Raw genomic sequence first — 1,153,433 nt, 5'->3', positions numbered from 1 at the left:
TAGCACACATCCTAGCCAATGCTTGGCATTCATACTCTTTTTAATTTTAGACAGTATAATTGACTTGCAATTGTATCTCATGGTTGAAGTTTATATTTCTCTAATGATTACTGATGCCGAATATCTTTTCATGTGCTAATTTGGCACCCATATATCTTATTTGGTGAAGTAGCTATTCATATCATTTGCACATATTTTCATTGGTCGTCGTCTTATTGTCCAGTCTAAGATTTCTTTGTATATACTAGAAATAACTCCTTAGTCAGATATATGGTTTACAATTTTTTCTTGCTTTTTCAATTCTTTAACAGTATTTTTATTATTATATTTGTGAAGAAAACCATGTAAAGTATGGTTAGGAACAGTGAAATATGATGTTTAAAGCAGGATAATATTAACTCTAAGTAGACTTTAATAAGTTAAAGTTGCATATTGCTAGCCCTGGGGCAATCACAAAAAAATAAGAAAGAAAGGAGTTATAGCTAAAAATCCAATAAAGAAAATAAAATGAAACATTCTAAAATTTTTTATTATCACCCTCAAAATCAGAAAATGAGAAACAGAGAAAAAATAAGAGATGGCACAGAAGAAAAAGAAAATAATAAAATATATATGTAAACCCAACCATGTCAGAAATTATATTAAATGTTAATGGAAGAAAAATTATAATCTCAAGGTGAAGATTATTGAACTGGGTAGAAGTAAAAAAGCAAGACAAAAAACAGATGTGTCTATAAGGGACACACTTTAGATAGAAAGATACAGACAGGTTGTAAAAATGAAATATATGTACCTGCTATCAGTAGGTACACAGATTTGGCATGAGCTTATCAATATCAGACAAGTAGACTTCAGGACAAAAATATTACTAATCATAAGAAGTATTATTTCATAATGACAAAGAGTGAGAAATCTGACTGATATAAGATCTTAATCGTGTTTACATCTAATAACAGATCCTCAAAGTAGTTAAGAGAAAACTGACAGAAACTAAATGGAGAAAAAAAATAAAAATCACAGTGAGAGATTTTAACCCTTCTCCCTCAGTAATTAATAGAATAACTTGAAAAATATCAGTTGTAAATAGAGGAGGTCTGAACAATATTATCAACCAATTTGACCCAATTATTGACACTTACAGAATAATATACCCAACAAATGTAGAATACATAGCTTATTTAAGTGTACCTGGAACATTCACCAAGATAGTCTGTATAATGAATCATAAAACAAACCTCAAAAGTTGAAATAGTACAAGGTATGTTCTCCAACTAATATTATTTTAAGTGCTATGAGTATTGTGTGCCAATCATAAGTCCTATTTCATCCTCAGTCCTCTTTGCTAGGAGTCTGTGAGGATGCAATTTTGACCATCATACCATCCTCTATAAATGTAGTCAAATCAAATGCATTAGGATTCATGTTAGTTTGGGCAAGAAAGACCAGAAAGCTGGATCAAGCTAGGTTTAATAAGAGATCCAAAAGAAATGAGGCTCACTGGTAAACTTTTGTACCACAGCATTGCACACCAGCTTATACACACACAATTCCAATGGGCTCCTTTTTCATCTGTGGAGAAGCTGTTGTCTTATAAACTGCTAGGTTTCAACAGTTGCCTTTTCCTCTACATTTGAGTCAATTTTCATAATGCTTTTGAGTCTATATAGGAAAATCTGATCAAGCACTTAGATTTCTGTGCTGGTCCGTGTTCATAGGTACATTGAAGCTTCCATGAATACTCAATTTATTCCTGACAGATTTATTCAGTGTCATCAACTAAAATCGAACATATCTTGCCAGGCTTACCCAATTACATCAGTAATACTCCACTCCATGCACTGAACAAATCTATTTTCTGATTTTGCAGAAAGGCGTATGTCACTTAGAGACAAAAATTCATAAAACACTCAACTTTCTGAATCCAATTCAGTGTCTCTCTAAATTGCATTTGGGCAGTCTCATGGGAAATGCATTAGTGTAAAAACAGACTGGAAATAGGCAGGGATTTTTATGAGGTCTTTCTATCATATGTTCTGCCTGTAATTATTTTCTTAGATTATTTTTCCGTTTCTATTCACCACATAAAGTCCCCCAATTTGGAATTCCATGTGAATATGTGTATATAGTTGGTGACTCTCAGAAGTGCAGTCTGTAAAAGTAGACCAAGTCATAGATTGTTAACGTTAGATGAGTCCCTGGAGACTAGTTGACCAATCTTTGCCATTTCTGAGTTGAGAAATGAAGGTCTGGAGAATTATGGAGACTCATCTAACCAGTACTGCAAAGATAAAAGCAGAGCTGATATAAAAATCAGAGTAGAACCCTAATAAAAGTAATGATGTTGAAGATCATAATATTTCCCAGGGACTATGTAACCATATTAAGTGTATAATTATGAAGTACTGTAATGTAGTTTTATTATTACTACTGTTATTTTAAATTTCACAATAGGGCCTCCCTGGTGGCGCAGTGGTTGAGAGTCCGCCTGCCGATGCAGGGGACACGGGTTCGTGCCCCGATCCCGGAGGATCCCACATGCCGCGGAGCGGCTGGGCCCGCGAGCCATGGCCGTGGAGCCTGTGTGTCCGGAGCCTGTGCTCCACAACGGGAGAGGCCACAGCAGTGAGAGGCCCGCGTACAGCAAAAAAAAAAAAAAAAAAAAAAAAAAAAAAAAAAAATTTCACAATAATGTTATGAAAAAGATACTGTAAATGTGTGAAGCGTATAGATGGAAAATAAAATTCTGGAACTTAAAAGCATTATGGGATGTGCCCAAACCAATTCAATAGAGTGGTGAAGCGAGCAATGAAGCTGAGGCTGCATTCTTCCAAAGTCTAAGCTCTTAATCACTCTACCTGTTTCCTCCTTCTCTGCTCTAATTTTTCTTCCTTGTGTTTCCCCACCTAAGCCCTCTAAAAATCATTCCTGAGTAGTACCAAGCCAAGACTCATTGCCCTCCCTACTTTGATTCCTTCTCCCACTTTGCTCTCTGCTTGGGTTAAGTGAAGCTTCAAAGTGCAGTACATTTTCTGAATGAACAGCACAGTTAGCCAACAGTATACTGTGGGGGTGAGGAATGTCCTGCCTTTCTCTAGCGGCTCACAGTGTGCCTTATTTCCTTATGAGCTAATACAGGCTTGGTTCAAGGACCCCCAGAAATCCCTTATAGCTCAGATCATAAAGTCACAAAAAACATTTTGGGATGAACCAAGACAAGGAGTTGGTGGTATCATGGCAAACTTTCCCTCATGCCTGGAAAATAACCAATACTGTGGAAGGAGTTACTATAAGAATAAATTTTCTTGACTGGAATTGAGCTGAACTTTTTATTTCGTATGTTGTTCACATCCCCATTTTGGATTCATAGTCCCTGTGGACATATGGGGCACCAAGATGCTGAGATGAATGTAACCTGGTTCTGTTGTTCTAAAAATATGTCAGAGTGAGACTTCATCTGATTTACATTTTGAGGTAGTTGGCAGTGTGGAAGATAGTTAAAGAGAAGCTAGTAGTCATTGAATTTACATGTTTTATGAATAAGACCTGAATTGGTTAAATTTCTCATATATTAATTTAAAGAACACATGTGGAAATAAAAAGGCATATCTATATCTATTTTTCCAAAAGATAAATATCTTTAAAAAATTATGTATAAAATGGGATGATAACTTTATTTTTCAAGATTTTTCTCCTGACTATATGTAAGAAATATCCTTTTGTTCCCCCTTTCAAATTACAGGGGATATTTTCTCTGTCAGTGTGAATCATGCAAAAGCTCTGTGCTGTTCTCATAGAAATAATTAATCTTTGACATTCTCTTTTCAAAAGGAACAATATTTCAGATTTATGGTTCCTCATGGGTCCCTACAGTAGGTTACAGGGGAAAAAATATCCTATTTTTATGTTTGACACAAAAATTCATCTGCCTAACAAATGTTAACTTCTATATTACTGCGATGTTGCTGACTGTGCTAATTCCTGTTCCTGTGAGACTTTCAACCCCATAATGCTGAATCAAATAGTTCACATGAGCCTCAGATAAAATATTCAAACGTGTGCTAACCTCCCCAAATTCCCAAGTTCTGCCCATCACTAGTTGTAAAGCACCCTTCACTTCTGATGAGTTCATTTAAAGGCTAAATGCATTTGTTATCTTGCATACTTTACCCAGTGAAGTCAGAGGGGAGTTTTACTTCAAATATGCATGAAGGCACTATGTTTTTAATGAACGTTATATGAACTATGAAGGAAATAAAATATGTAGGACCCACAGACAGACTCTATTAATATTCCTTGTTTTTTTATTCATGTTAAGTGTTTCCTTGAGGGATTTTAGTTTTCTCTGCCTAATGTAGGAGATCCATCAGCTTCATCATAAGTCATTTAAAACTACTGTGAAAGACTTTATTTTTATGTCTCTTTAAGTGAGACTTGATCCAAATGTTAATACTAGAGTCATTTTAATACTTACAAATCTCTTATCGGCTAAAAGGCACTGATTTTTCTCAACTTTCATGTGGTTGATCTAGATTGTAAGAGAAATGTGATTCTGTCACTATTGTCCTAATCATGACTGAATCAACCCTTAGGTGTCTATACGGGTTCTTTTAGCACTTTTAAAAGCAAACAAAATAGCTCTGAAATATAAATTATGATTACTATAAAATTATTACTTGATATGAAACAGCTCTCCTTTGTCTCTACCTACTAAAAGAGAACATAAAATGAAAAATCATAATTTAAATATGAATCTATAGGGGAGAAAATAGAGATAAACTACCTGAATATGTTGTTTATATCTTTTCTTATAATTTATTTATTTATTTTTGCTGTGTTGGGTCTTCCTTTCTGTGCGAGGGCTTTCTCTAGTTGTGGCAAGCGGGGGCCACTCTTCATCACGGTGCGTGGGCCTCTCACTATCGCGGACTCTCTTGTTGCGGAGCACAGGCTCTAGACGCGCAGGCTCAGTTGTTGTGGCTCACAGGCCTAGTTGCTCCGCGGCATGTGGGATCCTCCCAGACCAGGGCTCAAACCCATGTCCCCTGCATTAGCAGGCAGCTTCTCAACCACTGCACCACCAGGGAAGCCCTATATCTTTTCTTATAAAAGCCATTCAGAAGCAGCGAGTCTTTGCTCTCCTGATTTTCTAGAGATGCACAGCCCCTTGTGCATACCCTTTTCAGCCATTATGATACCACATTGTAATAGTTCATGCACTTGTCTGTCATCCCAAATAGTCCTCTTGAGAAACCAGAGTTTATTCAACTCTGGATCTCCAGAGCCCAGTGTAATATTTGGCAGAGTATAGAATTGGTAAATATTAGAAGGAAGAATTGGGGGAGGGGGGAGGAAGAAACAAGGGGAGAAAAAGGAGGAAGAGAGGGAAAAAAGGGAAGGGGTTAAAGGAAGAGAGAATATCAGTTGGCAATTTATGTAGAAAATGGGAATTCCAGTTTTTAAGAAAATAAAAAATACTAAAGCACACCACTGTAGTAAACTGATTTGCAAAGGATTATTTAATATATAAGTACATAGTGTCGTGATTACAAAATAAAACATTCAGGCTGATTCTAACATTTGCTAGTTCCTAGTGAATACTGCCAGATTTGCTGACTTTAGATCCAAGTATTAACTTTTAATAGTGAATGAGGTCACTGGGTGCACATAAATTAGCAATAAAAACAAATTTCTTGATTTTGGTTAGTCTCAAATCAAGACAAAAATATTACAAAAGTGAACTGACATCAGCATAATATTTTTGCTTAACTTGCTTTTCTTTATTTCACCTTATTCTATATTTAGTTTTAAAATTATACAATATTACATGATCAGTGTAAGAAAACATAGAAAATGTGATGAGAAAATAGAAAAAAAAAAAACACCCCACAAGCTCACCACTGTAACACAACTACTCAATATTTTGCTGAAAGTCCCTCCAGATCTTTGTTTCTATACATATATAAATGTTTATTTAGAAATTTTAAAAGGCATTATATATGGAACACACTTCTGAAACATGATTTATTTTGTTAATAATATATTGCCATCAAGAAATAGGTCTGATTTCTGGTAATAGTGGAATAGCTTAATCAGACTAGTCCTCCCACAGAGAATAATTATATATTCTAGCAAAAAAATGCACAGCACACTATTTGAAGGCTGAAACTGTAGTGGAGATGACATGTCTTAGTCTGCTCAGGCTGCCATTGCAAAATACCATAGACCAGGTGGTTTAAACAGTAGAAATTTAAGGTGGGACGTGCATAGGATGGACATCCCCATTCCAAAAAAGAGAAATGAGAAAGAAGAGTGACAGATATCAATAAGTCCAAACATGGCAAGACAAATTCCATTAGATCTTAAGGCTCAAGAATCATCCTCTTTGGTTTATTGCTCCACCCTGCAGGCCTGCTGGGGTGTCAATGTCACCCCTGTGGCTTGACATGGCAGACCTACCCCTTTGGCTCCATGGGGCACCACCTTATGGCTCTCTGCTAGAACTCTACCTAGGCTATACCTACAGTTCTACTTACCCATGTGACTCTGTCTCCTTTAGCACAACCTGGAAGTGTTTCTGCTGATATAATCCCTTCTCTATTCCTTGCTTCTGTTGTGATGGCTGTTTAAGTTCATGAATTATACCTACAATCTCTTTATCGAGTGATATTCCAGCCACACCTTTGATGTTCTTTTCCAAACATGCTTTCTCACTTTTTTACAATATGGACAGGTTGAGAATTTTCTGAATCTTTAAGTTATGGTTCCTTTTTGCTTAACAATTTTTTCTATTCATTTCTCTCTTCTCGTGTTTTACCATAAGCAGTCAGGTGGAACCAAGCTTCTCCAACTACTTTGCTCAAAATTCTCCTCAGCTAAATGGCCATTTTCATCACTCATAAGTTCTACTTTACATAACACACTAGGACATGGGTTAGCCAAGTTCTTTGCCACTTTATAATAAGGGTTGTATTTTCTCCTGTTTCCAATAACATGTTCCTCATTTCCGAGATCTCACCAGAATTGCCTTAAATGTCCATATTTCTAGCATTCACCTCAAGACTCCTCTAGACTCTACCCATTACTGGGTTCCAAAGTTGCTTCCACATTTTTAGGTATTTGTTACAAAACATAGCACATCTTGGTACCAACATCTGTCTTAGTCTGCTTGGGGCTCCATAACAAAATACCATTGACAGAGTGGCTAAAACAATAAAAATTTCTCACACTTCTGGAGGCTGGGAAGTCTAAGATCAAGGTGCCAACAAAGTAGGTTTCATTCCAAGTCCTCTTTTCTTGGCTTCTAAGTGGCTTCTATCTTGCTGTGTGCTCACATGACCTCTTTTTTGTGTGTGCTCAGAAAGTTCAAGCTCTGGTCTCTCTCATCCTCTTCTTATAGGGGCACTAATCTCATCATGAGATTCCTACCCTCATGATACCATCTAAACCTCATTAACTCCCAAGGACCCCACCTCTAACTACCATCACATTGAGGGGTTAAGTCTTCAACATATGAATTTGGGCGAACATAAATGTTCAGTCCATAATGCTACCCCTGGAAGAAAGGAATTATACACAATGAATAGCCCGTTGGTGCTTTTTGGTTTTTTTTCTTTGAGGAAATTCTCAAATTGTATATGGCTTGGGGCAGCAGAAAACTACACCTTATTTATTGGCCTGAGATGTCAGAGGAGAGAGTTTGGTGCTGGTATGGCAAACTAAGATTTAGGTGGGGAAATCCCAGAAAGAAGGGAGACACAGAAGGAATACATATAAAATCTTCCTAAATCTTACTGCTGAACAACACAGGCATCAGCATGACCCCAGGAAGCTGAAGAAAATGAATGAAGATTTCCACTGCAGCCCAAGCCCAGGAGACAGAGTATGCAGTTTAAGTCTAGTCATATTAATTACCTACTCGAACAAATATCACTCTTCAGGGGAATATAACATTATCTAGAATCTCTACAACTGTGGTGACTTTGAGCATGTCAATTCAGCTAAACCAGCATTACTTTGCCAGAATTCCCTTCTCTATCTGGTTCTGAGTAAGTGTTGGCCACAAGAGAAATTTGCATGAGATTTACAAGGCATAGGTGAAGGCACGAGTGCTGTTGCAACTCATACTTGTCACTGATCTGCTGGCTGTCCTGTAGAGTGAGGGCTCACAGTTCCTCCAGCTTCTACCAGACTTCTTCCTTACCTCTTCTGAATCCTGGGACAGCTGTATGCGCAAGTTTGTGGGAAAGGTGCAAGTTTATCCTAGAGCTCATCACCATCAGTGAGATTGGGAGAGGTGAGAAACCAGACACAGTCCTCCTAGATCCAGATTTGTCCCCTGGCCTTTCCCACTCCATGTTCATCTCCCCTTCTTGACTGCTAGCCTTGCTGACTTCAGCCCCAGAGAAGACAGAATTATGTAGACTATTCAGTCAACTCTCACAATAGAGTTAGGTCTAAACTTTTATATTCCTTTTCCTCATTGAAAAAATAGGGATAATGATGTCTGTGCTGATTCATAAGGTGGTTTTAGAAATTAAATACATCTTTAATCACCCAGACTCCGTTTTCAAGTACATTTCAAATTACACTTCGCTACACACCTTCCAGTTGCAGCAGACTACTCATCCCCATTCCCTACATATAGATTGGACTCTGCTTCTTCTATGCCTTTGACATGCCAAGATATGAGATATGGCATTCTGTTGAGGTTGTGAGATATAAGCAGTGATCTATACATTGTTTAAGGTCAAGCACAAATACCAAAACTTTCAGAGACATTTCCTTAAATGCTTCTTGGCCATATTCAATCTTTCTTTTCCTATAACTGCCTCACACTTTTGCAGAAATTAATGATTTCATATAATACGAATCACCATAAGGAGTCTGAATTGTACCTAATTTTGCTGTTGGACTGTGTGCTTAATGAAGACAAGAACTTGCTTTAATGCCCACTATTCAGTACACGGCCTAGACTGTATCTTTACAATCACTGGCATTCCAGAAGCATTTCTCGATTTGAACTGGGTGTAATAGACCCACATAATTATTTTGAATACATGAAACAAACCCCTAAGAGCAAGGATTCTATTTTGATTTCTTTCACCTTATTTTTAGTTTGTCAATTATGCAGGAGTTATTAATGTAGTGATTTTTAAAAAGATTCTCCATGTAACTACTAGTTTAAACAGAATTGGGAGCACCCAAATACCAATTTTTTCACCTCAAGATTGAAAAACATAGATATTTATATTAGAATGCAAATTAGAATGGAAATGTTTAGGCAAAGCACCACCTTTTGAGTTACTTTAATTCTGTTGGACAGCTTTCATTTTGGGAACATAAACTATTAAAACTGAATTCTTGACAACCTGATACAGTTTTGTTTATTAAGAAATGAACAGGTAGTCTCACCTTATCAGGTTTTATTATCACTGCCATCTGTGCGAACCCCAGAAACAATCATTCTATATTCCATCTCGTTCATCTCAGCAGAGTCAGGACTTAAGATGTACGTGTGTGTGTATGTATGTGTGTTTGTGTGTGTATAATAGTAAGCACATACTACATCAGTCAATTTCTCTCTTAGGATTGTGATGTTGACGGGACTGTTCTATATTCCTTGGGTATAAAAATAGTACAGCAAAACTCCTATTATTGTCTCCTTCTTGTAAGGAGGTATGTTTCATACTGTAATTTAGAAAACAATGATAGTGGTAAAACTTGAAGTAAAGACCTGGCTCCTCTCACTGTGTTTTGCTCAAGCTAGGGTTGCCCTTAATGCACTCAACAAAAATTTGAGGATACGTAAACTTGGGATCACAGCCTCTCCTGAAAGCCTGAACAAGCGCCCCCCACCCTCTCTCTCTCTCCCCCTCTCCTTAATATGCCATCCCAGTACTGAAATAATTCATTTATTATACTTTTTAATGCACAGTGCACCAACATGAATTTCAAGAAAGACAATTTATCTTCCTGAAAATCTAGAAGCCAATCCTCTTCCATGCCCTTATGCTTTGGAGGAGTATAACTAACTGCAAGTTTAAAATAAGATTTAGCCTTTTTTTCCCCATTACTTGCCTAGGCTGAGTTCACTCCACCAGTGAGTTTAAATATTTTCAGTTTCTACTTAGAGTAATTTCACCATGATACCACTGTAACTGGAAATAATTACTATGATTTCAGCAAATCTTACAAAAGACTAGTTAATCCTAGCATGCAAGCACGCTTTTGACACAACCTTAACCGTACCATTAAGAGAGGCATGATAATAACCCTCCCAAGAGAGGATTCTTTTAGTGAGAATGTGCATAATGGGTAGAGAAATGAGAGACCTGAAAGGAAAAACAAAGTTTTGATTCAAATAGAACTGAGTAAACAATCTGGGGCCATGTATACTAAAAGCAATTTAAAACAAGAGCTTTAACTGATTTTACAAAAGCAAATTGAATAAAGTAGTTAGAAAAATGGATATAGTGTTCAGGAAAAAAACATGTACATTGGCACACATAAATCAGGCTTCTCACATGTGGTTTCAATTTTTGATCTCTTGCCTAAATAGTGGAACCATGGCTTTTTCTTTTATCGCCTAGCTCTGCAGGGGAAGCAGGCCCATGCCTTGATTTTATTTGTCTAAATAGTGTGGTCATTAAAGAAAATGGGTATCTTTTAAATCCATGTGTATTGTAATATTAGAAGGGGTATAAAATGTTGGAGAAGGATCCTCAGCATATTATATGACCTCAAAACTTTAGTCCAAGTAGAGACTCTAGCCCTCAGTTCCAGCCCAGTCATCAACTCAGTATTCTTCCCAATCAGTAGTACCAGAGCTGTCACTGCTTGAACTTTAATGATGAGTCAAACCAACAAGAGACTAACTTTGACTAGACAGTTTATCTTTGACTCAGATTGGAATGTGGAATTGGTAGGTTTCCTCACAAGTGTCAAGAAACTTCATCCATAAAGGATGTGTTCATTTTATGTATGTTTTATTCCTTTTCATTTTCTTCTTCTAGTTTTAGAAATTTACTTGCTTAGGAGTTAGGTATATAATCAGGTCTTATAAAGCCAGCTACCTCACATGTGTGATTTCGTTTATGAGAGGGAGGGAGGAAGAGAGACTTTTTGAATAAGTTTAGAGATACTTTCTCCTGTTTCACCCAGTAAGTGTATGAGTTGGAGTAGTGGTTTTTTAAGTGCTAATGATGCACTTAGTATCCACCTTCGCCTAGGATGTGTTAGAAATCCAATTCTCAAAACCCACCCTACACCCACGGAATCAGACACGCTAGGGGTGGGGTCCAGAAATCTGGCTTAAGAGCCACTGACTTGGAGTAAGCAGGTGATTGAAGATGTTGGTCTACTGTTGCCTCAGTCTTGGTTGCCTTGTTCTCTCACTGTGTGAGCTGAATGTGATTTTTCATTTGAAAATCAAGTTTATATTTTCCAGGCAACATGGTTGTTACACATAAGCCAAACTGTTTTGAGTACTATTTAAACAACATAACAACAATGTGTTAAAATCTGGGTAAAAAATAACTGTATATTTCCTGAGAAAAGGTATTGCAAAATTAAAATGTTATCCAAGGGAACTTCTGACTATATGCAATTTTTACGTTAGAAACTGACTTTAACACTTAGTACCATCATGCACAAAAATGGTAATTTCATGTAACTCCCTATGTGTTCCTGGATAAAATTCATGACAAGTTAGAAAGAGGGAAAAAATGGAGATCAGTGAAAATATTTTTGACATTTTCCTTCATGTGATGAGTTGACTTCATTTTTAAAGTTTTTTCTGAGAATCTATTTTTTATTAATTTTTATTGGAGTACAGTTTCATTACAATGTTCTGTTTCTGTTGTATGGCAAAGTGAATCAGTTATACATATACATGTATCCACTCTTTTTTAGATTCTTTTTCCAATTAGGTCACCACAGAGCATTGAGTAGAGTTCCCTGTGCTATACAGTAGGTTCTCATTTCATTTAGTAGAACTCAGTTAAGACTCCCAACAAGCATGCAAAGTTGTTACAGAAGAGAAAGCTGAGTTTTCAGAGAGCTTAAATACAGGTTTTAGAGATTTTTGTTTGGTATTCTTTCATTATTGCTAAAAATCACATAAAATTTACCATCTTAACCATTTTAAATGTACAGTTCAATAGTGTTATGTATATTCACATTGTTGTGAAACAGAACTTTTTCATCTTACAAACCTGAAGCTCTATACTCATTAAACAACAGCTCCCCTCAGCCCCTGGTAACAATTAGGTTTCTGAGAATTTGACTATTTTAGAGATGAAGATTTTTAAATTAGCATATGAATCTAAATCTTTCTGGTCCCAAAGTCTGTATTCTTTTTCCTTTATAACATATTACTTGTTAAACCAAGTTAAAACAATATTCTTGATATTTAAATCTTATTAACAATCTGAATATGTACTATATTCAATTCTATCAAGGCTGAGATCTTTTGACAGTTTCTCATAAGCACAGGCTACTTTTTTTTCCCATTTATCTCTTGCTGATCTTCAAAATGGACTCAATGTTCCTTTCTATCTATGGAAACTCTAACTTCCATTTAAGTTCCAGTCCTTGCAGTCTCTCCACAGTGGTTTCTCTATTTCTTTGTCCTGAATTCCCTATAGAAATTACTGCTTCACTACACATCTTGTCAATAAGAATAATGGACTCTCTGTGCTTGTAAGAACCTTAAATTCCAATGAAATCAACAATTCACCCAGTGCTTGAGTCCCCTCAGTGTTAATGCATAGGCTTGTTCACTCCCAGAAATGTCTGGAGTCCATTCTATTTTTGCACGTCTCTGTTAGAAATCTCATCTTCATTTGGAGTTAAACTTTGTGCCATTATAGCTTCCACCCATTCTTTTCTTGATTCTCTTCATTAGTGCCGTGTGGGATAAGCCTAATGCCCTTTCCAAACAGTATCTCATAAAATATTAATATTATCATGAATCTTTTCTTCTCCAATTTAAATATTTTCCACCTTTAATCAATAATTTTCAAAGGTCTTCTTTGCTCTGGCTACAAGCTTAAAAATATGACCAGTTGCTTTTCTCTAACTAAACCAGTTCTGTGTGTTCTACCCAGTAGAGTTGGAAAAAAACAAAAACATTTCCTCATACTTGCATTTTAATAAAAGCTAGGTGGTATTATTATCATTATCATTATCATTATTATTATTATTATTGGCAGCCACTCTTCTCTGATGCTTATAAGCTCACTCTTTCTATAAACTCATCAATGATAGAAACTCTTAACTCTGTGTCAAATATGCCACTAAGACAGATGAGGACAATCCTGATTCTATTCCCTTTTGTACCAGTTTTTCTCCATTTTAAATGTGTATGTCTTTCATATGTGTGTTCCCAATGAAATCAGTGTGGTCTTGCCTGATATAGAAGTTATAAACACAACTGTTGTAACTCACACAGGACAACAAGCTTGAGCATATTTAGTAAGCACATGTGGAGGAAAATATACACAAATTTCATTATTCTATTCTTTTTAAGTTGCCTTAAGTACATCACAAAGTTCCCAAGTCTCACAAAATTGACACAAAGCTCCAAAACATTTCATCCAAACATACTTAACTTTGGAAATTTCCGTCTCTGGAACCAGGTGGGTTTTAAAGACTACCCTAATTAACAGTTCCAGGAACCACATCATTAAATGTATTTATAAGCAGAAAGCTCTTTCTCATGATGTGAACCAGGATGAGAAGAGATGAAGCCTTGGTGTCTATTTCTGGCTCTGTCACTGACTCACCCTTCATTTCAGTGAAAAGCTGATTAACCTCCTCCAGTTTCCCCATTCATGAATTAAATAAATAAATAAACAACAACAACAAAAACTTTAGGTTGAGAAAATGGAGGTTGTGGAAGCTTTCAATATGTGTAAAGTACTGTATAAATGAAATATATATTTTTTTAAATGATGGAAGTAGACTCAATTTGAGCAGGAATTATTGATAACCATCTAAGGCACTTTTTAGCAGGCAGCACTTAATACTTGTTTGTACTTCTATTGAACATTTATACTGAAAGTCCAAACTTTTTGTATTTACATACTATCATGCTTCTTAACTCTCTTAAGAAATGATGAAATAGGCAAAGTTTGTTATTTAGCATGCCCAGTAGATGCTTTAACAGCATAATGCTTGAAACCTGGTGAAATTCATTTTGAGGAATGGCAAGTAAAGTATTCCAATCTCCTAAATCCAGAATCTTGGGAGTTCTGACAATGAAATGGCAATTCAAATCTAGCAGTCTAAGTGAGGAGAATATTATGACCAAAATGTCATTAGAAGGCATGGATAGAGCTGTTTGTATAGCAGAACTTGGAAAATTTTCAGTCTTTTATTTTGTTCTTACTAAAGAGTCACATTTTCAAGTTGTCTGAACAACCTTGGGCCAACCCATGTAGGTTCTTTGATACCACTCCATTTCATTATTTTAGTTATTATCATGATCTGTAAGATTTAATAACTAGATTTAACAATATGGAATAACTACTGATCATGGGTCCTCATCAAAATAATTTCACTTCTGAATGTGTGTCTTCATCCTTTCAAAAATAAGCCAAACAAACTCTTTTATTACTGTATCCTAGGTTAAAATGATTTTTCATATGAATACATCTCTTTAAAATACAACTTTAATATACCAAACAGGTAAAATGTTCATTTACCTCTAAGTTGAAAACTTTATGAAATTAATTTCTATGAATAGATAAAATGAAGAATGATAAAACTAGAAGATTCATCCAAGACCATTAAGATGGTATTTTTTAAAAAACTTGATTCAGTTCTAGGGTATTTGTATGATATCACATACGTTCGAATAAATTGACTGTTATAATTAGCCAATGTCTAAAGGGGAACTACTGGAAAATTATGAGAGCTCCCTCTCTTATTGAAAACAAATTTCTAAAAAAAATCCAAACAAACAGATGAAACCAACAGCATATGATTAAATAAATTTATCTTGGGTCAGGACCTCTCCCTCTCCCTCTCCTTCCCCTTCTCTCTCTCTCCCCCTCTCCCCCCCACCTCTCTCTCTCCCTCTCTCTCTCTCTCTCTCTCTCTCTCACACACACACACACACACACACACACGCACACACACACACATGGCTCTAAGTGGAAAAGTCTGACAACCTCTGTATGTAAGATCACAGCACACATTAAATCCAAGGCAATAGCTAATTAGAAATACAAACTATTTAATCCTTTGTCCTCAGTAAACTGAATTAAGAATAGTTCAGGTGTATAGATCCAAATGGTCTAGAAAAGTTTCCAATTCAGGAAACCCTACTTCAGCCTCATCTCTCTGAATGTTTACATGAAAACATACCAATTCCTGAAAATTTTTCTTGATGTGAACATCAAGTAGTTATGGTTTCTGAACACTTACACAAATTTATTTATATATCTTTCAGGAAGAGTATAGAATGTTGCCTTATTTATTATAGAAACTTTATACATGTTTCTTATCATACTGATTTAAACTTCATTTTTAACTTTTGTGGGAGTCATTGGAATCCTACTCTCATCCTAATTAAGCTAAGCTATGCATAGGTGACTACAGTTAAGTCAGATGTATGAGTATCTTTTGGGGGACTTTGGGGTAAACAGGAGTGAAAGAAAGATAAGGTGAAAAGGGAGTTGAAAGTAAAAGAACAGTTGGAGTCATCATTAGTCAGGGTCTATTTTGAGTATAGAATTAATTAAAGGTAGGATTGAGATATTGGAATGAAATATTGAGAAAATGGAAGGTTAAGAGAAGAATGGTCTAAATTAAGGGGAAAAGGGGAGGGATAAGGTTTTGAAGGCTGGGAGAGAGTTAAAGATCCTAATTTTTGTCTGAGCCTAGCATAAACTCAGAACACTTCTCCAAAGTGTACTCCAGGCAGCCACTGCTGATTGATACAAGTGTGCATTTGAAATGAAAAACTATTTGGTTTCTGTTTTTGGATTTAGATACTTGGGTGGCTAAGTCTTCTGCTTTTGATGGCAATATCTTGAATGAATCATTTCTCAGCAGCGATGTCAAGTAATGGCATTTAAGAACTTGAGTGATTATATCTGCATCAAGTGCCTCATATAAGAGAAAAGAATACCACTGTGAGATCAGTGAAATCAAGACTGTGGCATTTAGGGAGCAGCAGGAACATACTACTTTGTGATGACATTTCACTTCACTGAAAAGAACATGCTGAATTTTATGTCTTAGGCACTGATACACCATCCTCTCTAGCTTCTTGAAGAAAAAATTCCTTTGGGATGATGATTGAAGGTGACATCTACATTATAGGATCCCACCTCTGTTGTGTCAGCTAATGAGACATGATTTGCTAGAACACAGCGTGGGTCACCATCAACCCCACCAACTACAAAGAATATGCCAACGTTAATTAGAAACAGGTGCTCCTGTCAGAGTAGGCAGAACCTCTTATTTGCATGGACTGGCAAGCATACTCATTTGGGGCCAACCCTCATAGTGCACCTCCAAAATTATAGTCTTTAGAGTGATAGGATAGCCCACATGCTCTGGAGCCCACGTGCTGCAACTAAGACCCGATACAGCCATAAATAAATAAATAAATAAATAAATAAATAGAGTGATAGGATAGGTACTGGGGCAATATTTAGATGTATTCCTTCAACAAATATTTCTTATTTACCAAGTGAAAAGCAGAGTTGATAGGTATAGGAGACAAAAATACAAAGCATATAAAGTCCTTGCCTGATAAATTCAAAGTTTATCAAGGAAAATACTTGTATTCATTAATTCTTCTTATCTTAACACAAATGCCATATCTTTGAGATCAGTTTTTTTTCATGTTATCAATATTTTTGTAAATTTTATTTATTTTTTTACATCTCTGTTGGTGTATAATTGCTTTACAATGTTGTGTAAGTTTCTGCTGTATAACAAAGTGAATCAGCTATATCTATGCATATATCCCCATATCCCCTCCCTCCTGAGCGTCCCTCCCACACTCCCTATCCCACCCCTCTATGTGGTCACAAAGCACCAAGCTGATCTCCCTGTGCTACGCAGCTGCTTCCCATTAGCTATCTATTTTACATTTGGTAGTGTATATGTATATATGTCAATACTACTCTCTCACTTCATCCCAGCTTCCTCTTCTCCCCCCACCCCGTGTCATCAAGTCCATTCTCTGTGTCCATATCTTTATTCCTGTCCAGCCCCTAGGTTCATCAGAACAATCTTTTTTTGTTTTTTTAGATTCCATATATACATGTTAGCATACGGTATTTGTTTTTCTCTTTCTGACTTCACTCTGTATGACAGACTCTAGGTCCAGCCAGAATGGCCATCATCAAAAAAATCTACAAACAATAAATTCTGGAGAGGGTCTGGAGAAAATGGAACCCTCTGGAGAAAATGGAACCCACTGTTGGTGGGAATGTAAATTGATACAGCCACTATGGAAAACAATATGGAGGTTCCTTAAAAAACTAAAAATAGAACTACCATATGACCCAGCAATCCCACTACTGGGCATATACCCTGAGAAAACTGTAATTCAAAAAGAGACATGGGGCTTCCCTGGTGGTGCAGTGGTTGAGAGTCCGCCTGCCGATGCAGGAGACACGGGTTCGTGCACCGGTCCGGGAAGATCCCATATGCCGCGGAGCGGCTGGGCCCGTGAGCCATGGCCACTGAGCCTGTGTGTCCAGAGCCTGTGCTCTGCAACGGGAGAGGCCACAACAGTGAGAGGCCTGCGTACCACCAAAAAAAAAAAAAAAAAAAAAAGGAGACATGTAGGGCTTCCCTAGTGGCGCAGTGGTTGAGAGTCTGCCTGCCAATGCAGGGGACGTGGGTTCGTGCCCTGGTCCGGGAGGATCCCACATGCCACGGAGCAGCTGGGCCCGTGAGCCATGGCTGCTGAGCCTGCACATCCGGAACCTGTGCTCTGCAACAGGAGAGGCCACAACAGTGAGAGGCCCACATACTGCAAAAGAAAAGAAAAAAGAAAAAAGAAAAAGAGACGTGTACAATAGTGTTCATTGCAGCACTATCTACAATAGCCAGGACATGGAGGCACCCTAAATGTCCATCGAAGATGAATGGATAAAGAAGATGTGGCACATATATACAATGGAATATTACTCAGCCATAAAAAGAAACAAAATTGAGATCAGTTTTTTCATTAGTTCTTATGCACTTATTTTTCACAGGACTCTTGACAATTGTAATGTCTTTCTCCCATTGGCTTATGAACTTTAAGTGGCCACACTCTGAGTCAGTTTTGCCACTTGGGAATCTAGTATTGCCTGACACAGAAGGCGCTCAATTAATAATGTTTCAGTAAACAGATAAAATCAATATTGAAAGGATAAGCAATAATACATGTTATGTTGGCACAAATGCAATGTATTATTGAATTTTGGGGGAGAAAGGAGTTGCCTCTGACTAGATAGATCAGGAAAATGTTCATGAAGCATTTCATTCATTTATTTGTTTATTTTAAATGTTTATGTTATGTTGTGTATAGTTGATTTACAAAGTTGTTTTAGTTTCAGGTGTACAGCAAAATGATTTAGTTATACATATACATATATTTATTCTTTTTCAGATCCTTTTCCCATATAGGTTATTACAGAGTATGAGTAGAATTCCCTGCGCTATACAGTAGGTTCTGTTTGAATATCTATTCTATATATAGTAGAGTGTATATGTTAATCCCAACCTCCTAATTTATCCTTCCCACCACCATCTTTAAGCTTTGGTAACCATAAGTTTGTTTTCTAAGTCTGTGAGTCTGTTTCTGTTTTGTAAATAACTTCATTTGTATTTTTTTAGATTGCACATATAAGTGATATCATAAGATATTTGTCTTTCTCTGTCTGACTTCACGTAGTATGATAATCTCAGGTGCCATTCATGTTGCTGCAAATGCCATTATTTCATTCATTTTTATGGCTGAATAATATTCCACTGTATAATGTGCCATATCTTCTTTATCCATTCCTCTTTCAATGGACTTTTAGATTTATTCCATGTCTTGGCAATTGTAAATAGTGCTGCAATGAACATTGGGGTTCATGTATCTCTTCAAATTATGGCTTTCTCAAGATATATGTCTGGAAGTGGGATGGCTGGGTCATATGGTAGTTCTATTTTTAGTTTTTTAATGAAAATCTATACTGTTTTCCATGGTGGTTGTAACAACTTACATTCCCACCGACAATGTAGGAGGCTTCCATTTTCTCCACAACCTCTCCAGCATTTATTGTTTGTAGACTTTATGATGGCCATTATGACTGGTGTGAGGTGATAGCTCATTGTAGTTTTGATTTACATTTCTCTAATAATTAGCAATGTTGAGCACCTTTTCATGTGCCTGTTGGACATTTGTACGTCTTCTTTGGAGAAATGTCTATTTAGATCTTCTGCCTATTTTTTTGTTGCATTGTTTTTTTTTTTTTTTTTTGACATAGAGAAGCATGAGCTGTTGGTATATATTGGAGATTAATCCCTTGTAGGTCACATCATTTGCAAATATTTTCTCCCATTCTGTGGGTTGTCTTTTCATTTTGTTTATGGTTTCCTTTTCCGTGAAAAAGCTTTTAAGTTTAGTTCAATACCATTTGTTTATTTTTGTTTTTATTTTCATTACTCTAGGAGGTGGATACAAAAAGATATGTCAGAGAGTTCTGGCTATGTATTCCTGTAAGAGTGTTATAGTATCCTCTTTTACATTTAAGTCTTTTTTCTATTTTGAGTTTATTTTTGTGTACAGTGTTAGAGAATATTCTAGTTTCATTTTTACATGTAGCTGACCAGTTTTCCCAACACCACTTATTGAAGAGACTGTCTTTTCTCCATTGTATATTCTTGCCTCCCATAGGTGCATGGGTTTATTTCTGGGCTGTCTATCCTGTTCCACTGATCTGTAAGTCTATCTTTGTGTCAGTACCATACTGTTTAGATTATTGTAACTTCATAGTATAGTCTGAAGTCTTGAAGACTGATTCCTTTAGCTCTGTTTTTTTTTCTCAAGATTGCTTTGACTATTTGGGGTCTTTTGTGTTTTCATACAAAATTAAGATTTTTTTGTTCTAGATCTGCAAAAAATGTCACAGGTAATTTGAGAGGGATTGCACTGAATCTGTAGATTACCTTGGGTAACACAGTCATTTTGACAATATTGATTCTTCCAATCCAAGAACAGTATATCTTTCCATCTGTTTGTGTCATCTTTGATTTCTTTCATCAATGTCTTATAGTTTTCAGAGTGCAGGTATTTTGCCTTCTTAGGTAGGTTAATTCCTGGGCATTTTATTCTTTTTGATGTGATGGTAAATGGGATTGTTTCCTTAATTTCTCTTTCTGATCATTCATTGTTAGAGTATAGAAATGCAAAATGATTTCTGGGTATTAATTTTGTATCCTGCAAGTTTACTGAATTCATTGATGAGCTCTAGTAGTTTTCTGATAGCATCTTTAGGATTTTCTATGTATATAGTATCATGTCATCTGCAAACAGTGACAGCTTTACTTCTTCTTTTCCAATTTGGGTTCGTTTTATTTCTTTTTCTTCTCTTATTGCCATGGCTAGGACTTCCAAAACTATGTTGAATAACAGTGGTGGGAGTGGACATCCTTGTCTTGTTCCTGATCTTAGAGGAAATGCTTTCAGCTTTTCACCATTGAATATGATATTAGCTGTGGGTTTGCTATATATGGCCTTTATTATGTTGAGGTATGTTCCCTCTATGTCCACTTTAAGAGAGTTTTTATCATCAATGGGTGTTGAATTTTGGCAAAACATTTTCTACATCTATTGAGATGATCACATGGTTTTTATTCTTTAATTGGTTAATGTGGTATATCACACTGATTGATTTGTAGATGTTGAAAATTCCTTGCATCTTTGGGATAAATCCCACTTGCTCATGGTGTATGATCCTTTTAATGTACTGTTGGAGTTGGTTTGCTAGTATTTTGTTGAGGATTTTTGAGTCTATGTTCATTAGTGATATTGGCCTGTAATTTTTTTGTGTGTGATCTTTGCCTGGTTTTGGTATCAGGGTGATGGTGGCCTCATAGAATGAGTTTGGAAGTGTTCCTTCTTCTGCAATTTTTTGAAATAGTTTCAGAAGGGAAGGTGTTAACTCTTCTCTAAATGTTTGATAGAATTTGCCTGTGAAGCCATCTGGTCCTTGACTTTTTTTTGTTGGGAGTTTTAAATCACAGTTTCAATTTCAGTGCTTGTGATTGGTCTCTTCATATTTTCTATTTCTTTCTGGATCAGTTTTGGGAGATTGTCCCTTTTGAAGAATTTGTCCATTTCTTCTAGGTTGTCCATTTTATTGGCATGTAGTTGATTATAATAGTCTCTTATGATTCTTTGTATTTCTCTGGTATCAGTTTAACTTCTCCTTTTTCATTTCTAATTTAATTGATTTGAGCCTTCTCCCTTTTTTTCCTTGATGAGTCTGGTTAAAAGTTTTTCAGTTTTGTTTATCTTTTCAAAGAGCCAGCTTTTAGTTTTATTGATCTTTCTATTGTTTTCTTCATCTCTATTTCATTTATTTCTGTTCTGATCATAATGATTTGTTTCATTCTGCTAACTTTGGATTTTCGTTTTTTTCTTTCTCTAGTTGTTTTAGGTGTAAGTTTAGGTTGCTTTTTTGAGATTTTTCTTGTTTCTTGAGGTAAGATTCTATTGCTATAAACTTCCCTCTTAGAACTGTTTTTGCTGTGTCCCATAGGTTTTGGATTGTCATGTTTTTGTTGTCATTTGTCTCTAGGTATTTTTTGATCTCCTCTTTGATTTCTTCAGTGATCCATTGTTTAATAGCATACTGTTTAGGCTCCACATGTTTGTGTCTCTTACAGTTTTTTTCTTGTAGTCGATTTCTAATCACATAGTGTGTGGTCGTAAAAGATGCATGATATGATTTCAATGTTCTTAAATTTACCAAGGCTTGCTTTATGGCCCAGCATGTGAACTATCCTGGAGAATGTTCCATGTGCACTTGAAAAGAATGTGTATTCTGCTGCTTTCAGATGGAATGTTCTATAAATATCAGTTAAGTCCACCTGATCTAATGTGTCATTTAAGGCCTGTGCTTACTTACTGATTTTCTGTCTAGATGATTTGTCGATTGATGTAAGTGGGGTGTTAAAGTCCCCCACTATTGTGTTACTGTCAATTTCTCCTTTGCCTTATATATTGAGGTCCTCCCATGTTGAGGACATATATATATATATATATATATATATATATATATATATATATATACACACAACTGTTATAACTTCTTCTTGGATTGATCCCTGTTATAACTTCTTCTTGGATTGATCCCTTGATCATTATGCCATGTCCTTCCTTGTCCCTTTTAACAGTCTTTATTTTAAAGTCTATTTTGTCTGATATGAGTATTGCTACTCCAGCTTTCTTTTGATTTCCATTTGCACAGAATATGTTTTTCCATTTCCTCACTTTCAGTCTGTATGTGTCCCTAAGTCTGAAGTGTGTCTCTCATACACAGCATATATATAGGTCTTGTTTTTGTATTCATTCAGCCAGTCTATGTCTTTTGGTTTGAGCTTTTAATCCATTTACATTTATATGTGTGTTTTTATTGCCATTTTGTTAATTCTTCTGGATTCGTTTTTTTAGGTCTTTATTCTTCCCTTCCTCTTTTCTTCTCTGTGATTTGATGACTGTCTTTAGTGTTGTGTTTGGATTCCTTTTGTTTTTGTGTGTATATCTACTGTAGATTTTTGGTCTTTGCTTACCATAAGGTGTTTTTTTGTTTTGTTTTGTTTTATTAGAGAATGTATTTCTTTATCTACATTATCCCAAATAGAAGGTACAAAGTTAGATCTACCTGGATATAATGATGATGACAGTGATAGTAATAAAAACCTAATAATAAATACTGGTTTTAATTTTTGTTTACATACACATTTTTTGGGGTACCTGCTTTGTGTTGGGTCAGAAACTAACACAACATTGTAAAACAATTATAATCCCATAAAATGTTTTTTAAAAAATGTGAGCAAAGCATCCAGTTCAAATGCAATAAGACAATAGCATCACATTCCTTGAGCCGGCTACTCTTCCCCTGGCTTGGATTAAAGAGAAAATAGGAAAGGAGAGACCCATCTTCCTTGTTATCTGGACCTTGGATATTCAGCAGGTCCTTTGGGAAAAAACAAGATAACTAGATTAGACAATTTATTTTTTTAAACCCACTAGAGAGAGACTCACTGCAAAGACTGAGCTTCTTAAGGGTTCAAGGTGTGTTTCTTACTCATGTTTGCATCCTCAGCACCTAGGATAGTACCATGAGGTTTTGATGTAGCAGTCTACATGTAAAGAAGACTGTTTTAAATTGCTGGTCTCTTAATTTCAAATGCATTTCCAATATCCTGCATTTGTACTCTCCTCATGATTGCTGGTTTTGATATCATATTTGTGTATTGAATGATTTCCTACATTTACTGTATGTTTGCCTTTATCAGTAAGCTTTCCCATTCATGATTTCCTTGTTTCTAGTTGTGGCCTATTCTTTTTCACCTAGAGAAGTTTCTTTAGCATTTGTTGTAAAGCTGGTTTGGTGGTGCTGAATTCCCTTAGCTTTTGCCTGTCTATAAAGCTTTTGATTTCTTCATCAAATCTGAATGAGAACTTTGCTGGGTAGAGTACTCTTGGTTGTAGGTTTTTCCCTTTTATCACTTCAAATATATTGTGCCACTCCCTCTGACCTGCAGAGTTTCTGCTGAAAAATTGGCTGATAACTTCATAGGAATTCCCTTGTATGTTATCTGTTGCTTTTCTCTTGCTGCTTTTAATATTTTCTCTTTATCTTTAATTTTTGTCATTTTGATTAATATAAGTCTCAGCGTGTTCCTCCTTGGGTTTATCCTGTAATGGACTCTCTGCACTTCCTTGAGTTGGGTAATTGTTTCCTTTCCCATGTCAGGGAAGTTTTCAGCTATTATCTCTTCAAATATTTTCTCAGGTCCTTTCTCTCTTTCTTTTCCATCTGGGACCCTGATCATGTGAATGTTTTGTGTTTAATGTTGCCCAGAGGTCTCTTAAACGGTCCTCATTTCTTTTCACTCTTTTTCTTTTTTCTGTTCCACAGCAGTGATTTCCACTCTTCTCTCTTCCAGCTCACTTATTTGTTCTTCTGCCTCCTTTATTCTGCTATTGATTCCTTCTAGTGTATTTTTCATTTCAGTTATTGTATTGTTCAACTCTGTTTGTTCTTTATATCTTCTAGCTCTTTGTTGAACAATTTTTGTATCATCTCCTTTTTTGCCTTTATTCTTTTTCCAAGATCTTGCATCAACTTTACTATCATTACTATGGATTCTTTTTCAGATAGATTGTCTATCTCCACTTCAATTAGTTGTTCTTCTGGGGTTTTATCTTGTCCCTTTATCTCTAACATATTCCTCTGCCATCTCATTTTGTCTAACTTTCTGTGTTTGCAGTCCAAAGGCTGCAGGATTGTAGTTCCTCTTACTTCTGGTCTCTGCCCCCTGATGGATGACGCTGGTCTAAGAGCCTTGTAAAGCAGTACGTTTAGAGGAGGCTATGGACTCAGGACACATTAAGCAGCCTGTCTGCTGATGGGTGGGGCTATGTTCCTTCCCTGTTGGTTGTTTGGTCTGAGGCAACCCAGCAGTGGAACTTATGGGCTGTTGGGTAGGGCCAGGTCTTGGTGTCAAAATGGCAGCCTCCAGGGAATCTCATGCCAATGAATACTACCCAGTACCTTTGCCAGGATTGTCCTTGTCCCCACAGTGAATCACAGCCTCCCCTTGCCTCCCCAGGAGACCCTCCAAGACCAGGAGGTAGGTCTGGCTCATGTTTCTGTGAAGTCACTGTTTCTCCTCCTGGGTCCCAGTGCACATGAGACCTTGTGTGCACCCTTCAAGAGTGCAGTTTCTGTTTCCCCCAGTCCTTTGGAGTTCCCGAGATAAGACCCTGCCAGCTTTCAAAGCCAAATGCTCTGGGGACTCTTTCTCCCAATGCCAGATCCCAAGACTGAGGGCGTGGGGGGCAGCTGACATGGGGCTCAGAACCATCACTGCTGTGGGAGAACTTCTGAGATATATTTTCCAGTTTGGTCACCCACCTGGCAAGTATGGGATTTTATTGTATCATGAATGTACCCCTCTTACTCACTCATTGTGGCTTCTTCTTTGTCTTTGGAAGTACAATATCTTTTCTGGTAGATTCCAGTCTTTTTTTTTTTTTTTCATCGTTGTTTAGCAGTTAGTTATGATTTTTGTGTTTTCGTGAGAGGAGGTGAGCTCAGGTCCTCCTACTCCACCATCTTGTCAGAAGTCCTCATGAAACATTTTAACTGAGATTTGAAAAGTAGAATTCACTTAGATTTATAGTTAAGATGTGATAACAGAAAATGATGAAAATTGAGTACAAAATCAAAAGGAAGACAAAAGGAATAGTTTTATCTATTTATCATCTATTCATTCAAATATATGTTGAATAAGGCTAATGGAAGTAGAAACATGGAAATGAGTATTACTTTCAGGACATAGAAAAATGGTGATCAAAGAAAAATTTGAGCCTCTTGAAAGACATGACCAGTGTTATGCTTCAGTTTTATTAATTCATCAGTGACATATAAAAGGCAAACAGACTGAAGACCATGAAATCAGGTAGAAGGCTATCTCAATATAGACAATGAGAATCTAACAATGGATATAGGGAGAAAGATAGCCCCAGTTGAAAAGATGATGTGAAGGTACTTTGAAGCACTTGAAAATTGAATGTGGAAATGGGAATGCAAGGAACAGAAAGGAGTCTAAAAATGTACTGGTTTATTCCTTTTATTAAATGATCATTTATATGGGCCAGACAGTAGAGATTTTAAGTGGGAGGGATAATGAATATGGTAGGGCACTTATTTTTTTTATTTTTTCTAGTTTTATTGAGATATAATTGACATGTAGTATTATATAAGTTTATCTTATTAAGTGCTGTATAAGTTTAAGTTGTACAGTATAATGAATTCACTTACATATATTATAAAATGGTTACCACAATTAATGTAGTTCACATCCATCATCTCATACAGACACACACAAAAAAAGAAAAAAATATTACTTTGTGGTGAGGATTCTTAGGATATACTCTCTTAACTTTCATACATACCACCTAGCAGTGTTAACTATAGCAATCATGTTGTACATTACATCCCTAGTAATTTTTTAATCCTATAACTGGGAGTTTGTACATTTTCACCACCTTTCCCCTCTCCCCATGCCCCACCAATGGTTACCACAAATTGAATCTCTTTTTTCTGAGTTTTTTTTAAAAAAATCTCCATATAATTAAAATCATATAGTATTTGTCTTTATCTGTCAGACTTATTTTGCTTAACATAATGCCATCAAGGTTCACCCATGTTTTCACAAATGGTAGGATTTCCTCCATTTTATGGCTGAATAATATTCACCTGTGTATATATACACAGGTGAATATTACATATACATATCTATCTGTATATATATATATATATATATATATATATATATATATATATATATATATATGCCACATCTTCTTTATCCATTCATCAATCACTGTACACTTAGGTTGTTTCTATGTCTTGGTTATTGTAAATAATGCTGCTATGAACATGAGGGTGCAGGTATCTCCTCAACATAGTGTTTTCATTTCCTTTGGATATATTTTCAGAAGTGGATTATATGGTTGTTCTAGTTTTAATTTTTTGAGGAACCTCCATACTGCTTTCCTTAGTGGATGTGCCAGTCTACAGTCACATTAACAGTACACAAGGGGTTTTCTCCACAGCCTTGCCAGCATTTATTTTCTCTTGTCATTTGATGCAAGCTGTTCTAACAAGTGTGTGGTGATCTCTTATTGTGGTTTGATTTGCATTTCCCTAATGATAGTGATGTTGAGCATCTTTTCATGGACCTTTTGGCCATTTGTATATCCTTTTTTGGGGGTGGTCTCTGTTCAAGTTTGTTGCCAACTTTTTCATTGGATTATTTTATTCTTATAATGAGTTGTAAGAGTTATTTATATATTTTGGATATTAACCTGTTAGCTATATGATTTGCAAATATTTTTTCTCATTTCATAGTTTTTCATTTTGTTCAACATTTCTTTTGCTATGCAAAAGCTTTTTAGTTTTGATGTATTCCCACTTGTTTACATTTTATTTTGTTGCTTGAACTTTAGGTGCCATATCCAAAAATGTCCTTGCCAAGACCCATGTCAATGAGACTTTTCCTATGTTTTCACCTAGGAGTTAATGGCTTTCAGACTTACATTTAAGTCTTTAATCCATTTCAAGTTAACTTTTCTAAATAGTGTAAGATAGTCTTCTACATGTGAAAAAATGTCCCCATTTTCCCACACCATTTATTGAGGAGACTGTCATTTCTCCATTGAGTATTCTTGGTTCTCTTGTCAAATATTAGTTGACCTTATATTCTTGGATTTATTTCTGGGTTCTTGATTGTGTTCCATTGGTCTATTTGTCTGTTCTTATGCCAGAATCATACTGTTTGATTAGTATAGCTTTATAATAAAGCTTGAAATCGGGAAACATGATAACTCTCACTTGGTTGTTCTTTCTCAAATTTCTTTAGCTGTTCAGGGTCTTTTGTGGTTCCATATAAACTTTAGGATTGTTTTTTCTATTTCTATAAACATGCCATTGAAATCTTGATAGGGATTGCATTGAATCCATATATGGCTTTTGGTAGAATAGACATTTTCACAATCTTGATTCTTCCAATCCAAGAACACAGAACACCTTCAATTTCTTTTGTCAGTGTCTTGTATTTTTCACTGTAGAGATCTTTCACCTTAGCTAAATTTATTCCAAATTTATTCCAAAATTTATTCCATAAATTTATTTTATTGTTTTAGATGTTATACTAAATGGGATCATTGTCTTTATTTTCTCAGGTAATTTATTGTTAGTATATAGGAACACTACAAATTTTTGCATATTGACTTGTATCCTGCAACTTTACTGAACTCATTGATTAGATACAACAGGTTTTTTTTGGTGGGAGACTGTGATTTTTTATATATAAAAATCATGTAATCTACAAATAGAGACATTTTCTTTTTCAATTTTGATGCATTTTCTTTTTTTTCTTGCTTAATTGCTCTAAGATTTCAAGTACTGTGTTGAATAGGCATGATGAGAGTGGGCACTTTTGTCTTGGCCCTGATCTTAGAGGAAAAGCATTATACCTTGGCACTAATGAGTATGATGTTAGCTGTGGGCTTGTCATATATAGCCTTTATACTGTTGAGGTATGTTCCCTCTATACCTAATTTGTTAAGCATTTTATTATGAATGGATGTTAAATTTTCTCAAATGATGTTTCTGCATGTATTAAGATAATCGTATTTTTTTCTTTTATGCTATTAATATGATTTATCAATTGATTGATTTGCATATGTTGAACCACCCTCAATTCCCAGGGGTTAATCTTACTTGGTCATGGTGAATAATACTTTTTATGTGATGCTGAATTCAGTTCACTAGTATTTTATTGAGAATTTTTGCATCTATATTCATCAGGGATATTGGCCTGTAGTCTGGGGGTGAGGGGTTGTTTGTTTTTTTCTGGTAGTGTCCTTTGTTAGCTGTGGTATCAGGGTAATACTGATCTTGTAAAATGAGTTTGGAATTGTTCCCTCCTCTTCAAGTTCTTTAAAAGAGTTTGAGAAGATTAGCATTATTTCTTTAAATATTTGGCATAATTCACCCGTGAAGCCACCTGGTCATGGGCTTTTCTTTGTTGGCAACTTTTTGATAGTTGGTCTGTTCAGATTTTTTATTTCTTCCTGATTCAGTCTTCTTACATTGTTTGTTTCCAATAACTTTTCCATTTCTTCTGGGTTGTCCAGTTTGTTGCAATATAGTTATTCATAGTAGCCTCTTAAGTTGCTTTGTATTTCTGTGGTATCAGATGTAATGTCTCCTTTTCATTTATAGTTTTGTTAATTTGGGTCCTCTCTCTTTTTTCTTTGATTTGTCTAGGTAAAAATCTCTGAATTTTGTTTATCTTTTCAAAGAACCAACTCTTAGTTTTGTTAATCTTTTTAAAATTGTATTCCTATTCTCTATTTCTGCTCTGTTATTTATTATTCCTTTTATTTTGCTAATTTTGCACTAGTTTGTTCTTTCTCTACTTCTTTAAGGCATAGAGTTAGGTTTTCTGACATCTTTCTTGGTAATGTAAGCATTTATTTCTATGAACATTCCTCTTAAAAATGCTTTTGCTGGGGCTTCCCTGGTGGTGCAGTGGTTGAGAGTCCGCCTGCCGATGCAGGGGATGCGGGTTCGTGCCCCGGTCCAGGAAGATCCCACATGCCACAGAGTGGCTGGGCCCATGAGCCATGGCCACTGAGACTGCATGTCCGGGAGCCTGTGTTCTGCAATGGGAGAGGCCACAGCAGTGAAGAGGCCTGCGTACTGCAAAGGAAAAAAAAATGCTTTTGCTGCATCCCATAAGTTTTGATATGTTGTGTTTCTATTTTCATTTGTCTCAAGATACAATTTTATTTCACCATTAATTTCTCTGATTAGTTGGTCATTGAGGAAAGTATTGTTACATTTCCATGTATTCATAAATTTTTCTAATTTTCCTTCCATTGTTGATTTCTACTTTCATACCATTGTGGTCAGAGAAGATACTAGGTAAGATTTCAGTCTTCTTGAATTTGCTAAGACTTGTTTTGTGGCTTAACATGTGGTGTATCCTAAAAAATGTTCCATATGCACTAGAGAAGAATGTGTATTCTGCTGTCTTTGAATGGAATATTCTGTATATGTGTCTTAGATTCATTTTGTCCATAGTGCTTTTCAAATATGCTCTTTTCTTATTGATTTCTGTCTCTGTGATCTACCCATTACTGGGAGTGGGGTATTAAAATCTCCAGCTATTATTATATTTTTGTGTATTTATCCTTTTGCCTCTGTTTTTACTTTGTATATATTGGAGTGTTCTGATATTGGATGCATAAATATTTACAAATGTTTTATATTCTTGAAGGATCGACATCTTTTCTCAATATATAATAAGCTTATTTTTCTCTTTTTACTATTTTTAGCTGAAAGTCTAATTTGTATGCTCTAAATACAGCTATCCCTGCTTTTTTGGATACCATTTGATTTAAATACCTTTTTCCCATTTGTTCACTCTATGTGTATGTTTAAAGTTAAAGTGAATCTTTGAGGGTCACATATTTTTGGATCTTGTTTGTTTGTTTGTTTTAATATATTCAGAGAGTCTATAGCTTTTGATTGGATATTTTAATTACATTAATTATTGACAGCTATGAACTTACTATTTCCATTTTGTTTAGTTTCTGGATGTTTTTTAGATCCATTGTTTACTGTTTCATATACTACTAACTTTTTTGTGTGTTTTGATGCCTTTTGGTACTGAAATGCTTTGACTTTATTATGTTCTTTTGTATAGTTACTACAGGTTTTCCCCTTATGGTTACCATGAGGATTACATAAAATATCTTGAAATTATAACACCCCATTTTAAACTGATAATGTCTTCAACAACATTCCTAAACTTTACAATTTTACTTCTCCTTGCTCTCACATTTCAGGTTATTGATGTTTACATATCATTTATATTATGTTACTGAGAACAAATTATTGTTATGGTAAATTTTACATTTGTTTCTTTAATTTGTAAACTAGGGTTGTAAATGAATTACATACAACCATTACCATATAATAGAATCAAAATTTGACTATATATCGATATTTACTTAACAGTGAGCTTTACATTACCTTTCTGTGTTTTTATCATGTTAATTAACATCTTTTTATTTCCAAACAGAGAAGTCCCTTCACTTCTTGTAAGGCTGTTGTAGTGGTGTCATCAACTCCCTCAGCTTTTGTTTGTTTGGGACAGTATTCATCTCTTCTTCATTTCTGTAGAACAGTTTAGCTGGGTATGGAATTCTTGGTTGACAATTTTATCTTTCAGTGTTTTAAATATATCATACCATTCTTTCCAGCATGAAATGTTTCTGTTGAGAAATCTATTGATAGTCTCATGGCAGCTCCCTTCTATGCAATTGCTCTCTTTTCTCTGGCTGCTTTCAAAATTCCTTCTTTGTCTTGTACTTTTGACTATTTAATTATAAGCTCTTTCAGTAGAGCCCTATTTAGGTTCAAACTCTTGGGGTTCCTTTGGGCCTTGTGGATTTGGATGTGCATTTTTTCTCCCATATTTAGGAAGTTTTCAGCCACTATTACTTAAATATACATTTTTCCTTTTTCTTTGTCTTTTCCTGGAATTCCTATCATGTACATATCTTTTCTTTGATTGTGTCCCATATATCCCATAGGTTTTTTTCACTCTGTTATTTTTGCTTCTTTGACTGGATACTTTCAAATGTCCTCCCTTCTGGTTCACTGATTCTTTCTTCTACATGGTTGATTCTGCTTTTGACGGTCTCTATTGAATTCTCAAGTTGAGTGATCATATTTTTCAGCTCTAGGATTTCTATGAGGTTTTGCTGTTGTTTGATTTTTTTCTTTGTTGACCTTCTTGTTTTGTCCATGCATTGTTTTCATAATTTCATTTAGGTATCTGTGTGTTCCAGTAGTTCACTAAGCTGCTTTAAGAAGATAATTATTCTGAATTCTTTGTCTGACAGTTCACTGATCTCCACTTTTTAAAGTTGGTTATTGAAGTTTTTTCTTCCCTCTTGGTTTCCTGGTGTGCGAGGAGAGGGGATTGAGAGCACTGCTTGGGGGGGCTCCACAGATGGGCATGAGTTGCGGCTGAAAGCGCGGAGCCCAGGGACGGGCGTGGGGCGCTGGGGGTGCTACTGCCACCGCCAAGGGGCCTGTGTGCGAGAGCAGGTCACTGTCCGCACTGCCCTTCCGGGAGCCTATGCAGCCCGCCACTGCCGGGGTCCCGGGATCCAGGGGCGGCTTCCCTGGGAGGGCGCGCGGTGCGCCTCGGGCTGGTGCGGCATCACGCCGAACTCTGCTCCTGCGGGCTCGCCCTGCACTCCGTGCCCCTCCCTCCCGCCTGGCCTGAGTGGGCCAGAGTCCCCGAAGAGGCTGCTCCTTTAACCCTGTCATGTCTGAGTGAAGAGCAGATGCCCTCCGGCGACCTACATGCAGAGGCGGGGCCAAATCCAAAGCTGAGACCCAGGAGCTGTGAGAACAAAGAAGAGAGAGGGAATCCTCTCCCAGCAACCTCAGAAGTGGCGGATTAAAGCTCCACAATCAACTTGATGTACCCTGCATCTGTGGAATACATGAATAGACAACAAATCATCCCAAATTGAGGAGCCAGGAGTCAGTGCTGTGTCTCTGAGGTGGGAGAGCCAACTTCAGGACACTGGTCCACAAGAGACCTCCCAGCTCCACACAATATCAAACTCAACAGCAGCACCCAGCTTCACTCAACGACCAGCAAGCTATAGTGCTGGACACCCTATGCCAAACAACTAGCAAGACAGGAACACAACGCCACCCATTAGCAGAGAGGCTGCCTCAAATCATAAAAAGTCCACAGACACCACAAAACACACCACCAGACGTGGACCTGCCCACCAGAAAGACAAGATCCAGCCTCATCCACCAGAACACAGGCAGTAGTCCCCTCCACCAAGAAGCCTACACAACCCACTAAACCAACCTTAGCCACTGGGGACAGACACCAAAAACAACGGGAACTACGAACCTGCAGCCTGCAAAAAGGAGACCCCAAACACAGTAACATAAGCAAAATGAGAAGACAGAAAAACACACAGCAGGAGAAGGAGCAAGATAAAAACCCACCAGACCTAACAAATGAAGAGGTAATAGGCAGTCTACCTGAAAAAGAATTCAGAATAATGATGGTAAAGATGATCCAAAACCTTGGAAATAGAATAGACAAAATGCAAGAAACAGTTAATAAGGACCTAGAAAAACTAAAGATGAATCAAGCATCGATTAAAAACACAATAAATGAAATAAAAAATACTCTAGATGGGATCAATAGCAGAATAACTGAGGCAGAAGAACGGATAAGTGAGGTGGAAGATAAAATAGTGGAAATAACTGCTGCACAGCAAAATACAGAAAAAAGAATGAAAAGAACAGAGGACAGTCTCAGAGACCTCTGGGACAACATTAAACGCACCAACATTCGAATTATAGGGGTTCCAGAAGAAGAAGAGAAAAAGAAAGGGACTGAGAAAATATTTGAAGAGATTATAGTTGAAAACTTCCCTAATATGGGAAAGGAATTAGTCAAGTCCAGGAGGCACAGAGTCCCATACAGAATAAATCCAAGGAGAAATACGCCAAGACACATATTAATCAAACTGTCAAAAAATAAACACAAATCATATTAAAAGCAGCAAGGCAAAAACAACAAATAACACACAAGGGAATCCCCATCAGGATAACAGCTGATCTCTCAGCAGACTACAAGCCAGAAGGGAGTGGCAGGACATACTTAAAGTGATGAAGGAGAAAAACCTGCAACCAAGATTACTCTACCCAGCAAGGATCTCATTCAGATTTGATGGAGAAATTAAAACCTTTACAGACAAGCAAAAGCTGAGAGAGTTCAGCACCACCAAACCAGCTTTACAACAAATGCTAAAGGAACTTCGTATGCAAGAAACACAACAGAAGGAAAAGACCTACAATAACAAACACAAAACAATAAAGAAAATGGGAATAGGAACATACAAATCGATAATTACCTTAAATGTAAATGGACTAAATGCTCCCACCAAAAGACACAGAGTGGCTGAATGGATACAAAAACAAGACCCATATATATGCTGTCTACAAGAGACCCACTTCAGACCTAAAGACACATACAGATTGAAAGTAAGGGGATGGAAAAAGATATTCCATGCAAATGGAAATCAAAAGAAAGCTGGAGTAGCAATTCTTATATCAGAAAAAATAGACTTTAAAATAAAGACTATTAGAAGAGACAAAGAAGGACACTACATAATGATCAAGGGATCGATCCAAGAAGAAGATATAACAATTGTAAATATTTATGCACCCAACATAGGAGCACCTCAATACATAAGGCAAATACTAACAGCCATAAAAGGGGAAATCGACAGTAACACACTCATAGTAGGGGACTTTAACACCCCACTTTCACCAATGGACAGATCATCCAAAATGAAAATAAATAAGGAAACACAAGCTTTAAATGATAAATTAAACAAGATGGACTTAATTGATATTTATAGGACATTCCATCCAAAAACAACAGAATACACATTTTTCTCAAGTGCTCATGGAACATTCTCCAGGATAGATCATATCTTGGGTCACAAATCAAGCCTTGGTAAATTTAAGAAAATTGAAATTGTATCAAGTATCTTTTCCGACCACAATGCTATGAGACTAGATATCAATTACAGGAAAAGAGCTGTAAAAAATACAAACACATTGGGCCTCCCTGGTGGCGCAGTGGTTGAGAGTCCGCCTGCCGATGCAGGGGATACGGGTTCGTGCCCCGGTCTGGGAGGATCCCATATGCCGCGGAGCGGCTGGGCCCGTGAGCCATGGCCGCTGGGCCTGTGCGTCCGGAGCCTGTGCTCCGCAACGGGGGAGGCCACAACAGTGAGAGGCCCACATACCTCAAAAAGAAAAAAAAAAAAAATACAAACACATGGAGGCTAAACAATACACTACTTAATAATGAAGTGATCACTGAAGAAATCAAAGAGGAAATTAAAAAATACCTAGAAACAAATGACAATGGAGACACGATGACCCAAAACCTATGGGATGCAGCAAAAGCAGGTCTAAGAGGGAAGTTTATGGCAATACAATCCCACCTTAAGAAACAGGAAACATCTTGAATAAACAACCTAACCTTGCACCTAAAGCAATTAGAGAAAGAAGAACAAAAACATCCCAAAGTTAGCAGAAGGAAAGAAATCATAAAACTCAGATCAGAAAAAAATGAAAAAGAAATGAAGGAAACGATAGCAAAGATCAATAAAACTAAAAGCTGGTTCTTTGAGAAGATAAATAAAATTGATAAACCATTAGCCAGACTCATCAAGAAAAAAAGGGAGAAGACTCAAATCAATAGAATTAGAAATGAAAAAGGAGAAGTAACAACTGACACTGCAGAAATACAAAAGATCATGAGAGATTACTACAAGCAACTCTATGACAAAAAAATGTACAACCTGGAAGAAATGGACAAATTCTTAGAAATGCACAACCTGCCAAGACTGAATCAGGAAGAAATAGAAAATATGAACAGACCAATCACAAGCACTGAAATTGAAACTGTGATAAAAAATCTTCCAACAAACAAAAGCCCAGGACCAGATGGCTTCACAGGCAAATTCTATCATGCAGTTAGAGAAGGGCTAACACCTATCCTTCTCAAACTCTTCCAAAATATAGCAGAGGGAGGAACACTCCCAAACTCATTCTACGAGGCCACCATCACCTAGATACCAATACCAGACAAGGATGTCACCAAGAAAGAAAACTACAGGCCAATATCACTGATGAACATAGATGCAAAAATCCTCAACAAAATACCAGCAAACAGAATCCAACAGCACATTAAAAGGATCATACACCATGATCAAGTGGGGTTTATTCCAGGAATGCAAGGATTCTTCAATATATGCAAATCAATCAACGTGATACACCATATTAACAAATTGAAGGAGAAAAACCATATGATCATCTCAATAGATGCAGAGAAAGCTTTCGACAAAATTCAACACCCATTTATGATAAAAACCCTGCAGAAAGTAGGCATAGAGGGAACTTTCCTCAACATAATAAAGGCCATATATGACAAACCCACAGCCAGCATCGTCCTCAATGGTGAAAAACTGAAACCATTTCCACTAAGATCAGGAACAAGACAAGGTTGCCCACTCTCACCACTCTTATTCAACATAGTTTTGGAAGTTTTAGCCACAGCAATCAGAGAAGAAAAGGAAATAAAAGGAATCCAAATCGGAAAAGAAGAAGTAAAGCTGTCACTGTTTGCAGATGACATGATATTATACATAGAGAATCCTAAAAATGCTACCAGAAAACTACTAGAGCTAATCAATGAGTTGGTAAAGTTGCAGGATACAAAATTAATGCACAGAAATCTCTGGCATTCCTATATACTAATGATGAAAAATCTGAAAGTGAAATCAAGGAAACACTCCCATTTACCATTGCAACAAAAGGAGTAAAATATCTAGGAATAAACCTACCTAAGGAGACAAAAGACCTGTATGAAGAAAATTATAAGACACTGATGAAAGAAATTAAAGATGATACAAATAGATGGAGAGATGCACCATGTTCTTGGATTGGAAGAATCAACATTGTGAAAATGACTCTACTACCCAAAGCAATCTACAGATTCAATGCAATCCCTATCAAACTACCACTGGCATTTTTCACAGAAGTAGAGCAAAGAATTTCACAATTTGTATGGAAACACAAAAGACCCCGAATAGCCAAAGCAATGTTGAGCATGAAAAATGGAGCTGGAGGAATCAGGCTCCCTGACTTCAGACTATACTACAAAGCTACAGTAATCAAGACAGTATGGTACTGGCACAAAAACAGAAAGATAGATCAATGGAACAGGATAGAAAGCCCAGAGATAAACCCACGGACATATGGTCACCTTATCTTTGATAAAGGAGGCAGGAATGTACAGTGGAGAAAGGACAGTCTCTTCAATAATTGGTGCTGGGAAAACTGGACAGGGACATGTAAAAGTATGAGATTAGATCACTCCCTAACACCATACACAAAAATAAGCTCAAAATGGATTAAAGACCTAAATGTAAGGCCAGACACTATCAAACTCTTAGAGGAAAACATAGGCAGAACACTCTATGACATAAATCACAGCAAGATCCTTTTTGACCCACCTCCTACAGAAATGGAAATAAAGACAAAAATAAACACATGGGACCTAATGAAACTTAAAAGCTTTTGCACAGCAAAGGAAACCATAAACAAGACCAAAAGACAACCCTCAGAATGGGAGAATATATTTGCAAATGAAGCAACTGACAAAGGATTAATCTCCAAAATTTATAAGCACCTCATGCAGCTCAATAACAAAAAAACAACCCAACCCAAAAATGGGCAGAAGAGCTAAATAGACATTTCTCCACAGAAGAGATACAGACTGCCAACAAACACATGAAAGGATGTTCAACATCTTTACTCATTAGAGAAATGCAAATCAAAACTACAATGAGATATCATCTCACACCAGTCAGAATGGCCATCATCAAAAAATCTAGAAACAATAAATGCTGGAGAGGGTGTGGAAAAAAGGGAACCCTCTTGCACTGCTGGTGGGAATGTGAATTGGTACAGCCACTATGGAAAACGTTATGGAGGTTCCTTAAAAAACTACAAATAGAACTACCATATGACCCAGCAATCCCACTACTGGGCATATACCCTGAGAAAACCATAATTCAAAAAGAGACATGTACCAAAATGTTCATAGCAGCCCTATTTACAATAGCCCGGAGATGGAAGCAACCTAAGTGTCCAGCATCGGATGAATGGGTAAAGAAGATGTGGCACATATATACAATGGAATATTACTCAGCCATAAAAAGAAATGAAATTGAGCTATTTGTAATGAGGTGGATGGACCTAGAGTCTGTCATACAGAGTGAAGTAAGTCAGAAAGAGAAAGACAAATACTGTATGCTGACACATATATATGGAATTTAAGGGAAAAAATGTCATGAAGAACATAGGGGTAAGACAGGAATAAAGACACAGACCTACTAGAGAATGGACTTGAGGATATGGGGAGGGGGAAGGGTAAGCTGTGACAAAGTGAAAGAGCGGCATGGACATATATACACTACCAAACGTAAGGTAGATAGCTAGTGGGAAGCAGCCGCATAGCACAGGGAGATCAGCTCGGTGCTTTGTGACCGCCTGGAGGGGCGGGATAGGGAGGGTGCGAGGGAGACGCAAAAGGGAAGGGATATGGGAACATATGTATATGTATAACTGATTAAATTTGTTATAAAGCAAAAAAAATAAAATAAAAAAATAAAGTTGGTTATTGAAGCTTTATTAAGTTTTTTGTTTGTTTGTTTTGGTGATGTCATGTTTACCAGATTTTTTTGAGACCCTTAATTCCTTATGTTTGTATCTGCACATTTAAGTAAGTGGTTTCCTCTTCCAGACTTATAGATTTGCTTCAGCAGAGGCAGTTCTTCACCAGTCAGCTCAGTTTGGTTTTCTAGACATGTCTGCTGGTAATGCCTTGGGCAGTTAGAGATTGCTATCAGGGTCTATTTTGGGGTGAAGCCACTACCCAAGCTCAGGAGTTGGAGGAGGCCTTTGGTTGAAAACCGTTGAACAAGACTGCTGGGTTGGTTTCCTGCTCTAGTGAGGGTTCCACAATCATGTGGATTGGATTGTTTAGTCAGGCTTATTAGACAGTCAGATCTCTGTACTAAACTCAGCAGTAGGTGGGGTTACGAATTAGTTTTTCTGCCCTGGCAGGGTAGCAGGAAGTACCCTGGGGTCTGCACAGCTTGTTTTGAGGAACCCTGACTCCTTGGCCAGATAGAGCCAATGATTTTGCTTTGCAGACAGGGAGAGTCATGGGCTATTCTCTCTGTTCATGTGCCATTGTAAGCAGGGCTGTTGGATGGGCTATGTAGCTTCCTATGTGCTCTGGTTAGGTTCCCTGGTTGGGCAGGCTAAAAGATGTATTCAGCAATGGGCAGGTTTACAAATTAGTTTCCCTGTCCAGAGCCAGTAGGAAAACTTGCTCCAAGGCCAGTAAGGTTCTTCATTTGTGGTCTAAAGCTAACCCATGCCCTAAGTTCCTTGGTTAAACAGAGCCACTGGCTTTGCTCCAAGGACTATCATCACTGCTGCCGGACTCTCTGTTCAAGTGTTTTGGGCCTACCCAGTTTTACATGTATTTTGTCCAGGTTTTTTTTTTTGCCCAGCAGGGCTGGTAGCTTCACTCAGCAAAGGCTGGGTTTATAACTCAGCTTACCTGCCTGGGTGGGGGCAGACCGGGCTCCAGGACCAGCACATCTCTTTGTTTGAGGACCCCAAGTAGGGAGACTTGTACCCTGTTGAGTCCCCTAGTCTGACTATGCAACCGACCTTGTTCTGCAGATGAGCAAAGCTGTTGGCCAGGATTTATACTTGCTCATTGCAGGTAGGAACTGTCTGCTGAGATTTGAGTGCTGGTTGTTGTAGGTTCCTCTCCCTTTCTCAGTCATAATGAGGTTCCTAGTAGTAAAGCCTCAGAGATTTCCCTGCAATTGCTGTGGGGTGAGACCAGAGTGGGGGCTCCCAAGAAGTGATACACAATATTGGCAGAGGTGCTCTATGTCCACCCTGGGTTCTCCTTCCCACTGGAGGAATCATAAGTTCAGGGGAGATCTATCAGCATGGTGTTGTGCCAGCCTTGGGGAGGAACAATGTGGTCAGCATGTAGCAGCTCCTCCTCTTACCCTTCTGATGGAGTCTGTCCTGGTCTCTGTGTTGCAGGGGGGTTCTTTAGCCTCGCCTCCATATTCGAGGATTCTCTCAGTGGTGACTTGTTCATGAATAGTTGTTAGCTGTTTCTTAGTTATTTATTTTTAAATGGAAGTATAGTTGATTTACAATGTTGTGTTAATTTCTGCTCTACAGCAAAGTGATTCATATATATATATATATATATATATATATATGAATCACAGGATGTTAAATATAGTTCCCTGTGCTATACAGTAGGACCTTTCTATTTATCCATTCTATATATAATATTTTGCATCCGCTAACCCCAAACTCCCAAACCATCACTCCCCCTCCCCCTCAGAAACCACAAATCTGTTCTCTATGTCTGTGAGTTTATTTCTGTTTCATAGATAGCTTCATTTGTGTCATATTCTAGATTGCACATATAAGTAATAATATATGGTATTTGCCTTTCTCTGTCTGACTTACTTCACTTAATATGATAATCTCTAGGTCCATCCATGTTGCTGAAAATGGCATTATTTCATTTTTTATGGCTGAGTAATATTCCATTATATATGTGTACCACATCTTCTTTATCCATTCATCTGTCGATGGACATTTAGGTTGTTTCCATGTCTTGGCTATTGTGAATAGTGCTGCTATGAACATAGGAGTACATTTATCTTTTTGAATTATATTTTTTTCTGAATACATGCCCAGGAGTGGGATTGCTGGATCATATGGCAACACTATTTTCAGTTTTCCGAGGAATCTCCATACTGTTTTCCATAGTGGCTGCTCCAAGTTACATTCCCACCAACAGTGCAGGAGGGTTCCCTCTTCTCCACACCCTTTCCAGTATTTGTTATTTGTAGACCTTTTAATGATGGTCATTCTGACTGGCCTGTGGTGGTACCTCATTGTGGTTTTGATTTGCATTTCTCTAATAATTAGTGATGTTGAGCATCTTTTCATGTGCCTGTTGGCCATCTGTATGTCTTCTTTGGAGAAATGTCTATTAAGGTCTTCTGCCCATATGTTGATTGGGTTGTTTTTGTTATTGAATTGTATGAGCTATTTGTATACTTTGGAAATTAAGCTCTTGTCGATTGCATCATTTACAAATATTTTCTCCCAGTCCATAGGTTGTCTTTTTGTTTTGTTTATGGTTTCCTTTGCTATACAAAAGCTTGTAAGTTTGATTAGGTTCCATTTGTTTATTTTTGCTTTTATTTCTATTGCCTTGGGAGAGTGATCTAAGAAAATATTGATATGATTTATATCAGAATGTTTTATCTATGTTCTCTTCTAGGAGTTTTATGGTGTCGTGTCTTATGTTTAAGACTTTAAGGCATTTTGAGTTTTTGTTATGGTGTGAGGGAGTGTTCTAACTTCATTGATTTACATGTGGCTGTCCAACTTTCCCAACACCACTTGCTGAAGAGACTGCCTTTTCTCCATTCTATATTCTTCCCTCCTTTGTCAAAGATTAATTGATCGTAGGTGTGTGGGTTTATTTCTGGGCTCTCTATTCTGTTCCATTGTTCTGTATGTCTGTTTTTGTCCCAATACCATGCTGTTCTGGGAGGGTTATGCCTCCTACTTTGTTCTTTTTCCTCAGGATTTCTTTGGCAATTCTGGGTATTTTATGTTTCCATATAAATTTTAGTATTATTTGCTTAGCTCTGTGAAAAATGTCATGGGTAATTTGATAGGGATTGCATTAAATCTGTAGATTGCTTCAGGTAGTAACAATATTCATTCTTCCAAGCTAAGAGCATGGAATATCTTTCCATATCTTTGAATCAAGTTCAGTTTCATTAATTAATATTTTATTGTTCTCAGCATATAAGTCTTTCATGTCCTTGGCCAGGTTTATTCCTAAGTATTTTAGTTTTTGGATGTGAGTTTAAAAGGGTTGGTTTGTTAGTTGTTATTCTTGTTAAGTAGAGCAAAGTTAGGAATAACTTATGCCATCATCTTGGTGATATCACTCCTAGCTCATGGAGGATGTATAGAAATGCAGTAGGAATAGGAGTGAGCTTTGTAACAGAGATATATTTATGTCTATATATAAAGTTTGAGAAGTTCAGGGAGAATTCAAATATAGATATTTCCTGAAAAGTTGGAACAAGAAGGAAGGAGAAATCAGGACTAGTAATATTGCAGATATGGGCAGAGATTAGATCATAAGATGGCAAAAAAGCAAAGTATGAGTAGTATTCAAAGATGAACCCAAAGAGGATTTGGATGGAAAAAATATGAGATTTGTAAGAAATATGTTGATTTTCAGGTTCAAAAAAACTATCAGAATGGAGGTACTGGAGGACTGATTTGGAGATTGGAGCTCAAGAGAAAGGTAAGAACCGATGATATCAATGCATTGTTATAGAGACTTTATTATAGAGTTATGCATAGAATCATCCAGAAGAAGAGAAGAAAGGGAGGGATAGACTGCAGGAGAGCACTGACATTTGAGAATACAACAAAGAGGAATGTAGAGAGTAGGAATACTTTCTGTATTCCAGAAAGTAAGATGATAGAGAAAATATTCATTTTCAAGTGAAAAAACAATTTCAAGAAAAAAATTATCATCAACAGTGTCAAACATCATTAGTTTGGGTAAGTAAGGATTCTCGATTTTTCATTGAATTGGGCAGCTCACAGGTCTTAGGTATTTGGTATTCTTAGAAGGCCATTCTTAATAGATTGATGAAGTAGGCCCATGCTCTGAGGTTTAAGAGGAAAAAACTATTTAAAAATTTAAAATTTTAGTGCTTCTTTATTGAATGTAGTCATGAACAAAAAATTGGTGGCCAGAATGGAAAAAAGAAAAGGTTGTGTTCTTTTAACATTATAGTGATTTTGATATGTTACATTTATTTAGGGAAAATAGAGTAAGTGTTCACATTTTAATGCAGAGGTAAACTAGTCACAACAGAGGGTGAAGTGAAGGTATATGGGAGGATGGGGAGGGAAAGAAAAAGATCTCCAGGAAGTCTCAAGAGTAGCGGTGATACAATTATTTGGCAAGGCTTTTATTTACATCTGTACTCATCTTTGTTTCCTTCTTCTTCCCTAACTCTGGGAAGAAGGAAAAAAACCACAGATCCCAGAGTTTTTCATCCAAGCTCTCAGTTTTCTTTGTTAGGAGGGGACGATGTCAGCTGCTGGGGCAAAAAAAGGCTTGGGGGAAAAAAAAAAGGTTTAGATTAACTTTATCATCTAAAATGTATTATAGTGCAATGGTTCTGAGCCTGAGCATCTCAATAAGTGAAGATAAAGAGACTCTCTAAACCCTGACACTGCTTATTTGTTGGGTAATACTGAGCAGTCTCTTCAGCAAAACAGGGATAATAATGCTGTTATATGATGGATGTGAGAATTTAATAATTGCTAACATTAATTGAATTTTTAATGTCTCACATTGTGTGTCAACATGTTAAAATATAGAAAAATAAATGGAAGTACATTTTAACTTCCTAATTTGGTTTTAAGCACTCACAAAGGTAGGCATTGTAACTTATGTTTCTTTGTAGGTTTTACTGTGCTTAGCATGGGGAATTGTGCAGAATGAGAGATTTAAATATATTCGATTCACAAAAATTTTGAAAAAGTATCTTTCAGTCAGTCTGATCTCTTTACCACTATGTTTTTGGGGAGAACAGTAACACCAAGGAATTTTTGTTAGAAGAGGCCAGTGACTAACAGCATATACTATGAAATAATGTAATTTTAGAGTATGTCAAAAACACCTTGTCTGTTATATGTCCAAACAAACAGTTCATAAGCTTAAGACACACCTATACTCTTTTCAAAGCTTAAAGGAATTTATTTCTTCTTAATTTTCTACCCATTTGCATAAAGTAGATTGTTCTTTATTTGTTCTTTATTTGCCCCAAACTTAAGTTCCTCCATTTCTATCCTTCGTGTTCTATTAGTTTTTTCCCTAATTTTACAGATTCTAATCCTATCCATTCTTTCATATATAGATAGATAGATAGATCTATCAAGTAAGTATATCTATCAGGTATACCTGTAAAGTATATAAATATATATTTATCCCAAGTATATCTAGCTCAAGTAGGTATGTACATATATGTGCATCTATACTTGATATATATATATATATATGTATCAGCTGTAGATAGATATCACATGTGTGTAGATGTGTGTGTGTGTATATATATATATACACATCTCAAGTGTGTAGATATCTACCTACTTTCCTCTAGATATAGAAATTAATTTATATTTTAATCACAATTATAAGAGTTTGAATTATTTTTCCTCAGAATCTACTCACACATATAAATTTCTAAAAAAAAAAAGTGGAAACTCATATCCAAATGATGCATGATACAGTTGTATTGTCTCCTGGGATCATTAGAATAGGGTAAGGCTTTACACTTGATGAAAGATACTTTAGTCTCTTCTAATTTATAAAAAATAAGATTATTAGTCTATTAAACATAACATAGATGGAAAAGGTCTACGAGAGCAGTTTTCCCAGTGGTTTTAAAAATATTTTTAATAGGATACTTTATCAAATGAAACATTCATGGAATCTCAACAAATCAAAGAAATTTGACTTTCCTCTGTTATAAATTGGGGAACCTAGCCCTTCTTTTTCTCCCTTTCTCATATTTCCATGGGAAACTCCAGATCAGAATAACATACATATCTTCCTTGAGTAACGTCCTGATACACCACTGTAAGTTGAAAATTTTGTAAGCCAAAAGCACATTTGAAAAACCTAACCTACTGAACATGAGAGCTTAGCCTAGCCTACCTTAAACATGCTCAGAACATTTACATGAGCCTACAGTTGGGCAAAATCATTTAACACGGAGACTATTTAAAGTGTTAAATATCTCATGTAACTTATTGAATGCTAAAAGTGAAAAACAGAATGGTTGTATGGGTACAGTAACAACTGTAAATGTATCAGTTGTTTTCCTTTACAATCACCTGGCTGACTGGGAGCTGCAGCTTGCTGCCAAAGCCCAGCATCACAAGAGAGTATCATACCACATATCACTAGCTTGGGAAAATATATAAATTCACATTTTGAAGTATGGTTTCTACTGAATGTGAAGTGCTTTTACACCATCATAAGGTTGGGGACCATCTGTACTCTGAAATCCAATAATCTTTTCTAACCTTCTAAATTTTATAGATGGCTTAATAGGCATAATGAGGACTGATTTTAATATGCTACTTATTGAACTAGTTGGGACCGAAATCTAGGTATCTTGATATCTACACCAGTGTTTATTCTATCACATCACACTGATTCCTTACCTGAATCATCCTCAGTCACTCCTTTTTGCTTAAGAACTGTTCTTATGAATCAATTCAAGATTGTTAGGAAGGAAGAAGTGAGAGACATGGATGGCTATTGGGTAGACACTGAAGAGTGTCTGTAATGAAAAACCCAGAATCTAAAGATAAGTCAGTCTTGTCTTAACCTAGCATACTAAGCTTTTATAGTTTTCCCAGTATTTTCTGACTCTCTTCATTTAACACATGCTCACAAGACCCAATTGTCCAGTTATAGTCGATGTTACCTAAGCAAAAATTTGATGCATAAATTTCTGGGAAAATTTTTTTTCCTCCTGATTTAAGGGCATAGATGCATTTGGCACTGCTCTTTTCTCCCATCCTCGTACCTTAAACATATGTATGATAGCTAGCACTAGCGTAGCTCTCTTATGGCCATGAGGCAAAATAGCATCTCTTCAAGCATAGCAGAGTGGAATAAGAGAAGATGTCTTGGGCTTTGACATTAATGACTGACAGACATAGGTAAGTAAATAATTCTATTTTAACTGTGACAATCCAAATTTTTATTGTTGTTGCTCTTGTTGTTTGGAGCCTAATATATTTCTGACAGTAACATAAATTCTACCAAGTTTTAATTTTTCCAAAGGGAAACTATACCTTGAGAGCATGTTCTTGAGTTATCAATGCCTCCAATACTAGCAAGTTCTGTGTAAGAAAAAGTCATGTGTGATATATATGCCTCTCTTTGTTTCAAACTGAAACTTGATATATATATAATATTCATAAACTCATTCAACTTTAACAAATGTTTATATTCAAAGCACTTATATATTCATTATAATATTTTAAAATACTTCCTATGATCCAGAGTTCATCCTATATGCTGCGGATTTATTATTGCAGTCAAGGGGATGCAGTGTAGTGGGTAAAAGTGAGGTATACAATGATATTAATAATAAAATATGTTTGCATATTAACTACAATATTTGGGGAAAAAACTTTACCAATAATTTTTCAAAAAATAAACTTTATAAATGCCATATATATGCATGTGTGTGTATATATGTGTGTGTGTATATATATATATATATATATATATATATATATATATATATATATATATAATAGTTATTACATCAGTGGTTTAGTTGGTGAATTAGTATCACCAAGTCTTCACTGTCTTTGCCCATACATGGGTATTCCTAATTATATCTGCATGGAATATATATTTAAACTTCATACACTCTGTAATATATTTTACTGCTCAGACTTTTTAAAAAAATCTATTACAGATATCTACAGTGGGAGTCAGGAAAATTTTGTGCGTAACTTCTCTTGGCTAAGTCTTCAATATTATAAACCCTTAAAATTTTAACATTTAGGCATATCATTCTTTCATTGCTTTTAGGAAATCTGTCATTAATATACCTTCTCTTAAAAAACATTTCTCACTTAAAAAGCATTCCTCAAGCACATTTTGATTAAGAAAACCTCCAGAACTTACTAAACCAACTCTATTTCCACCCATATTAATCCATTATTAATATATAACAAGTAAACCATTTTATTTGTTCAAGCACTAATTTTGATGTGGATGGCTCCCCACAATCTATGCACCTTTGCTAGGAAAGAGAGACTCCAAACAAAAATAATTTAGCAATAATGAAGATTAACCATAACTAATTGTCCTGAAACTGACTGAAGAAGAAAAATGATTCATTTTTAACTTATTTATCTCATACTGACTTCCTGTTCTAAATAATCATGCACAGGCATATTGTTATGAATATTCAAAAGGTTTTTTAATGGCTTAATAATTTTTCTTCCTTTGTTTCTAGGAACAGAAATAATAACACACACTGAAATAGAAGATCACACTTGTCAGAAGCAGATAAAGTAGAGAGATCATCAAATGATACATTATCTTCCATAGTCCCAACAAAGGCCGACCAGCCATCAGAGAAAAACACCACTCCTGTCTGGATTTTAATGCAGAAATAACATAGAGCTGGCTTAGCCTGGACTCTTTTGATTAAAGTTAAAATATCCAAAGTAAAAGTCTAACTTACTAAGAGTCATCACAGTATGTCACAGAACTATTTGGAAATAGATAATATGTTAGCTCCAGATTTCCCTAGCATGATGTTTCTGCTCACTTCTTTCCCTTCAGTACATAGAAATTGGGAGTTGGCAAAGTCACCTGGAGGAAAGAGGAAGAATTTTTTTTTTATTTTACTTTGCTTCACATCTAACAAGGTAATCCTTTTGTCATTTACACTCCCTTTTCCTCTCAGACTCACCCTCTGCCCTTCTTTGCCTGGCTTGTGCTCTGGGATACTGACCTCTATGGACTGTGTCACTTGGGCTTCTTTTCTCTCTTTTGGTTGAGTTTGCCAGTAAGAGGAACTGTCTGGAATTGGAAGACAGAAGATTGAGATTGGGATGTTTATTTCCTCTACTCCTTTACTGATTGGTAGATGCACTCAGTAATTACATATCCTATGGGATGAGCTCTCTTTCATGGCTCAACACATTCTAAAGGTTCCAGTTGTATAGCTCCTTCCTTTCCCTCCATCATGACTAAGGGCGGTAATGGCTTGCCTTTGTTGCTGGTCCCTGGGTGCATCACCATTTTTTGTTGTTGTTGTTTAATTAACTTGACCCTAAAATCTGTAAAAGTTACCTTAACTTTAGAAGCCTTTAGAACAAGTATATCAGTAAGTATCCCAGAGGAAACAAATAGGAAGTTCAAAGGGTTTACCCAAACAGCCCCAAGAAAATAGTAAAGCCTCCTGCTGCTTGTTTATGTTTAAGGTACTGTGTACAGTTTCTCAAGAAAGGAAGAACACAGAGATTTTGTCACTAAACTACTACTCTTCCCTCTGCCTTCTCAGGAGGCAAAAATACAATTTACAGGCAAGCGGATCACAACTTTTTTTCATTTTATGACACACACCACATAATATTCACATGTTCGATTCAGAATTATGCACAAGGTAAGGCTAATATTTGTATGAGGTAAGAATCTATCCTTTCCTATCCTGCTTAAGAAAGCATATCATAAAGCTTGCATGTGAGAATAAGGTTGTTATAAGTAAACCTTGAAGCTGTGCAATTTTTTAAAGAAAATTATTTTCAAGCTTTATTAGTAGTAACCTACTAATAATAACTTGCAGCATACCAGATTCTCTTGTGGGTCATCTATGCAGCAGCCAAGAACAGCTTTTAGGGAGACCCAGATGGAAATATACTTTTCTTTCAGAATCTTCTATCAGGAGGTAAGTGACAAATTGTCCTATTTGTTCCATTGACTAGAGTAGTCCAGCTATTTATAAGTCAAAGTAATATGAATTGAGTAACACTGACACAAAACCAAATGTGATAATGTTTTAAAACACTTTGAACTATGTTGAGATGATTTAGTTAAACTTCAGAAACTATGCATGTTATTAGATATTTAAGATTTTAACAAGTGAGAAAAGATCTATCTTTCTGAGTAGTCACCCCTAAATTCCTGTCTTTAGACATCGATAGCTCTTATAATATTTTTTAACTGCATAATTTTCCTTGAGCGTCACCAAAGCCTACTTCAGTGTGATGAGCAACAAGAACTAATACCCACACAGAAAGAGACTGACAGCAAGTAATCCAAAGAGTAGTCTCAAATCTTTAAATATGGTTTCTGGTTCTCAGTTGAGAAAGAATCAAAATCTATTAGCATTATCTTTGTTAGTGAATCAACTCATAAATATTTTGTAAGTTTCATATTTCAACCCTATATTTCTTGCATTTCTTGAAATCACAACACCCTGACATAGTCACAAATAGAATGGTGCTTACATATTTATATCCTTAAAAGGTTCAGATGTAGCTCCAGGTACCTATACAGATTTACACACATTGTTCCCCTACAAATTTAAATTTCACCATCTGTTAACCATATTGTGACTAATTAGGAAGTCATTGCATACTACATCTTCAACAACAGGAGACTCTATAGAGCTATTTTATAGGACTGGCTGTTTAAGTTATTCTTTATTGTAAATGGGAGTACCTTTATTAATTAACAGCTTTGCAAAGTACTCAGAGAAAAACCAAAACCAAAGATTTTAAGGAAAAATAACTTAGGGGAAAATAAATATTCAATCTATGTTTTCCTCACTAGAGCACATACAAGGTCTCAAGAAAGTCCCAACATTAGTAATGCCATGAAACAAAAGTGAAAGGTACTCTTACTAACCCCATTTTTCAGATGAGTGGCTGAGATTTGGAAACTCTTGGTGTCTGGCTTGTACACTTACTGAGCTGATAAATGATAGAGTCAGGACTTGCAAGACGAGGTTCAATTCCCAACTTACTTCTAATGTACCAGAATTATCCTGGTCAACATTATACAAGCAAAGGAATGGCAGAACTGGGAGCACTGGAGGATCCTAAAATGACTTAATAGTTAGCATCATCTTCTGTTCAGAATAAAAGGAGCTAAAGTGTGAATTTTCATTTGTTCCAGATAACTGCTTTGCCAATGTCAATCAGTAAAATAATTATAATAGAAGAATGCAGGTTAAAATGCAAACTCCTTCATCCTACACCCTCCCTGAGATTCTGGTTCAGTGGGTCTAGGATACAGTCCAGAAATCTGGGTTTTTGGCAGTCACTCTAGATGATATGATGCAGGGTTCAAGGGCAATACTTTGAGAAACATTGTCATAGAGTAAAAAAGTATAATTTCAGATTGCCTATTGGTCATCTTAAAAAAATAAGATGGGTTCAAGTGCTTGGCACTGATACTTATTAAATCTGATTCTAAAATTATTCAATTAAAAAGTCATTATATTTAGGAGAGATTGGGCATTACTAAGAGATTTAAGGATTTAATAATCTGGTTCTTGCAAATAAATATCATCGGATAGCAACAGCTCTAATATTATTACCGGTGAATATAGTCAATGTGATAAGGTAACACCAAGGTCTGGCAGAGTACTCCAGAATCAGTGAAAGAAAATTTTGTATCCAACAGATTACACATATATTCAAATTAATCTCTCATTTGAGGAAAAGTAGATAAAGGAACCCCAAAGAAGTTGAAAAATGTCCTTTGGGGTCTCTTTTATCCTTTATGCTACAGTTAAAATTTTCAATCAGTACTGTTCCTAACCTTAGTGGCATCTCCAAAGAGAGAACTGCAATGACATTTCAAATATCCTCCACTCTACCCCCCAACACACACACACACACACCTTGGAGCCATTCCTATGTTACCTTCTTAAGGGCAAAGTTCCTCTAGGCAGTCACTAATTGGCATTGGCTATTAGCATAACTGGGAGAAGCTAATTTCATATATGTCATCTTTCACCTAGTAGTCTCTTGCAAGTGTTAAACAGATCACTAACACACAATAATTTCAGGTAGTTTGTTCTCTTGGTTTTAAGTACAGGTTATCATAGGAGGTAGAGGATAAAGAATGGAACTAAATGATTTATAAAAAGAAAAGCTCATAATAGAGATATATAGTCTGTGTATATATATGTATGTATCATGTTTGTGAGAGCAGCTGGTGCATACAAATAAAACCCAAGTCATTGGAAAGTCATCAATGAGTAGGTTTGGCCTGAACAATATTTATGAGCTTTGTGGGGCATGAAAGCGAGATCAATAAAGCAAAACCACAGGTTCCAGAAATGGTAGCAGAATGAAGCTTTAAAATCTGTACAGTTACTCAGAGACCTTTGTGTCTGGATTCAAATTGAATTGAACACTCATTCAGATGTTACTGGAAGAGGATATTTACAATTGCATTTTCTCTTCTACTTAAAAGTTTCCAGGATTTATTATAATGATCAGATCATCTAGAAACTTTTAATGTATGCAGTTTGATACCTTGTTTGTTTTTTTGCATAAGGATTCTTTTTAATAAAAGCAAAAACAATGAGAAAGGAACTAATGTATTTCAAGGGGACCTTGAGATGTTAGTACTTTCTATTCACTCTAAGCAAAGACTGAGCATCCCCCTATTGTGTGATTGTTTCATCAAAACCACAGTAATAAAATTTAAGGCTGTTCTTCTTCAAAAGGGGATCAAGCATAGGCTGTTCATTTCCCCTCAATAAAGAAATTAAAATATAGATAGGGATTTCACCTAAATTTGGCCTGAGGAATTGAAAGCCCCTCATTTCATCAGCTCCTTCTTTCTGGCAATGTTATTTAGACTCAGGTGTTAAAATAAAAGCTTTACCTTAGTGATCAGCCCTTTCATGATGCACATTTGTCTATAGTTAATACTTTAACTTACTGCTTAAAAATAAAACCTCACATGGAGGGCTGGACCCAAAGGTAAGGTGAAGATGCTAATCCTTATTTTGCAGTTATGTGAAGAAAGTGAAATGGCTTTACCTCTACCCTGTCAAAGTACCATAAAATCCTGGTTTCTTAAACTTGAGACATTTTCTCCAGTTACAGGACACAAATGCAGACATAAAAAATAACTTATGGGCTTCCTTGGTGGCACAGTGGTTGAGAGTCCACCTGCCAATGCAGGGGACACGGGTTCGTGCCCCAGTCTGGGAAGATCCCACATGCCGCAGAGCCGCTGGGCCCGTGAGCCATGGCTGCTGAGCCTGAGTGTCCAGAGCCTGTGCTCTGCAACGGGAGAGGCCACAACAGTGAGAGGTCCGCGTACTGCAAAAATAAAAATAAAAAATAACTTATGCCAGGAGCACCCAAAAATCCCTCTTGTGAGTAATCTCAATTAGACTGGGATCCAGCAAAGGTAAATTCTGATCGACAGAATATCAGGAGGAAGATTAATGGAAACACTAATGGTCAGAGGAGGGCAGGCGTGAATGGTACCCCAGAGCAATATTCTTTGTTGCAGGAGAAACAATACAAGACACTGATGATGAGACCAGTGTTGTGTGGAGAAAGGCTCCAAAAAAAGAGAGATGGAATCAACATTGACTATAAGTATAATGAAGATTTTTTTTTTAAATTTATTTTTGGCTGCATTGGGTCTTCATTGCTGAGCACGGGCTTTCTCTAGTTGCTGTGAGCAGGGGTTGCTCTTTGTTGTGGAGCATGGGCTTAGTTGCTCCATGGCATTTGGGATATTCCAAGACCAGGGCTCGAATCCATGTTCCCTGCATTGGTAGGCATATTCTTAACCACTGTGCCACCAGGGAAGCCCTGAAGAATTTTATAGGCAGCAAAATTATATCTAATAATGTAGGCTTGTAATAAAGTGCAAAAAGCTGATACAAGTGAAAATACACAATCTGATCTCATATTTGTACAAAAGAATTGTGAAGGAAACTATCAGGAGACCTTTGACCAATTAGAATAATAAAAATTTAATTAGATAAATATATTCCTTTCTCTATTGCATGTGAGCTAGAAACTTAAGTATTCAGTTTTTCTGAATATCTTTTTGGTTTTGATTCCACTATTTAGAAATTTACAACAATGGAAAGTCCTACTTGTAGAGATTTATTGACACTGAAGCATTTTCTGTATTACTGTATGGCCAGATCATCTGTGATCAGGGTTCTTAACTTTACATAACCCTTAAATTCCTCTTCACCTCTCCTCCCAATTTTTAATATTTCCTGAGTGAATCTCTCTATTCCATTATTCCATATGTCACAAATTTTACATAGCTGTTGAGTCACTTACTATCTCTCTAGAGATAGATATAGATGATGCAGATAGACATACATATGATGTAGACATCTATCTATCTATCTATATGATAGATGGAGAGACATATAAGATATAATACCAAGTGTTGATAAGGATATGATGCAGTGAGAACTAGTATAAGGAGAAATGCAAATTGCTACGAAGACTTTGGAAAGTAATTTGGCATTATTTTGTAAGGTTGAAAATGCACATATCTTACCAATTATTTCCACTTTCAGGCATTTACCCTTTGGAGAAACTCTAGAATCAATGTACCAAAAGACACGATAAACAAATGTTTGTAACAGCATTGCTTATAACAGCAAAATTTGGAAACAAACCAAAAGTTCAATGAAAGGGGAATGTATAATAAATTGGGATGTAGTCGGATTCAGTTTTGGGAATGAATGAACTATTGCTACCCTGCATCAATGAGAATAAATTGTATCAAAAATGTTGCCTGATAAAATGAAGTCACAATAGAATACACAGAGTCAAACAGCATTTATGTTAAGTTTAAAAACAATAAAAACTAAAGATTCTTTTATATGGGGATACTGTCTCATTTTATAACTATGTCTTTAAGGAAGAGAATGATAAATACACGCTTAAAGTAACGGTTATCCCTGTGGGGAAGGGAGGAAGGATGTGATCGGGAAGGGACACAGCGCTTCAACAGTGTTCTGTTTTTTTAATCTGTACGATGAGTACACATGTGGCTATTTGATTATCTTTTATACTTTTTATAAATATGTTTCTATATATTTTAAACAGTTCAAAATAAACAGGTTTAGGATATTATAGTCAAAAAATTTTTAAGTTGTATCAGAAATATCTCTGTGTCTTAAACTGAAAAAAAACAACCCTACATAACGTGAATAATAATGCACATGATATTTGGCTAGGAGAAGAATGGTATTAACAGAGATAATACTGAATATTGCTTATATCCTCTGAGATTAAAGTTATCATTATAATTTTGGCATGTGGTATAAACACTTAATATATATTAACTAGTAGCTCTTTCTTTCCATCATCACAAAATAAGCATTTGGCTTTTTAGTAATAATCATGGGGGCACTAGAGCATAGTGATTAAGAGTCTGAGTATACGTGTTACTTAGAGAGTCTGGGTTTGAATCTCAGCTCTGGCTCACTAGCTATGTGACTTGTCAACTTTCTACTCCATGCCTCAGTTCTTTATTTTTAAAATTGAGATAATGATACTGACTAGTGTTATTGTGAGGAATAAATGAGATAAAATCAGGACAATATCTAATTTCCATGCATCAGGTACAGTGCTGAGTCCTTTGTGTAAATTAATACAAATAACAAAATTGCAGCAGTATTTTCTGGATGATTCTACTCATACTTCAATCTATCTATTATTAATTAACTTAAGAGCTAACTATAGGAAAGGTCGAAGTTGGTAATATCTATAATCATCTGGTTTGAATGTCTGTTTTCTCATTTATAGCCTAGAATTGCTTTCTTTTTATTGAGGTAAAAAATTGAATCACTGTTCTAGTGGTTAAAAAAGAGAAAAAAAGCAAAGAAGATCTTGAAGAAAGAACAGTCATAAAGATCATATGCATATTCCTGAAATTACACAATCTGATTAAATGCCAGGCCAAATTTGACGTGCAATATTTTAGCACAAGGAAGAGTGTTGTGAGACTAGCTTAAGGTCTAAATATTCACTGCATCAGAAAATAGGTATGTTCATTTCAGACAGGATTCATATATGTTTCTTTATAACACAGAGCATAGCAAACAGACCTAATGTCAAGTTCAAAACAGGATTAGACATACATAAAAATCCCCACTCAGTGTGATTTGTTTCCTCAAATGAGTACACTACCAAGTCCCTTCTTTACTTAAATGGACCTTGAAAAACATTTCAACATGACTTTCTGGATGCTTCAAATTAAGTAAACTATACTGGAATTGTAATTTCATTACAAGTAAAGTTTTCTAAAGTTCTCAGTTCAAATACAGTACATCTTGCTACATATTAAAAACAAAGAATAAAGGGAAAAGAACAAAGTTGGAGGGCTGACTCTAACTGACTTCTACAGTAATCAGCACAGTATGGTATTGGTGAAAGAACAGAAAAATAGATCAGTGGAGCAGAATATAGAGTCCAGAAATATACCCTTATAAATATAATTAACTGACCTTTGATGAAGAAGCAAAAGTATTAAGATAGAGCAAATAGTCTCTTAAATGATGCTGAAACAACATGGATATCCACATGCAAAAAAAAAAAAAATTTAGACACAGACCTTACATCCATCACAAAAGTTAACTCAAAATGAATCATAGGGACTTCCCTGGTGGTGTACGGGTCACAGGTTTGATCCCTGGTCCAGGAAGTTCCCACATGCTGCAGAGCCACTAAGCCCATGTGCCGCAACTACTGAGCCTGCTCTAGGGCCCACATGCCACAATTACTGAAAGCTCATGTGCCTAGAGCCCATACTCTGCAATAAGAGAAGCCACTGTAATGATAAGCCCACACACAGCAATGAAGAGTAGGCCCCATTTGCTGTAGCTAGAGAAAGCCTGCATGCAGCAATGAAGGCCCAAACACAGCCAATAAATAAAGAGTAGTAATTTTTTTAAATGAATCATAGACGTAAATGTAAATTGAAAAACTATAAAATTCCTAGAAGATAACATAGGAGAAAACCTAGATGCCTTGGAAATGGTGATGCTTTTTAAATACAACAAAGACACAATCCATGAAAGAAATAATTGGTAAGCCGACTTCATTAAAATTTTCTCCTCTGTAAAAGACTCAAGAGGATTAGAAGACAAGCCATCAAGTGGATTAGAAGACAAGCCATCAAATAAGCATATAAAAAGATATTCCATACCGTATGTCATCAGAAAAATACAAATTAAACATAAATGAGATACCACTACACGTCTATTAGAATGGCCAAAATCTGAAACACTGACAACACCAAAAACTGGCAGGAATGCAAAACAATAGGAACACTCATACATTGGTGGTGGAAATGCAAAATGATAGTCACCTTGAAAGACAGTTTGGCAGTTTTTAAAAAACAAAATGCACTCTTACCATATGATCCAGCAATTGTTCTTTGGTATTTACTTAAAGGAGTTGAAAACCAGCAAGCTGACCAATATTCACATTGCAGAGAGTCACAGAAGGAGAAGAGAGAAAGGGGCAGATAGCTTATCCAAAGAAATAATGGCTGATAAATTCCCTAAAGTGGAGAAAGAAACAGACATCCAGATGCGGGAATCCTAAAAGGCACCAAATAAGGTAAAATCAAAGAGACCCACACTGAGACATTACAATAAAATTGTCAAGTTAAAGACAAGGATATCTTGTCAAAAAGAGAAGAGAGAACAAGGGAGGATATAGAGAAAAGTGAAATCCTGTTTACTGTTGTTGAGAATGTAAACTGGTACAACTACTATGGAAAAATAGTATGGAAGTTCCTAAAGAAATTAAAATACAACTACCATAAATCGAGCAATGCTACTTCTGCATATATATCCCAAGGAAACAAAATTATTATTTCAAAGAGATATCTCTACACTGATGTTTATTGCAGTATTCACAATAGCCGAGGTTTGAAGACAACCTAAGCATCCACTGATGAATGAAAGGATGAAGAAAATATGGTACATATACACAATAAAGTATTATTAAGCTTTAAGAAATAAGGAAAGCTTGTCATTTGCAACATCATGGGTGAACCTCATGGGCATCACGCTAAGTAAAATAAATCAGATGGAGGAAGATGGTACTGCATAGTTTCATTTATATATGGAATATAAAAAACAAAAAGTCAAGAGGGAGGTCAAGATGGCAGAGTAGGAAGATGCTGAGCTCACCTCCCCCCACCCCACCATGAACACATCAAAAATACATCTACATGTGGGGCAACACTCACTGAAAACAATATGAAGACTGGCAGAAAGGCTCTTCTACAACCAAAGCTATATAGAAAGACCCACCAAAAAATGGGTAGGAAGAATAAAAAGCAATTGGGTCATGACCTGTAGCCCTAGCAGGGGACACAGAAGAGGAGGAGAATATTATGGGCTCCTGGATCCTCCTTGGGTAGTGAGGGGTTAAAGCCATAGGTTATGTGCCCCAGACCTGGGGTCTCACAGCAGAAAGATGAGTTTCCTTAGCTGGTTGTGAAAAACAGTGGGACTCACTGGAGGGCTGTATGAAACCGGGACTCCACTCATGAAGAGCACGCACACATGCTTGCTCACTCCTGGGAACAGCATGGAGGGAGCAGATCGAAAACTGCCTGGGATTCTGGCTGGTTTCTCACAACTGCATACCCCAGTGCCTACCCCAGCTCACACCAAGCAACTTTGCTAGCACCTCTTGCTCTGGCACTGCTCTCCAGTATGGCAGAGGTGACATTGCTAAGGAGAGTGCACACACTTAAAGGGAATGAAGCCAACCTGGACCCAATCCTGCCTCTGATAGGGCTGTGATAGCCAATGAGCATGGAAGAAACTTGAGCTCACACCTAGCTCTGGCCCTACCTCCCCTCCATCTTCAGCCTTACCTCCCACTAACAGGCTGGCTGCCAGCACACTCAGAGAAAAGATATGACTCGTGCTTAGGTTAGATTCAGCTCCCCTGCCAAAGCCATTGGGCAGACACAGACTGCATAAGGATCCTCCCACACAAGGACACACCTTCAAGAACAGGATAGGTAACTGGTTCACCTAGTTTCAGAGAGATAAAGTTAAACAGAATGAGAAGACAGAGGCATATGTTTAAAAAAAAAAAAGAATAAGAAAAAAAATTGAAAAACCCTAACTAAACAAATAATTTACCAGATAAAGAGTACAAGGCAATAGTACTAAGAAGGCTAACTGAACTAGGGAAAAGAGATGAATACAGTGAGACTTTTAACAATAAACTAGAAAATATAAGAAAAAAACAGAGCTGAAGAATACAAAAACTGAAATGAAAAGTATATTAGAAGGAATACATAGTAGACTCAGTGATATAGAAGAACACATAGCATTCTGGAAGATAGAATAATATAAATCACCCAATCAGAATAGATAAAAGGAAAACAAAATTTTTTTTTAAATGAGGATTGTCTAAAGAATCTTTGAGACAACAGCAAGCATACTAACACTAGCAATATAGGGGTCCAGGAAGGAGAAGTGTGAGAGAAAATGGTAGATATTGTATTTGGTGAAACTGTGGCTGAAAACCACCTGAAGGTGAAGAAGGAAACAGATATCCTGATACAGGAAGTACAGAGAGTTCCAAACAAGATGAGCTTAAAAAGACCCACACACCAAAACATTTCATAATTAAAATGGCAAAATTAAAGGTAAAAACAGAATTTTAAAGGCACCATGAAAAAACAAAGAGTAACATATAAGGGAATGCCTGTAAAGCAATCAGCTGATTTTTATGCAAAAAGTTTGCAGGACAGAAGGGAGAGGCATGATATATTTAAAGTGATTAAAGGAAAAAGCCCTACAACCTAGGCTACTCTACACAGCAAGGTTATCATTCAGAACTGAAGGAGAGAGAAAACTTCTTAGACACGCAAAATGTAAAAGAGTTCATCAGTACTAAACTGACCTTATGGAAAGTGTTAAGAGGTCTTCTTTAAGTGAAGAAAAAAAAAGGCTACAACAATAAAAAATTTTATAGGATAGAAAAACTCTCACTAGGGAAGGCAAAAATAGTAAAGGCTATGAATCAAACACTTAAGCTAGTACAAAGATTAAAAGAGAAAAATTGTAAGATTTAACAACTACAAACAGTAAAGAGATAGAAATGAAGATGTAAAAGAGATCATCAAAAACACAAAGTGTGTGAGAAGGGAGTAAAAAATACAGATATTTTAGAATGTTTGCACTTAAATGAATACCAGTTTAAAACCAGTATGTACAGTTATAGGTTCAACATATATGAACCAGATGGTAACCACAAATCAAATCTATAACAGATACACAAAAAATAGAGAGAAAGGAACACAAGAATACCACCAAAGAAAATCATCAAATCACAAGGGAAGAGACTAAAGAAGAAAAAAATAAGAGAGAAGTACAAAAACAAGAAGTACAGAAAGCAAGTAACAAAATAGCAATAAGTATCCACCTATCAATAATCACTTTAAATGTCAATGGACTAAATGCTCCAATCAAAAGACATAGGGTAGCCAATTTGATAAAAAAAATAAGACTCATCTGTGTGCTGCCTATGAGAGATTCACTTGAGAGGCAAAGAGACACACACACTGAAAGTGTGGGAATGGAAAAATATATACCATGCAAATGGAAATAAAAAGAAAACAGAGGTAGCAATACTCACATCAGACAAAGTAGATTTTAAAACAAAGTATGTAACAAAACACAAAAGAGGGCATTATGTAATGATAAAGGGATCAATTTCAAAAAGAGGATATTGTCCTTGTTAACATATATGCATCTAATATAGGAGAACCTAAATTTATAAAGTAAATATTAATGGATTTAATGGGAGAAATTGACAATAATACAATAATAGTAGAGGACTGTAACATCCCACTTACATCGTTGGACAAATCATCCAGAGAGAAAAAAAGCAATAAGGAAACAGTGGTCTTAAATGACACATTAGATCCACTGGATTTAGTCTACAGTACATGCCATTCAAAAACAGAAGAATACACATTATTTTCAAGTGCAAATAGAACAGTCTCCAGAATAGATCACATGCTAGGCCACAAAACAAGTCTCAAGAAATTTAATAGGATAAAAATTATATCAAGCATTTTTCTGACCACAACAGTATGAACCTAGAAATCAACTACAGAAAGAAAAGTGGAAAAAACACAAAGAAGTGGAGACTAAACAACATGCTACTAAAAAAAAAAGGGTCAATGAAGAAATCAAAGAGGAAATCAGACAATACCTTGAGGCAAATGAAAAGAAAAACACAGCTTTCCAAAATCTATTGACATAGCAAAAGCAGTTTTAGAGGGAAGTTTATAGTTACCTCAAGAAACAAGAACAATCTCAAATAAACAACCTAAACTCCCACCTATAGGAATAAGGAAAAGAAAAACAAAAATCCAAAGTCAGCATAGGGATGTAAATAATAAAGATCAGAGAGGAAATAAAGTAGGATCAAAAAAATAGAAAAAATCAATAAAGCCAAGAGCTGTTTTCTGGAAAAGATAAACAGAATTGAGAAACTTTTAGCCAGGCTCATTTAAAAAAAAAGAGAGGAAGCACATAAACAAAATATGAAATGAAAGAGGCAAAATTACAACTAACATCACAAAGATACAAAAAAATCCTGAGAATACTATGAATAGTTATATGCCAACAAAATGGACAACCTAGAAGAAATAGATAAATTCCTAGAAACATACAATCTTCCAAAACTGAATCAGGAAGGAATAGATAATCTGAACAGACTGATCCTTAGTAGTGAAATTGAATCAGTAATCAAAAAACTCCCAGCAAAAAAAAGTCCAGGACAGATGGCTTCACATGGGATTTCTATGAAACATATAAAGAAGAACTAATAACTATTCTTCTCAAACTGTTACAAAAAATTGAAGAGAGGAGGGAACACTCCAAAATTTATTCTATGAGGCTGCAATTACCCTGATACCAAAATGAGACAAAGACACTACCTAGAAAAGAAAATTACAGGCCACTATCTCTGATGAATACAGATGCAAAAATCCTCAACAAAATATTAGCAAAACAAATACAACAATATATTAAAAAGATTATACACCATGATGATGTGGGATTTATTCCAGGGGTACAAGGATGGTTCAATATCCACAAATCAATCAGTGTGATACACCACATTAACAAAGTGACAAATAAAATGCACATTATAATCTCAATAGAATGAGAAAAGTTATTTGACAAAATTTGAAAACGATTCATGATAAAAATTCTCATCAAAGTTGATATAGAGGGACTATATCTCAACATAATAAAGACCATTTTTTACAAAACCACAGCTAATATTGTATTCAATGATGAAAAGCTGAAAGCTTTTTCTCTAAAATAAGGAAGGCAAGGATGCCTACTCTCGCCACTTGTATTTAACATAAAATTGGAAGTCCTAGACCCAGCAATCAGACAAGAAAAAGAAATAAAAGGTATCGATTTGAAGGGAAGAAGTAAATCAGTCACTATTTGTGGTAGACATGATACTTTATATACAAAATCCTAAAGTCTCCACAAAAAAAAACTGTTAGAACTAATAAATGAATTAAGTTGCAGGATACAAATTCATATACAGAAATCTGTTGCTTTTCTATACACAAATAATGAATTATCAGAAAAAGAAATCAAGAAAATAATTCCATTTACAATCACATCAAAAAGAATAAAATACCTAGGAATAAACTTGTGGTGAAAGTCCTATATGCTGAAAACTATAAAATGCTGATGAAGGATGTTGAAAATGATACAAAGAAATGGAAAGATATCCCATGTTCATGGATTGGAAAATTAATATTTTGTTTTACATATACATGTATCTATTCTTTTTCAAATTCTTTTCCCATTTAGGTTATTACAAAATGTTGAGCAGAGTTCCTTGTGATATACAGTAGGACCTTGTTGGTAATCTGTTTTAAATATATGAGTAGTAGTCTTAGCAATATTTTTTAAATCTGTCTCCTAAAGCAAAAGAAACAAAAGCAGAAATAAATTGTACCTACTTAAATGTAACAGCTTTTGTACAGCAAAGGAAACCATTGATAAAGTGAAAAAACCTGATGGAAGAAAGTATTTGAAGTGATTTGTCTCATAAGGCATTTGTATCCAACATATATAAACAGCTCATACAAAACAATATCAAAGAAAAAAACCCCAAAATTTAAAAATGGGCAGAAAACCTGAATAGTTTTCCAAAGAAGACACAGAGATGGCCAACAGGCATATGAGAAAATGCTGAACATTGCAAATCATTAGGCAGATGCAAATCAAAACACAATGAAATTTGACCTCTCACCTAACAAAATGGCTGTTGTCAAAACAACCACAAGTAACCAAATGTTGGCAAGGATATGGATAAAACAGAGTCCTAGTACACTGGTGGTGGGGATGTAAATTTGTGCAGCCACTGTGGAAAACAGTATAGGGATTCCTTGTAAAACTAAAGATAGAACTACCATATGATCCAGGAATTTTGTTCCTGGATAAATATCCAAAGAAAACAAAAACACTAATTTGAAAAGATATATGCACACCAATATTCATAGTAGCATTATTTATAATAACCAAGATATGAAAGCAACCTGTGTCCATCAATATATGTATGCATAAAGAGAGTATATATATACACTCACACACACACACACACAATAATGGGTAATGGAATATTAGTCATCCATAAAAAGGAATAAAATTTTGCCTTTTGCCAAAACATGGATGGGCCTGTAGGGTATTGTGCTTAATGAAATAAGTCAGAGAAAGACAAATACTGTATTTTATCACTTATATGTAGAATCTAAAAAAGAAAAAGAATGAATATAACCAAGCAGAAACATAACAAACTAGTGGTTACCAGTAGGGGGATGGGGGAGGGATGAAGGGAGGGGCAATATAGAGGTAGCAGATTAAAAGGTACAAAAATGTCTATGTATAAAATAAACAAGCTACAGGATATACTGTACAGTACAGGCAATATAGTTAATATTTTAAAATCTATATAAACATTGAATTACTATGTTGTACATCTGAAACTAACAATGTACATCAACTACAATTTAATGAAAATAAATAAAATACAATAACTAATAAATATATAAATAAATCGAACTCATAAAATCACAGAAGAGTAGTTGTTTAGGGATAGGAGAAACAGGGAGAGGTTGGTAAAAGGATATACACTTTCAGGTATAAGATAAATAAGTCTGAGGATCTAATGTATAACATGGTGAGTACAGTTCATAACACTGTACTGTATAATATAAATTTGCTAATAGAGTGGAACTTAAATATTCTCACTAAACAAACAAACAATATTGTAGGTAAGTATGTGAGGTGTTTAACTTGATGGGGTAATTCTTTCACTGTGTGTGTGTGTGTGTGTGTGTATTCTCATGTTGTACACTTTAAATCTTATCATTTTAATTGTCAATTATGCCTGAATGATATCAAGAGTCTGGTATAATTAAAAATAGAAATATCAGTGATTGGGGGTCAGGGAGTGAGAAAGCTAAATTGTCAGAGTGCGCAGGATTTTTAGAGGGATGATAATACTTTGTGTGGTATTATAATGATAGATATATGTCACAACACATTTGTCCAAACCCATAGAATATAACACACCAAGAGTGAACCCTAAGATAAACTATGAACTTTGGGAGATTGACTTCTCAATGTAGGTTCACTCTTGTAAAAAATTATACCAGGGCTTCCCTGGTGGCGCAGTGGTTGAGAGTCTGCCTGCCGATGCAGGGGACGCGGGTTCGTGCCCCGGTCCGGGAAGATCCCGCATGACGCGGAGCGGCTGGGCCTGTGGGCCATGGCCACTGGGCCTGCGTGTCCGGAGGCTGTGCTCCGCAATGGGAGAGGCCACAACAGTGAGAGGCCCGTGTACCGCAAAAAAAAAAAAATTATACCCTTTTGGTGAGTTATTTTGATAATAAGGGAGTATATTCATGTGTGGGGTCAGGGGGTATGTGGGAAATCACTGTACCTTTCTCTCAATTTTGTTGTAAACTGAAAACTGCTCTAAAAAGTCTTTGAAAAACAAGGGGGGGACAATAAAAACCCTACTAATCATCAACTTGAAAATGCTTCTACTCTTCAGTAAGTTATATCTTATGACTGTGACCTTGACTAGGACATGGCCTGAATAAGAAGATAGAGTGTATTTCTTTAAAGAAAGTGTATATCTTTAAAAAGAACTTTTCACAAAAGTTTTGTTTGAATAAAGCATAGCTTGAGTGACCAGGGATGTCTCAAATAGTCTTGATATAGATCCACTTATAAAGGGTGTCATTTTAGATATTTCCTTGTGTGAGTAGCCATAAAGACCCAGAAAAAAACTCAATACATAGTAATAAAACACCACCAATCTTACTGTTTTAACTCTTTTGCACGTGCTCCTTGAAAGAAGAATGTAACTGATATCTGATTGTGAATTAAATATAACTCATGGTCTGTAAATGACATATATGCATTGTGTGTACTGACTGTATCAATGCAACAGACCTCAGTAGAAGCATTCTATTTGCATCTATCTCTATGTTTAACTGGTATGACTTGCCTCCTAGACCCTACCTGGACATTAAGAAGCCCCAGTCACCACTGTCACATTACCTAACACTTCCAGATGGTTTGGACCCTTGAATTTGAGAGTCCACTCTGGCATGGTTTTCATCATGTGCATTGTGGTATAAGCCAAAGCACCTTTAGTAATGAAGCTTGAATGAACAATACTCACAGAGGCTACAGCTCTGCCCAATTCTAGATTCAGAAAAACACGATGCCATTAAATGAGATCTAGTTTACACAACACATACCCAGAGAGGCCTGATGACACACCTGGAAAGGCAAGAAATTAAAGCCCTGTGGTGACTGTAATTAACAATACTGTATTGTATACAGTTGACCCTTAGACATGGGTTTGAACCTATGTGAGTCCACTTTTACATGGGTTTTCTTTTCAACAAATAAGTACTACACTCCTACATGATCTGCAGTTGGTTGAATCTGTGGATGCAAATCTCTGAGTAAGGATGGCCAATTGTTAGATTATACACAGATTTTTCAACTGCATGGGAGATCTACCCTCCTAACACCTGAGTTACTCAAGGTTCAACTCTACTTTAAAGTTGCTGAATCAGCCATAAATGTTCTCATCAGAAAACAAACAAAAAAAAGGGTAATTATGTGAGGTTATGAATGTGCTAACTAACCATATTGTGGTAATCATGTCACAATATACACTTGTATTGAATTATCATGTTGTACATCTTAAACTTACACAATGTTATATGTCAATTATATCTCAATTTCAATAAAGCTTGAAAAATAGTCTTTAAAGTAGTCAGACAAATACAACACATCACATACATGATAACAGTAAAAACTGACTGACTTTTCATTAGAAACTCTGAAGACTTCAGGAAAATGAAATAAGATGTTTAAAGCATAGAAAGAAAATTTTCAATCAGTAACATAGAATTCTGTATCTTTCAAAAATAAGAATGAACTCAAAAAATTTGAAAGCAGAGATTCAGATACTTGTATGCCAGTGTTAACTGGAGCATATTCACAATATCCAAAGGTGGAAATAACACAAGTGTCCATCAATGAATGAATGAACATGGATAAACAAATGTAGTATATCTATACAATATAATATCATTCAGCCTTAAAAAGGAATGGAATACTGATAACCTGCTACAACACAGAGGAACTTTGAAAACATATGCTAGGTCAAATAAAGCAGACACAAAAGAACAGATATTGTATGATTCCACTTATGTGAGGTATCTAGAATAGGCAAATTCATAGAGACAGAAAGTAGATTAGAGGGGCTAGAAGGAGGGAGGAAGAGGGATAAATGAGGGAGTTATTGCTTAATGGTTATAAAGTTTCTGTTCAAGGTTATGAAAAGTTTTAGAAATAGTAGAAATTTTCACACAATACTGTGAATGTAGTTAGTGCCACTAAATTGTACAGTCAAAATGATTAAAATAAAATTATGTTATAAATATTTTACCACAATTAAAAATCAATAAGGTAACATAGCAAAAATTAATTGAATTGTACACTTTAAATGGGTGAATTGTATGGTATGTGAATTACATCTAAATAAAACTGTTAAAAAATGAAAAAAAAATTTTTTTAAAAGATAAGCTCTGTGGGCAAATGGCAAATGTTGATGAGAGAAGAGGTAGGAGAGAACCAGAAGAAAATCCTTCTACCTCTCCTCAGCAGATTCCTCAACAAGTGCATGCTAGTTTTATACAGTTTGCTCCAAGTTATCCCATGTGACTTAGAAGTCACTGTGCTTAGTAAAACTGAGGTCATGTTCAGTTCTTTATTCCTAGGTACTAGGATTATATGACCCTACCCATCCCCTCCCTCCTCCTACCATACTGTTAATATGTAAATTTTATTTCCAGCTATATTTTCAAGAGGACCATGGTTAAGACAGACTCTGAATCCTGTACATAGCATATTAGTTTGTTTTCTGTACATTTTTGGTTTCAGCCCCAACTGTAATAGAGTTTCACACAGATTGAAAGACTCCCATTTATCTCTCTTTTTCAATATCAGGGCACTTCCTAAAAGGGAGGTGTTGGCTTCGTTCACACATTTTTGCAAAGCTCTAAAGTGCATTAGTGTTAATACCCCCCAAAAGCAACTCTCAACTCATGGAAGGTGCCATGCTTGTTGGACATTTAACACAGGGAAGCATTCTGTTCTCACAAGGACCCTGTTGCCCTCAGCAACAACTTAAATCTCACCCTTATTTTAAATTTTTCTTCTTTATTTTCTCTTACCTATTCTATCACTCTTATTTCGTGGAATAACCTTTCAAGTAAACTGCCTTCACAAATTCCCTTCTATTAAGCTCTATAATTGGGAAGGCCTAAACAGTTTTTTTTTTCCAGAAATGGTCCTAGAAAATATATTTTTAGGATAGGATTCTGGCACTGGATCTCTCACTGCTCAGATATCAGTTATTGCTGACAGTAAACAGGGTGATGATAACTTCTGATATATGATGCAATATCACAGTCACCAATAATATCACCTGTGATGTTTTGAAATAAGATACAATTAGGAGGGGGAGCATTAACTTATGCAATAGTTCTGGCACTTGAATGGTATGGGGCAATGCTAATTATAAAGACCGGGAGGTGATTGTCTCTTGTTACATTTCTGAAAAGATTTGAGGAAAGAGATGACAGGCTCAGGTCTGCCAACTAGCAGAGCATGGCATAAAAACTTGAAGATCTTCCTGACATAATTTTTAAAAATCCCTTCAATGAAGCCAGTGCCGTGCTAAAAATTAGGCTGAGTTTGTTAGCAGAGTAGCGAAGAATAGCATGAACAACCTTGACAGATAGCCCAGGGTAAAGTCAGGGACTTTATATGAGACCCTAATATTTGTGATTAGAGTGGAAATGCCTGAGTAGATTTCTGGGAACCCTCCAAATTGGCTGAAGCACACCTCAACCCCACCCCTGGTTCAGTGGTGACTATCCTCTGTAGACCAAGATTGGCATTAGGAGATGCTACTATGGAACTGAGCTCCCTAGTGTCAATGGACATAGAAGAGGCCAGGTGGTGAAACTTAACCATCTGATGCAAGATGGACTTTTCTTTTTTAATATAAAATAAAGACAGAGCAGCAACCAGGCTGCCTTTTTGTCTAGTGATCTGTGGCAAAAATTTTTTCTTGATAAGATAGTAAGGCAACTGATAAGAGTACTGCTTGACTTGTATAAACAGAAAAGTGAAAGATCTTGTAAGAAGGATGGTGTAAGAAATCTTAAAAGTATTTTCCTCCCTAGTTTTCAGACATGGTTCCCAAGAATTGAATGGGAGGCTACTTTCTATGTGGATTGGAACCCTGAAATGTCACTGAAAGTTAATACAATAAACATCCTGTCAATACTTACCCAAAGAGACCTTGAGCCAATTATCATATGACTATATACTGGAAAGAACTTATAAGGTGTACTTACTACAGAGTCTAAGCATTTTGACCTCTGATTATATTGGAGGCTCATGGAGGACAGGTTACAAGTAATCTTGTTGCCAGTCTTGCCAACTTCCATCTCACAGTGGAAGAAATGAGTGCTCAGATAGATACACCCTATGGTCATTTCTCCCATACTTGACTTCAAAATTAGATTTGAATGCAACATCATTTTATGATAAAAACTCTCAAAAAAGTGGGTATAGAGGGAATGTATTTCAACATAATAAAGACCATATTTTATAGCCCACAGCTAATATAATATGGTGAAAAGCTGAAATCTTTTCCTCTAAGATCAGGAACAAGACAAGGATACCCATTCCCCCACTTTTATTCGACATAATGTTAGAAGTCCTTTCCACAGCTATTAAGCAACTAAAATAAAAATAATGCATCCAAATTGGGGAGAAAGAAGTAAAGCTGTCACTATTTACAGATGACATGGTATTATATACAGAAAACCCTAAAGACTCCATCAAAAAAATAAAAAAAACACAACTCTGTAGGACTAGTAAATACAGTAAAGCTGCAGAATACAAGCTCAATATGCAAAAACCAATTATGTTTCTATACTCTAATGATAAACTATCAGAAAGAAAAATTAAGAAAACCTTCCCATGTACAATTACATCAAGAACAATTAAATACCTAGGATTAAATTTAAACAAGGACGCAAAAGACCTGTACACTGAAAATTGTAAGACATTGATGAAGGAAATTGAAGAAGACAAGAAAAAAAAAAAAAAGGAAAGATATATTCCATGCTCATGGATAGGCAGAATTAATATTGTTAAAATGTCCATCCTACTCAAAACAATCAATTGATTCAAAACAATAGATTTAATATCATCTTGATCAAAATTCCAATAGCATTTTTCACAGAAATAGAACAATTTTAAGATTTACATGGAACCACGAAAGGTTCCAAACAACCAAAGCAATGGTTAGAAAGAGGGATAAAGCTGAAACCATCATGTTCCCTGATTTCAAATTATATTGCAAAGCTATAGTAATCAAAATGGTATGGTATTGCCATAAAAACAGATACACAGATCAATGGAACAGAAATACAAAGCCCTGAAATAAACCCACACATAAATGGTCAATGAATTTACAACAAAAAAGCCAAAATTATACAATGGGGAAAGGATAGTCTTCAATGATATTGTGAAAACTGGACAGCCACATGCAAAAGAATTAAAGTGTACCTCTATTTTGTGTCATATACAAATAACTCAATATGGATTAAAGATTTGCATGTAAGACCTGAAACCATAAAACTTCTAGAAGAAAACATAAGCAGTAAGCTCTTTGACATTGGTCTTATCAGTGACTTTTTGAATTTGACACCAAAAGCAAAGTCAACAAAAGCAAAAATAAAAGTGGGACTACATCAAACTAAAAAGCTTCTGCACAGCAAAAAAAAAAAAAACCATTAACAAAATGAAAAGGAAATCTTCTGAATGGGAGAACATATTTGCACATCAGATATCCGGTAAGGGGTCAGTATCCAAAATGTATGAAAAATTTATATGACTCAATAGCAAAAAAACAAAAATGGCAGAATATCTGAATAGACATTTTTCCAAAGAAGACATACAGATTGCCAACAGGTACACAAAAAGGTCTTCAGCATCACTAATTATCAGGAAAATGCAAATCAAACTACAATGAGATATCACCTCACACCTGTTAGAATGGCTATTACCCAAAAGGCAAATAACAATTGTTGGTGACAATGAGGAAGAAGGAACCCTAGTGCACTACTGTTGGGAATGTAAACTGGGACAGCCATTATGGAAAGCAGTATGGAGTTTCCTCAAGAAATTAAAAATAGAAGTACCATATAATCTATCAATCCCTCTTCTGCATATATATCCAAAGTAAACTAAATCATTATTTCAAAGAGATATCTGTACTCCATGTTTACTGCAGCATTATTTACAATAGTCAAGATACAGAAACAACCTAAGTATCCATCAATGAATGAATGGATGGATAAGGGGAAAAATGTGGTATATACACACAATGGAATATTATTTAGCCATAAAAAGGAAAATCTTGTCATTTACAACAACTTGGATGGACCTTGAGGGTATTATGCTAAGTAAAATAAGTCAGAGAAAGACAAATACTGTATGATCTCACTTATTTGTGGAATCTAAAAACAACAACAAAAAGACAACAAGCTCATAGATACAGAGAACAGACTGGTGGTTACCAGAGGCAGAGGATAAAGGGTAGGGGGTGGACAAAATGGGTGAAGGGGATAAAAAGGTAAAAACTTTCAGTTATACAATAAATAAATCATGGGGATATACTGTACTGCATGGCGACTATAGTTAATAATAGCATTTAAAAGTTGCTAAGAGAGTAGATCTTAAAAGTTCTTATCACAAGAAAAAAATCTATAACTTTGTATGGCGACTGATGTAAACTAGACTTATTTTGGTGATCATTTCACAATATATACAAGTATTGATCATTATGTTGCATGCTTGAAACTAATACTACATGTCAATTATATAAAATAACCACAACAAACCATGCTCAGATCTGGCACAGACATTTGAATTAGCAAACAAAAACATGAAAATGGTTATTATAACTGCAATATATGTTCAAAAAAATAACAATAGACATGGAAGATACAAAAAAGAACCAAATCTAACTTCCAGCAGTGTCAACTACAATTACTGAGAAAAACACCTGGATAAGACTAACACAGATTATACATTACAGAGGAAAAGATTGGTGAACCTGATGACACAACAATAAGAACTATCCAAAATGAATTAGAAACAAGATTACAAAAATTATCAGAGTGCCTATGAAAATGTGAGATGACTTTAACTGGCTTAATGTAGATGTAATTGGAGAAATAATATCCAAAAAATTGCCAAATTTGATGAAAAGTATAAATCCACAGATCCTGGAAGACTGATGACCCCCAAACATAAGAAACATGAAGAAAACTCACCAAGACATATCATAATCAAATTTCTTAAAACCAGTGATAAAGAGAAATCTTAAAAATGGCCAGAGAAAAAGATATACTACATATAAAGAACAAAGATAAGGATGACAGCATGTCTCATCATAAACAATGCAGGCCAAAGATAGTGGAGCAACATCTTTTCAACTGGGATGAGCAAAGGGAGGGATTATAAAAGAGCATGAGGAAAGTTCTGAAAGTGATGAATATGTTCATTATCTTGATCATGGCAGTGGTTGCACTGGCACATACAGATGTCCAAACTTATCAAATTTTGTAAGTTAAATATATATAGTTTATTCTAGGTCAGTTATAAGTCAATACAGTTATTAAAGAATAAATGTATGAAAATGAGTTCACCTTGAAGTCAGAGAAAGACAAATATCATATGATATCACTTATAAGTGCAATCTAAAATATGATACAAATAGACTTATTTACACTTATGGTTACTAAAGGGGAAAGGGTGATTGGAGAAGTAAATTAGGAGTTTGGGGTTAGCAGATACAAACTACTATATATAAAAGATAAACAATGAGTTCCTTACTGTATATAGCACAGGGAACTATATTCAATATGTGTAATAATCTATAATGAAAAAGAATATGAAAAAATAATATATTTTTTTCAGTTATATTTTATATATATATAAAATACACATATATATATATATAACTGAATCACTTTTCTGTACACAAGAAACTAACACAAGTTCACTTTCACCAATAATCAAATAAATATTAGTCAAAAATAACAATGAGGTTCTTTCCTGTTTCATGTGTATGAATATATAATTTTGGACTTAATGGTTAATGATGCTGATAGTCTAGTAAAAAAAAAAAAAAGGCACTCAAATATCCCAATGGCTTATGTTGGAAACAACCCTTTGGAATGTCTTAGAACTATGAACCATTCATTCCACTTCTTATCATCTACCTCAAGAAAATAATCCCACACATAGAAAATATTTAAAACACAATATGTGCAATGTGGTATTGTATTTAATAGTCCAAAGAAATGGACCCAAGCCAAATACCCCATACATCAGTCCAGATAAGTAACTCTAGGTTAAACTGTGAAAGTAAATAGCACATTGGCTTTTGCACACAGAAGTTTACCTCTCCCCACATAAAGATGCAGGTCAAGGGGTCCTACTTCATCCAATGATCAGAAATCCAGACTCACTTCATCTTGTGATTCTGCCATCTCAAATGTAGCATGGTGGCAGGCAAAGATCAGATGACAAACGTATACCTTAGTTGTTTCTGACCAGAAGTGAACCACATGATTTTACTCACAGGCTGAATTATTCACATGTCTCTTGAGCTGAATAAAAGGAGGGTGGTACATGTGGAATAGCACTACAAACTGCCTGTTGGAGGAAGTCACTGAGAGGACAATATCATCAGGTGACCCAGGAGCTGGTATTGGCAATCAGAGGCTCCCCCAACCCTATCCCATCCTTGGAATGCACATCCTTCCCACTATCCCCATACTAACAGCTGCTTCAAGGATGTAGCCTCGAGAAAGTAAGGTGTCAAGGAGACCACCTAGATGGTACACCTGACTGAACCCAGTTAAGGCCTCTACATAAACTTTAAGATTACGGTGGACAAGTAGAGAGATCCACTCATCTTGTGGCCACCCAGCACAAGCCTCCTAAGTTCCCTTGCTTTCTAAGTCTGCAAGCAATCCGGAGTGGCCTCTTTCTTCAGTCTCTCCTTGCCTTCCATGTATGGGGGCCATTTTGTGAAACAACATACTATAACCCACAGAGAGGAATTACTTTTTAAAATATTGGTTGTTTTATACCTTTATTGGAGTATAATAGCTTTACAATATTGTGTTAGTTTCTGCTGTACAACAAAGTGAACTAGCCATATGTATACATATATCCCCTCCCTCTTGGACCTCCCACCCACACCCCCATCCCACCCATCTAGGTCATCACAGAGCACCAAGCTAAGTTCCCTGTGCTAGACAGCAGGTTCTCACTATCTATTTTACACATGGTAGCATATATATGTCAAACCTTATCTCCCAATTCATCCCACCCTCCCCTTCCTCCCCTGTGTCCACACATCCATTCTCTATGTCTATGTCACTATTCCTGCCCTGGAACTAGGTTCATCTGTACCATTTTTCTAGATTCCACATACATGCGTTAATATACAATATTTGTTTTTCTCTTTCTGGCTTACTTCACTCTGTATGACAGACTCTAGGTCCATCCACATCTCTACAAATGAACCAGTTTTGTTCCTTTTTATGACTGAGTAATATTCCATTGTATATATGTACCACATCATCTTTATCCATTCATCTGCCAATAGACACTTAGGCTGTATCTGGCATAGCTTGTACCTTGTATATTAAAAAAATATTATGTAGAAATTAAAAATTATGTTTAAAAAGAACAGATAATAGAATGAAAAAGTGCTTTTGCTATGATGTTTGAAAAAGTCATAAACTTGCATATGCCATTTATTAGTTTTGTAGCCTTGAGTAAATCACTTAGTTTCTGTAAACCTTATATATTTTATTCATATGTAAAATAAAGATAGAGATAGCTCCTTCATCAGATTGCTGTGAGAAAAAGACAGCTATGCATGTTGAACCCTTAGCTCAATGCCCAAATCTATGAGATGGTCAATAAATAGTAGGAATTTTAAAAACTTATTTCTCTGTATCACTCATCATCTGCATGTTATATATTCATATTTTAAGATTATTCTCTCTCTCTTCTCAGTGGGGCTGGGATTCAGCTTGCTCAACAATGTACTCCTAATGCTCAGAAAAATAATTATAATTAAATAAGTATCTTATTAGTTTAGTGCACCTTGGTATTTTTTTTTAGTGGATATTCGAGTCACGCATACTTGTCTTATTACTGTCTAACTTAAGTTAGTATATTCACATCTAGAATAATACAAGAAACTTTAAAAAGTTTAACCCTATGTAATCTCTCCTGTGTTTCTGCCTCACAAAGTTCCCTTCTACATGTTATATAAAATAGTGGTTGTTTTACACAGCTAGCATTCTTTCATATTTACCCCCTTATTTATCCTTTTATAATCCTTTATTCTTTCATGTCGTTCAAAGCTTCCACCTGAAATTACTTTTCTTCAGCCTAAAAAATGTCCTTTAGGATTCATGCAGTATGACTCTTCTGGTAATAAATTCTCTCAGCTTTTGTTTCTCTGGAAAAGTCTTCATTTTGCATTCATTGTTGATGAACGTTTTCATTAGGTATAGAGTTCAAGACTGAAATTCTTTTTTTTTCTTTCAGTGCTTTAAAAAACTGCCATTTTATTGTCTTCTGGATTCATAGTTTCTGTTGTAACATCAGACATCAGTTTTACTGTTGCTTCTTTGAAGATAATGCACCTATTTTCTCTGGCTCCTTTAGATAGTTTTCTTTAACTTTGATTTCAGCAATTTGACTATAAGGTGTCTATGTGTGATTTCCTTTGTATTTCTCCTGTTTAGGTTTCACTGATCTTCCAAAATATGTGGGTTGAGATCTTTTATCAGTCTGGGGGAATTCTCAATCATTATCTTTTCAAAGGTTGCTTCTTCCTCATTCCCTCTCTCCTCTTTTTTTGTGACTCCAATTACACACACCTTAGAAGATTTGACTATGTCTCACATGTCTTTTATACACTGTTCTCTTCTTTCCATTTTCTTCCTCTCTGTGCTTCTGTTTAAATTCTATTGACCTGTCATTCAATTCATTAATCCTGGCTTCTGAGCCCAGATTCTTTTCATATTCATTCATTGTATTTTTAATTTTGTATATTGCATTTTAAATTATAAAATAAAAAATAGCTCTTTTGTAAGTACTAATTCTGTATTGGAATACCACATTTCCTTCCATTTTGACCACCTTTTCCTCTATTTTAGCACTTTAATGGTTATTTTAAAATCCTGTCTCTCACAGACATAGAGTACAGACTTGTGGTTGCCAAGGGGGAGGAGACTGGGGGAGGGAGGTATTGGGAGTTTGGTATTGGCAGAAGCAAACTGTTATGTATGGGATAGATAAACAACAAGGTCCTACTGTATAGCACAGGGAACTATATTCAATTTCCTGTGATAAACTGTAATGGAAAAAATATGAAAAAGAATATATATATGTATAACTGAGTCACTTTGCTGTATAGCAGAAATTAACACAACATTGTAAATCAACTATAATTCAATAAAATTAAAAAAAATTAAAATCCCATCTCGGGCTTCCCTGGTGGCGCAGTGGTTGAGAGTCCGCCTGACGATGCAGGGGACACGGGTTCATGCCCGGTCCGGGAAGATCCCACACACCGCAGAGCAGCTAGGCCCGTGAGCCATGGCTGATGGGCCTGCACGTCCGGGGCCTGTGCTCTGCAATGGAAGAGGCCACAACAGTGAGAGGCCCGCATACCGCAAAAAAAAAAAAAAAAAAGAAAAGAAAACATCTCAATTCTAATATCTGAACAACTTGTGTAAGTTACTTTTATCTGTTGTTTTTCTTAGCTCATTATAAACTCATCATTTTAAAAAAATAGTCATGCTTCAGAAGTTTTGATTGGATGTGAGTCAGGTAAGTTTGTAGAGTCCTTGAAGGATGATTTTTTTTTTCTTTTTTTGCAAATAGAGTATCAACAGATCAACTTAATATTAGAGACAGTGGGTTTTTTGGTTTTTTTTTTTTTCTTTGTAAGACCTGATTGATTTTAGTTTTGCCCTTACTCCTAAGGTGTATCCTTTGGGGAGTCTTAACAAAAAACCTAAATTGTTTACAAGCCCCTCTAACTTGGCAGGACTTGAATTAAACTTTGTTTCCTTAGCTCCAAGACATCTAATTAAATCTCTACTCAGTTTCATACTCTATCAATTGCTGCTTACACTGGGTTTCTTGAAGCCTTGACTTACACATGTGCAATTTAGTAGTCAGCTGACAATTTAAGAGGAAATTTCATGCATATTTTGATTCCCCTTCCTTATTGATTTCCTCTTCTTTAGGATTCCCCCCACTCCCAGTTTCCAGCTCCATCTCCCTGTCCACTACGACTGTTACTTTTTTGTTGGGACTTTATTCTCCATGCTGGTGAACTAAGGAGGGCCCTCAGAGGGAAGGTCAAGTAAATGGAATTTACCTACTACACTTCTCTTTTTGCAAGAATCACATTCTTCAGATTTATTCCTGCTTTGATTAATCTCCAGTGCCTTCAAACAATTTTTAAATATGTTGTCCAACATTGGTGGGACTATAATTAGAATTAGTTTCCTTAGCAGCTGGTAGGCTCCTCATTATTGATTCCATGATCCATATTTTAATAACCACTATGGTAGGTAGGGTCAAGTGTAAGCCCCTAAAACTATCCCCATCCTGACAAAAAGAGAAACCTGAAGCACTATATCACCCCATAAGCCATTATAGAGATTAATGCCACCATCAAAAATTTAAAGAATGTTTGACTCCTGCAAAAATCAGAGTACATTTGACCCTTGAACTACGTGGAGGTTAGGGAAGCTGACTCCCCTTACAGTTGAAAATCTGCATATAGTTTTACAGTTGACCCTACTTATCCTTGGTACTGCATCCATGGATTCAAGCAACTGCAGATCGTGTAGTACCATAGCATGTATTTATTGAAAAAAAATTCCTCACATAAGTGGACCCAGGCAGTTCAAACCCATGTTGTTCAAGGGTCAACTGTATTGTTTTGGGTGACTAATGATTACTATCAACCTAACTGATATCCACAATCATAACTGTTCTGATAGATAATGACTGTCTCCTAGAAGAGGTCAACACAGCCTCTCAAACTTGGTATGCAGCTATTTATAAGACAAATGTGTTCTTTTCAAACCCCATCAATAATAAGGATACAATTCAGTTTGCTTTTATATGTGAAATATGGCAATACACATTCATTGTCTCAGCCCAGGGCTCAGTTGACTCTCCTGATTTCTGTCATAATATAGCCACAGGAATGTTAAATCTTTATATTCAGCAGAACACCATGCTTGAACTCTTTATTGATGACATCATGCTGGTCAGTAGCCATCTATGATATTATGGAAATGATACATTCAGAATCATGCCCTAACAGGTCCAGAGAGTACAACTCAGTTTCATGAACACCTGGACCAGATACCCATGCTCCTTACCTATGTTGCACCAATGGTCATGACTGTGGCCCTGTGTGGTATTCCTTAAAACCATATGAATGAAAAGAAAAAAACTCAGGCCTCTGTGCACATGCCTTGTCCAGCTACGTCAGTGCAAGATGAAAATGTTATTCTGCCACTCTACAGCTTGTCTCAGGAGCAGCCTTAAAAGACAGTGGTGAGGGGAACTTCTAGAAATACACTCGTTTGTCTACTTTTTCAGAGAGATAAATGGTCTGAAGTAAGGGTCTATGTGGGCTCATGAAAAATTGCAAATATCTCGACTGGCTGGTCAGGGGACTAGAAAAAATTGGAAAAGCAAATCTAATAAGCTTTAGGGTAGATGCACATGCATGAACCTATGTTGGTGGGTACTACCTATGTGGATATTTGTGTATCATATTGTTGAACATCAGAGAGGACCCACAGCAAAGGAGGCTTTCAATAACATGTGAACACAATGACTTATGTAATATTCTATATTCTGTCACTCCTCTACTTGTACAATAGGCTTACAAATGGTATATCCATTTTGGATGGAGTCTATGCATGGTTCCAACAGCAACCCCTTTTGAATAAAGCTGATATAGAAACTGCCCAACACCAGGCATATCATCAACACAATTCAACTCTGTGACATCAAAATGGTAATTAGCTTGCACCTTCTGTCGAGTTGAAGACATTGGGTCCCTTCCACCCTGTAGGGGGCAGCTATGGATCCTTATTAGATTTGAAACCTACTCTAGATATAAGTTTCCCTTCTCAAAGTGCCTATTATAGAAACATTAGAGTACTTATGGAATGTCTGATATACTAGGATAGACTATGGTATACATCACCTCAGACCAACTGGCCAAATTTGCAGTAACAATTGTTACATGACCACATAACTCATTCTTATTTTACTATTTGATACATCACATGGAATTAGTCTACTAGAATGTTAGAGTGGCCCATTAAGCACTGCACTAAGGTTCAAGAATAACATTCTGCAGGTTTTAGTTTCTGTCTTCCAGAATGCACTATATGCAAGAAACCAATAACCAATATATGATACTGAGTTTCAAATAGCCAGAATGCACTGGTCTGGAAGCCAAATTGTGAGAGAAGGATTAATGTCTCACTATCACTCCTAATGAGCCACTTGCAAAATCTGTGTTACTCATACGCTTTTAGATTAGAGACCTTGGCTCCCCATTGTGGGGAGGAGTACTTCCACTAGGGGACGTAGTAAAATTTCCCCTAAACCTAAAATTACAACTGCACCTGGATCACTTTGGACTATTCATGCTGCTGTTGTAGTATGTTAATTATCATAAGAGCTAAGGTTACTGCTACCCTAAAGGGAGTGGTAGAGACTATCTCTAGAAATCAAGGGATTCATTGGGGACTTTTGCTGGTATTCTGTGTGGACAACTACAGCCTAATAAGGGCAAGAGAACCCAGTGCTCAGATCCCTCAGGAAAGAGGGCTGAGTAAGCTTAGAAGACAAGAAATAGAGAATAGCTGAAGGTCTAGCAAAAGGTACAGGAATATAGAATCAGTGGTGGAAGATGAAAATGGCGACTTTACATGGTTTCAGCACTACTACATGGTTGCAGCTGTAGGACTGGTAGTACATTCTATTAACTCTTCTTTATTTAAGCTTTTGATAGAGATTTTACCTGGCCCCTATCTTCAGGAATCAGTGAGAGATGGACATAAGATTGGGCAAAATTGGAACTGAATCATACAAGGGAGGGACTATACCAGATGCTTTTCCTATCCTTTATCCTTCTTGCTTGGACCAACTCTGATTTCTGATTCAGCAGTGGTAGATATTCCCATGCTGACAGCGCCCCAACTGAAACACATGCTGTGTGTCTTTGTCTGCTTTTCTGCTTCCAGGTGTTCCCCCACACCATGGGATCCCAGTCAGCCCAAGTAAAAATGTAATGCAGACACATGAGAGAGTTAATGTTCTCAGAAGCCCCCTCAACCAGTGGGGAATAGGAGCCAGGACACAATTCTGGGAGGCTTTGCCATGCTGCTCAGAGATCCTAGAAGCTCCGAATCTTTACTGTCGAGAGCAGCAACCACAATAACACACTTTTATATTGTTTTCTTCCTCCTTCTCTGTCTTAATTTCCTTTCTCCTTCACTCTGGCTTTCTGGGATAACATCTCAAACTGCCTTGAAACGTGTCTTGTTTCAGACTTCTCCTTTCATGGGAAGCCAGTCTAACAAAAATGCATCATTTGAGAACTGAGCCCACTAAATTCAAAGTCAGCTGTCCAAAATCTCAGGTATGTAGTAACCATTTTATTGGGCTCTACAGAAACAAAATTATTTCAGTCTCAAGCCTCCATCTACTAGGATTAAAGAGGGAAATTTCCCCATTTCAGGAAAATTGAACCATAGTATCTCAGAATTTTTTTTCGAGTTACATCAAGCTACTGGGAAGGCTACAGTGCTAAGGCATTGGCAAATGGGAAATGTATATTTCTAGTCATTGCTCAGCACAGATCGATAGTATCTTCATTGGCAATTCTTGTCTTCATGGCACCTTAAGGTCTACCAGCTCTGATATTTCCCTACCAATGTTGGATTAATGGGGTTATCTCTATTGCTATTGTGTCAGCAGGGACCCAGGACTCTCTGGAAGGCTTTCTGTGGTCCTGCCTACTTTATATCACTGGAAAAATTTTTCAGGGACTTTGTGTGAGAAGAGGAAAGGTCTCATTTTTCTTCAGTACATCAGTATATTTCCTTTTCTTACTTCCCTCTATCTACTTAATAGGCTAAGGGAACCTATTTCCTGGCCAAGATGGCAGGATCTTTTTAGTCTATGTTTCTCCCCATCATCTTACTGAGGTTCTAAAGGCTCTGTGTTCCTGCAAGTCTTTGGTTTATATAATAAACTGAAGCCAGAAGAACTTATACATTTTCTACCTCCCGTGCCTCCTCTGAGGCAATAAATATAGAACAGTAGGAAGAGGGACGGGGAGCAAGAAGGAAAATTCTATTTTCATCTTCTATATAGCACTTATTTTCTTCCCTGCCAAAGTTTCTTTATACCTGACAAATCACTTTTCATCACAGGATGAATCCAGGAAGATGTCTGGGAAAATAAATCCCACCTCATGTGCAGAATTACAGGATACACTATAGTTCTTTTTGCAGAACTGTAAAATTACCCTCAATGATTTCCTCCCTTTTTGCATCCATCTCTATGTCTTTTAGGTGGCTGAACTCACCATTTATTCAGCTGACTTGGGCCACTGCAGCAATATCTATATGTGACATTTTCAATATGCTTTGATGGAAAAATAAACAATGTAAATCTTAAAACTTGTCTGGAGGAAAAAAAATCCCCATTTTTTTCCCACTGTGCTATACTCCTGTACTTCTTTACTGAAGGCCCAAGTGTAAGTGCAGAAAAGATAAAAAGCAACAATACCCAATAAATGTTAACACACATATTTCATTACATAGAGGATCTTAATAGCCAGAATTGCAAAATGATTATGAGAAAAGTCCAAGTAATTATGATTAAATGCAAAACGTTTTAAAATGTAAACTGCACCCTGAGAAACACTGACAAAAGTATATGAAAAACAATAGTGGTATGATAAAACAACACCTATTTCAACCTTACACTGTATGGTAGGTATTCACAGCGTGAGCGTTTTTTTTCCTCCCTTTTTTTTCCTTTTTTTTTTTTTAATGGAAGAAGAGTTTGCTACAAAGAAGAGAAAATGGCAGTATTTGAATTGCAAATTTCTGCTGCAACCATTTGTTTCCCCTTAATATTTTCTAGGGTGACTTGAAATTTGGACTATTTAAGCATCTCCAGTTGAAATACACTGCCCTTAGTCATAAGCACCTTGAAACACAGTCAACAAGATATTTATAGTCCCTGCCTTATAGTTGTAGTAACCATATGTGAAGAAAGCATTAGAAAACTATGGCTAGATTTCATTACGGAATGCTCTTTTGTCACTATCTACCAGTTATCTCCTTAACATCTGTTTATTTAAGTACAGAACAAATCTGACATTTTGCCATTATAATTTTACCACTGAAGTTGGAATCTCTGAAGTGGAATAGAATCCAATGTAAACTACAAGCCTGGCATTTTCAGGACAAGTTTTCCAAAAGGCACTGTATTCTTTCTACTAAATCAGAAACATGGAGGGAGTGGGTGTTACATCAATTTTATCAAAGTGATAAGCTATTTACTATGTTATCCAATTCTAAGTGTTTGGCCACCAGAAAGAGCAAAGTATTTTTTCATTTGAAATAGTGAAACAAATAAAATGGGAATTCACTGACACTCCATGGATGATTAATGAAAGCACTGTGCACCTATTTACTTTGAGGTTATCAGTCAGTGTTCTGGACTGCTCTATAAAATATCAGGATTCCTTTAACTATTGTAGGAAACTTCCATATTCTCTGAGAAAAGTGGTAGCTTGAGTAAAGAACAAACTGCCTTTTAATTACATAGTAATTTAATAGAGCTCCCAGGTAGACACTTGGTAAACACATTGTAATTATATATTCCTGCAGACAGAAATTGCCTGCTCTCTAATTTCATTCCATCTGTATGTTGGCTGGACAGCATGGAGCGTATTGAATGACCTGTCAAAGTAAATGTTCATTTATATGCAGCCAGTGGAGAAACCTATTGATGTCTGTAGTAATATAATATCCAAAGCACAGATGCTTAAGGAGTTTTCCCTACACCCACTTTGGTGGTTCAAAGGAGAGTTTTATATTTTCTTGTGGGTGGTGGGAGGGTAAGGGCACGGCTATGTTTTGGAAAATGATCTGGATTCTAGAATTGCCTCCCCAGTATCTTTTATATTTCCATTTATAATAACAAGGATGGCTTTCACTTATAGATTTCTTTTTACCTGGAGGTCTCAAAACACTTCACAGATATTGTCTCATTTTTGCAGCTTTACCATCAGGTACAAGGAACCAGGCAGAGTGCCATCTGTGTTTGTCTTTATAAGAGAAGTCACCTGGGGTACGACACAATAGTTCAGATCCTGACAGGGATAGTACCTTTTCACCACTATTAAATCAACTAGGTGACACCGAATTTTTTTAATGCTTATTTTAGGATCAGCATTTCAGTAATTCAATTCAAGTCACAGAAAACAGAATAATATAGCATCCATTCAAATTGACGTGGAATTTTTTTTGCCGTACGTGGGCCTCTTACTGTTGTGGCCTCTCCCTTTGCAGAGAACAGGCTCTGGATGCGCAGGCTCAGCGGACAGGGCTCACAGGCCTAGCTGCTCTGCGGCATGTGGGATCTTCCTGGACTGGGGCACGAACCCGTGTCCCCTGCATTGTCAGGCAGACTCTCAACCACTGTGCCACCAGGGAAGCCCCTGACATGAAATTTTATTTGTATTGTTCTCTGGTATAACCAGAGAACACTCACAACCCTTGAGAAGCATTTAAATATTTTTGGAAAAGCACTTATCAATGATTTTGAAAATGAAATATTAATAAAAGATGAATGTCACCCCACTGTGACAAAGAAAAGTGATCTCTATGAGGGTCTCTAAGTAGCTTTGAACAAAAAAGTGAAACTGAAAGGAGTCAAAAGAAAACAAATATTTTAGTGAGAGAGAATGAGATCTTTTTAGTGTAGTGGTAATGTGTTTTAAATAATTTGGTATACTTTTCAACCTGAACTATATAATTAGATAAAGCCAAGAATATCCCACTCCTATTAGATGTAATAAACATATTTGGCATTTGGAAGTAAAAGATACTAAAATATTATTATATCTATTCTAAAGAAATTAGAGTCTCCAATTTGATCCTAGGACCTTATGCAAAAGGAGCCACAGCAAAGAATAGGAATTGCTTCCCATCCTGCTTTGCTGTAAGGATTGCCTCCTCTGCCTGCCAATTAAGCAATGCAGATTAATGCTCATTATGAAAACTGTGTGAAATATGAGCAAGTGCTTGCATGTAAAGAGCCATGAAAGTTACAAACAAAGACACTAGGGTCATTTAAAGGGCATGCAATTCTTTCATTAATTAATTTTAAAACGTAGTTTCCCCTATCATGGTTCATTGATCATTGGCTCCATTAAACTGTATCAAGTAAAGTACTGGTTTGCTTTTCTATTTTACACCTTATTACTGATAGACTTTCTACTGTTTCCACTAAAATACACAATTTGTAGGCACCAAGTTGATCAATGAGATAGTATGGCAAACTTATTAAGAGTCTGCCCGTTGGTGGACCTAATTTTCCAGCCTTATCTACTTATTTGTTCCATTATATCTTCACTTCTAATTATCTAATTTCTAACTCAAACTTTCTTCTCACAGATTAACACTTTTATTTATCTATGCAGGTCAGCCCTAGACAATTTTTCTAAGCTTCTTAATCCTTTAGTGTTTAAAATACGTACACCAGGGCTTCCCTGGTGGTGCAGTGGTTGAGAGTTCGCCTGCCGATGCAGGGGACACGGGTTAGTGCCCCGGTCTGGGAAGATCCCACGTGCTGCGGAGCGGCTGGGCCTGTGAGCCATGGCCGCTGAGCCTGCGCGTCCGGAGCCTGTGCTCCACGGCGGGAGAGGCCACAACAGTGAGAGGCCCGCGTACCGCAAAAAGTAAATAAATAAAAATACGTACACCATTATGGAAAATGGAAAAATGCAGAATCTTTTAACATGCGCAAACAGAAAGATTGTTAGGTCTTAGAGACCTTCGCTCTGCACACATCTAAATGGAATAATTGGAATTTCCATTTACATGAATATTTGAGTCATTTTAAACTTTGAGTAAAGGTATTTGGATGAAGTTTGAAATAATATTCACCAGGCTTCCAATATTACAAATTGGGTAAGTGAGTTACATGTGCCCATCTCACTGGCATTTTTTTTTAATTTTTTTTATTAGTTTCTGCTTTATAACAAAGTGAATCAGTCATACATATACATCTGTTCCCACATCCCTTCCCTCATGCATCTCCCTCCCTCCCACCCTCCCCATCCCACTCCTCCAGGCGGTCACAAAGCACCGAGCTGATCTCCCTGTGCTCTGCGGCTGCTTCCCACTATCTATCTACCTTACGTTTGGTAGTGTATATATGTCCATGCCTCTCTTTCGCTTTGTTACAGCTTACCCTTCCCCCTCCCCATATCCTCAAGTCCATTCTCAAGTAGGTCTGTGTCTTTATTCCCGTTTTACCCCTAGGTTCTTCATGACATTTTTTTTAAATTCCATATATATGTGTTAGCATACAGTATTTGTCTTTCTCTTTCTGACTTACTTCACTCTGTATGACAGGCTCTAGGTCTATCCACCTCATTACAAATAGCTCAGTTTCGTTTCTTTTTATGGCTGAGTAATATTCCATTGTATATATGTGCCACATCTTCTTTATCCATTCATCCGATGATGGACACTTAGGTTGTTTCCATCTCCGGGCTATTGTGAATAGAGCTGCAATGAACATTTTGGTACATGTCTCTTTTTGAATCTCACTGGCATTTTTATTCATCGTCTTTGGACACTAATGCATTAATTTGGATAAATTCTGTCTAAAGATCAAAGAGATGACAATGCACACAGACATTCTGATAATTTTCCAAGAACTCAGAATCTCCTGGGGCTTTGAATGAGCTCCAAGTATCAGTGGATAGTCCACTTCTCATGCCCCACCTTGTTTCCTAGGCTATGACAACTGTCAATGAAGAGGTCAGTTACAGTAAATGCCAATGGCCATTATAATTGCTGATTTCAGAAACACTGTATATATATAATGGTGAGATACCAACACTGGGTCTATCTGTCCAAAGACAAAAATATGAAAATCTATATATGAGAAGAGCCATATGGTAGCATTAAACAAAAAATCCAAATACTTAAGGAGTCTGAGACATGTGGTGTAGTGGAAAATGATGTGAAGTGTCTAAGAGATCAAATATAGTACTCATTCATGTCTCAGAACAATGTGACAGTGAAAGGGTACATAGTCATTATTTTATGATTCATATAAAAGGTAAAATTAGTGTTTTCTAAAGTAAAATATGGGTGGTGAGTGAAAGAGATATTTGGAAAACCAGCCTGGGCTGCAATATAAAGGAGCTGCTTTTACATCACCAATTAAAGTTGACCTCAAATTCCCCTCTGCCAATTTTTACTTCCTTTGTATCCCGGGTTCATTCTCCCACTTATAATCCCACATTTCAGAGAGTTTACTAATTAGCTCTGCTCAGCCTGGACTCACCGAGATTGGGATACATCACCAGAGAACACTATAACTACCACTAGAAGTCTGTGTGAGGTTCAAGTCAAGAATGGCACTAGGTCTTACCCAGGAATCTACACAAGCAAGAGATTCTTGGCCATTAGGGCTGTTGCTACTACTGTGGTTTCCACTGCTGATGTGTTTGCAGGCTCATCCAAAGTTCAGACAGAGCTGGGGCTCCCAACCTGAGATGCAAAGACTTGTGCATTGACCCTCACTCTCAATAAGTGATAGCAACTTTCTTTCTGGACTTCTTGATTGCTAGCTGTGAAAACAAGGTCCACAGCATGATGAAACACAATGCCATCTCGCCTTCCAAAGAGGCAGCACCATTATTGACAGCATTTTGTCACTGCTGGTCAAGTCCCAAAGGAGAGTAGTGTCTGGTCTGTCCAGTGTAGCTCTTGGGTTGTGAGGAAGTCAATTGTGTGATATTTGGGGAAAAGAAGTACTTATGCCACCCTTAAGCCATGTCAGAACATTGACATTCCTTTAAAGTTTTAGAATTTGTAAAGGAATTCCAAGTGTGTTCTTTACACTCACACAATCTCTAAGAGTTAGACTAGGTACCATTGTTGTACTTCAAAATTAAAGTTTTTGTAATTACAACAAACTATGTATAAACTTATCTGATCCTGCAAAGTAGATGCTCTCACTCTCCAGCTAGACTGTAAGCATCATGAAAATAGTAGTTAACATTTTCTTTTCAATTTTACCTCTATATCATTGCATCAAACAGATGTCTAAATGTGATGGATTTCATCTTCCATAAACTTTGTTTCTGCCAGTTTTATCCTTTTGAATATTCTGTATGCTTGTTTTTCAAATCAAGTCATTATTTTACATAGAAAGGTTTCTCATACCAAGCTAAGTCTTACATTTTCTTTCAAGCAAGCTCATATTCCACCTTATCCCAGATGTCTTTCCATCAGCTCCACTCTGACTTAATCTCCCACCTCCTACTCTCATAATACATTGATTGGAAATCAGATCACTCACCCCTCTCTGCCATCTAGAAGTGTTGTTTGTGTAGCTTTCTCTGTCCTCCTTCAGTAAATCATGAGCATCTATAGTCCAGGTCATTAATTTTTGAGTTCTGGAGTCCAACCAATAGCTAACACGTAGTAGATACTAAGTAAATGTTGGATTATAAATTTATATCTTTTTGTCATTTTAGGAAATAGTATTATATAACAAAGAAAGAAGTATGTACTATGACCCTTGGAGTCAAGGACCATTTTAATGATTTTAACAAGAGAATAGCATAGTGCTTTGCTTATTGGTAGGTCTCAGTAAATGTATTAATTGTATAACTATAAATGCTGTTAATGCATGTTGCTTAAATTACTGTATGACTAGGTGGGCATATGTGTTCACATTTTTAGTGATATTGACATTATGTTCTAAAGAAAAATGGAAGGGTTGAGGAGTCCTCACCAGAGAAGAACTGTTGCAGGGGAGAAATATGCCAGCATTATTTAAAATGTCCTTTCTCACTGTCTGCCTGGCAATGCACAGAAAGAGCATCACACATTAAAAAAAAAAAAAAAAACTACCTTTATGGTTTTCCGTTAATAAAAAATCACACTAGGGTTTCTCTGGTGGCGCAGTGGTTGAGAGTCCGCCTGCCAATGCAGGGGACGCGGATTCGTGCCCCGGTACGGGAGGATCCGGCTGGGCCCGTGAGCCATGGCCGCTGAGCCTGAGCGTCCGGAGCCTGTGCTCCACAACGGGAGAGGCCACAGCAGTGAGAGGCCCGCGTACCGCAAAAAAAAAAAACCCACACAACTCGCTGTATCTGCTGTTAGTCAATACTGCATACTCCCCTCCTCATTGGGGAACTTGTAATTATTTGAATAGTAGCCAGTTGAGGTCATACCGGGGAGCCACAAATAGTAATTAGAGGTTTCTGTAAAAGCTTTTAAATTTGTTATTCCACAGCTCGTTTACATTGTATGCTATGTGTCACTGAAAATGCACCTTCTGCAATGCAGGGACTCGAGAGAAAACATTCTGCACATCATGGTATATAGAAAGATATTTTTTTATCCTAAGGTTGCTGTGGAAGCAGGAAGCAAAGGACTTTAAAGCCACAATGCATAATTCAGAACTATGCACAGCTGCTCCAGGACTGTGTGGGTTGCATATGTGTGTTTTAGACAGTTGGCAAGAGGATTGGTGCTAGGCTTTGGTGACAAATTGAAGCAATTCTATAGGCTCCAGGTGAACATGAAAAGCTGCCCTACATTAACTGAAAAAAATTTTTTTACTGCTTTCCCTTTCTTTCTCTAAACCCTAATGAGATTATAATTAGTTTTTATATTCTTAAGATCATGTTTTCCTTAGGGGACTACCCATGTTCATGTTTGCACAGTGGGAAAATAGAACTTTCAAATAAAACAAAACAAAACAATCTCTTTAAGGTATCTTTGTAAATCATTGGGATGTTTTCTTAATAGTGAATCTATAGCTTTATGGATGTTTTATTTTTTAAACCCACAGAGGTAAAAAAAATGGCTTTGAATTCTAAAGCCAAAGATCTTTTCTTTGTCTATCTGTAAGGAAGATAGTTTTCAAATCCTCCAATTTTCAGATTCTAAAAAATTCCAAACTGTTTACATAAATCCTTCATCCAACATACAACAGTCTTACAATGGTTTGACTCTCTTGCTTAAAATCTAGCTCCATACTCTGTTTGCTAATAATGCCAGTACTTCCTTGATTACATCCATTACCTCATGAATCTTTTTTTTAAATTAAAGTCTAAGCAGCTTCTGAAGATGGGACTCAGTTCCATGGCATGTATTAAATTCTTATCTCAATTCCTCTGAAACAGAGCCTTGGCTACATTGCTCTAAAACTGCATGCTTGTTACTATATGTTTAACACTTGCATCAGAATTTTGCAGATGTCTTAACATTGCTAGTAAGAGACTGATTTACTAATCTTTCCCTTTCCAATCTACAATAGCCACAAAGCTGATTCTTTGGTGAAAGATATTTTAGGATACGGTGACAATAATATGCAAGGAGATGATTACAAGAATACTAACTAAACTAGTAAAGGTTGCAATTTTACCCCATTCTTCAGCTACCTTAGACTTTAAATATATTTACCTTAGTCTTTTAAGATTTCATACATGACCCAAGAATTCTCAGCAAGTTTAGGAACAAGCTTTACTGTTTTAACAGAAGATTGACTGGAAAAATGCCAGATTTATGGCTCAGTTTGTACCAAGAAGATCATAGCAAACAACCATGTAAGTACTCTTTTTATTTCCTTTTGGTGTAGCTCTAAAAATTGGGGTCCAGATCTTGGAAGTCTATTCACTATTCCCCAATTTATGTAAATAACACGTTATTTTGTTTTAATAAAAATTCTTATATTTTAATTTAAAACTGAAAACTAAAAGAATATTAGAAATGTTTGTTTGTTTCTGTTTTTTTTTTAATATGAACCAAACACCTTGAGTGAGGCTCCTGAAACTATGGGTCTTGTAAACTTTGTGCTAAATATTTGTCCACTTTTCTAGTAAAGATACCCTTACATTAGTCAATTGTTGAAGGCAGTGATCAGCAATAAAAGGCTTGCAGGCCAAATCTGACCCTCCACCTGTTTCTGTAATAAAGTTTTATTGGAATATGGCCATGCCCATTTGTTTACATTTAGTCTATGAATGCTTTCACCCTATGATGGCAGAGTTGCATAGTTGTAACAGAAACCATATGGCACATACAACCTAAAATATTTACTATCTGGCCCTTTCCAGAATTAAGCTGTCAAATCCTAGTTTAAGTAACTTCATTCAATGTAAGTGCATCTGCCTCCAAGATGCCATTTTCCTTTGAATATTAAAATGCATCAAAAGTCTTTTGATGACATCCTGAAGAATGGAGTACTTTCTCCTCTTTTTATCACCTTCTCGTACTTCTAAGTACAGAGGAAAAGGGAAGAGGGTGGGATCTCTGATGGAGTTGGAGGAGGAGAAAGAAGAAGAGAGGAAGAAACATCTTTTCATGGCTGCCTTATAACCAGACATTTCACTTACTACAGACAATAGCTTTCCTGAACAAATATTTTGGTGAACTTTTATAGTTAACTATTTGTTTTATACTGGCACTTATAACTGACCCCTGTCCTTAAAGTTACAACAGGGTCTCTTCCAGAATCATGAGAAGTTTGTCAAGAACACTTCCTTCGCTTTACCCACTGGCCTTGGTAACCTCTAAAAAGGCAGGCATTGTCTTGGCCAGAATTCATTCTTGACTTAGAGGTATGAGATTCTAGATAGTCAAAAGGTTTTCTTCTCAAGCATTCAATTATACAAAACTTCTGCTTTTCAAACCTTTCTATTTCTTTTTTTTAAGTTCAAAATTGTGTGTAGAGTGAAAATTTTGACTTAGATACCAGCTCACTCACTTTCACCCAGGAATTTTGTTGACTCAAAATATCTTACTTCGTTTATAAAGATATCTGGCATTCTATGCACCATTATTTTATTTCCTTATGTAAGAGTGAATAAATTTCTAAAATTGAAAAAAAAAGGAAAGTGTTGTGATAAGATGTATTCCCCTGATTCCACGTGTAGACTGAATCAATCATATTACCTATACTACCTTTGACCTCACCCTCCTAGGATGGTTGTCAGTGGGCCTGATGCTATGGAGTCAGTTGTCAGCTGTTTGTAAATAAAAATTACAGCCATTTCTGTAGTGGTTTTAAAACAAAAAGAGTTCATAGAAGAGGGATGTTGTAAGTCTGGAATTTGCTTTATTTCATTCAACAATTATATTTTAGACACATTTTTTGAGTATCCTTATCTGCTATGCATGGTCCCTACATTAAACATGCAATATAAAAATGTAATAAAAATTAAGAATCCAGAAGCCTCCTTGGTAGGACAATAAATAAAATGAGACCAAAGCTAAGGGAATAAAAGAGATTGAAGCATATAGAAGAACATAACATTCAGTCTCCCACTAATATTTTCCTACAGAAACAGGGTCAAAATTAACCCTCCATGCTCTACAATATAGAAAGGAATTAAGAATAACTATAATTTGAAGTGAAAAATGGAGCAGAATGTGGACTCATTCACTGAGATGGGGAAAGGTAGAAAACACATTTCTATGGAAAATCAGGGGACATAAATTTGAGATGTTTAAGTGTATTCTCACGTTAGTCTCCATTTTAATCTCTAGATCCAGAGCCCAAGGGAAAGTGCATGACTCTTGCTTCAAATCTGAGAGTCATCAGAATACAGAGAGTATTTCCAGTTTTGAAACTAAATGAGACACTTAGAAATGTAAACACTGTATCAAAATAAGAAGACCCAACTTTCCAGTATTAAAAAGGCAGGTAGAGAAGGAGTAGCTGTGAAAGGACACTGAGAAGAAATCTGTGAGAACTAATTAAGCATGATCCCACAAACCCTGAGAGGTTTGCAATGATGGAGCAAGACAGAGGACATGGCGAATGCCACAGAGAACTATGTTAAGTGCTGCTGCTGCTGAGAGATAAAGCAAGATAAAGAGAAATGGCCACTGGATTTGACCATAAAAAGAGCAGTTTAGTGGAGGGTGGGAATAAAATAGAGCAAACTAAAGAGTGGTAGGAAATAAAGAAGATGGAACAGAAAGAGTAGAGACTTGTTAGATGATATCTATTCTTCTCAGACCATTTTCACTGTATCAAGAAACTTAATTCAGATCCCCCTCTTCCCATTGAGAAAAAAAAAAAGCAAGCAAAGAAAAATGCAAGCCATATATGTTGTAGCTGACTGTCTAAATGCATGGCCTTAAGATATCTGGAGCCACCAAAACCCTCTTGGCTGGTGACTAAAGGGACAACAGTATGTTAGAGTAGGATGTGGTGTGATAATATATGAACTTTTCCTTCTTGGAAGGATGAGACATCTCGTTGATAACTTGTGGAAGCAAGACAGTTTACCTTTATAGAGCAAAATTCCTTTCCCTGGTACATAATAATACACTTAGACCAGAGCCACAGACCTGTGAGTGTGAGGGTCAAAAGATGACAATTCAAGAAGGGGCTATAAATTGAAGGGTTTAGGTATTACAGTACTGAAGGATAAAGGAAATTATAGGCAGAGACTGTAATGTGCAATAATATATGTTACTCTACTGGATTCTACCAAGGGAAATTCACGTGTAAAATCAGCAAATGACCTGCTGAACACAGCAATTTAGGTCAAACGTTTAAGCAGATTACCACTAATTCTGAATTTTGAGAGAAGAGTCAGTCCATTTATTTTAAAAAGTACCTGGATTGCAAAAAAACTATGTGATAAATGAAGAGAAATTATGAACTTGTTTAGGCCATTTTTCATACAGTAGGTACAATGAATGAATTTTAAAATCCAGGAATATTCATTAGGAATTTATTGTTCCCCAGGTCTCTTATGAGGGTAAATCTGCTTTGTGTCTGTTAACGAATTATAAGTCAATGCATACATTCTCTTCTCACAAATCAGTCTGTCCTTTCCATAAGTAAAATTCTTGATTTGGTGTTATGGATTGTGAAGCTGGAGGAAACTGGAGGAAAAATCTAGCAGGAAGCCTATCTCTGTGGTCAATAGAGAGGGCAAGGATGCTATTTCTTTGCTGATGAGAGCACACATTTAAAAACACTATTTTATGCCTTTATTGATCATGAATATGATAGTTGGTGATGATGAAGTTTATGGTGATGGTATTGAACTACTACCCCTTTGAAAAAGGAACGATTAATTCAAGAGTGATTTAAAATAATGTGTTCTTGCAGGATATCTTGTCTGTGACTTGAAAAACACCAAACTTTTACAGTATTGCTATATCTTTTTCCAGCTTAGCCTTTGACATAACTTTCCATAGGGAAACTAACCAATTTATTTGGAGAAACTTTCCCAACATAGGATAACAGTGATAGGTGTCAGAATAACAGGTAACATTTACTGATTGTTTACTTGATTCTACCATGCACATGCATAAACTTCTTTAATCTTTACAAATATCCTATGAGATGTGTATCTTTCTTGATTTACAGATGAGGACACTGAGGTTTAAATCAATTGAACAATTTACTCAAGGTCATACAACTAATATAGAGTAGAGCCTAGAATTTGGGGTACCTTTTACTACAGAGCCTATGCTTTTAAATTCACTTGTACGCTGTACAGCCACAATTAAACATTCACGATCTGAACAAAGACTATGTGGGTGTGAATCTTAGGTTGGCCCCTTACTATCTTTGTGTCCTTGGACAAAGTAACTTATTTTCTTGTCACTTCAGTCTTCTGATTGGTAGAAGATAATAAAGAGTATAACATTCCTATTAATTTCATAGAAGTGTAGTCATGACTGAGTAAAACGATATATGTAAAATATTTAGAATTATACCTGGTACTTAGTAAATGCTTAGTGCACAATAGGTTTTAACCACAACAATAATACTGCTGCATAATTTAAAAACTTACCTCAGTCACTGAAAAAATGTATGCCATTGGCAGAGAGAATCACAAAAAGACATTTTAAAATTTGGGAATTAGTCAATAATATGGATTATGAAGCTCAAATTAGAGCTTTTTTTTTAACTGCCCACTATCCTGTTAAATTAATAATTTTAAAAGGACAAATGAGTTTCCCAAATTCAATGTTATCACCATGGGCTTTCCTATTTCATAAGTAATTTCAGCTAAAATTTTTCTAAAAGGATTACACTTGTCAAAAGTAAAACACATGGAATGACAATGGTTCATTCTCTGAATACATTTTGAAGTTAACAGAACATTAGAATTCTATGAGAGCAGACTTAAGCCCACATTCAGAACTCAGACTTAATCCAAATTAGTCAATTTGTTTGATCATAAAACCAAATGAAATTCCAACCCCTTCCTTCTACAAAAACCACCATCTTTGACTGTAATCTTTAAAAATTTCTTTGTCAACAAAAACTGAAAGGGTGGAGAAGAGTTCAGGTCACCTTCTTTCCTCTCATTCCCATCAAAAGTTTAAAGGCAATGTCTACCTGTCAAATTGAATTTGCCTCATATGTACAGAACAAGTTCACACAGTGAGCTATTCAGGAATAACAGAAGATGACAAATTCTTCACAAATGCTCTATCAACTCACTGCTCACTTTGGAGACTAGAAGAGGATTGGGATGGGGGTCAATTTAACAGGCTGGATTTCATTTTCAAGAGGTTAAACAAAGATTATTATCCTTGGGAGACCTCAAGGAAGATGGCAGAAGAGTAAGACGCGGAGATCACCTTCCTCCCCACAGATACATCAGAAATTCAACTACACGTGGAACAACTCCTACAGAACACCTACTGAACGCTGACAGAAGACCTCAGACCCCCCAAAAGGCAAGAAACTCCCCACATACCTGGGTAGGGCAAAAGAAAAAAAGAATAAACAGAGACAATAGGATAGGGACGGGACCTGCACCAGTGGGAGGGAGCCGTGAAGGAGGAAAGGTTTCCACACACTACAAGCCCCTTCGTGGGCAGAGACTGCAGGTGGCGGAGGGGGAAAGCTTCGGAGTAGCGGAGGAGAGCACAGCAACACGGGTGCGGAGGGCAAAGCGGAGAGATTCCGGCACAGAAGATCGGTGCCCTCAGGCACACACCAGCCCGAGAGGCTTATCTGCTTGGCCGCCGGGGCGGGAGGGGCTGGGAGCTGAGGGTATCGGCTTTCAGTCGGAGCGCAGGGAGAGGACTGGGGCTGGCGGCAGGAAGAGAGCCTGAAGGGGTTAGTGCACCACGGCTAGCCCGGAGGGAGTCCGGGGAAAGGGTCTGGAGCTGCTGAAGAGGCAAGAGACTTTTTTCCCTTTTGTTTCCTGGTGGGCGAGGAGAGGGCATTAAGAGGGCTGCTTGGGGGAAGCGCTGGAGACAGGCACGAGCCACGGCTAAAGGCACGGACCTGAGACGGGCGTGGGACGCTGGGGCCGCTGCTGCTGCCGCCGCCGCCGACGCCACGGGGCCTGTGTGCGAGCGCGGGTCACTGTCCGCCCCGCCTTCCGGGGGGCCTGTGCACCCCGCCACTGCCGGGGTCCCGGGACCCGGGGACGGCTTTCCCGGGAAAGCGCACGGAGCGCCACGGGCTGCTGCAACGTCACGCTGGCCTCTGCCGCCGCAGGCCCGCCCCACACTGCGCGCCCCTCCCTCCCCTCTGCCTGAGTGAGCCAGAGCCCCCGAATCAGCGGCTCCTTTAAACCCGTCCTGTCTGAGCGAAGAACGGACGCCCTCCGGCGACCTACGCGCAGAGGCGGGGCCAGGTCCAAGGCTGAGACCAGGGAGCTGTGAGACCAGAGACAGGGAAATCTCTCTGTGCAGCCTCGGAGGCAGCGGATTAAAGCTCCACGGTCCATTTGATGTGCCCTGCATCTGTGGAGTGCATGAATGGACAGCGAATCATCCCAAATTGAGGAAGTGGACTTTGAGGACAAGATTTAAGACTTTCCCCCATTTTCCTCTTTTTACAAGGAATTATCCCAAATTAAGGAGGTGGACTTAGAGAGCAAGATTTCAGACTTCTCGCCCTTTTCCTCTTTTTACAACGAATTATCCCAAATTGAGGAGGTGGACTTGGAGAGCAAGATTTTTGATTTTTCCCCCTGCTCTCTTTTTGTGAATGTGTATGTGTAATCTTCTGTGTAAGATTCTCTTTGTATAGCTTTGCTTCCACCATATGTCCCAGGGTTCTATCTGTCCATTTTTTTCAATAATTAATTTTTAATTTTAATAATGCTACTATATTTCATAATTTATTCTATTTTACTTTACCTGCTCTTTCTTTTTTTCCTACCTTCCCTTCCTCCCTCCCTCTCTCTGCTCCTCCTTTCCTTCTTTCTTTTTCTTTCCTCCCTCCCTCCCTCCCACCCTACTTCTTCTCACTTTCTTTTTCTTTCCTTCCTCCCTCCCTCCCTCCTTTCTTTCTTTCATTCCTTCCTCCCCCCCTCCCTTCTTCCATTCACTCTTCCTTTTGCTTTCATTCCTCCCTCCCTCCCTCCTTTCTTTCTTAATTTCTTTCCATCCTTCCTCCCTCCCTCCCTCCTTTCTTTCTTTCTTCCTTCCTTCCTTTCTTCCCTTCTTCCTTTCTTTCCCTCTCTCTTTCTTTCTTCTACTAATTCTTACTTTCTACTTTTTCTCCCTGTTATTCTGAGCCGGGTAGATGAAAGGCTCTTGGTGCTGCAGCCAGGAGTCAGTGCTGTGCCTCTGAAGTGGGAGAGCCAACTTCAGGACACGGGTCCACAAGAGACCTCCCAGCTCCACATAATATCAAGCAGCGAAAATCTCCCAGAGATCTCCATCTCAACACCAGCATCCAGCTTCAGTCAACGACCAGCAAGCTACAGTGCTGGTCACCCTATGCCAAGCAACTAGCAAGGCAGGAACACAACCCCACCCATTAGCAGAGAGGCTACCTAAAAACATAATAAGTCCACAGGCACCCCCAAAACACACCACCAGACGTGGACCTGTCCACCAGAAAGACAAGATTGAGCCTCAACCACCAGAACACAGGCATTAGTCCCCCCCACCAGGAAGCCTACACAACCTACTGAAACAACCTTAGCCACTGGGGACAGACACCAAAAACAACGGGAACTACGAATCTGCAGCCTGCAAAAAGGAGACCCCAAACACAGTAACATAAGCAAAATGAGAAGACAGAAAAACACACAGCAGGTGAAGGAGCAAGATAAAAACCTACCAGACCTAACAAATGAAGAGGTAATAGGCAGTCTACCTGAAAAAGAATTCAGAATAATGATAGTAAAGCTGATCCAAGATTCTATTTCCAAGATCCAAAATCTTGGAAATAGAATAGGCAAAATGCAAGAAACAGTTAACAAGGACCTAGAAGAACTAAAGATGAATCAAGCATCGATTAAAAACACAATAAATGAAATAAAAAATACTCTAGATGGGATCAATAGCAGAATAACTGAGGCAGAAGAACGGATAAGTGAGGTGGAAGATAAAATAGTGGAAATAACTGATGCAGAGCAAAATAAAGAAAAAAGAATGAAAAGAACAGAGGACAGTCTCAGAGACCTCTGGGACAACATTAAACACACCAACCTTCGAATTATAGGGGTTCCAGAAGAAGAAGAGAAAAAGAAAGGGACTGAGAAAATATTTGAAGAGATTATAGTTGAAAACTTCCCTAATATGGGAAAGGAAATAGTTAACCAAGTCCAGGAGGCACAGAGAGTCCCATACAGAATAAATCCAAGGAGAAATACACCAAGACACATATTAAACAAACTGTCAAAAATTAAACACAAAGAAATCATATTAAAAGCAGCAAGGCAAAAACAACAAATAACACACAAGGGAATCCCCATCAAGTTAACAGCTGATCTCTCAGCAGAAACTCTACAAGCCAGAAGGGAGTGGCAGGACATAATTAAAGTGATGAAGGAGAGAAACCTGCAACCAAGATTACTCTACCCAGCAAGGATCTCATTCAGATTTGATGCAGAAATTAAAACCTTTACAGACAAGCAAAAGCTGAGAGAGTTCAGCACCACAAAACCAGCTTTACAACAAATGCTAAAGGAACTTCTCTAGGCAAGAAACACAACAGAAGGACTATACCTACAATAACGAACCCAAAGCAATTAAGGAAATGGGAATAGGAACATACATATCGATAATTACCTTAAATGTAAATGGACTAAATGCTCCCACCAAAAGACACAGAGTGGCTGAATGGATACAAAAACAAGACCCATATATATGCTGTCTACAAGAGACCCACTTCAGACCTAGAGACACATACAGATTGAAAGTAAGGGGATGGAAAAAGATATTCCATGCAAATGGAAATCAAAAGAAAGCTGGAGTAGCAATTCGTATATCATAAAAAAATAGACTTTAAAATAAAGACTATTAGAAGAGACAAAGAAGGACACTACATAACGATAAAGGGATCGATCCAAGAAAAAGATATAACAATTGTAAATATTTATGCACCCAACATAGGAGCACCTCAATACATAAGGCAAATACTAACAGCCATAAAAGGGGAAATCGACAGTAACACAATCATAGTAGGGGACTTTAACACCCCACTTTCACCAATGGACAGGTCATCCAAAATGAAAATAAATAAGGAAACACAAGCTTTAAATGATACATTAAACAAGATGGACTTAATTGATTTTTATAGGACATTCCATCCAAAAACAACAGAATACATATTTTTCTCAAGTGCTCATGGAACATTCTCCAGGATAGATCATATCTTGGGTCACAAATCAAGCCTTGGTAAATTTAAGAAAATTGAAATTGTATCAAGTATTTTTTCCGACCACAATGCTATGAGACTAGATATCAATTACAGGAAAAGAGCTGTAAAAAATACAAACACATGGAGGCTAAACAATACACTACTCAATAACGAAGTGATCACTGAAGAAATCAAAGAGGGAATTAAAAAATACCTAGAAACAAATGACAATGGAGACACGACAAACCAAAACCTATGGGACGCACAAAAAGCAGTTCTAAGGGGGAAGTTTATAGCAATACAATCCCACATTAAGAAACAGGAAACATCTCGAGTAAACAACCTGACCCTGCACCTAAAGCAATTAGAGAAAGAAGAACAAAAAACCCCCAAAGTTAGCAGAAGGAAAGAAATCATAAAGATCAGATCAGAAATAAATGAAAAAGAAATGAAGGAAACAATAGCAAAGATCAACCAAACTAAAAGCTGGTTCTTTGAGAAGATAAACAAAATTGACAAACCATTAGCCAGACTCATCAAGAAAAGAAGGGAGAAGACTCAAATCAATAGAATTAGAAATGGAAAAGGAGAAGTAACAACTGACACTGCAGAAATACAAAAGATCATGAGAGAGTACTACAAGCAACTCTATGCCAAAAAAATGGACAACCTGGAAGAAATGGACAAATTCTTAGAAATGCACAACCTGCCAAGACTGAATCAGGAAGAAATAGAAAATATGAATAGACCAATCACAAGCACTGAAATTGAAACTGTGATTAAAAATCTTCCAACAAACTAAAGCCCAGGACCAGATGGCTTCACAGGCGAATTCTATCAAACATTTAGAGAAGAGCTAACACCCATTCTTCTCAAACTCTTCCAAACAATATCAGAGGAAGGAACACTCCCAAACTCATTCTACGAGGCCACCATCACCTTGATACCAAAACCAGGCAAGGATGTCACAAAGAAAGAAAACTACAGGCCAATATCACTGATGAACATAGATGCAAAAATCCTCAACAAAATACTAGCAAACAGAATCCAACAGCACATTAAAAGGATCATACACCATGATCAAGTGGGGTTTATTCCAGGAATGCAAGGATTCTTCAATATACGCAAATCAATCAATGTGATACACCATATTAACAAGTTGAAGGAGAAAAACCATATGATCATCTCAATAGATGCAGAGAAAGCTTTCAACAAAATTCAACACCCATTTATGATAAAAAACCCTTCAGAAAGTAGGCATAGAGGGAACTTTCCTCAACATAATAAAGGCCATATATGACAAACCCACAGCCAGCATCGTCCTCAATGGTGAATAACTGAAACCATTTCCACTGAGATCAGGAACAAGACAAGGCTGCCCACTCTCACCACTCTTATTCAACCTAGTTTTGGAAGTTTTAGCCACAGCAATCAGAGAAGAAAAGGAAATAAAAGGAATCCAAAGCAGAAAAGAAGAAGTAAAGCTGTCACTGTTTGCAGATGACATGATACTATACATAGAGAATCCTAAAGATGCTACCAGAACACGACTAGAGCTAATCAATGAATTTGGTAAAGTAGCAGGATACAAAATTAATGCACAGAAATCTCTGGCATTCCTGTACACTAATGATGAAAAATCTGAAAATGAAATCAAGAAAACACTCCCATTTACCATTGCAACAAAAAGAATAAAATATCTAGGAATAAACCTACCTAAGGAGACAAAAGACCTGTATGCAGAAAATTATAAGACACTGATGGAAGAAATTAAGGATGATACAAATAGATGGAGAGATATACCATGCTCCTGGATTGGAGGAATCAATATTGTGAAAATGACTCTACTACCCAAAGCAATCTACAGATTCAATGCTATCCCTATCAAACTACCACTGGCATTTTTCACAGAAGTAGAACAAAATATTTCAAAATTTGTTTGGAAAAACAAAAGACCCCGAATAGCCAAAGCAATCTTGAGAACGAAAAATGGAGCTGGAGGAATCAGGCTCTCTGACTTCAGATGATACTAAAAAGCTACAGTAATCAAGACAGTGTGGTACTGGCATAAAAACAGAAAGAAAGATCAATGGAACAGGATAGAAAGCCCAGAGATAAACCAACGCACATATGGTCAGCTTACCTTTGATAAAGGAGGCAGGAATGTAGAGTGGAGAAAGGACAGCCTCTTCAATAAGTGGTGCTGGGAAAACTGGACAGGGACATGTAAAAGTATGAGATTAGATCATTCCCTAACACCATACACAAAAATAAGCTCAAAATGTATTAAAGACCAAATGTAAGGCCAGAAGCTATCAAACTCTTAGAGGAAAACATAGGCAGAACACTCTATGACATAAATCACAGCAAGATCCTTTTTGACCCACCTCCTAGAGAAATGGAAATAAAAACAAAGATAAAGAAATGGGACCTAATGAAACTTCAAAGGTTTTGCACAGCAAAGGAAACCATAAACAAGACCAAAAGACAACCCTCAGAATGGGAGAAAATATTTGCAAATGAAGCAACTGACAAAGGATTAATCTCCAAAATTTATAAACATCTCATGCAGCTCAATAGCAAAAAAACAAACAACCCAATCCAAAAATGGGCAGAAGAATTAAATAGGCATTTCTCCAAAGAAGATATACAGACTGCCAACAAACACATGAAAGAATGCTCAACATCATTAATCATTAGAGAAATGCAAATCAAAATTACAATGAGATATCATCTCACACCAGTCAGAATGGCCATCATCAAGAAATCTAGAAACAATAAATGCTGGAGAGGGTGTGGAGAAAAGGGAACCCTCTTGCACTGCTGGTGGGAATGTGAATTGGTACAGCCACTATGGAGAACAGTATGGACGTTCCTTAAAGAACTAAAAATAGAACTACCATATGACCCAGCAAACCCACTACTAGGCATATACCCTGAGAAAACCATAATTCAAAAAGAGACATGTACCAAAATGTTCATTGCAGCTCTATTCACAATAGCCCGGAGATGGAAACAACCTAAGTGTCCATCATCGGATGAATGGATAAAGAAGATGTGGCACATATATACAATGGAATATTACTCAGCCATAAAAAGAAACGAAACTGAGCTATTTGTAATGAGGTAGATAGACCTAGAGTCTGTCATACAGAGTGAAGTAAGTCAGAAAGAGAAAGACAAATACTGTATGCTAACACATATATATGGAATTAAAAAAAATGTCATGAAGAACCTAGGGGTAAAACGGGAATAAAGACACAGACCTACTTGAGAATGGACTTGAGGATATGGGGAGGGGGAAGGGTAAGCTGTAACAAAGCGAAAGAGAGGCATGGACATATATACACTACCAAACGTAAGGTAGATAGATAGTGGGAAGCAGCCGCAGAGCACAGGGAGATCAGCTCGGTGCTTTGTGACCGCCTGGAGGGGTGGGATGGGGAGGGTGGGAGGGAGGGAGATGCATGAGGGAAGGGATGTGGGAACAGATGTATATGTATGACTGATTCACTTTGTTATAAAGCAGAAACTAATAAAAAAATAAAAAAGAAGTAGTACCTGTATACAGAGACTCGATAAATATCTGTAAATAAGCTGACCCCTGGAAACCCAACACAAAGCTCCCCTGCAAAAGAAATCCAAAAACTGTTATACGGTATTGTATATTAACCCTTTCTCCTTCTGTAGAAACTTTATTTGATATAAACATATGTGTTCAAAAAATGGTTAATAAAATGGAAAGACGAGACGACCCATTTGAACTGGTCATTCTGACCTGTGATATTCATAGGGTCTTTGGTCTTCTGGCCAATTTGTCAGCAGCTGCTGCAAAATAAGGAGGTACATTCATTGGTGAATCAGGATGATGTTTTCTTGACAGTATTTATCACCTATAGGATGGCCATTTATCAGTTCAAAATGATTTAACTCCTGGATGTAAGGCCAACTGGCCCGAGGCAGGGGAAAGCAATCAGATTCACAGGTTGCATCAGACCGAAACTCTCCAGACCACCCAGTTCCAGAAACTGACCTGGAGACTTTCCGGACCACCCAGTTCCAGGAACTGACCTGGGGACCTTTCTCCCGGCCCAGACTTCCCGCCTTTTGAGGGGCGGGACTAGCGGTCCCAAGACTGATGCAACCGGCACTAGATATTGCCATGATACCCGAAGAGACCACCAAATAAGGAATACCCTGCACCCTCCCAGATTCACCACACCCCTTTCCCTTCTTCCCCTATAAAATCTTGCCCAATCCTCGCCCGGGTGCGACTTCTCTGCCCCTTTCTCTCGGACCAGTGAACCTCGCATGGGAGCGCCCCCTAATAAAGCTCAGTTGAAGCTTTCCTCTGTTTCGCGATGCCGTTTGTTAAGATCTGACCTTACACTGGTAATAAAATAAAATTGTACACTTGACATTAAAAAAAAAAAGATTATTATCCTTAAAGGGCCACAATAGACAAAGTACTAAAGTTCTGAACTCTCTATATAAGTTTCTAATAGAGATTGTTTATGCATTCATCTAATGATCATATATATATATATATATATATATATATATATATATATATATATATAAAATATGTGAATCAATTGTGGTGAGGGTATTTTGAGGGTAAAAGGAGATTATTCCTTGAACAAAGTATGAAATATAAAAAGATATAATAGCCCACATTGTCAAACACTCAAAGAAATGATCAGAGGGAAACCATTAAAATTTTAAAAAGATCTATGAGCAAACAAGTTAAATCTGCATATTATAAATCCCTCTTGAAGATTCATGATGCACATTAGCAAATAAAATGCTCAGAAGGAGGAAATCCCAGTTGTGTTTTTTCTCCATCCCCCCACTGTCCAGAAAGCTGGAGCTTTTCTTATTCTATTCTCCCATGCCCCTGATATTACACAGTCATGGGAAGAGCATGGCAGACAGAATGGCTAATGCTCCACCTTTCAGGCCAGAAGAGAGAAAAGGGGAATACAAGGGAACTGGAAAGTACTAGGGAAATTTTGGAGAGGAAGGAGCAAAGGAATGCAAGCCCATATAGTTGTTTTTGGACTAACTGGCTCTAAATGATCTTAATACACTAACAGAAAGAGAGATTGCCAAATTGGGTTGAAAAAACTGACTCAACTCCATGCTATCTACAAGAAACTCATGTCAGCTTAAAAGTAAATGGATGGAAACATTTACTATACTAGGCCCAAGATGGCAGAAGATTTGACTTCCAGTAGACCTTGAGCCTCATTATATGCTCACTGTAACACATTAGCATGCTAAATGACACACACCCACAGGTGACATGACTGTTCCAAGGCTAACCATAAAAGGCCAAAAAGTGAGAGGTGGCCCAATTCCTGGAAATCTCTGCCCCTTACCCAAAATAGTTGGAATAATCCTCTCCCTCATTAGCCTATGAAATTACCCAACCCATAAAAACAAACCAGCTCTACACCTTGGCACTGCTCTCAACTTCTGAGATGGCCAACACTCTGTCTGTCGAGTGTGTATCTCTTTAAATAAACCTGCTTTCACATTACTATGACTCACTCTTGAATTCTTCCCTGTGTGAGGCCAAGGATCCTCACTTGGCAGCCTATCCCAGGGACTCACCCAAGACCTGGAACATGACCATCTTCTCGTCCCTCATTCTTCCTACAACAGGGTGAATACATTAATATTGAAATAGACTTCAGAGCAAAGAAAATTACCAGAAGTTAAACATTACAAAATGACAAAAGGTTAAATCTATCAAGAAGTCATAACAGCCCTAAATGTATATGGACATAAGAAGAGAACTTCAGAACAGGAAGTAAAAACTAAAAGAACTGAATGAAGAAGTAACAATATCATCAACCAGTGGGCTCTAACTGATATTTACAGAGTACTTCACCCCCAAATAGCAAAATACACATTATTTTTAAGTATGCATGCAACATCAACCAAGGCCACCCTCTCCTGGTTCATAAAACAAACCTTAACAATTTAAAGGAATTGAAATCATACAAAGCATGTTCACTGACCATAATGGAATTAAAATATAAATCAATAACCTAAAGATTACATGTAAATCTCCAAAGAATTGGATATTAAACAAGACACTTCAAAATAATCCATGGGAAAAAGAGAAAATCTCAAGGGAAATTAGGAAATATTTTCAACTGAATGAAAATAAAAATACAACCCACCAAAATTTGGGATGCTGCTAAAGCAGTGCTTAGTAGGAAATGGATAGAATTAAATTCTTATTTCAGATAAGAAAAAAAGTTCTCTAATAAAAATGGTACAGCCATTTTGGTAGAGTTTGTCAGTGTCCTATGAAGTTAAATAAGCACCATACTGCCTAGCAATTCCACTCCTAGATATTTAGCTAAGAGAAATGACACATTTCCATGCAAAGACTACTTGAAAATGTGTATAGCAGCTATATTTATAATAGTAAAAAACTGGAAACAATCCATATGTCCATCAACTTGTGAATATATAATCTAATTATGCCATATCCATACAATGAACTAACATTCACCAATAAAAGAATTATTGACACATAGAACAATGTGCATGAATCTCAAAAGCATTCTGCCAAATGAAAGAAGTCAGTCAAGAAAGGAGATATCCTTGTCTTTTCTCCAAATTCAGGGGGCAATGTTTAATATTTATTTAACTATGAAGAATCATGTTATCTGATGCCTTTGTGTTGAAACTCAGTCATATTAAGAAAGTTTCCAGCCATGTTGAAAACATTTATCATGTGTGCTTCTTTCTATTAAATGCTTTCTTCTTTATCTATTGAGAAAAATTTGTTTTTTTCTTAATAACAAATTTTTGAATATTAAACCAAATTCCCTTAACTGGGATAAACTCCACTTGATGACAAGATTCAATTTGCTAACATTTTGTTTAATATTTTTGAGTTCATGCTCATGAGAGATAATTTTCTTTTCTTACTATATGTTATTTAGGTGGTGTTATGATGAATTATGACAGCCTACAAAATGAGAAAAATGTACTTTTTCTCTTTTATCTGAAAGCACTTTTTCCTCTCCTAAATGTTTTGTTCAGCATAAAGATACTAGGGCTTGAAATTTTTTCTGTGAGGTGTTTTTAAATTACTAATTTATTATTGTTTAACAAATATAGGGCATTTCTTTTTTTTAAATTTCTTCTTCTGTAGCTTTCATTAAGTTTCATTTTGAAAGACAAGATATCAAATTCATCAAAGCTATTAAAGGGACTTCCCTGGTGATCCAGTGGTTAAGACTCCACACTTCCATTGCAGGGGGAACAGGTTCAATCCCTGGTAGGGGAACTAAGATGCCACATGCCACATGCCACATGGTGTGGCCCAAAAATAAAATAAAGGTGTATTTTTTTTAAAAAAAGCTATTAAATTTATGGGCATGAATTTATTCATAATAACTTTATAGTTCATTTAATGACTGTAGGATCGGGAGTGATGTCGCTAGTTTCCTACACTGTCCAACATTCAGCATAAGTCTCTTAGAAAGAATAAAATCAACAGGCAGGAAAACTAGCCCTGTATTTAGTTTAACAGGTTCAATTCTGCAGGACAACTCATACACAGTCAAAAAATCTGCTCATTTTTCTATGCCTCAGCAGAATACTTTGCCCATCTATGCCAAGAATAGAAAACTGCCTGCAGTACAAAGTGGTATACTTCTCCTACATAGAAAGATTTAGCACCCCTTTTGATTTGGTCCTTTTAGATTTCTTTACATCCCTTCCTCTCTAATGGACTAAAAGCAAACAAAAGCACACTAGCATCCAGACCTTGGTTTCAAATACCATGCTCTAATAAAAGGAAAAAGGGCTTCTTGGAGAAATGGCTGATTCTTGTGCTGGAGCAAGAAATATTCAAGATGAGCTGGAGCACCTTATAGTAACAGAAAGTAAGGAAGTGTTAAAACAAATTCCACTTTGATGGGGGCATATCAATGGGACACAGGAGCCAACAGGAAGAGTTCCCAATGGATAAAACTAGAGTACTTTGAAAAACAAAATCAGTAATGTAGTATTGAATTACTACCTGAAGAGAAAATAAATATCCTTGAGTCCATAGTAATATATATAAATGACTTAATAAATAAATGGAGGAGAAGAGACAAATCTCCCATGAAGAATAATTGCAAATAATTTATGTAGATACTCTACCCTAAAGGAGAGGGAGGTAATTCTCCACTCTTTAAGCATGGACTGTGCATACTGACTCTCTTCCAAACACTTCAGTATAGAAAAAATGTAAAGAGAAACTTTACAGTGGAGAAATCTGAAAAATACTACCTTATCCAGGTGATCAAGATCAACATCAAAAGTGATGTTGATGGTACATAACTTGGATATAATGTTATGAAATGGCACATACCTCTGTGGTTTTCCTCCAAAAAGTACCTATAACCACAGTCTAATTATGAAGGAAAACATCAAATTCCAGCAGAGGATCATCCTACAAAATACCTGGCCAGTACTCCTCAAAACTGTCAAAGTCATCAAAAACAAGAAAAATCTGAGTAGCTGTCTCAGCCAAGAGGAGGCTAAGGAGACATGACAACTATCCTGGAACAGAAAAGGGTCAGTGGATAAAAACTAAGGAAATATAAATAATCTATAAATGTTAAATACTAATAATGTATAATATTGGCCCGTTAGTTATTATCAAATATAGCATAGTAATGTCAGTCATTAACAATAGGGAAAACTGGGTGCAGGAGTACATGGGAACTCTGTTATTAACTTCTCAAATTTTCTATCATCTAAAACTGTTCAAAAGACAGACCTTCAAGATGGCAGAGGAGTAAAATATGGAGATCACCTTCCTCCCCACAAATACAACAGAAATACATCTACATATGGAACAACTCCTACAGCACACCTACTGAACACTGGCAGAAGACCTCAGACTTCCCAAAAGGCAAGAAACTCCCCACGTACCTGGGTAGGGCAAAAGAAAACAGAAAAAAACAGAGACAAAAGAATAGGGATGGGACCTGAACCTCTGGGAGGGAGCTGTGAAGGAGGAAAAGTTTCCACACACTAGAAGCCCCTTCACTGGTGGAGACTGGGGGTGGCGGAAGGGAAGCTTCGGATCTGTGGAGGAGAGCGCAGCAACAGGGGTTCGGAGGGCAAAGTGGAGAGACTCCCACACAGAGGATCGGTGCTGACCAGCACTCACCAGCCTGAGAGGGTGGTTGGGGGCTGGGAGCTGAGGCTCAGGCTTCATAGGTCAGATCCCAGGGAGAGGACTGAGGCTGGCTGTGTAAACACAGCCTGAAGGGGGCTAGTGCACCACAGCTAGCAGGTAGGGAGTCCGGGAAAATGTTTGGACCTGCATAAGAGGCAAGAGACCATTGTTTCAGGGTGCAAGAGGAGAGGGGATTCAGAGCACTGCCTAAACGAGCTTCAGAGACAGACACAAGCCGTGGCTATCAGCGTGGATGCCAGAAACGGGCGTGAAACACTAAGGCTGCTTCTGCAGCCACCAAGAAGCCTGTGTGCAAGTACAGCTCACTATACACACCTCCCCTCCCAAGAGACTTTGCAGCCCTCCACTGCCAGGGTCCCGTCATCCAGGGACAACTTCCCCGGGTGAACACATGGCACACCTCTGGCTGTTGCAACGTCATGTTGGCCTCTGCCGCTTCAGCCTCTCCCCACATTCCGTACCCCTCCCTCCCCCTGGCCTGAGCGAGCCAGAGCCCCCTAATCAGCTGCTTCTTTAACCCCGTCCTGTCTGGACGGGGAACAGATGCCCTCAGGTGACCTGCACTCAGGGGTGGGGACATATCCAAAGCTAAACCCCAGGAGCTGTGCAAACAAAGAATGGAAAGGGAAATGTCTCCCAGCAGCCTCAGGAGCAGTGGATTAAATCTCCAAAATCAACTTGATGTACCCTGCATCTCTGGAATACATGAATAGACAATGAATCATCCCAAATTGAGGCAGTGGACTTTGGGAGCAACTGTAGACTTGGGGGTTTGCTTTCTGCAAATAATTTGTTTCTGGATTTATGTTTATCTTAGTTTAGTATTTAGAGTTTATTATCATTGGTAGATTTGTTTACTGATTTTGTTGCTCCCTTCCTTTTTAAAAAATATATAGATGTATATATATATTTTTCCTTTATCTCTTTCTGTGAGTGTGTATGTGTATGCTTCCTTCTGTGAGTTTGTGTTTATAGTTTTGCTTTTACCATTTGTCCTAGAGTTCTGTCTGTCAGTTATTGTTTGTTTGTTTGTTTGTTTACTATAGTTTTCAGTGCTTGTTATCATTGGTGGATTTGCTTTTTGGTTTGGTTGCTCTCTTCTTTCTTTTTTTTTTACCTTTTACTTTTATTTTTAATAATTTTTAAATGTTTATTTCAATAACTTTTAAATTTTATTTTATTTTATTGTTTTCTCTATTTCTTTTTTTCTCCCTTTTCTTCTGAGCTGTGTGACTGACAGGGTCTTGGTGCTCTGACCGGGTGTAAGGCCTGTGCCTCTGAGGTGGGAGAGCTGAGTTCAGGACATTGGTCCAACAGAGACCTCCTGGCTCCATGTGATATCAAATGGTGAAAGCTCTCCCAGAGATCTCCATCTCAATGCTAAGACCCACCTCCACTCAAGTACCAGCAAGCTACAGTGCTAGACACCCTATGCCAAAAAACGAGCAAGACAGGAACACAACACAACCCATTAGCAGAGGGGTTGCCTAAAATCATCATAAGGTCACAGACACCCCAAAACATACCACCAGATGTGGTCCTGCCCACCAGAAAGACAAGATCCAGCCTCATCCACCAGAACACAGGCACTAGTCCCATCCAACAGGATGTCTACACAACCCACTGAACCAACCACTGGGAGCAGACACCAAAATAATGGGAACTACAAACCTGCAGCCTCTGAAATGGAGACCCCAAATACAGTAAGTTAAGAAAAATGAGAAGACAGAGAAACACACAGCAGATGAAGGAACAAGGTAAAAACCCACCAAACAATGAAGAGGAAATAGGCAGTCAACCTGAAAAATAACTCAGAGTAATGATAGCCAAGATGATCCAAAATCTTAGAAATAGAATGAGAAAATACAAGAAACGTTTAACAAGGACCTAGAAGAACTAAAGAGCAAAGAAAAAATGATGAGCAACACAATAAATGAAATTAAAACTTCTCTAGAAGGAATCAATAACAGAATAAATGACACAGAAGAACGGATAAGTGACCTGGAAGATAGAAGAGTGGAAATAACTACCACAGAGCAGAATAAAGAAAAAAGAATGAAAAGAATTGAGGACAGTCTCATAGACCTTTGACACAACATTAAAAGCACCAACATTCGAATTATGAAGAAGAAGAGGAAAAGAAAGAAACTGAGAAAATATTTGAAGAGATTATAGTTGAAAACTTCCCTAATATGGGAAAGGAAATTGTCAATCAAATTCAGGAAGTTCAGAGAGTCCCACACAGGATAAATCCAAGGATAAACACGCTAAGACACATATTAATCAAACTATCAAAAATTAAATACAAAGAAAATATATTAAAAGCAGCAAGGGTAAAACAACAAATAACATGCAAGGGAATCCCCATAAGGTTAACAGCTGATTTTTCAGCAGAAACTCTGCAAGCCAGAAGGGAGTGGCAGGACATAAAGTGATGAAAGGGAAAAACCTACAACCAAAATTACTTTACCCAGCAAAGAGCTCATTCAGTTTCAACAGAGAAATTAAAATCTTTACAGACAAGCAAAAGGTAAGAGAATTCAGCACCATCAAACAAGCTTTACAGAACTTCTCTAGGGAGGAAACACAATATAAGGAAAAGACCTACAATAACAAACCCAAAGCAATTAAGAAAATGGTAATAGGAACATACATATTGATAAGTACCTTAAATGTATCAAATGTTTCAACCAAAAGACATAGACTGGCTGAATGGATACAAAACAAGACCCTTATATATGCTGTCTACAAGAGACCCACAACAGACCTAGGGACACATACAGACTGAAACTGAGGGGATGGAAAAAGATATTCCATGCAAATGGAAATAAAAAGAAATCTGGAGTAACATTTCTCAAATCAGACAACATAGAGTTAAAAATAAAGACTGTTACAAGAGACAAAGAAGGACTTGGATTGATCAAGGGATCAATCCAAGAAGAAGATATAACAATTGTAAATATTTATGCACCCAACATAGGAGAACAGCAATACATAAGGCAAATGCTAACAGCCATAAAAGGGGAAATCAACAGTAACACAATCATAGTATGGGACTTTAACACCCCACTTTCAACAATGGACAGATCATCCAAAATGAAAATAAATAAGGAAACACAAGCTTTAAATGACACATTAAACAAGATGGACTTAATTGATATTTACAGGACATTCCATCTAAAACAACAGAATACACTTTCTTCTCAAGTACTCATGGAACATTCTCCAGAATAGATCATATCTTGGGTCAAAAATCAACCCTTGGTAAATTTAAGAAAATTGAAATCATATCAAGTATCCTTTCTGACCACAACACAATGAGACTAGATATCAATTACAGGAAAAAAATCTGTAAAAAATACAAACACATGTAGGCTAAACAATACACTACTAAATAACCAAGAGATCACTGAAGAAATCAAAGAGGAAATCAAAAAATACGTAGAAACAAATGACAATGACAACATAATGACCCAAAACCTATGGGATGCAGCAAAAGCAATTCTAAGAGGGAAGCTTACAGCATTACAATCTTACCTCAAGAAACAAGAAACATCTCAAGTAAACAACCTAACCCTATACCTAAAGCAATTAGAGAAAGAAGAACAAAAAACACCCCAAAGCTAGGAGAAGGAAAGAAATCATAAAGATCAGATCAGAAATAAATGAAAAAGAAATGAAGGAAATGATAGCAAAGATCAATAAAACTAAAAGCTGGTTCTCTGAGAAAATAAACAAAATTGATAAACCATTAGCCAGACTCATCAAGAAAAAAAGGGAGGACTCAAATCAATAGAGTTAGAAATGAAAAAGAAGTAACAAGTGACACTCCAGAAATACAAAGGATCATGAGAGATTACTACAAGCAACTATATGCCAATAAAATGGACAACCTGAAAGAAATGGTCAAATTCTTAGAAAAGCACAACCTTCTGAGACTGAACCAGGAAAAAATAGAAAATATAAACAGACCAATCACAGGCATGGAAATTGAGACTGTGATTTAAAATCTTCCAACAAATAAAAGCCCAGGACCAGATGGCTTCACAGGCAAATTCTATCAAACATTTAGAGGAGAGGTGACATCAATCCTTCTCAAATTCTTCCAAAATATAGCAGAGGAACACTCCCAAACTCATTCTACGATGCCACCATCACCCTGAAACCAAAACCAGACAAAGATGTCACAAAGAAAGAAAACTACAGGCCAATTTAATTGATGAACATAGATGCAAAAATCCTCAACAAAATACAAGCAAACAGAATCCAACAGCACATTAAAAGGATCACACACCATGATCAAGTGTGGTTTATCCCAGGTATTCAAGGATTCTTCAATATACGTAAATCAATCCATTTGATACACCATATTAACTAATTGAAGGATAAAAACCATATGATCATCTCAATAGATGCAGAAAAAGCTTTTGACAAAATTCAACACCCATTTATGATAAAAACTCTCCAGAAAGTAGGCATAGAGGGGACTTACCTCAACATAATAAAGGCTATATATGACAAACTCACAGCCAACATCATTCTCGATGGTGAGAAAATGAGAGCATTTCCTCTAAGATCAGGAACAAGACAGGGTTGCCCACTTTCACCACTATTATTCAACATAGTTTTGGAAATTTTAGCCACAGCCATCAGAGAAGAAAGAGAAATAAAAGGAATCTAAATTGGAAAAGAAGAAATAAAACTGTCACTGTTTGTAGATGACATGATACTATACATAGAGAATCCTAAAGATGCTACCAGAAAACTACTGGAGCTAGTGAATGAATTTGGTAAAGTAGCAGGATACAAAATTAATGCACAGAAATCTCTTGCATTCCTATACATTAATGATGAAAATTCTGAAAGAGAAATTAAGGAAACACTCCCATGTACCACTGCAACAAAAAGAATAAAATACCTAGGAATAAACCTACCTAAGGAGACAAAAGACTGGTATGCAGAAAACTATAAGAAACTGTTGAAAGAAATTAAAGATGCTACAAACAGATGGAGAGATATACCATGTTCTTGGATTGGAAGAAGCAACATTGTGAAAATGACTACACTACCCGAAGCAGTCTACAGATTCAATGCTATCCCTATCAAACTACCAATGGCATTTTTCACACAACTAGAAACAAATTTTCACAGCTTGTATGGAAATACAAACGACCCTGAATAGCCAAAGAAATATTTAGAAAGGAAAGTGGAGCTGGAGCAATCAGTCTCCCTGGCTTCAGACTATACTACAAAGCTACAGTAATCAAGACAGTACGGTACTGGAACAAAAACAGAAATATAGATCAAGGGAACAGGACAGAAAGCCCAGCGTGGTGACCCACACACATATGGTCACCTTATTTTTTTTTTTTTTTTTTTTTTTTTTTTTTTTTTTTTTTTGCGGTATGCGGGCCTCTCACTGTTGTGGCCTCTCCCGTTGCGGAGCACAGGCTCCGAATGCGCAGGCCCAGCGGCCATGGCTCACGGGCCCAGCCGCTCCGCGGCATATGGGATCCTCCCAGACCGGGGCACGAACCCGTATCCCCTGCATCGGCAGGCGGACTCTCAACCACTGCGCCACCAGGGAGGCCCCTGGTCACCTTATTTTTGATAAAGGAGGCAAGAATATACAATGGAGAAAAGACAGCCTCCTCAATAAGTGGTGCTGGGAAAACTGGACAGCTGCATGTAAACGAATGAAATTAGAACACTCCCTGATACCATACACAAAAATAAACTCAAAATGGATTAAAGACCTAAATGTAAGGCCAGACACTATCAAACTCTTAGAGGAAAACCTAGCCAGAACACTCTATGGCATAAATCACAGCAAGATCCATTTTGACCCACCTCCTAGAGAAATGGAAATATAAACAAAAATAAACAATGGGACCTAATGAAACTTAAAAGCTTTTGCACCGCAAAGGAAACCATAAACAAGATGAAAAGACGACCCTCAGAATGGGAGAATATATTTGCCAACAAGCAACTGACAAAGGATTAATCTCCAAAATCTACAAATAGCACATGCAGCTCAACATCAAAAAAACAAACATCCCAATCCAAAAATGGGCAGAAGACCTAAATAGACATTTTTCCAAAGAAGATACACAGATTGCCAACAAACACATGAAAGAATGCTCAACATCATTTTATCATTAGAGAAATGCAAATCAAAACTACAATGAGATATCATCTCACAGTGGTCAGAATGGCCATCATCAAAAAGTCTACAAACAAGAAATGCTGGACAGGGTGTGGAGAAAAGGGAACACTCTTGCCCTGTTGGTGGAAATTTAAATTGATACAGCCATTATGGAGAACAATATGGAGGTTCCTTAAAAAATTAAAAATAGAACTACCATACAACCCCACAATCCCACTACTGGGCATATACCCTGAGAAAGCCATAATTCAAAAGAGTCATGTACCACAATGTTCATTGCAGCTCTATTTACAATAGCCAGGACATGGAAACAACCTGTGTCCATTGACAGATGAATGGATAAAGTAGATGTTGCACATATATACAATGAAATATTACTCAGCCATAAAAAGAAATTAAACTGAGTTATTTGTAGTGAGGTGGATGGACCTAGAGTCTGTCATACAGACTGAAGTAAGTCTGAAAGAGAAAAACAAATGCCATATGCTAACACATATATATGGAATCTCAAAAAAAAAAAAGTTCTGAAGAACCCTGGGGCAGGACAGGAACAAAGACACGAAGACGTGGAGAATGGACTTGAGGACATTACCCTTCTCCTCAAGGGGGAAGGGTAAGCTGGGACGAAGTGAGAGAGTGGCATGGACATATACACACTACCAAATGTAAAAGCGATAGCCTGTGGGAAGTAGCCACATAGCACAGGGCGATCATCTTGGTGCTTTGTGACCACCCAGAGGGAAGGGATAGGGAACGTGGGAGGAAGACACAAGAGGGAGGAGATATGGGGATATATGTATATGTATGGCTGATTCACTTTGTTATAAAGCAGAAACTAACACACCACTGAAAAGCAATTATACTCCAATAAAAATGTTAAAAAAATAAAATAAAACTGTTCATAAAGTCTATGTTAAAAATTAAAAATAAAATGATGTTGCAGTTCATCCTTTTCCCCCTCTTTTTTAAGGGTGATGTTAAGGAATCTGTGTCTAAATCATTTTGGAGTGTGTTGCTGTCCATTTGTTGCATTGGTTTGCTGTTTTTTAATATTTAGCCAGCTTTTTTCACATTATTCATAAGTAATCCATACTCTACTTTCATGATCTTTGTTTTTTTTAATCAGAAATTAAATTCTTACACAGTTAAATCAATTTAACAGGACTCATCGTGATCCTTAAGCAACCTCTCTATCCAGTACTCTGGGACATATGTTAATCCTTTAACTTTTCACTTCAAGTTATCCTGTAACAAAATTATCTCTGCTCCCCACCTATACATCTCTCAACCCAAAGAGATCCATAACTCTAATTCCACTGTCACCAAGTCCAAATCCCTTTAATATTCCTTACTACAGAAATGCAGTGTTTCCAAAATTCATTGGCTCACACCACATTTCATTTTTATTTTAAGCCATGTTTTATGCTTGGTGTTTCACAGAAGAACTATTTATAATTCACTGTCAAAAACTGAGTTAATTAAAACTCAAAGCATATATGTGTCTCCTACACTCAGCTAATAATCATAAATTCTTTTCACCTTAACCCATGTATTTACCAATGACTCCTAAAAGTTTGAAAAGAAAAATATAACAAAAATTGCAGTCAATAGTACACCTAAAATGTTCTCTTTAAACCTTGACTTCAAAGAACAGGCTACAGATTCAAGTGAGAACAACCTGTACATAAATCTCAAGGTATTGTCTGCCACATATTGATACAATGGCTGTAGAAAATGTCTCACTCTTTGGATGATAGACTCACTGAGAAGCTCTTGCAACTGTATATTGATTCCTTAAAGCTTTCAAGTCCTTTAAATGTACTCAGTTGTCTTGATCTGGCTCCTTACAATAAAAATTTTAAGTTTTCATTGGTTCACCACTTTATGACCTTTTAAAAATTTTAAGAATCTCCAATTACCATTTGAGATTAAATAAAGCAACCATTGACCTTGAGAGGTAGGTAGAAGGATAGAGCAGGTGTATTAGTTTAAAAAAACAATCTTTTTACTTTGGGATTTTTGTTTTTGTTGTTCTGTAGTCCTAAATTTGTTTTCCCAGGAATGCTAAGTAACACTGATCTATGAAGATACTTGCCTTATATGTAAGGAGAATATTTTGCATTATATTATGAGACTACAGAATATCTTTCCCAACCCTCAAACCAAAGTATTCCTTTTCAAACCCTGTGTACTAGTATCAACAGATTTCATTCTTTCTATCTCTAATTTTAGCTGTATATCAGACCATGTAGAATGAAGGCAGTAAGTTATGCTTTTTCTCTCTGTTAGGCTGGTGATAAACATGAGAATGAGGTATAGACTTAGGGGTTATAGGACTAAAGAATAGGAGAAGAGTCTTTGTAACTCCACATCCTCAACAAAATTAATTTACCCACACTAGCTAGCTATCCACATTCTGCTACTTTTCTGCTAAGGTAGGAAGCCATGCTTGATGAATGAGGTACATGTAGGATATCATTGAACCATAATACTTGAACATGACCATGTTTGCATTTTCTGCATCTTCCATCAGGCCACAGGGGAAGATTGAACTTTTTTGGTACTCAAGGTTGTAAATCAGGATGGAATTCTGAACTCTGATGTTATGAAGATGTTATTAGCATCCCTTCACACAAAGTTCCCAAGAAATATGTGTGTAAGATAATTTTTGTCATGTTTCTGCATTTCACACAAATCCAGAATTTTCCAGAGTGCCTTCAATTTAGATTAGCATATTTTTATATTCTCCCAGTTGTCACCATCTATTCAAATGACTCAAGAATATGAAGTAGACTCTAATTGGACTTGGAGTAAAATTCTAATGGTTCCCTATTGATCCTATTTTCCAGAGAACTGAAGAAAACCCTGCCCTGAGACATAAATACAAGAAACTTTACTTTGCTGTTACTATAGCTATAATGATTTGGTTCCTATTTCTGCAGGAGTGCTCTTTGCTCAAAATGACCCTTCTGATTTTGGTTACTGTATTATATATCATCACTTAAAACTCAGCAGATAGGAGAAAGCAATTAAGATGACACATTGTTTCACTCAGGTCAATATTAGTTAGCATTCTGTTTTCCTGTGCTTTGGCCCTCTGTTGTAGGTATGGGGATTTGGAGCTGTGTCTGGCATATCCCTGAGCTCTAGAAACAGAAGCATAGTTGATTTGTAGAAATATCATCTAGATAACAAAGGATTAGCTTTATTAGGATTTATTTATTAGGGTTAGCGTTTTGCAGTATTTTCTCAAGACTAAACCCAGGAACTTGGTTTCCTATTAAAAATTATATTCACAAATGGATGCCATGTTTGTTTCCATCCACAATTTCAATGACTTCTATAACAAATGTAATGATAATAACATGGGAGTGGAATGTTTGTGCCTTCTTATCAAAATCTTTACAGATTTTGATGAGTCCATCTACAAAAATTTTACAAGATCCTGAAGAAAACTCAAGGTCAGTGAAACAGCCTCTCTCTATAAAATGACAGCAGTGGGATTGGTGCCAAGGCTCAGATCAAGGGTGAGAAATCAATTTACCTTAAATTTTCTAATTATGTCATTGACATGACTCTGCCCTTACTGTTGGCTGATCAGTGGTCGTATGTTCCTGGACTGACTAAGTCCTTAAGGCCATAATATATCTTTAGGTAAAACTGCCAACATTTACAATAAAATATCCAGTACTAGGATCCAAGGAAAAATGCAGGTCACTGAAGAAGTTCACAGCATTTAACAAAGTACAATTACATATTTGTTTGATGATGGAAAGTTAGCCTCAAGATGAAAGACAAACTGCCAACAATTACTAGACAGGTAAAACAGAAATGGATTCAATCAGGTCTTTAACTTAGAATAGAAAACATATTATGATAGAGCTGAAATTCCAGACTAAACAGAGAAACAATCTGCCCTCAGGGCCTTCTGTGACTGGTATATTGTCAACACTGGGACTGGGGATCTGCCAATCACTGGAATCTCTGCCCACACCCCCTTAACTTCCTGCCTCCCATAAAGCCATGTAGCTTAAGGAACGTGTTCTACTTGTAATTGTGAACCATAGTCCTCTGAGAGAAAAAATGTCCTGAACTCCCTGAAGAATGGAGTCGATGGCCATGGGCCAACCCAAGATTCTAACAGCAACCAAAGAGAACATGAGATGGTTGAGAGGGACATTAAAAGAACTAACAGCTGAATTGGGAAAGGAAAACTTTGCATGGCATGTTCAGAAGTTGTATGTTACCCTCAGATTATGCAAATAAGCAATGATGAGTGTATGTGAATATTAGATTGCTACAAACACACAATGCTGCAGAGGAATTTACCTCCATAATCAACACAGCTCCAGGCTCATAATCTCAGAGACAAAACTCTCAATTTACAAGGAAATTCTTAAGGTTTTACTCTATAAATGAAAACATTGTATCCTTTTCATAAATTTTAGATACTTCACTTCTGTGAACCAAATTCTTTTTACTTAAAACATGTTTTGGACAAATGTCATAACCCCTTAAGACATGCTATCAATACTATTTTCCAAATGGCTAATTCTTGCAATAAAGCCCAATTTCCCCTCCATTGATGAGTGCCATGTCTTCTCACACACAGAGGAGTCAAGAGCCTCCTTTGTCCTGCAGATTTTAAGGCAATTTTCAGAGGAGGCATTATTTCATACTCCACACACTTGCTTCCTCTGATGTAATTTTTATCATTGGCAAAGTAGGGTTTTTGAATTTGGAATCCATAACCTTAGTTACACAACAAAATTCACCTGACTCCATATAAACATTGAGATTTATGTAATAGAATGTGTTTATTTAATCTAAGAACCTGTATGAGTAGCACAGGGAACAAGGTTCCTTACTTGGATGCCTGAGTTTTTGATACTAGGATTGATGAAGTTGGCTCTGAGGGTTAAGAATTTTCAAAACATTTTACAGGGGTACAGCAAGAGTCTTGGTGATTGAGTTGATAAATTTTAGAAGATGCTTGCAGTGACTTCTGCATTGAGACAGGAGCCAGCCAAAGAGCTGTAGGTGCTCGCCTTTATTGGTTTCAAATTTGGACAATGTTCAATCAGGACTCTAGTGAATATAATCAATTGAAATTCTGAAATCAGGAGAAAAGGTCATGCCTTAGGACATTAGGCAATCCAAAAGCACACAAGTCATTTGCACACAGCACTGATCAAATATGGCATAGAGAGTTTGGTCACCAAATATTTATAAAACATTATTGTACGGAGTTTTGTAGTCACTAACTTTCATTTAGAGTAGTTCTTTGCTAAGAAACAGAGACTAGATCTATTATTACCGAGACATTCTGTAATCATCATCCTTTGTAAACATTAGTAGCACCATATATATGTGGGTAAATATATATATATATGGCCAAGGCATTCTTCATTGCTTCACCCATGTTGATGTAACTTTGATCCTTATAATACATAAAAATGCCTCTTCTTAAATAAGTAGTATCATTGGTTAAAGAAAGTAAATAACTGAGTATATAAATGAATGCATGGGTGAGAAAGAAAGAAAAAAGAACAGAACTAATAAGAACTTGCTGTACAAAAAAATAAATAAAATTCAAAAATTCAAAAAAAAAGGAAAAGAAGAGAAAAGAAAGAAAGGGAAGGAAGAGAAGAAAAAAAAGCAAGGGAAAGAAAAAGAGAAGAAAGGGCATAGGTAGAGCTGATCATTTTTTGATACAGAGGTCAGGGAAAGTGTCTTTGAAAAAGTAGCATGAGTAAAATAAGATCTGGCCAAAGGAGCTGAGAAGGTGAGCCACCTAGACTCCTTGAAGAAGAATGGTTCGGTCAGAGGAAAGAAAAAAAAAATCCACAAAGATCTAGATGTGCAGCAACACACTTGATGTGACTGAAGAACAAAGAGAACAATGTGGCTGGAGTAGAATGAATGAAGAGGAGAGAAGTCGAACATGGGTCCTACCTCCAGAGGAGCCTGATTGCATGGACCCCTATAGGCCAGTGGCATTTAGACTCAATAAATACATATTTTTACTTTAAAAAAATCCAGATGAAACTGAAGTTCATCCTTTCTTTGGCACTCACTCTAGTTAATTTGTTAGGTGTTATTTTTCCAGTAGTGGGTGAGTGTTAAATCATCCACTATTTCTCATATTAGGCTCTTTACTGCCTATACTCTTACTTGTGAAGATTAAAGACATGTAACTATGAAATAAATGAAAATTGACTGTAATTCTCACTGATTTGGTACTAAATAATAATAATTTACATTAATTCATCCTTTAGATGAATATCCCTAAGCAATTTCTATGTGCTCAATTCTGTCCTAGGAACTAAACTATAAACTCTGGGTGGATTGGAACATGATTGTTTAATACTGATCATTTTCAGGATTAGCACAGCTTCTGATATAAGCTGCTACCCAGAAATATATGCTGAATAAATGAATCATTAATATGTGGATACAGCGTAAAGAGTATGTATTTGGTGGCTAATTGTGTGGAACTTACAGTCAAATGGAAGAGAGATTCTTAAACATATGATTATATTATTTAGTCATAAGTGTGATGAACGATTGTTTTACGGTGATAATGATTCATCACTGTAGAAATTTATAACATGATGACTATTATACAACAAAATAACAATAACAGAAGTCATTGAGATACTGATCAATGTTTCTAGAGAAAACTGAAAAGGACTAAGAGTACAATTTTTAGATATTTATTACTTCTTTAGAACATGATTAGACTAAGTGCTGAAATGCACTTTAAATGTTAAGTCAACTTTATAAATGGTGCCAGTTTATTGGATTTGTTTGGAAATTTCTCAAAAATAATCTCAGACCTTGCCAATTTACTATTATACAAAGCTAATTCTATGACTATATTCATGAAAAACCCCAAATCTATCATCTCAGCATCTTCACTAAGAATAAGAGTAGGCACAAAAACTCAAGAGTAATTTGAAAGCAGATGCTGATTTGTCCTATATTCTTCTCATAGATAATTCATTAAAGGCTTGCAAGTGTCAATTCACAAATCAAAGACACATTTGTTATCTTCAGGTTCTTACATTTAAAAGGAGAAATGCATCCATGTTTATGTAAGATATGTCATTTCAACTAATAATTACATGTCAGCTTTCAGGAAAAATGAATATTCAAGGACATAGGAAGAATCATCCATGCAACAAAAAACAAAACAGCACTGATTGTTCTGGAAGGCATTGAATAAGTAGTCTATTTACAAACCTTAGTATGAATCTAAAATTACCTAATGCTTTTCTTCTAGATCATAAAGAAAGAAATAAAATCTGACTAGCAGAATCTTGATTATAAGAAGTAATGTTTACAGTTTCTAGAGCAGTTTGGCAAACTTTTTTGCTAAAGGTTCTAACTAAGTATTTCAAACTGTGCAGGCCAACCATTCTCTGTCTGAGCTACTCACCTCTATTCTAGTAGTATGAAGCAGGCTGTGCAAAGAGAGTCTGGTTAATAAAACTCTATTTTAAAAAGTAAGCAAACAATCAGACTTGACTCAAGGTCCTGTTCAGAGGATACTCAGATTAAAAGAGCTCAGGGGGTGCTTAATCATTGTATAATCACAACCAGGTACACTGCAAATTCTTGAATGGTATAATACCTCAGGTAATGCCCAGTCCAGTAATTAAGTCCTATCTATGTGAATCAGTTAAAAACCAAATGAAAACTTCACCTGAATTTGCCTACTGCTGATATATTTGGGGAGACACAGGAGGGGATTTTTTTAATGACAGAAATTAGCCCATTAAAAATAGGTTTAAGTAAGAGGGATGATGTATCGAGTGCTTTAAATCTTTTCCAGGAGAATACCCTGAAACTCATGAAGGAAGAAAATAGATTAAACTAGGAGTCAAGATGTTTGGATTCTATAACTGGCTTTACTATTAAGAGCTCATATTACCTCTACACTTTAATTTCTCTAACTCTGAAAAATGAGGGGAAAAATACATAAACTCAATGACTTTGAAATTATTCCAAACTAGAAAAGTTGTTGGTACTATGAATGAAAAAGACTCTGAGATGATATCACCAATAGTAGAAAATCAGTGTAGGAAGAGCCAATGGCAACTAAGAGGATAGGTGCTCCGTCAGGCAGATCTGCTGTCAGCATTAAGAGTTGAGTTGCCAGGCACATTTTAATGACAATTACAGTAAGATGATGGAATGCCTCATACATATGTGCATACATTACAGACAGAATCTGTTCAGCACCCAAATAACCAAGTAGACAAATGTGCTACCAATAAGCTAAAATATGTAATTGCTTGCAAAGCAGCAGCAAATGTGGTTCATCTCAGAGCATATGGAGCATAGCCTCCTACATTGATGCATTAGTATCCTTACTAACGTGAGAATAACACATTCAGCAGATGGATGGCAGTTGTATACACCAGATAGGAGCCTATCCTGTTGACTCAGGTTGCCCTGGAGGGATGACCACAGGGCTCTCACTTTTTTACTTTAAATGTCTTTTTAAAGACCTAAATGTCTTTTTTAAATGTCAATTTGTACTTTATCATATTTGATTACTAAAGAGTGAGATGCTGCATTTAACTGTGAATCTAGAATAGTCTCAGTACAAGTAGTTTTCAAGAAATGTCATCTCAAACTCCCAGAAGGTCAGCTGTTAAACTCAACAGAGATAAAGTATTGATTGAGGACTGCCTGAAGGATATACTGCCTGTTGATTAGATAGGATTCTTTTCTTAATCTTTTTGAAGTATAGTTGATTTATATTATATTAGTTTCAGGTATACAATAGAGTGATTCAATATTTTTATAAAATATACTCCATTGAAAGTCATTACAAAATAATGGATATATTTCCCCATGCTATAAAATCTATCTTTGTTGCTTATTTATTTTATACATAAGAGTTTGTACTTCTTAATCCCCTACCCCTATATTGCTCCTCCTTGCTTCCCTGTCCCCACTGGTAACAACTAGTTTGTTCTCTATATTCAGACAGGATTCTTTAAAAATCTACCTTTCTAATTTATGGGACACCAAGATGATCAAGTGGAGAAAACCACATTTGTTTTGGAGGACCCAGTCTCCAAAATATTATTGTCTAAATCCCCTCATTTTTTTCCTTAGTTTATATTTATTATATCTTCCAGATTGCATTTTTATATTGTTTTAAATCTTGTTGGAACAAGGCAAATTAGAAGTAAATGAATAGAAAAGTACAAATGAAATAGTGACATGGCACTTTATTTCCCAAGCTTCCTCAAGTCATACTGAGACTTTCCAAAACAGGATGGTGCTAGTTCATTTAATGATCATTAAGTACTAGAATTATGACTGCATTAAGGAAGATAACACTATATCACCCTCTCAAAATTGCATATAACTATATTCTTTGCCTTTCCTCTTTGAATAGTTATATACAAAAACCCCTCTCTGTTGTCCATTTTTATGAACAGAGCATACATTGTCTCAAAGGACCAGTCTAAGGAAATGTGAGGCAATGGAAGATTTTTCTCCTACCCACTAATTTATTTAAAAATCTTGTGGCCTCTTTTGCACCCTACATGAATTATAATACTCAAGAGAGATGTAACCCAAACATAACTTCTTAGAGAACCATGGCTAAAATGGAAAATGGGATGGGAGTGTTCTGCAATAAATTATATTCCTGCAAAAGATAAACTGAAGCCCTAACCTCCAGTTCTTGTAAATGTGACCATACTTGGGGAATAGAGTCTTTGCAGTTATGATAAGTTAAGATGAAGTTGTACTGGGTTACAGTAAACCTTAAGTCCAATGCCTGGTATCCTTGTGAGAAGGCCATGTAAAGACATACAGACACAGAAGGAGGAAGGCCATGTGACAACAGAAGCACAGATTGGATTGATGCAGATGCAAGCCAAATGTGCACATATCGTTATACCTGGCCACTGCCCTGTTAAGTGTGTCCCCAGACCCCTCAGCTATAAAAGCCTTTCTTTTACAGCCCATTCCACTTCTACTTCATAGCTGCTGAAATCGTACTCCTGGTTGGTTTGAACATAAATCCTAAACAGAGAACTGGTGACTACCTCATCAACATAATGGCTCTCGTTAAATGAACATATTCTATATGTCAGGCACAAGGCTGAGTGTTTACCTATATGATCACATTAACCCAACCTGCCTGTCCCATAAAAAACATTCAATAAAGTTGAATAAAATGAATGAATGACTAAACAAATGAATATCAATGTGCCATCAAATTAAATTTAATAAAGGTATCAAATTATAGAGAAAATATTTGAAAATCCCTATAACAACAAAGGAAAGGAGACATTTCATGCATCATAGTGACCACGGAGAAACTGATGTTCTAAAATTAGGCTTCTGCAGAATTCTCTTTTACTTCATTATATTAATATATATTTTAACCAGAATACTGGGAATTATATTCTTATTGTTTGTGCTGTTTTGTTGTTTTTTTAATTTCTCTGACCTTTATTTCAGAGTGGGTCCTGCACTCTTACACCCAGGGCTCTCCTCAGGTGAAGGTACTGCCCCAAGAACTAGGGAGATAAAATAAATGTTCTTCTTTGGAACAGGTCTTGCTGTTCACTTTGAGTCTGTAGGAAATTGTCAGATTCTTTCCTCTCACTAAATTTTGTTTGTTTTTAACTAGCAGAAGCAAGACACACTTTCCCTATATGTCAATTATTATGAACTTAGCCCTTGAGGTCAGACTACCTAGGCTTACCATTCACATCACTTAAAATCTGTGTGAACTTGGCAAGTTATTTCACTTCCCTGAGCCTCAATTTCTCCACCTGTATGAGGGACCTAAAATATTTAGTACCTAATCCGAAGTTTTACTCTAATGGTTAAATTTGGAATTGGAAGCTCATAGCACAGTAACTGGTACATTGTAAGGATTTAAGAACTGCTAGATTAAAGAATGGTGATAATCAAACTGTATCTTACCTTTCCTTTTCTCCTTCCCTACCATATAACACTCCCCGACCCTCTTTCCACCATCACGTTAACACAAATAAGCTCTGAAAATATGCTGGTATTTGAGAATCTTGCATTCTCATGCAAGGTGTGGCCATGGAAGATCCCTATGGTACCAGAGCCTGTGTGTGCAGATGCAGTAGCCGACATCTGTGTGTGATTATGCTTCTGTATCTTAGGCCCAGTGGATTCCTTGCAGTTAGAGGATTCCTCTGTGTTTGTTGGCAGTGATGATGCAAGAGCAGGGAGAATCGTGGGTAGAGAGAGACTCAAGATACAAGGAGCAGACAGAATGTTAAAAATGGAAGAGGTATTCTAGATCAAGACACTTATTTAATAGAAGAAGTCAATAAAGCCAGAAAAGCGACATGCCTGACTCAAGTCTGTGTTCACTAAAATCGGTGGGTTCTGCTTGTCTTTGTGCTCCCTATTTCTGCCCCATTCCCCACCCCCAAACCCCTAGAAACTTTGAGTCATGCCAACCAGAAAGTAGCAGGGAAGAGTCACACACTGTGCGATCCACTCAGAAAGAGGATGATTCTGCATCATGGATGAAATGTCAGTGTAGCATTTCCCTTTCTGTCTCACCCCTTGGAGGAGAATTTGAGGAAGAAAGAAAACTAGTAAATTGAGTATTAAGCATTTCAATCGTCTATCTTTAACAGGTCATTTTAGTGTTTTTAAGTAAGAAAAAAAGAATATGAGTGCTTTAAAATGAGGACCTAGTTTCCCTTTATTGCTTTAATTTTAACTTTGATTAGCTATACTGTACCATTATTCTGGGTATATTGATTTGAATCCATCCAGCTCACGAAGAGTAACATTTCAAGAGCTTTCCATAGTATGGGGAAGGGATGATCTCATGAGGAAAGGGTTTTCTCATGTCTCCAGATCTTCAGAGGTATTTGCTGATAATCATCAAGTGAGGGGAGTGTAGAGTTTCATGTATCATTTAACAAATGAAAAAGTATCATTTTAAAAATGTGTATTGAGTAGGTACTGTGTCAGGTATCATATAGGCTGCCAGGGATATGAAAATAAGACTTGGATCTCATTCTCAAGAAACATAGTCTAGCAGGAAACCCTAATATGTTAATTATCAAAATAACTGACAGTAAATGTTACAGATACACCCTATGTACTAGTCTCAGAAGTGGTCCCTAAATCACACTGGAGCTAAAGAAACAGACATCCCTGAGGAGTGGACCCTTGATGGATAAATTGATTGGGAAGGAGAAACTCTTTGAATTAAACAAGAACGGGGTTTTTTAAAGTTAGCAGATTTCAAGTTAGCAGATTACTGGCAAAATCTGACCCATCCTCACCTCATGTTCCATTTTATAACTTATTAAAACTGACTGGGGAAAAACTCATTAAAAACTTTTAAGATTCTATGGGGACTTTTCATTAATCAAAGCCCAGATGCAACTTTATGGCCAAATATGTCGAGAACAATGGAGGAAGGCTGATTTTTCCTGACGTCAATTGCTTGCCCCTATCCCAGTAACAAGATTTCTATTTATAAGAGAAAGACAGGAACTCTGAATATGTTTGTGGCCCTTAGTGGATCTTTCTACTGGTGCTGGCTCTCCTCTGATCTTCTGCCCAGGTCATGATCTCAGTAATTAGCAAATTAACCAAACTCTGTATGGGAGCTCATCTTTCCATTTTACGGGTTTGTAAAAATAATAATCTAAGTACTTGACACTTAACAGAATATTTATTATTTTTAATGTAAAGGGCACTTGTTTCATTAGAGAGATCATAAACCTTAGCAAAGATAGAGTCTGAGCTGTACTGGTTTCACAAATAGTCATTTACTCACACAGCCCCTTACTTTTGTCATTGCCTAACATTCACAGAAGATTTCAGCTTAATCTCCAGGCTTCAGTTAGGAAAGGGAACTCAGGGGCTAGGGCTCTGATTGGGAATCAATATTTGGAATTTTAGCCTTTGATTGCAGAGACCACAACAAATTCTTTGGTTTAGGTCAGTTTCACAGTTTCATGCAGTCATTCAACAATTATTTACTGAACATTCACTCCATGCCAGGCACTATTCTATGTGCTGGAATATACCAGTAAATAAGACAGCTAGGATTGCCTGAACACTGTGACTGCTTCTGCAGAACTGGAAAACTATTCATCAAAATGGGACTGGAGCACTTACTTGTCAGTCCAATTGCTGTCAGTTCTATTGATCCTCCAAAGTAACAGTGATTCAACTCCCATTTGGCTTTCAGGAAATAGGAAAAGTTTGAATTTGGCCATTTCCATTGCAGCAATGACTGGTGTAACAAATGGACATGGATGAGAGAGGAAGGAAGTTACGATAATCAGAAAATGTAGTGTGTAAATACAGCACACTTGTGTTTGTAAACATTCATTGTGCCACCTGTTTAAAACCTCATTCAGGGCCTCCCTGGTGGCGCAGTGGTTGAGAGTCCGCCTGCCGATGCAGGGGATACGGGTTCGTGCCCCGGTCTGGGAGGATCCCGTGTGCCGCGGAGCAGCTGGGCCCGTGAGCCATGGCCGCTGGGCCTGCGCGTCCGGAGCCTGTGCTCTGCAGCGGGAGAGGCCACAACAGTGAGAGGCCCACATAACGCAAAAAGGAAAAAAAAAAAAAAAAAAAAACCTCATTCAAAAATATAAAATACATACAATATGTGCACAGATCATAAGTGTACACCCCTAGATGATTAACACCTTATTTTATTTTTTCTTATTTTCTGATTATAAATTAATATAAACTTGCAAAAGTTGTGAGACTCAGTTGATGTGTAACCCCAAACTTCATACACAAAAATTGTTTAATATAAATTTAATGATAGTCAATTTCATATTTGAAATATAAAAGGTGAATAGTAGGAAAATCTTAGGACCAGAGAGACAAAGGGCAGTCTCTGAGAATGAGCAATACTCATTTTTCCTTTTCATTAGTAGACTTTATTTTTTGGAACAGTTTTAGGTTTATAAAAAATTGAGCAGAGAACTGAGAGTTCCTGTATAGCCCTCAACACACATTTCCTCTATATTGTTTTTACACTGAAGAATAGTTGATTTACAATATTATATTTGTTTCAGGTGTACAACATATTAATTCAATGTTTTTCTTCATTATATTCCATTTCAACATATCATAAAATAGTATCCAGAATCGCCCTCTGCGCAGGTGTAACCAGGCTACAGGCCTCCGCACATTCTAAGCATCACGTTTTTGGCCCTCTGATGTCAAAAGAGACCTCCCAGTTCCACGTAATATCAAACGGCAAAAGCTCTCCCAGAGATCTCCATCTCAACGTAATGACCCAGCTCCACTCAATGATCAGCAAGCTACAGTGCTGGACACCCTATGCCAAAAAACAAGCAAGACAGGAAAACAACCCAACCCATTAGCAAAGAGGCTGCCTAAAATGATAATAAGGTCACAGACACCCCAAAACACACCACCAGACGTGGACTTGCCCACCAGAAAGACAAGATCCAGCCTCGTCCACCAGAACACAGGCACTAGTCCCCTCCACCAGGAAGCCTACACAACCCACTGAACCAACCTTAGCCACTGGGGGCAGACACCAAAAACAACGGGAACTACGAACATGCACCCTGTGAAAAAGAGACATCAAACACAGTAAGTTAAGCAAAATGTGAAGACAGAGAAACACTCAGCAGATGAACGAGCAAGGTGAAAACCCATCAGACCAAATAAATGAAGAGGAAATAGGCAGTCTACCTGAAAAAGACTTCAAAGTAATGATACTAAAGATGATCCAAAGTCTCGGAAATAGAGTGGAGAAAATATAAGAAACATTTAACAAGGACCTAGATGAACTAAAGAGCAAACAAACAATGATGAACAACACAAGAAATGAAATATAAACTTCTCTAGAAGGAATCAATAGTAGAATAAGTGAGGCAGAAGAATAGATAAGTGACCTGGAAGATAGAATAGTGGAAATAACTACTGCAGAGCAGAATAACGAAAACAGAATAAAAAGAATTTAGGACAGTCTCAGAGACCTCTGGGACAACATTACCCAGCAACATTCAAATTATAGGGGTCCCATAAGAAGAAGAGAAAAAGAAAGGGACTGAGAAAATATTTGAAGAGATTATAGTAGAAAACTTCCCTAATATGGGAAAGGAAATAGTTAATCAAGTCCAGGAAGCTCAGAGAGTGCCATACAGGATAAATCCAAGGAGAAACATGTCAAGACACATATTAATCAAACTATCAAAAATTAAATGCAAGGAAAAAGTATTAAAAGCAGCAAGGGAAAAATAACAAATAACACACAAGGGAATCCCCATAAGGTTAGCAGCTGCACTTTCAGCAGAAACTCTTCAAGCCAGAAGGGAGTGGCAGGACATATTTAAAGTGATGAAAGGGAAAAACCTACAACCAAGATTATTCTACCCAGCAAGGATCTCATTCAGATACAAAACAGAAATTAAAACCATATCAGACAAGCAAAGCTAAGAGAATTCAGCACCACAAAACCAGCTTTACAGCAAATGCCAAAGGAACGTCTCTAGGAAGCAAACACAAGACAAGGAAAATACCTACATTAACAAACCCAAAACAATTAAGAAAATGGTAATAGGAACATACATATTGATAAGTACCTTAAATGTAAATGGATTAAATGCTCCAAACAAAAGAACTAGACTGGCTGAATGGATACAAAAACAAGACCCATATATATTCTGTCTACAAGAGACCCACTCAGACCTAGGGACACATACAGACTGAAACTGAGGGGATGGAAAAAGATATTCCATGCAAATGGAAATCAAAAGAAAGCTGGAGTAGCAATTTTCATATCAGACAAAACTGACTTTAAAATAAAGACTATTACAAGAGGCAAAGAAGGACACTACATAATGATCAAAAGATCAATCCAAGAAGAATATATAACAATTGTAAATATTTATGCACCCAACATAGGAGCACCTCAATACATAAGGCAAATGCTAACAGCCATAAAAGGGGAAATCAACAGTAACACAATCATAGTATGGGACTTTAACACCCCATTTTCACCAATGGACAGATCATCCAACATGAAAATAAATAAGGAAACACAAGCTTTAAATGATACATTAAACAAGATGGACTTAATTGATATTATAGGACATTCCATCCAAAAACAAGAGAATACAGTATCTTCTCAAGTGCTCATGGAACATTCTCCAGAACAGATCATATCTTCTTGGGTCACAAATCAAGCCTTGGTAAAACTAAGAAAACTGAAGTCATATCAAGAATCTTTTCTGACCACAGTGCTTTGAGACTAGATATCAATTAGTGGAAAAATCTGTAAAAAATACAAACACATGGAGGCTAAACAGTACACTACTTTATAAGCAAGAGATCACTGAAGAAACCAAAGAGGAAATAAAAAATACCTAGAAACAAATGACAATGAAAACATGACAACCCAAAACCTATGGAATGCAGCAAAAGCAGTTCTAAGAGGAAAGTTTATAGCAATAAAATCCTACCTCAAGAAATAAGAAAGATCTCAAATAAACAACCTAACCCTACAGCTAATGTAATTAGAGGAAGAAGAACAAAAATCACCCAAAGTTAACAGAAGGAAAGAAATCATAAATATCAGATCAGAAATAAATGAAAAAGAAATGAAAGAAACAATAGCAAAGATCAATAAAACTAAAAGCTGGTTCTTTGAGAAGATAAACAAAACAGATAAAACATTAGCCAGACTCATCAAGAAAAAAAGGGAGAAGACTCAAATCAATAGAATTAGAAATGAAAAAGGAGAAGTAACAACTGACACTGCAGAAATACAAAGGATCATGAGAGATTATTGCAAGCAACTATATGCCAATAAAATGGAAAACCTGGAAGAAATGGACAAATTCTTAGAAATGCACAACCTGCAGAAACTGAACCAGGAAGAAATAGAAAATATAAACAGACAAATCACAAGCACTGAAATTGAGACTGTGATTAAAAACCTTCCAACAAACAAAAGTCCAGGACCAGAAGGCTTCACAGGTGAATTCTATCAAACATTTAGAGAGGAGCTAACACCTATCCTTCTCAAACTCTTACAAAATATAGCAGAGGGAGGAACATTCCCAAACTCATTCTACAAGGCCACCATCACCCTGAAACCAAAATCAGACAAAGATGTCACAAAGAACAAACTACAGGACAATATCATTGATGAACACAGATGTAAAAATCCTCAACAAAATACTAGCAAACAGAACCCAACAGCACATTAAAAGGATCATACACCATGATCAAGTGGGGTTTATCCCAGGAATGCAAGGATTCTTCATTATATGCAAATCAATCAATGTGATACACCATACTAACAAATTAAAGGAGAAAAATGATATGATCATCTCAATATATGCAGAAAAAGCTTTCAACAAAATTCAACACTGATTTATGATAAAAAATCCCCCAGGCATAGAGGAAACTTACTCAACATAATAAAGGCCAAACATGACAAACCCACAGACAACATCGTTCTCAATGGTGAAAAACTGAAGCCATTTCCACCAAGATCAGGAAAAATACAAGATTGCCCGTTACTCAACATACTTTTGGAAGTTTTAGCCACAGCAATCAGAGATGAAAAAGAAATAAAAGGAATCCAAATCAGAAAAGACATAAAACTGTCACTGTTTGCAGATGACATTATACTATACATAGAGAATCCTAAAGATGCTACCAGAAAACTGCTAGAGCTAATTATTGAATTTGGGAAAGTAGCAGGATAGTAAATAAATGCACAGAAATCTCTTGCATTCTTGTACACTAATGATGAAAAATCTGAAAGAGAAATTAAGGAAAAACTCCCATTTACCACTGCAACAAAAAGAATAAAATACCTAGGAATAAACCTACCTAAGGAGAAAGAAGACCTGCATGCAGAAAACTATAAGACACTGTTGAAAGATATTAAAGATGCTACAAACAGATGGAGAGATATACCATGATCTTGGATTAGAAGAATCAAAATTGTGAAAATGACTATATTACCCAAAGCAATCTACAGATTCAATGCAATCCCTATCAAATTACCAATGGCATTTTTCACAAAAATAGAACAGAAAAATTCAAAATATGTATGGAAACACAAAATACTCCAAATAGCCAAAACCATCTTGAGGAAGAAAAATGGAGCTGGAGCAATCAGGCTCCCTGACTTCAGACTATACTACAAAGCTACAGTAATCAAGACAGTTTGGTACTGGCACAAAAACAGAAACATAGATCAAAGGAATAGAATAGAAAGCCCAGAGATAAACCCATGCACATATGGTCACCTTATCTTTGATAAAGGAGGCAAGAATATACAATGGAGAAAAGACATGCTCTTCCATAAGTGGTGCTTGGAAAACTAGACAGCTACATGTAAAAGAATGAAATTAGAACACTTCTAGCACCATACACAAAAAGAAACTCAAAATAGACTAAAGACCTAAATATAAGGCCAGATTCTATAAAACTCTATAAAATTCTATAAAACTATAAAAAAGAGGCAAACACAGGCAGAACACTCTATGACATAAATCATAGCAAGATCCTTTTTGACTCACCTCCTAGAGAAATGGAAGTAAAAACAAAAATACACAAATGGGAACTAATGAAACTAAAAACTTTTGCACAGCAAAGGAAACCATAAACAAGACGAAAAGACAACCCTCAGAACGGGAGAAAATATTTGCAAATGAAGCAACTGACAAAGGATTAATCTCCAAAATATACAAGCAGCTCATACATCTCCATATCAAAAACAACCCAAATAACCACATCCAAAAAAGGGCAGAAGACCTAAATAGACATTTCTCCAAAGAAGGTATACAGATTGCCAACAAAAACATGAAAGGATGCTCAACAGCACTAATCATTAGAGAAATGCAAATCAAAACTACAATGAGGGGGCTTCCCTGGTAGTGCAGTGGCTGAGAGTCTGCCTGCCGATGCAGGGGACATGGGTTTGTGCCCCAGTGCAGGAGGATGCCATGTGCCGTGGAGCGGCTGGGCCCATGAGCCATGGCCGCTGAGCCTGCGTGTCCGGAGCCTGTGCCCCGCAATGGGAGGGGCCACAACAGTGAGAGGCCTGTGTACCGCAAGAAAAACAAACAAACAAACAAACAAACAAAAAAACTACAATGAGTTATCACCTCACACCAGTCAGGAGGGCCATCATCAAAATGTCTACAAACAATAAATTCTGCAGAGGGTGTGGAGAAAAGGGAACCCTCTCGCACTGTTGGTGGGAATGTAAATTGATACAGTCACTATGGGGAACAGTATGGAGGTTCCTTAAAAAACTAAAAATAGAACTACTATATGCTCCAGCAATCCCACTACTGGACATATACCCTGAGAAAACCATAATTCAAAAAGAGTCATGTACCACAATGTACATTGCAGCACTATTTACAATAGCAAGGACATGGAAGCAACCTAAGTGTCCATCGACAGATGAATGGATAAAGATGTTGTGGCACATATATACAATGGAATATTACTCAGCCATAAAAAGAAACAAAATTGAGTTATTTGTAGTGAGGTGGATGGACCTAGAGTCTGTCATACAGAGTGAAGTAAGTCAGAAAGAGAAAAACAAATACTGTATGCTAACACATACATATGGAATCTAAAAAAAAAACACCAAAAAAACAAAAACCTGGTCCTGAAGGACCTGGGGGTAGGACAGGAATAAAGACCCAGAGTTAGAAAATGGACTTGAGGATATGGGGAGGGGGAAGGGTACGCTGGGACCAAGTGAGAGAGTGGCATATACATATATATACTATCAAATGTAAAATAGATAGCTAGTGGGAAGCAGCCGCATAGCACAGGGAGATCAGCTCTCTGCTTTGTGACCACCTAGAGGGGTGGGTTAGAGAGGGTTGGAGGGAGACGCAAGACAGAGGGGATATGGGGATATATTTATACATATAGCTGATTCACTTTGTGATACAGCAGAAACTAACACAACATTTTAAAGCAGTTATACTCCAATAAAGATGTTAAAAAAAAAGGATGGATAAAAATAAAATAAACCACAATTACAAAATAAGAGTTTGTGAATAATCATCTGAGAGTTAAACAAAGAGTCCATAAATAAAGATGAATCTTTGAGATTTCAAATATAGAGGATGAGTTAAATAGCAAATTGATACTGCTGAAGAGAGCTTTGTAAACTGAAATATAAATTTGAGGAAATCATCTGAAATTCAGCAAAGAGATATGAAAGAATGGCAAATCTCAAAGTGTAATCTCTGGATCAGAAATATCAGCACCACCTGAAAACTTGTTAGATATTGAGCCCCACCCTACATTTATGGAATGTGAGATTCTGGGGGTATGGACCAAGCATCTGTCTTTTAATAAATTCTGCAGATGATTCTAATATGTGCTAAATTTGAGACTATCTGAACTAGAAATATGAAAAGGATAAAAGAGCTATGGAGACATAGAAGTTTTTCAATATACTTCATATCCATCGTAGAAAGGAATAGGATATTTTTTAAAATGCAATACTGTAAACCATAGTGGCTATGAATATCACTAAACTGAAAAAATAAGAAAGAACTTTCAAATTGGAGTAAGAAAATGATCCATTGATATTATAAATGTAAGCAAATCCAATTTATAAATCATGGTGAAACTGCTGAATATCAAAGACAATATATTATCTTAAAGGTAACCAGTGAGATTGACTTTAAAAATGGCAGTGTGAGGAGCACAGTGGAGTCTTTTTCCAGTCAAGCAAACAAAAACATTTAACTGATATATTTTTTAAATTAACAATTTAAAGTCTACAGAAATTCTCCAAAGGGTGTACAGCAAATGGCCAAACATCTATTCAAAACAAATGACTAAATATAGGTAAGAACACCAAAAATATGTGACATTTAAGGTATGATTCACCATCATTTCCTATCTTTCTCCTTCTCACCTCCAGCTCAGTGTGATGAAAGTGCTACTTCAGGCATTTGAAACCAAGAAGATGGGTCTTCCTTTCCATCAGCTCTCAATCTAGGGACACAATTTGATCCAGGATGGCACCCACATTCCACCCCAGCTCTGAATTGCAGAAGCTCTAGAAGCCAAGAAGACTGGTCTCTTCCTTCACCCAGCCTCCACTCAAATGGCAGAAGCTCTACTCCAAGCACAACAGGGCAAGAAAACTGGAACCCAGACACTCCTTCCTAGCTTGCTTGTAGTGTAGAGGTTCCATGCCAAAAAGGAGAAGTCCAGAGGCTAATTCCCTGTTCACAGTCCCATTTGTTGAGCAGGGGTGTCACTCTAAGAGAGGTGGTCAATTTTCTTCACCCTCAGCCCAGATGCAGTGGCACAGAGTTTCAATAAGAGAGGCAGATGTTAAAAACAAGGCGTTCACAGCATTGCCTAACTAAGATTCACTTACTTAGGGAGAAAGTGTGGGAAAGTTCATGTCTAAGGGCATTGTTGAACACAACGATGATCATAAAATCAGCAGTTAAGAAGAGATCGGTAGCTCTCTGACACTAATAACAGAAAGCAAAACTGTAAGCAAAAAAGAAGTTTAACAGAGAGAACCAGGAAAGAGACAATTAAGGAGAGACTTCATGGGGTCAGATCAGCTTCAAAGACTGTCAAGCTTCTGCTCCTGTAAAGGGGCCTTACTTTAATTGGATCAGACTGTGGAACAGTTCATTCAAACAATACAGCAATCAGCTAACAGTGGAGGCTAACAACTGGGTGTGATATTAATAGAGGTAGACCATCCCAGGTGTTCAGAGAGACTGTGCACACCCAAGGATGCATACTCCAAGAAGAAACATCAAAGACTTCACATGGTTGGAAAAGTCAAATTCACTAAACTAGCCCAGTCATTAAAGAAATAAATATGCAAACAACAACAGGATATTCCAAAAGGTATAAGGAATATGGATCCAGAGTTGTTAAAATATATTACCTAAAATTTCTAGTTTTCAATGAAAAGTCATGATTCATGTGAAGAAACAGTAAAGTGTGACCCATAAACAGGAAGAATAGCAGGGTTCAAAAGGATACATGCACCCCAATGTTCACTGCAGTGCTGTTTACAATAGCCAAGACATGGAAGCAACCTAAATGTCCATCAACAGATGAATGGATAAAGAAGATGTGGTACATATTTACAATGCAATATTATTCAGCCATTAAAAAGAATGAAATAATGCCATTTGCAGCAACGTGGATGGTCCTGGAGATTTTCATGCTAAGTGAAGTAAGTCAGACAAAGACAAATATCATATGATATTGCTTATGTGGAACTGAAAAAAAAATGATGCAAATGAACTTATTTACAAAACAGTAACAGACTCACAAACTTAGAAAACAAACTTATGGTTACCACAAGGGAAAGGTGAGGGGGTGAGGGATAAATTGGGAGTTTGGGATTGACATATACACACTACTGTATTTAAAATAGATAACCAACATGACCTACCGTATAGCACAGGAAACTCTGCTCAATATTCTGTAATAAGCTAAATGGGAAAATAATTTGAAAAAGAGTAGATAGAAGTATATGTATAACTGAATCATTTTGCTGTACACCTGAAACTAACACAACATTGTAAGTCAACTATAGTCCAATATAAGATAAAAATTTTTAAAAAGCAGGCAACAAAATCTGCCTGTGAGAGGGCTCAAATGGCAAATATAACAGAGAAAAGTTCAACACATCAATGATAAATATATTCAAAAATATAAAGAGAACCATGCTTAAATAAAAGGAAGCTATGATGGTAATGTTTCTTCAAATAGATATGGTAATATGGAAATAGAAATTATATTTTAAATAATCAAATGGAAATTCTGAAAAGTTAAGTCACCAAAATGTAAAATTCACTAGAGGGCTTCAACAGTATATTTGAACCGATAGAAGATAGAATCAGCAAACTTGAAAATAAATTGATAGAGACTATTCAATTCAAAGAGCAGAAAGCAAATGTACAGAGCATCAGAGCAATGTGGAATACCATTAAGCACATCAACATATGTATAACAGAAGTACAGAAGAAGAGAAGAAAAAGAAAAGAGCAGAAAAAATATATTTGAAGAAATAGTGACTCAAGAGTTTTAAAAATTGATGAAAGATTAATCTGAACATCCATGAAGCACAATAAATTCCAAGTAGGATGATTTCAAAGAAATTCCAGACACACTAGAATAAGAAGGATGAAAGCTAAAGACACAGTGAAAATAGTGAAAGCAGCAAGACACAAATGACTTGTCATGTACAAAGGAACTCCCAAAAGATTTTTAAAAATGACTTCTCATCAGAAACAGTGGAGGCCAGGAGACAGTGGGTGACATATTCAAAGTAGTGAAAGGAAAAAAACATCCAGTCAACTAAGAATTGTATACCCAGCAATATTATCTTTCAAAAATGAAAGTGAAATAATTGTATTTTCAAATAACATAAAGAGAGAATTAATTGCTAGCATACTCATTTTAAAATAAAAATACGAAGGGAATTTGTTTTGGCTGAATGCAAATGACCAGAGACAGTAATTCAAATCCACATGAAAAAATAATAAGCACTAGTAAAGGTAATTATGCAATTTTTAAAGACAGCATAAGTGTATAATTCTCCTTACTTCTCTTAACTAATTGAAAAAGTAATTGTATAATACAATATGCATAATTGTACTGGTTATGTTAAGCACATGGCATACAGAAATCTAATATATTTGAGAAGAATAGCACAAAAGAGGCAGGTGAGGGCAAGGCTGTACTAAACTATGGAAATGCTACTTATTGTAATTTGAGTTCACAGAGACAAGAGGAGAGAACCAGAAATAGTAAATGAGAAGGATAATATAACAAACTCTGTAAGCTTATACTTCTCTTTTTTGTTTTTTTTTAAATAAACATAAAACTATGTGAAATATTTAAAATAATGTATTATTGTGTTTATAACGTATCTAGATGAAATATTTATAATAATCACAGCACAAAGAAGGAGACAGGGAGTTAAGTTATACAGGAGTAATTTTTCTATATGTTATTGTAATTAAGTTAGTATAAATTGAAGTAAATTCTAATAACCTGTTTATGGTAAGCTCCAGACCAGTGAATAAGAAAATAAAAGTTTTTAAAAAAGCAATAAAGATGTTACACTAGAAAACTGTAATGCAAAGGAAAACAGAAAAAGAATACTAGGGAAGAAAAAATGATATGGGACATATAGAGCACAAAAAGAAAAATGTCAGACATAAGCCCAAATATATCAATAAAAACATTAAATGTCAGTAGATTAAGTAGTCCAATCAAAAGGCCAATCAAATAGTCCAATAAAAAGAGATTGTTAGACTTAATAATATTAAAAAAAAATAAGAATGGAAAATATACTGTTCTCCATATTTTAGAGTCAATATTAGATTCAAAGATACAAATAGTCTGAGCATAAGAGAATGGAGAAAAATATGCCAGGACAAAGAGCAACCATAAAGAGCTGAGGGACTATAGTAACACTGGGCAAAATAGACTTTAAAACAAAAGTGTCACTGGAGAGATATTATATAATGGTAAAAGCACCAATTAAACCCAAAGACATAACAACTACAAATGCAGTGCTCTAAAATTCATAAAGCAAAATATGACAGAATTAAAGAGAGATATAGGCAATTCAATAATACAGTTAGATACTTTAATACCTCAGTTTCAATAATGGATAGAACGAGACAGAAGAATAACAAATATATAGAGGACTTGAACAACAGTAAACTGACTAGACCTAACAAATATCCATACAACACTCCACACAACAGAATACAAATTCTTCTATAGTGCATATGTAACATTTTCCAAGATAGACCTTCTGCTCGAGCACAAAACAGTCTTCAATAAATTTAAACACATTAAAATCATATAAAATAAATTCTCTAGCCACAATGATACTAAATTAGAAGTCAACAGAGAAAAATTGTGAAATTGACAAACATGTGGAAATTAAATGACACATCCCTAAATAACCAAAGAGTAAAAAATAGAAATCACAAGAGGGTTTAGAAAACTCTTTGAGATAAATGTAAATAATAAACACAACATACTCAAACTTATGAGATGCAACTAAAATAGTGCTGACAGAGAAATTATGGCTGAAAACATCTATATTTTAAAAAAGAAAGATATCAAATTGAAAACCTACTACCTTAAGAAGTTGAAGAAAAGAAAAATAAACCCAAAATAAGCATGAGAAAGAAAATAATTTAAATGTGTGGAAATAAATGAAATAAATAATCAAGAGAAACAATTAAAAAAATGGCTTTTGAAAATATCACCTAATTGACCAAATTTTAACTAGACTTTTCAAAAATAGAAGTAAAAGAAAATATTTAAATGCCTAAATCAGGAATGAATGAGGGAACCTCAGTACCAACCAGAAATAAAAAGGATTATAAGAATATAACAGCTGTATAACAATAAATTAAATAACTTGGATAAAATAGGCACATTCCTAGAAAGACACAGATTCCTATAACTGACTCAAGAAGAATTAGAAAATATGAATAGATCTATAACATATAAAGATATTAAATTAAAAATTAAAACTTTTCAAAGATAAACCTGACAGGACTCATTTTTCATTTTCACCAAACATTTAAAGTGCAGTTAATATCAATATTATAAAAATTCTTTAAAAAAAAAACAAAAAGAGGAGAGAAAAATCACCACCTCCTTCTATAAGGCCAGTATTACCTTGATACAAAAACCAAACAATGATATCACAGGGAAAAAATGTAAATACATTAAAAACCACAGGCCAATACCACTTATGAATATAAACATGAAAATCCTCAACAAAATACAAGCAAACCAAATCCAGCAACACATAAGGATTTACACTATGATCAAGTGGGAATTATCCCAGGATTATAAGGTTGGTTTAATATCCAAAAATTCAATTAATATATGATACTATATTAATAGAATAAAGGACAAAAATATATCATCTCAATAGATGCACAAAAGGTATTTGTATAAAAATCCAATATCACTTCATGATTAAAAAGCATTCAGCAAGACAGGATTAAAAGAGAGTTTCCTCAACCTCATAATGGCATTTATGAAAACCCATATACTTAATTATACTTAATGGTGAAAGACTGGATGCTTTCCCTAAAAAACAGAAGACAGACAAATAAATCAACTGAAATAATAACAAATGGAAACAAGGACATAGGCACTACTTCAAAACAATACGATTGACTTTAGAAATGCAGGAAAATTAACTTTAAAATTCATGACTATTAAGAGATCATAAAGAGTAAGGATATAAAGGCTACTATTAGCTTTATGAATTTCTCACAGTCTTAATGTTTCTTAATGCTTCACAGTCTTAATTAAGACTGCTTCACAGTCTTAATGCTTCTCACATGTTTAGAACCTAAGTCAATAAACTATTCAACTTCACTAGTACACATTAAACAAGCTCATTAAATGGAGAAAAATACCATTCATCTCACAGGGAAAATATGTATTTCTAATATTGTGATAATTCCCCAATGTGTACATTTAACAAAAATTAATTAAAACCTTAATGACATTTTAAAAAACATTACCTTAGAGTTCACTTTAAAAAGAAAAACTGAACTTCTGGAGAGTTTTGAGCATTTTTATCTTACCAGATATTAACAATAATGTAAAGACTTCCTGCTAGAAAGGTGTGCCACTAGAGTTTAAATTGATTCATTTTCTTTTTAGTGAGCAGAGCCAACCTCTTCACAGTACAGGCTGAAGTTAAAAACATCAACTTGAATTCACAGTCATCTTCCTTGATTTTTGCTAGCCCTGACTGTCTAGAAAGAAGTGTGTAAGAAAATACACACTTGGGGGATTAAGGAGTTCAGGTAGGGAAAGGAGTGGTTCTTGGATACAAGCCTTTGGGCTCAACTATTCTAGGGGCGATATTCCTCTACACCTTATGCTTGAGAAATTCTTTTCTGTCAGGGAGTCTGAAATATAATACATTTCTGAATAGTCTCATGCCCAGTGGGCTAGACCTTGATGTGCAACAGAATCAGAGCACCATGACCAGATCTCTACCATTTTACTCCCATGAGGTAATAGAGGCTGTGACATTTTGTCTGGAAAACTGTTTCACCAAGGGTCTATAAACTCACTGAACTTTCATTTAAAGAAAGCTGGCCTTTAAAGCTAGGAACCTTAGCTACTGTAGGGGATGACACCATACCAGTATCTGTGGTAAGGATATGGCCAGTACTTGGTTCATCTTCTGTACTTTGGACAGAACATCCCAAGGCTGTTTTCAACTCAGCCACAATTCACTTACTAAGCTAAGGTAGAGCCAACCTGGGCATTCCCACTGTAGGTACTCATAGGCACTGTGGGACCCCTGAACAAATAGCAGGAGGAGATTGTAATCTTCGGATGGATGGGCTTCTGTATCCCAGGTTATTACTATCATGTTAGAAGAGTTAAGAATTTGTACTCTCCTATCACTTATGAGAATGTCTGATTTTTCCATGAAGAGATGGGAAGCAGGGTTTATATGCCATACCTCTACATGTACATTATCATTTAATCTCACAACATTTCTATAATGCCAAATAAGTTTTGTTAACTTTCTCTTCCAAACAAAATAGTCCCTCAATTTTACTCCTGGCTCAGTTTTACTCCTAATGCACACACACAAACACACATACACTTCTCATTTAAGAGAAAAACCTATCTTCAAACCAAACAAAGCCAATAAATACATCTTGCAATTCAGAAATTCTGAGAACCTCAGTGAAATTTATCTTGCTTTCAGTTCTCCCATATCAAATATGTTTCTCAAATGCTCCAGAAAACTCCTCTTCATTTTCAAAATACTACAAAAATAAAAAAAGAAAATATTCACAATAGCTGGGGGATAAGAATTATTTCCCCCTAGAGCCTTTGACTCTTTATCTAGTTGCTTAGTTCAACTGTGAACTTGATCCTCAATGATATCTTGGGGGGCGGAGGTCTATTGACCACATTCATTGATAAGGATCTGATTAGACCTTACACACTTGGACTGTTCTCACTGGTAAGAAGGTTTTTTGTTTTTGTTTTTTGTACTGTGCTGAAATCAATGGCCTAATCACTTCCCTATCTGGTTCTTAATGTGCCCTCTGGAGCAATGCAGGATAAAAAGATAGAACCTTTGTCTCCTAGGTTCTGTAGCACATATCCTTCATTCAGTCTTGCACATGGTGTGTCTCTTATGTTGTGGGACTTTGAACCTCTCCCTGAAATGTTTCTCCCATACTATTGACCCAGATGTGGTCACGCTGCTATGTCCTATCTGTGGCATCAGGTGACAGGGTGCAACTTGTGAAAAAAAAAAGTGGAGCTTTGAGGATTTTAGTATATATACCTCCAAGTAATAAACATAACAAATATCCAATTCAAGTTATTTCCCACTTCTTCAATTTTCCTGCCTTGTGTATTTTATCGACTACCATAGCCTGAAATATTTCATGACTTATTACTCACGGAGCCATCACATGTGATTTTCTGCAAATCAGGAAAGGATCACAGAAGCATGGTGCCAAAAGTTTGCAGAGTAAAGACTATTTTCTCAACCATTTCACAACACCCTGAATTGTTACTGTGCTTTACTAACCTTCACTCTGTTCATCTCAGTGTTTCAGTATGAGTTACTGTAAGCCTGGGTTTCTGCAAGGTAGCGATATGTTCTCAATTGCTAGTTATTTTCCAGGAATGTCATTTCTTGTCTTGTATTCAATTAGTCATTTTTTAAAAAACACATTTTTTGCTATAAAGCAAGGCTAGGATTAATGTTGACCTATTTCTTTCTCCTGGATTAGTGCATTTTTCCTTCTATTTGTACCTCAGTACATGAACCCTATGTTCTTTTATTAAGGAAAAAAGAAAAAAATTATATTGGCCAACTTCACTATATTTTGTTCAATGCCATTTATTTCAAAGGTGCTATCTGTGCTCTGACAAACACTGTTTATATCTGAAGTGGTCATCATATTATTTAGTAAGACATTTCCTACTCCCTTTGGAATCTCCTTGGTCTAAACACTATCACACATCTTAAAACTTGTTTCATTTATTAATTTATTTCATGCTGAAACCAGATTTAGAAATGGTATTCTCAAACAAATCATAGTTGATGGTCAAAAATTCAAAGTTACTTCCCAAAATGTTTAAGAGCTTTAAGATGCTGAGAACAGGATGCCTGTTGTGTTTAGGTAGACTATAATGTTTTCTGTGGAATCAATTTGTTTATTTTCTCTTGCAAGGAATAAAATTGATCATTCTCATAGGTGGCATAATAGTCCAGTGTGGTATGATTCCGTTGCTAAAATAAACCTACTCGAGCCTATACTAACAATATCCTACTCTCTTTAACCTATGTGCAGCAGCTGAGAGATAACAGCTGTCTCAATGAACATAAAATCTTGCCCAGAGAACGCATGCATTGCTCTTCCTATATATATATGTGTATATATATATATATATATATATATATATATATATATATATATATATATATGTGTATATATATATAAATTTCTCTTGGCTCCCCTACTCATGCACATCTTCTAGAGTGTCATGGTTAACAAAAATGACAACAGCTCGGGCTTCCCTGGTGGCGCAGTGGTTGAGAGTCTGCCTGCCGATGCAGGGGACACGGGTTCGTGCCCCGGCCCGGGAAGATCCCACATGCCGCAGAGCAACTGGGCCCGTGAGCCATGGCCGCTGAGCCTGCGCGTCTGGAGCCTGTGCTCCACAACAGGAGAGGCCACAGCAGTGAGAGGCCCACGTACCACAAAAAAAAAAAAAAAAAAAAAAAAAAAAAAAAAGACAACAGCTCTTACTGAACGCCAAGGAAAAGCAGAAGTGGCCTTGGGACATTTTTGCATATAGAACCCTTGCTCTGGGCTGAGGACAAAGGGATAGAACTTTACAAGATGCTCTTACCAAAGAAAAGCAGATGCTAATAACAACCACTAACATTTCTATAGCACCTTATAGCTATATAGAGGATATTCACAGATGCCATCTTATTTCAGTTTCACCACTGGTTGAGGTAAAACAGTAGACATTTTTTGTTACCACCTTAACATCCACCTAGCTGTTTACCCTTCTCCCAGCTCCAATTTCTATGGGGAAAATTATGTGGGTCCCAAGAATCTGCTTCCTTTATCTGCTCTAGGGAGAAACCCATGAATCAATCTAAGCCCTCAGCATATGTCATTTCCCTGGTCACAGTGATTGGTAGCAGCATGGACGTGAAACCTAAGCTGAAAGTTTCTAAGCATTGTGGGACGAAGGTATGCCTCTTTCATATCAAATGGCAAAATATCTACTCTGCAGGCCACTGAAACCCATCTTGACACCACGAAGGAGATCAACCACAGGTAGAAGCTGATACACTGGAAGTCCAGGTAGAATGATGGAGAGAAGGAAGATCTTTGGAATATGGTAAAAGTGCAGGAATCAAGATTCACAAGAAACTAATCCTTCCTCTGAAAGTTTTACTTATATAAATCAATAAAACCCTTTTATTGTTTCCATCAGTTTTAATTTGGTGTTTGGTTACTTATAACTGAAAGCAACTTAATAAAGAGGGCTGTCTTTGATGATCTCCCCTAAAAACACAGCCTGAGACAAGGACGTGGGTATAGGTAGTCTATTTATGATAAAATTCTAAGATGATGAGAGAGACAATGTAGAGAGAAAGTCAGGGAAGGATAAAAGACAATAAAGGGAATGTTATAAAGTTGGTTACTGATATAGGAAATGGGTTAAAATCCTGGGGACTCTGAGGGACCATGTAGAATGTGCCTCAGACTTGTCCCTCTGAAGGACAGGAGGTTGCACACTTATCCAACAACTCCCAAACCCCACTGATTGAGAGTAAGTGTTGATACCCCTACACTTCCAGACTGCACCTGAGGTCAGGTTGAATGACTTCCAGTTGCAGGAAAGCCTCGGGGCAGAAAAGTGAAGAAACTTTGCAGGGTCACTCAGGTAATGTATCACTGAGTGCACTGCCCTGTCCACAGCGGCAGTGCTGACATCAGAAGTTGGTTGAAGGGATGGATGTAAGGCAAAAAAAAAAAAAAAGGAGAGGGAAGGAAAGGAAGAAAGAAAGAGCACATGCTGCCTACTGTAGTAGGCAGATCAAAAATTATTACCATGGGACTTCCCTGGTGGTGCAGTGGTTGAGAGTCTGCCTGCCGATGCAGGGGACGCAGGTTCATGCCCCGGTCCGGGAGGATCCCACATGCCGTGGAGCGGCTGGGCCCGTGAGCCATGGCCGCTGAGCCTGTGCATCCAGAGCCTGTGCTCCGCAACAGGAGAGGCCACAACAGTGAGAGGTCCGTGTACCACAAAAAAAATTATTACCATTTTTGGATCAACCTGTTTTAGAGAAGCTAAAATATATCTTCAAAATGAAAAAAACTAATTAATAGTGGTTGTGACACAACAATACTGAAAACTGATATTTATTGAAATTTTCCTACAAACAGGACTCTGTGCTAAGTTCTTTTCATGTATTATCTCATTTAATCTTTAAAATAGTCTCGAGATAGTCATTATAATACCCCATTTGTAGAAAAAGAAACCTAGGTAGAGAAAACTGTCTAATATACTCCCAACCCACATGTTAGACATGCCGGAGTGGATACCAGACTGAGGTCTGACTCCACAACACTAAGCATCATCGCCCCATACCCAGCCACAGCAGGTAAGCAAGGAAGGGAAGAGACAGATACCAACAGAAAGGTACTCTTTCATTACTAAAATAAATGTTTATGTGAATGCTCTGAATTTCTTTGTCAAATTTAAAATTTTAAAATAAAGATGTCCTAATTGATTGAAGGTTCTATTTTATTCATTGATAACATTAAAGAGTTGGATTATATCTAAGGACCCTAAAGAACTCTTGGATTATATAATTGTCTAACACAAACATTAAAAAATTAATATGTGTGCTTTAAAATATTGTCCATTTATAAGTACATCAGAGAACACATTTTTTTTTTAAATAAAGTTTCAATGTGTATTTGGGTTTTCTGGGACCTGAGGGAAAATGAGTATTATTTATGGAACCATAAATACAAATACAGACTTATAGCATTCAGTATTTTTTTTTTTTTTTTTTTGTAGTACGTGGGCCTCTCACTGTTGTGGCCTCTCCCGTTGCGGAGCACAGGCTCCGGATGTGCAGGCTCAGAGGCCATGGCTCACGGGCCTAACCGCTCCATGGCGTGTGGGAACTTCCCGGACTGGGACACGGACCCGTGTCCCCTGCATCAGCAGGCGGACTCTCAACCACTGCGCCACCAGGGAAGTCCAGCGTTCAGTCTTTCAAGGATGTTTGAGTATCCACTCTGGGTCAGATACTATGTAGTCATTAAAATATCAGTCATCATAAACAAATGGGGATAAAAAGATGCCCCCCCCAAAAGTCGATGGCAATAAATTGTATGTTTCCAAACAAAGTTTTGGGGTTTTCTTCTGCAATAGGATAAAGCTAATATATGTTGAGATCAGGAAAGAAAAATGAATAATCCAATTCCAATTTGCATCTCAGTTTTTCCCAAATCTTGAAGCTGGTTAGAGACTTGTCTAAGAGATAAAAAATTTTACATAAACTTGTACATACATACGTGCCTGAACACATGCACACATCTATAATGTGACAATTTCCTAATATGGTACTCTCTAAGGAGGCAGCATAACCTAGTGGAAAGAGCAGTGACTTGAGAATGAGGTGGAGTGGCAGTAAACCTCATCTGAGCCATTTTCTAGCTGAATAACAAGCCACTACCTCTCTGAGCTTGAGTGATTTGTTGCAATTGGAAATTTGTCAGCTGGTGTTGATATATATATAGTGCCTGATCTAGGTACTCAAATAGAGGAATAATAATAATAACTACTATTAATTAATTAGGTACTTTGGAAATCATTTAAAATGAGTTTTGAAAAACTGTTTCCTTGAGAAATATAGTTTCTTCAGCCCAAATCACAAAGTGAATTATAGTTTTTAAACATTTTAAATTCACAAATGATTGTATGTAATTAATAACCACCAACAAGATTTTTAAAAAATTCTAATGAGTGTTTCTCCCTGGGATCCAAAAGTTAATTTAAAAAATACTGTACTCAAACTAAACTCATTTAAGTGTAGGAACTGTTTTTCTATTTTAGCAGCCTTCACCTTTGTTTTAATCAAATCAATGTTTAAAAGTAAAGGACTTAGAAAGCTTACTCTTATGAGCTAAAAAAATATAGCTGTTATACATTTTTAATCCCTGAGATCAAAGACTAAAGCTTAAATTTTGGAAAATCATAGATATTGAAACAAAGTCACCTATATGTCTATCATTTTACCTTAGACTGTTAATTCTTATCAGAAATTAAATAGTTGTACAGGATAAAAATTTGTCCAAGAAATGGATTTAAATGATCTAATTTTTTCCCTTAATGTTGGTGATACAGTCATATGATATGTGTCTCTGCAGTTCTTCATGTATTGTGCTGTGACATTTTTGTTGCATTATCTTTTCTTGTTAACGTTTGTGTTAAAATCTAGCTTTATGTGCTGACATCTTTTCTCCCCAAAAAGATTACATGATTCTTGGTAACAAGTGCCGTGCCTTACACTGTTCCTGTTGTAGCCCCTGAGGTCACCTAGCACATACTCTTTATGCACAGCAGGGGCAGAGTGTATAATTTATTTAGTGTTCCGCTGATTATTTCACTCGTCTCCACACTCATCTCTGTCTCTTCATGCTGATTTGCTTCTGCTCTGTAACCCCTGTTCTCCAATTTGACCTCTCCATCATAGTCTCTGTTTTATCAAATTCCCTCCTCATTTTAAATCAAAGCAAGTCCTTCTGTTTACTTTCCACTTAACACTACTCACTACAAATGTCTATCAGGTGTACTTATACCTAGATTATTTATGCTGGTCCTGTAACGCATTTCACATTACCATATGCATCAAAGATGCTTCCCAGAGCAAAACTCTTTTCCATTTTATTACATCTACTCAATTTTGCAAGCCCCAAACTCCTCCCAGTTGTCATTTCCACAATAGTGCCAGGGAGGACACTGATTGTATGAAAATTTTACAGGATGCCTCTCTGTCTAGTCCATTTTTTTAGTTAATCAGTTTATTTTTTCTCCTAGTCCCTTTTAATCATCACCCACTCCACATTCTTCTGTATTTGAGAATTTCTACAGTCTCCTCCTCCTTTAATTTAAATTCAGTTCCTTTCAGTCATGAGTTTCTCTCTATGGACATTTTAATAAGCTGCTCCATGTGCCAAGAAAATGTTTTGAAACATAAGCAGGCAGCATCACCCACATTATTAGAATTTAGGAATCGTTGCTGATTTATCTGCACCTAAGTAATGGGCAAAGATTACAAAGGTAGATTGTAGCTAACCTGTTACAATTACTTTACCTGTTAGATTACACTAATCTGTCTTAGTAACAACCAGTAACAATGTAACTTTCAGCAAATCCCTGGTCCTCACTAGACCTCAGTTTCCCTGTATATATGTAAGGGAATGGGGGAGGGGCTAGAGGACTTGTTATCCTTATTTGTAGCTACTACCTAAACAGTGTCAGTTGCATTATGTAAAACATACATAATTTTTTTCCTACTGACAATCTGTTTATTACATAATTATTCAATGGTGAGAGAAGAGATTTTATAAAATTCTGACTGGAAGAATCAGAACATAGAGCAATGGGATGGTTTTTGGTGGGTGTTCTAATTTTTGAGTTTGATTTCAAAGGAAGTACCTCAAGGGTTAGGACATATCTCCTTCCTGAGATAGCTATAAGAGAGGCAGTGAAAGCTGATAAGGAGGACTTGCTCCTAAGATTCAGCCACCAAGTCTTTGTACCATACTCTGGCTCATGAATAGGACATCTCCCAGGCCAAATACTTAAGAAGGGACTGAGCACCTCTTTTCATGCTATTGAGAGATGCCATGCATACTTGATTGAAAAGTAAATCAAGATTGTCTTTAAAATAAACTATTTTCAAATCTAAAAATTTGCAACTTGAAATACATAAATATGAATATACATAGGGGTAATTAAAATGGGCTATTTAAAATTATTTTTGTCCAGAAAAATTTGGGATATATGGTCACTGCATGAGTCCCATCTCTTTCCATAAATTCCACCCACTGGAATGTGTCTGTAGACATCCTAAGAAGCAACCCCGAATAGAGGGACCTTAAGACTAATTAGACTTGGTAGGGACAATCTGCTTTCCTGTTCATACCTGGAGAGAGAAAAAAAAAATTAGACCTAAACGGACTGATGCAGAATTAAATACTTTACACATTTACAATATAACCAATGACACCTTGTTAGTGATCTATGTGACATATTTAACCATGCTATTTTTCTAAAAGTGTATTAGTGAATTCACCTGGCTTTTGGGGAATGCTGTTAACCATAGAGGCTGGTTGGAGAGGATTTCTATTTTGATGCATCTTTATTAAAAAGGCTTGAATTTAGATGTATCTAGAGAGTGCCACCTTGTGGACAAAAGGCAGTAGAGGTAGGGGAGAAAAGCTTATACATAGGACATATAAATCCATACTATTTGCATGTGATTGCTGTCATTACATTAACCTTGACAATCCAAATATTTCTTCAGTCATACCCAGAGATCAAAATCTAAGAGAAAGTGGTGCAGACTGACCTAAAGATGAAAGAGAAACCATTGTTTTCCCTGTTTCAATATCATTATGTAAGGAAAATATAGTGCATTACGTAAAACAGGAAACACATATGTCTACATTTATATAAAATGTCACTTTGGTAGCATTCATAAAATACAAAGAGACAAAAAAGTCAGCAAATCTTATTTAAGGTAGAAATACAAGATTCACCTTCTACCTTGACACTTTGGTTAGTCAGCCCACTAGCCCTCCCTCTGTCCCACATAATTATTAATTCTCATGTACATGGATTCTAAAACTCAGCAGACACACTGAATTCTTTTTATTGAGGAAAAACGTAGTTACAGAAAAAGAATACAGTACTGCTGCCGGTTTCCACTGGCGGCACCCTCTCCTTCGAACATCTTGTTAACATTATGCAGTTTTAAAAGCTAAGAAGGAGCATAGCTCAATTCTGGGGAATACCTGGTTTGATCCAGATTTTTATAATATGTAAACACTGTAGTGGTTTTCATTCTAGAATGATAAGCTGGAAAGAAATCAAATAAAACCAAACCCTTCCAAATAAATATTAATATCATTGTTGCTATCTATAGCTGTTTATATTTGTCTCATTTGTATATCTTAAATTCAAGAGGATTTGGATACAAGGATGTTTTAATAATTATTATAAAGAAATCAATTTTTCCTGGTTTACCAACTCTTTTATGAACTGTGATTAAAAGGATCATGAATAAGTCATGATCGGAACTCTATTCCAACCACAGATAAAAATATCTGGAGATGTATTTGGCTAATTTGTCTCATAAAAAGCTGTCTTAGTTCTTTGTCTTTGAATGTCCACACTTGTGTCCTTTCCTGCCAGATACCCTTAACACCAAACCACAGGACATCCATGTCTCTCCTTGTCCTGGCCAAGTCCCAGAGGAACATGTCACAAAGGAAAGAGCCAGAGAAGGTAGTTTTGTTAGAAAACACTTTCCAGTGCCCTTGCTAGCTCCCCTTTGTTTCTTCCCATCTCTTCCATAAAGTTACCCCTGACTTCTTCAGCCCTCATCCACCTCCCTCCCCTTAAATTTCTATAAATCTTCACCACACAATTAAACCCTTAATTATATAAGGTTATGTTTCATCCTCTAATTGTTTTACAAGTGTTAATCTTGATTCCTCACTATGCGGTGAGAAACTTGTGAAGAGGGAAGATATATTTTATTTTTTCTAGGTCCTGCACAGCATCCATCACAGGACTGAACACAGATGGTGCTCCACAAATATTTTTAAATAGAATCAATTTGGAGTGTGGTAGGGTGTTGGCCTTGTCTTGTTTAATATTTGGGAAAATAATGTAGAAGACCTGAAAAAATGCCTTTGAAGTTTGCAGGTATCTCTCAGGAATAAGAGCTCATAGTCTACTTGGGGAGACAGATATGCATTCAACTAAATTACCATGCATAGTCAAATATTAGAGAGATGAAAAAATACTTGGGAGGAAACTTAGGATGGAAGAACTGCCTGCCTGGGATGAGTCAGTAAATACTTAAGAGAGGACATTTGAGCTTGGAGAAAAGGGCATTCTGAACATAGGTGGCACATGCAAAGCAACAGAATAGAGAATGATCCAGAATTATTTGAAGAATAGTACACTCAGATGGCAGAAATGTAGGTAGGTAGGTGGGCTTTGAAATATGCTACTGCAGGTGAGGTAAATTAAATACAGATTGTAAAGTACCTTATTTACCTTGCAAGATGGCTAGAATTCAACCCATGGATTCTTTCAATCTCAGTATTTTTCTCCTTTCTATTTCCTATGCCACACTCTAAAATTCCTTTTTCTGTCTTGAATGAAATATTGAAATGACCACTTAATTGGTCTCCCCATCCCCCGATTTTTTTCTATATAAGTCATACCTCCACTCAGTTGAATAATATCAAGCCACTTGTGGTTTTCTAGTTCCTACCAAATTGAGAATAACCTCTCTGGCCATAAGTGCTCTCTGCAATAGGACGATGACCTAAATATCCTGCATCATCTACACTACTATGAGACAGTCAAATCCAAGTTCCCCTGACTCCCAGAGATATTTCCATTTTTGGAAATTATCCATGCTTTCCAACTACTCAAGCTTTTCATCTTGCTTCCAGTGTCTTACTATCTGCTTACCAAATTCTACCTCTTTCAAGTCCCACCTTGAGTGATAAATCCTACGTAAATTATCCTCAGAAACCCACTAAACCCCGATTTCTACCTCCTTTGAATCTCACAAGCCTTCATTTCTAAGTACGACAACTTGACATACATCTTCTCCCCTATATTGTTTGTGTTCTTGTCTTCACATGATCACCTTATCAATCTCACCTCATTCTCTCCTTGAAAGAAAAGATGTTGATTATAGTCATCTTTGCATATCCTAAAGCAGTTGTCTTAGTACCTTGATGATACCAGTTTTTAGCACTGTACAATTTTTGTTTGCTTGTTTTTGCTCTTGGTCATGGTATGATGTGCACTGTGCTGACACTGAGGATATATTGCAGGATCTAACACCATATCCTCCACAGAGCCCACAATCTAGCGAGAGCTTGTCATGTATTGTGTCATGTATACACACAATAAAATAAGGTGAAAAATGAACTGGTGGGGCTGATGGAATTGCTAAGCATGAGTTCATTATGGAATTAGCAAGATTCTACCATCCAAATTGAAATACTGTGGTCTGGTATAGACTTTGAGACTTATTTCACAGTCCAGTCAGTGGATTAAAATGATTTCTTAGGAAATCACATGTGAAGGTGTATATTTGATGGAAGGGGTTGAGGACCATCCTAGAGGTCCAGGGGTGGCTAGGTCCAGTGAAAATCCTTTCCAGTGTCTATAGGGTGAAAAAAGGGTCAATGGAGCCCTCTTAAAGAAGGGAGCAGTAACTGATTTTCTTTATGGTTATAAAGAAGCACATATTTCTTGTAGAAAATTTGGAAAATAGAGAAATATATCAATACAGAATTTTTAAAATCATTGTGATTATATTATTTGAGATTATACCACATGGTACTGTTTGAATCCTGTCTTTTCAGCTAACAATATGTTGGAATGATTTCTCCATGTCATTAAACAGTCTTTAAAAATAATAACTGCATAGTAGTATACTTTATGTACCATAACTTACTTAACAAACTGAGTGGGACCACTTTTAAATACTTCTGGGTGTGCAAAAAGGGGTAGACAATCAGTTGTATTTTCTAAATTGTATTAAATGGAAAGCAGTTGTTAGGGGGAAACTACCATGACTATGGCTACTTAGTCCCATCCCTAATTTACCTCAAGATGATTTAGTATTAATGGAGAATATTGTACAAAAGTTTTTTATTATATATTTTGGAAATATCACCGAAGGAAGCATATAATGGGATGGGTTGATGGTGTGTGTAGTAAAATAACTTCGTTAGTTCTATTCTTCTTCTGTAGTGAAATAACTTTTACCTTCAATGGCAAATAGCTCAGAGCAGAGACTTCCCTGAGAAGAGAGAGCCCATCTATTTCTGTATTAATCACCAGCTGTTTTACCAAGATGGGCCACAAATAGGAATGTGAAGGAGCATTTGCCAAGGAAGTGACTGGAAAAGTGGAAATTTATCTTAATGACATAAACCACCCTCCTCCAAGCTCTTCTTTTCCAGAAAAAAACAAAACAAAACAATAAAACCACCCACACTAGAGGTGTGAGGTAGGCTTTAAACCACCCATCCCTGGGGTCAGTTTCACAAGCAGTTTCTTTTATCACCATGAAGATCTTACTTACAAAGTGCATCTGTTAATATCCACTTTGAATAATCAGTGTGGAGCTTGTAGGCTAATAATAATAACAACAACAACATGACCCTTAAAATCGATGAGGGAAACAGTAATTAATATACTTCTCCAGAGACTGCCAGGAGAAGATTTTTTTTGTGTGGAATGAAACGTCAGTTCTACTTGCATGTGGATACTAAGGAAGCATATTTTTAGGTGGAAGAGGTCAAGAAAAATCTAAAGATAGACACAACCTCAAATTTATCCTAATAATGGATTTTATGATTCCTTTAAAGTCCTAAGATGTAATCCTATATGTCAGATAAAGGTGTGTGTGTGTATACATATATGTAGATGTATAGACATGGCCATATGCACAAACATAAAATTGAGTACCTAGCCACAAGCCAAAAAAACTGTATTAAGTGCTTAATGTACATTGTGTCATTTAATTTAGCAACCCAAGGGAACTACTATATCCCTCATTCTCTGATGAAAAAAAAATGAATCGCACATTTGCTACTGACTTACACCTAGCCTAGCTAAAGCTAAAGACCATGTCATCCTCATAGTAATAGCGCTATTGCTGCTATTGCTACTGGTAACAGTATTGATGCTATATTTACCCTATTTGTGGTATCACAATTTATTTCATACTTAGCATCTATTTGTTGAATGTTTGCATTATGCCTTAAGCTAAGCTATTGACATATGCTTTCTTTTTAAAATTCTGTTGTGCCCCTAAGTCTCAAGTGAAGTGCATATTTCTTGTTTGGTTGTTGTTTGTTTGATTGTTTTTCTTTTCTGGGGGAAAACTTTCCCTTCCCTATCCCATGATGTTCTTGTGGGGATGCCAATCAAAGGGAGTTGCTCCCCTTGATACAAGGACAGGCACGAGACCCAAACTAGTACAGTGAGATTCTCTCTCTCAGAAATTTGAACAAAGTATATAGAGAGATGGCATAGAGTTGGAGCCAAGTCATCTGTTCAGAAATACCCAGCTCTACTGTGGTTCTTGTTTTTCCCAACAGTGTTCAGTTGCTTAGTTCTTCCTTTGACTCCATGAGCTACAGTAAATGTATCTTTTATTGCATCCTTTCAATAAAATTCTTTTTCAAACGTTAGTCACTTGGAATTGGGAGACTGGGATTGACATATATACACTACAATGTATAAAATAGATAACCAATAAAGAAAGAAAGAAAGCGAGAAAGAAAAGCCTCTGGGGGGAGAAAAAAAAACGTAAGTTAGTCACTTGGATTCTGCTTCTTACATTCAAACTACTACCCTCCAATTCACTGATGAGGCCACTGAGGTTCAGAGATAAAACCATGATAGAGAACAACCACAGAAGCTCACCTAACTAGTAATTAGGATCTCAACACACCTAGAGAGCATCCCTTGAGATTTCTGCCTCTTGGGCCGAACTTGCAGTGAGGAACAGTCTGTGAAGGATGTGCAGAAGCTCAAGCTATCCCTCTCAGAGGCAAATTTTCCCTCCAAGCCTTTGTCTTGGAAAGAAACAGTGCTTTGCTTCCTGTTTGAAACTCTATTTCTATAGGAATACACATACCCTTTTGTGCTACACTGATCCCTAGTGAAATAGACCATGTCTCCATGTGTTTGCCTTTTATGTGTGTATATTTCAAATACAGTGTCTGTCTAATGTCCACATAGAGGGCTTGGCACAGGCTGAAGCTCCCCAGGCCTCATTAGGAGACGTGTTCACAATACACAGCTCCTGCTTAAACAGAGAAGGCAGGCTCATGCCTTCTCTTCTCTTCGCTCATTTCTCTCCTGGAAGTAGCAAATAGCTTTTTCCTCCACAGGGCTCTACATGAGTTCCCACTCTTCTATGTGATTTTCCTCCATAGAGGGGTTAACTGGAGTCAGAAACGAAAGCAGATGAGTTGGACCTGTCATACAATGAATTGTGCTCTCAGAAAAGCTCATTATTTTAATTACCTAAAAAATATAAATAGTTTGTCCAGGTAGGAATTTCATTCCTCAGCCTACATGACAGTAGTGGCTTGGAAAGATGGTTCCAACTTCTCCTGCTGATAGATTTGCCCAAAAGTTTTTGTTTGTTTGTTTTTTGGCTTTTTGTTTGTTTTGTTTTGTTTCTGCAAGTAGTGCCATTGACCTTTATGTGTACAGACAATATGTCCTTGAAAGTGGCTGAGGGGCTGGTTTTGGGCACCCACAGGATTAGGATAGGAAATGGGATTGAATATTCATTACAAGCCCACTACGTGCCATTCTTCCATTCAATGAATGGTTATTATGTAGCTACTTTGTGCCAGGCACCGTTCTAGGCACCAGAAATACAACAGTGGAAAGACATTCAAAGCCTTTGCTCTCATGACACTTATGTTCTAGTTAGGGTTGGAGGAACAGGAGAATATAATAATTAAATACACAGACACATTTTATCTAGACGTTTAGGGAGAGAGAAATGTGAAGATTTAGGGAAAGACCATTCCAGGGAGATAAAAGAGGTTGTAAAAATGGACCCAAGGGCTTCCCTGGTGGCACAGTGGTTGAGAGTCTGCCTGCCGATGCAGGGGATACGGGTACGTGTCCCAGTCTGGGAAGATCCCACATGCCGCGGAGTGGCTGGGCCCGTGAGCCATGGCCGCTGAGCCTGCGCATCCGGAGCCTGTGCTCCGCAACGGGAGAGGCCACAACAGTGAGAGGTCCGCGTATCGCAAAAAAAAAAAAAAAAAAATGGCCCCAAATTGGGAGCCAGCTTGTCATGTTCAAGGCTGGAAAGTAAGGTGGGCTGAGCAGGTAAACAAGCATCATATTCGACAGCTTAGTTCTGCCACTTACTAGCTGTGTGAACTTACAAAAACCACTTCACACCTCTTACCTTCTGTTTCTACATCATTATCTGTGGTTATTAATGCTCTCCATACAAGGTTTGTAAAGTTAAATTGCAGGATATATATCGACAACTTAATGCTTAATATAAAGATCTTAATGCTTAATATAAAGATTAAAATAAATGATATTAGCTGTCTCTGACTTTGGTGTTATTAATTTGTAATATCTTCCCTTGTCTTCCATAATATCCTATACTCCAAAGTAAATCATTAGTCTCTAAATATACTATTTCTTTTCCTGAGATACCATCCCTCAACCTGAGTGCCATACAATAACACTCCTACCACCTACCATCACCCTGCCATCTTCTCCGTCAGCCTGCTCTAGAGCGTCATCATTCATGATATCTCTTAAATGACACTTATCTGACCATGCCAGTTAATGGTGTATGTGTGTGTGTGTGTGTGTGTGTGTGTATATATATATATATATATATGTATAATAAATCTCAACTTAAATTTACATTGTCTTCACCAGCATTCAGCTACATCAGGGTATATCTCAAGGTTTTGTAGGTTTGGTGCTCCCAAGGATTTTTTGGCATGGGACTATGTCAGGAAAGTAACACCCACTTCATGTAAATAGCAGGATTTTAATATAGAAAACTAGTTGCAAAGATATGGGAAAAGCTAAAATACCAAACAGTAGGCAACTCAGAAATCAGTAAATTCAACAGCACCATCACCCTTAGGCTGTGGGGATAAAGGGAGGAAACATTGCTAGAGCCCAAGGACTGGCTATGTTATCTTGAGGGAGCAGAAATGATGGAAGTTGGGCCAAAGAGAGAAAAGAAGTCCAGCAATGGTGGGGTGCTGCCCTGCCAGGAACAGTGCCAATAAACACACAGAGAGTGAAAAATAATGCCGGTTCTTTTCTCCTCCCTGTAAGATCTTGTGTTTACCATTGGCTAAACCTAGCTGGAGGCCAGAAGGAAAGGGAGTCTGGAAAATACAGTTTGCAGAGGTCAGTCGTTTATAATATGCAATGGAGCAGGGGGTGGGCAGGAAATGTTATCTGAGCATAAACAAGCCGAATGAACACCATGGGAACAGACGCCAGGGCTGCCACACCTACACTGTACATCACAACATGATTACTCAGCTACGGCATTTATGCAGCTCACATAGGCACCTTGGGAGGTGAATAGATACCTAGGAAACAATTCGCCCTCAGACCAGAGTCATTCCTGCCTGAGGGGAGGGATAATTCATGAGCAGTGCACGTTGCTAGACACTCAGCTTCTCCTTCCAGCCTGAGCTTGGCACCAGGATATAAGTTTGAGCCTTAGGAAGGGCAGTCTGCTAAGCAAACCTAAAACAGTTGATTAATTAAAATCTGTAACATAGAAGGAGTCCCAAGCAGCACTGCTCTATGTTATAATTCCACAGTATGACACAAAGGTACATTCAAGACATCATTTGCATGTTAGCATAAAAAAGTGATTTGGGGCATAATAAGTACTAACCACTCTTGTAGTAATAGAAATGGCTGCTTTCTATAGATACCTTAATGCTCTAGACCTTGACTGCTAGACACCCCAGTGCAGGTGTCAGCAGCAGCCCAAGCAGTTTTATTAGGTTCAAGCTGCAATGCCCACATCATTACATGAACCAGAACCTGAATGTCACACTGCCACACTGAACTGGATTAAGAAAGAAAAAAAGGGCTTCCCTGGTGGCGCAATGGTTGAGAGTCCGCCTGCCGATGCAGGGGACGTGGGTTTGTGCCCCGGTCCGGGAGGATGCCACATGCCACGGAGCGGCTGGGCCCGTGAGCCATGGCCGCTGAGCCTGTGCGTCCGGAACCTGTGCTCCGCAACGGGAGAGGCCACAACAGTGAGAGGCCCACGTACCACAAAAAAAAAAAAAAAAAAAGAAAAAAAAGGGTAGAAATATTAAGGTAGCTGATAGAACTACTCATGAGCCCATGATAATACATATTATTATAAATATATTAGTATGTATATATGCATGATATACAAATATGAATTTTATATAGTTAGCTTTATTGTATTTAAGATATTATGGCTTCAAATTCACATCCCAATTTCAGAGATGCTAAAATAGGGAAAGAATGTATCTCAGAGCTGTTGAACCATAGTCCACATCATTATGCATATAATTATTATTATTTTTTTTTTTTTTTTCTTTTTGCGGTATGCGGGCCTCTCACTGTTGTGGCCTCTCCCGTTGCGGAGCACAGGCTCCGGATGCACAGGCCCAGCGGCCATGGCTCACGGGCCCAGCCGCTCCGCGGCATATGGGATCCTCCCAGACCGGGGCACGAACCTGTATCCCCTGCATCGGCAGGCGGACTCTCAACCACTGAGCCACCAGGGAGGCCCATGCATATAATTATAATAAATGACTATTGAGGAGTTATTTTATATCAGACACTATTCTAGGTGTTTTTACATTAATTGATCTTTATAACAAATCTGGAGAGAGAGGGTATGTAATTTGTTAATTTTCGTTGTGCAGATGATGAAACTGAGGTTAAGGAACTTGTCCAAGGTTACAAAACTATTAAGTTGGGTAGACAGGACTCAAACTCCAAACTCATGTTCGTATCCATGTGTTTACAGTGCTTCCATGTGAGATACTTCTTGAGAACTTCCAAAAACTGTTGGTCTGGGAAAGACTTTAAAGAGAGGATAATATTATCCTCTGAAAATAGTAGGTAGGAGACAGAACTACTTAGGCTTTTTGTTTTGTTGTTGTGAATCAACACATACATCTATCATTCATGAACACACACACACACACCACATATACACACAATGATGTGCATAAGGAAAGCTGGACAACATGTAGGCGTTTCAACATAATGACATCTGTGTGTTGCTGGTAGGCTTCAACTACGTATGTCTCATCACTATATACCCCAAAACACTTAACAGTGACCTGCATGTGAGTATCCAATAAGTGTTTTCTCAGAGAGTAAATAAATTTAAAAAATTAAGCTGTTATGTGGGTGGGGGGAATGTTATGGTTGCAATGATGCTGGGCACAGAGGCTCTCAGAGACTGTTCCGAGCTGGATCCGAATTTAGCTAATCAATATAATACAGGTAAAGCAGAATGAGATGACAATTGGAGGGTTAGATCTTTTTGTTTTTGTTTTTGTTTCCGCGGTACGCGGGCCTCTCACTGTTGTGGCCTCTCCCGCTGTGGAGCACAGGCTCCAGACGCACAGGCTCAGTGGCCATGGCTCATGGGCCCAGCTGATCTGTGGCATGTGGGATATTCCCAGACTGGGGCGTGAACCCGTGTCCCCTGCATTGGCAGGCAGACTCTCAACCACTGCACCACCAGGGAAGCCCTAGATCGTTTTTTAATTATACTGGGGGGCTTACAGAAAGGGGGTTGTGTCATACCTTTTTCAGTAGCTAAAGTGATAAAATATTGATTCAGAATTCACAATTAATCCTTATAAGCAGACTAGGTTTTTAATAATTCTGTCACATCTCTCAGTGGTCTTGTTTGATCCCTCCCCATGGCTGAGCAGAAAATGCTTGCTGAAAAGATGGGGACCATTTCTACCTTAGCATCAGTTCAAATTTCTGTAATTACACATCATGGTAAATGTTAACTCTAAGTACTTAGCTTCATTCCCAAAATACTTTCTAAAGGAGAAGTACAGTCCATTCTTTTCCTTCCAAGCCCACCTGAAACCTGTTTTCTTTTGTATGTTCATTGAATGCATTCTTGTTTTGACTTCTAATTAGCTCTGAAGCTCTTTGACTTACAAAATATACTATAGCTCTGAAGATGGAGATAAAAAATGACAGGTGGATAGTCTCTTAAAGGGTCACAAATCAGGTGAATGGAAACTTGAAGCCCTGTCTGTCATCAATCTGCTTTGAGAACATAATGGCTCCCTAGTTGACCTCAGTTACCTTATTTGGAAAATGTAGGACCCCTCAAGGCCTATTTTGACTTAAATAAATAACTCACTTGAACTTAAGTCCCATTATCCTTTTGAGTTCAGGCACTGTGGTTCAAATACATTCTGTAGAGTGCACAAAGTAATAGAGACAGCATCTTAATCAATAAAAAGTATCTCTTATTTCCATAGAAGAGATGCCAGATGTGAGGTCCCTCAATTCCTAAAGATTTAACGGTTTCTGTGATCTGGTGTTTGGTCTGCCTCAAAAATAAATAAATTCTCATTTAAGCTATGTGCTCAGTATATTCTGATGATATAATCCAGTCATTTCAAACACATGCATGTTAAATTTTTATTTTGTTTTTATATTCTACATGTCTTAGTTGGCAGTCATCTTGGATTCACAGAATAAGAACACAGATCATCATATAATCTCTGATGTTTACAACCCCATCCAGGAGTGTCAATTATTGATATATAGATGTAATCTTGAAGGTAAGGAGAAGTATAAATTTCAAATGAGGTTTTAAAATACAGGAGTTTAAAAAATATTTTAGATCAAGCAAATAGGATCATCTGGCTCTGTCCCCTAAACTTCTCTAAACTTACACGATTTCTTCTCTTCCTTCCTGTAATAATATTATTTGTTATCACTCTTTGAGAACAAATAAATTCTCATAAGTTGAGGTTTACCTTTAATAATGTCGCACTCTTACAGGATGACAATCTACATTCTTACTTTCTCCCTTCCGCATATCCACTAAATTCACCAATAGGTCTAACTTTTTTGGTCTTCTTTTCTTATATATATGCAAATATGTATCTATCTTGCTATAAGTCTCCTCAAATGCTTTGTAGGGGAAAAAAGTTTCCTATGTGCTCTGAGCCATTTCCTTAGGTAAACGATAGCTGAAAGGGATGTACTTACAGAAAAGCCAACTGGAAAAAGTTTCAGAGATAGTAATTATGCTTATCAACTTCTTTGATAAATAACAATGCTTTTAAATAATCATCTTGCGTACATCACATTTAAAATACGAGGGAACTTTTCATCAACTTGTGACATGAGAAAGCATTATTTTTATCCTATTACTCATGCAAAAAGAACGATATCAACTTTCCCAATTGTGGTGGGAGGCTGGAGCTACTTAGTCATCCAAGCAGATCTGGAGACTAGGATTTTAACTCTTGGTCTTGTATTTGTTCCCTAGTTCAGCTCTTCCCAACCTGTGTTTCACAGGAGATAATATTCTGTAATATCGTGACAATGTTTCAAATATCTCCCTCTTGGAGAATTACTGCAAGACATAAACTTGCTTCAAACCATCTAACCCAGATTTCTCATGAATCCTATCCCACTCCTACCCACCCAGAATTACCCCTCAACTCCAGAACACCTAGTAACATCTTGCAGAAATATTAGTGTGTTGGGAATACAATCGGAGGAAGTCACACTAGACCATTACCAGAGCACTACAGGATGTTAATTGTAGTCCTGACAGTTTTCCAGGTACCAACCTGCCTCACTGTCCTGGATTCAAAAGTCTTACTTCTGCTATATACAAGCTTGGTCAACTCATTCTGGTATATTACTTAAATTCTCAAAACCTGCTTCTTCATTAGTAAAAAGAGGATAATAAAAATCTTTTGTGCTGGTTTTGAAAATTAAATGAAAGAATATGTATATGATGCCTGAGTAATAACTCAATTAGCAATTATCTTTGCTGTTGCTACTACTATCATTATCATTTTCATCTGCTGCTGGCCTCTGACATAAGGACATACTCATGTAGGAATTTCTACCCTCTACTGGAATTATTAGAGCCTTTTTTACCTCCTATGACAAATGAAGGTCATTGATCTTTTCACAAAACCTCTCAAATTCTTGTTAGCCTTTACCCAGTACTGGCCCTCTCAGAAGGTGATACACTGACCTTGCAAATGGTAAAAGATGGATAATTAGCCATTCTCTTAAGTCATCCAGACCATCATACTAGTCACTTTAATGTCGGGTGATAAAATTTGTAATTCTTATGAGGCTTACCCTGCAGATCCTAATGATAAAATATGCCATAGAAAGGCAGTGGATAACTGGAAGAAGTGCTACTTGAGTTTTAAAATATGACCCTAACAGACCCAGCTCAATCCCACAAGCCATGCTTCATGTGTCAGAATCAAAGAGAATGGGACAACAACAAAAACATCCATAGAAAAGTGTCCCCTTTTCCCTCCCACTCTCCTCTCCCTTATTTATGGGATGAGACTCTCTTAAAGTAGACTCACACATATTTGGTCAAAGTATATCACTTCATATTGGGCAAAACAGAGTGTATATCTAAGGACTTAATTATGAAAGTTGTTTTTCTCCTATTAATGGACAGACTCTATCACCAGGTCAAATCAGGTTTTATGACTATGGGATAAAGTAAAGGCTTAAGACCACTTATTTGAATTTTCCTGGTATTTTCACTTTTGACATCACAGACCTTTTTTTTTCCCCCAAAGTGTGTGTGTGTGTGTGTGTGTGTATAAAACTTCTCTGCTCACAATTTGTCAACAATCACCACATTACTTTGTCCTGTTTCCTTTCTCCATATCACCTGGGGATTTAAACTTGTCTTACTGATTCTCTTATCATGCAGTTCAGAAGCAAAACATATTAGCAAAGTTAAAGTAAATACTGCAGATGAATTAGAAAAATGAAGTGACTAACGTGCTAATCCAAATTCTTTTCTGTTGGTGGAAAAAAATTGTTTTCCTTACCTTTTCTTCTCATAACAGCTGCTAGGCATCTGTGATTCTAACAGAGGATTAAAATGCTGGTGACTTCCTTTTAAAACACATCATAACTTGGAGCCTGGTAATAGAAGATTTTCATGATTTCAGATTTTTTTGAATTGACAAAAACAAATGTCTCTGTTTGAGTTTATTTTTCAACTATTAAGAGTCTCTGAAACTGAGTTCTCCTTTGTGTGGGCTAACACAAAGGAGCTCAAGACAGTTCCTAAAAACAAGATGCCCCGGGCTTCCCTGGTGGCGCAGTGGTTGAGAGTCCATCTGCCGATACAGGGGACACGGGTTTGTGCCCCTGTCCGGGAGGATCCCACATGCCGGGTTCTTGCCCCAGTCCGGGAGGATCCCACATGCCACGGGGCGGCTGGGCCTGTGAGCCATGGCTGCTGAGCCTGTGCTCCGCAACAGGAGAGGCCGCAGCAGTGAGAGGCCCGCGTACTGCAAAAAGAAAAAGAAAAAAAAAATACAACAACAAGATGCCCCAAAACCTAACTCAACCAACCCACCTGCTAGCAAAGAGATTGTCTTTCTAGAAGAAACTCACTCCTCCTCTTGCTCTTGGGCTGGCTTTTAACTCCTGGGTCCTGATTGCTTAAGGCAATGATTCACAATTAAGTCTCCACATTAGGAACACCTGGCTTCTCCCCAGATTAATTCAATCAGATCTAGTCTAGATCATTGTTCAGAGTGAGGTCCATGAACCAGGAGCATGAGCATCACCTAAGAATTTATCAGAAATGCAAAATCTCAAGCCCAATCTCAGACTTACCAAATCAGAATCTGCATTTTAACAAGACTCCCAGTGATTTGTACACTTATTTATTTGTTTGTTGATTTATTTAGGGCCGTGCCGTGCAGCAGGTGAGAACTTAGCTCCCCGACCAGGGATCGAACCTGTGATCCCTGCAGTAGAAGCACAGAGTCTTAACCACTAGGCAGCCAGGGAAGTCCCTGTACACATATTTAAAACAATACTGATTCTTGGGTTCCATCATCGGAGATTCTTATTTAATTGCTTTGAGATGGGGCTTGGGTAGTAGTACTCAAAGTGTGGTCCCTGGACTAGCATTATAATCATCACCTGGGGGAGTCTTAAAAATACAAATCACTGGGCCCCAGGCCTACTGAATCAGAGAGAATGGGAGTGGGGTCCACCAATCTGTGTTTTAACAGGTATTACAGATGACTCTAATGCATGCTAAAGATCAAAAATGCTTGTTCAGGAGGATATAACAAATTTATCAGTATACTCATAGTTTATTTCCCACATATTACGGGTCAGGGATGGGCTTATAACCCAGACTTACACAATCAGAACATTATGCATGTTATGTTAATCTCATGCATGAGATTTCACATGGTATAATTAATTGAAGCCAAGCGTTCTCTTGCTTAATATGAACTAAGATGAATGTAACTCAAAATCCATGCCAACTTAGAGCCAACATGAGTGAAGCCAGATTGGAAAATGAAACTGTATCCCTGGTGACAGGGGTATGTGAACTTCTGGGTCTTAACCATTCCTGAAGCATGCCCTATCTCATGATTTCCGTTTATATAAGCTAATGACTTCCCTTAAAGGTAAACTGGTTTTAGTTGGATTACATCCTGTTTGAAGCATAGAAAATCCTAATGTTAAGGCATTTTCCACATCTGGTTTTAGTTGGATTACATCCTGTTTGAAGCATAGAAAATCCTAATGTTAAGGCATTTTCCACATCAAATGGAAAAATTAAAGAGGGCAATACCTCTGAAGAGAGGTTGTGCAACCTTTATTTTGAAACCTCTAGTGAGCATAAATTCACCTACTTCAATGACAATCCACTCCAACTTGTGATTATTAGAAATGCCCTTTCTATTGAACTGAACTCTGAAAAAGTTTCATTTTATGACTCAAAACACTTGATTTCCTCTACCATGTATGTAACAACCTTTTAAACATTTGAAGGTATGTCTGATGCTCCCCACAAATCTTCCCTTCTTTTTTTTTTTTTTTTTTTTTTTTTTTAACACGGGCCTCTCACTGTTGTGGGTTGTGGCCTCTCCCATTGCGGAGCACAGGCTCCGGACGCGCAGGCTCAGCGGCCATGGTTCACGGGCCCAGCCGCTCCGCGCCATGTGGGATCTTCCCGGACCGGGGCACGAACCCGTGTTCCCTGCGTCGGCAGGCGGACTCTCAACCACCGCGCCACCAGGGAAGCCCCCTCCCTTCTTTAAATAAACATTCAGATTTCTTTTCCATCTTAATATGATTTTGAGTGTCCTATCCAACCTAGATACTTGGAGCTTTATCAACTTCTCTTATTAACTAGTACCTTACAAATAGATGCTGTATTACAAGTATGATCTGACCCATGCAGAGAACACAGTAAATATTCTTTTCTCTGGAATACTAAATTGAACTATGCATAAAAGTCTACTCTGCAAGTTGCTGCCAAACAATATTTGTGAGGCAGTGATTCTCAACTGAGTAGGAGAGAGGTTACCAAAATCTTCTGGGGAAACTCTTTTTTTTTTTTTCCCCCAAATGTTATATAACTCCCTCACCCCTCACAATTACTGTTCTTTGACTAAAAACTAAAGAAGTTTCAATCTGTTTTATAGCCTAGATCTGACACAATCACTCTTCTGATCTAATTGTTTCATTAATTCATTCACTCTGTATTTGCACCTTCTTAGCATGTTAGTTCAAACTTCCCTTCTCTACGTATTCTTATTCTACTTTACTAAAGTTTAGTTTCTGCATTTATAATAGGTGAATAGGAGTACCCTTATCTAAGGATGGTGCAAAGATTAAATGAGATATATTATACATAATATACACAGATAAAGTTTGGCGTCTGGAATATATTCAGTGCTCAATAAATCTAAGCTTAAAAATAACAGCATACAGGGCTTTCGTGAGCTTGTTTATATGTACCTTCCCAACCTCATGTGCTTTCAGCTCTTGTATCCTAAATTCCAACCATTCTCAATGACGTATAATTTCTGTAACATGCAGATTTACTCTAAAATATCATAGTTTCCAGCTAAATACATGTAAAGAAGAAAGTCTTCTTTACATGTATTTCTATTCTACAACACAACCTTGCTACGCACTTTTGCTATAGTTTCTGTGGACCAAAAGATAGTACGTTTCCAATGATCAAAATTCAATTTTACCTCATCAGCTAAGGTGCATGATTTCAACATTTATTTTTTATTATTCTTTTTAATTTTTCCCAACTCCGTCATGTCGTATATTAATTATATATTTTCTACCATCATTCTTTCAGCCCTAAGTGGGCAAAACACTGATGGAATAAAGTTTCTGATATTAAGAAGCTTACACTCTAACTACAAAAAACGATCCAACACAAGTACAGTGGTAAAATAACACATTAACAAGTTAGAAAATATAATGATAGAATAAACATATGACAATGATTAGATATGTACTAAATGGGAATCTGAATAAATGAAGTTCAGAGTAGGAAAATCTTGAAAGATAACGTGGAGGAAACTATTTTGGGGATGGAATTTAAAGTAACCACTAAGTAAGGACCAATGAACAAGAGAGAAGAAGAGGGAATTATTTATTGTGAGGAGGTGTGTGAATATGATCAGAGACAGGGATGAACAAGCCCTATATTATGGAATGAAAGTAGATATAAATCTTCCAACCTTCATTTTCCTAAAGCAAGTAAACACTTCCATTTGGATTCTTTACCTGTGCTTACCTAAAATTATCAGGGGTTCTGAATACATACCACAGATTCATAGGTGAACCTTTAGTATATGCTAACCATTTTAGAGACCTCTGGCCTAGAAGGTTATGTGATTGGTCCAAACTAGGAGCTTAAATTCCAAAGAAAACTACTGCCAATGTGGGAAAATATTTTATCCTTATCTTTGGAGGTGGAGAAATGAGAGAATGAAATTATGATTTAAAAAAGACATTTATATGTTTTGCTCTTTTGACTAATCTTCTCTCTACTGTATGAATACCACAATATGCAATGTACCATCTGGAAAAATAAACACAAGAAAGCTGCAGGGCTAAGATTTTATAAATCTATTGATTCCAACATTCTCTGGTCTCCAAAGTGATATAAAATAGATATAGAACTAGTGGACTCTTCTCTTTTCCAACTTTCTGACTCATAGTAACTAGTTTCTGTTATAAAACGTGGACTATTCCTGCAATTCCCCAAAACATCTAGATTAGAATATTTTAAGCAATTGTTTAAATATGGTATAAAAATTACAGCAAATATTTTCATGTTCAACATTTTTCTTATTAAAAATTATATGGTAACTAATTTGTGCAGAGCTCTACTAATTGCCACTGGAAGTTTATAATGCATTAAGGATACTAAAATATGTACAGCAGTATTAAAAATACATGACAATGTTGGATAAGAGATAAAAGATTCAATTTCCAATCACTGTCGTTAAGGAAATCATTGGGAAAAAGGTGAAATTTGTACTAGGACTGGGTAAAAAAATAGCATGATTGAAGTTGGGAAGAACTTGCCAGGCACTGAAAATGGCAGGAGTAAGGTGAAAACTTAACCGTGAAAAACTTTCATGGGTTCCTCACAAAATAAATTCAGATAAGCTAGGTAGGCTCTCAAATATCTGCCAGTCAAAACTGCTAATAGACCAGCTATCTTTTGGTTTTGCATTTAGAGGGTAAATTTTGTTTGGCAGGGACGTTTGTTTTGAATGGCATTTATCCTAAAATAGCAGGAATTTGTGAGGTTTTTCATCTTGCCCCCATAAACTACACTAATTATGCTATAAAGTTATATATACATAGCTGAGAAAAATAAATTTAAAATATATTATTACTTACAATAAATTTATGAAATCTTCACTTAAGAATAGGAAAAAAACAAGGAGAGGAATTATTAACATTTCTGCTAACTTGTGATAAAGATTTCACTCAGCTTCTTCTGTTGCTACATAACCATTTTAGATTAAGATATATAAAACTGAGTATAGCTATATACTCCTAATTTAGAAAGCAATTCCTTGAGATAGAACCCAGGGAAAGCCCAATTCCCATTACAGATTTTTTTTTTTCTGAATTAAACTTGGACAGAACTACTGCCAAAACTGTCAATTAAGCTGTTAAAATAATTATACCAGTTAATGAATGCTTAAGTATACATTGATCAGAAGGCTCTAAATTGGTAACTGACCTTAATGCAGAATAGAAGGTGTGATAATAGGACAGTCTTTTAGGAACCTGGTTCTGTATGAGTGAGAACCCTCTCTTTTTGCAAGTTTCAGGTATTTAGATTGTACCTAGCATCTGCTTCTGGGATGGTACCAAAGAGCAGTTTTATAAATTATGCTTTGTGCAGTTTTCTTTTTTTGTTCTTTATTCTTATTTCAAAGTATTTGTTTTTATAATGAATCAACTGTCATATCTTTAATCTGTATAACTGTAACATCACCTCTCTTCCCTTTTCATTCCCAAAATATTGATGTAATTATTATTGTTTAGTGTCCATCCTTCCACAATGGCTTTTTGTGTACATATAAATGCATATGTGTGCTTTTCTCTTTTTATCCCTCTGTTTTTTGATAAAATAGGATTATAAACATATGTTATACTGTACATTTTTCCTTGTTAACAATAATATGGCCCTCTTACCAGGTCAATACATGTAGACACAACCTGTTTTTATTAGCTTCATTCTGTTTCAAAAAATGAATGCCCATAATTTCTTCCAGTATTTCCCGTGTGAATGACTCCCCCTCCAATGCTGTCACAGTACAGTAATAAACATCCTCGTGTATACATCCTTAGATATTAATAACTTTATTTCATTTTGATAGGTGACTAATTATGGGATTGCAGAGGCAAAGCAAAGGCATATTTTGATTTTATGATTATAGGTAAAGTCATTTTACTATCAAAGAAGGTGGCTGTGGAAATTTACACTCACACCAATGATCTATGAAGGTGTTTCTCTCCCTGAACTGTTTTCATAACTGAGTAAAAGCAATCTTCCATTTTGTCAATGAAAAATAAAATGACATTATTGTTTTAATTTGTGATTGCCCAGCTACTAATGAACTTGAACAACTTTTCATATATTTATTTGACATTTGCATTTAATTTCCTGTTTAAACTTGTTGTCCATTTTTCTGATTGATTTCTTATAATAAATCTGTAGAATTTTGTGAATTGACATTAATATTTTGTCTATTTTATATGATGTCAATATTTTTCTCTATTTTTTAAATCTTCCATTTTTGACAATTTAGCTATATAAACCTCCTAATTATAATGTCATTTAGTTTCTCAGGGTTTTTTGTTTACCTGTTTTGATTTTTACTTTATGGCTTCTCAATTTTGTGCTTCTTCCCACAAAATTATGCAAAAATTTCTTTAAAATTTTATACCTTATATTTAAAGCTATAACACATCTGGTTGTGTTTGTGCATGTGCATTGCCTGTGATGTGTGATGTGGTATACTTTTACACTCTTTGAATTGAATAACTTTATCAATTAGGATTCTGGCATGAAAAAGATGACACAAACAGGGTAAATTAAAAGGTTTAGTAAAGGGACTATTTTAAAGATGAGGCAAAGTTGAGGGAAGACAACAAATAGTGAAAGACCTTTTTTACTCCTTCTACTTAGAGGGATAGGAAGGGTGAGGAAGGCAAGAGAAGAGAATGGTTACCAGAACACTGTAGCAGAGGGGCACCTAAAAGAAAGTATGTCCTTCAGGAGAGGGATGAAACCAACTCACAGACCAGCAGGGAGATATATGGAAGAATAAATACACCAACTTCACTGTCCTTTTACTCTAAGTCCCTCTTATTTATGCCTCTCTTTGGCTAAACTCTACAAGAAATCATAGAACAAAGGGGCCTGATCAATACAGTTTACAGCACTGATTTCACCAAAGGGTGAATGGTGGAAAGAGGATCCAATATGGCAGCCACTAGTTACATGCTGCTGCTGAAGTCTGAGTTGAAATGTACTTTCTATGTAAAACAGATACGAATGTCAAAGAATTAGTAGGAAAAACAAAAAGAATAAGAAATACCTAGTAATTGTTTTTATATTCATTGCATATTGAAATGGTAATATATTGGGTTAAATAAAATATATCTAAATTAATTTAACCTGTCTTTTCACTTTTTTGTCTTTCTGAGTCTTTTTCTCTTTTTTTTTTTTTTCTTTTTCTTTTTTTGCAGTACCTGGGCCTCTCACTGTTGTGACCTCTCCTGTTGTGGAGCACAGGCTCCGGATGCACAGGTTCAGCAGCCATGGCCCACGGGCCCAGCTGCTCTGCGGCATGTGGGATCTTCCCGGACCGGGGCACGAACCTGAGTCCCCTGCATCGGCAGGCGGACTCTCAACCACTGTGCCACTAGGGAAGTCCTGAGTTTTTTTTTTTTTACTTTTTAAATGTTGCTACTAGTTTGAAATTACATATGTGACAGAAAGTCAAACAAAATGAGGAGACAGTGGAGTATGTTCCAAGGTAAGAACAAGATAAACCCCAGTTAAAAACCCTAATGAAAAGGAGATAAGTAATTTACCTGATGAAGAGGTCAAAGTAATGGTCATAAAACTGCTAACTGAACTCAGGAGAAGAATGGAGGAACAGAGTGAGAACTTCAAAAAAGATTTAGAACATATAAGAAAGAACCAATCAGATGTGAAGAATATAATAACTGAAAAAAAAAGATACAGTAGAAGGAATCAAGAACAGATTAGGTGATGCAGAAGAACAGATCTGTAATCTAGAAGTCAGAATATTGGAAATCACCCAATCAGAACAATGCAAAGATAAAAAAAAAAGATTAAAAAAAATGAGAATAGTTTAAGAGGCTTCTGCAAACATCAAGAGTATAACATTCACATTACAGGAGTTCCAGAAAGAGAAGAGAGAGAAAGACTAGAAAAATCATCTGAGGAAATAATGGATGAAAACTTCCCTAGCCTGGGGAAGGAAATAGATGCCCGGGTCCAGGAAGCAGAGAGAGTCACAAACAAGATGATCCCTAAGAGATCCACACCAAGACATATCATAATTAAAATGACAAAAGTTAAAGATAATGAGAGAATTTTAAAGGCAGTAAGAGAAAAAAAAAGAGCCACATACAAGGAAATCTCCATAAGATTATTAGCTGATTTTTTGGTAGAAACTTTGCCGGATACATTTAAAGTTTTGAAAGGGAAAACCTCCACCCCAAAATATTCTACTCAGCAAGAATGAAACTAGAACATTTTCTTACACCATATACAAAACCCCCAAATGGATTAAAGACCTAAATGTAAGACCTGAAACCATAAAAAGTTCTAGAAGAAAACATAGACAGTAAGCTCCTTGACATCAGTCTTAGCAATATTTTTTTGAATCTGTCTCCTCAGGCAAGGGAAACAAAACCAAAAATAAACAAATGGGACTATATCAAACTAAAATGCTTTTGCACATTGAAGGAAACCATCAACAAAGCAAAAAGGCAACTACTCAACTGGAGAAGGCATTTGCAAATAATATGTCTGATATTTTGGTTAATACCAAAATATATAGGCAGCTCACACAACTCATGAGCAAAAAAAAAAAAAAAAAAAAAAACCTACAACAATCCAATTAACAAATGGGCAGAGGACCCAAATGAACATTTTTCCAAAGAAGACATACAGATGACCAACAGACACATGAAAAGATGCTCAAAATCACTAATCATCTGGGAAATGCAAATCCAAAGTTCAGTGAGATATCATCTCCCATCTGTCAAAGTGGCTGTCAGCAAAATGACAAGAAATAATGTGTTGGTGAGAATGTGGAGAAAAGGGAACCCTCATGTTCTGTTGATGGGATTGAGAATTGGTGCACCCACTACGGAAAACAGCATGGAGTTTCCTCAAAAATTAAATAGAACTGCCATACAAATCAGCAATTTCACTCCTGGGTATTAATCCAAAAAACCCCCAAAAACACTGATTTGAAAAGATATATGCACCCCTATCTTCATTGTAGCATTATTTACAATTGCCAAAATATGGCAGCAATCTAAGTGTCCATCAATAGATGAATGGATCAAGAAGATGTATGTATATATACATACAATGGAATACTACTTAGCCATAAAAAGAATGAAATCTTGCCATTTGCAACATGAATGGACCTAGAGGATACTATGCTAAGGAATATAAGCCAGACAGAGAAAGACAAATACCACATGATTTCACTTGCATGTGAAATCTAAAAGACAAAACAAACAAACATAACAAAACAGAAACAGACTCTTAAATACTGAGAAAAACTGGAGGTTGCCAGAGAGAAGGGAAGTGGGGCGATGCGCCAAATAAGTGAATGGGATTAAGAGGTAACAAACTTCCAGTTATAAAATAAGTCACAGGGACGTAATATACAGCATAGGGAACATAACAATATTGCAATAACTTTGGTGACAGATAGTAACTAAACTTATTGTGATCATTTCATAATGTATCAACATACTGAATCACCAAGTTGTACACCTGAAACTAATACAATATTGTAAATCAATTATACTTCAAGAAAAAAAGGTAAAGTATGTATGTATGTTTGGAAGAAGATGTCATTTTTATATTACTAATTCATGCCACCTGGTGAAATGATCTGTTACTCCATTTATCAAGATCTTGTTTAATGCTCTTCTATATTTTATAGATTTCTTCAGGTTAGGTGTTATATATTTCTTATTAAATTCGCTTCTAGGTATTTTATACTTTTTGGTCGTTATTATAATTTTTTTCATTTCTATTATTGACATAATATTATTGTTTGAATACAGAAAACTATTTGGGTTTATAGATTTATTGTGTAACATCATGTAAACATCAAATATTTATTAATTTTTACATCATAGGTTTGCTTGGGTATTTTCAAAACACAGGCATGTTATCTGCATTCTAAGTTAATTTTCTTTTATTCATGTTATGACCTATTTTAAATTATGTTATATTAGATAAAACTTCTAATGTTTAAAAGTATTGGACACCTGAAACTAATATTGTAAGTCAATTATACTTACAATATTGATTAGTTATGCTGATTAGTAGTGATGATAGCAGTCATCCTTATTCTGATCCAAATTTTAATGAGAATGGCTTTATTATTTCACTCAAGATGATAATATGTTATTATTTGGGGGTAAATATTGATAAATAGGATCAGGTGTAGGTAGTTTCCTGCTATTTCCATTTTAGTCACAATATTTTTCACAATGAACTTTTGTTCTCCTTTAACTTATTGATATATTCTTTAGTTAATAAGATGTAGATGTTATTTTTACTTCAAATATATTGTTCATATTTTGGAGAATTAAAAACTATTTCATGGAAACTGTCCACTGCTAGGAGCTTTAGGCAATTTATTATGGTTACAGCTCTGAGGCAGTAAATCATACTAGAGCCACACAGCCATATAATATTGAGAAAGGAATTGGGCCTCCTACCATGAATCAGAGGCAGGAGAATCGACCACACAGCTGCAACCAATGCATGGACTCCTGCTCCTAGTTATGCCAGGGGAGGAGCCAGTGCTCTACCAACCCTGAACACTGAGGTGCAAGAACAGGGCTTAGAGGCCATTGATCTACCACGTTATAACAAGTCAACCTCATCCTTATCATACAGTTGAAAAACTCCGTAACCTGGAACCATGGTTCCTCTCTGTATCTGACATCTGATCCTACCTAGACTCCTATGTGCTGCCCAGAACACAATGGGCAGTAGGTGATCACCATCTCTGTCTGCCTCTGAATGTGTTTCCCAACAAACACTATTCAAAACCCAGAGGGTCAGGTCATATTCAAACCTGTCATGTCATTTACCCTCTTTTTGTTCTTTACTACTTACTGCTTATCAGTAAATTATGTATTGAAATAATATCAATTTTGAGAACCCAAATAAAAAAATTAGACATGAAAAAGGAGAAATCTCAACTGATACCACAGAAATCCAAAGAACCTAAGTGAATACTATGAACAATTATATGCCAACAAATTTCACAACCTAGAATAAACAGACAACTTTCTAGAAACATACAGCCCACCAAAATTGAATCAAGCAGGAACAGATAATTTGAACAGACCAATTACTAGAAGTGAAATAGAAACTGTAAAAAAAAAAAAAAAAAAAAAAAAAAACTCTCTACAAACAAAAGTCCAGGTCAGATGGCTTCACAGGAGAATTCTACCAAACATACAAAGAAGAACTTATACCAATTTTTCTCAAACTCTTCCAAAAGACTGAAGAGGAGGAACATTCCCAAAGACATTCTATGAAGCCACCATCACCCTTATACCAAAACCAGACAAAGATGTCACCAAAAAAGAAAATTACAGGCCAATATCTTTTTTTTTTTTTTTTTTTCTTTTTGTGGTATGTGGGCCTCTCACTGCTGTGGCCTCTCCCGTTGCAGAGCACAGGCTCTGGACGCGCAGGTCCAGCGGCCATGGCCCACGGGCCCAGCCGCTCCGCGGCATATGGGATCCTCCCAGACCGGGGCACGAACCCGTATCCCCTGCATCGGCAGGCGGACTCTCAACCACTGCGCCACCAGGGAGGCCCAGGCCAATATCTTTGATGAATATAGATGCAAAAATTCTCAACAAAATATTAGCAAACTGAATCCAACAACACATAAAAAAGATGATACACCATGACCAACTCACAAGGACGTTTCAACATACACAAATCAATGTAGTACACCATATTAACAAAAGAAAAGTCAAAAACCACAAGATCATCTCAATAGATGCAGAAAACGCATGTGAAAAAATTCAACATCCATTCATGATAAAAATAATCTTACCAAAGTGGGTATAAAGGTACCATATCTCAACATAATAAAAGATATTTATGACAAAACCACAGCCAGTATAATACTCAACAGTAAAAAGCTGAAAGCCTTCCTGCTAAAATCTGGAACAAGACAAGGATGCCCACTCTCACCACTTTTCTTCCAAATAATATTAGAATTCCTAGCCACAGCAATCAGACAAGAAATAGAAATAAAATGTATCTGATTTGGAAGGGAAGAGGCAAAAGTGTCACTCTATGCAAATGACATGATACTATATATAGAAAACCCTAAGGACTCCACACAAAAACTACTAGATCTAATAAATGAATTCAACAAAGTAGCAGGATACAAGATTAACATTCAGAAATCAGTTGCATTTCTTTATACTAACAATGAAATATCAGAAAGGGAATGTAAAAAAATAATACCTTTTAAAATTGCACCAAAAAATAAATAAAATACCCAGGAATAAACCTGGCCAAGGAGGTGAATGAATCATATGCTGAGAACTATAAAACATTAATAAAGGAAATTAAAGAGGATTCAAAGAAATGGAAAAATATCCCATGCTCTTGGAATGGAAGAATTAATATTGTTAAAATGGCAATACTAACCAAAGCAATCTACAGATTAATGTGATCCCTATCAAATTACCCATGACATTTTTCACAGAACTAGAACAAATTTATATAGAACCATAAAAGACCCAGAACTGCAAAAGCAAACCTGAGCAACAAAGACAAAGCAGGAGGCATAACCCTCCCAGACTTCAGACAATATTACAAAGCTAGAGTAATCAAAACAGTGTGGTATTGGTACAAATACAGACATATGAATCAATGGAACAGAATAGAGAGCCCAAAAATAAATCCTCACACCTACAGTGAATTCATCTTGAACAAAGGAGGCAAGAATATAAAATGGGTAAAAGTCTCTTCAGCAAGTGGTACTGGAAAAGTTGGACAGCTGAATGTAAATCAGTGAAGTTAGAACACACCCTCACACTATGTACAAAAATAAGCTCAAAATGGTTTAAAGACTTAAACATAAGACATAACACCATAAAGCTCCTAGAAGAGATCATAGGCAAAACATCCTCTGACATAAATTGTACCAATGTTTTCTTAGGTCAGACTCCCACGGCAATAGAAATAAAAACAAAAGTAAACAAATGGGTCCTAATTAAACTTACAAGCTTTTGCACAGCAAAGGAAACCTAAAAAAATGAAAAGACAACATATGGAAGGGGAGAAAATATTTTTAAACCATGCGAATGACAAGGGCTTGATGTCCAAAATATACAAACAGCTCATACAACTCAACAACAAAAAAACAAACAACCCAATTGAAAAATGGGCAGAAGACTTTAATAGACATTTTTCCAAAGAAGGCATACAGATGGCCAGTAGGCGTATGAAAAGATGCTCAACATCACTAATTATTAGAGAAATGCAAATCGAAACTACAATGAGGTACCACCTCACGCCAGTCAGAATGGATATCATTTAAAAAGTCTACAAATAACAAATACTGGAGAGGGTGTGGAGAAAAGGGAACCCTCCTACACTGTTGGTGGGAATGTAAATTGATACAGCCACTATGGAGAACAGTACAGAAGTTCCTCAGGAAACTAAGAATAGAATTACCATATGATCCAGCAATCCCACTCCTGGGCATATACCCAGACAAAACTATAATTCAAAAAGATACATGCACACTAGCGTTCATAGCATCACTATTCACAATAGCCAAATCATGGAAACAACCTAAATGTCCATCAACAGATGAATGGATAAAGAAGATGTGGTACATATATACAATGGAATACTATTCAGCCATAAAAAAGCAAAATAATGTCATTTGCAGCAACATGGATGCAACTAGAGATTATCATACTAAGTGAAGTAAGTCAGAAAGAGAAAGACAAATGCCATATGATATCACTTATATGTGGAATCTAAAATATGGCACAAATGAACCTATCTACAAAACAGAAACAGACTCACAGACATAGAAATCAGACTTGTGGTGGCCAAGGGGGAGGGGTGAAGAGAGAGGGATGGACTGGGAGTTTGGGGTTGGTAGGTGCAAACTATTACATTTAGAATGGATAAAAAACAAGGTCCTACTGTATAGCACAGGTAAGTATATCCAATCTCCTGGGATAAACCATAATAGAAAAGACTATTTTAAAAAGAATATACTTCCCATTTATTTGCTACTATAATCTTTCAATGATATAAGCAGTTATATGCATGGGATAAGATAGTGTTGGGCCATTGTAAATTGAGGTGAAGTAACCATATCATCTCTTCTCCATGGTCTAGACATTGTTTCCATGTCTAAATGTCCTATGTAAGTAGGCTTTAATCAAGGTACTTAGAGTGAATTTCTACATGGACTTATTAAAGCATCGATTTAAGAATTTCACTGTTTTTTAAATAACACTAAGTCTCATAACTCTGCATCAATCATCTTATGTATGTATATATGTGTAAAACTGAGTCACTTTGCTGTACAGCAGAGATTTGCACACCATTGTAAATCAACTATACTTCAATAAAGAAAAATAAATAAGTGTAACTTATTAGCAAAAATAATATAGTAATATCTGGAAAATTAGAAGTAAGTAGATTGGTTCAACTTTTTCCTGTAGTCAGTTTCACTGGGAAATTTTTTAAAATTATGTTTTTGTTTGCTGAATAAAGGCTTATAAAACAACAACAAAAACCACAATTTTATATGGTTGTTTGGATATTAAACCAGACAATGTAGTTGGAGAGTTTAGCATCCTATAATTGACCTTGTCTTTATTTAATATTTTGATACTTTTTCCAAATGGGATTTTTCTATTAATTTTGATTTTTAAAATACTGCTTTAAAATATCTATCTTGGTGGCTGAGTTTTTTTGTATCTTCTTCAATTTCACTTCTGAAGTGAGTTACACACTTGCCTCACCCTAGTCTCAGTCCTGCCTTACCTGACATATTTAGGACACTAAATAAATATTATGCATTATATTTTTTTTGGCTGTGGTTACATTATATTACTAAGTTCTCTCTCTCTCTTTCTCTATGTTTTGATCCATCTCTCTCTGTTTCCCTTTCCCCTCCTTCATATACACACATGCATACACATACACCCAAAAAGCTACTACTACAGTTGCACAGTTGTTTCTTGATATAGAGCTTAGTTTCTGGGGGGAAAAAAAAAATTCATCATACATAGCCTTTCCATTTTTAATTACTCCCTATCACAACACACAGCACATGTTGGCTTATAAAGGATCCAATGCTGGAATTGCTGTGTAACGAGGCTTTACCTGTCACTAACATGTGCTGTTGCTATAAGCAACTTTTCCATCTAATCTGGTCAGCTATTTCAACAATACTAGGATCGGGCCTCAGGAAACAGGGGCAGATTTAGAGCTCTGCATTATCTCCTATAGTGCCCAGCATGAGAAAGTAGCCAAGGAAAGCTTTCTCTGTCTCTGTTGGCACTCTTGAAGGTCACTGACAAGATTACGGGGGATATGCTTTAGGAAAGGAGCTATAAACAACATCCCTCTGCATCGAACAAATGTACTGACAGTTAAGCAAATGTCTGTCTACATATTATCATGGATTTGTACTAATTTTTCTTACATGTTTTAAAAAATCTTAATAATTAATAGCAATACATTATTTCAGCGGCTATGAGGTTTAACCTTCATTCTCCATTACAATTGCATGCTAATGTTTTTGACATGTGCCATACCTAACTCTTGCTAAGTATAGTCATTACAAAGAAGACAGAGAGGTTGGGAAATGGGAGGAGAAAGCACGAGGAGAGGGACGGGGAGGAAAAAGAGAGGCATGTGGAGGCAGAGGTAGGTGCTTATAAATAACAGAGCACATGAAAATCAATTTTGATCTTACAGAGAACAAATCTAAAATAAATCTGGAAGTATTATAGTCAAGATTGTAACAAAAATTAGATGTGAAAGCCACACTTCAATTCCAGTGATCATTTGTGAATTTTTCATACTTCCAGCCAACAAAAGGTTGTTCACTGATTAATCACAGAATCTGAATCCTGCTTGAGATCTGATATTAAAAAAAAATAAGTCTGGGAAGATTTAGGATTAAGGCAAACAAAAGACATGTGGAATCATTTTCAGTAAACGACCTTCTGTAGAGCAAGAATCAGGAACTGTGTATATGCTGGCAAAACACCCTAATCATCTTAAACTAGGCGCTGTCTTGAGAGTGGAAGGAATTTATGAAGTCCCTCACTGGATGCTGTAAAGACATCTCTATTATCAGGTTCTATAGAATTGGAGAGTACCAGTGGGAAGAGGGGGGGAGTCTTTCATGAACAATTAAACAGTCAAAGGAAATAAAATGAAGATGAGCTGCCAGAAAACCCAGGACAGTCATATTATGGGAACAATAAAATCAACTTGATATAAAATCCTTAGAACTAGTTGCCAGATAAGCAGGGGGAAGAATTAATGCAATTGTTTTAGTTACTGACTTTCTCTAGACTTTGCATATGGGCAGTCTCCCTTAGGACCATTCTCTCTTCTTGTTATGTAGTCTATTCAGAATGGAACTCTCTTGTTCAGGGTACTCTGATTCTCTCTAAAATGAATGAGATTTCAGATTTCACTGGTGAAGTGAATATTTCCAGTTTCATCCTAAACACTAGGTTGATTTTAAGTTACAGGAGGCGGGCCAAAGGGAAATTTGTTGTGGCTAGAAAGCTATGTTTTCATTTTATATTTGCCATCCATAATTTGTATTTATCTTCCCTGACCCCAAAGTGACATACTGTGCTCTATTTACAAGCTAATAACAAAACCATTACAGGCATCCTGTGTTCTAGCAGACTGTTAGTATAAAATAATTGTCTATAGATAGAATAAAATCTTAGATACACATTTTAACAGAAAATTCATTCTAACAATTTGAGTTTTGGAGAGTCTTAACATACACAGCATTTTTAGATTGAATGTTCTAATCAAAGAAACAACTGGCCAAAGTTACGATAGGTTAATTTTTTTTAATATTGGGAGGTATTACATTTTACAGTAAATTAAGCATTTTATATAGTCTACATTCTTGGGATACTTTGTTACTAATGCTTATGAAATTTAGAACCTCTCCAAACTTACCAGTAAATAATCTTGAAGGAAATATCCAAGCATACCCCACCTCTTGGTTATTGGTTAGCATTTAATAGAAAGAGAACCATTAATGGCTCATTTTTAGGCTTCCAATAAAATGTATCTAATTAGATAGTTACTGAATCTAGTGCCCAGCTATCAGTAAGACAATTAGGAGCCATCTCTGCATTTGTCATTTGAGAAAGAATGAACATTACTTTGTACGTTCATTTTTTTTTGTTTGGTTTTGAGTGAACTCAGAGTCCTATTTAGAAATTTAGGGGAAGACCTAAGTTCATTCTTTTTAATATTTACAAAAAAAAAGCAGTCAGTGCAGCGACAATACAAGCTTCAGGATTAGACACAAAATACTGTGGGTCTGATATCAGGAAGTAATTCCCCAGCCATCTGGAGAGTGAATAATTCTGAGACCTGTTGTAAACTATACTCCACTGCTTGCAGAGACAGACGCTGACTGTACAACAGTTTTTCTTGATCTGGGTTCACAAACATGTTCTTGGGGATCAAAGGCATCGTTTCCCTTTTAAAAGGTATTCAGGGTCCACTGGCATTTGGATAGCACTGTGATGGAATAATTCCAGAAAGACACAAAACTTAAGACCTGTTATTATTTGTTTTCCTGTAGTCTCTGAGATCTTCCAGTGAAAGTGAAAATGGATAGTTAAAACAATATCCCCATATTCATTCTTGGAACCATTTGCTCAGATCCCAGAGGATTTTTTTTTATATCAAAAGAGAGAGCCTGTGTATTGCTGGAATGGGCTTGAGGGTAGGGAGGAAGGCAACATGCAAGGGGTTTAGAGTATTTTCTTACATCTATCTAAGAGGCTGTGTCTGAGCTGCTCTGCTCCACAGACCCACGCTTACCAAGGTTATACACAGAGAGCAATGCAGTAACACAGGAAGCAATGTTTATCAGAGCTTACTTACATGTGGAGCTGTGTGTCATGGCTTAACTAAAAGGAACAAAGTAGCCTGAAACTCTGTAGGACATATTGGAACACTGGGTCTAACATATCTTAGAAGATGGGGGCTGGGGAGAGAACAAAAAATGAACCAACAGGATTAGCCAACAAAGGCCAACCTAGAAAATGAGCCAGGAACCATTTAAAATTTTCTTCCCCCAAATTTCAGGGTCCTTGGTGCTGTCAACCAAGAACTTCAGTCAGACCCTCAGAATGGGAGAAAATATTTGCAAACGCAGCAACTGACAATGGATTAATCTCCAAAATATACAAGCAGCTCATGCAGTTCAATATCAAAACAACAAACAACCCAATCCAAAAATGGGCAAAAGACCTAAAGAGATATTTCTCCAAAGAAGATATACAAATTGCCAATGAACACATGAAAGGATGCTCAACATCACTAATCATTAGAGAAATGCAAATCAAAACTACAATGAGGGGGCTTCCCTGGTGGCGCAGTGGTTGAGAGTCCGCCTGCCGATGCAGGGGACACAGGTTCGTGCCCCGGTCTGGGAGGATCCCACATGCCGCAGAGCGGCTGGGCCCGTGAGCCATGGCCTCTGGGCCTGCGCGTCTGGAGCCTGTGCTCCGCAATGGGAGAGGCCACAACAGTGAGAGACCCGCGTATCACAAAAAACAAACAAACAAACAAACAAACAAACAAAAACTACAATGAGGTATCACCTCACACCAGTCAGAATGGCCATCATCAAAAAATCTACAAACAATAAATTCTGGAGAGGGTGTGGAGAAAAAGGAACCCTCTTGCCCTGTTAGTGGGAATGTAAATTGATACAGCCACTATGAAGAACAGTACGGAGGTTCCTTAAAAAACTAAAAATAGAACTACCATACGACACAGCAATCCCACTACTGGGCATATACCCTGAGAAAACCATAATTCAAAAAGAGTCATGTACCACAATGTTCATTGCAGCACTATTTACAATAGCCAGGACATGGAAGCAACCTAAGTGTCCATCGACAGATGAATGGATAAAGAAGATGTGGCACATATATACAGTGGATTATTACTCAGCCATAAAAATAAATGAAATTGAGTTATTTGTAGTGAGGTGGATGGACCTCGGGTCTGTCATATAGGGTGAAGTAAGTGAGAAAGAGAAAAACAAATACCATATGCTAACACATATATATGGAATCTAAAAAAAAAAAAAAGTTCTGAAGAACCAAGGGGCAGGATAGGAATAAAGACACAGATGTAGAGAATGGACATGGGGACATGGGGACATGGGGAGGGGGAAGGGTAAGCTGGGACGAAGTGAGAGAGTGACATGGACATATATACACTACCAAATGTAAAATAGATAGCTAGTGGGAAGCAGCCACATAGCACAGGGAGATCAGCTCAGTGCTTTGTGACCACCTAGAGGGGTGGGATAGGGAGGGTGGGAGGGAGGGGATATGGGGATATATGTATACGCATAGCTGATTCACTTTGTTATACAGCAGCAACTAACACAACGTTGTAAAGGAATTATACTCCAATAAAGTTGTAAAATTTTTTTAATTAAAAAAAAATAACTTCAGGCAATTTGAAAATGATGGGAAATTAATCTCTCCAAAACACAGTTCAGAGTACATCACTGCTTTGCTCAGAAATCTTTAATGCTGTACCCTCTGTCATTTGGCTATTATTCTAAAATATTTACTTGGCCTGGTATTCAAAGCCTTGAACAAACTGTTCCAAACTACATTTTCACTCTTATTTTTCTTCTCTTTACCTACACTATAAGTTTCAGTCTTACTATTCTTTTTGCAGTCTTCAGTTTTTCACTGTTTCTTTATCTATATTGCATTTTTTGCTTATAATATCCAATTCTGCTCTTCCTTGTCATATGTCCTAACCAGACCCAGCCTAAATGCCACCTCTTCCACCACGTAACTCCACAAAAATTCCCCCCAGCAGGAAGCGCTTTCTCTTCCTTTGCTGCTTCTCTTTTCTTTATACATTCAAGGAGAGTCCACATGATGAGAAAGACACACATAGGCATTAAAGTGAACTGGGGTGGAGCAGACTGAACGGGGTACTAAGTGTGTAATCTTTGACATTTTCATCTTGCTTCACTTCCATTTCCTCATCTCTACAATGGGAACAAGGGGAAATTCCAAACTTACAAAGTTATTGTGAGGACTGAGGGCAGTAACATGGTAGCGTGACAGCCTAGTGCTTTCCCTGCATTCATCCCCTTTTCCCTTCCCATGTAAACCCTCCTTCTGGAAGAGAGCCGATAAAGCTTTTCCCATGTGGATTCAGCTCCTCTCCGTGTTAAATCTCTGTCCCCATCCCTTGTTCCAAGCCAGGATTCTCCAAAGCCTGGTCCTAAATCAGATCCATGACCCCTCCATTGCCTTCCTCCAAATCTATGTATCATCCTGCATGCCCTGTTTCCCAGGGTTGTGACAAAAATAGAATCACAGATTATTAGTCAACTGACAGATAAGGAAATTGAGGCCCAGAGAGGAAAAGTAACCTGTTGAAGAACATACAGTGAGTACAATCGTAAACCACTGAATATTCACTCCTTGAAATCAAAGACCTTGTATTTTCTTATTGAGGACTACATCTTTCAGAGCTGGCACACTGCTTAGTGCATTTCAGATACTAAATAAATGTTGCTAAATAAATGAGTGTGGGAAGGAAGGAGTTCAGATGCCTTGGCTTATAATTTGGTATAGTTAATATTGCATTATGACATTAGACTTCTCAATAGTTTTTCCTGATTGTATTATTTTCTCTGGGCTTCTCTGGAGAGATGAGGGCAGGGCTTGGCACCATTCTTAAGAAAGCCTTTCAGTCATGAAGTCTGCTCTCTTGGAGGGCCTCCTCACAATACCAACGTTCTGACATGCTTACATTTCTATTGGTCATACATCAGTGGGTTTAATTAACTTTTCAAAATGGCATTAAATTTTGCTTCCCCAGGACAGAGTGTAGACGCTGGCGGTCCACCGCAAAATCAATGTCTGTGTCTGGATATTTTACAAAATATATAGCCCTTAACTTTGTCTTTCAGTGAGTGATGCAAATGACTTCCTTTAGGTCTTTAATCATCTCAGGCTGATAGCACCTCTAAATCTAGCCATTTCTGAAGCTCTCCTAACTAAAGAAACTGATTAAGCAAAGAATGTTGCCCCATGGTGAAGAGGCAAAATCTTTACATTAAAAAGACAAAATATAATAGCTGTATATGGATGGCATACCAATTATTTAGTGGAAATTACATACCAAATGTTTTGTTATCAATGTTTCAAATTTGTAATGCAAACATTTATTATCTTGATAGCACCTTTTCTCCCAAGCAAGGTGGGAAACCTCCCCAAAGGATTTCCTAGCCATATGTGGGGATCCAGAAGAGGATGCTTTCAATGTGCCTATAAATCTTTCCATCATCTCCAGTCACCAGGAGGAATCTGCCCTTCTGTTCTTCCTCCCATCTTCAAAATTCGAATTGCTTATGTGGCTGCGTGGAGAGGCCTCACAGCTGCTTCTACTAATCATGAGAAAACCAATGTCTGGGCCAAGAGTGGTATATTTTTATATCCCCAGAGTTTTCAGTCCCAGTGTCACCAGGTCAATACTAGGTCCCATGCAGACAATGCAAAAGTTGCCCCATCATGCATGAACATGATCAACCTAATACTCAGGAAAGCCCTGTCTAATAGCTCTTGTGTTAACTCCACTCTACAGATGACTGAACCGGAGCCCATGGAGGTAAAGAAACTTTCCAAAGTCACAAAGTGAATAAAGTGTTAGAACCTAGATACTACCCCGAAGTGATTGGTATATTGCACATGGTATGTTGTAAATAGTATTACTGGGTTAAAATCATCTTCAAACTTAAGTCACATTCCTGATGAAACATCACATGTGCAGGTATACTCACATTTATACATCTAATATATATATTTTTTTCACTGCAAGTATAAACAACAAATTTGAACTTTAATTAATTGGATTCTGGGTTAATGAAGTAGGAGAGAAAGAAAAAGAGAAGGGAGGAGAGAGACTGACTCACATAGAGAGAGAGAAGAGTAATTAGCAGTAATTTTAACTAAGTTGATAGAATGTCTTCTTGAATCTTTTGGAATCAGAGTCATACAACAGAAAGAGCCCTGAACATGTGGCCAAAAGACCAGAGTAGTAACCCCAGCTCTAGGTCACTGTTGTTTAAACCTGGACAAGCCAAAACTTCTTTGGACTTCAGCTTTTTCATCTGTAATTGAAAGCGGGGGGGGGGGGGGGTCATAGCCTTTCTCAGATTCTTTATTTCTCTGGTATTGTGTGATCCTACAGGTAATAGAATCAGTAAAATACATAGATATTTATAATATACACATGCATACACATATATATCTTATTTTTTTAATTGACATTTCAAACTGCTTCCTGGTGGGGGAATATGGGTAGTTTCTTGCAAAACTCCTCCTACCCATTTGAAAGACAGAATTTGGTGCTTAAAAACAGTTGTAAGGGGCAGAGTAGCACACGTCAGGGAGGTACCTCTGGCTTGTTAAGTTTAAGAATATTCTGATGTAGTTAGAACCCTGAGTTTAGCAAGTTGCTGCTTCTGCTGAGTCTTAAAGGCCTCTCACCATCACAATTCTGAAAACTGAAAATGCAACACTAGTGCAAGGTGGCCAGCTACTGCCAACAAGTCCAGTGGCTCCTACAGCAGGATGAGGACTTCTGTCTGAACTACTCACACCTGGATTCCAGATTTGCACATGTTCTTCTAACTGCAGCACGTGATTCATATTCACACCTACTTGTGAGGGAATCTGGGAAATGTGGTTTCATATTTTCCAGCCTCTTCAAAGACAAAATAGATAGAAAGGAGGCTGAAAGACCCAATACAAACTCCCCACCGCTCATGGCAACTAAGTTCAACAATCGCGGCATAATATGAACATCGCTGTAAACCAGAAACTAACACAACACTGTAAATCAACTCTACTTCAATCAATCAGTCAATCAAGAACTTCAGGAAGCTTGCATATGGCTTGGAGGAAAAGCATGTGTGTATATATGTATACATACACACACACACACACACTCAAGCTAGAAAGAGCTAGGTAAAAGAGACATTAGCATTTAGGGCATTCACAGAATCTGCAGGAGGCACTTTTTGACTGGGAGAAGTTAGCGTCTAAGATAAATGAATGTGATGATATATGGAAGCAAGTACATATTTTATAAGGCTTTTCATCCTCTGGAGTCACATAATCGGATTTCGGTGACTGTAGGAAAATAGGGCTGACCTTCCCCTTGCGAGTCAGTTGTTATATGTTTTCCTGGTATTCATTTGACCACACCTTTGGTCAACTGTAATTTGCCTAGTTGCAGCAAGATAAATGTTAAGATCTCAGTTTGGTTTTATTTAGAGTCTACTCCCCTTCCTCCTGTCTTCTGCCTCTCCTCCAGGCTATACAGATCCTAGTGTTTCCTTGTTTCTGGAATTTTACCAGTGTAAAGCAAAAGCTTCATCATGAAGTGCTTCTTTCCATTTTTTAGTAAAAGTTTACACTCAGGGAAGAGAGCATTCCTGGTGGAGTGGAGAGGAAGGCTGAGAGTCTTTGTGCTTGCAGGTTATACGTGGGAAAAACAGAGATGTTTTCCCCAGACCAAGTAGGAGGTAAAGGTCTCTGGGTTTCACAGGCAACAGGAACAACATGGTCTCCATTTCTGGACATCACTCCAGCGTAATGGTGAAACATCTAGAGGGTGGAGTTTGGCAAATTTAGGGAGACTGTTCCCTGTCTCTTGGCTCTTGCCAACATAAGAAAGAATCACATGCCAGCATGTGGCATGGAATCCAAGAGGCAGCATTCTTCCAGAAAGCATGTGGCCTCGAACAACATGGTCTGCAGCAACAACCATGCCAGACCGGAGGGTAGACTTGCTGGATTTTCCTAGAGGCACGTGAACCTTCCACGAACGACTGGGAGAGAATTCCCTACCCATGTTCTCTTGCATGCTTGAGTTTGGGAACTAAGTCACATCTACCACATACGTTTCTCCAATAAAAGTAAATATTGATTTGCAGCTCTGTAAAGGAGAAAAACATATCTGCGAAGGGAATTGATTGGACTTAGAAACAAGGAAAATAGAATCATGCTGACAGATTTATCTCCAGCTGTTGCCCAGCAGTGTACCCTGAAACTGGCCACTTCAGGAAGCATCTCATTTTACCTCTGACCAGTTGTCAGACATCATTTCGTTTCCACAAAAAACAGTAAACTTTTATCTGCTACTGTAGAGTTTCCCTGAAGCCATTCTGCTTTAATCAGAACCATAGAATAGGGAGAGATGTCAGAGGATGATTTGAATCTATGTAGTTCAGCCTGCCCAATGCACAGAGGCATGATTTGAAGTAACAATCCCGTTTCAGAAGTGTATAAACAGTTCTGAATCACTGACATGAAAAGTTTTTTAAAAATTCTGTTGGATTTTTGACATTTTCCTCTGAACGTAAAATACTCCAGAAACATACTATGTGCCGTTTACTCCCCAGTTTAAAAAAAAAAAGTCACCTTATGAATTTCACACTATGAGGTGGTATCTGAATTCATTTTCTACATCAAAGGACTGTCTGGGGAATGCATATTAGATTGAAGAGACCTCAAACAGTATTAGCTTTGATAACTATAAGTTCCTGTGACTTTTGAAAGGAAAAGAATTTTGAAAGGAAACAAATACATTTAAGATAAATTACTAATAATTATTTCCAATTGTAAATGTTGAATATTTTAATAAGGTTTAATAAACCTGCTGAAGGCTACTTTTAAAACAACATAGTAACTAGCTCCACCAATCAGCCAAACTTTTCAATTTAATTTTAGACATATTTAAAAAAAAATATTGTCCTAACTTCTCATGATTTAGTACCATGTCTCAGACTAAAAATTTTAGGGGCAGTCTCAATGATAGATTCAAAAGTAACTTAGAGAAAGAAAAATATTTACAGAAAAAATAATTTATCTCAAATATTTTAGAGAAAAATAACAGTGGTATATTCCAGGTAAACATGTTAGAAGACCCAAAAAGTAACTTCAATAGTAATGAAAACAGACATGGCAAAGACGACTTAAAGAATTCAAATAATGCTGTTTTATGGCATGTGTGAAAAGGCTAATTATGTTATTTTAAACATGCATTGGTAACTGAATTAATTAATTAATTAATAGACATCTCTTTTATGTACAACTAGAAGACTTTAAATATTAGAGCTTGCAAACAAAATAAAGACTTTTTAAAGAATATGCTCCGTTGTGGAAAACCTTTCATGTGATATTATTTTACATGTACAGTTGTTGAATTTCTGATTCAAGGCAGTTTTCATATCCTCGAATGCTTGTTTGAGCGTATTTAATTCTGTTTGGACTTTTATTGATATTTGCAGTTTCCTTCTGCTTCCTGTTTTTTCTGGAGAATTATCTGCAGTTGATGTGTTTGGAATTTGGTTTTCTGAATTTTCAATAGATCTGTATGGATTTGTTAATGTTGTGAATTTTTGTGGTGTTGTATTTTCTAAGATTCTTAAAGATACTTTATTCCATCTGTGTAGACACTGGAATAGACTTTCCTGTTGTTCTGGTGGTGGGGGTGGAGTTAAGTCCTTACATTTCTGTGGCTTGCAGACCCGCAATTTTATTTTGAAACCCTATATTTTGCCCTTTTGCTTGTCTTCCCCTAGTTGTCAAAAGGTGTTAGAAGCTATGCCTATCAAACTGCCCTTTAAATCATGCATATTTCTAGGTCTTTTCGTGTAGTCCATGCTCTGATCTACCAAGAAACGCTTTTAGGATTTTTATACTAGTGTTATACTAGTTATACTAGTTATACTAGTGTTTTCATAGTAAGCTTAAGCTTTCTCTTCTCCACTATTATTCTCCATACATCTTTGCTTGTCACAAAGCTTTAAGCGGGGGGGGGGGGGAGTAGAGTGGGAGGATGAGCAATTACAGCTGGAATCTGGCTATTTCTTCTTCTTACTTATTGTGAAAATTGGACATTCTTGACTTTAAATTATGAAGAGGGCATGATGTATATACCATGATATATATAAATGATATATCATGAGATATGTGTACAGATATATATCTACATCTGTATCTGTTCTCAATGGTCTGTATTGTTTGATAGGAAATACTGAGAGACAGAAGGGCAGGTAGGTAACTGCCTTTGTCTTCAGCTGTCTAGACAGTTGTTTTTTTTTTAAGTATTCATTATCTTTCTTTTCCTTTACCTTCTTTCTAATCTTTGTCTCTTTCTCCTTCCTAACTTCCTCCTTCACTCTATATTATGAAATTAAAATATAAGCCCTCATGTTTATGACAGAACTCTTTATCCTTGGATTCTTCTTTTCAAAACAGCTGAACAAAGCAATTGTGCCATGAAAAACAACAGTAGTGTTTCATAACCATGTGGCCTTCATTTTCTACCCTCAAGAGAGAAGAGAATAGAAATCAGCCTGATGTATGATTTAACTTTTTTTTTAATGAAGAAGGAACATCATGGCACCAACTCTTATTTAACTTCTTTAAATTCAGAAGTATGTGTTTAATTGTGTACTTTGAATCAAAGAACACAAGGTAACCAGATATGTTGTATTTTACATATTTTTTCACTTGTTTAGATTATTTGCATTATACAGCCAAAACATCAAGCCATTTAATGGAATTATTTTTCTCACTTCAATATGTGGTTCATTTCTTTTAGAGTATTTATAGTTCCTATAAGTTTTTCAAAAATCTCTAGTCAGAAATAAAAGAAAATATTTAGACATTTTACAAATTATAAACTTCACTTTTTCAGTCTATGTTTATTGTATAGTATGATCCTTGCAAATGGTGTCTGTTTTGTGGTTCATTGTCTTTTGACTTTTCCATGTTTATCTGACACATAATAAATCCAATTGTCATATCAGGGTATGATTGGGGACAATTCCTAAGCCACTGTAATCATCAGGGTGACACTGGTATTGAAGGACCCATGCACAAAAATTGTAAAGAGCGGCCTCAGCAAAGAACTGTTCAGAGTTCCCAAGTGATAAGGCTAGAATTTAGGCAAACACAGCTAAGGAAGGATAGAGAGCAAGTCAGGAGATGGGGATGGACAGACGGGAGAGGTGCTTGGAGGCAAGAATGATCAAGATTCCTCAAGGAGATCATAAATTCACATGGCCACCAGTCTAGCCCAAAGATTCTTTTGTTTCTAATAGAACCCTATTTTTAGACAAAGTTGGCAAATATGTTTCAACTTTCATGCTAACTCTAATCAATGGAACTTTTATGAGTGGAGAGACAATACATCCCATTTTGCCTAGGATGTTCTCATTTCATCCTTTTACTCAAGCATTTATTAATAGCTCTCACTGTGACTCTCAGAAGAGCCCTAGCTTCAACAAGCAATTATGCTGTCACCTCACCTGTGAGAAAGATCCTAAGTTCTCCTAAAGCTCTGTAAGAATGTTTTTGATTGATTTGTGATGTCTCCCCAGGGCTAAGAGTAGTTTAAAAAGCTGGGAGGTTTGGCAGCATAGCATATGTACCTCGTGTTGGCCATGTCTAAGTTAATCAATGAGCCCGACCCAAATACTTTGTTTAATCAAAAGAATAAGAAGAATAAAGGAAGTCAGCAAATGGGAGTGTACAACTTGACAACATATTCTATATTGGCACATGTAAAAAATATAAAAGGTGGGCTTCCCTGGTGGCGCAGTGGTTGAGAGTCCACCTGCCGATGCAGGGGACACAGGTTCGTGCCCAGGTCCGGGAAGATCCCACATGCCACGGAGCAGCTGGGCCCGTGAGCCATGGCCACTGAGCCTGCGCGTCCGGAGCCTGTGCTCCGCAAAGGGAGAAACCACAACAATGAGAGGCCCGCGTACAGCAATGAATGAATGAATGAATAAATAAATAAATAAATAAAAGGGAATGGTGATGTTAGTAAGAATAAGTGCTTATTAAAATTTTAATATCATTTTCTGATTTCATCAGTTGGTAGATGAACATTGTTCACATTGTATCATAGTTGAAATCAAGAACCATCTTACAATTGAAGAACTATTGTCATTTAATTACCAGCACATTTTTTCTTAGTGTTACATAAAATAGTCACACATTGTACCTTCCCTGATTTACTTGCTCTTTCAAAGGCCACCACCCTCTTCTTAAGAGCTGTGCCCTCCAGTTGCAAGTACCTAGAAATTTACTTCTCCCTGGAGTGACCCATATGGAATAATTCTTAAGTGAATCTACACTCTTGAGTTTTTCTGCAGGACTTTTTCTGAGATCACACCCTTACTAGGTTTTCTCCCTGTAGTGGGCAGAATAATAACCCCTCAAAATGTTCATATCCTAATACCCAGAATAAACTGTGAATAAGTTATGTCACATGAAAAAGGGAAATTAAGGTTGTAGATGGGAATAAGGTTGTTACATTGTTAATGAAATGATCTTAAATAGGGAGATTATAGTAGATGACCAGACTAGGCCTATTATAATCACAAGCATTATAATCACAGCTTATAATCACAAGCTGGAAAGTGAAGAAAATGCATTCTTTTCTACAGCCTCCAGACGGGAACACAGTCCTACCAACACTGATTTCAGGTTAGTGAGACCTGCGTTGTGATTCTGAAAAAGAAAACTGGAAGACTAAAAAAAATTGTGTTGTTTTAAACCACTAAATTGGCAGTAATTTATTACAACAGCAATAGAAAATGAACACACTCTTCCTTCCTGTACTGCTTAAAACTTTTCAGTGGTTTATTGCACTTAGGCAAAATCTAACATGCTCAATTTGGCTTAGAAGGTTATGCACGATCTACCCTGTGCCCACATCTGTCAGCTTCCCCTTTCCTGCCTTTGCTCTGGCCTTCCTCAGATGCTCAGGAAAATCAATCTTTCTATTCACAGCTTTTGCATCTGCATTATCCTCTCCCTGGGACACTTTCCTCCTTCTTTTCTCTCGGCCACCTTCTACTCATCATTCAAGTCCTAGTTTAATATTCTTTTTTCCTTAGGGAAGACTATCATGTTTTCCAGACTTATAAGCATTTCACTAAACTTGGTAAAAATTTAAGTAAATAATCATTCTATGTGATTTATTCTTTCAAGTCTCTCTCCCCCTGCTAAATGGTAAATTCCGTGAGAGCACAAACATGTTCCTTGTTTGTTCCCAGGCCTATACAAAAACTGGCACAAAAATATTTCCTGATTGAATGATAACCTCTGTGAGGCAGACACAGATGAGACAAACTTGAGGATCAAAGAAGATAATAACTTGCCCCAAAATCACACAGCTGGTAAGGGGCAGATCTAGGATTCAAAGTAAGGGTTTTTTGTTGTTGTTGTTATTGTTGTCAAAGTATGAATGTTTACCAGAAAACACTCTATTATATTGCCTCTCATAGACTTAAAAAAAAACCAACTTCTGAGTATAATAAATATATGCTCAGAAGTATATAAAATATCCTGTAGGGCCAGGTATCTAGAAGACATTTAATATTCAAGCAGTGAATGCACAAAAAGGTAGTTGGAAAGCACAAATGCCTTTTAATCAAGTAGAAGCAACTGCTAATTCAACTTCTGATGGTTTCTCTGATTTGAAGATATTTTCTCAATATAAATAGTCACATCAACCATAGGTTGACCTGATTTTGCAGGCCCCATGCCCTACTGTGGTTTTATTAAGTGCTACTGAAAAAGTTAATTTCCCTCAATAAGTCAAGTTCAACTCCAGTCCCTGAAAACAAAGTTATCCTTCCTAACCATTAATAAATTGGCTGAATGTTAAATCACACCTTGATTTTGTCTCATTAATGTTCATTAAACAACCAAAAAAGGAAAGAAGTTGATTATGTCAGGCTCACAATTTTAAATTAAAATGGAAAGAAGCAGGAGTTTCTAATTTGCAAACACAGAGCTTCAGACAACAAACAGGTAAAGTTGACTGTGCATGCTGTGGGAAGAAAAAACTTAGTGGTTAATTAAAACTTTAGTCATTTAAAATGTCTCTACTGCAAACACAAATTGCTACTTTGCATCTTCCCATAAATCTCCAAACTCTATGAAATGTTTCATATGAAGAATCTTAAATATTGATGATGCATTTTGTTATTGTGCTTTGAATCATGGGCACTTGAACACTTTATAGAGGAAGGACAATAGTGGAAGAAGTACTGGCTGGGAATCAAAAAATATGGTTCTACTTCTGGCTTGTCTTTTTCCTCATTCATGGTGTGATTGGGAATACTATGTCACTAAATCTTCCTGTGCCTCAGTTTCTAGTAAAATGAAATAATACTTGATCTTGAAAAAGCTGTTGTGTGTTTTTTATTATTTGATTTACCTTTATTTTCTTATTTATACATATTGGCAATAGGGGTTTGGGCCTGTGTTAGAACAGGGTCCTCATTCAAGCCAATTCAACATCAAGAAAGAATATTCATAGACTAATTCACTTTGTCAACCTGACCCTTAAAAATTTGATTCTGATTCAAGGTGGCAGCCGGTCAACCGAATGGCTATCTAAAAACCACAGACGTTCTTTCATCCTTACTATCTGAACAGACAAAGGAAATATGCAAACTTTTCAATCCTTCAGCCAAGGAAAGATGGAAAAGTTATGATTCCCTGAAAAGTAACCACTTTTCTGAGCAAGACAAGTGAAAACACTTTTTTCCATGTGTTCATGGAAAAAAAAATGGTATAAAATTTGAATCCTATTTTAAATGCATTTGGAGAACTTGCTATTTAAGAAAGCCTTGCGGGCTTCCCTGGTGGCGCAGTAGTTGAGAGTCCGCCTGCCGATGCAGGGGACACGGGTTTGTGCCCCGGTCCGGGAAGATCCTACATGCCGCGGAGCGGCTAGGCCCGTGAGCCATGGCTGCTGAGCCTGCGCGTCCGGAGCCTGTGCTCCGCGGCGGGAGAAGCCACAACAGTGACAGGCCCGTGTACCGCCAAAAAAAAAAAAAAGAAAGCCTTGAAAAGAATACATAAAAATACAAAAATTTTGTACATATATCACATAACTGAGTTTACTTTTATCTGCACCTTATTTATGCCCTATTTCATTGTATTATTTTCCCTTCATTTCTTGTCACTACTACTGTTGCCCTCCTTCTAAAAAGGTATTCACACTAGTGTTTTTAATCTATGTCTCTCCAGTTTCCCTTCTCTGTACCTATTTAGACATGTGTATCCTTGAAAAATATATGGTATTAACATGTGTTTTTAATTTGCATAAATGGTGCTATAAATCTTACTCTTTTTTTTTTTTTTTTTTTTCTTTTTGCGGTATGCGGGCCTCTCACTGTTGTGGCCTCTCCCGTTGCGGAGCACAGGCTCCGGACGCGCAGGCCCAGCGGCCATGGCTCACGGGCCCAGCCGCTCCGCGGCATATGGGATCCTCCCAGACCGGGGCACGAACCCGTATCCCCTGCATCGGCAGGCGGACTCCCAACCACTGCGCCACCAGGGAGGCCCTATAAATCTTACTCTTGCTCCCTTTTCTTATTAACATGTTTCCAAGATGTAGCCTAATTGCAATAAATCTAGCTCTTTGTTTCTGACCCTGCATCATATTTTATTTTGTGCATATACCATATTTTATTTAATCATTTCCCTGGGAATGGACATGTAGGTTGCTTCTTACTAGTGACAGCCACCAGCAAAAAATAAAGGTTGTTATGAAAAATTTGTGCATGCCCTTTTACAAATTTATGCAGGCTTTTTTTTGGATATAAATCTTGGAATAAAATTCCTTGGTCTTCATGACATAAAAATATATCCTATATCCTAGGCATTGACACTCTCTTCTTCACAATGAACAGTTTAATCACCCACCAGCAGTGGACAAGGCTTTATAATAGTCTCAGCAGTACATTAATATATGCCAACTTTGTAATTTTGTGATTTTTTAATTAAGTTAAGAAAGTTATCTTTTGTTCAAAGTTGACTATTTTTACTATAAAGTCATATAGAACACTCATATTTCTGCACGTTTTGAGCTATTTATGTGCATCTCCTCCTTATATTCCATTATTAACTACAATTATATTTTTCTAGTGTTAAAACATGATTACATTTCTGGAATAGACTCATTGGTTCATGATGTATTTTTAAACATACTATTTGCTTCTGTTAGATTCATTTAATTCAGATTTTTTACATCTATATTTAATACTGAAATTGACCTATGATTTCTCTTCTTGTACTACCTTCAACTTGTTTGGGTATCAATAATAATTAATTTTATTAAAGTGACTGAATAACTTCCTTCATTATTCCATTTTGTTTTTTACTTTTTATAACCTCTTATATAAGATTTGGATTATCTGTTCTTGAAAAATTAGCAGAACTCGCTTTTAAACCAGACCTGAGCTTTTTGATGGAAATGGAGTTAGAATTTTCATTACTAATTTAAGTTTTTGTAGCTGGTAGTGTGTTATTCTTTTTTGTTTCATTTTTAGCCAATTTTGGCATTTATGTTTCTCAAAATGTATCAATTTTATCTAGATTTTCATGTTTGATATGTGAATTGCTAAAAGTATTCTTTTATTTTAAAAATCTATAAGGCATATAATTATTTAAGAACAGAAGAAATATGCAAATAAATAGAAAAGAAGAAAATAACGAGTAAATGTATATTCCATCTTTGTTGATTATAAAGTTATAGCTAGTACACGATATTCAAATTTCCTATATATTTGCTTATTTGTGTTTTCTTGAGTTCTTAATTTCAATAATGGATATTTTTAATTATTGAATATAATTATTCATTTATTTTTTCTGTTAACTTTTAATTATGGATTTTAAAATGATATTATTAAACGCATATTCATTAATCATCATTTTTGTCCTTCTGATGCAATTTCCCTTTCGTCTACTCATATTAATTTTGGTTTGACATTAAAAGTCCTAACCTGGATTTCTTTTGGCTTATACATTATTTTCAAACAAATCAAAAGTGATTGTTTTAAATAAAAATGTGTATAACAATACTAATGTATCTTGATTTTTATTCACTCTGACAGGCTATCATTTGGTCAGTGAATTGAACCTATTTATATATATTGTAATTACTGATGTATTTAGATTTATTTCTGAATCTTATTTTGTGTTTTCTACTTGCTGTATTTTTTTTTATATCTTTCTACTTTGCCCCTTTTCTGCCTTTTCAAATAGATGTGGGTTTCCTTCTGCCAATGTAAAAGTTACTCTTTAATTTTTATTCTTTGGGTGGGTCCCTTTTTACATACAGGTCCTAGTAAAAATGTTCCCTATTAACCTCCTAAGCTCCAGAATATTTCTGCCTCCAAATTGTAATCAGACATGAACCTAACATACTCTTTTCTCTGATTTCTTCATCCCTAATATCCTCTCCCCACAACATCATGTAGGGAACTTTAGAGAAATATGTCTGTTATAGGTTGAATTGTGTCCCTTCAATTAGGCATGGCTCTACCAATTATTAGGCATGTGAATTTGGACAAGAAAATAAAATGCTCCAAGCTAAATAACCTCATTTGTAAAGAGTAACGTTTTACTGACACACATACCTCACACGACTTTTTGGTGAATCATACAATGCCAAGGAAGGGTAGGGGATTCATGCTCAGTGATACACCATGTGCATGGAATGCTTGATGTCCAGGGTCATATATTAGGCCATAATGTGATTTGAGTGACTGGATTGTAAAAGAAGAGAGCAGGCACTCAACCACACAAAGCAAAGATAGGTTTGATCATCGTGCTTGTTGTTTTAACCCTAGGGCACTGCCTAAGAAAGGAAGGGTTGGAGTGTCCTGTCATGGTTGTGGAAAGCAATGTGGCACTCTGCATTTGGGCAGCACTAAAAAACTCTACCTAGTTCATGTATTTCCATAATTAGCATACAGTTTCTCATTACACTTAAACACATCATTAAAACAAAATCATGATAACTGAGAAACTCTGAGCCGTTGTAGACTTACAATACTTTATGATATCAGGCAATTCCAGACTACTCCTGATATTATTTGGGGGGTGGGGCAGGGCTTAGGAACAAGAGTATATATAAATGGCTCTCATGCTCCTCTCCTCACTACCAGAACTGACTGGTATGTATATGGACACCTATCTTCAAGGCCAGGCTCCATCCCCACCCACTCTAGGACCTTCAGTTATGCTCACTAAAGGAGTATTCTGCCCACAACAGAATGGACTTGGAAAGAGGTCCTCACAAGCCCTGAAACAGACTAGAGGAGGTTGAGCAGAGATATTTCTGGATCCCAGGTACCTGAAACATGGTCTAGAAGGGAACATACATGCATTTACCCTTGGCAGACATAGCCTATTAGCTCCATGGACTCCTCATCCCAGAGAAAGTGATGGGGTACAGCTGCAGATGGGCAAGAGGAGACCCTGGATGGTATGGTGTCCAAGGCAGTGGTCCCAGGACCTCAGATATAAGGGTATTATTCATCCCAGGTTTCTTTGCTATCAGATTAGTGAGTAACTCTAAGAGGCATTTTCTCCAAAACCATTAAGCTTTTATTTTATTGCTGTGAGGTAGTTTAGTGAAGTAGCTTCTATGAGTAATGCAACAGAATAATGTAAGGTATTTTGTTTATTTGTTTGTTCTTATTTATAGACATCATCTGGAAATTTTGATTCATTGGTTCCAAAGTAGAGTTGGGAATATATATACATATATACATATGTTTTTAAAATCTCATAGGTCTTTCTATGTCTCTCTGTTTTTGAAAACACTTTATTGAGGTATGATTGACACACAAAAAGCTGTACATATTTAATGTATACAACTTGTTGAGTTTAGAAGTATACACCCATGAAACCATCACCACAAACTATGCCATAAATATGACCATTACCCTTAAAAATGTCCTTTTGCCCTCTTTATTTATTTTTAGTGATAAGAACACTTAACATATGATCTGCCCTCCTAGCAATTTTTAAGTATATAGGACTGTATTGTTAACTATAGGCTCTATCCTTTCCAGTAGATCTTTCTAAATTAGATGCTAGTTGGACACATAAAAACTCATTAAGAGGGTAGATCTCATGGTAAGTATTCTTTTCACACACACAGGAACAAACAAAGGGACACAAGCAATCTTTTGGAGGTGATAAATATGTTTATTACTTCAATTGTGGTGATGGTATCACAGGTATCAAAGACATCAAAATGTATTCATTATTATATATGTGCAAAGTTTGTACTCTAAGTATACCTCAGTAAAGCTGATAAAAAAGAAAATTATAAAATGAACATATGACTGCCTTTAAAGGCTAGTTTAGACATCAACAATTTTAAAAATGATTACAAGTGACCAGAAATGTAGTACACTCTATTTTCAGTTTTTAAAGAACCTCCATCCAAATGAAAAATAGAATTACTATATGATCCTGCAATCCCACTCCTGGCATATATCCAGAGAAAACTCTAATTCGAAAAGACACATGCACCCCAATGTTCACAGCAGCACTATTTACAACAGCCAAGACATGGAAGCAACCTAAATGTCCATCAACAGATGAATAAAGAAGATGTGGTATATATATACACAATGGTATATTACTCAGCCATTTAAAAAAAATGAAATAATGTCATTTGCAGCAACATGAATGAACCTAGAGATTATCATATTAAGTGAACTAACTCAGATAAAGACAAATATCATATGATATCCCTTATATGTAAAATCTAAAAAAAATGATACAAATGAACTTATTTACAAAACAGAAATAGACTCACAGACTTAGAAAACAAATTTATGGTTACCAAAAGGGATAATGGGGAGGGGGGAAAATAAATTAGGAGTTTGGGATTAATTTATACACACTACTATATATAAAATAGGTAAGCAACAGAAACCTACAAGAAACTATACTCAATAACTTGTGATAATGAGTAATGGAAAAGAATCTGAAAAAGAATATATATATATATATATATATATATATGTATAACTGAATCACTTTGCTGTACACTTGAAACTAACACAACATTGTAAATTAACTATACTTAAATGAAAAAAGAGTAGTGTAACATAAAAAAGAAATGTAGTACACTTCATGGAACTTAGCAGTTCATCAGAATATTAAAAGTTATAAATTATAAGGAGCTTTATAATGATATACAGGTTTAAAAAAAGCCTTTGGGTTAAGCTGTTAGTGAGATACACTAAAAAGACAAAAGAATATTGAACCAAAGTTTAGAAGAATCAAACTATCGAGATTCTAGTAAAAAAAAAAAAACAACCACTAACTATTGGCTTTTCTGGGTAGCTCAACTGACTTTCTGGACCAAGTTCCCTCTGTGAAATGAGGGGTTTTAATTAGATAATAATTAAGTTTTCCTTTTATTCCTAAAATTTATAAAATGAATGAACAAAAGTCTGCAATTCCATATTAAATAAAGTCAAGTGCCCTTTCTTAAGCCATTCTGCCTATTACCAGGATCCCAGTGTAGGTTTTGGCAAAAAATAAAATGGCCTTCACCTTAAAATAGTCCACTTGATGGGACTGAATAGGAGGATTATTGTCTGGTGGCTCTCAACAAATGAATCTCAGAGGTGGGAAAAAGTCTAACCATATTTCATGTGCTCTGTCAACCAACTCAATTATATGTTTAAAGTCAATAGAAACAGAGAATCACAGATGTAAGAATTTATCATGTTCTCTCACTCCAGAGCCCTCTATTTAGAATTCCATTCGAATTTTCAATTGAACTTTTGGTTTTACAAGGGAAGATGGCATGGTGAAAGGTACACCTGTGAATCAGGAGGCTTCACATCCACCCTGTTTCTTGATGCTTGGTGTTCAAAAGAAGTTACCTCTCTGTCTAGACTTCTGCATCCTCATATGTTAAAGACAATAAAAGCCATCATATTAGAAAGAAAAGAGGTTCTCAGGCAAGACAGAATGAGAAATAAATATGAAAGAGTTTTAAATTATTTTTTAAAGCTGTAGACATTTATGCACTAATGATGTTATTTTGAAACCTGGAGAGAGTGGCACTTTAACCCATCCAGTGCTCTCTGGGCTAGGTCAGGCTGGCACATGTGTCTGTAGAGAAAGAGAATTGGAAAAAGAAGACAGGGAAGCAATACAAGAGTGCTCATTATAGTCACCAGGCTGACAGTAGAAAGAAGGAGTCACTGTGATAAAAGAATAGAGGCATGAGATCATGAATTGGCTGATTTTAAACTTTTCTAAGACACTGATTTCTTTTTACCTTTCAATCATTAAACTTGATGTTTGCTGTCTTATTATTTCTATAAAGTTATACTCTAATAGAGTGCTAATGCATATGTAAAGCAAAAGGATTCATGTTGTTATGCATTTCCAAACAACATTAACCAGTCATATATATGACTGATATATTTATATTTATTTACATTTCTATGCCATAACACATAGCACATGAAAGCAGTTGAATATGAAAGTGAGATTCTGACAACCAAGAAGAAAATTAGAGGTGTAGAATAGGCATGTGTTTCAAATACAAATGTGATGTGAGGATAGAGGGAAAAAAAAAAAGAAACATTTATTGCTATTGGGTAATCATTAAATCACTATGCCTGGCATATTTGATACATTATCTCATTTTATTCTCCCAACAAATATGTATTTATAGATGATGATTCCGAGACATGCCTAAGGTCACAGAACTATTCTAGTAAATGATACTAGAACTAAGATTTGAACCTAGGTTGATCCTGCTAAGCTGCATTCCAAAAGGTACATCAGTTATCTTCAGTTGTTTATGTCTGTGTGGCTTCCCTTTGTCTTTTTCCCAACCATCTCTAAGAAGGAAAGAGTAATGAGGATGGGTTCCATCTATTCAAGTTAATTCCTTTTACACACATTTTGATCTTTATCCTTTAATTCACCATGATGCTTATCATCACAGACAACATTTCTGCTTCTTGTCATCCTAAGTAGAAAATTTTTGTGAAAACTAGGGCACATAATCTTTGAACTCCCATTTCCTATGAATCATACATTAATTAGTGCCAGACTGGATACTGATGGTCGTCATACCCAGATGAATTGCACAGATACTAAGGCTAATCAACACCTTATTTTGCTTTCAATCTGTTGAACAATGAGGTAGCCATGTTCCATCAAAACTTATTAGACTGAAAAATGTACCAATCTAATGTAGCTATTGAACCTGTCATCATGTGCTCTAAAGAAAGGCATACGTACTTGCTCATGATTTCCAAAACAACATTTATGCCTCAATCAAACTAGCGATAAGGGCATCCCCTCTTTCCCTTAAATATCAGACATAATTCATGAAGTTATCTTTCACTGCTCTGGATATGTTTTTGAAGGACTCCCTGTTCTGATGATTATGAGTATATAGACCAAGGGCTCTAGTTTTATTATATATCAGGGCCATTAGGTAATGAAGTATTTCTGGAATTATGAAAACAGTGAAAAAATATACTTCACCAACAGTTATAAAACAATCTTTTTTAACAAAAGTAGAAAATAGTATAAACATGATATTCTTTATCTTGTTCTCAATAAACTACTGAACTCAAATAATTGATTTGTCATTTAAGTTATATACATTTTACCCCATATATCAAATTATTCTAGAGAAATAGATATGCAGCAAACAATCATAAAAAATTATGAGATTCCCTCAAAATTAAGACTCTAAATTGTGGACACATATTAGATATGTATTACAGGGATTTTACTTGGAAGCAATGGGATGGGATTGACTTAGATTAGAAAGAATATCTTATAATGCAGATTTAGAGAAAAACGTTCCACTACTTCGCCTGCCAAAACAGAATGGCAATCTGGGATAGCCATTTCACACATTTTCACATTTGGGGTGACAGCTGATTTTATGTACAGATGGTAACACTTTCTTCATATACACAGTCATCAGCCACTCCAGCTAGAAAGCAGGCACCTGCCATCTTTTCCACTAGCATCTAACTTCTCCACATGCTGCAGAAAATAATTCAGACTTTCTTCATGTGACCCAATGGCTCTCGTGCCAGATGAAGAGAGGGAAGTTAAGCCACTGAAGTTGTCCCCACAGAAAGGTGATAACATTATGAGAAGTACCGGTAGTGAGGAGCAGGGGAGCCAATGGAATCGTTGCCAGCATTAAGTGACAAGAGTTATCTTTTTTATCCTACGCACACATTCCCTACATTAACATTTATCAAAATGTGCTTTATAAATTACAGTTCCAGAAGATACTCAATTCGAGAAGGGTCTAATTAATATGCAGGTTTGGGAAACACTCAGATGTATAGCTCTCTTATACATTCATGTGGCCCTCTAGACTATTAATGGTATGAAGAATTCCAGTTTTGAAAAATCTAATGTTTGCCAGCATTTATTAAATGCATTTGAACAAAGAACTTTAAAAAAAATTCTATAAAATTCTTTTCCTTCAAAGATATTTTAAGAAATATTGCCTTATACAATCCAAGAATTATGAATTTTTCCTACATACAAACCTCAGGTTATTCATGCAAAAGGATTTGATCCCTCTTTCCCTTTAATTAAATAAAGAAACATTGTCTCAGATAAGCTCCGTAAGAACTGGGATTTTTGTTAGTGTTTTCCCCTCACTGTTCACTGTATCTCCAATGCCTAACAGAGTTGTCAGCACATAGAAGGAACATCACAAATATGTACTGAATGAATTATAAGGTCTTCTACTGTCATTGGTTCCTTGTCTCTTCTCATCTCTTATCTTCCTCTCCAACATCTATAGCTCTCTTGGTCCATGTCAATTAGCCTGACTGTTAGCTCTCTCACTTTGCCCGAGTCTGATTTTTGGATCTTCTAACTGCATCCTGACCTATTGTTTCTCATGACTCTATTCTGAGTCTGCCTTACCTGACTCATGCTCTACTCCGACCTCTGAAACCTGGGTGATTTCTCTGAATTCTGCTTCTTATTTTCCAATTGTGACTTCTCTCCTGATACCCACAATCAGTTGTGAATACACAAAACAATGTAAGAATCAGTACAGGAATAAAGCCCATCCAAAGAAGACAGGCCAGTTGGACTTGGAGAAACATCGAGAATTGCTGTGAATCAGAAGTTTTCTGAACAGTCTGAAGTCTGGAAGTACCAATAAGGGCATATGAAGCAGTGGGTCAAGCACCAGAAGTTAACTAGTGCCAGTGTGCAAGTTAAGGAAGGGACATAGGATAAAATTAAAATACGAAATCAGTATATCTGAGGAAAGGACTTGATTTCAACTCAAACAAAAACTAGCTTTTATCTGTCATGTGCAAAAGTGTCAGAAGGGCCTATGTGAGTAACAAAGGAGCACTGATATAAATTATGACTTAAGGTTGAAAGTGTCTTGAATGCTTGCTCCCCTCTAGAATAGAACAATCTGTTATCATACAGCAATTTGTTGGCCTTGATGTACAGTTACAGTACCTTAATTATATCAATTAGAGAAACCTGACAGTTATGCATTTTTGTCCTTTTAATTTCCTGATTTTCTTTCAGAATAAGAAAATCCATGTACCAGAAATCCAGAGTGGCAACAGTCCACTCTCATCACACCCACAGAGGCTCCCAGTGTGAGCCATTGCCAATGAGACTGCAGACAATAGTCAGCGTACAAGAGAACGCTGGACACTGCTATGGGAAGGACATGCAGTCAGGGTGGGTCAGAGCACTGAAAGGTTTTCTGCCCTTCTCTAATTCTGGCAAGCTAGATGGTGAAACGTAATTAAGGCTCAGCCTCATTTCTGGTCCCTCACAGAACCAAGAGATAATGAGAGACAAAGAAGCAAGAATAGAAGGGATGACTGGTACCCTGAGGTGGCAAGAATATAATGAATTAATTTCCCCACAGCATTCTTATGACTAAACGTGCTGTGCTGAATGTGGTGAGTCTGAGAACAAATGCCAGTTGTTCCATGGCTGTCCCAGCTCTTTCATTATGTTTAAAATAGAGTAACTCCCATGTGCACAAAGACACATGTGAAGGATGTTAATTGCTTCATTGGTTTAAGGAGCAAAGGATCACAGACAACCTAAATTGCATGTCCTTAGTATATGGGATAAATAAACAATGCTACATAAATGGAATACTCTGCAGTATTAAAAATCATTGAGTATATCTGTGATATACAGTTAGTGGGAGAAAAAAAGGCATAGAAAATTCTGCAAAATATTTTAGTGCAAATATTTTAGTATATGTGTATGTGTACAGTATGTGTGTATATTATATATTACATGTATGAAACACATGTTTATGTATGCATAGTATATCTCCTGGCCAGTACAAAAGAACCCGACAATAGTTGTAACCTCTGAGAGAGAGAACACTTTCACTGTATAACCTTTTGTACCATTAGTAGTTTTTACCACATGCATGTATTAAGAAAAATAAATCCTATTTAGACACCAACACCTATATTCTCTCTCAAAGAGAAAGAGGAGATAGAGGCCATACGTCACACTTCCACTTCAGAATGTCTAATATATGCTATCATTATAATTAATCCATTTTATAATCGACCAAGTAGGAGTTCTCAGCCTGGAGTTCAGGCCCTGAAGGGATACATGAAAACTGAACAAAAAATTTTTAGTCTATCTGCTCATATCCATTATTTTGCAGGAGAAAATTCATAGCTTTCACCACATTCTCAAAAGAATCTAAGAAATAAAAAGTGTTTAGAAATACTGTTCAGCTTAGGCAGATTTTATAAAAGGCTTCTGTCAGACTTTGTCAGTTCTTTAGATTACATATGATATTATTTGATAGAATAGTCATGTGACATGTTTTCTTGGCAGGGTGATAAACATTCATCTTTTTTAGTGAATACTATGGTTTGTAATCTGATCCCAAAGTTCTGTTCTATAAGTTTATACCAATGATATATCACCCTGTGCTTTTTAAATGAGAAAACACAGACCCCCATGGTACTTGCCAGATGCCTAGAAATTCCCTGAACCACAGAACAAACAGAACATACCTTTGGCAGCATCCATTCTACCCAGGAATTGCAAAATTTCGTTTTATAGTAGAAAAAAGTTAGACTGATTATGCATTACTTAAACTTATTTTTGAGCTAACAATTGAGATTAAAAACATTCTGTGCTCCAGGAAAGGATACAATTCTTGGCTATAGCCTCAACACTCCCAGAATTTCTATTCCTCTCTGCAATCGTTTGATGGAAGTATTTTAAAATGTCTGTCTTATATTTATTAATGCTTTACCATTTACAATGCATTTATATTCCTTTGTTCTTTCATTTCTTTCATTATTCAATGCTTGAGTAGATGCTAGGCACAAACATACAAAGTTCTTGCCCTCTTAGAGCTAATATTCTAATCCAGACACATCATTTACTTAGAACAACCATACGAGGTATATTAAAGTAAATCTTTAGTTAAATCACTTACCTCACCTGAACAGTAGTTGAAGATAATCAAAAGACAAAACCTGAGCAATTTTTACTGCTGTGCAGCCAAATATGGCCTGAGACCTGCTATTCCTCACGCTCACTGGAATCTATCATTTCTTAATTTGTGTTCTTTTGGTTGTCCATTCCTCTGCCCTCATAGAGTAAGTTATATGTGATACTCCAGTCCAGCCTGTAAGAGCTTGGAAGTTACCACTCCATCCTCCTAACAAGTAAATAAGTGAATAAACATAAGAATCAACAACTCTTCTTAGATCCACTAGAGAAGTGAGGTCACAGGGTGTACTACTGCCCCCCAAATTGGGGAGACAGATAGGTGGACACAGAACACTATAACTTAATCATGACAGAAATCCACATGTAGGAATCTTTGTGGGAATCAGTGCTGACATAGGCAAATTTGAATTGTAATTGGCAAATTAGAGACTCAGCATGGAAAGCTCTGAGGGTTAAAAACTCCATGTGAACCCAGTCATAGGGGGACCCCAACACTTTTGTCAGGTTTACTTTCAGAAGCTCTCCCAGGTCCTCACAGTGAATGTCAGACAAAAATGTCCTTATGCTTCTGACAAGGAGAGGGGAAGAGGAACCATTTTGTAACATGCCAAGAGCACTGTGTTCATCTAACTAGGCTTGTCCTCAGGAAAAACTATTTCACCAGGTCTTAACCAGGGGAGGAGAATGGTCAGGAATATCCAACTCCCGCTCCCTCTAGGCTTCTACACTAGAGAAGGAAATATACAACTCCAGCCCCTCTGACAATCCTGTCCCATCTAAGGGGAGAAAAATCCTGAAAAACAATGGTGCAACTTACAGTCCAGGGGTGCAGGTGCATCAAAAGACCAAGACCTAATCATAGGACTATAAAAAATTTCCCCTCCATCCATATCTCACCACCACTAAAGGCCTATTTACCTCAGTTCCTTTTCCCAGTACATTGTGTTCACTTTTCAACAAAAATTGCAAGGCATATTAAAAGGCAAAAGTCTCTTATATAAATGTATAATTGATATGCTAAGAAAGGAGAGAAAATGGAATCACAAAAAATACTCAATTCACACTACAAAATCCAAAAAAATGTATAGGAGACAAGGGCCTCCCTGGTGGCGCAAGTGGTTGAGAGTCCGCCTGCCGATGCAGGGGATACGGGTTCGTGCCCCGGTCTGGGAGGATCCCATGTGCCGCGGAGCGGCGGGGCCCGTGAGCCGTGGCCGCTGGGCCTGCGCGTCCGGAGCCTGTGCTCCGCAGCGGGGGAGGCCACGGCAGTGAGAGGCCCGCATACCGCAAAAAAAAAAAAAAAAAAAAGTATAGGAGACAAAAATATGAAGAAGAAGCAAGGGCAACAAAGAGAAGACAGCAACAATGACCAATATTAATCTTTCAATGGTAAGCTTAAACATCAATGAACTAAATATACAATTCAAAGATCATCACAGTGAATCAAAAAATGAGGTACAACTATATTTTGTCTACAAGAAACTCACTTTAAATATATAAAAATATATAGTTTAAAAATAAAAAGATGGAGGATCCGGAGGAAGATGGCGGAAGAGTAAGACGCGGAGATCACCTTCCTCCCCACAGATACATCAGAAATTCATCTACACGTGGAACAACTCCTACAGAACACCTACTGAACGCTGACAGAAGACCTCAGACCCCCCAAAAGGCAAGAAACTCCCCACATACCTGGGTAGGGCAAAAGAAAAAAAGAATAAACAGAGACAATAGGATAGGGACGGGACCTGCACCAGTGGGAGGGAGCCGTGAAGGAGGGAAGGTTTCTACACACTACAAGCCCCTTCGCGGGCGGAGACTGCAGGTGGCGGAGGGGGAAAGCTTCGGAGTAGCAGAGGAGAGCACAGCAACAGGGGTGCGGAGGGCAAAGCGGAGAGATTCCGGCACAGAGGATCGGTGCCCTCAGGCACACACCAGCCCGAGAGGCTTATCTGCTTGGCCTCCGGGGCGGGAGGGGCTGGGAACTGAGGCTCGGGTATCGGTTTTCAGTCGGAGCGCAGGGAGAGGACTGGGGCTGGCGGCAGGAAGAGAGCCTGAAGGGGTTAGTGCACCACGGCTAGCCCGGAGGGAGTCCGGGGAAAGGGTCTGGAGGTGCTGAAGAGGCAAGAGACTTTTTTCCCTTTTGTTTCCTGGTGCGCGAGGAGAGGGCATTAAGAGGGCTGCTTGGGGAAGCGCTGGAGACAGGCGCAAGCTGCGGGTAAGGCGCGGACCTCGGAGACGGGCGTGGGACGCTGGGGCCGCCGCCGCCGCCGCGCCTGTGTGCGAGCGCGGGTCACTGTCCGCCCCGCCTTCCGGGGGGCCTGTGCACCCCGCCACTGCCAGGGTCCCGGGACCCGGGGACGGCTTTCCCGGGAAAGCGCACGGAGCGCCACGGGCTGCTGCAACGTCACGCCGGCCTCTGCCGCCGCAGGCCCGCCCCACACTGCGCGCCCCTCCCTCCCCTCTGCCTGAGTGAGCCAGAGCCCCCGAATCAGCGGCTCCTTTAAACCCGTCCTGTCTGAGCAAAGAACGGATGCCCTCCGGCGACCTACGCGCAGAGGCAGGGCCAGGTCCAAGGCTGAGACCAGGGAGCTGTGAGAGCAGAGACAGGGAAATCTCTCTGTGCAGCCTCGGAGGCAGCGGATTAAAGCTCCACGGTCCATTTGATGTGCCCTGCGTCTGTGGAGTGCATGAATGGACAGCGAATCATCCCAAATTGAGGAAGTGGGCTTTGAGGACAAGATTTAAGACTTCCCCCCTTTTCCTCTTTTTACAACGAATTATCCCAAATTGAGGAGGTGGACTTGGAGAGCAAGATTTTTGATTTTCCCCCTGCTCTCTTTTTGTGAATGTGTATGTGTAATCTTCTGTGTAAGATTCTCTCTGTATAGCTTTGCTTCCACCATATGTCCCAGGGTTCTATCGGTCCGTTTTTTTTTTTTCAATAATTACTTTTTAATTTTAATAACGTTACTATATTTCATACTTTATTCTATTTTACTTTACCTGCTCTTTCTTTTTTCATACCTTCCCTTCCTCCCTCCCTCCCTCCGCTCCTCCTTTCCTTCTTTCTTTTTCTTTCCTCCCTCCCTCCCTCCCACCCTTCTTCTTTCGACTTTCTTTTTCTTTCCTTCCTCCCTCCCTCCCTCCCTTCTTCCATTCACTCTTCCTTTTGCTTTCATTCCTCCCTCCCTCCCTCCTTTCTTTCCTTCTTTCTTTCCATCCTTCCTCCCTCCCTCCTTCCTTCCTTTCTTCCCTTCTTCCTTTCTTTCCCTCTCTCTTTCTTTCTTCTACTAATTCTTTCTTTCTACTTTTTCTCCCTGTTATTCTGAGCCGGGTAGATGAAAGGCTCTTGGTGCTGCAGCCAGGACTCAGTGCTGTGCCTCTGAAGTGGGAGAGCCAACTTCAGGACACGGGTCCACAAGAGACCTCCCAGCTCCACATAATATCAAGCAGCAAAAATCTCCCAGAGATCTCCATCTCAACACCAGCACCCAGCTTCACTCAACGACCAGCAAGCTACAGTGCTGGTCACCCTATGCCAAGCAACAAGCAAGGCAGGAACACAACCCCACCCATTAGCAGAGAGGCTACCTAAAAACATAATAAGGCCATAGGCACCCCAAAACACACCACCAGACGTGGACCTGTCCACCAGAAAGAGAAGATCGAGCCTCAACCACCAGAACACAGGCATTAGTCCCCCCCACCAGGAAGCCTACACAACCTACTGAAACAACATTAGCCACTTGGGACAGACACCAAAAACAACGGGAACTACGAATCTGCAGCCTGCAAAAAGGAGACCCCAAACACAGTAACATAAGCAAAATGAGAAGACAGAAAAACACACAGCAGGAGAAGGAGCAAGATAAAAACCTAACAGACCTAACAAATGAAGAGGTAATAGGCAGTCTACCTGAAAAAGAATTCAGAATAATGATAGTAAAGCTGATCCAAGATTCTATTTCCAAGATCCATAATCTTGGAAATAGAATAGGCAAAATGCAAGAAACAGTTAACAAGGACCTAGAAGAACTAAAGATGAATCAAGCATCAATTAAAAACACAATAAATGAAATGAAAAATACTCTAGATGGGATCAATAGCAGAATAACTGAGGCAGAAGAACGGATAAGTGAGGTGGAAGATAAAATAGTGGAAATAACTGATGCAGAGCAAAATAAAGAAAAAAGAATGAAAAGAAGAGAGGACAGTCTCAGAGACCTCTGGGACAACATTAAACGCACCAACATTCGAATTATAGGGGTTCCAGAAGAAGAAGAGAAAAAGAAAGGGACTGAGAAAATATTTGAAGAGATTATAGTTGAAAACTTCCCTAATATGGGAAAGGAAATAGTTAATCAAGTCCAGGAGGCACAGAGAGTCCCATACAGAATAAATCCAAGGAGAAATACACCAAGACACATATTAATAAAACTGCCAAAAATTAAACACAAAGAAATCATATTAAAAGCAGCAAGGCAAAAACAACAAATAACACACAAGGGAATTCCCATCAGGTTAACAGCTGATCTCTCAGCAGAAACTCTACAAGCCAGAAGGGAGTGGCAGGACATAATTAAAGTGATGAAGGAGAAAAACCTGCAACCAAGATTACTCTACCCAGCAAGGATCTCATTCAGATTTGATGGAGAAATTAAAACGTTTACAGACAAGCAAAAGCTGAGAGACTTCAGCACCACCAAACCAGCTTTACAACAAATGCTAAAGGAACTTCTCTAGGCAAGAAACACAACAGAAGGAATATACCTACAATAATGAACCCACAGCAATTAAGGAAATGGGAATAGGAACATACATATCAATAATTACCTTAAATGTAAATGGACTAAATGCTCCCACCAAAAGACACAGAGTGGCTGAATGGATACAAAAACAAGACCCATATATATGCTGTCTACAAGAGACCCACTTCAGACCTAGAGACACATACAGATTGAAAGTAAGGGGATGGAAAAAGATATTCCATGCAAATGGAAATCAAAAGAAAGCTGGAGTAGCAATTCTTATATCAGAAAAAATAGACTTTAAAATAAAGACTATTAGAAGAGACAAAGAAGGACACTACATAACGATAAAGGGATCGATCCAAGAAGAAGATATAACAATTGTAAATTTTTATTCACCCAACATAGGAGCACCTCAATACATAAGGCAAATACTAACAGCCATAAAAGGGGAAATTGACAGGAACACAATCATAGTAGGGGACTTTAACACCCCACTTTCACCAATGGACAGATCATCCAAAATGAAAATAAATAAGGAAACACAAGCTTTAAATGATACATTAAACAAGATGGACGTAGTTGATATTTATAGGACATTCCATCCAAAAACAACAGAATACACATTTTTCTCAAGTGCTCATGGAACATTCTCCAGGATAGATCATATCTTGGGTCACAAATCAAGCCTTGGTAAATTTAAGAAAATTGAAATTGTATCAAGTATCTTTTCCGACCACAATGCTATGAGACTAGACATCAATTACAGGAAAAGATCTGTAAAAAATACAAACACATTGGAGGCTAAACAATACACTACTCAATAACGAAGTGATTACTGAAGAAATCAAAGAGGAAATTAAAAAATACCTAGAAACAAATGACAATGGAGACACGACGACCCAAAACCTATGGGACGCAACAAAAGCAGTTCTAAGGGGGAAGTTTATAGCAATACAATCCCACCTTAAGAAACAGGAAACATTTCGAGTAAACAACCTGACCCTGCACCTAAAGCAATTAGAGAAAGAAGAACAAAAAACCCCCAAAGTTAGCAGAAGGAAAGAAATCATAAAGATCAGATCAGAAATAAATGAAAAAGAAATGAAGGAAACGATAGCAAAGATCAACCAAACTAAAAGCTGGTTCTTTGAGAAGATAAACAAAATTGACATACCATTAGCCAGACTCATCAAGAAAAGAAGGGAGAAGACTCAAATCAATAGAATCAGAAATCAAAAAGGAGAAGTAACAACTGACACTGCAGAAATACAAAAGATCATGAGAGATTACTACAAGCAACTCTATGCCAAAAAAATGGACAACCTGGAAGAAATGGACAAATTCTTAGAAATGCACAACCTGCCAAGACTGAATCAGGAAGAAATAGAAAATATGAATAGACCAATCACAAGCACTGAAATTGAAACTGTGATTAAAAATCTTCCATCAAACAAAAGCCCAGGACCAGATGGCTTCACAGGCGAATTCTATCAAACATTTAGAGAAGACCTAACACCCATTCTTCTCAAACTCTTCCAAATAATTTCAGAGGAAGGAACACTCCCAAACTCATTCTACGAGGCCACCATCACCTTGATACCAAAACCAGGCAAGGATGTCACAAAGAAAGAAAACAACAGGCCAATATCACTGATGAACATAGATGCAAAAATCCTCAACAAAATACTAGCAAACAGAATCCAACAGCACATTAAAAGGATCATACACCATGATCAAGTGGGGTTTATTCCAGGAATGCAAGGATTCTTCAATATATGCAAATCAATCAATGTGATACACCATATTAACAAGTTGAAGGAGAAAAACCATATGATCATCTCAATAGATGCAGAGAAAGCTTCTGACAAAATTCAACACCCATTTATGATAAAAACCCTGCAGATAGTAGGCATAGAGGAAACTTTCCTCAACATAATAAAGGCCATATATGACAAACCCACAGCCAACATTGTCCTCAATGGTGAAAAACTGAAACTATTTCCACTAAGATCAGGAACAACACAAGGCTGCCCACTCTCACCACTCTTATTCAACATAGTTTTGGAAGATTTAGCCACAGCAGTCAGAGAAGAAAAGGAAATAAAAGGAATCTAAATTGGAAAAGAAGAAGTAAAGCTATCACTGTTTGCAGATGACATGATACTATACATAGAGAATGCTAAAGATGCTACCGAAAAACTACTAGAGCTAATCAATGAATTTGGTAAAGTAGCAGGATACAAAATTAATGTACAGAAATCTCTGGCATTCCTGTACACTAATGATGAAAAATCTGAAAATGAAATCAAGAAAACACTCCCATTTACCATTGCAGCAAAAAGAATAAAATATCTAGGAATAAACCTACCTAAGGAGACAAAAGACCTGTATGCAGAAAATTATAAGACACTGATGAAAGAAATTAAAGATGATACAAATAGATGGAGAGATATACCATGCTCCTGGATTGGAAGAATCAATATTGTGAAAATGACTCTACTACCCAAAGCAATCTACAGATTCAATGCTATCCCTATCAAACTACCACTGGCATTTTTCACAGAACTAGAACAAAAAATTTCAAAATTTGTTTGGAAAAACAAAAGACCCCGAATAGCCAAAGCAATCTTGAGAACGAAAAACGGAGCTGGAGGAATCAGGCTCCCTGACTTCAGACTATACTACAAAGCTACAGTAATTAAGACAGTGTGGTACTGGCATAAAAACAGAAAGATAGATCAGTGGATCAGGATAGAAAGCCCAGAGATAAACCCACGCAGATATGGCCAACTTATCTTTGATAAAGGAGGCAGGAATGTACAGTGGAGAAAGGACAGCCTCTTCAATAAGTGGTGCTGGGAAAACTGGACAGGGACATGTAAAAGTTTGAGATTAGATCATTCCCTAACACCATACACAAAAATAAGCTCAAAATGGATTAAAGACCTAAATGTAAGGCCAGAAACTATCAAACTCTTAGAGGAAAACATAGGTAGAACACTCTATGACATAAATCACAGCAAGATCCTTTTGGACCCACCTCCTAGAGAAATGGAAATAAAAACAAAGATAAACAAATGGGACCTAATGAAACTTCAAAGCTTTTACACAGCAAAGGAAACCATAAACAAGACGAAAAGACAACCCTCAGAATGGGAGAAAATATTTGCAAATGAAGCAACTGACAAAGGATTAATCTCCAAAATTTATAAACAGCTCATGCAGCTCAATAGCAAAAAAACAAACAACCCAATCCAGAAATGGGCAGAAGACTTAAATAGGCATTTCTCCAAAGAAGATATACAGACTGCCAACAAACACATGAAAGAATGCTCAACATCATTAATCATTAGAGAAATGCAAATCAAAACTACAATGAGATATCATCTCACACCAGTCAGAATGGCCATCATCAAGAAATCTAGAAACAATAAATGCTGGAGAGGGTGTGGAGAAAAAGGGAATACTCCTGCACTGCTGGTGGGAATGTGAATTGGTACAGCCACTATGGAGAACAGTATGGAGGGTCCTTAAAAAACTAAAAATAGAACTACCATATGACCTAGCAATCCCACTACTAGGCATATACCCTGAGAAAACCATAATTCAAAAAGAGACATGTACCAAAATGTTCATTGCAGCTCTATTCACAATAGCCCGGAGATGGAAACAACCTAAGTGTCCATCATCGGATGAATGGATAAAGAAGATGTGGCACATATATACAATGGAATATTACTCAGCCATAAAAAGAAACGAAACTGAGCTATTTGTAATGTCGTGGATAGACCTAGAGTCTGTCATACAGAGTGAAGTAAGTCAGAAAGAGAAAGACAAATACCGTATGCTAACACATATATATGGAATTAAAAAAAAATGTCATGAAGAACCTAGGGGTAAAACGGGAATAAAGACACAGACCTACTTGAGAATGGACTTGAGGATATGGGGAGGGGGAAGGGTAAGCTGTGACAAAGCGAAAGAGAGGCATGGACATATATACACTACCAAACGTAAGGTAGATAGATAGTGCGAAGCAGCCACAGAGCACAGGGAGATCAGCTCGGTGCTTTGTGACTACCTGGAGGGGTGGCATGGGGAGGGTGGCAGGGAGGGAGATGCATGAGGGAAGGGATGTGGGAACAGATGTATATGTATGACTGATTTACTTTGTTATAAAGCAGAAACTAATTTTAAAAAATAAATAAATAAATAATAAAATAAAAAGATGGAGAAAGACATACTATTCTAACACTAATCAAAAGAAAGCCAGAGTAGCTATAATGATTTCAGATAGAAGAGTTCAGAACAAGGAAAGTTATCAGGGATAAAAAGGAGCATTACATAATGAGAAAGTGGTCAATATTCCAAGGTACGCTATAACAAACCTTAATATGTATGCACCTAACAAAAGAGTGTCAAAACATATGAGGCAAAACCAGAACTGCAAGGAGAAATAGATGAATTCACTATTATAGTTGGAGACTAACATTCCTCTATCAATAATAGACAGATCTGGCATGCAGAAAATTATAAGGTGATAATTGAACTCAGAAGCACCATCTATCAACTAGGTATTATATATATACATATACACATGGTCTATCCTATCTGACAATAGTAGATCACATATTCTTCTCAATGCCACAAGGAACATTCACCAACACAGGCCAAATTCTACATGATAAAACACATCTTAACAAATTTAAAAGAATAGAAACCATACAATATCTCCTCTCAGAGCACAGTGGTATTAAACTAGAACCCAGTAACAAAAAGATAACTGGAGAATTACAAAATACTTGGAGGTTAAACAGCACACTTCTAAATAATACATGAGTCAAAGAAGAAATCTCAGGAAAAAAACTTTTAAAAACATTTGAACTAAATTAAAAAGAACATATAACATCAAAATTTGTGAAGTACAGTGAAAGCAGTGTTTAAAGGAAAACTTATAGCATTGAATGCCTATATTGGGGAAAATGATCTAAAATCTACCATTTAAGTGTTCATCTTAGGAAACTAAAAAAACAAGAACAAATAAAGCACAAAGCAAAAGAAAAGAAATAATAAGAATTGGAAGAGAAATCAGAGATTGAAAACAGGAAATCAATAGAGAAAAAAAAGGAAGCTAAAATCTGGTTCTTTAAAAAGATCACTAAAATTGATAAGCTCCTAGCAAGCCTAACTAAGAAAAAAGAGAGAGGATAAAAATTACTAATATCAGAAATTAAAGAGAGGTACTGCAGATTCCACGGACACTAAAAGGATAATAAATGAATATAATGAACAACTCTATGCCCACAAATTTGATAATGTAGATGAAGTGGACCAATTCCTTGAAAGATACAATCTGTCAACATTCACTCAAGAAGAATAGGCTCATATCCACTAAAGAAATTGAATCAATAATTAATAACCTTCAAAAAAGTAACCACCAAGTCTAAATGAGTTCACTGGTGAATTCTACTTAATTTTTTCTTTAGAAGAAATTACTTCTTCTTTAGAAGAAATTACAGGAACTCTCTACAATCTCTTCCAGGAGATAGAAACAGAGCGAATACATAATAACTATTTCTATGGGGCCAATGTGACCCTAATATCAAATCTAGATAAATACATTAAAACAAAGTTACAGACAAATATCTCCCATAAACCTAGATGCAATACTCCTCAAAAAAGTATTAGTAAATTGAATCCAACACAGTATAAAAATGATTACATGTGACAAACTAATGGGATTAATCCTAGGTATGCAAAACAGGTTCAACATACAAAAATTGATTAATCGATCATATCACATTAACAGGCTAAAGAAGAAAAATCACATGATTAAATACACAGATGCTAAAAAAAATTTGACAAAATCTAACACTCATCTTTGATAGAAAAAATAAATAAACTCTCTGTAAACTGAGAAAGAACTCCTCAACTTGATAAAGAACATCTACAAAAAACTTACAGCTAACATCATACTTAATGATAAGAAACACAAAGCTCTCCCACTAAGATCAGGAACAGGGCAAGGATGCCCCTCTCACCACTGCTTTTCAACATTGTACTGGAGGTTCTAGCTAATGCAATAAAGCAAGAAAAGAAAAGAAAAGGTATACAGATTGGAAAGGGAAAAACAGCTGTTTTTGTTCACAGATGACATGATTGTATATGTATAGAAAATCTGAAGGAATCAACAAAAATTTCCTGGAACTAATGAATAATTATACCTGGGATACAGAATATGAGGTTAGTATACAAAAATCAAACACTTTCCTATATACCAGCAATGAACAAGTGGAATTTGAAATAAAAAACCCATTATCATTTACATTAGCAGCCAAAAAATGAAATACTTAGACATAAATCTAATACTTATATGAAGGAAACAAAATCTATGTGAAGGAAACTACAAAACTCTGGTGAATGAAATCAAAGAAGAACTAAATGAATGGAGATGTACTTCATGTTCATGATTAGGAAGACTCAATATTGTCAAGATGTCAGCCCTTCCCAGCTTGATCTATAGATTCAATGCAACCCTAATCAAAATTTCAGCAAGTGATTTTGCACAAATCAACAAACGGAGATCAAAGTTCACATGGAGAAGCAAAAGATCTAGAATAGCTAACTCGATATTAAAGAAGGACAAAGTCCAGGGACTGACACTACTCAACTTCAAGACTTATTATAAAGCTATTATAATCAAGATAGTATAGTGTTAATGAAAGAATAGACAAATAGATCAATGGAACAGAATAGAGACCCCAGAGCCCCGCAGAAATAGAGTCCACTGATCTTTGACAGAGGAGCAAAGGTAACACAACAGGAACAACCGAACATATGTATGCAAGAAAAGTGAACTTTCACTCACATCTTATGCCCTTAACTAAAAATGGATCAAAGACCTAAATATAAAACAGAAAACTATACAACTCCTAGAAGATAACATAGGAGTAAACCTAGATGACCTTGTGTATGACAATGACTTTTTACATATACAAGCAAAGGCATGATTCATAAAAGAAAATTTGATAAGCTGCACTTCATGAAAATTAAAAACTTCTGTTCTGTGAAAGACAATGTTAAGAGAATAAGACAAACCACAACTAGGTGAAAATATTTGCAAAGATATATCTGATTAGGGACCATTACCCCAAATTTACAAAGAATTCTTATAAATCAAAAATAAGAAAACAAACTACCCAATTTATAAAATGAACAATATACCTGAACAGATACCTCATCAAAGAAGATACATAGATAGCAAATAAGTATGTAGAAGGATGTTCAACATCATGTGTCATTAGGGAATTGCAAATTAAAATAACAAGATACCACTACATACCTGTTTAGAATGGCCAAAATCCAAAACACTAACAACCTCAAATACTGGCAAGGATGTGGAGCAATGGAAACTCTCATTCATTGCTGGTGGAAATACAAAATGGTACAGCCCTTTGAAAAACAGTTTGGCTCTTTCTTACAAAATTAAACATACTCAAAATATGATCCAGCAATTTATAGCAGTTCTATTCATAGTTGTTCAAATTTGGAAGCAACCAAACTTTCCTTCACTAGGTAAACTAAATGAGGGTACATCCAGGCAATGGAATATTATTCAGTGCAAAAAGCCTTGAAAATAACGAAGAAAACTTAAATGCATATTACTAAGTGGAAGAAGTCAATCTGAAAATATTATATACTGTAAGATTCCAATTATGTGACATATTGGAAAAGATAAAACTGTGGATACAGTAAAAAGATTGCCTGGAGTTAGGGGAGAGGGAGGGATGAATAAGCAGAGGAAAGAATATTTTAAGGCAGTGCAGCTTTTCTGTATGATACTACCATGGTGGATATGTCATTATATATGTGTCCAAACCCACAGGATGTACACCATTAAGAGTGAACTCTAATTTAAACTATTTAGGGTAATAATAAACCATCAATTTAGGTTCATCAATTATAACAAGTGTATAACAAAACTTTGATGGGGGATGTTGATAGCAAGGGAAATTGTGTTTGTGTGGGAAAAGGAGGTAATGGCAATTTTACATTTTTTTGGTCAATTTTGCTGTGAACCTAAAACTACTTTTTTAAAAGTTTCTTCATTTGAAAAGGAGAAATATGAAATTTGCTCTCAAGAAAGACTCCAGTTTTTATATGGTTATGTCTGATTTTAATTCATAGAAAAAATGAGCCCTTTTTCTCATTCAGAGAGTTCTCATGGAACAAACGCATTTGCTTAACCATACAGAACTTGGTGAGAAGAACATCTACTGGTACAAAGTTTTTTACTGCTTGCTATAAACAAAAAGAATCTAGTTAATTATATGCAAATAAGCCTCACTAACACCTAAATAACTCAGCCTTGTCTTCATTAAGGTAGAAGATATAGTACATTTCTCAGGGAATTAGACAAGGAATATTAATCAAAGATTCTTGTAAGTCCTAATGAATTTATTGATTGTAGACCTTGATGCTACCACCAGCGGCAGAAACCCAGATGACAAGAGTTGAGTAAGCAAATGCTGATTTTCAAAATTTAGAATAAAATTGCTTGTTCATTTTTTAAAGATATCCTGCCCAAACCATTTTTTTCTCTGTATTTAATGTTGTCCCTATTGTCTGCTGTGCACCAAGATTCATGAGCAATTTCTATTTTGTAGCAATCTGGAGATTTGTAGCTGGGAGAGCTGGAAGTTACTCTGTGAGCTAAGGGCACAGAGAAAGGGCAGGCAGCAAATAAAAGGCAAAGGATTGAGAAACAAAACTGAATTTCCTCATACTAACAGTTGACCTGGAAGCTGATTTTTCCTCTTACTCTCGTATTCTCGGATTTCAATAACTTCTTTTCACTTCCCCTTGGCTAAAGTGGCTGGAGAGCACAACCCATCACCAACTGGGCTGAACGTCAGCTAAGTGCTTTCAAGACCATCAGCAACTCATGAAACATGGCTACCTTTCTGTACAGCAGTTGCTTGGTTACTTTTCTGTAATAAAACACTCTGCTCTCTAAGGGATGATGACTTGATCGAAAGTTTTAAAGCGTAATTTGGCCCTTGTTACTTTCCATTTTAAACCTCTCCAATTGGGCCTTTATCCCACTCCTTTACACCACTGATTTATTTCAATTAAGATTCTCTGTGTTCAAGGACCACAATTAGCCACTGTCACTATGGATTCCCATCTACTCCCACTATTGATTCCCATCCCCCTGGGATTTGTACATGGTTTCAAAGTTGACCACTGACAGTAAAGCACTAGTCCATTAGAGCTGAAGGAAAAGTGAAGGCAGCAAGAATCTTCTAGCAAAGAACTTCCTTACAATATTGATAATAACAGCAACTATGGATAAAGTGCTTATTATGCAGAAGACATTCTATAAACTATATATAAATATAAGTACAGTTTTAATTCTCACAACATGCCAATAAGATGGTACTCTTATTGTCCTCATTTTCCTGGTGAGAAAACTGTGAAGCAAAGAGGTTAACTGCCCAATTCACAGACATAGTAAGTGATGGATCCAGAATGCAAACCAAAGTAATCTGGCTTCAGAATCTTCTTCCTTCATCAGCACAAGTGACATTCCTCTGTAGCTGATTCTGAATGAGTGAAAATACTGCTATTAATAATGGCTGCCTGATCTGATAAAATAAGTTTCCTTCATCAGTACCATATCTCTTATCTCTACCATTCTATGGTTCTCTGTTCCAAGCTTTGAAATTGAACTGACTATATCTAGCTAATGGGAGAATCAGAACCAGAACTCAGGTTCTCTGTGTGCTTTACTCAATGTTCTTTCCTCTATATCATTCTTACTGGGCATGTGGAGGAGAAATCTTTGTGATATTTGACCATTTTTATCTCCACAAGAGTACATTTCTTATGGTTCAATCTCATGCATGGGAATGACAGTAGCTCTTTTCTACCCAGAAAGAGATAGTATTCTCTGTTAATAAAATAAAGATAACTAATTTGGGATAAATGTTCCTTTGTTTGAATAGTTAACATTTTTGGCAAAGCAAATCTCCTCACTGCCAAACTTCTTACAAATCATATTGCCTACAGTGTGTGAATGCCAGGACCTTTGTATCTGAATCTGCTCATGCAGTTCAAACCTGGAGCACACCTGTCCAAAGGCAAAGGTAGGTTACTGAAGGCTTATCTTTTTGAATTCTTGATTTTTTAAATAATATCCTCTCTTGGGGACTAATTGATCGCCAGGTAGTTGCATGGATTTCATTCTGATAGTTACCAACACATATAAAGAAGCTATGTAATGTGTATGTAGGCCACAGCTCAACCAATTCTTAAACATGGATATAAGATACAGCTTAATGTAGGCAACTCTCATCTTCTCAACTAGTGACAGTTGTTCCTCTGATTTTTCTTAGTATCATCTTTTACCACGACCTCCCACCATGTAATGCTTTCCAAATGTTTTATTCTACCTACACAGTTTTGCTACCCTCCTTTTCCTGTGTGCTTAGAGCAGCCTTCTAACTGTCCTCTGCGCTCCTCCCTCTTGAATTCATCCATCATGTTGCCTGACACATGCTCGGTTTGTATTATTTTTATATTCAAAAAACAATCAGTGATTCTCCATTGATTACCAATGAAAATGGTCTGCCCGACCTTCAAGGTTGTCTATTCTCCAGTCATGACATACTTTGCACTTCTGTTTCTCCTACTCTCCTATATAGGCCATATTTCTCTCCGTAACTGAGTTATGCCTATGCTTTCCCACCTCTATGCTTTTGCTTAAGTTCTTGCCACCCAAGAGCTATCAACATTATACTTATTTTTGTATTAATATTGTACTTACTTTTGGCAGCCTCAATCAAGCGCCATTTGCTAAAGCAAAAAGGAAGCTATTCCCTTGACCTCTTACTTGGGAATAATGACCCCCTCCTCTGAGATCCATGTGCTCTATCCCTTTCTTAAGGCACTTCCCACTTGTTTACATCCTCAACACATCTGCAAGTTTCTTAAAAAGAGCAGCTCTGCCATTACTCTTTAAGTCCCCAACATGTAGCTTACACACAGTTAGCAACAATACATAATACAAGAGTGAGTGAGTGAAAATATATCACCTCAATACATGTTCAAGTTCCTTTATGAACACCTATGCTATGGTCCTTTCTTTCTGAATTTCCCAAAGTTCTCATATTAGATACTATAACAAGTGGGGTTCAGCTGTGTTCACGATATTACAAAGAGAAACCCATGGTAATGGAATGTTCACATTAGAGACTGGGCCCCTAAACAAAATAACTGTTTTTAGTTTATACTATAATACCTTTGGCTTTCATTTATTTTACATAATACCTACTTGCATTCTCTGAAAAGTCTGACAACATCTGTCTTTTTTGTCTGATCATTATCCCTGCTTCCCAGAATGTCTTTTCTCAACCTGACCCACTGAGCGAATTTCAAAACACAGCTGAAACATTTTTTTTTTTTTTTTTTTTTTTTTTGCGGTACGTGGGCCTCTGACTGTTGTGGCCTCTCCCGTTGCGGAGCACAGGCTCCAGACGCGCAGGCTCAGCGGCCATGGCTCACGGGCGCAGCCGCTCCGCGGCATGTGGGATCTTCCCAGACCGGGGCAGGAACCCGTGTCGCCTGCATCGGCAGGCGGACTCTCAACCACTGCCCCATCAGGGAAGCCCTGTAACTTCTTTACTATGGTCTCTTCCCTGAAATCCACTCTGGGGCAAACTGACTTCTATGTTCCTTATTGTTTTCCCTTTATTTGTCCCTTCATTGTGACTTATATTACATGGCATTACAGTAGAATTGTTTTAATGTCTTTCTTTCCCATCAGACTATGATTGTTTTGAGAGTAAAGGACAGATTCATTTCTCTGTCTCTAGTACCAACCCTGAAAAAGTTTTCCATAAATACACACACTGCTGAATCTTTTAGTACCAAAGTGAAATTGAAGGTGGAGGATGAGGAGGACACTGACCAGTCTTGTCCTCAGAGCAAGTTCCTGAGCCATGTGAAAAAGGAATGGGGGGTGGGAGGAGGGTGATGTGGAAATTTTTTTTTTACCTGTATTAAATGAAACTGGGATTTGTCATAACAAAACATAACAGGAAACCCATGGTATCTGTGCAAAATATTGAAAGGAAGATTCAATAGAACATAGCTAAGCAAAATGCTGGGAATACTGTTGCTTCAAATTTGCACTTAAGTTCAGATTTTTTTTCATGTATTGACTATACTAAGATCCTGTGATCAAACATGGCCAAACAGTTATAATCTCTGAGAAATATTAACACAATTAGTTTATTAATTAACAAAATATAAGCCTATATCCTAACACACTTAAGAACAACTGTGAGCATCTTTCTCACAGCACAAACACAAGATATTTTTGTGTTTTTCCCAATTCATACTTTAAGTTGTGAATGAGGGCTGAAAGCATAACTGCTCCTTCAAAGTCTATGCAATGAATAATAATTTACAGAATCACTTGGCAGCAGTGTTACTAGGTAGGTTTTTATAAAACCCTATTTTTAAACCCATACTCTTTTTGTGTGTGTGCTTTTCGTCTCTGATAAGATGTTTGCAATAACTACCTTAAGTCTTCTGTTTGCAATGTAAGTGCTTGCTATTAAGAAGGTAAAAAAATATAGTGGCATTTAAAACTGTTTTGTACAAAAACCTCCTTTTAGAGGTTTGGGCATGTTTTGTGTTTATTCTTTTGTTACTTTGTGCTCCTTCATCATGTCCAATAAAAATAAAAAGCTCTTTTAAATATAGGTCAAAGCCTATTGGTAAGTACAGACCTGAGAGAGAGCAGAGTCACCTATATGCTGGTTCTTCAAAAGAATGAATAACAAACTGCTATAATATTCCCTTTACCAGGTCATCATCCATCAAACATGATACAGAGAGGTAAGGAATTGTAGGGGTAAATTTGCCAGTTATCATCTCTTAATCAGAAATCTCAAGCTATATTTATTATTCTTTAAACGTTTAGAAGTTCAAAAAGAAGCTGAGAATTTTTACTACTTTGAACTTGGCTATAATTTTTCTGATTTTCATAAATTATACATAGGATAGATTCAAGAGTCATAAACCGTGAGAACAAAAATCAGGACTATGTCTCCTGTTTGGGGGAATAGAATACAGTGTAGTGGTTAGAAGGACAGGCCCCAGGGTCAGATTAAACCTATGTTCAAGTGTTACTCATCAGTTTTAATTAGTTGAGAGACTTTGAGCAGATCACCTAAATCTCCGAAGCCTCCATAAAACGACGATAATAACACTATCTACCTCAAGGTGGCCATAAGCTAGTACAGAATGGCGCAGCCCACCTCAGTCATAGGATTGCAGATCCCCTTCTAACTCCATCCAGTAAGAAGGCTGGAATGCTAACGTCAAAATATCCCTGATTCCCACAGAGTATACCACTCCAGAAACAAACAAAAAATTAAATCTAATGCTCGTTCAACTCAGAGACATGCTATGTGACATTTGGCCTTTTGAAATCTAAAACTGAACTAAACTAACATCTAATTATGATAGGATTTCACCATAAGATGCATTTTATTTCTACCTTATCCAATGTGAAGTTAAATAACCATAGCCAAACTTGGATGTTCTCCATGTGATCATGGTAGGGAAGTCAGTTGAAATTCTAAGCAAACTTGCCTTTTGAAGTCTACCTAAACTTTCCAAAGATGGCCATGTCAGAGGCAGCTGGCTATCTACAGAAGAGGGAGCAAAAGAAGCCATCTCTGGGAGCTGCAATACCAAAACCCTCCAACCCTTCTACAGCCAACAATGCTTGTTAGTGAGAAGGAGTGAGCTGGTGGTCATATGTCCACTCAGTGTTTGCCGTGTCCTTGTGAAGAGTTTTGAAAAATAAAGGCTTAAATCATTTTACATGAAACAATGTGGGGTTTTTTTGTGTGTGTGGCTACTTGTCCATTTTGGGTAACTCAAGAAATTGAGTCTGGCAAATGGTTGAACAAATGGTCACTGTTAGGAAAAGGCAGCTATTTTATGAAGACATCCTACTGTTAGGTATGCTGCTATGTTGATGATTGAGGGGAAGTATACGGAAAACTGAAGAGGGAATGTCTGTACCAACGTTGAAATACAGTGCATTCTCAGGTAGCAAATTAGAAGACTGGTTGTCAGGCCACCTGTAACCTGGGGTGATGCACGCAGGAGTCCTGGGGCACATAGGCAAGGGAATGTCTTACAAGCAGAGACTACTGGTACTCCCCATGCTGGGCGTGCAGGGAGTTCTCACACATGGCTCCAGTGGTAAAATGGTGAGGGTTTCCTACTGCTATGACTGTGACTGGCCTCTTTGCAGATGGGGAGGAGCAGGGGTGTATAAAGTGTGTCTTATCTTCAGAGAGAGATCACTGCTGTGTATACTCAGCCTGAAAGACAGAGCCTAAGGGGCCTGGTGGCTTTGAACCTGGTCTCCTTTCTGCTTGGGAACATTGACTGAGTCCTGATGGGGGGAAACTCCTCCATTGTGGCATGAAACAAGATGCTGAGTCCCCTCATGGAGATATTTGACAACCTAAGAGAGAGAGAGTCCAGAATGATGAGAGGCTTTGCATCAGCCGTTAGGTAGCAAACATAGTATGGCAGGAGGCAAGGAGAATTGTCCTGAGCCTAGTTGTCACAAAAGTCCTCCTCAGATGTAGACTTTTGGTCTTAGATAAGAGGTTATATATAAAGCCATTAAAAATTTATAGAGGGCTTCCCTGGTGGCGCAGTGGTTGAGAGTCCGCCTCCCGATGCAGGGGACACGGGTTTGTGCCCCGGTCCGGGAGGATCCCACATGCCGCGGAGCGGCTGGGCCCGTGAACCATGGCCGCTGAGCCTGCGCGTCCGGAGCCTGTGCTCCGCAACGGGAGAGGCCACAACAGTGAGAGGCCCGCGTATCGCAAAAAAAAAAAGAAAAGAAAGAAAAATTATAGAAAGTATCAATTTGTTAAATGGAAATTTTAAAGTGTCACTATATTAAACGGAAAACTTTTAAATATCCTAATTTGCATAAATTTTTCTCATTTGATAATATAACTGGAGACTCAGAAATGGAATGGAAGTCTGCACCTTAGTTTCTCTTGATCCTGAGAGATGCAGATTGTGAGATGAGTAGAATATCTTTTAGAAATTTGTTTCAGTTCTGTTTGTATGTTCTATCAAAACTTGTCTCCATTGTTAATTATCTTTTTTTTTTTTTTTTTAATGTCAAGGCCTCAGTCTCTTTTCCAAAGAGAACTGGCTAAAGATTCCCATGCAGACTTAGACTAGGGAGGCGGGCCTGGTGCTGGTGAGAGGCAGAACTGAAGACAACAAGGACAGGCAGAAGTGAGGCTATGTGGCAGCTGATGCGATCAAGCGTGGGGACACTTCTAACAGCACTTCTGCTCACTCAGATTTAGGTTACATTGCATGTCAGTTTTCATGAGGAAGGCTGCTACTGTCTAGCACACTTCATCCTCCGAGGGCCGTGCTTGGATGAGATTAAATCCAGCTGTTCCACTTGACAGAGCTATGACTGTATCTAAGGCCTCTCTGCCTCTGAGTGACCACAGGGAGCTTAAACCAGGGTTACACCCTGCTCTGTGCTTCTCTGGCTGCCTTGCAATTAGCTAACATAAGAATCTCATCAGTCAACTCACAGGCAAGCAGGAGAAATAGTTAATTTTCTCTTTTCCTTCTTCTAGCCTGTCACAGAAACATGACACGAGAAAAGACCAAATCTGCATAATATTACACACATAATTTGGTACTTTCAGAGAAAGTTTGGAGCTAGCAATGGATTCCATTGCTAGCTCTGTTGCAAAAGCATTTCTTTTAGAGAACCACTAAAAGGTACATGCTAATTGAAATCTTGAGGATGGGGGCTGGGCATCGGTAAAGAGATGCAGTCTGCCTTTGGGGAGGCATTTGTCACAGACAAGACCACTGGAAACAAAGCTTAGGCACTGATCCTGAAACAAGCTGAGCATGGAGAAGCTCCCCATCTTCCCATGTACACCACAGAATAGCTTTCAGCCCGAAAGCACTGGGGCTCTGCTGCCGCAGGATAAAGCAGATCCGATGCTAATGCTGCTTGTCTGTGTACAATGTCTCAGAACACGTCCTCATAGAAGGGAGGCAGCTTTCAGCTCAGAGAAATCTGGCTTTATCTGCTGGGCTAGAGTGTCATTTAATGAGTGCCTTTGTTGAGGGTACAAAGGAGGGAGGGTGAGGAGAGGGTGCAGAAGGAGATGCAAACTGATGGATAAAAACTGAGCTTTGAGACTCTACACAGCACCTGCCTGTGGTCAGATGAGGTGTTTTCGTTTTTTTTGTTTTTGTTTTTTTGCATGCGGGCCCCTCACTGTTGTGGCCTCTCCCACTGCGGAGCACAGGCTCTGGACGCGCAGGTTCAGCGGCCATGGCCCACGGTACCAGCCGCTCCGCAGAATGTGGGATCTTCCCGGACTGGGGCACGAACCTGTGTCCTCTGCATCGGCAGGCGGACTCTCAACCACTGCGCCACCAGGGAAGCCCCAGATGAGGTTTTAAAAGTAGGTAAGATAAGCAGCTGCCCACTGGGATGAGTCCCTTAGCAGGGAAGACATAAAGTACCTTATTCACCTCTTCACCCGCAAGCCATCAGTGACAGTTAAAAGGCCCTGCAACATACATTTGAAAGGATCTGAACTAAACTCTTTTGGGTTTGCGGAGGGACTGCAGGGATTCCTCAATTCAGTTGCCTTTAAAATCATATGCATATATTGGGGGCTGCCCTGGTGGCGCAGTGGTTGAGAGTCTGCCTGCCGATGCAGGGGACACGGGTTCGTGCCCCAGTCTGGGAAGATCCCACATGCCGCGGAGCGGCTGGGCCCGTGAGCCATGGCCGTTGGGCCTGCGCGTCCGGAGCCTGTGCTCCGCAATGGGAGAGGCCACAACAGTGAGAGGCCCGTGTACTGCAAAAGAAAAAAAAAATGCATATATTGGAAATGCATGTCCCTAAAGGAACATCTCCACCAGTATCACCTGGACCCCGATTCAGCTATAATAGATCAGTATCTCTGGGGTGAAGTCCTTAAGTAACCCCCCACACACACTCAAACCTCCAGGCCCAGGTGAATATTATACATGTTAAGGTTTGAGCCATTGCCTGCAAACTTCCGGGGCAGGGGGTGTGATTCTTTTCTTTGGGAAACAATCTGTACTACCCCTCAACTGAATTTTCCCATTCATTCTCTGCAGATTTTTTTCCCCAGTTCTTTATCATCTGGTAGTGTTTTCATGATTCCTATATCTTGAAATTGCTTGTTTATATATGGGTGTGTTCTATTCCTCCTGACATGTTTTTCACCCTGTGATTCTGATTGTGTCTCTAACTATAGGATTAGCCCATGAGTTTCAGGTATATCCTCCCACTGCCCAGTCTACACTCCATAGGAGCTCCTAACAGGGGCATCTTCACAGCATGCCTCAACTTTGCACTACTATTTCTTTAAGCCTTAGAAGAGGTTTCAGTGTTAAAGTGTACCTCCACCTCCGTTAGAAACACATTCTTATTAATGATAAGCAATTGAACAAAGTTTATTAAATAAGATTTTTAACTCTATTTATCCAGTAAATAATCAGTGATATACACTAAGATAGATAGACAGATAGATAGATAGATGAAAGATAAATAGGTATTCACTATGGCATTCAATCTATATTGGTAAAATTTGGAAGCAACTTAACTGTCAGTTAAATAAATGTTATACTTCAAATGAAGGAATGTTATTAAGGTTAGACTGTCTTTTCTGTGTAATATGAAAGACAATTTTTTGAACAGTGTTAAATCTGGTCATTCAATTTGGGTTCTACAGCTTTTATCACCAAAGCTACCTGTGCCATTAAAAACACAGGTTAGAAAAACCGAAAAAGGAAAAGGAAAAGGCAAAGAAATGAAAGAAGGAAGAGAGAAAAAGAAGGAAGGGAGGAAAAGAAAGGAGAATTTTAGAATGTGCTAGATGAGGGAGAAAAGAGAGCAAGAGGATAAATAAAAATAAATAAAATTATTAAAAGATAAAATGGGTAGGATATGATTCCAAAAGGTTCATTATGTGGGTTAGAACCCAGCCTCAGCCACCTGGCCCCATGACGTTCTCACCTAGGTGTAACTCATTAGGGACTCAGTGAAATCACTGGCTTAGCTGCTGAAAATGACAAGAGCTCTAAAACTGTGAGTATTACCAAAGACAGTGAAATTTTGGAAAAGGAACCCCTCCAGATAAGGAAAAAGGTAAATGCAATGTGTTGGTTCTTGCCACGTAAAAGCAGCCTTTCCCCTGGCCCAACACTCTAGTGCGATCATCACTGTAGGGGACAAAGTAGATAAATAACAGAGAAAATTCAAACTAGCAGAATGAATCTTAGACCACAAATTAAGAACTGCAAGAAACAGAACATTCTTTAATTTTCTGTATTGCAACTAAATTTCTGTTTAAAGCCCCTTTTCTGCCAAGCTATAGGAATACTCAGTCTATTTCATTTTATCTGCCCTTCACAGCTTTTCTCTCTACATTGACTCTGAATACCAAGTCATGAGGTCTCATCAAGCTGTTAGTTTACCTTGTCATTGTTAAGCCATCCTTTGAGCCCATCCACAAAGCCCCTTTATATTAACCAACTCTTTCTATTAACTCTGTGCCATTTATGGGTACAAAGGGATCTCCTGATACTTCTGTGTCTTGCTGTGGCCCTGGAAACATCTGCAAAGCTGCCTCAGGCCCCATTTGTCTAGGCATATTACATGGTCATTTCCCTCTTATGAGGTCTTACCACCTTTCCACAAATTCTTCCCTTTTCTGTATCCATCAATTTGCAGTGTGTCTTTGCCTTTCAATCCCTTGACTCTGGACTTGTAAATTGTTTTAACCAACATGCATGTAGCAAATGTGGTACAAGCAGAGAATCTAGAAGTGCTTGTGCCTTGGGCCTGTGTCCATGACAGTACTATTCTTACCAATATGCCAGCAATATTTTATTTAAAAATTTAAAAACTTACATTATATATGAAAATCCAAAGGACCTAGATAGCTAGGATTTACACTGCCTGATTTCACAACTCATTATTTCAGAGGACATCAGCACAATGACAGAATAGGAGGTTTCAGCTCTCCTATCCCTGAAATAAACACTGATTTTAACAACCACCATGGGCAGGAATAACTTTATGGGAGCCCAGACTACATCTGAGAGATCCCAGCACCTCAGTGGTGCAAAAAGTCTGAGAATAGATGCATTGAAGAAGATGATAAGAAGAACAATTTCACTTTATCCCCATCACCCCTCTCCTAAGGTGGCACAGTTCAGGGCCAGCCGAGAACCACTTGGCCCACAATTTCTCTAAAGGCAATGTGCTTGTCTGGCTTCCCCAGACTTGTGGGACATTACCCAAGAGGCACCCTTCTGATTTGCCCCACCCAGAACACTGAGGGAATTGGCACAGCTGAATAGTCTGGGAACAGCTAGGAACAGAGAAAAGAGACGGGGACCCACTGCTAACAGCACATGAATCTCAACAGTCAGCCTCAGATCCTACTCAGTGGTCCACAGTCTCCACTGAGAGCCCTGCCCACAAACCCCAGAGGACTCTACCTACCAGGCACCCCCAGCTATCCTACCTGTGCTCCCAGTATTCCACACACCAGCCATGGTGGTGACCTATCATCCCCCACAGACTGTGTGAAAGTGCATCTCTGCAGATGGTGTGTGCCAGGCCTCACAGATGGCATACATGAGCTCCTGCAGATAATATCCAAATAAATATCAACAGACATCTCAGTTCTGCCAAATTGAGAAAAGGTGCACAACCTTAAGTATTTCAGGGCACGACCTTAGGAAAAACAAACAGGAAGTTCTATGCACCAGCCAGTTCAGGCTGGCTTTTCAGGATCAAGGGAAGGCACACAATCCTAAAACTTCACCCTCAAGAGAGCATAAGAGGAGTGGAGCAGGTGCACCCATAGAAAAGGTCTGAGAGACCAATATCTCTAGATGAGCTAGCTAGTGAAGGTCTGTCTTTCCCAAAGCCAGTCAGTAAGGACTAGAGTGAAATATGAACACAACAAATCAAGGCTTCTAAGAAGGCAAGAATGAAGGAATAAAACAATGCTCCAGTGTCTGACACCAAAGGGAAAAAATATCTATGTTTACCAAACAAAGAATCCAAAGTAAGTATCTCAAAGAAGTTTAGTGAGCTATAAGAGAATACTAATAGACAACTAAACAAAACCAGGAACACAATACATGGGCAAAATGAGAATTTTAACAAAAAGAGAATGACCATAAAAAAAGAACCACAGGTAGTCTGCAGCTGTAGAATACAATGACTGAACTAACAAATTAAAAAGAGAGATTCAACAGCAAACTTGATCAAGCAGAAGAAAGAATCAGCAAACTCAAAGATTATTTGAAATTGAAATTGCATTTAATTCTTTGTCATGGCAGCCTAAGGTATTGTTTTTTCATTGTTTTTGAATGTGGCTATGCAATTGTTCTACCATCTTTTATTGAAAAGGCCATTCATTGAATTCCCTTAACACTCTTTGTCAAGTATCAGTTCACTATAAAAGTCACAGTTTACTTCCGGGTATGTTCTATTCTGTTCCATTGATTTATTTGTCTGCACTCATACACAAAACCACATTGTCTTGATATAAGTTTTTCATTTTTTAAACCACTTTATATATAAAAGTATAATTGGCATGTAAAAAGCTGTATACATTTAATGTATTCAATTTGATGAGTTTGAGGATAAGTATACCCCTGTGAAACCATGACCACCATCAAAACCATAACCATATCCATCACCTCCCATAGTTTCCTTCCACATCCATCAACATCATCATCATCATCATTTATGGTAAGAACATTTAACATAAGATCTATCCACTCAGCTAATTTTAAGTATACAATGCAGTATTGTTAACTACAGGCACTATGCTGTGTAGTGGATCACCAAATGTTTTTTATCTTGGATAACTGAAACTTTGTACTGTTTGACAATCAATTCCCCATTGACTTCTCTTCCCAGCCTTTGGCTACTACCATTCTACTTTCTGTTTCTATGAGTATGACTATCTTAGATTCCATGCAGTATTTGTCTTTCTGTATGTAGCTTATTTCACTTAACATAATGTTCTACAGATCCATCAAAGTTAATGCAAATGGAAGAACTTCCTTCATTTTAAGGCTGAATAATATACCATTACATGTACAAACCATATTTTCCTTATTTATTTATAGGTTGGTGGACATTTAGGTCATTCATATATCTTGGATATTGTGAATAATGCTGCAATGCCCATGGGAGTGCAGTTCTTTTTTTGAGATTCTGATTTTAATTTCTTTGGATAAATACCCAGAAGTGAAGTTTCTGGACCATACAGTAGTTCTATTTTTAATTTTTTGTAGAAACTCCAGACGCTTTTCCATAATGGCTGTACCTATTTACATTCTCACCAACAGTATACTGGGGTTTCCTTTTCTTCACATCCTTGCTAATACTTTTCATTCCTTGTCTTTTTGATAGTAGCCACCCTAATAGGTGTGAGGTGATATTGCGTGGTTTTATTTGCATTTCTCTGGTGATTGGTAATGCTGAGCATGTTTTCATATACCTGTTGACAATTTGTATACCTTTGCAGAAGTGTCTATTCAAGTCCCTTTCCTATTTTCTAGTTGGTTTATTTGTTGTTGTTTTCTATTGAGTTGCATGTATTTCTTATATATTTAAAATATTAATCCCTCATCAGATATTTGGTTTGCAAATATTTTCTCCCATTCGTAGGTTGTCTTTTCATTTTGTTGATTGTTTCCTTACTGTGCAGAAGCTTTTCAGGTTGATGTAATCACTCTTATTATTTCATTTTGTTGCCTGTGCTTTTGGTGTTATATGCAAAAAAAAAAAAAAAACCAACTATGCCAAAAGTATGTCATGGAGTTTTCTCTAGGTTTTCTTCTAGTAGTTTTACAAGTTTCAGGCCTTTTATTTAAGTCTTTCATCATTTTGAGTTGGTTTCAGTGTATGGTATATTTCTGGGCTCTTTGTTTTTTTCCATTGGTCTACATGTCTGTTTTTATGTTAGTACTATACTGTTTAGATTACTATCGCTTGTAATATAACTTGAACTCAGGAAGTGTGATGTCTTCAGCTTTGTTCTTCTGGCTCAAGATTGCTTTGGCTATTCAGAGTCTTTGGGGGCTCTATATAAATTTCAGAATTTTTTTTCTATTTCTTTAAAAGAACCATTGAAATTTTGATAGGGATTGCATTGAATCTGTAGATCACTTTGGGTAGCATGGATATTTTTACAATATTAGTTCTTCCAATCTGTGAACATGATGTATCTTTCTCTTTGTGTCCTCTTCAATTTTTGTCAACATTTCAACAGTATGTTTGCAATGTACAGATCTTTTTTTTTTTTTTTTTTTTTTTTTGCTGTAAGTGGGCCTCTCACTGTTGTGGCCTCTCCTGTTGCAGAGCACAGGCTCCAGATGCACAGGCTCAGCGGCCATGGCTCACGGGCCCAGCTGCTCCGTGGCATGTGGGATCCTCCCAGACCGGGGCACGAACCCGCGTCCCCTGCATTGGCAGGCGGACTCTCAACCACTGTGCCACCAGGGAAGCCCTGTACAGATCTTTTATCTCCTTATTTAAAATTATGCCTAAGCATCTTTTATTTGATGCTATTAGAAACAGCAATGTTTTCTTAATTTATTTTGCATATAATCTATTGTTAGAGGATAGAAATGTAATTGATTTTTGTACATTGATTTTATAACCTGCAACTTTATTATATTTTTTTATGAGTTCTATGAGTTTTGGGTGTAGTCTTTAGGGTTTTTTATACATAAAATTATGTCATCTGCAAATGGAGTTAATTTTACCTCTTCCTTTCTGATCTGGATGCTTTAATTTATTTTTCTCACCTAACTGCTCTGGCTAGGAATTCTACTACTCTGTTGAGTAGAAGTTGCAAGAGTGGGCATATTTATCTTGCTCCTGATCATAGAAAACAAGCTTCCAGCTTTTCACCATTTAGTACGATGTTAGTTGTGGGCTTGTCATTTATGAACTACATTATGTTGAAGTACATTTCTTGTATACCTAATTCTCTGAGAGTTTTTTTTTATCATAAACAGATCTTGATTTTTAATCAAATATTTTTCTGTATCTATTCATCATATGATTTTTATACTTCATTATGTTAATGTGGTGAACTGCATTGATCAATTTGCATATGTTGAAACATCTTTGTATTCCAAGGATAAATCCCATTAGATCATGGTGCATGATCCCTTTAATGTTTTGTTAAATTCAGTTTGCTAAAATTTGGTTGAGGATTTTTCTTCCATGTTCATTAGGGATACTGACCTATAATTTTCTTTACTTGTACTATACTGTCTTTTGCAGGCAGCAAACAGTTGAATCCTGTTTTGTTTTTTTTTTCCATTCAGCCCTTCTATGTCTTTTGATTGGATACTTTAATCCAAAACATAATAGTTATACAAGAAAACAGAGAACACATTTTCATGACCTTGGGTTTAGAAGTAAGTTTTTATATACAACACCAAAAGCATGGCCCATAAAAGAAAAAAGAGGAAAAGGTAAACTGGAGTTAATTAAAAATTTTAAAATATGCTCTTTAAAAACTATTTAAAATGAGAAGATAAGCAATAGACTAGGAGAACAGTTTTGCAGATCATATATTGATTATTAGCCTCATATCTAGATTATATCAAAAACACATACCTCTATGATAAAACTAAAACCCAGTTTAAAAAATATTTACATAAGATTTAATTTCACCACAGAAGACATTTCACCAAAGATGAAATACAAATGGCTAATAAGCACATGAAGAGAAGCTCAACATCAACAGTCATTAGGAAAATACAAATTAAAATGATAATGAGATACTACTAGCCCAGTGGCTGTGTAATGGTAGCTCATTGTGGTTTTAATTTGCATTTCAAAGGGACTGACAGTACTGTCAGTATGTTAAAGCAAAACTCTTACATTGCTAGTGGAAATGTACAGCTATTTTGGAAAAACACTTTGGCAGTTCTTGAAAACAAATTAACATGGACCTCCAATACCATATGACCCAGCAATCCCACTCCTATGTCTCTTTCCAAAGAAATAAAGACATATGTCTACACAAATATTCATGGCAGCATTATTCACAATATCCAAAAACCTTAAAAAATGGAAATGGTTGTCAATTAATGGATAAATAACTAAAATTTAGTGTGGCAATTCAATGGAAATACTTAACAATGAAGAAGAACTATTTTTACAAGAAACAAGAATGTATCTTCAAAAATGGTATGTTGGGCTTCCCTGGTGGCACAGTGGTTGAGAGTCCGCCTGCTGATGCAGGGGACACAGGTTCATGCCCCAGTCCGGGAAGATCCCACATGCCGTGGGGCGGCTGGGCCCATGAGCCATGGCCGCCGAGCCTGCACATCCGGAGCTTGTGCTCCACAACGGGAGAGGCCACAACAGCAAGAGGCCCATGTACCAAAAAAAAAAAAAAAAATTGTATGTTACATGAAAGAAGCCAGACACAATAGACTACCAGGTGCATGATTCTATTTATATGAAATTTCTTTTTTTAATAAAGCAAAATTATAGAAGCATAAAGTACATTAGTTGTTTTTTAGGGCTAAGAGTGGGTGAGGAACTGACCTGTAATATACCAAAGGGAGCTCTTGTATGATAAAAATGTTCAAAAACTAGATTGAAATGATGGTTGTACAATGTTATAAATTCACTAAAAATAAACTCTCTATAAATAAACATACAAATTATAAACATACAAATAATCTACATGAAATGGACACATACTTAGAAAGATCCAAACTACTAAAATGAGTGGCACTGAAGGAAATAGAAAATCTGAACAGACTTTTAACAAATTAAGTGCCTGAGTTAGTAAACAAAACCTTCCTACAGAGAAAAACCCAGACAGTGTCACTGGCAAATCCTACCAAATGTTTATAAAAGAATTAATGCCAATAATTCACAAACTCTTCCATAAAGCATAATATGAATCCTTCCTAACTCATTCTCTCAGGCCAAGTATTACTCTGATATAAAATCCAGGCAAAGATATCACAAGAAAATAAAGCAAACCAATATCCCTGTAATGATTAATCTCATGTGTCAACTTGGCCAAGCTATGTTACCTAGATATTTGGTCAAATATTATTCTTGGTGTTTTTGTGAAAGTATTTAGATAAGATTGACATTTAAATCAGCAGACTTTGGGCCTCCCTGGTGGCACAGTGGTTGAGAGTCCGCCTGCCGATGCAGGGGACACAGGTTCGTGCCCCAGTCCGGGAAGATCCCACATGCCGCGGAGCAGCTGGGCCCGTGAGCCATGGCCGCTGAGCCTGTGCGTCCGGAGCCTGTGCTCCACAACAGCAGAGGCCACAACAGTGAGAGGCCCGTGTACCGCAAATAAATAAATAAATAAATAAATAAATAAATAAATCAGCAGACTTTGAATAAAGCAAATTGCCCTCCATAATGTGTATGGGTCTATTTAATCAGTTTAAGTTGTACTCTGAAGAAGAATAAATTCTGCCAGCTGACTACCTTCCGACTTAAACTGAAATATCAACCCTTCCCTGTGTCTCCAACCTTCTGGCCTACCCTGCAGAGTTTGGACTTGCCAACCTCCACAGTCATGTGAGCCAAATCCTTAAGTCAATCTCTTTTTCTCTCTCTCATACATACATTATCACAATAGGATATATATTTTATATATATATATACACACACACACACACAATAGGATATATATATAAAGATATAGAATAGGAGATATATATATACGTATATACACACACTATGTGTGTGTGTGTGTGTGTGTGTGTGTATATAAAACAGGGTAGATACATATATGTGTACTGTGTGTATTTATCCTATTGTGTCTCTTTTTCTGGAGAACTTTAATACAATCCCTTATGCATATGGATGCAAAAATCCGTAGGTACTAGTGAAATAGATACAGCTGTACATAACATGATTATATAGCATGACCAAGTAGGATTTATCTTAGGAATGTAAGGGTGGTTCAATATATGGAAATAAATCAATGTAATATACCATGTTAATATAATAAAGAAGAAAAACTGACAGTCCTCTCAATAATGTAGAAAAAATCATTTCACAAAAATCAACAGTCTTTCATTATAACTATACTCAATAAATTAGGAATAGGAGAGAACTTCCTCAGCATGATAAAGAACAGCTATGAAAAAATCCATAGCTAACATCATATTTAGTGGTAAAGGACAAAGCTCTTTCTCTAAGATTGGGGACAAGACAAGAATGTCAGCCCTCACCATTTATATTCAACATTGTAGTGGAATGCTAGTGGCATCCAGATAGAAAAGATAGAACTAAAACTATCTATTCATAGAGGACATAACATTTCATATAAAAAATTCTCAAGAATCCACACACAAAAGAAGCTATTACAGTTAATTAGATTAGCTAAGTTATAGGATACAAGATAGATATAAAAATAAAATCAATACACTAGCAATTAAAAATCTGAACATAAAACTAAGAAATTTCATAATACCTTATTCTATTTACAATACAGGCATACCTCATTTTATTCTGCTTTGCTTTATTGCAACTCACAAATACTGTGGGTTTATTTTTAAATATTGAAGGTTTGTGGCAACCCTGCATCAAGCAAGTCTATTGGCATGTTTCTGACAGCATTTGCTCACCTTGTGTACCTTTATCACATTTTGCTAATTCTCACATTTCAAACTTTTCTATTATTATATTTGTTATGATGATCTGTGATCAGTGATCTTCGATGTTACTATTGCAACTGTTTTAAGGCACCATAAAATGTGTCCATATAAGATGGTGAACTTAATCAATTAATGATGTATATGTTCTAACTATTCCACTGACTGGCAGTTCCCTCATCTTTCTCCCTTTCCTTGGGACTCCTTATTGTCTGAAACACAAATATTGAAATTAGGCCAACTAATAACCCAACAAGGGCCTCAAAGTGTTCAAGTGAAAGGAAGAGTCACAAGTCTCTCACCGAAAATGATATGGTAGAAATAATTAAGCCTAGTGAGGAAGGCATGTTGAAAGCAGAGATAGGCTGAAATCTAGGCCTCTTGTGCCACTTAGCCAAGTTATAAATGCAAGAAAAATTCTCGAAGGAAATTAAAAAGTGCTACTCCAGTGAACACACAAATAAGAAAGTGAAACAGCCTTATTGCTAATATGAAGAAAGATTTAGTGGTCTGAATAGATGATCAAACCAACCACAACATCCCCTTATGCCAAAGCTTAATCCAGAGCAAGGCCTTAACTCTCTTCAATTCAGTGAAGGCTAAGAGAGATGAGGAAGCACAGAAAAACAGTTTGAAGCTAGCAGAGGTTGGCTCGTGAAGTGTTTTTGTTTGTTTGTTTGTTTGTTCTTTGGCCACACCACCCATGGGATCCTAGTTCCCCAGCCAGGGATCAAACCTGTGCCCTCCGAAGTGGAAGCACAGAGTCCCAACCACCGGACTGCCAGGGATATCCAGTTCATGAGGTTTAAGAAAAGAAGTCATCTCCATAACATAAAAGTACAAGGTGAAGCAGCAGGTGCTGATGTAGAAGTTGCAGCAAGCTACCTGGAAGATCTAGCTAAGAGAATTAATGAAAGTGGCTACATTAAACAACAGATTTTTAATGTAGATGAAACAGGCTTCTGTTGGAAGAAGATGCCATGTAGGACTTTCATAGCTAGAGAGAAGTCAATGTCTGCCTTCAGAGCTTCAAAGAACAGGCTGGCTCTAGAGAGATAGGGACTAATATATTTGGTGACTTTCAATTGAAGCCAATGCTCATTTACCATTCTGAAAATCCTAGGGCCCTTAAGAATTATGCTAAATTGACTTGTCCTGTTCTCTATAAATTGAATAACAAAGCCTGGATGACAGCATATCTGTTTACAACATGGTTTATTGAGTATTTTAAACCCATTGTTGAGAAGTACTACTCAGAAAAAAAATATTTCTTTCAAAATAGTACTGCTCATTAACAATGCACCTGGTCACCTAACAGCTAGGATGGAACTGTACAACAAGATTAGTGTTGTTTTACATGTCTGCTAACACAACATCCATTCTGAAGCCCATGAACCAAGGAGCAATTTCAGTTTTCAAGTCTCATTCTTTAAGAAATATTTTGTAAGGCTATAGCCACCATAGACAGTGATTCCTCAGATGAATTTGGGAAAAGTCAGTTGAAAACTATTAGGAAACGATTCACCACTCTACATGCCAGTAGGGACATTTGTGATTCATGGGAAGAGGTCAAAATATCAACATTAACAGAAGTTTGGAAGAAGTTGATTCCAACCCTCATGGATGACTTGGAGGGGTTCAAAAACTTCAGTGGAGGAAGTAACTACACATATGATGGAAATAGCAAGAGAGCTAGAATTAGAATTGGAGACTGAATATGGGACCGATTTGCTGCAATCTTATGATAAAACTTTAAAGAATGAGGAGCTGCTGCTTATGGATGAGCAAAAAAGAATAGTTTCTTGAAATGGAAACTACTCCTAGTGAAGGTGCTATGAAATTGTTGAAATGACCACGAGAAATTTAGAATAGTACATAAACTTAGTTGATAAAGCAGCATCAGGGTTTGAGAGGACTGACTCCAACTTAGAAGTTGTACTCTGGGTAAAATGCTACAGAATAGCACTGCATGCTACAGAGAAATTGTTCACGAAAGGAAGAGTCAATTGATGCAGCCAGTGATGTTGTTGTCTTATTTTAGGAAATTGCCACAGCCATCCCAGCCTTCAGTAGTCACCATCCTAGTCAGTAGCCATCAACATCGAGGCAAGACTCTCCAATAGCAAAAATATATGACTTGCTAAAGACTCAGATGATGGTCAGCAATTTTTAGCATTAATATATTTTTAATTGCACACTTAATAGACTACAGTATAGTGTAAGCATAATTTCATATGCCCTGAGAAATTTTTTTTAATTGTGTGACTCAGTTTTTTGTGATATCTACTTTATTGCAGTTGTCTGGACTTGGACCTGCATTATCTCTGTGATATGCCTGTAGCACTAAAAAGTAAAATACTTAGGAATAAATTCAATAGAATAAGTGTAAGACTTGTACACTGATAGCTACAAAATACTGTCAGAGGAAATTTAAAAGACCTAAATAAATTGAAGTATCTCATGTTTATAGACTGGAAGACAGTATTGCTAAGGTGTAGTACTCCCCAAATTGATCTACAACTGAAGGCAATCTCTATCAAAATCTCAATTACCGTTTTTTTTGTTGAAATGGACAAGATGATCCTGAAATTCACATAGAGATGCAGGAGACCCAAAATAGCAAAAATAATTCTGTAAAAGAACAAAGTTGGTGGACTCACACTTCCCAACTGCAGCTTATTACAAAGCTACAGTAAACAAGAGAGCATGCTCCTGGCATAAGGACAGACACTCCAATCAATGACATGGAAATTAGAGTCTACAACTTAACCCACATGTTGATGATCAACTGATTTTTTAACAAGAGTACCAAGACCATTTAATACGGAAAGAAGAATCCTTTCAACAAATGGTCCTGGAGTAAGTGGATATCCATTTGCAAAGGAATAAACTTGGACACCTACTTCATACCAAATTAAAAAATTAATTCTAAGTGGATCAAAGACCTAAACTCATGAGCTAAAAATTACACAACTGTTAGAAGAAAATTTTTATGATCTTACATTAGGTAATAGTTTCCTAGATATGACATATAAAGCACAAACAACAAAAGGGAAAACAAATAAATTAGATGTCACTAAAAGGGAAAAAAAATGTGTGTTTTCTAAGAACACTATCAAGAAAATGAAAAGATAATCTATAGAATGGGAGAAAGTTTTTTTCAAATAATACACCTGAAAAATATCAGTATCAGAATATATAATGTTACAATGCAACAATAAAAAATAAAGGTAGGGCCTCCCTGGTGGCGCAGTGGTTGAGAGTCCGCCTGCCGATGCAGGGGATACGGGTTCGTGCCCCGGTCTGGGAGGATCCCATATGCCGCGGAGCGGCTGGGCCCGTGAGCCATGGCCGCTGGGCCTGCGCATCCGGAGCCTGTGCTCCGCAACGGGAGAGGCCACGACAGTGAGAGGCCCGCATACCGCAAAAAAATAAAAAAATAAATAAATAAAAATAAAGGTAACAATTCAATTTTTAAAAATCCCAATATTTTTTTTTTTTTTTTTTTTTTTGTTGTTGTATGCGGGCCTCTCACTGTTGTGGCCTCCCCCGTTGCGGAGCGCAGGCTCCGGACGCGCAGGCTCCGGACGCGCAGGCTCAGCGGCCATGGCTCACGGGCCCAGCCGCTCCGCGGCATATGGGATCCTCCCAGACCGGGGCACGAACCCGTATCCCCTGCATCGGCAGGCGGACTCTCAACCACTTGCGCCACCAGGGAGGCCCCCAATATTTTTAAACTATCCCAATTAAAAAATGGTCAAAGCATTTGAGTAGACCTTCTCCAAAGAAGATAAACAAATGATCAATAAGCACATGAAAAAATGCTTAACATAATTAATCATTAGTGGAATGCAAATCAGAACCACAATAAGATGCCACTAAGATAGCTATAAACAATAAGAAAAAAAATCTCTCAAAATAGAAAATGTTGGCAAAGATATATTTTTAAAAAGATACATTTTAAAATCCATCTAGGTGTGGAAACAGAGCATTTTAAACCTCTAATCATGACTGAAGCAAACAAGGATATGAAAAATACTTCTTTCCAAATAATTTAGCAAAGAAAGATGGATATGTTCTAATGATACCCTCTTCCTGAGACTGGTTGAAATAACAAATCACAGTGCCTATGACATTGTATGGATGAGTGATTTACCAAGAAGTAGAAGAGCTATGGAAACACCTTGCTTCTTACTACATGATATATTATAGCCAAAGGAACATATAGAGTTCTAAAGATTATGTTTAAATTCAGAACCTATTGATTTTTAATAAAGCACACTATACTGGGCCTTAAGAAATGCTTCTGGGGCCATCATAGTTACAAAACTGCCTTGGATTTTGTAGGAGAGTCTGAGTATTGATGATCCTGATCAGCAGTTCCTTCATTGGAAAAGACTGAGCTTTACTTCACCATTTTTTTTGAAGAGTCTATGCCCTTGCATTTGGGTAACGCAAAAGGAACAAACTGGGCATGAGCAGGGCTTTGGAGCAAAATATCTCTGAAGTGCTTAGTGCAGTCTATGAAATTTAACAGGACCTAGGTAATTGGGCTGTGAAGTCCTAACATCTCCCGACCTCTTCTACCTAACACATACATTTTCAAATGTCAGTGTTAATACTTTTCCAGCTGAACTTGCTAAAATGGTGCAGAAGGATTATAGCCTTATTCATAAAGTCAGAAAGAAAACAATGCACAGCAACATTTAATTTTCAAATCCCATGAATTTCTATTGATTTGGGAGTACATAGCCAGGAATAGTGAGAAAGTAATTTGCAATTTGTATCAAGGATGCCTATTTCAAATGCTTTTGTGTTCCAAAGTGGTTACATTGCAAAAAAATAAGTAACCCTGCTGATGGGAAAACTCATGAGAATCTTCCTAGATATTATCAGTTTTAATGTGAGAATCAGTTTTAAATGTGAGAATAAGAGGTAGTGATACCCTAGTAAAGCTGTGAATGTATATACTTTAAAAAAATGTTTAAGTGAATTTGTGAAAAGGGAAAAAAGATCATATTCCAAAAGATCTTACAAGAAAATTTACATAAGGGAGGAAGGTTTTCTTGTAATTTTACTTTAGAATTTACCCTTTGGGCTTAACAATGTCCAATTATTAGAATCATAAGGACAAGAGAAAACATAAACTATTGAAAAAAGAATGTTGCCTATGGACATGGCACTGAATATTTCCATGTGTGTCTGATTTTTCAACTTGAACTAGAATAACAGTAGATGAGTATACTTAGAGAATCAAGCAAGTAATGATTATACAGGTAGTTGCTTCAAACATGGTGTTTGCTTAGTTCCCTCTGCAATATCTGATTTGGGCTCTTTTACTTCCAGATCAAGGGTAAAGTGGAATGAAGAGCAGAAGCAAGTGAATAGTGATGCTTTCTTACTCAACAGATTCACACAAGTATAAGAATACACAGGCAGCCAAAACATGGTCTCTTCCAGCAGAAAACTTACCCTGTACTTGCAGAGAAAAAAATATATATATAATGGTACATACAGAAATCTATAAGTTGATCATGAGAGTACTTGTAGATCAACACTGCCCAGGGAACATTGGAGGAGGCTACAGTGCAGAAGGGAGGTTGCCTTAAATGAGTGAAACACATGATCTAAAGAGGTAAGTTTTGAGGGTAAGAATTTGGACAAATCAGAACCAGACAATGAAAACCTCAAGTACACAGGAAATATCACTGTTTTTGCTTAAATACCAGGTGTGTCTCAAGTTACACATTGGTATGCCTGGATTTGACAAAATGGAAACATTTTCTCATTGATTTAGTAAGTCATTTTGAAAATGCATTTTTTTTTGCATTTCAGTTGCCAGATCATACTAAGAAAACTGAAATTTCTCTGTAGTCTTTCCTTTTTAAAAAAGTAATAATACCTATGGATTGTTTGTTGTTAAAGTCATTTTGCTTTTAGAGTTCTTTGACCTCTAAAATGCAAAAACACACATCCAAAATTAATTTTGCACACAATTCCAGGTAGTTATGGACTTCCTGACTCACTCTTGGACCTATATACCGGGTTAAAAGTTCCTATATTGCTGCTCTGTAGTGCATGTTTTTCATAAAAATAAAAAAACAGATATGCACAATGAAATGCACAAAATTACCTCTCTGGGAATTAACACATTAGGTTTTATGGAGGAAGATCCACAGTAATTATTATCTTTTTCCAGTATTTTTTGAATTTTTTTAATGAAGAATGTGAAACAGATAAATAAATAGATAGAATAGTATCTATGAACTCTCATATACCGATCAGTCAGCTTCAACAATTATGAACTCATGGTGAATCATGTTGAATCTATGCCCCATCTACTATCTCTTCCTTATTTTGGAGCAAATCTCGTCTACCATATAATTTCATTCATAAGTATTTCAGTACACATCTCTAAAAGATAAGGACCTTTAGATATAAGGAAAAGACCATTGTCACACCAAAAATAGTCTAACAATTATTTCTTAGTATAAACAAGTTTACAACTAGTGTTCAAATTTCCAGTTGTCTTACAGAAGTCTTGCTTATATTTACCATTTATTGGAATCAGGATTCAAATAATGCCCATACACTGGGATTGGTTGGTATGTGTCTTAAGTCTCCTTTACTCCATATGTTCTTTCTTTCCCTCTTTCCTCTAGCTCTCTCCTAAATTTTATTATTCAAATAAATTGGGTCGTTTTTCTTGTGGAGTATTAGAAAATTAAGATTTTGTTGACTGAACTCCCATGAAATAGTTTAACATCCTCCTCTGTCCTCTGTATTTCCTGTAAATTGGAAATTGGTTCTAGAAGCTTGATCAGAGTCAGATCATATTTTAGCTCTTTTTAAAGACTATTTCATAAGTGATGTGTTTTTCCATCAGGTGGTAGAAAATATCCAGCTGTTTCTGGGTTTTTTTGATGTAGGCAGTCTTTGATGTTAAATGCCTAGACTTGTTTCTTGATTAGAGATTGAAAATGGTGGTATTTTAACATTAACATTTCTTTTTATTCATTACTTCTCCTCATCTATTTGGTTACTTAATGATATAATTGGTATATATAAAGCAGGATAAATACTAGCTCCTCTTTATTTAGCAGTTTCCAAATAATGAACTGGTTGCTACTATTCTTTTAATAATAATTTTTTCTTATTAAAGTCTCAGATGTAACCATATTTGATGTGCTATAACTGATTCCTGTTATTGTATTTATAGATGATTAAATGTGCACATCATTGGACAGTGGGAGCCTCTTTAAGGTGACACTTGGTGGATTGTGACTTGACTCTTGCTATTTAGTCTGAGAACTAAGTAGCAAGTATTTTTCACATAGTAGAAACCTAATGAATAAACAAATAAAGGAAAACTAGTCATCAATCAATAGTCACTAACTGAGCACCTACTACTTGTAAGCTTGAATTTAAGGACATTATAGGAGAATACAAAGACATATTCCTTGACACTCTGAGTGGAAAATAATTGTGGAAACAAGACATGCATACATGGATTATATAAAAGATGATGTCTTATTGAACTGAAAGATCAGTATCCAATGAGAGGCACAGATAATAGGTACCATGAATTCAGATGAAGAGAAGGTTTCCAAAACACTAGAGTGATAAGTTGCTGCTGTTTTCTTTCAAATTACATCCCCAAAAGTCAAGGAGCTCCACTGACAGTGTAGTAAATCTGAGGTTCAGCTTTTGCTCAGAACTTCTGCTCTACCTGGTCAAACTCCAACTCACCCTGAGCACAATTCCTGTGATCAAAATATGTAAAACATTCAACAGTTCCTTCCCATTTTGTCTCATTTGCTACAAGGTCTTGTTTACCTGTATATGTTCCTTGAATCTATATCTTTATATGATACCTAGTAAATAACAATGGTTCAATCTCTCCTCCAATAATAGATTCCACTTCTGATTAGGCACTGCTCATTCCAGAAAGACTTTTTAGTCATTATTTAATGTTGTAAACTCACACAAGAGCAGAAATATGGCAGTACAGGGGAGAGAATTACTGATTTTATATTATTAAATAATGTACTTTTTAATGCAGCAGAAATTTAAAATAAGACTTTGTCTCATCTTTGGCTGATTCCCCAAAGGCCAAGACTAATGCAATAAATGTTAATCACCCTCATGTCAAGAAATAAGGTGCCAGACCTGCTAGTCAGGACTTGCAAAGAGATTGTAAAACTGTCCAGACTGCCTTAACCTAACATCCACCTCAGGAGCATAAAAGACTTCAGGTGAGAAGGCTAGAAGGAAGAGGATAGTTTTGAAGAAAACTGTTAATTTGCTGTGTGTTCTTTCTTTCTATAGAGGAAAGGATTGGTGGGCTTTTCAATCAGCCCATGTTGGACAAGACAGGCTTCAAAGGTACTCTTCAGAGAATAAGCTACATTTCCTCTGGATTTTGAGGAAAAGTGGCTTGGTTTCTGATGCACTCCTGAGAAATTTGAAAAGAAAAGCCTGGCCAAGACTGACAGAACAAAGAGACAGAGGATTTATTTGGAGAGAGCAGTCCCTGTGTTATTTATATTCCCAATCATGGGGAAAGGTAGAGGTAGGCTTCCTCCTCAATTCAAATCAAGGGAGAAGAATTTCAGGGGACCATTCAGTGAGCCTGAAATGTATCCTCTGGAATAGAAGGGCCATAGTGACTAGTGTTTAACTCAAACTTGAGTATCCAAGGTGAGAATCTATGGCTGCAGTTGCCCCTTTCTGAACCTTGGAGTATGGAGGGCTATGTGGAGAGTAAAGTTGCATTTTCCTTCACCTTTTACAGGAAAAAAAAATTTTTGCATTATTTTCTGGAAATTTGACATGGATCCTCAGAAAATGAAATGGACTGAGGTCTTATTTCAAAGTCCTGTGGAAGAAGACCACAGAGAGGGATGAAGTGGCTCCAATATAAAAAGTGGAAAGTGAATCGCAATTGGACAGCAAAGGAGAGGCTTTACCCAGGACAAGAGAACTGAAGCCTAGAAGATATTTGAAGGAACTGCAAAATGTCCCTGAAGAAGAGTCATCTTTGGTCAAGTGATGCCTAGAGGGCACTGATGCCAGTGCATCTGTATTAGCCATGTGAAGCTTTGCCCTTTTCCTCCTAAACTCTTCTCCCCAGGGTCCAACCCTGGAAGGGTAAGAATAAGCAGCTAGCTAATGGAAGAGGTGGTGCATAAAAAGAGGAAAGAAGCCAGCCAAGACCCCTTTTTCTACTGCAGTCTCCCAACCTTGAAGCACACTGGATCATAGGAAGGGAAAAAATGTTAACTTTGAAAGATTTTAGAGTTGTTACATCACATAATGAATGCTTGAACAAGAACAAAGTTCCTCTTTACTGCCTAAAAATGACTGAGAAAGCCAAGGGGTCTGACTGAGATTAATCCAGGTACTACAGAAAAGGGGATCCATAGGCAAGATTAGTGGGAAAAGGTGAGAAAAAACATTGCTTTCATAACTGCACTCTACTAAGCTCTGCTCTTTTCAAAACCTGGATATATTCAATTATTGGATCCAAAAGGTATGGAATAAAGGAAGAGCCCTGAGAAAGCATAGTGCCTAGTTGATGGCACTAACTATTCCCAGGGTATTTGGCAGAAATTCCTAATTTAGGCCACTCATGGCAATAATGCTATAGTTTATTTTATTAGACTTATAATCATTCAAACTTGAATCACCTAGTATATACCAGGCACTGTTTTGAGTTCTGGGGGTATGACAATAAAGAAGACACAAAGATGTCTATTTTAATAAATCTCTCTGAGGTGGTGATATATGAGCTGAAATTTGAATAATAAGAAGGCCATACATTAAAAATCTGGAGGATGGGTACTCTAGGTAGAAAGAAGGTCAGATATAAAAGGCCCTGAGTCATAGAAAAGGCAGGTATGTTCAAGGAGTTGAAAAGAAACCAATATGGCAGAGGAAGTCGGAGAGACAGTGAAATAAAATTGGGAGAGGCAAAAATACATAAGGTCTAGGAGACCACAATAACGCTGTGCTAAGTATTTTTGGCTTGTCAGAGTTAAGGGGTCATTGTGCAGACCAGTTATGAAGATTAACAGACATGACTATTTAAGTTCACCAGATGGTACCATACATGTGGCAGCCTTTTAATTTAGAATAAAGCATGAAACATGCCCTTGTAAATTTGTGAATAAGTAAAATAACTGCTTGCGGCACTAGGCACCATGTGACCCTTGAAATGTTCCCAGTTTTATGCAATAATTACCAATGAACACAACTCAAAGCATATCAGCATGCATCTACATGTCATGGGCCTGTTGAGGCATGAACTCCAACTAGAAAGAACCATCTATCTCAGATGTACTTTCCCTTTATATCGTACAAGTTATTTCTTGACCTTAGTGGTAAGGAGATGAGTTCCCAAAGTAGCTCAGACTACTGGATATAGCTGTTGGGACAATGATGGCTGATGAACTCCTGAAGCATTCAAAATAGCCTCTTCATTTAAACATGATAGCTGATTTATTTAAAAGCATTTCCTCCCTAGCAGAGCTCTTTGCTGGGGCTTTGTTGTTTTAGAACTACCATTCATGGCAGGATACAATGTTAGTATATTTTCCATAACCCCAGATTCTATGCATCGTAGTTAGAAAGTAAATAATTAAAAAGAAAAAAATCAAAACTTTCTGTAACATTCTATATCTGTCTCTCATATAAATATATACAAAAGAATAAATATATCATTTTTATGTACATTCTTTTATAAATTTTCTTTCTTACATTCTTTTAGACATTTTGATATAAATATACAAAATATGTTTACATATTTCTATTCCTTTTTTGCCCTTGCACAATTACAAAATTCTCTTACAAGCTCATTATGGGAGAGAATAAATATCCACCTTGCTATGTCTTGTCTTAGGCAGACATATATGATTTTCTCTATTCCCCAAATTCCTATGAAAGGATGAAATGCAAAAACGCCACATGGGATTAGCTGTGATTGGCAATGCACCTTTTAAGAAAGAAAGATTAACACTTAAACTAACATCAGGAAGAATGCAAGATTCTCCTAAAGCCCAGACTGGTGTCTCACAGGGTTAGTGTTTAGAAAAGCCTCTGGACTTATTCTATTGTTATATTTCACATGGAATTAGCCTGCAGAGATCTAGAAATCTCTATTGTAACTTCTGAGGCTCCTTGAAAAAGTTTTAACTTAATCCCCCCTTCCTCACCAAAGTCCCAGTAAATCTCCCAGGGCTGTCAGCCAGAAAAAAAATCTCCTAGAGTGTATACTTCTTTAATACCAGAGCCCCTCTCCCCAGAATTCTCAAATTCTACTTGTTGGTACATAATAACCCCAAGAATGTACAGAACCTAATGCCATGAATTCCTCTATGGGTGAAAGGTGACTGATCATTGCAAGTTTACTGTGTTTGAAGTCTGTGTGTGAATTTGTCAGGGTTTTTTGTTTTTAACATCTTGATTCTTTGATTTCTTTCTGGCATTCACTAAAATCCCATCAGTGCTAGAGACTGTGGGGATATTTGCATAGCCAGGTGGTAGTCAGTGGATGCTTTACAGTAGCCAGTGAAGCTGTTCCTACTATTGTTTTCCAAGCAAGTTAACTGAACCCAGTGTCCTCTAAGACCAGGGTCATGCCTGAGTGCATTCAGAATCATGTTGGTTCTGTCACTGATATTTTCTGTGACCTTATCCTTGGTTTTCTTCTGTGTGAAATAAGGAGTGCATAGAGTAGATGCTCAATAAAAGTTAGTCTCCACCCCCTTTCCTAATTGAGATCTTTCTACTTTTGGGAGTCTCCAACTAGAATGCTGAGAAGTACACTAGTGAACCAATATTGATGGCTACATTTACAACCAGAGCACAAAGAGTCACTTTGTACAGTCTCTGCTACATGGTACTTACTCAATCATTACCCATTAAGGAATTAAGGAATGAACTTTTGCTCCAGTGGCACTGTTTGCTTACTGCTCTATATTCCCATGTTTTGCACTTATTGCTTTTCTTGTCTTCCTCCCTCACTAAACTCTGTGGTCACTAAAGACAGAGCTGTATTTCACTTTACTTCTAACCCCTAACATTGCACCAGCCAACGAGAGGCTCCCAATTAATTTCTTGATTGAATTTGACAACAAAATGAATTGGAATTCAATTCTAATAATTAGAAGGGTTGATATTGGATTACACCAGACTGAAAGATAATTTTTCATGTTAGTATATTTTCATTCTTGCTTTTGGCTACAACATTCATTCAATAAATGACCTTAGCTTCTCTGAGACCTTAGTTTCCAGTCTGTAAAATGGTAATAGGTATTACTGAATTTCCATATAACACAGAAATCAGATGAGACAACAAATGAAAGAATATATATATGAGGGTTAATTAGATTTTCCATCCACTATGTTTCTAGAACTTTGTTTCCTTGTTTTATTCTCATTAGAGATTTTCATAAATGTAGTAATGACTTACAAATATTAAAATCAGAATCAAAAAACAACTTAATCAAAAAATGGGCAGAAAACCTGAATAGACATTTTCCCAAAGAAGACAGATGGCCAACAGGCACATTAAATGATGCTCAACATTATTAGTTATTAAAGAAGTGTGAATCAAAACGACAATGAGATATTACCTCACACCTGTCAGAATAGCTATCATCAAAAACTCTACCAATAACATACGTTGGAGAGGATATGATAAAAAGGGAACTCTTGTACACTGACTGTTGGTGGGAATGTAAATTAGTGCAGCCACTATGGAGAACAGTATGGAGGGTCATCAGAAAACTAAAAAATAGAACTACCATAGGATCCAGCAATTCCACTCCTGGGTATATATCCAGAAGCAACCAAAACACTAACTCAAAAAGATACATGCACCCCAATATTCACAACAGCACTATTTATAATAGCTAAGATATGGAAGCAATCTAAGTGAAATAATTCAGACAGAGAAGGATAAATACTGTATGATACCACTTACACATGGAATCTAAAAAATAATGCAAATGAATATATATGCAAAAGAGAAACAAACTCACAGACATAGAAAACAAACTAGTAGTAACCAAAGGGGAGAGGGAAGTGGGGAGAGGAAAATTAGTGGTATGGGATTAAGAGATACAAACTACTATGTATAAAATAGATAAGCAACAAGGATATATTGTACAGAACAGGGAATTAAAGCCCTTATTTTGTAATAATTTTTAATGGAGCATAATCTGTAAAAAATACTGAATCACTATGCTGTACATCAGAAACCAATATAATATTGTAAATCGACTGTACTTCAATTTAAAAATTTCATTTTAAAAAAAATCAGAAAAGCCTGGAGAAAATTATTTTTTCCTTAATTTTGTCTTTCAGCCCCCTACCAATTATGTACTTTGCTAACATGCTCAGAATACCTTTGATTTTCTTACAACTTCAGAAAATATTAATGCTAAAAACTCCAGCAGCTGAGCTTTCCTTCCATCAACATCTGTTCAACCAAAACTACAAACTACTAATCATTACTGCTTTGTCTCACCAGAATTTTGCAAAGGGTTTTTCTTCACAAATAAAGTATTTGGTTTGCAAGGAAGACTAAACATGCTAATCCCTGCTGCACTGTCAGACTTTAAGAAACAAGGGTCCCTTATCAAGGCAACTAGCTATTTTAGCTTTTGGAGAAAAATATTTTGTTCTTGTTTGTTTGGGGCTATAATGAAATCCATAAAACCCTGATGCAGCTTGAATTCGACGGGCTTGATGAAAGTAGTTTTAATGTTAAAGCTATTCCAAACAGGACAGAAAAAAAAAGAAGAAAAAAGAAGGTATATTCATGTGAAGAATAACATCAATACAGAAATTAGAGTTACCCTTTAAAATAACTTCATTTGATTTTTTAGCATGACCTAAGATGATTTTAGCTAATAGTTTTTCCTATTATATTTGACAACCTTCAGTTATAGATCCTTTGCTTATCCTTGGTGATTAAATTACTTAGATGACCAGTCATGAAATCACATTCTATGAGTCAACTAATGATGACACAGAAACCATAGAATAAAACAAGAAAATATGCCTTCTATGGTATTAGTTTATTTTGGTTATTTCAAAAATAACTTTTCCTGTTTGCTTAGATTTTAACCACTCTTCACATTTAGGAACTAAGCACCTTTTTATCTTGTTTACCCAGCTGAAAATTATGCCTCAACAATCTTCTACCCCTATGTTTTTCCTCTTTCAAATGATCACTCTGCTGTGGTGATGGTAATTATCAAATGCTCTCTGGAATCAGGGAAAAATTGGTCAAGTACACATAGTAGAGCAAAATTATTATTTACCAGGAAAGAGGCCAGGTTGGAGATCCTGTATAGCCTTAAAAAAGGATGACAAAGTTGTCCTGGGTGTATTGACAATTAGGTAAATAGCTCTGAAGATGTAAAGGCTGCTGTTCCACAGAACCTTTACTTACTAAAGACAAAAGGTTCTAGCTCAGACAAAGAATCTTTATAAACTTCAATGACAACATCAACCTTTGCTTGGTTGGATTTGCAGCACTGGAGGTGAGGGTTAGGCTCACAAACTCAGAGAACCAAAATGTGTAAAACTCCAAAATCCTTTCTGACATTTCACAGCAGAGATGGAGAGATGAAAACAAAGAGACAGGAACAATTTCAAAGGCATCCATTCAAAAGCAGATTTAATCTCCACCACTCAGATATTTTATGCCAACCACTGTAATTTCTTTGATATTATCTTATGAACAGGGGTAGGGGTGGGTGGTAGATACTCTGGACTTCAGGAACTGAGGCTCTTCCTCACTGAAGAGCAATGTCTGAGCACTTACACTGAACAAAGACTTGCACAATCAGGGCAGAATCATCTGAAATGAAAGACTCAGTCCCTAGCCTCATAAAGCATATAAACATTTGAAGAATGCATGTATACACATTTCAGACATTCTTAAACCTCTACTATGCTAAAGGCAAAAACTGACAGACAAGCTGCTTTACACAGTCATCCCTCCAGTAACAGCAAGGGATTTGGTTCCAGGACCCCCAGAAGATACCAAAACTCACAGATGCTCAAGTTCCTCATACAAAATGGCATGGTCATTGGCCTTCCACATCCATGGATTCAACATCCTTGGATTCAACCAACTGTGGATCGAATTCAATCCTGATGCAGAACGCGCAGAAAAATAAGACTTACTGTATTTAAATTATGTTTATTACATTGTGGTGAAGGCGGGGGAAACCTCTACTTTTTCAGCCAACTGAGTCACCAACTATAATAGGTGCTAATGCCAAATTTGGGTTGCAAACTGGCTTTGAGATATATTGACAAGATTGAGGTCCCTAGGATCTTGATTCTAGTCTTGGCTCCCTTTTAAAACAGTTTTGTAACCTTGAGCCAAGGCATTTCTCCTTCCATGGACTAAGACTGTCACCTAGGGGGACATAGATTTCATTTTTACATTCTTTGAATTCTGAAAGTCTGTGATTCATGGTGCCAGACTACAATGAGTATTAGTCAATATGCAGACTACCACATTCCATTAAGGTCTTTTCATGTCATTGATGTGCTACAAACCCAAATTAGGACTGCTCGTGGGAAGTGGACTATTTCTTCACAATTTAGATGCAGTTTAGGAACCCCTGTTTTCCATAATATTCCCAGGTGATTAAATTTTAATTTAAGCTAATAGATAAAATTCCAGATCTCAGAGTAATTGGACAAATATATCTGAACTTAGTCCTCATTAATTCTTCAGGGGAAGCATAGATAAGGAGTCCCAAAGAGAGAGTTGAACTTCATCTCTGCAGATACAACATTTCAATATTTTGAATAGCCTTAAAATGCAAGCAGGAAGAGTGTTTTTATCTTCCATTACTATGTGTGAAACCAGACACCTCTTTAAATAGAAAAACTGCTTTGGAATTCTGTTTGGGGTTGTGGTTGCTGATTAGCTCTCTGTGGGAGAATTTCTGTTTCAAGTATAATGTAAGGAAAACAAAATGCTTATAGCTACTAATGAGAACTCCTATATGGGAATGATAAAGATTCCTGTTATATTCAGTCCACAAGCTACCCAGAGCTTGGGCTGTGTCCTCTGAAGTCTGAGTTTGAGATTGCAGGCTGAAGCCTGTGATAATTTAGACAAAGTGTTGGAAATGATCTCAGCCATGCTAAGACAAATCAGTTTAATTGAAACATTTGGTTATAGGGCAAGAGCAAATCAAATATTGTGAGATGTTTCAATTATAGCAATTGGTTCTCTTGAAAGAAAGGTTTCACATGCAATAATTTCATCCAGTGTTTCATTTGCTTCTCTGAGCTCTTAGGAAAGCCAATTCAATGTCAGATTTCCTTGCTATCATGAAAGGTAATTAAATCTTCCTATGGTAGAGATGACATGCACCATTTTACTGAAGCAAATGATTACCTGAGTTATGCGTGGGGAAAATGACTCCAATTTTCTCTCTCTAGCAGTCTTCAACCTGGGTTGCACAAGATAATTCACTGGGATAAAGAAAGAAAATATTAGGATTAATTTATTTGTATTTATTTTTATCAAAAAATAAAAAAGTAAGATTTACTAATCTTTACATTGCTTTTGTGGTTGCTGCTTTGGATATTGTTGTTGTGGATACTCAACATATGCAATGAGAGATGTCCTGATAGAAGAGGTGACTTTAAAAGTCATTGGGTTTAATAAAGGCAACCTAAAATTTTTATTTTCGGTATTTTGCAACTTAATGAATCTGTTTGTCCAGTTAAGAAAATAGAAAATTTAGCTAATTTTACTAACCCTCAGAAAATGTCTGTGGCTTAAAATATTTGTAGAAAGACATCATAGATTCAAAAATATTCATAATATAAACACAAGCAGACAACAAGAAAATGGCAAATATCATATTTAGTGTGAGTCCCCCCTTTTTATCCTTGGATCTAAAGTCTGAAAAAATTCACCTTATTCTCTACTATTCCAAATAGAAATTTTCTCTGATGCCCACTTCAAGTGCCATGTGGTCCATGATGACTGAACTTCGATTACAGACTTCCATGGATTGACATCACCTTAGCTAAAATCATCATTCTCATTCCTATGGCAATTAAATATTCATGACCTTATGAAAGCTCTTCTACTATCATTTAACCTTAAGTATTGATGCCTTCTTCCTCCAACTATACTATGGAGGATATGAGTTTTAAGTTCTTCAATAGAGAACTTTCTGTCCAATAGAACTTTCTGCAGTGAGGAAATGTTTTAACTCTACACTTTCCTACATGGTGACCACTGGCTGCAGGTGGCTTATTGAGCACTTGAAAAATCACTAGTGCAATTAAGCTTTTATTATATTTATTATTAAATAATTTAAATGTAAATAGGTTCATGTGCCTAGTAGCTATCATATTAGACAGCCCAGCTCTAAAATATTTGACATAGTCTCCTAAATATAGTAAATTTTCATTTTTCCTCTTTTGCCCCAAAGACAAAATAGATTCTTCCAGTTACCCCCCATGCCTCAATAGCCCCTGATTGAAACTCTGCTATCACTTATCAGTGAATTCATTTCCTTCCTTGAAAGATGCTTTGTGACCAAATCACTGAGCAATTTAGGAATAAGGAGTCTTACTTTGTCATAAATATTCTACCACATTCAGCTCTAAATTTTTCACTTTATGGATGATCTAGGGAGAGATGTTTAATTCTAAGCTCTTTTCACTCTTAATCCTAACCTCCCTTTTTTATACATTGAACTTGCAAAAACATTTTAATATCTACTTCATTAGAAATGCTTAATTGGAAATAAAAATGGAGCAGCTACACACACACACATTTACATGCAGAATATATATTTTTATGAAGGCATGACAGTTCAGAATATCTGTGCCTTTTTCAGGACAAGAAAAATTGGTTCATTAGTATTCCCACACCAGTTGACTATTAACAAAGCAAGTTCAGGTACCAGTGAAATTAGAAGAGAGAAAAGGCCCTAAGCAAGGGAGGTTAAAAAAAAATTTAATATATTATCATTTTAATTTTTCAAAAGTAAAAACACAGATGCATATAATGGCATGGGAAAAATGTAGATGTATATAAATGAAAATGTTAACAGTAGTTTTATCTAAAGGGTAACATTTCTAGTGTTTTTTAAAAAATATGTTCATGTATTTTAAGTGTACTCATTTATAAAAATTTAATATATTTTGCATATGTAATAAAACATAAAATAATGCATATATATTTTACAATTTGATATTTTGATTACACACCAAATACTAGGAATTCAGATCATCTGATACTGTACATTTCACTTAAGATCTGATTTCAAAGATAATAAACTTAGTGCTCAGTAAAGCTAAGTGAAGCTCACATACATGGCCTTTGATTTGAGTATACTGCTGAAGTACAAACGTCTATCATTGGTTTTGCTGTATCACAGTTTCACCATTTTTTGAACTCTTCACCCAAGTTTCAAGTCTAGCAAGTCTCTGAATTTCAAGTAGTTTCATTTGTCTTGAGCAGTTTTCCTACAGTTGTGCCTCACAGTCAGTCATTCCTCCCCAAAGTGTAAACTGTTTGACTTTCTATTGTCCTTCATCTTACTCTCATGACCATTTCCTTAATTTGCAAGGAGGATTGAAAGAGGATCACAACCCAAGTGAAATTTTGTTGACAGTGAGCTGAAACAGGGAAAATTAGAAGGAATTAGAGAGTCTGAGTGCTGGTACCAGCTATGCCATTAACAAATTCATTCATCAGTTTATTCACTAGGTGAACATTTACAAAGCACATATTATGTACCAGGCATATGCTAGGTACCTGTCTGATGGTGGTAAGAGGGAAAGACAGTCTCTGCCCTGTTGTTTGACACTGGATAAGCCATTTCATTTCTCTCAACTTTAACACTCTCTTCTGTTATCTAAAGGGGGTGGGAGGTTCTCAAATATCCTCTTTAGCATCCTGTGGATTCACAGCTTCTTTTCTCTCCATTAACTCAGAAACAGAAGACTATGCCTGTGCACCCCCACCCCAAAATAAATAACATTTTGAAGAAAAGAGGAGAAGAGGAATGTGAATAACTGAGAAGTTTTCAGCACTGCTGTGTGCCCTGCAAGAGTCCTCTCCCATCTCTAGGAATAAATGCAGCAATGGTAGTCACATTTCTCTTAATAACCTCAAAAATGCTTTTACAGGGCCTCCCTGGTGGCGCAGTGGTTGGGAGTCCGCCTGCCGATGCAGGGGACGCGGGTTCGTGCCCCGATCCCGGAGGATCCCGCGTGCCGCGGAGCGGCTGGGCCCGCGAGCCATGGCCGCGGGGCCTGTGTGTCCGGAGCCTGTGCTCCGCAACGGGAGAGGCCACAGCAGTGAGAGGCCCGCGTACAGCAAAAAAAAAAAAAAAAAAAAAAAAAAAATGCTTTTACAACCTTTTCTTGAAATCCTAGACATTGGGTCAAGTTAAAAAAGCAGAAAGAGAGGAAGAGGAGGAAAATAAGATGAAGATGACGGGAAAGTACCATATGCTATTTGGTGCCTGGCTAGGAAAATGGCCAGTGCTATTTGGGTATGGGACCACTTACCATAGCATTACTTTTGTTTAACCTTCCTGTGTACAATGGCTTCAAGTCCACACAGAAATAACTAAAACTATGCATCTTTTTACCACACACACAGATACAAACTTCAATTTGTATTGCTCAGAATATAGATGTGATTGAAAGTATAGGCTCCACACAGGTCATTAAATGAATTTCTTCTTTGCTGAGGACATAACTAACAGACAGAGATTGCCTGTGTTGCAGTGTTAAGGTTCATGGCCATAGACACATATCTCAATGGATCAAGTTAATGGTCTGAGATGTCAGGACATTGAGCAAAGTGGAGATTTAGGGGATAGAATCCCCCCCAAATAAGGGAAATATTGTGTGGTCATGTAATCTGCTTCCATTAAAAAGAAACTATAATAAGTACACAATCATGAAATTTAAAAAGAAATGCAATGACAAAGATCTTCCCATGCCTCATTCATAGTTAATGGTGCTATTTTCGTGCAATGTTGAAAGTATTAAGGACCTGCCATCTCTAAAGAGTATGATAAAGTGGAGCCTTATATGAGATTAGGGACTTTAGTTAGAAGAGCTGTGCCTTACAAGGCAGCTGTTTCATGATGGACATAACTTTGGGGAGGTTACTGAGTAGAAAGGATTTTCAGGACAGTTTGCTGTGTGCTATGTTTTTTCCCTTTGAAGTCCCCTTAAGAAAAACTTCAGTAAAGATGTATGTGATTTTTGCAAAACTTTTGGAATTATTATGTGGCCATTTGTTTGTATCGCTGTGCTGGAGACCAGGCCATTTCTACGGTGAGAGCAAAATGAGCCAGTTTTACTTAGATTACCCATTAACATTGGTGAGGTGGAACAATGAAGTAGAAATTGCAGTACTGACTTTTAAGTCTAATACACAAAACTTACAAAATATCTTTCCTATTGCCCTCAGAACAGTAATGATTTCTAATCTGAAATTATATGCAACCAGTTTGGAAGACTGATTTTATTATTACCATCTGTTCCTGGGGTGTACTGGAGATTGCTTCTGTGTCCCAAATCCAGTAATTTCAAATCATTCCTGCCCAACTTACGTCCTTCTCTTTACTTCAGTCTGTGGAGGGTTTTGGAGTGTTTATTATTTGGATACATGGAGTATTTCCTTCTTCTTCTTCTTGTTAGTATTACTATTATTATTAATTTTAATAGCATGAAATTAAATAATATGAAAGAATACAAAGTAAGAACATTTAATTTCAAGGGAAAGCAAATCCAACTACATTTCAATTTTGGCAAAATAGCTTAAGCATCTGATGTTATTCAACCTGTTCAGAGGATCCCAAAGATACTCCACCACTTTGCCATTTTGGACTTTCCTTCTCTGTTAAGGACACCATTATTTTTGGCAGTGATTTAGCTGGTTCACTAAAAATGGATTTTTGATTATTTTTGGAAGTGACTGGCTATATTGTCCTTTTCATCAAATGTCTTAAAACGGTCTGGAAAATTCTGACAGACTTTCCATCAAAACTTTTGTATTAGGAAGACATGATACAGTGGAGTGGAAAGTGGCTTTTGGAACTTTGTAGACTTGAGTTCAAGTTTTGAGTTTAATTTTAAAATATCAGTCTAACTATCGTTTTAACTATGAGAATCAAGGTATGTTGCTTAATTTCTCTGAGTCCTACTTTCCTTATCTAAAAACAATTTTTAGGAGTATTTAGTAGATATACATGTCAATAGAGATATATCTCAAGAATACATACATATATATAGTGTTTTTGCTTCTAAGATCAAATTTTTAAAATTCCAAGTACTTCTTTCTGTTTACAGAAAATAAAACGTTGTTTTGGTCTTTATCTGATTTTTTGACAGTATGACTATAATGAAATCATCTCCTTTAGAATTTGGATAACATTTTTCTCTCAGTTGAGACTTTGGGAGGATTATTTTCCCTTTTGCTTAAAAAAAAATCATTCTTCTCCCAAAAAGAAGATCACACAGATGTTTGATAATCCTGTACTTTATGTTGGCCAAAATCCTCTATTCTGAATTACTGGCTGAGCTACATTTTATTTTTACTTAGCTAGAGTTGAAGTTCCCTACAGTTTTGTGGGGCCACTTTCCATAGCAAAATAAAAATATGTATTCACTAACTATATGCACTTGAGGCTCTGAGCATATGCTCAGTCTTCCCATGGGACATTTTATAATTGTGTTGCCTAACTGATTCACGGCCTACGTGTACCAGGGTCAGTAAATGAGATGAGGATACAAATGTCTGTTTCCCCTTTTCATACAATGTAGGGGTTTCTAGTCTGTACTAATCTGGGTCCGAGTAACCAATCACCCAAGTTCGAATAGGGTAGGAGGAGCAAGCCAAGAGTTCAGCCATGAGGGTAAGAAAATGAAGGTAACTGATGATATGTTAGAAGGTAACTAACAGTGAAAAGCAAGGGCTGGAAGAAATGGAGAATTGAATAAACTCCCTGAAGCAAACGGTCGCATATTTACAATGTCTTTTATTTCATAGATGTCTATAATTTTGGAGTGAATGTTGTGGGAAAATTTAAAGAACCTTCACTGTTCATACATATATTGAAACTGTGTAGGACCCTGTGGGACTTCTGGGCACAAAAGTATTTCTGTGTCCTCTGTTTCCTTGTTAGCTGGAAATAGGCTTCATTCAGCTTCCATGACCTTCCCTGAATTCCAACAGGCAGGTTCAAACAGTTGCTAATTAGGGAAGGGCAGAGAACAGTCAAGAAACAATAGTGCAGCCTTGGGGCAGGGTCCTGGTTCCCCCTCAAGGGATATATGTAACAATATCTTTGAGCTATTTTACAGATACGGAAATCCCCGCCAGGTGGGAGAAGTTAATGGTATGCCACCCACAAGCACGTAGACCCCAGACCTGTTGGAACCAGAAGGTTGATGATGCTAACTCCCAATTACCTCACCACCGACCAATCAGAAGAATGTCCACAAGTTAATCACACCCTCTTTAACCATTACTATAAAACTCCTCATTACCCTCTTCAGGTCAGGACACACAGTTGTTGTTGTTGTTGTTTGTTTGTTTGTTTGTTTTTGGCGGTACTTGGGCCTCTCACTGCTGTTGCCTCTCCCGTTGTGGAGCACAGGCTCCAGACACGCAGGCTCAGCGGCCATGGCTCACAGGCCCAGCCGCTCCGCAGCATGTGGGATCTTCCCGGACCGGGGCACGAACCCCTGTCCCCTGCATCAGCAGGTGGACTCTCAACCACTGTGCCACCAGGGAAGCCCCAGGACACACAGTTTTGAGGGCATCAGCCTGCTGTGGCCCCCTTTTCCTGGCAAAGCAATAAAGCTATTCTTTTCTTCTTCACCCAAAACTTTGTCTCTGAGATTTAATTTGATTTTAGGGTACAGAAGCTGGGTTAGCTTCAATATTATGGAAAGTCTGCCAAAGGGCCCCTCCCAACTCTTCATGATATTCACCCAAGTAAGCATTATTTCAGGGTCTACTCAATGCACATAGCTACAGATCGCTGCTCTTAGCAAAGCCACTTTTACAACCATCTTATCAATGTTTGAGGGGAAACCATTAACTGTTTTGAAGAAGCCATACCACAGTTCTACTGAGATTATAATAAAACCATCTCTCTTCAAAACATAGGGTGCAAAAATGTAGTTCAGCTACTGAATCTTCTTTCATATGACTCAGTTAAAATAGGTTTCCTACATCTTTTGGGTAAAGATGACAGACGATGTAGCTCAGTTGTAGGACATGTAATAGGGATGCCTCAGATCATTCCAGGGCATAATCTTAAAGTCAGCAAAAGATATGTCAATCAGATCTTCAATCCTGGTTTACCCAGAAACAACCTTATGAGTACCTTCTTGAAAAGTCTCAAACTGCTTCCTCTACTATCTTTTCATCATAATCTCTGCAATAAAAAAGTCTTGTGTATTTTCTAAAACACTTTGTGTCTACATAGACTCAATTGTAACAATTATTCCTCTTGCTTCTGGAGGGCTTAAGGGAGAGAGTTTTAGAAAGCAAATCATCAAACATAAAAGTATAGTTTTATGTCTGCAACAAGACAGTGGTGCTCATTTTACAAATTACAGAAAGTAAAACTTAACAAAATTTGTGTAGCTAGAGGGAGAGGCAGAGTTTTTGTTTTTCCCAAGTAGATGGTAGATGATCATATCATAATCTGGAGGAAAGGAGAGTTCTTCCTATGGTTGAGATGAACTGGATTAATCAAAGAATCCTGTTAGAAGGTAAAGAGCAAGAGAAGAAGGTTTGCTTGCAGTTTAGTAATGCTGTGATAAACCTGCAAGCCTCAAAAAAGCACAAATATTTGTCTTGTGAAGATATAGTCTCTGGGCCCTACCACTGCATTAAAACCATACTCAGGGCATCACCTGTACCACTATTCTTGTGATGCTTTACATAATTGGTTGACAGCTCTTTGCCCCATAAACAAATCACCCCTATTAAGAAAAGAGCCAGAAGTAAGTTTTTAGATGGCCAAAAAGTAATTTTTAGTCACCACAGATATTTAGCTTTAGCATTTAAAACATCCTTAAATTCACTGCACTGATATACTTGGGCTTCTTAGGATCAATGATCTTGATGGACCATGCATGCTCTTTGGAGTCTCTTACACCTGGCTTTAAATTATACCTCTCCACTATTCCAATGATTACCAGATAACTAAAGACTTCAACCTGGAAACTGCACTCAGACTTCTATTACCTTATCATTTTCCTATGAAACGAAGATAACACCTTCCTCAGAAAAATATAATCACACACATGATAACAACTGTAACGTCATCCATCCAGAAAATCACCTGACACATTCTAGCAACTCAGTGATGTGCTCCCTAGTATTGCATTTTAGACAGCTCTTGTAACCTAAAAATATTTTAATTGGTTTTAAGAATGCCTATATAGACTAGAGACACTAACAATTGAAGATATAGGAAAACTCTTTACCTGGGAAAACCAATGATTGCGGTTTTTTATTATTTTCTGTTGACTTTTTTAAGCTCCCAGGAAAAAGAACAAAATAAAAACTTTCTTGCATTTTTATAACAATGACTATAAACTTGGAAAAGATTCTATTTGTGATAAGTTTTGGAGAAAGAGAATTCATTTGGGGAATGGCCAGGGGAGCTGCAATAGAAATTAGAAGAAAGAAGAATCAGAAAAATAGAAACTGAACAATTTCATTTTTAAAAAGGGGTAGAGGGAGAAGAACAACAGAATAACAATATTTGGCATAGCTAAAAAATCATTTTTATCAAATGTTAAAAGATTACCTATGAGTTGAAACAATAACAAATATTCATCTAAATTTCTGGGAGTCTTTTCAAGCTACTCTAAAATTCAGCATTTGTGGAATTATGCTCATTACAGTGTTTTAATAAGTCATTAGTAATAAAAATAATATATTATTATTTTTAAATCTCAAAATGAATCATTTAGAATTAGTTCTCCAAAAATAGGTTCAACTGCCTCACATTAAACAAACTGACAGTTATTATTTTGAAAAGCTACATATGCCCTTGTACTGACTATTCTGTTATAGAAAAAAGTATTTAAAATTATGGTATAAAATTTATTTGGGGCTTTTTTTTTGGAACTAGGTGCTTCAAGTATAAAAAGAAAACCAGTGTCTAATGCTGCCTTGAGAATTACAGAAGAGAAACATAGGATGTTAGTTTAAAAGGAATCCTGGTCACCTATGTTTCACAGATGAGGTCACAGAGGCCCAAAGAGAGAAACTGTCTTCCAGTATGGGTGCTCAGGAAAAAAGAGAGTAGCAAAATAATCATTAATCAGGTTCAAGAAAACAAATTTGAATCAAAGACAAAGCTAAGAATAGAAGGAAACTTTGTCAGAATTATTAACACAAACAGCCTTTAGAAGAGAGAACCATATCTATGCAAATATGTGTCTAAGTAGGGGTGGTGGGCATTATAGATTGAGTGGAAACATTAGCTTCTCTGCATGGCTCTGAGCAGAAATAAAAGGCAGATTTTTCTCCATAAATGTAGAAAATGTTTGAATAATCTGTGCTATTTTGCCCCCATGGTCTTGCCTATTATTAGGCTTCCTAGCAAATCAGATTCTTTCATTTGCAGTGGCTATAATCATATGAATTATAGGTTTCATTTAGACTCATCTCACCTCACCCAGTGGGAAGCATTCTGTCATTTTCACTAGAGAAAAATAACACTTGCCAATATGAATGAGGAATCAAAGATGCTCAATTACATAGCTGATCTCTGTCATCCATGGATATCTGAGAATCCTATCTGCCTTGTCCAAAACTTTGTCCTGATTTGGAAAAAATGCATTGTGAATGTTTAATTTCCATAATGTCCTTTTGGGTGATCTGCACACTAATAGTTATCAAGACCTGTGATAACCTGCATTCTGTCTGTTATCAGAAGCTATATCTTACCTTCACCTCTCCAGGCTATTAATCTTCATGAGACCTCAGAAATTCTGAACAGTATTCAGACTTGAAAACAAACTATTAGTTTTATAAGACATTTCATTTCTAGTTTATTTTGACATGTCCATTTCAATCCTGTATTCTAAATGTCTAAACAGGAAGCTTAAGGAAAGCACTTTTAGCATCTAGCCAGAACAGTTGGACAGACATGTACAGATATGGGCCATATATATAAAATTGATGTGAGAGGGCTTCCCTGGTGGCACAGTGGTTGAGAATGTGCCTGCTAATGCAAGGCACACGGGTTCGAGCCCTGGTCTGGGAGGATCCCACATGTCGCGGAGCTACTAGGCCCGTGAGCCACAACTACTGAGCCTGCGCGTCTGGAGCCTGTGCTCTGCAACAAGAGAGGCCACAATAGTGAGAGGCCCGTGCTCCGCAATGAAGAGTGGCCCCCACTTGTCACAACTAGAGAAAGCCCTCACACAGAAACGAAGACCCAACACAGCAAAAATAAATAAATTAATTAATAAACTCCTACCCCCAACATCTCCTTAAAAAAAAAAAATTGCTGTGAGGATGAAGAGGAGGGAAGGAAATGAGCACTGCTCTGTACAGTATATGTCCAGGTGGGACTCATTAACTCCATTTCAACAGACGAAGGCTTGTTCAGTCATTTAAGTGACTTGTTTGCAGCCTTGTAAATTAAGACCTGGACTAGACATCACCTCCTCCGAAAAGCTTTCCCAAATACTTTATACCCACAGGCTTCAAACTAGGTTAGGTGCTTCTATTGTCACCTGCTTTTTTCTAACAACAACAATAGTAATAAAATTATTATAATGGAAAAGAAAAGAATTAATCTTTCAGGACTTACTCTATGATGAGATGTATAATGAGCACATTTCATCCAGCATTTTATTTATTCCTCAGAGAACACTATAAAAGTTGTGTTTTTTAATCAATTTACAGATGAGGAAGCTGAGGTGCTGAGAAGTTAAATAATATACCTGAGATTACAAAACTAGTAACCGTCTGAATTTGGAATTCATACTCCAACAATTTTAGTCCAGAGCACATATCTTATTTTGTCCTCTCTGACCACTGCATTACATGTTCTTTAAAAGCAGAGCCTCCTGCCATTTATTCTGTATTATTCAGAGCCTGCAAAATGACTGGGCCATATCATATGCTTAATAAATGTTTGTGTTCCATATCACACACCTCCTAAAACACAGGTTTTAAAGTATACTTTCAAAAGGTCAAAGTTCTATTTAAGTATACGAAATTAGTTGAAGCTAGAACACATGCGTAAAGTGATGCTTCTGAGTCTGGCTATATCTGAATCTTTCCCTTTCTGGTTCACATTAGAGAGTACTTTAAGAGATTGAATTTAAATAATAATTAAAAGGACAGAAATCCAAGAATGGCTGCTCCATATGCAGGAGTTTAGACAGAAAGAAAGATTTAGTGGAGGATTGTGATGGAAGGGAAAATATCATGGAAAATAAATGATACCTTAGAAAATATGAAGAAGGAGGCTGCTTTTCCTACTGCTTGCTATATTAAATGTGTGTTCTACAATATGAAGTAGCTCACAAAAGGTTTTAAGTAGCCCAAGGATTTAAACATTTAATGATAGAGAATTGTTAACTTAAGCAATAATCTAAAACTAAAGAGAATGTTTCCTTTCACTTCTAAGGATTTGGAATCAATGAGAGCTGAACCCTACAAGGAAGTAATGAAGTTCACCTTTTGTGCCTGTATTTTTACAGATATCCTTAAGGTATAAGAATTTATCCTTTCACCAGAGACTATAATTAATATTTTACAGTAGAATTAAATGTTTTCACCAAAGATGGAACAGAAGACCCCAAGGAAAACATTGTTAAGAGAAGGGTATATAAAAGACAAGATACTGCCTAAAAATGTACCTTAAAAGAAGTGTGGAAAGCTTCAACTAGGAAAAAAAAATGCTACCAACTTTTTTCCTAAGAAAGTGTAATAGAGATTCCTGTCTAGGTCCTTCTGCCTGAAATGAATATTTAAAATCTAGATAGAGTATATCCCTTTTGGAGATAGACTATCAAGTCACTTGGGAGTCTTTGAATATAAAACACAGAAACAAACAAACCCAAAGAATAATTTAAAAGGCAGTCTTCCCCTGCAGCCCAAGTCAGTCTTCCCAGATCTCCAACTCAACCTAATCCCCAGTCCACCAAAAACAAATCAGAAATCTAAATACCGATTCATAAGGAGAAAATCAATCCTCCTCCCCAACTCCACCCTGTAGACATTTGGTTCCTGAATGGTGTTCTAATATTTAAGAACCATTTCAGAAATAGCTTCAGATAGAGAAAGATCCAGTTAGAACCACAGTATCTAAGGATAACTCCCTCATTTAAAATTGATTGTACTGAAACTAACATAACTGGTATTTAGGATCTTTTCATTGGCATCAGTGTGTTTAAGCTATCTGAGCTAGTGTTACATTTGTAAATGACCTGGGCAAACTATGACCCCATGGGTCATATCTGACATGAGGACTACTTTTGCATGACCCATGAACTAAGAATGATTTTTATGCATTTTTATATAGTTGAAAAACATTCAAAAGAAGAATAATATTTCACAACATGTAAACATGATAGGAAATTCAAATGTCACTGTACCTAAATAAAGTATGTTGGAACACAGCCATGCTTATTCATTTACATATCATTCATGAGTGCTCTCACCCTGTGACAGCCAAGCTGAGCAGTTATAACAAAGAATGTAAGGCCCAAGAAACCTGGAATATTTACTAGCTGACCCTTACAGAAAAAGTTTGCAGCCCCTTGATAACAACTGATTTTCTGGGACAGAGTTCATTTTAAATATTATTTTCTATTGTGAATATGCATCCTAATTGCTTGGCAAAACATGTGTTAACTATAAATCTCCATCTGAATAGTATACAATGACTTGCCTCTCAAAATAATCAAGTTCTTGGCATTCAGTGGGCCCTTGGAATAGGAATTTATTATTCACTGAGTCCTGATTTCTCACTCACAACCTAGTGAAGAATCCAGTTTTGACCCACACTTACTTAACAGTGAATAACCAGAAGATCATTTAGAGCAAAACACCCTTAAGGATGACATGTGAGTCAATTTATTTAATAATTTTTTACCTGGTATGAGCCAGCAGCTATACTTGGGAAGTTACACAGGTTCTTCAAGTGCAGGGCTTTGGTAATCCAAAAAAGAATGAGAGGGCCTCCCTGGTGGCGCAGTGGTTGAGAGTCCGCCTGCCGATGCAGGGGACACGGGTTCGTGCCCCGATCCCGGAGGATCCCACATGCCGCGGAGCGGCTGGGCCCGCGAGCCATGGCTGCGGGGCCTGTGTGTCCGGAGCCTGTGCTCCGCAACGGGAGAGGCCACAGCAGTGAGAGGCCCGCGTACAGCAAAAAAAAAAAAAAAAAAAAAAAAGAATGAGATACAGTCTCTACCCTCAAAACACTTTCAACATATAGAAGAACACCAGCTAAGGTGGGAAATCACAGTATGTGTTTGGGGAATAAATTTGCTCTATGGTTTCTATACCAGTATGGGAACTCTTTAGAGGTTGTTGGTAAAATGAGGGAAATAAGCACATAATTGTTAGTGTTTTATAAAGACAAACTGGTTTAGTTTAAAATCAATTATTTATTCCAAATTTGTCATCTTTATTTTTTTTTAGTTAAAAGTCTTTATAAAAAATGATGACAATTATAGTAGATGGCATTCTTAACTATTGTTACTTTTCATATTAATCTTATCTGTTAAATCTTATATGTTAAGGATATTTCCACTGTCCCAAATCAAAAAAATAATAATATAAAAATCCATGAAGTCCCAAAGTCTGGAAACTACTGGTCTGGTTGACAAAACATAGAGTCCATGTGAGGTTGGTGTGTTCAAATTATTCAGAATCATGATGGCCAAGTGGAAAACTTCAAATTTAATTTATGAGTCAAAGGGGAGCCACCAAAAGTTTCTGAGCTAGAGAATGACATATTTAGAGCTGTGCTTCAGGAAGATTAATTTGGCAGCAGGAAGGATTGGCTGAGGAAGAGACTAGAAGCAGGGAGACTGTTCAGGACAAGACTGCTATTGTCCAAATGAGATGTCACAAAGTCCTGGAACTGATAGTGATCATGGGAATAGAAAGGAAAGAACAGATGGGGGACACATGTGGAGTCAGACTTGACAGGACCTTGTGACTAACTGGATATAAGGGATGAAAGAACAGAGTCAAAGATGATACCATGGCTTAGTGCTAGGCAACTGGATAGACTTGGGTGCCATCATCAGGAACAGCAAATGTTAAAGGAGAAACAGATTTGGGATGATTGCAAATGCAATATTAACTTTACAGTGAAGAGCAACAGCTAATCTAGATTTAAGGAGATGGCCACTGAAAATATGGATTTGACTAAACAAATGTAATACTGGCATGACCTCTTCATTTTTTTTTTTTTTTTGCCGTACACTGGCCTCTCACTGCTGTGGCTTCTCCCATTGCGGAGCACAGGCTCCGGACGTGCAGGCTCAGTGGCCATGGCTCCCAGGCCCAGCCACTCTGTGGCATGTGGGATCCTCCAGGACCGGGGCACGAACCCATGTCCCCTGCATCGGCAGGCGGACTCTCAACCACTGCGCCACCAGGGAAGCCCTACCTCTTCATTTTACTGCTTAGAGATATGCCTGCCGAGGACCTGTTGGAACAAAAGTCTACAGTACTATATTTTCAGGGCATGTTTCAATTTTAAGTGAACCAATAAAATGAGGGCTATCCTTCCTTAAGTGAAAAAGCACCTCAGGGGAATCGTAGATCATAAATATCTAACATTTTTACAGACTCCTTAGATTACAGACAGGAAAATAGCTCCTCAAACTCCAAGAAATCTGCCTTTTCTATGTATTTGCTGGCTGGATCCATCAGCCACCAATTTGGCTCAGGGAAACAGCCAGTGCACTGTGATGTAAAATTATCACTCCAACTGCCTGAGTTCCCAGTACATAGGACCATAGATCATAAATAATTCCAACAATTCTAAACTTCAAGAATGTAATGAATTATGAGCTTTTCATCAGAAGACATGAGGATCAATAGAAGCAGAGGGTTTCTAGATAAGCACATCCCATAATTACTGCTTAGGACTGAATAAATCAATTTAATACCACACTTCAGAAAAGTTTTCAAAATGTATTTTCCCCCAGATTTATTAGAGTAATGGTGTCTTGCTTCATGGTTCCATCCCATCTCCTTCTTAATATAACCTTTTAAGGAAATTTAATTTCTACTTCAAAAGGAGTTACATAAAACATCAATTCTCTATAACTGGACTTGACACATTTATGTTTTTTTTTTTTTTTTTTTTGCCCTGGAGATGAATCAATCATTCAGTTACTTCTCAATTTATCTTTTTTCAGTGTGCAAGTAATTTAAATTTATCAGAATTCTTCAGCAATTAGATAATAAATAGGTATTTAAATATTCTGTGTTTGCAATCTAATAGTCCAGGTAATGAGGCTGAAATAGACTGCATGATGCATGCCAAGCTGGTCACTTCTTTCAAATTTAATCAACCTTTTGCAGAATAATTAAAAAATGAACACTTGCTGATCACCTTAACTGTCTACAAAACTGTAAATAATTGAATACTTTAATGCTCAGTGACATTCACTGTAAAAAGAAATTCATTTGGGTTATTATTTCTGTTGTAAGAAGTACAGTAAAGGTTAACTTGAGCCATAATACAAATGTCTATATTTGTTTTGTGGCATGTGTGTCTGTATTGCAATATAGATATATAATTAAAAACCCACTGGTCTTCTAAAGAGAACTGTTTGCAGTATATAAAAGAGGATTGTTTTATAGCTCAACACTGCAAATACTGCAAAGATGAAATAACTGATGATTTTTATAAAGCAAAAAAAGAATCTTGATAAAAACTAATGTCATCTAAATCTCCAAGGCTTTCTTACTGTTCTTGTCAATTGAGTATTGCATTAATGAGTTTTAAGTATGTATGAGTTCCGTTAAATATTCCATAAGAAAATAAAATGAGAGATCCCTGAGTATACAAAGGGGAAAAAATCAAGGTAAACATCAGGAAGCTCTTGCAGAAGAAGGAATACTAGATGTTAAAAAAAAAAAAGTACCAACAATGCCCACAGAAATTCTTTTGCTACTGAATTAGGAATTTGCAATCTATAAGCTTAAGAAGGCCAATAACTGAGTGAAAGGGAAAATAATAGACATTGGTGGTCATGAAAACTCCTTCTCACACAAGGACTTGAAAAGGAAGGAGAGGCAAGGTAAGGAAACCTTTGCCTTTGCCTTCCTTTCTCAATTGAAAGGGCCCCAGAGTGGCACAACCTTCCTGACCTAGGATCCTGAGGCCACATCGTTATAACTCAAACCCAGGAGAAATCAGGATATTTGAAAATGAATGGTAGATTTTTTTGGCGTGGAGGAAATCAATAATAGTTATAGAAACATCACTTTTAGAATTCATTTTCAATCAGGCAAGGATATTTTTTAAATGAGATGTTCAAAGGAATGTTTGTAGAGATTGCTATAGCCCTTTTTATCATGTATTTTTTTGTCCCTGGCATTGTGTAAATCAGTTTCCCAGTCTTCAATTTCTTTAAAATTCTGACAAGCAATTTTTTGAAGACAATGATTTTATTCTTTAATTACTGGGGCTTTAAAAAATCTTTTCTTTTTAATCATATACTTATAGTAGGACCCTGAAAATGGAATAGTGATTCTTCATCCTTCATGAAATATTTCTAATAAATAGAGAACTTGATATCAAGAACAGGTCCTTGAGCAAACAAAGTTACAGAATGCAAACGTGGTGTAACCTTGGGAGTATTAGCCAACACTGTAAATTCTTGCTTGATTTAAAAAGACAGGCTGGTCTCCCAGAGCACTGTAATTTGACTTTAGAAATTAAGAACTTACATTAAATTATTAGTAAGTGACAGACATTCTAACCACAAAGTAGCATATACATACATTCCAGTATTCATTCTCTCTAATATTGAACACTGGATGTGATGATTGTGTTAATTCCTGATAATGGCACTTAGCAAAGCAACCGAAGCCAACCAAATAGAGAAAGATGGCTCTGAGTTATCAATGTCCCAGTGATTAAGGTTGTAACTGGAGTTAACAACCAGTTCCTACCTTGAAACACTTACTAAAATTATTTGCTTGCCTTGAAAATGCCTCTAAGCATGAATTAAAACTGGAGGTATCCTTTTCAGGTACTTGGTTGAAATACTGAATTTCCCATCCTTTGTCTGAGCCCTTCTACCCAACAGTATAGTTATTTCAGAGTTACTTTTCTGCCAATGTTACAAGTGTAACTAATCCTACCAAAGGGAAGATCTGTGTTAAACCTTTACATTAAATCAAGTTTTTCTGCCTAGAACATCCTTCTCAGCTACAGTAAACAATAATCCCAGGGAGAGGGAGGGCAGAGATAGATAGAGAGAGGAAGATCTTAGTGGATGGTTCCTGCACTCCTGACACCCTGATCCCTTCTTCCATGGCTGATTTGGCTGTGCGCTTTAAGCCCTCTGGAGGAGCCATGATGCAAGCGTCTAGCTCAGTACACAGCCAATCCAGCTCAGTAAATTAAAAGCTTTGTAAATAGTAAACATGAAAAGCTTTATAATTAGCAAGCATAGAAGGAGACAAGCAGCAAGATGATAAATTCTGAACTTCAAACACCATGACGAATTTGCCTGTAGTAGATTAAGTGTAGAATCATGCCCCTTTAGGGAACAGGGTTTATAACAAGAATAACCATCGTTTGGTTGGTACATGTCCAGCAGCCCTAGTCATGAAGGATGGATGGATGGATGGAATGAAGGAAAGAAGAAAGGAAGGAAAGGAGGGAGGAAGGAAGGGAAAGAGGGAGGGGATTCTAAAGCAGGTACACTGGTAAAAATAATTGCAAATGATTAACACACAGAATATCTTTCTTTTTTTTTTCCCAGTGGGCTTTAAGACACTCTCAATGGGAAAGTCCAATCTGACCATTATAACTCCCAAATATGTTTTATCTGGTGCTCAACATGTAATTGAAACTCAGGTTCTGCAAAGAAACAAAAGTTAAAATGAGTCCAAATTGTTCTAAGTATTTTATAGAAAAAAGTATTATTTCTATGATATTTTGTGTCATCTATAAGGTCAAATATATAGTAATATCCTTTCTGTTCCTTTTCTACATAGTCTTACCACTATTTTAATAAGGAAGGAAACTGCAGTAATTAGAAGTATTGGCTTGAAAGTCAGAAGAGCATCAGTTAGATGCCCAAATTACCTATTTCTATCTGTGTGATCTTAGGGAGGCAATCTGGCTTTTTTATGTCTTAGTCTTCTCATCTGTAAAATGATAATATTTATCTAAAAAAGAGTTGTGAGTATTTAGTGAGATAATGTAGGTAGTTCCTGAAATGGATGTGTCCAATATTACTCATAATTCTTATTATTATAGTGTTGATAGTAGGATCTTTATCACTGTTGTTGAAAATTGTTTGCATTACCCACAAGAAGCTGATTCTGCTCCCTTGGGTAAGAAGATGGGACTATTTAAAGAAAATAGAGGGACTTCCCTGGTGGTGCAGTAGTTAAGAATCCGCCTGCCAATGCAGGGGACACGGGTTTGAGCGCTGGTCTGGGAAGATCCGATATGCCGCGGAGCAACTAAGCCCGTGTGCCACAACTACTGAGCCTGCGCTCTAGAGCCCATGAGCCACAACTACTGAGCCCACGTGCCACAACTACTGAAGCCTGCATGCCTAGAGCCCGTGCTCCGCAACAAGAGAAGCCACTGCAATGAGAAGCCCGCGCACTGCAACGAAGAGTAGCCCCTGCTCGCTGCAACTAGAGAAAGCCCGTGTGCAGCAGCGGAGACCAAACACAGCCAAAAATAAAAATAAATAAATATATTTAAAAATAAATAAATAGATCTTAAAAAAAAGAAAGAAAGAAAATAGAGACATTCTTAGCTTCAGGCTTACATGCTACAACTACCTTAATATGTTTCCCTTCCATCTTAGTGAGAAAAGAGAACATTCATATTGGGGGAGAGAATTTCTGTACTATGACTGCCTTTCCTTATCTGCATCAGAGCACTTTTAATTATCTCTTGCAGTGAAGTGGAAGAATAAAATGAGCAATATACAAATCAAATTCATCAGAGACAGGATTAGTGAAAAACAGTCAGACCAAATGATATAGACTACAAACATGGGGGTGGCAACTTGACCTTCCTGAGATGAGGAACATTGAGAAAAAAGAACAAAAGGTTCTTTAAAAAAAAAAATAGTGCTGTGAGGTCTTGTTAAGTAGTTTCTTTAGAAACGTGGTGCATTATTGCTAGTACTCCAAAGAATATTTTATTTGTAATGCAAAAATACCACAAAAATAAAAAGTCCTCAAGCTTGAGGTTTTTTGTACAACCTTGAAAGGACGTTCAGAATCAATCAATGCCTCTTGTTGCAATTTTATTTAAATTGCAAATTCAAGTCTCTCTTCACTATTGTGTTTTTCTTCTATTTGTTAATGTTATACTTGCTCTAGAAGGAGAATTCATGAATCAAAACGCCCCACCTGCCAGGAAGACAGACCTCCCCAGAGGTTACTTGCAACACAGTACAGAATAAATCTGGAAACAATCCGTTCATGGAAAAGATTTGGAGAAACATCTAAAGATTTAGTGTTTGCATGTTCAAATTCAGACCACTTCCATTTCACAGCTTGCACCTGATGGACATTGTGGCCACATCTAAACATTTTCATTTCAGGAAAGGATAAGTCACCATAAGGAATCCACCAAAACAGCAGTTACTATTAATGCCACAGAACTGGAGACCTGCATGAGGTTCAAGCAGTAAATCCTGAGTGTTGTGGAAGAGACCCCTATATTACCACTCTTTAGTTCAGCCAGTCAAGTCCACACTGAGAGGCAAAAGAATCTATAGCCCATCACAGACCCTGAGAGCTTTTTCTCACCAACTTCATTTAATAGATTAGGTAACAGCAGAGGGAAATTAACCACAAAGGACTTCTTAATAATATACAGCAAGAGTAATTGAAATACAGTCATTCAGTCATTCCTCCAAACCATCTGATGTTTATTGAAGATACGACATGTATGGCACCCATAGAGTTTATAATCTACTAAAGGACAGACTTGTATACATCTAATCGTAATATAATAAACACTTTTAAAGTGTGGTGATTGATTGTTGCCTAAGGCTATACTTACAGCTTTTAATAAGAAAAAAATCACATTCAAATTAAAACCAAAAACAGCAAAAAATAAGGTACCTAGAAATAAATCTAACAAGAAATGCATAAGCCTTTATAGAGAAAATAGCAAAATATTAAAGTTACCAATGATTTCCTAATTGAATTATTGAATTAAATCAATGTGAATTATATTAAAATCCAAATAGGGCATCTTGTGGAATTTATCTATTTTGCTATCTATTTATCTATCTGGCTAGCTATCTAGTACCATAAGACCAAGAATAATAAGACAATTTTGAAGAATAAAATTGGAGGGAGAAAACTTACCCTATTATATATCAAAATTTACAACATAATTGTAATTAAAATTGTTAGCATAGAGATAGACAAATTGACCAGTAACCAGACTAGCAATCACAGAAAAAAAGACTCACAAATATATTAAAACTTGATATTATTTAATAAATAATATTACATTATTTATTATTTAGAGGTGGCATTATTTAATAAATAATATTGAAATAATTACTCATATGGATCCGTACTTTAAATGGTTCACAAAAATAATTTCCAGACTTTTTTTTTTTTTTTTTTTTTTTTTGCGGTACGCGGGCCTCTCACTGCTGTGGCCTCTCCCGTTGCGGAGCACAGGCTCCGGACGCTCAGGCTCAGCAGCGATGGCTCACAGGCCCAGCCGCTCCGCGGCATGTGGGATCTTCCCAGACCGGGGCACGAACCCGTGTCCCCTGCATCGGCAGACGGATTCTCAACCACTGCGCCACCAGGGAAGCCCCCAGACTATTTCCAGATATTAAACATCTAAATGTAAAAAGCAAACTTTAAAAAAAAATTCAAAAGAAAATAAGAACATATTTAATAACCAGAATATTGAGAATGTATTAGAAAGATAGACAAAGTATGAACTGTAGGAGCAGAGTGATGCATTAAAGATGATTACATAAAGCTGAAACTTTTATATAATAAACAAAAGACCTCAAACCATGTTAAAAGAGATGATATTAACAATGCACTAAAATGACAATGTTTGGTGTTCAGAATATACAAATCTCTCTCTCCCTCATATCCCATGAATCAATAATAAATAAATACAATGAATAGACAAAGATCTGAATAGACAATCCACAGAAGAAAAAAGACAAATAGCCAATGAAAAATTAACATGGGCTCCATTTCACTAGAAGTCTGAGAAATAAAAATATAAACAGTAATATATAATACATCATGACCATAAGTCTTTTTTTTAAGTTTAAATATGCCAAGAGTTGAGAGAAATGCAGAGGAACTAGAATTCTCATACCCTATGGAGGGGAGTGTAATTTGGTCTATTATTAAAAGTATTATGGCAATATTATGTACAGTAGAAGATGTATAACTTCCATTTATCAAGTAAGTCCTCTCTTAAGTACATACTCCTGAAAAACTTTAAGGAATATTCAGGGAGATATAGCAAAGAATATTTTTTATATCATTGTATGCTATAGTGAAAAATTAGAGACAGCCCAAATATCCATCACAGAAGAATGAAAAAATACATTGTGGTAAAGCCATATAATGGATTACCATAAGCATCAATGCCAATAACCTAGAGCTACATCTATATCTACACCTGTATCATTACCTATTGGCCTAGATAAATCTCAAAAAATTATGTTAAATAAAGTTTCAGATTGAAAATATATTGTGATACTATTCATATGAAATGTAACAACATAGAGAACATATTACTCTACTATATATTTTGTACAATGCACATGTAAAATGAATACATATAGTTTGTAGTTGCATATATATTATTGATAAGTGATAAAAAATATTATGAGGATGGTAAACAAATCTAAAATAGTGATTACCTTTAAAGTAAAAAGGAAAATGATACTGGAAGAACATACAAAGGCAGAACCAACTGTAGCTGTGAACGGAGAGCAAGAATAAGAACAAAAGTGCAATTTAAACTTAAAATGGCAAAATAAAAGATTTGTTATAATTAGGTGGTAGACATTGGTGTCCATAATTTTCTTCATACTTTTCCTTGTATTTTTGAAATAATTCACTGAAATTATTTAATTTGATGACTCAAATTATTAAGAATGTCTAAGGTAACTTGTTGGAGCTTAAACAACTTAATGGGAAGTCCTTGAAGGGTTTTAAATCATAGACAAATAAAGACCTCACTTTCCTCAGGTTAGCAGAAAAAAAAGGCTTCATTTGTTGTAAATAAGTATGATCAGCGCCAACCTATTTTTCAAACTCACATATATGGCTGTCTTTACATCTCCACTTAAATGTTTTATTCTAAATGTACCAAATAGGATTCCTGAACTTCCGTCTAAAGTGTGCTGCTCCTGCTGTCTTTGCATTCTCAGATAATGGCAACTCCATCCTCCGAGTTGCTTTAGAAACTTTGGAATCATGCATGACAATTTTGTTCATTTGCCCTGTCTTCAAATCCTGCTGTCTCTAAATCAAAATGCATCCAGGTTCTTAATATTTCTTATCACTTCTATTACTAGTATATCATCCAATCCATCATCTCTCTTGCCTTGATTATTGAAATAACCTCTGAAGGGGTCCCTCTATTTCTATTCTTGATACTGACCTAGAATGATGCTTATGAGACAAGTAAGATAATTTCAACACTTTGCTTGAAAATTCCCAATACCTCACTGAAGTGAATGTTATGGCGTGTCATTCAGAAGATCTATCTTCAGGAAAAGGACTCTTATTTCCCCAGCTGCTGGGAGTATGGGCTGCTAATAATGTATAGGTGAGTCTCTTTGCAGCAATTATCCTTGGCCAAAAGAAGTAGGCTCATCCAAAGTTGGACTCCCTTCCCAAAGACAGCTCTCATCCAACGACTGGCTAATGCAGAAGTGCAAGGGTCCGGGCTCCTTGCCTCAGTTGGAACAACTCTAAAGGATCAACTTAGCTCTCAGATGATTTTCTGAATTTCTGTTGCAATTCCATCTTGGTTCAACTTTTGCCTTTGCTAAATTCCATTTCCTTCACTTCCTTACAAGTTTTGTTACTGAGATCCTTCCCAGATCAACCTCCTCCAAATCTCTGCCTATAATTCCCTACACAATTTGCTTTCCTTCTACCCAATTATACTTTTTACTCTGCCCTCACTCCCTCTGTTCCACATCACTGGGCTTCTGTCTGTTTATGGGAGAGACCAGGCACACTCCCACCTCAGAGCATTTACTCCTACCCTGACCAGGAATATTTCAGAGATAGACTACTCCTTCCTCACATTTCTCAGCTCTCCAAATTCAAAGCCTACCCTTTTCTAAATACCTAATTTAAAATAGTGACCCTCATTCCACTGCCCCATTCCCATATTCTGTGCCCTCAAGTTTGCTTGATTTTTTTCCCCATATTGTATCATCACCATCTTATACCAATATATCTTATTTTATTTAATGACTATATTCTCCAACTAGAACATGAACTTCAAGAGCACATGGGCCTTTTTTTTTAACATCTTTATTGGAGTATAATTGCTTTACAATGCTGTGTTAGTTTCTGCTGTAGAACAAAGTGAATCAGCTATACATATACATATATCCCCATATCTCCTCCCTCTTGCATCTCCCTCCCACCCTCCCTATCCCACCCCTCTAGGTGGTCACAAAGCACCATGCTGATCTCCCTGTACAATGCAGCTGCTTCCCACTAGCTATCTATTTTACATTTGGTAGTATATACATGTCAATGTTACTCTTTCACTTCGTCCCAGCTTCCCCTTCCCCTTCCCCGTGTCCTCAAGTCCATGCTGTGCTCCCTAGGGCCTAGAACATGACCTGAGACAATGAAAGTGCATTCAAGACAGAATTAGAGAGGACAATTTGCATTCAAAGAAACTTCCACGGGATTCTATTTCCTACTCCCAAATGTTTCCTTCTGTCCTCAAATAAGTGGCTCTCTGCAGTAATATCCTTACCCCAAGTTGAACCACTAATACTACTGAGATGGTAAGAATTAGCACCCACCTGGGCAAATGGAAGTAAATTTTCAGTAATCATAGATCCCTAAATGGCATTTTCCACTTAGTTAAGCTGAATTTTTATAATAAATAAGAATACTACACTTACTTCCCCAGATTGGGGGTGGGGTGGGGTGGTAGGGGGAGGGTTGATTTTTTTTTTTTTTTCCTTTTTGCGTTATGCGGGCCTCTCACTGTTGTGGCCTCTCCCGTTGCGGAGCACAGGCTCCGGACGCGCAGGCCCAGCGGCCATGGCTCACGGGCCCAGCCGCTCCGCGGCATATGGGATCCTCCCAGACCGGGGCACGAACCCGTATCCCCTGCATCGGCAGGCGGACTCTCAACCACTGCGCCACCAGGGAGGCCCGGGAGGGTTGATTTTGAAAGAAGTTCCAGATTACAGCCTTGGAAACAGAAGTTTCAAGGTTATAAAAGTGTAAATAAAGCAAAGATCCAACCTTTGAACAGAATCTCCTTACTAATGTATTGCTTATGGATCACAAGGTCATCCAAACTCATATTGCTGGCTCAGCACTGATTTATATATTTCTTACAAGAAAAGTAAGAAATACAAAAAAGTACCACCCAGAGTTTCTTTGATGATATATTAATATTCTGCATTTTGAATACATTTAATGCATATCTAAACTGATTTCATAGCCATTATCTCATGTGATAATGAGATACACAAAGCCACCAGTGAAATCAATACGACCAGCCTTACTCCCATATGGCATGAAAGGACAAACACAAAAGCTTTGTTAAATGCCTGCAATCACACTAAATTCATCAAGGACTTTGAATCTTTCTAATAAACATACCTCTCTTTACTGTTTCCTGTAAGAAACTGCTGTGCTGTGAAAAGGGGACTAAGAAAATTATGTTGATAATTATGAATCTGAGATCAAATGGTGTTTTCAAGTTGGTGTCAGAAAAGATCTGTTAAGAAAATTCAAACTGTAAAAACATTAAAGTACCACCTAGGATAAAACATGAGCTCCTGATAGGAAGAAAAAAAAAAAAGCCTTTCTTGAAAGGAGATAATTTAGTATAAGTATAATCGTAGTTCATAGTACGTTGAAAAATCATTTTCCCTTTGTTTCCCTTCTAAGATACAAGTAACACCAATCACTCAGGAGAAAAGAAGCAGGACAGAATATTTTAAATACTGTAAATTTAATAAAATCCTTAACTGGTATAATTCAGAGTACCGTCTCCTTAGATTTCTTAAAATCTTGTTTTACAATAATTGAAATTTAAACAATATGCAGCTCTGGTTGCTTATCTCCATGAACAAGTTATTAAGAAGGTGCATACAGGATGCCATAACTTCCAGTTGATTAAGTAAAGGGGGGAAAAAAAGGCAAACTCAGAGTTAGTGCTCTAGAGAAGAAGTAACAGTAGATTGACTAAATTTCATTTTTAATGATTGTGTAGGTAGTGTTTAAGTCATTTCTCAATTACATTCACTCATCTGCTTAAGAAAGGGAAAGCTACAATTTCTTTGCCACAAAGGCACTTCACCAGGTGAGTTTAAGTTTGCAAAATACAATACTCTACAGCATGAGCCAGGTTGAAAGTAAAAGATACCAAGTATTACCTCACCAAATAATCTGTGATTATTATGGTTATCATTAGGATTGTAGGCATGTACAGCAAAGGCTTCTTAAGTTTTTGAATAAGTGAATTAATTGATTTAAAAAATTAAGGAACACTGCTTACAGTCTACCCTGGGTATACAGAGACATTCTGTATAAAGATAGAACAAACACTGTAAAGAGAGAAGAGAAACTTATGTTGAACAAGGAAAGGCAAGATTTTAGCTGTGTTACTGTGGTTTTTAAACACAGACCACCACATTCTTGGCCAATTAGAAAATTAGTATGCCAACAGGTCCCTAATTTCTATCTCACGTCTAGACCAGCATTCCTCAAACCACTTATAGTAAAGTAAAATTGTCTTTGTTTTCCCTTTCAAATCCACTACAGATAGTTATTTTTATAAAATACAGCAAGGATGGATTTCCAAAAAATGAAATTAAAAAAAATGAAAAGCATATAAAAAAGCCCCTTTTATTATCACATTCAATTGGCATAAAATTACACTAGCAAATTGCTATAAAATTACTTAAATGCTTTTTCTCAATTTCGGTACTTATTTCATCATGGGCTAGTAATAGTTTGCAGACTGACAACCATCGGAGGAACACCTACCAAGCCCCGCTAATATTATAATGCTCACAGGTCATGAGGAGGATGTTAATAACAATGGTTAAGGGTTATGGAATGCTCACTATATATGAGGTACTGTGCTAAATTATTTCTGTGTGTTATCTTGTTTAATCCCCACAACATTCCTCTGAAGTCTTTATAAATTTTAGCCCCATTGAACAGATGAAGAAACTAAGACCTAGTCTTTTTTGAATTTTATTTTATATTTTTTTGTATAGCAGGTTCTTATTAGTTATCCATTTTATACATATTAGTGCATATATGTCAATCCCTATCTCCCAGTTCAGAGTCTTAACAAGAATCCTGCTAAGTCACTTTAGTGAGAATCCCCCTACCTTTGATATCTGATACCCTTAGTATATGATCAAGTTCTTCATCCTCAACATTTGATGTTAAGCCCTTGGCCTGCCTGTAGCAAAATCCTATTGCATTGGTTTAGCAAGAATCCCCCTGCCTTTGATGCCTCTTCTCAGTAATTTTCCATCCACTGATCTCTCACCCTGCTCCATGGCTATCAATCACTACCTGTCTTTGCTACAGTCAAAGTTGAGGCTGGCTTCTCTTCCATATTGCAATACCACTATTTCAGTAGTCTTGAAGATGTCCCTACCATTTTGACAAGTGTTCAGTTATAGTGCTGTGATTCAGACAGGATCAGGCTCATCAGTGGACCCCCGGACCTCCCACCCAAAACTCCAAGTGTGCATCTTTAAAGCCTGTGTCTTTGTTCTTGACTGATTAATAAGGGATCCACTGGTAAGTCCAACTCCTAGCCAGTGCTCTGGATGACAGCCTGTTGAAGCACAGTAAAGTCAAATTTTGATTCTTAAGATTCTGAGCATACTGTGGAGGCTGGGTTAGAGTGGGTCCCAGACTTCCTTATTCGCAAGGTACAGTTAGTTAAGAACATGGGAGCTTCTCGGTAGACTGAAACGACCCACCTCACAAACTTCTGAGAACTCTATGCTCTGCCACTAAGGCACTAACTCTGTCCACTTCCTTTCTTGTTGGTACGATTTTTTTTTTTTTTTTGCAGTACGCAGGCCTCTCACTGTTGTGGCCTCTCTCGTTGCGGAGCACAGGCTCCGGACGTGCAGGCTCAGCGGCCATGGCTCACGGGCCCAGCCGCTCCACGGCATGTGGGATCTTCCCGGACCGAGGCACAAACCCACGTCCCCTGCATCGGCAGGCGGACTCTCAACCACTGCGCCACCAGGCAAGCCCTGTTGGTATGATTTTACTAAGGATAATTTGAAACTTGAATGTGTTCCCCAAACTGGCTTCTCTAAGACTCTTCTTGTTCATTGCTTCGGCTCCTCCCTCCTCCTTTTATTACCTTTGACCATCCCTTCAGCTGCCATGAACACTTTGGTATGTCCCGCTTCAAACTTCTACCTCCTACATGCTTCTGTCCACCCTGCAAGGACTTTCCCTTCCCACTCTGGCCCTCAACTCCCTACCGTCACTTGAATTTTAGGTGCCTGTCCCTACCAGGAGCTCTCAGGGGACTCAGGGGTACCTAAAGTGACTACTTATCAGAGAAAAAAAATATGAACTCCCCTCCACAAATATTGGTAAAAACCTTTAGTTCTAACATTGAGCAAGCAACCTTAACTTTTTCCACCGCTCAGAAACACAATTTTGATGAAAACAGGACTTGGGGCAAAGATGAGAGCCAACTGTTGTTTTTACTTTATTTATATTTTATTATTTTACCAGTGAGTTTTATAGTATTGTGTTTACCTGGCTCATGGCTAAAATTTTACAATAAAAGCTATTAGATTTCTATTTGTATCTGTATGTATGTTTGTGTATGTATGTTTATATGTTGTGTATATGTGACATTTGTCTACCTTTGGATGGTAATACTACATTAATTTATAAAATCCTGTAAAGGAGTTCTATTCTAATTGGCTTGGAGATAAATATGCACTTACAAAAATTATATATTCTTAAGACCCCAAGAAATATAGAAACTAACCCAAATGCTTTTCAAGTTTATGTAATTTGAATAAATCTTTGGCAAATAAGACTAGCTTAATATTGTTGGTTTAATAAAACTATGACAGGTTCTCAGGGTACAAGCTTCTGATGGAATTACTTACTAACTTTGAGACCATATCATTGATTAAGAATTTTCAAAACTCTAGTAGGGAAGCTGATGGGTTCATGAAACTGCTAAACCAATATCAACCAGAAAAAAATTAATTATATGAGACTTAATAAACTGATAAAAATGGTTATGATTTCTTTATGGCTCTTGGTTGGAACATTACTGGTTCTTTATTGTTCTATTTTCTCTATATAAGTAATCCCTTTCTCATTTCTCTTAACTACCTATAGTTCACAAAAATAAGTAGATTATATTTTTTGTAGAAAGAAATTAAACTTTTTCCCCCTGCTTGATCCCTCAGAATCCAGAAATTCTTATTGAGTGTTCTCATTTTCATGGCAATATAATGATTTGCATAAGTTCAATAAGAGTATGTTCTCCTTGTAACAGAACATAATTGGAAAGATTGGTTATATAACCAAGGCTTTGACTGGAATGTCATATTTGAGAATGATGATTCACTGAATCAAATATGACCAGCCACGTTTAAGGAATTAAGGCTGATTTTGTGGAGTCAGTGCTTACAAACCCTCTTAGCAAAACTGGTTAGAATCTGACTTATAGGGTTCCCAGGTTTACAAGTGAGCAAAGAAAATCACTTTCTGATTAGACCCAGGAAACTTAGGATATTTTAGGGACCTCTAGAAGAGAGAAACTCACCAAAATCCATAGCTACTGCAGGTGAAATCTGCCTTTTTCTTCCTCGACTCCAGAGGCTTTTAAGTTTAATCTGAGATTCTTTATGAAAAGTTCCAACAAAGCAAACTTAGTCTATGTGGTCAAGGTCAATTATCATTCTTTACTGCACTTATGTATCAATCCACATCTAACGAGGTCTGTATGATCAGACCACATCAAGTGAGACCAGACTTATCTTATAAATAAAAATCACCTTTGTTTGATTACCTTTGGTCAAAAAGGGGGTGTCTGTAGAGATATATTTCATGTTTCAATAGAAAACTACAGCACATTTTTGCAGGTTATTAGTTTTTACTCCTCATAATTGTCTTTGAGCTATTTTCACCTCTTTATAAACTACATTTTCCTTTTTATTGGTTACCTACCTGTAAATTGGGCTGGTCCTAGCGTCTTGCATACTTTGTCAGTCATTAATAAATTCTCAATTCTTCTAGTTTCCTTTAATATTTGGTTACAACTCTTCAAATTAACATTTTCAATTTTTCTCCCACTTTCCTGCCTTGGCGTCAGTGAGAACTAAAACCTAACTTCCCATATCCTTACTGGGACTCTCACTTGTAGCTGATATTCCTCCCAAGATCTAAATAAGCCCTGCAAGCTAAAGCTGGACAACTAGATGGAAACTTCAAAGAACTCATTACCACAACGATCAAGTATGGGCAAACTTCCTGCTTGCTGCTGTACTGTATGGATCACTAAAGAAATCCACTGGAACACCTGCATCTTCCACGCTGTGCTCCAGGGAAGAAAACATGATTGTGACAATGATGTCTATGCCATCACCAAAGACATTCAAACTGCAAACCAGGAAATCAATCTTATTGATGCTTTTGTCCTCATTCCACCATCTAAAAACACTTCCAACCCAACATCTAGAAAATCTTCTCAACTGGCTGCCCTACAGACTCAGAAACTGGGTTTACAGTCTTTTCCAGTCATTAATCTTTGTTTTTATTTTGTTTTCATAGAAATCCTAATTAAATGCCTAATGGGTCACACCATCCAGCAAATATCCTCCAGCACCAAGTCTCAACAGATGTTTCAGCTGATCTGTAGTAAACAAAAGATGACTCAACAAGATATGGACATTTGTTCAGAGGAAAGAAAAATATCTCTTCTTTTAGTAAACAAAAGGAGGGACTCACAAAGACTCTCTCTTTGACCAAAACTTTCCTTGGGCTCCTCTGAGCACTCTTCTCCACTCAGCCTTATCCTTGGTCTGCTTAGCTCAGTCATAGCAAGAATCCTACTAAGTCAGTTTAACAAGATCCCACTCCATCCTTAATATCAGATCAAGCTCCTCATTCCTTACCTTTGATGTCTAAGTTCTTGGCTTACTTTTAGTAAGAACCCTGTTAGTTTGGTTTAGCAAAAACCCCTTAACCTTGTCTCCTCTTAGTAGTTTTCCATCCACGGACTCTCTCACACTGCTCCTCAGCTATAAATCCCCAGCTGTCTTTGCTGTGTTTGGAGTGAGTATGATCTCTTTACCCTACTGCAATAATTTTGAAGAAAGCCTTCTTGTTTGAACAATTATCAGCATAATTTTTTCTTTCATAAAGGCAAGCCCTCCTTAACCACAAAACTCACAAACAGCCTTGCTAGAAAGAATAAGAAAGGTAGAATGTGTATTTTAGGTAAACCACAGAAGAGACCATTTAAATAGCCTACATAATTGTTTCTCACATAATTGTTTAAATAGCCTACATAATAGTTCCCATAATTGCAATCAGGGACTATTTTCCTAATTTTGTTATAAGTAATATATGATAGTGGTTTATGAGCATAGCAGTGGAGACAAACCATTTGAATCCTGGCCACTTACTAGCTCTAGGACTCTGAGCAATTATACAGCACCACTATTCTTCATTCATCCATAAAATGGGAGTGTAATACTCACCTCAGCAGATTGTTAAATGTATTAGACGTTAACATGTGTAAAGAATGTACAAAATTGCCTGTCACAGAGTAAATGTTTAAGTGTTAGTTATTTTTATTCTTGTCTTACTTCTATTACACTAAGGGTTTTAAATATTGGATAAGAAATGTTATACTATTGAAAAGTATTTTTATTGCTGTGTAAAATCTTGCTTAATCCCACATGGATTAGGTTAACAATTGGGTTGGTTAACCCAATTGGATTGGGATAAGATAGGGTATGTTTTTTGGGACAGGTATCCAGCACCCTATGCTTGGTATAGTGCAAGAAAGGAGCTTTTTAGAGTCTCATGATAACATGAAGTCCTCCAAGGCAGCTCAAAATATCTTCTATTTCTCATCATTCATGAACATTACTGATGAGTTCTCAGGTGCTCTGATGATCGTCAATGATGTTTTATCCTTCTGCTGGATCATTTTTTAGGGCTTGGCTAAGGAAAGTATTTTTAAACAATTCTTGATGTTTATTTGGTATAGCACAGACATTTTCCCATTTTCAGTGAATACTCCCATAAAGAAAACCAAGTTTCAGAAAAGAAAGCTTGGCTTGAATCATTTCATTAAGATGATGGTCCTTTAAACAGTTCATAGTACATTTTAGCTTTTGGTAACATTGCTTCATTTTCTAACTAGAGGTGCGATATGCAAACTTCAACATCCCTGTCAATTATGGGTGAGAGGAAAATATGTCCACATAATTACCACTGACCATGAAATAACTTAATTCACACAAATAGGTATCTTTTATGTATTTTTCTTGTCATTACAGAGCTACATGAATAATAAAGTTGTAAAGGTCAAGAAAAAAATTGTCTTTACCCACAAACTTCCCAGATATTATCTGAGATTCTACCTACCCTGTTAAGGGAAAAAGAGGAAGTCAGGAAGTTTGTCAAGCTTCTGTGCTGCTTAACCAAATGAATGCATGACACGTTCTATTATTTTGGTGGCCAGAGACATCTCATGATGTCCTATGTAATGAGAAGTATTTCAAGTACACTTGGCGCCTTTTGTGAGAAGGAAATGAAGCCCTATTTTCCATGAAAACTGTTCCTACTTTTCTTAAGATATTTTTGACAAAAGGAAGAAATTGGCTTTACATTTTAAAATTCTTTGTGAACTAGTACCACAAGTTCATATAGGTAGCCTTATGCTTTCTGACTCATATTCCAATATATAGATGAATTTTTCTACCTCTAGTAAAGAACTGATCAGGGGAGACCTTATTTCAGAATTAGTTGTGTCTTTTCTGTTTTCCAACCTGATACTAATCTCCTGGGTGGCAGAAACCACCTTACCTTTATCTTTGTATCACCCACATTATCAAAGCCTTTTGCTTTGTGCCCAGAGGCATTCAATATTTGTTTTTAATTTAGTTGATTATTGTTTATCACTAAGACCAGAAATAGTGTGTTTATTTAGGGGAAATGGGACTTTAATGACTTAAAATCTTTAGATAAAATGTAACTTATTTTGCCATTCTAATCATCATGGATCTGAGACTAGAGATACACAGAGATGACTTTAACATAATTAAATACAAGAAATAATGTTTCCTCAACCCCAAATGCCAACATTTTGCAAATTGTGTCCCAAAACTCACCATAGAAACATGTTTTCTTTTTCCTAAGGCCAATTTAAAGGAGGAAGAATACTGTTCAGCTTCAATAATGAAAATGGGTAGAATTTGTCCTAAAAAGTCAAGCTGAAATTGTTTTTAAGTTTTGTATGACTGTAATTATCCTGTGGCTGAATGTTTTCAATGTAGTCTATAAAACATAAAAGGGGGCTTCCCTGGTGTTGCAGTGGTTGGGAGTCCGCCTGCCTATGCAGGGGACGCGGGTTCATGCCCCGGTCTGGGAGGATCCCACATGCCGCGGAGCGGCTGGGCCCGTGAGCCATGGCCACTGGGCCTGCGCGTCCGGAGCCTGTGCTCCACGACGGGAGAGGCCACAACAGTGAGAGGCCCGCGTATCGCAAAAAAAATAAAAAAATAAATAAAAATAATATAACACCCCCCTTAAATGATTGTGCCTTCTGACTATGAGGGGGAGGCATTATTTTTACAAATCATTTCCTCTTTAGATTACTAAACAGAACAGCTCATTGGAAGGACTTCTCCTAAAAAGAAATATGGCAATCTTCTGATAGCTTCCTAATTAAGTTAAAAAATTGAAAATAAATAGTTCAGTGGATTTTTTTAATCCACTGAAGGAGAAGGAGAATTGAAATATCTAGTTTCTAATGTGTTCTCTGTGATATTTAAGATTAACCCACATCAAAATGACTTCCTTTGGTTAAGGCTTTATGCAGGTATATATGTACCATAAACCGTCAACAATCAAGCTTGTCTTTGTGCTACAGACTATATGATAGAAACCACAGATTTTTCTGAGTTAGCCAAATAGCCTACCAATTCCTAATCTCTGCCTTAAGAGACCATTTTCATGAGTCTGAGTAACCCTGGCACACTCAAAATTGGGCTGGTTTCTGTTTATACTTTCTGGTTACACTACTGTAACACATAAGTAGGCTATACCACAGATACTTATGGAAATAAAGAGGCCTTTGTCTCCCTTCAATACAGAAATAAGAAACCAGAGTCTATAATACCAGCAGTGGATTAGTATATAGTAGACCCACTTCACCCAAAGATCTTGGAAATAGCAGCACATGTTGGTAAGAGGGCAGAATTATTGGCACAGTAAGATAAAGGAAATGGAATTTTTTGTTTTTGTTATATTATATCTACCTATGTATGCAGCTAATAAGGTAATATTTTCCTTTACTACAAAATCTTGATTTCCTTGGCAATGAACTTGCCCCTTGAGCTGATCTTCATCAAGTCAGTAGTATACAAGGTATTAAAAATGTCATGCGAGTAGTAAAGGTTCTAAAATCTACTGCCCAAGGCCACTGAGTCAAAATTTGTAGCCCTTCTACCCATACATCCCTGTAGAATAATGTATGAAAGTTCTCTCTACTATATTCAATCCTCATTTTACAAATATTTATTGAGCACCTACTCTATAGCAGACACTATGCGAAACACAGAATGAAATGCTCTTTACTTTTTAGTTGCTCAGAATCTCCTGGTAACACACCTAAGAAAAATTAATAATTGTGGTAATAGAAAACTGTCATAATAGAAGCACATATTAGGGAGTAGTCAATTCTTGGCTGGAAATCCATGGAAGACTTCAACAGCAGGAAGCTTCTCTGGGACTACAAACAGGAAAACAAAATGTAAGTATTTACAAGTTGAAGAAGAGATGAGAGGAGGGTCCAAGAAGCTGAATAATTTAACTCTGCAGCTTATAGCCATCCATGGCTCCCTATTGGTATAAGATAAACTTTAAATTCTTTATTAATAAGGTCTTCACGGTGTGTATTATTTGACCTCAAATGAACTATCCAGCATCATCACTGAATTTTATCCACTAGATTTTTAGAATATGCACTTAATAAGTATTTATTATGCTTCCACCATGAACCAAGCATTGTGTTAGGCCCTAGGAGCACAACTATGAATCAAAGAGCCATACTTACTACCATCATGGCATTTAAAGTCTAGTGGGGGAGAAAGATAATAAGTGAACTAATAACCAAATAAAATTATGGCATTTAGTAGGCATTATGAAATAAAGAAAGAAGGTGTGGTAACAGAATAATGAAGCAGGTGTTAGTATAGGGATGAAGATATAGCACACTGAGGAATCAATATTTAAGCAAATATCTGAAGTTTACGAAGGCACTTGCCTCCCTAAGATGCGAAAAAAGTCTTTCCAGGCTTAGGGAACTTTTGATGCAAAGGTTACAGATGGAAATTTATTGTATCCAGAAAAATAATAAGATCAGGAGGGAGGGAGGGGCTCAATGAGACAGAGCTTTGTAGGAGAGCACGGATTTTATTCAATGCACAAATAATATACACCGTACTCTCTTTCTCACAGAAAGCTTTTGCACATGTGGTCCTCTCTGCCTGACCTATCCATCTGCCTTCTTCTGGATAAGCGTTAGTTCATCATTGATATCAGAGACCGGGTCTGAATTCACTTTTGCATCCTCAGGGATGGCTTTTGAGGATTGAAAAAAAAATAGAAATATAGAGAACATCCTTTTGCTTAATAAGACTTTTGATACATTGTGGAATCATTTCTTCTAATTTCAATGAGAACATAGCAAATTATAATAGGATCTGATGCAATCGGAGAGAATGAACTCAAGTTTGAGGAAGGAACCTACCTGCCTCCTTTAGAATTACCAAAGTCTAATTCATTACTTTTTGCACTCAGTATTTTTAAATCAATTCTATTTTTGTCTTGCTCTACCCCATCCCTTGGCAAAATATCTTTTTTAGTTTCATAGTATGAAAAAAATGACCAATTTTGCATTAAGATATTGAAGGACACTACTGATGAAGATAAATTATAGTGAACACTTAGACCCTCTCTCCTTTGTGAAGATGACTGTTTTTTAATTATTAATGGGGTCATTGATATATAGAGTGTAACATACAGGATGCATGTTACCATCTAATGGTATACGTCTAAGTCATGGCACTTGTTAACAATGGGAAAGCGGCTATTGCTGCTGGCATTGTCAAGGATATGCTTAACACACTCCACAAGGAATTTCTCAGCTACAAAAGGACTTGTCATAGAGCCAGTTTCCAGTAATAATTGGTGAGCAGAAGCATCATCCTCTCTCAATACAGATAACTCCAGTTGTTCAAAGGAAAAATGAGCCAGTTACCATGAGTAATGAATAATTAGGAAAATTTTGACAAGGGTATAATTTCAATTGGAGATTCTTCAGCACTGAGATAATTTCATGCTTTGTGAAAATCATTTGGTGAAGAGTTAATTCAAATCTAAACTTTATTTTTGTAGGAAACAAGTAAAATTGATTTGACATTGGCTATTGGTTTTATAAGAAGCAATCAAGATGAGAGGCCTTTCAGGCAAATTTTTAAAATCCCTCTTTTTTTGCTAAGTGATATCTAGGTAGCATCAGAAACACTTTAGCAGCTATAGATATATATTAAAAATATATAACTAATCTCTGATATGTGGTAGGTGTGTGAAAAGAAACCTGCACATTTATTTAACCATATACACTGTTTCATAAGTAAAACACCTGTAAACTTATGTATGTAACATGTATTTTAACATTTCAATTTGCCACATTTAAGACAGTTTTTGAAATTCTTAAATGTGAGATAGATGGACCTTGACAAAATTTCACATCCAAAGTAACATCAAATTTTATACAAATTCACCACTTCTTGAGACCCTTAAATGGAATAGTATTTTTTAAAATTGATCTGGAGAATGTAATTCTTCTCTCTTTTGTAGTAACTATTTCTCAGTAGTAAACACATCTTTTTAAATCCTTTAATGCAATAAGAATTTTGATGTATACTAAAAAAAAAATTCACAATTCTACAATGTGATTCATTTCCTATGTTGTAAAATATCCAGTAAGGAGTAATCAACTAAGCAAACAAAGGTTATAAGATCAGTTCATGTACTGATGGAGCATGAGTCAGCAAACATTTTCTGTAAAGGGTTAGATCGTAAATACGTTTGTCTCTGTGGGCCATACGGTCTCCATCATAACTATTCAACACTGCTGTTACAGTTCAAAAGCAGCTATAGATAGTATGTAAAGTAAAGGGGTGTGTCTGTGTTCCAGTAAAAATTTATCTACAAAAACATGACATGAGATGACTTTGGCCCATGGGCTATATTTTGCTTACTTCTGCTATACAGGAATAAGAAGAAGTTCATATTAAATATGTTTTAAATACAATTTTTATCATCATATTGAAACCATCAGCTTTTATTCAAGCTTTAGAAAGCCAGATATTAAATGATATTCCATAGCAAGATTTCATATAGTATATATGTGTATATATATATATATATATATACACACATATATATATATATATATATATACACATATATATATATATATACACATATATATATATATACACACACACATACATGAAAGTAGGTGTCAAGGGAATTAGTAACATAGTATAGCCATTTATAGTAACCCTCAGCAAAAGTATTGCTTTCAAAGTATTCCAGATTTGAGAAATTTAATAATTTAGATTGTTTCTTATGCACTACAACACAAATGGACATCCAAGTCCCATACATTCTACTTCCTCAGTCTTTCTGTTCATTCCTCTCTATCCCCACACCTGGTCATGCTGCCAGCATCATCTCCTTTCTTGACCAGAGCAATAGCTTCCTCACTTGTATCTCTAAGTCAATCCTCCACCTCATCCCACAAGCCCCATTCCAAATCTCCATTAGGTTGCCAGAATCATCTATGATAAATGAGCATCTAATCATATTTTCTTTTCTCTCCTGTTTAAAGCTTCCAAAGCTTCCAGTTATGCTTAGGGCAAAATCTAAAGTTAAGGCCACCTGCAAAGTCTTAGCTTGATTTTTCCTGTCCACTTTGGTACCACTACTCTCCTCTCTTTCAAGTCATCATGTTCCTTTCGCTTAAGGACATTTGCACATACGGTTTACTTTGCTTGGAATTCTGTGCTTAATAATTGTCTCCCCATCAGGTTCAATGAAGGGAGGAGGAAAAGTGTATTTCAGCACTTAACCCAAAGTTGACATACAGTAGATGATTGATATAATAAGTGATCAATAAGTATACATGAGGCATGAAAGATTTAATTAATTAATGAGCTCTTACAAGGTATATTTACACATGTGATCCAGTGATGGAAACGGGGCAAAACCATTCATATTGCTTTATCAAGAGTTAACTGTATGTATATTACTGTTTCTTAGTCTATAACTTTTTCTATAAAACCTCTAAGAGCCCTTTTCCCTCCTCCTGTCCATGTAGTATTTCAATCAACTCTCACTGAATCCAATTGATTAGGTAACATTTTTTTCAGATTACTAATACTAACTACCAATTAGGACTTTTATTAGCCTTAAACACTCTTAATCTAGACCCTAGCAGGGATTTCAGAATAACGGAGAGCTGAAAACATTTCCAGGTTTTAGATTCAACCTGCTGACAGTTCATGGTTATAAACTATTCAGAGCAGCAAAGCTGTTAGATCAATTTGTCTTATAGAAGCTCTAAGACAGTGTCTTGCACACACTTTCTTTCTGGTATGTTCAGCAGTCTACAGATCTTTTGCTGAGCTGATGAAAGACATGAATTCCCAGATGTTAAAACAGCTGTCATGTTTACCTCTAAGGGATTACAGCAATTGCTAAAGTTTTCATTTGTTTCCTTCTGGATGAAATTTGCAAAACGTTTGAAAACTTTGCCCTGTGAGAGCTGATCTTCAGCATTCAGTGTTGCTACAAAACCTCCTATATGTTTGTAAGTTGTGTAAGTACAGGGAAACTGGAGAACAAGGGAGAAGTGGAGAAAAGTCATAAATGAATTCAGGATAGGATTTCTAGGGGAGAATGTTATTTCTTCTTTTTTTCCTTCTAACGTATTTGTATCTTTAAAGTGTGTTTCTTTTTTATGTATAATTTTAAAAGGTTATACTCCATTTACAGTTATTACAAAATACTGGCTATATTCCCTGTGTTATACAATACATCCTTATAGCCAATTTACACCCAGTAGTATTTACACCCAAAGGAATAGAAGCTTTCAAGAATTTTTTTTAAAAAAGACAGATAATTCTACATATTTAAAGAACAACCACATATTTTTTCAGAAGGTAAGATTTTTGTGCTAAACCAGAGTAAGCAAATTCAAAAATAAAAGCCCTGGGACTATTTGCTAAGTAATAATTTACTTAAAGTGCAGTTTTAGCCATCCCTGCCTTCTGGTCTCCTGAAATTAAGACAGGTGTTTAGAGTAAACCATCAAGGTAGTTCTGAAAGCCCATATCTCTTTGTTTACATATATAAAGCAAGGAAAAACCACCCCCTTGGACTGTGAACAAAGAACATTATTTTCTTCTAAAGGCATACAGTGACATAAATGTAATTCAGCAAGTTTCATCTACATAAAGGAAAAAGTCTTTAACATAAGTGGAGGTGATTGATATAATCCCTGCTGTTAGCAACTGTGGTAATAATAACATTAGTACTATTGGCAATAGTAGCTTCAATTTTTCCATTTTGCCCTAAATAGAAAGAAGCTTCACTATACCTACTTGTTATATGGCTCCTGCACAATGAAGCAACTAAAGAGGTTCCTTGACTTAAAGGATGAAACGGTTTATACTTTTCCCACAATTATACAGTTACCTACTGATTCAAATCCTGAGCCAAAAGAAGTCATCTATAGATAAGACATTAACTTATGAGATTTCCTGGGATAAGAACTCAGCCCACAAGGCATTCAACATCACATACTGAACATTTAACTCAACCTCATCAGATGTTCTGTTTTAGGGTATATGACAGCAAGATTGCATATTGCACACAACATGCATCACATAGTACCTGGTACAAAGTGAGTACTAGTAAATAAAACTAGTATTAGGCGTTGCTGTAGAAGCAGTCTATGTGCACAGAGATAAAGACAAGCTGAGTCATGATAATGACATGTCGTTAGAATGGCTTTCAAGTTACAGGGGTATTCTGGGTAAATGTTGTTTCTCAATAAGAAATCACTAGTGAGTTATTGAGGTAGCTTCCAAGCATCCTGACTTCCTTTTGTTTCCTCAAAATTAACCCTATCCCCTAAGTCAGTCTCTGTCCTCACCACCTGAAAGAGCCTAACTCTATAGAACTGGCTACAAATTAGGCACCTTGAATATCTTATCATATGTAATAAAAGACATTTAATATTCTTGGCAGAGGGAATAGTCTTACACTATTACACTTTCTGTCCCTTAACCTGTTGTGAACATGTTATTCACTTTGATAGAATAGAAACAAATAGATTTCTCTTCATAAATCTATAATACACAGCCTACCTTATTTAAGGAGACTAAATAACCTCATGCACCTGAGACTCTTCTCATATGTCTGAATCACCAAGGAATATTTTGAGAGAAAACTAAAAACTTAAGAAAGACTTAGAGGGCCTCCCTGGTGGCGCAAGTGGTTGAGAGTCCGCCTGCCGATGCAGGGGATACGGGTTCGTGCCCCGGTCTGGGAGGATCCCATATGCCGCGGAGCGGCTGGGCCCGTGAGCCATGGCCGCTGAGCCTGCGCGTCCGGAGCCTGCGCGTCCGGAGCCTGTGCTCCGCAACGGGGGAGGCCACAACAGTGAGAGGCCCGCATACCGCAAAAAAAAAAAAAAAAAAAAAAAAAAAAAAAAAAAAAAAAAAAAAAAAAGAAAGACTTAGAAAAACTCAAAACTCAAGAATTGACAGGTCTTTTAAGGATGTAGTTGGTAATGACTGCTGCTTTGTTCCTCTTTCACTATTTGTGGACGAAGCTGAAAGCAATTATTAGTTATATCAATACATCAACTATGCTGATAGTTTCTGTAGTTGAGAAAAGCTGTGGACAATGCCATTTGAAGGCAGTACTGTATTGTAAAATGTATCCTAACTGCAGAATGTCATAAAAGCATCAGATAAGAGCACCACATTATTATTCTTGCCTCTGATAACAGTGATGATGACAGTAGCATATATGGTTTGTTTTTACCTTGAAAAAGTGAGAGTTGAACTAGAAAAGATCCAGGAAAGTAAAGCAATCCATAAATTTAGATCAGCACTTAAAATGAAGAGGTTTCCAATAGAAATTCTAAGGAGAGAGACGAGCTAGTACAGACTTAATTAAGGGATTTAACCTTGTGAAGGGCATATACCAAAATGATCTCTGTGTATGCTTCCTCTCCCTCCCTATGATTCTACAAAAACATGAACTAAAAATTACTTCCTCAAATTAAAGGCCTAACACTCTGGGAAGTTGAAATGAAGAGTTTCTGTAAGCAGTATGTATTTTAGAGTTGATTTTGGTAGGTGACCTTGGGGATATGATAGATATTCACTATTTCCTGATTTGTAATGCTTAATTTCAGAACCTGAAGCGGCTTCAGATAATTATCATTTATTGAGCACATAGGATGAGCCAGAGATTTTATTTAGATTATCATTTTATCTTCACATCAACCCCGAAGTAATGACTATTATTATCTCTACTTTAAGGACAAGATAAATGAGCCTTAGCGAGGTCACATGACTTACTCACGGGAAGACCTATCTAACTGGTGGAGTTTAACTCCAGCTTTAGGCTGGAAAGCCTGCATTTTAGCCTTTGCCTTTAGGTATCACTTATTCTAACCCCCATTCTTTCCACAAGGGGAAAAAAAAAGGAAAAGTTACCCGCCCCCAAATACTAAGGGTTTGAAAGATTAAGTAACTTGACTAAGGTCATATGACACGTTCATGAAAGTTGAACCTGCAAATTAGTCTCGGTGCTATTAGTTCAGAGCAGTGTCCTTCCTGCCAATCTATATCATGGTTTATTTTTAGTTTAAAGGATACTGGCCTGAAACTCATGTGGCATAAGTCTACTGCCTGGCAGGTCGTAAGTCATTGCATCTTTCTGTGTTCCATTTATTTCATGTTTAATATGAGGATGTTACACTCTGAACCAAGACTTTTTCCATTTCTAAAATGTGACACTTCTATATTCTTGTGGCCTGTGATGCTGCTGTCAATCTATTTAGAAAACACCTAAGTTACAATCCTACCTTTTGATCAAGAGGGTCAATATAGTCTCATTTCCAGGACTGTCATCATGGTCTAAAGAGTTAGAAAACCTAGGTTCAAAACCCAGCATCATTTCCTAGTTATAAGAACTCGGGGAATGTACTTCATAGGTCTGAATCTCAGATGTCTCATTTGTAAAATGTAATTTAAAAGTGTCCCTACCCTAAGTGGTAAAGATTAAATGAGATGCCTCACATAAATTCTGAAGACTTAGCAGGGTGAAGCACTCAACAAGTGGCATACAATGTCGATCATGATAGTGATCACAATATTGGGATACGTCCTATGATTACAAGGCTTATAAGTCTGTTTCTGAGCTGTTAAGTGCAACATAAATGTATTCCCATTGTGGATATAATCTTTGATAATGATGTTTCACAAAGATTTAAATAGGAAAAACATATATATACAGAGATAGATGAAGATGAATGACTGAAGTTATAATTAGGGCTGATAAAGCCAGAAGTCATATGATTAATATGACTAGCCTTGCTCTCTCGCTTTCCCCTACTCTCATATTTTCTCCTATATCCTTTCCACCCTTTACTTTTCCCTCCATGTCCCTTCTCTTTTCTACATCCTTCCCTTCTTTATTGACTTAATAAATCTGATTTAAATGAATGATTTCTCTGACAAGACAATAATAATGGATTTATTAAGATATAAAATTCTGCATCAGGTATGATGTCAAATTGTTAGAAAATATATAATATATATAAATTATATGCTTATACCTATATAGATGAATATATAAATCTATACAAATGAATATATATGTATGTGTTTGTATGAAAATCTCCCCAAATGTTAACATATCTGGACTGTGGAATTATTGGTGATTTTAACTTTTCTCTTCATAAATTTCTGCCTTTTAGAAATAAATGTGCATTATTTCTAGTTTAAGAGGGAGATTCTTAAGCCAATAAAAGTCATAGCAAAAAGATTGTAAGGAATCATAGTCCTTCAGAAACTTAACAATGGTTATTTCTAGGTGATGGGATTAAAGGTGGTGTTCATTTTACTCCTTATCAGCTAGTGTTCTCCAAAGTTTCTAGTTGAGCATGCATTGTTTTAAAATTATTTTTAAAGTGTTTGAAACCACATATAAATACTCTTAGAAGAATATGGTAGAGAGCTTTCCACCCACTATTCAACCATTTGATTTATGGACTTAAACAGCTCCCCCTGAGAGACGGATACATCCTCACACTTCAGAAGGTCTCAAATTTCTTGACATTAAGCAAGTTACTTAACTTATACCTCACTTTCCCTTTCTAGGTAATGTAATATAAATATTTCTCTTGTAGGGTTATCACGAGGATTAAGTAGGAAAAGGTACATGGCGCTTAACCCAAATCACCATCCCTCCCCCAAATCCAACATTCTCTCTTCTCCCTGCTAATGTCTGCAGAACCATGAAGGTGGCTTCCTGGGAAACAAATTCCTGCAGAACTCAACCTTCCCTCAAGTCTCCAGCACATATCTGCATCCCCATCCCACTATAATCTGTTAAGAGTTCTGCAACATATCATAACCATTGGGATGACACCACATAAGGAAAGAATTACTGCCTTATTTAACAAAGCTGGAGTGATTGTCTTCCAAAGGAATAAACAGTGAGTTGAATTATGATCCTGAAGCAAAGAATTGTTTACCAGAGTGCTTGTTTTCAGGTTTAAGTGCAGGACAATTTGGCTACACAGAGTGGTCTCAAGGCACAGTTGATCTCATCAAGACTGGCACTCTTCTCCAATGATGCGGCTGTGAATGGAATTGCTTTGGATAAAAAATGTCACTTCTATTCACTGTGCATTTGAATCTCATGCTGTTCAAAGTCTCTGCCACACAAATGGTACAACTCCTTGTTTACTGACAAATCAAAAGAGTGGGATAAAACTTGGAGGAAATGCTTGGACCTAACTCCTCAATGAAGAAATCCTGAGATTTAGTGATTGTTTACCATCTCATCATGTATGCAAATGTATGTCTGTCTGATCTAAGAAGATGCAAGTTGGATCACAAACTGTCTGCTAGATAGTGTTATTCAATCAGGAACTGTAGTAATTATTTTGCTTGGACAAAGGCAAAGCAGGCATTCTTTTCCCCAAGGCTGGCTATTATGGGCTACATCAGAGGTTCTGACACATAGTAGACATTTAATAAATGTTAATTTGAATAAATGTTAAATAAACATATAATTAATATTAACTTGTCCTTTGTATTCTAGTTTCTTAAATAGTGTTCCTAAGTATTACCAGCAGTCTGCTTTATTGAATGTCCAAGCTTGCTATTTTTAAACACATCGGGTTTTTTAGTTTTTGTTTCTTAAGATGAAAGAGATAAACTTTTTTTTTTGAACTGATAGTTTCTATTTGGGTAGCAGTGAGGCTAGGTGTGTGTGTGCTACAGAGAAGGGGTAAAAGGTTCTGTTTCATTGTAACAGAACCCAGTCACAATGAAAAAAAGCAGAATTAAAGAAATATTTTCAGGAATTATAGCATTAACAGCTACAAGTTATTGCTTATTACAGATTAGGCATTCTGGTATTTTATATATTCTTATTTCATTTAGTCCTTCCAACACAGCTGGATCACATTTAGTATGATGATTTCCATACTGCAGATGATGTTCCAGTTTTGTTATTGTTGTTGCTAAACATACTACCCCCAAATTTAGTGACTTAAACCTGTAACCACTTTATGATTCATTTTATATTTTGTTATTTATGGGGACGGCTTTTCTTGGTTCCACCATGTCTGGGATCTCTTCTGGGAAGGTCTGAAGGCTGGGATGACTCGAGGATTGGAGGATGGAAGGACCTGGGATCTTCTTCCTTCACTTGTCAGGCCCCCAGATGACTTGAAAACCAAAAGTGTCAAGTGATGTGGCTTCCTCACAGTATGTTGACCTCGGAGTTGGCAGACTTCTTACCTGGTGGCTCAGGGCTCAAGTGCAAGTGTTGCAGACCCCAGGTCAGAAGCTGCATCGTCTTTTACGAAGGAGCTTCATGAGTTACACAGACCATCTCTTTGAGTTGAGGAGTCACAAGCCACCCAGAGTCAAAGGGAAGGCACACAGTCCCCACTATTTGATGGGAGGAGGGTCAAAGAACTGGGAGGCTATGAGACTTCAAGAGATCAAGAACTTGACAAAGTTTCAGACCTGGAATTGGAACCTGGCTCTTTTGAATCCAAACCACCAGTCATTCTGTCTCTAATTCAAATGGCAAACTAAGGCTTTTAGAGAGGAGATTCTTTGGGATCTGTTTCAACAATGAACAGAAAAAGTGGGTGTGGGGGGGGAACATGGTGATCAACTGCTTAATTTGTAATTCAAGAGGGTACAGTTTGTAAGGCAAAATATTTCCCTATAACTTTTCTTTCATTATGTACATCATCAACAAAGCCTTAAAGGAAGAAAAAAGGCAATAATGGTATATTGCAGCCCAGTCTGCCTGAATTATAACAAATAAACTTAATGAAGTCTGAACTAATCAAGTCAATAATTGTGCAGTCCCAGGGAGAGAAAGAACAAGGGTTATTTAGACTGTGTTTTGCTTTGGAAGAAGAGACTATGGCTTTCAAGTTATTTGCTAAGTGACTGTGCACGGGCAAACCTCTCAATCCAGTGTTTTTTGTCAGGAATACAAATGTGTCATATTTTGCAAGACTTTCACTGATGAATTGCATGGTAGACAACAGCTCTAATTAATATGAGAATATACTCTTAGACTTCTGGATTGTTTTAACTCACTTGAGAAATCCAGTCCAGAGTAGGTACATTTTTTCTCTAAGGGATGGATAGTAAATATTTTCAATCTCTATTGCTACTACATTACTCTACTGTGGTAACACAAAAGCAGCTATAGACATACTGAAACAAATAGGCACGACTGTATGTAGTAACACTTTATCTACAAACACTTTCAACAAGCTAGATTCATTCCCTGGACTATAGTTTTCTGACACCCTGTCCAAACCTTTCATTTTACAAGTGAGAAAACTGAGACCCAGAAAATAGTACAGTATACTTTTCCTTGAGAACACCAAAACAATGGATGAAACTGTCTAGATTTTTTTTTTTTAATTAGGGTATAGTTTTTTACAATGTTGTGTTAGTTTCCACTGTACAACGAAGTGGAGCTCCCTGTGCTATACATCTGGTTCTTATTAGTTATCTATTTTATACATATTAGTGTATATATGTCAATCCCTATCTCCCAATTCATCCCACCCCCTACCCCCGCTTTCCCACCTTGGTGTCCATACATTTGTTCTCTACATCTGCGTCTATATTTCTGCCTTGCAAACCAGTTCATCTGTACCATTTTTCTAGATTCCACATATATGTGTTAATATATTTGTTTTTCTCTTTCTGACTTACTTCACTCTGTATGACAGTCTCTAGGTCCATCCACATCTCTACAAATGACCCAGTTTCATTCCTTTTTATGACTAATATTCCACTATATATATGTACCGCATTGTCTTTATCCATTCGTTTGTTGATGGGCATTTAGGTTGCTTCCATGACCTAGCTATTGTAAATAGTACTTCAATGAACATTGGGGTGCATGTGTCTTTTTTTTTTTTTTTTTTTTTTTTTTTTTTGCTGTACGTGGACCTCTCACTGTTGTGGCCTCTCCCATTGCGGAGCACAGGCTCCGGACGCGCAGGCTCAATGGCCATGGCTCACGGGCCCAGCCGCTCTGCGGCATGTGGGATCTTCCCGGACCGGGCCACGAACCCGTGTCCCCTGCATCGGCAGGCGGACTCTCAACCACTGCGCCACCAGCGAAGCCCGCATGTGTCTTTTTTTTTTTTTTTTTGCTGTACGCGGGCCTCTCACTGCTGTGGCCTCTCCCGTTGCGAAGCACAGGCTCCGGACACACAGGCTCCGCGGCCATGGCTCGCGGGCCCAGCCGCTCCGCGGCATGTGGGATCTTCCGGGATCGGGGCACGAACCCGTGTCCCCTGCATCGGCAGGCGGACTCTCAACCACTGCGCCACCAGGGAAGCCCGCATGTGTCTTTTTAAATTATGTTTTTCTCTGGGTATATGCCCAGTAGTGGGATTACTGGGTCATATGGTTATTCTATTTTTAATTTTTTAAGGAACCTCCATACTGTTCTCCATAGTGGCTGTATCAATTTATATTCCCACCAACAGTGCAAGAGGGTTCCCTTTTCTCCACACCCTCTCCAGAATTTACTGTTTGTAGATTTTCTGATGATGCCCATTCTAACCGGTGTGAAGCGATACCTCATTGTAGTTTTGATTTGCATTTCCCTAATAATTAGTGATGTTGAGCAGCTTTTCATGTGCCTCTTGGCCATCTGTATGTCTTCTTTGGACAAATGTCTACTTAGATCTTCTGCCCATTTTTGGATTGGGTTGTTTGCTTTTTTAATATTGAGCTGCGTTAGCTGTTTATATATTTTGGAGATTAATCCTTTGTCTGTTAATTCATTTGCAAATATTTTGTCCCATTCTGAGGGTTGTCTTTTCATCCTGTTTGTAGTTTCCTTTGCTTTGCAAAAGCTTTTAAGTTGCATTAGGTCCCATTAGTTTATTTTTATTTTCATTTCCATTACTCTAGGAGGTGGGTCAAAAAAGACCTTGCTATGATTTATGTCAAAGAGTGTTCTTCCTATGTTTTCCTCTAAGAGTTTTACAGTGTCTGGTCTTACATTTAGATCTTTAATGCATTTTGATTTTACTTTTGTGTATGGTGTTAGGGAGTGTTCTAACTTCATTTTTTAACATGTAGCTATCCAGTTTTCCCAGCACCACTTATTTAAGAGACTGTCTTTTCTCCATTGTATAGCCTTGCCTCCTTTGTCATAGATTAGCTGACCAAAGGTGCATGGGTTTATCTCTGGGCTTTCTATCCTGTTCCATTGATCTTATTTCTGTTGTTGTGATAGTACCATACTGCCCTGATTACTGTAGCTTAGTAGTATAGTCTGAAGTCAGGGAGTCTGATTCCTCCAACTCCATTTTTTTTTTTTCTGTCAAGACTGCTTTGGCTCTTTGGGGTCTTTTGTGTCTTCATAAAAATTTTAAGATTTTTGGGCTTCCCTGGTGGCACAGTGGTTAAGAATCTGCCTGCCAATGCAGGGGACATGGGTTCAAGCCCTGGCCCAAAAGATCCCACATGCCACGGAGCAAGTAAGCCCATGTGCCACAACTACTGAGCCTGCGCTCTAGAGCCTGTGAGCCACAACTACTGAGCCCATGTGCCACAACTACTGAAGCCTGCATGCCTAGAGCCCACGCTCTGCAACAAGAGAAGCCACAACAATGAGAAGTCTGCACACTGCAATGAAGAGTAGCTCCCATTCACCGCAACTAGAGAAAGCCTGCACACAGCAAAGAAGACCCAACACAGCTAAAAATAAAAATTAATTATTTTTTTTAAAAAATTTAAAGATTTTTTATTCTAGTTCTGTAAAAAATGTCATTGGTAATTTGATAAGGATTTGCACTGAATCTGTAGATTGCATTGGGTAGTCATTTTCACAATATTGATTCTTCCAATCCAAGAACATGGTATATCTCTCCATCTGTTTGTGTTATCTTTGATTTCTTTCAACAGTGTCTTACAGTTTTCTGAGTACAGGTCTTTGACCTCCTTAGGTAGGTTTATTCCTAGGTATTTTATTATTTTTGTTGCAGTGGTGAATGGGATTGTTTCCTTAATTTCTCTTTCTCATTTTTAGTTGTTTGTGTATAGGAATGCAAGAAATTTCTATGCATTACTTTTATATCTTGCAACTCTACCAAATTTATTGATTAGCTCTAGTTTTCTGGTGGCATCTTTAGGATTTTCTATGTATAGTATCATGTCATCTGCAAATAACGACAGTTTTACTTCTTCCTTTCCAATTTTTTTTTTTTTCTTCTCTGATTGTCATGGCTAGGACTTCCAAAACAATGTTGAATAACAGTGGCAAGAGTGGACATCCTTGTCTTGTTCTTGATCTTAGAGGAACTGCTTTCAGTTTTTCACCATTGAGAATAATGTTTCTTGTGGTTTTGTTATATATGGCCTTTATTATGTTGAGGTAGGTTCCCTCAGTGCCCACTTTCTGCAGAGCTTTTATCATAAATTGGTGTTGAATTCTGTCAAAAGCCTTTTCTGCATCTACTGAGATGATCATATGGTTTTTATTCTTCAATTTGTAAATATGGTGTATCATATTGATTTACTTGTGTATATTGAAGAATCCTTGCATCACTGGGATAAATCCTGCTTAATCATGGTGTATGATCCTTTTAGTGTGTTGTTGGATTCTGTTCACTAGCATTTTGTTGAGGATTTTTGTACCTATATTCATCAGTGATATGGGTCTGTAAATTTTTTTTGTAGTATCTTTGTCTGGTTTTGGTATTAGGGTGATGGTGGCCTCATAGAATGACTTTGGGAGTGTTCCCTCTTCTGCAAATTTTTGGAAGAGTTTGCAAAAAAATGGGTGTTAGCTCTAATCTAAATGTTTGATAGAATTCGCCTGTGAAGCCATCTGGTCCTGGACTTTTGTTTGTTGGAAGGTTTTTAAACACAGTTTCAATTTCAGTGCCTATGGCTGGTCTGTTCATATTTTCTATTTCTTCCCGGTTCAGTCTTAGAAGATTAAAACTTTCTAAGAATTTGTCCATTTCTTCCAGGTTGTCCAATTTATTGGCATAGAATTGCTTGTACTAGTCTCTTATGATGCTTTGCATTTCTGTGGTGTCAGCTGTGATTTCTCCTTTTTCATTTCTAGTTTTGTTGATTTGAGTCCTTTCCCTCTTTTTCTTGATGAGTCTGGCTAAAGGTTTATCAATTTTCTTTATCTTCTCAAAGAACCAGCTTTTAGTTTTATTGATCCTTGCTATTGTTTTCTTTGTTTCTATTGCATTTATTTCTGCTCAGATCTTTATGATTTCTTTCCTTATACTAACTTTGGGTTTTGTTCTTTCTCTAGTTCCTTTAGGTGTAAAGTTAGATTGTTTATTTGAGATTTTTCTTGTTTCTTGAGGTAGGAGTGTATTGCTATAAACTTCCCTCTTAAAACTGCTTTGCGATATAGGAGCTGGGGAAGATGGCGGAAGAGTAAGACGCGGAGATCACCTTCCTCCCCACAGATACATCAGAAATTCATCTACACGTGGAACAACTCCTACAGAACACCTACTGAATGCTGACAGAAGACCTCAGACCCCCCAAAAGGCAAGAAACTCCACACATACCTGGGTAGGGCAAAAGAAAAAAAGAATAAACAGAGACAATAGGATAGGGACGGGACCTGCACCAGTGGGAGGGAGCCGTGAAGGAGGGAAGGTTTCTACACACTACAAGCCCCTTCGTGGGCGGAGACTGCAGGTGGCGGAGGGGGAAAGCTTCGGAGTAGCAGAGGAGAGCACAGCAACAGGGGTGCGGAGGGCAAAGCGGAGAGATTCCTGCACAGAGGATCGGTGCCCTCAGGCACACACCAGCCCGAGAGGCTTATCTGCTTGGCCTCCGGGGCGGGAGGGGCTGGGAGCTGAGGCTCAGGTATCGGCTTTCAGTCAGAGCGCAGGGAGAGGACTGGGGCTGGCGGCAGGAAGAGAGCCTGAAGGGGTTAGTGCACCACGGCTAGCCCGGAGGGAGTCCGGGGAAAGGGTCTGGAGCTGCTGAAGAGGCAAGAGACTTTTTTCCCTTTTGTTTCCTGGTGCGCGAGGAGAGGGCATTAAGAGGGCTGCTTGGGGAAGCGCCGGAGACAGGCTCGAACCCCGGGTAAGGCGCGGACCTCGGAGACGGGCGTGGGACGCTGGGGCTGCTGCTGCTGCTGCCGCCGCCGCCGCCGCCGGGCCTGTGTGCGAGCGCGGGTCACTGTCCGCCCCGCCTTCCGGGGGGCCTGTGCACCCCGACACTGCCGGGGTCCCGGGACCCGGGGACGGCTTTCCCGCGAAAGCGCATGGAGCGCCACGGGCTGCTGCAACGTCACGCCGGCCTCTGCCGCTGCAGGCCCGCCCCACACTGCGCGCCCCTCCCTCCCCTCTGCCTGAGTGAGCCAGAGCCCCCGAATCAGCGGCTCCTTTAAACCCGTCCTGTCTGAGCGAAGAACGGACGCCCTCCGGCGACCTACGCACAGAGGCGGGGCCAGGTCCAAGGCTGAGACCCGGGAGCTGTGAGAGCAGAGACAGGGAAATCCCTCTGTGCAGCCTCGGAGGCAGCGGATTAAAGCTCCACGGTCCATTTGATGTGCCCTGCGTCTGTGGAGTGCATGAATGGACAGCGAATCATCCCAAATTGAGGAAGTGGACTTTGAGGACAAGATTTAAGACTTTCCCCCCTTTTCTTCTTTTTACAACGAATTATCCCAAATTAAGGAGGTGAACTTAGAGAGCAAGATTTCAGACTTCTCGCCCTTTTCCTCTTTTTACAACGAATTATCCCAAATTGAGGAGGTGGACTTGGAGAGCAAGATTTTTGATTTTTCCCCCTGCTCTCTTTTTGTGAATGTGTATGTGTAATCTTCTGTGTAAGATTCTCTCTGTACAGCTTTGCTTCCACCATATGTCCCAGGGTTCTATCGGTCCGTTTTTTTTCAATAATTACTTTTTAATTTTAATAACGCTACTATATTTCATACTTTATTCTATTTTACTTTACCTGCTCTTTCTTTTTTTCCTACCTTCCCTTCCTCCCTCCCTCCCTCCCACCCTTCTTCTTTCCACTTTCTTTTTCTTTCCTTCCTCCCTCCCTCCCTGTCTTTCTTTCTTTCTTTCCTCCCTCCCTCCCTCCCTCCCTTCTTCCAATCACTCTACCTTTTGCTTTCATTCCTCCCTCCCTCCCTCCTTTCTTTCCTTCTTTCTTTCCATCCTTCCTCCCTCCTTCCCTCCTTTCTTTCTTTCTTCCATCCTTCCTTCCTTTCTTCCCTTCCTCCTTTCTTTCCCTCTCTCTTTCTTTCTTCTACTAATTCTTCCTTTCTACTTTTTCTCCCTGTTATTCTGAGCCGGGTGGATGAAAGGCTCTTGGTGCTGCAGCCAGGAGTCAGTGCTGTGCCTCTGAAGTGGGAGAGCCAACTTCAGGAAACGGGTCCACAAGAGACCTCCCAGCTCCACATAATATCAAGCAGCGAAAATCTCCCAGAGATCTCCAACTCAACACGAGCACGCAGCTTCATTCAACGACCAGCAAGCTACAGTGCTGGTCACCCTATGCCAAGCAACTAGCAAGGCAGGAACACAACCCCACCCATTAGCAGAGAGGCTACCTAAAAACATAATAAGGCCATAGGCACCCCAAAACACACCACCAGACGTGGACCTGTCCACCAGAAAGACAAGATCGAGCCTCAACCACCAGAACACAGGCATTAGTCCCCCCCACCAGGAAGCCTACACAACCTACTGAAACAACCTTAGCCACTGGGGACAGACACCAAAAACAACGGGAACTACGAATCTGCAGCCTGCAAAAAGGAGACCCCAAACACAGTAACATAAGCAAAATGAGAAGACAGAAAAACACACAGCAGGTGAAGGAGCAAGATAAAAACCCACCAGACCTAACAAATGAAGAGGTAATAGGCAGTCTACCTGAAAAAGAATTCAGAATAATGATAGTAAAGCTGATCCAAGATTCTATTTCCAAGATCCATAATCTTGGAAATAGAATAGACAAAATGCAAGAAACAGTTAACAAGGACCTAGAAGAACTAAAGATGAATCAAGCATCGATTAAAAACACAATACATGAAATGAAAAATACTCTAGATGGGATCAATAGTAGAATAACTGAGGCAGAAGAACGGATAAGTGAGGTGGAAGATAAAATAGTGGAAATAACTGATGCAGAGCAAAATAAAGAAAAAAGAATGAAAAGAACAGAGGACAGTCTCAGAGACCTCTGGGACAACATTAAACGCACCAACATTCGAATTATAGGGGTTCCAGAAGAAGAAGAGAAAAAGAAAGGGACTGAGAAAATATTTGAAGAGATTATAGTTGAAAACTTCCCTAATATGGGAAAGGAAATAGTTAATCAAGTCCAGGAGGCACAGAGAGTCCCATACAGAATAAATCCAAGGAGAAATACACCAAGACACATATTAATCAAAGTGTCAAAAATTAAACACAAAGAAATCATATTAAAAGCAGCAAGGCAAAAACAACAAATAACACACAAGGGAATCCCCATCAGGTTAACAGCTGATCTCTCAGCAGAAACTCTACAAGCCAGAAGGGAGTGGCAGGACATAATTAAAGTGATGAAGGAGAGAAACCTGCAACCAAGATTACTCTACCCAGCAAGGATCTCATTCAGATTTGATGGAGAAATTAAAACGTTTACAGACAAGCAAAAGCTGAGAGAGTTCAGCACCACCAAACCAGCTTTACAACAAATGCTAAAGTAACTTCTCTAGGCAAGAAACACAACAGAAGGACTATACCTACAATAATGAACCCAAAGCAATTAAGGAAATGGGAATAGGAACATACATATCAATAATTACCTTAAATGTAAATGGACTAAATGCTCCCACCAAAAGACACAGACTGGCTGAATGGATACAAAAACAAGACCCATATATATGCTGTCTACAAGAGACCCACTTCAGACCTAGAGACACATACAGATTGAAAGTAAGGGGATGGAAAAAGATATTCCATGCAAATGGAAACCAAAAGAAAGCTGGAGTAGCAATTCTCATAGCAGACAAAATAGACTTTAAAATAAAGACTATTAGAAGAGACAAAGAAGGACACTACATAATGATCAAGGGATCGATCCAAGATATAACAATTGTAAATATTTATGCACCCAACATAGGAGCACCTCAATACATAAGGCAAATACTAACAGCCATAAAAGGGGAAATCGACAGGAACACAAACATACTAGGGGACTTTAACACCCCACTTTCACCAATGGACAGATCATCCAAAATGAAAATAAATAAGGAAACACAAGCTTTAAATGATACATTAAACAAGATGGACGTAGTTGATATTTATAGGACATTCCATCCAAAAACAACAGAATACACATTTTTCTCAAGTGCTCATGGAACATTCTCCAGGATAGATCATATCTTGGGTCACAAATCAAGCCTTGGTAAATTTAAGAAAATTGAAATTGTATCAAGTATCTTTTCCGACCACAATGCTATGAGCCTAGACATCAATTACAGGAAAAGATCTGTAAAAAATACAAACACATGGAGGCTAAACAATACACTACTCAATAACGAAGTGATCACTGAAGAAATCAAAGAGGAAATTAAAAAATACCTAGAAACAAATGACAATGGAGACACGACGACCCAAAACCTATGGGACGCAGCAAAAGCAGTTCTACGGGGGAAGTTTATAGCAATACAATCCCACCTTAAGAAACAGGAAACATCTCGAGTAAACAACCTGACCCTGCACCTAAAGCAATTAGAGAAAGAAGAACAAAAAACCCCCAAAGTTAGCAGAAGGAAAGAAATCATAAAGATCAGATCAGAAATAAATGAAAAAGAAATGAAGGAAACAATAGCAAAGATCAACCAAACTAAAAGCTGGTTCTTTGAGAAGATAAACAAAATTGACAAACCATTAGCCAGACTCATCAAGAAAAGAAGGGAGAAGACTCAAATCAATAGAATTAGAAATGAAAAAGGAGAAGTAACAAGTGACACTGCAGAAATACAAAAGGTCATGAGAGGTTACTATAAGCAACTCTATGCCAATAAAATGGACAACCTGGAAGAAATGGACAAATTCTTAGAAATGCACAACCTGCCAAGACTGAATCAGGAAGAAATAGAAAATATGAATAGACGAATCACAAGCACTGAAATTTAAACTGTGATTAAAAATCTTCCAACAAACAAAAGCCCAGGACCAGATGGCTTCACAGGCAAATTATATCAAATATTTAGAGAAGAGCTAACACCCATCCTTCTCAAACTCTTCCAAACAATATCAGAGGAAGGAACACTCCCAAACTCATTCTACGAGACCACCATCATCTTGATACCAAAACCAGGCAAGGATGTCACAAAGAAAGAAAACTACAGGCCAATATCACTGATGAACATAGATGCAAAAATCCTCAACAAAATACTAGCAAACAGAATCCAACAGCACATTAAAAGGATCATACACCATGATCAAGTGGGGTTTATTCCAAGAATGCAAGGATTCTTCAATATATGCAAATCAATCAATGTGATACACCATATTAACAAGTTGAAGGAGAAAAACCATATGATCATCTCAATAGATGCAGAGAAAGCTTTCGACAAAATTCAACACCCATTTATGATAAAAACCCTGCAGAAAGTAGGCATAGAGGGAACTTTCCTCAACATAATAAAGGCCATATATGACAAACCCACAGCCAACATTGTCCTCAATGGTGAAAAACTGAAACCATTTCCACTAAGATCAGGAACAAGACAAGGTTGCCCACTCTCACCACTCTTATTCAACATAGTTTTGGAAGATTTAGCCACAGCAGTCAGAGAAGAAAAGGAAATAAAAGGAATCCAAATTGGAAAAGAAGAAGTAAAGCTGTCACTGTTTGCAGATGACATGATACTATACATAGAGAATCCGAAAGATGCTACCGAAAAACTTCTAGAGCTAAACAATGAATTTGGTAAAGTATCAGGATACAAAATTAATGTACAGAAATCTCTGGCATTCCTGTACACTAATGATTAAAAATCTGAAAATGAAATCAAGAAAACACTCCCATTTACCATTGCAACAAAAAGAATAAAATATCTAGGAATAAACCTACCTAAGGAGACAAAAGACCTGTATGCAGAAAATTATAAGACACTGCTGAAAGAAATTAAAGATGATACAAATAGATGGAGAGATATGCCATGCTCCTGGATTGGAAGAATCAATATTGTGAAAATGACTCTACTACCCAAAGCAATCTACAGATTCAATGCAATCCCTATCAAACTACCACTGGCATTTTTCACAGAACTAGAACAAAAAATTTCAAAATTTGTTTGGAAAAACAAAAGACCCCGAATAGCCAAAGCAATCTTGAGAACGAAAAACGGAGCTGGAGGAATCAGGCTCCCTGACTTCAGACTATACTACAAAGCTATAGTAATTAAGACAGTGTGGTACTGGCATAAAAACAGAAAGATAGATCAGTGGATCAGGATAGAAAGCCCAGAGATAAACCCACGCACATATGGTCAACTTATCTTTGATAAAGGAGACAGGAATGTACAGTGGAGAAAGGACAGCCCCTTCAATAAGTGGTGCTGGGAAAACTGGACAGGGACATGTAAAAGTTTGAGATTAGATCATTCCCTAACACCATACACAAAAGTAAGCTCAAAATGGATTAAAGACTTAAATGTAAGGCCAGAAACTATCAAACTCTTAGAGGAAAACATAGGTAGAAGACTCTATGACATAAATCACAGCAAGATCCTTTTGGACCCACCTCCTAGAGAAATAGAAATAAAAACAAAGATAAACAAATGGGACCTAATGAAACTTCAAAGCTTTTGCATAGCAAAGGAAACCATAAACAAGACCAAAAGACAACCCTCAGAATGGGAGAAAATATTTGCAAATGAAGCAACTGACAAAGGATTAATCTCCAAAATTTATAAACAGCTCATGCAGCTCAATAGCAAAAAAACAACCCAATCCAAAAATGGGCAGAAGACTTAAATAGGCATTTCTCCAAAGAAGATATACAGACTGCCAACAAACACATGAAAGAATGCTCAACATAATTAATCATTAGAGAAATGCAAATCAAAACTACAATGAGATATCATCTCACACCAGTCAGAATGGCCATCATCAAGAATTCTAGAAACGGGCCTCCCTGGTGGCGCAGTGGTTGAGAGTCCGCCTGCCGATGCAGGGGATACGGGTTCGTGCCCCGGTCTGGGAGGATCCCATATGCCGCGGAGCGGCTGGGCCCGTGAGCCATGGCCGCTGGGCCTGCGCATCCGGAGCCTGTGCTCCGCAACGGGAGAGGCCACAACAGTGAGAGGCCCGCATACCGCAAAAAAAAAAAAAAAAAAAAAAAAAGAATTCTAGAAACAATAAATGCTGGAGAGGGTGTGGAGAAAAGGGAACACTCTTGCACTGCTGGTGGGAATGTGAATTGGTACAGCCACTATGGAGAAAAGTATGGAGGTTCCTTAAAAAACTAAAAATAGAACTACCATATGACCCAGCAATCCCACTACTAGGCATATACCCTGAGAAAACCATAATTCAAAAAGAGACATGTACCAAAATGTTCATTGCAGCTCTATTCACAATAGCCCGGAGCTGGAAACAACCTAAGTGTCCCTCATCGGATGAATGGATAAAGAAGATGTGGCACATATATACAATGGAATATTACTCAGCCATAAAAAGAAACGAAACTGAGCTATTTGTAATGAGGTGGATAGTCCTAGAGTCTGTCATACAGAGTGAAGTAAGTCAGAAAGAGAAAGACAAATACCGTATGCTAACACATATATATGGAATTTAAAAAAAAAATGTCATGAAGAACATAGGGGTAAAACGGGAATAAAGACACAGACCTACTTGAGAATGGACTTGAGGATATGGGGAGGGGGAAGGGTAAGCTGTGACAAAGCGAAAGAGAGGCATGGACATATATACACTACGAAACGTAAGGTAGATAGATAGTGGGAAGCAGCCGCAGAGCACAGGGAGATCAGCTCGGTGCTTTGTGACTGCCTGGAGGGGTGGGATGGGGAGGGTGGGAGGGAGGGAGATGCATGAGGGAAGGGATGTGGGAACAGATGTATATGTATGACTGATTCACTTTGTTATAAAGCAGAAACTAATAAAAAAAACTGCTTTGCTTCATCCCATGGTTTTGAGTCATAATGTTTTCATTGTCATTTGTCTCTAGGTATTTTTTGATTTCCTCTTTGATTTCTTCAGTGATCTCGGTTATTTCCTAGTGCATTGTTTGGCCTCCATGTGTTTGTGTTTTTTACGTTTTTTTTTTTTTTCCTGTAATTTATTTCTAATCTCATGTTGTGGTCAGAAAAGATGCTTGATATGATTTCAATTTTCTTAATTTTCCAAGGCTTGATTTCTGACCCAAGATAGGATCTATCCTGGAGAATGTTCCATGAGCACTTGAGAAGAATGTGTATCTGTTGTTTTTGGATGGAATGTCCTATAAATATCAATTAAGTCCATATTGTTTAATGTATCATTTAAAGCTTGTCTTTCCTTATTTATTTTCATTTTGGATGATCTGTCCATTGGTGAAAGTGGGGTGTTAAAGTCCCCTACTATGATTGTGTTACTGTCGTTTTCCCCTTTTATGGCTGTTACCATTTGCCTTATGTATTGAGGTGTTCCTATGTTGGGTGTATAGATATTTACAATTGTTATATCTTCTTTTTGGATTGATCCCTTGATCATTATGTAGTGCCCTTCTTTGTCTCTTGTAATAGTCTTTATCTTAAAGTCAGTTTTTTCTGATATGAGAATTGCTATTCCAGCTTTCTTTTGATTTCCATTTACATGGAATACCTTTTCCCATCCCCTCACTTTCAGTCTGTATGTGTCCCTAGGTCTGAAGTGTGTCTCTTATAGACAGCATATATATGGGTATTGTTTTTGTATCCATTCAGCCAGTCTGTGTCTCTTGGTTGGAGCATTTAATCCATTCACATTTACGGTAATTATTGGTATGTATGCTCCTATTACCATTTTCTTAATTGTTTTGGGTTTGCTTTTGTAGGTCCTTTTCTTCTCTTGTGTTTCCTGCTTAGAGAAGTTCCTTTAGCATTTGTCGTAGAGCTGGTTTGGTGGTGCTCAATTCTCTTAGCTTTTGTTTGTCTGTAAAGCTTTTGATTTCTCTGTCAAAAATCTGAATGAGACCTTTCCTGGGAAAGGTATTCTTGGTTGTAGCTTCTTCTCTTTCTTCACTTTAAATATATCATTCCTCTCCCTTCTGGCTTGCAGTTTCTGCTGAGAAATAAGCTGTTAACCTTATGGTAATTCCCTTGTATGTTATTTGTCGTTTTTCTCTTGTTGCTTTCAATAATTTTTCTTTGTCTTTAAGTTTTGTCAGTTTGATTAGTATGTATCTCAGCATGTTTCTCCTTGGGTTTATCCTGCCTGGGACTCTCTGCATTTCCTGGATTTGGGTGGCTATTTCCTTTTCCATGTTAGGGAATTTTCGACTATAATCTTGTACTGTTTTGTCTTTTTTCTTGCCAAAGCTATTCAAATCCTCTAGCTTTGTCAGCTTTCAGTACCCAAGTTTGAAAGTGCTTAGTTTGCTTTTATTGAATTTTCTAAATACTCTCTGTGCCTCTTCCTCTATACTTCTTTATTAGGAGACCCAGACAACTAATGACTGTAGCCTATTAATGATGGTGTATCTCCTAGTTAATGGCACTCAAGATTTTTCTACTCTTATCAAGCATCAAAAATCTCTGTCTGAGCATCTTTCAGGTAGAGATGTAGGCACTGCCTGTAGAACAACCATCTTTTTCTCTGACCTACATCTGTTCTCCTGAGAATCAAGATCTGGAAACACAACAACTTCCAGCTTCACTGAGATGCTCCTCTCAGATAAACCAGATAGTATTGGGGATGAAGTGTGGGTTTGCTCTTTAGTGATTCATTGTATCAAATAATAAGGAAATATTTATATTGCAGCTAATTTGTGAAGAATAATAGACATAAAATAATGTGGAACTTAGAATAGCCCATCTTTTCCATTATTAGGGTATATTCACTCTGTCAAAGGTAGTTTGGGATGCACAGAGGAAATTTTGTTTGTCTTTAAGTGAGATGTAATTGAATAAGTAGCTGAAATATATTATGCAGCCTCAGGAGCCAAAGAGAGCTTACATGTCAGCAGATTAATTGCTGTTACTTCTTATAACCTATTTATGCCCCATCTGTTGAAGAGAGGAAAGGACCAAAACTCTTTAGCATGTCACTGAAGGTACCAAACATGCTTACCTCAGTCTTTTTTGGCCTTATTGTCCAGAATTTTCCTTTATCAAATCTACATTCATCATAAACTTTCCCCAAACAGTTTCTTATGACTCACCCTTCAATGCCTCATTTTTCTTGCCTTTCGTTCTCTTCCTTCTTACCCAACACCCATAAACTTCTACCCCTTCCTTGAGGATCATCCAAATACCTGTTTTATCATGAAGACTCTGTTGATTCATCCAGCTAATTTGATGCATCCATCTAATTTCTCCCAATTATGTTAGTGACCTTTGGTATGACATTTAATATATACTATTTTGTATTATAATTGTTTATACATGACTTTCCTTTTTCTGTTTGTTTTACTCACTTGTACATCTTAATCAAACACAAATGTCCATTGTGGACATTTGCTAATTTTTTTAAGGATGAGAGGATAGTTGGGTGAATACATTATAAATTTTGTTGCAGTGATTCAAATTTTGCATCAGTAAACTTTGTAATGACATTGAGAACATTTTCATAGAGCCTATATAGTATACTACATGTTGGTATACTACCTGTTGGAAAGAGATGTGAAATTTAATTAAGATATAGTTTTTTAAATGCCTGAACTGTGTCATTTGAGAACAAAATGAGACCACCTCTCTCAGAGAATGAGTTATGTCCTGAAGCACCTGCATAATGAAAGAATTTATACATATTCCAAAACCTTCTAACTTAATCTAAGGTATAATTTCTAGTCTGTAAAAACATGCTCAGTCATACCTAATGAGTAAATATTCATAGAAATTAAATTTTGATGAATTTTATCTCTCTTCTTTCATCCAACATACCATCTCATTTATCCCCTTTTCTTTTATACACTGTCCTCAAGAAATTGGCTAATTTTTAATAATAAGTCATACTGTTTCTCTCGCTATTTAGGAACAACATTCTAAAGAGAAAATACTTCAAACTTTGACCTAATAGATCAAATAATGGACCTTTATTAAACCCAACCAAATATTGTCCACACTGGCTAGGTTCAGATTTCAATGGCTACATCACCACATAATATTTCCTCCTTGCCCTGACTGAGGTTAAGCCCTTGTCCTTATCACCTTGGGATATTCTCAAATGTCAGAAGGAAATTTAATTGTGATACCCACAACTTTTAAGTTATTCTGACTCCATTGACTTCCATGGAGGAAGTTCAGAATAAGAGTCTGTTGTTGTTTGTTCATGTATTATTATTCAAGAGAGAGTTAAGTAAGAATGTCAGAGAATAAAAATAATAGTTCTATTAGGTTGAGGACAACTGGAAAAGTTCAAAAGCAAGAGGAGAAGCCAAATGCAACGAACCTTGGATTCAGAATTCTTGCTAAAGAATATTCCATCCCGGCTATGTTTTATCTGGATGATACACAGGATATTAGCTGTCTATTGACTACTAAGTGGAGAACACCCTTTCTTTGTACTAGATAACTGATGGTAAATAGACCAATTCTCAGATTACCTGCCAGAGCCACAGCCCCCTTCTGTGTAAACTGTCTTACCCATAGCCCGTCTGTTTTTCATAGAACTCTGTGAAGACTCTGTGACCCTGTCTTACCCCCAGATGGAATTCTAGGACAATGATACCCCAAATGGTACACTTTCAGGTGTGTCAGCCATAGGTGAGATATTAAAGCCTAAACGTGGTGAGTTGGGTCAAATACAGTCCCAGGAATTCAATCCAAACACACACACACACACTCACCCCAAACCAAATTAGGTCACTGGCAGGAGGATGGTCAAAGGATGCCTTGAAACAGAATTTGATCCATGACAAGTCCTGAATGTCAAAGCTATGAGTAAACTAAAATTATGAGAAAGAAGAAGCATAAAGTAAAAGATGAATAGTATAGAAAGGGAAACATATCAAAAAAAGAGAAAACTAAAACATTTCAGAGGCAGTGGCATTACTAGTTTTCCTTCCCTTCTGTTGATCTGGCTTGCCACTTACATCACATATTTACTCAGAATTTAGATTCTACAGTGAATTTAGATTCAGAGAATCTAATTTAAATTCAAGGAATTTAGATTCCTCAGACATAAGACAAAAATTCAAGATAGTTATAATTTCCTTGAAAATCCTTTGAGAGAGTGCCACTATAGAGACTGAAATATTTTTTTTTCTTCTAGCTTTGGAGCAAATCATGGTTTCTTTCATTGAGTACCAGATGAAGCAGATGTCTTGCTTTTGGAAGAAATTTTGTATGAAAAATATGCTTCTTTAAACACTGGTATTACCCAAGGTTTCATGTGATGTTCTCACCATAAAAGAAAATGACCAAAGAAACAGAAAATGTCCATCTTCCAGTTTACGCTGACTCCTGGGTACATGTTTATTAAATGTAATTGTTACAGGAATGTTCCATTCCTCTCCTCTCTCAGAAAAGCCAGTAAAATGGAATTTGCATGAATTAACTTTGCCTATCTCAACATGTGCCCTGGATTATTGTACATGTGTATTCTCCTAAATAATCACTGATGCTTTATATAAAGTAAGAAAGCCTCAGTCCCTTGCAACCAGAAGAACCTAACAGAATGAGGAAATCACGTGTTTTATCACTTTATCTTCATACAGAGAAATAGACAATCAAAAATTTAAAATTAGCCCAGTTCAAAAATTATCAAGAAGAGGGACTTCCCTGGTGTTGCAGTCGTTAAGAATCCTCCTGCCAATGCAGGGGACATGGGTTTGAGCCCTGGTCTGAGAAGATCCCACATGCCACAAAGCAACTAAGCCCGTGCACCACAACTACTGAGCCTGTGCTTTAGAGCTCACGAGCCACAACTACTGAGTCCATGTGCCACAACCACTGAAGCCCACGCACCTAGACCCCATGCTCTGCAACAAGAGAAGCCACCACAATGAGAAGCCCACGCACCACAATGAAGAGTAACCCCCACTCGCCGCAACAAGAGAAAGCCTGCGTGCAGCAATGAGACCCAAGGCAGCCAAAAAATTAATTAATTAATTTAAAAAAATTATCAAGAAGAATTGTAGTGCATGTAGCCTACAAAAATTTTCTACTCCTGAGTTGAAAAATCAATAAGCTACTTCATGATATTATTGAAAATAACCCCTTCTTTCCAAGAAGGATTTGCCCATCATTGGATAATTATCTCTCTTCTGTTTCAGTTAGCATTCTCTACTGAACACAGCCCAATCACCATCCTTTTGGCCCACCTTGTATTCCAACCATTGCTGCAGCAACCAGCTTCGCACAGGTGTAACTGCAAAGCATCTCACCCAAGGGGCACCACTGCTCTGGCTTTCTGCCCTTTCACCTCTGGCTTTCAAGTGGTGGTATTATGAGAGCTTCTGGAAACCAGCACTCACAGACTTGCAAACCAGAAGTGAGAAAGAGTTAACATGCCAGTTGGATGAGGTGGAGGAAAGTGCCCATAGATAAATTCTCCTCACTTCTTTTCCTCTTGTGAGTAATCCTGAGGCGCATTCAATATGCTCCTCAGACAACTTTTACAGCTGGTCACCGTAAAAGCAGACCCTAGAGCACAGCCTTACATAAGTTTTCCCTCTTCAGGCCCCCTACTCCTGTTACCTGAGATCAATTCCCAAAATAAACTACCTGTATGCGAGCTTTTGGATGAAGTGCTGTTATCCAAGAACATGCAAATTAAGACAAACCCCAGAGTACAGGAAAGGATTATGAAGGCACCTAATATTTATCGAATATATACTACATACCTGGTGTTTAGTGTGTGTTACCTCATTTAATCTTTCTCTCAGTCTTATTGATTGGCTATTAAGACATCCCTGTTCTACATGAGATAGCTGAGATTCTTAAAGGTAATGAAATTTACAAAGGTCATATAGTTAATAAGAGATAAAATAAGGGCTTCAAATCCCGATCTCTCTGATTCCAAACTCACCTTTTTTCACCATACAACAAAGTCTTCCTGTTATATAAATGAGCAAGGTCAGCCCCCATATATTCGCTCCTGAGTTGTTTGTTTCTTCACTGCAAGCTGAGACTCAATAGTTCAAAAGCCAGCTGGCACCAAACTCAAATTTAAGCACATCCAGTTGTTTTAAACAAACATAACCCAAATAAGCAGATTTTTTTAGTCATTTAGAGCCTGCCTGCTTTGCATACCCCATGAAAAGTTGCCCTACATATTCTAGCCATAGATAAGATATGCCCTGGGGCCATGCACATCCCAAGTCTCTGCTGTCCTTCGGAGCTCTCTGACCCAGACTTCCCACCATGCTGCTGAGCGACATCACCTAGACGTTAATCCTCCTCTCTGCTCCATCTTCCCCTGGGAGTTCTTTGCCCTCCTTCCCTTCTGGATGGTACCCCAGTTCCTGTAACCTCTAGTCTCCTGTTGTGAGGCATTCAGAGGGTCTCCCAAATAAAACTTCTGTGTACTACTGCCACCTAGTGGGCATTTCCTTTCCCTTGATGGGTCTCCAAATCCCTCCAGCCCTCTCCACTCCTGCTCTAACCTTACTACTCTTCTAGTTTGTTTGTCTGGTTAGTATGACAAAAATTTCCCTTAAAAGTTAAGAGTAAAATTGTGGACTAATGACAGCAAGACTTGTCTGAGAGAACAAGGAATAAATCTACACAGGCATACCTCATTTTATTGGGCTTCACTTTATGGAGCTGTGCAGATTGCGGGGGGGGTTTTTTTGTTTGTTTTTGTTTTTACAAATTGAAGGTTTATGACAACTCCATGACAAGTAAGTCTATTGGTGCCATTTTTTCAAAAGCATTTGCACACTTTATGTCTCTGTGTCACATTTTGGTAATTCTCGCAATTTTTAGAAACTTTTTTATGATTATTATATTTGTTATGGTGATCTGTAATCAGTAATCTTTGATGTTACTATTGTAATTGCGTTGGGGTGCCACAAGCTGTGCCCATATCAGACGGTGACCTTAACCAATAAATATTGTGTATGTTCTGACTACTCTACATACCAGCCATCTCCCCCCACCTCTCTCCCTCTTCTTGGACATCCCTCTTCCCCGAGACACAACAATATTGAAATTAGGCCAATAAATAACCCTAAGTGTTCAAGTGAAAGGAAGAGTTGCACATCCCTCACTTTAAATTAAAAGCTAGAAATGATGAAGCTTAGTGAGGAAGGCATGTCAAAAGCCAAGATGGGCCAAAAACTAGGCTTCTTGTGCCAGTTAGCCAAGTTGTGAATGCAAAGGAAAAGTCTTTGAAGGATATCGAAAGAGCTACTCCAGTGAATACACAAAGGATGAGAAAGTGAAACAGCCTTACTGCTGATATGGAAAATGTTTAGTGATCCGGATATAAGATCAAACCAGCCACAACATTCCCTTAAGCCGAAGCCTATTCCAGAGCAAGGCCCTAACTCTCTTCAATTCTTTGAAGGCTGAAAGAGGTGAGGAAGCTGCAGAAGAGAAGTCTGAAGCTAGAATGAGGCTTAAGGAAAGAAACTGTCTCTATAACAAACGTTCAAGGTGAAGCAGCAAGTGCTGATGTAGAAATCGCAGCAAGTTATCCAGAAGATCCAGCTATGATAATTAGTGAAGGTGGCTACACTAAACAACAGATTCTTAATGTAGAGGAAACAACTTTATATTGGAAGAAGTTGCCATCTAGGACTTTCATAGCTAGAGAGAAGACAATGCCTGGCTTCAAAGCTTCAAAAGATAGGTTGACTCTCTTATTAGGGCCTAATGCAGCTGGTGACTTTCAGTTGAAGCCAATGTTCATTTACCATTCTGAAAACCCTAAGTCCCTTAAGAATTATACCGAATTTACTCAGCCTCTGCTCTATAGATGGAACAACAAAGCCTGGACAGCACATCTGTTTACAACATGGTTTACTGAATATTTTATGCCCTCTCGAGAACTACAGTTCAGAGAAGAAGATTCCTTTCAAAACATGACTGCTCGGGCTTCCCTGGTGGCACAATGGTTGAGAGTCCGCCTGCCGACGCAGGGGACAGGGGTTCGTGCCCCGGTCCGGGAGGATCCCACATGCCGCGGATGGGCTGGGCCCGTGAGCCATGGCCGCTGAGCCTGTGCGTCTGGAGCCTGTGCTCCGCAATGGGAGAGGCCGCAACAGAGAGAGTCCCGCGTACCGCAAAAAAACAAAAAAAACCCAAAAAAAAACAAAACATGACTGCTCATTGACAATGCATCTGGTCACCCAAGCACCCTGATGGAGATGTACAATGAGATTAACATTGTTTGCCTGCCTGCCAACACAACATCCATTCTGCAGCCCATGGATCAATGAATAATTTCAACTTTCAAGTCTTATTATTTAAGAAATACACTTTATAAAGCTATAGCTGCCATAGATAGTGATTCCTCTGATGGATCTGAGCAAAGTCAATTGAATATCTTCTGTAGAGGATTCACCATTCTAGATGCCATTGAGAACATTTTTGATTCATGGGAAGAGGTCAAAGCGTCTACATTAACAGGAGTTTGGAAGAAGTTGATTCCAACCCTCATGGATGACTTGGAGGGTGTTCAAGACTTCAGTGTAGGAAGTAATTGAAAATGTAGCAGAAATAGCAAGAGAACTAGAATTAGGGGAATGGAGCCTGAATTGCTGAATTGAATCATTGCAAACTTAGGATAAAACTTTTAATGAATAATGAGTTGTTTCTTATTGCTGAGCAAAGTAAGTGGTTTATTAAATTGGAATTTACTCCTGGTGAAAGTACTGTGATGGTTATTGAAATGACAACACAGAATTTAGAATATTATATAAACTTAGGTGATAAGCAGTGGCAGGGTTTGAGAGGGTTGACTCCAATTTTGAAAGAAGTTCTACTGTGGGTGTAACACTATCAAACACCATTGCATGGTACAGAGAAATCATTTGTGAAAGAAGAGTCAATCCATGCAGCAAAATTCATTACTGTCTTATCTTAAAAATGGCCACGGCCACCCCAGCCTTCAGCAACCATCACTCTAATCAGGCAGCAGCCATCAACATCCAGGCAAGACCCTCCACCAGCAAAAAGATTATGACTCACTAAAGGCTCAGATGATGATTAGCATTTTTTAGCAATAAAGTATTTTTAATTAAGGTATATACATTGGTTTTTAGACATAGGTGATTGCATTATTAATAGACTATAGTATAGTTATGTAAACATAACTTTTATATGTACTGTTAAAAAAATGTGTGTGACTCACTTTATTGTGATATTCGCTTTGTGTGGTGGTCTGGAACTGAACCTGCAATATTTCTGAGGTACTCCTGGATATCTCTGAGGTATGTATTACCACAAGAGGTGACCCAGGTTGAACATACCAATTCATGCCAGAAAATTCAGATAAATTCAAGGATGACAAGGCCGCACTGGCTTATCAGGACTATGATTGTCATATGCCCTTAATCTGTGAGATGAGGGTAAAGGAAGTTAAGAAGTTGAAAGGAGGGGCTGTTGTGTGTGTGTATGTGTGTGTGTGTGTGTGTGTGTGTGTGCTTCCAGTTGTATAGGTATCCTCCATATCTACCTCACACAATTCTTAGTACAAGAGAAATACCTAATGGATGCTCATTAAAATGAAAGCAATGATTTTTCATAGTTTGTCTCTCAGTATTATACCAGAGAAAGATTTTGAGCCTGTTAGGTACACAAGGCGGAACCAGGGTGGGGGTGATTTTAAGATTGGGGGGAGCAGTTTCGGCCTAAATCTGAAGTATTTGACTCTATTCTATATAATGTGTTTTTTTTTTTATTAATTTATTTTATTTTGTTTTTGGCTGTGTTGGGTCTTCATTGGTGTGCACGGGCTTTCACTAGTTGAGGCGAACGGGGGCTACTCTTTGTTGTGGTGCACGGGCTTCTCATTGCTGTGGCTTCTCTTGCTGCGGAGCACGGGCTCTAAGCATGTGGGCTTCAGTAGTTGTGGCACGTGGGCTCAGCAGTTGTGGCTCACGGGCTCTAGAGCACAGGCTCAGTAGTTGTGGCACACGGGCTTAGTTGCTCTGCAGCATGTGGGATCTTCCCAGACCAGGGCTTTAACCCGTGTCCCCTGCACTGGCAGATGGATTCTTAACCATTGCACCACCGGGGAAGACCTATAATGTATTTTAATTTTTACAAAGCTCATGTGCTATCCAAGATAAGATCCATTTGATTCAAGGCCATGAGTTTGGAAATTTAAGCTCTGTATTTTATTGATCTTCAACATTTCTATTACCATTAATTAAAATTTCCAAAATATTCTGAAATATTCTAAAATTTTGCAGCTTGACTTGAGTCACAATAATCCTCAAATTACAAAATTACAAGTTAGAACAACTAATGTATGGATTTAGAATAAAGAGGTATTAGGGAAATTTGGAAATTAAGAAAATGTCTTATTGTCTTGGGTTATCACAATGAATGGGAGTTAGGACTGGGATCTAGAAATAGGGTGCCAGAGATGGTAAATTGCAATGCACGACAGTTTCATCCAATAAATAACTTTTCCACATCCTATATGACTTTTGGATACATCTTGTTTGCAAAGATTATACTTCCTCATTTCTCCACCTCTAGATTTTACAATTTATCCTAGCATGTTTTCCCTATTTCACATAAGCATTACCTTTCTTCTTGTACTATATTCAAATCAATCTAGCTGGCTAATACTTAATTTGTGACTTTTTTATTGTGGCATCTACTCATCTAAAATATCTTTTAATTTCCTGAGTTCCGGGTATGGATATGTTTCTGATCTTTTACATCTAAATTTATTAATTATAAGTGGGTGCTACCATCAATATTTAGTATTATAATGTAATATAGTCCTGTATAAGTATTTACATATAAACACATGATATTTTATTGTTTTACTGCTATTCCTCTTTCCTTTTAGTTTTCCTTTATACTACAGAGTTTTATATTGTTTTATGATGTTTTTAAGTAGGTCATATTATTTATAATTATCATTTTGCGATAGTAAATGAGATATAAAAATACTTATAACAGGAAAAGGGAGGTCATAGGTCTGATAGGTCTGAAAACACTTTTTAGACTCCGTTAGAAAAGACCATCTTACCTCTTACTGGCTGTGTTGCTTCTGAATATTATGTTTGATCTCTTACCCTTAGATCTTCCCTGTGTAAAAACAGAAGCATAATACCTGCCTCTTAGGAACAGATTTAGGCTGAAATTAAATAATTCATGTCAGAATGCCTGGCCCATATAGATCATCCATCCTACAACATAATTTGAAATTATACATTCGAAACAGATGTTTACTCCAAAATAACACAAACAACCCAATTTCTTAAATGAGCAAGAGATCAGGACATGCACCTTCCCACAGAAGATACACAAATAGGAAATATGTGTATGAGAAGATGCTCAACATCACTTGTCATTAGGGAAATAAAAATTAAAAGAATGAGACATCACTATACACCTATTAGAATGGCTCAAATCCAAAAAACTGACACCACCAACTGCTAATGAGGATGCAGAGTAACATGATCCCTCATTAACTGTTGAGAATGCAAAATGGCACATCAACTTTGGAGGACAGCTTGCCAGTTTCTTACAAAGCTAAACACAGTCTTACCATATCATCCAGAAATTGTACTTCTAGTTATTTACATAGTTAATCTGAAAACTTGTGTCTACACAAAAGCCTGAACATGAATATACACAGCAGCTTTATTTAAAATCACCCAAAACAGGAAGCAAACAATGTGTCAACAGGTGAACGGATAAACAAATGATGGTACAATCCATCCAACAGAATATTATTCAGTGATAAAAAGGATTAAGCTCTCAAGCCACCAAACACATGGATGAATTCCAAATGCATATTGCTAAGTAGAAGCAGCTGGCTTCAAAGGACTACATACTGTTTGATTCCATTTAGATGGCATTTTGGAAAAGGTAAAACTATAGAGATGATAAACAGATAAGTGGTGGACAGAAGTTAGAGAAAAGTTTGAAAAGGTGAGGCACAGTATCTGACTACAGAATGCAGAATACGAAAAAATAATATTACTCTATTAAAAATGTATAAAACCGGGGCCTCCCTGGTGGCGCAAGTGGTTGAGAGTCCGCCTGCCGATGCAGGGGATACGGGTTCGTGCCCCGGTCTGGGAGGATCCCATATGCCGCGGAGCGGCTGGGCCCGTGAGCCATGGCCGCTGAGCCTGCGCGTCCGGAGCCTGCGCGTCCGGAGCCTGTGCTCCGCGACGGGGGAGGCCACAGCAGTGAGAGGCCCGCATACCGCAAAAAAAAAAAAAATGTATAAAACCAAGACAGAAGCAGATTCATAGATACAGAGAACAAGCTGGTGGTTGCCAGAGAGGAGGCAGGTTGGAGGGGTGGGAGAAATAGGTGAAAGGGATCAAGTGGCACAAACTTGCAGTTTGATTTGAGTTACACTGCCACAGACTACTGAATACCTGAGGTTATTAAAAGCTGGAAGGGCAAGGAAGAATGTTGCCCTAGAGACTTTGGAGAGAGCATGGTCTTATCAACACATGGATGTCAGACTTATAGCAACAACCACAACAAAAATATAGTAGTATTGGATATAACCCAAAGTGTAAAATAAATATCCATAAGTAATACTGATATAAATAAGTAAATGGTGAAACAAAGGGGAGAAGACAGACAAATCTCCCATGCAGGAGAATTCCAAAAACGTATCTAGATAATAATTATTCAAATATGGAGAAATAATGTATCCAAGAAATGTATCAGTCCTTAGGAGGTGGGGCATAACTCCCCACTCCGTAAGTGTGGGCTGTCATAGAAATATTAAAGAAAGCCTTAGGAAATCTGAAAAGAAGTACTGAGTAAACCAGTACTGAAACATTATTATTAATAGTGACAAATGCAACACACCAATGTAAGCTGTTAAAAATAGGGAAATCTGGGCATGGGGGAATATGGAAATCTATTATATATTATTATAAAATAAAAGGTATACTGAAAAAAATAAACCAAATGTTTAAGCCTGTCTGCGTTTGAACCTTGTGCCATTCCTTCTTTATATGTGATTGGCAAGAGTTCAGTTTCTTAACTTTAAAGTGGGGATGATCCTTTGTCCAGAAGAACCACTGTGAGGATTAAATAAAATGACATATAAAGGATCTACATGCTAGATTCTAACATAATGCCCTGGAGACTCTGGAACTTACTAAATGTTGGTTTTCTTCTGTCCTTGTGAATACATTTTCAGATCTATAGAAGCCAATTAATTAATAGGATAAGAGGATAATATAAAAAACATGAGCAATGATTTGAATGCCGGGCATCTCAAACTGTATTTCAGTTTGATGTGGATGTAACCAAATATAAATTTCTTATTGGTGAAAGTGAGAGACTGGTTGGAAGTTGAATTTTTCTTGGATAAAGCACAAAATCAAGCTGCTTCATACACTTTGGCTACTGACTACCCCTTCTCAAGATTTGTGGATTAATGTGATGATATCGTGAGGCCTACAGATGAAATGAAAATGCCTGCTCATGAGATGTTCATTCAAATTAGTTACGAGTAAAGATGGAATTGTACCTCATTTCAAAACTTACTGAAGTGCTGTTACCGAGTAAAATGGTATTAGTAATCAATATTTCTTACACAGAACCTCTTACAAATCCTTCATAAATAACATCAATGCAATAGAGTAGGCTTTATTGGTTAAACCAGCCAGCCCATTTTGATATTTGAGCAGGCAAGTTTCAGTTAATCTGTGAGAAACTTTGTCATTTACCTTCACCCTGCCTACCCACACAGGTAATCAGAATAGCATTAGTTCAATTTGAAAGACTTGTATAATATGAAAAAAAGCCAAAAAGCCATTTTAAGTCTGTGTACTTCTGTTGCTAATGCCAGCTGGCCAAGCTCTAACATTTTAAAACTTGGGAGTCTCCAAAACATACATGATCATCAATGCCTTCAAACATGTAATGATGATGTTGTTACCAAACAAAACTAGTAACGTGTGAGTGCCACAAGCTATCTCTCTCCCTTTGCCCAGGAAGAAGAACTTGGACTTGGCTCTCTCAATATCCTTCTCCCTCACCCAGTCTCTTACATTTCAAGGACTGGGGTAAAAAGGAAGACAAGAGACTCCCAGGAGGGGCTTTAGGAAATTATTGTTGCAACATACACATTCTCCCTTGCGGTATTCCAAAATCCAAGGAAAGAATGTGAGTCAGGTTCATGTTATCCTTGGTTTCTAAAATGTTTGATTTTCAAAATGCATTGCCTCACTGAGAAGGGGTGAAGTAGACCTTTAGTGGTTGGCAGAATCAATAATTTTCACTTCTCACTACATTAAAGATTCATGGTTAGCTCAGCTTGCAGTGTACCTGCCTATGTTTGATTCCCGGCTCCTTCATTACCTAGATTTAATCCCAATTCTCTGACCCTTGGTTAAATTGCTTAATCTCTCATTACCTCACATTTCTCATCTGTAAAATCGAGATAATACTGGTATATGCCTGATAGGGTTAGTTGCAAGGAATAAACTCTATAACCTGTGTAGAAACAACAGAATAGAGACTTGCGCATAGTAAGTACACAATAAATGTTAGCCAAGGTTACATTTTCCTTTCTCCGTATCTGAATCTTGTTTTGTAAAAGCTTTCTACCATTAGGGAATAAGAAATTTACATTGAATAGAGATGTATTTCTTTTGTGATTAATTCCCATTTATTGGGGCAGCTAAGTCTTGAAAATATAGTTAAGATGTTTAACCCAGTAATTGTGGGATAATGTTCTCTTCTGCTCCTGACTGGCTATACAAGTGATGCACTTTGCATTCAGTAAATGTGAAATCTAAAATAACCAATTTTCTAAGTACCATAATTTTAAGGGATACTTCTTAATTTAAATAAAGTGCTTTCCAATTCTCTTTGCTTTCATGAAAGTTGAACTTTTGTTTATAATGCTAAGTCCTTCCCCATGTGGGTTGGTCACTGACACAAAGAGAAAATCCACGAAAATGGCGATATCACAGATGGCTCACCCAGACAGCAAGGATACTTTATGAGCTGAAAAATCAGCCAGTAGGGAAAACACACAACAACAATAAAAAGGTCTCTCATAATTCACATTTTCTTTTTCAAACAGGAGCAGCTTAACCACATTTTGTACCCAGTTGCTGACAGTTTTTTCCCTAACCATATTGAGAATATTTTCTCTCCATGATCTGCTTTTGCATCTTAATGCTTTTGGGAACTAGTGGACTAAAAACAATATTATTTATGTTAATTGTGCTCTGAACTGCATTAATAAAGAGTTTAAAAAACATTTGTGATATTATGCATTTAAATTCTGTCTATATCTTCACCCTTCGGTGACAGCAGCATTTGCACAAATAGTAAAGAATTGAAAATAAATTCATTTCTTGTGACAAGCTTGCAAATGTGAACCTGAATATTAATGGCAAGACGTGAACAAATGGAACATACTTAATTTTCACAAAAGAAAATTTCCGCTGGTACTGCCCCCAAGAACAGACTTTAAGAGTAAGCAGCTAAAATGAAGGGCCACAAATGTGAGTGTTACTAAAGACATTAATAATCAGTCTCTTCTTAAAGAGAGAAAATCAAGAACTGTAACTGAAGAATCTGTCCAAGTTGGATATATAATTAATGGTAGGTCACAGAGAATAGAGGAGAACTCATTAACACTATATTAATACTTACACTTAAATAGCTAACATTTTACAGTTGTCATTGCTTTCATGTACTATATGTGAAAGTATTATACAACAACAAACCTAATAATTATTTAATTTAAATGATCTCAGTATAATCTTATAATAATCCCTCACGTAAGTAGGACACATATTCTCTTTCTAGAGATGAGAAAACTAAACCAGGGAAATTGTGATTTGCCCAAGTTAACAGGCAGCTAGTCTTTTGCATTCATACACTTTTTTTATATATATATAAATTTATTTATTTATTTTTGGCTGTGTTGGGTCTTCGTTTCTGTGCAAGGGCTTTCTTCAGTTGCCGCGAGCGGGGGCCACTCTTCATCGCGGTGCATGGGCCTCTCACTGTCACGGCCTCTCCTGTTGCGGAGCACAGGCTCCAGATGCGCAGGCTCAGTAGTTGTGGCGCACGGGCTTAGTTGCTCTGTGGCATGTGGGATCTTCCCAGACCAGGGCTCGAACCCGTGTCCTCTGCATTGGCAGGCAGATTCTTAACCACTGCGCCACCAGGGAAGCCCCCAACTGATTTTTTTTTTTAGAACAAACTCTTTCAGAGAAATGCATAGATATTCCTAAATCAAGTTTCTCAGGTTGAATTCAGTCTTCCATGCATCTACTGGCCAGTAACATTTTATCTGCTGAATGACCATCCTTTCTGCCATATACAGTATGGTTTTGTCCTCATCATCATATTAGTTATCCACTGCTGCATAACAATATTACCACAAACTTAGCAGCTTAAAACAACGCACATTCTCACAGTGTCTGTAGGTCAAGAATATAAACATGGCTAAACTGAATCTTCTCCTTAGGGCTTTGCAAAGGTGTGATAAAGGCTAATTGAAATGAGGTTGCAGTCTTATCTGAGGCTCGACTGAGGAAGTTTTTGCTTTCCAAGCTCACTCATGCTGTTGGCAGAATTGAGTCTCTTGCAGTTGCAGAACTGAGGGCTTCTGTTTTGTGCTGACTATTGAGTGGAGGCCAGTGTCAGCTCCTAGAGGTTACCCACAGTTCCTTGCAATGTAGGATTCTCCAACATGGCCACTTGCTTCCTCAAAGTGAGCAAGGGAGGGAGACACTCTAGCAAGAGGAGCACTACAATCTCATGTAACTGAATCATATAATCACACATAATCATGCCCATCCTATCATTTTTGCCAAACTTTTTTGTTAGAAGAAAATCAGAGGTGTTATCCACACTCTGGCATTCGGGATCACATAATAGCATGAATACCAGGAAACAGGGATTTTTAGGGCTACCTTATGAGTCTATTTGCCACAATCACTATCAATGTATGCAATGATATGAATAATTCACTGTACTTTGTCCTTCCTATGAAAAGGTCAAAAAATAAAATGAATGTGTTGATGTTACTGATAATAACTTTAGGTTTATCAATTCAATACAAAGCTAGACATTGTTACATGAATAGTCTCTTTCAAATGCTATTAGAATTAAAATTGAAATGAAGAAAAAAGGAAATTAAATAACAGGTACAAAATTACAAACATATTGGCATAGACAGTATCGAAAATAAAATTGGGAAATTTATAATTTATTCTATTTCAGAACTCTTCTTATAACCTGTAAGGGCACAGTTCAGTTTTTGCACAAATTTCACACAATAACACATACATTCACTGGGTATGGGAGTAAGACTTGTCTATAGTTAATAAGTGGCCAAGAACTCAAAAGTAGATTCTGTAATACTTAGAGTTTTTATCTCAAAGTTTAATGAGCAAAGCTTAAAGCTTAGATCTAATTATGGTAACGTTTGCTTAAAATTGTCCAAAGGCTTTCCAATGCACATAAAGTCAAAATCCTTAACATGGCCTGCAAAGCAATGTAATCTGATTTCTGCTCATCCTTCTCATCAGTCTCCCCACACTCTTATCTCAGCCACTGTTAACATTGCCTGAATGACCCCAATTATTGTCTCAATTCTTCCTTTTACCTTGGGGACAGTCTGCCAACATTTAGGGCCTCAACCAAGAATGACAAGAACCCACAGAAGGCTCCACGTGGCTCTTGCTAGCCCAGCAGAGAACTGGAGCAGAAATACGAGCTACTCCTTAGACTCCCAGTTGATTTCAGGCTTTATCTGTCCTTCTAAAAATATCTGTAGATATTTTTCATATCAGATCATTTCAGATCAAATCATATCATTCATTTCAACTGCCATCTAAGGCTGCTATTTTTAATTGCACCCAAATTTGCAAGTAAATGAGGATTTACTGAATCAAAGTTCCCAAGTCTATCCATAAGGTGTTGTCAGTTTCAGGATGGTAAAATATCACCAAAGCCTTAACTTGACATGCATCATCTGATAGGTTTTGCTAGATTCCAAAAAAAAAGTGAGTTAGCTTCCTGAGGAATATTGGGCTGAAAACTACACAGTTCAACAACATCACTTTCATGTATACATTCAAGTAGCTAAGGAGAGCCTACTGTATACAAGACAGAGCAAGGCACTGTTGGGTTTAAGGACAGGCTATAGAGACAAAAATAATTTTATTTTTGTCCTTGCCTCTCCCTCCACCCTCGGAAAATACAATTTAATTAGGAAAGGAAGGGCTCATATACAATTGCTAAGTAAAGGATTATGTAAAAAGAAATCTTAAAAGGAGGTCAAAGAGAGTGCTTTATATTTCAAAGGAAGAGGAGAAACTATTTCTGCCAGTGTCATGGGGAAAAGTAAGAAATCAGGAAGATATTGGGGAAAGAGCATGCACTTGAAGAACAAATTAGAAAGGAAAGGAAATGGGACAAATCATGAGCAAGGTCTTCAAAAATTTTGCAGTGCCTCTGAACATGATGATCTTTGTTCAGTTAAAGTAAACCAAATAAGTAACTTAAAAAAAAAAAAGATTTTCTCAAGCAAAACAGGGCATTTGGCATTCCTAAAGGATGCTATCCAATGTCAACAAAACAAGGGTCTATGCACAAGAAGAGAGTGATTAACAGACCATAAAAGATGGAGGTACACTAAGTACAAGAAAGACAAGAAAAAACAAATGCCCAAACTCCCAAGAACTGGAGTACTAGTTTCCATATGCTGTATAAGAAGTTGTTACAAATCTAGTAGTTTCAACCACACAATTATTTTCTCAATGTCAGGATTCTGGGTTCAGTGTAAATGGGATCTCTACTCAGGGTCTTACAAGGCTGCAGTCAAGGTGTCAGATAATCTGTGATCTTTTTTGGAGCTGGAGGTCATCTTCCAAGCTTATGTAGTTAATGGCAAAATTTAGTTCCTTGCAGTTGTAAGAATGAGACCCTCACAAGGGCTTACCCAGTTCCTTGCCGTGTGGCCCTCTCTTTAGGCAATTCACAGCACAGTAGCTTGCTTCCTCAAGATTGGCAGAAGAGTCTCTCTCTTCAGCCTCCCAAGACTGTCTTATGTAAGCATTCCATTCATCTTAGCCATATAACAGAACCAGTGACATACAATCACCTTTGAAATATTCTATTGATGAGAAGTAAATTATGGATCTCATCCATATTCGAGGAGAGGGAATTATACAGAAGTGTGGTCATTCGGGTCACCTTAGGGCATCCCTCCCACAAATGGAAACAATTAAATAGAGTGACGGGACTGGTGTGATATTGATCAACAAGTACAAATTGGGCACTTGTCTTTGTCCAAGTATGAATTATCATAATTCTTTCCCCTTTTCTTATGTTTACAAAGGATTAACATTTACATACAGTACAACCTTAGACTTAGGCAACTGAGTCACTATCCTGGGCCTTATGCTGTAGAGGTTCCTACCATGGCACTCTTCTAGCTGTGTCCCTCCCTACAGGAAGAGGGGTCTGTGAGGCCAAAGGAATAAGCCCAACTGGAGCCCACGTACCTCCTTTTTCATGCTGTACTCTGGATACTTAAGTCTTCAGAACTACCTGCCCAAATAGTCCCAAGCCTGTTTCCTTCCTTTCCTTCAGTCTGTCCTCCTAAAGGCAAACCATGCTACTCATGTACAGAACTTTAAGTCCTATGAGTTATTCAAGGGGTTGTTCTTTTCAAGAAGCCATTGTCTGGCAGAACTGGGACTTATGATCTGAGACGTCCACAAACATTTTCTTGGTTCTCCACAGCACAGATTGGACCCAGGGAAGGGAATTGAAGAGGCGGACATTAGATGGTATATTCCCCATTTGTCCTTTTTCCCCAGGCCTTACAAATGATAGAGATAGGTCTGTTTACATATAGAAAATAGAAATCCCAATCTGAGCAGATAATTTCATTCATGCCCATGGGGTTAAGTGACAACCCACTCAAATATTTTTTTCTCTTTGCTGAGTGAAGAACATTCTCTAAGGAAATTGGAATAGAAAATGCTACCTCATCAAAAAAAGCAAGCAAATAAAAACATCTTACAACCATTCAGGGGAAATAAAATGGTTCTCTGTAGGGTAATTGTAACCTAAGCTACCTGAGACACTTAAATGTTTCAAACTATACATTTTTAAAGGGAATCAAAGGATTGTGGTATTCAATTTGGACACTCATTTAAGGTACGAGAGATACAATAAAATGTTGAATGTAAAACTCAAAAAAGACACTGGGGAGAAAGAAAAGGAAAAAAATTCTCACAAAAGCATATTAATTGGAAATATTGTTCAGAGATTTTTAAAAATGACATCTTTGTCTTGAGGTTTTAGTGCTGAGCACAAGCACTTTTGTGCATTCTCCATTACTAACTAATCATAAGGGAATCAGGTATTCATTTTACCCACTGGAGGCTGTCCTGCCTGTTTACAATATGGTATTAGCAAGGGTTTAGAACTCAACAGCTTTCTTCCAAGTTTTCATTTTCCAACTCCATGGCCATTCCAGATAAACATCTGTGCTTCATATTGTGTGTTGGGCACATTGCTACTGATCTGACATCAAATGTCTTTTCCTCCATCTGTTGCTGATTCATTTTTTTAAAAAGCATTTCAGTCAGGGAAGGGCGGTTCAAGACGTTAGTGTAGGAAGATTCTGAAAGCTCACATCATCCCATGAGCACAATAAATCTACAGCTTCATATGGAACAACTCACTCTGAAAAAGACCTAAAAACCAGCTGAACAGCTACTCTAGAGCAAAGGATAAAAGTACCACATGGAGTCAGGTAGCAGAGGCTGAGACAAGGTCTCACCAAATATCCCAAACTTGGCAGGGTGATCCACAATTGGGTGGAATCAAATACAAACATGGAGCTTATCCCTGAGGAGCAAGAGATTTGTGCCACACATCAGGCACCCCAACCCTTGGAACCAGCACCAGAGAGACAAGCTCCCAAAATATCTGGCTTTGAAAACCAATGGGGTTTATGCCTAGGCAAACAATAGGCCTACAGGTAACAGAGATTCCACCCTTAAAGAGCTCACATGGAGACTCACTCATCCCAGGACCCAGCACAAAAGCAGCAGGTTGAAAAGAGCTTAGATTATATGTAAAGAAGATACATTGGCTAATCTTAAAGCATCTGCAGTTGGGGCAGGAGTCTGCTGGGACTCTCTCTGGAAACGGAGGCTCTGGCAGGCACCATTGTTGCATTCTTACTCAACCTTGCTAGCACCAGCACTGGTGGGCATCATCTTTGCACTCTCCCTCTAACCTGCTAACACCAATGAGCACACAATGCCACCCTGTCTCTCCTGTGGCTTGGGGCACACACAGGCGATGCCCCTTAAGCGCCTGGCTCTGGTGGATGGCAGGCTTGCATTTCTGAGGCGTATGGATCTGAAACATTCAGAACATAATTGCAGTCCCACAGGATTATATATATTTGCATATCTTAAAAGCTGCTGCCTGAGGTTCTAGCTTCCAATCAGCCTGAAACTAGGTGTTGACTGAGATCCCTTCCTCTGGAACACTCACAGATCTTGGCCTACCCTCAACAGGTAGGACCTATCAAAAAACAAAAAAAATCAGATTGCTTAAACAACCACAAAAGCTTGAGAGACAACCAAGAGCTAGGGAAAGATTAAATAATAAGTTTTATCTCCTATACAAAGCCATTCCTCCAAGATTAGGAAAGATAGCCATTTCACCTCATACATAGAACAAACACAGAGTCAAGCAAAATTAGGAAACAGAGGAAGATGTTCCAAATAAAAAAACAAAATAAAGTCTCAAGGGTGAAAAATTAATAAAACAGATACATAATCTATCTGAGTTTCTTTAAAATAACTATGATGAGTTCAAATTAATGGTCATAAAGATGCTCACCAAAATCAAGAGAAAAATGGATGAATCCAGTGAGGACTTCATTAAACAGATAGAAATTATAAAAAAGTACCAAAGAGAAGTCACAAAGCTGAAGAATAATTGATCTGAAAAATACACTAGAGGGGTTCAACAACAGTGTAGATAAATTAAAATAAATGATCAGTGATCTGGAAGGCAGGGAAGTAGAACTCACACAGAGCAGCAAAAAGAAAAAAGAATTCTATAAAGTGAAGATAACTTAAGGGACCAATGGAACAACAACAAAATAGTAACATTTGCATTATAGGGATCCCAGAAGGATATGAGAGAGAGAAAGGGGTAGAAAACTTAGTTGAAGAAATAATGGCTGAAAAGTTTCCTAGCCTAGAGAAGGAAACAGGCATCCTGATCTAGGAAGCACAGAGAATTTATAAAAAGATAAACCCAAAGAGTCTCACATCAAGACACAATGCACCTAAAACATCAAAAGTTAAAGAGACAATCTTAAGAGCAGCAAGAGAAAAGTAACTTATGTTTAAGAAAACCCCAATAAAACTCTCAGCATATTTCTAAGAAGAAACATTGCAAGCTGTCAGAGAGTGGCATGATAAATACAAATTCTGAAAAGAATAAAAACTTCCAACCAAGAATACTCTACCTAGCAAGGTTATCATTCATAGTCAAAAGAGAAATAGTTTTCCAGACAAGCAAAACTAAAGGAGTTCAAAACCACTAAACTGGCCTTATAAGAAATATTAAAGGGACTTTGTTAAGCTGAAAAGAAAGAGCACTAATTAGTGACAAGAAAACATGTAAAATCTCTCTGGTAAAGGTAAATATACAGTGAAATTAGTGGATCAATCACTTTAAAGCAGATATAAAGGTTAATAGACAAAAGTAGTAAAATTAACTATAGCTAAAACAATTAGTTAAGGAATACACAAAATAAAAGATCTGAAATGTGACATCAAAAACATAAAACCTAGAGGGGAGAGAAAAAAATGGAGAGTTTTAGAATACATTCAAGCTTAACTTGCTATCAGTGTGTGTGTGTGTGTGTGTGTGTGTGTATCATATATACTGTATATGATATATAATACAAATCATGATATATACATATTATGATATATACATACTATGTATTATATATCATATATAGTATATATGATCCTCATGGTAAACACAAAACAAAAACCTATAGTAGATACACGCAAGATAATACAAAAGAAATTTATGCATAACAATGTAGAAAGTCATTAAACCACAATCAAGAAAGCAAAAAAAAGAAAGGAACAAAGAACTACAAAAACCACCAAAAACAATTAACAAAATGGCAATAAATACATACCTATTTATAATTACTTTAAATGTAAATGGACTAAATTTTCCAATCAAAGACTTGGAGTGGCTGAATAGATTAAAAAAAGAAAGAAAAAGACCCATCTATGTGCTGCCTACAAGAGACTCACTTCAGATGTAAGTATGCAGCCATACTGAAAATGAAGGAATAGAAAAATTTGTTTCATGCAAATACAAGCCAAAAGAAAGCTAGGGTAGCTATACTTATACTAGATAAAATACTTTTTTAAAAAAGACTAATAAAATACAACTACAGGCATATATAATGATAAACAGGTCAATCCAGCAAGAAGATGTCATGTTTGTAAATATTTATGCACCCAAAATAGGAGCACCTAAATACATAAAGCAAATACTAAAAGACCTAAATGGAGAAACTGACTGTAATACAACAATAGTAGGGGACATTTATAGTTCACTTATATCAATGGATAGATCATCCAGACAGAATGTTGTTAAGAAAATCTTAGCTTTAAAGGACATGTTAGATCAGATGAAGTTAACAGGTATATATAGAACACTGTATCCAAAAGCAGCTGAGTATACATTCTTCTAAGGGGAAATGAAACATTCTCCAGGATATATCATGCATTAGGCTACAAAACAAATCTCAATAAATTTAAGAAGATTGATCATATCAAGAAATTTTTTCACCAAAATGGTATGAAACTAGAACTCTATTACAGGAAGAAAACTGGAAAAAAATCACAAATAAGTAGAGAATAAACAACTTGCTACTGAACAACCAATGGGTCAACAAAGAAATCAAAGGAGAAATCAAGAAATACCTTGAAACAAATGAAAATAAAAACATACCACAGGGTTCCCCTGGTGGCAGAGTGGTTAAGAATCCGCCTGCCAATTCAGGGGACATGGGGTCAAGCCCTGGTCTGGGAAGACCCCACATGCCGCAGAGCAACTAAGCCCATGCACCACAACTACTGAGCCTGTGTTCTAGAGCTCACAAGCCACTGCTACTGAGCCCGTGTGCCACAACTACTGAAGCTCGCGTGCCTAGAGCCCATGCTCTGAAACAAGAGAAGCCACCACAATGAGAAGCCCACGTGCCACAACAAAGAGTAGTCCCCACTCACCACAACTAGAGAAAGCCGACATGCAGCAATGAAGACCCAATGCAGCCAAAAATAAAATAAATAAATAAATTTATTTTTTAAAAATACCATAATCTATGAGATGCAGCAAAAGCAGTTCTAAGTGGGAAGTTTATAGTGATACAGGCCTACCTCACAAATAATAAAAATCTCAAATAAACAATTTAAATTTACTCCTAAAGAAACTAAAAAAGAAAAACAAATGAAGTGCAAAGTTAGTAGAAGGAGGAAATAATAAAGTTTAGAGCAGAAATAAATGAAACAGAGACTAAAAAAACAAAAGATCAATTAAACTAAGAGTTGGTTCTTTGAAAATATAAACAAAATTGACAAACTTTAGCTAGACTCACTAATAAAAAAAGAGAGGGCTCAAATAATAAAATCAGAAACGAAAGAGGAGAAATTATAACCAATACCAAAGAAATACAAAGGCTTCTAAAAAATTACTATGAAAAATTATACCTGAACAAATTGGGCAACCTAGAGAAAAATGAATAAATTGTTACATTCAATCTTCTGAGAGTGAATCGTGAGGACACAGAAAATCTGCATAGACTGATTATTAGAAAGAAGATTGAATAATCAAAAACAAAAATCTAGAACCAGATGGCTTCCCTGGTCAATTCTACCAAATGTTCAAAGATTTAATACCTATCCTTCTCAAACTCTTCTTCAAAAATTTGAAAACAATGGAGTGCTTCCAAACTGATTTTTCAAGGCCAGGGTAACCCTGATAACCAAACCAGACAAGGACATCACTAAAAATGGGAAATTACAAGCCAATATCCATGATGAATATAGACGAAAGAAATTCAACAAAATATTAGCAAACCAAGTTTAACAATACATTAAAAGATTCATACATAATGATGAAGTAGAATTTATTCTTGGGATTCAAGGATGGTTTGACATAGGCAAATCAATCAACATGGTACATCACATTAATAAAATGAAGGATAAAAATCATACAATTATCTCAATAAATGCAGAAAAAGCATTTGACAAAACTCAACACCATTAAAATCTCCCAACCAAGTAGGCAAAAAAAGAATGCACTTCACCATAATAAGAGCCATAAATGACAAGCCCATAGATAACATTATATCTAACAGTGAAAAGTTGAAAGCTTTTCTTTCAAGATCAGGAACAAGACAAGGATGCCCACTTTCACCACTTTTATTTAACACAGTATTGGAAGTCCAGAGTAATTAGGTAGGAAAAATAAATAAAAGCATCCAAACTGAAAAAGAATATGTGAAACTGTCACTATTTGTGGATATGATTTTATATGTAGAAAACCCTACAGACTCCATCAAAAATATATGTAATCTTAAATTATACACAAAAATTAATTCAAAATGGATTAAAGACTTGAATGTAATACATTAAACCATAAAAATCCTAGAAGAAAACATAGGTGATAAACTTCTCAACATTAGTCTTAAAGATGATTTTTTTGGATCTGAATCCAAAGGCAAGTCAACAAAAGCATAAACAAATAAGGCTACATTAAACTAAAAAGCTTCTGTACATTGAAGTAAATTATTAACACAATGATAAGATAACCTACTGAATGAGAGAAGATATTTGCAAACTATATCTCTGATAAGAGGTTAATATCCAAAACATATCCAAAGAACTCATACAACTCAATAACAAAAATGTTTTAAATGGCCAGAGGATCAGAATAAACATTTTTCCAAAGATGACAGACACATGGCCAAGAGGCACATGAAAAGATGCTTAATATCACTAATAATCAGGGAGATGCATATCAAAACCACAATGAGATATCACCTCACACCTGTCAGAGTTGCTGTTCTCAAAAAGGCAACAAATAAGGAGTGTTGGCAAGGATGTGGAGAAGCAGAATCCTCATGTACTTTTGATGGTATGTAAATTAGAGCAGTTTGGAGGTTCCTCAAAAAATCAAAAATAGAACTGCCATATGATCCAGCAATTCCACTTTCAGCTATTTATTTAACTGAAGAAAATGAAAACATTAATTTGAGAGATATATGCACCCTTATGTTTATTGTAGTATTATTTACAATAGGCCAGAAACAGAAACAACCTAAATGTCTATCAATGGACGAATTGATAGAAGACATGGTATATATACACCTTGAAATACTCTTCAGCCATAGAAAAAAAACAATGAAACCTTGCCATTTATGACAACATGGATGGACCTAGAGGATATTATGCTAAATGATACAAATCAGAGAAAGACAAATACCACGTGATTTCATTTATATGTGAAATTTTAAAAAGAAAAGAAAACTTATAGATACAGAGAACAGACTGATGGAGGGATGGACAAAATGGGTGAAGGGAACCCATCAGGAGCTACAAACTTTCAATTATAAAATAAATAAGTTATGGGGATATAATTTATAGCATGCTGACTATAGTCTATAATATTGCATTACATATTTGAATGTTGCTAATAGAATAAATATTAAAAGCTCTTATCACAAGAAAAAAATTTTGTAACTTTGTACAGTGACAGATAGCAACTAGATTTATTGTGGTGATCCAATTGCAATGTATACAACTATCAAATTATTATGTTGTACACTTGAAACTAATATATGTCGACTACACTCCAATAGAAATTTTTTTAAAAGCTGTTAACTCAACTTCCACCTCATTTGAACCCTAACAGGAAAAAAAATCTGGGAAAGAACTCATTTAACATTAATAGCCTCAAAGTTCATAGCAGCAGTATTTACAATAGCCAAGACATGGAAGCAACCTAAATGTCCATGGACAGAGGCATGGATAAAGAAGATGGAATATTACTCAACCATAAAAAAGAATGAAATAATGCCATTTGTAGCAACATTGATGTACCTAGAAATTACCCTATTAAGTGAAGTAATTAAGACAGAGAAAGATAAATATCATATGATAGCACTTAAACGTGTAATCTTTAAAAATGATAAAAGTGAACCTTTTTACAAAACAGAAATAAACTCATGGACATAGAAATCAAACTTATGTTTACCAAAGGGGATAGCGAGGGTGGGAGAGAGAAATAAATTAGGAGTTTGTGATTAATACATACATACTACAATATATAAATCAGATGAAAAACAAGGATAGGGAACTATATTCAGTATTTTATAATAACCTATAATGGAAAGGAATCTGAAAAAGGATAGAAATATGTAAATGCATAACTGAATCACTTTGCTGTACACTTGAAATATTCTTCCTGATTGAGTTATTCTTCAAATATTAGAAGTACATAATTGATCAAAACCACATGAATATTGTAACAAATTTGGATAAACAAGAAACACATTAAAAAGTGAAATTTTATTGAAAAAAACCTTCTAAAAGGGATGAAAAAAACAAATAGCAAAATGCATTTGTAAAGGTTAGACTTTTTGTAAGTTATAATTTAAGTATCTTGGGAGGTATATGTGTCATAACTGGCCCTGGGTTTTGCTTAGTATATGCATCATCATGCCTGAAACCTTAGATGCACAAAGTATATTTGATATCAGGCCATGGTAGCATGGATGTGTGTGGAGGGTGTTACAGTTATTCACTCTCCTTGGCCTCGACCCTTTATTTTTTTCCAGGAGCATCCTATAACATGCCTGGGTCACACCTTAAGTACAACAATGGTCAAGAAGATAGAGTCAGATGAGGCTGAACTTTCCACTTTAGTCCTGTCAACACTGACGTAACTGCCAATTCAGTTTGCTGAACAGTTTTTTTTTTTTAAATAATAGGATAAAAATTGACAGTAATTTCCCTCATGAACCTCATGTCTTGAAAGATATGTCAATCAACTAAATTGCATCTACTAATTCTTAACATGACTATTGTTTATTATAAAGACATATGTAATTGCCAATCAACATGATTCATTTGTATGAAATCATCACTGGTTACTGGTGTAAGTTAATCTATGTGAAGGCAGAGCAAAAGCAAAATAATTGCTTTTTCAGTTATCTGCATCTCAGGATTTGAAATATGTAAGAGTCTGTCAACCCTTGTCAATCTTGGGCCAAATATTAGGAAGAGCTTACTCCTGTAAGAGTTGAAGTTAGTAACAGATCACTGTGAAATAAGGAAAATTAAACAATGCACCGTTTTTCATTGTATCAAGAATGTTCATTTTAATGTGTTTTTTATTGTGAGATATGTTCTTTCCACCTTTGTTAACACCATTTTCCCCTTCTGAAATAATGTTGATAGCAAGTCTTTCTTCTTTCATCTTCTCCATCTTTTTTCTTCCTCCTTTTTTTCCCCCCTTTCCCACTTCCCCTCCTCCTCCTACTCCACTACTGCCTGACTCTAGTTTTTATTCTCAGGTCAAATTCTTAACAGGTAAATTAATTAACTGACCTATGAATGGATGCCAACCCCAAGTCAGCTGTCCACCCACATTCCAGTCAACAGTGACCACTGAGAATAGGATCACATGTTGCAAACATGTCTCCAGAATGCGATTACATTTTTTAAAGCAAGTGACAAAAACAATACATGTTTAGAATGCAAATCAGTATGAATATAATGATCACTGCTTTGTAAATAAATAAAACTGTAGAAATCATTAGGACAGAAAGAAGCCTCACCCCCCACCACTCCCACAAAAGAGGTAGCTTCATATCTCTTTAAGCCTGGTTCCAGAGGTTTTATGCAGTTAGTAAAGAAAAAGTGATTAACATTTAAAAATCTCATTACATTTGCAGACACTGCTTTTGCCATGTGGTATGATGTAGTCACAGTCCTTCAGTATTCTGACACTACACATTTCTCATGGTTCCAAGCTCTGCAGAAGTGTGTGTGGTGAATGAATTAGCAGGGAAAATCAAGCATGAGAAGAGCCAAAAGGACAATATTTGTTGTCTAGGCATTGGAAGGCCAAATTTATATGCTGATTTGTATAAAAAGAAAGAGTTTTATGTTAATCCATCAACAGAGAAATGACCAGTCATACATTCAAAAATAATCAGTTAAACACAAGATATTTTAAGTATAAATATGAAATATGTAATAAATTAGCTGGCACAAAAAATACACCATGTTTTCAATGTGGGCAACATTGTGATCAAGAGGGTAAAAATTGGCTCTTGAGGGGTAAAGCAAATGTAGAACTTACAATGGATTGTGGCCCTGCAAAATGTCAGAATACATTATCAGATGTACAGTATATCTGTGGTATTAAAATTTCATGGTGGGATGCCAATTAGAAAAATACACCTAAAAATTTTTCTTAGAAGGGAACAATAGTGGAAAAAAAGGTTGAGAAACACTGGATTATCTCCAACATAGAGCAATTGTGGTGGTGGTCGTTGTGATGGTGATGATGGCTATAAGAATAGGTAAAGCAATCATTGGACAGCTAGATGAAGAGAAAGAGCACATCAAACATTCTCCAAGTAAATGGAATACGCTAAATGCTAGTGAGCTTGTGGATGTATTAAGACAAAGTGTTGAAGATACAACATGTTTGGTTATTTAATATAGGAAAAAAGTAAAAGGAATAGAGAAGATTTCCTCCAAGAAAGTAAAGATTAGATGCATAGGCCTTTAGCAGGCTTCTACATGACCATTCCCTGTGTAATCAACTTAGAAGAAATTGGAGAATTTCTTCAAATAGTGTTGGAACAAGATCAAAAGGAGATATCAAGAGTGCATTCACATGTAGTCTTTCTGGAAAGAAATCCAAAGTTGGTAAAATATATGGAAAAGGATCAGACAGAACCCACAAACACACTCTAATTTAGAAGGAAGAGGCAAAAGTGGAGGGTAGCCATGGCTGAGACAGGAGACACACATGTAGTCTGTCTTAGTGTGACTGCTTACTAAACATCCCTTAAAAGAATCTTGTGGAAGTATGGAGGGCTACCAAGGTTGCATAAAATAAAAAGCCAGCAGGGGTCTAGATGTATCCTGATCAAGCAGGAATCTAGTCTAGAATATATGGTAAAAGAGATGAGACAGAGTCACATAATATGCAAAGAATGGGCCTCAGATATATTGAGTTCACTAACCCAGGGTTTAGTGTGGTCTCTTGATATAAGGGGCCATAACTGCAGCTTGCTCCTCCTAACCACCTGCACCTCTAAATGACTGAGTAAATAGGAAAACATCAGTTCTCCATTTACCCCACGAGCACAAATTTGGAAAATAAGCTAAATCAATGAAAATATAAAAAGCTTGACTTTGGGCAAATTAAAAGACCTCATAAACCTCTACTCAAACTGATGAATCATCAGCAGGAAATATGTGATACCAGTGTATGGAGCATTCTGCAACATAAAAACAAAAACGAGGCACTTAGAATCCAAAGGAAGAGGTACTTTGAAATAAAGATGAATCACAAGAATCAAAAAACAATTAAGAAAAAAAGTTATATTAGAGTCAATGAGAATGCTTTAAGGTGATTTTATATGATAATTATATGGTAATAGTTTTCATATCTGATTTCAGTAATTTGTTTAAAATGTATATACACACACACAGGAAAAAATGTCATTTATCAATACTAAATCACCTATATAAAATAACTGGGAACAAATTTTAAAAATAAATGTACAGGGCCTTTGAAATAGTATATTTATCAAAATCCATATGGAAAACTAAGTATTTAGGCTAAAGAAGGCTGTTTTGAAATAGAAAAGTTGTGAAAAGTTTATTATGCTTTCTAATATTAAAAAAAAGGATAGTGTTAAACAGATCAGTGAAAGATAATTGAAATTTCTCAGAGAGGAATAAAGCATATTTAAAAAATGGTATTTTTAAATGTATGGAAAGGAAGGTTGTTTGCATTAAGTTTTCCTGGGACAGTTTGTTAATTTGAGAAAAATAAAATCAATTTCTCTACTTCACACCATACAGAAACAAAGATCAATTAAAAGTAGTAAATGGAATCAATAAAACTAAAATGATTGGAGAACACATAGAACACATAGATGTACATTCATCTATCTCATTTTCCAATGGATACAGGTGCTGTAAAGGCAAAACTGAAAAAGACAAAAATCAGTGTAGCATATTTTTCTACTTAACAGCAAAAAAAAAAAGTAAAATCAAAAGACTAATTACTAGCTGGAGAATGTATTTGCAACAGAAGAAGCTAAAGGACGTTATCGTTTTGTGAAGAACACTTACATGCGGTAACAGAGAAGGGCAAACAGCTTTCCAATGTTTTTTCTCTTTTTTGGTTACACAGGTAAACTATGTTTTCCAGAACGTTAGCATCTAGTTGAGGTACACTACTAGTTCTCATTAATGTCATCAAGGAGATTCTTCACTTCCACTCCTTTAGCTACTCAGTAAGGATAGATTTTCTGGTAACAAATTTTCTTAGCTGTCCTTTGTGTTAGAATACCTTTATTTCTTTTTATTCCTGGTAGTTTCAATGGATATGGAATGCATGATTGATAATTCTTTCTTTTTATACTACCTTATTGAAGTATGACAGGCAGAAAGCTATACGTATTTAATGTATGCAACTCAATGAGTTTAGGGTAAATATATAACTGAAACCATCACCATCATCAAGGCCATAGACATATCCATCACTTCCCAAATTTTCTTCCCACCACTTTATTATTATTACTGTTAAGTGTGTGTGTGAGAGAGAGAGAGAGAGAGAGAAGGAGGCAGGGAGAGAACACTTAGAAGATCTACCATCTTAAATTTTGAGTGTACAATATTGTTAGCCAGGCTCATTTTGCACTAGTGATATTCAGGTGTCTAATATGTTTTTATAAAATTCCAGAATGATCTGTAAAGCAATGTCATTGAGGTCAACAGATTGCATGCTATATATGATAGAAACAATCATTCTTTGCTCCTAGGGGAAGACTGTTGTTAATAGCGTCCATCCATTTCTTCAGGAAGGACTAACCAGGCATTGCTGGCACCCAGACTACCGCCAGTGTGTGAGGCAACACTCATGTTGTTGGCAGAATTTAGTGCTTTGCAGCTTTAGAAAGAGGGCTTCAGGTTCTTGCTGGCTGTTCAGCAAGAACAGACAGCTCTCAGTTCTAAGGACTGCTCACTGGTCCTTGCCACGTAAGGTTTCCCAAAAATGGCCACTTGCTTTCTCACAGTCAGGGTAAGAGAAATCCCAGCAAGATGGACACTAGTATTTTATGAGACATAATCACATACACAATCACCTGCATCCCATCACCTTTGCAATATTCTATAGTTAGAAGCAAGTTACAGTGTAAGCAGCCTCCTGGCCTTAGAATCTATTACACTTTAAACTCTAATCTCTACATTAGCTAAATTCCAGGACCCTCAGTCTTCTGCATAGTTTCCAAAGCCTTTGTTCTTGTTCTTCTTGTTTAACATGTTGATTCTTTTCTTAGATTGAAGGAAGGGAAAATCGTGAACAGGTGATTAAAAGGATAACCAGACTTCCGGGTAAGATGGCGGAAGAGTAAGACGTGGAGATCACCTTCCTCCCCACGGATACACCAGAAATACAGCTACACGTGGAACAACTCCTACAGAACACCTACTGAACGCTGGCAGAAGACCCCAGACCTCCCAAAAGGCAAGAAACTCCCCACATACCTGGGTAGGGCAAAGCGGAGAGATCCCCACACAGAGGATCGGTGCCGAGCGGCACTCACCAGCCCGAGAGGCTTATCTGCTCGCACGCCAGGGCGCGCAGCGCTGGAAGCTGAGGCTCGGGCTTTGGTCGGAGTGCAGGGAGAGGACTGGAGCTGGCGGCGAGAGCTCAGCCTGGAGGGGGCTGGTGTGCCACAGCTAGCCAGGAGGGAGTCAGGGAAAACTATGGAGCTGCCGAGGAGGCAAGAGACTTTTTATTCCCTCTTGGTTTCCTGGTGTGCGAGGAGAGGGGATTAAGAGCGCTGCTTGGAGGGGCTCCACAGACGGGCGCGAGTCACGACTGAAGGCGCGGAGCCCAGTGGCGGGCGTGGGACGCTGGGGCTGCTGCTGCCGCCGCCGGGAGGCCTGTGTGCGAGCGCGGGTCACTGCCCGCACCGCCCTTCCGGGAGCCTGTGCAGCCCGCCACTGCCGGGGTCCCGGGATCCAGGGGCGGCTTCCCTGGGAGAACGCACGGTGCGCCTCGGGCTGGAGCAACGTCACGCCGACCTCTGCCGCTGCAGGCTCGCCCCGCACTCCGTGCCCCTCCCTCCCGCCCGGCCTGAGTGAGCCAGAGTCCCCGAAGAGGCTGCTCCTTTAACCCTGTCCTGTCTGAGCGAAGAACAGACGCCCTCCGGCGACCTACATGCAGAGGCGGGGCCAAATCCAAAGCTGAGACCCAGGAGCTGTGAGAACAAAGAAGAGAAAGGGAAACCTCTCCCAGCAGCCTCAGAAGCAGCGGATTAAAGCTCCACAATCAACTTGATGTACCCTGCATCTGTGGAATACATGAATAGACAACACATCATCCCAAATTGAGGAGCCCGGAGTCAGTGCTGTGCCTCTGAGGTGGGAGAGCCAACTTCAGGACACTGGTCCACAAGAGACCTCCCAGCTCCACATAATATCAAACGGCAAAAATCTTCCAGAGATCTCCATCTCAACACCAGCACCCAGCTTCACTCAACGACCAGCAAGCTACAGTGCTGGACACCCTATGCCAAACAACTAGCAAGACAGGAACACAACGCCACCCATTAGCAGAGAGGTGGCCTCAAATCATAAAAAGTCCGCAGACACCCCAAAACACACCACCAGACGTGGACCTGCCCACCAGAAAGACAAGATCAAGCCTCATCCACCAGAACACAGGCACTAGTACCCTCCACCAGGAAGCCTACACAACCCACTAAACCAACCTTAGCCACTGGGGACAGACACCAAAAACAACGGGAACTACGAACCTGCAGCCTGCAAAAAGGAGACCCCAAACACAGTAACATAAGCAAAATGAGAAGACAGAAAAACACACAGCAGGAGAAGGAGCAAGATAAAAACCCACCAGATCTAACAAATGAAGAGGTAATAGGCAGTCTACCTGAAAAAGAATTCAGAATAATGATGGTAAAGATGATCCAAAATCTTGGAAATAGAATAGACAAAATGCAAGAAACAGTTAACAAGGACCTAGAAGAACTAAAGATGAATCAAGCATCAATTAAAAACACAATACATGAAATAAAAAATACTCTAGATGGGATCAATAGCAGAATAACTGAGGCAGAAGAACGGATAAGTGAGGTGGAAGATAAAATAGTGGAAATAACTGATGCAGAGCAAAATAAAGAAAAAAGAATGAAAAGAAGAGAGGACAGTCTCAGAGACCTCTGGGACAACATTAAACGCACCAACATTCGAATTATAGGGGTTCCAGAAGAAGAAGAGAAAAAGAAAGGGACTGAGAAAATATTTGAAGAGATTATAGTTGAAAACTTCCCTAATATGGGAAAGGAAATAGTTAATCAAGTCCAGGAGGCACAGAGAGTCCCATACAGAATAAATCCAAGGAGAAATACACCAAGACACATATTAATCAAACGGTCAAAAATTAAACACAAAGAAATCATAATAAAAGCAGCAAGGCAAAAACAACAAATAACACACAAGGGAATCCCCATCAGGATAACAGCTGATCTCTCAGCAGGAACCAGAAGGGAGTGGCAGGACATAATTAAAGTGATGAAGGAGAAAAACCTGCAACCAAGATTACTCTACCCAGCAAGGATCTCATTCAGATTTAATGGAAAAATTAAAACCTTTACAGACAAGCAAAAGCTGAGAGACTTCAGCACCACCAAACGAGCTTTACAACAAATGCTAAAGGAACTTCTCTAGGCAAGAAACACAACAGAAGGAAAAGACCTACAATAACGAACCCAAAACAATTAAGAAAATGGGAATAGGAACATACATATCGATAATTACCTTAAATGTAAATGGACTAAATGCTCCCACCAAAAGATACAGATTGGCTGAATGGATACAAAAACAAGACCCATATATATGCTGTCTACAAGAGACCCACTTCAGACCTAGAGACACATACAGACTGAAAGTAAGGGGATGGAAAAAGGTATTCCATGCAAATGGAAACCAAAAGAAAGCTGGAGTAGCAATTCTCATAGCAGACAAAATAGACTTTAAAATAAAGACTACTAGAAGAGACAAAGAAGGACACTACATAATGATCAAGGGATCGATCCAAGAAGAAGATATAACAATTGTAAATATTTATGCACCCAACACAGGATCACCTCAATACATAAGGCAAATACTAACAGCCATAAAAGGAGAAATCGACAATAACACACTCATAGTAGGGGACTTTAACATCCCACTTTCACCAATGGACAGATCATCCAAAATGAAAATAAATAAGGAAACACAAGCTTTAAATGATACATTAAACAAGATGGACTTAATATTTATAGGACATTCCATCCAAAAACAACAGAATACACATTTTTCTCAAGTGCTCATGGAACATTCTCCAGGATAGATCATATCTTGGGTCACAAATCAAGGCTTGGTAAATTTAATTGAAACTGTATCAAGTATCTTTTCCGACCACAATGCTATGAGACTAGATATCAATTACAGGAAAAGAGCTGTAAAAAATACGAACACATGGAGGCTAAACAATACACTACTTGATAACGAAGTGATCACTGAAGAAATCAAAGAGGAAATTAAAAAATACCTAGAAACAAATGACAATGGAGACACGACGACCCAAAACCTATGGGATGCAGCAAAAGCAGTTCTAAGAGGGAAGTTTATAGCAATACAATCCCACCTTAAGAAACAGGAAACATCTCGAATAAACAACCTAACCTTGCACCTAAAGCAATTAGAGAAAGAAGAACAAAAACATCCCAAAGTTAGCAGAAGGAAAGAAATCATAAAAATCAGATCAGAAATAAATGAAAAAGAAATGAAGGAAACGATAGCAAAGATCAATAAAAATAAAAGCTGAGAAGATAAACAAAATTGATAAACCATTAGCCAGACTCATCAAGAAAAAAAGGGAGAAGACTCAAATCAATAGAATTAGAAATGAAAAAGGAGAAGTAACAACTGACACTGCAGAAATACAAAAGATCATGAGAGATTACTATAAGCAACTCTATGCCAATAAAATGGACAACCTGGAAGAAATGGACAAATTCTTAGAAATGCACAACCTGCCAAGACTGAATCAGGAAGAAATAGAAAATATGAACAGACCAATCACAAGCACTGAAATTGAAACTGTGATAAAAAATCTTCCAACAAACAAAAGCCCAGGACCAGAGGGCTTCACAGGCGAATTCTATCAAGCATTTAGAGAAGAGCTAACACCTAACCTTCTCCAACTCTTCCAAAATATAGCAGAGGGAGGAACACTCCCAAATTCATTCTACGAGGCCACCATCACCTTGATACCAAAACCAGACAAGGATGTCACAAAGAAAGAAAACTACAGGCCAATATCACTGATGAACATAGATGCAAAAATCCTCAACAAAATACTAGCAAACAGAATCCAACAGCACATTAAAAGGATCATACACCATGATCAAGTGTGATTTATTCCAGGAATGCAAGGATTCTTCAATATACACAAATCAATCAACGTGATACACCATATTAACAAGTTGAAGGAGAAAAACCATATGATCATCTCAATAGATGCAGAGAAAGCTTTCGACAAAATTCAACACCCATTTATGATAAAAACCCTGCAGAAAGGAGGCATAGAGGGAACTTTCCTCAACATAATAAAGGCCATATATGACAAACCCACAGCCAGCATCGTCCTCAATGGTGAAAAACTGAAACCATTTCCACTAAGATCAGGAACAAGACAAGGTTGCCCACTCTCACCACTCTTATTCAACCTAGTTTTGGAAGTTTTAGCCACAGCAATCAGAGAAGAAAAGGAAATAAAAGGAATCCAAATTGGAAAAGAAGAAGTAAAGCTGTCACTGTTTGCAGATGACATGATACTATACATAGAGAATCCTAAAGATGCTACCAGAAAACTACTAGAGTTAATCAATGAATTTGGTAAAGTTGCAGGATACAAAATTAATGCACAGAAATCTCTGGCATTCCTATATACTAATGATGAAAAATCTGAAAGTGAAATCACGGAAACACTCCCATTTACCATTGCAACAAAAAGAATAAAATATCTAGGAATAAACCTACCTAAGGAGACAAAAGATCTGTATGCAGAAAATTATAAGACACTGATGAAAGAAATTAAAGATGATACAAATAGATGGAGAGTTGTACTGTGTTCTTGGATTGGAAGAATCAACATTGTGAAAATGACTCTACTACCCAAAGCAATCTACAGATTCAATGCAATCCCTATCAAACTACCACTGGCATTTTTCACAGAACTAGAGCAAAAAATTTCACAATTTGTATGGAAACACAAAAGACCCCGAATAGCCAAAGCAATCTTGAGAACGAAAAATGGAGCTGGAGGAATCAGGCTCCCTGACTTCAGACTATACTACAAAGCTACAGTAATCAAGACAGTATGGTACTGGCACAAAAACAGAAAGATAGATCAATGGACCAGGATAGAAGGCCCAGAGTTAAACCCACGGACATATGGTCACCTTATCTTTGATAAAGGAGGCAGGAATGTACAGTGGAGAAAGGACAGTCTCTTCAGTAAGTGGTGCTGGGAAAACTGGATAGGGACATGTAAAAGTATGAGATTAGATCACTCCCTAACACCATACACAAAAATAAGCTCAAAATGGATTAAAGACCTAAATGTAAGGCCAGACACTATCAAACTCTTAGAGGAAAACATAGGCAGAACACTCTATGACATAAATCACAGCAAGATCCTTTTTGACCCACTTCCTAGAGAAATGGAAATAAAGACAAAAATAAACACATGGGACCTAATGAAACTTCAAAGCTTTTGCACAGCAAAGGAAACCATAAACAAGACCAAAAGACAACCCTCAGAATGGGAGAAAATATTTGCAAATGAAGCAACTGACAAAGGATTAATCTCCAAAATTTATAAGCACCTCATGCAGCTCAATAACAAAAAAACAAACAACCCAATCCAAAAATTGGCAGAAGACCTAAATGGACATTTCTCCACAGAAGATATACAGACTGCCAACAAACACATGAAAGGATGCTCAACATCTTTACTCATTAGAGAAATGCAAATCAAAACTACAATGAAATATCATCTCACAACAGTCAGAATGGCCATCATCAAAAAATCTAGAAACAATAAATGCTGGAGAGGGTGTGGAAAAAAGGGAACACTCTTGCACTGCTGGTGGGAATGTGAATTGGTACAGCCAGTATGGAGAACGGTATGGAGGTTCCTTAGAAAACTACAAATAGAACTACCATATGACCCAGCAATCCCACTACTGGGCATATACCCTGAGAAAACCATAATTCAAAAAGAGACATGTACCAAAATGTTCATAGCCGCCCTATTTACAGTAGCCCGGAGATGGAAACAACCTAAGTGTCCATCATCGGATGAATGGATAAAGAAGATGTGGCACATATATACAATGGAATATTACTCAGCCATAAAAAGAAATGAAATTGAGCTATTTGTAATGAGGTGGATAGACCTAGAGTCTGTCATACAGAGTGAAGTAAGTCAGAAAGAGAAAGACAAATACTGTATGCTAACACATATATATGGAATTTAAGAAAAAAAATGTCATGAAGAACATAGGGGTAAGACAGGAATAAAGACACAGACCTACTAGAGAATGGACTTGAGGATATGGGGAGGGGGAAGTGTAAGCTGTGACAAAGTGAAAGAGCGGCATGGACATATATACACTACCAAACGTAAGGTAGATAGCTAGTGGGAAGCAGCCGCATAGCACAGGGAGATCAGCTCGGTGCTTTGTGACCGCCTGGAGGGGTGGGATAGGGAGGGTGGGAGGGAGACGCAAAAGGGAGGGGATATGGAAACATATGTATATGTATAACTGATTAAATTTGTTATAAAGCTAAATAAATAAATAAATAAATAAATAAATAAATGAATGAATGAATGAATAAATGAATGAATGAATAAATAAATAAGTAAGTAAGAAGTAAGTAAGTAAGTAAGTAACTAAGTAAGTAAGTAAGGATAACCAGACCTTTCCACAGCATTTTGTTAATTAGGTTCTGTGAGCAAGATAGCATCAGAAGAGGAGAACAATGGAGCTGGCCAGTATGCACACAGTGGAAAATGATGGAGATTCTAACCCCCTTCTCAAATGATTAACTGCGATTAGCAACCCCTTCCTCCCTTTAAAAACTTTCATGGTCGGGCAGAATCTTTGGAATTGCTTCTTGGACATGAGTCCACTTTCTTCCCAGGTTGTCAGCCTCCTGAATAAAGCAATCTTTCCTTTTCTAGCTACACATGTCTCTTTAGTATTGGCTTTTGAGCAGTGAGCAGCCGAATTTGAGTTCAGTAACAACAGGTTCTGCCCACATTCAAGCCAAAGGGATCATATAATATCATGAACACCAGCCAGTGAAGATCACAGGGGCCATGTTAATATCTGTCTGCCACACAGGGGCAGAGTATATATTTGTAGAATAAGGAGCGTCAGTGGTTCCCTAAAGAACTCTGCCATTACCAAGTAGTCCTCAAATGCAAAACAACATGGGGTAAGAAGTATTCTAGCCATTACAAGCAAAGTTAGTGGAGGGGCAGAAGATAGAGGGATTAAGAAACATGTAATGAGACTTAGGTTTGATAGATTTTTCTAAAATTATATTTCCTCATGGATTTATCTGCATTCGTTATATTGTCTAATTCAAAGTGGGAAAAAGAGGAAAATGGAAAGCTGAATAACTGAGGTAGTTTTTAGGGATTCCTGAAGATCTGCTTCAGTTTCCATTATCTCTGAGCACATCTATCAAAGTTCGTGATTCCTTTCAGATGAGGTAGAAAGACCTCTGACATTTCAAATGCATCACCCTAATCAACTCCCCTTTCTCCAGGGTGATTTCAGAGAATTCATTAAAGGCCTAAGGAAAGTCTTGAATGCCTAATATTCTAAGCACAATAGACCCACTTGCAAAAATAGGTAAGGAGGAAACCAGAAGGTCAAGAGTTTTAGATCAGGTAGCTTTACACATTCCTCATGATGAAGGCAGGAAATTGTCATATGCTATGGAACAAATGTAAGCACATATCTAGCTAGGCATATAATATCAACTCTTCAAGTGACAAGTTTTAGTTATTGCTATTTGTAATGCCAAGCCCAAAATTATCTGGGGCAAAGGAGACCTTTTGTGCATGAAATTTTCATTGTCCAGAAATTATGTGCCAAGGATCCTCCTAGACTCCAAACTGTCATACCCCAGTGATTAGACTGCAGATATTTAGGCTGAGGACTTCTAGGCCATTAAATGAGACTTTGGGGGAAATGTCTTAACTCTTTTACACCCCAGTTTCACTCAGTGAAATGAGGGTACATGTCTGTCATTTCCACAGTCAGCCCACTGATCTGGGTCAGGCTCTTTAAAGACATTGTTTAGGGATCTTTTTTGAAAATACAGATTTCCTGATTGTTCTCCTTGGAGATTCTGATATAGAGGTTGCACTGGTCTGAGAACTCTTATTTAATTTTTTCCCTAGGGGATTACAATGTAGGTTTGAAAACTGCTGATCGTTAAGTATACTTTGTATCCAATGCTCTATGATTCTCCTATCAGCAGAGTGCCAGGTTTTAGAGGGAAATGCTAGTCATGAGATCTTGAGCCTTAGATTAACTTGATTTAGAAAAGTAAATCATTGGCTCTTCTGCAAGAGACAGAATATGAGAGGATTTCTGGCTGAGGCAAATATTGCCTCAATTTTAAACTCTTGTTAATTACTATATGTTGGGATTGTTCTACTTTCTGTACCCATGCTACAGACTGAATGCATTTCCCAAAACTCATATGTTGAAACCTAATCCCCAATGTAATGTTATTTGGAGGTGTGGTCTTTGGGAAGTGCTTAGGTCAGAAGGGTAGAACCCTTATGAATGGATTAGATTAGTACATCTATAAAAGAGAGCCCAGAGAGCTCCCTCACTGCTTCCTCCATGTGAGGACACAGCATAAAAGATGGCTGTCTATGAACTAGGAAGTGGGTACTCACCAGACACCAATCTGCTGGCGCCATGATCTTGGACATCCCAGCCTTCAGAACTATGAGAAATTTCTGTTGTTTAATAAGTCACCAGTCTATGGTTTTCTATTTTAGCAGCCTTAAAGGATAAAGACAAACCACTTCACTGCCTTAACCTCTGGTCAGTCATCATCATTTTTATGGTGGAATGTTTCATCTGATCTTCTTGCTTTATTCCATGGCTACACATTCCTTGTGACTTAAAGCTAACAGTTTTGTATCAGGCCTGCTTTATTTGCCTTCCACCTTGATTCACAGCACATAAATAAAGAGGATGCCAAAACTCCCATTACATAATTTGGCACTTGGATCCTAGTTGCATTGGAACTAGCAGCCTAGGTGCTGAAAGGTAGCCTTAGGTACTGAAGGATCAAGTAGATGACACAGAAATATTAGAACAAATGGAGAAATAGAAATAAACTTGAAGTCTACTAAACTGATGAAAACATACCTTCTTGTGTGTGATGAGGATCTGAGTTTCTTTATGAAACTTGATCCACTTCAATGGCCCCTCCTTCTCTACAGACTTAAGGCAATCCCTTTGAGCAATCATTTAAGGCTCTCTGCATTTAGCCAGTTTATCTGTGGTAGGTAGAATAATACCCCTCCTACAAAGATGCTCTCATCATAATTCTAGAACCTGTACATACATTACTTAATATGGCAAAAAGGACTTTGTAGATGTGACTAGGTTAAGGACCTTGGGATAGAAAGATTGTCCTCAGTTATTTGAGTATGCCCAATATAATCATATGGGTCCTTAAAAATGAAGTATTTTTGCTGGGAACACAGAACCAGAGAGATGGCATGATAAAAAGGACGTCACCTATTGTTGTTGGCTTTGAAAATGAAGCAAGGGGTTATAAGTCAAGGGATGCAGCTGGCCGCTAGAAGCTGGAAAAGGCAATGAAACAGATCCTCCCCTAGAGCTGCAAGGAAGAACTCAGACCTACCAAAGGCTTGATTTTAACCCAATGAGAACTTCTAACCTACAGAATTGTTAAAAACATAAATTTGTATCATTTTAAGCCTCTAAGTTTGTGGTAATTTATTATAGCTGCTAAAGAAAACGAAAACACCACCTAATAAAATGTTTATTATTTCCCTTGAAAATTTTTCTCCAGCTGCTGGTAAACAGACTATGCACACCTCCAACCAAATATTTTTCTTTCTGGAGTTTTGTGCTTTTTCTCATGGTTTTAGCATTTGTGACTTTCCTGCTCTCTCTGCCTTTCCATTTGATCCTACATTTACTTTAAGGTCCAAAGTCCTACCTTCTTTATTAACTTTGTTCATATCACACAAAGAATATATGTGTGTTATCAGACCTTCATAACACTATATTTACTATTCATTTCACCTTTATTTATAAACCTATATCATTGGTATTGTTTTTCAGTATATAACGCTTCAAAAAAACACATTTTTAAAAGGCAAATACCATCTTATAACACTTTAAAATTCTAATTATGCCCTGAAGGGAGATAGTGGCTGTGCATTTAAATAATATGTACATTTATTATAAAGCCTATTCACCTGAGGGCAGAAGTCTAATTTAAAAAGAGATATTTAAAGATAAAAAATGATAGGAAAATAACATTTTATGACAGTTATTTGTCCAGAAGGGGGAAACGATGATGAATTTCCACTGTACCTCATGCTCTAATCAGAGATGAGAAGAATAGTGGTTAGAAGATTTGCTTGAGAAATGACAGAGGAAATACAAGATCTTGACTGGATATTTCATCTCCTAGACAGCAAAGGAATCTAGTAGGGGAGTGGTTCTCAATCAGGGTAACTTAACTACTAACAAGACAGTTCACAATATCTGGAGACATTATCATAATTGGGGAAGTTGCTACTAGCTTATAGTAGATAGAAACCAAGGATGCTGATCACCATCCTACAATGCACAGGACAGCACCCCACAACAAAGAATTATCCTGCCCAAAATTTGATAATGTTGAAGTTGAGGAACTTTAATGTATGAAAACTGTGACTTCAGCCTAAGATAGATAGATAGATAGATAGATAGGGATGGATGAAATAAAAGTGACAGAATTTTTAATGGACTTTGAAATGACAGTTAATTGTGAATAAAATTAACAATTTTACTTATGATGCTCTAGTACATAAGGATGTAAAGACTGTTATCAAATGACCAGCATGAATTTTTAAGTGGGCAATTTTAAAAATATTTAGGTCATAGGAATGATTCCATGGCATTTCACTCTGGAAGCAAGATGGCTTGAGAAGATAGTAGGGCTCTCAGAAATATTATTCTGAGCATGCCATTGTAAGGTACCTCAGTGAGGTAGAAAAGAGAAACCAGGGTGGTTGCATAACATGATCTTTGATAAGCTCAAATGAATGATATAAAGAAGGAAATCGTGATAAACCATAATGATCATTGTTAGCAAAACTAAAGCTAATTGTTAACAGTACTGAGAAAATGAGAGCTTCAGAAAAAAATCAATTGTTTTAATGCTGGTTGTTGACAAGGTAAACTTGAATTATACAACTCTTACATTTTCTGTCTTCTCTGATGAAGAAAACTATATGCAAGTAATTATGGTAAATGGTTACAGAAGTCTAATATAGGTGAAGAAATTGAAAGAGATTGTAACAAGTCCAGGCTCAGCTTTAGAAGAACTGCATCCTGGGGTGCTGAGGGAAATATGTGTTACCTGAGCTACATCCAGATTCTTGGAAGAAACAGATAGAATGGGAATGATGCAAAGAAACTGGAAATGTGCAATATCTTTTTTAAGACTTAAAATGAACAGGGCAGATTTTACAACCTTCCAACTGCCAAGCCCTATGTAATTTCCAAGAAGATTTCTAGAGTGATATTATAATAGAGTAGTTTTTGGCTATTAAGAAGCAGAAATGACTGAGTTTGTTAAAGGCATGACTAATTGAAAGTGAGCGATATCAAACCAATCACATTCCACTTTTTATAGAGTTAAAAGATGGTTAAGTCAGACATCAATGTATACATGGTATAGCTGGATTGCAGTAAAGCATTTGAAAGTCTTCTCTTTCTATCTGTATGTAAAGTATAAAAATGTTTGAAATTGGTAAAACTTAGTAGATTCACAATTGATTGAAGTAGCATACCCAAAGAGTAGCAACTAACGAATCAATTCCCTACAGGGCTTGGTTTCCAGCCTAACCCCAAAAATATTTTTATCAATGACTTTGCTAAGGTGTTAGAGGCCATATTTATCAAATTTGCATTGACATCAACCTGAGAGTGTTGTGAATACAATACATAAAAGAATCAAGATCTGGGAATTCACTGGCAGTCCAGTGGTTAAGATTCGGTGCTTTCACTGCAGTGGTCAGGGTTCAATCCCTGGTTGGCGAACTAAGATCCCACAAGCTGTGCAGTGCAGCAGAAAAAAAAAAAAGAAAAGAAAAACAAATCAAGGTCTTAAATTAACTAGTTAGGATTACAGAGAAAAACATAACAAATATTCATAGATCTATAATGTATCAAAGTTGGAGAAAATTTTAGTCGAAATCTCCATTTCATAGGCAAGGAAACTAGGGCACAGAAAGGTAACTTTATGTTTCAATAGTTCATATATGGATTTACAAGAAGATGGCAAACCTATGGGTTTGTAGGAAGATAAATATGAAGGATTGATTCATCAAAAATAAAAGAAGGGAAAGAAACAGAGTTGATTGTCTCAAGCAGCTATTTAAACTTCAATAAGTTATAGCACTAGTAAATATAGCAGAAATAAATAAAAATGATTATCAAATATCAAAAAAACATCCTGCCATTCCATTCTGCATGAATAAAGCTGCAGTTAGTGATGAGAAAAAATTAACCAGTTCCAGATTTCTTTGCCTTACTTGCAGTACATTTTAAAGGTATAATACAGCTCTTTATAGACACTAAAAAGAGAAATCAGTTTCTCTGTATGCTGAGGTTTTTGTCTCTGAAAAATTATCCATATGGGACTGACTCAAGATATAAAGAATGCCTTTACAAGGTAAACAGATGTGCTAGGTTAAAAAAAAAAGAAAGAAAAAAAGAAACTTTACTGTTAGCAATGTTTATTATAAAAATGAAAACACACTGTGAAATTCTAGGTTCCTGGGTAATGTCAATCAACCTATGCAGTGACATAAGAACTTGCTGTTAGCACCAAATGAAGCCAGATCAGATGAGGGTGTGAATTTATTTAAGTCAATGAGTGTCAGTCTGCTCTTATATGAAAAAAAAAGGCATATATTGTCATCACAAGAACAAGAGAAAGTATTGGTGATAGCCTGACTCAAAGGAAATGACTGACACTTTTATGGCTATTTCAGAGAATCTCAAACTAAAGGAAACTCAATCTGTGAACCCACAAGAATGGAAAAAGAAAGCTCCTATCACCAGCTCACAGGACTAGGGCTGGAAGGAACTGAACATTAAGGACAACAGTGGTTATATCTGCTGAAATAATTAAATATTTATTTCAATTTCACAGTTATAAGTCTTGATGAATTTAAATAACTCATTTAGATGTTTCCATCCTCATTCAACACATTTCAGTGCATGCTTACCACATGAGAGGCACAGTGATATGTGCTAGAGATACAAAGATAAATGAAGTTCAGCTCTCACACCCAAGGATTTACTGTCTTTTAGGAGACCTATAAATCTCCAAAAATATTTTGCAATGAAGTATAATATATCCTTATCAGAATCGAATCTACAAGATAAATGGTGATCTAATGGAGGGAGATTATAAACAGATTAATGGAGTAAGGAAAGGGTTTCCTAAGGGAGAGCCAGAACAAAACCAGCCATTAATCATCTCAGAAACCTGTTCTGGAGTTTTATAGAAATGTTTGCTTAGAACAAAAGAGCTAAGTTGACATTTGTCATGATACTGGTGTATTACTTGTTAATCTTACCTGAGTTTTATTAGGTAGAACCATAACCATAAAATCTAGAAATACCCAAGTCCTGTCCCAACATGCATCTCCACTCAGCTTTCTAAAGACAGCTATATACAAGAAGAAACAGCGGTATCTTGTATGTATATCTATATACAAGAAACAGGAAACAGTGGTATCACAAAGTAGAATAGCAATGTATTATAATAACCAAATTCCAAGTCTATCTCCAACCCTGTATAAGAAGCCCCCTTCCCCCATTGAGCTGAAACATGCATCTCAGGTATTGCTATACTCCAGCCAAACACTTAGAGTGAGACAATGGAATGATGGTCAGATCCTCACCTGGGCTGGATCCTCTCAGCACTCAGGAATACAGAGCCTGAGAGAGCTAGCTACATCTACACACAACAATCACAGCCATGCGAACATCAGACCAATTCATAGCAAGCTCTCCTTGTATAGCCTATGTGAGGATGAGGACAAGCGTGAACCTATCCAAGGTATTTTTGGAATCCCTTCCCTCAAGGAAAACGTTGACCAGCAGAAGGAAGGCACTCTACCTAAGTTGTCAATTGACAATGCAACTTGGAAGCACATTCCCTAAACCCTTTCTCCTACAATGTATTGATACTTGCACGTTTTAGTCTAGAGTGGAAATATAAAGAATTCCCCATTCATTTTTATATTTCTGATAATCTAGGACAGCATCCTGTAAAACAGCAGTTTTTGGTCTTTTGCCATTTATAGAACACACTTTTTAAAAAATTTGAATGGTGCCCAAATGAAGTCATCTGCTTTTAAATAGTTTTCAGCTAGGGGCATTAATAAATAAATAAACAAACAGCAACAACATCCCCCACCAAGTACCAACATGATATACCACAAAAATAATAATTTTAAAACCAAAAAAGTAGGAAAGGGAAATCTTAGATTAAAGAACAATGTTTCAAATGAATGAGAATAGCATTAAGAAGGATTGACAACATCCTCATTTTGTTTACAGACCAGTGAAAACAGCACCATAGACTTATGGCCCGAGAATGTGCATCTGGGGAAAACTGCTCTATAAGCTTCATATCTTCCTACTCTTAAACATACTGTCTCGAACAAGCATCTTAAGAATTTTGGAAGTTGTCATATCCTAATGCTTAAACACAGGAAACTATAGCACCCCATTTTTACTTTGACAGAGGGAACTGTTCATTAAAACTCACTACTGTCACTCAAATCGTGTATATTGGAAACAATTCTTGAATCGATAGATTTACATCCCCTCATACAAATCTTCCAAATCTCTTCAAACCTTACCTTCTCAGGCCTCAACTTGGGTGACGTGGTTGGCAGGCAAAGACAATGACTTAGCATCTGAGGAGACTTGTAAGAGTGTGCCTGCCTTCAAAACCCCTTAGAACCATTTCAACCATTAGAGATTATTTTGCTTTTGTCAACGTCAAAATATTTTCCATGGTAAGAGAATGGTGACTGCCACATTAGCTACAAAATTAGGGGGCTTGACCAGAATAATAAACCTTGAAACTGTTTTAAAGTCAGAAGAAGGAAGTTTTATGTTTTAAGTATATGGCAAAGAGCTGTTTTAAGAATAATTCCTGAAAAAACAAAGTTGTTTTAAGAAAGATTTATAGCAAATTTCATCATTCAAAACAAGGCTCTCAAGATCCACTGTTCCCAATGAAAGTATTAGCTTTTAGTGTTCTAGTTAGAGCAACAGTGGGGAATTCACTTCATCAGGATGACTTTATGTGTCATTAAAGTCACATAATGAGCAACCACTTAAAGAAAGGGACTGACAATGCTTTGCTACATTAAGGGCGTCTACCGGGAAGGAACTGCCTATGTTCATTAGATCTTGAAGCCATTGCAAGGCTGGTATTCAGGCAGAATTCTGCAGACAGAGAAGATTTCCTAAATATTCCTTTCTTAAAAAATAGATGGGCTTCCCTGGTGGTGCAGTGGTTAAGAATCCACCTGCCAATGCAGGGTACACAGGTTCGATCCCTGGTCTGGGAAGATCTCACATTCCACGGAGCAACTAAGCCCACCGCCACAACTACCGAGCCTGCACGCCACAGCTACTGAGCCCATGCACCACAACTACTGATGCCCGCATGCCCTAGAGCCTGTGCTCTGCAACAAGAGAAGCCACTACAATGAGAGGACCGTGCACGGCGACGAGGAGTAGCCCCTGCTCCCGCAACTAGAGAAAGCCCGCGCGCAGCAAGAAAGACCCAACACAGCCAAAATAATTAATTAATTAATTTTAAAAAAATAGAGGAGTCTCCCTGGAGAAGTTCTTGTCATACATCATTCTCTTCAAGCTAAGTTCTAAATATATTTGCTATCTGCAAAAAGGGACTAATAGGATTTTAGCCACTGAGCTGGACATTATGGCCCTAGTTACACAACACCAACTTGGTAAAAAAAAAAAAAGTCAACTAAGACTTAGCTTATTTGGATTTAAAACTTGAAATTACTGTCCATCACTTGAAATTCAATAAGGCTTGATTGAATTATACATTATTGTCCCATTCTTTATGCTTAGTATGTGTCTATTAATAAGCCATCTTTCTTTATAATATAACTTCTGTATCATTTGCCACGTTTTTAATATACAGATGGATTCTACAATCTGTTAAGGTCTAAATAGCTACCTTGCATGACTATAAATTGTTATCCCAATTCTGCATGTAATTTATGTGGCACCTTTTATTTCCCTCAAAACTCTCATTATTACTTCATTTCCATCTGCTAGAGTCATTAACTAGTCATCATTAAACCCACATCTTGTACGCAAATCAATTAAAAACTTGTCCTCACCATAAAACAGAAAATTCCTTTGAACCTCTGACCCTGAAGTGAAGAGTCCATACTTCTCTTCTGAAAGTAAGGTCTTTTCAAGCATATATAATGTCTCTATAATCAGTATTGCTCCTTTCACATGAGTCCTATATAGTCTGATAGAATGAGCTGTTTTTCATGCATCATTCCAATCCATCCTATTTTAGAGACATCAGCATAGACTTCTTTGAATCCCTGATGCAGGCTATACCATACTGGGCTTGAAGGAGTAAAGAACAATAACAATTCTGCCAACGTATATCTATTTAATGATGTTACACAAGTAACAGCTAACAGCTAACTGCTGGAAAATTGCAAAATGGGAACTCTGTTTTAGTCAAAATCCCAAACATGAACTGACTCTTCCCTTGAAAGAGTCCAGAAGAAAATTCTCCCATTGGTAAATACTGGCATCATTGGTAGGCCACATGGCAGCAGTGCTCCAAGTTCAGTTCTATCAGAACAGGGATAGACACCTAGATGTAATAAATTCTACTTGCATGAAAGAAGAGTGACACAAAAGAACAGAAAGTATATGATTACATGGACATAAAGTTAAAAAACAAGTAAATTGATTTGTGGTACCAGAAATCAAGATGGTGGTTGCCTTTGGGGGGAAGCTAGAAAATTATGGTTGACAGGACCCTAGAATGCCAATAACATTCTGTCCCTTGATCTGCATGGTGGTTACAGGGGTGGGTCCATTTTATGATAATTCATTGAGATTATAATTTGTGGATTTATTTTTGTGCAGGTTAGGTTTCATGTAAAAGCTTTAGAAAATATACACAAGTGCCTAAACCCACTTCTAACTAATTAATTCACAATCTGTAGAGCTGTAGCCCAACCATTGGTATTTTTTTCCAAAGATCAGAGTGTTGACTATGCATCTTTTGCTTCCCCACCCCCTGTCATTCTCTGATTTATACTCTGGGAGGCTGACAACTAAAAATTACATCCCCCCAGCTCCCTGACCCTGTGCCCTCCCACTGGATTGAGCCAGTGGGGGTGGGGGAATTAGCAGAAGAAGGGAAAGGATACTGGAGGGTTTGCTCCTCCCACCATGCTCTCTCCCTGAACAACTATGGTTCTAAGTATGGCAGTGTTTCCCACGGTGGCCATGGCAATGACTTTCACTGACCTCAAACTGCACCATTCTCCTTTTTGCCTCTTTTTCTCTGGAGTACTAATGGTGTCTGAAGAGTCTGGGTCCTGGTTAAAAATCTATGTGTGATATTTCAGGCCTGACCATAGACAATTACAGAGGCTTTACCTGACAGGCCTCGCAGGGGGAAGCAACCCTCCATGCACTAGACTTAGTGCACACACAGTGCATTGCAATCTCTGAAGGGAGTTGCAATCAAGGACTCAGGTCCCTCTGGCCAGTCTTACTCTTGTACATTTGCATTCCTAGCCCTGGCACCTTTATTCCTAGGTCTCTTTTTATCCAAGGCCTTGGGCAGTTGTCTTCTTCAGTTGTATCTGTGAAGACCTCTTTATAGAGGAAGGACAGGAAAACCTTGAAGACACTTTCTCTGCTCTACCTCAATACCCAACACTTTTTCACTGCTAGCCCTTCCCCCTCACCATCCTTTCCCCCTAACACCCCAACCTAGATCCATTAAACTGTCAGAGCCTTTGGTTTGGGACTCTCTCAGCAGTGAGACACCCTCCCCCCAACCTGTGCTGCTCCACTGACCCTTGACCAGCTCCCATACCATGGGGACAAACAGAACAGCAGGAGTCTGCACTTTCTCCAGGTTTACACTCTCTTACTTTCACCTTGCAGTAAGTGATTGAAGTCTTGACTCTCATTTTTGGCCTGTTGCTTTAGTTAGCTACTCCAACACCTGGCAGCTCAGCACTCCCTCTCCCAGATCCTGACAGTGTCCTGCTGCAGGTAGAGCTGATGCTTCACCACCCCTTGGTGGTTTCCTTCACCTTGCCTGTGCCTCTCTAAATAGTAACTTTATCAAATTCTCTTTAGTTATTTTCAGTGAGTATGCCATGTGTCCTAAGAAGTTGGATGAATGGTTAGAACCTGAATGGTTCTAACATGCAGGCAGGGTTGAACAATCTGATATAAACATTGTGTGGTATTAGACGGAATAAGCCCTTGATCTTCGTATTAGTTTCCCAAGTCTGACATAACAAAGTGCCAAAAACTGGGTGGCTTCAGCAACATACATTTACTGTGTCACATTTCTGAAAGCTAGAAGTCCAAAATCAAGATGCTGGCAGAGTCATACTCCCTCTGATGGCACTAGAGAAGGATCTAACGCAGGCCTCTCTCCTACCTTCTGATAACTCCTTGCCTGGTGGCAGTATAACTCCAATTTTCACATCATGTCTCACTGGGCCTGTGTCTGTGTTCAAACTTTCCATTTTATAAGGATACCAGTTATATGGGATGAGAGGCTCGTCCTACTCCCAATATGGCTTCAACTAAACTAATCATATCTGCAATGACACTGTTTCCAGGTAAGGTCACGTTCTGAGTTATGTGGGACAGCAGTGGGGAGTGGAGGGTGAGGACTTCAACAAATGAATTTGGGGGGAGGCGACAATTCAACACACAACCTTGTAGAGAAATGATTTCATAATAAACTTTTGTTCCTCTTTTTTGTTGTTATTTTACATTTCTTCCTTTGGGAAAATGAACTTAGCAGATGTGGTTCACATGGTACTGTTGTCCCTCACGGGCTCCAGGTAGAAACTATAGCCCAAATCTGGTTAATCAGAATACTCCTGAGAGAGCAGAAGCAAGAAGAACTACAATCCTGCAGCCTGTGGAACAAAAACCACATTCACAGAAAGATACACAAGATGAAAAGGCAGAGGGCTATGTACCAGATGAAGGAACAAGATAAAACTCCAGAAAAAAACAACTAAATGAAGTGGAGATGGGTAACCTTCCAGGAAAAGAATTCAGAATAATGATAGTGATGATGACCCAGGACTTCGGAATAAGAATGGAGGCAAAGATGGAGAAGATGCAAGAAATGTTTAACAAACACCTAGAAGAATTAAAGAACAAACAAACAGATGAACAATATAATAACTGAAATGAAAACTACACTAGAAGGAATCAAGAGCAGAATAAATGAGGCAGAAGAACGGATAAGAGATATGGAAGACAGAATGGTGGAATTCACTGCTGCGGAACAGAATAAAGAATGAAAAGAAATGAAGGCAGCCTAAGAGACCTCTGGGACAACATTAAATGCAACAGCATTCACATTATAGGGGTCCCGGAAGGAGAAGAAAGAGAGAAAGGACCAAAGAAAATACTTGAAGAGATTATAGTCGAACACTTCCCTAACATGGGAAAGATAAGGGCCACCCAGGTCCAGGAAGCACAGTGAGTCCCATACGGAATAAAGCAAGGAGAAACATGCTGAGACACACAGTAATCAAACTGGCAAAAATTAAAGACAAAGAAAAATTATTGAAAGCAACAAGGGAAAAATGACAAATAACATATAAGGGAACTCCCATAAGGTTAACAGCAGATTTCTGAGCATAAACTCTACAAGTCAGAAGGGCGTGATATACCGGTTCTTCCCTTTCATCACTTTAAGTATATCATGTCAGTATGATATACTTAAAGTGATGAAAGGGAAGAACCTACAACCAAGATTACTCTGCCTGGCAAGGATCTCACTGAGATTCAATGGAGAAATCAAAAGCTTTACAGACAAGCAAAAGTTAAGAGAATTCAGCACCACCAAAGCAGTTCTACAACAAATGCTAAACGAACTGCTTTAAGTAGGAAACACAAGAGAAGAAAAGGACCTACAAAAACAACCCCAAAACAATTAAGAAAATGTTCATAGGAACATATATATCAATAATTACCTTAAACGTGAAAGGATTAAATGCTACAACCAAAAGACACAGGTCTGCTGAATGGATACAAATCAAGACCCATCTATATGCTGTCTACAAGAGACCTACTTCAGACCTAGGGACACATACAGACTGAAAGTAAGGGGATGGAGAAAGATATTCCATGCAAATGGAAATCAAAAGAAAGCTGGAGTAGCAATACTCATATCAGATAAAATAGACTTTAAAACAAAGAATGTTACAAGAGACAAGAAAGGACACTACATAATGATTAAGGGATCAATCCCAGAAGAAGATATAACTATTATAAATATATATGCACCCGACATAGGAGCACATCAATACATAAGGCAACTGCCAACAACTGTAAAAGAGGAAATCGACAGTACCACAATAATACTGGGGGAGTTTAACACCTCACTTACACCAATGGACAGATCACCCAAAATGAAAATAAATAAGGAAAAAGAAGCTTTAAATGACACAATAGACCAGATACATTTAATTGATATTTATAGGACATTCCATCCAGAAACAGCATATTACACTTTCTTCTCAAGTGCATATGGAACATTCTACGGGATAGATCACATCTTGGGTCACAAATCAAGCCACAGTAAAGTTAAGAAAATTGAAATCATTTCAAGCATCTTTTCTGACCACAACACTATGAAATTAGAAATGAATTACGGGGAAAAAATGTAAAAAACACAAACACATGGAGGCTAAACAATATGATACTAAATAACCAAGAGATCACTGAAGAAATCAAAGTGGAAATCAAAAATACCTAGAGACAAATGACAATGAAAACACGATGATCCAAAACCTATGGGATGCAGCAAAAGCAGTTCTAAGAGGGAGGTTTATAGCTATACAAGCCTACCTCAAGAAACAAGAAAAATATCAAATAAACAATCTAACTTTACACCTAAAGGAACTAGAGAAAGAAGAACAAACAAAAGCCAAAGTTAGCAGAAAAAAAGAAATCATAAAGATCAGAGCAGAAATAAATGAAATAGAAAAAATAAAACAATAGCAAGGATCAATACAACTAAAAGCTGGTTCTTTGAGAAGATAAACAAAATTGATAAACCATTAGCAAGACTCATCAAGAAAAAGAGGGAGAGGATTCAAATCAATAAAATTAGAAATGAAAAAGAAGATGTTATACCAGACACTGCAGAAATAGAAAGAATCCTAAGAGACTACTACAAGCAACTCTAGGCCAATAAAATGGACAACCTGGAAGAAATGGACAGATTCTTAGAAAGGTATAACCTTCCAAGACTGAACCAGGAAAAAATAGAAAATATGAACAGACCAATCACAAGTAATGATATTGAAACTGTGATTAAAAATCTTCCAACAAACAAAAGTCCAGGACCAGATGGCTTCACAGGTGAATTCTATCAAACATTTTGAGAAGAGCTAACACCCATCCTTCTCAAACTCTTCCAAAAAATTGTGGAGGAAGGAACACTCCCAAATTCATTCTATGAAGCCACCATCACCCTGATACCAAAACCAGACAAAGATACCATAAAAAAAGAAAATTACAGACCAATATCACTGATGAATATAGATGCAAAAATCCTCAACAAAATACTAGCAAACAGAATCCAACAACACATTAAAAGGATCATACACCATGATCAAGTGGGATTTATCCCAGGGATGCAAGGATTCTTCAATATACATAAATCAATCAATGTGATAAACCATATTAACAAATTGAAGAATAAAAACCATATGATCAGGCTTCCCTGGTGGCGCAGTGGTTGAGAGTCCGCCTGCTGATGTAGGGGACGCAGGTTTGTGCCCCAGTCTGGGAAGATCCCACATGCAGTGGAGTGGCTGAGCCTGTGAGCCATGGCCGCTGAACCTGCGCATCCGGAGCCTGTGCTCTGCAACGGGAGAGGCCACAACAGTGAGAGGCCCGCATGCCGCAAAAACAAAACAAAACGAAACAAACATATGATCATCTCAATAGATGCAGAAACAACTTTTGACAAAATTCAACAACTATTTATGATAAAAATTCTCCAGAAATTGGGCATAGAGGGAACCTACCTCAACATAATAAAGGCCATATACGACAAACCCACAGCAAACACCATTCTCAATGGTGAAAAACTGAAAGCATTTCCTCTAAGATCAGGAACAAGACAAGGATGTCCACTCTCACCACTATTATTCAACATAGTTCTGGAAGTCCTAGCCATGGTAATCAGAGAAGAAAAAGAAATTTAAAAAAATATGAATTGGAAAAGAAGACGTAAAACTGTCACTGTTTGCAGATGACATGATACTATACATAGAGAACCCTAAAGATGCCACCAGAAAACTACTAGAGCTAATCAAAGAATTTGATAAAGTTGCAGGATACAATATCATTGCACAGAAGTCTCTTGCATTTCTATACACTATTGATGAAAAATCTGAAAGAGAAATTAAGGAAACACTCTCATTTACCATTGCAACAAAAAGAATAAAATAATTAGGAATAAACCTACCTAGGGAGACAAAAAACCTGTATGCAGAAAACTGTAAGACACAGCTGAAGGAAATTAAAAATGATACCAACAGATGGAGAGATATACCATGTTCTTGGATTGGAAGAATCAATATTGTGAAAATGACTATACTACCCAATCTACAGATTCAATGCAATCCCTATCAAATTACAAATGGCATATTTTTCAGAACTAGAACAAAAAGTCTTAAAACTTGTTTGGAGACACAAAAGACCCCATATAGCCAAAGCAGTCTTGAGGGAAAAAAATGGAGCTGGAGGAATCAGACTCCCTGACTTCAGACTATACTACAAAGATACAGTAATCAAGACAATATGGTACTGGCACGAAAACAGAAACATAGATAAATGGAACAAGATAGAAAGCCCAAAGATAAACCCATGCACCTATGGTCAACTAATCTATGACAAAGGAGGCATGGATATGCAATGGAGAACAGACAGTCTCTTCGATAAGTGGTGCTGGGAAAAGTGGACACCTACATGTAAAGGAATGAAATTAGAACACTGCATAACACTATACACAAAAATAAACTCAAAATGGATTAGAGACCTAAATGTAAGACCAGATGCTATAAAACTCTTAGAGGAAAACATAGGAAGAACACTCTTTGACATAAATCACAGCAAGATCCTTTTTGATCCACCTCCTAGAGTAATGGAAATAAAAACAAAAATAAACAAATGGGACTTAATGAAAGTTGAAAGCTTTTGCACAGCAAAGGAAACCATAAACAAGATGAAAAGAAAACCCTCAGAATGGGAGAAAATATTTGCAAACGAATCAACAAAGGGTTCATCTCCAAAATATATAAACAGCTCATGCAGCTCAATATTAAAGAAACAAACAACCCAATCCAAAAATGGGCAGAAGACCTAAATAGACATTTCTCCAAAGAAGACATACAGATGGCCAAGAAGCACATTAAAACCTGCTCAACATCACTAATTATTAGAGAAATGCAAATTAAAACTACAAAGAGGTATCACCTCACACCAGTTAGAATGGGCATCATCAGAAAATGTACAAACAACAAATGCTGGAGAGGGTGTGGAGAAAAGGGAACCCTCTTGCACTGTTGGTGGGAATGTAAATTGATACAACCACTATGGAGAACAGTATGGAGGTTCCCTCAAAAATTAAAAATTGAATTAGCATATGATCCAGCAATCCCACTACTGGGCACATACCCAGAGAAAACTGTAATTCAAAAAGACACATGCACCCCAGTGTTCACTGCACTGCTATTTACAATAGCCAGTTCATGGAAGCCATCTAAATGCCCATCTACAGATAAATGGATAAAGAAGATGTGGTACATATATACAATGGAATATTACTCAGACATTAAAAAGGAATGAGATTGGTTCATTTGTAGAGACGTGGATGGATCTAGAGACTTTCATGCAGAGTGAAGTAAGTCAGAAAAAGAAAAACAAATACCATATGTTAGCGCATATATGTGGAACCTATAAAAATGGTACAGATGAACCGGTTTGCAGGGCAGAGATTGAGACACAGATGTAGAGAAGAAACGTATGGACACCAAGGGGGGAAAGCTGTGGGGGGTGGGGGTGTGATGAATTGGGAGATGGGGATTGACAGGTATACACTGATGTGTATAAAACTGATGATTAATAAGGACCTGCTGTATAAAAAAATTTCAAAAAAATTTTCCTTCCACAAAATAAAAAAAAAGAATACTCCACCTAACAGGCCACAGTGATCATTAGTTCAGGGATGGACAAGTGGCCCAGGAGAGGCTAATGACTGTAATCCCCATGTACTTTAACTGAAGCTATCAGAAATAAGGTCCATGAGAATTATGTAAGCCTAGAGTTGTCAGTGCCCCTCTTTACATGTAAAGAAAGGAAACAACATGCCTATAAAGGAAACAACCTTGAGGAGAACCCAAAATCTGGAAACTACACTGTGATGATAACATTTGAATTCTAGTGTAGTGAGCTGTACCTTTTGACTTTACAGGCATGGGAGCCAATACAAATCCTCTTGGTTTAAACTTGAGTTCCTGACACATGCAAACAACATAGTCCTGATACATACACCCAGTAAACACAAATAAGTCTAGATTTAGAGCACTGGTTTTCAAACCTTAGTTGCATCAGAATCACCTGTAAGCCTTGATAAAACACAAAGTCCTGGTCACCAGAATTTCTAATTCAATAGATTTAGGGTAAATCTTGAGAATTTCATTTCTTTCAAGTTCACAGGTGACATGAAAGCATTCGATGCTGATGCTCTAGGAACTACACTTTGAGAAGTACTGTTTTAGAGAGATTATTTAGGTGGCAGCTTGGTGGATGGAATAATACAGCAGAACTGAGAAGTAAAATACTTTCACTGTTCTTATCAGTTTTAAAATTACAATTGATTCAATGAAAATGTTATTTGACATCTGGCATCTTATAAGCACTTCTCTTTTTAGATGACGTCCAAAACAAAACCAAGTCCCAAGCTCTAGGGCTTCATCTAATTTCCATGCAAATGACTAGATCTGTGGGTTGTTTTCTCAATATCAGAAATCATTTGCACACCTCTTTTAGAGTAGCACTTCATTACTACTAGACTGATGAAATTTTCCATGGCATAATTCAAGCCACAACAAATCCCTTGAGGCTAAAGGGATTTATTATTACCTAACATCAACAAGGACCAAAAAAAATGTAATCACATGCTGCCTGTTCATGTATGATGGATTAGTTTTGACACCAGGCACTCACCTATGACCTCCCTAATGTGAAATAATTCCTACAGGGGTATTCATTTAGATGGCAACCTCCCTTGAACCTGAATAAGGTCCAAGTGTTTGGTCAATAACTGAATGCATTTCCAAATTCAAAGTGTTCAGGCTGTCAGGGAAGACAGGACAGAATGTAAATGGCAGAGACTCCAAATTCAAATAGCCCTAATACTCAGTGGCAAGACCTCAAGAGACTAAGGTCTAGGGGCATAATACTGGCCTAGGAATCTAGAGACCTGGGTTTCAGTAATGGTTTTGGCAACACTGGGATGATTACCTTGGAAAGTTATTTAGCTAATCTGAAAAGATAATAAATTTAACTACTTGAATTCTACATTTGATTTTATCTTTTTGTCTTTGGCTCATGTATAGTTTTTTAAATTAAAAAAATTTTTTATTGAAGTATAGTTGATTTACAGCATTGTGTTAGTTTTAGGTGTACAACATAGTGATTCATTTTGTTTTTAATGCAGATTATATTCCATTATAGGTTATTACAAGATTTTGGATATAATTCCTTGTGAAATAAAAATAGACTCACAGACATAGGAAACAAATGTATGGTTACCAAAAGGGAGACAAAGCGGGGGAAAGACAAATTAGGTATATGGGATTAACAGATATAAACTACTATACATAAAATAGATATGCTCATGTATTCCAACTGGGGAGGTGACATTCCAACTGGGGAGGTGACATTCTGACTTGGAATTCCATTACATAAAAGGCAAGCAGGGTAAGAGCTCAGGAAAAAACCCAAATCAACTTTGGATTCAGACACAATTGGCTAAGAATCCTGGCTCTGCCACAAAGTAACTGTATAACCCCAGACAGCTTTACTAAATGACTCTGAGTTGTAAATTCCTCATCAGTAAAAATGAAGTAAAAATCCTTACCTTGAGAGTTCTTATGAGATTAGAGATGATATATGCAAAGCACCATGCATCAGTTCTCAACCAAGGGTGGTAGAAATCACTTGCTATCTTAAAGACTTTCTGGAAGTAGAAGCTTTTGAATGTGGAACAGATGAAAATAGCAAGTGAAAATATAATCCCGCAGCATCAGGGCCTGGCCCAGCAGAATTCTGTCTCAGGGCTGTTTCTTTGCTCCTGATAAAATATCTGATGTATGCTGGGTTTTGAACCACAATTGCTTTCTAGCTTTGCCCTGAATCACTTTTATTCTTCAGCTCTGGTTTGACCTTGGCTTTATTCCTGCTTGCCTGAAATGCTATCACCTGGCTCTACTCTACTCTTTCCAGATTTGGACTCCTTCAAATGAGTATTTTGATGTCAGCTTCTGGCGTATGACATGGTCACTATATTGCCGAATTCTGCTCCTGCTTTAATTCGAGTAAGTTTATCCTGATAAGGGTTTATGTAATCAATATTCCTAATAAAAATGAACTAAAATGAAACATTGTGTTTGCAGCTTACTGATTCCTTGGTACCACTATGAATGTAAAAGAGCAAAAGCGCTGTTACAACAGCAGCAATAGATAATGGAAATAATCAGAACAATCAAAGCAAGGCTGAAAGGGAGTTTTAAAGGCAAAGTTACTGGTACCATAATCGGACAGCAATGTGGGCAATTCTCCATTTCTAAATTTAATGGTGGGAGACAGAGACATATATCTCAGGGGAAAAAATTAACTCCTACAATAAATAACAAGAGACTGGCATTCCCACACCCTGGTAACCAAGACAAGGACAGATTCTGCAAAATAATGCTAAAGCTGGTAGGACATTGAATGTAGCAGTCACCCTGGAATCACCAAAACTAATGTTGCATTTCTGATAGCTATAAACAAATTAAATTTATTCAGCAGGGCAGTCCGAATGTCTGGGCCACTCCTAAATTGGCCTAGAGGCAGGAGGATGATCTTAATGAGGTATGACAAGACTTGCATTACAAAATGATTTCAATTACTGGACACATTAAAAAGCCACTTTGCAGCTGTTAGAAAAATTTACAAATAGACTTTAAATACATCTAATGAAAAACAGCCTTTAATCTTCCTGTTTCAATTCTAACTTTAACCTGTGGAAACAAACTAGGGAACAGATCCAGGGATGCTCTGGGGTAAACTGGGATGAAATAAAGCAAGGAAAGCCTTCTTCCAACTAGAAGATACTTCCTTATCGGAGTGGCATCATGGACCAAAATGAAGATGCCTTATTACTTATGTTATTTCAAATTGCACTAAAATCCGTATTCAACTTTAAAACCTCACTATATGAGCAACTAGAACATTCCTTAAAGACCCAAGATCCAACCAGAGAATTCTCACCAGGCTCCTCAGACTGGTATTGGAGACTCTCTTTGAACTGGCTCCACTCTGCCTGTGCAACCTTCAAAAGTACATGCTCTGCAGTAAGACATGTCATTTATTACTCTGCCACCTATAAGTTGGGCAAGTTACACAGCTAAACAAATCATTAATTTTCTGGACCATAAACTGGAAATAAGGCCTTCTAATGTAGGTTGGTTTTGATATTTGACAAAACTACATTCTTCAAATGACTAACTTGGCACTTTCTGATAAGAATAGCTCATATTATTAAGGGGCACCTTCTGCTCCAATCACATTGGCTTCATTTTTCTCCAAAGGCACCAAGGTTTTGCTGTTTGCCTCTCACAAAAAAGTCTCTTGAACCTTCTCCAGACATACCTAGCCTACCTAACCTTTAAGATCTTTCAAGTCTCCAATCCTCCACAAATTCTTCTCTGTACACCCCAAACCATATTCATCTATCTCTTTTCTGAACCATCAAATTCAGTGGTACCTCTCATTTTGACAACTAAACAAAGCTGTTACCCCCATTCAACTGCTTCCCATAAGCAATCCTATCTTCCCAACCAGAAATGAAAGTCTAGGATGACAAGCCCTGGTTTTTAAACTTCTTTGTTATGGTCTTCAAGATCTAATGTCATGATATCCACAAAGTAGTATAAAAAGATAATTCACAATAATGTATCCATACTCAGTAAGTATTTTCTCTCTACTCAGTACTCTCAAAAATATAGTGTGACACAGCCACATTACCATAAATACAACTACAAATACAATTGGAAATCAATACAAGTTCATATATATTGTGACATCAAAATGAGCAGGACATTAAATGTTTTCCTCGAGTCCAATGTACAAGGGAAGGCAGAGACGATGACAACAAAAATATCAGGAAACAGGAAAATGAACCCTAAGTTGAATATTTCAAGAGACGCACTTTCAATACCAGATAACAGAAAACCTGAATCAAAATGGAAACTTACTAGTCCCCGTAATGAACAGGGCCAGGAATGGGGCCAGCTGGATATCACGACATGATCTCTCTATCCACTGGGACTGTTCAACTGCACACTCACTCTTTGGGGTGGCAGATCCAGCCCCCATTCTGTCATGACAAAGATGAGAAAAACAGGAAGAGTGCTTCTCTCTCAGCAATCCCAATAAAAGTCCCATTTCAATTTGACTCTGATTATCTGTATAGCATCGAACCTACTACTATAGTCATGAGTGTGTGATATTCTGATTGGCCACAAAAAGAAACCTACCAACTCTCTAGCTGGCAACTTAGCTGACTCCACAGAACACCTGTAACCTGAAAGTGGGATAACAGGGTGGTTTCCCAGGAGAGAGCTGAAATATTATCAGAAGAAAAGTGAATAATGTCTGGGCAACATAAACATGTCTCTTCTACAGCTGGAAAATAACTAGTTGGTTGATATTTAAATCTATAGATATGGAAATAATCTAATTCTCCCACATTATACACATATTTTTAATTCCTGAAAGAAGCAGCCATGAGCACATTGTGTAAAAGAACGAACAGTTCTTTGGAGGACCATAGTTCACGGTCTGAGTTTCCCATGTGGCCTGTTGACTTCCCTAGATCATTTGGTGTTATGACTGGAACTCCCAAAGTCCACCTGTCTGGGCTACTATTAGGGTCAGACATGAGACAAAAGCACAAAATACCAGTCTGGTTTCAATCTTCCCACAAAGAACATAGCACAGAGCTTTGGAAGTTGGTGGAGTGTAAAACAATAATCTTCCAGTATAAAAAAATGTTATTTTCAATAAGATGTAAAAACAGGACCCTGAGAACTACAATCATTATGGATTCTCATCCCTACCCCATTTTCTCAAAAACAGATTTATTCCACTTTGGTTAAGTACATGCTGTCTCTGAAAATATTCAGTTTAGCATTGTCTTCTGTTTGCTTTATTTTCAGTTGTACTTCTCTATCATGTCTTAATTACTATAATTCAAATCAAACTGGATGTTGCTCTTTATTTCTTTAAAAAACAAACTAAACAAATCCATGGCCTACAAAAAGTCAATAGCGTTATGCAAAAATAGCAACAACAAATATTTATTGAGCATATACCATAAAACAGATGCTGTTTCAGTCTCAAAAGATAAGTGATGTGCAGGCGATGAAAATAGAGCAACATGTTAGAAAGGGATTGGATGGTCAAAGGAGGCTTTTTTCAGAAGGCAATAGTAATGTAGAAATCTAAATGACAAGAAAGGTAGCTAAGCATGAATAAAGGGGAAGAGCATTCCAGAACACCTAGTGCAAAGACCCTGCTATGGCCTGAATGTTTGTGTCCTCCCAAAATTCACATGTTGAAGCCCTAGTCCCTAAAGTGATGGTATTTAGAGGTGAGACCTTTGGAAGGTAATTAGGTCATGATGGTGGGCTCTCATGAATGAGATGAGTGCTCTTGTAAGAAGAGGCCAAAGAGCTAGCTAGCTCTCTTTCCACCATGTGAGGATGCAATAAGAAGTCAGCTATGCTCAAGCCAGGAAGTGGGCTCTCACCAGACACCATGCCTACTGTCACCTTGATGCTGGACTTTCCTGCCTCCAGAATTGTAAGAAATCATTATTGTTTAAGCTACTCAGTCTGTATTTTTTTTTTTTTATAGAAGCTGGAACTGACTAAGACCAGAAATGTGAGTATGGTTGGTGTATTGAAAACAGAAAGAAAACATTGTGTGTGTGTGTGTGTGTGTGTGTGTGTGTGTGCGTGTTTTGTTTTTCTTGACTGAACAATAAACTTGGGGAAGACTGGTAGGAAATAATTTCAGAGATTTAATCAGAGGCTTAGTCATGCAGAACTTTGTAAATCAGAATAATGGGTTAGATTAAACTTCAAATTTCCACTGGAGGGTTTTATTTTCAGCAGAGGGAGTCAAGTTATGTGTAAGTTTTTTAAAAAGACAACATGGAAAGTACATACACAAAAGATTTGTACTGAAAAAGAAAATTGAAAGACAAGTACTTATTAAAGAAGTCCAGGCAAGATAGGATGGTGACGTGGATGAGAACTATAGCAACAGACAGGGAAGTGGGTGCATACTTGATTAACTGTTTCAAAAGTATAGTCAAAACAATTGTGGAGTGGCTATGGTAAGAAGAGTGAAATACAAGGTTAAACATTGCTCTTAGATTATTGGCATAAGCAACCAAGTGGGTGTTTTTAATATTTATTTGTGTGGGCTAGACTACAGGATGAGTAGAGGGAAGATGGTCAATAATCAAGAATTCTAGTTCCTATCTCTTCTGTTTGAGATGTCTTTTAGAAATCTCAGTAGTATAGTAAGTAAGTAGTTACATACACTGGTGTAGGGTAGTGGGAAGAGCTCACTCTGTAAGTAATGAATTTGAAGGTGAAGGGCATATAAATGGTTCATAGGCAAAAAGTTCACCCAGAAAGAATGAGTAGTTAGGGAAGAGAATGGGGTCCAGGACTGAGCCAGGGATCAATGCAACACTGAAAAGTTGAGCAGAGGAGGATCAGTTAGCTAAGTAGGGCAGGAACAAGGAACCATCAAAGTAAGAGAAAAGACAGGAGAGTTTTCTGTCACAGAAGCCAAAATAAGAATATTCAAATAACCATGGAATAATCAGCCATATTTAGTGCTTCCGAGAGCTTAAGAACAGAGAAATAATCATTCAATTAGCAATGTGGACGTCATTGATAACTTTGACAAAATGGTCTCGGTGGAGTGGGAGGGACAGAAACACAATTGTGGGTTGACAAAAAAAAATGCAAGGTAGTAAGTGGGAACAGCAACTATACACCACACTTTTAAGAATCTCATAACAAAGGAAAATAGAAAAATATGTTATTGGCAAGAGGAAGTTCGGCAGAGTCCACAGAAAGCATTTTAAGATAGGAAAAATTTGCTACTCGATGCTCTGTGGTGACCTAAATGGGAAGGAAATCCAAAAAAGAGGGATATATGTATAGCTGATTCACTTTGCTATACAGTAGAAACTAGACAACATTGTAAGGCAACTATACTCCAATAAAAATTAATTAAAAAAACAAAAAATAAACAAACAGAAAAAGATAGGAAAAATTTGGACAGACTTTTACTGTGATAGGGGAATTATCCAACAGAGAGGGAGAAACTGATGATGCTGGAGAGAGTGTGTATAAAGTAGGAGAGAAGCTTTTGAGCAGAAGAGGAGAGATTCAGGAGTCCAAATGGAAGTGCCAAACTTATCCAAGATCAATACCACATCCAGCCATTTTAAGATATGGCCATTCAGAATGAGTAGAAATGTGGATGGTTGGTAACTATGATGTTGGAAAGATGAGGAAGTACCTACTGATTATTTCTATTAGCTCAATAACTTATGAGGTGAGTTATCAGCTGAAGGTAAGGGGCTGCTGGAATGGAGAAGGCTTGAGGAGAGTCAACTAGGCTGTATATAGTCTTTAGAGAATGGGAAAATATACATAATTAACATGTGTAGTAGGATTGCTGGAGAGAGCTATATCTCCTTTTGAGACAGGAAATAAACATAGTAAACAACCTCACTGTGTTTCTTTATTCTCCATCAATCCTTGGCATTTGCCTGTAAGCAGGGGGGAAAAATATTCATGTGAAGTAGGTCCATTATTTGTGTAACAGAGAGATACTGGCCATGAACAACCAAAGAACGTTTGTTCAACAAAAAACACAAGCGATGTAAATATTGACCATGCAGAACCCGAAGATACAGATAAGGGAACACTGAACATTCAGAGCAGAGAGAAAGGTAGGAAGCTGGATTGTACACATAGAACAAAGCCTTTCCGCATAAGTACATAGCGACATGCAGGATTAAATATTTGCAGGATATTACAGCAAAGCCTCCTTGCAAATCTACTGATACGTTTACCAGCAGGGGCACTTTCTGCAGTGTCTGCCTGGCCTCCAAATTCCCTCCTGTGAACCTTTCCTCTGCTCAGCCTAAGCAATGGGCTATAGACCGTTTGCTCTATGGTCTTCTCCCCATGGTCGTTGCTGATTCATGCAGAGATGGCTATCTCATCCAAGTGGTTTGATCCACTTCGTCTTGTTTATTTAAATCGGATCAATTGCTGCCAATTTGTCTCTGCTGGTCATTTGAGCTAAATCAGTAAAATCAGGAGTTGAAGAATGAAGGAGAAATGTTGAAAAAAAGCTGTGATATAATTGTTTGTCTAGAAAGACAGACCTTTCTTTTTTTTTTTTTTTTTTTTTTTTTGGCAGTACGCGGGCCTCTCACTGGTGTGGCCTCTTCCGTTGTGGAGCACAGGCTCTGGATGCGCAGGCCTGGCAGCCATGGCTCCCGGGCCCAGCCGCTCCGCGACATGTGGGATCCTCCCGGACCGGGGCACGAATCCGTGTCCCCTGCATCGGCAGGCGGACTCCCAACCACTGCGCCACCAGGGAAGCCCCCAGACCTTTCTTTAAATCTGCTTTGATTCTTGAGAGCTTTACAGCCTCAGATATTAGATCTCCCCGAGACTTGATTCTACTCCCTAAACAGGGTTCTGGAAGAAAGTCCTATATCCTTATAGCAAAGTCTGTTCTCTGGCCTAAGTATTTTGAGTGGATTTCTGTAGTTTGTAAATAAAGACATTCCCAAGGCTAACAGTGAACTTAAGTATATGATTAAGCAACGGCAAATCATAAGACAACATGAGGAAGTAAATGTTCAGTGTGGGCTGCCATGTGCTTAGTCATAGGCCATGAGGAAGAAATGAAGCAGAAATTCAGGTTCTATCAAAACAGGGACTCTTTCCTCAGCTATCCCCAGCTAAGAAATTTCATCAGCTACTGAATTTGGGAGAATAAAAATGTAGTATCCCTCTGTAAAACATGCAGAGTTGCCATATTTAATCACGCTAATGTAAATTATGTAGTACAGTGTATTTATTCAACAGTGTGGATTCATTCAATCTCAATCTTTCTGTTATTTTCATGAAGTTCTAAACCTCAGATCCCTTCCAGATAGGGTTAAAGATAAATAACTCAATGACACTGGTACACCCTACCTGGCTATTTTTAGACATAGTTCTTGTGGTCAGAGTGGGTAAAACAAGGTAAGCAATATGTGTGTGTGTGTGTGTGTGTGTGTGTGTGTGTATCTGATATATATATATATCAGAAAAAAATGTTGCTTTAACAACACCAATGTAGTAGGTGCATTACAATTACATTATAATTAAATATCATGATGAACCCTGGCACCTTGGAAGAGACATGGGGAAAAAAGGACTCAAGTAGTATTGCTGCCAAGATCTACTGTTAATTGAAACTTGCCCTGTGATGTCAGGGTGGATGCCTTGAGGAATGCATAAGGATACACAGTATCCTCATTACGAGGTTCCCCTCCCCCGCAGCATGCTGCCTTTCCAGGAACAAGAGACAAGACAGACTCATGGAAAAACTTCAAAACATGTATGAATGAAACATAATTTTTTATTTCAACATTGGCAACACTTCATTCTTTGGCCTTAGTCCACTAAGAGTCTGTAAGGACTTTGGGAATTCTGTTAGCTTTTCTTAGCTGCAGTTTATCTCTAATTGGATTTAGCTAATCTCTAGTATTCACTGCTTTTACAGTTTATGATATTAAAGTCAATGTAGATTTTCAATTTCCTTAACTCAAAATTGGCAATAAAAATAGTTCCTTGGTACTGACCTCAAAGGGTTGCTACTTATGTAAGCTACCAAGGTGACTCTTCCCAGCAAGGATTCACATTAAACCAAAAGCTGTATTTCTTTTTTAAAACTATTTTAACTCTTTGTATGTACCTGAAAAGATGGATTATTTAATCTTTAGGTCAGTTTAAAAATCAGTACAAGCAAATGAGTAATAAATGTGAATGGCTCTATATTGATTCAATGCAATTTGACAAACATTTATTGAAGAATTATTATATGCTGATCCCTTCAATAGGTACAGATTGGGACATGGTCCCAGATCTTGAAGTGTTTACAATCTTGAAGGGAGAGTTTTCATAAGAAAAACATACACAGAAAATATACTGAGTAATTCAAAATAATAAATTAGTATCTGAATATGTGTGTGTTTACATGGGTATATGGTATATGCATGTAAAGTTTCAGGTGAAGATAAAGAATGGTAACAAGAAGATGGGTAACGAGCAGAGGAGGTGGCTATTCTGCCTATGTTAGTCAGATAAGGATTCTCTGAGGAGCTAACATTTTTAAAAGTTGTAGATGAAGGGAGGGGGTGAGCCACATGAAGATGGAGTGGAATATTATTCAAGGCAAGAAAATAGCTCAGGTGAAGAAAAGGTTGGCTTGCTTAGGAAACCATGAGATGGCCAGTGTGTCTGAAGCAACATGAATGGGGGAGAGGAAGGGAGATGTGGTCAAGGAGGGAATCCATGACCGCTATGAGTCTTGTCCAGTCATGGAAAGAATTATATTCTGAATGTGATGGAAACCATTAAACAGTTTTGAGCAGGTAAGTGACATGATCTATTTTTTAAATGTTATCCTGATGGCTACATGGAGAACTGACATGTGGAAGGCCAGGGAAGAAACAGAGACCAGCTTAGAGACCAACATGGCCATCCAGGTCAGGGAGAATGTCAGCTTGGATTAGGCTGGTTAACAGTAGAACTGTGCAGTCTGGGGATATGTTTTAAAAATAAAGCTTGTAGAACTTGATGATTGGAAATGTGAAGAATCAAGGACATACTGATTTTTTGTTTGAATGAATCATTGAAAAGTGGTGCTTGAAATTTTACAGAAAGAGGAAGTTTGTAAAAAAAAATGGTGAGATATGTTTGTCAGGATTGTATCAGTTCTGTTTGAGACATGTTACTGTCATGATGGATATTAAACACTGAATACAAGATGTCAAGTATACAACGGGATTTTCACATGTGGAGTTCAAGGGAGGTCAGAGCTAGAAATTCAGTTGGGAACTCATCAGCACATAGATGGTACTTAAAGTCATGAGACTGAATGAATCACCTTGGGAATGAGTGTAGACTGAAAATTAAAAATAATGAGTAATGAGGATTAAATTACATATGTATAAAGCAGAGCTAGCAAAAGCTCAAAGATTACTTTAGGAATGTTGGCATAGACAAAGTTATGACCTACAAGTTTTAATAATATTATAAATGATGGAAGATACACACACACACATACAGATATACACACCAAAAATTCCCTGTAACCTCACCAGTACAAAATAGTTAATATTAACTATTTTTATATTGTCTTTTGTTCTTTGTACATTTGTATTTTTTGCAGAATTATAATGATACTTTATATGACCTTATATTACTCAAGTATATATCATAAGCACATTATAGACAACTGTAAATGTGACCCATATTGAATGAAGGACACAAGAAGGGGATCACTCAAGACTAAAATTTCCATGTGATGAAAAGGACTACAGAGAGGAGCTCACTAAGTATTTGCTGAAATAGTGAATGAATAGATAGCTTCCATGCCCAGTCTCCGAGTCAGAAATTACTAAATTTATGGATCACTAAGGCAAAAGAGGTCAGAATTGCCCCTACACTTATTCAAGCCCCTTAGGAGTATTATTGGGATGGTATTTCCTCTTTTTTGGAGAGAATGTGCCACAGAGTCATACAAGGGCAGGAAGGCTGTGCATTTTCCTACTAGGTTCCCATGACCCATTTCATTTCAATAATAGCATAGCATTGTAATGGAACTTCACCAATATTTTAAGGCTTTACACTTAATACTCAAAAATTAGTTCCAGTGTCAACTAGCCATAAATGATGAGAATGGGTTTTGTTTCAGTGTTATTTTCAAAAGCATCTTTCTATTAAAAAATAATAAACTGGAGGGATTGAAGGGGAAAAGATGGGGCTTACTCATTCATGTTAATGGTAGTTTACCCACCAGCTAATTCCATTTTTCTTATCTCTGTGGAAAAATAGAGCTACACTTCACACTAGGGTTTTTCTTACTATAACTGGACAACCCAACAGAGACTCCCTTCAATACTAATAATATAATGGTAGATGCCATTTAACAAAGATCTACATGCTAGGTTTATAGCAGGCTTAATATAATATCCCATGTAATCCTCATGGCAATTCTATAATATAGGTTTATATGTAATATATAATATATGTATGCATGTAGGCATATGCATGCTTATATACACACACCCAAAGTCATAAAAGTTATAGGTGACAGAGCTGGTACTTGAACTACAATCTGTCTGATGCCAAAGTTGCAATCTTAAGCACTATGCTACACAAAAGTTCCCAGAGGTTTCCCACAGTGGCCCCTGGGAGACACAGTGATATAGTGTAAGATGCATGAATTGCAGAATTAAATGGTCCGTAATTGAAATACCAGATATTAAACCTCTCTCAGCCTCTCATTGCTCATGTGTAAAAACTGAGATAATAATTTGTTTTTTTCAAGACTATTATGAGGATTAAGTGAGAAAATTTATGCTAAGTCACATAGTATTATGTTTGGTATTACTGGACTCCAATTCCCTTGAAAATCTGTCTTTATTTTTATTCCAAGCTTCTAGCCCAGTATCTGTGGAAAAAACTAAATGCACAAATGTTGAATGAATTGCACATAGTAGGCAACCTACAAAATATCTAGCTGCTTCATTTGCCTCGGGCATCCTCAGAACAGTCCATGGATTGTCTCTTTACTTTGGATAAAAGAGGGAATTAAGAAAGGTAAGAGTTTACTACTTAAACTCTGAAAGAACAGCCTCCTATTTCAGATATTTTTCTTTGAACCTATATCACTGGGTGCCGCCTATGGAGATCACAAGTGTCCCAGAGTAGTGGAGATCAGCCCATTTTAGGCTGAAACATTTTCCAGGTAATAGATGAACATACTCAGCACACAGCCTCACTGACATTGCTTCTGGTAAGTTGCTTTTACTAGAGGAAATTAAATAGGGCTCTCCTGGGGGCACTATTTTAGACAAGGACGTCCCCTGAGCCATGAGGACGCAGAGAAATCCATGGTGCTGACTGATGTCATTCCATTTTGATAACAGATCATTTTCTCAGGCAACCCAGAGTAGAAAGGCTGTGTGTGTGTGTGTGTGTGTGTATGTGTGTAAAACAGCTGACACAAACCAAAAGAATGAGAATCAAACACAGCAATAACAAGAGCCAACTACCTTCCCAGTTTGGTGGAACCTCAGGTCTGACAGCAAAATAAGGGAGTCCTAGGGATACCCAGTGAGCATAGCTAAATGCACAATGAATCAGGACAACAGGGAACATAATGAAAGAGACATGCCAAACATAACATATAGTGGAAGAGGTGTTATACACAGAGGAGAGGACACAAAAAGTCCCCAAAGAGCAACAGGGTAGAGGCCAAATTTTCAGCAGAGACTTAGTAGTTTATATCAGGGGCATCAGACAGACTTGGGTGTGAGCCCAGCTCTGTCATGTACTAGCTGAGTGACCTTGGGCAAGCAATTTCTGTTCTAAGCTTCCATTTGCTCATCTAGAAAGGGGAACAGTAACAGTACCTAGTTTATGGGGCTGTTACAGAAGGTTTATAGTGAGAATGTAGCACAATTGCTGACATTTATTAAAAACCCAATAAATGTTGATGGAAGTGGTGGTAGCATTCAGTGCTCAATAAATGTTCCTTGTTACTACAGTCTAGGAACTGGGCTAACTGCACTTAATCCTCCTAATAACCCAATGAAGTGAGTGCAATTATTTTCCTCCTGTAACAAATGAAAAGACTGAGGCATAGAAGACTAAAGAACTTGACTACGCCATACAGCTGATTCGTGAGATAACTAAAACTGAAACCAAGGCAGGATGGCTCTCAAGTTGGGGCTCATAACAGGGCAGTAGGGATGGTGGTGGTAGCAGCAAAATTGTAGAAATGCAGTAGTTTATTAAAAGGCACTAATGTCATCCATCTTTAAAAAGGCACTGAATAATTCATTTATTTATTCATAAAAAAAGAAATGAGTATTTGCTTCCTGTCAGATGTTCTGTGAGATTTAGAAAACAGTGACTAGCTTCATGGGAACCTGAAGAAATGCATGTAACACACACACTCTGGGATTTAAATTCAAGCCCTGTTGGTGCTGGGTGACGTGGGGACTGCTACTTAACTCGCCCAGCTTCAATTTCCTCTTTGGTGAAATTTCACGTGATTGCTATGAAGATGAAATTAAAGAGAATCATCATATAATGCACCTAGCATATCATAGAGCACTTGATAAATGTTAACTAAACCTGTCGTCTCTCTTTGCTTTAAACTACTTGGGTAGATTTTCATTTACATATGAAAAGTTAAACCCAAAAATGAAAGTTCAGTGACACCTAACACAATGTGTGCAATATCAAATTCCTTTCTTCCTTCTGTCTTTCCCTCTGTGCATCTTCCTTCCTTTCTACTTTCCTTCCTTCCATCATGCACCAGGTACTGTATGTCTACTGCATGCCAGGCCATATGCATAGCACTAGGGATACAACAAAAGCAGACAGTAAATATAGGATCAAGTGCCTTCCTTAGTGTTCCAGAGAGAGAGATCACTCTGTAATGAAGTGACCAGAGACAGTCTTGCACATAAGAGAAAACTGAAGTTAGCCCTTAAGGGCAGAGAACCTGGACAGGGAGCAATCATCTAAGAGCAGGGAAAGGATAGAAGCAAAATGTAAGAAGTCCTAATGTGTGAGATCTTTGCTCATCAGTAATGGGTATCATTTGGCTAAATAAACTAATCATAGACAACAGCCATTATAATTAATTTCCCCAACTCCCCTTTGGAAAGTTTTCCTTAATAATAACCTTGCAATGAAACCCAATGTATAAACCAGAGAACACTGAAGTATTCTGACTGAAGCTGGGGAAAGAAGTCTAGAGACCTTTCCAGGAATATGCCTTTTGCTCCAGGGCATCTACGGAGATCCCACAGAACTTCTGGAATGAAACGTAAAGCAGAAAAACCCCTCAAAAGCTCTCTTAAGAGAGTAGTGAAAGTTTAAACATTCATCTGGGAACAGCCTAAGGAGAATGCTGAGTACAAGTCTGAGTTAGCCTATACCTAAAGAAACTGAATGAAGAATTTGAACAGGAAAATAATATAAGGAAAGTATGCTGAGGAAAAATCATCTTAGATAAATAGTCTGATTTGGAGGACTAAAATAATACCTGCAAATTGATTAAATGGGTATTACTACAGTTTAATTTTAATGCACTCCAAAGATTCTTGTAGAGAAATCAATATGGCCTGAATTGTAATAAGGATCTAACCACACATTTACATATAGCTCTGAGTACCTTCTTTAAAAAAGAAGGAAGCGGGACCCCACTATTTTTAGAAGTGTAAACACTTTTGTGTATGAAATAAAATGCATAAATATTCTTCTGACCTTCAGAACTGTAAGGTAATACATTTGTGTTGTTTTAAGTCACCAAGAGTGTGGTAGTTTGTTACAGCAGCAACAGGAAACTAATACAAAACAGTCTCAATAACTTGAAAGATAGAGAACTATACAGAACATTTTGAAGGTCAAAGAGATTCATTGATCCATTCCTAGAGTTAATTCTTAGAACATCTCTTTTCTGGCCACTTTGCTTTTCCTTAAAATTTCCTAGCGATTATCTAGGCCCTCAAGTTTTCAAATCATCTTGAAAACAATACAAGATGATTGTATCATTTCCACAGTGATTTCCTCCATGTAGATCCATTACAATGTGAACCTGCATCAGTAGCTTACATTTTTATCTATAATCCAGAATCCCAAACAAGGGCACAATTGTGCTCAGTAAATTAGCATTTGATCTTACTCAAAACACACCTCATTGAACAAATTTAACATTATGTTACTTTGGATTAAAGGTGCTCGTTGACTTACTTCTTGAGAGATGTCAAACAAAGCATCTAAGATGTTTCCCTAACCTCTTTCTATTCTTTATATGGACCATGTAGTAGGTAGAACAATGATCCTCCCCAAAGATACCCATGTTTTAATCCCTGGAACCTGTGAATATGTGAATTTACAGAGCAAAAGGGATTGTTTAACTGTTGTTTAGCCAAAAATCTTGAGGTGGGAGATTATTCTGGATTATCTGAGTGGGCCCAGTGCAATTAGAAGAGTCCTTCTAAGTTAAAGAGGGAAGAAGAGTCAGAGAAAGAGATGTTATGAAGGAAGCTAGAGTCAGAGTGATGCTACGTTGAGATCAACTGGCTATTGTTGTTTTTGAAGACGGAAAGGAGGTCAAGAGCCAAAGAATGTGGGTGACCTCTAGAAGCTGGAAAAGACAAGGCAACAGATTCTCTTCTAGAGTCTCCAGAAGGAACACAGCCCTGTCAACACTTAAATTTTAGGCTAGTGAAACCCATTTTGTTCTTCTGACCTTCAGAACTATAAGGTAATACATTTGTGTTGTTTTAAGTCACCAAGAGTATGAGTTTGTTATAGCAGCAACAGGAAACTAATACAAAACAGTCTCAATAACTTGAAAGATAGAGAACTATACAGAGTATTCTGAAGGTCAAAGAGATTCACTGACCCATTCTTAGAGTTCATTCTTAGAACATCTCTTTTCTGGCCACTTGGATTTTCCTTAAAATTTACTAGTGATTATCTAGGCCCTCAAGGTTTCAAATCATCTTGAAAACAATACTCTAAGTCACTAATCAGTTGTGTATTCATGGAATGTTAATAATCCTCTTTATGTCTCAGTTTCAATCTATTTAAAACAAGATCAATAAAAGCACCTAATCATAAATTTGGGGGGAGGGAAGGGGGACTGAAAATTAAACAAGAATTGTATAGCTTAGTATGTTCACTCATTTAAGAAAATCTGTTTGCAGGAAGCGTAACTACTCTGTACTAGGCATTTTATTAAACTCTACAAACATAGCTTCTACCTTCAAGGACCTTACAGTCTTATATACAGCAGGCACTCTATAAGTATTGACTCTACCCTGTTGGCATATATAGTAAGTGCTCATAATGATGACATTTAGTTGTTATGATGTTGGCATACAGTAAATGTCAGTTTGTCAATATGTTTTTCTATAAAGACATAGTGGGCCATTCAATACTTCTAAACAGTGCTACATATCTCATACACATGCAAGGATGATATGTAAATACACAAAAAATTTTCCATAACTATACACAATTCATCCAACTTATTATTGGAAATTTGCTACAAGATGGCCTGTGTCATGCGTTAGTTGATAGTAAACCCTACCATGATAGTTATTCGATGCTTAAACCCCTGTGGAAGAACTCCTTTGTAGTGGTATACTATGAATTGTCTTTTCTGGTCCATGATGTTATGGAGAGGTATGAATGTATAATCAATGCACTAATGTTCTATCTAATGAGCTGTGACAGCATGTCTTATATGTCAAACTGACCCAGGACATTTAGCAAATGCAAGGAAGTTTCCAAGAAAGACTCACTTCTGAATTTTTCCAATGTCCCCATCTCCCACAACAGCAACATGCATTCCTTTCGAGCTGCCAAATGAAAACAGGAATACAGATAGAGTGGTACACTGTCACTTAAGTAAATCACACCAGCCTTGAAGCCTGGGGAAGGTGGCAGGCCAACTTGGACTTTCTTGAAGACAAGATTAAAGTGCAGCTCAGGCAAAAGTCACTGAAATAAATACTTCATATTCGAAGGCAACATATATTTACAGAAAATGAAATCTTGGTTAAAACGTTTTTGAATCATGTGTAAGTGTTCACTATAAACTAGAAAGATTTTGCTGATTTACTTTGTTCAATTTCTAGGCTTTTTCCCTTTCTGTGCTAATGGCAAGGTATCAATCATCAAAACTGTAATCAGATTTTGCAGAAGGTCACTGGCATCATTTTCAATCATTTAAACTTTGCCAGCCTGCCTCCCTTCTTTATGAATCAAAGAGAGTAATGTGAAAGGAATTTTTTAATGCATTTTAGAAAAATTAGAAAATTATGATTGTTCTTTAATTCCTAGCTGACCATTTCACCAGGCATTATGCATAGTGGCTCCTAACAGCTTTATTGCTCAGAGGAAGACAAATGGTGAAGGCATCCTGTACTTAACACTGGAGTGGTTCTTTGGACAGACAATGCATACATTCAAAGTAGAAAGCTTTAGACAGAAGTGCTTTCATAGTTATATCTTTTATCCCCTAAGTTATTTTCCTGAATAAATATCTCCTAAAGTAGGCTATGGTCAAACAGCAATAAAAAAAATTACATAAATTTTGTTTTCAAGCTGCTCAACTTTTGAAATTCTTCATAGTTCCTTCAGGTGCAAGATTTTTGCTTCAATTTAGACATTTTTAGATTTTCAACCACGAAATTCTTTTGAAAACTTTTTCCAATCCATTGAAATCAGATTTATTATGCTTCCTGTATATATAAACCCCGCATGCTCATTTTTAAATGACACATGAAAGAATAAAGTATAGCAGATAAAGTAAAAATGACCTAAAATCCCATCAGCCTGAGGTAGCAACCATTCATTTTAAGACAATTCTTACATACATGTAGATTTAACACCTTCATTCTTCTTTCTCACCCTTCTCTTTCTCTCATTCTTTCTTTTGCTTATATCTTCTCCCTTTTTGCCTCACACTACAATACCCTTAGTCTCTCTGTAATTCCTCCTCAAAAGCGCAGCCCTAAATGTAAAATGCAAAACTATAAAACTTACAGGAGATAACATCAGAGAAAACCTACATGACCTTGGGTATGGCAATGATTTTTTAAATACAACACCAAAGGTACAATCCATGAAAGAAATAATTGAATAATTGGATTTCATTCAAATGAAAAAATTCTCTCTGTGAAAGACAATGTCAAAAGAACAACACAACCACTGAATGGGAGAAAATATTTGCAAGAGACACATCTGAGAAAGGACTGTTATCTAAAATAGACATGAACCCTTAAAATTCAATAGTAAGGAAGCAAACAGCCAGAGTAAAAAATGGGCCAAAGATATTAACTGACTCCTTACCAAAGATATACAGATGACAAGTATATGTAAAGATGTTCCAAATCCTATGTCATCAGGGAAATGCAAATTCAAATAACAATGAGATACCACTACACACCTATTAGACTGGCCAAAATCTGCAACACTGACAACACCAAAAGCTGGTGAGGATTTGGAGCAACAGGAATTCTCACTCATCATTGGTGGGAATATAAAAATGGTACAGACACTTTGGAAGACAGTTTGGCAGTTTCCTACAGAACTAAATATACTCTTACTATATGAATCAGCAATCATGCTCCTTGGTGTTTACCCAAAGGAGTTGATAACTTATGGCCCCACAAAAACCTGCACACTGAAGTTTATAGCAGCTTTATCTATAGTTGTCAAAACTTGGAAGCAACCAAGATGTCCTTCCGTAGGTAAATAGATAAATAAATTGTGATACATCCAGACAATGGAATATTATTCAGTACTAAAAACAAATGAACCATCAAACCATTAAAAGACTTAAATGCATTTTACTAAGTGGAAGAAGGCAATCTGAAAAGGCTACATACTGTCTGATTCAACTATATGACATTTTGGATCACTTAAAATTACAGAGAGTTGCACAGAGGGAGAAAATGTGAAGCCACATAAAGAAAAAAAAAAAAGAGCCAGTGGATTAGAGGCTCTTATCAGTGCAAACGCCTTGTCAAATTGGTAGTGACATTGGTACTCTTATCTGCTCTCTCCTCTTTCCCAAGCAAAAACTTCTCTGATGTTTTTCTAGCAAAAGTCTCTCTGGAGCTCTTTACATGTTTTAATTGGCATTGGTTTTAGGTTAATTTTCTTTCATTTTTATGTACTGATTGATTTGCACAGGAAAGAAAGAAAAACAAAACAACATAATAGCTAACTTGGTGAAACCTTGCCAGCTGGCTTTCAGTGTGAAACAGACTTTAAAGTTTTATCCATCTGTTGTTACTTAATCTAGTTCACCATTCCTCACCATCAAGGATCAGATCAGGTTTCTTTTCCTCCAATCCCACTTTTAGAGTGTGTGTGTGTGTGTGTGTGTGTGTGTGTGTGTGTAGAATTCATTTATTTAGTCAAAAACAGTGTCTGTCATCTGCTTAGTAATGATGGTGGGTAAGAAGTAGCAAGCAGTGTCACTTTTTTTTTTTGAAGGTTCTTCATCTCAGAAATACAGAGAGGGCTTTATCTCCTAAAATGATAGCAAAAACATTTGCCCAGCTAAGTCCCATGGATTGTTTTAACTCTTATTCCTGTATCGATGCTACAACCCCCCTCTGCTCCTTCTCTAGATGTATCTTGTCCTTCCAAGTCCAGTTCATACCCCATCTACCTCAAGAAACTTTTCTTGTTTTACATTTTCTCCCCTATGATCACCTTATCAGCACCATACATTCATTCAAACACCCTGTTTCCTATCACTTATTTTGCTTTGTCTTCCAATCATTTTTCCTGTTCCCTGAGGCTGGGAATAACGCAGCATGGTACTCACAGGAAAACCATGATGCTGAGCACATAGCAAGAGACTAAAGGATACTAACTGGATTTTTATTCATTCGGAAAATAATCACTGAGCATCTATTATATCATAGATGTACCACGTGTACAGCTGTCAACAAGACTCATAATATGGTAGAAAAAGAAAACATTAAATTAAAAATTATTTGCAAAATTGTATTTACAATTACCATGTGTGTTAGGAAGAAGAAATGAGACTGTATGAATTAGCTATACCTGGAGAAGCCATTCTAGTCCTCCCGGGTTAATACTTAAGCTTCCTAAGGGCAGGGATATTGGAGTGTAGTCTATGAACCAAGTTAGGAGACTAGGAGGTAAAGAATAGTCTGCTATTAGGGAATCTGGCAAGTGGGACTATTCTAACTGGATGTGGGACGAGATTGTCCCAGAGAATGGCAACTATCCAAGGACCACAGTTCGTTGAAGACCACAAACTAAACAGGGTTGGTACCTACCATGGATTCATACCCTAGCAGTTCCCTGGTATAAGTAGCCTATTGCAGGCATTCTGAAAAAGTCCTTTCAGCATTCTTAATTGAATCTCAAGTTTAGGTAGTTATCTCCTTTTGAGTGTTTATAACAAATCTTCATTTTTCACCTCTTGTGCAGTGTTATGGGCTCAAATGTGCCACTTACCCAAAATTAATCTGTTGAGGCCCTAACCCCCAGTACCTCAGAATGTGACTGTATTTAGAAGTAGGGTCTTTAAAGACCTGATTAAGTTAAATTAAAATGAGGCCATTATGCTGGGGCCTGATCCAATATGAATGTTCTCATAAGAAGAGGTAGAGACACCAGGGAGGCACCTGATAGAGGAAAGGTCATGTGAAGACACAGCAAGAAGGTGGCCATCTGCAAGCCAAGGATAGAGACCTCAGAAGAAACCAACCTGCCAACACCTTGATCTCAGATTTGTGATCTCCAGAACTGTAAGAAAATAAATGTCTCTTGTTTAAATCACCAAGTCAGTGGTATTCCCTATGGGGCATTCTGGAGACAGACCCCTCCCCATATCCTCTGCTTTAGCTAGTCTCTGAAAAACCTAGGTAACAGGATCAGCACATTTCCTGAGCTGTTTTACAGATGCTAAAACTCCCACCAAATGGAAGGCTGTGGTTAACTACTTGATGACCTTGAGCACATAGGCCTACTACCGCCTGAGGATTGACAATGTTAACCCCTGTGACACTGCACTGTTACCTCACCATCAACCAATCAGAACTGTGCACAACCTGATCACAGACCATGCACTTCCCCTCCCTCACCTTGCCTTTAAAAATGCCTTCCTGAGACACAGCACTCCCACTACTGGGCATATACCCTGAGAAAACCATAATTCAAAAAAAGTCATGTACCAAAATGTTCATTGCAGCTCTATTTACAATAGCCAGGACATGAAAGCAACCTAAGTGTCCATCAACAGATGAATGGATAAAGAAGATGTGGCACATATATACAATGCAATATTACTCAGCCATAAAAAGGAACAAAACTGAGTTATTTGTAGTGAGGTGGATGGACCTAGAGTCTGTCATACAGAATGAAGTAAGTCAGAAAGAGAAAAACAAATACCATATGCTGACACATAGATATGGAATCTAAAAAAAAAGAAAGAAAAAGAAAATGGTGAGAAGAACCTAGAGGCAAGACAGGAATAAAGATGCAGACTTACTAAAGAATGGACTTGAGGATATGGGGAGGGGGAAGGCTAAGCTGGGACAAAGTGAGAGAGTGGCATGGACATATATACACTACCAAAATAGAGAGCTAGTGGGAAGCAGCCACAAAGCACAGGGAGATCAACTCGGTGCTTTGTGACCACCTAGAGGGGTGGGATAGGGAGGGTGGGAGGGAGGGAGATGCAAGAGGGAAGAGATATGGGAACATATGTATATGTATAACTGATTCACTTCGATATAAAGCAGAAACTGACACACCACTGTAAGGCAATTATACTCTAATAAAGATGTTAAAACAAAACAAACAAAAAATAAATAAAAATAAAAATGCCTTCCTGAGACCCGTGATAGTTCGGGCTTTTTGAGCACTAGCTATCCCTAATTCCTTATCTGGCACCTTATAATAAACCCTGCACTTTCTTTCATCACATCCTGGTGTCAGTATATTGGCTTTACTGTGCACTGGCAAGTGGACCCACGTTTGGTTCAGTAAAAATGGCAGCCCCAGCAAACTAATACATAAAGTCACTTGGCCTTTCTGTTTCTGTAAGTTCCCATCCTAACTAATCAAAGTTTCTGCCTCTGATGAGTAGAGTCCTTACCTCTTCCTCACAACCCACTAAAACATAATTCTCTTTTTTCCTTAACATTAAGATGGTATGTTATTCTGTCTGGCACCTGCCACAGAAGAACTTCAAGTCTAACTAAGTGCTCTTCACATTGAACCTGATGAGTCCAGGTGTGGATGGTACTGCAGACACAGAAAATTCATTTGTTACTACCAATGCCCTGCTCTCTCTCTTAATTTATTCTGCCATCCCTAAGTTGCCAGGATACAGAACTCCTTTCCTCAGTCAATACGTCCTCAAAACATATTTTTATATAAAGAGGAAACTGCATAACCCTCACTCATATTTTAGCCAGCTAGATCCTAGTCTGTACCTGACTTTCTTGACTTATATCCTCCCTATATTTACAGAGCTCTCCTTTGAAATACTATTTCTTGAGTATCATGACTTGAGTTGGCAAAGTTTCTGCAGAGCAGCTAGATAAACTTTATATACTTGAGGGTCTTTGATTTATTATTTTTCTAGTTTCAAGGGGCTTCTCACAGGCCATTTTAAATTGGGTATTAGAATTAAGGGTGCCTTTGGAAAAGTCACTTTTATACACAGGTATATTTTCTGTCCTTGTTCTGAAGCAATATTGTATAAGCATAAAATAATCCTCATCGAATTCTCTTAGCCCATATAACACTCTAGAAAACTGCAAAGACTCTTTCCTGGAATTAGATATGGAACACTGCAGAACATTCCTGGCTCTCTTATGTGCTAGGGCCAACACTTTCAACACTCAGGAAGGTCATGATCTGAATCATCTGGAGTTAGTTGTTTAAACATTTCAGAGGAGAAATAAATTGAGGGCAAAATGTGGTACAGAAGTGAGTATGCAGGGGCTTATCTAAGACATTGATAGTCTCCAATGCTCATTGGTTTTAAAGATACATCTAATATGTTACAAATTGAAATCCAGTGCTTTTAACAGAGTAGATGCTGACAATCTAATAACTAAGTGGAACAAACCACCTTCAATAAATTCATCAGTCAATGGTCATTCTTTCCTTTTATCATCATATTCCAAGAAATATAGTTGAATTTAATTCAGGGAACTTCAGGAATCTGTTGTGAACAGAACAAGAGCAGCAAGAACCTGATTTTGCAAGGTACATTATTCACTGTTAAAAAATCCTGAATTATTCAATACTCAAACACTGAATTTCACCTCAAAACTAGGCACTTGATGAAACTATAAAGAAAAAAATTATATCTTTCTCTTTGTTCATATATTTACTTTTTTAATAAGAAAAAGAAAATATTGGCAATAATTTAAAAATGCTCTTTTGGGTGGATTTTTAGTTGGAGAGTTTATTTTGTAGACTAGAATCTAGTTGGATTCATGCACAATTTTTACTTTCTCCTTAATCTGGAGAAGTCATCCAGAAAGGAGAGGATTTTAGGGGGACATTAGAGGTCATATGTGGTAGAACCAAGGAGTTTTCTACCACGTCCACTTTGACAAATTGCCACCTTCTCTACTATTACTAACGATAAGCTAGTAACCCCCAATAGGTGGAGTTCCTTCCCTCAATACTTCCTCCTCAAATGAAAGTTAATCCAAACAGCTCAATTCTTTTGAAATGTGAGTTAATCAGAGGGTCATCTCTTTCATAATTTAATCAGGCTTGTGATGAGCTAGCATCCCAAATGGGTCCTCAATATCATTTATCCAACCCCACTGTTTTGCTCATAAAAAACTTGAAGCCCACGGGTATTTGAAAAGTCACACAGTTTGTGATCTAACTGCAATGGAACACTTGGTTCCCCTCTTGGACCAAGACTCTCTCCAACTCAGCACACATCTTTCCAGCTTGAGCTAGACCAGATAAAAAATCCCATGCTAAGCCTTCTTTTACACATTGCCCATCCTCAAATTTGATCTGGTTTTGAGAAACTATGCTGTTTAGAGAGATATTCATGGGCAAAAAAGATAGAAACAGATTAACTAGCTCTGCTTTACTGTCATACATGGCATTTCTCCTAAAGATTGTTCTCTATATCACCATCAGATTCAAATACAGTTCAGAAATAATTTTCAGAAATTACTTGTTTGCAGATCCTCTGAGTCCAGTCAATGAACTGGGATTCTGAAGACTCAGGAGGAATAATTCATTTCAGCCTCATCCCTCAGAGCATCATACTTTGGGAAAAAAAAAGGATAATTATGAATTTTCCAATATACTGAAGAATAGCTACTGACTCTGTGTTACCTGTCAACATATCTTGGGGGGTACTGAGATGGAATCAAATACGTCATACCGTGATATTTAAATGTTCACAAACCTAAGTGATATTCTTGGAAAAAATGTACTTTACCATTCCTATTCATTTTCATGCAATGTTTAATTATACCAGAGAAAGAAGAAAGTATAATGTGAGAGGAAGGAATCATCCATGCAGTACTCTTGAGAGAATGAAACTTACGGAAGATTTTTATTATTATAACAATGAGATGGCATGAACATTCCTGCTCTGTAAAAGCAACAAAGTTGTTTTTGACCTCTCTGAGACTAAAGTAGAATGTATAATTTCTTCTTCCCTTTGTCATTAACACAAGACTATTGTCTAAATATTGAGTCCAAGGCCACAATTTGGAAATATGTAGATGTGGCTCTCACTTTAAGTTAACAGGAAGAAATTTAATTCAAAAACAGAGGTATCCCAAACGGCCGCACTTTATTCTTCAATATTAAAGAATGGACATATCCTCACCACTCTACTACAGATCTGTTGGCTGTGGCTGATTAATTCATTAAAGTCAACAAATATGTATTGAGTCTCCACCATGCCCCAGGCATTGTTCTTCCCATATTCTAGTGGGAAAAGACAAAAAAATATGGAACAAATACATCATGTCAGATCATGGTACATGGGAAGCAAAATGAAGGAGGGAAATGGACATGGAGAGTAAGGCAACACATGGTTGTTATTTTATATAAAGTCATGGAGAGATAAGTCTCTAATAAGGTGATATTTGGGTTGAGACTGGAAGGAAATGAAGCATGAGTCATGGGTATGCCTGGAAGAAGAGCATTCTAGGAAAGGGAAAGGCAAGTGCAAAGGCCCTGAGGTGGGAGTGTACTTAGCATGCTAGAGAAAAACAAAGGAGGCCAGAGGAGGAGAAGAGGAATGATTGAGAGGGCAAGCTATAGCGGATGAGGTAGGAAAGGTGGTGGGGGTTAGGTCATATTGGACTTTGGCTTTTACTCTTTGTGAGATAGAAAAATATCTCACTGGTTTTGGAAGGTTTTGAGCACATAGTTAATAAACATTGCCTGATATATGGAGAACAGACAATAAGGGGATAAAAGTGGAAACAGGGAAAACCAGTTAGGAGTCTACTGTAATGATCCATATGAGAAACATGACAGCTCACACCATGTAATAGCTGATGAACATGTGGTTTCTTCTTTCTCAGTTCCTGGGCATATCTAATGGGCCTTCCCTAACCTAGTAGACCCTACCCACTCAGAAACCTTCCCTCTGCTGAATCTACCATCAAGAATGTCTGGAGCCTGCCATATTCTCTTACTACCCTCTAGCCTAGGCTGTCACCACTACTGTGATGAGTGTGATGAGCATCAAAGCAGATCTACTGGCTCTCAAATCTGTATTCAAATATATGGAGGCCTAGGGAGGCTCATGAGTGCCAAATATTAAATCCAGTCTTCTCACTATGCAATACCCCTCCCCACCTTAGCTCTGCTTGGGTCTCACGTTAGGTGGAGAAGCTATGCAGAATGGTTTCTCCCTGAGTGTGGAAGAAAGCACCTGTGTTTCCCTCCACTCATACCTAAAGAGGCAGACAGGATTCATGTGGGAGCATCTCTCTTCCTATTGCTTTCTTCTCCCCTCCTTCATTTTAATCCCTTCTGGGATAAAAAGGATTAACTTTTCTTTAATGCCCTTGTGGCAATATTATCTAGTATTTAGCAAGAAGATTTTGCCTAGCTATCCTAGGTAAAGGGATAAGTCTTTTCTAAGATAAGAGAAATGTGAAAACTGAGTCTGGGCTTTGTTCTTTACTGACAAAAGTAATTTGGAAATATCTGTCTGGTTGTCTTACTAAGGACACTGATTGTTTTGCTAAAGAAGGCAAATACCTACTTTCTCCTTATTTGGGGTAAAAGACCTGATAGTTAGGCCTCTAAGATGGAAAGCTACAAGAGATCATGATTTATGATTAAAATATACTAGTTTGTCACTTGCTAAATATTACCCTTGGAAGAGTCATGATAAATGCCAAATATCAAATCAGTAAGTAAAATGATGAATTATTCAATAAATAGTGTATATTAGTTTCCTACTGCTTTTTAGACAAATAACCATAAATTTCATGGTTTAAAAGAACACAGATTTATTTTCTTACAGTTCTGGAGGTTAGAAGTCCACAATCAGTCTCAGTAGGCTAAAATCAAGGTGTCTGCAGGGCAATGTGCCTTCTGAAGGCTCCAGGAATCCATTTATTATCCTTTACCAGTTTCTAGATTGTTCCTGCATTACTTAGCTCATGGCCTGTACTTCCATCTTTTAAGTGTATTTCTCCAACTTGTGTTTCTGTCATCGTATTACCATCTCCGACTTTGACCCTTTTGCCTCCCTTTTGTCTGGTCTTTTGTGATTATCTTGGACCCATCTTTATAATCCCCATTTCAAGATCCTTAACAACATCATATGTGAAACATTCTTTTTGCCATGTAAGATACCATATTCACTAGTTCAGGAGATTAGTATATGAACATCATTGGGTGGCATTTATTCTGTTTACTAGATAAATTGCCTAACCATTTAAAAATATAAAATTATACCTAAGCCTAACGTTATCCACCTTAGTAAATTACACACAGATTAAAAATATAAATGTTAATCATGAGAGCAGTACTTAAAAAATCTTTGTTCAGGGCTTCCCTGGTGGCACAGTGGTTGGGAGTCTGCCTGCTAATGCAGGGATACGGGTTTGAGCCCTGTTCTGGGAGGATCCCACATGCTGTGGAGCAACTAGGCCCATGAGCCACAACTGCTGAGCCTGCGCATCTGGAACCTGTGCTCTGTAACAAGAGAGGCCACGATAGTGAGAGGCCCGCACACCACAATGAAGAAGTGGCCCCCGCTTGCCACAACTAGAGAAAGCCCTCTCACAGAAATGAAGACCCAACATGGCAAAAGTAAATAAATAAATTAATAAACTCCTACCCCCAACATCTTCTGTAAAATAAAAAAATCTTTGTTCAAAGAAGGGATCTTACTATGCATGACAGAAAAGTCAGGAACAATACAGACATCAATGAAAGCTAATTTTACTTGTCAACTTGCTTGGGCCATAGTGTCCAGATGAGTGCTCAGACACTCTGGATGTTTCTGGGAGGGTGTTTTTTGGATGAGATTACCATTTAAATCAGTGGACTTTGAGTAAAGCAGATTGCCCTTCATAATGTGGGTGAGTCTCATCCCAATAGTTGAAAGTTTGAACAGAACAAAAGACTGACACCCCTTGAGATACAGGGAATTCTGCCAGCAGATGGCCTTCAGACTTGAACTTCAACATCAGATATTCCTGGGTGTCCAGCTTGCCAGCCCACCCTGCAGATTTTCCATAGTCACATGAGCCTCCATAGTCACATGAGCCAATTCCTTAAAATAACTATCTTACTATATATCTACACATATTCTGTTGTTTCTATTTCTCTGGAGAACCCCAAACTAATACACCATTTTAATAGCCAAACAAACTACAACATATAATCAAAAAGGTTAAATATCCTAAACATATAAAAAGTTCTTGCAAATCAATAGAAAAAAAACACCCACTAACATAAACACAAAAATAATGGGGAGAAATAAACATTAAAAAAAAATAAAAACAAGTTCATGTGCTCTAGTTTTTAAAGAGAAGTTCTTTAAATGAGAATAAAAAGACTGGCAAAGATCAAAGGTAATGTTAAGACGCAGTAACCTACTGCTTGGAATGCAAATTGCTAAGTTATATCCTAGAAATTTAGTTATATGTATCAAAAGTCTAATAAAAGGCACTTGGATCCATTAATTCCAGCTCTGTGAATCTGTCACTAAAAATAAATGATCAAATAAGAAAATATATATTTAGCTCATTTATTGTCATGATGTTAATGGTAGGGTTTAATTTAAGCAGCCTAATATCAAATAGCTTGGATAAATCCAAATATTTATTCTTTAAATTATAGTTGGCAGTCTAAATGAGTAAAAGATAACCATTAAAAATGGAAACATATGTCCCATATGGAATATACTTTAAATTTTAAGCAGTAATAATGAGGTACAGTATAATGTATTTTGACAAATATTTCTTTATACATATTAATATATTTAACATATCTGCATGTGTATTTACATGAGGAAATCTGGAAATATATAACAAAGTTTTAGAAGTGATTATTTCTTCATGGTAAAATCTAAGTTGGTTTAATTTTTTCCCTTTATATATCTGTTTTTTTTCTTTCTATCTATCCATTTATTATTTATGTCTTGTATATTTTAAATTTCCAAAAATAGGTTAACCTGCAACAACAACTTTTTTAAAAATGTCTTTTGCATAAGAAAGGTAATGTTGTGTGGATTGTTAGCTAGGTTAAGTAAATTGTTAATAAATAAACAATGGAGCGGGATTATGGGAGTGAAGTGGAAGTTACCTGCTTCAGGAGTAGAGGCAGAAAAGAACACTAATGATGCTCTCTGAGATAAGATGCCATTTGTAGCTAGCACTTTATCTTCCTCAGTGTGTAGATAAAAGGAGAGCAATTGAAGTTCCATTTTCAGTTCAGACCTCTTAGCTAGGTTGGTTTCTCTCTTTCTGAGATCATTTAAGCAAATACTGAGATACAGACAGCCTAAGAGATGGTGTGACATTGTCACAAACTAAAAATAAGGAGTTCACAAATGTCATTCAAGAATTTACAGGAAGGTAATATACCCACACAAACTTCTCGCACTCTCTATCTCAAAATGATCATCTCTAGGCTAAACTACCATTATTTAATACAGTTTGTGGAAAAATCATAAACAGCTTGTGAAATCTTAAATGAAAAGCTCCATTTAATGGTGCAAATGTCAGCAAAACTGGTAGAGTAAGGACCAAATACAAACCAAATTATCTCCTCCATAAAAGCAAAAAGAACGTTGGCAAAAATAGTCAGAATCAAAACTCTTTTAGGACTGGGGAAATTAACCAAAGGTTTGCAGCAATCTGAGGAATGTTTATTCAGGAAAAATAGCTGATTATCAGTAAGGACTCCAAGATTTGTGACAATTTAACTTGCACTAGTCCCAGGTTCCCCCTCCTTGGATTTGCAGTATCCTTGAAAACTAATAGTCTACAGTCAGTTAAAACAAAAAACAAAAAACAAAAAAACACCTGGAGGGCGTCCCTGGTGGAGCAGTGGTTGAGAGTCCCCCTGCCGATGCAGGGGACACGGGTTCGTGCCCCGGTCCGGGAGGATCCCACATGCCGTGGAGCGGCTGGGCCCGTGAGCCATGGCCGCTGAGCCTGCGCATCTGGAGCCTGTGCTCTGCAACGGGAGAGGCCACAACAGTAAGAGGCCTGTGTACCGCAAAAAACAAAGCAAAACAAACAAAAAAAAACACCTGGAAGAGGCAGAACTGGGTTAGAGCTCCCTCAAAGCCCAACCTCCAGGGAATGCTCACTATTTGACCTCTTAGCTTCCTAAAAGTCCACATTAACAAGGCTGATGTGATTTGACTTGACTCAGCACACACAGTACAAAAAGTCTCTTCCCCAAGGCATTTATTGAAAACCAGAGATGACTGCCAAACACTGCAGCTGCCTGAAGTGTTGTATAACAGGTCAAATAATAAGCTAACCAAAAAGCTTAATAAGAAAACTGGGGAATGAGATATTCATAAGTGGATCTGAAAAGTTCAAAATATTTCTGGGAAACTAGAAGTCCATGCATAGGGCAGTGCTTATGCTCAGGAAAGACCTTCAAAGGCCCTAACCTCTTAACTTCTGGCTAACCTTGAGTCTCTGTACAAGCAGAAACTGAAGGCTAACATGGATTTGTAGACTGCCTGGCTGAGTGGTGAAAATACCAAACACCCGCATGAAGCCTTCAACAAAGACTGGGAGACTTACAGGTTCCAGGGATCAAAAGAAATATCTGTCCAATTCTTAATTGACTGCTAAGCTAACTGAGCATAGAATTAGTGGCCAAATGGGAAAAAGTCCAGAATTTACATAATTAATTCAGAAAACTCACTAAACAAACAATAACAACAAACAACAATACTGGAAAATGGGAAGAATCTTATTTCTACAGTTGTCACATTATTTAAAATGTCCATTTTTCAGGCTTCCCTGGTGGCGCAGTGGTTGAGAGTTTGCCTGCCAATGCAGGCGACATGGGTTCGTGCCCCAGTCCGGGAAGATCCCACATGCCACGGAGCGGCTGGGCCCATGAGCCATGGCCGCTGAGCCTGCGCGTCTGGAGCCTGTGTTCCACAATGGAAGAGGCCACAACACTGAGAGGCCCGTGTATGGCAAAAAAAAAAAAAGTTCATTTTTCAAAAACTATACATCATGTACAGAAATAAGAATGTACAATCCACAGAGAAAAAAATAAAGCAATCAATAGAAGCTGAACTTGCAGAAGCCCAGACACTGGATTCACTAAACAAAAACTTTAAATCAGGTATATCAAATATGTTGAAAGCCCTAAATGAAACTATGTCTAAAGAACTAAAGGGAAATATGAAAATAACATCTAACCAAATAGAGAATGTGAAAATAGTCAGAAATTATTTTTAAAAGAACCAAATGTAAATTATGGAGTTAAAATATCAGATGAATAACATTAATCTACAAGCCAAAAAGTTCAACAAATTCCAAGTAGGGTAATTCAAAGATATCAACACCTAGACACATCATAATCAAACTGTCAAAGAGAAAGAAATAATCTTGAAGGCAGCAAAAGACAGGCATCTTCTCATTTATAAGGGCTTGTCAGTAAGACTAACAACTGATTTAGTATTGGAAGTCATGGAGCTCAGTGAGGTGACATAGTCAAACTGCTAAAAAATAAAAATTGAAAGGAAGATTGTTAACCAAGAATTCTGTATCAAGCATAACTATCCTTTAAATATGAAAGTCAAATTAAGATAGTCTCAAGTAAACAAACCTAAGAAGACTTGCCCATAGTAGATCTGCCACAACAAAATGTCTAAGGGACCTCTTAAGGCTGAAATGAAATACCAGACATTAAAATAAGCTCACATAAAGAATTAAAGAGTACCATTAAAAGTAATTATATGGGTAAATATAAAAGACCAATAATAAATATATTTTTGATTGTAACAATTTCTTCTCCTATTTTATTAAAGACAGCTGCATAAAGTACTAATTATGAATCTGGACTGAGGCACATGCAATGTATAAATATGCAATTTGTAAGGCAATAACAGCAGAAAGGAGAGAAGAGGGAATGAGGCTATAAAGGAATAAAGTTTTGACATATTATTGTAATTATGTTGGTATTAATCCAAAGAAGATTGTTAAAATTATGATGTTGATTATAAATCCTAGAACAACCACTAAAAATTAATTTTTAAAATATAGCAAAAGAAATGAAAAAGGAATTAAAATGATACACTAGAACATATTTCTTTAATACAAAATAAGGCATTAATGGAGAAAAAGGCTAATAAAATATTTATGACAAGTAGAAAACAACCAATGGCACATGTAACTATTACCTTATAGGTATTTATATTACACTTAAATGAATTAAATATCATAATTAAAATTAAAAGATAAATTTAAAAAATTTAATTATTTAACTATATACTGATTCAAAGACACAAATAGGTTGAAAGTTAGAGCATGAAAACTATATATACCATGAAACAGTAACAAAAGAAAACCCAGGGTGGGCATTCTAATATTAGACAAATAGAGTTTAAGAAAAAATTGTTTACCAGAGACAAAGAACAGCATTTTGTAATGATAAATCTAGCAACCTGTTAAGAAGATATAACAAATATAAACATATAAGCCTCTAGCAATAGAGTCCCAAAATACACGAAGCAAAAACAGGTAGAAATGCAGAACTGAAGGGAGAACTGAGTGATTCAATAACAATAGTTGAAGACTTGAGTACTACAATTCAATAATATATTGAACAGTAACACAGAAGATTGGCAAGGAAAGAGAGGACTTTAAGAATAATATAAACCAACTAGACCTAATGGATATCTATAGAATAGGCCACTCAAAAGCAGAATACAAATTGTTCCCAAGTGTATATATAGCATTTTACAGGATAGAGTAGATATTTGTCCATAAAGCAAGTCTCAATATATTTAAAAGATCTGAAATTATACAAAGTATGTTCTCTGACAATGGAATGAAATAAAATGAATAACAAAAAGAAATGTGGGATAGTTGCAAAAATATGGAAATTAAACAATATATTCATAACTAATGGCTAAAAAAGAAATCACCATGAAATCAGAAAATACTTTGAGATGAATGAAAACAAAAACACAAAATACTCAAACTTATTAGATGCAACAAAAGCAGTCTTCAAGGAAAAATTATAAATACCACATCAGAAAAAAAGAAAGATCTTAAATCATACCTAGTTCTCCACCTAAGGGAACTAGCAAAAGAGCAGACTAATGCCAAATCAAGCAGAGGTAGGAATTGATATTACAGAGGAAATAAATTCTAGAGAAAAATCAACAAATCAAAGACTTTTTAAAACAAATATTAACAAAATTGGAAAACTTTTGGCTATATTATCCAGGCAAAGAGAAAAATGTAACTTACTAAAATCAAGCATAAAAAGGAGATAGTAAGACTGATCTTACAGAAATAGAAAAGGATTTCATGTAATTACTATGAACAATTACATATCAATAAATAACTTAGATAAAACAAAATTTCTAGAAATACACAAAACTATTACAACTGATTTTTAAAAATCAAACTTCTAGTGAGACATATAATAAGATATTTAGTTTATAATTTAAAATATATATATATGTGTATAATATACATTTATTTATTCTCACAGGAAAAGTCTAGTACCAGGTAGCCAAACTGGTGAATTCTATCATGCGTTTAAAAATGAATTAACACCAATCCCTCGCAAACACTGCCAAAAATTAGACAAGGAGAAAATACTTCCCAGCTTATGCTATGATGCCAGTATTACCCTGATAACAACACTAGGCAAAACATTAAAAGGAAAACAAAACTGTAAAACTAAAGACCAATATTCCTCATGAATACTTCCACAAAATCCTCAACAAAATAAGATGCTAAATCCAGAAACTTATGAAAAATATCATACACCGTGTCCATGTGGAATTTACTTTAGGAATCCCAGGTTAATTCAACATATGAATATCAGTATAATACACTAAATTAATAGGATAGGAAAAACTACACATTTAATAGAATAAAGAACAAAATCTAATCTCAGTAGATACAAATATAAACATATAAGCCTCTAACAATAGAGTCCCAAAACACATGAAGCAAAAACAGGTAGAAATGCAGAACTGAAGGGAGAACTGAGTGATTCAATAACAATAGTTGAAGACTATTGAAAAATCACTTTACAAAGTCCAACATACTTTCATCAGAAGATCACTCAACAAGCTAGGAATAGAACAGAACTTCCTCAAAATGATAAAGTTATCTATGAAAACGCACAGGAACTTCATACTAAAGAATGACAGACTGAAATCTTTCCCACTAAGATCAATAACAAGCCATGGACATCCATATTCATAACTTGTGCTCAGCACTGTACTGCAGGCCAGGAAATTAGGCAAGAAAAAAAAAAAGAAACGTATCCATCTTAAAAGTAAAATGGAAAATTATCTCTATTTGCAAATGATGTGAACTGAAAATCCTAAGATATCCATTAAAAAAAACGTATTAAATGAGTTTAGCAAGTTGAAAGATAAAAGATGCATACACAAAATTCAGTTGCATTTCTAAGCACCAGTGAACAATCTGATAATAAAATTAAGAAAACAACCTCAACTGAAATAGTATCAGCAATAATAAAATACTTAGGAATAAATTCTTGCAAGAGAAGTGTAAGACTTGCACACTGAAAACTACACAACATTGTTGAAAGAAAATAATGAAGGCCTTGATAAACAGAGATATCCTGTCTACATGAATCACAAGACAATGTTACAGCTTAGATAGCCTCATCCACCAAAGGGCAGACAGCAGAAGCAAGAACTATAATCCTGCAGCCTGTGGAACAAAAACCACATTCACAGAAAGACAGACAAGATGAAAAGGCAGAGGGCTATATACCAGTTGAAGGAACAAGATAAAACCCCAGAAAAACAACTAAATGAAGTGGAGATAGGCAAAATCCAGAAAAAGAATTCAGAATAATGATAGTGAAGATGATTCAGGACCTGGGAACAAGAATGGAGGCAAAGATGGAGAAGATGCAAGAAATGTTTTTAAAAGGCCTAGAAGAATTAAAGAACAAAGAAACAGAGATGAACAATGCAATAACTGAAATGAACACTACACTAGAAGGAATCAATAGCAGAATAACTGAGGCAGAAGAATGGATAAGTGACCTGGAAGACAGGATGGTGGAATTCACTGCTGTGGAACAGAATAAAGAAAAAAGAATGAAAAGAAATGAAGACAGCCTAAGATACCTCTGGGACAACATTAAACTCAACAACATTCACATTATAGGGGGTCCCAGAAGGAGAAGAGAGAGAGAAAGGACCAAAGAAAATACTTGAAGAGATTAGAGTCAAAAACTTCCCTAACATGGGAAAGGAAATAGCCAACCAAGTCCAGGAAGAGCAGCGAGTCCCATACAGGATAAGCCCAAGGAGAAACACACTGAGACACATAGTAACCAATTTGCAAAAATTAAAGACAAAGAAAAATTATTGAAAGCACCAAGGGAATAATGACAAATAACATACAAGGGAACTTCCATAAGGTTAACAGCTGATTTCTCAGCAGAAACTCTACAAGCCAAAAGGGAGTGGCATGATATACTTAAAGTGATGAAAGGGAAGAACCTAAAACCAAGATTACTCTACCCGGCAAGGATCTCATTCAGATTCGAAGGAGAAATCAAAAGCTTTACAGACAAGCAAAAGCTAAGAGAATTCGTACCACCAAACCAGCTCTACCACAAATGCTAAAAGAACTGCTCTAAGTGGGCAACACAAGAGAAGTAAAGGACCTACAAAAACAAACCCAAAACAATTAAGAAAATGGTCAGAGGAACACATATCTATAATTACCTTACATGTGAATGGACTAAATGCCCCAACCAAAAGACACAGGCTTGCTGAATGGATACAAACACAAGACCCATATATATACTTTCTACAAGAGATGCACTTCAGACTTAGGGACACATACAGACTGAAAGTGAGGGGATGGAAAAAGATATTCCATGCCAATGGAAATCAAAAGAAAGCTGGAGTAGCTATACTCATATCAGATAAAATAGACTTTAAAAATAGAATATTACAAGAGACAAGGAAGAAAACTACATAATGATCAAGGGATCAATCCAAGAAGAAGCTATAACAATTATATATGCACACAACATAGGAACACCTCAGTACATAAGGTAACTTCTAACAACTATAAAAGAAGATATCAACAGTAACACAATAATAGTGGGGGACTTTAACACCTCACTTACACCAATAGACAGATCATCCAAAATGAAAATAAATAAGGATACAGAAGCTTTAAATAACACAATAGACCAGATAGATTTAATTGATATTTATAGGACATTCCATCCAGAAATAGCAGATTACACTTCCTTCTCAAGTGCACACAGAACATTCTCCAGGATAGATCACATCTTGGGTCACAAATCAAGCCACAGTAAATTTAAGAAAACTGAAATTATTTCAAGCACCTTTTTTGACCACAACACTATGAGATTAGAAATGCATTATAGGGAAAAAAATGTAAAAAACACAAACACATGGAGGCTAAACAATATGTTACTAAATAACCAAGAGATCACTAAGAAATCAAAGTGGAAATCAAAAATACCTAGAGACAAATGACAATGAAAACACGATGATCCAAAACCTATGGGATGCAGCAAAAGCAGTTCTAAGAGGGATGTTTATAGCTATACAAGCCTACCTCAAGAAACAAGAAAAATCTCAAGTAAACAATCTAACTTTACACCTAAAGGAACTAGAAAAAGAAAAACAAACAAAATCCAAAGTTAGCAAAAAGGAAAGAAATCATAAAGATCAGAGGAGAAATAAATGAAATAGAAACAAAGAAAACAATAGCAAAGATCAATAAAACTAAAAGCTGGTTCTTTGAGAAGATAAACAAAATTGATAAACCATTAGCCAGACCCATCAAGAATAAAAGGGAGAAGACTCAAATCAATAGAATTAGAAATGAAAAAGGAGAAGTTACACCAGAAAATGCAGAAATACAAAGCCTCCTAAGAGACTACTGCAAGCAACTCTATGCCAATAAAATGGACAACCTGGAAGAAATGGACAAATTCTTAGAAAGGTATAACCCTCCAAGACTGAACCAAGAAGAAACAGAAAATATGAACAGACCAATCACAAGTAATGAAATTGAAACTGTGATTTAAAATCTTCCAACAAACAAAAGTCCAGGACCAGATGGCTTCACAGGTGAATTCTATCAAACATTTAGAGAAGAGCTAACACCCATTATTCTCAAACTCTTCCAAAAAATTGCAGAGGATGGAACACTCCCAAGCTCATACTATGAGGCCACCATCACCCTGATACCAAAACCAGACAAAGATACTACAAAAAAAGAAAATTACAGACCAATATTACTGATGAATATAGATGCAAAAATCCTCAACAAATTACTAGCAAACAGGATCCAACAACCCATTAAAAGGATCATACACCACAATCAAGTGGGATTTATCCCAGGATGCAAGGATTCTTCAATATACACTAATCAATGTGATAAACCATATTAAAAAATTGAAGAATAAAAACCATATGATAATCTCAATAGATGCAGAAAAAGCTTTTAACAAAAGTCAACACCCATTTATGATAAAAACTCTCCAGAAAGTGGGCATAGAGGGAACCTACCTCAACATAATAAAGGCCATATATGACAAACCCACAGCAAACATCATTCTCAATGGTGAAAAACTGAAAGCATTTCCTCTGAGATCAGGATCGAGACAAGGATATCCACTCTCACCACTATTATTCAACATAATTTTGCAAGTCCTAGCCATGGCAATCATAGAAGAAAAAGAAAAGGAATAAAAATTGGAAAAGAATAAGTAAATCTGTCACTGTTTGCAGATGACATGATACTATACATAGAGAATCCTAAAGATGCCACCAGAAAACTACTAGAGCTAATCAATGAATTTGGTAATGTTGCAGGATACAAAATTAATGCACAGAAATCTCTTGCATTCCTATACACTAATGATAAAAATCTGAAAGAGTAATTATGGAAACACTCCCATTTACCACTGCAACAAAAAAAATAAAATACCTAGGAATAAACCTACCTAGGGAGACAAAAGACCTGTATGCAGAAAAGTATAAGACACTGATAAAAGAAATTAAAGATGATACCAACAGATGGAGAGATATACCATGTTCTATGGATTGGAAGAATCAATATCGTGAAAATGACTATACTACCCAAAGCAATCTACAGATTCAATGCAACCCATATCAAATTACCAATAGCATTTTTTACGGAACTAGAACAAATCATCTTAAAATTTGTATGGAGACACAAGACCCCAAATAGCCAAAGCAGTCTTGAGGGAAAAAAATGGAGCTGGAGGAATCAGACTCCCTGACTTCAGACTATACTACAAAGCTACAGTAATCAAGACAATATGTTACTGGCACAAATACAGAAACATAGATAAATGGAACAAGATAGAAAGCCCAGAGGTAAACCCACACATGTATGGTCAACTAATCTATGACAAAGGAGGCAGAGATATACAATGGAGAAAAGACAGTCTCTTCAATAAGCCGTGCTGGGAAAACTGGATAGCTACATGTAAAAGAATGAAATTAGAACACTCCCTAACACCATACACAAAAATAAACTCAAAATGGATTAGAGACCTAAATATAAGACCAGATACTATAAAACTCTGAGAGAAAAACATAGGAAGAACACTCTTTGACATAAATCACAGCAAGATCTTTTTTGACCCACTTCCTAGAGTAATGGAAATAAATACAAAAATAAACAAATGGGACCTAATGAAACTTCAAAGCTTTTGCATGGCAAAGGAAACCATAAACAAGGTGAAAAGACAATCCTAAGAATGGGAGAAAATATTTGCAAATGAATCAATGGACAAAGGATTAATCTCCAAAATATATAAACAGCTTATGCAGCTCAATATTAAAGAAACAAACAACCCAATCCAAAAATGGCCAGAAGACCTTAATAGACATTTCTCCAAAGAAGACATACAGATGGCCAAGAAGCACATGAAAAACTGCTCAACATCACTAATTATCAGAGAAATGCAAATCAAAACTACAATGAGGTATCACCTCACACCAGTTAGAATGGGCATCATCAGAAAATCTACAAACAACAAGTGCTGGAGGGGGTGTGGAGAACAGGGAACCCTCTTGCACTGTTGGTGGGAATGTAAATTGATACAGCCACTATGGAGAACAGTATGGAGGTTCCTTAAAAAACCAAACATAGAATTACCATATGACCCAGCAATCCCACTACTGGGCATATACCTAGAGAAAACCATAATTCAAAAAGACACATGTGGGCTTCCCTGGTGGTGCAGTGGTTCAGAGTCCACCTGCCGATGCAGGGGACATGGGTTCCTGCTGCAGTCCGGGAAGATCCCACATGCCGCGGACTGGCTGGGCCTGTGAGCCGTGGCCACTGAGCCTCCACATCTGGAGCTTGTGCTCCACAACGGGAGAGGCCACAACAGTGAGAGGCCTGCATACCTCAAAAAAAAAAAAAAAAAAAGACACATGCACCCCAATGTTCATTGCAGCACTATTTACAATAGCCAGGTCATGGAAGCAACCTAAATGCCCATCGACAGATGAATGGATAAAGAAGATGTGGTACATATATACAATGGAATATTACTCAGCCATAAAAAGGAACGAAATTGAGTCATTTGTTGAGATGTGGATGGATCTAGAGACTGTCATACAGCGTGAAGTCAGGAAGAGAAAAACAAATATCGTATATTAACGCATGTATGTGGAACCTAGAAAAATGGTACAGATGAACCAGTTTGCAGGGCAGAAGTTGAGACACAGAAGTAGAGAACAAACATATGGACACCAAGCAGGAAAAACCACGGTGGGGTGGGGATGGTGGTGTGCTGAATTGGGAGATTGGGATTGACATGTATACACTGATGTGTATAAAATTGATGACTGATAAGTACCTGCAGTACAAAAAAAAAAACCAACAAAAAATACAGCTAATACTAAACTTTCTTTGGGTTATTTGTATGGAAATATGTTAATATAACTGTTTTAGACATTACATGGAATTTCTAAAAATCTTATATGTTCTGGTATAATGTTATAAGTCATAATTCTAGTTATTACTTTAAAATGTATATCTCAGAAATAAAAAAAAGAAGACAATGTTACAAAAAGGGCAGTACTCCCTAAATTGATTATTAAAATTCCAACTGCCTTTTTTGCAGAAACTGACTAGCTGGTTCTAAAATTCATTTGGAAGTACAAAGGAATAGCCAGAACTTTATAGAGAACAAAGCTAGAGGAATCTCTTCCCAATTTCAAAAGTTACTACTGATACAAAACTATAGTAATTTATAAAGCAGTAGTACCAGCATAAGGAGAGATGTATAGATCAATAGAATAAAACTGAGTTTAGATAGATTAGATGCATACATACACAAACAGTTAGATACATAGTTTGATAGATATACACAGATCCATTATCTCTTACATATATGTATGTATCTGTATCTATATATGCTAGTAATATGTAGCATGGTCAGTTTTTTTTTTTTACTATATTATTACTTCTGAAGACAGATTTAGGCTATGACTGAAGAACAATGGTCACCTGATGGAAGAATAGTTAAATTTCAATATTAGTTATTTTATATAAAAGGGAAGCAGCCCTACAAAAGGATATAAGTGCTTCTATGCACTTGGTAAAAAGCAACCTAGATGTTGGTCCAACTAGAATTGTTTGTGAAACTACATTTTTTTCTTAGTATAGTCTGACAGTTTTAAATGTTTTATTAACTTTTCGCAATTATATCCCAGATGATTATAAAAAATAAAATTAGTACTATCCTAGTAAATATATAGAGAAAAAGTAAATTACATTCTTAAGAATGGCAAAAATAACAGAAAAATGATTGGGCAGAGAAAGTAATGATGTAATGTCTTTCTAACAACCGGGCAATTTACTTCTAAATGCAATAATGCAGACCTTCTTCTTTACCAACTAACGTGCCTAACTGAATTATACATTATGTGGGCTGCAACCTTCCCTCTAGCCACTGATTGTAAATGTATTATATCATTGTCCTCTTTTAAAGATCAAGTCACCTGCCTTGAACTAGTATAACAATTGAACAGTGATTAAAAAGGCAAATTATCAAGCCCCAGAAGCCCAGCTACTTAAAAAAAAAAATGTCCTTTGTTACTTTTCAAAAATGCCCCTTGGGAAATGCCAAATGGGAAACAATACTTTCATTGGTGAGAAATAAAGATTATTCTCTGTTCCCTATGATTAAAATTTATGAGAATAGCAAAAAGGAATCACATAATACCAATGTGTTACAGTGAGAACAGGTAAGAACATAACAGAAAAACTGTGTTTTTACTGAAAGCTTGGTGTCTGATAGAAATGAGTGAAAGTTCTCCACTTTAATAATGGTCACTGTCAATTCAGAAGATAATGATGTGGATTAAAAATGTCATTTCTTCATTACATGGTTCAGGTAAGTAAATGCCAGATAGGATATTTTATTAGCTTAAAAGCTTCCAGGGTTCACTTTGTATATTACTCTTCAATTGCTGCCTAATAAATTACTACAATTTTAGTAATTTATTACTACACATTTATTCTTTTTCACCATTTCTATAGGTCAGAAGTCTGGACGTGGCTTAGCTCAGGCCTCTGCTTTGGGTCTCACAAGGCTATAATCAACAGGTCAGATGGGCTGCATTCTCATCTGAAGGCTTGACTGGGGAAGAATCAACTTCAAACTCATTTAGGCCATTGGAAAATTCATTTCATTATGGTTGTATGTCTGATGGGTCTAAGCTTTTTGATGATTGTCAGCTGGAAGCCACCCTCAAGTTCTGGAGGCCACTCACAGTTTCTAAAGGCCCCCTGAATTTCCTTGCCACCTGGGCTTTTCCAACATGGCCACTTACTTCATGAAACCTAGAGCTCAGGGCCTCCCTGGTGGCGCAGTGGTTGAGAGTCCGCCTGCCGATGCAGGGGATACGGGTTCGTGCCCCGGTCTGGGAGGATCCCATATGCCGTGGAGTGGCTGGGCCCGTGAGCCATGGCCGTTGGGCCTGCGCATCCGGAGCCTGTGCTCCGCAACGGGAGAGGCCACAACAGTGAGAGGCCCGCATACCGCAAAAAAAAAAAAAAAAAAAAAAAAACCTAGAGATCAATATGCTGAAATGAAGTCTCACATAACAACGTAAAATGTGAATCACATCCCATCATTTTTGCCATAGTCTATTGGTTAGAAGAAAGCCAGAGTTCCTGCCTACACTCAGGGGGAGATGATCACACAAGGGCATGTACACCAGAAGGCGGGGATGGTTGGGTGTGACCCTAGGGTCTGTCCACCACACCACTCTTTAGCTATTTACAAATTCAAAAATTCATTCTAAATGTCTGAAAGTTTAAAAACCTATATAAAAAAGGAGATATCAAAATAAGCCTCAAAATAAAGGAGACATTTTCTGGGACACATTTTGTGCTGCAATAACTAATATGTGTTGCTCCTTCAGGAATATCACTGCAATAACGACCAGTTAATTGGTGCCAACATGCTGAAACTAATTTCCTTACCAGCATCCCACTGGTCATATCCATGACCTTTGCACCAAAAGCCCCTGCAACAGGAATACAAATGTGACCCACAATTTGATAGAGCAACCACAAGCTGCATTGTAATCTCACATGGATGGATGTTGTATGCATCCTTATGCTTTTGTATTCTGGGCATAACTTTTTACTGCTTCTAAAACTAGTAGGCTAAGCCCTTGGAGCCTTGAGGACCCAATTAATTGAAGGCCAAAATAGAACATTCTGTCTCCCTTTCTTTTTTTCAACTGCAGTTATCTGAGGCTGAAAACACATGTACCCACGCTATACTGGGGATGAGTGGCATCATACCTGTCAACCGTACATATCTGTAAGGAGGCAAAGGTCCAGAAATCCCCCTAGGTACCTGGCTCACTTAAAAAATAATAGATATACTAGTATACTTTATTCTCTTTCATCTTAAAGGGTTAAATTATGCATAACACTTATGTTTCAAATTGATGGCAAAATGATTCAAAAGCAAATAGTTGTTGCTGCTTTTGACCTAGCATTGAAACATTTCCAAAGCCAAATCTCAATTCTGGCAAAAGTGATAAATTCTTAGGAAAGAAAGCATGAAGATCTCAGGTGGAAAAAAGGCATTTGTATAAATAGACTGAGGGGGCAAGACACCTTGGGTTGCCAATAAACAGGCAACATGACCCAAAAGTATTTGTTTCCTGTTTTGATTCTTAAAACTACTTTCTACGCTGACCTACTTGAGACATGAACAAAGAAATAGTTCTTACTACTATTTAAGCACAGGCAGTTAGTTATCTTGGTAATAAAAATCTTTTTAAAATGCTTTTCATTAAGCACCTTTGCTCATTATGAAGATAGAGAAGGTGCTGTAAAAACCTCACAATCCACTTCCCTCCCACCCCCCCACCGCAGGCAGCCTTCAGAGGTAACTCATTCTACTAGGCATTTTCATCAAATGCAAATTCTTAAAAACTAACTGGGGGAAAAAATAACTCCAGCTAAGAAGAATCTGATGGTTGGGTGGGAGATGGAGTGGGATAAGAGAAAGGAAAGAAAACGCATGGGAGATGAAATTAGAGGGCAGAGTGGTACATTTCAAGTGGTTTTGAGGAATGGAATTTAAAAAGGATGTCTGTTCAGTGGTTTCCAATCCTGGCTACACATTAGATCTACCCAGGGAGCTTCTGAAAATGCTAATACCAGGGCCTAATCCAATTACACCCACATCTCTAGAGGTGACGCCCCAGCATGGGCTTAATTTGAAAACATCCCAGGTGATTGCAATGTGCAGCTATGGTAGAAAACCTCTGCCTAAAGCCAGAAAATATCAATTTTATATGAACACAAATGCCTTCCTCAGTTCTAACCCTCTTGGGCTATACTTGTGAATTCTGGGACACAACCATAAATCAGAATCAAACCCTCTGGGGTGGTGCTCTGAATATTTTAAACTCTCAAAATGATTATGATGTAACCCTCTCGGCTGATCCATGATTCATTGGCTTTTAGAAACAACTGCTCTAGGCTGATGATTTTGCTTCTTTTTTTCTTGTTAGCTAACAAACCAGTTGGGGTTTAAGATGCAACATTGTGTCTTGGGGGAAAAAAATGTCTATTGTTTACTAGACTCACAAACATTTATATCAGATCTACTTTGGGCTTCTGTATACAAAGATACATTATACTTGGTTCTTGTCCACATATTGCCAGCAGTCTGAAAAGCCTCATATTTATTGGTATGAGATACATGAGGGATTCAGAAAGAAGTAGTCATCATGGGAAGTTTGTGAAGGCAGAAAAATCTTCCCTAAGGTGTACCCACATAAGGAGTAGCTCTAAGGGGTACCCCAAAGGGGTAGCTAGGATCAGAACTACTAATGAAAGAAGGGAGTATAGAGGGAGGTATTTATAGAACTGACAAACAGAGGAATAGAAGGTTAAGACATATTTGAAAAATACTAAACAAACTTTATGCTGAGGAATAGTATTAACTGATACTGAAAATGGAGGCCGAGAGAATTAAATGCCAGCATTTAGTGTTTCATTCTAGAGACAACAGATCGTAGTGTTAGATAACAAATTTATGAAGATATTTTCATGTTTATTAAGGTAGACAACAGCAACAACTCTCAACACAAATAGGTGTATTTTATGACCAATTGCTGATGGGGATATTAGCCAAAGGTGAAATCATATCTATAGATTCAGTGTGAGTAAACTTGACATTTATCCAGTGTCCAGGTTTTGTCTATTTGTTAGCATTTCCCGTCTTCCTCTACTGTCATATTTTTGCAAAGCAAATACATACACACATAAATGTGAACACACATATACAGGAACACACATGCTCATTGTGAAGTGAAAAAAAAAAGTCTTTCTATATGTTGCTTGTTCTCTACAGAGGATCATGCTAAGAGGGTACAACAAAGATATTCAAAGCTCAATAGAGACATTGAGATTTAGGGGACAGATGACCGGGATTTTAGTTTCTTTTTGCTACTAATTAGCAATGGCACCTTGGTAAAATTGCTTCCAACCCAAGGAGTAAATTTCTACAGAGATAGAGATAGAGGTGATAAAGATAGAGGTGATAGAGATATTATATACATACATACATACAGAGAGAATTAGGTCCTTAATATTTGCAGAATTACATAGCACAAGTCATGTTTTTATACATTAGATGTAGTTGGACATTTTTCAAAGAATAAACCTTACCTTCTGCCAACAGTTAGTAAAATATTTATTTTCAAGTGAGTTATTAGAATATATTTGGCATCAATTGGCTGACATCAATGACAACTTGCAGTTTGCCAAAAATTCAGCCTTTCCTCTCACCATGGTCATATCCTCCCTAACACTCTGCAAAGCATCTCAGTTTCAAAAAAAAGAGAGACAGAAAGAAAAAAATACCAAATAGTCATAATTTATCATAGCACATTCCCTACGGCAGTCACACCCTATTTCCAAATCAAGACAAAGCTACTGTCATAACATTAAAGGCTTCTATATATAAATATATCTTTTCTATAGATTTACCTTGGGTTTAAGCAGCTGTCACTACTCTCTTTAAAAAATTGCATAAAGCAATTTTTTAAAAATTTTCTACCACAGAGGAAATTCTCAGAGAGAAGGGCTTTATTCCATATACAGACATATATATACACAAATATAGTTAAACACAGATGAATAAGAAAGAGAGAAAGTTAAAAGATCCACCCTACCCCAACCAAATTGATGTCTGATTTTCAAAACATAACTTAAGGCTCATAAAACAAAAGCTTTTATTACATCCATTTTCATGAACTTTTTCAATGGATTATGAGTCAGTTGGTAGACCAGTGCTATGGATGTTTGAGACAAAAATGCTTCTGATGAAATGGTTCAAAACTAATCAAATCAAACATTTACCAGAGACTAACCTTCCCTTAGCCCTCAGAAATCATGTGAGCAGTGTATTTCTTTCTACACATCTAAAACCATTTAGGACATAAACTTCCACAACATTAGAGTTAAGAATGAAGCTCAGAGTATATCTGCACGACACTCCCTGAAGTCCATGGCAGTGACTTTTCAAGTTCCCCTAATTCTTCTTCTATTTTCTTTCATATATATGTCTCTTAAACTTTAAAAAAAACATTTTTTCTTCTAAAATGTGTAACATATATACAGAATTAGGATAGTGTAATAAACTCCCCAAATCCATCACCTACTTCTACAATTATTAACACATGGTCGGTCCTGTTTTATGTAAACTTCCTATCACCCCCTTCCTCCCTCCAAACTGGGTTATCATATCATTTCCTCTGTGACCACTTCTGCATAAAGTTCTTAAAAGTGGAATTTGATTTTTACTAATAAAATTCAAAATAACTCTGCAATATCAAATATCCAGTCACTATTTAAATTTCCCCTTTTTATTTTTATTTTTTTCATATAGTTGGTTTATTTACATCACAGTCCAGAGAGGTACCACATATTTAGTATAAATATCTTTGACTGCCTTTTAAAATATTTTAGGAAACTTTATTTTTGAACAGTTTTAGATGCATAGAAAATTTGAGGCAATAGTACAAATGTTCCCATGTATGTCACACCCAGTTTCCACTATCATTAACATTCTGCATTACTATGGTACATTTGTTATAATTAATAAACCAATATTGACATATTATTATTAGCTAGAGTGCATACTTTACTTAGATTTTGTTTGTTTGTTCTTAATGTCTCTTTCTCTCCCAGGATCCCATGTGAAATACCACATTACATTTAGTCATCAGGTCTCCTTTGACTCTTCTTGGCTATGACAGTTCTTCACTTTCCTTGTTATTGATGACCTTGACAGTTTTGAGGAGTACTAGTCAGGCATTTTGTAGAATGTCCCTCTCCTGGGACTTGTCTGATAGTTTCTCATGATTAAATGTGGTTATGAGTTTGGGGGAGAAGATCACAGAGATAAGGTGCTATTTTCATCCCATCATACCAAAGGTCTATACTATCTCCATGGCTTATCACTGTTAATGTTGACTTTGATCACCTTGCTGAGGTAGTGTTTGTCAGGTTTCTCCACTATGAAGTTACTCTCCCCTTGCCCCCAGCTTTTTCCATACTGCACTCTTTGGAAGGGAAGCACTTATGTGCAGCCCACACTTAAGGACTGGGCAATTATTCTCCATCTTCTTCAGGGCAGAATATCCATGTAACTATTTGGAATTCTTTTGCATGGCACAGTTTTCATTTCTCCTCCATTTATGTATGCATTCAATTGTTTATTTATACAAGTATGAACTCATGAATGTTTTGTTGTGTGTTTATAATTCAATACAACTTCATTTTGTTGCTCAAAGTTTTCTAGGTATAGCCTTTGGAGTAGCTCTTTCAACAGCCTTCTGTGTTCCTGTGACATGCCCTCATTAGTGTAATTTATTTATAAGATTTTTAAGTACTTACTTTCAGGCAATGTAAGATCTCTAGCCTTATCATGTATATTTCTTACTGCAGTCCTAGAATCAGCAATTCTCTAAGGATCTTGGTTCCTTTTATTGGAGAATGGTATTAGAAACCAAAATCTGGGTACTAGGTGTGCTCACTGTAACTGGGATATCATTTTTAAAGCCTGCTCAGCTGACAGAGCAAACAAAACATACTTGTGTATACTACTCATGTACATTCACATATCTATTTATCTATATTTTCTATGTAAACATTTGTATCTATATTAAGCTAAATATAAGTTCATATTGATGTCTCCAACTCTAATTCATTACCACATGAATCATTCTAGCCATCTCCCTTTACTTATCTGTAAACTCACTCCAGCAGCGAGAAACCTGGCTCACTTTATCTGCCAGCTATTTATTTAATTATTCATTTCCAGTGTACATGTATTGTAGTATAAGATTTGTTAACCTGTATCCCTATGGGAAACAACTTTATCAACTGGCATATAGTTCTACAGTATGGGCTTTCTTGCTTTGTTTTTACAAACTCCATTAATTTCAAAAGTTACTTATGTTAGCATCTTTTTTTCCCTACCCTCTTCAGTGAGTTGTTCATATATTTGTAATAAAGTTAGATTGGTCTGTCACATCTTGCATTTCATCATGGAATTCTCCCACTTCTTAAATGATTTGCTTAATTTGTGTACATTAAAATTTATTCTTTGTGACACAAAGTTCAATGAGATTTGACAAATGCATACTGTCATAGGCCTGTATATGGTACCATACAGAACATTTTAACCAACCTAAAATGTCCTCAGCATTTCACCTATTGTCTTCCTTCCTCCTCCCAAATTCCTGACAACCACTGATTGTTTTTAAACTGTATACACAGTTTTGTCTTTTCCAAGATGTCAGATGATTATAATCATATGGTATGTAATTTTACACTGTCTTCTTTCATTTAGAAATATGCATCTATGTTCATCCATGTCACTACAAAAAATAAATGAGCTATTAAGTTATATCACTGAAAACTTCATTGTATGGATGTACCAAAGTTTGTTTATGCATTCAACTACTGAAAGGCATCTTAATTAACTTCAGTTTTTGGCAATCACAACTAAAGCTGTTATTAACATTGTATGCAGTTTTATGTGTGCAGATATTTTCAAATCAGTTGGGTAAATGCCTGTTAGCACAATTACTGCATCATATAGTAAGACTTTATTTAGGTTTGTAAGAAAATGACAAGCTGTCTTCCAAAATGGACATAACATTTTGAATGCCACCAGCAATTAATGAAGAGTTCCTGTTGCTTCACATTCTAAACAGCAATTAGCATTTTCCTTCTAACTTGTCTTTTAATCAATATGTCTCTCTTCCTGCTTTTTATTTCCTTGCAATTGATATATTAAAGAAGCTGGATTTTTGTTCTCTGTTATTTTGTGGATTTTTCTTATTTGCATCTCCATGTTCCTTTGTTTCCTATATTTCTTGGAACTGAATGTTAAATCTAGAAGCATGATCAGATTCAAGTTTGATTTTTTTGGCAAGAACACTTCATAGTTGGTTAAGTATGTTTACCTATTACATTTCAACCAGTGACACATAATTTCTGATTGACTCTTTTTTGTGACCTTAAGCCTGATAAATAGCCCTAGGTATAATCAGTCTGAGGCATCATTTATAATGGTCCCTTATCAGGTTATCTTCTAATGAATTTAGCATCCATTGCTTTGATCCATTATTAAGAACAATCTCCCATTTTTAACTCATGCCCCAATGAAAATTACTCTGATTTCTGTATTTTCACACCTGTTCTTAGGATTTCTCCAGCTTCTCTTGCTATTACAAAATGAAAGCTTTGCTGACAAGTATTAATTTTAAAATACCAAATATTTGGTATTTTTGGCCCTCATTAGAATCAGATACGAGTCCACAGTGGAATATATTTTATGCTTCACTATCCTGTTATAATTCAGTACCTTCCACCAATTTTACCTGCTCTATACACTTTAAATAATTGTGTCATTTTCTGTCCTTACTTTATCTCTTTTTGACCACATTTATGGCTGACAGAACTCTCTATAAACTCTGTCTCACATCATAAATCAGTATCTGAAGCTCGTTAATCATTCTCCTCTTTTCTAAACTGTCTTTGATTTATTCATTTGGCGTCTTTCAATCAATGTGTTATCCAAGACCCAAAGCCATATTGCAAAGGGACAATTAGAACTGACAACTATCTCAAAAGATTGTTTTAAAGATTAAAGGAAATAATGTACATAAAGCTCCTATCACATACTACTTAAAAATTGCATGCTCTTAACTCCCCTAGTTTTATGTCCTATTCCAAGGAAACTTTATTGGTACACATAAAATTATGTTTTTTCAGAAGGTTGATTAATGCCATATTGCGTTTTTATTGTGGAAAATTTGAAAAAGTCAACACACACAAAAAATAGAGATCATTAATAGTCCTAACACACAGTAATGATTATAATTTTAAGGTACTTCCTGAACATTTTTCTGCATACTGTTTACATAGCTAAGTACATGCTATATACAAAACTTTCATTTCCATTTTTATTAATTTATCTTATAATTTTATAATGTCTTTTAAAATACATGGTAAATATTATTCTTAATGCTATACTATCTTTTATGCAATACTTTTGACACAATTCTTTCTCAATTCTAATTCTTCAGGTCTTTGATCCTATTTCATTTTTCTTCTATCCAAATCCTTAATTTGCAACAGTATATTTCATATCCTCTCAAACTTAAAAACCTCTTTCCTCTCTGTTGGAGAAAATAGTCCCAAGGGAACCACTCTTAAGAATCAAACACCCTAAAATAAGGAAATATCTTTTAAAAATATCTCTTTTTTAAAGAGATATGGGGCGGGGGAAGGGTAAGCTGTGACAAAGCGAGAGAGAGGCATGGACATATATACACTACCAAACGTAAGGTAGATAGTTAGTGGGAAGCAGCCGCATAACACAGGGAGATCAGCTCAGTGCTTTGTGACCGCCTGGAGCAGTGGAATAGGGAGGGTGGGAGGGAGACGCAAGAGGGAGGGGATATGGAAACATATGTATATGTATAACTGATTCATTATGTTATAAAGCAGAAACAAACACACCATTGTTAAGCAATTATACTCCAATAAAGATGTAAAAAAAAAAATAAGAATGCCATGGATGGCCAGTCCTGGTTTCTGAGTGATTCCCTGGGCCCAGCTCAGGGACCAACTTTCCAGAGCCCTGAAGACAAGGGGTAACACCTCAAAATATGGACTCATTTTCCACTCTACCTTCATTGGCCGAGCAGCTGCCAAGAACAAAGGCCGCATCTCCCGATACCTGGCAAACAAATGCAGTATCGCCTCACGAATTGATTGCTTCTCTGAGGTACCTACCAGTGTATTTGGGGAGAAGCTTCGAGAACAAGTTGAGGAGCGGCTGTCCTTCTATGAGACTGGAGAGATTCCATGAAGGAATGTGGATGTCATGAAGGAGGCAATGGTTCAGGCGGAGGAAGCGGCTGCTGAGATTACTAGGAAGCTGGAGAAACAGGAGAAGAAACGCTTGAAGAAGGAAAAGAAAAGGCTGGCTGCGATTGCCCCGGCATCTTCAGAAAACAGCAGTAGTACCCCGGAGGAATGTGAGGAGACAAGTGAAAGACCCAAAAAGAAGAAAAAGCAAAAGCCCCAGGAGGCTCCTCAGGAGAATGGAATGGAAGACCCATCTGTCTCCTCCAAACCCCCCAAAAAAAGAAATCTTTTTCCAAGGAGGAGCTGGTTAGTAGTGATCTCGAAGAGACAGCTGGCAGTGGAAGTCTTACCAAGAGGAAGAAATCTTTCCCCAAAGAGGAGCCAGATAGTGACCCTGAAGTCAGGAAACAAGAGGGTCCCCAAGAAAAAGAGGAAATTCTCTTCCAAGGAGGAGCCTCTCAGCAGTGGACCTGAAGAGGCTGCTGCCAGTGAGAGCAGCCGCTCCAAGAAAAAGAAAAAGCTCCAAAAGCTAGCCCAGGAAAATTAGAATGGACATTTCCCTAGTAGGGCATAACTTACAGAGATATTTCCTAACCCATCCCCTATAGCCCAATAAAAATAAAAACAAATTCACGAGTCAAAAAAAAAAAAAAAAAAAAGAATGCCATGGAAAGAGGCTTCTTTAAGAAATCAAACTGAGAAAACTGGAGATGGGAAGGATTGAGTGACAGAGAGCAGAGATACCTTTCTGTGACATTAGACCTGAAGTATTTGTCCAGGTAAACAAGAAATTAGCTCAAGATTTCTGAAGTGGAGAATCTAGCAAATGCTTCTGTACTGAAGTATTTGCCCAGGTAAACAAGAAACTAGCTCAAGATTTCTGAAGTGGAGAATCTAGCAAATGCTTCTGTATTGAGTTTCTAGTGACTTGGAGATAGGAGGTGAGATCTGTAGTAAAGAAATACATGGGAAAATTCCAGTAGGTTCATTGAATCTGGTTGATTTAATGGTCGAGGGATAGATTCACCTTGAACTTTTGTATTCCCACACTTATCTTGGTGCATGGCATTCAATATACACTTAATATATTTTTTTATAAATGAAATTTTAAAAAATAAATAAATTTATTTTTTTTTAAAGGGAAGGAAAACAAACATTAGAGAGCCTCTTAGACTGAATACAGTATTCAGAGCTGAATTGAAGCCCAAGTTCAAATCATGTGTCTTATTACCTTTAGATACTAGATCACTTTACTTTCAAATTCTATCACCTTCCTACTTTTCTTTAAATTAAAAAAAATAATAAAAGGAAAAATGGCCATTGTTTGCTGGTCTCATTGGTATACATAAACGTGTTACATTTTTCATTCTTCTAAACTGATAAAAGTTTCTACCAACAAAATTGTCTCTTGGAGATCTCAAATGAGTTATTAAAATTCAGCTTCACTTTAAACCCAAAAGGATCAGAATATCCTACTCATTCCCAAACTAGATACTTTGTTATTGATTTTTTACTGTTTGAGACCTTAAGTAGTTTTCAACCCACAAGGCACTACTCATTTTCCAGAAGATATGAATTGATGTAAATTTCACTAGAGACTATCACATATAATAAAATAAAAACATTACCAGCACTTCCTTTCCATAGTCTATTAATTTGGTAATCCTATCAAAAAGCTGTTAAATCCCATCTGTCACAATTTTTTTCCTTGTAAACCAATTCTATTTATTGTTCATGATTGTTACCTTTGAGAGGTTTTTTACAGGTTCTTCTTTTTAATAGTTGACCCATTATTGAAGGATTTAAGTTACATTCACTGAACCATAATTACCATGATAGCGATTCTTTCTGTCCTGGAAAATTGATGCAATATTGGCATTCAATTCTGTCATTTCCCAGTTCTCAGTAAATTTTCATAAATAACCATCAGCAGTGGTTCAGTAAGTTTTTCAACAAAATCCATTAACACCTTAGACAGTAGATCATTCAGACTTTGCACACTTATTTTACCCAAGTGTACCCTTACCTGTTTTTAATCAACAGCTATTTTTGAAAGTATTATGTTACATTGAAATCCTAGAGTGAAAATAATGATTTTGTGTAAAGTAATTTTTTTGCATGAAATATAATTCCCATATTCTCTCTATACCATAAGAGTGGCAATATTCTGAGGAAATACACATAGGGGCTGATAACACACAGTGTGAGGTCTGTGTTTAGAGAGCATATCTTCCCTACTGTGAATGCTCCATCTTGTACCTTTCCCCCTTGGTTGTATGGAAGACATCCTGTTCTCATTCCAGGACTTCTCCTTTAGCTTCTTAATGTGAAAATGAATCACCTAAATATTAATAACCTAGATGTAAATAACCAAATGTATGATGCACATTGAATGAGTTGAACAGTGATCCCCCTGAAAGTTATGCCCACATCCTAACCTCCAAAACCTACAAATGCAATTTTGTTTGGAAAAAGTATCTTTGCAGATGTTATTATGTTAAGGATCTTGGGGTGAGATCATCCTCATTTAGGTGTCTTTATAAAAGAGAGGCAGGGCTTCCCTGGTGGCACAGTGGTTAAGAATCGCCTGCCAATGCAGGGGACATGGGTTCGATCCCTTGTCCAGGAAGATCCCACATGCCGCGGAGCAATCAAACCCATGTGCCACAACTACTGAGCCTGTGCTCTAGAGCCCGTGAGCCACAACTACTGAGGCCACATGCCACAACTACTGAAGCCCGCATGCCACAACTACTGAAGCCTGCGCGCCTAGAGCCTGTGCTCTGCAACAAGAGAAGCGACTGCAATGAGAAGCACATGCACCGCAACAAAGAGTAACCCCCCGCCGCAACTAGAGAAAGCCCACGAGCAGCAACAAAGACCCAATGCAGCCAAAAATAATTTTTTTTAAAGTAAAAAAATTTTTAAAAAGAAAGGCAGAGGGCAACTTGAGACAGGGATATACCAAGGGCAAGGTCATGTGAAGATAGAGGCAGAAGTTATGCTGCTACAACACAAGGAATACCAAGGATTGCAGGCCACCATCATAGGATACAGGCATGGAACAGACAGTCCTTCAGAGACTCCAGAAAGAACCAATCCTTCTGATACATTGATCCTGGACTTCTGGCCTCAAAAACTTTGAGATAATAAATTTCTGTTGTTTTTAAGCTCTCCAGTTTGTGGTAAATTCTTTCAGCAGCCATAGGAAACAAATACAGACACTTTGAGGAGAAATGGTAAAACTGTGGTCAATAATATTTAAATACACTAATTCACTATTTTTTATCCATTTGTATTCAAGTAAAATAAAAGTGTGAGATTATTGTTTAACTAGGATCTTTACAAAGCTGGTATTTTGTGTGATGATAGGTTTTAATTTCTAATTTCTTTCTTTCACAGTCTTATATTTACAATCCAACAGATTCATCTAGAGGGTGAGTTGGAAAGGTGGATCTTTCCCTGAAATAGGCTAACCTTACTGGTGTTCAGAGTCAATTATGTTAACCATTGGAAAGTTTCTGGGATTTATGAGTTTAGCTATTTGTTCCCCTTGCTAAATATTTGTACAATTCTGATCCCTAGCCCATAGACTTTAATAGGGTTTGAGTACAAATGAAAAAAATACTTGTAAAACTTAAAAAGTGAGTTGATGGGGAAAAAAATAAAGGCCTCAGTTGAATGTAATTGCCCTATGAAGAAACTAAAATATCCATAGGTCACAAGTTGCACATGTTTTACTGCAAAGTAATAAAGTAACTCATGCAAAACTATTCTTCTAGGACTTCACAACAAGATGGATACAATCCCTTCTAAGCTGTGTCCTTGATTTATCACAGTTCATTTGTAGTGCTGTGACAGGGAAAGTCATCTAACTGGCTTCAAAGTCAAGGCACTTCCTCTGAGCAAACTCGTCCTCTTCTCACTTATGAGTGAGGAATCTGGGAAACCATGTTAAACTTGTATAGACTATCAAATAAGCCAAAATTATAGTAGTCTATGACAAAGGCAAAGGCCCAAGTAGAGAATGGAGGAGATGAAAAGGGAGCTGCCAAAGCTAAATGAGAGAACAAGGAATATATTTTAAATGATTTGTGATGAAGAGCTAATTGTTATGGATGATAAGACATAATACCACCATTCATAAATAAGTGAAGGAAACAGAGGGAAGCAGTAACAGATACCTATAAAAATTGCAGACAAATTCATGAAGTTAATGGTAGTGATGCCTATCACCACATATCAAATATAATAAAATTAAGACATAGAAAAACAAATTAGTATAAGGATGTAATGGGAATTAGGTCAGGTAGATAACAAAAAACCTAAAACCATCGTACTTTAAGTAAAATAACAGTGTATTACGTTAAAAACTTATAGTTTGTCAATCCAAGCCTGGTATGTGATTTTGTTTCACAAAGTTTTCAGGGACCCACATTTCCTCTGGTTTTCTACTCCACTATCATAAAAGACTGACTTTAATTCTCACAATCCAAGATGGGATTCCAGCAATCATATGTATATTCCAAGCTGTAAAATGGAAAAACTGAGGAAAACAGATCAGCAATGACTGACACCTCTCTCTCTGAAGAAAGTTCCTAGAAGATGATAGATGACCTGCTTACATCCTATTGGCCAGAACTTCATCATATAGCTGCATGGAGGCTAAACACATTTTCCTTTCTCTAAGAAGCCCTGGGCCTGTCAAAAAGTTCTATTATAAAAAAAGGGGAAAATGGGGGGCTTCCATGGTGGTGCAGTGGTTGAGAGTCTGCCTGCCGATGCAGGGGACACGGGTTCGTGCCCCAGTCTGGGAAGATCCCACATGTTGTGGAGCGGCTGGGCCTGTGAGCCATGGCCACTGAGCCTGCACGTCCGGAGCCTGTGCTCCTCAACGGGAGAGGCCACAACAGTGAGAGGCCCACATACCGCAAAAAAAAGGGGGGGAAATGGACAAATAGTAGCTTCTGCTAAATATATAAATACTGATAAGAGAATATTGTTTCAAATATCTGTGAAACATGTACTAAAATTAACCACACATTTTTCAAAAAATAAAACATTAACAGATTTTCCAAAATAGAAATAGAAATGGCATTCTCAAAATAATATTCAATATAATTAAAACTGAATATTGAATGATAGAAAAACAAAATTTCTAATTTTAATAAATAAAAACTAATTGCAATAATAAAAACACAATGTCTCCGAACAGTTAAAGCAGAAATCAATGAAAGAAACATAGCCTCAAATATTTACATTATAAATAGTAAATGAGAAAAATAAATGGTAAAATGTAAAGGAGACAGCTAGAGTAGCTATAATGATATCAGACAAGGTAGGTTTTAGAACAAAGGAAATTAAATGAGATAAAGAGAAACACTGCATAATAATAAAAATGTTGGTTCTCCAAAAAGACAACAATGTCACCTAATAAGAGTTTCAAAAATTGAAAGAACTGAAGGGAAAAATAGACAAATCTATAATTATAGTTGGGAGACTTCAACACTTGTCTCCCAATAATCAATAGAACTAATAGATAGAAAGTCAGCACACATATGGGACTTCCCTGGTGGTGCAGTGGTTAAGAATCTGCCACCAGTGCAGGGGACGCAGGTTCGATCCCTGGCCCAGAAAGATCCCACGTGCCATGGAGCAACTAAGCTCACGAGCCACAACTACTGAGCCTGCATGCCACAACTACTGAAGCCCATGCACCTAGAGTCCACAACCAAAAGAGGAGCCACCGCAATTAGAAACCTCCACTCGCAGCAACTAGAGAAAGCCTGTGTGCAGCAACAAAGACCTAATGCAGCCAAAAATTAAAAAAAAAAAAAGTCAGCAAACATAGAATTAAGCAACATCAAACAACTGGATCGAATTGGTATTTATGGAACACTCCAACCAATGATGGTAGAATATACATTGTTTCCAAGTGTACATGAAACATTCACCAAAATAGACTATATTCTGGTCCATAAAATAAAACTTAACAAGTGTAAAAAACTTGAAATTATATAATACGTTTTCTGACTATAACAGAATTCATCTAGTCATCAAAAAATAAAAGGAAAATCTGAAAACACTTAGAAATTAAGCAACATACATCTCAAAAACCCATAGGTCAATGAGAAAATCAAGGAATATTAGAAAATAGTTTTAACTGAAAAAATAGGAAAGCACAACACAAAATTTTGTGGGATGCTGCTAAAGCAGTGCACTGGAGAAATTTATAGCAATAAAGTTTATATTTAAATAGAGGTGAGGGAAATGGGGAGGTGTAGGCCAAATGGTACACAGTTTCGGTTACACAAGATGAAGGAGTTCTAGGGTACTAATGTGTAGCATGGTGACTATAGTTAATAATGTATTGTATAACTGAAATTTGACAAGAGTGTAAATCTTAAGTGTTCTCAACACACAAAAAAGGCAACTATTTGAGGTGATGGATATGTTAACTAGTTTAATTATGGTGATCATTTCACAATGTATACATATATCAAAACATCAGGTTGTGCAACTTGAATACATACAATTTCTATTTGTTAATTATACCCCAGTAAAGCTAAAACTGTTTTGTTTTTTTGTTTTGTTTTTTTTTTTTTTTTGCGGTACGTGGGTCTCTCACTGTTGTGGCCTCTCCCGTTGCAGAGCACAGGCTCTGGACGTGCAGGCCCAGTGGCCATGGCTCACAGGCCTAGCCACTCCGCGGCATGTGGGATCTTCCTGGACTGGGGCACGAATCTGTGTCCCCTGCATCGGCAGGCAGACTCTCAACCACTGCGCCACCAGGGAAGCCCCAAAAAACTGTTTTGAAAGAAAAGCCTTGGATTCCACTTTAACAAATAAGATAAACAAAAGAGCAAAATAAACCCAAAACAAGCAGAAGAAAATAAATGATAAAGAGTAGAAGCTAATGAAATTGAAAATTGAAAAATAGACTTCCGGGTAAGATGGCGGAAGAGTAAGACACGGAGATCACCTTCCTCCCCACAGATACACCAGAAATACAGCTACACGTGGAACAACTCCTACAGAACACCTACTGAACGCTGGCAGAAGACCCCAGACTTCCCAAAAGGCAAGAAACTCCCCACATACCTGGGTAGGGCAAAGCGGAGAGATTCCCACACAGAGGAGCGGTGCCGAGCGTCACTCACCAGCCCGAGAGGCTTGTCTGCTCCCCCGCCAGGGCGGGCGGCGCTGGAGCTGAGGCTCGGGCTTCGGTCAGAGCGCAGCGAGAGGACTGGGGCTGGCGGCGAGAACTCAGCCTGAAGGGGGCTAATGTGCCACAGCTAGCCGGGAGGGAGTCCGGGAAAACTCTGGAGCTGCCGAAGAGGCAGGAGACTTTTTCTTCCCTCTTGGTTTCCTGGTGCGCGAGGAGAGGGGATTAAGAGCGCCGCGTAAAGGAGCTCCAGAGACGGGCGCGAGTCGCGGCTGAAAGCGCGGAGCCCAGAGACGGGCGTGGGACGCTGGGGCTGCTGCTGCCGCCGCCAAGAAGCCTGTGTGCGAGCGCAGGTCACTGTCCACACTGCCCTTCCGGGAGCCTGTGCAGCCTGCCACTGCCGGGGTCCCGGGATCCAGGGGCGGCTTCCCTGAGAGAACGCACGGCGCGCCTCGGGCTGGTGCAACGTCACACCGACCTCTGCCGCTGCAAACTCGCCCCGCACTCCGTGCCCCTCCCTCCCGCCGGGCCTTAGTGAGCCAGAGCCCCCGGAGAGGCTGCTCCTTTAACCCTGTCCTGTCTGAGCGAAGAACAGACGCCCTCCGGCGACCTACACGCAGAGGCGGGGCCAAATCCAAAGCTGAGAACCAGGAGCTGTGAGAACAAAGAAGAGAAAGGGAAACCTCTCCCAGCAGCCTCAGAAGCAGTGGATTAAAGCTCCACAATCAACTTGATGTACCCTACATCTATGGAATACATGAATAGACAACACATCATCCCAAATTGAGGAGCCAGGAGTCAGTGCTGTGCCTCTGAGGTGGGAGAGCCAACTTCAGGACACTGGTCCACAAGAGACCTCCCAGCTCCACATAATATCAAACGGCGAAAATCTTCCAGAGATCTCCATCTCAACACCAGCACCCAGCTTCACTCAACGACCAGCAAGCTACAGTGCTGGACACCCTATGCCAAACAACTAGCAAGACAGGAACACAACACCACGCATTAGCAGAGAGGTGGCCTAAAATCATAAAAAGTCCGCAGACACCCCAAAACACACCACCAGACGTGGACCTGCCCACCAGAAAGACAAGATCCAGCCTCATCCACCAGAACACAGGCAGTAGTCCCCTCCACCAAGAAACCTACACAACCCACTAAACCAACCTTAGCCACTGGGGACAGACACCAAAAACAACGGGAACTGCGAACCTGCAGCCTGCAAAAAGGAGACCCCAAACACAGTAACATAAGCAAAATGAGAAGACAGAAAAACACACAGCAGGAGAAGGAGCAAGATAAAAACCCACCAGACCTAACAAATGAAGAGGTAATAGGCAGTCTACCTGAAAAAGAATTCAGAATAATGATGGTAAAGATGATCCAAAATCTTGGAAATAGAATAGACAAAATGCAAGAAACAGTTAACAAGGACCTAGAAGAACTAAAGATGAATCAAGCATCGATTAAAAACACAATAAATGAAATAAAAAATACTCTAGATGGGATCAATAGCAGAATAACTGAGGCAGAAGAACGGATAAGTGAGGTGGAAGATAAAATAATGGAAATAACTGCTGCAGAGCAAAATAAAGAAAAAAGAATGAAAAGAACAGAGGACAGTCTCAGAGACCTCTGGGACAACATTAAACGCACCAACATTCGAATTATAGGGGTTCCAGAAGAAGAAGAGAAAAAGAAAGGGACTGAGAAAATATTTGAAGAGATTATAGTTGAAAACTTCCCTAATATGGGAAAGGAAATAGTTAATCAAGTCCAGGAGGCACAGAGAGTCCCATACAGAATAAATCCAAGGAGAAATACGCCAAGACACATATTAATCAAACTGTCAAAAATTAAACACAAAGAAATCATATTAAAAGCAGCAAGGCAAAAACAACAAATAACACACAAGGGAATCCCCATCAGGATAACAGCTGATCTCTCAGCAGAAACTCTACAAGCCAGAAGGGAGTGGCAGGACATAATTAAAGTGATGAAGGAGAAAAACCTGCAACCAAGATTACTCTACCCAGCAAGGATCTCATTCAGATTTGATGGAGAAATTAAAACCTTTACAGACAAGCAAAAGCTGAGAGAGTTCAGCACCACCAAACCAGCTTTACAACAAATGCTAAAGGAACTTCTCTAGGCAAGAAACACAACAGAAGGAAAAGAACTACAATAACGAACCCAAAACAATTAAGAAAATGGGAATAGGAACATACATATCGATAATTACCTTAAATGTAAATGGACTAAATGCTCCCACCAAAAGACACAGACTGGCTGAATGGATACAAAAACAAGACCCATATATATGCTGTCTACAAGAGACCCACTTCAGACCTAGAGACACATACAGACTGAAAGTAAGGGGATGGAAAAAGATATTCCATGCAAATGGAAACCAAAAGAAAGCTGGAGTAGCAATTCTCATATCAGACAAAATAGACTTTAAAATAAAGACTACTAGAAGAGACAAAGAAGGACACTACATAATGATCAAGGGATCGATCCAAGAAGAAGATATGACAATTCTAAATATTTATGCACCAAACATAGGAGCACCCCAATACATAAGGGAAATATTAACAGCCATAAAAGGAGAAATCGACAGTAACACAATCATAGTAGGGGACTTCAACACCCCACTTTCACCAATGGACAGGTCATCCAAAATGAAAATAAATAAGGAAACACAAGCTTTAAATGATACATTAAACAAGATGGACTTAATTGATATTTATAGGACATTCCATCCAAAAACAACAGAATACACATTTTTCTCAAGTGCTCATGGAACATTCTCCAGGATAGATCATATCTTGGGTCACAAATCAAGCCTTGGTAAATTTAAGAAAATTGAAATTGTATCAAGTATCTTTTCCGACCACAATGCTATGAGACTAGATATCAATTACAGGAAAAGAGCTGTAAAACATACAAACACATGGACGCTAAACAATACACTACTTAATAACGAAGTGATCACTGAAGAAATCAAAGAGGAAATTAAAAAATACCTAGAAACAAATGACAATGGAGACACGACGACCCAAAACCTATGGGATGCAGCAAAAGCAGTTCTAAGAGGGAAGTTTATGGCAATACAATCCCACCTTAAGAAACAGGAAACATCTCGAATAAACAACCTAACCTTGCACCTAAAGCAATTAGAGAAAGAAGAACAAAAACATCCCAAAGTTAGCAGAAGGAAAGAAATCATAAAAATCAGATCAGAAATAAATGAAAAAGAAATGAAGGAAACGATAGCAAAGATCAATAAAACTAAAAGCTGGTTCTTTGAGAAGATAAGCAAAATTGATAAACCATTAGCCAGACTCATCAAGAAAAAAAGGGAGAAGACTCAAATCAATAGAATTAGAAATGAAAAAGGAGAAGTAACAACTGACACGGCAGAAATACAAAAGATCATGAGAGATTACTATAAGCAACTCTATGCCAATAAAATGGACAACCTGGAAGAAATGGACAAATTCTTAGAAATGCACAACCTGCCAAGACTGAATCAGGAAGAAATAGAAAATATGAACAGACCAATCACAAGCACTGAAATTGAAACTGTGATAAAAAATCTTCCAACAAACAAAAGCCCAGGACCAGATGGCTTCACAGGGGAATTCTATCAAGCATTTAGAGAAGAGCTAACACCTATCCTTCTGAAACTCTTCCAAAATATAGCAGAGGGAGGAACACTCCCAAACTCATTCTATGAGGCCACCATCACCTTGATACCAAAACCAGACAAGGATGTCACAAAGAAAGAAAACTAGAGGCCAATATCACTGATGAACATAGATGCAAAAATCCTCAACAAAATACTAGCAAACAGAATCCAACAGCACATTAAAAGGATCATACACCATGATCAAGTGGGGTTTATTCCAGGAATGCAAGGATTCTTCAATATACGCAAATCAATCAATGTGATACACCATATTAACAAACTGAAGGAGAAAAACCATATGATCATCTCAATAGATGCAGAGAAAGCTTTTGACAAAATTCAACACCCATTTATGATAAAAACCCTGCAGAAAGTAGGCATAGAGGGAACTTTCCTCAACATAATAAAGGCCATATATGACAAACCCACAGCCAGCATCGTCCTCAATGGTGAAAAACTGAAACCATTTCCACTAAAATCAGGAACAAGACAAGGTTGCCCACTCTCACCACTCTTATTCAACATAGTTTTGGAAGTTTTAGCCACAGCAATCAGAGAAGAAAAGGAAATAAAAGGAATCCAAATGGGAAAAGAAGAAGTAAAGCTGTCACTGTTTGCAGATGACATGATACTATACATAGAGAATCCTAAAGATGCTACCAGAAAACTACTAGAGCTAATCAATGAATTTGGTAAAGTTGCAGGATACAAAATTAATGCACAGAAATCTCTGGCATTCCTATATACTAATGATGAAAAATCTGAAAGTGAAATCAAGGAAACACTCCCATTTACCATTGCAACAAAAAGAATAAAATATCTAGGAATAAACCTACCTAAGGAGACAAAAGACCTCTATGCAGTAAATTATAAGACACTGATGAAAGAAATTAAAGATGATACAAATAGATGGAGAGATGTACCATGTTCTTGGATTGGAAGAATCAACATTGTGAAAATGACTCTACTACCCAAAGCAATCTACAGATTCAATGCAATCCCTATCAAACTACCACTGGCATTTTTCACAGAACTAGAACAAAAAATTTCACAATTTGTATGGAAACACAAAAGACCCCGAATAGCCAAAGCAATCTTGAGAACGAAAAATGGAGCTGGAGGAATCAGGCTCCCTGACTTCAGACTATACTACAAAGCTACAGTAATCAAGACAGTATGGTACTGGCACAAAAACAGAAAGGTAGATCAATGGAACAGGATAGAAAGCCCAGAGATAAACCCACGGACATATGGTCACCTTATCTTTGACAAAGGAGGCAGGAATGTACAGTGGAGAAAGGACAGTCTCTTCAATAAGTGGTGCTGGGAAAACTGGACAGGGACATGTAAAAGTATGAGATTAGATCACTCCCTAACACCATACACAAAAATAAGCTCAAAATGGATTAAAGACCTAAATGTAAGGCCAGGCACTATCAAACTCCTAGAGGAAAACATAGGCAGAACACTCTATGACATAAATCACAGCAAGATCTTTTTTGACCCACCTCCTAGAGAAATGGAAATAAAGACAAAAATAAACACATGGGACCTAATGAAACTTCAAAGCTTTTGCACAGCAAAGGAAACCATAAACAAGACCAAAAGACAACCCTCAGAATGGGAGAAAATATTTGCAAATGAAGCAACTGACAAAGGATTAATCTCCAAAATTTATAAGCAGCTCATGCAGCTCAATAGCAAAAAAACAAACAACCCAATCCAAAAATGGGCAGAAGACCTAAATAGACATTTCTCCACAGAAGATATACAGACTGCCAACAAACACATGAAAGGATGCTCAACATCTTTACTCATTAGAGAAATGCAAATCAAAACTACAATGAGATATCATCTCACACCAGTCAGAATGGCCATCATCAAAAAATCTAGAAACAATAAATGCTGGAGAGGGTGTGGAAAAAAGGGAACACTCTTGCACTGCTGGTGGGAATGTGAATTGGTACAGCCACTATGGAGAACGGTATGGAGGTTCCTTAAAAAACTACAAATAGAACTACCATATGACCCAGCAATCCCACTACTGGGCATATACCCTGAGAAAACCATAATTCAAAAAGAGACATGTACCAAAATGTTCATAGCAGCCCTATTTACAATAGCCCGGAGATGGAAACAACCTAAGTGTCCATCATCGGATGAATGGATAAAGAAGATGTGGCACATATATACAATGGAATATTACTCAGCCATAAAAAGAAATGAAATTGAGCTATTTGTAATGAGGTGGATGGACCTAGAGTCTGTCATACCGAGTGAAGTAAGTCAGAAAGAGAAAGACAAATACTGTATGCTGACACATATATATGGAATTTAAGGGAAAAAATGTCATGAAGAACCTAGGGGTAAGACAGGAATAAAGACACAGACCTACTAGAGCATGGACTTGAGGATATGGGGAGGGAGAAGGGTAAGCTGTGACAAAGTGAAAGAGCGGCATGGACATATATACACTACCAAACGTAAGGTAGATAGCTAGTGGGAAGCAGCCGCATAGCACAGGGAGATCAGCTCGGTTCTTTGTGACCGCCTGGAGGGGTGGGATAGGGAGGGTGGGAGGGAGACGCAAAAGGGAGGGGATATGGGAACATATGTATATGTATAACTGATTAAATTTGTAAAATAAAAAAAAAATAAAAAAAATAAAAAAGAAAATTGAAAAATAATAGAGATTCTTGAAAAAGCCAATAAAATTGGTAAACCTCAAGCAAGACTGACCAAGCGAAAAAAATATACAAAAATTACTCTGGATTGAAAGAGTGACTATTACTACAGACCCTGTAAGTATTAAAACCATATAGTTGACAATTTAGATCCAATGCCTTGAAAATCACAAATTGCCCTCAAACACAATAAAATAACCTGAATAGTCCTTTAATTATTAAATATACTGAATTCACAGTTAAAATCCTTCTGAAATAGAAATCTTCAGGCCCAGATTGTTTAACTGGTGAATTCTACCAATCACTAAATAAGAAATTACATCTATTCTACATAAACTCTTCCAGAAAATCTAAAAGGAACAATTCCCTACTCATATAATGAAGCCATAATTAATGATACTAAAACCAGACAAAACAGGACAAGAAAATAAAAATACAGGAAAATGTATTTAATGAAAATAGATGCCAAAGTCCTCAATCAAACATAAGTGAATCAAATTTAGCAATGATAAAAATAATAATACATGACAACCAAGGAGGTTTTATCCAAAAATGCAAGACTTATTCAACATTTGAAAAATCAATGTAATCCATCATATTAATGATCTAAAGGAGAAAAACCACATGACCATGTCAACTGATTCATTAAAAGCATTCAACAAAATTCAATATCTGTGATAAAAATTTTCAGCAAACTATAAATCAAATTCCTAAAAAAATGAAAAAGGGCATCTGTGCAAAAATGAAAATTATAGCTAACATCATACTTGATTCTTAATGCTTTTCTTTAGTATCAATATCAAGGCAAGAATGTCTCCTCTCACTATTCCTAATCAACTTCATATTAGAAATTCTAGCTTAACAATAAGTCAAGAAAAATAAATAAAACTATATACAATATAGTATTGTTTAATGTAAATTAACAAAAAAAATACAAATTGGAAAGGAAGAAATGTGTCCCTATTCACAGATGACATTATTCCCCACCTAGAAAATCCCAATAAATCTACCAAAAAGAAATTCCTCGAACTAATAAGTAAGATTAGCAAGGTGAGAAGTTGCAACGTCAACATACAAAATCAATCACATCTCTACATACTATCAATGCATGATTATATACTTATATTTAATAAATGATATCAGTTAAAATAGCTTTAAAATATTTTGTTATATATCTAAGAAAACATACACAGAACTAGCATGCTGAAAACTACAAAATTCTGATAAAATAAATCAAAGATGATCAAAATAAAAGCATATACTGTGTTCATGGATTTGAAGATTCAACATCATACAAAATCTTGCCAAAATCTTTAAATAATAGTCCTGTAAACAGTATCAGATGTATGATACTGTTTCTCATACTCTTTCTGCCTTTAGTCCAAACTCAAGTCCTGGTCATCCAAAGAAGGCAAGAGAAAACAGAGTCAGCTGGAGTGAAATGTTCTAAACTGCATGTGATCACTGACAAATGTGAAATGGTTGGCCTTAGTTGAAGAAGGTCAAGTTAAGAGCTTTGGAAGCAATTGTGAAACAAGAAAATCGATAGTTTTGTGTATTTAATGGCTCCTCTGCAAGCAAAGTCACAGAAGAAAAACAATGCCACTTTGTGTGTAGTGTTCTACAGGAGATAAATCCTTTCAAATGATCTGAGTTGGAGGTATATATTATCTGAAAATTGGCAATTTAGCGCAAGCTGATAAATCATTTCACTTGACCTAAAAACATGTAGAGAAGATGTGATAAAATGGCATCCAATGCACACTTTCTTGACATGCATATTTTACATAGATGACTGATGGCTTTTTTCATTCCTTCTCTGTAACATAAATTTAATGTACTGTTTCAGATATGGCAAGCAGATTTTTTTTTCTTATTCACAATTCAACCACATTGAAAATCTTAAATGTCAACAAGTTTTGTTGTTGTTTTAGTTTGTTAACAGTAATGCATTTCCAGTGTGGTAGTTCCACACCCAAGTAAAATGTCCATGCACATCTATGCACATTCACTCCAAGACTTAATTTAACATGCAAGTAGAGATCTAAATTATTTATGTAAATAGATACAATTTACAAATCTTATTTAGTCTCCCTTCCCAATATAACTCACATTTACATTCCAACCCTCACTATCTTAACTTAGGTCCTTCATGCTCCTTTCTTATCCTAATACTAGCCCCTTAAGGGGTATTCCTAGTCTATTTTTCCCAACTCCAGGACAATTTATATACAAATACCAGATTCTTCTTTTTTTAGTTTTTTTTTTCCTCTTAAAACCCTGTTCTATTAACAGTCTTCCTTCTTCACAATCAATTAATGATTCTCTATTATTTTTTTTAATCCATCATGAACACCAACACCAGCATTTAAATCCTTCTGTAATCTGGCCCATGCCTATCCTATACATATGTATACTCTAAATCCAGCCACAGTATCACTTCCTGAACATACAGAGCACATTTTCATAAATTTCTACTTATCTAAAAAATTCTTTCCCTTCGGGGCTTCCCTGGTGGCGCAGTGGTTGAGAGTCCGCCTGCCGATGCAGGGGACATGGGTTTGTACCCCGGTCCGGGAAGATCCCACATGCTGCGGAGTGGCTGAGCCCGTGAGCCATGGCCGCTGAGCCTGCGCGTCTGGAGCCTGTGCTCCACAACGGGAGAGGCCACAACAGTGAGAGGCCCGTGTACCGCAAAAAAAACAAACAAACAAAAAAAGAAAATAAAAAAAATATTTCCCTTCTACTTTAACCCCTTTCTACTTAGATCCTTCCATTCATTAAGCAAATTCCAAACGCAGCCTTTGCCTTGAAGCCTTTTCCCATCATTTTTGCAGCTAAAGGGGATCTTCTAAGTCTTAGTACTTCCATAATTCTCACCATTTAAGTTTTGTGATAACCACTGGCCAAATACCAAACAGAATCTGAGTCTTGCTGATTTTCTCTATCCCTTAGTAATTACAAAGGGCACAGTGTTCTTTCTAGAATTATAGAGTGCTTAGTCCATACCTGGTACACAGAAAGTATTTAATAAAAACATGCTGAATGATGGAATAAAAGATCAGCCATGGTCTAACCCAGATTAACAGCACATATGATTTCTTTCCTATAACATCTAAAATACTTACATTTAATAATTATATCTTTGTTTTAACAAATTTTCTCACAGAAAACCCATTTCAAAGTACAGATATCTCTGAGAGAAAGAATTAAGTTTCTGCTATTTTATACTTATAAGACTCCTCTCTTTTTGATAAAAATTGAGAGCTGGAGAGCTCTATAGGTGTGTGATCAGAATTGACACAAAGTGAAGGGTAGTCCCTGAATGTCTCCTGACTTCGACACTAATGAGAGGTGTGGTGAACAATAACATTCCATCCCTCCCGTGTTGTCCCCACTCAATTTACATAATGTCTGTTGATTAATCTATGAAGGTAGGCGGAAGTAAGCCTTAAATTCTAAGGATGGTCCATAAAGGGAGCATCATGTTAAAAATACCATCGAGCCCTTGAAACAAATCATCTTCCCCAGTGATAGTAGGAAATGGAAATTTAAAGAGAGCTAATGTTTACCAAGTTTCACCATGAGTTATGCACTTACATTCAGTATTTTATTTGAGCCCCATGGAAGATAGATATCACCACCCTCCTTGGATAGAGACAAGCAGTGAAGTTTATGTACTTCTGAAGACACATGTAGTTATAAAGGATGTAACAAGGATTTGAAGCCAGATCTGTTTGATATTATGCTTGTGCTCATTTTATTACATCATATTGTTCCAGCAGAGGTTATTTTCCCACAGTAGCTTACTTTAGTCATGACCAAATTTTCACACATTACATAGTTACCCCCTCCTAATCCTAGAGTAGTTGATCATAGTACTCTTTGAGTCCAGATTCTGCATCAGCATCCTTCTCAACACAGTGATCTGAGAGGCCATTAGAAATCAGATTTTCTTCATATAAGTTAAACTTTTTAGACCTTACTAATACTGGCAACTTTTCTAGCAGTAATGAAGTGAGCAGTATGACCTCTGAGACTGTTTCTGGCTTAGAGATTCTGTCAACAGTAACAACAACGAGCTAACCAAACAAAAATTCAAACTCTTTACTTCCTAAATGTCAATTTTTAATAGAGACATTTAGAGAAATATAGTATTGGAAGCAAAGGTTTTTTTCCTTACATACATACTTCAAAACTATCAAAAATTCAGCACACTCTAAGTACTGAGCCCTGTCCAGAATTTTAAAACATATTGTCCCTAACAAAATTGAAAAAGTCTGATTACAATGTTTGCCACTCCCTAATTTCCAGATCACCGAAGTTCCTTTGACAGATCATTCTGACCTCAAAAGCATTTACCTTCTCTCCAGTTTGTCTCTGTTTTCTTCCAAATCTGTACAATTGGTTGAAGAAGAGGACCTTCCCCAAAGGAGAATAGTTCTTTGGTCAAAGCTGCATGCTGTCCACTGGAAATTCCCATATAGGTTCTTTAAGTCCATTTGTAAGAACTCAAACTAGCAGCCCACAGCAACCTGTACAGGTCCTGGAAGCAACTATGACCCCATCCCAGAATAGTTGTTTGGCAACTACAGAATATACGGCAACAAAAAATTGAGCCCATTAGTTGTCTAATCAGTCTCTCCTTGATCTTTCTTTTCTTTGGCGTGTAAATCAGACTAATCAATTCACATTGCTTAAAATCTTTGAATGGATTCCTAGTTCTCTTAGAATATCTAAAATACAGAATGCTTTCCTGGTCTAGCCTCAGCCAACTTCTTCCATCTTATCTGCACCACTTTCCCTATTGCTCACACCATCCTCATTTTATTATTAAATCTCTGCTGCCATCCCATTCACTATGTGTCTTCACTTATTCTCTCTGCCTAGAACACTGTTTCATCAGTGCTTCTCATTGCTGTCTTATTCTTCCCTTTTAGGTCTCAGATCAAACGACAGCAGCCCTGCCTGTCAATTACTTCCATCACCCAGCTTAGCACCTTCAGAGACTGTATCATAACATACCTTTTGTGGGTTTTTTTAAACTAGCTTATTGTATTTCTCACACTACCAACATATTGTGTTTCTCTCACAATAGAATTATCTTTCTTCCTTTCATTATGTCATTAAATATTTATTGAGCACCTATTATGTGTCAGGCACTGTTCTAAGCACTGGCTATACAATAGTGAACATTAAGTTCTTGTTCTCATAAGTTTATGTTTTATTGGAGAAATTAAAAAATAGAAAAACAAAATTCAATCAATTGTCATTATTCACAGTAGTTATGTTTTATAAAGTCACTACTTTATAAACACTGAATTAGTGAATACAGAACCACTAATCCTAAAGGAAATAGAGGTTAGGTACCTGCAAGCCTCTGGTCACAACATTTTCATCAAACAAGTAATACGCAGCATTGCTTTATGTGTGTTTCTATTTAAAGGTACCTTATTTAACATATATTGCTGATTCATTAACATTGAACTCAGGGCCAACACTTTAACTTACACCTGAACAAAGTTTACCTAATACAGGTATTTCCTCTGTAAAGCATATCACAGCCTTCTCGCACTTAGGAACACTAAGACCCACCTAAACTGGTTTACACAGTAAAATCAATAACAAAAAGAAAATGAGAAAATACGTGGCCCTAACAGACTGCAAAAAGGACACGTGTACATCACATGAGAGCTGAAGGAAGAGGGCAGAGCATCACCTTGTTCGACCTCAGGGAGGAATGTCAGCATCGGGCTTTTTCACCACTTTGCACAAGTCTGTGAATGGCCATGAAAGTGCTCCAAGTACTGATTCTGGGGTCACAAATACATTTTAGCAAGTAGGAGAATCTACAAATACTGAATGCTGGAATAATGGAGGATCAACCGTAATTACAGATGATTAGAAGCATGAGAAATGTTAAAAAAAAATTTTTTTTAAAGATTTAAAAGCAGAGTACGGAGGGGGAATGTGTTGTTCTTGAGAGCTGGGTCAGGGAAGGCCACTCTGACAAAGTGAAATTTAAAGAGTTAAATAAAATGAAAGAAGAGTTATGCAAGTGTCTGTGGGGGAAGAACACACCAATCAAATGAAGACCAAATGCAAAATCTGGGGGAGAAAAGAATGAAAGGATGTGGACAGCAAACAAAATGTTATGATAGAGTTGGGGGGTGGGGATATGGGCAGGCCATGTAGGTCATTATTAGGGCTTTGATTTTTAACCTAGAATGAGACAGATAATCACTAAAGGGTTTTGAGCAGGACAGTATCAAGATCTAACATTTTTTAAATGTCCCATCTGGCTGCTCTATAGAAAATATAAGATCAACAATGTGACCACCTAGAAGAGTGGGATAGGGAGGGTGGGAGGGAGAGAGATGCAAGAGGGAAGAGATATGGGAACATATGTATATGTATAACTGATTCACTTTGTTATAAAACATATGTATATGTATAACTGATTCACTTTGTGATAATATATTCACTCTACCATTGTAAAGCAATTATACTCCAATAAAGATGTAAAAAAAAAAAAGATCAACATTGGAAGCTGAGACCGATTGGTAGTGATTACAATATTCTGGAAAAGGAAACTTGCTTAGTATAACATAATAGTAGAGATGATATTTAGAAGCCATGGAACCAGGAATATATTTCAGGGTTATCATTATAGAATACGTTGTAGAGTGGGTATAAGTAAATTCGAGAGAGAGAAAGAGAGAGAATATAAATAAATTGTTACATATGACTACAAGCTTTTTAGCAAGATCAAGCAGAAGAATGAAGTTAGCATTTTGTGGCTGAAGAAAAGAGGAAGAATAGATTGACAGAGACATTGGTGGTAAGAGAAGAACAAAAGTTCCATTTTAGAGAGTTTGAGGTACCAAATTATCATTCCAGTAAAGCTGTCCATCAGGGAGTTAGATACATGAATCTGAAGTCCAAGGGACAGGTCCAGACTAAAGACATTTTGGGAGTCAATACTTTATACTTGATATTAAAGCCTTGAGACTGATGAGATTGACTAGGGAGTAACTAGAGGAGGAGATGTGAAGAGATTTGATGTTAATGGATGTAAGTTTCAAGGGTGCAGGGATCATATCTCTCTTGTTGACCCTTATTAACCTATTAACATTTTCAGTGTCTACTCCAAAATATCCTCAGTAAATAACGAATTATTTTTGAGAATATAATATTTTTATACTGATGAAAAGATGTACAAATTATTTTTATTTTGCTCTTTCAATTTTTAATATGTTTTTAGTATGTGTCTATGGAGCCAGAAATAATTTTGCAGTAGCTAAATACTCTGAATTAGTTTTGCTTTTTTATTTTAACAGCGTTCATATTTTTTGGACCTCGCTTATGATTTCAGAGATATTTTTGTGTAAATCTAGGCTTATAAGGGTAATAAAGAATTACCTCCAAAATGTCAATCAAAAAGAGGAAGTTCATTCTCCTGTTTGACTTTCCACACCCACACAGAGCCTAACAGCTTTCTGAAATGCATGATAATTACTGTTTTTGTTACCAATATTGTGAGCTGGTACAGAGGCAATACTTAAATGTTGATTCCTGTGTTGGCTCATCAGCATTTCATATTTCTTTTTCAAAGGTTATCATATCCTCCTAACTGAGCAGCCTTCTCAGGAGAATGAGCCCATCTGATTCATCTTTACAATACAGTCTCAGAGACAACAAAAGGAAAAATAAAAGAGACAAGGTGGCTCATGGCTGTTTTCCCTACTGCATTGTCCATATCAGAGATCTAAATTTTCAAACATGAAAGTGTGTGTTGTCTTGAAGATTTTGAACCAAACTGAAATTATAAATTTTCCTGCCCTGGTTTCTGCCTTGCTTGGGCAGCTGGGGACTTTTCACCACAATGCAGACTTTCAACTAATAACTGCATTTTCCATTCAGATCTGACATCACTGAATTACTTCTCCAGACCCACTCGCTTTGAAGAAAGGTCCTCACTCAGTGCCTGAGACTTAATCGAAAGGTCTACTCGTTTACATATGGCAGTAGCAATGCAGCTCTTTTTTTTTCAGTCGTGTGTAGTTATTGCTGTATTATGTGAAGGTTCACTTATAAGCTCTAACTGAACACTTCTACCTCTAAATCTTACATCACAACCCTCCTAAAATATTTGTGGAATGGATGTATTCTCAAACTGCCCATGTCATTGTATCACTTTGACACTTCTGATTTCTCAAAGAGAGGGAGTAGCCTGGTTACCACGCCAATACATTCTATTTAATCAATCGTCTCTGAAGAGATCACAAGAAGCTAACAACTTGAGATAACTTATTTCAATGAGTACATGAAATAGCACCTTGACAAAGTCACTTTTCCTGATGGCAGATGGAAGATCTGGGTTAAGAGATCACATTGGTCTTGCTAGATATCAGATGTCAGCGTCCCGAGACACGAGTGCCTCTGAATCACTCACAATGACTGTATTTCTTCATTGATTCTTCAACAAAATCAATTATGCAGCATGTTCATGCTTGGGATGGTATCTGTGCAAGGGCTTTGTCATAGGCATTATTATTTCACACTGAGGGTCTCTCTAACCTGTGGCACTATGATTAGAAAGCATGCAACAGAGGCCCCTCACTGTGTACAGGGGATAGTGTCAGCGGATCTGAGTTATTAATACATCTTTTATACTCAGCTAAGAAGGAGGGCATCCCTTTGACTACGAAACTGAAATGGAGCTGAAGGACTCTAAGTGTGCAATAAAGTTGAAAGTAAATAAATGTTTATGCTCAGATGAGTTAGAGATAAAATGAACAACTGACAGACTTTTAGGTGCAGGAAATAAGCTGTGAGCTGTCTCCCAGGGAAAGTTACTTGGAGGGAAAGAATTCCAAGAATGACCTGGTAAAACTGTTCTAAGTCTGAAACCTAGATTGTATGTACTTATGGTAGCAGCAGGCTCTTTTGCTGCGTAAGCTTAACTAATTGTAGGAGTCTTTTTTTTTTATGCCTTTTCTGTTGTTGCTTGGTATTTAAAAGAATTCTTTTTGAAAATGCCAGCCTCTTGTGGGTGTGCTAGTAGAAGGATAGCAAAGGGTATAGTGATGGGGAATAAAAATTCAGGGGAGGATAACCCTGTACCTGCCTGGGTGCTTGTTACAAATTCGTATTCCTGGACCTCCCTCCAGACCTACTAAATCAGAATTCATGGAGGAGAGAACCCAGAAATCATTATTTTTAAAGTGTCCCAAGTGATTCTTCAGGTCAACAAAGCTTAATCCTTATGCCCAAGGGGAAGTTAAAACTCAAGAGTGTGGGCTTCCCTGGTGGCGCAGTGGTTGAGAATCTGCCTGCTAATGCAGGGGACACGGGTTCGAGCCCTGGTCTGGGAAGATCCCACGTGCCACAGAGCAACTAGGCCCGTGAGCCACAACTACTGAGCCCGCGCGTCTGGAGCCTGTGCTCCGCAACAAGAGAGGCCGCGATAGTGAAAGGCCCGTGCACCGCGATGAAGAGTGGCCCCCGCTTGCCACAACTAGAGAAAGCCCTCGCACAGAAATGAAGACCCAACACAGGGAAAAATAAATAAATAAATAAATATTTAAAGAACAAGAGTCTTTGGGGGAACTTGCATTCTTTCTCTGTGCCTTTAAAAAAAAAAAAAAAAAAAAAAACTCAAGAGTGGTTTTCCCTAGTGGCGCAAGGGGCTTCCCTGGTGGCGCAGTGGTTGAGAGTCCACCTGCCGAGGCCGGGGACACGGGTTCGTGCCCCGGTCCAGGAGGATCTCACATGCCGTGGAGCAGCTAGGCCCGTGAGCCATGGCTGCTGAGCCTGCACGTCCGGACCCTGTGCTCTTCAACGGGAGAGGCCACAGCAGTGAGAGGCCCGCGTACTGCAAAAAAAAAAAAAAAAAAAAGTTGGTTGAAAACATTCATGCATGAATAAATGCATGAAAATATGATTCGGAGAGGTGCATTGAGCTAAGCAAGCCTGAAGCTGCAAGTTTAGGAACTAGTTTCACTTTCTAGTTGACACTTAAAGACATGGACTCATCTGGTAAACAGTTCAGGTTATCTGAGTTGTACAGCCTTGAGAAAATAAAAAATCTAATAGTTATCTTGCCACAGCATCTATTTCCCAAAGCAACTAAAGGGAGAAATCAAACCCATTATTCTTTGCTCTGGTTCGAAGGTAACTAATGCCCTGAATGTTTCACCAACAACAACTGATAGATGATTTTACACTAAATCAGGTTTCCCATTTGCTATGCAATGTGCATGTTGGAAAATACAATTAACCAACTAAAAACTAGAGCACAATAAAAGAAGAACCCAAGGCACCAGGGAAAGAGACCTAGAATTATTATTCTTCCACAGGATTCCTGTGCTCTTAGAGTATGGTGTCTTGCCAAGATAGAGAGATTTTTCCCAACAAAGTGAAGCAGATGTCATAGCCACAGCCATATCTACTGCAGCAGCACATTTAACTCTACACAGCATAGACATTTAAGAAAAACAAAGTATTTTCCCCAGTGTTAAGGGGTTTTGTTTGTTTTTACAGGTCATGGTGTTAGATGGTACTAGGAGAGCAAGTTTTCTATGGAGGGCAACTTTCTCAACTCATTTCCAATGGATGGCCTCAGAGTCACCAGCTCAACCACTAATGAGCTCTATCTAGTTGCTTTCCCACAAATCACCAATTAAGGGTAGCCTTGTGTTGGTCTAGGTACAGCAGAAGCAAACAAAACAGGTTTCCTAGCACCAGGCTACTGAAACTAAGTGGGATATAGATTGACTCACAGTCGCTCCTTGAATAAATCCATATAGAAAGGGTGTCTGTGAAGGATCAAGATGAGAACGGCCTAAGGTAGCCACCTGGCAAAGGATTGGCCTTTTCAGACTCATTTTTCTGCTCTAATTTGACACTAGAAAAAAAAAATAGAACTTTATCCAGTGCTTAAATTAAACACTTTCAAACTATCCATAATGATTCTGGTTTTGCTAGACGGTTGCTTAATGGCAACAAACCAAGTCTTTAGAGAATATGCCTTCTTTTAACATTCTAGTTTAGAGGACAAAAAAAAATCACTTGTAAACTTGTAGCTCCAAAGCATGCATTCCTCTTCTGGGATTCCCCCCTTAAATTGAAAACTTTTACCCAAACATGGACTGGGATCACAGCTCCACATAGGAGACTTCTGTAAACCATGGAGACAGGAGACCTCTTGTTAGTGGAGAATCTCAGGAGCACCTAGAGACCCAATTCTCTAATATCTTTCTAACCTGATAGCATGAAAATGGGTGCTCTTGCAGAACTGGATTCAACCCACCGTGGATCAAAAATATTTTTTTTTAATTTTCCAGAAAATTCCCCAAAACTATTTACATAGCATTTACATTGTATTAGGTATTCTAAGTGATCTAGACAGTATTAAAGTATGTGCAAAGATGTGCAGAGGTTATATGCCAATACTATGCCATTTTATATGTGGGACTTGAGCATTCCTGGATTTTGGCATCCACAGGGGGTCCTGAGACCAATCCTCTGTGAATATTGAAGGGCAACTGTGATAATAATCATGATGTTCTGGAGGGCCAGGTGCAACATTAACATATGCATATGTGTATATCTCATTTATTATTCTCTACCTACAGGACAGGAGCTATTCACACTCATTTTTTTCTTTTAATTTTGTTTTTAATTTTAAAATATATGCAAATGATAAAATTTCAAGTGAAATAAAGAGGACTATGGTAAAATGTGACCCTTCCGGTTTATGGTATCTCAGATGACTTCCATAGAGGAAACATTATAACAAATTTCTTCATCATTCTTGCAGAAATAATCTACATAGATAAAAATATTCAACAAAATACATTATTTTTCATGCAAAGGAACAGATACTGTGAACTATTTTCTACAGTTTTTTATACTTAACTGTTGATATTGGACCTCCTGCTTTATCGGCACATGAAGCTCTACTAGATTCTTTTTAACATCATAGATTAGATGTACCACAATTTATTTAATCGTCTCATCTTGATGGATGACCAGCACAGTAATAATACAGTAATAAAAACAATGGAAGTGTTTTGCATATTAGCTAACTTAACCTTCATAAGAACTCAAGGAGATAGGTACTATTATTAATTTCATTGTGTAGATGAGGAAGCAGAGTCTTAAGAGAGGTTAATAATTTGTCCAAAGTCATAGAGCTAGTGTATAGAAACTGGGTCCTGAATCCCAATGCCTGTCTAGTCTTTCATTTTTCTATTTATTTTCTCTGTCTGTCCCCTTCTTACTTGCTCTTTTCATCACTTCTCCCCACTCCCCCCTCTAACACACATATCCTACTTATTTTCTCTTCCTTCTCCCCTTTCGATTGGTCAGGTGCATGGACAGAGCCCTGTTAAGTCCAGAGTGAGTGGGCTCACAAACCTCAAAGCAAGAGCCCCTCCTTGAGAAGAAACTGCACTGATAAAGGTTTCATCACACCTTTCTGAGAAATTCTGCTCAAATGCCTTATTCACAGTAGAAGAAAGTCTCCATTTATACAGGGCTGGTCTCCGAACTCACTCCTCTTTCTCTTTCTCCTCCTCTTCTCCCCCTTTTCCTATTCTCGTTCTTTTACTTCTTGTTGTAACTCTCTTTAGTTATGGTCACTCCTATATAATTAGTAGATACTTTTAATTCAGGGAGAAATAAAAATATGCACCCACCATGTAAGTAGACCTTTTTCTTATCGTTATATGCTCAATTTCCCCATCCTCCATAATCAAATCATTAAGTTGTTTTGGTTTTTGTATTTGAGTTTTACTTTTGATTAGTTTGCATTCTCTGAAGATGCCATGCCTAGTGTGTTCATCTCTGAAGCCCTTGCTCTTCTCTGCTGGCCTGCCATGTCACCATTCCAACCCTACATTGGACTGGTCAATAACAGTTCCATTCTTACAGAATGCTCTGCCTATACTTTTAGTTATGAGGTATCTGCCATCACATATTGCATAGTACTTCTGGTTTTCCAGCCCTTGACTCATAGAACAAGGCCCACTCAAATAAACAATGTTGGACAGGGCAGAATCTGAGTTGAAAGCCAGGACTGTGACAAAACAGTGTTAACAACAATAAGAAAACCTAGTAATTGTACAGAATTTACTATGTACCAGGAAGTTTATGTGTATGTAACAGTTTGCTAGGGTTGTTGTAACAAAATGCCACAGACTAGATGGCTAAACAATATAAACGTACTATCTCACAGTTCTGGAGAGTAAGATCAGGTCTAAGATCAAGGTGTCAGCAAGGTTGGTTCCCTCTGAGGGCTGTGAGGGAGAAACTGTTTCTTTCCTCTCCCTTAGCTTCTATTGGTTTGAGAGCAACTTTCAGTGTTCCTTGGCTTGAAGATACTTCACCCCAATCTCTGCCTACATTCATAGGTTGTTCTCCCTTGTGTGTCTGTCTCTGTGTCCAAATCTCCCCCTTTCTATAGGACACTAGTCATAGTAGATTAAGGTCCACCCTAATGAACTCATTTGGACTTGATTACCTCTGTAAAAACTCTATTTCCAAATAAGGTCATATTCTAAAGTGATACATTCTGAGAAGGCTAAGGCTTCAATATATCTTTTGCGGGGAGGGTGGGTGGCACAATTCAACTCATTATAGCATATTATGTTATTTAATTCTCAGTACTACTGAGCAGAAGCTGTATTATCATCCACACTTTTAAAACAAATCAAGGCTTAGAGACATCAAGTCATTTACCAAAGGTCACACAGACAGAACATGGCAGGGCTCAGATTTAACCTTGGGCATCTGACTCCATATTCTAAAGTCCCTAACCATCATGCTCTACTGTCTTTATATAGAACAGGTTCCTTTAACCTATAGACTGGGCTGTGCTGGTAGACATCATTAGTGCATACTATGATGTCTCTACACCAATTGCATGAATCTTCAGCTAAGGTAAATACCACCCATTAATGTTACCCTTTTGTTTCCGAGATGAGATTGTGAGTGATTACTGCAAAAAGCGGGTTAGCTCTTATCTACCACAACAGGAGGAAAAATTACGTCTTGTCCCCTAAACAGCAAACTGAATTGAAGGGCAAAATGCTCAACCACTTGATACCATTGCATGGCAATTATGTGCCATCTCTGACATGAGTGTGTCTAACAAAAAGCCTCTTGTCAACCTTCTAAAGGCCAAGGTCCTAAACATAACACCCAAAGTTTTGCTTCTTTCTCTAGACTGATCTCCAGCATCACTTAATATTTATTATCTCCAAAAATATCACTTTGTCAGAAATGACTTTCCCCTATACTGTTTTCCCCCTGTTCTAAAGGCTGCTCATCATTTCAGTATCACCTGTAATGTTATCTCCTTTATTTTTTTGTAATTGTAGTTGATTCACAGAATTGTATTAGTTTTAGGTGTACAGCATAGTGATTCAGTATTTTTGCAGATAGTCCTCCATGATTTTTTTGTAATTGTAGTTGATTTACAGAATTGTGTTAGTTTTAGGTGTACAGCATATTGATTCAGTATTTTTGCAGATTATCCTCCATTATAGGTTATTACAAGATAATGGGTATAATTCCCTGTGCAATGTATCCTTGTCGCATTATAGAGTAGCTTGTATCTGTTAATCTTCATACCCCTAATTTGCCCCTCCCCTCAGTCCCTCTCCCCTTTGGTAACCACAAGTTTGTTTTCTCTGTGAGTCTGTTTCTGTTCTGCATATACATTCATTTGTTTTTTTTTTTAGATTCCACATAAGTTGTATCATACAGTATTTGTCTTTCTCTGTCTGACTTATCTCACTAAGCATAGTATTCTCTAGGCCCATCCATGTTGCTGCAAGTAGCAGTGTTTCAGTTTTATGGATGAGTAATATTCCACAGTATATACATACCACATCTTCTTAATCCAACCATATGTTGATAGGCACTTGGACTGCTTCCTTTTCTTGGCTATTATAAATCGTGCTTCCAAAAAATACATGCACCCCAATGTTATCTCCTTTAGAATGTAATTCCTGACCCTCCCCACATCCTTAAAGTTAGGTACATGTTCTTCCTCAAGGCCTCCTATAAGCACTTCTCACAGTTTACTGATCAGTCTCAGGTATCTGTTGCATATCTGTATCTTTTACTTGACCGAGAGCATACTGAGGGCAGCTTTCATGTCCTGGACCTTGGGACCAGACATTCTATAGCTGGCAGAAGGTCACTACTAAATAAATATTATGACTAGACTGGCCTTAAGTTCCTCTTGACCTCAGCAGCTCTAAATATTTAAGAATTTATTTTCAAAAGGGTAAATAATATTGCAAGTAGTGAAAGATCTGTATGTAGAAAACTGTAAGACATTGATTAAAGAAATTGAAGAATACAAAATAAATGGAAAGATAACACCTGTGCATGGACTGGAAAAAATAATGTTGTTAAAATGTCCATACTACCTAATGCAATCTACAGATTCAATGCACTCCCTATTGAAATTCCAATGATATTTTTCACAGAAATAGAAAAGACAATCCTAAAACTTGTGTGGAACAACAAAAGATGCCTGGTAGCCAAAGCACTCTTGAGGCAGAAGAACAAAACTGGAGGCATCACATCTCTTAATTTCAAACTGTGCAAGAAAGTAACAGTAATCAAAACAGTATGGTATTCGAATAAAAACAGACACACAGACCAATGGAACAGATAGAGGGCACAGAAATAGATCCACATGTACACAGTCAACTAATCTTTGACAAAGGTGCCAGAAATATACAATTAGGAAAGGAGAGTCTCTTCAATAAATGGTGCTGGGAAAACTGGAAATGCATATGCAAAAAAATAAAAATGGACCCCTACCTTATACCACTTACAAAAATTAATTTGAAATAGATTAAATACTTAAATATAAGTCTTGAAACTAAAACTTTAAAAAAAAACATAGGGAAAAACTCATTAGCATTGATCTTAGAGATGATTTTTTTGGATATGATACCACAAGAGAAAAAATCAAAATAAATAAGTGGGACTATATCAAACTGAAAAGCTTCTTTACAGCAAAGGAAACAATTAACAAAATGAAAGGCAACCTATGGAAAAGGAGAAAGTATTTGCAAACAAAATATTTGATAAATATCCAAAATATATTTAAAAACTCATACAACTCAAACAAAAACAAAACCACAAATAGTACAATTTTTAAAATGGACCAAGGACTTGAATTAAAATTTTTCCAAAGATGACATACAAATGATCAAGAGGTACATTAAAAGGTGTTCAATATGACTAACCATTAGGGAAATGCAAAACTATAGCAAGATATCACCTCAAACTTTTTAAGATGGCAGTTATTAAAAAAAAAAAAGACAACTGGTAAAAAGTGTTGAAGAGGATGTGGAGAAAAGGGAATGCTTGTGCACTGTTTGATGGGAATGTAAATTGGTACAGCCATTAGGGAAAACAGTATGGAGATTCCTCAAAGAAATTAAAAATAAAACTAATATGTGATCCAGTCATTTCACTTCTGGGTATATATCCAAGGAATTTATTAAAATAAATTTCAAAATGTATTTGAAAACATATAACCAATGAGATCAATAGCTCCCACAACCCTGGTAATTAAAAATCAAGGGGGAGCGCTGGATACATGGAAGGAAGGGGGAACCCCCCCCCTTCCGCCTCTCCCAGGGCCACCCAGTATATGGCACAGGTTTAGGAAGAGGTTGGGGTGGGCAGAGACCACAGGCAGAGAATGTGGACAGGCCTGGAGGAAATCTAGCCATGGGAAAAAGGGAACAAGAAGGGGGAGGGAGGGGAAACTTGAAGAGATACCTGTACTCTCATGTCCACTGCAACATTATTTACAACAGCCAAGATGTGGAAACAATCTACATGTCCAATAGATGAATGCATAAAGAAGATGTGGTATACATTTCATAATGGAATATTTTTCAGTCAGTAGAAAGAAAGAAATCCTGCCCTTTGAAACATGGATGAACCTGTAAGACACTGTACTAAGTGAAATAAGCCAGATAGAGAATAATACTGTATGATCTCACTTATACATGGAATCTAAAAAAGGGGGAAAAGAGTCCAACTTGTAGAAACAGAATAGAATAGTGGTTACCAGGAACTGAGGAGTGGAAGAAATGGAGAGATGCTGGTCAAAGGGTACAAGCCTTCAGTTTTAACATGAAGAATTTCTGGGGCACAAATGTACAATATGGTGACTGTAGTTAATGCCGTACTGAATACTTTAAATTTTCTAAAACAGTAGAACTTAAGCATTCTCACCACACACACACATGCATGCACGCACACACACAACACTATGTGAGGTGATGAATGATTTAATTAACCTGATTGTAGTAATCATTTCACAATGTATATGTATATTAAGTCATTCCTCACTTTGTACACCTTAAATATATACAATTTTATTCGTCAATTTTATCTCAATAAAGTTTGAGGGATAAAAAAGACAGAAATGGGAGGTGACTTGGCTCCAGTTAGAGGTTTTGTAAAGGCAAACTCAGTAACAAGAAAAAAATGGGAGATATGCCGGGGGGGATATTTTATGCCAGCTTATCTCAAACTTCATTGTGCATAAAATTCAGATTCCTCATTTAGTAGCTCTTACATGGAACAAAGAAACTTGCCATTTCAATCAGCATCAGGAGTGATTCTTATGAACACCAAAATCTGAGAATTTCTCTAGGTCTTACAATAGAATCAGTAACATTTTTCAGAAAAAACCTATACAACTACAAGCCATTTTTTTTACCCCTTTTCAAAGCATAATGTTATAATTTAAAACAAGAGTAAATTCCTTAGTCATTCTATCTGCATGATTTCCTCCTTGTTACACATCTTCACTTTTCTTTGTGCAAAGTTTGGTTAAGTCATTTCTCCTACTTCTAATTCAATACAAAACCTTTCCTAAAAATCTAAGTTTCATTACTTAATTACATGTCATGAGGGCTCTGATTGAGAAATTCAAAGACATTTTATTAAGTCTTCTTGAGATAAGAGCTGCAGCTGAAGACATGAAGTTTGTGAAAAATCAGGTAATTGATGTCAGCTGATACCTCCCATTTCTAAATAGCTGTATAAAAAGTAGCTTTCTTGATGATGACTATAGTCAGAATTGTTTTTATGTAAATTTTCTTGGCCTCAATAGAAAAGAACTGGAAGCAAAAATATAAGAGCATTTTTTCAAATAGTACCACCTCAAAAAAAGAAATCTGACCTTCTGTTGGCCAAACTATCCAAGTTTTCATACCTCAAATACCCTACAGATTCTCTATCTTTAAAATGTACTAAAATAATCAAATCTATTCCCTGGATGAAAGATACTGCCATAAAAAGAAAGTGCTGTGAAAACTCACAGGCCCCAAAGGGCTATCCCATCTCCCTCCCATGGTTTACTAGTTTTATCATGTTAACAAATCACTTAGTACTTATTCCAGATCAGTGATATTATCTGGAAGGAATTTCACATCCAGAGAATTGAAGAGAATTAGGAGCTATAGCAACCTCTCTAGCTAGATGTCCAAAGTAAAATGAGTAATCTTTCAGGAACGGAAAATGTCTTTAGGAATAAATATAACCCTGATGAAAGATTGAAGTCTATCCAAGAACATGTTGTCTCCACACCCAAAGACTTCACAACTACTTCAAGAACTTTTGCCAACTCTACTGCAGCAAGCTGGCTCTTCTCACTCTCAAAGAGGTATATTTATCTCTTGGTATAGAATGCTGGAGAACCCTGCAGAGTGGATTAGTGGACTCCTACCCACTTAAGACTGAAATGTCATCAAGATTGCTAAAACTTATGTCTTGATGATTTAAGTAGTTCTAAAGTGAATGTTACCTATACAAAGAAATCAAAGAGAATATGAGTTAGCTGAATATAGCAAGCAAAGGGACTTCTTAGTAATAAACTAAATTAAAAGAGCTGTTTAATGATACTGAGTATTTATTATGTTCCAGGGACTATTCTTTGTATGTATTAACGCTTAGCCCTCATAACTACTCTAGGAAGTGGTATTATCAGCAGTCTCCTTTTGCTCCAAGATGGAGAGGGGTTCATACTACCAGTAACAGCACTACTGGAATTCAACCCTGGGTAGCCTGGCTTTAAAGTCCAAATACCGAACTTCTGTGTATACTGCCTCTACCTACCTCTGATGGGTGCCCCCTCTCTCCATCTCCTTCACAGTAAATAATAATAATGAAAAAGTAGGCTTATAATAAGAGTTTTGATAGAAGTTGCAGACTCTAAATTTAAAGGACCCTGAATGAATTGAGTTAGGAATAAAAAAAAATCACACACACACACACCCTCCTGTGCCAAAGTCAATGCAAGCTATTTTGAGCTTTAAAATCATTTTCATTCTTGAAGTTTTCCCTCGCCTCCTATCTTCAGAGCAGTATTTGTAGTTCTGAGTTTTGACAGAAACCCAATGAGCCAAAATCCTGTTGGAGCAGCTGGTCTCGAGGCATTTCTAGATTGACTCAATCCATGAGACACTGAACACACCCTATTCATAAGTGGTGAAAATGGAGGCTGTTGGTTGTTTAAAATCAGTGACAGTTTGTCAAAATATATCAGCGGGATACATGTGGATGACATTTTTCTAGGCTTTTAAATTTGTTTCCCTGAATTAAAATTCACCCAGAGGCCATCCCAAATACAAATAGTAGCTAGTGAATTTTTTAATACAATAAATACAACACAAAAAAATAGTGAATATCTGTCATAATCATCCTGTGAGCCATAAGAGTGCTCACACTCTATTTTTCAGATCTTTACCAATGGCTGCATTTATAAAACTGTAACTGCCTCCTTTGAAAATCTAGTATGGGCACTTTAACTATAGAGTTGAAAGGTTTTTCTGGCCATTCTGATAGTGGGTAAATGAAATCCCAAGCTTACTGATACTGCAACAGTTTTTCAAATTATCATCTTAAGATATCTTAAATTCATGTGACTATTTTATAATTATTTGAATGAACTTAACTTTTTTCCATTGTAATCCTTTTGTGAATTCCTTGCTCACTAACATTAAAGTGCTATTAAATTCATGTTTAGCCTACTATTTGTAGCAAACATTTCTTCCTACATACCAGAATTTCTCAGAATTAAAAACTTCAGCATTGCATCTTGGTTTAGGTGTTCTGAGGGAGATTCCAGATTTAAAGGCATATGAACCTTTCCCTACAATATATTTGGGTAGAGCAAATCAGAATTTTAAAGCTTAAAGAAATAGGAAAACATTCGGTTCAGAGGTTTTCAAACCTATATCAGTGGGATTCTGGTTTTTGTGGAGTGGCCTCAAGTACAAAGCCAACTTCCCAAGGAATGCAGAATAAAATTATGGGAAGAACCTGAATCTTTAATGATGTCTTGGAACCTGCCCTAGGACCATCCTATCTCTGCATTTCTTGTCTATTTTGAATCGTGTCTTCTGTGATCCCATCAAAAGCATCTTAATTAATATTCTCTCTAAACCTACATTGTCCATTATGGTAGCCACAACACCTAGATGTGAATAAAATGTATTGGCCAAAGCTGAAGACCTACTTTACCCTAAACCAAGAGCTTCACTTTTCCCTGACGTGCAGCAGCACAACCAAACACATGCATGTGTAGGTGTGTCTACATACATACACACACACACACACACACACACACATCACAAATTCGACCCCCTTACTCCTTGCCTTCAACAAAAAATTAGGTAAACTTCTAAAGGGAAAGAGACTATCATCTGAGTTCTAAACCACAATATAAGGACTGCCAAAGTTAAAAAGAATAAATAAGTTGAAGAAATGTAAATATTTCCCCAAACATGTGTTAGGCTGATAAAAGGATCTGTTATTAGTTCTCTTAACTTACACCTTGAGATCAATGCTATACTGTAATTTGGTTGTCTTTTCTTTTCCCTTGATCTGTAATACGTGGTTTCTTTTTGTGGTGTTTCAACATAAATCTGGTGGAAGCAAGTGCTTTACATATGCATTCTCTACTGACTTTATGTCCAAGAACACATAATCTCCTGACTCCTCAGTGATGCCTTAGAAGTTTCAGGAGTATAGTTGCTTTGGAATTGTATTTTAACCAGTATTTATATCAAATCATCTGGTTCAGCTTGCATCAATAAATGGCACATCTTTTTATGACAATTTCTAATTTACACTATTCGTTCAGGTGAAAGCTATCTTCAGAAAGATTAATTAGTTCTCTAAGTGTGTGCTAAACAACATTTTACTCCAATTAAGCATGTGAGAAGCTCATGCTAAGATCTCGTTTCTGGTCAAAGTACAATTCAATGAATTGGTTGAAACTGCACAAATCTAAAAGTTTTATTATTCACTGTTTTGATTTTTGCATACTCATTCTACTCTGGCCCCTTTGCTGACAACTCCATACCCAGAACCTTTCTCTTTGAAACAATGACAGTGATCAAGATCCTGCTTGATTCAATCCCTGACATGTGATTTGAATAATACCAATTATGGTCCTACTGTGCTTTAGTTATCAGAGAGTTTTTCTCTATACTTCCTCATTTTCAAATTGGACCTGAGAAGTATGTCATTAAGAAGTGACAGGAATTTTTTCCTCTGCTTTTAGTTCTCTACAAATGCAGAATGTTATTCTCTAGACCTGTGCTGAAATGGTCCCATGGCCTAGGCTTTCAGATTTTCTGCCTCTTCCATCCTACTGACTCCTTAAGCACATTCTATGGTCTTCTTGGAGAGACTGGGAAGGCAGATGATCAGTTAATACATTTTTGATAAGACAAAATCCAACTCAGAATGTCCTTAACAATTAAGGAAAAGAAGTCCTAAGAAATTCCAAGTTAGAGCAACTCCAAAATGGTTCATTCATCAGCTCAAGAACATCAAGGACACATGTACCATTCCTCTTTCCCCTTAGCCATTTTCCGCTTGCTGGTTTTGCCCTGAGGGTCACCAAATGGCTTCCACAATTCTAAAGCTAATTTTCAGATATAAAAATTTCCAACAGAAGAAGAGAGATAATTTCTTCCTTTTGTCTCTTATTACAAGTAGTGCAAGCTTTCCCAGAAATGTCTTTGGCCAGAATTGTATCACACACCTACTCCCAAACCACTCACAGGGAGAGAAGAATGAGATTCCTGGGACTGGCTTACTGAGACATATGGCCATGCTTTAGAGAGTGGATAACACAAACAAAAGCATGGTTTTGTTAGAATCTACTAGATAGGCAACTGGCCATGTCTGTCTGCTGCAGTCTGGGGAAATAAAGTTGGGTACTGTGCTTTCACTAAATAGCACAGAATTCATGTTTGATTGAAAACCCCAGTGAAAAACAAAAATAACACCAGATATTCATATAAACAATTCTATGATAAAAATATATGTTCACATTAGGCACAAATAAGAATCTGGATATTTATCCCAATTATATTCAGTACCAAAGCTCTTCAGTTTTTACTTTTGTTCAGAAGCATTTTGTTCAGGAACATGTTTGAGGGTAGGTAGGTGGTACTTCAGAGATTTGTACAATTGGGAAGGGGACTTGAGTGCTTTCTCATTGGCCAGTAGTAATCAATTAAGAATCACTTTGTTTTTTTCTTCTCTTTACATCAGAAATATTTGACAAACATTAACCTGTGACATGTCAAAAACATGCCACTCCATTTTGAAAATGTTCTCTTCTGGGAAGGATTACTAGTTCTCTCAGACAGCTAAGACAATGCTTTTTAGGAAAACCTCTGTCCCCTAAAAATCCAAGGAAAAGCAATCTTTAATTTCTGTTTCCTCACCGTTGCCTGAATTACCTAGGTATTTTTGAAACCAAGAGACATTTCCTTATCAGCAACTCTTAGATGGAAGCATTTAGTAGTTTTCTGTAAATGAAGGGCACAATTAAAAACACATCTACAGGGGGCTTCCCTGGTGGCGCAGTGGTTGAGAGTCCACCTGCCGATGCAGGAGACACAGGTTTGTGCCCGGGTCCCGGAGGATCCCACATGCCACGGAGCAGCTGGGCCCATGAGCCATGGGCGCTGAGCCTACGCATCCGGAGCCTGTGCTCTGCAACAGGAGAGGCCACAACAGTGAGAGGCCCACGTATCACAAAAACAAAAACAGAAAAAGCACAGCTACGTATGTTTTTCAGAATCTTGAGATCATAATGCAGATGAGATTTTCCTCCATCTGTTAGAAGAAACTGGTTTCTGGTAAACTCCTAATGTTTGCCAGAGATATGAATTAACTAATCTTTCTTCAGCTTACATCATTGTCCATCACTTCCTTCCTGAAATTCTCTCACATTCACATTTGGTGGCAGCAGAATTTCCTTACATCTCCTCTATGATTGGGACCACTGACCCTCCAACTGTGAATGAGAGTGTCAAGCCGGTGACCTTTTGACATCCCAGGGCCAAAAACTCCACCCTCAGAACATGCTAACTCCGTCATTTTTTGAACATGCAACCCTTGAAGAAGCATGTAGCTTAGTTGCACCTGAGCAGAATACCAATTATCTCAATTTTCGTAACTCCAATGACTTTTCCCCATGCCCCAGACCACCCTGCCTCTTCATCCCAATAATATCCCTAATCCTTGTCTTTGTGGAGGCAGATTTGAGATTTGTTCTCCCATCCCCTCGCTGGCTGCTTTGTGAATAAACTTTTTCTCCGCTGCCAGCCTCTGAGTTTCAGCACACACTTGCCTAGACTTCAACTGAGCCTTCAGTTCATTTACACAAAGGAACCTGGTTCACTAACAGCAACAGAAATTAAAGACACCACCCCATTTACACACCGCCTTCTTTTCCCAGCATTTTCCACTTTCTAAACTGGGATACTGTTTTGTTCCCAGTCTTAGTCTTTCCATAGTGATGCCACTGGCTAGCGATGCCTGGGGCCACTCACCTGGGCCCAAGGCAAGTGAGCCCCCGCAAACATTTCCCTTTTTAGAGCTGATGTCCTAGCTTGACCAGCCCTTGTGGTTCTTATTATAATGTCAAGACATACCTCAGCCACAAAACCATCAGGAAACTTCGGGAAAAAAACAAAATCAAAAAATGTATTACTCACAAGCCCTGGAGGGTACACGGCATGCCTGGGACCACACGGCAGGGTCCGGGGAGAGAAAGTGCACAGGCCTGGGGTTCTACCTTTATCGGGGTCCAGGGTAGGGTGTCTAGGATTTCATAGGGTCATTCTTTCTTCGGAATTCAAAACTTAAGAGCGAGAAGGGAAAAACTAGCAAACAAACAGTCAGCTACTAAGTCAACCAGAGAGCTCTCTAAAAAAAAAAAAAGGAACTTCCGGGGTGAGGCGGCTTGGCTCCTTATATAGCCCTGTGTCTGGCAATGTGTTGATTTGAAATAGCTGTCTTTGAAGAGGATGCCGCAGCAATCAAAAAGCTTAATGTCAGGCATTTGCATTACAATGAAAAACAACTATAGGTGCTGAAACTACAGATCTTTCTCGATCCTTCCCTTGCCTCTCCATGATCTGCTCAAAGCCTACCTTTCCTTTAAGGATATTGCTGTCACTTTCAGAAAGTCTTTGTAAACCTGAGGCCTCTCACCTCCTCTGTGACCCCTGTCCCCCAGAATACTTTATACTTCTTTCAAGACACTTATTCTAGTTACTGAAGAGTATACTTAAACACAAACTGTAATTTCCCCTCTTGGTTAAAATTTATATGAGGGCAGCCTTAATTTCTTTATCAGTCCGCATTTGCTGTGTGGCAAAAGACTCCAATATCTTAGTGGCTTATAACAAGAAGCACTTATTCTCCTGCTCTTATCTGCAGGTTAAAAACAAATTAGCGCATCTAATCAGAGCTCTGCTAGGGAGTTGTGCTTCAGGATAGTGGGATTCAGCTGTACTCAGAGGCACTCTAGTGTTGGGCTTGGATCTGGCTCCGTGCATGTTCCTTCTCTGGCCTGGGGAGAAGGGGAAATACTTAAGCGACCTGCTTTACATAGCAGATCAAAAGACACAGGAGAACTCCAGAGATCACATGTCAAGCTTCTGCTCCCACTGCATCTATTAACAACTCATTTGCCAAGTCACATGGTCAAGACCAAAGTGAAGGGAAGGTACATCCACCCACCCATACCATTATACCAATATAGATGTATAAGTCTATTATAGGAGAGTGAAAAATTGGAAGCTTTCATTCAACTGACCTAGGTATTCTCCTGATGATATCCTTATCCTTCCCCCATCCAGTATAAGCAAAATGGTTAGCACATAGCCTTCTGTGTATTAGGTGGTCAGGAGAGAATTGACTTAATCTCTCTTCTTCACCATGCTTCCTTCACCTGGGATAGTTGTCCACTTCCTGATTATTCAAAACATGTGTTCCCTTTATCATCCACATACACACACTTACCTATGCTTCAATTTAGCTTTCAGTTCATTTGTGATTTTTAAAAGTTATCTCCAGCATATACATTTTACTTCCCCCAGAGAAGTCATGAATTCCTAAAAGATAACTCTGCTTCATTTACTTGTTCCAAGACTCCCACGTAGTGTCTAGCTGAGGGCTGAATAAAGTGGATACCCAATAAGTACCCAATGACTGCTATTTCCCATTAAAAAGCATGGCTCTTTTTCTCTGGGAATTTTCTGAATGTTTCCTGTCTGACTATACAGAAAACATCAGTAGTGCTCATCTCATTACAAGCCTGAGTGTCAGCTTTAGCTGTATTTTATTTAAAGGTGAATAGTGATAAATAAAACCTTCCATAGTGCCTTGAGAAGCTCATGGGTGACATTTCCTGTCAATCTGAGCTTGTTCTGTCAGAGTAACTGACACTGTTCTTGAAATTCCTGCTGATAGAAAGTATACCTGTGCTGTTCGGGAACTAAAGGAATCCTTCCTTTCTTGTAACAAGCCATTGGTGATAATCTAATGCTACTATTTTTTTTTGGATGTTGGACACTGGTATTGAGTTGTTGAGTAGATGCAAGGCAGCAAGGAAGCTTGGGGGTGGGAAGTGTGCTACCACTGCACTTGGTTACATTCTATAGGGTGAAATTGAGAGCAGAAAAAGCTCTCCAACACACTCTTTCAGCTGCAAGGTAATATCATCTCCTTGACTTCATTATTACTCATAGATATGCCTCTGACAGGTTAATAAACATTGCAAACAGCTTTGGCATTGTAGTTCATGCTATTAAGAAGAACCATGACACTAGAAATTAATCTGAACAAGTTTCTTAAAGGTTTCCTGCTGGTTTCATCCCATAGCAGGTGACTGAGTCACGCTCTGGCTTCATCATCAGATCAGGTAACCCAAACGTATTGCCAAAATCATCACTTTGGCATGTATATGAAAATAAGTGGCACACCATAAGTCAGAGGAAAAGAATCAGATGGGTGCAATGTTCTCAGCAATAAATCAAGGTCTCCTGCCCAAAATGACTTAAGTAGACTATAATACAATAATGTTATATAATCCTATGACTACCATGGAATCAGAGAGAGAGAGAGATTTAATAAATGAGTTTCTGCTCACTAACTTCAAAGCTTCAACAGGACAAACTCTATAAGCATCTTTATGTTTAGGGGGATTCTAGAAATCATGGTAGAAACTATACAGGACTTTGTGCCACAAACATTGTGTTTAAGTCATGGTGATACTGGGGCAAGACAGTTAATCTCTCTGGGCCTCTATTATTTCATCCATAAAATTGAAAATAATCTCACCTGCTTCCTCCTAGTGTTGTTGTAAGGGTTACATGATGTCATATTTTGAAGTGATCCTGCAAACTAGAAATAATCACATAGAGACCAATGGTTAAAATGCTACATTTTATAGGAGAGGCAACTCAGGTTCAGAGAAACTGATTTTCCCAAAGCAAACAATTATTGTTATCTGTAGGTCCTTATGGAATAACAGTAATAAAAATATCTAGTACTTAGTTGAAATTTACTGTGACACATATTCTTTTTTTTTTTTTTTTTTTTTTTTTTTTTGTGGTACGCAGGCTTCTCACTGCTGTGGCCTCTCCCATTATGGAGCACAGGCTCTGGACGTGCAGGCTCAGCGGTCATGGCTCACGGGCCCAGCCACTCTGCGGCATGTGAGATCCTCCTGGACTGGGGCACGAACCCGTGTCCCCTGCATCGGCAGGCGGACTCTCAACCACTGAGCCACCAGGGAAGCCCGGCACATATTCTTAAGCGTTCTACAACATATTAATATATTTAATTTCCTCAGAAACAATGAGGTAGCTACTGCGGTCCCCATTTTCCAGGTATAATAAATCTCAGAGAATTTCAGTAATTTGAGGTAATACAATTAGCAAATGGTAGAGTCAGTACTTAAACCAAGAAGTCTAGTTTCAAAGTAATATTGTTTTTGCAGATATGCCATATCTGCTTTAATCAATTTGCAAGAGTTTACTGAGTCTCTGTTATGAATGTTAGATTAGTCCTTTCCACTTTCTAGAAGCCCTAATTGTTCTTTCTCATTTAGATCTTCCCACAGAGATTTGGTGGAGGTAATAGTTTGTTTTGCTGTTTTGTTTTCCTCACAACTCTATCAGTTTGATGAGTATTATATCTGAACAATGAATCCAGCTGATTCATGACCAGCGGCCTTCTATCAGCTTAATCTCAGCTGATTCATATGGTCTGTGAATCAGTCAAACTGAACCCTGACTTCTCCTGCCATAAGGCATCTTAGAAATGAAGGACACTTACCTTGCCACTTTCATCTGAGTCCTGACATGAAATTAACTAGCAGGTTCAGCTCAGTAACAGCTCTAGCAACTGCCCTAAATTACAGATATGTATGTAATTTCTAAGGAAGTCTTAGTGACAATGTGCTCCTGGTAAAAAATCATCATTAGTCTTTTTAAAATGAAAAACTTTCTCGTGTGTGCTCTTTCTCACTACCTCTCCCTAACTCTCATACATACAGAGGAAGTTTCTTGAAGTGTCTTGCTTTTTGGCTAAAAGAACTAGGCTTCATCCTACAGACCAACTCTAGCTTCGTTTGAAATATATTTGCAATATAACCTGCCTTTTGGTGGGGGAAAGGCTCTCATCATTTAGCCCATGCTTGTACATTGCTAAAATAAATGAATGAAAATATAAGGCCAGAGAGAAATAGTTCTGCGCTTTTGCTTATAAAGCTGAAGATTGTCGGTAAATCTTTCAGGACATTGTATCTCTATCTCTTTTATGCAGACACATGGATTACACATTGGTTACAAAAAGTCAACTGCATAGTTATAACTTCCCCTGCTACTACTGCAGCATAGGCTAGGCTTCTGAGAGATAAGCATACAGAGAACATTATATAATTGTTATAATTTTATTTTCTTGACAAAGAATGGAAATGTAGATATCAAAGTGGCACCAAGTGGCTACTTTTCAGATTAGCCATGACATTTTGGCATAGAGTCACACGTATATGGATACCCAAAGCTGTTAATTCCTTCATACACCGTATTTGTGTTTTTGTCGAAAATCTAAATGTGCCAAGCTTCCCAGGTAAGGCTCATACCTGTAGTGAATTTCTGTTGTCTTTACCTAGCCAAAGTTTTCATCCTTTTTTGGAACAAGATCACAGCTTTTATATGAGGAATCACCTTTTCCTCCACTGTATATGGTATTGGTGGGACTTTCAATCAGAGAGCCCTGTGTGCCCTTTGGGGACCCAAGTCAGGCAAGACTAACTCCCTGTCCCTGGAATTTGTCTCTTGAGAGGAATACAAGGTCAAGAAATGTACAGAGGTGGTCACTCCCAACTATGGATATCTAAACCAACTCTCCTCCAAGATTTATTATCTCTACTGAGACTTTGTCCATTCTAAGATCCATTTATTCAGTTAACTACTTTATGTCCTTGAACTGCTTTGAGTCTTCTTTTGACTTTATCTACATTGTTTTTGCCAAGTTTAAAAAAATATCCAGACTTACTAAGGAGGGGCTTTATTCAAAACGATTATTGCAAGGGATAGATAGGTACTGTTACAACAAGGAGAGTGCTCAGGCCTTAAGATATGCAAGTGTTCTCAAAGGTTGGATAGAGTTCTTTTGTAGGGAGAGGAGTAAACAAGTTTAGAAAAAAAACTATTGTAGAAAAGTGGGGTGAAAGTATGGTTTGATGGATTGTAGATCAGAGAATGTTTTACTCTGAGACCAGCCTGTTCCCTGAGAGCTGTTAAGGAGAAGTTGTTTGTAGGCTCTGGCTGAGGATGAGTCAAAGTTCAGGGGCCTGGGGGAAGGAAAGAAATTTAACCAAATTTGATTAAAGAACATGTTGTTCCAATTGATCACTGGGGACAAGCATTTGAGTGACTCATTTAGGAGGCAAAAAGAATGGGAATTTGGAGGGTCTGTATCTGGTCTTGTCATAAGTAAACTAGAAGGGCATCCATGAGTCTATTTAAGTCATATGGGGAAGGATAGTTCTTTGTAGTAAGCTGTTTCCCAGGACATAAAAGAGTTAGAGGGTTTCTTAAATTTCAGCCTTTTCCAGAATCCCAGGGCTCCAGTAAAGTTGAACATTGTTAGTTTCTATTGTCTGCAACAAAAGAATTCAAAATCATGTACTACTTCAATTCCCAGACTATTTGATCTAGTCTTATGTCATCTGATGCCTGATGCAGGCAGGAAGGAAGCAAGAAAAGAAAGAAGGAATAAAAGAGAAAAGGAGAGAGGAAGGAAGGACAATGGAAGGCAGAAAAGAAGGGAGGGAGGGAGGAAGACAAGAATGTTTACCCTAACCATGTGATGAAAGCTGGAGAGAACGATGATTCCACCCTGGGCTCATATGAGAAAAGGGTGTACTACTCACAATCTATAAATATGTAAACATGTAAAGGCAAACAGAGACTCCTGTTACTACTCTACATGTTTTATCTAGCCTGTGAAATCTCTGGGGACATTCTGACCATCTCTTCAGTGCATCTCAGAGAGAGCTGCCAGAAGTCTGCCTTGCACATTCATTCTGGTGCAAGAACTGCATACGCAGCATATAATGAATGTTCCCAAATGCCTCGTCCTCCAAAATAAGAAAAGAAAGTACATGAAGTGTGAGCTACATTGATCATAAAAAGAGCTTCTCTCTTGACTTCATTTCCTAGTTTCTGCTGCTAAGCCTTGCACAGAGGCTATTGGAAACTTTTAGGTATCATTCCAAATATGATTGTGTGCTAAGATAACCCCTAAGAAAACCTGATGGACCCACTGCAAAAAGATCCATGATCACTCTAGGAACAAAATTAAGACCATTGAACACATTTCCTTCCTTGAAATAAAGTATAACACAGTTCAATACCTTCATTGAAAAAGACAAGAATATAAAAATCTCATCCCCTTCACCTTGACCATCACTTTGGATATCTTTATTATGGAAATTAATCAGCAAAGAAAATTTGGAAAGAATATTCAAAGAACCACATAAAGTCAATATGTTTTTAAAGGAAAGGAAAATAATCACACTTGGCTTGAAATACCTATGAATTCCTCATTAAGATCTTGAAAGTACATTATAAATTCCCATTTTTCCCCTAGGACACGACTCGGTTGTTACTGGCTTATAATTGTTCATCACATCTTTATGCCTATTTTAACCCCTTTATGTCTGTTTTAGGGAGTCCCATCATGAACAACAATCTGCTTCTCTTAATAGTACCTTCTTTACAGAGCACATCATTTCCACTTACCTGCTCTTGGACCATGTGTTAAATCTAACTAAATCAATTTTAACAAGACCCATCTTCAATTGTGAAGAAGCAATTAGCACTCAGTGATGTCACCCAAATTCCAGTAATTGTGAAGCAAATGTCTTCCATCTTTCCTCACAGGTTTTAAAATTTTGACAACTTGGCATTGTTACTGATCCATTTGCAAATGGAATTTAATTTGTCTTTTTAAAAAGTCACATTTTTCCTAAGTTGTTTGAGTTATATAAGAAAAAAAAATATCCTGACACTCAGAAAAATCTATGAAGTATCTTGGCTCTTATGAAACTCCTGACAGAAGCATTCGGTAATAAGGATTGGGGCCAATTCTAAGAGAATGTGATGTCTCATTGACAGGAATTCTCTCTTTTCTTTCACATTCTACCCTGATCTGTCTTGCCTAGGTAAAGGATCTTTTCACTACTCTCTTTTCAGTTTCCTGTTTCCTTAATTCTGGTCTCATTACATTATGCTAATCCTCATCTTGCTGAATTTGTTGCCTATTGGACCACATGCTGAAATAATCAAAACCCTTCCATGTTTCAGTGTCAGAGTCTTTTTATCTTCTTCTTTACTGAATCCCTCCAATGTCACTTCAGGACACAGATCTTTCCTATGACTGGAAGTCTCCCCTCTCATCCCAGCATCTCCGATATAAAATGTCATCAGAATGACAGTGAGCTCTGAAAATTTGATGTCTTTCATTATTTAAGAGACCTGTTCATAAAGTTCCTATTATTATGAAGAGGAGATAAATTTGGTTTCAATTTGGGGATGGATTTCAAGTTGTCTCAACTCCACATCTAGGGAAAATGGCCCAGGTTATAAAAGTAGATCCCTATGTTTGTATATAGTTTCATTGGAGGATTCCATGTTGTATCATGGATAAATGCAACCATGACTTTCTATTTTTAGGAGGAGGAAAAGAAAAGCCGTGCTTTCTTTTCTTTGAAAGACAGTAGAAAAAACATTTTTTAATGTGTTGACCCTTAGAAGGGAAGTAGGGAGAATGCATTACACATTTGAAGATTATTGGGTGTTGAATACTTATTGTCAGGGAGAGACTAGAAAATGGAGGGAAGGGTAAAGAAACACAAAGGTGACTTAAAAGGCTCAATTCAATGGCAGTAACATTCCAGTAGGAGAAAATATAAAAAATTTTAGAAATAAAATAGAGGTTCTCTTGAAAATTCTTAAAAATTTTAGAGATTCTTTGGGTGAAGTAAAGAAAGACAAGGACAAGGTCTCCTGAGAAATGTTTGTCTGTATATTTTCTAGGTCTCCAAGTCTTAAAGTATCTTCCCCTCCTCACTTATCCTGAAACCATTTGAAATTCCATTAATTAAATATACTTTGGATTAGTTTTTGAAAAACAGAAGTGCCTTTGTAGCAGCACTATTTACAATAGCCACGGCATGGAAACAACCTAAATGTCCATCAACAGATGAATGTATAATGAAGATGTGGCATACATATATACAATGGAATACTACTCAGCCATTAAAAAGAATGAAATAATGCCATTTGCAGCAACATGGATAGACCTAGAGATTATCATACTAAGTGAAGTTAGAAAGAGAAAGACAAATACCATATATCACTTATATGTGGAATCTAAATTATGTCACAGATGAACTTATCTACAAAACAGAAACAGGCTCAGAAATATAGAGATCAGACTTGTGGTTGCCAAGGGGGAGGGAGGGATTGGGGAGGGAAGAACTGGAAATTTGGGATTAGCAGATGCAAACTATCATATAGAGGGTGGAAAAACAACAAGGTCCTACTGTATAGCACAGGGAAATATAGTCAATATTCTGTGATAAACCACAATGGAAAAGAATATATATATATATATATATATATATATATATATATATGTATAACTGAGTCACTTTGCTGTACAGCAGAAATTAAACACAGCCTTGTAAATTAAGTATACTTCAATAAGTTTTTTTAAAAACCAGAAATACCCTGGAAGAGTTCTCATTTTATCAATAGTTCTGAATTTAGCATCAGTTTATTTTTCTTTAATAAATAGGTTAGACCAGAAGTACCAAGGAGATAGAATGTGGGAGGGGTATAAATTCCTGGAGCAGAAAGTATGTTAGGATCAAAGGGAGGCAAGGGTGGGAGTCACAGTGGAAGGTTTAGGGACATATCAAGCCTGGGGAGAACAGTAGAAGGTGAGAGACCTATAGAGACACCGGATGCTTCCGGGACAACTCTTCTTGTTCAGTTTGCCTGGAGTCGGTTATCTGCTCTGGAAGTGGGAAGAAACTGTACTCTCTGCCTTTAGGTGCTTTCTCTTTATTTGCTTTGTATCTTCCTTCTCCTTCACTTTCACCTTGACCTCTCCTCTTACTCTTTCTCTTCTTTTCACTGCCTTGATTCCTTGATTCAAAGACTCAACCACCAAACCAGTATTATATCAACTCAGTTGCATTGTAAGTTTAATCAGTTCTGGGTCCTGGCCTGAGGAAGGAACTATCATTCTGAAGAAAATGTATTAATAATTAGCAATAACCAAGTTACAACCACATTTTGGAACAAAAACAGCATGTCACTTGGGTCCTGAATCCTTCTGCACTCGAAGGCACCAGTTATGCATCTTCCGGCTATACTGATCCTGACAGAATGATTTTTCCCAAACATAGCTGACTCTGGATGGTGCGGGTCTCCTGGTGCCTCAGCTCCAGGACAAATATGATGCAAAATGATTGACACGTAAAAGAGAAAATACACTTTGTTCCTTTCCCTAATTACCACAGCTTTGACTGTATTTCTGTTGATTATACCTATTCAGAGGTAATCATGTTAGCATCACTGTATCACAAATACTTCCCTGTTTTCATTTTACTGAATCTGCTTGGACTTCATCCAAAATACTTTCTATTCTTGATCACTTCATTAAAACCACAAAAGAGCATGTTCAGGGCTTAAATCCTCTGCCCTTAAAGTTTGTGCATGAATATGATGGCCCCATAGACAGGCCAGAGCCCTTACCCTTACCCTTACAGAGAAGCAAATCAGTGGAATAGAGTTTTTCCTTTCTAAACATGGTTTTTCCTTTTCCACATGGCGTTCATTACTCTGTGGGTGTGTGGGTGTTCTTGAGTTTACCATGTGATGGTGGTTAAATAATAACTGATGACTTATCAAGGTTCAAATACCTATCATTTAAATCACACTATAGATACAAAGATATAAAATGCCCCAAACTCCAGAACTACAGTTATGTTCTACACACAAATGCTTTTGTAGGTGGTTATGGATGTGGATCCCTCCCACAGAGCTACCATCTCCACTACAGATGCACCCATGAGGCCAAATCCTGACATTAGTAGCTTCTTTCTTCTCATCCTCATTCAGTCTTTTCTACTTCATTGCATTTTCATCCACAGTCACAGAGAAAGCACATATAAAATTCATTTGGGTTATTTTATAACTGACTTCTGATTCCCATTAGAAACTGGCATGAAATGAAACAGTAGACAAAAGAAAATGGTATTACTTAGGAAGTGATATTAGAGCACAAGAGAATAATAAAACAATGACTGTTGTACTCAATAGGGTACATTTTCATCATGAATTGACATAAGAATCAAAATAAATGCACCACCATTAAAAAAATAAGTCAGCCCCCAAAAGAGCTAGATGACCAAGCTTGGATTTAGAGGTCTTAGCATCATCTTCTTGCTTCTATTATGACCTCCTTGATGCCCTCTAACCTGCTTATTGAGGTATGCAAGATGCATCTCACCCAGAAGATGTTTTGGGAAGCACTGCTTTAGGGAGCAGCATAAATTTAGACAAGCCACTGGGCCAGCAGAATATAGAATATTCCTCTAACCTAGAGGTCTATTTGCCTCTAATCTCTGGCTGGCTGATGACTAGACTTACCTACAGACTAACCCCGTAAAGCTGAACCAAAGTTCTATTCACTCCTCACATGCCAAAAAACCCTCCTCCTTTAGGGTTCCACCTCTGGAATGTTCTTACTTCACTCCTACTCATGCAGGTCAGTTTAAATGTCCCTTCCCAGACTAACTCAGATCTTCTCTCTGATGAACTCTCAAAGCATCCTCTATGTTTCCCTCGTACCCATACACATTATAATCAATTCAGTTCATATTGCACTATGATGGGTTCTGAGATAGATGCTGTTAGGCTGGCTTCTGGAATTAGACAACTGCCTTCAGAGGTCCTCTGAGTCCTATAGGTGTGGCAGCCTGCCAACTTGTTCTGTCTTTGAACATTCTGTGACAGAGATTCCCAGCTATCGCCTTTGACTGGCGTGTGTCAATGGAGACCCTTGGGAAAGAATTTCATCTGAAACTGGAGTTAAGTTCTAGGCTGGCCAGGATACAGTAAAGGAATTCAGCTTGAAAGAGAGAAACAAAAGAAATCCCCAGGTGCATAATCACTGTTGCAGAACTGAACAGACTGAATAAGAAGACAAGAAGGAGATAGTGATTCCAAACAGTGTGGGAGACTATTCCTCACCACCTCCTGACCCAGGCTCTATGTCAATCATTTGAGGCCCACTGGCTGTACATTTCTTGGTGATGTGACTCATACCTTCCCAGGACTATCTTTCAGTCACAACACATACCATCTTGGGAGAAGGCAGTAAATGTATTATCAGATCTGTGACCAAGGGTTAACATTTTTGCTCTTTGTCACATCTAGTATTGTCTCTTAAGGATCTATTCAATTAATTATCTGCTTTTGTTCCCATTAAAAAAAATTTACTTGGCACTAGATAATCATGCCAACCAGCCTGTTCTTGACTTGAGGCTTACAGAAATATTTACACCAAGAGGGAACAGTTCTGAATTTTTCTGGTTGTAGTTTTGATTTTGTCCTTTGTCACAGTTTTCTCTTGACGGTTAAAGACTCATTTCTAGTCCTGATCCTCTTGTTTCTTCTCAGTTACTTTTCCAAGGACTTAAATCCTCAGTCAAGGTTCCTAACCCCACATTTCTTTATGGATTAATTTTATGGTATCATCACACAATATTTTTAAGAAGATTTTCTCCCAAATAATAACATTTACTGAACTTTTACTATGGAAACAGATATCATTTTAAGCACTTTATATGTATTCACTCATTTGATCTTTATAGGAACTCTATGGTGAAAGGAATCTGTGTATTTTATATAATAAATGAGGACAATGAGGCACACATGCAGCCAGTAAATGGTAGAATGGGATTCAAACCCAATCAGTCTAGTTTCAGAGCCAAATTCTTGGCTACATCATTTTAATAAAATGCAGCTGTTATTGATGGGCTTTGATATATCCCACTTCTATTTCAAGATACTTATAGCAGAATAGCACTTCAAATAAAACTAAGATTCAAATATAAAATTTGTATTGAAATCACTTAATTAGCAATTTAAACTTCTGAGACATAAATTGGATGATACTAGATCTCAATGGGAGGTTTTGGTTTTATGCGTCAGGGACAATAATTATAGTTACCATTGGAATGGCACCTACGAGAGAAAAAGCAGAGGCACATATCTCTAGTGGTGACTGAGGTGGAATTTACATCTGTATTTTGTATCAGGGATCTGGATTTAATTTTAGCTCCAACACTTACTACTTATATGATCTTTAAAAGTCTACTTTTCTAAAACTCCATTTCCTCCTTTTGCCGAATGTCTACTACCTGTCAGGCTCTCTGCTGGTACTATATGTATGTGCATGTAATTGTCAGGTCTGTTGGGTGTTTAATGTTATCTGCATTATATAGGTTGGGAATCTGAAGGTCAACGACACTAAATAACTTGCCCAGAAATAGTAGTGAATCATTAGCATAGCTAGAAATTGAATCTAGTTATGATTGACTTCAAAATATCTCTGATCTCAGCTGTACCACAATGGCTTGTAGAGATGATAACACATGAGGTTGCCTCATAGAATACTGAGTTTTGAATACAGACATGTATAGGAAAAGTAGCTAATATTATAACCGATACCTGTAAAGCATTCAATGTGAGCTCCATAGGGATGTCAACTTGACTTCACACAGGTCTCCAAATTTTGCATATTGGTTTTTTGAACAGAGAGTTGGTACTATAATCAAGTTAAATGTATCTATGAGTCACATAAACAGATAGCTTTCTAGGGATCTCAGTATCAGAACTATTGAGATCCTGTTTTCCTTGAGGGGTTCAAGTTCCACTATACAGTTTACTCTTACAAAGCCTTCATGTCTAGCTGTAGAGCGGACACTGTTGGGCCCCACACATATCACTTTACCATTTTCTATTCCAGAGCACATGAGCTAGAATTTCAACTGCCAGCACATGAATCTGTTTGCCATGTATCTCTCTCTGTGGCTCCAGAGCCTCTTTGCCTACATGCACTGAAGGCCTGAAGTGTCAGGGAATTAATGCCCAACCACAACAGCTCCCATTTAGGTTGCGATAAACATTGGGGTGCATGTATAAATGTCATCGACAGGGAATTATACTCAATATTTTGTAATAAGCTATATAGGAAAAGAATCTGAAAAAGAATATATATATTTGCTGTACACCTGAAACTAACACAATGTTGTAAATCAACTATATTTCAATTAAAAAGAAAAGAACAGTTCTCAAATAATGACTGGTGGAAGTTGGTGTATAAATAGTCCAATTTCCTGACCTCTAGGTTGGGAGAACTCTGAGGCCATGGTCTTCACTGTTTCCAGAGTTCCCCAGAAGGAGAAAACTCAATCTTGGAAACAGTTAATTATATGTCCTTTATTTACTTCCTTCCCTTTTCCTTCTCACTTCCCTCATTTACCTGCTAAACTAATTGCTCACTAATCCTTGTTTCAGGCTCTGCCTCTGTGAGACTACAGAATAAGATAGATCCTTTTAACCAGCTCCATTGGTGGAGTTTAAGGATACCAAATAAAATCTCCTCCATTTCTGCTTCTCCTCTCAATGGGTTTCTTATTTCTATGTGGAATTTCATATCTTGCAGTGTCCTGTAAATAAAGATTAAATCCCACCCTTTAAAAAAAAAAAAAAAAAGGACTTTCCTCGTGGTGCAGGGGTTAAGAATCTGCCTGCCAATGCAGGGGACATGGGTTTGAGCCCTGGTCTGAGAAGATTCCACATGTGGCAGAGCAACTAAGCCCGTGCGCCACAACTACTGAGCCTGTGCTCTAGAGCCTGCGAACCACAACTACTGGGCCCACATGTCACAACCACTGAAGCCCGTGTGCCTAGAGCCCGTGCTCCGCAACGAGAGAGGCTACTGCAGTGAGAAGCCTGCGCACCACAATAAAGCGTAGCTCCCACTTGCTACAACAATAGAAAGCCCGTGCGCAGCAACGAAGACCCAACGCTGCCAAAAATAAATAAATAAATAATTTTATTTTTTAAAAAAATAAAGTTCTGAAAGCAATTGTTGTTATAAGAGAAACAATCATATAGAGGCCATAAATATTTTTATTGCTCATAAATCTGATCACCATCTGTGGGCAAGTGCCCCCTCTGGAATTTTTTAAAACCTGCTTTTTTCCTATTCACATAAAGAAAACATATCTGTGCTAGAAAAATAGGAAATGAAGAAACCTCACCTATATTCACCTTCAGACAGATTTGACTATTGGTATTTTAGCTTATATCACTACATATCTATTTAGTTGAGGTCTTTTCAGCCATCTCAAACTTCACAATATATTTTTCCCTTTGATTTCTTGTGTTTCACACTTTTCAATGTGCCATATATTAACCAACTATTCATATAATGGCTCTGAAGAGTACAGAAGAATATTAGGTAAGATATGGCATTTCAATACAGTCAACTAGCCATGATATAGAAACTCATAAAATGACATTAAAATGACATAAAGGATGTTATTAATTAACACATTTAAGAGACAGGCATATATAAAGACCAGGGTGCTTAAGAAAGACTTCATGGAGGAGATGAAATTGTTTCCCTTATTGACTGAATTAATAAAATTTTAGAAAATATCTTTAGAAAATAAAGAGTAAAATTAAAAACCACTGGAACAGTCTTCTCAGAGAAAGAAAACTTGGACTTGCTGAAAAATAAGAAAGGGCAATGATCTGAATACATAAGAACCAACTATGAAAGCACTTGTGAATGTTTATTGAGCCTCTACTGTGGAGGCACTGGTGAAGTTTATATAAGGTGGCTAAAAGCTACTTTTTCTCTGCCTTCAAAAATCTTACATTTCTATGGGAGAGAAAGATGCCTAAGGAAATAGTAATGCCAGTGATAATTATGTGACAATGGGGCTTCCTTGGTGGTGCAGTGGTTAAGAATCCGCCTGTCAACGCAGGGGACATGGGTTCGAGCCCCGGTCCGTGAAGATCCCACATGTCGCGGAGCAACTAAGCCCTTGCACCACAACTACTGAGCCTGCGCTCTAGAGCCCGCGAGCCACAACTACCGAGCCTGCCTGCCACAACTACTGAAGCTCGCACACCCTAGAACATGTGCTCTGCAACAAGAGAAGCCACCGCAGTGAGAAGCCCGTGCACAGCAACGAAGAGTAGCCCCCGCTTGCCGCAACTAGAGAAAGCCCACATGCAGCAATGAAGACCCAACGCAGCCAAAAATAAAATAAATAAATTTATATAAAAAAATTCTGTGACAGTGTAAGAAAGGCTATGGTCAAAACACCTTTGAGTGCTATGAAAATGCCAGGAGGTGAGGGACTTGCTCTGCCCAAGGAATGAAAGGGGCTTTCTTCACAAAGGAAGTCAAGGAAAGCCACTAGTTAAAACATTTCAAAAGCTGGTAGATTTTTGATATTACTTGTTTGTGTGGGTTTGGCATCCATTCATCCACAGACCAGTAACTGCACCCTGATTTTCTAATAGAAAACCATCCTTCTTGTACTTTCATCCCAAGTTTTGACAATGACCTGTGCCTGGTTAATTAGACCCATTCCATGTCATTCAGTTGGAGTAACTGATTCAGTTATGGGCCTGACATCTGTCAATGAAATGCAGGTGTGGGAATTACTGGCAGTGCTCAGCTGATAAGATAAAATCCTGGAGCTGGCTGCATGTACCATGGCAGAGTGGGAGCCTGCCCAAGAAAACAGGATAAGAGGGGGACAGAACTGATACATGGAGAGAAATAGACTAACCTCAATGATTCCTTGAGGTCTTGAATGTAGCTGTGAATAAAGAAAACCCCAATACTGGGCTTTTCAGTGACATGATTTTGAGAAGGGAAGGTGTGCAAGAAATTCCCTTTTGTTTAAGCCCCTTTGAGTTGGGTTGCATTCAATTAAGAGTAGGAAATGCTTTGTTATAAGGAATTGATGTTTGTGTTATTCTCGATGAGATAACATTAGCCCCAAGTGAACAAAGAAAGACATTTTCTAAGAGAGAACCTATATTTTTAACAGACTGTCATCAGCAACACCTGGCATGTGGCAGTATATTCTGCTTTTATAGCACACCTACAAAGAACAAGACCCTTTTTATTTCTAATTCTGAGTCATCATCGCTAAGCTGATATTGTTTATGCTGATAAAAACACTCTTAGGGACCCTGTATGCTTCATTTGTTTTCTTTCAGGCACAGGATTTTTTTTGCGCCTGTAATGTCCCTTATTTTCATTGACACGCCAGCGGTGTTAGAGATGGATTGGTGTGATACCATTTATTGATACCTTCTGAAATGAAAGCTGCCACATAATAATTACTGGTGAGAAGGTGCCTGGTTGTGGAATTGCTAGTTGCAACAAAATAGAGATGGGTTTTACTCAATCTCCCTCTTCAGGAGGCTATTAGTTTCATCATAGAAGGTGGAAGCTACTTTTTTTTTTAAGGGGACAGGATAAATATATAACTAAGAAAGGATCTACATGTTTTAAGTGATAGTAGAACTGAAAATTGTTACTGAACCAGAAACCTACCAAGTACTAATAATACTGGTTAAAAAAAAATGAGTGAAGATAATAGAAAGTATTTGTTACTATCAAATAGAAAGTTATTTTGTTTTTGTTTTTTTTTCTGCGGTACGCGGGCTTCTCACTGTTGTGGCCTCTCCCAGTCGCGGAGCACAGGCTCCAGACGCGCAGGCTCAGTGGCCATGGCTCACGGGCCCAGCCCCTCCGCGGCACGTGGGATCGTCCTGGACCGAGGCACGAACTCGTGTCCCCTGCATCGGCAGGCGGACTCCCAACCACTGCGCCACCAGGGAAGCCCTAGAAAGGTTTTTTAACCTGATAATAAATCCTGCTTGGGAAGCATAAAAGTGCCTTAAGCTACCAACACCATTTGGTTAGTTCAATTAAACAATTGGTTATTTTAAGAGTAACTAGATCAACAGCTGCTATTAAAGGCACACTGGTATAAACTGGTTGTAGTAGGTTGTGGGGACAAAGATTCTGACATTATTCACTTGAAGGATGATTTTTCAAGAGGGCTAGAGAATGAAGCCCAATTGTATATAACTGTATAAAGAGATGATTATACCAGCACCAGCTTCATTATCATAATTCAGGAATGTGCTCACTGTACACAGGGCTACAAAATAAATTAGAGGTCAAAAATGCTAAGTAACAATACCAATTGGATTTATTCCAACTGATTACTAACTAGTTGTGTAAAACTGGTTGCACTGGAATTCATGAGTTCAACTGCTTTTTCTGTGTGTGTTTGCTTTGTTTGGGCATAGGTCTCTTTTTTGGAAGGGAAGCACTGTGGCATTGCAGCCACAGACAATGGAGAATTTAGTCACACCAAAATAAAGGTCATGATAAGGAGCACCATTTTACAATTAATATAACCATAATCTACTGTCAATAACCATTACAATTGCTAGGCTACTTGTGGCTGTACGACAAAGCTTAACAACAAAAAATGCAGCTTTCCAAACAACAACAAAAACACATTTTTCAATGAAACAGGAAAGGAAAATGCAGAGGGTTGACCCTTAAAGATATTTTGAGAAGGGAGCAAAGCCTGTGCTTTGCTGGAATGAATTAGGCCTCATGCACAATCAAATGTATCCTTTATCATCTGCCTTTTCCTGACCAAATCTTGAGCCAATAGTAAAGGAAGAGGTAGTAGGCATTCTCTGCTCATCATTGCCAGAGTTGTCCTATTTATGGAATTACAGAGTTCCTATTTGGTTTTGATTAATTCCCACATTTCCAACTTCCTGCAAGACAGCTCTGCTCTGAATACCTCCAACAGAGCATGGTCAGATTGAATCCACCACAAATCAAGCACAACTTCACCACAAATCATCTCCTCCCTGAGACCTCCCTAGTGCTCTTCATGACCCCCCTATTTAGAAAACATTCATCTAGACTTCTTCTTTATTCCTTTCCATTCAATCAACCTCTGCTTCTGAATAGTGAAGTAGCTCACCAAAACTGCTGAATCTGTATTCTCCTTTACACTTCTGCTCCCACCACGATAATTAAGACTCTCAGAATTTCATAGCTAGAAAGCTTAAGTGAGCTCTGATTTCCTCTTTTTCCAATCCAATGAACTTTCCACTGCTGCACTTCTGGGCCCATGTGGACTGCCCTTGCTCAAAGCCTCCTGTGGCTCCATTTGCAAAGATTTTAGGTCTAAAATAAATAATCTGGGGAAAGGCTGGTTAGTGCACCAGTACGACATTGACAGGCTTCTCACCACCTTCTTTGCCTTCTGTTCAAGTTTGGACATCGTTTTCTTAAAATCAGTAAGGAATGTTTAAGATGCATGTACATTTATAATTCCCTTCTAGAGCTATGTTAAACTAGACACATTGAAAATAAACAAACAAATGAATAAATAAATAAGAAAAAGGCTGGATAATCGTTCCATATTATTTATGGGACCATAATAATTCCTACCAATTACAGTACTTACTCTTTGCCAGATAACTGCTCCAAGAGCTTTACTTATATTAACTCATTTAATCATTATAGCTCTATGTAATGAGTGTAATAAAGGGACAATAACAGAGTCCCCTCCCTCCATTGTGAGATTACTCTCTCTAAATCAAAGCCCAAAGTATAGCTCTCACCTCTGAAAACCTTAAATATCTCTCTATTGATTTATATGAAGTTCCACTACCTAACCTGGAAATGATAGGCCTGAATGTTCTGAATCTAATCTAACGTTCCTACCTTAGAACCTTCTACTCCATTAGGACAATTCCAGCCATAGGCCTCCATCCCTAAACACATCCCATGTTTTCCCACTTCCACACCTTTTTTTTTTTTTGCCCACACTCTTCCTTCTGCTCTCCCAGATCTGCAAAATGAAATTACACCCAGCCTTCAGCTACCAGGATTTGTTACCAGTTGTTTTTCTCAAGAGTTTAATTAACCCAGCTATATGTGATCTCTCCATCCTCCATACCTAACATATTGCTGCAAATCTTTTAACATGTACTACTTCACAACATTCCCTCTTGAAATGTAGCAACTTATGAATATATATTTTTTCTCCATTGTGGTGAAAATTCACTGAAGACACGTCTGTGCCATTTTCATCTTTCTTTTTCAGAGGGGAATAAGTTGATGAATATAAAATGATTAGAACAGGGCCTGCTATATGGTAAATACTCAATAAATATGAGGTATTATTAGCTAGGAAAATGATTGAATTTTCATGAGAAATCCAGCAGTGCCATAGCACCTTGAGTTAAGTATTGTTAGTCTTATTTTCTAAGTGAAGAAGCTGCAGCTCAAAAGGCTAAATGACATTCCCATATTTTTATATAGCAAGTAGTGGCGGTGCAAGCAAGGTTGGGAACCCAGATTTTTTTACTCTAAAGCTAATGCTCACTTTATTTCACTGTCAGTTAACACACAGTTGTGGGTGCTCATTTATTAAATTAATTACTGGATTCTGAGGCTAAAATCAGGATTAATAGGTGTCTAATCCAAATCTTTAAGGTCAGGCCACTTTTGGCTTGCTGTTTTCGGTTACTGTAAGGGTTATGGGACCCAATTACAATGTGCATGTATGTTGAGGGGAGGTACCTGATCCAAGCCATTTTCAGCAACACCCACTGGGGGTCCTACAACTTAATTCTGACACTATCTACCTGGAGGTAGCATCAGATTCTACAGGTTAAGGGCTCAGTCCCAGAAGACTGTCCCCCCCTCCACAGGACAGAAGTCAAAATCCCAGGTTGTTACCTGTGCTTCTAACCAACTGGCTACAGGTTGGAGGTTCCAAGGATATCCTCCCTGGATTCGATTATTTTGCTACAGCAGTTTACAGAACTCAGAGAAACATTTTATTTACTAGATTACCAGTTTATTATGAAAGGATATGACTCAGGAACAGCCAGATTGAAAGAGGTGCATAGGGTGAGGTGTGGGAAAAGGGGACAGAACTCCCACACACTCTCTAAGTGTGGCCCTTTCCCCAAATCTCCGTTTTCACCAACCCAGAAACTCTCCCAGGCCCGTCCTTGTGGTTTTTATGGAGGGTTCATTACTTAGGCATGATTGATTAAATCATCGGCCATTGGAGACTGATTCAACCTCCAGCCCTTCTCCCCTCCCCGGAAATCAGGGGGGTGGGACTGAAAGTTCCTACCCTCTAATCCCTTGGTTGGTTCTACTGGAAACCAGCCTGATCCTCGGATGTGATCCAACTTCATTAACATAACAAAAGACACCTTTGCACTCTCCACACTTAGGCGATTCCAAGGGTTTTAGGAGCTGTCAGAAACAAAACCAAGACTAAAGATATATTTCTTATTATAAATCACAAAGTCATAGTTATAAATAGAATTTTACTGGGCTAGAGCACTACCTATTTGTTTACATATTGTCTATGGCTGCTTTCATAGCAGAGTTGCATACTTCTAACAGAGTCCAGCAGTTGTGACACAGCCTATGACATTTCCCACCTGGCCCTCTACAGAAAAATATTGCTGACCTTTGGTCTCTGTCAGTGATTCCCAACTCTGGTGCGTGTTAGAACCACCCACCATGGGGTCCTTCATCTAGAGATTCTTATCCTGTTGTTCTGGAATAGAAACTTGGGCATTTGTGGGTTTTAAAAGCCTCTCAGGTGATTCTAATATGCAGTCAGGCTTAAGAATCACTGGCTAGGAAATGCTTTTACAAACTGATTGTGATGACCATCAAAACCACTGGATACAAAATTAGAAAATATGACCAAGTCACAATTCAGAATTTTATAATATGCCTGGTTGGTAAAGATATTGGCATGATTTACTCAGTGATTGCATGAAGCTCACAGTGTATAAGCACTAATTTTCTGGCTCTGATGACAAAGCCATTGGAAAGAGGAGACAGAAGCCTCATGGTAAAGGCTAGGATGATTCTAACACTTACTTGATTTCCCTAAGCAAAACTACATTTTATTCCAGAGGATCAGACAAAGATGGTTTATTAGAAGATCATTTGTGCCTTGATTAGAAGCCTCACTTTGTGAGAAATACAGAATGCCACTTCCACTAAACACAATTGAAGCAAATGGAACACAACTTTAGTGCACTTGTGTTGTCAATTATCTACCTAATTGGCTTATACTTGTAGCTGATGTTGTCACATGTATCTCATAGTAAAGAATGATTCTTGAATAGCCCCCTTCCACGCATACACAACCTCTAGTCCACAGTTACGGAGAAAGGTGTATAAATCGTGCACTCACAATCATTTGGCTGTGTGTGTGTGTATAAAAAAGAGAGAGAGAGAGACTACCTAAACACTATTAAGATAAAATTCTGTAGCTTGTATTCTTCTAATTGTGTAGCAATGTGGTGGTATATGTGAATTCTGAAAAGAGATCCAAAGAGAGATTGATCTGTGAAGAGGACTCCTCTAGAGTTTTCATATTCACCCAGCTCATCAAACTTACTTTCACCCAGTCCTTCCTACAGGGTTTGGGGAGTCCCTAAGGAGACAGAGTACTAGAAGGAATGTCCAGAGTATGGAACAACCGGGGTCTAGCGTTTATTGTCCAGTATCATTAGAATGGGTTATGGTAGCCAGAGAGAAAACATGCTAAAAGCTAACAGAGAGTTGAATCCTGTGTCATTGAAAAGAGAGGGAGACCACAAAGACAATGGAGAAAGTCATGTTAAAGAAATCATGTCCTTCCCCCAATTCCTGCCAACCTGTATAGAGGAAATTTTGTTGCTCAGAGGCAACGGGGAGAAAGAATCTACCACTTCTTTCTTCTCTTAGTTGCTGCTCCCCACGGGGGGGGGGGGGGATAATTTATTTAATTGGCCAAACCACTCAAGTTCTACAGCCATTGGTCCTTATTTCTCTTGTAGGCAAAACTGATATGTTAAAGGCTGAATGTACCACTTGAATCTTGGAATGTAGGCCTTGCACGTGTTAGGCAACCTAGTCTAAGTTACATGCCTGCTATGTTCTTTAATCAAAACAGGCAGAAGTGAAGCTGGCTCCATTGATTTGGAATTTGGAGGGGAAATGAATGGGATTAACTAGAAGCTTCAAGCCCCCAACAATACGGTTTTTGTCTTAATTACTATTCTTTATATGATTCTCAGCATGGGCCCTTCATAATAACCCTGTGAAGTCACTGAAATAAGTATTTATTTCAAACCTCTTTTGAAAGTTTCTGGCTATGCCTTCCTATTGTGCTCATATGTCTGTTAAAGAATCTACTGCAATTTATTTCTTCTGCTGTCCATCCTCCCACCATACCTCCACCAAATGTGTCTCTTTGACAATGCACAGAACTACCCCAAACTTTGGTGTTCTGTCTCCAACAAGCTCCACCAAGCAGTATGGTTATCACTCCTAAGAAGTTTCCAGTCCCTTAACTAAGCATGAGGGGGCACACACTGGTCGTATGAGCACACCTAGATGTAGAGAGGGGAAGAGGTGGGACTGCCAGTCTCATTCCAACATAAATGCATTTTGTTGTACATCCTACCATGTGCTAGGCACTAGAGATACAAAAGCAAAACATCAATGGTCTCTGCTTGCAGAGACATCACAGTCTAATGGCTAAAGTTCAGTGGTACATTAGTTTGACCAACCACTGGATCCTGTGCAAGCCCCATTTGTGTGCTTTTTTTCCTCAATATCTGGTGCTGCCCCAGAATGGCACATGGGGTACCATGGGAAGAAGGACATGTTCATAACAGTACAGCTACAGAAAAGAAATGCAAGAGCAAAAGCCATGTGGGCAACGATCATCAGAGGATCTATTTCTCATTCCTATGCTTCTTGGCCTTATTTTAAACAAGAAGATGAAGAGGATTTTGTTAAATATGATCCTCTTCTTTCCCAAACCACAGAACAGAAAACTACTCATCCTATAGAACAAAGTAGCTCATTTGTCTTCATGGCAACTAATGATAAAAACAGAAAAATATATAACTTCAAGTAGGAATAGAGTAGTAGAAATAAACTTTTAAAAGCAAAAATTATGTCTGCATTTAACTATCTTATGGAAAAATTACAAAAAATAAAGAATAAAGGATATGACAAGAATGGATGCAGTAAATAGCCAGAATTGGTTCAAAATACTATTGAATATTCTTTTTTACAGATGGGCCTGAAGCATCAAAGTCTCTTTAAAATGCAGCAATCATATAAACACACTTTGCACAACATTCTGCATTATTATTATTTCAGTAATGAGAAGCACTCTTCAGAGATTGGTTCTATATTAACATACTGGAAGGCAGATGGTCATCATAATTTTAAGAACATCACGAGTTAATCTTGGCCTTGGCATTCTTCAGAAGTTACAAATCACACAACTTTAAAACCTGTCAGTTTAGGCTTCCCTGGTGGCGCAGTGGTTGAGAATCTGCCTGCCAATTCAGGGAACACGGGTTCGAGACCTTGTCCGGGAAGATCCCACATGCCGCAGAGGAACTAAGCCCGTGCGCCACTAAGTCTGCGCTCTAAAGCCCATGTGAACCACAGTTACTGAAGCCCACGTGCCTAGAGCCCATGCTCCGCAACAGGAGAAGCCACTGCAGTGAGAGGCCTGCACACTGCAGCTAGGAGTAGCCACCGCTCGCCGCAACCAGAGAAAGCCTGCGCGCAGCAACAGAGACCCAACGCAGCCAAAAATAAATAAATTAAATAAGTTAATTAAAAAGAAAAAAACCTGCCAGTTTGAGTGCAAATTGTATACTTTTGTGCTTTCAATAAAAAAAAAAGCCCCCCAATTTTCTTCTTAAAAGGATTCATCAATCTCTTATGGTTTGGAGAGATAGCAGGGAATCCAGAAGTCTGCTCAGTTTGTATTTTAGATAATTGCAATGAATATTGAAATCTTTACTAACTTAGTCATAAGCACTGATCTGATTTTTGAAATGAACTGGAAGACAACCATCCTGCTATATAGGTTTACATTATGTTGGCATTTTAACAATATGTTGCTACAACTTTTATATACTGTGTGTTTTATTCCTGTCTATAACTTTTATTATGATACTCTTCCTATAGTTATTTTTTTTAACATTTTTATTGGAGTATAATTGTTTTACAATGTTGTGTTAGTTTCTGCTGTACAACAAAGTGAATCAGCTATATGTATACTTATATCCCCATATACCCTCCCTCTTATGTTTCCCTTCCACCCTCCCTATTCCACCCCTCTAGGTGGTCACAAAGCACCAAGCTGATCTCCCTGTGCTGTGCAGCTGCTTCCCACTAGCTATTTTACATTTGGTAGTGTATACATGTCAGTGCTACTCTCTCACTTCATCCCATTTACCCTTCCCCCTTCCCGTGTCTTCAAGTCCATTCTCTACATCTATGTCTTTATTCGTGTCCTGACCTGCCCCTAGGTTCATCAGAACCTTTTTTTTTTTTAAGGTTCCATATATATGTGTTATCATACGGTATTTGTTTTTCTCTTTCTAACTTACTTCACTCTTTATGACAGACTCTAGGTCCATCCACCTCACTACAAATAACTCAATTTCATTTCTTTTTATGGCTGAGTAATATTCCATTGTATACATGTGCCGCATCTTCTTTATCCATTCATCTGTCGATGGACACTTAGGTTGCTTCCATGTCCTGGCTATTGTAAATAGTGCTGCAATGAACATTGTGGTACATGATTCTTTTTGAATTATGGTTTTCTCAGGATATATGCCCAGTAGTGGGATTGCTGGGTCATATGGTAGTTCTAGTTTTAGTTTTTCAAGTAACCTCCATACTGTTCTCCATAGTTGCTGTAACAATTTACGTTCCCACCAACAGGGCAAGAGGTTTCCCTTTTCTCCACACCCTCTCCAGCATTTACTGTTTGTAGATTTTTTGATGCTGGCCATTCTGACCGGTGTGAGGTGATACCTCATTGTAGTTTTGAGTTGCACTTCTCTAATGATTAGTGATGTTGAGCATCCTTTCATATGTTTGTTGGCAATCTTTATATCTTCTTTGGAGAAATGTCTATTTAGGTCTTCTTCCCATTTTTGGATTGGGTTGTTTGTTTTTTTGATATTGAGCTGTGTGAGCTGCTTGTATATTTTGGAGATTAATCCTTTGTCAGTTGCTTTGTTTGCAAATATTTTCTCCCATTCTGAGGGTTGTCTTTTCATCTTGCTTATGGTTTCTTTGCTGTGCAGAAGCTTTAAGTTTCATTAGGTTCCATTTGTTTATTTTTGTTTTTATTTCCATTTCTCTAGGAGGTGGGTCAAAAAGGATCTTGCTGTGATTTATGTCAAAGAGTTTCATATAGTTTTTAAAAATCAAGGTCTGAAATCACTGATGCTCCTTCTCTAAGAGCAGGTAAAAAGGAAAGAGAATCCAGTTGAAATCCTAACCTTGCTATTTCTCAGTTGAATGTCACTGGAAAAGTTACTTAACATCTCGGAAGATTTCTCATCTATAAAATACAAAAGATACTACTTACCTTAAAGGTTAACAGAAAGGAATAAATTAATTTTACAATATTTGTTTTCATCTCTGCAAGCAACCCACATCAACAAAATCCTAGCAATGATTCACATATTCATCATTTTCCCAATTGCTCTTCTCTGGTATGTGTATTAGTCCTTATGTTTAAAAAAAAATAACTTTGCTGAAAGGTATTTGGACCCCGAGAAAAATGCTAGAAGCAAAATTTGTCATGGCTCTCCCACTGAGTTCAGGTTTTAGACTTGAGTTATGAGTTTTGGCACTGGTGCGGGAATAGTTAATAGCTGTCAAGAAACGCTGCTGGCCTCTAAATATACTATCATTTGCCTGTGTGAATTATCTCCTCATGTTTGTTGACAGAACAGTGCTTACCTGAAATGCTGAAGTATCTTAAAATCATTCTTCAATAACAAATTCTGGGTGAAGGGAGGATATATCAGTCAGACAAGATTCTCAGGCCACGAGGTTTAAGTAATCAAGTTAAGTAATCAATGGGTTTTATATAGCTCATAACGGATGAATTCATCTTTCACTTAAATAACCTGAGTAGCTAAAAGCTTCTGGTAATTTTCTCATTATAAAATTCAGTTGTTTAAAGACAAACTGTTTTCTACCATCGGCCAAGCATATTCTGTAAATCACAGTTCTGGCACCTTGTTCTTACAACCCCACATGAATACCTCCCTTTTTGAAGTAGATTTTGGATTCATAGAATATTCATTTATGTGCCTGGACACTCCATCAAACAAAAAGAAAAATCTTGCATGATTAAACAGAATATATTATTCCGGCTCTGTATTTGCATAATAAATCAGGCCTATGCTGAGGGTCATTGAGTGCTAGCTACAGCATCTAACAAGTTGTGCCTTTAACCTCACTCTCAATTTTCAAATTAAAATAATTTTAAAGGGATACAAAATTTCACAATTTTGAAGTTGCAAATATTCAAGAATATGTGGACTATTTTAATATGAACATTGCAGCTATGTGATACCAAAGCAAATAATTCTATCAATTAGAGAGTTTGGGGTTTGACCTACTATGGAATGGCTGATACACCTATTTTGAGATTCAACACTATATTAGGATATTAGAGATACAAACTTCTCTCACAGTCCAGACTCAAGTCTTTCAGCAATGAAAGGTCTCTGGTTATATCACTCTGTATTCTCTCTATTCCCTGTTTAGCTAATAAGATATTGACTCTAGTTTCCTCAATGGAGGTATATACCAAGATAACTAGACTCAAGTCATAAAAACACTCATCATTAAATATTTAAATTATTAAAATAGAAAATAACACTGATCCAAATTTAATCTTCATTCTGTTTCAAATTACTCATTAAATGCATAATATATAAAAAATATTGGGCTTCCCTGGTGGCGCAGTGCTTGAGAATCTGCCTGCCAATGCAGGGGACATGGGTTCAAGCCCTGGTCTGGGAAGATCCCACATGGCACAGAGCAACTGGGCCCGTGAGCCACAACTACTGAGCCTGCGCGTCTGGAGCCTGTGCTCCACAACAGGAGAGGCCGCGACAGTGAGAGGCCTGCGCACCGCGATGAAGAGTGGCCCCCGCTTGCCACAACTAGAGAAAGCCCTCGCACAGAAACGAAGACCCAACACAGCCAAAAATAAATAAATAAATTTATTTTTAAAAAATATATTATTCAGGGCCTCTGTGACAATATTACAATTGAAATTTATTCTATATGCGGATACTTGTACACAGTGAAAAAATATTTTGAATGTAAAATACATGAACTAATAATAGTGCACCTCTAACGGCGGGTGCTTCCAAGTTGGAAGCTAAATTACATTTTTTCAAGGTTTCAGACTTATCTGATCATGTCTGAAGACAGGTGAGGCAGGTCCTCCAGAAGCCTTTTGAGAAATGCTTATCTCAAGAGAAAAGAGAGTTGAGGAGAACTAGGTTCGTCCAAGAAAAATAGAATAATACTAAAGAGGAAGAGAGACCTTGAGTAGAGAAAAATATTGATCACTTACAGTTTATAGTCCAGTCTTCATGAATTTATATCTAACAGCTGAGTAGATTGGTTAGAATTCTTAAAATCAGTAAAAAATAAAAGAACTGTGTTACTGAACTTTGTGAAAGCATTGAGGAAATGAGGTAGTTCTACTTTGTAACCTGGGTAACAGAATAAACCACAAGTAGTGAGGTAAAATATCATCTCTCTTGGTCTTATGTATTGGAGAATGTGGACTATGGAAATTAGTGTGAGCAAAAACATGGACCAAAAAAAGGAGAGGACAGAGCATATCAACAGGTGTTTGGTGGCCTCAGCTGAAACAGAGTAGAAACAAAAACAGAACAAACAAAAACATATGCATGAATTCAGGAGCATGTAGGATGCCCCCTGAGACTTTGACAACTATTTAAATTGAATGACATTTTTATAATATTTTTCCTGATTTTATAAGTAATATATAAACTGTATAGGAAAAAAATAGAAAAGGCACAAATTAAGGCACATATAATTTACTTGTGACCTCATCAAAATCAGGAAGAGTTAGCGGAAAGTGGAGTTGTTGTAGGTGAATGCAACAAACAACAATAACCACTGCAAAATTCTATCACAGTTATTGTCATCCGTTGTTTACTCCTAACTGGGATAGTCTTGTTAATTTTATATGTCCACATCAGCATGCTATAGATACCCTACATCTTATGATTTATTCCTTAGTCAGCTTTTCCTGTTACGTTTACATTTGCAAACCTAGGCAACAGCATCCCTAGAAGCACGGAGTCAAAAGGCCAACAAAATACCTCAGATGTATTTGTTCTTCTCTTGCTTGTGTGCTCATGACTCTAGGCTTACTTTCTTTTTCCTTGAATTTCTTTAATGTATACTATAGCAGTCTGCCTCCTCCGAAAGAAATCAACCGAGTGATTAATACTGACCTTTGGGATATAATTTCATGTCATTAGCCAAGTGAAACCAACAGCAGTAGCAAAATGATGCATATTTTAAGCTTCTCTGCTCAGCCCTATTTCTGCAGTTTTTAATATGAAATTACAACAGAAGTTTTGTCATTTTTCTCAGAAAATTGAATGTCTAGGATGATACTGGCTCCATTTTTTATGGCTTTAGTAAACATTCATGTCTACAATGCCATCAGACAGAACCCCCAAAATTGTGCCATGACAGTATAACACAACTGAGTTTGGTGCCATGGTTAAAAGGCATAATCAATTATAAGACATTGTAAAAGGAAGTGTCCTTTGTTCAAATGTTTCATAGATAAAATTAATTAGAGACTTGAGTTGAACCTTTTGAGGCAGAGTGCTTTGGCTCCATATCCCTAGTCAGTTTCTGAACTTTTGAATCCCCACAAATTTCATATCCTCTGACACGTGACAGAGGTTCAAGAAATGTGAAATTTCAATTTCTTGAATAAATTTATTCAATTTCATAAATTTCACATTTATTCAAGAAATTGAATAAATGAATGAATGGATCCTCCAATTTTGAGAAACAATAGAGTTGCAAATATCTACTTTCATCACACTCACTAGTCTTTGTAGGATGGACCATGGATACTGGAATCAGATAACTGGAAGTTACTGTGTCACTGCTCTGTTGCTGACACCAGTCTCATGGGATCTGTCCAGTCGGTTTTCCTGTTCATTCTGTGACTCTCTGTCCAACTCTCATGATTGGTCGTTGTTTCCACCATCTCTCTCCGCTGCCCAAAGCTCTTCATTCCCTACTGCAATACCTGTGAATTTCAACTTCTTATCCTGACTTTCAAGGATTCCCATGATCTGTGGCCTATGAGCCTCATTGCCCATCGTTCTCTTTCCCATGACTTTATCCTTTCCTTGCTTTGGTGCTCATGCCTTACTGATCCATAACCATTCAACAATCATTCCTATCTCTGTGATTTATGTTATCCAGTTCTCCATGCTACAGATACCCTTTGCTCCCTTCTGTCTTTCCAAATACCATTCAGCCTTCAATACTTAGACTCAGGTCCTCTGTGAAGTCTTTTCAAACTATTGATCTCTCATTGATTTCTCATTCATTCACTGATAACTTACTCTGGGCTGAGATACAAAGTTACCAGCTGCCAGGGATGCAAATATTAGTAAAATGAAGGTCCAACTTCTAAAATTATTATATTCTAATGGAAAGGTCAACAAGTAAACAAATAATTAACAATGCAGAGAACCCAAGTCTTTTGACTCAATGCTTAGGGCTTTTTTAGTACTGAGCAGACAGTAAGTTCCCTGCTGTTTTGTTTTGCAATATAGCCACATACCTCTAACACAGAGTCATAGAATAAATGTGTGTGGAAGAAATGGGTGAATGAATAGAATAAACTAAATAGAAACACTATAATGTTTCTCCAGAATGTTAAGCATCACGTTTGTTTGTTTAAATACATTCTAATTTTTCAACTTAAAATGTGTCCAAAGAACTGAACACAGTGCTGAATTTCAGTTGATTGTAAAACAATGGGTTAAATCTTATGAATTCAATGGCCTCTCAGCTTTATGTGTCCCCTAACTGCACATGTATTCTCACTTTACCCAGTAAATGAATTCATGTTCCTAATCCGTAGACCTCCAAGGACCTTAATATTTAGGAAAAATGCATCATTTTACTATAAGTATAAAAAGTCATTAAAAACTTGTTTTTCAAAGAGATATAGCATTATAGGAGCTTGAACCCTAGAACCAGCTCATAGATTGATATCAGGAGATAATACACATTTCTTCTATCAAATCTCATTCCATACTGATTTCCCCTTGGCTTTTGGTTTGACTTTCTCTGTGTGTAGAAGATGATCTAGAACTGTGGATAGACCTGGGGCTTCATTTGGTTCCAGCCTTACCTCTACCATAAACTTTGCAAGTGGACTTAACAAGCCATGTGATCATTCACAATCTCTATTTCTTCCCTTTAGAAAGAGACTTATTATATCTATCTTGTTGAATTTGGTGAAAATCATATGTGATTTTTCTATGTGGTAATAAATGCACATTGTGTGGCACATAGTAATCACTTAGTAAGCAAAAACTATTGTTTTTAATACTACATTGTACTTTTTACATCTGTAATTTTTTTTTTATTCTCTAGTAACTTAGTTTTTCTTGCTAATCATGTCTTCCTGAATCATCTCTAAGAGACTGGAGATAAAGAAAAAATTATTTCTTTATTATTTTTGCTCTGCAGATTTCTGAATGTACATGAATTAATACTAAATATATGTTAATGACTATATATATACTATACATGCATACTTTTGTATGTATATATGTGTGTGTGTATACATATATATATATATATATATATATATATATATATACACATATATACACAGAGAGTTTGCTGTGAACTCTGCATAAAGAAATGATAAATAGGTAACACCGAACCTCAAAAATCATGAGTTGGTGGCCCTAAAACAATAGATTTTGACTTACTATTACTATGACAACTTGTATAGAAAGCCCTAAGAAAATAATTCTTTTTTTTCCATTAAAGCTAATACAGGAATAAATAAGCCAAACAATATGAAGGATTTGCTCAACCTGCAAAGACTAAGGACTTCTTGAGGTGAGAGCCAAGGAGGTTAGTCAGTATAACCCCTCATGAAATAATGGATAGAAAACTACCAGATTTAGCCAAAGTATTTGAAATTAAGTCTGGTGTGGAAATAAAGTAATCTAGATAAGTCTTCTCTCAGTTTATGCTAGAAGAATAAAAAGTATTTTTATCAAAAGTATCCTTTGAGGTTGATGTCAGTTCAATTGTTCTCCCAAAGCAGAAGTTCAGTGCAGAGCCCAGAAGTTTTTATTTCCCATTCAATTATCTCCAAGGAATATATATGAAGTATATATTTGCATTAGTCTGAAGCACCAGCCTAAGGGAAAGAAACTGAAGCCTATCTGCTTGTGAGCAATGGGTTTCATTTCATGCTTTGTTCTAGGGGGCAATAGATTCTATTCAATCATTGAAGAACAGTAGCTAATTCTCCATTCTAGTCCCCAGGGAACAATTGGTATTAAATGAAAACAGTAAACTGGTATTTCGAAAGCTTTCAATAAATGGGGGATAACGTTTTTCTAACCTTTGGATCAGTACTATTGAAGTAGACTTTATTATTCTCATTTTGCAGATAATGAAATGGAGTATCAGATACATTATATAAATTTGGCGTCCAACAAATCTGGATCTGAATCATGGCTTTGCCACTTCCTAACCCTGTACCCTTGGGCAAACTGTGTCCTCTTTCCACTACACCCTAATATATCCATTTTCCTCTCCAAGAGGCAGTCAGCTGCAATGGAACTCATATTTTGTGGACCTTCCACATCTATCACCTGATCTTTACTTTGAACTGTACAGCATGGACACAGATCAGCATTGAGCTCTCTGCAGATTTACTGCTGTCACATCAGGATGCATATTGTTGGTCTTACATGGTTAGTGCCAAGGGAATTTAGAGCTTATTCTGCTTATGCAAAGCTTAAACTCATGAGCTAGGGAAGTGTTCCAACTTTTCAAAAAGACTTGTCTTTTTGATAAAATTTCATCTGATAGTTCATAAAAAATGAGGGAAAGCTATCACTCCAGGGCACCCTGGGTAGATCAGAGCCCAATATCACAGAAACTTTCCCCAGTCTTTTCAGATCATCAAGCTAAATATTGAATCTGAAGTTTCCTGATATCTTTCCCATCATGAAGTTTAAATTAGATGTGGTCTCCCCTGGGTGCCATTCAAAAGAGTCTAATGACAGCGTAAAAATATTGAAAGGAGGTAAACGAGATTCTTTTATTTAAATATTCATAACTATATATGTACTAACTTCACTTCATTGAAATGAAAAGGAAAGAGCTAACTTCAATGTTAATATCATTCTCTCATTGCTTGACTTTATATATAAATGCCAATAATTCTGAGGTTTTACAAGATGGATATTTATAATTACTGCAGATTCCATTAGTTAAAAAGCCAGCATTAGAAGGTTAAAATTAGATATTAATGAATAATTCTTTGGAAGGATGTCATGAATTGGTATCTGGAGGAATAATCATGACTTAAAAATCAAGCGGATTAAATGAGTCCAGGACAGGATTAGATAGAATAAGGATTAAAATAACTTTAAAGACAGGTCCCTCTTGAACCACTTTTCCCACCCCCCAGGGAAAATAACAAAGTAAAAACAGAAATAAGAAAGAATAAGAAATGTGTGTTTTAAAAATGTAATTTGTGTTGTAATGCTTTATATTTGACAGGGAAAATTTGGGTTGACAATTTTTACAGTTGTGATTTAACACAGCAAATTAAAGGCTTTGGCAGCAAATCAATAGATTCACAGTGATTGGTGCTGAAATTCAATGGCCTTCCACAGGGTATTGTCTAAATGCTTCCTTGTCAGACTTCATGAATCCAGAACCATCTTGGGAGAGGTTAATGACCAAGATAAATTTAGAGTATGGGCTTTCCAATGCAGCCTGGAAGGAGGTCTGCTGCTTGCTGATAGAAATAATAACAAGTAACATTCTTATCATAGCCAAATGCACAGAGCCATTTTCTCTGCCATGCACTGTGCTGAATACTCTGTACACATAAAACATGCTTAACTTTAAGAGATGAGTTAGCAAGGAGATTTAAGAGCCAAAACGAAAGAGAACCTTGCCTCAAAGTCTTGGTTTAGTTCTGTTAAGTATTGTTTATTGGGTCCTAATAGCTTCACATCAGACTTGAAATTGCCTTTATATTTTAAAAATAATAATTTTTTTAAACATAAGAAAAAGGAAGAGAACTACCTCTATCTACTTAGTGGTAATCATTAGGCATGAACACTTTATTTGAGAAGTTAACACTTACTGATAAGAAGTTCTGAAGTTACTATGGCCACCTAACAGCAGTGCTGTGCTTGCAGTAGATTGCACTGAGCTTGTCTCACTTTTGTAGTGGTGTGAGAATTATAATTCAGTCTCAGTAGTGGTCCAGGAATTCTCAGCTCACACTCATACCATTTATAATCTCCTTCCCTTTTGCTAAAATATATCTCTTCTTCAATTGTCTCATTCTAAAATAGTTCCATCTCCTATGACTTATATTTATAAGTGAAGCAAGAAAAGGAGATTTTTTTATGGCTCTTGTCTTTGATGTCTTTGTCATAATTCTGCTATGAGGCATTAGTGGTGAATCATTTTAAAAAGTGACCCTGCTGAATTATTTGAGATACTTTGGCCCTTCTGGAAACTTCATGTTAGTTTCTTGTTTTTATCGCTTTGTTTTGTTTTGTGTGTGTGTGTGTGTTGTGTGTGTGTGTGTGTGTGTGATTAGGGCATGAATTCATAGTTACAACAGGGAGAAAACAACACATCAGCAGGTACATCTTAGCCCTCAGGTATCTTTACACCTTTACCTTCCTTTATTCCTCTACAAATCCTATTTACAGACCAATCGGGTTATTCCTTATATTTGCGAAAATGTAATCTCGGCTGCCACAAAAACTTTGCTTACACTGATCCCTAGTATTTTCAGATCTGTCCATTGACATATATTTCAGGATGTAGGTAAAAAGTCACCATGTCTCTCAAGCCATTCATTAACTGCTAATCGAATCCCCTCTCTAATACCAAAATCCTTTAGAAACATCCCCTGGAGCCCCTCTATATATTATGATACTTGGCTAGTCACACATTTCCTCTCATACTAACTATAAAAGTACCTTGAAGACAATGTCCACGATTTATATATCTTTACCACAGCTCCTTATTCAGGGCTCTGCATTTTGAAAATATTCAATAAATGTTACTGAATGATGTATGCCTAAAATGAAATTTAAGTAGAATACTATAGAACTTTATCCTTTAAGACCTCATTAAAAATCGTTCCTATAAATAAGACAAATTTCTTACTTTACAAATTTCTGTAAACACCAGGGTCAAATGCAAAGAACTTTGCAGTCAGATAATGTTGCTTCAGACCTGAATTCTGTTGTAAATAACTGAGAGGTCTTGGACAAGTTCCTCAACTTCTCCTTTTCTTGGTTTCCTCATGTGTAGAGTGGACCTGATACAAATAAAACTGATCATGAACACCTATTTTACAGCACCATTGGAAGGTTTAAATATGCTGATAGACGTAAAGTACTTGAAAGTGTGTCCACTGAGGATATGGTACATGTTCTATAAATATTAACTGTATTACTGTCTCTTACCTAGATGAGAGATTTCAAAGAGTATCCACAGGTTAATCTGTCCTGCAGTCATGCTGTGTTCAGCCTGACATGTTGTTATACACAACACTTTTCAGTTTGTTACCAACATTAAAAGGAAGATATTTTGTATTATCCAGATTTCTGGATTTTCTTTGAAACAAATGGAAAGTTTGGTTAACACTGAAAGCTTTGTTTGCTACAGGGGAAACATCCATTGGAAGCAAGAACTGCCTGGCCCATCTAGACAGAGCATGTCTTCTCCGGTGTTCCAGGGGCCACAGCAGCTTGCTGCCTCCCTGACCACATGCCATCCCTCACATCACACCTCATCTGAGACACTCATCCAAGCTATCTAGCTGGCACAGGTAGGCACTGGTTTTAAAAGACTCTGACATTTTAAAAATAATAATAATTTGTGAATACACAGCTGATGATCACCTATAGCAAAATCACACAGCCTGATGTGAATGCTACTATTGCAACAACTATGACCTTGACTGTCTCTACTACCACTGGCTGATGTTTATTGACTACACATTATCTACCATGCACTGGCATAGACACTTGATATAAATGATCTCTACTACTTATGAGAAGCTTGCAAGGTAGGTAATATTAATTGACTTATTTTGCAAGTGAGGGAATGGAAGCTCAGTGAAATACAGCCACTTGCCCAAGGTCAGTCATGGTGTCAGCAAGAAAACACAGGAAGGTCTGGCCCCAAACCCAGTGCTTTTCCACACCAGTGATCTACCTTCCCCTTGTCAACCTTTCTGGCTTCTCTCACGCATATTTATCCACATACCAAGGGAGACTGAAAGAGGATGATTTTAGCTTTATTGTGCATTTGAGGAATTAAAGCATGGGCAGACCCCAAAGGAAGAAAGTGACATAGATGTGTAAGCATAGTCCTGGGACAAATGCAGACATTGTTTCTCTATTAGAAATGCTATGAAAATTAACTCAGAAAAAGAAATGCTAGAACCTTTTCCAACTGAATCCTCTGAAGTGAGATAAAAGACTTTCAAGATATAATTTTCCAATTGCTGATGCTCAGTCCTATTTTAGAATATAAAAAAAATTTCTGTTTTGAAAGCATTAACAACCTCTTTCTAATGAGGTAGAGAAACAATGCATTTCCACTAACATTACAAACTGGGAAGGGTATTTCAAGCAAGGGAAAACCTGTATATATATATATATGAGAGAGAATTAAGTATTCATTATTCATTTTCATTAGGACACACGAACATTTTCATAATTTTACTATGAATAATTTGCAGTTGCTTGTTACATTTTGTTTATAGTTTCATTGATCTGCTTGGAGCTCACACAACTACTGTTTTGCTGGATCATTTGTAATAGTACTAGGAATCACACTTTCTGATCTGTTGGAGTTAGAGGATCCATTTTTGCAAATCTTTTCTGATTCTCCAAAAAGCAAAGTACTCAATTCAATGCTTTAGTTTTGGAATAAATTACTTAAAATGCTTTGAAAGTCTGTCTTCTCTCTTCTCTCTCTGGAAAAAATAGGAAAGCGAGGTATAAACTGCTACAGTCTGGGAGCTTTTGAACATCCAGTGCTTGAATATCAAATTATATTTATGCTGGACTAAAATACAATACCAGATGTAGATGAGCTAGATAATGCTTAGGAGAAAAGAAACAAACAAACAAAAGACCAATGAAAAAATGCAGAGAAATCACTTATGGACCAATTCCTCCAAGCTGCAAAATAATTAAATCCAGAGAGTTCATGAGCTCTTGAATGTTGATAGCATTCCACCATGGCAGTCACTAAATCAATTCATCAAAGCTATTTATAAACAAATGAGCTGTTGCTTCAGTAAAGGGGTCAACTATATCCCCAAATTCTTTGTATTTGTTCTAATTTCCATGCTTATTATGCTCCAAGCAGGTGTATATGGGCGGTAAATCCTATCAAGCAACATAGTGGAAGAATTCCTGATCTCCATTTAAATTACAGTGAGAATTGATAACCATAAGCGAAACAAACAAATGACCAAACTCTCGTTCTGTTGGAGTTCACCTTAATCTTACTCAGATTTTACCAACTCATTCTATAGTAACTGGAAATGTCACAAATATAATGCTTTCCTTACTACAGTGGGGATTAAGCAGTTACTGTAAACAAGGAATAAATAAGTTAAACTATTTCAACAGTAAACTGTCATTATGCTTTTTTTAATCTATATGTGCAAAATAATTTATCATGTATACAGCACCTACTCCCTTAAATATGTCAACACATCCATCTGGCTTTCTGTCTTGGGCAAGTTCTCAATCAACCTTACATGAGCAAACAGTCACATTCTAAGAGAAACAAATATCCAAATATATTCATGCTACTATTGTTCCTTGGAAAAGATCTAGAGCCTAAATGAGGAAATGCATAAAGTATTTTAATATCCTAATTATTTTGATTTAACTTCCTCTAATAGCTTAAATTGATACTGAATTTATTTAGAACCCATTAGAGTTTTCTTTCAACAGATCATAAACACAGACTGAACTTAATCCCAAGACAAAATTAATTATTCATGCTTCAAATTGCAGATACATTTTTCCAAAAACCTGCCACCCTCTTCTACACTCAGGCTTTTTAGGAAAGTAATTACTAGCAATGTATATGTCATTCTGAAGGGCAGTGAGGCCTTCTCACTGATCTGAACACAAAACAGACACTCAGAGCTACAAAGAGAAAAGTTGGTAGGTGTCATCATTTCAGTGTCACCATCTTGACCTCCCATCCCCTTGAAGCTGAGGTATTGGGGGAAAAGGGTACAAAGTTACAAGAATCATCTCTCCTTCATTAATAACGGGAGAATCAATCATTAAATGACTCACACACACTACAGAAAACTCAAGGTTGTGTATTTAATGAACACAGTGCATTTCTGTATAAGTTAACACTCACCTTTTAGCTATTTTGCTGAATTCAACTGGCTGTTTTCAAGGGAAGTAGGCTTTTGACTCAATGGAAAGATTAAATATTCAAACTTGTTAGTAACCAACTAAGGCAATACAAGACTTTTTGACTCTTATTTTCTTAAACATGAGAAGGATTAGATAATAATATCAATTAATTAAAAACCTACTGATGCCACAAATGGTGCTAAGTATTTCACATGCATTAATCCATTTCAATTCTCAGAGAATCTTGTGAGATTAAATTCTTTCAGTACCTCCATTTTACAATTTTTTTTTAAATTCTAAAAATTAGAAAAGTGAAGCAGTTTGCCCTAAATTCTATAAATGGTAAATAACAGAGTTAGGTCTGTGTACCTTTCAACCCTAAATATGATTGACTATATCCTGCTACCTGTCTGCTTCAGTGGCACACATAACATCTAGTTATTCATTCAACTCCTAAAGCAGGACACATCCTTGCATAGGACCCTGGTGTGTGTTGGAGGCTGTGAAAAATATTAAGATGGTTAAGACATGGTCCCAATGCTCAAGAAACTCCTAATGTAAGAAGACAGAAATACTTAACAAATATACATTTTGATTGTAAAGAAGGGAAGTGGTAATTTTGAAGAAAACCTCTTTTTCTTTAAGATAAGAGGCACCCAATAATGTAAAGGGAAGAAAATTAATAGCAAGAGCACACACCGTCTAGTTTGATCAGGCAGAATCCAGAAAACCCCTAGTCCAGCTTATTTTTGACACTAACATCCTCATTACCTTGGCAAAATCTTTGACTCTCTTGACCCAGATTCCTCATCTTTGTAGAGGGGGCTAGATTACTAGATCAAATTTTAAAATAAAATCTCTCCACCACCACTTAGAAAAAGAAGAGAGCACTATTCACTTGTAAGATGATATTTTCTCTACTTTCAGCTATGTACCTCACTTCATCTCTGTCTTCCACTGTACAGCACAAGAATTACTCTTAAAAAACTGCAACACTGATTTGCTTTGTGTTGCTTTTTGATGAAGAGTATCTTTCTGGAGGAAAGATCTAATTTTTTTCCTGTTTTTCTTTTTTTCTTTTCACACTGATTTTCCTTAGGTGGAGAGGGTCTGATCAGTGATATTACCCAGAACCCAGGGCAGAAGAATAAAAAACAAATAACATAACAATTCAACAGGCTTGTCTCTCTTTTGTTCTAGTTGAAATAGCAATAGACAGTAACTCTGTAAGTCATCTGTCTTGATGTGGGACACAATCTATTTCCGTGCATCCAGTCCAGTTCATACTATTCCAAACAACCACCCTGTTGGGCCCTGCTGCAGTATACGATCAGCCTGCCAATTATATGATCCCAATAGATGTGATCTGGGCATAAATCCCAAGCTTCCTAAACCATGGAGTTTTCTGCCCCTTCTTACTCCCTTCAGTGATTTGCCCTTCTCTCTCATCCTCATCGACTCAAATCTCAAACAGTCTTTGTTTCACTGTTATGCCTTCCATGCAGCCTTCCTTTATCAGAGTTTGGCTGTTAATTAAAATCCCTGGAGTTGACTCCTGGCTCCAATAATTCACAGCTGTGTGAGTTTGGGCTCGTTAGTAAAAACTTACCAAGGCTTAGTACCCTCATCCTTAAAAGGGGCAATATAGAGTCCACTGTAAGGATTTAAATAAGCATATACACGTGCTTGACACACAATAATGTGAACGAGCAATGTCAATTAGTGTTGCAACTTGTCATAACCAAAGTCCTAATAAACTCTTTCACTATGTGGAAATTATACAACATTTTTTACCTGGGCCTCTCATTTGGTTCTTAGCATTAACTTTTTCTATTTGTGACAGCTCCTCTTCTGGAATTTTTTAGGTGAGGCTTTCTAATTCAATTTATAGGATAAGAATATATGGGCTACTTATTTTTACATTCTCCATAGCATCTAGTAGAGTGCATTCATAAAAAGGTGGTCAATAATATGTGTTGTATAAATAAATGAATAAATAGGTGACTTACTTGGCTCCTGGGGTGTGGCCTCTGGCTAAGCTTCCTCTGAATATTTCACTTGTTAGAACTTCTGCCCCCACGAGAGTTTGATATTTGCACTATCTCCCAGCCTGTGGAAAGCTCCTTCCCTTTTTATATTCTTCTGCATGCACTAGGCAGCCAGGATTCAGCTCTCACTCCACTGTGGCCCATTAAGACAGGTCAATCTCACACTGGCAGTGCTGAAGGCAGTTAGGCTCAGGGCACAGAAGCAGAACAGGAGTCTGGAAATTTGGTTGATTGACAAGAAAACGCATTAAAATTTCAAGAGTAGCTTTGAAGCTAAGTGCACTCACCAAACACTCAAGAAATTCTTCCTAGAGGGAACAAACCAGAGTCTTCTCTGGGATGCAGACCCCACCCCTGCTATAGGAGACAGAGGAGTTTCGTGGAAAATATCCCAGCCTGAGAGTGAAAGCAGGAAGAACCAGATTTCCTAATAGTCACTGTCTCTGTGAACTTGGGGAAGCGACTTCTCTGTGAACCTCAGACAAAAGGGGGGAGACCAATGCCCACTCAGATTCTTTCAAAATGTACACTTACGTGAATAGAAAATGAACAATACATACAATAATGCATAGCAAAATAAACCAGTTCTGCATGAAGAAAGGGATGGTTAAAAATAGAAGTATTTTGACACCCACTGTAGAAAAATAAAAGCCTCATTTTGATGGATCAAGTTTATACAGTTCAGTCCAGATTTGACATTATCAAACAAACATTTGATTTGGAGTCAGAATGTGGGGGATAGAGGAAAAGAAATGACACAAATCAGCCGATTTCAGAATAGTGCTCAACATAAACGAAAAGCAAAAGTTAACTTATTTCTTGACTTTTTTTTTTAAGTTTAAAGAGTTAAAAAAAAATTTAACTGAGAGAAACACTGTGCCATGTTGTTCTTACATGTTCTTGGATAGAGGAGGTTATGAAGACAGGCTGATTTTTTAAAAATTGTTTCTGTCCCAAGGAATGTGAATTCAAATATAGGGATCTGAGTTTAAGCAGTTCCTATTGTTTAAAATCTGGGACCCAAAAATCCTTCATATGACATGCAAATTACAAACAATCGAACAATTTCCTACAGTCACCCCAGGCCCTTTTGGTATCTATCATCATCCCCACCCCCTCCAACCCACACACAGATCAGAACCCATACCTCCCAGAGGAGATGGTAGAGGGGAGGGGGGAGGAGAGGAGGAGAGGGTGGTGGAGGAAGCTGTTTGCCATTTGGAGCTATTTCCCAACAACCTGCAAATGGTCTAAGTTCCTGGGCAGTGTGCTACGCATCAAACTAAATCTGAAATGCTAATTTAGTACAATTTTTTATTAAGAGCATCAATGCTCAACATTAATTTTGACATGTTCTTTTTCTGTTAAGATTTCCAACTGGAACTGAAACATTACTTGGCGAGAGTAGTACTTGGTGCGAAATAAGATGAAGCCCCCCTCTTCTGGCAATAGGTGAGCTGCGATCCCGTCCCTCCTAGGTAGGTGAGAGCTATTTCCTTATTAGGCCTTGGAGCCTGCTCTTCCTCCAGCTCTGCCGTTGACTCCAAAGAGCTGCTAAATGGCACTTATTTCCTACTCATGACCTAGTTTGTAAGCTCATAAATCACCCCAAACACCCTGAAACCCATTTCCTGGGGCCTCCTCTTGATATCCCGCAGAGTTTGGTACCTGGAAGAGGTCAGGGGATCAGCTGCGAGATCTGGGCTCCAGGAGTGGAGCCCATTAGGTTCAGGTGTAAGTCGTTTCAGTCATTAAAACACTGGCTAGCTGGAGGATCTACCACTAGAAATGTATGTGTGTGCATGTCTGTGGTCGTAGCCAATGCGCTGGGGGTTGTTTGTGTTTGTAAGGGGGAGAGGTGGATGGAGGTACAGAGGATGGCTAAGTAATATAATACTAAAAATCAGAGTGCTTAAGTCAGGGTAATAAATCATCCCAGTGTGTGTCTGAAAGTAGTTTCTCCCACCCACAAAATCCAAGCATTTCCATATCACCTTGATGACTTTTGCTATATCTGTATTCCCCATATATTAATTAAAAATTTTACTTACACCACTATTTTCAACCCGGTGTCCATCTCAAGCCTTGTCTTTACAAATACCACCTGTGAAAATATAGGATTTATGTTCTGCTTATATATATTATAATGTCTACTAAAATAAATACAGAACTATGAAGATTTTAAAAAGTGATCTATGTAACATCTGATACTGTGCATTTATCATTGGTAAATACATTGTGTACCACATCTTGGAAAATTGCTCTAAAATATTCACCATCAGTGATATTAAAGGTCGGAGAACTAGTATGAAAAAGCTAAGTTCTTGATGAGAAAGTTTTTGCCTATTATGCTTCTAAGACCGAACTGAGCTCTGCTGGGGGATATGTTGCAGAATTCAGACTTGCAAGGGGCCTCCGGGAACTTAAAATCCAGCTGGGAAATACATTAATACATGAGACAACTGTAACCGAGCAGGACCCTTCCCAGAATAGGCTCCCACCCATGTCTTCCACCTGCCTTTTGTGTGTAGAAAAACTTTAGTCACAGAATAAATTTAATCAGAGAAGTGAGAAAATGCAGAAAGAAAGGAAAAGAGTCGAGCAAGATGAAATAATAATAATTTAGCCATTAAACAAAGTCAAGGACCTTTAATTCTTCCTCAAGGACTATAGATAATATTCTGAGCCATGTCCTTTGAGCTGTTTTGCAGATAGTGAAATCCCCACCAGGTGGAAGAAGGTAGCTGTATGCTGCTCACCAGCACGTAGACCCCAGACTGGTTGGAACCAGAAGGTTGATGATGCTGACGCCTGATTAACTCACCACCAACCAATAAGAAGAATGTCCATGACCACACCCTGCTCCTTGAACACTATAAGACTCCTCACTACCCCCTCCAGGGCCGTACACACAGTCTTGAGGGCATTAGCCTGCTGTGGACCTGTTTGCCTGGCAAAGCAATAAAGCTATTTCTTTCTACTTCACCCCAAACTCTATCTCCCAGATTTAATCCGGCGCTGATGTACCGAGGCCAGATTTCGGCAACATAACTAGTGTACATTAGTTAATTGTTAAGAAAATGTTTTACAATCAGAAAGGCAATATACCAACACAGAGCAATGTTATCAATGAATGGTTTTAGAATATTAAGAGAATTTAGCTCAGTGGAAGTCCTTTTCCCTTTGGGAGAGAGGGACTTAAAGTTATCAACAGTGTTGCAAACAAGTCTTGGACCAAAATTGGGCTGTGATGGACTTTCTAAACCACACTATATTGACTTCATTTCATTAACTGCATAACTTTCACTTCGATTTTTCACGGTGGAAAAGGCTTGGCTTACTGGTACAGATCTTGTTCAGAGTTAAAGCTTCAGTGGAAAGGATCAAGGCCTGACCTTATACTTGGGTGTCATGCTTTGGGTACTCTGACTCTCTAGGTCCCTAGGAGCTCCTGAACTCTAGCCATTTACCCTGCTAATTGTACTGACCTTGGAGGGAGACCAAAGTCCTGGACAGGCAGGTGAGTAGCTTGATCAGGCTCCATCAGCCGATGTCATAACTAGCCCTATGTAAATGGCAACTCTATGCCACAAGCAGAGCAGAGGGGCTGGTTCAGTTCAATTTAGCCTTAATCCTGGGAAAAGTCAGTACTCTTTCTCTAGGATCAGAGAGGAAACAGAAAAATCTTATTCTTTAAAGTACTAGAGACCACAAAGCCATATGACCCAAATTTTACTTCAAAGACTTGGATGAGCTTTGGCTGCATGGAAGCAGAATATCTTTGAATGTAACTTTTTTTTTAATCTGGATTTTGTTTTGTTTAGATTTTTAAAAATCAACTTTACTATGTAAAATTTAATGAAATATATCATATATATTATAATGTAATATACATAATGTAACATAAATTACATGCAATGAAATGCACCCATTTTGTACTTGCACCCATTTATACTTTCACAAGGTATATACTGTGAAACTAACATCACAATCAGGATCAAAAATGTATCAATCACACCAGGTTCCTCTCCCTATGAAAACTTATCTGTGTATTTCTATTTTAAATGGTTTTGTTGTAGACAATATACAGTCGGTATTGCCTTTCTTCCAGTCTGGAAAAATCTCTGACTTTTAACTGGGGTATCTACATCATTTAAATTCATGATCTTCAAATATGAATAGGTTTAAAGCTACAGTTTTGTTTTTTCCTATTTACCATATCTGTGTTTGCTTTTTTCCCCCTTTTAACTTGAATTTTATTGGATTAATTTATTCTATTTGATCTCATCTATGGGTTTAGTGGTTGCTTAGCATTTGCAATATGCCTCCTCAATGTAAAAATGTATAAGCCTGACAACAGTGTTCTTTCATTTTCCTCCTTTCATTTGTCCTTCATGCTATTTTTGTTGTATATTATTCTCTATGTATTAATAAACCCCATAATAAATTGATATTGTTTTAAACAGTTAAGTTTCTTTTAAAGACACTTAAAATGTGGGAAAATTTATCATTTGTGATGATCTTCATTTATGTATGTAAATCTAGGTGTCCCTCTGTGTTAACTTGAAGAACTTTTTAAACATTCCCCATAGTATTAATCTGCTGGCATAAAATTCTTTCAGCATTTGTTGTCTGAAAATTTTTCATCTCACCTTAATTTTTGAAGAATTTTTTTGATGGATATAGAATTCTAGGTTATCAGATTTTCCTCACAACTACTTTACAATTATGCTCCATTATCTTCTGACTTGCATAATTTATGATAAGACATCTTCAATAATTCTTATTCTTGTTTTGCATTTGATGTGTCCTTTTTCTCTGTGGTAATTCTAACCTTTGTTCCTCAGTATTTCATATCTTTTAATCTCCTAGTCCTTTTACATTATTTTTCCTTTGTCACTGTTTTTTTTAATCCATTTAATTATGATGTCCCTTGGTGTGGTTTTCTATAATCCGTGGATTTATACTTTTCATCACATTTGGAAAAATTTGGCCATTATTTCTGCAAATAGTTTTCTGTCCCTTGCCTTTTTTTCTATGACACAAACTATATGTATCTTGTACATTGGTATTATTCCATAGGTCACTGAGGCAATGTTCTTTTTAGCTCTCTATTCTGTTCCATTGACCTATTTGCCAATTCTTTTACCAATATCACACTGTCTTGATTATTATAGCTTTACAGTAAGTCTTGAAGTCAGGTAGTGTCAGTGCTCCAACTTTTTCCTTCTCCTTCAATATTATGTTGGCTAATTTGGGTCTTTTGCCTCTACATACAAACTTTAGAATAATTTTGTCAGTATCCACTAAATAACTTGATGAGATTTTTATTGGGATTGCTTTGAATCTATAGATCAAGTTGAGAAGAACTGACATCATGATAATATTGAGTCTTCTTATCCATGAACATGGAATATCTCTCCATTTATTTAGTTCTTTGTTGATGGATCTGTTTTTAGTGACTGATCTTTCTCCTAGTTATGGAATACATTTATCTGTCTTTGGCATGTCTAGTTATAATTTGATTTTGTGAATGTTACATTGAAGAGTGTCTAGATTGGGTTGTCTTCCATTAAAGAGCTTTGTTCTGTCAGGCAGTTAGATTATTTGTGGATTCATATGACCCCTTCATGGTGTGATTTAAACATTTTTTAGGTGAGTACAGAGCTAGAATAGCCTTCTTTCTAGGATTGTTCAGCCTTACTTCTACAGTATGAAATCTGGGAGAATTCACTCATTACTCTGGGGCATCACAATGAACTATCCATTCTGGCTGGTTGAAGCTTGAACATCTCTTTATCCACTGTGAGATTTGAGTCTAGTTCACCTTATTACTCTGTGATTCTTATTTGTTCATCCTTGTAGTTTCACCCTATATAAGGGTTGCTTATTACTCAGCAATAACTCCAGAGGATACTTATGCAGATTTCTAGATTTTTATTTCTCTACATTGCTCTCTTTTCCAGAGTTCTACATGCACTTCCAGATGCCTCTGTCTCCTTGAGTTTTGGTCTCTATCTCCTCCATTCAGCAAGATCACTAGGCCCTGTTTATTTGCCCTTCCCTGCACCCATGCTTCAAAAACTGTCCCTATGCATTTAGCCAAGGAAATTGTAGCACTTATTTCATTTATTTCCCTTCTCTCATGTATCACATTCCAGGATTTCCTAGTGTTCAATGTATGAATACAGTCTGTTAATATTTTTGCCTAGTTGTATAGTTGTTTATGGTGGTTATTTATATTGTGTTATGGCCAGGAATGGAATAAAGCCCCTTAGCTCCCCCCACCCTTTTTTTCTGGCCATGCCACGCAGCTTTGCAGGATCTTAGTTTCCTGACCAGGGGTTGAACCTGGGCCCTGGCATGAAAGCGCTGAGTTCTAACCACAAGACTGCCAGAGAATTCCCTGTATTTTAAATTTTCGTAAAGTATACTATGGTTGAATATGTTCACGAGACAGTTTGAATTTTCAACTTTCTAGATCTCATATAAAACACTGAATTTTGCATTTATGTCATGTCAGATAGCTAATAACCTATAGTCTTTATCTTTCCCAAAGCCACACAGAAATTTCATCCTTAGAAGAGAATAAAGGGGACATTTAAGTTAATCCTTGTATGGTGCCTGATGACATTTTATGAAATTCTTTTGTTTTATTAACAGCTTATATTTGAACGTCTGTAGCAGTGTGGAACTCTGTCCTCCCAAAGAAATCTTATCCCATGATAAGACAGTTCTATTACAAAAAACCTTCTTAAGTTGGCCTAAATTTTTTCTTCTTGTACTGTCCAATATCTGATTTGTATGCCAGCCACTGGAATAATCCAGAATTTATTTATTTTTTAAAATCATTTATATCCCACCTGCTTCCAAATCAGACTTGAGGCAGTCTATTCAGAAGACATGCATGGCAAATGTTTGATGCATAAGAACGTCTCTCAAGTCCCCTAGGCATACTCTATTCTAAATTAAGCATTCCTGGTCCCTCAATTATTTCTCATATAATTAGGGATTAGTTCCCTTATAAGAAAAGACACAAGAAAGTAGAATGGTGGTTTCCAGAGCCTGGGGGAAGGGGGAAAAGGGGAGTTGTTGTTCAATGTTTATAGAGTTTCAGTTTTGCAAGATGAAAAAGTTTTTGAGAAGTTATACTGCTATACTGTACACTTAAAAATAGTTAAGATGTAAACATTATATGTTTTTCACAAAAATTTTTTAAAATGACAATAGATGCATGTAATAAAGGCAGTTGAAATAGTAAGCAAAAATGGAGGTCTCTTCCTGATCTTATAACAATGTTTTCATTCTTTTGGCTTTGTTGCTAGATCTTCTCATCAATGAATACATCAAATCCAACCTTGTTTCAGAGCTCTGTTGAGTGGGATACTGGGGGGAAGAAAGGAATCTGGACTATAGTAGGGGCTCCATAAATGAGGCTATAGTTTAGCCATCAGTCTGAGAGAACTAGGTCTGCAGAACCAAAAATGCAAACTCTACTGTTGCTACTACAGTGGCCAGGGATTTAGAGGTTTTTACATTGGATTAAAAACACCTTGACTTGAACTTGGAAGTGTAAAATCTGAAGTGTGGGCCAGCTGGCTGGAGATCTAAGGAGAGCTGATGGTTCAGTTCCAGTCTGAACAAAGGCAGCTTGGAGACCCAGGAAAGCTGGTGATGCAATTTCTCTCCAAAGGCAGTCTGCTGGAGAAGTCTCTCTTGCTTAATCGTATTTTTGCCTTTGTGTGTGTGTGTGTGTGTGTGTGTGTGTGTGTGTGTGTGTGTTTATACAATTATTAAAGGTTGCTTTACATTTATAGTTATTACAAAATATTGGCTAAATTCCCTGTGTTGTATAATACATCCTTGAGACTATCTTATACCCAATAGTTTGTACCTCCCATTCCCCCCACCCCCCCATATTGTCCCCCACCCCAAACCGGTAACTACTAGTCTGTTCTCTATATCTGTGAGTCTGCTTCTTTTTTGTTTTACTCACTAGTTTGTTGTGTTTTTTATATTCCACATATAAGTGATATCATATGGTATTTTTCTTTCTCTGACTTTTTTCACTTGGCATAGTGCCCTCCAAGTCCATCCATGTTGTGGCAAATGGCAAAATTTTATTCTTTTTTATGGATGAGTAGTTTTCCATTATATATACATATATATATACCACTCTTTATCCATTCATCTGTTGATGGACATTTAGGTGATTTCCACGTTTGGCAATTGTAAATAATGCTGCTATGAACATTGGAGTATGTGTATCTTTTTGAATTAGTGTTTTTGTTTTTTTTTTTCAGATATTTACCCAGGAGTGGACTTAGTGGGTTATACGGTAGTTCTACTTTTAGTTTTCTGAGAAATCTCCATATTGTTTTCCACAGTGGCAGCATCAATTTACATTCCCACCAACAGTGTAGGAGGGTTCCCTTTTCTCCACATCCTCACCAACATTTGCTACTTGTGTTCTTTTTGATTATAGCCATTCTGACAGGTGGGAGGTGAAATCTCATTGTGGTTTTGATTTGCATTTCCCTGATGATTAGCGATGTTGAGCATCTTTTCATGTGCTTATTGGCTATCTGCATGCACTCTTTGGAAAAATATCTATTCAGTTCTTCTGCCATTTTTTAATTGTGTTCTGTGTTTATTGATGTTGAGTTGCATGAGCTCTTTATATATGTTGGATATTAATCCCTTATTGGTCATATCATTTGCAAATATTTTCTCCCATTCAGTAGGTTGTCTTTTCGTCAATCTTTTTATTCTACTCAGGCCTTCAGCTTATTGGAAGAGGTCCACCCATATTATGGAGGGTAATCTATTTATTCAGAATTCAGCAATTTCAATGTTAATCTCCTCCCCAAACAGCCTCCAAATTAACACATAAAATTAATCATCACAGATGTTTACCAGAGACACAGCAAGGGCTAGCAGTAGTGAAGTGTCAAAACTTCAAAAGACTCCACTGAGATTTAAGTGAAAGGACAAGTCCTGTAGAAAACTAGGGGAAGGACGTTCCAAGAAGAGAAACCGGTGAATACAGAGGGCTACGGTTAGGAGAGTATTTCTCTAAGGAACAGGGGAGACCAGTGTGGCTGGGGCAGCAAGGGCAGAGGAGAGAGGAGCAGGAGCTGAGGCCAGAGCAGCAACGCGAAGTCAAATGCAGATCATTGAAAGCACATGGGGTTTTTGTTTGTTTGTTCGTTTGTTTTTGCGGCATGCGGGCCTCTCACCTTTGTGGCCTCTCCCGCTGCGGAGCACAGGCTCCAGACACACAGGCTCACGGGCCCAGCCGCTCCGCAGCATGTGGGATCCTCCTGGACTGGGGCACGAACCCGTGTCCCCTGCATCGGCAGGCAGACTCTCAACCACTGAGCCACCAGGGAAGCCCAACACGTGGGGTGTTAAGCTGGATGACACAGTAGCCATTCCATGGTACGAGCAGAGGAATAACATGAGCTAATTTTATAATATGCTTTTCTTGATACTATTTCGATTAAATAGGCCTAAATGGTAGAAAGGCAGGCGCTATTTCAGACATGTCTCAGATGTCATTTGAACTGGAGTTCAAAGCATTTAAGTGAATGATTGAAAGTCACAAAGCTGGCAAGTGACAGAGCCAGATCTGATTCTCTTTTCCCTCATGTGATATGCTGACCTCCAGGTCACTCTGCCCTTCCTATGGCCTACAGGGTCTCCAGGTCACTATTTGGTGATTTAGAGTCATGATTATTGAAGCCACAATTTAGCATTCTCAGAAAGAAGAGTCACATTAATGCAAAGATGAAAAGATCCAATTCCTCTTGTCTTTCCTGTGAGCTCAGGACTAGGATTTGTCCTGTAGTGACAGAAGCCATTCCCACCTTCTACTAATGCTTTTGCTTCAGAATGTCAGCTTATTCATTCTCCCAGATTTCAATCTACTCAGTGATATAAGGAAACATATTTTTCCCCTTTCCTCCAGTCAGGAGGCTAAGAGATATTTCCCTGGATGATGCTTTTATAATATTCAACAGCAGCTCCCTGGAGAGAAAGGATAATTCAAAATCTTAAACAAGATATTCAATTTGAGATTAGTTAAGTGGTTATTTGGCTGAGAGGGATTTGACAAACAAGAAGTACTTCTGTATCTTCAGGTGAAGGAAATATTCATTTGGATTTAATTAGCAGTGGAATTTTTCTGGCACCTCTCCATTATGAACCTTCAAGCATTGAAAGGGTAATTAAAATCTCTGCAGGTTAATTATCACAATGAAGTTTCATTTAAAAATGAGAATTCTAAGCTCAAATGCAAAACACTGGTATAGGATTTCCAAGAGTATTTCCTCCAAGATCATAGTTAATATACAGACTGTAGTCATGCATTTTATTAACATTTGTGGTCTTGATCAATTAGCTTTAAAATCACACAGCTTTCAAATCTGGTAACTTTAGGCTTGGAAGAACATACATTGTGCATAAATGTTGGCACTGAGTTTCTTCAAAACTCTCCAGTAAGCACATTATCCTCTGGCACAGAAGAAATGCTTACAGATGAGAAGAGAGACTTTGTATTGTCTCTGTTGGTTTTTTTTGCTGGAGGGGTGGCAGCTCAGGATCAAGGGCACTGCTGACCAAAATCACAATGATAGTGAGAAATACAAGGGTTCTGGAAGAGGGAAGTAGTGGTTAGCTAGTATTTTACTCTGAAGTCTCATTTTACATATTCTAAGTGTGGGAGGACCTGATTCTCCTCCTTCCTTTGTCCCTTTATTCCTCACTGGGCTTATCCCTGGCATGGAAGATGGCTTTAAGCACGACATACCAAAATTCTACTACAAGAGGTGACAGATGTTAGAAAATAAGAAGTTTGCTTATATTTTTAGGTACTTCATCCATGAAGAATGTGAGTGTTAAAGGCAAAAGATTTGTAATGGAAAAATGTAGCTGCTTTGAGGTCCTAGAGGATGAGGAAGGAGGGAGAAGACTAAGGGAAAGTGAAATCCAGGTGGCCCTGTGCACTCCAGGTGCCCATGGAACACTCATAGAATGTGGCACAAAAGGTGAAGCCAAAGAAGATTTCCTCTGGCCTCTGGATACTGTGAGGATTTCTGAAAGCTTTCTGAGAGGACGTCTTCCCTTCCCACGTTTGTAGGGCATAAGTGTAAGTTACCATGCCTGTTTCCAAAAATGTTCAAAAAATGCCTTATACACCTATTCATCTTTCAGTCTTTCCAGGGATGTCCTGAAACCAGCACATACAGACTCATGAGAACCAATTGTTAATTTTTTAGGAATGTTGGGGGCAACTGTTAAATCACTGATAGTTTGTAAATGGCTATGATGAAAATATCTACACCATGAAATCCAGCAATGCTACAAATCAGGTTCCACCCCAGACAGCCAGGTTTTAAACCTTTTTCAGCACACCACTGAAGTTTTCTACTCACTACTCAACACCATACCATGTGGTTTTTGCTTCACTTTCCACCCCACTTATTACCTCTAGAGGTCACAGGTGGCATCCTTTCCAAATCCAGTTATCCCCACAATCCACACTCTTCCTGATCTCTCAGCATTTGACAGTGTCAGTGGAGTCCACCTTCCCTTTCCTCCCACAATACTGCTATCTCATGGTCCCAGGAGAGTTCAAACTCTCTTCTAGGTCAGTTTCAACAGTTCTGTTTCTTCCCTCCTTCCCTCAATGTCACTATTTCTCCTTAGTTGGTACTGAGCCTTCTTCACTCTTTCTCCCTCAGCCAACCCATTCACTGTCTGGTTTATCTTACTGTGCAGTGCAGATGAGGGCCATGCCAACCCCTACTTCCCAGACTCATGGTTCAGTTCCAGGCTAGTATTTTATCAGCCTGCTAGTGTTAGCACATGGTAGGCCCCATAGTATCATAAACTCAACCTTTCCAAGAGCAAACTCATTATCTCTCCATCTTTCCTCAGTTCTTGCTCTGACTTCCTTATGTTTGCCAATGACATCATTAGAACAGCTCTCTCTACCCTGTCTGATCACAGGGAATTTATAAATAAGAAATTTTAAAAGAATCTTTGTTTTTCCTTCCTTATTGTTTATTTCTAATTTACAGCACATCTTCATAAAATATTTCTTCCTAATGTATCTCACATATGTTGCCCCTGATAGTCCTCTTTTCATCACACTGCTTTAGCTAAAATCTGCTTGTTTTATCCTCTTCACCATTGCACTAGACTTCTAATTTGTTGTCCTGAATACCTATTGATGTGGGAGGTACCAGGTGAAAGGTAGAAAATCCCAACCACGTTCAGATGCTAATCTAGGTTAAATTCTTTGCCAACTCTCCCTTCAGGAAGTGGAGACTAATTACCCTCCCCTTGAGTGTAGGCTAGACTTAGCTGACCCAATTCTAATAAATAGAATAGAGCAGAAGTGACAGTGTGAGACTTCAGAAGCTAAGTCATTAAAAGCACCAGGCTTCCTCCTCTCTCCCTTGCCTTTGGATCATTCACTCCAGGGGAAGCCAGCCGCGATGCCATGAGGATGTCAGGCAGCCCTGTAGAGAGGAATATGTGCTGAGAATCTAAAGATTTCTGTGAGTGCCATGAGACTGACCTATCTTTGTGGGTCCTCCAGCCCACTCCTGTGATGACAGTTCTGGTCAACAGCTTGACCGCCACCCGCTACGGAACCCTGAGTCAGAATCATCTCGCTAACTTACTCCTGGATACTTGTCCCTTGGAAACTGTGAGATAAAAAAATGTTCATTGTTTTAAACTGTTAAGTTTTGGGGTCATGTCTTAGGCAGCAACAGATAACTAATATACCATCTTTCACCTTGCTCCAAGGTCAGCTTTAAAGGGAGAGTTCTGATGATGCCATGTCAGTGCTAAAAATTTCCAGAGGCTTTGGAAATAAACTCTCCACTAGATAAAGTCCTGTCTTTTTAGTCTGGTATTCAAGGCACTCTACAATATATCACCAGGCATCTCTTCAGCTTTATATCCCAGAACACTATCTATTACAGTTTATGTTGAGCCAGTTGAGAATGTTATCCATTCTCTGCATAATATGCTGTGCTTTCTATCCCATTCCTATTCTTAGAAAGGAATGTTGTGGATTTGTTATGGTGATCACAGAGACTTATAGCTTTAACATCTTTTCAAACCCTCTTCCTTAAAGAAATCCAGACATTAATGCTTCTCTTAAGTATAGCAGAAGGAAGATGAGGATTAGAACATACTTCAGGTCATCTGGTTTTTCTGCAGTTAAAGACAGTTTTGTTTGGTCAGGGGTGTGACGCTGCCCTCTTTTCTCTGCTCTTAGCCTCTATTGCCTTTGGCTTGGGCCCAGTCCCTGCAGGATTGCTGCTTTCTGGAGCTTGCTGTCTGAATTTTTACCCCTCTGCCTCCTGCTAGCTCATGACACTTATTCCAATCTCCTTAATATTAGAGAATTGCTCTATTCCCAGTTTGATCATAGATATGAGTCTCTATTGTCTTCAGTTAGCCATTTTCTAATTCTATGGTTCCTCGACTTAGCCTTATAATTAAATTCATTTCAGCATCTTGGTTTCTTAGAAAGCAAAATACCAAACACACACCCCCCTCCTTCTCAGAGGGTCTCCCAGCCATCTCCACCCTGTCTGGAGGTCCATGAAGCAGTAGTGGGTGGCCCCTCCCGCTGTCTGAATGTTTCTTACCATATGTGGAGCCATACCTTTGTGGAGTTGATGACAGGATGGTTTCATGCATCACGTGCCCAGAAAAATTTCTCTCTACTCCTTTTCTTTCTCTTTTCTTCTCTTTTTCCTTGTTCTTGCTTTCAAATTTTTCCATCTTTATTCTCTGTCTTTTCTTTTTCTCTACACTTAAGCACTATTCTTCATGCTTTCACCCTGTGGATAATGTGCTTGTGTAAAAACAGTCAATATTTTAAATTTTAGTGAAAAAAAACAAACAAACTCTAGTTCGGTCCTTAGGTACCAGCAGCTGCTGTAGGAAAGGCAGACTTTTGATTTCTCCTGCCTGATGCCTCTGAGTTCACAATGGGGACGTCTCAAGTCCTGATGCACACTGTCCATTTCAATTATCTTACTTTATTTATATGAATGAAATAAAGCCTATTTTTTGCTCAACTGTCCCATGAGAACAGAGTTGTCAGGCATGAGTCAGCCATCTGATATGCCCTTAAAGTGGGTAGTGACTTGTAAATACTTCTAACCTCCTTAGGTGCCAAATTGCACTAGTTTTATATCTGGAAGAACCAAAAAAAAAAAAAAAGGTCACATTTGCTTATTCAAGACTGTCATATATTTGTCCTATATTTCTTAGACAGACAGTGACCATCTACCAACATTCCTACATGGAGACATCCCACTGGCCATCTAGAAAGGGATATGAGAAATTGGAAGGACAATATCTTCTACAGGATAAATCTGAGTCTCAAAGAAATAAATGACTTGACCAGGACACTAAGAGAGAAAGAAGAATCAAAGGGACAGGTCAGTAACCTAACTGCCAGACTACCGCATATTTTGGGGTGTTACACTGATGCCAAGTGGTAATTAATGACTGTCCATTTGGCTATAGTGCCCAGTTGTTTGGCGAAACACAGTCTCAAAGTCTCTGTGAAAATATTTTTTAGATGTGATGAATATTTAAATCGGTAGACTGTGAGTACAGCAGATTATAATGCCATAATGTGGGTGCTCCTCATCTGATGAATTGAAAGCATTTAGCAAAGCGATTGAGCTTCCCAGTGGAGGAAGGAATTGTGCCTCCAGATTGCCTTATGCATCAAGATTGTAACATCTACTCATGAGAATTTCCAGCCTGCTGGTCTGTTCTGCGGATTTCAGACTTGCTAGCTGCCATTACCACGAGTCATTTAAAATAAATCTATGAATCTATCCTATTTGTTTGGTTTCTCTGGAACCTTAACTAATATGTGATGATACTGCAATTAAGCTATGCTTATCAGCTGATACCTTAAATAACCAGATACAGGAACATTTGTACCATTGTACTGTACTAGTATTCCTAACTGCTGCTAGAATTCCTGGCTAGCATTTACTGAGTTCTTAGTACACATCAGACTCTGCACTAAGTATTTTCCATAGATCATGGTTTTAAGCTATACATTAACCATGTGATATTGTTGTATATTTTATTTTATGCAGCTGGATTTAAGGAGAAAAAGGGTAAAGAAAATAGAGGAGTGGGAAAGCAAGGAAAGAAAGGTTAACACTTGCCCATGCCCACATAATCAGTAAGAGGAAAATCCAGGACATTGACCCAGATCTAAGTCCAAAAGTCACATTCATACCAGTACACTGATCTTAAGTACAGGAAAATCCACTAGTAACTTGTGAATTGAGGCTCTGGTATTTGGGGCTCCAAGTTCACCAACAGAAATACAGTTTGGTAATCCTATTCACCAGCATTACTAGGGCAGTTTCTAAATAGCTGACCCTGCTGAGAAATGGGTTAAACCTGAACTTAAAAACTAAGGATGATCAGTCATTATCAAAAGACAATCTATAAATAAACCTCCAGATTTGCTGGTTACTTTAGAATAATTGAAATATAGAAGGTTTACACTCCAGTTAGTTTATTTACATGGCATCATTGGGCACTAGGAATACCCATAAGTGAGGTTTTCTTATTTTCATTTTAAAGTAAGAGAACCATACCTCTTTAAATGCCAATTTCTTTTAAAATAATTATCAATGAATTTTTCTAAAATATACTACATTTTCCACCCCCTTCCCTCAAAAAAGAGACTGAACATAACTCAAATGCATCTTCTGACATAAGATGACCATTACTACCATACCTTTTTGTTCATAGAAACACCTTCCAGACCTAGTGATGGATGAAGCATTTTTTTTTTCCTGCACTAAAGAGAACTGGATGTCTGGGATTTTATATTCTTGTCTACTTCTTATAATGTTTCAATTTCCTTATACCATCTGCTGGTACCCCTCACCACTGCCTTCAGTGGGTCTTTATTGCCTCTTGTATGCAAGGTATCTAAATCTGAAATCATTATCTTTGCCAAGACCCTCTTTTTCAAAGAGCATTCAGGCCCTAAATTTCATATTAATGTTTAACTTCTCTTTATCTCTTGTTTCTCATGTTTAACTTATTGCAGAACTAGATTGAATCTACTTCCTCCTATGAATTGTTAGGTGACTTACTAATACACATAATTCTCAGACAAGATTTATTCAAGTGTAAGTGTTCTCCTCCCTTTCTCGAAACTGTCTTTTAAACGAGATATTGTGGAATGCAGAATCAAGTGAAGGGATGGAGATGTGGTCAGAGATTGGATTTAAGCTTCAATCTAAGTTGATTTTCATAACAAAGACCCCTGGGTGTTGGGTACCTGCAGGAATGGAGAATAAAGAAAAAGTAAACAGTTGCTAGTGGCTGTAAGAAAAATTGGGACATGTAAAAAGGGTTGCTAGGGTTACGATTCACATGCCCAATAATATTCTTTGAAAAATGAAAATAAAGGCTAGAATTTCTTTTTTTTTTAAATTACTAGTTGATGACTAGACTGCTTCTTCAAAGTTACCCACCTCAGAGACTGTCCTGTGACTTAGTAGCTATTCAGATTGTGTTTGTTGAATAAATGACTGAGTAAATGAATAAACACAGGCTTTTTCATGGATTGAGGGCCATTCTACACCCTCAAATCCTGGGTTTGTGGCAGTCATTTTTCTCACTTCTCCTACATCCTTTTTTATTCATTTCAAGGGTCTTGTCTGTGTTCTTCAAGGGTGGGGATGAGGGAAGTTATCACAGATAAAAGAACAGAGGCTAAAAATGTGGCACAGAAAAGAGGATTTAATGTGGATGCAGAAGTCTTTACTCTGCTCTAACTTGCTAGGTGTCCTTAAGAAAATACCTCAGTCAAAGGAGGTGATTGGCTAAGTCAACACTCTAGCATGAGGCCCAGTACCTAATCAGCGCTTAAGTAATACTCAGAATGATTTCTTATTCCCACCGCCCACCCGCCAGCTCTAAAATTCTGAGTCTATAATTCTAGGAAAGCAGTTTTGGCAGATTTGATTCTTAATGAGACATCCCTTGAGCACAGAAAATTTGGACTCAGGCTGAGATACTTTCTGCCTCTGCTTCCCTCGAGAGGATGGATGGTAGTCCCATTTGTATTGCCTATAAAATCATGCAGAGTGGACCACTGTAATATACCTAATAAACCATCTGGCATTGCTTTTGTTTTTCCCAGAAACTGCCTACCACACATTATACCAAAAAGAGTGCGTCTGCATATATACAGAGCACACAAACCTGCTTGTTCACTGAAAAGTTTTCCCTGCAAAAGAGGTCAAGGTGAGTTGGTTACATGTACACTGGCTTTATTTGTTGTCTCCTAAAACTATACAGAGCTGGGACCTATATCAGTGCTGATGCCAAAGGAAAAGAAATAGTGTGGAGAAAGTGGGGTGAAAGAACGTGCAGACAAAATCTATTTGAGTCTGATAACTAATGGGCAGTTACTCTCATGTGGCTCTTTCTTCCTGTCACTTTCTAAGAGACTGTCCAAGAAGCTCTGAGATGATCAGATAATCCATTCCCAGAGAAATGGGAAGTGCAACCCACATTGTCCTACAACCAGTGCTACCAGGATTGAAGACTATATTAGGAGTCACCAGCTCACTTCCTCAGTCTGGGAGAAGTTGGGATGCTTTTAATTGTGGGTCCAAAGTGCTTGGGACTATTGTACTGAGTCCCATTTATTCTCTTCTCTCCATCATATGGCTCAAACCTAGGTGTTTGGCTTTTTCTTCAGTTTTTTGCATGGACTCCAGACCCCTACTCTGTCCTGCTAACAATCCACCTAAATTGAAGCCAGATGCCCTGATTTATTTCTGCCATCCCCTGTACTGCAGGGTCAGCCCTTGCTGACCTCCCAACCCCAGGAGCCTCAGGAGAGTCTTATTCATAAGAGACTGATACTGATGATTGAGGACATCCAGGGGATGCATGGATTATGGACACAAGACTGACTTCTGGGGGAGTTGAGGAAGATGGCGGAAGACTAAGACGCGGACATCACCTTCCTCCCACAGATACATCAGAAATACATCTACACGTGGAACTGCTCCTACAGAACACCCACTGAAAGCTGGCGGAAGACCTCAGACCTCCCAAAAGGCAAGAAACTCCCCACGTATCCGGGTAGGGCAAAAGAAAAAACAGAGACAAAAGAATAGGGACGGTACCTGAACTAGCGGGAGGGAGCTGTGAAGGAGGAAAGGTTTCCACACACTAGGAAGCCCCTTCGCGGACGGAGACTGCGGGTGGCGGAGGGGGGAAGCTTCAGAGCCACGGAGGAGAGCACAGCAACAGGGTGCGGAGGGCAAAGCGGAGAGATTCCCGCACAGAGGATCAGTGCCGACCGGCACTCACCAGCTCGAGACGCTTGTCTGCTCACCCACTGGGGCAGGCGGGGTTGGGAGCTGAGGCTCAGGGTTTGGAGGTCGGAGCACAGGGAGAGGACTGGGGCTGGCGGCGTGAACACAGCCTGAAGGGGTTAGTGCGCCACAGCTAGCCGGGAGGGAGTCCGGGAGAAAGTCTGGACCTGCCGAAGAGGCAAGAGACTTCTTCTTGACTCTTTGTTTCCTGGTGCATGAGGAGAGGGGATTAAGAGCGCCGCCTAAAGGAGCTCCAGAGACGGGCGCGAGCCGCGGGTGAAAGCGTGGACCCCAGAGACGGGTGCGAGCCGCGGCTGAAAGCGTGGAACCCAGAGACGGGCATGAGCCGCGGCTATCAGCGCGGACCCCAGAGACCGGCATGAGACACTAAGGCTGCTGCTGCCGCCACCAAGAAGCCTGTGTGCGACCACAGGTCACTGTCCACATATCCCCTCCCAGAAGCCTGTGGAGCCCGCCACTGGCCTCAGGCTGCTGCAACGTCACGCCGGCCTCTGCCTCCGCAGGCTCGCCCGGCATCCGTACCGCTCCCTCCCGCCCAACCCCCACCCCCACCCCCCGGCCTGAGTGAGCCAGAGCTGCCCAATCAGCTGCTACTTTAACCCTGACCTCTCTGAGCAAAGAACAGATGCCATCAGGCGACCTACACACAGGGGTGGGACCAAATCCAAAGCTGAGCCGGGGGAGCTGTTCGAACACAGAAGAGAAAGGGAAATCTCTCCCAGCAGCCTCAGGAGCAGCGAATTAAAGCTCCACAGTCAACTTGATGTACCCTGCATCTGTGGAATACCTGAATAGACAACGAATCATCCCAAATTGAGGAGGTGGATTTTGAGAGCAAGATATATTATTTTTCCCCTTTTCCTCTTTTTGTGAGTGTGTATATGTATGCTTCTGTGTGTGGTTTTGTCTGTATAGCTTTGCTTTGACCATTTGTCCTAGGGTTCTATCCGTCCGTTTTTGTTTTTTGTTTTTTTTCTTTAAAAATTTTTTTTCTTAAAAATTATTTTTTATTTTAATAACTTTATTTTATTTTATCTTACTTTATTTTATTGTATCCCCTTTCTTTCTTTCTTTCTTTCTTTCTTTCTTTCTTTCTTTCTTTCTTTCTTTCTTTCCTTTTCTCCCTTTTATTCTGAGCCGTGTGGATGAAAGGCTCTTGGTGCTGCAGCCAGGAGTCAGTCCTGTGCCTCTGAGGTGGGAGAGCCAACTTCAGGACACTGGTCCACAAGAGACCTCCCAGCTCCACGTAATATCAAATGGCGAAAATCTCCCAGAGATCTCCATCTCAACACCAGCACCCAGCTTCACTCAATGACCAGCAAGCTACAGTGCTGGACACCCTATGCCAAACAACTAGCAAGACAGGAACACAACCTCACCCATTAGCGGAGAGGTTGCCTAAAATCATAATAAGTCCACAGACACCCCAAAACACACCACCAGATGTGGACCTGCCCACCAGAAAGACAAGATCCAGCCTCATACACCAGAACACAGGCACTAGTCCCCTTCACCAGGAAACCTACACAACCCACTGAACCAACTTTAGCCACTGGGGACAGACTCCAAAAACAACGGGAACTATGAACCTGCAGCCTACAAAAAGGAGACCTCAAACACAGTAAGATAAGCAAAATGAGAAGACAGAAAAACAGACAGCAGATGAAGGAACAAAGTAAAAACCCACCAGACCTAACAAATGAAGAGGAAAGAGGCAGTCTACCTGAAAAATAATTCAGAATAATGATAGTAAAGATGATCCAAAATCTTGGAAATAGAATAGAGAAAATACAAGAAACATTTAACAAGGACCTAGAAGAACTAAAGAGGAAACAAGCAACGATGAACAACACAATAAATGAAATTAAAAATACTCTACAAGGGATCAATAGCAAAATAACTGAGGCAGAAGAAAGGATAAGTGACCTGGAAGATAAAATAGTGGAAATAACTACTGTAGAGCAGAATAAAGAGAAAAGAATGAAAAGAACTGAGGACAGTCTCAGAGACTTCTAGGAGAACATTAAACACACCAACATTTGAATTATAGGGGTCCCAGAAGAAGAAGAGAAAAAGAAAGAGACTGAGAAAATATTTGAAAAGATTATAGTTGAAAACTTCCCTAATATGGGAAAGGAAATAGATAATCAAGTCCAGGAAGCACAGAGAGTCCCATACAGGGTAAATCCAAGGAGAAACACACTAAGACGCATATTAAACTATCAAAAATTAAATACAAAGAAAACATATTAAAAGCAGCAAGGGAAAAACAACAAATAACACACAAGAGAATCCCCATAAGGTTAACAGCTGATCTTTCAGCAGAAACTCTTAAAGCCAGAAGGGAGTGGCAGGACATATTTAAAGTGATGGAGGAGAAAAACCTACAACCAACAGTACTCTACCCAGCAAGGATCTCATTCAGATTTGATGGAGAAATTAAAACCTTTACAGACAAGCAAAAGCTGAGAGAGTTCAGCACCACCAAACCAGCTTTACAACAAATGCTAAAGGAACTTCTCTAGGCAAGAAACACAACAGAAGGAAAAGACCTACAATAACAAACCCAAAACAATTAAGAAAATGGGAATAGGAACATACATATCTATAATTACCTTAAATGTAAATGGATTAACTGCTCCCACCAAAAGACACAGACTGGCTGAATGGATATAAAAACAAGAGCCATTTATATGCTGTCCACAAGAGACCCACTTCAGACCTAGGGACACATACAGACTGAAAATGAGGGGATGGAAAAAGATATTCCATGCAAATGGAAATCAAAAGAAAGCTGGAGTAGCAATTCTCATATCAGACAAAATAGACTTTAAAATAAAGACTATTACAAGAGACACAGAAGGACACTACATAATGATTAAGGGTTCGATCCAAGAAGAAGATATAACAATTGTAAATGTTTAGGTACCCAACATAGGAGCACCTCAATACATAAGGCAAATACTAACAGCCATAAAAGGGGAAATCAACAGTAACACAATCATAGTAGGGGACTTTAATACCCCACTTTCAACAAAGGACAGATCATCCAAAATGAAAATAAATAAGGAAACACAAGCTTTAAATGATACATTAAACAAGATGCACTTAATTGATATTTCTAGGACATTCCATCCACAAAAAAAAGAATACACATTTTTCTCAAGTGTTCATGGAACATTCTCTAGGATAGATCATATCTTGGGTCACAAATCAGGCCTTGATAAATTTAAGAAAATTGAAATCGTATCTTTTCCGACCACAATGCTATGAGACTAGATATCAATTACAGGAAAAGATCTGTAAAAAATACAAACACATGGGGCTTCCCTGGTGGCATAGTGGTTGGGAGTCTGCCTGCCGATGCAGGGGACATGGGTTCATGCCCCCGTCCGGGAAGATCCCACATGCCACAGAGTGGCTAGGCCTGTGAGCCATGGCCGCTGAGCCTGCACGTCCGGAGCCTGTGCTCTGCAACGGGAGAGGCCACAACAGGGAGAGGCCCGCATACCACAAAAAAGCAAACAAACAAAAAACAAAAACAAACAAAAATACAAACACATGGAGGCTAAACAATACACTACTTAAAAACCAAGTGATCACTGAAGAAAGCAAAGAGGAAATCAAAGAATACCAAGGAACGAATGACAATGGGGACCTGATGACCCAAAACCTATGGGATGCAGCAAAAGCAGTTCTAAGAGGGAAGCTTATAGCAATACAATCCTACCTTAAGAAACAGGAAATATGTCAAATAAACAACGTAACCTTGTACCTAAAGCAATTAGAGAAAGAAGAACAAAAAACCCCCAAAGTTAGCAGAAGGAAAGAAATCATAAAGATCATATCAGAAATAAATGAAAAAGAATGAATGAAATGATAGCAAAGATCAATTAAACTAAAACCTGGTTCTTTGAGAAGATAAACAAAATTGATAAACCATTAGCCAGACTCATGAAGAAAAAAAGGGAGAAGACTCAAATCAATAGAATTAGAAATGAAAAAGGAGAAGTAACAACTGACACTGCAGAAATACAAAGGATTGTGAGAGATTACTACAAGCAACTATATGCCAATAAAATGGACAACCTGGAAGAAATGGACAAATTCTTAGAAATGCACAACCTGCCAAGACTGAGCCAGGAAGAAATAGAAAATATGAACAGACCAATCACAAGCACTGAAATTGAAACTGTGATATAAAATCTTCCAAAAAACAAAAGCCAAGGACCAGATGGCTTCACATGCGAATTCTATCAAACATTTAGAGAAGAGCTAACACCTATCCTTCTCAAACTCCTCCAAAATACAGCAGAGGGAGGAACACTCCCAAACTCATTCTATGAGGCCACCATCACCCTGATACCAAAACCAGACAAGGATGTCATAAAGAAAGAAAACTACAGGCCAATATCACTGATGAACATAGATGCAAAAATCCTCAACAAAACACTAGCAAACAGAACCCAACAGCACATTAAAAGGATCATACACCATGATCAAGTGGGGTTTATTCCAGGAATGCAAGGATTCTTCAATTTACACAAATCAATCAACGTGATACACCATATTAACAAATTGAAGGAGAAAAACCATATGATCATCTCAATAGATGCCGAGAAAACTTTTGACAAAATTCAACACACATTTATGATAAAAACCCTGCAGAACATAGGCATAGAGGGAACTTTCCTCAACATAATAAAGGTCATATATGACAAACCCACAGCCAACATCATCCTTAATGGTGAAAAACTGAAACCATTTCCACTAAGATCAGGAACAAGACAAGGTTGCCCACTCTCACCACTCTTATTCAACATAGTTTTGGAAGTTTTAGCCACAGCAATCAGAGAAGAAAAAGAAATAAAAGGAATCCAGATCGGAAAAGAAGTAAAGCTATCACTGTTTGCAGATGACATGATACTCTACATAGAGAATCCTGAATATGCTACCAGAAAACTACTAGAGCTAATCAATGAATTTGGTAAAGTAACAGGATACAAAATTAATGCACAGACATCTCTGGCATTCCTATACACTAATGATGAAAAATCTGAAAGTGAAATAAAGAAAACATTCTCATTTACCATTACAACAAAAATAATAAAATATCTAGGAATAAACCTACCTAAGGAGACAAAAGACCTGTATGCAGAAAATTATAAGACACTGATGAAAGAAATTAAAGATGATACAAATAGATGAACAGATATACCATGTTCTTGGATTGGAAGAATCAACATTGTGAAAATGACTCTACTACCCAAAGCAATCTACAGATTCAATACAATCGCTATCAAACTACCACTAGCAGATTTTACAGAACTAGAACAAAAAATTTCACAATTTGTATGGAAACACAAAAGACCCCGAATAGCCAAAGCAATCTTGAGAAAGAAAAATGGAGCTGGAGGAATCAGGCTCCCTGACTTCAGACTATACTACAAAGCTACAGTAATCAAGACAATATGGTACTGGCACAAAAACAGAAATATAGATCAATGGAACAGGATAGAAAGCCCGGAGATAAACCCACGCACCTATGGTCACCTTATCTTTGATAAAGGAGGCAAGAATATACAGTGGAGAAAAGACAGCCTCTTCAATCAGTGGTGCTGGGAAAACTGGAAAGGTACATGTAAAAGTATGAAATTAGAACACTCCCTACACAAAAATAAACTCAAAATGGATTAAAGACCTAAATGTAAGGCCAGAAACTATCAAACTCTTAGAGGAAAACATAGGCAGAACAATCTATGATATAAATCACAGCAAGATCCTTTTTGACCCATCTCCTAGAGAAATGGAAATAAAAACAAAAATAAACAAATGGGACCTAATGAAACTTAAAAGCTTTTGCACAGCAAAGGAAACCATAAACAAGACCAAAAGACAACCCTCAGAATGGGAGAAAATATTTGAAAATGAAGCAACTGATAAAGGATTTATCTCCAAGATTTACAAGCAGCTCATGCGGCCAATTACAAAAAAACAAACAACCTAATCCAAAAATGGGCAGAAGACCTAAATAGACATTTCTCCAAAGAATATATACAGGTTGCCAACAAACACATGAAAGAATGCTCAACATCATTAATCATTAGAGAAATGCAAATCAAAACTACAATGAGATATCATCTCACACCAGTCAGAATGGCCATCATCAAAAAATCTACAAACAGTAAATGCTGGAGAGGGTGTGGAGAAAAGAGAACCCTCTTGCACTGTTGGTGGGAATGTAAATTGATACAGCCACTATGGAGAACAGTATGGAGGTTCCTTAAAAAACTACAAATAGAACTACCATACGACCCAGCAATCCCACTACTGGGCATATACCCTGAGAAAACCATAATTCAAAAAGAGTCATGTACCAAAATGTTCATTGCAGCTCTATTTACAATAGCCAGAACATGGAAGGAACCTAAGTGTCTATCATTGGATGAATGGATAAAGAAGATGTGACACATATATACAATGGAATATTACTCAGCCATAAAAAGAAACAAAATTGAGATATTTGTAGTGAGGTGGATGGACCTAGAGTCTGTCATACAGAGTGAAGTAAGTCAGAAAGAGAAAAACAAATACCGTATGCTAACACATATATATGGAATCTAAGAAACAAACAAAAAAAAAGGTCATGAAGAACCTAGGGTTAAGACGGGAATAAAGACACAGACCTACTAGAGCATGGACTTGAAGATATGGGGAGGGGGAAGGGTAAGCTGTGACAAAGTGAGAGAGTGCCATGGACATATATACACTACCAAATGTAAAACCGATAGCTAGTTGGAAGCAGCCGCATATCAGAGGGAGATCAGCTCGGTGGTTTGTGACCACCTAGAAGGGTGGGATAGGGAGGGTGAGAGGGAGGGAGACGCAAGAGGGAAGAGATATGGGAACATATGTATATGTATAACTGATTCAGTTTATTATAAAGCAGAGACTAATAAACCATTGTAAAGCAATTATACTTCAATAAAGATGTTAAAACAAACCAAAAAAAAAAAAAAAAACACTAGGATACTATTACCGGGTTGGGCGGGCCAGGTGGGGGAGAGGTTTGTGGGTGAGCCCTGGGTCCCTCGCCCGCTGAGGAGATGGATGAGGATGGGCTTCCTCTCACGGGGTCAGGCATAGACCTGACTAAGGTGCCAGCTATTCAACAGAAAAGAACGGTGGCATTTCTAAACCAATTTGTGGTGCAGACTGTACAGTTCCTCAACCCCTTTTCTACAGTTTGTGAGGAGAAACTGGCAGACCTTTCTCTTCATCTCTAGCAAATTGAAACAACTCTCAATATTTTAGATGCAAAGTTGTCATCTATCCCAGAGCTAGATGATGTCATATTTGAAGTATCTCCTACAAGTGTCACTAGGATCACAAATGAAACACATTCTGAAACCACTTCAGAGCAACCACATAACCATTTACAAGACTCTGGACCACGGGAAAGTGAAGTAACACCAGAAAATATCTTAACTGTAGCCAAGGACATAAGATATGCCAGATATCTCAAAATGGTTCAAGTGGGTGTTCCAGTGATGGGAATCAGAAACAAAATGATATCGGAAGGACTAGACCCAGATCTTCCTGAGAGGCCAGATGCCCCAGTGCCTGATGTAGAAGGTGAAAAAAATACAGAAGAAAGTTCAGACAGCGAATCTTCTTTTAGTGACTAAGCTTAATTTTGATAACAATTACATATACATGTGTTGGTGCACATTTACATTCTGTAAGAAATAGAGCCTGAACTTTAACTCTTCGTCATAAAAGCATCCAATGGCTACATATCCACCACCAAGCTTCCTCTGTGAAAAAATAAATAAAGCATTTATAAAAAAAAAAAAAAAAAAAGACTGACTTCTGATATAATCATTGATTGGAATCTTTAGGTTACATGTTTCACCTATGGGATTGGGCCAAACACAATCTAGATTTTTTATGCCTCTTTAGATACTACATTAAATTCAAGAAGCAGCCACTCACCTGGGTCAGTCCTGCCTCACCAGTCCTTTCCAGGCTTGCTTTCTTCTTCCTTCCCACTTAAGTCTCATGATGCACCGTGACTGAGCAGGACATCCCAAACCAACCAGTTTTTTCCTATTTGCAATAATACCGTGGACTCTCATCAGTTAAAAACAAAAACAAAAACACGCTTGGTCAAGTGTGCTTGTATATAACAGGACCACAAGGCTTCATTCTGTGTTATTACTTTTCACACCATGGGCCAAAGTGAGGATGGAAGGTCTTGCCCTGCAATGAGGTAGAAACTTCATTCAGAGGCATGAGAATCAGTAAGGAAGCTAATCTCCAATGGACTGAGCCATGTCTGTATCTACAGTTTACATGCAGCCCTCTGGGTGCTGTACGAGCTGCTGGGTTTCAGATTACTCCCTGCTGGTATTTGGAAAACACTTCCTCTATATCCACTTGTTTAACAAAGTTAGTAGCAAATATCAGTTCTTTCCTCTGGGAGGGCTTAGGTGGCCTAACTTCCCCAGGTACCACGTCAAGTAGGGTGAAAATAGTAGGTTACACTATTTGTGTAACTCAGTAGTAAGGGCTGAGGCAGGACTTGTGTGCTTTCAAAAGAATGATAACTCTTTTCCTTGTGTAAGCTCTTTCCCACAACTATATTTGGAGTAGGGAACTGCAGGAACGTGCAATTTTTCTGTTTTAAACCATCTCCTATTTGTGGCTTACCTGGAGGAGGGCCGGAGGGGAGGGTGGTAGAGTGGAAAGAGGAGTGGGCATATCCATTAGGAGTCCTGGGTTGAAATTCTGACTTTACTACCCTACTGGCTATGTGACCTCGGACATGGGACTTAACCTTCCCAGACCAAGGTTTCTGCATGATTCAAATGAACATACTACCTTGAAGTATTTACATCTTTTAAATCATTTATTCCTTATAACACAGCAAATGTACCATCCATCACCATCTGTGTCTCCTCTCCTTTTGTAGCTCATTGTCCCCTACTTGTATCAAACGCTTCCCATCCTCTTGTCCCACAGCCCGAACTCCCTTGTAACATGTTGCATACAATTTTAAGAGTCTAAAAAGAAGAAACAATACTTACAACACATTTGAAAATACATCTAGCAGTTGGGAATGCTATAGTAGGTAGACCAAATAACGTTCTGATTGTTTCTCTGCCATATTAAAAAAAAAAAATTTCAATAGTTACCTTCCTTTCTAGATCTCCTGAGAGTATTTTCAGATTATTCCCATGGAAAAAATCTCATCCTTATTTATTTCCCTTGTTAATTATTTCTATTTGCATGTGCACACATCTGAATAATGTACATATTTATATATTTATACTGTAAAATTTTATTAATCATGTTCATGTGTGTGTGTATATACTTGTACAATACATATAAACACAGTTAGCAAAGTTATACAGTTAAAAAATTTTAAACATTTGAAATTTCGTGAATTAAATTGCAGGTACCATAATAGAAAAATGTTTTCATCTCAATATAAATATAAATTGATAAAAATGAGATGAAAATTGTCTTGCTCTAGAGAAGCTATCTTTAATTTACTAAAGATATTTAAGTATATACCATCAACAAGTTTGAACTTTTCTATGAACTTTACATATTATGTTAAACATAGAACTATTCATGATAATTAAATAATTAGCATAATAAACAAATATATTTTAGATTTACTCCATATTTCTTGTAAGTTTTATATAAAATAGCATTTTTTTCTGACCATATATGTTCATTTTAGAAAAAATACAGAAAATATCCAAAGATATGAGAATTTTTTAAAACCTGGCATTTTACAAGCTAGAAATAACCAGTGTTACTATATTTTAATCTCTCAGTCCCTCCCTATTTATTTTCTGTATGATTTTCATACTATGTGAAGTCTTAAATTCTGTTTTCTCTTGGCATCACATGAGACTTTTCTCAGGCCATTAAATATTCCTTAGAAAAATAGTTTTACTGGAAGCATTCTACTTTATCATATATATATATATATATTATGATTAACTAATTAATTTATAAATACTGTTTACTGAATTCTTTTCAATGTTTACATTGGCTAGAAGCTTTTATCAAGATATCTATACATGCATCTATTGAAATATCTTAGTATTGTTCATAGAGTGGCTTCATTATCTAGACAACTTAAGCTTATTTTAAATATTTTAAAGCTTTCTTTACTGGTTCACTTTTCATGGAATATCTTATAAATACCTTTCATACCCTTTCATAATGTCATCTGCCTTAACAAAGAGTTTTGGCCACAGTTGAACATTCTTTGGGCCAAAGTCGTATTTCTAAATGTCATTTGTTGTGGTTGGTGGAAATTGAATGATGCTCTAAGGTTTGTAGAGTGAGGTGGCTGCCAGTCTCCACTACAGAAGTCCTCAGGCTAATGAGGATGGTGAGGAAGTGGAGGATTGGTACTATTTTCTTATCTTTTATCTCTGCCATCAAGTGAGACTTCTTTCTTCTACCAGTACCTCCAAACCACTTTTAAACTAACATTTGAATTACTCTCGGTTCTGCTATAAAACTTTTTTTGAAGATGTAAATATTTTTTCTAATGTGATTGATATATTAGAAAAAGATTTCAGGATCATGCAAATTTTGTGTTTGCTTATGTGTGATTTTGCCAATGAGAAACATTAGGTGAACACAGAAAACTATACCCAAATGAATTCAGCTGTGTAAAAATACACAGAACACGCACACACATGCTCACGCGCATGCACACACACACACCGCATACATCCACCAGTGATCTCCATTTGCCTCTGTGTTCATAGCCACACCATCCATTCAGTAGCACAACCTTCTGCCAGATTTCAGATCACTCCTTCTACCCCTTTAAAATAACCACAAGCTGTAAGTAGTCAGGGCTCACTTTCACAAGCAAATGTCAGGTCCTCTTCAAGATAAGTATTTTATTTGTGTATTTCTTAACCACTGAACAGTGTATATGTCTCTGAATGGCTGGTTCCTTTTCAGCTTTTGCAACCCAGCAGGACCCTATGGGGCCTTCCCAGAATAGACCCCCTCCTCCCATGTCTTCTACTTGCCTTTTGTGTGTAGAAAAACTTTAGTCAAAGAATAAGTTTAACCAGAGACGTGAGAAAATGCAGAAAAACAGGGAAACTGTGAAGCAAGACAAAATAGTAACAGTTTAGCCATTAAACGAAGTCAAGGACTTTTAGTGACTTCTCAAGGGCTATAGATATTCTGAGCCACATCCTTTGAGCTGTTTTGCAGATACTGAAACCTCCACCAGGTGGAAGAATTTAACTGTATGCTGCCCACAAGCACATAGACCCCAGATCCATCAACCAGAAAGTTGATGATGTTGACTCCCGATTACCTCACCACCAACCAATCAGAAGAATGTCCACGAGCTGATCACATACGCCACAACCGCCCTCCCTCACCTTGTTTTTAAAAACATTTCCCTGAAAGCCCTCAGGGAGTTCAGGCCTTTTAGGCACTAGCTGCCTGGACTCCTTGCTTAGAGCCCTGCAATAAACACTGCACTTTCCTTCACAAGCTGGTGTCAGTAGATTAGCTTTACTGAACACGGGCAAGTGGACCCAAGTTTGGTTCGGTAACATTTTCAGATCTCAGAGAAGCCAGGGACCAACTCTCCCCTCTCCCATCCCCAGTTACTCTGCTCCCTGTTATGTCTTATTTTTTTTTAACCTATAAATATCCTAAAATTATCTTATAAGTAGGATACCATTGTATATGTTACCTTAAATTTTATTATGTCCCTATTAGAATATATGCTCATGAAGGCAGATATCAGCCTTGTTCACAGTTGTATTATCATCACCTAAAATGTTTGTACCACATATGGATTAATAATTATTTGTATTTTATAAACCAAAGATTCCTCCTCATGTATTTAACATGGAAACCATAACAGTTATTTCTTTATATATGTCCATCTGGAATTAATTTGGGATTCCCCCATTATCAAAGCATGAGCCTAACATGCATTTTCAAAATACTCTTAACCCCTAAGAAATAGGAAAACAAATTACATCATGATTCAGAAACCAAACTTAGGCCTTTTTCATGCTACTTGCTAGCCAGTTTTTTTTTTTTTTTTTCTAAACTGCAATTATTTCACTTAAATTCATATCTAATAGCTCCCTGAATACAGCAGCTTGAGTGGCAACAGAGAGGAAGGGCAAAGACATGCTGATTCTTGACAAACGACCAACTGAACATGTAATTAGAGGTGCTAGCTAGGTAAGGGGAGTCAGACCAAGAGGACACCTCAGAGGTCTTTGCTAAATGAAGTGGACTTGCTCACCACACTAAACTGAAAAGGGCTGAGTTTCAGCAAACATTTATCTAGTGCCTCCTAATGGTGATGTCCAGTGCTGTCAGCTGGAGGCTGAAGGAGTGACATGAAAAATAGAAGAGCACAGAATTTGGTGAGAAAGGTGTAAAAGGACATACATAAACATAATGCCACATTTTATTTATTTTTTAACATCTTTATTGGAGTATAATTGGTTTACAATGGTGTGTTTGTTTGTGCTTTATAACAAAGTGAATCAGTTATACATATACATACATCCCCATATCCCCTCCCTCTTGCATCTCCCTCCCACCCTCCCTATCCCACCCCTCTAGGTGGACACAAAGCACCGAGCTGATCTCCCTGTGCTATGCAGCTGCTTCCCACTAGCTATCTATTTTACATTTAATGCCACGTTTTAAATATGCGTTGTTTAAAGGGGGATACATGAAAGAATGGCACCAAGAAAGGAGCACCAACTAGTTAATAAGTGACTTTGGGTTGAAGGAGGTTTGTTGGACTTGACGTGGGCAGAACTTGAGAGAGGTGCTGTGCCAGTCACCCATCTGTGTTCTCAAGTCCACTTCCCACTCCTCCTTGTTCTACTTAGTAATTCAGAAAACTACATTTCCCAGGCTCCACTGCTCACTGGCTTGGGCTGGGAAACAGTGGCTGGAGATGGGAGGCCTTGAGCAAGCTCCCCTTCCCCCTCTTCTCTGCTTGGGCAGCACTGCTGGCAATGGCCATGTCTCCTCTGTGGCTCCAACTTCTGCCAGACACATCCTCCCTGACTTCAGCTTCCATCTGGTGGTCCTGGGTCCTGCGCTCTAGGGATCCCTTTGTCTTTCCAGCCCAGGGAAGATAGAGCCTTCCTCTTGATGCTTATCTTGGAGTCACTTCACCTTCCCCTATTTGGCATCTTGGCTCTTCAGTTACTCAAGCAACAAATTGCCTGAATTAAATCCCCTCTGTCTGCAATCCCTAGGAATGACTTTTGTTTGACTGCCTGTACCGTCAGTGACACAGGAGATAAGCTGCTCTTGATGGAGAAAAGCAGTATAGGCTCTGGCCTGGAAAATAATGATGGATTGGAAGGAAGACTTAGTCTGTGGGAAAGGAAAGGTGAAAGGCCACCTAAAAAACAATAGAAATTCCAATTGCGTGCTGAGACCGTCCTAATGAGGCAATGCCATTCCAAGCCTGGCAGGTCTTTGAAAAGGCTAAGGAGGGTTTTGTGCCTTCATGAATGTTTCAACCAAATACAAGGACAAAATGTTGACCAAGAAAAGACACCACAAGGCCAAAAGGATTTGGATCCAGTCCACCTCTTTATTTCCCACCAAGTTTAAATCAGCTATTTGGGACTCTTGGGAATGACTCACCCACTCAGAATACCAGAGCTGGAAGGTGTCCTTTTCCTTCAAATTATATGCATGAGGACACTAAAGCTTTGCTCAAGGTCACACAGCTGGTAGAGCTGGAAGGCGAACTCCACTGTCCTGATTCCAGTATCAAAGCCATTATTACTCTAGCATTTGAGCTCTTTCCACTCCCCAAGTTTCAGTTCATTACATGCAGGTTTGGTCCTTCAGTAACTACAAGCTTCTGAACAAATTTGAATGGGTTTGTTCCACATCAATAATTTCTCATTTTGAATGAACAATAGTGAGAATGTTACTCATTCCAATGTAACCAGCTTGGAATGATTTTTTAAAATATTATAGAATAAAGTAACAGTAAAGTGACAGATAGTATACAGTCACCTGAAATGCAGGTTAGAATTCAGGTAGTAGAATATATATCCTATGTTGATAACAAAAAACCCAAAACCCCCCAAAAACCAAACCCCTCAAACCTGTAGTTTTTACTAAAGTCTCATGCAATTAGTCTTCATGAAACTCTATAGATGCATCGCTTCTATATCTGGACTGAACACCGACGTTTGGAATAAAATAAACACCTTGAGGCATAGACTTCAGAGACATTATCTGTTTAATAAATATGACTGTAAAAGCAATAAACAAGAGCAATTATACATTACACTACATAGTATTTAACAAAAAATACATCAAAAAAGTCATTTTAAAATTAGAAGTAGTTCAATACTATAAGAAAACTTTCTTTTTTTTTTTTTTTTTAAATTGGCTTCCTATAAAAATAAGTTGGCAAATGAGGGAATTTCAATGCTCAGTTGGAATCCTGGAAAACACAGAACAGCTGCCAAGCACCCCATTCCTCTCAAAGTTGCTGTTTGGAACTTCTGAAAAAAAGCAAAGCAAACCTCTGCATTTTGGACAGTGAATCCAATTAAAAATAAGGCAAAGGAGAAAATGTTGGTTGGGTAGTTCAGGGTAGAGCATGCAGTTTGCCTTCCGGGATTTTGGAAAACATTGTAATATCAGATTTGTAGTTTGCCCTGAATCTTACCTTCCCCATCCATCCCTCCCCACCCATTCCTCTGGCCTCAAGCCTACCAAACTCCTCATTGTGTCTGCACCTGCTGTTGTTGAGTAGGTAGGCACTTGGGTCCCTCCCATTGGCAGCTTCTCATTACTACCTTCTCTTCGGGATTGAGCTGGCATGGCCTAGTACAGTGGTTCTCAAACTTTAGTGTATTTCACAATCACCCGAAGAGCTTGTAAAAACAGATTGCTGGGCCCCAACCCTGGAGTTTCTAATTCAGTAGGTCTGGGGTCAGTGGGACCCAAAATCTGTGTTTCTAACAAGTCCGAGGTGATGCTGATATTGTTGGTCTGGGTACCACGCTTTGAGAAACATGGAGCTAGATCATAAGAACAATAAGGTCCCCTCTGAGCAGTACTTTGCCTCACTCGTCTCCTACAGGTGGGAGGGAGCTCTGAGGAGAGGCACATGAGGACCCTGGAGATGCTGAATCTAGAACCAGCCATCTCTGACCACTTTCCAAAACGCCAGGCATCTCACGTCCACCTCTATTTTAGGTTAGGACTTACAAGCCCTTCTTCTCTGTGTCTTCTCATGTATTCATTCATTTATTCTTTCAACAAATAACTTTCTTAATACCTACTCTAGGCAAGGCACTGTGCTAGATTGAGTGTTATTCCCTTTTTCATAGTTTAGCAATGAAAATGATTGAACTGCAACTCTGAGGACTCCCTGTACTGTTGTGAATGAGCCTCTTTTGGTTTCCAAACACTCTGTTTTCCAGATTAAATTTGGGAGGCTCCAACTGAAGAGATTCAATGAGGATGTTTCCTATGGGATAGGAAGCCTGGCAGGTTGGGGATCATTTGAGTTCTACAAATAGACGGCTGCCTTAGGCATCATACGTTTCCCAGATTCATACCGAGCATCTTCAACCATAAAATCTTCTGCTTGATTAACTTCTGACTGAAGTGTTGCTACACTTCCCCTACTTGAGCTACACAAGGGCAGTGGTTGTCAGGATCTTTAGGGCACCCCCATTGTCCCCAGGGCCCTGTTATACCCTGATGCTGGCCTAGGGACATGGCCAAGTAGGAGGCTACACTCTGAGTGGTCTTTTGAAACCACTTTCTCCTACATTTCAGAGTGGGCTTTATCCAATCCACAATACTCCAAGGGCTCCTGCTGCACATACTTTTATTTCCCTTTTTCTCTGGACCTTCTTTCATGATGGCCCTGAGAGAACTGGGATTTCTTCATGCTTTGAGCCAATCTGCTTGAGTCTGATAACTCTTCCCCTTTATGCTTATTAAATTTTCCTTTGCTGATAATATGCTCAGAGATCAGAGAGCACACATGTAAGAAGTCTAGGGTCATCTTACATAATCACAATCCCATCCTAATATAAGACAAGACCTCCATATATTCTCAAGACTTTTTGACACTCAAACATCAAATCCATTAACTTGCTTCTTCTTCGGCTTAACATCGGTTTCATTTTACAAATATTTTCACTCTACTGTGAGAGGGGAAATACTGGGTAATAGCGACCATCACAGGAGGAAATTGCCCTGCCACATAGTAACACATTCAAAACATTTCTCACAGGAATCTTCTGGAATCTGACTGCAGGAGATTTTTGTTAAGGTGTGACAAAACCACTATTCATCTGTATGCTTTCTTTTCTAAGGTACATGGGCCAGGTTTGAATTGCTTTGCATATCTCAACTCTTTCACACACATTATATGTTTCCAGGGGGGAAAGGCAAGGATATTTGGAAGAGGCAGGTCTACAGGAGGATACAAAAAAAAAAAAAAAAAAAATACATGAAACTAAACCCTGCAGGGCAGGATGCTGCTTGGTCAGTGTGTATGGAGGCTGCATGCATGGGCGTGTGCAAAGTTGACAGAGAGATCATTAGCTTTGGGTGGTGGAGGCAGGGTTGCCAGAGGCGAGGCCAGTATTTAAAGAACATCAGGATGAATGCCCAGAATCTAGCAACATGTTTGGGAAGAAAAGGCAGGAGCAGTTGAAGGATAACTTGGGGACTGGAAGGAAGAGACACAAAGACATTGACAGATCATGACCACACGTGGAGAGCAAACAAATGGGAAGGTAAGAATGCGGGTAACGGATTCTGTTTTCTACACAGAGCAGGAGTAGGGAAAGCTACAAGGGGAAGCTGTCGTGATGGGAAGGGGGAGACAGGAAACACAGGTCCACTTTTGACACTCCTGCCCGACTGCCTTCCTTCTTTCCCTATCCTGCCTGCATCTATGGAACTTGAACTTGCTTCTTGGTCCCTGTGGCCGTACAGATTGGAGAAGGCAACCTGTGGCCCCTGCCGGCCAACAGAGCTCCTGAAGATAACTTAGAAGGGAAAAATGGCAACAAGTAAAGTGGAACAGAGAAACAGCCCAGGGTTTCAAACTCCTGTGCATGTCTTTGTGTCTTGTGAAAAGGGCTGGGGTAGCTAATCCACCCATCAGCCTGTAGTGCTAAAATAGCTGTTAAGTCTAGAGCCAAGAATATTTCCAAAAGTACATGCAGATTTCCTTGGCCTATATATGTTAGGAATTTTCTACAAACACAACCAATCAGAAAAAAGAGAGAGGAGAAGAAAGGGGGAGGGGAGTGCTTTTTCCATTAAAATAGAGCACCTGTACACTGCCCCTCCAAGCATGTTCTCAAGGTACTGTCCACATGCACAGGCTTAAAGCTAAAAACCCTTGTTGTCTGTGTCTGAAGAATTAAAAAGTCCCGATGCAGTGAGTGTTTGTTTGTTTGTTTGTTTGTTTACATTTTGATTGTTTTTATTTTATTTGTTTTTGTTTTTACTGGCGTCCTCCAGTCAAACATTTACATAGGTAGGGATTTCTTTTGTGCTTTGATTCTCAGCAATTATGGAAATACTTCCTGGCAAAATAGGAAACAGAACAACAAAGAAAAAAAACACAAAGTTAGTGGTCATGGAGAAGGCTGCACTTGACAAGAGCGAAATTCCTTCCCGATCAGCAGGTCGCCTGTAGCCTTTGGGGGTTTTCCTTAAATGGCAAATTGAGCCCCGGCAGGTCCCCGCTTTGGCGTTGAAGGTGGAGTGGCGTGTCTTGCTCTTTGCAATCGGAGAGATGAGTCACCAGGTTGAGTAGAAGGGGAGGAAGGGGAGGGTAAAGCTACTCTCCTAAGAGAAAACGTGTAACACTTACTCATTTAATGACACTGGCAACGCAAAGGTGTCAGAGACGGTGTAACGTGCTGGGAGCTGTTCCTGGCGAAGGAGGGATTGCTACTTTAATAAAGCAAACAGCGGCTGTGCTTCATACCCCATGGAAATGGGATTGAAAACCAAGTGACCCACAAAAATGCACTTAGAAGCTTTAGAAGTAAATAGGGTGAACGCTTCTCTGGACTTGAAGACAGAAAAGCCTTTTTCTTTTTAACCCAAAGCAATTACGCATTTCTCACCGTCTCCCCAAATAAAAGGAAGCACACTGTGAAAACTGGACACCAGATGCGGGGCCACTGTTATTTTTACCTCTGATACGAGCCAGGCAGCACATTTAAATTTCCCTTTAATATAGCCAACAGAACGTTCCCATGTTCATTTAAAGAGAGGGCTCTGTTTCCCTTTAAGTACTCATTTTTTTCCCCAGGTACCAGATTAACAGTCATAGGACATTCTAGGTGATTTGGCATTATCACATCAGAGTGAAGCATGAACGCTTATATAATAATTTATCCATCAGAGTCAGCAATGCAGGGTCTAGATGGGAACATTTACAGCTTCAAGTCCTAGGGCCATCAGACAGGAGGAAACAAGGAGAGAAATGGATCACAATGGTGGCCCCATGGGTTTGTCTAATTTCCTGGGAAATTCCCTCCACAATAAATAGTAGAACTTAGCAATGACCCTGAGATTCTCTATACCTCGCTGTTGGCTTCCCATGCTTCCTCCCCAGACAGAGAGTGAGCCCTACTGAATTATGCTGAAATCCATTTTTAAGACTCCTGGTAGGGCCCAGGTGAAAAGGAGGAAGAAATCTGCCAATCTGCTCTGTCACAGTCTAACCCTCCAGCACTCTCTCTCAGGAAACCCCACTCCTGAGATAAGTTCTGCCAACTTCATGGCTCTTGAATTCTCAGGTTCCATGTTTCCTGGGGGGCAGTTTCTGATTACTGCTAGATTTTAAAAAATCCCAGGGTGATCAGTCTGTCTTTCTTCTATGCATGTTCTGGAGCAGTGTGCCCTCCTTAGAGCTGTCTCCAGGTGATGCCGCCACAGCTTGCTCTGATCATTAGACACCCTCAAACCCTGCCCAGCCCTCCAGACCAGCAGATCCAGCCTCTGAGGCCTGCCCTTCTTGTATATTGTTGGAACAAACACTTTGCTCCTTGACCATGAACACTTGAAGCCCAATGTTTCAACAAGGGTTTTTGAAAAAAAGAGGAATAAACTCATAAGAGAAAAAAAAAAAACAATAGGAGCAAGAAAGTTTTTTTTTTTTTTTTCTCTCTAATGGAAAGAAGCAGGGAAAGAGGCATCTTAGCTGTTTCTCTCAGGGATGTTAGAGCAGAAAAAGTGGTTACGTCAAGCCAGGAAAGGGTTAGAGAGAGAGCCAGCCATAGACTACTCAGGCTGAACAGCTGAGGGCTACCAGGAATCATTTACCTATGAGCTGGGACTCCACCTTCTCATCTATCAGCTGGCCAGGCCGCCTGAGTTCAGTCTGAGGGATATGGGGCCTGCTTTCAGGGTGACTGACTTGACTGACCATCTCTCGTTCTTTCTCATTCTGCATCTGGGCATAAACATTAATCCCCGGGATCTTCCTAAAACATTAACAGAAACCATCACTGCTGTGCACGGGCCACGTACATCGCTGCGACAAATGCTTCTGAACCTGTCAGGGAGAAGGGGGAGGGGGGGAGACATGGACGGAGGGACACGCACCTTTTGAACTTGTAGATGACGAACACTGCCAGCCCCACAAACACCACAGACAGCAGCATCAGCATGGCGGAGCCACTATGGGTTGGAGTGAGGTCCACCAGCGGGGCTAGGGGAGAAAGCAAGGCATGGTCATGGTCACGAGCAGGCAGATAGGCGGGCGTGACTCTGCGGCAGGCTTGCACTGTTCACACAGAGGCACAGTGAGTCCCGGAAAACCACGTGGGACGTACACACAAGATGCATGTCACACGGCTTGACATGCAGATGCATCTGAGCCTGTCCCAGCCCCCAGAATGCTCCAGCAGGCCCGTTCAAGAAGCGCAGTGGAAAATTTAAAGCACAGACTCTGGAGCCAGACTGCTTGGATTCAAGGCCTGCTCTATCATGTGCTGGCTGTGAGCTCCTGGGCAAATTACTCCACCTTCATGTGGCTGATAGGGTGACACGAGAATAAAAGTGCATATCTCATTAGGTGCTTGTGAGGATCAAATGAATTGATGTATGTAAAGCACTGGTAACAGTGCTAGGCACGTAGTAAGACCTTTATATAAATCTTAATAAATCTTTTATTGCTACTGCTATTATTACTTTGAATCAATATTTATAATAATATAAGTATTACATTTTCCTATACTCTAAATGAAAGCTTTTCCCACTAAGCAATGCAGAAAACCAGAAAAAACATCAACAGGAATATTTTTATGAATTATCCAACCCCTCTAACTCCTATCCCAGCAATTGCCATATGAGAGAAAGGACTGGTTGCTTACATTTTTTGCACTTGGAAACTCATGGCTAAGTGAATATTTTACAAGGGCAGCTGCTCTAATGCTGGAGGAGAAATGTGCAGTCCAGGGTCGCCTCCATAACTTGCCCAAGTCCTGACAGCTCGTGCCAGGATGTGCCAGCCTCTCAGAGGCAGTGAGTTCTCCACTTGGGCCAAACAGATGCCTTGGCATCCATAAAAGATTCTCCTTCCTTAACTTTGCTTGTAGCGGCGTGCAGCTCTGGGGAACATCTCTCTCTGCCTCCACACCCTCCTCCTCTATCTCAGGGTCAAGGCTGCTCTACTTTAATGACTTTGTTTGCAATAAATTTTTACCCTCTAGAAAGTGATATTTTGCAAACATAGCATAGCTCCAGCATAAAAGGCAAGCCACACGTACCCCTGAGAAGCCTGGATGCTGACCTTTACCTTCCATCAATCTAAGCAAAGCCTGATACCCAGAAATTCAGGTGACCTTTAAGCACCATTTTCTGTGGCTTTTCTCTGTTGAAAGCCAAGAGCACAACATTCTGGTCACCCAGGTAAAAAATTCAAGAATAGGTGACTGCAATGTTGATGATTTCAGACAAGACCCGAGACTGCTTCTGCTCTGTCTGGTTATTGAAGAATTACATCCCAGCCACGCAGTAACCACTACTGGAAAGCCTATCCCATGTACCAGTTTGGGTGAAAAACACAAGTCAAGCCCTTTTTCTCAGAAAACAGGCTTAGTTATTTTAGTAGAATCAGCTTTTAGGAAGCACTAAAATGAAGCAACCTCTGTGATTCTCTCTCCTCTGTGAGTCAAGCAGAGCTTAAGCTGTGAAGTATGAGTGTGTGACGAGACAGGAGTGGTTCACTGAATGGAACACCCAAGGCAAATGTGCTTCCAGCTTGAAATCGAAAAATTAAGGTCTCTTTCATTTACTTAGGCAAACACAGTGCAAAGGAGTCCAGAAATACTTCAGAACTCATACCATTATTGGTAGGAAGTCAGGAGGGAAAGAACACCTTCCATTTATCATAGACATTATTGCAACTGATTTTCAGCAATGGAAGGTGGGGTGGTGATCGTCACTGAGCAGACACGAACAGTGAGGGCCTCACTGGTTAGTGTCATTCCAAAGGACTCAGAAATAGTAAATGGAAGAACTAGGACTTAAACCAAGTCTCTCTTTCTCTCTCTCTCTCTCACACACATACACACACATACACATACACACATACACACAATTTTCTATATACTTCAACCCTGGGCTAATTTCAGCAGGAGATATCTGAAATTTAAAAAGATATTTCTGAGAATGGGAATGAAGGGTAAAAGTAGATCACAAGAAGCAACTTAACAAGTGACAAAGTCAAGATATTATTAAGTTTTCAAAGGACCAATTAGAATCCTAGGTCATTCACTTTTAAACATTGATGACATGTATATGCACATATATATGCATATGTGTGTATTTATGGGTGGTAGTTGTGCATAGAGAAATGGAGCCTCATGCACCCACCACCCCTCAACAACCATCAACCTGCAGATAATGTTATTTCTACCCCCGTCCAGTGCCCACAAACCCCAACACTGGATTATGTTGAAGTAAATCTCAGCGATCATACAATTTCACCTGTAACTCTAAAAGATAAGGTCTTGGGCTTCCCTGGTGGCGCAGTGGTTGAGAGTTCGCCTGCCGATGCAGGGGACACGGGTTCGTGCCCCGGTCCGGGAAGATCCCACATGCCGCGGAGCGGCTGGGCCCATGAGCCATGGCCGCTGAGCCTGCGCATCTGGAGCCTGTGCTCCGCAACAGGAGAGGCCACAACGGTGAGAGGCCCGCGTACCGCAAAAACAACAACAACAACAACAACAAAAAACCATAAGGTCTCTCTCACTCTCTTTCTCTGGACATTATCACAATACCGTCATCACACTTATGGAAATAATACTGGAAAGCTATTTTAAAAGTAATCTTCTAATGCAAACCCCTAATGTGACAGGGAACAAAGGAAGGCTCAGGGAGGAACTCCAGATCGTAAGGATGGTTAGAGGCAGGTTAGCTTGATTAGCTGAGCTTCTGATCCCCAGCCAAACGCTCTTGCAGGAGACGCAGAAGAATATCAGTGTTATGGAGCAACCAGGAAGAATACCGAGGCTGCTTGAAAGCGCTGGCATTTGAAATGAACAGAAAACTAAAGAGAGGAAATTGCTCTAGCCAGGCTCTCACTGACACAGAAGGCAAACACGCAAATGGACACTATTTCCCTTCTCTCCCCTTCCCCCTCCTGTCTCTACCCATCACAAGCTGAGGTCTTTCAATTCTAAACCACTCCCACTCAAAATCATCATTCATAAACAGGTGGCGTTAACAGTGTTAAATAATTAGCATATTACTTTGGGAAAATGAGCTTCTGTATCCTGAGTTCTAACATGTGTGCTCTCCGCTCCCAGCCCCATCCCTATCTTTGCATCACTTCGTCACTGCTTAGTGGCAAGAAGCAGGCAAGCAGGCAGCAGCGGTGAGACGTTGAGTACCACTGCCCTCTGGGTTCCGTGGGTGGCTTCTGCTGGCTGATCTGTGCCGGAGTATAAACCGGACTGCCATTGCTCCACACAGCCTCAGATGCATGGCTTAGTTTGCCCAGCACTAGTAGGTGGGTTTGTGTGTGTTTTGCTGGGGAATGAAAACTTGTGATAAATGAGTTTTAGCTTGCTGTGTGCAATAAGCATAAATTAATCCCTCTCCAACTGCAGCCTAAACAAGGTAGAAGGGGCAAGTGCTGAGTGGTTTATTTGCCACTGTTCACAAACACAGTAAGCATGGTCGTGGGGTACAGCATGTGACTTGACGATTCTAAGTCTGGGGCTGGCATACATTGTTTCTACAATCCTGCAGAAATGCACTGAGTTATTATATTCTATTCAAGAGGATCCAGATTGATTATAATAATAGTGCTGCTTACAGGAATAATAAGTCTTCTTGTAAAAAGTGATCGATACACAGTGAGTGCTAAATACAAGGTCACAGCTAAAGTGTATGAGAGAAGAGTGAACTTAAAACACCGTGTTTGAGGTGAGGTAACTGATATGGTCCCTTTTTGAAATCAGATACTTACCTGGACGCTTGCTGACAAGCTAAATGACTTAAACTGAACCTCAGTTTTCTCGTCTGCAGAATGGAGATAAAACTAGTACCCGTTTTAGCAAGTTGTGAGAATAAAATAAGATGAAATTTATAAAGCACTGACATGGTGTCTGGCACATGGCACATGCCCAATAGTTTTAAAACTATCAAATCATTGCTTTCATATTTCTGAAAGTATATTCTATAGAGAACAAGCCCTGAAAAATGACTAGAGTCCATGGTCAGATAATTTTGGGAAATGGTATATATGGCATTCCCCATCTTGAAGATTCAGTATATGAAAGTTGATAGCAGTCCTTCAGGAAAGAAACTCATAAGACTCCACCATAGAGCTTCACAAAGTCATTAGAGCACAGACCCTTTACAGACTTAGGTCCCACACAACACACTTTAGGAAATGCCTCACCTGGAGCATCACTAACCCCTTTTGCTGCAGCCTTGCCCCTTTGGGTTATTTCTAAGTTTTAAAGTCAACAATATGGCAGCATCACCTGGTGAAGCCCCACAAATACCCTTATTGCTGGCTGTATTGACTCTCATTCTATCAAAGGGACTTTCTTGGAGGACTTCTACCTGCTCTAAGACCTTGGAACTTTGAACTCGTATGCATTTCTAATCCAGAAGTTAGTGCCATCAAGAAGTTACAAAAGCAAGTTCAACTTTGTCATAACTTGCTTTTATTTTTCCTCTCCTGTCTCCAAAGCACACCCAAGCCAACCTTTACTTACACGCCTTGAATAGCATAAAATCCATGTGGCTGAAATCTCTTTTTCAGAAATTAAATGGGAATGGCACGGAGAACGTTTATCTAGATCGTAGAAAGGGTTGACAGGCCTTTACGACAGAGCACCCTCACTTGTCTAATAGCTCTTCCTTCAGTTCAAGTCTAAACCCAATCATAAGTCTTAAGGATTGCTATAGCCTCTTGATCATAAAGCCATGATCTTGCAGGCCAGATTGGATGGGAATTCCCAGGGAAGGCTCTAATGACTAGTGAAGCATGGCTACTAGTTTTATTTATTTATTTTGTGGTATGCGGGCCTCTCACCATTGCAGCCTCTCCCACAGCGGAGCACAGGCTCCGGACGTGCAGGCCCAGCGGCCATGGCCCACGGGCCCAGCTGCTCCGTGGCACGCGGGATCCTCCCGGACCGGGGCACAAACCCGTGTCCCCTGCATCGGCAGGCGGACTCTCAACCACTGTGCCACCAGGGAAGCCCATGGCTACTAGTTTTAAACTGAAGATGAGTCTTCAGGAACACCTAGTCACCTCAGGTTGAGGTCACTTGGCCAAATAATGACAACCGTGGACACCTCAAAGACCAAACTTATCACTGTAATTGACAGACAGGAAGAGAAGGATGTCTTTTGGTTTTCTAGGGTGGCAAGTCAATGAGGTATCCTGTTTACCATGTAAAGCGTTTCTCAAAGTATAATTTCCTGACCACATGAATCAAAATCACCTGGAGAACTTGTGAAAATGCAGTTTCCTAGGCTTCACTTGAGAAAAAATATATCAGTCTCTGAGAGCGAGTCCCAGAAATCTACGTGTGGAACAAGCTACACAGGTCATTATTATGCAGATCATTATTATGCATACCAGCTCTAGAGTACTGTGTGGTAAGCCCCGCCTACTGTCACTCATAAAACATCCAGTTCTTATCTTTAGAGTGTGCCTGACCTTTATACACTCTGGGTCACTAAAACAAAACAAAACAAAACAAAAACACATCCCTTGATTGCTAATAGTACTTCAATCCCATTATGACTTCAGGAGAATTTTCTAAACTACCTAAAAGGCATCTCAAATCTCCCCTAAGAGAGTGCTCAGCCCTGTCTAGATTAATTGCGTGACTGGATCAATTCTCTACTTCTTTCTGTGCCCATGCCTCGAGCACCTTGAATTTGAAGCTTCTCCTACCAAGAGGTGAAATCTGTTTCCTCACTCCCTTGAATCTGGGCTAGCACTGGAACTTGATTTGAATGGCACGCAACACAAGTGATGGTGCTCCAGATGTGAGCTTCAAGACCTTGTACACCTTTGCTCTCTCTCTTGGAATCCTATCATGGCCACGTGTGAGCAAGCCCAGGGAAGCCCACTGAAGGAGATGAGAGACCATGTGGAGGAGAGCTTAAGTATCCCAACTGAGGCTGTTCTAGAGCCAGCCTACAGCCAGCTGACCCACAACACGGGGGCAGCCCAGTCGAGATCAGCAGAGCTCCCTACCCAAGAATCCATAGCTGACTGCAGACACACAATGAGCACAGATAAATCCAGAAGAACCACTGAGCTGATCCATAGATTCATACATAATAATAAATGCTTATTGTTAAGTCACTGAATTTCGGGGTGGTTTGTTACATAGCAATAGCTTATTAACATCTCCTCTCTTCAAAACTCTTCTCTTCCAACTGATTAAACATCCAATTAGTAATTCTTACTATTGGGCTCTATAGTATCAAATTCTTGGTATGGACTTCTGTCCCCACTGGCAGGGTGCCAGGGTATAAGTAACATGACCATAAATGTTCTTTTCCAAACCAGGACACTTTAAGAATGAAAGGGAATGCTATGAAAACTTATGTAGACACAACAGATATGGCCTGACAGTCTTGGTCACTGTAGGTGTAAGAAACTTGGTGTCTAAAAGGTAGCTTGTCCTAGATTCTGGTATCTTCTTTGTATTATGTATGTGTTTTATGTATGTGTTCTCCTGCCTTCATTTTTATGTATGTGTTCTCCTGCCTTCATTTTCTCCTGCCAATTTCTCTGGACTATCTGTCTTGCCTTTCCCATGGGGAACTGTACCTCCTGCATCCTAACTACTGCTTCTTTCCAATTTGATGCACGCTTGTACCCTGTTTCTGAACTGTTCATCTGATCACTCTTTCCTGACCATTCTCTGCCCGAGAGATTCTAGGTGCATCCTCAGGCCAATTACCCTATAGTCATTTCATGCCTTTTTATGGGCCCAGGAAATCTTAGAAAAAAATGGTGAAGAAAGAATCTTTAGAATCTAAAGAGCAACTTCATTGCTGGTATATTTATGAAAGTATCACATTTGTTTAGTCACATTGGATGTTATGTTTAACATCTCAGCACCTGTTATTAGTTATAATACCATAAAAGCTTAATAACTGTTAAAAACCACTGGGTACACGTGTCTGTGAAACAGCTTAATTATTTGTAGAGGAAAAAAATGATTAGGGGGGAAAAACAGAAGGAAGGAAAAATATTACTAGCATGACTTTACTCGCAAAAGAGTTGTAAATGGTAACTGTGTAGGTATTAAGGCAACCAGAGACTAAAGAGACAGAAAAATGTATTTGTCTGTGGAAGAATTCCACTAGCACTAATTTCATCCCTAAATGGAAAATGTTATTGCAACAATTTATTTTACTTTACAGTTCTGAGCTCCACAACTCTACGATTTGGCATCTGCATCTATAATGATGTGGCTTAGATTATAGTGAATTTTCTAAAGCTTCTGCACTCATGCTAATTCTGCCTTCAAGTGGAAGGGGTTTCTCAATGTAAACTGTCGGGCAGAATTCATGATGTATCTTGACCTAGACTGAAATTCTGAGTACCTTGTCCCCTCTCACGTTGACTTATAACATATCCAGAGGTAGCAACTGAAGCTGGGAAATATTAATTCTCTAATATCTCTGTGATAATATCTTTTTATTACACCTGAAAAAGAAATTGAACCAGCCAGCAGCAACCATGGAGGCCAAGATAATACAAGATAACAGTTTTATTAAAAACCCACACATACCCTTGACAAAGGACAGTTTTCCTAAACATAATAGCTTAAACAAGGCAACTGCTAGACAGACACGAGGGGTTGAGAGCAGTTACTGGGTGTTAAAATTTTTTTTAATTCAACCTGAGATTTGAGGCTCTTCCTTTGAGAAGTATTAACCTTTCACATTTTTATCATCAGTATCCAAAACTCCAGAAGAGCAGTGACCCTACTGGAAAGCTAAGAGTAGAAGAACACCCCGATTCTCTAATATGTGCAGAAATAACAGTGAGATGCGGATGTATCATTTTCTGCTCACACTAGCACATTAATAACATCGAGATAATATCATTTGTTTAACTTTCATAGAACTCATGGCTATTCAATTACCTGCCACTAACATTCTGGTTCACACTTTAATCATTTTTCAACTGCTTCACGGCCACAGCTCTTGGCTGGCCTTTGCCATTCATCTAGATTATGGATAGAGTATATTCCACACTCAGAGACAGGCTTCATTTTTTCCCTACTCCCACTGTCATCCACCCATTCTGCCAATTAAGTAAGCTCCAAATATGGGAGGAATTAGATTTTAATGTTTATTACTAATTTCCTCCTACACTAAATATCAAGGATTCTTCCCTTTTAATGCATGTCTCTGTTTTAGTGGATGCCCTGAGTTGTAAATCAGATTTATTGCTGGAGATAGCTCAGCACCTTTCCTTGTTATGCAGATGGCTTTCTGTCTGTGGAATGCTTTGTAAGAGCAGTGGTTGAGACTGGTGAAAGGCCTGGCTGCATAAGCATCACTTGGGGAACTTGTTACAAATGCAGATTCCTGGATATCTCTCCCTGGGATTCTGATTCCGGGGATGTGCAGTGAGGCCTGAAGAATCTCTACTTTTATGAAGTTTCCTCGGTGATTTGACGTACAGTCAAATTTAAGAACAACTGCTTTATAGCAGGGATTGCTTACCCTGGGTTATAAAGAGGTTTTCCAACCACAGAACAGGCTGACATTTATCCCAAATATTTTGAGGGAACCAGTCAGCACCAGCTCTTCCAGTCTCTGTGTAGAAGTCTCAGCAGCCAAGTTTTGGTTGATTTACCCAATAAATAACCCCTGAGAAATGCAAAAAATCTCTAAGTGCTGTTGTTTGCCATTTGGTATGAATCCATCTAGTTAGGGTCTGTGTCCTCAAATAAGATGTAGTGTTGTCCCTTGCTTGCTCAGTCTTTAATTTCTATTCTTATTGCCCTCATCTATTCTACCAAAGAAGAATCAACACTTTTTTTTTTTTTTTTTTTTTTTTCGGTACGCATGCCTCTCACTGTTGTGGCCTCTCCCGTTGCGGAGCACAGGCTCCAGACGCGCAGGCTCAGCGGCCATGGCTCACGGGCCCAGCCGCTCCGTGGCATGTGGGATCTTCCCGGACCGGGGCACGAACCCGCGTCCCCTGCATCGGCAGGCGGACTCTCAACCACTGCGCCACCAGGGAAGCCCGAATCAACACACTTTTTAAGCTGCTCCCTCCCCAGCCCCCTTCCCCCTGTCCCCACACCCCCACTCCAAAGTATAATCACTGAATTTACTCCTAATCATGCACACTCATAGGAACAAAGATATAGAGTTTGATGTAGCTTAAAAGATCTGTATCAGCAATTAGGTCTTTAATTTATTACCTGTCAGCAGATTCCCTTCACCTGGCAATCTAGTAAAAGATGATAAAATAAAGCTCACAGATTAAAGCAGTCTGGGGTCCTGGTCTCCTCACCTGAGTGTCAATCCCCTATTCCCAGCTTCCTCTTAAGGTTTTTCACTTGTATGTTTTACGGCACCCAACCCGACATGGCCATGAAACTTAGCTTCTTTGGCAACTAAAAAAGAGGCTCCGGGCTTCCCTGGTGGCGCAGTGGTTGGGGGTCCGCCTGCCGATGCGGGGGACACGGGTTCGTGCCCCGGTCCGGGAGGATCCCACATGCCGCAGAGCGGCTGGGCCCATGAGCCATGGCCGCTGAGCCTGCGCGTCTGGAGCCTGTGCTCTGCGGCGGGAGAGGCCACAGCAGTGAGAGGCCCGCATACCGCAAAAAAAAAAAAAAAAAAGAGGCTCCTCCTCCTGGGATTCCAGCTCTATCAAATAAATTACCATCTCTTGTTACCTGGGTTGAAAAATTCTTATAAAATGAGTAAATACTTTGTGAAAAGAGAAAGGATTACTGACTGGTGTCCAAACCTATTGTCTTTGAAAATCCTTTCATCTGCCGCTTCTTTCCTTTTCCATGTGTATCCTACTTTGCAATATTAAACATGCATTAATGAGAGTTCTCTCACATCATGCATGGATGAGGAACAAAGTGCATGATATTAATGACATATCAAGTAACAGCATATTTGATTTCCCTGAATTTTATCCTTCTCTCTTTCCTCTGCTCATAATTTTACTTTCAGTTAATATACCAATTAGGAATATTTGAGGGTAGGTGTCTAGATGCCCAAACCAAGTATAAACCATACGATGTCACTTTGCTGTGCTTCTGCTCAGCACCGCCCCTCAACCTGGCAGGCTTATTTCCTCTCATTTGGGTGAATTCCTATTCAATATGAATAGTTCATTTATTGAACTTTCTGCATGGCATGTTTTTCATCCTCTTCATTTAGAATTAGGGCCACTAGTATTTGGGCCTCAGGTCTAGCCAGTGTGCACTGAATGAGGGTCCTAGTTCTTTTCATATCCCTGGACAAACCACAACTTTAAAGGAATCACTGCAAAATGAGGCACAGAGTCATGTGAGAAGTAAGATGATAAATCTGAAATGGACTGTGCCCTTGAGTAAATTCCAAGTTACCAGGGGCAATGAGAAAACTAGTGGCATTTTAGGGATATTTTCTTAAGGGCTCAGGTTTGTTCTTCTGTAAGTACCTACAGAGATCAAATGCTCTACAACAGATTCTGAACCTTCCTGTGAGCCTTGCAGGAAAAATTCTCCCTAAGTCATCCCTATATCACAGCTCTTAAAATACAGGAGAAACCAAACAAATAAATAAATAAATAAAGGCAGGCCAGGGGAAAAGCATGCATAAGACAGAACTCAAGGGAGACGTTACAAAAGACGTGAAGAAGGTCTGGTTTGTTTGATCAGGTAAGCATAGTGTAATCTAAGGAATGAGACCCTGAGCTCTGTCATGAAGTGAGGCTGCTCTGGAAACGATATCAGAGATCAGAGAAGTAAAATAAGGGTTAATAAGTTAAACTTGCTTCTCTCTTTCAGGAACATTCCTCTTGTCAGTCCCTCTCCCATTGTCTTTAGGACCTCTCGTTCTGGGACACAGAGTTCTAACTTTCCTTCCACCCACCCATTTCCCACAATGTGTATATCAACAACTATCTTACATCTTAAGAGGATACCTGACATAAAGAAAGCAGAGAGATGGGTTTTCCTTGGATGCTTACTGGATAAATGAGTGCAAGGCTCCACTCACTCATGGTAAGAAGTAACATGACATGGAGACAGGTTCACGGTTGAACACACTGACTCCAAAGGTTAACCGGGGAGATGGAATTTTTAACGCATCTCTACAGGTTATAAATTAATTATATATCTAATTATTTATGAAAGCAATATTTATTGAGCACATGCTATGGGCAGGTTCTCTTCTAGGTACAATGATGGAGACACTATAAAGATATGGCGAACTGTATCCTCAGGAAATTAAATAGGAGAGGTGATGATGATGATCAGACAGATACAGCTTAAAAAAATCCACGTGAGTTCTACAAGGGATAGATGGTATCCAGGTAAAGATCTCTGGAAAGATGCCATGCAAATGTTGGCACTGAGCTGAGCCTTAAAATACAGAGACATAAGAGATGGAGAAAAGTAGAGAAGGGGGAGATATATTCCAATTGGGAATATCACAAGCAAAGGTACACTTCAGTCAAAACACCAGCATGTCCAGTCCAGCCCCCAGCTTGATTGAGCACTACTCCCTTTGTCTGCTAAACATGGCGCCAGCTGCCACAAGGTCCTAAAAGCCAAAGAGAGCCACTCAGGGTATGGCCCTCCCTCAAACTTCTTGATAACAGCTCTTCATCCTCTCCTTATTCTCATACAGTCTGAAATCTTTCCTTTCTACAAGAGAGATTTAGAAATCTAGCTGTCAGGAGTGATTAGGCCCTCAAGAGGAATTGCACAGAAACCGAGAAGCAAAGGAATAGCTAAAAACAAAACAAGGACTGCGTTCAATGTTTAGCTCCACTTAGGTACCAAGTTAATGAATTCCCTAATAGAACATGTGGGGGAAACAAATGAAATCCAGTCTCTAATGACATCCAGATATCTGGAAATGCTTACCTTGTGTTCCCATAAAAGCAAACAGGGAACTGAGTTTGAAAAACAAAAGAAGGCTAGTAAATTCCTGAAAGGAGACAGTTCTTTTTCCTTGGAGATGAACCAAATTATGCATTGCCTCTCCCACCAGCAACATACTCTGTTTCAAATATTTTTAAAAGAAGGCTGCTGAACATCTGCTAAGCAATTAATGGAATGCAGCAGTGTGCTGGAATGGTCCCTGGAAAGGCATTAGCAATCCTGCTTATGAGACATGAAATGTTGCAAGCAGTGGTCCTTTTACCTTTTTTAAATTGTAGTTTATTTTTATTTTCTGCAGGGAGGATGAGAGGAAGGGAAAGGAACTTGAGGTGGAAGTTCTGCATCAAATTCTCTTCCTCGGGCCTCCCTGGTGGCGCAAGTGGTTGAGAGTCCGCCTGCCGATGCAGGGGATACGGGTTCGTGCCCCGGTCTGGGAGGATCCCATATGCCGCGGAGCGGCTGGGCCCGTGAGCCATGGCCGCTGAGCCTGCGCGTCCGGAGCCTGTGCTCCGCAACGGGGGAGGCCACAGCAGTGAGAGGCCCGCATACCGCAAAAAAAAAAAAAAAAAAATTCTCTTCCTCACTGTGTGTTCTTTCCCCCAGGTATCTTTCTCCTTCTCTTCTAGCCATCCCAATATGAATGTGCTGATTTCAACTTAATAAAAGAAATTGCAGCAATTGTCTCAATCCAACTGATCCCCTACCAAACGTGCCAAGTTTTCTATGAGTGAAAGGAGAATTCCCTCATAGTCTACCACCCTGTCCTAGTAGTTAAAAAAAAAAATTGGGCAGTTAGAGCTAACTTAGGATCAATCACCAATGGGAAACTTATACCTCCTATATTTTACTTCCTCATCACAGTCATTGAAGAGTGACAGCCTTAACACAAGCCTTGCCTTTTGCATATGAAAGTCTGGCTGAGAGTGACTTTGTACCCTTAGATTCTGCCAGTCCTAACACTATTATGACAAATATGGCTAAAATCAATACAGAGAAAATTTCCAAGACTCAGTTATCGTGTCAGCCCTTGGCATTCTCTTCCTTTACTCTTCAAACTAGAGTTGATTATCCACATATAAGTCTACATTTACTCCAGTCACCTAGCCAGTCATCCTAGGAAGCTCAATAATGCCACGTGATCAGGTTTCGAATTACACTGCCAAAAGATGTAGGATAGATACTATCAGATCTAACGGGGAAGAATCAGGGACAGCCCTAATGGTTGGAAGCCAAAGAATTTTCTCACTCTCTCCAAATTGGCCCAGTCTAAGTCTGGGCTTTTGCCTCAAACTGCAGTTTTATTTTGTTCCCTTGGTAACTCTGCATAGTACATATCTATGCTGCAGAGGTCTCTCGTTCAAATCTCAGTGTGCTCCCAGTAACACACTCCCTTTTGCCAGCCCTTCCTCCCAGGGATCTGCGTACTGCTCCCCAAATTCCCAGCTGTGAAATGAAGTATGAACATTAATTGGATACATTTTCCAGATCTTCCCAACTTTGCATTTGTCCTTGCCATCTGGAACTTACACTGATGGGTTTCATTTTTTGTGGTTATCAGGAATGGCCTTTCTTTCCCACATGGAACTATGGATTCATGGACGCCTTTGCTATATCAGTTTCCCTGGCCAAGCCCACTGGCCAAATCAGTTTCAGCTAATTAGCCACTTTTTTTTTAATCCCTATTTTTCAGCTGGATCCCAGCTCTAAACCAGATGTCATCACAGGAAGGCATCCTTAAGTACCACTTAAAATAAGATTCAAATTCAGGAAGCTAATCTGAACCACTTTTGGCGTGTGATATGACAATCAGTTAAATAAAAACCAGGTATATAGGGCCTCCCTGGTGGCGCAAGTGGTTGAGAGTCCGCCTGCCGATGCAGGGGATACGGGTTCGTGCCCCGGTCTGGGAGGATCCCATATGCCGCGGAGCGGCTGGGCCCGTGAGCCATGGCCGCTGAGCCTGCGCGTCCGGAGCCTGCGCGTCCGGAGCCTGTGCTCCGCAACGGGGGAGGCCACAACAGTGAGAGGCCCGCATACCGCAAAAAAAAAAAAAACAAAAAAACAGGCATATTAATTAACTGTTGGAAGAGAGAGAGGTATGGGGAAAAAAAGGTATGAAATGCAAGTTGCCTCCAGAATTTGAGAGTGGGGTTAGTTCTCTGGCTATCTTGATCTATGATGCTCCCCTTTCTAACAAAGTCCCTGAGGAGTGTTTTCTAATAAATCAGGCTACACTACAGCAAAATATGCTGCCTGAAGATAGCATTCCTTTAGAAGCAGAGTATGCTGTAAAGGGATGAACTAGTTGGCCACATCCCTTCAAACCCAGAGTTCAGTATGGAGTATCAGGCATAGTTGTTTTTAACCTCTAAACTCAAAGGGAACAAGTCACTTTAGCTGTTGTAGGAGAAGATGGTGAAGTTCAGGATGCCATCTCACAGGCTGGACTGTGTAGTTAGATGAAATAATCAGTAAACTTATTTCAACCAATTTCAAGCAGTTACTTTCTGCTCATTTGACAACATCCGTCAGTGGCTTGGCCATCAGGATGACTACAAGGGATGTTTCTGGATTTTGTTTTCCAGTTCAGCGAGCTATGTGTAACTGCCACGTGTCACCACCATTCACCGAAGACCAAAGGCCAACCTTCTTGGTAAGAAATAGCCAGTCTCGGCTTCCCTGGTGGCGCAGTGGTTGAGAACCTGCCTGCTAATGCAGGGGACACGGGTTCGAGCCCTGGTCTGGGAGGATCCCACATGCCGCGGAGCAACTAGGCCCGTGAGCCACAATGACTGAGCCTGCGTGTCTGGAGCCTGTGCTCCGCAATAGGAGAGGCCGCGATAGTGAGAGGCCCGTGCACCACGATGAGGAGTGGCCCCCGCTTGCCACAACTGGGGAAAGCCCTCACACAGAAACGAAGACCCAACACAGCAAAAAAAAAAAAAAGAAAAGAAAAGAAAAAAAAAAGAAATAGCCAGTCCTGATCATCAAGTGCTCTGAGATAAGTTGGCAGCCTTTGTTCAGGTCTCAGGCTTAAGGGCTGCCCTCATAGGTGCTTCACAGTTTGCTTTTCTCTTACACTTTCTTATTTTCTTCAGGACCTTTTCATCATTCAGAAAGTGGCATTTGTTAATGTGCTTCCTGCCTGGCTTTCCCCAGTGATGGAAGCTTCATGAAGGCAGAGACTTTATCCCATGCTGAGAACACTTCTTGTGAGTAGCTCAGAGTAGCCAGGAACTCAGTAAATGTCTGTTCGACAGATGAATTAGGAGGACAAGCTGCAGAAAAGCAAATGGGCCCTACTCAATCCTTTCTCGTAAAAGTCACCTTTCTCAAGTAACACTGAATCCATCCCACCTCTGGTCCTAGGTCTCCACGGCTTCCCCGAGCCCACCAAAGGAAGTACAAACGGCTCAGCCTGGCATATTTCCACCCTCCACCTCCATATCCTATGCTCAGGACACTGACTTTCAAATATCTGGGTTTTTTTTAAAGCAGTGCCTTTTTTTTTTTTTTTAAGAAAAAACATTTTATGAAACCCTAATAAAGAAAAAAGATGGAATCCAAGCAGAAAAGAGGCCGGTGGCCAACCTGTTTGGCCATCCTCTAGACCTAGGCACACCTCCAGGAAACCAGAGAATGGACTTGGAAACACCTGATCTTTGTTCCCACTTATTCAGCATCCCAAAGCCCTCAAGGCTTTCGTGTTCCTTCCTTGGTGCTTCAGTACTTGGAATAATCTCTTGAGTTCAGTCCTTTCCATCTTTCAAGGTCCTTCCCAAAGACTACCTCCTCCATGAAGCTTCCCTGGGTCATTTTGACTGGGTACAATTTATCCCTGCTTTAAATTTCTTATAAAACTCTGATTGTTAAGAATAAAAAGAATAACAAGAAAAATAATACCTTACTATGCACCAGGCACTTCTCTAGGTGCATTACCTCAATTGACTTAATCCTCACGCAATCCCGTTGTCATAGATGCGACAGAGAATTTAGTTAAGTCTCCTCTCAAAGTCCATATAGTAAGCAAGTGATGGAGCAAGATTGAAACCAATAGTCTGGCTGCACAATTGCAAAGTCCAAGCGCTTAGAAACGTTCTATTGTCTCTCTATAAAGGTATTTATGCATTTTACTTGTTCAGAGATCCCAGCATTGCCCACTTCCCCCACCCCACAGTACTGCCACCACTGCTACCACCAAACTTTGAAACACCACAACCAGATTATATGTTTTTTGAGGGCAAAGACCATCTCCTACTGGCCTTTATGCAGCGTCAATACAGTACTCTGCAAAAATAAGTACTCAATAAATAGTGTTAATTTATTATTAATATAAAACAATAACATCTATTTCTATATACTTGGGATAACTTGAATTATTATTGAGACTTCTACATAGCCTTAGGAAGAAGGTTTTCCCCATCATCTTTTACAGGTGAAGAGACAGCAGTTCAATGATATTAATTAATTTGTAAGATCCTGACCAACGTGGGGTTCAGCTTCTGGCTATGACCCTGGACAGCTCCTAAGTCCCAGCTATTTCTATTGTACGATTTTATCCCAAGACTGAAAGCAAGAAAATTCTTTGTAACATGAATGATTTAAAAATAAAGTTTTGCAGAAAGACCAGAAAAAAGTTATTTGTAAGGTTAACTTTATTTTCAAGATTTCTGTAAGATGAAGTATGCTATCATTTGAGGGGTCTTTTAGTGATTCACTGATGGTGTTTGCCAGGGACTAAGTGGGAAAATCACCTTATTCTGTTGCCTTATGGGTCCCCATTAAGGCAAAAAGGCCCGGCAAGGGAACCTCCAAAGACTGATGCCCTATTTCTGATTAGCAGTGGCACCATTTAGTCTTGTTTTGCTGAAATAACAAATTGGGATCCCCCTCTGCTAGAGCCACTAGCCAGAACCCAGGGATAGGAACACTGACCTGCTGTTAAGTGAGCCACGTGGACAAGCACTTGGACTCCAGGCTTCAGCTCAAAGTGCACAGAGTTCAGGTTGAGCTTGTGAATCAGTAGTTCTGATACCTGAAAGAAGAAGTGTCAGAGTGAGTGCCACCAGAACTGTGCCACCAACTATATACAAATATGCTGAGCAATATTCACTGCACTGACCAAGGCATCCCAATATTATATCTGTGAATGATATGAATGAGTTTTATATGATTTTGAGTTTTTAGTCCACAATATGCTGATAGGATTATTTTCTAAGCATGACTGGACTTTACATCTGAATTGTTACAAAATAGGACAAACTATTAGTAAATCAGATCATATCTACTCTTATAAAATTATCCTGTTACCAGCTTGGAGAAATCACCCCTGGTTTTCTGAGAGGGTATTTGTTATACACAATGATTTAAAAGAAGTAAATATATACAATTTACAAATTCTGGTGAGATTCATATCCATTTATTTTACTCCTTGATAGTGGACTCTACCTTATTCCTTTCTTTGCTTCCCTTCTCTTCTCCAAAACATACCCTGTGGCTTTCCCAAAATGGATATTTCATGGATATTTATTGATGGTAAATATTGTTCTGCTAAAATAGTAAATTATACATTTGCAACAAAGTGTAAATCACAACTTAATGCATTGGCTGACTCTTGTTTCGTGCTTATGAACCTAAAACCACTCCTTAGGCTGACACATGTGTACTGGGTAGACGGATGGAATTCTGGGCCATGAAATAACCCCAACAAGGGACAAAGGACCTTGTTTTGGGTAGTAACAGCATAAGGTAAGGTTTTCTAGACAAGGTAAAATGCTGTTCATGTGTTTAAAGTAGAAAACCAGCTCAATTTGCTCTGTTTCATTCACCCTTTCGAGTAATTTGTGGAGAGCTATCAGACAAAACCACACTCCTATTATCTGGTCTCCTTGCCTCATTTTTAACATTCTAATCACAGTGTAATATTTTATTCATATGCAATTTAGGTCTAGTTAGATGCTTTCTGAACATCGTTCTGCTAATTAAATTCTTAAATTATCTTTCCTTTTATATTTATAAAGTTTCACTTAGTCTACTGAGTTGTCAAAATGACAGCTTTGGTCCTTTAATCAATTAAGCAGGGCCTGATGGCTTTGTTTTCAAGCACAGAGTCTCCTGCAGAGGTCCCTGTCCAGTAATGGAACTGAACTGCCCTGCAGATGAACTTCTTTGCTTAACAGGAACTTGGGATGACTGTCAGTGACCTGTGGTTGAGCACCTGGGATCCAGTTCAAGCTCAGCCTCTCAAATGTTTCCACTTGGCAAACCACACAGAAGAACAAGGTTGTGATAAAATTATGTTGAAAACAACTTTATTCTCTCTATATAAGCTACTCTTTCTCCTGGGTACTGAGAAGCTTCCAGAATGTTCCACGTTTACAGAAAGAGTGGATTTCTAACACAGACTGTGTAGAATGGTTTTCCTTTGTGTCCTGTAAAGTGTTACAATGTATAAGTTCCTATTCTATCTTCTTCTTATCATTCAATTGTCAAGGCCTTTCTAAGAATCTGACAGTGGATTTTTTTTTTTTTTTTTTTTTTTTTTTTTTTTGCGGTACGCGGGCCTCTCACTGTTGTGGCCTCTCTCGTTGTAGAGCACAGGCTCCGGACACGCAGGCCCAGTGGCCATGGCTCACTGGCCCAGCCGCTCCGCAGCATGTGGGATCTTCCCAGACCGGGGCACGAACCCACGTCCCCTGCATCGGCAGGCAGACTCTCAACCACTGCGCCACCAGGGAAGCCCAACAGTGGATTCTTTAGTAGAGATTAATCAGAAAGGTTTTGGCTATGAAATAAACATATACACACAGAAATGTGTGTATATATGTGTGAAATATATATAATTAAGTATGCATGAAATTCATATGTTTATATACATACGCATACATGTGTGCACATACATACATACTTATATTTGGAGAAAAAAATATTTTAACTCAAATAGGAAAAACTTATCAGAAGGAATTAAGGAACTATCCTGTTTTGCAGAGTCCATCACAGACAAAAGGGGACTATGTATTTGCATGAGAAAGGCTTCTTTCTTTCAACCAGCTGAAGTGATATTTCTTTCTTCTCCCTGAGAATGTTTCTTCAATACTTTGTGGGAAAGAACTTATGCACAGAAACAAAACTAAATAAAAGTTACACTGCTTACAAGAATAATCTCAATTAGAACCATATATTTCTCTACTCAAATGAGTATGAAACTGTTGACAGATTTTGACATTACTTTAAATGTTTTCCACCCCATCTGCAGAAATGTTTATTCTGTATTGTTTTCATCAGTTCATGAATTGTTATATACGTTTGTACATTATATTATCTATGCACTGAACACTTTGTATGGGCAAAGTTGCATATTTCTTACTATTTTTTTTCTAACACAGCGTATCTCAGGTGTTAGTGTTGGTATCTCCATTGAAAGGACATGGAGCTTAAAGGACATTGCTAAGTTTACCCAGTTAATATTTGAAGAATTGAGATGAGAATTCAGTTTTGTTTGACTCCTAATCTTAGGACATTTCCATGAAAAACATTTTCCTTGAGCCAGCTGACAAAGACACAAAAAAAAATATTTGGAAGGAGGTCCAGCTGAGCAGATTTAGGAGATAAAAAATTGCAGCATTTCATTAATTATGCTTCTATCTCTCATCCAACTGTGAAGCACACAACTTAAAACACCAGTCCCATGTCAGCTGACCAACATGAGCTACAGGCAATTCCTAACCTTAGCCTCAGGATTGCCACACTCTGTTCACCAGTTAATATAATTTATAATGTTTAGGACGGTCTTTGGCTATGAAAGGAGTAGAATAAACTGCAACTATAGAACAGTGTGGTGACAGTCTAAATGGAAAGAATGCAAGTTTGCATGATAAAGACTCAAGTGAAATAATGTGTAATTTCTGGGAGATCCGTCCTCCTAAAGCAAGTTGAATCTATTCATTTTTCTTTTTCTGTCCACAATGTGTTGTCTTAGCAAATTTCATTTATCCTTTATACTAGCATCCCTCTTCTGCTGCTCTCCATTTTCTGTTCTCCTTCAGCTAAATAATCATGACCAGGGCTTCCCTGGTGGCGCAGTGGTTGAGAGTCCGCCTGCCAATGCAGGGGACACGGGTTCATGCCCCGGTCCGGGAAGATCCCACATGCCGCAGAGTGGCTGGGCCCGTGAGCCATGGCCACTGAGCCTGCGTGTCCGGAGCCTGTGCTCCGCAATGGGAGAGGCCACAGCAGTGAGAGGCCCGCGTATCTCAAAAATAATTATAATAATAATCATCATCATCATCATCATCATCATGACCAAAGAAACAATATATTATTCTTAGTATCTGCCTATTTGGTGGAATATGCCTATGATTCAAATGCAACCCACTCTTCGTTTAAACTACCACTTAAACAGACAGTGGGAACTCAATAAAAATACTTGGAAAGACACCATCAAAAGGGTGTAGTGGAAGGGAGCTGGTAGAGGGAAAATAGCAATTCTCCTCCTCATCTTCTTCACAAAGTATGATGTTTAAGTGTGATAATCAGAATAGGTTAGGTCAGGCTGAGGTAATGATGTTAAAATTTTGGGGACTTGAAACAAAGGAAGTATATTTCTTGCTTACACTCCATATCCACTGCAGGTAGGCAATGATGCTGGGCTCATTATAGTCACACAGGGACAAGGGCTGGTAGATCAGCCCCCTCAAATGTACACAACACCATAGGAGGGAAAAAGCATTCTTAAGGTTCTGTAACTGGCATTTGAACATTTCAGCTTGGAAGTGACGCTTATCACTTCTGCTCCCACCTCACTGGCCAGAATTAGTCACATGGCTCTGTCTACAGAAGAGACTCATGGGTACGACCCTACTGGTACCCAGAAGTGGTGAGCTAGAGATGTTTAGTCAACAGAAGGGACGGTTACCATGCGAAGAACACATTCAACATCTAAACAATGTTTAATGAGACCAGTAGAGGAAAACAGACTCTCAGATCATTAGAATGGAGTGTCAAACATTGAAACATGAAGAAAGAGAAGTTTAAGGACAACACAGCAGTTGGTAATTTATGAAACATGAAACCCAAAGAAGTGGTACAAAGTGAAACTACAGATTCAAAATGGGCTTAGGCAGATTTATCCATGCCAAAGCTACATTGGGCCAAACAACTAATGCTTATATCTGAAGTTGGGAGGAGGGATGCAAACCCTACTGAACATAAATAGCATTCTGGTGCCATGTTTAGAGGGAGACTTGCTTGGGATGACCTTGCAACTGACCCAGTCAGTCAATCCTGATCCTGTTAAGTTATGAAGGCCCCCTCAAAGAGTAGTTGAATGATATTACTTTTGGAATCAACAGAGAAAGATCTTTCTCAATTCATATAGCATGATTTCTGGAATAAAACTTGGAGTAAGCAATGGAGCAAACATGAATTCTATTTAACAATTCTCTGTTTTGTTAGCACGACAGAATCAGCTTGATTAAAGTGCCTAAGAAGTTTTTCCTGGATGACATAATGAAGAAATAATTTGTCCATATTCACTCCTTTCCCTTGGATTCTCCAACACCACCTCTAAGCTTCTCTTTTTCTGCTTTTGCCATATTCCTTTGGCACAACTCTTACCTATTCTTTCAATTACAGTTTCCTGTTTTAGTGACCTTCCTTGTGAACTCCAAAATATTTCTTCAATTCCTCGCTTTAAAAAATCTGAACAAGGCAGACTGAGTATACAGAAAATAGTCTGAGATGATTTATTACATTTCATAATGAATCTTTAATTTCTAAAAATGTTGCCAATAGACTGCTCCATTTCCAAAGGCACCTTTCCTTTCCCTGGATTTTGGATTCTGCATCTGTCAAATGTATATGGTAACACAAACAACCGAAGAGGAAATTCCTTTTTGGTGGTTGACATTTTGTCCTTAATCTTTTTGTTCCTTTTAAATGCACTCATACCCTTTAAGGATTCAGCAAGACAACACCACGTAGGCTCCCTATCTCCCCAGCACAGCATCACACCCAGAGCATGATGGTCCTTCCTCCTTCCAGGAGAGGCAGATACAGATCTGAGGACTCAGAGAGATGCCTGGGAGTACAGTGGTGGAGGGGGTATGGTTTGCTCCACACCTGAGCAGCTGGCTTCAGGGTAGCCCTATCCCTGATGAGGCCAGCTAAGGGCAAGTGAGACTTTTCTCACTCTCTGGAGATGTGAAGTAAAGAGTGGTGGAAGCCTCCGAGACAGAGGTCACTTGATTAACCCAGCCCAGTGTTATCCGGATAACAAGGTCAAGTACTTCTCACTGTGAGGAATTTTCAATTTATTTCACAGACAAGATAGCTCCAACTAAGCCAGCATCTCTCCTCCCCTGGGAACATTATTAGAGGAAGCTGAGGAAGGAGAGCCCAGAGCCCTTTGCTGGGGCCCTGCCCTCACAGTCTTCAGGGTCCATCTGGCCAGGGTCCCACTCATTGCCCTGCTGGGAGTTCTGTGCAGTATCTTTACAAGAAAGGGGCCAGAGTATTAAGAGGGGGGATAAAGACAGCTCTTCCCAAGTTCCATCTGGGATTCAGAGTGCAGCCTTTAAAGGAGTGGGGTCCTTTCTGTTGTTTGGTTTTATTTTGTATTCAGTCAAAATTTCTATGTAATTTATGACAGAGGAAGTCAGTTGCTTTTGCCTGCCTCCCGTTCCTTCTCTTCCCCCACATTTTTCTTTAAGGAACCATATCCTTATTTATTCTTTGCCCATTTGGTTTAGGAAGGGATCCCTAAACTCCTGATCCAGGGAGGGTATAAAACATTGAGTTGTTACTAATGGACCTCTAGTCTTCTGATTACCAGGCTAGTTAAGACATGCCCACTTCAGCCAAATTGAGTCAGTGAGAATTATCACCCTGGGCTCTTGGGGTGCACTCAGGGGAGAGGCAATGTCTTTTGAATGGGGCTGATAAGATGACTAAATATAAGACTGGGGCTTCCTGTGGCCATTCTTGTCATCCTGTGTGTTGGCTTCATTCTCAGGCAGACTTCCCATGTGGTAGCAACGAAAAGAGATGGAGAAAGAGGGAGAGAGGAAGACAGGGGAGTAATCTGGTGATGCTTCCTCTCGGAGTTCATCCACGCCTGAACTGTATCCTTGGACTTCCCAACTAAAGAAGCTCATGACTTCACCTTTTCCCCTTAAATTTGTTTGAATAGAATATATGTTCACTGCCTCAGGAAAAAAACCCTGCAAAAACCCAAAGCAAAACATATCTTGTTCATTTCCTGGTACAACAGCCTTGGTATCTTGGGGGGCCCACAGAATTCAAGTGGTACCCAAAGACACATCTGCAGCATGGCGGAGCAAGGGGACTGCTAGGCTTGAGAGTTAGTTGCAGAAACAGAACTTCATTTTCCTTGAAGAGTTGTGTCTCCTCAGGCAATTCACAGCTCCCTGTTGGGGCCTGAAGTTCTTCATTTTAGAGAGACTGAGTCAGAGAGAAAGATTAAAGGACCCCTCTTAGGACAAAACCTATAGGATTCCTGTGGGCAGCCCCTATTTTGCTGGTTCTTGACACAAGGCTTAATTTGTATGTTGATTTCATAACTGCACTTATTAATCAGGGTAATGATACTCTCCATAAGACACTGATTTCTTATGTGCTTGGTTTGGCATTTGTTTGGTCACTGTATTTAGTTTGAGTCCTGGATAAGGCTGCTACACTGGCAATTCCCTTAACCAGAGTTACGATCTCTCACTTGGTACTCTGTTTTCCCTTAATGCCATCCATCCATGATAACTTAGATGAGTCATCCTCCCTCCAGTTTACTCATTCATGCATGTTCTTTCTGTTTCCTGTTGTCCTTGTTCTCTTGTGCAATTTCATTCATTAATCTTTTTCTCCTTATTGTCACCATCCTCTTTCTTCCAATACATGCCCTGGACGATACTAGTCTTTAATACTCTTACTTTTCTTTCTTTTTTTTTTTTTTTTTTTGCATTTCTCATATACTCTCCTCCTATCACAAAATGTCCATAAATGTAACCACCATCTATTTACCACTTACTGAGTATCTACTATAGGTCAAGGGCTTTGCTGTGTCATTTCTTTAATGACCTCTCAAACACCCTCTGAGATAGGTATTATAGATTATGTGATTTGGGCTGAATTACTTAACTTTTCTGAATATTTGTCCTCTATAGGATATACACAATGAATATAAGAGCTGAAGCTAGAAACCTGGTTTATGTTTCTCCAAACCTGTGGTCTTTCTAATAAAATGTCTGGACTCCCTACATGTGTACCAAATGTTAAGTCCCACAGCTTTCACACAAGCCAAGCCAGCTGCCTTTAGATCTCTAATTAAATGGCTCATCAATACCTATACCAGGCTGCCTCAGGGATGATTACTCAGGTCTCTGAGAGTGTCCCTGGAGAAGCCACTCAGACAAGACCGAATAAAGAGAAAGAAGAACTCTAGGGAAAATAGACAGTCAAAGCAAGATACACAAGTAAACCAAGTTTAAGAGAACACACCCCTCTTCTTCCCACATTTCCTCTCAAGGAAACATCTAGAAAATATATTTTAGAGAAAAAATGAAAAGTATGAGAAATAGGGATGCACAGATGACGTGGTACCTGGGAAATTAGCTGGCTTTAAATCTGGACTCTTCCATACCGAGAAGACTATATTCTGGATTTCATGGACAATATAAGATTTCCAGAGGAGGAACAATTATAAGCGTCCCTACCTACATGCCTTGGATAGCGATCTACCTCCCCTCTAGGTCTCATGAGCAGTGTGGTGATAAGAAATAATCCATTCTTTCTCCTACTGAATTGCAGGTGCAGAGAATAATTTGTCAAATACAGTGGGAAGTCTAGAGCTAGGGCTGAGCAAAGTCAGATGTAGGTCTGATGGGTTCCCTGCTGCCCGACCTCTACCTACAGTTCACTAGGAGATGGGGTTCAGTGGGGCTTTCCTTGACAGCCCAGTTATTCAATTACTTGCACATGAAAAACAATAGAGAGGTGAGTCTTTTGCCAAGTGAAAAAGTGGCAGTTAAAAGGCGGGTGTGCTCGCAGATAGGCCAGCCTATAATTTGGGGTTGTTAATAAGGCTATTATAGGAGGTTCTCAAACCATCTTGGAGACTAGAGATCATGGGACTAGATTATAGATTTATTCTAAGTAAACTGAAAAGCTCCAAGTACTGGAAGGGAAAAAGCCAATATTTACTTAGTGTCTGAGAGGGATCCTATTTTTAATCTATCTGCCAGAAAGAATTGAGAAACCAAAATCATGTAGTTTTTAACAGGGGAACCAGACCAAGACTGATCTTTTTTTTTTTCTTTTTTGCGGTATGTGGGCCTCTCACTGTTGTGGCCTCTCCCGTGTGGAGCACAGGCTCTGGACGTGCAGGCTCAGCGGCCATGGCTCACGGGCCCAGCCGCTCCGCGGCATGTGGGATCTTCCCGGACCGGGGCACGAATCCATGTCCCCTGCATTGGCAGGCGGACTCTCAACCGCTGCGCCACCAGGGAGGCCCAAGACTGATCATTTTAACTGAATGGGTGAAGAATAAGAACAACGATAACATCATCATAGTAATAATCTTCACTATAGAGATTGGATAATCTTTTGAAGTTAAAAGGAAGGAAGGGAGGAAAAAAGACCTAAGGGAGCAGAAGAGAGAGAAACAGACACAGACACAGACACAGACACAGACACAGACACAGACACAGACACACACACACACACACACACACACCCTATTACTTCAGAGGTGGTGGAGACGAGGAGAGAGTAGACCCCACGTAGCCAGGAGAGGTGCTTGGAGCCAATATCACTCATTTATTATAAGCTCAAATCAGGTCATCTTAGTATGGTGCTGATTCATGATTTGTATGAAAGTTGTACCTTTTTAAAAAGATACATCATTTGATTCTCATGGTACTCCTATGATGTAAGTGTGTGAGGTAAGATATAAATGGATTTGACTTCTATATCTTGTGTAGCCTCTTGCTTTTTTCCCCCACCTAATATCTTGGACAGTTTGTCACATCAGTACACAAAGATTTATCTCATTCATCATAAACACTGTAGAGTATCCCACAGCATGGGATATAATCTGAGTGATTTAGCCACTGCTGACAATACACACTCTTGCACATATTTTTTGGTGAAGCTGTAGTTAAATCACCAGATTATGTTTCTCAACAGAGGACAGGAAAGTGGAAGACTCCACAAACAGCTGGCACCCTTGCTCCCAAGTGGAGATCCCCCAGAGCTGCTGTCGTGGTCAGACACTAGCAGGGTTGTGGCTCAGACTGCTGGGAGAAGCTGAAATGTCACCTGAGGACTCACCTGCTCCAGGTCCTCGGCTGACCTTTTGTTTTCTCCTGTGGGATCCTGATAGGGCAAGACAAAGAGCTCGGCAGCGGTGGGTAAGCCAGGGAGAACCGCCACCAAGATGTGCTGGCCCAGAACCCCGGTGGCCTGAGGGAGAGACACAGAGGCGCATGTGAGTCCTGCAGGAAAGCTGATGAGAAGGGACCATGTGTTCAGAAGAGAGCTGGGTGGGGGGCGGTGAAGAAGACACAAAGGTGTGGAGGTGGGGTGGGAAAGTAGGGTCCTGGGTGCACCAGTTGGGGAGGGATGTGAGAGACATTACTGGGTACAAGTCAGACTCTGAGGTCTGATCCCAGCTCCATCCCCATGAGACCTGAAACACTTTGCATCTCCTCAAATTAAAAAGTGGGAATAATAGCAGTACCTGCCTTGTATAAGTGAGTGGACCTTGCCAGTGAGAAGGCCGTCACTTACTGAGCTTTATCTTCTACCCCTCATGCCTTAACACTTTCTAACCTAGCTTCCTTCTTCCTTGAAGCATTAGAGTTATTCTCCAGACTGACCAGGCATACCTCCATCACCTAACCTAACCCCAGACCACAGCCCCCAGGCGTCTTCTGAATTCTCCACAGCGTCATACCCTGATGACCAGCCGGTTCCAGGAAGCCCTCTCAGCCCTTCACTCTGCTGCATGGAATCTTCTATTAAAATCATAGATATCACTCACTCAAGAACTTCCTCTTTCCTGAGCCCACTCTCTAGATGGTTCTAGAATCCACGGCTACAATCCTGGCTTCTCTCTCCAGCGGCCAAGTCAGAACGTCATTTGGTTGTTTTATGAGAACTTCTCATATTCACCCCAGAAATCTTCATTCTGCACATGGATGACTGGAGCCACTCCTTTCCCAGATACCCTAGCTGGGAGCCTTATCTCATCTCCAGCACCACACTCTCCTTTCCATGTCCTATCTAATCAGTCTATGAGATCTTGACAAGTCACCCTCCACGTGAATGATCCTATTGGTTCCTTCCTGTTTAAATGCCCCCCCCCCCCGTTAATATCTCAATTCAGCCTTTACACTTTCTCCCTTCAAGTTTTACAACAGCCTTCCCATCTCCAGGAGACAGGCTACTACTTCCAGATTTATCTTCCTACAGTCCAACGCAGATTGTGTTTCCATGTCCAAATTCATGCACAAATTCCCACTGCCAACTGGGTTAAAGATATATTCAAAGCCTTCTGCAATATGGTCCCACCTTTCTTTCCTAAACTAATTACCCACAACTCATAATGTCATCTTACGCTTAGCCAAATAGACTCATGTACAATTTCTCAGTATTCCAGCCTTTTCCTGCAAATGTTTTTGTGCATGCCATCTCCCCCAAAATGTCTTTTCTATACATTTGCTGCTAGAACATTACTCATCCTTCATAGGCCCTCGTAAAGTTCACTTATTTCAGAGTATTTTTCATGATTTCCCAATTAGATGATTGTTGGTTTCTGAAATCTACATTTATACTTTTTTCGAAGTAGCAGGAAATTCCATTTATTGGGTCCTTACTATGTGTCTGGCATTGTGCTAAGCAACTTCTTAATCCAATGTAATGTGACACCCCCTAGTGACTCTTTGGAGCAAGTGTTATTACGCCTCTTTGTACAAGTGAAGACACGTCACGGGCTGGGAGTGTTCAGGAAGCTGGCTCTGAGTTTAGAGCGTAGGGTGTTTATTAGGGCACATTCTTGGAATCAACGTCTATAGAAGCGAAGGCCAGGAAGCAGGAATGGGCAGAGGAGAAGCTGAGCTGTGATAAAGGCCAACAACAGCCTCAGAAGATCCTGGAAGGAGTGAGAATGGCCCTTCAGATTTGTCTGAGGTTGAGCTGAGTGGCCAGGCCTTTATACAACCGCGTCATTGGACATGAGCCACTCCGAAAGGGACATGACATGGGGAAGGCTGCTGAAGCCTCTGCCCACAGCACTCCCAGCAGCTAAGGTAACAGTCATTCCCTGAATGGGGATCTGGGAGGGGCATCCCTATTTCTGCTACAGGACAGACAGTAGATGGAGGAAAGTTCAACATTGGCTCAGGGTCATGTAGGTAGTGAGTGGTGACACTTAGTTTGGAAGCTTGGTCGGACCATAATGCCTCTGTCCTGAACCAGTGCTCTCCTGCCTTCCTTCTCCTGACACTTATCACAAAGCAGCTCCTATCCCAGCTGATATCATACTGTTTTACAGCCATCCTACATTTTTTTTTTTTTTTTTTTTTTTGCGGTACGCGGGCCTCTCACTGTTGTGGCCTCTCCGTTGCGGAGCACAAGCTCCGGACGCGCAGGCTCAGCGGCCATGGCTCACGGGCCCAGCCGCTCCATGGCATGTGGGATCTTCCCGGACTGGGGCATGAACCCATGTCCCCTGCATCGGCAGGCGGACTCTCAACCACTGTGCCACCAGGGAAGCCCCGTCCTAGATTTTAAACTCAAAGCTTATGTCTAAACCATCCTCGTCATCAACAAAACTGTTTACTGAATGACATTGAATTAAAGATTCCATCGCAAAATGTCAATAGAAAAATCCCAATTGATGAGGAAAAGGCAGCTGATTTTATATCAAATTCTGTTACAGAATGAATAGGAAGAAAACTATAAATAAGTTGACTGCCGGCTGTACCTCTTATAGAGCTTATTAGGGGACACTTGGCAACAGGGTACTTCAGAACTTAAAGAAGTGGCCAAGTGTAACTACTGATCTCAAAGACAGGGTGGGGCACTAGGAACCAGGGCTGGCTCAGCTGCCTCTTAGGATTGGGTAACTAAGGAGTCTTTAAAGCTCCCTCCACCCCATCACCCCCTATCCTGAGGGATGTTGAGCCAACCTGTTTGTTCTCCATTTAGCTGATTATGCTATGCAGTGGCCTAGAAATATTAATGAGCAGTCATTTCTAGCCTACTGGACAGCTGGTGGAAAGGTGGAGGCTCAGGGCATCTGATCCCTAGACAATTAATGGGAAGAGAAATCAGCCTGGAAAACATCACTGCTGAGCTAATGCCTGGTTGGTAAATCACCTGGGGGTGTTGGATAGCTGCCTCGGAGATCTAAAGGGACATGGATCTCTAGAACGCCGTAGACTGAAGGAGGTGAGCTGTGGGTTCATTGAAGAGTGTAAGTTATCTCTCTTGGACAGCAGAGGAGAGAAACCAGTTGTTACACCAGGGACAAACAGCTCCAAAGGCAAAAGGGCCTGTTCCAGTTGGGCCTGTGGTTTGGTAGCTGCACCTCCTGGTGGCCATAATGTTTAGCCACCGATAACCTCATGGATGCTGAGTCATTAAGAAAGATGAAGGTGAGATGGCATTTACCCAGAGGCACAGAAGATAACTCTTCTCCACCCCACTATTCCATTTATTCCTGTCTCTCTATGTAACAAGACAAAGGATAGCAGCAGAGTGGAGTGGTAATCAAGATTCAAACCTTGATGGTCTGACTCCAGAGCCTGATTTTAAACTGTACAGCATTCGGCAAGTTATCTGCCTCTAAATTCAGTTTTCTCACTTGTAAAGTGGGAATAATTATTCTATCTATATCATAAGCTAGGGGTTTTGTGATTAAATGTGTTTAAAAATGCAAAACACTGAGAAGAGTTTCTGAAATATTGTAAGTGCTAAATAAATATCAACAAAGATAATGGTATGAATACCGGGAAGGCCAGCTCTTTGCCAAAAGGCTGGATGCGAGATCTGTTTTCTGAGCAGGGGTTACCTGAATGCCTTTGGCTCTCCTTATCCCTTTGGGTCATGAGACACCATGTGTTGGGTGCAGGAAAGAATGTATAACTAATCCTAAAGTGACTTTTCTTTCGTGCTAAGAATAGACTTTAGGGAGGGCCTCCCTGGTGGCGCAAGTGGTTGAGAGTCCGCCTGCCGATGCAGGGGATACGGGTTCGTGCCCCGGTCTGGGAGGATCCCATATGCCGCGGAGCGGCTGGGCCCGTGGGCCATGGCCGCTGAGCCTGCGCGTCCGGAGCCTGCGCGTCCGGAGCCTGTGCTCCGCAACGGGGGAGGCCACAGCAGTGAGAGGCCCGCATACCGCAAAAAAAAAAAAAAAAAAAAAAAAAAAAAAAAAAGAATAGACTTTAGGGAAAAGTCATCTCTGATTTTCTGGGTTTGTGCAATAAATCCAAGCAGCTCCATGAGCAGATATCCCATTCCTCTGACTGTTCATGGAAGTGGAGTATGCAGGGGGGAATGTGCCTAGAAGAGGGTGTCTTGTCAAACTGTAGGTGACCTTTGCTCAGAGAGGGATGAACCACACCACCTCGTTACTCTCCCAGGAACTGGATGGGGCTGTGCTTCACATGTGAAAACCCAGACATGGGATTCAGATCCTTCACTTCAGTTTTGTAGCTCTGTCACTTATTAGCTGTGAGGCTTTAGACAGTTATTTAACTTCTCTGGACCTCAACTGCCTAATCTGCAAATGAAGACAATAATACTTTCTCTTCTTTTAAGCATCTTTTAGGTCCCCCCCACCTTTTTTTTTTTTTTTGGCCATGCTGCATGGCTTGCAGGATCTCAGTTCCCCGACCAGGGAATGAACCTGGGCCATGTAAGTGAAAGCACTGAATCCTAACCATTAGACCACCAGGGAACTCCCAATAATACTTTCCTCTTGGGGCTGTCGTGGGAGAGAAATGCCATTAAAATAATTGGGACATAGTAAGATGACTACCCTCCTGTGCTGAGTGCTCACTGTGCTGTTGTGCTGGCCATTCAGCTGGAACCCAGGCTGCTCTTACCAACTGTATTTATTGTATTTATGCTGTGCCAGTATGATGCACAGGAGCTGATTTTTACATGTACCAGTGGCTAATCATGAACTCTGCCATGTGACTGTCACATATTTCCAGGGTCGTCTTCTCTAAGCAGAACAAGCGTTTCACGAGGGGTAAGGACCCCCTGATTACTCAATTTCATTTCCCGCCATAGCACCTGCGATGTGTCTGCACATAGGGGGCTCAGCTTTGCAGGTATCAGACAGATGATACCCACTTCCCCTGGCCTCCGGCTCTTTCCTGCCATTTCTTTGAGCAAGGGTCCCCTTCTCCATGAAGCTCAGTAAAGACAGAGAGGAAAAGGATCTGAGCCAGAGGAGCTGTTTGCACTCACCTCCACCAGGGACTTTTTGATGACTCGGCTGATGTCTCTCCTCCACTCAGGGATGTCCGGGTTGTAGTCGTCCAGGTTTGGGGAAAAGGACAGGCGAAGAGATCGGAATTCCTCTGGAAATACAATAGTAGGGGGATTACTATAAGTCAGATAGGTCTCTCAAGAAGTCTGCTGTACTTTATATTTTATGCAGAGCCCTAATGGAGGGTCCTTTTCCTTCATACTCACCAGAGAGACCTTACTACAACGCAAGTTCAATATCCCATCCCTCTTACCTCTCAGCTCCTTTTCCAGACCAAAGCCCTGGTCTGTGGTCCATGCTTAGCTCCACAGCCTTGTGCATCATGCCCAGTTCTAGCCCCTGCACTCCTGGACACTACTTGTGCACACCTGAAGTGCCCAGACAGCATCGTAGGTTTATGTCCCCAGGCCTTTTTGCACACACTGCCCCTTGTCTAGAATGCCCCATCCTCTCACCTTCTATGAACACAACATTCAAGCTCTCGTTCAAGCATTTACTGACTGAATAATCTCCCCCACCATGTTTTGATTTTCTTTCTTATGGTACAACTGTGTTGGGCACATACCTTCATTATCATTACATCATAACAATTATTATATGATTATATAATTATAGTCATCATTGTAGTCATTCTACTGCTAAATTCTGTTTGCATGGGAGTTTCATTTAAAGGCATTTTCAGGTCTTCAAGGGTTTTGTTAGTTGGCACAGTAGCCCCTGAGTTCATCTTGGGCCTCCAGGAAGTAGATGGAATTATAAAAGCAAGGATTTTGTGCAGAAATAAAAGAAGTCTCTTGTCTGTAAGGGAATATGGGGAGGAAGTCAGAGGAGCCTGAAGCACCGCCAGACCGTGATGCATATATGACACTTAGTGCAAAAGAGGGAGGAAAGTTCAGCGAGATTGATGGGAAGTCCATGAGCCAAAGTCAGCCAGAGGAGCCCCACGTCCCAGGAATGGGTTCACCCCAGTATTCCTACCACACTCAGTCACTGGCTGGCTGGCTGGCGTGGCCTTGGCCCTAGCACGATGATGAGTTTCAGAGCACAGCCCTGGGGGGTCTTAGCACATGGTATACTCAGATCACATTGCTCCCCTGAAATCTGCTGGAGGCTCCACATTGCATTTTGAATAAGATTCAGATTCATATCATGGCCTTCATAGTCTCACACAATCCAGTGCTGACTTTCCCTCCTGTCTTATGTCCTTCAGGCTGCCTTGCACTCCACGACCCCATCCTTCCCTGTGTTTCTCCATATGCCGTGTTCCTTCCCATGTCAGCACACCTCCAAGTCCCAGACGACAGCCTTCTCGGCTCCTTTTCAGCCTTCAGTCTCTCCTGGGAGAAACCCCTCCCACCAGCAACCTCAGGTAGCCTCCCTTTCACCAACTCTAACACCTTTCACCATATGACCCTATTTGTCTTCCTTATTCTTCTTGCTTTTTAAATTATTTTGTTTTGGGGGTAAGCGGGGGAGGGACAAATTGGGAGATTGGGATTGACCTACACAAACTACTATATATAAAATAGATAACTAATAAGGACCTACTGTATGGCACAGGGAACTTTACTCAATATTCTGTAATGACCTATATGGGAAAAGAATCTAAAAAAGAGTGGATATATATATATATATATATATATATATATATATATATATGTATGTATATATATATATATATATATGTATGTATATATATATATATATATGATTCACTTTGCTGTATACCTGAAACTAACACAACACTGTAAATGAACTATACTCCAATAAAAATATAAATAAACAAATAATTTGTTTTTTTTTACTGTCTGTCTCCCACAGAAGTATATTAGTTCAATGCGGACGGGGGCACTGTGTTCCTGGCCCTTTGGGACAGTGCCCAGTTCATGTTAGATCTTCAATGACTAGGAGTCATTTAATTAATACATTTGTTGAATAAATAAATGCATAAATATCAGTGGAGGCTCTCTGTAATTTATGCATTTTATTATTCAACAAACATTTCTTTCTTGTTTTAGGCATGTTCTGGTGTTTCAGGAGGGGTTTAGCAACATCAGCAATGCCGCTGACACGTTCAGGAAACAGAAAAACCCACTCGTGCGTTTCCTAACACTGCTGAAGATTTATTAGGCGCAGGCACTGAAGACTTACATGATCAGGCCTGTACTTAGGGCAGTCAGCTTACTCCAAACATGTATTTTTCAAAGTTTGACTATTTTATGAGTCACTGGCCCCCTAGGTGAATATCCCCATTTCAGTTCTGATGGAGAAGAATGAAATGCATACTAATTAGTAGTACGGTAAACGGCAGCACCAAGGAATCACCCACTGAGTCCTAACTTTTCCCTTTGAAGATGTATGTGTATGTCATTTTCACTTTCCCCAAACCTCTTAACCAAACTGTGGAGACTTCATCTCAAAAGAAGATATTTATCTTAATAAAAAGATACAAATGAGAAAAATGGTGCAGCTCCCTTCGTAATTAATTAGCATGCTAAACAGCAGTGCAGAGAAATGTTATGCCTAAGTTTATTCAACCAATAGGGGATGCATGTGGGAGGACTGAAAAGGGTAAACACCAGTAATATATGTATTTTTTGCAGCTGCTGAGAGATGAATTCTATACATTTACGTTTTATTTTTTCTATTTAAAGGCAAAGCTGAGCCCTGAAGCAAATTAAGGAAAACCATGCACTAAATTTTCTTGCCTCCAGTCTCCTGTGTGGCTTTGGGCAGACAATCTTTCCTCTGCCAACTTCCCAAATATGATACCTCCTTCCGTCTGACCATAATGGTCTTAACTTTCCCCTCAGTTTAATTAAACTTTAGACAGGTTTCTTCAGGACTTCAGGCTCTGACCTCCCTTTTCTTAGAGCATCTACTTTAGAAACTTGCGATTGTAAATTCCTTCTCTGCACCTTTGAGATGTAAATCTTCTGCAATCCAGGAATGCCTTTCTCAAGGACCTGGGAGCCATCTCTGAAATGGGCATACAGGTTGCCAACAAACACATGAAAAGATGCTCAACATCACTAATTATCATAGAAATGTAAATCAAAACCACAATGAGGTATCACCTTACACTGGTCAGAATGACCATCATCAAAAAATCTACAAACAATAAATGCTGCAGAGGTTATGGAGAAAAGGGAACCCTCCTGCACTGTTGGTGGAAATGTAAATTAATTCAGCCACTATGGAGAACAGTATGGAGGCTCCTTAAAAAACTAAAAATAGAATTACCATATGACCCAGCAATCCCACTACTGGGCATATACCCTGAGAAAACTATAATTCAAAAAGATAGGGGCTTCCCTGGTGGCACAGTGGTTGAGAGTCCGCCTGCCGATGCAGGGGACATGGGTTCGTGCCCCAGTCCGGGAAGATCCCACATGCCGCGGAGCGGCTGGGACTGTGAGCCATGGCTGCTGAGCCTGCACGTCCGGAGCCTGTGCTCCGCAATGGGAGAGGCCACAACAGTGAGACGCCCACGTACTGCAAAAACAAAAAAACAAAAAACCAAAAAAACATGTACCACAATGTTCATTGCAGCACTATTTACAATTGCCAGGACGTGGAAGCAACCTAAATGTCCATCGACAGATGAACCGACAAAGAAGATGTGGAACATATATACAATGGAATATTACTCAGCCATAAAAAGGAACGAAACTCAGTTATTTGTAATGAGGTGGATGGACCTAGAGTCTGTCATACCGAGTGAAGAGTCAGAAAGAGAAAAACAAATACTGGATGCTAACGCACATATATGGAATCTAAAAATATGGTACTAATGAATCTTTATTCCTGCAGGGCAGGAATAAAGATGCAGATGTAGAGAATGGACTTGAGGACACAGGGTGGGAAGAGGAAGCTGGGATGAAGTGAGAGAGTAGCATTGACATCTATATACACTACCAAATATAAAATGGATGGCCAGTGGGAAGCTGCTGCATAGCACAGGGAGATTAGCTTGATGCTTTGTGACGACCTAGAGGGGTGGGATAGGGAGGGTGGGAGGGAGACGCAAGAGGGAGGGGATATGGGGATCTATGTATACGTATAGCTGATTCACTTTGTTGTACTACAGAAACTAACACAACATTGTAAAGCAATTATACTCCAATAAAGATATATATATATATATTAAAAAACAGGAAAGATAGCACCCCTGCCTCTGGGAGGGTAGGAGCCTAAGTTCCCTAACCACCAATTAGCAAACACCTGTGGCTTAACCACACTGATAATCCTCTGCCCCCAGAGTCCTCTGGTACTTTCCATTAGCTCATCCCAGAGTTCAAAACTATTCCTGCCATTTGTTTCTGTTGAATTCAATCTTGCCTGTTTAATACTCTGTGATGCAATTTTCCTTTAACAAGTCATGTCTGTCCTTAGAATTTTCTAGTTATATATATGAAACTCTGGACAACCCATCTGACTGAAGATGAATTAAGGATGTTGGATGGCTCAGGAATTTTGTTAGAGGAGGGAGAGACCACTCTCCCTGCTCAAACTTTTAGTTAAGAGATGCTTTTTTCTTTAAAAATTTATTTATTTTTCCTGTGTTGGGTCTTCGTTTCTGTGCGAGGGCTTTCTCTAGTTGTGGCAAGCGGGGGCCACTCTTCATCGCGGTGCGCGGGCCTCACACTATCGCGGCCTCTCTTGTTGTGGAGCACAGGCTCCAGACGTGCAGGCTCTGTAGTTGTGGCTCATGGGCCTAGTTGCTCCGCAGCATGTGGGATCCTCCCAGACCAGGGCTCAAACCCGTGTCCCCTGCATTAGCAGGCAGACTCTCAACCACTGCGCCACCAGGGAAGCCCAAGAGATGCTTTTTAATGAAGAGAACCCATATGATGGAGAATGACCCACTCTCGATGATGCCTTTAGAAGGATTTTAGGAAGAGGAAGAACTAAGCATAGCAAGGGATAGAAGGTTTCCATGAAACTAGATTCAGAATAATACTTATCAGATTATTCAGATTATACTTACCTCCATATTTTCTCACTTGTATAACAGGGATAATCATAGCATATTTCTCATAAGTCTGTTCAGAGGATTCAATAAAACAGATCATATATATCAAATGCTTAGAACAGATGCTGATAAAGGATCCATCAACATTAGTTTCTACCACTACCATCATCATCTTTATTATTATCATTAGATCTGTTACTGAATAGCAGAATGACTTTAAGCCGGTAGTTTCCCATTTTGGGGCCACAATTTCCTAACTGTGAAATAACGGATTGGACTAGGTAAGTCCAAAGACCTTCTAGATTTAAAGTTCTGTCTGTGGTTCTAATGAGGAGATAGCTGTTGGACTAATGGGTCAGTGCCCATTAGTGCCACTGGTGAAATCCAGGAGGGAGAGGAAAGAGAGCATCAGATGGAAAACACATGAGAGCCAATCAGGTAGGGTAATTTCAGAGCATGGGCCCTGGGTCTAGAAGGGGTGGGCGGGAAGCTCAGCTCCACCACTTACTAGCTGGGGCAGGTTATTTACCTTTCTGAAAAAAATGAGAGTAATAATATTGGCTACCCTGCACTACAATTGTTATGAGAATTAAATGCATTTCCAGAGCATAGAAAGGAGATGGAGAGGAAAGAGAAACAAAAGCTCTCCTCCATTAGGGCCACCTGGCTAAGAGGTCGCTTCACTGATGGGACCTTGTAGGAAAACCACAGCCCTGGTTTACTTTCACTTACTGTTGGGGCTTATCAAGTCTCTTCAGGAAGGGGAGAGGGAGGAAACATTATGTAATCTAACAGGAAGCCATGCAAGAGGAAGAGTATCCTCAGACATATTCAAAGTTGCTTACAAATTAATTTCTGAATTTGAAGGCCAAGTTAGCAAGATGAGAAATGAAAAACAGAACCTGCATCAGAATCAATTAATTCTGGAACTGGAGCAATTGATATTGTTTGGACCACGAGCTAGTGTGTCTCTGTGCCTGTCTCTCCATCCCTCTCAACCTCTGTCTCACCTTCCCTCCCTCCCTCCCTTGAGCCTCTCTCTTGCCCTCTCTCTGCACAGCATTTATTTCCCTATCTATCTCCTTTTAAATTCTTGCTTTTTAAAATTTTAATTTTCCGGGATGCATCAGTACTGCTTTCATATTAACAATAAAAGTTCATATTTTTACCATCTACTAAAGCACTTAGTGCAGATCCATCTGACTATCTTTCTATGCAGAAAAAAAATTACCAAAATGAGATCAATTTGTATAAACTGCTTTCCACCAAGGTTTCCACCTTTCCATTTCAGTAAATTTTCATTCCATGTAACACCCTGACCACATTCAATTTCCCCAATTGATTACCACATTGTTCTGTACAGCTGTTTGTTCAAACTAATATCTAGTCTACAATGATGCACATGTGCTTGTTATGACCCTTTCTTCACTTTTAGACTAGCAGAGTGTTTTATAAATGATACATATTTGCAGAAGAGCTTTTCAGAGCATTTAGACATTGGCAGATTCTTCTTAATGATCAAGACTCTTGAAGTTGAACTTTAAAAAAGAAAGCCTCAGTATTAACCACTTTCTTTTATAATAGGTTTTAGCTCTTTGAATACCACCAAAATACCAAATGGAATGAATCAGCCTTACACATAATGAAACTCACTCTTCTCTACCTAAGGTAGGTGGGCGTACAGTCGTTCTATGGGCACCAAAGCCAGTTTGAAAAAAGAAAAGCAATAAACCCTCTTGCGGTTTTGTGACCACTATGTTGCTGGTGAACCATATCTTCCCCAGAGGAGGAGATGAGACTTGACTCAGCTCTTTCTCAACCACTACCCTCTGTTCCCTGGGAAGATTCATAAGCCAGGATGGCTTCCGGCACCAAGGTAGCAAACCACCTCATCAGAGGGATGGATGAGGGCAGTGATGGATCAGCAGATGGACCACTCACCATATACTGCGATGGTCTTCGTGTCCTGCAGGATGGCATTCCCAGCTGAGACTTGCACTGTGATGGTGTTCATCCCTTCGGAAGTAAACTTGAATGATATGCTTCCCTCCAAGGTGATCAGGGGCTAAAACAAATGAGGCCACAGAGTGAAGGGAAAGCTGTTCAATTACAGATGAGATAGGCACCAGCTCTGAGCCACGGACAAGCTCTTTAAATCAGTGGAAGCTCTTTCTGAGGCATCCCCGTGTGACTGACTCCACCTATGCCTCCCCATCACCTCAAGTTCAGGCCAGAAAGGGACTATTAGAGACATGATCCCAAGAAACTCTACTCATTCTTTGTGAATTTGACACCTCCTTTCTGCTATCATCCTGATTCAGGGCTGGGGAGATCCATAGGTCTTGCTTGCTGGTGGGATGTACCTCTCTTTGTTGATAACCTACTTGTATCAAGCAAATCCCTTAATCTGAGGCAATATTAAAGAGGGGTTTCCATACTAATCCAGATTTAAGCAGTAGTCACGGAAAGTCTATAAGGTGCCAGTGCTCCTCTCCAGGGTGTACTATTTACATAGAATTACAGTGGAACACAGCAACAATGGACACCAAACTACACTAGTTAGACAGGTGTGGCCTTGTGTGGCTCAGCTTCCTCTGAGAAGCCCTATCAGCAGTTTCCTGGAAGAAGCTGCTATGGAAACATGTACTAATTGGACAGTGGTTTGAGGACTCAAAAAAGAAAAAGGAAGACTTGGAGCAGTGCCTGTAATGCAATTGGATACCGGGGTCCTAGAGGAAAAAGATTATTAGCCTACTGACCTCCCTCGACTAACTCCCCACAAACATTTCATTCCTGTCTTTCCTTAATTAATTTACAAATCAAAATTCATTTAACTCCCTGTGTAGCAGACAGTAGACTAAAGCCCAGCATAAAAATTCTACATGAGACTGGGCTCCATGTCCAATGCAACCCAACTCCAGCCAGTTTCAGAACCCAAGTAAGGGGGAAAAAACATGCTCAAAGTCTGAAAGTTCTTAACATGCAAGCTATGGATGGAGGATTGGAGTGGTGGTGAAAAAGCAGTGACTCAAGGGGCCATGTATATGGTTGAAAGAAGTTGGAAACTTCCGTCTGAGGAAAGGAAAACCCTTAGAAATCTGAGCCGTGTGGCTGACAGGGTGTTGGTGCTCTGGCCGGGTGTCAGGCCTGAGCCTCTAAGGTGGGAGAGCCGAGTTCAGGACACTGGACCACCAGAGACCTCCTGGCTCCATGTAACATCAATTGGCGAGAGATCTCCAAGAGATCTCTGTCTCACTGCTAAGACCTACCTCCACTCAATGACCAGCAAGCTCCAGTGCTGGATACTCCATGCTAAACAACTAGCAAGACAGGAACACAACCCCATGCATTAGCAGAGAGGCTGTCTAAAATCATACTAAGTTCACAGACACCCCAAAACACACCACCAGATGTGATCCTGCCCACCAGAAAGACAAGATCCAGCCTCATGCACCACAACACAAGCACCAGTCCCTTCCACCAGGAAGCCTACACAACCCACTGAACCAACCTTAGCCACTGAGGGCAGACACCAAAAACAATGGGAAATATGAACCTGCAGCCTGAGAAAAGGAGACCCCAAACACAGTAAGTTAAGCAAAATGAATAAACAGAAAAACGCAGCAGATAAAGGAGCAAGGTAAAAAACCACTAGAACAAACTAATGAAGAAGAAATAGGCAGTGTACCTGAAAAAGAAGTCAGAGTAATGATAGTAAACATGATCCAAAATCTTGGAAAAGAATGGAGAAAATAAAAGAAATGTTTAACAAGGACCAAGAAGAACTAAAGAGCAAACAAACAATGATGAACAACACAATAAATGAAATTAAAAATTGTCTAGAAGGAATCAATAGCAGAATAACGGAGGCAGAAGAACGGATAAGTGACCTGGAGGACAAAATCATGGAAATAACTACTGCAGAGCAGAATAAAGAAAAAATAATGGGGGCTTCCCTGGTGGCTCAGTGGTTGAGAGTCCACCTGCCGATGCAGGGGACATGGGTTTGTGTCCCAGTCCAGGAGGATCCCACATGCTGCGGAGCGGCTGGGCCTGTGAGCCATGGCTACTGAGCCTGCATGTCCGGGAGAGGCCACAACAGTGAGAGGCCCGTGTACCGCAAAAAAAAAAAAAAAAAAAAAAAAGCCCAATCCAAAAATGGGCAGAAGACCTAAATAGACATTTCTCCAAAGATATACAGACTGCCAACAAACACATGAAAGGATGCTCAACATCACTAATCATTAGAGAAATGCAAATCAAAGCTACAATGCGGTATCACCTCACACCAGTTAGAATGCCCATCATCAAAAAATCTACAAACAATAAATGCTGAAGGGGGTGTGGAGAAAAGAGAACCCCCTTGCACTGTTGGTGGGAATGTAAATTGATACAGCCACTATGGACAACAGTATGGAGGTTCCTTAAAAAACTAAAAATACAACTACCATATGACCCAGCAATCCCACTATTGGGCATATACCCTGAGAAAACCATAATTCAAAAAGAGTCATGTACCACAGTGTTCACTGCAGCACTATTTACAATAGCCAGGACATGGAAGCAACCTAAGTGTCCATCAACAGATGAATGGATAAAGAAGTGGCACATATATACAATGGAATATTACTCAGCCATAAAAAGAAACGAAATTGAGTTATTTGTAATGAGGTGGATGGACCTAGAGACTGTCATACAGTGTGAAGTAAGTCAGAAAGAGAAAAACAAATACCGTATGATAACACATATACATGGAATCTAAAAAAACCCAGAAAACCAAAGTCGTTCTGAAGAACCTAGAGGCAGGACAGGAATAAAGACACAGATGTAGAGAATGGATTTGAGGACACAGGGAGGGGGAAGGGTAAGCTGAGACGAAGTGAGAGAGTGACACTGACATATATACACTACCAAATGTGAAATAGATAGCTAGTGGGAAGCAGCTGCATAGCACAGGGAGATCAGCTCAGTGCTTTGTGACCACCTAGAGGGGTGGGATAGGGAGGATGGGAGGGAGACGCGAGAGGGAGGGGATATGGGGATATATGTATATGTATAGTTGATTCACTTTGTTAATACAGCAGCAACTATCACAACAATGCAAAGCAATTATACTCCAATAAAGATGTTTTTAAAAATTGAAAAAAAGGCCTACTGAACATAATCTGTTGAGAATTTGGTTTTCTTCTAAAAGCTTAAGAAAAAACAAACAAAAAAAGAAGTTGTTTAGTACTGTCAACTTCTAGTACTAGCTTTCAGGCAAATAAATAGATTTCTCTTCTTCTACTATAGGTAGTGGGCCCACTCTGGGCCCAATTTACATGCATGGTTTCATAAGAAATAAAAAAGGGTTTCTTTTCAGTTGATTTATGTCAGCAGTAGAGGTAAGAGATTCCTTTGACTGTCAGGCATGCAGCAGGTCGGGTGTCAGGAGAGGTTTCCTCCCTAGGTTTGTGCAAAATTATGGCTCCAGTTAAAGCCAACACTCAGCTCTGAAGTAGATTTGTATTCACAAATACAATGCATCTGTACTCACAGATGCATTGCATTTGAAGAGCAAAGTCACAAGTGAAAGCAACTCTGCTGGAAGGAGATGACGCTTTCCAATCCAGAGCAGTTGGTCCCAGGGCCCTCTGGGAAGGGAGGCTTCGGGGCCTGAGTTCTACTGCCTTAACTAACATTTGCAAGCAAATTTTAATTTCTGAGAATGGAGTGAATTCCAAACTGAAGCAGAGCATGAAGCCTGGTGTGAGGGGAAGAAAAACCCAGGCAGGCCTGAGAAGGTCTTGGACCTGCGTGAAGCAGCTGAATGAGATTGGAAGAAGCCACTTCACCTGTCCTCACTTTCTCATCTGTAAAATGAAGGACAGAGTAAATGAGGCCTAAGGTTTCTACTGGTGTTGAAACTGCTGCCCACTTTGGATCACAGGGAATATTTGGGGGAAACATAAAACAGAAAGCTGAGCTAAAGAAGGGCTGCGTCTGATCCAGGGTGAGGGGGTCATGGCGGGGAGCTGGGTTGCACAGACATCTGTGGCTCTTGCCTGTCTGGTGTCCACTGGCCTCTTTTCCTTTTGAGGGCCATTCCCTCCCTTCTCTTGGTCTAGATGGATCTAGGGAGGCTGACTTCAGCAGCTCTGTTTCTGTCCCCAGCACCGTGGTCAAGGCCTGGCCGACATTACTCCGTTCTGGGACTTCTGTTAGAACTCTGGGGAAAGACGGCTTGTTTTCTCTGCTGAGCTGTGCAAGCATAAAGCTCAGGCTCCTGCTAAGGGTCACTGCAGAGCAAAGCCCAACTGGAGGAGAAGGCTAACTCAGAGGAAGGCAGAGGTAACGCAGGCACAGTACTATATATAAAATAGATAACTAGGAAGGACCTACTGTATAGCACAGGGAATTCTGCTTGATACTCTGTAATGGCCTATATGGGAAAAGAATCTAAAAAAGAGTGGATATATGTATAATTGATTCACTTTGCTGTACGCATGAAACTAACACAACATTGTAAATCCACTATACTGCGATAGAAATTAAAAAAATAAAGGGGCGCAGTGGTGAGAGAGACAGAGACCGACGAGATGACTGGGGCACTCGGAGCCCAGTGCCCCCGGAGCTGCGACAACCTCTAGTCTCTTGAGTCACGTAAGCCATGAGTTTCTTTCCCTTCTGCGCTTTGGCCAGTTTGCGTGGAGCCGCACAAAGCCCGCGCGGAAGGCCGACCCACCTCGGTGTTATTTCCGTACCACCACACGTAAGTGAGCGTGCCCACGTGGCTGGGCCACAGCACAGCAGTCGCGTTGACCTCTTTGTTCTTCGTGGTGACGAAGGGAAGAGACAGGTGTACATGCTCCAGGGGACCTGAGGCACAAGAGCAGAGAGGAGGCTTGGAGAGAGAAGAGCTCTCTCTGCTTCACCTGCCTTCCCTGATATGGAAAGAATACGCATTCCTTCTGGAAGCCTCCCAACCATCAGTCGGGCTCCCTGAAGGAAGTGCTCGGGTGCTGTCCCTACTCTGGGGAAAAGGATATATCATGAACAGTTGTGTCTCAATTTCGTCCATTTACCAATCTTTCTTCCAGGCCTAAACCTTGAGTTATTTATGCGTAAGAGTTTAAAAACTTACAAGTAATTGAAGAAGTCCTTAAAGGAACAAGCATAATATGAGATTTCACAGGGAGATGCAAAGCGTTTCCAAGAAGTTATATTCTTGGTGGTGAACCAGGATTGTGAAAACCTCCGAGAATCCATGTGGGATGGGGGTTAGGGGTTGGTGGTGGTTCTTACACAAATCCCCAAACCATTCTACATGTAATTATTCTTTATTCTTTACTGGATTTTAAATGTGTGTGTGAGTGTATGTAAATGTGCATGTTTCTATGTCACTGTGTGTGTTTGTGTGAGTGTATGTAAAGCCACCCAGTTAGGTAAGTGTGGTGTTGAGTTGAGCTTGTCCAGGACAAAGGCAGGCATGAGGGGGCAGAGAGAGCTCTGTGGTCCTCAGGTTCTCAGGAGGCGCTCAGCTGAAAAAGAGGATGATTCTATCTATGGAGGCCCATTAGACCAGAAACCTTCATTGGATGTACAAACCCACAAAGATATAAATATCCCCTCCCTAGAGACCTATCCTATGACCCCTGACCTTCTCTTTGAGTTACTTTTACCAGACAAAATGCATTTTCTTTTGAGGTGAACATGACAAAAATCCATCATGCGCATCTTTATCCCATGAGGTGGAGAAGGATGTGGTACCTCAGGCCTTTGCACCTGGTTTAATTACTTCCTCCTCTTGTGCTTGACCATTTAATGTGGCTCCTACGGTATTGTCTTTGGCCTTTCTCTCCCTCCATCTACTCTCTTCTGCTAAGTAATACCATCCACACCCTGACCTTAAACTGTGAACTATATGCTTAGGGCTCCAAAACCAGCTTCTTGACTCCAGACTCAATTAGCAGCCAAAGGTTCCCTAGAAATCCACTGTTTTCCCCCAATCTGTATTCTCCAATCTTGATGAATGACCAATGTTTATCCAGGGGAACAACCCAGAAGCAGACAGTCAATCCCAATTCCTTATTTCTTTGCCATCCATATCCATTGAGGAAACCATTTATTTGGTTTCATAAATTCTTTCTAAGGTAGAGCTCTTCTCACCCTGCCCTGGTTCATACACTAAACACCTGTCTCACACGGACTGGTACAAACTCCTACAGGTTTTCCAGCCTCTAACCTTTCCCCACTCTAATCCATCCTCCTGCTCTATGCGTTAACGCCTGCCTCCCTCCATAATACATAAGTTGGACCAAGTGCCAGGTGGCCCCAACACTTAGAATAAAATATATGCTCCAGGGAGAGGGCGGAGCAAGTACAAAGACCTTGAGGAGGAGGTGGCTCTCCATGTTTAAAGAATAGCAAGAAATAGAGAAATAAATGGAGACAAAGAGTAGAAGCAGATGCGATCTCAGGGGAATTCAGGACATAGAGCATGTTGGCCTTGTTGGCCCTGAAATATGTATACGTGTGTTTGCATAAGTTCATTCTGTATAATGTGTATATATATATATATATTATATATACATTCATACAATGTATAGCAATGACTATGTACCTTCTCACCCTTCAAATTGTTGTGAGAGTGATTTTTCTAGAAAGCCATGCTACTCACTTGATCAAGATGAACATTCCCATTACCTAATTATAATAATAATGAGAGCTAATATGTACACATCTAAAATTTGTGATACAGAGAACACAGGCTGCAACATTTGGAGGGCGAGAGTCCTTCATATTTATCTTTATGTGTAAGGATGTGCACAGTTCTTGAGACATAGCAGGTACTGGAACATTGGCTGTGTAAGTGAACAGAAACGTATACTTCCCTATTTCTGCTTTTGTCCATGTTTTTCTTTCTTTATAGATTAGAGGCTTGGTGACCAGCAAACAGAGTAGAATTGATTTTCTGGTTTATAAGCCATATGATAAGAAGTAGTTGATCATAAGTCAGAATGGTTCAATGAGATAATAAAAGGGCATCATTTACAGACCAATGACCGTGTGCCGCATATTCTGTGAATGACTTCTTATTCTCATTTAATCTTCACAACAACCTTATGAAGTAGGCACTACTGTTAGCTCCATGCAGAGATGAACAGAGGAAGGTGACCTTCCTCAATTCCAGCGTGTGAACCAAAGCAGTTCAAGTTCAGAGCCTGGGCCAGCTGACAAATGCTCGAGAAGACCCATGTTAACAAAATAGCTATTAAGAGTCACCACTTCCTGATGACTTAGAAATGTTGCAGGCATTGGGCAATGCTCGTTACACAGGCCCTTGTTTACTACGTGGCTCTTGCTGTCCCCCGCATCACATGATATGCTCCAGCAGGTGCCCTGTCCCACCCGAGGACTTTGCTTACACACCTTTCTTATGGCACCTGTCATCTCCAAATCTCAGTTCCAGGGCCCCCTCTTCTGTGACACTCCTCCTGACTCCCCAGTTAGAGTTACATGGACCAGCTAGGATGCAAGAACTAGATAAGCTCTGGGAGACATGCTAGTTCCATCCTAAAAGGGTTCATCTTGGTCTCTCACATATGAGCACCCAACAATTTTTCTTTTAAAGTCCAAAGGTCAAAGGATGATGCCTGTGTGTCCTGTTAATGACAAAAGTTGAGTCTTGTTCCTGAAGTATGGCCACTCCGTCACTCAGTAGTTTTTGAGTGCTATTGCGTGTTGGGCATGATTCTCGGTGCTGGGACACCTGGCCCTTGGTGGAGCTTATGTATCATTAAGAGAGGCAGTGCCTGCAAGGAGAGGGGGTGGGTGAGAGCCTGCTATTTTTGATAGGGTGGTCAAGCAAAGTCTCTTGGAAGCAAGAACATTTGAGCAGCGACCTGAATAACGTGCAGAAGTGCACCGTGTATCTACTGGGGAAGCTCCAGGGTGAGTGTGGGGCAAAGACCTTGAGGAGGAGGTGCCTTGTCAGGTGCCAGGATGGCAGGGAATAGCAGCAGTAAAGAGATGGAGGGAAGGAGCCGAAGCCAATGAGATCTAACAGGTATTCAGGACACTCAGCAGATCACTTTAGGCCCTGAAGAATGTCCGTGTGTGTTTATATAAGTTCCTTCTTGCGTGCATATACATCATCCATTCATACAAATGTGTGGAATTTCGCTTTCAGATTGCCAAGTCCTCTTGGGCTCATTTACTTTTTATGTGTTCAATATACCTGGTTCCTGTTGCCCCAAAGCCTATCTTTCAAGCCTTGCTTTTCTGCACAGAGGGTGTGATCTGCCCTAATAGAGCCTTCGAAGTGAAACTCCAGCCCCTGGAGGCCCCTAGCTGGCTGGCCGCACTCCGCTGAGAGTGGAACAAGCTGGCAGGTACTGCTTCTTCGGACAGGTGCCTTTAATGAGCAAAACGGACAGCAGGTGGCGCTGCATTACTCTTTGTGAATCGTCACAAGGCGGCTGAGAGAAAGGGAGAAATTACTTGTGTGAATTGTTTCCCTTCTCTTGCTTGGTCTTCCTGTGCTGCAGGGAACAAGTGCTGTTTGTGTGACTGAACACTGTGTGTGTGTGTCTGTGTGTCTGTGTGTCTGTGTGTCTGTGTGTGTCTCTGTGCGTGCTGATCAGTGACCTGCCTCTGGCATTTGTTCTGAAGACCTCCTCTGACCATCTAATTAACTATGGTGCATGTATCATATTGCTGTTTGTCTGAGAGGTTAAAAAAAATCTACCAGAAGAAATAAAAGAAATTCAAAGTGTGAAGATGAGATCCTACAACAGAGTCCCTCAAACGTCAGTGGGCATGAGAATCACACTCATCTGTTCAAGGCAGATTATGATGTCACACTGCCAGAAATTCTAATTCAATAGGTCTGGAAAGGGGCCCAGGACACTATATTTTTACCATGTAATTCTGGAGCAGGTGGCTCATTAACTACATTTTACAAAACCCAGGTCTGACATTCACTGGCCAATATAATCATCGTGTGAATAGTTACAAAGCTACACAGGTTTTCAAGACACTGATCACTTTACCCTAAGATGGGGACAGAAAGACATCTGCAAAGGGCTCCTATGTAACGGGGTAGTTGAGAAGAGAGGTTCAGGAAGTATCGGAAAATCCACCTCATCTTTTTTATCACCTCCTATTCTGCAAGTTTGCACAATCTTCAGTGATTTTTTTTTTCTTTTTCCTGCAAGACTGGCTGAGATAAGGGCAGATTTCTGAGCAGAAATCTGCATGTCCTTTCAATTCTCTGCTCCATCCAGTTGAAGGCAACCCTGGCTGCACCCCGTGTCTAATTAGTTTGCAAACTAGCAGAGCACAGTGAATATTCCTCAAGGAATTCTCAACTGTCAGGCTGCAACAGATTACTCAGCTGCCCCGAGAGAGCCTCCCCATCCTGGAAACATTACAGCAGGAACATCATCTCCATTTGCTTCTGATGACCTTTGCAAACCAGTATTTAAGAACTTCTGATTTAGAATCAAAGCACCTTTTTGAACTGGAAGGTGGAGGAAGTATGTGTTCAAGACAGGCCGTGGGGTTTTCTGGAAGAGCCCTGGGTAGGGGGAGGGGGGTTGGATGAGAGGAGCAGAGGGCAGGCTTTGGTAAGCTGAGCTGAGTGGCTGCTCAGAACCCACTAAATACAAATGCACAGGCTGCATCGTGATGATGGAAAATCAAGCTTGGCCCATTGACAGGGCACAGCATGAGTTGCTTGATAGAACCTCTGAGGAACAAGACATGCATTCCTCACATGATGGAGGAGAAAAACTAGTTTCAGAAAAATGCAGTAACTCAGCTAAGAGTTCAGGCCATCATCTGGACCTAACAACTCCCAACTCAGTCCAGTGCTCGTTTTTGTTTTTCCTACAAAGCCATATATCCCTTCACTATCCTGCCACCATGGCACTAAAAATTGCCATGTTACTCTCCGTATTTGAGAGCAGGGGGAATGTAAGTCAATTATGATTTTACTGTGACTTCCTCTTGGTGTAAAATAGTGTCAAGTCATAGTACTTCTCTAATCCTTGCTTTCCCCATATGAAAGGAAGGCCAAATGTTGCCCATCATGGTAGAGGTGTGAGAATAAGCAAAGAAGTTCATATGCACAGTAACGCACGACGGGCCCTTCAGGAGAGAAGCCCTAGCAAACATGTCAGGACCTGCTGGCACTGCTCATGCCAAGGCCTTTATATGTATGTGAATGAATGAACACTTTAAAAATAATCCTGCTTTCATATAGTTAGTATAAAAAGCTAATTCTTGTCCCCAAGACCAGGCTTAGAAAGGGGTCCCATGATAGGAGCCCTGCTCATCCAACCGCTTAACCCAAGATGAGTCTGACAAAATTAAAATCAGAACACAAAACTTTCCATTACAAATCACCTGCTACTGAGGTTGAGGTCAAATCACTTAAGCCATTCAATCAGGCTAATGAGATGAAAAAAATTGCAAGTGTACAAAGCAGCTCATTTCTTTCAGAAGTCATGGCTTCGGTAACCCTTCATCTGAAGCAGAGGCAAACTCTGTGTTCTTTTCCTTCCCAGGATTCAGTAAGCCCACGAGAGAACCAGGATAGGCAAGTTTCCCTCATGGGATATAATTATATGTAAGGTGAAGAAGAGTCCACAGGGCAACCAGGATGGGGAGCTATGGATGACTCTATGGGAAACCCTGAGAAATTGAGACAAAAAGCTGCTGCTGAATTTTAAATCAGTATTGACACATGCTTAGAGTCCAGGGATGTTTAATACATATATGGGATATAGAATATAATAACTGTAATTCTTCAGGAGAGTAGATCTTTAACAAAAATCCGCCTTATAGAATAAGCTGTGCAGAAGGATAAGCTGCCAGGTAGGCAGCCATTCTCAGCAAATGTACTGGCATTTATGTTGTCATTTATTTTTGTTACTAATAACCAAGGTTTGTGATGTAGTTTTTAAATATTTTAGGATTAGTCTTAGGATATTATCACTTTTGTCCTTATAGATGCTGATATATAGGGAGGGATTATCTTTTAGTCAGAGGCCACTCCGGGAAGTCTATCTAGGACAGCTGAAAAGCGGCAGTCAGCCGGAAGAGAGCCTGGGAAATGCGTCTGGAACCTATGTAGTTGTACAGCCAGTACACTGCCTCTAACCTAAATGTTCACATTCCTTTGGGATGATGTGCAAAGATGTGGAGGCGAATAAGGGCTGATGGAGACTTGGATCCTCTAACCCCAAGCCAGCACAGGCACTGATAATAACCTAGTGGCCAAGCGCTGGGATTCTGGAGGCAGGGGGACCTGAGTCTGAAGTCTGGCTCTGAAGTCTGCAACTTCAAATGAGTGATTTAAGCTTTCTGAACCTCACTGTTCTTTGTAAGGTAGTGTTTCTAACAGTGCCTACTTCACAGGGTTGTTTTGAAAAGGAAGATCATATACATAAAGGACATGTTTAGCACAAAGCCTGGCACACAGTAGGAGCTTAACAAACGTTAGCTGAAAAGGGGGATGTGGAGTTGGCATAGTGGGAATCTTGCAGAACTCTGTTTAAACTCAAAGAAGGATGGGCGTGTTTCTTTGAAGCACTTGGGTCCTGAGTGTACAGGAGATAAGGATCAAGAATGAGTGACAGGGCAGGAAACCTCAGTAAGGAACAATCTCTTGGGAACCCCTAAATAGTGTTATCCACCCACTGGATCATAGCAGCTTAACAAAAGAGATTCTACTTGGTACTTTCTGTGCTCAGTTTGGTTCAGTGAACAAAAGTCAGGTGAGAGTCATGGAATACTGCCTAGCCTTAATACTCCTGGCCTAGAACTTGGAATCTGAATGTGACCATTCATATAAAGGGGCTAACTTTCATTTAAAAGTAAGCCATTTATCCAGCAATCTAAACAAGTCCTATGCCTGTCTGGGGACACCCATACACCAAGCATAAGAGGCATTCATGGCAAACATTTTTACCAAACACAGCTTAGGAGATATCATTGTCTCATTAGGACACCTTTGAACTCCTCAATGGGGGAAAAGCTTTAATACTTTTTGAAACTATTTCTAAATGTTGTTTCCTTAACATTATTTACCCTCTTTCCCTCTATGCCACCTTCTAGGACCAAATCATCACAGATCAAAGTCCAGGAAACATACTCCTTTTTAAAAAAAGGAACAAAAGTCTAAAAGAATTATTAATAATGAGATATAACATGGGAAGAGAAAAAAAATCAGATGGGGAGAAATTCCATTACTTGTGCTAATGGGGATTGTTCTCCAACATTTCTGACCAAAAAAAAAAAAAAAAAGAAAAAAACCCCAAACCCCACCCCCCCAACAAATTCATATTCAAGCAACCAGCCCAGCAAGCTGCTCAGGCCCAGCACAGACACAGGTATCGTCTCTCAGAAGCATCTGGAAGAGGCAGAGTCAGTGCAAGAGAACAATCTGAAGCAAACCAGAGTCCAGATCACTCAAAACTAAACCCTGGCTTCTTCTTGCTTTCTCCCCACTTGGTTCTCTCACTCTCCTTTCCTCTCCTGCTAAAAGGTAACTAGTGAGCTTCTTCTAGATAAGGGATTTTGGATTATATCTTTAAAAGGACACAATATCTAAACTATGTCATAAACCAACAACAGTAATAACATACAAGTTACATGTAAGTACAGGACGGCGCTGTCAGACCCCAGACTGTTGTCCACCTGCACGGTCACTCGGAAAATGCCCACATTGTGATAGACGTGTTTGATCCCATCTTCCATGGAGCTGAGGTTGACATAAGACACTGCGATGCCATCCCCGAAGTCCACTTGGATGAATGTCCTCTGGACGTCACCCTGAAAGACAACATCAGAGGAAGGGGAGTCGGAGGTGCTTGTCTGCAGCTCCTCCAGGGGTTGGGGCTTGTCTGAGCCCCGGGCTCAAAAGGCAGCCCGGTTCCCTCCGATAGATGGGAGCATCTGTCTGTGTGACAGGATCCCTGTGACATTCCTTGGCAGACAGGAGTTTACTAAGATGGATGCTCTCCAAATCTGAAGGGCACCAACTCCCCAAAGTTTCAAGATTTGGAAAATTAAGTGTTTGATTATCAGCTCCAATTTGATATTCAGTTTCTCTGAAGGCTTTGTTTACAGTCTGATCATCCACATGAATAAATGACTTACATACACAGTTTAAAAAATTCAGCCTCCCTGATATAATCAAGGACCACTTTCCATGTGTTCTGGACCCCCAAATCCCCTTCTTTATATCTGGTTCCCTAACTGTGTTGGAGGAAAGACAGGAGACACCTTGCCTTACACATGATATGACATTGGACTCAGCCCTATTATTGTTTAAGATGATGGTTATTTTGTTTACATTTCAGCATTTTGTACTATCAAAATGATCTCATTTTATTCTTCACAGAATCTCAGTCTAGAGAAAAGTGGGCAATGTTTGTTCATTTTACAGATGAGGAAGCTGAAGTGAAGAAAGTTTTAACCATTTGCTCAGGGTTACCACAGCTAGTTCGCAGCAGTCTTGGGATTTGAACCCATCGCTCTGGACTTGGGTTTCATCATTATAGGTGGGAAAAGCATTGACAGCTCCTCCCACCTCTAATCCTGTTGTCCCATTAACCGGCTGGATGACTTCATGCAAGTCATTTGGTCTCCTTTGGTCTCAGTTACCTAATCTGTGAAATGGGCATATGAATATCTTACCATCTTAACTCAAAGGTTGTTATAGAAGACATGTGAGTAATCAGTAATCTATAAAATTTGATACCAAAATGAATGACTGTAAAAACAATGCAGCTGTAAAAGACTTGCTATATCCCTTTTAAAGCTTGACTGGAATCATATGATTCTAAATTTCCCACTAGTGGGCTTCCCTGGTGGCACAGTGGTTGGGAGTCCGCCTGCCGATGCAGGGGACACGGGTTCGTGCCCTGGTCCGGGAAGATCCCACATGCCACGGAGCGGCTGGGCCCATGAGCCATGGCCGCAGAGCCTGTGCGTCTGGAGCCTGTGCTCCGCCACGGGAGAGGCCACAACAGTGAGAGGCCCGCGTATCGCAAAATAAATAAATAAATAAATTTCCCACTAGTAAGCAGGAGAAGATAAAGTCTGCTTTATAAAATCCCAAACCTGTAAAAAAAGATATATATATAGCCTGTGGAATTAGTTGAGATTCTTAAGGAATAAAGTTTCTTAGAAAAACTGACAAAACCCATCATCCCTCACAGACAGCCCATCCTTTAACAAGTTTTTTTGCTTGTTTTGTTAGCTTTTCCCATTTTGGGGGTGGGAAAGAAAACAAAAAACCTTTGAAATAGAAATGTATTTTCAATTAAGTAAGGTTCATATGGTACCATATTTTTTGAAAAGGGCAAGTTTAAAATGCTGACATTTAAAAGATTAATTCATAGGGACAGGAAAAGCAATTCAAATCTTATGAATCTATGTGACCTACTCTTCTGATCTGTGTCCAGCCAAGCATTGTGTGAAGGGGTACACAGCAGCTAACCTTCAGTAAGGACTTGGGCAAAAATTCTCCCCTAGGGTGGGCAAAAGAAACTCCATTCAAAATTATGAAACAAATATCCACAAGCCCAGACATTGCACAATTACTTGAATTCCCTTTACTAATAAATATAAATGTCAGCCATTCTTGCTGACTTGTCCTTCATTTGGACAACCAAATTGGACTGATCAATTTCTCATTCTGTTTTTGGTCAGTTTCCTCCCACGTTTTCTGTATTTTCAACAGAGTTGCTGCCAGCGAATCCTGGGTTTGGGCATGGAGGAAGAACCCACCTTAAAATCTACTCACGTTATTTGGGACAAGTGTCTCAGGGAAATACCAGGAGTAGCTAGGCTTACCCAGGTTATCTATGGAATGAAACAAGCAACACAGTTTCTGAGAAAGACGTTGAGAGACAGACAGAGAGGGAAAGAGAGGTATAGGGTTCTTTGTGGAGACAGAGTGGACATCAGGTAGGGTCACCATTTGCAAGAAGAAAGAAGGGAGATTAGCCTCTCAGCTGATTCTACTTCGGCCTCCACAGAGAGAGAGCAGCTACCCTTGTGACTGGGGAAAGTACAGCTTTGGCTGCCACTGCTTGAGTCTACCTTGCCTTGCTCTTCCTGTCTGGTATTCACCACTCTCCTTGTGTGGCCCTGGGCTTAGACCTCTTGTCAGTTCCTTGAAACTCCTCCCAAGTTCTGTCTGGATGTCCACTGTCTGTTGGCCTGACAGCATTCTTAATTCTCCACCATGGACAATGTTCTCTGTGTACATCGCAGGTGAAAGGAGGGAGCCTCATGGCATTTGGACTAGTGCATCGGCAGGGCTGCCAATACAGTGGAGGAGCCAGGCTTTTAGAATATTAGGTCAGGTACAGGGATGGAGATATAGATATACAGATATATGTATATTAGGTTTACCACACATCTGAGAGCCCCAGTGGGTAAAGACATGGAATCCCCCAATCAGATGTGAGATCCCCAAGGTCTCCTGATGTGGGTGCAGGCCTCTGGGCTTGGTGCTCTTCACAGGAGAAGAAGGCATCCAGGGGCCAAGTCTGACCGCTGAAGGCGGCAGATTCACCCCTGCTTGTTGCAGCTTTGCCCACTCAAGTGGAACACACTGCATCTCGTGCCTTTGCCGTCAGGGGCTCTCAGGTGCTTGAAAAACCTAACACAGTTGTAGCTGCATCACTTTGGGGCTCACCTATCATCAACCTCTGACTTCCTTGGGCTGCAATTACCATCTCAGGCAGGGATACCAACTGTTTTACAGAATAAGAAACAGGAGAAAGGGAAGAATTCCTAAGTCCTAGGTCACCGTTTGATTAGGTATGCCTGCCCCGCTTTAATGGGGTCATTCTTTCTTTCTTCTGGTCATTCATTAATTCGACCAATGACAGATATTTATGAGGTGTCTATCTTATGTCAGGTACTAAATGGAGAAAATGCTGTTAAGTAAATTATAACCAACCAAACAAAACAGATGTGGTCTGGGCTTTCTTGAGCGAAAAAACTACTGGTGAGACAGATGGACTTTAATAATCACAAAAATAAATAAAAAGCTATTCTAGGGGATGATGTCAGAGGTCCATGGCATTGCAAGCTTGTACAGCAGGGAGAAGTAGAGAGCTGAAAATCTAACCCAATTGAGAACTTCAAGAAAGTCTTCAAGGGGCTTCCCTGGTGGCGCAGTGGTTAAGAATCCACCTGCCAATGCAGGGGACACGGACGGGTTCAAGCCCTAGTCCGGGAAGACCCCACATGCGATGGAGTAACTAAGCCCGTGCACCACAACTGCTGTGGCCGTGAGCCACAAGTACTGAGCCAATGCACCTAGAGACCATGCTCTGCAACAAGAGAAGCCACCACAGTGAGAAGCCCATGCACTGCAATGAAGAGTAGCTCGCCACAACTAGAGAAAGCCTGCACGCAGCAATGAAGACCCAACACAGCCAAAAATAAATAAATAAAATAAATAAATAAATAGAAAGAAAGAAAGTCTTCAGGAAGAAGTGATATCTGAGCTGAGAAGGGCTGAAGGAAAGAAATTAACCAAATAAAGGACATGAGCGAGAGAGATGGAGGTGAGGAGTTCAGGCAATGGGGACAACAGGAACCAGGTGTGCAAGGGCCCTGTGGCAGAAGGGGGTGATACTGTTAAAGGAAGCTAACGATACAGGCACAGTAGGAACATGTGAAATTAGACTGGAGGGGAGACGATGACATTTTAGGATTTGGCGGCCAAGTTTCTGACTTTGATCTTTCTCCTAAGAGTGATGGGAAGACATCAGTGTTTGAAGCAGGGTGTGGGGGAAGATGGCATGATAATATTTTTAATTCAAAAAGATCATTCTGGCTACAATATGGAGGATGCACTGGAAGGAGGCCCAAGTATTCTGGGAAGCCAATTAGGCGATAGTTCAGGGTAGATGATAGGTAGATTGATATATGAGTTGCAACAGGAAATTACATTCACCTTCTTGCTAAATTAATTCCCATAGTTTATTGGTTTTGAAATCAATGAATATCAGCCTTTGATATCAAAATCTCTTATAGAAATTAAAAGAAAAAAAAAGCTGATGTCCAGTTATCATCCAAGACCCACCTCCTGGTTCGGGACCTCTGGGGAGGATGCTTCGTCCTGCTGTGGCCTGAAAAAGGTCCACAGCTGATGCTGGGCTGCACCAAAGGTTGAGGCCCACTGGTTCAGACTGTTGAACATTAGGTTTTCTTGTGACTGAACTCATCTAAAGATGAATACAGTACAACACAAGCTGATGCCATTCTTATTCCACCTTGGCACAATGGTGAAAGTTTTCCCAGGTTGTTTTAGGATTCTAAGGGCTAAGGATGTATTAATAGAGCCAGGAATGGAAGAACTAAACTCACTGTTAGCAGCTGGTGCACAATCACAAAAGTTCCACGACACACTCGGTCAAGGTCAGTTATCTAGAAAAATGAGTTGCTGGATGATATGAAGGTAGTCTGTATACAGGGCTGAGATGTACCCTTAAGGCCTGCATCTTCAGTACCTAACAGAGTGCTTGCAGATGATTCTTTTCTGTTCAATACACTTTGAGATTTTAAAAAAGAAAAAATAAATTTTGAATACTGTACATGTCTACCATGCTTGTTCATTAAAGTGCTTTCTTATATATGATCTCATTTGGCTGTTAGGACCTTTGGGAGACACCAAGGGAAGATGTTATTTCTATTTGCTATACCAGGAGAACTGGAGCACAAACAGGTTAAACAAGATGCCAAAAGTCCCATAGCTGGTGAGAGGCTTAAAAACAGGTCTAAGATGATTTGTGGTTTAGCTTTATCCTTGCAGCTCAGTCCTTGTTGAGTTCCTTTCATTGGAATTTACTTGCAATGCCTTTTAGAGTGAGAGAAAGGTGATAACAAAGGCAAGACTCACTTTCTTTTCTTGTTTAGACTCTATTCCTGGCTTTGACCGTTTCCCCCTCTGACAACATTTTTGCTTATAAGTGGAAAGATGGGTTGTTGTGAACTCCATACACTACCCTAATGTCTTCCCCCTGGTGAAGCAGTTTCATGTTCAAGCCATAAATAAGTTAGAGAATATGGGGAATGATAGGCATTCATAATCAGTAATCAGTAAAATCTTGTGTATCAAGAGGTACTTCAATCTAATAACAAGTCATTCCCGAAATACATCCTACGCTGGGAAATATCTAGACTGTCACATAAAATTATTTAGACCTAATGCCATTTAGCCGCATGCCCTAATATAGACACAGAACTGAGAGTACTAGCTCAAAAGAAGTGCCCAAGAAAGGCACAAAAGCCACGTGAAATCTACACAGGGATTCTCCAAGGGCAGCACTGGCTTCTGTAATAGAAAAACAAATATATCAAATGGCCACAATGAAGCCAAGATTAACCTGAGAAATGAAAGGTGTGTGAACCTATCAGGTCCTGTAACAGGGCTTCAGAGAAAAATGGGAAAACAAATGCTACAGTAACTCAACACTGACAGCCTCAGTCCAGAAATGAGACTCCAAGACCCACCTGAAGGCATTAGGGACCCACTGCAGATAGAAACTGGACTCGTTTGTCAGAGGCTGGTCCTTGCAAAGCTCGAGGGTGGGCCTGGCTCAGGTTTTACTGAAATTCAGTCCTGGAAGGTGCCTTACAGTTTATGCAGCAAAAACTACATTGAAGTGAAACACCTATAGTATAACCTAGTTTTAAATGAATAAAATAACACAAGTACTGTGAGTCTGTATGTGTTTGCATGAGCATAAGTGTGCTGGTTAAAACAACCCAGCCTGTTAACACTGATTACCCCAGGGGTGAAGTGAAGTGAGGGCACAGGGAGATCAGCAGGGTTACAAGAGAAGAGTAAAGGAGGAGCAATAAAGATTTCACCAAATTTAAAAGAATCGGTGGAGTAAGGGATAACATAAGAAACATCACAAAACACAATACCTTATCCCTACTGTTACTATAAACATTTAAATATTAAGTATATAGGAAATAACCAGGAGGTAACACAGACATTGGTTAGATTGATCATGAGATACAGCCAACTTTGGTCTTGGATTTCTATTGTTATTTTAATGTTTTTTGACCACAGTATTTGAACAAAGATATCACTAGGGGCATTAAATGACAGAAACAAAAATCAGACATTTCAGTCTTTCTTCTTATGGCTAAAGGTACTTGGGCAGGATGGGGAGTGTGAAATAAAAATAATCCACATTTTGGGAAGGTAAATTGGTGCAGCCACTATGGAAAACAGTATAGAGGTTCCTCAACAAACTAAAAATAGAGCTGCCATATGATCCAGCAATCCTACTCCTAGGCATATATCTGGACAAAGCTATAATTCAAAAAGATACATGCACCCCTATGTTCAGAGCAGCACTATTCATAATAGCCAAGACATGGAAACAACTTAAATGTCATCGACAGAGGAATGGATAAAGAAGATGTGGTACATATATACAATGGAATACTACTCAGCCATAAAAAAGAATGAAATAATACCATTTGCAGCCACATGGATGGACATAGAGATTATCATACTAAGTGAAGTAAGTCAGAAAGAGAAAGACAAATACCATATATCAGTTATATGTAGAATCTAAAATATGACACAGATGAACTTATCTATGAAACAGAAACAGACTCACAGACATAGAGAACAGACTTGTGGTTGCCAAGGGGGTGGGGGCTGGGGGAGTTTGGGAATAGCAGATGCAAGCTATTATATTGAATGGATAAACAATAAGGTCCTACTGTATAGTACAGGGAACTATATTTAACATCCTGTGATAAACCATAATAGAAAAGAATATGAAAAAGAATGTATATACATGTATAACTGAATCATTTTGCTGTACATCAGAAATTAACATAACAGTGTAAATCAACTATACTTCAATAAAATAAATTAGAAAAACAAAAAATAATCCAACTTTGCCTTGCATATCCTATTCCAGGGTATGCGACTCAGGTTAGCAGACTTAGACTGGCAAGGCTTTTTATAGCTGAGTCTCAAGAAGAAACAGAAAAGGAGATAACTATGGTATAATGTTGCTCTGGCCTCCAAAGAAGAGATTTTGTCAGCAGGTGGAAAGGAGTTCATGGAAAGAAGCGCTATCCCCCTTGTGCTTATTCAATAAGAGCGACCTCTGGCATGTGGCTTATCACATGAATTGTGCTAAGATTGTTCTAGAACATCCCCTGATGGTCACTAAGGGAAAAGAGAGAGAACATTTCTCAAAAGTTTTCTGTCCCAGAAATAATAACAGCATTTCTCTCTATAGTTTCTCATTGAATCTTTTTTTTTTAATTTTTTAAATATTTTTGTTATATATAGCATTTTATTTTTATATATTTTTAACATCTTTATTGGAGTATAATTGCTTTACAATGGTGTGTTAGTTTCTGCTTTATAACAAAGTGAATCAGCTATACATATACATATATCCCCATATATCCTCCCTCTTGCGTCTCCCTCCCACCCTCCCTATCCCACCCCTCTAGGTGGTCACAAAGTACCAATCTGATCTCCCTGTGTTATGTGACTGCTTCGGACTAGATATTTTACATTTGGTAGTGTATATATGTCCATGCCACTCTCTCACTTCGTCCCAGCTTACCCTTCCCCCTCCCGTGTCCTCAAGTCCATTCTCTACATCTGTGTCTTTATTCCTGTCATGCCCCTAGGTTCTTTTTTTTTTTTTTTTTTTTTAGAATCCATATATATGTGTTAGCATACGGTATTTGTTTTCCTCTTTCTGACTTACTTCACTCTGTATGACAATCTCTAAGTCCATCCACCTCACTACAAATAATACAATTTTGTTTCTTCTTATGGCTGAGTAATATTTTATTGTATATATGTGCCACATCTTCTTTATCCATTCATCTGTAGATGGACACTTAGGTTGCTTCCATGTCCTGGCTATTGTAAATAGAGCTGCAGTGAACACTGTGGTACATGTCTCTTTTTGAATTATGGTTTTCTCAGGGTATATGCCCAGCAGTGGGATTGCTGGGTCATATGGTAGTTCTATTTTTAGTTTTATAAGGAATCTCCATACTGTTCTCCCTAGTGGCTGTATCAATTTACATTCCCACCAACAGTGCAAGAGGGTTCCCTTTTCTCCACACCCTCTCCAGCATTTATTGTTTCTAGATTTTTTGATGATGGCCATTCTGACTAGTGTGAGGTGATACCTCATTGTAGTTTTTCATTTCTCTAATGATTAGTGATGTTGAGCATCCTTTCATGTGTTTGTTGGGAATCTGTGTATCTTCTTTGGAGAAATGACTACTTAGGTCTTCTGCCCATTTTTGGATTGGGTTGTTTGTTTTTTTGATATTGAGCTGCATGAGTTGCTTACATATTTTGGAGATTAATCCTTTGTCAGTTGCTTCATTTGCAAATATTTTCTCCCATTGTGAGGGCTGTCTTTTCTTCTTGTTTATGGTTTCCTTTGCTGTGCAAAAGCTTTTAAGTTACATTAGGTCCCATTTTTTTTTTTTAATTTCCATTTCTCAAGAGGTGGGTCAAAAAGGATCTTGCTGTGATTTATGTCACAGACTGTCCTGCCTATGTTTTCCTCTAAGAGTTTTACAGTGCCTGGCCTTACATTTAGGTCTTTAATCCATTTTGAGTTTATTTTTGTGTATGGTGTTAGGGAGTGCTCTAATTTCATAGTTTTACATGTAGCTGTCTAGTTTTCCCAGCACCACTTATTGAAGAGGCTGCCTTTTCTCCATTGTATATTCTTGCCTCATTTATCAAAGATAAGGTGACCATATGTGTGTGGGTTTATCTCTGAGCTTTCTATCCTGTTCCACTGATCTATATTTCTATTTTTGTGCCAGTACCATACTGTCTTGATTACTGTAGCTTTGTAGTATAGTCTGAAGTCAGGGAACCTGATTCCTCCAGCTCTGTTTTTCTTTCTCAAGATTGCTTTGGCTATTTGGGGTCTTTTGTCTTTCCATACAAATTGTAAAATCTTTTGTTCTAGTTCTGTGAAAAATGCCATTGGTAGTTTGATAGGGATTGCATTGAATCTGTAGATTGCTTTGGGTAGTAGAGTCATTTTCACAATGTTGATTCTTCGAATCCAAGAACATGGTATCTCTCTCTATCTGTTTGTATCATCTTTAATTTCTTTCATCAGTGTCATAGTTTTCTGCATACAGGTCTTTTGTCTCCTTAGGTAGGCTTATTCCTAGGTATTTTATTCTTTTTGTTGCAATGGTAAATGGGGGTGTTTCCTTAATTTCTCTTTCAGATTTTTCATCATTAATGCATAGGGATGCAAGAGATTTCTGTGCATTCATTTTGTATCCTGCTATTTTACCAAATTCATTGATTAGCTCTAGTAGTTTTCTGGTAACATCTTTAGGATTCTGTATGTATGGTATCATGTCACCTTCTGCAAACAGTGACAGCTTTACTTCTTCTTTTCTGATTTGGATTCCTTTTATTTCTTTTTCTTCTCTGACTGCTGTGGCTAAAACTTCCAAAACTTCCAATAATAGTGGTGACTGTGGAAAACCTTGTCTTGTTTCTGATCTTAGAGGAAATGGTTTCAGTTTTTCATGATTGAGAATGATGTTGGCTGTGGGTTTGTCATATATGGCCTTTATTATGTTGAGGTAAGTTCCCTGTATGCCTACTTTCTAGAGGGTTTTTATCATAAATGGGTGTTGAATTTTGTCAAAAGCTTTTTCTGCATCTATTGAGATGATCATATGTTTTTTCTCCTTCAGTTTGTTGATATGGTGTATCACATTGATTGATTTGCGTATACTGAAGAATCCTTGCACTCCTGGGATAAATCCCACTTGATCATGGTGTATGATCCTTTTAATGCACTGTTGGGTTCTGTTTGCTAGTGTTCTGTTGAGGATTTTTGCATCTATGTTCATCACTGATATTGGTCTGTAGTTTTCTTTCTTTGTGAAATCTTTGTCTGGTTTTGGTATCAGGGTGATGGTGGCCTCATAGAATGAGTTTGGGAGTGTTCCTCCCTCTGCTATATTTTGGAAGAGTTTGAGAAGGACAGGTGTTAGCTCTTCTCTAAAAGTTGGATAGAATTCACCTGTGAAGCCATCTGGTTCTGGGCTTTTGTTTGTTGGAAGATTTTTAATCACAGTTTCAATTTCAGTGCTTGTGATTGGTCTGTTTATATTTGCTATTTCTTCCTGGTTCAGTCTCAGAAGGTTGTGCTTTACCTAGAATTCATCCATTTCTTCCAGGTTGTCCATTTTATTGGCATAGAGTTGCTTGTAGTAATCTCTCATGATCCTTTGAATTTCTGCAGTGTCAGTTGTTACTTCCCCTTTTTCACTTCTAATTCTATTGCCTTGAGTCTTCTCCCTTTTTTTCTTGATGAGTCTGGCTAATGGTTTATCTATCTTGTTTATCTTCTCAAAGAACCCGCTTTTAGTTTTACTGATCTTTGCTAATGTTTCTTTCATTTCTTTTTCATTTATTTCTGATCTGATCTTTATGATTTCTTTCCTTCTGCTAACTTTGGGTTTTTTTTTTGTTCTTCTTTCTCTAATTGCTTTAGGTGTAAGGTTAGGTTGTTTATTAGAGATGTTTCTTGTTTCTTGAGGTAGGATTGTACTGCTACAAACTTCCCTCTTAGAACTGCTTTTGCTGCATCCCATAGGTTTTGGGTCATTGTGTTTTCATTGTCATTTGTTTCTAGGTATTTTTGATTTTCTCTTTGATTTCTTCAGTGATCTCTTGGTCATTTAGTAGTGTATTGTTTAGCCTCCATGCGTTTGTATTTTTTTATAGATTTTTTCCTCTAACTGATATCTAGTCTCATAGCACTGTGGTCGGAAAAGATACTTGATGCAATTTCAATTTTCTTAAATTTACCAAGGCTTGAGTTGTGACCCGAGATATGATCTATCCTGGAGAATGTTCCATGAGCACTTGAGATGAAAGTGTATTCTATTGTTTTTGGATGGAATGTCCTATAAATATCAATTAAGTCCATCTTGTTTAATGTATCATTTAAAGCTTGTGTTTCCTTATTTATTTTCATTTTGGATGATCTGTCCATTGGTGAAAGTGGGGTGTTAAAGTCTCCTACTATGATTGTTTCACTGTCAATTTCCCCTTTTATGGTTTCTAGCAGTTGCCTTATGTATTGAGGTACTCCTATGTTGGATGCATAAATATTTACAATTGTTAAATCTTCCTCTTGGATTGTTCCCTTGATCATTCTCTAGTGTCCTTCTTTGTCTCTCGTAATAGTGTTTATTTTAAAGTCTATTTTGTCTCACATGAGAATTGCTACTGCAGCTTTTTTTGATTTCCATTTCCATAGAGTATCTTTTCCATCCCCTCACTTTCAGTCTGTATGTGTCCCTAGGCCTGAAATGGGTCTGCTGTAAACAGCATACATACAGGTTTTGTTTTTGTACACATTCAGCCAGTCTATGCCTTTTGGTTGCAGCATTTAATCCATTTACATTTAAGGTAGTTATTGATATGTATGTTCCTATTACCATTTTCTTAATTGTTTTGGGTTTCTTATTGTAGGTCTTCTCCTTCTCTTGTGTTTCCTTCCTAGGAAATTCCTTCAGCATATTTTGTAAAGTTGGTTTGTTGGTGCTGAATTCTCTTAGCTTTTCCTTGTCTGTAAAGGTTTTAGTTACTCCATTGAATCTGAGAGATCCTTGCTGGGTAGAGTAATCTTGTTTGTAGGTTTTTCCCTTTCATCACTTTCAATATATCCTGCCACTCCGTTCTGGCTTGCAGAGTGTCTGCTGAATGATCAGCTGTTAACTTTATGGGGATTCCCTTGTGTGTTATTTGTTGTTTTTCCCTTGCTGTTTTTAATATTTTTTCTTTGTATTTAATTTTTTCTAGTTTGATCAATATGTGTCTTGGTGTTTCTCCTTGGATTTATTCTGTATGGGACTCTCTGTGCTTCCTGGACTTGATTGACTATTTCCTGTCCCATACTAGGGAAGTTTGCAACTGTAATGCCTTCAACTATTTTCTCATTCCCTTTCTTTTTCTCTTCTTCTTCCGGGACCCCTATAATTCGAATGTTGGTGCATTTAATGTTGTCCCAGAGGTCTCTGAGACTGTTCTCTGTTCTTTTCATTCTTTTCCCTTTATTCTGCTCTGTGGTAGTTATTTGCACAATTTTATCTTCCAGGTCACTTATCCATTCTTCTGCTTCAGTTATTCTGCTATTGATTCCTTCTAGACAATTTTTAATTTCATTTATTGTGTTGTTCATCACTGTTTGTTTGCTCTTTATTTCTTCTAGGTCTTTTTTAAACGTTTCTTGTATTTTCTCCATTCCATTTCCAAGCCTTTGGATCATCTTTACTATCATTACTCTGAATTCGTTTTCAGGTAGGCTGCCTATTTCCTCTTCATTTGTTTGGTCTGGTGGGTTTTTACCTTGCTCCTTCATCTGCTGTGTGTTTCTCTGTCTTCTCATTTTGCTTAACTTACTGTGTTTGGGGTCTCCTTTTCTCAGGCTGCAGGTTTGTAGTTCCTGTTGTTTTTGGTGTCTGTCCCCAGTGGCTAAGGTTGGTTCAGTGGGTTGTGTAGGCTTCCTGGTGGAGGGGACTAGTGCCTGTGTTCTGGTGGATGAGGTTGGATCTTGTCTTTCTGGTGGGCAGTACCGCATCTGCTGGTGTGTTTTGGGTTGTCTGTGAACTTAGTATGATTTTAGACAGCCTCTCTGCTAATGGATGGGGTTGTGTTCCTGTCTTGCTAGTTGTTTGGCATAGGGTGTCCAGCACTGTGTCTTGCTGGTCATTAAGTGGACCTGGGTCTTAGTGTTGAGATATAGATCTCTGGGAGAGCTTTCACTGTTTGATATTATGTGGAGCCAGGAGGTCTCTGGTGGACTAATGTCCTGACCTTGGCTCTCCCACCTCAGAGGCACAGACCTGACACCTGGTGTCAGCACCAAGACCCTGTCAGTCACACGGCCAGGTATATGGGGAGTTTCTTGCCTTTTGGGAAGTCTGAGGTCTTCTGCCAGCTTTCAGTATGTGTTCTGTAGGAGTTGTTCCACATGTAGATGTATTTCTGATGTATTTGTGGGGAGGAAGGTGATCTCCATGTCTTATTCCTCCACCATCTTAAAGGTCTCTCCCTCATTGAATCTTCATCCCTAAAAGACTCAGACCTAAAAGACTGTTAAAATTTGCCTAGAGTCACAAGATTAGTTTGAACCAAGCTCTTCTTAACTCCACGTTCCACTACTACTTCTTGTTCAGAAGACACTCAAAGTATTCCATGTGCTCATTCCCAGATGGATGCTGAAGAATGGATTGACTGATATGTAAAACCAGAGAGCGTTTGGTAAGCCTCAGTAACTAAACCCATTAAAGGAACTCCAGCACAGATCAAATTCTTCATTAAATAGTGATGTGAGAGGAGCCCGGTGTAATACTCCACACTCTAGAAAACACCATGGAAACTACAAAGCGCGTTTGTGAAGACCTCTGATGATGTTAGTGTTTGACAAAGAGTGAGATGGCTGTAAACAGGAATCCACTGCTGACACTGTTGGAACTGCCATTTTATAGTGGTCAACCGAGTCCTTGTAGCACAGGACAACACCAGTCTATGATAAAAGGCAGTTGCACATGCCCCATGTTCTGCTCCTAGCTCTTGATCCTCTCTGGCATCCCTTCCGAGAGGTACTATTATTGCTGAATGCTGAGGCTGCCACACCAGATCAGCTGGGAGAGAGTGTTTCATGGCTGTCTGGTTTGAAGCATTCCCTATGTGCTTCTATTCAGTTTCAAAACTGAGCTCTGGACATAATCCCAAGATATCTAGATATCAGCACAATTGCAAAATATAGACTCAACCTCCTCCCCTTGCCTATTCGGAGATGCTTTTCAATAGCACATGCATCTCTCCAGATATGCAGACCTCGGGCTTCTCTGGGAGCAAAGGCAACAGTAAACTTGGATGCTTTGACCTGAAGGGAGAACATTCACCACAGTAAGGAGGGTAGTCCATGGGGTTTTATGATTTCACCAGAAAACTCAGGTCTGACAAGGCCAGTGATGCCAGGGAGACCAGGCTATGGACCTACCAAATAATTTTATTGGATGCGTATTTTGCCTTCACTCTGATGAAACACAGATGGCTTGACCCCTCTTTGAGGACTATGATCCTTGGAACTTGCCTAACTAAATATCCAAATACTTCTGGATCTAATGCTCAGACCAAGAATTTCCTATTAGAACAACACAAAATGGTTTAATCCTTCACTTACAAATAAGCTGTAGCACCATGTGTTGAAATGAACAGCAAATTTCCAAATTTCATTTTTATGTCTTCTGTACTTGTCTGGCTTAGAATGGAACAGAACACCATAAGTCAGGAGGAACACTTGGCTTGTGTAAGTAGACAAATGACCATAAGCAAAGGCCTCCTTACTCCATCTAGACATTGTGGTACAGAGAGGTCAGAACCTTGATCCACTGTGCTTTCAAAACCCTTTTTAGGTGGTAAAAGGCATTGCTATACTGTTACCGCTTCATGGTGGCTTCAGGAATCACCCCAGCAGCCTTTGGCAGGAAAACTATGGGGCTGCCCAATGACGTAAATTGTATAAATGTTTTTGAATGACTTAAAAAAAATCACTCTAAAAGTAAACATTCAGGTATGTCATAAGAACAAGTTACATTTTGAAAGAAAGAGTAGTAGGAAGATTCCTTTAGGAATAAACCTACAATGAGTTTCTCCTACTAGTAAAATATGTAATAGAAATATGTTGACCTTATTAGAAGAAAGAAGAACAAAGAAAGAAAAGCCATGATGAATTCTTCGAGAAAACTGTAGAACATGCATAAAATTTGGAAGAAGAAAATTCAAATTGCTCATAATCGTACCACCCAGAGATCACATTGCTACACTGGTGAATACCATATTAACCAATGATAATGTGCATGCACGTGCACACGTGTGCACACACATACACACACAATAACAATGGCAATACTGAAATTATTACACTGTTTTATGCTCTGCTGTCAACATTTTAAATAGCTTTCAGAATTTTTATACCTAGCATCACTTGGTGGACTTAATTAAGTCATGAGATCCTGTCTATGAAATGGACATTTGATTTCTTGCCCTGGATGTCACTTCATCACTTTTCCAAGTTATTAAGTTGTTATGAGATGTAAGTGACTTTACAGAGATCTATAGAAATCCATATCTCTATATGTGGAAGAGGTGCCCTAAAGAAGGCAGGTGGTGACCTGAGAGTTAGAAGACCTGGTTGAATGTCCCTTGAAATGCATTTTACAATTGGACCTCAATTTCTTTAGCTATAAAGATGGGCAGATGGTGATGATCCTAGTTGTCATTTCTAGGCCAGGTAAGCTGTCGTTCTCATAATTCTATTATTCTTGTAATTGGCATTATTGGACATCCACACATATTCCAACATTCCTCCAGGCTGCTGAAATAATCTCCACTCTTTGGCAAAGATGCCGAACTTATCCAAGTGCTGTTGTCACGTGATGGAGACTTCCCATTGCACGTGAAGGGTGGGTTACACAGTGGAATGAGCTGGTAAGACAGAGAGCCATGGAATAATGAATGGCAAAGTGCAAAGCCAGAAGCCTGAGGAAATTACACACTTGGGCAAGAACTGTGTGGTTTGGTGAAGCCCTGATTCAAGGGGTGGTGGACACCAGTGTTGGAGGGCCTGAAGCAGACAGGGTGAAAGATTGAAAATCCAAACTGAAGACTATTTCATGACTCCTGCCCTTGGGATATTCACTGTACTGGATCTCTCAGTAATGAGCCAAGTATTTCTCTTTGCTTGTCAAGGCAGACTGGAGTTCTTTGCAAACATCTATTCTCTGAAACCCTAAAGAATAGAAATACACCAACACATGTGGACCAGTATTGAGGAGAGAGAAAAGTGGAGCCTTAGAGAGAGCTGCTAACCTGAATACAACCTGAACTTCAGGCATCAGCCCTCTTAAAGACAACCTATACTGCCTGCCTCATTTCCTTCTTTCCTTTTTAATCCGGAGCAACAAGGGGGAAGAAATGAAGGGCTCAATTACCTTGCTAGATTCAAAGAGAATAAAGCCGAACAGAGTAAGTAATTATATATGCATGAGAAAGGCTCTTAAATCTCCATGGCTCACTGAAATCAGCTCCCATTCCTTTGTGTGGAAGAAGAAAACAGCTGAACCTTCTGAGTTGGATCTGGGCTGGAAAGTGACACCTGTCTGGACTTAACACTTCCTGCTAACTCTTTATCCCAACTGTTTCTGCAGATGAAAAAGTAGATCAGATTCCTTTATCAATTCAACAGATAAATGTCTCGCAGACACAAAAAAATTATCAAAAGTCAACTTCTCTATCATCTGATGGCTGGCAGCATCCTGCAGTATTTATGAAGTGCTATTACACTGTGGTTACTTTTATGTGGCCATAAGTCTTTCAATGTATGTGAAATTACAGCTCATTGAAATCCATTTAATGAGGGCACAGCCTTCACGTTTCAGAGTTAAATCTCACAGAAGAAGTTATAATCATGAATTTTCCTTATTAAGTTCCAGTCTTTGTATGTAAATGGAAGTATTAAAACAATGACATACAGATCAAAGTTTTTAATTTTAGTCCCTTGCCTCAGATTTAATTTAAAAGTCTTAAATTATGCAGCAAATTGCATCTCTTTATTCTTACAGCTATTTAAAACAGATTTAATTATTTCCCATAACATGCAGACACTACTTCTGCGTAGCAGTCCTCTCAAATGAATGCCTTCTAAATCAGTTTTGTTGAGTTCTTAAGACTGATTAGGCCCTTTGCCATCCATCCTGTGCCTTCAGGTTCTCGCATTGGATTTCTCTAGAAAGCCGAGTTATCACATTGAAAGTCTACAGCCTCACTAGGTGCTCATTAGTGGCCCAGAGGACATCCATCTTAAGCAAGTCTTCAGACAGAGATGCTACCTCTCATTGCTGGGGTCTCACTGCAAAACACCATCGATTGGCTTCCTAAAATTCAGGTGTCGTAAAATGTAAAATGTTCGGCTTCTTAAACACAACTTCATGGATTCCTCCTCTCCCTTCTTGGTTGGTTCCTGGATCAATGTTCTTTGTCCTTAAGAAAACAGTGATGCATAAATTCATAGTGTGAGTGTAAGTGTGTGTGTGCATGTGTGTGTGTTCTTGGATCTTCCATAATGAGTGAGTCTGGGTTGGAAGCAAGACTGGCTCCTTTGCCTTGTTGCTTCTAATGAAGATTCTTTTATTATTGTAAATTTGGAGAGAATCCTCAAAGCAGCAGGGATGGGGTCCCTGACACGGGAGCTTTTCATCAACTTCAACAGAATTATGCGTTTCTCTGAATAACCAAGCTGTAGGATTTTTTTTTTTTTTTTTTTTTTTTTTTTTTTTTTGCGGTATGCGGGCCTCTCACTGTTGTGGCCTCCCCTGTTGCGGAGCACAGGCTCCGGACGCACAGGCTCCGGACGCGCAGGCTCAGCGGCCATGGCTCACGGGCCCAGCCGCTCCGCGGCATATGGGATCCTCCCAGACCGGGGCACGAACCCGTATCCCCTGCATCGGCAGGCGGACTCTCAACCACTTGCGCCACCAGGGAGGCCCAAGCTGTAGGATTTTGAAGGACTTGTGTTATGATGTCATTGTGTCACATAGATGTGGGGGTGGGCTCACATGCTATTTACAAAAAGGGATTCCATTTCCTGCATTTGTCAAATCTGCAAAATTTTGGCTCACGCACATCCTATCGTACATGGAGTTACAAGTTGGCATCAGTGTACTTAGCCTTTGATTATCTTCAGTCAATAAGAAGTTCTCTTCTTTGCTCTGGTTTTAGCAAGGTTTTCATTGATATTCTTATGTTAGAATTAGGACATGCACTAGAACAGAATAAAGGAAGTGACTTGGATTTCAGATGAAGACTTTAACATGTTTGGGATGTTATTCAAATTTTAAGAGCCTTTTTCCTCTTAAGTTTAGACTTTATCTCTACACTCCTTGGGGAAGCCTATCCAAATCCACACACATTTATTGAGTTCCTATCAATATTGTAGGCATGGTAAGCAGAGATGCTAGAGCTGCAACCAGGCAGGATATGATTCCTATCTTAATAATATTGATCATTTATTGGGAGATGCCAAAAAGAGATGACTGTTATTATAGATTAGTAATATAGATATAGATATCTATAATATTCTAACATAGATCATTATTATAATTTAATTAAGTAAATTAATTTTCTTTTTGTTTTGAATGAATACAAAATATTTAGTATTTTCCATTTTGTGTGTTTAGATTTTTACTTGAAACTTGATACAGCAGAGGTCCTAGTTAACCCAAAACATGCAGTTCACAAGCTGAAATATGTCTACTCATAAATGAAAAGTACATGACATAAAATTGGAACTCAGTAAAATATTTGTTGCAGAACATATAAACACATATCTAACTAGTTGGTGGAACGGTTCAGTCCTCAGGTCTCTAATGCTTTAGTTGATATGCATAGGAGATGGAGCCTACACGGAAGGGTTTGTATGTAAGTAACTGGGGACAAAGAAAGGTGGGGGGGTTGCATCAGTCCCCAGCCCAACCTAGCCTTGCAGACAGAAGACAAGTCTAGAGGAGAAACTTGAACGAGGAATAAACCATGAGACACAGGAGCATGATCTTTGGTGCCCAAATGATAAAATATTACACTGGCTTGGAGAGTCTTCTGCCCACATCTCATTAATCACACTACGGTGTCATATCAAAATGTAGCAGGGACCTCTTGGTTCCTTTGGTACCTGGAGGACTTGCTGCTTTAGGGGCATCAGAAGCATGGCATTAATATCCCTATTGTTATAAAGAATTGGCACTAGGTATGGGGGTAAATCAGATACTCTATTCATAAAGTAAATTTAGGAGCAACAAATTCAAATGAGAAGTGAACTCAGAAATTTTGAGGAGGACGTAGAGAAACCACGTATTACCAGTGGCACATGTCAGGAGTTTTTGTTTGTGTGGGGTTTAAATTTAATTTAGTAATATTATAACCTAATTCATACCTAAGACTCAGGAGAAGTTTGGTATACATGGATGTTAAAGTCCTTGAGTACTGCATTCATATCCTACGTTTTCCAACATTCTTTAGAGTGGATCAAACAGCACTAGATACATTGTAGCCATTCAATAAATTGCAAAGAGGAGGATTTGGCCGCTCTCTTTGCTGAAACGGTTTTCAACAAGCTGATCTCAAACCAAGAATATTCTCAGAAAATCCAGGAGGAAACTCTTGATTTACATGTTGACGAGTGTCTAAGAATACAGCAGCAGCCACAGCGCCGACTGGCTTGGGCGTAGGTAATTTTGCCTGTTCTTTCTACCCCTTGATCTTTGTTACTCCTGCCAAGCGTCTCTAGAGAGCCTTAGGAAATACATGAAGTTCTTTGCCAGAAAATGGTTGTTTCCGCCACAGAGAAGCAGTAGAAAGGCAGGAGAACACAGATCCTGGATTTGACTCCTGGCTCCATTACTTAGTAGCTGTGTGATCTTAGGTGAGTTACTCTGCCTTTCTGTGCTTCGGCTGTGCCATCTATAAAGTGATAATGATAATATCAGTACTTACTCGCATAGGGCTGCGGTGGGATCTAAATGAGACAATGCATGAAACACTCACAAACTGGACCTTAGTTAGTGCTCAATCAGTGTAGGACACCTGAATCATTATCGTGTCAAGTTTCAGTGCTCCTCAGCTTCTCTGAGACACTCTGTTGTCCTGTATTCTGCATTGTTTATCACACACCTCAGCCATGCCTACGTATATAATCCAGAGATTAATAGAGAAACTGAGGTGGTTTCTGTAAGGTGAGCTTGTGACTCATTAGCACAGGATCTCACAATCAAATGTGAGGTCTCCAGGGCCTCTTGACATGGGGACAGTCCTTAGGGCTTGGGCTTTGTACTAGGAGGCAAGAGCATCAAGGGACCAATTCTGACATGTGCAGGCAGCAGACTCATCCCTGCTGCTGTAGTTTTGCCCATTCAAGTGAAATGAGCTCACTCATTATTTTTTCCCCCTTTTTGTGCCCAGAAGGCATGAATTTACACATCTTAGAACCAGATTCCCCAATCTGTTCCCACATCACCCAGCCAAGTTTGAGATGCCTGATAATCTTGGTTACATGGAAAGCAACACTGAACAGATGAGAGCCTGGCCTCTGTCCCTGGAGGGTGTACAGAGGTTGGAGCTGACCAGGCCTGATTTCTTGTTTCAGATCTTGCTCTACTGTATCCTTCAAAATGAAATAAAAATCTATATTCTGAATCCTGCTCCAGCATTGACATCTGCTGCTTCAAAAGATGATGTCCTGAGTATCATAATGAGGTTCCTTATGTCTCTGGGAAAGGGACCTTCACCTTCATCATAGGATATAGGATTGGCCTGGAAAATGAATCCCTCCCTAACAGTTTTCTTTTTCCTTATTGTTTAGTGACCTAAATACTAAGTGTTTTATTTGAATTTCTAAAGTGATTTTTAAGTAAGCTTTTTGTTGAATATAGTACATATAAAAATATTCCATTTTATATGTGTACTGGCATTTATTTCTTCATGCTGATGTTGATCAATATCAGTAATTATATCTTTATTTTCTATAACTTCCATTTGCTTACTGCCTCCTATTGATGACTGCTGTGGGGTTAAATTTTATATCTTATCCCATATTCATAAACATATTAATCATATCTCAGGCAACTGTTCTTTCCTCTGTTGCTTCTTTCCTGTTCTTGGTCCTGTTTCTTGATATATCTGTAATTATTTAAACACCCCAAATTTTACACGCAAAAAACAAGGAAGGCCTCTGATGTATGTTATTTTCCTAAAGAGGATTTGTTATAGCTTCTGACAGACATTTAAAATGGGGGGAAAATCACTCTAACCCTTCAAAGACTGAAATAATGTCAGTTGTGATTTCAGGGTGTAGAGGGTCTGGTCTAATTCTGTTTCATCCTTACTCCTAGCATAGAGCTTTCCAGGAGTCTCCAGAACCTAGTCTTCTATCGTTCACCAGGGCTTTCCTCTTGATAGTCCCTAACCTCAAATTTTTTATCTCCCCCAAATGTAATACTTCTAAAACCTATGTTTGACTTCACATCCTCTTAACTGACTAGTTTCTATTTTGTCTGTATCCCTCAGATATTGTCAAATAACTCAAGGGAACAAAAGACACAGAATATTATATGACTTCTCTATGCTTCCCTTCTCTCTGTGTTTTGACATCATCAGTCCCAGCTGACTTGGTAACGCTGAAGTCCAACCTCTATCTTCCCAGGCTTGTAAGTCCACCAACAGATGTTTAGTCAACACTTTCCATCTCACCTTCTACTGGGGATCTGAAAATCTGACCTCTTATACAGTATGATGTATGAATTGGCAAGGTTCTTGAGGGGAAATACAGCATAAAATGTTAGACTCATCACAGTGAATTTCCCATCTCTCAAGAAAAGAACTGTAGCTTCTCAAATCCTTTCTCCTTCTGTGTGTTATGTCTGCCTCTCTCTTTCCCACTCTCTCTCTTACTCTTGCTCTAAATAATACATATATATCTGGTTTGCAGCAAGCTAGTCTGTCACAGCCTCAGGCAGAAGTCCCTATAGATTTATTTCTGTGAAATGCAAGAACTCCAATTGGTCTAAATTGGCCCATTTCTTTCTAGTTCCAACTGAAGAACTTTGGGGAACATTAGTATTTAGAAAACTGAGTATGGTTAATAGTCACTTATTAGGAGATAGTAGAAAAGAGTATTAGATTAGAGTAGTGGTTTTCTAAGTGGTCCTTGAACTAAAAGCAACAGCATCATCAGAGCCAGGATTGCAAACTCATTTAGTTCACAGTTTTTTCTACAGGAATTAAAATACTAAGTATTTTGAGTAAACCTGACAATGTAATCCTAACTGCTTCATCTTTTCCCCTTCAAGTCACACTCTAGGACCTCTCAGACTGGTCTATCCCTCTTGATGTTGCCCTTGTTTCCTTCTTCTTTTTTTTTTTTTTTCTTGAAGCATGATGCATAACCTACCACCTTGTTAGAAATGCATACTCCTGGGTCCTACCTCAACCTACTGCATCAGAATCTTTGGCGATGGAGTCCAGGAAATTGTTTTAACATGCCCACCAGGTGATTCCTATGCATATTAAAGCAGAGAGCCACTGGGCTATCAGAAGAGGATGGGGTAAGTCAATATTGTATATCTTCATCCTGGTGTCATTATGAACTTTTAAAATCTCATTGTACTCACAAGGCCTAGTAAAGTGTTGGCCATATTTTAGGTACTTAGAAAACACGGTTGAAGGTAGCATACCTGAGTTAATAATTGAGATAATTTTATGAAAGTGTTTATCCTTTAGAGATCATCTTCCTCATTTAAAAGATGACAAACAGGGCCTCCCTGGTGGCGCAAGTGGTTGAGAGTCCGCCTGCCGATGCAGGGGATACGGGTTCGTGCCCCGGTCTGGGAGGATCCCATATGCCGCGGAGCGGCTGGGCCCGTGAGCCATGGCCGCTGAGCCTGCGCGTCCGGAGCCTGCGCGTCCGGAGCCTGTGCTCCGCGACGGGGGAGGCCACAACAGTGAGAGGCCCGCATACCGCAAAAAAAATAAAAATAAAAAAATAAAAAAAAATAAAAATAAAAGATGACAAACACACCCGTGTACATTCTAAAATACATAAATGTCATCTTATCCTACCATCTAAATACTCATAAATTTCAGACAATCATAATTTGGCAAATAATAATTGATGCTTATAATAATATCCCTGAGGTGCTATTAAAAAATAAACCTATTAATTGTCAAAGAAATTATACTCAATTATGTTTAGATTGGCCTTGATGCTATATTTATGACCAGCATGTTGCCTTTAGAAAGAAAAGCCAAGACTTCAGGTTAAGAGAAGAAGACAGCATTAGCAGCTTTTCGGTTAGTTCAGTATGTATGTGTGTTAAGTCATTCTAGGAATACCATTGATGTATTCTGAGAAAACATTTTGCTAAAAGTGCCAACAAGGCAAGGTTAAATCCAAAGAAAATCTCTAGCAAGTGAGAGATTCAGTAAGAGAGAAGAACAACTTACAATGAAATAAAAAATAATTGAAAAAATGTGTCAGAGAAAGTGAAATGATAACAAAAACATAAACCAAGGAACTAAAAGTAGAATAAAAATTTTAAACAAAATTAAAAAAAAATATATATATATATATACATATATATGTAAACCAAGACAAAAAGACATGTAAAGGGAGCCATGACTCCTTAGGAAAAATCACTGGCTCTAGAAGGTAGAGGAGAGATGGGCCTCGGTCCTACCTCTTCCAGCTGCACCACGAGAGTAACATTGTGCCCTTGTTCCGCTGTCAGCTTTCCATCAGCGGTGACGATCCGGAGCCCCCGCGGGGCCTTCCCTGGGCACTTCTGTGGTTTGGCCGTGTACTGTTCTCTCACCCCATCAGTGCAGTTATTGGAAACCACCTTTCTATACCTAAATGGAAAAAAAGAAGGTCAAATTGTAATCCAGCTCATGATAATTTGGATCACTCCCAACATTTTTTATAAATTTTTATTTATTTATTTATTTATTTTTGGCTGTGTTGGGTCTTTGTTTCTGTGCAAGGGCTTTCTCTAGTTGCGGCAAGCAGGGGCCACTCTTCATTGCGGTGCACGGGCCTCTCACTGTCGTGGCCTCTCTTGTTGTGGAGCACAGGTTCCAGACGCGCAGGCTCAGCACTTGTGGCTCATGGACCCAGGTGCTCCACGGCATGTGGGATCTTCCCAGACCAGGGCTTGAACCCGTGTCCTCTGCATTGGCAGGCAGATTCTCAACCATTGCACCATCAGGGAAGCCCCACTCCCAACTTTTGAAGCTGAACCTTCTGCTTAGCCTTGAGGGCTATCAGTAACTACCTTTCCGGTTGCTCTGAAGATTACAGTTTATTCATAGAAAGTACCCAAGAGAGAGCCAAATCATCATACGAACACACTAGACCTATTATTAACATTTTAATTTACTGCTTTTATTTATTTAGTTAATTGATGAATCAAATCAATTCACTTTGGAGCTGTGGGAAATGCATAGCAGCAGTAGAAGACAAGGTCCTTCCTTGCCCTCAATAAATTTATAATCTAGCTGAAAAGATACACATGGATAATCTAGGAGATACTTCAAAGGCTATATAATTAAGGGTTAGAATGAGTAATAGATATTGCAAAGGAATGTGTAGTTCGGAGAAAGAATAGATTCTTATGCATTATATGCCTCAACATTAGATACCATACAAGATGCTGTACTAATGGTACAGTGCAGAAAGTTGGCTGAATTTGATGGTTTTTAGTCAATATTTCATGAGGAGTTATACTGCCTAAACAGTTGAAACCTCACATTAAGGAGACTTCAGTCTACAGATAAGTAAATCCTTCCAACTGTTTTGTTTTTTTCTTCTTGTTTTAGCTTTAATAGGAAAAAAAAGAAAAAGAATTATCCTACAAATTTATCCTATACAATTGATCAGATTCATAGTAAATTAGAATCTGTGGTTTTTAAATAACTAACCTTTAAGACTTCTGAGGTTCAGTGTTATCTATTCATCATCTTTTTTGTGTGGAGTCCACAGCAACAGCTTTATGTATTCATATATTTGATTTCTCAAGTCTACCTGCTTGAAGTTATTGGTAGAGCTCAAAATGGAAGCAATCACAGTCCAAGGTCTTTCCATTCTTCTAGACCAGGAGTTGACAAAACTTTTTACATAAAGTGCCAGGAAGTACATGTTTTAGCTTTGTAGGTTTTATAGTTTTTATCACAAGTACTTAGCTCTTTGGTTGTAACACAAAAGTGGACATGGACAATGCACGAAAGAATGATTGCATCTGGATTCTAATAAAACTTTATTAACAAAATCTGGTAGTGTGCAGGCCTGCAGACTATTATTTTCCAACTCCTTCAAATCTAGCCAAAGTCCTTTCTCTGTCCCTAAATCTCAAGAATGACTACCTAAAAGCAAGGTTGAGAAAATAAAATTAAATACTGTCTGGGAAAGTGCTTTGAACACTATGGATCACTGCAAGGCCACTTATTAATTTAAGCTCACCTCACAGGGTAGTTGTAAGGATGAAATGGATTAATGTACACAGAACACTTAAAACGCCCCTGACAATTAGCAAGTGCTTATGAAATGGTGTCAATTATTTTTATTTAACATTATTATTTATCCTACCTGTTCACAACCTTCATGGGTTCCACTTTCTTTAGGACATGTCACAAATCCTCTGATCTTGCGAAAGAAGCCTGTTTTACTTTTCTGGACTCTTTCTTCCCAACTAGCTCATTCTGCCAAACTTCTCTTTTCCATCCTCTTGAAAGTACTTCCTTTCTTTTGTTCTTTCTGCTTCCATGTCCTCCTGTATGCTTTATCAGCTGCCTAAAACTTACCCACACTTTATTTTATTTTTTGAATTTTTGAATTTTATTTTATTTTTTTTTATACAGCAGGTTCTTATTAGTTATCCATTTTACATACATTAGTGTATATATGTCAATCCCAATCTCCCAATTCATCACACCACTACTCACCCCCCCTGTTGCTTTCCCCCTTAGTGTCCATACGTTTCCTCTCTACGACTGTGTCTCAATTTCTGCCCTGAAAACCGGTTCATCTGTACCATTTTTCTAGGTTCCATATATATGCATTAATGTACGATATTTGTTTTTCTCTTTCTGACTTACTTCATTCTGTATGACAGTCTCTAGATTCATCCACGTCTCTACAAATGACCCAATTTAGTTCCTTTTTATGGCTGAGTAATATTCCACTGTATATATGTACCACATCTTCTTTATCCATTTGTCTTTCGATGGGCATTTAGGTTGCTTCCATGACCTGGCTATTGTAAATAGTGCTGCAATGAATATTGGGGTGCATGTCTCTCTTTGAATTATGGTTTTCTCTGGGTATATGCCCAGTAGTGGGATTGCTGGGTCATATGGTAATTCTATTTTTAGTTCTTTAAGGAACCTCCATACTGTTCTTCATAGTGGCTGTATCAATTTACATTCCCACCAACAGTGCAAGAGGTTTCCCTTTTCTCCACACCCTCTCCAGAATTTGTTGTTTGTACATTTTCTGATGATGCCCATTCTAACTGGTGTGAGGTGATACCTCATTGTAGTTTTGATTTGCATTTCTCTAATGATTAGTGATGTTGAGCAGCTATTCATGTTCTTCCTGGCCATCTGTATGTCTTCTTTGGAGAAATGTCTATTTAGGTCTTCTGCTCATTTTTGGATTGGGTTGTTTGTTTTTTTTTAATATTGAGCTGCATGAGCTGTTTATATATTTGGGAGATTAATCCATTGTCTGTTGATTCATTTGCAAATATTTTCTCCCATTCTGAGGGTTGTCTTTTCATCTTGTTTGCAGTTTCCTTTGCTTTGCAAAAGCTTTTAAGTTTCATTAGATCCCATTTGTTTATTTTTGTTTTTACTTCCATTACTCTAGGAGGTGGACCAAAAAAGATCTTGCTGTGATTTATGTCAAAGAGTGTTTTTCCTAAGTTTTCCTCTAAGAGTTTTATAGTGCCCGGTCTTACATTTAGGTTTCTAATCCATTTTGAGTATATTTTTGTGTATGGTGTTAGGGAGTGTTTAATTTCATTCTTTTACATGTAGCTATCCAGTTTTCCCAGCACCACTTATTGAAGAGACTCTCTTTTCTCCAATGCATGCCCTTGCCTCCTTTGTCATACATAGATTAGTTGACCATAGGTGCGTGAGTTTACCTCTGGGCTTTCTATCATGTTCCATTGAGCTATATTTATGTTTTTTTTTGCCAGTACCATACTGTCTGATTACTGTAGCTTTGTAGTATAGTCTGAAGTCAAGGAGTCTGATTCTTCCAGCTCTATTTTTTTCCCTCAAGACTGCTTTGGCTATTCGGGGTCTTCTGTGTCTCCATACAAATTTTAAGATTTTTTGTTCTAATTCTGTAAAAAATGCCATTGGTAATTTGATAGGGATTGCAATGAATCTGTAGATTGCTTTGGGTAGTATAGTCATTTTCACAATATTGATTCTTCCAATCCGAGAACATGGTATATCTCTCCATCTGTTGGTATCATCTTTAATTTCTTTCATCAGTGTCTTATAGTTTTCTGCATACAGGTCTTTAGTCTCCCTAGGTAGGTTTATTCTTAGGTATTTTATTCTTTTGGGTGCAATGGTAAATGGGAGTGTTTCCTTAATTTCTCTTGCAGGTTTTTCATCATTAGTGTATAGAAATGCAAGAGACTTCTGTGCAATAATTTTGTATCCTGCAACATTATCAATTTCTTTGATTATTTCTAGTAGTTTTCTGGTGGCATCTTTAGGGTTCTCTATGTATAGTATCATGTCATCTGCAAACAGTGACAGTTTTACTTCTTCTTTTCCAATTCATATTTTTTAATTTCTTTTTCTTCTCTGATTACCATGGCTAGGACTTCCAGAACTATGTTGAATAATAGTGGTGAGAGTGGACATCCTTGTCTTGTTCCTGATCTTAAAGGAAATGCTTTCAGTTTTTCACCACTGAGAATGATGTTTGCTGTGGGTTTGTCATATATGGCCTTTATTATGTTGAGGTAGGTTCCCTCTATGCCCATTTTCTGGAGAGTTTGTATCATAAATGGGTGTTGAATTTTGTCAAAAGCTTTTTCTGCATCTATTGAGATGATCATATGGTTTTTATTCTTCAGTTTGTTAATATGGTGTATCACATTGATTGATTTGCGTATACTGAAGAATCCTTGCATCCCTGGAATAAATCTCACTTGATCATTCTCTATGATCCTTTTAATGTGTTGTTGGATTCTGTTTGCTAGCATTTTGTTGAGGATTTTTGCAACTATGTTCACCAGTGATATTGGTCTGTAGTTTTCTTTCTTTGTGACATCTTTGTCTGGCTTTGGTATCAGGGTGATGGTGGCCTCGTAAAATGAGTTTGGGAGTGTTCCTCCCTCTGCTATACTTTGGAAGATTTTGAGAAGGATAGGTGTTAACTCTTCTCTAAATGTTTGAGAGAATTCGCCTGTGAAGCCATGTGGTCCTGGGCATTTTTTTGTTGGAAGATTTTTAATCGTAGTCTCAATTTCAGTGCTTGCGATTGGTCTGTTTATATTTTCTATTTCATCCTGGTTCAGTCTCAGAAGGTTGCACTTTTCTAAGAATTTGTCCATTTCTTCCAGGGTGTCCATTTTATTGGCATATAGTTGCTTGTAGTAATCTCTCATGATCCTTTATATTTCTGCAGTGTCAGTTGTTACTTCTCCTTTTTCATTTCTAATTCTATTGATTTGAGTCTTCTCCCTTTTTTTCTTGATGAGTCTGGCTAATGGTTTATCTATTTTGTTTATCTTCTCAAAGAACTAGCTTTTAGTTTTATTGATCTTTGCTATTGTTTTCTTTGTTCCTAGTTCATTTACTTCTGCTCTGATCTTTATGATTTCTTTCCTTCTGCTAACTTTGGGTTTTGTTTTTTCTTCTTTCTCTAGTTCTTTTAGGTGTAAGGTTAGATTGTTTATTTGAGATTTTCCTTGTTTCTTGGGGTAGGCTTGTATTGCTATAAACTTCCCTCTTAGAACTCCTTTTGATGCATCCCATAGGTTTTGCATTGTGGTGTTTTCATTGTCATTTGTCTCTATGGATTCTTTGATTTCCTCTCTGATTTCTTCAGTGATCTCTTGGTCATTTAGTAGTGTATTGTTTAGCCTCCATGTGTCTGTGTTTTTTATGTTTTTTTCCCTGTAATTCATTTCTAATCTCATAGTGTTGTAGTCAGAAGAGATGCCTGCTATGATTTCAATTTTCTTAAATTTACTTAGGCTTGATTTGTGACCCAAGATGTGGTCTATCCTGGAGAATGTTCCATGTGCACTTGTGAAGAAAGTGTAAGCTGCTGTTTTTTGGATGGAATGTCCTATAAATATCAATTAAATCTATCTGGTCTATTGTGTCATTTAAAGCTTGTGTTTCCTTATTAATTTTCTGTTTAGATGATCTGTCCATTGGTGTAAGTGAGGTGTTAAAGTTCCCCACTATTATTGTGTTACTGTCAATTTACTCTTTTATAGCTGTTAGCAGTTGCCTTATGTATTGAGGTGCTCCTATGTTGGGTGCACATATATTTAGAATTTTTATATCATCTTCTTGGACTGACCCCTTGATCATTATGTAGTGTCCTTCCTTGTTTCTTGCAACATCCTTTATTTTAAAGTCTATTTTATCTGATATGAGTATAGCTCCTCCAGCTTTCTTTTGATTTCCATTTGCATGGAATATCTTTTTCCATCCCCTCACTTTCAGTCTGTATGTGTCCATAGGTCTGAAGTGGGTCTGTTGTAGACAGCATATATATGGGTTTTGTTTTTGTATCCATTCAGTGAGCCTGTGTCTTTTGGTTGGAGAATTTTATCCATTCATGTTTAAGATAATTATTGATATGTATGTCTCTATTATCATTTTCTTAATTGTTTTGGATTTGTTTTTGTAGGTCCTTTTCTTCTCTTGTGTTTCCTACTTAGAGAAGTTCCTTTAGCATTTGTTGTAGAGCTGGTTTGGTGTTGCTGAATTCTCTTAGCTTTTGCTTGTCTGTAATGCTTTTCCCTATTGAATCTGAATGAGATCCTTGCTGGGTAGAGTAATCTTTGCTGTAGGTTCTTCCCTTTCATTACTTTAAGTAAGTCATGCCACTCCCTTCTGGCTTGTAGAGTTTCTGCTGAGAAATCAGCTGTTAGCCTTATGGGAGTTCCCTTGTATGTTATTTGTCATTTTTCCCTTGCTGCTTTCAATAATTTTTCTTTGTCTTTAATTTTTTCCAGTTTGATTACTATGTGTCTTGGCATGTTTCTCCTTGGGTTTATCCTGTATGGGACTCTGTGCATTTCCTGGATTGGGGTGGCTATTTCCTTTCCCATGTTAGGGAAGTTTTCGACTATAATCTCTTCAAATATTTTCTCAGGTCCTTTCTCTCTCTCCTCCTTCTGGGACCCCTATAATGTGAATGCTGTTGCCTTTAATGTTGTCCCAGTGGTCTCCTAGGCTGTCTTCATTTCTTTTCATTCTTTTTTCTTTATTCTGTTCCACAGCAGTGAATTCCACCATTCTGTCTTCCAGGTCACTTATCCATTCTTCTGCCTCTGTTATTCTGCTATTGATTCCTTCTAGTGTATTGTTCATTTCAGTTATTGTATTGTTCATCTCTGTTTGTTTGTTCTTTAATTCTTCTAGGTGTTTGTTAAACATTTCTTGCATCTTCTCTGTCTTTGCCTCCATTATTTTTCTGAGGTCCTGGATCATCGTCACTATCATTATTCTGAATTCTTTTCCTGGAAGTTCGCCTATCTCCACTTCTTTTAGTTGTTCTTCTGGGGCTTTATCTTGTTCCTTCATCTGGTACATAGCCCTCTGCCTTTTCATCTTGTCTATCTCTCTGTGAACAGGGTTTTTGTTCCACAGGCTGCAGGATTGTAGATTTTTTGCTTCTGCTGTCTGTCCTCTGGTGGATGAGGCTATCTAAGAGGCTTGAGGAAGTTTCCTGATGGGAGGGACTGGTGTTGGGTAGAGCTGGCTGTTGCTCTGGTGGGCAGAGTTCAGTAAAACTTTAATCCCCTTGTCTGCTGATGGCTGGGGCTGGGTTCCCTCCCTGTTGGTTTTTTGGCTTGAGGCCACCCAACACTGGAGCCTACCTGGGCTCTTTGGTGGGGCGAATGGCGGACTCTGGGAGGGCTCAAGCCAAGGAGTACTTCCCAGAACTTCTTCTGTCATCATGGTGAGACACAGCCACCCCCCGCCTCTGCAGGAGACCCTCCAACACTAGCAGGTAGGTCTAGTTCAGTCTCCTATGGGGTCACTGCTCCTTCCCCTGGGTCCCGATGCACACACTACTTTGTGTGTGCCCTCCAAGAGTGGAGTCTTTGTTTCCCCCAATCCTGTCGAAGTCCTGCAGTCAAATCCCGCTAGCCTTCAAAGTCTGATTCTCTAGGAGTTCCTTCTCCCATTGCCAGACCCGCAGGTTGGGAAGCCTGAGGTGGGGCTCAGAATCTTCACTCCAGTGGGTGGACTTCTGTGGTATAAGTGTTCTCCAGTTTGTGAGTCACCCACCCAGCAGTTATGGGATTTGATTTTATTGTGATTGTGCCCCTCATACCATCTCATTGTGGCTTCTCCTTTGTCTTTTGTTGTGGGGTATCTTTTTTGGTGAGTTCCAGTCTCTTCTTGTCAATGATTGGTCAGCAGTCAGTTGTGATTCTGGTGCTCTCGCAAGAGGGAGTGAGAGTATATCCTTCTACTCTGTCATCTTGAACCAATCTCCCTTATCCACACTTTAAGTGGCAGCTTACCTCCTGTTTTTCCCTGACTATGATAGTAAAATCATAAGAAGTTCATATTTAGTCATTTAGACATGACTAGTCATGTTCTAGTCATTGTACTAAGTTTTTAACATGATTTGCCTTCAGAATATCCCTAATAAGGAAGGTATTATTATTCCCAATATACAGATGAAATTAAGATTCATAGAACTTAACTAGTTTTCTCAAGATCATACAGCTAGGACCCTAGATAATTTGTCTCTAGAATACACGTACTCTTTACCACTGCACTGTACTGCCTCTTTAACTGGAGTGAGATATCTGTCCTCTAATCTCTTACAGGAATCCTTATGATTTACTTGATAGGAGTCATTTATGCCTTTTATGATTTTCTTCCTGTGTGACTGTGAACTTTAAGCTCCTTGAGAGCATCCTTGTGCCTTAGACGTGCAAGGCTGATAATCAGGAGGTTCACACTGGGATGACTGTATGAGGTTAAATGTGGAAATATCTGCCTAACAGTTGGGTCTTACCACTGCCCAAAACCCTTCAAGCATCTCACCCACCAACCCAGCTATGCTGACCCCTATCCTTGGAGTCCCTGCTTCTCCTGGCAATCCAGAAGTGAATGGGTTAATACCTAGAACACCAGGAAATCTCCCAAACCCTGCTCCTAAACTAAGATCCCTATTCATACTGACTGGTCATTGCCATGTCTGAGCATCTTGAACATCACCCCATCTGATATTTTGAAAAGTCCATTGTAGATGCTTATGACTGTACACTGATGTGAAAGAAAATAAGGACAGATGGGAAAGAAGAAAAATACCATGCAGACACTGGAGAATGGTGACATTCTGTTACCAGCAATGGTAGCAGAAAATGACCAGCATTGTCACACGGTAATTATGGCATCCCAGTGAGTTAAACTCACTGCATGTATCAGAAATGTGCATCAGAAACTCCCTGCATGTTTCAGAGGCAAGGCACTATGCAAATTAAAGGCAGGTTATAATTTTTAATCACTTAGCATCCAAGCACACCTGTGACTCTATCTTGGTGAGCAGTTATGGAGGCATGGGCCCACCATCACCAGTGGAATCATCAGCTAGAGAACATTCCTTTTGTTTGTCGCTGTTCTGACCAATCATCGCCACAGGCTTTCCTGAATCCTGCAGCAGCAGGAGTCGTCTTTAAACCCAAAGCACGAATCCATCCCTCTGGGATTCTGCCACAGAGAAGACTTGGTAATTTTTTTAAAATGCTCATTAAAAACCATTCTGAAACCATTTTGTTTCCTGGATGAAAATGGCATCACATTAGCCCTACCAGACCAGTCCCCGAAATTTAGAAGAAAATTGTGCAGAAATACAGAGTTCATTTACTCAAGTAAGCACACACCTGCATTACAGAATGGTTCAATTTTCATCCCAGCAGCAATCCCTAGGTCTGAGTTACATAAATGAATAATACATTTAGTATGTTATTAAATGGGGCTGCTTACCTCTGTAATAACAAGGCAACTTATGATTATGTTGGACTTAAGCTCTGAATATTACTGGGATGCATTTAGTTGGTAAAACATTCTTCAATCTGCCAAGAATAAAAATGCTTTATAATGGCAATGGAGTCTTTGTACAATTACTGAAAGGAAACATTCTGCAAATATACCTTTGATATTACCGACCGTTCATCTGTAGATAGTGTCTTGTTATTTCAACAACCCCAGTTTCAGCTACTCTCTTCCTTCCTTTCTTGATACTCCTCTGTCAACTTTTCCCTTTTACCCCTACCCTCTTTGATTTTCCTTCTGGCTGCCTGCCAGTCTTAAAAAAAAGAGGAAGGCCATAGTTTTCCTTTGTGAGAGTAAAACTGGAAAAAACATTGGAAGTCTTCATATCCTGTGATTTTGCTATTCAGCAGTTTTTTTTAATTTATGATTTTGTACAGATGTTTATGGTACAGATGTTTGATACAGATGTTTATGACTATTCAGTGTATGCTAAGTTGACAATATAGTCTAGTTTAGTCAATCACAACCCTGTATGTGATGTCAAGACCCTGCCCCCAGAAATTATGGTTTACTTGAGAATTCTGGGCATCAGTGTGTTTTTGTTTTTAAGTTCCCCTGGTGATTCTAGTGTGCAGCCAGGATTAAAGATCACTGCCCTGGTCACTGTCCTAGTGTTGTGGAACCAAATAGCCTGAGTTTAAATGCAGGCTCTTACTCATTAGATAAACTTGGGCAATTTACCCAGACTCTAATGTTTGGGTTCTCTGCCTGTAAAATAGGAATAATTACGGAATCTTTCCCTAAAGTTCTTGGGAGGATTAAATGAGATAATGTATTCAAAAGGACTTAGCATAGAATCTGGCACATTGCAAGACCTTAATAAATATTAAAATATCAAAAGGTAGTAAAAAGTTAGTATTTAATGTTTTAAATATTAGCTTGCTCTTATACAGCAAGTTCCCTGAAAATAGAAGCCATGGTCTTACTGCCAAGATTACCTTAAGATCAAATCAGACCACATCAATTTCTTCCTTAAAATCATTCAGAACTGCTTATGGCTTATCCATAAAGGGTAAAGTTCAGGTTTAAAGGAGAGCTCCATGATCTGTCCTCAATGCATTTTTTTTCAGCTTTAGCTCTTTCCACTGCCTGACATGCTTCCTGAGCTCAGGCCAGGTTGAAGTCTACATGTCTTCTTCTGCCTCTGTTGTTCATTCTGCCTGGGATGGTCTTTACTCTGTCAAGCTTCTATTCATTCATTAAAAATCAGTGTAGAGGGCTTCCCTGGTGGCACAGTGGTTGAGAGTCCGCCTGCCAATGCAGGGGACACAGGTTCGTGCCCCGGTCCGGGAAGATCCCACATGCCACAGAGCAGCTGGGCCCGTGAGCCATGGCCACTGAGCCTGCGTATACAGAGCCTGTGCTCCGCAATGGGAGAGGCCACAACAGTGAGAGGCCTGCATACCGCAAAAACAAAAAACAAAAAACAAAAAAACAAAAAACAAAAACCCCAAAAAACAAAACAAAACAAAATCAGTGTAGAAATTATGTTTTCCTATGATGTCTCCTCTTTTTTCACAGTAGTTGTTACATGTAATGACCAAGAAAGGGCTAGAACTCTAGGTTTTCTTATAGCCAAGGTAGGTCTTGTTGTCACTGAACTCTGTTGACCTTCATTTGTGCACACGAGAAAAATTTAAATAGTTTAATTTCTTGGTTTGTACTATGTGTCTTTGTTTTCAAGGGAAAACCGCCTTGTTACAATGACACTTAACTTGAAACGAGAAATGGGGCAAGCCCTGGGGACAGAGAAGGGAGCTGGTTCTGGGGACAGTGTATGGCTAACACTTAAAATCTTTCTAGATCCAATGTGCTCACATTTCAACAATAATCCTATGTAGCAGCCATAACCCCAACATTCAGAAAGAATAGGGTTCCATGGCTGACTAAGCAGGTTCTCCAAGTTTCTCTCCTCAAGGCAATAGCTCTCAGGACTTTCCCCTTAAACTGAGTAAGCAGGCCTTGGGATTAGGGGATTCTCATCAGACAGAACACTAGATCGAGGGGAGAAAACTTCTCTTTCATTAAGTAGGATGGAAGCACAAGTCATTTAATTTGAACAGTAAATAGAATGTGGCTTCATTCTGAATGCCAACTTGATGAAGTGAGACATATGGCCAAGTTAAACTAAATGACAGCATCAAAAATCACGAGAATGGCTCATGGAATCCACTGCTAGAGTCAACTAGTTGTACAACAAATTTATAGAAGGAAAATTTCCCTACTTTTAAGTATCGGCAGTCTGAGGAATCCTAATACTGAATCATTTCAAATTGGTCATGAACATGTCAGAACCTGAAGGGATCTCAAAGATCATCCAACACAATCCCTCTCTTTGCACATAAGAAAAAAAAGAGATGCAGTTTAGAGGGCTTGCCAAGCTCACACAGGGGCAAGTAGTAGTTATGGGCCTTGGGACTGAGTTTGGAAGTCTCCTGCCATGATGCCATACCACGCGGATGAGGATCGTTATTGCCAATACCACTGATGTGGGCAAGGACGGCGATGCGAGGAACCAGATCTCCACATACACCTTCTTCATTACAACCCTAATGCCATCCCATACAAATATGGGAAAATGCATCTAAGAAAGATATTCTGAAAAATCAACTTTGTAGCAACAGACAGCTATAGAGTGTTTGCTGTGAGACTGCATGGGTGAGTTCCAAGAAAACAGTTACTTGGGCCCTTGCAGTGCTGGGGTCTATAAACAATGCAAGTGATTTCCTTTCTGTGGACTTGAAACACATGCACCACTTTTAGGACCAGTTATTCTCTGTGATGCACATTGACAAATCTTGCTGAGTAAATCAGACTGAACATCAAGATCCCCAGCAAGATGAGAAATGGGATCACTTGGGAAATGACCACAGCCCTCAGAGACCCTAGAAATAGCAACCCCAGACAGCAGTGGCAGGATAACCAAGGTCTAAATGTTTTCATAGCTGATGTAGAAAGGAGTATGTTTCTAGAAAGCATCTTTATTTGTTTTTTTAACATCTTTATTAGAGTATAATTGCTTTACAATGGTGTGTTAGTTTCTGCTTTATATAGAAAGCATTTTTAAAACAATCTAAATGTATGTTGACAGTATGCAGATTGCTATTTTGATATACTTTATGTGTATATAAGTGGGTCCTGGACCCACTAAGTATTTTTATATAGATACTGAATTAATGTTATTTTAAAATCTTTTTTTTAACTTCCTGAGTAAATATTCCCATTGAATATTGAGAAACTAACCCTGAGGATCAATAACAACTGTCACTGTACATTTACATTCTTTCGGGAGGGATTAATGGCTCCTTGAAAGAAACTCCACAGACAAAAATTTCTATATCCACTTTTTTATAAACAAATCTAGAAATATCTCTGGCTTAATAGCAAAAAGAAATCTGTCCCTTGAGAAGACTATCTTGGCTTCTTAGAATAAACCAGCCCAATGTCTACTTTATTTTATATTTACAGAATCTTTTACGGTTGGCATGAAACAAGCAACATCCTAGTTAATTTGGCAACTTAAATTTGTATCATGTTCCCTGGATCCAAAACAGTATAAACAAGATTTAACCATATATAAGTACAACTAAATAAGCTTGGGCTTCTGTATGTGCAAACTGAGATATTTATAGTCATCGATGGAGAAACAGAGGAATGAATTTGAGGTTATTTTAGCACTAAATGCCAGATGATGTACAAAGGAATACTGATTTCATTTTATTTGAAGAAAAGGGACTCGTTTACTAATCAGGTAAATGTGTTATCTGCCTTGAGTGGCACTGGGGACAGACATGTGTTTTGTTTTTTTTGTTTTGTTTTGTTTTGTTTGCGGTATGCGGGCCTCTCACTGTTGTGGCCTCTCCTGTTGCGGAGCACAGGCTCCGGACGTGCAGGCTCAGCGGCCATGGCTCACGGGCCCAGCCGCTCCGCGGCATGTGGGATCTTCCCGGACCGGGGCACGAACCCGTGTCCCCTGCATCGGCAGGTGGACTCTCAACCACTGTGCCACCAGGGAAGCCCAAGACATGTGTTTTGATGTACAGTGGTTACTAATTATGTGACTTTATGAGCCTACACAAGCTATTATTTCAGTTTTACCGATGACCAAACAAGGGCTTAGGTTAAATGTGTCCTAGATCTCAGTACCATCATGACTATTAACTATGAAATAAATGTCTGGACTATAGATACACAATAAAAGGAAGTTTTCCCCCTCTCTTTACCTTCACTCCAGAGGAGTCCTTCACTCCAAAAGTCCAGATGCTGGTGATGGCATCTGCATTTTGTAAAGTGACTACTATCTGCTAGGCACTGTGCTGCATGCTTCATATACAGTATCATATTTAATCAACCTCCAAAAGCAAATAGCAAAATTTTATAGGTTACGAAACTAAATCTCAAAGAAAGGAAGTCACTTGCTAAAGATAAAGGTAAATGGCAGAGACTGGATTAAGACTCTTAATCTGTTTCATTCTAAAATAACTCTATTTTTCACCAAACAACACATCCCCCCTTTGAGTTCACTCTGTACCCATAACAGGCTGAGGCCCCATTACCAGCCTCCTTGTTTTCCATGGAATGGCTTGTGGAAGGCATGAAGGAAACAGTCAGGGAGAACGTGGTAGAAGCTTGCTCACACGCTGTCCTGTGGTGTGGACATTGGACACTTGAGACCACTGCACCAAGCCCTAAGGACTGGTGGCTACAGCCACCTAGAGGGACATTCTGTACCTATTTCAATTCTTATTCCAACTCTCTAAGACCTTGCTAAGAACTGAAACAAAAACTGCACACCTGTTCACTTCTATACAGTGAAGCTGGTAACAATTTTGGCATCTCTTTGAAATAGCATTTCTATTGGGAATAATAATAACCAATGCTAGAATGTTTCCATCACAGTGAAGTGAGTGAACCTGAGAACACTGTTTATATAGCCAGGGTAATAAACTAACTGTGAGTGCAACCATAACCATTTACAAAGTGAGGCCTTAAAAAAAAAAAAGGAAGGTTTACCTGCATGCTTTCAAGTAAAGTCGCAGAAAGGTGCTACTGGCAGATTTGCTTGTTAAGCTTTTATTTTTTTTTTTTTTAATTTTTTTTTATTTTACAAATTTAATCAGTTATACATATACATATGTTCCCATATCCCCTCCCTTTTGCGTCTCCCTCCCACCCTCCCTATCCCACCCCTCCAGGCGGTCACAAAGAACCGAGCTGATCTCCCTGTGCTATGCGGCTGCTTCCCACTGGCTATCTACCTTACGTTTGGTAGTGTATATATGTCCATGCCGCTCTTTCACTTTGTCACAGCTTACCCTTCCCCCTCCCCATATCCTCAAGTCCATGCTCTAGTAGGTCTGTGTCTTTATTCCTGTCTTACCCCTATGTTCTTGATGACATTTTTTTCTTAAATTCCATATATATGTGTCAGCATACAGTATTTGTCTTCTCTTTCTGACTTACTTCACTCTGTATGACAGACTCTAGGTCCATCCACCTCATTACAAATAGCTCAATTTCATTTCTTTTTATGGCTGAGTAATATTCCATTGTATATATGTGCCACATCTTCTTTATCCATTCATCCGATGATGGACACTTAGGTTGTTTCCATCTCCGGGCTATTGTAAATAGGGCTGCTATGAACATTTTGGTACATGTCTCTTTTTGAATTATGGTTTTCTCAGGGTATATGCCCAGTAGTGGGATTGCTGGGTCATATGGTAGTTCTATTTGTAGTTTTTTAAGGAACCTCCATACCGTTCTCCATAGTGGCTGTACCAATTCACATTCCCACCAGCAGTGCAAGAGTGTTCCCTTTTTTCCACACCCTCTCCAGCATTTATTGTTTCTAGATTTTTTGATGATGGCCATTCTGACTGGTGTGAGATGATATCTCATTGTAGTTTTGATTTGCATTTCTCTAATGAGTAAAGATGTTGAGCATCCTTTCATGTGTTTGTTGGCTGTCTGTATATCTTCTGTGGAGAAATGTCTATTTAGGTCTTCTGCCCATTTTTGGATTGGGTTGTTTGTTTTTTTGCTATTGAGCTGCATGAGCTGCTTATAAATTTTGGAGATTAATCCTTTGTCAGTTGCTTCATTTGCAAGTATTTTCTCCCATTCTGAGGGTTGTCTTTTTGTCTTGTTTATGGTTTCCTTTGCTGTGCAAAAGCTTTGAAGTTTCATTAGGTCCCATGTGTTTATTTTTGTCTTTATTTCCATTTCTCTAGGAGGTGGGTCAAAAAGGATCTTGCTGTGATTTATGTCATAGAGTGTTCCGCCTATGTTTTCCTCTAGGAGTTTGATAGTGTCTGGCCTTACATTTAGGTCTTTAATCCATTTTGAGCTTATTTTTGTGTATGGTGTTAGGGAGTGATCTAATCTCATACTTTTACATGTCCCTGTCCAGTTTTCCCAGCACCACTTATTGAAGAGACTGTCCTTTCTCCACTGTACATTCCTGCCTCCTTTATCAAAGATAAGGTGACCATATGTCCGTGGGTTTATCTCTGGGCTTTCTATCCTGTTCCATTGATCTATCTTTCTGTTTTTGTGCCAGTACCATACTGTCTTGATTACTGTAGCTTTGTAGTATAGTCTGAAGTCAGGGAGCCTGATTCCTCCAGCTCCGTTTTTTGTTCTCAAGATTGCTTTGGCTATTCGGGGTCTTTTGTGTTTCCATATAAATTGTGAAATTTTTTGTTCTAGTTCTGTGAAAAATGCCATTGGTAGTTTGATAGGTATTGCATTGAATCTGTAGATTGCTTTGGGTAGTAGAGTCATTTTCACAATGTTGATTCTTCCAATCCAAGAACATGGTACATCTCTCCATCTATTTGTATCATCTTTAATTTCTTTCATCAGTGTCTTATAATTTTCTGCATACAGGTCTTTTGTCTCCTTAGGTAGGTTTATTCCTAGATATTTTATTCTTTTTGTTGCAATGGTAAATGGGAGTGTTTCCTTGATTTCACTTTCAGATTTTTCATCATTAGTATATAGGAATGCCAGAGATTTCTGTGCATTAATTTTGTATCCTACAACTTTACCAAATTCATTGATTAGCTCTAGTAGTTTTCTGGTAGCATCTTTAGGATTCTCTATGTATAGTATCATGTCATCTGCAAACAGTGACAGCTTTACTTCTTCTTTTCCCATTTGGATTCCTTTTATTTCCTTTTCTTCTCTGATAGCTGTGGCTAAAACTTCCAAAACTATGTTGAATAAGAGTGGTGAGAGTGGGCAACCTTGTCTTGTTCCTGATCTTAGTGGAAATGGTTTCAGTTTTTCACCATTGAGGACGATGCTGGCTGTGGGTTTGTCATATATGGCCTTTATTATGTTGAGGAAAGTTCCCTCTATGCCTACTTTCTGCAGGGTTTTTATCATAAATGGGTGTTGAATTTTGTCAAAAGCTTTCTCTGCATCTATTGAGATGATCATATGGTTTTTCTCCTTCAGTTTGTTAATATGGTGTATCACGTTGATTGATTTGCGTATATTGAAGAATCCTTGCATTCCTGGAATAAACCCCACTTGATCATGGTGTATGATCCTTTTAATGTGCTGTTGGATGCTGTCTGCTAGTATTTTGTTGAGGATTTTTGCATCTATGTTCATCAGTGATATTGGCCTGTAGTTTTCTTTCTTTGTGACATCCTTGTCTGGTTTTGGTATCAAGGTGATGGTGGCCTCGTAGAATGAATTTGGGAGTGTTCCTCCCTCTGCTATATTTTGGAAGAGTTGGAGAAGGATAGGTGTTAGCTCTTCTCTAAATGCTTGATAGAATTCGCCTGTGAAGCCCTCTGGTCCTGGGCTTTTGTTTGTTGGAAGATTTTTTTATCACAGTTTCAATTTCAGTGCTTGTGATTGGTCTGTTCATATTTTCTATTTCTTCCTGATTCAGTCTTGGCAGGTTGTGCATTTCTAAGAATTTGTCCATTTCTTCCAGGTTGTCCATTTTATTGGCATAGAGTTGCTTATAGTAATCTCTCATGATCTTTTGTATTTCTGCAGTGTCAGTTGTCACTTCTCCTTTTTCATTTCTAATTCTATTGATTTGAGTCTTCTCCCTTTTTTTCTTGATGAGTCTGGCTAATGGTTTATCAATTTTGTTTATCTTCTCAAAGAACCAGCTTTTAGTTTTATTGATCTTTGCTATCGTTTCCTTCATTTCTTTTTCATTTATTTCTGATCTGATTTTTATGATTTCTTTCCTTCTGCTAACTTTGGGATGTTTTTGTTCTTCTTTCTCTAATTGCTTTAGGTGCAAGGTTAGGTTGTTTATTCGAGATATTTCCTGTTTCTTAAGGTGGGATTGTATTGCCATAAACTTCCCTCTTAGAACTGCTTTTGCTGCATCCCATAGGTTTTGGGTCGACGTGTCTCCATTGTCATTTGTTTCTAGGTATTTTTTAATTTCCTCTTTGATTTCTTCAGTGATCACTTCGTTATTAAGTAGTGTATTGTTTAGCCTCCATGTGTTTGTATGTTTTACAGCTCTTTTTCTGTAATTGATATCTAGTCTCATAGCATTGTGGTCGGAAAAGATACTTGATACAATTTCAATTTTCTTAAATTTACCAAGGCTTGATTTGTGACCCAAGATATGATCTATCCTGGAGAATGTTCCATGAGCACTTGAGAAAAATGTGTATTCTGTTGTTTTTGGATGGAATGTCCTATAAATATCAATTAAGTCCTTCTTGTTTAATGTATCATTTAAAGCTTGTGTTTCCTTATTTATTTTCATTTTGGATGACCTGTCCATTGGTGAAAGTGGGGTGTTAAAGTCCCCTAGTATGAGTGTGTTACTGTCGATTTCTCCTTTTATGGCTGTTAATATTTCCCTTATGTATTGAGGTGCTCCTATGTTTGGTGCATAAATATTTACAATTGTTATATCTTCTTCTTGGATTGATCCCTTGATCATTATGTAGTGTCCTTCTTTGTCTCTTCTAGTAGTCTTTATTTTAAAGTCTATTTTGTCTGATATGAGAATTGCTACTCCAGCTTTCTTTTGGTTTCCATTTGCATGGAATATCCTTTTCCATCCCCTTACTTTCAGTCTGTATGTGTCTCTAGGTCTGAAGTGGGTCTCTTGTAGACAGCATATATATGGGTCTTGTTTTTGTATCCATTCAGCCAGTCTGTGTCTTTTGTTGGGAGCATTTAGTCCATTTACATTTAAGGTAATTATTGATATGTATGTTCCTATTCCCATTTTCTTAATTGTTTTGGGTTCGTTATTGTAGTTCTTTTCCTTCTGTTGTGTTTCTTGCCTAGAGAAGTTCCTTTAGCATTTGTTGTAAAGCTGGTTTGGTGGTGCTGAACTCTCTCAGCTTTTGCTTGTCTGTAAAGGTTTTAATTTCTCCATCAAATCTGAATGAGATCCTTGCTGGGTAGAGTAATCTTGGTTGCAGGTTTTTCTCCTTCATCACTTTAAGTATATCCTGCCACTCCCTTCTGGCTTGTAGAGTTTCTGCTGAGAGATCAGCTGTTATCCTGATGGGGATTCCCTTGTGTGTTATTTGTTGTTTTTCCCTTGCTGCTTTTAATATGATTTCTTTGTGTTTAATTTTTGACAGTTTGATTAATATGTGTCTTGGTGTATTTCTCCTTGGATTTATTCTGTATGGGACTCTCTGTGCCTCCTGGACTTGATTAACTATTTCCTTTCCCATATTAGGGAAGTTTTCAACTATAATCTCTTCAAATATTTTCTCAGTCCCTTTCTTTTTCTCTTCTTCTTCTGGAACCCCTATAATTCGAATGTTGGTGCGTTTAATGTTGTCCCAGAGGTCTCTGAGACTGTCCTCTGTTCTTTTCATTCTTTTTTCTTTATTTTGCTCTGCAGCAGTTATTTCCATTATTTTATCTTCCACCTCACTTATCCGTTCTTCTGCCTCAGTTATTCTGCTATTGATCCCATCTAGAGTATTTTTTATTTCATTTATTGTGTTTTTAATCGATGCTTGATTCATCTTTAGTTCTTCTAGGTCCTTGTTAACTGTTTCTTGCATTTTGTCTATTCTATTTCCAAGATTTTGGATCATCTTTACCATCATTATTCTGAATTCTTTTTCAGGTAGACTGCCTATTACCTCTTCATTTGTTAGGTCTGGTGGGTTTTTATCTTGCTCCTTCTCCTGCTGTGTGTTTTTCTGTCTTCTCATTTTGCTTATGTTACTGTGTTTGGGGTCTCCTTTTTGCAGGCTGCAGGTTCGCAGTTCCCGTTGTTTTTGGTGTCTGTCCCCAGTGGCTAAGGTTGGTTTAGTGGGTTGTGTAGGTTTCTTGGTGGAGGGGACTACTGCCTGTGTTCTGGTGGATGAGGCTGGATCTTGTCTTTCTGGTGGGCAGGTCCACGTCTGGTGGTGTGTTTTGGGGTGTCTGCGGACTTTTTATGATTTTAGGCCACCTCTCTGCTAATGCGTGGTGTTGTGTTCCTGTCTTGCTAGTTGTTTGGCATAGGGTGTCCAGCACTGTAGCTTGCTGGTCGTTGAGTGAAGCTGGGTGCTGGTGTTGAGATGGAGATCTCTGGAAGATTTTCGCCGTTTGATATTATGTGGAGCTGGGAGGTCTCTTGTGGACCAGTGTCCTGAAGTTCGCTCTCCCACCTCAGAGGCACAGCACTGACTCCTGGCTCCTCAATTTGGGATGATTTGTTGTCTATTCATGTATTCCACAGATGCAGGGTACATGAAGTTGATTGTGGAGCTTTAATCCGCTGCTTCTGAGGCTGCTGGGAGAGGTTTCCCTTTCTCTTCTTTGTTCTCACAGCTCCTGGGTCTCAGCTTTGGATTTGGCCCCGCCTCTGCGTGTAGGTCGCCGGAGGGCGTCTGTTCTTCGCTCAGACAGGACAGGGTTAAAGGAGCAGCCTCTTCGGGGACTCTGCCTCACTCAGGCCGGGCGGGAGGGAGGGGCACGGAGTGCGGGGCGAGCCTGCAGCGGCAGAGGTCGGCGTGACGTTGCACCAGCCCGAGGCGCGCCGTGCGTTCTCCCAGGGAAGCCGCCTCTGGATCCCGGGACCCCGGCAGTGGCAGGCTGCACAGGCTCCCGGAAGGGCGGTGTGGACAGTGACCTGCGCTCGCACACAGGCTTCTTGGCGGCGGCAGCAGCAGCCCCAGCGTCCCACGCCCGTCTCTGGGCTCCGCGCTTTCAGCCGCGACTCGCGCCCGTCTCTGGTGCTCCTTTACGCGGCGCTCTTAATCCCCTCTCCTCGCGCACCAGGAAACCAAGAGGGAAGAAAAAGTCTCCTGCCTCTTCGGCAGCTCCAGAGTTTTCCCGGACTCCCTCCCGGCTAGCTGTGGCACATTAGCCCCCTTCAGGCTGAGTTCTCGTCGCCAGCTCCAGTCCTCTCCCTGCGCTCTGACCGAAGCCCGAGCCTCAGCTCCAGCGCCGCCCGCCCCGGCGGGGGAGCAGACAAGCCTCTCGGGCTGGTGAGTGCCGCTCGGCACCGCTCCTCTGTGCGGGAATCTCTCTGCTTTGCCCTACCCAGGTATGTGGGGAGTTTCTTGCCTTTTGGGAGGTCTGGGGTCTTCTGCCAGCGTTCAGTAGGTGTTCTGTAGGAGTTGTTCCACGTGTAGCTGTATTTCTGGTGTATCTGTGGGGAGGAAGGTGATCTCCGCGTCTTACTCTTCCACCATCTTACCCGGAAGTCCCTGCTTGTTAAGCTTGATCGACAAGGGACGATTGTTTAGTAGACCTGTTCAACTCAAGTTCTGATTGCATGGCTGCAGTCTGTGCCCTGTTGTAAGGGACTGGGTGAGGCAAGGGAGGTGCCTGGTGAGTGAAATCTACGGAGGCAAGAACTCTCAAACCAACCCTGCCCTTGTGATTTCTCTGCACTTCATCCCAGCCTGAAGCTAATACAGATTCTGTGCTGACAACCCGAGATGCTTGTGGATGGCTTAAAACAGGCATTGGAGGGACTCAGCGGGGCCCAATGGCTCCTTAATTCTAGAGACTTCCAGGCACAAACGTCAGGGCTTGTCTTTGAGAAAACTACCAGCATGGCCTTTTCACCTGGATCATTTCTTGTTCCTTTGCCTACAGTAACCTGCTTCACACCTTCTTAATTTGGGAAATCCTGCTTGCCCTTCCTCTCAGTGTTCCCTTACAGAATCCATTGGTGTCCGTGTTTTAAAGGAGGATGGCAGTTAATATAACTGAATCTCTCATGTGTGAGACTCACAGGCAGTGCGTGGGCAGGAAGCTGGTGTTTCAACCCTTAATGGGGGAGATATCTGGCAATGCCTGGATACTCAGCTCTAAGAAGCAATCAGCTGGCTGGGAGGAGTTTGCTTTAGGTGCTCTCAGAAAGACCTTCAATTGCCAAAGAGACTCTAATTATTGTTGTAGGGTTTTTTGTTTTTTTCTGGGTTTATTTTATTTTATTTTTTTGGCGGTACGCGGGCCTCTCACTGTTGTGGCCTCTCCCATTGCGGAGCACAGGCTCTGGACACGCAGCCTCCATGGCATGTGGGATCTTCCCGGACTGGGGCATGAACCTGTGTCCCCTGCATCGGCAGGCAGACTCTCAACCACTGCGCCACCAGGGAAGCCCTGTTGTAGGGTTTTAATAACAATTATTATGTTATGAGAATGCTAACTGCAGCATTGTTTATAGCAGCACAAAACAGGAAACGACCAAAATGTCCATGAAAGGGATGACTACATAATACCAGGTGCTTGAATCCTAGGGAGTTAAAAGAAATTAGATGGAGAGTAGCCTTATACACTCTGACTTGGAAAGATGTTTAAGTTATGTTTTTGAATGAAAAAGGGAACTAGAAGAACAACACATCTAGTAGGAAACTGCATATAAAAATAACCAAATTAATTTTGTATATTTTTTTCTTGGCATCATTATTCACTGACAAATGCAAAGGAAAGTGTTTAGAAACATGCATATCAAACAGATCACACTTGTGTGGGAAAGGGGGCCAGGATTAGGGGGATCATCTAAATTGGCCTTTTAAACAGAGAAAACATGTATTTTTTTTTTGTAATTAAACATCTGTAAGTGAAAAGCTAAATATTTAATGGCAGCATTGTAGCAGCTACAACAGATTACTGAATCTGTGCTTATGAAATGCCACTGAATCAACATAGAGCCAAGTGACATCTGGGGTCAGGACTGGAGTGGTATTCAGAAGGGCAGAAAGTTCTTTTTCAATTTCATCTACACTTTATCTCTTGCCTGCTCTTGCGTTGGCTACAGACACTGCAAATGGGAACTTGATGATATTGGGGCCTTCTTTGAGGGTGATTTCAGGCCCCTGTCCCAGCTAATGGTCTTTCTATTCCTGATGCAAATGTGTAGTTTAGACAGTATGTTGATCTGTGGGGTTATGATTGATACCCGCTTCCCCGACCTTAGCCCATAGGGCGCTATGCAGGTGGTCACTCTTCCACCTGTGAGCCCTTTACTTTTGAGAGCAGGGCATTCATCCTTTCTGCTGATAACTGGTATTAATCATATGTTCCTTTTACACAAACTTGCTCACTGTTGCTGATGCTTTTCTGAAGAAAGTTTAAATGGAATGGATGAAACTAGCAGATGTGATAACTCAAGAAAAATCCCTTAGGGTCAGATGCTCTCAGGTAATGCCCATGGATAGGAGCAACCTTCTGAGAGTGGAGGTGGAGCCCTAGGAAGTAATATTTGTGAGTGTGTGATTAAAAACATAACTGCATTGACAAACATTTATATACCTGGACAAATACTGCTGAACCAATTTTCTAATTGAAATTTTAGTTTTATAGGGCATAGATGAAAAACCCCATTGAATAGAATATTATAAATTATTCATCTCTGATGTTTTATTTTATATGGGTTAGGATTTATTTGGGTTTCACATACTGAGTTCACCAAAGGAATGGTGAAACCTATTTAGGGGTAGCTGAAAAATGTGTGTGTGTGTGCGTGTGTGTATAAATATATGTATATAATTATAAAATTAAAATACATATATATTCTCAATAAACTGAAAAGTGAGGGGTCATCAGCCTTTATTCTGCCTTATTACAGTGATTTGAGTAGCCTCTGGAACAATTAGACCCCTCTGTACTTCAGCCTCCTCTCATTAATACCAAAGAGAGAATAGTATAACTCCCCTGACTGACAGTGAAAAAAAATCAATTCTGAAATTAGCTTCAGGGACTCCTAATGCCCTTTACAATGTCTAAACATGCTGGTACATGCAAGTGATAAAACTACTGTCTTTGGCATTTCTTCACCATTAAGTTTAGTTATTTCACCAGCCCTTTTCAATTTCTCCCACGATGCTAGATGCTGAAGACCTCACTGACCTATTGCTGTAAAAATGTTATTTGTATTTTTCTCAGATTTTTTGTTTCTCTTCAAATAAATCACAGCTTATTTCTTTATTCAATCAGAGATAAGAATATTTGATGTATGTGTCTATGTTTTTTCCCTCCTTCTGCAAAAAGTTTAAATGGAATGGATGAAACCAGCAGATGTGATAACTCAACAAAAGTCCCTTAGGGTGAGATGCTCTGAGAGTAGTATATATTATTTTGGTAATCTTTTAAAATTTCAAATACAGGGGCTTCCCTGGTGGCGCAGTGGTTTAGAGTCCGCCTGCTGATGCAGGGGACACGGGTTCGTGCCCCGGTCCAAGAGGATCCCACATGCCGTGGAGCGGCTGGGCCCATGAGCCATGGCCGCTGAGCCTGTGCATCCGGAGCCTGTGCTCTGCAACGGGAGAGGCCACAACAGTGAGAGGCCTGCGTACCGCAAAAAAAAAAAAAAAAAAAAAAAATTCAAATACGAAAGTACATAAATGGAAACATGAACATCCTCTCCTCTGTATTGCAGCTCGCATGAGAAATGAGAAGGGCAATTGTCAAGTAATGCTGGCCTATCGGTGAGGTACCTACTCTCTCCCTCCCTCCCTCTTTCCCTCCTTCCACCCCTTCTACCCTCCCCCTCCCTCCCTCCCTCCCTCCTTCCCTTCCTTTCCTCTCTTTTTAACTTTTCAATATCAGAATTCTCAAATATGCACAAATGAGAGAAAATAGTATCATAAATACCCATGCCCTCATTAAGTTATCTTCAAAATTTACTAAACCTATCCCTTTTTCTAATATTTTAAAACAAATGCCATACACCATGTATCTTTAAAAGATAAGGTTTTTTTAGCCTAACCAAAATATCATTATGACACCTAAATATATAATATATTTAGTTAATATAATAGAAGTATTTAGATTTAGATATAACCTGATATCACCTGTGATGGTCAATTTTATGTGTCAACTTGCATGGACCTCAGGATGGCTAGATATTGGTCAAACATTATTCAGGGTGTTTCTCTGAGGGTGCTTTTGGATGAGATTAACATTTAAATCAGTAGACTGAGTAAAACAGATTGCCCTCCCTAATGTGGGTGGGCCTCTTCCAATCAGTTGAAGGCCTAAATAAAACAAAAATGCTAACCCTCTTCTGAATAAGAGAAAATTTGTCCTGCCTGACTGCCTTTAAACTGGACAGTGGCTTTCTTCCTGCCTTCATACTCAGATGGAAACATCAGCTCTTCCTGGGATTTGACCCTGCTGGCCTTCAGACAAGAACCTCACCATCAGCTTTCCTGGCTCAGCATCAGCATTCAGACTGGGACTGGAAACAAACCATCTGTTCTCCTGGGTCTCCAGCTTGCCAACTCCCACCTTGTGGATGTCAGGATTTGGACTTGCCCACCTCCATAGTTGGGTGCTCCCATTCCTTATAACAAATCTCTTTATATACATATGTATATATATATATGTATATATATATATATATATATATATATATATGTATATATATATATGTGTGTATATATATATATATATATATATATATATATATATATATATATATATATATATATAAACTCCAATTGGAGATAGAAAAACATATCTCAGGAAAACCCTGATACATACATCACTAATCACCAGACCACAGTCCATTTCCCCATATGGCTCAAAAACGTCTTTTAATAGTTTTTTTGAATTAGAATCCAAATAAGTTCCACACACTATTTTCTAAGTCCATAAATATCAGTTACAATTGTGGGAAAGTCACGGAATGGTTTCCCTTTTATGGTATTTCTTAAATAATATTGGATAAACCCCACAACACAGATCATTAAACACAAAATTTAGACTCTGATTCCAGATTTATAAAGATCAGAATGCATGCCTTCAATGTGTCAAGACTGGACAGAAAGAAAATGAAACACATTCCTACTAACACTAGTATACTCTTGAAAAGTCAATGAGCTTCTTTTCTGCCTCAAGTTTCCACATCTATAAAACAGGAAATGCATATGGGAAATATTTGTTTGGCCTTCCACACAGGGATGTCGTGAAGGTAAAAGGTAGCCTCATGTGATTAACTAGTTCTGAAATAAAGTATCAAAAAATGAAGATATGTATATATTATCATCATCGCCACCTTCATCCAAGGAACCTGTTTCGTTTCTTTGTTTGCAACTGGGGTCTTATTCTCAGATGAAATTTGCACTATTAATGCAAATTTGTGCTGTATTATTAAAATGAACAAAAGCAAGTAAATCAGTGCTGTAATGAAATAGGCCTGGCCTTTGATCAGACATAATTCGGTAAGTTTAACACAGGCTGAAAAGCAGCAGAAGTTGACCTCCTAAGGCCACTGCTTCAGACACTCACCCGGTACTATTGAGGTAACTCTGTCCCAAGCTGCAGTCCTTCGACAGAGAAGATGGATTGAACCAAAAGGCTGGCAGGCACTGACCATTGCTGTGTCGCTCATAACCATAGTCACTGTTGGGGAAAGAGCCAAGAGAAACCTTTCAGTAGATGGCAACATTACTGACAACAATTGCACGTCAGTCCACAGCCAACTTCTACCCCAGTCAATTAGTCAAAAAACGGGAATTCACTGAATCAATGCCTTTCCAAACATGGAATCTTTTTTTTTTCCATGGAATATCTATCAATTACCCATGAAAACATTCTACAGAAGCCATTTTGAGAAATGCTAGCTTGGAGGCCACAGGGGTGCCTGTGTAGAGAGGAAAGCTCAATGCCCAATAATTCTCATTAAACACCTTTAAGCTGGGAGAGTAGATGTTGTTCTCATTAGGGGGAGACACAGTACTGATTGTGGTTGGGCCCAGAGAAAGCTATAAAGGTGGAAGTCGTCCTCAGTGTCAAGTTTCACTGAAGAGTTTAAGGCATCCACATGTGGCATAATCCTCATTACTAGTGATGTCTTTGGGGTGCTCTTCCAAGACATCTGGATCTACCAAGGAGAGCTGAGCCAGGTCTCTCTGTGCACAAGCCATATTCTTCAAAGTCATAGCAGGAAAGGAAATGTCCTTCAGGACTGCTGCAAGCATTCCCCCAAGGAAAAGCTCCGTCCTATGCCATTAATGCTGCAGTTGCTTTAAATCTGCTCTCTAGTTTGAAAATAGTCAAAGACTTTTCTCAGCCTCCTCGCATTCTTATCTCCAGGAGCCTCTGAGTGGCCTGATATTCTTGGCTTCTGAAAGATGAACCCGGGCGCAGAGTATGGCAACAAATTGCACCTCCACACGCACAGGTAAATCGCAGGTGGCAATCAGTGAGCATTAGTATGAATTGGCCCATCTGTGTATTGGAAGTGAGATACTGGCATACAAGGGTTGCGGAAGGAGAATTAGGCTTGCTCAGGGGCCTGTCACCAGGCAGCTGGCACCTAGAATTCTGCCCATACCAGCTGGATTTGGTGCTGATGCAACACAGCACGGGTAGGAAGACTTCAGGAACGCTGCCTACAGGACACCCAGTGTTCATTTAAGGAAATTATTTTACAAACGCTGAAGAATAACAAGCAAGGTCCTCTGGTAGAGGGCTGTCCAGGGGAGAGCCAAGCCAAGAGAGAACATTCAGTGACAACCACCTTTCATTATGCTATAGTCAAGAAGAATCAGTGAAGCTCTAGGTACTAGTAGAAACCAATAAGATCATGGCAATCCTTCCAAAATATTTTCAGAAATCATGCAGTTACAAAAATCCCATTTGACCAGGCAACCTTACGATGGGCTCGTTCATGATGCATTTCCCACTTCTCCAATTACATTTTAGTTAGTGGGATGAGCAGCAGATTCCAATCACAAATGAATGCAGGAATTGGGCCAAGACTAAGGGGAGTGAGAGATGGGGGAAGGGGGAAACAATTGATTTCCTTACCCTGTGTTCTTTTCACCCTAGTCAAGCTTAAAATTGAGAAGAAAACAACACACGACGATGCCAACAGCAAAAGACTAGCCTATGTTGGAACCTTGTAGAAAAGATTCCCAAAGGAACAAAGGTTTCCAAAAGAAACCAGGGAATTAAGACTTACTTTTTCTCTTTGGTTTTCTATGTGAAAATAAATTTGCTCTCTGCCAAAGAATGACTGTTCGGTAAGGCCGAAGTCAAACCACTAAGATAAAAAGTTATCTCCCCATATGGATCCTCCTTGAATAGAGTGAGTGAAGGAGAAGCAATCAGGCTTCAGAAAGAGGGATGTGATGAATGACACACTCGCCATGGAACTTTTCCCTGTGAATGTATTTCAGGATGTCAATCCTGAAAGGTAGGACAGAGATAAAATACTTTTGTCACTGTAACAATGTTACACTGACTGAAACAGAAGTCAGGGCTGGGGAGGCCCCCCCAGAATTCCTTGTGAGCCCCCATGTAACTGAAGCTCTGCCTTCCCTCTGGCTGAGCCTGGAAAGATAAAGAACTGACTCTTGGCTTGCCTTCTTTACCAACAAGAGAGGAACAGCGTTGGGTTATCGGTCTGAGTTCTGGCAGCCAGTTTGCCAGGCCTACCAGTACTATTTATTTAGAGAATGCTCCTGTCATGGTAGCATGACAGATGACTTCCTTTTTCTAAGATATGTGATGTGTATGTACACAGTATTTCAGCCCAACCACTGATAGTTTGATGATCGTTACGCAGCTAATATTGTAAAATGAATGCCTTTGGTTCTTATGCTGGCCAACTTTCAATTATTTAGCACTGATATACACATTTAGCAAATGCTTTCTCTAAACCAAAAGCATATAAATAAATTTTATAAAGAAGAAGGAAAAAAAGGAACCGAAAGTGAGACAGACATGATCAAGGGAGTTACCACCTATTCATCCTCAGTCATATTTCAACCTTATCGGAATGTCAAAACCAGAACAAAGCAAGGGCATCACTGGACCCACAAGCTAGCTTTCTGCTTAACTAATGCTCCAGAAAGAACATTGTGGCACTCTGAGTATATTAACTTCTCAATGTCTCAGTACTTTTCCAGTTTAAACTCGCTTAATCCAGGTAAAGGAAGAAGTCTCTCTTACCGCTAGGTTCACAAAGCCACAGACGGCAATACTAGTGGTTCCATTCTTGCACTGAATTCAGAAAAGTCTTCCATGGCTGTCACAAGCAATAGTCAGCTAATCACTGATTGAAAACATCCAGGTATAGACAATTTACTGTCCTACATGATCATTGTTCCACTACCAGGAACCCTAGATTCTAGAAAGACTTTTATCTTGAGCACAAATATGTTTGCTCTCTGAAACGTCCACTTATTGTTTTCAGTGTTGCTGTATGAAGAAACTCAGGGTCTATCTAGTCTCTCTTTTTGTCCTGAGATCTGTCAAATATATGAAGATAATGACCAGCCATCTTCTGAGTCCTCCTTAAGTCTAAAGAAACCCCTGGTTTTTCCATATACACACACACATAGCTAGCAAGCCATGATGTCCCCAAGTGGTAATTTCACATGAATGTAGGCTTGTCACTTGGATTTATGCATGTTACTATTATTTGATATCTAAGCTTTCATTAAGGCCCACGTGGGTTTGAAATACTAGACGACTCTATGGGATAATAGTACAAGCTCACCAGTCAAAATCAGCCTCTGTGCAGACACAGGGTTCAGACTCCATAGCTCCTGCATATTTCCCTTGCATACATTTCCGCTCTGATTTTCTCTTCTTATATATCCTTTTTGCTCCCATGATGCATGCTTCCCCCTGTAAGGAGACAAGAATCTCATGCAGTTGGGCATACACCTTGGACCTTCCCTACTCTGCATCAGGACAGTTCTGGGAGATGGTCTCAAACCTTAGTGTAATGTGGACATACGCAGTCTGCTTTGTGCTAACAGCATTTCCTTTTTGATTCTAGAGCCCTATCATAGAACATGATGATAAAGGCAATCCTAAAAAGCACTGAGGGTGTGTCCGAAAGTCCGGAACTCTATGTATTCAGCAAACCTTTACTTGGCAAGGTATTAAGTAGAGTGCTATGAGGGGCACACAGATAAGTAAGACAACCTGCAACAGTGTATGGCCAAAAGAATCTGTAGTAATTAAGTTCAATTCTTCTGTAATAAAAAATGTATACATTTGGTCATTTATGAGCATATGAAAGAAGAATATTGCTAAGAAACATAAAGGTCCATTTTGCCTTGATTTATTATGCCTCTGCCCACACAACTTTATAGCACTGATTTTATATCCATCTACCAGATAAGCAAGAGCACTAAATTCAGCGTTTCTCCACAAGATAAATAAAAGCTTTGAATATCCCAATGCGTGTGCGTTCCAAAGGGGGAAATATCAGTCACGTAAATGAGCGATCCTTTGATTGGTGAGCCTCTGAGGAAAGTGGGTGACTCTAGCTGATGTAGCTCCCACTGTCAAACCCAGCTCTGTGTGTGTCTGAAGGACCAGACGGAATTTTGTCTAAGCCAGTCTACACTGTCTTTCTTGAGCAAGCTCACTTTAACCAGCTGCATTACACATCTACATGTAATTATATGATTTAGTCTAGGTTTGGGGTATATGATGTGTCACGCTCTGAACATGGTGATGGCTTTGCAAGCAAGGGCCTCTGCCATGTCCTTTGAGAGGCCGGCAGAACGAGTTCTGCCTTGAGAAGTCGAAGGAGAGATGCTTTCAGCCAAGCATTCTGACATGAGCAGGGTAGCAGAGGGGCCAGGATGAAGGAAATTTTCCTATTAATAATTCTGCATCCTTATATCACAAGTACCTTGGAAGGAGGCAAGAAGCGTTACCTAATCCCAGTGAAGCATAGCAGTGGGGAGGAAGAATTTTACTGGCACCACTCACGCAGCATAACTTTGTTATTTCATGTTTCTGTTTGCATTGCTAGATAAAACTGAACAGCCTTTCCTCACCCTTGCCCCCATACCCTGCAGCCAGATGACACGCTCAGATAAATTATGTTTGGATCTCCGGGCTGAGTTGGTATTTCATTTTGAGTTGTAAGTCTTAGCCAAGCACATTTGAATTTTATCTCATTATATCCTAGTACAATAAAAACAGAAGTCACTTCACAACAAGCTATAAATGAGTTTGTTCACTGCTGTGGCACACAAAACACATAAGAAAGCACCAGATGGACAATTTTTGCCCAGAGAACCCCAATTCCTACACTTTAATGACTTGCTTCCTCCCAGTACTCTCCACGCCTCCCACCCAGGACTCAACCTCAGCTCCCTCCCTCCTACCTGGCTGTGCAGCTGCCAGGGTCTGTAGTCCTCCTCAGCACAGCGTCTATCGAAAATGGACTTGTAGTCCACTTTGACCAGCTGCCATTCAGAGCGGTGGCTGAAGTGTCCAAACACTCTGCAGAGTTCATGACGATAAAAATAATCACAATAACAGCAATGCTGACAGTTATACATCATTTACTGAATGTTTGCTATGAGGTTAGCACAACGTTAAGCATATTACTTTTTTTTTTTTTTTTTTTTTTTGCGGTACGCGGGCCTCTCACTGTTGTGGCCTCTCCCGTTGCAGAGCACAGGCTCCGGACGCGCAGGCTCAGCAGCCATGGCTCACGGGCCCAGCTGCTCTGTGGCACGTGGGATCTTCCCGGACCGGGGCACGAACCCGTGTCCCCTGCATCGGCAGTGGGACTCTCAACCACTGCGCCACCAGGGAAGCCCCAGCATATTACATTTGATATCACATATCACTTGATCCCCACACACATTTCTGAGGAGGGTTGCTATTATTGGTTCCACTTCACTTGTCGGTAACCTGAGGCTCGACAAATTTTGCTAACATGCAAAAACCAGTCAAATCACTAAGAACTGGTAGAGTCAGAACCCAGGGTGTTCGACTTAAAAGCCCACTTTTATATATTGTACAACAAGAATGGTTGACCAAAAAAAAAAAAAAAAAAAAACCAAAAAAAATTGAGAAAAGCATAGACACTGACTTCTTTGCAGTCCAAGGTTATACCTCTAGGTTCTCTTGCTAAAGTCCATCATTTCCACGGTTTCCATGCTATTTTACCTTCCCACCAGTCCCAAGGGAAAGTGGGTAGCAAGGCTGAGGAGTTATAACTACTTCCTACTCTGTGCATTCTATTCTCCTTACTCAGAGAGACTCAGCTATTTAATGAAGTGTTTAAATCACCTATTGTCGATATAAATAAAAGCCACAAAGTAGCGTTTTCAATCAACTTTTTTAATCTGTGTTTTGTAAACATAAAAGTTGAATGAAGACAAATGATGGAATAAATTGCTAATCCAGCTATGTTTACCATGGGCAAAATGTAGCTATTAGGCATATTAAATTTTTGTTGCTCTTTTCTCTTGTTAAAAAAAAGGAGTAGGGAGAAAAAATTAGAAAATGTACCAGCTATTCACTTTGATTTAAACATTTCCACTGCTGACAGGATCAACTGCTTTAAAATCTTCCCTCTCTGTTTTTCATGTCCAATTTTCCAGGAGAAGGAAAAATCACAGTTTCATATTTCAAATTCAAAGCTCATGTTTTGAAACCCAGAGGCAGGCAAGCCATTAATCAAGTCTTTCACAAATTAATGATCATCACTTTCCAGACAAGAATGAGTATAAATGCAATCTCCCCAAGAACAGACTGTTCTCCTGGTTTCCCTAATATGGCTCACAATTGGGTTAGGTAAAGAGCCAGGGAAAAATAACATCCTTTGTGGGGTTTTCACCAAGCTCTGCGTTCTGCCTTAAAGTGAAAATCATTCTTACATGCCTGTCATTTTCTGTATATCAAGCATGTTTATTATTAAAGTTTTTAATTGATAGCTTTATTTTCTCTTGAAATAATCCCTTCTAATTTCCCAAAGCCCGTTCAGTATAGGAAGAAAGAGGCTGTACCATTTTGCTGCCAGCCCTCAGTGTGGGTCTCCTAATTGCTAGTAAAGAGCCAGGAGAATGGAGGCCCACATTTATTCTTTCCTCTTTGCTGTGGAATCATGAAGTCAGATGTACTGCCCTTGCTAGCAGTTTCAAACCTGACAGTAGCAACGTGAACAGGCCTATCTAAAAACAACATGTTTCTGGATCTATACTTAGACTAGAAGACATCATAATTTCCACTTACGTCATGATTAGAGTCTCTTCCCCAGGCTCACCCAGAACTCCATCCACAAAAAGTGGAATAGAGGTGAAACTGTATTTGCTCCAAGATCTCCCTTCATCAAAACTTAACCTAATGACAGAAAAAATAAGTCATCGGATCTCAAAAGAAAAATCCTTTCCAAGAAAGGATACTAGCAACCAGCAGAGAATACATTTTAGAAGTACCTGGGGCATTGTCAAAGTGAGCCTTCTATATGAATAAGTGTTCTTAATTACATCAGAAGGTAGATATACAGTTAGCCAAGTGATTTGGGACCCAGATGTATTATAACATCAATAAGGGGAGAGCTGCATGAAACGGGAATGATAATAAGTCTTTGATAGAATTTGTTTTTATTTGGATATTTTATTAGGCCTTAGACGTCAATGTGACCCTCTCCAAAGCCCCATTGCAATTTAGCAGCAAGTCTTACAGGTGATTCTGAGAACAATGGCCGTATGAGACCCACTGAGACGGACTTGAACCAGCCACCTCTATGTGATCAAACCCTTAGTGGTATCCTTCTTACATTGTTACATATCCTGGTTGACTCATTGAGTAAATTGGTGCAGAAGGACAGACTCTTGAAAGTAAGAGAGAACTCTGCAACTCAGATGGTCACACAGGATGTTTCCTTTGCTCTGCCTTTCTCTAGGATGTCTTCCCCCAAGCTAAGCCTCTGTTTCTCTTATTTCTGCAACTTTCCCTTTCTTCAGCAAAGTAACCCAACAGTGGAGGGAAAATCAAGCCTTTGACTTTGAACAAGCCCACCTGTGGAGAGAGCCATTTTCAAAAACACAGATGAAAGAGTTTATTGGAAACCTCTCTGGAAGTTAGGCTTTGAATGTCCATCTGTGGAAGACCTACAGGGAGAGTTGCAGAATATCACTGCCCCCAAAAGGAAGCTAAGAAAGTAGGATCAGGAGAAATGAGATCAGAGCAGAAGTGTCATGAACGGCTGATCTCTGTGCAGAATGCACATAGTGAATGCAAATATTAAACTCCAGGAGACGTTATTTGGGAAAGCTGGTTGCAAGAAATTAAGCTATTCAGAGATTATCCTTGCTAACCATTCTACCCATGACTGTACTGAAAGAATAAGGTACTGGAGGTACTGGCGGGGGGCAGGGGGCTGTCACATTTGAAAACCATAATACGGTTCCTCTCTAGCAGGCAGAATCAAGCTCCCTTTCTCTGCCCCTCTCCCTCTCTCTCTCTTTTCCTCTTCCTTCTTATTGCGGTAAAGCAAAGGAATAAGTTACATTCTAGCAGACCTTGACAATTTACTACAAGCAAGGTCACAGTCTGACAGCCTTAGACTGGTCTTAGCTGTGCGTAACCATCAAGGTGCATGACTCATTACCAGAGATGTCGAATCGGGAGAGATGTGTGCTTCATAGCAACCAGGACTCCACCTTGATCCAGATACAAAACACTGTGCTCTTCTTCAAAGATCTGGAAGAGGAAAACCACACAAACAGGGACACACACCCACAGCCACACACACCCAGGGTTCAGAGAATTAGTCTTCATTTGAGGAAAAATATTCTCTCCATGACAGAACTGGGTTCCCCCAAAGCTGTGGGAAGATGCAAGTTATGAACAATGTTTCCCAAGGTGGGCTCCATGTACCACTGGTGTTACATAAAATGATTTTTTGTGCTCCACAAGAGAAACTTAAATAACTAAGAGTTATGCATTCATATTTATAATCCCATCTTTTTGTGGTAAGTTCTCTTGAGTCCCATTTATGATGATGTTGAAATATTGGGTAATTGTCATATTGGATAACATCTTTAGATGGAGAAAACATAAGAGATACTTTATTCCAACATTATCATTTTTACAGACGAGAAAAGTAAAGTTTAGAGAGAAGTGGTGACTTGCCTAAGACCATGTAGATGGTAATTGATGGCGCTGGGACTTGCAGCATAACAGTGCCCTTTCCAGGTGTAATTATTTCCAAGTTTCCAGGTATTACAGGGGGCAGATGTTCTTGTTCAACTCAACAGTAGTCATAAAGTAGTTGTAGTCATAAAGTCTGATCAAAATGAAATCTATCTTTGGGTACGTGTGTCATTGGGTCTCTCCCCATATGTGGAGAGATGAATCTGAGCTCAAATGGAGACTGGCTGAAAACAATTTCTAAGTCCTCTCCATACAAGATGCGTACTGTTTTCTCACAGTCACACTGTTAGTATAGCCTTGTCTTTGGTTACACCATAGACATCATTGTTTCCCCTTTGTTTACTTCTTATACCCAAGATGTTTCCCAGGACTATAGGAGACTCTTCTTTGTTTTGTTTGGGATGTTAGAAGGAAAAAAAAAAAAAGACACCCTGGCTCTCTAACTATTGTCCATAGGAAGCTTAATAGTCCACTATATAGCTCCTATATATCTCCAAGATCCAAAGCCCCGGAGTTTCTTAAGCAAGTTTCTCTCCTGCCCCACTCTTCTCAAAGCATGTGAATTGCAGTGCAGATCTATGAAGCTAGGAAATGGTAACTAGACCATAACATGGATATCTCTGGCTAAAATTTAAAGCAGAGTGTTCTTGTTGCTGTGTGATTACCTGTGCATTAGATTTCAATTTAAGGTGCTAGTTACTGTATGATAATTAAATGTCAGTAGCTTATTAACACATATTTATTGAAGTGTAACAACCATGCATTAGGCACATATCTTTTTATGACTCCTAAACCTCATTAAGTGCCTGTTTTATAACCTAGGAGTATCTAATTTTCATGCAGAAGAAAGAGGAAGCATTTAAGCTAAACACATTGGTTGAAAGTGATTCCATTTCTGCTTTCCCTAACATATGCACCCTGATGGTTATTATTCTGTCTTTTGCCCATGAGCTTTAAACAACTCAGAACACCACCTGGGTAATGGTTATTTCTATATCACTGCATTCCCCTCTATTCTGACTTCAAGGCAAGGGGAATTTATGGAGGCAACCCGGTGTTAGGTATATAATCTCTCTTCCAGGCTTCACGTTCCCTACATAATAGATTCCCCAGAATTTTAGTTGTCATTTCATGGGAAAAAGTCAGTCATATCTAATTTGGTTTCATTGTCACTTATCAACTTTCTCACATATATGCTGGGATAAAGGGTCATTTTTATCAAACAAAGAAATCAAATTTCATAAATGTTTGCTAAGCTCAAAACATTCTGAAAGACCTTCATAAAACAAAAAGGAAAAGAAACACATTGATAAGCTTTAGGATTTATGTGCAGCTGAATAAGTTCCCAGAATTGAACCAAGGTGGAGAATTTTTATAACATTTAAACTTCAGTAACCAGACCCAGGATACTTTCTTACCTGCCTCCAAGTGTTCCCTGCATCTGAAGAGACAAACATGCTGATGTCGCTGTCTGACAGCTCAGCACCTATGTTACCTGGAGAAAGCACATCACCATCAGTGAAGGGAACTTTTTGCAAAAGCTCCCAATGGGCTATGCTGGCAGTGTGCATTGCCCGAGATGGATTTAGACTGCAAACATGACATCTGAGCAGGGTTTTCCCCATACTTGCCTCAGCGTCAATGGCTTAGGTGCCTTTCAAAAATATTTTTCGCTTGCTCATTAAGTTCCAAGCTCAGATATCTAACTTGTTCAAATAAATACCATTTACAGCAGTGAGCAAACCAGGCAAGCTTCTTACCTGAAGCCACTATGATGCTGGGAGCTGTGTCTCGGCTGGCAATGATCCCTGATGTGTAGGGATTCTCAGAGACCTTAAGGTGAAGGTGTAGTGAGCAATAGGGCTGAGAAGAGGAGAAATGAGGGTCATAAAAGCACATCATTTAAATGTTCGTTTAAAGCTCAGATTCAGAGCACCCGCCATTCATCCAACCATACCATCTATCCAACTGTCCACGAACCCATCCATTCACCCATCTTTCATTCCACAGATATCTGGTGCCACTAAGTATAAGACAGCTGCCAAGTTGGTGAAGGAGAGAGCACCTTCATTTTAAGTCTCATCTACTGAAATAATTGCCATTTGGCCATTCAACAAACATTTTAGCACTTTGCCTGTAAAACACGTGGTGTAGCTCATGAAAGAGTTACATTGACTAAAGTTTGGTCTCTGCCACCTAAGGAGTATATAATTTAAGATCCTTCTGTTGATTATCAAAAGAGAATATTTTAATAGCCATGAGATCAGTACAGACAAAATATGAAATTCTAGAGGATGACGAGCCTATGTCCAACTTTGGATGAAGGGAAGTTTCCAGGAGAAAATGGTGCCTGAGGCAAAGGTGGGTAGGAGATGAACTGCACATGAGATGTTCAGGATAAAGGACATTTCAGGCCTAAGTAAGATCAATAACAAGGAAAAGAAACAGAAGAATTGAGCTGTAATACAACAGATAGTCAGGTAAGACCAATGAGGAGAAATGCTATATGACACTGGAAAGAAAGTTTGGCCAGGCTGGGAGGGGCTTTGAAGAAGTCACTTGGCATCTCTTAGACATTTGAAACCTTGGTCTCAGTTCTACAGAAGAAGCCCTATGACATGTGAAACTGTCCTGACATCCACCAGACAACTGACATAGCGTCTGTGTCAGGGTATTAACCGACCCAGTGCTATTCGATATAAATGTCATTCCTATAGACAAAATGCACTAGTAATAACAACTTAAATGCAAATTTAAGGGACTTGTTTGTGTGTAAAAATCTCGATCAACTTCTCAGATTAAGACATCAACAGCTTTTAAAAACAGGATAATAAATCTTATACAAATTTCATTTCAAATAGTTCTTGTACTGAGTTGTCAAAAACTACAAGTTTGTGTCTGAACCCACATCTCGTTTCAACTCTCAGGAAGATTATTTTCTAATCTTACTGACTTGAGTTTTTGGAATCACCAACGTATCTCTGTTATTACTTTCATTCGGCTCTGTAAGTCTCAGCCAGCAGGTATTCAGAGTGCTACAGAGATACAATGATTACCCGTATATGGGACACAGTAAATGACAAACTAAAAATGAAACTCAGGAATAAAAGCAGCCAGAACACCAGTGAAATAAAACAGTGGCTCATAATAGGGTTTTTTCCTCACTGCCAACACAGAGAGTAAACTCTCAAGGAATGATGATCGGGGCTTCCCTGGTGGCGCAGTGGTTGAGAGTCCGCCTGCCGATGCAGGGGACACGGGTTCGTGCCCCGGTCCGGGAAGACCCCACATGCCGCAGAGCGGCTGGGCCCGTGAGCCATGGCTGCTGAGCCTGCACATCCGGAGCCTGTGCTCCGCAACAGGAGAGGCCGCGTAACGCCAAAAAAAAAAAAAAAAAAAAAAAAAAAGAAAAAAAAAAAAAAAAAAAGGAATGATGATCGTAATAAATTATTGGTTTTGCATGAAAATTTCATGTAAAGCTTTCAAAAAAGGAATTTTTACTCTACAATGTTCCATAAGAGCAAGAAGACCACCCCTATAAGAAGAAACAATCAGACCCAAAAACTTGGCTTCCTTTTGTCCAAGAGGAAGACTAGAGCGGGTACTGCATGTTGCAGAGGCCCCAGGGCAGTGCTGACCAACACTCAGGCAGATGCTGAGAAAGGATAAAGCAGAGGTGTCAAAATATTGTTCCATGAAAATTTTCCTGACAACTGCGCCCTGTCAGGATCTCCTTCTCGGATGTACCACAGTTGATTTTACCATACAATCCTGGATCATCTATTTGAGGTATGCACAGTTTTATCCCCCTAAGAGATACACTCTACAAATAAGAGGAAACATCAAGTACTACTTTTCATCTTCTGTAAAACCTCACATAGAAGCTAAAAAAGACAGTCAATAAACGCTTGAAATATCAAGCAACACTTTCAAGATAGAACATGAAAGACCTTACTTTACTGTTTTACTCAGAACAATGCCAGAAGTACACAGGCTCACGTATAAACCACATCATCAGAATAATGTGAGGATATCCATGGCATTGAAAGCAGTGATCACTACTTGGGGATTATACCTAGACATAGGGGCTTAGTGGAGGGCCTTTTGTACCCCACCCCGCAGAGCAGGACATCCTTGGCTCAGGGAGCACCCGGGCTGCAGTCTTGAGCCAGCCACTGGCCACGTACTTCATCACCCTGCAGTCTGGAAGATTGTGAACCTAAGTTGCCACCTGACCCAAGGATTATTTGATAGAGGCCACTTGCCATTACAAGAGAAAGGGGGTATTTTCAATTGGCCATTTCAACACTGCTCTATTGCTCTGGCTTTCAGAGGCCTGAGATAAATTAATTTGGGAAGAAAAGACACCAGTTCATGCAGTAGCAGCAACATCAGAAATGATCTTTTTCATGGACTTTTTTTCTCCGCTCTCACATTTGTAGTACTGGATTGCCCCCAACTGGTACAAGTAAAATATTCTGTGACTTTTTTTCTCCTTTCTTCCATTTTTTTCAAGGAAATTATACAGTCCACATCAGTGTTTACAGAAAAACAATGTTAAGTGATTCACATTCACTTTTTTTAACTTAAACTTTTATACTTGAACAGTTTGGGACATTTATCAAAATTAAGTCACCAAAGATTAATACAGGGGTTGTTATAATGGCTATCAGGCCATAGCAAACTCCTGGAAAACACAAGACAAGGCTCTCCAATTCTTAGGCACATTTTTCCCAGGCAGGAGGCACTTTGTCCACCCCTGCCTTCCTGCCTTCTTCTCTCCCATTAGCGAACATATACTGAATATCCGAACATCTTCCCAGAGTTATCTCCAATTCAGTATGAGTTAAATAAAACACAGCTTATCCCAAAGACCTTTCTCTATTTCCCTTGACTTTTCATATTAAAAAAATACAGAACTGTACACTGAAACCACCACGACCTAATAGCTGACCTACCAAGAATGGAGGGACCAGCATACATGTTTGGAAGCTGCCTGTTGTCCTGACTCACGCATAGTCAAGGGGCATGGAATACCATCAGTTGGTCAATACTAGGAGCAACTAGATCCTTAGTCTTTAATCTTTTCGGGGTCAAGTACAGAGTTTGAGAATCTGATGCAAATTGAGAACTCTTTCCCAAGAAAAAGCACACAAAGGAAACACACACAGAGTTTTGCATTCAAATTCAGGGAGTTCACAAACTCTCAAAGCCCATCGTGGAACTCCAGGCTCCAATTACCTTTCTTTTGCCTTATTCTTTTATTTCTTATTTTAACCAACAAAATCTTCTGGCCATTTCAAGTGTTCAGTAAATGCCTGTTGAATTCAATGGATCCATGAACGAGCTGAGCTGCTGTCTTCCTAGCACTGTGAGTGGCCAGTGGAGAAGTAGTAAATGATCCAAGACATTCCCCCGCCATGAAATAAATCAACCTAAAACACTGTTCCGTATCTGAGAGTCAACCAGCTTCTCATTTCACTTCCTCTTTACCCCTAATCTCTGAATTAATAGCCTTTACATCTCAGCTTCATGGTACCTTTAACCCGAGGGCTCCTAATCTGAATACTGTACTGAAAAGCCAGCTTAGAGCTTACATAAATAAGGCAGCAGGTAGGCTCCCAAAAAGTATTCCCCAAATCCACATCCTACACACACATTTGTGCAGTTTCTGATCCTGAGTTGGAGCATGTAATCCATTTGATATTTAGTAAGGAGTCAATGGCAAAGTAGAGGGAGGTTCCTGGGCCAGTTGGCTGGGTATGGGGCACTCAGCACTGCTCCAATTCAGCAGAACATGGAGAGTCACAGCCAGTACAAAGGCGGGGGAAGCAGAGTCAAGAGTCTCCCGGGGTAGCTGGCTGCTTAGCTCCAGTAGGAAACTACTAACTGAATCCATGAAGAAGTCACGGCCTCTCTCCATGAAACACTATGCTTCCCCTCAGGGCCTGAGAATTTGTCACAGGTTCAGCTCACATCTTGCCTCTTGGGAGCCCAAGCCTGAGGTTCTGGAGTCAGGTGGACCATGACCTGTAACACCCCATCTAATTGTACAATGCAGTCTTCAGAGGAAAGAAATCCCAGCTGAACCCCCCAGGCAATCACTCTAAAAGTCCTAAAAATACAGCCTCAAATTACCCTGGATGTCTTATTTCTATAGAATACATTTTACCAGGAACATTCCATTTGGGGCTGCAATTCTAAACTTGTTCCACATTTGTAATAGCCCTGATGGAAAAAAAATCTCTTTTCTAATCACTAGGCTGGGCTTTTGGTGACACTGTCACTTTCCAAGTATTCACAATCCAAAAATCACTTTTTGTCTCCTCTCTGCTACCAGCTCCCAAACCTGAGGAAGGTTTTAACAGTCTGGGTCCCCTGGAGCTCAAAGATTTTCTTTCCTATTGTGTGCCTCGGCAGAGTTTTATAAAATTATTGTGGTTTCCCCTTCCTTTTTTCATTTTCCTCTCCTCACCCTACTGCTGTTTTCTAAAGCTCAGATTAAAACTTCATTCAACAATAGGGTTAATGGGGGAGGAAGGTCAAGAGACTCTTGGGTACCATACATCCATGTCTCATTAATTCATCTTTCCTCAATCTTAACGAGCCTACTGATTTGGTTAACTTTGGGGTCAACTGATGCCCATGAGCTTCAGAAGGTGGATATTATGACAAATCTTTCAGTGTGACTATTAATGGCAAGGAAAGGCTCCCACTAAAGTCCAAATATGAAACCCAAATGTCTATTATCCCCGGCGTGCCTGCTTCAAAGACAACACCGTCAACAATAGATGTGTTGAGCACCTACCATGTGTCAAGTATGATTCTTGAGCTAGTTCTTTGGAATGACAAAAAAGACAGCCACAGTCCCTATGCTCATGGAGCTCACAGTGTGTGGGGGAAGGCGGACAAGCAAGTCACCAAATGCATGTGCTGATTTAAGAGAGTGAGGAAGGTCACGAATAAAAAAGACTGGACCAAGTGCAACTTCAGAGAATGCTCGAGGAAGCTCTCCGAGATGAAGGTAATCAAACAAGGGTCTGAATGCCAAGAAAAAAACACACTAGGAGAGGGGTATTTTAAGAGATATAACGGCAAATGCAGAGCCTGGGACATAAACGAGGGCGGTGACCTAATGGTATGGAAAGGTGTGCCCTTCTCCCCCACCGTGGCCTGTGTGGAAGGAAGGAAGGAAAGTCTGGAGATCAGGCAGGAGAAACAGACAGTGGCCAGACTGTGTGGAATCTTGCAGGTCATGTTAAGTATCTGAATTTCATTCCACCTGAATTAGGAAGTCATTAGAAGGTTAAGTGTAGGAAGGACATGCTCTGATTTTTAAAGCTCAGGTTGATACCATTTACATAAAATTTTAGAAAAGAGCAATCTAATCTCTCATGAAAGAAAGCAGATCAGAGGTTGTCTAGGGCCAAGGGTGTGGACAGTGCCTGTGAAGAGGCACAAAGCAATGTTTTAGGGTGATGAAAAAGTTCTGTCTTGACTGTGGTAGTGGTTTCACAGGTCTATACATTTGTCAAGATTTATCACTGTACTCTTTTTTTTTGGGGGGGCGGTACGCGGGCCTCTCACTGTTGTGGCCTCTCCCGTTGCGGAGCACAGGCTCCGGACGCGCAGGCTCAGCGGCCATGGCTCACGGGCCCAGCCGCTCTGTGGCATGTGGGATCTTCCCGGACCGGGGCACGAACCCGTGTCCCCTGCGTCGGCAGGCGGACTCTCAACCACTGCACCACCAGGGAAGCCCTATCACTGTACTCTTAAAATTGGTACTTTTTATGTACACATGTTTCAACTCAGTAAATTTGGATTAAAAAAAAGGTTGCATTGGCTGCTATGGAGAGACGAGGTTGCCAGGTAGAGACAGAAGGAACAGCCTGTCACTGTAGAGGAAGGGAAGAATGATGGTGGTTTATATTAGGATAGTCCCAGCCGAGATGGGGATGTGAGCTGATACTGCATTTATAATTCAGAGGCACAGCAGCAAGACTTCCTGACACTGGGCTGGGGGTGGAGCCATGAACACAACCCAAAGTGCTCTGTGTAAGAGGCATTTCTAATGGTCCATTTATGATGCCAGAGCACCCAGGAAAGCCTCTTTAGGTGATACGGTTAATGCTCTCTCATGGACGTTCAATCACCAAAGCACATGATGGGATGGAGGACCACGTGAAGGCGCTGGTGCATCTCATGCATCTTTGGCTAAATATCACATTGCTCCAGTGTGGAACTGCTGAAGGGGGAAGGCGGGCATGTCTTTAAAAGGCTACTGAAGCATGTCTTGCATAGAGTAGGCATTCAGTAAGTGACTGTTACACTTACTTACTCTGCAACTGGATTTGTGTACTTACTCTAATAAATGGCTTTCCCCCACACTCCACCCCCGTAAGTTGCCAGTAATAAGGATAGAAGCTGAGTGGGAGGCTCAATTTCAAACTGCTTCCCCTGATGCGTGGTGACAACTGTGATATCGTCTGCAACTAATAAGGTCAAGCTATGGCTGCTGGCATCTTCTCCACTGGGAGGGTGACCCGCCTACAGCTGTAGGAGATGAACCTGCAAAGTGACTGCTCAGACTTCATGAGATAGGAAGAAGCACGCTGAGTGTGCAAAACATTAAAGCTGGGATTGTATGACAGGTGGGAATGTTGATATAAATCAAGCCCCTCTTACTAAAACTAAGAGGTGTCTCCTCTAGCTTTACAGACTGGCCTCTCCTTTTCAGGCATTTAAATACAACTTTGGAATTGTTTTCTAGAAATTAGCATTTAATGATTCTTTGTTTTACAAGTAATCTCTTCTTCCCCTCCTTCTTCATTCACTCATAACTATTCACGTGTCAAGTACAGGGCAGGCCCCAGAGCTACTAAGAGGAGTGAGATGTGACCTTATAACCTTTCACTCATTAATCTATTCCCCCTCAGGTAGACAGCAAACTCCTTGAAGGCAAGACCCATTTTTGATCCCTCTCTTGGAAACCATCATATAATCAAATACATAAATACATTGATCTGATCTACTTATTGCCCAAATGTTAGACAAGTTTTAAAAAGCCATACTTCAAAGCAGGGGTCAACAAACTTTTGTTTTTAAGGGCCATATAATAAATATCTTATTGGTGGACTGTACAGTTTCTGTCATGATTACTCAAGTCTGCCACTGTAGAGCAAAAGCAGCCATAGACAAAATATAAATGAATAAGCATGACTACATTCCAATAAAACTTTATTTAAAGAAACAAGCAGTGGGCCAGATTTGCCCCCCAGGCCATGGTTTACCAACACCAACTTTATACAATGACATAAATGAATGGAACATATTATAAAGAGTACTGATTAAGGATTTAAATCAGTGGTTCTTACCTTGGTTTGAGGCATAAATTCCTCTGACAATATGAATAAACATCTCCACTGGAAAATACACCTACACAATTCTGCATTCAGTTCATCAATTCTACAGCTGAATTTATGTATCATTAGATCCAAAACAGGTTATTCCCAGGAAAGTAAGGGTACATTTCCCCACCATAGATGGAAACTATCATACTCTCCCTTAAACTACAATATGAGGTCCTCATCAGAAACTGGGCATCAACTGAACATCCTTAAAATGAGCAAGAAACTTACTCATGTTCTCTTATCACTTTGGTCCAATCACAAGACGCACAGCTAGGATTCTTTTCCACACACTGCCTTCACACCCTTCCCTGTCCCCTTCTGTTCATCAGCTGAGCAAGAAGCCCTGGAAACATGTTCCTCTGCTCGTTGAACCTCCATCTCCAGCCCTCACCGTGTGGGACATTTTGCCCCAATACGAAGACTCACCAGCAAGCAGTGCACAGGGTCTCCCCTTAGGTCCGTGTCCGGGGCCTGCAGCAAATGCCAGTCTCTGCCTTTGTTGTATGTGATGAAAGTCTTCACTTGGTTGTCAATCTTCTTGTTAGCCAAGAACATTCCCTTTATCCCTGCTACCTGGGAAAAATCGACATGGCTGAAAAATACATCAATTTGAGAAGAAATCTATTTGTTTTACTTAAAAAAAAAAAAAGACTGTCAAATTCAGCCATGAGCACTTGTCTTGGAGGAAAGAGGGTGAGGGTCATGCTTGTGTATAATGACCCCCTGGGACAAAAGACAACAGACCCGTGCCCCTTGTGGTATGAGGGTCTTAATGCAAATTTGATAGAGGCTTCTTATATCCCCTAAGGTAGGTTGATAGTAGCTTACTGTTGCCTACAGATAAACTCTGATGCTGTTGGTTCTGTGCTTGACAAATGATAAATAAATACGGGTTACTTTTATTTTAGGCATAGCACCCATAGTCTTAAATACTTTATCTCACTTAATTCTTATAATGGTCCTTTTGGATAAGTCTCACTTACTCTGTTTCACAAATGAGGAAACTAAGGCTCACTCATGTAAAGTGACTTGCCCAAGGTCACAATGTCTAATGTTATACAGATAGTAAGTGGTGCATCAGAGATTTTAACCCAGAGCTCTGTGGCTTCACAGCCCCTGCCCTTAATGACTAAATCACTCCACTATCTACAGCCTTGGGCAACTAAAAGAGGTCAGTTAAAACTCAGGATCCAATTACTGTTACTTTTCTTTTTCTGTAAAAGATCTCTCTATTAAGCTACCAAAATATATTGAGCAAAAGAGAACAGCTTTTAAGCTTAAAGAAGCAGTGGTTTCCCTAAATTGTCAAATAATCCCTCCTCCACTTCTATAACACTATTGTTCCTATTATAAACAGTCCTTATTAATTATTTGGCTCTGAAAATATGATTGCCTTCTCTCTTTTATACCTTAGGAAAGAGGTAACAATTGAGAAGTGGCCAAACTGTGCAGTAGCAAATGATTAACTGTGTGCCATGTTTTTCATGCGTTTTAGAACTTAAGAAACATATATATATATATATATTTGACTCTGCTTGAAATTATGACAACCCAGGAAAACTTGAGGGCAGTGAAAAAAGGGTCTGAAATGTGTTGACAAATGCATTCCAGCACTATGCAAAGGGTATCCTATTTAATGCTCACAAAAGCCAGGAGATATAGTTACCATCAGCCTCATTTGAGGATGAGGGAATGGCAACTTAGATTAAGTGTCTTTCTGCAGCACAGACGGAATAAGTGAATAAGCTAGCAAGCATATTTGAACAAATTTAACTTAACTCAGCCCCTTTATATTATAATATGAAAATTTTTAAGCAGAAGGATGAAACCATAGTATCAGTCCTTGTCACATATGAACCACTATACCTAGTACTTTTTGTGTAAAACCTCCAATATTCACTATAAACCTGCATAACAGCTATTATCCCGATTCTATAGATGAGGAAACCAAGGCATAAGGAAAATTTAATTGCTTAAGATAACAGAGAGTTGGGGTTCACACCCAGATCTGTTGGACTTCCAACATTCTTTCAACAAATACAGCTTTGACTGTCAATTCAAAGAGGCTGGGCTTCGATCAATAGAACACGCACGTTTTGCCTTTGCTTTTGGCACAGTCAAACCTCATTAGTTTGTACCTGCTGTTTTGGCATCTGGGATCATTTAGAGTTGAGCCAACTTTGTACTCCTTTGGAACAACAAATCTGTTAAGCAAATAAATGGTATAAACGAGTTTCTGGGCGGAATACTGTGAACTACTTAGGAAAACAAGCCTCATTTGGGGCCAGTAACAGTAGCCAGAACACTTTCTTATGCATTGTGGATCCCCCATGAATGTGGAAGATGTAAACTTCCAGAAGTACTCTACCTCCTAATAATGATATGTTAATTACAAATAATATTTACTGATAGTTATTCACTATTTTGGCTCCATAAGGACTACCCACCAGGGAAGCTCACGTTGGTTTCACATATGTTCGAGAGGCTGTTACATATTTAAATGACTAAACTGCCAATTCTTTAAAGATTCAATTTCATAAATCAGAATTTTCCTGCAGTCATACCTGTCTTCCCTTCACAGCAGTCCCAAACAAGAGAAATGACACTGTCATAACCATGCAACACTCTAGAAGTTTACAAGAAGTAGAGAATGGATACAAATATTACCCATCCCAGTAGTTCCCTTCCCCATTTCCCTCCCTGCCCTGTCTCTCTTTTGGCCCGGGTGTCAGAGCAGGGCTGTGCGTGTTTAGGAGCTGGTGCATTTGGGACTTCCCTGGTGGCACAGTGGTTAAGAATCTGCCTGCCAATGCAGGGAACATGGGTTCAATCCCTGGTCCGGGAAGTTCCCACAAGCTGAGAAGCAACTAAGCCCATGTGCCACAACTATTGAGCCTGCACTCTAGAACCCACGAGCCACAACTTCTGAGCCCGCATGCCACAACTAGTGAAGCCCTCATGCTGCAACTACTGAAGCTTGCGTGCCTACAGCCTGTGCTCCACAACAGGAGAAACCACCGCAGTGAGAAAACTGTGCACTGCAACGAAGAGTAGCCCCCGCTCGCCACAACTAGAGAAAGCCCACATGCAGCAATGAAGACCCAACGCAACCAAAAATAAATAAATAAATATATAAATTTATTTTTTTAAAAAAAGGAAGCTGATGCATTTGATCTGCAGAAGCGGTGAATTTATTGGCCCCCGACTGCATGGCATTATCAAATGCCACTTAAGCAGACAGCCTTTGCTTTGTAATTCATCTCTGGCAGCCTGGGCTTCAGGTTTATCTTGAGGAATAGAAACTTGGCAAAGCTGAGGAAATGTGTCACAATAAGGTACAGAGCTAGAGAGCGTCTTCTTATTTTCCTCTTGTTGCCAAGGCACTTAGCCTGTGAAAATCCCATTTGAGGTGTCTATCTATCTATCTATTTATCTATCTATCTATTTCTTATTTGTTTTGGCTTCTTTGGCCTGGTCTGCAAAGATGGTCACCCCTGCCTGCTCTTAGGGTTTTGTGCCATTCAAGGTTCCTTTCCCCTGAGCCTGAGAAGTCTATCTGTCTATGTGTCTCGGTGCTTGCCTATTGTGAGGTCTCATCACATGTCTCTAGAACCTCTACCCTCTTACTGTAGAACTTTGGATACCAAGGGAGGAGTATTAGTGCCCAAAATGTGGAATGTGTGTGTGTGTGTGTACTTGTGTGTACCTGTATGCATATGTGTATTAATGTGTGTGTGTGTGTAAGGTCTGGGCTTCTGCTGAGGATGAGGGACATGTTTCTGTTGCCCGACAACCTCCCTCTGCATCCACAGCATGCAGACTGGGGTGGGACCGTGGTGGGATGGGGCGGGGGGTGGGAGGAAAACTACTATTCCTACTGGAAGACATGCCTTCACATAGACACAGAGTTCCAAGGAACATATTCCTATGAGGATGATACATCTCACTGTTGGGAATTTGTCTGCCTTCAGGGAAAGAGCTGTTATTAGCTTTTCTACCTTTCTGAATTCTGCACAAAGATGCTGAGTGTGTTGAGAAGCCACTTTTCTTTCTTTGCCTCTCATACGGGGGAATTTGATACCAGAATTTTCAAAGGTATTAGTAATTATTTCTTATTCTCTAATATCATATAAGCCAAAATAACATTTTGATTAGATTTTTAAATATGAAGTGTTACAGCTCAAACCTCAAGCCAACACAAAGTACAACAGTACACTGACCATTCCCCAAGGTGACAGCCTCAAAATGCTACCTTCCCTTCTCTCCTTACTTTCTTTGATCATGTTTCCCACTCTCGTAGACAGCATCCGAACAAGCCTCTCCCTACCTATCCTTCAAGGCCCAGCTCAGTAAGCCTTTCTCCAGAAACCAGGACCTCTTTTTTTGTTGTTGTTGTTGTTGTTGTACGCGGGCCTCTCACTGTTGTGGCCTCTCCTGTTGCGGAGCATAGGCTCCGGATGTGTAGGCTCAGCGGCCATGGCTCATGGGCCCAGCTGCTCCGCGGCATGTGGGGTCTTCACGGACCGGGGCATGAACCCGTGTCCCCTGCATCGGCAGGCAGACTCCCAACCATTGCGCCACCAGGGAAGCCCCAGGACCTCTTTTTCAGCCTGACTATCCCCAGCTCTTCTTCTCTGTCCTCCAATTTGTATAGACGGTACCTACATCTTTGCTCTCAACAACCAGGTAAGCTTCTCAAGGGCATCAGTCTTCCTGGAAACGTCTCTTGTACTCCTAACACTCCTTACCACATGTTAATTCTTCATAGATTCTCTCATCATCTCTCACATCACTGTCTCCCACTTGAGTATAACTTTTGTTTTATCATTCAATCCACCATATTCCCTCATTAAAATTAATAACTGAAAAGTCACTTTGTACAAGAAGTCCTTTTTTTCGTTTTTAATGAAATAGGTAGAATTCTGCATTAGAAGACCGAACAACATTAACAGTGCCCCAAACGTACTGAGTATTTAAGAAATGTCAGACACTACATGAAAGGCTTTGCAAGCCTAAGCACATGAATCTAAGTGGTAGACTCAATACATCCTCATTTCACACATGCAAGAACCAAAGTCTGGATGGCGTCAGTCACTTGCCTAAGGTCACTCCCTGGAGAACCTTAGCAATGGACTCCACACCCGTCTGTCTATCTCAGAGCCCAGGCACTTAACCCTTTGGCAGTACTACTTCTTCAAACTTCTTTCTCACCCTAGAGCTTCCTGAGAGAAATATCATATATGGACATTATAGGAAGTTGCCTTTCACTCATTCTTTAGTACATGTACTCAATAGTTGTTCAATTAACATTTTTTGAATATCTATCACTTATCATGCATTCTAAGCACTGGAAATATAGCACCTAGAATGTCTAAGTAACTTTACAGTCATGCAGCAGGGTTGTCTTTTTTAAGAGTTAGAATGTGCTAGGTGCTGAGACTTGGATTTCTTTGGTGATTTAAAGAATGAACCCCAGATATCTTCTTTGTTTTTTAATATTCACCTCTAGAGGGTACTCTCCAGTCCTGATCTTTCATATGTTCTGCACAGAGGCTAAGTTGGGAAGATCTTACACAGGAGTTTTTGCTTATTTCTGCCTCCGATGCTGATTGGGAGTGATTCCTCCCACCCTCTCTGTCTCAGATTACATATCTGAAGTGTCAAAATTTGAAGAGAGTAAAAATATGAATCAACAACAATGGCAAGAAAGAGAACATATTCATCACCATGATTTCTTTGGGCTTTGGAGATAGGATATTTTTCTGTTCTAAAGAGAGGATCCCAGCCAGGAGAGATGCATACTCATCAGGGGTCCGGGGTGCCTCTGAGATCAGGGAACCCATTGCCAAAAATGTCTAAGTGTTCTTTCCTTCCCTGGGGCCTTGGTCAGGCAGCATCACCTACCCACGGAAAGAGTAGCCTTAAATAATTAGATGGTATATTCTATGTCCTGTAATAACTATGTCCTGGATGGGAGACCATTTTTCCTCCCTATCTCTTATGCTGGATTGTAAGAGGTAGTCTTTTCCCAAGAATCAAGGTGTAAGCTACATCATCAGAACTATGGAGCTTTCTCTTTTAAAGAGAAGGTATTCATAACGTACAGAAGATGCTATGTGTGTAACAGAACATGCATCAGTCATGGTTGCGTCTTTCATGCAGCTCCCTGTGCCTCACTCCTACATTCTGTGCATTCTGAATTTGTCAGCCAGGTGACTTCATTCCCAACACAACCCTTTCGCTTGGTTGGGGTGAACTGTCGTTGTCCATTAAGCCAAAGGGCTCTTCATCATCATTAATTGATACCTCTTCCCCAGAGGAGGGAGGATATTGTCCAAAGCTGTCAGACCCACTCTCATCACCCACACCACAGGAATACACTAAGAATCACACATCTCAGACACTCTCATCACACCTCTTTTGCTCTGGCCACCATCAGGCATGCTGTCTTCTGTGACCCATCCCACATGGTGCCACTGGAGAATTTATGCTATTCAGGAATGACAGAATTTTAGGACAATTATTTCTAGGATTCTCTTGCACAAATATATCCACCAGACAAAATTGGGAGCCACAGGATAACACAGCCTGAATTCACCTATAACTGCCGGCTCAGGACTTGGTTCAGAAGATGGCAAAGAGGTCCACAGCAATCATCTGCTGATTCTGTTTATGCTGGCTTTTCCTCAGACCATTTTCTTCTTCCTCTCTGGTTTCCTCTATAGCTAGGTCAAGTCTAATACTATATATCCTGCTCTTTAGTGTGCTTCTATCTTAGGGTTATTACTCGGCCAAAATCAAATACAAGCAAAAATACTGATCTTTCTGGACACACATAATAGTTTCTAACTAAGAGTTTGCATATTAGGGTTCAGATCCGAATTCTGCCACTTATTAGCTTTGTAATCTTATAAAAATGATTGCATTCTCTCTGACTCCATTTTCCTATAAATGGGCGTGATGATTATAGTCCCTGTGTCATAAAGTGAACATATAGACTGAATGAGATAATTATGAAAGGTTCTTTATAAAGTGCCTGGCACATAATGGTACCCCAGATATCATCTACTTAGTATGATCTTGCATCAACAAAAATCACTCTCTAGCATTTTTTTCTCTGTAGCCTACTTTCCTGGCTCACATGTCTCGACTCTTTTGAATGGGGTCCATGGCCAATGGTCAACTCACACTGAGGGGAAATTCTGGTATTTCAATAACTAAATCATGTAAGATGGGCCCCCAACACTTTGTCGCCAACATTTCCCTACCTCATCACATAGACACATATAGTTCTAACGTAGAGAGAACCACATCTGTTGTAAGGTTGCAAGGAGTGAGTGAATAAAATGATTGATTTGAATGAGAACTGTGTCTCCCCCTGCATTTCCCACAAAGACTCACCAACAATACACATGCTCGATACACAGACTCATACAGTCATACATTACACAGCTCGCCTCTGTTAACATAGTATAAAGAGCACATAAGAAGAGCAGGCAATTGGCACGTACAAGCAAAGGATGCATGCCATCCTCCCCAGTCACCCCCATATGTGAGCAGATGTGTACTCTATGTATACTCTGTCACCCTCACCTTGCATATTGCTCATCTCTCCTCCTTATTAATTCATCTATGGATTTTCTTACTTTTCATTTATCTCTAACCACTCAGCACTCATTGCAATTCTACTGGGAAATTCAGGCTGGATGGCTTTCAGCTTCCTGCTAATCAGAACAATCAGATTTAAGGAACATTTGTGCCAGGTTCTGTGTCAGCCAATATTCTCTCTACCTAGGTAATCAGCAGATATGGCACTGCCGTTCTGATCACATCCATTTCAATTCAAGTTGCTGTGAACTGCCAGGCTAATAAAACAAAGACTCTTCTTCCCCGGCCCCAGGATGCAGGACACCTTTATATAATGTAGTTACACCACTGTTCAAAGTGATGATAATAAGAGCCAGCAGTTTCCCAACAGATAGTCAACCGCAAGAGACACACAAAGGGAAAGCATAAAGATTACCAAAAAATGGTTTGTCGTGTCCAGAGGTCATTCTATTTCCTCTTCTCACTCCCTACCTGTTAGTTATTTTTGATTTCAGAAAACCATTCACGAAAACAGTTGCAAATAACAGGAAATGACAAAGTCATTCTTGTTCAAATTTGTCATCTTTTCCATAATCAAGGGACTAATTAAAATGGTCTCTATTTTGGCAGAAAAAAAAATTATCCAGAGAAATTATTCCACATTGACTTGAAAAGAGGGGAAAAGATAATCAGGAAGGAAAAATGCAACCAGAAAATCAAATGTTTTCAGGAGAGCAAGGACAGAGCCGAGACCAGGGAAGCAAACTGGGTGATTAATGTGGGACAGCTGATTAGACTTCACACTCTCAGAGCAAGATATTTCCACTGTAAATGCTGGATCAAGGCAAGAAATCATATGGCTTACCCTTCCCCCTCCCCATATCCTCAAGTCCATTCTCAAGTAGGTCTGTGACGAAGCAAGAGAGAGGCATGGACATATATACACTACCAAACGTAAGGTAGATAGCTAGTGGGAAGCAGCCGCACAGCACAGGGAGATCAGCTCGGTGCTTTGTGACTGCCTGGAGGCGTGGGATAGGGAGGGTGGGAGGGAGGGAGACGCAAGAGGGAAGGGATATGGGAACAGATGTATATGTATAACTGATTCACTTTGTTATAAAGCAGAAACTAATAAAAAAAAACATATGGTATTTCAAAAAAACACGCTTAAAGTTTAAATGTTTATAACACATTTACAAAAGAGGAAAGAAATGTTGCAATTTACATTTGTTTATAAGAAGACAGCTTTGGTGATAAAGGATGTCATACGGCCCTGCTAATTACAATATGGAAAGAAGCAGAGATCCAAAATGGTGGAAATACTTTGGACATTTAAACAATGTGGGTAGATTTTAAGACCAGAACACTGTTCTGGGGCTTAAACTCATTGGAACATAATATCAATTATACTATCTATAACTTGTTGAGTATTGTATTTCAGGCACTGTTCATGGTACTTTAAGAAGATTAGCTTATTTCATCTTCAGAGAAGTCCTATCAAGGAGGTACCATGTTTATCCCCTTATTTTAAGCAAGAAAACTGAGGCTCAGAAGTTGTTGGATTTATCTCAAGAATATATATATGTGGTGTGGCCAGGATTTAAACCCAGACAGCCTGACTCTAAAATTTACACCCTAAATCAGAATTTTACCCTTACATGAATTTGAAGGTAAATCACCAGAATATGTAAATGTTTTCCAGAATACATGTTCAGTTTGAGGCTGAGATATATGATACTATATTTATCTGGAACATGGGCAGGAAATGAAGTGGAAGAAACTCGTGAATGTATAAAAAATTTGCAGCGTATTTTTCTAAATATATACACAAAAACTACATCCTATGCTAGTCTACCATAATTTCCATCACAAATACTTGAGTTCCGAAATGGGCATACAGTTTGTTAACATGCCTTTATACACACAGAGAAGTTTAGATACTAGAAGAAAATTCCCAAGAACTCCTAAAGATGAAGGTATATAGATAGCATTAAAAGGAATTCTAATAATAGGTTTAAATTTCTTAAGTGAAATTGGTTTTTTTTCTTTGACATACTGGATATGATTCCTTTACTTCTCATTACACAAACAACCTCTACTCTCTGAACTTATCCTTCACCAAATGATGACATCATTATGACGGAACATATTTGAATAAGTTTTATAATTCTTTTTCAGATAGAATATAAGTGTATGATTGCACTTCCCAAATTCTGAATATGTTTCATAATGGATCATTATATCCCATTATAAATCCTTCATAGCAAAAGACTGACAAATGGCTAAAATCCATCCCCAAATAGCAGCTTTCTTTTCACCTGACTGTGCTTTAAATGGCCATTAAAGTGTTGGTGTTTGTCATAAAAGCTAACTGATCCAACATATGATTTTATTTTGAAGCTGGTCATTCTGAGAAACAAAGGGTCAGAGTTCCCTTAGGGAAATCTGGTAAACTCTGCTTTTTGTTTCTCCTCCTCACCCCTCTTTAGGAAAAGAAAGACGTATTGATCTTATCTCATGCATTGGCCCTCTGAGAGGATGGCAATTAGCTAATAGAGGTTTTGCAGTCAGAAAGGTCGTCAAGTACAAGGGAGTGTCTTTTGTTTTTTTTAATATTTAGCTATAATCATTTTTTTTTTAATTTGATTTTAAATAGATCTTTTTTTTTTTTTTTTGCGGTATGCGGGCCTCTCACTGTTGTGGCCTCTCCCATTGCGGAGCACAGGCTCTGGACGCGCAGGCTCAGCGGCCATGGCTCACGAGCCCAGCCGCTCCGCGGCACGTGGGATCTTCCCGGACCGGGGCACGAACCCTGCATCGGCAGGCGGACTCTCAACCACTGCGCCACCAGGGAAGCCCCAAAATTTGATTTTATATTGGAGGATAGTTGATTAACAATGTTATGTTAATTTCAGGTGTACAGCAAAGTGATTCAGTTATACACATAAGAGGGATAGATTGGGAGTTTGGGACTGACATATGCAAACTGCTATCTTTAAAATGGATAACCAATGGATAACCAAGGATCTACTGTATAGCACAGGGAACTCTCTCAGCATTCTGTAATGACCTAAATGGGAAAAGAATTTGACAAGGGAGTGCCTTCTGATGCAATGCAAAGACATCCTCTTAGTTCTTTCTTCAGAGAGATGTAAGGGAGCACTGCCATCGCCTCTTTGCTCCACCCCTGACACCCTATTAGCCCCTCAAGACTATTTTCAAATTTCACACTCGGCTCACTCTTATTCAAACCCTTTAATTGTGTGACTGCTTCCCTAGACACTTTCCAAGCTCTCTGGGGCTTCATGGCCTGTGGACTTGGTCAACAAAGAATCCCTCCCATTCTCTAGTAGGTCTGTGTCTTTATTCCCGTCTTACCCCTAGGTTCAGGACCTTTTTTTTTTTTTTTTTCTTAGATTCCATATATATGTGTTAGCATATGGTATTTGTTTTATGGGGAGGGGGAAAGGTAAGCTGGGACAAAGTGAGAGAGTGGCATGGACATATATACACTACCAAATGTAAAACCAATAGCTAGTGGGAAGCAGCCACATAGAACAGGGAGATCAGCTCGGTGTTTTGTGACCACCTAGAGGGGTGGGATATGGAGGGTGGGAGGGAGGGAGATGCAAGAGGGAAGAGATATGGGGATATATGTATATGTATAACTGATTCACTTTGTTATAAAGCAGAAACTAACACACCATTGTAAAGCAATTATACTCCAATAAAGATGTTAAGAAAATAAAAAATTTAAAAAAATAAAATAAAATAAATAAAATAAAATAAAGAATCCCTCCCAGAGCTGTTTTGTGGATTGCAAATTAACCAATAAAAATGTTCTGCAACCCCGCCTCCCTCTCCCAAATGGAATGAGGCCACATAAGGAGCTAGTTATTAAAATGATCGAGGGAACGGCCAACTTGGGGACTTCAACTGCCAGTCCCAGCACTGCAGTGGCTCAAGACCACACGTGCCTTGTGACATACCTCATAGAGATCGATCATGACGTTGCCCTCAGGGCCTGTGCTGCTCTGGACATTCTCCAAGGCCAGAGTGAAGTAGACACCACGGGTGTCTGAGATGTAGAGGTTGTATGTGTCGTTTTGGTTCCATTCTTGGACTGCTGCGAACACTTGGTTCTCATCAGTGCTGATGACATGCATGTCCTGAGGAAAGACGCAGGGAAGGAAACAGGAAGAAGAGTTTTATAAGTGCACCTGGCACGCGTCCACAGAGTGGAATGCGATGAAGGATACCAGAATAGGCTCATAGGTACTGTGAGGCAGGACAGAGATTTTCCTACAGCATATTTGTGACATAATAGTTAAGTGTTGGTCACGTATTTCCTTTGTCATTTATGAGGTTAGGCAGTAAGGTCATCAGAAAATAGGACAGGGAGATGCTTGGTAGCTCAGTTACAATTTAACTACCTCATTAGATAATTTGAAGGATAATTTCTCAAATATGTATGAGTTTGGAGAATCAGGCATCCTGATAACTTTGCCAAGCACAAACATAGTACATGTTCAAAAGGCATATATGGGGCAAATATGAGGGGCAGCGAGAAAACAGACAAGCTTTGCATCTCTCACTGTGGTCCAGGGACCAGCAGCATGGGCATCACCTGTACGTTTGTTAGAACCTCAGGCCTCACCTATCAAATAGAAATCTGTATTTTAATAAGGTCCATGGATGATTAATATGCACATTAATGTTTAAGAAGCACTTCCCTAAGGCTCAGCAAGCCCTAGAGGTTCCAGAGGAAAAATGTTCACCTGAGACCCCCAGAGCACTAATCTTCAGGTTAATGAGTGTTTAAGGGTTTAGCTTATCAAAACCTGTACCCTGAGAAGTTCCCCAGGAAACCTTAAATAAAACAGGGAAAAAAAGTCTGCATAAATGATGATGTTTTCAGACTCTGTGGTTGTCCTGGAAGATAGAAACAAGGCAGACGTAATGTGGAGGCAGTGAGCAGATGTCCCTGGGCTGGGGATTCCAAATCCTTTCTCTCCCCATTCAGAACTCCAGAGGAGTGGGCGTTCAGGGAGAGGCTGACATAGACCAAGGCTTGATGTCTCAGACCAAGGCCTGTTGTCTCCTTCAGGAGATCCTGCTCATTGCTCTCGGCCGCCTTCCCCCCTTCGCCCAATGTGGTGCACATTGGTATCGTGTTCAAAAACCAAAGAGCAAAACAAAAACAGAATTATGTATGAGGCTAAAGGTAAAAGAACAGCCTGGAAAGATTCTTGAGGCTTTGTGTAGCTCAGTGCTCAGATCCTCCCAGAGGGATCATCCACTCTCCTTGAAAAGATTCAGGAGGTCTGTCGATCTTCCTTGGCAACAACTCCAGGGCTGGAAAATTCTACCTAACTTCAAAATTTCCCATTGTAATATATGCCCACGTTCTCTCAATCAATCAATCAATCAATCAATCAGCAATTCAGCTTCAACTGTGCTTTAGACTTAGAGGAACGAGTCTGTCATTCCTCTTGAAAATTGACCATAGTGAACTCATATGATTCCAGAAGAAAGAAGTCCTTATCCAAAGGCTCTTGTATGTCTGACACCTTCTCAGGCCTTACTGCCATACACTATAGAGTTTGATAACGTTTTCATAGAATAAGTGGGGAGGCCAAAAAATGAATCCTGCCCATGAATTCAATTTGGTTGATAATGCAAACTAAGGTTTGGTATAAAAGTTGGCCATATCTTATATCTGCCCAACGCCTATGTACATTTCTTCTGGCAACTGTAGCTTGATGTTCTTTGAAAAAACATCTTCATCCTTCTCAGACAAATTTCCTCCCTATGCTCAGTCTTTGCTACTTTCTCCCACCCTCAGCACCAGAAGTGAACTTGTAGGCCTAGCATTCAGAAAATTCCATTTTCCTGATGACCGTGATTGGATCAGTGATGGCAAAATCAGTAAGACATGATGCTAGAATGACTGTGGAATCATTAGAGAGAGAGAAAAAAGTTATTTTTTTTACTGTTAGTTTGTAAGCAGTTGGAATAAAAATAAAGTCTAGATCTGATGGAGACATATCCTGGAGACAGAGGATAAGCCAATCTTGGAAAAACAGGCTCAAAAGGTGGAGAGAGATGGCCCAAATTCTATGATACTCTTTGAGCCTCTGAATGTGGATATCTAAGGAGCCTGCCCACCCACAAACTTGTTTAGTTAGAGAGGACAGTAGAGCAAAATGATTAAAAGAATGGTCTTTGAAATAAAACTACTTGAGTTCAAATCCCGGCTCTGTCATTCAGCTGTGCAAACGGAACTTTGTGCCTCAGGATTTCCACCTGCAAACTAGAGATAATAGTATGCCCTTCATGGAGTTGTGAGGATTAAATTAGTTAGTAAGTGTTAAGCATTTAACCACAGTGCCTGGTGTTAGCATCTGCTCCATACATGCTAGCTATTTTCTGTTAAGCAAACCCTAAATCCCCTTTGTTGATTAAGCAAGGTTGATTTGGCCTTTCTGTTCATTGCAAATATTAGGGTGCTAATACACTTAACAAAAAGTGGTTCATCCAAATGTTTTGTTTCTTTCTAATCGAGGGAATTAACTGTGGAAACTAGTCCAAAGGCCATTCATCCACTGAGGGCCAAACCTTCTATGGCTCCCCATTTCCTATAGGACAAAGATCAAAGTCCTTACCCTACCACTTAGAACCCTTAAACAACTACTCCCAATTCATGTTTCCTTCCTTGTTAGCAGGATGTAGCTTCATCCCTGAATTCAAGTTAAAATATTTCAGCAGTAACCTGGTCCCTGCATAACTGCGCCTTTGGACCCATTAAATAATCCTAGGGGCCAGAGTAAATCATCCATACTACCGCAGCCCACTCAAACTTTTCCTTGGTCGGTGTAAAATGCAAAACACAGATGCATCAAGTACTTAAGTCACTTAGAGAACTAGTAACAGAGCAAAAACAGATTCAATGGCCATCGCTAGATAAGGGCCAAGGGCAGATCTCTCTCTATATATAATCTAATTACCTTGAAGAGACTGTTTAAAAACTATGTTGGTCTTAAATATTTTAACTGAAACGTCTGACATATTTAACTGCCATCTTTCCTTTCTCTTCTTGCCTACACGCGCCTATATCAGGAAAATATGTTATTTCACCCAAAATGGCACTTTATGTTGAAAGCTTATACTGAGATACAAAATTTTAGACCAAGAAGTGAACCCTGAGATGTTCTAGAGCACTTCCCAACATCTGTTCCATAGGACACCAGTATTGTTCGATATTAATAGATTTTTTTTGAATGGATCCTTTTGTAAAACGTTTTGATTAATGCTAACTATACAGCTTTCTTGCTCACAGGACATCCTAGAGCCTTTAACATATCAGCGAGCTTCTGTTAGTGTCTAGGCAAGGAGCATGGAATGGAGTTTATTTCTTTTTTTAAACTCACGATCACAGAACCAAATTGTCATGAAGCATCTCTATGGGCATTTTATTGAGTAATGAGTTTCAGAAAATATTATTGTGAACCTAAGCTCCGTATTTTAAAAATGTAAAAAAAAAAAAAAGAAAGAAAGAGAAATTGACAAACCAGTCCAAGGTTCAAAGCAGGGGAATGACAGATGTAGGTCTGGAATTAGGGTCTCTTGCTGTGAATCAAGCAGCCTTTTCATCACCCACACCCTAGTTCACATTGATCTTCTCCAACACAGACAACTAATTCTAATATTACCTTACTTTTATAGAGTATCTGTCCTCCAAAATGCTCAAAGCACTTTCATATGTGTGGCCTCATTTATCTCACTTGAGTAGCTCAGAATGAGCTCCAAGTATGGTAAGGGAGGAAAACTGTCACTAGGTCTCCCTGTCTGGAGGGCCTCATGCTCTTAATGGTAACAGCAATATTAAAATCTCCCCACCTCCCTCTCTGGTCATCTTTACCATTGTATTAATTTTTTTTTTTTAATACAGCTCAGGGTAACCTCAGTCTTTCAAGAGTTGATACAATGGCAGGGGATAATTAAAGAAAATTTGAGCATGTAAGTGCAGGTTTGTCTCAGTTCCTTTGGTGGGCATGAAGCTTTGTTCTTTTCCAGCTGCAGCAGCCCTGCTTTGATAGAGGGTCCTGAAATAATGCATCTTTGCCATGGATCCCTCCACCCAAGCTGGGGCTTCTCTTTGAAGGTGTAATGGGATTGTAATGAGGCATCTCATTTCCTTAAATAATAAACACCCACTTGGACCAAATAGTACATTCATTTGCTGTAGTGGTTCCGATTTTTCTGGGGACAAGCTAAATTAATCACCCCATTCTACCCTCGGACCTCACATGAGGCTGACTAATGGAATATGCTCATCTGGGACAGTGTGGGAGGGGCCAGACAGCCAATTCAGGCTCAGACTAAAACTCTTCCTTCCAGATTGGCAAGATGCCACTGGGGGCAGCTGTCAACAGTGATTGGTATGATGGCTATGAACAGGCAATGCCCAGTATGTGTTTCCCAACCCTCCAGCCAAGGGGCCAAGTGGTTTCTTTGTTTTAAAATACCATTCTGAGGCTGCAGAGATCAATGGGACTTTTTCTCTGGATGCTTCTCAGTATCTAAAAATTTGGGGGGGGGGCGGGTGCTGCTCCCTTTTAGTAATAGAATCTATTAATTTATTTAGAGAGTAGAAAAGTGTAATACAAGGAATGCCAGTTTGGGAGTCACGAGATTCAAGTTCTAGCCTCAAATCTGCAGCAAGAAGCATTTGGTTTGGCTGAAACTTATTCCACTCAAAAAGTATATTCCCAAGAGTAAGTAAGCACGAGATGAGTGGCTTGAAACTGCTGTTTCCTGATGTGGTCCCAATTCCCACAGGCCTCTTGAACAGGAGCATCTCACTGCATTGAGTATGTTCTTGTTTTTAAAGGTGAAAATCTTACAAGCCAACTACTTCATTTATTGGTCAAAGATGGCAATTTATTTCATTGCTCAAGTGAAAAAAACCAAAACAACAAAAACAAAACAAAACAAAACAACCACCAGCTCTGCTGGACTTACCAAGGTAACATGATCACCTCCCTCATGGACCTCCCTAAAAGATTATCAAGGGTAATTTTAACAACACTCAGTTTTTCTTTTACATACTGACTTTACCCAATTCTCATCTAAAGCACAACTCCAATCTTGTGTTTTTCTTTTTGGAAAATGTTTTAAGCCAAATCAAGAGCAAGGAGCATTTAAACATACACAGGCATAGGCATATAGTTCTGGGCAATTACAACTGTCATTAATCTCTTAGCAGCTGAAAAAATAACTACTAATATGGAAATAGTTCTTTGCAGTTAATCGTGTAATTTAAGGTGTGTTATTATCTCTAATGGGCTGAGGTTTACAGCCCACTTTTCACTATGCTAAGGTTAGGGGCAGAGTGCTGGCCAAGGACGAGAATTCTGCCTGGAGAAGCCACTGGCTCTCCTGGGAGAGGCGACCTGCAGCGCCCTTGTGCTATATCTATCACTGATTCCCTGGGCAGGTAGCTGATGTTGGTCCAAGATAGCAAACTACAAAGTCATGGATAAAAATACAAGACAAAGAGTCATGAAAACACAATTGAAAAAGAAGTTATTTATGTTCTTTGTTCAACCAAAGGTTTCAAAGCTGAGCTATATTTAAACCTACACAGTCCCCTTCTTACAGCCACACACATCTCCCTTGCTCTATTGATCAAGGCACACCTGTCAGAATGGCCATCATCAAAAAGTCTACAAATAACAAATGTTCGGGAGGATATAGAGAAAAGAGAACCCTCCTACACTGTTGGTGAGAATGTAAACTGGTGCAGTCACTGTTGAAAACAGTATGGCATTTCCTCAAAAAACTAAAAATAGAACTACCATATGATCCAGCAATTCCATTGCTAGGTATATAGCCAAAGAAAACAAAAACACTAATTCAAAAAGATAAATGCACCTGAATGTTCATAGCATTATTATTTATGATTGCTAAGATATGGAGGCAACCAAAGTGCCCAATAGCAGATGAATGGATAAAGAAGATGTGTGTGTGTGCATGTGTGTGTGTGTGTGTGTGATGGAATATTAGCCATAAAAAAGAATGAAATCTTGCCTTTTGTGACAACATGGATGGACCTAGGGAGTATTATGCTTAATGAAATAAGTCAGAAAGAGAAAAACAAATCCTCTATGTTATAGCTTATATGTGGAATCTAAAAAGTAAAACAAATGAATGTATATTAAAACAACAAACAGACTCACAGATATAGAGAACAAACTAGTGGTTACCTGTGGGCAAAGGGAAGGGTGGAGCACCTAGATAGAGGTATGGGATTAAGAGATATAAACTACTATGTATAAAATAAATAAGCAACAAGGATATATTGCACAGCACAGGAAAATATAACCACTATTTTGTAATCTATAAAAATATTGACTCACTATGTTGTATACCTGAAGCTAATATAATACTGTAAATCAACTATACTTCAATAAAAAAATTAAAAATAAAAACACTCACATGTCAGTGGTTGTTGCTAGAAAAAAAAAGAAGGCACAATACATTAACAATTTCTGGCTACTTAAAATACATCACGGGGCAGCAAGACCTCAAATCCACAGCTTTGAGCTCCCAAGTCAGTTTCACTTCCACTAGGTGGCGCTCCATATTAACGCAGTTCTTCAGTGTTTGTGGAGAGAGAGCCTGGGGATGTTAGCGGTTGGGAGTCTTTTTAACTTTTGTCTGCCACTCTTTTTAAAGGAGTATGTCTTTGGGAAAGTCTAAAAAATTAGCTATGTCTCCGAACCCTAAAGACAACCAGTCTCGTAAGTTCCACTGGGAAAGAAATTGATGAATAACAACAAAATGGTATATATGTATTTATCATACCTGTTGCACTGACATACTGTGCATCCAAAGCATAGTTTCTGTCCTGCTAGAAAACCAATACATCCCACTTGAAAAGCAAAAGCACATCAGTCATCAATTTACTCAGATGCTCCTACAGCAAGAATTCCAAAGAATTAGAGAGAGAAAAAGAGAGAACGAGAGAGGTGGGGGAGGGAGGGATGGACCACTGAGAGAGAAAGGAGGATAAGGAGGTTGGCAAAAAGGAAAGTAAAGAAGTGAACCTGAGAAACAGAGATGGGGGATGAAAAGAAATAAATAACTACGAGAGACTGAAAGGGTCCTTGGGAAAAAGAGTAGATACTGAAATAGAGAAATTGATTCAGGCCATACCTTGGGCAAAGCATATTTGGGCAGCTTCATTTGGGCAAACGCATTCTTTCGGTAGGAAACGTAGTAGTGTGGCCGTCCTCCTGATGTCAGCTGGAGCATAAACATAAAGGGTGTAAGAAGAGCTACTACGACAGTTACAGGTCACAGAAGGACAGCCCCTGAACGGAAGGGGGTAGCTGCCAACACAACAGCGTTAAGTGAGTATTGTGGGCCAGTGTAAAGAATTGGCATTCAGTTCAAAAACAACTTAGACAGTGTATGTGAATTCAGAGGCCCAAAGTGAACCCACTGCACAAAAATACAATTCTTCAATTTGCCCTGCGGTACAGAAGTCAGGAAACATTTTTAGCAAAAATTTTTTTTTAATAATACAAGCCTTAGGGTATATTGGATCTGTGTCCCTCAGCAGCCCAGCCATCTAGCCCCAAGACTCTGACCACACAAACAGGTCCCTGTGCCAGATCAGAAGGAAATGGTCCAGGTCACAAGGTGGCAGAATGGGAGCCCCCATCTTGGCACTGAATTCCAGTTTTGTGCAGTCACACTGCTGGCTGTGAGCATGTCCCACACACAGCAGTGCTGCTGATGTGTTAGACGAAAATCCAAGCCAGCATCGTGGTTCAAAATCATTCTAGACCTCAACCTCCCAGAAGAGGACAAATAGTGAGCTACCTCCCCCAGGTCTGCCCAGAATGTACAGCCCAAAGAACCCTGTGAGTCTGAGGGAGGGCGAGAAGCGCTGTGGTCTCCAACTCAGCTGAGCAGCATGAGGTGCAGGCTGTCAGCGGTGCACTGCCACTCTCTTTCTCCTTTGGAGCCACTCTTTTTTTTCCAGCTTTATTGAGATATGAGCCGCATAGCACAGGGAGATCAGCTCGGTGCTTTGTGACCACCTAGAGGGTTGGGATAGGGAGGGTGGGAGGGAGATGCAAGAGGGAGGGGATATGGGGCTATATGTATATGTATAGCTGATTCACTTTGTTATAAAGCAGAAACTAACACACCATTGTAAAGCAATTATACTCCAATAAAGATGTTAAAATAATAATAATGCCTTTTTTTTCTTTCTTTATTGCTTTTCAGGGAGTGTAAGCAGGCAAAGGGGCTGCATTAGGGACAGAAGCAGAGAAGGGAAATGTCTTTGACACAATCAATGGAAGTGGATCTTTCATACCTGAACAAACACATAATCATCCTGGACAATCAAAGAGTCTGGGTCAATGTAGCCTGGGAAAGGTCTGTTTCTGCTGGCCTCTGTGCAGTTCTGCATTCGGCAGGTTAGGTATTGTGAATCTGAAATACACGAGGGTGGGGTGATATACACACAGCATGTTAGAGTCAGAGTGGACATCTTCTACTTCTCTTGCTGTCTGCAAGCCTTTCAACAAACCTCACATTCTCTATTAACTACATTACTGTTATTCTCGTTAAAAGTATTATCAGTATTATCTTACTCACTTGCTGTCAACACCACCATCACTATTTCCCAGTGCCTCCACCAACTCTTGTCATCCTAGAATATTAAATTCCTGTTAATTAAATTTCTTCCTTCCAAACCCAAATGAAAATATTTTCAAGAGCTGGCAATAATACTTGTGCCTTCTTAGTTATTTTTTCTCATTTATAGGCTTCCCCTCCACACTTCGACCTTCGATAAACTGGGAAACACACACATATGTGCCATCATCAATCACCTCACGCTAGAAGTGCTGTTGTTATAAACAATAAGGTGCTATGTGAAGATAAAGGTTTTTCTTCTATTACTAATTGGAAATAAAACAGAATTGAAAGGAGATTCCCAACTCAAAAACTTTGCCCTCATTTTATAGGTGAGTAAACTAAGACCCTGCATCTCACCTGAGACTATAGCAGGTGATAAACATATCAGTAACTCAATAGATTTGATCCCTGTTGCTGGGAGTATACTGTATGAGGGAGGCTGTCACTGTTTTTCAACCGCAACTATTCTGCCCTCTCTACGAATCAGATGTCACTTAAAAGTCCCTTTGCCTCCTCGCACTTAGAATAAATGCAAACCCTCTACCACCACTGCTTCAACTGCCCCTCATGCTAGTCTCTTCTCTCCCTGTGACTCCTCATCTAAACTGCAATATGTTCAGGAATTTGGCCAAACTTTCTACCACTTAAGAGGCTTTACATTTGGGCTTCCCTGGTGGCGCAGTGGTTGAGAGTCCGCCTGCCGATGCCGGGGACTCGGGTTCATGCCCCGGTCCGGGAAGATCCCACACGCCGCGGAGCGGCCGGGCCCGTGAGCCATGGCCGCTGAGCCTGAGTGTCCGGAGCCTGTGCTCCGCAACGGGAGAGCCCACAGCAACGAGAGGTCCACGTACCGCAAAAAAAAAAAAAAAAAAAAAAAAAAAAAGGCTTTACATTTGTATTCCCTCTACCTAAACTGCTTCTCCCCAGGTTGTTCCCCAAAGAAGGTCTAGATTTCAGCTTACTGTTACTTCTGAGGATCTTCCATGATTACTTTCGATAACACTCCATCCTGTTAATTCCCTTCATGGAATTAATCACAATCTAAAGTTACCTTGCTCATGATTTATTTCTGCCCCTCTCCCTGTTAAGAATATAAGCTCCATGAAGACAGAGACCTCTTTTGTCTTTGTTGTTCCCTCCTAGACCTCCAGATTCTACTACTGTTCCAGGCACATAGTATGTAATAAATAAATATTCCTTGGAACATACCACTTTACTGGAATATATCTTTTTGAATGAAAAAGGAAGTTATTTTACCTTTTTTTTGTGCTTAATGAGTGGGTAAGTTTAATTTTAGGACATCAAAGATGTATGAAGAAATCCACTCTTCCAAATGAAGAAATCAGGACACGATTATTTACATGAAATGGGGGGTAGGCAATCGTATGTTGAGTTGGATATAAGGATTCACTAATTGACTTCCCTGAAGGAAATTTCTAGCACTACTTTTACGGAAGAACTTGGGTAAACCTGTATTCTACAAGGAGTGCCACTAGGGGGCGGCATGCATATTTGCTCCAGCTGACCAATGGCTGACGTAGCTGCTGATAAGCTCTAAGGAGAGGGAAGGAGAGCTTTATCTACCATCTTCCTTTATCCACAATCTTCCTTTATCCCACTGCCATGTGTGGTGATGGGGATAGCTCTCAAGTATTTTAACCCATCTAGTCCTCCAAAGAGAAACTAAAGAAAAGCCTTTGATGCTCCCTTCCCTATCTCCTTTCTTAGACATCCTTATAGTTTCATTTCAGGGCATAACTCAGGATCTTTCTTCCTGAAGAGAATTTCTGGGACTCATCCCTTCCCAGAACAGTTTTCCCCATGGCACACAAAATCTGTACCTCACAATTTCACACTCCATCAGACCGTTTTACAGCTTTAGTTGACTTCTGTTTTTCAGAAGGCAACTCAGGGTCATAGAAATGGAGATTGGCATCTGTGAGACCTGGGCTTGAGTTCTGGTGTGGTCATAGATGCATAATTCAAAGGAAATTATCTTCCTGAGTCTTGCTACCTTCATCTATTAAATGAGGATGCCAATGTCAACTGTCTTGTAGTTTGGCTCTAAGAATTTACTGAAATAATATATATGCTAAATGCTTTGAAACTCAAAGTTGTACAAATGTCAGTTGTTACTATCAACTAGAGTGTTCCTGTTTTCTCTTTTGCTTCTTTTCACAATGATTAGATCAGTTTGGGGCACACAGTTTGTCCTTAAGAAAACTGAATTTGAGTATTACAGTTATATTTCACTATCAGGTACTATCGGTGACCTATCCAATGTTCATTCCTCCCTGCCTCTTTGCCAGAAAAGCCAGCACTGGACCTGGTGGCTCATCTTTCTTCCACATGAATCAGAAGCTCTGATGTGCAGGGAATAATCCTCTTGAGTTTATGCCCACTCTACTTGCCATCATTTGCTTTAGGAAAAGCCATTTAAACCAATTCTAGTAAATAAGAAGTGAAAGAGATCTTTTAAGGGGCTACAGGGAGGCACAGCACTAGACCTTCTTCTGCTACCAACACTGAGTCCACATGATGTGTGGGACTGCTCTAGCCTTCTTGTGCATGGAGGAGTCTTACAGTTAAGCTTACACAATGAGTATGATGAAGAGGTGGAAGGGACCTGTTCCCTGATGACATCATTGAGGTACTGATTATACTGAACCCAGGGATGCCCTGTCTCTGTGCTTCTTGTTATGTGAGATAATGAATGAAAACAATCTGAATCAAAGGTTCAGAATTTGGAAGTCTCAGGCTTCAAATTACAAATACAACTTCCAATTACAATTTCTCAGACTGCCACCTCATGAGGACTTCTTGATGAATACACAGTGCTTGTTTTATCTATAATGGTGTCTAATAGTTTCTTTCTTAAGACCTCAACTTCCTCTTCAAAGGTCCCTGAGCAAGAATAAGATGGAAAATATAAAAATAAACTTTTCAAAAAAAATAAAAATTAAAAAATTAAAAAATAAACTTTTCACATTAATAACTATACAAAAATTATGAATCTGAGGGATCTGGGGAGAAATGAAAAGAACAGGGAAACTAATATTTGTTGAACATCTACATGCCGAGTACTCTAAAGCATGTTCACACTTATTTGGTACATTTAATCTTCACAATACTATAGAGTATAATTTATCAACTGACTTTGCAGATGAAGAGAATGAAGCTCCAAGAGGTTATAGAAATGGCAGTATGCGGTTTCAAACGGGATTGGTTGGCCTCCAAGTCTGGTTTATTTCCACTATGTTGCATAGTGGAAATAATGCAACCAATTGGTTAGGGCCAATTTTTGTTAAGCATGTTTTTTGGCTTCCAAGTATAAATGGATATATCTAGATTTAAAAAAAAGGCTGTACATTTGTATTTTTGTGTAGGGTCATTTGGCAATATGGATCAACATCTTTTTGGGTTCATTTCTGAGAATTCGACTTGAAGAAATAATTAATGATCTATGCCAAGATTTATCTACTTTGATATTCATCATAGTGTTGCTTATAATTTAAAAAAATAAGAGAAAACAAAATGGCCAACAATTGAGGAACAACTAAATAGACTGTGGCACATGCATAGTTTGCTATTAAAATCCTGCCTCTAGACTATATATGAGGAATTACAGAAATGTTTACTTCATTTTATATCATAAAACTAGCTTACCAATTAATAATGTTGTATCAATGTTAATTTCTTAGCTTTGAGAAAGAGAACATAGTTGTATAAGATGTTAACATTAGGAGAAGCCGGGTAAAGCTGCACTATCTTGGTAACTTCTCTGTTTATCTAAAATTATTCCAAAATAAAAGTTTTTAAAAAGTAGGTTACCAAAATATGTGCATATGGACACGATTTTGTGCAAGTGGTATATATAGATGTCTACATATGTATGTTTACATAGGGAAAATGAATCAAAGTTATATATGTGATGTCAACACTTCCGTAGAGGCAGTGATGTGAGAGAGGCAGACAACCAGTGTCAAATTTTTGGTCAGCACCTCTCAGCCGGGGAAAGGGGCCAGGGGTCATGGTGGGCTTGTGGGATCCTGCTTGCAATAATTAGAGAACTGTCTCTAATTCCTTTGCTTGTTCTATCTCTCTCCACTCCCCTTGCCACAGAGCTGTGCAATGAGCTGTTCTTGAGCTGAGAATTACAAAATGTACCACCGAGGGACCCAAGAAAAGCCCCAGGAAGAGGTCTTGAAACCATGTCTCTCTTGGAGAGGTTCAAAGTGAAATTTGCAAGCTGAAGGGGAACTGATCAATTCCCAGTAGGCTGCCTGTGGTAAACTGCTCCTGGTTTGTTCTCCTTCCCCTCCTAATGGCAACAGAAAGAAACTGGCTGCACTTCATATTGAGGAACCAATCATTCTTATTCCCTTGGGGCTTTGCTGTAACAACATTAAGCATGATGAACTCTTTCCATATTCAATTCTGGTGAGTTTATGATGCAATTTCATAGGAAGTATCTTGTAATCTGGCATTAATTAACATCAATTAATGTAGGCAACTGCTAGACTTTAGAATTAATTTCATTACTTTTCCCACACAGATGTTTTCCTTGCCACAGGTAATTAGGACACTGTGCTACTCTTTTTAAGCATCTCGCTCTCTGCAACAGCTGCTGCTTGGAATAATGCAAATCCCATGACCCCTGCGCTGCTCTAAGGAAGGGAAGCTACTTTCTAAAGGCCAGGCTTGGAGCAGGGAAACAAGGGTTTAAATGCAGGCTTAGCTTGGTAAACCTAAGCAAATCACTTTACTTCTCAAATCTGTAAAATGGGAATAAACAGGAGCCATCCTGTTCAGCGGTTATGAGGACTTAAAACCTCGGTCGGGAAATGTGTTCCGTCCTGTGTCTGGCTGGACTGTGCTCACGTAGTGGGAGCTGTGGCTGTGATCGAAGCACGCCCTCTTTCATCTGCTCACTGTGTCTCAAGGGAACCAACTTGGAAGCACTACAGACATTTCTACCTGAGACAATAAGCTTCCTTTATATTCATGCTTTGGTTTGGCTTAATTTTTTAAAGTAATTTTTTAAAACACCATGAAAAGTATTCTCCTGGTGGAATTAATAGATAATAAATATTCTATGCAGGCAGTGTGAGGTAGTGGTTGGGGCAGAACTGGAAACTAACTAGGGCTGTGAGATGACACAGAAGTCACCTTGGTGCCCAGCACACAGGGCAGCCCGCCTGCAGCCAGAGTGCTGTGCAGGGTCTCCCTCCCTTTGGAGTGAGGGGCTAGGTTGAGCTCTTTCTCTCTTGTGTTATGTGACTCTGAGAAGGTCCTTTACCAAACTAGGCTTCAGACCTTTTCTCTATGAAATGCGGGTTATCAGAATTTTAGGATCAAAGGAGGCTGTTAAAATCAGACGACTGACTCTAAGATCCGAAGGTCTTTACCATCCTTTACCCACTGAGACCTCTTCCCTTCTCACTCTCGCCCAAGTGAACAAAGCTCTGTGATGTTGCCGGGAAGTCTGTGTCTCTGGGGCTTCCGCTCTTTTTAAACAGCACGTGCATTCCTGGCTGACACCCTGTGTTCATTCAGAGAGCTCCCCTGGTTTGAACTGCCTTTTCCTTTCCTGTGATCCTATCCAAATACTTCCTGGGCCCCTCTGTGGAGTTTTTCCTGAGGCTTGGGCAGACCTCTCCCTTCCCACAATGGCTGCATTGATAGCGACAGCAGCATTAACCTCCAAAACAACCAGAGCAACTTCTCCTCTGAGTCAGGAACTGTGCCGCATGGATCACAGGCTTTTTCTCTTTTAAACTTTGGAGAAAATCCAGAATAAGGTACTTTTTACGGGTAAAGAACTCCAGACTTAGGGATGATACTTTAACACTGTAAAAGTTTAATTTTAAATAAAACCATAAACTAGGCTGGCAAGCCTGAACACTTTAAAGCTCTCTCCCGTCCCCCATTAATTTTCAACTTTGAAGCAGAACAGTTTCTAAAGCCCATAATCTGTATATAAATTTTTATCGTGTTCTTTCTACTGTCCTATTATTTGGTTTGGAACATTCCTATTACATATTTGCACCCAACACACACTCACACACACACAAACACACACGTGTGTGTGTACACATGTATCAACAAGCTTGTGCTCATAGAAACTTCATTCCCATCAGGGGTCTAGTGCACTCTGTGGCATGTACACAGTTAGAAACTGAGATCTTCAAAAGTGAGACTCTAGCCTTGACCCCTGAAAGACTATACTGAGGACAAGAAGTTTCTGTGAAAATTATAAACTTAGATCAAAGGTCCTCCTTTGGCATGATAAGCTTGTGGCATTGCTTTCTTCTAGGCAATCTCTTGGTTTTGGCCCAGTATAACTTTCTAAGTGTGGTCTTGTATGGTTAGCCTTTGGACATTCAGGAGGCCATGATTACTACAGGGAAAGTTCTGGAATTACACATTTTTTGCCAAGCATGGGGCTAGGAATTGGGGACATGAGAGAGAACAGGAGGGCAAAATAATTTAGTAGAAATACAGAAAGTCCTTCACCAAGGATGATGCAGTGGGGTGAGTGTATCCTAGGAGGGGTGCAGGTGCAGGTTCTGTGGGTCCCCAGGTGAGGGGCATCTGACCTTCAAACCTCTCCACAGATGGTTTACTCTGTGTCAGGACTTCTCCTGTGACTCTGCATTTATTTCACTTTGCATCACACAGAGTTGTAGACCTGTTGTGCCCTCATGGCCTATAGAACACCTGAATATAGAGACTATTTTACTGTTGACTCGAACTCACAGAGGGACAGTTACCTGTGCAGGGCTGAGGGTGGGGACACCCAGGGAAGGCTGCGTGGAAGAGCTGAGAAAAGCCTGGAAAGCTGCTTGGAGCAGTGACAAGGGGGAGACATCATTCCAGAAAGCAGGAGCACTGGGCCAGAGCACAGGGGCATGAGAGAGAATGGGAGACAGGCTTGGGGAATGTCAGCCACCTCTTCTGTGAGAAAGTCACACTAGAACTCCAGTTTATGCCAAGAAAAGACACGAAGTTATCTGCCAGGTCACACCCAGCCATGAAAAACCTAGAAGCATGTTTGTTCCAGTAACTTTCCAAACTGAGTTTACAAAGAAAGGAGTGGGAGATGGAGAGACAGAGACAGGGAAAAGGACAAAGAGTAGGAAAGAAAGAAAACAGGAATCAAAGTGGAAAGGAGGGAGGGAGGGAAGGAAGGGAGGAAGAAATGAAAGCAGTTTTGTGCGTGGGGGAGAAAATACACAGCATGTATTCTCCAGGGCTTTTCGTGGGAGAGGGATGTACGCTATTTACTTAAATGTGTTCGTGTGTTATATGACAAATGCCAGGACAGAGGGTCAGTTCAAGGGACAGCCTCTGAGACACGTGGGTATATCCAAACCACTATTTCTTCACTTACTAACTTTCTATTTTCATCACACTCAATACTGAATATCATACTTGGAACATGATAAGTATTCAATAAAGATCAATAAGACACGATCCTTGCCTTCCATAGTGAAATAAACAGAAGGAGATGACACGTTTGTCTGTCTTCTCTATATTCCAGCTACACCTCAGCCACGCCAAACATGCCCATACTCCGTATCCTTCACAAGTGATGTTCCATCTGTCTGCAATGCTCTTCCACCCAGCAGACCCAGCTCTCTCCCTTACTTCCATAAGGACTTGGCTGAAAAACCAAATGCCACCTTATCAGAGATTCTTTGACAGCGGGGGGCCCCTGCCCCGCCCCGTCACTTTTTATCTAGACTCTGCTTTGTTTTGCTTCCTAGAACATACCACCCCCTGGCACTATGCGTCTGTTTATAACCTGTCTCCCCTAATCAGAAGGTTAAGCTCTATGAGAGCAGGGCCTTTGCAACATCCCTTACGATCCTTCGTCATGCCTAGAAGGGCAGCTGGCCTAGCACCGATGTCCAACAATGCTTTTCAAATGAATGGATAATAAATAGGTCTGCAATGAACCAGACCTGGCTTCAAATTTTAGCCTGTGGCAATGGCAAAAATATTTAGCCACTGTAAGCCTCATTTTCCTCATAATTAAAGTGAGGAAAATAATCATAGGTCTTACCTCCAAGAGTTGTAAGTAGTGCAGCAGCACCAGCCAAATAATAGGAATACAAGGCACGATCCTAGCATCCGTGTTGCTTGAGAACACATGGAGCAAAGGAGGGGGGGGGTATGAGTAAGTGGCAAGACCTTTACGACGCTACCTTTTGTTCTTGTTTTAAAGCAGGAGTCAGAAACATGAGGAATTTTCCTTAGAAATTGCCACATATGCATGTTATATGGACTGTTGCTGCTGAGTCCTGGGGGAGCCTGAAGACCCAGGAGAAAGCCAGTCCTTTGTCCTAGAGTTAAGATCTGGACATCTAACAAGGTCATGGGGAAGGTGAAAAGAGATGAGACATGTCAAGAAAGGACTTTAGCAACCTAAGTGCCCATTCACTAGCACAGGAATGAATAACACAGGCAGAATCGTCACACAGTGTAAAACGATACAGCAGCGAAAAAGACTGCACTGGAGCTCCGCTCAGCACCACGGACAGAGTGCCAGGCAAAGTACTGGGCAACAAGGCAGAAGGGTACCCAAGGTATGATACCATTTCTATGAAGTTCAAAATATGCAAATCAACATTATACACTGTTTAGGGATACAGACACAAACAATAGAAGGTAATGGTGTGAATAGGAATGATTGACACCCATTTCAGAAGAATGGTTAGTGGGGGTAATTGGAAGATGCAGTTTGGGAAGAGGTACTGTGGGCTTCAACTGTGTTTGCAACAGTGTAATTCAGAGGTTGACACAAACTCTGGTCCATCCAAACCCAGCCTGTCATCTGTTTTTGTGTGACCCATCAACTATGAATGGCTTTCACATTTTTAAATGGTTGAAAAAAATCCTAAGAAGGGTAACATTTCAAAACCTCTGAAAATTATGTGAAATTCAAACTTCAGGGTCCATTAATAAAGTTTTCTCAGAACACACACGCATACACACACACGGAAGATCTGGAGATGACAAATTTCTCTCGTGCACCTCTGTGTTCTCCCCCTCAGGATGGGAGGTAAGGACACAGACCTTCTCACAGATGGGTGAGCACACAGGAGGCAGGGGAAGTAGTAGCACATAATGGATACAAAGGACTTAATTTGAAAGCTTCCCAGCTGAGCCTGTTACTGCACTGTCACTGTCAGGTTTTTCATTGCTGTGTGGGGAGGCTCATGTTATCTTATTTTATGCTTTTTTGGTTGGTTTTCAGGGTCGTCTTTAGGCTGCTAAATCAGAGAGGCCAAATTGAAATCAATAGTCTTTGAAATTAAGAGACTTTTGCAATATGAAAAATGGGGTTAGAAGGACACTGCTAGAAAGACAAAGTGATAGTGGTGCCAAAGCCTGGGAGCTCAAGGTAAAGTAGAGGTCGCGCCCAAACTGCTGGCTGGAGACTCCTGACTTTCACTCTCTCTCCCACGCTTCTGTGCTTTTCTTTCCCACCTTACTTGCAAAGCAAGGCTTCTTTTTACCTGATACTTTAACACCCTCTACGGGAAGGACTAAGTGTACCCTCTCTGATGCCCAGCCCACTGTTGTCAGTGTCAAGTAAAATCCTCAGGTCCTGACCCCCGTGGCATTTTCCATTGTGGCCAACTCCAATTCCTCCAGGAGTTCCTCCTTCACTCTGGGCCTTGGCAGCCCAAGGACTACTTATTGGGCTGGCCACTTCCAAGCAGCCAGCATCCCAGGCTTTATCTGTCGCCTATAAAGCTCAAGGAAAAACCTGGCAACCGTTCTACACTGGTCTGAATGTCCTCTCCAGGTATGAAAGGAGGACACTGTGCGCATGTTACCAAGAACAACTGGAGACGTCTGGTTAGAAATTGGTGGGGAAGTAGAGGACGCTCAAAACCCCGTCAAGCGATAAGGTCGAAGGGAATTCAGGGGATGCTCTGAAGTCCTTTCAGGTGCCTCCTAAATGTATCTAGGACGTTGGATTACATTTCTAGGATCACTCTCTATTCACAGTTGCAGGTTACTCAACATGGGAGGATCCCTTTCTAAGCCAGAAGACACACCTCTGGAGTATATCCTTAAGAACTGGACACTTAAATTTTACTGTAAGAGTGCCTGGCCTTTATATAAATTGGGGGATGGAAAATGGCCTGAAAATGGTATCTTGCACTTGGATCTTTATTGCCACAGGATGGAAAAATGGACTAAGGTTTCCTATGTTCAAGTTTTCATGGCCTTTTATGATAATCCTGCTCTATGTGGCTCCATAATCAAGAGCCTGAGGAAACAGAAAATCTCTCCTAACATTCTAAATGATCCCCTTCTAACTTCTCCCAACTCTCAGGGGGGAACCGAGCTTCCCCTACTCTTGCAAGTTCCCTCACTCCTCCAGAGATTCTTCTGATCAAACTAAGACCCCACCTCCCCAGAGAAACAATCCCTGCTTGGACAACATTTTGTCAGCCAGTCTGCTCCTGTTATTAGGGCCAGTTTTAGCACTATTTGGTCATATGCCTACAGAAAGGAAAGATGATTTATTTTTTGAAAATATGGCCACAATATTCTTTAGACTCTGGAGAAAACTGGTTAAAATAAAGCTTTTTTTGAAATTGTAAAACCAGTTCTTTTTGCATGTGCAATTAGAGAAATCTAGCTTGTTATAATACTTTTTGGTTTATTGTCAAAATTCTGACCCTGAGAGAATAAAAATATGCCTAGGAGAAAGCTTGAGGTTAACTCTTATCATGTCCTTGGGAAACAAACACAGCCCACTTTGCCTGAGACTTCAGCTTTGGCTTGCTTAGTGAAACTTCAAGTCAAAAAAAAAAAAAGAGGCAAAGAGACAATTTAAGCCTCAAGCTGGAAACTATGAGATCTCTGTCTGGATATATGTATGTCTCAGTATGTGTCTTTGTCTTTGCATAATATTGCTGAGGTTAATTTGTAAATGAGCTCTATTTAACTGGCTTAAAAAAGAAAAATAAGGGCTTCCCTGGTGGTGCAGTGGTTGAGAGTCTGCCTGACAATGCAGGGGACACGGGTTCGAGCCCTGGTCCGGGAAGATCCCACATGCCGCGAAGCGGCTGGGCCCGTGAGCCATGGCCACTGAGCCTGCGCTCCGCAATGGGAGAGGCCACAACAGTGAGAGGCCTGAGTACCACAAAAAAAAAAAAGAAAAGAAAAGTAAGCGCTCACAAATCAAACAATTCTAAATACAAGACAGAAACTAAAGATGTTTCGGTTTATTTGACACACGCCTTGTACCACATTGAAAAAAAATGTGCTTTGGAAAAATACATGTTTTTAGAGGTTATGGAATGTGATCTTGAGTTTGCTAATCAGAAAACGCCAGTATGACAAACAGTTACACCTGGTTTCTTCTTGGTTTTCACTAGAGGTTAAGGTTTTTTAAGGGTTAAAAATTATAATATGTAATCAAAGCTACCGAAGTGACAAGAGAAGCATTTCAGTGTGTAAAGCAAGTAGGATATATGTTGTTGGCCAGAGAAGATATAAAGACTGGAGATATTTTTGTTGGGGAAAGTGATGATAATAAATTTGTCCTACAGTTAGTTGTTTATAGGTGAAAAAAATGGGCAAGTTATTGATAATATGGATCCAGGAAGTGATAAAAGTTTTGTGGGAAAGGAACTATGAAAAAAATTTGGTACGTTGTTAAGACTGATTAAGACTAAATTGAAATTGATTAGGTAAATAAATTTTGTTATTAACAGTAAGCTGGTACCAGACTGAAATTTGGTTCTCTCTCTATATTGAGAGATGCTGCTTTTGATAACAGACTGTGTGAAATTCTTTGCCTTTATATATATATATATATTCGCTTTTTTTTTTTTTTTTTTTACAAATTTAATCAGTTATACATATACATATGTTCCCATATCCCCTCCCTTTTGCGTCTCCCTCCCACCCTCCCTATCCCACCCCTCCAGGCGGTCACAAAGAACCGAGCTGATCTCCCTGTGCTATGCGGCTGCTTCCCACTAGCTATCTACCTTACATTTGGTAGTGTATATATGTCCATGCCGCTCTTTCACTTTGTCACAGCTTACCCTTCCCCCTCCCCATATCCTCAAGTCCATGCTCTAGTAGGTCTGTGTCTTTATTCCTGTCTTACCCCTATGTTCTTGATGACATTTTTTTCTTAAATTCCATATATATGTGTCAGCATACAGTATTTGTCTTTCTCTTTCTGACTTACTTCACTCTGTATGACAGACTCTAGGTCCATCCACCTCATTACAAATAGCTCAATTTCATTTCTTTTTATGGCTGAGTAATATTCGCTTTTGAAATCTTTTGTTACTTTGGTTAAGTAAATAAGTATTATTTCACAGTGATCTATGAAGATTATGGCACATGTAGATAAAGTTCATTCTGCTTCTTCGAGATTAACCCCCCATTGTCAGACTTTTGCCACGCTGATGCCCTTGTAGCATGGCAATGGTCTACTCCTAAATCAGTGAATTTAAAATGGGTCAACAATAGCTGTAGATTAAACAGTCAGCACTATGGGAAGACATATGTGCTCTTCCAGACCAGGGCTCAAACCCATGTCCCCTGCATTGGCAGGCAGATTCTTAACCACTGTGCCACCAGGGAAGCCCTTGGCTGTGTTTAATAAAAATGGGGGTAATTAAAAAAAATATGTTTCACTAAATATTATCATAGTTTCATTAGTTAAGTTCTGTGTTTACTAAGACTCACTTCCCAGATAGTTCCTTGCTGTTATGTTATACCGTTACAAGTTTTAATTGAGTTATTAAAGGGACACTCTAAGTTTGTTTCTGAAGCCTAACTTTGTAATCAATCTTTGGATAAAGATCAGATGCTCCATGATCTACAACCAGGAGATTAACACCAGGCTATAGTCATTCAAGTTTAAAGAAACAATTACACTACGCTAAGGATAAGGAGCCTGGTAACACAAGGAAATTGGGCTAAATGCCTTATGGCCAATGCCAATGTATACAATTTCCCTTACAGATAAGGACTGGTGAAAAATAGACTAAGCCAGACAAGCTGGAGATGTACTAGGCTGTGCCTAATGAAAATTTCTTAACTTAAATTCTTACTTATGACCTTACTAATACTGCTAGCTCTATTATTTCTATTTTTGCCTGTTTTACAAATTGTTGTTTCTTACATTACCAAATGTGTGACTGAGCCTCTGATGAAATGATGGTATATAGTCCCATATGAGATCAATGACTGTAAGAGTGAAACTGTAGATACAAGAAGAAGCAACAAGAGGGAATATTTTCCTAGACCGTAAGAGACTAGTAAAGCAGGAGGTCCAAAGACTTTTGGCTACTCACAAGGCCTAGTCCAGTAATGGCACACTGAGCATTCCTAGCACTGTGGGACAAAGTAGTCATAAAATGCCCCCCAACCATGGTCAAATTTATGACCATGAAGGGGCCCTGCCGACAGGAAACTGGCACTTGCTGCCTGCCTCTACAAAGATTAAATCTGGAGCTGCTGCAACTGCTGACCTTCAATACCTCCTGAAAGGAGCTCAAGGTGGAGATCAGGAATGAGGCATTGTGTGCTCTGGGAAAAAACTGACAAAACAGGCCTGCAGATGGTTAGATATTTTCAGGTAAGGATTTTTATGAGCCCAAATTCTCACCTTTCTCATACCTAGAAAAACACTAAAATCATTAACAATGACAACTGCTTTGGTTTATGTGTTAATACCACATCAAAGGTTAAAACCTACTTGGATAAAACTAGACAACTGGCTACCTGACTACAGGTCTCCTCAAAGTGCCAGGTCTAGACTGGGATTCAGGCTTATCTTCCTGAAAAAAAAAAAAAAAGATCTATTTTGTTTATTAATGTTCAGGTTGTCACTCCTCCAACTACTTCTGAATCTGTTATACCTACATCAGTAACACTAGGCTAATAAAAAAAGACATCAAAAAATATATATGACCACACCAAATGGCTCCATTCCTTTGAACAGGGTAACCCAAGTGCTGACTCTATCTGGACCAGGATCAAAAATTGTTACCAAATATAACTTGGTTCTAACTCCTGCTTTGGCCACTGGTTACAATAATTCTTTTACTGATATTTACAATATTTGCATACTTGTTAAGTTTGTCTCTTTCAGATTGCAACAGTTTCACATCAGGATAATGGTGATGCAGAGATTTCATCTGTTCTCCTCAGAACAGATCCTGCCAGAATTAACAGCGTAAGTCACCCTGGGGGCCCTTAATGAAACAGGGCGAGAGCTCCATGACCCCAACTAGATACTGTCTATGAGTCCCTTGCCAGCCTGAAGAAGCGACAGAGGACAGACCATCATCCCTCATGCTCCCAGTAAAGATTTCTTGAGGCTCATGTCTCTCAGGGGGAAGTTGAGGTAGGAGATAGATGGGCCCCTGTGCTGGACAGCTGGTGTTTGTCAAGTGGAGTAAAACTGAAGCTTTGTTCTCACCCAGACACTCCAAGGACAAAGCTAGTGGCAGAAGCTGAGCTCTGCTGAAGTAAAGAGATAAGATGACCACTCCTGAGGTCAAGGAAAACTTCCCTATCTGCACATGTGCAGGAAGGCTCCTTGGGGGTCAAAAAGGGAGGGGGCATCACCCCATAATATGTGTGGACGTGCACCCACGGGCCTCTGTGGTGGGATCCATCTTAGCAAATAGTTGTGCACGCATGTTGGGGAGCGTCCTAGGACCAGGCAGGAGTGAAAAAAAGAAACAAGATAATTGGCCAAAGGTAAACAAAGACCCAGAAGGACTGTCCTAATAAGTGATTTAAATCACCTCTTTAGGGCTTCCCTGGTGGCACAGTGGTTGAGAGTCTGCCTGCCGATGCAGGGGACACGGGTTCGTGCCCCAGTCCAGGAGGATCCCATGTGCTACGAAGCGGCTGGGCCCGTGAGCCATGGCCGCTGAGCCTACACGTCCGGAGCCTGTGCTCCGCAATGGGAGAGGCCACAGCAGTGAGAGGCCCGCGTACTGCAAAAAAAAAAAAAAAAAATCACCTCTTCACTGCGCTCCTCATTCAGGATGCCCACACTCTTCTCTGGGTGTGTAGCTCTGCCTAGTTTCTGACTAACTGCACTCCTCCTCATTAAGGGAGGACGCCCAAACCCCTTCTCTCCAGGTGCATCTCTGCCTTGCTTCTATCTTAACTAAACAAACTGTTTCTCTGTGCGCTCTCCCACTTGCTGTGCTATGTCTCTAATAATAAACTTTGTACATCTTTTTACAGTTTTTGCCTCTGTGAGAAATGCATTTTTCACTGGGGGCAAGAGCCAGGGGGTGTGGTGGTTAGGATTCCTGGTTTTCATCCAAGCTACCCAGGTTCAATTCCTGGGCAGGGAATTAAGATCTTGCTTCACACCACCACTCACTGCTGCCTCTCCAATATCAGTAGGTGCCACTGGACTCTCTAAGTCTGGAAGCATGATTTAGGGATAGGGGAGGAGAAGTGAGAAGGCATTTGGTAAACGTGTTGGGAAGTGATGAAACCAAGCAGGACCCTGTGGGGCTCATGGACACAAAAGCCTTTCTGTGGCCCCATTTCTTTTTTTTTTTTTTTTTTTTTTTTGCGGTACGCGGGCCTCTCACTGTTGTGGCCTCTCCCATTGTGGAGCACAGGCTCCGGACGTGCAGGCTCAGCGGCCATGGCTCACGGGCCTAGCTGCTCCGTGGCATGTGGGATCTTCCCGGACCAGGGCACGAACCCGTGTCCCCTGCGTCGGCAGGTGGACTCTCAACCACTGTGCCACCAGGGAAGCCCTCCATTTCTTGATTACAGGAAATAGGCTTCATTCAGCCTCCAAGACCTTCCCTGAGTTCCAACAGGCAGGTTCAAACGGTTGCTAATTAGGGAAGGGAGGGGATGCAGAGACAAGGGAGGACCAGTCAAGAAACAATAGTGCAGCCTTGGGGCAGGGCCCTGGTTCCCCCCTCAAGGGACATACATAACAGTATCTTTGAGCTGTTTTGCAGATACTGAAATCCCCACCAGGTGGGAGAAGTTAATGGTATGCTGCCCACAAGCACTTAGACCCCAAACCTGCTGCAACCAGAAGGTTGATGATGCTTCTTCCCGCTTACCTCACCACTGACCAATCAGAAGAATGTCCATGAGCTGATCACACCCTCCTCTTTGAACCATTGCTATAAAACTCCTCACTACCCCCTCCAGGTCGGGACACACAGTTCTGAGGGCATTAGCCTGCTGTGGCCCCTTTTGCCTGGCAAAGCAATAAAACTATTCTTTTCTACTTCACCCAAAACTCTGTCTCCAAGATTTAATTCCGTGTTGGGGTACAGAGGCCAGATTTGGCTTCAGTGGTGGGGAACTATCATAATCTGAAACTGACCAGAAGTGGAAACTTCTAACCTCTTCCCAGGCCCCACCCTAGAAGTGATTAATATATTAACTGATTGAAAAAGAAGGTAAAAGAAGGCTATGAAACATGGGGTCTAATAAGGCCAATTGGTGTACAAGAGCTGGAGTGGCAGGTTTGATATGTTTTACATTTGCATAAAAATGCAAAGAATGCATAACATTCTTCTCTAGAACACTAAAGAGATTTGATAGCTTTTGAAGGGTCATTGAAGAGGAACTACAAATAACCAAGAAAAATAAATACAAATTCTTAACCTCACTCCTAAGTAAATAAATACAAATTAAAACAATAAGCATACGTCGCATTTTTGCTCATCAGACAGGCTATGTTTAAAAAAATTTTCATAACAACCTGGACTATTGAGGGTACATAAACATAGGCATTCTCATATTTAGAGAGTATGCAGTGATGCATCTATTTCAGAGGGAAATGTGACAATGCCTGTAAAAATTGAAAATGTACACATTCTTGGATTTCCCAGGGAAATCCCAGGGATTTCCCATCAGTAATTTTTCTTTGAGCAGTGCTTGCTCCCTAAACACGTTTGAATGCTTATTCACCAAATAAGTAATACATGCGTACATGTATGTATCAACATTCTTTGAAATAGCCAAACATCTATATATCTATTAATGAGATGGTGATTAACAAAATTATAGTTGGCTGTATAATGGGGTTCCTATGTAGTGATTAGCCATGAAGTGGCTAAATTTATATATACTGATATAGAAAGATTTTTAACTTGCTATTGCATTCACCCACACTGAATCTGGCATAACGGTTTTACAATATGAACATTTGTGAGTGTGTATATATGTGTACACACATACATATTTATCTGTATAAGCCTAAACAATTTCTGGAATAATATAGAAGACATATTTTTAAAAAAATACCAACTTTGGGGACTTCCCTGGTGGTCCAGGGGGTAAGACTCCGTGCTCCCAATGCAGTTCCCCTGGTTGGGGAACTAGATCCTGCATGCATGCCACAACTAAGAGTCTGCATGCTGCAAGTAAAGATCCCGCATGCCGCAACTAAGACCCAGCACAGCCTAAATAAATAAATATTTTTTAACGAATAAATAAAATTACTAACTTTGGGGAATGAGAATGAAGGTCAGGAAGTGGATCTACTTTTCCCTTGATACACTGGAATACTACTTATCTTTTTATTGTCATCATTGCTACTTCTGTTGGTATAAAAGTAATTAATGCTTATGGTGTAAACTCAAACCATTTCATTGCTAATATACTGGGCCTGATGAGAACTGAGGTCTCTATCACCTTCCCACAGTATCTCAGCAGTGCTCGCCTTATACAGATATTGATATGCATGCCGTTCAATATGGAAATTCGATTGGAGGGGTGGAAAGTGAAAAGCAGAAATGAGATGTCCAGTTCTTACCCACGACAAGAATTAGTGAGATGGTGGCTATACAAAGTTGTGATTTTCCTTTGATTTTTATCTCAGCTTATAAAATGCTGGTTTGAGTTTCATTTCAGAAAGAGTTTGGAGGCAGTCTTTTTCATAGCTGGTTAAAGGGCCAAGGTTGTTTTTTGCCAATGAAAGAGATTAGTCCTATGGTAAGTTGTTACAAGGTTAGTTACTCAAGTAAATAGACATGGAGACCAGTAATTGTCCCCTGTCCCTGCTGGCACGGATCACTACAAGTACAGAAAAAATTCAGGTCACTGGCCAGGTCTTTCATTTCAGAAGTAAAAGGGAGAAGCAATAAAGCTCAAACTTGGTACTGCAGGTTCTCTTACAAGGTGATGTATATAGATGAGCATAAATATAAAACTATAGACCCATGTGTATTACCATGCAAAGAATTCTGATAAAAGTTATATTCTTTTCCTCCAAATCACATATACATACTGGCATACAATTTCAGGGAGTCATGAGTTTCTCATGCTCATCCATTAGGCCTAAGGGACTCTACACACCCTATGGTTAAAGGCCCTTCTGTAAGAAGACGTGCCCAATAGTGACACACACAGATATTTATTAAGTCAACACACATGAATGTGCCAGGCTCTGAGCTATGTTTTGTACATAGAACCAAGATTAAATAAGATACAGCTTTTCACAAAGATTTCAATCCAAGAGTTGGGTCAACATTTTCTAACTACATAGATTACATACACACACACACACACACACACACACACACCTGTACCTATATTAGGTAAATCAATAGAATGTAGGTTTCCTTTTTACTATTATAATGTACTGGGTAGCACTTTTAAGGTATTAAGTGCATACAATGCATGTGCACATTCACACATACACACACACAAGGTATTTAAACAGCAAAATCTTTGTGTCCTGGATGAGGACCTGTCAATTTGCCCTCGGTTGAACACAGGGGCCGATAACAAATGCCATATCCAATAAACACATTAAAAATATTCCAATAATACTTCCTGTGACTGATTGTACTTGAGTTTGCTCTCTTCAGCTTGCTTCCCAAGGCAGAGAGGTAGTACAAGAAAGAATAACATCCTTGTCATGGTTGTTAACTACAAAACATCCAGATTTCAGAGCACAGTTGGCAAGAAATGTTTACATAGGTCATAGACCTTCGTAGAGCAAAAGCTTTCCAGAGCTCACCTCCCCTCAAATATGGAGACTTCAATTGAAACAGAAATTAATTATAAAATATAATCTAGGAAGATTTGAAATGACACTAAAACTAAACTTTGAATAACAAGCCCACATAAGCATTTGCCATCCACCACGTGGTGATAAGTAAAATAAGCAAGGAGAGATTATTTCTGTCACGTGCCTCAGTGCCTTGTCTACAAAATTCCTAAACCCATTTAAATCAGGAAAAAATTACTTGTTACAAAGTAAAAAAAAAAAATCATATTATTTTGGCATACACCCTACCAGATGTATGACCTAGAATATAAACAGTGAGTTTCATATACTAAACAGTAATGAAAGGATGGAGAAAAAAGAGGGATCCCAATTCCAGAATGGGGAGAGAGATAACATAGAGATATTGGATTTCTTGGAGCAAATGACCAGCATGGAGTCTGATTTTGATAAATACACTCTCAGTTATATTTGCTAATAGCTTGCTACTCTGACCTCTCCATGTTCTTCCTTTCCTTCCTCCTCCTCTGTTTCTTTGACGAAGCCACGTTTACTGACTCTCTTGGAGAGAGACAGACAGACAGACAGACACACAGAGGGAATATGATACTGAGAAAACCTCATTGTTTTTTATATTTAGTCAGGTCAGGAGTTATGCTTAGATCCTTTATTTCAATTGGTAGGGTTTTTTTTTAATGTTTTGTTTTGACAGGGATAACTTTTCAAACTAAATCCCTTTATTGAATTTTCACTCTTGGATAGTTTCTGAAGATGCTGTCTTTGCAGAAAAGTAAAATAAAATAAATAAAATTATAACTGATATATTGCATGCCTTGTGAAAGCTGAGCCTGAGATGACAGTTTGGCATTACCAACCTCCGTGCCTGCAGGGAGCACAGGAATAATGTTGGGTGAGAGAAAACGTGCCGATCAGGGAAAGTGACAGCCTTGTTGTTTTCAGAATATGGGGTAATGTGCATTAAATGCCACAAGCCAGAAAGCAGCATTATCCCCCAAAGCTTGAAAATAAAAGCAACCTGGGATGCTACCAATTCCATCCAGAGCTTTCTAAACAAGGGGTGTAGTCATGGGAAACAGACCCTAAAGCTCTTTCATTAGTCTTTCGTTGTGGGACTTTGTTACTGTGTGTTCCACAGACCAGAGGCACTGGCTTCACCTGAAGACTCTTGGGCCCTTACTGAATCAGAATCCACATTTTAACAAGATCCCTGGATGGGTCGTATGCATGTTCAAGTCTGAGATGCAATGCTCTAAATTTATCAGACAACCTGGTAAGTGAGGTTAGGTAGCCAGCTGGTAACCCTGACAATTGGTCAACTATGTGTTCATTCATTCAATAAATATTTATTAAGCTCCATCTACATGTAGTCACTGTAGAATGTGCTGGAGATGCAGTACTGAGCAAAGGTATACTTGGCTCCTGCACACATAGAACTTAATAGGCTGGTGGAGAGGAAAACTTGTGATCAAATGGAATGTATAATTTCAAACTAAGATGAATACAATAAAGAAAAATAATAGAGTTGGATGAAAGCAAACAAAATAAACTGGTTTAGATTAGGACTTCAAGAAAGACTTCCTTAAGAAATGGATGCTCTCCCTGGATTTGATATAGTTCTATGGTTATTTTGGATGTTATCATTGGGGGAAGCTGGGTGAAGGGTTCAGGGGAACTCCATACTATGATTCTGCAACTTCTTTGTGAGCCTAACATTATTTCAAAAAGTTGAAAAAATTAGAAATGATGCTTGACCTTAATCTGAATGATTTTCAGTAATACTTGGCTCTGAATTGGTCAGGGAAGGGGGAATAAAGAAAGGTATTCCAAGCAGAGGAAACCGCAGGTATTAGAGTCTTGTTATGGAGACATAGAACTTTGTAGTTTCTAAAAATTGAAAGCAAACCCAAAGGCCTGCAGGTGATGATCGAGGAGGGCACAGAGTGAGATGAGGCTGAGGAAATGGGCAGGCGACAGATTATGTTGCAGCTACAAGTAAAGGTGAGAACTGTGTTCTTTATTACTACAGCAATGGGAACTAAAACAAAGCTCTAAACAGATGGCATGGCAACTTTTGACTTAAGACAGCTCTGGCTACTGTGTACTGAGAACTGAACCATGGAATCCAAGATAATATTATCAGCTCTGGTCACCACCAGAGAGAGCCCACTTTATAAAGAGGTGGGAAAGCAGCTCTAAACTGTTGAGATTATTCTGTGTCAGGTACAATCTGGGCACATTACATATCAGAGCTCTGCCTGAGTTTATAAAGGAGAAAGGAGATGGTCAGCTTGGACCCTGATCTATCCCCACACTGATTCTGCCAAAGAATATATTCATTCCCCAAAGGGGGAAAGAAACCTCTGGAGATAAAGATATCTCCCTGTGAGCACATAGTAATGGAGTAGGTGTGGTTTCTGGAGAGTTTGGATGGCTGGGGTGACCAGCTTCTTTGAGCTGTGAGCTGGTAAACCATGGGTATCATCTGCCTTTGCATCAGAAAAGTGGAGGGCAAGTAGACAGGCTTAGTGTCAGTGATGATGAAGTGTGTGAATTGTGAGGGATATTTTTAAAACAGGGAAGGTGTCAAAAATTAGATTATCACCCTCTGGCTCAGTGCTGAACAACTTCGACCAGCCTCTAGGCACTGTGGTAATTGGAGAGTCCGTTCTCTTCCTTTTCTCTGCACTTGAGACCTCTTTCTTTTCACCTGGGTTTTCTCTCCTCATCTATTGTCCTTCTATGCATTTCCCCATATTCTCTTTTTCCTTATTCCCTTTCACCTGTAGTTCCCTACTAGTACCCCCTGAAATGCTTAGCCCTCCTGGAGATCCTCAGGACCAAAGAAGGGGAAGGAAATCTATGTTGTTGTTGTTTAAATATATTACTTAAACTTTCTATGCCTTGGTTTCTTCATCTGTAAAATGGGAACCACCACCTATGAATTGTAGTGAAGATTAATTGTGATAAAGTATAGAAAGCCCTTAGCATAATTCTTGGTACACGGCAAGTGCTTAGTAAATATTAGCTACTATATGAATCATTATTATTAACTTATTTAATTTACAGTGAAGAAATGGAGGCATAAAGAGTTTAAGTAACTTTTTCAAGGTCACACAGTAAGTGAGTGAACTTGTGAGTCATGCAGACATGGGTTTGGATTGTGGAGCATCAGCTTTGATCTCCATCATGTGCTAAAGCCAAAATGTCCATAGGAAACACAGTCCTTCACTGTAGCCAACCTACTAGGGATGTTCAGAACCACCAACTGGCTTTTGCCTCCTGCCGCTTACGATAGGGGACAGACAGGATGATGCTCTTCTACAAGCCCTTTCCAAGTGTTTTGTCAATCTCCCACTAGACAGTGAGGCATTGCCTGGATGATATCTGATAAAATAAGGAAACTGGCAAAACAAATCAAAACAAAAGAGCAGCAATAATGCAATAATAACAAGTGTTTACTTAAAAAGTAAGAAATTTTGGGGCTTCCCTGGTGGCACAGTGGTTGAGAGTTCGCCTGCCGATGCAGGGGACACAGGTTCATGCCCTGGTCCAGGAAGATCCCACATGACGTGGAGCGGCTGGGCCCGTGAGCCATGGCCGCTGACCCTGCGCGGCTGGAGCTTGTGCTCCGCAACGGGAGAGGCCACAACAGAGAGAGGCCCGCGTACCGCAAAAAAAAAAGAAAAAAAAATGGGGGGGAATTTTCTCATCACCTGCAAAGAAAACCCCTTGATTGGATGAGAGTTGTAGAGAACTATTAAGACAACTCTAGGTAACTAAGGACAAAAAAAAAAAAGTCCTCAGGTCCAAACGACTTAGATTATTGATTATTGCCACTGTGATTTCCCTTAACACAGATGCGATTCATGGCAGATCGATAAAATTAATTACTATTAACGTCATGGAAAAGTTGTTTTACTTACGACCATCCACAGTTCTGGCCTCGAGATGCACAAGATCTGGTTCCTTGTTCGACCCCATCACAGACCTAAATGATGGAGAAACATCAACATTAATGAATTCCCATGTGCCTCAGAGAAACTCAGCTGAGCCCACAAACTACTAATGTTCATGGGATTCTAAAGCCACAATCCTTAGGATACATCTACTGTATTTATTGATATAGCGTGACAGTACAATTTTCACTTCAAATAAAACCTATAAAAAATCCTTTATTTGATGATGGCCAGGCTTGACTCTGGCAAGGATACTGTGTGTTATTAACTCCAAATTGCAAATGAGTCCCATGCATGTCATATGTAACAGTCTCACTGACAGTATATTAAACTTTCAAGAGTTGTCAGGCAGATGCCAGGCAGGCTGCTTTACCTGGGTGACTTAAACAGTGATTTACACAGCAAACTGATCTAATCAATGTTTTCATTTGAAATTTGCAGAACTACCTACTACTATCCTATGAACAGACTACATGACCTAAACAATGTAGTGGCCAGAACAGCCTAGAGTGACCATTCTCTGTATTGTTGAACCTGTGTGAGTGGGAAATACAGATGCACTCATATTATGATATGTGCCAGAAATCACAAGTGTAAGTAAAATACAAGTCTATTTAAAATGCCTTGGAGAGGACCCTCAAGATGACGGAGGAGTAAGATGTGGAGATGACCTTCCTCCCCACAAATACATCAGAAATACATCTACCTGTGGAACAACTCCTACAGAACACCTACTGAATGCTGGCAGAAGACCTTAGACTTCCCCAAAGGCAAGAAACTCCCCACATACCTGGGTAAGGTAAAAGAAAAAAAGAAAAAACAGAGACAAAGAACAGGGATGGGACCTGCACCAGTGGGAGGGAGCTGTGGAGGAAAGGTTTCCACACACTGGGAAGCCCCTTTGTGGGCGGAGACTGCGGGGGGCAGAGGGGGGAAGCTTTGGAGCCACGGAGGAGAGCACAGCAACAGGGGTGCAGAGGGCAAAGTGGAGAGATTCCCGCACAGAGGATCGGTGCCGACCACCACTCACCAGCCCGAGAGGTTTGTCTGCTCACCCGCCGCGGCGGGCAGGGGCTGGAAGCTGAGGCTTGGGTTTCGGAGGTCAGATCCCAGGGAGAGGACTTGGGATGACTGCGTGAACACAGCCTGAAGGGGGCTAGTGTGCCACAGCTAGCCGGGAGGGAGTTGGGGAAAAACTCTGGACCTGCCTGAGACGCAACAGACCATTGTTTCGGGGTGCACGAGGAGAGGGGAATCCTTCCCTGTCTGCCCACAGAAGGCAGAGCACTGCCTAAACGAGCTCCAGAGACAGACGGGAGTGAGCAGCGGCTAACAGCATGGACCCCAGAGACGGGCAGCAGACGCTAAGGCTGCTGCTGCCGCCACCAAGAATCCTGTGTGCGAGCACAGGACGCTATCCACACCTCCCCTCCCTGGAGGCTGTGCAGCCCGCTACTGCCAGGGTCCCGGGATCCAGGGACAACTTCCCCAGGAGAACATATGGCATGCCTAAGGCTGTTGCAATGTCACGCTGGCCTCTGACACCGCAGGCTTGCCCCGCATCCATACCCCTCCCTCCCACTGGCCTGAGTGAGCCAGAGCCCCATAATCAGCTGCTCCTTTAACCCCCTCCTGTCTGGATAAAGACCAGACGCCAGAGGGCAACCTACATGCAGAGCAATGCCAAGTCCAAAGCTGAACCCCAGGAGCTGTGCAAACAAAGAAGAGAAAGGGAACTTTCTCCGAGCAGCCTCAGAAGCAGCGGATTAAATCTCCACAATCAACTTGGTGTACCCTGCATCTGTGGAATGCCTGAATAGACAGCATCATCCCAAATAGACAGCATCACACCCACTGGGGGAAGACACCAAAAACAAAGGGAACTATGAACCTGCAGCCTGCAAAAAGTAGACCCCAAACACAGTAAGTTCAGCAAAATGAGAAGACAGAGAAATATGCAGCAGATGAAGGAGCAATGAAAAAACCCACCAGACCAAACAAATGAAGAGGAAGTAGGCAGTCTACCTGAAAAATAATTCAGAGTAATGATAGTAAAGATGATCCAAAATCTTGGAAATAGAATGAAGAAAATACAAGGAATGTTTAACAAGGACCTAGAAGAACTACAGAGCAAGCAAACAATGATGAACAACACAATAAATGAAATTAAAAATTGTCTAGAAGGAATCAAGAGCAAAATAACTGAGGCAGAAGAACGGATAAGTGTCCTGGAAGATAAAATAGTAGAAATTACTGTCGCAGAGTGGAATAAAGAAAAAGAATGAAAAGAATTGAGGACAGTCTCAGAGACCTCTGGGACAACATTAAACGCACCAACATTCGAATTATAGGGGTCCCAGAAGAAGAAGAGACAAAGAAAGGGACTGAGAAAATAGTTGAAGAGATTATAGTTGAAAACTTCTCTAATATGGGAAAGGAAATAGTCGGTCAAGTCCAGGAAGTTCAGAGAGTCCCATACAGGATAAATCCAAGGAGAAATACAACAAGACACATATTAATCAAATTATAAAAAATTAAATACAAAGAAAAAATATTAAAAGCAACAAGGGAAAGTAACAAAAAACATACAAGGGAACTCCCATAATGTTAACAGATGATTTCTCAGCAGAAACTCTACAAGCCACAAGGCAGTGGCATGACATATTTAAAGTGATGAAAAGGAAGAACCTACAACCAACATTACTCTACCAGGCAAGGATCTCATTCAGATATGATGGAGAAATCAAAAGCTTTATAGACAAGCAAAAGCTAAGAGAATTAAGCACCACCAAACTAGCTCTACAACAAATACTAAAGGAACTTCTCTAAATGGGAAACACAAGAGAAGAAAAGAACCTACAAAAACAAATCCAAAACAATTTAAAAAATGGTAATAGGAACATAAATATCAATAATTACCTTAAATGTGAAAGGATTAAATCCTCCAACCAAAAGACAGAAGCTCGCTGGATGGATACAAAAATAATATCTGAATATATGCTGTCTACAAGAGACCCACTTCAGAACTAGGGACGTATATAGACTGAAAGTGAGGGAATAGAAAAAGGTAGTCCATGCCAATGGAAATCAAAAGAAAGCTGGAGTAGAAATACTCATATCAGACAAAATAGACTTTGAAATAAAGACTATTACAAGAGACAAAGAAGGACACTACATAATGATCAAGGAATCAACCAAGAAGATATAACAATTGTAAATATTTATGCACCCAACATAGGAGCACCTCAATACAAAAGGCAAATGCTAACAGCCATAAAAGGGCAAATGCTAACAGCCAAATGCTAACAACAGAATACACTTTCTTCTCAAGTGTTCATGGAACATTCTCCAAGATAGACCATATCTTGGGTCACAAATCAAGCCTTAGTAAAGTTAAGAAAATTGAAATCATATCAAGTATCTTTTCTGAACAAAATGCTGTGAGACTAGATATCAATTACAGGAAAAAAATCTGTAAAAAATACAAACACATGGAGGCTAAACAATATGCTACCATATAACCAAGAGATCACTGAAGAAATCAAAGAGGAAATTAAAAAATACCTAGAAAAGAATGACAATGAAAACATGACGACCCAAAACGTATGGAATACAGCAAAAGCAGTTCTAAGAGGGAAGTTTATAGCAATACAATCCTACCTCAAGAAACAAGAAACATCTCAAACAAACAACCTAACTTACACCTAAAGCAATTAGAGAAAGAAGAACAAAAAAAATCCCAAAGTTAGCAGAAGGAAAGAAATCATAAAGATCAGATCAGAAATAAATGAAAAAGAAATGAAAGATATAATAGCAGAGATCAATAAAACTAAAAGCTGGTTCTTTGAGAAGATAAACAAGATTGATAAACCATTAGCCACACTCATCAAGAAAAAAGGGAAAAGAGTCAAATCAACAGAATTAGAAGTGAAAAAGGAGAAGTAACCACTGACACTGCAGAAAAACAAAGGATCATAAGAGATTACTACAAGCAACTATATGCCAATAAAATGGACAACCTGGAAGAAATGGTCAAATTCTTAGAAAAGAACAACCTTCTGAGACTGAACCAGGAAGAAACAGAAAATATAAACAGACCAGTCACAAGCACTGAAATTGAAACTGTGATTAAAAATCTTCCAAGAAACAAAAGGCCAGGACCAGATGGCTTCTCAGGTGAATTCTATCAAACTTTTAGAGAGAACTAACACCTATCCTTCTCAGACTCTTCCAAAATATAGCAGAGGGAGGAACACTCCCAACTCATTCTACGAGGCCACCATCACCCTGATGCCAAAACCAGACAAAGATGTCACAAGAAAAGAAAACTACAGGCCAAAATCACTGATGAACATAGATGCAAAAATCCTCAGCAAAATACTAGCAAACAGACTCCAGCAGCACATTAAAAGGATCATACACCATGATCAAGTGGGGTTTATCCCAGGAATGTAAGGATTCTTCACTATATGTAAATCAATCAATGTGATACACCATATTAAAAAATTGAAGTACAAAAGCCATATGAAAATCTCAATAGATGCAGAAAAAGCTTTCAACAAATTTCAACACCCATTTATGATAAAAACTCTCCAGAAAGTAGGCATAGAGGGAACTTACCTCAACATAATAAAGGCCATATATGATAAACCCACAGCCAACATCGTTCTCCATGGTGAAAAACTGAAACCATTTCCACTAAGATCAGGAACAAGACAAGGTTGCCCACTCTCACCACTATTATTCAACATATTTTGGAAATTTTAGCCACAGCAATCAGAGAAGAATATCAAATAAAAAGGAATCCAACTTGGAAAAGAAGAAGTAAAGCTGTCACTGTTTTCACCTGACATATTACACTTAGAAAATCCAAAAGATTCTACCAAAAAACTACTAGAGCTAATCAATGAGTTTGGTAAAATAGCAGGATACAAAATTAATGCACAGAAATCTCTTGCATTCCTATACACTAATGATGAAAAGTCTGAAGGAAAAATTAAGGAAACACTCCCATTTACCACTGCAACAAAAACAATAAAATACCTAAGAATAAACCTACCTAAGGAGACAAAAGACCTGTATGCAGAAAACTATAAGACACTGATGAAAGAAATTAAAGATGATACAAACAGATGGAGAGATATACCATGTTCTTGGATTGCAAGAATCCACATTGTGAAAATGACCATGCTACCTAAAGCAATCTACAGATTCAATGCAATCCCTATCAAACTACCAATGGCATTTTTCAAACAACTAGAAAAAAAAATTTCACAGTTTGTATGTAAACACAAAAGACCCCAAATAGCCAAAGCAATCTTGAGAAAGAAAAATGGAGCTGGAGGAACCAGGCTCCCTGACTTCAGACTATACTACAAGACTACAGCAATCAAGACAGTATGATAGTGGCACAAAAACAGAAATAAAGATCAATGGAACAGGACAGAAAGTCCAGAGATAAACCCACACACATATGGTCACCTTTTCTTTGAGAAAGGAGATAATAATATGCAATGGAGAAAAGACAGCCTCTTCAATAAGTGGTGCTGGGAAAATTGGACAGGCAGCTACATACAAAAGAATGAAATTAGAACACTCCCTAACACCATACACAAAAATCAACCCAAAATGGATTAAAGACCTAAATGTAAGGCCAGACACTATCAAACTCTTAGAGGAAAACATAGGCAGAACACTCTATGACATAAATCACAACAAGATCCTTTTTGATCCACCTCCTAGAGAAATGGAAATAAAAACAAAAATAAACAAATGGGACCTAATGAAACTTAAAAGCTTTTGCACAGCAAAGGAAACCATAAACAGATGAAAAGACAACCCTCAGAATGGGAGAAAATATTTGCTAAAAAGCAACTGACACAGGATTAATCTCCAAAATATACAAGCATCTCATGCAGCTCCATATCAAAAAAACAAACAACCCAATCCAAAAATGGGCAGAAGACCTGAATAGACATTTCTCCAAAAAAGATATACAGACTGCCAACAAACACATGAAAGGATGCTCAACATCACTAATCATTAGAGAAATGCAAATCAAAACTACAACGAGGCATCACATCACACCAGGGAGAATGGTCATCATCAAAAAATCTATAAACAATAAATGCTGGAGAGGGTATGGAGAAAAGGGAACTCTCTTGCACTGTTGATGAGAATGTAAATTGATACAGCCACTATAGAGATCAGTATGGAGGTTCCTTAAAAAACTAAAAATAGAATTACCATACAACCCAGCTACCCCACTACTGGGCATATACCCTGAGAAAATCATAATTCAAAAAGAGTCATGTACCACAATGTTCATTGCAGCTCTATTTACAATAGCCAGGACATGGAAGCAACCTAAACGTCTATCAACAGATGAATGGATAAAGAAGATGTGACACATATATACAATGGAATAGTACTCAGCCATAAAAAGAAATGAAATTGAGCTATTTGTAATGAGGTGGATGGACCTAGAATCTGTCATACAGAGTGAAGTAAGTCAGAAAGAGAAAGACAAATACCATATGCTAACACATATGTATGGAATCTAAAAAAAATATGGTTCTCATGAACCTAGGGGCAGGACAGGAATAAAGAGGCAGATGTAGAGAATGGACTTGAGGGCACGGGGAGGGGGAAGGGTAAGCTGGGACAAAGTGAGAGAGTGGCATGGACATATATACACTACCAAACGTAAAACAGATAGCTAGTGGGAAGCAGCCTCATAGCACAGGGAGATCAGCTAAGTGCTTTGTGACCACCTAGAGGGGTGAGATAGGGAGGGTGGGAAGGAGATGCAAGAGGGAGGGGATATAGGGATATAAGTATATGTATAGCTGATTCACTTTCTTATACAGCAGAAAGTAACACAACAATGTAAAGCAATTATACTCCAATAAATATGTTTTAAAAAATAATAAAATAAAATCAGATGCCTTGGAGGCACACATTATTTAGTCTTATCTTGCAGTGAGCCATATTAAATCAAAAATAAGTATTCTGTTATATAAGCAATATGGGTCATCATACTTTAAGACTTTCATTCAGCAAGATTAATTAAACTTGGGACTATCTATAATTTTTTTCATCAGGATTTGCAGACATCCATTTAATCTGTTCCATTTCCATGTGTAAAATAGTAACATGCCTTAAAACTGGTCTTCCTCTGCCTCCCCAGAGCCCCTCAGCCCCACCATCAAATCCATATGAGAAAATGAAGATGTTAAAAACGCTCATTACATTCAGGACTCAGTGTGGTAGCCAAGACCCATTTCACTTTCTCTGTCCCATGTCCTAGCACACAGGAAGGTGTGCCAGTCCTCAAAGTGCCTCATTCCTTTCCTCTGCCCTCTGTGAGCCTCTGTATGTTTTTCTCTCCAGCTTGAAAGGCCCTTCTCCAGTTTCACCACGTCTTCTTTGACTCATTATGAGACACATCTGAAAGGTCACTTCCTCCATTAACTATTTCCCAGTTACACCAGGAAAACTGCTCTCTACCTAAGTATTTCTTTTTTTAATACAAATTTTGTAAGAGTTTGCTACAAATAATTATTTTATGTCTTTCCCTATATAAAGCAGCATCCCACCACCCTGCACACACGCACACCAAACCGAGAGCCCCTGGAGCAGCTTTGTTTTAAACACTTTATATTCACGTGTATATACGAATAAAATAATGCCTGAGCTGTAACAGATAGTCAAATGTTGAAAGAAAGAAGGGAGGAAGGGAAGGAGGGAGGAAGGAAGGAGGGGAGGGGGAGAAAGGGAGGGAGAGTGTTTAATGGTCTGTGAGCTCTTTGAAATAAGTAAATGAATCATAGTCCTAAGGGCATTCCCAGAACTCTTCTTATTTGAACTCATTTCCCAACTCAGGGTCTGAAGCCTAGCTAGCTTAGTCTTTCTTTATCTTAAAAGTCTCCTTAAGGCCCTACTATCACTGTCAGTAACTTTTCTTTGATTGATACATGGCCTGAAATTCAGAGCCTATGTTTGAAACATTGAACTCTGCTTTCTTCTTCTCCTAGGAAGCAGAAATGTCCTAACAAGGGTTTTATAATTTTCCCCAAAGAGACAGGGAACGTGCACTTGGACATTTCTCCCAGTTAGAATCTGTACAGAGGTGGATGGTGATACTTTCACCATCATTTCAGTCACGTACTCGAGTGACTGCTTGTTCAGACAGAGATGGTAGCTCTGCACTTCCCATAGTGAAGCATTGATTGCATCCATAGGTGACCTCTACTGCAAGGCCAAAGTCATGAACAATAAAAAAAAAAAAAAAGACAAGCTCTCCTTCTGACAGCCCTCAAACTAGAAAGCTCAGCAGGTAACTGGTTTTTGTAAATTATTATTGGGTTGTAACATGTTCTTCACCTCCCACCTTACCTGATGCAAGTTTCTTCCTTGAAACGACCAGTACCTATGACGCTGGCATCCCAGAAACACAGGGTTGCAACTATCACACAAACCTAAGCTGCTTGGCTTGTGCTTAGGGTCAACGTGAGGCAAAATGATTCTCCTGCATCCAGTTGCATCTTTCCATGTGCATATGATGACAAATCAATAATAGCAGTACTCTCTTAAGATCTTTTATTATCTCTAAAGGCAGGAGCTGTTGTTTCAAGTGACATGTCCCTCTTATCAACTAATGTAAACAGACAGGGACAAAACAGAATCCTTTGTCTTTCCAAAGTCTACTGTGGCAACTCCCTTACCCTACCTAAAATTTTTTCCATGTCTAGTAAAACAACTGCAACAACAAAATAAAACTTTAAAATCAGGCCACGGTGTTTCCAACAATTTTTATTTGTAGATGTGCTCGCCCTTTTTCCTGAAGGCCTAAGGGTGCCTCTAGATCTGCAGTCATACATTATAAAGAATTACTGCTGCTTTTACTTTGTGGCACTGGTGAGTTCTCAAGAGGTGAAGCCAAACAATGTTAAATGTTCACAGATGTGCTGGTTTTAATGGTGCTGTCATTGATCAGACACCTTGTGGAAACACACCACTGCAGATGACCTGCAACATATCATTTTCTAGCCCATTTATGCATTTTAGTTGGGACTGTAGAGTTTAACGGTTTTCTGCATGTTTTTAAGACCAATTGTTGTGATTAATAATGATGATGATGATGATGATGATGAGTAGTTGCCAGAGGCTTGTGGGGTGGGGAAGGAGAAATGTGGAGAGAATGGTAAGAGTGCACAAACTTTCAGTTATAAGATGAATAAGGTCTGAGGATCTAATGTATAACATGGTGACTATCATTGAAAATGCTGTATCATATAATTGCAGTTTGCTGAGACAGTAGAACTTAAGTGTTCTTACACACACACAAAAAGGTAAATATGTGAGGTAATGAATGTGCTAACTCGATTATGGAAATCCTTTCACAATGTATATGTATATCAAATCATCACGCTGTACACGAAGTAGATCACACTCCTATGTGTCAGGTATGCTTCAATAAAGCTAAAAAATAAGAAATCAAAGAAAACCAGCATAAACATAACATTTAATCCAAAATATTCTCTTGACGATCTCATTTTTGGAGGGAGATCTCAAGAATGGCTTCAAGAATCTCTAACCAATCATATAGGTAACTCTGACTTCAGGTATTAAGCACAAAGGTTTGGGCGCCTTTGCTTTATGCTTCTAGACTGCCCTGTACACATCCCTATCATGGTTCATAATGATTTGCTGGATCTCTTTGCATAAATGCTTCTCTTACCTCACTGAGCTCCCAAAAGGCAGGTGCTCTGTTTTTTGTCACTGTGTTCTCTGTGTTTACCAGAGCATAGGGAAGAATGTTTCCTCAATAGACATACAGACATGTTTACACTGGTCAATATTTACTATAATATCTGATATATTGGGTTGTTCAAGTCTGGGACTCAGAAAGAATCTCTCTGTAAAAATGAGATGAAAAATTTTGGTTCAGGGTCCTTTAATTATATAAAAAGACAATAGGTGGCTGTATCTTGTATGTCTTTATATCGCCTTTATGTCTAATTGGGAAAATGAATTCCCTTCTTGAGCTGAATTTCATGGAAGGGAAGGAACACCATGCTTTGCACATGCTGGTACCTCTGCCTGGAATAACTTCTTACCCTTCTTCTGCCTTCTTAACTCTTATGGTCTGTGGTTCAGCTGCAGATGAGTGAAGTTGAAAACAATCTCCCCAGTGGGGTGCCACTTAAGCTAAGTTGGTTATCCCTTCTCAGACGTCCAGAACTGTGCACATATTTTGCATAGCACAAATTAGGCCATATTTCAGGTGGTGGCTCCTTTGTCTGTCCTTCTTATTGACAGACAAGCTCAAACCTTTCTGTTTTTCTGTGTCAGGTACCATGCATGCTATATATAGATATTCAATCAATGTTTACTGAAAGCTTTTGGATAAAGGAGAAGTACACAACCAGCCATATCAGCATTCATCAGTTTATCTGTGTGTGTGACACTTGGTCAGTGACTTAACAATCTCTGTGCTTTTATTTTATTTTTTAATGATAAAATGAGACTGAAATAAGTTCTCCTAGAATATACATCTTAAAGTACCAAGCAGATTCCTGACACACAGCAAGGGTGTGTAGATAGATGGGGAATATTAATCCTGATGTGAAAATTAATCCTCATATGAAAATTAAAATTTGTGTTGGTAATAAAAGCTTCTTGGGATATCAGGGGTACCCCGTTAGCAAAAATGATTTATCATCGTAAATCAACAGACAAAATAAAAGGGTCAGTAGCCCAGAGATCAACTATATGAATAAATAAAATCATTTATTTATTTAGTGAAACACTCTAATGCTCTATTACATAGTAAGAACAAGGGCTACAGATTCCCTGGCTTTACAAGCTTTAGAGCTATGGGAGAGACAGTAATCCAATGAAACAAGAGTTCTAATATTCAAGTTGGTATTTGAAGACATAGGAGAAATGTCCGGAGGAGCATGAATGTCCTGTAAGTCTTTACAGTAAATAGATTGAATCTTCAAGGATATGAAATGATATGATCAATGGATAGAGGGAATGGAAGAACATTCTCCTTAGAGATAAATATCAAGTAAAAAGGTCCCAGGTCAGAGAGAGGTTGATCCATAGACGTGTCTACGAGTTAAGTCAACATGGTGGATCTAATGTTTTCACAGTAGAGCAGCAGCAGATAAAATGAAAATTTAGGCCCTGCGTATATCATGCTAAGGTGTTGTATTTGATCCTAAAAGCCCCATGATGCCACTGAAGAAAGTTATGCACATAAGTTTACAAATGGTTGAAAAGAAGAACTTGTGCCCCTATCTATCTATGTGTACGTCTCCCTTCCCAAGGAAAGCATAAGGTGAAGGCCCTCTAGGACATACTAGACTCAGCTCTGTTGATACAAACAAGACAAAGTCAGCCTCGTGCATCTCCGTTTCCAGCATCTTGAGTTGGTGCTCACATTTAGGAGCTGTTTGGGAATAAAATCTAAGGATTATCATAGTCAAGAATGCAAATAAAACACTCCCTCTGATATAGCGCGCCATGAAGTGAGGAGTGCAACATCAGCCTTCTGAAGTACAATCAGCCACATGCAGCCTTTGTAGACACTTTCCACAGAGAAACTCAAAAATGTCACTAGTTTATCATTCTCCTGGCATTTTGTCTGAGTTTATACCAACTTAATATACTGCTCAATAAATGCTGAGGAGCCACAAAATGCCCTGATATAGATAAGCGCAGAGCAAGTATTAAAAAGTAAACACCGTGACGACAGGAGAGCATCTATTTATTCAGATTTAGATTTGCAGCTAATGGCCAAGGGAGGAATGCGGAGAGATGTGCACAGGAGCAGAGGCTGGGGAGTTGGAGACACCTGCACTCCTCCTTTTTTGTTTTAGATGGAGCATTCATGTTCCTGCAGGCTCTTCGTAAATAAAGCCCATAGAAGCGAGTGGTTCTGTCTGCTACAGAGAGAAGCAGCAAAGTGCCAGCCTGTATTAGTGGCTGGATACCCTGATTTCCTCTTCTGTAGTCAAGGGTTTCCTCTTCACCTAATGCTACAGTTAGGCTCTCAAGACAAACATCGTCAGGAAGGTCCTGGCTGATGCTGCAACTTTTACTCCTGAACAAAGCAGCTTAGCCTGAGGTCTCATCTCCTGCCCAGGTGGGGAAAATGAGCTAGAAAAAAATAAATAAAAAGCAGCCTAGGGCCTCCCTGGTGGCGCAATGGTTGAGAGTCCGCCTGCCGATGCAGGGGATACGGGTTCGTGCCCCGGTCTGGGAGGATCCCATATGCCGCGGAGCGGCTGGGCCCGTGAGCCATGGCCGCTGGGCCTGCGCATCCGGAGCCTGTGCTCCGCAACGGGAGAGGCCACAACAGTGAGAGGCCCACATACCGCAAAAAGAAAAAAAAAAAAAAAAAAGCAGCCTAAAGGTGGCATTTTAACCTCCCCTGTAAGCTTAAGAAACATGCTTGCTTGCCTTCTTCTTTCCCAGAAATAAAGGAAGCTACTACAAATAACAAATAGACAGAAAAATAAAAACGATGCTTAGTTTTTTTTATGCATAATGGTTACAGAGAATCCGCATGGCCAACATCCTTAAGCTCCTTACATTCTGCATTTTGTCATTTTTACTCCCCAAACCAGAAGCCTGACTGTTAAGTTATGACATTTACAACAAAAGGCAGAGCAGAGAGAGAGAGACAGACAGAAAGACAGACAGAGAAAGTGTGTGTAGGAGAGCAAAGCAAGGAACGGGGTGTCTGACCTAGAGTGAAGGAATACATAAAGCTCAGGATGGTTGTGGGAGGTGAGATTTGTTGCATGACGTGCTGGGTAGAAATAAAATTGAAAGTTGATAGAGAAATGAAAGTGCTTAGAAGTAAGCAGCACGTCTCTCCAGTTATCAACCATTCTTCTAAATCGGTCGAGGCAAACCATTCTTCCACAGTGCTTCCCTATCCTTTCCCATTTTCCCTTGTTCTAATGTAATGATTTTGCTTCTTATACCACTGGTTGCATTTCCTGTTTCCCTCTTATTTCACCACTTTTATAGCCCCTCCCCATCTTTGTCTTTGTTGTTTCCTGAATACAGATGAGAAGATCTAGAGAGACACCAGGGAATCTGACCAGATGACGAGCCTGATCCCCAGACAGAAACAACAGTGCCAATGAGATATAGAGAAATATACTTTAAGTGATCAAAGAGTGTGGGATTGAGGTAAAAGAGGAGCTCACAATATTTTTTTAAGGAGGTTTCTTGTTATCTTTTAAAACTGTAGTGGTATCATACCCTATGTATTTTTAGCAACTTGTTAATTTTACTCAATAATATATCTTGGAGACTGTTCCATGCCAGAACATAACATTAATGAGAGAGATCTCTAACTGCTTTATCGCAATCTATTAAATGAAAATACCCAATTTATCTAACTATTGTCTATTGATTAACCCAAAGCAAAAATGTATATAAAAGGAAAAAAAATGCTACTGGAAATGCACATTCAAAATTCATAATGGTAGTCACCTCTGGGAGGTTTTAGAATGGTGGGGTAATAGTCAATGGGATCATTATACTTATCAGTAATCTTTTAATACAAAGAGGAGTTCTTCATCCCAGGTCAGACTTTAAAATGTTCCTTTAAGAAGGACTTTATTAGGCAGAGAGGTCTTGCCCTGAATTAGCAGGTGGCACATTAATGGCACCTTAATGCCTAACAGGGATTATCTGACCATAGGCTCATCACCAAAGAACAGAGATTCCTGAGGTGAAGAAGAAATAACAAAACATAATCCAGAAATGGGCTTATTCACTGTCTTTTCTGGTCACCTCACTGGCTGAGCAATTAAATAGTGCTATAAATAAATAAATTGTCAAATGGAGCAATTATTCCTTCAGAAGAATTCCAATGAATACATATATGAGATTATCAATATGGAAAATTTCCATTAGAATACCACAGTCATAATTGTTGTAGGCAAGATTGAAGAGTCCTAAGATTAGTGAGCAAAACACATAGCCTCAAAATATCTCTCTCAACATATTTAATGATCATGGTGATTTTGACATATATTCACACAGTTTTTAATACTCCTTCTACCAGGAGTTGGAGCTTGATTCTCCTTCCCTGGCATGGGAACTGGACTCAGGGACTTGCTTCCAACAAATAGAGGTTGGAGCAGGGAAAACAGTACCTCTGCAATGGAGAAACCTGGCAGATACCACCTCAATCAAGTGATCAAGGTTACCATCATCAGTAGTAGGACATATTGATATCTTGCACTCTTTGATGCGATGTCATGATAAGGGCACACCATTTCTGTGATTTTCTTCCCAACCATATATAACACTGTAATCATGAAAAAATATCAGACTAACCCAATCTGAGGAACATTCTACAAAACATCTGACTAGCATGCCTCAAAACTGTCCAGAGGGACTTCCCTGGTGGCACAGTGGTGGAGAATCTGCCTGCTAATGCAGGGGAGACGGGTTCGAGCCCTGGTCTGGGAGGATCCCACATGCCACGGAGCAACTAGGCCCGTGAGCCACAGCTACTGAGCCTGCACCTCTGGAGCCTGTGCTCTGCAACAAGAGAGGCCGCGATAGTGAGAGGCCTGTGCACCCCGATGAAGAATGGCCCCTGCTTGCCACAACTAGAGAAAGCCCTCACACAGAAACAAAGACCCAACACAGCAAAAATAAATAAATTAATTATCTTCTAAAAATAAATAAATAAAATAAATACTCGTCTCTAAGTATCATTTATTAAAAAACAAACAAACAAAAAAAAACTGTCCAGGTCATCAAAGACAAGGAAAGTGGGAGATTTGAGGAGACAAAAAAAGACATGACAAATAAATGCAATGTAGGATTCTTATTTGGATCCTAGATGGGGGAAAAAAAAATAAAGACATTAGTAGAAAACCTGGAGAGATCCAAATAAAGTCTCCAGTTTAATTGATAGTATTAAATCAATGTTAATTTCCCAGTTATGAATATCACACCATGGTTATATAAGATGTTAGCATGAGGTAAGTTTATGGGAACTCTCTTATTCTTTGAAATTCTTCTGCAATTCTAAAATTATTTCAAAATAAAAAATTAAGGAGAGAAAACTACCCACATCTCATAAGGATAGACTCTATTATAGCAAAGCTACTATAAACAGGAAGACAATCTGTTGTAACTAAATCATTGTTACCACGAGGAGTGGATTGGTCCTGTTGTCATTTCATCCTGTAAAGCAGGTAAAATACTGTTTCATTTCCACTGTCAAGAGTGTATGATTCATAGATTTCAACAATCACAAAAGATGAAGTTGTTTGATTTTTTAAAGAAATGTTAAGATCAGAGACATGGCTCTTATTACTGGGATGTTTTTACTCTCCATTTGTTTAGAAATAGAAAACAGTGTGGAGAGCCAGAGTCTATTTATTCTAGGGCTGCCCTGGTTACCATGGGAAAAGCCTGATTTCAGCTGACAACGTAAATATGTTGGACCCAGGAGCTGTTGAAATTCGAGGTCAGATGTGAGGTTTGGCTGTACGCTATGGCTGTTTCAGATTCCTCTCAAGCATCTCGTTTTCCTTGGCTACTGAATTACTCAGGAAGGCTAATTGCTCATAGGAGACACATGGAAGAGCTAGTTTGTTCTCTGGGTTGGGGTTGGTGATGCAGAAGCTATCCCAGGCACATAAATATTCTAACAAGTTTCATCTTGTCACAACAGAGTCATAAAGTTGCTCTGCTCAGCACATGATAATGGCTTTGTAATTCAATTACTGGTGGCATTTGTCTTCTGGGATTTATCTGCCTTAAACTTCAACACTCATGTAAAACCCTTTACCATAAATCTCACAAATGTTGCAGCAAGTTCCATTCCCCCCATGCCACCCCAGGGCCCATCTTGCCATGCCTGTGAAAACCTTGACAGCTTTCTCTAAATTATGGAATTGCTCTGTTTTAGAGGTGTTGATGTTTTAAGTGCCAGAGCCAACAATGAAAAAACAGTGGGACTAGTGTATTTCCTCTAGTTATTGTCTTTAGAGGAAGACAGATCCTGACAGACAGATAGACAAAATTCCATTCTTAATCCAAAGGGCCGTTTTCAGCCACTTACTTAGAATTTTGTAGAAGGGATTCCTTCAAGTCAGAAGTCAGATATGATGAGCCCTAAGTTTTTTAAGAATCCTGAGATTCTGATGCATAAACACATCAGGGCTAGTCAGCATCTTACTGTTGCTTTTAAGATCTTCCTCAGCCCACTCTGCATTTCATTCCTACCCAGTCAAATGATCCAGGTTCTGGGTCTTCACTACCCTCCTGTGTAGAATTCACCATTCCATATCTCATTAGTTATCTATTTAGACAAGCCTATCTAACCTTTGATTTGAAAAATAAATATCTATGGTTGTCTCATCTCCAGTATCCACTCCTCATCTTTCAATCATTCAACAAATATTTATTGTGCACCCATCTCATCAATTCCAAAACGCTCTTTTTTTTTATTTTAACATCTCTTAAATTAGTAGGTGTCTTAAAATCATTGAAATGATAAAGTTTAATAGGCAGAATTATTTTGACAGATACACAAAATATGGGTGCATCCTCATTTAATGAAATTTTAGATTTGAAGCTACATGGTGTATACCAGGTACCATTCTGGGCACTTTACTATCCTAGATTTTTGGTCAGTTTCTTCTCATCTTTGGCCTATTAACAGAAACATTCCTTTCCTTAGGAGCCATTCCCTAGAGACCCATCATCATCTAATTTAATATAAATATATTTGTGTGAGTGTGTGTGTGTGTAAATCTTTTCCTTTCTTTTTCCTCTTTCCCATTCCTCTGTTTTAACATAAAATATGTTAAGATGGCTGACCTTACATGTTGGTATTTTACTTATGGAATACAGAAAGGGGAAGTATGACTCCCTAGAAGAAGAATATCACCCAAGGATATTCCCGACATGGGCAATTATTTTTTCATCTTTTTAGGAAGATATTTATCATGTTTTAAGTTGTATGGGGGGTTCTCTCATGCTAGGTAGATGCATAATTTTGTTTTCATTTGGAAGTCATACATGATTTAAAATGATGTGCACAGGTGCCAAGTTTTCAAGGGGTGGACTCTGGTGATTTTGCACTGGATCAACCTGGCGAAGATGTGACTATGTTTTCCAGAGTCTCTGTATGGTTTCCAGTTACAATGGCCTGAAAGGAAATATGTGTGACACCTGCAAGGCAGGAGGGAAGTAGTGGCTATTTCACTCTGAAGGTCCCTTTGGCTAGAGGTGGTGGGAGGCACTGCAGAAGGACTGGAAGTTTCTATCGAGTTTGTCCTTGCTCTTCCCTTCACAATTACAAGTCCAGCTTTTCTTCCAAACTTCCAGTCTTAGGACCTTAGGCATCAAGCCAGATGTTTGGCTGCAAACTCACAGAGGGGCAGCTATGCAGGGGCAATATCCTTCCACAGACTTCTCTGGGGGCTCCCTTTGCAACCCCACCTCAGCAGCTTCAGGCCCCCTTCAGGGCAGGGGCTGTTTCCTCTATCTTTATGGCCAGGAGTTAGCTCTGAAAATGACTCAACTGATGTAAATTAAATGAATTGTAAGATAGGAGTTTTCAACTATCTGAGAAGCTACAAAATAAAACAGTAAGCTGATTTTCTATCCATTGTTCTTAATTCTGGGGCAACAAAAACAAAACTCATGCACACATTAAAAATGCCCACTGGAAGTATAAATTATTAAATCAAATATCAAAGTGAGATGGCCACATTGCAGAAACTCATTAATACCCACCTTGTCCTATCCCTCTTTTAAATAATAGGTTATATTTATTCACCATGTATTATGTGTTTAGAGTATAACCTGGAATCTCATCTTAATCCTGACAACAAATATATGAGGAAGACACTGACTATGATACAAATAAAGACAATAAGGCTTAAAGACGTTAACTAAATAGCTCATCATCACACCCCTTGAAAACAGGATTCTGTTGATACCACAGGCATTCTGACTCCAGATCCCTCACTCTGAAACACCAAACAACATCTCTTATTGGCTAAATGGAACATACAAAGGTGGACAATGATTAACTGAGCAAGGGAAACCACATACACAGACACTGGACACACCCACAGGCTCTTGAACTTGAAGGCTAAATGAAGTCTGATCACTAGGGCATAAGTCAATTTTTTTTAATATTAGTATAAATTAGGAAGCCATAATTATGAGGATTTTCCCCTCTTTCACTCTTTCACTGTCATCTCTTGTACTCTGCCATCGTAAGAGTTCTTAGTGGAAATCTAGAGAAATGACTGAATCTCAGTTGCTCAGAGATAGAGGAGTTACAGTCCATGGAGCCAAGAAGTCATCAAGGAGGAGAGGAATCAATAATGGCCATTAGCGAATGCAGGTCACGAGAAAAGTGATGGGCTCACAGTGTAGCAGGGGAAATTTAACTTAATGTGTAGGGAAAACTTGCTAATCACAGGAAGAGATTAAGAAGGGAGGAAGGGGCTTCCCTGGTGGTGCAGTGGTTTAGAGTCCGCCTGCCGATGCAGGGGACACGGGTTCGTGCCCCGGTCCGGGAAGATCCCACATGCCGCAGAGCGGCTGGGCCCGTGAGCCATGGCTGCTGAACCTGCACATCCAGAGCCTGTGCTCCGCAACGGGAGAGGCCACAACAGTGAGAGGCCCACGTACCGCAAAAAAAAAAAAGAAGTGCAGGAAGGTGCAAGTGGATAGGGAAATAGCACTCAAGTGGAGCTCTTTAACAGGAAAAAAAAAAAAAAAAGATAAAACACCAGTCCTCTCGAGGATAATGAAAATCCTCTTATCCAGCACGCCTAGTATAGGTGCAAGAAATGCCCCATTGGAGCTCTTGGTATGTGATCTCAGGAATGATTTCCTGCTACTTCTCTCTGCTCCTTACCCAAGCCACGCACATGGTTCAGCTCATAGTCTCAGAACCAGAAGAGACTGCCAGAGAAGAGAGAATAAAGTCCATGCTCTAAAGGACGGAGGGTTCTGAGTTCCTCACCTGAATTCCACATTCTGAAGTGTGTAGAGGATCTGTCAGTATTCTACGGCACAGCTGCCTGTGAGAGCAGTCTAGGAGGCAGCCACACTGTTTTTTTTTAAATTCCTCGGCTAACATGGATCTCATGACTCCTTAGGACAGCCTGTCGAGTTAATGAACAACCTACTGCATAGAAAACTGTTCCTTTTACTGATCTAGAATCCTCCCCACCTTTCAATACACACTTTGATGGCGTCAATGGCTTAGAAGTCTAACCTATTCAGGCTGGAAGGAAAAACAGGTCATCTATTATGGTTCCCTGATCAAGTCCATTCAAGATGAGTTTCAACTGGAGGTTTATGTTTGTGCATATACATATATATGTGTACTTGATGAATTTCTGTGTGTGTGTGTATGTGTGCACACACTACAGTTTCTACTATTCCATTTATTGTTGTACACAAGATAGAAATACATTAATGAGAGTCTTGGTCCTTAAGGAACTTATCCTCCATCAGGAGATGGAAATGAGGAAATAAAAAGATAGAGCACATACTAAGTGCTAAGTTACTTAATAATAATTATGGTAATATGTCATTTTTCATTCTCAAAATAAGCCTTTGAATAAGGAAACTGAAGCTCGAGCAGGTGAAGTAGTTTCTCAAGATCACCCAGGTAGTAGATAGTGAAGCTCAGATTTGAAGCTTCATATGCTGGCTCTAAGCCTGTACTCTTTCAACCAATCCCACACACAGACCTGTAATACAACACATGCTATGACACATTATGTTTTATTTATGACATAATCACATTTAAATTTGAAGAAAGAGGTTCTTCTTGCCTAGAAAAACAAGAAGCAAGAATCAAAGAAGGCTACATGGTAGACACAGCCATCAGCATAAGGCCATAAAGGTCTGATACTGTGATCCTAATAATGACAAATACCCTCATACATTGTCTTTGCATTCAAAGACCAAAACTGTCCTGATACATAGTAGGTAATAAGGTTAATCACTGCAAAAACAAAAAAGGACAGTTTATCCCCAGGTAAGAGTTGTATAAAACCATAGAGATAAGAGGTATAGACTTCTCCATAGATGAACCAGTGCTTAGACTTTTTATCTGGCCTTCTGGAATTTAGCACAAAGAACTAGGAGCATGGTGGTTGGCTCAGAAAATATATATCTGAACCCAGGTTTGCAAGAACCTGGTTACATTCTTACTCTTTTTAATTTTATGTTGTAGGCAATGAGGAATGGGGCAAACACTCGATCAGGGAAATGCTTACACGACTCCTTTGGCAGTAGTTACAATATGAGGGGATGGATGGAGGGGCCTTTTCACTATTCCTAGTGACGGGGATGCTGAACCAGTGTAATGCTAGGGAGGGTGGAAGAGGAGGTGGACAGATATAACTTGCCTGATTTAGAACCAATGGGATGTGGAAACCCAAAGATTTAAGAGTGAGTAAGAGAACAGAGTTGAATATGACTCTAAGGCACTGAGGCTAGGATATAGGGAATACAGAAATATGGAAGCTCTAGAAAAAGTTGATTTTGAATGGTGGGATGTTCCACTGCCAGCTCACATAAAATTGAAAGCGAGTGATGGTGTTTTTTAAGATGTTCTCTGCAGAAAATAACTAGTTTCATAGATGTGGGTGAAGGATGAGGCAGAGTATCTTTAAAAAATAGCCATACACCCTATCTAATCCAATACTGTCAAATACAGTATCATATTTTCTAGTTATTTTGATAGCACAGAGTTTTACTTTATACATTACATTTTACATATATATGTATATATACATATATATATATTTGTGGTTTTTTTGTAATATCATTAGACTTCACCCCGTTTCCAGTTTGCAAAACCTGAGAAAGGAAAAGTAGAGAGAATTCTCTTGTTACTGAATCCATTAAGTCCATCTGGGGAAAGAGACAAGAGTCATCTCATGCCATATCCCCTCCAAGCCCCTTTGGTGTGAGTGGCTTAGAAGTCTTGGAGATGCTGTGTTGAATGCCAGCATATCTGAAGGAAGAAGAGGAAGGGTCATGGTGACCTGGTGAATATAAAACAAGCTATCAAACAACAAGGCAAATAAAATGGTGAAATTGGCTTGGCAGCAATATTCAACAAGGACTAGATGATGAGCAGTCGTGCCATGAATCAGCACAGAGGGGAAACTATTTTAAGTCCCAGAGTGTTTTCTGACTATAGCCAGATATAGTAACAAAAGTTTATGGATCTGGGCTTCCCTGGTGGCACAGTGGTTGAGAGTCTGCCTGCTGATGCAGGCGACACGGGCTCGTGCCCCAGTCTGGGAGGATCCCACATGCTGCGGAGCGGCTGGGCCCATGAGCCATGGCCGCTGAGCCTGTGCGTCTGGAGCCTGTGCTCCGCAGCAGGAGAGGCCACAACAGTGAGAGGCCCGCGTACTGAAAAAAAAAAAAAAGTTTATGGATCTGCCTCTTATGCCTGAGGTTAGATAAGAGGACCTTGGGTAGGAAGTGATGACTTCATGTATAACTTTGCTGTACACCTGAAACCAACACAACACTGTAAATCAATTATACTTCAGTATAAAAACAAATGCCTTTGGAAACAAAAGAAAAGAAAGAAAGAAGAAAAGAGCTGATGACTTCAATGAGCCTCTGGATCAAGTAGAGTCTAGAAAAAGTTAGACCTGATTTATCAGATCCATGAGCCAATACTGCTTATAATTTTTTTTTTCTTAAAACAGGTTGCATTTTTCTATCACAGGTCTTGATGGAGTTTTGATCAATAAATCATTTCACATCATTGGTCTGAGGATTGTTTAAAACAACATATGCAAAGCACACAGCAAAGAGCTAGGCACACAGTAAGTGCTCAAGAAATGGGACTTGTTGCCAAAGATGTGCAATGGGGAGTCATTCATACTGACTGGCATTGAACAATGGGGATGAATGAGAATGTGGAAACTTGCTCAAACACACTGAGTATGGAGCCGGAAGTATCCCTATATCCCTCTGCTATATAATACAGCTGTCTTATGCCCCCTGAAGGATACCACTGAAACAAGATGGCATTCCAGAATAACAACAGGTTCATTGTCGAGCCGACTCTTAATTTTCCATGTGTGAATTTGTCACAGAAAACATGCAATTGCCATTCAGCTGTCCCTGTTTCCAGCCAGCCCCCTATATGTCAGAACAACATAATCAATAAGGTACACCTGAATGTTTTTTTTCTTTTCTTTTTTTTTTTTTTTTTTGTGGTACCAGGGCCTCTCACTGTTGTGGCCTCTCCCGTTGCGGAGCACAGGCTCCGGACGCGCAGGCTCAACGGCCATGGCTCACGGGCCCAGCCGCTCCGCGGCATGTGGGATCTTCCCAGACCAGGGCACGAACCCGTGTCCCCTGCATCGGCAGGCGGACTCTCAACCACTGTGCCACCAGGGAAGCCCTGAATGTATTTTTAATTAACTGAAACAGTTCTAAGGTTGCCTTGTCTTTTGCATAGATACTAGATCACTGAGTGGTTTCTAACGAACACTGCCTTCCATTGCTTTGTCCTAAACTCGAATCAGATGCCAACAAACCACATTCATCAACCTCTAAAAGTAAACTTGGCTTTTGGCAAAAGCTTCACTTATTCAAGGCATTTGGCTAACATTGGTCCTCCATTTCATGTTCTTCTTCAGTGTCAAATGCAACACGTTGTCTCTTATCTATCCAACTGTTAAACTAACAGTTATTGGGGGAGATACAGGTGGAAAATAAGTCTTGAGTTTTGAGCTGATCTTTACTATCACAAGCAAGAGCCTGGACCCCGAGAGACCAAGTTTCAAAACCCGGCTGTATTACATTTTATGTTGGGTAAACTACATCACGTTTCTATTTCATCAAAATGAGAGTAGAAATCCCTACCTCACAATCCTGTTATGAGGATCAAAGGGCATGATTTATCATGTGCCCAGACCATTGTGTATAGTTAATTAACAAATACAAATCCCTAATATGGAATAGTATTTTGCTGGCACTCAGTTCTCCCATCTGTATTTTTTCCGTAATGAAAATCTATCCCTCTATTTTATGATAAAATAATCTTTTTCTCTTTTTTTTTCCTTTTTAGAAATCTTCTCTCCTCCAACCTTGAGCCACGCAGTTTAACTGGGACTCAACACCATCTCCTATTTCAGTTCCCAGGGAAGATATGTGTCTGACCTACATGAGTAATGCAGCCTACTGGGATTCAATCCCTGGAAACATGAGGAAAGAGGCAGACTGGTTTGATGGAGCTTCCAAACTGTTAGATTGTAAGACTAAAGCTGATGACGTCCATCATTGCTACGAATGGGGAAAGCGACCTGAGAATGAAGCCAACATGGGGGAGAAACAAAACTAAGAGACATAAAAAGTCAGCTACTGGGCTTCCCTGGTGACGCAGTGGTTGAGAGTCCACCTGCCAATGCAGGGGATACGGGTTCGAGCCCCGATCCGGGAAGATCCCACATGCCGCGGAGCAGCTGGGCCCGTGAGCCATGGCCGCTGAGCCTGCGCGTCCGGAGCCTGTGCTCCGCAACGGGAGAGGCCACAACAGTGAGAGGCCCGCGTACCGCAAAAAAAAAAAAAAAAAAAAAGTCAGCTACTATTAATAATATGACTATTAGCCAGTGGGAACTTAATACAACTCTTAGACGCCAGGCATACAACCAATTCACAAGAAACATCTCATTTGATTAAGTAGGTATTAATTATCTTCACTTTACAGGGGAAAAAAACTGAGGCACACAGAACTTAACTTCTCCATGACCCCTTACTTAGTAAATGGCAAAGCTAGAACTCACACCTCAGTATCTCTGAGCCCCTTAACTTCCAGGCTGTACGGCCTCCCAGTATAATTGATTTCTGACATAGTAAAGAACAAGACTGCTACAGCAGTTAGTTGAATGAAAAGACACCTATTCTATTAAGGGCAATATTGTGCTAAAATATGTTTTATAAGATGCCCTAAACATGTAAATCAGTTTTGGAAGCACTTTAAACTCCTTGGAAGAAAGTTCATAAGTATGTCAGTATGACAGCACTGTCAACAACCACCGTGAATCCAAGGATAAACTGTTACACTCCGTAATTGTTTCACAATTGCCACTGATTACTTCCAGGGGTGGCATTACTACTGCCACCCAAAATAAAGACATTTCTTAAGTGTACTAGGTGATGAGGAAAAGATATTAATTCATCTTCATTTTTCTCCATGGGAAATGCTATATTATTACCCAGGGTCACCCGTCAATTCAATTTAGCACTAGAAAAGTTCCCCTTAGTCACCTCTACACTCCCACAGCCAGGTTTCAAGCAGAAATGATTAACGAGAGCTTCTTTCAATTAAGCTTGCTGAATGATCCTAGATAGCCCTATAGTTCTCGTGTAATTTGAAGCAACTGATTTCCAGGGGTCTAATAAATACTGCTTTGAATGACACCTTTTCTGCCAGCCTTAGGAAGTTGCTCAGGGTCAGAAAATACATACCATGTGGCCAGAGACCAAGAGATTTCATCAACAGTCAACGTGCACTGTGCAATTTACAAGGTCTCATGCTTTCTCTGGAAAAAACCAACCTAGCTTAAACAACCCAAGAAGGCCATTTGCCAAGCCCAGTTGGAGAGATACACACGCAGGCATGGTGGCCAAAAGACCTTTGGATTTTCTCTACTCATCTGCCTGAATGGGCTAGATTTCTAGGGCTCACAGCTCCAGCCCAGAAAAAAAATTCCAAGAGGCCTAGGCAATAGAGTCCACTGATTTAGTAGCTCATGGGCTTTGAAGCCATTCTGCCTGCATTTGAATCCTGGCTCTGCTGTGTGACCTTGGCTAAATTACTTGACCTCTCCATGCCAAAGGTTCCCGATCTGTTATGGATGATAATGCAAGGCTTACTTCATAGAATTGTTCTGAGGATTAAATTGCTTAAGTTTGAATAATGCCTATCACAATATCAGGACTTGAATGGAGAGACTCCATTCCCAGAGGCAGAGGAGGGGTATCATTCATTTCACTCAACAGACAGATTAATTAGAATTTATATATGATCATGTGTATCGTTTTTATAAAGATAATGATATGACATTTGGTTACAAGGGCTTTGCTAATCAGGCTTACAGACAGAAGAACCCCATTCCAAGAACAGATAAGAATGGGTTCAATTACTACCAGCCAAAGCAATGATGGATTTGTTCACCTCCCAAAGCTGTGTGTAAACAAGCCCTTCAGTGAGTTAGAAGATACTGTGTACCCTGTACCGCTTAACATGGGAAATTCTCTCATCCTTTTTTTTTTTTTTTTTTTTTTTTTTGGTCAGTGTTTTTCTTTGTTTCTATTGGTTGGAACAAACTTCTCTCCAGTCACTTGAGAACTGCAACTTTCTGCCTTCAATTGCTGGGTCCACATGCAGATATATTCAGTCACTTGGAAGCAGGACTTAAGGAATGATTTGTCCCTCATACCTTCTCATTGGCAAAGCATCAACTTCATTTCCAGGTTAAACCAGGGGAACCACATTAATTTAGTTTGGTCTTTTATTTATTTATTCTCTGAGGCTTTTCTATGAACATATAACACCCAGTAAAAGAGAAAAAAGTATGGACCTGCTTTCCAAAAAGTGACTTTATAATTTACAGGCAAAACACATGGAGATGCAAGGTATCTCATGAATAAGGGACAAAATGAATAAGTGAGGAAGAGAAGAAATGCTGATCAGAGAAGGGAGACTCAGTGACAGCTACCACTGAATTCCTGGAGAGGGGCATCCAACTTAGATGCCAAAAACAAAGCTTCAGCCATTCCTGAGTGGGAGCAGCAGGGAAGAGGTGAATGATTTCTGAGCAACAGAAACCCTATTTAGTTATCAATGTCTCTGTGATGGGGAAAGAAAAAGTATCTTTCCATATACAAGTCTCTATGTGTTAACTTTGAGCCAGTTTGTTTGCAAATGACTTGTCTTTTACTTTTTCAGGCAGTTTCACTAGTGTCTTAAGAGATTTATCTGTTCTCTGGCTTTCAAATCCCACAGGGTCTTAGGGCAGTGTTTGAAAATAAGAAAGATAAAAATGCATTCCTCTTAGAAGTGAGAGAATTGGAGTGGTGGGGGAAGCTATTAGGTATGTGGAAGTCCCAAGGCATGACGAGAGGCAGTGTGATTTCAGGAGGAGTAAAGGGGAGACAGCTTTTACTGTCCTAGCTGCAGGAAGCTCATTGGCTCCTAAAAGGTCATTGCAACAATGATTCTCAATGATGTGAACAAGGGATATTTAAACTCTTGTCTGAGCTAGTTCTGCAGGGCACTGTTTATACTAGCAGAAGTCTGGAAACAACCTAGATGCCTTTTCCATAGGCAGATTAGATAAATTAGGATAAGGCAGAATCACATCTTTTATAGGGTTTAGGTGGTAAATTCTAAAGGGATTGATAAGTAATGTCAACATTACACTAGAATGCTTTGTACTTGTTCTTATTTTGCTGGGATCTAGGCCCTTGGAAACTCAGTAGCTAAAAGGAACTTGTATTGTCCCTTCTTTTCAATTGTAGTAACCCAGGGAGGGAGGCCACCTCTAATTTAACCAGGGGGATGGGCTCAGGAGGTAAAAAAAAAAAAGAATATTACTTTCTTTGCCTCCTTTTCTGTGTTGTTCAAGCCACCCAGTCTATGGTATTTTGTTATAGCAGTCAAAGCTGACTAAGAAAAAACAATTACTAATATGTATATTTATATTTACACGCATTTAGTAATTCAGAGAACATTTATGGAAGGATAAGTAAGAAATTAAAAACATTGGTTGCATCCCATTTGATGATGAGAATGTCTAGAAGACTTGAAAGCAGGAATTGGACAAGGATCTGCCTTTTAGACTAAATAAGATCTACTTATTTACACTGAAAGCCTTTATACAAACATGCCGTATATGTGTGTATCACGCTTTTAGTAATAAAAGTCACTATTAAAATGTTCTTAAGTGTCTGTCTCAAAGTCTCATCAAAATATAACAGAACAACAGTTACAAAGCCCCTGTTGTCCATTAATCTCAGTTATTTATGTTGGGTTTGTTAAGTGATTTATGACACTGCTTTAACATTCCCTTAAGATGTTTACCACTCCAATGTCACCTTCTGCCCTAGGGGATGTGTGCGTAACCCAATAAGAACAGACTTCATGTGAGTTCTGGGTGAGGAAAAGATTCCAATGCTCATTTACACAGGTGATATCTTAAATGTGCTAGAAAATAGAGTGAGACTTACCAGTAGAATCTGTTCGGTATGACCCCTTCCTGGATAAGCTGCCACCTTCTCCCAAATTCAGCAGAGCTGTATAACTGTGGACAACAGAAAGTATTCAACACCACGACTTTACGGTACATTGAATGCACAAACATCAGTTCACTGGATTATTTTTATTATTATTATTATTATTAACAATAATAATATCTACCATTTATTTAGCACCCATTCTATGCCAGATGAGTACTCTGGTATCAGTTCTACTCCCCACGTACATTCTGCAAGGCAGAATGCAGACATTAATATCCCCATTTTACAGTTGAGCAAACTGAAGCTCACAAAGATTAAGGGATTTGCTGGAAATCACATGCCACTAAATATTAGAGTGAACTGGGATTCATACCCCGTTTTGCCTGGTGAGCTGTACCGCTGGCCCTAGCCTAGGCAGACCGTTGTCTGGAATACAAAGAAGTCCAAAATCTAGACCTGGCTCTCAGAAAGCCAATAGTATAACCAAAACCTGACTGAAATAATGAGCATGCCACCCGTGATAAAAGAATGCAAAGGAAGGAGACTCAGAAGTCCATCAGGGATGCTTCTGAGATATGTGGGGACTCAATTGGGATCTGAACGAATGGCAGAATTCAAACTGACAAAAATGGGACGGGCGTTACTCACAAAGGGAACAACGTGGGTCAAAGGTGAGAAATGCAGGGACGGTATATGAATAAGCCTGGCTTATCTAAATGAATTTAGATGAAAATGTTGAGGGCAACTTGAAAAAGGCTTTGAAGGCCAAGTTAGGGAGACCAGAATCGATCCTGCAGGGAAGAGGAGCCAGTGTTGTTTTCTTAAAAAGGAAGCAGAGGAACTTCAGGCTCTAACAGCAGCCCACATGGACTAAGCTCTTACTATGATCCAAGTGCTTCTCCTGCATTCCTTCATTTAATCCGCACACCATCACTGCCAGTATTATAGCCATTTTACTGATGGTTATTGAAGATTTCAAGTCCAGTTGCTACACTGCTTCAGTGCTTTCCAAGGGCAACTGCAAGGAAACACTTTTCATGAGACAGGGTCTAACCCTCCAAATACTCCTTCCCCTCCAAAGGTCTTTCTTCTCTTACATCTCGTTCTTCATTGCTGGCTTGCTCCATACCCCTGTTCTTCTCCAGTAATTTTTATAGCACCACGGAACCTTTTCTGCCTCTAGACGTGTCCTCTGATGGCAGCCCAGAGATTCCTATTACTCTAGGTATTCTGGTTCCCATGGACATTTGGCTGCTGATTGGAAAAATACCATTTGGAACATCTCCTTTCTGCTATGTGCCTGGTCTGTAACCCACTCACATCGCAGTCGTCCACCACTGCATTTGCCAAGTCCCACAGTGAATGGATGGTGAGTCACTCTGTACTGAGTACTATGATTGTCCTCCCTCTCCAGCCCCAGCACTCAGTGAAGGGTCAAATGACTCACCAAGTGACTCACCAAGGCTGCAGATGTACCAGCCATGTCCAAGAAATAAGTCAGCTCAAGTGGGTACTTACTGACCCTTGGAAGAGCTTGCTACTACGACATTGTATCCACTGGATCAAAACACATCCTGAAGTCAAAAAAAGGCTGAAATATTTGGCTACCAAAGCGAGCAGCTCACTTGGCCCCAAGTACAGAGTATTTGGGCATCCAGCCAAGAAGAATCTGTGGCTTTTTCTTTCAAGTCTTATTACTTTTTTCTGCCCCATCATGCCTGGGGGAGAAAGGTTTCCTGGGTATATTTCATGCTTGATTCATTTTAAGGGCACCAAGGAGAAATGGGGAGACAGCGTCCCTCGTAGAGATAACAGAAGATAAGACAACACCCCCCCTCTTGATTCAGAACCCAAGCAGCCAGAGGGTGCACGTCCTGCTTCTTGTTTCCCAGCATGTCCTGAACACTTGCATTTTGATATTCAGACTTGGATTACAACAGCAAGCACTTGATCCGGAGTGTCTGATACTTCCTCTCCCCTTGCACCATCTTTTTTAATTGAAACCCAGAGCTGCACTGCTTTCTACAAGTTTAAAGGACACAGAGATCACACCACTGTGTGTGCCTATATCTATTTATAAATGTATGTTAATACCTATATTTATATATAAAGATTTATGCATATGTAAGAGAATCAGGGTGGTTTGAAATAATAATAATTCTCTGTGAAGGCTAGACTCGCCACCTATATTCTGAAAATCATATATAAACTCTGAGCTCTCCTAAGGCTACACCAAGGGATTGCCATCTCTGCCTTTACACAGAATTCATCTCTGTGAGGAATTGTTGGGTTCCAGCATCTGTGTGTATATTTTTTTTCTTCTATGTCTTTTTTAATTGATCCCCCTAGGCTTGGATTCAGAACCTGTGGACCAGTCAGGTATGTCCCATGATAATTGTTTGTATCCTCTTCAAGGGGATGCTTTGTTATTTATGAGCATCCAGAGGCCCCTCAAGCAGTGGGTACACCAAACAATCCAATAAACCAAGGCTCTCTTATTCAGCTCAGTGACATCTTTTATAGTTTCCTATCTCAAAAGGTACCCTTTAGTGTCAGTGGACTCGTTTTCTCACCTTTCCATTCACACATGGGCACATGCCTCCTGCCATGCCTTCACTGGTGCTACCCACTCTGGCAGAGGGGGCTTCAAGACTTGCCTACCTCAATGCCAGTCTTCTTTTTCAGTCCAGATCAGAGGACATCTTTTCTATGAACCCTCTCCTACACACTGAGATTTCCCAGTGGCCTCATTTCCAAAGAATTACGGTACAAGGAATGCTATCAAACTGTAGTCCACGTATTTATATTTAACTTTCTTAGTAGCCTTCCAAGAGAGCCTTTTATTAATGCAAGGCAGAAATTCCTTCCTATCTAAAATCACTCTAAAATATCTGAGATCACTCACTGCCTCTTTGATGAGATCACAAAGTTTTTAGGTGTCTGGAATCCCATCCTTCTGTGTCTATAGAGCACCTAGCCCATAGTAGATGATGAAGGTAGAAAAAAAAAAGTATTGACTTTACATCATGCAAATTGCCTAGCCATGGATCTACCTAGTAAAACACTCAGGTTTCCCAAAGGATAGACAAAGGTAATTTAGCAGAGGAATTATGTTTTACTTCCATGGATCCACAGCTAGAGGTCTGTACCTAAAACCAACAAACAAAACTATAAATATCAGTACATTTGAAACTTGCAAGGACTTGCAGGCAGGGTCTTGAATATTCACCCCTAGACAGAGCTGCTCTATATACTCCACCTACTATTTCAAACCTTTTCTCCCTAAGAAGTTAATTCTCCAGCCTGATGTTATACCAAGAAAAGAAGAAAACAACTCACAGCCATCCAAGATAATGTGCTAATTAAACCTGCAGAATCTGGCAGCAAAGTTTTCCTCCACTAAAAACAGTGCGATCAAAGCCTTTTTTACCCAATGAATGTCTCAGCCACCAGTGGAAGGCTTTCCGTGTAGAACGAGTCAATGTCCTTTAATAAAATTCATAGTGTTGGCAGCACCTAAGTAAGATTTATTTCCCTCCCTGTCTGTCTCCGGCTCCAAGGTTTCTCAGTTCTGTCAGAACACAGAACTGAGAACTATCATTACTATCTGTCACATCAGAGGAAGCATCGGCCGCTTTCTCCAGCAGTGCCAAGCCTAGAGAACGAGTGAGGTAGAAAGATCAGGGGGAGGAAGAGAATATTTCAACTAGTTTTAGGAGAGGGCTGCTCACCTACTAAACCTCTATCTTGAACCCCCAAAGGCCATTCTTGGAGAGGTTTAGTTTTGTTTTGTTTTGCTAACACTGGTACAAAATATTGGGAAAAAACGTAGTAGACATTTTAGAAAAGGAGGGGGAAAGGATTCTGGTTAACTAAGAATGCAAGGCAGACAATGCTTCCCGTTTAGAATCACTCTAAACTATCTGCGACCACTTCCCCATCTCAGTAGATACAACTTAATGAGCACAAACCCACTGTTCATCTATGCTCAAGACCTATTAGCAGCCTCAGGGCCCAACCCTCTACTTCGTTATTATGCTGGTCTGGGGCTGTCAACACTTCTTGCCATGTTCCTCCTCTGAAGATTTAGCCCGTCCTTCCTCCCTCCCTCCCTCCCTTTCTCCTTTCCTTCCTTCCTTTCTTCCTTCCTTCTCCTATTTTTTTTTGATGTCTCTCACATTGACTTGTTTTCTTCCCATCTGCCTTTGTCTGCTATAAGAAGAGTGCAGATAAAAATACAGTTAATTGCAAAGGATCCAGTTTCAACGGTTGGTTTTATTATGAGCTTTTAACCAATTGTACAATCATCTCTGGTGTCATGCTCCAGAGGCCTGCAGGGCTGCAAGTTGGCTGAGGGGCACAGGTTCCAAGGGAGAATAAAGAGAGAGGCCACAGGAGGACAAATAGCTTGGAGGTGGGCAAAAGTGAGATTCATTGACTTTGCTCAGGATACCTAAACTATAGCAGATTAAGATGGGCTGAAAGAAGTGGGGTATGAGAGCAGCTGTTTCCAACTTTCATTTTCCATCTTCTTACCATTCACATTTTGGTTGGATCCCTAGCAGAGTGGCATCTTTCTTTGAATAGAAATTCCACTTCCTTGTGTTAACGCAAAAGCTTGCAAGCACCACTGTCTCCAAAAAGTCTTCTCCATAGTTCTAAATGAGATCAATACAGCCCCTCATTTTAGATTGTTAGATAGGTACACATTAGGAATTTTCTTTTGCAGCTAGGAAATTGGCGCAAGGACACCATTTGGTAGAAGGTAAGAGTGACAGCATGTTTCAGTCTTTGGTTGATGGGATTGGATGCTTTCACCACAAAGGTCCCCACAGTGACTTTCCCATCAGGAGGCAGGTCCCTGGGTCTCCCCCACGTGGGCTCCTGCAGAGGTTTCCTTGTTGGAGGAACACTTCCTGCAGTTGGTTCTTTTCAAGGTTGCCTGCTCCCTCCCCTTTCCTTCTCTGCCCTTAATATTTTAGAGGCAGGAGGCTTGCAAATTGCACTTCCTGAAAAGGCTGACAGAAAACCCTGCCAGTTCTATTTGATTTGCCTCATCCTAATACCACCCTAGGGATGGCCTGGGTGCAAAGCACTCATCCACCTCATGACTCTCCAGTTCTCACTGTTGTTACTGCATTCTTTTTAGCAAGAAAGAGATGGGATCTTGAGGACTTCAAATAAATTTCTAATGCCAGCCCCCAAGGCATTGCAAATATCAAGCACTCTCCTCCCCCAGCCGCAATAGGAAGAAAATCAATCCAGAGAAATCCATGGTCTTCAGAGATAAGCTCTGCTGCTCTAGTTGCACAGCACAGGAAGCCAGAACCCACTCTTAGGGGAAATCACATTATAAAGGAACTAAAACTTCACCCAGCGCTGACACAAGCCTTCTCCTTGGCCGGTAGGTACAGGGATAGATAGAGAACCATGATGACCCATCCCAGACCAGCTCCCCCAAACCCCGAGAGACGTAAGTTCCCCAAAGAAAAAGCTAGCTTCTCAGGGGATATCACACACAAAGTATAGTAAGTGTTATATTTTGTCCAGAGTGCTATGGTGGCTTTATGTAAGACAGGAAGAAGCTGGGAACCTGCCAAAGCTTTCAAGGTGGGACTAGGAAAACAGTAAAAGGTCTTAATTTGAAGATGCGAAAAAAGAGTGTTCCAGGGCAAGTGGGTCAGTGTGAGCAAATAAACAGAGCAGCAAAGGTTACAGCGGTATCTTTGTTCTTCTTTTGTCAACTTTAAGAGACCCAGTTTGGTGGAGGTGCGTAAAGGGAAGTGACGTGGGAGTAGAGGCTATAAACATGGCCTGGGAGCAGAATGGATGAATGCAATCCTACCATAACTTGCGGGGAGCTAATGGAGACTGTTCCCAAAGGTCAAAAAACAAGGGCGCCAAGGCTGAGTGCTCAGGCTTTGCTGATGAAGAGAGAGCAGGAATGATGACACGTCACCGGCTCCATCAATCTCTCTGAAGGCTGGATTTATCAAATCTGTCACTGGCCATTCCCCAGCTGTCACCGAAGTCTGTCACACACCCCATAGTTGTGTTTTGCACTTTGAGGCAGGCTTGGGGGATTCGACATATGGAACTGGGGCTGGCTGGGCAACAAGGGCCAATATGTGGCTGTGGACCAGTTCAGTTCACGGACTCTTCCTGTGCTCCCAGGTCTGGAGGTACTCAGGGAAATTTCAAATGCACTCTTGGCCTTAAAGCTTCTATAATATAGATATAGAAATAAATGGAAGATAAGTAAAATGATTAGAAGCTAGTAAGGATCTGTATCACAGATCCCCAAAATCAAGACACTGATGGGAAAAAATGAATAGCCCTCAATAACCATGTAATCATACCATTATTTAAATGAATATATGATGAAGCTCAGCAGGTTTTGAGAGACAAAAATAAGCAGGAGGTTGGGGCTTCCCTGGTGGCGCAGTGGTTGAGAGTCCGCCTGCCGATGCAGGGGACACGGGTTCGTGCCCCGGTCCGGGAAGATCCCACATGCCGCGGAGTGGCTGGGCCCGTGAGCCATGGCCGCTGAGCCTGTGCGTCCGGAGCCTGTGCTCCGCAACGGGAGAGGCCACAACAGTGAGAGGCCCGCGTACCGCAAAAAAAATAAAAATAAAAAAAATAAGCAGGAGGAGAAAATTGTCACTTGGGACATAACTGGAAGTGTGCTTCCGTAAGATGGATCCATTAGCTGTGTGAAGATGGAACAGAGGAGAGAGATCAGTTAGGTGACTGCATCAGGGCAGGGAAGAGATGGGTGCCTGGGTGAGACAGGGCCCCTGGGTGTGGGAAGGAGGAAAGGCAATAACAACAACAATAACAACAATAATAATAAACAAAATTTTAAAAGGAAAAAAATCTGACTAGAAGTAGAGCGTGAGAGAGGGTCACATTTTTTTTTATTGAAATATAGTTGATTTACAATGCTGTGTTAGTTTCAGGTGTACAGCAAAGTGATTCATATACATATATATATATATATATGTGAGTGTGTATATATATATATATATATATATATATATACTCTTTTTCAGATTCTTTCCTATTATAGGTTATTGCAAGATATTGAATATAGTTCCCTGTGCTATATACACACAGGAAACTATAAATTTTGTCTTAAATTTGAATGATGGGCTTTAGATGCTTTTCTGTAATATCCAGATATTTAATCTAATCATTCCAAGGACTACTGATTTATTTTTATTTATATATTTATTTTTGTTTTTTAATTTACTTATTATTGAAGTATAGTTGATTTACAATGTTGTGTTAGTTTTCGGTGTACAGCAAAGTGGTTCAGTTATATATATGCATATATATATTCTTTTTCATATACATATTCCTTTTACATATATGTATTCCTTTCATATTCTTTTCCATTATAGGTTATTACAAGACATTGAATATAGTTCCTTGTGATGTATAGTAGGACCTTGCTGCTTATCAATTTTATATATATAGTAGTGTGTATCTGTTAATCCCAAACTCCTAATTTATCCTCCCCCCACTCCCCCTTTCCCCTTTGGTAACCATAAGTTTGTTTTCTATGTCTGTGAGTCTGTTTCTGTTTTGTAAATAACTTCATTTGTATCATTTTTTTAGATTCCACATATAAGTAATATCATATGATATTTGTCTTTCTCTGTCAGACTTATTTCACTTAGTATGATAACCTCTAGGTCCATCGATGTTGCTGCAAATGACATTATTTCATTCTTTTTCATGACTGAGTAATAAATACTCCATTGTGTGTGCGTGTGTGTATGTGTATACCACATCTTCTTTATCCATTTGTCAATGGACATTTAGATTGATTCCATGTCTTGGCTGTTGTAAATAGTGCTTCTATGAACATTGGGGCGCATTTATCTTTTTGAATGAGAGTTTCATCTTTTCTGGATAAATGCTCAGGAGTGGGATTGCTGGATCATATGGTAGCTCTATTTTTAGTTTTTTAATGAATCTCTATACTGTTTTCCATAGTCACTGCACCAGTTTACAGAGAGGGTCACTTCTGGAAGTTCCAGTCATTTTACCTGGGCAGGAGGAGATGTGACACACAGACCCCTGGGACTAGAGCTGGTGCAAGGTTGGAAGAGATGAGCAGGGGTCACAGTGTTTCAGTCACAAGCTGGTCCCAGGGTTCACAAGGGACTGCTGGCTGCCTGGGAAGCAGCCGGGGCAATGCCCCTCTGACATGCCGGTCCCTCCCTCTCCCTTCCTCTGCTGCGTGATCTTCAAACAACAGTTTTCTCTCTGCTGTGAAACTCAGCTCTTGAAATGTGTACTAGTGCATCTGTCAGAGGGAACAGGTCTCATGGTAGGTTGGAGAATGGAAAGATGGTTACATAAAAATAGAAAAAAAATTTGGCAATTAAAGAAAAGGAAAAAAAGAAAAGTATCACAATGGCTTTTGTAGGGAGGCAAGTGTTTTGGTGGAGCGAGGACTGAGTGAAGAGGCTCAAACCTGGATCAGACTCCTGTGGCTCCACCAACCACCTTGGGAATGTTCTTAACCCTTCAGAGCCTCAGATTCCCCAAATTCTAACTGGCATAATGATACATCTGATGTTTCATGTAAGAATAAATTTGAGGTATCAATGTGAAAAGTCTGGCCTAAGGCTTGCCACAGAGTAAAAGGTCAATACTAGTTCTCACACTATCCCCTTTCTGCTGATTATTGCCTCTAGCCTGAGCTGTCCACAGGCCCTGAGGAAGGGAGAAATGGCAAAGAGAACTTGTGATTGCTTCTTTCTTCCTGACTTTCAGGAAGCCGAGGAGGACCCTAAACAATGCGTCCATGTCCCCAGCCTCTGAGGTTGGATATTGCTTAGCATGGCCTTTCCTGGAGTAGCGGAGGCTGTTTGGCTTTGGATCACAGGTCTTCTTGTTCTGGGACATTGTCTCATCATGACTATAGTTAGATCAGCCAGGCAGGCATTGGAATTAAGCAAGTCAAGAGAGTGAGAGCCTTTCAGATCAGAATTTGTGACTCCATCTCATAGCATTTTTTTTAACCTCCTTATTGGAGTATAATTGTTTTACAATGCTGTGTTAGTTTTACAGTATAACAAAGTGAATCAGCTATATGCATACGTATATCCCCATATCCCTTCCCTCTTGCGGCTTCCTCCCAGCCTCTAGGTGGTCACAAAGCACCAAGCTGATCTCCCTCTGCCATGCAGCTGCTTCCCACTAGCTAGCTATTTTACATTTGCTAGTGTATATACGTCAATGCTACTCTCTCACTTCGTCCCAGCTTACCCTTCCCCCTTCCCATGTCCTCAAGTCCATTCTCTACATCTGTGCCTTTATTCCTGTCCTGCTCATAGGTTCATTAGAACCAATTTTTTTTTTAGATTCCATATGTATTTGTTAGCATACAGTATTTGTTTTTCTCTCTCTGACTTACTTCACTATGTATGACAGATTCTAGGTCCATCCACCTCACTACAAATAACTCAATTTCGCTTCTTTGTATGGCTGAGTACTATTCCATTGTATATGTGTGTCACATCTTCTTTATCCATTCATCTATTGATGGACGTTTAGGTTGCTTCCATGTCCTGGCTATTGAAAATAGTGCTGCAATGAACACTGTGGTACATGACACTTTTTTAATTACTATTTTTCTCAGGGTATATGCCCAGCAGTGCAATTGCTGGGTCGTATGGTAGTTTTATTTTTAGTTTTTTAAGGAACCTCCATACTGTTCTCTATAGTGGCTGTATCAATTTACATTCCCACCAACAGTGCAAGAGGGTTCCCTTTTCTCCACGCCCTTTCCAGTATTTACTGTTTGTAGATTTTTTGATGATGGCCATTCTGACTGGTGTGAAGTGATACCTCATTGTAGCTTTGATTTGCATCTTTCTAATGATTAGTGATGTTGAGCATCTTCTCATGTGTTTGTTGGCAATCTGTATATCTTCTTTGGAGAAACGACTATTTAGGTCTTCTGCCCATTTTTGGATTGGGTTGTTTGTTTGGTTTTTTTGATATTGAGCTGTATGAGATGCTTGTATATTTTGGAGATTAATCATTTGTCCGTTGCTTCATTTGCAAATATTTTCTCCCATTCTGAGGGTTGTCTTTTCATCTTGTTTATGGTTTCCTTTGTTGTGTAAAAGCTTTTAAGTTTCATTAGGTCCCATTTGTTTATTTTTGTTTTTATTTCCATTTCTCTAGGAGATGGGTCAAAAAGGATCTTGCTGTGATTTATGCCATAGAGTGTTTTGGCTAGGTTTTCCTCTAAGAGTTTTATAGTCTCTGGCCTTACATTTAGGTCTTTAATCCATTTTCGGTTTATTTTTGTGTATGGTGTTAGGGAGTGTTCTAATTTCATTCTTTTACATGTAGCTATCCAGATTTCCCAGCACCACTTATTTAATAGGCTGTCTTTTCTCCATTGTGTACTCTCACCTCCTTTATCAAAGATAGGTGACCATATTGTGTGTGGGTTTATCTCTGGGCTTTCTATCCTGTTCCACTGATCTATATTTCTGTTCTTCTGCTAGAACCATACTGTCTTGATTACTGTAGCTTTGTAGTATAGTCTGAAGTCCAGGAGCCTGATTCGTCCAGCTCTGTTTTTCTTTCTGAAGATTGTTTTGGCTATTCAGGGTCTTTTGTGTTTCCATACAAATTGTGCAACTTCTTGTTCTAGTTCTGGGAAAAATGCCATTGGTAGTTTGGTAGGGATTGCACTGAATCTGTAGATTGCTTTGGGTAGTAGAGTCATTTTCACAATGTTGATTCTTCCAATCCAAGGACATGGCACATCTCTCCATCTGTTTCTGTCATCTTTAATTTCTTTCATCAATGTCTTATAATTTTCTGCATACAGGTCTTTTGTCTCCTTAGGTAGCTTTATTCCTAGGTATTTTATTCTTTTTGTTGCAGTGGTAAACGGGAGTGTTTCCTTAATTTCTCTTTCAGATGTTTCATCATTAGTGTATAGGAATGTAAGAGATTTCTGTGCATTCATTTTGTATCCTGCTACTTTACCAAATTCATTGATTACCTCTAGTAGTTTTCTGGTAGCATCTTTAGGATTCTCTATGTATAGTATCATGTCATCTTCAAACAGTGACAGCTTTACTTCTTTGCCGATTTGGATTCCTTTTATTTCTTTTTCTTCTCTGACTGCTGTGGCTAAAACTTCCAAAACTATGTTGAATAATAGTGGTAAGAGTGGGCAACCTTGTTTTGTTCCTGATCTTAGTGGAAGTGGCTTCAGTTTTTCACCATTGAGAACGATGTTGGCTGTGGGTTTGTCATATATGGCCTTTATTATGTTGAGGAAAGTTCCCTCTATGCCCACCTTCTGGATAGTTTTCATCATAAATGGGTGTTGAATTTTGTCAAAAGCTTTTTCTGCATCTATTGAGATTATCATATGGTTTTTATCCTTCAGTTTGTTAATATGGTGTATCACATTGACTGATTTGCGTATACTGAAGAATCCTTGCATTCCTGGGATAAACTCCACTTGATTATGGTGTATGAACCTTTTAATGTGCTGCTGGATTCAGTGTGCTAGTATTTTGTTGAGAATTTTTGCATCCATATTCATCAGTGATATTGGCCTGTAGTTTTCTTTTCTTGTAGACATCTTTGTCTGGTTTTGGTATCAGGGTGATGGCAGCCTCGTAGAACGAGTTTGGGAGTGTTCCTCCCTCTGCTCTATTTTGGAAGAGTTTGAGAAGGATAGGTCTTAGCTCTTCTCTAAATGTTTGGTAGAATTCGCCTGTGAAGCTGTCTGGGCCTTTGTTTGTTGGAAGATTTTTAATCACAGTTTCAGTTTCAGTGCTTGTGACCCATCTGTTTATATTTTCTATCTTCCTGGTTCAGTCTCGGAAGGTTGTGCTTTTCTAAGAATTTCTCCATTTCTTCCAGGTTGTCCATTTTATTGGCATACAGTTGCTTGTAGTAATCTCTCATGATCCTTTGTTTTTCTGCAGTGTCAGTTGTTCCTTCTCCTGTTTCATTTCTAATTCTGTTGATTTGAGTCTTCTCCCTTTTTTTTCTTGATGAGTCTGGCTAATGGTTTATCAATCTTGTTTATCTTCTGAAAGAACCAGCTTTTAGTTTTATTGATCTCTGCTATTATTTCTTTCATTTATTTTTCATTTATTTCTGACCTGATCTTTATGATTTCTTTACTTCTGCTAACTTTGGGGTTTTTTTTGTTCTTCTTTCTCTAATTGCTTTAGGTGTAAGGTTAGGTTGTTTATTTGAGATGTTTCCTGTTTCTTGAGGTAGGATTGTATTGCAATAAACTTCCTTCTTAGAACTGCTTTTGCTGCATCCCATAGGTTTTGGGTCGTCGTGTTTTCATTGTCATTTGTTTCTAGGCATTTTTTGATTTCCTCTTTGATTTCTTCAGTGATCTCTTGGTTATTTAGTAGCATATTGTTTAGCCTCCATGTGTTTGTATTTTCTACAGTTTTTTTCCCCTGTAATTGATATCTATTCTCATAGCGTTGTGGTCAGAAAAAATACTTGATATGATTTCAATTTCTTAAATATACCAAGGTTTGATTTGTGATCCAAGATATGATCTATCCTGGAGAATGTTCCATGAGCACTACAGAAGAAAGTGTATCCTGTTGTTTTTGGATGGAATGTCCTGTAAATATCAATTAAGTCCATGTTGTTTAATGTTTCATTTAAATCTTGTGTTTCCTTATTTATTTTCATTTTGAATGATCTGTCCACTAGTGAAAGTGGGGTATTAACGTCCCCTACTATTACTGTGTTTCTGTTGATTTTCCCTTTTATGGCTGCTAGCGTTTGCCTTATGTATTGAGGTGCTCCTATGTTGGGGGCATAAATATTTACAATTGTTATATCTTCTTCTTGGTTGATCCCTTGATCATTATGTAGTGTCCTTCTTTGTCTCTTCTAATAGTCTTTATTTTAAAGTCTATTTTGTCTGATATGAGTATTGCTACTCTAGCTTTCTTTTGATTTCCATTTGCATGGAATATCTTTTTCCATCCCCTCACTTTCTGTCTGTTTGTGTCCGTAGGTCTGATGTGGGTCTGCTGTAGACAGCATATATACGGGTCTTGTTTTTGTATCCATTCAGCCAGTCTATGTCTTTTGGTTGGAGCATTTAATCCATTTACATTTAAGGTAATTGTCGACATGTATGTTCCTATTACCATTTTCTTAATTGTTTTGGGTTTGTTATTGTGGGTCTTTTCCTTCTCCTGTGTTTCCTGCCTAGAGAAGCTCCTTTAGCATTTGTTGTAAAGCTGGTTTGGTGGTGCTGAATTCTCTTAACTTTTGCTTATCTGTAAAGGTTTTAATTTCTCTGTCGAATCTGAATGAGATCCTTGCTGGGTAGAGTAATCTTGGTGTAGCTCTTTCCCTTTCATCACTTTCAATATATCCTGCCACTCCATTCCTGCTTGCAGAGCGTCTGCTGAAAGATCAGCTGTTAACCTTACGGGGATTTCCTTGTATGTTGTTTGTTGCTTTTCCCTTGTTGCTTTCAATATTTTTTCTTTGTGTTTAATTTTTGATAGTTTGATTAATATGTGTCTCGGCGTGTTTCTCTTTGGTTTTACCCTGTTGGGAGTCTCTGCACTTCCTGGACTTGACTATTTCCTTTCCCATGTTAGGGAAGTTTTCAACTACAATCTCTTCAAATATTTTCTCAGACCCTTTCTTTTTTTCTTCTTCTTCTGGAATGCCTATAATATGAATGTTGGTGCATTTAATGTTGTCCCAGAGGTCTCTGCGACTGTTCTCAATTCCTGTCATTCTTTTTTCTTTATTCTGCTCCCTGGCAGTTATTTCCACCATTTTATCTTCTAGCTCACTTATCCGTTCTTCTACCTCAGTTATTCTGTTATTGATTCCTTCTATAGTATTTTTAATTTCAGTAATTGTGTTGTTCATCACTGTTTGTTTGCTCTTTAGTTCTTCTAGATCCTTGTTAAATGTTTCTTGTATTTTCCCCATTCTGTTTCCGAGAGTTTGGATCACCCTTACTATCATTATTCTGAATTCTTTTTCAGGTAGGTTGCCTATTTCGTCTTCATTTATTTGGTCTTGTAGGTTTTTACCTTGCTCCTTCCTCTGCAACAAATTTTTTTGTCTTTTTTTGGTTTGTTTTTTGTTTTTTTGGTGGTTGCTGCTGCTTTCCTATCTTACTGGTTACTTGGCCTGTGATGTCCAGCACTGGAGTTTGTAGGCAGTTGGATAGAGCTGGGTCTTGGTGCTGAGATGAAGACCTCTGGGAGGCCTCACTCAGATTGATATTCCCTGGTGTGTGAGGTTCTCTGTTAGTCCAGTGGTTTGGACTCACAGCTCCCACTGCAGGAGCTCAGGTCCAACCTCTGCCATGGGAACTAAGATCCCACAAGCTCTCAGGCTGAAACTTCTTTCCAGGGACTAAGTCGAAAAGGAAGGACTAATTTCTTTAAGCAGGAGCACAGCAAGAGGGCAGGCATGCAGGCCCAAAAAACCATTCTTATCCACTCTGATTCTGATAGTATTATTCTGATACATTAATCACCTGCTATTCATAGTCAGATTATATTTTGCAATACAAAAATGTTAATATACTGACTGAACTCACCATTCTGGCAAGAATCCTTTATATCGATAAATACTGAATTGAGTTCTATGTTCTTCTTAACTATTTACCTGGAATAGCGGGATATTAGTACTTGAACCATTCATTATGATTAAAATGTCCTTGTTGCTCATGAAGATTAGAGGACCCAACCCTTCGCTCTGTTCAGTGGCTGCCAACTGGATCCTTAGTTTCACTTAACTTCTTGGAAAATGCATGTCTTTGTTCACAAAGAGAACAGGAGGGTGGTGAGGAAATGTATCACTTCTTTGGTAATAAGTGTTGACATGCAGCAAAAATCGATTGAGTGGAACCGAGGTGGCGGCAGTAGTGATGGCTGGAGGGGGGACCCATGTGGGAGCAGCAGGGGCGAGGGAACCCACTCCACCGGCTCGGGAACTAGGCTTTTCTCACTTGAAGGGAAAAGGAGGTGCGGAAAGGGGCTGAAGAGCAAGCGAAGATGGGTGTGGGAAAGGGAGGTGAGGAGGGTAATTCTCCCATCTGGAAGTCCTGGGAAAGCCATTTCATAGTATTTTATATTAAGGGTCTAGCTCAGTAAAGGGACCCGGTCATTTTAGAAGGGTAGCTGACTTCTGGTTTCTCTTCCTCTTGCCAGCTATGAGATCCTGGCTGGGCCTCAGGATCTCTGGGGACACCTAATGTGCCATTTGTAATCTGAACTTATAATATCCTATTATACTGAAGGGAGGAAGTTGCAAAAGATACCATTTAAAAAAATTTTAGTATGAAACCTACAGAGTCATAACTTCACAAAATATATCTATTTACAAGGCCAAGACTCCCTCCTTCTCAAACCACTCCCCTCCTTGGCAACACTGCTGGCAGCAACCATGCTTGACAAGGCAGGATACAAGAAAATTTTACCAGTACTAGATTCTAAAGGGCCACACTCAGAGATAGTTTTTTTCTGGATATCCCTCGAGCTCATTTAAGAAAAAGGCCCATGCCCTCTTAGGTTGTCAAATGTCCTTCAAACTTTCCCAGACTGGTGCCTGGATTAAAGAGGCATCTTAATCCATTTAGACAAGTGGGTAGAACAGATCAAAATAGCTCGCTAATAAATTGCACAAGCAAAAATGTAATTTATTTCAAAGTTTAAATAGCTACCAAAAAGCATAATTCTATCTGTCCAAACCTTAATCCCAATCACTCATTCAAAAATGTCCATTTGTCCTTATTCTTGTAGCTCATTTCATTCAAATTTGGGAACAGGCAGATCAAATTGCTTCAGGTAGCAATTGAAAAATAATGATACAACCTGGTTAAACAAGTTAGCTAAAGTGAACACAGGCCTTCCTCGTTTGCATAAGATGGCATTTCAGCTGGAGAATTTGTTTTATAAACAAGCATTGGGGTTGACGTTCAGCAAACTCCCTGGTTTCCACTCTAATTGCCAGTTTTGTACTTGAATACTTAAATTATTTACATATTCATGAGATTAGAAATCAGCTCTGACATTGGGAAATTTCAAGCACATGGAAATCTTGCCAAAGCAGCATGGTATATAACGCTCCACATATTTCTTATGAATAACTGAGTGCCTTTTAATGTAGTGCCTTGGGAAACGTGATGGCATTAGGTAGGTATCATTTTCCTAAGTGTTTGTGCTTGTGCAGAAATTATTTGAATATCCCCAGGGGGTTGAATTTGAAGGATCCATTTATCTTTTATTTAATCTTGCCCTTTTGACATTAAGGGGCTGATAGGTCTACTCAAAAACAGAGTTGCTGTAAAGGCAAATACTGTAATATTTAATGGCTTACTGTTATTACAATAATATTTTCTGAGTACCATATATTGGTTCTTGCTTGCTCTGTTCATTCTGGTTCAGTGGTACCTTTTAGTGATTGTCTAAGAGGACATTCAATGTTGACTAAATACGTATAACATCACGTATTGGGAAGACACCGGATTACGGCTAAGGAAGCCTTGCGTCTAAACCTAGTTATGCCACACCAGGTGTCTCTCTCCTAGGTCTTTGAATAATACATTGGCTGGCATTCACGTGGTGCTAGCCATGTGCCAGGCTCTGTGTTGAGTGAGTGTTTTACATATATTATCACAGCATCCTCAAAACGGTCCTGTGAGCCAGGTACTGTTATTGCTTCCACTTCACAGCTGGCGAAACTCTAAAAGTTAAATGACCTGCTGAAGGTCACATGGCCATTCAGAGGGCCTGACAGAGTAGAAAGTTGATGTTCCTGCCTCACTTGCTGTGCTGTCTATCACTGGTGAGAAACCAATATGACTGAGTTTTGGAAAATGCTGACATCTCTTCACTTATCAAGCAGTCATTATTTCCCAGAGAATTCCTGGCATTCAAAGTTGTCGTGATAAGCAATGGCCATCTGTTAGTGCTCAGTCAGGAAAAGTAGGAAAGATTAAAAAGAAAGTTGTGTTCTTTTTTTCTTTTTTTTTTAAAGAAATGTATATGAAACTGTTTAAATAAAATTGCAGGACTGGGGGATTCCCTGGTGGCGCAGTGGTTGAGAGTCCGCCTGCCGATGCAGGGGACACGGGTTCATGCCCCGGTCTAGGAGGATCCCACATGCTGCGGAGCGGCCGGGCCCGTGAGCCATGGCCGCTGAGCCTGTGCATCTGGAGCCTGTGCTCCACAACGGGAGAGGCCGCAACAGTGAGAGGCCCGCGTACCACAAAAAAAAAAAAAAGAAAAAAGAAAAATTGCAGGACTGGTAGAAAGAAAGAAGGGGGAAAGCTAAAAGCAGTTCTTCTTTTAAAAATTTACTTTTATGCAAGTTACTAAAATTCTATTGTATGCTCTCAAACACACTGGCAGTATAATTTTCCTTTTCTATCAATATACGATTTTACCTCAAACTCTGCCTTCATTTATACAGAGAACACTGCTGTTAATATTTAGGGTTTCATTTATTTGTGAATAGGGTTTCCTTATGAAAATGTGCTTTCCCCCTTTAAAGCCATGTTTTGGTTTTAAGTGTATCTTACACATATTTACCAAAATACTGAAGGTGAGGCCACCATGCAAGCCTTAGCATTTCTTATTTCTTTCATAAACTTTGATACTTTGGAATACAGAGGAGAACAGAGATCCTGCAAGCTCCCACATGGTATTACTTGGACTGCTGACTCAGGGCTCCAGAACAAGTGAGACAACACAAACTCATGAATATTCTAGAACTTCCACAAAATGAAAGGTGACCCACGAAACTGTCCTAAGGGTTTTGTCCTCCCTCCACAGAATTGATCACTCATTTGTATGCTTTTTTGTTGTTGTTGTTCACAAAACAATGGAACGTTTCCTGAAATAAAACTGACAGGAAGATCCATGAACAGGAGAAAAACAAAGATAATGGGAAAGACAGAGAAATAAGAAAAAAGGTGATCTGGGGACGAAGACAAGGCAGCAGACGAGGTTGACTTGCCCCGCATGGCTTTCTGTTTTAAGTTTTTGAGTTAGTTATAAACACTTAAAAATAGGAAAATGTCATATCTCAAACAAAGCAGGATTACTTCTCTCGAAAAACTCTGAAAAGTCTGGTGACATTGAATGAGCCGTCCTCGGGGGCAAGAACAGCAGGCTGGAGCTCACCAAGACCCCCCACCACACCCCACCCTCCTGAAGGAACACCTGCTCTCCAGCTTCCCACAGCCCAGACCCAGCCGCCATGTTCAGTTAGTTGCTTGCTTATCTGTGTAGGACCTGAGTCCATGGTCTAGAAGGGCTTGGGCATCCAGAGTGGGGAGAAAAAGCTCAGTGTAGAGGACTGGAGAAAAGTGGACCCTCCTGCTCATGGTCAGGGGCAGCAGGTACATCCGTAGGAGAGGCCTTGCCGCCTGGATAAGCCAAGCAAGGGGGTCTCTGCTCCCCAGCTGTGATGCACTCTGAGGCCCAGGAGCGTTCACACTGGCTTCACAACATTGCAGACTCGCCCCTATACAGTTCGCTCCATGGTGTAACCCCTAACAGAGAGGCCCCAAGCCCAGCGCCCCAGGATGGTCAGCAGAGCTGAGGTAGATGCCTATTCTTATGCATTTCTCCTGTTGTTTTCTTTCAGTCACATCTGCGTTTTGTTTTCCCTCATTTCCACTGTCTCCCAACACATCATGTTTAGTGAGGTGTTTGAGACAGACGGAGAGATGCCATTGGAGGCAATGTTTCCTAGCACAGTTTGTACACTAGTTTATTGCCAAATTAAAATAAAGATGTAATCTGGCACACTTGGCCTGCTGCTAAGCCTTCCTTGCGTGGTTTCCTGTATTGAGGCAAGAAAGTGGGGGGAAAACAAGGAAGGAAGCGGAAGCTCTGTACCTCTGTTCTCCTGGCTGCTCAGTTTCCAAATGCCAAGAAACAAAAGGAAGGAGCAGGATGTTTGGTTTGCCTACTGCTTAATTACAGAAATAACAAAACTAAATAATGGAAAGTGAGATGTTGGTGGTCCTGGCATAAATGCTGTGGAATTCTTCACGGCATCCACAGTGATTCACTGCTGTTTTGTAAGAAGCTTAAAAGGTGTGGCTGTACATAACAGGTATCCCTCTGCCCATTTGGCATGAAGTTTCCATAATGTCTATAATGCTTATTTTTCTGAAAATTCCAGGGCTTTCCAAAGGCACATCCTCACATAGACCCTTCAGAGGCCAAGGAGTCTATCGCCTGTGTCTATACCATGGAAGTCCCCCAACAGGGCTTTTTAAGAAGTCAAGCTACTTCTTTTAGAGCTTCAAAGGGGAAAAGGTCCCAAACCTTTTCTCTTCAGTCATTCTAGTGGTAGCTGGAGAGTCACATGCTCATTCAAAAAAATTTTACCTCTTGGCAATCACCTAGATATTTAATATCACAGGTAGATTTCTCTAAGAAAAAATAAGAAAAAAGGCTAAAATATCAAAATAACCTGATCTTATGAATTTTTAGAGCATCTGATCATACATATTTCTCCCTGATTAAAAGCCTTTTTTTTTTTTTTTTTTTTAATCTGGCTTCCTATGGAATGATGGCCGGTAAAACTCTGTCTTGGGCCAGAAAGCACAATCTGTTCAACCAAACTCTTTTCAGTCCCTTAAAATGCTCACATCAAAAAGCCTCTACTGAGAGTCCAGACACTCAAGATGAAATGCAGTTGGAGCAGAACGCCACGGACCACATGGGCTCTTTCCTGCAAGCCAGAGATCCACACTTTGTCTTCGGGGACCTCAAAGTCTCATTCACTAAAGGTGAGAGAAAGCAATGGCAGGGAAATAAGGGAAAAGCAAAGGTGGCTATGTATTAAAAAGGGGAGCGTATGCCTCAAAAGACTGACAGCAAACAAGGGAAGAGAGGAGAGGAGGACTGTGCACAGGTGAGTGCTGACGGAGCTGCCACCTCAACGCAATAACTTCTAACAGACGGTGCTCTCTACCTGAGGATTCTGTTCACCACAGGCTGGTTGAAAACAGCATCTGACAAAGGGAATCCTAGCACCAAAGTCACCATCTTTGCCAAGAGTTCTGCAACAGTAGCAATTGTCACAGACATATTGATGAACAACACTTACATGAAAAAATAAGTGTTCCCCTTTCCAAAAGTCACTGGCCTGCCAACACTAGCATGGGGCTCTCCTTAGGGCCCATTGCTGCATCTCATCAGGGTTCACAGCTCCGTGATTCGTGCGTGATTGCCAGCTATTATTTCCATATCATTGACCCACGTGAGTGGCCATAGACCTTCTCCACTTGACTCCGGGCCAACACCACCAGCTAATGGCTCATTGGATGGCTGCAGCCCACTCCACTCCCCGCTAATGCCCCACTCCTCATGCTGTGATTCAAGCCCTGATATATGGAGCCCTTCCCCAACCCCTACTCATATTAGCAGGTGATCTATAATTCTTTTTTCCCAGGATGATTTCTCCTTCATTGTCTTCCGGAGAAACAGAGAGCTTAGCAGAAAGGCTGGCTTCTGCCCCTTTGCTAATCTCCAGATATCACCATCCATTTAGTTGCGAACCCTACTAAATATCATATTCAAATCCCAATTGCTGAACTTAGACATGTGACACCAATGAGTGGTTTTCCCCTTTGGGAAAATTCATTAATGTCTAAGATTTTTGGTTTGTTAGCTACATACAGAGCAAAGACTTTTAAGGCTTCTTCTACCTCTAAAATGATAGAATTCATTCGGTCTGTGGTCACAAAAGATACTTTCTGGTCCTGACCAAGACTACTGTGATACCATCCTAACTGGTCTCCTTGGTTTTGACCTCACAGCACCATAGTTCATTCTAATATTACTACCAGATTAATCTTTGTAATCTATAGCTCTGAACACATAATTCCACTGACCAAAATGTTCAAAAGGCTCCTAATTGGGAAAACAAAAATTATTTTGCCTAACAGTCAAAGTGGTCCCAAAAAAATTAAGATTAGGTTCCAGGAGTACATGTATAACTTTCCCAAATTTCAGTTTCAGCCAAATAGACACATTCACAATCCTGTTTACATGAGTTTTCTAACTTTACAACTTTATATTGTTGTTTATGATATCCCTCTTGTGGAAACAGTGCCCCCGCCACCCCCCACAGAAAGATGACATTCATTAAAGTCCAGGTGAAATCATTTTATAAGATCTCCATCTCCTAAACTTGGGCTGCCAATTTTATATAATCCATCCGCTACTCTGACTGGGTATCTACCATGTGTGAATGAAGGATCTATCTGCCTTTTTAGTCCCTCTTGGACTACTGAACTCACATGTATTTATATTCTTTCCCTAGATGGAATGAATACTCCTCGATATAGTTATTTTATACCAACAGTGCATCATGCTGAGCACATAAAACAGACATGGAGTCTAATATTTGTGGGGTTTTGTTTCTTTTCAATTTCATTGGAAGTGCACCTGCAATTATAAATATCCACACAAACACATTTTAAGGCAAAGAAAGCCAACCCCAAGTACCAATTCCCATATGTGGCTGAGTCAGAGCCGCATGTCCCAACTCCTCCAGAGTTATCCACTCTGCCACAGTGCTCATGGCATCACTGTCTGAAGTACTGGCACATGAAGGGTTAAATTTGGGGGCATCTCCTCTGACACAACTGCAAAGATGCATAGTTTTCACTTAGCCAGGTAAATCTGGCCCTCAGTGTGCCTCTGGCATCAGGGGGAAAATTAACCAACTGTCCAATAAAATACAAAAACCCAGTGGATTAAATGACTAATACTCTGTGTCCTGAGCTGCTCAGCTTTGCCTCTGGTAACTGCACCATCCTGGACTAGATGCACTGTGGCTTGACTCCAGGAATGAAATTGTACATTCTGCTGAAAGGGGAGCCAGGCTGCTTGAGAGGAAAAAAATACTAATTGTACGTCTTTCCTATTTTTAGGCTAATGTGCATTTTATTTGGCAGTAAGGCCAGTGTGAATAAAACTCCAAACCTAAGAATTTTAATTTGCTTCCTCAAAAATGCTCATGTCAGTAGAGACCTTGAAAAGTTGTTTATACTATTCCCCTCCCTTCAGGAAGAACCCCACACGTCTATACCAGCCCAGACGGTTTTAACCACCTGGTTAAGTATTCTAGGGTTTTAACCCTAGAATATTCTCCTCACTCAGGGAAGTCCAGTATTTCTTTAAATATATGTAATTTGTAACATATAATTCCTCTGAGGATAATTCTCAGAATGACCTCACTGAACCATGCATTTCACAAAGAGCATTCAAATATTTTACCTATTTTCCTTTTGGCTTTTATGGCTAGAGCCTCTCTCATATTTGCCTTTGTATACTTTTTTCCTCTAATTCTAATCTGATTGTATTTGCTGTTGCTAGCCTTACATTCTACCTGAAAATGTAAGTTCCTTAAAAGCTGGAGCTACTGGGCTTCCCTGGTGGCGCAGTGGTTGAGAGTCTGCCTGCTAATGCAGGGGACACGGGTTCGAGCCCTGACCTGGGAGGATCCCGCATGCCGCAGAGCAACTAGGCCCGTGAGCCACAACTACTGAGCCTGCGCGTCTGGAGCCTGTACTCCGCAACAAGAGAGGCCGCGATAGTGAGAGGCCCGCACACCGCGATGAAGAGTGGCCCCCACTTGCCGCAACTGGAGAAAGCCCTCGCACAGAAACGAAGAACCAACACAGCAAAAATAAATTAATTAATTAAAAAAAAAAAAGATCTAGTCTTTAAAAAAAAAAAAAAAAGCTGGAGCTACATGTATTTTATAATGTATCTGCAGTACAGATTACATGATATATTTTATAGCATTTATCCCATAAAATACATATACATATTGCGTGTACATGCACACACATATATACACACAGATAAACATACAATAGCATAACTTCATTCAATGCCTTCCTAAAACATAGACCTATCCTTCAGCCTAACCACCAAGAGAAGAAAAGTCCTGAGATTGCCTGATTCTGAATGTTCTCTATGTACATTTCTCTCACTATTTTAGCATATCACTAGCTAATGTTCTTCACTCTTTCAGGGTCATCCTTCCCTTTAAGGCTCTGAGAAAAGCTATGGGTTCTTTATTCCAAAAAAAATGATCACATCTCACATACACAAAGCACTGTCTCAAATTCCCTGGGGCTTTCCTGATGGCCTGAAGCTTCCAGGTAAGAACTACTTCTCCACAATGTCTTCCTTAGGGTCTAGCTTTTCCTTTGTGTGCTGTTTCAGATGCTTACACAGCTCAAACAAGCAGCCTGAGATCCACGTGGCTGCCCCTCGCCCCACCGGCACAGGGTTCAAGCTGCTGCACAGAACAAACCTGACAGCTGAGAAGAAATGTAGCCATGACTAAGTAGTGGTCTTTCCCTAGGACAACCATGCACCACTGTCTCGAACAAGGGGATCACGCTCACCTTTTGGTCTTGGCTGTATGCCAGAATCCAGTCCTCTTGCTTGGGGTGGAAAAGTAAGCTCTGGATGTAAAAGTTCAGCCGGTACTTTTGATAGGTTGCCCCTTCGTCCGAGCTGATCAGTAAGCTGCTCTCAATCTCCGGGTCTGTGAGCAACATAATCTGCGGCAGAGAATTGTTCAGGAAAGAAAACAATAGAGAGGTAAGTGTGCAAATTTACAAGGCTTAAAAATGAGCTAAATTTTGACAAGGGAGGGAAAAGGAACAGGCAAAGAACGCTTGGCCAAACAAGGACCTTGACTCTGTCAAGTTTGCTCTCCTACCTTGGGCCAAGGCCATGAAACTCTTCACCAAGAGATGAAAGAGGCAGGACAGACTGAAAGGAAGGAGGAGGAAATGTAGGAGTGCATTTTCTTCCCTCCTATAGGGCTCCTTGGTTTTTTTTCCCAAGGTTACTTCCTTAATCTGAAATATTTCCCATTGTTCCCCTAACCCCAGCCCTCCTTCCTGCTGAGCCTTGTCTAGTCTCCATTTTGGGGGGATGAAACTTGTCACAGTCTTTTGTGAGAAGGTTGGAAAGAAGTAGAAAGAGGATGGAGTCCACTGGTTTTTCTCTCCATCGCAAACCCTCCTGTTCACATCAACAACATCCCATGTCATCCTGCCTTTAGTCTGATTTTCTGAGTCTTGAGTCAAAGACTGTTCATTCAAAAGCCTGCTCTGGGTATTGTCCAAAGGCTCCTTTACCACCTGTTAACATATTAATAGTTTACTTATTTATTTTCTTTATTGTCTATATATTCTCTCTAGAGAACACAAACCCATTAGAATAGTGATATTTCTCTATTTTTATCCCCACAAGTGCCTTCCCAGCAGCTAGAATGAGGTCCAGCATATATTATATATTCAATAAGTATTTGACATGAATGAACGAAAGTTAAAGGGATGAATGGAAAGTTTTCAGTGTAGTCGCATAGATCTAGGAAGATGCCCAGAGTAATTTGAGCAGATATGAATGTAACTCCATGGAAAAAGTCATTGGATGCCCTCCTCCATCTTTAGCCTATTGACAAGAGAATATGCTATACTCATGTAAAAATTCACAGCTCCAGAGGCTTGGGACTTTCTCCTTTTGAGGGTTAATCTTGGCCATAGCAGTGTGAACAATCCACAATAGGAGCAAGGTGGAGGAGCTGCTCTGAAAATGGCTTTTTACTCTCTTGTTTTACGCCTCTAGGAACATGTGATGAAGCACCTCATTCCCGACTCTGCAGGGTGCCTTTCGCTCAAAGTGCACACCTAACGCCTCCAGTCAGGTGGCCTTAATGCTACCCACTGACTTCTTCCCCAACAACTTATTCATTGGCACTTTCTGAGTTTGGTTTGGAGAAGCATGAAAGATGTGCTTAATGTGTGGCCGTATGAAGAGAGATCACTGCAGCCCAGGGTTTAAAGATTACCAGCTAAGGATGTGGCAGTTCCAGGAAAAGGAGAGAGAGAAAGGAAGAAAAAAAAAACCCCAAAAATCTAGAGCCCTGTCATAAGAGAACAGAGTGCCAGGCAAACGCACAGGGCTTTCTCAGGCATTGGGAGGCAATCGTATTAAAACCTCAGGATAGTTAGTGTCATCTTCCAAAGTGGTGTCCGATCACTGCAAATGGCACATGACGATCGCACACCAGACACGCTCAGCCTGAACTGTGTTTATGTTACCCAGGATGAATTTCAGGTTCCTTGCTGTTCTTTCACCCTGCCCTTCTCGAAGAGGAGAAAGGGACGGATGAAGTGGAGTGAGCGGAACGCTGCGGCTGTCAGCTCTGTTCTGGACAAGATGGAAAGCACACACAAAACTGGAGACTAACTGCCTCCCCTCCCATGTTCTGGTGAAGCCACTGTCCATTGACCATAAATTCTGACAAAGTTATACGTCTCTCTGTCTTGTAGTCACCAAGCAGACAGTGTTCCCTTTCTGGATAACTGATGCAGAACCATCAGGTAATCTCGTAAGTACAACTTCCGTGTCATCATTAAAGTCTATTGTATGTCAGATGGCTCCTAAATTCACAAGAATATTTCCAGGGGATTTCATATTTACTGGCACACAAAAGCTGTCATTTTCCAAAAACAAATAAGTCATCAAATGATCATATTGCTTTGTGTCTCCAACCACAATTAACAATAATATATAACAGCCTTTTGCACTACTGCCAGCAAGTAATTTCTATGATAATATGAAGAGGCTCAATTTTATAGAGCATCTATTATCTCAGGCAAGGTGATTCCATCCCCCACCCTGCTTTTCTATTTCTCTGTAAACCAGAATATGTTTACTCTCTTCCCACAAGTGCGGATCTCACCACCTCCTTCTCCTGGCAGACTACTTCATCAAAATAAAAACCCTGGGCCTACAGAATATCCTCAAATCAAGTTGATTATTTATCATTTATTTAAAATACTTCTGATACTCATTTATACTCTGAATCATTAAACTGTATGAGATATTCTGCATCCAAGTACTATTGGACGGGGGAGGTAGAATAATACAAATATTTTCAAACATATGGTTATTTAACATTAAGTAAATAAAACTCCTGGCTTCCTCAGTCTTTTCTTCTGGGTACTAAAAATATGTAGACCAAAATCTCACCATTTCTTTTATTTTTATTTTTATTTTTACTTTTTTTGTGGTACGCGGGCCTCTCACTGTTGTGGCCTCTCCCATTGCGGAGCATAGGCTCCGGACGCGCAGGCTCAGCGGCCATGGCTCACGGGCCCAGCCGTTCTGCAGCATGTGGGATCCTCCTGGACCGGGGCACAAACCTGTGTCCCCTGCTTCGGCAGGCGGACTCTCAAACACTGCGCCACCAGGGAAGCCCTCACCATTTCTTTACAGTCTTCACCTAAAACCTTCTATTTGGGAATTTGACATTTTGGAAATTATAGAAGATGTCAGGATATTCCCCCTGTAAGATTTATAGATGTATCTGTATTACACAAAACTTCCAGTGGTTCCTCTTTCAAATCTCTTCTCCAAACCACTCAAAACAAACAGGTCAGTCTGGATCCATTTTTGTTTAGCCATTTTTTATTGCAAAAACAACTTTGTAAGACTGCCGGTAGAATTCAAAATAAAAGAAAAATAGGGACTTCCCTGGTGGCACAGTGGTTAAGAATCCGCCTGCCAATGCAGGGGACATGCCGTGACCCCTGGTCCGGGAAGATCCCACATGCTGCAGAGCAACTAAGCCCGTGCGCCACAACTTCTGAGCCTGCGCTCTAGAGCCCACGAGCCACAACTACTGAAGCCTGCGGGCCTAGAGCCCATGCTCCACAACAAGAGAAGCCACCGCAATGAGAAGCCCGTGCACCACAACGAAGAGTAGCCCTGCTCACCGCAAGTAGAGAAAGCCCGTGCGCAGCAACGAAGACCCAATGCAGCCATAAAGAAACAAATAAACAAACTTACAAAGAAAAATAAATTGACTCTATCCCATCAACAAGTGAAACCATGTTTGTGCCCCCTTGTACTTCTTTATCCGCAGCTACATATCATATCACGGATTGAGTTTTTGCTTGTTTTTTTTTTTCATTTAATATTATGGCCTATATTCATTTCCACCTGAACTGAAAACACACAAATGCATACACACACATTAATACACACCACTGTATACAATGTATTTTAATTGCTTAATCACAAGCTTCAACACAGTTAGGTTATAACTGGTTCAGTGGTTGAACCATAGTAAGTGCTTAATGAACTATTAACTGGATTAGTGGAATCTTATTATTTCAGTCTTCAAATTAGAATCTTTTAGTAATTATATTTCAAATGAGTTAAAGTTTGTTCTGTCATGTTGTAGGTTATGAAAAGTAAATATGTTAGTAAGCAAATAAAGAATTTAAGTAAGACCTAAATAGAAAATGTTTAACCCATTTGAGAAAAAAGATATAGTGTAAATGATAAGTGTGATCCAATCTTTAGACGAAAATGATGCTCTTTATAAATAAAGTTCTATCTTCTCAAGAAGGTATTCTACTAGGAAATATTATCAAAACAGAAACTTCAAATTAGTGAATATTCCTCAAAAAATAATAGATTACATTCCTTAAATATATTCAGTGGTCCCTGTTTTTGCTGATTTATATTGGCTATCTTCTTTTGGCTTTCTTTTTCTCTTTTCTTAATTAATTTATTTATTTTTGGCTGTATTGGGTCTTTGTTGCTGCACGCGAGCTTTCTCTAGTTGTGGCGAGCAGGGGTTACTCTTTGTTGTGGTGCGCGGGCTTCTCATTGTGGTGGCTTCTCTTGTTGTGGAGCATGGGCTATAGGCGTGTGAGCTTCAGTAGTTGTGGCATGCGGACTCAGTAGTTGTGGCCCACAGGCTCTAGAGCACAGGCTCAGTAGTTGTGGCACATGGGCCTAGTTGCTAAACGGCATGTGGGATCTTCCCAGACCAGGGTTCGAACCCATGTCCCCTGCATAGGCAGATTCTTAACCACTGCGCCACCAGGGAAGCTCCCTTCTTTTGGCTTTTCATGTGACTCTGAATAAATGGTGTTTTGCTGTGTTTAATCCTCTGCATTCTGGAATACGATCTGAATGACAGAACTTTAAAAGACCTTCATAAAAGGCATGACTCCAAACTCTGCAGGATTCCTGAAGTGAGCTCTCTAAAAAGAGGGCTTGTTTGCCTAGCATAAAGCTTGCTCCATAGTAGGTCCATACATCTTTGTAAATGAACAAATGAATGAATAAAGGAATAAGCCCTCTTCATTCCTGCTTCTGCTAAATGCAGTTCATGGATCCCTGTGACATTGAGAGTTCTGAGTCCTCTGAAACAAATCTCTGCTGTTCTACTTGGAAGTAAGTGGGGTGGGTAGAGACAATGGGAAGAGTCTGCCCTTAACAGGAAAGTAATTATTCTCTGTTCAGATCAAGCCCATGAGTGATTAGAACCAGTTTACTCCTGTCCTGCAGGGTGTGCTGCACTCACTGCATCTACAGGTGAACTGTTTTCCGTAGAAAGTCAGTAATGGTGACACCGGCTCTTAACCACCCAATTCTAAGCAATCGTTCATCATCCACTTCAGGGGAGGGAAGAAACTTTATTTGCTCTTCCTAGAAGTGATAAATGAACGTGAAATGCAATTTATAGATTTCAAATATGTCACTTCTACCTTTTTTTTGGTATTAGTCCCTCTGAAAGCTCAGTGTCATCAAACATCAAATGCATCTCCACTCTCTTTGACTTGCTCCAGATTCAAAATATGGTTACATGATGTAATTCTACAAAACACTGCTTGACAGCTTTCTGATCCTTCCAGGTGTCTACTCAGAACATTCCTCCCAGAAGAATGCACCTACTGTTTAGTCTTCCAGATTCTTTTCCTAGGTGTGTTGTTCTTGGAATTCCATTATCTACCTATTTAGGCAGGGTGGAGTTATTAATAAGGGGCAGCTTCACCACCCCAAGGCATACATTTTTTCCCACCATTTCTTTGGTCCTAAAGCAAAGAGTATTTACTTTATGTGTTGTTCATTATTTGTTTGCTCATTTGTCTACTCCTTGTCATTGATGGACTGGAATCAAGAAGAGGTAATATACTAGGGATATCTCTCTTGCTTTGCTCAAGGCTTAACTCAGATCCAGATGCCCATATCACAGGTGCATAATAAGTAATTTCCATAGTGATAATGACAATGACAAAGAAAAATAACAATAGCAGCAATTGGGCACTCTAGTTATCTAGCCACTCTATTCAAACAAAAATCTATCTATAAATAGTATAAGAGGCTATCTGCAAAACTCTGGCTCCAATATAAAAAACAAATTAAGCAAAATATAATCAGAGCAAGTAAATAATTGGCTGACCGATGTGGAGGGAAGAGTTGCCTATTCCCAATGTGAGGTGGACATTTACCCTTCCCAGATGAGCTGAGGGTGAAAGCAACAAATGGTTAGCAATGGGCAACTATTTAGAGGACAGTATTAGGGAAAGTTACACAGGATCCCAGAATGACCCATGAAAAGGAAGTCACTGAAGTACGAACAACAGTGAGAAAAGGAGAGGAAAGTTATTAAAAAGAAAAAGGTTCAATCAAGTAAACACCGATAGAAAAGAGTCTGTAGAAAGACGTACCCAGTGAGCACCTATTATGTAATAATAATGATAATTCAGTCAATACTCCTTTTGCCAAACCCTGTAAGGCACAGAACAGTAACATTCACCAGGAATGATAACATATGGGTTACATATCGGTTACACTCCTTGGAAGACAGTTCAAGAAAGAAAGTTTATGGAAGATTGCTTCTGATTTCTCTTGGGACTATGGAACACAACCCTCTCTTTCGAGTTAACTCAGAGAATCTCAAACTAAAAAACACCATTTCGCTGTGAGACTCTGTTCCCATTACTGTGACCCTCTGCATGCATCTGGGCAGGTTGATATGCTGGGCTGAGTGTGGGGATACTGAACCACATGCTTGTTTTCCACAAGAAGAGCCACGACCAAATCCTAAACCTGACCTTTGTCAATGTTGTGGATGTGTGTACTTCCTCAGAAAAGAGGAAGAAAGTGAGTTGAGTGAATCCCACTCATGCCATGAGAAGAAGGAAAAACAAACCATAAATATATACTATAATCACAGTATCCCATGGGGCCTAACTCCAAAGATGGATTTGAGTTTCATTTCTGCCATGTCTCTGATGCCAACTTGAAGATCTCACAGCTCACTTAACCTTTTTTTGAGCCTCCGTTTCATCACTGAGGGTAGTGATACTATAAAAAATTTATATGTATTGAGCATCTGCTATGTACCAGGCACTCCACTAAACCTTTAAAATATATTACCTCATTAAACTACTTAAAAGAAGTTAAAATACTTCAGATAGATATTACTTCCATTTGACAGAAGAGGAAATGAGGCTTTGAGGAATGAGGTGATTTGTTCAAGGTCACACTGCTGATCAGTGGTAAAGGTATCTACGGGATCAAATAAGATCATCTGTGTGAAAGCAATGTTGAGCTTTGCGCCAATGATACCGTTATTACTTCACAAAGAATGTCACATTAGTACTGTACGTTCTGATAAAATGTGATAGTTAAGTTCTAAAAAAGAAAGAGATAAACCTTGTTTTACAAATATCTCATAAAAATATTGCCTAGATGGGAAGAAGGGGGGGCAATCAGGGACTAGGAGTTAAATAATGGAGATTCAATAACAAGATGATTGGTAAGATATTCTTGAAGAAATATAGATACTTTTGGGAGGGGCTTTAAATATTAATCTATGGAAGCACAATACCCAGTCCTGGTTCACACTCAGATTTTTCACAATGGTGCTGGCCTCCTTTTCCTTATTCTTCTACCTTCGCTCCTCCATAAAACTGGTTTTATGCTTTATCATAAGTATGGGTGAGAAAAAAATGATAGAAATGGTCAAAAAAGCTCTGACCTAATGACAGTACAGGTAGAGAAACAAACATTTCCATACAAGCTTGTTCTCAAAAAAGTTTATGCTAAAGTCAATAAGAATCATTACAACGTAATTATTTTCCTCATAAACAGATCCTATGTCTAATTGGCATTTAAAAAATAAACTCATTTTGCTGGAGAAATTGCTATTATTACACTAAGGGGATAGTAGGGTATATGGACTATTCATTAATGCTTAGCATTGTGTCATCTGGTTTTAAAATATGGCATTTTTAAAGGAAAAGAATGATGTACAAACTTGAGATTTTTATTTTTTCAGTCATTATGGAGACTGATTAAATACCTTAAGAATATTTGAGCTGCCTTAAAAATCCCAGCATTATCCATAGCCTCTGCTCAAACTCAATCAGAACACACTTCCATGGTCATTACAAGTCCCAGAGTAACTTCTCTCTTAAATCCCCAAAGAGCTATAAATGCCAAAAGGTTACATCATTTTAAAATGTTAGCTGGTATCAGAGGGAGCCGTGATTCTGGGAGAAATGGACATTCATCTTCTTCACTCATGGGAAACTTTATAAGAAATGATGTTCATTTAATGGTAAGAAATCTCTTTATTCCACTAGAAATGATAAAGGAGAGGAGGTGGGGAGAAAGAGCAAGAAAGAGAAGCTATCAGTATATGTTAACATTGATTTAGGTGAGAGACATAGCATTTGGGGTAAAATCGCTCAGTTGTGCATTTGATTTTAGAGTTTGAATAAATATCAAGTTGAAAGTCAGAATGAGAGGAAGAGCCTGTAGGAATGAATCCATTCTGAAAATCAGGGAAAAGAACATAACCACATGCTTCATTCTTTGCTCTCCTAGTATCATCATTCTGAGAAGTATGGTTTAATTTTACTTATATTAATGCTTCATGGTAAATGGACAAATATACCAGGGTATATTGGGGAATATTAATAAAGTCTCAGCCACATGACACCTTGCTAATGTATTTGGCTATTAAAGCTTTCCTGGGAAGACAGTGGAGACCACCAGGGGTTTCTCTCCAACAGGATTTGCAGATTAGTGAAGTGACAGTTGCCTCCCAGCCCCTCTGCAGAGCTCTCAGGAAGATGGGGCGGGAGGGGAACATCCAGAAAAAGTGCCTCCAGTTAACAAGGAGATCTATTTCACTAACATTTTTTCTTAGTTCCTTAATTATTTAATGCCAGACACTGATCACCTCAAGTTGTTTTTGAGAGGCAGACAGGGTGGATATGCTTAATCAAGCTGCCCCGGAGCATAATTACATTCTGCTGCTGCTTCTCCTCTCTTCTTTCCCTTCCATCAGCGCAGACAATATAGTAATGCAATGTTTTAAGAATATTTTTTTCCCATAATTGCATGGCAGTTCTATATCTTGGGCTGATTCCATTTCAAAACAAGTATCTCAGAAGCAGCAGAACTCATCCCATATGTTAAGAGAAAAGGACCTCTGTTCCACTTATTTATTGCCGTGCAATAAACTACATCAGAATGGTGGCAAGAGACAACCATTTATTTTGTTCTTGGTTTTGTGGGTCAGGGATTCTGAAAGTGCTCAGCTGGGCAGTGAGTCTTAAATCCACTTGATGTCAACTGTGGTGGCTGGAACTGGAGGTTCCTCTTCCAAGATGGCTTCTTTACTCATGTGTTGGTCTTAGCCTCTCTCTTTCTCTCCATGTTGAATCCCATCCTCCAGGCCCTTCCCATGTGGCTTGAACTTCACAGAGTATTACAGTTTCATGGTTGTTGGATTTCATAATTGGTGGCTGGCTTCTCCCAGTATGAGGGTCCCAAGAGTGAATGTTCAAGGGACTCCAGTGGAAGCTACAAGGCTTCTTATGACCTGTCCTCAGAAGTTCTAGATGTCCATTTTGCCCCATTCTATTGATCACACACGTCACTAACTCTGAGCTAGATTTAACAGGAAGAGAAAAATGGACTCTACCTCTCAAGGGGGGAAGGACATATGCACACACAGAAGAATGGCAAGAATTGACGGCAGCCATCTTGGAGATATATGACAACAACTATTTTCTGTACAGTATGTCACTTATAGTTAAAAGAAGGGGGGTATGATAAAAACATTATTATTATATTCAATATGAATTTAAAAGTCTTTTCATAATCATAATACATCTGGAAATCAAACAACTTGAGGTTATCAGATTTTTCATTGGGTTTCGGCTGTGAAATAGCTGTTACCTTAAATTTCTGAAGGCTATAAATTCCCAATCTGGTATCAATTCAAGGTGAATATTTATTGAAGCCTAAATGAATTTTACTGTTAGTCAGTCTCAGAGATATCAAGAGACCCAAGGTCAAGAAATTTTAGTTTGGGGCTTCCCTGGTGGCGCAGTGGTTAAGAATCCACCTGCTAATGCAGGGGACATGGGTTCAAGCCCTGGTCCAGGAAGATCCCACACGCCACAGATCAATTAAGCCCGCACGTCACAACTAATGAGCCTGAGCTCTAGAGTCCGCAAGCCACAACTACTGAGCCCACGTGCCACTACTACTGAAGCCCGCACACCTAGGGCCTGTGCTCCGCAACAAGAGAAGCCACCGCAATGAGAAGCCTGCGCACGGCAACAAAGAGTAGCCCCCGCTCACCGCAACTGGAGAAAAGCCCGTGCGCAGCAATGAAGACCCAGTGCAACCAAAAATAAAATAAATAAATTTTTAAAAAAACAAAAACACCATTCACTTAAAAAAAAAAAAAAAAGACATTCTAGTCCGTGGATTTTCAGGATACATAAATTGCCCAGATTAAATTATAGAAGAATATATCCGTTAAATATTCATTAAAATGTGCATAATTAACTATTCAATAAGAGAGCCCATATCTAGGCATTACAATCCCATCATTTAATTAAGGATCTCATGCTATAAAAAGTGGGTTTCTTAAGAGCAAAACCAGTTCTTGTCCCTTTATGTTCACAACAGAACCACCAATATCAATTACGACACAATCTAGCAATTGAAAACAGAATATTTATTGTTCTCTTGGGTCTTAAAATAAACTGACTGACTTTTAGGTAGCCTTGGACCAACGAAAACAACAAAAGGCCATTTGTGAATGGTTGAATGGTAAATGTGTCCCAGAAACATACAGCAAGTTTAATTTTCATTGTGCACAGGCTGGTGTAAAACCATCTACAATTTTCATTTTATGTTTTTAATTTAATTTAATTTTATTTTATTTATTATTATTATTTTTTTTTTGTGGTACGCTGGCCTCTCACCGCTGTGGTCTCTCCCGTTGCGGAGCACAGGCTCCAGACACGCAGGCTCAGCGGCCATGGCTCATGGGCCCAGCCGCTCCGCGGCATGCGGGATCCTCCCAGACTGGGGCACGAACCCGTGTCCCCTGCATCGGCAGGCGGACTCTCAACCACTGCGCCACCAGGGAAGCCCTGTTTTTTATTTTATATGCATCCTGCTGTGTAGCTCAATTCCTATGGCCACTAGGCCAACCCTATAAAACACTCATCTGCTCCAAGTTACTACCAACAGGGAATCCACACTTTAAGAAAATATCCACAACCCAGCCCTCTTGACTTCAGTGGTATTTTTCAGCCCCACGATTCAAAAGGAATGAAAAGGATCCCCAAAAAGGGTTCAAAAAGAACAAAACTTTTGCCTTCATAGAACCTTTGCAAACACATGATCTTTATGTATCTGGGCTAATGTCTTTTATGTATCTAGTCACCACAGTTGCTCAGAGGTTAGCATCCTTAATGATCAGAAGGATACCTAATCAAGGTGCTATCATGCAATCTAATTATAGAAGTTCCATTCTATTTTGTGACTATGCAAAAGCATTTTCCTATTGAGATTCATGTTTGTGATGCGTTGAATATGCCCATAAAGGTACCATCATTTACAAAGTTGACTGATCTTGATTTAAGAACTCCTTTGATCATATGAGAGACTGTTCACAGGCAGTTTGGTTTTCTCTGAATGGATCGGAGATGAGGTGAATATATGTCATCTTTTGTCCTGTAGAGTCCTGGTTTCCTCCTACTGTACCATCATAAATATTATTACTGACACTCAGAAATACATGGTTTGAACTATAAATTATATGGTCATCCTACAGAGTGGAAGATTTCTTTATCTGAAACCCTCAGAGAATTCTTCCCAAAAGTGAATTTTCCCAATAACTGAGCAACTTTTAAAAAACAGTGACCATGTTGAATTAAAGAAGAAAGTGCTATGTAATGTTTAAATGAAAATGACATGTATGTTATATACATGAGGTCCTACAAACTCATGGATAGACCACACTTTCCTTGACAGAATATACCATATATCATTTACCATTCCCTGAAATCCAGGGTTGTGAAAATACAACTCAGTTAATTCATTTGACTATAATACAGCAATGCTTTCTGGAACTACTGAAGTGTGCTGAGCTCTCTGCTGAACATGAAATAGTTTTCTAGGTTCAAATAATTCCATACTCCACCCATTAATTCCATACGTTTCCACTGTCAGACAGGCTCCTACTAAGATAATAGAAACCTCTTTTCCACCTTCCATCTAAATAATTCTTCTGATGACATATTTTATTAAATTAAGAACACATTCTCAAAGTAAACCCTGTTCTAAAATCAATTTATGTTTTTTCTAGAACCCTCACTCAAATATCTTGATCACCAAATGAAGCCTTGCCTGTATAACACTGATGGCCACTTGCCTGTATAACACTTGCCTGTTCTTAGACATTCTAGAATTTCAGTTGTGTGGACCAGCCTATAAACCTGGCAGGCTCTTCTTTGGAGCCCACATCGATCATCATGTTTTCCTCTGAAGGTCACATGTGAACTGTGTCAGGCTGCAGCTTAGTCTTGTCACTGGGGAGCCTCTCAAACCTGGCACCTCCTCAGTTCACAAACAGCTGGTACTGAATCTAATTCCTTCAATTCAGAGTAAAAGGAAGAAGAAAAAGAGCGCTCCTAGTGATAGGGTGTAGGCTTTAAGTTAGCTGGCAGGTGTCCAGTTTTTGATAAATATCAATGTACCAATGATACAATAACTTGTTTCTTTTAAATTATTCATTTTATTTGCTTTAAAATTTAGTATTTTTTCAAGTTTGAGTAAGAATTAACATGTGCTCATTGCAGAAAAGTTTGAAAAATGCCACCTCAAAAGTACTCAGAAATAAGAAAAGAAAAATCACTCAAACATCACTATGCAGAGATAATTGTCACTAACATTTTGAAGTTTGCTTTTACAATCTTTGTTTCCATGCATATATAGATACACACACATACATAAATAGGGGGGAGACAGACAGACAGACAGACACACACACACACACACACACACACCCCGGGAGGAGGGGAAAGAGAGAGAAAGAGAGATTGGTTTACATAGCAAGAGAGAGTTCCAAGTGATACTTTCTGCTTTTTAACCTTCTTTCTCCACCTTAAAACTACATTGCAAACATTTTCCAGGCTATTAAATATTCTTTAGTATTATCATTTTTTATTGGCTACTATTGTAGCCAATTCAAATTCTATTGAATTTGATTGATGGAAACACCATTATGCAATTAATCCCTTATTAGAAGGTTTTTAAATTTCACTGATGTACTCTTATGACCTAATGTACATTAACACTTCTGTACATCAACTGTTATTTCTTCAAGTAATTTCCTTAAAGTAGAATTTATGTTTCAAAGAATAGGAAGTTTGTTACCTCTTTTGATACATATTACCAAATGTCTCTCAGAAAAAGAATACTAATTCATGGTTCCCTGTCAGAGACATGGGAAGTACCTATCACCAACACTACCTTTTTTTTTTTTTTTTCTCCTCTCTCTTTATAATGTTTTCTAAGCTGACTAGGGAAAAAGGTATATTTTGTGTCAAGACACATTACTAATGATAGTGAATTTTTCTTTCCTCCCTCCCTCTTTTTCTTCCTTTTGCCACGTGTGTTTAGTCATTTGAATATCCTCATTTGGTAGATTGCCAGTTCATTGTTTTTCTCCATTTTAAATCATGATTGTTACTCTCTTTCTTATTGATTTATATATATTGTCATTCTTACTTCATAGTCTATTTGTAAGTCTATTTATGCACATTTTCAATCTTCATCTAAGTTTCTAGAAAAAAGCAAGAAAGTATCGTTCTGCACATATTATACAGAAGTAGACACAGAAGACCCCAGATAAGCATTTCAAGTTTGAAGGCAATTAAGAGATTAAAAACTCTAAATCACATGGCACTTCAGTAATTGTGTTCCCTGAATAAAGGAGCCACAGAAAACATGATTTCTCCATTTTGAATCTATCATCAACTCATAGGCAAACCTTTCCTGTCACCCATTTATCATAAATTGTAAGACGTTAAAAAATACTTCACTTCACAAAAAAACCCTGCAAGTTAAGCTACTATTTAAGAAGATTTTATACATACATGACATTTTCATTTAAACTTTACACAGCCCTTTACAAATGTTAATTAAGATATTCCAACCGGAAATTGAAGCAAACCACAAGGGAGTGAAATTAGCCAGTGAGGGACATGATAATTTCTCCAAGACAATTTCAGAACATTTTTGGCATTTGTATGGCTAACACCCAAGAACCTGGTTCCCAGGTCTGCCTTCTAAACATGAGACCACCAAATAAGCAGGTCTTCTAACCAGTGAGTATGAGCTCAGACTGGTTATTAACCAACATGTGTAAATTTGTCTAAAACACAAGAGAAACTGTCAACTAAACTGAATATTCCCTCTTTGATACAATTTACATTGAATGCATAATTGAGGCACTAAATGGAACCTTATAAAGTCTGTCTTATCTACTGTCTTATCTATTTTTTAACAAAAATACAGAAATACCCTCAACAAAATTCTTAGATTCGGCCTTCAGGTATTTCAAGAATGAATAGAAAAACATGACTTTTGAAATATAAAGGATTTTTTGAGGAAAATGTTTTCACTCCACTCTAGGCCAGATGTTCACCATTCAACCATTTCTCTCTTCTCTCTTTCTCTCTTTTTTTCTTCTAATTTATTTAAGTAAGTTTTAGGTACCAAGTGATAGCTATTGTACTTAAGACTGGGGATTAAATTATAAATGAGACACTGAATGCCTTACTACACTGTGAATTCTTCTACAACTGGCTCTGCCACAGAAATAAGAGGTAAAATTCAGTGGAAAATGTACAGTCGTACAGGTAGTAACACATACAAAGTATTGTGAGAACACAAAAAAAGTACTTTTTTTCCTGTTGTTGGAATGAGGTAAGGAGCCATAGTGCACTGGATTCTACAATGGGTTTTGAAGGAATGTGTAGGCATTTGATAGAAGGGGCGGGAAGGATTTCATGGCAGAGGAGTCAACCTCTACAAAGACAGAGAAGTGTGAACACACACTGCATGCTCAGGTAATAGTGTAACAGGGAAGAGCCAAATCTTACTACATGTTGGATCTGTTTCTTTTATCTTAACCTTTGTTTTCCGCTGCTTTTGTTCACTAAAAGGCTACTGTCTCTACATAATGGCCTGCCTTGGGGAACCCTGCCCCTCTGCCTGAATGCTAAACCAAAGTGCCTTTGTTCAGGGAAACATCCGGACCCTGTCCACCTGTGGATGGCTGCAAGAAAGAAGAAATTAACACATCCCCTCCCTGAGGCTGGCCATTCCAAGGGACATTTGCAAATCTTATGGGCTTTATACTTTACTTCCTCATCTCCTCCCCCTCTCTGTTCTATAAAAGAAACTGGCATCCAAACCCCGATAAGATGGTTATTTTGAGACTTTAGTCTGCCATCTTCTCAGTCTGCCAGCTTTCCAAATAAAGTGTTCCTTGCCTCAACACCTCGTTTCCAATTTATTGGCCTGTCGTGCCTCAACACCTCGTCTCCATTTTATTGGCCTGTCGTGCAGCGAGCAGTGCAGCTTGGACTTGGTAACAATAGCAAGTTCCGCAGTATGCCAGAAGTTAGGTAAAGCAGTCTTCAGCCAAGTTAAAAGAGCTTTACTAGCCATGCAAAGGGGTTTTGACTTAAATAGCAAGGGAGTTTATTTATTCTGAGCCATACACACAAATTCAAGATTTTAAAGCGGGAAATAAAAAGACTACAGCTCATGTAGATTGACCACTTCGGAGGTGATACAGAAGCTGGATTAAAGAAAAGAGAAGTTGGAGGCAGGAAGCTCACTTAAGAGGCTGTTGCAATAGTTCAGCTAAGAGAAGTGTCAGGGGACTTCCCTGGTGGCGCAGTGGTTGACAGTTTGCCTGCCGATGCAGGGGACACGGGTTCGTGCCCCGGTCCGGGAAGATTCCACATGCCGCGGAGCGGCTGGGCCCGTGAGCCACAGCCGCTAAACCTGCGCGTCCGGAGCTTGTGCTCCGCAACGGGAGAGGCCACAGCAGTGAGAGGCTCGCGTACCGCAAAAAAAATTTTAAAAATTAAAAAAATAAAAACTGAAGTGTCAGGAACACACACAATCTTAGACCAAATAACAGTATCCCTGAAGCTGGGCAGTTAAGCATTTACCACGAGGAGTCCAATCCACCAGAATGCCAATCATACTTTATAGTTATTTCCAGCCCAATTTATAAGTACTGGAGATTCCAAAAAAGATTTTTCAGAAGCACACCCCTTGGGAAAAGACAGCTGAGTCTGACAACCAACGTTCTTCAAGGATCTAACAGGAGAGAAGAATAAAGAAAACATGTCTCCCTAATTTCACACTTGCCAATGTAAATGAGCACACGTGCCTGTTTAATGTTCAACAAATTCTCCAAGCCACAGAATGTGGAACTGCCACAAAGAAAACCATAAGGCTACAAGGAATCATTTCAGTGAGAGACTTTTTTCCTTGGCAAATAGCACAGTGAAATACAGAGGTTAAAACTCCATGGTGCACAGGCCGACTCTGACCAGTCCCCAAGTTCTGTTTGATGTAAATAATGTTGGCCCAAAGAGCACTGTTGATCAGCCAATTTTCCAACAAGGTCCAGATTGACCAGGACCATTTTCCCATATGGTCAGAATCAACAAGAGCTTTAGAGCTGTTATCTCCTATAGAGAGAGGTCAGGTCGTATGATCTCTAGTTTACCACAATCCACATTATCTTCTGCTGCCTTCTCAGTACTAAAAGCTGGATCCGTTGGCTCTTGTCATCAATAAGAGAAAAAAAAATGCAGCATAACTTCAGACCTTAAATAAAAAATAAGTACTGCATCCTGGTTGCTATTCAAAACGGGACATCAAACAACAAACTGAGAGGATGGAGATTACATTAGACACTGGGGATATTCCTCATTTCCCCCAATTCATAGGCTATCTCACTTTTTTTCTTTGAAATAAAACACCTGTGCCCAATGAATCCTTAGTCACATCTCCAGTTGCCTGTTCAAGCGATAGGTATTTGAATTGAGACTCCTCCAGGAGCTAAGAACACAGACTTGAACTTGATTCTCAGTTCTTATTACTAGTTATGTGACCTTGAGAAATCACTTATTATCTGATTCTTTATTTTCATGGCTATGAAATGGAGCTAAAAATGTCCATTTCACAGAGTAGGTGTTTACTACGATTAAATGAAACCAAAGCACAGAGCTCAGCATTTTCTAAGCAAAATTCATAATTGCAATATCATAAAGATTCAATGGTCATGCAAATTTGAGGAATAGTAGAATAAAGAAAAATTTTTAAGGTGTATTTGATTTACTAATGTCTCTGAAAAGCACATTTGGAAGCAAAAAGGGAGATACTTTTTAACATTTGCTGAATGTATTTGAAGACAAAATCTGTTTTTGTTCATGGAGCTTCTAGAGAACTAGGGCTCTGAGGAACAGACTTTAGGAACTACCAATCAACTGTCTACTTTGCTGGCTCACAGAAGACATGTAACAGTTGTTAGTTCACTCTTATAACTGGCTCTAGGCTTTCTGGGGCTTTAGATGAATCTCATTACTTTGAAATTTATCTGTGAGAACAAGATACAAAAGAATAAGGATGGGAACACTGAGGAAGAGATCAGGTGATGTTGTGCTGATTATAGGGCTGGAAAGAAGCTCTGGCTCTGATGACCCTTCTTGCTGGGAAAGATGACCAAAACCACATCGATTCTGAACCTTTAGAATAACGGTCCTTTCTGTTATCTTTGGCGTTTATGGGGGAACAAGACACTTCCTTCATGTACTCAAGTTATCCAACATGATTAAGTTAAAAAATGTGCCACAATTACAGGACTAGGAGAGAAGTCCAGTGTTCCAAAGGGGAATGGTCTGTAAAGTGGGTGAACCACTTGACAGTCAAGGGGGAAGGAAGTGTGTAGTGAAATGGGAAGTATGGTTCACTTCTGCTGCTGGCTGGTTCTGGGACAATAGGAAAGTCGCTTAAACCTCTCTGAGCACAAATGTCATCATCTTAAAATACTGGGTTGGAAGAGAAAGTTAGTTTCTAGTGTCTCTTTCGGTTCAAACATTTTACAACTATTCTGGGGTGAAAGATATATTCTAATGAGGTAGGCAAATCAAATTTTATTGAATCAAATCCTTTATACCTATAAATAATATTACCTTTTCCAAAGATATCATTCTTCATCTTCAATTGATCTTTTCTTGGCACTACATCTTGGCATGTGAGTCTTTAGTTTTGTCCTTATTTAGCAGAGTGTACAAGGAATACCTGTTTAAAAGAAGTCCCTGCTGTTTCTTTGTGTCAAGTGAATAATTTCTTAATTTACATATTGGCCGTTCAGGTTTTCTGAAATCAGAAATTTACCATAAGGACAGTAGAAAGAAAGTTTGTGCTAAGTGGAAGCTTTAAATCACAGAAACTTCATCATGCTTCTCAATCTAAGACTGTAAATTTTTTTTTTTTTTTTTTTGCGGTATGCGGGCCTCTCACTGTTGTGGCCTCCCCCGTTGCGGAGCACAGGCTCCGGACGCGCAGGCTCAGCGGCCATGGCTCACGGGCCCAGCCGCTCCGCGGCATATGGGATCCTCCCAGACCGGGGCACGAACCCGTATCCCCTGCATCGGCAGGCGGACTCTCAACCACTTGCGCCACCAGGGAGGCCCTAAGACTGTAAATTTTTAAGAAGATGTAGATCTTCTTGACATACAGTGTTTCTCACCAGTCCCTTTATCAAATCTGCTTTTTCCCTGAAGGTAAATTCTTCTAGTGCTGCATTATAAGTGTAAGTCCCACCCCATCCAGGCTCAGTTGCCAATGAAACCTATGAGATTATATTTACTTTTTTGAGCTAGAATGTAAAGGTCACCTTATTTATTAAAGTTCAGCCTTGAGCAAATATCTTTCATCACTTTTCCTGGAGAAAAGGGTAGAGAGAAAGAGAAGTCTGGGAAATAGAAACTATTACAGATTAATTGATCTGAAACTGAGTTCCCTGGATCCTCACCAAATTTAATTGGGCTCATCCATAGCTGAACCAGAGTTTTCACTTCCAAACAAGAATAAATCTTACATAGAAGAGATAGCACCTTTCTCCGATCAAATAACAACTGTTTTTCTCACTGATCTATCATCTTTAAGAGATTTGGTAAGATTATCTACTGAGAAAAACAGTGCCGCTTTGCTCTGGCTCTTTTTGTCTGCAACTGATCCATCAAACACCTCTGAGCATTTTGGAATTCGTAGGCGATAGGATCCAACTCAAATTTCCATTTTTCAAATATATCACTGAACTAAAGGGTGTTTCGTTTTAAGACTAATTGAAAAGCAAACTACACGATGCCGCTAACTTTCAGAAATCCTGACCTGAAAAACACCCCATCTTCTCAGTTCATGGCACCTATACTTAGGCGAGTTTCCTGAAAACTGCAAAGTTTTTCTTCTAAGCTCTGAGCCTAACCCTTTTCCAATTTAGTCTCTTGCTGAGGGGGGTTTATGGCTGTGCCAGAATATTTGAAAAACAGAGGACAGGAACAAACAACCAGGTGCAGCCATGAATTTTTAAACCAGGTCTACAGAAAAAGATGCAAAACAGAGCCCCCCTAAGCACCCTTGGGGTAAAACATCAATCTGAATATTATCCAGAATCATCTCCGTTAAGCATCTATACCAACCCCAGACAGATGGCCAATGTGCTTTTACCACCTTCAAGTCCATGCAGCCAGCCACTCCTACTAGTTGATGGCTTTTGCAGGCTGGGGCTCTGAGAGAGCAGTCTGGACACGAAGGGAACAGCACATCCCCAGAGTGGCACAAGGATGTAGAAAGTAAAGTGAAGCACACAATACTCCCAAAAAAAAAAAAAAAAATCAAACTATGTATATAATTGAACAGTAGGCAAAGACTGGCTAAGAAATAAACCTATCTGACACAATAAGTTTACTTTACCTTTCTTTGAAATATGAGGTACCATTTCTTTTTTTTTTTTTTTTTTTTTTTCTTTTTGCGGTATGCGGGCCTCTCACTGTTGTGGCCTCTCCCGTTGCGGAGCACAGGCTCCGGACGCGCAGGCCCAGCGGCCATGGCTCATGGGCCCAGCCGCTCCGCGGCATATGGGATCCTCCCAGACCGGGGCACGAACCCGTATCCCCTGCATCGGCAGGCAGACTCTCAACCACCGCGCCACCAGGGAGGCCCGAGGTACCATTTCTTAAAGGTCCTGAAAGGGGAATTGCCTTCTGTCACTTTATTCTTCCACGTCCTGCAAGGAAGCCTAGGAGTCTTAGATTCAGGCAAAGATCTCTATGACTGAAGGCAGAACTATTACATGCATTTCCACAAACACAGCATTTGGCCTAAGGAATAAATCAGGCCCTATTACAAGGAATTGAAATTGTCTGCCTGCCTTATTTTGCTGCAACTTAGGCAGACTGAGCTTCTGATTTTGATGCACCATTGCATCTAGATATGCTGTCTCATCTGTAATCGACCTATAGTTAGTATCTCCTAGCACTTTAGCTCTAAGTTATGGCTTCAATCTCTCAAGCAAGAAATGACAGCCTATTACTAAATAATTAAATGCACAAGTGGGACTTACATGCCACTGAAGTAACTGCTCACCTCCATGAATCATTTTGAAAATAAGTATTCCCTAAACAATACTTACATAAAGCCAGCATATGAATGCAAGACTTCCTAAAGGTTGGTATTGATATCTTGTCTTCTAGAATATTTCTAGGATTGTAAACAAAACCATAAATGAGGGGTTACTGTGTCTACATGTTATACTTCACCAATGAACCACCAACACCACAGACTGAGGGGCCAAAAAGTAAATAGGTTATGGGTCCATCCTGTGAAGAAACAGGAAGTCTCCCCTGCCCCAGCAGGCTGGGTAGGGTGACTTTCCTCTGTCCTTCCAAAGCACACTGGGTGTAATGCTGTCTCCCCAAACCAATTACTCAGTGTTGTTGCTGCTGTTCTTATTGTTTGTTTGTTTGTCTCCTCTACCAGATTGGAGTATCGATACCAGATATGGAATCTTTCATCTTCCTCTACTGCCTTCTACATAGTAAGTTGTTAATCAATATTTGGTAGTAAAATAGATAGAAACATAACTTTTTAAAATGTTAGGATAATTTACCCATCAATTAACTCATCAAGTATTTAGATGAGCACTAAATATCCAAATATGATTATATTACATATGTGTCATGGTTCATAAATCTAAGGAGAGCAGTCGGGACAAAGAAAGAAAAGGAAAGAGAAAAATAAGGAAGGAAGGAGAGTAAGGAAGAAAGGAAAGAAGAAGGAAGGGAGAAAGTCTCTAAATAGTACTGTTTGGGGCATTAAACTAAATTCCTGTATGTTCTTTATAATTAAACTATAATTTTGATTTTTTACTAATTCACATAACATATTTAAGAGCCCTTACCATATGCTAGGACCCGTTCTAAGGACTTGACACAATATTAACTCATGTAAGGCTAGAATTCTATCCATCAGCTACTATTAGTATTACCATTTTACAGATTATTATACTGAGACACAGAGAGATTAAGTGACCAGCCCAAGATCACACAGATAATAAGTGGCCAGTGTCAACACTTTCACCCCTTATGCTATACAGCCTTATCTTGAATTTATAAGCATTTATTGAGGACATTCAAATTCCAAGTCACTCAGGCACATGAGGGATATATATGTCTAAGCCACCGACTCGCAAGGCCTTATATTGTCAGTTCCTTTACTAAGTACAGGTTGTACCTTCTGAAATAGAAAGTAAGCATCCTGAGAGTAAAGACAAATTCCAAACAGGATAGAAGTAGAAGTAGAAATTGAAGTTCAGGGTTAGAAAACATATTTGCAGACTGGGCAGTCATATAAACTATGAGGAGATAAGGTAAGCTGGCTTCAGGGAGGATGTGCTTGTAGAGAAAAGCAGGCAATGAAATAGGTGCTCGGCAAAACTTGACTTTATACAATTAAAAAAAAATGCAGGGCTTCCCTGGTGGCGCAGTGGTTGGGAGTCTGCCTGCCGATGCAGAGAGCGCGGGTTCGTGCCCCGGTCCGGGGGAATCCCACATGCCGCGGAGCGGCTGGGCCCGTGGGCCATGGCCGCTGGGCCTGCGCGTCCGGAGCCTGTGCTCCGCAGCAGGAGAGGCTGCGACAGTGAGAGGCCCACGTACCACACACACACACACAAAAAAAAAAAAAAAAAAAAAAAATGCAGGAAATGCTGGTGTAAAAGCAGATGGCATGGGAAGGAAAGAACTATCCTTCATTCAGGGATGATCTTGTCCCTTCTGATTAGGAAGACTGGGTCACCTCTCTTTTCACCTGATCACATGTGATGGCCTGGACACAGACCTTAGGCCCAGACCTCTGCTCACCAAAGTGAAATCACCTTGCTTGCAGATTTAAAAGGAGACAGTTAACCAACATGCCAAGAGGTAAAACTCATGGATCTAGAATAAGAGTCATATTCTTGATGAAACAGATTTATGAAGACACAATCATGCCTTTAAACACCGTGCCTTTACAAAGTATATTTTATATTATAAATGGAGCACGTATTTATTTGGAAAATATCGAGTAGTGGGGAAATATGCAAAACTGGGGCACCTGTCTACACTTCTTAATGTATTTATTACAACAGGGTATAAGCATTCACCTACGCATGCACATGCAGAAACACAGTCTTCTGCCAGATTTTCACTCTCACAATACTTTGTGTGTTTGAGCGATTAGATTCTGCCTTCTTGATAGCAATGGCTGAAGGCTGTTAGAATCCAAGCTATCCTGGATACTGGTAATGCTCAGTATCTCTTCCCCAACATCTATCAGCTCTTTAGGCCTCATTATTGCAATGACACATCTTGGCTTCTCTCCAGCTAGTATATTGTTTATTGATTGATGCGAATAAGGTAGGAAGAGTAGAACATTCTCTGAAAGTTATGAAGCACTGATAAAAGAGGTTCTGAATGCGGTATCTGTTGGAATTGTAACAGTTGAGGGATACAATGAGATAGATTACTGTGCATCTTCTCCCTGGCTACCAATCTAGGCTTGCAGCAGAGAACTACTGGAGAAAGTTTCCTATGACGGTTGATTTCTACAAGGACATTTTTCATATCAAAATCTCCAAACATCTACTGTATGGATGATTCCTGTGACTGAAACTGACATGCAACCATTTAACCATCAGCATATCTTAAAGGTTAAATTTGAGGAGGATACGGGGCCAATTTGTGGGGAATAGTGTCAAAAAATGAGGGCATTTAGGAACAAGGGGTTTCGTTAGAAAGAGAAAGTTGGGCAAGGTGCAGGTTATTCAAAGAAATTGATGGGAGAGAGAGAGTGGAAAAGTACTAACTGCTGCATCAAAGAAAATCTCTTTTTATTCCAAAAAGGAGACAGTGTGCCCAGGGACTAATTCAGCAAGTTGCCACATTGGTCGCCATTTGGATACATAATTAACAGCTGTGTTTATGGAAATAATCTCATGCTCTGGGGGAAAATGTATAGTGAAATGTTGTTTTTTAGAACGGACAAGGGAGGATTATGTTTAGGAATTTGGACATCTGGAAACAATGCTTGAGAAGGAGAAACGTCTAGTGCAGTGATAACATGGATCCAGCCTGCATGCTTCTTGGATGTCACCTGAGACAAGAGATGAAGGAAAGTACACTAGCTACACACACAGACCTAAAAACCCTATTCTAGGAAAGCAAAACATCTTCAGATATCCCTGAAATCTAAGGTCAGGTAACACTATTCCCAGATTCAGAGGACTTTTGTGTTTAAATCACCAAAGTCAAATCCTTCCACAGGAGTCTCTGAGTAAATGTCAAGTAAGTATAAAGAGTTTTTAGCAGTGGGAAAGGGGTTTTCATCTCAGAATCTCTGAAGGGCAATGGATGAATGAGAGAATTCTTGAAATTCTTCCGGGTGAACACTCCACCCGCCTCTGAGCCTTTTACACCAGGACTTTGTGGATATAATGGTAATTTTATTCCTGGTTTCCCCGAATCTCAAATTTTCATATCTCAGTATGCTTGGATTTCTATTCTTTAATCAACTCCCTGATTCCAGTCTATTACAGGTACTTCTTCCTGTCTCATCCACGGTAGATAATACAGACTTGGTGTTTCCATTTGCTATGTGATTTCTCTCAAAGTCAGTTGCCTGGAGGATAGAAATGTATCATCTCTTTCAGAGGTTGGTCTCACGCTGCTAAATCCTTGCCCTGTCTGCACTCCTGCCCCTCTCTGACTCTCCAAAATGGATATCTGACAATACCCATCTTCTGTCTAAAATTTCCAATGTAATCCTGTACCTTTCAGCACATTATTTAACTTCTTTAGCATGGTACACAAAACCTTTCATGGCCTGACTCCTGGCTCGTGTAACTCAATTTCCCCATCCACACTCTAAGTGACTCTCAGGAACTGTCTGCAAGCCCGTGAATGCTCTGTCACCACTGTTTGTTCAGACAGATGTATTTTCTTATCCCCTCCAGTAAGAGTAAACTGATCCCTCTTTATTTTCCTAATCTGCTTAGATATCACTTCCCTTGGAATGCCTTTCCTAGCCCTCTGCCTACCTTACACCTGGGTCAAGTTCTCTTTCCATGAGCTTTTATTTCAGGAACTCTGCTTTCAGTGTGGCATAATTAGAAGTTAAGTATTTACTATATGATATAATATGCATTTTTTACTAGATTGCCAACTATGGAGAAGGTGTATCCTGCTCATCTTATTCCATATCCAGATTATTACCTCACATATAGTAGATGGTCAATAAGTGATGACTGAATCAATTAAAGAGCATGGCCTTGTCTGTGACACAGCCAGAAGCTTGGCACAGACCATAAAACCTTGACAAACAAGTTGAGTGGCCCGTAAGCAATTTGAAAACTCATGATAGGATGTGTCTCCCTTCTTCAGCTATATTTTACGTTGCCCTTCCAAGCCCGTCATTAAAAACCCCATCCCAGAGTGGGAACCATGTCAAGTCATCCAGCCCAGGTCGCTAGTGGAGGCATACAGTAGGACTCTGGGCCATGTTCCTTCTTAAACAGAAGGCTCTTACTCAACCTAGGAATGTCATACTGATAGAAACTGGGCCCATTTCTGTGGATCTCTGTCATCCATTCTGGAGGTGAAAGGGAGGATGGAAGCAGGTGCAGAAGATGGTTCCTGGTTCTTTTTGTTTTTTACTCCGAAGGTTCCCATTTCTTCTCTGCTTCAGATACACTGGGTGACTCTACTCTGAAGAGCCTATACAGAATTTCAAATAGAGCTATCACTCCAGCAAAGCTGCATCCTAGAAATGTGAGAGAATCAAGCTAGAGTTTCACGGTGACGCGTTAGTGATAAGTAAATACCACTATCTGAAAGTATTACAGGATGGGAATTGGAAGCCAGGCAGGAAAAATTAATAGCGGTTAGAAAGAATGAGCCTCTTTCTCAGAGAGATGCTACAGGTTAGTATGAAATGCACTAGTTCAGAAGTTCACAGAAGTCCTTCACTTTAATAATGCCTAATCAAAATTAATTATTTCAGTTTAAGTCTTTATAAAACTTTCATTTCTTTCCTGTTTCAGATTTGAAATTCCTTTTAAAGTAGCAAAATGAAAACCTTAAGAATGTAGCTTTGAGAAACTATTTATCCAAGGACAAATTCTATGTGATAAGCAGAAGCAAGGAAAGCAGGTTACCGACAATAAATTTTTAATTAATTCAATCAATAAAGTAAAGAAGATAGATATCACTTATATACCACAACCACTGCAAAGAATAATAACATTTAAACTTTACATAATAAAGGAAGCAATAAATATAGAATGCTTTGTTTAAGGAAGGTGAAGATATAAATTTGAAATATTTTTAAGTAAAATAAAAGGAGGGAAGACACTATTGTCTTCTAAAGATAAGCTTTGGTTATCTAGAAAATTCACTTAAATAGAGCACTAAAATCTCCTAGCATGGTGCATCTACAAAACAACATTGAAATATGTGGATCTCTTAATGAACATATTATATTGCAGCAACTCCACAACACAGAAGTATACTCAGAATTAAAGCAGATATTCTGGGAAACAATATCATTATTTCTAAAGATAGATAACCCATTGTATGGGATATAAGTGCTCTAAGAAAAGGGTATTCATTTATACCTACTTTTGCAAACTAGTTCCTGGTTATTTCGTATTTCCAGAATGACCTTTCACTGATGCCCTAAGATTATGTGCAAACTATAAACATGAGAAATTGAACTGCAGAACCATTTGTATCAACCTTAGGATCCAATTGTCATAACCTTTTAAGCCTTCCTACACACTACAGATTTATCACTCCCAGGACTTCCAAAGGACCCAAAAAGGCATTTTATCTCAATATACAGCTTTTAAGTTAATTCATTGTAATCACTTGCTAATGGACATCATAGCTGCAAATTAGATGAAAATGGTGTTTAGAGATAACAAATCAATTGGTTAGATTAAAGTATGTTATCCAACACGTATCAGAAAGCCTGATAAGGATGCTAAGAAACTAACTGGAGATATTAAAGGATTAATTTACTCCTTGAAGAGGTTATAGATCTTGGAATCTATTACCTTCAGGGCCTCCATGCAGAAAGCCAGCAGCTGCAAATTACTACTTAGTTTTACAAAGTAAAGGTCAGGTAAAGAGAGCAGATTGCAGTAGGCATCAAAGAAACTAGAGTATGTTAATTAGTAAAGACCCCATGACACTTACATGAGATCTTAAGGTTACTATCCATTTAACTCATTAAAAAAAAATCTTATGACGCTAACTATTTTATTCCCACATGCCAGGAAGATTAGACAAGTTGCCCAAGGCCATCCAGCCTGTTGACTGGCTTGTCATTCAGAGTTCCCAATAGTGCATCAAGCCATCAGAGAACTGATTTATGTACCCATGTGGCATTTGGGAATGGCATTTATTAGTTTTCATTTTATTTTATTTTATTAGTACAATATATATTTTGCACATGACAATAATCTAAGGAAATAGAGAAAACGGGGTTTGATGGAGCCACCTCTACACTTGGGTATTCAGAACAACAGTGAAACTACAAATTGTACAGCAAGCAAAGTCCTGTGGGACAAGAACCCATATGATGGGAGAGGAAGCCTTTTAAATAAAGAAGGAAACTCCCCCTTCCTTATTACCCATGACAAATGCATAATTGCTTGGCTGTTTTCAACATCCTGTCCCACTCACTTAGTATCATGCTATAAGCGGAACTGAGACACTGTATTTTAATTTTCACAGTCCTGAACAGAATATCAATAAAGGCATGGGAAAAAAGCACATATGTTTACCATCCTTCTCTTGGAAATTGAACACAGATTAACTCAGGGGAACCCAACAAGCTTTCCCTTTTTTTCTCATCTTTAGACTACTTCTGTAGCTGCTTAGCTTGTACTCTAATGTAGGTCAATGACACTATCAGAGGTTTTTTGCTAACATGACCATCTGCTTTGGAAAAAGAAGGAAGGAAAGAAAAAGGCAAGGGAGACAGGGATTCCATCACTTAGGAGAATGCGGGGCTGGATATAAAAAAAAAACAAAAAAAAAACTTCCTCCTAATGTTTGGGTCTGGATAGAGACCAAACCACAACATTGAATAAGGAGCTGGCCCTTTTGAAAATGTAAACTTCTGTTTAAATGGCACTTAAGGCATGATATAATAAACTGTTTCACTGACTGAGCACTGAGACTCCGGTTGCCATCTCTACCTCAAAAGCCCTAAGGTCCTATTGCCTGCCCTTCCCCTTTGGGCTCAGATGTTGAGTTTGCAGATCTAAACAAGAATAGTGATTTCTCTTGACCATTGATTTCTGGCTATGGTTTTGCAGGCTTTTCACTGAGACGTAAAAGGAGGTCCTGACCATGCAAAGGTATAAAGCCTCCCTGGAAACTTTCTGCAAGGGTAGTGATATTAGCAGCAATTGCCCTGGCCAGATCCCATTCCAAGTAACTGAATTCCACCAGGCAGTTTGTGACAAAAGCCTTTTCCCATGCCATCTTCTTGGGTTCTTTTGCCAGTAAGATACAGGCTGCTGAGCTCCAACTCCTTTTGGGTTAAAATAGAGTTTCTGGAGCTAAGTCATTTGCAGAATATGCACAGTGAGTCCAGTCACCACAGCCTCCTTTGCCATCGGCAGTGCTTCTCCCATTAGCCTACAACATCGAAGCATTCTTGAAGTCTTCCCATTTTCCAACATCCAGCTCAAAACTTTTCTCTTTCAAAGAGTCCTTCAAAAGCCTGTCCTGTAGGAATTAATCACACAGTCTCTCAAGTTTCCTCGTCATGGTGTTAATGCAGCTTTAGAATATGTAATTCAGCTCAATAACTAGGCATCCCTTTGTGTTTGTGATTTCCTGGTCCTTGCCACCATACAATGAGCTAACAGGACACGTGTTATTATCCCTATTCACAGATGAAGAAATACTGGTACCTAAAACTGTGTGGTTTTACGTGTACATCAGAGGAGAGTATATTTAAGGTGAAGTGATGAATGATGCCTTTTGATAAAGAGGGTGGTAATTAAAATCAGAAGACTTCGCCGTCTTCATCCCAGTTAGGGATCTTTGTTTTCCTTCTGAAATTCCCTCTGCACTGTAGGTGGCACTTCCCGTTTATAATTTTGCAAAAACCAAGCCCCCACCTCCCCCCAAAAATGACTGAAAGGTGTAATCCTTCAGAAATCTGCCTCCTACTTCTTTTTTTCCCCCATACACATTCGTTTGTCCATACCTCAACTAATGCCTCTTCCATATAAAGCACACCCTCCTTCCCCATGGTCACATTTTTCCAAAAAGTTGTCTTGGAAATATCTATAAAAAAATTGATCTTGTATATCTGAACCTGATTTCTCAAATCAAAATATCTTTTCATATATGATTACATTTTTCTCTTAATAAGAGGCAGGAGAATGAATACTTTCTCCATTTTCCAGATGGAATAAAATGTTTGGGATTCTACTACTGGTTCTGAAATAAAACCACCTGCTATGCGTCTCAGAACAAATGGCTCAAACCCCTCTGGGCTTCACTTTCTCCAAGACTGGTCCCGCTACTCACACTTGCCTGAAATAGGACCATCTGCCCCTTGTAGCAAAAGCTCCCTGCAACAGCAGGTATAGATGATCTCCCATAGGGGGAAAAAAAATCTCCTACTTTGCAATTGTTCTCTGAGTCCGCCCACAAAGGGCACATCAGAATCGAAATGTCCAATGGATTCTGAGTTCACAGAAGGCAAAAACCTGGTACCTTGAAAGAAAATTTGTGTCTAGTACATCGTACTCAAGGCTATTCACCATGTGCTTTGCGTGTGTTGTTTCCTTTTTTCTTTTTATTGAATATAGTTGATTTATAATATTATATTAGTTTCAGGTGTACAGTGTTCATTTTGTGTTCACCACACCCCCCATCCATGTTATCTTCCCCACTGCATAGAGGAATACATCCTCAAGCACACACACCAGTGCCACTGAGGTTGGGATTTGGGTGAAGTTTGGCTGCTTCTGGAGCCTCACTTTTTTTTTTTTTTGGTACATGGGCCTCTCACTGTTGTGGCCTCTCCCGTTGTGGAGCACAGGCTCTGGACGCACAGGCTCAGCGGCCATGGCTTACGGGCCCAGCCGCTCCGTGGCATGTGGGATCTTCCCGGACCGGGGCACGAACCCGTGTCCCCTGCATCGGCAGGCGGACTTTCAACCACTGCGCCACCAGGGAAGCCCTGGAGCCTCACTCTTAACCAACCACTCTTCAGCATTCACCTAAATGCAGGGAGGACAAAGCTACAACACTCCCTGATGTTTTCAGCCCCTTTCCTGCTGCCACATACAGCAGTCACACTGCTTCTTCTTGTTTCCCTACAAAACTTTAGAGCTAAACCACAAGAGCAAAAGGAAATAAAAAGGATATTGAACTTGTTCAGAGAAAAGCTGAGAGGTTCTGAAGCAGTCGTCCATTTTACTGCCAGTTGTAACAGAAACAAGATGTGGGATTCGAGCCAAGTCATCAGACTCAGATTCCTTCTTTCCATGTTTTTCTTCTAGCTGAGGCACACTTTCTCCCTTTCTTTCTTTCTTTCTTTCTTTTTTTTTGGAGGGAGGGGCTATTTAGTCAAAAACAAACAAACAAAAAACCCCCATAAAAACAAAAGAAAAAACGTCCCAGACTAAAAGCCAAGTTCCTGGACATCAGAAATGAAGCCTGACTTTGGCCTTGGCACAGGGACAGAAGGTGCCAGGGATGGAAGAACTCACTGTTCTCTCTTGGCTGAGAGGCTCTGCAGCCGGGGTGCCCTTTTGAGAATACAGCGGGATCGGCTCTGCACTGGTCTCCCGGGAAGGCTCTCTCCTCTTGCCAGGATCCCCCGGCCAACCCTGTTCAATTCCACTTGTCACTGCAGGAATTTGAAAGACATGACAGCCAAACAAGAAAATGGAGATGAGTGACAGTCACACTTTGGCGATGCTGGGACAGGAGAAGGCTGAGTTGTTGAGTACAAAGGAAGGGGCTAGAAAAGGAGCAGCTGGTGGTATCCAATCCATTTATTCTTCCACTCATTTTATAGCGTTCATAAACTCTCCTTCACTGTGAACAAAATCTCCAGAATCTGGTAGGTAGATCTGAGCACCTGGCCCTGGATGAAAGTGAAAGAACCCTCTCTGTGCATTCATGTCTGTCTCTTTCCAAACAGCAGTCATTTTCTCCTCTTGTTTTTTTAAAATTTCACTTATCTAGAGTTTGTGGGTGGGGAAGGGGAGGTCTCATAGACATGAAATGAAAAGTACCAATGTTCACTACCGTCCTTCTTTCTTTTGGAAGGTGGTGAAGGTTCAAGTTCAGTGATAGATGAAAGCTCACACACACATGCTTCCTTAAAATTACCCTTTCCTTGGTCCAACCTCAAAGCAGTGATAACTCCTCTCTTCGCTCATCTTGCAGACCCTGACACGTTAGAATTTATTTCCAAATCTGTTTTTCAAAAAACACCTGCATTTTTGTTCATGTTCCTCTCTCATGGGATCTTTGAATAGCGATTTGTATCTAATAAGCCTGGTGGGCTGCCTGCGTTTCATGCCAAGACAGAGCTACTTGCTGTGCAAAGGAATGAAACTAGAACCCTGGAATAACGGAGTAGAACTCTCAAAAAATAAAATTTCAAGAAGCCCCCCTCCCTGAGTTTATCAAATATCTTTGAAAACCCTGTAAAAGCAGCCTCCCACACCTCTGCAAAGTTACATGGCTAGGAAGCAGCTCTCTGAATTATTTGTTCTAGCCCCTCCCTCATTCCCAGGTGGGAGAGTAGAGGGCACCATGCAGCCTGCACCTCATGCTTTCCTAATCCACTCCTAAAGACTGGGCTTCACCACTTTCTTAAATCTCAAAGATGCCCTGAATGTGTCTGCGTGTTCTGGACCTTTATCCCATCCAGTGGTCAAATGCATAACACAGCTGTCTTTCTGAGAGGGGAATAATGAACACAGTTTTAATGTCAAAGGTACAAATGGAGAGAAACAGTCTAATTTCACATCAAATTTTCCATTGTCCAGTAGAGGGCAGCTGGCTCCAAACACAAAACACATATTTTATATTCTGTCACCAACACCAAGAGTTCTACCTACTTATTTTTATAAAGAAAAATGAAACCAAGAGATTCCTAGAAAAATGATACCTTACTATTAGGACAGCTCATCTCTGTTCAGGAAAGTGTGGCCCTAGGTCCATATGCAACAGAATTATGGGGGAATGGGGAGGTGGTACCTGCTTGTTAAAATGCAGATTCTCAGAGCTTCTGACCCAGATTTTCCGAGAAACAGGCCCTCAGAATCTACATTTTTACAAACTCTCTAGATGATTCTTACATATGCCAAGGTTCAGGAGCCTCAGTACTAATTTGGTCACTTCATTCCACGAATCTCTGAAAGGCAAGTAGACATACCCTTAAGTATTTTCATATAGAGAGAGAAATCCAAAGATATCAGAACATTCAAGTTACAGCACTCTTCTATAAATGGCTAAAAAACAGAGTCACTCTTACTGTTTGCTTCATTGAGCAGAAATGAGTATCTCACGCACCATTCGAAGAAATAACTGTGGCCATAGGGAGATTATACTCTTTAGTTAATAGGTAGGGAAGGTGAATGTTAACCAAGAAGCTTAGGAAAATTTCCATGTTGCCGAGTCCTCGTGCATGTACCAGCTACACTATCTGGACAACCCCCTCTCTGAGCCTTAGTTGTCTCAACATTAAAATGGCATTTATGGTACTTACCCTGATTTCAGAGTTTTGTTTTGTTTCCTTTCTGCATCAACTATCATTATGCATGGGAATGTTCTTAGTACATTTCACATATGTATATCTTACAGCTTACAGTTTATTACAATCACTTACTTGAGAAGCATGAACCATTGTTTTTCTAATACTTCTTTGTAAAGTGTGAGTCTGGGTTACTTCAGACACCACTTAAGAGGCTTAAGGGAGGTTTCTTGTTCTAATTTAGGTCTAATTTAAACAATGTCCTTTCTAATACTTCCTTTTATATATCTCTCTCTCATAGTTTTAATTATTTCCTTTATACATTTGATGTAGAAAGAAAAAACTGGGGAGGGGTGCAAGAAGTTTATTCATGAGGGCCCATGTGTCCAGTCTTAGAAGAGTAAATAATATTTTTCCACTGATGCTACAGAGTAAATTGCTTGGAAGAAAAGGATCTCTTTTCTAAGAAATTGAGAGGAAGCAGTGGCTCCTGCAGAAAAAGTGGGTGCCTAGAGATTCAATGATGGTTCAGTATCTCAAAGATTAAAGGCAATGATGGAGTCACAAGGTCTAATCAGAGCTCATGAATAAAGCTGTGCAAGGGGAAGAACACACCCATGACAGCGTGTGCATGCAGTGACAGGAGGACAATTTCTCAGTGGTGATTTCTCCAAGGAGCATCGCTCAGGACACTGGAATCTACCTCTAAGCAGGTCCTGTACCAAACACTGGATGATTATCTTGTTCTTCCTGTCACTGGTCACAGGTGTGATGGTGGGATAGGTGTATTTCTTTTTTTCTTCTTTATATATATATATATATATATATATATATATATATATATATATATATATATATATATATATATTTAGCTGCATTGGGTCTTCGTTGCTGCATGTGGGCTCTCTCTAGTTGCAGTGAGTGTGGGCTACTCTTCCTTGTGGTGCTCAGGCTCAGTGGTTGTCGCACACAGGCTTAGTTGCCCCACGGCAACTGGAGCCAAATGGTTTGGGTTGGATAATCTTCTGGGCTTTATCATATGAGCTTAACCAGTTCCCATTGGTTGCTGGGAAATGGGATGCTGACATGGACCTCCAGGTAGCCAGATGATTCCCACTCACCGCGCTACACTCTCAGGCTCTACCAAGACCTGTGGGGTGGGAAGAACGAAGTGTTGTGGCTCCTGGGAAATTTTAAGCCCTCATACAAGTATAACCTTCACGAGTCTATAAAATTTCAACTAGTAAAGACGGGAAAATGGGGGAGGCTAGTAAAACTGCAGGAACCATTTTCTCTGCAGATCAAAGAATTAAAAGCATTATCTCAGTCTGGTTGTTCTCACTAATGGTGCAGGGAGAAGGTGGGAGGAAGAGGCTATTTCTACAAGAAGAGGATGGTGCTTTCTGTCCAACTTCAACCTGCTTAGATCTGGAATTTTAAACTAAGCAGGGAAAGGCAAATTTCAAGCTCCATTCACTTTTAGCAAATGGGGACTTCTTGTCTCAATGTGAGTACAGAGAGACTTGTTCCTGGGCCACTGTGTTTACGGACGGCCATTTCTACCAAAATAACTGGGTTGGTAGAATTTGGCTTCAAACCTCATTAAAATGTCAGCAGCATCGTACCTCTGTCACAATAGAAGATGGGGGAAATAGAAGTCAAGAGTGAAAAGAATCTAAAAAAGAGTGGATATATGTATATGTATAATTGATTCACTTTGCTGTACACCTGAAACTAACACAACATTGTAAATCAACTGTACTCTAATAAAATTTATTTTTTAATAGTCACGTTAGATACAAAGATTAAAAAAAAAAGAGTGGAAAGAATTACAAAGGAGATGTTACACCTCTGAACACATCATCAAGTTTGTTTCCCCAAATAAGAATGTTTTAAGGCTCGTGGTCCACCAGAGTTACCAACCTTCTTATGATGGACATCTGTGATCTCAAACTACTACTGGCTCTGAATGCCCTGATCTCACACTCCATTAAAGAAAGGAATTTAATATTACCTAAAATGCTACCATCCTAGCAGTGTGCTAGTCACACTTAATTTGACATGCAGAGGGCTCCGTGCCTGACTTCTGCACTCTGGGGCTTCAGTCTCTCTGTCAGCCTGCCATGGAGCAGGCCAGCTATACCTAGGGCAGAATGGCCCCGCAGTTAGCAACAAATCACCATCCTGAAGTAACTGGCAGCTGTGCTGATATGTGAATCTGGGATAAACCTACAGGCAATGTCCCAATTTTTGCCTAATTATTTATTTATTTAGGGTCTTCATTTGTGTTGACACAAAAGGTGATTGAATTGAAAACTTGTTCACTCTTGTGGTCTGCCTCTTTTTCTTCCAGAGAAAACATATGTTTCCATTCGCACATCACTCTCTTATGGAAGAAAAACAATACCACGACTAAGAAGAATGCATCCCACCAGTCATACCAGGCACTAAGCCAGAATTACAGCAAGCACAGGCAGGGGTAAGAAGCAATAGATTTTAATTGGTGCCTAGGGGTAAAGGTCGGCTCTCTTGGAACAATGGGCATCTATGGTGGTAACTGACTGAGTCCTCTGTGGGAGTTTGTAAATGTCAATAATGCATTTCCAAATAGAAGCACAAAGGGCTTGGGCCCACAAAACAAAAACAGCTTTAGCCAGTGGAGAAAATATGTCAATCTGTGGGTTAAATAATACATTCATAAAGCATAAGGGGTGGGCACACACAAACACACCACATAACTTAAATTCAAAAGGAATCGGACTGCTTCCAATATCAGACAAGTGCCTTTCTGAGATCCAACGTCTTTTTCCCCAGCAGAAGTTCAGCTCTTTTCCTGGATCCCTCTGGAATTCAAACACTATAATTATTGGAGTCAAACTGGATGCGTGGTTTGGCTGCTAAAGCTACTGTCCTCCTCGTGAAATTTTACTGAAGGAGAAAGCGTCAGCGTTTATTAAGTCGTAGCTGTCCTTTCAAGAGAATTTGGGCCCCTTTTAGAAAATAGTGGGGCAAAGACGAACGACTAGTCATTGAAACACCAGAAGTGCCCACTGATCCCCCAAATCAGGAGGACCTGACGGAGCCCCCTTGACTGCTTGGACTGCTTCTCTTATGGCCATGTTTCACTTCATTCTTCTCACCTCCCCATCATCCTCAATATTCAATAATGCTGCCCTGATCTGGGTGCTCTCCTAAGTGTTCAATAAGTGGGACCATATTTTCTAAATCAACTATTAGGTTAAACAGTGTGTCAAAGGAGCATTGTAAAGGGCACTTTTAAGATGCAAAAGAGTAGGACATATAATATATATTATCAGGTTACTGGGATTTCAGGAAATGAAAGGTACAGCATCTGTACCAATGTTAATCCCATGCTCATCTCTACTTGCATCCTCCCCCTTCAATCTCCCTGTCTTTGCACACAGGGCCCCCTGTTATATGAATCTCTACTGTCTGGCACTCAATAAATGTTGGTTCAACTAAATTACATATATTTTTTGTGAATGTCATGACCCTGTGTTGTACTGGTCTGCTTCATTGCTCAATCTAAGCCTTCTAATGCCGTATTCCTGACTATCGCAGACTACAGTCCCCTCCAAACTCTTAGAGTCTTTGTCATCTGTCCCATGAAATCCATCATCTTCTGTCTTGCACTATTCTTTAATTGCATCCTCACAGGGGGGATGTGAACTCCATAAGGGCAATGCAAGGTTCACACTTTTTTTTTAAAATATTCACCAATATGCTTGCAAAGAACTGGGTACAAGCCAGGGTGTTCAATAAAATATGTGTCAATTGATTTCTTAAAATTGCACCTCCAAATCTCATCAACAGTTCTGTCTGACCAACAGTTACTTAAGATAAATGCTGAATATATCTAATTTATAATAAGGTAAAATATAGTTTTATTAATTCAGTTTTAATAATGTCATCATTGCCTATTTATTCATTTTATAAAGACAGGGAAAATTTATAATAATTGAAAAAATTTATGTTACTATTATAATTCAGTTGGGTCATGGGGACTTTTATTTTGGTTTGATTAGTCAGTATAGTCAGGTATAAATGGAAATTAGCATGTTAACATAGCCACAAATAGTCAAAATAGGCACGGCTTATTTCTTTAATATTTGCAAATCAATCAATGCTTGTATGCACTGTGATCTGTGAACACTGGTTTCTCACAACACATACACTGAAAGACACTTTTCATCTGCTTTTTCCCTTCTCCTTTGACAAATATCTGCTTCTCTGTGGTCTTCCTTGAGTCCCCCAAAATAGTGTTCTATGTACATAGCTATCATGATACATAACTTCTCTACTGTAGTTGACTGTTTATACATTCATCTCCTCTGCCAGACTGTGTGATCCTTAAGAGCAGACAATGTCTTCTATTTCTATTCTGCTTCCTAGTTCTTAAAAAAGATCTGGCACAACATAGGCATTTAACAATTTCAGTTGAGTTGACAAATGATAGCATAAGGCATGGCCATATAATCTGAAACAGATAAAAATGATAACAATGAGACTAACATTTATCGAATACTTCCTGTGGGTCAGGCACTGTTCCTCTTTGCTTGTTGTAACTCTTTTCATAACTTCTTGATATGGACACAATCGTTATGTTTTATTTTACAGATGAGGAAACTATATCACAGCGAGGTTAATAACAAACCAACAAATAAAACCTGTCTAAGTGTACACACCTAGTATGTGGCTTAGCTGGAATTTAAAGCTAGGCAGACTGGCTCTAGCATCCATCAGATTAACCATTACATGACTAATGACCCCACCAGGCAAAAATTCACAATGACCACCTTCAAATGACAAAGTGTAGCTCCACCATGACTGCAAATAGAGGCTGAGTTGGTGCATTTGCCAAGTGCAGAAACTATTGGATGTACACATAAATAGAAGAGGCCATTCCATAGAGGCATGGGGAGCAGCCACGGGAGACAGCATTAAAAGGACAGAAGTTCATTAAGCACAGGCAGCAGCAGTGATATTTGAACTTGCCACTGGGGAGCCTGGATCTAGGCCTGCCACTCCTCCACACTTGAGTCATAATTGTATTTTCCTTCCTGGCAAAACCAATTTCGGCCACAGCCATCAACATCTTTTCCCACTTTGAAAGCACTCAGGAAGAACAGAGAGATAAAGGTAAATTGTACTCCATCTGAAAGCCTTAATAAGTTCCTGGTGAGTTAGCCAGCCCTCCTCTCTCTGAGAGATCTCAAGAGGTCCTTAATCTACTGCTGAAAATATTTATGATTTTGTTTCTTTTTCTTCAACTTTATGTCTTCACTGTGCTTTATACTAGCTTTCTCGCATCACCATTTTGTTACTTCAAATGCTTTGTACTAATCTCTGCCATCATCCCTCTTAGCTTTTAACATCTGTGTCTTTCCTCCTATACCTTTTCTTCTCTTATCTGTGAGAGACTGTGTACTCAGGTTGTTTTACTTTTCCCCATTCTGTATTTTTTGGATTCATCCACATAGTCCTTTTTTCCACTACAGGTACGCTCATTTCCTGGTTGGCAGATGCTGTCAATCATGGAGATACTTAGTATTCTAGTCCCCAAACAAGCACACACAGCCCCAAGCAGGAAAAGAAGAAACTGCTCTGTCCCAGGCATCAAATTGTATATCCCATACTACAGGCCTTTTTACCTATGAAGATCTAAGCCCATCTTGTACCTACAAGCTATGGTATTTTGTCCTGCAAAATTTATTTTAAGCAGTTGACTTGGAGGGTTATGGAATGAGAAACATGTTACCAGTTGGGAACCCAGTACAATGGGAGGTGGATGCCTAGAGGAACAGAGGGAAAAACCATCAAAAGAAGATTTGGTCAAGGGGAAGGTCAGGTCAGAAAAAGGAATGTTTAAATGGAAACAATTTAGCTCCTGAGGCTGAGCTATTCTCTTAATTTCTATGCAGCTATTCAGAATACCTCAGCTATTCTCCTGAAGTATTCTCTTAATTTCTCCAGGGAAGAAAAGAGTGATTTTATTAAAGATTCATCGACATCAACTCTGTTTTTCCTGACAGCACCGAGAGAAAGCTTGGGGCAGATCTGATATATTGGAGTGAAACGTTCCCACCCTAGTAAATATGGCACATTTCCTGTAGCAGCAGGCATTCATCTCCATCCATCATGAGAGAGGCACGGCTATTCACTAGAAACAAATGTTCTAGATACAGTGTGTCAAACACCAAATGATGGAAACCTCTGAGAAACCACAGGGAGTATGCTGGAAGCAAACAGACCAGAATGTTGAAAAGACCTCTGACCACTTTCCACAGCAGAGCATAACTTGGAACCAACCTGAAATAATGCATCTGACCTTCATAAAAGGGTAATGGATGGGCATTTAACATTAGGTCAGCCAGAACTTCAGAGAACAAATTCTAATAAGGACAGATGATGAGACAAAAATAAATGAATAAGGAGGTAGATAACTAAATATAAAAGATCTCCCCAAAGAAGGTTAAGCAGATAGTCTATTAGGCATATTTGAAGAATGATCAGCCTCTGATACAGGTTTCCTTTCATTTTTGAGAACTTCTGTCCACCTGGCCACAGAGGCAACCTACCTTCTGAGACCCACTCAGTGGTGTAAGAAACATGCAGTTTCCAGATCAATCTTACTTCATAATATTTCTAGACTAATTCAGGCTACCTCTACCCTGATTAATTACATTTGTTAAAAAGGAGTAACACCAAAAGACAGAGTTCTATTTTCCCCCTTTGGGAAAGAAATACCACCTGAAGTCAACTAGAAGGCATTATCTAAACTTAGAAAAGGTTGATCTGTGGATATATTTATCATATCACCATTCTACCTATTTAAAATCTAGCTAGCTACCTGTATGTTATTTTTTAACATAAATGTGGCTAATAAAACTCTGAATTATAACATCAACATCATATAAACTTGATCCTTATACAGATATAACTTAGTTGTTTCTTTTTAGTTCAGCAATTCATGATTAATATTTAATGTATCAGTTGCTTATTATGTGTGATAGATACATCTTAAAAATGAGGAATAACAAATATGTGATGTTAATTATGCAAGAAGCTTCTTTCTAACAACAATAAAACGATACTTAGTGCTACTTAAAGCTGCATGAAATACAACAGTGAATTACTAGTTAACCTGATAAGTTCTGAGAAACCAGGCACATTCTGAATCTGCCTTTCTTTTCTTTTTTAACATCAGTGTTAGAGAGGCACAGATAAGAGTCAATAAAAATCAACTGTGTACCTACTCTGTAATATACTAAAATTGAAAAGACCGTGGTTTGATTAGCTTTTTTAATCTATGAATGTTATCATAGGTGCTTTGATTTATATAAAATAGTACAAAGTACATCGCTGTTTCAAGTGCAGTTCCATGTACAGAGGGAGAATGGCTTAGATCAGTGTTTTCATTTTTGTTTTTTTACAACTGTGTTCTGTGGAGCCCAGGAGTACCAGAGGGCTCCCTGGGGCCAACTTGGGGTGATGAGGGAGTTCGTTCATGGGGACTGCTCCTGGCACTCTGCCCCTGTTTCAAACAGAGAAATTTGCACTTAGTATTCTATAGCTTGTTTGAAACTCAGGGGCTTGGATCACTGTTGGAGCATCACCCAGAGGAAAAAAAAAATGTAGATGTGGCATGCTTTCTTGGATTTGATCTGATTTTTTTTTTTTTTTGGTGGTACACAGGCCTCTCACTGTTGTGGCCTCTCCCGTTGCAGAGCACAGGCTCCGGATGTGCAGGCTCAGCGGCCATGGCTCACGGGCCCAGCCACTCCGTGGCATGTGGGATCTTCCCGGACCGGGGCACGAACCCGTGTGACCTGCATCGGCAGGCAGACTCTCAACCGCTGCACCACCAGGGAAGCCCTGATCTGATTTTTGAACACTCAAGAAAAGAACGGAACAATGCGTGATGGACGAAAACAGTACAAACACTCAGTTGTACCCAGAAAGGATCAAAGGAGATTCTCCCTCCCTTTAGCCATCATTGTCCAGGTTAAGGGCAGGCAAGTAAGCATTTGTTGCCAAAAAAAGTCACTTCTACTGAAGTTTGGAAAATGCCACTTCCACTCTGTCCCTGAGTTCATGCATTGCACTTCTTTATGAATGAAACATACATGATTTTTTAAAAGATTAGAGGCAAACGCATGATCCTGTGTACAAAGGGACAGATAAAAGAGTTAGAGTAGAATGAGCAAGTGTTGCCCGTCTGCTGAGGGAAATGTCATGCACCCCCTTTGATGTATTATACAATACACTCGTTCCCCTCAGCCTTGCCGGATAATGTCGAGTGAGTGCTATGCAGTGTCCTGGCATCTTAAATATTAATCATGCTCTTCTTGGCTAGAAAACATAAAATTATACACTATGACTTAGAAATTACTAAAACCTATAGGGATTGTTTTCTTTTCTTTTTTAACTGTCCTTGTTTATTCACTTGAAATAATTAATTTTACAATTCGAGAAAATAAATCAGCCACAGATGGTTTCACACTGTATTTTTCTTTTCAAGTTCCAGCCTAGGAGTCCAAAACCCAACCTAAGTTCAATTCAAATCCTCAGCCATGTGTTGGATATGACTGAACCCCAGGACCCTGTGCTCCACATGTTACAGACAACAAAGTGGATCAAGGCACTTATCCCATCCAGGACCCTGCGTTCTCAAGGGGCAAGTATACAGGGTCAAAAACAACTATAATCAGAAGAGAGAAGCGCAGAAAAACAGAAGCAGATGCCTGGGAGGTCAGGGGGAGTGAGAAAATCTCATTAGGGGAATTGATTCGATTTTATGGACTAGGTGGCAGGAAGAGGTGGACCGGTGCCGGTCCGCGGCCTGTTAGGAACCAGGCCACACAGCAGGAGGTGAGAGGCGGTCGAGCAAGCGAAGCTTCATCTGCCGCTCCCCATCGCTCCCCATCACTCGCATTACCACCTGACCCATCCCCTGCAACCCCCCACGGCTCCGTGGAAAAACTGTCTTCCAAGAAACTGGTCCCTGGTACCAAAAAGTTGGGGACCGCTGCTTTAAAGGTCTAATGATCTTTGCTCTTTTATACACCAGTTGCATGCAGCCTCAGGCAAGACACTAGTCTCTCGGGACTCAGTTTCCATATCTGTTACATGCAAAAGCAGAATCTTAAAACTTCCAAAATCCTTTAGGCTCTGATTCAACGATTCCATAATTTTTCCTAAGAGAAGTTGGAGGACACTATCAACCACACCTCTTTCGGGTCCCCAAAGGTCACGTATATGATATAGACCACCCAAGCAAATGACAAGAGGAATTAAGCATGCCCAGGATATAAAGAGAAGAGGCAAGCAGTCAATAATCATACCCTTATTTAGAAAGTGCCACATATAGTACGGTAATTAAAACCTAAACATCTGGAGAAAATGCAAACAGTGTCTAATGTTGGCATGTACCAAGAGACTGGCAAGAATGGTCAGTGTGGGCTTCCCTGGTGGCGCAGTGATTGAGAGTCCGCCTGCCGATACAGGGGACACGGGTTCGTGCCCCAGTCCGGGAGGATCCCACGTGCCGCAGAGCAGCTGGGCCCGTGAGCCATGGCCGCTGAGCCTGTGTGTCCGGAGCCTGTGCTCTGCAACGGGAGAGGCCACAACAGTGAGAGGCCCGCGTACCACAAAAACAACAACAACAAAAAAGAATGGTCAATGTGTTCTAAGGAACCAGGGTCCTATTTATAGGATACAAGTCTTGGAAGGCTCCCTCAGCAGGAAAGATATTAATTAAGTGGTGATAACACAGAAAGGAGAAGGAACTGGGATATGCAGGGGGGACAGGAAATATGAAGAACAAATAATCTCTAGGTTTTTTCTTTGCTGGGAACACACTGTACAGACAGTACAAGGATATAACAACTAAATGAACTGGCTGTTCTGAGTTTAAAAAAACAAAACACTTTTTCTTCTTCTCTCCCCCCAATGAATTCCACTTGGGATTCTGTATTCTTTAATCCTTAAAGATGTTATACAATACCGCGTGAAGGAAGCATAGCTAAGGTTGGTTGGGGGCGATAGGAAAGGTACTACGGATAGATGCACATTGAGTATAAATAAGTTTTCTTTTTTAGGCAGAAAACAAATAAACTCAGTGCGAATTTAAGAGTAAGACTGAAATTTCAGCATTGATTTTTTTCTCTTTGATACATTTGTATTAGCTCTCCCCATCACCATCCTACAACCCAGATGCTCATTTCTGCTGCAGGTTAAGTCATCTTTTCTCATAGAATATTATATGTAGGAAGCCAATAAACTACTGCTGAAACCAACAAGACTTGGGATTTATCATGAACTGGGTGTGGGGGAGTACTTTCCCTCGGAGGCATGGTGACGAATAGGTAGCCTGCCTCTCCTCTGGCACTAGGACCCACTCATCCTTGTACTTTTTTTTGTTTGTTTGTTTGTTTGCTTTTTTTTTGCTTTTTTTTGCAGTACGCGGGCCTCTCACTGTTGTGGCCTCTCCTGTTGCGGAGCACAGGCTCTGGACGCGCAGGCTCAGCGGCCATGGCTCATGGGCCCAGCCGCTCCACGGCATGTGGGATCTTCCCGGACCGGGGCACGAACCCGTGTCCCCTGCATCGGTAGGCGGACTCTCAACCACTGCGCCACCAGGGAAGCCCTCATCCTTGTACTTTTAAGCCTACCTCATATATCAGAGGCCAGGTGCTGAGTTCCTTCGAAAGAGAGGATGCTTGAGCTAGGATAATACCTGGGAGACAGATTTCTATGTCTCTTAGTCAAGATTTCCTAGACTGATCTATGATGAGATTACAGTTTTTAGTGTAACAGACACATCCAAGGAAAGCTGCAGTAATTTACAGCAGGCTTGCAAAGAAGTAGCCAATGAATGATCATCAATTTAAACTGCAAATAAGGGCCTGTTTCGTTCTGGATGCTGATCCCAGTAATGCCCCTAACAAGCTGCCTGCAAAGCCAGGGCCTGATGCCTGCTGTTGGAGACATATTGATCGAAGAAGAACTGTGCTTGTCCACATAAGCATCTAAAAATAGCCAGAAGAATGCAAAGGCAAAACAGGTTTCTGGGAATGGAAGACAGTTACTCCGATGTCAGTTTTATTCCAGTTGCTCTCACTGATGTGAAGAGGAGAGAGAAGTATCTGGTACAAAAGATGTTAACTTGTTAGACAGCTCCCCAGAGACCTAAAAGAATTAATACAACCCTTTAAAGGAGCCTGCCTTTTCACTGGAGGATGCAGAAGTCCTAGGAGAATTAGAGCAAACCTGAATGCCTTTGTCCTGCATAATTAATACAGCCTGATATTTCTTTTCTTCTTCTTCTTCTTTTTTTTTTATAACATAAACTCTCATTGATTGGGGGAAATATATTCACACTTTAAAATGTTGGGCAGGTACTATCTCTTTGGTTCAAGTATGTCCCTTTGTGGGGGAAAGTCCATATTTCATGGTGATAAATTCACCTCATAAGTAGAAAAACTGAACACAAATATACTGCTATGTCAACTTTATTGATTTTTGCACCATTGTAAAGACCTTCATCGTCCTCCAATATTTCTTAAATCTATCAGCATCTCAGAAAGTCACCCTGAGGGCCTTATTTATCTGTAGAGAAAAAGATCCCTTCTCCTAGGTTCACCCATAAACATTGTGATTTAAACAGCTCAGATCTGCCTCTGCTTCTGGAAGTTAACCTGCAGAGAGAAAGCTGTTCTCAGAGTCACGGGCAATGGCTACTTCTTCTCTGGAAAAAGGATTAGCCAAGTCTTAATTTTAGCTAAATGCCCATGGCCAAATGTCTTTTTTTTTTTTTTTTATCTTTTCATGCGGTACGCGGGCCTCTCACTGTCGCAGCCTCTCCCGTTGCGGAGCACAGGCTCCGGACACGCAGGCTCAGCGGCCATGGCTCACGGGCCCAGCTGCTCCGCGGCATGTGGGATCTTCCTGGACTGGGGCACGAACCCGTGTCCCCTGCATCGGCAGGCGGACTCTCAACCACTGTGCCACCAGGGAAGCCCCAAATGTCTTTTTTGAAAGTCCTGCAGGTAACTATAGATGAAATATGCAGCTTGATTGATATTGATGTATTGACATAAATAGATTCAATGGCAGGGCTCCATTCTGTATTATGTCTAAGCTTTCCTTCTAGTCTTAGGAGCTACATCTGGACTTGAGATCTCACTCTTCAAGTCCTTCTCCTGTTAACAGTGTTGTAGTCTTCAGGTCGCTACCACATACTCTGCTGCTACAGAAAAGCCTATGCCTACATTCAATATTTGCCATCCTATTTTTTTTTTTTTTTTGCGGTATGCAGGCCTCTCACTGCTGTGGCCTCTCCCATTGTGGAACACAGGCTCCGGACGCGCAGGCCCAGCGGCCATGGCTCACAGGCCCAGCCGCTCCGCAGCATGTGGGATCCTCCTGGACTGGGGCACGAACCCGTGTCCCCTGCATCGGCAGGCAGACTCTCAACCACTGCGCCACCAGGGAAGCCCTGACATCCTATTTTTAAAAATCATATTCCTTTCTAATGGCATTAATAAAACAGAGACTGTCACTAGATGAGAACAATTCTAAGGTCTCTTCCAGCTGTAAATTCCTTTGTTTTTGCCTGTATCACTTTACAAACAGGAAAATGTAAATGACTCACCCAAAGTAACCTACTAGGTGGAAGCAGAGTCAGAGACTTCTCAACTACAGAAAGTCATAGTGCATTTACTACTAGAATACGGGATCTTTGAGGGTAGAAAGCTGGCTTATTTCTTTTTGTATCCTATAGTGCCTACAGATTGTTGATTGCTAAATGAAATTTACTAAAAATGTGAACTAGAGGAAAAATCAATAGGGATTACAAGAATCAATTCAAAGCCAACAAATGTAACTCAATCTCATTATAAAAAATAGAGGATATAAGTTCATCTCCTCAATTTAGGACTGTATACAGCAGATCAAAGTTGTTTAGATGTAATTGTTGATGATGGACTGGTCATCGGCCACGAAGGGGAAGATAGGAGTATTCAAGGTAAATCTCTAAATTTGTGAGGTTGACATTATTGAACTGTGCTGTCCAATACTGTGGCCATCAGCCACATGTGGCTACTTACATTCAAATTAAGACGAAATGAAATGTAAAATCTGGTTCCTCAGTCACACTAGCCATACTTCAAATAATAGCGCCAAGTGGTTAGTGTCTATAGTATTGGATAGCTTAGAGGAACATTTCTATCATTGCAGAAAGTTCTACTGGACACAGCTGCTTATACAGGATAATCACTACCATCACTTCCAATAATTATATGAAGAAGGAGAAGGAAGATGAGAAAAGGAGAAAAAAGTGAAGAGAAAACATGATTAAGCCTTAACTATTCTGTGCTAAACACCTGACGTGCCTTAGTTCATATAATTCTTACAACTTTCCCCATGAGGTAGGTACTATAATTATCCCCATTTTCAATTTGATGACACTGTGCTTGGAGAGATTAAGTAAATCACCATAGTTACATACTTGGTAATTGGCTTAGCTGGGTTTTTACTCAAGCCATCTGACTCCAGAGTCTATGCACAGTGGGAAATTATGCTGCTCCAAAATAAAAACTTGAAATGTTTACAGTCAGAAGAAACATTACACCCTACCTAGGTGGTTCTTAATCCCAGATACGTACCAGAAGCACCTGGGGAGCTTACGCGAGATACAGTTCCCTGAGGACTAACCCAGAGCAACAGGAGCAGGGCTGAGGCTTGCGTATCTGGGGACGCCTAGTGCTCTGAATGTACAGCCAGAGTGGAGGGTGACTGTTTAGAGATGTACTAATCTACCTTCCACAGGCCAGATGACAAAATGCAGCACCTACCTACCCAAGGTCACTAACAGTACCCACTGACAGATCTGAAATGAGAACCTAGGTATCAGGGCTGCCATCATAACAGAATATGGCTTAGGACACATGAATGAAAAACCTTTTTCTGTTTCCTGATGGATACTCATATCTATTCATATAACTCTCACAATACTTAGACATTACATGTCAGAATTCAGAATTGGATACTGCAAAGTTTTAAAACCAAACAATGAATGTAGCGCCACTCTTCTCTTGAGACAAATAGGTCTTTCTCATTTAAAAGCAAACATTTTCTTCCTAAGAAAATAACATCTTTCTCTGAAGAGTAAATAAACCCTCCTCATAAGAGTAGTATAATACAGTGGAAATGGTATGACTGCCAAGCAAGAAACCTGAATCGTGTCCCAACTGTGCCAGTAACTCTGTGATGGGGGCAAGTCATTTCCTTTCTTTGAACCTTAGTTTTCTCATCTGTAAAATTAGCATGTGGTTTATGATGATCACCAAGGTTCCTTCCCAGCATTGCCTCCATTCTGACATTTGTGTGCAGGCTGAATAAACTTTCGAAATGAAACTTCCAACCTGCTATAGGACAATGCATTTACTTCAACTCTAGCCAATCTATTTACTCCATGTCAAGGGAAATCAGGGGGACATCACATGAAAATCCCATCTTTTCTTCTGTTTTGTCAAGGCTCATTCTGATTCTTGTCACTGATTGGTCAGAGCTCTTAACAAGAGTCTGAACATCCACTCAACAAGACGTTCCCTGTAGCTGTCTTTAGGAAATGGTCATGATATACCTACCCCATCTCTCTCCTACATTCACAGCTGCTGATCTGAAAATTATGATGTGTCAGACATATTACCACCTTAACATCCATCAGCTCATCTTTATATCTCTTAAAGCTTAACTGTATTGGATTTTTAGGTGGTTTAGAGAGGTTAGCCAGCCAAGACAGAAGTCACATCATGAATAAATAGCATTCTCTGAATATACATTTCTTACCTTACGCTTGTTGGTAGGACACACGTAGAGATAGCTTAAAATTGTTTTCAACCCAACTTTATCATTCAGCTTCTCATAGGTTGCCCCATAATCGGTTGACCTATAATTCAAAAGGAGCATTAATGAGGACAGAAGTATATACGTCATTTGTCTGCTTGTCAGTATAATGCATGTTTTACATAGTAGAATGGCCCTCCAGAGGTTTCTAAATGATTCATGTAGTACATAATGATGCTTAATTATGTACACAGTAGCATCATGTGAATGGTTAACATTTGCATTTAAATTGAATTGGTAAAAATTAAAACTCCATCTCTCACTGCTCCTTAAGGTACGTGCATTGCATAAAGAAAGTGTTTAGTTTTCAAAGATTGAGAATGAGGGTGTCCCCTGAATTAACCAAAGAAATAAAGACCTTTTACTTAGATTTGACATTTCCAAACTTCTGCTTTATCTTTGGCAAGTGGAAAAGCAGGTTCTCCTGATTTATCTACAAGCTGTGGTTTCTCTCATGAGCCACAGAATATATGGTGGGTCAGTCCCCCCAAAGGTCATTCAGTCTTTTCCTATTATTTAAGAATAAGAAAATGTCTTGATAATAAGTGAAATTTCACAATTCTAGTTGGTGGCCTTTTCCATTGTTAAGCCACCTGGAGTTGGGAGAATATTACTTCTTGGTACTGACTCTGTCTTTTTTGGAGATTCTCTCTTCTCTTCTTGATGCTGGTCAGTAACTTATTAATTCAGACTGAATAAATAGGCCTTAATCACCTCTTCTATGTACATCTTATTAGATCAACATTGCAACCACGTACAGTAGGAAATATTATCTGTATTTGAAGAAAGTGGTTCAGAGAACTTAAGTGACCTATTCAAAGCCAGTTAGAATTTGACTCTAGGTATCGTGGCCCTAAGCCCTGTGTTGTTTACATTATACCATAGCTTTATTTGTTTTTTTTTAATTTAAAGGAAACATATAAAATCTCTTGTCAGCCATCTTTATACATATAGGAAATTCCCAATGAAAATTCATTCATTCATTCATTTACATTTGTAGAGCCTCTAAAATGGACCAGGCCCTGTGCTATGTAGCAGGATACAACACATGCCCCTACTCTCAAGAATCTAACAGCTTTTTATTTAATTTAATTAATTAATTTATTTTTGGCTGCATGGGTCTTTGCTGCTGCACGTGGGCTTTCTCTAGTTGCAGCAAGCAGGGGCTACTCTTCGTTGTGGTGCGCGGGCTTCTCATTGCAGTGGCTTCTCTTGTTGCAGAGCATGCGCTCTAGGCGCATGGGCTTCAGAAGTTGTGGCTTGCGGGCTCTAGAGCACAGGCTCAGCAGTTGTGTTGCATGGGCTTAGTTGCTCTGCGGCATGTGGGATCTTCCCAGACCACGGCTCAAACCCGTGTCCCCTGCATTGGCAGGTGGATTCTTAACCATTGTGTCACCAGGGAAGTCCCAAGAATCTAACAGCTTTGAGAGGCAGAAAAAAAGTTGCAACGTGTTATGTGTAATGAAAGAGGTAAAAATGAACAAGACTCAGAAAATAAAGTTGGTTTAATTAGAAAACCACAAAAATGTAATTATTTTAATTTATTTCTGATATTGATAGAAGTTACATATTCCCATAGACCATAAAGACTAAATAGAAGAATTTTCTGTTAACAACCTCAATACCATATATTAAGAGCCTACTCTGGACCAAGCACTGGAGACAGAAAGCTATGAAATATAAGTACCTGGAATTAAGGAATTAAGAATTATTGTGGGGCTTCCCTGGTGGTGCAGTGGTTGGGGGTCTGCCTGACGATGCGGGGGATGCGGGTTCTTGCCCTGGTCTGGGAGGATTCCACATGCCGCGGAGCGGCTGGGCCGGTGGGCCATAGCCACTGGGCCTGCGCATCTGGAGCCTGTGCTCCGCGGCGGGGGAGGCCACAACAGTGAGAGGCCCGCGTACCGCAAAAAAAAAAAAGAATTATTGTGGCTGTGGATCCAGGGATCTCTTTACCCTAAAAATTTATATATACATATATATAATACATAAATATTATAAATGACATTATATTATTATAATATATAACATTATATATAAATTATAAGTAAATAAATATAAATAGTCAATACTTTATAAAATTTAGATTATACTCCAAATCACTGAAGATTGGAGTGGTATGAAAAGTTTCTTGGAAGGACTATGGACCTTGAAAATGGAAAATCGGTTGGGCTTTAGAAGAGGGATGTAGAGTTGACCCTTGAACAACAGGGGAGTTAGGGGCACCAACTAAATATTCCAGTAGTCAAAAATCAGCCTATAACTTACAGTCAGCCCTATATATATATGTGGTTTCTCCACATCTGTGGTTCTGCATCCAAGGATTCAAACAACCACAGATTGTGTAGTACTATAGTATTTACTACTGAAAAATATCCATGTATTAGTGGATGCACACAGTTCAAACCTGTGCTGTTCAAGGGTCAGCTGTAGTCAGAGCATCAAAAACTAGAAGTACCTTGTGTAATCGAAATATATAACTGGATTTCCTCAGGACCAGTTTGTGCTCTAGCCAAACTGAACAAACGCTGGCTTGATAACCAGGAATATTTGAAGAATAATCCTAAACTCTTCACAGAAGATCTTATCCATGAACCACAACAAACTTCTTTAAATTCTCCTTCCATATTTACTTTTTTCTCCTCAAACTCATCTTGATGTGAAAATCCCTCCTACTTTCTAAGAAATATCTGAGACTTCTTCCCTTACTCAGTCTAATCTTGGTGTTTGACTATTTTTTCCCACTCTTACCCTGGCCTTACTGGGTCTACTTTCTCTTCTTACTAAGACTTGCTTGTCTCCAAAGTTTCACTAGTCTTTCTCTAACTCCTTTTATTGGATAACTTTTTCTATTTAGTATTCTGAACAATACTCACAAGTTCAAGGACAAAAAACCCAGATGCAAAATCTATGGGGGGTGGTGATGGGAGGAGGATGCAATATACAAATATCTCTACATTAATAAATTTTGCCTAGTGATAGGTGGAAATCAATAGGACTATGTTGGAGATGAGAGAACGGTTCAATTTTTCTAGGGGGATAATGGAAAGGAGGCCAGAGAGGTAGGGATCAGTCTATAAAAGCATGATCATTAGTTTCTTATCATTTCTATCAACTTGATCTCTGAGCTACTCAATGAATATTTTTCCATTCAAAAAACATACTACAGGGCTTCCCTGGTGGCGCAGTGGTTGAGAGTCTGCCTGCCGATGCAGGGGACACGGGTTCGTGCCCCGGTCCAGGAAGATCCCACATGCCGCAGAGCGGCTAGGCCCGTGAGCCATGGTCGCTGAGCCTGAGCATCCAGAGCCTGTGCTCCACAATGGGAGGGGCCACAACAGTGAGAGGCCCACGTACCACAAAAACAAACAAACAAACAAACAAAGAAACATACTACAAGGGCAAACTCTGTGTGTGTGTGTGTATTTAACTGAAATCCCAATGTGACAAGATGATAATGGAGTGACTATTTCAGATTTACATTAACAACTTCTTTTTCAGATAGCTTACAACATGTTATTGGGCATTTTTCTCTTATTATAACATCACCAGTCCAGATACTTCAGGTATCTTCCATTACTTTTTGTGCCATTTTTTGCCCCTTGATTTTCCAAAGCTCAAAAAGTGAATCGAAATTTGTTAATTCTCAATTCCAGCAGAACTAAATGTTTAAACATTATGGTATTATAATAATTGATAGATAGAAAGAAAAAATGTATTTCCACACACCCCAAATGGCATAGACTGGCAATTCTCCATGGCTGTCCCACAGAACTAGAATTAGAGTGTTGACGAGTATCATGGGTAAAACTAACAAACAGCTGGAATACACTGGTACAATGACACAGGAGTGAAAATACTCAATACTGGCAAACCAGCTGGCAAACAGTTACTGCACCAAGTTCACAGAATAGCTACTTCCACCAGCTTCACCACCATGGTCTCTTCTTGGAGGACTCCCACATCCCTCACGGTCCCAGCAACCAAAAGATTGAGGACTGGCACAGCAGAGGTCCCCAAGAAACTTGCTCCAGCACCTTTCCTGAATGGCTACTGCCTACTCCAGTCAGCCTGAGCCCCAGTGGAGGAGACAGTGACCTTGGAGGAGGCACTGCACCCTGGGAGGCAATTCCTAGTGCCCATCTGCAAACTCCCCTTGTCACAGCTAACACATGCTTCTAATTATGCCTGCATGGTCAAATGCGGGAAATTCAGTCTCCTAGGTATGTGGGCTCCAAAAGAGTAGGGGAAAGACAGACAGCTGAGCAGCAGGCTGGCTGCTGAGCCAGTGCACTAGCTGTTAAATATTTTAAGTATCATCTCTAGATATGGGGGAGAGGAGTGTGACCTAAGGTCAAAAAATGTTAGGAAACACTTGATAAGGCAAAATTTAATGTTTCTTCACTTCAGAACTTAGAAATTTTATTATTCTTATATACATGCATACATTTTATTATTCTAATATACACTGTGAACCTCTTACATGCATATGTCATGAAGCATTTTCAAAGCATATTTGATTATAGGATCCATTCTTGAGAGATATCTAATGAGATTACTGTTCTGAACAACATACTTTGGGAAACAATATGAAGAACAACAACAAGAAAAAAAGCCAAAAAAGATTATGGACCTTGGTTTCATAAGAAAAGGAGAACAATAAAAATATTAAAAAAAAATCACATCGGCAAAAAGAAATGCCAGTTATGCTAACCACAGTGACTGCTGTTGTAAAGGCAATAAAGGGAAGTAATCTTAAAAAATATGTATCATACACAGACATATTTAAGACACAATATAAGCAGCCTTGATAAATAGCAAATGATTAAATCAAGGATTTCAGGTTCTTGCTTTTGATCCTTAATCCTTATTCTACCCTTTATAAGAACATATCTTAAATAGTGACTTTTAGAACATTTCAAAGATGTCTTTATTTAAGTATTTACTATATGCATAGAACTAAGATGAGCTTCTCTAAAGGGTAGAGAAACCACATTCAAGGCATGGCACCTGCCTTCCAAGAACTTACGATCTCTTTGAAAAGACAAAGTCCCTCAGTTGAAGGGATGAATACAGGGCACGGTTAGTTTCCACAAGAAGTGGCACAAATAAAATGTGTGATTGGATTTCCTCTACTATAATTTTATAACATCAAATGAGATAATAAATAAGCACAGAATCATCTGTAAACTAAATTAATCCATAAAAAGTGCTGAGCACAATAGCTGGTATATAATAAACAATCTACAAATGATAGCTTTTGTTGTTCATTTTATCACTCATCTTTTTTTTCTTGATTTTTCATATTCTTTGCCTAACACTTAACTAAAACCCATCACATGAACCCTCAAGGAAAATCTGAATCACTGAAAATGAGTTAGAGTTAGTTTGCTTAGAAGATAAGACTATTTCATCAAGCTATTACCATTTTAAAATGTAACCATATTTAGCCTATCATATTTTAAAGGATATGTGCTAGTAGCTTTGTGTGGGACTTGGATCAGAAAGATAAGGGTAAGAACTGGAATTTGATAGTTAAAGATTCTACACCCTGCTTCTATAATAATTGTGCCAGGATCCCATTGCTGAAGAGACTGCTATGCTTAAGAAACCTAACAGAAAATAAAAATGAACATTTATTGGGTGCTTACACTGTGATCTAAGCTCTTCAGCTCATACAGAATCCCATGAGATGGACACTGATAGTCACATGCTACAGACAAGGAAGGCTCAGATGTATAAGTAACCTGCTTAACTAAGGCCACAGAACTTGGAGGTACAGCCCTCATTCTGGGCTGTATCCTTAACCTCATGCTGCATTGGCTCTCTCAAAAGTTACAAGAGGAAAAGGAAATACACTTACAAAATCTAGCTTTGTATTTCTTAGTAAAAGGAATATGAACTGAAATCATTAGAAGTCCCTTGTGGTATAGGTCAAAACTTCACTTCTCTTCATACTTAGTAAAAATACAGAGGCGCTGCCAGGGAGAATCGATATTAAGAAAAGTATAACCAGGGCTTCCCCAGTGGTGCAGTGGTCCGGGAAGATCCCACATGCCACAGAGCAACTAAGCCCGTGCACCACAACTACTGAGCCTGTGCTCTAGAGCCCATGAGCCACAACTACTGAGCCCACGTGCTACAACTACTGAAGCCCATGCGCCTAGGGCCAGTGCTCTGCAGTAAGAGAAGCCACAGCAATGAGAAGCCCGTGCACCGCAACAAAGAGTAGCCCCCGCTCTCCACAACTACAGAAAGCCCGTGTGCAGCAACGAAGACCCAACACAGCCAAAAATAAATAAAATAAATAAATTTAAAAACAAAACAGAAAAGCATAACCAGAAACTCTCACAACGATGTACGAGGAAAAGAAAGTATGTCTTTGATCTGGTCCACCTTGGCTCCTGGGAAGCCTAGAAATATGGACAAAGTGAGTGGGTCAAACTGTTAATGATTTGATGATGGCTCATGAAGATTACCAAGACGTCACAGCCTAACAGCACAAGCAATGACTTGAAGTCGAACAGAACTGGACTCAGGAGCTCACTATCTGAGTAACCAAGCAGTCAGTGTACTGGTCTCCATAACAAACTCCAGACTTGCTAAAGAAAAGTCACATTTACTTTTATATCTAATAGGTTTGCAATATAATTCTGAGATGCGCATTCCTCAATCCCTCTCCTTTTCCCCTCTCCTGCCTACCCCTGCCCACTCCAGCCTTGTTATTCTCTGTATCTAGAAAGCTCTTTCCCCAGATACCCTGACAGATGGCCCCTCACTTCTTTCTGGACACCATTCGTGCTGTATGAAATAGTGACCCCTCTCACTCTCCCAGCACACTGCAGCTCCTTAGCCTCTTTTATTTTCATAGTATTTACCCCCCTCTGATAGATTTTTATTTTGTTTTATTGTCTGTCATCTTCCACCAGAATGTAAGCTCCATGAGAGTAGGAACGATGTCTGTTTTGTGCACAGCTATCTTCCTAGCTCTCAGAAGAGTCCCCCAGACACTTGTGAAACCCAATTGTTTTTGGCTGAGTGGCTGACTTCACAGATGTTTGCTCTTCTTGTGTGGCCCACTGGATTTCTATTAATGCAAAATTAAGAGGCTCACTTAGTCTGGCAAAAACCACTGCAGTCCCTGCCGTGTGCAGATACAATCAGCTGTGCAGGATGAAGTGGGACTGGGGCAGTGAGCGTGTTCTATGCTCCTCTACTTTTTCATGGAGAAACCTCTGCCTGGCGTCTCTTTCCTGACTACTCTAAGTACCATAAAGACGGCGCACATCTTTGCTCATCCCCAAGTCCCTAGTCTCCAGGATGAGGCTGGCACATAACAGGCGCCTTCTACATATCGAGGCTGAAGGAATACATGAAGCCTGATGGACACACTCTCTGAACCAAGGATGAGCCAGGCTACTTCTTCAAAAAGGCTTTAGAAAGTATCCAAATAACCTGACCCCCTCCTTCTCCACCTCCAGGCCCCAGAGAGGGGAGATACTCTCTCCCAGACACCATGCCACATTGCCAAGGTCACAAAACCAAGACTCAGGCTGTAGAGGGAAGCCTGGGGACAGGAAGCATCAAGACATCACTGAGGGCTTCCCTGGTGGCGCAGTGGTTGGGAGTCCGCCTGCCGATGCAGGGGACACGGGTTCGTGCCCCGGTCTGGGAGGATCCCACATGCCGTGGAGCGGCTGGGCCCGTGAGCCATGGCCGCTGGGCCTGCGCGTCTGGAGCCTGTGCTCCGCAACGGAAGAGGCCACAACAGTGGGAGGCCTGCATACCAAAAAAAAAAAAAAAAAGAGAGACATCACTGAAATCAGCTCAAAGGAGATGTCCTGAAAGCAGAACAGTGTTTACCTCTAAATCAAGTGGCTGCGGCTTCTGTGTTTTGTTTCTTTCCTAAAATCATTAAGAGCAGCCGCCTCCATTGTTCCTGGTGCATTTGGAGGCATAAAAATAGCTTCCAAAGGCAAAGGTGCACTGGCTGCATCACAGACTTCGCTCCTGCGTAACTCAGGATGCATGAGGTTAAAGCAGTGAGAATAATTTAGGGTTTGGAAAATGTTTGCGAGTGAGTCGACATTTAAATAACTTCATTATCATTCATTGACAGATTTTTTTAACTTGTCAGTGCAACTGATATTTTTATTACCATGTTATAACAAACCTCTGCACATTTAAAGCACAGTCACCAGATTCCATTAGTCTACCCACTGTCAAGAAAATATCTCCCAATCCATTTTTCATAATACATCGAGAATAGGCAGTCTACATCAAATGATGACGTGGGGCTGAAGGAAACTGTCTCCTGCTTTCTAAGGATTCTGCCCTGAAATACGTTTGCCTGTCAGCCTAAACATATAATTTAAATGTGCTGCTGAGACATTATGGTGAATCCAGAGCTGAACAAGCTTCCCTCCATTTCTTGGATACACTGAGCTTTTCAGATCAACCTGCAGAATCAGAGCAAAGGGGGTTCAAGAGGAGGATCAGGGGGCGGCATGTCAACGCGCTATACAGATGCTTCCACTCTGCCATATGCCACAGTATTTGCAATGTAATTTAATTTGTAAAAAAAAACTTTATTTTTTAAATGGAAGGGACAGTACTTATGTGTTAATAAGCTGTGAAAGTCCTCTCTCATCTTTCTGGTCTTTGTTTGCTATCATTCTTCCTTTCCTTGTATCATCACACTGTGCTTTTTTTTTTGATTGAAGTATAGTCGATTTACAATGTTGTGTTAATTTCTGCTGTACAGCAAAGTGATTCAGTTATACATAGATATATATTCTTTTTCAGATTCTTTTCCATTATGGTTTATCACAGGATATTGAATGTAGTTCCCTGCATCACACTGTGTTCTTGATGCTTCCAGTCACACAGGGCAGCTGAGATAAGAAACTTGAATATATTTGATTGTAAGTGTATGGATATTGCTCTGTGGGAAAGCAGCGATATAGAATACAAGACATTGCCACCCACAGACATTTCTGCAGTAAGTAAACCGATCTATATTACAGTTAACATTAAAGAAAGGGGTTACCCTTACCTCTGAACTATCTTCCAATTCATTTTTTTAGTATAAAAATAACCAAAATTGGCACTGATACCCAGATCTCTGACTATGTTGCTTAAGAAAGGGAGGACAAATTAATTTAGGCAGAGGTTCAGCTTTTTGGGGAATGGGTACAGAGAAGAGTAGTTTTCCTAACGAGGTGATGCCCATGAGTTCCTTCTGACACACACACATACACACATATGCATACACAGGATAGTCTGTCTCCAGTGTCTCTCTCTTTTTTTAAAATTTATTTATTTTTGGCTGCATTGGGTCTTCGTTGCTGCATGCGGGCTTTCTCTAGCTGCAGTGAGCGGGGGCTACTCTTCGTTGCGGTGCGCGGGCTTCTCATTGCGGTGGCTTCTCTTGTTGCGGAGTACGGGATCTAGGAGGGCTCTAGAGCACAGGCTCAGTAGTTGTGGTGCACGGGCTTAGTTGCTCTGCGGCATATGGGATTTTCCCGAACCAGGGCTCGAACCCGTGTCCCCTGCATTGCCAGGCGTATTCTTAACCCCTGCGCCGCCAGGGAAGCCCCCCCTCCCAGTGTCTCTTATGTGTACCCTCCACTTCAGCTCTCCTTCCATCTCCGGGGCAGGCCGTTGTCATCTCTGCAGTGGCTATATCTTGTTGCAACAGTCCAGGAGAAACTACTACTCACTCCTTTTCATAGATACGGCCTCCCTCATGCCGTCACGTCTTTGCAAATACAATACCCATTGCTCAAGAGACATGCTGGTGGCAGTGGGGAGGTCAGAGGACACACGTTCCTTATCATCTTTCAAGATTCCACTCCACTATCACTTTCCCTGGGATGTCTTTCCTGACAACGCCAGTTGACTGGCAGCCTTTATTCTTTCTTCTACGACATCCCAGACACCCCCTATGTTGTACTGAAATTGTCAAGGTTCACAGTTTCCCGTGCCAATAGACGGCCTTCTCTGAAGGCAGGACTAGTTCACGTTTTTCCTTTCACCCTTCTTTTTGCCCATCAAAATTCATTTATATACTTCCAGGCTGGACTCAAATATCCCTTCCTTCTTGGAGCTTTTCCACATCCCTCTGCTGAATGGAATGATTCCCTCCTTTACACCCCATGTAACTGCCTTGAACTTTTCTTATGTTGCTTTTCATATTCTGCCATATATAACCCTTATCTGGGTCTACTCCCCTCTCACCTGATGGTCATCTACTAGACAGCAAGTTGCATTTATGCTTTACTCTGCTGTCTTTCTCCACCACTGTAGCTTCTCCTTGTCATCCAAAAGGTGCTCAGACAACGTTGCTGATTGAATTCAACACCCTGAAATCTTTTCCTCTATTACCAGAAGATGTAATTTGAGAAATTTCACATGTGTTTTTTTGCTATTTCTTTTTGGAGGGCGAGGGAGCAAGAAAATTTCAGGGCTCCCCGCTGAGTTTGAGTCAGGCAGGAGTAATTCCGAGGCACAATCTAAGAGAATAGGGGCTTACTTAGGAAGCACTCAAGTATGTATGTAAAATGTATTATGCATTAATGTATTAAATACTATGTATAAATGGAGCAATGGAAAACATAACAGGCATTTATCAGTTACAGGGGTAAAGATAAATTTAGGAGAAAGGCATGTCTGCTCAGCTTTCTAAAGGGTTCTCTCTTTTGATATGACCCTAATCCCCAGGCATTTCTGATCCAACACAGAGAGCTTCCATTATCATGCTGAGGTCACATCCTCATAGGCTGCATCACCCTACACTTATAAACGATTGTGTCAAATATTTTACAAATAATCATAGTGGACATTCACTGAATGCTTAAAACATTCCACACCCTGGGCTGACAAGCACTTTGCAAGGATTACCTCATTTAATCTTTGGAACACCCTATGAGTTAAGTACTGGTATGATCCACATTTTACAGATGTAGAGATTGAGACTTAAAGAGGGAAGGCAATTTGCCCGTAACACAGAGCAATGATGAGCAGGGCCTGGATTCAAACTTGGGTAGTTAGTTCCCAAAGCCAGCTTCATACAGACACAAGGTGGCTCATCCATTTAAGGTCTGTGTTCTTTATAGAAAGATGGAATAGTTTGCCTGGGAAAAAAATGGAATTTTCCAGTGGAGCCCCTGAAATTAGATCACCTTCCTCCCCCCAATGATGAAACACTACTGTTTATAATATTTGCCAGCTATCATTCTAAAGTCAATTTTCTGTTTGAACAAGGACGCTTAGCCAAAGCATCTAATAAACCAAGGCTCCAAAGGTATATATGATGGTTCTAGGGACTCTGCAGTCTATCTCCCTACTTGTGAAGAATGCACAGTACCAGCCATGAAATGATATCCACGTGCATATCCCTTGTTTTAGAATGCTTATCAGAAAATGAATTTAACCTGCAATTGCTCATCGTCGTGTGCTATTTCTGCCAGCGTGCTGCACGTTCCTCTCACATGACGCTCTGGTTGGCTAAAGGAGCACTGTGATTATCTTGCCTGGAAATACACAACTATAAGTAAAATATTTATCAAATGAAGCCAATGTTACTCGGTCGTCCTAGTCTTTCAATCAGAACATACAAATGAAAACTATGAAAAAATGTATTCTGGAAGCATAAGCGACTAATCATTTAGTGGTGACAACAGGACATACTTGATTCCTTGATATTAAAATGATTCAATTATCCTAAATGATAGAAGTTGTTCTCTGGGTGTCATGATATAAGGTTATCTTTTTTTTTTAATTAATTAATTAATTTTTGGCTGCGTTGGGTCTTCACTGCTGTGCGCAGGCTTTCTCTACTTGCGGTGGGCAGAGGCTACTCTTCGTTGAGGTGCATGGGCTTCTCATTGCGGTGGCTTCTCTTGTTGTGGAGCACAGGCTCTAGGTGTGTGGGCTTCAGTAGTTGTGGCTCACAGGCTCTAGAGCGCAGGCTCTGTAGTTGTGGCACACGGGCTTAGTTGCTCTGTGGCATGTGGGATCTTCCCACACCAGGGATCAAACCCGTGTCCCCTGCATTGGCAGGCGGATTCTTAATCACTGCACCACCAGAGAAGTCCGATATCAGGTTATCTTGTTAGGTTCTTTTTTTTTTCTATAAAGGGTAGGAACCTCAAACTCACAGGATGGTGTGTAACCGAGCTTTTGCTACCTTTAGTTTTCTAAAAGTTAAGTGAAGTGGAAATTGGAGAGGACTGGACCATCTGATCTCTAGCCATGACTGTAACATCCAAGAATTCCTATATCAGGAGTTTTGGGGAACTCCACATCTATAGTGAAGCCTAGAGTTAGGCTTGGAGATAAATATCATCCCAAAATTGTAGGAGACAACCCGGGGTTGGAGTGTGGAGATAGGGGTACATCCTCTGTCTGTTGTATGTTGTCGGTTTTCTATTTAGCTTCTTTAAGGATGAAATGATTGTGTCTGGTTGGAAAACATGGTTTGTTCACTATTGCACAGCATTGCAATGTCTTAAATAATCACCATTTATTGTGGGGGGATCCCTACCTATTACTGTGAGGAAAGCTAAAAATTCTAAAATGGTAGCTCTTCAATAAGGTCTTAGAGATAATCTCATTATCTCTGTTCAATGGTTTACATTTTTTTATTAAAGCAGTGGGGTGTTTAAGCCCTCCTCTAATTAGGTAGTAGTTGCATAAGGAGTTAGATGCATTGAAACCCCGTCATCCACCCCAACAGACCCCCCAGACACCCTAGTTAACCTCTTTTAGTAACTCTTCAACACTTTCACACGACCTCTTGAAATCAGTAAAGTACAGTTTCCACACAATAGAATAACTCTGACCTTATGATTCTGCAGATAAGCATTTAGTTGAGACCCAAGTCATGAAGAAAACCCAGGCTTTCTGATTCGTGTGCTAAGGCATTTCTCAGAATTACAGGATATCAAATATGCAAAAGTAGCTTCATCTCGTCAGAGAAAAAAATTATAAAGCTTAGCCAACTTAGAATTAATTCATACTGTAAGAAAGAAACATGATTCCATATATGAAAGTTAATTCTCCTCCAAAACTAAAAACAAAGCAAGCAAATAAAAAAATCAGAGGCATAGATGTATAAGAAACTATGTGTAATCACACTTTGGAAGCACATCAAACTGAAAATAGTGTTTACATTCAGGAAAGGGACCAGGATGAGGGATGATAGTCAAACAAAAAGGATAGTAAAAATCACAAATGATATATAGTGCTTACAGAGAATGTATTCCAGCATCCCTCATGGAATGAGATTTAAAAGAAAAGCCCCCAAATACTTGTCATTGATCTTTATCCCAGCCAGTCTGCATGCAGTGATATCTAACCCACCCTCAGGAAATATCCCTTTCACAAAATCTGACGGTCCAGCCAACTGGAGCTGGAGCTCTAACCGACACCATCACTCTAGGCCACACTGACACTTGTCCACAAGTCCTCAGGAGAAATGCCAGGTCCTACTTCCCTCAGTTCTTCCAATTTTATTCAAAAAGCAAAGTAATCCAGGAAAAACTGGCAGTTCCATCCATAATCCTACCATCGTCCCTTCCCTGCATTCTTAAATGCATCGAGATGAAAACAATATAAACTAAAACACTCAGACCCTTCTTGGCCTGCACCTTTTTGTGGCACTGGTGGCACCAGAATCCTTGGTAACAGGTGCTGTAAAATGTCCACCAGAAGTCCAAGACTTTGATTCTTCATGATCAAGCATGATGTGAGGTTAAGCTAATTGTTAGAAAGACAGTGTATGGATAGTGTAATGGTCCATTCATTCATTCAACAATTATTTGTTCTGTCTCCTATGTTCCAGGCCTTGCTCCTGGCACTGGAAATAAAACAGAGAAAGAGGAAGTAAATACAAAATTGCTGTTCCTTTGGAGCTTACATTCTAGTGGAAAGAGATTATAAACACATAAACAAATGTATAAATAATTTTTCAGGTGACAGTAAATACTACGAAAGTAAAGGAAACAGAGGAAGGAGGAAGGAGACTGAGAATGGGGCACGTTACATTACACAGCATAATCAGAGAGGGCCTCGCTGATAAGGCATTTGAGGATAAATCTGAGTGATGTAAGTGGGGACATGTTGACAAAGAGTGTTACAGGCAGAGGGAAAAGCAAGTGCAAGGACACTGAGTCAGGTCCAAGCTCAGGGTGCCTGACTTATGGCCAGGAGGTGAGCATGCCTGGAGCAAAGGCTACTAACAAGGAGGATCAAACTCGGTCTCTCACCAAGATCAAAGCACCTCGACCACACTGAGCTCTGCAGGCCATGCTAAGCCTTTGGAAGTTTCTGAGAAGGGGGTGAGCTTTCTCTCACTATGGTTTTAATAGAGTGAAGGTTCTGCGATTTACACATGGGTGCTTAGTTTCCCTGTCTGCAAAATGGGAGAAAAAAATGGTATTGGTCTCATAGGATTGTTAGAAGGGTTAAATGAGATGCTCCCTAGAAAATTCTTGGCAAGTAGTAAGCATGTATCAGTGTAAGCAGTTATTACTGTGGTTGATGATTAGTTCAAGAGAAGTGGCTTACAATGAACAGAGTTAGGAGATAAAAGCTGAGGGCTCAAAGGACCAAAATTATATACGATAAAACAGATCACCAATTTAGAACTACTTATCTTTTTTTTTTAAGTTTTAGTATGTAGCTCCATTTATGTAAGAACTACTTATCTTAAATCCTAAAGGAAGAAAAAAAACACGGAAAAATAATGGAAAGGGAGATGCAGCATGATTTCTTAAAACTGAGATCATTTTCCTTGATTATGTATTCCTATAGGATATTTAGTAGGATATGTTGATAACAGTGGCACCCATGGAATTTGTATGTTGGGCTTGAAGGGCTGAAATACTATGTACTTGAAAACTAGATTTCATCCTCACAAAAACATCAGGAAACACTGCTTGATGGAGGTGAGCTGGTGGCATATTATTTTACAGAACTAAACTTATATCTGAATGGAACTTATTTCCAATACCATGACTCAGACTCTTCTAAAAGGTTTTGACCCTATAACTTATTATTTTTCATCTCCCAAAGCCACCCAAATTGATTTTCTACATACTTCCGTGATTTTTACAGTCCTATTTTTCAAACTACATTTCTCTCATTCTCTCAAAAATAATACGTCCTCCAATTCCCCTCCATTAAGCAGCATTTTCAATTTTCAATATCTGGCTCCCGTTTCTAATTGTACCAATAACTTCTTCAACTCAAGGCCTTCACACTTCTCTCACTTCAGAACATTTAGTGTTTATATGCCTACCTTACAAGAAAAGCGATTAGGGGTCACCCTTCTAAGAGGGGTCAACGCCAGGACTTGTCACAGTAATGGGCTCTGAAGTTGCCAGTGCAGGCTTTGACAATGCAGGCTTTGCCAATGACCTGCTGAGTGACCTTGGGCAAGTTGCCCAACCTCTCTGGGCTGTTCTTTAATAATGCTGATTGACCTTACAAGGTTGCTGGGAGGAATCACTAATCAACATGATTGGGAAACAGTCAATATAGAGAGCTTTTTTTTTTTTTGAAGAAACGTTATTTTTTATAGAGAGCTTTATAAATATTTACTAATATAAAATGAGCTCACCGCATTTGAGAGCCAAAAGATTTGTATCATCACAGAAAACCCTTTCTGGACCCCAGAATAACAGTCAACATGGTGCCTGAAATGGTTCTTTTCTCTTAAAATTTAAGGTTATCAGCATTCTGGGATGGTTTAAGTTTTGTATCCTAAGACAGGGGAATGAATCAGATCAGTGAAGTTTTAGTCACCTACTAGACAGAAGGCAATGATTCTAGCCCACTAAAGTAAAATTGTATGCAGGGAAAAAAAGTATATATAACATTTTTATAATAAAGTGTCTGTACAACTGAGTTTGTCACTCAACAAACCAGGTGAATTGAGGACAATATATTGATATTACAGACACTGTTCTGGATACTGGACATAAAATATTCAACAAAACAAGCAAGGATCCTATTCTCAAGGAGCCTGCATTTTAGCTTAAGAGCCAATCAATCCCACCAATAAAACTGTTATTTTCTTGCTTACATAAGTACTCAGAAGAAAACAAAAGAGGGTCTTGGGGCTTCCCTGGTGGCACAGTGGTTGAGAGTCCGTCTGCCGGTGCAGGGGACATGGGTTCGTGCCCCGGTCAGGGAAGATCCCACATGCCGCGGAGTGGCTGGGCCCGTGAGCCGTGGCCGCTGAGCCTGCGCATCCGGAGCCTGTGCTCTGCAATGGGAGAGGCCACAACAGTGGGAGGCCCTCGTATCGCAAAAAAAAAAAAGAGGGTCTTGCTGTAAAAAGCCACAGCACGGTACTGTAGATTAGATGGCCTTGGAAGACCTCTCTGAGCAGATGACATAAGTGTGCACTGGAAGCAGAAGAGGCTACAAAAGCAAAGGTTTTAAGGTGTTTTCAAGAAACCACAAGAACACTGTGTGCTGATAGCTTAGAGGGGGATGAATACAGAGAAACAGGCAGGGGCTAGATCATGTAAGGCCTGCCTTGGAGTATAGGGTAAGGAGTTTAGATTTTCTCCTGTGTGAGATCGTAAGGCATAGGGGAGGTTTGGTCAAACCTAAGTCAGAAATTGACAACATTTTTAAGGGATCATTTTGGCTACTGTGTGAAGAATGAACTAGAAAATGGAAGAAGTAGAGAAAGCAAAGAGTCTAGTTCAGTGAGAAGGATGGCCCAGATGAGGGACTCAGGCCAGGAGTCATTCATTCCTGGGCTTGACTTTTCAGTGAGAAATACCTGTAGGCTAGAGTCAAGTTATCATTTGCACCAAAACACAGTAATCTATAATTATTTCTATGAACATTTTGTAATAATTTCTATTCATTATGCATAATGTTTTCTGAGTATAACATAATAATTTCTTCAACTCATACTCTTCCTTAGCACAGTTCGGATTCAGTGCCTGATCATTCCTTTTCACTTAGGCCCAGACAGTTCCTGAGACATTCTGGTTACAGATACACTGTAAGGAGTGTGGCTTCTTTCACATTGAGGGTGTGTTTTTTTTTATAATCAACATGAATAATTCAGTAGTGTATTTATTAGTTATGCTTTATGATTATTGTTCACTTCAACTTGAGCTATAGTTTGAGAGTTACGGACTTTTTTTTTTTTAATCACCAGAAGCTCATCCATCACTTTGCTTCCAAGGAATCTACCAGGTTATAAAGTTTCCTGTTTATAGTAACAATTGTGATTCAAAATAAGAATCAGTATTTTGGTACCCTGACATCTAACCTTAGGTGAAGCACAGGATCTCTAGATGGATTTTTACAGGAAGTGAGATGAAAGCACAGAGCTGGAGGTTAATGCCAGCACAAGTGCTCAAGAGAACACGCTCTCTGGCTGCTTCCCAGAAGAAAAGTGGTCAGTAATGTAGACTGTGTGTCACAGTTACACTGAGGGGTGGCAGAGGAATGACAGGCAGGATGCCCTGGCATTTCCACATCAGGATGCATGAGCCTAATTTTCTCAAAATGAAGTATGATCACCCAAAATCCTGTTCAGAGATTGCCTTAGGAAAGGAGTCTCCAGGACGCCTTACTTAGGTCACTCAATCCTCAGCTATGTACTGAGCATCATTTATGTGGTTAGCTGGGAGCTAAACGTCCCTCCCACATCACCATGTGACGTCTTGTGTCTCCTGCAAATACCACCACTGTGAACAGCAACCTAATCAGTCTTTCCATCCTGGTACCGGAAGATGTGGTATTTTCATATTGTCAAGAGGCTTTTCTAGAAGGAGCTTTCCGTGGGTAGAGACAGTTTCCTTTGTACAGTGCCTAGCATAAGGCCTTAAGTAATTAGGCATGTACCAAATGCTTTTTGACAGTTATGAGGCTAATGAGAATCAGTTACTATTTACATACCTCCTAAGGCATTTCAACCCTTGTTTGCTTTAAAATGTGCTTGAAAATCCTGAGAGAGAATTTTCTTTTTGCCACAGCTGGGTTTTTTTTTTTAATTTAGGTATTCTATTTATTTATTTATGGCTTCATTGGGTCTTCGTTGCTGCACGTGGGCTTTCTCTAGTTGCAGAGAGCAGGGGCTACTCTTCTCTTTGTAGCGGTGCACGAGCTTCTCACTGCGGTGGCTTCTCTTGTTCTCTTTTTGAGCATGGCCTTTAGGCGTGCGGGCTTCAGTAGTTGTGGTGCACAGGCTTATTTGCTCCGCGGCATGTGGGATCTTCCCGGACCAGGGATCGAACCCATGTCCCCTGCATTGGCAGGCGGATTCTTAACCACTGCATCACCAGGGAAGTCCCCACACCTGGGTTTTTATACAAATTATTAATAATAACCAATCTTCCTAAAATTCAAGGAACAAACACTCAGGCTGCTTCATGGGCTTTAGGAGAAAATTCAAGTGTCAGTTTACTTTTGAAGAGGTAAAATTCTATTCAAAAAAATGGGCACAACCCTTGGCAAAAAAGTTTTGTGAACAGTGGAAAATAAAATAAATATTTGATCTACTCATTATGACAGACTTCTAGGACCTGCTGGATTAGAATTCTAGAGAAGGACCTGGGAATTGGCAGATTCTGGGAGAGTCTAGTCTGGGAAACCAACGTTGCCATGCAGATTCAACAAGCATCGCCACCAAAGATGAATCAACTACCCTACGCAGAACCTTGCTCTGACACAGTGGTGCAGAGAAGTGATGTGATGGGAGGGGCATGACTGAAAAAGGCAGGGATTTCTTCTACAGTCCCTGGCAAGGTATTCTTACAGACAGACTTCGGTACTTTATAGATGGTGAAAACAAGGACCCAAGAACCTCGGGAACTTGGCCATGCTCATGCAACCTATAACAGGCAAAACCTGGTTTCAAATGTCAGTCCTTCTGACTCCTATGCCCATACTCATAACTTCTATCTTAGACTATCTTCCCAACACACTGCCCAAGAATGAACTGAAGATTTTAGGTCTCCCCAATTCTCACTCCTTACCTATGCATGGCCCTACGGTAGACATGGCCAGATCATATGTGACCTAAGGAATTTGTTTGGGGGAGCTATTAAAACTTTATGAGCAGCCCAAGAACAATCACGGCTTCTTTAAATATCCAGATACAACTAATCAATATGTCTGAGCTGAAAAAATTCCCTTCTCACTCTCCCAGTGCTTTTCAGCGGGGTGCTATCATCCCCTAGGAAACCCTTTGTAAATGTGTGGGATGTTTTAACACTGTCATAATGATTGAGGGCAGGGGGCCTGGAGATGCTAGATGTCATCACACATAATTTTCAAATGTCCCACTACGTTTTCATGTAGCTAGAAAATTATCTCTAGAACCAAACTCCATTTTACAAATGAATATAACTTTGCCCATTATTAACACACTAAATTTTACAAAATCTGACTCCACTGTAACTGGAGGGAAGAGTGCATTCTTTTTTTTCTTTTTCTTTTTTTTTTTTAAATTGAGAACTTTACCAAGAGATGTTCACCATTTCTGAAAATCACATAACTAATGATCATGCTGCTCGGGAAACTTGGGCTGCCAACCCTACTCATTTGTATCCGCCTTCATCACAGGTCTTCTTTCTGAAAATTTTACTTCTAACAGTGTATTGTCTAAACACTAACATATTAAAATACATTTTAGAGTTACACAATTATTTTAAATAGAAACAATACAACTAAGAAGTAATCTATTTTTATTATAGAATAAGTACAAATAACAAACCTCAAAATTTAAAAACCAACATTTGGTGTTTCTTCTGTCAACCTGTGTATTATGCTTTTTATACAAATTTTATATCAACCTATTAAAATACTGTATTGAGTTTTGTTTTTTAATTTCATATTTGTGAATTACTTGTTTATAAATAATTATTTTTAAGAGTGATTCTGAAACCATTTTATTTTTATTCCATAGCTTTTCATAATTAATAAAAGATCTTGTACTTGAAAAAATAAAATAAAATACATTTGAAAATGTATTCATTGTAAATCAAAACTACAATGAGGTATCATCACCTCACGACAGTCAGAATGGCCATAATTGAAAAGTCTATAAATAACAAATGCTGAAGACGGTGTGGAGCAAAGGGAACTCTCCTACACTGTTGGTGGGAACGTAAATTGGTGCAGCCACTATGGAGAACAGTATGGAGGTTCCTCAAAAAATTAAAAATAGAGTTGCCATATGACCCAGCACTCCTAGGCATATATCCAGACAAAACTATAATTCAAAAAGATACATGCACCCTTATGTTCATAGCAGCACTATTCACAATAGCCAAGACACGGAAACAACCTAAATGTCTATTGACAGATGAATGGTTAAGGAAGATGTAGTAGATATATACAATAGAATACCACTCAGCCATAAAAAAGAATAAAATAATGCCATTTGTGGCAACGTGGATGGACCTAGAGGTTATCACATTAAGTGAAGTAAGAAAGACAAAGACAAATACCGTATGATATCACTTATATGTGGAATCTAAAATATGACACAAATAAACTTATCTATGAAATAGACTCACAGACATAGAGAACAGACTTGTGGTTGCCAAAGGGGAGAGGGTTAGGGAAGGGATGGATTGGGAGTTTGGGATTAGCAGAGACAAACTATTATATATAGAATGGATAAACAACAAGGTCCTACTGTACAGCACAGGGAACTATATTCAATATCCTGTGATAAACCATAATGGAAAAGAATATGAGAAAGAATGTATATATATGTATAACTGAATCACTTTGCTGTGCAGCAGAAATTAACACAACATTGCAAATCAACTAAACTTGAATAAAATAAATTTAAAAAATGCATTCATTATACTTCTTTTATCTCCATATTAGAGTTAGGAAATTTATTTTTATTTATTTGTAATGATGTGTGTAGGTGTAACGATGTCTGTAGTAGGCAGAATATTGCCTCCACCTTCAAAGATTCCCTCTCCTAATGGATATATTAGATTACATGACAAAAGGGACTCTGCATTTATAATTGAGATTACTAATCAGTCAAATAGGGAGATTATCCCAAATCATCTGGGTAGACCCAATATCATATGTGCTCTTTTTTTTTTTTCTTTTTTTTGCAGTACGCGGGCCTCTCACTGTTGTGGCCTCTCCCGTTGTGGAGCATAGGCCCCGGATGTGCAGGCTCAGCAGCCATGGCTCACGGGCCTAGTCACTCTGTGGCATGTGGGATCTTCCCGGACTGGGGCACGAACCCGTGTCCCCTGCATCGGCAGGCGGACTCTCAACCACTGCGCCACCTGGGAAGCCCCATATGTGCTCTTAAAGACAGAAAAAAATAAACAGAAGAGTAAGTCAGAGAGTAAGCGTGAGAAAGACTGACTCCAGGTGCCATTGCTGGGTTGAAGATGGAGAGGCCATGTGAGAACTGATGTGGGTGGTCTCCAGGAGCACAGAACAGCCCCAGATGACAGTCAGCAAAGAAACAGTGACCTCAGGCCTACAGCCTCAGAAGCATGGAAGAGAATGCTTCTCCCAAGCCCCCAGATGGGAGCCCAGCCAGTGGATACCTGAATTTGATCCATGTGAAACCCTTAGTAGCAAACCAACAGAATTCATCCGAACTTCTGATCTACAGAACTGTGAGGTTTTATATACATATGTTTTTTTGGCAGCTAAATTTATAGTAATTTGCTAGACAGCAATACAGATATAATACAGCTTCACGTGAGAGGTTAGTTCTGATAAGATTGATAATGACAGCACTAGGCATTTGGTAGCTAAGGTGGTTGGAATGCAAAGTGTAGTCATTGTCCTTATTTGGAACCCAGGACAGATATTGATCAGGCTCTAATGATAGTCCAAAGTGAAGTCTTTGTGTACAAAAGATTCATTTCACTTGTTATACAAGAGTGCTTTGTTCTTCCTGACAGCGAGCCATAAAAAGAGTTACTGCACATCAGCTATATTGTTAAAAATATTATGAGCCAAAGACTAGCCTTGGAACTAAAGAGCTATAAAATAATCTTTTTGTGTTTAAAAAAAAAGAAAAAATATATATCTAAAAACATAATTAGGAAAATATTTCTAAATTGAGGCTTTCCTAAATCTTACATCTTTGAAGGGCATTAAAAAACCAATTCTCGGGCTTCCCTGGTGGTGCAGTGGTTGAGAGTCCGCCTGCCGACACAGGAGACGCAGGTTCGTGCCCCAGTCCGGGAAGATCCCACATGCCATGGAGTGGCTGGGCCCGTGAGCCATGGCCGCTGAGCCTGCACGTCCGGAGCCTGTGCTCCGCAATGGGAGAGGCCACAGCAGTGAGAGGCCCGCGTACCGCAAAAAACAAAACAAAAACAAAAACAAAAACAAACCAAGTCTCTAGGACAGTCTGCCTCACATTTATGATGGAGGGTGGATGAAGGGAACCCGTAAAAATTCAGATTCCTGGGTCTCTTCCCCAGACCTTCTAATCAAACAGGTCCTAGAAGTGCTCGGGAATCTACAACTTAATAACCTTCCTAGAATTAGAACAACCTATTTTGAGGAAAGGTTTATAGTGTTTGAAACTATATGGGATGAACAAAGAGTAGGCTAACAAACAAAAACAAAAAAGTAGAAGAAAGTGGAAAAAATATTAGAATTTCTCTTCGTGCCAGAATCAGCTACTACCTTCAGAACTAGTCAGTAGCCCCACTTTCAAAAGCAGAGTAAATTCCTTCAAAAAGGGCAAAAGATACAAAGTACTTTTGAACAGAAAGGCTACAATGGTCCAATAGAAAGAACTTGGGCTGGGAGAAGACAGCTAGACCTTCATTCATGTCCTGACTGGTTCACTCACAAGCTGACTACAGGTAATTTTTCCATCTTCTCTAAGTTTGAGTTTCTTTCTCTGCAAAAGAACAATAGTACCTAGGGTTGTGGTGAAGATTAAAAGAGCTATTATGATTTGCGGATACTGTAGCTATTTAATAAATATCTATTCTTCTGTCTGTTCCCTGTTAGAAACAAAAGTTCCAAGGGTGATAAATAGATTCTAACTTGAATAATCCCCTCCCCTGGTCTTTAACCTTTTCAGAGAGAAGAGCTGGCATCCCATCATTTTTTCAAGGCCAGAAAAGGAAATTCATTAACACCTCTTAGTCATTTGTTCCAATAGTATGATTTATACCAAGAATGCATTCCTCAAATCCCACCTAAAAAAACTCAGGCCTGTTATCTAACCCAACATGTACTTATGGAGAAGAACAAAACTTAAAGCAAGACAGCTGAGTTAGTTAAAGATCAACAGGCTTAACAGCAAGAGCTGAGAAGATGAAAATTTGTTGCCACTCTACTAACTCACCATTCTTAGAACAGATTTCTTACCTGGTATCCTATTAATCCCCCGTGGATTGGTAATGATTATGGTACCAACTGCCCTTTGATATGCCTGTATTCATTCAACCAACATGTACTGAACATTTAATTGTATGCCATAGGTCCTAAACATTCCTTGAACACATAAATGAATACGAATTGGTCCATTTCATCTGGGATCACGGAGGGCAAGTTCATTTCAAGTGAAATCTAAGTTACTATCTCTTTCAGATGAACAATGAAGGCAGTAAATTCTTAACTTCTTTGCCTCTGGATTTACTGTGGTTGCTCCTGGGTTGTCTGTGTATAATCCTCATCTTTAACAAGATACCTGGAGAATGGCTTGTAATTCACCTGGTTTTACCAACCTGGAGAAACGGTTGGGAACATAGTCTAGATCACAGTTTGACAACTTTTTTTCTGTAAGTGGCTAGACACTAAATATTAAGCACTAAATAAAGGGTCTCTCGTGCAATTATTCAACTCTGTAGTTGTAGCAGAAAAGCAGTCACAGACAGTATGTAAACAGATGGGTGTGGCCGTGTTCCAATAGATCTTTATTCATGAAAACAGGTGGTAAGCAGATTTTGGCCATAGCTTGCTGACACTGTTCTAGATTCTTTAGACTAGAATTCCTAGTTGCTGACCCTTTGCTTTTTATCCTGAGATTACACACACACACACACACACACACACACACACACGCAGAGCCTAAATTGGGGGGGGTGGATAGCAAAACAAACAAACGAAAAACAAATAAGCAGTAGTTTTCCTGACAGAGGGTTTTCCTAAAGAATTTTAGTAAGAATAGGATAAACATGAAATTATATTGTCTGGAGATTGTAGCCCAGAGCTGGATTTGAAGCTCTGTACTAAATGACCCTTTGATGGCTGTTGAGGTTGAATAACTAAATTTAAAAACAAAAACACAGCAAAACCTTCAAAGACTCAAGTCCCAATCTGACTATACTGGACGACTGTTACCACATATACATTAGAATTTATATCACTGCCTACAAAAGCCAGATGATGTGCAAAATAATTGCTGAAAGACTCAAAAGAGATTTGACATAAGGTGTCCCAAGCATACTTGGGAGCTATGCACCCAGCCTGCTTCCCTTGCCATTTGTAGAAAGTCATTGACATCTCAGAGTAAGCAGATGTCTTTCAATCTGACTCAATTTTAGAAGAGCCACTTGCCAGCAACCTGAGATATGTGCCTGACCTCCATAAGCATGTTATAAGCCCTAAGAGTACCTCTGAATGATAGGTGAGGTTCATGAGTTTAGAATATATTATCAGCATTGTTAATAACACCTTCACTTTTTTTCTTTTCCCTTCAAGTTTTCAATTCTCTTTTGTCTTGCAGATTCTATAACACCTTCATATTTTTTTCTTTTCCCTTCAAGTTTTCATTTCTCTTTTGTCTTGCAGATTCTATGTCAAGTTCAAAGATTAAATGGAGAACACAGAGGCGAATGTGCATAAAAAATAATTAATAATCAATGGTCCTGGTCGCATTCTTGTTGCCAGCTCTATTCATATCTTTGACTTAAGCTTCTCTGACTCACCAGGGTAAAGAAAATTATGATGTTTCAGAACTTGCACAGGTAAGTTGACCCTTTATACAGTGTCACAGCAGGAAGAACCTGGTTTGTTCACTGTTTTTATATGTTGGCATCTTTAATCAAGGCACAATGCCTCACTCAAATTTCATAATACATGGGTAGCTGGAGTTCTGAGCCAATACATTGTTATTTTCCCCACTGAGAACATCAGTCATTTCTCAGACCACATCACTATATTGTTTCTTCCTTTCCTTAATTCTATAGCTACTTAGCATGTAGGAAAGCTATCAAAACTTAACTTCTTCCTTCCTCATTCTTTTTTTTTCCAGTGAAATTATTCTTTTTTTAAAAATTTTTGTTGGAGTATAGTTGATTTAAAATGTTGTGTTCATTTCACGTGTACACCAAAGTGAGTCAGTTATACATATACATATATCCACTCTTTTTTAGATACTTTTCCCATATAGGTCATTCCAGACTATTGAGAAGAGTTCCCTGTGCTATACAGTAGGTCCTCATTAGTTATCTATTTTATATATAGTAGCCTTTATATGTCAGTGCAATCTCCCATTTTATCCCTCATCCCCCATTTCCCCCCTGGTACCCATAAGTCTGTTTTCTACATCTGTTGCTTGGGGGGCTTTTTTGGCCACACAGCGCAGCTTGCAGGATCTTAGCTTCCTCATGCTTTATCTTCCTCTCTTCTTTCTTTCTCTCATTCCAAACACATTTATGGCCTTCCTACTGTGTGCTATGAGGTATGGGGCTCTTGGATTCCAGTGATATGGAAACCTTAACATTCCATCTCCTTATACCAGATTCTGAAGAGTCTAGCCACAGCCTACTGTGGAATGAACAACTTTCATTGCCTCAGATAGAGTTCCATGATAATATAAGATTATCCACTTGGCAAATGAGAAAGCTTAACCTTCACATTCTTTTTTTAACCCCTCTTTTAAATTTACGGCTACCATTTAGGGAGATTTCAATTCCCATTAATAATATGTGCAATTGACCTACACTTAAGAGAATTTAATCATGTCCTGGTGACAAATTTAACTTAAAGTGGAGCTTCACTTAGGACTTCTGATTAAATTTCTGTTGAAAAGGTCAATTTCTGACATTTGTCAGTTAAAGCCCATACCAGACAAATTAAGTTTTCCTCCTCTCATCTGGAGCACAAACACTTTCAATGCTGAATATCACCACTGGCTATCAATTAGGAAAACAACCCAAAACAACAACAGAAACTGACAATATTTTTTTAAGAAGACCCGATTTTTTTTTAAGAGTTAGGATTTTTTTTTCACACTAAAAAGCTATCTCAAGAAGAGAATGGTTCAAGATGGCGGAGTAGAAGGACGTGCTCTCACTCCCTCTTGCGAGACCACTGGAATCACAACTAAATGCTGAACAGTCATCGACAGGAAGACGCTGGAACTCACCAAAAAAGATACCTCACATCCAGAGACAAAGGAGAAGGCACAATGAGATGGTAGGAGGGGCGCAATCACAATAAAATAAAATTCCATAACTGCTGGGTGGGTGACTCACAAGCTGGAGGACACTTGTACCACAGAAGTCCACCCATTGGAGTGAAGGTTCCGAGCCCCATGTCAGGCTTCCCAACCTGTGGGTCTGGCAATAGGAGGAGGAATTCCTAGAGAATCAGACTTTGAAGGCTAGTGGGATTTGATTGCAGGACTTCGACAGGACTGGGGTAAGCAGAGACTACACTCTTGGAGGGCACACACAAAGTAGTGTGTGCATCGGGACCCAGGGGAAGGAGCAGTGACCCCATAGGAGACTGAACCAGACCTACCTGCTACTGTTGGAGGGTCTCCTACAGAGGCAGGGTGTGGCTGGGCCTCACCGTGGAGACAAGTACACTGGCGGCAGAAATTCTGGGAAGTACTCCTTGGCGAGAACCTTCCCACAGTACACCATTAGGCCCACCAAAGAGCCTGGGTAGGCGCCAGTGCTGGGTCGCCTCAGGCCAAACAACCAACAGGGAGGGAACCCAGCCCCAGCCATCAGCAGACAAGCAGATTAAAGTTTTACGGAGCTCTGCCCACCAGAGCAACAGCCAGCTCTACCCACCACCAGTCCCTCCTATCAAGAAACTTGCACAAGCCTCTTAGATAACCTCATCCACTAGAGGGCAGACAGCAGAAGCAAGAATAACTACAATCCTGCAGCCTGTGAAACAAAAACCACATTCACAGAAAGATAGACAAGATGAAAAGGCAGAGGGCTATGTTCAAGATTATAGGGGTCCCAGAAGGAGGAGAGAGAGAAAGGACCCGAGAAAATATTTGAAGGGATTAGAGTTGAAATTTTCCCTAAACACGGGAAAGGAAATAGCCACCCAAGTCCAGGAAGCGGAGAAAGTCCCAGGCAGGATAGACCCAAGGAGAAACACACCAAGACACATAGTAATCAAACTGACAAAAATTAAAGACAAAGAAAAATTATTGAAAGCAGCAAGGGAAGAACGACAAATAGCATACAAGGGAACTCCCATAAGGTTAGCAGCTGATTTCTCAGCAGAACCTCTACAATCCAGAAGGGAGTGGCATGACATCTTTAAAGTGATGAAAGGGAAGAATCTACAAGCAAGATTACTCTACCCAGTGAGGATCTCATTCGGATTAAATGGAGAAATCAAAAGCTTTACAGACAAGCAAAAGCTAAGAGAATTCAGCACCACCAAACCAGCTCTACAACAAATGCTAAAGGAACTTCTCCAAGTGGGAAACACAAGAGAAGAAACTCCAAAAACAAACACAAGACAATTAAGAAAATGGTAATAGGAACATGCATATCAATAATTACCTTAAACGTGAATGGATTAAATGCTCCAATCAAAAGACACAGGTGTGCTGAATGGATACAAAAACAAGACCCATATATATGCTGTCTATACGAGACACACTTCAGACCTAGGGACACATACAGACAGAAAGTGAGGGTATGGAAAAAGATATTCCATGCAAACGGAAATCAAAAGAAAGCTGGAGTAGCAATACTCATATCAGATAAAATAGACTTTAAAATAAAGAACATTACAAGAGACAAGGATGGACACTACATAATGATCAAGGGATCAATCCAAGAAGAAGATACAACAATTATAAATATATATGCACCCAACATAGGAGCACATCAATACATAGGGCAACTGCTAACAGCTATATAAGAGGAAATGAACAGTAACACATAACAGTGGGGGACTTTAAAACCTCACTTATACCTATGAACAGATCACCAAAGAGAAAATTAATAAGGAAACAGAAGCTTTAAATGACACAATAGACCAGATAGACTTAATTGATATTTATAGGACATTCCATCCCAAATCAGCAGATTACACTTTGTTCTCAAGTGCACACAGAACATTCTCCAGAATAGATCATATCCTGGGTCACAAATCAAGCCTCAGTAAATTTAAGAAAATTGAAATCATATCAAGCATCTCTTCTGACCACAATGCTATGAGATTAGAAATCAATTACAGGGAAAAAATGTAAAAAACACAAACACATGGAGCCTAAGCAATACATTACTAAATAACCAAGAGAACACTGAAGAAATCAAAGAGGAAATCAAAAAATATCTAGAGATAAATGACAATGAAAACACGATGATCTAAAGCCTATGGGATGCAGCAAAAGCAGTTCTAACAGGGAAGTTTATAGCAATACAAGCCTATCTCAAGAAACAAGAAAAATCTCAAATAAACAATCTAACCTTACACCTAAAGGAACTAGAGAAAGAAGAGCAAACAAAATCCAAAGTTAGTAGAAGGAAAGAAATCATAAAGATCAGAGCAGAAATAAATGAAATAGAAACAAAGAAAACAATAGCAAAGATCAATGAAACTAAAAGCTGGTTCTTTGAGAAGATAAACAAAATTGATAAACCATTAGCCAGACCGGTAAAGAAAGAGAGGGAGAGGATTCAAATCAATAAAATTAGAAATGAACAAGGAGAATTTACAACAGACACCATAGAAATACAAAGCATCCTGAGAGACTACTACAAGCAACGCTGTGCCAATAAAATGGACAACCTGGAAGAAATGGACAAATTCTTAGAAAGGTATAACCTTCCAAGACTGAACCAGAAAGAAATAGAAAATATGAACAGACCAATCACAAGTAATGAAATTGAAACTGTGATTAAAAATCTTCCAACAAACAAAAGTCCAGGACCAGATGGCTTCACAGGTGAATTCTATCAAACGTTTAGAGAAGAGCTAACTCCCATCCTTCTCAAACTCTTCAAAAAAATTACAGAGGAAGGAACACTCCCAAACTCATTCTATGAGGCCACCATCACCCTGAAACCAAAACCAGACAAAGATAATACAAATTTAAAAAAAAATTACAGACCAATATCACTGATGAATATAGACGCAAAAATCCTCAACATAATACTAGCAAACAGAATACAACAAAACTTTAAAAGGATCATACACCATGATCAAGTGGGATATATCCCAGGGATGAAAGGATTCCTCAATATACACAAATCAAATAATGTGATATACCATATTAACAAATTGAAGAAGAAAAACCATAGGATCATCTCAATAGATGCAGAAAAAGCTTTTGACAAAATCCAACACCGATTTATGATAAAAAACTTCCCAGAAAGTGGGCATAGAGGGAACCCACCTCAACATAATAGAGGCCATATACGACAAACCCACAGCAAACATCATTCTCAATGGTGAAGAACTGAAAGCATTTCCTCTAAGATCAGGAACAAGACAAGGATGTGCACTCTCATCATTATTATTCAATATAGTTTTGGAATCCCTAGCCATGGCAATCAGAGAAGGAAAAGAAATAAAAGGAATACAAATTGGAAAAGAAGAGGTAAAACTGTCACTGTTTGCAGTTGACGTGATCCTATACATAGAGAATCCTAAAGATGCCACCAGAAAACTACTAGAGCTAATTAATGAATTTGGTAAAGTTTCAGGATACAAAATTAATGCACAGAAATCTCTTGCATTCCTATACACTAATGATAAAAAATCTGAAAGAGAAATTAAGGAAACACTCCCATTTACCACTGCAACAAAAAGAATAAAATACCTAGGAATAAACCTACCTATCGAGACAAAAGACCTGTATGCAGAAAACTATAAGACACTGATGAAAGAAATTAAAGATGATACAAACAGATGGAGAAATATACCATGTTCTTGGATTGGAAGGATCAACATTGTGAAAATGACTATACTACCCAAAGCAATCTACACATTCAATGCAATCCCTATCAAATTAACAATGGCATTTTTTACTGAAATAGAACAAAAAAATCTTAAAATTTCTACGGAGACACAAAAGACCCCGAATAGCCAAAGCAGTCTTGACAGAAAAAAAACGGAGCTGGAAGAATCAAACTCCCTGACTTCAGACTATACTACTAAGCTACAGTCATCAGGGCAGTAATGGCAGTAGCACAAAAACAGAAATATAGATCAATGGAACAGGATAGAAAGCCCAGAGACAAACCCACACACCTATGGTCAACTAATCTATGACAAAGGAGGCAAGGATATACAATGGAGAAAAGACAGTCTCTTCAGTAAGTGGTGCTGGGAAAACTGGACAGCTACATGTAAAAGAATGACATTAGAACACTCACTAACACCATACCCAAAAATAAACTCAAAATGGATTAGAGACCTAAATGTAAGACCGGACACTATAAAACTCTTAGAGGGAAACATAGGAAGAACGCTCCTTGACATAAATCACAGCAAAATATTTTTTGATCTACCTCCTAGAGTAATGGAAATAAAAACAAAAATAAGCAAATGGGACCTAATGAAACTTCAAATCTTTTGCACGGCAAAGGAAACCATAAACAAGATGAAAAGACAACCCTCAGAATGGGAGAAAATATTTGCAAATGAATCAACGGACAAAGGATTAATCTCCAAAATATATAAACAGCTCATGCAGCTCAATATTAAAAAAAAAAAAAAACCTAATCCAAAAATGGGCAGAAGACCTAAATAGACATTTCTCCAAAGAAGACATACAGATGGCCAAGAAGCATGAAAAGCTGCTCAACATCACTAACCATTAGAGAAATGCAAATCAAAACTACAATGAGGTATCACCTCACACCAGTTAGAATGGGCATCATCAGAAAATCTACAAATAACAAATGCTGGAGAGGGTGTGGAGAAAAGGGAACCCTCTTGCACTGTTAGTGGGAATGTAAATTGATACAGTCACTATGGAGAACAGTAAGGAGGTTCCTTAAAAAACTAAAAATAGAATTACCATATGATCCAGCAATCCCACTACTGGGCATATACCCACAGAAAACCAGAATTCAAAAAGACACATGCACCCCAGTGTTCATTGCAGCACTATTTACAATAGCCAGGTCATGGAAGCAACCTAAATGCCCATCGACAGACATATGGATAAAGAAGATGTGGTACATATATACAATGGAATATTACTCAGCCATAGAAAGGAACGAAATTGGGTCCTTTGTAGAGATGTGGATGGATCCAGAGACTGTCAACAGAGTGAAGTAAGTCAGAAACAGAAAAACAAATATCATATATTAACGCATATATGTGGAACCTAGAAAAATGGTACAGATGAACAGGTTTGCAGGGAAGAAATTGAGACACAGATGTAGAGCACAAACGTATGGACACCAAGGGGGGAAAGTGGCGGGGATGGTGGTGGTGTGATGAATTGGGAGACTGCAATTGACATGTATACACTAATATGTATAAAATGGATAACTAATAAGAACCTGCTGTATAAAAAAATAAATAAAATTAAATCTAAAAAAAGCTATCTCAAGATGGAAATGGAAAACAAAATAAAACATTATCTTACTGGATAATTAAAATCAGTTCAATGCCACAAGGATTTGAACATGTATCATTAAGGAAAGTAGTAGAGGGAGATTTTAAGCCCATACTGAAGCTTATGAATCTTTCTGGGGATAAAAAACACCTTTGAACAATTGGAAATTAACAAGTAATCACCATCAAGGATAGCATTTGATAAAATCACGGTCCCCATGTTATGCTGAAGACAATTTACATTTTGGGTAGGAGAAAATCTATGTTGTTTTGAATTTCTGGGGAAAGCTTTATGAAACAGAAAGAATAGCATAAATAGTCAGTTTAGACAGATAGTGATCACATTATGGGTGTTTTTCCTTTTGCTTCTCTATGTCTACTGATTTTGTACATCATACATGAATTACTTTATTTAAAAAGATAATAAAAATTTTTGAGAGCCAGCTTAGAGAAAAGAGAAAAAAAAAGTATATCTTTAAATTTCCTCAGGTCAGTCTCAGATCCAACAGGACTGGACGTTCTGCTTTTTGGCCTTCAATTATTAAATGGTTCATAATTTACTCCAAAGAAAAAGACTCATGGCCAAACATCTAAAGATGACGTTTGACCATGAGGTCAGCAGCAAAGGATCGAGATTTGGCAGGTCTTACAAAAAGACTGCATTGCGTTCACTGTCTAGCACACCTGAGCAACTACTACAGCTATCTCTGAGCACTGCCGAGGGAAAGAAGTGAAAGGCAGCCTCAGAGTGGGAGAAGCAGAGATGCTCATTGCCTCATTTACACGCTTATCTTTTAAGAAGGAAGATGAGGCAGTGGGAGCCATGGGGGATTATTCTCTTAGAAATCATCAAAATCAAATACAACACACTCATCTTGGGCTGAGCGGCAACACTAACTAAGTTGTCCCAAGATTATAGAGGAGGCTGTCTTTTCCAAGCACCCTGTGATTACTATCGATCTGTTCAGCTCGTTGCAACTCAACCTTACCAGGCTGGTCATGAAAGAAGGATGGGTGTTATTAAAGAGGCTGAGAAGGTATCATTCATTAGAAGTAAACTAAGTGTTCTGACTTCCAAGCATATAGAGAGATTATGTAGCAGATCCATTCCCTTGCCAGAACTTAGAACCTCTAATGTGCAAAAGTACAGACAGGTTTAAGTGGGAGCACCTGCTGTCAAAGGGGGATATGGACGCTCAACTTTATTAGGTGATACAAATAACTGAGCAAAGTCAGGACTGGGGTGGTTGGCTTCAGTACCCTGTAGTTATTTATTAAAGCTATCATGTGTCCAGGGCTATGCTAGGCACCAAATAGAAAATGTTTAGAAAGAGATAACCAGGGACGTAGGAAAGGCCTATGACCTTGAAAACACAGTGATCTGCATAGATCAAAAGGTCAAAGGCTTCTGAAATGAAATAGAAAGATCAGTTACAAGTCTTACAGATTACCAATGGATACACCTATCAGTCACATAAGAGACCATTAATGTATGAATGCCTATAATATTAATATAAATTAAGAATTGATTATGATTGAAGTATTGCAATAAATTCAAGAAAATTAAATATATTGTTAAAACTACAGAACTGGTGATAAGATGAAAATTAAATCAGAATGTGTTGATTTACACTATTTTGTGGTAACATTATTTCATTTCAGCAATAATTCACACTATGCCTTTACAGTATTTGGGGCTAAAAAGAATAGAGATTAATATGGCAAAATCACACCAGACATTCAATAATCTTAGATGGATTAAAGGGTTACAGGAAAGTGAAAAATGTCATTACTGTGGCACAGTCATGAAACTCTAGATTAAAATATAACCTCCCAATGAAGAAGCAGATACCAAATTCTTAGCACATAGTAGGCTTTCAATAAGTGGTAATTATTAGTAGTAGGACAAATAATTAGCTTACAAAATATTCTCCTATGTGACAGTTACAGAATTGCTCTAAAAGAGACATAGGATCTACGGTTGAACACTGCAGAGATTTACTTTCTTAAGCTACACTCTGTAATGTTTAAATGACTATAATTTTCATTACGAATGTATTGTTTCCTAAAGTGTCGGCAATTTATTGAACACCCAGTGTTTCTGTGTTATTTCTCTCACATACAGATACACCATACCTGAAGAAGGAGTGGCTAGTAGAAAAAGCCACAAACTGTGTGACTCTGCACTAATGTTTCTTCTCAACGTGCACTGTGCAAAGAACTACCTTCTGGGGTGAATCACCTGGGGTGTTTGTAAAAACACAGATTTCTGAGCTCTAGCAAACGCCTACTGAAGTTATTGGTGTGGGGAGCCACAATCTGAATTTTTAAATAATCCCTCCAGGTGATTCTGATGCACACTCAATTCTGGGGACCACTGCATTATTCTTTGATGGAGGCTAGCTCTGAAGACCCTTGGCTCTCTTTCCCTTCCATCTCCCTCTCTGATTCAAAACTCTGACATTTAAGGTTGACTTTCTTTTTCCCTCTATTTATACAGATTGAACCTATTTTTCCTATCTCTAAATCATCTGGGGATTGCTTTAATAAAATGGCTACACTCTTGATTAAGGAAAGTGAGAAAGCTGCTGTCAATTACCTTAATTGATCTGACAACCTGATTAGGCCCAGAAAGGGGAAGATTTCCTCAGTGAGGCTTTATTAAAAAAGAGAAAACAAAACAAAGGCCCATGTAATTAAAATGTGATCGCTGGTGATGAGTATGTAAAATGAACCCTGAGATGCATTAGTGATGGGAAAACTTTTCTAAATGGCATTTCAGGAAGACAAAGGAACACAAGATGGTCAAATCAATCAGTGGGCTACTAGGGGAGAATGCTGAACAGAAATGTTGAGACTTTTCTCAATTGTACTCACCAGTAGCTTTTTAAAATTCTTTTTAACATCTTTATTGGGGTATAATTGCTGAACAATGCTGTGTTAGTTTCTGCTGTATAACAAATTGAATCAGCTATATGTATACATATATCCCCATATCACCCCTCCTCTTGCATCTCCCTCCCACCCTCCCTATCCCACCCCTCTAGGTGGTCACAAAGCACCGAACTGACATACCTGTGCTATGCGACTGCTTCCCACTAGCTATCTACTTTACATTTGGTAGTGTATATATGTCCATGCCACTCTCTCACTTCATCCCAGCTTACCCTTCCCCCTGTCCGTGACCTCAAGTCCATTCTCTACATCTGCATCTTTATTTCTGCCCTGCCCCTAGGTTCATCAGAACCTTATTTTTTTTTTTTACATTCCATATATATGTTAGTATAAGGTATTTGTTTTTCTCTTTCTCACTTACTTCACTCTGTATGACAGACTCTAGGTCCACCTGCTTCACCACAAATAACTCAATTTCGTTTCTTTTTAAGACTGAGTAATATTCCATTGTATATTTGTGCCACGTCTTCTTTATCCATTCATCTGTTGATAGACACTTAGGTTGCTTTCATGTCCTGGCTATCGTAAATAGTGCTGCAATAAACATTGTGGTACATGTCTCTTTTTTGAAGATGTTGGGGGTAGGAGTTTATTAATTAATTTATTTGTGCTGTGTTGGGTCTTCATTTCTGTGCAAGGGCTTTCTCGAGTTGTGGCAAACGGGGGCCACTCTTCATTGCGGTGCACGGGCCTCTCACTATCGTGGCCTCTCTTGTTGCAGAGCACAGGCTCCAGACATGCAGGCTCAGTAGTTGTGGCTCACGGGCCTAGTTGCTCTGTGGCATGTGGGATCCTCCAGGACCAGGGCTCGAACCCGTGTCCCCTGCATTAGCAGGCAGATTCTCAACCACTGTGCCACCAGGGAAGCCCCATGTCTCTTTTTGAATTATGGTTTTCTCAGGGTATGTGCCCAGTAGTGGAATTGCTGGGTCATATGGTAGTTCTATTTTTAGTTTTTTAAGGAACCTCCATACTACTCTCCATAGTGGCTGTATCAATTTACATTCACACCAACAGTGCAAGAGGGTTCTATTTTCTCCACACCCTCTGCAGCATTTATTGTTTGTAGATTTTTTGATGATGGCCATTCTACCTCATTGTAGTTGTGATTTGCATTTCTCTAATGACTGGTGATGCTGAACATCCTTTAATGTGTTTGCTGGCAATCTGTGTATCTTCTTTGGAGAAATATCTATTTAGGTCTTCTGCCCATTTTTGGATTGGGTTGTTTGTTTTTTTGATATTTAGCTACATGTGCTGTTTGTATATTTTGGAGATTAATCCTGTGTCAGTTGCTTCATTTGCAAATGTTTTCTCCCATTCCTAGGGTTGTCTTTTTATCTTGTTTATGGTTTCCTTTCTTGTGAAAAAGTTTTAAAGTTTCATTAGGTCCCATTTGTTTATTTTTGTTTTTATTTCCATTTCTCTAGGAGATGGGTCAAAAAGGATCTTGCTGTGATTTATGTCATAGAGTGTACTTCCTATATTTTCCTCTAAGTGTTTGATAGTGTCTGGCCTTCCATTTAGGTCTTTAATCCATTTTGAGTTTATTTTTGTGTATGGTGTTAGGGAATGTTCTAATTTCACTCATTTACATGTAGCTGTGCAGTTTTCCCAACACCGCTTATTGAAGGGGCTGCCTCTTCTCCATTATATACACTTGCCTCCTTTATCAAAGGTAAGGTGACCACACGTGCATGAGTTTATGTCTGGGCTTTTTATTCTGTTCCATTGATCTATATTTCTGTTTTTGTGCCAGTACCATACTGTCTTGATTACCGTAGCTTCATAGTATAGTCTGAAGTCAGGGAGCCTGATTCCTCCAGCTCTGTTTTTCTTTCTCAAGATTGTTTTGGCTAGTCGGGATCTTTTGTGTTTCCATACAAATTGTGAAATTTTTCGTTCTACTTCTGTGAAAAATGTCATTGGTAGTTTGATAGAGATTGCGCTGAATCTGTAGATTGCTTTGGTAGTATAGTTATTTTCACAATGTTGATTCTTCCAACACAAGAACATGGTATATCTCTCCATCTATTTGTATCATCTTTAATTTCTTTCATCAGTGTCTGACAGTTTTCTGCATACTTTTGTCTTTTGTCTTTTGTCTCCTTAGGTAGGTTTATTCCTAGGTATTTTATTCTTTTTGTTGCAATGGTAAGTGGGACTGTTTCCTTCACTTCTCTTTCAGATTCTTCCTCATTAGTGTATAGGAATGCAAGAGATTCCTGTGCATTAATTTGTATCCTGCTACTTTAAAAAATTCATTGATTAGCTCTAGTAGTTTTCTGGTACTATCTTTAGGATTCTCTATGTATAATATCATGTCATCTGCAAACAGTGATGCTTTAGTTCTTCTTTTCCAATTTGGATTCCTTTTATTTATTTTTCTTCTCTGATCGCTGTAGCTAAAACTTCCAAAACTATGTTGAATAAGACTGGTGAGAGTGGACAGCCTTGTCTTGTTCTTGATCTTAGAGGAAATAGTTTCAGTTTGTCACTATTGAGAACGATGTTGGCTGTGGGTTTGTCATATATGGCCTTTATTATGTTGAGGTAAGTTCCCTCTATGCCTACTTTCTGGAGAGTTTTTATCATAAATGGGTGTTGAATTTTGTCGAAAGCTTTTTCTGCATCTATTGAGATGATCATATGGTTTTTCTCCTTCAATTTGTTAATATGGTGTATCACATTGATTGATTTGTGTATACTGAAGAATCCTTGCATCCCTGGGATAAACCCCACTTGATCATGGTGTATGATCCTTTTAATGTGCTGTTGGATTCCGTCTGCTAGTATTTTGTTGAGGATTTTTGCATCTATGTTCATCAGTGATATTGGCCTGTAGTTTTCTTTCTTTGTGACGTCTTTGTCTGGTTTTGGTATCAGGGTGATGGTGGCCTTGTAGAATGAGTTTGGGAGTGTTCCTCCCTCTGCTATATTTTGGAAGAGTTTGAGAAGGACAGGCGTTAGCACTTTTCTAAATGTTTGATAGAATTTGCCTGTGAAGCCATCTCGCCCAGGGCTTTTGTTCGTTGGACGATTTTTAATCACAGTTTCAATATCAGGGCTTGCAATTTGTCTGTTCATATTTTCTATTTCTTCCTGGTTCAGTCTCAGAAGGTTGTGCTTTTCTAAGAATGAGTCCATTTCTTCCAGGTTGTCCATTTTATCGGCACATAGTTGCTTGTAGTAATCTCTCATGATTCTTTGTATTTCTACAGTGTCAGTTGTTACTACTCCTTTTTCATTTCTAATTCTGTTTATTTCAGTCTTCTCCCTTTTTTTCTTGATGAGTCTGGCTAGTGGTTTATCACTTTTGTTTATCTTCTCAAAGATCCAGCTTTTAGTTTTATTGATCTTTGCTATTGTTTCCTTCATTTCTTCTGCTAACCTTGCTTTTCTGTGTTGTTGTTGTTGTTCTTTCTCTAATTGCTTTAGATGTAAGGTTAGGTTAGGTGTAAGGTTATGTTTCTTGTTTCTTGAGGTAGGATTGTATTGCTATCAGCTTCCCTCTTAGAACTGCTTTTGCAGCATCCCATAGGTTTTGGGTCATTGTGTTTTCATTGTCATTTGTTTCTAGGTATTTTTTTTTTTTTTTTTTTTTTTTGGCTGCATTGGGTCTTTGTTGCTGTGCGAGCAGGCTTTCTCTAGTTGTGGAGAGCGGGGGCTACCCCTCGTCACAGTGCGCGGGCCTCTCACTGCGGTGGCTTCTCTTGCTGTGGAGCACGGGCTCTAGGCATGTGGGCTTCAGTAGTTGTGGCACGTGGGCTTCAGTAACGGTGGCTCGCGGGCTCTAGAGCACAGGCTCAGTAGTTGTGGCACACGGGTTTAGTTGCTCTGTGGCATGTGGGATCTTCCCAGACCAGGGCTCGAACCCGTGTCCCCTGCACTGGCAGGCAGATTCTTAACCACTGCGCCACCAGGGAAGCCCTGTTTCTAGGTATTTTTAAATTTCCTCTTTGATTTATTCAGTGACCTCTTCGTTATTTAGTAGCATATTGTTTAGCCTCCATGTGTTTGTATTTTTTACAGCTTTTTCCTGTAATTGACATCTATTCTCATAGAGTTGTGGTCAGAAAAGATACCTGATATAATTTCAATTTTCTTAAATTTACCAAGGTTTGTTTTGTGATTCAAACTATGATCTATCCTGGAGAATGTTTCATGAGCAGTTGAGAAAGAAGTGTATCCTGTTGTTTTTGGATGGAATGTCCTGTAAATATCAATCAAATCTATGTTGTTTAACGTGTCATTTAAAGCTCGTTTTCTTATTTATTTTCATTTTGGATGATCTGTCCACTGTTGAAAGTGGGGTATTAAAGTCCCCTACTATTACTGAGTTACTGTTGATTTTCCCTTTTATGGCTGTTAGAATTTGCCTTAGGTATTGATGTGCTCCTATGTTGGGTACATAAATATTTACAATTGTTATATCTTCTTCTTGGTTGATCTCTTGATCATTATGTAGTGTTCTTCTTTGTCTCTTGTAATAGTCTTTATTTTAAAGTCTATTGTGTCTCATATGAGAATTGCTCCTCCAGCTTTCTTTTGATTTCCATTTGCATGGAATATCTTTTTCCATCCCCTCACTTTCTGTTTGTATGTGTCCCTAGGTCTGAAGTGGTTCTCCTGTAGACAGCATATATACAGGTCTTGTTTTTGTATCCATGCACCCAGTCTATGTCTTTAGGTTGGAGCATTTAATCTGTTTACATTTAAGGTAATTATTGATATGTATTTTCCTATTACCATTTTTATAATTGTTCTGGGTTTGTTTTTGTAGGTCTTTTCCTTGTCTTGTGTTTCATGTCTACAGAAGTTCCTTTAGCATCTGTTGTAAAGCTGGTTTGGTGGTGCTGAATTCTCTTAACTTTTGATTTTCTGTAAAGATTTTAATTTCTCCATCGAATCTGAATGAGATCCTTTCCAGGTAGAGTAATCTTGGTTGTAGGTTCTTCCCTTTCGTCATTTAGAATATATTGTGCCACTCCCTTATGGCTTGCAGAGTTTCTGCTGAAAGATCAGCTGTTAACCTTATGGGGATTCCCTTGGATGTTATTTGTTGCTTTTCCATTGCTATTTTTAATATTTTTGCTTTCTATTTCATTTTTGATAGTTTGATTAATAATGTGTCTTGGCATGCTTGTCCTTGGATTTATTCTGTATGGGACTCTCTGCACTTCCTGGACGCGGCTATTTCCTTTCCCATGTTAGGGAAGTTTTCAACTATAATCTCTTCAACTATTTTCTCAGTCCCTTTCTTTTTCTCTTCTTCTTCTGGGACCCCTATAATTGGAATGTTGGTGCCTTTACTGTTGTCCCAGAGGTCTCTGAGACTGTCCTCAGTTCTTTTTATTCTTTTTTCTTTATTCTGCTCTGTGGTAGTTATTTCCACTATTTTATCTTCCAGGTCACTTATATGTTCTTCTGCCTCAGTTATTTTGCTATTGATTCCTTCTTGACAATTTTCAATTTCATTTATTGTGTTGTTCATCATTGTTTGTTCTTTAGTTCTTCTAGATTCTTGTTAAATGTTTCTTTTATTTTCTCCATTCTATTTCCAAGATTTTAGATCATCTTTACTATCATTACTCTGAATTCTTTTTCAGGTAGACTGTCTATTTCCTCTTCATTTGTTTGGTCTGGTGTGTTTTTACCTTGCTCCTTCATCTGCTGCATATTTCTCTGTCTTCTCATTTTGTTTAACTTATTGTGTTTGGGTTCTCTTTTCGCAGGCTGCAGGTTCGTAGTTCCCAATGCTTTTGGCGTCTGCCACCAGTGGGGAAGGTTGGTTCAGTAGCTTGTTTAAGCTTTCTGGTGGAAGAGACTGATGCCTGTGTTCTGGTGGGTGGGGCTGGATCTTGTCTTTCTGGTGGGCAGGGCCACATCCAGTGCTGTGTTTTGGGGTTTCTGTGAACTTAGTATGATTTTAGGCAGCCTCTCTGCTAATGGGTGGCGTTGTGTTCCTGTACTGCTAATTGTTTGGTATGGGGTGTCCAGCACTGGAACTTGCTGGCCATTGGGTAGAGCTGGGTTTTAGTGTTGAGATGGGGATCTCTGGGAGAGCTCTCACCAATTGATATTATTTGGGGCCAGGAGATCTGTGGTGGTCCAGTGTCCTGAACTCGGCTCTCCCAACTCAGAGACTCAGGCCTGACACCAGGCTGGAGCACCAAGACCCTGTCAGCCACACAGCTCAGAAGAAAAGGGAGAAAAGAAGAAAGAAAGAAAATAATAAACATATTATTAAAATAAAAAAATAATTTTAAAAAAAGAAGAGAGTGACCAAACCAATAAAGAAATCCACCAATGAAAACAAGTGCTAAAAACTAAACTAAGATAAACATTAAAATCATAAATAAATCAGTTGCAGACAGCAAACCCCAAGTCTACATTTGCTCCCAAAGTCCACCGCCTCAATTTTGGGACAATTCATTGTCTATTCTGGTATTCCACAGATGCAGCGTACATCAGGTTGACTGTGGGGACTTCATCCACTGCTCCGGAGGCTGCATGAAGAAATTTCCCTTTCTCTTCTTTGTTCGCACAGCTCCTGGGGTTCAGCTTTGGTTTTGGCCCCTCCTCTGCATGTAGGTCGCCCTTAGTTATCTGTTCCCCACCCAGACAGGAGGGGGTTAAAGCAGAGGCTGATTAGGGCTCTCTTGCTCACTCAGGCTAGAGGGAGGGAGGGTTACGGTAGTCATAATTGGAATGCGGGGCAAGCCTGTGGCGGCAGTGGCCGCCATCACATTGCAACAGCCTGAGGTGTGCCGTGTGTTCTCCCAGGGAAATTGTCCCTGGATCATGGGACCCTGGCAGTGGCAGGATGCACAGACTCCCGGGGGGTGTGGATAGTGACCTGTGCTTGCACACGGGATTCTTGGTGGCTGCAGCAGCAGCAGCAGCGCTAGCGTTTCATGCTAGCCATCTCGGGTCCACGCTGATAGCCATGGCTCACGACAGTCTCTGCAGCTCGTTTAGGCAGTGCTCTGTCTTCTGTGGGCACATGGGGAAGGAACCCCCTCTCTTTGCGCACCCTGAAACAATGGTCTCTTGCCTCTTACGCAGGTCCAGAGTTTTTCCTGGACTCCCTCCTGGCTAGCTGTGGTGCACTAGCCCCTGCAGGCTGTGTTCATGCAGCCAACCCCAGTCCTCTCCCTGGGATCTGACCTGTGAAGCCCGAGCCTCAGCTCCCAGCACTCCCTGCCCTGGCAGGTGAGCAGATGAGCCTCTCAGGCTGGTGAGTGCTGGTCAGCACCGATCCTCTGTGTGGGAATCCCTCCATTTTGCCCTCTGCACCCCTGTTGCTGCGCTCTCCTCCGTGGCTCCGAAGCTCCCACCACCACCACCCCCGTCTCTGCCAGGGAGGGGCTTCCTTGTGTGTGGACACCTTTCCTCCTTTATAGCTCCCTCCCAGAGGTGTAGGTCCTGTCCCTATTCTTTTGTCTCTGTTTTTTCTTTTCTTTGCCCTACCCAGGTATGTGGGGATTTTCTTGCCTTTTGGGAAGTCTGAGGTCTTCTGCCAGCGTTCAGTAGGTGTTCTGTAGGAGTTGTTCCACATGTAGATGTATTTTTGATGTATTTGTGGGGAGGAAGGTGATCTCCATGTCTTACTACTCCACCATCTTGAAGGTCACCCTCCCTCACCAGTAGCTTTGACATTAACAAAATCCACTCTTGGTTTGAGGTGGGAACATAGTTACTGGCCCCATATGTGGCACTATGAACCCAAATAGAATGCCAGTTACTGGCACCATCTGTGGTTATATGAGTGATTTTTTTCTTTTCTTTTCTCTTCTGGATAACTATGCTTAAAATAGAATTTGGGGTCCAGATCTCAATAGGGACTGAATAAATTGTCCTATGGAACAGAATTCAGAGCATCAATGCCACATTATAGCAACCACAACTGCTCTAGCAAAAAAGGCCAGCACTTAGCATGTATTCCAGATTCAAGGATTATTCTTTTAGTATTATTTATGATCCATTTCCTTCTCTGACTCACTCTCAGTGGAACATGTCTTCTGAATTTATCCCACACTTGGGTAGTCCCCAGGCCTTCAAGAACAGAAATGCAATATGGTGACTGTGTTATTTTATGCAACAAAAATATCTGGGTCCCAAGAGTGCTGAGAAATAGGATATTATTAGCTAATTAGGATGAACTATCGCTCTGGAGTGTTTGATTAAATTAATTAATCAAGCTGATTTTTGGTCTGGAGGGGGTAGGTAGCTGTTTTTACAGTGCACCTGGTAAATTGTGCTATTAACCAGTGGTCCCTTTGAAATTTAAGGAAAAAATATTTTTGGATGAGAAATAAACAAGCTAGCATAAAGTTGATAGAGGGTTCAGAATGAATAATAATGCCTGTGTGCAGTAGGTGCCAAATATATGAATGAGTGAACAGATTTGAGTTTAGAGTTTCCTTTCCCCATATCATTACACTGAAGTACTCAGAAGTTTCAATTTGGATCTTCTTTAAATTGTATATAACGATTTCCTCTTTGACAATTACACAAGATAACAGATTAAAACAGATGAAAAAAGAATCAACATCACAGGCTTTTGTCTTAATTTAGGGCTTCAACTAAACAAACCCATGCATGCATCCATCCTTTCTCAAAGACATAAAGAAGAATTAAAAGACCTCTAGCTTTATTTGACAGTCTGCTTCCATGCTTAACTTTCTTAAGAGATATATTGTTCTTTCACTTCCTTTCAGGCAGTAGATAAACTATTCCTTCCACTGCAGTGTTCCCAGTTTGGTAAGCATCAATGCTGCCTTAATTCTGAGCAATTCATTCCAAATCTAGCATTCTATGCCAGAGGACATTTTCATGTGACCCTGCATATGCTTGACACAAAGGTTTCTCCGTATTAACTGGGAAAGCTAAGGGACTCTATCATTCCTATGTTCTATAGAACACCTAGCACATTCCACTATTCTGTGCCAGCATTTACCAAAGTGTTCTCACGGTTCAAAGCCTTTAAACTTGAAAAAGAAAGGCTGTAGGCACATATGTTGGAACTTCATCAAAGACCATGATTCATCCATCCATTTACTCATTCATTTATATGTATATCCATTCCAATTATTCCACAGTCTTTCATAGAGACTCCTTCAGGTACGATGCAGATATAAACAAGGATACTTCATACCCTTCTAGAGTTCATAGTGTATAGTATTAACATTCTAAAGGTTTTTAGATAAATTAAACCCCATATATACAAAATCCATGTTTTAAATGAATATTTGGGGTGTCTTAAAAGTCTTAAAAATAATAAAAAAAATATTTCTAAAACTCTCTCAACAGAATCACAGGGAAAAAAAAAAGACACATTTTAAAACTTTATCAACTGCCATTCCCCTCCCCTCACCTAAGGAGGGAGTGTTTTTTTCCCTTTTCCCCAGAGTCTAGTTCAAAGGATAAAGCTTTTGTCATCAGGTAGCAAATTTGGTCATATTCAATAAATACTTTAAAAAATTATAATGTATAAAGTCAACAGAATGAATGAAAAACCCTTCTTTTGATCTAAAACACTTAGTTTAGCTCAGATTTTATAATGCCACATTCATTTTAAGCTACTCATCTATATTTTTTTCTCCTCTATTTGCCTAAAAGCTCCATGAGGGCAAAGAATATGTATACTTCTGATCATTAATTTATTGTCTGCACCTAGCACATACTACACTCAATAATTATTTATAGAATGAATGAAATAAATTAATGAATGAAATAAATTAATACAATATAATGTGTCACATTCAAAGTTGCAAACATCCCAAAACAACCTTAAAATTAAAAGATGCTGGTTGTCACATGCTACATCTAGTCTGGTGAAAAATAAGTAGAAAATGACTGCAGATAATTTCAAAGGGCCAGGGCTGTTTTTTTCCCTAGAAGATTTACAGAGAAAAAACTGTGAGTGGAAAACAATAAGAAAAGGAAGAGTGAAGAGAGAGTTTAACTCAAATGACAGACTAAACATTTTTATTCAACACTTCATAGTCTTCAAAAATGGATAATGATCTCCCCAGCTCTTCAGGCCAGTAGCATGAGGTTGAATACATCATCAGTTCTGCTATAAAACATGAGTTTGCAAGTAAACAGCAAGTTTATCTTATAAAATGGAGCTTTTATTTGCATAGAATTTCTTCATTAATAACAGAGATGGATTTTCAATGACATACTACAGCTGTGGCTCCCTGCCATATGGAGCTTTTAAAAGGGAAAATATACAAGTCAGAGGGATTTCTCAGCAAATTCAATTCCTTTTATTTTCCAGAAAGGCAGGTGTGAAGCAGCAGGTGGCAAATTCATTTTTATCTAACAAAATTTGATCATGTGACATATTTTCACAGTTAATATAACTTAATGAATAGAAAATTGGGAAAATCTGCCAGCATGTGGGGAGTTAGGGGAGCATGTGTATGTGTACATGTGCAGTGTGTGCGTGTAGAGAGATTGAGAAGGCTTATGTGGTGAAGATGGGGAAAGAAGGTTGCTGTTATATGTCCTGTGCAGGAGACCTTTCTTTTAAGTCACTAGTTCCAATCTGTGTTGAGAACACTGTAAAGCCATTATATGGGAGGGAGAGACCATCTTTATTATATATGATGTGGTGATCTTCAACCACATCCTTAAAGGAATGGACTTTCAAAAATAACCCCATGACTGATAAACTACTTCATAGCACAGGGAACTATATTCAATATCCTGTGATAAACCAAAATGGAAAAGAATATAAAAAAGAATATATATATCTATATAGCTATATAAGTACCTGAATAGCTTTGCTGTAAAACAGAAATTAACACAACTTTGTAAATCAACTATACTTCAATAGAAAAAAAAAAACCCATGACTCAAAGCAGCAATGCTGATGAGATCTCCAAGGTGAGATTACAAAGATCGTGTGGAATAAACCTCTGCAGCCTATGAAGGAAGGATAGGAATTGAGGGAGCTGTCAATTCTACCTTTTCCACCAAGAAAAATAGCTGTTCGTCAGTTTCAAACATAGCTATACCTAGTTTTGATACGTGCAATACCAGCAAAACAAAGCTTTCTAAACAGATAAAACACATAGTGACTCATTATTGTATCACATTACTGACATTATAAAGAATTCCAAACTCTGGAAGAAGAGCCAAGAGCTCTGGCTGGATTCAGAAACACTTAGTGTAATTTTGGGCAAGTTGTTTTCCCACAAACCTCAGCTCTCTTACCCCACAGAATGGGATAATCAGAATCTGTGTTTCATATGGCTACTAGCAGGACTATATGAGTCTTGTTTTGTAAGTACTCCAACATATTAGCTTTTCTCATCATAGATGCTCCCAGATGTCAGGTGGGAGCATTCCTGACAGGGATACCCAGGTAAACGTGGTCCAGTCAAGCTTTTAGACTGTACTCACCTTAGTTCATTGTCAGTTCAGTTCAGTTAAGACCCCAAAGTTAGATGGTTTCTTGCTTACCTCCCTCAAGTCCCTCTTGGGCTTTCTCTGTCCCTTCCCTTCACAGCAGGGGTTTTGAAACCTCTGGGAGCTCCCGAGAAATGGCTGAAAACAGCATTTTAGGGATCCCACCTACTCCAGATATTAATTTTTCCAAACATTGTCTGTGACCGTTAGGTAGTAGTTTTTCTTTAAAAGATAAAAATGAAGCTGACAAAGAAGTGAAGAAATTGCAACTCTCGTGCACTGTTGGTGGGGTTATAAAATGGTACAACCACTATGGAAAACAGTATGGTGGTTCCTCAAAATATTAAAAATACAATCACCATGACGATTTAAAGAGAATTATATAGGACTGTCATGACTGATGACTACAATGACCCTGCACTCCCACTTCTGGGTATATATCCAACATAATTGAAAGCAGAGTCTCAAAGAGATATTTGCACACCCATGTCTGTAACAGCACTATTCATAGCAGCTAAGAGGGGAAAGCAACCCAAATGTCCATCAATGGATAAATGCATAAACAAATGTGAGACACATATTCAGTGGAAAAGGAAGGAAATTCTGTCATATGTGACAACATGGATCTTGAGGACATTTCCCTAAGTGAAATAAGCTAGTCAGAAAACTACAGATACTATATGATTCCATTTATTTGAGGAATCTGAAGTAGTCAAATTCATAGAAACAGAAAGTGGGGTGGGTGGTTACCAGAGGCTGTGAGGAGGAGAAAAGAGTTGTCGTTGTTTAATGGGTATAGAGTGTCAGACATGCAAGATGAAAAAGTTCTAGAAATCTGCTTTATAGCAATATGAATATATCTAACACTAATGAACTATATACTTAGGAATGGTTAAGATGGTAAATTTTATATTATGTATTTTTTACCACAATGTTTAAAAAATGATAAATATGAACTTTGTAGACATATTATATCTACATTATCTGGAAACTTTCCCAACCAAAGCACCCACCCATAATAGATGCTAGAGCTGCACCTGTGTTCTTGAGTTCATGGAAAGAGGTGAAATGACTCAAGGTCACAAGCTTAGACCCTACCCACTCTATTTCTACCGTTCATGCCCAAATACTGTTTTGTTTTGTTTTGTTTGGCTGTGTTGGGTCTTCGTTCTGCGTGCGGGCATCCTCTAGTTGCAGCGAGCGGGGGCTACTCTTCATTGTAGTGTGAGGGCTTCTCATTGTGGTGGCTTCTCTTCTTCTGGAGTACCGGCTCTAGGTGCGTGGGTTTCAGTAGTTGTGGCTCACGGGCTCTAGAGCACAGGCTCAGTAGTTGTGGCACACAGGCTTAGTTGCTCCGTGGTATGTGGGATCTTCCCAGACCAGGGCTTGAACCCGTGTCCCTTGCCTTGGCAGGAGGATTCTTAACCACTGCGCCACCAGGGAAGCCCCCAAATACTGTTTTATTTATATGCCTGAGTCCAGAAATGTCAGAAGGTTCTGAGGATATTGGATTGCTCATAAACTATCTGCTGTTGCTTTTCTTGACCTTCTTTCACTTTACCCTTAAGCTATGTCCTGCATAAAAAGGGATGCACCTTTTCTATTCATTTACCCCCTGGCCTGAAATCTTAATATATGACAATCCCATCATACAAAAATAAATTTTGTGATTGGACTTTTCTACCATCTCCGTACCACTTCCACACAGGAAATTTGGTTCGCATTTGTGTGTGCGCGTGCGTGCATGTGCATGTGTGTGCATGTGTGTGTGTGTGTGTGTGTGTGTGTGTGTGAGTCAAAATCCACTCCTCCTTCCCAACATCCAAATCCCCTTATAGGGAATTACCTCTCCACCACTGAGAAGAGTCCTGGGTTGGGTGTTTAAAACAGGTGTCTACTTCTCTCTGTAGAATTCAAAGGGCTCAGGATCCTTTTCCCTCCACTCTGTAGAGCCACAGAAGGAACCTAGTACCCAAAGCTCAGACAATGGGACACACTAGTCCAGAATTTTGAACTTTAAGTAAGAAACATAAGAATGGAAGAAACATTGGCAGTTTGGTCATTTGCTATCAGTATCCTGACCTTTTGGTCACTAGATTTCCTGCTTCCAGCTCTCTGGTACTGGCTTGGCCACCACCTTTTCCTAGGCTGGGACTTCAACCCTATTGATTCTATGATAGAATAATATTACTCTCCTTCAATGAAATTAGCCAAAGTTAGTTCCTGTTGTTTGCAAACAGAAAACACTACCTGACAATGTTTATTTGAACACTGTTGGGCTGCACCCCACAGGCCTGCAAGGTCTGTACTTGCCCAGCTTCAATATCGAAGAAAGAGTCCAGAGTCAGCAACAGAGGATCAATGGTTTAATGGATGGGGGATCTTACATGTCAGAAGCAAGGTCCTAGAGCAACACCCCACTGTGTTCGGTGGACAGCAGGCAGGACATGGTGGCAGTCGTCGCTCCGGGGCGGGGGGGTTGCCAGTTATGGGGGGAATTGACGTCAGGATGGCTCATCGTTTACCAGGGAAACTAGCAGAGGGGCATGCCCCCTCAACATCCCTCTGACAGGAACGATCACTAGCTGGGGCCTGGGAAAAGTATGTACGGAGGTCAGTCATGTGAGTAGAGTGTAGGTGCAACAGGCACTGGTAGAGCAGGGGATGTACAGAGAGCAAGAGAATAGCCATCTTGGGTAGTCTGACCACACACCCAGGTGACTTCAAAAGAGCAATGCTGTGGCTGCCATCTCAACAAGTTCCTAGAGCACTGTGAAAGCCTCTCATACCCTAGGTTCTTTAATGGAGAGATTTTGAAAGTGTCTCCATGTCTCTACTTCTAGTGTTGTCATTTTGCTCTTCAGATTTCTTTTAATCCATGCAGATCAGGTGCATTTCTGCCCAACGATGTCCCAAACACTATTAAAATAAACCCACCTACAGCACTGAGCCTGCTAATCATCCTCCCACCTAATTAGATGTCTGACAGCCAATTTCTTCAGCAGGATTTCTGTCCTTCTGCTGGGCTTTCTATGCAGGCATTTCACAGGTAGATTCGAAACTAGTTAACTGCCCACAAGAGACCAACCATTCCAAAATCCCTTTGGCACAGGAAGCTGCTGTCCCACTGTCAAGCAAATGGTCACTCTCACTGATCAGAAGATAAACTTTTCTGCATGTGTTTGGGGAGAGGGTTCTCAGGGTGCAGATCTAGGTTACACTGCTGCGATGTCAGTGGTGTGGTTGACAAGAGCCACAGGCAGACTTGTGGGGGAGTGAAAGACATATGAGGCTGCTAGCCTGATTATATCATTCTTCTTATTCTGTTTTTCCTTCCTCACTTTCTCCCTATGAAATGGCTCCTGATTTTATTTACATGCTGATGGCTTTTTGCTCTATTCTAAGCCACCCATTTCTACCTTTATTTTTATTATTATTTTTCCCACAAACCTTAAAGCACAATTATTTCTACTCTGTCCCTAGTTCATAAGTAAGGGACCCACTGTAGGGTCTTGACTCCTCTTATCAGCACAATGCTGGCTTTTTACTTAATTTCTTTGCCTTAATTTATGAATTACTTGCCTTTACAACTGCACAGTCCTTAAGTGTTTACCAGACAGCTCTTTCCTCCTTATGTCATTCAATTCTCACAACAATCCTTCTGGGTGGTGAAGGGCCCAGTCCAAAGTCCTACTGGTAGGTAGTGGTACTGCTGGGATGAGAATCCAGGAACTAGTCATGTTTGTTTGCTTGTCTGTTTTTCTGTCCTAGTTAAAAACCAACCCTATCCCAACCCATTTGCTCTTCTTTTCAGTCGACACCCAAGAGGCAGCCATGAAGTTTCCTGTATGGATTTCACACTGAGCCCCTGGCATTTAACAATATGGGTTTGGTAAGAAAAGTGAAATATTCTCTACTGGGAATGAGGATTCAACTAGGCACTAATGGGCAAAGAGGGAGGGAAGGAATGGTGGATGCCAAAGAAAGACAAGTAACGTCCTGCCCTATTACATCATCCAGTTCTCCCACCCCTAGACTGTCAATCTCTTTTTCCAATATCCACATGATGAGGGGCACAGCCATGCAGTCAGTTGCCTAGTCTGCAATTCTGAAAATCATCCAGGGCTGCTCCATTCCACTTATCTCACTGCCAACTTTCAAGGCCTACCTCACATTTTGATTCTACCTCTTGACTGTTATTTAAATCCATTCTGCCACCAGGGTTTACTACCTTTTTTGCTAAACTTTCTACAGTTGCCCTGAATTGGTCTCCTTGTCTCCAAGATCACATTTCTACATCGGAAGTATCTTCCAAAGAGCTCTCTGTGTAAAGCCTTTCCCAGGGCTTTCACAAGGTTCCCACAGCTTCCTTCACAACGTCTTCCATGAGCTGGCACCAGCATGGCTCTCTAGACTCAACAGTTACCACTTGACCAAGTGAATCCTTCCTTCCAGGTATACAGGCCTACTTTAAATCCCAGGGTAAGCCATCTTAATTCACTATTCCATGTTTTGGCTCATTATATTATACAGATTTTTCTCCCTGGGTTGTCCATAACCTACTCATATCTCAAAAAGAAACTTAAAAATCACCTCTACTGGAAGGAATCCACAATCCTCCAAACCACACAGTCAAGAGTCATGGCTTGCAGGGCTTCCCTGGTGGCACAGTGGTTAAGAGTCTGCCTGCCAATGCAGGAGACACGGGTTCAAGCCCTGGTCTGGGAGGGTCTCACATGCCACGGAGTGACTGGGCCCGTGAGCCACAGCTACTGAGCCTGCACGTCTGGAGCCTGTGCTCCGCAACGGGAGAGGCCGTGACAGTGAGAGGCCCCGCGCACCGCGATGAAGAGTGGCCCCAGCTGGCTGCAACTGGAGAAAGCCCTCGCACAGAAACAAAGACCCAACACAACCAAAAATAAATACATTTATTAAAAAAAAGAGTCATGGCTTGTCCTCTTGAGTTCTCACGGTTGACTTGCCTATGAGTTTTCATTGCACCTTGTTTTTCCACTTGAAACAGTGTGCATACATCATACTGTTTGTTGGCTTACTCCTTTGTTTCTAATGACAAGACTGTGAGTGACTTGAGCTCAGAAACATGTCTTAGTCATTATATTCTCAGTGGCTTTCACTGTGTCTGGCAACAATGTTGAATGCTAGAACTGAAATCAGAAGTTACACTGCTTGTTTTTGAGGTAGGGCATGATGATCACAGCAATGTTAAGATTATAGACTTTCTAGAGATCTTTAGTCTCTCTGGGACTAGAACAGTAGCAAAGCTGCCGGTCCTCTCCCCATGTCTCCTTGGTCTCACCACTATAATGTATTAATGGCCCTACCTCCAGCTGCCTGTGGCTTTGCTCTGGTGGCAGGACCCTACCCCGCCACCAGTGATTGCAGAGGCAGGCAGGAGGTGCCAGAGGATGAACCCTCCCTGCAGCAGCCTTCAATCAATGACTGATAAGACTTGGTATATAAATAATCTAATTCCCTCACCCCTTATATAGAATAATTCAGGGGTGTCAGTTCTACACTGACTCCTAGGCTTCCCTGATGAGATTAAGCTTAATTCACCCACAGTGCTGACTGGCTTGGTAACGTACCCTTTATTGGATGACTTTCTATACCTGACTCACTTCCCTACTCTGCAAATTTTGTTTCCAGGAATCATCTGCAAATAAATGACTTGTGCTAGAATTCTACTGTCAGTATCTGTTTCCAGGGGAACTCAACTAAGACAGTATCTTATACTATTTTTTTAAGTTTAAAAACAGTTTTATAACTCTATGAAGTGGAAGTTAATATTGCCCTTATTATACACATGAGGAAACTGAGGTACAGAGAAGTTAAGCTTCCATTACGCTCGGTGCATGCCACTGAAGGGATGGTCTACCTTGAGTAGCACTGCCTGGGGTTTCTCCCCACCTGCTCAGTTATTTTGCTGGTCCCCTGAGCATCTTTAATTAAAAAGCTCACACATCAGTTGCTGAGAGCGCCCTCCATCCAAAAGGCTGACACATGGAGAGGTTTATAGCCCAGCACCTAAAATGGCTGAGCTAGCAACTCAGTAGAGTTGAAAGCTAAATTCTCCTTAAGAGAACAATAGGGCCAAACACCGAGATCACCTGAGAGACTCTCAGGAACAGTGTTGCCATAACAGTGATCACCCAGGATACAAGGGATTCATCCACAATAACTAGAGAGCGGCCCAATGCAACACACAAGGCAGAAGATGTTTCTATAGATTGTTTAATGAAAATCAAAGTAGAAAGGTATATAAGAGACAGAAACGTATCCACAACAAGGAGAAGACATTAAAATGTTCAACTTCCGGGCCTCCCTGGTGGCGCAAGTGGTTGAGAGTCCGCCTGCCGATGCAGGGGATACGGGTTCGTGCCCCGGTCTGGGAGGATCCCATATGCCGCGGAGCGGCTGGGCCCGTGAGCCATGGCCGCTGAGCCTGCGCGTCCGGAGCCTGCGCGTCCGGAGCCTGTGCTCCGCAACGGGGGAGGCCACAACAGTGAGAGGCCCGCATACCGCAAAAAAAAAAAAAAAAAAAAAAAAATGTTCAACTTCCTAAGCAATTGAAGATACACAAAGTTTTAAAAATGAGACTTTACTATTCTATTACAAAATAAGCAAAGATTGAAAAAAGATAATGTGCAATGCTTGTGTAACTTTAGTAAAATAGGCACTTGGTATAATGTCAGTGGGAGTATAAATTGGTAGAACATATTTGAAAATTCATTTGTCATTTTATAATAGAAGCCTTAATATAGACCCTACAATTTGATGCAGTAATATTTAAAATAGTCCCTAGCTGTTAATCCAGTATTTTTCTTCCCTTACAGATTTACCTTAAGCATATAACACCCACATATATGGACATACAACAAAAATATGTCCTGAAAATCACCACAATATTATTTATAATAGCCAATTAAAAAGAAATCACCTAAATGCCAACCAAGAAAAGAAAAAGAAAAAAAAATTGTCATTCAACCATATGTTTGAATACTTAAAACAAACATTAAAATTTGAGGTTTTGAAAACTACAAAAATGACTTGCAAAAAAATATAAAAAAGTTAAAAAGATGTAGGCTTTATAATTTTATATATGGTATGAACTTTTTTCTTTTTTCTTTTTTTTGAACTTATTTTTTAATGTTAATAAACCTAGAAAAAAGACAGGAAGAAAATATTGAGTGATTCATAATTCATAATGGGATTATGAGTGACTTATTTTCTTATTTACATTTATGAAATTTCCAAACTTTCTGCAATCCATACACATAAATTTTATATTTATATGAAGTTATTTAAAAATATAGGTTGGTTATGCCTGGGAAGTGAATCTACGGGTGGTTATTCCTGCCTAATGGAATACCAAACATTGAATCAAGAATAAATACTAGTAGGTGGAATAAAAATACTAATTTATCCTCCAAATCTGGGTGATGCGTGCCCCTTTCCTCTTCCGTGTTAATGTTTTCAGTCATAACGTCCACCATTGGAGAGTCTTGTGGTTACTGGGCACGTGCTAATTCTAAGGGCTCATTGTTTCTGCAATTTCAGAGGGTGGCAATTGACAAAAATAAGAAGCAGCAAAGCCAAGGCCATACATCTGGTAATGAACTGCTTTACTGCATTGAGAAAAACGAGGTTCACTATGAGTCCCAGCTGCTCCTTGTCATCTCTAGGAGTTGCAGCAGAGTAACTGTTAGAAAATAAAAAATACTATCTAAGACAATCCTGTTGTGACTTGCCTCTGTGTTGACTTCTCACACCATTGTCTCAACAATTTTGCCTAAAATTCTGTAAATTAATGAACATTGGTTTTTTGGAAGATCAAACTGACTCAGCAGAACTTTCCTGGAGACAAGAAAGAGTAAAGACTTTGAAGGGAAAATAACAAGTAAACCAAATGCATTTTTAATTACCTTTAAATTACATCAATAATAACATTCTCAGTGGGACAAAGAAATCAAATCCTACTTACTGTGAGATTGCTCATTAGCTTGGGTAAAGGCTTCCTTTCTTCCTTTGTTTGATTTTGTTTTAGGGACGGGACTGGAGATATTTGCAATTCTAATAATTTCTGTCCATGGTTATACACATAGGGCTAGATAGTTTCATTTGCCTGTTTACTGTGGTCTGAGAGAAGTAATGGGTTTTGTATCATTCCCATTATTTGCCTTGTAATAACTTAGACAAATCACCCTTCTTCCCCCAGCCCTGACTCAGAGTCTAGAAATCAGGACACTTAGCTCTAGGAAAACATGGTTTCTTTTGGTTTAGAGAGAATTGACATTGCCTAACTTCACAAATTTGCTACTGGAATCATGGATATCATCCAACACCTTTAAAATTCTGCAATAGTTCCAATAGTTGACACCAGGAAAATCTTCCATAGAGTAGAGATATATCTCTGCCTGTTCCCACCTGTATCATAGGCAGTCATGAAATTCTCCAAATCAAGCAGATTTGCATCAAGTTTAAAATTTAAGCTTTGTCTCAACATTTACTCAAATATCTTGCAATAACCTATAATGGAAAATAATCTGAAAAAAATATATATATGTAACTGAATCACTTTGTTGGACACCTGAAACTAACACAATATTGTAAATCAACTACACTTCAATTTAAGAAAAACTTTTATTCAGTGCTTTTTGTGTGCCTGGCATATGTTCAGGTCAATATCAAGATATACAAGAACTCAGGCAGCCTTCTAGAAGCTTACCTTCTAATAGAGGAGAGGAGATCCATATATTAATATCTCAGTCCCAGGAAGAAGAAGAGTACAAAGTGCCAAGAGAAGAATGCATCAAAGGACCATGGGATTAATGGTGAGACAAATCACACCCCTGGGCTGGTGAGGAAAGTGGAGGGCATGTACCCTGGGTACTTACACTGAGACTTGAATTATATATCATTAACTGTTCGTGATACAACTTTAGGGTTTTAATGGCATCCAGATCTTCCTCCCCTCCCTTGGACAAACCCACAAAATCAAAGAAAGATGAAAAGCCTCAGAGGTAGGAAAGATTACTGCTAAACAATGACAAGTTTCAAGAAATCCTTCCTAAACTTCCCATAGATGGGAGATGGGTCCACTTGATAGACCCCTGTAGGCCAACTTGTAATGATATACAGCCATCTGGTCTAAATAAGGCAGAAAGCTGGGACCCATGACTTCTGTACTGAGCCACATTATTTGCTAACTTCAAGAAGTAAAATTAAACAAATTTTTAAATTAAAGCAATGTTACACTAAGAAATCAAGAACACTCTCCAAAAAGAACTGAGTGAAAGAGGAAATAAAAATGACAATTAGAGACTAATATGAAAATGCAAATACTATCAAAACATGGGATATAACACAGTTCTACTGAGCAGATAAAATAAATGTTTACCCTAAAACTGCTTTTTTTTTTTTTTTTTTTTTTTGCGGTACTTGGGCCTTTCACTGTTGTGGCCTCTCCCGTTGCGGAGCACAGGCTCCGGACACGCAGGCCCAGCGGCCATGGCTCACGGGCCCAGCCGCTCCGCGGCATGTGGAATCCTCCCGGACCGGGGCACGAACCCGCATACCCTGCATCAGCAGGCGGACTCTCAACCACTGCGCCACCAGGGAAGCCCTAAAACTGCTTTAACAATTAGTTAAAATGAAAGTTAAAAAATAAGTATTAAATCTAAGAAAGAAAAATAAACATAATCCTTACAAAAGCAGGAAGAAACAAAACAATAAAGACAAAAGAAGACTTAGAGAAGAGAAAAAAAGAAAAAGATTAAAACTGTTCAATATATCCAGGAGTTGCTTCTTAGGGAAACATATTAATATTAAGCATTAATATATGAATCTGGTGAATTTATTAATAGAAAAATAAATAAAATTAGAGAAGGAAAAGATAAATACATAGTGTTTAAACAATATATATAAATCCTTCTATTCAATTTGTCAGTGAAACATTTGAAAGTCCAGGACAAATAAATATATTTCTAAGAAAATAGATACTAGCAAAATATAATAAAGATAAATCTTAAAACCTTACCAGTATTATGGGGCAAGATTATTAAAAGTTAACAAACTATTAGTCCTTCTTTCTGATCTCCCTCTCTCCCCCCAAAAGTTATTACAATAGTTTAAGGCTAATTTGCAGGTGATTTAAAAATATGTATGTTATTTTCACTCCAAGTAATTTTACAACTAAAATGGTCAGGAATCGGGCTTCCCTGGTGGCGCAGTGGTTAAGAGTCCGCCTGCCAATGCAGGGGACACGGGTTTATGCCCCGGTCCGGGAGGATCCCACATGCTGCGGAGCAGCTGGGCCCGTGAGCCATGGCCGCTGAGCCTGCGCGTCCGGAGCCTGTGCTACGCAACGGGAGAGGCCACAACAGTGAGAGGCCCGCGTACCACAAAAAAAAAAGGTCAGGTATCAAGGAAAACAGAGCAAAGAGCAAATAAGCCTAGGGTTTCAGGGCTCTGGTTTTCAATAATTCATTCTGTAACTTTGGTCAAATTACTCCACTTCTCTGATTCTCAGTTTCTCCCTCTGTAATATAAGCAACAGTGCATGTGTGCATGAATGTGTGTGTCAAAAGACTGAATTATATCAAATGTCAGCCAAGTCTACAACAACTCTGGAAACACCGAATTTTAGAGTTAAGAAGCTCTAGAATGCTTTAAGACAATCTCACAATTTACTATCAGTCCCTCCCATAATCTACTGCAAACTCTTTGCACTAACTGAGGTTATCCCTAAGTCAATTTCTATCCTCTTACAGCGCCAATCTCAACTATCTCGCATCAGCACGTTTCCCTCCTTTGGGGAAATATTTAGGTTCAGTAACTTTAAGTTATAATAACAGGTGAGTCTGGTTTAAGTATATACCTGAGAGGCCAGACAACAGAAATTCAATGTTCTGCTTGGGTCCCAAAGGATCTCTGATTAACAGAGTGCACAATGTTCCACTGTAACCCCTGGGGAAGGGGCTGAATGTGACTAAGGGATATGCCACGTGACCCACTTGCCATACTAGAAAAGAATCAGCCTCCTGACACTACAAAGGTCATATAGACCCCCAATGCTACTTTCCCATGCCTTCTTTCTAAGCCAGCAGACTGACAAAGATTGGAAAAGAATGGTAATACCCATTTCTTCCAGGTGTGTGGGGAAACAGGCACTTGAATAACTTGCTGTAAGTGTATGTTCAGTGCAACTATTCCAGAGAGCAACAGTTCATACCATTTTGAGGGAAACTTTACAAGATTTCCTAATTAGTCCCTAGTGGTGTAACTGCGAGGTCAAAGGATTTTATCCCAGTATTACATACAATAGTAACACATCGGGAGGAAACATCCAATATTGGTAAATATTGTTTGCTGTATCCATTAAATAAATATCATCACATATTAAAATAATGATGTAGATTGATTTTTCTTGACATGGAAATGTGATTAGCATACAATGATCTGAGAAAAAACCAAAGGATATAGATCAAATATATTATGATTAAACTATTAGTGTCTACACATATAGAAATAAAGAAGAATATATATAAAAATATTAAAAGTTCTTATCTTAGGGTACTGGGATTACAGTGGATTTTATATGCTTTCATTTTTCTAATATTTAAAAAGTACATGTTACTCTGATAACCTGCAGTGATAAAGGTATTTCTATTTTGCTAAAAATAAAATAAGAGTATCCATGAATAAAGTCAAAAAAGGTTATGCCACATATATAGAAACTCTACCCATACTGTAAGGACAGTCCTGGTCCCAAATTTCCCAGGAAAGCTGAATTAGCCACAGACCATTGTCATTCCTCTGAAGTCTTGAATGTATCCATCATTTGACTCTCGGCCTACGCTGCCTTGAGTTCTTATTCAACCACTTTCTCTGGGTGTAGGTCTCCCTTTAGTGGTCAGAAATCCATGATTTATAAGCATATATTTATATGTCTCTCTATATATTTATACCTCTACCCTTCCTCCCCCACCCCCAGCATTTATATATATACATATATATATACTTTTATATATAGCTTATTTATATATATACTGCTTTTATATATATATATACACATATATATGTGTATATATATATGTGTGTGTATATATATATATATATATGTATATATATATATATATATGGTCACACCCAAGTATTTGCATTTTTCCCAGTATTGTCAGCTAACAGTTCCCTGGGTTATGACTTGTGGGCATACACCAGGGCCCCTTGCCCTAACTTCCCGACAGTCTCAGAAATGTCTAATAGATAGGATAGGCGTTTTAAACCACTGAGTTGTACTAAGACATTTCATTTCATGAATTATGGAGAACTTAAGCGTCAAATCTGAAGCTGAACAGGGAGATCAGCTCGGTGCTGTGTGACCACCTAGAGGGTTAGGATAGGGAGGGTGAGAGGGAGACGCAAGAGGGAGGGGATATGGGGATATATGTATATGTATAGCTGATTCACTTTGTTCTACAGCAGAAACTACCACAGCATTGTAAAGCAATTATACTCAAAGATGTTAAAAAAAAAATCTGAAGCTAACGTAACTTGCCTATCAGTACTGAGGGCTTCCCGGAGCCCTCAGCATTGATCCTCTTTTATTCCAATGACCTTCTCCAAGCCGGCGTGGATGATATGGGGAGTGCACCAGCTGCACTGTGTGGGTGAGTTTGTCCCCTCCAAGGCAGAGCCGGATGCAGCCTCAGTGGGATGCACTGTCCACTCTTTTCCAAGGGCCCTTACACACAGCACACCCTGAACGCTGCAGGGACCTCACAACAGAACTGTTCTCTTTGAGGTCATCCTAGGTAGGCAGGCTGCAAGGCGCTGCCTCCCCGTCAGCTCCCAGGTGGTTCACTGATGACTTCTTCATGGTACTTGTATCCTCCCTGTCTTCCTTGCTCCTCCAGATGCTTTGAAAGAAAAGTATGCCTGTCTTCCAGAATCAGCTTTTCCTTGAGATGTGCACCTGGGCTAACCACACAACAGCCACTAAGCATGCAGTAGCTTGCCCTCGCCACCCCTTTCCTTCCCTGGGTGCAGGATCCTAGCTCCCTTGGTGTTTGGGAGGGAGGCTCTGACACAGCCTTTTGAAAATTCACGGAACACATGGTCTTTGAGGACTGTATTCAATTTTATGCTGGCTGCCTGGCTGCCTTGCTTGCCTCAACCCGTTGCTCTCATGCTGAGGACCCTTGCTGATTTCACTGGGGTGAAAAGAATGCATTTCCTTTTGTCAGAAGTCACCATTTTTTCCTTGCAAAGTGGCTACAGGTATAGAGCAGGAGAATACAAAGTGATAGCCAGAGCAGAGGAGAGACAATATACTCAGGAACAGAAAATGAGACAGAGAAATGCAGACTCTCACACACACATAGTCACAGAGAGGGATCCTTTACCCCCCGACCATGGCATCATAGCCACTCTGAAATCCACATACACATTCCCCATTTCACCTCTGCCAAACAGCACAGAGATACACCTTTTCTAGTTACTGCGCAGTACCGTACAAGAGGGAGGAGGGGGTGCTTATCTACCCCAGTTAACAGTTTCCTTTCTCTAGCCCACATCCTTCCTGAGACTTGTATGCATTCTCAGAATGTTTATTTATTTTTTTAAAAAATTTTTAAAATAAATTTATTTAGTTTTGGCTGTGTTGGGTCTTTGTTGCTATGTGTGGGCTTTTTCTAGTTTCAGCGAGCAGGGACTACTCTTCGTTGTGGTGTGCGGGCTTCTCACGGCAGTGGCTTCTCTTGTGGAGCACGGGCTCTAGAGCGCAGGCTCAGTAGTTGTGGCACACAGGCTTAGCTGCTCTGCGGCATGTGGGATCTTCCCGGACCAGGGCTCGAACCCGTGTTGCCTGCATTGGCAGGCGGATTCTTAACCACTGGCCACCAGGGAAGTCCCTCTCAGAATATTTAATTTTCAAAATTAATCCAGCTCCGGGCTTCCCTGGTGGCGCAGTGGTTGAGAGTCCGCCTGCCGATGCGGGGGACGCGGGTTCGTGCCCCAGTCCGAGAAGGTCCCACATGTGGCGGAGCGGCTGGGCCTGTGAGCCATGGCCGCTGAGCCTGTGCGTCCGGAGCCTGTGCTCCACAACGGGAGAGGCCACAACAGTGAGAGGCCCGCGTACCGCAAAAAAAAAAAAAAAAAAAAATTAATCCAGCTCCAAGCTGGTTTCCCCATCTCTCTCATTACATCCAGTGGCTATTTCTTTCCCTCTAATCCATGAAATTCAGTCTCCTTCCCTTGATATCTCCACATACACACACACACAGATACCTAAAAATACCTAGCCACACAGTATATTTGCAGGTATTGCTGTGATGTAGTTGCTGATTTGGGGGGAGAGCTTGGCACCGTGCTCTTCAAGTGTCCAGAGCTTGGCACCGTGGGAAGGACTCCATGTTTATATCACAGAAGGGAAAATGACTTTAAAAGTTCTCTAGCAATTTCCACTCACTCCCACCTGCTGAGTGGAATTTTTTTTTTTTTTTTTTAGCCACACCATTCTACTTTAGCAAAGCAAAACAACTTCTCTAACTTGATTATGCTGAACAATTCTGTTCTCCATAGCCCCTACCTCCAAACTGAAATCTGATTCTGCTCCTCTCTGCATTTGGAAAAGGTCTCTAATACGGCGGAGGTGGAGGAAAGTAGTTGAAACTGGGATCTTGATACGAGGAGCCTGATTTTCTACAAGTGTGACATCTGGGGTAAGCTACTTCACAACTCTGACTTAGACTCCTTATATATGAAATGCAGCTGATGACAATATTGAATCAAGGGGTTGTATGAGGTGTAAATGAGAAGACCAGGAAAGGTGATCGTCAGTTACCTGGCACAAGGTAAACCCTCTTTAGTGTTCACCTCAGAGAATCACACACGAGTTCTTATCCCAACTTTCTTCCCTATCAGTCACTACAAGAAGTGTGTAGTATGCAGATATATTATTACCAATGACATCAGTTAATACAAATGTCTCCCATGGAAGGTAAACAAAGCTCTAGTAAGTTGTTTTCACACTGCACAGTTTTTCTCCATTTAACCTATCAAATGATTATTATCTATTGAACATATACATACACACACAGTGATGGCATGACTGGAGCAGCACTGCTACAACTGTGCTCATCTGTGTGCCACTACCAGGATTCTACCTGATCTCTGGACCACAACATATGCTGTTATTTACTTTGCTTTTTTTTTCCTTCTTTAAATCAATGCAAGTATTTTTCTTAGGCCTGATCTAAGATAATAACAATAACTTATAGGTCTCATGTGCTGTTAAGCATTGCATAGTATGCATAAAATAAGTGGTGAAAACTAACATTTTAACATGTTTGTCCATGTTCCAACTATGATAATAGTTCCTGCATTTGGATGAGGAATAATAAGACTTGAATTATTGCCCCACAATATCATCCAATATATTACTGATGTCTGCCCTTGGAAAGTCATTTAAACTCTCTAAGCCCCATTTGTCTCGTTTGGTCCAGTTCACAGTCTTGTAAAGGTTAAGGAAGAAAATGTATGTGAAAGTGTTTCATAAACTGTAAAGAACTGTGAAAGTGGATGGCACCAGTTTTCAATAGATGTCCAAGAACTATTTGTTGCAGTTGAAGATATCTGTAGATTTATCTTCAACAACTGAACAGCTGACTTTTCAAAAGGAAGAGAGTTTCCTTCATCCACAAGATCCCCGGATGATGTGTCGCTCAGGACTCCACAAGGGAGCACACCCCAGCCAGCACCATACGAGGATGTCCCACTGTAGTGGCACAGATTATCCACAACACCCTCAGAGCCCAGTAATGAGAACAAAACCTGCAGATGTCTTTTTTCCTCCCCTTGACCTTTTTTTTCTTTCAGTCACACAGGCTCAGTCCTATTCAATCAACAGATGAGCTTCGTGCTGTCAGTATCAGAGTAGGATCCTGAACTCAGTATCGGGTAGTGCAGTCCCTCCAGACTGAAGACCTGAGCCCTCTAGCACTGTCAGTGCTGCGGACAGCACAGCATTTTGCATTTCTGTGCCAGTTCGAGAAATTCTGTGGCTTCACACCTTTCTCTAGGCCAGTGGTCCTCAATCCTGGTTGCACATTACAGTCAGATGGGAATATTTTTTAAAATGTCAGTCTGAGCCCCATCCCAAACCAATTTAATTAGAACCATTGGTGGAGGCAGGCACTCAGACATCAGTTTATATTAAAAGCTCCTCAGACACGAAGCCTGTTTGGGAACTACCACTTAAGGCTAACCATGGCCAGACAGTAACCCCTACTTAATCTGGAAAGAAGTAGGATAAAATCCACTTAATGTGCTTAATTTGACCAAATCCTATAAGGCACAATAATTAAATAAGAAACTAAAGAAAACCAAGCAATACACAGTAGCAACAACTACTGACAGTCGGCCTGTGCCACTTTTTCTCATTAGATGATCTTTTTATTTCTTGTACAAGATCTTGTTAAATTGTAGATTCCCATCCTCACCCTGACCTACAAGAATCAGAGTCTCTGATTTGAATTTGCATTTTAACAGGCTCCCCAGAGCATTGAAGTCCACAAAAGTTTAGGACTACTGTTCTTCATGTGATTACATTAATTAGAGAGCAGCATACTCCTTTTTTGACAGTGTAATCCTTTTTGGGGTTCTCCACTCTGGCTGCTTAAGAACTGAGCCATATGAGCTTTAAAAATACACACCTGGATTCCACCCTGGCATCCAGGTGTAGGACCTGCATTGCTGAATTTTTTTAAAGCTTCATATAGGATTTTTTTTTCTTTTTTTCTTTTTTTTTTTTGTGGTACGCGGGCCTTTCACTGTTGTGGCTTCTCTCGTTGCGCAGCACAGGCTCCAGAAGCGCAGGCTCACGGGCCCAGCCGCTCCGCGGCATGTGGGATCTTCCCGGACCGGGGCACGAACCCACGTCCCCTGCATCAGCAGGCGGACTCTCAACCACTGTGCCACCAGGGAAGCCCTTCATATAGGATTTTGATAGATTGTGAGTCTCCACTATAAAGGCAATGCCACTGTGTGGTAAAAAAGAAAAAATATGCAGGAACTGTATTTCTAAAGTAACTTTTCTTTGGTCAGGTGTCATTTCCAAAACAAACTCCTCTATGCCACTGTTCTTTAGAATGAGAAAAAGAAAGTCTCCTTCCTGTCAGTTTGCCTTTTGCACAGAAGGGAACACAGATTTAGAAAGTATTTAAAGCAGTGGGCACTCCAAATGTTCATTATTCAGGGCCTGAGCCAAAGGCTCCCCAGGCATTATTAAACAAATTGATGAACACTGTGGCAGGATTCAGAGGGATGAAAAATGCTGCTGGAACTGAAATACAATGTTTCTTCATCTAAATGTCTTGTAAAGACTCAGGAACTGACTTCACGGATTTTCATGTAACTGGTGACAGTATTTACATCTCAAAAGCCCACTTCTGCCTTCTCAGTGATGCTGGCCATTGGGGATTCGGAGAATGAGCACAGGGTGAAATAAACTTAATTCTGTCCATTAAGGAGAAACGGGTTTCAGAGCTCACCTGCTGGGTGCTGTGCGTGGTGCAGCAGTTATTATGGCCTGAACAAATGGAAACCCAAGCCAATTACTGCTTCAACTGCCTGGTCTGCTTTTGGGCTTTGAGGCGTGTGAGGTGGAGTGCCAGTTCTGGTGTGAGTTCATGACTTAACATAGAAGGATAATTTTTCCTGTAAATCCTGAAGGCAGAGTGAAGCCCCCAGAGCAAGCCGCGCTATTCCCACTCAGCAGGGTGGCTATGGAACTGGGGATTTTTTTTTTTTTTTTTTTTTTTTCCGGTACACGGGCCTCTCACTGCTGTGGCCTCTCCCGTTGAGGAGCACAGGCTCCGGACGCACAGGCTCAGCGGCCATGGCTCACGGGCCCAGCCGCTCCGTGGCACGTAGGATCCTCCCGGACCGGGGCACGAACCCACGTCCCCTGAGTCGGCAGGCGGACTCACAACCACTGCGCCACCAGGGAAGCCCAGAACTGGGTATTTTTGAGGGACAGAAGCCTAAGAAATGTCCTTGTGGCAAACCCCACATTCTTTTAGGGGACAAAAGGGAAAAATAAGAGCCACCTGCCACTCAAAGAGAAAAGGAAATGTAGGTTGAGCCCTTGTGCTGCTTCTAAGTCCTGCCCAAACCAAACCAACCCTCACACACAGCCAATTAGGGAGAAGACAGCAATGAATTCCTGTCTCTCCCAAATCTGCGATTGGCTCCAAAAACACTGTCATCAATCATCCTAATAAGCACTTAAAAAGTAAATCAAAGGCTATTAAAATACTTTTGGCATTGAGTTTGCTTCCTCCAGCAAAGCATAAACCCAGAATTTACAACATTTGCTGGGGGGAGAGAAGAGGAGGCTGGGTTTTTCCTGTCACTACTATCAAGCTAGAATCCTCTAATCATAGGCTTTTATAAGGACAAATATGCGTTCTTCTCAGTACTTAACTCTATATGAACACTTACTTTCGTTTTTTATTTCAGTGGTGTCTCTCCCACTAAACTGTAACCTTCCTGAGAGCTGAAACCATTTCTGACTTTGCTCACCAATACGTTTCCAAGGTCTAGAACATCAAAGACACTCGAACATATTTACTGAGGGAATGAAGTGGACAGCTGCTGATAGCAGTAAGCTTTATTTTTTTCCATAGCACCATCGGCCATTCTGAGTCCAAGTCCTTGCTTCTAAGTGTATGATTTTTCCCTGCCTAGAGACCTCTTTAACACAAAGTTGCCCGCACCAATCCCTTTACAAAGAAGAAGGGTCTACTATTCCAAAAACGTCCTTTTCTTTGGTCACTCACATACAGTGTCACCATAGAAAGGGCCCATTTTAAAAGCACTCTGGTGAAAATTAAAGTTTAGACTCTCTTATCCTGTTTTAACCCAGCCAGTCCAGATTCTTCTATTTCCCTTTATAAACAAGGCGTGCTTCCTTCTCTCACCAAATCATTGCCTGTGCACCCCCAGCTCAGCCAATGCCCTATGACATAGGGCATTGACTCTTATCCCTATTTATTTCTCCCTTCTGTGACTTCGTATCAGGCTTATTGGCTTGACTATACCCCGTCTACATACACAGGCACACTGCCCCCCGCCCACACACACAGATCACTCTAAATCAAAAGCTGTTTCCTGCCTCAGATCCTGGGGCACATGGCTGCCTCTGCTTGCCTTTCTCTTCCGTTGCTTTCTCAGCTTAACTATCATGCTCTCAGAGAGGTTTCCCCTGACCACCAAACCTAAAGAAATGCTTCCTGTCATTCCTTCTCAGGGCAACATTGATTTTTCCCTTCCAAATATGATTTCTCCCACTACACGGTGAATTTCGTGGGTCTTCTTTTTAATATGTGCCCTCCTCAGTAAATTCTAAATCCCTTGAAAAAGGGTCCTACCAAAACTACAAATCATCCTAAAATCTTGCAGAGTCCCTGGCATACAGTAAGCGCTCAGTAAATATTTCTGGATGTGGAATTGTTTCAACTAATGGATGGGTGTATTGGCTGTCCTCTGGATTAGGGCTCTAAATTACTCGAGGGCTGAGATCATGTGTCTTGCTTGCTTTGTATCCCCCATAGTGATACACCCACAGTTAGGTTAGGCCAGGGTTTGTGAGCTCTGGCACTACTGACTTTTGGGTCCAATAACTGTTTGCTGTGCGGGGCTGCCCTATGTACTGTAGGATGCTCAGCTGCATCCCTGGCCTCTGCCCACTAGGTACCAGTGGCAAACACCCACCCTCAGTCATAACAACCAAAAACGTGCCCATGCATTGCCAGATACCCTCTGAGAGCAAAATCCACCCCCAGCAACCTGCTGAGAACCACTGGGTTAAATGCTTAATTTAATCGATATTGATTAATGGATTGTAAACTGGCTTGGCAATCTCTGGATTCTATGGAGCACCTCAAACTCTTGCTGGAATTGCTCCAGTAGAGCCAAGGAATAGAATAAATATCTAAAAATACCGGACAGCTCCTATGAGTGGTGCACACTTCAAGTGCTGGAAACTGGAGCCAAATTGGCCAGGAGCCTATATGACTTCTGCCTTAGTAATTGTTTTCTCAATAGCTGCAACTCGTTGGAACATCCTTGGGACACTAAGTGAATTTATACCTTGTTTACGATTCCCTGAACTTACCGATTAAGTTTTCATCATTGTAACTTTTTTTTTTTTTTTTTTAAATTTATCCCTCTGCCACATCCTCCTGAGGGGTAAGAATCTGTACCTGTTTCATTGCAGTACCTTCTGCCAGACACAAGAGGACATAGCCACATAGTGGCTTCTTTTTTTTTCTTTTTTGCTTTATAACAAATTTAATCAGTTATACATATACATATGTTTCCATATCCCCTCCCTTTTGCATCTCCCTCCCACCCTCCCTATCCCACCCCTCCAGGCGGTCACAAAGCACCGAGCTGATCTCCCTGTGCTGTGCGGCTGCTTCCCACTAGCTATCTACCTTACGTTTGGTAGTGTATATATGTCCATGCCGCTCTTTCACTTTGTCACAGCTTACCCTTCCCCCTCCCCATATCCTCAAGTCCATTCTCTAGTAGGTCTGTGTCTTTATTCCTGTCTTACCCCTATGTTCTTCATGACATTTTTTTTCTTAAATTCCATATATATGTGTTAGCATACAGTATTTGTCTTTCTCTTTCTGACTTACTTCACTCTGTATGACAGACTCTAGGCGGCTTCTTAATAATGAATATCTGGTTGAACTTTGCCATTTGCTGTGCACATACATTATTTCATCAAACAGTGAAAGGGGGGCGGGGGGAGAGAGAGAGAGAGAAATGGAAGATGGATTGAATAGTGTATTCAGTGGTCTAAAATCTGTGACGAGGACTGAAAAACAAGTAGTTATCTCCTTCCCAGAAGTCTCAACAACTGGGCTCAGAGGCAGAGAGAGGAAGAGGCAAGGCTGAAAAGCGTCAATACTCATTTTTAGTGGTAAATGAGAAGAACTAACAGGAACTTTCAAAATTACTGCCTTGAAAGTTGTATAATATAGAATACATTTATTTTAATGTCCTCTATAATACTGATCACTTAAACATCTCTTTATAAAGAGGGAATGGTTTGATAGCAATGCCCTTTGCATTGGGAAAATTAAATATTTGCTAAATCTCACCTGTTAAATACTAGGGTGACTTACTTAAATTCCAGTCTTCTGATTTTAAATCTTATATACTTCCCCCCCTGACCCCACTGACTCTCATAAGGAACACACCTAATTTTACCCCATCTTTTTTCCTGCCAGTTGTAGTCATTTTCTTTCTTACTCTTGAGCATGGTCTCTACCTGGGAAAAGAATATCTGCTGGGACCTCAAACCAGGAGCATGTAAGGATTCCTAGGAGATATACATGGCTTCATAATCTGATACCTCGATTTAAGTGCCTTGTCTGGATTCTGATAGGGCTGTGTGTGACCCACAATACCATCATGCATGAAGTGAATAAACAGTAAATTCCCTGAGCTACTCGGTTCAGGGGACGCTTAATGGTATTACACAGTAATTGGCACGAAGCTGCACAAAAGCAGGATATAATTTTAGCTCTCACCTCCAGCAAAAAACTAACAAACAAACAAACAAAAAACCAAAAGAAAAAACTCTTTTTTCTATAGATTAGGAGCAGCAGATTATGGGTAGAATGACCATATATGTCCTGGTTTGCTCAAGACAATCCCAAATTATTCCTGTTGTTTCAACATGATTAGTCCTAGTGTCCCGTTCTCTAAAGGGTCTCAATTTGGAAGTTAAATAATACAGTCACGCTAAATATAGTTTAGCACAGTTTCACACTGTGCATGACTGGCTTCGTGTATTTTCATGTTTAAGGTGTAATCACATTGAAAATGGTTATGTTTCCTCCCAGAGGTTGTTCGTAATACTAGACAGGTTTTAAGGGGTGGGCAACAAAATCCTCCCCCTCGTTGGAGGCCACACTATGGTTTCTCAAAAAAAGGAGCTTTAGGGGCTTCCCTGGTGGCGCAGTGGTTGAGAGTCTGCCTGCCGATGCAGGGGACGAGAGTTCGTGCCCTGGTCCAGGAAGATCCCACATGCCGCGGAGCGGCTGGGCCCGTGAGCCATGGCCGCTGAGCCTGCGCGTCTGGAGCCTGTGCTCCGCGGCGGGAGAGGCCACAACAGTGAGAGGCCCGCGTACCGCAAAAAAAAAAAAAAAAATGGAGCTTTATACTCCCACCACTGTTACGCCCATCACCACAGAGTGCCAGGGAACAAAGGCCACTGCAGAGGGTAAAGCATACCCTGAGCATAAGGTGCAGGGGGCCACAGTCCACCTGCTGGGACCAAGGGCCAACATCCAAGTACACACTTAACATCTGTAAGCAGGTGCTAAACAATATGACCAGTGATTTAAAACACAGTTTTGTTTCTGTCTTGTCTTAAATTTTATTCTTTGGGAGCAAACTTCCCCTACTCACGGATAAAATCTCTGGCAGGTCCCTGGATTCTGTGTTTATTTTAATGTAATATATAATAGCCCCAAAGTCACTTTACGTCACATGCGTGGTCTTAATTCCATAAATAAAATGTCCAGTTGAAGACAGTAATCAAAAAGCTGCATTTGACTGTGTTAAATCCTCTTCCTTTTCTCTCCCCCTCCTCATACCTCCCACCCTGAACTCCCTGACCCCTTTCAGGCTACCGCCTGCATTGTGGAACTCTCTGAGCAATCTAATCAAGCTCCCCCAACTCTCTATCTGCTGCCTTGCTCCAGGAGAGTAGGAGAGGGAGGAAGGGCAAGGAGTAAGGGCCATTCTTACCGCTGGGTGGTTTCTAGCATTCTGGGCATAGCAGATGGTGAAAACAACTTCTTCTTTGGTGAGGTCTTCAGAGCTCCCAGCTGGGTCCCTTCCCCTGAGTCCCCATGACCTAGAGGATTGCATCTCCAATCCTAGTAATCCTAGTAATCACTAGAGACCCTCTCCCCAGCTGGTGGTCACCTGGAAGCCCAACTGCAATGCTTTCCACTGTGAGGTCTCCTGGTCCCTTCAGACAGTCCTGCTGAAAAAGACTTGAGAGGACCCCAGAGACTCTGTCTCCTTCATGGTCCTCTCTAAACACTCCTGCTTCCCCAGACCCAATGCACCAAAGCACCCCACACTCTTCGACCCACCATCTAGCAGGGGGTCAGCTCTTGCCTCTCCCTCTACATTTCCCAGGCAGGAGTCAGACCCCATTCCTCAAACCACTTTAATTGCATCAGTCAAGAGTCAGGTGCCAGTTTTTGTATCACCAAATTTGGGATGAGGGGGTACAGGTGAAGGTCTCTTGAAGTCCACTCCTTCACCACGACATCATGGGGATAGGAAATAGCCCAGTACTCTAACAACTCTTTCTCAAGGAATCCTTTTCATCCAACTCCTCACATGCAAGCCCTACTGAATGTTTCTGCCTCCCTGACCTTGACCAGGCTCAACTGGATGATAGGCACCAACCTCCTGAAACAAGAAAGATGGGGTTCAGAGCATAACTTTCTCTGGATCTCTTTGTAAGGATACCCACCTTACAAAATTCTCTCACCCTCCTAACCTGTTTATATATCCTCTATTTGACTAAAGGGTGTGAATGTCACAAGACAGGTTACAACAATAATTTGCCTAGTAAATCAGAACACAGGAGGCAGGGGTTGAGGAGGGAGAGGAGTGTCCATCTCACACTTAACCTTGGAATCTATCGTGTTGGCACCTCAGTAGAAACTATAGAGACTCAGTAGAAGCTATAAGTATCTATAACCCTCTGTGAGTATTAACATCAAGGGACTGGTGCCCAGGAAGGCAAAACCAGCTAAGCAAGCTAACAACCCTCCTCTGCCCATCACAAATTCAACCTGAACAGTGCTTATTTCTTTCCATGTTGCCTGGGTTGCCAGAAAAGCTCTCTCTAGGGTCTTACTTCCTACAGTCCAAGCACCTTACTGCCACCAGGAAAATCTAAGAAATTGCTTTCTGTGTGCTGTATCTTATACCAAGTTGAGAAATCCCCTCTGATCTCCTGAACTTTTGAAGTCCCAGAAGTGGAAAACACTAAGAAATATATAAAAAGGTCCAGAATCTGAAAATGCCACTTGGAAATGGACAGTCTTACTGAGTAGACAGGTCTCTTCAGTTGGTGGACATTAAGACTTGAGAAAGAATGAGAGGGGGACTTTCCTGGTGACACAGTGGTTAAGAATCCACCTGCCAATTCAGGGGACACAGGTTCGAGCCCTGGTCCAGGAAGATCTCACATGCCACGGAGCAACTAAGTCCATGCGCCACAACTACTGAGCCCGTGTGCTGCAACTACTGAAGCCCGCATGCCTAGAGCTCATGCTCCACAACAGAGAAGCCACCGCAGTGAGATGCACCGTAACCAAGAGTAGCCCCCTGCTTGCCGCAACCAGAAAAAGCCTGCGTGGAGCAACAAAGACCCAACGCAGCCAAAAATAAATATTTTTTAAAAAAAAAACTTTAAAAAAGAAAGAATGAGAGGGATAAGTTACTCAGGTCTCTTTCATTTTGCACCAAGAACAAAGTTTTGATTTCCTTGGGGCAGGTTTCATGGGCCATGTACTCAACATACAACCATCACTGAGCACTAATGTAGAAACTTAACAGAGGAACAAATTATGGGCCTGCCACATGAGAGACACGGGGGGTGAGACTACTTAGCTTCAGCTCAACATGAGGACTCCAGCAGGTTCTGACACCTGCACAAATCCCCAGTTCCCCCTTTGAAGGGCTCATAAGAGTAAATACACAACGAAAACAGAAAAACTGTTGATCAGAAAGTCAAAGCATTGATACCATCAAATACTAGAACTGTTCAAAGGCTTTTTAAGTTCTTTTTTTAACAGGCTTTCTTAGATGAGTTTTTTTTTAGACGAATCAAATGTTTAATATAAATTAGATTGGTTTTAATATAGGATCTTCTTGTGGGATTTTTTTTTTTTTACAGAAAGTCACAAAAATTATAATCATCCTCATCAGTTCACTCAGTCCCATGTAATTAATTTTTTTTCATCTTGATCTTTTGTTAGCACTTTTATGAATTCATCAGTTTTCCATTAGAGTTCTGGAAATGCTTATGCATTCAGTTCAGCAGTATAGTCAGTTACCAGAAACCTGTACTTGTCAGAGTCTTTTGCATGAATTCCTTGAAGATGAAACCCTTTTATAGGAACACTTTTGCAAAAGCATCAGAGTACACCCAGAACTGTCTGTAAATGACAAAAGACCTAAAAATGACCACGGTTGGGCTTCCCTGGTGGCGCAGTGGTTGAGAGTCCGCCTGCCAATGCAGGGGACACAGGTTCGTGCCTCGGTTCGGGAAGATCCCACATGCTGCGGAGTGGCTGGGCCCGTGAGCCATGGCCGCTGAGTCTGCGCGTCCGGAGCCTGTGCTCCGCAACGGGAGAGGCCACAACAGTGAGAGGCCCAAAATGACCACGGTTAAAGGTTTGATGAAAGTTCATAATAATGCAATTGACAAGGAAATTTAGTTATTTCTGAGATATACACTTTAAAGTAATAACTAGAATTATGACATAACATTATACCAGAACATATAAGATTTTTAGAAATTTCATGTAATGTCTGAAACATTTATATTAACATATTTCCATACAAATAACCCAAAGAAAGTTTAGTATTTGTTGGTTTTGTTTGTTTGTTTGTTTGTTTATACTGGAGGTTCTTATCAGTCATCAATTTTATACACATCAGTGTATACCTGTCAATCCCAGTCGCCCAATTCAGCACACCACCGTCCCCACCCCACTGCAGTTTTCCCCCCTTGGTGTCCATACATTTGTTCTCTACACCTTCTGCCCTGCAAACCGGTTCAATTAGATGAGTTTTAGATTCATTGCAAAATTAAGTGGAAAGTCCAGACAGTTCCCAAATGCCCTTGGCCTTCAAACACCCACAGTCTTCTTCACTATCAACATCTGCACCAGAGTGGTAAGTTGGTTGTCATGGAAGAACTAACACAGCATCATCACTCAAAGCCCATAGCTTACATCAGGGTTCATCCTTGGTGTTTATTATACAGGTTTTGACAAATGTATATAATGGCATGTATCCACCATTGTAGTATCTTACAGAATAGTTTCACTGACCTGAATATACCCCCTACCCTATATTCCACCTATTCACCTCTCTCTCCCTCCCAAGATCCTGGCAACCACTGATCCTTTTATAGTCTCTATAGTATCAATACCTTCCAGAATGTTATATAGTTGGAATCATGTAGCCTTTTCAGATTGGCTGCTTTCACTTTGTAATGTGCACGTAAGGTTCCTCCATATCTTTTCATGGTGTGACAGCTCATGTTTTTTCAGCAGTGACTCATAACTCATTGTCTGGATGCACCACAGTTTATTTATCCATTCACCCACAAAGGACATCTTGGTTGCATCCAAGTTTTGGCAATTATATATGAAGCTGCTATAAACATTCATGTGCAGGGTTTTGCGTGGATATAAATTTTCAAGTTATTTGGGTAAATACCAAGGAGCAAGATTACTGAATCATATGATAAAATTATGTTTAGTTTTGTAAACAAAACTGCCAAACTGTCTTCCAAAGTGGTGGTGCCATTTTGCATTCCCAACAGCAATGAATGAGAGTTCCTATTACCCCACATCTTCCCTAAGCATTTGGCTTTGTCAGCGTTTTGGATTTTAGCCACTGTAAAAAAAATGTGTAGTGAAATATTGTTTTAATTTGCAATTTCCTTATAACATGATTATGGACATTTTTTCATAGGCTTATTGCCCTCTGCACACCTACTTTAGTGAGGTGTCTGTTCATACTTTTTTTTTTTTTTTTTTTTTTTGCGGTATGCGGGCCTCTCACTGTTGTGGCCTCTCCCGTTGCGGAGCACAGGCTCCGGACGCGCAGGCTCAGCGGCCATGGCTCACGGGCCCAGCCGCTCCGCAGCATATGGGATCCTCCCAGACCGGGGCACGAACCCGTATCCCCTGCATCGGCAGGCGGACTCTCAACCACTTGCGCCACCAGGGAGGCCCCTGTTCATACTTTTTGCCAATTTTTTAATGTGGGTTGGTTTCTTACTGTTGAGTTTTATAGTTGCTTTGTATATTTTGGATAACACTTCTCTGTCAGATTTTTTTTGCAACTATTTTCTCTCAGTTTGTGGCTTCTCATTCTTTTGACAAAGGCTTTTTAAATGACGATCTACTTTTTCATTAAAAACTATTTCTTCTAGTGAGAAATGCATGATGATGGTGTCTGATAAACTGCTCAATTATTTAAATGAATCTTTTAGCCTATTGAATATGATAAAACTGCCCAACCTGGTAAAAAATAAAACAAAGCCAAACAAAATAAAAAATTAACAAAATTATGACATTTGTTAATATTATGAAAAATCCCACAAATCTCACTATTGTATATACATTATTTTATATTTTATAAGGACCTTGTAAAAAGAGTTGCCCATTATCCTCTCTTTCTATTTCTGCAGGTGTTAATGCTGCTTCTGGATATCCCCTGAGAGACAGATAAATAGGAATCCCCTATTCATTTAAAAAATGTTTCACACTTAACTACATTTTCGTGTGTTTTGTTTTTGCATTTTAAAGTAACACGACTATAGTGTGAATTCTCTTTTTTATTCTGCAAGAACAGACAGCAAAATGTATTCCTTGTGTAACTTTCATAAATATCTAGGGTTTTATTAATCTTTGTTCTGCTTTCAACAAATTTCAGATGTTCTGATTTATGCAAAACGATAATTCTTTTTGCTCACTTGCAAGACATATTTATACTAAACAAACACACACATACTTTCTAAAACATATCTACCTAAAATATTATTTTTAAAATTATCCTTTTACTCTTTGATCCTATAGTGTGCATGATACAGTACACACTAAAAATATCCTTTTTTAATCAGTAAGTCCTTGCAAATTAATATATCAAAACTCTGGCAGTATTGCTAATTTGGAGCAGGCAAAGCGTCAAGATCCTGGATAAATGATTGTCTTCTATATTGTTTTTCTGTAGTGTAGCACAAAGGCCACTTCCCCTATTCTATCTTCCTCTGCAGCCAGAGCAGCCTCAGATTCAGCCCCAGGCCGATTGCTGGCCAGCCGTGGCTCTTGCTGTGCCCTCTACATGATTAGTTTCCACAAGGCAAGGCATTCACTTTAAGACTTTGGACTCCAGGATGGGACCCACTACAACACTTAACTGGCTGTCCCTGAATCAGAAGCTTAACACCCAAATTACACCAGCTCCCTACTTAGCATGAAATTGGCTTGAAATACACATACTCTTAAACAGCCTCTCTTGATGGCCTAGAGCTTGCTCACTGATACGTAACCGCTTGAAACGCCCAGGACAAGAGCCAGAGTCTCTCCAACCCTGAATAGCAATTCCTCCCCTCACTGTCCCCTCCACTGAAAAACGGCTTGAGAGAAGAAATAAGAATGTTTCAGCCCAGACAAATTAGTTTTTCCTTTTATGTGTAGATAACCTGAAATTTGTTCATGCAACATTTTGTGTATAATTGCTTCAAGTCTATTTCTGTGTTTTTATCATGAAATTGTTCCTTTCCAGCAAAACAACATAATAGAAAACAATTGCCCATATCTTTGGGGGTAATACTAGAGCCCAAGGGACAGTATGTTTGGTGGCAAAGTGAAACCAATGATTTTGTTAAGATTTCCTTGATGGAAAGGAGTGGCTGTTGCCGTGACAAATATGTCAGACTTTCTGAAAGAGTGGTGCACCTGGAAATCTGTGCACAAAACCAGTGTTTTACATAAACACATTACCAGGGCTCTGCTATTATTAAAAAAGATTCTAAAATAAGACACCTTGAAAATAAAACATGACTCCTTAAAAATAAAGATAATAACTTCATTACTGGTAAATCTTGAGGCTCAATACTGAATATTATACATCTTTGGAGAACACAGGAGTAGGCCTAGAGACAGAAAATTCATTTAATCCCAGCTAAAGCATATAGTTATATATGTACTAGGAGTTATGTTGTCATAGCATTCTTTATAGTAATGGAAAATAGAAACAATGTAAATGTTAATCAAGAGACTTAATATCTTTCAGATAAAAATACTAAAGTAGAGGGCTTCCGTGGTGGCGCAGTGGTTGAGAGTCCGCCTGCCGATGCAGGGGACACGGGTTCGTGCCCCGATCCCGGAGGGTCCCGCGTGCCGCGGAGCGGCTGGGCCCGCGAGCCATGGCCGCGGAGCCTGTGTGTCCGGAGCCTGTGCTCCGCAACGGGAGAGGCCACAGCAGTGAGAGGCCCGCGTACAGCAAAAAAAAAAAAAAAAAAAAAAAAAAAAAAAAAAAAAAAAAAAAAAAAAATACTAAAGTAGATCCATACAAGAGCTATGATGCAGCCATTAAGGATATGCATGTTTAGGGGCTTCCCTGGTGGCGCAGTGGTTGAGAGTCCACCTGCCAATGCAGGGGACACGGGTTCAGGCCCTGGTCTGGGAGGATCCCACATGCCGCGGAGCAACTGGGCCCGTGAGTCACGATTACTGAGCCTGCGCGTCTGGAGCCTGTGCTCCGCAACGAGAGGCCGCGATAGTGAGAGGCCCGCGCACCACAATGAGGAGAGGCCCCCGCTCGCCGCAACTAGAGAAAGCCCTTGCACAGAAACAAAGACCCAACACAGCCAAAAATAAATAAATAAATTTATATTAAAAAAAAAGAATATGCATGTTTAAAATAATGTGTGCCTTTAATAAAAAAAAACACTATTGGGCTTCCCTGGTGGTTCAGTGGATGAGAGTCCGCCTGCTGATGCAGGGGACAGGGGTTCGTGCCCCAGTCCGGGAAGATCCCACATGCCACAGAGCAGCTGGGCCCAGGAGCCATGGCCGCTGGGCCTGCGCGTCCAGAGCCTGTGCCCCGCAACGGGAGAGGCCACAACAGTGAGAGGCCTGCATATCGCAAACAAAACAAAACAAAACAAAACAACAAAAAAACCCGCTATCGTCAAAGAGAACTGAGTTTTAATACTGGCTTGCCTCCTTACCAGTCATTTAATATTGAATTAGTCATTTTGCCTTTCTGAGCCTCAATGGTCTCACTTGAAAAGTGGAGAATAAAAAATGTACAGCTGGCCCCTGAACAACACAGGTTTGAACTGTGCTGGTCCACTTATATGCAGATTTTTTTTTCAATAGCAAATATTACAGTATGATCCATGGTTGGCTGAATTCTCAGATACAGAATTGCAGATACAGAGAAACCACACACACAGAGGAACTCTGTATACAGAGGGCTGAATATAAGTTATTGTGGATTTCTTAGTGTGTGGAGGGTCACTCCTAATGCCCGTGTTAAGGGTCAACTGTGATTACCTGAGAGGATTGTTCAGAGAACTAAATGAGATGATCCATGTGAAATGCTTAGCAAATGATAAAGTTACCTTTTATCAAGCACTCACTATAATCATTAGATTCAACGGTCACCCATACATAGCCCAGGGATCTGGAAGATCTCTGTTCTCACCTATTTCTATTCTTGTTCCAAACACCTGATGTTTGTCAAAGATGTTTATCAGTTACACTTCAAAGGAAACATGATAGTCAACTGCCCTGAACAAGTTCAGCCTAACTGCAAGATCAGGGCTGTGCAGAGGAAACCTAGAAGTGTCCACAAATTGCCTTTGCTTTGTTACCATGCTAAGATCTCCGCCCAGAGGGGGCGGCTTGTACTTTACTGGGCACAATTAGTACCATGTGCAAGGGAGCCTCAGGGACTGCACATGGCCTGGCTATTCCTAGAAATCTCCACCCTTTTCCCCAGTTTGAAGACCCAAATGCCTTTTACCCCTGAAAAGTCCCCCACTTTCCTCCTTTTGGGGAGAAGCTGTCTTCAGAGCATGAGCTCTCTCTTCTCCATTCCTTGATCAATGAATAGTTTCTGCACTGCTTTATGGAACCTGGTCTCTTTTAATTGGCATGAATGCCGTCAGACAAGGGAAGGACCCAGCTGGGGTCTACCCAACATGAGAGGGTTGGTAACAGAGCCATCTTGTAGCTCAAAAAGGGGAAAGTGAGGAGGGGAGGGATAAATTAGGAGTATGGGATTAACAGATACAAACTACTATACATAAAATAGATAAGCAACATGGATTTACTGTGTAACACAGGGAACTAAATTCAACATCTTATAAACCTATAATGGAATAGAATCTGAAAAAGAGTAGCTATATGTATAACTGAATCACTTTGCTGTACATTTGAAACTAACACAATATTGTCAATCAACTGTACTTCAATTTTAAAAAATGGTTAAAATTGGGAATCTCATATGGCTAAAACTAATATAATATTAGGAAAGAAGGTAGGATACAAAAATACACTATAAAATCTCATCCAGAAGAATAAATAGACACAAATCTAACAGTTAATTCTGATGTAAGAGAATTATTAAATAATTTAGTAGTATTATGATATTAGATCAAGGGTCTTAAACCATAACCATTCTTTGCAAAATATTTCTAAGGGAGCTATATATACCCAAGAGACAATGACTAACGCCTAGGTCTGTTGTAACAGAGTTTATCTATCCAGTTACTAGGAGTAGAACAAAAATGAAAAATAATGTACAGTACAAGGTTATAGCCATGGTTCTTCCAAGCTAAATATGTAGTTGGAAGAGAGAGGAATGAGGAGAGGACAGTACAGCATCCTGTCCTGGCCTGGTCTGGGCCCATCAAAGCAGGAGCCCCATCTGAGCAATTGATCTGGCATTTCGAGGGACTATGGGCAGAGCTATTCCATTCTCCTGGTTAGAGGCAAAGAGCAGTAAGGGCAAGGAAGGCTGCCCCACAAAGGGGAGGAGGGGGATGACAGCTTCTACCCATCTACCCTTTATGTCTACTTTTTCTCACTTTTGCCTTTTTTCTTAGCAAATAAACTTTCCATATTTTAAATGTTTTTCTAAATTGGGTATATGTGTGTAGGTGATTTTACAGGAAAAAATGTTTTCTTTACTTGCAGTTATATCTAATTAAAGAATACTGTTAAAGTATACTGATAATGAGACACATTAAAACATCCACAGGAAAGACATGACTCTCACAAGTGAGAAATCAATGGCTTCTTCTGTGTCCCTCTGTCTACCTGAATATGCTTCAAATGGTTAAGAGCTGCTTCATGTTCAAGGGTGGCTTAGCCTTAGAGGAGGGAATTAGAAGAGGATTATATTGAAGTTCAGAAGAGAATGAATTTTTCCAGAACAAAAGATTTCTAAATTCTTCTAAAATTGCTCATCCATTTTCCATCTCCTTTCCACCATGCATTACATGTAGGCCTCTCTGTAGCACTTAATAGAAAAACTCAAATCATATTTAAAAAAAAAAGAAAAAAGATCTGAGATATGAGAATATAAAAAGATGTGAATTGGCCCATTAGAGATAAATGAGTTCCACCGAGATATGACTTGTGTTTACTTTCCCCCCATATTAAAATGGGCTTTTTATAAAAGAAAAGGCTTTTTCAGCAGAAGCAAGAAGAACTATAATCCTGCAGCCTGTGGAACGAAACCCACATTCACAGAAAGATAAACAAATTGAAAAGGCAGAGGACTATGTACCAGATGAAGGAACAAGATTAAACCCCAGAAAAACAACTAAATGAAGTGGAGATAGGCAACCTTCCAGAAAAAGAATTCAGAATAATGATAGCAAAGATGATCCAGGACCTCAGAAAAAGAATGGAGGCAAAGATCGAGAAGATGCAAGAAATGTTTAACAAAGACCTAGAAGAATTAAAGAACAAACACCTAGAAGAATTAAAGAACAAACACAGATGAACAATACAATAACTGAAATGAAAAATATACTAATATATACACTACCAAATGTAAAGTAGATAGCTAGTGGGAAGCAGCTGCATAGTACAGGGAGATCAGCTCAGTGCTTTGTGTCCACCTAGAGGGGTGGGATAGGGAGGGTGGGAGGGAGATGCAAGAGGGAAGAGATATGGGGATATATGTGTGTGTGTAGCTGATTCACCTAGGTCTGAAGTGGGTCTCTTGTAGACAGCATATATATGGGTCTTGTTTTTGTATCCATTTAGTGAGTCTGTGTCTTTTGGTTGGAGCATTTAATCCATTCACATTTAAGGTAAGACAACCCTCAGAATGGGAGAAAATATTTGCAAATGAATCAACGGTCAAAGGAATAATCTCCAAAATATATAAACAGCTCATGCAGCTCAATATTAAAAAAAAAAACAACCCAATCAAAAAATGGGCAGAAGACCTAAATAGACATTTCTCCAAAGAAGACATACAGATGACCAAGAAGCACATGAAAAGCTGCTCAACATCACTAATTATTGGAGAAATGCAAATCAAAACTACAATAAAGTATCACCTCACACTGGTCAGAATGGGGGCATCATCAGAAAATCTACAAACAACAAATGCTGGAGAGGGTGTGGAGAAAATGGAACCCTCCTACATTGTTGGTGGGAATGTAAATCAATACAGCCACTATGGAGAACAGTATGGAGGTTCCTTAAAAAACTAAAAATAGGGCCTCCCTGGTGGCGCAAGTGGTTGAGAGTCCGCCTGCCGATGCAGGGGATACGGGTTCGTGCCCCGGTCTGGGAGGATCCCATATGCTGCGGAGCGGCTGGGCCCGTGAGCCATGGCCGCTGAGCCTGCGCGTCCGGAGCCTGCGCGTCCGGAGCCTGTGCTCTGCAATGGGGGAGGCCACAACAGTGAGAGGCCCGCATACCGCAAAAAAAAAAAAAAAAACAAACTAAAAATAGAATTACCATATGACCCAGCGATCCCGCTACTGGGCATATACCCACAGAAAACCATAATTCAGAAAGACACATGCACCCCAATGTTCATTGCAGCACTATTTACAATAGCCAGGACATGGAAGCAACCTAAATGCCCATTGACAGACAACTGGATCAAGAAGATATGGTACATATATAGAATGGAATATTACTCAGCCACAAAAAGTAACAAACTGGGTCATTTGTAGAGACGTGGATGAATCTAGAGACTGTCATACAGAGTGAAGTAAGTCAGAAAGAGAAAAACAAATATTGTATATTAACGCATATTATGTGGAATCTAGAAAAATGGTACAGGTGAACTGGTTTGCAAGGCAGAAATAGAGACACAGAGGTAGAAAACAAATGTATGGACACCAAGGGGGGAAAGCTGGGTGGGGGGCAGGGCGGGGTGGTGGGATGAACTGGGAGATTGGGATTGACATGTATACACTAATATGTATAAAATGGATAACTAATAAGAACCTGCTGTATAAAAAATAAATTATATTAAATTAAAAAAATAAATAAATAAAAGAAAAGGCTTTTTCTTCCTCTTTCCCTCTCTCTACTAATGAAGCCACACTGAGACAGATCAGAGTCCTAATCAGTTTCTGGAAAAGAAGATCGCCCAAGAAAGGCTGTTTTGCAGGCTTTCTGGTTCATTTTCCCTCCATTGTTTTAGTGTCCTGAATGTATAGAAAATCAAACTTCGTCACTTAAATTGCTATTCTTGGCAGAATTATAGAGTAGTCAGCAAGGTTCTATAACAAACAAATGACCACACACACACACACACACACACACAGAGTATATATCAGAATACTCATTTGCTGGGATCCCTGCCGGAAAGATGAATATAAATGGTGAAGGGTCATTAAAATTCTGAAACTAATTGAGTATGGTGTAAAATGAATGATTGCTAAGAAAGAAAGGACAGGAGGGCCCCTTTTGCTTATGAAAAATAATCAATTAAAGGGTTGAGACTGATTGGTTAGAAAATCACCAGGAAAGGTCACTCCTAACAGAGTCATTATACTTACAATAAACAGCCATCAGCTTACCCAGCAAAGTAAGTGGCCTGGCTGCTGTATATCTGAATACAAATTATCTGTAGAACACTCTGCTAGTCTTGCCTCATTTTGCCACTGCGAATATGCAGAAGCTAGCATGTGTAGGTTTATGCATGCATGTGTGCATTTGTCCATCTCATTGTAAATTATTGTCTTCGTATTAAAGAAAATAGTCAGCTCACAGGCACGGCATCAATACAGGAGAGCTGTCCCTAGGTGCCAAGTGCTTGGATCAGGTGCATCTTGTTTTGTGTTTTTTTATTTTTTCTTCATAGAATCTGGGAAAACGTAGTGGTCCTCAGGAGTCAGGACCCTTGTTTTGTTTGTTTTAATCTCACTGTGAGTCAGGTAAATTTCTATCAAAAGTCCAGGAACACTAGTGGCCTAATGCTTCTATGACCTCCTCCACAAGTCATATCTGATCAAAAGCCTTAGTAAACCAAGGACAGATGTGATGGAATCTGCCTTTCAAAGACAGGACAGTCTCAGTAGATTTCAGTGGAGCTTTGCAATAAGATTTCCTAGAGTCAAACTGCAGTATAACTGGCTATGAGGTGCATTAATGCATATGGAGTGGCCTTGGGATTCCCCCAAACTGCGGTGTGTGATTCTGGAAAAGCCACATGTTGTGGAGTAGAATCCTGGGAAAATAAATACTGACTGTCTGATTTCTTTCCTAATTTTGAGAAGATTTGGAAATCCTTGTCTTGCCCTTCCCCTCCTGGCAGACTCTGAGGGTTCAATAATACTTGGGAAGAGACTGCACTTAGAGCCTACCTAGAGAATTCCAGAAATATTCGTTTGGATCTTTATTTATTCATTCATTCATTCATTCATTTAATTAATTTTAATGAGCCTACTTAATGTGCCAGGCACTCTAGTAGGCAAGGGACATATAAAGAAACGTTGTCCTATCATCAAAGGGTTTAGAATAGAAGACAGAAAAGTGATGAAATACATCCAATGGGATGGAGTGAAAAGCAGCTGCAAGAGAAGGGTCTCAGAATTCCGTGGGGAGAGCGTGGAAGCGGGTAGGGGAGATACTTGGTAATAAGGGCAGAAAACTCAGTTTCACCATGCTGGACTCCAGTGTAAGGTTCTTTCTCTGAAAGTTGGCAACCTCCCCAAGTGCACAAATACAGATGTTTACTTGTTTCTAACTCCTGAACTGGAGAGCCACCAGCTCAGAGGCATAATCATGGGACAGCCTCCTGCAGTTTTCATGGATCATGCCTTATGAATAATGGAAACTTTCAAGAATCATTTTGGTTTAAGATCAGGGATAAGTCCTTTTTATGGGGCCGTATATGTCAGTACTGATCTGCAGACAGCACAGTCTACAGTCTATCTCATAGTCTATGAGCCCACCATTGTTCATTTTTTTCCTGCCTGCCATGCTGTTTATTAACTACCATCCATTATTTTAAAAAACATTTCTGTAATCAAAGGTAAGAGCAAAAAGAGAAACAAAAAGGTGATAGGAGATAAATGCACTGCAAATCCGGGTCATGTGTGCCAATGAAATAGGAAAAATGTCTGGGGAAAAATGTGCAGATTCTTTCAGAACAGCAGGAATAATCACAGACTTGCATGCTTCCAGAAGGCTCAAGACACACAGAACTTGGGGACACTGACAGTTATACTCTGGGGTTGTTCCTATGGATAAATGATGTGTTGAGCTGATCAGCTGTCCATCCCTCATTTTTGGAGCAGTGACATGTGAATTTCACCCACCTCAACACCCACTGCTAAAAGCACACTACGATATTAATATGCCCTACAAGTATATTATTATTTTTGAGAATTGTATGACATTTTTTTGAAATACCTGGAGATACCCCGAGGTTTTTAAAAAACAGAGTAGAAATCACTGCCTTGAGTAAAAATAACTTCACATTTGGCTGCAGATAGCTCCCCTGATACCATTCATTTGGCATGTAATCATCCTTCTTCCCTGAAGCACCTCACAGCACTCCTGTCGCCCTGTGTTACTACTGGAATCTTGAGTTGTTACTTAATTTTGTCACTGGTTGACAGAGCGAAGGTATGTGTTGCTGCCTTAGAGTGATAGCGATCTTTCCTACTGGTCTTCATTACATGTGTGTACACCTGCCTATGGCATGACTTCCATTTGCTTCTTGGGCAAAATGACACTTTAGTGGAACTAAGAGTGAAAAAAATGTGAACATGTTAAACATCCATGAAAAACAAAGCAACATAATTATGATAAATCCAGACAAAGGTTTACTCTAAGGACATCTTCAACAAAAGCGCAGAATGAGCCTGTCTGATCGGCCCTCTGTAGGATCCAAAGTACCTTCAAGATAAGTGCTCCCCCTAGTGGCAATGGCGATATTCAGCGGGTTTGTGCCAATACAGTTCCAAATAAACACTTAAATAAGAGTTAGCCTCTAAATCAAACCACCTCCCAGGCACTGCCTTATCTCATAATGTTATAGAGAGATTACCAATAGCTTTATTCTGAAACCAGTCTGAGACCCAGGCCTCTGCAATTCACAACACGTCAGTGATCGTAGACAACGTTAATTTTCTCCATCCTGATTGACATGTTTTCTTTCACACTACAAAAGGATCTAAAGTTTACGATTTGCATGGACAGCACAACTGTGTTTCAGAGCTAGATGCAAGAGATCACAAGCGTAATGTGGATAATGCATTTGCATCCTTGTTAATGCAGAAAAGTTTAGCCATGACAAATGGCAAGATGGGAGAACGTGGTCCCTGAAATTCAGATGCCCAGAAGTAAGTAATTGGCAACATTAGCAAGCAGCCCAGTCAGGCGAACCCCAGGAAAACAATGGATCAAGAGTTCATTGATCCTATGTGTCTCTCTCTCATTAAAATCACTTGGGTAGCTTTTAAACTACTTATGTCCCAGACTCAGTCCCAGAGATTCTGATTCAATTAGTCCTGGGTGGGACCCCATATATAATATTTTTAAAAGCTCCCCAGCAGATTCTAATGTACCCAGGATTAAGAGCCGCTGAGTATGAAACGTACTCAGCATATTGCCAGGTATATGATCAATAGGATAGAAACTAAAATAAATCAGTGATTTATTAATTCACAGACTCATTAACTAGATACTTACTGACGACTCACTATGTGACAAGCATTGTTCCCTGCTTCAGTGCTACAAGGCAAAAAAATTTCAAACTAAATACTTACTTTCCAGGAGTCCAATATCTAGTGAATTACAATGGTACTTGGACAGTTGCGTCTAGCGTGCCCTCTGCCATAGTGGGGGAAAGCACAGAGTTCAAGTTTTCCCTGCTCCCACTCCTGACTAGGGATAACTAACATCCACAGAGCACTTTATTTATTTATTTTGCAGTACGTGGGCCTCTCACTGTTGTGGCCTCTCCCGTTGCGGAGCACAGGCTCCGGACGTGCAGGCCCAGTGGCCATGGCTCACGGGCCCAGCCGCTCCACGGCATGTGGGATCTTCCCGGACTGGGGCACGAACCCGTGTCCCCTGCATCAGCAGGCGGACTCTCAACCACTGCACCATCAGAGAAGCCCCACAGAGCACTTTATAAATTGCAGAGCCTGTGGACCATCATGATATCTAGTTACCAGATATTTCTAGCAACCTTAGCTAAGGAAAGAATTTTTGAAATACCCATTTTACAATGAGGGAACTGAGGCTCACATAGGCTTTTCAGAAAATGATCACTAACTCTTTTTCCTCTTTTCCTTTACAATCAGAAGACCTAAGTTTCACTTGTGTTTCTACCACTTATAACTTAAAACATGCCAGGCAAGTTCTTTAAAAAAGATATTTACTCTTTACAGTAACCTGACTGATGGAGTCATTATTATCCCCAATATATGATATGGAAATTAAGGTTCAAAGACATAAGGTAATTTAGTTAAGGTCATTAATTCTCTGTTTTCTATCATTTTACTTTGCATGTGGGTTCTCTAATTTAATAGCCGTGAAATATGAGTCTTCCAACCTGCAAAACCTGGACAGCTGACTGGCCTGTCTGCCTCTGATCAGCTAGTAATGAGTTGTGATGGACACATTTAAGGAAAAAACAAATCCTAGAAGAAATAGGGGTACTAACGTTTTCTCATTAGCAGCCTAAAATATATGAGGACATCGACTTTGAACAAGGCAAATATTTGGGGCAACAATTCTTAGAGATATGAATGTTAAAGCTAGGTTAAAATCAGAGTCCATGTAGTACACACTTTTCTTCTTATAAACGAGGAGCCCAAGACTCTACGAAATTAAAAAAAAAAATTGCCTAAGATCACACAATTAGTGGCATTGCTAAGAGCACACAGGGCGTGTTCACACCAAATTGCAAACATGCACAGGATATATTATTTACTTTTCATAGAATGGACCAAAGTAGTTATCTCTCTAATGGATTTACAATTTTGATTATATTCGCAAAGGTCTGAGGAAAATTCAAGGAGATGAAGCGCATTCAATTTTCATTTAGAATTTCTAACATTAGAAACTTTGAAACCTCAGAATTAAACTTAAGAACCGGCAGCCCATATGCTCTGTTCTTTTGAATACACATCCCTATCACCATCTGATTGGAGCACATTTGAATGTTAACTATTCTTTACGACCTCCTGAAAATCTGCATAAGTGATCTTTGCAGGATGGTGCAAGAAGCCAACTATTCTTAAATACTGATTCATTGTTGAAAAATCTCAATTCCTTTGTGTGTGTGTGTGTGTGTGTGTGTGTGTGTGTGTGTGTGAGTGAATGTAGGAGATCTGGGTTAGGGTGCTGGCTCTGTCACTTACTAGCTGTGTGACTTTGTATAAGTCATTAAGCTTTGGGCCTCGGTATCCTTGTTTATAGGGATTTTATTTTTTTAGATTAGAATATAGTTGATGTACAATATTATACAAGTTACAGGTGTACAACACAGTGATTTGCAACTTTTAAAGGTTATACTCCAGCTAGAGTTATTCTAAAATATTGGCTATATTCCCTGTGTTGTAGCTTATCTATTTTATACATAACAGCCAATTCCCTTCTTTTCTAAATTTTGCCTTGGCCCCAAGCCATGAGTTGAGACACAGGCACTTCAGTGAGCTTTTTTCTTCTTCTTTTCACATGGGACCTGATCGGCATCTTTTGGGTACTAGTTACATGATTGTCTTAGGCAAAACAGCAGGATGGCAAGTAACTCACTTCCCCAGATCCTACACCCAGCAAACAGCACACATCTTAGAAGAAATGTAGTGAAGAGACACTCAAATCCAAGACAGAACCTTCCATTTGGTTAACAGATCTTACAGCCGGCTCTCTCTCAGACCCAGGACATCATTCCAGGGATCTATACTAATAACAGCAGGCATCAAGAAAAGAAGAATGTATGGAAAATGCTATTAACAGAGGGAACTTACATGTAATGAGACCCTACTATGCATCTGGAGCTTCAAATACATTTTTCCTCACAATAAACCTACACGAGATGTACTTGTGGGGGGATGAGGTTTTCATGGACTCTGGGCAGCTGGAAGCAGAGGTACTGTTCAGGGATTTACTGAACTCTGATTTCCTCCATAGATCAGACATGGCCTTGATGATGACAGGTTTGACGTAAGCCCCAGAAGAAAACGTTATCTGCACTCCCTCAAAAGGAAGCATCAAGTGCAAAGATTGTTCTTGAATATAATGCAAGGCTCAACTTTAAAAGCACTGTGGAAAATCAAGAGTAGACTTCTCAGACATGGCAGGGCATGGTCCTACACAGACAGTCACTAGTAGTTCTTTGTGCCCACGCTGTTTTGGATAAATTTCTGCCCTTGGTTAAATACAATGGAAACCTAGTCTAATCTTAAAAGAGTGCATGTATATTCTCTTGACTCTGAAATACTGAACTATTATAAGCCCAACTGATCAGATGAGGAAAAGGAGGGCCTGAAAGGGTAGTATTAACTAAGGCTTGAATAGATTAAGTAACCATCTCAACTATTTTTTCCATAAAGATAAAGAATCCATATGAAAAGGAACGGCAGCATTATTTCCAGTGGGCATAGGGAACTACCAGGTAGTACAAAGTGTCAAATCAATGACAAAAGCAGGCCTAGGAAGTAGAGGGAAGAGGAACCCAAATCCACAGTCTTGCTCTGATCTAGACTGCAAGTCCTGTTTCAGGGGCTCACACAGCACATACCCATCAGTTTGACGTTTGACATTATAAACTAGAATGCTACCTGCACCTTGACCTTTGCCCTACTACAGTGAGTCTTTGGAATAAGAGAAGTGGCCCTAATTTTCAATTTGAATATATCTTTCAGAGTTATATCTGGAGAAGATGAGGAACACAGATGAATCAAAGGCCTGGAGTCCAGATAGTAGCTGACTTCACTGCCCCCCACCTCCCTGATCCCCCATGCTTCCCGGTGATTGGAGGAGTCATTGTATCATGTGCTTAGACTGCCCAATGAAAGAGTAAGCAGGGTCTTTGTTGAGTAACAGTCTTCCAGCTTTGCAGATACTGTCAAAGTGACCCAAACAAAAATAGTGGTGGGTATAGGCAGAGTCCACAGATTCATGCGTCATCTCAGCCTCAGAGCATCAGCCTCTGACCGCTGCCGAGCTGCCAAGAAGGAGAACTCAGAGGCCAGACCTCTATCAAGAATGCAGCAGTAACTCAAAGCACTTGGTGTCGGCAAAACTCTATTTGCCAAGGCTACTGCAGACCAGAACCCCCTGCAGCCTGGTACAAGTACAGTCTCCATGGCAAAACATTTGTTTGTTCAGTTCTGAAGAGACAGGTCTTTGTAATTGTTTTCTGCAACCCCCAAAGAGGAACTATCCCATGCAATGTAGAAGGGAGAGGGGAGTTTAAATGCTGACACTTCTTTGAGGTCAGAAGCCATGGATTCCCAGCTAGGAAGAAGGCAACAACAAGTTGAGAAAGGGTGATCCAGGAAGCTGGGAAATGAAGTCAATATAAGTCAGAAAACTGATATTGCAATAAATACTAATCAATTTCTAAGAGTTTTCAGACAAAAAAATTATTGCCCTATCAAAGAGAACTTATTCATCAACCAGTAGGTATGGCTAATCCAAATCCCCAGTTATTTCAAAGGGTATCTGTTTGTAATACTGCAATGGGTATACATTTCCCAATTAATTTGGTTTAGAGTTGGGGAAGGGGAAGACAGACTTTTGTAAAGACATCTTATTTCTTTCAAACTCAAAGAGTTAAAGCTAAGTTCACATTGGCCTGATTCAATGTTCTTTTCTTTGTTTGTTTTTTTTTTGCAGTACGCGGGCCTCTCACTGTTGTGGCCTCTCCCTTTGGGGAGCGCAGGCTCCAGATGCACAGGCTCAACAGCCATGGCTCACGGGCCCAGCCGCTCCACGGCATGTGGGATATTCCCGGACCGGGGCGCGAACCCGTGTCCCCTGCATCGGCAGGCGGACTCTCAACCACTGCGCCACCAGGGAAGCCCCGATTCAATGTTCTTATTTGAAAAAAACAATGAAGCAGGACATTCAATGATAAATTCTTTTCAAAAAGCTCTTTTAAGTCTTGGTCCCCAGAAAAGCTGGCAGAAATAAATATACATTTTTTAAAAGAAAAAGAAAAGTCCTGTGCCTTTCATGAATTGATTGCACCTCCTGCTTCTGCAAGCTAAGAAGTCATAATCCTCTGCAATCACAGATTGTTTGAAGCCAATAAACCAAAGGTGATGACCTTGCTAATACATCCCAGCAGGAGAAAGAAATAAAGCCGTGCTGAGGAATACGTCTTAAGCACACCATTTCCCTTTGGAAAGAGGAGAACAGAGCCAAAAATGCCCCAGCTTGACTAATGGATGAACAGTATTTCGGAAACTTCACCTGAAATAAGAAAAAGTGTTTTCTAAAACTCTCCAGGTAATGCTGCTTTCATCCACTGTGTCCTATGACGCACAGAGCAAAGCCCCCATCCTTAGGCGCCAGCTTCATTGACACGCATGGCTCCCCTGGCCTTTGCTCAGAGATAAGCCTGGTCTATGATGGGGGCCCCTATCCTCCTACATAAAGTTAATTTTCTGGTGACAGCACAGTGTGCATTGCTCAGGATTAGGAATTCAAAAGGTCCAACATTACATTTGTTTTTAAACAGCTCTCCAATGCTAGCCAAAGGAAAAACTAGGGGATACGAATAGAAATAAATTCATCTCCCCTTTACCATCATACCAGCTTCCAACACTCACAGAAGCATCATTACAGATGTGCAGCACGGCAGTGTCCATCTACATGCTGAAATCAAATTAAATATTTTTCACCTCCTTCATGTGCAACAATGGATGAGAGCAAGACCTGATATCTGAGTAAACTACCTCCTGTTACCCTGAGACCACCTGTGATATATAGTATGGGGCAAGCTTTCATCAATTAACTAAATTCACAGATGACACAGATAATTTGTTTTTTTAAATCTTCTCTCCCAAATCTATTGTCCTGACTCCTTTTACTGAACACCTACTATGGGCCAAGAACTGTACTTGGTGCTGGGATACAAAGGTAAATAAGATAATAGGCAACCTTCAAGATGGTCCCTGTAAGGGGGATACATACGCAGGAAGTGCTAATGATTCAAGGTAGTACATCAGAAAGAAAACTATGTACAACAGAAAGAGCACGTGAGCAGTGATTTACTCTACGTGGAAGGTCATGGTCAGGAAGGGGATCACACAAGAGATGGTCTCTGTGGCGTTCAAAGCCTGGGCTCTGGATGAAGACTGTCTGCACTCAGATCTCTTCTCTACTGCCTAGTATCCTACGACTCTGGACACAAAAATCCTCATCTATAAAATGGGCATAATGGGGGCCTCCCTGGTGGCGCAGTGGTTAAGAGTCCGCCTGCCGATGCAGGGGATACGGGTTCATGCCCCGGTCTGGGAGGATCCCACATGCCGCGGAGCGGCTGGGCCCGTGAGCCATGGCCGCTGGGCCTGCGCATCCGGAGCCTGTGCTCCGCAACGGGAGAGGCCACAACAGTGAGAGGCCCGCATACCGCAAAAAGAAAAAAAAAAAAAAAAATGGGCATAATGGTAGGACCAAACTCAGAGGGTACTGAGAAGATTAATTTATGGTTGATACATATAAAGCTCTTAGAGAAGGGTCTAGCACATAGTAAATCATCAGTATAAATGGCGATCATTTATTAGACAAGTAGCATGGAATGGAAAAGGCATTTCAAGCAAAGAAGAAAAGAAGACCACAGAAGTACAAGCTCTAAGGCTTTTGTTTGTTTTGTATTATTTACTGTGTGTTTAGTAAGTGTTGCACATTTAAGATGTGTCACTATAATTCTATGACATAAATACGATTACAGCCCCATTTCTGATGAGGAAATGAAGCAGAGAGATTAGGAAACCTCCTTGCTATCTCAGAGCTAGTAAGTGTACAGAGTCTGGATTCACGCCCGGGCATCCAGTGCCCAAGCCCAAGTGCTGACATGTTTATGGAACAGCCTTCCAAGGCCACATGCTGCTTAGCAGAACCTACAAGTAGTTCACCATGGCTGGAACACACAATGATCTTCCTTTAGTGAGAAATATACTAAGGGGAGTGATCAAAGTCATGTACTATAAATACCCAACAGGAGAAAGACAGGAGAAGCCAAAGGCAAGGTCTATTGAGAGTCCAGAAAATTAAATTCCAAAAACAGAGTTTTAAATATGAAAAAAGCACATCTTTGGCATGGGCTCCAGAGCAAATTGTGATAAGAAGAAAAAAGTGACCAGAAAGGAAATCAACATCACTTCAATGTGACATCTGGGCTGGCCGCTCTCTCTTGACAAAGCTATCACAGTGACGACGACCAGATGTGGTCCACAAGTCTTAGCCTTGGAGTTAGTAGCCACCGGGAGAAAATCTACCATAACCCCTTCAGAGAAGGCTGCTCAGTGTTCCCCCAAGATGTGGAGGTGAGTTCTCACTCATGAATATCTGAGAAACGTGGGGGCCTGACAAGCAGATCCAGATGCTCCACACATGTGCAGAAAAAGAGCAGCTCCTTCTCCTACAGAGCTGAGTGGATTTCTTAACAGCAGCTTTTGGAAGAGGCTTTTCTGATTAGCTCCACCTGCTCTGACCAGTTCCTTTTCACAGAGTCCCCTGGGGGCTAGATATGGTCTAAGTTTAATATTTTAAAAAGTCGCACTCCTCCGGATATTACTCCTTCAGTGTTCTTTAGGCTTTTACACGTGCTTGGACTGGGCATCCTGCTGTTCACTCTCCACCCTCCCCCAGCCCCCAGCTTCACTTTCTTCTCTGTTTGGCACAGATCCCCTCATCTACTACTCACCGCCCCGCCAGCCCCCCTTGCTTTCTTGTCCTTCTCCAACACCTCTCCGCAACTACACAACCAACTACTTTCTTGAGGATGACCCACGGCTCAATGGAGTGAAAGCACAGCCACGCTGACTCCAGGCTATAACCTGGGCTGGGGTCTCAGCATTGCCCAGCACTGCCTTCCCTGAGTAGTCCCCCCTTGTGTCTCCTCAGCAGCTCCTCCAAACCATCTGACTTCCCTTCTTGGTGAAAGAGATGCAACACTCCTCCTTTTGGCCACCCCTCAACCACCTTGATCGACCATAGCTGGATCACCCCCCATGTAAGCTCCAAGTCCATACACTCTCTGCCACTCAATCCTCGACCAGTTTTACTCCCTCCTAAGTTCTACATTTTCATTCTCTTTCCATGGATTCAAACCCCATAAAACAAGGTTGTCCTTACTTAAGGAAAGGAAAATATTCCTTTAGTCTATGACCTTTTTCTTTCTTTATTTATTTTTTTGTGTGTGTGGTATGCGGGCCTCTCACTGTTGTGGCCTCTCCCGTTGCAGAGCACAGGCTGCGGACGCGCAGGCTCAGTGGCCATGGATCCTAGGCCCAGCCGCTCCGCGGCATGTGGGATCTTTCCGGACCGGGGCACGAACCCGTGTCCCCTGCATCGGCAGGCAGACTCTCAACCACTGCGCCACCAGGCAAGCCCCAATGACCTCTTTTATGCAAAAGCATCTTTCTTCCTTTATGTCTCTTCACAGCTTCTTCCTTGAAAGAGCTGTCTCCATATCCTTTTCTCATTCACTAGGGGTAAGTGCTTGGTAGATGTCGACAGAGCAGATGTATGCAGTAAATAACCTTGCCACTCACTGGACTATGCAAGACAAAGGCAGGAACATCACTGAAGAAATGTCTCTTCCTCTCACCTTCTCCCTCATCCAAATGGTCCTATTCATTTTTACTTTATAAGGTTTATTGAAATCACCACCACCACCCATCCCATATCCCATACTCCATTCCTTCATGCCCTAAAATAAGTCAGCCCCTTCTCAGCTCTTATTCCACTGACTACTGTTCTCATGGTCACGAGTTCTGCTCTTTTCCAAGTGAATACTCAACATGACACCAAGATCAATTTATTTTCCTAAAATTCACTTTTCATAAAGTACCCCCCTTGCCCCAAGCGTATTACTTCACCTGGGATAAATATCAGAATAATTAGCCCAGAACTGTCCAATTTCTATTTTTCCAAAATCATCTCCAATACCCTGTCCGTACACAGAGTGTACTGCAGTCTTTTACAGTTTCCTCAATATGCCACACTATCAGCATCTAAAGGTGCCTAGAATACAGTAGATACTCAGTAAATAAACAAATAGCCTCCTTTACTTGTATGATTCCTACTTGTCCTTCAAGACTCAAATCAGATATCCTTTCAACCAGGAAGCTTTCCCTTCTTCAACCCAGGGCATATTACAGTACCTCTATTATGACACTTGACATACCAATATAATTTCTCATTTATTTATCTCTCTCCCACTAGACTGTGAATTCCTTAAGGGCAATAATCAAATCTTATTCATATCTGGATTCACACCATTTATCATGATTCCAGGCATGTATTTATTTACACATTCAATTAATTTGATATATCTCACTTGAATGTCTATGTGCCAGGCACTTTATTGGGCATTCAAAATACAGTGGAAAATAAGGTAATATCTCTATGTTCAGGGAGTTTATATTCTAGTGGTGGCATCAGTCAATAAACAAGTAATAAACAGAATCATTATGGATCATGACATGTGCAATGAATGAAATAAACAAAGACCTATGGTAGAAAGAAACAAGAGATCTCTTCTTAATAAGGTGGACATAAATGTTTTTTTAAAAATAAGGTGATATTCAGGCTGGGACCTAAAAAATGAGGAGGAGATCGTCATGTTGACTGAAAAATGAGACCCTATGTTGGTAGAAGGTAAGAATTAAATTGTGTCCTGGGTATCTTTTGACCTTCTTTGTGCCCGGTACAAAGCTCCATACCCAAAGAGCATTTACTCTCCATAGTTTAATTACGTATTAGTAATAAGCTCAAGTTTTGGCTTCAAAGGATGGACCAAAGCATCAGGTGAGGAGGAAATCCCTTTGAGGGGTTATGAGGATATGGAAGCATTGAGCTCCTACTGGAATTGGATGGTGGTGACCTAAATCTCAAGGGACCCCAGGGATGTAAGATTCCACCATGTAGCGTTCAATGGCAAAGCAGCAATACCAAAACTGACATCCTAAACACTTACTGAATCTATAACCAGATTTGATGTTGGAATGCCAGTTGTTCTGCTTTTTCTCTAGTAAAATTTTCTTTATTGTTTCCTGAGGTCATACTGATAAATTTACTATACTGTCAGGGCAATGATAGCTTTTGTGCATATCTCATCCATTATTTGCTAAAAGGAGAAGTGGAGAACTCAGCAGAGCCAATCACTGAGGCAAATGAGGAGTGTAAAGATGCAATCTGAGGCCAGAGCCTCACAGAAATCTCAGGAAGGCTTGCAGCATCTTTAGGCAGAGCTCAGCCAGATTCTAGTAGAAACAGCCTTCATGGTGGTGGGGGTGTGCAGGAAGATTTTCACAAAATCAAGGGGCCCAACATGCATGCCAAGTACCCTATGGACATAAATGGGTTCCTTGACTTGAATCTGGGATTTTCACACTTGGCACTGGCTGTGTTCTTACTCTTGAGTGCAATGCAATGGTATTTCACAAGGTCATGTAGCACATTATCCAAAACAGTATTTCCTATATGGAAGGCATGAGGTTAAAACTTAGCATTAAAAAAGTATAAGAAACAGACCTGGCTTTCAGAAACCCTAAACCATTACTTAATATACTGCTTCTAAGAGAAAAAAAAAAGATACTTAATATATGTGCCAAGTTGTATTTCAGGTGCCAAGCAAACAAAAATAACTAAGAGAAGATCACAGTGTTTGAGTTTCCAAGCTGGTATGGAAATAGATGAACATGGACAAGAACTTGTGCATAACTTTTACACTGCATTTGCCACACTTGTATAGTCACCCACTGAGTGTCTGCCCTTTCACTAGGTTTTGAGTCTTTGTAGGGAAGGAGCAATTACTTACTCACACCTATATTTCCAGTGTCCACCTAGCACAGCGCCTGCCACAGAAATGGGGACAAGTAGTTATTTGTTAAACTGAACCAAATAAATATACATCTGACAACTATTATAAGATGAAGATACATAATACACTACAGGATTACTGAGGACGGAACAATTACCTTTGCTTAGTGGGAAAGGGGAGGTGGGGAAAATGGTTAAACATTGCCACGGACCAATAAACATATAAAAAGATGCTCAGTATCACTGGTAGTCAGGGAAATGCCCCCTAAAACACTGTGATCAAGACATCATTTTCACTCAACAGACTAGCAAAATTTTAAGTATTGAAAATACCAGAGACCTTCAAGATGGCGGAGGAGTAAGACGTGGAGATCACCTTCCTCCCCACAAATACATCAGAAATACATCTATGTGTGGAACAACTCCTACAGAACACCTACTGAACGCTGGCAGAAGACCTCAGACCTCCCAAAAGGCAAGAAACTCTCCACGTACCTGGGTAGGGCAAAAGAAAAAAAAAAAAAAAAGCAGAGACAAAAGAACAGGGACGGGACCTGCACCTCAGGGAGGGAGCTGTGAAGGAGGAAAAGTTCCCCCACACAAGGAAGCCCCATCACTGGCGGAGATGGGGGGTGGCGGGGGGGAAGCTTCCGAGCCATGGAGGAGAGCACAGCAACAGGGGTGCAGAGGGCAAAGCAGAGAGATTCCCGCACAGAGGATCGCTGCTGATCTGCTCACCTGCTGGGGCAGGTGGGGGCTGGGAGCTGAGGCTCGGGCTTCGGAGGTCAGAGCCCAGAGAGAGGACTGGGGTTGGCTGCGTGAAGACAGCCTGAAGGGGGCTAGTGAGCCACAGCTAGCCGGGAGGGAGTCCAGGAAAAAGTCTGGAGCTGCCGAAGAGGCAAGAGACCATTGTTTCGGGGTGTGCGAGGAGAGGGGATTCAGAGCACTGCCTAAATGAGCTCCAGAGACGGGCGTGAGCTGCAGCTATCAGCACGGACCCCAGAGACGGGCATGAAACACTAAGGCTGCTGCTGCAGCCACCAAAAAGCTTGTGTGAAAGCACAGGTCACTATCCACACCTCCCCTGCCAGGAGCCTGTGCAGCCCGCCACTGCCAGTGTACCATGATGCAGGGACAACTTCCCCGGGAGAACACACGACGCACCTCAGGCTGCTACAACATCACTCTGGACTCTGCCGCCGCAGGCTCGCCGTGTATTCCGTACCACTCGCTCCCCCTGAGCCTGAGTGAGCCAGAGACCCCTAATCAGCTGCTACTTTAACCCCGTCCCATCTGAGCGAAGAACAGACGCCCTCAGGAGATCTACATGCAGAGGCGGAGCCAAATCCAAAGCTGAACCCCAGGAGCTGTGTGAACAAAGAAGAGAAAGGGAAATTTCTCCCAGCAGCATCAGGAGCAGCAGATTAAATCTCGACAATCAACTTGATGTACCCTGCATCTGTGGAATACCTGAATAGACAACAAATCATCCCAAAATTGAGGCAGTGGACTTTGGGAGCAATTGTAGAGTTGGAGTTTGCTTTCTGCATCAAATTTGTTTCTGGTTTTATGTTTGATCTTAGTTTAATATTTAGAGTTTATTATCATTGGTAGATTTGTTTATTGATTTGGTCACTCTCTTCCTTTTATTTAATATATATATATATATGTATTTTTTTTCCTTTTTCTCTTTTTGTGAGAGTGTATGTGTATGTTTCTTTGAGTGACTTTGTCTGTATAGCTTTGCTTTTACCATTTGTCCTAGGATCCCGTCTGTCCATTTTTTTTTTTTTTAATATAGCTTTCAGTGCTTGTTATCATCGGTGGATTTGTTTTTTGGTTTGGTTGCTTTCTTATTTCTTTCTTTTCCTTATTACTTTTTAATATTTTATTTTTAATAATTATTTTTTATTTTAATAACTTTATTTTATTTTACTTTATGTTTTTCTTTCTCATGGATCATTCTCCAGGATAGATCATATCTTGGGTCACAAAGCAAGCCTTGGTAAAGTTAAGAAAATTGAAATCATATCAAGTATCTTTTCTGACCACAATGCTATGAGACTAGATATCCATTACAGGAAAAAAATTGTTAAAAATACAAACACATGAAGGTTACACAACACACTACTAAATAATCAAGAGATCACTGAAGAAATCAAAAAGGAAATAAAAAAATACCTATAAAACAAATGACAATGGAAACACAATGACCCAACACCTTTGGGATGCAGCTTCTAAGAGGGAAGTTTATAGCAATACAATCCTACCTCAAGAAACAAGAAAAATCTTAAACAACCTAACCTAACACCTAAAGCAATTAGAGAAAGAACAACAACAACAACAAAAAAACCCCAAAGATAGCAGAAGGAAAAAAATCATAAAGATCAGATAAGAAATAAATGAAAAAGAAATGAAGGAAACAACAGCAAAGATGGACACAACTAAGAGCTGGTTCTTTGAGAAGATAAGCAAAATTGATAAACCACTAGCCAGACTCATCAAGAAAAAAGGAGAAGACTCAAATCAACAGAATTAGAAATGGAAAAGGAGAAGTAACAACTAACACTGCAGAAATACAAAGGATCACGAGAGATTACAAGTAACTATATGGCAATAAAATGGACAACCTGGAAGAAATGGTCAAATTCTTAGAAAAGCTCAACCTTCCGAGACTAAATCAGGAAGAAATAGAAAATATAAACAGACCAATCACAAACACTGAAATTGAAACTGTGATTAAAAATCTTCCAACAAGGCTTCCCAGGTGGCGCAGTGGTTGAGAGTCCGCCTGCCAATGCAGGGGATGCATGTTCGTGCCCTGGTCCAGGAGGATCACAAATGCCGTGGAGCGGGTGGCCTGTGAGCCATGGCTGCTAAGCCTGTGCGTCTGGAGCCTGTGCTCCACAACGGGAGAGGCCACAGCAGTGAGAGGCCCACATACCACACAAAAAAAAAAAAAATTCCAACAAACAAAAGCCCAGGACCAGATGGCTTCACAGGCGAATTCTATCAAACATTTAGAGAAGAGCTAACACCCATTATTCTCAAACTCTTCCAAAATATAGCAGAGGGAGGAACACTCCCAAACTCATTCTACGAGGCCACCATCATGCTGATACCAAAACCAGACAAAGATGTCACAAAGAAAGAAAACTACAGGCCAATATCACTGATGAACATAGATGCAAAAATCCTCAACAAAGTACTAGCAAGCAGAATCCAGCAGCACATTAAAAGGATCATACACTATGATAAAGTGCGGTTTATCCCAGGAATGCAAGGATTTTTCAATATACACAAATCAATCAATGTGATACACCATATTAACAAATTGAAGGAGAAAAACCATATGATCATCTCAATAGATGCAGTGAAAGATTTGACAAAATTCAACACACATTTATGATAAAAAACCATCCAGAAAGTAGGCATACAGAGAACTTTCCTCAACATAATAAAGGCCATATATGACAAACCCACAGCCAACATCATCCTCAATGGTGAAAAACTGAAAGCATTTCCACTAAGATCAGGAATAAGATAAGGTTGACCACTATCACCACCATTATTCAACATAGTTTTGGAAGTTTTAGCCACAGCAATCAGAGAAGAAAAAGAAATAAAAGGAATCCAAATCGGAAAATAAGAAGTAAAGCTTCTTTGTCACTCTTTGCAGATGACACAATACTACACATACAGAATCCTAAGGATGCTACCAGAAAACTACTAGAGCTAATCAATGAATTTTTTAAAGTACCAGGATACAAAATTAATGCACAGAAATCTCTGGCATTCTGATATACTAATGATGAAAAATCTGAAAGTGAAATTAAGAAAACACTCCCATTTACCACTGCAACAAAAAGAATAAAATATCTAGGAATAAACCTACCTAAGGAGACAAAAGACCTGTATGCAGAAAATTATAAGACACTGATTAAAGAAATTAAAGATGATACAAATAGATGGAGAGATATACCATGTTCCTGGATTGGAAGAATCAATATTGTGAAAATGACTCTACTACCCAAAGCAATCTACAGATTCAATGCAATCCCTATCGAACTACCACTGGCATTTTTCACAGAACTAGAACAAAAAACTTCACAATTTGTATGGAAACACAAAGACCCCAAATAACCAAAGCAATCGTGAGAAAGAAAAACAGAGCTGGAGGAATCAGGCTCCCTGGCTTCAGACTATACTACAAAGCTACACTAATCAAGACAGTATGGTACTCTCACAAAAACAGAAATACAGATCAATGGAACAGGATAGAAACCCCAGAGATAAACCCACACACATATGGTCACCTTATCTTTGATAAAGGAGGCAAGAATATACAGTGGAGAAAAGACAGCCTCTTCAATAAGTGGTACTGGGAAAACTGGACAGCTACATGTAAAAGAATGAAATTAGAACACTTCCTAACACCATACACAAAAATAAACTCAAAATGGATTAAAGACCTAAATGTAAGGTCTTAGCAGAAAACATAAGCAGAACACTCTGTGACATAAATCACAGCAAGATCCTTTATGACCCACCTCCTAGAGAAATGGAAATAAAAACAAAAATAAACAAATGGGATCTAATGAAACTTCAAAGCTTTTGCACAGCAAAGAAAACATAAACAAGACGAAAAGACAACCCTCAGAATAGGAGAAAATATTTGCAAATGAAGCAACGGACAAAGGATTAATCTCCAAAATTTACAAGCAGCTCATGCAGCTCAATTTCAAAAAAACAAACAACCCAATCCAAAAATGGGCTGAAGACCTAAATAGATATTTCTCCAAAGAAGATATACAGATTGCCAACAAACACATGAAAGGATACTCAACATCACTAATCATTAGAGAAATGCAAATCAAAACCACAGTGAGGTATCACCTCACACCAGTCAGAATGGCCATCATCAAAAAATCTACAAACAGTAAACGCTGGAGAGGGTGTGGAGAAAAGAGAACCCTCTTGAACTCTTGGTGGGAATGTAAGTTGATACAGCCACTATGGAGAATAGCATCGAGGTTCATTAAAAAACTAAAAATAAAACTACCATATGACCCAGCAATCCCACTACTGGGCACATACCTTGAGAAAACCAAAAAGAGTCATGTACCTCAATGTTCATTGAATCTCTATTTACAATAGCCAGGACATGGAAGCAACCTAAGTGTCCATCGACAGATGAATGGATAAAGAAGATGTGGCACATATATACAATGGAATATTACTCAGCCATAAAAAGAAACAAAATTGAGTTATTTGTAGTGAGGTGGATGGACCTAGAGACTGTCATACAGAGTGAAGTAAGTCAGAAAGAGAAAAACAAATACCATATGCTAACACATACATATGGAACCTAAAAAAAAAAAAAAGTTCTGAAGAACCTAGTGACAGGACAGGAATAAAGACACAGACATAGAGAATGGACTTGAGGACAGGGCAAGGGGGAAGGATAAGCTGAGATGAAATGAGAGAGTGGCATGGACATATATACCCTACCAAATGTAAAATAGCTAGCTAGTGGGAAGCAGCCGCATAGCACAGGGAGATCAGCTTGGTGTTTTGTGACCACCCAGAGGGGTGGGATAGGGAGGGTGGGAGGGAGATGCAAGAGGGAGGAGATACGGGGATATATGTATATGTATAGCTGATTCACCTTGTTATAAAGCAGAAACTAACACAACAATGTAAAGCAATTATACTCCAGTAAAGATGTTTAAAAAAAAAAAAAGAGGGCCTCCCTGGTGGCGCAAGTGGTTGAGAGTCCGCCTGCCGATGCAGGGGATACGGGTTCGTGCCCCGGTCTGGGAGGATCCCATATGCCGCGGAGCGGCTGGGCCCGTGAGCCATGGCCGCTGAGCCTGCGCGTCCGGAGCCTGCGCGTCCGGAGCCTGTGCTCCGCAACGGGGGAGGCCACAACAGTGAGAGGCCCGCATACCGCAAAAAAAAAAAAAAAGAAAAAAAAAAAGAAAATACCCAGTGCTAGTGAAATCACTGGGAAATATACAGTCTGTTATTGCTTGTGGGTATATGAATTATCCTAACTATCTTGGACAGTAATCTCAGGTATCTATTAACATTATAAATGCATTTGGTTTTGATACAGCAATATCCCCTTTAGGACTCTAGTGTACTTTACACAGAGAAAATTACCAAAAATGTAACAACATGTTTACAAACATGTTTATTGAAGCACTATATTAAATATCAAATATTGTAGAAATTAGATAATGATCCAATAAAAAGGTCATGGAGAAGTAGTGTAGCTTGGAGTTAACAGAACACACTCAGGATCCATCTCTGACACTTACTGACTATATGAACATTGGGCACATTAATTTTTTTTTTTTTTTGGCGGTACGCGGGCCTCTCACTGCTGTGGCCTCTCGGGTTGTGGGGCATAGGATCCTGACGCGCAGGCTCAGCGGCCATGGCTCACGGGCCCAACCGCTCTGCGGCATGTGGGATCTTCCTGGACCGGGGCACAAACCCGTGACGCTGCATCGGCAGGCGGACTCTCAACCACTGTGCCACAAGCGAAGCCCGGGGCACATTAATTTTTAAGCCTTAATGTTTCTAAGCCTCACTTCTCTCATATGTAAACCTGGGATACTAGTAGTGCCTATTTTATAGGGTTGTTATGAGGATAAAAAGCACTGAAAACACTTCCTGGCTCAAAAGAAGCACTACATAACTTAATTAAGGATGCAGTTGTTAAATTCAGTATACAACATCCATACTATTTGATGCTTATAAACCTGACCCATTTTTCTTAGTGTATTCATCTGGACAGACACCCATAACTCATTGTTAAGTGAAAATAACAGGTTGTCAGAGTCCTACGAACAGTTTCTCCTACTTTCTCAAACAAATAAAAAAGTGGTCCACAGACGTATACATGTGTTGGTATTTTTGAGTTGGGTCATAACGATATGGACAGAATCACACAAAACTCTTAACATCACTGAACTCAGGGAAGCTGGATCAGTGTGGGCAGTAAAAGACTACTAACATTTTTTGTTTGCCTCTGCATTGTTTGGTTCATTATTATGAACATACTTTTTTTCTTGATTTTTTGAAAATAATAAGATTTAATCAAATGAATTTATAAGTCCAGGACCCACAAGCATCTCTGCATGACACAAATATGGGGATGGGAGTGGGAGTTACAAAGCTCAAAGGAATCCAGAATCCAAAGCACCCCCTGATCCTGCTGGGGAGCTTGGCTCTCTCCTGGGGGAGACTGGGAAGGCACTAAACATTTGCAAACACAGGGATGAATGAATAGCATCACTGGATTTGTGTAACACAAAGAGCCCTCTGCAGGGAAATTTCATACTCTAGCTTTATTCTTTTTCTTTTTTAGGGTGACTACCCCCATTCTCTATTCTTGTATTTGTGGCTGACTGAAAGCTGGATTGTGTAACACAACATCCTTCAAAGCTGAGACTAATAATCTATCCAAGACACTCTATGCTTTTCCCCTGGATGAGGAGTAGAAAGGGAGAGGCTTCCAGCTAATGGGAATCACCCACAGGGTTGGCAGAAAGTCACCATCTTCACGTCAGCTTCTGTCAGCCTGAACCCCTTGAGCTCTCCAGAAAGTACTGGCTGAAGCCAACCCCACACAGATGCTGCTTCAAGGCACTCTACAGCCATTCTCTCCACAAAGACTCCACTGGGAAGCTTCTCTTGATAATCGCTGTGTGTCACATCCAAGGAGAAGCAAAGTGACTCCCGTGACAAGGAAACAGGGCTGGCTCCCAGCGCAGAATCAAATGGCCTAACCCATTCTCTCTGCTTTAACTATATGCTCCTTCATCCCACAAAAGCAGGTATTGCAGCTTGAGAAGTACATGATTGTGGAGATGTGTTCAGAAGCTTGTATTTCATGTGGATCAGAAAATAGGACACTAGGGAGTTTGAGAAGTCAGCCAGGCCAGGCAAGCTCTACAACAGACACACTGAAGGTTGTGTGTCCCTTTAAGAGAGTATACCTTTACATGTCCCTGTATGAAATTAGATCACTCCCTAACACCATACACAAAAATAAGCTCAAAATGGATTAAAGACCTAAATGTAAGGCCAGAATCTATCAAACTCTTAGAGGAAAACATAGGCAGAACACTATGACATAAATCACAGCAAGATCCTTTTGGACCCACCTCCTAGAGAAATGGAAATAAAAACAAAAATAAACAAATGGGACCTAATGAAACTTCAAAGCTTTTGCACAGCTAAGGAAACCATAAACAAGACCAAAAGACAACCCTCAGAATGGGAGAAAATATTTGCAAATGAAGCAATGGACAAAGGATTAATCTCCAAAGTTTATAAGCAGCTCATGCAGCTCAATAGCAAAAAAAAAACAAACAACCCAATCCAAAAATGTGCAGAAGACCTAAACAGACATTTCTCCACAGAAGATATACAGACTGCCAACAAACACATGAAAGGATGCTCAACATCTTTACTCATTAGAGAGATGCAAATCAAAACTACAATGAGATATCATCTCACACCAGTCAGAATGGCCATCATCAAGAAATCTAGAAACAGGGCCTCCCTGGTGGCGCAAGTGGTTGAGAGTCCGCCTGCCGATGCAGGGGATACGGGTTCGTGCCCCGGTCTGGGAGGATCCCATATGCCGCGGAGCGGCTGGGCCCGTGAGCCATGGCCGCTGAGCCTGCGCGTCCGGAGCCTGTGCTCCGCAACGGGGGAGGCCACAACAGTGAGAGGCCCGCATACCGCAAAAAAAAAAAAAAAAAAAAAATCTAGAAACAATAAATGCTGGAGAAGGTGTGGAGAAAAGGGAACACTCTTGCACTGCTGGTGGGAATGTGAATTGGTACAGCCACTATGGAGAACAGTATGGACGTTCCTTAAAAAACTAAAAATAGAACTACCATATGACTCAGCAATCCCACTACTAGGCATGTACCCTGAGAAAACCATAATTCAAAAAGAAACATGTACCAAAATGTTCACTGCAGCTCTATTCACAATAGCCCAGAGATGGAAACAACCTAAGTGTCCACCATCAGATGAATGGATAAAGAAGATGTGGCACATATATACAATGGAATATTACTCAGCCATAAAAAGAAATGAAACTGAGCTATTTGTAATGAGGTGGATAGACCTAGAGTCTGTCATACAGAGTGAAGTAAGTCAGAAAGAGAGAGACAAATACCATATGCTAACATATATATATGGAATTTAAGAAAAAAAAAAGTCATGAAGATCCTAGGGGTAAAACAGGAATAAAGACACAGACCTACTTGAGAATGGACTTGAGGATATGGGGAGGGGGAAGGGTAAGCTGTGACAAAGCGAGAGAGAGGCATGGACATATATACACTACCAAATGTAAGGTAGATAGCTAGTGGGAAGCAGCTGCATAGCACAGGGAGATCAGCTGGGTGCTTTGTGACCGCCTGGAGGGGTTGGATAGGGAGGGTGGGAGGGAGGGAGACGCAAGAGGAAAGGGATATGGGAACAGATGTATATGTATAACTGATTCACTTTGTTATAAAGCAGAAACTAATAAAATCCTTATAAAAAAAAAAAGAGAGAGAGAGAGTACACCTTTAGTCCTTCCAGAATTGCCTAGGGCTTCCTCACCAGCTAAGCCTCTCTCGGCATAATGTTGATTACCCTGGCACAGAGGGAAAAAAGATTATAATTTCTTCTCAGAGATACTGTATCTAGATTTTGACACTTTATTTATCTCAACCTTTAAGCTTATCTTGCTTCAGTATGGTAAAATCACCAGCTCTACCAAATCTCACAGCTTAATCCACTGGAAAGTAGAGGACGTGTTGAGGTGTGGTTAATTGTTCTGTGTCAGATCATCCCCCTTTCCTCTCAGTTTGACTCCCTGAGTGAATGACAACACAAAACGAAAACAAAATCAACAACCTGCTCCAGGATTAAGGTGTAATCAATGACAAACCAACTGGGAGCCCAAGCTCATTCATTTGGTACAGCGGCATCTCGCTCTGTAAGCCAGGGTTTGCGGATTCAGTGAGGCTGAAAGCCCTACAACATCACGGCAAGGTCAGCTGCTTCTTGGCCTCTCTCCTATTCTAAGACCCCGGAGACGTTTGCCACTTGCTCCCTTTGGACTACTCAGCCGGTAAAAGTTGTCAAGAATATGAGCTCAATCAAAAAGCGCATGTATCTATTTGTTGGACAAGAAGCCACTTCCCTGTTGCCCAGTATTTTTCTGGAATAGGGCAAATGCTGCTCAGAATGTCATAGCACTTTGAAAACCCTATTTTTAATACACATATATGTATATAACAATCATATATATACACATACATACATGTATACATATATATATGATAAAAATGTTGTTTACTTATGTACAGCAAGATCCCCCAGAAGACAGATGGGGTTCTGGATGATCAATAAGCAGTGAAATGACTGAAGTTTATAACTAACATGGCTGTAAGTGTGTGTGGGCTATTACTGACAAATTGTGTGACCTTGGCACACTGTAAAAATGTATTGGGAGGATGCAATAATGCAAGTCAAGCACTGAGCATCGTGCCTGACACATCGTGGGCGCTCCATCAAAGTTAATTTTTGTTACTGTTGTCATTACTTTCATGAGCAACAGCATCACTGCCGTTACCATGAAACCAGTAGCTAGACTTAAGGACATCAGGTCTAGTTGAGAAGAGAAAATATACACATGAGCAAAGTAAAGAAGCAACACTCCTGGGATCTGGCAGCTCTGGGTGCTGCGTAAATATCTTATTCGATACAATTACATAAGGCAGGTTACAGGTAGGTACAGTTCTCTCTCATTTTAACTGTCCAAAGATCTTTGTCTCTCTAAACAATGAAGTCCTGGAAGGCAGAACCTACGTGCTATGGATCTATGTACCCACCCAACTTGCCTTCCCTAGATAAGAACAATATAAGGCCTAGAGGAGTTAATCAATTCATCTTTGTTGAATAAATGAGTGAGAAAGAGAGTTATATGTTAGTGACCATGCAGTAGAGACAAAACTGTAGTATTCACTGGTCTATTCAAAACCAGATACTTACTGAGCATTATCTATGTGCTAAGTCCTGCATTCAGTGCTGTGAGTGCCCTGAGTATCTCTAAAACCTGGCCTGTGCCCCTAAGAAGCCCCCGACGGCTGGCATAGGCAGGTTTCCTGAGAAGATTGTACAAGCTGGTACAGGAGAAAATGAGTCAACACTTAGCAGTCTAGTCTCCTTCAAGATAACGCAGAATCATGAGGACCTCTCTTCCTGGTCCCATCCTTGACCCACCCAGGCCTGTCCCCCTCCACCTCTACGTTAACACCCCCAAAATGTCCCCTAAAGACCAAATATGGGCACCATGAGCCACTCAAAAAATGCAGCCCTGAAAAGCAATTGTGAAGTATTCTAAATACTCCTTTTTCTCCTTTCCTCTTTTCTAAATTGTCTTTTCAGGCATGTACTCTTCCATCAAAGTATTAAAACGGGCAGTTGTAATAACATAGAACACCCCCAGGAATCATTTGCCACATATGACATGCAGAACATGACATAAATGGCAAATGACTATTGTGGGTATGTTAGAAAAGCAAATATAAATGGATATATACACACACACATTACTTGTACATATGTGTATATTATGTGTATATACACGTGTGTGTGTGTATGTGTACACGTATGTATATATCTCCCAGTGAAATTGATTCTAAGATGGAAAAGTCTGCAGGTCATTCTTGCCACACTTTCCCAGGCTTAAGCCCATGGAGTTTGCTCCCTCAGAAGGGAGGTCTGGTATACTGGAACGTGATGCCGTTTTTATTTCACTAAGCCCCTCCCTTAAGGTAAGAAAAGAATACTCTTCCTGGACTGAGGCATCAGTAACAGTGCCCCGTCAGAGAGAAAGAAGCATGCTGAGCGTGAGCTTCAGCAATCCAGGACAAGCTGTTCCTCACGTCCCTCCAATATGCACTTCCCAGGACTACTCAGGCTGGGAGTTACGGCTGCTCCGCCTCTGTCCCACTGAGACAGAACTGCACATCTTTTAATTTTCTAATATGCCGACGACACTTTACATGGCAGATGCACTACCCAGTAAAAGCTGGCTTTTACTTTCATTTATGCACATACATTAGAGAAATTTTCCAAGGAAGCATAAGCTTACTCAGAGATGCTGATGAATAGGTGCTGAATTTAAACAATACAGCAGGAGTCAGGCCCTTAATGTATTAAAGAACTGTACTTTTTGAGGCTCCTACCAAACTTCCCACACTTGAAATCAGTTACATAAATTTCCTTGGGACAGAAACTCTGCATAACTGACCTCCTACTTGGGGAAAGAGCTCAATAATTGAAATGCCTGACAACAAACAAAAGAACAGAATCTAGCCTTTTCTTTGATCTACTAGGGTTCTCCTAAAGCACAGGACAATTTATGTGGGGCTTCTTGTACACAATGTCAAGCCTAATAGAAAACAGACATCAGCCGAAAATAAAATTTAATGAACAATCTTCTTGTGAGGCCTGGTAGATTGCTTTGGGGTGTCTATACAATCTATGAGCCTCCTCTTGTATGACCACTGCAATCCCCAATAAGAAGCAGGCCCTGAAACCAAATTGCTTCCACGTAAATCAACTTTCCCTCCCAAGCCACTGTTGACTGCACTGGCGGTGGGGGGGGACACCTGACACAAACAGGATGACTGCAGTCTTTCTCCCTAGACCTCAGCACTGACACTGAAAGCCAAGAGGCAGCCTCTCCTGGTCACGTGAACTGACAGGTAATGGAACCCCCCCACTGATCTTATGTGGTCAACACTCACTAGCTTTGGTCTGCCCACAGACCACTCCCCACCTTTCTGTATAACGACTCTCACTTAGTCTGTGTGTGCATGCGTGTACGTGTGTGAATACCATCTCCAGAGTTTGTCTCCATCCTCTCCCAGGTCAGGGATCATCATGTGATCCAGGCCTGACCAATTAGAGGACGTGCTCTCCTGGACTTCAGGGATTGGTTCGGGCATGGGCCCATGACACAGGCTGGTGGAGAAGAGCCAATCAGGAGTGAGATAAATCAATATTTTTTTAAGAAACAAAACAAAACAACAGAATGTTGTTATAGTTGTATAGTTGTATGTTGTATAGTTGTATGTTGTATAGTTGTATGTTATAGTTGTATAGTTGTATGTTGTATAGTTTCCAAGGAAAAAGGAGAAGAGAATAACTGCATGGGCATTTGAGGACCTTCTTTCGTGCTAAATCCAATAAGTTAGTCTGCCCTTGAAGAATTTGTTCATTCATTTGAAAAAGTACTAATTGCCCACTCTATATGTGTGACACAGTAGTGTGAATCCCAGAAATTAAGGCAACCGTGTAAGTGTGTGTGTGCCCCTCTGTGCTGCAGAACCACGGAAGGGAAGCTGTGAAAGAATGTTGCCCTGGTAGCCTGCCTGGGTTCTGTAAACCTAGAGGTTACACTGATCCCCTCTGCAAAGATATCCTTATTCTTTCGTTTCTGCCCCAATAAGCTCACAGATCAGTGAGAACTATGGGAACCAAAACGCATAAAGACAACCTAATAAGCCGTTTAGCAAAAGGATCTGTGACCAGAAGAAGAGGTCTATAAAAAGGAAGGAATGGTCCAGCCTTCCTGGAAATAAACCCCAACCCATGGCTAAGGGAAACGAAGAGCAAACAGAGGAAGAAAGAGGAGGAACCAGAAACCTTCCCACCAGGAAACGGGGGTCGGGGTGAGCAGCCAGCCGAGGACATCACATTTAAGTAACACAGTAATTATTAGCTCAGCTTCCCTACCTCCACAGCGAGCTCTCCGTGATGCTCCCCAGGTTATAGTCGTAGAGCTTTGTCAAAATGAGAATCACCTGAAGGCAAAAGAAGACATCCCGGTTAGTTTCAAACAATGACAATCTCATAGAACTGAAATGGCCCAAGGGAGGGCTTAGAATTCCTTTAATGGGCACTTCACATAATTGAATGAGTTGTTGCAGCATCCGCTGACACAGATTGGGGAAGGGTTTGCCTGTGCCTCCCCTTAAACAGCTCAAGCCTGATGCCCTCCCTAACCTTCTCCCTTTCAGCCAGTAGCAAGACTTACCTGCCCATCCAGGCATTTCTTATCCTGGTGGGCTTAACACTTTCAGGAAAGCTAACAGAGCTGTCAGATACGTGTCCTGCAAGGCAGCCACTGAGCAGGTGGCTGGGAGAGAGGAAGGTCAATGACACAGGTCCCAGCCCTCCTCGCTGTACCAGACGGGGCAGGTAACTTAGCTTCTCTGAACCTCAACATGCTCTCTCTCAAAAAGGGTGGCTGTGGGCTTCCCTGGTGGCGCAGTGGTTGAGAGTCCGCCTGCCGATGCAGGGGACACGGGTTCGTGCCCCGGTCCGGGAAGATCCCACATGCCGCGGAGCGGCTGGGCCCGTGAGCCATGGCCGCTGAGCCTGCACGTCTGGAGCCTGCGCTCCACAACGGGAGAGGCCACAACAATGAGAGTTCACGTAACGCAAAGAAAAACAAAAAAAACCCTTACTTCTTTAGCAAAACGTAAGCATGTGTGAGGCTCTGGGCACCCTATGGGCACGTCAGATGGCAGGCCTGCGGTGAGGGCATATGCTTAACAGATCCGTGTGTCAATTAAGTCGCGTGAAGTGCTAAATTTCAATCATCGCCATCCCAGGAATGCTGATCAGCGGCAGCGGGGTGGCTGTTTGAAGACACAGAATGATGTCGCTGCTCCACCTCGATATGATTTTGCAGAATAGGCCTATAAATCCCCCACCAAGAAAATGGGTGTGTGGGCATAAAGCATTTCTAGGTAGTTGCACTCCTGGTACAAGACGGCAGTAAACTAAATAATGAAGTTCAGCTGGTCACAAACTGCCTCTCCCATCCATCTGACGAGGAAATTCACTGGAGCCCCAGAGAAGGAACCTTGTTAACCCAGCATGTAACGGTGTGGAACCCCTCACACACACACACACAGAAGGTGTTTAAGCAATTCACAGGCAGGCGGGCAGGGAGGTAAAAATCCACTCCCTGACTCTTCTTGCTGGGCTAGTAAAATGAAAATGCCAGTGATACGCTCAGGCAGTTTGTCAATACTGCACCAGATGAGGTGTCATTTATGGCATTTCAAAGCATATCTGCTTGAATCAATCTAATCTTTCTGTTTTCAGAAAGAGAGCAAGAAAGAAGGGAGAACTGCCGACCTTTAGTTATGTTTTCAATTGATTATTTGAATCTCTTTCCCCCTCTTTTTTTCCCTTTCCTGTCTATATGCATTATTTACCACCTTACTTCTGGATGGTGACACGTCATTATATTAGATCGGATTTGCTGTTGTTTGTTTGTTTTTCTGCTCTGGTTAATTAGCAATACTGTTTTTACAGAATTAGCATCTGTTAAAGGGCCACAGCCAAAACGACCACCATTAGATGAGAAAAAGAGGTAAACACAATTGTCTGCCTTGGCTGGTTCCACTGTCTACCATTTTTGTGTATTTTTCAAACAAACAAACAAAAAATCACTGGAACTTATTGATCAAGTGAAATGTTATAAGTACTTAAAAAATATATAAATCGTCATTTATTTTTATTCATTTGGTAAACAATTTTCACGTATAGATTTAATTCCGAGTCCAAGTGTACAGCATTTAATTGTAAATCCAATCAATGAGAACGAGGCTGTTCTGATAAATACATTCGCACAAAATGGAATATCTGTGAACATCTTGTGTTTTTTTTCCTATATCTTGTTCTCACGATACAATACCAAAATATCCTTGATTCAAAACAATAAGTGGTGACCATATGGTAATACCTTTTTTAGGTTCCTCATTACATCTTAGGATACTTTTTTAAATAGCTATAATCTAAATTTCTATGACTAGATAACCTCTACCTACATTGTGTCAGTACCTCAGTGCCCACTGATTTCTGGGACTTTCCACAGTGACATGTCTAAGGATCCCCCAACCAGTCTAGGAGCTGCTGTCACTGCAAGTCATCAGTCCTGTTCTTTTGCTGGGGCTCCTTCCTGCCATATCCACTGCTCATAAAGCTTCCGGGCAGGGTGGGTGCCGAGGAGGAACTTCATTTTCTCCATACTTATAAAGAGGATGTTGACGCCTATCCACCAAGCTGCTGTTTTCAAATCACTCATTCCTTAGAGGATGAGAAGGCACCAGAAACTGTGCCAGGCTCTGTGCAGGGAAAAATGAGGGTCTTCAAGGGAATGAAGCTTCCTTTGTGGCTTCCTCCCCAGCAATGAGCTCAACAAACTATTACCTCTTTTTCCAGAGTCTCCCAAAGCTCCCACTGCATAATTCCATCAATTCCAGCCTCTCACCTGCCCCTCTGTATATAGGTATTAAGAAACCATCACATAAAGAAAATGTAGTGTTCCTAATGCCATTTGCAGCAACATGGATGGCCTAGAGATTATCATACTAAGTGAAGTAAGTCAGAAAGACAAATACCCTATGATATCACTTATAACCGGAATCTAGCATATGACACAAATGAACTTATCTATGAAACAGAAACAGTCTTATAGACATAGAGAACAAACTTGTGGCTGCCAAGGGGGAGGCAGGGGTGGGAAGAGATGGATTGGGAGTTTAGGAGGAGTAGATGAAAACTATTATATATAGAATGGATAAATAAGGTCCTACTGCTTAGCACAGGGAACTACATTCAATATCCTGTGATAAACGATAAGGGAAAAGAGTATCAAAAAGAAATACAGTATGGATGTATGTGTGTGTGTGTGTGTGTGTGTATAACTGAATCACTTTGCTGTACAGTAGAAATTAAAACACTGTAAATCAACTATCCTTCAATAAAATAAATTTTTAAAAAAGGAAACTGTAGTATAGTAGTCCACACAGTGGAATATTATTCAGCCATAAAAAAGGAAATCCTGCCATTTGTGCCAACACAGATGAAACTGGAGGGCATTTTGTTGGCGAAATAAGCCAGGTAAAGAAATATAAATAATGTATCATTTATAAGCAGAATCTAAAACAAACAAAAAATGATCTCATAGAAACAGAATAGAATGGTGGTGGTTAGGGGCTGCAAGAAGGGGGGGGAAATGAGATGTAGGTCAAAGGGCACAAACCTTCAGTTATAAGTTCTGAGGATCTATTGTATGGCATGGTGACTATAGTTAATAGTACAATATTATATATTCAAAACTTTCTGAGAGTAGATCTTAAGCATTCTCACCAAAAAAGAGAGAGAGAGAGATCTTGACCTTAGCAATCATTACACAATGTATATTTATATGAAAGCATCTCGCTGTGCACTCTAAATACATTCAGTTGGATTTGCCAAGTATTCCTCAACAAAGTTGGGGGAAAAAAATCACAATGGACCCTGGGAAAGGAAGATGCCAATTCACTCCTACCCTCTGCTAACCCCAACTTCTTTCTGCTCTCAGTTACACAGCAAAAGCATAGAGACAGAGACACTAGTACAGCTGTCCTTGGTATCCACGGGGGATTGGTTCCAGGACCCCCGTGGATACCAAAACCCACGGATGCTCAAGTCCCTTATACAAAATGGCATAGTACTTGTATATAAACTATGAACATCCTCTCATATACTTTAAATCATCTCTAAATTACTTACAGTACCTAACACAATGTAAGTGCTATGTAAATAGTCATCACCGCGTGGCAAATTCAAGATTTGTTTTTGGAAAATTCTAGATTTTTTTCCAAATATTTTTGATCAGTGGATGATTGAATTCAGGGATGCAGAATCTATGGATACGGAGGGGAGACTGTACATGGATAACTAACAGTCATTTTAGTGTAAAATAGGAAAAAACAGTAAAAATGAGTATCAAAATGGCAGGGCAAGCCTTATATCCGGGTCTGGATTAGAATGAATGAACACAGCAGGCAGCAGGCTAAGCTAACATATTGGAAGTCTCCATTATGCCAAGTATTGAGACAGGTTACACCTTAGAATGTGACAGCAGGTGGGTTTTTTTTAACATAAAAATTTATTTAGAAATGAAACTCCAAACATTTAAGGAACGCTTAAAACACCTTCCTAGAAACCTGATTCTACACAGTATACCTTTAAAAATGTCTCTAAATTGATTACTAGATGCAACAAACCAAAATTTACTCTATCCTTCCCAAGTAGTGGCACAGGAATCCTCCATTTATTTTCCTAAGGAAACAACATAGTGTTTTCATCCTTTGCTAACTTAAAGTATGCACCCCAGAGGAAGCAGGTTGGAAGGTCGGGGGCGGGGAGGCAATGCGGTTCCCCTCCCTTCATCTCCTAAGAAGGAATGTGCATATTCTCCCTGGAGTGGCCTCTCCTAATTACTTTGCTTGTGAGTAGCAACCTGGTTGGTAGCAGCGGACTAATGAGAATCTTTCCTGAAGGAGGAGTTTGCAGAGCAAGCTTCCTATTCTTCTTAAACTATGAATTTCGGGTGGCTCTGGGAGAAGTAGTGGACATTCAGGGAGCTCTGAGTTCCACTGGGACATGTGGCCTGGCCACTGGCCTTCAACTCATCTCTCCTTCATCTCAGGGAAATCTTAGAAAAGTGGGACACATCTCCTCATTTTTCAATTATTAACGATTTTCATTCTTTTTTTTTTCTCACTCTGTGTCCAAATGTGGAGGTAGAATCTAATCTCAGGGGAAACAAAAGTGTGGCCCTGGGCTTCTTGACAGTGAGCACTTTGGCTACAAGATTCTAAAGTCTTTTCATTCCTAAGGGTCTATATAGGTCCAAATTCTGAATAATGAAGAGGGTGACACGGGTCCCAGTCTATAAAATGACATTTCCTTTTGTAATCCTCTCAGTCATTAGTGATTCAGGGGGAGCGTGGGCAGGTTGGTTCCATCCTTGTAAAGCTCTGGGTGGCTCCACTGAACTCAATCCTGCCGGCGCTCATAAGCCCTCTCTCCTGAAGTGGGCCATAGTCAAGCTTGCATGAGCATTAGCATAACCACATGGAAGGTGTTAGGTTCAGGGGCTGCAGCTAGCTACCCACATCCTTCCCCCACCAGCTTCCTGAAGGCCCTGGTGTCCCCTCATTGCCCAGTCTTGAGTGTCCCCTCTCTGCTCACTGCACCAGCTTGCCAGAGACATTAGGTTGGATGTTTTTAAAGATGTGGATGGAAGTGAATATGGAGACAGAGAATAATAAGGTCCCTGAAGAGATGTGGAACAATCTTTCATGGGGATCAAAGAGTTGGATAAGACAGAAGAGGGGTATTCAACAGCCAGAAAGTTGGTTTGTTTTTGGTTGTTTTCTTTGCACTCCAGTTTCAGGGAAAAGAAGAAAACTCACAACAGTGGTTTCCCTGTAATACGCGTGTTCCAGATTGTGTCTTTGGTTCAGAAAGCCTTTATTCAACTTTCCAACTTACACAGAGGTTCTCATTCTTTTAAGGAGCCATGAATTCTTTAAGAATCTGATCTAATAAAAGCTATGAGCATAAAACAATGAATATAATGTTAATGATTTCACTGATCTCCTGAATCCTACGGGGGTCATGAATCCAAGGATAAGAACCTTCTGTAATTCCCAGAAAACGGGAGCTTTGTTAAGAAGAAAGAACTTTCAGCTCTAAAATTCCACACATTTAATTCAATAAACATTTATTATGTCTTCTTAAGAAGCAGGAATAGGGCTTCCCTGGTGGCGCAGTGGTTGAGAGTCCGCCTGCCGATGCAGGGGACATGGGTTTGTGCCCCGGTCTGGGAAGATCCCACATGCCACAGAACGTCTGGGCCCGTGAGCCATGGCCGCTGAGCCTGAGCGTCCGGAGCCTGTGCTCCGCAACAGGAGAGGCCACAGCAGTGAAAGGCCCGTGTACTGCAAAAAAAAAAAAAAAAAAAAAAAAGAGCAGCACGAATAAAAAATATGTGCTATCAGGACACAAAGGGAAAATGAGACTCAGTACCAGTTCCTGGAAACTCAGTCTTGTGGAGAGGCAGAGCTGTTCAAAGATGGTTACAAAATAAGGAAGAAAAAGGTATGTAGCAGGAGAAAAGTGTTTGTATCTTTTAGTGAGCAAGAAAGAAAAATATCCTCAGCAAGAGCTTCTTACAAAAGGAGGCATTCAAGATAAATCCCGAAGGATGTGTGTGACTCTGATGGACTTGAGAGGCTATAGAGATGATACTCTAAGGGAAGGGTGCATGAGGACAGGCATCCAGAGATGTGACAACTCACAGAGCAAGAAAGAGAGCAAGTCCCCAGACTGAGCTCAAGCTTAGATTGTGGGCAGTGCTGTAGTAGAAACTAGTCGAGGCACCTCCATTATGTTAGCCCTTATTCAGCCCTTATTCTTTCCACCCACTCAAGCGGTCTCCTACAGATGTTTTTTCCTCCTCTTTCTTGCTTAATTGAACTCTGAAAATGATTGCCCCCTAAAGTTGTACTACACACCTGATGCTTACTTCTCCAAGACAACACTCCCTAACATTCCTTTCCTTTGTGAGCATTCTTCATTCCAGAAAGAAGGTCAGGTCAGAAATAAGCTTGAGGACTCCTGGAACCTGTTCCGGAACCACCTGACGCCAGCCCTAATGATCTCAGTGTCTCCAGGAGAAAAGAGGAATGCAAGACAACGTCAGCCCTGAGCCTTATCTAGAACCCTATTTTCCACCCTGAAGCTATAAGGCCCCTTCTAATTTCCCAGGAAGAGGGGCACAGTCTTGAGGGCGTTAGCCTGCTGTAGCCCCCTTTGCCGGGCAAAGCAATAAAGCTACTCTCTTCTCCTCCAAAGCTATCTCTGCGTTTCTGTTCAGCACCGGTGAACAGAGGCTGGGTTTTCGGCAACAGCAGAAACACACAAATATCAGAATAGAGAGATACATTTGGCTCTACTATGAAGGGCCTTAATATTAGGATGGCAGTGTGCTTTGCTGAAAAGAACAAAGGCTTTGCAATCAGCAGGAGACCAGATTTTGACTCTTGCTTTAGCCACCATATCTGTTAGTATGTCTTTAGCATGGGAAACGGAGTATTAAAAACGACTCAAATAATAACAGATGTGTTATCTCATGTAACAAGAGGTCCAGAGTTGATGGGGTTCCACGACTAAGTTAGCCTAACAATGTCATCAAGGACCCAAGGGATACACATATATCCTTTCTGACAATGTCAACACAGGGTGCTACCTGCCCTCGTGTTTGCAAGGAGGCTGTGACACCTCTTTGCAGCATATGCAGACACAGCTACTTCCAGCAAAGAAAAAAAGAGCCTCTAGTGTATATATATGCTTTTGTTTTGTTTTGTTTTGTTTTAAATTAGAAAGGAAACCCTTTCCCACAAGCCCTACTGACAAAATCTCTGCAGTTTCAATGACCAGGATTCAGCCACATGCCCACATAGCACGTGCAATAAAAACTGAGAAAACAAGGTGGGTTCTGCCAGCAAAGAAAAAGTGGGGAGTGGCCACTGCAGTTAGTAGTATCTGCCACTGCTTGACCTTGAATAAAGCCCTTAAATACTGAATTGACTTCTCTTATTTAAATAAATAAATAAATATCAGTAAAATGAGAAGATAACGTTATCTTTCTTTTTTATCTTGTAGAGTTTTGGGAAGCAAACACAGTAGGAAGTGGGAAAACTCTCTGTAAATGTTAAAATACTGTGCAAATGTAAGCAGTTGCTATTATTAATAACATCTAGCATTTTGTAGATATCTACTTTGTATGCCAGACAAATTTCATTATTAAGGGCATCTCAAGTACTTACATGATTTTTTTTTTCCCTGATGAGAAAATCAAAGCTAAGTAACTTAAAGTACTCAGCTAGTAAGTGGGGGACAAGTTTAACTCCCATTAGATACAGACTCTTATTCACTGTGCTTAACTCTCCCCATGGTATACTGCTTAGTATGGGTATGATTGTTCCTAGAGGCAAGGCAGAACCACTGAAGGATCCTCACTCTACATTCAGTTCAATAGTATTGAAGTCCTGTTACCTATCAGACAAAGGACTGATCACAAACTCATCCCTTGTGCCGCCTTCTTCCAGAAATTCCTGGAATATTTTTTCCTTATAATGGACAAACTTGAATTTTACCTTTTTACTGACCTCAGATCAATGACATTTTTATTCGTCATTTTAAATTTTTTTTTTAATTGTTGACCCCTGGTGAAATCCTTTTTTGAGGAGCTGATCCTTCTACTGAACTCACAACAGAATTTGGCTGTCCCAGGATTAGGAGTTCCTGACAATGAATGTGCACACATCTAACTGCAAATTTCAACAGACTGTTTTATTATATCAACATTTTCAGGAGATTTACGTGAATGTATAATTGTGCTCCATGTGAGTTATCAAAGGGCAGAGAAATCAATAATTGCTAAACTAGATTAAGAAGCCCCAGAGGGAAGCTGAAAGGTTGATATGATGCAGGCACACACTCACAACCACACGTGCACTTGAAGTCATCAGACGGAAGTAATCCAGCACATACAAACACAAGTTGAAATGAAAAACCAGTAGAGGGCTTCCCTGGTGGCGCAGTGGTTGAGAGTCCGCCTGCTGATGCGGGGGACATGGGTTCGTGCCCTGGTCCGGGAAGATCCCACATGCCGTGGAGTGGCTGGGCACGTGAGCCATGGCCGCTGAGCCTGCGCGTCCGGAGCCTGTGCTCCGCGGCAGGAGAGGCCACAGCAGTGAGAGGCCCGCGTACCGCAAAAAAAAAAAAAAAAAAAAAAAGAAGAAAAGAAAAGAAAAATCAGTAGAAAGAGTGGGATGAATTTGGGGTACAGGGCCAGCTAGAAAGCAGTTAGTAGATTTTTGCCTCTGTTAAGTCCTTAATCCCCAAGTGACCTTCATGTTTTGTAGAAGCCCGCACATAATTTAATGTAATGTTTATTCATATGATACCCTCTGCATGACACTGAAATGGTGTGAGTTAAACAGCCACTGGACACCCCCCACCGACCCCAATGAGGGAACTTAAAAGACAAGACAGTCAAAAGAGATGAAGACACAAACAGGGCATGCAGATAACCTAATCAACACTAGACACAGGGCAAATTGCAGCATATAGAAGAGTCTTTATGGAAGTGGAAGGTTTTTTAGTAAAATTTGCTATGCCCTTCCTCTGATTCTGTTTCCCTGTAGAGGTCATTTGCAGCTAATATATAAGGCTGGCCCAGGAGCTGTGGGACACGGTCCCAGGAGTTTGCACATGAGGAAAACTGTAGCTCTCACTGGAAGCAACGCACATCTCTTGCCACCTGTCTGCTGAAAGTCAAGTTCTTTCTTGTTAGTAACAAGTAAAGAAATGCTTTAAATAAAAAGCTATTACGCTCTAATCCTAGAGCCAAGTCATTATATTTAGCAAACAAATCCAAGCTTGTCAAACCCACCAGACCTAAGTTGCTTTTGGATGCAAATCCTGAATATAGAAGCTTTCCTCATCAACTTGCTCTTCAATTCCCCAAGGTGAGGGATGCTACCAACTCAGAAAAAAGTAAAAAGTACTCTCTCCGAAATCTATTTATCTCACAATGTCAAGCCAAACAGACTGACTGATGACACTTCATTCCTTTATTTTTTTCTTTCCTTCTCCTCCTCCTCTTCTTTTTTGAATAATAAAAAAGAGGATAATTTTCCAAACATAGATCCATATCTAGTGGATAATGCTGACCATTTCATATGCTTCTTCCCTTAATTAAATTACTCTGCCCTAAATTATACTCCATTTCAATCTTCTGTGTTACAGCAGAGGAAGTAGGGAGATGCTAAATTAAATGATATATTTTTTTCTAGAAAAGAGCAAGATATCGGCACCAATGTCATCCCAGAAGAGTATCAAGATAAAACGATTGCACAAAATATGAGGAAAATGCATATTCAAGACAAAACCTCGCTACATTGGGAAATAGAAAATATTAAAACAATGGTAAAATAGAAATATTAAAAAGAACTGGAGATCCAAAGCCAAAGCTTCAAGACATGAAAGCAACTGAGGCTAGAGCATGGCGGGGAGAGAGGCTAGCAGCTCAGTGGGTGGTCTGGAGTGCTACAGTGCAAGGAACCTACTGGAAATGTCCTCTGCAAGTCCATCATTTCATAATTAAAGAAACAAACTCTACACCACGTTGTCCTCATTCCCCTCCTAGTGCTTCGAAGGGAATGGACATGATATCCCAACCATCCTCCTTTGAGGTAGTCCCTATTCAAATTAGGTCACCTGGTACTTACTGAAAGAAACACAAATAATTCAGAGAATTGTTCATTCAGAGCTGAAAAACAATAAAAAAAAATATTTCTTGCAGTACCTTGTCTCTAGAAATCTAGAAAACAAAACAGAGGAAACCTTCCATATGCTGAAGTAAAAGGGGTACAAAACTGAGTTTGGTAGGAGGGAGAGAGAGGGCATGTGAATAATGGAGAAATTCCCTTCCTTTCAACTTCTTTGAGGCGCTGATCTGAGCAATAGATCTGCAAGCTCTCAAATCACTGTCTGAAGTATAGACACTCTCTAAATATTAAGACTCTTCCCATGCAAGAGCCCACACACAAGGTGAACGTACCGTTAAACAGCAAACAGCATGTTAATGATGAGGGGCCCTTCTGTTCATATGTTTCCTTATATTTAGCTTCGAAAGAAAGAAATGAAGCAAGACTTTCCCTTTCCACTTCTCCATATTGGGCTTTATGCAGTTATTCATGGGTCTGAAGAGGTTAAGTCAATTTTTTTTAAATATTAGTTTTCAAGGTTAACACAACACACAGAAAGCTAATAAATAAAGATATGCATATTACGGTGATCCAAGCATCAGAACATGAACCTCAGTAAGACACTCGAATAAGATATGAAAAGAATGCAAGCTTTCTATTTTTTTTCTCATTTTCTCTTCTCATTTACCAACCAGTGCAACTAACAAAAGCAACAAGAATAAGACACTGAAACACTAGAGATAGTTCAAATAAGCTAAGTTCAAATATTTTCCTTTACTCTGGGAAAGTCTTAATGTGGACCAGAAAGAAGAGAAATAAATAAACGATAAACACTGACATCTCTAGGAGCAGATCTTTTATGAATATTTGCCTTGTCTGAGTGCTAAAGTGTGGTGAGACACAATTTGCCTAAAAGGAAATTCAAAGCTTAAAACAAGCTGGCTTAAAAGTGAAATTCAAATAACATCTTGAAATCCCAAGTCAAATATAATAATAAATAATAAAGGTTTGTGTTGGAGGAAAAACCCTATAGAAGTTAAGTGATTTTTATATGTCCCTTGTCATTTAGTCATGGAACCAAAATGCTTCTACATGATGCTAATTCTAATCCTCTACCACTGCATCTAGATGGCTGGTGGGTGGTTATAAAAAAGATCAGCATTTTGCCACTCTTTGAAAGGAAACTTAGGACAAAATTGGAAGGGGCTGGAAAGATTATCTAACTTCAACCACCTCATCTGACAAATGGTGTAGGTTACACTTTTAGAAGAATCAGTTTTTGAATAAGGAGCTTTGAGAATAAAGAACAATCTTAACAAACCATATGCTGATTTGGGGTATGAAGCAGGAGTTCCTAGGTACAGGAGGAAGGACTGGATTGGGCCAGTTCAGAGCCCGGAGAGTTAAAGAGGTAACAGAAGTTGGTAGGACCAGGCATAGACCCAGGTCTTGTGAGAATGAAAGCCATACAATTTGTGGGCCTCACATTAAGAAAAATAATACAAAATTATTAATAAAATGAGATTTAACAGTCACAATTTATTAAAATGACAAATTAGATCACAACGAATTACCAGTGCCTTAAAGATTTGCGTATTTTTCTTCTGAGACACCTTTAGGCAGTTTGGCAGAAATGAGGAAATAGAAATGTTTTCTGATTGCAACTGAGCTTCCCCTGTCCACCTGAAACAATCTACGACTCCCCAAAACTCTTAGCACTCACAGGAGCCCACACCTACGAAGGCTCTGAATCTTAAGCTTTATTAACTTCACTATAAATCCACCTTTCAGTAGGATTCCACATTAGATGCTGCTCATTAAAACTTTTCAATGGAGCTATCCATTTCAGCAGTCTTGGGCTATGAATCAGGAGATACAGTCTGAAGTCTGAGCTTGGCTGTTAACACACTGTGACACTGAGGAAGCCAATGTACCTCTTTGGGCTTCAGTTTCCTCCATGGTTATGCTACACGCTTGTAAGATCTCTTCCCATTATAATATCATTCAATGCCCAATACCTTGATCTTCATTGTCACCAGGCTTAGTAAGTGCTATTGCCATTGCTTGAGCTCTAAGTCTTCCTTGATGTCATTCCTCTCTTTTTTCCCCAAACCGAACCAATCACTAAGTCCTATAAACCTCTCCCATCTAACCTCACATCAACCTGGTCCGGCCTAGGGCAATGCCTCTGACATCTCTGCCACCATCTCATCTTGCTTTCCTCAAGCCACCCTCTCTGCTGCTACCATTATAATCTTTTTAAAAATAGCAATCTGGGGCCTCCCTGGTGCCGCAGTGGTTAAGAATCTGCCTGCCCATGGAGGGGACACAGGTTCAAGCCCTGGTCTGGGAAGATCCCACACACCGCGGAGCAACTAAGCCCGTGAGTCACAACTACTGAGCCTGTGTGTCTGGATCCTGTGCTCCACAGCAAGAGAGGCCATGACAGTGAGAGGACCACGCACTGTGATGAAGAGTGGCCCCCGCTCACCGCAACTGGAGAAAGCCCTGGCATAGAAACGAAGACCCAACACAGCCAAAAATAGATAAATAAATAAATAAATTTATTTTTTAAAAAAGAAAAAAATAGCAATCTGGTCATCTTTTCCCACTCTTTAAAGCCTTTCTGTGGCGTCCCGCTGAACTTAAAGTTTAAATTTCGTATGACCTACAAGGCCAAGTATGATATGGCTCCTTCATTCACATTCAGATCAATGTCATACCAATGCCCCCTTGAACTCAGACAGTGTTCTCCTGCTGACCTAAAGGACTTCAATATCTGTTGATGGTGTGACTGACTGACTGTAGTTATATTGGTGATGGACTTTTCCAGGCATAAACAGCACGTTCCAGTTACATGAGCAATTATTGTAGCGAGCATCTGGAACACAGTGGGCTCAAAAAACCTGAATAATTGCAACACAAGAGCACTGCCACTTAATGAAATTCCAATTTTAAGAATGACATTCCAAACACTTTGGATTTCCTCTTAGAAGTCCTGGCTGATTAAAGGATTAAACCTACAGATAATTCAATGCTGTGTATCTCTTTTGGAAGGGCTGAGTAGTTGTAAAACATGTCTGTGATCCAATCCAATGGTTTATTGATTTTTCTGTCCTTTCATCCAAAAGTGTTAGCTTTCATGCACAGACCTGTGAGACACCTGAAGGTTGGCCAGGACACTGCAGAGGCCCACTTCCCATTCTGTGAGTTTCTCCTATCCAGGAATGGACAGCCCTGGATAGGTGTAAGTCATTCAAAGTCTGAATGACAGCTCTTTCAATAAATTCCTATGGGCCCCTCAAAACTGCCTCCTCTGTACAGTGGGGACAAAGCCAAACAAAGTCTGTATGGGTGGCAGGGTGGAGCCCTAAAATTAGAAGTTGAGAAGACTTGATTCTGGTTATAGAGCCAATTTTAATTCCTTATGTGATTTTAGCCAATTAGCTTAACTTTTTTCCTTTTTCCTATTAAACAGGATCAATAAAATTAGAATTCCCTTTTCTAACTGAATTATTATCACCAGTTTACTTTATTGAGTACTTAAAAAATTTTTTTTGTCAGTCTGCTAAGCATTTTGAATAATATAATCTATAGACATCTTTAACTATCTTATGAAACCAATGCTGCTGCTTCTTCCTTTTTTTTCTTTTGATGGTCTATTTTCAGATGGCACATTAGAGAGTTTAAGGAATTTGCCTACCATCAGCTAGGAAAGCTGGGATTTAAACCCAAATAAACTGAAACCAGAGCTCAGGTGCTTTACCTGAGGGAAAAAATGAACTCTTTAAAGAGAGGGAAAGAAAGAACTTGAAAGAGTTTCAAAGATTATACTTCTTGCTTTCAATCAACCTGAGGCTAAGCTCAGTCTGTCTGCCTTCCTGTCTTATCTATCCTATCTATCTTATCTCACCTTATCTTATCTATATATCTATATCTATAGATATAGACATATATCATTTATCCAACTGTTTTTCTGGACACTGACCACAATGTGTATTTGTTCTAAGTGCTATCCAGGATGCAAAAAGAGGGAAAAGATACCCACCCACATTATACATTACAGCTGCGGAGAGACTCACAGAGCCTCCAGGTCAGAACTGAATGCTTTGGAAACTAAAAGGCACAATCTCTAGCTAGAAGTAAATGGTACATTTCCAAGCTCTTACAGCAAGCCAGGCGCTTTACACATAGTATGTCATTTAACTCACTTTACAATCGTAAGGAGATGGTTTTAGTTATTCTCACACAGGAGATGTGATGAGCTAGGACTCAATCTAGCCTCAGTCTTCTTGGCTTCTGATCTGGAGCCAGGGCCTTGAGGGATGGGCTGAGTTAACTCTTCCACCATCCTGAGCATAAGGGTCATCTTTACTTCTCACTCACTGAGACCTCTGTGGATGCCACAGGCCAGAGGACCACAGCTCTCCTTACCCACCAGCAGGCATAAAACATGGAGTCCTCATGCTCAGAAAAGAGGAGAATGACTTCCCCCAAATCTACAACAAGACCATCCATCTGCTACTCTGCTGATGAAGGACTCCATTAACTGAGTCACTCAAATGTCCCTCACTCCGACACAGGAAATGAGGTTTCAGTCAAGAAGGCTAAAAAAGGCTAGGAACAAATGATATCTCTATTCCACGTGGGAACTCAGTTGCAAAAATGGTTAAGTAAGTCACTGTTACCTCCCTTACTTTTTAATCCTTTAATCCTAAATCAAGACACACAGTGAAATTTAGAAACCCAACACCCAGTGTGCCCTAGGAAATGCAGATCTCCCAGGAAAGACTCTGATTCCTTGCCTTGTGATTGGGCCATTGCGAATGGCTCTCTGCAGAGAAAAGGAGCAACACTGCTCCCAGCAGGCAACAGGAATGCGAGGGGGTCACTGGGACCAGTTCAGCAAGTGACTCAGAGCCACTGAGGGAAGGAGACGCCTCGGCCAAAGCTCTCTGCCTGGCTGCTGCATGAGGTGGTAGGAAGAAAAAGAAATCTATTTTCTTGAAAATGGAACCTCTTCTTTAGATTTCCTATTTTTTTTCCTTTAAGCTGTCCAAGATTAATGTGGCAAAAATAAAATGCCCGACAGGCTGTTTATTTTGACGTTTACTACAGCACATAAAAGTGAAGAATTAGCATGGAATGAATAATTTATTTAGTGCTTTACTGTTGTTTTAAACAAATCTCTTCCATGAAAGCAATGTGTATTCAAGCAATAAATCACTGTTCAGCACTCTGTCGTGAGGAAAAGGTACCACATGCCAGAATTATTGAATGGCAGTGCTTGGCGGGAGGCAGGCATGATACAGATAAAGGCGATATTCCTGCACAAAGGGATTTTGTCTGGATCTGGAGGAGGCTAGGTTTGAGTGAGTTTCAGGAAAGATACCCTATTCCGTATGCACAAGGTTTAAATGAGCACCTACTTGAGCTAATACATGTGATGTTATGACTAATACAGTGTAACTTCAGACTGTATCATAGCTATTACTATTTTATTATTGTATTTATTGTATTATATGCATTGTATTTATTTGCATTGTATATATAAATAAATACAATAAAATACAACACAAATACAAATAAATACAATATATATTATATTATTACTATTTTATTATTGCAATGACTATGCGCCAAGCACAGCTAAGCATCCTGGATACACTATTGAAAGAAAACAGTGAGTTCTATGCCCTTGAGTTGATCACTATCCTATGGGCTTCAGACCACTTTACACAATGTGATAAGTATCATACAAAATGCTATGAGGACTTGCCTAGTAGGAGGATGGGAATCTGGAAAGATTTCATAGAGGTGGTGTCAGTGCATCCAGACCTTGGTTTAGCCAAGGGGCTTAGAGAAAGGGGAAGAACATTCACTACAGAAGTCTGCAAGGGACCAGAGGGCAGCAAGTGTGAAGCTCATGGGATATTTGGGTGGAAAGGTGTATGTTGACGCTGGGTAGAGAGTGAGGGTGGAGAAGGAAACGAGAGGAGGGAGGCAGGAGAACAGGCTTCAAGGGGGGTCAACAGGGATGCAGGATGGCCTCTGTGGGCCCTAGACACTGTGCCTCCTAGTGAGTTGGCTCTAGGGATCAGAAACTGAAACCAGTTTCAGCCTGCAAGGCAAGGATGCTGGTGCTACTCTTTACCAGCCTTGCTGATCACCAGCTCTAACACAGCAAGGGAAACTGGTTCAGGGCAATGATAGAATGACCCTGCTACTCTTCTCACAGTCAAATCAGAGGTGGAACTGCTCTACAGTCCCAGCTTTATGAAGTTCTCAGAACGAAATCATATTCCTAGTTTTTCCCGGCAAACTAAACAAAACAGTTCCCACAGGGCTAAACTATCTCAGATTACAAATTTTGAAATGTCTTTTTTTCTTTCTTAAAAGTCAGTATCATAAAACCTGAGGTCTGACATTCTAAGCTGCCATGCCTGCAGACCTCCATTACTCCTGGCAACTTGTGACAATTAGTACAGGATGATCATTTCTGTCACTTATAGCGCAGAAGGCTGAGGGCTTGTTGTTTATACAACTGTAGGAAGAGCAAAATCTTTCCATTCTATCAATGGCCTCAAAAGCTTCTGAATTATCTCATTTCCCTCTGGCTTAAATAATAGTATTTAAAAGCATGTCATCCTCAAGGAGTTTAGAGCACCAGTATTTCCCATCCCTACTTTATGTGGTTTAAGAAAGAATGAACTTGCAACTTCTTTTGGATAGTTTCAACTTTGCCAAAAATTTGCTGAACACTGCAAACAACACTTCTGGCTACTAGAGTGAAGGTGACAGGCAGGGAAATGTCATGAATTTGATGCTTCTCATCACCTTAATGATATTTGCTGCTTTAAAAAAAGCCCAAAAAACAAAAAAAAAGCAACTCGGTGTCAGCATTTTTTCAAGCTCAGAGATAACTCAAAATGTTGTTGGCTACCAGTCAGACAGAAACACTTCACTCTCAGGAAGAAATTTATCAGTGGACAACTAACTCTCTATTGAATGTTTACTACATTCAAGGCAGAGTTGGTAGAATCCATAGGAGACAAAGAGACATGTTAAATGCAATTTCTGCCACCCAGGAATTTACAATCTAGGTAGAATCTGTCACTCTCCTGTTCAGAAACACTCAGGGTTCCCTTGTCTCAAAAGGATTAACTCCTTATTCTTCAACAAGACATACAAGGACCGTTCTATACAGCACACATCTCTTTTCTAGTTTTATCTGTTGCCACTTCTCCTCACAATCTGCTACAACCCTGACCTCCTTGCTATTCTTTGAACCACCATAAATATTCAGGTCTCTGGGGCTTCCTCAATTTCCAGTGCCCAGCTCCAATGCCACTTCCCTCCATAAAGCCATCCCCAACTCTCTGGATAGAGCTTGTTGCTTCATCTGTGCTTCTTTAGTATTGTATGTTTCTACTATGGCTAAGCACATAATTTTTATTATTTGTATACCTGTCTCTTTCATTAGATTGTGATCTAGTTGTTAAAAAAATTTTTTTAATATAATTTCTTGTGCTAGGATAGGGCCTGACATAAAAGAACCCCAAGTACATGGTCAATGAGTAACTACTTGATGTACAGACATGTATGTTTAAAAAAATAACGTCAATTCAGGACAAATGTAATTATTTATTGCACAAGCCTACTGCCATCTTGATACATAGTAGGTTCTCAATAATAATTAGCTTAATTATAATCACAAATGCCCACTGAAATCATAGTTCAAAGAATAATGGGCAAATTATACTGCACATTGGGTTGTAGCACATTCTCAAAAGTTCAGAATTAGGGTGAGTATGGTGTGTTTGTGGTTCATCATTTAAACCTGTCTAATCAGAGATCACTGTGATGTTTAAAAATATGGCTGGAAAGATAGACTAGAGTCATTTCTGAACCATCTCTAATGCCAGGCTGAGAAATCTTGAGAAGTTTGCTGTGTGTATGTGGTGAAATAGGACAGCAAGTAAAGATTTTGAACACAGAGGTGATACACACATTACTGAAGATACAAAGTTAGACTTGAATCTGACAGCTATGTAAGAAATGGATTAGCAGGTATCATCAAGCTTTTTCTTAAAGCACAAGATAGTAAATATTTCAGGCTTGTGGACGACAAAATATTTGTTGCAACTACTCAATTCCACAGTTGGATCATAAAAGCAGCCATAGACACTATGACTACAAGCCGGTAGGCTGGGTTCCAAAACCCTTTATTTACAAAAGCAGGCCATGGGCCAAATCTGACCCTCAGGCCATAGTTTGCCAACTCCTGGATTAGAGTAACAAGTGGCTGAAAGTTAAGACAACATTTAAGAGTCTATTTAAATGTACTGGTGTAACATATTGGAGGCTTGTACCAGGGTGGCAGAGTACAAATGGAAAGAAAAGAACAAAAGGAAGAGAGATTATGGGGAAAAAAGAAAAAGGAACTAACTGGATACTATAGGGAAAATGAGGAAGAGTCTAAGATAACTTGTTAAGGTTTTGAAAAAATGAGGACGAGAAGAATAGAAGCATCATTAACAGGACAGGGTCTTCTTTGTTAGATGTAAAAAAACTCTCCTAAAAAGGCTGTAAGAAAGCAATTTGAAAACATGCACATTTGGAAACCAGAAACTTGAGGTAATCAAAGAATTCTAGAGAATTTTGGTGCTGAGGAGGATTTAAGATTATTTAGTCCAAATATGTCATTTTATAATATAGCAGGGTGGGTGATGCTTAAATCACAGATCAGCAGATGACTGTCAAACCACAGTAGCCCCAAATCATGTTTTGTTTGTCCTACACAATATTGGTCTTCAATATGTTTTAAAAACAATCATTTCAAAATCAGGAGTTTAAATACCAAGCTGGAATTCTTGCTTCTCTTGAAAAAAAAAAAAAGTTAGAAGACCCATCAATACTAAGGTGACATTCCCACACAGCAAAATTAGCTGGAAGGGATGGGGCATTAGCTTCTGCTTACAGGATATGGGTTCTCCAACCGCTGGAGCAAAAACCATGCCATCACTTACGGACTGCCCTTCTGTGGTCCTAGTGGGCTTCTGAGTTTGTGAGCCCTGATTTCAGTGTCTGGGCCTTGGAATCAGACCACCAGGCTTGTGTCCTAGCTGTCACTTTCCTGAGTGGTAACTTAACTTCTGTAAATTTTGCCATCATGAGTTGTGGAATAATGTTAGTGCCTACCTCATAGGATTATTTATGAGGATTAACTGAAATACTGCATGTAAAGCACTGGCACACAGTAGTCATTCAAATATTAGATACCATGATTATTATCATTATGAGAAACTGAAGCCCAGAGAAGTTACATGAATTGCCCAAGTCCAAACAGTCAGTTGGTGGCAAAACCAGTAATAGAACTCATTTCTCATGACGCCAGTGTGATTTCAAATACTCTGAGAGTGTTCTAACACAAATGCAATGGGGATGTTTGGAAAAACCTAACAAAGGTATGCACTGAACAAAGAAAAAAAGGAAAAAAGAACAAGTCAGATATAATGATGGGCCAATATGCTGGACCATTTCCAGGTGTTACACCCAAATGTAGCATATTAGAACAAACATATAATAATGTGTCTGCAACTTACATTTCTGCCAAAGCCATGTAAAGGAATCCTAAACATTTATTCTACCACTTGTGACATAGAGTAAAAACCAAGGCATATCTCAAATCAAAGCTTGGTGACTTGCCTCCTATCCTGGGGAACAAGTGTAGGTAGAAAGATTGGCAAAAAATACCCTGGAGCGATTTTCTCCTGTTTATGAATTCTAAGTCCCTGTTTCAAAAGTGGAGGAGAAAAAGTGCTAAGTCAACCAACTTCAGCTAATTAGTTCTCTCTATTTGGTGACCGTAAATCAATGACAAGCAAACTTCTAATACTTTCACCCTGGCTGAGATGTTTGCTGCCACTCACCATCCATCACGTCTGCCTGTAAGTGGCCTTGCTGAGCTCTGTCTAAATAGCACCCAGTTCTCCGGTTATATGCATCCCCTCTTTTCTGCAGCCTATAAGAAAATATGCTGGTGGCAGCTGTTTGTAATAAGCTGAAGGCTTTGTGAGACCAATTGTAATGCAAAGGTCATTTGCATTACCATTTGCTAAGCTGTTTGCAATTTGTAAGGTTATAATGTCACATGCTGTCAATAATTCTAGGTAGAGAATTAATGACTGTTAATAGGTCATCAATTCTTCATTCTTTTCCTTAAACACTCATTCCCCTAAGAGCTTTATTTTATTTCATTGAAGCATGATTCCTTGAACTTTGAACTAAAGGTTTCATTTGTTTATGAGGAAGGGAAAAAAACAGGGTGGTACACCATAGCTAATTCCTTAACAAGTTTCAAGGCATTTGAACCAATCAAGACCACAGTTCAGATAGGAGCGATTCATAAAGATTATTTTCCAGGTACCCAATAATGCAGGAAATGTGTTTATGTTGTCTGTATCCATGAGGCTTAACACCCATTCCTGCAAGCCCCCCCCAAACAAGCAAACCAATAAATAGAGGAGTCAAAAGTTGCTGAAATGCACCACATACCGGAAGCTAAAGGAGTTCCAGCCTGTTTGAAAGAATGCATTTGCTGTAATTGTGCACTGCCCGGAGTCTGTCCAAATGCTTTTTCTGGGAAAATAATTAAATTCTAGTGAGATTGTAAGTGCTGAACTTGTTGCACCTGGGTTTTGGGGGAGGTTATAAACTTCTTCAAGTATCTGATGACAGCTATGGACACTACACATACCACTTCTCATGAACAATGGCTGTAAACAAAATTCTGGGGCAACCTTCAGAAGCTCATTTACTTAACTCTGGGTAAAGAACTTTGGTTATAGAGATGCAGCTGATCTTTCTCCTACAACCAACGTGCTTTCAAATCAGATGCAGGATAGAGGCAGACGATGTAATCACTTCTCCTAGGTACTTATAATCACAGAGGATTCCAAAGAATAATTGATTTTTCATCTTTGAGAATGTTTTTCCCTGTCTCCAACTTCAGGCTGAGGCACATAAAAAATGGCAGTGCTCAGAAAAATAACCAGTTATCCAAAGAGAGGACAGGTAGGACAGGGCTCCTCATCACAGTACCAGGGGGCATTTAACAGACTATTTGCTTTGTTGTTTGTTTGTTCTTTCCATCACCTCCTTCCCTGAAAATGCGCCCGCAGCTATTTGATTCTTCTGCGTTCCCTAGAACGTGAAACTCTCAGGGATCTCCTGTGAGAAGCTCAGAAAAGCCTATAAGCACCAAACATTCAATGAGTGTTCCTGAGTTTCTGACCCCAAAACCCAATCAAACCTATAGGCTTCCATCATTGTTGTAGAGTTCCAGATCCCAGGTCACCAAGAATCAGACATCAGTACATTAGCCAAACCATGGTAGTTATTTATGTAAGGATTTTGGTACCTGGAAGTGGTCGGGTATAATTAAAGGAGTTAGGCCATAGTCTTGGATTAGACTGTGTGTAAGAGACTGAATTGGATTCTTTAACCACAAGAAAGGCCATTACTGAAATCTGATCAAAGAAAATACAATCTTTATGGGGCTTCCCTGGTGGCGCAGTGGTTGAGAGTCCGCCTGCCGATGCAGACGACACGGGTTCATGCCCCGGTCCTGGAAGATCCCACGTGCTGTGGAGTGGCTGGGCCCGTGAGACATGGCTGCTGAGCCTGTGCGTCCAGAGCCTGTGCTCCGCAACGGGAGAGGCCACAACAGTGAGAGGCCCACGTACCACAAAAAAAAAAAAAAAAAAAAAAAAAAAAAAAAACAATCTTTAGACTCAACCACAACTTAATGCCTGTAATTCTCACTGTACTGACTAATAAGAATAATATGAATACAGATTAGTACATCTTAATATATATTAAACACAGGGGGAATATACATAACTAGAGCTCAATAAATATTGATAGGAAGGATTGTTGACAAAGTTGTGCTTCTGCCTTCCAAGGTAAGGATCATGCTTTTTCAATATACCGTATATTCATCAACCAAGACAGCTAGGCTTTCACAGTATGTTAGTCCGTGGAATGTGGAAATATAAACAGAGAACTGTGCCCAGTTTCAAAGATAAGAAAACTAATTTATATTTTAAGGTGGGGGGAGGGTGGGCACACTTCTATTAAGCTATTACCATTTCCAGAAATCTATCTGAACCCAACAGTTAAGAAAAATATCTTTTCAAGGCACTCAGCTATTAAGACAAGATCTCTGTTGCCTTCTGTTTCTGTTTCTTTTGCTCTCAGTTCCATAAAGGAATCAATACCACAGGTAAAAGGTAAAACCAGGGCAGCTGAATATTCTAGAAAATACAAAGGTCTGGCTTGCTGGTTGTAAGTTTACTGGAACCACATTTTAATGCATTTTAATATTATTGGAATATTACCATAGTTTGGTTAAAATTCACCCATTAATATGTTGTTTACCACAGTGTTTATTTTTTTAAGGACAGGAAAAAAACAAATAAAGAATGTTTTGTTAGTCCTGAAAACAGACTATGGAGAGATCTTAGATATCAGAGACCTTATTATATCCATCTTATATCACCAGTGCTTAGCTTCCTGGCACAGGGGTATTTATAACTGTTGGTCAAATGAATAAAATACCAAAGGTGCTAAAAAAAAAAAAAAGGACATTCAAACTAGTGTTAGCTTTTAAATATTTATTTTGTCAATAATATACAGTGTATTGCCTCACTAATCAGAATAATTATATGTACAGTTGCATTCTGATGTTATTTTCTTATATAATCTATCACATAGGCAGGAGACACCCCAGTGTACAGAATTCCAAACATCTATAGTACAAAGAAATTTGTATATCTATTTACTATAGAAAATCTATTGTAAATTAAAATAAGTAATTAGTGCTTCTTTTTCTATAAGCCAATGGGGACCCCCACCAAAAACAGCATTGCTTTTTTTCTGTGACATAATAATTGAATGCAGTCAACCATTCAAGTAAAAAGTGTGTCCTGCTTTCCAAGGACTTATTTGCGTTTTTATCACTATGAGAGTTCCCCTACGCCCATGATCTTTGAAACCAGACTGTGCCCATATTAGTAGCCATTCTTATAAATAATAACTGCTGATAAACATTTCTTTAAATCTATACAATGTGCACTGCCACCTCTGCCTTTACCACAAAATTCTGAATTGAAGAACTTAATGCAGAACAGCAGCAAGAGCAAAATCACCAAACAGCAGCAATTGTGATGAATTTTCCAGTAGGGGAACCAATGGCATAATTCTTGTGACCTCCAACTTGTCTAGGGCCCTAATGGCAATTTGTAAAGGTCACCTCTAACTTAGTGTTTATACGTAGGGTAAAAGTTAATAAGAAAACGGACAAAGTTTTTTAAAGGCCAATTGTTATGAAATTTTAATGCAAGATCTAATGACTTTTACCAATTTCTGGGTTAATGGAAATTACCAATGCACTTTATATAACAGAGGAACTGGAGTGTAATAAGGGACCACATATTTAAACAGGCCTATATATTTTAATCCATTATAAAAGAGAATCATAAAACTAAGAAGTCCCATTGAAGTATTATTTCAATAATCAAAAGGTGAGTTTTCAATAGAATAGACTGCTAATTTATAAGTGAGAGTGATTAGTTTATCTTTTAAACCAACTTGGAAATACTTCCAGTGACACATGCTTATTTACTAACATGTAACTTGCCTAACCAATGTCTCAAGTATTTCTCAGATTTCCCTGCAAAGCTGTAGGTACAGCTAAACCAACTTAATTTTTCAGAAATGAAACAGTGATCACTATTCTTAATAATAAGAATTAGCATTCTGACCATTGTTCATGCAGTACTAAAAGATATGGAAGTGACTTTTATCTTTATAAGCACATACTTCTGAACATATTTCAGAGATGCTTTTAATCCTGAAACCTCACAGACACATAAATACAATGAAAACACTAGCAAACATGAACTACCTTCTCACTGAGTTGCTTAAAAATATGCAAATTTTCAGTTCTATGTTTTCCACGCATGTCTTCCAAAGCCTTACAAGTGGAAACATGAAATCTTTTAGAAATCAGGTTGAAATTACCAGACCTTTCACTTAGAATTAGAAAGTGGATTTTTCTTTCTCATAAATACACCCTTATGTCTTAGGCCACACAGAAGAACCAGAATCATTTATATTCAAAGACACTCCCAATGCCTAGGAAGAGGAAAGAAAAGAAGTGAGCATTTACAGAGCGTGTCTTAGGTGGCATTCCGTTAAGCTGTGCATATACTATAATCTCAGTCAAGCTTCACAACAGCTCTATGGGGCAGAGCTGTTGCTTACCAGCAACCTTACCAGCAACCTTACAGACAATGAAGTGTGACACAGAATGCCCCTTTCTCCAAGGGTTCAGTCATTCAGCATCAGAGTCAGAATTCAAACCCTGGTCTCTTTGCTCATAGATCCAGCATATTCCTTCCACATCCTTATGCTCTACTGGTGATCATGAGGTAACAATTAAAACTTTCTTAAGAATCAACTCCATATTAGATAATAGCTTTGTCTAAAATGAATTTTCAAACATGAATAGTGTTTTTCAGCAGCTTGACTTGGCTATGAGATGGCTAAGTGTGGCTTCCTTGTATCTACCTTATTTGGTATTTGCTGAGCTTCTTCAATACTTTTTAATCAAATTAGGGAATTTTTTATTATATACATATATATTTTTGGAGGTGGAGTTTTTTCCTCTTTGTTCTTCAGATTGGATAATTTCTATCAACCTATCTTACAGTTTTTTTATTCATCTTTCCTTACACTCTGCCCAATCTCCTTACCCAATAAGTATTTTCATTTCATACAGTATTTTTTCACTTCTAGAACTTCCATTTGGCTCTTTTTTTGATAGTTGCCATTTCTCTTCTAAGATCTTCATCTATTCTCTCAGTATGACCATCTTTTCCTTTAAGTCCTTGATGTTAACTCTAACATCTGAGCCATCCTCAGGTTGGTCTGTTTTGACTACTTTTTCCCTTGATGACACTTTTCCCCTTTCTTTGCATGACTAGTAATTTTTTACTGTTCACTGAACAGTGTGGATGATGTGTGGCAGGGAGGTGGATTTTGTTAGCTTCCTATGAAGATTGTTTTTTCTCTCCTAATAGATTGTCTTAAAAATGACTGGCTGATCACCTGGAGCTTGTGAAAGCTCAGCTTAACACTTCAGCAGGATGAGACAGTTTGGATTTTCACTTAGGCTTCTGGAAAATTCTTTAGCCTGGTACATTAGTCTTTATTCCTAAGGTGTGTCCCTTCTGTGTCTTAATGGAAGGCTCAAGGTATTTACTAAGCCTCTTAGCTGAGCACAATTCAAACTCTAATCTCTGTTTCCCTTGCAGTCAACAGCAGCTGAAACACTTTTTCAGCCCTTTTAGAGTCTTCATGCTGTTCCCATCTGCTGGCTACTCGTAATTCAGGAATCAACAATATTTGATACAGATTTTGAGGCTCCCATCTCTGTGGCTTCTTCATGTCTGAGATATCTACACAATCACTAGTCTCTCTGAAAGGCCCAAATTCCATCCACTGACCCTCTGCTTGAGGTCCAGCCACCCTGTGCCATATGGATGGGGGAGGACCCTCAAGGGAAAACTGTATAAACATAGATCTCAGTCCCTTTCCTTTCCTTCATGAGTTAAATCCCCTTCTGTTTCTGCTCTTGTCTCCCTCTCCAATGAAGTAGTTTTTCTTTTCCTTCAAAGTTTATAATTATTACCTACAGAAAGATTAATCCAATACAAGCTATTCCTCTATCACCCTAAGGGCTCCTTCTTAAAAATAAACAAACAAAAACTCTGTCTTTTACAAATGCTGAATCCTCTTTTTAACTCTAAACAAGCTTTGGATGATGATTATTATTATTATCACAAAATCACTTTTTTTTTTTTTTTCAGTACGCGGGCCTCTCACTGTTGTGGCCTCTCCCGTTGCGGAGCACAGGCTCCGGACGCACAGGCTCAGCGGCCATGGCTCACGGGCCCAGCCGCTCCGCAGCATGTGGGATCTTCCCGGACCGGGGCACGAACCCATGTCCCCTGCACCAGCAGGCGGACTCTCAACCACTGCGCCACCAGGGAAGCCCCACAATCACTTTTTTTTACTGATGTTCTAGGATGCTTTTCATTCTTTTCTGATTTTGTTCAAGGTGGATTCCTTCAGTACCAACTTTAACAAAAAGTGATAAAAACAGAAATATACTGACACTGTTAGAGTCAGGCCACTTCACCAGACTCACCCTCCTTTCCTTTCACTGTACTACAGAAGAATATGGGGAGCCATCAACCTGCCCTTTCTTCCCATGCCTGGTGCACTTCCTGTAACGAGTCCAATTAAGTCATCAAAGGAAGCAATAAGAAAGACAGAAGTGAACTCTACCTCACACGTCAACTTTGAAGAGCACTTTTATTCTATAAAATGTGAGCTACACCATGCCCGCATTCACACAGGGCAAAGGGATCTATTTACTAATTCCCAAGATCTAAAACAGAGGTGGGTTTAAAATGACTGTTTTCTCAGAGAGGTACCAGCGAAAGGGCAGCATCCATATCTCAGCTGACACAGGCAGTGGATGAAAAATACATTCTCTCTGCTTGTTGCTGGCTAAGGGGAGGCTGCTTAGTAAAACCTGGAGCTAGAGGGCCGAGAATTATGCCAGTCCCTCAGCTCGATTTCTCAGGATACAAGAACATCTGTCTACTTCTAGAGAGAAACTCACCATTTCTAGGGAGCCACTGGGTTGAAAAATGGGTAGATATCATTTATGTATGTATGTATGTATGTATGTATTTAGAATTCTCTGCAAGAGGGCAGCCTTTTAAAAGTAAAGTAGGGCATTTCCTAGGAAGCACTTTACTGCTTTTCCAGAATTATACACTAACTGATGTCTGGGTATGAGTTAAAAAAAATTCATTAATATTTAGCACTCATATAGCAGTATAAATGCATGCAATGCTCTACAGTAAATAAAATCAGGTCTCAAAATGTGCCTTTTTAACACAATTGTAACAGAGAAATATCTTTAGACTTTGTAATAACCTCCCAGGGGAAACAGCCAAAAGTCCCATCATGTAAACCTAGAGTGTACTAAGAAAAGTAGAGGAGACTATTCTATAAAACACAATCTTGTACTGACGAGACAAGGATCAAATGTCCCTAGGAGGGGCTTTTTCCCTCTAACTTAAATGATGTTAGAATATTGCAAGTGCCTTCCCTAAACTCCCACCCCCCACCCCGTCAGAATGGGGAATACCCCTTCAGTATCCCCATTCTGTCAAGTTCACTAATAGTAAGCAGTCACCTTGATGTGTGGGGGAGTTAACTCTCTCTCACTCCTTTTCTTTACCATCCATCTGCAAGCCTGGTCTATTCCTTGTCTGCATTCAGCAGGACATTTCTGACACTCTATAAATCTGACCCATAATGCGATTTCCCCACCAGAGCCTCTTCTCATTATCCACCACCACCATCCTCCCTCCCTTATCACATAGGACTTCCAAGTTGAAGCAACTGGTCCTGGGTATGCCTTCATAGACATTGTCCATTCTAAAGCAGAATTTCTCTTTATGTGCACATACTACGTTAATTCAGCTTCATCCATGTTGCTGTTAATATTAAGGTCATTTACTGAACAGGTACGGAAACAGTCACATTGCAAAAAATAGTCTTGTAATGAAGATGCCTCTGAAATAGTATATAGCTTTCTTTTTAAGATCATCTGCTCAGAGGCAAGTAGGAAGAGGATATAGTCTCTTTAGGTCCCTTCAAACCAACGGATCGTATCCAGTCCAGGTCTGAATGAACAAACTTTCATCCTGCTCTGAAAACTCAAGTTTTTCTCACAGTCTACACAGCTTTGGAAGCCTACTGCATGTTTTAAATTATTCTTTCATCTGAAAGAACGCTGCTACTGATGTCATGGTGTATGACTGCACAGATCACAAGGGCAAATGAGGACCAAATGGTTGCAATTAAGAATAACAGGATTTAAGAAGCTTGGAGAGCATCTAAGCCTTCATCTTCCACTTTCTATTTCTACCTATATCCTCTTCATTTTGCAAGCACACATACAGCTAATGCAAAAGGTCTACTTTTAAGACACTGAGCAAATTGATTCCTAAAATAAAATAGGCAAACAAACATGACCAATAGAAAATGCAAAAAAGATTGCAATTCCATTAAAAGAGTTTATAATTTAAAGAGATTTATAGATACTTCTTTTAGTCGAGGCAGATTATCCTCTTGTGAAATGAATGACGATCGTTTGTGTTTTTCATAGTTATAATCATTGACAAAATAGTTTTGCTTAGAGGAAGACTCATCCATAGCCACGGATTAATGGAGCACAGTTATTCTACATCATGTCAAAATGAAAGCTGTTACTTTTTCACCTGTTCAGTATTCTAAGAGCCTAACTAATCTGACTTATGCTTATGTTCAGCCATTTGTCAAATACCAGGCACAGCACAGAATTTTATGTTCCGTTGCCTTTGACTTACACTTTATATTTGACATGTAAGGCCCTTGGGATACAAGAGTGCTTTCCACCCAAACCAGTGCCTACTCAGCATGTGGTCCAGAAGTGAGAGTGTTATTTTAGCTTCCCCGTGTCCTGGTTGCAGAAGTCAAATAGCTCAATAATTCTCCCCACAGTGATGTGTTTGACAAGCTGAATGGGAGACAACACCCTCATCTGGCTTTTCCATTCCTCAAATATATGGAACAAAAACCTAAAAGAAGGAGAACACATGTTTAGCCAGATTTAACTGGTGAGCTGGGCTGAAACATTTGAAAGTACACAAATCTTAATCGTAGTGGGCAATTCTAACTTGGAATTTGATTTTTTTTCTGAACAGATCTTCTACGTTTGAGTCTTCAACTTATGCCTGCTAGCTGTACTGACAGAAGTAGTTATGCCTTTGGAACAAAGAGAACCAGAGAAAGAAGAATACTTGATTTTCAGCCTTGAATATCACTAATAGTTATCTGTCTTCAATTAAATGATTACCCCTGCAGCAGAGCTGGATTTTAACTCCAAGGTATGTTACAGAAAACACTAGAAGGGGGAAAAGGAAAGCCTACATAGGGAGAAAGGGAACGGAAGAAGAAAAAGAAGAGCGATAAGAAGAGGAAAAGGAAGAGGAAGAAAAAGCATGAAGTTGAGGTGGTACAAAATCATTTTTCCATTTTCCTCTTGTAGCTTCATTTTAAAACTATGCAAACATCTCATTAACTTCCACATTTAGAATCTGATTCTGATGGTAAAAGTAAGATATTCTTTTCAGTCTTTTTACCTCCACTTCTACCAGTGACAGATCTGAAAGAGATGAAATAGTTTACGCAATTAAAGAGCCCATGTTATACTATGTGGCTCAGTGTGAATACTGTCTCAATAACTTAGAATGAAGAGAGGTACAGGAAATAAAAAGGTGAGGCCTAAGCAATCAACATAGGATCACAATGGATAGGCTGTTGGATGCTTGTTTGTAATTTGCTTCTTAGTACATCTCTTGAGAGTTAGAGTCTGCATGGGCTTAAAAGCACTGGCATTGACAAAGGAGGCCCTGGCTTTATAGATGCTTCCCCAACATTTATGGTACTCAGACCTCCTCTCCTAGTCATGACAATGAGAAGCTGGAGTACTCTTCTGTATAGGTTCAAGCCAGGAAAACAGAGGCCGATTTTGGACTTAATAGCAATGCATTATAATAGAGTGAAACATATCATGCACTTCCTATAGCTTTTTCCACAATGGGAAAACTATAAAGTGCTTTCATGATGTATACTGCAGACCCCAATACTAGGATTTCTTAGTCAATTCTAAGACCCAGATAATTTCTTATAGGGCTTTCATGTCAGGTCTAGATACTATTTCCAGGGCCAAGGTCATAAGCACCTCTTCAGTTCCCCAAGTGGAGCTGGAAACTTCCTGTGCATCTCTTTTTGGATGGTGTCCATGCCTGTGCTCTGACAGCAGACTTCTCTCTTGCTTCAGTTTGTCAAACCAACTTTATATGAAGCTGTACTGGTAGTTTTGATTATACTTGAATGCAAACTGCACTCAATATAACCCTCAAAGCATCCCTGTTACTATTTATCATTTCCGTTTCACAGATGAGAAAATTAAAGCTCAAAGAAATAAAAGATTTGACTATCAAGGACATAGGGGACATGATGGAGGCTGAACATTGAATTAGAATGTTTGATTCTAGAGGAGTGCCCAGGAGTTCCCTTTTCAAACAAATAATTTCTTAAAGCTAAAAAGATAGATCATATTTTTGTTCATTCTGTAACAAATATCACTGCCAGTCTGACATGGTGTCATGCCCCAGTGCTCATGGTTAAAACCACCAGCACTTTATTTGTTTGTTTGTTTTTTTGCGGTACGCGGGCCTCTCACTGTTGTGGCCTCTCCCGTTGTGGAGCACAGGCTCCGGACGCACAGGCTCAGTGGCCATGGCTCATGGGCCCAGCCGCTCCACGGCATGTGGGATCTTCCCAGACCGGGGCATGAACCCATGTCCCCTGGATCGGCAGGCGGACTCTCAACCACTGCGCCACCAGGGAAGCCCAAGCACTTTATTTGAATGTATATATGAGAAAAAAACTACTCTTTTGGAAGTTAATAATCAACCAAGTAAGTTTCAGTCATCCAAGGATGTGACATGAAGGAGGAGAAACAGATATATGAAAGGGAAAATCAGGAACAAACATATTCTTAATTCATGATCCTGATAAGAAAAATAAATCCACTTTGCTATTAGCATAGGCTCATTAAAACTCTAATGAGCTCAGGGAACCTGCGTGATGCTGAAATCCTCCTACCTACAGAACTGATTCTTTTGAGGTCAGCTCTTTATGTAAAATGACCACAGCATAACAAAATCCTTAGGAAATAAGCTGAATGTCTTAAAAATAGGAGCCAGAGAAAAAGAATATAATCAGGTATCTGTTTCTCTACTAGTATGTTCCTATTCAGCATATAATTCAGTTCTAAGTAATCAGGGAATTAAAAAATAGGATTATATTGCATAAATATCAGATAAAGATTGTAAAGATACAATTATAGCAATTGACCCATATGACCCATATTTAAGTCAACAGACACTTTCGGAAAGGATTCTAAGCCATGATTCTTGAAAATGCTATCAATTTAAATGATGATTTCGATTTTAACAGCTGATTAAAACTATTTTAGACCGAAGTATATGCCACTGAGCTGTTTTTGGCCTGAAGTAAAAGTAATAGTTCTTAAATTTAAATCTTGCTGGCAAACATGCTATTTAGCATTAGTTGAGTGTGGAAATACTGGTGAAGGTTTAACAACTCAGGATGTAACACTCTGAAATGGTGCTGAATATTTTTGAGGAGAAGGGTAAGATGAAGAGGCAATAACTCATTGATAGCAACTGGCCAAGCATTGACACATACCCTAGAGGCAGGCACCAAAGTACGTTTGGCCTCCTTTCTACCCTTTGTGCAAAGAAGGCAAAGTAAACCTTACCAGTCTATCCCATAAAAATCAAATGGAAACCTTGTCAATAGAAAGACTATTAGTAATAAATGAAAGGAGGATAAAACACATGTGGATATTAGGGGTAAAAAGGTGAGATTAGAATAAGAGAGAAAAAAAAGAATAGCTTTAGGAATGAATTAGAAATTTGAAACAAACATACTGAATCTTGGAGCTACACATCTGTCTGGGTGGGCAGGGAAACTAATGGGATCCATTCATCAAGTTGTATATTTTCTGCTAAATTCTGGAGGATTACGACAGATGAAGCTAACACCAGGTTATCCTATAAATTGGGAAAGGGTGGGGGGAAAGTCTGTGTGGTCATGGGGAATTTTTAGCTTCACTTTGCCAGCTGAGGTAGGTCAATAAAAGTTACTAAAAGTTAAATAAAAGTTAATAAAGGTGTTGTTTTTCTGGAGCATTATATTGTTCTTTTCTTCCAAAGTTAGGGCTACATGGGAAGTTGGGCACTAAAACATTGTCCCCAAAATATCAGTCATGGTACAAGCGGTAGTTGTAGCAACAGTAATGGTCACAACAGTAGCAACAACGATAATAATATAGCGCTGAAAGGTAATTTTCAAAAACTGGTAAAATCAGGACTCTCATATAGATATAAAAAGAACCCGGGTTTTTTTTTAATATAACAATGGCATTTATTTGGGCTTTTTTTTTTCACCACCCTTAGAAAAATATGTTTAACACGTCTTAAGCTTGAATTTGAATATAAACACTAGAATTTTCACAACACGATTTACACAATTTACATATAAGGCCCAAGTGAGTCAACCAGTAAAACATATATATATATATATGTGTGTGTGTGTGTATATATATATTTTTTTTCTTTACTTATAATGAGGGAACCTGGAAGATGTTATAACCAGTCAAAGAAGAAGTTCAAAATAGCACAAATTTATATAGATTAAAAGAGTGTTGGGCTTCCCTGGTGGCGCAGTGGTTGAGAGTCCGCCTGCCGATGCAGGAGACACGGGTTCGTGCCCCGGTCCGGGAAGGTCCCACATGCCGTGGAGCGGCTGGGCCCGTGAGCCATGGCCACTGAGCCTGCGCGTCCGGAGCCTGTGCTCCGCAACGGGAGAGGCCACAACAGTGAGAGGCCCGCGTACAGTAAAAAAAAAAAAAAAAAAAGAGTGTTGAAATGAACATGCAAAAGGAGGCAAAACTACTTTCAGAGGCTTGGGAGAGTTGGTGGAGACTCTACAGGTCAGGACAGAATCTGTCCGTAAACAAAAATTATTTTGCATTGTTATCATTTATCTACATACAATTTAGAGACTTATAAACTAGCTCTCACAAAATCAGAATCAGAGAGCTACCAGAAGCATGTGCTAAAGAAAATGTATAGTTTTCCACTGAGGCACAGATTTTTTTCCCCTACAATAGGAAAGTACTTGACCTAAAACTGGAAACCCAGGATCCTTAGAAATCAGTTTGAATTCCACATTAACATCACAAGCATAACTTCTCTCAGGCACTGCTCCCCACCCCCACCCGCCTCTCTTTGTACAAAGAAATCAGAAGCATGTTGTTTTCAGATCTGCAATTTCTCCATTTGCAAATGAGGCATCTCAATGATATAGTAGCAGATAGGCAACGTGGTGATCGATCGTTCTGGAGGATTTGACCAGAGTGTGTCACCTACATAATGTGATTAGTGTGGATATTCTTTGGGGAAATGACAAAGTCCAGTTTGTAAGGAACTTAAACATTGTCTCTACCACTCAGGGAACCTTGCCCAGGGCCCACAGGGTAGTTATAAAGGAATATCTATCATGTTTTCTAAAAATGAAAGGAAATATGCTTAAAAATCACAAAATAAGCATATGGAACTCCATTTCTATTGCCTTTTTTTTTTTTTTTTTTTGGATCTTCATTTAGGGAAAAGGAAAGAGGAAGAGGAATACATAAAATTATTATTATTTTTAAATTTATTTTTTGCGGTACGTGGGCCTCTCACTGTTGTGGCCTCTCCCTTTGCGGGCCACAGGCTCCGGACACGCAGGCTCAGCAGCCATGGTTCACGGGCCCAGCCGCTCTGCAGCATGTGAGATCCTCCCGGACTGGGGCACGAACCCGTGTCCCCTGCATCGGTAGGCAGACTCTCAACCACTGCGCCACCAGGGAAGCCCCATAAAATTATTTTTACATCCTTTTTTTTTTCTTTATAAAGCTGCCTTTAAGTTGTCAGGTAGTATTGTGACCACAAGGCTGGAACCACATAAAACAGTCCTCTGATATTCTTTCCCAGTAATTTTAACTACCATGAGAGCAAGAACTACACATGACTTGTCTTTATCCTCAGCACAGTGCCTGGTACACAGCAGGTGTGTTATCAGTGGCTGGTGAACTCAGCCTTCCCCTTGGCCTCAGTTTTCATCCTGGGCCGCTCACTGCACGCCCACCCCCAACCCTGCTTCCCAGCGCTGCTCCCGATGGCCACTGCTTCTGAACTGCTCACTCACTTTCCCATGCCTGCAGCTTCGCCAGGCTCCTAGGACCTCACTGCTGGCACAAAGTCTCTGAATGTGACCCACTGTTTTTCTCTTTGACCACAGCTAGACTGTCATATCGTGGACATACTGCCACAGAACAATATCCCCCAACTCAGCCCGCAGCAAAATAACTATCCCAGTTCATGTCATTTCCAAGCACTTTACACTCACGCAAATAGGTGGCATGTTCCAAGTCATCTGAAGAAAAACTATAACTGACAGAGAGATTTCCCTTATTCAGGAAACCTCCCAAAGAGCATCAAAAGTCAGAGAAATGTGTGCTGCTCTCTGAAAATCTTTTCCTAAAAGTCTGCATATATGATGTGGTTTAAAGTGTGAGAATATGATTTGACCATTTTTGCAGTAAAAATAACAATCAGTAAATTCAAAACCGTGCTTCTGTTTGGTGAACTACCTGTGTGCATCACACTAAACAGTACTCTTTCTCCACTGCCTCCCAAGACCCCCCTTCCCCGACGATGCCCATCTCCCCTGTTCACAGCTGCATGGGTAGGGGGAGGAGAGAGAAAGGACAGACTTTGCATTGGAGACCATTTATTCTGGTTATTTCTCAGGAATTCAGCAGATAACTTCACTGTCTGCTTCTAATTTAGAAGACTTCAACTGAATGCAACAGATGAGCCACTTTGCAAATAGAAAAGAAAAAAAACAGAAGCCTAACCTGTAAGACCTCCTGGTATTGATGATGTCAGGCCCCCAAATTTGACAAGCACCTTCTAATAGACATGTTTATGGTCATATCCATTGCCTTTATGTGACTTATTAGTCTTCTACTAAAATGTGCCTGAGTCAAGGGGTATAGAACTTTATGTGCCAAACAACAGCTACAGGAAGAAGCGCAGCTGCTGAAAACCCATGCCTCTGTAGTGTTGGCATAACAGCACGAATAAAGCTGCTGGGGTTCCCGAGCTAATGGGGTCATTCGTGTTGCCTTTCTTGTCATCAGGATTCCCAACCTCTGGCTATTTTCATGTCTTTAATGTTCAATTAAGAAACAAATTTTTTTTTTTTTTTTTTGCGGTACGCGGGCCTCTAACTGTTGTGGCCTCTCCTGTTGCGGGGCACAGGCTCTGGACGCGCAGGCTCAGCAGCCATGGCTCACGGGCCCAGCCGCTCCACGGCATGTGGGACCTTCCCGGACCAGGGCACGAACCCGTGTCCCCTGCATTGGCAGGTGGACTCTCAACCACTGCACCACCAGGGAAGCCCAAGAAACACATTTTGATAACCAAGAGAGGCCAACTATATAGCACAGGAGACTATAATAACCTATAAGGAAAAAGAACCTGAAAAAGAATATATATGTGTATGTGTGTGTGTCTGTGTGTGTGTGTGTGTGTGTATAACTGAATCAATGTGCTGTACACCTGAAACTTACACAATATTGTAAATCAACTATACTTCAATAAAGATTTTTTTTTTAATATATAGCAGAAACAAAACTGAAAAAAAAACCAGACACATTTTTTTTTTTATAAAGAGACCTAGGTAGGGGTGTGGTAAAGGAGCAATGAGCAGAATTTCATCTCAGACTCCTTTGCTTTTTAAGAGTGTACTTTAATCTGACAGCCAGTCTTAAACTACTTTTAAAGGCTGATGAATTGACCTGAAATAAAAATAAGCTGTATTAGATATTTTCTGATACACCATTAAAGCGAAACGGCCATATCTTTTTTACATTAAGAGAAGGGCAGAATGCCATCCCCTTTCATTTCTCCAGTAAATCAAACTGAATTATTCATTAGCACTAAATGTTTCCAAACTCCCTCTCCCTCCACATACAAATACCATTACCTCATTTTAAACAACGAATGGGAAGGGCTTTATCTCTTCTAAAAATAACCCCTCTGATATATTGAGCTCCTACAGTTTTGGACTTTGCAAAAATTAATTTCTGTGGTTAGTAAAGCTAACAGCCTCTAGAGTAGAATCAGACGGTAAAGACAATAAACGAGCAATTAAAAAGCAGCTCCCTGTACTATTTTTCAGTTCTCCCATTTGTCCCTGACTATAGCACTTCGGAGCTGAGTAATTCTTGAGATCTGAGGTTGGCAAAGAATGACCCAAAGTAAAATCTTAAGAAATAACTAGCAACAAAAATGTTAAAGTATTACATTTGGCCAAATAAAGGCAGTTCCTCAAATACCCACCTAAAAGCCTGAGTCAAACCACAGCTATAGATTTACACTAGTCAGGTGTAATGGAAACCCAAACGTAATGCCCAGCACCTTCAGACCACTAAATATGCATGCACACACGCATCCCATCAAACATACACACATCCCAGCATACACACATACCCTGACAAACACACAGACACACATCATACACATATACACTGTCAAACACACACACAACACCATGTACACACAAACGAACAAAGATCATTTTTCTTTTCTAAGAACAGATCTCCAGACACTCGAGTCTGTTTTTTATATGAAATCCTATCTCCTGTTTTTAACTCTGATTGTTTTGCATCTGCTGTGTCCTGTTTCATTAACAGGAGCTTATCAGAGTCACATAAAACAGTGAAGATGCATTGTTTTTATTACCATTTATAGCACCATTTGTTTCATTTAAGAAAAGGGGCTTAGTCCCTGGCCTTAAATTACACAGCACAAACAGGATTCCAGAGTTCAGGGTTCATATTTATTCTCCCAGCTCTTCACTTTGTCAGAAGAGAAATCACTTTGAGTTGACTTCGAAGACAAACTGTTGCCATTTGCAACAGCAGAAGCTCAGTTCTTTCAAACAATAACTTAGCTTCAGGGACTCCTGAGCCATTCTCATTTCCACATCAGGCAGTAGCCTCAAAATTACACCTGCTTAATTCAAGCCTTACAAATTCAACCAAGGGCTGAGCTTGGAATTTTACTTATGCATGTTGAAGATGAATTTCTCAAGTGTAACAAGAGAGGGAACATTGTATTACCTTAAAAATTGCCACCAGAATTCCTCTTAGGAGAAAAACTGTCTTTGGAAATTGATCTGGATCTTGGGTTTTTATTTTTGTGTGTTTTGTTTTGCTTGTTCCTATTTGTTTTGTTTTGTCCTATTTGTTTCCTTTTTTAAAAATGTCTCAGCAGATGCCTGCTGGGCCACAGGAGAGAAAGTCTGGAGTTTCTGGAACAAACTACAAAGGAGTAGGTGAGGAAGAGAGAGGGGTGGTAGAGAGGAAAGAGAGAAAAATCTGACAAGAGTCATGGTAGAAACCTGTGCTCCTGTGTCACTCCTTTTCTCCCCACTCCCTGCCAAATCTTCAATTAAATCTACAAAACTAAGAAAGATAGGAAATGAGTGGTTTTTTCAAAAGTTGTTACTATAGCAACCAGAGAATGATTTGTATTTCACAGTGTGTGGTGCTCACCCAGGAACTGGATGCCAAGTGGTCCTGAGAACGTACTCCATCCCCCGCTCCCAAGAACTGACAGAAACCTCGGGTATGTCACTAACTATAAAGTCAATTTTACCTTAAACTTGAATTTCAGTAAGCCTCAAGCTAACACCTGGCTTGTCCTAAGTAAGTGTTTGAATTAGATGGTACAGGCAACATTGAACAATACAAATTAATAAATAATACTCATATTTTAACACATTATTCTCAGTACTTTGCTTGCTTCAAAGGGCCTGTGAATGAATGGCACAGTCCCTGTCCTCAAGGAGTTTACAGTCTAGTGGGGGAAATAAGATATAGACACAAATAATTATAATATGAGGCAGAATATGAAGTGTAGGAACATGGATTGGGGGGAAGAATCAATGCCAATTTCAGAGACGGTAGCAAAGAAAGAGGTCAGTGATTATTTTGAGAGAATATTAGAAGAAGATTTTGTTACTGGTATGGACACAAATCATGGGAGGTAGGGGAAAGATTATTTTATTAGAGCTTCTTGTATAATTATCTCAACATCTTCCATATTAAAGGATGGTAAAAATCTCTTACTTATCTTTACAATGTCTTAAACATAGTAGTTCCTTAAAATTAATATTTAATTGAATCCCAGGCTGAGGATCAACATAACGTAAGCAGAGATGCAGGAAGGAGTGAGGTGTGGACAAGAAATGTCAAAAGTCTAGTTGTCTGGAATTTAAGATGTACGGTAGAAAACTACATGAAAACTCTGGTTATGTTAGACACTGGAATTGCACTGTTTTCTTTATTCATTGAGAAGTGTGGTCAGAGGGTTCTTGGTCAGGGAAAGCCAGCACAAGGCACACTTCAGACCCATTACTCCACTGTCATATGAAGAACAGAATGGGGACAAATCTGTCAGTGGGAAGCCCAGTAGAGGACAGTTCAGAGGTCGAGTTAAAAGCAAAGCTGTGGAGGTTCAAGCTGCGGTTGGGGTAACTGGGATGAAAAGTAGTGGGACACTGTTAGTGACAGAATTAGGCTGTTTAGAAACAGGAGATTGCTTCAAGTCAGTTTAGCAATGATTCATTGAGTATCTCCTGTGTGCTCTGGCCAAGGCAGTCTAACTTGGCTCCACAAGGATTCATGCCAAACTCTTATTAGTGGTCATACCTGAGATTTGAGTTGGAAGGGAAGGAATTTATTAACTCTTTTCCCTCATAGAATTAATTTTCCTTTGGTGATGTGTCACTTTCATGATTGTGAAAAAAAATTCCAAGAATATATAAATTAAACAAGAAAAAGTGTTACATAGTAAATGAACGCGGCAGAGACCACTGGCTTTGTAAGCTGAATCAGGGAAAAGAATGGCCCTAAGTGAATTAAAAATCATCTTTATCTCATCATTAAAGCAGGCCCACGAGCATCACCACAAAAGGTGTTAAGCTATTAGTTTGTGATTTTGAATATGGCCCCAAGTAATAAAGCCCGGCTTCAATTTAAAATGTTACATTTTTCATGCTTCTCATTAAGCCAAACTAATATCTCTCTCAGTAATTCTGAATTTGTAAGGTCGAATATATGGAAACTAAAAAGTAATTATGGAGTGAGTGAATCTTCCTATTCTCCTTTAATTATTCTGTCAGAACCAGGCCCTGGGAAAGCTCCTACCTGCGGACTAATTTAGGAAGCCTCGAGAAACAGTCACTTTTGGGGGCTGTTAGATGCCCTGTCTCTCTTGCTGTGTGCAACTTCTTCCAGCCCACATGGCACATACTGAAGCAGAAACTGTGGCTAATGAGTCCTCATTTCTACAGCTGCAAAAAACTGGGAGAATTTAAGAAAACAGTGCATAACTTCCCTGAATATGCTATCTCACATGAATTGTATGGATGTTGGACTTGCCTACAAATGAACTAAGATAATCATGTCTAGCAAATCCAGGCTGCATTCAGCACAGAGAATCTCATGTATCTACCGAGAACTCAACCACGAGGTTCCACTATGAACAGTTATTTCTCTTCGTAACTTACCTCTGAGTTTAAATCCTAGAACACTATTTTTACACAAAAGTGTAAAGGTGCCCTATGCCTTTGTCCCACTATTTGCTGACATGCCTCAGTCAGTCCGGCAGCTGTTACCGAGGCTCCCTAAGGGGACTGACATTCTGACAAAAGTCAGCTTAGGGTTGTATCACTCAGGCTCACTCCTAATGATAAAAAGTTGTTCTACAAAAGGTGCCCAGCTGCATAAATAATTTGCACCTTGCGTTCTTCCAATGGAGTAACAATATGAGAACTTATAAGTTTATATGTTTAGGTATAAAGTATATATCTATAATTATATATCTACATCTATCTTGAAAACTCACTTCCTGCTTTAGCTGTCTCATAAAACAAGCATATTAATCGTTCAGATAAATGCCTAAGGGAGGATAATAGGTCTGATATTTTCCTGGTATCTCTTCCAGACCTAAAATTCTAGGCATAAAAATGCGCCAACACACTGCACCACAATCCTCATGCTGATGACATTATCTGCAGCACCTGTGTAATTCTGGAAGGAGTCTCTGGCCTGCTGTGAGGGCAGCTGTGTGGGATGGAGCCCATGTCCCAGGGAAGATCCTGTCTCCCACTCAGGACCACTGTGCACTCATTATATAATTAATATAGCCCTAAATATTTGGGAGGAAGGAAGGAGGAAATGAGAGAGGGAGGGAGGAAGAGAAGGGAGATATTATGACTATAGAACTTCACCATTAAAAAGCAATCCACATGACTATAATAATTCAATTTTGTATACTTGAAAGTTGCTCAGAGTAGATCTTAAGCATTCTCACCACACACACACACACACACACACACACACACACACACACAGAGATTAATTATCTTGATCTTGGCAATCATTCCAAAATGTATATGGATATCAAGTCATCACATTTTACATTTTAAATATATACAATTATAATTGTCCAAAAAATACATGTGATTTAATTATGCCTTCTATTTTCTAATTTTAATGTATAATTTTCCAATAAGTGTCCATTATAAACACATACAGAAGTATTTCACCATAATAATCCCCATAGTGTGTTTTACTGTATGAATAAACTTTAATGTCTTTACATACTCAAAAAAAAAAGTGCCACTGAATGACTTATCTGGTGATACCATCAAAAGTGCATTTTATAGAGCACTGCACAAAAAGTAAATGTTAACAGTTTCTTAAACTTCCTCCAAAAAATAAATTAACAAATAAAAAGCAATCCATGGCATATCCATTTTTTAAAGCAGAGAATCCTATTGTCACTGTGTGTCCTAACTCCCCACACACAAGTTTGGATTGTTGAACAGGTTTCTACAACAATTCTTCAGCTCCCTTCTTTGCTTAATTCCTAGTTATTCTTCCCGACTTAGTTCAAATCTCTGCTCCTCTGAGAAGTCCCCCCTTGGACTTCTCTTCTACAGGCCCATACTTTGGATTGTGAGCTGAATATCTGTAAAAATGTGGAGCATGTCACCTCCATCGTAGTGGAAATGTTTGTAAAAGAAAAAGATAGATAAATCTCCATACGTATGCCAGTGTGTGTGTGTGTGTGTGTGTGTGTGTGTGTGTGTGTGAAAGTGAGTTTCTAAAGACAGCCAAAGCACTAACCTAACAAAACAAAAACAACAAGTCACTTGGTCCTAAAGAAACTTTCTCTAGTTGCCAACCAATCAAATAACTACCTACACAGATACTTTAACGCAAACTTCTAAAAAAGAATACACCTGCACAAAGAAAGAGTCCTGGAATGTTCATGGCCATTACCAAAAAACTCAGATACAGCAAACAATTCTAAACAAATAATTTGAGACACGGTCAAAGATACGTGCATAAGAAAGTTCATGACGGCATTATTTGTAATAGGAAAAGAAGCTGAACACCCTGTAAACTTTAAAAATAGAGGTTGATTAAATTACAGAAATTTTATACAATAGAATGATATAGATAGCAGAAATTATAATTTTTTGAAAAGTATTTCATAAAATAAAGGATAAATACAGAATTTAACTGGAATACATAGGAATTTTAAAAACTGAATAAGCATTATGATCTTATGATCCCAAAACTGCATTTTCTGTTTTTTTCCATATAAATACACACATATGATACATATATATATATATATATATATATGTTAACATAGTTCTCTCTTGGTGGAATTATAGGCAATTTCATTTTCCTTTTTGTACTTTTTGGTACTTTACCTAGTTTCTACAATAAGAATATTTCACTGCTGTAATCACGGGGAAATTTTATTTCTTTTAATGAGGTGGGATCATAAAAATAAAGATGAATAGCAAAAATAGGCATAAGACCTTGAGATATCTCCTGGCATCAAAGTTAAATGAAACTATAGTTCTCCTTTTTACCAATCTGTTGATACCTAATGATAACCATCTGAACTAGAATTACTTAGAGTCAATAAATATTCCACTGGTATACTATTATGATTAAAAATTATCAATTGTCTATTCTTGATTTTGTGGCAATTTGTTTATGTCTGGGATGTGTAATCTTGAAGCCCCTTTTTATATGTCCATAACACCCTACATATCTATTACAATACGTATCACAGCAAGTTTTAATAATTGATTTACTTTTGTCTCTCGTATTAGGGGTTCAGCTCATTGAAGACCAGGAACTTTCATTCCTTCACTCAACACATACTAACTGACAACATATTATATAGGCCCTGCTCTAGGTCCCGATGACGGAATAGTGGGGGAAAAGAGATAGAAAACTCCAACCTATGTCCTTATGTCTCTGTATCCCAGTTTGCCCTGTGATTAGCACATAGTATCAATAAACATTTGTTAAGTAAATGAATAAATGATGATATATTTAATCAGAGCAATAAAAGAAGAGGTAGTACAGGAACACACTGTATAATATAATGAAGAAATTAAAGAAACCCAGGAGGGGGACCCATAGGAACCCCATAGTATATCTTTGAGGAAAGAAAAGACATTGGGCTTTGAAAGAAGAGTGCATAAATATAGTAAATTTCAAATTATGTTCCACAGAACCCTAAATTCTTCTAATACACTCATTCCTTTTAAAATTATATTTCATTATTTTTAATGGTTATAATTTTTTTTAAAACCAAAATTATGTACTCAAATGTGTTCTACAGCAAATATGAACACTCCAGAGACAGAGTGTTCATTTTTCTTCCAGTTTAAGTCATTTTCTGGTGTTACCCTCAGTCTACAACTTCAACAGCAATCCCTGTGTAATTATTTGAAATTCCTTGTGAAGAGTCATTGGCTATCAAGGTGGTAACTCTGTGATTAAAAATGGTCACACATTCTTTGACACCACTCCCAAGAAGAAAGAGGGTCTTTGTCTCATTCCTGGGAATCTGTGTAGGCTCTTTCAATGCTTCAACAATAGAATATAGCAGAAGTGATACTGTGCCATCTTCCAGACCAGGCCTTAACAAATTTTCAGCATCCACTTCCTGTCTCTTAAAACATTCTCTCTTGAAGCCCAGCCTCCATGCTGTGAGGAAGCCCAAGAAACCCTATAGAGAAGCCCACGTGGAGAATAAGGAAGACCCCTGGCTGATAGCCTTGGCTGAGCTCCCACGCAACAGCCAGCACCATCTTGCCAGTCACATGAATGAGCCACCTTGAAAATGGAACCTCCAGCTCCAAGTAAGCCTCACCAGTTGACACTGCATGGCAATGCCACTGCCAAACCCTGCCTAAATTTCAGTTCATGACCAAAATAAATAAATATTGGGGTTTTAGGTCGTAATGTTTTAGAGTGGTTGGTAACTCAGAAATAAATAAATGGAACATTCTGCATGAGTCTTTAAAAAAGATTTAAAAAATCAGACCTGTGCTTGTCCATTTCACGTGAGTATGCTAGCAGTGAATTCACCATTTCAGCACGCCTGAGCCACACCCAACTGAGTGCCATGCAAGGCTTAGGCCGTTGTCATGACTGTTTGATAAATGTGTAGTAACAAATGAATACATGACACGTTCTTATGGAAGTTCAGTGCTTATTTAAGTTTTAGGTCTTGCCATAATAATGATTATACAATTTTTGTATGCCATCCGAATTTTGATATCATTTTATTTATTTATTGCAGGTTAAGTAATTATGAAATGTATCTTTACATTTATGGATTTTTTTTAAAATTAGGATGACTGTGATGACATTGATCAGCTTCAAAATGAGATAGCAATTTATACTATACTGACATCATATGATTCTCTAACTAGTGCCAATGGCAATTTCAATAATACCTAAAATAGCAGTGTCCCCAATATTTTCCATAAAGTCACTCATGAAAATATAGCACAATAAGCATTTATCATTGCTTTCACTTTTTAAGGTGACATAAGTCCAAGTCAATGTAATTTATATAGTGCAGTTTTGCAAAACAGTGTTCCAGCCAAGTCACAAGGTCATTTTTATACAAAATACAAACATACATCCCAGATTCTCTCTGGGAAAATCAAACATGTAAATGTTATTGAAGAAATGTATACAAAGAAAATTCAAACATGTTGATGAAAATTCAGTAGCAGCATTGCTCAATAGAAATTATTTCATCATGTGCAAGGGAGATGTGCCCACAATAGACAAAAAGTTTATGAATGCCTCTGACATTGCCATTGCAATAAGTAGTTTGATGAGTAGGTCATGGTACAATTAGAAACATTATTTGATAATGCAGTGCAGAGATGGAGCTAAGAAAGTGAATTCCACGTACTGGATGAATTTGCTTGAAGTCTGGGTTATATGGGATCATGAGAATGCAACTGTACATTAAAAGGGTTACTGTGGCTCTCCTCATCCTGCTTGTTTTGGTACGTTGTGATCATTCAAGAAGTTTTCAGGAGGATTTGTTATTTGGTTAAGTTATTCTGTATTTATACAACAGAAACCCTTAAGGATCTGGATAAGTTTTTTTAACACGTGATCCAGTATGGCAAAAGTGTACTTACGTCTGTATTGATGTTGCAAAAACAACAGGAAAAACTGTAAAATGTCACGGCCCTTATAAAAGTTATTCCCCACATAGGTTCAAGCAGTCTTTGCATATTTTCTGGACTAGCACCGCTTTTTAAGATGCTATCTTCTATCAAAACTGCATTGGATAATGCATTGTATACTGTTCACTAAATCCGACATTTTAAAATTATTTGGGCAGTGAGTTACAATTTTTATTTTTTCACTGAAGCCCTTCAGCAATTCTGATCTATGCTAGGTACAAGTATGAATATTTTAAATGAGACAAGAAATCACTACATTTTGTTTGTTTCCCTCTAAAATAGAATATAATTGTAACAAGATTCTTGTGAATCTTGAAGTTTTTAGTAAGCAGAACCCGCTCAATCTGGCAATCCAGGGCATAATGTTTACAACTATGGACAGCGTGACTGGAATGAAATGGAAATTTGAAGTTTGCACTTGGCATGCAAAGCAAAATAAAATTTCCTGTTTTGAAATGTTAATTGAGTCACTGAAAAACACACCAAAATATACACATTAAAAAAAAAGATTGAAAAATAGCACAATCTCATAATATATACAAAAGTATTTTCTAACAAACCAAAATATTTTTTAACTTGCTGAGGAATCGGTTTTTCAACTTCCTTTAAATTGGGATTTCACATATTGAAAAATGCAAATAATTATTAAATGATGGGAATGATTCAATTTGGAAAGAAGACCAGTAGGAAAACTTGAGATTGAGCTTTAAGTTGTTAAAAAATTGTTACGATGGGTTACTACTTAACTATGTGAGCCAGTATATTCTCATTCCTGAAAAACTAAACTAGCATCAACAACCATGGCACCAAACATATAGCTAAAATCAGAAACAGTCAGCCATCACAACCTATTTTCAAATTTGTGGTCATCAAAATAACGTCAGTGTTTGAACTTAGAGATTTGATAAGCGCATGGAAATCTGAACTTATTAATTAGTTCAGTGAAATGCTGTTTAAACCTTTTGGGGAGGGTGGAGTGAAGGAGATTTCACAAAAGGTTTCATTTATAATATGGGTTCTCAGATAAGTAAGTTTGAAAACCCACTGAGCCAGAAACATTTTCAAATAGTTGCTCTGCAGGACAGGGTATGAAAGGAAACTCCAGCCCCACTTGATCATGCTCCACTGACCTGAAGCCTAGTTACTTGCTAACAAGGCAGAGGATTTTCTTCTTTTCCAGTTTTCTCTGAATGACTCTTGAAAAGAAACTGCCATTCAGTTAAACATCCTGCATCGGGGAACATTTATCACTCAGCTCATCTCTCCTGCAGATGTGTTTATCCACAGCTCTGTGATGTCAAGGACTGTGGCATCAGCTTCTATTAGGTGCTTCCCTCAGCCACCAAACCCCAAACTTGGGAAATCAGCCCAGCTCAAGAAAGTTGAGTAGGAATGGAGGGAATAACAAAGTTCACCTTAGGGCTGTGGTCCTTTGGGGTGGGTTCACATCTCTAAATACATTGGCAACTCTTTTCTAAGGCAGAGCTCAAAGCTCTAATGCCCATCGTGGGCAATGGAAGCATCTATTGGCAGAGCTGTCCTGCACTGTTTTTTTCCCACTATATGGAACACATCCTGCAGATAATTGTAGCTTCTCTCACACTGGAGCTTTCAAATCAGATATCCCCAACAGAGACAGGAACACAATGATTTTTCACATGCCCCACCAGAAAATGTCTAAGTCATCTGGACCATCTGGAGTCAAGCCTTATTATTCTGGACACACTGTAAGATCTGCCTACACTGACAGGGGCAATTTCCATGTGCTGGGCTGAGCAGAGGAACCTCAGGAGGAAAGAAAAACATCCTTCTGCCCTGATCACCGAGTCATGCCGAAGGGTGCCCCATGAATAGCAGCTCCTTTTATCAACCTCTCCACCTTTTGGCCATGGAAGAAATGAAGTCCCCTTTTGGGTCTGTTCCATTCTCACTTTCACAGAGCATCAGCCACAGTGGGAAAAATGTGCCAGTTCATATTTCTCAAACCACTTTCACTCCTTATTCAAATGCCACCTCCTGCAGGAAGAATGTGCCAACTGGAAACTCTGAGAGGAAATACAGCGGTCGAACTAACCAAGAGCAGATTACAAGGAACAAGACCATCCCCCATAAAAGAGAGAAAAGCACGTCCTGGTCTCCTCAATAGAAATCCAGGCAAACCTCAAACAACTGCTCTCTCTCTCTCTGACAAAAGCTGTGTCTTTGCTTCTGTCCTGCAAGCCACCTGTTGATCACTCCTTTAGATGCTACCTGGACTCTCATTCATTCTTTATAGCTAAAAGATTTACCCTGTAGCTATCCACGACCTATTGCAGAATTCCAGCTCTCTGGAGATCCTGATAGGTGCTCACCTCCTGTAAACCTGATGCAAGGAGGTGTTAGAGATTTTTTAGACAATACAACAGAATACTACAGAGAACCCAACAGAATGTTCCCACTTCTCCCTATGTAACTCCCACTTATTTTTGACTTCCCTAAACACTAAAAGTCATTGCCTGTATGAGAGGTTCTCTCTCTCCAGCCTCCTTCAGTGTGTGTCAAAGAGAACCAGTTAATTTACCACACCTGGAGTATTTTTGGTTAGAAGACACTGGATTGAAAAGGTGAAACTGTTCAAACTTTGAGATTTCACTATTTTATCTTTACAATCACCAGCGTCAGATAACGAGATTCTCATTTCTAAAAGGTAAAATAAATAATAAAAGATGCTTCTGCTTTCATCCTCTTTTGTGGAAATTTTTAACATCAGAAGCAAGTGTCCAAGGATGACATGACCGCCATGTGAATTTGTCCAGGAAACAGACAGAGTGACCCATTACTGAAATGGGTCTGGATCTCAGAAGTTCCTATGCGACTTTGTCTAAAACTGAAATGGAGACATTTGCTTGGCTTCATTTTCACATCTGCCTTTCATATCCAAGTTGTGGTTTGGCCTCAAAGAACAGCCTTGAGTTTCAATCTAGTTTCATCTCACACACTCCCTTCCTGATTTTTTGGCTAAACATATGAGGCATGCCACAGAGATTTGTGGAACTGCAGTGTAGTATAATGATTAAAAGCCAAAGTCCTGCAGTTGGACAGGCTTGGGCAAAAAAAAATCCAAGCAGAGATACTTACAGCTCATAGGGTTGTTGGGAGATGATTGATAATAATAAGTATTTAATAATAATGAAACCAAGTCCCCCTAAAACCAAGTTCCTCTTCTGAGTTTATCATTAACCTCTTTATCCAAAACTTTATTCCCTTTCTTGTCCCATCCCTGTTCCCCTCAGGATTGAGGAGTATCAAATAAAGGGGGGGATTAAAACTGAACAGGATCTACAGGGCCCTCCTGGGTACAAAAGCCCCTCCCTGTCCCCCATTTCTTTTTTGTAGAAAAAGGCTTCAGCCTCCTAGGCACCTTCCCTGAGCTCCCAAGAGCAGACTCAATCAGTTACTAATTAGGGAAGTGAGGGAATGCAGAAACAAAGGAAAAGCAGTCAAGCAAGAAAAGTAATGATAGCTTAAATAATAGTTCAGTGGTAAAATAGAGTTCTAGTTCCTCCTCAAGGGATATACATAACAATCTGATGCATACCTTTGAGTTGTTCTGTAGAAATGAAGACCCCTGCCCAGGTAGAGGATGGTGACTACATGCTGAGCACAAAGAGGTAGACCCCAGACTGGTTGGAACCAGAAGGTTGATGGTTAAGATTCCCAAAACATCACCCTGTTATCTCACCACCAACCAATCAGAAGAAAGTCCACGAACTGCAACCTTCACCCCAAATGTTGCCTTTAGAAACCCTTCCCTGAAAGCCATCAGGGAGTTTGGGTGTTTTGAGCACGAGCTGCCCATTCTCCTTGCTTGGTGCCCTGCAAATAAATGTATTTTCCTTCGCCACAACCCAGTGTCAGTAGGTTGGCTTTGCTGTGCAGCAGGTGAGCAGATCCATGTTTGGTTAACATTAATAAATAATAATAATAGCTACTAATATTTATTTATCTCTTACTATACTAAGCACTTTCCATGTATTAACTTGTTTTGCTTTCACAATAACTCTGTGAGAAAGACAGTATCATTATCCCTACTTTACATGCAATGACTAAGACACAAAGAGGGTAAGCAACCTGCACAGAGAGGTTAAGTTACTTGCCCAGGGTCACAGAGCTAGCTGGTGGAATAATCAGAATTTGAACCCAGGCAATTTGCTTCCAAAATCCAAGTACTCTATTACTATTTTATACTATGTTATACTATAATTATACACATAAAACTGAATGACTGTTAACAGAATGACCGTTAACTCACTGTGATCCTTTCTCCTCTGTCACTTTAATACTATAATTCCCCACAGATACCATATGACTCATCATGTTTATGTTTTTATTTATAACATTTTGCCTGTATTTTGCATGTTCCTCTCTCTCATTTCCCTAACTCCTGCAAAAGAGTAAGGATGCATCTCAAGTCATGACCTCCACTAATAAGCTTGCACCTGCCACTTCTGGGCTGAGTTGCTTGTTGCTCTACTGTAATCCCTTAATACCTGTTCACGTCACTGCCATTATGTCAATGTATCCAATTTCCTCCTTTGACTGAGCTCCTGAAGAGCAGGAGAATAGCATCCACTTCTGTAACCCCAGGGCCTGACAGGAGCACCTGATACACAGTAGATAGCTAATGAATGATGAATTAGTGAACAAAACAAAGTCTAGTTACTACCCTGTAGCACCTTGTAGGTTCCCTTCACAAAACTAAACTGCATCTGCCGTAAGTAGGTTCAGAGAAGCACCAGGAATCAAAACTCTAGGAAAAGTTGGGTAACTTAGATGGCATTTAACCCAGAGCCCAGGCCTCATTGAAATTCAACAAGAAGTCTGGCAGAAGTTAAAGTAAATGGCATGAAAAGGTTTCAGATCTAGCCAGGAACTCCACAGAGCACTGAGATAGAACGTGACACCAAGAGGAAGGTAATTAGTTCTGAGGTAACCTCGAATCACAGATAGCCAGCAGGAGACTCACTCTTACTGTGGATGAGCTAATAAGAGGCCATTACCCACCTATACTTTATTCTATGGTCATCCTCTCCCTTCCACACTAGCCCAATAATGGGCTGTCTGCGTATTTACACACTGTAATTAAGCCTAGGTGAAGAGCTCTTTAGGGATATTTATTAGAATGAAGAATCACCTCAGCTTGTAGGCTACCTCTGGCCAGTGGTTAGAAGACAGGACGAAATAAAGCACTGACTCTGCAATGACACTATAAATTCCCTCCAGGCCTCCTCCTGCCAGTGTGCCTGACCTCCTTATGCTACAAGGATGTAGGTCCAGGTTGCTGAAGATTTTGTTTCTAACAAACTTATCAGGACTGAAAGGTCTGTAAAATGTGTAACCCCCTGGAACTCTTGACTCCTGCTCATCCAGAACCTCTAGATCCCCACGAACAAAGTCCACTCAGTTATATCTGGGCATACTTGGAGGTGGCTCAAATGCACTCATTAAAAAAAGAAAGGAAAGGAAGGAGGACTGGAGGGAAGGAGGAAGGGAGGAAAGAAAAAAAACGAGGGAGTGAGGGGAAAAGAAACAGCTTCCATCATGGGGCATCCACCACGTTTTTCTACCATTTCTTTGGCCTTTGCTTGGTGCTCCAGGGCACCAGCCTCTTACAGGCACCACCGTCCATTTTAGTGGATATTTCAGAGCTGTTAAGAGCTTCAAAGTGTCAAAGTTTGGAAAGTTTTCTATAGCAAAGTGGGAGACTGGGACATACCAAAACGTTTCCTTTCCTCCTTAAGGTCACACGCAAGGGGGTACTGAAGCCAGCTCCCTTGCTTTCTGATATCTTAGAGCAACGGTTCTCAAAGTGTGGGGCCTGGATCCCCAGCATCTGCATAACCTAGGGACTTGGTAGAAATATAAACTATCTGACCCCATGCCAAAATTTTTAAAAACTAATAAATACTGGGGTTAGAGTCTAGCAGTCCATGTTTTAATAGCCCTCCAAATGATTTTGATGGACACTCAAGTTTGAGAACCTCTATTATACAGAATTTCTGTAGAAAAAAATAAGTCATGTTTTATTTCTAACCTGCATCTTCCCTCACTCTAGGATGCAGACATGAATTCCTAAAGGAGGGAATAGCCAATGTTAGAGTGTGGTCAGAGTCACCCTTCCCCTGAAACACTAAAGTCGCATATTATTGGATTGAAATGACACACTTAGGATTAGAATGAGTTCTTTCCAGTAAGTCCCACAGACCCTCAGGCACACCAATTGACTTCCCCAGGCCACACCCTATCACCAGACTGCCCCATATAATCACAGGTAGAGACACACTAGGCTTAAGAAGGAAACCTTTCATTCATTCAATTCATTCTGCAAATATTTGTTGAGCATGTGCTACCTGCAGGGTGCTATTTTTCCCTTGGGATATATTAGCCAACAAAGCCAAGACAGCTTTGGAGAGACAGACAGACACTAAATGGAACCTTATCAGGAAGTGCATCAGATAGCATGTTAGAAAGTGAAAGAGTTATTGTAATCACACACACAAAATAGAACAGGGCAAGGGGATTAGAAGTTACAGTTTTAACCAGAATTAGGTTTCATTGAGGTGGTGATGTTTAAGCATGGTCTGGAGAAAGGTGAGGGAGTTAGTTGGGCATGCCGGTAACTGAAAGAAAGGCATTCTAGGCCTAGAGTGCAGACGGTGCAAAGGGTTGAAGGCAGAAGCACCCCTGGCTTGGACAAGGGTAGCTCTCCTGGAATCAAAATGTTGAGAACTGATATGCTGTATTTGAAAATAATATATGGACTTTGAAATAATTTCAAAATAATAACTAAAATAATATAGTAACATTTAACATGGGGCTCCCTGGCTGTCTGAACTATGGTCTTAATAAAGATGTATGTTTAGCATGAAATCTTCCCTATTATCTCCCTGTGAGCATATGCATGAATTAGGAATGAGAGTTTCATTTCTATCATTTCTGATTGAAGGTAACAAATTTGTAAAGATCTCAAGGGAGCAACTTTGAACTAAAAAATACCTAAGTCAAAAATATATTATTAGCAGTTGATTATAAACTAATATGGATGGAAACAAAATTGGCTAAGATCCAAGGGTATCATAAATAGGAGGGAAAACTTAGAGGTCTTACACTAACAGATATTAGGATTTCCTAGAAATCTACAATAATTAAGATAGTATGAAAGGATAAATTCATTGGAAAGAACAGATAATTCAGAAAAAGGTTCATAGAGATAGACACATGATTTACAACAAGGTTGTGCTGCAGAACAGTGGGGAAGAGATGGTCTTTTCAATTAATGGTGCTGGGTCAACTGGATATATCCATAGGGGGGAAAAATCCTGACCCTTAACTTGTATCATACATAGAAATCAATTCTAGGTGAATCATAGATCTAAATGTGAAAGGCAACACGATAAAATTTCTGGAAGATAATACAAAAGAATATCTTTGTGACCTTAGGGTAAACAAGGGAACTTATTAAACAGAACACACAAAGTACTAACCAGAAATGCAAGGAATGGTACATAGACTATTTCAAAATGAGAAAACTCTACTCATGAAAAGAAACAATTAATAGAGAGAAAAAAGAAGGCATCAAGTGGGAAACAATATTTGCAATACATATAACTGATAAAGGACTCATGTCTAGAATATATAAAGAACCCCTCAATCAAAAGATTATCTAACAGAAAAAAAAAGAGAGGACATGAACACGGAGTTGACAAAAGAGGGCAGGCAGGTGGCCAATAAACAACTGAAAAAATGCTTAACTTAATTAGTCTTTGGGAAAATGCAAATGAAAGCCATAATGATATAGCTGGACATACCCACTAGAATAGTTAAAATTAGAAAGACATGAAAACACTGTGTTGATGAAATGTGGAGCCCCTGGAACTCTCCTATACTGCTGGTGGGAATACGATTATTGGTTTAATTACTTTGGAAAACTCTTCGGCAGTGTTTATTAAAAATAAATAGTGCTTACTCTAGAACCCAGAAATTCCACTTCTATATATATATATATATCCAATAAAAATATATATGTTTGGGTGCTAAAAGTGCAAGAATATTCATTTCAGCATTATTTGTAGCCATCAAAAACTAGGAACAATGAGTATGTCCATAAACAGTGAAACTGATAAACTAACGGTGGAATATTTATACAATGAAATATTACAAAGCAGTGAAATGAGCACACTACAGCTGCATGAAAGAGCAAACATAAGTAAATTGCAGAATTACAATTCTGAGCAAAAGAAACCAGATGTGAAATAATACAGAATGTATAATTCTATTTACACAAAGGACAAGAACAGGCAAAATCTAACACACTCAAGTTTATTGAGTTAGAATTCAGAAGAGTGTTTAGCCTTGAAGAGAAAGGCTATGTGAGAAAGGGATGCGACAGGGGTTCCGAGGATGCTGGGAATGTGCTGCCTCTTCAAGGGGTGATGATTTTATAAGCACATTCCCTTTGTTCATTGAGCAGGGAATTCATGATTTGTGCATTTTTATGGGCATATGCTATACTTTTTAAGAAAATATATTTTAAAAACTGAAAGAAAAAATAAATATAGGCTTCACTAATCTGAACCTCAGGTTTTACATACGTGAAGGGGATTCCTGCCCATCTCATAGGGTATTGTAAATACTTAATAATTATAAACTGTTTTGTAAACTCTTAGGCAATGTAAAAATATATGATGCTGGGCTTCCCTGGTGGTGCAGTGGTTGAGAGTCCACCTGCCGATGCAGGGGACACGGGTTCCTGCCCCGGTCCGGGAAGATCCCACATGCCGCGGAGCGGCTGAGCCCGTGAGCCATGGCCACTGAGCCTGCGTGTCCGGAGCCTGTGCTCTGCAATGGGAGAGGCCACAGCAGTGAAAGGCCCATGTACCGCAAAAAAAAAAATATATATATATATATATGATGCTGACTAGTGGGTAAATTGTACATTTGGAATGTAGATTTAGATTGTAAACTTTCTTTCAATAAACAACCTTTTTAAAAATCAGGAGATCTGTCATGATGAACAATGATTTCAGATTATCTTTAAAAATTTGTATTATTATTATTATTTTTAACATTTGAAGATCTTACAATCCTTGGCTTAAGTTCCTGATGGCAACAGCTAAGTTTAGAAGTAACTGCTCCTCTGTCAATGGACCATATATTCTCAGGCTCACCACCGTCTCCCCTATGCATTTTTATTGCTAGACTGGTTATTATAGGAATATAAGTTTGGGATCTACAAAAAAAAATGTTATTATTGAGACTTTTTCACAGTTGCCTAAATCAGAAAAGGCAATTACATTGAAAAGTTCCAGACTGAACCAAAGGGGTCAGGGTCTGCTGGAAAGGGAGCACAATTCACTCTACTTTCCCTGTGCTACATACTTCAGTCTCTGCAAGCTTCTTCTAGAAGCCATCCCTTTTTAAAGTCCTAACAGTTCAAGGGGGGAGAGTACCATTCAATCAAAATATAACCCTGGAATTTCTCAAATGCCAAGGGCAAGTACAGATGGGCTATGCATTCCATGCCAGCATCAGGTATCTGTCAGACTTGCACTGCGTGTGATTCTCTGTGCTGAGCCCATTGGGGCATGACTCTGCCCTTTTGTAACTTATGATCTACTTGGGGAGGCAGCTCCAACACAGGAATCTGTTGGTCTGACAAGTAAAGTGAATGCCAGAACAAGAGCTGCAAACAGTGAGTGCTCTGGGGTTCCAAGAAGAAGCAATCACTGAAAACTACAGAAAATCCGAGAAGGCTTTTTAGAAGCAGTGAAGTTATTGAGAATATGGACCTAAAATTCAATGAGCCAAGCCCATTCTGCTTTCTCTTCCTAGGGAGATGTCCCCTACAGTGATGACCACTGAGCTGAAGTCAATTTGGGATGAGTGCTTTTACCTCAAATTATCCAAGTCACTCTGCCCAGACAAGAATGACTAAAAAGAGATAAGAATAGGACAAATGACATTACCTTTTACTCTAACTAACTACACAGCCTCTAATCTCAGGATTTCACTAATGGGCTTAAAAAACAAACAAACAAAAAGCTCCTTTAGTTAGAATTACACGCAGTAACTGAACTGTAGTATGAAATGAAAACAATCCCAAAATGACTTGGCCTGTATGATCTTGTTCAAAACTGATGCCTGGATATCTTCCCTGGATTATTTATTCTCTACAATGCCTGGGGGAGAGAAAAAGGATGAGAGAGGGAAAATATCTGATCTCCATATGTTTGAGAAATTTAACTTTTGCTCTACAGATGTTAGCATATTAAAGACCCAAAATAATTCTTCAGTGAGGAAACCTGTTTAAACCTGGCATTCTTAAATGTTTTTGTGATTAATGTCATCTATTAACTCTGATGGAATCAATGTTCCTCAAAAGGCACTTTAAGGGAACTCTTATTAAAATAAGTTCCAGGACTTATTTTTGTACCTAAACCCTCAGACAGTGTGGAAAACAAATGTTCTCAATTTGTGTGTCATGTTTCTCTTCCCTACACATTTAGAAACAGCCCTTTCTAATGGATTTTGGAAGCTATGAAAAATTTCACACTTTTGATTAGGTGGTTGATTTAGCGAAGAGTTTATGAAATTTTGGATAACACAGGGCAGTAATGACTAAACTTCCTGTGCAAAAGATAATTTTTTTCTGGGGAATTAAATTCTCAACCAAATCTGCCTTACCTCTCTCCACTCAACTCCCTCTACACACATACTATGTACATACAAGATGCAGAAATTTCATTTGGGTAACTAAGCTTTCTTCTTTCTCCATTTAAAAAAGAAAGTGAAACAATTTTTAAAGGGAAGTCCTGATATTTATTGACTACCTATTGTATACCTGATATATTTTGTACACAAAATCTCATAAACCTCATAGTGATTGAAGAGCTTAGAGATAGAAAACAGACCCAGAGGGCATGCCTAAAGTCAAGAGAATTTCAGTCTAGATTAATATGAGGTGTGCCTGTAACAACCAGTCAGAACAACACAGCAGTGGTTCAGACTTAAGGGTGCCCAAACCTACCTGAATAACTTCATACAATGTCCATTTCTAGGTCCTGCCCCTAACGTTTTGACTTAGGGGGTGGGGAGAGAAGAACAGAAACACTCCAGGTGGTCCCTCCTTGAGTTCAGCAGACCACACTTGAGATACTTTTCAATAGAGTGAGACCCTAGTAATGAAGGGCTTGAGTTCCAGAGTCAGAGGTCTGATTTTGAACCCTGATGTGGCAGAGAGGTTAAGCGGCCTGTCCGGTTCATAGGGAAATATGCATTTGGGAAAACAAAGGTAATAATAACTACCTAGAGTGTTACAGTGAGTTGTATGCATATAATTCTAGCCACCATCTACTGAGCTTTACCATTAGCTGGAGCCTCACAGCTCATTATTGCAGTCAGGATGACCCCCAGGTCTCCTGATTGCCAGTACAGGGCTCTTTCACCCCCATGCCACAGTTTCCAGGAAATGCTGACGTTCTTACTTCAAACTGAAATGATCAAGGGCTCTCCCTCTCAGGCTAACAAGAACTTTTCTTTCATTTTTTGCCACTCTCTGTCCCCAAACTATCTTTCTAGAGTTTTTAATTGGTTGGATTCATTTTAGCATTTCAGAAGTTAGGCAATATCTACTTTTTTTTTTCTTCCCTTGAGTCAAATCAAACCCTACATAAAAAATGTGCTGGGGGTACAAAAGACATAAGGCAGAGATTGTGACATGAGAATTTTTGTAGTCTCAGAAAAATAATAACACACAAATTTAAACTAACAATTCAAGATACTATTTGGTTATATATCAATATATTGTAGAGACCAGAAGGTCTAGTGAAGCTTAAAACATGGAGAAATCAATTTGTCTTGAAATTAGGGGAAAATACCTGAAGGAAGCCATGGAACCTGAGTTAGGCAAAGAAGGACAGAAGGAATTTGTTGTTGTTTTGGAAAATACTGAATAGTTACTAGTGAGAAGAGAATATTATAATACCTTGCTTCTCAAAGCTTTCAGAAGTATGGTCAGAGGATCAGCCACATCAGTGTCACCTGGAGGTTTCTTAGAAATACAGTTGTCCTTTGGTATATAGGGGGGATGGGTAGGGGTTGGTTCCAGGACCCCCCTCCCTCTACAGATACCAAAATCTGCAGATTCTCAAGTCCCTTATAAAATGGAGTACTATTTGCACACAACCTATGCAGTTCCTTCCATATATTTTAAATAATCTCTAGGTTTCTTGTAATACCTAATAGAATGTAAATGCTATGGAAGTAATTGCCAGCACATGCCAAATTCAAGTTTTGCAATTTGGAAGTTCCTAGAATTTTTTTTCAAATATTTTTGATCTTGAGTTAGTTGAATCCTAAGGATGTAAAATCCACAGATATGGAGAAGGGCCAACTGTATAGGATTCCATGCCCAGCCCCAGATTTCTCTAATCAGAATCTGCATTTTAACAAGATTTTCAAGTGACTGATGTGCATTAAGGTTTGAGAGGTAGTCGTATTATTATACTAGTACTTATTAGCACATAGTACTATCACCCAGTCTCAGCAATTACCAACTGTGAAAGGATTTCACTCTAAAACTGATCTCCATAAATGCCTGCCTTACAGAAGACCAAGACTTATCTCCTGACCAATGAATATCCACCAGGAATCCCTTGCCATCCTCAAGCCAGTGAGTTTACTGCTTGGACTCTAGCTGGACTCCCTATTCTTTGCTCCACTGGCCTATGAGTGCAGCCTCCCCAAACCCTCCATGGACTTGCCTGTCGCTTGCTATAGCATGCACTTCCTGAATTGTAACTCCTCTGCTTTTCCTAAATAAACTAAATTTCTGGTAAGTGAGCTTGCCTCCATTTACCTGTTTATTTAGGGTGACAAATGCATGGTCCGTCTTGTTTTATCTGTACCTCTGCCCACTTTCTCACCTGAATTTTGGATGATTTTGAAGGAAATCCACTACGTCATAGCATTTCATTGGTAATTGTTTCACAGGGTGTATCTTTAAAAGACATGGTCTCTTAGAAAGAATAATAACTGCAAGATACTTACCACATTTAAAATATAACAAATCCTGAGTATCATTAAATATTCTGGAAGGATTTGAATAGGAAGAAGAAGGATATTCTATTTTAGAAGAATCTGTGGAGATTTAACGAGCCTGCTTGGAGCTGAGGGTTAGTCTTCTCAGTATTGAAGAGTTTATTTTTTATTATTATTTTTTTTTGCGGTACGCGGGCCTCTCACTGTTGTGGCCTCTCCCGCTGTGGAGCACAGGCTCCGGACGTGCAGGCTCCGCGGTATGTGGGATCCTCCCAGACTGGGACACAAACCCGTGTCCCCTGCATCGGCAGGCGGACTCTCAACCACTGTGCCACCAGGGAAGCCCTGAAGAGTTCTGAAGCTGAACAATGCCCACAAAATTACCTGATGTAAAGCACAGTATGTTACTAATAATATTAATTATGTCAAATGAATTTTGTCAGATACTGTATAAGGGGTCACAAAACTGAAACCGAAAAAGCGAGAGGTGCATTGCTACAAATGGCTTGACAAGGGAGAAAAAGAGACTGAAAATGTTAAAACTTAAAAACAAAAAAAAACCCCTCTGTGAATAGTTAGGCTATAAAGAAAACTAAATGTACAACACACTACTTGAAAATTCGAGTTAAAACACAGAGATTTAGAACTACCATCATGGCAAAGTCTGTCTAAAAAGAAGGGATCAAACCCCAAAAATGTCAGCATGGATATGAATAGTTCTTGAGGCTCAAGCAGACCCCGGATACATGGCTAAGACCTGGGAGGCTCGTAACCTTCAGAAGCTTTCAGGGATAACGCCCCTCTATTGAATTAGGTTCCTGAAGTTACAGTGGATGCCTAAAGATGAAATAAACTATCAGAAGCTATTTGGGGGGTTAAGGTGAGAGAGAGAGGTGTGACAGTATTAAGTTTCATAATGCTTAGTATATTTGCATGTAGAGAAGGTAAAGAAAATCAGATATACTGGAAACTAAACCCCAAACAAAACCGATTATAGAGTATAACAAAATGGCTAATTTCTGTGTCTCGAGGGTACTCCAAGGGGAATCTGAAAACCATGACCCATTTCAGGAAGATAAATTCAGTCAGGGGCAGGTTAATTTCTGGAGGACCCTAGGTGTCAGAACGAGGAGATGGAACTTAATTCCAGGCAGCAGGAAGCCAGGAAAGTCTTTGATGGGATAAAAACAGGCCCTCAGGAAGGTGCATCTGACAATAGCAGTAAGCAAGAGCAAGAACCTGGAAGTGGGAGGACCAGTGAAGGGATTGTGGAAATCATCCTGGCGTGAAGAGTTAAGCCCTGGAATGGCTGAAGTAGGTCAACTGAATGTCAGCCTTGAGAGTGCTATCAGCCTCTCTCCATACAACATAAAAGCTCTCCTCTCTCCCATCCAGGACCCCATGCGATCCAACCTAAAAATCCACCATCCACAGGAATGTGACCTCCCACCTTAGAAGGAAATCTCAAGCATCGTTTGTGGAAAGGGATACATGACTCCAAATCTCTACAGACTTTCCAGTGAGTTTATCTTCACTTACATACTGGAATGTTTCTGCAAAGTTTAACGAGATGGAGAAAAATGTTATTCGTCTGAATTTCTTTACCAATGTGAATTTCTTCAGGTGAACAGAGTGATGGATTTATGTGGAAGGGGGAAGGGGAAGGGAAGGGAAGGACCAGGAAAAAAGAGAAAAGACAAGCACAAGCATGACAGCTTGTGATGTGCCCACTGTGATGTGACACCTCCCCATGACCCTTCACACTGGCAGTTAAGTTACCAAACACAAGATAATTGATGTGGGTGGACATGCATGTCTTGGGTATAAACCAATTAAAGTGTCAGCAGACCTGAAACGTAGCTTATATGAGCAATTAAATTTCTGTAAGTCAAATGTGAGAGCATCTTTTTTTTTTAACATCTTTATTGGCGTATAATTGTTTTACAATGCTGTGTTAGTTTCTGCTTTATAATGAAGTGAATCAGCTATATGTATACCTATATCCCCATATCTCCTCCCTCTTACATCTCCCTCCCTCCCACCCTCCCTATCCCACCCCTCTAGGTGGTCGCAGCTGATCTCCCTGTGCTATGTGGCTGCTTCCCACTAGCGATCTATTTTACATTTGGTAGAGGAACTCTCTAATGAGTCTTTTAACAGTATGAATAACTCATGCCCCAATTTATCTGGCTAGTAATTAAGGTGCTTGACGATCAGGCTTTCTTATACAGGGTGGTCCCATTACTCCTCCCTGGAGGCATGGCAAGCAAGAGAAAGCCTGGTTACATGATTTGTAAAATATTAACTGTTTAAAATAGGGCTGGGGGTGGGGGTGGGGGAGGAAGACTTGGAAGCCTTCCAGGACCTGGCTGAGTGATGCGTCTCCTCTCACCTGGAAAATGATGTTGTCAGGGGTTGCCTGAGGGATGAGAGGGGTGGTGGTGGCTCTCTATTCCTCAGTCGTGTCCCCATCTGAGCATCCATTTTCTCATTTGCGATCTCCTTGACACCGACTCTATTTACATGGCATCAGGATTAATCAGCCAGGAGTTTTTTAGCTGCAGGGATCAGGCAATCTGTGTAACTCAGCGTGGCAGCGTGACATTATCACCAGCTACGCAATATTCGTTCTGTATGATCACCATCTCCAGGGAACTGGCTGTGTGACAGGACTTCAGGTGCTGAAGTCATAAACCATTACACTAATCCCTGAGCAGCTGTATGACACCTCTCCTCAAGGGCAGCCATGGAAAGCCACAAGGTGGATCCAGCCTGATTTATTAGCAGGATCAGCAGGGGCACCTCAGAAGTTTCAATCACCCACTGCTGCAGGGAAGGGTACCCATCCTCAACTCCGCTGGCAGGTCCTCATATACAGAATTATCTGAGACCCAAACACAACCTGCTGGCTCAGTGGCAAAAGGATTTCTGTCAAGGTATCCAGTTCACTGCATCACAATTATTTGTTGGCCCACCTGTCATGCCCCAGTGAGAATGCGAATGCTCTGATGGAAAGTACAGAGACCTATTCATGTGAATCCTCAGTTCTCCACCTGCTGTCTAATACAAAAGAAGTCCTCAAACTATGTTTGGTAAGTGAACAAAAGAATAAATAAATGAGTTTCGGTGACTAAAATAATGGTTACTTTTCCAAAGAAAACAAGACATTGGGGTTGAATTTGTTTCTTTTTTAAATTTTATCCCTACCCAAGTTGAACTAATTCACCAGTTATTGATGGGGAGGGAGGTCCTTTCTAAAGCAACTGACTCCTGCCAGGTAGAGCGAGGGTCACTGTATTTCACCTGGTAAAACTACTCACCTAGTTCAAAAGAACTTTCAGGGTTTAGGCTAACATTCAGTTACACCTTGGTACCTGCAGGGAACTGGTTCCAGGGTGTCCTGAGGGTAACAAAATCCTCGGATGCTCAAGTCCCTTACAGTTGGCTCTCCGTATCCATGGGCTCCATATCCACAGACACAGAGGGTCAACTTTGCATCGGAAGGCAGCACTAAACATTTCTCACCTGACTACCCTTAAACGTTGAATTCCCCATCCTTTCTTCATGTGAATTAGCAGACAGGGAACAGAAAATGGTTCCTATTCAGACAGATCTGTGTTAGACTCCCATCTGCACTGCTTCCTATTTCTGTAATTTTGACAACATGTTCATTTCCTCGGAGTCTCGGTTTCCTTATCTGTAAAACTGTTCGAGACCACACGCAACTGAAATACTGAGGGTAAAGGTTCTAACGTATTGCCTGGGACTTAGCAGGTGCTCATTCAGTGGAAGGTAACACTGTTCATTCATTTTCTTGAGAGAGATTAGCAATACCCCATTTGTGTGAGTGGTTGGCTATGTTAACTAAATCCTCAGGAGACCCTTTACAACTCAACTAAGCACCATTATAGAAAACAACCAACCAACCAATCAACTATGGGAAACAGGATTGTGAACTCTAGTTATGTACACCCCCAAGGTTCTCATCTCCAAGCAACTCTCATTTTCTCTCTCTCCTTCTTTTCACTGTAAGGGCATAACAGATTACAAATGTTTGCTTCTAAATCAAAGAAGAAGCTGTGTGACCTGTGTCAAGTCACTTAACCTCTCATGGCTTCTCTTGGCTCATCATTTTAATGAATCAGTTGGATGACATATTCTCTAAAGTCTTTCTGGCTCAACGATCTGTGATTCTAGGAAATGAACACACATAGTTCCTAGATAACAAATCAAGAAGTCTTGGCTCTTATGGGAAGACTAATATATATGAAGCCCACAGGTTGTACACACACTATGCTAGATGCTCTCCTACAGAATTTCAATCAATAGCTAAACCTCAAAAAAAGCCAATTCCCTAAGGCAAAGTTGAGCTCATGTTAGTTTTCATAAGAGGATGTTTGGGTCATTCACTGGCAAACTGGCATCTTTCTGTAATACTGGGTGAATACTAGAAAGCATTTGTATTCTGGTTAATATTCCCTTCCACAGGTCAAGAGCATGGGTTCACTGGTTTGGGAACACATTAGTCAGAAAAAGTCCCACTAAATTTACTTACTCACAGCCTCCTGACCATAAGCTACTTATTCAAACATTCTACTGCAAAAATCAGTCTTCATGTCCCTCTTCCTGCAATTCCCGCAAACCACAGTATGTACTCAATACACAGTAAATGTTAGCTTGCTCATTCCCAACACAACCCCAAGGTTGAAAGGAGAGCCCCTCCACTGTAAGCATATTGCCTAAATTCTCAACAGAGCATTCAGTTAACCCAATGAATATGTGTTGAACTCTTATTTTGTTCAGGCCAGAACTAGGTATTCCAGATATGGGAGGAAGTAAAGAAATTCGGTCCCTGATTTCACCAACACTACAATTAAGGGTGTGGAATAGATGTTAATCAAATAGAAGCACACACAATTGTATGTATACACATACATACAAATTCATTTTGTCTCCATCCCACTCTCATCCAAGTTCTAGGTTGGTAGGTAGGCTCTTTATTCTTGTATCAGAAACTGTAAAAATGTCAACTGCCTTCAAGGCAGAGAGAACATCTCTGAGGCAGAAAGGAACATCATGGGCAATAAAGAGTTGATAGATAGAAGGTGCATTTGGAGTGCGGCTAGAGGAAAGTAGAGGTGCCAAAAATGAGCTCTGGAGGGCTATGCAGGTCCAGAGAAGATTGCCATGTCGTATAAGAACTCACAGACTCTGAAATTATTTTAACCATTTTCCACCTGAAAAAATTAAAGATATCTAAAGCATAGAGTAGCATAGAGTACTTATTAGCAGTACTTATTAGTAGTACTAATTAGCAGTACTTATTAGTACTTATAAGAAGTAGCATAGAGTAAATGCTACTTCTTTTAGTAATAAGAACATCTCTTTTGTTGGTCCAGTGCCAGTTCCCACATTCAATACTTAGTACCAGGTGATTTGAGACAACTCTAATACTAACATTAATAATAATGGCAATCATTTATTGAGGCTGCTTAAAAGACCTGGGCTAAGTACTCTACCAATATCACATCGTACTTCATCCTCCTATCTACACCATGAGGTAGGCATTATATTGATCCCTAAGTGACAGATAAGAAAACGGGGTTAAGTATCTTGCTTGAGGTCATACAGCTGTTACTAAGTAACTGAACCACATCTAAATCCAAACTTTGTTCAATTCAGAAGTTATCTATGCCCTACTTTACATGTCTAAGTTTTCCACACCCACAGCTCTGCTATGCAAAGAAAATCACAAGTATCACAGGTGTAGACATATATTAATAAGGCACGTTTAAATCTAGTTTCACAGAAGTGAAAGAGCAAGTTTCACCGGTGGGTTTTTGTTGGTTTGTCTGGAGGGAGTGAAAGGCTGGAGTAAAAGCTTATTCGTGGCCAAACTCACTTGATTTTGAACAGGAACAAGCCTTTGCTCAATGAATACAATAATCTTTTTAAGAGCAGAACTCATTTTTGCATTATACTGAGTTTAAAACTGAAAAGATTTCAAAAGTATCGGTAAAGGGAAATGGACAGGGGGAAAGATGATACAAGAGAGTAGAAAGATCAGCTGGTAAAGAACGAAGGGAATAGGGCTTCCCTGGCGGCGCAGTGGTTGAGAGTCCACCTGCCAATACAGGGGACACGGGTTCGTGCCCCGGTCCAGAAAGATCTCACATGCCGCGGAGCGGCTGGGCCCGTGAGCCATGGCTGCTGATCCTGCACGTCCGGAGCCTGTGCTCCGCAATGGGAGAGGCCACAACAGTGAGAGGCCCGCGTACCGAAAAAAAAAAAAAAAAGAACGAAGGGAATAGGGCTTCCCTGGCGGTGCAGTGGTTAAGAATCCACCTGCCAATGCAGGTGACACGGTTTGAGCCCTGGTCTGGGAAGATCCCACATGCCGTGGAGCAACTAAGCCCGTGTACCACAACGACTGAGCCTGCACTCTAGAGCCCAGGAGCCACAACTACTGAAGCCCCCGCACCTAGAGCCTGTGCTCTGCAACGAGAAGCCACCGCAATGGAAAGCCGGTGCACCACAACAAAGAGTAGCCTCCACTCTACGCAACCAGAGAAAGCCCGCGTGCAGCAAGGAACACCCAACGCAGCCAAAAATAATTAAAAAAAAAAAAAAGAACTAAGGGAATAAGACACAAAACCACAAACACACAAAGGGAACAGGAGAGACATCAAGGAGTGAGAAGTGACACAGCATGGATACACAGGGGGTCCTGAGTCTTCTAAGAACATGTGTGCAATTCACCTGAATCTCAGAACCTTGGTGCTCTCACTGCTGCCCTTAGAGAAACAACGGGAGGGCAAACTAGGGCTCACAGTTCTCAAACTGTTCTTTTCCCAGAAACTGGCAAGTGTCTGAATGGGCTAGCTTAGCCCACCTGGAAGGCATTATCATCTAGCCTGAGGCAGAAGTCTAGAAAGATGAAATCATACCAAAAGTCAGTCGTTTCCCACCTTGATGTGAAAATATTGATACAACAACTTCTCTCTCTAACCCTTGAAATACTTGGAGATCATAAGAACTATTAGGCATGTCAATAGTTTCTTCTTTCATTTATGGCTAAGTTAAGTGATCCTTTCCAACCCCTGCCAGATTTGTTTTCCATTTCTAATGTTTTGTTGTTGTTGTTTTCTAGCCAGGGCCCATAATACTCATCAAATTAGCGATCTGAAAGCAATTGATCATGTCCACAGTCATTTAAGGAATCAATGTCTAAGGCTTGGAGACACAGAGTAACATCATTTGGCAAATTGCCCTGAAAGACTTTAGTTCCATTCTTTTGGAAAATGACTGACGTTTTGGGAAGGTTTCCATGACGTTGGTAGGAAAGAAGAGCTCTGCATTAACAGCCTCAAAATGGGAATGAACCCAATCTTCATTGAGTCCTGGCTTTCTGGCCATTAGTTTTAACTGCTCACAGGCCAGCCTCTCTGGGCTTCCCTCTGACACTTGAAAGCATGTGTTCCACACTAAGCTCGGTATCCCTCTGCTTCCCCTTGGTTCCCTTTCCCAACTTTTCTGCACGAGGACCCTGTGTTTCTGTTTTCCAATGTCAGAAATCTGGACCAACTCTGCTATGTTGCTGTTCCCATATGTTATTCTATCACGTTCAGAATCTCAGACATATGCACAAGCTGGTGGTGCCAACAGCAGAAAGGAGAGCACATCGGACTCAGGAGCAGCATCTGTGACCTCTTGACAGACCCAAGAGCACAGCCTCACTGCCCTCTGTGGATCTGTTCCCCAGGGCTCCACTGCAGATACATAAATATACACAAGACACACAGATATACGTCTGAAAGTAAGGACTCTCGTAGTTGCAACAATTAACAGACACCAGCTGGAACTAGATTAAGCAAGAAAGAGTTACTGCGTGCACAAGGGGCCTGGCATGGATTGAGAGCCTCGGGCTGAAATCAGGTATGAAAACCATGAAGATGCCAAGCGTACTCCTGATCCATATCTTTTCTTGATTTCTCTCTGCTTATCTGCATTTTTCCCCCTCTCCTGCTTCTGAGTCCAAATGCTGGGTGGAACATGTCCTCCTCGAAACAACCAGGGTTTCCAGCAGTTACAGAAACGATTACTTTCCCTCAGTCTGAATTCCATCCCTGGGATGGGAAATCTAATTTATCCCAATCAGCTGTAAGTTTGAAGTACGTCACTATAACCAAGCCTACTGGGAACCTCCCCTCATTGCCCCAGATATGCAAAGATGTCTCCAGAAGAGAGGGGTCTTGTGAACTGGGTGCCTCTCCACGGTGTCTAATGTCAAAGAAAAATGACAACGGAGCTGATGTCACCTGAAGCTGTGCCAGAGGCAATCAGACGAGGCTGGAATAACACACTTAAGCTCCCTCCCATCCCTTCCTCAATCAGCACACTTCAGACGGCATCGCACCCTCAAACTCACTGCTGTAGCCAGCAATCTAGAAGCAAATCTTGGCCACTGGAAGGATTTTTTGCCCGTCACTACCACACCTGTCCACCCCACAACCTGCCAGTAGAACAGACTCATTTTCCTTTTGAAAGGGAGGCACAATTCCAAGAACCAATACCATGCACTGTACCCTTCCTGATTCTTATTTCCTGTTGGGCCTCAGTCTCACAGCTACAAAATAGCAATGGTTTGATTCCCAACTGGAGCATAGCACAGGCTGTGCAAAGTGTGGTCTTTACAGCCAACAGGTGATGATGAAGACCTTGTATAAAGGCACTGACATCTAACAGTAAACACTAAGTTCTATGTGCCAAGAACTATGCTAAGCTCTTACTTCAATTAATCAGTAAAGGATCACATAACAATTCAATAAGGTAGGGAATCCATTTTACATACAGAAAAAAAAAAATTACAGATGAGAAAGATTAAATACCCCCATTAACAGTACAAAGAAAGCTTCTAGAGTTTAGCTGGTTGTTTGTTTTAACTTCCTTGAAGTTTATTAAGTTTTTGCTGCTTTTCTTAAATCCTCACCCCCATTCCCTTATTTTCCAAGTTCTGTTGTTTACAGTACAAGTGGGTTTTCTGCTTCCAGGAAAACTTTTCCATCATGTGGAGTGAAGGAGCCTGGAGCTGGTGGGCCTCCCAGATAATGAAATACAGAGTTAGGGAAGGCAGCTGCATGTGGTCCATTAATCACTCCTGATGCTTTGGGGGACGTGAGATACAATTAAAAGCCAGTTAATCCCCTAGTTCATTGGTAGTTGGTTGGGGAAACTAATCAGCTTCATAAACACATTTGGAAAGAGATTTGCACAGGACAGCTTGGGAAGGACAGAGACAGGCAGACCAATTCAACAGGAAAATCACTGATTTGTCACATCTGGAAGCACCCTGGTTAAGTCTTAATTAGATTGTGTAGTAAAGAAGATCTCATAAACAGAAATGGTGAGGGGGGGTGGGAGGGAGCTCAAGGATGTTGAGTCAATACGGCTGGCCATGCTCCCAGGATCAGAAAAGAGCCAAAAGGGAGGAGGCCAGAGGCTCCTTGAAGAAGTGTGGGTGAAAGGCATCTGTGAGCTTGCTAGTTGTCCTTCCTTCATACTTCAACTTCAAACAACACTAACAACTCCAACAGAGAAAACTGAGCCTCTCTCAGTGTTCATCTAGAACCTGAAGAATGGAAGAAATACCTGTCTCTCTGATGGGGATGGGTTACTAGGACATTGACTCCTATCCTGTTTTCTACCAGAAATCCTTTCACAATTTTTCCCTATAAACACCATGTTTTATTCGCTTTTCTTTTTTTTTTTTTTTGTGGTACGCGGGCCTCTCACTGTTATGGCCTCTCCCGTTGCGGAGCACAGGCTCCGGACGCGCAGGCTCAACGGCCATGGCCCACGGGCCCAACCGCTCCGTGGCATGTGGGATCCTCCCGGACCGGGGCACGAACCCGTGTCCCCGGCATTGGCAGGTGGACTCTCAACCACTGAGCCACCAGGGAAGCCCTCGCTTTTCTTTTTAATAAATATATGGTGAGTTATCCATTTACCTGTTTTTATTAATGAAATACACAAAAATGCTAACCTGACCCTTTGAGATAACCAATGTAATACTCATCACGTTAAAAGAGGAGTATCAGGGCTTCCCTGGTGGTGCAGTGGTTGAGAGTCCGCCTGCCGATGCGGGGGACACGGGTTCTTGCCCTGGTCCAGGAAGATCCCACATGCCGCAGAGCGGCTGGGCCTGTGAGCCATGGCCGCTGAGCCTACGCGCCCGGAGCCTGTGCTCTGCAGTGGAAGAGGACGCAGCAGTGAGAGGCCGTGTACCGCAAAAAAACAAACAAACAAAAAAAAGGAATATCAGCCAAAAGCTGAATGATTTAGCTCTTCTGTATAATGAAGAACACAAATATATGTACAGTTACAATTGGACATCTGTAATATTTTAAAAAAGAGCTTTGGATATTGATTACCAATCTCCACATGGGATGGAAGACACTGCTGCAGCTCATCTCCAGGCTCCCTACATCTTTGTAGATGTGGAGATGTAGATTTTGCTCCAGTGTTACTGTAAGGTGTCTTGGAGCATCTTGCTTCAGTGACTTCTTCCAGAAAAAAATCTTCACACATAACGTTATGCAGGATTACTTTTTTGGGGGTGTGGGGGGGAGGAGCACAGTGTATCAGGTGCTTTGCTTCCCGCTAAGAATGTCTCTTCCCAATGAGTTAAAAAAAAAATCTTCAACTCTTCAACTTAATGCAGTGACCTAGAGTCCCACCCTTCAGCCAACCCCATACCAGCAGAACCATGCTTTGGTAGAAGAATGGAGTGAAAACCATACCTATCATTAGCTGCAGATTAAAAGTCAATCAGGATGCTACAAGTAGTATTTAATCATCTGGAGCTCCACTGCCAATGAGGGTTTCCAGAGATGAGGCTCACGGTTCATTGATTGATTGCAAATGTCACCTATAATTTAGGCTTTTTCTCTAAATTGTTTTTGCCTGTCAATGGTAAATCTCATCTCAATTAAAAGTTATTTCACATCTGAAGATCATTAAACCTCCAACGTGTTTTACAATTGACTAATAGTTAAAGGGCTAACAGTTCTAAAATTCTGACACTCTAAGTGCTATACCTGGATGGCTTCACTTAATCCTCACAAACTTCCTATAAAACTGACATTATAATTACTATCCCATTTTATATCTCAGAGTCATATTTATTGTAAATGGCAGAATCAGGCTTAGAACCCAGACAGTGTGTTTCCTAAGCCTCCATGTTTGTACTGTGCCATGATGTTATACCTGCAAGTGATAGAGTGACATTAATAGCCTGCCCTGGATGCCGATCTTTTTTGTTTAGTTTACCCAGTATGAAGGAGAAAGTGTTTGATACTTTAGTAAAAAAACAAACAAACAAAAAGCTAAATTTTAAGTCCTTTCATTCTAGATACCAATTACAGGGAGTATTTAAGAGGTAGAAATGAGGAACCATTGCCTCACTGAAGCATATTTCACATTGAAGTATACTTCACATTCATACATACAGGCACACATACACACACAGATAATATGTTGAGGAGGGAATTACAGATACTTACATAAGTGAACTTAAATTCTCTGGTCCCGCAAGGCTGTCGGTGACCTCATCAAGCTATTTCGGTAGCTTGGCCCAGACAGTCATTGTTTCTCTCTGAGCTGGTTGCACAGGAAATGTTCACAGTGGTGATTTCAACACAAGTGAGAACTACAGATGTAAGAATTGGTTAGAATTAGAGCTTTAGCTCTAAGACTTTAGGGACCTCCTTAGGTAATGCTTCCTCCTTTTCTGCATCTCCTGAATATCCCCTGGTAAGATATCTAGACTCAGACCACCCAACTCTCATTATGGTGTAAAACATCTCAAGTTCTAAAATATTTAAGTAGTACTCTCATCATCCTCCCTTATTGCTCAGGGTTCCATTTCTAAAGAAGGTTCTATTTTTGCTAGTATTCTATCTGTTCATTTACGTTTTCAATTAGAACTAAAGAAATGAGCCTGGCCTTCCAATAGATTCAGTGATGGAAATATGTTCCCGTGGAGACACAAGTTACAGAACTACCTTCGGGGCATACACTGTATCCAAGCTCCTAGAGAGAGGGGAGAGGTCTACAGGCAGCCAGCCCTGGTGGCAGCTCGATAAGAATGAAACAACCATCAACTGTTTGCATTTCTATCTGGCTTCTGGATCCAAAGAAGCTTGAATAACTATTGGCATATTTTATAAATGAGCTGTGGGAGTAGGGAAACCCAGTGTTTTTCTCAGATAAAATCATTTCCAGGCAAAAATCATGGGGAGACTTGGTGCAATCCTCAAAATATTGAATATTATATTGTTATTCCTGCAAAACGACTCATCCAACTCTTTTGACATCACTTTGAGGTAAACACCAGAAAAGGATCATTAGTCCCAGCTGCTTCAGTTGGTGAGGCTAATAGGAGAAACCAAGACCCAAACAAAATTTTAAAAGAAGGAACTTTCTATGTGCTTTGTTTGAAGGACACTTTATTTGTTCATTTCTCCACTTATTGATGGCCAGGGGTCGCCAAACAAAGCTATAGAGGGAAAAAAGATTTGTTAAAGGTACTAAACTGAGACTTTGTAAGCTTTTCTCAATGGAAAAATAAAGAAGAAAAAAGCAAAAGAAACTTCTCCTAAAGTTGTAGGACATGTGTGTGTGTGGGGAGGGGAAGAAAACGGCAGGCAGGGGAAAGCAAGCACTCAGCAAGGTAGTATAATGAAGCCTGAAATCAGACAGGTGGGAGGTGTAGCTCTGAGTCAGCTGCTTGATAACTATGGTTCTAAGTGAGCAGATTAAATCCTATTTGCTTTTAACTGGTAAAATGGGGATGAGGGTGAATGTAGGCCCTCCCCGTGGGGTGGCGTGAATTAAATGAAATAACACACATTTAAGATGGCCCAGTGCATGATACACATTCCAAGTGCAACAAAGGCTGTAAACGTTAATACTTCCGTCAGAAATGGGACAGAAACTTGCATGACATGGATACTAATATACTCTAAATATTCACCATCTACAGGAGGGGAGTTGGCCTCCCGTTGGCTGAATCAGTTCACATCTTTAATATTCAGTATTATATACTCTACCTTCTAATCCTGACAACAGGTCAGCGGCGATTGGTTCGTCTTTTGAACACAGCAGGAAAAAAATACCAAAGTCAAAACATGATAGACTTTCGGTCCAGAATGTTAAAATATGGTAAAGAAACTGCCACAAGAGCTTATGGCAAAATAAAGAGGACTCGTTTACAAAAGCAAAACATAAATAAACTATCAAACACGATTAAGCTAAGCAATATGGATGGATGTAATCCAAAAAAGTATGGAATAAAATGTATATCAAACTTCTTTATAAACTGACTGCAAATTCTAGCCTTATATAACGCTGCTTTCTCTTTTGTTCTATAAAAACTTCTAAAATTGAAATGTGCCGAGGATATTGAACGTTCTCTAGCATGAGCCAAAGTATCTTAAATTTATCTGGTCTGATTATTTCCTGGTTCTCAGAATAACTGAGCTCAGCCCATTCTTTCCAGAGTCATTGGAAGCGGCCTTTTTCCTCTCTGCCTCTCCTCTGAGTTCAGCTGGGAGGCATGTGGTGCCTTTTCCACTCAGCAGCTACCAATTAACCACCTTCTAAGAGCTCAGCAGCTGATCTATTTTTTTTAAAGAGACCAGACAATCTTCCACCAGTGCAATCTATGTTAAATAGAGCTAAACATCTGATCACCACAACTGAAGGTTAAATAAACACACTTCCTCACAGGATTAAGTAAAGTAAGGCTTCTTAATACCACCTGAGTCTAGGAAGCCAGCCACAGTGATAACACATCTTGCAAGGATTCTAAGCCACTGTCATCACCACATGAACCATGTTACACAACAGCCAATGACTCCACGGAGAAACGTGCCCTACTCTATGCAATGTGTGTGTTGCTTTATCTAATGGTCCGTTTTGGTTTTTTTGCTTTTTTGTTTTTTTTTTCCAGTTTTCTCCTTGCCATGTTAATTTTCTCTGGGTGGCTAATGCTCAGATCAGTAAGAAAGTCAGCAGCAATTTTGTTTTATTGACTTTGTTTCACTCCACATTTAATAATGCCAGATAATAACTGCAGAAATACTGTATGGAATCCAAATCACATACACTGGACACAGGGATGGAACGTTTGTGGATTTTTCTCCTTAATGTATTTGGCCCAAGACTCAGGGATAAATTTCCTCCCTGAGCACATGGGATAGTCCAAGTAATATACCCTCTAACTTCAGAATATAAAGTTCATCTTTAGTTTATCAAAACAAGACAAACACCTTTCAAAATTTAGACCAGTGACTAGAATTCTCTAAGCCTTGACACACTCTTCTGTAAAATGATAATTAATGATGATATTAGCAGGTATCTCACAGGGTAACCCTATTAGGGCTGTAGTAAGAGAAAACACTTAGCACAGTACCTGGCCAAGAGTGAGTATTCAGTAAGGAGTTTCTATCAGCAGCAGCAGTAGCAGCAACAACCTGAAAAACTCATGAGGCTGGTGAAACTTTTTGGAAGTCAATTGGCACTCATCCACAAAGCTTATAGCTTTTAACCCAGCAGATCTACCTCCTGGTATCTATGCTAGAGAAATAATCTCATATGCAGCCCAAGGGGTATGTAAAATGCTGTTAATATAATGTCAAATTTGCTGTAACAAAGATAACTCAAATTATTTAAATGCTCATTATTGGTAAAATTATTAAATAATCAATATTATATTTGTTCATTGTAATGTCATGCAACAGTTGAAAAGACTGATCTACATGTATCGATACCCACAAAAATATCTCTAAGATGTGCTGTTAGGTGGGAGGGAAAATGCAAGTTCAGAACAGATGTGTAGTATATGATATAATTTGTATTTGTGGGGGAACCCCCCCCCATGAAAATACAATATGTTTTACTCATATATTCCTACGTGGTTATTTATCCAGGAAAGCACATGGCCCTACTGAAAGCAATGAGAGGCAGACCCAGGACTCTGGTTAATGCCATTGGGAAAGAGGCTCTCTCCTTCTGCTGTTAAGCATTTCACGACTGTTGGTTATCTCTGACACCTTCTGAAAGATTCTGGCCAAGGATGAAATGCATTTAGAGAAGTGTGGAGATGAAAGCTGGGAAGGGAGATCTCTGATGACCAAAGCCCTGGGATCTGAGGGGCTTGAAGGTAGGGCTATCCCTTGACATTACAGTTCCAGGAGCTGTCATTTCCCTCTGTCGTGGAGTCAGTTTGAGTCCCATTTGTGTTTCTTATTTGCAAATGAAATACACTCAAACTTCCAGCTCATTTCTCCTTCCTCTCCACCAATGTTTTTTTAAAATATTTTTAGCCCTATATTCAAATAGAATTTTACGTAAAAGGCTGGCATGTAAATCCAACTATGCAGTGAAAAGTGAGATCACAGCCCTCAGAAGACTGAGCCAGCTCGGCTGGGGCACTCATTATGTTTCAAACAGGAATTTCAGAGGATATATCTGTGTTCCCCTAGACAAAACAATTAAACATTTACCACCTTGATTTCTTCACCACAAATGGGAATAATATGTTTCCTATCTACTTTAGGTTTTCAAAGAAGAAAAGCTCTTAGGACACTTTGGGAAAATGTAAAGCTTTTTAAAATTTAAATCTTTGTGCCAGTATCAAATCTGAGTCCATAATAAAGATTCATTAACCTTAAAATGGAGCATCTCAAGTGAGGAGATGATAGTCTTCAAAACTTACCATGATATCAACCCCAAAGTACAGAAAACTCTTAAGCAAATAGAGTATCATCTAGAGTTATAAAGAGCCATAGAGATCATCTAGAACCAGGCTGGCAGATACGTTTTCTCTCTTATGCTAACTCAAATTTGTTTTAGTGAATGTTTTTCCGAGGCCATCCTAGCACAGTGTGAATGTGTTTCGAAAGAACAGCAATATCTGCCCTTGGCATGAGAAAGTAGGGTTGGAGCTCTCATGCTGTGTATAGGAAGTCCCCAATTTAGCTCCAACTTCCACTTTGCCAGTGGGGAAGTAATGATTGACCACTAACACTGGTGCTGCTCTGATGGGCATGAACTCCATGTTGGAGATTCTGAGGCTATTCCAACATAAAATTTATTTGTTCAAGTACTTGAGCTAGATGTTCCAAATTATATTATTCCAAAGATTCCAGGCATCTAATGAATTTCTCTTCATCTTCTGTCACCCTTCAAATAGAGAATTCAATTAAGCATAGAAATCTTTCCCAGGAGAAAAAAAGAAAATCTACAAGTCAATTTGATAGCCACAAAATACTTCCAGGGAACTATTGAGACCTCCGGATCCTCGGTCATTAAAATCTAATCCAGGGGCTTCCCTGGTGGCGCAGTGGTTGAGAGTCTGCCTGCCGATGCAGGGGACGTGGGTTCGTGCCCTGGTCCGGGAGGATCCCACATGCCGCGGAGTGACTGGGCCCGTGAGCCATGGCCACTGAGCCTGCGCGTCCGGAGCCTGTGCTCCGCAACGGGAGAGGCCACAACAGTGAGAGGCCCACGTACCACAAAAAACAAAAAACAAACAAAAAAATCTAATCCAGGCAAAGAGCTAGAAAATATCTAAGGAGAAGGAATAAGCCTTTATTCATGTCCTCAGGGAGGAAGACTTAGTATTAGTAATGGGTAGTTTAATAGGTCTTTTCTGTCACAAGTTTTTATTCATCCTGAGGGTTTTATATTGAAAGACACTGATTTTTGCCATTTGAAAGGTTCACGTTCTCCCTTGCCTGTGCTTAGCCTTAAGAATTAATAAATATATAAACAAGCAAATATACATACACATATACACAAAAGGGAAATATAGTTAAGTAAGAAAAGTACTCTGCCTGTAAGAAACAAGCATTGTAATTTGTAAAATGAACAAACAAATGAGAAATTAGCCCTGCTTTTAAGAAATGAGCATTCTAACTTGTAGGGGAAATGTCATGCCAAGTAAGGAGTGCCACTTGCCACCCAGTTCTACAAGAATTGAGTTATTAGTCACTGCAATTGCTGACCTACAGCGTACCCTGAAAAGAATTCAGGGTGAAGACTGAGAATAAGGAATTCCGTGCTCTGGGAAAACTGGAAGAAAAGGTCTTCAGACAGTCAGATATTTTAAGGAGAAATTTTTACGAACCTGGATTCATGCATCTCCCCAGACTTAGAAAAGCACTAAAACCATTCAATTAGGTATCCGTTCCTCATGACTAGCAGCAACCTTCTACTGCGATGTCTGCTTGATTTGCACGTACCCCTTTGCCAAAATTATATATATATATATATATATATATATATATATATATATATATATATATATATATATACCTGCTTCTCCCTCTACCTCTTTTTTTTTTTTTTTTTTTTTTTTTGCGGTACGCGGGCCTCTCACTGTTGTGGCCTCTCCCGTTGCAGAGCATGGGCTCCGGACGTGCAGGCTCAGCGGCCATGGCTCACGGGCCTAGCTGCTCGGCGGCATGTGGGATCTTCCCGGACCGGGGCACGAACCCGTGTCCCCTGCATCGGCAGGCGGATTCTCAACCACTGCGCCACCAGGGAAGCCCCCCCTCTACCTCTTTTGACACAGTTCCTCAGAGGAACCTCACAGGACCTGAGAGGCTGTCTCCTGGGCTGTAGTCCTCAGTAAGTCCCCAGATAAAACTGAAACTCACAGCTCTCACATCCTGTGTTTTTTTTTTCAAGTTGACAGTCACAACTAAAGAAATGCAATAATGTGCCCCAGGTGGTATATCAGCTATGTGGGTAGGACACAAAGAAAGGAGGGGTCAATTTTAAAAATACGAAAGGATCCACAGGAGCTTTGGAGAGGGGATGGCATTTACTATGAGTCCTTAGGAATGAATATGAAACCGAGAGCCTGTGAAAGAAGTGGATTTCAGGCCCAAAGAGATGACTGTACATTTGAGTAACTTCTGGTACTTCAGTAGGGCTGGAGAAGGAGATACCGGGCTCTGAGAGGTGTTGGAACATACTATGAAGGACAGTCAATGCCAGGTTAAAGAGCCAGGCTTTCTTCCGCAATGGAGAACTACTGGAGGAGAGAAACCCACATAGATGTTTAGTAGAAAGGTGGCTAGGAGCTTAAGCGTGCATGAGATTTATATGTCTCAAACAGTTGAGATTCTGATCCAAAATATCTGATTCCATTAAATGGGGCCTAGAAAACTGAAATTCATTCAAAGGGACCTTGCTAACTGACTCTGGTGGTTCTCATGTAAGTACTGAGGCCCCTATTTTTCCTAAATGCACTGCAAATAAAAGATTGCAGCTGCCACTGCTGATGGGAAAGAAAAGGTCAGTAAAATGAATCTGACCTTTCCCCATGTTCCTAGTGTACAAGTGGGAGGTATTTTCAAAGTATCCAGTATCTGCCCTAAAGTCCGTATCTGCAGAGTCTTATGGGGCGTGGACAACTTTGGGCCCCACCATGCATAATGGTTCTTAATTCAGCTTATTATCAGTTCTCCACAGTTAGAAAGAAGGACCAACGTCCCCTTTAGGCAAATCATGCAGAGTTCCTAAGGCTCACACCAGTTTTAGGGGACCAGAGCAATGTTTTATTTTAAAATCAAAAGAAAAAAATATAAATTTTAGCTCAAAGACAATGTTTAAGTAAATAACATTATGTCAATATTTGTTTTTATACCAATGCAGTCATGAAATATAATCGTAATATATTTTTATAGAGAAAGAGGCCCCAAGAGCAAAGTGACTAGAGCTCATAAAAGTCAATATGCAGCCAAGAAACAGAGGGTGAGAAAATGAAAAAGGATTAAAAACTCTTTTACATTGGACTCTGACATGCGTCTCTTGCATATCAGAGTGTGTGAAAGAAGACATTTATTATTCTAGCAAAGAATCTGAAAAAGAGAAAGGACTTTGATTCCAGGGAAGAGATCATTTGGCTTTCTACATCCATGTATTAATTGCTGGGATTTAAAAATCCTTCCAGAGAATTCAATCTTTTTTTTTTTTCTTTTCTTTTTTTTTTTTTATTGTGGTACGCGGGCCTCTCACTGTTGTGGCCTCTCCCATTGCGGAGCACAGGCTCCGGACGCGCAGGCTCAGCGGCCATGGCTCACGGGCCCAGCCGCTCCGCGGCATGTGGGATCTTCCCGGACCGGGACACGAACCCGTGTCCCCTGCATTGGCAGGCGGACTCTCAACCACTGCGCTACCAGGGAAGCCCGAAAATTCAATCTTTAATTAGGATCAATATCCTTTGAGGCACAACACTCCGGACAACCGTTTAGCGTAAAGGGTGCAAGCAAGAGCAGTAAACAAAGAAAACTTGATGCCTCTCGAACGGTCCCTTAACCATGACGGTGGCTATGTATTTGAATTTCATAAGGTTTCTGGAAAAGGCCCATCTGGCATTCAATTTTATTTTAGACAGAACCCAGATGTCAGCAGAACAAGTAGTTAAAAACAAAACTACCGTTGGTGACGTCAATAAACTTACATGATTATTCTGCAACTCCTTCCACTCAGAAATTGTTTATACACCACTGATGGGTTATTATTTTGTTACCATAGCTCTGTTTAACTCACCTTTCTGCCTGAAATTTTATTATTAGGAATTGCCTACGTTTTACATGATGAAAATGAATTACTCTGATAATCAGGAAACATGTAAATACATTTTTTTTTTTTTTTTTTTTTTTTGTGGTGCACGGGCCTCTCACCGTTGCGGCCTCTCCCGTTGCGGAGCACAGGCTCCGGACACGCAGGCTCAGCGGCCATGGCTCACGGGCCCAGCCGCTCCGCGGCATGTGGGATCTTCCCGGACCAGGGCACGAACCCGTGTCCCCTGCGTTGGCAGGCGGACTCTCAACCACTGTGCCACCAGGGAAGCCCGAAATACATATTTTTTGAAGTGGCTCTTATATTCAAATTTCTCACTTTGGCATTTGAAGCCCTTCAAAATTGGTGACAAGGGAACTTTACACGGCTCTCTCAATAGTATCCGACCCTCTCCCTGCACTCTAGCCAAAATGGACCATGTGTTACTTCAGTGTATTGCCAGTATTTTCCTAATGTCATGTCCTTGCTTAAGTTGTTCCTGTGAATGGAGCCCCATCCTCACCTGGGCCCACTTCCCACACCCCTCTTCTGAGAAGCCTTTACAGTTATGGCTACTCAGGGGGGCCCTTTCGGTTTTTCAAGCTCCTTGATACTATTATGTACCTCTCTTACTGGCTCGATTATTTTCAACATTATGTTTTAGCTATTTTTATGCATTTCCTATCTCCATCATTAGACTGAAAGTGCATTACAGGGAATGGGCTTTTAGCACAAAGCATTGCATATAATTGGTGCTCAGTAATGCCCAGTAAGCTCCTTGGAAAGAACACAAATAAGCTTAGAATAGCACCTCACTGTCTTTCTACTTACTCTGCCTTACTTTTCTTCATAGCACTTAACACCACTTGAAATAGCATACCCTACATTAATTTGTGAATTCGTCTTCCAATTAGGACGTAAACTCCAGGAAAGCAGGAACCTGCCCTTTTATTCACTGCTGTATCTCCAGTGCCTAGGACCTTGCCTTGGATATAGTATTTGCAAAGTAAATATGTTTAAACTGATAACTACTTATAAATAAATACATTATGGGGCATGTGAAGATGGAAAACATCCCTTGACCTTTAGAGTTGAGCTGTCTCAACTAATGCCTTACAGCTAAATATGTTTAGTTACGTGCAACTTTTCACACCCATTCAGATTGTAGGTGAGATAACTTTGGGGATGGAATAGAAAATAATCTGTATAGGCTTAAATGAAAGGCCACGGAAGGCACACAACTAGCAAACCAAAGGATGGCTTTTATGGAGGAGGTATTTTGACAAAGCCACACAGCAGGGCCATGTTTAAAGTCAGTAACAGAGATTCTGTGTTTGAAAAACCCTTGTAAAGGACTCTTAAAAAGAGAGAAAAAGCAGCAAAAATCATAAACAGGTTATTATCTTATTTAACGCAATGAAGATGACACATTTTAGGCATTTCATAAGTTTCTGGGTATAAAGTCTGTGAGTCACAGAGCAACATTCATACAGAGAAAAACAGATGGAAAGATAAACTACACCAACTTCTAGCCTTTGGTAAGAAGAGAGCAATGATAACTTGGGAACCTAGTTGCGTGGCAAAAGGATTCCCATTTGTAAACTGAACAAACACCTACTGAGTGTCTACTGGTGTCAGCGGCTCCGGTGGGACTGGGTACACAAGAGAGAATGAAACAGATAAAGTCCATGCAGAATTCACCACATACACTCTCCTTGAGTCCTTCTTGGCACACCGACAACAGAACGCATTAGGTGTGAGACAAAGGCATTAAAGTCAAGAGGGGCTGCCTAGACAGGAGCAGGAGATAAACACCCCAGGGCAGGTGGTAAGCTCTGTTGGTTGAACCTCAAACCATGGCCATCTAAGAAGACACTCTGTCTCTTTCACTTCCAGCTAAGGACCTGGGGTAAGTGCTAAAACTTACTCATTTTTACATTTCTATTCATAGGAAACTCCATCTTCTATAACATAAGAAAACTTTCCCCTTTGTTTTTTCCTGAGCATTGAAGTTTATCTTTAATGTATTATTCAGGTTGGGCAATGATTAATTAATCAGAACCCTTTTGTACTGGGAGACTAGAACCAGGCTCTTGGCTAAATAACACCAGATGTTCCATGTTAGAGTCTGTCAAGAGGATGACAGTGTCAAACATTACTGTTAATTATGCAGGAAAAATTACAAGAGTCTAGAAATGAATCTGGATTTTTAGGGGGAAAAACTTTTCCAGTACTTTTGGCATATACATGACGCTGTTAGAATGCTAGCTCCAGCTAATGGCTTGTATGAAGAGAGAATTAACAGTAAACAAATGCAATATGCCTCAGTTTCAAATTCTGGCTTCAAGCCCATTTAATAAAGGATATTAGTGTATGAAATTGGGTTTGTTGTTCCACCAGTTCACCATCTTCTCCCAAGAGTTTCAAGGAATCGAGCCCACTAGCACAGGCTCCTGTGGGAAGAGGTCTCATCAACCAAAATTCTTAACTTTTAAAAACTAGCCTAAGGGAGAGATTTAGCCAAAACAAATACATTTGTTAGTTAATCTTTCTGAATCTTAGATGTGGCTAGATATGACTTAATAGCTGATGCTTACATATAAAGGTCAGATATTTTCTTTTATTCTGCAACTTAGTATCCAGGGCTGACAGGCTTTCAGAGAAAGTGGTTACTTTTAAACACCTGACAGGGAAAATCAGATGTGAGATATGAATCAATCAAATAAGAACAGGACGATAGCCTTCAGCCAAAAGGAAAAAAATTCCTTTTCCACAATCAGAAGAGGTTAATTCCTGTGAGGAGGAGAATTTATGACATTGCTTTCTGATTTTGAAGGATGTATTTTGATTGTAGAGCAGAAGCCCCAGTGATAAAAACGCCACCCCATTTAGCCTTTATTCCTGGAAAATTCCAGTCCCACTGAGTGAACGCAGACGCAAAACACTTTCAGTGGACCTCTCCTCAAAACTGAATTCTGGATAGAATTCAATATGCCAGGACTTCATCTTGTCAGCAGTTGAACCAAAGCTCCTGTGTGTATCCAAGAAATAGATCAGTCCATCCTTACAACACAGGAAATATGACTGGGGGGTTTCGTTTCAGAACCAAAAGCACCACCCAGAACTACTTAAGGACTAGATGATGTAAAAGGTTTTGCAGGCTGGAGAGTAAAAAAAAATCTCTATTGTGCCAAAGAAGAGCAGGGTGAATTTTTCCACTGCTCAGGCCTCAGCCTTCCCTCCACACCCTTACAAGCTCAGGAAGACGTGCTTATTCATTCATACGTCCTTTCAGTTCTTCATTCATTAAACCATTTAATATACACTATGTAACAGATTCTTACTTAATATACACTATGTGACAGATTCTATGTGATATAAAACTTCCTTCCTTCCTTCCTTCCTTCCTTCCTTCCTCCCTCCCTCCCTCCCTCCCTGCCACAAATAACCACTGAGGACCTATTATGGATCAGTAAGCAAGAAAGTCAAGGACACTGTTCTCAAGGATCTGGCAGTTTACTGGATGGCAGCACACAAGTGAATGGAAATAATAAACAAGAAAATGTCATACTTTAGCTACTCTTGTCTTAGGAGGATAACAAAAGAAGGCATAGTGATAGGGAGTGCCTGAAGTTGGGGTAATAGTTTAGACCTTTCCAAAGAGCTGAAATTTTAATAGCTGTGAAAATATCTGGGGGATGGCAAAGTAACAGCAACTGCCCAGGCCCTGAGCTGAGAGAACCATTTTGGCATGCTGGGGTACAGAAAGTTCAGTGTGTGGGCAGAGCAATGGGAAAAAAACAAAACTAAACTAAAAGGAAACTCACAGACCAGAACAGAGATTCTTAATGTGCTTCTCACTGTCAACACCATTGAATGGATGATGAAAGCTACAGACACTCTCCCCAGAAAAACCCACAGCCATGCACTCACAGTGATCACAGGCACACACCAAATACTGGGTAAACTATCTCAAGGGGGTCATGGATCCCTTGACACCCATCAGTATATTTCCTGGACACTGATGGACTCTTGATATAGTAGAAGAAAGAATAGGTGTTATGATGCTGCTCTTAAAATCTGATTTAACCGATTCATATTGAGTTGCACGTTTGCGCCAAGCATTTTCAGAGGCATCACTAATTTAATATTTACAGAAGGAACTGAGAATCCCAGAGATGTAGAACTGCTTTACAAAGTTAGCCTAAATGGACATTTGTGTTCTAGCCCCTGCCTGGGCTTGGAGCCTTTTTTATTCATGCTTCAGCTGTTACTTCCAACACCTACACAATTCAGTGTCATCTGCAGGTTTCATTAGCAAGCTGATTATCAAGATCTTCCAGGTCATTAATGGAGCTGTTAAATATCTCGGGTCCTCACCCACCTCTGAGGAGGCCTGCTGTTTACACAGAGACTAATTTATCACTTCTCAGCCATTGGGAATCTAAGGACAACCTCAGACATGAGGATGACATTTCAGCCCAAATCAAAGATCATTTTCAAATTTCAAGATTTGTCCAATCGATTGCACCTCAGTTAACCAAGCCCAAGAGGTTGGACACATTGCTTCTAAGGAAAGTGACCATATATATTATCAGTTTACCAAGATGTTTTTGAGATGGGCACTATGAATAATTACCCATGATAACAGATATAAACTGAAATCCATCCAGGGCAAGGTAGGATGCATGGTCACCTTAGATTTCTGCATCTTCAGATTCAAGTAAGATTTACTGAGCACCAAGTATGTGGCAGATATAAATGTATATAAATAAATAAATACATACATACACACACACACACATATATATATACATAAATATATGTATATATATCTTTATATATCACCTCCTTAAAAGATAATGCAAAGACAAATTGAATTCCAGCCTCCAAAGTCACAGAAGCACTTTTAAGAACAGCAGTGTTACAGACATCCCATATCTGTTCTGAGTCTCCCATGAATGTTTGTCTTCTTTTCACTTGCCCCCATGAATTCTTTTTCTGCTACTTGTCAACTTCTATTCTACAATGGGAATTGTTTTCATCAAATGTTATGGATTATAGCCTAGCAGAATAGGCCCTTTTTAGAACATTAGTGATAGGAAAAGGTTTGAAATCAATAGTTGTGGAAAGTGTTTTTTTTTCCCCATTGAACTCTACAGAAAACTCACAGCAAACAAAGGAACTCTCCTCTCTCTGATCTCAGCATTTTTACTAAAAGCCACGTGGCTCACTATTACTTCAAGGACAGGACAAAGCAGGAATCAACTACTTTCTAGGTGTGGCAAAATCATGAGGCAGTAATATATCTCACTTGGGAATACATTTTTTATGGGTAAATTAAAAGTCTACAGGCAAAACCCATTGCTTTTCCCTCACTTAAAAGCCACTCAATCATTCACTCAAAAGCTTAAGAAACCCTGTCTCAAGCCAAATTCTATTTAAAATCTTTAATTGTGATTTCCACTAGTAGAGTTCTAATGCATTAGTCTCTCCAAACATGCACCCCTCCCTTAAGTTTTAAAATGCATACTTCCAGGGAAATCCACTTTATACATTTATGATTTATTATATTGAAATAACAGCTTTTAGAAGACTTTCTGACATTACTTGAAGTACTTAAAATCTTTATTTCTAAAAAAAAAAATATTACAAGTCATATTTTGCCACCAGTAAATGAAATCAGACAGGCCAAGGTTAAGTAGATAGTCGAATACGAACTGCAGAGAGAACCAAACATGAAAATGTTTTCTTTAGCATTTGTGTATTTTTTTTCTTGAATCAGAAAAACTTATTTAGTCAACTGAAAAAGTGACTCCAACTGGAAAAGAAGGTTGGTTTGCAACTTTGAAGAATTATATGTATTATTTGAAACATACATATCGACAACAATACAAAGTCCTCCTGCCAAGTTCACTGAAAATGCTTCCAAAAATCTTCCTAGGGCAAAAGAAGAGGCAAATCAAATGATTCAAAAGTCAAAAAGGTTTCATTAAAAACACAAGTAAGCAAAAACTCTCGTGTCTCATAAAGATTTTGGTTTCTTCCCATCACTGCTGGGAGTTTGCAAGAGTCCCTTCAATCACACAAGTTCACCGCCTGCTGCAGTTAACTTGTCTACATTTAGGAAATGCACATACCTGTTTGGCATTCCGATGTAACTGACCAGGAGTGGGCACAGCTATCAAATTTTTAAGAGCTCCCTAGGTGACTTTGATATTCATCAAGTGTTGAAGACCTCTGATTTATTCTGAAATGCCTCCACAACAAATGGTTGGAGAAAGATAAGGGCTGTGGTGCAGAAAGGGGAAACAGGAAGTAGAAACCTTCACAACAGGTAAGATGCAAGTAGAAAGAGAACAGCATCTTAAATATTTTTAACTTCAATATTTTCACAGTGATAAATCTTGGGGACCCAGTGATGAACCAAATCCGCCTGAGACAATGTAGAATTCTAACTGTAATAACTTTTGTAAAAGAAAAGTTGTATGGTACTGTGAGAGCATGCAGTTAGGGGTTTTTGTAGGCGAATCTCATGAGGAAGTTTCAGCTGAGATCGGAAGGTGGCGAAGAAATAAACCAGGTGAAGAGTGCAGGATTGCAGGCAGAGATCAGCGCGTGTAAGTTACCTGTGCGACAGAAGACAGCTTGGTATGTTCCATGGCAGAAAGAAGGAAAGTCTGGCTGGAACTGAGCGCAGAAGGGGCGATTTTAACTGGGAGTCACGGGTAACCAGGGAAATGTCACATTTAGAGCCTTGCTGAAAGACTAACACGACAGCCTGGGGCAGGGAGTGAAAGGGCCGGGCTAAGTGCAGAGAACTGTACTCCTTTGGACATTCATTAATCAACAGCCAAGCAGCAACCACAGGGCAGGGGCTATGCACGGACCAGAGTGGGTTCTGGGTTGTCAAACTCAGTCCTGACACTAATTTCCTCTCTGACTTGAGCAAATTATTTAGCATCTCTTTCTTCTATCTATAAAATGCAATGAATAGTGGAGTCTACTTCTAAGGCATACTAGGTAAAGATTAACTGAGATCACGATTCTTGAGCCGTCACTAGGACATGCCTAATAAGTGTTACCTATTCTTATTAGGATTCTCAAGAGCCATGTACTGGAAGAACAAGTCACTTACCACCCCCTGCTCACCCTCTCGCCACATAGGGAGAGCAGGGGGCACGGCCGCCGCCCCATCGTGCAGGGAAGAAGGGGAGAGCTATGGGCCATCAGTCTGTGAGACTCAGTGTCCTTCCTCTACCACTGAGCTTTTCTTTGAATTTTAATTGTTCTCTGTCAATTACTGGCAAATAGAACAATGTGCCCTGTATTCTGGTGGCACAGAAGCTGTAGTTTGCAGAATGCGATTACTCATGAGGACAGGAGAAAACCATCTTTCATCATGTCATCGGCACACACCCACTTGTAGCTAATTCAAAGTTTTATAGGAAGCAAAATAATGTTTGTCTGTTTCATTCAACTCATTTATTAGTGGCAAAGAGCAAAAAGGGAAATAAGTTGATCCAACTGGCTGATGCAACGATGAAATTTACTCTCTGTTCACCCAGACTTCTTCTAGGGCAGAGAAAGAAAGTGGGGGTTCTACCTCTGATCTTACTATAGTTTTCTAGTGAATATCCACAGCCCAGTCATATATGGGAGGCTCATGTCACTAAGGCCACAGTTAACTGATATGCTCACAAATGAAACATTTTTAGTTGAGTTAAATTTTATTTTCTGTTCGTCTTTTCTGTCTATCCCTCTTTCACCATGCCCTGGGTGGTTTTCTGGTCATCATATACCCAGACACTTTCCTGATCAGCTCTAGCATCCAACCTCCCCTGTCCCAAATCCTCAGCTTTATCACTGACCTCTCTCTCTGTTCTAAATGTCATCATTAAAACGCCAAAGAATGTGACTGGGTCACACAGAGAAGTGAAAAATACACCATCAGAGCTCAAAAGACAAGGAAAGGATAAAATCAGCATTGTTTATTCTCAAATAATCAGTGCATAACCACTTTATGGAATAGAGGCTTCCCTCAGGAAAAAAAAAAATTGCCCATAAAATGAGTATCTTGAACACAAATACCAGTTTCCAGTGATCATTATTATAAAGCCAGTAAATATATTCTTTCTTCTACACACACAAACACAACCCAATAAATAAGTTTGTTAGAAAAAGGAATCAATTAGGATAATGGCCTGTCCTTTATGTAACAGGCATTTTTTTTGTTTTGTTTTGTTTTTTTGCTGTACGCGGGCCTCTCAGTGCTGTGGCCTCTCCCGTTGCGGAGCACAGGCTCCGGACACACAGGCTCCGCTGCCATGGCTCACGGGCCCAGCTGCTCCGCGGCATGTGGGATCTTCCGGGATCGGGGCACGAACCCGTGTCCCCTGCATCGGCAGGCGGACTCTCAACCACTGCGCCACCAGGGAAGCCCTGTAACAGGCATTTTAAAACACTATCAGTCTCTCTCTTAGGAGTCATAGCCCCAGGTCATGGGCTCACCTTTCCCAATTTGCATCCTCCGAGGACCCAAGTGCATTCAACTCCTAAACCCGAACAAAGTAATTCTTTCTCATGTTAAACTAGACTCAGGTATAGAGTTTCTACACGTGACCTGTGGCTGTCTCTCCTAGTCTTTTCCTCCCTCTCTTCTTCCTTCCCTCTCTGAATCCAGGTTCTCAAAATGTCTAATAGAACTGAGCCTCACTATCTTATTTTACCCAAAGATTCCACCATTTAACAAAGGGCAATAATAGAAAAAATATTAAAGTTTAGACAAGACTTGTTTTCAACTTGGAAATTCCAAGTTCTATATAGTCAGTTCACTTTAAAATTACATTCTTAAATGATACATGGATATAGAAGCATATTGCAATCAACACATTAGTACTAATTCTTCTGCCCACTTCCTTGTTCATAGAGAGCCATCTTCTAGCCATGTCAGAAGGGGTAAGGAACTCTCTGGAGCCGCTTTCATTAATCCTATCCATGAGGGATCTACCCTCATGACCTAATCACCTCCCAAAAGCCTCACCTCCAAATACCATCATCTTGGGGGTTAGGTTTCAATGTATGATTTGGGGGGGAAACACAAACATTCAGTTTACAGCACCTCAAGTGAAAGGAAACCCATTTGACTGGCAGAATATTTTTGCTGTTGATAAGAGAAAGAGTACATAGAACCTTACAATGTAGCTCTTATAGAACAAGACTAACAACCTTCCTATAACAGAAATATGTCCATCAGCCCTATTTTGAAGATATTTGAGACACCTAAAGTCAACTTCTATCCAATATGACAGATAAACAGGCATTTCTCGTTAATAAATATGATGGCTAACAGGTTTTTTTTAATTTTATTTATTTTTTATACAGCAGGTTCTTATTCGTTATCTATTTTATACATATTAGTGTATATATGTCATTCCCAATCCCCCAATCCTTTCCCCTCCCCCCCACCACTTTCCCCCCTTGGTGTCCATACGTTTGTTCTCTACATCTGTGTCTCTATTTCTGCCTTGAAAACCTGTTCATCTGTACCATTTTTCTGGGTTCTACATATATGCATTAATATACGATATTTGTTTTTCTCTTCTGACTTACTTCACTCTGTATGACAGTCTCTAGATCCATCCACATCTCTACAAATGACCCAATTTGGTTCCTTTTTAAGGCTGAGTAATATTCCATTTATATATGTATTTAAATAGTCAACAAAGATTGTCATTCAAAAATATAGACTGTTACATTATTAATAATAAAATTACCTTGACTGTAATTTTCTTCAGTGATTCAGAAAGTGTTCCAGGGTATATGCTGTACTGTCTCAGGGAGCAGAGACTCCCAACTCAGAATGTCTGAGTTTGAATCCCAGCCCGCTTCCTCATCTATTTGGTCTAATAAGTGAGCTGCTCACCATCTCCATGCTTCAGGATCCTTATGGGTTAAAATGGAAACGATAATACATGGGGATGATAATACTATGACCACACAGGGTGATGAATCAGTATATGTGGAACTGTGTCTGGCACGTAGGAACTAGAAAACAAAGGTTAGCATTCACAAATATTGCAACTATTAACTATCACTAAAGTACTGAGCGACAGAGAATTATGATTTATGATTCCAATTGTCTAAGATTTTATTTTCAAGCACTATGACTGAAAGCATTGCAAATCTGAATCTGTCTGATATGAATTTTTCAACTTTTCAGAGAAAACCAGGGAAATCACTAACTATAAAAGCACATTGCTAATAGTGCTGCCCTGGGTTTTTTCACGTGCTGAAACCCTTCCCTGTAATGCATCTTGTGACAGGAAACCAATAAGCCATCTTTATGTTTTCATTGATCTGAATATGTTTCCTATGACTAGTGTCTGTATAAAAATTCCTTTGAATAATCTAAATCATCTCTAACACAGAACATAAAACCTGTCTTTGTTGTTTTCTTATTGGAGCCTAGGGTTACAGGAAGGCCAGCCAATAAGCTCAGAACAAGGGACTTCACTCCATAGAGTTGGCTCCTACCATGAGGCTGAAAGCAAATCCCACACACACATTATAAAGACACTCTTTCAGTAAAAGTGAGAAATGCAAACAGTCTAGTTTTGCTGAAACTGCAACATGAAGTGGCTATAGTTTCCCACCCAATCGTATTTTTCAAAGTTTTCTATGCCAAGATAAGGACCTTAAAACAAAAGTAATTACTTTGCTATGTTTCACACTGTTTAAAGGCATATTATCTCTGGTTGAGACAAAGGCTCTCTGGGAACTGCTCAGATGGCAGAAGAGATGCTCAAAATCCCAGTAAAACAAGAAGCCTGGATTTCATGTGAGGTCATAACTTACAACAAAAGAAAATGTCGCAGAAACGCTGTGGATGTCAGATTCAATGACCTGCAGTCCTGCTGCTGTAAAGAATCCAGGGGATGCTGTATAAAGGATGCACCTGTTTAGTGCTTTGCCTATGAGCTTTATGATGAAAGGACATTTGGAGCAATAGGAGATGAGACAATAATAATTCTGTAAAATGAAAGGGACCTCGGAAGTCCATCTGGCCCATCCTCCCACCATCAAGCGGGCTTATGCTCTGCAAGCCCAGACAGAGGAGATCCTACTTTACTTCATGTTTTGGGGACATCGAAAAAGAGTAAATTGAAAAAAACATCAGTACTATACTCATTCAATTACAAAGTACATCAGAATGCCAAAGTACATCAAATTTGATTATCATGAGGGTCAAAGAATGCTTCTGACAGACAAAGTGATCTTAATTTATCATTTGTCCTCATACACAGAATCCTTATCGGTGACAGCACACAGTTCTACCTTAGCTAACAAATTCCCTGCCAGATCACGTCGTACACACACATACACAGACACACAATCATATATGTACACGTGTACACCCAGTGTTAAAATGCAGAGAGGAAGATGGAAATGGCAATAGGGATTCAGAAAATCGGGATTCTACTGCTATCTTCAGGGTTTTTTATCTATCTGATTCTCAATAATTTATCATCTATCCAAGCTCTTTTTTTTTTCATCTGCAAAACTGGGATAAAGGGATTGAGGAGGGTTCTTATGAGGTTAAAATTAACTAATAGACATGAAGGCCTATGAAGATAACAAAGTATACACCCAAGTGACATTCTTGGGTATAATTTTTATTGTCCTGTACTTAGTAAATGTCCCAAACCTGCAAATGGACCCTGCCAGACCTACTCTGCCCTCTGCTCACACAGGATTGTTCTATCATTATTTTCCCCAACATGCCCTCAGCCTTTGAGCACCTCCTTTTGATCAAGGGCACCCCCTGTGATCATGAAAGGGAACCTCCCTATTCAATATCCTTGCCAACAACCCTTTTCCTCTACTTTGTGGTGATTGTAACTACATGCCCCCAGGTCACAAAGTTCACTCTATATTAGGCAATATCTTTTTCTTTTAATACATGCAAATGATTGTTAGCCCTTAATGAAATGACCTTAAAAAACTGTTATCTGATTCTGACGATACTGATAGAATCTTTTGATAAATTATCCTTTTGAAATTGTCTACAGAGCCAGTTTACAGTCTCAGGAGGAAAATCCATCCCCTTACTTTGCAGTCACACTTAAAAAACAAAAATCTCACAAGTTCAACTATGGACCATAAAAAATTAGACGTATTTAAGTTTTCAGAGATAACGTAGGGCACATTTTGAACACCAGGGGAACAAATTTGTAAAATAAATTCTATAAACAATATTTTTAAAGAGCATTTAGCGCATTTGAAAGAATTCCACATCTTGGGCTGTAGGAATCTTGCAAGAAAGATTTCTTGGTTGTTTTTTCCTAGGCAATATCTTTTTACATGAGAAAAAAAAAATTGAACCCAACTCATTTTTGCATTCTCTTTATTGCATCTTATCATGTTTTGGTTACCTCCCTTTCCTCCAGATTTATAAGGAGCTTTTAAACAATCATATTTCAGTTAATTTTATTTCATTACCAGCACGTAAACCAATGACCTAAAAATGCTCAAATAAATATTTTCTCCCATTCTGAGGGTTGTCTTTTCATCTTGTTTATGGTTTCCTTTGCTTTGCAAAAGCTTTTAAGTTTCATTAGGTCCCATTTGCTTATTTTTGTTTTTATTTCCATTTCTCTAGGAGGTGGGTCAAAAAGGATCTTGCTGTGATTTATGTCATAGAGTGTTCTGCCTATGTCTTCCTCTAAGAGTTTGATAGTGTCCGGCCTTACATTTAGGTCTTTAATCCATTCTGAGTTTATTTTTGTGTATGGTGTTAAGGAGTGTTCTAATATCATACTTTTACATGTAGCTGTCCAGTTTTCCCAGCAGCACTTATTAAAGACTCTGTCTTTTCTCCATTGTATATTCTTGCCTCCTTTATCAAAGATAAGGGACCATATGTGCGTGGGTTTATCTCTGGGCTTTCTACCCTGTTCCACTGATCTATATTTCTGTTTTTGTGCCAGTACCATACTGTCTTGATTACTGTAGCTTTGTAGTATAGTCTGAAATCAGGGAGCCTGATTCCTCCAGCTCCGTTTTTCTTTCTCAATATTGCTTTGGCTATTCGGGGTCTTTTGTGTTTCCATACAAATTGTGAAGTTTTTTGTTCTAGTTCTGTGAAAAATGCCAGTGGTAGTTTGATAGGGATTGCATTGAATCTGTACAAAAATTTACAAGCAGCTCATGCAGCTCAATATCAAAACAACAAACAACCCAATCCAAAAATGGGCAGAAGACCTAAATAGACATTTCTCCAAAGAAGATATACAGATTGCCAACAAACACATGAAAGGATGCTCAACATCACTAATCATTAGAGAAATGCAAATCAAAACTACAATGAGGTATCACCTCATACCAGTCAGAATGGCCATCATCAAAAAATCTACAAACAATAAATGCTGGAGGGCCTCCCTGGTGGCGCAGTGGTTGAGAGTCCGCCTGCCGATGCAGGGGATACGGGTTCGTGCCCCGGTCTGGGAGGATCCCATATGTCGCGGAGCGGCTGGGCCCGTGAGCCATGGCCGCTGGGCCTGCGCGTCCGGAGCCTGTGCTCCGCAACGGGAGAGGCCGCGACAGTGAGAGGCCCGCATACCGCAAAAAAATAAAAAATAAAAATAATAATAATAATAAAAAAAAATGCTGGAGAGGGTGTGGAGAAAAGGGAACCCTCATATACTGTTGGTGGGAATGTAAATTGATACAGCCACTATGGAGAACAGTATGGAGGTTCCTTAAAAAACTAAAAATAGAACTACCATATGACCCAGCAATCCCACTGCTGGGCATATACTCTGAGAAAACCATAATTCTAAAAGACACATGCACCCCAATGTTCATTGCAGCACTATTTACAATAGCCAGGACATGGAAGCAACCTAAGTGTCCATCGACAGATGAATGGATAAAGAAGATGTGGCACATATATACAATGCAATATTACTCAGCCATAAAAAGAAACAAAATTGAGTTATTTGTAGTGAGGTGGATGGACCTAGAGACTGTCATACAGAGAGAAGTAAGTCAGAAAGAGAAAGACAAATACCATATGCTAACACATATATATGGAATCTTGAAAAAAACAAAAAACAAAAAAATGGTCATGAAGAACCTAGTGGCAAGACGGGAACAACGACACAGACCTACTAGAGAATGGACTTGAGGACACGGGGAGGGGGAAGGGTAAGCTGGGACAAAGTGAGAGAGTGGTAGTGTATATATGGACATATATACACTACCAAATGTAAAACAGATAGCTAGTGGGAAGCAGTTGCATAGCACAGGGAGATCAGCTCAGTGCTTTGTGACCAGCTAGAAGGGTGGGATAGGGAGGGTGGGAGACGCAGTAGGGAAGAGATATTGGGATATATGTATATGTATAACTGATTCACTTTGTTATAAAGCAGAAACTAACACACCATTGTAAAGCAATTATACTCCAATAAAAATGTTAAAAAAAAACCAAAGCAGCCAAAATAAATAAATAAATTTATTTTTTTTAAATGCTCAAGTACTCACATTTTCAAATATATCTTCCCTTTCTCTTTTCAAATTAACTCAAGAAAATTTACCATCTGTCTCTATTCCATCCAGATACATCTATGAGTAAAAACTAACAATAATCTTGCCTGGCAAATATCAGAGCTATGCTAGTGATGTATTTCATCAACAAAAGGAAAGACAACTTGAAGGAAAATTAGACATAAAAATGAACCAGTTCAGACTCTCTACCAAGTAATCTAATGGTACTCAACAAGAGTTCTTATGAATTCCAATTCTTAGCCATTATAATCTATATTAGAGAAGAATGGATATAAATAATCAAAGGATAAAAGAAAAAAATGAGTTCACAAACATCCATAATGGATGCTTAGCACATGAAAAACAAAGTGAGTAAATAAATTCCCAAGCAAATATCACTCTGATATCATAAGAAAACTCTACATATCTAATTAAAATCCTTATTTCCAGCTTATAAAAATCAAAGAAAAGAACGTCTTTAAGGCCATTCATGATCTTTTTTCTGTAGTAAAACTGCTAACAAAGACACCATCCATTAGGTTTTTCAACATCCCTTACATAAAGGCCAATGCAATACATACCATTTAGACAGCAGTACAAGAGAAAAAACTATGCTTAGAGAACCAACATGTTTCCCTTTATAAGACAGTAAAAGCTCCATAATTTGCTCTTCTTCTTTTTGCCCTTTTGTGGGCAGTTCAGAACAAAATTCAGGGCTCCAATATAATAGCTGTCCAAATCTACGTTCTGATATAATTATTCTTTCATTCCTTTAATTACTTGGTTGTTTTATTTCACTCATATAACTTATGGTTTCATTTTATCTGTATCATGCAATGTAAAATATCTTACAGTTATTTTGGAAATAAGTAGGACATAATAAATGTATGAATGAATCATTAAAAATTGCATATATGCTGATTACATTACAATATAGAAACATTAACAGAATAAAGTTAAGTGAATAATAAATGTGAAACAAATATTAGAAGCTAATCTGAATGGGTAATAATATTAGTAGCTAAACTTTATTCAGTTTTTACTCTGTATCAGATATTAAATGTACTTCACATTTTATTATATCAATAAATGAACACAACAACTCTCTAAAATAGGCATCAGCAGCCTCCACTTCCTCATCTATCAATGAGGAACTGAGGCCCAGAGATGCTAAGTAATCTGTCCAAAACCACACAGTTTGCAGGCTCCATCTATATAATTTTAAATGCAGTTTTATTTACTTAAAAGAGCTCATATTCATAATAATATTCATAAAATGAATGAAAATTGAGTTTAATTTCCAAAGTTGAAGGAAAATCATGTCATTCCTTTCACCTTCATCATTTTTTATTAACATGTTTAAATTTATTACTCCCTCAATAGTATTGTTCTCTATTATTTCAGTCACAATATTACAGATGAGTGAGGCAGTTGAAATCAATTCAGGGTGGGGCACGTTTAGGTTATAATTACAACGAACGAAAGGCACTTTTTTTTAAATTGAAATACTCATGAAAACATAAGGAGATGGAAGGTTAAAGCACCTTAGGGAGCTAAAACTATTGCTAACCTACTTGTCCTAACTCAGAATAACTAATACAGCCTTGCCTGAGACATAACGTCTGAATTTCAGGGTCAAGAAAATAGAAGTTAGATGTTCAAACACCCCAGAGAGACTGCCACCAAAGGAAATGCAACCACTCCATAGGTACATGGGAACTGATTTGCAAATCATCTGGATTTATGCCATGCTTTTATCACTTCCTTTCTCCTATGTTAATACCTCTTCTCTCTCCAGTCCCCATAAATTCAACAAGGTTAGAGATACTGCATCTTGAAATGTGAAGTCAGTGATAAGTATGGGTGATGACATAAGAGTTTTACTGTGGTTCAGTGTAGTGTTTCGTTTTTGATCTCTATTGTTTTTTTTTTCAAATAATTCTTTCTGTGAAGGGAAAAATTCCACACTGCTTATTTCAAACTGTACATGAATAAATATGCTTCCATAAAACCAGAAAATCAGACAGTGGAAGCAGATGATGTTTCCTTGAACCAAAGAAATGACTGCTAGACACTAGAAACTTGGATAGAATGTGTGTTTATTCTCACATATGCTTATGTACATATGTATGTATGTATGTAAATGCATATGGTTATATAAAGAAATGCACCAACATATTTGGAGGTATTTCATATTAGTGGAAATATGGAAGCTTCTGTGTTCTTTATATGATTCTCTATTTTCATGTTTTCTAAAATAAGGAGGTAGTAGTTTTATAATAAAACTGTATAAAAAATTTTGGGAGGAAGTCAGGATATTAATCATTTTTATATTAGCAATTCTATGAGAGGGAAACACTCCAACATTATGATCAGCCGACAAAGTTCTGCAAGAACAAACCATTTAAGACCATTTAAAAGCTGTGGCTTATTCAATTCTGGTTAATAAAAAGCAGCCATGTGTATCATATACAGAAAATCAATTCTCAAACACTAGGATGTGTGACCCTCAAAGATGTTTAACATGATGTAATATCCTTTTGGTAATTTGAAAGGCAATCGAAAACCTCATGATCCCTCATGGTCATAATAACAAATTCTCATTGACCATGTGTCTTAAGTAAGCCTGGTTATTTGAGTTTTCATGTTTGCATTCTTTTTTTTTTTTTTTTGCGGTACGCGGGCCTCTCACTGCTGTGGCCTCTCCTGTTGCGGAGCACAGGCTCCGGACGCGCAGGCTCAGCAGCCATGGCTCACGGGCCCAGCCGCTGCGCAGCATGTGGGATCTTCCCGGACCAGGGCACGAACCCGTGTCCCCTGCATCGGCGGGCGGACTCTCAACCACTGCACCACCAGGGAGGCCTCATGTTTGCATTCTTAATGACAGGAACTTAGCTCTGTATGTTTATCAATTCACATATTATAAACATACGAATATGGACGGTTAGATTCTGATCAATCCTTAGCTTTCTCACACCACAGTTAAGGACCTGAATAAAACTGCAGCTGCTCCCTCAGTTCCCGACATTCCCAATTAAAAATGGAAACTCACTGGGGTCTCATACAAGTTCATAACAGTAACTCTTTAGTCACAATGAAATCAGGGTGAATTTTAAAAGACTTTAAATAAATGAAGAATAGGCAGGACAGTAAAATAGGCTTAAAATATTCAGTGGAAATTCAATACTTGCTAAACCTCACTGAGTTGAAAGACAGTAAGAACTCTCTTCACTGCCCCCCCACTCCACCCCCCCACTCTCTCCACTAATTAGGAGTTTTTGTTCACAATGTTTAAAATTCTTTTAGGCAGCTACCTGTGGCTTTCCCCAGGAGTTCAACTCATTTCTATTTTAACATTTACGCAATTACCTTGGCTAAGAATAGAAAAGATTAAATAAGGTACCAGCAGCTGGGCCCACCATCTTAGAATCCTAAACTCTGAACTGAAAGGGACGTGAGACATTATATAGACTTATCTGTCCTACCCCTGTCTCCCCAGCCCCCAGTCGACACACTTGGCTTGATTAATTCTAGGTCTTCAACAGCCTGTCACTCAAAGTTACCCATTTTCTACCTGAGGGAGAGAAAGGGCACGGAGCAGCAGATCCACTGGGGCTCAGTTACCAGCTGCTCCCAAGGAAACAGTACTTTGGGCAAGAAGCCACAGCCAGTAAAGACTCCCCTCTGAAACTTTCCCTCCAGCCTGCTTCCCATTAAGCTCACTTTATGTAAACAGCTTGCTGCACACTGATCTGCACTTATATGCTGGAATTTCATTCAGACTTACTTCCCTTTGAAGGTGTGTATTTATCAACAATCTCTCCAGAAGTGGGATCTACCTTTCTGATCCTACCCATCCCTCAGCAGACATGAATTCTTTCCTCTTGTTAACAGCAATCTGTTTGGTTGTCGATGCACTGTTATATTTTTGTGTAATTACATCATCTCTGGAAATTCATTCCACAGACTTTATTATAAAGTCCCCGTGGTGTGGGTACAGATTAAAGGAAATAGCATTTCTATGGTGCTATTTTTGCAAATAGCTTCCATTCCAATGATCTCCATCCATCTTCAGAACAACCAGTAAGTGTCATTTACTATGATTCCCAACTAACAGAAGAAAGTGAGTCTCAGGTTTCTTGCATAAGGACACCATCGAAACAGTGTCAAAGCAGAGTACAGAACCCAAACAAAGGCAACATCACTTTCTTTTGAAATCCCAGGAATACCTCTAATTTGAATAAGCATTCTCTCCCCCTACCAATACACAAATCCTAAGGGGCTCTGCATACATTCAGCATCCCTCATGAGTATGTTTTGACTCAGCCATGAGAATGTGGCAAAAGACAGTAACAAAAGGATCAGCGTTAACATTTTGTGAGTGCTTCAGGCTTTTAATACCGCACCGAATATTCTCACACATAATCTTATTTAATTTTGACAGAAATTCTAAGTGTGGGTACTATTATTTCCCTCATTTTATAAATTTCCCTCATTTTTCAAGCTCCCAAGCCTAATAAGTTGCAGAGACAGGATCCAAATCTAACCTGTTTGATTCTAGGACAACTTAGCCACCACTTTCTCATTATAATAAAACTATATTTCTCAACCTTTAAAAAGGATGTTATCAGCCCCTACGGAAACTGCTTCTTTGAAGAGAAGTAGAAATTTTAACGGTTATTAATATTTTAATGGTTTTTTCCCCAAGTCTTAAGATTGCATCAAATCAACCTAGATGATTCCTTTTCTCATTCTGTCTGAAACTAAGAGGGCATTTGTCCACCCCTGGGGTTCCAAGCATCATGAGCATTTGCTATTGGTGTTTCGCCATGAAATAGCTCCTACATTTCACTCTAGAGTTCTCTCTGGACCCTGTGTTCCAAAGAGCCTCAAATTCCTTCAGGTAGAAAACTACTCTGTGAGTTACTACCATGTTCATTATCCTTTAATCACTTTACCAAATAAAAACGTTTTTGATTGAAATGAGAATGTGTTATGCAAACCATTAGGAAACCTGTAAATATTACTTAGTATCTTCAGTCTTCCTTTTCAAAGATAAGAGCTACCTGAAAGTGAAAAGCCAGCCATCTGCTGCAAGGCTCCACAATATGAATCTACTGCCCTAGATACTTGGAGACCCAAGGCTAGAGAAAAATGAAGTTCAAGGATCAAAAGTCATTTAGTTAATGCTGATTAAGCCTTGACTCCTACATCATATGATACAAAATACCTACTTTGTTATCATAATTTAATCATTTTGATTATTATTTTCTCAACACTGCTGAAATGTTTCTAGGTAAGAAGCCCAAAACAAGACTGGGTCTTCTATTAAAAATTAAGAGAGAGAAAAGGAGGGAGAATAGTGTGTTCCCAACCATATAAGTGGAAGGAATGGAGAAATGACAGATGTTGATTTGTCACCATTGGGATATGAAAAATCCTGTTACTTGCCATAGGTGGGCCCTCTATGACATAATCTTGCTTAATTAGCCATCCTTAATACTGAAAATGTGGGGTTAATACAGAAAAGTTCTAACACTTACTGCATTATACACACCTCTTTGCTAGGCTGAGAATTTCAAACAATTCAAGAATTTTAAAATGGGTAATACAGGTGGAATTATGGTAAAACTACAGAGATAATAGGGTAGCAAGGTTTCTTTGGGGCTGGACTGGTATTTAAAATCATTCTGGAGATGAGACTGTTGTAGGGATTTCAGCTGTGGAATTCTGAGGTCATTCCCCCTGGGTTCTGCCATTCGTGGACTCAACTGTTCTCTAAACATAGCCTGTCTTCTTTCCTACTACTAACCGGGTCCAAATCCAAGACCTAGGAAGAAAAGTGGCTAGTTGGTTCAACTATTTTCTCAGGCAACAAGTTGTTGGCTAGTCTCTGGATGCCCGGCCCCTCTGGATGACCATCTTCTGATCCTTGCCCAGTGGTCTGGGAGAAGTTCATATTGGCCTCCTAGACTTGTCCCTTCTGCAAGGCACTGGTCCCAAACATTTCCTTTGGAATGGGGTATCAATTAGTCTAGCACTCCAAAACATTTTAGTATAATTTTTGTATGCATATAGCTATATTAAGAAAATTTTTGAAATGTTGTGTTTCAGGCAGAGCAGGTGTGAAATTTGGTTCATAAATATAGTTTTTTAGGAACTATTCATTTCCTTATTTTATACAAGATTTAATTTATCGTTAAGAAAGGCATTGTAACATGATGCCTAAAAGCAACCGGAATCAGACTGCCTGGGTTCAAATGCCTCAATTATTCACTGTGTTACCTTGGACAACTCATTCCACTTCTGTGATCCTCACTCATTTTCCTCATTAGTAAAATGGAGATAATAAAGAGTACCTACTTCATATAGGTGTGAGAATTAAATAAGCAATATGTGTAAAGTGCTTAGAAAATGCCCAGTGCATTAAGAGCACTATCTTAAGCATTGGCTCTGATGACAAGGATGATGAGAAAGATCATGATGATTGTAGTTCTAAGCCCCCATCCCACAAACCCATCCAGCGAGGAAAAAAGGAAGAATAAAGAAGAAAAGCTAGCTCTCTGCTGCCTCCATGGCAAGCTTGGAACGGAATAACTTTGCCAGCCCTCTTAAGACCCCCTCTCTTTTTGTCTCTTCAAAGTCTTACTACTTTCACAAAGGTGCTGCTAGGAAACAAGGCAAGAACTGGCTAGGTTTTGCTGTTATCCTCCTCCCCTCCCTAGTGGAGGAATCTCTTTCTAATATGTTCTAGGGAAGCTTATTACCACAAATCCTGAGTCTACTCTGGGATTGGGCTTTTAGAAAGAAAGGCCTGGAAGATTTGTAAACCACATTTTTTTTTTTTTGCTGTACGCGGGCCTCTCACTGTTGTGGCCTCTCCTGCTGCAGAGCACAGGCTCCGGACGCTCAGGCTCAGCGGCCTTGGTTCACGGGCCCAGCCGCTCCGCAGCATGTGGGATCTTCCCGGACCGGGGCACGAACCCGCGTCCCCTGCATCGGCAGGCAGACTCTCAACCACTGCACCACCAGGGAAGCCCTACAAACCACATTTGTAAACCACATCTGTTCCTACCGATTTCCTCACTGAGACAACTGAGCAAGAAGCACACTACCTGCTTGAAGGTAACAAGGCAGCAGAAGGTGAAGCAGTAGAACGTAATGAAGAGGAATGACAGATTAACCCCTCAAGAGTTATACCTGTTAAATTTTATGACAAATCACCAAGATTTGGGTACAAAAGGGGTTAGTATTTTTCTAAAGATTATGTAACAAGTATGTATTTGAACAAACATTACTTTAGGCATACGTCAGTCTGATTCTAAAGCTTGGCTTTTTTTCTTCCCCTTAGAAAGCTCCCTATGAGCTTTGGCGGAGTGTATCATCCAAGTATAACAACAATTAATTATATATGAAACCTAGCTGGTGAGAGAACACAATGCTAGCAGATCCCAAGAATCCCTAAAGCACATACTTGCTATTTTGTTATTGTCGACGCCATGCCTTTCTGACGAGAAACTAAGTTCTCAATCTAAAGAGAGTCTTGAATTTGGTTTGACATTGGAAGTACAGCTACTGAATGGATAAGCACCTCAGGATGAGCTCAGCATTCCCCAGCTGAGGGGATCCTCCAGTGTGAGCATGGAGGGATCTGACCTGGGGAAGGGGATGTGGTCACAAAACTGTAAGACCCCATGCTGACCCCACCTGCATCTCTAACATTTTCATTTTCCAGCATTCTATTGCAGATTCAATTTTTAAAATCACGTGTCTATCCCTGAAAATCTCTTTTGAATTGGATAGTCTTTGTTTGAAAGAGGAGTACAGAATTCAAACCATGTCTTATGCAATGATTCTCTCCTTCAATGCAAAGGACTAATTTTTATCAACTGATTCTTCAATTTTTTCTACAATGGGATATAATTCACACCCTCGAAAATTCACCATTTTAAAGCATGTAATTCACGTAGAGTCACAGACTTGGGCAGCCATGATCCCTATCTGTTTTCTTCACTGCAAAAGGAATCCCATACTACTTATCAGTCACTCCCCATTCTCCCCATCCTCAAGCCACTAACTTATTTTCTGTCTCTATTCTCTATGGAATTGCCTATTCTGGAGATTTCATATGAATTAATTTGCATAGTATGTAACCTTTTTTGTCTGGTTTCTTTCACTTAGCATAATGTTTTAAAATTTATCCATGCTGCAGCATGTATCAGTACTTCATTCTTTTTCATGGCTGAATAAAATTCCAAAATATGGATAGACTACATTTTATTTGTTCATGTACCAGTTGGTTGACCCTTGTTGGCTGTTTCCATATTTTGGCTAATAGGGATTAATGTTGTTATGAACATTCCTGGAGAATTCTTGGTGTGTGACTATATGTTTTCAACTCTTTTGGGTCTATACCTAGGAATAGAATTGCTGGGTCATATGGCAACTCTATGCTTAACCTTTTGAGGAACTGCTGAACTTTTCCACAGCGGCTGCACCATTTTACATCCCCACGTAACTGCCTCCTTTCTCACTCTGAGAGAATAAGAGTTAATGAAAAATAACAGAGCAGAATTGCAGAATTTAAAACCGTTCTGAGCTCTTATCCTCCATTTAAAGCATCTTTTACTAGGCTTCCTACTGTGTTCAGATTCAGCAGCTGCAAAATCAAAGTTCAAGAAGGACAAATACTTTACTTTCCTCTCATCATTTTTTTTTTTTTTTTTGCCATACGCGGGCCTCTCACTGTTGTGGCCTCTCCCGTTGCGGAGCACAGGCTCCAGATGCGCAGGCTCAGCAGCCATGGCTCACGGGCCCAGCCGCTCCGCGGCATATGGGATCCTCCCAGACCGGGGCACGAACCCGTATCCCCTGCATCGGTAGGCGGACTCTCAACCACTGCACCACCAGGGAGGCCCCCTCTCATCATTTTTTAAAACTGTCTTTTTCTTTCAATCTACCAACTCTAATAGGGCATAAGTAATACAGAAAAATCATACATGATTTGTATGCCTGTATGGATTGTCAGAAAATTCTCAAAACAAAAATGATCATTCTTATTTCATGATTATATTACTGAATACTAGAGAATCTAATTCACATACATGTTTATACTTAAATATATATTTATATTTTATTAAAATAGATATTTATACTGTGACTATATGTGCTATATAAGGAAAGTGATATACATCTCCCAATGATCATTTCAAGAGAAGGCAAGATATCTCAAAAAAAAATAAATGTTCCATAAATGAGGCTTGCTACTGACCTGAGTCAAGTGACCAGGAATTTTTCATCTGGCACATACTAAGCATTAACACTAAAAATGCAAAGAAGCAAAATGTAAACATTTGCTTTGGCTCTATCCAGTCTGAGGTCGGGCACACTGGAATGACCAGCCAGAGTCAGATTCACAGCCCATCTGGCTCAGAACCATGCTGCCAAAAGAGGGAGCACGGACCTTGGCAGGGAAAATGAGTTGCTCTCCCTAACAGCAGCCTCAAGGGCAGGAAATATCCTGGTAGATTTTTATGTAGTTATTTTTATTTATGCTGACTCCCAAAATAATTCTCGAGCTCCTTTTTTTTTTTAATCCGTCTATATTTTCTTCCCAAATAACCCCACTGCAACAGCGTTTCTTAAGTTTTTATGGGTCAAGGTTCCACGGAAAAAACAAAACAAAACAAAACAAAAAAAATCCTACTGAAAAGAAAAGCCTCTGCTTCAAAAAATTTCCATGCACTCAACTTTTGCACACAAGTGTGAGAGATTATGTGAACCCCCTGGAAGCAACCATGGAAGCCACCAATGAACTTGCTCAGGGACATCTGCCTTAGGGCGAGTCATTTCACCTCTATGAAACTTGCTACGTGGAAGAGAACGTCCTCTACAGTTGTTAAGGTTCACATGATAAATGTGATAATTTTTTTTTTTTTTTTTTTTTTTTTTTTTTGCGGTACGCAGGCCTCTCACCGCCACGGCCTCTACTGCCGCGGAGCACAGGCTCCGGACGCGCAGGCTCAGTGGCCATGGCTCACGGGCCCAGCCGCTCCGCGGCACGCGGGACCCCCCCGGACCTGGGCACGAACCCGCGCCCCCCACATCGGCAGGCGGACTCCCAACCACTGCGCCACCAGGGAAGCCCTAAATGTGATAATTTTTTTTTTTTTTTGCGGTATGCGGGCCTCTCACTGTTGGGGCCTCTCCCGTTGCGGAGCACAGGCTCCGGAAGCGCAAGCTCAGGAAGCGCAGGCTCCGGAAGCGCAAGCTCAGCGGCCATGGCTCACACGCCCAGCCGCTCCGCAGCATGTGGGATCTTCCCGGACCGGGGCACGAACCCGTGTCCCCTGCATCGGCAGGCGGACTCTCAACCACTGCGCCACGAGGGAAGCCCGATAATTTTTTTAAGTAGCATTAAGGGCACCATATCCCTGGAAAAATTGTCCCTCCAGATTAATCCACTTCCTTGGCTCTAAGAACTGTACTTAGCAAGCCATCACCCAATTAGCATTTTCCCAACTGGTAACTCAGTCTGTCACTATTAACAGAGACGGATCCCAACACACGGATCACTCAGGCCAGTCACCAGACAGAAACCACATCACTTATGACAGAGAGAGTTTAAAATGAAGAATTGTTAGCTAAGTATAAAACTGTTAACTAGGTAACTGAGAGCGTAAAAAAAAGAGAACTTAAAGGTATCCTGGAAGTAATAACTGCAGAAAGCTGAGGGGAAAATGAGCAGAGGTTGGAATTATCAAAGCTTAGAAGCAGACCTGTGATGAGGCGGTGCCCTTGGGCCCTGTGGCGTCCCTGAAGCGCACGATGAGGTTGGTTTTTTGAATTGCAAAGACTGCAAACTGGATTCAACAGGCTGCTGCAGGAAAGCACTCCTGCTGCCCAGGTGAAGCAGCTTTGCTCGGGTAATGCGCACAGTAACAGGAAGACAGGGGGCCCAAAGCAAGCAAGGAAGGAGTCCTTACTTCCCCCTCCAACCTTGCTGGTTTACTCTAGCGTCCTCTTTGGGCAGAGCCTACCATGGAGCCTCCAAGTTAAGAGAGGCCCAGCTTCAGCTTTGCAAAGCCGAGTACAGAGAAGTGAGTTTGGAGCTCTAATAACTGGCAAGGCAAATACTCTCAATGAGAGACCCCAGATTAAAAAAAAAGTCAAATCAGCAATTAAACAAGTTTCTGTCTACCTAACCCATACAGATGCCTTAGAGAACACCTAACGAACTAAGAACACGCATGGAACACTTGCTGCATGCTAGAGTGTGGTGATTTAGTTAATCTGCACTACTTCATTTAATCTCCGTAACACGAATTTCCCTCCCTTTCTCTCTCTTGCTCTCTCCGTCTGTGTGTGTGTAGAGAGAGACACACATATACATATGGATACATATATAGGTATATGTATAGAGAGAGAAAGAGAAAAAACTGGGAGCACAATATTGTATAAAGAAAGAGAAATGAAAGTGCATGCATTATTTGGATCAACTCTAGAGTTGAGTATAATACTTCTAAACAAAACAACACAAAACAAAATAACAATAAAAAAGGGAACTAGCAAGACTAGGGAAGTGTAAATAATTGCTGCAGAAGGCACATGAAGATCTGACCCTCAACCCGGGTCTCTTAAGTATTCTATCTACACTACTATCCAAAGCCAGCAAGGGACACGCCAGGTCTCTGTCTAAAAGCCCACTTCCCCAGTAGGGTGCTCAGTGATGTTCGGTGACACTGACACAAAGGCTCATTGTCCCCCCGCGCTGCAGGGTTACTGGGGTCCAGCGGGCTGGGAAAGCACCAGGGCACCAGGACATTCTTTCTAGTTGATGCCTGCTGTGCTCCTGCTAAAACCCATTCACTGGAAGGTCTCAATTACTTTTAATTACAATGAGCTACTGCTTCAATTACATGTAGCACAGATATTCTTATATAATTCTTCCCTAAGGATACCACTTTAAACAGAGAGAAAGATTTGGAGAGATGGGATCAGCCAAAGTGGAAAGGCCATGAATAAAAGGGTAAAGAGGTGCAACTAGTTTTCTAAGGAGCATTCACCTGACGTTTACAGTTCTTTAAAAATGCAATGAAAAATACAGCAAAATTGTGAGAAAAATCTCCATGGGCATTCATTCAATGCATATACCAAATGAACACATTTATCCAGAGCCTATAATTTGCCAGGCAGAGATGAATCAGGTTTGGCTACTGTCCTTAAGGAGCTTACAATCCAACTGAGGGGGCAGGGCCTTGAATTCAATAACAACAGCCATTTGTTGAGAATTAACACCTGCCAGTCGCTCTTCAGTGTGCCTAACATAGACTAACTCACTAAATACTCACAACAGTTTATACGGCAGATATTCTTAGTACTCATCGCCAATTTACAGATAAGGAAACAAGCACAGAACATTTAAGCTACATTGCCCAAGTCCCACGGCTAATAAATGGTGGAGGCAGCATTTAATTCCAGGCATTCTGACTCCAAATCCTCTGTGCTTACCTAGGCCATGCTGACTCTTGTTATAACAATAAAGAAATGCTAAATATCACAGAGCACTATGTACACTTAAGGACTGGAGAGATGTTCTAACTTGGGAGACCAGAGACGGTTACATGGAGAAGATAACACAACGTGGGCTTGGACATCTTTTAAATAAGATGTGTTCTATGACAGAATTGCTTTCACTATCTGTTACCATTGATAATGGTAGCTCACATTTATTAAATGTTTACTGTTTGTTAGGCAGTAGCTATTCAAGGCATAACTATCTAAAAATGGGGTAGTATATATCTATAGAAGTCAGCCTTATTAAGTACATTCCCTGGGAAGAAATCTTCAAAATCATTACTGGGGACATTATAAACTGGGCAGTTAAATTTTATAACTAATCATACAGTACTGAATTTTATACATTAGAATAGAGGGTTTGAGGTTCTGATATCACCAGCCAGAAATGGTGACTCCTCAATTAATTTTAATTTAAGAAAGTCACTTTTTTATTAGAAAGTGGCATGGTGCAGTCGAGAGAGTCTGGAAGTAGGCAGGCTTTGCTTTGAATCCCCAGTCCTGTATGATGGGATGTAAGTGCCTTCATCTCTCTGGACCTCAGTTTCCTCATCTGCAAAGTGGAGTCAATGCCTTCTTTAGAGTAAATGTTCTTGGCACTGAAGATGGCACAGAGAACTGGATAAACTCCCACCCAGCAGAAGCTAGATTAATATTCTCATGGGATAAATCATGAGGATGGTCAGAAACCCCCAAATTCACAAATACAGAACACTTCTTCAGAGTCTGGAATTTCTCTATTCATATCTCTAAAGCTAAGCACTTCTCATGCATAGTTTCACACACAAATGGTCTATCTCTCCACCTTTCAGTAAAGTTCTATTTGTTACATGTAGAACAACTTTTGCACTAGCTGGAGCACTTAGTAAAGTCTGTTCTCGAACCACTCTTGTTTTTATACAAATCACATGGTGGACATGTTTCCATTTAAAAAGCCACAGCTGAATTCAACTGCGCCTTTCTTAACATCTCTATAATTTCCATTTTCTGGTTAAAACTTTCTTAGAAGGCTTCACATTCACTTTATTATTGTCACCAGCCACATCAGCTGACCTTCTTCTGATGTCCTTTTTTCATAAAGAAACAAAGCTTTATTACTTTAAACAGGTGACACCACCAGTAAGGAAAACTGAGGGGGCGGGAAACAGCTGGACTCACTAACGAACTAACTGACTTTCTGTACAGGAGCTGAAATCCAAATGCTAACCTAGACAAAACTACACATTATCTCAGATCATCAGCTTCTGAGGGCCACCCACCAGTTAATGACGTTGTGAAAATAAAAGTCTCTTGCTAGGTTTTTTGACCTTGTTTAGCAAAACATCAGGACTGTGAGATACTCTGAAAAACTTGCCTGTAGTGAAATAAGCTTAGCAATACAGCCTTCTTGACGATTCACAGGGCACACTGGCATATTAAACTCTCTGAAATCCCACAGTCAAGAAATTTATTTAATATTGCATAAGCCAGAATATCTCAAACATATTTAACTATGGAAGGCTTTTTAAATATTCTTCTTAACACATATTAATATCCTGTAGCATAGGATATTATGTTTCTTGTAGCATCTCATCTAAACAATAAACATATCGCCTTCACCCCAACGATCACAAAACTGTCTGTGCCCAGCATAACACGCAACGTTTGAAAAAAGTTTAATTTCTTCTTCCAACAAATATTTACTAACAATTAATAATATATAAAGAAATGCTGTTTATTCACGTGGTTCAGTCTAAGCATAATTCACTCTCCTGTTCTCAGAGTCAACACTTAATGAGTCCAGTGATGGAGCTTTTGAGAAAGCAACATACAACTTTCTGTGAGAAAACAGAGGTACATGTTTTTTTCTGGCTCCCAGTTAGGTAAACATCATGGTGAGGTGGACCCTTCTAGGTGTACCCTGGAGTCTATTTTTCTGACTGTTCTAGTGGTAGCTGTTATTCCATTCATATCCCCAAAGCCATTTCTCACAATACTGGAGGGGTCTGGGACTTTGGAATGAATGAAACATTTTCATCATGAGAATAGTTGTGTTTGTTCAATGTATTTAACTCCTTTGTGAAAAATCTTCTATTGCACCACTCAGATCTGACATGCATCCTTTATCTGTTATGCTTTTTCAAGATGAAAGCAGCTTGTTCATTATGTGCCTCTGTTACTTCTAATGACTACCTCAGAGGGATCTGCCTTATTTTTCATTCCCATTCTTCTCTTCCTTCATACTTTCTATCTCCACTGACCTAGAGTTTCATGAGTTTTTTTTTTCATTTTTCCCTTCTGATGTTTTGTTAGTTTTTGTCCTGTGATGTGTCTCTGAGGTCTTGTATGTAGTACAGCCATGTTTCCTGTCTTGAACATATGTAAACATTTAATTAGGTAATCAAATTCCCAAAATTGAATACCGTTATTTTGCCTTTTTTTTAACATTTTTATTGGAGTATAATTGCTTTACAATGGTGTGTTCACTTCTGCTTTATAACAAAGTGAATCAGCTATACATATACATATATCCCCATATCCCCTCCCTCTTGCGTCTCCCTCCCACCCTCCCTATCCCACCCCTCTAGGTGGTCACAAAGCACCGAGCTGATCTCCCTGTGCTATGCAGCTGCTTCCCACTAGCTATCTCTTTTACATTTGGTGGTGTATAAAGCTCTCACTTTGTCCCAGCTTCCCCTTCCCCCTCCCCGTGTCCTCAAGTCCATTCTCTGCGTCTGCATCTTTATTTCTGTCCTGCCCCTAGGATTTTCAGAACAATTTTTTTTTTTTTTAGATTCCATATATATGTGTTAGCATACGGTATTTGTTTTTCTCTTTCTGACTTACTTCACTCTGTGTGACAGACTCTAGGTCCATCCACCTCACTATAAATAACTCAATTTCATTTCTTTTTATGGCTGAGTAATATTCCATTGTATATATGTGCCACATCTTCTTTATCCATTCATCTGTCGATGGACACTTAAGTTGTTTCCATGTCCTGGCTATGGTAAACAGAGCTGCAATGAACATTGTGATACATGACTCTTTTTGAATTATGGTTTTCTCAGGGTATATACCCAGTAGTGGGATTACTGTGTCGTATGGTAGTTCTATTTTTAGTTTTTTACGGAACCTCCATACTGTTCTCCATAGTGGCTGTATCAATTTACATTCCCACCAACAGTGTATGAGGGTTCCCTTTTCTCCACACCCTCTCCAGCATTTATTGTTTGTAGATTTTTTGATGATGGTCATTCTGACAGGTGTGAGGTGATACCTCATTGTAGTTTTGATTTGCATTTCTCTAATGATTAGTGGTGTTGAGCATCCTTTCATGTGTTTGTTGGCAATCTGTATATCTTCTTTGGAGAAATGTCTATTTAGGTCTTCTGCCAATTTTTGGATTGGGTTGTTTGTTTTTTTGATATTGAGCTGCATGAGCTGCTTGTATACTTTGGAGATTAATCCTTTGTCAGTTGCTCCATTTGCAAATATTTTCTCCCATTCTGAGGGTTGTCTTTTCGTCTCGTTTTGAATACCATTTTTACAAACATTTTTAGTTCCAGTTAGGTGACATAATGAATGTTACCTGCTGTATGAATTCTAAACTCAATCTCAAAATGTTTAAAAAATACGTACTATAAAATTATACCATTCTTATAAACTTACTACTTAGCACACCACTAGTTACTGTCAAACATAAATTAACAGGCATGATTCTACTATGGGATTTTCTAGATGCTTACACGAAAAGAAGTGCAAGATGAACTTAGGAAAACATAAAGCAAAGATCATCATACAATAAAGAACAGACTAGCTGTACCCAGCATAACGTACAATCATTAGTAACTGCTGATGTTCATTGTTATAAAACAAGCCTTGTATTAAGCATTTCACATACCATATCTCATTAAATCCTCACAGCAATGTATTATGCAGGCACCATTATTATATCTGTTTTATAGTTAAGAGAAATGAAACACAGAAGAGCTGAATAACTGGAACAAGGCCACATAGATGTGAAACACAGCGCCAGGTCTCAAACTGATCTCTCTGACTCCAGAGCTTTCCCACTTCTTAAGCACTATGCTTCCCTTTGCTGATTCTAGAAAACGACAATCTACTCTATACATACTACATGTATCAAGGGGAAAAGAAGAGATTTATATGAGAATATGGCAATTAGGGGAGAAGGGAATATTTAGGAAGAGAGTTAGGTGAGAATTTAGGAAGAGAATTGGGGTGAGAATTTGGGAAAACATATAAGCCCTTTTCACTAATTTTTGCAATTCCAAATCAGCATTTAATGCCTGGGAAACTCATGGTTCCCTTCTGTTAAATGGAACTGCTATTTCTTGATCACTTACAATCAGTATAAAGTGTTATGTGAGTTAAAAGGGATTCGAAAACTTTAGAGGAAGCCCAATATATTAGTCTTTCCTATGTGATGTATAACATTAAATACTATCATAAAATGCTTTTGGAAAGTGGTTCTATTTTCATTAATTCAGCAACAAAACCTTCCACTGTAGAATGTTGCCTTTTCTGAGAAGAAGGTCACAGTGTTAAATAACTGAGAACCAGAAAAAAGGGGGTTCCACCCTGGAATAGCAGAAATGTTTGGGATAAAAAATACTAATTCAATTCACCTGAGTTCTAGCTCAGCTTGCAGAGAATTCAAAACAAGATTAGAAAGGAGGGCTTCCCTGGTGGCGCAGTGGTTGAGAATCCGCCTGCCGATGCAGGGGACACGGGTTCGTGCCCCGGTCCGGGAAGATCCCACATGCCGCGGAGCGGCTGGGCCTGTGAGCCATGGCCACTGGGCCTGCGCGTCTGGAGCCTGTGCTCCGCAGCGGGAGAGGCCACAACAGTGAGAGGCCCGCGTACTGCAAAAAAAAAAAGAAGATTAGAAAGGAGAAGGTAATTTATCACCCACGGGAGGGGAGCCTGTCTCTGACACTGAATTATGGGATAGGGACTTTGCATGTCAATTCTTCCTGCATAACAGTCTCGCCCAGATCCCAGCCTGAAGTGTTCTCTGGCGATGAAAACAATTCTGACAGTAATGAATGCCCCTGGTCTGGACACACTTCTCCCATTCAACGCAGTTCCCTAGCACTCCCTCAGAACCCAATTTTCTCGCACAAGCTGCTCTTTGCATTTTTCTCCACCATCTGTGTTTAAGAAACTCTTCACATTTTGAATTACTGAAACCTTTGTACCTGATCATTCTTCTAGGACCACCACGGTCTAACCAGCATCCCTCTCTTCTGAACTTCCAAGGCAACAACATCCCATATCTCATAATCTAGCACTGAGCAATTGTAAAGTCATTTATTGTTTCACTGTGGTTGTATTTATGTAAGGTCCTCTCTGAAACTAGTCTTAAATTCACTGAATCCAGTTGCCACATTTTACGATACTGTATCTCTCAGGAAATACATAAACGGCACTGAAGAATTTAATTGATTAAAAATGGTGGTGAGATCCTAAGGGAATGCTCTGAAGGTGATAATACCTCTGGCTAAATATAGAATTGTCACCATTCTTTGAAAGCGTTCCACAGGTGTGCCAGCACAGATCCTATTAGGAACTGGGTCACTGATGTTAAGCAACTAAGAACTATATATCTCTTAAATAGCCATATTCTATATTGTTGGCTAGAGGGGAGGGTTGGCTTTATTTGATTCTTCACCTGATCTTAGACTTGCTCCTGCAGGGGATACCAAGAGAGTGAACAATCACCATGTGCTCCAGTAAACACCATTACCAAAGATTTGTTGCTACATCTTTCAGTGTAAGGCAAGAACAAGGAAAGAGAAAGTTTGCTGGATGCTGGGATGTCAACTAATGAACCCTCTAAAAAACTTTTTCCCCGAATTCTGTAAAGTGGATAACAAAAATTTGAGGCAAGAGATTCTCCAGAAACAAACCAGGAAGGTCTTGTGGGAGAAACTCATTGCCTCTGACTAGCATCCTTGGTGGAGTGACGACTCAGGGGGAGTCAGCACAGATGCCACTCAAACATGGCCGAAGGGAGAACTCTGAGCTGACACGAAACCTGGATTTACTGGCTAATAATGAGGGTCTTAGATGGACCCCAGCTCCTGCCTCTGGCTGGCGTACAGTTTTCCTCATGAGCTGCTCCCATCTAAAAGATTAATAAAATAAAATGTATGATAAAAACGAAGAGAGATTTAGCTCTCAAATTGTAACATAATTATGCTCATACAATCCAAATAATTCTCACCAGCCTGAAATTCCTCAGAGACCCAACTGGATATACTACAAACACTCTGGTCATCGTAAAGCCCGTGTTTCCCGGCAATAAAATTGCTGCAATAAACATTTGGATTCCTTTCCATTTTCAGAACGTTTTGAACAACCTGCCTCTAATGTATTTTATTAGCACCCTCCATGTCTTCCAACGAATGACAAAACCCCCAGTGCCTTTTCTGAGCGGCTGACGCTAAACAATAATGTTGTTTTCAGTGCCTAGTCATCCCACTGCCAAACGAGAGCTTTCTGCTAAGTTCCTTGGCACTAAATCTCTCCCTGAGGTACCTTCTGCAATCTGCAGGCAACCAGTGAAATGAGATGACCTCTTTTGAACCTGTGTCACTCATGCCTCCAATTTAAAGGCAACTTACTTCCTGAAATTTAAAAAAAAAAAATCATGTACTCTTTGACAACTGCAATCCCATCTCTAAGTCCCTGTGTGGTCTGGTAAGAACATACTTGTTGATAAGATCTGCTCCTCCGTAGTCAAGCAGTGTATCATGTTATAAAGAGCTTTGCATGTGAAGGACCTTCTGAAATCAAAACATTGAAGAGTATTGTACTTCCATCAGAAGCGCTTTGCACGCAAGAGCAAAAAGTTGCCCCACTGCTACTGATAATTAGAAAAGAAAATTTTAACGAGTTTTGCCCTTTGTTCACCTTTAAAACTCAATTGTTAAAACAATAAAATATGCAATCTCCTAAATTAATTGTAACCTATTTGAATAGCTTCATATTTCAAATAAAATGTTATAGAAAATTCTAAAGGCACTATTGATCCCCAGGGTGCTATTCCACACTAGAATCTTCTCTTTATTCCCCCATCTGTCTTTCGTGATTATAGCTAATACACTCCTTAAGAGATAGGGTGTCAAGTGCATTACACCTATCACCTCACTTAAGTATCACAGCAATATTAAGAAGTATTATTGATATTCTCATTTTATAAATGAATCCACAGAGGTTCAGAGAGGTGGGCCAACTTGGTCACAAAGCTAGTCAGTACTGTAGACACAGTTCAAGTTCAAGTCTGCCTGATTCCAGAACCTACAGCCCTAACCACCCCTAAACTGCCTCTTTTACCTTTTCCTCTCTGTTCTACAGGAGATCAATCTTTTTTTTTTATATAATTGAAGTGTAGTTGATTTTACAATGTTGTGTTAATTTCTGCTGTACAACAAAGTGATTCAGTTATACATACATATATATATATTCTTTTTTTATGTTCTTTCCCATTATGGTTTGTCACAGGATATTGAATATAGTTCCCTGTGCTATACAGTAGAACCTTGTTGTTTATCCATTCTATATACAGTATAATAGTTTGCCTCTGCTAATCCCAAACTCCCAGTCCATCCCACCCCCACCTCCCCTCCCCCTTGGCAAACACAAGTCTGTTCTCTATGTCTGTAAGTCTGTTTCCATTTCATAGATAAGTTCATTTGTGTCATATTTTAGATTCCACATATAAGTGATACCATATGATACTTGTTTTTCTCTTTCTGACTTACTTCACTTAGTATGATAATCTGTAGGTCCACCCATGTTGCTGCAAATGGCATCATTTCATTCTTTTTTTATGGCTGAGTAGAATTCCATTGTATATATGTACCACATCTTCTTTATCCATTCATCTGTGGATGAGCATTTAGATTTACCTTGTTTCCATGTCTTGGCTATTATGAATAGTGCTGCTATGAACATAGGGGTGCAGGTATTTTTTGAATCATAGTTTTCTTCCAGGAGGCCAAACTCATCATAACTTGACCACTCAGTGGATCATGCTAAAGTAAGAAAACATCTCCTGAAACAAGTCTCAGGTCACCAAGTCACAGGCTGACACCAAATAAGATTGTCTAAGAGGAAATCATCATGCATATCTTCATAGGGAATTTTCTATAATTCATTGAAATACAGAGATTTGATTTGATTGCCTTTTATATACGGTGTGAACAGAGTGTGAATTCCAGACATGCCGACCACTGTACTGAACTATTCTATCACTGACCCATGAGATCTGCTGTTTTGAGAACTATTCTCAACTACCACACCCCAAGTCGGCCTCCTGTGGGTGAAAGACTTGAGAACCTAGTTCCTTTCAGCACTGCTTTCTCCTCAGTGCATTCTATAACAGCTGCATCCTGTCATATTCAGAAAAGCTAATTATATTTTATATATTGCCTGTTTATGGTCATCACTTAGTCTATTTCGTAATGTAGCAGATTTTTAGAGCTGGTAAATATACAAAGGCACAAAGAGAAAAAATACAATGTATGACGGAGAGAAACAATAAAAAGGAGTAACATGAATAACAACAACAAACAAAAAAGCAAGAGCTACTCTGTGATCAATGGTCCCATCTGTGGCTACCATAGAGAAGAATTCACAAAACAAACCACTGCTGTGAGCTACCTGAGCCAATGGGAAAGTGCTAGAAAAATCCTCTTGTCATCTTTCAACTCACACAAATATAACATGCCTGGTTGCGTCTTTATGCCTGTGAAGAAAACAATCTGTTTAAAACTGATAAAAAGAGATGCCCCCAGGGCCTCCCTGGTGGCGCAGTGGTTGAGAGTCCGCCTGCCGATGCAGGGGATACGGGTTCGTGCCCCGGTCTGGGAGGATCCCATATGCCGCGGAGCGGCTGGGCCCGTGAGCCATGGCCGCTGGGCCTGCACATCTGGAGCCTGTGCTCCGCAACGGGAGAGGCCACAACAGTGAGAGGCCCGCATACCGCAAAAAGAAAAAAAAAAAAAAGAGATGCCCCCAAAGACACAGCAGCACTTTCCCATTTGGCATGTTTGAAGCAACAGTGCCACTTCTAAATTGTACAATTTGTTGTGGAATTGCACAGTTTTCCCTCATTTTAATTTCAGGGTTTGTTTGTTTTGTAATCACACCTGCACTTCCACAGACTCTCAGAGCAAAGATTTGCCTGTCATCAAAGCATGGTTTCCCAGCTGTCAGAACAGGGCCTTGTCTGCCCTCCAGGGCTCTGAGGTGGAAATGAAATAGCCTCAAATTTTTGGAACTTTACTTTCACACTTCTCTTTAAGAGGAGCTTATTTTAATTTTTAAATTTATTTTACTTTTTAAACATTTTTTAGATATACCTTTATTTTTTTTTAAATTTTAGATACAGTTTTATTCAAAGGTGAATAATTTATTTTATTTTTTTTACTACACAGAGTTTTTGTTTGTTACTTTTTATTAAATAAGATCTTCAAAATCCAAGAGCTGAATTTCCTGATGTGAGAAGGGATCCATGAGAGTCAGATGCTTGAATATTTGAAAGGGTCTAGTATTATTACAGGAAAGGCTCATCCCCACCATCACTGAGGGGAACTTGGAATTTTGGTGAGCACATTTGAAGAGGAGAATATTTAAGCCTAAAGCAACGTCCTATGATGTAAAATCTTAGAGGACAGTCAATCTTATAACTCATATACTTCAAAATGAATTCTGGTTTTGTTGTGTTTGTCATTCCTCTTTTAAATGATTTTATTTCAATTGCCAGTTTGTATTTTTTCTCATACTATTCTTCCAACCCCACTTCATATGCTTCTTAGTTAATACTCTTCATGCCTAAGACACACCATTTAAAGCATAAGTGTCACAGGTCATCCTTTTTGTGTCCTTACCTTCAGAAGGCTTAGTAGTGTTTATAACCATTTTGTGAATTCAAGTAATCCTCCAAATCAATTACCTCCCCAATTCTGGGAAGTGGGACATATCTTCAGAAGATTCCTAGCCTTCCCCTAGTCTTCAAAATGAGTCAGAATGATCCTCAGGGAAACCCTGTCTTTTTCACAAGGAATCCACATCTTTAAAAGAAAGAGGTTGAACAGAGTTGCATATGGGCACTCAAACATGGATCGTTTGTGGGGAATGGGGCAACCCATGGCATTCTATTTAGATTCTGACTGTGAAGGGTCATGTTCGGCTTGACACGATACTAGAGCTCCAGTTTGTGGTCTTTTGCCCTGCTCTTAAGTGTATAATATAAGGAAAGGTGTTAGATAGTCATCCAGGATTGGATGAATATGATATACCCTCTCACACTGTAGCTAAGAGAACTTTTTAAAATGTACACATCTAACACTGTAAAGAATAATACTTAAAGCTAATGTGAATGTCCACAGTAGGGGAAAAAAAGGTTGTAAATGAACAAGAACTATACTATTTCTTATTGTTAGAAGTCAAATGTTTATTTAAGCCACAGTTTGTATAATGACTACAGATGTCAGTGTGTGTGTGTATGTTAGTGAGAGAGAGCAGGGAGAGACAGAGAAGAGAGAAAAACAGGAAGGGGAAGAATGAAAATACTGAATGGAACTTTCTGGTATAAAAAATAGAACTTGGAAAATGGAAATATAATTTCCTCTATTAATGGTCAAAAATAGTCCACAACAGAATTACAAATGCAAGCTGATCAAATACACTCTTTGGCCTCTTCATTTGAAAGATAAATAGAAGTGCAGTCATGTATTCTTTGATGTATTTCTCAACTAACTTCCTGCCCCATAATGAGACTAAGTAAATGCTACAAAACCGCAAATACAAACTATTCAAAAGATAATATGAATTTATCTAAAAAAATACACCTTCCAAATTATTGGGGGCTATAATCTATTCCATTTCCTGAAAAAGATTGGGATCATGGTTCATGAGATCCTGATGACAAAGGTATTAAAACATGAATGCTCCACCTGACATAAACTCAAGGGCAGGCAAAATTTCTAAAAGTCAGCTTCTAAAACTGTGTGCTCATATCTCAATAACAATACTGGGTCTCGATGAGAGGTTAGAGCAGCAATGAAGCCCCCAAAGCCTCTGTTTTAGTGACGAGACCTCAAGTTCCAGGTACATAAAATCTTAGGGTCACAAGAGGCAAGTCCTTTAGCCATTCACATTTGAAGAGAGAGAGAGAGAGAGAGGGAGACAGAGAGAGATAGAGACAGAGACAGAGATGTCATTCCACATGGCTTCTGACTAGGCTTCTCTAAATCATCATATCTCGAAAACTCTGAAAACGATATTGTGTGATTTTTAGGAAATACCGGTTCATCCTTGGATAATCCCATTTAAACACAACAACAAACAAAAGCTGGCTAGAACATCAACATATAACTGAACTGACTCAACTTAATAATAAGTATTATGTAGAGGTTAATGGTTCGTCTTCTGCAAGTAAACGTGAAATCTACCTTCCAAAACACAGAAACATGATCAAAGCTCACTTTATAGTTTGTCTTTTATGGACAACTCACACAGTGTTTTATTAAACTCTTAAATAATGTATTTACTACCAAGTAGTATCCTAATTAGAGCCCACAGTAAGAGAAGCACACTGTAACCATGGGGAAATGTGGAAGATAAAAAATGCCAGGGGCTCTTTTGAAGAGAAATAGGGCAAGTAAATCAAGTTCCCAAGAGCATCTAGCTCCATTTCCCGGCTCAGAAAATACAGAAGTTTGGTGACACCCAAACGTATGTCACGTTTTGAAGATGGATCCTACTCAGCTGAACACTGGAGTAGAAGCAGAATCCTTTTTAACAGCTATACCCTGTTTTTCTCAGGAGAAGTCGACAATGAGCACTTTGTATTATGCGGAGGCAATTGCATTACAGACACTAGCTCTACATTTTACAATCACTCACAAAGCAATTGGAATTTGACAATAAAACAAACCGAGGCCTTTTCCCCATTACCAAACAAATTTCTAAGCTGTATTGTTCAAAAGGAGAATGTGACTGAATAAAGAGCTCCAAAGCCTGGAAGTGACTTGGAGTTTAAAGCACTGCCACAGATGCTGTCAAAATAGGGATTTTCAAACCTTGCTTTCACAGTGTAGAGCATTCAGGCACTGGAGAAGCATCTGAGGAATCTCAATACCTAGAGGGCTCATTGCTTTCTAGAGACATATAATCATTTAATAGTTTCACAATTCACACGGAAGTCCTAATCCTCTGTATATTATAGTAAAACCCAGCCAAGACCACAAAAAGTCCAAGATGTGAACATACAGATGCAAAATTAATCCACTCTCAAACCTCCAATGTGAGTCAATGATGCATTTAATGACATTGATGGATTATTTTGGGGGGAGTGAGTGGGGATGTCTAAACTCATTAAGAGACCAGAGTTTTTAATAAATAAGAGAAGTTAATATATAACAGCTTAAAATGTTGAGATAGTCTGAAATTTTTATCCTAGATTTTTTATCTCTTCAAATAATAAATTTATCCAACCATAAACAATATGTCAGAGTGAAAAGACCAGGAATTAGGAGTCAGGTAGGTCTAGAGTCAACATTTTGACTTTGTCACTTATCGCTGTGTGACTTCAGGTAAACTAACCAATCTCTTGGGTTTTTTCCTTTCTCATTGTTAAAAAAAAAAAAGCTACAGAAATAACGTGTATCAATATATTATTGTTCTTTGGTGGATTAAGTGACTTAACAGAATGGTTTGGAAACAGAAAGCTCTGTTAAGTCACATGATTTAATGCCACCTAGAAATATTACCAGTGATAGAGCACTAGACTGAGAGTTACAAAATCTGCATTTAATTTTTCTCCTCTGTGATTGCTGTCTTTTACTTTAAGTCAGTCTTGGTCTTGGTAAGGATAAATAATTGTCCTCTATAAAACTCAAGAAACCCACTGCACTTAACCTGCCACCATGTGACTGGCTAGCCCCTCAAATTTAGAGCATTATCAGCAGCTTAGGGTAATTCATTTTTTTTTTCTGGAAAACATGGCATTCCATAGTGGCACTAGCCAATCTGTTTTTATTAAGCAGCTTTATCCTTGGTCCATATGTTCAGTTTTCCTGGAGAAAAAGGTTTTCATTTCATAAATAAAAGGCAACATAGTACAATGGAAAGATCCTGAAAGACTTATGTAGATAGCTTCTATGACTTCCTAGCTGTAATATTAGGCAAAATTTTAATGTAGCTGAATAGCCAAGAACTCCTCTCTCTATAGTAATAATCTCTTGAATTGTCTGAAAGACTGAATAAATTATATATATGTGTGTGTGTGTGTGTATGTATATATATATATATATATACACACACACACACACACACACACACAAACATATATGTAGGTCTCACCAAGCCTAACTCCTAGCACCTGATATGCGCTCAGTACTATGTAGTAGTGATGATGAAGGTGATGACAAGTAACAAGGATTAACTGGAAGATTATAAGAGCCTTATATAGGCAGGGACACCAAGGGTCAAACATTTGAGGAGTAAATATTGTATTCATCACAGAGACATAAAAAAGCTAGAATAAAGAGTAGAAGAGGCAAAAGATAAATATTTGCAAAGGACTCCTGTCTCCAGAAACCTTCCTTACAGCCTCTGCCTGTTTTTCTTTTGGTTCCTTGAGTCTCTTAGTTGCTGTGGGTTGAGAAATTATCTCACTGAAGCTTTTTTATTTTTAATTTTTTAAAATGGTTTGTAGTTTTTTGTTCCCACCCTTTTCCCCAAAGACTGTATACACATTGCACTGGTGATAAAGTTACCATTTTATCTATAGATCTCAGAAATGTGAGACAAGGTCAAGTTAACCATTAGGGAGGCAAGCACATCACCTAGGAAACTCAATGACTGACAAGCAGCTTTTACAGCAGCTTGTTGCACTACACCTGGATACAGCCTCTGGTTGGGACTTGGTTTTCTTTCCTGGTTGGGTAGGGAATGACTGGCACTCTGCTGTCTGGGGGATAGCTGAATTGGTAAGCTAGGATGTCTTTGACATATGAGAGAAGCAGGATAAATAAGCAGGGCAGGCTCAAAGGTGTAATGAAGCAGATATATTGGTCAACTGTCTGACTCACCTTTTATCAGAAAGTCAGCTCACACAGTCACTACTTGGTGACCAGCAGCTTTTTGCCTCTATCTCTTTGGACACAGCTCATGGGCAGTTGAACCAAACCAGAACAATTAGAGTGTCTCTTCTGGCCACTTGTAACTTAGACGCAGAGTTTAAGTTATACCAATGTCAGGGCCTTAGAATAAAAGTTCATAAACAACTTCTACTATAACCCCTGGTTTCCTGGAACCTTCATGTTCAGCTTTTCCTTGGATTATAGGAGAGAGATCCGCATCCTTTCCAATCAGTGTCCCCTTTATCTAAGCTTTTTGAAAAAGTACTATTAATGTGACTATAATTTATCACTATTACTAATTTTAATTGCTGCTATCATCTGAACTCAACTGCAATAAGAATCTGACTTAGAATCTCATGATATATGAGTCACTCCTGAAAAACAGTATGTACTAACCAATGGCCAACCTCTAAAACATCAGTAATCACACCAAATCATACTCCTATATTTTTCATGAAAGTATACAAAACTTTTTTGAGCATTTCAATTGTTAATTTTATTTTGTTGGCATGTTTGTTGAAATAAAATAAAAGCTAAAACCAATGTTTTCACAGAATAAACTAATAAATAGTAAAGCTGATGTTACTTGACATGAACTAAGAATGCTTTTGGAGTAAACAAAAAATGGCATAGATTTTCTAGTCTTTACGTGATTTTCATCCAATTACTACTAGTACTGTCCATAGTCTGCTCCTCTGAGCTTCAGGAAAGACCAGTCTAAATTAAACCAGGCAGATGAAAATCTAAATTCTGGAAAAAAAACCTGCAGATTTTTGAAAATCTTGAAAAATCTGCAGAAACTAAAACTTACTCACGTGCTTTAATATCATCGAACACGTACTGCCTGTCTGTCTCTGAGCAGTAGGAAAGTGTAGCCTTTCTCACTGCTGTGTCCCCATCGCTAAGCACAGAATCAAACCTCGAGCAGGCACTCAAACTGGTTATTTATAAATGATTAATAAGAGAGCAAATGAATGAAGTAAAGAGGTAAAATAATGCAATAAAAAGACAACAAGATTCAAGCCTAATGCTGTAGAGCAAAGGCAAACCAGTTCTCCCAAGTGTAAAATGGATACAATGCTCTCTGTCACCTCTATACCTTCCCAAACCCCATCTCTATCCCCCAAAGCACTGAACTCAGAAAAATGGCACGAAGCTAGATTCAAGTCACTGTTAGTTCTTATAGTCTTAGAATAAACCCCCTGAAGTCTAGCAGTACTTATTCCATCCATCTTTACAATTTTTAAAAGGACTCTAAAATCGCTGAAGCTCTTTTCAGACATAAAATCCTGAACAGAACACTAGGAAAAAAGAATTATCCATCGACCCACCAAATCCCTTAAGTCTGTGTTTATTTCACTTCATAACTCAGGCAACAATGACAGACTGGCATTACAGAGTGAAGAGAGGAGGGGAGCCTGGGTGGCTTCCACACAGAGGGTCTCAGCCCTCTCTCTGGGATGAGTAAGGCTTCTTGATCTCCTTCCCTCTAGCTCACAATTCCTTGTAAGGAGGTAAGGATCACCGAGAGTACTTTTCCCACCAGTGACCTGTCACCATCTACCCGTCCCTGGAGAGAACCGTACCGAAGCGTGAGCCTAATGGGTTCATAAGGTAGGGAGTAAAGCAGGGGAAGACAATGGAATGGGAGGCAGCAACCTCCAGTTAACACGTCAGTTGGGGACAAATTAAGTGCTTCCTGGTGTGACTAGTCTCTTTTTTTAGCATCATCCCCAGAGGACAAGAGCACAGGGTGGTCTGAATTTGTCATTTGGGCTGCCTCCCTGCTTTGCTGACCTTCCCTTTCTCATATGTAAAATGATGTTTAGTAGTAATGATGATGATGACTGATAACAATTATAATAATTTATATCTTCTAATATTTTTAGATATTAAATGAGAGCATGAAATTACTTAACAAAATTCAAAACCGTAGGTAGCTATTAGTTATTCTTTTCCAACTGTGTTGGAGCAACACTAAACCTGGATGCTTAGTTGGAGCTGGGAGATGCTGGGCCTGGGAGAGATGCTAAACTGATAAATAATAATAGCCTCATCGACTGCACACTGACTTTGGACCAAAGCCTTTATTTTTATGGAGCAGGGTTCCAGCAAGTTGGCCAGTAAGATGCTAAACTGGGATACAAAACCCAAGTCTGCCTGTCATACAAGCCAGGCTCTCCACTCTGTACTCTCTTGCCCTTCACCACACCAATATCTCACAGCTGAAATGATGTGGAGAGACATTCTGGATCTAGGACTGATGGGACAAAACAACACGGCCAGAAACCTATTCTAATGTACACACACACACACACACACGCATGCACGCACAATCTGTTGAGTAAAATGATGAAAGGAGAGACAGTCAGTGACCTAAAGGAGAGCCATGATATGGGAAAAAACTACCCCTCCCATGGGGTTTCTGGAGGAAAAAGCAAGAGAGACTCAAGCCCTCTGTTACGGTGCAACTCGGGGAAAACACCAACAGAAGTAGTTAATACAGCTGTCCTTTCCCACATTTTATCACAAATCTTGTCCTGCAGCTGCTGCTGACATAACTCCTCTACTAATCCCTTCCTGCCTGTGCAGTGGAGCTGGTCAGTAGCCCCTTTGAGCCTTCTCTGATAAATCCCTTAATCGTCACCCCTTGTTTACGAGTCCCCACCATCAATGATGGCTGATGGCTTGGGATTTGAAGTAAACTCTGCTCCTCTCCCTTTAAATGCAATCAGTCTTCTGATGATGACAGTCCATTGTTTCATCATTTAATGGGTTCATATAGACAGGAGGCAGGTGTCAAGTCAAGTTAGAATGAGGCATTAATCTCATTTCTTTTTTTTTTTTTTTTTTTTTTTTTTGCGGTACGCGGGCCTCTCACTGCAGTGGCCTCTCCCGTTGCAGAGCACAGGCTCCGGACGTGCAGGCTCAGCGGCCGTAGCTCACGGGTCCAGCTGCTCCACGGTATGTGGGATCTTCCTGGACCGGGGCACGAACCCGCGTCCCCTGCCTCGGCAGGCGGACTCTCAACCACTGCGCCACCAGGGAAGCCCTAATTTCCACTTCCGGGAGGACAATTCTTCTGACGTTTCTCACCTGTGCCTCCGGTCTTCGGGCAGTCCTCCAAACTCAGGAAGATGAATGGAGTGTCTCATTGAAAGTCATCTTTACAGTTTAAGCGTGGGTTTGAAATTCCGGAGACTGAGTTCATCTGCTGCTACATTAAGGTACCAGATGGAAATTAAGTCACTGAGACTCAATCACCTCGACAGTAACGCTTACCTCTGAGCTCCTGGCCTAAAAGCTTTTGAAGGCTGAGGATATCTTAACCACTGGAGACCCCCACCTGCCTCTAACAGCTGGAACCTGCTCCCTCAAAGCCTAAATGGTCTATATGGCTTTGATACATTTTCTTCAACTCGCTCCTTGGTGAAGATGGAGTGGTGAAATGGAAACATCTTAGTATCTCCCAACAGCCAAGTAGCTGCCATGTGTGTTCATGACCCATCACTCACTTTCTGATGATCCCATCTTTGTGCACAAATGAGGCCCCCAGGAATGCCATCCAAGTGCACAACACTGCACCTCAGAGCACATGTGAGCACCTACAGGACCAGAAGATGCCAGGAACTCCAAGAGAATTCCAAGAAGAGCTGCAAATGTGATTTAACAGTATTGAAAGTTGATTTACAAAGGAAGACAAGAAGATCTCTCACTTAAGCCAACTATGGAAATGTGGTAAAGAGAGCACATGCGTACACCTGAGGTTCAGACACTCTCCTAGGTAGGGGGATTGGAAGCCACGCTAAGTGCAACTGAAAAATGTGAGCTCAGAAAAGAGAGAGCCTCCCTGACTGTTAGATGCATCCTCTGTTAGACTGTAAGATGCCGAGGACACTCCAAGAGTGAATTTTGCCCAAGATTGAGGTGAGCTACTTCTGCAATGGAAAACAAGGATGTGAAACAAGAATTCTTCTGGAGACTGCTGCTTATGTCTATGGCAACTGTGTAGTGTTGAGCCTCACTTATCTAGATAGCAGGAATAATATCATCTGTATTGCAGGATGAGAGTTAATGGACGTAGCACAGGGCTTGGCACACACTAGGTGCTAAATGCATGGTAGCTATTAGTGTTGACTCTCAATGTTATCACTCTCCCTGCCTCAGGCATGATAAGGATGCAGTCCAATACACCTGCCAGTCAAACAGCTCTTAAGAGCCTTTACTCTTCTTGGCTTCCCTGGTGGCGCAGTGGTTGAGAGTCTGCCTGCCGATGCAGGGGACACGGGTTCGTGCCCCGGTCAGGGAAGATCCCACATGCCGCGGAGTGGCTGGGCCCGTGAGCCATGGCCGCTGAGCCTGCGCGCCTGGAGCCTGTGCTCTGCAACGGGAGAGGCCACAACAGTGAGAAGCCCGTGTACCGCAAAAAAAAAAAAAAAAAAAAAAGAGCCTTTACTCTTCCTACTGAGTCCCCACTCAGGAAACACATGTGTACTACGTATCAGCAAAGAACTGATTGGCAACTTAGTAACTTGATATGAGAGATCTATCACCATTTTATTTTTATACTCTCTTTTCTTGGTAGCCATAAAATGCCAACTGTATCTTTGTGTGGCTTTCAACTTGAGAACCAAGTTCAGTACTCAAGAAACAGGTGGTTCTGTATTTTACGTCTAAGCACCTATGCCAGACAAATCCTGAAAGCACTGAAAGTTTTTTGTTTGTTTTTTTTGGAAAAAATTCCCAAATTCATAGGTCGAAAGCAAACCATGGGGAGAAAAGCAAAACATAACAAAACCCCCCTAAGTTTAGGGCTTCCCTGGTGGCACAGTGGTTGAGAGTCCGCCTGCCGATGCAGGGGACACGGGTTCGTGTCCCCGTCTGGGAAGATCCCACAGGCTGCGGAGCGGCTGGGCCCGTGAGCCATGGCCGCTGAGCCTGCGCGCCATGGCCGCTGAGCCTGCGCTTCCAGAGCCTGTGCTCCTCAACGGGAGAGGCCACAACAGTGAGAGGCCCGCGTACTGCAAAAACAAACAAACAAACAAAAAAAACCCTAAGTTCTTCATGATCCCAACTTTGCTTTTTTCAAGTTCAACAATAAAAGACACCATAACAGTAATAATGCCAGATAACGGTTTGACTTTTATGAGCTAGGCACTATATTCGTTGCTTTTCATGTATTTTCTCATTTAATCCTTATAAAAGCCCCATGTACTTTAGGCTTTAGTGGAATTCTCTAAGATTTCCTAATAAGTTCTTGAACTACAACTTGTACCCAAGCAGCCTGACCACAGACAGCCCATGTGTTTTAACCATAATGCACGACTGGCTCCCAAAATGACTGGGTGATTTCCACATATATATACAACATGTGCACACTTTCCATAACCTACAGTGCTACATCCCTGATCTGACCCATTGGTCAGATCATTGGATCCCTTCCATTGGATCCCCATCTCCCTCAGAATCAAAGCCACCATTCCCTATGATGGCCTAAAAGGCCTTACACGATCTGCCTGTCACTATCTCTTCCTCCGTGACCCCTGTGACTTCACCCCTGTCTATTCTCTCCCTCCCTCACTCTGCTTCAGCTACTGTGTCTCCTTGTTCTTTCTTGAACACAGCAAAGTCATTCCTGCCTCAAAAACTTTCCACTTGCTGTTCCGCTGCCTGGACCACCATCCATCCACATGGCTCGCTCCCTCACCTCCTCGAGATTTTTCAACTTTCATCACACTATTTAAAACTGCAAAAAGCTTTGCTTCTTCTAGACTTCCTACCATTCTTCCTTACTATATTTTCTCCACAACACTGATGACTATATAATGTCCTTTGTGTTTTGCTTACCTGTATATTTTCTATTTCTTTTCTAGAATATCAACTCTATGAGGGCAGATGTCTTGTTTCTTTTATTCTCAGGGGTGCGTGATAAATATTTGTTGCAGAATGCTTAATACATAATCTTAACATTCTAAGGCAGGGGTCTCCAACCCCCGGGGCTGCACAGCAGGAGGTGAGAGGCGGGCTAGTGAGCAGAGCTTCATCTGCCGCTCCCCATAGCTCCATTACCACCTGACCCATCCTGCCCCCGCCACCCCCGTGGAAAAACCGTCTTCCACAAAACCGGTCCCTGTTACCAGAAAGGTTGGGGACCGCTGTTGGGACATCTCTCAATCATGTAGAGAATCTTAACTCACTGGGAAATCCTATCTGTTAAGTATTCTTCCAAAATGACACTAAAGCAGCTCCAATCTATTACTAAAGTTGGTTAATATTTATAAATATTACCCAAATTATACCCCTTCTTGGTAATTTTTTCCCTTAAGCAGTCCTTTTTCATTAAGAATACATCAGGACGGTGAGGCAATATGAGCTCAAAGGCGGGAACAGGAGATATAGCCTAGAGAAATAAATACATCATTCAACTGCAACTTCCAAAAGTAGTGGTTTTTTCAAAGCCATCGCCCAAATAAGAGATTTAGAGCCCAAGACCTTTTGATTGGCAGCAATTAGATACAAGAAATAGAGAAGTGGCTTTTGTTTTGATTTTTCTGTTGTTGTTGTTTCCAGATATCAGTGGTTGGTAGAACTGGACAGTAGGATAAGCATTGACTCAGGGAAGGATACAGGAGCAGATTGCCAGACCAAAAAGAGACAAAGAGAGAGAGAGAGAGAGAGAGAGAAGCATTTGACCTGGAGGGAGGAACCCTGAGAATTCAGGGAACAACACGGTTAGATCTAAGTATGGTCCCTGACACAGCCAGCCCTACAGTGTTTAGAGAGAAAATCTTCAGCTGAGGGAACAACAGAAGTCTCACAGATAGGTTTGGTGATCTGTGGGAAGGAAAGGCTCACCTGCTTTCTTTCTGGAACACGGGAGAAGACTTTCAGAGTGTCTCACATCAACAGAGGGCAGGCCCAAGGTGTGAAGATGTGGAAATTCCACCTGGCCTAGTATAAGACAAAGATCTTCCTAAAGGCACCGGCTGGTCAGTAGGCAAGAGATGGTAACTATAGAGAAGGGGTGAAGGTAGATGGTCCCAGTTAGAGATTAACTGGCAGCCAAAGCTGGACTTGGGGGAAAAAAAAATGGCACAAGTCAGCATTAAGATGGGAGCCTAGTCCACCAGGGGAGTGATCTCAACGCGTAACACACAAAAGGAAACAGAAGGCAACTGATCTCATCTACAACTGCATCAGAGTCAACACGAAAGACCAAGAGTGACATTCTTCCGTGGAGTCTGCAAGAACCAGAGTGACCTCCTGCCTCTCCTCCACTTCATCATGTTACATGTAACCCTTAACTCATAGTCCCACTGGGCCCAGGTGAAAGAGAAAGAGAAGGGGTGAGGAAAAAACTCTGAAAGAGGGGCTTCGCTGGTGGTGCAGTGGTTGAGAGTCCACGGGCCGATGCAGGGGACACGGGTTTGTGCCCTGGTCCGGGAAGATCCCACATGCCGCGGAGAGGCTGGGCCCGTGAGCCATGGCTGCTGAGCCTGTGCGTCTGGAGCCTGTGCTCCGCAACGGGAGAGGCCACAACAGTGAGAGGCCCGCGTACTGCAAAATAAATAAATAAATAAATAAAACTCTGAAAGAGTAAGTATCTTCTCTAGAGATTTGCATTTAACCTAAAAGTGATAGACTTAAATGGGAAGTGAGTGAGATAAATTCAAGTGGCATATGAGTATTCCTTCCTTAAGCAGAAATGGGTGCTGGTGAGCAAGCAATATTCAGTTATGGGGAAATAAAGTTATATGTCTACCTACATGAGTCAGAGCATATAAATTTTAAATCCACTGTATGTGGAAGCCCAGTGATTTATCAGTGCTGAGTTTTACAATAAAATATAATTTTAGAAAGTTACCAAATGCTAAGTATAGGGCAGAAATCATGAGGAATCAAAAAAAAAAAGTTACCTCTCTTCCAAAGAGCATGGTAAAAGTGATTCAGATAAAAATATTATAAAGCCAAATATGAAAAATAGTATGTGCCCTGCTGACAATAAACTATATAACCCCAACATAGCTATTTACAAATGGTGTGTGGGATTCAATTTGCATTGAAACCCAAGATTAAAGATACACTTCACAACTTGCTCAAGAATTTTCCTTTTGTATTTATGAAACCCTCACTGCCTATTCCCCATTTTCATTCAACTAGAAACAATTATAAGTCTCCATTATAAAATATACTAAAATGACACAATCTCTCATATTTGCTGATAGACAAATTATATCTTATCCAGTATTTGCAGTAACCTAAAGGCAGATAACATATGGCTAAGTTATTGTTGTACTGCGGAAGAGATAGATGAAGTTATTTTTCACCCAGGTTAGTGAGGAATAAGATCTTGATGGCTTTGTGCTTTGCTTTAATAGGTATTAAAAGACTGAAAAGACTGGCTGTGAGGTAAGCTGGATAATGAGGGTCAAATCCTGATTACCACATACTGTTGGTATGACTTTCAACTTTAATGCCTCCATTTTCTCACCTGAAAGTAGTTAAATAGCTAACTATTGGGAACACAGATTATGTACATAAAGACGGAGCTTTAGCACACAGCTTACCATATTATGTAGACTTAGTAAAGGTTTGCTAACATTATCAATATTTTTAAAGGCCAAATTCCTAACATAACCAATCAGAAACTCACGCACCCCCCAACCCCAATTCCTAGTTAAATCTCCCATCTCACTTTCCCCATTCACTTTTCTATGCTATCCCAATACTAATTTTCCTCAACCCCTCATTCTGTATCAAAAAAATTAATGTACTTTAAAGAGAATAACCTCCCTCAGTATTGAGATCTTCACTGCCACACAGAGAAACTCACGTTCACTCTCACCATACCCATTTGTGATGAATGTAAAGTTCTGGAAAATGATGGTCAGTGTTAGGACACAGTCTTCAGTCAAGGAACTGTGCTCCGGCGATGGAATCTAGGAACTTAGTCCAATTTGCACTTCATTTAAACAAGTGAATCAGAAATGGAGAACTTAAGAAACAAACACTTTGGAATCAGAAATCTGTGCTTGAGTCCTCTGCTGCATGCCATTAAGTAAATCATTTATTATTCTGGGTCCCATTTTCCCTTTTTGTAAAATAAAGGCAAAAAACTTGTTGGAGAGTACCCATTTGCCCTTCCAGATCCTTTCCTGCCCTCCTTCCTCAGGCTGTGGGCCATAGGATGCTGACATCTGGGGCTGTATTAACAGGGCCCCCTTGCCCTGTGGCTTCTGGTTGGGTCAATGGGAGGGCCTGGCAAGAGCTCCGAGACTGCAGGGAGAGACCAGAGCTGTTCTCCATCACCCTTTACCATCTGCCTCTCTACTGATTAGCAGTGGCCACCTTCCTCTGTCTGTGCCTGCAACTCGCCTACTCCCTCCCTCCCACCATGTTGTTCTCTCTTTGCCTCTTCAGGACCAGAGGTGACGGCTGCACACTGTTGCTAGTGCCTATGAGCTTCCTCATCACTCACTGGTTTCCTTTAACTCCAACAAGAGCCCTTGAAGAGTCCCTTCATTAAATTCTCCTTTATTTCCCCTTGGGGGTGCCATCTCTTTGCTGCCAGGACACACTCATACAAAAGTCTACATCACTGAGACATTGTAAAAATGCTATGAGATAAAATATGTGAAAATGCCCCATTCTGTCCCTGTTACACAGTAAGACGATCAATGAATATCTGTTACATCCTCCCTATGAAACAGCATTTTCTGCAAAGCACTATTGTAATAGGATTCTTTCCTGTGCAGGTCATGTCTTGGTTGTATGCAAACAATCCTTAAGTAAGCTGCAAAGTGGCCAATTTTTGTAATGTGTCTTTCATTTTCTGGCACACCATCCAGGTTGTTCTTATTATGTTAGACAACTATTGGCAGGCAGCTATGATAGTTATCATTAGACCTTTCTTTGCCAGCGTGTCTATATTTAGTTCTTTCATCTTTCCTCCCAAGTCAATCCATCCCAGCCCCTTAATCCTGTGGCTCTTCTCTGAACATCTAGAGTGTTACTCAGCAGAAGACAAGGGACCTGGAATCAATCACTGTTTTCCAGGAGCTGCTTGCCATACTAAAGAACTAGTCACAGCCGCATAGCACAGGGAGATCAGCTCTGTTCTGTGTGACCACCTAGAGGGGTGGGATGGGAAGAGTGGCAGGGAGACATAAGAGGGAAGGGATATATGTATACATATAGCTGATTCACTTTGTTATACAGAAGAAAGTAACACACCATTGTAAAGCAATTACACTCCAATAAAGATGCTAAAAAAAAAAAAAAAAAGAACTAGTCAGTTTTCCTAAGGCAGTCTGGTAAGCTGATGCTATGGTCTAGAGCAATAACTGTACGCTTTGGTTTGCTCCCACATGGGGAGAAATATTTAGGCTATCTTCACCGACTGTAAAATTAAAGGACCTGGCATATGAGTGTGTATCATATGGCAGGAAGGTATGTCAAATTAGAAAATTTAATGTTCTCTGCGTGGGCTCACCTAATACCTTGTTCTTGGAGATGACACCATTTTATAAGGAATGAGGGAATTTCACTAATGCCTTGTGTCATAACTCCTAACACTTTTGGTATCACTTCTTCCTGGAATTGCAATCAGTTCCTTGGAGATATCAATCTGAGGCCATACTGACAACAGTTGGATTTACTTTTAATGATCTTTACAAGGGTATGCTTTCTTCCATGTGAGCCTTATGCATTACCCTTGGGAAACATGTATTAGTATTCCTGTTTTAAAAATAAGAAAACAGAAACTTAGAGGTATTAGGTGTTAGACCCCAGGTCACTAAGTATTGATAAATGGCAGAGACTCAGAACTGGACAAGAACTCAAATTTCCTGACCCCAAATTTCATTCTTTTTCACTCAGTAACTATTCATGAAAGACCAACCATGTGTGAGGTACTGAATTAGGCCTGGTATGAGCTTCTATACAAAAATTTTTAAAAAAGATATAGTGCCCATTTCATTAAGGAAGTTTTAGTTGCCTTCAAAATGATCTAGAGTAGAGCCATCTACAGGGTTAGAGGTATTAACAAAGTTCCATGGAGCTCCAAAGGAAGCAGAGAAGGAAGACCTCATAGAGAAGCAACAGTTGGGTTCAGTCTTGATTGGCAGATATCAGTTCTTCAGAGGCAACTTGACACAAGATGTTTTCTTCCTCTACTAACTGCATGCTACATAAGATGTCTCTCTGTATTTTAACTCAGACTCAAATCCTATCTACGCTTTTTTTTTAATAGATCTTTATTGGAGTATAATTGCTTCACAAGACTGTGTTAGTTTCTGCTGTACAACAAAGAGAAATCAGCCGTATGCACACATATATCCCCATATCCCCTCCCTCTTGAGCCTCCCTCCCACCCTCTCTACCCCACATCTCTAGGTCATTGCAAAGCACCAGAGCTGATCTCCTTGTTCTATGCTGCTGCTTCCCACTAGCTAACTATTTTACATTTGGTAGTGAATATATGTCAATGCTACTCTCACTTCACCCCAGCTTCCCCCTCCCCCCCCACCCCGTGGAATCTAGAAAAATAAAATGGTACTGATGAACCTATGTGGCAGGGCAGGAATAAAGACCTATCTACTCTTGATTAAGAAAGCTGTTTTTTTTTTCAATTGGCCATAAATGCATGAGTTTATTTCTAGAAACTCAATTCCATTCCATTGATCTATATGTCTATCTGATTAAGAAAGTTTTTGAAAAACACAAGATTTTTACGTGCCCATCTCCTAAAATGTGATCCTTTCTATAAGCATGTCTAAACACTGAGCCCCTATTCAACAGAAAAAAATATTCCCTAAAGTCAATGAATGGTCTATGCACTATGCAATATGGCAGCCACTAGCCACATGTGTCTAATTAAATTTAAATTAAATAAAACTAAAATTAAATTAAAAATTCAGTTTCCCAATGACACCAGTCACATTCAAACTGCTAATAGCCTCATGTGGCTGGTGGCTACTATATTGAACAGAGCAGGTATAAAAGATTTCCATCATTACAGAATGTTCTATTGAACAGTGTTCGTTTATATTTAATATACATTTTCCTTGAAATTGTTGAACCAAAGAAGCATGGATTAATATAATAAAACCATAAAATAGAATTTCATAATGCCATTACAGCTGAAAGTAACTCAGATTCATTCATTTATTTGTTCTGTATGGATCTAGTAAATATATATTAACTGTATACCATGTGCCAGGCATTGTATTTGTAGTAGGATATAATGAGTAAAACAGACGTGATTCCTGACCTCATTCATCTTAAAACCTAGATGAAATACAATAAAATATGTAACTGCAATAGAATGTATTATTTACTCCTACCTCTAATTTTGTTGCAATCATAACAACAAATGACAACTCTCTTACATTTGCACATGCAAAAAGAAGCAGACATTTTTGTCTCCTGATACATTTTACTCTTTCAGAGTCACATAACCATTTCTGCTAACTGAAGAAAAATTTCTTTGAGAAACTTCTGTAAGCTTTTGAGGTGTGAGTTTATTAATAAGCATTTCAGTAGTTTTGCCTCATATGATTCAAATGAGAGTTTTTCAAGCATGGGTGCATTCTGTACACTGTAATAGTAAGTAAGTCAGTAGTCTCTTAGGGAGGCTTCACAGTAGAGTCAAAGCTATCCTGTGTCTAGGAACACGAGAAAACAGCATTTAGTGAGAATCTCATAAAAAGCTTGAAAACCAGCCTGTGATTGGGTTGGTTGAAGTCATCCTTGTTGGTGGGGTAACAGTTCTCTTTAGCTATTCAAGCGGAACGTTCCCTACAGGAGCCAGCGCTAGTTCTAACCTACAGCTTTGGTAGTTAGTGGGCTGGATCTTGATTATCCTCTCCTGACATTGTTTTAAAATCTCACTCCTACAGAGGAGTCCGGAGAAAGAACAAGAAAATACTCATTTAACAGTAAATGTTTATCTGCCAACATTCTTAATGTTACTTCAAAATTCTCCCTCCTTAAGAAAATACTAATTCTTTCTGCTGAGAAAAAAATGGACATATGTTCTTGAATGAAAAGCAATAATCTCAAATTGGAGAATGTTATATAACATGTTTCCAGAAACAAGTTTTCCAGGGACTAAATATGTGCGTGTGTTTGGAGAAAGTTGACTCAATAATCTTTAAAATAAAAATAACTTGAATGCCTTTAAGCATGACATTCTCCGGTTATCTACAAGTTCCATTATGCCCTATCAATTCTCAGCTGACCCAGTTTGTACATATATGTAATCTACCTTGTCCCTTTAGTCTTTTGAGTATGAAACTCTTGATTTACAGTGACTCTACTTGCTACCTTTTTTCCCTTGCTATAGAATATTCAATGTACATCTTCAGCATGGATTAGACAAGACAGAAGGGGGCTTTCCTTTCTATATCTTAAGAGATTATATTTATCTTGTTCACCATTTTCTCCTAATGACTAGTATAATGCATCACATAATTTGTATTTGTTGCCTCAATAAGTAAAGCATGAACGAATGAATGGTTAATAATAATCATTGCATTTTAGGCACTTCTCATTATTTTATTTTACTATTCATTCAAGCACTGTGTATATGATGTTTAAAGTATAGAAAGAAAAACTTGTGGCTTTTCTCATGTAAAGCAAGCTGCATGTCTCACCTTCCTGGACTAGATTTGAGGAGACCTCAGAATTCAGGGAAAACAGTCAAAAAGGTAAGTTGTTAGGGATCCAGGCCAGGACAGTAGGAACAAACAAGTCCTACCAAGTGAAGACTGGTTTCCAGCAGCAGGGTAGTACTGAATCGTTAAGTGGCTCATACTTTTAATGGTGTCACCTCTTTTGAGTCACCCATGAAAAGAGAATCCAACTGGGATTTGTTAAAGGTGTTTTATTTTGCTTCCTATATCGCAGTGGTTATTTCACTAAGGTTTTACTTCAGCACTAACAAAAGAAAAAAAAAGCCTTGCAAAACCAGAGGAGTCAGACCATAACTATTAGATGTAAAGCTATGAATTATAGTTCTTCAGCCTAACTCAGCCCTTCCTACTCTGACAACTGAATAGGCTAAAAATGCACACACAATTGGAGAGGCAAGCTTTTAAAAAGAAATGTACACACACACACACACACATACGTATAATGTGAAATGTGAAATCTTTACATTTTGTGAGCAGAAAATGTCTTATGATCACTATCCACAATGTTTTATTAGCATTAAGCCTACCCTACGGAGAAGCCATAAAAATTGGAATAATATTGCCATCAAATGCTTGGTATCAATCTTCCCCCTTCAGTGGAATAGCACCAAAATGGTGCAGAAGCATTTGCTGCCTATTTTATTCTTTCTATCCCCATACGTCTCTCTTTTCCACACTCCTTCCTGGGCAGTTGTCCAAAGTCACAGTGAACTCAGGAAAATATGAGCAGAAAGTATTGTGCAATTGTTATAATTCTTTAATCACTCCACCTAGACATAATTCCATAATTTAAACTTGGGCATTTTGATTTAACCTGATCACAATCACAAAAAGGACTGGATCTTCTCTGCAATTAATCATTTCTGCATTACATTTTTCACAAAACCACATAAGAAATAAAGGAACAGGAGCCATCCTAACCCAGCCCTTGATGTGCAAATAATGGGCCTGGCTTGACTTTTGTCATTGTGGAGGGAAGTGGTGCTGATGAAGGTTTATTAATATACGCTCTCTAGACAGGCACAGAGCACTAGAAGTCCTGCCCAACCCGAAGCCCTGAGAAATTAACACAGATGCCTCACTTTTCCTGCTCATTCCTTTTCACCACAGCTTCCTCCACATAAGCACTCTTTGTCCAAAGATACTAAATTTGATCTTCCTACGTTTAAGTATCATAGAGTGCCTAAGGCTTGAACATGTTTCTTTGCTCATGGCTCAATATGCTCAGTGGGAGAAATGTGTCATCCAAGTTGTTGCTGTTGGAGAAATATAGAGATCTTCTTTCCCCTCAGTCCCCGAAGCATCTGTTGCCTGGACCTCTGTTTGTATTAATGAAACATGCCATCTGCATTGTGTAGGCTTTTACATTCCAGGAGGAAGCAGAGGAGGGAATCCCAAAGAGGCATCCATTAGCCCTATAATGCCCCCGCTTTGTGCTCCTTCCTGCATGACTCAGAGACCAAATCCTCCGGACCACCTGTGGCCACCACCACGGGCACAGCAAACTCAAGTTCTAAACAGGCCATCATTTCATTGTGAGTTGAGTCACCATCCACTCCTCTATTTGGGAAAAGTATTGCAGACGTAGTTTTTCCTCTGCTTTAATGGATGGTGGGTTAGTCAGAACACTTTTAGGCACAGATAACAGAAACCCAACTCTATCAAGCTTAAATAACAGAAGATACACTGTCCATGCATCTGAGAAGTTCAAGGAGTAAAATCCTCAGGAATGACTGCCTCCAGGTGCTCGGATGTTGTCAGGAATCAGCCTCTCCTCACCTCTTGGCTCAGCTTTCCTTGCTGTTGGATTATACTTAAGCAAATTCTCACCCGGTTGTCATCGCCTTGTACTTGGTTTATGTCTCATCTGCTTAGCCACCCTAATTTGAAAAAAGTCCCTATTATCCATTAGTTCCAACAACAGTCTAGAAATTGAGTCTCCGTGGCTTGGACAGACTGGCTTTAGTCACCTTTCTTCTCTTGAGCCAAGGTTTCTGGCCAAAGGGGATGCTATCCCTTCACTGACAGACCAGAGTCATGTGTCTCTCAGGACCTGGAGTGCGGGATTCACTCTGCTGTAACCACGTAGACTGAGAGTGGGGAAAGGTTTTACATCCGCCTATGTTCCCAGAAGAAAAGCGTGTTTAATAGACCAAAACCAAAGATGTCCACTCCACAAAGGGAAGCCCGGAAGACTTTCCAGGATTCAGCACTTTGGAAAAGTACTTAACCTTTTCTGATCCTAGTATGAGAGAGTCCTTTCCTTTGCTCAGCCCTCCTTCACCAAATTCTCTAAGGGGTGCAGGAAAGTTCCATTTGGATACACAGATATGACTTACCTTTTAAAGAGTCACCTCTGGGTCTAGGTTGCAGGAGTTAGTGGCCAGACCTAAGAAAGAGGGAGCTGGCAAGTCTGAAGCAGCCTCAGTTGTGAGGAAAATAGAATCAAGAAGAGAAGACCTATAAGAGCGGCAAACAACCTGAACGCCAGTGGTGTATCCAGAGGAAGCAACAAAGAAAAGAAATGCTGGACAGAAAGCCCAATTTTATTTCTCAATTATCAACATATATTTTGAAAGTATAATCATAATACTAATAATAGCAGTTAACGTGTATTGAGTGAATACTATGGATCAATCGCTGTGATTAGCATATCTCATTTAAGTGAGGAATTGAGTTCTGGGGCTGAACACAGGAGCGGCTCGAATGAACTATTTGGAGAGCCAAGGAAGCTCTAGGACAGGAGGTGACACCTCAGTTAAGATTTGCAGGACATGTGAAAGGCAAAATGTAGAGGGAAGTTGGTCTAGAAAGCGAACACAGTGTAGACAAAGGCTTTGTGGTGGCTCAGGATGTAGAGATCAGGAAGGAAAGAGTACTTCCTGATGGCTGAAGCACCAACATGAGAAGCACAGAAGGAAAGGAGGGAAAAGTAGAAAAGGTCCAGAGGTTAGAAGGGCAGAAAAAACAATATGAGCAAGCTGTGCTAGATGTGGACATCCTTAGACCCCCAGGGCTAATAAAGCAAGAGATGGTTATGCCTCAGCTGTTGGGTGCAGACGATGGGAAATCAGGATTAGGATCTCCTCACTAAACCTTCTCTCCTATTACTGTGCACAATCAGTTGACATAAATGAGACTCACTCTTAAGAAAATTTTATACTGGACCATCACTCCCCATTTGACAGGAACAAGGTGTTCCCCTCCCCATAATAATCATGCAATAGGTCCGTTAATCCAGCTACACACTGAGCACCTAATCTTGGTATTCCCCAAATCCAGCACAATGCCCAGCATGTCACAAGCTCAAAAAAATGTTTGTTGAAAGGATGTTATGGACAGATAAGTATTAAATGTATTTTATTGAGCTGAAACCAGACCTGAGAAGGGTTCTAGGTATTTTTTTGCCTTAAGCTTCTTTGCCATAAACATCTTTACCACAAGCATTTTCACTGCAAATATTTTCACCACATAATTAATTGCCCATAGGGCAATTTTGCCATAAAAGATACAATAACAAAAAATAAAAGAGGGACATTCAATGAAATTCACTTTTTGTAACAAAATTAAAAAGACTACTGCAAACACCAAATATTTGAATACATTTAAGATGTGTATAGATTCATGGCAATACTGTGCAAATGACTGATTCTATTTTATGGGTGGTATCTAAGCATTTATCTTCAAAGTCTTTCATTCATAGTATTTTTTTATTGAAGTATTTTATATATATATATATATATATATATATATATATATATATATATATATATATATATATTGCTTGTTGATTCATTTCCTTGTTAGGAACTTTTTTTTTTTCTGCTAAAATTTCTTCCTTCATTAAGAGAGGTATTAGTTTCCAAACACTAGAATGCATATTTGTAATTGAGTTTTGTATCACATTGTGAAAGCCTTCTGCACTGCTGTTTCTTCTTGGCATATTGTCACATGCCTGTTGATAAACATTCCAAAGTTCTATGGGAAATGTGGGTTCAACTAGGAGCCTTCCAGGCCCTAGGCCTCTTTCAGATTTATGTAATATAAAAATGGGAATACTGCATCAATGTAGAAATTAAACCAAACTGTCAACCAGTTGAAACCAAACCGTCTAACCAAACTGCCAAGCAGTTATTTTATCTTTCATGGCAAAATTGCCTTACAGCCAATTAGTTATGTGGCAGAAAATGCAGCAAAAATGCTTGTGGCAAAGATGTTTGCTGCAAAGAAGCTTAGGGAGAAAATACCAGACATGCCTGAGAACTACCTATTTATTATGCATTTATTTAGCTCCCAAAGAAGTGCCACTCTTCCATAAGCCACCCATCTAAACATTGAATGGCATGATAAGAAAAAGCTATTGTATCTCTTGAGGGTATGGCTTCTGCAGAGTTCTGAAGAAAAAAATGCAGTCAGCTCTCAGTACCAGGAATAAAGATTTTTCTCCTTAACCACAATTTTTTAATCAAAAACACTATTAACCTTATAAAGCATGTGTATATATTTTTTGATTTAGCTAAGAAAGTCAATAGTGAATTTAGGGACTAATCCATGAACTGAATAGGATCACAGCATATGCATATATGGCCATGACAGATTTATCCTGGCACTTTATTACTTTCCACCACTGATTTACTTAACATCCAAGGTCCTCTGATTTAAAAAGCATTCCTCTCCTATTCCATAAGGTTGTGAGAAACTTTATACAAATTTATATGATACAAAAGGATAAACAGATCAATGGGTGACTACACAGATGAACTGATATCTAGGTAAATAATACCTATTCTGGTTTTATGCTCTTGTCTATTTCTACTTCCTTTTAGCTTTTGAGGATACTTGCAACATTAACCACATTTTTCTCTTGTGAAAATAACCATATACTGAGTACACCATCATCTTGATTGTTCTATTTCTAGGCACCAATGGGACATGTGACTAGACATGGGCAATGGGCAGTTATAAGAAGTGACATGTATAACTTCCAGATCAGAACATTTAATTATAATGTGAGATCCTTCATGGCTCTCTCCTCCAGTGCCAACAATTAGCAAAGTTACAGAGAGTGGACTCTAATGCCTGGGTCCCTGAGTGAAACTATGCAGATCAGAGTCCCCAAAAATGACTCACACTGGTCATACAAATAAGAAACAAACTTTTCCTGTTTTAATCCTCAGATGACTTAGGGTTGTTTGCTACGGCAGCATCAACTAACCTATCCTGACTGCTATATACCCTAATAAAATGCAGCATAGAGCCAGTAGAATGAAGGTAGTACACAAACCTCTAAAGTAAACCAAATCCACTAGTACAGGAAGCAAGAGAAGAAGGCAAAATATCAAAATTTCATTGTGGATTTTGAAGTATACTTTCCAAATTGTGCAAAAGAATTAGGAAGGGTTCAGAGATGAATGACAAAAGTTAGTAGGATGGACTCAGATACAGTAAAGAAATATTCAAGGTGTTGTTATTGCTTATCTACAGAATTTTGCTGCTTTGTACATTTCATGCACTTAGCTGAGGTATACATTTGATTTTAAAGAAGGGATATGGTTTATATAAGGTTTGAATTTCACAGGTCCCTAGCGTAATCCAATTTAACCCTTCAAAGGAATTATAAAGCATGGGATTTGGAATCAGAAATACCTTACTATGTCTGAGAACTTGAAAATTTTATATTGCCTTGCTTGGCTTGATTTTTGTTTTATTAGTAAAATGGAGAATATCATGACTGTCTTATGTTATTGTTGAGACAATCAAATTAAATAATCCCCTAGTCCTTGGCCAAGGAAAAAAGCTCAATAATTGTTAGAATCCTCTTTAAACTTTTTCTTTGCAAGAGAAAACTTTAATCCCCAGAGAGGTTAACACATCCCAGAGCTGGTCAGTAAAGCTAAAAAAAAAAAAGTCTTATGATTCCCATAGGTGCTGGGTATTTTTCACATTTCCTGAAGACCAAACAAGCAGATCTATAACAAATTAACTCAAAATAATCTTCAGATAGATATAATAATATGTGTATTGATCATCAAGACAATGCAATGGTAGAAAATGAAGGAGGCTGGAGAGTCTTTGTGCATGGAACTGTTCACTTAGAGCCAATCTGATCACAGCCCTCCAAAACCTGTCACCCACTTAGTAGAGGCTTTCATGGCCTTTTCCAGTTCATTCTGATATCTATCTGTTCAGAGCACAAAGCACATGCCATCAAGGATGAATACTGGGCTTTTAATCATGGCCTGATTTGGAACATATCTCCAATGATATTATCATTGTTATTAATTCTACTTCATATTGGCATTACCTTTGCAAGTGAGTACATTTAGTATCAGGAAAAAATGAGAAGTCAAACTCTTGGAGGGTAGGTATTGGATGTTAACTACCTTGCAACATCCTACATCATCAAATCCATCATACATCAAAAAATCCATTGACGGGTCATAAGGTATCTCTTACAGAGATACACAGATCAGGCATTTAATTTGTATTTGCTGAATGAATAAATAAATTCATGAATAAGGAAACAAACTAATAAAAAAAATTACCTTCCGAGGGGCTTCCCTGGTGGCACAGTGGTTGAGAGTCCGCCTGCCGATGCAGGCGACACGGGTTCGTGCCCCGGTCTGGGAAGATCCCACATGCCGCAGAGCGGCTGGGCCCGTGAGCCATAGCCACTGAGCCTGTGCGTCCGGAGCCTGTGCTCCGGAACGGGAGAGGCCGCAACAGTGAGAGGCCCGCGTACCGCAAAAAAAAAAAAAAAAAATTACCTGCCTGTAGCCAAGTGCCTGGGAGAGATGATTGTATAGTGCTATATTATTGTTTTCTCTGATGGTACAAGTTTGATTTAGAATGGCAGATTCCAAATAAGTAAGAGGACACTCAGACTAAGCAAATCCCAACAGTAATCGGTATTAGTTTATAGAAAGAGACGTAAGACTTATCACATGCGTCACTTGAAATAGGAATAAAGCAAAGACCTGGCAAATTCACAGCAGTAAGCAATCTCATAATGCACAGAATAACCTAATAGATCTTTCCCACCTGTTATTTCTCTAAGGGAGGATTCTTTCCATGAAACCAGAGATGACTAACTTGAGAGGCAAAGCGCGCTTGCTTAAACCAGCCATGCATCCGTGGCACCAAATTGCTACAACTGAAAATGTGGTAAGCAGGCTAACCACATTCCAGAAAACCCATTTAATTTCCACTGAACATCCCTTCTTTGTACATACTCCTTGTAGGGGAGACCACGGCAAGAAAATCCCTAGGTTCTGTATTTCAAGTCTCAAGTGCAAACGGCAGCAGGTACTGATCTATGCAGAGGAGCAGAGCAAGATGGGGATGCGATAGCATTGCTTAGGGTCTGCGATAGCGTTGCTTAGGGTCTGCGACAGCTTTGCTTAGGGTCTGCGATAGCTTTGCTTAGGGTCTGCAGGGAGAAATGAAGAGGATTAACAGCAGAAGAGCCAGCACTTTGAAAATGAAGTTCAAGTTAGACGGTAACATGGCATCGGAGCCAGAGTATTTAAATTTATAATGCACCACTTACTGAGTGTGTGTAATCTCAGGCAGGTTACTTCATTTCCCTGAGCTTCATTTTCCCTTATAAACTAAGGACAGTATCACCTGTTTCTCAGAATTGCCATAGGATGACATGAGGTCATTCACAAGGGTGCCTGGCATATCATAGGAACTCAGAAAAATATAATTCCTTGCTGGCTCTCCTCAGAGACATTTTTGATTAAACAAAACTGTGTGGAATGTTGAGAAGAACCATAACATGAACAGATTTAAGCAGAGCAGGAGTTCAGAGCTGAGCTGACCATAGCACCTAAGCATTCTCCCTGCTCTCTATGAATTAGGCTTTCCCAGTGCAAAATTCATACAATGGCGGGTTTGGGAAGATCCACCTAGCTTTTTCGTTGTTTCAAGAAAACCCAACAGAGAAGGCTAGATGGCGCCTATTACCACCTTATTGTTAAATACATTAATAGTAAAGTGGCTAAGTGTGATTTAACCACATTATAAAACACTATTCTATGGTAAAAATCACATGGTATTCTTTAAGTAATATCATGGCAAGTGACCAAGAAATATCATTTAAAGAAAAGACAAAATTTGCATAATAGCATAGACAGTATGAAACTAGTTACTTTAAAAACAAAAAACAAGCATTTTTTATTTCCTTGTATATGTATCTCCATGCATAACAAATATAAACTATCTGAAAAAGATGCACAGTAGCTCACTCTGGCCAGAGAAATGTGGCTTGGGCACAGGGAGAAGGGACCCAAGGAAACCACTATTTTATCGATTGTTTTTTATCTTTTACAGCAATCATATTCTCATGTATTAATTGTATAACAAAAAAAAAAAAAAAAAGGAGAAAAAGAAACAAAGGCAAGCGTATCTCCATGCAGAAATTGGCTGGTGGATAGGGCAGGAGATTAGCAACTAGATGCCTCCGTGAATGTAGACGGGCTGGTCTGCACTTAGTGCCAGGCTTGAGAAGTGCTAGGGAACCTGGTTCTGGTCTCATCGATTCCAGGGGGCACAAAGAGTTCACCTCATAAGAAGCAATATTCTTTCAAATTACATCCTTATCTCCATCTCTCTTCTCACCCCTAAGCCAAATACAACCGAGTGCCTGCCTTTCCTGACCTTGTCAACCTTGCTATTTCTTCCATTTGTTTTTCTCAAGTAAAACCATTAGAAGTCTGTTTTTCATTTCCTTCCTTTTTTTTCCATGCAGAAAGAGAACTGCTGAGCAGAAAGTAGCAGGAGTTCTGCTCTAATGTCAGGGTTCTGCCTCTCTGATCGCTTAAACCAGGAAAGGTGGGGAAGAAGCTACTCAAATTAATTATAGATAAAAATAGAACTGTGTGTGTTTGTGTGTGCACATGTGTGTGAATTTGAAGAAGGAAAGAACACAAGACACACAATTTAAATGATTCATAAATGAAGAGCTGTGATATTTAGTCATTTTTAATTGAATGAAAAAGCTTTCAAGTTCATCGTCTTTAGCTTTGATACTGGCAGCACAATAGCACGATGGCAACTTCAGGGAATCCTCAGTGTCATTATAAAATGGCTATCATCGCTTTACGAGCTAAAAACAAAAACGGGAGAAATCTTGTTTCATGGTCCAAAGTGAGGCACCAATTTAGCACTTGTCTTAACAGCCTGAGTTTGGAGCTGGAGATAAGCTATGGTTTGGGCACAAACAGGAATGGGAAGGAATACTCAAGTTGGCGTGATGATAAGCGAATCGTCAGTGTTATTGGTGTCATTCTAGACATTGTTAGAGATGCAGAGACAATCTCAGTCACTTTGACAAGGCCCTTCTGTTCACTGTCACTGCTTTCCCAGTGATGATTTCACTCACATTCAAGATGCAAAAATATATTCCTTTACATCCATGATTTCCCCTCCCTCTTTTTCAGTTTTTTCCTAACTTCGAAATATTATGGAGCAGAGACAAACTGGCAAAAAAAAAAAAAAAAAACAAAAACCTACAATAAGCAAACTGAATGAAGTCGAAGTGTTTAAAGAGCCACGGCAATTCCCAACTTGGAAGTGGGTACATGATAAAAGATTCTAAATGAAGTTGCATCTCCCCACTAAAAAAATGAAATAATTGGTCCTTGCATTCACAGTTTTGCCCACACATGATGTTTAATGCTTAAAATGGATGAAATAATGTGCATATGGTAATGAAGCAATATGCCAGATAACCATACCATTCAGGAAAACAGAAACTAAAATGGACTAGCTCTATGTGAATGTTAATTCTTGAAAGTAGTTCAACTAGAGAACCTTGACGTGAATAGATGGAAACTGAAAAGGCAGAACACTTTCAAAGCAGGGAATATGAAGTTAATCTAAGCTCATTTCTGTGCTCCAACAATTAGCCCAGAATCTAGCCCGTGAGATATACTCAATAAACATAATGGGACTTCCGGGTAAGATGGCGGAAGAGTAAGACGCGGAGATCACCTTCCTCCCCACAGATACACCAGAAATACAGCTACACGTGCAACAACTCCTACAGAACACCTACTGAACGCTGGCAGAAGACCCCAGACCTCCCAAAAGGCAAGAAACTCCCCACATACCTGGGTAGGGCAAAGCAGAGAGATTCCCGCACAGAGGAGCGGTGCCGAGCGGCACTCACCAGCCCGAGAGGCTTGTCTGCTCCCCTGCCGGGGCGGGCGGCGCTGGAGCTGAGGCTCGGGCTTCGGTCAGAGCGCAGCGAGAGGACTGGGGCTGGCGGCGAGAACTCAGCCTGAAGGGGGCTAATGTGCCACAGCTAGCCGGGAGGGAGTCCGGGAAAACTCTGGAGCTGCCGAAGAGGCAGGAGACTTTTTCTTCCCTCTTGGTTTCCTGGTGCGCGAGGAGAGGGGATTAAGAGCGCCGCGTAAAGGAGCTCCAGAGACGGGCGTGAGTCGCGGCTGAAAGCGCGGAGCCCAGAGACGGGCGTGGGACGCTGGGGCTGCTGCTGCCGCCGCCAAGAAGCCTGTGTGCGAGCGCAGGTCACTGTCCACACCGCCCTTCCGGGAGCCTGTGCAGCCTGCCACTGCCGGGGTCCCGGGATCCAGGGGCGGCTTCCCTGGGAGAACGCACGATGCGCCTCGGGCTGGTGCAACGTCACGCCGACCTCTGCCGCTGCAGGCTCGCCCCGCACTCCGTGCCCCTCCCTCCCGCCCGGCCTGAGTGAGCCAGAGCCCCCGAAGAGGCTGCTCCTTTAACCCTGTCCTGTCTGAGCGAAGAACAGACGCCCTCCGGCAACCTACACGCAGAGGCGGGGCCAAATCCAAAGCTGAGACCCAGGAGCTGTGAGAACAAAGAAGAGAAAGGGAAACCTCTCCCAGCAGCCTCAGAAGCAGCGGATTAAAGCTCCACAATCAACTTGATGTACCCTGCATCTGTGGAATACATGAATAGACAACAAATCATCCCAAATTGAGGAGCCAGGAGTCAGTGCTGTGCCTCTGAGGTGGGAGAGCGAACTTCAGGACACTGGTCCACAAGAGACCTCCCAGCTCCACATAATATCAAACGGCGAAAATCTTCCAGAGATCTCCATCTCAACACCAGCACCCAGCTTCACTCAACGACCAGCAAGCTACAGTGCTGGACACCCTATGCCAAACAACTAGCAAGACAGGAACACAACGCCACCCATTAGCAGAGAGGTGGCCTAAAATCATAAAAAGTCCGCAGACACCCCAAAACACACCACCAGACGTGGACCTGCCCACCAGAAAGACAAGATCCAGCCTCATCCAAGAGAACACAGGCAGTAGTCCCCTCCACCAAGAAGCCTACACAACCCACTAAACCAACCTTAGCCACTGGGGACAGACACCAAAAACAACGGGAACTACGAACCTGCAGCCTGCAAAAAGGAGACCCCAAACACAGTAACATAAGCAAAATGAGAAGACAGAAAAACACACAGCAGGAGAAGGAGCAAGATAAAAACCCACCAGACCTAACAAATGAAGAGGTAATAGGCAGTCTACCTGAAAAAGAATTCAGAATAATGATGGTAAAGATGATCCAAGATTCTATTTCCCAGATCCAAAATCTTGGAAATAGAATAGACAAAATGCAAGAAACAGTTAACAAGGACCTAGAAGAACTAAAGATGAATCAAGCATCGATTAAAAACACAATACATGAAATAAAAAATACTCTAGATGGGATCAATAGCAGAATAACTGAGGCAGAAGAACGGATAAGTGAGGTGGAAGATAAAATAGTGAAATAACTGCTGCAGAGCAAAATAAAGAAAAAAGAATGAAAAGAACAAAGGACAGTCTCAGAGACCTCTGGGACAACATTAAACACACCAACATTCGAATTATAGGGGTTGCAGAAGAAGAAGAGAAAAAGAAAGGGACTGAGAAAATATTTGAAGAGATTATAGTTGAAAACTTCCCTAATATGGGAAAGGAAATAGTTAATCAAGTCCAGGAGGCACAGAGAGTCCCATACAGAATAAATCCAAGGAGAAATACGCCAAGACACATATTAATCAAACTGTCAAAAATTAAACACAAAGAAATCATATTAAAAGCAGCAAGGGAAAAACAACAAATAACACACAAGGGAATCCCCATCAGGATAACAGCTGATCTCTCAGCAGAAACTCTACAAGCCAGAAGGGAGTGGCAGGACATAATTAAAGTGATGAAGGAGAAAAACCTGCAACCAAGATTACTCTACCCAGCAAGGATCTCATTCAGATTTGATGGAGATATTAAAACGTTTACAGACAAGCAAAAGCTGAGAGAGTTCAGCACCACCAAACCAGCTTTACAACAAATGCTAAAGGAACTTCTCTAGGCAAGAAACACAACAGAAGGAAAAGAACTACAATAACGAACCCAAAACAATTAAGAAAAGGGGAATAGGAACATACATATCAATAATTACCTTAAATGTAAATGGACTAAATGCTCCCACCAAAAGACACAGATTGGCTGAATGGATACAAAAACAAGACCCATATATATGCTGTCTACAAGAGACCCACTTCAGACCTAGAGACACATACAGACTGAAAGTAAGGGGATGGAAAAAGATATTCCATGCAAATGGAAACCAAAAGAAAGCTGGAGTAGCAATTCTCATATCAGACAAAATAGACTTTAAAATAAAGACTACTAGAAGAGACAAAGAAGGACACTACATAATGATCAAGGGATCGATCCAAGAAGAAGATATAACAATTGTAAATATTTATGCACCAAACATAGGAGCACCCCAATACATAAGGGAAATATTAACAGCCATAAAAGGAGAAATCGACAGTAACACAATCATAGTAGGGGACTTTAACACCCCACTTTCACCAATGCACAGGTCATCCAAAATGAAAATAAATAAGGAAACACAAGCTTTAAATGATACATTAAACAAGATGGACTTAATTGATATTTATAGGACATTCCATCCAAAAACAACAGAATACACATTTTTCTCAAGTGCTCATGGAACATTCTCCAGGATAGATCATATCTTGGGTCACAAATCAAGCCTTGGTAAATTTAAGAAAATTGAAATTGTATCAAGTATCTTTTCCGACCACAATGCTATGAGACTAGATATCAATTACAGGAAAAGAGCTGTAAAACATACAAACACATGGAGGCTAAACAATACACTACTTAATAACGAAGTGATCACTGAAGAAATCAAAGGGGAAATTAAAAAATACCTAGAAACAAATGACAATGGAGACACGATGACCCAAAACCTATGGGACGCAGCAAAAGCAGTTCTAAGAGGGAAGTTTATGGCAATACAATCCCACCTTAAGAAACAGGAAACATCTCAAATAAACAACCTAACCTTGCACCTAAAGCAATTAGAGAAAGAAGAACAAAAACATCCCAAAGTTAGTAGAAGGAAAGAAATCATAAAGATCAGAGCAGAAATAAATGAAATAGAAACAAAGAAAACAATAGCAAATATCAATAAAACTAAAAGCTGGTTCTTTGAGAAGATAAACAAAATTGATAAACCATTAGCCAGACTCATCAAGAAAAAAAGGGAGAAGACTCAAATCAATAGAATTAGAAATGAAAAAGGAGAAGTAACAACTGACACGGCAGAAATACAAAAGATAATGAGAGATTACTATAAGCAACTCTATGCCAATAAAATGGACAACCTGGAAGAAATGGACAAATTCTTAGAAATGCACAACCTGCCAAGACGGAATCAGGAAGAAATAGAAAATATGAACAGACCAATCACAAGCACTGAAATTGAAACTGTGATAAAAATTCTTCCAGGGCCTCCCTGGTGGCGCAGTGGTTAAGAGTCCGCCTGCCGATGCAGGGGATACGGGTTCGTGCCCCGGTCTGGGAGGATCCCATATGCCGCGGAGCGGCTGGGCCCGTGAGCCATGGCCGCTGGGCCTGCGCATCCGGAGCCTGTGTTCCACAACGGGAGAGGCCACAACAGTGAGAGGCCCGCATACCGCAAAAAGAAAAAAAAAAAAAAAAAAAAAATCTTCCAACAAACAAAAGCCCAGGACCAGATGGCTTCACAGGCGAATTCTATCAAGCATTTAGAGAAGAGCTAACACCTATCCTTCTCAAACTCTTCCAAAATATAGCAGAGGAAGGAACACTCCCAAACTCATTCTACGAGGCCACCATCACCTTGATACCAAAACCAGACAAGGATGTCACAAAGAAAGAAAACTACAGGCCAATATCACTGATGAACATAGATGCAAAAATCCTCAACAAAATACTAGCAAACAGAATCCAACAGCACATTCAAAGGATCATACACCATGATCAAGTGGGGTTTATTCCAGGAATGCAAGGATTCTTCAATATACGCAAATCAATCAACGTGATACACCATATTAACAAACTGAAGGAGAAAAACCATATGATCATCTCAATAGATGCAGAGAAAGCTTTTGACAAAATTCAACACCCATTTATGATAAAAACCCTGCAGAAAGTAGGCATAGAGGGAACTTTCCTCAACATAATAAAGGCCATATATGACAAACCCACAGCCAGCATCGTCCTCAATGGTGAAAAACTGAAACCATTTCCACTAAGATCAGGAACAAGACAAGGTTGCCCTCTCACCACTCTTATTCAACATAGTTTTGGAAGTTTTAGCCACAGCAATCAGAGAAGAAAAGGAAATAAAAGGAATCCAAATGGGAAAAGAAGAAGTAAAGCTGTCACTGTTTGCAGATGACATGATACTATACATAGAGAATCCTAAAGATGCTACCAGAAAACTACTAGAGCTAATCAATGAATTTGGTAAAGTTGCAGGATACAAAATTAATGCACAGAAATCTCTGGCATTCCTATATACTAATGATGAAAAATCTGAAAGTGAAATCAAGGAAACACTCCCATTTACCATTGCAACAAAAAGAATAAAATATCTAGGAATAAACCTACCTAAGGAGACAAAAGACCTGTATGCAGAAAATTATAAGACACTGATGAAAGAAATTAAAGATGATACAAATAGATGGAGAGATGTACCATGTTCTTGGATTGGAAGAATCAACATTGTGAAAATGACTCTACTACCCAAAGCAATCTACAGATTCAATGCAATCCCTATCAAACTACCACTGGCATTTTTCACAGAACTAGAGCAAAAAATTTCACAATTTGTATGGAAACACAAAAGACCCCGAATAGCCAAAACAATCTTGAGAACGAAAAATGGAGCTGAAGGAATCAGGCTCCCTGACTTCAGACTATACTACAAAGCTACAGTAATCAAGACAGTATGGTACTGGCACAAAAACAGAAAGATAGATCAATGGAACAGGATAGAAAGCCCAGAGATAAACCCACGGACATATGGTCACCTTATCTTTGATAAAGGAGGCAGGAATGTACAGTGGAGAAAGGACAGTCTCTTCAATAAGTGGTGCTGGGAAAACTGGACAGGGACATGTAAAAGTATGAGATTAGATCACTCCCTAACACCATACACAAAAATAAGCTCAAAATGGATTAAAGACCTAAATGTAAGGCCAGACACTATCAAACTCCTAGAGGAAAACATAGGCAGAACACTCTATGACATAAATCACAGCAAGATCCTTTTTGACCCACCTCCTAGAGAAATGGAAATAAAGACAAAAATAAACACATGGGACCTAATGAAACTTCAAAGCTTTTGCACAGCAAAGGAAACCATAAACAAGACCAAAAGACAACCCTCAGAATGGGAGAAAATATTTGCAAATGAAGCAACTGACAAAGGATTAATCTCCAAAATTTATAAGCAGCTCATGCAGCTCAATAGCAAAAAAACAAACAACCCAATCCAAAAATGGGCAGAAGACCTAAATAGACATTTCTCCACAGAAGATATACAGACTGCCAACAAACACATGAAAGGATGCTCAACATCTTTACTCATTAGAGAAATGCAAATCAAAACTACAATGAGATATCATCTCACACCAGTCAGAATGGCCATCATCAAAAAATCTAGAAACAATAAATGCTGGAGAGGGTGTTGGAAAAAAAGGAACACTCTTGCACTGCTGGTGGGAATGTGAATTAGTACAGCTGCTATGGAGAACGGTATGGAGGTTCCTTAAAAAGCTACAAATAGAACTACCATATGACCCAGCAATCCCACTACTGGGCATATACCCTGAGAAAACCATAATTCAAAAAGAGACATGTGGGCCTCCCTGGTGGCGCAGTGGTTGAGAGTCCGCCTGCCGATGCAGGGGATACGGGTTCGTGCCCCGGTCTGGGAGGATCCCATATGCCGCGGAACGGCTGGGCCCGTGAGCCATGGCCGCTGGGCCTGCACATCCGGAGCCTGTGCTCTGCAACGGGAGAGGCCACAACAGTGAGAGGCCCGCATACCGCAAAAAGAAAAAAAAAAAAAAAAAAAAAAGAGACATGTACCAAAATGTTCATAGCAGCCCTATTTACAATAGCCCGGAGATGGAAACAACCTAAGTGTCCATCATCGGATGAATGGGTAAAGAAGATGTGGCACATATATACAATGGAATATTACTCAGCCATAAAAAGAAATGAAATTGAGCTATTTGTAATGAGGTGGATGGACCTAGAGTCTGTCATACAGAGTGAAGTAAGTCAGAAAGAGAAAGACAAATACTGTATGCTGACACATATATATGGAATTTAAGAAAAAAAAATGTCACGAAGAACATAGGGGTAAGACAGGAATAAAGACACAGACCTACTAGATCATGAACTTGAGGATATGGGGAGGGGGAAGGGTAAGCTGTGACAAAGTGAAAGAGCGGCATAGACATATATACACTACCAAACGTAAGAGATAGCTAGTGGGAAGCAGCCGCATAGCACAGGGAGATCAGCTTGGTTCTTTGTGACCGCCTGGAGGGGTGGGATAGGGAGGGTGGGAGGGAGACGCAAAAGGGAGGGGATATGGGAACATATGTATATGTATAACTGATTAAATTTGTAAAATTAAAAAAAAAATCACATAATGTACCACAAATTAATGTCAAGATTATAAAAAGACTCTGACTTTGATCCAGTGTTGAAGATGATATTTTCACTGGTTAATTTTTTAATGTTTAATTTAACTCAAAGTGTGTACATCTTTTACCTACAGGATATATAGCTTAGTGTTTAAATATGGAGGTCCTGGAGACAGCAAATAAGGGTTTAAATCTGTGCTCTACTATTATTAGTGAGATGACTTGAACACATTACCTTTTCTAAGACTCAGTTTCCTCATCTGCAAAATGGAAACAAAACTAAAACCTACCTGTGGAGATTAGAAGGAGGATTAATAAAATGCATGAAAACTCCTTTGCACCATGCTTTAGTGTTTGTGTGCTTACAGAACGCGTTGTTATTGTTCCCGTTGAGCGCAAGAGCCTCAGAAAGAGAGATGCAGCAGCTGGCCTCAACAGCATGGCATGACGCAGCACTAGAATTCCCAATTTTGACCACAGCGGTAGAGACAAGCCTCCATTAAACGTATTTAAGTCTTACTCACTCCGTAAGTCTGATTCCAACGTTTGGACCAGGTATGTCATGGGAAACCTGTCAGAGAGCTGATGTAAAACAGAATCAACACTGGTCAGTTTTGAAATTTAGGTCTCCCAAACCAATGACTTGAAACTAGCTCCAAAGTGTTCATAACTGAGCACAGAAAGTTGAAAATGAAGGTAAATATATCGTGACTAGTGTCACCTCCTTCCTTTCTATTTTTTCCTGGGAATTGGTAGCCAGTTTGACTTGGGCAGTGGTGTAGTTACTAGTGGTGGCCAATATACCAAAAAAAAAAAAAAAAAGAGAGAAAGAACAAAAACATCCAAACCTGGTAAATAACCAGCCAGGCTGCGTAGGAAATGTGTAATTTTCTCTTTACAAAACTCACAAAGCATACAGCATTTCTCCCACCTGATCAAGGGAACTGTCAGTCTTTTGGTCAGCAGAATGCAATTGTTGAGAGCTGAATTATCCTTCAATGCTCACTCCTCCCAGCTTTCTCAAAACAAAAACGCCCGTTTTCTTTTTTTTTTTTTCTTTTTTTTTTTTTTTTTTGCGGTACGCGGGCCTCTCACTGTTGTGGCCTCTCTCGTTGCGGAGCACAGGCTCCGGACGCGCAGGCTCAGCAGCCATGGCTCACGGGCCCAGCCGCTCCGCGGCATGTGGGATCCTCCCGGACCGGGCCACGAACCCACGCCCCCTGCATCGGCAGGCGGACTCTCAACCACTGCGCCACCGGGGAAGCCCCCCATTTTCTTTTTTTCCATAAAGGCCTGGAAGCTTTGCCCATTTGTCCAACCTGAAATTTACAAGGATGATAGTGATATTTGGCAAGTACAACAGGAAAATTGCTCTGGCCGTGTCACTGGAAGTCGGGACCAACCGAAAGCATCCCACCTGTCTGTGGCTGTTCTTACTAGAAGGGCTTTCTTAGCAATGTCAGTCCAGAAGGGCCTGCCTCTCTGGACCCTTCTTATCAATAACACAGACAATGGATACTGAGCTTCATTCAAGCTTGCTAGATCAGCCTGATTTTATGTTATCAATGCAATATTAATCAATTATAAACTAGTGACTAACTAAAATAAAGCCATTCATACAATGTCCGAGAATCACAACATGATTAAAATCAAGCTAGATTTCCTCCAGAATTAATAGTTAAGGGACCCCCCACACACACACACACACAAGGACACAAGAGAGTCAATGTAAAAATTAACATTATAGGAAAATCCACTGGAATCTAATATGCAGATTCTAGGGTTTTGTGTATTTTTTGTTTGTTATTGGTTTGTGTTGGCCTTTCCTGGTGTTTGTAGAACCATTTCACAAAACTATGTAACATGGTTGCTAGAAGGATCCTTAGAAATCACGTAGAACCCTCTCCTCAATTTATGGAAGAAAACAACAACAGGTGTTCTCAAGAATTAAGCACTTTACCCACCAGTAAATATCAGCAAAGCTGGACCTAACAGCATCCTTTGGAGGTGATTTACTCCCTTCCCCAATAAACCTGCATTGTGTGGCTTCTTTTGCAAGAGGATTAAAGATACACATGATTTGTTTGTTTCTTAGAAATTGCTAGTGAGCTACACACAAATGCACCCTACACATAAGTCAGGTAGTTTCATCCAGTTTCCTGGTCCCAAGAAGCAACATCTCAAACCCCAGCAACATCTCCTCATCTACACTCCAGAAAAACAAAGCAAAGGAGGGGCTGTGAATACTTAGTCACTGCTCACCTGTCCTCCTGGTAGTGCCTATATCGTCCTTTTACACAGAATAAGTTGCTTAATGTGTTCAGATATGGGTTAAATCTCTGAAAATCTGGCAACTGGGGCAGCATTAGAAGGCTGTGAAGCCAATATTAATGATGAATAAGGGGGAAAATAGGCTTTTAGCCAACTTGAAAATCAGTATTTCTTGGTCAACAGGAAAATCTCATTCAGTGCCACAGACATCTGGTTGCTTGTGTCTTAACTGAATCACTCAGGTTTTTGCTTGTTGTTTTTTTTTCCTCTGTTACTAATAACTGAAGTTTAATGGGAGTTTAACATTTCCAGCAAGGTGACACACGTCCCCAGCTCGCACAGAAAGGTAATTGACCAAGACTGTATTAAACCATCATTATGGGAATGCTTCGGGTCCCAGAAGAAATGCTACCAAGGCTTCTAAATTGGAATGCTCTTCCTTCCTTCGTCCCTAAGGTGACTTGCCAATAAACTAACATGTCAGGAACTGTCTATAATACATGATTAAACATGATTTGATGTGATTAAATACCTATTTAAGGTCACATTTATCTCTGCTTGACTTTATTATCTCCTCTTTGACCTACTTGTCCCTTTTCTTTCCTTCTGGTATATGTCTTTGCTTTAGAAGAGTCCCTTGAGTCACAATATTCCTTTGCACTTTTAGCTTTACTCTCAGCCTGACCTCTTCCAAGGAAGCCAACAATTACTTCACCCCTTCTAAAACAAACAAACGAACAACAAAAACTCCCTCTAATGTCTGCTCCTAAGTTTCAAAACTGCAGTTAAACACTTAGATTATCAGCCCGGACACAGCTAAATTCTGAGGACTTCTAGGACATATGGTCAGCATCTTTGAAGATTTCTCTGTACCACTCAGAATACCGTGGTTCACAAGAAAAATCTTAGACAGGTATCTACTTCATTAAAATTCTTAGAATCTAGATTGGAATCAAATTTTAATGAGAAACAAACATAATGTGACTTCCTATTGACCTTTAAGAGAAGAAGCCCCAGTATCTTCCGCATTCCAGTAATATGACTTAAACCATCTTCAGCATCTGGGATGAAGTCAGAAATCTTCCTTAGGACCCTCTCCCTGTGTGTCTGCAGAGAGACTGTCTCCACATCTCTAGGTTCATTATGAAATGCCAAGGAGAGGGGACACAATAGTTCTGCTCCCTGCCAGAGCACTTCTTTTGATGGATGTGGATTTTATCTCCTTTAATTGTGGGCATTTCCCTGTATCCCAGTTATGAAGGAGGATCTGTGACCTCAACATAATTGTATTAATGAATCAATTCCAAGCAGAAGGGACACAGTCTGTCCATGACAGAAAAAAGACTCTAAAAGATTAGTTAGGAACTAATGAGCAAATTGGGAGAATACTTGTAAGCAGTCTAGTTACCATAAAGAGCAACAGCAAGGGAAGACTGTACAACTTAGCACCATGGGCAAGTAGCCTTTCTTCCCCCCGCCCCCCATCCCGCTCGTTTGAGCCCAGCAGTGGTTAACATGATTTACAGATCTTTGGTGACTTCGGCAGCCAACCTACATCCTGTTCATGACAGGCTGATTACTCAGAGGAGATGTGTAATTGCAAAACATGCCCATGGTACATTGGCTCTTCAAGGAAGCTTGCTGATAATGAGCCTGATGTTGCCAGGTAAAAGAAATTAACTAGTCCAGGATTTTATGTTGTCATTTAGGACATTTCTTTTTCTTATGTTGCTTGGACCAATGAATGCATTTTCACTTACATATAGCTCTCTTTGCTTTTCATGCTATGCTTCAAATTCTAATTCTCCAGGATATATCTGCTTGATCCACATAGCTTCGACTCCAACATTACTCTGATTTTCTTAGCACACATGCTGTTTGTAGGGCTTCCTATGTAACTGGCATTTCTTTTTGTTCATTTTCTTAAGTGTTCCTATGTCCTTTTTGTGTATCTTTCCCACATGGCATAATCTTTCCTACTGTCTGATTAAGTTCCAAGACAGTAGGAAGATGGAATCATTTTCCAGAAAGGATCTTAAACAATAGAACAAGCTCTAATCATGTCTTCTGTATGCACCGCATGCCTTTCTGATTCTGTGTCACCTCACTTATGCTTCCTTCCTGCATGGAGCGCATACCCCCTTCCCCTCATGACCACTCTCATCTCTGAATCTGATGGCACCCTGTCTTATACAATAGGGGGTTGGGTGACTATGGCTTGGAGTCAGGCATACCTGGGTTTAAATCTTGCCTCATTTACCAGCTGTGTAATCTTGGGCCATAATGTATCATCTTGGAACTTTGTCTCATGTGAAATGGAGACACTAACAGTGTCTTCAGCTGTTTCAAGGATTGAATACAAGTAGTTCTCAAAAAGTCAAAATGACTGGAACTCAGGAGATTCTCAACACACATTACTTTCCTTTCCTTCCAAAGTTTCTACTAGATTGTAAGCTCTTCAAGGTAAACATAAGGTCTTACAAATCTCTGTAGGCGTGAAACAAATTCCACAGCACTTACTTTTCTGCTCTGGAGTATTAATCCCTTCTTCCAGATAAATATAAAATTAACCTAGATCATGCCCTGTATGAGAAAGAATTTACACAAAAGCAACCAGAGGACCAAAGTGTCCTTTGGGAGAAAAGGATACAGGGCTGACAGTATGTACCGTTCTCCTTTCACAGTTAGGGAGGCCTGAAAAATGCAAGAGTGAACTTTTGCTGGCATGGACAAGGGGGAAAGGCAAAATGGGCTTTGTAATTAAGATTTTGGAATCATCAGGCCTGTGAGTGTTTGACACCATCTCTGCCATCTACCAGCTGTTTGGCTTTGGAGGAGTTTCTGAGCCTCATGGAACCTCAGTTTTCTCTTCTGTAAAATGGAAGTAAGAAGAGAACCTTGTGAGGAAGAAATCTATGTGATGTGCTTACAAAGACAAACAAGGAAACATACAGAAACCCTCACCATCACACAGGGGATTGCTGAATCACTGCCAACATTATTTTTCCAGGACACCTGTTCCTACCTGGGACTTCTTGAATTCTAACACCCCTTTAACTGGGAGATGGAGTATTTCCCCTAGTCTTCTCCCTGCTTCATAATACTGATCCATGCTGTTGGTTAACATTAGTTCTCTGGCATTTCTCCTCCCTACCCTTTAGCTATTATTATCCCAGTACCTGATAAGGTTTCCTGGGTTTTACTCCTAGGTGATGTCACTAGGTCTAGTGACCAGGCTCTGGGGAGGAACACATTTCATTTCTGCAAACTTGTCTATAAGATGGTTAGCGAAAAATACAAAATATATATATAAATATATACATTTATATAAATATATAAATATATATATTTATAGTCCCTTTAAGCCAATCAATTATTTGCAGTAAGGAGGCTCTTCCCCAGCACCAGTTTCTGAGCATGAACTTGTCCAAATATCAAAGCGATATGGAAAGCTGCGGTTCAGATTCAAGATGCCAAGCACAAGTCTGGCTGAAGCAGGCTCCTTCAGCTGGTTGCTACTGACAGCAGACTGGGGAAAACTGTTCTGAAGTACCACATGCATTAGAATAGCTGTCTAGATACAGCAAATACATATAAGCAAATGAATGGTCTTGGAACTGTCTGCTGTCATTCATTTAAAAGAGAATATCTCTCGGAGGCTGACTACCTTTGTTCAAAAATAAACTTAACTAGGATTGAGTTGCCGTGGGACGAAAGAACATGGAATAAATCAGTCAGGCTCAAGCAAGAGCTGCCAGTTGCTTCAATTTTTGGAGAAATACAATGATTGGGCTCAATTGCACGCCGGCATAAAAAAGGAGGGAGGGAGAGGGATGTACAAATAACTCTGTTGTTATCAACGGCTCCACAGGAGCCTGAACAATCACGCAATTGCCTTTGTTCATGAGGGAGAAACCAGGTAGAGATGGATTAACTCATTAATTAGGAAAATGTTTCACGTGAGCACGATCTGAGTTTCTATATTTTATCCTCTTTTCCCAACTTGCCATTTAATTTGAACATGGGAGTGTGGACTCGTCATCTGACATTCAAGAGACTTCTCTGAACAAACCCCTTCAAAGGATTTTTTTTTTTTTTTTTTTTTTTTTGCAATACGCGGGCCTCTCACCGTTGTGGGCTCTCCCGTTGCGGAGCACAGGCTCCGGACGCGCAGGCTCAGTGGCCATGGCTCACGGGCCCAGCCGCTCCGCGGCATGTGGGATCTTCCCGGACCGGAGCACGAACCCGTGTCCCCTGCATCGGCAGGGGGACTCTCAACCACTGGGCCACCAGGGAAGCCCCAAAGGAAGATTTTTTAAGACCTTTTCCAACTGCTCTTTTAATTCTCCTTTCTCACTGTCCTCTAATAACCTCTTTGATGCCTTGGCTGAAATCTCTTTTCTTGATTGATTTTAGTTTCCCTGTCACTGGCACTATTGCTATTGTCGGGTTCTACACGAGAGACCATTGATCATGCTCTGAAGTTCACAAAAGCGCTGCTCTGCTGAAGCGGGAGTTCCCGGGGTCTCAGTGTCAAGTGTATTTAGTGGAGATGCAATTATGTTGTTCTGCATTACAGAGAAGATTCCATCCCCTATAACTACAAAAGACGTAATAATGTCTTCAGATATAGCCAAGTTTTCTATATATTTTAGAGAAAAAAGACCAAACTATCAGAGAAGAAGGGATGGTTTTCTCATGCAATAACGGACTATCCCACAGGAAGGAATCACTGTTTTCCAGTCCTGCCGGGGAGACTTCATTGTGAGTTAAGAGAACCCAAACCCTCTCAGCAGAACCACCAATGGGGAGGAAATCTGGAAAACCTAGCCGCTCAAGGGCACTTAGGGGCAAAGTAAAATTTTCCAAAGAAGTGGGATTCTTTGTCTTCTGGCTGCTTTTACTTGCAGAAGGAAGAAGTTGACTCTGCTATAGAGTTACAGACTGCCTAGCAACAAATAAGCAGCATTTCTTATGATGAAGCTCAGTATTTCAAATATCTTTAAAATGGAAAATGGGAAATACTCTCCAAGCAGTGACAGAAGATAAACAATTTTAAGAGGCAAATCGTATTTTAAATAATTAACCAAAAACCTTCCAAGATCTACCCAGAAGAGCAGAGGCTGGGAACAATTTATTTATAGTTGCAAAAATAATTCAACGTCATAATGGTGGCCTCTCATGGCAGAGAGGAGCTTTTGTGCAGCACACAGGCAACAACAGGAGACAAAAATCCGAAGATCTGAAGACTTAGGACCCTGTCTGATAGCAACTGCTGCTCCTACTTTTGGTTCTTAACACAAGTTACAGTTGAGTAGTTTTCCTCGTGGACTTTGAACACCAGAGCTCCTCCCAAACAGGGAGCTATTTTGTTAATCCTGAAAGAAGTATTTTTTTTATTATGGCAAAATATACATAACATAAAATTTACCATTTGAACCATTTTTAAGTATGCAATTCAGTGGCATTATGTACCTTCATAATGTTGCCTATCCATCACCACTATCTATGTCCAGGATGGTAACGTCATCCCGGAGAGAAACTCTGGCCCCTAAGACAATAGCCCCCCGATACCCCTTCTCCCAAGCACTGGTAACCCCTGACTTCCTTTTGTCTCCATGCATCTGCCTATTCTAGGAACCTCATATAAGTGGAAAGGGCTAGAAGCTGAACTCACTTTCCAATGCTTCTTGTTGTCGACACCACACACGGGTCGCCAGGTCCTCTGTGCCCTCCCCTGCCCCTTACAATACCCCTCCTAATTCTGAGATATCTTGCATTTGGGTGCTTTTTTTTAATGCCTGGCTACCAGTTGGCAAGGTCATTATTACTGGCATGTCCTCCTCCCCTGGGTCTCTTACTGAGATCTTTCCAATCACATTTCTGCTTTATGCTCTGACCAATTCCAGCCCCTCCAAGTCTCACCTCCCTCTCCTAAAATTAATCGACCAACTGCAGAGACTGATCCACATGGCTGTGCTTCAGCCCTTCTCGTGGATGACGTGGTACCTTGGAAAAGGTACTTCATCCTTTCACCATTTAGACTATTTCTAGTCAGAGGCTATACTACACAAAGGACACTAGCAGCACAATTATTTGTGACCGAGTTATTTCCCATCCATTTTACTGACTGGGCAGCTGAGGCACAACCAAAGATGAGAAAATCCCTCATCTCCCTTGTCTGCTCCCTCCCCGGCCTCCTTCCAGCATGAATGACAGCTGTTGACCAAAAAACAGGAAATTTGTTTTCCCTCAATGTTTCTTTCTTTCCTATAAGAAGAAGTAGTAAAATAAAACCTCAAAAATGAATCCTCTCAGACTCAGATGAGTTGGAATTGATGATAATCCTCTCTTGCCTAGCATGTAAAGACTTCCACCCTCGTCAGGCTCCATCCTCACCTCTTCATACACACCGCCCCGCCCCCCCTTTTCCTCTCCCTTTGTGCCTCTACCCACCTCCTCCCTTTCGTCATCCCCACCCTCCATCCACACCTCTTCACCACAAAGTCAAGTTTCTGTCAACTCCAGGAAATCCCATTTTTTATCCCTATATCCAAGCCTTTCCCTTTTTATGGAAAACTTCACGTTTCCTACCCAAACCTACCTAGACTTAAACATCCAGTGAGTACCCCACCTTGTTCTACAAAGCACTGTGCCCATCTCTCCCCTTCTGTTTCCTAGACTATGTGTTTATTCCTATGAGGTAGCATTTCATTTTAAAATGAGCTACCGTAGTCTCCTTAGTTCAAGACTAAATCTCCTGAAAACCTAGAGAGATATATATCTTTTATCTTATGCATACACCATGGTGCCCAGCAATCGCTAGCACACAGACAGCAGACAACAAACACTTGTTGCTTGATGGATAATTCAGTCACAGCTGGGCTGAAGCTTATCTCCTTACTGTCAATGAAATAAAGGGCTTGCTAAGCAAATTAATACTGTAAACAGAAAGAGTTTGGCCTACTTTAACGTGAAAATCAACACACTATTTTGAGCAGCACTTCCGTGCCTGCTTCCATTCAAAGAATCAATGTGCTGATTGTGAGTATTGTCTGTCTGTTAAGGCATTAACAAGATTCACAAAGATTACCATCTTCCCCAGCCCTGCTGGCACTCCATGTGTCTAACCATGTTTCCTATTATTTCCTCTGTCCCCTATATCTTAAGAATAAAATCTAGGAAAATGAGCCCATGAACAGCTTACCTCAGCAGACACAAAGGCTTTTTCTTTGCTTTGAAAAAACAGCCACACTTGTGGAAGAGTCTTAGAGCAGTTTTGTTTTCATTTTCCCTTGTTGGGAATAGAAGATGTCTTTGAAGGAGTTAGAAACCTAGGCGGCAGGAAGGACTTTGTGGGAAGAGCCCTTCAGCTCAGCACTGATGCTTTTCTTACATCCTTCCCTTTGTGTCTCTTTCACTATTACTGGCACTTGAATACAACCACAACTTTTGAAAATCTTTAATCATCAGAACCCCAGGAATGTGCAAACCAAAATAGGGTCTAGCCACATCTCAAAAGGAATAGAGATCCTAAACAGATGCCCAGGTTTCAATTCCAGTTAAATCATGTTCTTCTCCTGTCTGTTTCCATCTCTCTAAACAGACATAACTGGCTTACTCCAGTGCTTTTTCACACTAAATGAGAAAGGGCCGCTGAAAGAAGGAAATGTATTCAGAGCTATAGATTCCAATACCTTTGCCACCAATTGCTGAAATTTCTGTGTGAGTCATTGAGATTCTTCGCCCTACATACTGCTGCTTCAACTACTACTACTAAAAATAATAAAGGGGTCAGAGGGTCTTACTGGCCCTGGGCAAAGTAACTGCCATACTTTCACTCTAAGGGAATGAGGGGTGGGGGTGGGATACAGATGTGAGGAAGGAAGAAAGGAAATTATGGAGGTACAGTTCACTGCATAGAGAAATAACTATCATTTAGCTTAAAATTCCTTATAATTTTTAAACTTTATACTATTAATTCCTACTAACCAGCCCTCCTTCCCTCCACCTCTTTCTAGAATGGCTCATTTAGGCTTTACATCCCATCACTCCACAGCAGATTGATGTAGCTGGACCACAATGTGAAGGGTGGGGTGGAGTGGCCCACGGAAAGCTCAGCACAGGACTGATCACTATGGTGCCCAGATATGCAAAAAAGGAGGCCTGTAAGATTTTAAGGGGAGTAACAAAATCCAATTTATATTTAAAAACCTAACTCTGGCTGATTAGCTGTATGTCTTGGGCCATTAGTTGAATGTCTATGGCTTTGCCTAACATAAGGAACACAAAACACCATGGAAATTTAGAAAGGAGAAGTTGCTTTGGAAATCATGCTCATGCTAATTCACATGCAAATATGTACAATATATCTTTGATTAAAGGTCCTATCCTATTTACCTGTAACCTCTGTGTGGAACAGAGAGCCTCACACACACTAGGTGCTCCCTGAATATTTGTAAATTGAATTCAAATTGAGTAAAAGGGTGCTGTCAGAAAGAACTATTATACAATGACAGGTAAGTCTTCGTGATGGTAAAGTTATTCTGAAGAAAGTAAGGTCTTCGGCTTCCTTTAATCATTGCATATCTGTTCTAGGATTTACCACAATTGTAAGATTATTTGCATTATTTGTATGTGTGACTCTCTCTCCAGTTGGAATACAAATTCCAGAATGCTGAAGACTGTATCTACTCACGCCCCTTGGCACTGAGCACAGTGCTTTGCACATAGTAGGTGCAAAATGGATGCACTGAAGTGTAACATTGGTCAATATTCTCTTCCAATTAAGCATGCAACAGGTAACAGCGTCATACACACAGACCCATACACACAGAAGGATTCCCTTCAACAAAGAAAGATAACCAGACAATTATATGACCAAGCACAACTTTAACTGTATGATGAACAGAAGTCACTGGATGAACCATGAAAGGACACTGATCAAACTACCCTTCCCACCTAAAACCTGCCATCCTATAAGGCTGTTCCTTCTAAAGCTCAGACCCAGAACATGCATTGGGGGTTTCCTAATGGCTCCAGCTATAAATGTATCAGATTAACACTGTATTTCCACCCCTCTAGGTGGTCACAAAGCACCGAGCTGATCTCCCTGTGCTATGTGGCTGCTTCCCACTAGCTATCGGTTTTACATTTGGTGGTGTATACATGTCCATGCCACTCTCTCACTTTGGGATAGGGAGGATGGGAGGGAGGGAGATGCAAGAGGGAGGAGATATGGGAACATATGTATATGTATAGATGATTCACTTTGTTATAAAGCAGAAACTAACACACCATTGTAAAGCAATTATACTCCAATAAAGATGTTAAAAACAAAAACAAAAAAACCCACTGTATTTCCAGAAAGCAATATATTCTCCACAGTGTTCTAGAAGAAAGAGAAAATTACAATGAAATGACATGGATTAAACATCCAGTAAAGTGCCTGGCAGGCAGGATACCCACAATACTTGATAGCTATTGTTGTATTTGTGCTTCTTTTTCAAGCATTGTTAAAAACTCACATGTCCTTTTGTAAAATGATACCAGGTGATGTTTAGAATCAGAAACCAGAAGATAGATTAGATAGCTACTAAAAGCAAAGAGGGAAGAAAATACAGATATTACATATGGTTGTTATAGCAACTGAAGGTGTCTCCTGAGCTCCCTCTCATTTTTTCCCACCCTTCACCGTGATCCTGTTTTCATATAAATAACCTCTGGTTTTTCTTTTAAGTTGTTCATCAGGATGATAGTAAACTGTGGTCACTGTTTAATAGTGAAGACCCTGAAGTTCTAGGGGGAAATTTAAAAAGACCCAAAAAAGGGCTGAAAGGAAAAGATAACTTGAAATCAAGAAGGTGGAAGCTGGAAATATGTTTATGCAAAACTTATGGGGACATCAGCTAAGACTTTTCAAGGAGTGGCTTGTGAACCCATATGCAAGGGGGAGGGCAAAGAATTGCGGCTTCTCTTCATGCAAGGGACCTACTGAAATCTTAACAACCAAAGGGAATGAGAGAATAGAACACAAACAATAAATCTTCATTTTCTGATCCAAACTAGGGTTCCACACAGCCTGCAAAGAAAACAGAATGCATCAAGTTCAGATTGCATTCCATCGCATCTTGACAGTAAGGGGTTTTGCTAGACAAATTTGGGGCTGTAGTTGTCAACATCGGGAGCATACAAAACATCCTGCAGCACCAGGCCACGTGATTATACCACCTTAGCTTTGGAGAATCATAAATGGGACACGTACATAAATGTAAAATGTCAGGAGCAGCCCTGGAGATCTCAGATTGTGGGTGAAGGTGAAGAAATCGAGGTTCAAAGAAGGACTGTGGGGCTTCCCTGGTGGCGCAGTGGTTGGGAGTCCACCTGCCAATGCAGGGGACATGGGTTCATGCCCTGGTCCGGGAGGGTCCCGCGTGCCACGGAGCGGCTGGGCCCGTGAGCCATGGCTGCTGAGTCTGCGCGTCCAGAGCCTGTACTCCACGACGGGAGAGGCCACAATGGTGAGAGGCCCGCGTACCACAAAAAAAATAAAAATAAATAAATAAATAAATAAATAAATAAATAAAAGAGGGACTGTGTCTTATCTGAAGTCACAGCTGGAAAGTGATGGGGCCCAATTAATAGTAATATCTAACAATTACAAGGATGCCAAAATGCAACAGGCACTGTTCTAAATGCCTCGTATGTAATCATTTAATCCTTGGAACCACCTTTATTATTATGTCCATGTTAAATATGAAGTAATAGAGATATGGGTAGGTTGAACAGCATACTTGAGATTACCCAGCTAGTAAACAGGGGTGTCAGGGTTGAAGTCCAGGCCATCTGATCTCAGGGTTCATTTTCTTGGCCTCTTCGAAATACTGCCTCTCCCCAGGAACAGAAATCTGCCTTGTAAGCCATTCAGCCATTTGTCCTCATCCCACGCCCAAGTAGAAGAAGATGCCAGGTCAAGTTTCTAATAAAATACTGTTATTCTCTTGGTCTTTGCACACTTCCCTTGGCCCAGTGCACACCAACTGCTTCCGTACATGCCACTGAGTCTCCCCTACTTCCTTTTTCCATTTGCCAAACAAATTTGGGAGAATACATCAGTTCTATCCGACTCTATTTGGGACCAAATTCCCTTCAAATCACTCCACCAGACAGGTCTAAGACCATAGTCTAGCCACCTTTCCTAATTAAAAACAAAAACCAAACATGCCCAGGGTTCCATTTTGGAAAATAAGTATTTCCCCAACAGAAGAATCTGTGGCTTTCTGGTCACAGAGCTCCCCAGAGTCCCTCTCCTCTGGTGTCTCTGACAGGGAATCCCTGCATTCTGTAGTTACCATCCTGGAGTCTCAGGCATCCATCCTCCAGCCTAGAGCCAGGTACAGGAGGAGGAGGCGGGAAGGCGGGAATGGCAGAGCGGATGGAGTTGCATGGACAACAGGTGCTGGGGACACTCTGAATGAGGCCCACCGCGTTGATGCCATGTATTTCTAGATGTTCTTGCTCTAGAAGAGTTCTTTGATTGAATCTCCTTCCTGTCCTGGATGTCAGCAAACACCATTCCTTCTGGCTGGACTCCATTGCCCCTAATTCAAATTTCACTTCCTCAAAAAGTTTCTTCTGCCTTGCCCAGTTAAGGTTAAACCCCTCTGATATTTACTTTCACAGAATGTATCACAATTGCTGTTATTTACAAGAATGTAACTACTGTTATTTACACGAATGTTCACAGCAGCAGTATTTGGCCAAAAACTGGAAAGTACTCAGGTACACATCTTCGGGAGAATGGACAGATAAACTGTGGTGTACTCACAGGATGGAATATCATACAGCAACAAGAATGAACAAACTACGACCACCATTCAGAGTGATTGATATAAATGTCACAAAAGAAGCCAGTTCCAGGACAGTATATACAGTATGGTTCCATTTATATAAAGTTCAAAAATAGGCAACATTAATTTTTGTGCCTTTCTAATCTCATTATTACCAAATCAAAGATATAACAATCTCTCTCAGGTCTCCATTTCTAAAATTTTTCAGAGCAAAATTCATATTCGATTTGTTACTGATGAATCTCCTGTTCCTGGTATGGTGCCTAGCATGTAGTAGATACTCAATTTATAATTTAAAAAAAATAAATGAATGAATGAACGCTTTACTGTTTAAATGATCTCTCCACCCCTCCAATCCTTTCTGAACTTCATGCCAGATCATTCTGATTTTAGTGTGATTTTCTTTAAGTCACTTTTTACTTTCAGTATTTACTGGCTCCCTCATGCCAATAAGAGAAAGACAACACTTGGATTCCAGGAGCCGAATTGTCTTTGCAAATTTATTATTATTCTCAATGAGGACCCATCTTTCCAAAGAGAATGTGTTTCCTCCCTCCTCTCCTTCCCGGCCTTCTCAGCACTCAGCAATCACATCTGCCTGTAAAGTCCTTCCAAAGGGGACGGTCTACACCACTCATCAAGTCTTACCAGTCCCTCCTTTTAAGATGAGCAGATAGACAGAGACATCAATTCATATTTACATTTTACTTCTCATGTAGACTATTCACCCTTTGAGAACGACATCTGCCCTTGAAATCTTAGAAATTCTTGGTCAGAATAAAGATCCCCAAGGCAATTTGATTGACTTTTTCATGGGTGCACTTCAACATGTGCAGAGCACATCTTAAAATTTAAAAGACTTTCCATTTAAGCCAAAGAACATATTTTGAGCAACCAATGTGTCAGGCTCCTGGGAAATGGACACCTCAATGCCTCTATTTGCTCCACGCTCTCTGCTGTCCTTCACCTCAGACTGACCCCCGTGAAGTGGCTGGACAAGAGCCCATTGCTACAAGATTCAGTCCCAGGGACAAAAGCATTCCTTTCCTAGACTTTCCACTATTTTCCCCTTCTCGAGGCACACAAGATGTTCTTTTTGTGGGAGAAATTCCTCTGGTGCCAAACAAATGAGGGTAAACAATATCCATCTCCTCTGGCAAAATTTCTCCAATCTAATTTGTGTAATTACCTATCTCCCTAAATAATGATGTGCTTGTTTACAGATTAAAGCTATGAATCTAAGCGCAGAAATAAGATTATATCTGATGAATTAAATCCTCATTTGCTTAAATCATCTGGATATTTTCTTTCTTTAGAAAGAAAGAAATTCCAGGTAAAAAAGAGGGCATTGAAATCACTGGCTTTGAAAAGATGTATATGAAAAAAATTTTTTAAACGAGAAACTAAGCTGGTAACAGGCAGAGGTGTACACTTAGCCTTACTGATGGAAGACTAGCTAATTTGGAAAGTCTGGGAGGAAAAAAGCCAAAACAAAACACAATATCCATTGTTTGTTTATCCTTCTAAGATCTTTCCAAATGAAATAAAGACACTGCCACCTAGACCCTTTGGTCTGGCCCTGCAATCAATTGGTGATGTAGCAGTGAACTCCTAGCAAATCCTAGGGGACCCAAAGGAGGGGGACAAGAAAGAGAGAGAGGGAAAGAAAGAGAAATGGAAAGACAGAGGAAAAGGAGAAAGTGGATCCTTTTTATTTATTTATTTATTTTTAAATTTCATTTATTTATTTTTGGCGGCGTTGGGTCTTCGTTGCTGCACGCAGGCTTTCTCTAGTTGCGGCGAGCGGGGGCTACTCTTCGTTGCGGTGCGTGGGCTTCTCACTGTGGTGGCCTTTCTTGTCTCAGAGCTTGGGCTCTAGGTGTGCAGGCTCCAGTAGTTGTGGCATGAGGGCTCAGTAGTTGTGGCTCATGGGCTCTAGAGAGCAGGCTCAGTAGTTGTGGCACACGGGCTTAGTTGCTCTGAGGCATGTGGGATATTCCTGGACCATGGCTTGAACCCGTGTCCCCTACATCAGCAGGCAGATTCTTAACCACTGTGCCACCAGGGAAGTCCTGAGAAAGTGGATCCTTAATGATACAGTCAGGTCCTTACACATACACCAAGATGTAGAGCTTAGGTGAAGTATGTACCCACTAGGCAGCTCCATCACTAACTGACTGCTTTGACGTAATCCATATTCCTGAAGACAAAAGACGACCAGCCCATGTAAATTAGTCTTTGTCAGGCTCTTCCTTGAACTATTTCTAGTGATCACACAGTTCTTTCTGAGAAACCTGGAGTCACCAAGACATAATAATAATAGCCCACACATAAAGCTGATAACCAGCAGGTATTCAGAACCTCCATGCACCTAAGCAAACACAAAGCGCTTCATATAAGTTCTCTCGTTTGTCTCTCACAACACTCCTGTGGAGTTGCCACCGTCAATACCATCTTGAATTTGAAGAAATGGAGAATGAAGAAACATTTGGAGTATTTAAGTGATTTGTGCAAGGCCACCTGGCTGGCGAAAAGTGGAGACAAGATGCACACCCAGGTTTGCGGGCCTCTAGTGATCCTCTTAACCATTACATTCCCCTTCGCCATTTGAAAAAAGATAGTGCTGAAGCAGCATTCAAATTAAATCCCATAAGAAAACCATCTCAATCTTGATCCCAGAGACATTCATAAGTTGCATTTGCCTACCACTGAAAAAGAAAATAAGTGCAAAACTGTGTTTATCTGAACACACACTAAGTATCTCAAGATTTGGCAACCGAAATTTCCTTGCAAAATCTGTGAAGTTAAGTCTACCACTACCACAATTCCTTCGTGCATACAGATTCCAGCAACACAGGGTTTCAAAGAAGCCTTGAAAAAGTGTGCTTTGTTAGAAACTGTTAAAATTCAAGCTTCTAATTTCATGACACATGCAGTTTTACTCTCAGCAATAATTTCATGCTATCATTTTTGTGGTTTGTTTCTTTGTGGTTGACTTTGTTTTTGTTTTTTTTTAATTCACTTTTGGTTGCATTGGGTCTTTGTTGCTGTGCGCAGGCCTTCTCTAGTTGCGGCGAGCAGGGGCTACTCTTCGCTGCGATGCGTGGGCTTCTCACTGCAGTGGCCTCTCCCATTGTGGAGCATTGGCTCTAGGTGCGTGGGCCTCAGTAGCTGTGGCACGTGGGCCCAGCAGCCGTGGCTTGCAGACTGTAGAGCACAGGCTCAGCAGCTGTGGTGAACGGGCTTAGTTGCTCCATGGCATGTGGGATCTTCCCAGACCAGGGCTCAAACCCTTGTCCCCAGCACTGGCAGGTGGGTTCCCAACCACTGGGCCACCAGGGAAGCCCTGTGGTTGACTTTTAAGTGTTGAGTTTTCAAATAAATGAGCACATATTTCTTCTTACTGGACCATGTTGTCACAGACTGAGTGAAAACTCTGAATGTTCTCAGTGAGTGCCTATAATGTTGCTTTTTAAGTGAAATGAATTCTATGGTCAGCTTTTAGCAGAAAATTCTTGTATTATGAAGGCTTGCTGACTAATCAACCTTTGTGATAAGGAAAAAATATATATATGTATATGTATATACATATTTCACTGCTTTCAAGTTATATATAATTACATCTTCTCTGAAGGGCTTTCATTATCTCAACATCTATCATGCATAGTATTTAATTTGCACTGGGCATTGTGCAAAATGCTTGACATATATGATCTCTGGCAATACTCAGTTTAACCCTGTTAGATGGATGCAACATTAGTTTCATTTTATATGTGAATGAACCATCTTGGAGAAACTAAATGGCCTGTCCAATATTGCCCAACTAGTAAATGAAAGAACCGAGAATCCAAACCCAGTCTTTCACCACCACAACACACCACCAGTGTTTTGAACCCTTTATAAAAGTCAAGGGCATCTACACTCTGAAGTCTTTTACAGCATGCTTAGTTCACTCTCCATAATCCTCAGATTCCTCCTCTGTAAAATGAGAGCACTGGAGGCACTGACCTCAGAAACCTTTCTGCTTCGTAAAGGACGCAACAGTTAACGACACTCAATTACCAAGATCAGACTGGTGGGAAAAAAGGAATGAAAGTGTCCAGCAAAATCCCCATGTGAACTCAAATTGAGTCCATAAGAATCTGCACTGAGGGCTTCCCTGGTGGCACAGTGGTTGAGAGTCTGCCTGCCGATGCAGGGGACACGGGTTCGTGCCCCAGTCCGGGAAGATCCCACATGCCGTGGAGCAGCTGGGCCCATAAGCCATGGCCGCTGAGCCTGCGCATCCGGAGCCTGTGCTCCACAACGGGAGAGGCCACAGCAGTGAGAGGCCTGCATACCGCAAAAAAAAAAAAAAAAAAAGAATCTGAACTGAGCATCCCATGGGCAAGAGAGACGCCTTTTTATCTTGGTCACTTTTGCAGAGATGGACATCATGCAGGGGAGGGGCACACACATTATTTAACATTAGAACAAATGAAAATTATGACTCTCTCTTCTAGGTAAAAACATAAACTTCACCATTTCCTCCCCAGGCCAATTGTTAGCACTGTTACAATTCTCCAAGCCAGAAAAAGCTGAGAAAGTATGCAGTGTGCCCAACAGGGATTATTAGACTATTTTTCAAGAAGGTGGTAGTTATGTAATGCAAACTTGCTTTGGGGCAGTGCTCAGATCATTGACTCAAAATTGTTCGTGGCCCTTTATCATGTAATACAATAAAAGTTATTATCACTGTGTCTTGCCTGTGTGCATGCACAAGTCGTATGGCAGAGTGGGAATGGTAGCCGGCACGGGGCAGAGGAATCCCTTGGGTTCCTAGTTAAGGGCCTAATTGGGTCTATTTTAAAGGCTGGCTGTAGGAAAGAGGATTTGTCGCCTTTGATCATGACTCCCTAGACACCAGGCTTCCTGCTGAACACAGACACTTCCCCCAGCACAGTCCCAGTGGTGTGTCCTACACTCCGGAAACTCTGCTGAGGCGGCAGTGTCTTTCTCTGTCTTCATCACCAGCCCTTGCCTTCCCTGAATACAGCACAATCAAAAACACCAGTGTTCACCTTCCTATAAAATAGGCCCATTCTTTCCCCCTGACTTGGAACACCATGGGGAAAACAGTTCTTGAAGACTCAGAACAGTTAAAGCTCCTTCACTGTAAAGAGTGGGAAAAAATGGTGGTCCAGGAATTGGGCACCATGTAGTATCCTTCCAACCAATTCAGTTGTTTTAGTCTTCCAAAGCTTTCCCTCTCAATTCAACCAGGGTTAGCCCTCTCACTGGCTACCTCCCAGGAGCCATTCTCCATTTTCTTGTGGAGAAATGCAGCAGAGGTTTGGGAAGAGGAAAGATATTAAAATGTGAGCCCGGGAGACAAGAATTCTAGGAGAGTTCCTACTGTGGATTGGCTTTATGAATTCCACCGGAGACTGTGACGAGAACTTAGATTGTATGGCAAAGAGGGCTGCACTGCAAGAAGCAGCTGAAACCACAAGTGCTGATCTTGCATAAATGTTCAGCTACACTCACAAGAAGACATTTTAAAGCACCTTCGTTACCTGACATTACTCGAGCACTAGTGTGAGAAGGGCACTGCATTAAGCATGGAGACCAGGGAAAAATATATGTCATCTGTTCCTTAAAGCTGCTTAAAATCTGAATATTTATTAAACACTGCTTGTATACTCAGTAGATTTACCCATAGCCTATATTTATATGCTATTTGTATAGTGACCTATAGGAAAATGTCTTTGCGTGGTTCAAATCCATACTCTATCTCTACAAAGTCCTCTCAATCATTAGTACTTGAGTCTAAACTCCAGTTTCACCTGTGGTTCTTCTCCAAGCTCTTCTTAAATGCCAGCTCAAATCCTTCTCATCACCAGATCATAGGTAGGATCACATTTAAAGGTTTATAACACGGATGAGACCTATGCTATTGTCCAGTCTGGCATTTTCACTCTCAAATGGAGGAAATAACCCCAGAGAACTAAAATGACTCTCATTAGACACACAGGAAATTTGTGGTGGGACAGGGCCCACACCCAGGCATCCTGACTTCCAGCACAGGCCTCCCTCTAGCTAGCTTCTGGCATTCCAAAGGCAAAGGATGAAATGTGTAACAGACGAAAGACATCACTACTGATGACGCACATCTTGTGACACACTGTGTGTGTTGGTCCTACCTTCTGTAGTGTCATCTTGAAAACATGTATGTGAAAATCACAAAGCACCACCAGCATCCACGGTGAGGCACTCAGCTGCTCACACAATGCCTCACAAATGGGATCAGTGGAGGAATGAATTCTCCAAATAGCTTTCTAACCAGTCTCTTTCTCTAATATTTTGTCCATCCAATTCTTCCAAACTGAAATGCTGATCATGTCACTCCCTGGTCCCTTCAGTCTGGTTTGCAAAGCCTTTCATGATATTATGCTAGGTTTCCTCTCTGGCCTCATCTCCCTCCCCAGACTTCCATCCTATACCTTTCATGAGCTGTTCCTTCTCATGCTTGTAAGTTGTCACATGTATCAATCCTTCCATAGGGAGCATGTTTTCTACATCTTTTCACCTGAAAATTCTTATTTATCCTTTTTATTTACCAAGGACATAATATGTTACCTCTTCTCGGAAGTCTTTGCTCATATCATCCATCACCTCACCCCACTGCCATCTGGCTAAATTCTTCTCCTCTGTAAACACCTGACCAAGTTGTCTTTTAACTATGTATTCTCCCCTTAGACTGAAAGCCACTTGAGAGGAGGCCTAGTTCTGTATTCTCAACCCTACCAGAAAGTTAAGCACATGGTAAGATTTACATGCGACAACAAAAGGCACAGAGTCAGTAAACAGAAAACAAATATGGGGCCCTGCAATCCATATCTTTAACTACTACCCTCTCCTTCTTCCTAATAAGCCTTCACTGACTTTCGATGAGTACCAGAATGGTCACCCACAGAGCTAGGCAAACGTCCCCATCTCATCGCATGAAAGGACATACTCAGGCAGTGGAACACTGCCTCAGTTTAAAGACAGGGCAAAATCCTGCAGCTAGTTTGTCTCTGCCGAACAAGCAAGAGCCCATGGCCTCGGCCCAGTCTGCTCTCAGCAGTGAGCGGCTGAAGCCCAATGCAGAAGCCAGGTTCAGCACCGACTCACAGGGAACAGCTCCACCTGCCGAATTCCTTGACATTCCTCTCCCCCTCTAGCACAGTTTTCTTCTAACCTGTGTAGCAGTGGTCACAATTTTTGAGAAATAGTAGTATCACAGAGGAGACAGGGAGGAATTTTGCATTCGGTGACTTGCCTGCATTTTGTGTAGGATTATAAGAATGTATGTGTGACAAATATCCACACCACCTCTTGAAAAGGAAAGAAAGGAATGGCTCTGTCAACATGCCAAGGCTTTCCGCAGTGCTTTTTTTTTTTTTTTTTTTTTTAAAGAATTAAGCCATCAGGGTACATGGTGCTATTATTTAATCTATCTCCCTCTTCTGCAAAGTGGGGATAATCTCTGTCTCCCTGTGGATGCAGGGGGAGGTGTGAAAAGCATTCCAAATTCTCTGCTCATATTCATCAGCAAACAATGTGATAAATACTGATGTGGGTGGTAGGTGGTGTTAAAACATGGGCAAGCAATGAATAAAGCAGATTGTTTGGTAGGGAAATCTTGGGCAAACACATCAGGCATTTCCTGATGGTACAAGTTATTTGAATTACCAGAAATAGTGAAGGGAAAGTGACAGAACTGAATCACTTAAAGAAGAAAATGAGTAGACTGGGGGAAGGCTGGAGACCAAGAACTTCTGGGAAGGAAACATTTTGTCAGTCATCCCAGATTGCAGAAATGGTCTTGTCAAAAGGATGCAAAAACCCATTTACTATTCTGGATTTCTGTCTCTACTGAAGTACAGATATTGCATTTTAAGAAACTCTGTCCAACACTAGATTACTGTGCAGGAAAATTAACCAGTATGCACCAAATGTTTTAACAAAGATAGATAATAGGTCTTAGTTAGAAGCCCATGCTTTTGCAAGCAATTTAGCATAAATAAAATGCAAGCGGACCTAAAACTAAGAAAGTCCATTAAAAACATGAACAACTTGGCTATAGTTAATAATAACATAATAAATCAAGGTGAGACCATTCAAATTTATTCTGATTGAATTAAGGCAACTTAGCTGTAAGGTTGAAACAGCAGGTTGCACACAACCCAATCTAGCTTAAACAATCATTGATTTGAAGAAATAAACCAAGGGCTCCTTCTTAAATAGAAAGGGGTATTTTCCAAGTGAGAGAAGAAACTATAGCAAGAAGAAGGGACCCCAAATTATTTGCTAAATAACTTCACTTGAGCTCTATTTTTTTAATCTACCCATAAAATGTTTGCTTAATCATATGACTAGGGCAAACTTTTGGTTTTCATAGAATAACAGTCCCATAGTTTTATTATATACTTATTGAATAGAATCTGCCTCAAAATTTGAAAACACAGCAGAGGCATTGAAAGAGATTATGCAGCTATAGGTATAAGTATCATAAGCCTGATAATATAGATATAGAGGCAGAAGCAGAGATGTGTGTGCATATTTAAACATCCTTCACACACACACACACACACACGCACGAATACTAATTTGCCAATGTCCATGATAAAGAGAGCCCTAAGTGTTTATATGTCTTTAGATATAGATTTATGTGAATACATTTTTGCATTACTTTAACCATGACAACCAGCATGCTACCTGTTGCCTAACAATGTTCATCTTATTTAGAAAAATGTTTCCTTCACATTTTTTCAATTAACCCCTAAGGAATGAGTAAGCTTTGGGAGTTCTGAAAAGTCTACTTCTCAAAAGGACTCCTGGGTCATAACCTTTCAAACTGTATAGAGAGTCAGTGGATGGACCACCAAGCTCTAAGTTCATGGACTGTTACTGGGTTAGATCATGAATAAACTCCCAGTGCCTGGCATGCTTGACAGGTATTAGGCACTCAATAACTAATGATTGTATACATGAGAAACTTGAAGCTAATTGAAGATGAAATGCCATAGTGTTCTAAATGCAGTAGAATATAATGTCCAAGAGCTGAGATTTTTTTTTTTTTTTTTTTTTTTTTTTTTTTTTTTTTTTTGCGGTACGCGGGCCTCTCACTGCTGTGGCCTCTCCCGCTGTGGAGCACAGGCTCCGGACGCGCAGGCTCAGCGGCCATGGCTCACGGGCCCAGCCGCTCCGCGGCATGTGGGATCATCCTGGACCGGGACACGAATCCGTGTCCCCTGCAGCGGCAGGCGGACTCTCAACCACTGAGCCACCAGGGAATACCAAGCTGAGATTTTTTTAGATCACAACTGTCTGGATTTAAATCCCAATTCTACATCCTGCTATCCCTGTGATGTTGGGTGAGGTAGTTAAGCTCCCATTTTTCAGTTCCTTTATTGCTAAAATGGGGATAATGGCAATATCTACTTCCTATTGTTGCTAATACATGTATTACCAGGAATAGTGCCTGGCACATTGCAAACACCCGCAAGTGTTGGTTATAATCATATTGACTATCGCCTGAGCCTTCGATAAATAGCAGTCCTTAGCCACCTTTAATGGAAATCCTACTATGTCCAAACTCACTTGGAAAAGAAAGCAACTCTCAACTGCCCTTTCAGGTAAATGTGCCTAAAAGAACATTCAGATTAAACCCATAATTATTTTCTCATTGTCACGGTGCTCTCGTTCAGTCCATTACCACAAATGCAATTTTATTTCTCACAATGCAATAGCCCCTCATCTTTTCTTAAATGTTCTGGCCCTGCTGAGACTTTCGTATAGTGGGGGCTGGTTCTCAATGCAGCTCCTTAAATGAGGATCATGAAGGTGTTTTCTCCCTCAGGCCTGAGGCAATGCAAGCCCCTACCAGCCACCAGCTCATTTTTTTTTTAACATCTTTATTGGAGTATAATTGCTTTACAATGGTGTGTTAGTTTCTGCTTTATAAAAAAGTGAATCAGTTATACATATACATATGTTCCCATATCTCTTCCCTCTTGCACCTCCGTCCCTCTCACCCTCCCTATCCCACCCCTCTAGGTGGTCACAAACCACCGAGCTGATCTCCCTGTGCTATGCGGCTGCTTCCCACTAGCTATCTATTTTATGTTTGGTAGTGTATATATGTCCATGCCACTCTCTCACTTCTTTCCAGCTTACCCTTCCCCCTCCCCATATCCTCAAGTCCATTCTCTAGTAGGTCTGTATCTTTATTCCCGTCTTACCCCTAGGTTCTTCATGACTTTTTTTTCTTAGATTCCATATATATGTGTTAGCATAGGGTATTTGTTTTTCTCTTTCTGACTTACTTCACTCTGCATAACAGACTCTAGGTCCATCCACCTCACTACAAATATCTCAATTTCGTTTCTTTTTATGGCTGAGTAATATTCCAATGTATATATGTGCCACATCTTCTTTATCCATTCATCCGATGATGGACACTTAGGTTGCTTCCATGTCCTGGCTATTGTCACCAGCTCATTTTTGAAGCTGGATCATCAGACTTCATTATGAAGTATCCCTACCCCTCCTGCTATGAGAAAGCTGTGACTCTACACCTCTCTCTCTATCTATCTATCTATCTCTATCTACCTCTATCTCAATCTCAGTCTCTCTCCTTTGAGGTCTTTTTACTAGAATTATTTGAATGAGGTAATCCATATAGTTTATACTTCATGAATCAGGACAGTGAAAAATATCCAGGCAGACCATCATCATGGCGTCTATATGCTGACCATGTATCTTCCAGACCAAAAAAAGGCCAATAAAACAATCCTAAATTGCTTTAGCACTCTGATCTTTTAAAGTATTCTTAAAGTACCTCCTATGTGTCAAATATTGGTATATAAAAATGAATGAAATGGAGTCTTGCCCTCAAGGAGCTCACCATTAATTGGAATACAAACCAGATGATGCTTACTGCTTGAACAGGGCATAAAGACAGTGACCTGGCACATAAGATCTCTGTTCATAAGAATCAGGTATCTCTTCTTTTTGGAAGTAATGGATAAATCCTCAGAAAGGAGGTAATATCCAAGCGAGGACTTAAAACACTAAATAGATTTAACTGGGCAAGAAGTAGTATGAGCAAAGGGACAGGGAAGAGAGAATGAAAGGTCCACATCAAGATGGGAATTTGCAATGGATATGAATATGTATGCCTTTGAAGAAAACCAAGGTCAAAAGACCACCCTCAAGTTAGCATGCAGATGACAACTGCAGTATCTTCATTGTGCCTCGCTGCTTGCATTCTCTCCAATCCCCCAAATCAGGAGTCTACAAACTTTTCCCCTAAAGGATCAGAGGATAAATATTTGACATTTTATGAGCTACACAGTCTCTGTCACAACTACTCAACTTTATCAGTTTTGAGCAAAAGTAGCCGTAGACAATAAATGACCGTGTTCCAAAAAAAAAAATTACATCAAAAAATTTGAGGGCCTCCCTGGTGGCGCAGTGGTTGAGAGTCCGCCTGCCGATGCAGGGGATACAGGTTCGTGCCCCGGTCTGGGAGGATCCCATATGCCGCGGAGCGGCTGGGCCCGTGAGCCATGGCCACTGAGCCTGCGCATCCGGAGCCTGTGCTCTGCAACGGGAGAGGCCACAACAGTGAGAGGCCCGCGTACGGCAAAAAAAAAAAAAAAAAAAAAAAATTTGAGGGTATCACAATACATCATTCTTCTTTTTATTTTTCTAAGTCATTAAAGACCTGTATGCAGAGAACTATAAGACACTGAAGAAAGAAATTAAAGACGATACAAACAGATGGAGAGATATACCATGTTCTTAGATCGGAAGAATCAACATTGTGAAAATGACTCTACTACCCAAAGTGATCTACAGATTCAGTGAAATCCTTATCAAACTACCAATGGCAGTTTTCACAGAACTAGGACAAAAAATTTCACAATTTGTATGGAAACACAAAAGACCCCAAATAGTCAAAGCAATCTTGAGAAAGAAATACGGAGCTGAAGGAATCAGGCTCCCTGACTTCAGACTATACTAAAAAGCTACAGTAATCAAGACAGTATGGTGCTGGCACAAAAACAGAAATATAGATCAGTGGAACAGGATAGAAAGCCCAGAGATAAACCCACGCACATATGGTCACCTTACCTTTGATAAAGAAGGCAAGAATATACAATGGAGAAAAGACAGCCTCTTCAATAAGTGGTTCTGGAAAAACTGGACAGCTGCATGTAAAAGAATGAAATTAGAACACTCCCTAACACCACACACAAAAATAAACTCAAAATGGATTAAAGACCTAAATGTAAGGCCAGGCACTATCGAACTCATAGAGGAAAACATAAGCAGAACACTCTATGACATAAATCACAGCAAGATCCTTTTTGACCCACCTCCTAGAGAAATGGAAATAAAAACAAAAATAAACAAATGGGACCTAATGAAACTTAAAAGCTTTTGCAGAGCAAAGGAAACCATAAACACAATGAAAAGACAACAATGAGAGAAAAGACAGAATGGGAGAAAATATGTGCAAATGAACCAACTGACACAGGCTTAATCTCCAAAATATACAAGCAGCTCATGCAGCTCAATATCAAAAAAACAAACAACCCAATCCAAAAATGGGCAGAAGACCTAAACAGACATTTCTCCAAAGAAGATACACAGATTGCCAACAAACACATGAATAGATGCTCAACATCACTAATCATTAGAGAAATGCAAATCAAAACTACAATGAGGAATCACCTCATACCGGTCAGAATGGCCATCATCAAAAAATCTATAAACAATAAATGCTGGAGAGGGTGTGGAGAAAAGGGAACCCTCTTTCACTGTTGGTGGGAATGTAAATTGATACAGCCACTATAGAGAACAGTATGGAGGTTCCTTAAATAACTAAAAATAGAACTACCATATGACCCAGCAATCCCACTGCTGGGCATATACTCTGAGAAAACCATAATTCTAAAAGACACATGCACCCCAATGTTCATTGCAGCACTATTTACAATAGCCAGGACATGGAAGCAACCTAAGTGTCCATCGACAGATGAATGGATAAAGAAGATGTGGCACATATATACAATGGAATATTACTCAGCCATAAAAAGAAATGAAATTGAGTTATCTGTAGTGAGGTGGATGGACCTAGAATCTGTCATACAGAGTGAAGTAAGTCAGAAATGGAGAAGCAAATTCCGTACGCTAACACATATATATGGAATCTAAAAAAGAAAATGGTCATGAAGAACTGAGGGGCAGGACAGGAATAAAGATGCAGATGTAGAGAATGGACTTGAGGACACTGGGAGGGGGAAGGGTAAGCTGGGATGAAGTGAGAGAGTGGCACTGACATATATTCACTACCAAATGTAAAACAGATACCTAGTGGGAAGCAGCCACATAGCACAGGGAGATCAGCTCAGTGCTTTGGGATCACCTAGAGGAGTGGGATAGGGAGGGTGGGAGAGAGACGCAAGAGGGAGGGGATATGGGGATATAAGTATACGTATAGCTGATTCACTTTGTTATATAGCAGAAACTAACACAACAATGTAAAACAATTATACTCCAATAAACATGTTTATATATATATATATATATACACAACATTCATAGCTTGTGGGTCATACAAAAACAGTGGTAGGACAGATTTGGCCCATGGGCTGTAGTTTGCCAACCCTTGCCTTAAACTACCTCAAATCCCACCTGCAAAAGAAAGATAAGTTAATTTCTATGCCTCTAATGGGAAATGTCATTGTTACTTCTTCACAAATATTTTCAAGACCTACATTTAGGTTGATATGAGGTACTCAGGTACTTCTAAAGTTGGTGAGCTTTAAGGCAAATATAATTTTTTCCTTCTCCTTTCTCTAAGACTTTAAGTTAAATGAGTATCAGGGAGAGTCTTGTATAGGAAATTAAACCAACTTAGGTGACTGAAAGAGAGCTTGTCTTAGTCAATTTGGGCTGCTATAAGAAGATACCATAGACTAGGTGGTTTATGAACAACAGACATTTCTTTCTCACAGTTCTGTAGCCTGGAAGCCTAAGATCAAAATGTCACAAGATCCAGTATCTGGTGAGGGCCCACTTCCTGGTTCATAGACGGTGTCTTCTTGCCATGTTCTTACATGGTAAAAAGGACAAGGGAGTTCCATAGGTCACTTTTACAAGGGCACTAATCTCATTCATAAGGGCTCCATCCTCATGACCTAATTACCTCCTGAAAGCCTTACCTCCTAATACCATCAAGTTGGGGGTTAGATTTCAACATATGGCTTGTGGGAAGGACACAAACATATAGATCATAGCAGACCTCATCCTACTCTTTGGGGATAGTCATTTATATATCTAAGGACATATTTGTTAACAGCTGAAAAAGTCATTCCCAAGTCATTTCTGTCTCAAAATGATAAAATTCCTGAGCCATTTAATCTACTAAAGTAGCACAAAATGCTAGGCAAAAATTCCTAAATCAGGATACCTCAAAGGCAGATCTGGACATTGTAACATCATCTCAAGACACAGTCTGCTTGAAAGTTATGAGGATGGAAAGGGCGGAACTCAAAGGCCAGGGAAGTGTCTTTTCACCCACTCATGAGCTGGTGAGTGGGTTCTAAGAGCACATGCTCCCCCTAACTCTGGCCATGCCTTTCCTCACCAGCTACCCACTTCTGTTCTTTTTTCTTTATCTTTTTTCTTCTTTGTAGACAAGAAGGAGGTAAAGGGGACAACCAGTTAAAAGCCAAATTTATTCTTTGGTAATTTTCTATGTATTTACTTTATGTATGCTTTGTCTTCTATTTGCAAGGCATAACCACTTAAGTCTGGGTAACACTGATGTGGAATACTCTAGTGCATTCTCTTACTGACTTGAATAATCATACTCCAATCCTTAGTAGTGACAATCCAACTCATCCTAATGCACCCAGTTTCCCATATTGACTAGCAAAGCATGATCAAGAAAATGATATAAACACCCACTTTTAACTCTTTAAAACATATAGAATGGCCAAAAAAAATCCCATGATTGCTTAGTTAACCAAATTCTCCTGTGAATAGAGAAGATAGAAATATTTTTAAATTGTTTGTGCATCTGGGTGCATGCACGTGCAGGCACACATGGGTGTGTAAAGATTCAAGGGAACAACTTTTCCCTTTGGAAAAATCAGATTTGGGGGCCAGTTTGCGGCCAAGTACTTAACAGGACATTTTAAACTGGGGAGTCTAATCTGATATTTAAACACACTATGAGCCTTGATTCCAAAAATCTTGGACACTGAGATGATGAAGAAAGAAAGTACCATTTCAGTCACAGCTTGTTGATCCAAGATCTGGGGAGTTTAAAATGGGCAGGAGTGGCCTTTCCTCCTGCCCAACCCTATCCTGTCTGCAAAACTCCTAACCTTGTATAAAGACCTGTCTTAAATGTCACTTCCCTTTAAAGCCTTGCCTCCCACTCTCAGAAAAAAAAAAAATTAGTTGTCCCCCACTCATCTTTGCTCCCATAGCACTTTGCACAAAACTCTATTACAGCTATTATGTGTTTATCACACTAAATCGCTATTTATCTGTTTATGTGTCTATCTATTTCCACCAGAATATGCACTGTCAAGGGTAAAGATCAGGTCTTATTTATCTTTGTATTCCCAGCACTCAGCACTGTGCTGACACAACAGCCACTTAAAACATGTTTTAGGGTTTTTATTATTAAAGAAATGTATTCCCATTAAAAATTCAAAATAGCATGGACTAGTATAAAAGGAAATGTTAAAAGTTGCCTTTCCACCTTCCAGACCATCAATCCTATTTCCCAAAGGGATTTAAGGGATTCTTTAAAATGCATAAATACTGCATGCACCCCTTCCACCCTACACCCAGCTCACCAATATATATGGCTCTCAGAGCTGTCCCACATGCAAGGCTGGCTGATGCTAGCTACAAGACTGGCTGGGTTCAAAACCCCCCAGAGCCAAAGGCCAGAGACGTGCTGTCGCTACAGTGGAAAGAATACGGTCAGACTAAGTAGAAATGTGTTCTACTCTGCACATTTTATGAATTGATAACAAGTTCTCTCTACTGACTGACACTTTTCCTTTCTTGTTTTCATCCCTAACTCTCTTTCTGTGACTTACTCTGTCTCCACGTGTTTGTTACAAGGCTGTCTTTGTCTCTCTATCTGCCCTTCCCAGTCCACAATATCACTGGCTCGTTGCCCCTCGTCTTCTCTTTATCCTCCTCTTTCTTAGTCCACTTCTCCTGTCTCTGAATTGCTCTCTGTCTCTCTCTGCCTCTGTCATGATCCTATACTCTCTCTCTTCCTCTCCCCTTATTCCTTCTCTTTTTCTATCTCTTGGCTTCCATTGTCTCTCAGTCTCTTCCTCTTGGTTTCTTTATCTCTCTCCTCATTCTGGAGATCATCTTCCATTCAGCTCCCACAGTCAGTAAACATCCTCACTGTAGTCATATAACAAAATCTAGTATTTCACTTTTAAGAGCAGATACGTAAAGACATCAGTGCGTTAAGTTGCTCTGAATGTACAGAGATGCCTGGGATGCCCACATCTATGATGTATGCACTTAAATACACATATATGATGGAGAGATGGAGCCCAAGATCAAGAAAGAGACTGAGATTTAAATTAAAATGCATGCTTCTTTATTGGGGACTGGAAGCTACTAGAGTTTTCAGCAGGTGTAGTCAGGTGGGTGAAATTACCTCCAGATCTCTCTCTCTCTCTCTCTCTCTCTCATCAACAAAGAGGACAATAAACAAAAGGCCTGGAAGCCCCTGCTGCTGTACACCACAAAAAGAGAAGGAAGAGAGATGCAGAGTGATCTTGCTGCTTCACAAAAGCCCTGGGCACCGGCTCCTTCCCAATAATAGGGACTGAAAGCAAGTCAGGAAACTTGAACTTGGGCTCTCTGTCAAGTTCAGTTGTCTGGAATGCAATTCTAATGTGAGCAAGTTCACAAACTTGCTTACTCTCTCCTGTTTTGTTTGTTTCTTTTTTTTCCCCCCACTTCTCAAATAACTTTTAAAAATAAATCAAGCAATGCACATTTATGGAAAAACAACACAACCAAAACTATGGACAAACTGAGAGAATTTCAAAGGTAGAAGTAAACTTAAGAAGCCATTTAGACTCCCTCTTGCGAGAGCACTGGAATCACAACTAACTGCTGAACAGTCGTTGATAGGAAGACACTGGAACTCACCAAAAAAGATACCCACATCCAAAGACAAAGGAGAAGCCACAATGAGATGGTAGGAGGGGCGCAATCACAATAAAATCAAATCCAATAACTGCTGGGTGGGTGACTCACAGACTGGAGAAAACTTACACCACAGAAGTTCACCCATTGGAGTGAAGGTTCTGAGCCCCATGTCAGGCTTTCCAACCTGGAGTTCTGGCAATGGGAGGAGGAATTCCTAGAGAATCAGACTTTGAAGGCTAGAGGGATTTGATTGCAAGACTTTGACAGGACTAGGGGAAACAGAGACTCTACACTTGGAGGGCACACACAAAGTAGTGTGCGCATCGGGATCCAGGGGAAGGAAAAGTGATGCCATAGGAAACTGAACCAGACCTACCTGCTAGTGTTGGAGGGTCTCCTGCAGAGGTGGGAATTGGCTGTGGCTCACTGGGGGGACAAGGTCACTGGCAGCAAAAGTTCTGGGAAGTACTCCGTGGTGTGAGCCCTCCCAGAGTCTGCCATTAGCCCCACCAAAGAGCCGGGTAGGCTCCAGTGTTGGGTCACCTCAGGCCAAACAACCAACAGGGAGGGAACTCAGCCCCACCCATCAGCAGTCAAGCAGATTAAAGTTTTACTGAGCTCTGCCCACCAGAGCAACACCCAGCTCTACCCACCACCAGTCCTTCCCATCAAGAAGCTTGCACAAGCCTCTTAGATAGCTTCATCCACTAGAGGGCAGACAGCAGAAGCAAGAAGGACTACAATTCTGCAGCCTGTGGAAGGAAAACCACATTCACAGAAAGACAAACAAAATGAAAAGGCAGAGGACTTTCTACCAGATGAAGGAACAAGATTAAACCACAGAATAACAACTACATGAAGTAGAGATAGGCAACCTTCTGAAAAAGAATTCAAAAAAATGATAGTGAAGATGATCCAGCACCTAAGAAAAAGAATGGAGGCAAAGATCAAGAAGATGCAGGAAATGTTTAACAAAGACCTAGAAGAACAAACAAACAGAGTTGAACAATACAATAACTGAAATGAAAAATACACTAGAAAGGTGCTTCCCTGGTGGCGCAGTGGCTGAGAGTCCACCTGCCGATGCAGGGGACACGGGTTCGTGCCCTGGTCCAGGAAGATCCCACATGCCGTGGAGCGGCTGGGCCCGTGAGCCATGGCTGCTGAGCCTGCACGTCTGGAGCCTGTGCTCCGCAGCGGGAGAGGCCACGACAGTGAGAGGCCCGTGTACCACAAAAAAAAAAAAAAAAAAAAACCCTAGAAGGAATCAATATCAGAATTACTGAGGCACGGATAAGTGACCTGGAAGACAGAATGGTGGAATTCACTGCCACAGAACAGAATAAAGAAAAAAGAATGAAAAGAAATGAAGACAGCCTAAGAAACTTCTGGGACAACAGTAAACTCAACAACATTCGCATTATAGGGGTCCCAAAAGGAGAAGAAAGAGAGAAAGGACCCGAGAAAATATTTGAAGAGATTATAGTCAAAAACTTCCCTAACATGGTAAAGGAAATAGCCACCCAAGTCCAGGAAGCACAGGCAGGATAAACCCAAGCTCAGGCAGGATAAACCCAAAGAGAAACACGCTGAGACACATAGTAATCAAATTGACAAAAATTAAAGACAAAGAAAAATTATTAAAAGCAACAAGGGAAAAACGACAAATAACATACAAGGGAACTCCCATAAGGTTAACATAAGGTTAGCTGATTTGTCAACAGAAACTCTACAAGCCAGAGGAAGTGGCATGATATATTTAAAGTGATGAAAGGGAAGAACCTACAACCAAGGTCACTCTATCTGGCAAGGATCTCATTCAAATTTGACAGAGAAATCAAAAGCTTTACAGACAAGCAAAAGCTAAGAGAATTCAGCACCACCAAACCAGCTCTACAACAAATGCTACAGGAACTTCTTTAAGTGGGAAACACAAGAGAAGAAAAGGACCTACAAAAACAAACCCATAACAATAAAGAAAGTGGTAATAGGAACATACATATCAATAATTACCTTAAGTGTGAATGGATTAAATGCTCCAACCAAAAGACACAGGTTCGCTGAATGGATATGAAAACAAGACCCATATATATGCTGTCTAAACGAGACCCAATTCAGACCTAGGGACACATACAGACTGAAAGTGAGGGGATGGAAAAAGATATTCCATGCAAATGGAAATCAAAAGAAAGCTGGAGTAGCAATACTCATATCAGATAAAATAGACTTTAAAATAAAGAATGTTATAAGAGACAAGGAAGGACACTACATACTGATCAAGGGATCAATCCAAGAAGAAGATATAACAATTCTAAATAGATATGCATCCAACATAGGAGCACCTCAATACAAAAGGCAACTGCTAATAGCTGTAAGAGAGGAAATCAACAGTAACACAATAATAGTGGGGGACTTTAACACCTCACTTACACCAATGGACAGATCATCCAGACAGAAAATTAATAAGGAAACAGAAGCTTTAAATGACACAATAGGCCAGATAGATTTAATTGATATTTATAGAACATTATCCATCCAAAAACAGCAGATTACACTTTCTTCTCAAGTGCACACAGAACATTCTCCAGGATAGATCACATCTTGGGTCACAAATCAAGCCTTGGTAAATTTAAGAAAACTGAAATCATATCAAGCATCTTTTCCAACCATGACACTATGAGATTAGAAATCAATTACAGGGGAAAAAAAGAAAAAACACAAACACATGGAGGCTAAACAATACGCTACTAAATAACCAAGAGATCACTGAAGAAATCAAAGGGGAAATCAAAAAATACTAGAGAAAAATGACAATGAAAACACAACGATCCAAAACCTATGGGATGCAACAAAAGCAGTTCTAAGAGGGAAGTTTATAGCAATACAACCCTACCTCAAGAAACAAGAAAAATCTCAAATAAACAATCTAACCGTACACCTAAAGGAACTTAGAAAAAAGAACAAACAAAACCCAAAGTTAGTAGAAGGAAAGAAATCATAAAGATCAGAGCAGAAATAAATGAAATAGAAACAAAGAAAATGATAGTAAAGGTCTATAAAACTAAAAGCTGGTTCTTTGAGAAGATAAACAAAATTGATAAACCTTTAGCCAGACTCATCAAGAAAAAGAGGGAGAGGACTCAAATCAATAAAATTAGAAATGAAAAAGGAGAAGTTACAACGGACACAACAGAAATACAAAGCATCATAAGAGAATACTACAAGCAACTCTATGCCAATAAAATGGACAGCCTGGAATAAATGGACTAGTTCTTAGAAAGGTATAACCTTCCAAGACTGAACCAGGAAGAAATAGAAAATATGAACATGCCAATCACAACTAATGAAATTGAAACTGTGATTAAAAATCTTCCTACAAACAAAAGTCCAGGACCAAATGGCTTCACAGGTGAATTCTATCAAACATTTAGAGAAGAGCTAACATCCATCTTCCTGAAACTCTTCCAAAAAATTGCAGAGGAAGGAACACTCCCAAACTCATTCTATGAGGCCACCATCACCCTGATACCAAACCCAGACAAAGATACTACAAAAAAAGAAAATTACAGACCAATAACACTGATGAATATAGATGCGAAAAATCCTCAACAAAATACTAGCAAACAGAATCCAACAACACAGTAAAAGGATCATACACCATGATGAAGTGCGATTTATCTCAGGGATTCAAGGATTCTTCAATATATGCAAATCAATGAATGAGATACACCATATTAACAAATTGAAGAATAAAATCTATGTGATCATCTCAATAGATGCAGACATAAGCTTTCAACACCCATTTATGATAAAAACTCTCCAGAAAGTGGACATAGAGGGAAACTACCGCAACATAATAAAGTCCATATATGACAAACCCACAGCAAACATCATTCTCAATCGTGAAAAACTGAAAGCATTTCCTCTAAGATCAGGAATAAGACAAGGATATCCACTCTCACCACTATTATTCCACAGAGTTTTGTAAGTCCTAGCCAGGGCAATCAAAGAAGAAAAAGAAATAAAAGGAATACAAATTGGAAAAGAAGAAGTAAAACTGTCACTGTTTGCAGATGACATGATACTATACATAGAGAATCCTAAAGATGCTACCAGAAAACTACTAGAGCTAATCAACAAATGTGGTAAAGTTGCAGGATACAAAATTAATGCACAGAAATCTCTTGCTTTCCTATACACTAACAATGAAAGATCAGAAAGAGAAATTAAGGAAACAATCCCATTCACCTTTGCAACAAAAAGAATAAAATACCAGGAACAAACCTACCTAAGGAGGTAAAAGACCTGTACTCAGAAAACTATAAGACACTGATGAAATAAATTAAAGATGACAAAAACAGATGGAGAGGTATATACTGTGTTCTTGGATTGGAAGAATCAATATTGTGAAAATGACTATACTACCCAAAGCAATCTACAGATTCAATGCAATCCCTATCAAATTACCAGTGACATTTTTTACAGAACTAGAACAAAAAATCTTACAATTTGTATGGAGACACAAAGACCCCAAATAGCCAAAGCAGTCTTGAGGGACTGCTAGAGTAATGGGAATAAAAACAAAAATAAACAAATGGGACCTAATGAAACTTAAAAGCTTTTGCAAAGCAAAGGAAACTACAAACAAGATGAAAAGACAACCCTCAGAATGGGAGAAAATATTTGCAAACGAATCAACAGGCAAAGGATTAATCTCCAAAATATATAAACAGCTCATGCAACTCAATATTAAAAAAGCAGGGGCCTCCCTGGTGGCGCAGTGGTTAAGAGTCCACCTGCCGATGCAGGGGATACGGGTTCGTGCCCCGGTCTGGGAGGATCCCACATGCCGCGGAGCGGCTGGGCCCGTGAGCCATGGCCGCTGGGCCTGCGCATCCGGAGCCTGTGCTCCGCAACGGGAGAGGCCACAACAGTGAGAGGCCCGCATACCGCAAAAAAGAAAAGAAAAAAATATATATATTAAAAAAGCAAACAACCCAATCCAAAAATGGGCAGAAGACCTAAATAGACATTTCTCCAAAGAAGATATACAGATGGCCAAGAAGCCCATGAAAAGCTGCTCAACGTCACTAAACATTACAGAAATGCAAATCAAAACTACAATGAGGTATCACCTCACACCAGTTAGAATGGGCATCATCAGAAAATCTACAAACAACAAATGCTGGAGAGCGTGTGGAAGAAAGGGAACCCTCTTGCACTGTTGGTGGGAATGTAAATTGATACAGTCACTATGGAGAAGAGTATGGAGGTTCCTTAAAAAACTAAAAGTAGAATTACCATATGACCCAGCAATCCCACTACTGGGCATGTACCCAGAGAAAACCATAATTCTAAAAGACACATGCACCCCAATGTTCATTGCAGCACTATTTACAATAGCCAGGTCATGGAAGCAACCTAAATGCCCATCTACAGACGAATGGATAAAGAAGATGTGGTACACATATACAATGGAATATTACTCAGCCATAAAATGGAACGAAATTGGATCACTTGTAGAGATGCGGATGGATCTAGACACTGTCATACAGAGTGAAGTAAGTCAGAAAGAGAAAAACAAATACCGTATATTAACGCATATGTGGAACCTAGAAAAATGGTACAGATGAACCAGTTTGCAGGGCAGAAATTGAGACACAGATGTAGAGAACAAACGTATGGACACCAAGGGGGGAAGTTTGGGGGGGGGAGCTGTGGGGTGGGGGGGATGAACTGGGAGATTGGGATTGACATGTAGACACTAATATATATAAAATGGATAACTAATAAGAACCTGCTGTATAAAAAATAAATTAAATAAAATTCAAAAATCCCAAAAATATATATATGTATGTTGAGCCACTTCTACATCTAGGGACTTGGGATATACAAGGCAACAACCCAGTTAAAAAAAAAAAAGGAAACCCTTACTTTGTGGGGCTTACATCTGTACTATTTTATATTTTATTATTTATGTATTATTTTATTTCTTCTTTCTGCTATTTTGTGGAAGCTTTCCCAAAATAAATAAATAAATAAATAAATTTATATTTATAAATGTAAATAATTTATAAATATAATTTATATATATATATAAACACATAAGCAATCTTTTAATGGCTGAATATTCTACAACACTCATATGGAAGGTCATGGGTCATTTGTTTTATATGAAAGCCAGTTTTTCCCAAGGATACAGCAAATAAAATAGCAAAATATTTAGTAAGCTAGTTGTGATACTGTGATTTATAATAAGAAATATACATGTTGTCTTAGTGCCCATTTCTGGCACAGAGCCCCTCAAACCCCTGGGTTTTCCTGTGATGAGAGTTTAAGGACATGACTTCGGACCACAGTTAAGGATGTGGGCCGGTTGCCAAAAAAACAACCATGTGATCAGAGGTTGAAACTTTCAGTCCAGCCCCCTTGACCTCTGGGGAGGGGATAGGGGCTGGAGTTTGAATCAACAGCCAATGGCCAATGATTTAATCAACTGTGCTGATGTAATGAAACCTCCATAAAAACCCAAAAAGACAGGGTTCCAAGAGCTTCCAGGTTGGTGAACAGGTGGAGATTCAGGAAGAATGGTGCACTCAGAGAGCAAAGGGAGGCTCCACGTTCTTTCTCCATACCTTGCCCTAGGCATGTCTTCCATCTGCTGTCCCTGAGTTACATCCTTAATAATAAACTGGTAATCTAGTAGGTGAAACGTTTCTCTGAGTTCTGTGAGCCAGCCACTCTAGCCAATTAATCAAACCCAAGAAGGGAGTCGTTGGACCTTCCAATCTATAGCCTGTCACCCAGAAGCACAGATGATAACCTGGACTTGGGGCTGGCCTTGGAAGTGGGAGATGGGGGGGGACAGTCTTGTGGGACTGAGTCCTTAACCTGTGAAATCTGATGTGACCTCTGTGTAGACAGTGTCAGAATTGAGTTAAATTGTTGGACACCCAGATGGTGTCAGAGAATTGATTGTCGGTGTGGAACCTACTGGCCCCCAACCCATACATTGGAAATTGGGTCCAGAACCCTATTACAACCATCATGTGCAAATAGCTAGAGATGCTGAAAGGCATGCCAAGAAAAAAGAGTAGAAGAGAGTCCTGGCCTCCTTGTAAGAAAATGGAACTGGAATGAAAAAACATAAATACAGAAACAGAAGCAATGAGCAACACATTACAAACATCTTTTAGTACATCATACTCGAGCATTATTAGTACTAGTACTAACACAGTAATAATGATAATAATAATAATAATAGCTAACATTTATTGATTGCTTACTGTATGGCAGATGCCACTTTCAGCATTTTTATATCTGTTGTCTCTTTCAACCATCAAGAAACCATATAGAAAGTACACCACTATTATTTCCATTAAACAGATGAGGAAACTAAGGTACAGAATTACAAAGCTTATTGCCCAAGTTAGCATATCTAGGAGTGGGAATTCAAACCAATCACTAAACATTATGTTATATTTAAAATAATGTACTCTTTTAGCCACTTGTTTTGCCCATGGTCATATGGACATCCAGGAAAGATAACTGCATAGAATATTTTCAGTGTAGAAATAGCACCATCTTGCAGAAAGGTACCATCTTCCTCTGCCTGGGGCACCAGTGCTATGCCATGTAATCATCTCTCCTTCTCTTAGAGAACCTTCTACTGGGTCCTCACCATTGGGGTCATAATTTTCATTGAGAAGCTGATAAAAGCTTTGGGCTTCAGCTCTCCTTGGGGAAAAGTAAAGCATATTGACATAAGATTGTGCAGACAATGGAAGGGGTTCAGGGACCCCAAAACTCACACATATATTTTAGGAAAATTATTTTCAGCCTTTAGTGTTCCTAAGGGAGTTTGAAAAACATAAAGATTCCCACTCCCCATCAGCAGATTCAAAAGCAGGCTCCATGATGACAAACTCTTGGATACGCTGCCCTAAGTGCCCAAGGAGAGAGCCCACGCCTGCTCAGTTAAGAATTCCTCCACCAACTCAGCAAAATGCAAGGCAGGGTAAACAGTGCTGCAGATAGGTTTCTAAGCAGTCACAACCATGTCTAAAATAGCTTTTTCTCCCCTTTAATGATTCTAATCAAGAGTGTATTTTGGGAAGTGTTGAGATACGGAAAGACCTTTTACTTTTAAACTTCCTCCATAGGCCCTGGATCCATGGCCCACAGTTTTGTGTCTCGATAGCCCCTGCAACTCTGATTAGGGGAAGACCACTAGAGGCATCAATCCTTTGGCTTCAGGGCACAACATGATAAGTTGGTTGCCTGATACATTATTAGCACCTCCTTTAAAGAGTGAACAAGTTGTCCACACTGTCATTCTAGGGTCATTAGCCAGCAGGGAGAAACCAATCGGCACATCCTACACATCCCCCCAGGATAACAAGATGACACACACTAATAACCCCAGATGATCCACTCTTGGGGAGAGGACGGGGCGGGGCGGGGGGGAGGAGGTGAGGGCTTTGATCAAGCTCCATCACAGAGCAGCTTATTACCTCGTAAAGTGTATCAGGTCAGGGACCTGAGACGGGGGTGTTGTGAAAGGGAGCGCCCCGAGATGGGGTGCTCTTGCTAAGAGTTCTCCCACCACCCCTCTGCGCTGACTTGTTAAGTTCTCTCTAAAGAAATTCAGAGATAAACCCAGGGACAGCATGATCAAATAGAAAAAGCTCTGGAGCCAGAAAGGGGAAACATCGAATTCTATCTCTGCCACCACCTTCGAGCTCGGTGACCTCAGGCAAGATCTTTAAGCCCTGACCTCCTCGGCTTTCGAATGAGGACAATGACATCTAGTTTGTAAGGGTGGTGTGAGGATGAAGTGAATCACGTGGTGATGCCCTAGAATGTACTTCCAGGGAATCTGGTCACTAAATTGATGGCTATTTATATTATTGTCATTAAGAGCGATTTCTCTTATAATCAATGTAGCTCATCTGGCTGCAGAGAGCTATCCCTAGTGTGCAGCAAACTCTCCTTTGCTCCCTTCCCCCACCTACCCCATCCCACACGCAAAAGTCAGAGGAAGTAGAAAAGGCAACAGCTGGGAACTCTATTATAATCCTTGAGCAAATAAAATCCATTAGCGTCAACAAGGCACTCCTTCAGTTTGACTACTGCTGCTCCCCAAAGTTGAAGCTCTAGTTTCCCTTGACCAAGACCATACTTAATATTATTTTCAACTAGAGTTCATAGGCATAGGACAATTGAAGAGGGGAGGAGGTGACTCTCCCCCTCCTCTCCCCAACCCCCTGCTGCAATAAGCCCAGTGATAAGCAATCTCATCTCCGAAGACCATTAGCAGTGGAACATACATGATAGATAGGTTATTTATTGCCAGAGACCTCACCTGTAAAAAGTCCCATCTCCTCTCCTTAGGGTCCCTTTTTAAAGATTTAAACAATGCCAAGTACATGACTTTTGTCCTTGCACTGAAGCCCAGGATAAATAACTTGAATAGCTGAGCCTGGAACTCAGGATCTCCATGGCCAATCTCCATAATTCATCCCTCAATGGCAACCATTACGGACACACAGGTGCATAGGCTTGAGGCAAACTGTGAGGCTAGGATGCAGCTGCATCCCATCTCCTGGCTGTGGAGAGCCAGCGGTGCTCCAAACCGAGAATCGGTCGTACAGCGTGACAAAACGTGTGTGACCCTCTCCTTCCACTAACGAACCTGCTTAATACCAACACCCTGCTTTCCCTCTTTGAGAAACGCGGATGATATCTGTCTTTCCTATCTCCTAGGACTGTGGTGAAAATAAAACTGAAGTCATGGAAGTAATGTTCCCATCTTTGAAAACTGAAGCATTTTGCAAAAGAAAAGGGCTATAACCGATCTAAAGTGGTATAACGACATTCAGGAGTGCTATAGAAATAGACACAATATCTTTTATACACGTGTGAAATTTCATGTAGGATTTCCTGCAGAGCATTCACGTCCTTTTTTCCCCCACCTACATTTTAGAATAGACTCTCTTTTTCCTTATAAACTGTGCACAGTAAGAGTCCAGCTTTGTTTCTTGCCAACCATTTGATCGTTCCATCCATCCCAAGGGAGAAGGAGGCGCACTCCTCAGGAGTAACCACTGCCCTTTCCTGGAGCCTGGCTCCACATCACACTGGCCACGCCTCTTCTCTGCCATCCTGTTGGCCACTGCAGGGACACTGTTTGGCTAGTTTCCCCTCTAGGACACACAGATGTATTCTCCACCCTTTCCAGCCAGAGACAAAGGACAGTAATTGAGACATACATAAAGACAGGACAAACGTATTACATACGTTTAGTTAACAGAAGTTGTCAGGGAGCCCAATTAATCTACCCTCCGGGCAGCCCAGCCACTGATATTTCTAATCAAGAACTTAAACAAAAGAAAGTCCGTTTGTGAAAACTGCGTGTGAAAAACGTCAAGGTAAAAATGAAACAATGATGACTCCGGCTGAAATTTAATGTGCAAATAAGGGCAGTTATGCCTTCAAGTGACCATAGAGGTTTTTATTTTCTTTTGGGGCTTGGAATACAGCCAAGCTCACTAGGAGATGGGTGTGTATATGTTTTTGCTTAAATCATATTTTAAAACCTATTTCTAAGGTTAAGACCTTAGTTAAACATAGTTTACATTTAATGTAGGTTAATCTCCTTGATATAGATAGGAATCTTTACATCTCTACGCTCGACCTTTACTTACACCATCCACTCAGCTCAAAATATCCTTGTAATAATCTCCATCTTTTAATTAAAAATTTCTCTACATTTCAAGGTTCAGTTGAAACACCTGCTTTGCAATGAAGTTTGGAGACCACCCCAGCCAGAAGATGCCTGCCCATCCCTCCTCTGAACTCCTATAGCATGTGACACCCTCAGAGGACACTTACCTTCTGCTACCTCTTCAGAGCACTGTTTGGGCGGCAAACTGAAAGCTCTGAGGGCAGGTATCATTTCTTTTCATCTTTGTGCATCACTCCACGTATGTCCCTACTATCAATGCCTGACAAATATTAGGACTCAATACCCATTCATAGAATTAAAAGTAAATATGATAATTTGTGTAAGCTTCTTAGCATAATGCTGCCATATGACAATCTCACCTTAAATGTGAGCAATTATTATTCTCTTAAATAAATTAGACAATTGCACCAGCTTCTCTACCCTAGTTTATGAGTCTCTGGGGTCCTTCTTTAAAAGGATGTGGACATAGTTCCCAGAGTCAACACTGATGAGTCTAGGAAATCCCATTAAAATATCTTAAGAGATCTTTACTTTCCAATTTCACATTAAGCAATTTTTTTGTTCAAAGATACCAAGTGCCTTAACCTGAAGATATGATACAATAAACCTAATGAACTATATTTTGCTACAAATCTACATTGAAATGAATGCCTGCTTGGGTCTCAAATGCCTTAATTTCCTATTAATAGATGTGCATATAAACCATGGAAAGAGGAAGAATCTTGTGAAATGAAAGGCTTGCTCACTTACAGGTCGAGGGTATAGGTCATTGTGTCATTTCTGCATCCTGAACACTCCCAGTGGACTTTATTTAGATGTAGTAGGTGCACAATACCTACAGGTTGACAAAATTTTTAATGAATTTCAACCTGTAAGGGATTTCAGTGATGCTCTGGCCTATTTGTGTCATTTTACAGAGGATAAAATTGAGGCCACAAAATTTTTACAGGCTGTCACTACATATCTAATTTTTGTGTACAGCCAGGACTATAACCCAGGAGTCTTAAAAACCCAGTAGAGAAGTATTTCTTCTACAAAAATAAGAGGTAGCATTTATTGAGCACTTACTATATACCAGCCGGTTTGTATATGTGATGTCAAATCTTCTGGAAAAAAAAAAAAAACAGAAAAAGATATGCCCTCCCCATATTTTAGTTGAGAAAACAGAAACTCAAAGAATTTAAGTGTCTTGCTCAAAGCAAAGTGCTGGGAAGCAGGAGAGCTAACGTTCAAACTCAAATCTGCTTCCAAACCCACTGCCTTCCATGTCATACCATATTAACACCCATTAATAGCATAAAACACTGATCAGAGAAGGTATTATGTGGCTTGCTAGAGAAATGTAAAATCCTTCATCAGTTTACTTTGGAAAAAAAGATTTAAAAACTTACGTCAAAATGTATAGCCAAATCAAGTGTTCATAGGCAACTCTTTATAAAATCATATTTGTAATTAACTTAGAAGAGGAATCTCTTCCTGAAGAACACCAGATCTGAAAGCTGAATGATGGCACATTACCTCGTGCTCAATGAATCATCAGGTACAGATTCCATGTCTCAGTAAAGATGAAGATGTGGGTGGATAAAAGAACAGCCAAATCACTACTTTAAGGTAAAGGGTGCAATGTGACAGGCACATGTTATATAGTCCTTGCTTTTCTACAAAGAGATAGAGCTTCCAGCTAAGACTATGTCTTCCTCCACCACCATCTGAAATCCACCCAAAACAGGATTATTTAAAATACAGATCCCCAAAGGTCTGAGTTTTTCTGTCCACCTTAAAGTCTCTAAGACAAGCCATTCTGTGGGGTTTTGAAGTCAGATCACCCAGGGTGCCAGTCTCTGCTTTGCCACGGAACTGTTATATCTTCTTGGCAAGTCATTTAGCCTTCTGGAGCCTCAGTTTCCTCATTAATGTAATGGGGATAATAATATCTACTCATAACATTTTTGTGAAAATTAAGTGAAACGATGAATGTAAGACATCTACTCAAAAACCTGACTCACTGGGACTCAGTTTACTCACTAAGGGTGGATGGTAAATGTCAAGTCTCAGAATAACAAAAGGCAAAGAATTACATGAAAACCAACCAGATCATCATTCACTACAATAAATGCAGTACTAAAGATGTCATAACAGCAAAATATGTCAAGTAAAAGCCTCTGTTAACAATTTGTAACACTATTTCTAGTGAGAAAGGGACAAGACAGTGAACTGAAATATTCAAATTGACTCCAGCATAAAAATATGAAAAAGAGATATTAACACTTGACACCGGTCTATTACCTAACAGGGATATTGTAAGGATTAATGAGTGTAGCACTTCGAAACTCCTTGGAAATAAAGAATAAACGCATCCCCATCATATATAGGTATAGACAAATATATATTTTAACAAACTAAGAATTACTCTATAAATTTAGATCAGGGCACAGCATGCCTTGGATGAGTAGGGTAGGAACAATATGTTCTTGCTTATGATACCAAGCTCATGACAAATGATTCATACCCAGCACTTTTCATGCCAAAAGATCCCCCCAGGTGTTCCACCAACTCCATCAACACTTTCCATCAAGCTAGACTGCAGTACAGAGGAATCACATCACACCCACGGACAAGGCAAAACAGTCATATCCTTACACAACTGCACAAGTCCACCAGCGGAGGGGGCAGGAAGGAGAAGGGAAGGAGGTGAGAGAAGGATCCAGAGTTCTTCAGGAGTCTGATAGGCAGCCTATAATTACCATACATTTACACCTTTAATGCAGGTGTTATTGTCATCAGAAGCCCTACTTAGCAAAGGCTTTTAGCTAAAGGTGAGATAGGTCCAGGGGGTGTGTACTGCCAGTGGCCCTGAATGGGCTGGGGGTGGATTTATGGGGGACAGCAGCTAAATGAGAGGAAAATGAGAGCTCCCACCCACTGCTGTCCTCAGTGTTAAGTTGGTGGATTTCTTGCTCTGGGGGGAATGTGAAGTGCCATGAGATGAGAGTTACAAAGAGGTATACAGTGCTTTACAGTCACAACACTCTCTTAACTATACCCTGGCCTGTAATTCTCAGTAATGAATCTGACAGGCATCCTCCCCTCCTGTTGTAGAGATGAGGAAATTCACACTCAGGCAATCAGCTTGCCAAGATCAAACCACAAATAGGCAGAACCAGAACTCAGATCTCCACTCTGCTTTTCACATCACAAAGTTGCCTAGAAAAGTTTCTTTCTGCCTCCCTTACCTTCAAAATGTGTTTTAAACTTTCTCTCTCCTATGAATCTGGGACTACTTTGTGGAGGATACTGATACAAGACTAGTTCTCTTCCTCTGTTACCTATACATATACACTGAAGAAAAACAACAAAATTTGTATGTAAGTGGGCAGGGATGGAGGGTATGTCCTTATAGAATGAGAGACTTAATAGGATAGAAATCTCATTCGTTTACACGATTTGAGTGCTCCAACTTTTAGCACCTTGATTATTTCCTACATTATCTCAAACCTCCTTACATGTCACCCCTTCAAGCCCTGACCCTAAGAAGCCTGACTGGGTTTATAAGCACCATTAAAAAAAAAAAAAGGCTGGCAGTGCTTGGCACCATTTCTTAAACGGAGTTTAAAACTTGCCAAAGATGTACTTTCCTTTTCTTGCTCTTTCCAAGATCTTTCAATAGGTGAACTAGAGGTCTAATGGGTGAGTGATATTTTACGGCTTGAATTACATTAAAAGCCAGAAATATTTTGAGTCCAAAGTCCTTTACTTCTTGATACAAGATTTAATATGTTTGATGTGTTTAAAATTGCCCCTTAAAGCTAGAAGCTTTGAGTTAATCATCTAAAGCAGTGCGAAAGTTACTTAATCAGTTTAAGAAGATTCAAGTTCAAATTGGGGGATTACTTTTAGTGGTTATGATATGAAAGATAGGACAGTTAAGGTAAGGAATGAGGGCAAGGGTCTCCGGAACTTGAATGAAAAGAATTTCAGCTTCAATTATTTGATTAAACCAGTCCGGAGAACCATATAAAACCATAGCCTTGGTCACGAAGGCTGAATTGTAAGGAAAACCGTGCTGAGGCTCTCAGGACAGAGACACGATACAAAATACTATTTATCACGATTTGCCTTAATACAATTTATATCTATGTACCCAAGGAATCCATAATGACAGCCTCTTATTTTAAAATGTTCACAACTTTCATTAACAAAGCTGACAGTGAGCACAATTCACTGAAGTGGCACTTCCCTGGGAAGGTTTCTGGCAATAACATCACAATTGAAAACATTTTGAAATGTACCAGGATGCACAGACTGTGCATAGTAAAAATACTACAATCTCAGTAACCTGATAGAAGCTGAAACTTTGCTTTTTTTTTTTTTTTTTTCAGTTTACCCATCCTTGGTTTTTATTTTCTTGTCTGCTTCAATGCAGCCTGGTGAAGTTTCCATACTTCTAAATCACCTGCAGTTATCACCACCAAAGCTCTTTCTTTACTATTTCAGCTCCTTGAAGTTTCCAGGTGCAGTTTAAACTGGAAGAGCTCCCTCAAATTCCAGACATGCAGGCTTTTCCAAACATCTAAAACCTTCCCTGATCTTAGACACAGCTCATGGACTTGCACCCACGCTCCCCAGTGACAGCCTCCTGGAAACCCAGCAATCCCTCTCCTCCCTTAAGAAAGGGAGAGCTACGTCTTTATTTGTGTTCTTCACTAGAGAAGGTCAGGCAATGGGGGAGAACAGGGAGTTGTTGTCACAGGGACATATCTGATCTTCCTGGGGCAGATCAAGCCAGAGAACAACCACTCATTCACAGGCTGGAAAGCCCCAGCTCTCAAAACACACTGGCTGGTGCTGTTAGAAGATGCTGGAGAGTTCCCGTCCTGAAACTTGCATCCACTTGGTCCCCAGAAACAGAATACATTAAGGGCTCCTTACCATCCACTGAATTTCTCTTCCGTGCTGGGAAGAGGGGGTTAGGAGCTTCGCACAAAAATAAAATTAAAAAGCCACAAATCAAGACTTTTTGATCTTACGTGCTCTCATCCATAAGTCTAGCAAGTTAAAGGGAAAGTCACTGGAGGGAACGCCAGACTGCCTGGAATTTTAACCCTTTCACCTCTGCATTCAGAATACTTTAACCCGCTCTGTTTGCCTGGTCTTCGGCTCCATCCTACACAAAGGAGACCAAAGAAACGGAAACCAGGGATCTGCCTGCCCAGTATAAAGCTTTGTTAGAGGTTTGGAGAGGACTCCGGTGTTGCTGGGAAAGGGGCGGTCTCCTAGTTGGTGACATTAAATCCCTGGGGAGGCGGGCAGGGAAGACTTTAGTTTGCACAATGTTTCAAGTCCAGAAACCCCATTTCCCCAAATTCTCAATCAGATCACACAGCCGACTTTAACCCTTTCCATCTTCCACCCCTTTGCCCTCAGTCCCATTATACTCACGCTGCTGTTGTGGCCAGACCAGTGGACCATGGCTTGGTTGTGTGCTGAGTCGCCTGTCAGCGCGAACGTAGTGCTGGTTAGTTTCAGCTCCTCCAGCCGGAAGCGAGTGGCTTTGTCCGGGTCCCGCTCCGGAGTCCCAGGCTCCTGCTGCCCTCTGTCCCTTAGCACTCCCCGGGGGCGTCTTCTCGTGCCCTCTCCCCGTTCCGCCTTCTCTTGATTCTCTCCACTACGTCTCCTCCGGCCAGAGCGTGGAGCAATCGCCACCGATGCCCCAGTGCCCGGGGCCCGCTCCAGGGACAGCGCTCGGTCTCCGGGGGCCACTGCAAACAGGGGGCGTCCGAGCAGGGGCGTGGCAGGAGCCCTGCCTCGCGGCCCCAGGTGATTAAGCCCCCCTCGGGTCGGAGACCAGCGTGGGGCCGAGCTGGGGTGCAGCAGGGGACCACAGGAGCCGCCGCCGCAGGCGCCCGGGGCGCAGAGGACTAAGAGCCCCGCGCCGGCGAGGAGAGCGCTCAGCCCGGCTGGGGAGCCGCCGCCGGCGCCAACTTTTCCCATTGCGGGAGCGGAGAGGAGCGGAGAGGGGGGTCCCGGACCGGAGGTGGCGGCGCGGGGCTCTCCGCTGGCCGGCTACGAGGAGCAGGAGCTCAGGACCCCAACTCCATCCAAGTTGGGCCGCGGTGGGGGCGGGCAGAGGCGGTTCGGGGCAGGTGGCGGCCGCCGCTTGCCCGGGCTGGGCTGGTGCCGAGCGCGGGTCCGGACGGAGCGAGCCGCTGCCACGCGGGGGTGGAGCCGAAGTGAAGTCACGGGCGGAGCGGGCGCTGGCGCGCGGGCAGGCAACACGGAAGGGAGGGCGGGCGCTGCCGGGGCTTCGAGCGCCGCGTCCCGCTCCCGAGCTGCGCTGCGCGCGGTTGGCTGCGGGGACTGGAGGCGCCGCCGACCCTCCCCCTTGGGCTCGCCTGCGCCGCCGCCGCCGCCGCCGCCGCCGCCGCCGCCGCCGCCCGCTCCGCGCCGCCGCGCTGTGCGCCTCCGCGGCCGCTGGCCTCCGGGCAGAGCCCGAGTGCCCCTCCCGTGGGGGCGGCCAGCCCGGACCTGGCGGAGTGGTCACTGTGCTGGGGACTTCCTATTCCTGTTTAATTGTTTCTATCAGTCTCTGTGGCTGTTTCTTTTTTCTTTTCTTTTTCTTCCTCAGTTGAGAAAATAAGGATGAGTGGGCTTCTGCTCTTTCCCTTCTTAGTCTCAGTGAGTTGGCATCTTGACCTTACCTTGGGAAGAGTCTGTGTGTCCCAGCATCAGCAGAGAATGATGTAATTAAAAGATCTCAGGTGTGTGTGTGTGTGTGTGTGTGTGTGTGTGTGTGTATTCTGGGGGATTTTCCCATCAATTATCACGCTTAGATTTCTTCCTTGACCTCCTAAAGCACTCACTGTATTTGAACCCAATCTTACTGCATTTTGTGGGCGTATCTTGGCTTCCCTAAGAGACTGCACACTCACTGAGGACGGGAAGGCTACGTTGTGAGCAACTTGGAAGAAGTAACCAGTTCATTGTTTGCCATTTTATCCATAGTACTTGGACACAGTGCCCTACATGGTAGGAAATCTGTCAGTCATTAATTCATAAATATTTATTGTAAGCCTATTATTATATTTCTGTGTGCAAATACATACAGGAAAGGAGGCATGGTGCTCCATCTATCCTGTGGCATTCGTGCCTAGCCCAGAGCTACTAACACATGCCTTAAGACTCAATAGGAAAACTTCATGTGGGTGCTGGATGCTCTGCCATTAGTTTGCTGTGGAATCTATGACAAGTAGCAATCTATCAGCTTCCTAGGTTTAAAACTAAGTTGTTGCATTAGATGACCTTTAAAATCCCTTTCACTCCTAAAATTCTATAATTGTATGATTATAACGTCTGCCCAGCCTAGCTCCCCTGCTACTATTCAAACGTTCAGATTAAGACTTATAGTAGGTGAATGGGCTTTGAAAAGTACAAAGAATTTCTCAAAATCCAAGCCTTTTTCAAATAGAAAGTTGCTTCTAAGGGCTGAAATACCTTCACATGTCTTTGTAGTCTTCATGAGCCAGATAACACTTTCTTATCACATGCTAGCTGTTAAATTATTCTGTGAATTTTTATTGACTGAATAAATGAATCCCACCACAGAATAGTACAATTCCCAGTTTCTAATTACATGTTTGTTCATTTTCACACTTGCAAAGGTAACCTCACTGAAAAAGTCTGAATCCTGGGTTTGTGATGGGACCAACTTGCAAGTAACAGAGTGATCATTATTCTTTAATTAATAATACTCTTTTTAATGCTGTACAAGAGGAGTTTCTCTTATTCCAAGCCAGAGGTGTGTTACAAAAAAAGTTAAAATGATTGTTCTCATGATCGATCCGAGAAATGTGCCAATGCAGAGAGCACAGGCTTCTCAGCCATAAAACTTGGATACTTAAAAGGACAAAAGAGTGTCCTGTTTGTCATTAAAGGAGACACAGACTGTTCTTCCAGAAGTACCATTACTACCCAAGCCTGAATCCTCCTAAAAAAGGACCACTGGCAGATTGTGGCTTCTAGATGGAGGAGAGGTGAGCCAGAGGTTATCACCTCCTTCCTCCCAAATTGCAAGTGCTCTTTGTCAAAGCCCAGGAGAGCTGTTTTCTTCTCCTCAGAAAAGTTTTCAAAGCTTTGCAGGATCCTTTGCTTAATGCCTTCTTCCTATGCCCTGCTAACCTCCTTTCCACTCTGTGAGAATTCCTCCAAGAGAGGAAAACCACATTAGATTAAAGACTCAGAACCCAAATGAACTCCCATCCAAATATAGGACTGGAAAAAGCAAAATGGAAAAGAAATTAGTAAATTCACATTTTCTGGTCTTAGTCTATTATTACCCTACCAAAATTTAGATTGCTTTGGTTTCAAAAGGAAGTTCTTCCTGAAGATTTGGGAAAGTAGAGCTGACATTTCCTCCACAAGGAGTTTACAGTGCCCATCTTTTCAAACACCTACTACAGTAATCCCTTTTAGTGAAAGCATTTTCAGTCCATTTGCTGAGAATTCGTAGAGGCAGGCACTTTTTTAATGCCTGATTTTAATGATCCATTTGTGAAAAAGGTTACACAGATGTAGAAGAAATTGACTCCAACTATTTTTTTAATAAATTCATTTTATTTCTTATGGCTCTGGTCCCCATGAACTTTTGTCAACAAACAGAAAGAGAAAGTACCAGTAATTCCCTAAACCATCATCTTTTTCCAGAGGACTTCAAGAAATAGGCTAATCTTGGGGGAAACTGGGCTAGTCTATTTCATGGTGTTTGCAACCCAACAACCCAATAAGCAACCCAATGGGTTTTATTAATATGATCCATTAGGAATGGGTCATTTGTTAGGAAAATAGTTGATATAAAAGGCCACTAGAGAGCGTAGATCTGTAATTCCAATTAGGAGTCTTTTTCATTATGCACATGAAAAATATGCCACCACCTAATGTAAGTCACCATCATTTCTTACCTGGACTAGCACAACAGTCTCCATACTACTCTCCCTACTCCAAGATTGCTTTGCTCCCTCCTTTCTCTACAATAGTCATCTCCAAAGTGGGGTACAAGTGCCAAAATGGTATCACAAGGTGATTCATTTGTGTGCAGGAAATAGACTAGTTAATATTCAATTACTGATTCACATATATATTTATGTTATTTATATATCTATATCTATCTATCTATACATATCTATGTATCTATGTATCTATCGAGAGAGAGAGAATATGAACATATAAACATTTTGGAGTCACATGCTGATTGGTGTACATGATCAAAAAAGTTTAGATGCCTTTCCCTACAAAGCAGCAAAAGTGGTCTTTCAAAAGTATAAAAAATACCATTCCTTGCCACTGTTTAAAACTTCAGTAACTTACCTTTGCAAACAGAATACCTACACTCCTTACCACGACCCATCAGGCCTGCATGAGCTAGGTCCTGTCCATTCCTCAGTCACATTTGGTAACACTCCCCCTCCTCATCCATATGCTTCAGTCACTCTGGACGATCCCTTCCTCCCATGTGCCAAGTTTTTTCCAACTCATGACCTTTGCAAATGCTGTTCCACCTACCTGGAACGCCCACCATCATCCCCATTCACATGGTGGACTCCTTTTCTTTGAAACCCTCACTTTAAATGTACTTCCTTAGACAGACTTTCCCTGACTCCCTAACTAAGAAGAAGAATCTTCCACATTTTCTGCATCAGTCCTTTCTTAGTTCCTCCTTAGCATGTTACAGGCTTCAATTATTTTATTTGAATGTTTTTTTGTTAATACCCCCCCCCTCCAAGCAACATGTGGATAAGGACCATGTCTCCCCTGTTCATCTTTCCTTTCCCCAGCACCTCCTTCAGTGCCTGGCCCATGGAAGTGCTCAATAAGTAACTGGCTAGCAGAGCAACACTAGTGTACCAGCCCTAGCTGCACAACTGCTAGAAGCTAACATTCTGTAGATCAGATGTGTCCATGTGCTGTAAACAAGGATAAGGCTTATACATGTGCCCGATCATTTGGTTTTTTACAAAATTTATCTCAGCTGAGTACTATCATTGTCCCCACTTTAAAGATTACGTTAAACAGCTATGCAGAGTCACATGGCAGTTTCGTGCAAGAGGCAAGGCTTGAACCCAGGCATCTTATTCCTAATATGTTCTTGACGTTTTGCAACACTGTTGCTACTCCAAATCCAAATAATTACAGGTGACTTGATTGACAATTTGCTATGTGCCAGGCACTCTAATTAGCTCTTTGAATCATTTTTTAGTAATGTGGAACAATTACTTTTGGAAACAAGTGAGCGAGTTTATTTAGGCTGAAGGGAAAATGTGTATTCTCCTATTTATATTGGCTTTTATTCATTTAAGCATTGGGGGTAATGTTATATGTGGTTATAGCCACATACACCTTATATGAATATAGTGGTCTGTTCACTACTAACAGAACCTTACTGCACCGACTGCATTAACTGTCACATTGGTTTTTCTTCTTCCCCTTTTCCTAGGTCTCTATGTCTGATGGATATCTTGGCTTCAGCTGCACTAAATCACATTTTATGTCTCATCATTAGAACAATGTCTTTTAATAGCTCTCAAAATACTTGGCTCCCCTTGGATACCATTGACACAAGGTGTCTTGCATTTCAGATCAATTTCATGAAGAACCACAGAAAGAACACTGGGGAGAATAATATGCAGACTCTTCTCATTGCTTGCCAAGGGGATGATGGGATGTTTTAAACTGCCCTTTAAAATATATTCAGGTATCAACAAATACTGGCCTAGCTCTGAATTCAGTAATGGTATCTCTTCGCATACACCCAGTCTAAGTGGCCTGAACAGGAGAGCTTAAGCCCTCTTATCTGTAAAAAGAGGTCTGAGATTATCTACTTGACTCATAAGGTGTTGTAAAATTTAATTCAACTTCATACACCTCTTAGAGATAACAATACCGCCTTGTATTTATATAACTCTTATCTCATCAGACCTCTAAACAGTTTTGGGGGTTTTTTCTCCTAGTTTAATAAATCTTGCAGCAGCTCCAAAAGTTAGGTAGGGGGCAGGTTTTGCCTGCATCTCACAGAATATAAAGAAATTTATCCAAGGTCACAGAGTTAGAGAAAAAACTTAGAACTAAATTTTGTTATCCTTTTTCTCTCCCTTTAGTCCAAATCCTCCCCCAGTTTATATATACATGAATTAAAATTCCACACTGTTTTTGTTTAGCAATTATGTGCATTTCTTACACAATCATTTCAGGTTTCAAAAGATAGCTTGTACAGTTAAACAGGAAGAGAGAAGCATGAAATAATATCACTGTCATTGTGTAAGCTCATATGCATATATATGTTTCCCATTTAAATAGTCAAACTTAATGTGAAATAGAGAAAATGTGCACTATGACTAAGTAAGTTTATTTAGAGAGGTATTATTAGACTTTTAAAAGTACCTTTGGGGCTTCCCTGGTGGTGCAGTGGTTAAGAATCCACCTGCTAATACAAGGGAGACGGGTTTGAGCCCTGGTCCGGGAAGATCCCACATGCTGCGGAGCAACTAAGCCCATGCGCCACAACTACTGAGCCCGCACACCACAGCTACTGAAGCCCACACTCCTAGAGCCTGTGCTCTGCAACAAGAGAAGCCACCACAATGAGAAGCCCGTGTACCACAACAAAGAGTAGCCCCCGCTCGCTGCAACTAGAGAAAGCCCATGCACAGCAACAAACACCCAACACAGCCAAAAATAAAATAAATAAATTAAAAAATAATAATAAAATAAAAATATACCTTTACCAAAAAGTCTTAGAATGTATTTTAAAAATTCATTATAGTCTTAAAGTGATCTAGAAATTGTAACTTCTATCATTTCTCTCTCTCTTCTGTCCTCTAGTCTGTTAGTCCAACATAAAAAGGCTTTGACATAGTAAATCACAAAACCAACTTCATAATACTTTTTCTATTCCAGTCTCCTTGAAAGTAGAAATATGTAACCAGAACCTGCTTTATAAAAAATAAATTAAATTAAATTTAAAAAAAAAGAAAGTACAGATATGAACTCAGTTGGAGCTACATTCCACTTCTGTTTCTTTGGGAGTACTAACTAGAGAAGAGAAGATGAGAGAAATGGAAAGCTGTCCCTCAAATTCTTTAAGGGACACTGAGATGATAACCAAAAGCTTCTTATATCACAAGAAGAAGCCTTCGGTTATTTTTGTCTCTTTTCCAAAGATGAATGAGGTTATCACTGAAGCCAAATTCAGTAGATTTCTAGGGCAAAATATTCCAGCAGACTACAACTCTATAAAATGTACAGTAGCCGTTGAAAAATAAGATCTTTGGGACTTTTCTCTCAGAGCACAAGCATAGCTTGCAAAGAAAAGGAGGAAACAAATAAAAGAATAAGCACAATTGGGCAGACACTAACTACTTTGTGCTGCTTCCCATTTCTTTGTTTGATCTGGACAAAGCATAGACATACTCCAGCCCTCACGAGTCCAGACATCCTGACAGTGTGCTACTCTCTGGTAGCAGCACAGAAGTACACTGAAGAGGAAGGTGAGAGAAGTGATCAAAGCAGAAGTTATTGTGTCTATCTGCCTCTGGTGCTTGGAGACAGTACAGTGTGAGGCTTAAAATCCTATACTTTGAAGTCAAGATCCTGATCGTAAATCCCATGTATGCCACGCCGTAGCTGTATACTATCATTTGAATTTCTGAATCTCTGTTGCCTGATCTGTAAAATGGAAGTTATATCACTTCCCTCATGTGAGGCTGTTCTATATAGCACAGAGCAAATGCTCAATACCTGTTAGCTGTTTCTAAAGTTATTTCACATTTCAAATACCAACTTCCATTTGACACTGCTCCCTAGGTGGAAGAAAGTTAAAATCCAGTCTACTGAAAAAAATAAATCTGTTTCCTGCTAAATATAAAACAAAAATTAAAGACCACCATACCCTCTAAGATATAATAAGAGGGGTAGACAACAGAGATTGAAACTCAGAAGTTTTGCTTTGGAGGCAAATTGAATGGATGGAATAAAATACTGCCTTCTTGGTTCTTGCCAAACCTATCTTCCATGTGCATCGTGGTATAAGGAATCTGCACCCGAGTTTCACAAGCTTCTAGGAGGTTAGCAGTAAATTGGGTGGTAGACTGAACTTTTGACCGTGTACTTGAATTATTCTTTGCAACGTGAAAATTTAACTTTAGAGTGGACAGCAGCTGCATAGCACAGGGAGATCAGCTAGGTGGTTTGTGACTACCTAGAGGGGTGGGATAGGGAGGGTGGGAGGGAGGGAGATGCAAGAGGGAAGATATATTGGAACATATGTATATGTACAACTGATTCATTTTGTTATAAAGCAGAAACTAACACACCATTGTAAAGCAATTATACTCCAATAAAGATGTTAAGGGCCTCCCTGGTGGCGCAGTGGTTGAGAGTCCGCCTGCCGATGCAGGGGATACAGGTTCGTGCCCCGGTCTGGGAGGATCCCATATGCCGCGGAGCGGCTGGGCCCGTGAGCCATGGCCGCTGGGCCTGCGCATCTGGAGCCTGCGCATCTGGAGCCTGTGCTCCGCAACGGGGGAGGCCACAACAGTGAGAGGCCCGCATACCACAAAAAAAAAAAAAAAAAAAAGATGTTAAAAAAAAAAAGGTCAAAGGAATCCCTTATTTAATAGGTCATGGAGTGAATGCATGCCATTTATCATGAAGAGGTACTACGAAGTCTAAACTCATGAACAAGCTCAGATAAATGCCCAAATGAAGATTCATGAGTGTTTGCCATGAAAAACTGTTATTAGGAAGCTCAGCTACCTTTACCTGCTCAGTATCACTAGGTACGATTATGTGAGTCACATTGTGGGATGAGGTCTGTCCATTTTCTAAAGCCAGCTGTGGTCCTAGCAGTGGCAGTCTAATGAGCCCCTATCTAAGAAGGCATTTGGTACATTGTTAAGCTGCTTTATGCCTGCTCTCCAAATGCTGGATTTCTGCAGAGGCCCTATGCCAAAATTGGTTATTCCATTCCTCCATCTCCTAGTCCAACTCCTTGCTGTTTCTAGATTTTGGTTCCCTGAATTGATGACCTCATGGTGCCTACCAGCCATCCTTCGTAGCCTAATTCTTGATCCCTGCGTGCATATCCTATGTCATCGCATCCTAGATCTTGTCATTTCATTAGAGAACATTTGAAATTTATCCATAGCCTTTTAAGGGTTCTTATTATGGAAATTATCCTATAATAAATTTTTCAGTGCTGTTGTTTTAGTGCTAAGTAGGTAACCACTATCTCTTTTCTATATTCTCTTGGCCACTGGTATCTATTCTGACATTGTACTTTCATTATTATGATCATCTGTCTTACCCTTTTATCTCCCCCATTAGACTGCAAACTCCTGTAGGTTACAGGTCCTGTATGTCTTATATATTTATCTCCTTGCCTTAGTATCTAAACCAATGCAGGCACAGAATAGACAGGCGGTAAATGTTTGTTGAATGAATGAATGACAAAGCTGGTGTTCTCATTTGTTTGATAGCATTTCTTAATATCATCAGATAGTCATCTCTAGAATGAATCACAGACACCCGCCACCAGTGTCACATAAAGCCACATTGACACCAAAGACAAAAGTTGAATCAATGAATAAAGCAATTTAAAACAAAACATGGACTGAAAAAGTTCATGTTTTCCAACCTATTGCTATTAGTTGCAGCTTGTTTGAAGAGAATGCTGCTCAGTAACAATGACAATGCTTTTTAGCATTTAAAATATTTTTTAGGGCTTCCCTGGTAGCGCAGTAGTTGAGAGTCTGCCTGCCGATGCAGAGGACACGGGTTCGTGCCCCGGTCCGAGAAGATCCCACATGCCATGGAGCGGCTGGGCCCATGAGCCCGGCCGCTGAGCCTGCGCGTCCGGAGCCTGTGCTCCGCAATGGGAGAGGCCACAACAGTGAGAGGCCCGCGAACCGCAAAAAAAAAAAAATATATATATATATATATATTTTTAATTATTTTGAAATTTAACCTATATCCATGAGAGTATCCAAGTCTTAACTAAATTGCTTAGTGATTTTATTTTTATACACACACACACACAACCACACAGATGAAGAGAGAAATCTTCTCCAGCCTCCCAAAGGCTCCCTGTACCCTGCCAGTCAGTAGCACCAAGGCAGGTACACTCTGACAAAGAAAGCCTACTCTGACTTCTATAACCATAGATTAATTTTGCTCTTTTTGAATATATTTAACAAAATCAATCAGTATGTACCCTGTCTAGCTGTTATCATTCAGTATTATATTTGTGAGATTCATTAACCATGTAGAGGGTACTAGCAATTGGTCCATTTTATTCCCATGTAGTATTCCACAACGTGAACATACAAGCGTTTACTTATTCATTATGCTGTTGATAGACATATAGGTAGTGTCTATTTTGGGCTATTAGGAATACAGCTGCATTATTGTGAATGTCATTTGGTAGACGTAAGCTAGACTTGCTCTAGGATATGTTCTGGGGCCTGGAATCAATGAGTTCTAAGGAAGATGCATGTTTACTTTTGCTATACGATGCTAGTTTTTCAGTGTTTGTTCCAAACAGCAATGTATGAGACTTTCAGTTATTTCACATCTTCACAAACCCTTTATTTATTTATTTAATTTTATCCATTCTGGTGAGAGTATAGAGTCATTTAATTTGTATTTTCCTGAAGAATAATGATGCTGAGTACTTTTTAAAATATTTACTGGCCTTTGAATATTGTATTTTCTGAAGCACTTGTCCCAGGCTTTTGGCCAGTTGTAAAAATATTGGGTGGTCAGTCTTTTTCCTATTGATTTGTAGGAGTTTTTCTGTAGTTTAAATACAAATCCTTTTCCACATATATTTTTATAGACAATAGTAATAACTTTACATTAATGTCCCAAATTTTGGGGTTTTAATATGATAATTTTTGATAAATAGAAGTGCTTAATATTTATGTAATATAATTTATCAATTATTTCAAAACTTTTCTTTAGGGCTAATGCTTTTTATTTTCTGTTTAATAAATCTTTTCTTACCCCATGTTCATGAATGTATTCTATTTTTTTCTATAAGCGGTATTGTTTTCTTTATCACATTTATTTCTATAATCCATGTGTGATTAACTTTGTGTGTATGGTATGAGGTAAGGCTGAAAGTTCATATTGTTTTATATGGATACCAATTAACCCACTGACATTAATTTAAAAGACCATCCTGTGCCCACTTCACTGTTGTGACATTTATTGTACATCAGGTGACTGTATTTGTGTATTTGTGTTTCTGAATTTTCTATTCTGCTTAATTGATCAGTTCATCAAACTCTGTGCTAATAAAAACATTTCTTAATTACTATAACTTTTTATAATAAATCTTGATATTGGGTGTGAAGTCCCCTACTTAGTTCTTCCATATTGTATTAGAATGGCCTTGTCAATTAAAAAAAATGCTGGACTTTTTAATGGGACTGCATTGTGTCTATAGATCAATTAGGGAGAAATTAACATCTTAAAAATATTAAGTCTTCCAATCCATGAATATATTATTTCTCTTCATTTATTTAGATATTCTTTGAGTCCTCTCAGCAATATTTATTAGTTTTCAGTGTAGAATCCTGCACATCTTTCAATAAATTTATTCCCAGGTATTGGAGGTATTTGGTGGCATTGTGAATACTTCTTTGTCTTAATTTTCAACTAATTATTTCTAGTATATTGAAACAGAATTAATTCCTACATTAATTTTGTATCTAGTGACCTAGTTAATTTTTCTTATTAATTCTAATAATTTTTTGATTCTTTTAGAATTTCTATGTGCCTAATGATATCATGTGTAAATTAAACTTTATTTCATTCCTTCAAATATTTCTACCATATGCTTATCAATTTATGTATTGCTTATTGCTTTGGTAGGAAGAGAATTGTGATGATGAATAGAAATGGTGGCAGTGGGTCAGAAAATAAGTGGGCTCAGAAATCACTATGAAGTACATTTACTGGGGATTGTTTTGCAGATGACATTATCACATTAAACAAATTTTTAAAATTCTCAATTGGCTGAGTTTTTAAAAATCATGAATAGGTTTTGAATTTTATTACATGCTCTTTATGCATCTTTTCTTTAACATGGTGAATAATGCATATATTTACATTTTCCAGTTATAATGCACTTGGTATATTACTGCTTAGTCAATTCAAAAATTTTCATGTATTTTTTAGAAAGTAAAGAATTATGGAGTGCAATCAATGAAATACCTTTTAACTACACTTAACATTTGCAAATGATGTAAATTATAAAAGTACAAAGGCTATAAGTTATACAATCACACTGGTCTATAAAGTTAATTAATATAGTCTATGCAATTATAAATAAAAATATACCTCTAGTATTCTGCAAATAAGCAAGTGTTTTAGCTGTTCCTCCAGATAGTCATTTGTTCATTTATTAGCAGCAGAGGCAATAACACAATGCTAAAAATAAACATGCATCGATTTTACAATACATACTTACAAAAGCCTTCTATCACAATTGGCAAATGCAAATAGACATTCTATCTATCCTTAGTGCATTATTCTTTTCACAAGTAAAACAGGAAAGTAAAATAGTGAATTTAATGCTATTCAGCACCTTGAATAAAGTCAAGAGACTTAACATCTACATATATCAAAACATTTGTATCTGTATGAAATGGTTACATATTTTCCTCCTTTGTTCTGATGATGTAAGTTGATTATAGAATGTTTAACTAATCTGGCATTCCTGGAACAAACTCCACTTTAACATAATCTATTATTGTATTTTATTGGTGATTCTCATCAGTTTATATTTTGTTTAGGATTTTTACCATTATATTCATGAGATTTATGGTTCTTTAATTTTTATTTTGTGTAATGTCTGTGCCAGATTTTGGAATCAAAAATATGTTGGTTTCATAAAATAAATTGGTAAGTGTTCCCACTTTCTCTATATTCTGGGGGAATTTGAACGAGATTGGTTTTATTTTTTCCTTATATATTTAAGGGAAATAACCATTGAAGTAATCCGGTCCTGGAGTTTACTTCATGGGAAAATTTTATTTACACACACAATTTCTTGTATGTATGTATGTATGTATATATATACACACACATATACACATATATGTGTATATATATATATAATTTATTTTTGCGTTCATTTTGGTACATTGTGTTTTTCAAATAATTTATACAATGAATCTGAATTTTCAGTCTATCTGCATAAATTTGTTTCTATACCAACTATACTACTCTTATTGTTTTATATATTAGATTTATATTAATATCCTCCTTTTGATTCCTGATATTGTTGATTTTTGTATTTTCATTTTTATTGATCCATCTTACTATAAGTTTATCAATTTTATGAATTGTTAAAAACAGCTTTTTGCTACACCAATTTTGTATATTTTACTTTATTGCTACTTTTATCTAATTATTTTCTTCCTTTTCTCACCTTGGGCTTAATTTCCTATTATTTTTCTCTTCTTTTGATGGAGAAGTTTATATTATTTTTCCAAACTTTTTCATACACGTGTGTGCATGCACACATACACACACACACTTAAAAATATTTCCCCTCTAATCACTGTTTTAGTTGCATCCCACAAGTTTTTTTTTCTTATTAGTCATCCACTTTACACATATCAGTGAATACATGTCAATCCCAATCTCCCAGTTTATCACATCACCACCACCACTCCCCGCCACTTTCCTCCCTTGGTGTCCATACATTTTTTCTCTACTTCTGTGTCTCAATTTCTGCTCGGCAAACTGGTTCCCACAAGTTTTAATATGACCCATTCATTATTATTCAGTTTAATATGTTCTGATTTTCATTTTCTTTTTTGATTAATGAGCTTTTAACAAGTATTATTTTTAATTTTAAAGTATTCATGTTTTTCTAATTACTGTTTTGTTTTTATTTTTAGTTTGCTTCCATTGTGATCAGAAAAAATATTGTACGTAATTTCAATTATTTAAAATTTGTCACAGATTGCTTACTGGCCTATCCTATGATCAACAATGATAAATGTTCCAAGCACACTTGAAGGGATGTGTTCTACAATATTTACATTTGGTGTTTTATATATGTTCATTACGTCAAATTTATTAACCATGTTTTTCAAATATTCCATGATATTTGATTTTTTTTTCTATTTAATTTTTACTTACTAGGAGAGGTAGTCCTGGGATCTCAAACAAAGCTATGGAATGGACCACTCCACCTTGATGGCCCTTGAACCTTAACTTTTGTTTCCCCAGAACTATATGATGGCTGAAATCACTGTGCAGCTCAGCTTTTTAATCTCTAAGCTGCTGCATCCTTCTGCTGATTTTCCTGAAATTTTATCCTGTAATGTGCAAATCATGAATTGCTCAAGAGGAGATTACATGCATATTTTTTACTCACTTTATGTGTATCCTTTATGTGTAGTATCTTCCTTTAATGTCCCAGTTTCTTTGTCCACCCTAAACTCAGGCATCTGTCTCATTGGTCCAATGTGACTTATTTTAGGAAAGTATTCCCCAAGCATGAATTGGCAAATGGACTCCAGAATAAAATCTTGGGAATATGGAGCTCAACTCATTGTGTGAGTTACAGCCTCTTGGTCTTCTATCCATAGCTTACTTCTAAGGCCTTTTAAAATAGTAATTTTATGTTATTGCCTAAGTTTTACAGTTGTTTTCAACAGGGGGATTATTCTGATTCAAGCTCTTATACCTTGGCTACAGTCAGAAGTCTAAGATACCATAGTGATCTTTTGTTTCTGTGTGTCCACTGGACCCTTTTAAATACATCACTGGATTTTAGTCATTGCCAACATGAGTATGACATTTTTATGTGGGGGATTTATTTTTATTGACCAGATAAGAGAAATTCTTGCCCATCACTGTCAGCTATAGCCCTTAACTTGATTTTCAAAGAGCTAATTGGAAGAAAGAGAATAATGAGAAAAAAGCTAACACTGCAAATATAATGACCTGGGAACTATATTTGTAGCTTTTCATCATTAAAGATGGTATGTTCTGTGCTGCTAAAATAAGCTTTTTTCTTTAGTTGGCAAATAATTTCAAAAGGATTTACATGGAGACTTTTGCTTTTTAAAAGGGATATTGTTTTCCCTTATTTTTAAAAACTGGAAAGAGCAAACAGAAATGTCTAACATTTCAAGACAATTTAGAAATGTCTACTGACATTTGTTCAGCAACAACTGGGAATTTGTTGGAGATGTAAATTTTCATGCCTCACCCTGGACCTACTAGATTAGAAACTCTGGGGGTGGTGCTCAGCCATCTGTGTTTAACAAACTCTCCAGGTGATTCTGATTCATGAAAAAGAACCACTGCTCATGCTGGTGGCCCAAAGGTCACACTTTGATAAACACTGTTCCAGAGACATAATACCTGGCACATATAGATGATCAATAGATACTTACTGAATAGTTGAATAAATAGCAGATTGATAAACAAAGTCAATCATGCTGCTGTATAGATTCACTTGCAATTTGGAAACAAAGTTCCCAACTTCAAATATAACACTAGGATCAGAAAGGATGGTAGGAAGGGTTACGCTTATTAAATCTTATACAGAAATTTCACGCTTGTGAATTTTCTATATCTCTCAAATGTTAACTCCAAAACAGTACCAGAGCAGAGATACCTCGGCATCCTGTTGTCCTACAGCAGAGAGTGGTTCTCAGTGTGTGGTCCCCAGAAACAGCAGCATCAGCATCACCTGGGAACTTTTAGAAATGTAAAATTTTTGTCCCCACCTGAGACTCACTGAAACAGAAAGAGAAAGTTTACAAAATTTACAGAGGATTCCAATGCACATAAAACCACTGCTCTAGGATATAGACTTTAATAAGTTGGCAATGAATCACATGGAAGAGCTAATTAAAGGTGATATTTCAACTAAGCACCAAGGTAAACAGATGGAAAATTCCAAAGTACCTTTCCAAATTGATATATGCAAATGTTTAAAAGAAAGTCTTTAAACTAGTTCTGCAACTCTTGAAACTTTCAACTAGATAATATATACATATGTGTATGTATGTGTATGTATTCTTGAGAATATAGGAAGCCTAATACATGACTTCTGTGATCAAAGATTACAGTATAACTCTCATCAGTGAAATCTAGATGGTCCTGGAAGAACTGTTTTGTGGTTTTCTTTCAGTTAACCTGCACCCCAAGAACAGGTCAGTACAAAGGTCTTTCTTTTGGGCCAGAGGTGGGTCATGTGGGAGAATATTATCCAGCCTGGAGTCATCTTGGGTCCAGTTTAGTAGTGCCAGCAAGACAGTTCAGAAATAAGAGTTTCAAATCCCAGTAGCAAAAAACTAAGGTGTAACCCTGGACATCTAGGGGTTACTGAAATTAGGGCAAGCCCCCACCCACAATATGATGCCCAGGGTAAGAGATCTATAGACAGAGGGACCCAGTAAAGAAGCTCTAACGAGTCTCTAACAGCATCCAAAGAGAAAGGATCAGCTCTAAACAGCTGTCAAGCCCAGAGAGCAGAAAACCAGCTTATGAAACTACCATTTAAACAAAAGATTTCACTTTTCTTTTTCACTCCACCCTCACTCTGCTCCAACTGTGTAGGAGTCAGAAACTATGTAGCAAGGTGGGGTGAAGGCAGCGAAAGCACAAAGTAAGGAAATGCGAAAGAAATCAACCTTGCCCTTCTTTTCCACTGCAGGCTTCCAGGAGATGCCAGCTTCTGCAGGCTGGGAAGGTGAGAGCATTTTAAGGATAAGTCAGATCCAAAGTTTGCATTAATATCTTGAACTGGACATTGTGATTTCTGAAATAGGGTCAGTTTGTTTCTTAAAGTGGCTCCAGGATATTTTAACTGAAAGAAACAAGCAAAAATATCATGGACTTGAAGTTTTCACCCAAAGGCAGAAAAACATTATCACAACTGAACACATTTTAGAAGGATGGTGAGAGACAAAAATAAAGTTGTGTTTTGATTATGTCAGGAGTCGTGCTTGCTCAACATACTGGTTACACACAGATTGAGCCTTAAACAATTTGGTTCAAGTCCAAAAATTCTAAAAAATCAGAACTGAGCCAGTTCTGTGCATGTGAAGCCTATGCTACAGCAAGTCCACATGTGGATGCGTGCCGAGATGCCCAAATGAATGTTGACTGTGAATTTTATGTTTAAAATAGTTTATAAAGATATGAAGCAATTTTGTAGGGGCAAAGTGGTGTAATAAATATAGATCTTTTGCTTTTGTTTCTGGTACTTTCCTGAAGTACTTGGTCTATCACTCCTTACCATGTGATATAGAATAAGGCACTAATTCTTTAGGCTTCCATTTCCTCATCCATGTTATAGAGGACTGAGCTTGGTAATTTTATTTTATTTTATTTATTTATTTTTTTTTTTGCGGTATGCGGGCCTCTCACTGTTGTGGCCTCCCCCGTTGCGGAGCACAGGCTCCGGACGCGCAGGCTCCGGACGCGCAGGCTCAGCGGCCATGGCTCACGGGCCCAGCCGCTCCGCGGCATATGGGATCCTCCCAGACCGGGGCACGAACCCGTATCCCCTGCATCGGCAGGCGGACTCTCAACCACTTGCGCCACCAGGGAGGCCCTGAGCTTGGTAATTTTAAATGTTGACAGTTATGATCCATGACATCATTTATAAAAATGATTCGTGATTATCAAGGTAGTAGTACTTCTCCCTTTAAAACCTTCCCTTTTATATTCTGTGATGCTGAGTCTGGGGCTGTGCAAATTACATTTCTCTTTTGCCTGCTGGCTGTTAGGCTCGACCAACATGGGGAGCTAGATGGAGTCTGTGAGAGGAGAATGACAAATGAACTTGCTACTTGCTATTTGTGCCACCACAGAAATTGTTCATCCTCACGGTGGTAGCTGGTTTTGGTATCCGTGGTTAATTACTTCCAGTTTGCTGCTTCTTTCCCCACACTACAAAATTATGCCCCATGAGCCCCTTCAAAAATATCACAGGACACCTCCCTTGGAGGTTGGAGTTTCATCTTGAAGGGAGTGCTTTGGTGAGATTCTAACACCAATTCTGGTCTGGTCTACCCCTCCTCAGAGGGCTGAGTCTCAGCTCTGTGGGGTCCCTTTTCTGCCATCTTCTTCTTTTTGCTTTCCCAGGTCCTAGGGGCGGTATCTGCTTATTGAAGCTACTACTTCAGTGATACTTCAGAGGTCTCTTTTTGCCTTTTCGGTTATCTGAGTTGTTCTATATCCTGACTGGAACCTGAATGATACAGAAATTGGTAATGAGTGGTCTCAGGAAACAAATCCTGGAAGATGGGAATTTGGGATTGGTTTGTCTATCTCTTTGGGATTGAATGCACTGCTGTACTCCTTAAGATGGGAATGGGATGTTAGTAATCCATGGCACTTAGTGACATGGTATTTCATTGAATTATCACCAACGGTTGTTTGTGATAAAGTGACCTCTGAAGTAAGGGCTTCGAGAGATGAAATGCTGTTTCACTTGACTGTGATGGTGATGATAACATGGGCTTTGGTGTGGTATAACTGCTTCTGAGTTTTGTAGAGCATTTAAAAAAAGAAATGACAAGTTGAGAACACAATTGAAGAACCAAAGGACATCTCTGGTTGTCCCTTATTCTTTTTCTTTTTTTTTTCTTTTTTTTTTTTTTGTGGTATGTGGGTATGTTGTGGCCTCTCCCGTTGCGGAGCACAGGCTCCGGACGCACAGGCTCAGCGGCCATGGCTCACGGGCCCAGCTGCTCCGCGGTATGTGGGATCTTCCTGGACTGGGGCACGAATCCGTGTCCCCTGCATCAGCAGGCGGACTCTCAACCACTGCGCCACCAGGGAAGCCCGTCCCTTCTTCTTTTTAAAACATTTTTAATTGAGATAACATTGGTTTATAACATTATATAAGTTTCATGCATACAACCTTATATTCCAACTTCTGTACACACTAGAGTGTGCTCACCACTAAAAATGTAGTTTCCATCCATCACTATGCAGTTGATCCCCTTTTACCCATTTTGCCTTTCCCTTACTCCTTCCCCTCTGGTAATCACTGCTCTGTTCTCTGTATCTGCATGTTTGTTTTTGTTTGGTTTGGTTATTTACTTTTTTTATTTGTATGTTTTTTTATATTCCACAGGTGAGTGAAACTATACAGTACTTGTCTTTCTCCATCTGACTTATTTCACTTAGCATAATACCCTGGAGGTCCATCCATGTTGTCACAAATGGCAAGATTTTATCTTTTTTGATGAAAAAGTGGCTGATTAGTATTCCATTTTATATATATATATATATATATATATATATATATATATATATATATATATATATATTTCACATCCTCTTTATCCATTGATCCATTGATGGAAGAATGTCTTATTCTTATAGCCACAGGATTAAGCTCCATAAATCCAAACACAAACATTAATTGTGCAAGTTGCAGAATTACAACTTAGGTTGGATTCACAACTTAAGTTGGATACATTTGGTTGCCAAATGAGATATGTGAAAGTTAGGACATTTATTGATAAGTAGAGATCTTCCTCCACTTATGGTGGAACTTATGCCTTGATAAACCCATTGTAATTTGAAAATATTGTAAGTCAAAAATGCATTTAATACACCTAGCCTAACAAAATCATAGCTTAACCTAGACTACTTTAAACATACTCAGAACACTTACGTTAGCCTCCAGTTGGGCAAAATCATCTAACACAAAGCCTATTTTATAATGTTGAATAGTTCATGGAATTTATTGAATACTATACTTAAAGTGAAAAACAGAAGGTTTGTATGGGTACAGAGTGATTGTTAAGTGTCGTGGTTGTTTACCTTCGTGATCCAGAGGCTGACCAGGAGCTATGGCTCACTGCTGCTGCCACCCAGAATCATGAGAGTTTTGTACTGCATGTGGCTAGCCTGGGAAAAGATCAAAATTTAAAGTTCAAGGTGTGGTTTTTATTGAATGTGTGTTGCTATCACACCATGGTAAAGTTGAAACCTCCTAAGTCAGAGACTATCTGCATTGAAGCCCTAACATCTGGAATGGGAATATTTGAGTGAACTCAGGTGAGGTTAAGTAACTTGATTCTCAAGTTATTTTGAGTCTCTTTTTCCAAAGGAAACAGCCTACCCTCTTGTGTCTGAGGAGTCAAGCTATCTCTTACGTGAAGACCCTATAATTTCATCTGGAGAGTTGCCTTATTGGGGGATGCCTATTATCTTGAAGTTCTACCATATACTTGCCTATTATTGACAGTCACGAATTAGAATCCTAGGGTCATACCTTAGAATCTTCTAGAGCAAGCTCAACATCAGACCCAGCAGAAAAGTTAATGCTTTAAATTTTTAAAAGATTTTGCTGCTTTATACAAGCAGAAACCCAAGGAATATATATGAGAATGGATTCTAATAGCTTCTATGGTAGTCTCTTAAAGATAAAGCAGGATATATCTGTATATCTATATATATATATTCTGATTAGGCTAAATATGTTGATATGTGTGCATTTACCAGAAATTCTGGATTTAATGTATACCAATCTAAAAGAGTTTATAACAGTTCTAATGTTTGACTAAAACTTGAACTTAATGTTCTCCCTCATTTAATGTGATTGAGATTCCAGAACTTCCATGGAATAATGTAAAGGAAGGAATACAAAGGTTCAGGGAGATAGAACTGTGAAATGGAGTTAACATTCAAGGCTTGCATTTCATCATTTCCCCACTACATGGTCAAGAGTGCTGAGAAGACAATAGTTTCACTAAGGCACTAAGAAATACATTAATGATGAGAGTGTCAGTATCCTCGGTAGGCTCTGTGGTAGCTTCACTATCTAGGTTGTATATAAGGATGCGAAATAACTCCCTGACTTCAAAGGAGACGACAAGATCCAAGAGGAACAAAGCATAATGGACAGCATATTATCACCATGGACAACATGAGGATATTTACCATAACAAACAGCAAGGATGCAGTAGAAATTGGACTATTTGGACCTATAGTGATCTTTTGAGGTTTCTAACAAATTATTATGCTTCTAGTAATAAAATAGGTGGTTGGCCTAATTATTATTAATTGATCCACATTTTTTAAAAAGTGAAAACTCCAGTTCTGGTGATTATTCAATGCACCATCATGGAGAATCACAGCCATTCACCTAGTTTTCAGATCACAGCCAGTTCACAAACCTTCACTGATTAATGGGGAAATCTCTTCTCCTCAAGAATGGGTCCTGCCATACTGCCACAAGAATATATGTAAATATGACTGCATACCTTCTCCAGACGAACAGGAGACACTTTAATAAAGGGAAATGGAAATACTTAGCACTTATCAAAACCAGTAGACATTGTATTTGATCTGACAATAATTTCTGGGAATCCTGAATGTGACAGTGGTCTATCAGTTAATTAGGGGCCAATGGAATTTAGGCAATAAATGGAGTCTTGGCCCATGTTTGAATCAAAGCAGGCTCAATAGTTTTATCAATAAATTCAATGAATATTTCCTCACTTTTTTTTAAATGCAGACTTTTAAAAAAATTAATTAATTTATTTTTGGCTGTGTTGGGTCTTGTTGCTGCGTGTGGGCTTTTTCTAGTTGTGGCAAGCGGGGACTACTCTTCGTTGTGGTGTGTGGGCTTCTCATTGTGGTGGCTTCTCTTGTTGTGGAGCACTGGCTCTAGGTGCTAGGGCTTCAGTACTTGTGGTACGTGGGCTCAGTAGTTGTGGCTTGCAGGCTCTAGAGCGCAGGCTCAGTAGTTATGGTGCATGGGCTTAATTGCTCTGCGGCATGTGGGATCTTCCTGGACCATGGCTTGAACCTGTGTCCCCTGCATTGGCAGGCAGATTCCCAACCACTGTACCTCCAGGGAAGTCCCTTTCCTCACTTTTTGAATGAATAATTGTAATAGACAGATATAGCAAATGTCAGAATCCACATACTATCCCTCTGACCCATTGACTGAAGGCTATTTTGAAAGTAAGAACTAAATGGAAGTCCCAAGAATTTCCTTTCCTTTACTAGATTAATAAAAGAAAAACCATACCACATGCCCAGGAAAATTGCATAGTTCAGTAGCACCATCCCAAACTCGAAATATTCATGAGTGCTGAAACCTATCATATCCCATTCAGTTTTTCTAATTAGCCTATGTATGCTAAGGGAGAAGGATCTCCAAGAACAGCTGTGATTATCATAAACTTAATTAGATGAGAACTCCAAATGGTGCTGTTATTTCAGATGTGAAAAGGTAAATTTAGGAGCAAATCAACACATCTTCTGGTACCTAGAATGCAGCCATGTACCTAGCAAATGCTTTTTCCCCTTCTATACCAGTTTGCAAAATTCTTCCATCAAAGGCAGCTTGATTTTACCCCACAATTTATTTCATAAACTTGCCTCATTGCAACATCAGTTCTCTTACTGTCACTCATATTCTGCAGGTCTCCTGAATGTCTTAACAATGTCCACTACACTGATGACATTGTGTCAATCAGACCAGAGGAACAGGAAATAGCAATTACTTCATCTGCTTTGATAGGACACATGTAAGCCAGATGGTGGGAGATTAACTTTACGAATGTTCAGGGACACACTATCTTTGTGGAATGTCTTAATTTCTGATGGTCTGAAGGATGTTGAGATATCCAAGGTAAGAGGCATGTTGCTTCATCATGAATTGATATTAAATAGAAGGCACAGTGAGAGCTTTTGTGTCTTGCATGCAACGTACACATATTTTAGTGTGCCACTCTGAGTCGTTCACTGAGAAACCTACTGCTATCAAGTCTAAGCTCATATTGCTCACTGCAGGACAGGCCAATAAATCAAAAGAGGAGGTGCTGGGGCAAGGAATAGTGACTTTATTTGGAAAGCCAGCAGACTGAGAAGATGGCAGGCTAGTGTCCCAGAGAACCATCTTACCTGAGTTAGAATTCAGGCTCCTTTTATACTAAAAGATTAGGGGATGTGGCTGGTTTCTCAGACCTCTTGGTACTGGCCAGACCTGGGAGGGGATGTGACACTCCTTTGTTCTTGCAGCTGTCTGGTCCAGTCACAATGTTCCTGTAAACCTTCAATAAGACAAATGTTATTTTCTCTTCTGCAACTTTTTATCTCTGCATGAATGAAAAGTTGTTATGCCTTTAAAGGTCAAGCCTGAGAGGCAGTGTCTTGAGAAAGGGCTATTGTATATATTTCAGGCTATAGGCAACATTTCTTTACAAAGGTGCAGAGCCAACATGACTAAGCACAGGCAACTGAAAACAAAGGTTAGCGCTAAAGGAATAGATCCAGTATGGAGTCAGGTTTGCTCTCTGTAACACAGTGAGGCAGAGAGACATCAGCTGTCCAGCGCCTACTCTTTGGTGGTTTGAGTTTCAGCTGCAGGGGAGTTGACCTCCAAGTTCTTTTGCTATGACTAGTCTAGAAGCAACTGTAAGCAGATAAGGTAGAGAGTCTCCAGAGAAAGAAAACCAGGCATGGCTTTCTTGACATAAGAGAAGCCATTTTGGCCTAAAGCCATTTTGTGATCTAAGCCTAATGATCTTAAGGGGACAAAAGAATGCAGAAACAAACGACTGTTATCAGGCAAAAGAAGTAACAATAGTAAAGATAATGTATCAGTTGTAAACATTCCTGGTTCTATTTCAATGGTAAAGATTAGCCTAAAGGGCTCAACCACCAGAACAACTGGAACCTAATGGATGATGATGACCTTTTCTGACACTTGTGATTTCAATCAACTACAGCTTGGACTCTGTCGACTGCCCAAGTCCCTTCATGAGTATGCATATACCCTTAGTTTAAAACTTGTCCCATTTTGCTGTTCTGGGAGATACTGCTTTGGGAAAGATGCCCAGTGTTCCCAATACTTGCTCCAAGTAATAAATACTTCCTTCTCTTGACTAGACACACACCAAGAAGTGACCAGTTTTCTGGGTAACACAACCACTCATCAATGGTCTCAGTCCCACCTCTACAGGGACCTGCTTTGAGCTTTAAGGTATAAGTAGTAGCCAAACAGTAGGTCTTCAAAGACCTGAGATCCAGCTTCCTGCAGCCACTTCTCCAAAACTGTACATTTAATAATCCCAGCTTCTTCCTTTTGTTCACCCAATACTAGGGGTGGTAGTTGTTTCCTCAATCACAGCCTCTTTCATACCTCAGATTTCTCTTTGTTTTATTCAGTTCCCTAAAATTATATTATATAATTTGTTCTGTTAAAATAGGTCATGTTCCTGCCTTCTTACTCCTTCTTACTAGAACCTGACTGATTTTTAAATAGATATGTTTGCCAACTTAACTTTGCTAAATGGTTTCTTGACCTTTTCCTACTCAGAAACCAAAGTAGGAAAATGTTTGCAAAGAGCAAATTGGGGGCTTCACTGGTGACGCAGTGGTTGAGAGTCCGCCTGCCGATGTAGGGGACACGGGTTCGTGCCCCGGTCCAGGAAGATCCCACATGCCGTGGAGCGGCTGGGCCCGTGAACCATGGCTGCTGGGCCTGCGCGTCCGGAGCCTGTGCTCCTCAACGGGAGAGGCCACAACAGGGAGAGGCCCACGTACCGAAAAAAAAAAAAAAAAAAAAAAAAGCAAAGTGGGAGAAGTGTTAAAAAACCCAGACCAACTAATAATGATATTGTATGTATAAAATGTTCTCACCTAACATCTTCAATGATGTATATGTAAAATTTCATAACTCCACAATGGCTCAGCTAATTCATTTACATTTTTCTTTGAGCCTATCTTTTGCTTATAAAGTCCCTTTAAACCATCCCTAAGTTTAAAAATCTAAATAATTGTTCTCCAGAATTTTGACACAACTGGCTCTCCTTTCTCCCTTGTATCTGTGACTTTAAATTATTTGAGCCAATAAACAATAATACTTTCATCATTTGAATTGTCCCTTGTAGCTTCCAGGCTACAAAAATAAAGTATAATAGTGAATGCATTTTCTTTTATGGATTAGACCATCTCTCAGAAGGTCTTAGGCTTGATCTAATCTCAAGATATTTCAGATTTTGGGAGTTAATGATGGTGATTTTTCATTGGTAAAAACAACAAAAACATAATTCATTCCAGATTGGAGTTGGCATATCTGTGTAGTATAATATTTTAGAATTATTGTTTGTTTAGTGCTCTCAATACTACAATCAAAAAAATATGAGGATACACCTAATTTCCTAGCTTTCAACTTCCTTTTTTTTTTCCACCAAGATTCTCTTGCCTTGTTCTCATGGAAAGATGATACTGCCTATTGAAAGGTATGAAATCAGCAGAGATGTAGCATTTCCCAAGATTTTTCTTGCAGACCAGGGCCTGCATGATGAGGACACAATTCTGTTCATTTCTCTTTCCCTTCACTAAAATAAAATTGCTGGCAGTAATTCCTAGAAGGCACCCAGAAAATCCAGGAACTATAATTATGACACTGGGGATCACCTGCTTCATGGAATTAACAGTTTAAAGGGAAAAGTGTGAAATAAGACATAGTTTCCTTAAAAATAAGTCTCAAATACTCAGAAATACCCCCCAGATTATTTGCACTTAAAAGAATAAGGAAAATGATTTTGTAAAGTGTGGAAATGTTACTTTCCAAAAAAAAGGAAAGAGTTACAGAGGAATCCAGATGGAAACAGGGAGACAGATAACTAAATGGTCTAGTAGAAACATTTTATGCACTTTTCACGCACACTTATTTTTTCATTCAATTTGTTGGAAGTGTCTGTGACTGAGATGCTTTGGCTGATTTAGCACAATAAAGAAAAGCAAAGGGAGTTAAGTTTGAAGTTAAATTGGAGTTACTTAAACTATGGAAATATGCACCTTCTCTAATACAGGAGATAATACACAAGAGTGGCAATGATGGGGAATGTTCTCCACAGCTTATCATTTAGGAAAATGGAATTCAGTGGTTAAATATTTAAGCTTTAGAGTCAGACAGACAAAGGCCAGAATTTCAGTACAAATGCTCCAAGCATGGTGCCTATTCAATATTTTCATCAATGTTATATTTTGTTATGATGACTGTTAAGATGTTGATAAGAAGATGTTAGAGGAAACCCTGTCCTGCCCCAAGATTAGGCGATTCCCCTTACATGAAAACTTATTTTTATTGAACAGGTCAACTCTGATAATATGAGAATGGTTAAGTCAACGTCCTGCTCCTGAGATCCAAAAAGAAACAAATCCTATTGTTATAACTCTGGTTTACTTATCTGGAAAATGGAGATTGTACTAGTGCTGATGTTATAAGAATTATGTGAGAATTATGGTGATCATTTTTTTTATTTTTTGCTTTATAACAAATTTAATCAGTTATACATATACATATGTTCCCATATCCCCTCCCTTTTGCGTCTCCCTCCCACCCTCCCTATCCCACCCCTCCAGGCGGTCACAAAGCACCCAGCTGATCTCCCTGTGCTATGCGGCTGCTTCCCACTAGCTATCTACCTTACGTTTGGTAGTGTATATATGTCCATGCCGCTCTTTCACTTTGTCACAGCTTACCTTTCCCCCTCCCCATATCCTCAAGTCCATTCTCTAGTAGGTCTGTGTCTTTATTCCTGTCTTACCCCTATGTTCTTCATGACATTTTTTTTCTTAAATTCCATATATATGTGTCAGCATACAGTACTTGTCTTTCTCTTTCTGACTTACTTCACTCTGTATGACAGACTCTAGGTCCATCCACCTCATTACAAATAGCTCAATTTCATTTCTTTTTATGGCTGAGTAATATTCCATTGTATATATGTGCCACATCTTCTTTACCCATTCATCCGATGATGGACACTTAGGTTGTTTCCATCTCCGGGCTATTGTAAATAGTGCTGCTATGAACATTTTGGTACATGTCTCTTTTTGAATTATGGTTTTCTCAGGGTATATGCCCAGTAGTGGGATTGCTGGGTCATATGGTAGTTCTATTTGTAGTTTTTTAAGGAACCTCCATACCGTTCTCCATAGTGGCTGTACCAATTCACATTCCCACCAGCAGTGCAAGAGTGTTCCTTTTTTTCCACACCCTCTCCAGCATTTATTGTTTCTAGATTTTTTGATGATGGCCATTCTGACTGGTGTGAGATGATATCTCATTGTAGTTTTGATTTGCATTTCTCTAACGAGCAAAGACGTTGAGCATCCTTTCATGTGTTTGTTGGCAGTCTGTATATCTTCTGTGGAGAAATGTCTATTTAGGTCTTCTGCCCATTTTTGGATTGGGTTGTTTGTTTTTTTGCTATTGAGCTGCATGAGCTGCTTATAAATTTTGGAGATTAATCCTTTGTCAGTTGCTTCATTTGCAAATATTTTCTCCCATTCTGAGGGTTGTCTTTTGGTCTTGTTTATGGTTTCCTTTGCTGTGCAAAAGCTTTGAAGTTTCATTAGGTCCCATGTGTTTATTTTTGTCTTTATTTCCATTTCTCTAGGAGGTGGGTCAAAAAGGATCTTGCTGTGATTTATGTCATAGAGTGTTCAGCCTATGTTTTCCTCTAAGAGTTTGATAGTGTCTGGCCTTACATTTAGGTCTTTAATCCATTTTGAGCTTATTTTTGTGTATGGTGTTAGGGAGTGATCTAATCTCATACTTTTACATGTCCCTATCCAGTTTTCCCAGCACCACTTATTGAAGAGACTGTCCTTTCTCCACTGTACATTCCTGCCTCCTTTATCAAAGATAAGGTGACCATATGTCCGTGGGTTTAACTCTGGGCTTTCTATCCTGTTCCATTGATCTATCTTTCTGTTTTTGTGCCAGTACCATACTGTCTTGATTACTGTAGCTTTGTAGTATAGTCTGAAGTCAGGGAGCCTGATTCCTCCAGCTCCATTTTTCATTCTCAAGATTGCTTTGGCTATTCGGGGTCTTTTGTGTTTCTATACAAATTGTGAAATTTTTTGCTCTAGTTCTGTGAAACATGCCAGTGGTAGTTTGATAGGGATTGCATTGAATCTGTAGATTGCTTTGGGTAGTAGAGTCATTTTCACAATGTTGATTCTTCCAATCGAAGAACATGGTACATCTCTCCATCTATTTGTATCATCTTTAATTTCTTTCATCAGTGTCTTATAATTTTCTGCATACAGGTCTTTTGTCCCCTTAGGTAGGTTTATTCCTAGATATTTTATTCTTTTTGTTGCAATGGTAAATGGGAGTGTTTTCTTGATTTCACTTTCAGATTTTTCATCATTAGTATATAGGAATGCCAGAGATTTCTGTGCATTAATTTTGTATCCTGCAACTTTACCAAATTCATTGATTAGCTCTAGTAGTTTTCTGGTAGCATCTTTAGGATTCTCTATGTATAGTATCATGTCATCTGCAAACAGTGACAGCTTTACTTCTTCTTTTCCAATTTGGATTCCTTTTATTTCCTTTTCTTCTCTGGTTGCTGTGGCTAAAACTTCCAAAACTAGGTTGAATAAGAGTGGTGAGAGTGGGCAACCTTGTCTTGTTCCTGATCTTAGTGGAAATGGTTTCAGTTTTTCACCATTGAGGACGATGCTGGCTGTGGGTTTGTCATATATGGCCTTTATTATGTTGAGGAAAGTTCCCTCTATGCCTACTTTCTGCAGGGTTTTTATCATAAATGGGTGTTGAATTTTGTCAAAAGCTTTCTCTGCATCTATTGAGATGATCATATGGTTTTTCTCCTTCAATTTGTTAATGTGGTGTATCACATTGATTGATTTGCGTATATTGAAGAATCCTTGCATTCCTGGAATAAACCCCACTTGATCATGGTGTATGATCCTTTGAATGTGCTGTTGGATTCTGTTTGCTAGTATTTTGTTGAGGATTTTTGCATCTATGTTCATCAGTGATATTGGCCTGTAGTTTTCTTTCTTTGTGACATCCTTGTCTGGTTTTGGTATCAAGGTGATGGTGGCCTCGTAGAATGAGTTTGGGAGTGTTCCTCCCTCTGCTATATTTTGGAAGACTTTGAGAAGGATAGGTGTTAGCTCTTCTCTAAATGCTTGATAGAATTCACCTGTGAAGCCATCTGGTCCTGGGCTTTTGTTTGTTGGAAGATTTTTTATCACAGTTTCAATTTCAGTGCTTGTGATTGGTCTGTTCATATTTTCTATTTCTTCCTGATTCAGTCTTGGCAGGTTGTGCATTTCTAAGAATTTGTCCATTTCTTCCAGGTTGTCCATTTTATTGGCATAGAGTTGCTTGTAGTAATCTCTCATGATCTTTTGTATTTCTGCAGTGTCAGTTGTTACTTCTCCTTTTTCATTTCTAATTCTATTGATTTGAGTCTTCTCCCTTTTTTTCTTGATGAGTCTGGCTAATGTTTTATCAATTTTGTTTATCTTCTCAAAGAACCAGCTTTTAGTTTTATTGATCTTTGCTATTGTTTCCTTCATTTCTTTTCATTTATTTCTGATCTGATTTTTATGATTTCTTTCCTTCTGCTAACTTTGGGATGTTTTTGTTCTTCTTTCTTTAATTGCTTTAGGTGCAAGGTTAGGTTGTTTATTCGAGATGTTTCCTGTTTCTTAAGGTGGGATTGTATTGCTATAAACTTCCCTCTTAGAACTGCTTTTGCGGCGCCCCATAGGTTTTGGGTCGTCGTGTCTCCATTGTCATTTGTTTCTAGGTATTTTTTAATTTCCCCTTTGATTTCTTCAGTGATCACTTCGTTATTAAGTAGTGTATTGTTTAGCCTCCATGTGTTTGTATTTTTTACAGCTCTTTTCCTGTAATTGATATCTAGTCTCATAGCATTGTGGTCGGAAAAGATACTTGATATGATTTAAACTTCCTTAAATTTACCAAGGCTTGATTTGTGACCCAAGATATGATCTATCCTGGAGAATGTTCCATGAGCACTTGAGAAAAATGTGTATTCTGTTGTTTTTGGATGGAATGTCCTATAAATATCAATTAAGTCCATCTTGTTTAATGTATCATTTAAAGCTTGTGTTTCCTTATTTATTTTCATTTTGGATGATCTGTCCAGTGGTGAAAGTGGGGTGTTAAAGTCCCCTACTATGATTGTGTTACTGTCGATTTCTCCTTTTATGGCTGTTAGTATTTGCCTTATGTATTGAGGTGCTCCTATGTTTGGTGCATAAATATTTACAATTGTTATATCTTCTTCTTGGATCGATCCCTTGATCATTATGTAGTGTCCTTCTTTGTCTCTTCTAGTAGTCTTTATTTTAAAGTCTATTTTGTCTGATATGAGAATTGCTACTCCAGCTTTCTTTTGGTTTCCATTTGCATGGAATATCTTTTTCCATCCCCTTACTTTCAGTCTGTATGTGTCTCTAGGTCTGAAGTGGGTCTCTTGTAGACAGCATATATATGGGTCTTGTTTTTGTATCCATTCAGCCACTCTGTGTCTTTTGGTGGGAGCATTTAGTCCATTTACATTTAAGGTAATTATTGATATGTATGTTCCTATTCCCATTTTCTTAATTGTTTTGGGTTCGTTATTGTAGGTCATTTCCTTCTGCTGTGTTTCTTGCCTAGAGAGGCTCCTTTAGCATTTGTTGTAAAGCTGGTTTGGTGGTGCTGAACTCTCTCAGCTTTTGCTTCTCTGTAAACGTTTTAATTTCTCCATCAAATCTGAATGAGATCCTTGCTGGGTAGAGTAATCTTGGTTGCAGGTATTTCTCCTTCATCACTTTAATTATGTCCTGCCACTCCCTTCTGGCTTGTAGAGTTTCTGCTGAGAGATCAGCTGTTATCCTGATGGGGATTCCCTTGTGTGTTATTTGTTGTTTTTCCCTTGCTGCTTTTAATATGATTTCTTTGTGTTTAATTTTTGACAGTTTGATTAATATGTGTCTTGGCGTATTTCTCCTTGGATTTATTCTGTATGGGACTCTCTGTGCCTCCTGGACTTGATTAACTATTTCCTTTCCCATATTAGGGAAGTTTTCAACTATAATCTCTTCAAATATTTTCTCAGTCCCTTTCTTTTTCTCTTCTTCTTCTGGAACCCCTATAATTCGAATGTTGGTGCGTTTAATGTTGTCCCAGAGGTCTCTGAGACTGTCCTCTGTTCTTTTCATTCTTTTTTCTTTATTTTGCTCTGCATCACTTATTTCCTCTATTTTATCTTCCACCTCACTTATCCGTTCTTCTGCCTCAGTTATTCTGCTATTGATCCCATTTAGAGTATTTTTTATTTCATGTATTGTTTTTAATCGATGCTTGATTCATCTTTAGTTCTTCTAGGTCCTTGTTAACTGTTTCTTGCATTTTGTCTATTCTATTTCCAAGATTTTGGATCTGGGAAATAGAATCTTGGATCATCTTTACCATCATTATTCTGAATTCTTTTTCAGGTAGACTGCCTATTACCTCTTCATTTGTTAGGTCTGGTGGGTTTTTATCTTGCTCCTTCTCCTGCTGTGTGTTTTTCTGTCTTCTCATTTTGCTTATGTTACTGTGTTTGGGGTCTCCTTTTTGCAGGCTGCAGGTTCGTAGTTCCCGTTGTTTTTGGTGTCTGTCCCCAGTGGCTAAGGTTGGTTTAGTGGGTTGTGTAGGCTTCTTGGTGGAGGGGACTACTGCCTGTGTTCTGGTGGATGAGGCTGGATCTTGTCTTTCTGGTGGGCAGGTCCACGTCTGGTGGTGTGTTTTGGGGTGTCTGCGGACTTTTTATGATTTTAGGCCACCTCTCTGCTAATGGGTGGCGTTGTGTTCCTGTCTTGCTAGTTGTTTGGCATAGGGTGTCCAGCACTGTAGCTTGCTGGTCGTTGAGTGAAGCTGGGTGCTGGTGTTGAGATGGAGATCTCTGGAAGATTTTCGCCGTTTGATATTATGTGGAGCTGGGAGGTCTCTTGTGGACCAGTGTCCTGAAGTTCGCTCTCCCACCTCAGAGGCACAGCACTGACTCCTGGCTCCTCAATTTGGGATGATTTGTTGTCTATTCATGTATTCCACAGATGCAGGGTACATCAAGTTGATTGTGGAGCTTTAATCCGCTGCTTCTGAGGCTGCTGGGAGAGGTTTCCCTTTCTCTTCTTTGTTCTCACAGCTCCTGGGTCTCAGCTTTGGATTTGGCCCCGCCTCTGCGTGTAGGTCGCTGGAGGGCGTCTGTTCTTCGCTCAGACAGGACAGGGTTAAAGGAGCAGCCTCTTCGGGGGCTCTGGCTCACTCAGGCCGGGCGGGAGGGAGGGGCACGGAGTGCGGGGCGAGCCTGCAGCGGCAGAGGTCGGCGTGACGTTGCACCAGCCCGAGGCGCATCGTGCGTTCTCCCAGGGAATCCGCCCCTGGATCCCGGGACCCCGGCAGTGGCAGGCTGCACAGGCTCCCGGAAGGGCGGTGTGGACAGTGACCTGCGCTCGCACACAGGCTTCTTGGCGGCGGCAGCAGCAGCCCCAGCGTCCCACGCCCGTCTCTGGGCTCCGCGCTTTCAGCCGCGACTCGCGCCCGTCTCTGGAGCTCCTTTACGCGGCGCTCTTAATCCCCTCTCCTCGCGCACCAGGAAACCAAGAGGGAAGAAAAAGTCTCTTGCCTCTTCGGCAGCTCCAGAGTTTTCCCGGACTCCCTCCCGGCTAGCTGTGGCTCATTAGCCCCCTTCAGGCTGAGTTCTCGCCGCCAGCCCCAGTCCTCTCCCTGCGCTCTGACCAAAGCCCGAGCCTCAGCTCCAGCGCCGCCCGCCCCGGTGGGGGAGCAGACAAGCCTCTCGGGCTGGTGAGTGCCGCTCGGCACCGATCCTCTGTGCGGGAATCTCTCCGCTTTGCCCTACCCAGGTATGTGGGGAGTGTCTTGCCTTTTGGGAGGTCTGGGGTCTTCTGCCAGCGTTCAGTAGGTGTTCTGTAGGAGCTGTTCCACGTGTAGCTGTAGTTCTGGTGTATCCGTGGGGAGGACGGTGATCTCCGCGTCTTACTCTTCCGCCATCTTACCCGGAAGTCCGGTGATCATTTTTTAATTCATGATGTACTAACAGTGTCATGCCTGGCACATAGTAAGAGCTCAATAAGCATCAACTATCACTATTATTATTTGTAGAGAAAGAGATTTGCCTAATCCTTGTCTGTCATGGGCCACAGAGAGCACTGATGCTTGGGGTCCCCAGACTAATAGTGGGCACAAAATCTTAACCACTGTATTAATCATATTTTTAATTTTTCTATATCTTATGATTACTATATCTTTTGACCTTTGGTGGGGGGTTCCCTTGCTGGCTGGGGAGAGATTGCCCCTCTAGCTAATTATTAGAGATGGTAAACAGCTTACAGATCAGCCTATTTTTCATATACAAACCAAGCATTCCTGAGTCCATTCCCCCAACCACCTCTTTTATCTCACTTTCACACTCAAAGCCAATATTTTTCCCTGCCCTAAATCAACACAGGGACAGATACAAGGCAATTAGGGACTGGCCCTACACACCAAAGCCCACCTGAATTATTCAAACTAGCCAGTCCTAAAGCATTTACCCTGCCTGCCTTGCCTTACTCACAGAAACCTCAATAAGGTTGTGGCCTATACCTTTTCCTTGAACCTTTGTGCCCCCTGACTGACTGGTTTTTCCTTCTGTACCCTTTGTAGTGTGCCTTGCCTCTCATTTCCAGCGGAACTGTGAGTCACATTACATTTGCCTTTCAATGGCACTGGCCTCTCCAACTCATCATTCAGTCACCTCTATAAATTAAAATCTCACAGGTCCACTTTGAGACACCCACATCTTTCATTAATAGGTGCACTCAAGTCCTCTTAGATAAGTACTCAGGCTTGTCCATATTGGCTCTTTCCCTGTTGTTAGGCTGCCCTGAGATGCTAAATGGAAGCTGATCTATCCTAGAACAACGAGACACTTGGTAGAGAACTGAGGCATTCCAGCCGAGAGGCAACACTGTGTCAGACGAGTGAGTAAGTGAGGTCAGTTTAGACTATCCAGCCTTTCAGGCCATATCTGACTTCAACTGCCCCAGTGAGCTCAGTGATCTACAAGTGAGATCAACAGAATAGGGAATAACAAGAAATCACTGTTGTTTTAATTAACTAAGTTATGGGGTGGTTTGTTATACAGCCATAGAGAAGTGAAACACAAAAGAAACGTGATGGAAATTATATGTGTTATTAAATGCCTTGAACACACATCCACACAAATGCACACACACATTTCTACATACCGACCAGTTAATATGTAATAAGAGGCAAATTATGAAAAGTTCCAAAAATTTTTTAAAAATATAGAAAGATAAAATGGTCTCTTTACTGATCAGTATAACTTTGGTTAGCAAAATTCAGGGAAGGGATTAATCCAACTAGATACCATAGAACCTTGTGTAAGATCTTATGACATTATAACATCACTTTCCCTCATAGGATTGTTCTGATGCTTAAATGAGGTAAAGTACAGAAAGTACATAGTTCAGTATCCAGCATGTGTTAAATACTCAAGTACAGCAGCCATTACTGATCCCATATCACTTACCTGAGATATAAATATGATGCCATTTCTATAAATCAGTAATAAGAAGGCAAACAACCCAAACAAAACACATGGAAAAAACAAACCGAACAGATATTTCACACAAAAAGTTATCTGTCAAACAAAACAAAAGCAAACACAAACAAACAAACAAAAAAACCCACAGATTAGATGGCTGAAACAACAGAAATGTTTCTCACGCTGCTCAAGAGCCAGGAAGTTTGAGACCAAGGTGCCAGCAGGGTTGGTGTCTGATGAGGGCTCTCCCCTTGGGTTGCAGTTAGACATCATCCTGCTGTGTGCTCACGTGATGTTTCCTCAGTACCTGCCTATGCAGTGAGTGAGGGAGAGAGAGAGTGAGAGAGATCACAAGAGACAGCTCTTTGGTGTCTGTTCTTATAAGGACACTAATCTTACCCTATCAGGGCTTCACTTTAATGACCTCATTTAACCTTAATTACTTCCTTAGAGGCCCCTCTACAAATACAGTCATATGAGGGTTATGAATATGAATTCTGGGGGGACACATTCAGTCCATAACAGTATCCCAGTGAACAATAAGCTTGTGAAACAATACTGAATATCACATTTGTAGGTAAATGCAAATGGAACCCTCAGAGATATAGCATGTCATACTGACTGGGATGGCAAAAACAAACAAAAAGTGTCTGACAACACTAGGTATTGGCTTTGAGGTGGTGCAACTGGCATCCTTGTTCATTGGTTGTAATAGTGAAAATGGAGACATATTTGAAAGCTTTTTTATAAAGGTAAACGTACTTGGCCAAGACAAATGAAAATTAATATACACAAAAAGGTTGTGCAAGGATATTTATAGTGGTCTTATTCAACTAGGAAATTGGGAACAACCCAGGTGCACATCAACAAAAGAATATATAAACAAATTCTGGTGCATTCAAATAAAGGAATGATACTCAGCAATAAAAAAGTATTCATACTGTTCTGCACAACATGATAAATTTTAAAACATCACATTAAGCAAAAGAAGCCAGACACAAGAAAGTACATGCAATATTATTTTATTTACATGGCATCCTAAAACAGGCAAAAAATATATAAAGAAATATTTTGTGTGGGTGGGGGCATGATTGAGTGATAAGGGGCACAAGCGAGTTTTCTGGCATGATAACAATGTAAGCATTTAAAAAAATTATTGAATTTCACACTTAATATGTGTGAATTTCATTGCATAACTATGTTTTACCACAAAGGGGGAAAAAAGAATCACAAGTAGAGAACTCTAGTAGGTTTATTTTTATCGATGATGTGTTTGCTATTATGAGACTCCTTCACGTATTCTAGGATTTCACAAATAAGTAAATATATAGAACGTAATGGGGAGCTATGGTTCTCACTGTTGGAGAAGGGAGTTACAAACATGGAAGAATATACTTCAATGTACCATATTATTTTGGATTGGAATTTGAAATATCAATATGAATATATATATACATATTAATATAATAGATATGTTTGTATAAATATATGTATATACACATATACATAGATATACACATATGTGTGTCTGTGCATGCACACACACACACACACACACACACAAAGATATCTAGTAGAATCTGCCCCAGCATGAGCCAGAATGTAATACCTCTGAAACACTGCAGCCTAAGCTTTGTGACAACTATTCTACAGATTTCTAGAAATGGAAGCCAAACCATCCATGGTGCCATCTTCAAGCTGCCTACCTGTGACCTATGTGGCTCCACAGATCTGCAAACCCCCATTCAGCCTGAATGCTTTGATGACCTCCTATCTCTGACAGCTCTCTGGTCTATTTACCCAGCAAGTCTAAACCATCTCAGCCTAGCCAAACCAGGAACCTTCTGTGCTATCCGTTGGGTTGAAACACATCTTCAATGAGATCTGAACTCCTTCTAAGTTTATACTTTCATAAGTACTCTCCCTCAGCTCTAGAGTACCAGACAGATTTTCCTTACGTCTTATAGTTACTCTTTTACCACAGTTAATAATTCCTTGTGTTAAACCTCTCCTGTAATCTCCTGGCATTTTCTGTCTCCTGATCAAACTCACACTTCTACTGATCAAAACTAACACATATCACATCATATGAAAAGCTCTTCATATCAACTACTAGAGAAAAAGATTTTCTTATGTAGGTAATGAAACAAACCAACCAACAACCAACCAATCAACCAACAAAAGCGAGCCTTGCTCTTCTCATAGTGTGTTTCTATAAGAAGAACAAAAAACTAATCTCTTAAAAAGTAGAAATGAAAAAAAATCCCTTATACACAGTGATTTACATTCCTTGTTATTTTTGGCTAATTTCACACATTTTAACACTTGGGATTGGAATCATTTCAGCTAAAAAGCTTCTTTCAGTCGAGAAGCCTAGATTCATGTTTATTATTAGCTTGGCAGCAGTGAGACCTGGCCCAGCTTTAATATGAGAAGCATATTTTCACGCAGAGTCAAGGCAATGTGGGAGGACATTGCCTCAAGTTAGGGATGTCAGGGACTCTCCTGAAATCTGTTAAGCTCAATATACTGAGCATCTACAATGTGCTGCACTAAGTAATTTGGGGGGTAAATCTCTGCTTTTAACTAACTTAACAATGAAAATGTATGAATGGTTTTATAGAAGGTAATATAGAAGGTAATATGTGACATACTTCAAATGAGACAGAGAAAGATTTGAGAATTCAGAGGAGACAGTCATCAGAGCCACCTTAAGACCAATATTCAACAAAAACTCAATTGATGTGGTATTGTTACTGGCATGACCTTGAAGTTTGGGTTGGATTTCAACTGAAAAAAAGGACAGAACTCCCCAGGTGGTGCAGTGGTTAAGAATCCACCTGCCAATGCAGGGGACATGGGTTCCAGCCCTGGTCTGGGAAGATCCCACGTGCCTCGGAGCAACTAAGCCCGTGCACCACCACTACTGAGCCTGCAAGCCACAACTACTGAGCCCACATGCCCCAACTACTGAGCCCGCACACCTACAGCCCATGCTCCGCAACAAGAGAAGCAACTGCAGTGAGAGGCCCACGCACCACAACAAAGAGTAGCCCCTGCTCGCCACAACTAGAGAAAGCCCTTGCACAACAACGAAGACCCAAAATGGCCAAAAATTAATTAATTAAGAAAAAAAAGGACAAAGAAAAGATAATGAGTTGTGTTTGGATCCACGAATATGGTAGAGCTGGCAAATAATGAGACTCCACCCTCAGGAGACAGTCTGTTCAGTTTAATTAGAAAGACAGAGATTAAGAGTAATAGACTAGAGCTTCCCTGGTGGCGCAGTGATTGAGAGTCCGCCTGCCGATGCAGGGGACGCGGGTTCGTGCCCCGGTCTGGGAAGATCCCACATGCTGCAGAGCGGCTGGGCCCGTGAGCCATGGCTGCTGAGCCTGCACATCCGGAGCCTGTGCTCCGCAACGGGAGAGGCCACAACAGTGAGAGGCCCGCGTACCGAAAGAAAAAAAAAAAAAAAAAAAGAGTAATAGACTCAAATACTTAATTAGAATGCCTTTGGTACACAGAGAGTACTCATAACTAATTATAATCCAAACATACACCTCATAAACCATGAAAAAGTGATTAAAATCATGAGCAGGTAAGCTTTTTACTTATTAAGTTGTATAACATAATGGATAGTTCTGTGGTATGAACTAGAAGCTCAGAATTCCATTGGGTGTCATGGGCAGTAATGTCCTAGATGGTAAGCAAATGAACAATTCATTCTTTATAAAAATAATGCCATTGACCTATGCTCAATAAGTCATATGGTCTGAGAGTCTGCAGGACTTGTGGCACTTTGCAAGCTGGTCCTCTTGTAACAAAGACCCTCATTCACATCATGGCCATCATAGGAGGGAGTCTGGAACTTAACAGAAACTGGTTAATCCGTGAGGCCATGGGATTGCCCACCAGCTGGCCTCTGAGCTCTAGTATCCAGCTCATGCTGAATGAACTAATTAATGGCTGCTGACATAAGCCTCATACTTTCAAATATCTGGTCAAATAATGATGACCTTACCTCCATTATTTTTTTCTTTGTTATTTTCACTGAGAAGATAATGTCTCTGAAAGTCAAAAGGCCAGTATGAGGTTAGGCTGCCAAGGATAACTTGGAATTGATCTGAACTGGATTTTTCTTTTAGGATCAGATATGACAATTTAATGAAATGGCTGGCACACAGTAAAAGAGAAATAAATTAGACTGTATGAATATTATTATCCTCCTTTACTTAATATTTCCCTCTTATGACCATGAAGTTCCTTCTATCTTCTTGTATACCATGGTCTTCAAAAATTTCCACATTGATTTTGAAATCTGAACTGATCATATGTCCCTCTCCTTAGTATCCTTTAGTGGCTTCCCATAGCTCTTAAAATAAAGATCCTGTAACATGGAGTTAGGGCCTCTATAATCTGATGTTGCCCTTCCTCTATATATGGTCATCATATTGAACCAGTTCCACAGCTGTTCTCTCAGCCACTGGCAGCTTTCCACACAGGCCTGAGAGGGTGGCCTTCTCTACCGTTGGACCACTTAGCTCCTCTCTTCTCCACCTGGCTACCCCCATTTATCCTTCAGGTCTCAGCTAAAGCACATTTTCTCAGGGAAGTTCTGCCTGACCTTCCTTACCAGCTATCATAAACCCTCATATCATCACCTGCCTCTCCTTAGAACTCATCAAAATTGTCTCTACTTCTGTGATAATTTGACTAATACCTGTCTTCCCTACTAGACTATAAGCTCCTTAAGCCAAGGGCACTGCCATTTTTCTCAATATTATACCCCAGAACATGGTACAGTACTTGGTATGTGGTAGGTTTCATAAATAACGTTCTATCCATTACATAAATATTTATTGAGCACCATGTAACTAAATTTGTGACAATTGCTTAAATGAAAAAGAGAAAAGAAATAATAATGGTTATAGAACCATAAGGCATAATCAGTATAATAGGAAAAGGTAAATGTATGCAAGATAAAAGTTAATAAAACAGTTTCAGTCTTCTACAAAGGAAAGTTTCCCTGTATGACTCATTTTTTGGCCTATTGTTATAAAATTCTTGTTTCCCATGGACTACAAATCCAGTTATGTAGCCAGAACTACTTTTGAGACACCAAAACAGTAGTGGAGAGTTGTTTAGCATTTTAGGAAAATCAGCTTAGGGAAAATAATTATATCTATATCTCTATATATAGAGCTATAGTGCTATAGATATACATATTTGAAAGGTGTCTACTTAAATTATGTGCCATGTCATAGTCATACCATAGCTGGTAAAGAACGGCTATATCATCTTACCTATAAAGAAATAATAGAGCCAAAAGACTGAATGTTAGCTAAAAAAGAACCTTACAAGCTAGGCTTATTTATCAATATGTCATTTTGGAAGTGTCTAGAAAACAGTATGATTTAGAACAAAAAATTTTAAAATTCCAAATAAAACCTTTTAAGGAAAGGTTTGTTTTCACTTACATGCTTGAAAGCATCAATTTGAGTGTTTGTATTCATAATTTGCTGAACTGTGGAACAACTATACTATAGGACATCTGCCTTAGGCATGGGATTGTAAATATTTCATGGTTTTATAAATGTATGATGATTAAGTGTGTTTTAGTGGTCAGCTGAAAATGTTTTACAGCATCAAAATAAAAAAGTTTATTTTTGTCTCTATCTGGAGCTTTGAAAATATATTACACAAAATTTATTTTATTTTTTATGTATTAGGACCAAACCTAAAGTTCTCCTGATGATACCAGAGAGGGAAATAGTCCTGGAGTCATGATCCACGGTTCTCCCCTATTTTAGGAGGAAATGCTGTAAAAATTCTGATTACAAATTCTCAACTAGGTCACACATTTGTTTTGATACCTATGGTAGACAGAATAAGGTCCCCCAAAGAGGTCCACATCCCAATCCCCGGACCTGTGGTTATATTACCTGACATGCCAAAAAGACTTTGCAGATGTGATTAAATTAAGAATCTCGAGATGCAGTGGGTATAGAGATGCAGTTTGGGAAGATGAAAATGTTCTGGCATTGGAAGGTGGGGATGGCTGAATAATAATGTGAATGTACTTAATGCCACTGAACTGGACACTTAAAATTGGTTAAGAGGGTGAATTTTATGTTCTGTATATTTTAGCATGAAATAATTAATTCTTCAAAAAAAAAAGAAGAATCTCGAGATGGCATTTGATGATGGAAACAGGGGTTATAATCAGAGAGAGAAGTTGGAAGATGATATGATGCTGGCCTGAAAATGGAGGGAGAAGACACAAAATAACAAATGCAGGCAGCCTCCAGAAGCCAGAAAAGTCACAAAAGGGATTCTCGTTGAGAGCCTATAGAAGGAATCCAGTCCTGCCAGCACCTTGATTTTAGTCCATGGAGAATTATTTGAGACACTTGACCACCAGAATCATAGGATATTAAGTTTGTTTTGTGCTAAGCTACTGTTTGTAGTAATTAGTGACAACAGTAATAGGACACTGATACAGTAATAAATGGTATATATTTTGTAATCAGTGTTTTTATTAGTCCATTAATAATGAGTGAAATAATTTTAATGTTAAAGTAGCTTCAAAATCAATCATTCAAACAAAAAAAACTCAATAAATATTTTTGAACATATTATCTTACAGTCTTCTTAGTAGTCAAACATACCTGTTTAATCAGTAAGTCACTTGGCCTTCTGGGACTGTGTAAATATAGGTAAATTTGCCTTGTACACCTAATTCCATGTGCTATAGAAGTCCAATACCCTCTGGCCATGAACAAATATAGTATTTAATAGGGGTGATAAAGCAGGTTCAGAAAAGACTATAATGCAGGAAAAAAGTAACATGGATACAAATATGTAGGGGATTCAGAGAGAGAGAGAAAGACAGAGAGAGGAGCACTAGTGCCCAATTAGGAAAACCAGGAACTGATTCTTGGAAAGATAGCAGTTGTAAAGTTGAAGACAACTAGAGACAAAGGAACTAGTTCGAGTAAAAATGTGATGTTAGGAAATCATGGAGCAAAAACAGAGAAAAATTATAGTTTTGAGCACAAGACTGGGAAAAAAAAATTGAAGACCCTGAAAAGCCAAGTTCAGGATCTTATTTTTTATTCTGTGGGCAATGGAGAAATTCCCCAAAGTCATGTCACATACAAATCTTTTCCTTGTCCCCTTACACTAATGCTCAAATAAGCACTTCTGTTTCCTTGAGGAAGCTGTAAAGGAGAGAAAACAAACTTGTTTCCAAGTGATCTTCCCAACATCTCACAATTTGGAAGAACCTACAGCAGCAGAGAATTGTCAGCTCTGTAGCTGAGAAGTTACATGCATGCTTGGGTTTGTGAGAAACGACTTGACTTCTTTGTAAAAATGAAGACCTAAAGAGATAAAGATAATTCTTCAGTGCTTCATGTCTTACTCCATCCTTGTCAAGAAGTAGAAGACCATGGTGAAGAAGAGTGTGGGCTGGTGTGAGTGTGACACACAGTTTGCCATTAGATGTAGCCAAGAGACTGAGTTTTAGTCATGGAATGTAAACAAAGTGATCAAACCATTTCCAGAAAGAGCCCAAAGAAGAAATTCACATGCCTACTCCTACATCAGCTTTATTTTCCCTCTGGCTGGATGAGACCCACAAAACCAAAACAACCTGGAAAACTACATGCTGAATACGGCAGAGCTTCCCAAGAAGGGGATGTGGACTTGTATTTGGTAATCACCTGGGCATCTATGATACAGAGAATAAGGTAATGGTTGTCATTTCAAACTAGAACTTCCTTGTATCTTCTGTTGAACAAGGCATTTGAGGTCTCAGAGGTCTGGGGTTAAATCACTTACTAGTGGGTACCCTAAGAGAATTAATTTCACTTTTATCAACTAGTATGTCTTCATCTATAATATAGGGCTGACATTATGCCAACAGAACAAAATTGTGCAATTGAAGCATCTATCATGATGTCTCCTACATAGTATTGAGTTAGCCAAAAAGTGCCTTCAGTTTTTAAGTAAAAATAAATGACACATTTTTCATTTTCACCAAGAACTTTATTGAACAACGTATTCACCATTTTGTTCCACTACCTTCTGCCATTTTTCAGGCAACTTCATAATTCCATCTTCCCAAAACTTTTCATCTCTTTGAGCAAAGAACTATTCCACGTGCCTTTTACAGTCTTCCAGGGAATTGAAATTTTTTCCATTAAGAGAATTCTGTAAAGACCGAAACAAATGGAAATCTGAAGATTCAATGTCTGGTGAATACAGCAGATGAATCAGATCTTCCCAGCCAATCTGTAACAGTTTCTGCCTGGTCATCCAAGAAACATGTGGTCTTGTGGTATCCTGATGGAGGATTATGTGTTTTCTGTTGACTAATTCTGGATGCTTTTCGTCGAGTGCTGCTTTCAGTTGGTCTAACTGCGAACACTACTTATTGGAATTTGATTGTTTGGTTTTCCAGAAGTGAAACCGTGCACCTCAGATTGGGACTTGAACTCACGTGCCAGGACTCAAACCCAGCCAAAACCCTGACTGGGACTTGAATCCACGCAGCTGGGACTCAAGCCCAGCCAAAACTCAGATTGGGGCTCGAACTCATGCAGTTGGGACTTGAAACTGGCCAAAACCCTGACTGTACTTGAACCCACGTGGCTGGGACTCAAACCTGGCCAAAACCCTGACTGGACTTGAACCCACATGGCTGGGACTCAAACCCAGCCAAAACCCACAGTCTTCCAACTGAGGTCACACACCTGATTTCAGGACTTAATGAAGCTCAGGTTCTTGATGTCCCATTGCAGAAAGAATTCAGTGAGAGACAAAGTGATAGGTAAGAGTGGATTTATTTAGAGAGAAACACACTCCACAGACAGAGTGTGGGCCATCTCAGAAGCTGAGAAAGGGCCTTGGGAGAAGCACACTCCACAGATACAGTGTGGGTCATCTCAGAAAGTGAGAAAGGCACCAGGGTATGGGGTTGTCAGTTTTAATACAGGTGGGTAATTTTATAGGCTAATGAGTGGGAGGAGTATTCCAGCTATTTCAGGAAGGGGCAGGGATTTCTAGGAATTGGGCCACCGCCCGCTTTTTGATCCTTACAGTCAGTCTTGGAACTGTCATGGCGGCTGTAGGTGTGTCATTTAGCTTGCTGATGTGTTACAGGGAGCGTATACTGAGGCTCAAGGTGTAGTGGAAGTCGACTTGTCCACCATCTTGGACCCATTTGGTTCTAATCCGGTTATGTCATGTCCTTGGGCTATGTCATTCTTTCAAAGGTTGTGCCCTGCCTGTTTCAGAAGGAGCTCAAAATAGAGGACTCCCTTCCAATCCCACCATACTCACAACATCACCTGGCCTTTGGTGTGGTTGGTGGTGGCTCATTTTGCTTGCCCCACGATGTCTTCTGTTCCACATTATTGTGCAGTATCCACTTTTCATTGCCCGTCACAATACAACCAATTACTCTTTTTTAAGACTAACTCAGACTACATTATACTTGAAATCTGCTATCTGGATACTTCTAAACTTGCCCTCTTTTTTTAAAGGAAGCAATCAAGCCACTTGTTAGTGAAGGAGCTCTCACCATTCTGATCTACCTGCCCAATCCTTCCCATCATGCTCCAGTCCCACCTGCTCCAAGAAGCCTTAGGTGATCATCTTCTTACAGATCTCCCTGCTTCCTGACTGCCCAAAGCATTTATTGCTTGAATTATATATTTTACTTAGTAACACTTACTTTTTATATATACTATTTCTAGCTTCAACTCATTTTGAAGAAGGTAAAGTTTAAGTAGTTAATATAATGTATTTTGAAATGTCTTAGATGATTATATAAATATACATAATATACATTCCTTCCTCCCATAATTTAATCACTCTTTTCTTAGAAGTCTTTGATAGTACCCTGTGGCTGATTTGTTCTTGACCCCTAATTATCCATTTTCCACTGATTTTTTGTTGTTGTTGACCCCTAATTATCCATCCTCCCCCTCTTGGATAAAAATAGTTTTAGTCCAACACAGGGCCATTTCACTAAAGACTTTGTTTCCCTGTCTCCCTTGTACTTGGGTATTGCCAGGAGACTAAGTGAACTATTTCTCAGTTTTATTTGAATGTTCAATTAAAACAAGTTTGGGAGAGCAGAAAAGGCACATGATGAGAAGTTATGAAGTCTAGAACCAGATTCATCAACTTTTAATCAGTTGTGAGTCTTTTTCCTGGGTTAGCTTCAGTTTACTCAACTGTAAACTTAGGATAATGATATCTACTTTTAATTCTTCTCAAGGTTGTGAGTGGTCAAGTGGTGTGGTTAGGTATTTCACAAGTATTAAGAATTACAGATATAAGAACATTTTTTTAAATGGCTTTTATAAACTGTTTATTCAGAGCTGTCATTTCACATATTAGGGAAAAAAAAAACACAACTGAATGGAACACAACCAAACCAAAAAATCTCTGAGGCCTGAGGAGTTGAATGATTGATTTGTTCAAGGTCACATGACTCTTAGATAAGGTCTGAGGCCAAAACCCTCCAGATCTTCTGACTTAGGGCCTGGGCACTTTCAACTGCACTGCCCTCAGTTCAGTTTATGTCCTGAGGCTCAATGAAATCTTTGTCCTTTCTACTCTTACTGGAAAACAAACAACAGTGAAAACTGTCCCTCTGAGTCATTCATTGAGTCAGTTGAAGTCAACTTTATCTCCAAAGTCTGGCTACTCTGTGACCTTTCCCGAATTCCATTCTCCAGGCGTGGGAGGGAAGTCTATCCTTCTGCAGTCCCACTGGTTAGTATCATTGGGAATGCTCTTATTTGTATTCCTGTCAATGTCACTTTTAATGCACCAAGGTCTGCGTTCAGGGTGATAACCAGCCTGAAGTTTATGAAACAAAAGACTGATATCAGCTTCATAAAACTCAGGCAAAGGCAATATCTTTTTTATATCTTGTTACCTTCAATTCTAGGAAATTTTACTTGGTGACTACTGAAAAATGTTATATTCAATAATTAGTAATTATGAGGGCAAAAATAAAAATAACAATTGAAAATATCTCCCAAGAGCCACCATTTTTGTTATGGTCTTAATTTCTTTATTGATTATGTGACAAGGAAGGATACACTTACTACTTTCTCTAGGTTACAGGTATATTTTCTCTTTTTTAAAGAGAGTGAAAGCTTCTGAGTATGTGGCTTAAATGTCAAGGTGTTTTAAAATCACCTAGCTTGTTTATGCACTGGAGACTTGGAAAGCTAAAATGCATAGCCACAGCTAACCCATTCCTCAAAATCAGGAGGGATTTTGTCAGAAAGACATAATTTTTGTGAAATATGGGCTTTTGGACAGTAAGTCAGTTATACAACTTATAGGACTCTATCTCACTTCATCTGTTGGGCCATTATTTTTGCTCACAGAGACAAATAGCAAATGTAGGGATTTGATATTTTAAGGTAACCCCCCTGTACCACTATGATTTGGTACCACTCAAACCTGACTTTTTCTCTCACTTCTCTAATTCACAAACATGATGAATTAAATTATCATTCCTACACACTTTCACTTGTCTTTTTAAATTGTTCTAAAACTTAAAAAATACTTATTTTATTTTTTCCAACTTTAATGACATGTAATTGACATATACCATTGTGTAAGTTTAAGGTGCACAATGTATGACTTTATACACTTATATAATGTAAAATGATTACCGCCATGGTGTTAAAACAAAAATGTCATGAGCAGGATTCACTTTTCTTAACTAGAGAAATATTGTGAGCCTACTGTGTGACAAGCCCTATTTTAGGCTTTTGAGCTGGGAAATGACTCCATTTGATGTATCTTTATTAAATTATAGTCCAAAATAACAAAATGTAGTGTTAGCCTATTTTGAACCAGGCCATGTGACAGGCACTGAGAAAAGACAATAAAGGAATATATAACTCATGGCCTTTTCCTTTGTAAAGCTCAGAGCCCAGGTGAGGGTTTGATACGGTAAAATAATGGGGGCAAGCAGTGATGGGTTAGGAAGGCCGACTAATAAGAGATGACTTCCTAGAAGACGTTACATTCAGATGGCTCTTAAAAGATTAATGATAGAGTTGAAATAACCAGGAGGAGACGGAGCACCACTCAGACTTCATTGCTGCTGGGTGGAATGAAAATCTTTGCTTACAGAATTCCTCCTGTCTCAAACAGTCTTGAAACTTCAATCCTGAGTTCCTCTTGTACATATTCTCCATTTTCCACTCTTTATTAAAATACTTAATTAAAATGCTACCCATTCTAAGAAGCATTTTCTGATGCCCACAGGAAAAATTTATTAATGTCCCTATTGTGCATCTAATTGTCTCTAAATAAATCTCGAAGGACTTTGCCAGTATTAACCTATTTTATATGTGTTTCAGCTGTATTTCATAACTTGCACATAACCAACAAACCTTCCATTACCAATTCAATTTTCTTTCTCCAAACTCACATATGATTTCATCAGGTTTGGTTTGGCCTCAAAAACATTTCTCTAAATGTATTAGTTGCCATAACTTCTATTTGTTACATACCTTGTTATTGACCATTTTCAGGTTAACTAAAGGTATAACTTCTTTTCATTCATACCCTAATACCCATTATCAAGTACCTAGAACTTTAGACCTGAAAAAGAGCTTAAAATTCATCTCTAGAATCAATTCACAACTCTGGATGCAGGTTAAAATAAAAAAAAAAAAACTGACTGCTGAAATGCAGTGGTAAAACAATGGTCTTTTATATGTGCTGGTCCAATTAGATATCCACGTCACAAGAAAGCAACTTTGACTCAACCCATACCATATACAAAAATTAGACATATCATGAGGCCTAAATATGCAAAATCAATTTAAAAGCTTCAAGAAGAAAACATAGCAGAAAACCTTCATAATGTTGAAATAGGCAAAAATTTCTTAAATATAACCCAAAAGGTACTAACTATAAAATAAAAGAGTTATGATTTGGACATTGAAGTGGACATAGGGATGTGACATCCAGATTCCCCTTCAAGGAAGGACTTGTTGCACCAGTTACTGGGAGGGTTGTCAATGGACAGTGTTCAGCTGTCATTCACTTTAGGGACAGCCTCAAGTATAGACAGCCACCTTGCCCGAGGTCATGCTCTTCCAGGGTGCACTAACAATCAATGACTGATCCAGACAGAGGTATAAAACTTCTGCCATTTTGGCCCAACACGACAACTCTAAGAGGTAATATATGCTCCAGAGCTCCCCGTGGTTGGTGGAGACCATAGGGCATGCATTATTAACCTACATCTGTCATTCTCCCCTCCTTCCCATGGTGTTGGTCCAAAGACAGTATATAAACAACCCAAACACTAGACTTTTTCAGAGCCTGCTGTCTGGAGAACCCAAACAGTGTTAGCAGTCATTCAAATTAAGAACTTCCGTTTATCAAAAGATGCTGTTAAGAGGGTAAAATGGAAGCCACTGCCTGGGTGAAGATATTTGCAACACATATATCTGAAAACTGTCTTTCATCCAGAATAGATGAAGAACTACAAATCCATAAGAAGATGACAATTATATTAAAAATGGAGAAAGAACTCGACAAAGTCCTTTACAAATAGGATATACATATAGTGTAATAAGCTTAAAGGTGCTCAATTCTCCAGTCACTAGTGAGATTACAAACAAACCAAAAACCCCAAATAACAAAACAATGTAATACAACGACACACTCACTGAAGGCCTAAGATGACAAAGATAGACAATACCAAATATTTATAAAGAGATGGGAAAACTGGTTAAGTCATACATTGCTGATGGGAGTGCACTGGCTCAGCTACTTGGAAAATGTTTTGGCGGCACCTACTAAAGGTAGATATAGAGCTACCCTGTGCTCCAACAGTTCCCCTACTAAGTACATACCCATTATCTTCCAAATGACCTGGAAGATGGTTCACAGTAGTACTATTTATAATATGTAAGATTTTAGAAACACCTCAAATATCCATCAACCATAACATGGATTAAAACCTTGTGGGATATTTATATAGTGGAATGCTGTGGAGCAATAACAAATGAACAAATTACACAGAACATTATGGATACATTGTACATGCTTAATACTGAGTGAAAGAAACCAGACGGAAAAAAAGACATACTGTTTAATTCCAGTTATATTAAGTTTAAAAACTAGTAAAACTGATCTATGGAGTTGGAAATCAGCATGGTGGTTACCTTGGTGGGGAGTATTGACTGGGAGAGAACTTGAGTCTTTCAGAGTGGTGGAATTGTTCTACTCTATTTTTGATCCAGGAGGTAATTACACAGGTGTATACATGGTAAAACTTCATTGAACTGTACACTTAAGATTTGTTTACTTTATTGCATGTAAGTAATACCTCAACAACAGGAACAAAAATCACTTGGGGATATAAATATCTCCAGACTCCACCCTCCAGAGAATGATTTAATTGGTCTGCCTTGCATTGGGCCTAGTGCTGTTTTACTTTGTCAAGCTTCCCTGGTGATTTGACTCTGTAGCCAGTGTTAAGAACCACACATCTGAGGAAACTTTCTCACACTATCAATTACAAGTAAAGAAAGTCAGTCCTTGAGAGTCAAGCAACCTACTCAAGGGGACATACATTTCAGGGTTTATACTGCCCTTCTGAACGTGACCAACTTGTACTGCCTTTTTCCTCTTTTTACCAAGTAACAAGTTAATGCTTTCTGAACCCCCTCCCAAATCCCCACTTCACATGACAGCAAGTACACCCTCCTAAACCTCTCATCCTGGTTACATTAATTCCATCCTGATGTGCTTAGGTTTGAGGGACAGAATTTGTTTTCCAGCAGAATTAAACTACATTTCATAACAGAGATGTTTTCACTTGTCCAGATTCAATAATCAGCTTGGCTGTAATCCCAGAGATACCCACATTGGAAAATCTTTACACGGACAAACCTTTACTCAATTGTCTTCCTCTCTGGGTTTTGTGAAGATTGAAAAGGACAATGCACATAAAGCTTTTAGTACAGTGTATGTTCAATAAATATGTTGAACATACAGTGTATGTTCAATAAATAGTGTATGTTCAATAAATAGTAATGATCATGAAAGAATAATTATTCTGCTACTAATGATCTTTATAATTTTTAACATAACTGTAATAAAATTATCAGCATCAGTAAATTTAACATTAGTACCATATTTTCATCTAATACTGTTTGTATTCCAAGTTCATCAGTTGACCCAATATGTGCTTTAGAGCATTATTTCCCCTGCAAACTAGAATCCAGTCTATAGTCAAGTATCGCATCAAGTTGTTACATATATTTTTTTATCCTCTTTTAATCTGGAACATTTCCACAGCCTGTTTTCTTAAATAACATTAACATTTTGGAAAAAATGCAGTCATCATCTCCCTTTATTAATTAACTATTGCTCCTTTTGTGTTTGCCTGAGGTTTGCTCATGATTTGATTAGGATACCAGAAAACTATATAGGTGAGGTGGTGTTTTTCTCAGGGTATCACATCCTGAGGCACATCATGTCCATATCTCCCTCTCTGTTAATATAAGTTTTGATTACTCAGTCATAGTATTGTCTGATATTTGCACTATGTGTGTATGTGTGTATATTTCTTTTCCTCATTGTAAGCAATAAACATTCGGTGGGGAGCCCCTGTAAGTTGATGCAAATATCTTGGTTCTCATCAAAATTTTCCCATAGGTTTAGCATTCATTGATGATTCTTGCCTGATCCAATCTTTACTATGATGGTTGCAAAACAATGACTTTCCAACTCTATAGCTCCTCTAGCTTAGCAAATGAGGGGAACGTATTGGAAGGTCTCAAGGATATCTTTTTGAACCCAAGTGTTGATGTTGCACCTGGGCTTAGTGAAGGTCTTCAATCAGATCTGGAAGCCTTAGGAACTAAAGCTGCTACTCTGTCACTCTCCTTTTTCCTCTTGCTTTTCCTGTTTATTTTCCTGTGCATATTGTCCTTATTCTGTATACAGACAGGTTTTCTGAGCTATTCCATGCACATATCCCAGTCAGAACCCTCTCATTTCTTATGTCTCTCCAGTTCAAGTGCTTAAAGGAAACTCAGGAATTACAGTTTTAAGGAGAGAAATTCTTATTGGACCCTGTTGACTCAGGTGTCCACTCCTGATGTAGTTATTTGTAACCCAAAGAGCATGCCCTTGCAAGTGGTTTTGGAGCATCCCAGAAGTTGGATATGGTACAGAAAAAAATGTGAGGAAATGTCAGAAAAAAATTTAAATTTGATGAAAATCATAAAGGCACAAATTTAAGAAACTCAACAAATTCTAAGTAAGATGAACATAAAGAAAACCGTAGCAGGCTAAATTATAATCACACTTCTGAAAGTCAGTGATAAACAGAACATTTCAAGGAAAATTTTTTTTAAAAGGTATATTAGGTGTAGAAGAAAATAGATAAGAATTACTGCCAACTACTTGTCAGATACACAGCAAGCCAGAAATCCTGAAAGAAAAAAAAATCTATATAATACAGAATTTTATGCAGCAAAAGTATTCCTCAGTAATGAAGGCAAAGTAGTAATTATTTTTAATTTGAAAATAGATGATATAATTTGTCACCAGTAAACTTAAATTAAAATAAATAATTAAAATAATTTTTCTAGAGGAAGGAAAATGATACCAGATGGAAAAGTGGATTTACACAAATGAATGGGAGGGCAATAAAAATGATTAATATGTAGGTAAGTGTAAAAAAAACACTGTATTCCCTTTTTAAAAATTTAAAAAAGATTATTGACTACCGAGAGCAAAAATGATTACTGTTTATGATTTATGAAATATGTAAAAGTAAAATTTATACCAATAACCCCAAAATTAAGTTATGGAACTGAACATTTGAAGGTTCTCAAAATATACATGAAATAGTATAATATCATTTGAAGATTGTTAATCATGCATATTAGAAAATGTAGTGCAACAGCTATTAAAAATTAAAAAGACAAAAGCTGTACAGCTGATAAACCAATATTGAAGTTAAAGTGAAATACTGAACAATATAATCAATCCAAAAGAAACTAGGGAAAGAAAAAAATCTAGATGTAGTTAAACAAATAGCAAGAGAGTAGATTGAAATCCAACTATATTGATAATTACATTAAATATAAATGTTCTAAACACATTAATTACAAGATAGATAGTATTATCCTGATAATAAAAACAAGAACCAACTATGCACAGTACTCTTTTTAAGAAGCATTTATCTATGAAGACACTGATAGGAGGCTTAAATAAAAAAGACTCTAAATAATATAATTTGAAAAAACAGTACCTTTCTTATGTACTGTAGTTATATTATTATAAGTATACTTCAGGACAAGAGATATTATTGGGAATAAAGAGAATATGGTATAATAATAAATGAGTCAATTCAACAAAATGATATAACAAGTCTAAGTGTGCATATATGCAATAACAGAGCTTCATAAAACACAAAACCAGTGCTAACAAACTAAAAATTGCAATAGACAAATACAAAATTATTGCTGGAGATTTAAATACTTTTATCTCAGTTAATGGTAGAACAAGTAGAAAGAAAATCAGCAAGTTTATAGATGCCTTCAATAGGAAAGTCAACCTGCGTGATTAAGAGAACGCTCAAGCCAGAAACAACAAAAGACATGCTACTTTCATGTGCTCACAGAACATTCACCAAGATAGACTATATTCTGGGCCATAAAATAAGTCTCAATGAACTTAACGAGACTGAAAGTGTTCAAAGTATGCTCCCTGACCACAATGCATTGTTTGAATCAACAATATCAGACAGTGGATAGTACCACCTCAAATCAAGGAAAGAACAGAAGTAGGCAAGAACAAACAGACGTAGGCACTGACCATGAAATCCGTGGTCCTATAATATACTCTTGGCTTAACAGAGGTTTGGAATGAACTTTTAAAGTAGCAGCTAAAGCAACAACTTGTAGATGATGTCTTATAAGGTAGGGTTGTGTCTTTCAGGATGAACTATATATTTTAAACAGTGTCTCCTCAATAATTAGAATACATGGGAATGGGAACCAAGGGTGAAAGTAGAAATGGACCTATTCACCATCACTTCTAGTGCATTATTCAATGCATTTGTGCTTCCCATATCTGAGTAGTACTTTCCAACAGAAATATAATGCAATATTTATAAATAATTTAAAATTATCCAATAACCATATTTAAAAAATAAAAAGAAATCTGTGAAATTAAGATTAATAGTAAATTTTATGTAAACAAACATATCCAAAATATTACTTAAACATTTTATAATTATATATTGAGTTCCTAACAACATATTTTACATTCCTTTTTTCCACACTAAACCTTCAAAATCTGGTATGTATTTTATTTCTAAAGCACATCTCAATATGGATACTAAATTTTCATCAGTGCTATCTGATCTGGATTTAAATTTTATAAAATTTAAAGTTAAGAAGTACAGTTGACCCTTGAACCACATGGATTTAAACTGCATGGGTCCACTTATACACGGATTTTTTTCCCCCAATAAATATACAGTGGCCCTTGTTATCTGCAAGTTCTGCATCTGCAGAATCAACCAACTGCCAGTTGTAGTTCTGCCCCCCACTGTACTCTCATATACCTACATTTTAAATGCAAAATTTCCTTCATATTTATTTTTAAACATAACAGATAATTTAACTATGTTGCAATAAAATAATAGGTACTTTAATTTAATTACCAATTATAATTCACATAGGTATCTCTTTTTTTTTTTTTTTTTTTTGGTACACGGGCCTCTCACTGCTGTGGCCTCTCCTGTTGCGAAGCACAGGCTCCGGATGCGCAGGCTCAGTGGCCATGGCTCACGGGCCCAGCCGCTCTGCGGCATGTGGGATTTTCCCGGACTGGGGCATGAACCCGTGTCCCCTGAATCGGCAGGTGGACTCTCAACCACTGCGCCACCAAGGAAGCCCCACGTAGGTATCTCTTAATTCATGCCTTCTACATGACATATTCAAATGAGCACATCAAAATGTTCCATCAATGTATAGGAAAAAATATTTCTAATTAAATTAATCTGTTGATACCACCTAGATTGTTAATGTGTTTATGTATAATACTGGAAATTACACACAAAGCTTAAATGAGTACTATAACAAAGCAATAATATCTTACGTGTTTCACTCCTAAAGTGAAATGCTACCACCCAATTTGTGTTTCATACACACAAAAAATTATGGTTTGTTTGTAAATTTAATTTTAAACTTAATGAAATTAAGTAAAGTTTAAATTCTGTTTCTCAGTTGCACTAACCACATTTCAAAGGCTCAGTAGCCACGTGTGGCTAGGGGCTACCATATTGGACTGTGTAGGAGAGGTCCTGATTCCATGAGTAGGGAACTTAACACCAGGAGACACATCATGAGTCTCACTAAACTTAAAGCAATCACTGCTGCCTGATCAGTTTGGTCTCCTCATGACCACAGACCAGAGAAGGCAAAGAAGGGAGGTACCATCCTAATGCGAGCAGTGGACCCTCATTCTCATGAGGAGATAAAGTTGCTGCTATAAGAAGGTGGTAGGAAGAATAAGTTATTCAGATGATCCATCTAGGGTCTCCTGATGATTTCTTAACCAGGTTTCTTCCGGAATGGGTAATTACAGTGGACATAGCCTGAAAAGCGAACAGTAACCTGGGGTTTAGATGCCTCAGGTGTTAACGTCTGTATGGTGCCATGTGATCAGTCACCTAGACCAACAGAAGTACAAGCAAAGGGTAAATGGAATGTGGAGTAGGTCAGCTAACTTGGGGGGCCAGAGAGTATGAATACAAGTTACATCCTGGAGATTAACTGCAGCATCAGGGACTGAAGTTCATCTTGCTAAGCTTCCTTTTGA

General features: G+C 39.2%; 1 protein-coding gene, 1 non-coding gene and 2 pseudogenes across 8 annotated transcripts; 3 read left to right on the top strand and 1 right to left on the bottom strand.

Moving 5' to 3' along the window:
- Positions 1 to 175,344: 175,344 nt before the first annotated feature.
- LOC132501689 (small nucleolar RNA SNORA20) lies at positions 175,345 to 175,474 on the top strand. Its single transcript, XR_009534286.1, has one exon. It is a non-coding gene; the product is annotated as a small nucleolar RNA SNORA20 (small nucleolar RNA).
- A 242,495-nt stretch (positions 175,475 to 417,969) lies between these two features.
- LOC132493043 (nucleolar protein 56-like) lies at positions 417,970 to 418,767 on the top strand (annotated as a pseudogene).
- Positions 418,768 to 521,008: 102,241 nt separating this feature from the next.
- Positions 521,009 to 521,659, top strand: LOC132492988 (WASH complex subunit 3-like; annotated as a pseudogene).
- A 6,637-nt stretch (positions 521,660 to 528,296) lies between these two features.
- On the bottom strand, positions 528,297 to 1,100,407 carry SORCS1 (sortilin related VPS10 domain containing receptor 1). Of its 7 annotated transcripts, XM_060099829.1 has the most exons (28): positions 1,099,504 to 1,100,407; positions 902,370 to 902,437; positions 793,948 to 794,047; positions 746,910 to 747,068; positions 723,440 to 723,513; positions 696,104 to 696,168; positions 672,822 to 672,940; positions 671,648 to 671,737; positions 664,417 to 664,596; positions 653,267 to 653,413; positions 645,191 to 645,293; positions 644,849 to 644,925; positions 642,886 to 642,977; positions 641,505 to 641,612; positions 639,644 to 639,761; positions 638,011 to 638,141; positions 634,791 to 634,904; positions 608,489 to 608,660; positions 584,746 to 584,932; positions 576,837 to 576,970; positions 572,054 to 572,177; positions 565,116 to 565,228; positions 559,965 to 560,096; positions 550,560 to 550,659; positions 533,605 to 533,710; positions 533,323 to 533,483; positions 531,860 to 531,921; positions 528,297 to 531,569 (listed from the first exon to the last, which is right to left on the bottom strand). In XM_060099829.1, the coding sequence occupies exons 1-27, from the start codon at positions 1,100,053 to 1,100,055 to the stop codon at positions 531,890 to 531,892; spliced, it is 3,558 nt and encodes a 1,185-aa protein (XP_059955812.1). In that variant the 5' UTR covers positions 1,100,056 to 1,100,407; the 3' UTR covers positions 528,297 to 531,569; positions 531,860 to 531,889. The 7 variants fall into 7 exon arrangements, with proteins under 7 accessions (XP_059955812.1, XP_059955820.1, XP_059955832.1 ...); XM_060099837.1 differs by lacking the exon at positions 531,860 to 531,921 and having other exon boundaries at positions 528,297 to 531,834; XM_060099849.1 differs by lacking the exon at positions 531,860 to 531,921.
- Positions 1,100,408 to 1,153,433: the final 53,026 nt, after the last annotated feature.

Source organism: Mesoplodon densirostris, chromosome 1 (genome assembly GCF_025265405.1).
Source record: "Mesoplodon densirostris isolate mMesDen1 chromosome 1, mMesDen1 primary haplotype, whole genome shotgun sequence".
NCBI classification, from domain to species: domain Eukaryota; kingdom Metazoa; phylum Chordata; class Mammalia; order Artiodactyla; family Ziphiidae; genus Mesoplodon; species Mesoplodon densirostris.
Note: the sequence above shows the minus strand (reverse complement) of the source record. Positions and strands in the feature narration are given on the sequence as shown.

Bases quoted from the DNA above. Each gene is read 5' to 3' on its own strand.
- SORCS1 (XM_060099847.1), bottom strand. From the start codon at position 1,100,055: ATGGGAAAAGTTGGCGCCGGCGGCGGCTCCCCAGCCGGGCTGAGCGCT. The intron at 902,438-1,099,503 runs GTGAGTATAATG...TTTTGCCTTCAG, and splicing joins GGTCTGGCCACAACAGCAGC to GTGATTCTCATTTTGACAAA. The intron at 653,414-664,416 runs GTATGTCACAAG...GATTTTTCCCAG, and splicing joins TCATGATCGATCTCTATGAG to GTAGCAGGGATAAAGGGAAT.